This window comes from Pectinophora gossypiella, chromosome 19 (genome assembly GCF_024362695.1).
Source record: "Pectinophora gossypiella chromosome 19, ilPecGoss1.1, whole genome shotgun sequence".
NCBI lineage: Eukaryota > Metazoa > Arthropoda > Insecta > Lepidoptera > Gelechiidae > Pectinophora > Pectinophora gossypiella.
Window position 1 is genome coordinate 983,904 of NC_065422.1, and position 807,840 is coordinate 1,791,743.

An 807,840-nucleotide genomic window follows, 5' to 3' on the forward strand; every position below is an offset into this window, starting at 1 on the left:
GAAACTACCCAAAAAAATAAATCAATAGTAATCGATTAAGGTCATAGGATGGGTGACCACAAAAAAAAAAAGTTTTCATCTCGAGCTCCGCCGTGCTTCGGAGGGCACGTTAAGCCGTTGGTCCCGGCTGCATTAGCAGTCGATAATAACCACTAACCTGCACTGGGCCCGCGTGTTAGTTTAAGGCCCGATCTCCCTATCCATCCATAGGGAAGGCCCGTGTCCCAGCAGTGGGGACGTTATTGGGTTGATGATGATGAATCGATTATGATTCTTTTTGTATTTTTTTAAATTATTTTCAATTCTATACTTTTGCGATGTAGAATCATCCTCTTCAGTATTCGTTACGATGTCACTAACAACCTGTATTATAGTGTTTTCATAATTAAGGTACTAATATTACAGGTTGTAATAAATTCCATAAAAACAACAATTATGCGTCTCATCACTACGCTTATATATATCGGAGGAATATATATCTTGGTTACCCACGATAAAGTGCCTTTCAAGAATGTAATATACAAAATTTTCATAGATATTGACCTGCGCTAAGAGAAAATACGGTTATGATAACGGCAAAGCAGTGCCTAGTCCACTGCACAAAAACGTGTGTTTTGTTGATTTTTATAAGCTGAAAAAATAATAAAAATATTTATTTCTTTAACAGAGATAGTCATCATCACCAGCCCATTAATGTCGCCACTGCTGGGGCACGGGCCTTCCCTATGGATGGATGGGGAGATCGGGCCTTCAACCACCACGCGGGCCCAGTGCGGATTGGTGGTTATTAACGACTGCTAATGCAGCCGGGACCAACGGCTTAACGTGCCTTCCGAAGCACGGAGGAGCTCAAGATGATTTTTTTTTGTGGTCACCCATCCTATGACCGGCCTTTGCGAAAGTTGCGTAACTTCAACAATCGCATACCGAGCGCGTTTACCGCTGCGCCACCGAGCTCCTGACAGAGATAGTACATAATAATATTTGCAAATTAGCTGAGCGTCGAGTGTTGGGCTCACGGTCCAGAAGTTCTGATTTCGATTCCTAGCGGGGACTTACCACAAAAGTTACTTTGTGATCCTTAGCTTGGTTAGGAGATGGTACTAGGAGAGCTGGCAAGAATTTTTGGGTAGGTATTTGAGGCAAGCTACCTAAAAATTCTTGCCAGCTGTCGGACTATGGTTGCCACCTGATCGTTTGAAAGTAAGATGATCCGTGCTTTGGTTGGCACGTTAAGCAGCCGGTCACGGTAACTGTTTACTTAAGTATGTAGTTGTTACTGTGCCCTAGATAATATATAAATTTAAGTCCTTCGAGTAGCTCAATGGGGGCAACAAAGAAAAAAAAAGAAAGACGGACTTATAGAATCACAATTCTTTTCTATCTAACAGTTTGTAGGTTGTACTACATATGCTTCACCCGAAGCAATTCCGAAGTAAAAAAATAAAGAGGTATTCGTTTCCAATACAGAAACGAAAATAGCCCGATTACCCCGGGGTTCCTGTCAAAACTTGCAAAACAATCGACATTTCATCCACCATCCATTGTGCACGCGTCAAATTGTACAAAATTGTCGATTCGCCGCCAAACTTCGATTGCTTTTCTTTTGAACAGTGAAGCGGTTCGTTCATTTCGACTATCAATATCATACGTTCAGTGGATCAAAATGTTCGACGTGGGATTTTGAGTTCGTTGCCTAGTTACGTAACTTCTCAGCGGCCGTTTGATTCTGTTACTCCAGCGCTATCCTAAAGCCGCAATATTTTTGACGTGACTTATTGTTGATTTGCCGCAGGTGGCATTAACTTGTGCACGAGTCATCATCATCATCAGCCCATTAACGTCCCCACTGCTGGGGCACGGGCCTTCCCTATGGATGGATAGGGAGATCGGGCCTTAAACCATCACGCGGGCCCAGTGCGGATTGATGGCTATTAACGACTGCTAATGCAGCCGAGACCAACGGCTTAACGTACCTTCCGAAGCACGGAGGAGCTCGAGATGAAAACTTTTTTTTTGTGTTCACCCATCCTATGACCGGCCTTTGCGAAAGTTGCTTAACTTCAACAATCGCAGACCGAGCGCGTTTACCGCTGCGTCACCGAGCTCCTCGACATGTGCACGAGTACTTTGTAATTGTAACATAATTGTCAATAAGCTACGACGGTATCCTGCACTACTTTTGGATACAAGAGTTACTTCTTTAATCTGTAGTTGGGTTTATCCATACATCGTAAGTGCATATCTACAAATACAAATAATAAGTACCTACATACTTGCTGCCTACTATATTTATTCAAGATTTCGAAGTTACAATTTAACCCCATTGCAGTTCAACTTCACTTTCATGTTTGAGAGTAATTGCTCGGTGAACTAATCCTAAAACTGCCAAAAGCCGCGAAAGCGTAGCCGGTGGGACCAAAATATGCACAAAACGAAATGTTTTATAATATAATAATCCACATCATTCATTCCTCTTTGGTATTGTACAACTTCTTCTTCTTATCATGTGGACTGTGAGGTGGATTACCAACCTCATCAACCTCGGTTATTATTGAGCCGCCAAAGGCCCCTGACAAGGCTCATGTAACGACTGCAAACTTCAGTAAGTAGTAACCGGGACCAACGGCTTAACCTGCCTTCCGAAGCAGGGATCATCTTACTTTCTGACAATCAGGCGATAACCAAACCTGGGATCACAAAGTGATTTTTGTGATATGTGCCCACCGGGATTCGAACCCGGGGCCTCCGGATCGTGAGCCCAACGCTCAACCACTGGGCCACGGAGGCCGTTACACAACTACAAATAGCGCTTGTGTTACAATGTCATGAGCAGTCGGTTAATCGATGTAGCGGTCCAGGAAGAAATGTCTTTCACACGCTGCTTCACATGTCGACGCGACGTGAGTTAGCACGCGACATGCGGGCTCGTGCCTGCTGTGCTGTGATCTGTGGCCCTTCCACAGGTAATAATATGTTTTACTTTAACAGCCTCCGTGGTCTAGTGGTTAGAGCGTTAGGCTCACGATCTGGAGGTCCGGGTTCGATTTCCGATGAGGACATTGTCGAAATCACTTTGTGAGACTTTGTTTGGTAAGGACTTTTCAGGCTTGAATCACCTGATTGTCCGAAAACGTAAGACCCGCATTAAGCAGCGTGGTGGAGTATGCTCCATACCCCCTCCGGTTGATTGAGGGGAGGCCTGTGCCCAGCAGTGGGACGTATATAGGCTTTTTATGTATGTATGTATGTACTCTATGGCCACAGGTCATCATCAGCCGTATGACGCCCACTGCTGGGCATAGGCCTCCCCCAAGGATCTCGATGGCCAGAGTCACGTTATGCGGTACAAACAGCGGTCCAAAGGTAATACGCGAAAATTGAAGTCTACGCGAACGGATTCGCGGGTAGACAGCTATATTACAATTAAATACGAAACAATGGTTATATTTCATTTTGAACGGGAAATTGTTCTTATGAATTCTCTCTTTGCGTACTGAATATTTAATTTAAACCTTTTTGTGAAATTGAGTTCAGTTCTGCCTTTTGGCGTATATTTTATTTTTTCTTTCTATTTTATACTTCGAGGGTCCTTGACCGATCTTTATTAGAATTTTCCATGTACTACATCTGTTATAAAGTTTTTTTTTTCTCTAGTCTATAGTATCCTAATGCCGAGCAAAGGCCTCCCTTCTCCTCTTCCCCAGTTTCTTACCCAGGCTGATGTTTTGCCAGTCCCCTTCAAAGACAACCAAATCGTGTATATAATATCTTCTTTACTATTTGTATAAAGCGTTACGTCGACATTAGCGTTGTGTTTTTTTTAAAGTGATATGTGTTGTGACATCGTAACGAAAATTTTGAAGGATGACTCAGACCATGATTCTGGGTTGATATCAAGTGGAATTTTCCGTCGCAAAAATAAAGAACTGAAAATAATTAAAGAAAACACAAAAGTCTTCATGAATTTTTCGACAGGAAATTCCACTTGATATTAACTCAGAATCATGGTCTTCTCACACCTTCAATATTCGGTTACGGTGTAACTAACACCCACACCTACGTATGGCTACCTGTAGGTACTTGTACGGAGTGTAAGTGACATCATGAAGAATGTAAGTAACAAGTGAAATTTTCCATCAAAAACTTATAGAATAAAAAATAATTTAAAAAGCTCAAAAAAAAACGTAAATTCTGCGACGGAAAATTCCACTTGATATTACTTCAGAATCATGGTCTGTATCTTCCCCCGCAGTATTCTTTACGATATCAAAAATCATACCTCGAAACTACCCTCATTTTCAGAGTCACGTTATGCGGTACAAACAGCGGTCCAAAGAGCGGAATCTTAAACAACTATCTTCTACTTCACATGTTTGCTCAACCCGCACCACAGTAATAAGGCCACCTCGGCGCCACGAGCGGAGCGACTAGCGTATAAATCCCAAAAAGCAATATAAAGTATTTTTTACAATCACCAAAGCACCTAAAACCGCAATTTGACATTTGCGCATATAAAATGTAAGTGCGCAGTGTTTACAAAATGTCAAACAGCAATATTGCTTTTTAGATGAATTGCACACTCGCGTCAGACAGAGTAGGGCTAGGGATGGCAAGAGGGAAACCACTGCCCTATTTGTCCCTAAAAAGTAGCATGGAGAATACTACACCTGTTTTTTTGACGTGATTTATTGTAGATTTGCCGCAGATGGCATTAACTACTTGGCCGGACAAATGGGGAGCGCTGAAGGCTCTCACCCGGTACAACGTTTAAGACAACAAGCCTGAGGGTGCCCAGTTAGGCGCGAACCTCGCCTCAGGGCGTCGTCTGAGAGGAAGAATATTTGAAAGGATTAATCGACCCTATTGCGTCGATAGCGATAAGCGCTGAATGAGGGAAATCGTCGACTACGCCGGCGGGGTCGGTATCGGGGTTCTGGGGATTTCCCTAAGCACGGGTAAGTGCTATAAAAACAAAATTCTTTTTTTTTATGTAACAACACTGTTGATGTCCTTAGAAAAGGTTTAATACGATCTACTCTGAACCGGCGTGCGCGTATGAAGCGATTGATGAATGTGGAGGAAGCAAGAGAAGTGTGTCAGGATCGAAGCAAATGGAATTCTATAGTCTCTGCTTACCCCGGTGGGAAATAGGCGTAAGTTTATGTATGTATGTAACACTGTTGACTGACCGCTCCGCCTCTAAACGAAACGTAACCTGAACTACATCTCAACCTGCGTTGTTTTACAATTTGTTCTAAAGACGTAATAAAGTTAGCCAGAGTTCAGTATAGCAAACATTCAGTGGAACAGTCTTTACTACCTGCAAATCAGTTAAACTAGTAAAGAAACTAGTTCCCCCCCCCCCAGCGTCTTAGCTAGGTTTACCTCACCCCCGCTCGGACATAGTTTAGTCTTCAATCGTATGATGTCAGACGTCACACACAGATGCGCGTGTTCGATAACGTCAATGTGTAGTGTCTGCGTAAAACGAGGTTGTTTGTATGAAATGTCCGGGGTATGGGGTCCGGGAGGAAGGGGTAGAGGTGTATAGTTTATACACCCACTCCTTGCTAGCTAAGTTCCATGTAATAGACGGTGAGCCTATTGCCATTAACCGGGCACAAATCCTGGAAACCAATTTTTAATTGCTTTGTTTTTCAGATATAAATAAGATTTACTAGGTAGTTCTTTTAACCTAACCTAACCTACACGAAACAGCACGAAAAAAGAATATAAATCTTATCTATACAAGGTCCTTGGAGGTCCGTGTTGCTCTATGTATAAATACATATTTATAAATTAATATGTTCGAATGAAGCGACTCATATAATATCGATCGAACTTCACTTCAGAAGTTCGTTTGATATTTTCTCTGATCCAAACATGAATTCAAACTCATAAAGTCGAATTCAGTGGTTTCGAGCCCGGGCTGGGATTTGAACCCGGTGTTTTTTTTTTTTTTGACGTGACTTATTGTAGATTTGCCGCAGATGGCATTAACTACTTGGCCGGACAAATGGGGAGCGCTGAAGGCTCTCACCCGGTACAACGTTTAAGACAACAGGCCTGAGGGTGCCCAGTTGGGCGCGAACCTCGGCTCAGGGCGTCGTCTGAGAGGAAAAATATTTGAAAGAATTAATCGACCCTAGTGGGTCGATAGCGATAAGCGCTGAATGAGGGAAATCGTCGACCACGCCGGCGGGGTCGGTATCGGGGACCTGAAGTGTTGATTTGAACCCGGAATTCATTATAATTTCTTGGCAATAATTTATAATTCGAACAAAGATTTATTAACCAACTTTCTACTTGATGGACAGTTACTTGCCACCGTAATTACTATCACACCCATCAAAGGACATTGAATTAAAAGTAAGTAACTGCAAATTCCATTCGAGGAGCTCGGTGGCGCAGCGGTAAACGCGCTCGGTTTGCGATTGCTGAAGTAAAGCAACTTTCGCAGAGGCCGGTCATAGGATGGGTGACCACAAAAAAAAAGTTTTCATCTCGAGCTCCTCCGTGCTTCGGAAGGCACGTTAAGCCGTTGGTCCCGGCTGCATTAGCAGTCGTTAATAACCACCAATCCGCACTGGGCCCGCGTGGTGGTTTAAGGCCCGATCTCCCTATCCATCCATAGGGAAGGCCCGTGCCCCAGCAGTGGGGACGTTAATGGGCTGGTGATGATGAACTGCAAATTGTCTTCTGACTACTTAATCTACTTATGGCTTTGTCAACCTTGTTAGGGACTACAACAGGCATGATTTTATTTATAAATGTAGGTATATATGTACCCTTATTTCGTTTTAAATTCCTGAACAGGAAACTTCTATAAACACATCTAAAGCCAAAAATGTTACTTACAATAATGTTACTTCGAGAATTTCGTAATATTGCAAGTTCGGCTTTCAAATGAAAAAAGATTACTTATGAAGAAAATTCCACAAGAAAATAAGAATATACGGAGGGGAACACGTGAACAGAAAAAGTTGGAAATCTCAAGCATTTGAGTCTAAAGGGATAGTCAGAGGCAAGTCATCTGCTTTGGGCAATGGTCCGATGAGATGTACTACACAATCTCCTGTCGCCATGCAGTTCATCGTGAGCCATGACACCAGGTGCCAGGCACCATAGCAGCTCAATAGTAACCCAGACACCAGGGTTCATGAGGTCGGTCATTGGTCTCACAACCCACACGAGAAACAAGAAGTTGGGAATTGGTTATACAACTCAAGGCTTTATCCAACTCATCATCTACCTAGCAATATCCCGTTTTTCACAGGGTCCGCTTACCTAACCTGAAAATTTGACAGGTCCGATTTTTTACAGAATTGACTGCCTGTCTGACCTTCCAACCCGCGAAGGGAAAACCAGCCCAATACAGGTTAGGTCACATACCTCCAAAAAATGCATTTCTCAGGAATGTGGGTTTCCTCACGATGTTTTCCTTCATCGCTAAGCACGTGATATTCGTTTATGATCCAAACATGAATTCGAAAACAGACAATCATTGGTTTAGACCTGTGATAGATTTGCACCTGCAACCTCAAAGTGAGAGGTAAGCGTTCTACCAACGATCGTACGTGGTGGCGCTACCATGGTCCCTTCTCTCGTGTGACTTATCAATGACCATCATCTCATCAACCCTGGTGTCAAGGTTGTCATTGAGCCGCCAAAGGCCCCTGACATGGCTCATGCGAGGACTACTTATTTACTCAGGTAAATAGTAGCCAAGAGCGCTTGACGCGTCTTTTTCTTACTTAAGCGTTGGTATCCTAGTGAAATAAGGCCCTAAGAGTTCCTACTGTGTTGTTGGGTGGGAATGAAAAAGGTTGTAGTGTGATCCACTCAATCACATCGTCGCCAGCAGTCGTGCGTGAAACCACATCGGAATACATCGCCAATATGTGCCTCTATGGCTTACGAGCTACGAAAATTGAAGGACTTATAATCTTGTCGCTGTCAACACTTGCGGCACGAAATTAAAAAAAAACACAAAAACTGCCCATTTCTCCCATCAGATGATGTTGAGTGTTCTTAAATTTTGACAGTTCCCCATACTATTTGAGTAAATAAAAATATTTTTTTGGTTATATTTTTACGCTATAACCCTTTGCGCAGCGTTTGACTGTAAAATCATAGTGTTATAATATTCCCTAAAGATCGGAAAGAAGAAAACATAGAAAAACTTATTTTCAATCAAAACTGCGTTTTTCCAACTGGTTACTTTTGTTTTTCGTAACTCATCCTTCAGACGGGATACACTCCACGTTGCTCCATATTTTATAGTAATTTATCACGAATTTTAGCTCAAAAATATGGAGAACAGTCAAAATTCTTTCTTTCTTTCTTAAAATTTTGAAACACTCAACCGTTCTGCCGCCTGTGTTAGAGCTTCTAGTGTTTATCCTCATTATATCGAAGGCTTCGACCAATATAGCCTTTTGATATCTCATCAAAATTATTGTTTATTTGAAAATATATAAATAAACTCACGCCTATTTCCCACCGGAGTAAGCAGAGACTATAGAATTGAATCTGCTCCAATCCTGACATACTTCTCTTGCTTCCTCCACATTCATCAATCGTTTCATGCACAGACGCCGGTTCAGAATAGATCATATAAAACCGTTACGAGGTTCCTCATTTACTTACCGATAATAAAATAAAATACTTATTTTCGTGACAACTTTTTACGTAGCGTAGTCGCATTAGTTTTTGGAACTTGTTAAATTAAATAATATTATGTTTAACGGCTTAATTACGCAATTTTATGCATGAAGGACCAAAAAGTATTTTACAAGATTATATGACGAGGTCATTTGCCTAGGTATTTTTTAAAATAAATAATATTATAATTATTATTGGGACTTTTTGGCGGGAACGTGAAAGACTTGACTGCTTTCTTCAATGAATAATCTAAATAATACAAAGTGGTGTTTTGTGGTTAATGATCGCATTAAGTTAGTCGGAAAACATTTGCAATAGTGTCAAATTCAATAAACGGAGTCGGCTTTGAGTTTGAGGAAGCCCCCTAAGCAAGTTTCATCATTCATCGTCATCATTTAATTAATAATCATCAAAAAAATACATAAGACTTGGCTGTATGGGCATAGTTCCCTTTGCCTTGCCTTTCGGGGAAAACAAAAAAAAAATATTATTATCGTAATTGACATTATAAATATGTCATGTAATGGAGAAGTGAAATTTGATTTGGTGAGTAAATAGTATATAGAATTGTATTGAATTTAAGGTGTGATTTGTGCCCGGTTAATGGCAATAGGCAATCCCCGCTCGGCTTTACATGGGACTTAGACATAGCTGGCAAGGAGTGGGTGTATATACTATACAAGTATACACCTCTGCCTACCCATTCGGGGATACAGGCGTGATGCACCTTCGACTATCCCAATTGGGATGTAGTTATGAGCTTATGCGTCCTATATGTTTTTGTTCGCTCCTACTTCAGTAAACAACCATTTTTTTACTCCTAATTTCTTCCCAGTAGTTCCCAATCCACCTTTTCTAACTCCACAACGCATGCCGAGATGGAAGCTTGAATTATTCAACTGTGAATATTCGGATACAGCACAGTGCCGGGCGGAACACTAAACTTTCGATACTATCGCCCGTATCGCCGATATAAACACTAGACTCCTAATCACCGAACGGATTCTGTCGACACATCTGACTATCAAATCAGAAAGCCGAATGGCCACGGTCGACCAATTGCGACCGCTGCTGACTTTTTAACATACATAAACTCACGCCCGCCATCCCTAATCGGGTGAGCAGAACCACAAGTAATCAGAAGACAACTTGCAGCCACTGTTGATACGAAGTCCCAAGATATATGATGAACCTTATGGTGATAAAGGATCAGCCTCGCCCATGACAAGTGTTCATCATGTTGGAAAGGACACAATCCCTCTTGTCGGATTTTACGACATGCGACGGGAGACAAGCAGCTGAACGTGTTTTTTTATTGCATGAGATTATAACTTGTTAATTACGTTGAGTAAGCCAATCAGAAGGCAACGTCGTCTTTTCTCACCCCCTCGCCCTTGCCAATGCTAGTTGACAGAATAAATGAGGCACTTTCTAAGCGACGTTACTCAAAAACTATACAGATGGCGCTGTACAGTTTCCTTCGTATAACCTTCTAATTTCATGGATAGCAGGCATATGCATCTTTTATCTTTGTTTTTGGGTATAAATGATGACCGTTTTTATTACACTCAGACACAATTACATCTTCCACCCATTATTATTCTGATCAAAATAAATATAAGTCTATAATGGTGCTAATTCCTGCAGACGCCATGTCTAAGAAAGACATAAATAAAAGAGTTTGTGACGGCAATTTCACGGTTTATTAATTTTTTTCAAAAGAGATATTACAGAGAACGTGTTGATTCGATATAATTTTAAAATGAAGAGAGAGTGAATGGTTGGAACGAATGTTACCATATAAATAATATTTTTCTTTTTTAATTAAGAATGGTTTGGCTCAATGGTTGTTGCAAACATATTCCCGAGGGCCGGGTGCTAAACTTACAACTGAAAAACTACAACTCCGAGCACGGTGCGTACAACAGGGGTACAAATATAAAGTGCCACATAATGCGACGGAAACCGTACTAAGAGAATGTACTCAATGACAACTGCACTACGCACCCTACTATAACGCAAGAGCCATATTAACTAATATTAAGTTATACAATTTTTACAAAAATATTATGAACTTTTAGACTCTTAAGCTATGCTTATATTAGAAAAAATAAACCTTTTTTTTTTTTTTAACTATTTTTATGAGAAAAATAAACACTTTTTAAATATTATTTTCATGTTTCTATTGGCAATATACATAATTTATTAATGGCTCTACGTGACATGCCGCAAGAAGTTTTCACTTCTGCTACCCTCACCCTCTGATCGGGTCCTGAAATCAGCTTTGTAACCCTAGCCAATGGCCAGCTGAGTGGAGCAGAGCGCTCATCCTTTAAAAGTACTAAAGCACCTTCCTCTATGTTGGGTTGATTATGGTGCCACTTAGGCCGATTATTTAATAACGACAAATATTGCTTATGCCATACATGCCAAAAACTTTGCTGTATCTGTGTGCATCGTCTCCAAAATCGAAGCCTATTGGTAGGCACTGAAACACAGTCAGCCTCTGGGATGGTCGTTATCGGTCTACCTATTAAGAAGTGGCCTGGTGTTAGGCATGATAGGTCCGAAGGGTCTCTAGACAGAGCCGTCAAAGGCCTAGAGTTCAATATACCTTCTACCGATATGATGATTGTATTAAACTCTTCATAGTTGAAAATGCTGGGACCAATTATCCTTTTAAAATGAAACTTTGCGCTTTTAACGGCGGCTTCCCAGAGCCCGCCGAACGTTGGTGAATAACTGGGTATATAATCAAATTTGATGCCCTTTGAAGAGGCGAAATTAATTACGGTCGATTGATGTTGAGTAGAGCTGTGTAGCTTGTACAACTCTTTAAGAGAATTATCCGCACCTTTGAAAGTTTTGGCGTTGTCGCAGTGGATAACGCGTGGCAACCCGCGCCTTGAAATGAATCGTTTCAAGGCTGCAATGAAACATTGCGAAGTCATATCTGAGGCCAACTCTAAATGCACACTTTTGGTGACAAAACACACAAACACTATAACATAACCTTTGGAGACCACACTCCTTCGAAGGCTAGATTGCTTAACTTGAAATGGGCCACAGTAATCAATACCAACAATGCTGAAGGTACTAGCCTGGTTAACTCTATCAGTGGGCAATGAACCCATTAACTGTTCAGCACATTGAGCTTTAAAACGATAACATTTAACACATTTGTTTAAAATCTTTTTTACCTCTCGATTACAGCTTATAATCCAGTAACGCAGTGCTAGATTAGACATGGTCATTTTTGGACCCGCATGCAATAAGGCTAAATGCTCATTTAAAATAATTAAATCCGTAATGTGACAATTTTTTGGTAAAATAACAGGATATTTTTGTGAATATGGAATTGAAGCATTTTGTAATCTGCCAGAAACTCTTAATACTTTATTGTTGTCTAGAAACGGAGTTAATGATTTTAAATGAGATCCTATAGGATGCTTATTTTTAATACAATGAATTTCGTGAACAAAATATGAATTTTGTACAATATTAAATATTTTATTTTCTGTGTTTTTTAATTCTTGTATAGTTAAGTTATGTTTTAGCCTATTATTTTTATTTTTACAGTTATATGCAAATCTAAGAACCCAAGTCATTATTCTTACAGTTTTGTTCCAAGAGGAATATTTTAAAATTATTTCAGGTATTTCAGGCACAGTTGATGTCACGCTCAAGCCGACCTCCCGTGTATCGTAAGTAGGAGCAGAGCACAACAGGTGATTGCAGCTTACCAAGGATTCTACAGGCACATAATTAGGTTTAGAATGCTGTGGTGGACCATTCCACCACAGGGTGTTAGAGGCAAGCTCGGCCGGGTCACATCCGCGAGATAAGCAGTCTGCCGGATTGAACGCGCCATCAATGTGATACCAATTACAATCATTAGTCAACGACCGAATAACATTTGTTCTATTTTGTACATAAGCCTTCAAGTTTTTGTTTGATTTAAGCCAGCACAGCACAACTTGTGAATCCGAAAACATGTATTTGGCATCAATTTTAATATTTGAGTAGTTTATTCTGACTCTGTCATATAACTTCGCTAAAATTAATGCTGCATTTAATTCCAATTGAGGCACAGTCAATTTGTTTTTAATAGGAGCTATTTTAGATTTAGCACAAAGTAGAGTAGTGGTTGCACTATTGTTATGTATTACTTTTACATAAATGCAACATCCATATGCTGTTTGTGACGCATCACAATAACAATACAGCTCAACACGCTGTGCATTAGAACACATTATGTTACGATTTACACAAATAGCTGACATAGTTGTAAGTTGACAGTAAAATTGTTTCCACTGTTTTAATATTTTATCAGGTAAGGGAGAGTCCCATTTTAAGTTTTCAATCCACAATTTTTGTAAAAATTCTTTAGCTCGGACTGTGATTGGCCCTACCAGCCCGAGAGGGTCAAAGAAGGACCCTATGACACTAAGCACGGAACGCTTGCTCCAGTCTCCATGCATATTTTTGATAGGACAACCCACTTTTAACGTATCGCTTTTGACATCGTACGTTACGCCGAGTGCTTTTATAGAAAACTGATCTATTTTTCGCAACAAAATGGGTAAAATTATCATATCCCAATGTTCAGTGGGCTGTCCAAGGGTCTTCAAGGCTCCTAAATGTTGACGAGCATGAGCTATTAACTCTCGTAAATTGCTGGCAGCACCCTTCACAATAGGCGAAAAATCCAAGATTGCCTGTACATGGTTTGTAACAACGAGAAACTTATTATCATATCTAGCTTTGAGTAAAGCCAATGCCTTCTCATAAGAATCACCCGTTAAGGGTAGCCCTTCAATAAGTGACAACGGCTCCCCTTTCAAATATTTTCTTAAATAGAATAACTTTTGGATAGGTTCTAGTTTACCATTTCTATGAATAATAGCCGTGAATAGTTCGATAAACGATTGGTACTTGGTGTAGTCCTTTCCTTCATACACTGGAATGTCAATTTCAGGAAGTTTCATTGATGAATATCTGTCACTGGCACTATCACTAGCTGATGTATTTTGCTTCGACGAACTTGCCTGCGCGAGCGCCTTCTTGTAGCTTATTATCACGCTAAGACATCTCTCTTCTAGTCCATCATCGTCGAACTCGTCGTCGTCGCTCCAAGTTAAAACTTGCTTTTCTAGCAAAAGATCGTTCACGGTCAGTAAAACTTTCTCCAATAGCTGCAGCCGGAGGGTAATAGCATCCGTATCTAGAGGTCCTTTCTGTTCACGCAAAAAGTTTTCTGCTTTCGTCAATTTCGATTTGCATTGTGCCAATTGAACTTTCAGCCGTTTGTCCCGAGACGCCCTGTCTTCTTCATCCGCAATGCTTTTTCTGCGTCCCATGTTGAAAATCGCAGAAAATTCCGTAAATAATTAATATTTTTCGCAGAAATGCAGACGTATTTGTTTATCAAAACACGGGGCGAACGAACGAATGATGCTTGACATTGACAGATGAACGAACGAACAGTATCTGTCAAGAGTTGAACGGCTGAATGACTGCATTGACCGACTCGTTGATTCACGTTTGGTTATCGTTGAAGTTCGAATAATGGCGGCCTCTCTTTACAACAAGTAGATTTTCACCGGAGAAATGCGTGAACTATGTTGAGGCTTCTGTGACGATCCGTGGTATATTCCTTGACGAATGTTGGTCCAGGCCTCTTATTTCACTTCTAGCACGCCCCTTGATGATGAAATATGCGCAAAATCCTTGTAAATGGCGACTCGCACTCACGCGCCCACGAGATCGGCAATGTGCACTCGCGACGAAAAAACAGTTTTTACGATGCGCAATCACTTTACTTTTGTTTCGGCACCAATTTATGTCTAAGAAAGACATAAATAAAAGAGTTTGTGACGGCAATTTCACGGTTTATTAATTTTTTTCAAAAGAGATATTACAGAGAACGTGTTGATTCGATATAATTTTAAAATGAAGAGAGAGTGAATGGTTGGAACGAATGTTACCATATAAATAATATTTTTCTTTTTTAATTAAGAATGGTTTGGCTCAATGGTTGTTGCAAACACGCCATCTAATTTTATTTTAAGTTATACCTGTCATTTTCTTATACGCTGAAAAAGAAAGGAGCGGGTAATCGACAAGCATAAAATGTATGGAACACACGTCAATTTTAAGCAGAAATCTAAAACAACCGTCTAAAAATTTTATATCGGCCAATAACTAGACAGAGTTAAGTAGACAGCACGTCAAACGGATTGCATACCAGCGCGATGCCTATTTTATTTGCGCGGGCTATTCATTCGTTTTAAAATTAAACTTGTTGACAATCATCCGTCCCTTTCTTTTTCGGCGGAGAAGAAAATGACGGATTTAATTTAAATAAAATAAGGAGGTGTCTGCAGGAATCGAGGCCACTATCTGAGCCAAATATCAAGCAACAATTACTTTTATATATGTTTCTGCCATTACATTGTATTTTGGAATAATTATTTACCCGAGCAATGAGAAAATAGGTAATTATCACGTTAAAGCTGTACATCGCCATCTATGTTGTTTTTGGTGAACGTAGCCTGTAAAATTCCTCATTAGGAGTCTATTTCTTTATACGGACGATGTTTCGATACTATCGCCCGTGATCGAATGGTATTCGTGGAAATCGAATACACAAATCGATTTTGGCCAACAGCAATTGATTTGGTTAACGTTTCGGTTTCCAATACTATTAATTTAGTAATTTGGTATTGGATGTATCTATTGAAATCTGAATTATATCAATTGTTACAAGTTTAATTGCCTTCAGGTACCGCGGCGGTTGTGGCAAAATTACAAAACATGATATCACGCCTACATCCTCTAAGGGGTAGCTATTTTGTACACATCATAACATACACAACATTACAATAAGATTCCCATTGACATTCAGAATTTGCCTTTCAACTGTTTTAAGACAGCAGTTAAACGAAAACTTTACAAAAAAGGTTATTATAAAGTTAGTGATTATTTAGAAGATACGAATGCATGGGATTAACTGTCTGAGAACTGATATTAGGCAGCTAAATTACTCAATTGTATACCAATATTTTATTGAGGAGAGGTTTTTCTTGCAGCTTCTTTTCCCCGGCTATACAGGTTGTGAGAAGCTGCAGTAGTTTTAGGCGGATAAAACGTTCGTTATGTAAAAATTGACGATTCAAAGTGTAACTATGTTACCTACTGAATAAAGATATTTTTGAATTTTGAATACATAATATAAACAGCCTATATACGTCCCACTGCTGGGCACAGGCCTCCCCTCAATCAACCGGAGGGGGTATGGAGCATACTCCACGCTGCTCCAATGCGGGTTGGTGGAGGTATTTTTACGGCTAATAGCCGGGACCAAAGTTTTAACGTGCCCTCCGAAGCACGGAATCATCTTACTTTTTCGGACAATCAGGTGATTCAAGCCTGTAAAGTTCTTACCAAACAAATGACAGTCTCACAAAGTGATTTCGACAATGTCCCCATCGGGAATCGAACCCGGACCTCCAGATCGTGAGCCTAACGCTCTAACTACTAGACCACGGAGACTGTCAAAGCTATTTGTATACTTGTTTAGTAATATACTATACACCCACTCCCCGAAAGCTATGTTAAAGTCCCATGTAATAGGGGTATAGGGAGATCTGTTAATGTCAGTAATACTTTATGGGATTGACTTGTCACATACATTTTTATAACTGTCACAATTTGTTTATCACCTCCCGAGACCCGATTACTCTAGCCATAGCCTATTTAGTGGATATCCCAACTATTCGCACAAAGCGCTTCGCATCGTCCTTCGTTATTCCTTCGCACTGCTAGGGAGTGGAATTCTCTGCCGTCTTCTATATTTCTGAATGCATATAACCCGGGTGCTTTCAAGGCCAGAGTGAACAGGCACCTTTTGGGCAAGCTCGCTGCATCTTAGGCCTCGTCAATGCCGTCGGGCAAGTCTGGGGCTAAGAGTAACCCCATCAAAAGTAACAAGAAAAAAAGCCATTGAGGCGGCCAATCAGCTCGCGACAACAAACACTTAAATTAAGGTCAATAATAACTTTTCTTTCTTGTTCTCACGACCAATAGGAAAAACTTATTGCTTTCTCTGGGAGGAAAATTGATTTTCTTTCTACATACGTACATACGTACCAAAAATCATACAATACCCCGATACCAACCCGCTGGCGTGGTCGACGATTTCCCTCATTCAGCGGTTATCGCTATCAACCCCCTAATTCTTTCAAATATTCTTCCTCTCAAACGACGCCCTGAGCCGAGGTTCGCGCCCAACTGGGCACCCTCAGGCCAGTCTGAAATTTTGTACAGGGTGAGAGCCTTCAGCGCTTTCCATTTGTCCGGCCAAGTAGTTAATTCCACGTAAAAAAACTGTTAATTATCATAATTATTTCCAACACGGCTAACGCCCGTAGTAGGTAGCAAATGTCAATGTTAGCAAGTCGTTATCCTCAACAATATAGAATATTAGTATATTTAATTAAATTCATCTTTTTTAGAGTTACGTATAGGTATGTTTCTACAATAAAATACCAGTAGGGCTATCATGCGGAACGTGATAAAATTTTGTCACGGTCATTTTATCGATTCTGACGATATAATTAAGTCGTTTTGTCGATTGGTGCTAATATGTGAACCCAGATAAGTCATGTCGTTCTGTCAAAATACGAACAAAATCACGTGGCACGCATGTTAGGGAAAAAAACAAACTTATCAATGTCGACAAAATGTATTTAATCGATCGATAATTTTATCACGTTGTGCATGTTAGCCCTGCAAAATTGACGACAAGATGATCCTTCATAATTAAAACAAAAAAGATATTTGTTTTTTTTTTTCAAGGTGATCCTATAACCAGTTCAGAACCTCAAGATATGACCTAACTCACCTGAGGAACTGGTTGTACAATAAATCTGTCTCTATTTTGAGGAAATTTTTAATTGTTTATTCCACATTAACACACCACTCATATGTTTTTTATTTTTCGGTTTTATTGTAGATTGGTCACTATTTTTTTTTTTACTTCCACCTTCAATAAAAACATTTATTATTATTGCCTATGACAAAAATAAAATATCCTGCGTGGATCATATATCCAGCTTAAGCTCCCCTAACCAAGTCTCTGCCGCATCCGTCACACAATGCAGCTCGGCTATGCCACCTGGGAACCGGTGTAGAGGGCACTCGTTCACTATGTGAGATATGGTTTGATCCGGGTGACCACATTCACAGCATGGCGACTCCTTTAAGCCCCATTTATGTAGGTGATGGTTCGACTTTCCATGGTTGGACCTACACCGGTTCAGTCGGGTCCAGATTTTTCGTAATAAAAACATTATTATTTATTATTATGAAATACGTATCTTTATCTCGAGTGTGTGTCTACACGACGGTGTTTGGTTATGTACAGCACGAAAAAGAAAGAAAGAAAGATACATTTATTACTTCCGGACACCACAGACACAGACAGACAGGTACATTACATTCAACACAGGACAAAAACCAGACGGAAATCAATACACAGAAAAAAAAACAAAACAAAAACCAAAACAAGATAGTTATGCCACCCCTAGCCCGAAGAACGGTGACAGTGCATGCTGCCTAGAACAGCATGTCAGCACATTCTGTAGACAGACCACCGCGGTGGCCTGACTCCCACGCTTTCCTCTTAGATTTAGCTAGAACTTTAAGTTAGCATTAAAATCATTCATGTAGCGCATCCGACTCTGTGCACATGTCTCGCCGTACTTTAAGTTTTATTTTAATATACATTTAACTAATTCAAATTCATTAGTTTCTTTTTAAAAATAGTGTCCCGCGCTCCCGAAACTTGACTGGCGCAGCCGGTAGGATCCGTGTCGTTACCGTGCGTGTGCTGCTTATAGGGCTCGAACTCGCCCTACGTGCGGTTTTTGGACTCAATATCGTCGTGTGTAAAAACTGTACCAGTGCAGTAAAGCGTCGGACCGGATCCTGCGAACCAAATAAATTTTGTCACACTTACGGGACACACTGAGTGTTCTAAGGCGACAGGACACTAAGGACATGGAAGCAGCCGGGGGTTGGTGAGTACGACTTTTCGCCTTCCTTCGCTTATCTTTGTTCCAATATTAATCTGAGATCGGACTTCTCTCAGTGATACGTACTCTGATTTTTTTACTAAAAATATAGAACTCAAAATCGTTCTTATTTTATATTTAAATAGTTACATTAATTACATTAAGATTATAGATAAGGTGTGTGCATGCTAGATTTAAGATTTTGTGTGATATAATTGATTTGATTGTGTTTTAAAATGGCGGAGGTCAATTTGATTCCGAGTGAATTTTCAAAAATTATACCCCTATTTAACGGAGACAAAAGACACCTGAATTTATTTATTCGTAAGTGCGAATATGTTATTGAAAAATTTAGAGGGAGCGATGCTCAGAATGCTTATATTATGCATACCATTACCAGCCGTCTTACTGATAATGCAGCGGCCCTTATCAGTGAGCGAGAGGACATCCGTACATGGGATGAATTCAAAACGCTATTGATTCAGCATTTCGGTGATCCTAGAACCGAAGAGAGTATAGCTATGCAATTAGAAGGTTTAAAAATCAAACCAAACCAATCCTATCATGAATTTTGTAACCATGTTCAATCGATTAGAGCAAACCTTATAGCTAAAGTTAATATAATAGATGACGAGAATATGCGGCAAAGCAAAATCACGATTTACAACAGATTAGCTTTAAATGTTTTTCTATTTAACTTGCCCGAGGAGATGCTACGCATTGTCCGATTAAAATCACCTGAAACATTAGAGGACGCCCTAAGTGTAGTGCTCGAGGAAGTGGATTTCCACGAACAATATCAGCGTAAAAATAAAACGAATAAGCCTCAAGTACCAGCAGTGCCCTTTAAATTTCCTTCTAATATATCTCATCCAAATATCCCTCAAAACCAAGGATTTGCTAAATACATAGGAAACATTCCTAACAATACTCAAACCAATTTTAAGTTTGGTATACCTGTTAACCGACAGTTCGGACCCCCTCAACAAAGTAACCAGCAGTTTGGCTATCGACCAAACTTACAAAATCAATATCAGCAGTTTGGTTACCGACCAAACCTACAGCAAAACAACCAACAATTTGGTTATCGCCCTATCCAACCCACCCCCTTTGGGTATAGACCACCTCAAGGCCTACAACAACTACCAGCGATGCGGCCCCAGCAGTTTGGACAGCAACAAACTATTAGACCTCCACAGCCAAATTTTTATTCCAAAAATTTTACTAATGATGTTTCCATGCGTACCGCTCCACAAAAAACAGGCCAAGGTTTTCGTGTAAATGAAACAGAATTATACAATGAGCATCCGATCGAATGTTTTGACACTTACACGGAGAGTTATCCCAGCCAGGCGGATCACTATCCGTATGCCTTCGATACGTATGAATGCGATGCGCCCACGCAAGACTACTCTTATCAATGCAATGATAAGGCGGAGCCACTAGATACGACTCGTACTCTCCATGGAGCGGAGGAGTCAAACGAGCAGCATGTTGAAAATTTTTACATACGGGCCTCAGTAGGGAAAGACAAATTATAGAAATAAATTGTGACGTCAAATTAAAATTACCGTACATTTATTTACCGGAAATTAACGCAAAGCTTATGATCGACACCGGTAGCACCCGTTCGTTCTTAAGCCCTCAAAAGGCCTACCAGTACTTTTTGCCACTAGTTATTCACGAACCGTTTGAAGTCGTAAGCACGCATGCCAGCTCAAGACATAATGAGGTTATTCATATTCCCCTAACACCAACTTTTAATACCACTGACCTTCATAAATTTTATCTGTATGAAGTAGACCCGAGATATGACGGTCTAATTGGTAATGACTTATTGACAAAAATTGAAGCCATTATTGACCTTAAAAATGCAGTACTGAAAACGAAAACCACGGACATCCCTATTGTTCACAATTTTACCGAGTACGTAATAAATCTTCCCCCACGAGCTGAAATGAGAGTAAAAGTGCCTACTGACTTATACTCAGGGCAAGCCATTTTAAATCATACAAAATTTTGTGATGGTGTGCGAATGCCTGATGCTCTAGTAACCTGCAACAAGGGTTACGCCACCACGGTTATTCAGAACACCTTAGAAAAGGGAATTGACATTGTTGTAACAGCCCCATTTCCGACAGCAGAATATAAAACAATTGATAATGACGTAAATTTTACAAGCGACGAGACACGCACCAGTGACATTTACTATGACAGCATACTTTTACAAAATTTGACAAAACTAAGACTGGACCATATGAGTACTGAAGAACGTGACTGTATTGTTCGTCTATGCAAAGAATATAAAGATATATTCTACAGCGATCAACTGCCACTGTCATTTTCTAGTCAAGTTAAGCACTTTATACGTACAAAAAATGAAGACCCAGTTTATACAAGACCTTATAGACAACCTCCTTTCCAATCTGAAGAAATTAAAAGACAAGTTGAAAAACTTTTACAGGACAATGTTATACGCGAATCCCACTCTCCTTGGAGTTCCCCGGTACATTTAGTGCCCAAAAAACGAGACGCCTCAGGTGAGATAAAATATAGGATGGTTATAGACTACAGACGTTTAAATGACTTGACAGTCGATGACAAATACCCCTTGCCGAATATAAACGACATCTTTGACAAACTTGGAAAGAGTTCTTACTTCACTACACTAGATCTTGCTAGTGGGTACCACCAGATTGAAGTGAATGAGGAGGACAGGCAAAAAACAGCTTTCAGTACGCAATTTGGCCACTATGAGTTCCTCCGCATGCCTTTTGGACTTAAAACCGCTCCAGCAACTTTTCAAAGAGCAATGGACAATGTGTTACGCGGGTTACAAGGCATCCATTGTTTGGTGTATTTGGATGATATAATTATATTTTCGGCCAGCTTACAGGAACACTTGGACAAATTACGAACTGTATTTGACAGACTGCGAAAGACTAATCTCAAGGTTCAGCTCGATAAATCTGAGTTCCTGAGAAAAGAAGTGCTTTATTTGGGACATACTATAACAAAAGACGGACTAAGACCCAATAATGATAAAATCACAGCAATTCAAAATTATCCTCTCCCCAAAACGACCACTGAAATCAAAAGCTTTTTAGGCTTAGTGGGATACTATCGACGATTTATTAAAGACTTTGCAAAATTGACACAACCATTAACAGCGTGTTTAAAAAAGCGAAACAGAATTACAATTGATCAGAAATATATTGAAGCTTTCGAGAAATGTAAAGAGCTCCTTACGAGTGCACCTTTGTTACAGTTTCCAGATCCTACTAAACCGTACATACTTACGACAGACGCTTCTGCAGTAGCTTTAGGCGCTGTACTTTCACAGGGCCCCATAGGACAAGACCAACCTATTGCGTACGCTAGTAGAACATTAAGCGACACTGAAACACGATACAGCACAATAGAGCGAGAGCTACTAGCCATAATTTGGGCCGTAAAACATTTTAGGCCATATCTTTATGGTCATAAATTTCGTATTTATACAGACCATAGACCACTTGCATGGCTCTATTCACTTAAAGATCCGAATAGCAAGTTGACTCGCTGGAGACTACGACTCCAAGAGTACGACTTTGAGGTTATCCATAAGAGCGGAAAGCAAAACACAAACGCTGATGCTCTCTCTCGCATAAAGATTAATGCTTTAGACTCTGACGATGACAATGACCGAGAATCCATGGTGGTTAACGTTGACGATGACCTAAAATCATTTATGAAAGAAATTGATGACAGAGTGGCTCAGTTAGGAAAAGAAAAGGATAATTCTGGCACCATAACTATTTCTGACTCATCGGCTACTATGACAATATCCGACATTGAAGAAATGGACTATCCTATTGTCTCTGACAAAAGTTCAACTGAAACAGCTCATTCGGGAACAGAACTCGAATCCCATGGTATTCCTATTCTACACGAGGCGATTGATACAAAGCCAAACCAAATTTTAGTCTACCAGTGGTTTAGGAACGAACTCCAAGTAAAAAATCTGTCTAACAAAAAGCAAAAAAATTTTAGAAATCTTTTTACCCACAAACAATGACGAGTTAATAAAGAAATTTCTGAAGGAATACATCAGGCCAAATATTAAATATTTCATTTACTTTGAAAAGGAGACACACAGAAGGGATTTTTCGAAAATTATTATAGAATTGTTCAAGAAGGGATCGGTTGACTTCTATGAATGCACTGAAAGAGTGATTTATGTGGAAGATGAGAGAGAACAGAGAGCAATCATCGCCAAATACCATGAAGGAGCAACGTGCCATCGTGGTATCAAAGAAACTGCAGTCCGGATACGAAGAAACTACTATTGGGAAAATATGATGGAGATAACAGCAGCAGTCATCAACGCTTGCGAAGCGTGCAGGAAAATGAAATATGATAGAAAACCTCTTAAACCCGTATTACAACTTACGCAGACTCAAAATTCGCCATTTCAAGAGCTATTTATAGACCTTTTCTGTATTGAAGGAGTCTACTACCTAACACTTGTTGATGCTTTTAGTAGATTAGGTCAAGCGATCGAAATATCAAATCGTTCCACTCCCGAAGTTGTACGTGCTCTAATGAAGTATTTTACCTTTTATGGAATTCCAAAAAAAATATCTAGTGATCCAGGGACTGAATTTAATAACGAGTTAATGAAAGAGTTTATGGCCCTACATAAAATTGAACTTCACATTACTACGCCAAACAATCCAAATTCGACAGGCATAGTAGAACGATTTCATTCGACCTTAATAGAAATTTACCGTCTTGCCAAATATGACCAAAAATATACTGATGCAGCCTCCATAATGACTTATTCTATTCTAGCTTATAATAACACCATTCATTCTACGACAGGCCTCGCACCCTTTGAAATAGTTTTCGGTCACACCAGTGTTAATCAGGCGTTTGATATAAATTTTGAAAAAACATATACCCAACAATTGCTAAAAAATCATCACAAGCGCATGAAATATTTATACAATTACATTAGTAAGGACATGTTAGAAAAGAAGGAAAAAATTAGGAAACAGAAAGGTGGCGAAGCTGTACCAAATTTAGAAGTAGGCGACATTATATTCAGTAAAGATATTAACACACGAAAAAGTAAAGATAAGGCCCGGTATCAAAAGGTAAAGGTAATAGGTCCAACAGATAGAAATGTCGTACCCGTACAAAGAGGCGCCAAGGAAACAAGGATTCCAATTAAAAATGTTAAACGTCCTCCACAGGTGGTGCTTAAGCCTGATGGTTCTGTACCTTCAGATGAGCCACAGCCTTCAACTTCAAAACATTAAGGACAACCCCGGGATATTGCCTGTCAAGTTGGGACAAGCATATCGACAAGAAGATAAATGGACAGTTATCAAAGTTTTAGATTTGAATGATATAAAGGAAACCCTTAAATTTAACGTTAATAAGTTTTTAGAGTTTGATAAATTGGTAGATGTTAATAAACCTTTTTCACATGAGTTTTATAATATAAGGTTACACGCGTATGATTTATATAATATAACCATTAACAAATTCAGGCAACTTGTTCCGTCTAGCAGATTTAAGAGAGGCATCCTAAACCCTCTTGGTTCTTTAATAAAAGTAGTCACAGGGAATCTAGACCATGAAGACGCGATTAAATATGACAAATTGATCTCTGAACTTAAAGGCAATCAAATACATACAGAAAAGAAATTAATTATTGTATCTAAAATGTTAGATGGTTTAATAAATAGCACCGAGACATTACATAATAACACGTTAATATTAGACGAACGTCTTAAACGTATAGAAAAAATTGTTAAATACATAGCATCGAAAGAAAATAACTCCGTTTATAATACATATATGTTAAGCTTGTTCAAACTGTTCATTGGAAACTTCAGAACTATATACTTGACTATTAGTGAAATTGAAACTGTTTTAGCATTGAGTAAAGTCTCAGTGTTACACCAATCCATCATAAATTCAGATGAGTTTCTCAAAATACTGGAATCTGTAGCCAAGTATGATAATTTAGTATATCCTGTAAACCTAAATAACTTGATAAAAATTGAAAAAACTATAGTTGTTAAGTCGTATATGAAAGAAAATCAGATTACGTTCATTTTAGAAATTCCTTTAATAGATGGAAATATTTATAATTATTTTAAAATTTATTCATTACCCATGTTTAAGCCATCAACAAACCTTACCTATGTTATAATTCCTAAATATCCTTACCTTTTGGCGAAAGGTCCGAAATACCACCCCATCAACAGTCCCTGCGACGAGCTAGCCCCGGGACAGTTCCTGTGCAAGGAGAATGACCAGGTCATTTATCCTGAACGAACCTGTGTTGAGCAGCTGATGCGGTTTCATTCTAATCTCACCCTCTGCAGAGTTTACCCTGTCTACGTGGAAGATATCAAGATCCAGAGGATCGATCCTGCCAATTGGATTGTCTACACCAGGAGCAGCCAAATACTTACTGAAAAATGTAATGACGACACAATCAAAAGACAGATTCAGGGTACTTACCTTATTTCCAATGCTGAAGACTGCGAACTCTACATAGAGAACTTTAAATTAAACCGCCGGAGGTCCATTGCTGCCGATTTCCATTTCAAGGTTACACCCGTAATTGGTTTACCTAAGCCCGACTTCCTGAAGATGAACGTTACCACGGAATTATCTAAGGTGGACATTAAAGGCGTGTCTTTGGATAACTTGAAGCATCTCTCTAACGTATTAAACAGTGAAAGGTTTAACAGTGATATCAGTGAAAGTGAAATAATAGACACTCGTAGTGTGAGCTTAGCTACTATATTCCTTTATGTAATCTTAATTATAAGTATCATTACTATTATTATATGGAAATTTAAAGTTTTCAATTTTACACGAAATCACCAAGACTCAAAATCGTCGGATGATTTCGTGCTTGAGGAGGGAGGAGTTATGCCACCCCTAGCCCGAAGAACGGTGACAGTGCATGCTGCCTAGAACAGCATGTCAGCACATTCTGTAGACAGACCACCGCGGTGGCCTGACTCCCACGCTTTCCTCTTAGATTTAGCTAGAACTTTAAGTTAGCATTAAAATCATTCATGTAGCGCATCCGACTCTGTGCACATGTCTCGCCGTACTTTAAGTTTTATTTTAATATACATTTAACTAATTCAAATTCATTAGTTTCTTTTTAAAAATAGTGTCCCGCGCTCCCGAAACTTGACTAGATCAAAAATCATTAACAAAAAAAAAGAAAAACAAACTAAAATCATAAAAATAATAAAAACCACTATTGATATTAACATAAACAACTTGACCGGACCAATGTCATCGCTAAATTTCCTCAGTCGGAGAAATTGAAGACATCACTTGAGATAGTACTCTATTCTATTTCTCAGGGTGTTTTTTTTTTAATTATCAAAATAATCATCTCAGGTGCGATTGTAGTGAAACGCAAGCTTTTTTATAACATAACTACGCTACGCTCACAACTATATCCCAATTTGGGTAGAGTTTGTAACTAAATTTCTAAACACGCAATTTAGATGCACGTTTTCTCGAAAGATTTCGACGCACGAAATCTCGACACATAGTATATCGACAAACTAAATTTCGACACACGAAATCTCGACAAATGATATCCCGACTAACATTATAGGTATCCTATCCGTGTTCGATAATGACGGACAGTGAAAATTACTATGAGATATCCGATGGATGCAGTGCGCAAGCTCACATACAAATAGTACTTCTGCCTCTTCGGATTCGTCATTCTCGGACAACAATCGGATTCGAATCGGACGCAATGTGAAATTAGCGCCTTAAATTTCAAAACACAGTATCTAAAGAAATAAAAATCACAAATTTTACTGTTTATTCTTGTATCATTGGTTACTATAACAAACTTTCATTGAGGTTATAATTAATATAAATACTTTCTTAGTTTTATGCAAAATGATGCGGGTACGTAGTCATTGTCATTGTTGTCATGGTTTGTTGACATTTAAAAAAGAAACTGTATAAAAAATATGTATTGATTTAATCGAAAAAAATAAATAAAAATAAACTGTAATTATGTAAATAGGTAATGTCTTTCATATTAAGTTTAGTTTTAATATTATTTTTAGTTTTTATAAATATTTATAGTTTTTATTTTTGTAATTATATCGAATATAGCAATATAGGTACACTTGTCGAGATAGCGTGCAAAAAAATTACGTATTACACCCATTTGGGTAGGGTAGTCAGAAATACATCCATCGCAAGAAAACTAAGTACCCACACGTCACAAAGCTTTCTGTTAAACCAATGTGATAGGGGTGAGCCGTATCGCCGTCTTCTTCTTTTTCTATCGTGTGGGTTGTGAGGTGGATTACCAACCCCATCAACCCTGGTGTCAGGGTTACTATTGAGCCGCCAAAGGCCCCTGACATGACTCATGTAACGACTACTAACTTACATCAGTAAGTAGTAACCGAGACCAACGGCTTAACGTGCCTTCCAAAACACGAATCGTCTTACTATCGGACAATCAAGTGATCAGCCTGTAATGTCCAAACCAAACTAGGGATCACAAAGTGATTTTTGTGACATGTTCCCACCGAGATTCGAACCGAATTAAATTCGGATTGGTGTTGATTCCAGTACACAATTACCTTATTTTATTTTACGTTTAAATTCTCTTTTTCTTATCTACCGAAAAGAAAAGGGACGGGTAATCGACAGGCATAAAATTTATGGAACACACGTCAATTTTATGTCGAACTTTAAAACACCCTTCCAAATATAGGGTTACAACCCGACAGAATTAAGTTCTTCTATTATATTCTGTACATACATGACATTACGTGTACAGTCATGAGCAATAATTATAATGTACCCACTTTAGGACTCTGTCGCACTAACATATTTGACATTTAGTGAGACTTACAGTTCAATTTGTCAAAAAAGTTAATGTGACATGGTACCAAAGTGTATACATAATATTAATGCTCGTGACCGTACACTGGGACATTTGTAACCTTGGTCACCGCGGTGTGTCCGCGCCTTACAATTTTGTAAACTTTTCAAAACCGCGTACAAAGGTACCATTCACAATTCTGGGACTTTCTTTCACAATTTCAAACTCAACTGGTGAAGGTATTTGAAACAAACGGTCACGTCCCCCTAACGTCTAGTTGGCGGCCACAATTAGCTCGGTAGCTAATTAGTAACGACCCATGTGAACTGAATGAACAATGTTTAGTTCCAATTCCTGTTCATCTCATCTGAAGTTTTTAGGGAGTGCCGTCATAGTTAAGTAAAAGATATTTTATAATTTTAAGACTAAATTTAAAATTATAAAAGTTATTTATTTTATAATTTTAAGACTAAATTTAAAATTATAAAAGATATTTTATAATTTTAAGACTAAATTTAAAATTATATTACTTATTCATCAGTGACCCGCCTCGGCTTCGCACGGGCTTTGTATTGAAATGTGGGTTTGGAGTCGATAGCTTCACATACATAATGGCTGCGATTCCTGCAGACACCTCATAATTTTATTTTAAGTTAAACCTGTCATTTTTTTATCCCCGAAAAGGAAAAGGAGTGATGATTGCAACTGTTAATTTTAAAATGAATGAATAGCCCGGACCAATCAAATAGGTATCTTGCTGGTATGCAAACCGTTTCACGTTAGTATGCTGTCAACTCAATAGGCTAGTTTCCAACGTTTCCAACTAGTCAAATCAGTTACTTTTTACTAAACGTCGAAACACCAAATTACTATGGAATTTGTATGAAAAAGCACATTGTAACCTCATATAAAACCGCGATCAAATGTCGAATTTATTTTTACGTTTTTCTTGATTATAATTCATAAATAAGTTAAAAAAAAAGAAAATGTTTTTCGTTAGTTTTAGATCGTCTTTATTTAGTATTCATGTTAAAACTCTTTTTTGTAATCTACAATAAGAACACCAATGTTTTTATATTGACTTATGTAGTCATGAGCAATGTAATGTAACCACTTTAGAACTCTGTCGCACTAACATATTTGACATTTAGTGAGACTTACAGTTCAATTTGTCAAAAAAAGTTAATGTGACATGGTACCAAAGTGTATACATATTATGTACTTTTAGCAAAAACTGTCACTACAAAATATACGTATTTACCAGTACGAAACCACCAGATACAATATAGCAATATTTTCTCTGCTATAACAAGTATTCAGAATTTCGTAATTTATCTTTAACCTAGTACACGGGCCAATTCTGTTGGGTTAGCCAATGTAAAATTTTTAGAGAGTAATTTTAGATTTGTGCCCAAAATTTACGTGTGTTCTATAAATTTTATGTATGTCGATTACCCGTCCCTTTCCTTTTCGGCGGATAAGAAAATGATAGGTACTTATAACTTAAAATAAAATTAAATGGTGTGTACAGTCATGAGCAATATCATGTACCCACTTTAGAACCCTGTCGCACTATCATATTTGACATTTAGTGAGACTTACAGTTCAATTTGTCAAAAAACTTAATATGACATGGTTTCAAATTGTAAACATATTAGTACTCGTGACCGTACTGCAATAAGCACCTCACGCATATTTTCCACCGGTGTAAACAGAGTCTATGGAATTCCATTTGCTTGGATCTTGACACATTTCTCTCACTTCCTCCACACTCAACTCGTTAAAACCAGCGGAAACCCCTTTTATAGATGTGTGTCATACGTTTTTTCCGTAAGAATCGTTTTACATTAAATGTAGTTTTTCCTTTTGCATACATTACCTGAGATATTTTCCCTAATCCTCAAAATCACATACCACCGAAAACACATTTTTTTTTTTGAACTGATGTCGCTAACTGACGTATTTAAAATTTTTGGCGAATCTGATTTGCGTTTGGTTTGTTTCGTTTTGAGCGTTGGGCTCACGATCTGGAGGTCCGGGTTCGACTCCCGATGGCGACATTGTCGAAATCTTTTTGTGAGATTGTCCTTTGTTTGGTAAGGACATTGCCGGGTTGAATCACCTTTTTTATTGCCCAGATGTCATTAACGGTCCGAAAAAAGTAAGATGATTCCGTGCTTCGGAAGATACGCTAAACCGTTGGTCACGGGCTACTAGCCCAAACACCTCCACCAACCTGCAGTGGAGCGGCGTGGTGGAGTATGCTCCATACCTCCTCCGGTTGATTGAGGGGAGGCCTGTGCCCAGCAGTGAGACGTGTATAGGGTTGTTTATGTTATGTTTATGTCTGATTTGCTCCTATCACATAAAATTAATCACTTATCTGCTCGAAAGTTTCGTTAATTAGTCATTTTCGTTAACTGGTCAGTTTCTGCAATTGGTCAAATATAGCCGGGAAAGTAGCTATGGGATTTAAGAAGCAGGGGAGATATTGTAGTTATTCGTTTGCAGGAGGAGTAGTGAAAGAGAGTAGGGTTGAACCGGCGACAGTGGTTCTCATACATAATGTGCGTTAGGGCCTTTCCAACCTCTTTCTTCTATTCCGTGTTCGAACCCGTGACACTACAATGTAAGCCATGCGGTCCCGAACAGAGGTATCACCGGGAATAGTGATCAGGATATCGCTTATTATAGTCCTTTTGGAAAGGACTAAGCACTAGTACTTCTGTCCAATCAAATCAAAATCAAATATACTTATTTTTCTAATAATAATAAACAAGTTTATTCAGGTAAAACCTACGACACACATACACATTTATATCATTAAAATATACACAAATTAATATTTAGTTGGAAAACATAAAAGTATATGGGTGCCGCAGCTCACCCAGAGGGCAACACTGATTTTCAACCCACGCCGATCGGTGAAACGCGAGTACCCTTATTAGTTTATTGTGCATAAATTAAAAAAATAAGTAAAGAGTACAAAAAAAACGACTAGTGTTACACATGGAAAGCAGAAATAAAACAATATAAGAAATAAATATTTCACTAAAAAAAGGAACCATAAGTGAGTAGTGAAAGCAGTGTGTAGCTTTGGTTCACGTGATGTGAGTGCGATAATTAAACAAACGTCATTTGATACATAATGTATAAAATTTCATAATGATAATAGACAAAACGAAACGAACACAGACATCCAGGAGCACCCAAATGTGATCTAAAGAGGCAGCAACCGCTATCCCAAATACATCCCTGGTATACCTAACCTCTGTACTTCCAGTAGGTGTTTCTCATGTTTTGTGTCTTTTTGTTTTTTTTTTACTTTTATCCATTTCTGTGCAAGTCCGACTCGCACTTGACCGGTTTTTTAGTAATCACGCGTTGGTATATCAGATCTGTGTTTATATAAGGTCATTACAACCATATTGTGCATTCGTTTGCCTGAACGGTTCAGTCGCAGCGCGCACAGCGCCGAGACTACACCGTTAATAAAAAATAATTTATTTTATTTATTTTTTAGTTATTTTTTTTTAGTTTAGTCAATTAGTTTTTTAGTTTGTTTTTTAAGAAGCTTTTTAGTTTAAGGTAAGTGGTTTTGTTATTAATGTTTTTGCCGTGTTTGTCTGTTTTTGAAGGTAACAAGTTTGTTTTTGTTGAATTTGAGAGACTACCATCCGGCGTTTCTTGTTTTTTCGGTGCATTATATTCTAGGGCTTCGCATCAAAAGGCTGCGTGTTGTCTTCTTTATTACTTATGGATCTGTCTGTCTGTCTGTCGTCTTATGGAGTTGTCTTTGATTACTTGTGGCTCTGCCCACCCCATTCGGGATTACAGGCGTGAGTTTATGTATGTATGTATGTATCTAGCCGTTAGGGGGCGCTTCATCTCGGCGATTTAGAAAATACAGGCAAGTATTTCAAGAAGCTCAATGTTTAAGAAATGTTTTTTTTTTTCAAAATCTACATCAATATTCCAAAAACCTCTCTTAATGAAGGACTTTCCAGGGTAAATTCCCCAAAAAATATACAGACGGCCCTGTCTCAATTTGCCTTCGTTTAACTAATTTCATGGATACGTGATAATTACCTATTTTCTCATTGCTCGGGTACATAATTATTCAAAAATAATGTATTAAAATAAAATGTAAGTATTATATAAAAAAAACTCGCGACCCGCCCCGGCTTCGCTCGGGTACAATGTATAAGCGGAAAAGATGAAATTATCTACGACATCACATTAAAAACCTCAAAAATAACAGTATTTCTCCACTATTTAATGGATGTTATTATACATATAAACCTTCCTTTTGAATCATTCTATCTATTAAAAAAACGGCATCAAAATTTGTTGCGTAGTTTTAAAGATTTAAGCGTACATAGGGATATAGGGACAGAAAAAGCGACTTTGTTTTATACTATGTAGTGATAATTGATGTTTGATATTTGGATTGAATTATGTTGTGACCTATATTGTTTCTCCTTATTTTGATCAGAATAATAATGGGTGGAAGTGTTTGATGAATGCTACTGTCCACCTGTTTAAAGGCTGAAGTGCCTGAAGGTTTAGTAAAAATATTCAAATAATTATATTTCAAATAGTTCTAATTTTTTCATGATAGTAAAATATATGGTTTACTTAAGGTATTGTGAAGTATTTAGAATACATTTATTATTATTTACGTTTTTAACGGGACGTATAAAAATTGAAGTAATATACGGGAATTACCATGGAGTCAATACATTTTGTATGGGGACTGTTAACGTGTTAGCGGCCTTCGTGGTCTAGTGGTTGAGCGGGTCCTGGGGTCGAATCCCGATGGGAACAAATCACAAAAATCACTTTGTGATCTCTAGTTCGGTTAGGACACTACAGGCTGATCACCTTACTGTCCAAAAAGTAAGATGATCCGTGCTTCGGAAGGCAAGTTAAGCCGTTGGTTCCGGTTACTACTTACTGATGTAAGTTAGTAGTCGTTACATGAGCTATGTCAGGGGCCTATGGTGGCTCAATAATAACCCTGACATCAGGGTTGATGGGGTTGGTAAACCACCTCACAACCCACACTATAGAATAAGAACGTATTAAGACAACAGGCCTGAGGTTGTTGCCAATAAGCGGATCAATGTAACGCGGAAGTTACTTGTAACTGAACTACATTATAATCGTACTTACAAATTCGTTTCCGTAACTATTTTTAACAAAATAAAGTTTTAGAATAAATTAGAACAGTGATAAGTATTAAGTACAGTTGATAATTTGTAAATAGACTCGAGGCTGTTACCAAGCCGTCAGCGCTCCCCATTTGTCCGGTAACGAACTCCGTGGCCCAGTGGTTGAGCGTTGGGCTCACGATCCGGAGCTCCTGAGTTCGATTTCCGGCGGGGACATATCACAAAAAATACTTTGTGATCCCTCGTTTCGTTAGAACATTACAGGCTGATCACCTGATTGTCCGAAAGTAAGATAATCCGTGCCTTCGAAAGGCATGTTAAGCCTTTGGTCCCGGTTACTACTTAGTGATGTAAGTAGTCGTTACATGAGCCATGTCAGGGGCCTTTGGCGGCTCAGTAGTAACCCTAACACCAGGGTTGATGAGGTTGGTACTCCACCTCACAACCCACACGATAGAAGAAGATTTGTGTGGTCAAAAAGTTGACGCCAGAAGCAAATTTACGTCACGTTAAAACAAGGTTCTCTTCCCGGGCATGTCGTAAAAACCGACAGAGGGATTGTGTCCTCTAACATGATGGACTAATGTTATGGGCGATAGGCTGATCCCTTATCACCATAAGGTTCATCATATCCATCTTTGGAATTCGTATCAACAGTGGCTGCAAGTTGTCTTTGATTACTTGTGGCTCTGCCCACCCCATTAGGGATTACGGGCGTGAGTTTATGTATGTATGTATGTAAAACAAGGAGAAATGGGTTCACTGATTAGGCATATAATTAGTTATAACTGGTTTTAAACCGATACACGAGATAAACACGTGTGTGATTGTCTGACCTGACTGGTTTCGGAGGTCACCGGTTCGATTCCGATGACGTTTGTTGCAACAGTCGGAACTCTGTCTATGAGGTACCGGAACAAACGATAAAATGCAAATTCAAAATTCAAAAAATATCTTTATTCAGTAGGTATAGTTACAATTTGAATCGTCAATTTTTACATAACGAACGTCTCATCCGCCTAAAACTACTGCAGATAGTAAACCTTATCTCTTCTGAAATAGTGTCTATAATCCCTTTCAAAAATGCGCGTACTATTTGGAAGAATCCCGATGTACTGAACGCCTTGTAACCCCCGAGGGGTAGGCAGAGGTGCATTACAGAGATTTTGTGCCGAGGTTTTTCTTGCAGCTTCTTTTCCCCGGCTATACAGATTGTGAGAAGCTGCAGTAGTTTTAGGCGGATGAGACGTTCGTTATGTAAAAATTGACGATTCAAAGTGTAACTATGTGACCTACTGAATAAAGATATTTTTGAATTTGAATTTGAGAGTACTAATTATTTATTTCAATAAACCCTTTAATTAACAAAACATCTGGCTGCGGTTACGTTACGCCAGTCAGATCTGTTTTTGTCAAATAATTAAAAAAACATAAGCGATACAAATTCAAAACTCAGCACAACAATTGAAGAAGCTGGACTTTTAATTATCTACTTCAAAAAAACGGTGACTTTCGACAAAATCTCGCTGGCGTAACGCACACACATCTTTAGTCAATTAGGTACTGTTTTAAGCTTTTTTCAAGTTATAAATAACTTTAAAAAAAGTTCAAGTTATAAATAACTTAAAAAAAAGTTATAAAAAAAAAGTTATAAATAACTTAAAATAAATCGGTGATGTCTTGCAAGGCTTTTGGAATTTTATTACATTTTATCTATTACGTGATTTATGGTTGCAAAATTATTTTACCGATTGACGTCATTAAGCAATAGTCTATAGATATTTTTTGCAACGCAAGCACCTGTTTCATTTACTTTCCAATTGCTAAATGGACTTAAAGCGTGACTATTCAACGTATTTGGAAATAATAGTACGCAAAAGTGTGTTAGTTATTGTTTAACAATATAATAACAATTAATAAATCTAAAAATCGATAAATCAATGAATACGGCTGAAATCGATTAATAAAAACATATTGTTTTTTCAATTAATTAATTACATCTATGTACATTTTAACCTTTTCGTACTAGTAAGTACAACATGTAATCCATACAAACCTACTACAGATTAAAGGTTGTAGGGTTGATGAGGTTGGTAATCCACCTCACAACCCACACGATAGAAGAAGGTTGTAAATGAATTATTAATGAGTAGTTCATTCTCACTAAGGTTGTCTGGAAGATGCTGTTTAGCAATAAGGTAATTGTTTTTAGTGATGTGATTATATGTGCAATAAAGCGTTTTTTTATTGTATTGTATTAAATGTCGGTGTGTGTGTTGTGTGTAGCGGTATATAAAGCGAAAGTTGATGGTAGGGCTGGCAGAGGAAGACCGAGAAGGACTTATGATGACCAAATTGGAGATGTCCTTAGAAAAGGTTCAATACGATCTACTCTGAACCGGCGTGCGTGTATGAAGCGATTGATGAATGTGGAGGAAGCAAGAGAAGTGTGTCAGGATCGAAGCAAATGGAATTCTATAGTCTCTGCTTACCCCGGTGGGAAATAGGCGTGAGTTTATGTATGTATGTATGTATGTATTAAATGTTTACAAATATTAAATTCGTGATAGCTCTGTCTGAATGAACGTCAGACTTACGCCGTAGTGTTATAGATTCGGATCCCGACTTAGATTTAACGTTCAGGTTTGCTGCTCAAATTGCTTCAGAGCTGTTCAGATTTTACGTGATAATTACCTATTTTCTCATTGATCTGGGTACACAACTTTTTAATAATATAATCTAATGGCAGAGGGGTATATAAATAAAATTGTTGCTTGATACTTCGATCAGATTGTTGCTTGAGATTTTGATCAGAATAATAATGGACGGAAGATGTGATGTCTGGGTGTAATATAAAGGGTCGTCATTTATACCAAAAAACAAAGATTAAAAAAAAATATTATCTATGAAATAAGTAGGTTAAGTTAAACGAGCGCAAATCTGTACAGCGCCATCTATTTTTTTTTTTGGAAACAGCGCCTGGATAGTTCGTATTACATGGGACTTACACATAGCTGGCAAGGAGTGGGTGTATGTACTATGCATCTCTGCCTACCCCTTCAGGGATAGGCGTGAGGCTACTTTATGTTATGTTATATAACTTTTAACCTTTTTAATATTTAGTACGGATTATTAGTTGTTGTTGTTGTTGTTGTTTGTTGTTGTTGTGTATTGTGTTGTTGTTGTCGGATTATTTGTTGTTGTATGTTGTATCTATATAGGCAATAGGCTGATACCTTATCGCCATATGATTCATCATTATCGATCTTAGGACTATGTATCAAAAGTGGCTGCAATTGCTGCAAATAGTCTTCTGATTATTTGTGGCTCTGCCCACCCCTTCGGGGAACATGGGCGTGAGTTTATGTACGTATGTATGTATTAGTTGTAAATTAATCTATGAGCATTTTAAAATGTTTAAGTACAAATAATTTGTAGCCCTCCCATCACACCGTTATGCTTGTTTGGTTCACCATCAGTTCAAGGTGAATTAGGTTCGTCACACTTCACGGGTTCATCACGCAAATCTGCAGTCTGCACAAGTCACGCTGTCGCGCGCGACGAGATAATTACCGCTTGTTACAATATACACACTCAGATCCCACTAACTCTAAAACTTTGTGTGATGACCTAATTTCAGTTATAACACTCGAATTATAAATTATAACACTTAAGTGTAACGCGGGTGGGATGGCGCCCAGATTCATCATCACCAGCCCATTAACGTCCCCACTGCTGGGGCACGGGCCTTCCCTATGGATAGATAGGGAGATCGGGGCTTAAACCATCACGCGGGCCCAGTGCCATCCCGCGTCAGACAGAGTTCTGCGGGGCAAAAAGCAAGAGGGAAACCGCTGCTCTATTTTTCCCTAAAAAGTAGCACGGAGGATGCCATATCCATATAATTGAGGAGCTCGGTGGCGCAGCGGTAAATGCGCTCGGTCTGCAATTGTTGAAGTTAAGCAACTTTCGCAAAGGCCAAAATCTTTTACCCTTGAAATGTTAGCTGTCACTTTTGAGCATACCAGGGTTAAAATGGTCACATCGAAGCAATTCATATTAAAAAAGCAATATTGCTATTTGACATTTGTTTGCATTGCGCACTTACTTTTATATGCGCAAATGTCAAATTGCAATATTGCTTTTTTAATATGAATTGCTTCAATGTGGCCTTTTTAACCCTTTTTTGGTCATCTCATACCACGGTGAGCCGTATCGCCGTCTATAATGGTCGACCCGACTGTCAAAATATGTCTTATATCACAAGAATATTTCATTTACTGACAGAAGTAATTTTATCTTATCATTTCGCACGTGGAAAAACTTTAATATTATCGTTCAAGATACACTGACGATAAACTATGAAAACGAATGCGATGATTACGTATAATATTTTAATTGCTATTTGCGTCTGATTGTCATTATGTAAACAATTATTTATCAATTATAAAAATAGATGAGCGATGTAAAATGCTCGGGTCAATTAAGATGTTTAGTTCAATTAACTTATTAATAATTACAATAAATGACAAACTAAATTATCTACTTCAATATTAACTTTAAATTAACACTTCGTAGTAGAACAAACAAAAACAATGCTCAATGCGAATCGACGAGGTTCTTTTTTTAAATAAATATACAAAAAAAAATCGATGAGGTAATAAATCAGTGAAAGTAACACTGATTGAATCCATGGGATTTAGTATTTATTTAAACCCACCCGTGGTAGCCTAGTTGGTAGAACGTTCGACTCTCATTGTAAGGTTGCAAGTCAAAATCAAATCAAAATCAAAATAGTTTATTTGCTTTAAATAGTACATCAATATATAACCTCGTTATTGGGACTTCCTAGTAAGCCTCATTTAAAGACCTGTGTCAGGAAGCCCCGCTCTTCCTAATCGGTATTACATCTTTGACAGTACTATTTATTTCTTTTAACAAAAATAATCAACGTTTAAATAAATATAAATGCTTATTAGATAAGATGTGTGTGTGTGTGTGTATGTGTGTTTGTGTGTGTGATATCTGCAAGTGCAGGAATACATCGTGAAGAAATCCACATACCCGAGAAATGCGTTTCGGAGGTAATGTGATCCATTGTTTTAAGTTTACGCGGTTATTATCATAATTAAAACACATAATAACGGGTTCTTACCGCGTTTCGGGTTATCGGGAGTCTCATATCCCTGCTTTAAACGCGGTAAGAACCCGTTATTTTATTATGTGTTTTATTTATTTATTTATTTTTATTTATTTATTTTAATGTGATCCAACCTGTAAGCATTGGGCTGGTTTTCCCTTTGCGCCTTGGAAATTCGGATAGCCGGTCAGATAGCAGTCGCTTCTGTAAGAAGCCGCACCTGTCAAATCTTCAGGTTTTCATTTTGTTTCAGGACAATGTACGGTTACCTCGCTCTCATCTGCTTCGTGGCTCGGTTGGCGACGTCGGAAGCCAACGTGATCCACGGCAACGAAGTCATTAATGATAAGCAGCTGGTGCTGGCGTTTGTGGTGAGTTACCATCACCGATACTCCTTCGCTGCAATCAGAATTATACTATTCTGAAACATGCTTTTCACGAAAACATAATATGAAAGTTCGCCACCAAACTTGGCACATTTTGATATTCACCCGTATAAATCATCTGATCAGGATGTAAAGGCTTATGATGAGACTGGCTTATGTTTATAGATTACCATTTCAGAATGTTATCGTTGTCCTAGCCATCTTCCCAATTCCTAGAAGTACAACGAGATATAAACACGTGGTAGAAATCATTCACCCATCTCTCGTTAATTGGCTATTACGACGTCTATTGTTTATCTGCCTTAGCCGGATAATATATATCTAATAAACACGCAAATAATTAGGAAAATTATATAAAACGGAATCATATTTAGTACAATCACACGAGTACTGGCTGTCACGTGTTATATAACCATGTCTCAGTAAGTTATTTAACAAATTGAAACAAAGTCGCACTAAATGCCAAATTATGTTAATACGAAAGGGTTCTATAGTAATACTTACACATTTTAGACCTGTGCCCTGTTTATAAAAACTTACAAGCCCTATGTTACAAGCAGATGTTTGTAAAAAAAAAAAAAAATTCAATATTACAAGAATTACATGTTACAAGTGTTAATATTTATTTCACAAGTGTATTTTACAATCCCTGTAGTTTTTTTGATAAACGTAATTTACAAGTACTTGTGAGTAACTTGTAGCTTGTAAACGTGTAAACTTGTAAGTTTTGATAAACAGAGCACTGATTACACGTATTTATTAACTAAGCATAGATACGATGACGATGACGTGGCCTATTGTGGATTTGCCGCAGATGGCATTAACTACTTGGCCGGACAAATGGGGAGCGCTGAAGGCTCTCACCCGGTGACTACGTTTATAAAAAACAGAGTTATACAGCCTTAACGTGATAATTACCTATCTTCGCACTATCCGGGTACATAATTATACCAAAATACAATGTAATCACGGAAGCGTAATAATATATAAAAATAATTGTTGCTTGATATTTGGATCACATTCTTTATAGAATTATATTGCTACCTATATTGCTTCTCTTTGTTTTGATCAGAATAATAACGGCCTCCGTGGTCCAGTGGTTGAGTGTTAGGCTCACGATCCGGAGGTCCCGGGTTCGAATCCCGGTGGGGACATATCACAAAAATCACTTTGTGATCCCTTGTTTCGTTAGGACATTACAGGCTGATCACCTGATTGTCCGAAAGTAAGACGATCCGTGCTTCGGAAGGCACCGTTGGTCCCGGTTACTACTTACTGGTGTATGTACGTATTCGTTACATGAGTCATGTCAGGGACCTTTGGTGGCCCAGTAGTAACGCTGACACCAGGTTTGATGAGGTTGGTAATCCACCTCACTAATAATAATCGGTGGGAGATGTAATTGTGCCTGGGTGTAATAAAAATGGTCATTATTTATACCCAAAAACAAAGATAAAAGATGCATATATTATGTCTGTTATCCATGAAATTATCTAAGTCTGGAAAGTCTCTAATTAAATCGTCTGTACTGGAATCAGCATGAGAATGTATTTTTTTTTTAAATAGTAAAAATAAAAGTCAAAATAACTCATTTTATTATGACCAAACCATCCGACTGAAATATCTCTGAAATTTAGTAGGTTTGTACAGTTGCGTTTGTAATGTTTGCTTTTTGTAAATAGAGTAATTCAGCTGTAATTATTTGTTATTCGGCTGAAAGAATAACAGCGGAAAATAATACATAATTATACAACTCGGTTGGATTACTTTAGGCTATTTGACAACCTAGTCAAATGCGGTGTGAAGTTGAGTGATAGAGTGAGAAACAGTGTGATGAGACAGAGATGTGGTGTAAAAGACGATATAGTGACTAAGATTGAGAAGGGAATGTTAGGTTGGTTTGGACACGTAGAGCGGATGAAGGATAATAGAATTGCAAAAGCGGTATATAAATCGAAAGTTGATGGTAGGGCTGGCAGAGGAAGACCGAGAAGGACTTACGATGACCAAATTGGAGATGTCCTTAGAAAAGGTTTAATACGATCTACTCTGAACCGGCGTGCGTGTATGAAGTGATTGATGAATGTGGAGGAAGCGAGAGAAGTGTGTCAGGATCGAAGCAAATGGAATTCTATAGTCTCTGCTTACCCCGGTGGGAAATAGGCGTGAATTTATGTATTTCAAATGAGATACTTTTTACAAAACGTCAAAACGAAAGTTTTCTTTGGAATTTGCTTTCCGCTTTTATTGTGGATTTACCGCAAATGGCATTTACTTGGCCTGACATTTTTTTTAAATGTACTTCATTGTAGTTCTATACAATTCAATGCTCTATGTATGGTGACGTGAACAACATAATTATGCTTTAAAACCCCGTCCCATTAACATATTTCACACTAAGCAACACTTTGTTTCACTTTTGTCAAATAATAAAACGCGACATGGTTCTAAAGAATGACATAATTTATACGTGACATACAGGGTGTTAGTGACATCGTAACGAAAACTTTGAGGGTGAACGATACCACGATTCTGAGTTTATATCCAGTGGAATTTTCCGTCGTCCCCCTCAGTATTTGTTACGATGTCACTAACACCCTGTATAAAACATACATCTTCATCAATTTAAAAGCCACGCTCTTGTCGGTGTAGCATTTTCCATTCCAGTCTATTTTATAGAAAGGCCAATTCCTTGACTTCCCTATAAGACACGACGTTAACCTTTAAAACATTAGCCTGATATATATCCCACTGCAGGGCCTCCCCTCAATCAACCAGATGTGGAGCATACTCCACCACGCTGCTCCAGTGCGGGTTGGTGGAGGGACACGACCGAAAAAGAAGGTTATATTATATTTAGTTTTTATCATTATTATCAGGTACATCGCCACGGCGACAGAGCTCCTGATGCAGATGAGCTGTCTTTATCTGATGAACAGGAAAAAATAAGAAACTTGACGCGGCTAGAAGGCTTAGAAGGATTGACAAATGTAAGTACACTCATACATACAATAACTCACGCCTTTTTCTCACCAAGGTAAGCACAGACTATGGAATTCCATTTGCTTTGATCCTGACCCGTGGTCTACTAACAGCCTCCGTGGTCTAGTGGTTAGAGCGTTAGGCTCACGATCTGGTCCAAGTTCGATTCCCGATGGGGACATTGTCGAAATCACTTTGTGAGACTGTCCTTTGTTTGGTAAGGACTTTTCAGGCTTGAATCACCTGATTTTCCGAAAAAGTAAGATGATTCCGTGCTTCGGAGGGCACGTAAACCATTGGTCCCGGCTATTAGCCGTAAGACACCTCCACCAACTCGCATTGGAGCATGGTCCATACCCCCTCCGGTTGATTGAGGAGAGGCCTGTGCCCAGCAGTGGGACGTATATAGGCTGTTTTATGTATATATGTATATATGATCCTGACCCACTTTTAGTGCTTCCACCACATAAGCACGCCAGTTCAGAGTAGATTCCCAATGTGGACATCGTCGAAATCATATTGTGAGACTGTCTTTTGTTTGACAGGCTCCAATCAGCTTCTTCTATCGTGTGGGTTGTGAGGTGGAGTACCAACCTCATCAACCTTGGTGTCAGGGTTATTATTGAGACGCGAAACGCCCCTGACATGGCTCATGTAACGACTACTTACATCAGTAAGTAGTAACCGGGACCGACGGCTTAACGTGCCTTCCGAAGCACGGAACATCTTACTTTCGGACGATCAGGTGAACAGCCTGTAATGTCCTAAACAAACTAGGGATCACAAAGTAATTTTTGTGATATGTCTCCACCGGGATTTGAACCAGGGACCTCCGGATCGTGAGCCCAACGTTCAACCACTGGACCGTGGAGGTCGTTACAGCTGATTGTCCGAAAGCCTACTAGCCCAAACACCTCCATCAATCCGCAGTGCAGCAGTGTGGTGGAGTATGCTCCATACCCTCTCCGGTTGATTGAGGGGAGGCGCCTGTGCGGAGCAGTGGGACGTATATAGACTATTTGTATTAAGTTTGTTTAATTTTATACCCGTGAAATCCTAATATGACGGTTGTATAAGGAAACAGTATAACTACATGCATATTAGACAGGCTGTTCCGCTTGTTAGACCAATGCCATCAGCTCACGGTCATGGTAATGAAATAATGGTATTATCCCACTAGTTTTAGAAGGTTGGTAGACATGAACAGATTTCAACTTTTTGCCGCTTCTTTATTGTACTGGGTATGAATAAAATATGTAGAATGCGGCTAAGTGCTTATCATCTCATGTAACTTGACATAGCATCACGCCTCTATTCCAGAAGTGGTAGGCAGAGGTGTATGTATAGTCCTTATCGAGTCCGATAACGGCGACCTTAGTCATAATCGTAATCATAATCATGCGATTGAGTTGCTCAAAAAAAAAACACAAAAAAACATAAATTTTGTGACAGAAAATTACACTTGATATCGAATCAGAATCATAGTCTGACTCATCCCCCTCAGTCTTCGTTACGATGTAGCTAATACCCTGTATTTCATTAAAGATGCAACATTACAGTACGAATTAGAACCGTCAAATTACAAAAGCCTATGTTCTTCTTCTTCTTATCGTGTGGTCTGGTATCAGGGTTATTACTGAACCGCCAAAAGCCCCTGACATGGCTCATATAACGACTACATACATACATCAGTATGTAGTAACCGGGAACAACGGCTTAAAGCGCCTTCCGAATCACGGACCATCTTACTTTCGGACAATCAGGTTATCAGCCTGTAATGTCCTAACCAAACTAGGGATCACAAAGTGATATGTCCCTACCGGGATTTGAACGAAGGCCTCAGGATCGTGAGCCCAACGCTCAACTATTGGACCACGGAGACCGGAGTCAAGATTAAGCCGATCGATTGTGTTATATCTAACATTTCATAGTCCTGCTTTATTTCTCTCTCTCTGTTTAAGAGCTGCGCTCTTGTTGGTGGAGTAATCGCCATTCCTCTCTTCTTCCCACCAAAACCTTCACCTCCCGATACGACACGACCTGCACCTTCTCTTTTATTTGTTTCATAAATGTTATCCTAGGTCTACCCCTTCCTGTCTTCCTTTAAATTTCTCCTTCTATAATGTTTGTTATAAATGAATCGTGTCGTATCAGGTGGCCAATCATATTTCCTCTCCGGTTGTCTATAGTCTTCAATATGGTTCTCTTTTCTTCAACTCTTTCCAGCGCTTTTTCATTTGACAGCATTTCAGTCCAGCTCATACCCTCCATCCTTCGCCAACACCACATCTCAAACGCTTCCAATCTCTCTCTGTCTCTCTGTGTCATAGTCCACGTTTCACTTCCATAGAGTGCAAGAGTGTGTGTGTGAGTGCCTGTTTTATTTACGTCAACTTACTTTACTACAGCTTGGAAAACGCCGTGCGTACCAGATAGGAAAATACATCAAACAGCGCTACGGACCTCAGGGGTTGGGTCTGATATCAAACCTATACCTTCAAGACGACATTGCCATCAGGAGTACCGACAAGGAACGTACGAAGATGACTGCCTTGGTAGCCATGGCCGCTGTCTACCCCCCAGAGGTGGAGCAGCAATGGGATGAAGGCGTCGGGAAAGTGTGGCAGCCAGTGCCGTACTCCGCGAAACCTTTGGCTGAAGACTTTGTGAGTTATTTTTTATTACTCTTCTTCTATCGTGTGGATTGTGAGGTGAATTACCAACCTCATCAATCCTGGTATCAGAGTTATTATTGAGCCGCCAAAAGCTCATGCTCATGTAACGACTACTTACTTACATCAGTAAGTAGTAACCGGGAACAACGGCTTAACGTGCCTTCCGAAGCACAGATCATCTTACTTTTTGGACAATCAGGTGATCAGCCTGTAATGTCCTAACCAAACTAGGGATCACAAAGTGATTTTTGTGATATGTCCCCACCGAGATTCGAACCCGGGATCTCCGGATCGTGAGCCCAATGCTCAACCGCTGGACCAAGGAGGTCGTATTTTTTATTATAGGTACATATAAGTTTTATTTTAACTGTATTTAAACATTGGTATTATAAGTTACTTTAATATTATCTGTGGCCCGATTCCTGCACACAGAGCGATTTGCATATGAGCGAGATGTTTGTTTTATTCGCCCGGGTTACTCATTCGTTTCAAAATTAACAGTTGTCAATCATCTGTCTCTTTCCTTTTCGGCGGATAAGAAAATGACAGGTATAACTTAAAATAAAATTAGGAGGTGGAATTAGGGCCATTATTGTGTTATGTTACAACATAACACAATTCAAATAAATAGTTACACGCCGCCGTTCTTAAAAAAAATATGATTCTGTTTTTGAAATCTGGAAGTGAGTGAACGAAATTACTTATTATTTGTAGCATAAAGGCTGCTAAGTTGTAAGCAGGAAATTCGTCTAATTATGTTAGTTCGAGATAACGAGTCAGTCTTATCAATTACATTAAATACGAGACGAAAATACTGGTATGGACCGGTTACGATATAATTATTTGTACGAATTATTTAATCAATTTATTATAAATTGCCTCCATGCCTCCGTCGAGTGGTTAGAGTGGGTTCGATTCCCGATGGGGACACGTTGAAATTCACGTTCTGAGACTGTCGTTTGTTTGGCTAGGATATTGCACGTATATAAGATGATTCTGCGCTTCGGAAGGCACGTTAAGCCGTTGGTCCCGGGCTACTAACCCAAACGCCTCTACCAATTCGCAGTGGAGTAGCGTGGTGGAGTATGCTCCATACCCGCTCAGGTTGATTGAGGCGTATAACGGCTGTTAGTCTTATGTACATGCACACACATACATAAACTCACGCCCGTAGTCCCTAATGGGATGGGTAGAGCTACAAGTAATCAAAGACAACTTGCAGCCACTATTGATACGATGTCGTAAGCTGGATATGTTAAACCGTATGGTGATAAGGGATCAGCCTATCGCCCATAACATTAGTCCATCATGCTAGAGGACACAATCCCTCTGTCGGTTATTCTTATGTATGTTATTATTAATTGTCCGAATCATTAATGTAGGAAATAATAACATAATTATTATAACCAAGAAATCATTAATAATTATTTTCCTTGACTGATTAGTACTGTTGGTCATGGTTATTTGCAAAGATAATATAATATTCATCTCATCTGTTAATCGGAGGAGGATAATTTATTATCATAATTTTCAACTTCTCTGCGCTTATCGCTATCGACCCACTATGGTCGATTAATTCTTTTAAATGTTATCCTCTCAGACCAACGGCTTAACGTGCCCTCCGAGCACGGAATCATCTTACTTTTACGGACAATCAGGTGATTCAAGCCTGAAAAGTCCTTACCAAACAAAGGACAGTCTCACAAAGTGATATCTACAATGTCCCCATCGCGAATCGAACCCGGGCCTCCAGATCGTGAGCCTAACGCTCTAACCACTAGACCACGGAGACTTGGATCATATATCGAGCTTAAGATCCCCTAGCCAAGTCTCTGCCGCATCCGTCACACAATGCAGCTCGGCTATGTCACCTGGGAACCGGTGTAGAGGGCACTCGTTCACTATGTGAGATAGGGTTATAGTCGGATATAGGTGCTAATTCCTGCAGACGCCATCTAATTTTATTTTAAGTTATACCTGTCTTTTTCACATCCGTTGAAAAAGAAAGGGACGGGTAATCGACAGGCATTAAATGTATGGAATACACGTAAATTTTCGCAGAAATCTAAAACAACCGTCTAAAAATGTTACATCGGCCAATATCCCGACAGAGTTAAGTAGACAGCACGTCAAACGGATTACATACCAGCGAGATGCCTATTTGATTCGCCCGGGTTATTCTATCGTTTTAAAATTAACTTGTTGACAATCATCCGTCCCTTTCCTTTTCGACGGATAAGAAAATGACGGATATAACTTAAAATAAAATTAGGCGGTGTCTGCAGGAATCGGGGCCATAGTCGTGAGCCTAATGTTATGTCGTTGTGTTGTCATTGAAACCAGCTAGTATGTTGCGAACGCGTTTCAATTGCTTTAACATATCGGAAAAAAACGTGCATATTATAAATCTGGCTACCCGCCAAATTATTACTTACTTCCTCTTCTATCGTGTGGGTTGTGAGGTGGATTACCGCCCCATCAACTCTGGTGTCAGGGCCATAGGCCCCTGACATGACTCATGTAACGACTACGTACTTACATCAGTAAGTAGTAACCGGGACCAACGGCTTAACGTACCTTCCGAAGCACGGAACCTCTTTCTTATTGGACAATCAGGTGATCAGGGATCACCACAAGTGATTTTTGTGATTTGTCCCTACCGGGATTCGAACACGGGACCTCCGGATCGTGCGCACAACGCTCAACCACTGGACCGCAGAGGCCGTTACTTACTACAGTGTTAAATCGGTCACACGTGACCTGAATGATCTTTTATTTTGGTTAAGATAAGATTATTTAATTACATAAAAAAAAACTTAAACATCGTTATCTCGGTTATTGATAAGAAAAAACCATCTTAAATATACCTATAGGTAGTAGTTCGTGCCTCACGCAGGGTCCATATAAGGGCGCGGGCCTATGCGCATACTGTGCGCGGGCACGCGGCGCATTTTAGCTACGTGTATTAGTTCCTTTGACAACGTGGCTCTACGTTTCCATTGGAGTACGGTCACGAGCACTAATATGTATTCACTTGGAAACCATGTCACATTAACTTTTTTGACAAATAAAACCGTGAGTCTCATTAAATATATCAAATATAATAGTGCGATAGGGTTCTAAAGTGGGTAGATGATATTGCTCATGACTGTACACGAAGACCCGCGCACGACTATGTATAGCTACACACGTGGCACTGCAATCCACCGAAACGGGTTTCATTGCAAGAGACATTTACATAGTCGTGGGTCATATTCGTTCATTAGTTCAATTGTCTGCTATTAATTTCTAGATTAACATTTTACAATTTGTCTTTCACCCAGTCATCTAGCTATACAATTTGACTTCCAACATAGAATAAAGAATAAATTCTTCTATCGTGTGGGTTGTGAGGTGGATTACCAACCACATCAACCCTGGTGTCAGGGTTACTATTGAGTCGCTAAAGGCCCCAGATATGACTCATGTAACGACTACGAACTTATATCAGTAAGTAGTAACCGGGACCAACGGCTTAACGCGCCTTCCGAAGCACGGATTATCTTACTTTCGTAGAAATAGGTGATCAGCCTGTAATGTCGTAACCAAACTAGGGATCACATAGTGATCTTTGTGATATGTCCCCACCGGGATTCCAAACGGGGCCTCCGGATCGTGAGCCTAACGCTCAACCACTGGACCACAAAGGCCTTATGATAATTTTGACGAACATCTTTTGTGCTTTGTTGTAATTGTTTTGTGAAAATTTTAATTGACGTTATTCTCTTGTTTTGTGTGAAGCGTCCTTTTATAATAAACAATTTCTATTCTATTCTATTCTTTTCTATACACATGTATGGAACATTAATTTTGTAACCTTGTCTGAATAATTATCTATCGTAAAGATATTTTGAAGGTGAGAGCTGATTACTTAAAGATCAACAACATAATACGACAACGTCGCCTTATTGTGAAAACAGCATAAGTTTGAATAATCATATTCGAATGTGATCTATGTTGACAGAACCACACAAAAGACAAGTTAGTTAGTTTGATCGCACTGAAGAAAAGTTCAGTGCGATCTACTCTGAACCGGCGTGCGTATATGAACTATTAGGGTGGTATTAATAAACTAATCATGAGACTGCCCTCAAGATCATGCTCAAGTCCCTGTTTTTATATAAGAACTGTCACATCGACATGATCTTGAGGGCAGTCTCGAAGCTGAGATTAGTTTATTACTTTTTATTATTATGTGGAGGAAGCAAGAGAAGTTTAGTGTGTCAGGATCGAAGCAAATGCAATACCGTACTCTCTGCTTACCCCGGTGGGAAATAGGCGTGAGTTTATATATGTATGTTTATTTATAAATTATCATATCTTATTTCAGCTGCGGTACTACTCGAACTGCAATAAATTCAAGGCTCTCATGGCAAAGGCGAAAGAAGAGTCTATCACGAAAGAGTTCTTGCCTTACAAAGATTTAGTGGCCAAACTTGAGAAGAAAACCGGACGCAACTTCACAGAGAATCCGCTATTGTTTGAAACGCTCTTCGATCTGTTCAAAAGTCAGGTTAGAAGTTTTGATTTATTTCCTCCGCGTTTTATATAGTCCGGTGAACGTAAACGTGCGCGTTTCGTACGGTATCGCTTTAAAAATGATTCCTTTTTAATCATTATATTATATTATTTTTTTTGCGGCTTGTTAATTGTAACATTTGGCCTGTGCTCAGCAATTTTCGGCCAAGTAGTTAATGCCATTTGCGGCAAATCTACAAGAAGTCACGTCAAAAGAAATGTGGCCAGCAATGGGACGTTATATGGGCTGTTTATGTTGTATAATAATAATAATAATAATAAAACACTTTATTGCACACAAATTCACAAAACATTTACAGGGTAAACTTATTCTAAGGTGGGCAAAGGCGGCCTTATCGCTAAGAGCGAAAATAATATAATATATTACATAATATTACAATACATTTTAGAATCCGTGATAGCCTTGTTCGGAGAACGTGTAACTTGCATCATAGTGTCACGGGTTTGATTCCCGGCTCGGGTTTGAAATCACTGAATTCAAATTCATGAATTCATGTTATTTTTATTTATTCAAAAAACATACAAATGCGTTTTTACAAAAAAATATGTTTCGCCAAACTACAAAACAGTTTGTTGGCGAGCTTGAACAGTCATGAGCAATATCATGTACCCACTTTAGAACCCTGTCGCACTATCATATTTGACATTTAATGAGACCTACTGTTTAATTTGTCAAAAAAGTTAATGTGACGTGGTTTCAAAGTGTATAACTTTATTGGTACTCGTGACCGAACACCCAATACTCTAAATACACTCAATTATTTGTATTTCTCGTGTAAGTTGTTTTTATTATGTGTCTTGATTGTAAGTTATGTGTTACTCCGTGTTTTATATATTTGTTGTTTATTTTATATTTGTTACTGTGGTGTCCCTTTATCATAAACGTTTCTATCTTTCTTTCATTCCATACAAATTAAGCGGCTTATCTATATCTAGTCTAATCTATATTTCGATCATATTTTTAATAATCTATCCGTCTAGAAACTGAACTGTCGCAATTACGTCTTTCTAAAGTGACCTTACAAATTCGTTCAAGGTGAACACCAGTTAAAACTTCCTGTTTTTTTTTCAGGTTGGCCTAGGTCTAGATATTCCGGAATGGGCAAAGCCCCTTTTGCCTAGGCTAAGCGAAGCGGCCAGGTTGGCTTACAGACTGTATTTTAGATCTGATGAGATGCTCAAAATCGGTGGAGGTAAGCGGTCTTACGGCTATCCTTTTTTTTGACGTGACTTATTGTAGATGTGCCGCAGATGGCATTAACTACTTGGCCGGACAAATGGAGAGCGATGAGGGCTCTCACCCGGTACAAAATTTAAGAGAACAGGCCTGAGGGTGCCCAGTTGTGCGCGAACGTCGACTCTGGGCGTCGTCTGAGAGGAAGAATATTTGAAAGAATGAATCGACTCTAGTGGGTCGATAGCGATAAGCGCTGACTAAGGGGAAACGGCTTTCCCATCTTATCTACTTACACTGAAAAAAATATTTACCTTTGTTTGACGTAACTTAGTATATTGTAATGGATATTAACATACCCATAACCATAACTTGGAGTATTCAAAGGTACATCCATCACAAGATGAGTACCCACACCTCACCGAGCTTACCATTAGACCAACGTGATAGATGGTGAGCCGTATCGCCGTCTATAATGGTCGAGGCAACTGTGTTAGTGAAAACTGCACTTAAGATAAATTAATGACTCATTGGTGCGAGTCGAGTACCGGGGTTCGAGGTTCTCCCTGCCCTACTGGTATATAGTCATATGTACGGTCACGAGTACTAATATATATACACTTTGAAACCATGTCACATTAACTTTTTTGACAAATTAAACCGCAACTCTCATTAAATGTCAAATATGATAGTGCGACAGGGTTCTAAAGTGGGTACGGTCACGAGTACTAATATTTATACACTTTGAAACCATGTCACATTAACTTTTTTGACAAATTAAACCGTAACTTTCATTAAATGTCAAATATGATAATGCGACAGGGTTCTAAAGTGGGTACATGATATTGCTCATGACTGTAAGTACCTATTCTCTTTCCCAGGAGTGCTTCTTCAGCAGTTCACGGAAGCAGCAACAGCGCTGGCGTTAGGGAAACCAGTGACGAAGCGGCTGAGGATATTCTCTGCCCATGATTTCAACGTCGGTGCTTTGATGGATGTGTCCAGGGTTGTGAAAGACCAGAGCATACCTGAATACGGCTCGGTCTTCGCCTTGGAACTGTATAGGCGTAAAGGAGGAGTCTTGACTGTTGAGGTAAGCAAGAACATTTGGTTTAAAGTCTTCAAGCGTCCTATGTCTAGCTTAAACATTAGCCGCCTTAAAACAATGCCTGAATATAATACCAGGTTTAAAATATTCAATTTTTTTTTCAAAAGATGACATATTTACTCATTTTTTTTACATAAAGAACGTCTCATCCGCATAAAACTACTGTAGCTTCTCACAACCTGTTTTGCCGGGGAAAAGAAGCTGCAAGTAAATATGCCGCGGACACTGGGCCCTAGACATTAAAAAAAAAATTGTAATACAATTTGGTAATTTGGCCGCTTAATATCAGTTCCCAGACGGTTAATCCCAGATATTCATACTCGTATCTTCTACTTATTTTAAACCCGGTGTTGGCCTTCATTCCTTCAGACACCCCTAATTTAATTTTAAGGTATATCTGTCATTTTCTTAAGAAAGGAAAGGAACGAATGATTGACAGCTGTTAATTTTAAAATGAATGAGTGAATGAATGAATCAAAATGCATCTCGCTGGTATGCAACCTGTTTGACGTGTTGTCAACTTAACACGTTTACTGTGTAACTGAAAATTAGATATCGACCCCTCACGTGCAATGCTTTTTTTTTCGATAAATACACACTACGGCATAAAAAAAATCTGAATAGACTCCCGTCAGATTTTCCCATTTTCCCAAGTGCCTCAAATATGGGACATGCATATATTATATAAGTTTCTTTATTGCCTCATATGTGGTTCATACACAGTGAACGTGTTAATTCTGTCGGGTTATTGGGCAATGTGAAGATGGATTACTTCAATGTCACCTTTTTAACCCCCGCTGGTCTGCTATTTGACATTTGTTTGTATTGCGCACTTACTTTTATATGCGCAAATGTCAAATAGCAATATTGTTTTCTTAGATGAATTGCTTCGATGTGGCCATTTTAACCGCCCTGGTATTGGGCTGGGTTCCCCTTTGGGCTGGAAAGTAAGTGACGGGCGAATTGTCCAGTTTAGGTCACATGCCTTCAAAACAGATTCTGGCACAAGCAGCCTCCTTGATTTTAAATAAGAACTTTTCTTCTATTTCAGCCGGTCTTCTTGAACCAAGCTGGTGAGTCATCACCTCAGGTATTGACCATCGCTGGCTGCGGACCCATTTGTGATCTCGAAAAGTTCACACAATTGACGGAAAAGTTTCTCTTATCAGAGGAAAAGTTTTACGAAGTATGTGGTATTAAATCCGAATTATAGTTAAGAGAATGACGGAGTCTGTTTGAAAGTCGAATTTGTGAGAATAGTTAAATAATGTAAATAATTCACTTTGAGGTGGGAAATTTGTGAATGAAGCAATAGTCTATTAACACATATTAGAACAGGAGCGTATCCAGCTTCGAGTCGCCACCTGTCGGGGGGGGGGGGAAACCTGCAGGGTGCGGGGATGACCTCCTTTTCCCCCCAAGGGATTTGCCCATGTCTTGGAGCCGTATGAAAGATCAAATCAAGTATATTACGTCTTTAATGCACATACGTACATGAAACATTTTAATACCATACAAGAGATCAAGAGACTTCAAAATCAGTTTTCTTAGTATCGTGTGGGTAGGTGGAATACCAGCCTCGTCAACCCTGGTGTCAGGGTTATGAGCCGCCAAAGGTCCCTGACATGACTCACGTAACGATTATATTTTTATTTTATTCTTCTTCTTCTTCTTCTTGTTAAATTACATTTTATTTGAAGTCGGTTCAAAAGATGTACGTGAAAATAAAAGGCCCTCACTCAGCACAAGCCGTGGCGTAAACCACGACCCTGGTATTCTGTAAACCTTGCTGAGTGAGGCACGAACATCTTGCTCCATAAATATGTGTTAGTAGTATTAGTGCACATACAGGGCAGTGCTAATCGCGCGGTGAATTCAAACATATAGCGAAGTATGAAAGTATTCACGCAGAAAAAAATCGCACGTTTACTTGATATGCAATGGCACCGTTCGTAGCGCGCAATACGGTTCATTTTCAAATAAGGTGTAGTGTTATGATCTCAAAGGGTCAATAATGCAATAATGCTTTCTTATAATTTCCTGAATACAGTTACCATAACTTTCAAAGTAAGAAGTTTATGTCTGTGATATAGGTACAATGATATATAAATTATGTAAAATAAATAATTTAAATTTTAACACTGTGTTCTTACTCATTCTTCTTCTCTCGTGTGGGTTGTGAGGTGGATTCCCAACCTCATCAACCCTGGTATCAGGGTTACTATTGAGCCGCCAAAGGCCCCTGACATGACATCCTTATACTTACATCAGTAAGTAGTAACCGGGACCTTCGGCTTAACGCGCCTTCCGGAGCACGGAATCATCTTATTTTCAAACAATCAGGTGATTCAAGCCTGTAAAGTTCTTACCAAACAAAGGACAGTCTCACAAAGTGATTTCGACAGTGTCCCCATCGGTAATCGAACCCAGACCTCCAGATCGTGAGCCTAACGCTCTAACCATTGAGGCCTTTATTTAAACATCTTATGCAAAAGATCTCTTACCTATAAGTTATTTAAATAAAGATTTTCAACACGCCTATTTCCCAGCAACGTAAGCGGAGACTATGGATTTTCATTTGCAGCGATCCTGACTCACTTCTCTTGCTTCCTCCACATTCATCAATCGCTTCATACACGCACGAACCGGCGCGCCGGTTCAGAGTAGATCGTATTTTTAAGGACATTCCCAACTTGGTTAATATATACCTACACTATTCTAGTTGTAGTGACTTAATGACTCGCAAAAATGAACCCGAATAGGGATTAATTATTAATTACAAATGCAGATTTTTTCCGGTCAATATCCTGTCGACAGTCAACCATGGACTGAAGTAATTTGTAATTGGGTATTTGACTGGGTCAAAGATAAATTATGAAATGCTAATATAGAAATAGAAGCCAATCTAAGATGAACTAAAATCAATCTAATTTTTTACTTTTCGACTTATATTCGATTCTTTTTTATAATTGATGACGTCACAAGACAGTATTTGCATACAAACTCCAAAGTAAACTTGCGTTTTGACATTTCATAAAAATATTGGGTAGTTTCCTAGGTTAAAGATAAATTATGAAATTCTGATTAAGTACTAAATTAAGACAGATCTAAAGGTGACAAAAAAGTTTTCTTTTTTCTATTAAACTTATTTATGAATTTTGAAATGTAATAATAATTGCGACATTTTGAAATTCTTTACAATAAAAGGACACCACATAGGTACCAAGGCAATAACATAGGTAATTTAATTTTTTCACATAATGTCAATAAAAATGAAATAAAAAATGTTTGTTTGTTTATCGAAATGGTCATAACGTGACAGACGTCCTGAAACAAAAGAGCCTCATTCGCGGCGTCAACCACGACGCTATTATTCGGTTCGGTGGACCATAAATATAACCGGGTAGTGGTAAGCAAACTGTCACCAATCTCCTGTTCCATTAGATACTAGAACTATCAGATTTGACATTTAAATAATAATTGATACCCAACTGCTAATAAATTATTCCCAAATAACATTTATAAAGCGCCTGGTAATATTATTATAGCAGTGTGGGCGCACTGATTTGCGGTTTTGCTATTAACTATGTTTAGGCGTGTAAATTACTGCAGCGTAGTTGACCGAAAGCAGTGTATTTTTGTCAAGCGATTTTAACGCTTAGTTTTAAGGGGTTTAAGCTGGGTGTTTCTTCCTCATTGCAACCCTACAAAGTTAGTTGTCTTCCCGGGCATGATGTAAAACCGACAGTTGGATAGTCCTTTGATTACAGCATCCCGTCAAATCAAAATATGAAGAATTATGATCACATGTTGCATAATTAAAAATAAACAGCCTCCGTGGTCTAGTGGTTAGAGCGTTAGGCTCACGATCTGGAGGTCCGGGTTCGATTCCCGATGGGGACATTGTCGAAATCACTTTGTGAGACTGTCCTTTGTTTGGTAAGGACTTTTCAGGCTTGAATCACCTGATTGTCCGAAAAAGTAAGATGATTCCGTGCTTCGGAGGGCACGTTAAGCCGTTGGTCCCGGCTATTAGCCGTAAAAACACCTCCACCAACCCGCAATGGAGCAGCGTGGTGGAGTATGCTCCATACCCCCTCCGGTTGATTGAGGGGAGGCCTGTGCCCAGCAGTGGGACGTATATAGGCTGTTTATGTATGTTGCATAATTGGGTAGTTTCCTACTTCCTACATTAAAGATAAATTATGAAATTCTGATTACTAAATAAAGACAGATCTAAAGGTGCCAAAAATCGTTTCCTTTTTTCTATTTAACTTATTTATGAATTTTAATAAGGAAAAGTGTAATAATAAGTGTGACATTTTGTCACGTTTTTCTATGATGTCACAAATTGTTTTTTCAACAAATTCCATAGTAATTTCATGTTTTGACTTTTAATAAAGAATAACCGATTTGACTAGTTAGAAATTACCCTATTATCAGGGACGATGGATTGATCACCTGTCATCATAGGTATTGTTAGGGCACCGGCCGTGAATTCCTTTCAAAAACTCCTTTGATTCGCGGCAAAAATCCCACCACCCCAAGCCACGAAAAAGAAATAAAAAAAGTTAACTCGATTGCCGCCATCGCACGTTTCTGTTTTTAAATAACGAAAAAAGTCTTTAATAATTCAACTTGTGCTGTTTAAACTTAGGGTGGTATTAATAAACTATAGTCCGGCAATCTCGTGCGCGACCCTCCTGCGGGGCGACAGACGGTGGCGGGGACGGGGTAGCTAAGATGTCAGCGGGTAGCAGGTGGTGTAGCGGGGAAGGGAAACGCGTGCATCTGCGCGTCAAGTACGGCAGTCTCGGCCGCGCAGCCGAAGCGGCAACACGTGCTTGATAATCTGTACTACTTTGAGGGCGACGCACACGAGATTAATATCTGAGGATGAGTGAGGCGATCTCAAGACAACTTAAGGAGGTTGTACATAAATAATTAATGAGCAAAACACGGAGAAATCAAAGAGAAGTGACGAAGAATATCAAACGGAGAGTGAAAATGAAAGCGATATGGAAATTGATTTATAATAAAACAATCTATTAATATTTTAGTTTTCCGAATAATTGGTCGTCAAGCATAATAATAAAAATAAAAAAAAAAATAGTTCTATCTTTTTATTCACTCCTACATATATTACGTCACAAGTAAGTACAACTTATTGCAAGATTTATCCTGGCACACTTCTCTACGTGTGCAGCCGTGTTCTAGAATGTCAAGATGATGACGCGCTACCCCGTCCCCGCCACCGTCTGTCGCCCCGCAGGAGGGTCGCGCACGAGATTGCCGGACTATAATCTCAGCTTCGAGACTGCCCTCAAGATCATGTCAATGTGACAGTTCTTATATAAAAACAGGGACTTGAGCATGATCTTGAGGGTAGTCTCAGCTGAGAGTAGTTTATTAATACCTCCCTACATCTGAAAGTGCACTAGCAGTATCCAGACTACGCCGGAGTCAGAAGAAACCCAATTCAACACTCCTGTTAGTAATCCTGTAAGTACCTCTCCTCTTGGTCGGTGTTATGTATGGATGGACAAGTCTATTTTTCAGATTCAAAAAATACAATTAATCGTAGTTATCCAACAGATATTAGGTATTATCACAGAATAGAAAAGTTTTGTATCCAGTGGGTATTACACTTATGAATAATTATTATACATACAATCAACGAGCAAAGGTGCAGTCACTGAGCCCAGAGAATTATTTGTAAACAGTGGTGAAATTATGAACCATTAGTTGTCATAATTATAAAATTTATGTTTTTGTAGGTGTTTTTGGTCTTACAGAAACGACAGGTAACCGCTCGCGTTCGTATCGTTTATTAGTCCAAGCGCTCAATATAATTCGCGCGGCGCGCGGCGCGGTTGTCATGCAGACCCGGCTGGTAACTTAAAATAAATTTAGAAGATATCTCCAGGAATCGGGACCATTACATTCTTCAGTTATCGCTGAACACGTCATGATAACTCGTACTCGTACTGGATTCGAACCTGCGATCTCAAAGTGAGAGTCAGACGTTCTTCCAACTGGGCTACCACGGCTTCTATTACCCAACCTAATCCAAAAGCCTAATTATCAGTTATCATTAACTTTCATTACAATAACTAATACAGCACATAGTCATAATTGGTTCGTATCACACGCTATGTTGGTAATAAATAAGTAAATGTTGAAATATTTCCCAAAACTGAAATTACGGTTATTCAGGTTCATGCGACATAATTTTATGAAACATTCCCGATTTATAGCACAATTTATCCGATAGCAATTTGTCTAGCCATTGTTGCGTGCCAGAATCAAAATATACAGTGGATATTTTTTTGTAATAACTTGTATACATCGTAACGAAAACTTTGAGGGATGATTCAGACCATGATTCTGAATTGATATCAAGTGGAATTTTCCATTGCAAAAGTCTCTCTTTCTCCTTATTTAAGAGCTGCGCTCTTGTCGGTGGAGTAATCGCCTCCATTTTCATTACTCCATAGATAGGGCGTGTAGAAAGGTGGTTACCCCAATCGCCTTCCGTTCCGTAGTACACCGACCAATTTCTCAATCGGTGATGTTCTAGCTAGAACCCTACCAGAATCCATTTCCTCGGCCTCCAACCAGTACTGATACCGCTGCTGCCCGGCATCAAGGGTGCGCTTTTGAAGTAGCGGCGCCTACTCGCTACGTCACAGGATCGTCATAGAACCTAAGTAGCATTTTATAGGTTAACCCGTCCCAGTGAGCTACCCACTACGTTCAAAAGTATGGAACTGAAAATAATTAAAAAAAACACCAACATTTTCATGCATTTTCCGACAGCAAATGTCAACTTAAAATACCAAAATGCTTACTTGAGGGCGACTCGAGTGGAGGAAAAGTCGAGTAATCTTAATATGCGGATGTTAGTGGCCACTGTACCTATATTTAGATTCTGCCACGCAACAATTTCATGAACCGTACCATAAAATGCAGTCTAAAGACATCCAAAGACGCCAAATGGTAGCTTTTTGACGTGACTTATTGTAGATTTGTAGCAAACAGCATTAACTACTTGGCCGGAACCAAATGGTAGCGTAATCCGCGTCTCACACAAGGAAACTCAAAATCCGACATGCGTTCACCACTCTACTAGAAACTAGATAACTTCATATAAAAAAAGCATTCATAAATAGTTTAGGAACGTAGTGATTTTGTCCTCCTGGCTGTTTATTTAAGCATACATGCGTCCAATGTGATAAAAACAAAATAAAACAATATCGTCGTTTTCCCGCTCTAATAATTTGGCAAGTTGGCATTACAGACTGTTTACCTTTGCCGCGTGCGACTAAATAAAAATGACTGAAAACGTCGCAACTTGAGTACTGTCGTATGCGACTGTGCGAGCTAGATTCTATCCAGTCATTAACTAGTTAGTAATTGTAGTTACTTCGAAACTCGAGATTCCCCGTGTGCGACAGGCGTTAGTCTTAACACTATCCTCTTTTGCGCGCACAGTAATTTTAACCTAATGAGCTACTTTCAAGGCTACGTTCCCCAAAAAATATATAGATGGCGCTATTCAGATTAACGTGATAATTACCTATTGTCTCATTGCTCGGGGTACATAATTATTCATAAATATAATCTAAAAAAGGACCTCGGTGGCGCAGCGATAAACGCGCTCGGTCTGCGATAGTTGAAGTTAAGCAACTTTCGCAAAGGCCGGTCATAGGATGGGTGACCACAAAAAAAACGTTTTCATCTCGAGCTCCTCCGTGCTTCGGAAGGCACGTTAAGCCGTTGGTCCCGGCTGCATTAGTAGTCGTTAACAACCACCAATCCGCACTGGGCCCGCGTGGTGGTTTAAGGCCCGATCTCCCTATCCATCCATAGGGAAGGCCCGTGCCCCAGCAGTGGGGACGTTAATGGGCTGATGATGATGATAATCTAAAATAATGGCAGAGGCGTATATAAAAATAAATATTGCTTGATATTTGAATTATGTTGCTGCCAATACAAGCAGTATTGATCTTTATTTTAATCAGAATAATAATGGGCGGAAGATGTGTTGTGCCTGGGTGTGATAACAAGGGTCTTCATTTATACACAAAAACAAAGATAAAAGATGCCCATGTCTGTTTTCCGATTTATGAAATTAGAAGGAATTTTCCGTCGCAAAAGTATAATCAAGGATAATCTCTGCAGGTGGGGATACCTGGTTGATGGTTGCGATGATTGCGAGTGTGGAGTATCACCACAAACTATGGCTCACCTTTTGTGCTGTCCTAAGTGCCCTAACACCTGCACTATTAAAGACCTGTACGAAGCCACTGACAATGCCGTAAGCGTGGCCAATTATTGGTCAGCAAAAATTTTGTTTCGATCGCCATCGACTCGCAAAGAAGAAGAAGAATAAGGAAAATCCACTTGATATCAACACAGTAATAATGTGGTGTGAATCGTCCCCCAAAGTTTTCGTTACGGTGTCACTAACACATATATTACCTACTTGTATGTACTTGTACACTCATGAGCAATATAATGTACCCACTTTAGGACTCTGTCGCACTAACATATTTGACATTTAGTGTGACTTACAGTTCATTTTGTCAAAAAAGTTAATGTGACATGGTACCAAAGTGTATTCATATGCTCGTGACTGTACCTGGTGTAAGTGACATTGTGACGAATCCTGACGCGGATGATTCAGCTCATAATTCAGGCTTAATATCAAGTGGAGCTTCCCATCGCAAGTCACGAAACAATGCATGTGTTCACACAGAATTCCACCGGCGGCGTAGTTTCATACAAATCCGTTTCCGGCCCGCAATCCCGCGTACCGCCTCTGTGTGCATGGTTTTAACCGCAAGCCGACGCGACCCGCATCCCAAGAGCCATCATCATCTCCTCAGCTTTATCCTATTTTTCACAGGGTCCGCTTACCTAACCTGAAGATTTGACAGGTCTGGTTTCTTACAGAAGCGATTGCCTGTCTATGCTTCCAACCTGCTAAGGGAAAATCAGCCCAATACAGGTTACGTCGGTACGTTGAGGAGTTCGGTGGCGCAGCGGTAAACGCGCTCGGTCTGCGATTGTTGAAGTTAAGCAACTTTCGCAAAGGCCGGTCATAGGATGGGTGACCACAAAAAAAAGTATTCATCTCGAGCTCCTCCGTGCTTCGGAAGGCACGTTAAGCCGTTAGTCCCGGCTGCATTAGCAGTCGTTAAGAACTATCAATCCGCACTGGGCCCGCGTGATAGTTTAAGGCCCGATCTCCCTATCCATCCATAGGGAAGGCCCGTGCCCCAGCAGTGGGGACGTTAATGGGCTGATGATGATGATGATGACAGGTTACGTCACATACCTCCGAAAATGCGTTTCTCGGGAATGTGGACCTCACGATGTTTATCCCGAGAGCCAACGCTAAACGTAATTTACACGGCCCTCCCAAAATGTAGATTTCAGCAAATTTATGCCTTTGTCTCGCTAAGCCGGCCAGTCAACAAAGGAAGGCTATTGCCACTTGTAATTGCCCTTCAGACGTGGCTTTTGCTGCAGACAAGCAACCATCAAACTGTTAACTGTTGGCAATTTCGAAAAAGGAACGTCACGTGACTTTTTAAGAGAAAAACGTTTTGGCGGGCGTTCCGTCTGGGACTACGAAAAAAAAAACAAGTGAAGACGATTATTGTCGAGAGAAGCGAAAAACTGAAAGACTAGTTGCTGTATTCTTTTGTATTACTTTACTGTCATCATCAGCCCATTAACGTCCCCACTGCTGGGGCACGGGCCTTCCCTATGGATGGATAGGGAGATCGGGCCTTAAACCATCATGCGGGCCCAGTGCGGATTGATGGTTATTAACGAGTGCTAATGCAGCCGGGACTAACGGCTTAACGTGCCTTCCGAAGCACGGAGGAGCTCGAGATGAAAACTTTTTTTTTTGTGGTCACCCATCCTATGACCGGCCTTTGCGAAAGTTGCGCTACTTCAACAATCGCAGATCGAGCGCGTTAACCGCTGCGCCACCGAGCTCTTCACACATAATTTGTAGTAATAATATTTGGTTTCCATAATAAGAGTGATATTTGTGCTACTGTTAATTTACTGATTAAAACTGGGTATGTTACTAATATTTACGTTTTATTGTTGAGTTTGCTAACATAACTTTCAGTAGCTATACAGGAACATGCCTTGCCGTGGTAGCCCAGTTGAATCAAAAAAAAAATCTGACTCGGACGAGACTTGAACCTGCAGCTCTTGTCAAGTCGGGACCAAAGAATAAAAAATAATACTACGTATAGGACCCCCGCCGCCGAACCCCAGCCGTGGAACCGTGGTAGCCCAGTTGGTAGAACGCTCGCCACTCGCTTTCAAGTCGCAGGTTCGAATCCAGCATAGGCCTAAACCAATGATTGTCGAACTTATTTTCGAATTCATGTTTGGATCATAAATTATTATCACGTGCTTAGCGGTGAAGGAAAACATTGTGAGGAAACCCACATTCGCGAGAATTGCATTTCAGAGGTAAGTATATGACCTAACCTGTATTGGGATGGTTTTCCCTTCGCGGGTTGAGAGGTCGGACGGGCAGTCGCTTCTGTAAAAAACCGGACCTGGCAAATCTTCAGCACACAGAGCAGAGGTTAGGTAAGCGGACCCTGTGAAAAACGGGATAATTATAGGGAGATGATGAGGTATACAGGAACATACATACTCACCTGTAAATCCTAGTGGGGTGGGTAAAGTCACATGTAAATAAAGTAATTTACAGTAATTGGTGATTGCCCTTATGATAATTCATCATGAAAATCACAATTCCTCCGTCGGTTTTTACGACATGCTCGGGAAGATAATCAGTTGAACGCGTTCTGTGTTTCATTCGTATTAAAAGCGTCAAGTATTTACAGTGGCGAAATAAATTAAACGCCTGATAATAAAATAAGAGCAACGTGCAAATTGTATTTATTGCTATTATTAATTCACAGGCAATCCTTATAATTCATCAGTCTTATTCATACATATTTTATCGCCAACCAACACCTTTGTGTGATATTCATGTATCAAAACGATTCGTGATAGTGTACTCTCGCTGTATGGAAATAAGTAAGCATGATTCAGGATTAACCTGCTTCAGGAAGAGGATAATACGGATTGGGATTGAAAGGTTGTATAACGCTTCGATTATTTCTGTTGGGTAGTTAGAAAATATTAATACCTTTACTAATACCATAGAATAAGGAATAATACTACATATAGAACGGCAACTCTCCGCTACCCGACAGCGTCTGAGCTAGGTTTACGTCAGACGTGACACACGCAGATGCGCGTGTACGATAACGTCAATGTGTAGTGTCTGTGTAAAACGAGGTTTTTTGTATGAAGTGTCCGGGCTGTGTTAATACATTATTCTAATAATAGGTATTATACTATGTATATCTTATTCTATAGCTTCTGTGTTTAACTTTATCGAACAACAAAGTAGAATGCGTTATTTTCCCGGACATGTAGGTACTTTAGTAAAATCCAACAGTGATTAGTTTTTTTTTTTAATAAGATGAACCAATTATGGGCTTGTGATTCGACCCAGCCTACCCCATTCAGGCCCAGGGGTGTAACTTTACGCTGGTTTTGTGTTCCCAATTCGGCATAGAAGAATCCACACTTTATTATAAAAGCGAAAGTAAAGCGAAAGTCTGTCTGTCACCTTTTCACGCTTAAACCGCTTAATTGATTTGGATGAAATTTGCTATGGAGATAGTTTGAGACTTAGGGGAGACCATAAAATAGTTTTTATCCCGGATACAACCCGCTAAGAGGATGGAAAAAACGTGACGACGAAATCTTCGCGGGCAAGTCGCACGCGAATGGAAAGTAGATGGTAATAATTGTACAATATATACTTAAACATATTGAATATTGAATTTTAGTCTGTTAGAGATAAAATACGCGTCTAAATAAATACTAAATAATGTGTAATACAATATTTCCATTGTTGTTTAAAGCCCCTTAAATGTAGGGATTCTGTTTAATTAGTGAAGGTAAAGTTGTAAGGGGCTTAAAGGTTCACGCATACATCAGCGTGAGCCCGGTGGACCCCTAATTAGTCAGTGCAAAGCCGTTGAATGACTGTTGCCACCTTAACACCGCCATTTTGAATAGAATAGCCACAAAATGGCGGCGGGTCTGTTTACCCGCGCTTTTTAATTGTTACTGTCTCTTGCGATTTCTCCTACGCTGGATGGGGAGCGTAAAAAATATTAACATAGCATCACGCCTGCATCTCTAAAGGGGTAGGCAGAGGTGTTTAGCAACCACTACTTGCAACTAGTCACGTCAAAACGGAGCGAGCCTATTGCAACGTGATATAAATTTACCTATGATTCAAACATGACTTCAAAACTCATTAAGTCGAATTCAGTGGTTTAGAGCCCGAACCAGGATTCGAACCCGTGACACTAGGATGTAAGTCACGCGATATCCGAACAGCGCTATCACGGATTCTATCGTTCTATACGGAGTAATCAGAAATCAGAATCATACTCAACGTAATTATCATGGATAAACTTGCTGAAGGTCAATGTAACATTTTTGAATTTACGTCCTTTCGCAAGGTGTTATCTATGGCTGAGGAGAAGAACAGCAACACATCTTTATGCCGGTCGACATACGTCAGGAGTGCAATATAAATAAATTTAGTAAATCTTTATTTAAACATCTTATGAAAAAGATCTCTTAGCTTTAAGTTAACTGTAAGTATTTTAAGACATAATAACTAAGCGAACTCCACTCCCACAGACAAACCGAGGAATTGGTTTTGTGGGGTTTTAGTGTAACAAAATTTTCTGTATTTTTTTATGAAAAATAAATATTTTACTTACTTACTTACTTTCAATCAATGAGGGTACATTACAAGTTATTTAATAACTAGAGGAACACATTCAATACCAGTTATTTTAAACATTATAAGTAATAAGCTTTTTTACATAGAAAGTAAGCTTCACATGAGCTTTAAATTTATTTTCTGACAAATTTAAAATATTATCTAGTATTTTATTGTAAAAACGTATACATAACCCCAAAAAAGATGAATTTAATTTACTTAATCTAGAATTTTGAATAGCAATTTTATTTTTATTCCTTGTATTGTAAGTATGCCTTTCCTTAGTATTACCGATCCTTTATTTTATGGTTGTGTATAATACTTAGGGGATATTTATTTTGTATTTGAACAACGTCTTTCGTGTCAAGTGAACTAGTACGTTGATTTTTTTCCTTTTGTTACAAAATTTTCCTACACCCAAAGGTTGTCTGGAAGAAATTTCTGCATAACCAATAAGGCCACCTGTTGTGTCTCTTTGTTCTGATTTTTTAGTATTATTTTTATGATTTTGGTTTGTTTCTCTTCTTTTTTTTGTTAATGATTTTGGATCTTGATTTTCTTTTTGTTTTGTTTTTTTCTTTTTTTGATTTCCGTGTGGTTCCTGTCCTGTGTTGAATGTAATGTACCTGTCTGTCTGTCTGTGTCTGTGTGGTCCGGGAGTAATTAATGTTTCTTTCTTTCATTTTTTTTCTTTCTTTTTTCTGTATCCGTTGTTTTTATTTCTATATTTTGTATCCTTTGCGCTCAATAAAGTGTTTAATTATTTGTTTATCTAATAATTGCTGCTTAGCAATAAGGCCGCCAGATTGTACTGTATCTATCATCATCTGTGTTAATTTGTTTTGTATGTTGTGTGCAATAAAGTATATTTGATTTGATTTGATTTGATTTATCTACTTTAAAATGGATGATTACAAAATGACCGCTGTAGGCAAACTTTGCTAGACACAGCGACGTCTATAGCCTGGTTAGTTGATAGGCGAGTCAATTAGTAAATTGCCAAAGTAATAAACTTGTAGCACACTCGATGCGTACAAAGAGTTCTATTTTATAATAAACTAAACTCTACTCCATAATACCTGTAATATTAAGTCAAGCGGGTTAAAATGGCCACATCGAAGCAATTCATTGCAATTTTACATTTGCGCATATAAAAGTCAGTGCGCAATGCAGACAATGTAAAATTCCGAATTCCATTGCTTATAGTGAAAACTACGTTAGCACCTTTTTGAAAAATCACATTCTGATGTGATTTCCTTCAATAAAACCTTTTGTTGTCACAGGTTCGAATCCAGCACAGGCCTAAACCAAATGAATGTGGAAATTGTTTTCCAATTCATGTTTAGATCATACGTGGCTTTCACTATAAGGTGAGGATATTCTTTCAGCTTTCTAACTAACATACCTACATAAATTGCCATTTATGTATGTATATCATCATCATCATCAGCCCATTAACGTCCCCACTGCTGGGGCACGGGCCTTCCCTATGGATGGGTAGGGAGATCGGGCCTTAAACCATCACGCGGGCCCAGTGCGGATTGATGGTTATTAACGACTGCTAATGCAGCCGGGACCAACGGCTTAACGTGCCTTAAGCACGGAGGAGCTCGAGATGAAAACTTTTTTTTTTGTGGTCACCCATCCAATGACCGGCCTTTGCGAAAGTTGCTTTACTTCAACAATCGCAGAACGAGCGCGTTAACCGCTACGCCACCGAGCTCCTCGTGCGCCACCGAGCTCCTCCTTATGTATGTTATGACAATTTTTTCGCTCCCTATTACATAAAACTTAACAGAGCAGACGATGAGTGGGTGTTTATACCACACAATACACCTTTGCCTACCCATTTGGAGATACAAGCATGATGCTGTTATGTTCGTATAAATTTAATGAGAATTAACAAAAGATAAAAACATTGTTTGAGGTTTACGCGGTCTCATATCCCTGCTTTAAACGCGGTAAGAACCCGTTATTATGTGTTTGAAAAGATAAGTACATCAAAATATGAATTGGAGGCAAAAAAGACGTGACGAACTAATACTCTTAGTGAGTTGACTTCAAGTAGTTTGTGCCTCTGCCCACCCTTTAAGAGGTTACGGGCGTGAATTTATGTATATATAGGTAACACGGTAGTTGGCAATCTCCGTGACGTAGAGGTCAACCGTTAATTGATCATTTTGACGCTTGCAATTACTGTTATTGATTAAATTGATTTATTAAGGCCTTAATGGAACAATTGTGCGGCCACAATAGGAACAAGGGTATGGTAGAGTAGTGAGTAATGGAAACTACCATACATACACGCTCGTGATACTAACTGGAGTGGGCAGAGAGACAATACTAGAACACATAGGTACAGAAGACAGAATAGGTAGGGACAGAAGACATAGGTACGATCATGGTATAAGAAGACCAGGGAGTTTAAAATGGCCGCATCCAAGCAATTCATGTAAGATAGCAATATTGCAATTTGACATTTGCGCATATGAAAGTAAGTGCGCAATGCAAACAAATGTCAAAAAGCAATATTTTTTTGTCTGGCGTCATGCGACTTGCAATAATGTAGAGGATAAAAGTTGCTTTCTTAGATTAATTGCTTCGATGTGGCTATTTTAACCCCCCAGGTATGCTCAAAAGTGACAGCTAACATTTCAATGTTTGCCCAGCTGACATTATCCCACACAGTGTTGCCATTTTGTAAAAAATAAATTACCCACGACCAAAGCTTTTTATATTTACTTTGCAAGGAAATTTTGAACTTTTAGTAAAAGATTACCAGCAAAGATTAGATTAACAGCCTCCGTGGTCTAGTGGTTAGAGCGTTAGTCTCACGATCTGGAGGTCCGAGTTCGATTTCCGATGGGGACATTGTCGAAATCACTTTGTGAGACCGTCCTTTGTAAGGACTTTTCAGGCTTGAATCACCTGATTGTCCGAAAAAGTAAGATGATTCCGTGCTTCGGAGGGCACGTTAAGCCGTTGGTCCCGGCTGTTAGCCGTAAAAAACACCTCCACCAACCCGCATTGAAGCAGCGTGGTGGAGTATGCTCCATACTCCCTCCGGTCGATTGAGGGAAGGCCCGTGCCCCAGCAGTGGGGACGTTAATGGGCTGGTGATGATGTGATACTTTAATTCGTCATTATTATCATGACGTAGGTATATAAACTACATTTGAATAATGTAATTCTTTGCAAAGGATGGCAACATGGTGGAATAAAAAATATGTTTTGAACCGATTGCCGTACAAATTACCTCTTATCGTGCAATGAAAAGTTGCCTGGAAGAAATTCCTGTTTAGCAATATGGCCACCTATTGTACTCCTTCTATCCTACTTGTTTACTGTCCTTTTCTTGTGTGATTGCGCAATAAAGAATTTGTAGAATTACCCAAATAGAACTTCAAATAATCCCGCGTCCTGTCTTGGCTCTTGTTTTCCTTTCCAGCAAGAAGTTAGCAAGCATTTTTTTGTTTCAGGTCCTTCTAAAGTTTAAAAACAAATTCAACAAAGTGGCATTGCAGATAACACGTATCTTAGCCATTGCCTACGAGACTTGTTAGGGTTGCGTATCCAAAGGGTAAAAACGGAACCCTACTACTAAGGCTTCACTGTCGGGCCCAGTGCGAATTGATGGTTATTTACGATTGCTAATGCAGCCGGGACCAACGGCTTAACGTGCCTTCCGAAGCACGGAATTAAAGTATATTTTTCTACAATTCCTTATTAGTCAAAAAATCTCTTTTAACTTACAGACAGTAACATACTTATCTTCTTTGTATCAGTTGCTAAACTTTAATATGTTAAGCACGAATTTAACTAAACCTACTTAATTTGGGTACATTTACACCAAGTACCTATTATTGAAGGCGGACTTTTTAATTATGGTTTAGTTTAAGTGTTAATTGTACATAATTTATTTTATTTCGAGTTTTTATTTGTTTTACTTTTATTTAATTTTATTTTTGTTTTTTTTTTATATTTTTGTTCTGTAAGTAACTGTTTTGTTTATGGTGTAAATAAAGTTTAAAAAAAGGAAATAAAATATACTTAAGTATTAATAAGGACAATACAATAATTATTTGTTTATTTTCAAAAAAATATTGAACTTCATTTTTGTTATTTATGATTCAAGCTTGATACTTATACCATTATCAAACACTAGACGACGGGGGTTCTAGAAGATTAAGGAAAAAATTAAAAAATTAGTTAAGTCATCATCAATTTAAGAGCCACGCTCTTGTCGGTGCAGCATTTTCCATGCTACTTTTTTAGGGAAAAATATCTAGTTAGGTACCTCTAATAATTTAATTCTAAATAAGTAAAGAAAGTAAAACGTGTTTAGTCCAGTATACACCATGTCATTTATTTTAAGTTAATATACCTGTTATTTTCTTATCCACCGAAAACGAAATGGCTGGGTAAAAATCCACAGACATAAAATTTATAGAACACGTCAATTTTAGGTAGAAATTTAAAAAAAACTCCCAAAATTGTATATAGGCTAATAACCCGACAGAATTAAGTTGAAAGCACACGTTAAACGGGTTGCGTACCTATCAGCGAGATGACTATTTTATTCGCCCGGGTTAATCATTCTTTTAAAAATTAACAGTTGTCATGTCAATCGTCCGTCCCTTTTCTTTTCGGCGGGTAAGAAAATGACGGGTATAACTAAATCAAATTAGGAGGTGTCTGCAAGAATCGGGCAATTACCTCTATCTATCTACTCCTAAATATTACGTGCGTTTTAAATATTTGAGATAAAAATACAATTTATATTTATCAGCTGCCGATTTCAAGTTCACCGCCTTACAAAAGACCGGCTAACTGGAACAATTCGGTAGGTACTTAAAAAACTTAGCAACAAAAAAAGGTACGCAGGTATCCCCCACCGTGCCCCCGCATTCCCCTCTCTAGCAACTGTGAAGTTGGTGACGACCGCTTATTGCACTCCATTTATAGCCAACTTCATACTATTGCGAACTGCTGAACGGTCTACCGTGACTTGAACAAAAAACAATCCTTTATTGGCTTTAAAAACCAGTTTGAAACACGAACTGAGCTAAAATTTCGCTAATCGGACCAAAACAAAGCGTAATAACAAAGTAATTTAATGTTAAAACAATTCTAAAGAAAGTTTTAAGACCATTGTTTATAGTTATCGTGATGGTAACCTCGCCGGTTTCGGAAGTGCAACAGAGTTCGTAGCGCGTGGCCGGGAGCGTGGCGTATTTCAATTTAGCAGGGTAATACTCGCTTGACAACTTAGCAGTCAGTCGAAAGATCTTGCGCATGGATGTCGCGTCGCGAGTTTTTCGCCCCGAAAACTTTATTGAATCGAAATCAAACGAAAATCACTTGTAAATGAATTTGAAAGGGGAAATATTATCGAAAAAGTGTGTTATTTCTGTGTCGTAGTGTCGTTTTGTGGATGTTGTTAAGTGTATCGAAGTGCATTCTTTGGTGATTCATCTCGTTCAAAGAAAATCTGTTTGTGTCATAGTTGTAGATGTATTGGCTATAAAAATTATGTGTAGTGACGAAAGAATTCTGTGAACTTCTTTTTTGGATCCCATGCAACGGTGTAAAATGAGGAGCCTCTAGCGTAAGGTAAGTTTTACTTTTTTTTCTAGTTACGGGCCGCTACTTTCATGTTATTTTGTTTAGCAGCTTGTTGTAGTATCCATTGTAAAGTAAATTGAGTATTGAAAACGTACACTCGGTATGCTTGTTCATTCTTATTCGCTCCAGATTAACGCTGCACCTAATACTTCCTACTAAGTAGGTATAATTATGTTTGTTTGTGCTTCCTATTACTAATGGACGGTATCTCAACACTTATAGGTATTTGCTACTTGGTAGGTACCTACTATAAATAGGTACTTTCAGTATGTCACAGTAGAATAATGTGTCTATTTACAAAGGTGTATTGTATAGGTAGTTACCTATTTTTAACTAGGTACATAGGTAGAGGAGTAGGTAGGTAGATAAGTTCAAAAATAAACCTTAATTGTTTTCACAGATGGCATATTGTGCCCAATAGTGTGGGATATCGGTATAAAAGCGTTTTGTTATTTATTGTAACATTATTAATACCCACTTACCTATGACATATTAGGTACCTGTTACAATGGGCACCTAAGATGGGTGGAAAGACCATCTGGATAGCTACCTATGACGGGGATTGCCAAATCTCTTTGAATACGGTACGGAAGAGTGAACTTCTACCTACCCAAAATCTGGCTCGGCATAGGTCTTCTTCTATCGTATGGGTTGTGAGGTGATTACTGACCCCCTCATCCCTGGTGTCAGGTTTATTATTGAGCCGCCATAGGCCCCTGACATGACTCATGTAAGGACTACGTACTTATATCAGTAAGAAGTAACCGGGACCAACGGCTTAACGTGCCTTCCGAAGCATGGATCATGTTTACTAAGACGAAAGGTCACCGACATAGCACTTCTAATGATCATAGCCAATGGTTCTATTGATTGTCCGGAACTTTTGTCTAAATTGCATTTACGCGCAAATATTCGTAGTTTGAGGCAACGTCCTATTTTATGGGCACCTTTTGCGAGACGAGAACTAACTATAGGCATAATACCTACTTGATACGATCTATTGACAGTTTTAACAGCTTACCACCTGAGTACGATCTAGACTTGTTTTGTTCTAAAGTATCTATGATGCGACAAAAAATTGCGAAAACTTTCTTTGAGACACAAGTGACTTATCAGCCCTAGTTTGAGAACGTCAAATGTTTGTATCTACCTTACTTAACCTGCTTTAACCTACCTACTTACTTTTGATTTTTATAATTGTAAAAGGGTAAATAACTTAGCCACTATTAGGTGGAGACTTGTAATTAGCCTTTATTTATTGTCTGGTTATTATGTTAGAAAATGTATATGGATGGCCGTAAGTCTTCCTCAAAATAAATAAATAAATAAATGTTACTTTCGGCATAGGTACGAATGAGGGACCTCCAGGCTAAGTTCCAAAAAAAAGATGGCGCTGTAGAGATTTAACGTGCTAATTCCCAATTTTCTCAGTACTCGGGTACCTACGTTATTATTCAAATAGATATACCTACAATGTAATGGCAGAAGCATTATAAAAATAATTGTTGCCTGATATTTGGATCACATTATGTACCTACCTATAGAATTATGTTGCTAACCTACCTACTTATATAGCTTCTCTTTATTTTGATCAGAATAATAATGGGGTGGAAGATGTAGGTACCTGATTGTGCCTGGGTGTAATAAAAAGGTCATCATTTATACCCAAAACAAAGATAAAAGATGCGTAATACCTAATAGGCAGCTAGGTATGTCTGTTATCCATGAAATTTTATTTATCTCAGGACGTCCACCACCGCCTTATGATCATTTCGACGAACATCCGTCTTGCTTTTTTGTAATTGTATTCTCGTGAACCATACATAATCATGTAAGGTCACGAATTATGAAACATTCTAATCACATATTCTAACATCGTGGGTTTTTTACCATATATTCAGACAGCTATGGGCACGTTGTTCATTTGTGGGTATTTTGCCCCATAGGTATTCATATAACTATGACACATTTCAGTTTTGGAATGTGAATTCAGAATTCAGATAATTCGTGACCTTACATGATTATGTATGGTTCACGACATGTATTGTGAAAATGTGATTGATTTTATGATGTTATTGTCTTGTTTTTGTGTGTGGCGCCCTTTTATAATAAACTATATAACTCCCGGCAAACTTCTTGAGCATCGAGTGTCGTAGTGGGGGAAAGTTCGCGTACGTACACTTCCGTGCAAAAAAAATGAACTTTTGATTATTTTCTTAACTTCATTAAAAAAAAAACAATTATTAAGTATATTATTTAATTATGTAAATAAAACTAAACTTATCTATATTATTATAGTTTATTAAAACTTATATTATATTATTATACTTAATAAAAAACTAATCGTCAGGTAAGTATGATATTCCTTCCATGAGATTGAAACCAGCAATACCAGAGCTAGTGCTAGGTTTTGGATCTGTAGACATAGACCTCGTGCTAGTAACTAATTCTTAAACTTAAAAAAATGAGCAATAACAAAAAAATCTAATAAAAGAGCAATAACAAAAACGTGACAGTTTCACTGCACGCAAGTGTATTCGGGAGTCAAAGGGACGAAGACAGAGTGCGCGGGGGAAGTTTCGACTGATCTACCAATAGCCGGTCGATGCGGTATTCACCCGCCCCCGCGCCCCGTACCGCACCACCAAAGAGATCTAAAATTCGGTTGTGCGCAGTCAAGGTCGATGCTCAAGAAGTTTGCCGGGACCTATACCTATTTCTATTCTATTCTAAATTCGAAGGAAAATCTTTACAGCGCCATCTATATTGTTTTTGAGGAACGTAGCCTGGAAAGTCCGTCATTGCCATTCTATAGGTAGGTTCTAATTAAAAAAAAACAAAAATATTTATTACCCGACTGCCAAATAGTTAAATAAACAGAAACTTATTTTGAATACAAATTTACTGAATATAATTTATAAATGTTGATGGAAAGCATCGCAGGCGGGGACCACCTTGACCGCCACCAACGAAAATTCTGCTAAATGGTGCACAACCGAAATGACTATAAATAAGCCTCTGTTGGTCCCCGCCTGCGATGCTTTCCATCAACATTTATAAATTATATTCAGTAAATTTGTATTCAAAATAAGTTTCTGTTTATTTAACTATCGATTACGAACACATATTGTAGTGTATTTTAATATAGGTATTGTTTAAACGGTATTACATAATTAGTTTTTAGCATTTGATTGATCAATATTATTGTGTGGCTTGTTTTACTCTTTTTTTATTTTAGTGTGCAGTCGGGTATTTTGTTTTTAAAAAAATTGGCTTACATAGTCAGCGCTCTTTGAACGTCAAAAATTAAATTACATTATTTAACTTGCTGAAAAACTACTACCACATCGGAATCTGTAACGCTGAGGGAAAGACGTGCCAGAAAACCTTCCAACACAGGGCCCTAGTCCTACTGTTTCATGGTTTCCTTTCTTTTTTTTTAAATCCAGTGTAAAATGGCTTATTCTAGCCTAGCCTTCAATTTTATCCAGATTTATGATATTGTGGTATATTGTTATTGTTACGTATAATTGGTTACGATAGGGTTGGGATACCTAAAAGTTGAATACTTAATAAATAATAAGTTAAGAAACCACCAACCCGCAGTGGAGCAGCGTGGTGGAGTATGCTCCATACCCCCTCCGGTTGATTGAGGGGAGGCCTGTGCCCAGCAGTGGGACGTATATAGGCAGTTTATGAAGTTAAGAAAGAACAAAAGGTCTACTTATCTACCTATCTTTGTCTTTTTTATTATTTATTTTTAGGTATTTTAGGTACTTAGTAATATTCTTTGTTCTGTACCAAGGGTTCGTCATATTATCATATCCAACATTTGGATAGTAACATACCTGTTACACCTACATCAATGTCATAAATTATCTATGGCAAAAAGTAGCTGGAAGTTGTCTTCTGATTACATGTGGCTCTGTCCACCCCATTAGGGTTGCGGTGCGTGAATTAATGATGTGAGATACCTATAATGGATGATCAAAAGAGCTATAAATCCTTTGATCGCACGTATTTTCGTCCTGCTCCCGCGGCATGGCAAGCGCATCGCGCGCGGCGCGATTTACACCGAGAGCTTCGACCAATAGCCATACGACGTTTATCGGCGTAGACAGTGTTCGCAGAAACCCTATCGGTCGTAACTCTCGATAAAATTCGCGGCGCGCGGTACAGTTGCCGTGCCGTGAGGGCTGTTTTGTTATTTCTTCTTTTTTTATTTGCAATAAAATGTTGATATTGTTTTTTGAACAAAAGGGAATAGATACGTATTAGGTACCTACTCGATAATAAAATTGTCGAAATGGCCCGTAAAACATAGAAAGGATTTACTGTTGACATCACACGGTTTGTTTTTTTTTACATTAAAATTGCTAATAGGCACCCCGGTATTTGTCCCCGGGCATCTAAAAAGGACTTTCGGTCTTACGACCCTAACGCGAAATAATTATTTATGAAGTAAGGTAGAAAATCTTGAAAACGGTACATTTGTCTTATCTCCTAAACCGTTAATAATCGCTAAATGTAGAGGGTGTTTCTGGTAGCAATGAGCCCCTTTACTTATATCATTTTTCGTTTTGAACGTGAACCTTTGGGCCACCCTGTATTATGGCGGCATTAATCTAGGAATCTAGTATGAAATGGATTGTTTTTGTGGAAAAGTCTGTTTTTGATCCGACTTAATCTGGAATTCCTCATGCGTGCCAAATAGTTATAACTCATATTGGTAAAAGAAACGGTTTTGATGTATTTTTCATGTTGATAAATATGTTAAGTTTTCGTTGCGTGTCCTTTGTTTACTTCGTAACTATTCTTGGCGATCGAAGGTTTGTTTTTGTTAGAGTTCAACCATATGAAAGGCAAAGGTACTAAGCCATACAGCCTCATATTTCATGTATTTTTTTTTTTCAAATATTTAATATCATTTATTTCTGATCTATCGTGGCTGACTTTGCAAACTGTATCTGCTATTTTTTGCTAAAATGATTTGTGTCTTAACCAACGGCTTAACGTGCTTTAAGAAAGCACGGGTTATCTTACGTTCGGACAATCAGCATGGAATGTCCAAATTAGGGATCAAAATGGTAATTTTGTGATATGTCCCCACCGAGATTCGAACCCAAGGAAGCCAACGCTCAACCACTGGACCACAGAGGCGGTCAAGTTTTTATGGAAAAATACTGTCCTGTGACGTCTACTCATTGTTACTGCATAAATAAAATTCGATAAGTTGTAATTATTTGCTCGGATAATTAATTACAACGAAATCAATCCCGTGGCTTGTTCGTCTTGTAAATTCAACACCAATTAGAATATCGATATTTTCTAATCAATTTTGTAAAAGTAATCAAACTTTCATCTTTAATATTAAGATGTAATTATCTAAAGGAGTTAAGATAACATAATGGCTTCGTTACATTTTATAAATTATAACTAAATATTGGATATGGAGGAGCTCGGTGGCGCAGCGGTTAACACGCTCGGTCTGCGATTGTTGAAGTTAAGTAACTTTCGCAAAGGCCGGTCATAGGATGGATGACCACAAAAAAAAGTTTTCATCTCGAGCTCCTCCGTGCTTCGGAAGGCACGTTAAGCCGTTGGTCCCGGCTGCATTAGCAGTCGTGAATAACCACCAATTCGCACTGGGCCCGCGTGGTGGTTTAAGGCCCGATCTCCCTATCCATCCATAGGGAAGGCCCGTGCCCAAGCAGTGGGGACGTTAATGGGCTGGTGATGATGAAATAAATATTATCTTTGCCTTATAGTGAACATACTACATAAACTCACGCCTATTTCCCACCGGGGTAAGCAAAAACTATGGAATTCCATTTGCTTCAATATTAACATATTTCTCTTGCTTCCTACATTATCAATCGTTTCATACACGCACGCCGGTTCAGAAAACGACAGAATGTGATTTTTTTAAAAAGCACTTACGAAGTAGGTATAAGGCGACGATATTAAGATGCGCACGAGGCTCTAATTAAGAGAATTATTTTGTAAACGGTTTTATTTAGCTCAACCTTACGGTATTTGTTTCTTTGAGTCAAAATTAGAAATTGAAATTTAAGTACCTTCCTGTTGTCAGATTGATTATTTCTTCGTATTCGATATTTTTTTTGTAAAAATACTATTTAATTATTAACCAGGAAAAAAATTGGTTCTGGCAAATTGAATTTGTCCAAGACTTCAAATTGTGTAGGTAAGGTACCCGCTGTGCCATTTCCTTAACTTTGAAATCACATTACGTCCTACCTGAACAGGAAAACGTATCTTTACAAAAGTAAAAACATTACCCTCGTTTTGGCTGTAGTTAGGTAAGAAACAGGTTTTAGGCGTGACACTTCCAACCGAATTTTGGTAAGCCGTGGTAGCCCAGTTGGTAGAACGCTTGCCTCTCACTTTGAGGTTGTAGGTTCGAATCCAGCACAGGCCTCAACCGATGCCATTTTAACCCCTCTGATGTATATGCGACGGTGCGATCGCACCGCTCGCACCGTCCTAGGGCTGCTACTGATCTTAATTAAAAAAATAAGGATTTCAAGGTCAAAAGCTTCATTATTAGTCAGAATAACAATGAGACGGATTTCTTTGGCGCCACCATTGTCTATCGACACCCGATACGGCTATTGTTTATAAAACACACCCTATACTCATCTCGTAACTACAGAGGAAATATCTCGAAGAAAGATTATCATTTGTAATCCTTTGTTAAACCGTTCTTTGTTAAAGCTTGACCGATGTTTTTTGATACCGACCACGCCAGCTTGGTCGACGATTCTCCCCGATACCGACCCCGCCGGCGTGGTCGACGATTTCCCTCATTCAGCGCTTATCGCTATCGACCCACTAGGGTCGATTAATTCTTTCAAATATTTTTCCTCTCAGACGACGCCCTGAGCCGAGGTTCGCGCCCAACTGGGCACCCTCAGGCCTGTTGTCTTAAACGTTGTACCGGTTGGGAGCCTTCAGCGCTCCCCATTTGTCCGGCCAAGTAGTTAATGCCATCTGCGGCAAATCTACAATAAGTCACGTCAAAAAAAAAAAAAAAGGTCGACGATTTACCTCATTCAGCGCTTATCGCTAACTGACTCTCACGTCATGCTGAAATGCGTGGGAGTTGCAGCACATAGGGCACAAATCCTACTGTGAGGCGGCTTCTGAGCTTCTAGAAGGAGCTAGGTTGGCAAGTCTAGCAAAAACTTTATCATCATCAGCCCATTAACGTCCCCACTGCTGGGACACGGGCCTTCCCTATGGATGGATAGGGTGATCGGGCCTTAAACCATCACGCGGGCCCAGTGCGGATTGGTGGTTATTAACGACTGTTAATGCAGCCGGGACCAACGGCTTAACTTGGCTTCCGAAGCACGGAGGAGCTCGAGATGAAAACTTTTTTTTGTGGTCACCCATGCTATGACCGGCCTTTGCGAAAGTTGCTTAACTTCAACAATCGCAGACCGAGCGCGTTTACCGCTGCGCCACCGAGCTCCTCATTACACGCATAATGGGCCATCCATGTGTTTAAATGTGGAAAATAGATCCCACTACCATACCATATCGGCCCACTAGGGTCGATGAATTCTTTCAAATATAATCGTCTCAGATGACACCATAACCGTCGCGCGCAACTAGGCACCCTCAGGACTGTTGTCTTAAATTTTGTACCAGGTAAGAGCCCTCGGCGCTCCCTATTTGTCCGGCCAAGTAGTTAATGCCATTTGCGCTGAATCTGCATTAAGTCACGTCAAAAAAAACCGATGTATTTGGCAGTACCTCCAAATAATAAGTCACATCAAAAGAACGATGTATTTGCCAGCGTCTCCAAGATCCTGATTTTGTAGTCAGAAAGTACTAAGTAGGTACCTAATGCTTCTGCGCTGGACTAGGAATAAAAATCATAAACCGCTTTCAGCTGCTTACCTTCCTTTGCATATCGGAAAATCCGACAGAGGGATTGTGTTCCTTCTAACATGTTTTTGAAACAGGTTTGTTATTCTATCGATCTTAGGACTTCTTTTTAGAGTTGGTGACGAGTGGGTGTGTATATCGTAATGTATAAGATGTGTACCTCTGCCTACCCTTTTAGAGATACACGTGTGATACTATACCATGTAGGACTTCATATGAAAACTAACTGCAACTTGTCTACTGATTATTTCTGAATCTGACCTCTCCAGGAATTGCGAAAGTGAAATTAAATTCAAAAATATCTTTATTCAGTAGGTAACATAGTTACACTTTGAATCGTCAATTTTTACATAACGACCGTCTCATCCGACTAAAACTACTGCAGCTTCTCACAACCTGTATAGCCGGGGAAAAGAAGCTGCAAGAAAAACCTCGGCACAGGGCCCTGGACGTTCTTTAATAAAAATAAACAAAATATTTTTATAAAATTGAGTAATTTAGCTGCCTAAAATCAGTTCTCAGACAGTTAATCTTTTGTGAGTATAAGTAACCATGCTATGGTACCATGCCGCATTAACTTTTTTGACAAATTGATCTGTACGTATACCCAATGTCAAATATGTTAATGTGACAGGGTTCTTAACTGTACCTTTGACTGTAGAACCTTATATGTATGTACCTCTTCCTAATTCACTTAACCCTTGTGTCGTCCTAAAAGCATCTTTGTTTCTTTAGTAAGTAGTATTACTTATCAGACTGTCCCTCCCTAAGTAAATTACTAGACATTTCTAGGCTTTGTCTGCTAGTCTAAAGCCTAAATGGATCGATGATTACAATAGATTTAATTACATTTATTCAAGCCCGTGACCCTAACGGGGTGGGCAGAGCTACAAGTAATCGGAAGACAACATTTTTTCTTTAATGAGCTGTGCCTCAGAAGACTATTTTTTAAGAATCAATCACATCTAACTTTTAAGCCTCGCTTGATTTAATGGTACAGCACCTTTTTTGTTTTTTTTTTTTATATTGGCCATGTATGTTGACCCAATTATGCCTGATGGTAAACATAGAGAAGCCCTAATTGCAGTAGCAACTGAAAAGCAACGCAAGTTAGTTGCGACTACCATATTAGTTTACTAGTCCTCTTGAGATAAAGGAAAAGCAAAAATGTTACATGCTCCGATCTGATAAAATTCAGGACACATAGCCATAGTGGATCTAAGCGATTAATTACGCACAAACACCATTATTAATATAACATCCTCGATCTGGAGGATTAAAAAAGACACATCGAAGCAATTCATCTAAAAAAACATTTGTTTGCATTGCGCACTTACTTTTGTATGTGCAAATGTCAAATTGCAATATTCTGATTTTTAGATGAATTGCTTTGATGTGGTCTTTTAACCCCCCTGGTCACATTACAAACCAAATGAACCAAAACCAAGTCCTAGGTCAGATATGAGGAACCAAATTGACCGCCAAGAAATGCTGCAGCTGAATAGCTAAAATAATTGATCCTCGGGAACCTGTGTCCGTATAACGACATATCTAGTAAGTAAGCAGCTGAACGCGATTTACACTTTTATTTGCTGAAGTCCAGCTTAGATGCAAACTCTGGGTAATCGATACAATCAAATAAACATATTTACTAAGTGGTTTAGGCACCAAACAAATGTAGTTACAGGCGTAAAATCTCAGGCCACAGAACATACTACGTACTTTTCGTAGAACTTTTTCTAATTAACGCGACAAAACAAAACCAACTCACTTTGAACATTGTAACATGTGCCTAACCCAGCCTACCCTCAGGAAAGGAATGTACGCAAAAGGGAACTGGGACAAAGTTGTATATTATGTACAAATACTGCCTGCCAAAGTTGGGAATGATGTGTAAACAAAATTTATGAGGACACGACACATCTGACACATTTGCCAGTGTGGCCTCAGGCGATGTTGCTTTAAGTGTAGACCAGTGGATCCCTTCTCTTTTCCAAGGACCATTGGGACTATTTTCTTTAATTTATTAAAGTCGTGATAGCACCAGTTGAGGCAACTTATGACTTACATCGTAAAGTCACGGGCAAGAATCTTGGGTGGGGTTCTGCACAACTGAATACGAATTTGAATTTGAATTCATGTTTGTTTCACGTGACGGGAAACATCGTGAGGAAACTCCAGAAATGCGTGTTTGAAGGTCTGAATAGCAACTCAGATCTTTCAAAGTACCCCTCGTGGTCGTGCTGAGATTCGCATCTACGACCTCACAGTGAGAGTCAAGCGTCTTCCAACTGAGCTACTACGGCTCCCAAGCAGTTGTCCCAATAATCCTTAATTTGGAACTTACTTGGAATATTTGAGCAGAAACCGTTTTCTCCCAAGAGATTCCAAGTTTCATTTGATTCTTACTTCCATCACGTTTCTTATGCGCGAGTAATCTTGACCTTGCCCTCGCTAATCTCTCCAAACTCGTCTTCGAAACTTGATTGCTTTTAACTTAGGGATTTTGACAAGTCTTGGCGAGAGATCTGACGTTTCCGTACTATCTGTAATTCTGTAGAACTGCCAAGGGCCAAGAGTGAGTCGACAGAGAGAAAGGTGACGGTAGTCGCGGAAGCGGTGGCGAGAGCGGTGTGATGAGATATTAGCTCACGACTACATTTTAATTGGGGTAATCAGACGTACATCCACAATTGAGTACCCACACCTCACCGAGCTTTCTGTTAGATCAATGTGATAGGTAGTTGAAAACAATACCGGTACACATAATATGCTTTACACTCGACTTAAGTAGTATTAAGCAACGGTTCGCGCGCTGCCTTCTCGATTCGTCTGAAACTATTTTCGGATGGTGGAGGAGGGGGAAGAGGTAAACCTAGCTCAGACGCTGGTGGGGAGCGGAGAGTTGCCGTTCTATACGTGGTATTATTCCTTATTCTACACCCCAACCAAGGGGGTGAAGTCGGCGCCCGATACGAATTGATTCGGGGTGGAGAGTTACCGTTCTTTGATTTATTGTTGACTTTTTATCAAAAGTGGCTGCAAGTTGTTTTGTGATTACGTATAGATTGCATTATTTTGTCGCCCCCGCTGCCTCCTATGGCGGAGTGACAGCCTAACCGGTTGAGGGGCGGACTTCCAAACTTGTGGAGTACGTTGTACGTAGGAGTAACAAGCGACCGTAGATTTCAACAACTAAAACTTCGACGTGTTTGTAGATAAAACTTCATTACTTAAAGCGTATTTAAGTCGTGTAATCCTTAAGGAAATGGGATTGTTTACGTTCCAAATCTCTAGCTTATGCTGTTTGATGGAGGTCCTCAGTGGAATTACTTGGGTTGATAAAGAGGCTTTTTTAAGAGCTGACTTTTACGATTTTACGCGGCAATCTGAGGGCACGTGAGTGCCCCCGCCAAGACGAGCAAAGCGAAGCGCAAGGGCAAGGCACTACGTACGTTTTCTTGAATCGTTCCGTCGATATATTGAATCCTCATAACTCTGGTTTGGATTATACTAGATAAACCAAATTCTCAGGATATATAGTCAGCAGTGGACTTATCAAAGATATAAAGTTGCAAACGCATCGCAACACAACCACCGTCGGTGTCTTTATACATTTTGGTCATGAGACCATGGTGGCGTCAGCGTCGTGTTCTAGTGAGATATTGCCCTAAAGTAACTTATACATCAATGTCCCTAAGGATATAGACACCTATTAGTGACGAACTTACTTACCAAGGACGGACTTCATGGTGTACTTACCGGTATAAGTCCACACGGAAAACTCAGGCGGAAATATTTAAAGTACACTTAGATATGACCTCAGAAACCTCTTAAAAATTTCAGCTGACACATTTCCTTTGCATGTTCCAAAAATGTCTCGTGAATTTCCGCATCACCCCAAAATTAAGTCAAGTTGCCCTGGCAAGGGACTGGCTATCGACACTTAAGCACGCGCGTCCTAAGAGCTACTTAAGTGGAGAACTCGGCGAGACGAACGCCGAAAATGATGAACGATGCTTTGTTGGGAGTCCTTGTAATTAACCCGGGTCCATTTATAGATTATGTTGCCTGGTGGGTTAAGGGCCAGACGACGGAAAGTCAGTGGTATGAATTTTGGTCACCTCTTCAGGACCGGGGAGTAAAGCGAAAACATATTCGTTCAGTGATTTCAACTGCTCAAAATAAGGCGTTTAAAAAAAAATGTAACGCCTCCTGCTCGCGAGGAGTGGGTATACTATACACCTCTAGAGGGTGGGAGGGTTCGGGGGGAAGGGGCTAGTCGCTGGGACTGTAACTTGGAACCTGACAGAGGGCAGCAGTAACTGTCAATAACTATTTAGAGGCGGAGGACAGGAGTCCTAGTGCGGCTTTGAGATGAGACTACTCTGGGCGCCATCCCGCGTCAGACAGAGTACTGCGGGGCGTAAGGCAAGAAGGAAATCACTGCCCTATATTTCCCTAAAAAAGTAGCCTTAAATTCGTGATGAATAATGTTAGAATCTAGCCAACACGTTAATATGCAATGCAAGTTAATATGTTATGTTAAGTTAATCTTTTACCTAAACTGGTATGAAATATTATTAAGCGCTCTGCCCGCCCCCATGGGGAATACGGGCGTGACTATATTATGAAAGAGATGACAGATCTCAAATGAGTATTAATATTCCGTCAATCATCTGTCTGAAATGTCTCAACCCAACTCCCAACCTTTCAGCCACCTACGCCATACGGTGTGTGGGCATGATAATGGCATATTGTAGTATTTACATCATCATCATCATCAGCCGTATGACGCCCACTGCTGGGCATAGGCCTCCCCCAAGGATCTCCACGACGATCGGTCCTGCGCTGCCCGCATCCAGCGGCTTCCCGCAAAAAAAAGCTGAAGCAAAGCTGAAATGGCAGTGGGCAGGACACATAGCGAGGAGAACCGATGGCCGATGGGGCGGAAAGGTTCTGGAGTGGCGACCACGTGTCGGACGACGCTCAGTGGGTAGGCCCGCTACAAGGTGGACCGACGATCTGGTGAAGGTATTTACATAATTAAACGAAAATTAAGCAGAGGCATCCATCATCCATGGTCTAGTGGTTAGAGCGTTGGGCTCATGATCCGGATGTCCTGGGTTCGATTCCCGGTGGGGATATAGTCGAAATAACGCGTTTAAAATGTTTCGTAAGGATATCTGATTGTACGAAAAAGATTCCGGGCTTCAGAAAGCACGTTAAGCGGTTGGCCCCGGGCTACTAGCCCATACACTTTTACCAACCCGTAGTGGAGCAGTGTGGTAAAGTATGCTCCATATACGCTTCGGTTGACTGTGGGGAGACTTGTGCCCAACAGTGGGACGTATATAGGCTGTTTACGTTTTTCGTGAATAGAACACCGACCTTCAGATCGTCAGCCCAACGCTCTTACCTCTAAGCCACCGAGGCTGTCTGATATCTCCAAATTGGACATAAAGTCCACGACACTCGAACCACAAAACACAATTGTTCGCCCAAAATAGTCGTAGAAAATAACAAATTTAATGATAACGACTCCCAGAATGGAAGGCTTTGTCTTCAAAGGGCTATGAATTAATAATGAAAAATTGTGTGTATTATATTATATAAACGTCGGCTGGAAACATGGGCTTAAAATTAGAAAAGTTTCCCTGGAACATTTTGAGGTTTGAACATAAACAATGAGACGCAGTTGTGTATCGTACCAAAAATCCGTGATGGACCAATTCGGAGAACGCGTCACTTAAATCGTTGTGTCACGGGTTCGAATCCTGGGTGGTGGTCTCCCTCAGGCCAGGGTCAGGTCAGGGTTGAGAGCCAGTCAAGTAGTGAATGCATGTGCGGCACGTCTGCTACAAGTCACGTCAAAAACCTAAATCGAATCCCAGCTCGGCCAGGGGACTAAACCCCTGAACTCGACTATATGTTAGGATCATGTAGTGTTTAGACTCATTTACACAATCATTCTTTCAGTCGTGTGGGCTGTGTTGTGAGGAGGATGACTAACCTCATCAACGACTATGTCTCTTACATCAGTAAGTAGTAACCGGGACCAACGGCTTCCTAAGCCTTCCGAAGCATGGATCATCTTACTTTTTGGACAATCAGGTGATCAGCCTGTAATGTCACAACAAAACGTGATTTTTGTGATATGTCCCCACTGGGATTTCAATCTAGGAGCTCCAGATCCTGAGCCCAACACTCAACCATTGGACCACGTAGATACATTAGTTTTAAGCACGCGTGCCTGCATTTTCAGATACGCGAATCTCAATTAAGTAGGTTTTAATGTCAAGACAAAAAACATTGCGAAACTAAACAAGCGTCTATGCCTCAAAAACATAGCCAAAGCCATAGCCATATTTTATAGCCAAAATACTGTCTAACTGATAAGTTATAAATACTCCTCTTCATTATGAAAACGAGTCCTTTATCACAATTAAATCTTGCTTTAGCCAAAACAATAAGGAACAGCAAGCGTGTTTGGCCAAATATACGGAGCAAGGGAACCCCAATTAGACCGAAACGGAAATAACTGATGAAGTTTTGAAGGAAACGACCCAAATATGTACAAAGGACGGACAATGTCAAACGACAGGGGATAGGAATTTTAAGTTTCCCTTTTGCGACCATTTCTTTGCAAGGGTTTAAGGGATAAAACAATGGGATTAAATGATGCACTCACGCGGAAGACAGATCGTTCTAGAAAGTTCGCGTTTGCAAATAAACACTTTGAGAGAGCGCCCTATTAAATATTCCCTCCCATTCTAACCCTTCTGCTGAATTTCCTTCCCTCTTTGGGGTTGAATTTTCAAAAACCCCATTCTGTTTGTCTACGTTTAATAAATGGAAGCTTTGTTCAAATTTTTCATCGTCAACTCCCAGCGGTTTGGGACGTGCGTTATCTTGTCGGTGATATAATGATAATTTTGTCAGTCAACCAGATTTTCATTATGTCCTTTTATAATGTAGAAGGAATTACATTCACATGTATATATTGTACAGGTTGTTAGTGATACCATGCCGAATACTGAGGGGGGATGATTCAGCTCATAATTGAGTACCAAGTGAATATCAAGTGGAATTTTCCATCGCAAAAATCTCTTTTTTGGCCAAAATCTATTAAATTATAGATTCTGCCAGAACACGTGGATATCCACGCATTGTAATTTTGATATTAATTTATAACGAAAATGTGCTCCATTTCAGAGTACCTCATTTACCATCAGGTGAGATTTTGGTCCAAATTAATATTGGTTAATTAATTTAATTACCTATAGGACCGCGTGAAGGTCTCAGGACAAATTTATTTGAACAGATGTGAAGGCATATAATAATACTACGAACGGCCTCTGTGGTCCAGTGGTTGAGAGTTGGACTCACGATCCGTAGGCCCCGGGTTCGAATCCCGGTGGGGACACGTCAGAAAAATCACTTTGTGATCCCTAGTTTGGTTAGGACATTACAAGCTAATCACCTGATTGTCCAAAGGTAAGATGATCCGTGCTTCGGATGGCACGTTAAGCTGTTGGTCCCGGTTACTACTTACTGATGTAAGTATGTAGTCGTTACATGAGTCATGTCAGGGGCCTTTGGCGGCTCAATAATAACCCTGACACCAGGGTTGGTATTCCACCTCAACCACCCACACGATAAGAAGAAGATACCGAACGGTAACTCCGCCCCGCACCAATTCGTATCGTGCGCGGAGCTAGATTTACCTCACCCCTGTGTCATATTTTCTAAATGGTTTCTTGAATTTCTGCCTAAAATTGACGTGTGTTCCATAAATTTTATGCCTGTCGATTACTCGTCCTTTTCCTTTTCGGCGGATAAGATAATGACGGGTACGACTTAAAATAATCTTATATAGTGTGTACTGGAATCAGCACCATTAGTAGCTGATGCATTTTTTCCATAGAACAAGTAACTAAAACGGGAGTTGTCCCAACAAGAGTTGTCCAGAGAATCTGCATGAATAATATTTCGTGCATTAAATCTATTTTCATTTTGTATGCAGTGCACTTAAGTACTAACTCGTGAGCAGCATATCTCGTTCGATACACTGAAAAGTTGCTCAAACAAAAGATAACAAATGCATGCTACGGGAATATCTATTCCATTTTGCAATACTCGTCTGCCACACCCAATGATATCGGTAAGGCAAATACTTTTTATCAGACGAACGTTTCAACGGTCATTTTTATCGCCGGTTTTATCTTTATCGCACATTGATAGCGACTGTTAGTGTATAATAGGGTACCTGTGTTGAAAAATTAACGGTATTTTTTTTTTAGAAGACTGAGTGTCTTGTACTGGGGTCCTTCTTCTATCGTGTAGGTTATGAGGTGAATTACCAACCTATTATTCAAATTCAAAAAATTCAAAAATATCTTTATTCAGTAGGTAACATAGTTACACTTTGAATCGTCAATTTTTACATAACGAACGTCTCATCCGCCTAAAACTACTGCAGCTTCTCACAACCTGTATAGCCGGGGAAAAGAAGCTGCAAGAAAAACCTCGGCACAGGGCCCTAGACGTTCTTTAAAAAAAAAAAAAAAAACATAAAATATTGATATACAATTGAGTAATTTAGCTGCCTAATATCTATATATTAATATATATAATATTAGAAGACCGAGTGTCGTGTATAGTCAATGTGGTCCTGTGGTAATCGGCTTGCTTCTTAATCGGTGGTGGTCGGTGATGCGCCGGTTAGAACCCCAGTACCGAACTTGCATCAATGAGTTTTCACTGACACAGTTGGCTCGACCATCAAGAACGGCGATACGGCTCACCACCTATCACATTGGTCTTACAAAAAGCTCGATGAGATGTGGGTACTTAGTTTATGTTGCGATGTATGTACTTCAGTGTACCCCAATTGGGATGTAGTCGTGAGTAAGATGTTATGTAAGATGTGCGTCCTGACCAGACGGATGTATAGGTTGCGAGATTATCAACCCTAGAAACCTTAGTGTCAGGTTTATTGAGTCGCTGATATCTGAAGTTGAAGCTTATATCGGTCATGTAACGAACGGCTTAAAGTGCCTTCTCAAGCACGGGTCATCTATAGAACAATTTGGTGCTTAGCTTGGGATGGTTCTTTTTTTTCTTTTTTAAGCTTATAAAATGTCAACGTATTCAGACAGGTATATTGAAGATTTCAAGATTGTAAATAAGGGGGAAGCACACCGGTAGTATTCTACTATCAGACACTTGGGTATTTGGTAAGGGTGAGGTGAACCAGGCGATAAAAATAAAAATGATACAGCTTCTTTATTGCTTTTCAATTTATAGTCGCCGCTACCGTAATGCCCTTTTAAGATATTGAATGGCAGCCGTTGCAATAATTTCTTGAGAGCAAATTGTCTTTGTTCTTTCCATTTTGTGTCGTTTTGTCTAAGTGGGAGCACTTAGCTATACGCTGGCTGTGAAAGCAGATAGGTCGTTCCAAATACGATTCTACCCTTTAAGATATTATTGGTTACGAGTTTGTTTCGAGGATATCGGCCCTGTAGCATTATCCCGTTTTTCTCAGAGTCTGCTTACCTAACCTGAAGATTTGACAGGTCCGGTTTTTTACAGATGCGACTGCCTGTCTGACCTTCCAATCCGCGAAGGGAAAACTAGCCAAATACAGATTAGGTCATATATCTCGGGAATGTGGGTTTCCTCACGATGTTTTCCTTCACCGCTGAGTACGTGATCATCATTTATGATCTAAATATGAATTCGAAAACAAATTCGACAATGATTGGTTTAGGCAAAGTGAGAGGCAAGCGTTTTACCAACTTTGCTACCACGGCTCCAAATTCAAATTCAAAAATATCTTTATTCAATAGGTAACATAGTTACACTTTAAATCGTCAATTTTACATAACGAACGTCTCATCCGCCTAAAACTACTGCAGCTTCTCACAACCTGTATAGCCGGGGAAAAGAAGCTGCAAGAAAAACCTCGTAGCTCCTATCGGATATCGCCCTTATTATACAATACAAAAACTCTTGTATGAGATGAATTGATCCAATGTGGCCTTTTTAACCCTGCAGTGCTGTGCACATCAAGAGTTTGATTTCCATGCGTCCGCTCGCCAATGTAAATTGAAATCTCAGTCAAAGGATCGAAGGATTTGATTGATGTGATCGAACATTGTCATTTAATCATAAACATGAAAGATTGAAAGAGCCTGTTATATATCGTAACCAGACTCAGTAACGAAACAAGGAAGATACGTCAAAAAGGATTTTAGGTCTGTAATGACTCGTTTTTATTACAATTGGACGAAAAGGTGGAATTGTCTAAAAGCTCGCAATCAAAACGGTGACGCGGAAAAAAAAAGATTTGGGGAAATGAAACACCCAAATGCGAGACGATTTCGTGCACTGATTGTCTTCTTCTTATCGTGTGGGTTGTGAGGTGGAATACCAGCCTCGTCAATTATTATTGAGCCGCCAAAGGCCCCTGACATGGCTCACGTAACGATAACTCACTTACATCAGTAAATAGTACGTGCCGTGCACGGATCATCTTACTTTCGGACAATCAGGTGATCAGCCGGCCAAACTAGGGATCACAAAGTGACGTTTGTGATATCCCCCACCGGGATTCGAACCCGGGGCCTCCGGATCGTGAGTCCAACGCTCAACTACTGAACCACAGAGGCCGGGCGTGCAGTAATTGTTACGGGGCACAAGTGACGAGTTCACTTATAATATCACGCCTTCCAATTGAGGGCAGAGTCCACGGAATTCCAATTTGATACTACGATTCCGTAACGCCACTTTTGGCTTATCCACTCATAAAAATCTTCATTCATGCTCGCCGGTTTAAAGTACTCTTGTCCTGGCGTTTCTTTGAAACATTTTTAATCGCAGATTTGGACCAAGGATGAAGTATTTAAATCATTTAGCATTTCGTGAATATTCAACTGCCATAGTAATCTATCAGGCAAGTTTTTGCCGCTGTGAAATCAATTGTGTAAATAAATCAAAAGTTTCGACGCCTCTTGACAGTTCTCGGTCAACTGAACATTAAAACATTTAAATTTATTACTCACCATTGATAAAGCAAGGCGCCATATTTCGATAAATACCGGGGCGGACTCAGGATATAGAATAAGGAATAATACTACGTATAGATCGGAAAATTTCCGCTCTCCACCAGCGGCTGAGCTAGGTTTGCCTCACCCACCCTCGAACATAGTTTAGAATTCAATCGTAGTATAGCGTCAGACATCACACACACAGATGCGCGTGTACGATAATGTCAATATATAGTGTCTGTGTAAAGCGAAGTTGTTTGTATGAAAGTGCTTGGGATCAGTAAACTAGTTTATACATCCATAATTATAATAAAGAGGAGCTTGGTGGCGCAGCGGTAAACGCGCTCGGTCTGCGATTGTTGAAGTTAAGCAACTTTCGCAAAGGCCGGTCTTAGGATGGGTGACCATTAAAAAAAAAAGATTTTATCTCGAGCTCCTCCGTGCTTCGGAAGGCACGTTAAGCCGTTGGTCCCGGCTGCATTAGCAGTCGTTAATAACCACCAATCCGCACTGGGCCCGCGTGGTGGTTTAAGGCCCGATCTCCCTATCCATCCATAGGAAAGGCCCGTGCCCCTGCAGTGGGGACGTTAATGGGCTGGTGATGATGAATTATAATAACACAAGCTCACGACTATATCTCAATCGGGGTAGTCAAACGTACTTCCATCGCAAGATGCACAAGGTACCAACACTTCATATAGCTTTCTGTTTGACCAACGTGATTGGTGGTGAGCCGTATCGCCGTCTATAATGGTCGAGCCAAATGTGTTAGTGTAAACTGCACTTAGGATAAATTAATAACTCATCATATAAGAGCCACGCTCCTATCGGTGTAGCAGTCTCCATTCTTGTCTTTCAAAGGTCAATTCTTTCAGAAGAGACGTTTCGTCAGAAGAGACGACGGTCACCTTCTCTTTAATCTGTTACTTCTTCTCTTTCCTTGTAGCTCATAAGCTCTTTCATCATATTTATAAGGAGCAAAGTCCTTTTAAAATCCAGAACATCATCGTTTAAGTATTCTGTCAGGAAATCAGGTCCGCAGGAGGATATACCCAATCCGGACGCAAGAGTCACGGACAGAAAGAAATTGAAACAAACGATAAAACATGAGTTTACTTGAACGTATGCGCAATTTATTGAGTGGTCGTGATCGCCGGAGTCGGATGTCTTTTCAATGCAAAATGGCAGGATATGGTATAATAGCAAATATTGCTGAGTTGTATTTCTAGTGTTTTAGAATTTTATTATGTCTTTTGATATAAAGTCCTACGATGAATACGTCATCCAAATCATTATCTATTTTTGTTTGTTTGTTTGTTTATCTCCTTAGCATTTTCCCGTGTTTCAAATCCCGTTTTCCCGTTCATCCAAATGCGTACCTAAAGAGTAACTATCCGTACCCCCTCCCGTTGACTGAGGGGAGGCCTGTGCCCAGCTGTGGGAAGTATATAGGCTATTTAGGTTATATTATCTATACGTAAATACTACTATGATCCATCATCTGAATCGGTACCCAAAAAAAAAACTATTTTCTACCTTCGTTAGCATAGAATAAAGAATAATACCTACAACGTATGGAATGGTACTAAGTCTCCGCCCCGCACCATTTCGTATCGGGCGCCGTGTTAGATTTACCTCACCCCCTCGCTGGGTTTTTCTTTGGTCAAAATGGCTGTAAGCCGCTAAGGAGTAAGGGGGAGCGCGAGGACTGTCTGTCTTACTCAACTTACACGATAAGGTGATTTCTGCACCAAGGCCGGAGTGACGTTAGTCACGTTGTCAGTCAGTTTCTCCTTTTCTATAATGAATGACTTTCCGGGCTCCATCCATCATCAATTTAAGAGCCACGCTCTTGTCGGTGCAGCATTTTCCATGCTACTTTTTTAGGGAATAATAGGGCAGTGGTTTCCCTCTTGCCTTCCGCCCCACAGTACTCTGTCTGACGCAAGTGGGATGGTGCCCAGAGTAGTCTATTACAAAGCCGTACTAGGACTCCTGTCCTCCGCCTCTGAATAAAAGGTACTGACAGTTACTGCTGCCCTCTGTATCATTATTTTCGGGCTACGTACCTTCAAAACAATATTTAGCACTGTAAAGATTTTTATTTCGTTTAACCTTCTAATTTCATGGATAATACACATTATGCATCTTTTATCTTTGTTCTTCAGTATAAATGATGACCCTTTTTATTACACCCAGGCACTAACATCTTCCATCCATTATTATTCTGATCAAAATAAAGAGAAGCAATATAGGTAGGTTCTATACATAATATGATCCAAATATTAAGCAATATTTAAAATATGCTTCTGCGATTACATTGTATATTTGAATAATGATGTAGTCATGAGCAATATAATGTACCCACTTTAGGACTCTGTCGCCCTAACATATTTGACATTTAGTGAGACTTACAGTTCAATTTGTCAAAAACGTTAATGTGACATGGTACCAAAGTGTATACAAATTAATGCTCGTGACCGTACCTGAGTAATGAGAAAATAGGTAATTATCACGTTCATTCTCGACAGCGCTATATGTATTATTTTTGGGAAATATATTCTGGAAAATCCCTCATCATAATAATGCCTGCAATAGGAAGTGGAGGTCACTAGGTCCGTGTCTGTCGCTCGAAAATGTCCCCATCGATAACTCTTCGTTTGTCCTTCACGAATTAATTTAATCTTTCCAACCAAACTCCCCTAAATTAACTTTTATAGCCGTCGAAAATGTGTAAAAACAGACGTTAAAGCTGTCTCCAAGATTTTTAGCTATTTTGGGAATGCCATAAAGACTGGTATTTGAATACTGAATGTCATGGACTTCTACATTTTTATTTTTAACTGTGGAAAAGACGTAGGAAAAAGTTTGAATATCGTTTTGATTAATAGTTAAAGTTATAATACACGTGGTTTCCCGAATTTGTGCCCGGTTAATGGCAATATGCTCCCCCCTAATACGTAGGGCATAGCCTCCTACTAACACAATAGTAAAGGTTTGAATTGTCAAAGGTCTTTGGGTCTTATGACCTTAAACATAGCGAGGAGTTGGTGTACATCCACGTGCGTGAAGCATCACGCCTGTATCCTCAATAGGATTTTTTTCATTTTTTTTTTATAAAACATACTTCCTCTCTTCCCTTCTACGTTGCTGTGGCCACCAGGTCCATGTTTTAATTCTTGTGCCTTTGTAATACCCCATTGTGTTACTTGGAATTGCATAAATTATTTAGTATTGAGTAGGTCACCACGCTCTTGTCGGTGTAGCATTCTCCATGCTACTGTTGAGGGAAAAATAGGGCAGTGGTTTCCCTCTTGCCTGCAGTCTTTCAGTACTCTGTCTGATGCGAGTGGGATGGCGCCCAGAATAGTCTATTTCAAAGTCGTACAATGACTGTCCTTAGTTACTGCTGCCCTCCGTTAGGTTCCAGGCTATAGTGTGACAGGTGACTCGCCTCTTTCGTCCTGCATTGCCTTACCGATGGCTCCCATCTCCGTCTCTGCAACCGTTAAGGTCTTCACCCGTAACCATGGGCATGCGTTCTATGTTATACCCCGTAGGTCTGGGTCCCTATCCGAACTCAGCCACCATCTCACTTCGGCCTACTGAAGTAATAGGCGCCAACCCCCGCGGCATGGACGCGGCGAACAGGAATTGTGTAGTATTCTATCTTAATTTTGTTTTTATTACCTTATAATTTACTTACACCCATAACAATGTGATAGATACGTTGAATTGATGTATAATGAGGACCTTTCGATAAGAAGGGTTAAAGGCCGCATCGATAATAACGCTCTTTGTTAATATTTTAACTTCTTTATGACAATAAAGAAATGTAACGGAAATATGTCGGTGGAGAGAACGGTTTTTGTAAATACTTGTTAGTGACATCATAACGAATACTGAGGGGGATGATTTAGACCACGATTCTGAGTGATTTATTTTGTGTTTTTTTTTTAATTATTTTAATTTCTATACTTTGGCGATGGAATATCCACTTGATAATGAAAACTCTCGGAATAATGAGCTGAATTATCCGTCTCCGTATTCGTTACGATGTCACTAACATATCTAAATATATAAAAGGTGAAACTGACTGACTGACATATCAACACACAGCCTAAACGGCTAAACGTAGGCACTTGAAATTTGGAAGGAACGTAGCTTAGGTACCGGAATTCCCACGGGAACGGGAATTAGCGGGAAAAATCCTTCCACGCGGACGAAGTCGCGGGCAAAAGCTAGTTGTATATAAAATGACAAGTTTATGTAAAAGACTTGCGCACGTAACGTACATTGACCAAATTGGTGAAGTCCTTAGAAATGGTTTAGTACAATCTACTCTGAACTAACGTGCGTGTGTCAAACAATAATAATTGATGAAAAAATAGGAAGGAAGAGAAGTGTGTCGGGATCGAAGCAAAGGAATTCCATAGTTTCTGCTTACCCCGATGGGAAATAGGCGTGAGTTCGACGCACATAAATCAATAAATCTATCAGAGTTGGCTCAGAAAACTTCAATAAGTTAAAGGATAAATTTTCCACTCCAATATTTTAATCAACTAAAGTGTTGCAGTTCAACAAACAAACTAAATCATATTAGGCTAAGTCAGATTAAACTTTAGGCATGAAGAACACTCAAATATTGTTTACCGAAATTCGTGATATTAAATTCAATTAGTGAAATAAATTAGGCCGGAATGATAACGCGAATCAAATAAGTGAATTATTTTGTTAAGAGCGCCTGCTACGTCTTGTTAGATAAGTGCTTACAATACAATACAAAAACTTTATTGCACTTAAACAGCTTATTAAATATAAAATAAAATAAACATACCTAATGGTGCTAATTTTATTTTATGTTATACCTGTAATTTTCTTATCCGCTAAAAAGAAAGGGACGGTAATCGACAGCATAAAATTTATGGAACACACGTCAATTTTAAGCAGATTTTTACGTCGGCCAATAATCCGACAGAGTTAAGTAGAAAGCACGTCAAACGGATTGCATACCAGCGAGATGTCTATTTTATTCGCCCGGATTATTCATTCGTTTTAAAATGTACTTGTTGACAATCATCCGTCCCTTTCCTTTTCGGCGGATAAGAAAATGACGGGTATAACTTAAAATAAAATTAGGAGGTGTCTGCAGGAATCGGGGCCAATTTTAGTCTAAATTTTGATCATGCTAGGATTCGAACTCAGAAAACGCAGAGGGGGTGAGGTAAATCTGGCTCTGCGCCCAATACGAATTGGTGCGGGGCAGAGAGTTACCGTTCTGCAATACGTAATAATAATTATTTATTCTATACAATACAATACAATAACTCTTTATAGCACTTAAATCACATTAGTTAGTATTATAATTAAATTGGTAGTACAATATGCGGCCTTATTGCTAAGGTAGCAATCTCTTCCAGGCAACCTTTAGGTATAGGAAATGAATCTGTCTATCCCGCTACATGATGTCTATGATACAAGTCAAGACTACTCTTTACTTGGTTTTTCTTTAATACATCCTTCATTAATGGTCCATCACGTTAGAACAGATATCGACCCGTTGTCGGTTTTAACGACACGCCCTGAATGGTAAACAGGCGAGCATTTTGTGTTTTATCTTTAGCTTCTCTCGTTTTTTTAAGTAGGATTAAAAACCTTCCTCAAAGTCACGGCCAGTCCCAAGATGTCTTCTTAAATATGCATTTAAGGAAATGAACCATATTTCAAAAGTCTTACGATATTGTTTCCAAGTCCCACGGACACGATTTTAACGTTTTTAACTTCACTTTATCGTTTTTTTTTACGTCCGAAAGTCGGGGTAAGAGGTTGGGCGTAAAATTTTAATATTAAACCTAACTTCAATATTAAACCTTGACTATTAGAGTCATGTTAGGGGCCTTTGGCGGTTCAATCATAACCCTGACACCAGGGTTGATGAGGCTGGTATTCTACATCACAAATCACACGATAAGAAGAAGATTAGAGTCATAATAATAAGAGTTTTAAGTACGGCTAAGATTTGCTGGTTTACGTACCTTCACCTAATCATCATCATCACCAGCCCATTAAGGTCCCCATCATTATTTATTGCTTTCTATGTATTGTTTTTAATATAGTCTATCTAGTAGTAGTAGTAAGTACCTACTTATATTTTTCAACATTTTTTTTTCTTATTTTGCACTGTCTATCCCGCTACACTTTTCATTAAATTCATATCCTATACCTAAAGGTTGCCTGGAAGAGATTGCTACCAAGGCAATACAAAAGAAGATAATATTGAAAGTGTAAACCCCATAACCTTTTGTGAAATACGTTGTTTTAATATAATATATAAATTCCTTCATTTCAGGTTGATGTCGATGAACACCTTAAAGCTAAGGCAGCTTTGATAATACTTCATAGGCGACTCTTCTGAAGACCTATCCAGGTTAGTGTTATAACATTTTTATTATTATTCTATGTTAAAAAAACAATGTATTCCGACTTTTGTAAAAAGAAACGGCGGAAACGGAAAAAAGCTAAGCGTTTCTTTTTAAAAAAATAAAAATATTCTGATGTGATTTCTGTTAACAAAATGTCACAACAGATTCGCTCGCTTCAATCCAGATAAAAAATACAGTAATTTTTTTCCTTAAAGTAGCGTATCTATTTCAAGGTTTTGTTAAAGAAAATTACACCAGAATGATTTTTTTAGAAGACGATTACGAGGTTTTCCTCGATGCTCCAAGTCGACTTTGATGGTGGTGGTGTCCTTTATAAAAGGGCCTCACTCAGCATAAGCCGCGGCGCGAGCCACGACGCTGGTATTCTGTGGACCCTGCTAAGTGAGGCACGGAAGCCGTGTCTCCCACAAATACAACTTAAATGAATACATAATAATGGTGCTAATTCCTGTAAATACCATCTAATTTTATTTTAAGTTATATCTGTCCTTTTCTTATCCGCCGATAAGGAAAGGGACGGGTAATCGACAAGCATAAAATTTATGGAACACACGTCAATTTTAAGCACAAATCTAAACCAACCGTCTAAAAATTTTACGTCAGTCAATAACCCGACACATTAATTTACTCATTCTTTCTAAAATTAAGAGCTGTGAATCATCCGTCCCTTTCCTTTTCAACGGATACGAAAATGACGGATATAACCTAAAATAAAATTAGGCGGTGTCTGCAGGAATCGGGGCCATTATGTATTATTATTAGTTTAGGGTCCGGCCAAGTAGTTAATTTGTGGCAAATCTACAATAAGTCACGTGGAAAAAAAGTGTTCAGGATATACTGTGGAGCATACATATATATGCATAAGTTATACATACATCATCATCTCCCTAGCATTATCCCGTTTTTCACAGGGCCCGCTTCTTCTTCTTTGCGAGTCGATGGCGATCGAAGCTAAATTTTTGCTGACCAATAATTGGCCACGCTTACGGCATTAGGGTCCGCTTAGCTAACCTGAAGCGACTGCCTGTCTGACCTTCCAACCCGCGAAGGGAAAACCGGCCTAATACAGGTTAGGTCACATACATACATTACATACGGTCACGAGCATTAATATTATACACTTTGGTACCATGTCACATTAAGTTTTTTGACAAATTGAACTGTAAGTCTCACTAAATGTCAATAGTGCGACAGAGTCCTAAAGTGGGTACATTATATTGTTCATGACTGTATCTACATAGCGGTCAATTTTGCTACGCTGCAGTGGGGTAATTATCGCATCATAGTCCGATTAATCATAACAAGGTAGAGTAAGTTACGGCGGAAACGGAAAAAAGCTAAGCGTTTCTTTTTAAAAAAATAAAAATATTCTGATGTGATTTCTGTTAACAAAATGTCACAACAGATTCGCTCGCTTCAATCCAGATAAAAAATACAGTAATTTTTTTCCTTAAAGTAGCGTATCTATTTCAAGGTTTTGTTAAAGAAAATTACACCAGAATGATTTTTTTAGAAGACGATTACGAGGTTTTCCTCGATGCTCCAAGTCGACTTTGATTTTTTCGTTATTTTTAACATTTTTTGTCGACAGATATAAACCTATGTATACGAAAACATTAATAAAATATGCCCTAAAACCATCCTCATTAATCCCTCTATAGCTATACATTGGAGAAAACCGTATGAAAATCCGTTCAGTAGTTTTTGAGTTAGGGCTCCCACACATAAACACGATATGACGTAACGTGTCTATGCACGATACGACGTCGTGACGTTAGAAACTCTCGATGCAATCCTGCGCAGTTGTTATTAGAAATTTAAAGATGGCGGATGATCAAATGGTTGGGTCCAGTATAGTTTGAATCTGTCTTTTCTTTCTTCGTCTTCTTATTAACAGAAAAAGCAGAATGCGTCGAGTGCGTTCCGTTTTTCGGAATGAACTAACATTAAGATGTCGTGTTATTTTACGATGCTCATCGTAGATTTTCACGACGCGACGTCGTATCGTGAAACAACGCCGCATCGTTGTACGACGCGACATCGTATCGTGTTTATGTGTGGGAGCCCTTAGCCGCAAAGAGACAGGCAGACGCGGCGAGGGGCAGATTTATAATTCCTATTTATGCTTATGTTGGTACATTTCCAAGTTTCTCTTTATGTCTGTACGAGGAACGAACGTAACTTGTACATTATACTTACGAGAATTATTATAACTTGTGACAATGACATGTCTTAACAAAATTCAATTTCGTAATAAGATCGTCAAAGTAATGTAGTCTCGAAATTACATTATACAGCGCGACACAAAAGTTTAGGGCTCGTAATTAGAGTGTATACATACATAGCGAACTTCAACAATTAAAAAACAAGATGTGGTAACCCAGTCGGAAGAACGACTCTCACTGTGACTTCACTGGTTCGAATCCCAAATTCATAGCCAGCAGCAGTCAACGGAGACTATGGAATTCCATTTGCTTCGAACCTGACATTATTCCCTTACTTCCTCCACATTCATCAATCGTTTCATACACGCACGCCGGTTCAGAGTAGATCGTACTGAACCTTTTCTAAGGACATCTCCAATTTGGTCAATGTACGTCCTTCTAGGTCTTCCTCTGAGGAGACTGTGTTAGACCAACGTGAGGAGATGTTGTGTCGTATCGCCGTCTATAATGGTCGAGACAACTGTGCTAATGAAAACTGTACTTACATTAATATAAGTACTCATCCTATTAAATAAATAAAAATAATTAATCATTGGTAGACCGGCACCGGGGTACCTACCTATACAGGGTGTTAGTGACATCGTAACGAATACTAATGCGGATGATTCAGACCATGATTCTGAATTAATATCAAGTGGAATTTTCCATCGCAAAATTAATGAAATTTTTGTACTTTTTTTAAATTATTTTTAATTCTATACGTTTGCAATAGAAAATTCCACTTAATATTAACGTTTGGGTCTTAGTAACACTTTGAATTTTCTGTCAGAAAATTAAAAAAATAATCTAATTATTTTCAGTTCCATACTTTTGCGACGGAACATTCCATTTGATATCAACTCAGAATCGTGGTCCTCTCATCGTGGTCTGAATCACTAATACCCTGTATGCCTACGTATTATGTATTTGATGGTGATTGCACCGAATCAGAATCGAGCTATTGAACGAAACAATTATTATTTTGATGCGTTTCCGAAATTAAACCGAGATGTGGTGAGATTATAATACAATCCTGCTGAATACAAATTGAGACCGCAAATGTTGAATTGTTGCATAAACCAAAATAAAAATATAAGTTTAAAAACTAAAATCCGATCATGTATGTTTCTCTGAAATTCTTCCGTATGTTTAAAGAAAGAAAGAAAGAAACGTTTATTATAAAGGGACACCACAGTAACAAATATAAAATAAATAACAAATATATAATATAAAACACGGAGTAACACATAACTTACAATCAAACACATAATAAAAAAAAATTAAAAGACAACATACACGAGAAATACAAATAATTGTGTGTATGGACTGGTCAACGATGGTGGTGGTGTCCTTTATAAAAGGGCCTCACTCAGCATAAGCCGCGGCGCGAGCCACGACGCTGGTATTCTGTGGACCCTGCTAAGTGAGGCACGGAAGCCGTGTCTCCCACAAATACAACTTAAATGAATACATAATAATGGTGCTAATTCCTGTAAATACCATCTAATTTTATTTTAAGTTATATCTGTCCTTTTCTTATCCGCCGATAAGGAAAGGGACGGGTAATCGACAAGCATAAAATTTATGGAACACACGTCAATTTTAAGCACAAATCTAAACCAACCGTCTAAAAATTTTACGTCAGTCAATAACCCGACACATTAATTTACTCATTCTTTCTAAAATTAAGAGCTGTGAATCATCCGTCCCTTTCCTTTTCAACGGATACGAAAATGACGGATATAACCTAAAATAAAATTAGGCGGTGTCTGCAGGAATCGGGGCCATTATGTATTATTATTAGTTTAGGGTCCGGCCAAGTAGTTAATTTGTGGCAAATCTACAATAAGTCACGTGGAAAAAAAGTGTTCAGGATATACTGTGGAGCATACATATATATGCATAAGTTATACATACATCATCATCTCCCTAGCATTATCCCGTTTTTCACAGGGCCCGCTTCTTCTTCTTTGCGAGTCGATGGCGATCGAAGCTAAATTTTTGCTGACCAATAATTGGCCACGCTTACGGCATTAGGGTCCGCTTAGCTAACCTGAAGCGACTGCCTGTCTGACCTTCCAACCCGCGAAGGGAAAACCGGCCTAATACAGGTTAGGTCACATACATACATTACATACGGTCACGAGCATTAATATTATACACTTTGGTACCATGTCACATTAAGTTTTTTGACAAATTGAACTGTAAGTCTCACTAAATGTCAATAGTGCGACAGAGTCCTAAAGTGGGTACATTATATTGTTCATGACTGTATCTACATAGCGGTCAATTTTGCTACGCTGCAGTGGGGTAATTATCGCATCATAGTCCGATTAATCATAACAAGGTAGAGTAAGTTATTAGAAAAGTTATTTTTAAATTAGTTTGCGTTTTACCACAATCTTACCTGAGGGTTAGTAAACATGGGGATTTATTTTTCCGTTGAAAAAATGTTGTCTCCATACATCAACATAGGTCGCGATTGTTTTACCAACTGCAAATAAGTTTGTAATAGCAAAAACATGTTTTTTTTTTAATTGTGTAAGACCTTCCTTCTTGCCAAATTGTATGATTCTAGGTCTATGGGAGCACCCTATATCTTCTTCTTCTTATCGTGTGGATTGTGAGGTAGATTACCAACCTAATGAACCTTGGTGTCAGGGTTATTATTGAGCCGCCAAAGGCCCCTGACATGACTCATGTAGCGTCTACTTATTTACATCAGTAGGTAGTAACCGGGACCAGCGGCTTAGTGCCTTTCGCAGCACAACGACAATCGGGTGATCAGCCTGTAATGTCCTAACCAAACTAGGGATCACAAAGTGATTTTTGTGATACGTCCCCATCGGAATTCGAACCCGGAACCTCCGAATCGTGAGCCCAACGCTCAACCACTGGACCACAGAGGCCGTTATAGATAGATTGGTATTAATTTATTATAATTAACCTCTCACTAACGTTTGTAGGAAAAATAATTATAAACGCGTTAAAATATTAATTTGCATTACACTATTATTCCAATTTCGAGTCAATGTCTAATATAAGAAAAAAATTAGATTATTTAAAGCTCATACATACATACATGCATATGTATGTATGTCTGACAACATATGACGGACAACAAAGTGATTCTATAAGGGTTTCGTTTTTCCTTTTGAAGTTCGGAACCCTAAAAAAACTTTTTTTTAAAAGCCGATTTATCGCCTTATGTCGCGACTTCTTTTTCACACTAGGATGCCAAACACGTGTCTTTTATTTGACATCACGCCTCTAAGGGGAGCAAAAAAAATACCCACACGTTTGGGGGTACTTAAGTAGCTCTTCAATTTACACGAACATTTGCGGGCAAATAGTGTTGCCAAAAATGGGATATTAGGGTAATAATTCAGTTTAAAGAGCTTTATTCTCATAAAAAAATAATTCGGAACATTTACAGAGTAATCGAGACATTGGTGCTAATTCCTGTAAATACCATCTAATTTTATTTTAAGTTATATCTGTCATTTTCTTATCCGCCGAAAAGGAAAGGGACGGGTAATCGACAAGCATAAAATTTATGGAACACACGTCAATTTTAAGCACAAATCTAAACCAACCGTCTAAAAATTTTACATCCGTCAATAACCCGACATAGTTAAGTAGACAGCAGGTCAAACGGATTGCATACCAGCAACGTACCTTTTGATTCGCCCGGGTTATTCATTCATTTACTCATTCTTCCTAAAATTAAGAGCTGTGAATCATCCTTCCCTTTCCTTTTCGACGGATATGAAAATGACGGATATAAGTTAAAATAAAATTAGGCGGTGTCTGCAGGAATCGGGGCCATTGACTCGAAATTGGAATAATAGTGTAAATGCAAATTAATATTTTAACGCGTTTATAATTATTTTTCCTCCAAACGTTGGTGAAAGGTTAATTATAATAAATTAATACCAATCTATCTATAACGGCCTCTGCGGTCCAGTGGTTGAGCGTTGGGCTCACGATCCGGACGTCCCGGGCTTGAATCCCGATGGGGACATATCACAAAAATCACTTTGTGATCCCTAGTTTGGTAGGACATTACAGGCTGATCACCTGATTGACCGAAAGTAAGGTGATCCGTACTGACGTAAGTGAGTAATCGTTACATGAGCCATGTCAGGGGCCCTAGGCGGCTTAATAGTAACCCTGACACCAGGATTGCTGAGGTTTATAATCCACCTTACAACCCACACGATTGAAGAAGAAGAATACCTATCTATCGTATTCGTCTACTTTATATTAGCCCCCGCGGTACGGACTCGAATTAAATGCAAGGCATCGACATCGACCAATAGCAGTACTATTTTTATCCACGTAGATAGAAAGTGTGTGTGTGTGTGTGTGCGTGTGCGTGTGTGTGTGCGTGTGCGTCTGCGTCTGCGTGTGTGCGTGTGTGCGTGTGTGTGTGTGTGTGTGTGTGTGTGTGTGTTACACGGGGCGGACATTTTGGCGGTTACACGGGGCCATGGGACATCACTACGCTGCTACTATCTCACGTAAATCATCGTTTTGTCACTTTTTGTTGTATCTCAGGTTCACTAGGGGTCGTGATTTGAATGTTAAGTTTTAATGATTTTGGCAGTATCTGTGTTAAAGTGAGAATGGAGTGAGTTTCTTTTAGATAAGTAGTGTTAGAGCTTTTTTGTTTTCCGTCTGTCCTTTCCAAATTTAAACAGACAGACAGACAGACACTAAATATGCCGCGTCATGCACGCGTTAGGTTAGGTTAGATTCAGCCTGCCGACAGTCAGTGACAGTCGAGAATAGGCCAGTTTCCAACTAGTCAAATCAGTTGTTTTTTACTAAACGTCAAAACACGAAATTACTACGGAATTTGTATGAAAAGGCAACCTGTGACGTCATAGAAAAACGTGACAAAATGTCGCACTTATTATTACATTTTCCTTAAATAAAATTTATAAATAAGTTAAATGGAAAAAATACGTTTTTTGTCACCTTTAGATCTGTGTTTATTTAGTAATCAGAGTTCATAATATATCTTTGACATAGGAAACTACCCAATTGAACTCGTGTAACAACTACTTACAACAGTAAGCAGTGACTGTTAACAACGGCTTACTGCCGAAGCACGGATCATCTTACTTTCGGGCAATCAGGTGATCAGTCTGTAATCAAACTAGTGATCATCAAAGTGGTTTTTGTGATATGACCTACCGGGATTCGAACCCGGGTCTTCCATCGCTCATCTGGACCATAGAGGCCGTTGTCTGTGCAATAAAATATTGGATTAATATCCTCGATTAAACCTTCTCTCTCTATTTAAGAGCTGCGCTCTTGTCGATGGAGTAACCGCCATTCCTCTCTTCTTCCCGCCAAAACCTTCACCTCCCAATACGACACGACCTGCACCTTCTCTTTTATTTGTTTCATAAATGTTATCCTAGGTCTACCCCTTCCTCTCTTCCCTTCAATTTTTCGATTAAACCTTACCAGGTAAGAATACTACGAGTCCAACCCAAAGTCGTTAGTCAACTGAGCATTACAGTTTATAAACAAGTCTTGGTATAAATGTCATTTACTCCCAAATTTAATTTTGGGTGTGGCCACCCTGGGACAGCCTACTGACCCTCATTGCAAAGTTTAATAAGCTCAGGTGTACAATGGACACAGGTTCGATCCCAGCGGGCGACTTCGAATTTCTAATAGGATTACGGTTTTTCTGGACTGTATAAATACTTCCACATTGGAGTGGGAGCCGTTGGAAGAACGCTTGACTCTCCTGACTACGTACTTACATCAGTAAGTAGTAACCGGGACCAGCGGTTTAACGTGCCTTCCGACATGGATCATCTTACTTTCGGACAATCAGGTCATCAAACCAAACTATCCCTAGTTTGGTTAGGACATTACAGGCTGATCACCTGACAAAGGGTTTTTGTGATATGTCCCCCTCTAGGATTACCGGGGTAGGCAGAGGGTGTATAGTATACACACCAGCTCCTCGCCAGCTATGTTTAAGTCCCATGTAAAAGGCTCGCCTTTTGCTATTAATCGGACATAAATCTTGAAAACCACGTGATATAAATTATTTATGATCCAGACATGAATTCAAACCCAGAACAAACCCTTTATTAGAAATATTTTCAAAGTCAAACATCTTACTTTTAATGTGAAGAATGAATTCGATTCCTTGTAGTACCTATTATTTAACGGTCAAAAATAAGTAATTTCGCGGACTCCTGCTGGCTTTTCGATGGAACCTGTAGGCATACAATAAGGAATACTACTACTCACGGCTCCCCACCAGCGGCTGCGCTATGTTTACCTCACCCCCGCTCGGTCTACTTTAGTCTTCAATCGTACAGCGTCAGACGTCACACACACAGATGGGTCTTGGTCTGCGTCAAGGTGTCTGTATAAAACAAGGACACCTCTAAGACTGAGACTTCCAGACAATGGGGTTTGGTTTGTAAAAGGACACTCGGTCATACGACTTTAAAATATCCTCAACCATATGCTACAGGTTATCACAACGTAGTAACATAATTACTGACTACCACGGTTGCCCATATCATAAGAGCCATAACTCGCTACACGCGAAAACACAAAAATCCACCAACTAAGTTATTGGTCTAATATCTCGAGCACAATAGGCCCGACCGCGTAATACCGGACACAAAAGATGTAATAAATTGTCCGCCGTATTTTTCCACCGAAATGTACTGAACTGTGCACTGAGAACGGAAAATGCTACGTGCTAATGTAGAATGCTGTAAAATATTAGAGCAAGCATTGCTGCGTTTAAGGCGGTTACAGGATTACGATTAGGGCTATGGTCTCCGTGTAGAGATCCAGGGCCTTATTTTTCACTCGTCACCAATCACTCGTCTTCAACTCCAAAATATGAACCTGTCACATCTTGCTGTACTTTACAGTTCAGTACAGTTTTGATGTGCTAGAGAGATGTGGTGTAAGTGGCGTTATAGTGACTAAGATTCTCTCTCTATTTAAGAGCTGCGCTCTTGTCGGTGGAGTAATCGCCATTCCTCTCTTCTTCGCGCCAAAACCTTCACCTCCCGATACGACACGACCTGCACCTTCTCTTTTAGTGACTAAGATTGAGAAGATTGAAATTGGAAATACAATGCAAACGACGCTCATACCGTTGTTGCCCATTTAAAAGCTCTTATGCGTCACCCTCACCAAATTTCTTTTTTGTCAGGATCGAATACTATTTTGCTCCTAAAACATTCAGTACAAACTCTTATGTACGTTAATATCAATTATCTTTTAATATTTTTAACACACAGCCATAAAAAAAAATCAGGCGGAAGTTTTTTTTTAATTTCTGTAAAATTGACCCGAATGCACATAATAGATTTTAAATGTGCAACGACGATTATGCAAGATGAATATGGCGAATTTCAAAGATGAAAAAAAAAATGTTGTCAAATTGACGGCCTGCGTCTTGTTGCTAATGTTGGTGTCCAACGTCATCACTAATTTAAGAGCCACGCTCTTGTCGGCGTAACATTCTCCATGCTATTTTTTTTGGGGAACAATAGGACAGTGGTTTCCCTCTTGCCTTCCGCCCGCAGTACTCTGTCTGACGCGGGTTGGCGCCCAGAGTAGTGTATTTCAAAGCCGTACTAGGACTCCTGTCCTCCGCCTCTGAATAGTACTGACAGTTACTGCTGCCCTCTGTCAGGTTCCAGGTTACAGTCACTGTGACATGCCCCTTCCGTCCTGCATTGCCGTACTCATTCCAACAAAAACCCAAGCCGAGTTTGCAAATGTTGGCCCTTAAAAAACCACATGTCAGGGGTCACGTTAAATTGGCTCTCAGATGTGAGTAGCAGTACTAACCGAACAAAAACGACATCAATTCGACATGGTCATTAAAACTGTCGTTTGTCCACTACGAAGGCATACACACGGACAAACTATGTTCTGTTACATGTAGAGTTGCCGCGTGTACCTATATTTTATTCAACAAGTTGTTAAAGCTCACAGTTTTTGGATAATGCATAAAATATTAGGTAGTAATATTGTGGTAGTGTGAATCTTGTGTTGCTGGTGGATGGAACAATTAAAGTGTCAACGCATATAGAACACAGATACCTACTAATTAGTACCTATAGTAAGTCTCGGAATGTTATTTAAGTACCTACCTACCTTAGTCCAATTCCAATGTTGTTTAAACTACTATATTATGAAATTGATTGTTTCTCAGTAAGCGAATCAAATGTATTCTTTTGAGAAATAAAGTATCTTAAACCTTAAAACCTTGATAAGGGAGTGTTTTGGTGCGAAAGAGAATATGGTGACGAGAATTGAGAAAGGGATGCTGAGATGGTTCAACATGTTGAGAGAATGAATAAAAGGAGACTTAGAAAAAAGATTGATGCGGGTGTAACTGGTAAAGGGAGAGGCAAGCCAAGGCGTACGGTCACGAGCATTAATATGTATACACTTTGGTACCATGTCACATTAACTTTTTTGACAAATTGAACTGTAAGTCTCACTAAATATGAAATATGTTAGTGCGACAGAGTCCTAAAGTTGATACATAATATTGCTCATGACTGTACATACCGCGATCAGATCCAGGATGTTTAAAGAAAGTCCAGGGGGTTAAAAATGGCACATCAAAGCAATTCATCTGAAAAAGCAATATTGCTATTTGACATTTGTTTGCATTGTGCACTTACTTTTATATGCGCAAATGTCAATATTGCTTTTTTAGGTGAATTGCTTTGACGTGGCCTTTTTAACCCCCCTGGTCAAGAGTACTCTAAATCGGCGGAAGAAGTGAAAGTGGTGTGTCAGGATCGTAGTAAGTGGAATTCACTTGCTCTTAACTGTGTAAATGACAAGTATTTCATGAAATGTTCGAAAGGTCTTCTTAAGACCTCAATAAGCAACTGCGTTCGTGCTCTTAATAATTTGCGTCCTCACTGAAGCATGTTCGTGTTTGCCAGTGTGTCACGCCCTAAGACACGAAGCATCGAAATAATTGCGATAGTTAATTTGCGATACCTACTGTGGGAAATAATTCACATGAAGGATTTTCTGATTGTTCTCTTTTTGATATTAAATTCCAGTCAAATGTTATATTTCTTGATTATGTCCTGTATGTTTATTTACACGAGCAGGTATGTAGCAGAGTACAAACTCTGCACATACTGGCCTTTCGTTCTGACCGTCATCATTTAAAATTACGAAATTCTCATTCCATTCCGCATTTCCTTACATTTTACACTCTTTTGAGTCACTGCATCCCCGACCTTCATTAAAACAACACAAGTGTATTATACTATTTAGGGCCGTGCCCTCTAATTCTTGATTCTTTTGTGAAGTGTGTATATTGTGAACTATGTATATTCCTATCCTGTTAGTGAAGTGTTTTTAATAAACTGTATACAGTGACATCGTAACGAAAACTTTGAGGGATGATTCAGACCATGATTCTGAGTCGATATCCATTTTTCCGTCGCAAAAGTATGGATAGGAAAATAATTAAAACGTTAACTGCTGCGCCACCGAGCTCCTCTACGAACTCTAGCTATGTAGGCGGATAATTAGTTCGCGACAACAAACATCCTTCATGCCTACCTAAAATATAGATGCGCGGGGGGGGGGGGGGGGGGGTTTAAATCTAACACGGCAACGACATACGTCACCCGTCAGGCGAGAAAGAGTCGCGTGCTTACGGTGCTAGGCCCGCTAGTGTTGCTACTGATTAGTGTTTAACTACAAAACCATAGTGATATAATATTCCCTAAAGATCGGAAAGAAAAAACTTAGAAAAATTTTTGGTAACGACCTCCGTGGCCCAGTGGTTGAGCGTTGGGCTCACGATCCAGAGGTCCCGGATTCGATTCCCGGTGCGGACATATCATAAAAAATACTTTGTGGTCCCTAGTTTGGTTAGGACATTACTGGCAGATCACCAGATTGTCCGAAAGTAAGATGATCCGTGCTTCGGAAGGCACGTTAAGCCGTTGGTCCCGGTTACTACTTAGTGATGTAAGTAAGTAGTCGTTACATGAGCCATGTCAGGGGCCTTTGGCGACTCAATAGTAACCCTGACACCAGGGTTGATGAGGTTGGTACTCCACCACACACACGATAGATCCCCATTGGTGCAGGGTAGAGAGTGTCCGTCCTATACGTGGTATCCTTTATTCTTTAGCTTGGGTTTCATTGTGTTGCGTGTGTTAGTATCCCCAATGACTGTGTAATCGACAGTAGCTGTCGGGCATTCTGACGTCGGACGTTCCTCGCCAGCTTGTAGAAACGAAGGATTTGTACCACCTCTGGGATTACGTACTGGTAATTTGGTAAACAGCCTCTGCAATAGTAATATTTTTTGGGGTTGGAGGCATTACTTACTCTGGTCTCTCAGCCATGTTTATTACGTACAGGTGAATTGTATTTTTTTCTTTTAAATAACATCTCGACGAAGCGTTTCGCATCCTCGTTTCTAATTCGAAAGGCTAAGGTCTGGAATTCTCTGCCTGCGAATCTGTTCCCTGATAAGTAAGCAAGCAAGAATGAATATACATTTTGTGGAAAACAAAAAATAAATATAGAATCTATCATACCAGGGGTTACAAAATTCCCATTGAAAAACATTATTGCATTTTCTCCACCAACCCGCAGTGGAGCAGCGTGGTGGAGTATGCTCCATACCCCCTCCAGTTGATTGAGGGGAGGCCTGTGCCCAGCAGTGGGACGTATATAGGCTGTGTATGTAATGCTATTTGACATTTGTTGAAATTGCGCACTTACTTTTATATATGCGCAAAATTGTAATATTAATTTTGATCACCTGCTTCTCATGGTTCATCATACCATCTTGTGCCTTCGTACTTCTTACCAAAAGTGACTGCCAGTTATCTTCTGAATACGTCTTGCTCTGTTTACCCAGTTAAGGATTACGGGCGTGAGTTCATATAAAAATAATTCTTACATTTTGGTGTCTTAACTTCGGTCGAGTCGGACCGAAACGTGTCTGTATTATCCCTTAGGGATACCTAGTGAGTGTTAGATAATGTAAGGAACATAAGCATTAGGCCCACATTAGAAGTAGAAGTAATTGAAAAAAAAAACAAGCTGCTTCTGTGCAGCAGGGCTAACATGCGCAAAGTGATAGAATTATCGATCAACTCAATACATTTTGTCGAAATCGATGTTTCTTTTTCCCTAACATGCGTGCCTCGTGATTTTGTTCATATTTTGACCGAAAGAAATGACTTATTTGGATTCACATATTATATTAAAATTAAGCAAAATTAAAAATTTTGGAAAAACCCACGACGGTAAAAAAATATCATCGAAAAAGAATAAAATAACTCAAAACCCCCGACTTAACCCAATTATTATGTAACGAAATATTATATTAGACTTAAAAATACTTTCTAAAAAAGAGTTGATATCTCGAGACATCGGTAATAGATATACTTAAGAACCTAAACAATGAATATGGATGTTTACAGTTTTTTCCTAACGTGTCTGTTTCTCGAAGATATACTTAAATGTAGCGATAATAATTTTACCATAATACATAACCGAGGAATATCCGTCGGGGGCTGCCTTTTCTATATGAAATTTCAACAGAAATTTAATCATACTCATAAGTGTATTTTATGTCGTCGTTAAACATCTACAATTCTTCAATAATTGTATTCACGTCACTAGAAAAACTTTAGCTGGGTTAATGGCAGCCCCCGACGGATATTCCTCGGTTATGTATTATGGTAAAATTATTATCGCTACATTTAAGTATATCTTCGAGAAACAGACACGTTAGGAAAAAACTGTAAACATCCATATTCATTGTTTAGGTTCTTAAGTATATCTATTACCGATGTCTCGAGATATCAACTCTTTTTTAGAAAGTATTTTTAAGTCTAATATAATATTTCGTTACATAATAATTGGGTTAAGTCGGGGGTTTTGAGTTATTTTATTCTTTTTCGATGATATTTTTTTACCGTCGTGGGTTTTTCCAAAATTTTTAATTTTGCTTAATTTTATTTCAGACTTTTTAGAGAGCATATACGAATTATAATCTATATAATGTGTAGGTAAGATCTCGCAAAACAATAAGTGTGATTCATCCTACCACATAATATTAAGTCCCTTATTATATATTATACAGTTGCTTTCTGTTTAAAGTTACCTCTATAACACTCATCTGAGAACATGCACCAATCACCCACGAACTCATTCCTGAAATCCGCATTGAAATCAGACAATAAGTTTTAATAATATTGCAATATAAACGTTTCACACTAATATAGCAGCGCCTCCTAGTGAGTTAATATCATAAGACTTATCTTAGACCATGCACCATTCAGCTACGAACCCATTGCTGAAAACCGCATTGAAATTGGACAATTCGTTTTAATATTATTGCAATACTATTTTTCACTAATATTGTAGCACCCTCTAGAAAGACGTAATTTTTATATTATTTGGGAACATGCAATAAGCTACCACGTACACATTGCCGAAAACAGAATTTATTGTAATCGGACATTTCGTTTTGATTATATTGCAACATTGTTTTGCACTAATATTGTGGCACCCCCTAGTGAGTTACAGCCATGAAACCTGTCTAAGAACATGAACTCATCAAACACAATCCCGTTATTGAAAACCGCCTCAAAATCGGATCATTAGTTTAAAAGATAGGTGGTAACATTACTTTGCACAAACGCACACACAAACATCTCTCACCCTAAACGCATATACCTGCTCCGTTCCGTCGTGGGTAATAAATGTAATTAAAATTATACTAACCGTAATTAACAACACTTTGCTTTACTTAATACATAACATACATAAACTGCCTATATACGTCCCACTGCTGGGCACAGGCCTCCCCTCAATCAACCGGAGGGGGTATGGAGCATACTCCACCACGCTGCTCCACTGCGGGTTGGTGGAGGTATTTTTACGGCTAATAGCCGGGACCAACGGCTTAACGTGCCCTCCGAAGCACGGAATCATCTTACTTTTTCGGACAATCAGGTGATTCAAGCCTGAAAAGTCCTTACCAAACAAAGGATAGTCTCACAAAGTGATTTCGACAATGTCCCTATCGGGAATCGAACCCGGACCACCAGATCGTGAGCCTAACGCTCTAACCACTAGACCACGGAGGCTGTTTACTTAATACTACCTGATTATTGAGTGATGGGTTCAAGTTTATGAATTAAATGAGGATTAATTGGATGAATTTGATTCACTTGACCACACAATCCACGTGCCACTTATAGTCGATCTTGATTTTTCTTTAATCTTCGCCAATCACTTCGTATTATCTACAATTTATTGATTGTGATCTTCTCTGAAATCTGGCTCGAAGGACCATGAATATGCCTGATATGCCTTTTTACTGATTTTCAAGGGATTTAGGTAGCAATGAAACAGCACCGTGTTCGACGTAATTACGTGTAATCAATGGAACCGAAAAAAAAAACGCCTGTCAGAAACAATTAACTAATAAAAACTATTGCAAATAAATTGCTATTATAAATTGAAGAGGCGTTTCGAATAATATTGACTCTAAACTCTAATATTGTGGCGCCCCCTAGCGAGTTACAGACATGACACCTGTCTAATAACATGAACTCATCAAACACCAACCCGTTATTGAAAACCGCATCAAAATCGGATTATTAGTTTAGAAGATAATTAATAACATTTCTTTGCACAAACGCACACACAAACATCTCTCACCCTAAACGCATATACCTGCTCCGTTCCGTCGTGGGTAAAAACCATCCCAGCTAATTCTACCAAGCCTTTACCTACAATTTTATTTTTCTGTCCAAGAAAAATGGTGCAACAAAAATTCACGCCAAGATGATTGGAACGTCGAATCAAAAGCACATTTTTTCGTTTTATCTGGTAATCTTGTTAGGCAAACACCGGGGAAAATGTAAAATAGTAAGCTTGCTGTCTGCTCTGGTGATATAATCTGAAATAATGGGACTTCTGTGTTGGAGCGTTCGTAAACTACGTTTCCATTCTTCCTAAGCCCATGTACTACGGTAAACAAAAGGGTTTCATATTAAAACGGCCTCCGTGGTCCAGTGGTTGAGCGTTGGGCTCACGATTCCGGAGGCCTCGGGTTCGATTCCCGGTGGGGACAAATCACTTTGGATCCCTAGTTTGGTTAGGACATTACAGGCTAATCACCTGTTTGTCCAAAAAGTAAGATGATCCGTTAAGCCGTTGGTCCCGGATTCTTCCTACTGATGTAAGTACGTAGTCGTTACATGAGTCATGTCAGGGGCCTATGGCGGCTCAATAATAACCCTGACACCAGGGATGATGGGGTTAGTAATCACCTCACAACCCATACGATAGAAGAAGACGGCCTCCGTGGTTCAGTGGTTGAGCGTTGGACTCACGATCTAGAGGACCGTGGAGACATAACTCATTTAGAAAAAATATATATTGTGGTCTTTAGTTTGGTGAGGAAATCGCAGGATGATCATCCGGTTGTCCGAAAGTAAGATTATCTGTGTTGCGCAGGGCACGTTAAGCAGTCGGTCCCGGCTGCTATTTCGTTATACTTCGGTCTTGGGCGACTCAAGAGCAACCCTGACACCAGGGTTGATGAAGTCATTGATGACTGATGTTGACACAGTCCACACGATCTTTCGTGTTAATAGACTAGATTTTCTTTAATCACCTCTTAAACTATAACTAACTCAATGACGAATCCCATACTAGTAAATTTGGAAAAGTTCATTTGCTTAATTGATCCTACCGGAAACTGATTCTGGGACCTCTATTGAAGATGTCATCAATTTTCTTGTAAAAGTGTTTATCGTTACGTATTGAGCAAATAGTAGCTATCCAGACAAACCATTTAGCATACCCTTCGACTTGTCCAGGCTTCTAGAGCTTGTATACAAACCGACCTACATACAGTATTGTAAATCGTTTGGAAAGCCATGTTTATTGTGATCTAAAGTGGTTCAGAGTTCCTCGGATGTGGTCTATTTACATGGATCTTGGCGAGTAGACAGCTTTCCTCGACATTTGGAAATTTGGGTATGTTGATCCAATGTCACACATCACTAGCCGTAGCATGGAGCCTGCATATCGATGTAGAATTAAAAGTCACATTCCAATGTGATTTTTGTTATCAAACACTCGCAATAAGTAGTCAAATTAATTTCAATCCAAGTCAAAGTGTGGGCTTAATTCTTACTCGGAATTAAATTAATTAAAGTGGTTTTTAGTGAAAATCACCTTCTTTGATGTTTTTAAAGAAAAACGGAAGGGGAAAACCAAGACGAGCTTAACCTTGGAACAGATTAAACAGAAGGTGAACATGGTGTCTTATAAGGAAGTGAATGAATTGGCCGAAAAAGAAGTGAAAAAAAAAACGAAACATACAATAACCAAAATAACATTTGCATATATTATATCTCTTCTTCTTACGATAGAAGAAGATTATAACTCTTCTTACGATAGAAGAGAAGAGATATATTATATTAGTTATGATTTAATTTAAGCTTTATTAGATCTACCAGTCGTTGCAACTTTATCTTATATAGATACAAATTCACACCTATTTACCACCGAGGTGAACAGTGTAAAACTTTCATCTTATTTTACTTGACTTATTAGGTTTGTCTCGGGTGGCATTAACTACTTGGCCGGACAAATGGGTAGGGCTGTGAAATGCCTCTGCTTCGATTAGACTACATGACACATTTATTTTGCTAAAATATAATTTCTTTATTGTTTATTATTTACACGGATACTTTCAGTGCTTTATAGGCGACCCCTGTCCACGTTTTTGCATCAACAGTAACCGTGAAAGCGCGATAGAGCACGTATTTTTTTCTTTACTACCCCGAGGTATGGCGAGGCCGACCTTTGCCATGATTTGCGATCATACTCCGGGCAACGGTTTTCGGGACGTGGCGAGTGCCTACAAAAATGATGGGTCTTTATTACCCGCTAGTGTTGTTAAAAAGCGGGACAAGAGGGGATAAACAAACCACGACGTCCCATTTCGAAAAACAAAATAACGTAAGCGCGTTTTGGTATTCTTCTATAAAAGCTCGAGTTCTTACAATTACTTAATTTAATTTCGAGTAAAAATTGTGACCACTTTTGATCTGGATTGAAACTAGCGTGTCTATTGCGAGGGTTTGATAAAAAAAAAATCACATCGGAATGTGATTTTTACAATATTATACATAGTTATGCAGACTCCATGCTACGGCTACTGATGTGTGACACTAGATCAACATATCCTATGTAGCACTTTCCAAATGTCGAGCGAAGCTGTCTAATCGTGAAGATCCATGTAAATGGATGTAGGAAATAGGCGTGTCTATTATATATTTTTTTTGTTAATAAATAAAGAAAAAACTACGTATACGTAGTTCTATAGAACGCATATGCATGCCTGCATGCTACGTAATGCGTTTCAGAGGTGTGTGACCTAACCTGTATTGGGGTCGTTTTCTTTCGCGGGTTGGAAGGTCAGACAGGCAGTCGCTTCTGTAAAAAACCGGACCTACAAATCTTCAGGTTAGGTAAGGACCCTGTAGAGATGGGATAACGCTAGACTTCCAATAAAGGAGGGTGCAGAGGGTATCGTATATAATATGTACACATATTATTATCTTATTATTAATTACGTATTCGATAGTCGTCTTTTAGATTAAGAGCCACGATCTTGTCGGTGTAGCATTCTCCATGCTACTTTTTAGGGAAAAATAGGGCAGTGGTTTCCCTCTTGCCACACTTAATAAATAAATGTTTGTATGCTATAGAGGAGCTCGGTGGCGCAACGGTAAACGCGCTCGGTCTGCGATTGTTGAAGTTAAGCAACTTTCGCAAAGGCCGGTCATAGGGTGGGTGACCACAAAAAAAAAAGTTTTCATCTCGAGCTCCTCCGTGCTTCGGAAGGCACGTTAAGCCGTTGGTCCCGGTTGCATTAGCAGTCGTTAATAACCACCAATCCGCACTGGGCCCGCGTGGTGGTTTAAGGCCCGATCTCCCTATCCATCCATAGGGAAGGCCCGTGCCCCTGCAGTGGGGACGGTAATGGGCTGGTGATGATGATGCTATAGAGGTTTGTCCACGCATTACTCGGAAACTACAAATCGTTTTGAATAACTCTTTTTTTATTCGATTATTTTACGCATTTCGTCGCTAACGGCGCTAACTGACGTATTTTTTTTTTTAACGAATCTGATTTGTACCTTTTGTTATTGTCAGTAAGACACAAATTATTTTAGCAAAACATTGCAGATACCCCAGTTTGCAAAGTCAGCTACGAATTTATCGGGACGAAACGTCCCACCCGTTTCGGGACAACTGCCAACACTAGTCTTTATAGAAACGTTTTGTGAAGGCACCCGGGCTAAATGTTAAAGATTTTACGTTCTATTTCGAGGGAATACTGATAGTCTGTGATTTATGATGAGATGTTTATATACAGTAAACTTGGTGTTGTTTACCGAGAAATGCGTTTCGGAGGTATATCACCTAACCTGTATTGGGCTGGTTTACCCTAGCGGGTTGGATGGCATCTTTTTTAAAAATAAATAACTTACTTACTTCTTTTTTATTGTTTTTCATGTTCATAGTCTTATTTTTCTTTTTGTTTCTTTTTTCATTCATTGTTTATTTTGTGTTATATTAGTTTTTATATTGTCTTTTTTTCTCGTCATACAGCGCATTGGATTACACTGTAATGTTGTATGTACCTTTATAAATAAATAAATAATAAATAATAAAAAAGTTTAATAATAAAAAAGGTAAAACCTACGACACAAATATTTATTTATTTACACACATTTATTGCACTGACAGTTATACACCAAAACGTACAATAAAGACAATATTAACGTACAAAACGTAACGTAACGTATAAACGTACAAAACACAATTACAATTAGACAATTACAGGTAACTTAATAATACAGTACAACATTCAATAAAACATTTAAAACTAGTAAAAAATATATCCACTTCTGCACACATATACATTTACAACACTAAAATATGCACATTAATATGTAGTTGGAAAACATAAAGATATATGGTAAAATCACATTCTGATGTCTTCTCTCGTGTGTGTTGTGAGGTGGATTACCAACCTCATCAACCCTGGTGTCAGGGTTACTATTGACCCGCCAAAGGCCTCTAACATGACTCATGTAGCGACTACATACTTACATCAGTAAGTAGTAACCGGGACCAACGGCTTAACGTGCCTTCCGCACGGATCATCTTACTTTCGGACAATCAGGTGATCAGCGTGTAAAGTCCTAACCAAAGTAGGGATCACAAGGTAACCATTTTCCGGGTAAAAATTGACACCACAATTTTGAAACTAACGTGTCTATAATTAAAACACATAATAACGGGTTCTTGCCGCGTTTAAATCAGGGATATGAGACTCCCGATGTTTCGACACTGTTGCAAGTGGTACACACACACACACACACACACACACACACACACGTGTCTATTCCGAGGTTTTGTTAACAAAAATCACATCCAAATGTGACTTTTCAAATATGCGCTTACGTGGTTTTCACTATAAGGTGACGATATGAAGGTACGTAGTTCAATCCGAAATGAGACAGTTTGGTAAGTTTCCACGGATTTTCATACGATTATCACCAACCCTGAAACTCGTCCCAAGTATTTCCCCCACTGGAACGTTTCCAAATAATCTCACCCATATCTTCAACCCATCCTGGTGCCACATAGGAATTATTTCTTGCTCTTTACAATTTTTCTTATAGCCCTTTAAAGCTAACATGCGCATTGTGATAAAATTTTATCACGGTCATTTTATCGATTCTGACGTTATAATTATGTTGTTTTGAGCTAATATGTTTCGAGTTATTATGGGGGGAGCTCGGTGGCGCAGCGGTTAACGCGCTCGGTCTGCGATTGTTGAAGTTAAGCAACTTTCGCAAAGGCCGGTCATAGGATGGGTGACCACAAAAATAAAAAAAGTTTCCATCTCGAGCTCCTCCGTGCTTCGGAAGGCACGTTAAGCCGGTGGTCCCGGCTGCATTAGCAGTCGTTAATAACCATCAATCCGCACTGGGCCCGCGTGATGGTTTAAGGCCCGATCTCCCTATCCATCCATAGGGAAGGCCCGTGCCCCAGCAGTGGGGGCGCTAATGGGCTGATGATGATGATGAGCTAATATGTGAACAGTCAAAGTCGTTCTGTCAAAGTACGAACAAAATCACGTGGCACGCATGTTAGGTAAAAAACATACTTATCGATTTTGACAAAATGTATTTAATCTTTATTATTCATCATCAGCCCATTAACGTCCCCACTGCTGGGGCACGGGCCTTCCCTATGGATGGATAGGGAGATCGGGCCTTAAACCATTACGCGGGCCCAGTGCGGATTGATGGTTATTAACGACTGCTAATGCAGCCGGGACTAACGGCTTAACGTGCCTTCCGAAGCACGGAGGAGCTCGAGATGAAAACTTTTTTTTTGTGGTCACCCATCCTACTTGCTTTACTTCAACAATCGCAGGCCGAGCGCGTAAACCGCTGCGCCACCGAGCTCCTCAATCTTTATTATTATAATTAATAAATACGTTGCGCGTGTTAGCCCTGCATTCGGAAAACGCGAGACATACTTACTGTCGCGGTTTCGAATCCCGGCTCAGAACCACTGAATTCGACTATATGAGATTGAATTCATAATAATAATAATAAATAATAAAAACACTTTATTGCACACAAATTCACAAAACATTTACAGGATAAACTTATTCTAAGGTGGGCAAAGGCGGCCTTATCGCTAAGAGCGATCTCTTCCAGACAACCTTCGGCAAAGGATATGGTACATTTGTACAGCTGCAGTGTAGCGCGCAGATACGTAAAATAAAACAATAGACACATTTTATATATATATACACAATCTTATATACTATATATATATATTATACACATACTATAGATATATACATACAATGATACATACATATAAGTAAAAATTAAATATTAGTTGCAAGACGATGATTGAATTCATATTTGGATTATAGACATTTGATATCACGTGGTTTCCAGGATTTATGCCCGGATAATGGTAATAGGCTCGCGTCTCGCCCCCTATTACATAGGACGTTACCATAGCTGGCGAAGAGAGAAAGAAAGAAAGAAAAATATTTATTTCCCCACACAAAAACATTGTACATGACAATTTACTAGTTTAAACTGACAGATTTTGTGAAAGGGCTGATGCCTAAACTAAGTTAAAAACTTGTAATATAGGTCATCAGGCCTTCCCCCGGAATAAAATAGCAACATTGAACCTTATTCTACGTGCAGGCATGCAAACAAAAAGGTACTTATATAGTTTATATAATAATAATAAAAAAAAAGTAATAGTATTGTGTTCCTTGATAATCAAAAGATGTATGTATAGATGTGTTTGTGAGTAGTGTGAATTGTGGTGAGGGCGTGAATGTCTATACTGTACACTTCTGCCTACCCCTTTGGGGATGCAGGCGCGATGCTATGTTATATAAGTAACTAAAGATAAAGGTAACACAAGCTAGGTGCGGGGCATGAAACTCAAATATCTTTGCTGTAACAATATTTGTTTTAAACCGCGTTGTAATTCTAACACACTTTCAGCATAGGTACGAAGGTGCAAAAGTTCAATCAGTTTCTTTCGAAATAATAAATTAACTGGTTGCACTTAATACCTCCTGGTTACATGTCGTTTCTCTAATAGACCAAAAACACCTACAAAAACATAAATTTTATAATCATGACAACTAATGGTTCATAATTTCACCACTGTTTACAAATAATTCTGTGGGCTCAGTGACTGCACATTTGCTCTTTGATTGTACCTACTGTGAATATAAACACAAAAATATGTGTTTTTATGCGACTTCGGCGAAGCTAAATAGTGGTCGTGTCGTGTCGTGCGTGCGTGGTCGTATGCCAATCTGTCCTAAAAGTTTATTTATCACGGCATATATACGACCAGGGCTATCTCTAAACATTACTATTTGGAAGAATTTCATAGAATTTTCATAGAATTCTTTTCCATAGAATCTACCCTCATTGCCCGAGCACCCCCACACTTACACACACACACACACGCACACGCACACACACACACACACAGACACATACACACATTATACAAACATTCTTTAATTGCTTATTTGTAAGGTAACAAAACTTTCTTACCTATTTACTACTGTTATAGAAGAGCGGGGTCTCCTGGTACAGGCATATTTTGCTTAAAGGAGGCTCCAGTAACTAGTTTAAGAAAAACATGTAAGAAAAGAAAATAAATACTTTTTGATTTTTTGATAGAAATATACCGCAAGCAGATCGGACCTCAGTGCGAATCGGGGCCCGAACCACTTCGCATGTAGATTCTCGCCGCAGTACGAACCGTTAGCAGACCGAAACATCTACGACCCAACCTATGCACCCGATTAGAAAATGCGTGTGAATGACTTTGTTTTTATGAATTTCTAAAAGAATCCATATTTTAGCAGTGTTGTAAGAACCTTATCAAATTCAAATTCATCTTTATTCAGTAGGTACCTAACATAATCGTCAATTTTTACATAATGAACGTCTCATCCGCCTAAAACTACTGCAGCTTCTCACAACCTGTATAGCCGAGGAAAAGAAGCTACGAGCAAAACCTCGGTATTTTTATTCAAATTCAAAAATATCTTTATTCATAAATATCTTACTCCACACAAAGACCAGTAGGTACAAAGATAAAGACCCTTCTTGGCAGGTATAAAGACCTCGGCTAGCCCCGAAGCCAACAAAGTTCGCCGTTTGACTTGTCGAAAGATGATTAAGAATTTTAAGCAGCGACGGGTAATAAGGGGTGAAATGGATTGCCCGACAACTCCCAAACTTGATAATTTATGGAGAAAAATTCATTGCGATAAGTTTCTGTTTCAATATTTTGTGAAAATTGTATTTTCTCAGATTTACTTCTCTGGATTGCAACTACACAGACACACACACGCACGAATACACGCACGCACACACACATCTACAGATTGATGGACAAGCCTACACTTATGCTAATTTTCACAATATCGAGACAGTTTCTCAAGAGAATACAAGAGAGAGACAGGCTGTTGTATCTCTAAAACCCACATTCGAGAAATGCGATTCGGAGGTAAGTATGTGATATACTCTTTATTGGGCTGTTTCCCCTCGCGGGTTGGAAGGTCAGACAGGTACATTTGTATAACACCGGACCTGTCAAATTTACAGGTCAAATACGCGGATTCCGTGAAAACAGATCCAATCGTGTCTTGGGCAAATTGGTCATTCTCTGGTTTGCAGGTTACTTAAACATTCAAACGTAAATATTTCAGGTTCCAGTTTGTATTAATTAGAGATGTGCCGACTACGGTTTAGTCGGCCTAAGAAAGCCGACTAGTCGGCCAATTGTCCAGGTACTACTTTGAAGGAAAACACTGTATCTGAAGTTGGAAATGTACATGAAACTGACGAACGTATGTGCATAACATCAATTAAAAGATGCGTTGTTGTTGCAGTTTCTTGTCATTTCTTCTCCTCAGCCATAACACCTTGCGAAATGACGTAATTTCAAAAATTTTACATTAACCTTCAACAAGTTTATCCATGATAATTACGTTGGGTTAATGATTCTGATTCTAATCAGCTATTTATTATTGCCATTGACAAAAATTTAAACCAATACAATTTCGCCAATGGTCGCGCTGAAAACCTTGCTGTGTACCATGCCACTCATTCAAGTTTTGTGAGAAATGTCCTAAAAATACTTAAGTCCAATCTAGTAAGTAATAAGTAAATTCATATTTTATTCATATTTGTCAGTTAAGGTTAAATAGAGACTGCTTTGTTAATTTAATTACTAATTTGTAGATGCTATGTACACTGTAATTGTCATATATATAAGTCTTAATTTTAGTAATTGTCTTAGTTTTTAATATTTTACATATATGATGTAGTAGTACTAAATAAATAAATAAAATGGTTATCAAAGACCGATGTTCGTAACATAGAGAATTGCTATTTGCGAAATGGACATATTTCTTATTTTTTCGCGATCAGATTTGATTGTTACAAGTTGTTTTCAAATTAATGATCAGAGAAAATATTTTGTATATTCGAACTAAGAACTCAATGATCATACATTTTGAAGCGTACATATTCATAGCCGTCTAGTCGGCAATTCTCGACTAGTCACCGACTATGATATTGGTGGACTAGCCGGCTTTCCCGACTAATCGGTACATCTCTAGTTCGTATATTGAACATCTCATTTCTATTAAGATATTCCATATATTATATTCCATATTCAGAACTAGTGAACCCTTTGTGAACCTCAAACAAAAGGTTCATACGGTCCCATTTACGTAATCTACTTTAAAGTTACTGAACTCAGATTTAGAAAATTAATTTGTTATTTTAAGGCACCCTACCTTACTGCTTTTAATCCTTGATATTAATGGATGAAATCTTATCTTAAAGGTAACATGAAACGGCAGTCAAGGTAAAATGAAAATTATTTTCGAATTAACTCAACGTGAGCACTGAATTCACCTGAATTAAGCCTCGTATCCAGTACAGCGATGTGCCGTTACCGAGAATATTTCCACTTTGGGAACATTCCCGGCAGTAAAAGGGACCAAAAGTTATATAAAAGAGCTTTATTACCCAGCCTTCAAGCAGATAGGATCAGAGTGCAAAAAAGAACAATTCGGAAAAAAATTGCCAATGTCTTTACTAAAGGAGTTTTTAACAGGAAAATTCCTATTTCGGGAATATTCCCGGGAACGGCACATTACTAATCCACTAGGCAACAGTTGGGTAGTTAGTGTCAGAGATGATATGAAATTCTGATTACAAAATGAAGACAGATCTAAAGGTGACACAAAACGTTACTTTATTATGAATTTTATATAAAAACATAAACAGCCGTGGTCCCGGCTATTAGCCGTAAAATCATCTCCACCAACCCGCAGTAGAGCAGCGTGGTGGAGTATGCTCCATATCCCCTCCGGTTGATTGAGGGGAGGCCTGTGCCCAGCATTGGGACGTATGTAGGCTGTTTATGATATGATTTATGATGAAATAAAAAATATGGGGGTTTTTATTTCAGGGGTGGGAAGACCCACAAGTAATCAGACGACAAGTTGCAGCCACTGTTGACACAAAGTCCTAAGATGGATATGATTCATCATATCATAAAAAAAATAATTTTGTCTTTGATCATCTACTTATAACCTTTAATATAATAAATGCCGATTTGAAAGTTGAATAATCTACTACTATGAGCTACTGATATAATATATTAAAAAAAAAAGAAAATATGATTTCGTTTTCCACTGGTGACCGAAACGAATTCAATTTCACCGAATAATTTTCTTTTTACACATAAGTAGCACAGTTGTATTCAAAACAAGACCTTTAATAAGAAAACTTGATGAATAATACATAAGTTATGCATATATGAATTTACACATGACTGATTTGAAACGCGGACTTATAATGAGATACGTTGAGTCGAAAATACAGTGAATTCATTAAGTTAGCTGGTACCAGGGATGTTATGGATATGAAATTTCGGATACGGATTGGATACGGATATAAAAATGATTATTATACCGGATACGGTTACGGATACGGATAATAAATTATTTCGGATTATCCGTTAGTTTCGGATAATTTCGGTTACGGATTATATATTTTTTAAAAAATTTCAAAGTAAACTACTTCATCACCAGCCCATTAACGTCCCCACTGCTGGGGCACGGGCCTTCCCTATGGATGGATAGGGAGATCGGGCCTTAAACCACCACGCGGGACCGGCTTAACGTGCCTTCCGAAGCACGGAGGAGCTCGAAATGTAAACTTTTTTTTTTGTGGTCACCCATCCTATGACCGGCCTTTGCGAAAGTTGCTTAACTTCAACAATCGCAGACCGAGCGCGTTTATCGCTGCGCCACCGAGCTCCTCACACTACTACTACTCACAAATAAGTAATAAAGTGGTTTTATTTATAACCACAAGTTATATAGATAGATAGATAGATAGATAATACGTTTATTTGGGACAACAGTACAAGTAGGCTACAAACAATCAGTAAAACATACAGTTTGAAACATAACAATAACAAAACACTTAGAAGTCAGAAAGAGTAATCTAGTTAAGTACCGCCGTCCCAAAATAGGCCCTAGCTCAGCATTTGCTGCGGAAACGCAGGACGAGTCGCAGCGCTGTTATTCTGCTAGTACCTTTCGCGAGTAGTACGTGCGCGCAAACAAATCGAACTAAAAATGGATACATACTTAGGTACAGGTACATAATATATGATCACGCCTGTTTCGCATTAGGGCATAGGTTAGAGACTACGAATATAAAAGTAGATAAAAAATAATTACAAAGGTTTACACACATATTATTATTAAATAAAATTGACATATATGTAACGAGGGGTAAGTGTCATCTACCTGCCTGCCTGACAGGAATGTTTCATGTATATAAAAAAAAAAAAAAATATAAAAATATATATAATATATGTTATTTAATTACGACAAAAGAAGAAAAAAGTAAATAATACGCGCGGCTTGTGTGTCGGTAAAGGCAGCGGCTGCTATCCGATATTATCCGAAACTTTTATTTCGGATTCGGTTACGGTTACGCAGCTACGTAACATCCCTGGCTGGTACCATATCTTTCCACATAAAAATCCCACCCTTACCGTGTGCCGCATGACGTGTAAGTGCGAGAGAGATACAGTCTACGCTCTATCTCCCTTACTCCTTAGCGGCTTAGGAATAAGGTCGGTGCCCTATACGAGTGATGATAAAAACTAGAAGCTCAAATGTAGGCGGCTAAACTTTGTGATAAATTGCTATAAGTGTGGAGCAACGTGGAGCTTTTTTTTGACGTGACTTATTGTAGATTTGCCGCGGATGGCATCAACTACTTGACCGGACAAATGGGGAGCGCTGAAGGCTCTCACCCAGTACAACGTTTAAGACAACAGGCCTGAGGGCGCCTAGTTGGGCGCGAACCTCGGCTCAGGGCGTCGTCTAAAAGGAAAAATATTTGAAAGAATTAGTCGACCCTAGTGGGTGATAGCGAATAAGCGCTGATTGAAGGAAATCGTCGACCACGCCGCGCCGGCGGGGTCGGTATCGGGGTCCTGAAGTGTTTGGTGTCGCGAGCTCATTGGCTGCCTCTATGGCTAGAGTAATCGGGTCGTCGGGATCGTATATTACGTCCTTCGGACGCCGATACTTTTCAGTACCGTCCCTAAACAACTTGGAGTGAGTCTGAAGGATGAGTTACGAAAAAGAATACCTATCGTGTAATAAACACTCTGCCGTGCGGAGACGGGTGATAAAAAAAACAAAACCAGACAGAGGACAGAAGACCTTGCTGTTCTCTTTCCTATGATTAATGATTATGTCCAATGTGCTTAGACATTACGTCCCCAATATTCTAGCCTAGGCATGTTTGTAAGAAGTCTGGAGTTTGCCAAAAAGCAATGTAGCGTAGCACACTTGGCGTCCAAGAACCGATTACGTCAGGAACATTTACTTTGATTTTAAGATCTCCTTTATAAAGATGTGGTCAGTGATGTGCAGTAAAAAGGCGCGAAACTTATGTAAAGAGCTTACCTAACCTTTAGGCAGATAAGATATAAGAAAGAACAATTTGAAAAAGAAAAGTACTCAGTGAACTTTCTCACTTTGAGAACATTCCCGGGAACGGTATTTTCACTGGATGTGGTGCGAACATACTAGAAAATGCAATCCCGACTCGCGATCGCTAATTCGAGATCCCGCGGGATTGGAAATATCAATCCCGCGGGATCCCAAAATTTTCGGGATCTTGTCTAGTTCATAAAAAAATGTAAAGTTAGGATGGCTGAAAACTGCTTGTTTGTGACCCTTCTTCCCCACCGCACTACCAAGCCGCACTACCAGTTGTGCCGTGGGGAATATTTATTCCCTTCTGCACTACCAGCCAGTAGTGTTGTAGGGAATTTAGAATTTCAAAACACCCTTATTCCCTTCAACACTACTCTATTAATTTACTAATAATACCAATGCGTGGATGAGAAACGAATATAATATTACTTCTTTGAAATCATTTCAGTCTCCTTGTATTTTCGTTTTTGACAGAATCTTTTTAGATCAACCAGGTGCTGTAGAAAATAAAAAATAAGAAGACTGACACTGATCGCACTGACATAATATTTGTTTATTAAACGGACAGGAAAATTATAATTATTGTTTGAATTGTAATAATATTATTTATCGTTTAGTTAGTTCTACTTACATCATTGCACTATTACTTATTGGCGAGTAAAATCATACTCCATTGTTCCTATTTTATATAACGGGTAAGTAATTTAATAATTATTTGCCATAAATCGAAATAATTATTGCTTGTTTGTTTTTGAAAGGTGGATTATGCTTTATTCCTTACAGATATGTCGCTTTCTTTCATTCAAATCAATGGAGGTACAGCTTTGCTACACGAGAATTACAAGTATCATAATCTTAAAAGATATAAAAGTGGCGCGGCAATATGGCGATGTTCCAATTATAGAAAACTAAAATGTTTAGGAACATTAACTATAAAAGTAAGTACCTGCTAATTTTTTTCTTTTGTTTTTAAAGTTATTAAAAAAAAGTTTCACCTATTTCAGGATGAACTTATTTTAGCTAAAAAACCACACATTTGTAACCCGGATGTGTATAAAAATATGTCGTTGATGGAAATCTCAAAGCTGAAGAAGATTGTACAGGAATCCGATAAACCCATCACAAAGTTATATGATGAAAAATTATTTGAGCTGAAGAATAGTGGTGTTGATCTTGTGATGAAGATACCTAAATTTGAAAGTATTAGACACTCAACGACGATCGAACAACATTATTAGTGTATTTGGAGAACGACATCGGACGAATAACATTTTAGAAGGTTGGCATTCTAAATTAAACCGATCAGTCAACAAAAACACAGTAACACTTTTGCGTTTGCTGAAAGTTTTGTATGAATTTCAAACAGTTTCAAATATAAAAACGATCAACAAAACCAATGCAACAAGAAGACAAAAATTCCGCATCCAAAACGACGATGTTATCACACGTGTACAAATGCAATTAGTTAATGGGGAGATAACATTAGGTCATGCACTAGATAAGTTACGATAATCACAAACCCCTTCTTCCCCACGGCACAACTGGTAGTGCGGCTTGGTAGTGCGGTGGGGAAGAAAGGGTTTGTGATAGTGAGGTTAATTAAAACAAAATATTTTTTGACAGAAAACAAAAAGCTTTATTCTTCAATATTACTAACTAAATAATTAAGTTTTCTTTGGAAATCGGCACAATTAAAACAAAAAGTATAACTCGAAGGGATTCGCCCAATCCCGTCAATCTCGAATGGGATCTCGTCATATTATAATTCGGGATTGATCTCGAAAAATTAGACGAGATCTCGCGAGATCGGGATCCCGTGAGATCGGGATTACAAACATATCGTCGCCTTATAGTGAATACCACGTAAGCGTCTAAAATAACCTTCGGATATGATTTTTGTCAACAAAACTTCGCAATAGACTCGCTAGTTTCAATCCAAAATTCAAAAATTATAGTTTCAATTTTAACTTGAAATGAAATTCATTCAATGAAATCGAGGTTTTGTTATGAAATTCAGATTACTATACAGACAGATTGAAAACTGTGTGCTTTTACATATAAATTCCGTAGTAATTTCGTGTTTTGACGAGTAAATAAAAAGTAACTGATTTGACTAGCTGGAAAGTAACCTATTCCATTCTCATATCAACGGCCTCTGTGATCCAGTGGGTGAGGGTTGGTCTTGCCATCCCGACCTCCCGTGTTCCAATCCTAATGGAGACATATTACAAAAATCGCTTTGTGACTCCTAGTTTGGTTAGGACATTGCAGGCTGATCACCCGACTGACCGAAAGTAAGATGACCCGTGGTTTTGGAGGGCACGTTAAGCAGTCGGTCCCAGCTACTATTTCGGCTCAATAGTAACCCTGACACCCTGGTGTCACAACCCTGGTTGAAGAGGTCGTCATTGATCTCACACCCCACTCCACACCCCACAATAAAGAATAGAAGACCGTTATGTTAAAATGAACAGATTCCCTCAGTCACTTATCACGAGACGCCCGGGAAGATCCAAAATCACCCGTTTTAGAAAGGACAAAATCAATACGTTTCTACAATAGTGTTTAGCCCAGAACATATCAGAAAACGATCCCGATCTAAACATATACTACTATCACGCTTTCATTTCCTTTCTTCGTCGATTCCTTTGAAAATGTACGCCAAAGCAATATTACGAAATGGCTGCTGCCAAGAAAAATTCCGTCGAGGAATATCGAGTTGTTTTAATTCGGAGAAACTGTGATGAAATTTGTATTGTGGCTGAGTTTGAATGTTACGTTATGGAAATATATATTACCTTTCCTACACAATTTAGGCTATAGCGACTGCTACTTTTTATGGTTACACAATTTATTAGGGTTAAGACCTTTGCATTGACAAAATTGAGATCCTTACAGAAGGTTTAGTACGATCTACGAGTTCTCTGAAACGACGTGCGTATATGAAGCGATTGGTGAATGTGGTGGAAGCAAGAGAAGTATGTCAGGATTGAAGCCAATAGAATTGCATGGTCTATGCTTACCCAGGTGGGAAATACGCGTGAGTTTGTGTATGTGTGTATACAGGGTGTTAGTGACATCGTAACGAAAACTGTTGAGGGATGATTCAGGCCATGATTCTGAGTTAATAACAAGTGGAATTTTCCATCGCAAAAGTATAGAACTTAAAATAATTTAATAAAAAAAACAAAAAAAATACATGAATTTTATAATACAAGTACATACAAGTAGATAGGGTCTTAGTGACTTCGTAACAAATACTGAGGGGGATGATTCAGACCATGATTCTGAGTTAATATTAAGTAGGTAGATTTTCCTGTCGGAAAATTCATGAAATTTTTTGTCTTTTTTTAAATTATTTTCCGTTCCATACTTTTGCGACAGAAAATTCCACTTGCTATCAACTCCGAATCATGGTAAATTTTCGTTACGATGTTACTAACACTCTGTATAAGTCACGCGTTCGCTCGACTGGGCTCGGTTAAAGAGAAAATCATGTTAAATATTTTAATGATACGCATATCCCGGCAACGTACATTACGCGAGCTTAACTTCAGCTTTGATACAGCGTTTACTAGTAACTCCACTCAGCTCCACTCGGTTATTAAAAAGTTTCACCGAGCAACGCAGTGATGCGAAGGCAATTTTTTGACGCAGTAGAATTTCGCATTTTTGTAATTAATTGCGCCTCTGTCTGCGTTATGTTGTTGAAATAAAATATTGTTAATACTTAGCAGGTATATATTTTTCACACATATTCCCTAATGGGGTGGGCAGAGCCACTAGTAATCTTGTAGGGTCTTGTAGACACTGTTGATACGAAGTCCTAATATGGATATATTTTGAAATTTCGTATAAGTTATTATATTATATTCTTCGTGTTTTATCGTTATTATGTTGTCCTTTAATGTGTACGACATATAGGTGGTTGCGCAAATACTTTTTAAAAGTAAAACAACACGGATATAAAACGGCTCATTTTATATCCGACTACAATTAGTATTAACAAAACTTTCAGAACTTTTGTAGCGAGCGGTTTGCTGCAACTTTTCTCCTTGAGCGGAAAATACAGGGTGTTAGTGACACTGTAGTAAATAAATAAATAAAAAGAAGTTTATTCAACCACAAATATTTTTGCAAAGTTGCTTAAAATAATTTCATGCAACACGTTCAAAAAAATAGAAACCGATATATACCGCAATTTGATCGACAAAATGGCGAAGAATAAACAAAATTTCTGTTCGGGGAAATCAGTTTTAAAGCTAAAAAAATAATCTTTGAATTGCGTTGGTTTAGAAACTTGATTTCAATACAGCTTTAATAGATTGCAGACATAATTATCCGTTCCCGAGAAAAAGGTCTTGACAAACAGACTGATGGACAACAAAGCGATTTTATAAGGGTTCCGTTGCTCTATTTGAGGTTGGGAACCCTAAAAAAATAAGAATGTTTACTCGAGTGTCCTAAAAGCGATGGTTGGTGTTTTTCTTGTTGGAAATGTTAAATTAAGATTTTTATATTTTGCTGCGCCGCAATGTAAATCGAACAACGCGAACTATCGCTAGACTACTATGTAGGTACCAACCTACCTACGTGCAATGTTCTTGTAATTTGTCACCTATAAGTTTTTTAGCAATTTGTATTTTTTATACACTGTAAAACACGACATGGGACTAAAATTAACCAAAAAAGAACACTAAAAAATATTAATGAATTTTCCGACAGGAAATTCCACTTGATATCAACTCAGAATCATGGTATGTTCATACCCAAAGTTTTCGTTACGATGTCACTAACACCCTGTATAGTTTTAATTCAAGCTAAACTGTGTTTACTTTGCTTTTATAAAAACTGTAAAGTATGGCCGTTTGTTTAAAGCTTAATACCTTTTTTAATAAGCTTCTGAAGTGTGGTAGGTAGCTAAACAATTGCATGCCTTATTCCTTTTGAATAGAGCCCTGGAAGCGCAGTGAAAAGAACGTTTGACTCTCACTGTGACGTCACAGGTTTGTGTCGGTGTAAACCAACGATTTTCAAACGCATGTTGGGATCATGAATGTTTATCACTCAAGTTGAAAGGTCAGACAAGCAGTCTCCGTAAGCAACGCTAGCGAGACGGCTATGTGTTTACTTCTGTCAATCCTTATGAGACATGAACTTAGGTAGAATATGTTCATTTATCAAAAAACTTAAACATGTATATGTTAACGGAAATGTATGTTCCCTCATTCAGCGGTTATCGCTATCGACCCACTAGGGTCGATTAATCCTTTCAATATTCTTCCTCTCAGACGACGCCCTGAGCCGAGGTTCGCGCCCAACTGGGCACCCTCAGGCCTGTTGTCTTAAACGTTGTACCGGGTGAGAGCCTTCAGCGCTCCCCATTTGTCCGGCCAAGTAGTTAATGCCATCTGCGGCAAATCTACAACAAGTCACGTCAAAAAAAAAAGGAAATGTATGTAATCCGTCATTGTATACAATTCCTAGGAAATGTATGTAATTCCTAAAATCGCGCGGAAATGTGTGAAATACGAGTAAATTATGTTATACTTACATTTCCTAGGAAATCTATACATTTCCCAAATAGCAATCGCAAAAGTAAAACATTTATAATTATTTGATTATCAGACTGATTACTTGCCAAATGAAAATTTTATTTTATAAGAATAAATATAAGTTGATTTTGTGATACGTTAAAAGTTAATAGACAGTTGATTTTAGAAGTTTTAAGTAGGAAGATATTATGACCATATTATTATTATGTTACGGTATGACTGTTACCCGATTGTTTCAATAAGTGCTATAATAAAAAAATATTATTAACAACGTGTTTTATTACAAAAAGCATTTACTTTATACATTTCCTAGGATATCTATACATTAAATAGTTTTTAAAATAACATTTTATACATTTCCTAAATAATATGGGAATTGTACACATTTCCTAGATTACATACATACATTTTCGTTAACATATACACTACTGGCGGACCCCGCACTAGGCAAACCCTGTATCGCGGTGGTCCTGAAAATTTGTTGTTAGCAATCACTTTTAGTACACCGGCGAGTTAGCCATTCATAGTAGTAAAATTATAACATTGTTATCGTTCAATTTACAATAACAAAGGTAATTGAAAACAATAAAAAAGTTACATTTTATAGGACGCAATTGAAGAAAAAAAAATGTAATAAAGAAAAGAGCTGAAAATTTAATAAGCTGTTTAATAGAATATAAAAGAAAGTAGTACTGAAATTAGTGTTTTGTGAGGGGTGAGTGCGTACGATTGTGTGGGTATGGATGAATGTGTGTGTGTATATGTGTTAGTGTAGGTTTAAAGTGTTAGGTGTTTCGATTTTTTTTGATGAAAAGTTTATTTACATAAACTTTGTACTCCTGACTCAACATAGTAAATTTTAACCTAAATTACAAAGTAGGTAATCCTCACACGTGGCGCGGTCATGCCTAACTAACACAATGTTCATACATTCTATTTAACTCGCAAAATTCATTTAATTTTGGCGTCCAATTCAACATTTTAACAGCACAATGGCTACAATTCCAAGCCGCATTGTCTCCTAAGCCCGACAACGTAAGCGAATTTCTCGTTGCAAATTACGTTGGTACCTAGTACCTACTTTTTCGAAATAGGTTCTGTCTGTGGTTCTGTACGGTGCAGGCTAAACTGCCTACGGGCAGCGATGTCCATTTCCTACAATTCACAGACGAATTCCTTCTTTACCAACTGAAAATAGGTTTTACAATCCGCTAACAGCATTGACTGCTGCGATTTAGACTCCTGTTATACCATTCAAGATGTAATATGAAGGGGTTTAAGGTGCCTTTTGGATGGTTTAGTGTATACGTTATGGCGTTCTGGTTGTAAGCGGTTCAAACCGGTGAAACCAGTGTCAGTCCAGTTTGTGTACGGCGTTGCATAGCAAAAAATAACTACTTATACTGTTTGGGTATTGAAGATAGCTTACTTGGGTTGGCAAGGATCATAAGATTATTATAATGCCCGTTTTATGGTTTGAGATATTTCGCTGCGTTCGTTGCTTCGTAACTTAACACTGCGCAAGTATATGTTTCGTAATCATGTGAAAAAAAGAACATACGAGTATTAAGATGTATATGTCGTGGCCAGATCTTAGAATTGATCATTTCATGATGTGCTCGATCATTACAGGAAATTGTCAGTTCGTTAAAATCAAAGCGTTGCGACGACGCAACGGACTGGCGAACCGAGTGTCTACTTTCGTACCGGAAAGTGGAGTATTATCTGTAGGCAATTTGGCCTTAATTAATATTTCCGAGATATTGGCATTCATCTTCCATGAATTAAAATAAATTTTAATATATTTTGATGGTAATACTGCAATGGTGGTTAACAAAGGCAATAAACGTGTTTATTTAATACTTTGATACTCGTAATGTAAACGATTCGTTTAAATTAAAGTAAGTATGCGTTGATATAATATTATAAGGATTTCGCTTAATCCATAATCAACATCGGACCCACCCTACCACCAGAGGTAGGGCTAGTGGTATGGTGGGTCCGCAATGATATTTACGACCTTAATTCCTAATGGGGTGGGTAGAGAGATAAGGAGCAGAATTCTCTGCCGTCTTCTGTATTTCCGAATGCATATAACCTGGGTGCTTTCAAGGCCAGAGTGAACAGGCACCTTCTGGGCGAGCTCGCTCTATCTTAAGCCTCGTCAATGCCTTCAGGCAATTCTGGGGCCAAGAGCAAACCCTTCAAAGGTAAAAGAAATAATAAATAGAACTTGCAGCCACACTTGATACGAAGTCCTGAGATGGATGATGGACCTTATGGTGACAATGGGTCAGCCCCTTGCCCATAACGAGAGGCGTTATGGTACACCTCGAAAGAGATGGCGTGACGACTTGTCCTGGACTGGCCGGAGTACGCATAGGACTGCGAAAAATGGAAAGAGGAAGGGGAGGCCATTGCCCAGCAGTGGGATCTTGTAGGCTAGATTAGATTATACATGTAAAAGTAATTGTTTATATGTATTTAAGTAAGCGCGTGCCGGCGTGCGTGTATGAAGCGATTGATGAATGTGGAGGAAGCAAGAGAAGTGTGTCAGGATCGAAGCAAATGGAATTCTATAGTCTCTGCTTACCCCGGTGGGAAATAGGCGTGAATTAATGGTCCGACTACGTCACTGGACGGCGATACGGCTCACCTATCAAGTTGGTCTAACAAAAAGCTCGGTGAAGTGTAGGTACTTAGTTCATCTTGCGATGGATGTGTCAGGACTACTCAATTGGGATGAAGTCTCTTATGTTATGTTACCACTGGTCTGATTAGGAAGAAAATCGGCTGTTATGTAAATTGATAAAAACAATATAAACATAGGGTACAGTCATGAGCAATATCATGTACCCACTTTAGAACCCTGTCGCACTATCAAATTTGAAATTTAATGAGATTTACGGTTCAATTTGTCAAAACATTTAATGTGACATGGTTTCAAAGTATTTGCAGGGACGGACTAGCGTCACTGAGCTACGGCTTCTTACGGAACGAGTCTCTTTATAAATAATACTTGCTATGTTATTTATTACGTAAAGTAAAATGGCGGACGGCAGGGTATGCAATGAAGGAAGTCATAAGGAAAAGAAACGAATGGCAATGACAAAAGTATCTTAAAACAGTAGGGGATATTCTTTGTTACTTATATACAGGACTCATCGTAAGAGCGCCATATCACTAGGATATCATCGGATCTGGGGGCACGGGTTTGTCCCCGCCAAGACGAGCAAAGCGAAGCGCGAGAACAGGGCACTACCTACCTTTTCTCGAAACGTTTCGTCGAATTTTTGAATCCTCATAACTCTGGTTTGGATTGTACCAGGTAAACCAAATTCTCATGATATGTTGCCAGCAGTGGACTTATTAAACATGTAAAGTTTCAAATGCGTAGCTATTATACTTCAGATTTTTCAAATTGACAGCTACAAATTGGTTGTCAAACCGGGTGAGGTACCCTTTAAACAACTGCATATATTTTATCGTCCTAGTCAGATAGACCCTTAATTATGATACGGTTTTCAAATATTGTTCTTTTTACTTGTGGCCTGCAGTGTATTTTTCTTTTATTGAAAGTTGAAAATGGAACAATGCGAGCAAATCAATATTTAAAATTGGAATTCTGAATAAATTTCCTTATTTAAAAAAGTTGCCTTAATAAATAATGCGAAGGAACTAAAAGAAATTGTAATGGCAGGCGGATACGGAAGGTGATGGACTATAGAATTAATGTAAGGGGTAAGTTGTAGTCTGTGGAATCAAAGAAGACATCACTACGGAATGACACGATCTTTTTGTAAGATAAAACTCCTTTAATAAAGAGAAAAAAACTTACTGAGCCGCTTGGAATGAGATATGTCTCAAATCTTGGAGGGTACGCTCTTCCCCAATGTCCTCTAAGGGAGATTACCGTCTTGACACAAAAGAACATTAGCCCAAGTGGAAATTGCACAAGAATAAAACTCAATATACATAAGAGGATGTAAGAAGGAAGAAATACTGTCTAGTACCTAAATATACCTACTGCATAAGCCTTAATTTAAGAGAAATGGGATAAAAATTCCAAGGAAAAGTAATTTGGTGGATGTTCATGTCTTGTTCGCTAAATCTCATTCGTTAAGAATGGCTTAGGGCTGGAGTGAAATCTTCAAAACTAGTGCATAGGCGTTTGCTAGGAAACTGGGTCCCACCTTAGGTCATGTCTTTGCTCATATCCGCTTACCTAACCTGAAGATTTGACAGGTCTGGTTTTTTTGTAGAAGCTACTGCCTGTTTGACCTTCCAACCATGGGCGAATCCGGAGGACGACGACAACATGAAGCCACAGATGCGCTGGGCGACAGGTTAGGTCGTAACCTAACCTACCATCCGTAGATGGCCACGGCAATTTATATCTAATTCTCTACGGATAGGTTGCCTGCGACCTGGTGGCTGGATCTCCTCCTGCTTCCAACCTTACACCACGATAAGTCGCACGTTCTCCGAAAAGAGTTATCACGTTTATATCCACTTATTTTTTGTTTTGTAGCTCTCGGTTTTCCGAAAATGATAAATGTGTTCTAATAGACAATGAGCCTAATCAGAATGGAAACAGTCGCGCATAATCAGTGGTTTAACAGCATGAATCACGGTAATCCCATAAAATGAACGACAATAAACTTTATTATTGGAATGAAATGAAACAATTCCGTATATACATTCGTTCAATTCAACACAACTGGGGAACAACAAAAGAAGTAACACACGAGGCAAATTAATATCATGCCCCCGCTGCATGGGTTATTGCGCGCGACGCGATAATAACGCAGACCTAGCCCATTAGCTGAAGGAAATGTTGTCAACGAAGATAAACATCATCATCACTAATTTAAGGGCCACGCTCTTGTCGGTGTAGCATTCTCCATTCTTGTCTATCAAAGACCAATTCCTTCACTTCCTTACAAGACATGACGTTCGCCTTCTCTTTAATCTGTTCCATGTAAGCTCTTCTTGGTCTTCCCCTTCCTCTCATTCCTTGTAGATAAATATATTTTTCTATATTATGGGTTTTGACGTCAATGAGGTACTTTCCAGGCTACTTTCCCCAAGAACAATATACATGGCGTTGTACAGATTACCTATTTTCTCATTACTCGGGTACATCATTTTGCAAAAATACAATGTAATGTCAAAAGCTTATATAAAAATAACTGTAGTTTGGTATTTGGATCATATTATGTATAGAATTGTGTATGCTACCTATATTGCTTCTCTTTAATTTGATCAGAATAATAATAGGTGGAAGATAATGATTGTGTTTGTGTGTAATTAAAAAGAATCATCATTTATACCCAAAATCAAAGATAAAAGATGCATATGTCTGTTGGAGGAGTTCGGTGGCGCAGCGGTAAACGCGCTCGGTCTGCGATTGTTGAAGTTAAGCAACTTTCGCAAAGGCCGGTCATAGGATGGGTGACCACAAAAAAAAGTTTTCATCTCGAGCTCCTCCGTGCTTCGGAAGGCGCGTAAAGCCGTTGGTCCCGGCTGCATTAGCAGTCGTTAATAACCACCAATCCGCACTCGAATCTCCCTATCCATCCATAGGGAAGGCCCGTGCCCCAGCAGTGGGGACGTTAATGGGCTGATGATGATGTCTGTTATCCATGAAATTAGAAGGTTAAACGAAGGAAAATATTTATACAGTGTTTTCGCCGAACGAAGCAAATACTCCTTCTTTAACAACAGCGCCATCTATATTGAGAAACCTAGCCTGGATAAACCCTCATTACTTATTTAAGACTTCACATACACGTGCGTCAGGATTAGGTACTACAAAGCCGCCAAAAGTCCTTGACGAAACTCATGTAACGACTACGTACTAAAAGCAAAAGTAAGACATTTCTGGCTGGACTTCTGCATCGATTGACCCGCCTTTCATACATAAAAGCTAATTGTGGTTGCACGATCCCAAGGAAGCAATGAATGATGTGGAAAGAATACGTTTATTATGGAACCGTCTAATGCGACCTCTGTGGTCCAGTGGTTGAGCAATGTGCTCACGATCCGGAGGTCCCGGGTTCGAATCCCGGTGGAGACAAATCACAAAAATAACTTTGTGATATCCAATTTGGTTAGGACATTACAGGCTGATCACCTGATTGTCCAAAAGTAAGGTGATCCGTGTACGGACGTTAAGCCGTTGGTCCCGGTTACTACTTACTGATGTAAGTGCGTAGTGGGTACATGAGTCATGTCAGGGGCCTATGGCGGCTCAATGATAACCCTGACACCAGAGTTGATGGGTTTGGTTAACCATGACCACGTTTCCACGTGTCATGATAACGTTTTCTGCATTTTTCGATCCTACCGGCTCTGTAAAAAACTCTGAACCAGCGTCCATGTGTATGAAACGATTGATAAATATGGAGGAACCAAAGAAGTGTGTAAAGTAAAAAAAAGTAAAAGTAAAAATTATTTATTTACCAAATAAAGTAAAATTAACACAAGTTAATAGCGGGCCCTGCACTAGGGTTTCCCCTGTATCGCAGTAGCCCTATGGTATAACAATTTTTGCGTAAAGATTAAAAAAACAAAGTGTATCAAAGGAAATGGAATTCCATAGTCTCTGCTTACTCCGGTGGGAAATAGGCATGAGTTTATGTATGTATGTAAGAACTCTGGTCGAAACCGCGACATGTGTATGTCGCATGTGTGCGTGACGCGGACCCTTGCAGCAGTTTCTGTATAAGGTTAAAGACCCGAGATGAATCGGATCGTTGATATAATAAGCTGTTTGCAGAACAAATTTGGGCCTACGCGTGAGGTCAGGGATCCTGAATAGAAGGAATTACTAATGAGGGTTCCTGCTGTTCCTAATTTTGTGGATATAAATTTGCGAAGCTTTGTCTACGGCGCATCAGGTGGAAGGAAAACGCCTACACCACAGCCCTTTTTTGATGAGTCTTTCGAACCTTTTAATCTGACTAGCCACAAAATAAATCACTCATCTTTTTAATTGGAAGTTGCCTTTTGTTTTCTTAAGGCATAATGTATAACATAAGCTGTCGAGTATATCCCAAATGGGGTAGTCAGAGGTACATCTAAGTACCTAAACCTTACCAAGCTTTTTGTAACACCAACATTTTGTTATGCCAACTGTGTTAGTGAAAACTGTCCTAAAGTTAGTCGCTCAAGAAAAAAAATATTAAAAGGTAGATATGATAATTATGAGGCTAATGTATCTCTAACTACTCCAATTGGGATACAGTCGTGAGCTTATGTTTATATACAAGTAACTATGTTCTGTTTAGTTTTTACATTTGAATTTGCTAGACCGGTTTGGATAAAAATTGCCACATAACTACCTCTACGGGTGTAAGTGACATCGTAACGAATACTGAGGGGGATGATTCAGACCATGATTCTGAGTTGATATCAAGTGGAATTTTCCGTCGCAAAATTCATGATTTTTTTTTAGTTTTTTTAAATTATTTTCAATTCTATACTTTTGCGATGAAAAATTCCACTTGATATTAACTCAGAATAATCAGCTGAATCATCCCTCTCAGTATTCGTTACGATGTCACTTACACCCCGCACAAGTACATACTGTACCCATACAAGTAGGTATGGGTGTTAGTGACACCGTAACAAATACTGAGGGGGATGATTCAGACCATGATTCTAAGTTGATATCAAGTGGAATTTTCCGTCGGAAAATTCATGAAAATTTTTGTTTTTCTTTTTATTATTTTCTGTTCCATACTTTTGCGACGGAAAATTCTACTTCATATCATCTCAGAATCATGGTCTCAATCATCCCTCAAAGTTTTCGTTACGACGTCACTAACACCCTGTATATGACAGACTTGAGAGTAAGTACCTACATTCCAAAAGTATTTTTTATAATAATAAATTAATAACCCATTGGTTCAGCAGGCTCCGTCGTCTAGTGGTTAGAGCGTTAGGCTCACGATCTGGAGGTCCGGGTTCGATTCCCGATGGGGACATTGTCGAAATCACTCTGTGAGACTGTCCTTTGTTTAGTAAGGACTTTTCAGACTTGAATCACCTGATTGACCGAAAAAGTAAGATAATTCCGTGCTTCGGAGGGCACGTTAAGCCGTTGGTCCCGGCTATTAGCCGTAAAAACACCTCCACCAACCCGCATTGGAGTAGCGTGGTGGAATATGCTCTATACCCCCTCCGGTTGATTGAGGGGAAGCCTGTGCCCAGCAGTGGGACGTATATAGGCTGTTTATGTAACCCATTGGTGCAAGTGCGGTACCGGGGTTCAAACCTACGCTCTCTGTTTGAGAAGCAAGCTGGTGTACCACAGGAGCATAGTGACTATTAAGTCCAAATAACATAACATAAAAATAGCATAGTACATCCAGTGGGCCATGACCCATGTTGATTCAGTGGAATCGACATTGGGGTCATAATAATAAATTACTATTGTATAGAATGAATATAATCATTTAATTGAACTCATATAGATACTTCTGCTTGCTGCCCACTACACACAGAGTCGGTAAAGCGGATAGGGCAACTTAACAACTTTTCAATTAAGCGGGACAAGATTGGTCTGTGTATTCTCTGTAAATTATATAGCCACTTTCAATCAAATTAAGGAAACAAGCAAGCAAACAACAGTATTACACGAACAAAAAGTAATAGCTGTCTCCACTCAACTCCGCCCGTACACTTTGCAACCATGTCACATTAACTTTTTTGACAATTTATACCGTAAGTATCATTAAATGTCAAATATGATAGTGCGACAGGGTTCTAAAGTGGGTACATGATATTGCTCATGACTGTACAGTAGCGTACAATCATGAGCAATATAATGTACCCACTTTAGGACTCTGTCGCACTAACATATTTGACATTTAGTGAGACTTACAGTTCAATTTGTCAAAAAGTTAATGTGACATGGTACCAAAGTGTATACATATTAATGCTCGTGACCGTACTCGTAGAGTAAGACGTAAACCGTTCAAGCCTTCACATTGCTCCCTATTCTTTTACAGCTTATTGGCGCCCAAATCAGTGGCGTAGCTAGGACCGGAGTGTCACCCCAAAAGGGTGCCCCCTGTCTTCTATCGTGTGGGTTGTGAGGTGGATTACCAACCCCAACAACCCTGGTGTCAGGGTTATTATTAACCCGCCATAGGCCCCTGACATGACTCATGTAACGACTACGTACTTACATCAGTAAGTAGTAACAGTAAGAAACCGGGACCACCGGCTTAACGTGCCTTCCGAAGCACGGATCATCTTACTTTTGGACAATCTGGTGATCAGCCTGCAATGTCTAAACCAAATTAGCAATCTCAAAGTGATTTTTGTGATTTGTCCCTACCGGTATTCGAACCGGGACCTCCGGATCGGATCACAGCTCAGCTCAGCTTAGCGCCAGAGTTGGACATTATCCGAATAAATTGTTACCATTCAAGCTAATTATTCGAATAAATAGTTATTCCAGACCTAATTATTCGCGAATAATTTATTCATGAATATTTGACTTGTGAATAAATTATACGTCGCGAGGAACTATTCGAATACTTATCTAAATAACAATTTGTGATAACACGTTTGAACAGAAAGTAGGTACTTAGTCATGAACATAAAAATATGACTTTAAAACTAAAACCCGACGTAAAAATCTCGACCTAAAAAGTATGAAACAAGAAAATATTCTCTTCTATTAGAGACCCCCACACTAGCGTCTTTCGAGCGTCGTCGTCGTGCCAGCGTCCGCGGAACGTCCACGCGACGTCGACGCCGCGGCGACGCGACGCCAGCGCTGCCCGGCTGCCGAACGCCGAGCGTGCGCGGCGCTGGCGTCGCGTAGCCGCGGCGTCAGTTCAACGTTTTTTGCGAACAAGTACAATGCACAACGCAATCTACTAAACAATTTTTTTTTCGTGATTTAAAGATTGCGTTTTTACTTACCTCAATGTAATAATAAGCCTCTCTTCAGGTGACGCAGAAATCCTCAAATGGGTATCTTGATATTTTATATCGTGCTGTATCAATTGTAATAGTTCGTCAAATATTCGTTTTGGCATCCGTAAATAATCATAAAAGTGTTTTTTATTATTTTTTATATGTTGACAATACAATACGAAATAATCGCTTTCCTGAACTCTAGCACTACACAGAGGATGTTCCCAATGTTGACGACGATGTTTCCTTTTTCGTTTGCGTAATTTTTGGATCAGTAATATCAACAGCAGTGTTTCTTCGTCGGAATCCATTTTCACACTGATTGTACGCGACAGGAGCCGCGGTTACGCGACGCTAGCGCAGCGCACGCTGGGCGTTCAATTTGTTTAGAACACACACATACACGTACATACAAAGCGGGCAAACACATAACACTTCTTTTTTCTTCGACGCAGTCAGGTAAAAACAAATATTAATAATTTTATGAAATAATCATTACTTACTGTAAATACCTGCTAATTAAAAGCTAAACATAAGGCACTAATTTACACTTCCTTATTTTATTATTATTATTTATTTATTATTAATAAGCCTTAAGTATAACATTAGTTTAAATGCAATGTCCTGCTTAATTGCATAAGCAATTTGTCTGCAGGATCACAGTCTCGCTCACCTGGTAAAATTACAATAATTAAGAATTAAAAAATAGGTAAGTACGTGCTAAATTAAATCTAATAAATATTTTTTTAACTTATTTTCAAACATTTTTGGCTCATTTTTAATGTTCTCAGGCAAACTGTTGATGAGATAAGGTATGCGCTTACTTAGGGTCCTATCCCCATAATAATTGTACACTCTCGGAACAACCAGTTTGCCTGAGGCCATTGATCTAGTATTCTTATTTATTTATTGTTTTGTTGTCATCCCGTGATCATGGCACTTGCAACAGTGTCGAAATATCGGGAGTCTCATATCCCCATTTAAACGCGGTAAGAACCCGTCATTATGTGCTTTAATTCTTATTTATTGTTAATTATAATTCGAATAGCGAATATAATAATTTATTCGTCTTTCGAATAAATTTTACCCATCACTGGTGCCTTGAATTTGCTCACAAAACAGTAGAGAGCTGTGCGTGGTTTAGGTACAGCATCGTTAACAGCGATTTAGTGAAGCCTTTATGGTTCTGTGGTTTACCGGATTGCTTCTCAAACAAGAAGCAGTCTCCAATTACAAACAGTTGACAATCGTCCATTACAGGTGGCGATACAGTTTTACGGTATATTCGTTGAGATACGATAGCATAGTATAATCCCGTCGATTTTTGTATCGATTCACAAGCAATCTATATGTTGGCGGATCTACCAGTTGCGCGGCGAATCTTATCGAAAAAATACATAATAAAAAAAGAAGAAAAAACATCGAAATTATCGAATGAATAAGAAGGGACTGATCAGATTAGAACTATGTATTTTTATGATCCATTACGACCCGGAAATCGATACAAGGTACCCGAATCCAACATTCAACTCATGACGATTCAACGTGTAACTATGTTACCACTGAATAAAGATATTTTTGAATTTGAATTCCTACACTAAATGACAGAATCATCGGTGAAACGGGTGTACATAAGTTGTATTGTAAGCTGTACCTCTGTTTACCCCAATTAGGAATGCAGCCATGTACTTATGTATACAAACGTTTTCCTTCTAAGAACTATCTCGTGTAGCTGGGATATGAATGCATCCCAAGAGGGTATGTTGAAAAATGTAATGAAGAAGATACGTGGTACTCAGTACTTCAGTCAAGTAACGCTGGATGAAAGCTATGAATGAGGATTTTCTCTCGTATAGACACACTTGTTAATTGTTGATTTTTATTATAAAAAAAAACATAAACAGCCTATCAACGTCCTACCGCTGGGCACAGGCCTCTCCTCAATCAACCGGAGCGGGTATATATGCGGGGGGCATACTCCACCACACTGTTTCACTGCCGGTTGGTAGCATTTGGGCTAGCAGCCCGGGACTAACGGCTTCACGTGCCTTCCAAAGCACGGAATCATCTTTCTTTATCAGACAATGTCCTAGCCAAACAAAGGACAGCCTCACAAAGTGATTTTCGACAGTGTCCCCATCGGGAATCGAACCCGGACCTCCAGATTGTTGTTATAGAGGGAAAAATTGAAGGAAAGAAAGGAAGGGGTGGACCTAGGAGAACATTTTTGAAACAAATACAGAAGTAGGTGCAGTTTCGTATCATTATTTGGCGGAGAGAAGAGAGGAATGGCGATTGCTTAAATAATGAGATAGAGAGAGGCAAATAGCAATAATAATAAAAAAGTTTATTTAGGTAAAACCTACGACACACATACTACGACACTAATCATACTACTATGTTACTTAATGAGACGTTCATTAGAATTGCTCAATGCTATACAAGAACTATATTAGGTACGTCGCCTCTGGACCATGGAGGTCGAGGTATTTGTCAGTTATTACGACGTCATAACATAATAAATGTTTCTTCACTCCTATCTTGCAGCAATTTTGCAGTGAAAAATAGTTACATAGGGCATTATGTTTAACTTGAACATATCACAAAGCATGGGCCACTGACTTCCAAACTTAGTGGAAAAGTAGTGACTTGAAGAGAGGGTTCCGTCGTACATATGTGTGGCACAAAAATCTTCTAAGGTTTTCTTCAAGAAAACCTCGAATTCTTTCAATTAATATCAATCTGGGTAAAAAAACTACCACAAATTTTTACTTGAATTGAAACTCACGCTATTGCCAGCTTGCAGCCGGCTTGCAGTTCAAATCGTCGCCGTTTAGTGAAAACGACATAAGCGCTATTTTGAAAAATCACATTCGGCTAAGATTTTGTGATCAAAACCTCGCAATGAGTTTCAATTCAAGTAAAAATTTGTGGTATTTTTTTTATCCAGATTGATATTAATTGAAAGAATTCGAGGTTTTCTTGAAGAAAACCTTAGAAGATTTTTGTGCAACACATATGTACGACGGAACCCTCTCTTCAAGTCACTACTTTTCCACTAAGTTTGGAAGTCAGTGGCCCATGCTTTGTGTTATGTTCAAGTTAAACATAATGCCCTATGTAACTATTTTTCACTGTAACTGTTGCCATTAAACGATTATTATTTATATTAGTAGTACTCAGAACTGGCGTGCGTGTACGAAACGATCGATGAATGTGGAGGAAGCAGGAGAAGTGTATCAGGATCGAAGCAAATGGAATTCCATAGTCTGCTTACCCCGCTGGGAAATAGGTGTGAGTTTATGTACGCATGTATCAAATTCTTCATGTATGCTCTCATTGACTGGCAAGGCCCGCAGAATACCAAAGCGTCGTGGTTCGCGCCGCGACTTATGCTAAGCGAGGACCTTTTATACCGGACGCCACCGCAGATGATCGGGCCGTCTTCAGTTGCATTTGTAAATACCTACTTCTTATTATTATTTTTTATGATATTGTTTTGTTTTTTTTCCTAATAATTTTAAATCTTAGAGTATTTTTTTTATATTATTTTCCGTGTGGTTTCTGTCCTGTGTTAAATGTAATCTGTCTCTGTCTGTGTCTGTGGTGTCCGAAAATAAAATGAATGTATTTTTCTTTCATTTAAGTATTGCTCCTTATTCAATGCCGTGGAAACGGCCCTGTCTTAAATTTAATTAAACAATTTAGAACAAGCCATTTTATTTATGCCTCATATATGAGATGGAATTCGTCAGATCTGTCTTTAAATCTCGCGAGATTTATTTCAGTGTAACGTCGAGAGTGCTCTACAAATATTTGATACGACCGTCGACATCTCTCCGTATAATAAATTTGCCTGTTTGTGTATCATGTTGAATTTTTCATACGCGTGTGACTTCCAAGCATCGACTAAAGCTGTTTGTTTGAACACTTTCGTTGATATTGTTACAATATTCTTTCCATGTTTTCTCTTGTCATTGTGTTTGCTCGCAGGAAATTTGTAATGATTTTTTAAATTGGCGTCGTCTGGATGTCCTTTAAAGGTCGTTGGCTGAAATACTACAGACGAGTCAATCTTAGTTTGTGATGAGCGAAACTTAAAGTAGCTTTTTTGCTCAACAACAACGAATTATTATCTTTTTGCTCTTCGCAACGAATTATTATTTTTTGCTCCTGGCCCGTGGGGCATGAGGCGTTGTCTTTGGTCATGGACCTAGGGAGAAAGGGAGCATGTTCCACGCTCTGGGTCACTTTTGGTTCATAGCGCATCTCTCTGGCCATATAGCCGGGGAACGCTGCCAGTTTGATGAGTACGTTCGAGGCGGGAAATGACCCGGGGTGGACTTTTAGGGTAATGATGACGAATCTTGTTGCTGATAAGGTTTGTTCTTCGACGAAGCTTGTGTGGATTTCAATATTTGTTCTTTTTTCAAATATTATTACCTGATTATTCATTACTTAAATGAATATTTTTTTTTGTAAAAAGATGATACTATTATTAGCGTTCTTTTAAAACTTACGCTATATATTGTTGTGAATTTATTACAATCGTTTAGTCTAAGAAGCTTATTGTGTCTGCCTACGCTCCTTACGGTAATATTTTTCTTTGCGCATTTTAAGTATTAATATTATACACACTATTCATAAACTCTCGCCTATTTCCCACCGGAGTAAGCAGAGACTATCCTGACACACTTCTCTTGCTTCCTCCACATTCATCAATCGTTTCATACACGCACGCCGGTTCAGAGTAGATCTTAAAAAAAAAATAAAATAAAAAGGGTTTTATTTCTGTAAATCTATAACAAACAAGTTACAGGGGCTTCCCTAAAAGTAGTCAGATGACACTTGTGATGGGAATGCCTCGCTCTTCCAACGCAGCCAGTAGTACAATTTGATTTACACTATATTGTCTTAAAGTAAAACTTAGGTAAATTAAACATAATACATGTGTGTGTATGTGTGTGTCTCTCTCTCTCTCTCTCTGTGTGTGTGTGTGTGTGTGTGTGTGTGTGTGTGTGTGTGTGTGTGTGTGTGTGTGTGTGTGTTGGTGTATATATATGTGTGTGTGTGTGTGTGTGTGTGTGTGTGTGCGTGTGTGTGTGTGTGTGTGTGTGTGTGTGTGTGTGTGCGCGTGTGTGTGTGTGTGTGTGTGTCTGTGGGTGTGTGTCTATCACTACCCGTTGTTAACAGACTTATATTTACGTCAACCCTGTACGCCCTACGGTTTTTACTTCCTTCTTACTGAACCTTTTTTAAGGACATCTCCAATTTGGTCAATGTACGTTCTAGATCTTCCTCTGCCAGCCCTTCCACCAAACTTCGCTTTATATACTGCTTTCGTAATCCTGTTATTCTTCATCCACTCTACGTGTCCAAACCACCGTTATTTACAAAAAAAAATACGATAACACATACATATACATTATAATATCACGCCTATTTCCCATAGAGACTATGGAATCCCACTTAGTATGATCCTAACTATCTTGAAGATGTTAATTGTATGGAGTGTGTAATGCTGAAAATGCAAACAGACGCGCAATAAGAATTTTCACTGTTGTATGAAATTATCATTATTACAGAACAGATAAGGTCGATGTTTGTTTTGTTAACTTGTAAAACCCTCTGATGTATCCGTCCTTATTTGTCATAGGTATGGTCGGATACTATAAATTGGAGGTAAGAAGGGACACGGCTTTAGTATTGTACATACACAAGGTGTTCAGAGGGAAAATCCACAATCCAGAGATCCTGTCCACGTTAGGGTTGTTAGTGCCGGTAGATGGTCGCAAAACCAGGCGCCCCCCGCGCATATTCGTGTTGCCCACCGCGCGCACTAACATCGGCAGATACGCTCCAGTAGCGCACGCATTTAGGACCATCAACGATATTTCTCAGCAGTGTACTGACATCGACCTATTTACGTGTTCGTTGACGGAATTCACGGAGTTAGTTATTAAATTCTTTAGTTAGGTAATGTTATAATTGCATTACATAGTCGAATTGGGACTGCCTGTAATGTCTATGTAATTTGTGTGTTAATAAATAAATAAAATAAATAAATAAAAATAAAATAAAATTTAGGTACCATCCAGTAAAATTACGTGCAGAATTCTTCTGATGAAGTAATCACAAATTTTAAAATTAACGAAATAAAAATCCACTTGTGTTCCGTAGTATAGTGGCAATGGCCCGGATTCCTGCAGACACCTCCTAATTTTATTTCAAGTTCTACCTCATCATCTTTAATCCATCCTCGGTCATCTTTAATCTACGAAAATCGCCTTGTCCACGACAAATCCACACACAATGATAGTCGCCGTTTACAAAACCACTTATTGGATTAAACCTCAGCTATCCGATGCGAAATCTGGCCAAGTAAACCACAGAACGGCTCCGGGGTGTCATAAATCTCCGCCACCACTTTCGGATTCCCCACACGCCGTTTTGCTTGTAATAACATCCGAATAGCAAGAACAGTGCGGGCATTGTGACGTGTCGCTGTTTTGACAAACAGCTCAGTGGGTAGATTTGTTTTATTGGTTTTGGTTTCATACAAGACCATTAACCCGGCCCCAGGGGGACAGAGATCTTCTCTGCCTTCCACTGGGGCAAATCCTGTTCGGCATGTCCTTGCCGCTGGGATGGGCGCCTCTTGCTCAGTAGGCCTTTTGAAATAGACTACTCTGGGCGCCATCTCGCTCGCGTCAAACAGAGTACTGCGGGGCGGAAGGCAAGAGGGAAACCACTGCCCTATTTTGCCCAAAAAGTACGTTTCCACTGGAGTACACGAATATGACCCACGACTAAAGCAAATTATTGACTAAATAAAAATAAAGCCGCCTTTCGTGGGCATCAAATGCAAAATCCAGACTTAGTGAGCACCTATGTCCTATAAGGAACCCCCATGGAAAGTTTGTCACTCCTAAGACTTCAAATTTCCGAAATTTCGTGATTAGTTTGTCAGTCAGCCAGTCAGTGAGTGAGTGGATCAGTTATAATATATTATATAGAATAAATTAGTTGAGCATTGGGCTTCCCATTTCGGATGTCCCGGGCTCGATTCCCCGTGGGGACATATCACAGAAATTACTGTGTGGTAAGGCGAAAGTAAGATAATCCGTAAAGCCGGCTGATGGTGACAGGTGATCAGGCCATCACTCATATAATGATGACAAATCCTCTATAAAACACCTTATTGCACATAATGGACAGTTCGGCAACAATTGGCGGCCTTATAGCTAAGTAGTATTTTTTCCCAGGCAACCTTACGGTCAACCGTACTGTTTTCCTGTGGTACTCAATCGGGTAGGTAGCGCCGGTTTGAATCCCGGTACCAGACTTGCATTAATAATTCATTGGAATTATTAATTCATCTTAAGTACAGTTTTCACTAACACAGTTGTCTCGACCATTATAGACGGCGATACGGCTCACCACCTCTTGGATGTACCTCTGACCCCCCTAATTGAGATATAGTTGTGAGCTAAATACAACCTTACAGTGAAAGAAATTGAATACACCGTAGTCGTAAAGCTAGGTACCTATATAATTTTGCAAACTTCATCTTCCCTTTTACTAAAGAACGTAATATAAGAAGATAACGCTTTATCAATATTACTTTTTACACTTTTTATCGTGTCTTCTGAGAGGCTTTCTTTTTCTTTTTCCTATTCCCAAGCAGACAAAGGCTGTAGCCGCCTGAAGGATTACTTTCTTGTATGCAAACCGACTGAATAAAGAAGTAGTCAGACCGAAATCTGTTGAACAAAGTTCTTGATGCAGAAAATTTCTGGCGATTTCTTAGTTATAAGAATTTTACAGTGAATTTCTTCGAGTATGCATATAGAATAAGGAATAATACTACGTATAGAACGGCAACTCTCCGCTCCCCACCAGCGGCTGAGCTAGGTTTACCTCACCCCCCTCGGTTTTACTTTAGTCTCCAATCGTATGGCGTTACACAGATGCGTGTGAAAGTTAACGTCAATCGTCATCTTTCACTTACACCAATCATAAATATATCTTGTAACTCTATACCATTAAAGTTTTTATTATTAAAAGTGATTTAAATTAATACACATTTTTTTTGTCTTTTCCAGGTAAGCGTGTCCAATTCTTGACATCGTCTGCACTTATTTATAGGTAAGGTGGCAGATTAATAAAGCTTTTATAAAGTATATTTGTAATTTATTGTATATTCTGAATTCGATTTTATGAGTTCGAATTCAAATTTGGAATTTCGGATCATAGATTATTGATATCACGTGGTTTCAAGGATTGTGCCCGGTTAGCATAGCAATTGGCTCGGCCCTATTAAAGGGGACTTAGACATAAGTGGCGAAGAGCGGATGTATATACTATATACCTCTGCTTACCTCTTCGGAGGTATTTGTTGGGTTCCGAACCTCAAAAGGAAAAAAACGGAACCCTTATAGGATCACTTTGTTGTCCGTCCGTCTGTCTGTCCATCTGACTTTCAAGACATTTTTCTCGAAAACGCGTGGAGGTATCAAGTTGATATTAACATGTGATACTTATGCCTGCGGCCCTTTGAAGCTGTGTAAAAATCAAGCTTCTAATAACCCTGACACCAGGGTTGATGAGGCTGGTATTCCACCTCACAACCCACGCGATAAGAAGAGACGAAGCTCCTAATTGTATACTTATGTTGATAAAAAATGTTTTCCACCACTGCAATTCACATTAAGTAGATATATGTTACGGTTTGATTAAAATTACCTAAGCATTGTGAATACTGATGCTGGAAACATTGGTAACTAATTAAAATGACTCAGCTTCAGATTAATTTAAATTTGCGGCGGCGAATTAACGCCTGTAGCGCAAAGGTTGCTTTGATATTTCATTTTAATTGAAATCGGACCTAATTTAAGTTGAACTACCTACTTTGAATAAAGAACTATTCGCAATACATATATAACTAGCCTTACATCTGCCGCCGAGCCGGCGTAGCTCAGTTGGTAGAACGCTTGCCTCTTACTTTGAGGTCCAAGGTTCGAATCCAGCACAGGCCTAAACCAATGATTGTCGAATTTATTTTTGAATTCATATTTGGATCATACTTGATTATCAAAAATAATATTTATATCAAAATAATAACAACCTCCGTGATCTAGAGGTTAGAGCGTTACGCTCACGATTAGAAGGTCCGGGTTCGATTCCCGGTGGGGACATTTTCGAAATCCCTTTGTGAGCCTGCCCTTTGTTTGGTAAGGACTTTGCAGGTTTGAATCGCCTGATTGTTCGTAAAAGTAAGATGATTTCGTGCCCTCAAGTTGGGCTGGTTCCGTCTATTAGCCGTAAAACTCCTCCACCAACCCGCAGTGGAACAGTTCACACCCCTATGGTTGATTGTGGGGATGTCTGTGCCCTGCTGTGTAGTACAGTCATGAGCAATATAATGAACCCACTTTAGGACTCTGTCGCACTAACATATTTGACATTTAGTGAGACTTACAGTTCAATTTGTCAAAAAAGTTAGTGTGACATGGTACCAAAGTGTATTCATATTACTACTCGTGACCGTACAATCTAAAATCTGTTTTATATTATGGCAACACCGCATTTTAATCTTCTACCCTTCTAACATCATGGCGATGGGGTGTTGCTTTTTCACTTTTTGTTAATTTAAATAATACAGTCCATTTCTAAAAGTCAAGATGTGTTTTTAATTATATCTAACACCAGGGACGCAGATGCTTTTGCGCCTTCGAGCCCGTATATAGTCTGAGGACGTATATGTATATGCTGTTTATGTTTATATCAAAACAAACACATATCAATCACACGACTCCGTGCGTCCAATAACAAAAATGTCTTCTCTGCACAAATCTATCAATGTGACAAGTATTGGTCTCAGTAATCCTCTGTCTCGTGGCTTATCTATTATCCCAAAACATAATACACGTTATCTCATAATATAAGTTATTAGTTTTCACTTACACAGTTGGCTTGAGCATTATGGACGGCGATACGGCTCACCACCTATCACCTTGAATTTACAAAGCTCGGTGACGTGTGGGTAGTTTATGTAGTTCATCTTGCGATGGATGTACCTCTGACTACCCCAATTGAGATGTAGTCTTGAGCTTATATTATGTTATTCACACGTTCCACGCATAAGAATAAAGCTAAGTTAAAAAAAGAAAGGAAAACATGAAACAGTAGGACTAGGGCCCTGTGCTGGGAGGTTTTCTGGCCACGTCTTTCCCTCAGCGTTACAGATTCGGATGTGGTATTAGTTTTACAGCTAGTTACATAATATGTAATTTAATTTTTGACGTTCAAAAAGCGCTAACTTTTTTTTAGATCATGTTTTATATCTAGAGGGTTTTTTTAAAGCCACCCTCATCGTGTCTCTCTAATACTATACCTATATTAAACTTAAACAATTGAATTATATCTATATACTAAATAAAATCGATGAATCTATCTTTTACGAAAAAGATAATTGTAGTTTAAAAATACCTATTATCAATAATTATTTCTGTTCGTAATGTTTATTTTAACTAATTCATACAACATTCTGGCTGTTCCAGAGTCGGGGTCAGCTATAATGCCTTGTAAGCCAATTTTGAAAAATAAATATTTTTGAATTTTGAATTAAAATTTTGCTAGTACAGCCCTTCTATATACAGGATCTTAGTGAGATCGTAACGAAAATGTTGAGGGATGATTCAGGCCATGATTCTCAGTTGATATGTAGTGGAATTTTCCGTCGCAAAAGTATGGAACTGAAAATAATTTTGCAAAACACTATAGTTTTCATTAATTTTATATCAATTCAGAATCTGAGCCAGGTCAGGGGCCTTTGGCGGCTCAATAGTAACCCTGACACCAGGGGTGATGAGATTGGTAATCCACCTTACAACCCACACGATAGAAGAAGAAGAAGCGTACCTAAGTATAAAAATAACCCTGTATAAGTATATCGTATATTGATGTCACCTTAATCCTTGGTTCTATGCCTTATCTGTTATTACATTATCTATTAAGTGTGTTATATTGCTCGTGGCACATGATATATGGGTCACAATATCGAACATTGTGTGGCCAAAGTAACGTGCTATCGACAGATCGTCGTCTTGATGATGTAACTTACCGATGCTATCAATAAACGACATATATGCTAGTGGCGTCGACGAATACTGAGGGGGATGATTTAGACCATGATTCAGAGTTGATATCAAACGGAATTGGCCGTCGCGAAATTCATGTTCCTTTTTGTGTTTTTTAAATTATTTTCATCTCTATATTTCTGCGATAGATAATTCCACTTCATATTAACTCAGAATAATGAGCTGAATCATCCCCCTCAGTATTCGTTACGATGTCACAAACACCCCGTTTAAGTACATAGAGGTAGCTATACAAATAACAAATACATATGGGTGTTAGTGACATCGTTACGAATACTGACGGGGATGATTCAGACCATGATTCTGAGTTGATATAAAATTCATGAAAATTATAGTGTTTTGTAAAATTATTTTCAGTTCCATACTTTTGCGACAGAAAATTCCACTTGATAATAACTGGGAATCATGGTCTGAATCATCTCTCAAAGTTTTCGTTATGATATCACTAACACCTGTCACATTAGCCTAACAGAAAGCTTCGTGACGTGTGAGTACTTAGTTCATCTTACGATGGATGTACAGTCATGAGCAATATCATGTACCCACTTTAGAACCCTGTCGCACTATCATATTTGACATTTAATGAGACTTACGGTTTAATTTGTCAAAAAGTTAATGTGACATGGTTTCAAAGGGTATATATATTAGTACTCGTGACGTGACCGTACCTCTTACTACCTAATACTCGTAGGGATATAGTCGTGATTATGTTATCAAATTTAAACATGATATACATTTATCTGCACGAAGTGTATCCAATTTTCATCAATTATGCCAGCGGCGTCTGTTTTCGTTAAACTTTGAACATTACAATCTGACTCAGTATCCTTGAATAATATTGAATATCCCTTTAAGGTAAGGGATTTTTTAAATTAGCGTTTCATCCTTAGTGCGTTAGTGCGAAAATTACGCTACGTTTTTCATGCAAAGGGTTTTTTCACATTTTGAAGAAAAAAGTATAAATAAATGACATCTATGTAAAATATTATTTTTTAATATTAATTTTTTGATCATAAAATTATTAAAAATCTTAGTCCATAAATAAACCGCCCCTGACCGTTCCCGGTGCAAAGATGCCCAGAGATGTATTTTTTAATATTTTGTTATTTTAGCGCGCTACACGTTCAAGTTCAAGTCATCTTCTGTTAAGGTTTTTGGGAAGAGATCGTCCTTAGCAACAGACCCACCTTTGCTCAGCTTATAATAAGTTTTTCCAGCAAATGCTTTGTGAATGTTTATGTTATAAAGTGTTCTATTATTATTTATATAATATTATGTCGTTTATACTTGTAGTTATGTTTGTTTATGCCTGTATTGGGTTGGTTTTCTCTCTACGGATTGGAAGGTCAGACAGGCCGAGGCTTCTTGAATAAACTGGACCTTCAGGTCCGGTAAGCGGATCATGTGAAAACGGAATAACGCTAGGGAAATGGACCTAAAGAGTCCCGGACTTTTGGAGGGCGTGCGTGGTGTCGAAGCCAACGAAATCATTATTTTTACATGTCATGAACAGTCTATTAGAAGATTAGAGCGAGAAAAAAGACGCAGAAATTAGGACTATGTACGTCCCACTGCCGAGCACAGGGTAGTATTATTCCTTACTCTTATGACAAGACTCCCCTCAACGGAGCACATTATAAGGCATACTCCACCACGCTGTTGCAATGCGGTTTGGTATAACTAGGCCTCTGGGCGCAATCTTTTTATAAAATATAATAATGAATTATTCTAATACTACATTACATACATACATTATTCTACGTATTAATATAATAATGTGTTGTGTGTGTTTTGAATATTACATTATTCTATTTTTAAAATTAATTATTTTTTTTATTTTCAGAATAAAGTATTTTTCTATTTTTAAAATTAGCAAACTAAGAATTACATACCTACGTATTACTATTATAATGAGCGCACTGTTATGCTCTGTTGAATTTTGCCAAGATGACAATTTTAGGACCTTTGTGAAAAAATAGTCTTGTCCAAAAGTTATAATTAAATCCAAAATTTTCATTTTAGTCTATCTAATTTCTAAATGATTGCCTTTTGACATTTAATCTAGAAATTACAACAGGCTAGAGCGTCTCACGAGTTCCATTTAAGGTCGATTATTAAAAAACTTGCCAGTCCATTTTTAGTTTTAATATCCAAGCTTATGAAGGCGGCAGGTGCTTATGAAATTAGACCTTATCGGTTTTTGATATTGGTTTATTGATTAGCGAAACACACGACTGCCTGTGTGGTACAGTGATTGAGCGTTGGGCTTATGATCCGAAGGTCCCTGGTTCGAATCCCGGTGGGAACATTACAAAAATCTCTTGCCAGATTGTCCGAAAGTAAGATGATCCGTGTTGTAGAAGGCACGTTTAGCCGTTGATCCCAGGTACTACTTACTTATTTAATTATTTATACAGTTTCACATTTAACCATATCAAAAAGGTATTAAGAAAACAAACATTTACATCAAAATATGCGTAAATTAGCGTAAAATAATAGTTAAGTTACTTTTAAGACTATTCGTCTTCAAATAACCAAACATTACGAGTACAGTCACACAGATCAATAATGGCTACAAACAAAATACCACGCGAATTACCGTTATTCATTCCAATCACAAAAGTAAATTCTGTATCTATGGTATGCGCAAGAGTGGATTGACAACCCGCGATGGCGCCAGGTGCGCTCGGGCAGATGTTCCGAGTATTGTTCGTGTGCGAGCGAGACGGCTCTAGTTTTGTTTGTGCTGTTAAGAGACAGACGATTTGTTATTCGAATCAATCGTCTTAGTAAGTTGTTATTTGAGTCATGTAACGTGAGACAAACGAACACAGCTCCCGTCATGACATACATACAAGTCATCAAGAAAAACGACCGCAGCCACTTATGATATTCTTCAATTCATCGGGTTATCAACTCAACGGCCTCCATGGTCCAATGGTTGAGCGTTGCGCTCACAATCCGGAGGCCCCGGGTACGCATCCCGTTGGGGACATGTCACAAAAATCACTTTGTGATCCCTAATTTGGTTAGGACTTTACAGGCTGATCACCTGATTGTCCGAAAGTAAGATGATCAGTGCTTCGGAAGGCAAGTTAACGCAGCCCCTTCACGACCAACCAACTACCAACCACTTCTTTTGTAGGACCAACTACTTCGCGTAATTAGATCCTTATATTTTGGCAGCGGCATTTGGAGTGCGGTCCTATCTGAGATGGATATAATAAGGGCCATCATATCTCGCTAGGAAACGATGGAGATGCCACCACGGTCGCATACATATATACATAAACTCACGCCTATTTCCCACCGGGGTAAGCAGAGTCCATAGAATTTCATTTGCTTCGATCCTGACACACTTCTCTTGCTTCCTCCACACCACGCACCACGGTCGCGTCACCAACAAAATTTATATTATGCAGTTGGTTGCATTGGAAGCGTTTGAGATGTGGTGTTGGCGAAGGATGGAGGGTATAAGCTGGACTGAAATGGTATCAAATGAAAACGTGCTGGAAAGAGTTGAAGAAAAGAGAACCGTATTGAAGACTATAGAGAACCGGAGAGGAAATATGATTGGCCACCTGATACGACACGATTCATTTATAACAAATATTATAGAAGGAAAAATTTAATGGAAGAGAGGAAGGGGTAGACCTAGGATAACATTTATGAAACAAATAAAAGAGAAGGTGCAGGTCGTGTCGTATCGGGAGGTGAAGGTTTTGGCGGGAAGAAGAGAGGAATGGCGATTACTCCACCGACAAGAGCGCAGCTCTTAAATAGAGAGAGAGAGTTGGTTGCGCAACCAACAAGAGACACCCTCAGTCTACCCCAATTGGGATATAGGTAGTCGCAAGCTTATGTTATGTAGTCCATTATTTAGACCCGGAAATTTGCAGCCACGTTTAAACTTATCGCTTTAAAATGCACAATTTTTCACTTTTTATTACCGTTTCGAGTGGCAGCTGTTCATTGAAATATTTTGATGAGCTGCATACAAATGCGATGCGGCGTCGACCGGGCACTATTGGGGTATTTATGCAACGGTGTGAACCGTATTTAATAATCATATTCTACCAGTTAAACATTATATTTCTTGATTTCGTTGCAGCACGTATACATAAAGTCAACTATTATAGACGACGATGTTAAATGAAGACTCCTTCGACGAGTGCCTGCGTGCCAGTACGCAGAAAACTGGCCACCAGCGCGAGTCAAGTTGTCAAGTTTGAATATAGAAGACTGATGGCTGCGTGCGCAGTAACAAGAGGCACTCAATCAAGAACCGCCTTACAGAACACAATACAGAATGTTATTACTATAACAAACATTACATATGACTATAACAACCATACAATATGATGTGTCTAAATGCAATAATAAAAAAAAAAACGTGAGATTCAGAAATCGTCTTTACTTATAACCGTGAGGCTTCTTAAGCGCAAATAAGCTACAGTGCAAGAGGCGATACGGCTCACCGCCTATCACTTTGGTCTAACAGAAAGCGCGGTAAAGTGTGGGTACTTAGTTCATCTTGTGATTGATGTACCTCTGACTACCCCACTTGGAATATTGTCGTGAGCTTATGTTTATATTATGCCCGGGCATATAAGCAGGGAGGGTTAAAATGGCCACATCGAAGCAATTCATTTAAGAAAGCAATATTGCAATTTGACATTTGCGCATATAAAAGTAAGTGCGCAATGCAAATAAATGTCAAACAGCAATATTGCTGGCGTAGATGAATTGCTTCGATGTGGCCTTTTTTGTGGGTTTTAACCCCCCCAGAACGCATTTTAGATATTCAGTCTCACGCCGGCATAAAACTAGAACAGAAATATACTTGATAAGGACGTTAACGAATAACGAAGTAATAAAACTTAAAAGCTCTGGTTCGAGATGAAGAGAATACGAATTCTTTTCCTTCGATTGCAAAATGCAAGTCCAATACACAGGCGTCGCAATACTCGCAATATTGTCAATAATAAAATGTCTCAGCGATAAGCATTCGCCCCACTGTAAGAGCGTAGCGATGCGGCCATGTTTGTATTTTGACGTCCATAACATTGTGGCGTTGCGAATTTCATATATTTATTTACAGTCTTTTTGATAGCGCAAACTTTTTACTCTATCGAATATGTCATTCATTTAGAAAAATAAAAATTCATACAGTTCTGTCAGTTCGTTCTTTTGGAGAAAACCGTATTTTTATTTAGACGGACCTATTATCCCATATTGGTGACCCCGACGTGATGGAAGCATAAAATAACTAGGAGACCCCCCCGCACTAGCGTCTTTCGAGTGTCACAGTCGTGCCAGCGTCTGCGCAACGGCGACGCTCGAAAGACTCTAGTGTGGGGGGTCTCTTTAGCTCATGACTATAGAATCAGAATTATTTATCCAACGTACATTTTTGAATCTACGTCATTTCGCAAGGTGTTATGGCTGAGTAGAAGAAATGACAAGAAACTGCAACAGCAACACATCTTTTAAATCAATGTAGGTATACATTAAAAGTTATTTAATAACTAGAGAAACATAAATGAGTTTCTCAGACCAGGCATTTTTATCATTTAAGTAATCATTAATCTTGTAATAAGGTTTTTTACGTAAAGTAAGCTTCATATGAGCTTTATATTTATTTTATGATAAATTCGAAATACTGTCTGGTTTTATTGTGAAAACGTATACATACCACAAAAAAGATGAATTTAATATAATACTTAGCCTAAAATTTTGGATACCAATTTTATATTTGTTCCTTGTATTATATGTATGTCTTTCACGGTTTCTCGGAAAGAGGGATACATTTTTACGGACAAATATAATGTTTTTATAAATATATTGACTTGCTAAAGTTAGTACATTCATTTCTTTACAATCTTCGTCTCGACATGCAGATTATATATCCCAATTGGTAGTGACAGGTACATCCATCGCGAGATGAACTAACCCTTCTCACCGAGCTTTATGTTAGAGTAACGTGATAGGTGGTGAGCCGTATCGCCGTCTATAATGGTCGAGCTAACTGTGTCAGTGAAAACTGCACTATAGTTACTCGCTCAAGAAACAATATGAAAAGGTAGGTATGATAATTATGAGGCAAATATAGGTAAATGTATCTCTAACTACCCCAATAAGGATATAGTCGTGAGCTTGTTTACAAGTAACTTGTCTATTTACTTTTCACGCCTGAATTGCTAGACAGTTTGGATAATTACCACATAACTATGTAGAACAATATACACAGGGTCGGAGTGCCATCTTTCATGGACTTTAGAGTAGGTACGTACTTTAAAGTATTTTCTTGTAGCGGACCCAACTAGTTGGCCACCTAGTTCCGCTCACATGCAACAGATGGCGCCACATTAAATAATGCAGTCTTCAAGCGGTCGTGAAACGCGGTATCGAAGTGTACACAGCAAGACGCATACATACAACTTCTAACACAACACCGTTGGATCGTCGATCCCTAGTCACACTACCAAGTTGTGGTTAGCGGGGTACTATGCTCTGTTCGGTACCCCGAAAACATCCTTTGGCGGCAGCACACCCTTGCCGCCAAATTCTTTATAATAATGAGCTAGAAAATACTCGCTAGTTATTCGTTGTCTCACCGCGGGCAGTGAAACGTCTACCTTATGCCCATACCTTATAGTTTATTATTCTTCCCGTATTCCTTCGTTATCCTAGTTATTGGCATAACGGGACTCTGATAATGAATCATGATTGGAATGCTGCAGTACTTATTATTATTGCATAGTGTGGGGTAGAGTTTGCCGCTCTAGGATTGGCTTGCACAGCCATGAAAGAAAGTGCATTTCATCGAGGCAATGACGACATAAATCGTCTGAAACAGACGTATAAAGCCAATGATGATGATGATACTTATACCTTCTTTGCACAGCTGAGAGCACAGCCCGGACACTCCATACAAAAATATAGTTTTTACTGTTTTAACGCGTAAGTACGAGCGAGACTGCTTCTTGCTGCTTTTTTTCATATATTAAGATTTATTTTTGACTGTCACTACGACGAATAATTTAAAATATTATTGATATTAAGTTACATATTTTTTTTAGAAAAAGTATCCGGGGCTACGCCACTCGTTCGTCTAAAAAAGACAACCCTGCGCCCTGTCCAAAGGTTCCCATTATGATGGACCATAATATTGCCCATGGTACGGGTTGATCACCTGGCACCACACAGTTTACCATATCCAAATTAGCGTAAAGAAGTAGTAGTAATAATCTGAGGCCACCCACCCCACCTAACCCACCACACATCTTGCAGCCACTTTTAATAATGTCTTCAGATTATTGTGGCTCTGCTTCTTTAACTTCATTAGCAAGGAATGCTTACAAAGTAATAATGTCCAGTTGGAAGTTGCATGAATTCCATTTCATTGAGGGCAATCCTGATGTGGAAACATCACATGCAGTTAAGGTTGCCACATAGTCTAGTGTTATATGAATTTTATTGTTCTGTTGCTTCATAGTACGGTCACGAGTATTAATACTCGTATGTATACACTTTGAAACCATGTCACATTAACTTTTTTTACAAATTAAACCGTAAGTCTTATTAAAATGTCAAATATGATAGTGCGACAGGGTTCTAAAGTGGGTACATGATATTGCTCATGATATTACAGCTCGTAAACTCTATACAAAAAAATCCCGTTTAAACCGCGCTAGTGCGAGTAAGACAGACAGTCCGCGCTCCCTTACTCCTTAACGGCCATTCAGACTAAAGTGACACCCAGCCAGGGGGTGAGGTATATCTAGCTCGGCACCGATACGAATTGGTGCGGGGCGGAGAGTGTCCGTTCTATACGTTTCTTTATTTTATGGTTGCGTCATAATCGGTAATGTGCGTTTGTGAGTGTATGTGTACATGCGTGAGTGTGCTATTAGTATAATATGTAATTAAATACGTAATTATTATTTTATCTATTAATATATTAATCTTAGGATTCAGTGTCAATAGTGTCTGCAACTTGAACTGTAATCTAATGTTCTATAATACTAGTAAATAATAGTGTAATACTGATAAATAAATAAACGAAAAAAAAAGATTCTGATAAAATGATTGATTTGACAACCCTACGCCCAGCTGATCTGACACAATTACTGACATGGTAAATTTACGTCAATTAGTGCCAGCTGTTTCTAAGACGACTGTATTCATTGCCTTGTAGGGCGAACACCTACGGTCTGGTACTGACCATTGACTTTGATGACTAAATAGTAATATTACGTACCTATTATAATTAAAATTAACAAAAATTATGAATCTACCTACTCCACCCCAATCTCATCACTCATCCCGTGATCATGGCACTTGCAACAGTGTCGAAATATCGGGAGTCTCATATCCCCGCTTTAAACGCGGTAAGAACCCGTTATTATGTGTTTTAATCGTAATTCAGTGGTTTAGAGCCGGAGTCAGGATTCGAACCCGTGACACTACTATGTGAGTCACGCGTTCTCCGAACAGGACTATCACGGAAACTGATCTAGGGGTCCAATAAATAATTATGAAGTATCAAATGTTAACGGTTGAATAGGTACTAAAGTCCCGTTGCAAAGATTTAACCAGACAATGAAATATTTAATACCCTCTTTATGCCTCGTTTAACTCAGCTTCGTATTTTCTTAAGTACTTAATCTCCACGTCTATTCAATTCCATTATTGATTGACAGATTAAACCCACGCTAAAATTCCTAGACTAAGTGGAAAATTCTAGGTTTTAGAGTTCCGACGCAATAATGAAACACACACTGTCACTTGCAAAGTCTTTGCGTTTTTAAATAGACTTCGAATAAGGAGTAGGTTCCCGATGCGACGCTTAGGTAGGTATACTGTAGTGTAGTAAGTATAGCTATTAAGTATGTCTAATTAGCTATGTAATGATCTTTCAATATAATCAGTATTAATCATGCATTCGCTGGTTTTACTTGCCTCCTCGACGTCCGTCCCTATATGGCGACCGCTTGCCAGTTTAGGGTTTCGCGCGTGCGGAGTTCTTATTTTTATTAAGTTGGTGTACTAATTATCGGGACTGAGAGCTATTATAAGAACTTTATGCAGTGAAAATTTTTAGTTTCTTTAAAGTAACCTTTTCGAAAATACAAATCCAAAAGTATGAGAACTTTGTGCAGTTAAAGTTTATAGTTTCAAAAAAAAAAAAACTCATGCGGAAAAATCAATACTATAATACAGGGTGTCGGGGGGGGAGGCCTATGCCCAGCAGTGGGCGTCATACGGCTGATGATGATGAATACAGGGTGTCAGTGACATCGTAACGAAACTTTTAGCGGTGATTCAGGCCATGATTCTGAGTGATATCAAGTGGAATTTTCCAATCTAAAGGGTCGTAAGACGGAAAATTCCACTTAATATGAACTCAGAATCGTGGTCTGAATTATCCACCTTAGTATTCGTTACGATGTAAGTAACACCCAGTATGTTGGCCCCGATTCCTGCAGACACTTCCTAATTTTGATTTTAAGTTACACCGTCATTTTCTTAACCGCCGAAAAGGAAAGGGACGGATGATCGACAACTGTTAATTTTAAAATGAATGAATAACCCGGGCGAATAAAATAGGCATCTTGCTGGTATGCAACCCGTTTGACGTGTGCTGTCAACATCATCCTGTCGGGTTATTGGACAATATATAAATTTAAAATTGACGTGTTTTCTATAAATTTTATGCGTGTCGATTATCCGTTCCTTCTTTTTCGGCGGATAAGAAAATTGCAGGTATAAATTAAAATAAAATTAGATGACAATATTAATATTTTACCAAAAGTATTCTTAAAGTTTCAATACTAGTTCTATAACAACGAAGCATCTACTAGAACGTCTCGGGTCGCACTTGGCCTGTTTTTTTTGCAACAAACCGGCGCGGCGCCATAGCATCTAGACGTTAAATTTCTTTGTCCCGCGATGTATTTAACTCCGCTATCTCCGGCCGTATGTTAACAAAACTCGACTTACATGCAATAACATTTGGATTGTCTCGGTTAGCGGGACGATGTATTGTTACCAGTCTTAAGGGGAGGACACAGCATTACCGGCGTGCCAGCCTTACCCCCAGTTTCACAGGGTCCGCTTACCTACCCTTAAAATTTGCTTATTAGATATTTTGTGTGTACTATTTACTATTTATATAAGTAGGTATATATGTTAGGTTATGTATATAGGTTAGGTATATATATTTGTAAGTATGTTATATATTTATTTGCATGTATTAATTGATAAGTTGTACTTATAGTTTGTACCCGCAATCGTTCTATATTTTTTTATTTTTTCGTCACCTGGTTGCCTGGAAGAAATCGCTTTAAGCGATAAGGCCGCCATTTGCCATTTACTTAGTTAAGAGTCTTTTAGTAATATTTTTTTTATTTTGGTGCAATAAAGTGTATTTGTATTGTATTGTAAAATATCGGAATCTATAATATAGGAATCGACTCGACAAGCAAAATCCCAACCCAATACAGGTTAGGTCACGTACCTCCGAAACAGATTACTCGGGAATGTGAGTTTCCTCACGATGTTTTTCTTCCCCGCTGAGCACGTGAAAATCATTTTACGATCCAAACATGAATTAGAAAATAATTTTCAATTTATTTATTTTTTATTGGTTTGGCCCGCTGCTAGAGGGCCAAGTAGTTAATGCCATCTGCGGCAAATCTACAATAAGTCACATTAAAAAAAAAACAAGCTGCTAGTCACAGTGATAGTCAAGCGTTCTTCCAACCACGGCTACCAATATTCTATTGCAAGAATATTGTGTTGAATAATCGTTTATTGACAAAAAAATCTCTCTTCTGAATTGTTCACGCGTCACTCTAAGCAGATACATTAAATTGTCACTGTCAGTCTGTCCAATCAATTGACCTCACAAAGTCAAATTACGCTTTCTTTTTTGTGGGAAAATGGTTAACGGTGAGTAGAAAATGTTCCCAAGAGACTTGTGTAGTGGAAAGTTTTTTAACGTGATGTATTGTAGATGTGCTCGGATGGCATTCTACTTGGCCGGAGTTCACATTAAAGCAATTCCTAAAAATCATTCCGTGATAGCCCTGTTCGAAAAACGAAAACTTACTTCATAGTCACGGAATAATTCTAGGAGTATAATATAATATGTCCTGCGCAGATGACGGCATCATCATCATAATATAATAACATAAGCTCAGAGGTACATCTATCGAAAGATGAACTAAGTATACACACACCTCACCGAGCGTTCTGTTAGACCTACCTGATAGGTGGTGAGCCGTTTCGCCGCCATTTATAATCTTCGGTCACGAGCATTAACATGTATACACTTTGGTACCACGTCACATTAACTTTTTTGACAAATTGAACTGTAAGTCTCGCTAAATGTCAAATATGTTAGTGCGACAGAGTCCTAAAGTGGGTACATTATATTGATCATGACTGTTCGAGCCGACTGTGTTAGTCAAAACTGCACTTAAAATGAATTAATAACTTGTCGGCGCAAGTCCGGTAATGCGGATCGAACCGGCGCTCCCCGTTTGAGAAGGAAGCCGTTGCATCACAGGACTACAGTGACTAGAAGAAGTCAACACTGGCCCCGATTCCTGCAGACACCGCCTAATTTTATTTTAAGTTATATCCGTCATTTTCATATCCGTCTAAAAGGAAAGGGATTTATTATTTAAATAACATTGTAATACATTGTGAAATTGATATTTTTCAAATAACAAAACTATAAACTGTCTGAAAAACTAATGCATGTGTCCTTAGATATTATAACGATAAAAAAAAATACAGTTAAATTGGTAAAAAATATTTGTCTGATATATCAGACTTTGGCGGCGAGGGCACGAAACTTAAATGTCTGATATATCAGACTTTGGCGGTGAAAGGGTTAATTTTAGGAAGAATGAGTAAATGAATGAATAACCCGGGCGAATCAAAAAGGTATGTCGCTGGTATGCAATCGGTTTGACGTGATGTCTACTTACCTGTGTCGGGTTATTGACTGATGTAAAATTTTTAGACGGTTGTTTTAGATTCGTCCTTAAAATTGACGTGTGTTCCATAAATTTTATGCTTGTCGATTACCCGTCCTTTTCCTTTTCGGCGGATAAGAAAATGACAGATATAACTTAAAATAAAATTAGATGTTATTTACAGGAATTAGCACCATTGTACTTATATATATATTTTTTTATCTAACAGCCTGCTCCTTAAGGCCCGTTACACCGCATTCTGCGAACTGTGCCAGGTTGTAGCCTCGCCTAAATAAATCCACACGATATGATCTGAGTGGAGCCAACGTCGTGATCACTCCACAAGATTATCTGGTGGGTAATATAGGATTATCCAGAACTTCATCTGGCAGATGACAACTCTTCGGGTCTGTAACCTCTTCGTGGGCCGATCAGCATCAGATCTCGGAGCCAGAAAGGCCACTGTCGCACTCTTTAGTTGGCTTGCGACTGGCTGGTCTTCGGCCTGTCATTCAATGTCATTTTCGTTTTCATTTTATACATTTCATTGTCTTTAAATTTGAATCAAGAAAAAAAAATACATAAGACATGGCTGTATGGGCATAGTACCCTTTGCCTTGCCCTAAGGGAAAACAAAAACAAATGTCTTTGAATTTTTTAATGTGGGGTCAAGCTCAGTGGGATAAACGAAGAATAAATCTCATTGATTTTCAAGGTTCGAACCAGAGTTCTCCGTTTGAGAAGCAAATAAATAAAAAATAATTAAATATAAAGTAACTACCGTCATTTAATATATTCAGCTCATGCTCCAAACGTGACGATAGCGCGACAATGTCGTCGTGTGTAATTGTTTGAGAATATTACGTGTCATGTTTTTTAATTGTAATATTGTTGGTTTTATAATGAAAGTGCTTCTTATGAATTACAATACAAAAATAATTAAAGAATATATTTTTAATTTGTGTATGTGTTATTAGAAGAGAGCCGTTGGTAGAACGCTTGCCTCTCACTTTGAGTTCGCAGGTTTGAATCCAGTACAGGCCGAAACCAATGATTGTCGCATTCATGTTTGGATCATAAATGATTATTACGTGCTCAGCGGTAAAGGAAAACATCGTGAGGAAACCCACATTCCCGAGAAATGCATTTTCGGAGGTGTGTGACCTAACCTGTATTAGGCTGGTTTTCCCTTCGCGGGTAAGAAAGTCAGACAGGCAGTCGCTTCTGTAAAAAACCGGACCTCTTTATGTTAAGTCCTTTGTACAATAAAGTGTTAAATAAATAAACTCAATTGTTACTTTGTTGCTTGGTATTTCGGAAGGCACGTTAAGCCGTTGGTCTCGGGTACTAGTCGTAAACACACCTCCACCAACCGTGACGCTGCGTGGTGGTACGCTTTAACCTCTCATATGCCGAGATACCAGACACAATAGATTTTACATTGTGTCTGGTCGAGATCCGCGTTCCGGCGTTCGAAAGATTAAACCCCGGTTGATTGAGGGGAGGCCTGTGCCCAACCGTGGGAGGAACAGCTGTTTTATGTTTATGGCCTAATCGGCCTAATCTCGAGTGATACATCACTCACACATCACATGCTAATTAAATCAAATCAAAATCAAATCAAATCAATTTATTTGCGAGAACACATAGAATACAAAAAAGGTGGTAAAATAATTTAAATAACACTGCATGCAGGCGTACAAATATACATAAGAAAATAAAAAATAAAGAAATGGTACATTGAAAGAAAATTATTGAAAATATACTTATTATTAAAAAATTACAAAATTTATTTATTTTTATGTTCAAAATATTCCTTCAAATTATAGTAACATTTGTCCATAAGCCATTTCATTAAATTATTCTAAATTAAATTCACAACACTGGCTTCTGTTCTTTGAGAGATCTAATTCGTAACGCGTATAGAAGCTATAATTATTCTCGTAGATTAAGGAATAATACTACGTATAGAACGGCAACTTCCACCAGCGGCTGAGCTAGGTTTACCTCACCCCCTCGGTCTTACTTTAGTTTTCAATCGTATGGTCGTCAGACGTCACACACAGCTGCGCGTGTACAATAACGTCAATGTGTAGTGTCTGTGTAAAACGAGGGATTTTGTGTGCTATTGTAAAACATTATCACTGTTGAAACATAATCGCTAATTGTACTGTGAATCTGTCAAGTTTTACTGTCTGATAGTACTTAGTAGTTTACCCACTATGACAATACTAATTGTCTGGCCTGACCGATGGCAATAAACATGTGAGAGTAAATATCTTGTTAATGCAATAACAGTCGATTCATGATTCCATACCATGTAATGCAAGGTATAACCTAATTATTCTAGTTTTAACTTTGTTGCTCAACCCAACGCTTTTAGACCTGAACCGGAGGCTATTATCAATATCTAAAAAGGGGGCGACAAATTTGGTGGCTTTCATAATTAATAGTTTTATATTGTGTGTTTTCGCTTTTTTACTATTGAATATTTAAATGTAACGATGTGTTTTTGTTCTTTCCAGGTAAGATGCTGTGGGAGCTAAGTTGTAAAAGGTTAGGAAAATGTCCTGAAATAAAAAAAATCAAGTCGGTCAGTTTAGAATTCAAATTCATTTAATCGACGTAACTAACAGAGATTAGCTTATCGAATGCCATTTTATGATGAGTTTTTATTCAACGTCATTTCGTAATGTGATTTCGGGAGAAAGCTCAGTGTTTCCCGTTTGTCCGGCCAAGTAGTTGATGCGAGATCTACCATACTTCACGTCAAAAGAAAATGTATTCCCAATACAAATGGAAAAGCTATTTAAGGTTCCCATGTTGGAGTTTCACGGTATTGCTCGACAAAGTTGTGGGGGTGCAATGTGTAGTTTATAGAGGGACAGGGGTTCGAACAGAGGGGAGACTCGTGAGGTCCACTTGTCTGATTTGTTAGAACACTTATTCTATTTACACTCGTAAGTAGGTATGTAATGTAGATAGACTAGTCACTGTGGTCCTGTGGTTGAACGGTATACTTCTCAAACGGGGAGCGCCTGTTCGAACCCCGGCACCGAACTTGCATTAATGAATTATTAATTTAAGTTATACTAGCGACCCGCCCCCGCTTCGCTCCGGTGCAATGCTGGTACTTTTCATAACTAAAAATGTTGACCTAATGCTAAATGCTGACCATCTGCAAACTGTACCTACCATTTTTAAGGCGAATAAATGAATTATGAATTATTATTATGAGAAAAAAAATTAAATTAACGACAAAATTTACGACATCACATTAAAAACGTGAATAATAACAGTATTTCTCCACCATTGAATGGATGTTATTATACACTTCTCATCAAAAAAATCGAAACACCTTGCAAGTTTACGTTTTGTCAGGATTATCAGAAAAATGTGTACATTTAGGAATAAATGTTAAATGTCGTTTAATAGTGAGTAATATGAGCTTATCAAATCTTAATGTTAATGTTCTAAATTTAAATGAATTTTTCATAGGTTTCGTATTTTGTTAAATGAGTCATTTTTATTCCGTATGGAGTATAAAGGAAATGGATAAAACAACACACGTAAATGAAAAAAAAAGCTAAAAAACGTTTATTTAATAACTTGTATTCCCTCCCCGAGCTCTAATTACTGCTTCCATACGGTTCTTCATCGATCGGATGAGAGTCACGATCACATGCTGTGGTATATTGTCCCATTCCTCTTGGATTGCATCTTGCAGCTGGCTAAGTGTTTCTGGGGCAGGATCTCTTGCTCGAATTCGTCTCTTTAATTCATCCCACAGATGTTCAATGGGATTCATGTCCGGGCTTCTTGCTGGCCATTCCATAATAGAGATATCGACTTCGTTAAGATAATCTCGTACGACGCCCGCGGTGTGAGCCCTAGCATTGTCGTGCGTGAATATGAAGCCGTTGCCAATAAAATGTGCATAGGGCATCACATGAGGCTCGAGACACTCTTCGACGTACCGATGACAGTTTAGTGCAGGCAGACGTGGCCCAGACACGAAAGCAAGCTCTGTCTTACCGTCGGCGCTGATTCCTCCCCAAACCGTCCACGAACCGCCACCATAGCTGACCTTTTCTTCAATGCAGCATTGTGCATAGCATTCTCCGTCTCTTCTGTAGACCTTGTTCCTTCCGTCGTTACCATACAGCATAATTTTACACTCATCAGAAAAGAGAACTTTGCTCCACTGTAGGTATGACCAATTTAGGTGCTCACGTGCAAAGTTAAGGCGCGCTCTTCGATGGTCTGCAGTTAATTTCGGCCCATTTGCTGGCTTATGCGGTACCAGTCCACGATCCTTCAACCTTCTTCTAATTGTAGAGTCACTTACAGCCACCCTTCGTACAACACGAAGCCGCTGCACCAGTTGAAAAGCGTTAAGGCGTCGATTTCTTAAAGAAGTTGTTACAATAAATCGATCATCTCGCTCAGAAGTGACCCGATTCCTGCCAGATCCTGAACGGCGCGTGAACAAACCAGTCTCCCAATAACGTTTATAGACTCTATGAACAGATGACAGGCTTAGATGCAGTCTTGCAGCCACAACACGCTGACTAAGGCCAGAATCCAGCAATGCCACAACTTGGGCGGCTTCTGTGGGCGAAGTATCCATACGTTTTAGAAAAAAAACCTTTTTTCAGACGTCCCAAAGTCACAGTATTGAAATAAAAAACAAAAAGTTTAAGGATAGGCGCCAATTTTTAGTTTTTAAACGCTAAATGTACTCCAACCCTAAACACACATTTGTCTCAAAACAGTGATTCATTTCGTTTATAAGATAAACAAATGAAATTCTAATTTTGAATTTAGAATTTTCGCTTATTACTGTAATGGCCAAACTGCCAGCTATACATTTATGTATTTTTTTTCATCGTATGAATTCTTTTTTGTGTTAAATTCGGACAGAAACAATGAAAACGGAAGTGTTTCGATTTTTTTGATGAGAAGTGTATATAAACCTTCCCCTTGAATCGCTCTATCTATTAAAAAGCCGCATCAAAATCCGTTGCGTAGTTTTTAAGATTTAAGCTTGCTTGATTTAAGATTTAAGTTGGTCCCGGTTATTACTTACTGATTTAAATACGTAGTCGTTACATGAGTCATGTCAGGGGCCTACGGCGGCTCAGTAATAACCCTGACACCAGGGTTGATGGGGTTGGTAATCCACACGATAGAAGAAGATCAATGAGTTATTAATTTTTCTTATGTTCAGTTTTCTTCTTGGCTCGACGTGTATTTATTATACATAGATAAGATCGCGTCTTGGGGTAGACAGACTCGGCTTCCGAAGGACGTAATCTACGATCCCGACGACCCGATTACTCTAGCCATAGAGGCAGCCAATCAGCTCGCGACACCAAACACTTCAGGACCCCGATACCGACCCCGCCGGCGTAGTCGACGATTTCCCTCTATTCGACCCACTAGGGTCGATTACTTCTTTCAAATATTTTTCCTCTCAGACGACGCCCTGAGCGGAGGTTCGCGCCCAACTGGGCACCCTCAGGCCCTTTCAGTGCATAATGTCAAATTCCCAAAATGTCAAGTGGTTCAAAATGTCAAGTTATCCGTAATGTCAAATTACCAAAATGTCAAGTTCCCGAAAAGTCAAGTTCCCAAAATGTCAAGTTACCCGTAATGTCAAATTACCAAAATGTCAAGTTCCCGAAATGTCAAATATACGAAGATAAGTTTTCTGGAAGAAATCGCTTTCATGTTCGTGTATATGTCGTGTTTTATCTATCTATAGGTATATATTGGGTTATAAATAAAAAAATAAATTAAATGTAATCAAAATTGGTTTATTAGAAAATTAAATAATATTAGAAAGTATCATCACTACACTTTCAGTTCACAATGTAAAATTATCTTATTGTGTAACAAAAGGTATATGAGTTTTATTTGAATAATCGAAGTCGCAGATAAATAATTTTGTTCATAAATTGTTGTAATGTAAGGTCTTTCTTTTGTAATTGTAATAAATAGTTTTTGTATTTTCGATCAAAAATGATGTCTCGGAGTCGTCTTTTATTTCTCATTTTTTTAAATAAAGAATCATTGATACGACTATCCCAATATTTGCTTTCTTTGTATAATTTATGCAGACACAAATAAAAATTGGGTTTCTTCGGTATTGGCCCATTCAATCGCCTGTGCTATCCTTCCAAAGAGTTGGTTGTCCGATGACGCTGTCCATCACAGCTTAAAATAGTTGGCGACTTTTTTGGGTACCATGTACTTTCGAAATACTTCCGAAAACGATCCATTTCACCTGACCTTGGACTCTTTTCCAAAATGTAATGCCATGCAGCCGGTATGTCGTTTGCCGGCAATAAGGGTATAATGGCAGACATTCGTGTAGTGTTACGTCCTTCGCTTGTTGCATTTAATTTGACCTTTTTCGATTGTTTCCAAATGGCAGCGTTGAAATGATGGAAACAACCAGTCACTTCAGCTTCAGGAAAAACAAATGATACTGCATTCATGATTCCGGTTTCATAATCAGATTTAAAAGTACGGATTTGGACCCCTAATTTGTCTTTAATTAGTGAAAATAAACGGACATAAGTGTGTTCCAATTTGTTTGGCAAAAAAGCGTAAATCACTGGTATCACGTTAGTTGTTTCTTCGTTAGATTCCACATCAATATGAATTACAAAAAGCTGGTAAAAAGGCTTAGGAACCGACCTAAAAGTTCCATCTGCGTAATATGAGCCCTGTCTTTTCATTAACTTCTTCGCAATAGTCGTAGTAAATATTAAAATTTTATCCTTGTCACCATCTTCACAAATCAAAAAATTTCTAAAATAATCTGGTATTTTGATTGAGCTCGTATCATTGTGCACTAATAAATCTGTATTAAGATATTTCTTGCGAGATCTGTACAAAGAGTTTTTTAGTGAATTAAATGACGGTATTAAATCTTCACACATAGGGTACTTTTCCTTCAACTTTCTCAATGGTTCTTCACATATTTTCTTAATAGGTCCTAAATCTCTGCACACAGCTTTCTTCAAAAATGATTTTACTTTATTCACTTCCAGTATAACGAGATTCCGTTCGCAAGTATGCGATGTTTCCCTCAATATTTTTTTCCTGGTTTTATCTATTGTTACTGATGCACAACACTCCCGTCTATTAACACAACGCCAGTTTGTGCTCTCATTTTTATAAGTTATATTTTTATAAAACCGGAATCCATGACGTGTCAATGTGAACTTTCCTTTTTGGTTACACAAGAATTCAAATTCTTCTTCACTCATAGTAGAATTTCAAAAAAAATGTTAATGTGGAAAACACAAACACGAGAAACGAGGACAAACTAATGACTATTATAAGTGTTATTGCAAAGCAATAATTTCCTCACTGCTAACAGCGACAAAGGTAATGCGTAAAATTATATTTCAAAAGTACCCACATTATGGACCTCAAATTTTGTCTATACTAATGCGTTTCGTTTTTGCATACAAAAACTATTTATTACAATTACAAAAGAAAGTAGACTATAATAACTATATAATATTTCAAAAGTACCCACATTATGGACCTCAAATTTTGTCTATACTAATGCGTTTCGTTTTTGCATACAAAAACTATTTATTACAATTACAAAAGAAAGACTTTACATTACAACAATTTATGAACAAAATTATTTATCTGCGACTTCGATTATTCAAATAAAACTCATATACCTTTTGTTACACAATAAGATAATTTTACATTGTGAACTGAAAGTGTAGTGATGATACTTTCTAATATTATTTAATTTTCTAATAAACCAATTTTGATTACATTTAATTTATTTTTTTATTTATAACCCAATATATACCTATAGATAGATAAAACACGACATATACACGAACATGAAAGCGATTTCTTCCAGAAAACTTATCTTCGTATATTTGACATTTCGGGAACTTGACATTTTGGTAATTTGACATTACGGGTAACTTGACATTTTGGGAACTTGACTTTTCGGGAACTTGACATTTTGGTAATTTGACATTACGGATAACTTGACATTTTGAACCACTTGACATTTTGGGAATTTGACATTATGCACTGAAAGGCCTCAGGCCTGTTGTCTTAAACGTTGAACCGGGTGAGAGCCTTCAGCGCTCCCCATTTGTCCAGCCAAGTAGTTAATGCCACCTGCGGGTAATCTAGAATAAGTCACGTCAAAAAAAAATGGGGTAGACAGAGACCATGGAATTCTTTCGCTTCTTCCACACTCGTCAAAGACTTCTTCATGTTTAGAGTTCGGTCACGAGTACTAATATGTACATACACTTTGAAACCAGGTCACATTAACTTTTTTGACAAATTAAACCGTAAGTCTCATTAAATGTCAAACATGATAGTGCAACAGGGTTCTAAAGTGGGTACATGATACTCATGACTGTACTCTTGGCCTTTAAAGCATCCTGGATCTGATCAAAAGTCGGCTTTTCACCATTTTCGTTTTCTAATGGTGACTTCACCAGGCCCTTATTCAGTACAATTGATGCGTTCTGATTAGTATGATCGCCGAGGGACAGAGTGAAAGTAAGAAAGTAGTAATGGTAGTGCGAAGTATAATGCTCTAGTGACTCCGAGAAATCTGATTGACAAAACTTTTATAATGGCACTGGCTATTGACCGCGACTACGGTTTTATCGCGCAGTAGCGAATCCAGGATTAAAAACATCATAGAAAGGAAGCTACAAAGAGAGAGAGGAAGGGGAAGAGAAAGAAGAGTTTACATGGAATGGAACAGATTTATTTATTTATTTTTTGAGTACAACTACATCATATACAGGGTGGCCCAGAAGTTCAGGTTCAAAATGAAAAATTAGGAAGAGGAGCTCATTAGCTACCAGAAACACCCCCATGTATGTTCAGCAATTATTAACGGTTTAGGAGATATGACCCATTTTGTACCTTTTTCTAGATTTTCTACCTTACTTCAGAAATAATCATTTTGTCGCTATACCTTTCTTAATAATTATTTTATTTTACTTCACAACTATGCCTAAGTCTGTGTACCGCTCAAGCAAAGACAAATTAAAGTGAAATCAAAGATAAAAAAAAAGTTATCGGAAGTCAAAGTGAGAATTCGACCAAAATTGTTACAGTTGTTAAAACTTCGCCGAAGAATAATAAACACATGAGATTGTCATGGACACTGAAAGTATTTCTAAAAACTGCTCCATTTAATAGGCTTTTAGAAACATTAATAAAAAGTACCCTTAATACGGGCAAAAAACTAAGTAATTAGCCCTCAAAGATTGCAAGACAGACAGATTTGAAGGAAAATTTGACATTCTCATACAATGTAGCTGCTACTTTCTAACGTTGTTAAAGGTGCTCAAAGACACATTTTCAATTAAAAGTAAATAAAAATCACGCTTATACGAGTAATCGCTAACAGGGTAGACATAGCAACAATCCGAAGACAAAACTTGCAGTCACTTTTGGTATTCGTATTTTAATGAAGGTACATAGATTTCAAGGAAAAAGTTATCCCCAAACACTGTTGGTGATTCATACTATTGGATACTAAAATAAAATCTGTCTTTTAGCACCTTTAACAACGTTAGAAAGAAGCAGCTACATTGTATGAGAATGTTAAATTTTCCTTCAAATATGTCTGTCTTGCAATCTTTGAGGGCTAATTACTTAGTTTTTTGCCCGTATTAAGGGTACTTTTTATTAATGTTTCTAAAAGCCTATTAAATGGAGCAGTTTTTAGAAATACTTTCAGTGTCCATGACAATCTCATGTGTTTATTATTCTTCGGCGAAGTTTTAACAACTGTAACAATTTTGGTCGAATTCTCACTTTGACTTCCGATAACTTTTTTTTTATCTTTGATTTCACTTTAATTTGTCTTTGCTTGAGCGGTACACAGACTTAGGCATAGTTGTGAAGTAAAATAAAATAATTATTAAGAAAGGGATAGCGACAAAATGATTATTTCTGAAGTAAGGTAGAAAATCTAGAAAAAGGTACAAAATGGGTCATATCTCCTAAACCGTAAATAATTGCTGAACATACATGGGGGTGTTTCTGGTAGCTAATGAGCTCCTCTTTCTAATTTTTCATTTTGAACCTGAACTTCTGGGCCATCCTGTATATAAAACATTCACAAGTAATACAATTACTAAAATTAAGACTTATACAGGGTGTTAGTGACTTCGTAACGAAAACTTTGAGGGATGATTCAGGCCATGATTCTGAGTTGATATCAAGTGGAATTTTCCGTCGCAAAAGTATGGAACGGAAAATAATTTAAATAAGCTCTAAAATTTTCATGACTTCTCCGACAGGAAATTCCACTTGATATCGACTCAGAATCATGGTCTGAATCATCCCCTTCAGTATTCGTTACAGTGTCACTAACACCCATACCTACTTGTATGGCTACTGTATGTACTTGTATGGGGTGTAAGTGACATCGTAACGAATACTGAGATGGATGATTCAGCCGATTATTCTGAGTTAATATCAAGTGGAATTTTCCATCGCAAAAGTATAGAATTGAAAATAATTTAAAAAAAACTAAAAAAATAACATGAATTTTGCGACGGAAAATTCCACTTGATATTAACTCAGAATCATGGTCTGAATCATCCCTCTGAGTATTCGTTACGATGTCACTAACACCCTGTATATATATGACAATTACAGTGTACATAGCATCTACAAATTAGTAATAAAATTAAACAGAAGGTGAACGTTGTGTCTTATAAGGAAGTGCAAGAATTGGCCTTTGATAGAAATGAATGGAGAATGCTACACCGATATAGGCGTGGGTCTTAAATTGCTGATTTCAACTCTATAGATATGATTACGTACTGTCGACATAATCATCGGGTACTGAGTGAATCCGGCCAAGTAGTTAATATACAATACGACACGTCATAAAAGAATAAAATATGACCCAGAGGGGGTGAAATGGGCGCACGATTCGATTTGGAGCGGGGCGGAGACCGTTCTATACGTAATATAATTCTTTATTCTATGCCACGATTTATCATTTTACCTATCTATCTTGAAGTCCAAGTACATGCCTGAAAATTGCACTAACTTCATCCTTTATTTACTTCTTATTTGTTTTTTCTTCATTCTTACAGTTTATCAGAGAATATATATTCATATAATATGTCTGATAGTTTCAACTATGCCGAGTAGACTCTAGAGTGCAGCAAAGGCATAACTTAGTAAAGCAACATTCTTTCCCGCCGCTCGGGGGTACTAACCTACTTACAGCGATGCAGTCTCTGACGTCACTTCAAAATTTCATTCTCAAGTATTTCCATCGGTATAACTCTCATCGTGGAGCGTAACGTAACTAACACCAAACACTCGCGTTTTGGATAAATTCATATTATGATCAAAACAGTGTGCAGTGTGTTTGTCTTTGTGTGTCTTGACGCATGTGACATTGCGTGCGCACGTGCGTGCGTGCGTGCATGCGTGCGTGCGTGTGTACGTTCAAGCGTGCGTGCGGGCGTGTATAGAGACTGGTTGGGTTTGGAACCGTACTGAAAAGTAAAGCTGTGGCAGGTATCGCCGGCAATTGCAATTGACAGCGTGATGCGGAAGAGTACCTTCTCGGGTGCAAGCAAAGTTATAACATTCGCGGGGGTACTAAACTAACTCACTTACTCGCAAAGCAGTTTGTGACGTCATTACGAATTTCATCCACAAGATTTTCTTACATAGGTACTCTCCGTGTGTGTTAGTCTGTACCTGGCGCGAATTTCTGTTCTCAGAGAATATGTTCAAGCGAAGGCTGACGTTTAATATTAGATTTATCAATTAGGAATGCGTCTGAAATTAGATCTAGCTTTGTTATATGAGTTTATACTCGCTTTTTGGATATCATGATCAGCGAGCGTTAGCGTGTTTGAGTGCCGGCGCGCTCGTGTTTGTGTGAGCGTGTGTAATTGCGTGCGTGTGTGCTTGCATGCGTGCGGGCGTTTGTGCTTGCATACGTGCGTGCATGCGTGTGTGCTGGCATGCGTGCGTGCGTGCGTGTGTACCTATATAGGTGAATGTGAGCTTGCGTGTGTATGTTTTGTATGTATGAAACGGAACCATACTTATACAGTGAAGTGCAAACAATGGCATTACATTCTTTCCCGCTGCCGTTTCCACTCCGGGGTACTAACCTACTAACTCGCGTTGCAGTTTCCAAAGTCATTTCAAAATTGTATTCGGTCTAGAAGAATACACTAGCACTGGGGGGTTAAAATGGCCACACCGAAGCAATTCATCTATGAAAGCAATATTGCAATTTGAAATTTGCGCATATAAAATTAAGTGCGCAATGCAAACAAATGTTAACCCCCCAGTGCCTTGAGAATGACGCCGGCTACACAAGTTGTGAGAAGCTGCAGTAGTTTTAGGCGGATGAGACGTTCGTTATGTAAAAAAATGACGATTCAAAGTGTAACTATGTTACCTACTGAGTAAAGTTATTTTTGAATTTGAATATTCAATTCTTTGGCGACGTCGCCGGCGACGAAGGGGTAGGCAGAGGTTTGAAATAGAGAAAGTTAGTGCTTACTAATCTTGGTTGATCGACATCGAGGCCCCGGGTTCGAATCCCGGTGGGGACATATCACAAAAATCACTTTGTGATCCCTAGTATGGTTAGGACATTACAGGCTGATCATCTGATTGTCCGAAACTAAGATGATCCGTGCTTCGGAAGGCACGTTAAGCCGTTGGTCCCGGTTACTACATACTGATGTAAGTATGTAGTCGTTACATAAGCCATGTCAGGGGCTTTTGCGGCTCAGTAATAACCCTCACACCAGGGTTGAAGAGGTTGGTATTCCACCTCACAACCCACACGATAAGAAGAAGAAGACATCGAGTCTCGATAGACTCAGTACTCTTACAGCGCACTCATGCGGCGCTTTATACTACAGTAGCCCTTTTTACCGACTTCAAAAAGATCGAGGTTATGTTCCTTACATTTTTCCGTAATTTCTATACTTTATGGCCTTTTCAAAAAGAAATCTATTTGTCCTTTATAAAAGGTGGCTCCATTCTAAGTTCCCTCTTCGCTAAGTCTTGACTTATTGCGGAGGGTCCAACAAGTGCTACCTACGAGTTTGGAGGGTTGTGGTCCTCTTGTCTGCAAATACCTACTCCTAGTTCGGTGAAGATTTCTTCGGCGGGTATATGTTACTTTTATTAAAAAAAAAGTTAAGTTAATTTGTTAATTTGTTTAGTTAGTTTGGTTAAGGGAGCTTAATATTTGACCCAAGCAGGATATTTGTCTGTCATACGCAATAATAATAATTAAAAAAAAATTCTTACGATAGATTAGCATACAACCACGGCTGTCTTCCAAACATCACTATTCGGAAAAATTTCAGAGAACTATACCTACCTATTTTCTTGTTTCCTACTTTTTAGAGCGTGATTTTTCCGTAGTCGGCGTTTAATTTATAAACTTATATTTTTATTTATACTATTATATATTGTATGGGGTATTATTCTTTAAGATAACATGCTTCCGATACATATTTTATGAGAAATTTGGAGATAAAACCTATACAGGACATGACTGAACAGTCATGTTATCAATTCAACGTAATTATCGAGTAAATACAAGAAAATCCGCTAGTAAAAGCTAGTAATGTGTACATATTCACCAACACACTGCCATTCGGAAAGATTCTTTTTCGGCTTAGTTCACTTCATTTGTTAAATTCTGACAGGTGGTTTAGAAATTAGGTTGGAACAGATGAGCATACACACATACATACATATCCTCGTAAGGCCCGGATTTCCAGACACAATAGTTAAACAATGGGATTTGGATTTTAAAAGCCTCACGACCTTACTTACTTACGATATATATACACTTCTCATCAAAAAAATCGAAACACTTCCGTTTTCATTGTTTCTGTCCGAATTTAACACAAAAAAGAATTCATACGATGAAAAAAAATACATAAATGTATAGCTGGCAGTTTGGCCATTACAGTAATAAGCGAAAATTCAAAATTAGAATTTCATTTGTTTATCTTATAAACGAAATGAATCACTGTTTTGAGACAAATGTGTGTTTAGGGTTGGAGTACATTTAGCGTTTAAAAACTAAAAATTGGCGCCTATCCTTAAACTTTTTGTTTTTTATTTCAATACTGTGACTTTGGGACGTCTGAAAAAAGGTTTTTTTTCTAAAACGTATGGATACTTCGCCCACAGAAGCCGCCCAAGTTGTGGCATTGCTGGATTCTGGCCTTAGTCAGCGTGTTGTGGCTGCAAGACTGCATCTAAGCCTGTCATCTGTTCATAGAGTCTATAAATGTTATCGGGAGACTGGTTTGTTCACGCGCCGTTCAGGATCTGGCAGGAATCGGGTCACTTCTGAGCGAGATGATCGATTTATTGTAACAACTTCTTTAAGAAATCGACGCCTTAACGCTTTTCAACTGCAGCAGCGGCTTCGTGTTGTACGAAGGGTGGCTGTAAGTGACTCTACAATTAGAAGAAGGTTGAAGGATCGTGGACTGGTACCGCATAAGCCAGCAAATGGGCCGAAATTAACTGCAGACCATCGAAGAGCGCGCCTTAACTTTGCACGTGAGCACCTAAATTGGTCATACCTACAGTGGAGCAAAGTTCTCTTTTCTGATGAGTGTAAAATTATGCTGTATGGTAACGACGGAAGGAACAAGGTCTACAGAAGAGACGGAGAATGCTATGCACAATGCTGCATTGAAGAAAAGGTCAGCTATGGTGGCGGTTCGTGGACGGTTTGGGGAGGAATCAGCGCCGACGGTAAGACAGAGCTTGCTTTCGTGTCTGGGCCACGTCTGCCTGCACTAAACTGTCATCGGTACGTCGAAGAGTGTCTCGAGCCTCATGTGATGCCCTATGCACATTTTATTGGCAACGGCTTCATATTCATGCACGACAATGCTAGGGCTCACACCGCGGGCGTCGTACGAGATTATCTTAACGAAGTCGATATCTCTATTATGGAATGGCCAGCAAGAAGCCCGGACATGAATCCCATTGAACATCTGTGGGATGAATTAAAGAGACGAATTCGAGCAAGAGATCCTGCCCCAGAAACACTTAGCCAGCTGCAAGATGCAATCCAAGAGGAATGGGACAATATACCACAGCATGTGATCGTGACTCTCATCCGATCGATGAAGAACCGTATGGAAGCAGTAATTAGAGCTCGGGGAGGGAATACAAGTTATTAAATAAACGTTTTTTAGCTTTTTTTTTCATTTACGTGTGTTGTTTTATCCATTTCCTTTATACTCCATACGGAATAAAAATGACTCATTTAACAAAATACGAAACCTATGAAAAATTCATTTAAATTTAGAACATTAACATTAAGATTTGATAAGCTCATATTACTCACTATTAAACGACATTTAACATTTATTCCTAAATGTACACATTTTTCTGATAATCCTGACAAAACGTAAACTTGCAAGGTGTTTCGATTTTTTTTATGAGAAGTGTATATGGTCGTAAGGCCCAAAGTCCTTTGAAAATCCAAATCCAAATATGTATGTATGTATATATATATAGCGATCAAACATATAACCCTCCTTTTTGCTTCGCGGACGGCGGGGAACAAAGTGACTGCAATGTCATCAAATTACTTGTGGTTCTGCCCACCCATTTAGGGTTTATGGGCGTTAGTTTATGTATGTATCTCTCTGTCTCTTTATTTAAGAGCTGCGCTCTTGTCGGTGGAGTAATCGCCATTACTCCATAGATAGGGCGTGTAGAACGGTGGTTGCCCCAATCGCCTTCCGTTCCGCAGTCCACCGACCAATTTCTCAATCGGTGATGTTCTAGCTAGAGCCCTACCAGAATCCATTTCCTCGGCCTCCTCCAGGGGTTTTATGAATGTGAAAATAGACTATATTGACTACTACACTGTGCAACTAGTCGAATCAAGTAACGAATGAACTGAAGTTGCGAATAAAAAAAACAAGTGTAAAATGAGGGGGAGAATGCAAATAACAGAGGTACGATATGACATTCACAAACACTTACGCGCCCCAAGATTGCAACACGACAGCCTAATGATGCACCATTGAAAGAGGAATACTCAGCAAATAATTCCCCCTATAACTTTTTTCTTTTTTGTATGTTTCAAAAAATACCATGATTACAAATGTATGGGGTATGCCAGCCAGTATTTATTTTTTTCCTTCTAAGGAATATATATCTCATTCTCACTTTTTATTGAGCACCCCTCGTAGGACTGAAAATAATATAAAGAAAATTGTTTATTTTTGGACAATTTTATTGATTTTTCCGACAGGAAATCTACTTGATATCAACTCAGAATAATGGTCTGTACGGTCACGAGCATTAATATATATACACTTTGGTACCATGTCACATTAACTTTTATGACAAATTGAACTGTAAGCCTCACTAAATGTCAAATATGTTAGTGCGACAGAGTCCTAAAGTGGGTACATTATATTGCTCATGTCACTAATATCCTGTATATTGATATAATATTCATGTACCTACTTATCAGAACTTGGATTAAGTATTTACAAAGAATTAACTTAATATTATTACTTCTATCTGAACAGCCTCCGTGGTCTAGTGGTAAGAGCGTTAGGCTCACGATCTGGAGGTCCGGGTTCGATTCCCGATGGGGACATTGTCGAAATCACTTTGTGAGACTGTCCTTTGTTTGGTAAGGACTTTTCAGGCTTGCATCACCTGATTGTCCGAAAAAGTAAGTTGATTCCGTGCTTCGGAGGGCACGTTAAGCCGTTGGTCCCGGCTATTAGCCGTAAAAACACCTCCACCAACCCGCAGTGGAGCAGCGTGGTGGAGTATGCTCCATACCCTCTCCGGTTGATTGAGAGGAGGCCTGTGCCCTGCAGTGGGACGTATATAGGCTATTTATGTTATGTTATGTATTACTTCTAAATGGACGCTTTATCGAGAACCGAAGGCAATTAGGGGTCGACTAATTAATTATGAACAGTTGTAATTGTTTGTTTATTTTTCTGCGATACCGAAGCGATGTGGTTATTATCAATTTGACCCGATTTCCTTTATTTAATTGCTATGACCCAACTAATTGCTTTGGAAGCCGAAGCACTGAATAATCGTAGGTCGGTGTGGATACAGATCATGGTGGTTGTCACCAGCACGATTTTAATTGCCGATACACACACGTACATTGACCAAATTGGAGATGTCCTTAGAAAACGTTAAGTACGATCTACTCTGAACCGGCGTGCGTGTATGAGACGATTGAGGAACATGGAGGAAGCAAGAGAAGTGTGTAAGGATCGAAACAAATGGGATTCCATAGTCTCTGCTTACCCCGATAGGAAATAGTCGTGAGTTTATGTACGTGTATGTATGTTAATTTGCCGACAATTAATTGGTTGTGCTATGAGATGAGTGAGGTATACAGGGTGTTAGTGACAACATAACGAATTTTTTAGGAATGTTTCAGACCATAATTCTGAGTTGATATCAAGTGAAGTTCCGTCGCTAAAGTATGGAATTGAAATCAAAACTAAAAATTTCACTCATTTTCCGACAGCACATTCCACTAATTGAAACTCATTAATTCGAATTCAGTGGTTTAGGGCCCGAGCCGGCATTCTAACCTGTGACTCTACGGTGTATGTTTAATGATGTTCTCACCGAGAATCGACAGTCGACCTTCAGATAGTACCGAGTGCTCTGACCCTAGGCTATAGATACCAAAATACCTACATATCAATTTGCTAACCACCCACGGATCGGTTATAATAAATTCATGTAATGGTTACGCTAGTTTATAGGCCTTGCGGTTGCCTACCCGATGCAAAATTAAATCCACGATGACTAATACTAAATTCTAGTACAAAATCGGATAACCATGATAATGAGTCAGGCAATGACTAAGTTACAGCCAGATCATAGAATAAGGAATAATACTACGGAAGGTAAAGGAGCTCGGTGGCGCAGCGGTAAACGCGCTCGGTCTGCGATTGTTGAAGTTAAGCAACTTTCGCAAAGGCCGGTCATAGGATGGGTGACCACAAAAAAAAAGAGTTTTCATCTCGAGCTCCTCCGTGCTTCGGAAGGCACGTTTAGCCGTTGGTCCCGGCTGCATTAGCAGTCGTTAATAACCATCAATCCGCACTGGGCCCGCGTGATGGTTTAAGGCCCGATCTCCCTATCCATCCATAGGGAAGGCCCGTGCCCCAGCAGTGGGGACGTTAATGGGCTGATGGTGATGACTACGTATAGAACGGCAACTCTGAGCTAGGTTTACCTCACCCTCCCTCGGACATAGTTTAGTCTTCAATCGTATGGCGTCAGACGTCACACACACAGAGGAGCGTGTACGATAACGTGTTTGCAGAAGCGACTGCCTGCCCTACTTTCCAACCAGGGAAGCAAAAACCAGCCCAATACAGTTTAGGCGATAATTCCCTCATAATAAAATCGGTCATATTCATATACAGGCTGTTAGTGACATCGTAACGAATACTGAGGGGGATGATTCAGCTCATGATCCTGAGTTAATATCCCGTGGAATTTTCTGTCCCAAAATTCATGTTTTTTTTATTTTCAGTTTCGTACTTTTGCGACGGAAAATTCAACTCAGAATCGTGGTCTGAATCATCCGTCAAAGTTTTCGATGTCACTCATATTCTATATTTAAAAAACATTAAAAAACAAACGAAAAATAGATTTAAAACGCTTTTCTAATTCTGTATAGAGACGGCTTTCGATTTCGACCCCTGAACAGTGCTCTCCTGCCCTCGCTGTCTGTCAGTTCCATCTGCCGGGTTGTACGGAATTTCACTTTAAAAGATAGACCCCTGATCCAGAGTTTGAGATTCAAATCTGTTTGATCTGTCTGTGAGTTGTAATTAGTTGAGCAAATGATTTATAATTCAGTCATAGTAGTCTGCCGTGTGGCTTCATGTATTTTGCACTTTCAAGTTTGAAATTCCTTCTATGCTGGACTCAGACCCTGCTACGTATAGTCACTGTAGTGTAAAAAATCAAGTGATTCCATTCAAATTCAAAAAATATCTTTATTCAATTTTACATAACGAACGTCTCATCCGCCTAAAACTACTGCAGCTTCTCACAACCTGTATAGCCGGGGAAAAGAAGCTGCAAGAAAAACCTCGGCACAGGCCCCTAGACGTTCTTTAAAAAAAAAACATAAAATAAAAATAAACATATACAATTGAGTAATTTAGCAGCTGCCTTAGTCATCAGTTCTCAGACAGTTAATCCCATGCATTCATATCTTCTAAATAATCACTAACTTTATAATAACCTTTTTTGTAAAGTTTTTGTTTAACTACTGTCTTAAAACAGTTGAAAGGCAAATTCTGAATGTCAATGGGAATCTTATTGTAAAAACGTATACATTACGCCTTAAAAGATTTAGTAATCCTTTCTGACGTAAAGTTAATTTGAACATTAGAAAAGGAAGATTCGATTAATTTTCCTTTATTTCTATAACCCATCATATTATCAATCGTAGCTTCGCTCGATGACATTTTTGCGCGTCAACCCTTTTCCCTCTCTCAGGGGTGGTTTTTCGGGAAATCCTTAAGCGACAAGGGGACTTTAGGGGACACTTTATTTTTAAGCGCCTAGGGGTCGAGACAAATCAGTCTTTAATTGCATTTTGTTCCTTGTTAACTGGAAGTGACATTCTTGATTACAATTTTCTGCTACTTGGTTTTTAAGAACTTGTGTTTCATTTGCCTTACCTAGCAAAAAATATTCCAAATCCGTGAGAGCTATGTCAGGGGAACATGTGACTTACATCGCAGTGTCATAGGTTCGAATCCGGTTTGGTGTCTAAACCACTTCGGCTTCCTGGAATTACCAACCCCATCAACCCTGGTGTCAGGGTTATTACTGAGCCGTCATAGGCCCCTGACATGACTCATGTAACGACTGCGTACTTACATCAGTAAGTAATAACCGGGACCAACGGCTTAACGTGCCTTCCGAAGCACGGATCGTCTTACTTTCGGACAATCAGGTGATCAGCCTGTTATGTCCTAACCAAACTAGGGACCACAAAGTATTTTTTGTGATATCCCCACTGGGAATCGAACCCAGGACCTCCGTATCGTGAGCCCAACGCTCAACCACTGGACCACGGAGGCCGTTAAGAATTTGAGAGCTTGCTTGAACTAGAGTTTAAGAACTTGTGTTTCATTTGCCTTACCTAACAAAAAATATTCCAAATCCAGACTTACATCGCAGTGTCACAGGTTCGGATCCGGTTTGGTCTCTAAACCACTTCGGCTTCAGTTTGAATTCATGTTTAGATCATAAATAATTGATATCACGTGGTTCCCAGGATTTGTGTCCGGTTAATGGCAGTAGGCTCACCCCCTTTTTTTTTTGTAACGTAGGGGAAATCCTCATGGATACCTCGCCATCCGGTGGAGCGACGAGGTTATGTCGGACTCCTACCGACTAAAACCCCTCCGATGGCCCTCTGCGGTGCATGTCGGTGAGCTCCGGGATCTCTGTCGGACGCACCAGTGCTCCCCTCGCACTTGCTTTCACTAAAGCGCGTCCCGGGGTAGATCCCCACCCCTACGCCATCCCAGTTTTACGGCGCTGCGAGGCCATATCGCATTGCCGTCCATCCCGGAGATCGTGTGTTGAGTGGTTCGGGCCCCCGCCCTTATCACTCACGATCCCCAGTGTCCCCTTTCAGTCGCCTCTTACGACAGGCAGGGGGTACCGTAGCCCTATTCTTGCGCCCGGAACTACAGGGCGGAAGGCTAACCCCCTATTACATGTGACTTTAATATAGCTAGTAAAGTGTGCATGTATATTAAACACAGAGGTGTTTAACACACATAGTGAAGACAGAGAGTCTAGACAGATGTCTACCTGTTTAGGGATAGAGGTTCGATGCTATGGCATGTTTATTTTTTTATGTTTCATCATCATCATCAGCCCATTAACGTCCCCACTGCTGGGGCACGGGCCTTCCCTATGGATGGATAGGGAGATCGGGCCTTAAACCATCACGCGGGCCCAGTGCGGATTGATGGTTATCAACGACTGCTAATGCAGCCGGGACCAACGGCTTAACGTGCCTTCCGAAGCACGGAGGAGCTCGAGATGAAAACTCTTTTTTTTTTGTGGTCACCCATCCTATGACCGGCCTTTGCGAAAGTTGCTTAACTTCAACAATCGCAGACCGAGCGCGTTCTCCTCCTTTTATGTTTACGCGATTTATATTAGAATTAAAACTCATTGCACCGTGTTTTTATCGCGTGAAAATCAGCCAGGGAGTCTTATATCCCTAATTTTAACGCGGTAAGAACCCCGAATTATTTAATTTAATTATGTTATTTATTTTTTGCACTTAATATGATGATGCCTTGACGCATGCTGAACTACGTAGGCCCGCGCCTACGCTGCTACTGTTTTGGGCGTGATAACCTGAATGGGCAACGTGAATTTTAAATAAGAAGTAAGAATGTCTCGCAGACAAAATACTACTGCCATCACGCACATAAGAGATAAAGTACAATGGAGTAGAAATAGTTTCCTATAAAAGGAAACCACAGACAAAAACTTGTTTTTATCTTGACAATAACATCATTTAAATTTTTACAAAAAAATTACAAAAATGCAAAACGGATGTTCGTCAAAATGATCATAAGGTGGTGGTTGTGGGCCCTTTGGCGGCTCAATAATAACCCTGACACCAGGGTTGTTGAGGTTGGTAATTCACCTCACAACCCACACGATAGAAGAAGAAGAAGGTTGTGGACGTCCCGAGATAAAAGGGCCTCACTCAGCACAAGTCGCGGCATGAACCACGCTGGTATTATGTGGACCCTATTGGGTGAGTAAAGTCGACTTCTTATCAGGATCACTGTCCCAGTCTCATCCGACATCAAACAAACTTGCCTACGACATATACCTAATCCCGAAACACCCCGACTATCCCTTACATTATCCACTATCCAAGCGAAAGTGAAGAAAAACAGGCAACCAGGCCGATTTAAAAAGATTACGCGGACATACATATCTGTATGCATGAGACGTCCAACCGAACGTTGTCACCCTATCAGCGCCACTTTACTCTTGTGGCTTTGCATAATTTAAGCTGTAAGCGGAGCCCGTTTAATGCCGGTTCAGACGTGACGTGTCTGCGATTAGTCCACGCGCCAAACTTCGAGAATCGTGACGTCATAAATAGAATGGAATAGAAATTGTTTATTGTAAAAGGACGCCACACAAAGACAAGACAATAACATCACTTAAACATTTTCACAAAACAATTAGGTACAAAAAACATAGGGGATGTTCATTAGAATGATCATAAGGTGGTGATGGACCTGAAGATTTGACAGGTACAGTCAAATTTTGTCTCGGCACATATAAATAAGATAACTCGCCTAAAATGCTGATTTTTGACTCGCAGCACACGCGGGATACTCCATGCAAATATTTCATTCCGTGTCCCGCCTGACGCGTAAGTGAGAGCGAGATGCAATCCGCGCGCTCTCCTCAGAAAACCATATCAGCGGGCCTAGCACCGTAAATACGCGACTCTTTCTCGCCGCGACAGAGATCGTCTGTCTCTTTCTGTGCCGTACTGTGTGAGAGTGACGGGTGACGTATGTCGAGGCGAGAAAGAGTCGCGCGCTTACGGTGCTAAGCCCGTTGAACGTGATTTCAAAGACGTGGTTTTCACTATAAGGGCGAAAGCGAAAATAACTCTGTCTGTTACCTTTTCACTATTGAACCGATTTACATGAAATTTGGTATGCACATAGTTTGAGACCTAAGGAAGAATATAGAATAGTTTTTATCCCGAAAATACTCAAGGGACGAAATGGGGATGGAATAAACATGCCGCGATAACCGAAGTCCAAAACAAAAGTTTAGGAACGTTAGTTGCTAATTAATATATAGTGTTCATTATTCAGAGTTGGGGCAGGTAAAGTGAATACTTTTAGTAACTTTCAACATAAGCTCACGACTATATACCTTCGTGTAGTCAGAGGTACACCAAGGGTGTAAGTTTATTTTGTTGCAATAAAGTATATTTGTATTTGAGGTAAACATCCATCGCAAGATGATCATGTCGTCCAAACCGTATCCGGCGACGGCGACTCCTAAATATCTATCTCGGGTCGTTGTTGTGGTGGGCTCTGATATGGCTGGCGAAACCGAACTTCGATTTGAAGATCCGGTCACACAGCACACAATAAAGCTGGCCTGACGAATTGGGCGTGTAGTTACAGGAGGGTTTCGATCGAGTCTTCCGTATTTGGCGCTTTGCGTCGAGATCTTGTAAACGATTCTCTTCAATTAATCCACGCTCTTGTGAACGATGCGGCGCCATTCCGGTCAACTAAGTAACAGTTGGTATCTGACATCACATCACATCGCAAGATGAACTAAGTACCCATACCTCACCGAGCTTTCAGCATTCAGTTCTTTTTCATTTGTGTGTGTGTGTGTGTGTGTGTGTGTGTGTGTGTGTGTGTGTGTGTGTGATGTGGAGTTCCGTAGTCTTCTTACCCCAGAACGAAATATATTATGTTCAGCAGTTGTAATAATAGGTCACTCATCAATTACACATTAAGTAGGTAAGTATACTTACCTTATGAGTACCTCGACCTTTACATCTGTGTTGACGAAATAATAAAGGTAATTAAACCTACATTAATTTCATAAGTAGGGGGGTTTAAACAGAAATCGGAAGGAAATGAATGAGTTTCAATATCGTCATTTGCCAATTTAGACATGAAAACATGAATCAAGACTATTTATTCCATTTAACGTCTCAAATACTCAGAAACCGCTTAGGAAATTAAATGAAATGAGTCGTTTTGTAAATCAAAATTAATTATAAATAGGTACTTCATCATCACTAATTTAAGAGCCACGCTCTTGTCGGTGTAGCATTCTCCATTATTGTCTATCAAAGACCAATTCCTTCACTTGCTTATGAGACACGACGTTCGCCTTCTAATCTATCCCCTTCCTCTCTTTCATTGTAGCTTTCCCTCTGTAATGTTAAAAATGTCCTTATGTCCAATCATATTGCCTTTTCTGTCAGTGCAGAATTCATGTATGGAACATAGTTAATTGATATCACGTGGATTCCAACTTGTGTACCTGGTTAATGGCAGTAAACTCGCCCCTTATTGATATAGGAGTGAGTGTATTACTATACACCTCTGCCTACACCTTCGGGGATGCATGCGTGAGGATTTATAAGGCGAATGTAATTGGTATTGCCATTTAGACTAAAGTAAGGCTCAGGAGGTGAGGTAAATCTAGCTCGAATTAGTGAGCGGGCGGAGTGTTACCGTTCGATACGTAGATAAAAATAATTGATAATAATATCTCTATAATAGACAAGATTGGTGAAAAAGACGCAAGAGACAAACGCGCGGAACACGCTTGTGCGTGAACGCTCTTATATATCGCCATATGTTTGTATTCGCCGCTCACGCTCCGCATATCCATGAACGAAATCCAAACGAAGCCTGGCTTAGAACCATCTGACATTGTTTATAGAGTGCTTAGCGTACTATATGTATATTAATTAAACGGATTTAGGAAAGATCGTGTGGCAATGTTATTTCTGTGAGGGAAAGGATCCTGAATCTTGAACGATCATTAAAGTAAAGTTACCAGCAAATGAAGACGTTATTCACCCGCAAATGCTATCTGATACTCTAAAGCAATTATACCCTTATAGTGGAGCTCCGTGGTCCATTGATTGAATGTCAGGCTTCGGAGGTCCAGGGTTCGAATCCCATTGGGGATATATCACATAAATCATTGTGTGAGTAAGATGAAAGCTTCCGAAGGCACGTTAAGCCGTTGGTCCCAGTTGCAACTTACGTCAGTAAGTAGCTGCGCTCTTCTCTGTGGATTAACCGCCATTCCTCTCTTCTTCCCGCCAAATCCTTCACCTCCTGACCCTACCCTCTTATTTGTTTCATAAATGTTCATTTAGGTCTACCCCTTCCTCTCTTCCCTTCAATTTTTCCTTCTATTTTTATTATCAGCTCATTACGGAAGGGAAATTGACGTGCGCCCGTCTACGGAATCTTGTCTACGTCAATGTACTTCTTCTCTCGTGTGAGTTGTGTAACAGATCTAATTGATGATCAACATACATACATAAACTCACGCCCGTAATCCCTACTGGGGTGGGCAGAGCCACAAGTAATCAAAGACAACTTGCAGCCACTGTTGATACGATGTCGTAAGTTGGATATGATGACACTTATGGTGATAAGTGATCAGCCTATCGCCCATAACATTAGTCCATCATGTTGGAGGACACAATCCCTCTGTCGGTTTTTACGACATGCCCGGGAAGACAAGCAGCTGAACGTTTTCTATGTTTTTTATTGATGATCAACCATATCAAAGTGTCAGGGTTACTAATGATTTGCCATTTAAAACTAAAGGAAGTGTCAGAGGGGGTGCGCTCAGGTGCGGGGAGGAGGGTTTCTGTTCTCTATGGATTATTCTTTCGTCTATGTCTCAATCGTTAACTTTGTAAACAGCAACATGTACCTTTTCACGCTCTCTGTCTTCTTAAGTTACATGACAAGTTAACAAGTCCCTTGTAACACAATCCTGCAAGTCATTCGTACTTTATCCCATCTTGTCTTAACAATCCTCACATACTTGACGCATTCCTTCGCACAATCTTCAGTTCAATTGTACCCTAAGATTTGTTTCCCCTTACATAATTAAGCAGGATAAATGCTCAGCGTCACATTACAGTTACGTCTACCCTAGTGTAGGGTGCGGCGCCCTTTCGTCGACGTACGAGTATCTCGACTTCCAAGATTAAGACGCTAAAAATATATTGTCTTGAGTGAAGTTATTCTTGCGTATTTTCTGGCTGTAGGTAGAAATGTAGTTAAGTACAGATGTAATAACGCTTAGGTTATTCTGGGAATCTTTTAGCCTCAGGTTGTCTTTGCCTTTGTTTCAAAATTCAATTGAATAGTGGTATCTTCATAAGGATAATAGTACCTTTTACTTACAACCAATTTTTTCTCTAGTCATAATACAAGTGTTCCTAAGAGGTTCATATATCCGTTTGTATGGAAAACGTCAGAGAGACAACTAGACACTTCGCTAGAATGCAATCTCTTTCCAAAGTAGTAGCATCACGCCTGTATCCTCCAAGGGGTAGGCAGCGGTGTACATTATAGTACTCCCACAACTCGCCAGCTATGTTTCAGTCCCATTGAAAATTGGTAAAAATTCTAGAAACTAATCAATTTATCTATGATACGAACATGAATTTTAACTCATAAAGTCGAAGGTTTAAAACCAGAGCCGGGTTTTGAACCCGTGACATTAGTATGGTAGTCACGCGTTACTTCAAAATAAATATTTACACACAGCTAATACCCTTATTCATAGTTTGTCACTCCACACTGTAGGTTTGTTAAGCAGGATAAATTACTAAATGCCGGTGTCCCATCACCGTTACGTTTACCTTACCGGGGTGTGGGGTAAAGTACCCTTTCGTCGACACGTAGAATTCCAAGCTTGAGATTAAAACGCAAAAATATGTCAAGTTTAATTAAGACAAATGCGTCTGGTAATTAAGTGTTCTGTTAAGAGAATTTTTGTTTCAGACTTTCTAGTTATAATTTGTTTCGTTTTTGGTCTTGAAATTTTTACTTTAATTAATGTCTGTTATGTGACCGTAGTTTGTCTTTTTTTTTTTTATTAATTCCAGTTCGACCACTAGGTATTTCACGTGGTGGTAAATGACGGCTAAAGGTGGGATATATAATCCCCCCCCCCCCACATTATTGTAGGTTTCAAAATGATAAAGCAATATCCTCGTAAGGCCCGGATTTCCAGACACAATAGTTAAACAACGGGATTTGGATTTTAAGAGGACTTTGGGCCTTACGACCATATAAACACTTATATAGGGCAGAATCAGGGACAGAATCATTTTCTCTGCCCTCCACTGTGGCAATTCCTGGGCAGCAGTAACTGTCAGTGCTATTCAGAGGCGGAGGACACGAGTCCTAGTATGGCTTTGTAATATACTACTTTGGGCGCCATCCCACTCGCGTCAGACAGAGTACTGCGGAGCGGAAGGCAAGAGGGAAACCACTGCCCTATTTTTACCTAAAAAAGAAGCATGGAGAATGCTACATCGGCATTGATCACTATTCATAACACAGGAATCGAACCCAGCACAGTCTGTATTTATTGGCATTATACGCGAATACCTATAAAAATACGTTCATACTTACAGTCATGAGCAATATAATGTACCCACTGTAGGACTCTGTCGCATTAACACATATTTGACATTTAGTGAGACTTACAGTTCAATTTGTCAAAAAAGTTAATGTAACATGGTACCAAAGTGTAACATATTAATGTTACATAAAAATGCGAAAACTCTCTGTTCTTATTATCCATGTATTCCACAAACTAAATGTGTGTGTTACCTTTCATCGCGTAGCAACTAGTAATCCTTTCTGTCAGGGATGTTAAGAAGCTACGTAACCGTATCCGAATCCAATATAAAAGTTTCGGATAATATCGGATAGGGGCGGAGCCTAATTGAGACGCGTTATGACAGGTTGTTTTGATCGGCTGGCCGCTGCCAGTGCCGACGCACAAGCCGCGCGCATTGTTTGTTGTATTCTTCTTTTCTCGTCGTGTCGGTGGTTACCACTTTATTACCTATTTGTATTTTACTTTTGAAATTCCTTAAAAATAATATCTGTAACCGAAATTATCGTAAACTAACGGATAATCCGAAATAATTATCCGTATCCAGTATAATAATCATTTTTAAATCCGTATCCGAAATTTCATGTCCACAACATCCCTGCTTTCTCTGTGGCTAAGCGAGTCTATTGACTCCTGCCGGGTCTGCATGACAACCAATAACCGTTTGACGTCCATCTACGTATATAGCATTCGTATCGTTTATTGGTCCAAGCGCTCGATATAATTCATGCAGACCCGGCTGACGATTATAGAGGAGATTACGCAAACTGCTCTAGACTGATGCCTGACTCATCAGCTTTACCTTAAGTAAAGGTTCATGCAAACTAAGGCGGTAAATAAACGAAAGCGAGGAGCGGGGTGACAGCAGCAACAATAGAAAAAAAAATCATAGTTGACTATCAACTTATGATGAACGTCATAACCGCTTATGTAGAAATATATGCAGAAAAATAGTACGGTTCATGTCCTTATATGTAGTCATCGTCATCAATTTAAGAGCCACGCTCTTGTCGGTGCAGCATTTTCCAAGCTAGTTTTTTAGGGAAAAATAGGGCAGTGATTTCCCTCTTGCCTTCCGCCCTGCAGTACTCTGTCTGACGCAAGTGGGATGGCGCCCAGAGTAGTCTATTACAAATCCATACTAGGACTCCTGTCCTCTGCCTCTGAATAGTACTGACAGTTACTACTGCCCTCTGTCAGGTTCCAGGTTACAGTCCCTGTGACTTGCCCCTTCCGTCCTGGATTGCCGTACCGATGGCTCCCATCTTATATGTACTAAAACAAAGAAAATATGAAGGTAGGTACTAAAAAGCTTTGAGCGCTAAATGGCAAGTCTCATACACCGGCCATCCTGACTTCCGAACCGCCAGTGTCTATTTTGGAATGATAACACGAATAGAACGGCAACTCTCCGCTCCCCACCAGCGGCTGAGCTAGATTTACCTCACCCCCCTCGGTGTTGCTTTAGTCTTCGTATAGCGTCAGACGTCACACACACAGATGCGCGTGTACAGTCATGAGCAATATAATGTACCCACTTTAGGACTTTGTCGCACTAACATATTTGACATTTAGTGAGACTCACAGTTCAATTTGTCAAAAAAGTTAATGTGACGTAGTACCAAAGTGTAGCGCGACCGTACTATAACGCCAATGTGTAGAGTCTGTTAAAAAAGGTGATTTTTATAAAGTGTCCGGGGTGTGAGTATAATGAAAAACGCATAATATTCGATACTTGTCAACAAACGTATTGTAGTTTTTCACGCTCCCGCCTATTCTATAGCGACCGCCTCTTATCTGCGTAGACCTTAAGGCTATAAACATGAAAATTTAACATATAGGCACGGTATAGAAAGGTCCCCTGTCGTCTTGCGAATATGTTCTCAGAATTTACAGGTAAGGACCCAGTAAAGGTCGTCTTATCGATGTTTAGAGCCATTATTGATTGAAAACGAGCCTTTATGGTCCTTCTATAGATCAACGAGGACAAATAAGTGCTTTATACTACATAATTATATGAGATGATGTCTTTTAAGGGACATTATTGTAGATGGGTATTTTTGTTCTGTAACTGTTTTATTTATGGTGTAAATAAAGTTCTAGATGGTACGCGTCATTTTAAAAGTTAATCTTTGAATGATTTCAAGGAATGTTTTAAGGGGGTCTACCGGACGCCTAGGACCATGTTGAGTGTTTATAATTTTACTAATACTTCATCCCGATATGTAAATGCGTATTATAAAAATATGAAAGCGAAGATTGAATGTTTTAGCTCCATTTGTAAGGTCTTATTGACCTTATGTATTGTCTATTGTATAGAGCCATGGTGGTTGACAGAACACTTGACTATGACTGTAAGGTCGCAGAATCGAATTCGTTTTCGAATTCATCTTTGAAACCCAAAAAATAACCCGGTACGAGGCAATGAAAATGATGAACCATATTATAGTGATAGGTGATCAGTCCACCACCTATGCATAGCCAACGGCCTCTGCGGTCCAGTGGTTGAGCCTAAGCTCACGAACAGGAGGTCCGCGGGTTCTAATCCTACTGCTCGGGACACACAAAAAAGATCATTTTGTGAGACTGTCGTTTGGCCAGGACACAAGGTTGAAGTCATCTGATTGCCCAAAAAATATGGATAACTTTGACATACACACATATAACTTCACGCCTGTATCCCTGGTAGGCAGAGTCGCATACTAACACCAACTCATTGCCAGCTATGTTTTAAGTAGCCAGCGTTCATTAACCGAGCACAAATCTTGGATACCACGTGATGTTAATTATCCATGATTCAAACATTAATGCAAAGTCACTATTCATAAGCCTATTGTACTGTTTCTATTTCTCTTTTGTTTTGTATTTTTGTATTTCTTGTGTGTGCAATACAGTATTTGTTATTAGTTTCAATAATACTACAGTCACGTACATGTAATATCGAACAATAATTATATAATGACAAGTTACAGAATTGCCTGCAGTTTAACTTATACACCATTTACATCGCTCTATTGTCATTCAGTCGTCTATCACATCGATCGTTTAATGCTTCAGTGGCTTTTTAATGCGAGTAAAACTATTATTGTTGGAGGGTTTTGAACTTTGCGTTTCTATTATGCATGGTTATTGGTTAGAGCTAGCGATGATAGTCAGTATGGCCGGTCAGTTAGCGTATTTAAAGTTGAAAGTTGAAATGGTGCTCAATCATTGCTTATCTGTTAGTGCTGCTTAGTACTCATCGTTTTTTGGAACCCCGGTACCAAACTTGCACCAGTGATTTATTCTTCTTCTATCGTGTGGGTTGTGAGGTGTATTACCAACCTCATCAACCCTGGTGTCAGAGTTACTATTGAGCCGCCAAAGGCCCCTGACATGACTAATATAACGACTACGTACTTACATCAGTAGATAAGTAGTAACCGGGACCAACGGCTTAACGTGCCTTCCGAAGCACGGATCGTCTTACTTTCGGACAATCAGGTGATCAGCCTTTAATGTCCTAACCAAACTAGGGACCAGAAAGTAATTTTCGTGATATGTCCCCACCGGGAATCGAACCCAGGACCTCCGGATTGTGAGCCCAACGCTCAACCACTGGACCACGGAGGCCGTTAGTGTTTTAGTAATTTATCTTAAGTCCAGTTTTCACCTTTTCACTAACACAGTTGGTTCGGACATTATAGACGGTGACACGGCTCACCACCTATCATGTTGGTCTAACAGAAAGCTCGGTGAGGTGTGGGTGCTTACTTCATCTTGCGATGGATGTACCTCTGACTATCCCAATATAGCCGTGAGTTTATATTATGCTATTATGCATGGATATTGGTTAGGGTTAGCGATAAGAGTCAATATGGCCGGTCACTCAGTGTATTTAAAGTTGAAAGTTGAAATGTTCCTCAATCAATACTTCCCTATTGGTGTTGCTTACTTTTTACCTATCACCATAAATTTGGTTCCAGCGTATTTTGAAACCCCGGTACCGAACTTGCACCAATGATTTATTAATTTATCTTAAGTGCATTTTTCACTCACGTAGTTGGCTCGACAATTATAGACGGTAAACAAAAATGGCGGTCATTCGCGCACGTAGTGTTCTTGGTTGTCATGGTTACGCGTGATTTCCGGAAAAAACCTAGTTTTAGTGGTTAGTAGATTTCATCAAAATCGGTGCAGCGGTTTAAGCGTGAAAAGCTAACAGAGTTTCTTTTGCATTTAATAATTAGTGTATTATAAATATTAGTACAATCAAGGCATTAATGAAAAAAAGAAACATTCAACACCGTTCAAGGGTAGATGCAGATTTCAGATAAGCATATACAGTGGTCAACGCAAGTTTGCGCTGTGTTTTAACTGCGATAGATATGTTAAACCAACTTATCCGACTACTGTACAGTCGGGCCAAGTGTGTTTATGTCTCGTGTTTTTTATGCAAGGGTTATAATAAATGTTTGTTATCGTATTATATAAATGTTATTTTTTGTTTCAGGTAACCTTTTTTACTGCACTTACTGATTGATCTTTCTACACGATTACTTGTAGTAAGTATACAAATTTAAACATGATATAAATTATCGAGGATTCAAACACGAATTGAAATTCATAATGTCAAATACAGTGCTTTAAACCCGAGCTGGGATCTTCTCTTCTATCGTGTGGACTGTGAGGTGAATTATCAACCCCATCAACCCTGGTGTCAGGGTTATTATTGAGCCGCCGCGCCGTAGCCCCCTGATATAACTCATGTAACGGCTACTTACTTACATCAGTAAGTAATAACCGGGACCAACGGCTTAACGAACTGACTTAACGGAGCCGGGTTTCAAACCAGTGACACTACGATGTATGAAGCGCTTAAAAAAAAATAACAATAATAGCTTTACCCCGTGTCTGTCTGTACCTAAATTAGATAAACCGCATGCCATCACGAAGTGCCCTATGCGGTGTAACCCGGTTACTTAGAATACAATAGCAACTTCCATAGATCAGGGAACTACCTGGCTCGGCCGATAGAGGCGGCTACACACTAAAGTTGGATCATTCTAAAAAAAACATAATATCATTAGCTCAGGATGGTTAATCCATCACAAGATAAACTTAGTACTCATCGAGCTTTCTGTTAGACCAACGTGACAGATAGTGAGCCGTATCGCCGTCTATACTGATCGAGCCAAATGTGTTAGTGAAAACTGTACTTAAGATAAATTTATACATACATATATACATACATAAACTCACACCTATTTCCCACCGGGGTAAGCAGAGACTATAGAATAAATAAAATAGAATATATAAATTTATAAGTTTTGTTATTAACAAAATATGAGTCCTGGTAACTTGAATAAAGAATTTAATTATAAAAAATATAACTCGACAATATCTCATCCAAAAAGAATGTTGGTTTCTGAATGCACATATAAGTAACAGCCTGTCTGATTTTCCGACCCGCCAAAGCAAAACCAGCTCAATACAGGTTAGGTTACATACCTCCGAAACGCATAGCTAGGGTATGTAGGTTTCTTCACGATATTTTCCTTCGCCGCTGAGTACATGATGATAATTTATAATCTAAACTTGAATACGGAAACTAATTCGAAAATCGAAAATCGTCGGAAGTCGTTATAAATGAGTCATGTCAGGGGCCTTTGGCGGCTCAATAGTAACCCTGACACCAGGGTTGATGAGGTTAGTAATTCGCCTCAAAACCCACACGATAGAAGAAGAAGAATTCGAAAATCATTTATCCAGGCTCGTGCTGGGATTCTAACCTCCGATCTCACATTGAGAGCCAAGCGTGCTTCCAACTACACACTTATTTATTATATTTCTTGTAAAATCGTAACTTAAAACAACTTACCTGTTAATGAAATTTGATGCCACACACAAAGCGACATGTGTTTTAGTTCGTTTGTAAATAACACCCCCTTTTTAGGGTTCCGTCCGGAACATAAGAACCTTCTAAGTTTTGTCATGTCTGTATTTCACACATAGCATATATCACCTATATACGTCCTACTGCTGGGCACAGGCTTCCCCTCAATCAACCAGCGGATATAGACTATAGACTAGACTAGACTATATAGTTCCACGTTGCTCCAGCTGCTTTTCTTTTCGACGTATAAGGAAATCTTCTTCTATCGTGTGGGTTGTGAGGCGGAGTACCAACCTCATCAACCCTAGTGTCAGGATTACTATTGAGCCGCCAAAGGCCCGTGACCTGGCTCATGTATCGACTACTTACTTATCAATAAATAGTAACCGGGACCAACGGCTTAACGTGCCTTCCGAAGCACGGATCATCTTACTTTCGGACAATCAGGTGATCATAATTAAAGCACATAATAACGGGTTCTTACCCTCCCAATATTTCGACACTGTTCCAAGTGCCATGATCACGGGATGACTAATCAGGTGATCAGCCTGTAATGTCCTAACCAAACTAGGGACCACAAAGTGATTTTTGTGATATGTCCCTACCGGGACTCGAACCCAGGACCTCCGGAACGTGAGCCCAACGCTCAACCACTGGACCACGGATGTCGTTAATTATAAGAAAATGTCTTACAACTTAAAATATAAAATGGCGTCTACAAGAATTAGCACCATTGCTAATCATAATCAATAATTTATTTGCAAGAACACTAAGTTAAAGATCTTATTCTAAGTTAAACAGTGCATGTATTATAATTATATTATTATCGATAGAATTATTCCTAATGTTAAATAATCGTTGACATTATAAAAACACATATGTAATAACCATTTTGTTAATTCATACTTAAATTATTTTATATTTAAATTGTCTGGTAATTAAAAAATATATATAACACACGTGTTATAAACATTTATGTTAGGGTTGGCATCTATCGAAATCCACGGCAATAGTCGCGTCGCGCGCTTAGTACAGAACCCTGTAATAGCCGACGCGACTCTCTTTTTATTTTTTAAGTCAGGGGCTAGGGGTTAAACGTGAGGGGTGTTCGTGAATACTACGTAATTGTATTATAAAGCACATATGGCATTATAAACACGTCATGTTAGTCTTCTTTCTGGCTAATGTTGAACTAAACTGTTTTCGGAAAATTCATTAGGCGTTGTAGGTTTTAGTGTATTAAGTTACGGAAATGCGTACGTAAGCCATATCCATATCACTACATAGTATAAAACATAGTCGCTTTTTCCGTCCCTATATCCCTATGTACGCTTAAATCTTTAAAACTACGCAACGGATTTTGATGCGGTTTTTTTAATAGATAGAGTGATTCAAGAGGAAGGTTTATATACCTATTTAATAACATCTATTAAATAGTGGAGAAATACTGTTATTTTTGAGGTTTTTAATATGATGTCGTAAAAAATTTCATTTTTTCCTCAGCATTGCACCCGAGCGAAGCTGGGGCGGGTCGTTAGCAATATTATAAATGAGAAAGTGTGTGTGTCTGTCTGTTTGTTTGTCCGTCTCACGGGAAAACGGGGCGACGAATTGACGTGATTTTTTAAGTGTATGTCTACTTAGTCGATGGAGAGTGACATAGGCTATATTTTGTCTTTTTCTTATCCGCTTCCCTAAAATAGGGGGTGGAAGTTAAGTTTTAGCAATTTTCAAGGTAGAAAGCTAGAAATTGGAATGCGGACTATTTGTGGCTAACAAAAAAATCGTGCATCATTTTTGTGGAAATTGCTACCAACCCCTTCAAAGAGGGGGTGACATTTTAAACGGAACTTTTCGTAGTTTTGAAGTTAAGAAGCTAAATTTCGGTACATTAGGAAAGGGGACCCGTGTTACCCCGACTTAACGCGAGCGAAGTCGCGGGCTAAAGCTAGTACCCTATAAAAGGAACATGGTTAGGGGGACATATCTCGCGCCTCTTTCGTTTTAAGCTGTATACTGTGAGTTCGAAAGGGATATAAGTATATAGTCTATTTCGCGCCACGCGATGTACGTATAATAGGATATAATGACCACCGGTGTAATTATTAGTCGCCTTAAACACCAACTAGAACCAGAAGTGTCGGGTTCAATTCCTTTTAACTTTACAAAAAAATATCAAGAACCTTAACAAGGGCGTTATTATTTATTTAGCGGTATTCTGTAACGACGTTGATATCTAGTCACTGGATAGGCAGTGTTTGCCGTTTTGACTTAATTGTAGATTTTCAGCGTATGACATGTCAATCACTACTTGGCCGGTATTCTCCGTCCATACATACCTCTACATAACTTACGCTTATTTCCCACTTTTTTTTGACGTGACTTATTGTAGATTTGTCGCTGATGGCATTAACTACTTGGCCGGACAAATGGGGAGAGCTGAAGGCTCTCACCCGGTACAATGTTTAAGACAACAGGCCTGAGGGCGAGCGAACCTCGGCTCAGGGCGTCGTCTGAGAGGACTTACCTATTTCCCACCGGGATAAGCAATACTATGCAATTCCATTTGCTTCGATCCTGACACACTTCTCTCGCTTCCTCCACATTCATCAATCGTTTCATACAACCGGTCCAGAATAGATCGTACTAACCTTTTTCTCAATTTACTCAATGTACGTTATTCTAGGTCTTCCTCTGCCAGCCCTACCACCAAAATTCGCTTTATATACAGCTTTCGTAATCCTATTATCCTTCATCCGCTCTACGTGTTCAAACCAACAGAAATATTACAGTAGAAATATTAAAGGATTGAATAAAATAACTAGAATAATTCACTTGATAAAAATATACACACATACATACATTCATAAACTCACGCCCGTAATGCCTAATGAGGTGGGCAGAGACACAACTAATCAAAGACTAAACATTGAACTTTACATATGAACCTAGGTATAGTGCATTGGTATTTGTAGTATATTAGACCACAATACATTTGTCATTTGTGTTTTGTCTATCTAATTGTGTATATTTATGTTCTGGGGTGCATGGAAATGAACAGACGGACTTGCAAATGAAATTGTTATGATAATTGCATTCAGTGCAGTCGGTATTTTAAACGCCAGTGTTTTGTTTGAAAACCAAAATCAATATCGTTACTGGAAACGCAAAATACCATTTCGAGGAAAATCCGATTAGATTATTTTTTCCTTTTTTCATCATTTTTTATTTATTTATTTAGCTACACATACAGCAATATTTATAAACTTTTACAGATAGCTTTTTAAAAGAATAATTTGGTTTATAAGCTTACCAATTACACGAGTACACAGCATTTACCGTAAATGAAAACATTTACCGTTTTTATCATATCTTTTTACCCATACACTAGACGGTTCCGTTTTTTTTTTGTCGGTGTATACGTGTTATAATTACATCTCTGCATACCTCGTACGCCTGTTTCTCTTAAGGGGTAGGCAAAGGTGAATACTATACAGGGTGTTAGTGACTTCGGAACGAAAACTTCCAGTGATGATTCAAGCCATTTTCCGACAGGAAAATGCACTTGACATCACTAAAATCATGGTTTGAATCAGATGGGGGTGATTCAGCTCATTATTCTGAGTTAATATCAAATGGAATTTTCCATCGGAAAAGTATAAAATTGAAAATAATTTTGAAAAACTAAAAAAAATCACGGACTTTGCGACGGAAAATTCCACTTGATATTAACTCAGAATCATGGTCTGAATCATCCCCCTCACCCTCAGTATTCCCTGTACACACCCACTCCTCACCAGCGTACGGGCACAAAAAATGACTGTTTAGTTATGTGCTTCCAAGTGGCCTTTTAATCAAACGTTCACCCAACAAACCAATGAAGCCAATTAGAACATAGGTAGAATGCATTCGATCTCAAGGCTAAATCTACACGATCGCGTGACGAGGAGAATGAAAATGTTTTTCACAGCTGAACCGCTGATAACGGGCACAGGTCATGGTCGGGTTAGAAATTATTGCTTTCTTCCAATGGGGATTAAGTTCTGACACGCATCTTGCTACTTTTACATACACGTACATATTAATCTACGGCCCTATTCTTCTTCTATCGTGTGGGGTGGATTACCAACCCCATCAACCCTGGTGTCAGGGTTACTATTGAGCCGCCATAGGCCCCTGATAGGATAGGATCATCAGTAAGTAATAACCGGGACTAACGGCTTAACGTGCCTTTCGAAGCACTCAGCTGATGCTGATGCTTCAGGTGATCAGCCTGTAATGTCTTGACCAAACTAGGGATCACAAAGCGATTTTTGTGATTTGTTCCCACCGGGATTCGAACCCGGGACCTCCGGATCGTGAGCACAACGCTTAGCCACTGAACCACGGAGGTCGTTATGGCCCTTAAGGCCGTAAGTGCAGGTCCACAGAATACCAGCGTCATGGCTCGCGCCACCATAGATGACCAGTCCATACAGTCAATTACAATTATTTGTACTCTCTTTTCTAAGTTGTTTTTATTGCGCGTTTTGTTTCATATTTATAACTATGATGTCCCTATATAATAAACGTATCTTTCTTTCTTTCTTTTAAAGGGCATATCTACTAAAAGTAGGTACTCTAAAAAGATATTTGAATGATACAGGGAGTGTCTACGGCGTCATGCGCCTTGCACCATGTTTGCACCATGCACCATTCTTTATCTTTTGTGCACGTACAGTTAGTGATATAATCTAATCTAGTCTACAAGATCCCACTGTTGGGCAAAGGCCTTCCTCTTTCCATTTTTCGCGGTCCTGTGCGTTTTCCGAGTCCAGTGTTAGTGATACCATGCCGAAAACTCAAAGGGATGATTCAAACTGCGACACGCTGGGTGGTGAGGATGGTATCCCGACGTGTCGGCATAGTAGAGACAAAATAACTTATAAACTTCAGCAGAAACATGTATAGTTTATTAATAACACTTCACAAACAAATCCAGAATTAGAGGGCACGGGTAGAGCTGAACAGTATAATATCTTTATGTTGTTCTTATGAAAGTCGGGATGCAATGGGTCAGTGTAAAATGAAAGGAAATACGGAATGGAATGAGAATTTCGGAATTTAAAATGATTGACGGTCAGAACGAAAGGCCGGTGTGTGCAGAGTTTGTTATTTATTATTTATTTATTTATCATAGATACAATTTAATGCTACATTTTAAATAGTTAACATCGGAAAACCCTAAAAGGGTTTGTCCCGACATTAATCCCACATATTATTATACTAGTACATCTTATACTAAAGATAAGTGCACTCAAATTGCGACACCCAACTCGCACTCACTTGTACTCTGCTACAAAGCCTTGATTCTGAGTGAGACCATGAGCTAAATCAACCCCCTCAGTATTCGATACGGTGTCACTAACACGTGTATTTTCCCTTTGATGATTCTGTTTCATGTTAACAAAAGCAAAATGGTGATAGCTACGAATTGAACTCTACGAAATGCTAAGTAGTTTATATTTTCTAGGAAAACCTCTTACAAAGACGTTTTGGGTATAAGTAACTTACAATTCTGTTGCTTACAGCTTATACAGGTGTTCTAACAAATATGTTGTCTGTAAATGATTGATTCATTCCTGTAACAGTTAATTGCGAACGGCAGAATATTAATTAAAACTAATATACAGGTTGTTAGTGACATCGTTGCCAAGTTTTGGGCCGATACTATTTAATTAAAACACATAATAACGGGTTCTTACCGCGACACTACCGTTCGATACTATTTAGTTTGCCATCGACACGATAAGAAGAAGAGGTGACATCGTAACGAAAACTTTAAAGGGTTCAAAATTCAAATTCAAAATTCAAAAATATCTTTATTCAGTAGGTAACATAGTTACACTTTGAATCGTCAACTTTTACATAACGAACGTCTCATCCGCCTATAACTACTGCAGCTTCTCACAACCTGTATAGCCGGGGAAAAGAAGCTGCAAGAAAAACCTCGGCACAGGGCCCTAGACGTTCTTTAAAAAAATAAAAATAATAAAAATGATTGATGATTCAGTGTATAGGCCCCTGACACGACTCATGTAACGACTACGTACCTACATCAGTAATAACCAGGACCAACGGCTTATCGTGCCGTCCGAATGGTCATCTTACTTTTTGGACAATCAGATCAGCCTGTAATGTTCTAACCAAACTGGGGATCACAAAGTGATTTTTATGATTTGTCACCACCGGGATTCGTTCTCGTGAGCACAAATCTCAATCACTGGACCACGGAGGCCGCTTCATGAAGTATGACCATTTCTTGAAATGATCGAGCACATCATGAAATGAGTAATTCTAAGATCTGGCCACGGGAATAAAAGTTTATTTAGGTACTGATATAGATCGCTGAGTTGGTAGAATAATACATTTAGTTTTAGATAATTAAGTTTTAGTTTACCAAAACCGTGTTAACAAGGGTGTAGGAAACCCCATAAGTTATACAGGACAGCTGATGTATCGTTACCATGTTGATAAGGTTCCCCTAACGGGGAGGCTAGGGGAATGTGTGGAAGCAACCCTCTGTTTTGTTCAGTGGGCAGTTTGATTTATTTATTACAAGCTCTTGTCACATTTCTGGCGTGACCAAGCGCTAGCGCCACGCCGATATGGCGGTAGTAATGTCGTAAAGAAAACTTTGCGCCATTACTCTGACTTGATATCAAGTGGACATTTTCGTCGAAAAGTATGGAACTGAAAATAACAAAAAAAAATTCAGACGGGAAATTCCACTTGATATCAACTCAGAATCATGGTCTGAATCATCCCCCTCAGTATTCGTTATGGAGTCACTAACACCCACACATATGAGAACCGCTGTCGCCGGTTCAACCCCACTCTCTTTTGCTACTACTCCTGTAAACAGAAAACTACTCTACTGTTTCTAAAATTCCATAGCCACTTCACTGGCAATATATTTTAAAAAATATTTTTTTGATAAGTCCTAACCTTAAACCTTAAGTCCTAAGATCCCATTAAGGTTTCAGCTTTCCTGTGATAAGGAGGGATCTCCTTGCATGATAGTCGATATTTGATTTTTCACCCTGCAGGTCTTCTTCTATCGTGTGGGTTGTGATGTGAACTTCCAACCTCATCAACCCTGGTCTCAGGGTTATTATTGAGCCGCCATAGGCCCCTGACATGGCTCATGTAACGAAAACTTATTTACATCAGTAAATAGTAACCGGGACAAACGGCTTATCGTGCCCGAAGCACGGGTCATCTTACTTTTTGGACAATCAGGTGATCAGCCTGTAATGTTCTAACCGAACTAGGGATCACAAAGTGATTCTTGTGATATGTCCCCACCAGGATTCGAACCTGGGACCTCCGGATCGAGAGCCCAACGCTCACGGAAGCCGTTAGCCTGCAGGTTGTACTTTTTTTATTTTGTTTTTTTTTCTCGTACCCCTGCCGCACAGGAAAGGGAGGGACCTTGTTAGGACTGCATACATAGCATCTTTCCGTGGTTGTCTTAAATGTCTATTTGCCCAATAGGGCCCTACACTCAACAGCATCCATTCCGTCCTCTATTACCATACCAGTTCTCGCTTTTATGCCTCTCGCACTTTCATTCATCATCTTTCATTTAGGTGCAGGTTATTACCGACTTCAAAAAAGGAGGAGGTTCTCAATTCGACCGTATATTTTTTTTTTTTTTTTTTTTTTTTTTTTTTTATGTTTGTTCGGGCATATCTTCGTCGTATATGAACCGATTTTGATAATTCTTTTTTTGTTTGAAAGGAGATATACCCAAGGGGGTCCCATGTCAAGGAAGTCAGGATCTGATGATGGAAGACCAGAGAAATCGAGGGGAATTTTCAAAAATCGTAGGAGCGACTAGTGCGTTTGTAAAGTCATATTGATCGGATCGATCTTTAGGCTTCGGGAAAACTTCCCGACCTTCGAAAACTGGTCAGCATCAGGGAGATACCCTATGGCCTGGCAAAACTATACAACCTGGAGCAATTTTTCTTTCACGAAACGTATTTAAATCTTGATCAAATTCAATCGCCGGTGCAAAAAAACAAAATGGCGGAAAAAAAGATGGCCGCCATACAAAATTTTGTCGATTTTGGAAGAAGCCCGTTTGGGTAAAAATAATGTATGGGGCGCTTACTCAAAACGTCATATAGAGTACGGAAATACTTTCTGGTCACCAAAAACTGCTCCGCATCAGAGAGATACTCTACGGCCTGGCAAAACTATCGCACGTGAACCAATATTTCTTTCAGAGCACTTATTTAAATCTTGGTCAAATTCCATAGCGCGTAAAAAAAAAACAAAATGGCGGAAAAACAAGATGGCCGCCATACACAATTTTGTTTTTTCAGAAAATGTCTCGGGATATAAAATATATATCGGGGTTGTGATCGAATCGTCATGTTAAGTATGGAAATACTTCCCGATTTTCGAAAACTGCTCCGCATCAGGGTGACACCCTACGGCCTGGCGAAACTATCACACCTGAACCAATTTTTCTTTCACGAAACCTATTTAAATCTTGGTCGAATTTAATGGCCGGTGAAAAAAATACAAAATGGCGAAAAAACAAGATGGCCGCCATACAAAATTTTGTTTTTCCAGAAAATGTCTTGGGGCTAAAAATGATGTATAGGCGTGTGATCGGAACGTCATCTTTGAAAACTGCTCCCAATCAGGGAGACATCCTACGGCCTGGCAAACCTATTGCACCTGGATTTTGTTTGTTTCCACGACACCCATTTAAATCTTGGTCAAATTCTGTCGCCGGTGAAATAAAACAAAATGGCGGAAAAACAAGATGGCCGCCATACGAAGAGGGACAGTTTCGAATAAACAGGACACGCGAGCTGCTTTAGCAGCGAGCGAACCACGCGAAATCTACTGTATCTATATGTATGCGTGAGTGTGTATGATAGCAGCTTCCACTGACAACCACATGTGTGTATGTACACATACACATGTGTGTGTGTGTGTGTGTGTGTGTGTGTGTGTGTGTGTGTGCGTGTGTCTGTGTGTGTGCGTGTATCTGTGTGTGTGCGTGTGTATCTGCGCGTGTGCTCGTGTGCGTTAGCGCGTGTGTGAGTGTGTGTGTGTAAACATGTTCATCAATAATAATTGTGATCACTACTAATAATATATTATATTATTATATATGAATATAAATCAGAAAATCTGTCTGTCTGCATCCTTGCTCGGTCTAACCATCACTTAAAATCGTAAAATAAAATAAAATTTTTAACAAAAAAAAAACCGACTTCAAACGCAAAACTAAAAAGCAATAAATAAATTTACTTCGCACAAAGTAATTAGTACGTATTTTCAATTAGTTAATTAATTTATAATTCTGAAGTCGGTGCCAAGTAAATGCTACAACAACCCTACTACAATATCAAATTACTATGTACACACAATATTGTTTAATACCTATATCAAAGCAATTACAAAACAATGTCAAACAAAAAATTACAAAACAATCAGTATTGAAAAATATATGAATCGGTATTTCGTTGTAGCATTTCCTTGGCACCGACTTCAGAATTATAAATTAATTAACTAATTGAAAATACGTACTAATTACTTTGTGCGAAGTAAATTTATTTATTGCTTTTTAGTTTTGCGTTTGAAGTCGGTTTTTTTTTTTGTTAAAAATTTTACTGCACAAGACGACCTTTTAATATATTATCCCGGAGCTCTATGCGTCGTAAACTTTGCGAACTATTTGCTCATACTTGTATGGCGCGCGTTTCTCGCCTGGCGCTACCAACCTCTTTCGTATATTCCGTGCAATAAGTCACGTCAATAAAGGCTTGACATCGTATCGAGCAGGGTTCATCATCATCATCATCAGCCCATTAACATCCCCACTGCTGGGGCACGGGCCTTCCCTATGGATGGATAGGGAGAACGGGCTTTAAGCTATCACGCGGGCCCAGTGCGGATTGATGGTTATTAACGACTGCTAATGCAGCTGGGACCAACGGCTTAACGTGCCTTCCGAAGCACGGAGAATGATGAAAACTTTTTTTTTGTTGTCACCCATACTACGACCGGCCTTTGCGGAAGTTGCTTAACTTCAACAATCGCAGACCGAGCGCGTTTACCGCTGCGCCACCGAGCTCCTCAAGTCGAGCAGGGTTAAAACACATGAAATATTTAAACCACCACCTAACCCGATAAATCGGCAGTCCATCGCCGAAACTAAAACTTGCCACTTCCAACTCTACAGCGACTTCCCAAAGTTGTACCACATGTTACCAACTCATTGCATTAAGAATGCACCCCAAAAACTCAGTAACGAGTAAAGTTAGTCCTACTTAACTGTACAAGTTGAATTAGAACTTAAGAAGTAAGTCTACCGTTTCATTTGGAGTCATTTGCACTAAGTAACTTAATGTAATCAGCTGGGGCTTTACATGAAGTTGAATAAGAAACAGTTCGGTTGTGTAAAGTTCCATAACGATTCAGTTAATAGACTTTGTCGTTTAGTGGTTAAAGCATTCGGCTCTCCACCCAGGCGGCTTGCGTTGGATCCCTTGTCGTCCATAAAGTGAAACTACGGTTACGCCTTTTCGAAAAAATCATATTGGGCTTAGCACCGTAAGCGCGCGACTCTTTCTCGCCTCGACATACGTCACCAGTCACTCTCTCACAGTACTGCACAGAAAGAGACTGATGATCTCTCTCGCTGCGAAAAAGAGTTGCAAGCTTACGGTGCTATGCCCGCTGGTTTGATTATCTTTAACAATAAACTAAATTTTTCACCTAGATTGAAACTAACTTTTGCGAGATGGTGTTAGCGACACAATTTTGAATGTGCTCAATTTTAAAATGAAGTGGCAACGTATTTCGCGCAACCAAGTTTCGGCGCTAGATGGCGTTCTTCGCGCGACTTCATTTTGTAATTTTTTTCTCTCTGGCTAACCTCTTCGCTTGCGCACCACGCCCTTCGGTTGCCCTTTCGTTTTGTCAACCCGTTCGGGGATAAAGGCATGATGTCATGGTTTGATATGTCTTTCAGAAAAGTCTAAATAAAACAGTACAAGTAACCAACTTTCCGCCTTTAGTTCTTAACGTCAAGTGGTACTTTACTCGAACTGCCATAAAATTCTCACGCCCGAAACTCGAAACAAAAGTTCAACAAATTTTTTTAAGTTAAAACCTATTTAACCTACTTCTTAACTTGTCGGCCTACGAAGCCAGCGGTCGCGGAAGCGAGTAAAACACACTTACACACGTAAATACATACAATAACTTATACTCTATTTCCACCAGATAGATTAACGGCCTTCGTGGTCCAGTGGTTGAACGTTGGGCTTACGATACAGAGGTCCCGTGTTTGAATCCCGATGGGGACCTGTCACGAAAATCACTTTGTGAACACTGGTTTGGTCTGGACAATGCAGGCTGATCACCCGATTGTCCGAAAGTAAGATGATCCGTGCTTCGGAAGGCACTTTAAACCAGTTACTTCCTACTAATAACGACTACGTATCGTTACATGAGTAACGATAGTCTCAATAGTAACCCTGACACCAGGACTGATGGAGTTGGTAATCCACTTCATAACCTACACGATAGAAGAAGATAGCTGACACGGAGTCCCACTTGCACATTCCATCTCTAGCCATAGAGGCGGCCAATCAGGGGGGTTAAAATGGCCACATCGAAGCAATTCATCTAAGAAAGCAATATTACGATTTGACATTTGCGCATATAAAAGTAAGTGCGCAATGCAAACAACTGTTAAATTGCAATGTTGCTTTCTCAGATGAACCCCCCAGCTCGCGACAACAAACACTTCAGCAGGTACGGTCACGAGCGTTAATATGTATACACTTTGGTACCATGTCACATTTACTTTATTGACAAATTGAACTGTAAGTCTCACTAAATGTCAAATATGTTAGTGCGACAGAGTCCTAAAGTGGGTACATTATATTGCTCATGACTGTGCTGCACGGCACCGAACCATGGAGAACTTCAGCCAATAGACGCAGCGAAAATCCCTCATTGAAAAACGCTAACACCTTCACAGTACACCGTCCGCTCGACAGTGTAAATTAGGCCTTAGCACCAAGTCATAACACTTGGCAAAGCATAAAATTTAATCCTCCGGCACCTTATCAAGCAATTATTATCCTGCATGTTAGCCAAGTTCTAGACGCCACTTCAGCAGTTTAATCTAATAATACCGATTTGTATTGAAATACGTTATTACGATGTGATCCGTCATCCAATTAATAGCTTGAATAGTGATGCGTTTGTATTTGTAACTATTATGACGATACTAGCTTCTAGATTTTATTTCAATAAGTACTCGATACGGTTTGTTCATTGACATACATAAGCATAAACAGCCTATACACGTCCCACTGCTGGGCCTTCCCTCAATTAACCGGAGGGGGTATGGAGCATACTCCACCACGCTGCTCCACTGCGGGTTGGTGTAAGTGCTTGGGCTAGTAGCTCGGGACCAACGATTAAGCGTGCCTTCCGAAGCACGGAATCATCTTACTTTTTCGGATAATCAGGTAATTCAAGCCTGCAATGTTCTTACCAAACAAAGGACAGTCTCACAAAGTGATTTCGACAATGCAAAGTGATTATTAGGTTATTAGTGAGTGAGTAAGTTGTTAGAGTGATTTTTTGGTTATTGAAGTATTTATGGTTTCTTTACATACACTATGAGGTATGGTGGACAGAAACGATTGATGAATGTGAAGGAAGCAAGAAAAGTATGTCAGGATTGAAGCAAATGGAATTCCTTAATCTCTGCTTACCCCGGTGGGATATAGGCGTGAGTTTATGTATGTATGTATGTATATATGTTTACCCACAGTATTTTTTTCATTTTTTTTTCATTTTAGTATTTCGTCCGGCCAAGTAGTTACATTATTTGCCATCCGAGGCAAATCTACAGATCTCATAGGGAGATGACTCCCTAGCATTATCCCGTTTTTCACAGGGTTCGCTTACCTAACCCGATGATTTGACAGGTCCGTTTTATTACAGACGCGATTGTCTGTCCGCTCTTCCAACCCGCGTAGGGAAAACCAGCCCAATACAGGTCTCAAATCAACCAAACCAGTCAAATCTACTCATCTACTTAGTGGTTTCTTTTAAATCCTACTTAATTTAATTTCAAATTACTTTTTATTTAAATTAGAATGCCTTTTGATTTGTACGCGTTTGATAGAGCGTTCCATTAAATGAAAGTTATTTGGTAGTTGTTCCGTTATCTTAAAACTTTGGGAACCTGTGAATGATACCAGCGAAGTAGCAGCTACCTGTCCCCCCTCCATAATCCGGTAATAGGATAATAAACGACACCCGATTGGCTAAATACAACAAAGGCTTAAGCCGACAACTATTGTCGATATACTCTACGGACATCGAACAATTAACACAGATGATGTCCACTAGGATCGTATGAGCCATTTCTGCCAGTCGATTTGCGCCGGCGCCTGCGGAATGGCGCATGGCGTTAGGGTTAACGCAGACTTAGTGGCGTGTGAATGTGGATTATTAATTTTGTTATTACGATTGTGGGTGTTAAGGATACTTGATAAGTAAAATTAAACCAGCGGGCTGTAAGTATGTAGCTGTCTATTATCCAAAATTAGAAATATAAATGTTTTGGAGCCGTGGTAACCCAGTTGGTAGAACCCTTGCCTCTCACTTTGTGATCGCAGATTCGAATCCAGCACGGGCCTGAACCAATGATTGTCGAATTCATGTTTGGATCATAAATGATTATCACGTCACACTTATTTGGCTAGTCTTCCCTTCACGGGTTGGAAGTTCAGACAGGCAGTCGCTTCTGTAAAAATTAATGTATGGAGATGATGATGATACGCCAGAACGGGGTAGGCACAGGCCCAAGTAATCAACGAGACAGGTCCGTTTTTTTTACAAAAGCGTCTTCCTGCCTGACCCGCGAAGGGAAAACCAGCCCAATACAAGTTAGGTTAGGTCATGTACCTCCGAAACGCATTTATATAATGTTGGTAATGTCGCATAATGTTGGTTTCCTCACATTGTTTCCTTCAGCGCTGAGCATGTCCAAACAGGAATTCGAAAACCATTGGTTTAGGCTTGTGCTAGGATTCGAACCTGCGACCTCACTGTAAAAGCCAAGCGTCCTTGCAACTGGGCTACAACGGCGTATAATTTATTTTTGTACCCAGAACATTGATGAAAAACACCGCAATTTCGAAATCTCATCTGGTTTGTTTCGCACAACCACCGTTGGAGAAATACCATTAGATTAAACGGATCCTGCGCAAGAATCGTTTACACCATCAGCGTTATAACCCGAAAATTGAGAAAAAAAAAACGCGTAACTTCGTTCCCTTCGAAATTGACTTCCTAAAGTATTATTTTTATGCAAGAAAGGAGTCGTTATTCGTTAGGGGCACGCGGTTACTATGGCAACGTAATTCTCGTATAATCCCCTTTATTTTACCGTTTCATCCCCTCGTCTTGGGCCCCCTACACATTATCCGGGCCCTTGTTTGGGCCGAGCTCACACCAAAGCGAATCATGTTAGGAAAACAAAGTAATCAAATTCCTATTCTTTAATTCAAGCTGTCGAAAACCATGATGGAGTGACTGTGGTCCTGTGGTTAACCGGCTTGCTTCTCGGTACAGGACTTGCACCTTTTTTGGCGTGACTTATTGTTAGGTTTACTTGGCCGGACAAATGGGGAGCACTGATACGGAGACGGAGATACGGTTGATCACCTATCACGGTCGTCTAACAGAAAGTTCGGTGAAATGTAGGTATTGGAATGTAGGTCCATTGACAACCCCAAATGGGATATATTCGTAAGCTCCTGTCATGTTAACATACATACATAAACAGCCTATATACGTCCCACTGCTGGGCACAGGCCTCCCCTCAATCAACCGGAGGGGGTATGGAGCATACTCCATCATGCTGCGCCAATGCGGGTTGGTGGAGGTATTTTTACGGCTAATAGCCTGGACCAACGGCTTAACGTGCCCTCCAAGCACGGAATCATCTTACTTTTTCGGACAAGCAGGTGATTCAATCCTGAAAAGTCCTTACCAAACAAAGGACAGTCTCACAAAGTGATTTCAACAATGTCCCCATCGGGAATCAAACCTGGACCTCCAGATCGTGAGCTTAACGCTCTATCCACTAGACCACGGAGGCTGTCCAATGTTATTTTTTTTTAATGTTATTTAAAATTTTGATTAATTAAATAATCTGATTATTTAGAAGTGCAACGCTTATGGCCTGTTGACCGTGGATCATGGGAATAAAACCAAATTGACCGCCGCTCTCGGTCACTATTCATAATGACCGGTTCATATTAATGCTGCTCGGATAATCAAGTTGCCCGTAACATAATGTAGGTAAGCAACGGGGAATTATGAAAGTGAATTGGTTTTAGCGATTGTTGAATGTGGAGGAAGCAAGAGAAGTGTGTCAGGATCGAAGCAAATGGAATTCTATAGTCTCTGCTTACCCCGGTGGGAAATAGGCGTGAGTTTATGTATGTATGTATGTAATTGGTTTTAGATTTGTTGGCGCAACATTTGATTTGTTGATTGAGTTGATTTGTTGACGTAACAGCCTTCGTGGTCTAGTGGATAGAGCGTTAGGCTCACGATCCCGATTCGATTCCCGATGGGGACATTGTCGAAATCACTTTGTGAGACTGTCCTTTGTAAGGACTTTTCAGGCTTGAATTTTCACTACGTGCTGCGGAGGGCACGTTAAGCTGTTGGTCCCGGCTATTATCCATAAAAACACCTTCAACACGCAGTGGAGCAGCGTGGTGCTGCTGTGCTGCTGTGCTATGCTGCATACTGTCTCCGGTTGATTGAGGAGAGGCCTGTGCCCAGCAGTTTGGCGTATATACGCTTATATACGCTTTTTATGTCGATGTAAAGTCACCGACATAGCTCGGAGAATTGCAAAGCTGAAGTGGCAGTGGGCAGGACACATAGCGAGGAGAACCGATGGCCGATGGGGCGGAAAGGTTCTGGAGTGGCGACCACGTGTCGGACGACGCTCAGTAGGTAGGCCCGCTACAAGGTGGACCGACGATCTGGTGAAGGTCGCGGGAAGCCGCTGGATGCGGGCAGCGCAGGACCGATCGTCGCGGAGATCCTTGGGGGAGGCCTATGCCCAGCAGTGGGCGTCATACGGCTGATGATGATGACGCTTTTTATGTATGTTACGCTAGTAAGTAACGGTTTATGATCTATGTCATTATGTCGATGTAAAACCCTTCCAAATAATCTAGTCTCTCACCCAGTAGGACAGCAGACCTGAGGATGCTGAGGTAGGCACGAACCTCGGCTAAGCTCGTACCGTTTTAGAGAAAAGGTTTTTTATGAACCTTTATCGCAATAACTAACGCAGAATCATACATTTGTTATCTTAAATTCTTTTCTCCGTCTTATCGCTAAATGTCTATTGTTATCAAAAGTACAATAGAATTCTTGAAATCGAATAAAGATTTGTGTTCAGTAGATAAATTAACACAAAATGGTTCTTAACGGCATAGATAACTTGAAGCTAATGGTATTTTAATAGTCAGTAACTATTATTATATACGTGGTTTAGCGTGGTATTATTATAAGGACTGTAACCCACTAAGTATGGCAACTAATATAATTTCCAACACACTTGCTCGTAAAGTAGGTGTTATTGCATCGCTTTTAGGTACGCAACTGCAAAAGTCGAATCTTTCCAATAATAAATTAACTGGAAACAGTTAATTTCACCACTGTTTACAAATAATTCGCTGGGTTCAGTGATTGAACTTTTTGAAGTGCTGTTTGATTGTACAGTCATGAGCAATATCAGGTACCCCCTTTAGAACCCTGTCGCACTATCATATTTTGACATTTAATGAGACTTAAGGTTTAATTAAAATAAATAGATTCAGACCATAATTTTGGGTTAATTACAAGTGGAATTTTCCGTCGCAAAATTCATGTTTTTTTTTTAGTTTTATTTTTAATTATTTTCAATTCTATACCTACTTTTGCGATGGAAAATTCCACTTGATATTATCTCAGAATCATGGTCTGAATCATCCCTCAAATCGTAACGATGTCCCTAACACACGGTATAGCATTTTTACATTAAGTATACTGAAAAAAAAATATTATCATAGGGTACGGCAACTGTGTCGCCCAGGTGTATACCGTGATAGTCCAGTTGAAAAAACGCTTGACTCTCACTGTGGGGTCGCGGGTTCGAATCCCGGCACGAGCCTAAACCAGTGATTTTCAAATTTGTTTTCGAATTCATATTTGAAATGATGAGGGCACGGCAACGGTGTAATAGACAGTCGGTTGTCTTAACCGGCATTGTCGGTGAAGAATTTGTCTATTCATGCGCCCCTTACCAATACACTGCCGATACTGCGCAAACGCTTTCATGCCACGCAATGATGGCATAAATCTAACTATGTTTATAAACTATCTATTTGTTGTGGAAACTGTAAACCACGTATATACAAACAGCCTATGGTCTACATGGTCTAGTGGTTGAGCTTTGGGGTCTCGGCTTCGAATCCCGATGTGGACATAATCACAAAAAGCGCCCTCACCCGGTACATAATGTCATCATCATCAATTTAAGAGCCACGCTCTTGTTGATGCAGCATTTTCCATGCTACTTTTTTAGGGAAAAATAGGGCAGGGGTTCCCTTTTGCCTTCCGCCCCGCAGTACTCTGTCTGACGCAAGTGGGATGGCGCCCAGAGTAGTCTATTACAAAGACGTACTAGGACTCCTGTCCTCCGCCTTTGAATAGTACTGACAGTTACTGCTGCCCTCTGTCAGGTTCCAGGTTCCAGTCCATGTGACTTGCCCCTTCCGTCCTGCATTGCCGTACCGGCTCCAATCTTCGCCTCTGCAACTGTTGAGGTCTTCACCCGTATCCCACATAATTATTTTTAATTTGGTAGGCTTGGTAGTACTACTGGACCAAGGAGGCCGTCAGTAAGTCGTCATATCACTTGCTTGCGCTCTGCAATGCGTAGCTGAGACACAAACTGCACAAAATGTTTGTTTACCTATTGCTTACCTACATGTTTTTGTTTCCTACTTATCTATGTACAGTCATGAGCAATATAATGTATCCACTTTAGGACTCTGTCGCACTAACATATGTGACATTTAGTGAGACTTACAGTTCAATTTGTCAAAAAAGTTAATGTGACATGGTACCAAAGTGTATATATATTAATGCTTGTGACCGTACAATGTAAGACGGACATCGTAGATACCTAGCATCGACACAAAACATGGTTTAACGATGCTAGTTAGCATAATCACTGTTTGTACTTATTTTTGAAATAAATTAAAAAAAATGTTGATGTGTACCTGACCGTGTACGTATGTTTTTTTTTTAAATACGCTCGCGTTTGACCACAATCTCACATGATGGCAAGTGACGATGTGGTCTATACAAACTGGGGACCACAAAGTATTTTTTGGGATATGTCCCCACCGGGAATCGAACCCGGGACCTCCGGATCCTGAGCCCAGCGCTCAACCACTGGACCGCGGAGGGATAAAAAACCGACAGACAACAACAAGTATCTTTTATTTTTAGGCTCAAAAATACACGTGGCATTACGATTACTCCAAAGGTTAATGCATTATAACACGTGTATAAGTCAAAACCCCCGCGCCAGATGATATGAACACTAATTGCAGTTATGCACTAATGCTAATGCATGTTAAGATAAACAGAAATGTTTGTCGGTTCGTAATCCATTAGCGTGCCAGTCCGACTTGGAATGGGCACTCTGGTTTATACCGGGTAAGAACCCCTTAGTCTTAGGGCAAAATATCTCTGATTTTTTTTCAGATTTTTATTTGAAATATATACTATTCAAGTAGATTAACATAAACGGACGACATGGTGCTCCTCAGTCAGATTGGTGGGCTCAAAAAACTTTTGTCTGTCTGTGAGAGTTATGCTAGCTCTCACGGATTAAAGTACAATGTGGCAAAAACGGAGATGCTCGTTTTCAGGAGTGGAAAAGTTCCGGAGAGTATACCCCAAATATTTTTGAACGGACAGTTCAAATATCTTGGACACATCGTTACTGGAGACCGCAAGGATGATCTCGATATGGAGCGGTAAAGACGGGCATTGTCGGTTCGGCGTAACATGCTTACGCGCCGATTTGCAAAATGTAGTAGTGAAGTGAAGGGCCTTTTTGAAGGCTCTTTAGGGCCTTTTGTCAGTGCTTCTACGCCTGCCAATTATGGTATAGACACAAGAGGGCGTCCTTTAGCACCATAAGAGTACAGTATAATGATGCATATCGCATTCTTATGAAGCTTCCTCGCTTTTGTAGCGCGTCCAGCATGTTTGCCGATATAATTATAAGTACCATAGCGTCACGCGTGTATCCCCAAAGGCGTGGGCAGAGCTGTATAGTTTATACAGCCATTCCTCCCCATCTATGTTCAAGTCCCACGTAATAGGAGACGAGCCTATTGCCATTATTGCCTTTTATCTCAAGACGTCCACCACCACCTTATGATCATTTCGACAAACATCCATCTTGCTTTTTTGTAATTGTTTTAGTGGAAATTTGATATGATGTTGTTGTCTTTTTTTTGTGTGTGGCGTCCTTTCATAATAAACTATTTCTATTCTATTCATTAACCGGGCACAAATCCTGGAAACGACGTGATATCAATTATATCTATGATCCAAACATTATACAAAATCTAGTTCAGTGTTTTAGAGCCCGAGCTAGGATTCTAACCCGTGACACTACCATGTACCTATTACGATTCAAACAAATCAAGTAAACAACAGTATATTATTATATTCGAAAATCGAATCTACTTATATGTTATCTGTGTCAGAACGCGGTGAGGTGTGGATACCTACTTAGTTTATCCTTTGATAGATGTACCTTTGACTACCCCAATTGGGATATAGTCGTGATCAGTGATGTACCGGAAATGTTACCAAAGTGGGAATTATAAAACACTTTAATATTAAGGACACTGCGTGCGTGTTGCCAATGATGACCTATGGCAGTGAGAAGTGGCCGCTTACTATGGGTCTCGTGAGGAGGCTCGGTGTCGCTCAGCGGGCAATGGAGAGATCTATACTCGGTATTTCCCTGCTCGATCGAATCACAAATGAGGAGATCCGCAGGAGAACTAAAGTCACCGACATAGCTCGGAGAATTGCAAAGCTGAAGTGGCAGTAGGCAGGACACATAGCGAGGAGAACCGATGGCCGCTGGGGCGGAAAGCTTCTGGAGTGGCGACCACGACTCTCAGTGGGTAGGCCCGCTATAAGGTGGACCGACGATCTGGTGAAGGTCGCGGGAAGCCGCTGGATGCGGGCAGCGCAGGACCGATCGTTGTGGAGATCCTTGGGGGAGGCCTATGCCCAGTAGTGGGCGTCATACGGCTGTTGATGGTGATTAAGGACACTGGCTGCTTTTCTTTTTCAAATTGTTCTTTCTAGTACACTGGTCTTATCTGCCTAAAGGTTTTACGTTAATTTTGCGTCCCTTAGTGGGAATATCCCCGGGAACATTCCCCAAGTGGGAATATCCCCGGGAACATTCCCCAAGTGGGAATATCCCCGGGAACATTTCCCAAATGGGAATATCCCCGGGAACATTCCCCAAATGGGAATATCCCCGGGAACGGCACATCAGTGGTCGTGAGCTTATGTTGTGTTATGTTATCTGGTATTATATCATTAATTGTTATCGTATCTTTCATCGTCAGTAAATTACTATCGATTTTGCCCTAATTACGTTGTAATGGGTTTAATTTCATTCAATATTTTCTTTATGGCAATGAAGTACGGATTGATATAATTGCTTTTTCATTCGTGGCTGAAATATAGTATACACATACAACTCAATACTATCCAAAATTCTAGGCTTAGTGATTTAATGGTGCTAATTCCTGTAAATACCATCTAATTTTATTTTAAGTTATATCTGTCATTTTCTTATCCGCCGAAAACGAAAGGGACGGGTAATCGACAAGCATAAAATTTATGGAACACACGTCAATTTTAAGCACAAATCTAAACCAACCGTCTAAAAATTTTACGTCAGTCAATAACCCGACACATTAATTTACTCATTCTTCCTAAAATTAAGAGCTGTGAATCATCCGTCCCTTTCCTTTTCGACGGATATGAAAATGACGGATATAACTTAAAATAAAATTAGGCGGTGTCTGCAGGAATCGGGGCCAATTTCATCTTTTTGGGGTTGCGTGCGTGCGTGCGTGCGTGTATGTGTGTGTGTGTTTTAAAAGTCAGTACATAATGTGGCACAGCAGTGAATAGGACACGAACTCAGCATTGTGTCTATTTCCGAAGAAACAGACGCTGTTTTTCAGTCGCTCCTTATTTTTCCGTCTGTTGGATCCCGCGAAGCTGACATGACTCATAGCGCAAATAAGCAATGTAGGTATCTATCAGGTAGAGTTACGTATATAAACAAAATATATTTGAACATATTATACATATATTAGGTATGCATAAATATTAATAGAGAATAGGTAATAACACTGCAACAGCACAATTATAACAATAAAGATAATACGTAAGGTGAATAATAAAAGTATCAGTACATAATTATAATATTGGGAAACATGATGCTTTACCACCAGGACGCCCGTTGTTTCTCCAGAAGCAAACCTTTAAGGTGCTTCTTAAAAGTCGATTTACAAACAGAGCGTCTGAGAGGAGGTGGTTAGTCATTCCAATATTTGGACGATGAGACAGGTATATATTTTCGCATCCGAGTTGAAAGCGAGCGATTCAAAAATAAGGCCCACGGAGGCCTTATTGGCGAGCAAATTCGCAATTCCCAATACCAGAAGGAAAATAAAGACTCTATGCCTCCATAGAAATCGGTCTTCCTTATCATTCCTTATTGTAATTCTACCCGTTCACCCTCCAGTTCTCATCTCACCATTACTCAATAACCCACAACGAAATATTATCCGAAACACGCTTTGAATATCCAAACCCTCTCAATATTCCATTGTAAACAGACCCCGTTTGTAATGCAAATCACGGGCTGCAATGGGTCACGAAAAACTAGTCTTGTAAACTCCAGACTAGTTTATTTTGGCCCTTCGATTTGGTATCGGCAAATTGGATTGGAAGTTCATTGTAAAGTGGTTAGTTACCTGCACAAAAGGGCAGATTGCAGCTTATTTAAATACAGCTAATATTAATTAATGATGCAGTCGAGACAGTGTGGCCGTTTAGGCTGCATAGTCGGACATTAGGCGGCCATGATCAATATCAGGATAACATCACATACCATCACGTCTGTATCCCCGAAGGGGTAGCCAGAAATGTACAGTACAATCAATACACCCACTCCTTGCGTTGCTTTTAGAATACTTAGTTTTATTATTATTTTTATGATTATGGTTTGTTTTTCTTTTTTTTTTGTTAATGATTTTTGATCTTGGTTTTCTTTTTTTTTGTTTTTTTTTTGTCTGTGTATTGATTTCCGTGTGGTTCCTGTCCTGTGTTGAATGTAATGTACCTGTCAGTCTGTGTCTGTGGTGTCCGGAAGTAGTAAATGTGTCTTTCTTTCTTTCCTTCTTTCTTTTACTCCTCGCCAGCTATGTTTAAGTCTCATAATGGGGAGCAAGCCTATTGCCATTAACCAGGCATAAATCCTGGTAACTACGTAATATCAATTATTTAGAATCCAAATATGAATTCAAACACATAAAGTCGAATTCCAGTCGGGATTCGAACCCGCGATTTCGATGGCATGCTGTGTAATAAAAAATAAAACTTAAAATATTAAAACAACTAATATGCCATAGATGGAAGACACTTCATCATGTCATCATAATCTTTTTTCTCCTTTCATTTTGCGATGGATTTACCTCTGACTACCTCAATTGGGATATACCTCTAGTCAAAGTCAAAGTATTTATTGCACACCATATGGTAAATAGTTGTTATAAATATTATAGTACCACATCATCATCTCAGGCCTTTACATCTTTATCAGATGATTCAAACAGCGTTTCTGTGGCAGCTTTTAAAATGGCTGTAAAGTCTAATGCGAGAGCGACAGTAGCGGCCGCACGAATGGCACATATGGACCCGGGAGAGTATAGCAAAAAGAAGAAAAATACCAATGAACTAAATTAAGCCAGAAATACAAAAAAATATAATAATAATGGCCCCGATTCCTGCAGACACCTCCTAATTTTACTTTAAGTTATACCTGACATTTTCTTATCCGCCGAAAAGGAAAGGGACGGATGATTGAAAGCTCTTAATTTTAGGAAGAATGAGTAAATGAATGAATAACGCGGGCGAATCAAAAAGGTATCTCGCTGGTATGCAAACCGTTTGATGTGTGCTGTCAACTTATTTCTATCGGGTTATTAGTTAATGCAAAAATCTACAACACTGACAGTCTATTTATCATATAAGAAAAACTCTTACTCTAGTAGTGAGCTAAAGTTTAAGAACACACTTAAAAGACTCTGGCCGAAGTCTTTCTCCTAGTTCTACTTATAAATGTTCTACCGAACATTCCCAAAATGATAGGAAAAGAAAAAGGAATAACAAACAATGTTGAGTGCCAAATTAGCTTTTGCAACACTTCTGTAACGTACCTACTTCTTAGCCACAAAGCAATAAACAACCAGCCAGTTACCCGAACAAACAAACAACAAGACGTGTAAAACATTTATACTTACGGGTTGGTTTCAGATGGTCTTTTTTTTAAATTAAGATGGGTTTGCTCTTGACTTCATTCTTCCACGAGGAGAAGAGATTGACGTTGGAACGAGCTTACCCAGAAAATGCCTATTCACCCGTGATTTAAAGGACCCCAGGTTCTAAGATACAGGAAACACCGACGCCGGCAGCCCATTCCTTTCCCGCCGCAGTCGGGTAAGAGTTATCTAACCAAAGTTCAATGCCTCTTCCCACTAAGATAATAAGTATCGATCGATTGATAAACTTTTGTTAAGAGAATCACTAATCCAACGACCAGGGGTCAACAATTGCTATAAAATATACCAGCTATAGACCTTTGGTTTGTTGGCACGCGATTGGATCGGTCATGGTCATTTTAGATATTTTCATCGGCGATACAACCTCTAGACTCCTAATAACAGACGAACGGGTTCTGTCAACACATCTGATTAATAAATCAAGGGGCTAGTCCATTTTAAACGATTTCGAGAAGCGACAGTGACAATGATAAAAATGTATGGGAGGTTAAGGTGACATGTCCTTTGTATATGTTATTGTGCAATAAAGTATTATTGATTGATTGATTGACATGTCTGCAGTAGTTTTAGATGGCTGAGACGTTCGTTATGTAAAAAATGACGATTCAAAGTGTAACTATTTTACCTACTGAATAAAGAGTTTGTCAGTCTCATATATTTTTATGACTGTCACTGTCGTTTTTCATAATCGATTGGAACTTGGCCCCTGATATAAATTGCGCCCGACAACATTTGATCAATCGCGATTGCTTCTGTGATCTTACGGCGTGTTTAAGATGTTGGGTTAGCCAATCAGATGACCCGTTGTAGCCCAGTTGGTCGCTTGCCTCTTACTTTGAGGTCGCAGGTTCGAATCCAGCACAGGCCTAAACCAAAGATTGTCTAATTTGTTTTTGAATTCATGTTCAAATGATTATCACGTGCTCAGCGGTGAAGGAAAACAACGTGTTTCCTCACATTCCCGAGAAATGCATATTCAGAGGTATGTGACCTAACCTGTATTGGGCTGGTCTTCCTTTCGCGGGTTGGAAAGTCAGACAGGCAGTCGCTTCTGTAAAAAACCGGACCGGTCTTCTTCAGGTTAGGTAAGCGGACCCTGTGAAAAGCGGGATAATGCTAGGGAGATGATGATAAGTGAGGAGATAAGAACGCGGCATCCCGCTTTCTTCACCTCTTGAATTCTATGCGACAAATCAAACATAAAGCGTGTATTACACCCTACTAGGTGAACGCGTGACTTACATTGTAGTGTCTCTCTCTCTCTCTTTATTTAAGAGCTGCGCTCTTGTCGGTGGAGAAATCACCATTCCTCTCTTCTTTCCGCCAAATCCTTCACCTCCTGATACGACACGACCTGCACCTTCTCTTTTATTTGTTTCATAAATGTTCTCCTAGGTCTACTTCTTCCTCTTCCCCTTCAATTTTTCATTCTATGATGTTTGTCATAAATGAATCGTGTCGTATCAGGTGGCCAATTATATTTCCTCTCCGGTTCTCTTAGTATTCATTATGTTTCTCCTTTCTTCAATTCTTAACAGCACGTTTTCATTTCACACCATTTCAGTCCAGTTTATATCCTCCATCCTTCGCCAACTGGCTGTAAATTACTGGATTCGACTTTATGAGTTTGAATGCATATTTGTATCATGTAGTATCCACGATTTGACCCGGATTAATGGCATAACGCTTGCCTCTTATTACATGGGACTTACATAGGTGTCAAGGAATGGGTGTTTATACTATATATACTTTTGCCTACTCTTTCGGGAATGCAGGTCTGTTGCTACGTTACGTCACACAGTTAAGGCGTCTATTTGGTTGTATCGCCGATCATTATATGTGTAGGAGTCAATGACCTTAAGATTCAAAATGTCTAGGTCTAGTATGTTCTGCATTAATGTATTTATGTCATTATCATAATATATTTTCGTAACACATTGTGTGAATGAATAGTGTATTACATACATAAAATCAAATAGCAAAATATTAACCTCCAAAAAAGGTAATGTCTAGGCTTTTTTATATTGTTGGTTACGCAGTAATTTATGATGTTATTATCAGTATATATTTTATTATAACACATGTTGTAAATGATCATATTTATATAAAATATAAAAAAAAACAAAAGAGGAGAGATGAGGAGACACTTGGATGTGTGTGTGTTTGTGTATGTGCGTGAGTGCGTGCGTGTGTGCGTGTGTGTGTGTATGTGTGTGTACACATAGTTGTATTTGGGCGTGAGTTTATGTATATGTCTGTATGTTATAGTTTAATGTTTATTTTTATTTAAAAAAAAAAAAAACGTCTAGGGCCCTGTGGCGAGTTTTTGCTGCAGTAGTTTTAGGCGGATGAGACGTTCGTTATGTAAAAATTGTCGATTCAAAGTGTAACTATGTTACCTACTGAATAAAGATATTTTTGAATTTGAATTTGAGTGCAATTAGGTATGTTTTGGTAGAGCTAAGCAATCACGAAGATAAGCAGCTGACTCCTATTTTATTTCTTCATCGCTTCTGCAGCTTAGAAGTAATTATCATCAACATCTCCCTAGCGTTGTCCCGTTTTTACAGGGACCGCTTACCTAACCTGAAGATTTTACAGGACCGTTTTTTCATGAAGGCAGTCGGCCGGACTGACCTTCGAAGCCGCGAAGGGAAAACCGCCCAATACAGATTAACTCACATATCACGCACTATAGCACGGAAGTAATTATATTAATGTTTTTTTTTTTCAGGTAATTACACCCAGGCACATTCATAAATTATGAATTGTTCGTCCTTGTCTAGTAAGTTTTCTTTTCTTTTTCTTTTATATGTTTCTTATAAACAGGGTGTTATAAAACTAGGGTTGCCATACGTCCGGTTTTTCCCGGATTTGTCCTAGTTTGGGCATCCGGGAAGCGTCTGTTGAAGGTTTCATTTGTAGACCGGGTTTTAAAAAATAAATAAATAAAAAAAATTGGGCCGCCCGCGAGACACGCACTATGCTCGCACGCACACCACGATCAACTGACGAACCAAGTATATTTATGTTTTTGTTTAATATTTTAATAAGATGTTGTTTTCTTATTTCAAGAATTAAAAACGCTGATTTATATAAACAATTTGTAACGAATTGTAATATGATTCTGTTTTGTCAAAATAATAAATGAATAAAGTCAAAGTCAAAGTATTTATTGCACACCATATGGTAAACAGTTATTAAAGATATTATAGTATCACATATGGACCCGGGAGAGTATAGCAAAAACAAACAAAAATATTAAGAAATTATATTAGGACAGAAATAAAAAAAAAAATAAAAAATAATAATAAGTACTTAACATTAAACAAACTTAATCTAAAAATAACTATGAAAATCTTAAAAACTATTAATATCAACAAAAACTACTGTAACGAAGCATTTCGGACCAACGAGCCTTGTAGCGACATCTAGTGGTTTCTTGCGATATAACGTTGTTTTTATATTTTACCCGCAGGAAATCACAGATGGCGCTGCAGGGTTTTCGATGGGCCCGAATATTTTTAATTATTTTATTTTCTTCTAAATTTGGTATATTTAATTATCTGCAACATTTATTGAAATTATATTATATTTTATTTAGGTTTTGGATCAAACAAGTCGATCGATTGTTGTCGTTGATTCGGCGAATTTATGGTTTGGTAGATTTTTTCTAGTTTGGCAACTTTGTTCGTGGTTCTTGTGTCAGACTGACAGATGGTGGAGCTGAGAGACAGGTTATGAAAAGTGGGGACGTCGCGAGAGCGCCGGAGACTCCACTGCCGTAACAATAATGTGGGCAAATTAAAAGCCACGATTTATCGGCGACATCAAGAGCCGATGTCTCGATTTAAACAAACAACTTAACCGAGATGGTGAGTCCTCGCCATTCTTCGTGCATATTTTTGCACCAACTTGGTGATAACCTCGAGGTCCTTTGTTTTCAGCAACTTCACTGAAATCCCATCACCGAAGGTCCAGTGGGTGGGTTTAGGTTTCATCCGAGCGATGCCCAACTATCCCGGATGAACCTGTAAGTTATTTTCTTTGTTTTACACTCGTGAGTTGCCTTGCCACGCTGTCAGCTGAACCACATGCTAATCATTGCCATTCCTTGTTGCAGATGGGGTTTTTAAAGTTTTTAAAGTTTTAAAGTTTTTAAAGTTTTGTTTTTGTTTTCTTTAAAGTTTTAACGTTTTAATCGTCTAACGTTTTGCTAGTTTAATGTAAGAAGAAGTTTATGATTGGATCAGATGATTTCAACAATGTTTTGTGAATGAAGATTCCTACTGTTTTTCCTGCGTTTGCAAGTTATTTCAAGCTTCATTTCGGCGGAGCTTGCCTTGGTTGTTTGCACGTCGAAGCTTTCCTTTGTGCGGCGCGCATGTGGATGTGCCGCGCCTCTTCTTTTGTCAACACTCCGGATAAGGCCCGGTGAAGGACTGCGAGGTTGACCGGTGGACGTGCAGCCCGCCAGCTGCGTAACAGTTGGCCCGCTGCGCCGCCATCGTCCAGCACGCCCTGGCCTGAGCCGGCCTCAACTCATCACCTGTACGGTATTCCGGAACGCCTCAGGTAGGCCTGATAGTCGGAGGTCCTCGAGTAAGTGAGGTGCCTACAGGTGTACGGACAGTGTTTTTAAATATAGTGATATCCCATGGTTGTTACGGAGTGACAATTAACCTGACGGACCAAAGCGCGACCTGTCTCCCTCCATAGGGTTTTTGACCTACCTATGGTTAACTAAATTTGTATATTTCAAATTATACATTGTACAAATTCAAAGGGAGTTTTCTTTGTCTCATGCTCACCGGTCTATAACATCTAGCTGTGCCCTTCAGGTAAACACCACTTTATAAATTTCTGAAACATATCGGTATTTATAACACCTTGTCTATTTTACCTACCTTCCTATAAGGTAGTCAAAAATCTAGTGTTTCAGTGGCGCCCTTCTTGGTGAAATTGTCGCTCTGTACAACCATTTTAGAATATAAGTGGTGTTGGCATAAACTTTAAGAAATTTTTTTGTGAAAACAGTGTATTTTTTAATAAAAAAGTGATGGGATTTTGTGTGAATTGTTTGTGTTTTGTTTGCATCTTAGGTTAAGTTGTGTTTGTCTTAGTATAAGTAAGGTTCTAGGCCTCCTACAGAGACCTAACCTAAATACTTATTTTATTGCAATAAGTTTAACCCAATTCTAGGGCTTATTGTCAATTTTTATTACTACATTTGTGTTTTGTTATCATTTTATAAAAATAAACCATTTAGTATGAATAACAGGTTAAAAAGAATTATTGACATAATTTGATGCTAGATAGCAAATAATTTTTATCAGTATTGAGTTTTTTTTGTAACAATTTGGACAAATAATATCCATATAGTACTGCATTTTGAGATTTCCCAACAATTGAATTTTGAAAACATAGAATTAAAAAACAAACAATTTCACTATTTAAAAACAATAATAAATTACTTTCTGGTTTTTTTTAATTACATTTATAACAGGACATTGGTTTGTAATTGGAATTTTGTGACTTAGTTTCATCATCATACTTACTGACAGTTGTGCCGCTGCTTGGCAAACATTTTGCTTATTTGTTTTTTGGAAATAATTTTATAAAACTGTCTTTCATCATCAACTTTATTGAGTATTCAGTAGTAAATTTCCATTACCATCTTTACATATTGATTGATAACATATTACAACTTAAAAATAAACATTTACTTCATAGTAAACATAACCTTAAACAAAATTTATATAAAACACTGTTGTTTCTTTTATTGTTTTGAAAATTATTTACAGGGATAGACTGAGAATTGATGTTGTGTGATAATTACACTTATTTGGTTTATATTTTATGAAAGTTTTGTACATATTGTATAGAGAGTAAGTTTTGGAGGCAGACGGGTACATTTTGAAACATAGATTTACTTCAGTTTACTTCAAACCTCATTTCAAACTTGAAATTATAACTAAGACACAACCATGGATATCCAAACTGTTTGTTTACAATCACTGCTCCGTGATGAGTTGGTTTATGGAGTGAGTATTCGTGCTGAAGCACCAGCTGATACTGTTCTCAAAATGAAGAAACAGCTTAGGGAGTTGATCACAGGTTTCTCTCCGGATGAAATACTGGACGATGAGCAGAAGCCACAGGCCGAATTCCCAATTATCACCGAAAAGCTGAAGGAGCTGCAGGCAAAACTTGATTTAGCAGCGAAGTCTAGGGACCGTCATCACCTAATGCGTGCTAGGGCATTGTATAATCATCTTCATCACCGTCTTGAGCGTGTAGTATGCACGGAGTTTGTCGATAGGGACATCCAATCGAAGCAAATTGGGAATCTTAAAGCTTGCGGTCACTCATTGGAGAATTATTCCTTTTCATGGTTAGCATTCAATAACATTTAGAAAAATTGGTGTGTTTACTTGTGTCGTAAGTGGCCTAGTAACAGCCTGTTTATGACAAACACGTTTTTTTATGTAGTTAAAGAATATTAATTAAATCTTTTGATTATAAAATAACTACATTTACCATTAAATGTTTTATGTTGTTTATGTTTAATGTTTTTTTTTAGTGTGTTTATAGTGCACTGATAAAGGCCCATACACACTAGCGTCTGCAACGCAGCGTTTTTATGAACGCCCACTTTAGCGTTTCATATTTTTATGTTTTTTGTTTAGGCGATTATAGCCAACTATTTAATATAGTTAATTCATGTTGCCCGTGTCAACATTTTTTAGGCTTTATAGTAGCCATTTATTAGAAAATCATTTAAATAGGAAACCTCATTAGGTTGACTATTTTATTTTGTTTTTCGACGGAGCGGGTAGTGACTCCTTAAATAAGCCTCTAGCAACTGTTGTTTTGTTTTTTGTCTTTGTCTTTAGAATTGGGGTATCGAGTGACACTATGAGAGTCGTCAGCTCATCAGGGTTATGAATGTGGGTAACACCCAGTGAAATAGATACTGGGTGCTACTATATGAAAGAAGTGAAAGGTGATTAATGAATGGCGAAGAATAACAGGTCGGGGTAATTGTTGTGCTTAGGGTTGTGCTGTTTATATGTTGGTTTGTGCTTCGTTACGTTTTTTTTATAAATTGTTTAGTTGTCTTGTCTTTTGTGGCAGATTTTTTTTTTAAATTTGATAAAATTTAGACTGGTTGTGCGCTCCAGGCTCTATGGCTGAGGGCAGCCGTGTTTCTCACCCAGTTCGAAACCTCTCGTGGGTAGGGGGGTATTGTAACGAAGCATTTCGGACCAACGAGCCTTGTAGCGACATCTAGTGGTTTCTTGCGATATAACGTTGTTTTTATATTTTACCCGCAGGAAATCACAGATGGCGCTGCAGGGTTTTCGATGGGCCCGAATATTTTTAATTATTTTATTTTCTTCTAAATTTGGTATATTTAATTATCTGCAACATTTATTGAAATTATATTATATTTTATTTAGGTTTTGGATCAAACAAGTCGATCGATTGTTGTCGTTGATTCGGCGAATTTATGGTTTGGTAGATTTTTTCTAGTTTGGCAACTTTGTTCGTGGTTCTTGTGTCAGACTGACAGATGGTGGAGCTGAGAGACAGGTTATGAAAAGTGGGGACGTCGCGAGAGCGCCGGAGACTCCACTGCCGTAACAATAATGTGGGCAAATTAAAAGCCACGATTTATCGGCGACATCAAGAGCCGATGTCTCGATTTAAACAAACAACTTAACCGAGATGGTGAGTCCTCGCCATTCTTCGTGCATATTTTTGCACCAACTTGGTGATAACCTCGAGGTCCTTTGTTTTCAGCAACTTCACTGAAATCCCATCACCGAAGGTCCAGTGGGTGGGTTTAGGTTTCATCCGAGCGATGCCCAACTATCCCGGATGAACCTGTAAGTTATTTTCTTTGTTTTACACTCGTGAGTTGCCTTGCCACGCTGTCAGCTGAACCACATGCTAATCATTGCCATTCCTTGTTGCAGATGGGGTTTTTAAAGTTTTTAAAGTTTTAAAGTTTTTAAAGTTTTGTTTTTGTTTTCTTTAAAGTTTTAACGTTTTAATCGTCTAACGTTTTGCTAGTTTAATGTAAGAAGAAGTTTATGATTGGATCAGATGATTTCAACAATGTTTTGTGAATGAAGATTCCTACTGTTTTTCCTGCGTTTGCAAGTTATTTCAAGCTTCATTTCGGCGGAGCTTGCCTTGGTTGTTTGCACGTCGAAGCTTTCCTTTGTGCGGCGCGCATGTGGATGTGCCGCGCCTCTTCTTTTGTCAACACTCCGGATAAGGCCCGGTGAAGGACTGCGAGGTTGACCGGTGGACGTGCAGCCCGCCAGCTGCGTAACAGTTGGCCCGCTGCGCCGCCATCGTCCAGCACGCCCTGGCCTGAGCCGGCCTCAACTCATCACCTGTACGGTATTCCGGAACGCCTCAGGTAGGCCTGATAGTCGGAGGTCCTCGAGTAAGTGAGGTGCCTACAGGTGTACGGACAGTGTTTTTAAATATAGTGATATCCCATGGTTGTTACGGAGTGACAATTAACCTGACGGACCAAAGCGCGACCTGTCTCCCTCCATAGGGTTTTTGACCTACCTATGGTTAACTAAATTTGTATATTTCAAATTATACATTGTACAAATTCAAAGGGAGTTTTCTTTGTCTCATGCTCACCGGTCTATAACATCTAGCTGTGCCCTTCAGGTAAACACCACTTTATAAATTTCTGAAACATATCGGTATTTATAACACCTTGTCTATTTTACCTACCTTCCTATAAGGTAGTCAAAAATCTAGTGTTTCACTACATCACTGTCTATTTGTCATGTAAGAAAAACTCTTGCAGTGTGTAAAAACTTTTCTCAATTAGGAATTTAAAAAAAAAAATCATTTTTGTTAAAAATGGTGATTTATGATATTTTCATATATAGATACTGTTTTTTATTACACTGAATATGTTTAAAAGATCTTGTTGACATGTCCGGCTTTCGGACTCTAAAATCCGGGGTTTTCACGCGTCTTGTCCTGTTTTCCATATTTTAGAGATGGCAACCCTATATGAAACAGACCTACGTCAGTCCTATGTTCAATACACTAATCATCAGGCTCGAAGGAACACAAAAATTTTCATTATTTTGATATGTTATCAAATGTTCAGATGCAGTGGGCGTTGATAACAAAAATTAACTTTCATAAGCACTGGTTATTTAAAACTATCACAACAATAATTGTTATACCATAGGGCTACTGCGATACAGGGGAAACTCTAGTGCAGGGCCCGCTATTAACTTGTGTTAATTTTACTTTATTTGGTAAATAAATAATTTTTACTTTTTTACTTTTACTTTACTTTTAAAATAGTATAGTTTCTAACTAGTCACATTAAGTTACTTTTTACCAATCGTCAAAACACGAAATTACCATGGAATTTGTATGAAAAAGCAATCTGTGACGTCATGGGAAAACGTGTCAAAATTTTGCACTTAAGTATTTTTAAATATATCTTTATTAAAATTCATAAATAAGTTAAATATAAGAAAGAAAACGGTTTTTGTCACTGTTAGATCAGTATTTGTAATCAGAATTTCATAATATGTCTTTGACCTAAGAAACTACACAATTATAATAGATACAGATAGATACGAACTATTTTGTAACAGATAGTGAAAATAATTAGAAAAGATTGAATTTAGTGTGAATAAGTGAATGAATTCTAAACAGTAGTACCATTGGGAGTTAAGAAGGCCACATTGAAGCGACTCTAATAAGCAATTAACAGCCTCCGTGGTCTAGTGGTTAGAGCGTTACGCTCACGATCTGTAGGTCCGGGTTCGATGCCCGATGGGGACATTTTCGAAATCACTTTGTGTGACTGTTATTTGATTGGTATAGACTTTGTAGGCTTGAATCACCTGATTATCCGACAAAGTAAGATGATTCCGTGGTACAGACAGCATGTTAAGCCGTTGGTGCCGGCTATTAGCAGTAAAAACACCTCCACCAACCCGCAGTGGAGCAGCGCGGTGGAGTAGGTATACTCCGTTCACCTTCCGGTTGATTGAGGGGAGGGTTGTGCCCAGCAGTGGGACGTATATAGGATGTTTATGTTATGTATGTTGTCTAAGAACCAATATTGCAATTTCATATTTGCGCATATAAAATTAAACTAGCGATCCGCCCCGGCTTCGCTTGGGTGCAATGCCGAGGAAAAAAGTGATATTATTTTCGACATAACAGTATTTCTCCACTACTTAATGGATGTTATTATACATATAAACCTTCCTCTTGAATCACTATCTATTTAAAAAAACCGCATCAAAATCCGTTGCGTAGTTTTAAAGATTTAAGCGTACATAGGGATTTAGGGACAGAAAAAGCGACTTTGTTTTATACTACGTATGTAGTGATGTGTAATGACAAGAAATATCAAATAGCAATATTGGTTTTTTAGACGAATTGCTTCGATGGGCATTTTTATCCCCCTGATCTGCCGATACCGTGACCTATTTCATTTTCTTTATTTCCCTCGAACTTCACTGGCAAAACCACATAGCTCAACGCCCATTACTTTCGGATCTATAAACGTCAGGGCATATCCTTATTTATAAGCAAATCCGTAAGCCTGCTTACGGATTCGTGTACATCACATAATGTACTGCCTTCCAACAGTTGGTGATGTAGGCATATGTGCCAGGCGAGAATGGTTGCGGCTGTGATGGCGTTATGGCGGGTTAGTAGTAAACACCGGTGGCGGGTTGAGGAGTTCGGTGGCGCAGCGGTAATCGCGCTCGGTCTGCGATTGTTGAACTTAAGCAACTTTCGCAAAGGCCGGTCGTAGGATGGGTGACCACAAAAAAGTTTTCATCTCGAGCTCCTCCGTGCTTCGGAAGGCTATTAAGCCTTTGGTCCCGGCTGCTTTAGCAGTAGGTAATAACCATCAATCCGCACTTGGCAGTGGGGACGCTAATGGGCTGATGATGATGAGGTGGTAAACATAAACAACCTACATACTATATTCTGGACTTCTAGACTTGTGCTGAGTGAGATGCCTTTTTCTCAGGACGTCCACCGCCACCCGCGCCTGCTGCTTTATCATAATTTTGACAAACATCCGTTTTGCTTTTGTTGAATTGTTTTGTGAAATGTTTGTTTGTGTGTGGCGTCCTTTTATGATAAACTACTTATATTCTACATACTTTCTTATACTGGGCACAGGCCTCCCCTCAATCAACCGGAGGGGGTATGGGTCGATGGAAGCGGTTTACGGCTCTTATTTTTTTCCTTTTCCTATCTTAGTTTTTCGGCCAATCAGGTGATTCAAGCTTGAAATGTCCTTACCAAACAAAGACAGTCGCAAAAAGTGTAGTCGACAATGTCTCTTTCGGGAATCGAACCCGGACCTCCAGATCGGGAGCCCAACGCTCTTACCACGCTCTAACCACTGGACCACAAAGGCTGTTAGGTGGCTAGTCGCGCACTTTATACCTAGCCTGCGGGTGTGTTATATTTTTTCATATTTCTTGTAGTCAATTCGCCTACGGTATATCTTAATGAAATATACCTCTATACAGAACGATTCTGCCGAATTTACTCTTAAATGTACCTTTAGGTACATTGGAGAGGTTGTCTAACAGAAAGCTCGGTGAGGCGTGTGTTAAGTTACAGTTCATCTTGTGATGGATGTACCTCTGACTACCCCTTAACACGTTGACAGTCCAGTGACCCATATACGGGTCATGACGGACTAGCTTCATACGTCCGTGACCCATACATGGATCACTAAGATACGACCAGGTACGCACTAAGGGCGGGTGCTCCACTCGGATCCCGGGTAACTCAGCAATGGTTGAAGTAATATGCGGGACTTACAAGGAAGTTAAAACATTTTGTATGGGGACTGTCAACGTGTTAATTGGGATGTAGTCGTGAGCTTGTGTGCACAAAGAAAAGTTTGAGTTTCATTTCTACCAGCCCAGTCCTGACGTTCACGGTAATAGGCTACTTGACAACCTAGGCAAATAAGATACTTTTTACGAAACGTGAAAACGAAAGGTTTCCTTGGAGTTTGTATGGAAATACTGTCCTATGATATTATCAATAAAAGCAGTCAAACGTCGTACTCATTCTTCTTCTTCTATTGTGTGGGTTGTGAGGTGGAATAACAACCTCATCAACCCTGGTGTCAGGGTTACCATTGAGCCGCCATAGGAACCTGACATGGCCCATATAACGACTACTTACTTACATCAGTAAGTAGTAACCGGGACCAACGGCTTAATGTGCCATACGAAGCACGGATTATCTTACTTTCGGTCAATCAGGTGATCAGCCTGTAATGTTTCAACCAAACAAGGGACCACATAGTAATTTATGTGATATGTCTCCACCGGGAATCGAATTATTACTTAATTCATAGGTTCGAGTAGAAAAGTAAAATGAAATTGATTTCTGATAATCTTAGACTGGCGTCTATTTCTAGATTAGCATTATATTTTATCTTTGGCTTAGTCAAATACCCTTTTTTGGTGATTTTCCTCGCAGAAAATATAATTTTAAACTTTTTGGGACCAAATCACTTACGATATATCGTTAGTTAGTATTTGATTTAATTATTTCGTATTCGCTAACAGTCGAACAACCCTTGCCTACATAATAATGATATATTTTGTGAGCTGTGTGCTAACAGACGCTGTGATATTTACAGAAGAAAATTAGATCTTTGATCAGCACTGGGGTGTGTAATAAGGGCAAGTCCTTACTTGACTTTTTTATTATTAGCTACAGAGTTACGTCGTGTTAGCTTAGTTGGAAGAACGCTCGACTCTCAATATGACGTCGCAGATTCGAAATCGAATCCAGGACTGGCAGCAACGATTTTCGAATTTATGTTTGGATCGCGGTCAGCGGTGAAGGAATATATCGTGAAGTAACTCATATTCACGAAACATGCGTTTTGGAGGTAATGTGAGCTAAGCTGTATTGGGCTGGTTTTCCCTGGTGAAAGATAGTAAATGGAACCTGTAAACACGGGTCTTTCTTTAGTCTTAAGTGGCCGTAAGCCGGTAAGAGGGGAGGGCGGGGGGGGGGAGGTTCGGTCGTGTCTATCTGGCTTTAGGCAATACACGATATGAAGAGATTTTTGTATGGAGTGTCAAGTGTGTGCCTAAAGACAAAGAATCTAAAGTAAGTCAGTGAATGGAGTTATTAGATGTGAACCACTTCTCTCTCGTCTTAGATTGTCAGTGCCCAGAACATTACCTAGATTTGCCTTGGCTTACCTGGAAGTCTCTAACTAGCCTTCGGACTCAGGTGGGCCGAAGTAAGGATGTTCAGGTGGGCTTTCTCGGATGGCTCGGACTTAAAGTGCAAGTGCGGCACTGTTCCCCAAACGATGGAACATCTTACATCGTGTCCTGCGTGCCCAAACACCTGTACGCAGGAGGATCTGATGAGCGCTGCAGATAGCGCCATACTTGTTGCCAAGTTTTGGGCCGATACAATTTAGTTTGCCATCGACACGATAAGAGAGATTACCTAGAAAGCCCATCAGCAAAACATTTTGTCCCCTCGCTAACAGAACCAATGTTGGTAGTCATTTAGCGTTGAGTCGCATCTGCTTGACACATAATGAACTAAGTGCCGCAATGTCTGATGTAGACTTATTTTAAAATTCACTTAGGTAGTGAATTTAAATTTAAAAACTAATATTTATAAATATTTATGTCCTCCAGTATATATTTTTTTAATTATTTGTATAATTTAGTTATCTACTAAACGATTACGTTGTCTTACACTGCAAATGTTGTGTGCACCTATAATTGGCTTATACATATAATAGTGTAATTACTGATGTAACTTTTATATTATTTAATGTTTTACCATTTTATTAACAAATAAATAAATAATTCGTTTTAAAACACATAATAACGGGTTCTTACCGCGTTTAAAGCAGGGATATGAGACTTCCGATATTTCGACACTGTTGCAAGTGCCATCATCACGGGATGACAATGTATGAATCGTTTTAGTCACAATTTGATCACTTTTTTTGCCACTTACGGGATTAACTACTTGTCCGGACAATGTTTTGTCACTGTGACCACATCACGTGAGTAAATTGTCGATGGAAAGGCACGTACACACGTTCAGCTGCTTGTCTTCCCGGGCATGTCGTAAAATCCGACAGAGGGATTGTGTCCTTTAACATGATGGACTAATGTTATGGGCGATAGGCTGATCCCTTATCACCATAAGGTTTATCATATCCAGCTTACGACATCGTATCAACAGTGGCTGCAAGTTGTCTTTGATAACTTGTGGCTCTGCCCACCCCATTAGGGATTACGGGCGTGAGTTTATGTATGTGTGTATGTATGTATGAAAGGCACGTAATCATAATAAATTCAAACATATTCGTGTCACTAGGACATCAGAGAACAATTATACCTACATGAATTTATAACCCAAACACGCATGATGTTTGTTTTGTAATCAAAATTGATTAAAACACATAGATAAAGGTATATTCCTTACGGTCCCAATTTCCATTTTATCCATATAATTTGCATCCAGAACCGTACCCGGAAGATGTATTATCGTAGGTACAATATGATTTACCGTTTCTTCAATCGCAAAATTAAATTTCGAGGGGTACAAAGATCTTAGGGATACATTTGCTTGAACGTTAGAAGCAGAGGGTTTGATAAATAAGATTAGGCCAATGACGAAATCAGACTGCTTTACGATTTACCTTTACAATTACATGACTTAAATAGCTTACATATGTCCCACTGCTGAGCACAGGCCTCCCCTCAGTCAACTGGAGGGGGTATGGAGCATACTCCTCCACGCTGCTACACTGCGGGTTGGTGGAGGTGTTTACGGCTAATAGCCGGCTTAACTTGCCCTCCGGAGCACGGAATAATCTTCTGATGTAAGTCTACTTACTGATGTAAGTACGTAGTCGTTACATGAGTCATTTCAGGGGCCTGTGGCGGCTCAGTAATAACCCTGACACCAGGGTTGATGGGATTGGTCGTCCACCTCACAATCCACACGATAGAAGAAGAAGATCATGAAATTACGCGGACGAAGACGCGGATAGTCAACTACTATTATTATACAATCAGATTTCCGCAACTTATCGCCTGCCTGATACTATTAAGTCCATGATGATATAAAACCCAATTCCGCAGAGGAAACGATTCACAAAAAATATTTAGGTCTCTTAAGATGAGTTACAACATCATTATTCTCGACGTTCGCTGGATTGACCTTCAACGGAATACCAGAGATTTATATGACGGCTAGATTGCGGATTTATTTTTCGTACCCTCTAAATCCAGACAAAAGGGTTTTTAAACCAGCCAGGCCGCTTATAAACTCAGTAATTTTTGCTAAGCCAAAAAAATATAAAAGGAGGTAATCTCCTTAGATTTCGAAACCATCTTAAGTATGTCTTAGAAACGGTATAACTTTCTAAAACCAACGATAATGCTACATATTGTGTTCGAACAAAGGACTTGTAGAGTCAAAAATCAAAATAATCTCTATTAATGTATTGGTGAGGTCAAGAGTACACTAAACAAATTAGCTTGAAGACTTTGATGAGAGTCAAAGCGAAAGTGGTGTGTTAGGGTAGAAGTTTTTCGGACGGGAATTTCTTTTTTTTTTGTTTTTGCCTACCTCAATGGCAAATAGGTGTGATTTTAGATATGTGTATTGAAGACGCTACAACTCGCTGTTTTGGAGGCATAATACCTCCAGAGACCTCATACGTATAGTACGGCAACTCTCCCCCCCCATCCCTTCGGTCTTACTTTAGTCTTCAATCGTACGGGCATCAGACGTCACACAGACAGATGCGCGTGTACGATAACGTCAATGTGTAATATGAAGTGTCCGGTAGTGTCGATAATTAAGCCTCACGGAGCGTTGAGCGGCGTGTCGCGCGGTTAATTCAAACATATCGCGATGTATTCAAGTGTTCAGAACATGCTACCGCCGAGGCCTTGTTTATCAATACCCAGGACCAGGTAGCGTGCCATAAAATAGACCGTAATGACGCTCTTGTAAGTAGAAGTAATAATTAAGCACCTATTTAGTATATTCTATGCAAGACTGGAAGCGAATTGATTAACAAGATTCACCGAACTAATACCGTGGCATTCTATTAAAAGTGCACTAATATTATGCAGTGTCATGCACGTTCTATCATCTTACAACGTGGCTGCAAAAGCAAATTACCTATCTTCTGATTTTAGAAATATCCATCGACAAGAGCTCCTAAAAGCCACAGAGCAGAAAAGGTTAAGACAGAGACAGGAGATGGTGTCATAGAAAATTTAAACATTCGTACAAAATAGACACGTAAAAAATAAACATTCTTTATTATACACATTAACAGAAACGCAAAGACAAAATGTTACAATAGGCGGGCTTATCTCTATAAGATATCTCTTCCAGTCAACCCCGTAAAAAAAGGATCCGCCTAAATTCGCCCAATTTTAACTGCATCAAAATTGCAAATCGACTGACTACGTACTACTCTATTGCTGTTAAATTACAGTTGAGTTGCAGTAGAATTGCATATATGTCAACCGTAGAAAAACTGCATCATAACTGCATTCTTGCAGCTGCTTTACAGTTCGTATGCAGTCTGTCTGTAATAGCCCTTGAATATCAAATCGTAATTTTGAGGAAACCAGATCTCGGTTGGTAATTTCAGTCCCCAGCTTTCCGCATAATAATTAGACTTGATGTGGGTAATTTGGTTCCATTTCGAGACTCCCTGGAGATCTGGTGATACTTGCAACCTCAGAATTAGTTGAGTCCAAGTTGGACACTGGAAAGTCATATATTTTGGAAACACAACTCGCTCCCGTAATAAAGATTAGAGCGGTGACGGATGAGCCAATTCGTTTGTCAGATTTCAAGATTTGGGCTGCTTGGTCACGACGCAATCGGATACTGGTTCATCATCATTGGCCTTATTTGTCTGTTTCAGACGTTTTATGACGTCATTGCCTCGAAGACATGCACTTTCTTTCATGGCTGTGCAAGCCAATCCTAGAGCGGCAAACTCTACCACACTCTTCTATGAAATGAGCGGCAGATTCCTGCAATCGACTTGGCATTGTATTGGCTTCATACGTATTGGCTTGCCTCTCCTGTGGATCCTGATTAGAATGCCAGTAAACGATGTCTGACCTTAAGATACCAAACACAAATCCTGGAAACCACGTCATATCAATTATCCATGATCCAAACATGAATTCTAACTCAACATCATCACCATCATCTCCCGAGCTAATGCTCCATTCTTTCGGTCCGCCTACCTGACCTGAAGATTTGACAGGTCCGGTTTTTTAGAGAAGCGACTGCCTGTCTGACCTTCCAACCCGCGAAGGGAATACCAGCCCTTTTTTTTTTTCCCCCGAGGGTAAGGCAAAGGGAACTATGCCCATACAGCCATGTCTTACGTATTTTTTTCTTGATGATTAATGAAATGATGAAAGGTGATGATGATGAAACCTAAGCCCCCACCCTCGGAGTAGACTCCTACTCCGAATCCCAAACGAATTAACTCAAAAGTCCGCATAAACTTTCGAGTTATGAAGCGGCTTCCTGGCACGAAGCGAAAATAGGCAGATACACTTTGTTTATTGAATACTCCGATATAATAACACTCGCGAATGTCTTCCGACTAACTTAATGCGATCATTAACCACAAAACACCACTTCGTATTAATTATTTAGATTATTCAATGAAGAAAGCAACTGTCCCGTTCCCGTTTCCCGCCAAAAAGCCGAAAACCAGCCCAAAACACGTTAGGTTACATAGCCGCGAAAATTAAGTTTAGGCATGGGATTTAGGCAAGCGTTCTGCCAACTGGGCTACCACATCTTTAAACATGAATTCCAACTCATAAAGTCGAATTCAGTGGTTTAAAACGCGAGGCTGGATTCGAACCCGTGACACTATGTATGTATGAATAGTTTACATAACTACGATCTCCAAATCGTCTTGATAATGTCTGCCAGAGGCAAAAGCCATCTTGAGACATCCAAGCGTTATATATCACTGGAATGGCGTAATCAAACTGAATTCCTAATCTGTAATGGCTTGTATTAAATAATGTATTATAGTATTACATACGTATTATTGCCTCCTCAACGGCCTCTGAGGTCCAGTGGTTGAGCGTCAGGCTCACAATCCTGAGGTCCCGAGATCGTATCCCGGTGGGGAAATATCACAAAAATTACTTTGTGATCTCTAGTTTGGTTAGATCATTACAGGCTGTTCACCTGATTGTCCAAAGAGAAAAAAGATCCGTGCTTCGGAAGGCACGTTAAGCCGTTGGTCTCGGTTACTACTCGGTAATGTAAGTAAGTAGTCGTTACATGAGTCATGTCAGGGACCTTTGGCGGCTCAGTAGTAACCCTGACACCAGGGTTGATGAGGTTGGTAATCCACCTCTCAACCCACACGATGCCTTAAGGCTGAGTAGTGAAAATGACTTCTCTGACTACCCCAATTGAACACGTGGTCGTGAGCTTATCTTGTACAGAAAATGATAATGCGAATGAATGAAATGTTACTTTACAAAGTTGTAACCTTACGGCCAATAGTTGGCTGCCTGTACTGAGATTCGAACCCATACCTTACGACGCAAGTCACGCGTTCACTCAACTCTGCTATCACGGCTTCACAGCAGACGTTGGGAGGCCGAAAAGCCTTCGGCTTAATGTAATGCCAACTGACATGTGTCAATTGCTAAGACCAGGGATAGACAGTTTTACCGGCTTTGAAATGAATGCGAATTCTGTACCTATTCAAATTCTGTGAAATCTGAGAAGATCTGGGAGATTACTTATATAATATGTTAGATATCGTATACGCGTTTTAGGACCCCGATACCGACCCCGCCGGCGTGGTCGACGATTTCCCTCATTCAGCGCTTATCGCTATCGACCCACTAGGGTCGATTAATTCTTTCAAATATTTTTCCTCCCAGACGACGCCCTGAGCCGAGGTTCGCGCCCAACTGGGCACCCTCAGGCCTGTTGTCTTAAACGTTGTACCGGGTGAGAGCCTTCAGCGCTCCCCATTTGTCCGGCTAAGTAGTTAATGCCATCTGCGGCAAATCTACAATAAGTCACGTCAAAAAAAAAGTATACGCGTTTTATAGCAGATAAGGAAGAACGCTTGACTCAAAGAACAAAATGAAACTTAATACAGGGAATAAAAATAAAATTGCAATTAAAAATTCTAGATTCAGTAAATTAAATTAATTTTTTTGAGTTATGTATACGTTTTTAAAATAAAATATCAGATAACATATTGAATTTGTTTTTTTTTCCATTATAGTCTATCAAAGACCAATTCCTTGACTTCCCTATAAGACACCACGTTAACCTTTTCTTTAATCTGTTCCTTGTAAGCTCTTCTTGGTCTTCCCCTTCCTCTCTTTCCTTCTAGCTTTCCTTCTATGATGTTTTTTACCACTTACGATTATTTATTTTTCCTGTTTGATAAAACGCTTGCGACTGTCATGCTGCAGGCGCGCGACACATTTTGTATAGTTATCAAACAGTGCAACAGCAGCGCTACAGCAATGCGACCTATTTAAAGGCGCCTTAACTAGGGCCCTAACCTTGAAATCACGTAGTGTATTAGCAGCATAACTAGGACAAGGTTTGAAATAGGACATAACGAGCGAACTGAATCTCTGGTTACGTGTTATAGGATACCTCGGTGTAGGATTTGGTTCGCTGTTACATCCTTTTTAATGACGTTACTTGAGCTTTAAGAACTACCCAATCTATGCTTACAGTTTGTTAACCAGCATAAATACTTGTTTATTAACCCTATTTTAGCTGCAAAAGTTCTAGAATAGAATAGAAAATACTTATTTGCTTGAAACATTGTTATCATGGTTATGGTGGTGTGTTGAGAGAGATGTGGTGTAAAAGACGATATAGTGACTAAGATTGAGAAGGGAATATTAAGTTGGATTGGACACGTAGAGCGGATGAAGGATAATAGGATTACGAGAGCAGTATATACGTATGAAGCGAAGGTTGGTGGTAGGGTTGGCTGAGGAAGACCTAGAAGAACGTCCATTGACCAAATTGGTATCCTGTGGTTTCTAGGATTTGTGCCCGGTTAATGGCAATAATAATGTTGAGGAGCTTGGTGGCGCAGCGGTAAACGCGCTCGGTCTGTGATAGTTGAAGTAAAGCAACTTTCGCAAAGGCCGGTCATAGGATCGGTGACCACAAAAAAAAGTTTTCATCTCGAGCTCCTCCGTGCTTCGGAAGGCACGTTAAGCCGTTGGTCCCGGTTGCATTAGCAGTCATTAATAACCATCAATCCGCACTGGGCCCGCGTGATGGTTTAAGGCCCGATCTCCCTATCCATGAAGGCCCGTGCCCCAGCAGTGGAGACGTTAATGGGCTGATGATGATGATGATGAATGGCAATACGCTCACCCCCTATTACATGAGACTTAAGTTTAGCTGGCTAGGTGAGGGTACACTATAATATACATCTGCCTACCACTTCGGGGATACAGGCTTGATGGATGATATGTTATATGTTACGATTCTACCAAAGATATATTGATGAACAATATGATGGTATTTTTTGCGTGATTTATTCGAGATTTGTAGCAAATGGCACTAGTCAATGCAAGTAGTTACTTGGCCGGCAAATGAGTGCTGAGGGTTCGCACCCGATGAAGGTGGCAGGCAATGAGCCCATCGTTCGTAAGTAATTATAGTAAAAATATAAGTTTAAAAACATAACCTTAAATAGTACGTTTTATCTCAAATTATTGCACTAATTTAAACATATGGAAAGCACGTTATATTCAGGTTAAAGAAATCTTTATTCTCAAAAGAAATTTACATTTCACTTCATGAGAACTTATAAACTAACTTAATGTAAACAAAATATAAACGGTGAGCGTGGATGAGTTGTAATAAGCTACTTGACACTCAGTGAAACGATAATAACACCTTGAGTAATTTAAACAAACTTATTTCGTAAATAAGGCAAAAGAAAAATGGGTTTTTTTTATTAATGAATAAGACCCCAAAATAATACAAATAAAATTACAAGTTTAAAGACGGCTAGCTCCTAAATATCACTGTTGGGAAGAATTTCAGAGAAATTCACCTATTGTGTTGTTTCATTATTTTTTTAACGGATTTTTCCGTAGTCGGGTTCTAGTTTCAAAACTTATATTTTTTACATATATTTGGCGCCTTCTTACTGCAGGGAACATTGTGGGATATTTCCGGGGAACGGCACATCACTAGATGCAAGTCACCCGTTTTCTCTTCTTCTATCGTGTGGGTTGTGAGGTGAATTACCAACCTTATCAACCCTGGTGTCAGGGTTATTATTGAGCCGCTAATGGCTCATGTAACGACTTACTTACATCAGTATGTAGTAACCGGGACCAACGGCTTAACGTGCCTTCCGAAGCACGGATCATCTCTCAGACAATCAAGTGATCAGCCGGTAACATCCTAACCAAACTAGGGACCACAAAGTAATTTTTGTGATATGTAATCCACCGGGAATCGAACCTAGGATCGTGAGCCTAATGCCCAATGCTACTGGACCACGGAGGTCATTGTCCAGTGGTTCAGTGTTTGAGTGGTCAATTTCAATTTCAATTACGTGGCCCACGGAGGACGGGCGCGTTCTCTGAAACACTATCACAAATCATGTGTTTACTTTGTCTGTGTAAATAAAGCAAAGATTAATACATCATATAAATTGTTCACGCAATGATGAGCCGTTACCAATATGGCTGTAATAATATTTCCGTAACGATATTTCACCGTAGAGGCTGGTTATTGTTGCGGACAAGTTACAGACAAGTTCGGTCGGCTAATTACTTATAGGAACGGAGCACGCTACTATTAGTTCGCGAGATCATATCACATAAAATTAAATGTACCCGTGGTAGCCCAGTTGGTAGAACCCTTGCCTCTCACTTTGAGGTCGCAGTTTGGAATCCAGCACAGACCTAAACCAACGATTGTCGAATTTGTTATCGAATCCATGTTTGGATCATAAATGATTATCAAGTTTTAAATTTACGCGGTTATTATCATAATTAAAACATATAATAACGGGTTCTTACCGCGTTTAAATCAGGGATATGAGATTATCAAGTGCTCAACGGCGACGAAAATCATCGCCAGGAAACTCAAATTCCCAAAAAATGCATTTTCGGAGGTATGTCACCTAATCTGGGCTGGTTTTCCCTTCGCGGGTTGGAAGATCAGACAGGCAGTCGCTTCTATAAAAAACCGGACCTGTTAAATCGAATGTTAATGAAGTAACCGGGACCAACGGCTTAACGTGCCATCCGAATCACGACTCATCTTACTTTTTGGTCAATCAGGTGATCAACCTGTAATGTCCTAACCAAAATAGGGATAACAAAGTGATTTTTATGGTATGTCCCCACCGGGATTCGAACCCGGGACCTCCAACGCTCAACGACTGGACCACGGAGGCCGTTTAATGAGTTATTAAAATATCGTAAGTGCAACTTTCACTATCACAGTTGGTTCGACCATTATAAACGGTGATACGGCTCACCAAAAGAAGAGCAACGTTTTCAAGTCCAAGCTCTATCCTCCTTAAATTAAGGGTGTTCGGTCGGACCCTCGCTATATAAGTTTTGGCTACAATAGATGGCGTAAGTGTAACCACACCATTCGGTCATCGAAATTATTATTTTTGTCACAGATAAACTAAGCCAAATGAGCTCTACACATTTTTGCCACTACTTGAAGGTCTAAAGAACCTACAAACAACAAAAAGTTGTGTCTTTGTGTTTTTGTCGTGTCTTATATTGGGAAGTCAAGGAATTGGTTTTGATAGATTGGAATGGAAAATGCTACACCGACAAGAGTGTGGCTCTTAAATTGATGATGATGATGTATTTAGTATGACGGAATTAAAGTACAAACCATTTATTTAGTTATTTTGCATTGTCCGCCGCGATGTTATTATTTAATTATATCATATGTATCACCCAAAAGTTGCCTGGAAGAAATTGCTACCTTAGCCAAGATTGGTTATATATTTTTTTTACCTTTGATAGGTTTGCTCTGGGCCCCAGACTTGCCCGAAGGCATTGACGAGGCTTAAGATGGAGCGAGCTCGCCCAGAAGGTGCCTGTTCACTCTGGCCTTAAAAGCACTCGGGTTATATGCATACGGAAATACAGAAGACGGCAGAGAATTCCACTGCTTTACAGTGCGCATAATCAAGGATGATGCGAAGCGCTTTGTGCAAATAGTTGCGATATCCACCAAATAGGGATGGACTCCGGCCGTACGACTGGAAGTCCGAAGATAAAAGGGGGATGGTGGAATGAGCTCGTGTAGATCGCGGGCACACTCCTCGAAGTGCAGTCTGTAGAATATATCCTTTTCCAGCCGTTTTCGGCCATGGCGACAAGTCTCCAATCTAGGAACGCCTAAGATGCGCTCTCATATGGCTGACGTAACCGATCTTAGCAGTGAATGTACGGCCACATTCACTGCACGTCAGTACACCTCCGGTATAATTATATTTTATGGCCGCAGATGGTCGGGCCTTCAGCTCGTCGCGTTTTAAATCGAGCTCTTCCCGACGTTTCTGTTCAAAGCCATACACCTTGGTGTTCACAGTATGCCTCCATTGCTGCCGATCTTGGGCCAGTATCACCCACCGCGATGGGGCCACGCCGCATCCTTTCATGTGACGTTTAGGAGTAAGCCACATGCGAGCACATGAACGTGTTAAAGCAGTCGCCATCTCGGCTGGATCGCATCATCATCATTCCAATGTTATGTTCCTTTTGTGCAATAAAGAATTGTGTATTGTATTGTGAATGCAACGGGGATCGAACCTGCGTTTAGAGGTGACAAAATTTCGAGTTATCTTCGACTTGCAATGGTATATCCACTTCTAAGTTATTATTGGTCTAATATAGCCATTGTGCTGGTTTATTGACGATACGTGAGGTGTTTTCATATGAAGACCCACGCAGTATGCGAGGCGGCCCAAACACCAACTTACAGCTACGAAACTTGGATTTAAGGTCAAACTCGTTTTATCAGTGCTTATGAGATATTGGATCTTTGCGAGGACCGCGCTTGTCAAACCTTACGGGGCAGACAAAGAGAACATATACATACATAAACTTAGGAGTAAGCAGAGACTTTGCTTCGATCCTGACACACTTGTCTTGCTTCCTCCACATTCGTCAATTGTTTCATACACGCACACCGGTTCAGAGTAGATCGTACTGAACTAAGGACATCAAAGGATTAACCTCTCATATGCCGAGATACCAGACACAATAGATTTTACATTGTGTCTGGTCGAGATCCGCGTTCCGGCGTTCGAAAGATTAATAAAGAAGAAAAAGAGAAAGTTTATTTAAATACTTATGACCTTCAAAGCAACCTGAAATTAGTATATTACAAACACATAAAATACTTTGTAAATTGATAAACTTAGAAAAATCGACCTGATCTGTTATAGCTGCAAGTTGTCTTCTGATTACTTGTTGTTCTGCCAACCCCATTAGGGATTACAAACGTGAGGTTATGTATGTATAAAACCTTCTATTTACCGAGTTAAAATTCATGTTTGGATCATAGATATAATTGATATCACGTGGTTTCCAGGATGGTTTGTGTCCCCTAAGTTCTTTCACTTTAAGTCCGGCCAAGTAGTAATGCTATTTGCGGCAAATCTACAAAAAGTTAAGTGTATGATACATACATAAACTCACGCCTATTTCCCACCGCGGTAAGCAGATACTATAGAATTCCATTTGTTTCGATCCTGACACACTTCTCTTGCTTCCTTCACATTCATCAATCGCTTCATACACGCACGCCGGTTCAGAGTAGATCGTATTAAACCTTTTCTAAGAACATCTCCAATTTGGTCAACGTAAGTCCTTCTTGGTTTTCCTCTGCCAGCCCTACCATAAACTTAAAAAGTGTATGATACCTTTTATTTTTTAATTATTATAGTAATAGATAATTTATCATAATTAAAACACATAATACTGGGTTCTTACTGCATAAACGTCAATCTTAGATAATTTTATTTCTCAAATAAAAAACAGCTATTATTTAAATCGTCTTTGCGTCTTTGTCGTATTTTTCCTCAGGGTTCGCAACTTTAGGAATTCCAACTTAAATAGAACATTCTGGAAAGGCCCAAAAGTTTACGCAATCTATATAAACCTTTGGCCCGAATTGATATTTTTCCGGGCTTAGTAATGTCCCGTTAACCCTTCGGATTTTTCTCCCGGGACAGTTTGGTAATCATTTTTTGGGTAACATCCTTTGCAGCTATCTTAAACTTGTTTCTGACCACGGAATAGAAGAAAGAGTTTGGAAGAGCCAAGTGAGCGCAAAACGCGCGCCATACAAGTATGAGCAAATAGTTCATACTTCAACTATGCACTCCATTCGTCCGCAAACTTTACGACGCACGGAGTTCCGCGATAGTATACGTATATTATAAAGTCATCTTGGGTAGGATTATAATCTGCAGGGCAAAATATAAAATATCGACTATTATAAGGAGATCCCTTCCGTATCACATGAAAGCTACAAACTTTAGTAAGACCTTTTTTTTTTCTTTAGTCTCTGCTTACCCCGGTGGGAAATAGGCGTGAGTTTATGTATGTATGTGTATGTAAGATTATTTTCGTAAAAAATATATACTTTTTATATGCAGCATCTTACGAAAAGTAATGATAAAATTGCAACTTATTACATTAAATAAACATTACCGGTAATGTGGCTATGGAATTTGAGAAGCAGTAGAGCTACCGTAGTTGTCTGTTTGCAAGAGTAGTAACAAAAGAGAGTGGGCTTGAACCGGCGACAGCGGTTCTCATACGAATAGCGCGTTAGGTCCTTTCCATCTTCTTTCTTCTATTCCGTGTTTCTGACCCTGATAATGGCAGACTGAAAAGACCACATTCTTATTTATTTATATTTCTTATTTAAAAAAAAATAGTTATTCATTTTTATTTAAAATGCAAGTTTCAATAACACAGTTGCGTCGATCAATATAGACGGCGACACGGCTCACCGCCTATCACGTTGGTCTAACAGAAAGCTCGGTAAGATGCGGGTACTTAGTTCATCTTGCGATGGATGTACATACTTATGTTATCTTATTCTTTTTAAACTTGATGATGAAACGATTGATGAACGTGGAGGAAGTAAGAGCTGAAGTATGTCAGGATCGAAGCAGATGGAATTCCATAGTCTCTGCTTACCCCGGTATGAATACGTATTCTTTTTTTATGGTATTGTTGTTTTTATGTTTATAAATGTTTCTTTTTTATATATTTATTTTAGGATTTAAGTGCCTTTTTACTCTAGTTTTGAAGATTCCAAGATTTCAGTCAGGGAGAAACATTAGACTGGGCCAGGTGATTCCTTTAACGCTCTTATAAGGAACGAAGATACAGTTTGTCTTATTGATAACTTGTCTCTTCCCACCCCTTAACGGATGACGAGCGTGAGATTATCAGTCATAATTACATCTCAACATTAGACAGGAAGTAACTGTCGTAAACATTTTCATTATATCGACAAAACAATGCAGAATAAGTTAGCATTATCACAGCCGGGACATTCCATACAAAAATTTGGTTCTTACCGTGTGCCGCCTAACGTAAGTGCGAGCGAGACATAGTTCGTGCGCTCTCCCTCACTCCTTAGCAGTTTACGGCCATTCAAGACTAAATTAAGAGTCAAAGGGGATGAGCTCAGCGCCTGATACGAATAAGAATTAAAACTGCCTATTGCTTTCATCAGGCGTCGCGACTAAAGTGTTCTTAATTTTGACAGTTCCCCATACTATTTGAGTAAACAAACATAATGCTTTGATTATATTTTTACACTATTACCCTTTGCGAAGTGTTGAACGGCAAAATCATAGTGATATATACGTATATATTCTCTAAAGACTGGGAAGAAGAAAACTTAGAAAAACTTATTTTCAATCAAAACTGCCTTTTCCCAACTTACTGCTTTACTTCTTCGTAACTCATTCTTCAGATAGGATACACTCCACATTGCTCCACATTTTATAGCAATTTATCACGAGTTTTAGCTGGAAAGTATGGAGAACTGTCACAATTTAGGAACACTCAACAGTGCTGCCTACATTACGAGCTTCTAATTTTTATCCTCATTGGAGTTACCGTACTAAAGGTAATTCTCTATTTATTTATTTATTTACATTTCGCGACTTTACAGTGCAGAAGCGCCAATGCGCCGTGAAACTTTAAATATAAACAGTATAATAAAAAACATATGAAACTTAAGTTTAAACAATATAAAAACATATTTAATTTTCACACATCATTCATCATCTCGCAGAACCTCAGACACTCGCGACACACATACGTCCACTCACTTACAAACAGACCACACTCTGGTGCTGATGCAAGGAGTGCATTAAGCATGTGCACGGCACGGAGGAGTGGCGAGTGTGTGCGCGCCACAGTGCGCGCCTCCGACAAGGCCAGCAGCGGGTGGATGCGCGGCCGCAGGTTGTGTGTGGCCACGTTGGGGACGTACAGTCTCACCAGCTGCGTCACCAACTCCGGGCAGTCCGAACCACCACGTAACGTGCGGCAGGCATTTGTTCTATACTTACTATGGTATTAGGCTGGCATCATCAGGACGATTATAACCTCAAAATATCCGCGTATCAAATATCTCATTCAACGTCCAACAAAGCGATATCAGAGGAGAAGGACCAACAAAAGATGTTTTTGACAAAGACGAGTGTCCGTCCCGACATCGGGTTATTGAACGTGTCACACACAGATCATAAATACAAGGGAGATATCGACCTCCGTGGTCCAGTCGTTGAGCGTTGGGCTCACGATTCGGAGGTCCTGGGTTCGATTGCCGGTGGGGACATATCACAAAAATTACTTTGTGGTCCCTAGTTTGGTTAGGACATTGCAGGCTGATCACCTGATTGTCCGAAAGTAAGTACTAAAGAATATACTGCTTATAGAACGGTAACTCTCTGCCCCGCACCAATTCGTATCGGGCGTCCACCTCACCCCCTCTGGGTATTACTTTAGTCTTAAACAGCCGTAAGCCAGGAGTAAGAGAGAAACCGCGGATTGTTAGTCTCGCTCGCATTAGAAATCAGAAATCAGAATCATTTATTCAACGTAATTATCATGGATAAACTTGTTGGAGGTCAATGTAACATTTTTGAATTTACGTCATTTCGCAAGGTGTTATGGCTGAGGAGAAGAAATGACAAGAAACTGCAACAACAACACATCTTTTAAATCAATGAGGGTGCATTACAAGTTATTTAATAACTAGAGGAACACATTAAATACCACATTTTTATCATTTAGGTAGTCATTAATCTTATAATAAGCTTTTTTACATAAAGTACCTAAGCTTTACATCAGCTTTAAATTTATTTTCTGACAAATTTAAAATATTATCTGGTAGTTTTTATTATAAAACCGTATGCATAACCCCAAAAAAGATGAATTTAATTTCTTTAATCTAGAATTTTGAATAGGAATTTTATATTTACACTTTTTTATATGGAGTGACATTAAGAGTGTCATTTTTGTATGGAGTGTCCTGGGTATGACAACGCCTATTTCCTACAGAGGTAAGCAGAGACTATGGAATTCCATTTGCTTCGATCCTGTTCCCACCACATATATCTGGTTCAGAGTAGACCTTACTGAACGTTTTCTAAGGACATCTCCATTTTGGGGGTCTTTTCAATTTGGTTCGTGGTATGTCGTAAGGCCTAACATGAGTTCTTAAGCGGTAACGCGCTGATGTTCAATTTACGGTGGTAAATCTATGGATAAAAGGCATTAAACTGTAATCCACATACATTCTTATTCTTCTTCTTCGTCGTTCCCTCACTGCTGAGGATCGCGACCACAGGTTATGGTTTTCCACTCGGTACGGCTATATGCTGCGTGGACCGCCCTCTGTATGCTGCCGCCTACCGTCTTCTTCAGGATGTCAGACCACCTCGTAGGCGCCCTTCCTCGCGCACGTTTGCCATCCATTTGCCCAACGATGATCTGCTTCTCCAAACTGCTTCGGAGACCGCATAATATGTCCGAAGAAGCTTAGGGCACGATTCCGGCATATTCAGGAGAGCCGCGTCGTGATCTTGAGCTCTTTATATGGACTCATTCGTACGCATCGCAGTCCAAGGTATTCAATATAGTTTGAAGCTTAGCTAGTACTCGTTCCAAAACCCCTTCCCTACCTCAAGACTCCTATTGACAAAGTAATTAATGCGAAGACACGCGAGTATAATTATTATGTGCATTCAAGTCCGTCCCTTTGATGGCAATATGTGAACCCAATGGGGCATACATATTTATTGATGGTGTTTACTGTAAGGGTCTGATGACGCGGCATTGATGTCATTCGATATTTCACATGACGAACGTCTTAGACCCGAAGAATTGCTTAAGAACTTCTTCTTATCGGTGGGTTGTGAGGTGGAATACCAACCTCATCAACCCTGGTGTCAGGTTTATTACTGAGCCGCCAAAGGCTGCAGCAGTAAATAGTAACCGGGACCAACGGCTTAACGTGCCTTCCGAAGCACGGATCATCTTACTTTCGGGCAATCAGGTGATCAGCATGTAATGTCTTAACGTATATCCCCACCGGGATTCGAACCCGGGGCCTTCGGATCGTGAGCCCAACGATCAACCACTGGACCACGGAGGCTTTTATGTTATGGTATATTCCGTGGTCTAGTGGTCAGAGCGTTAGGCTCACGATCTGGAGGTCAGAGTTCGATTCCCGATGATTTCGACAATGTCCCCAAATTGTCGAAATCACTCTGTGAGACTGTCCTTTGTTTGGTAAGGACTATTCAGGTTTGAATCACCTGATTGTCCGAAAAGGTAAGACGATTCCGTGCATCGGAGGGCACGTTAAGTCGTTGGTCCCGGCTATTAGCAGCAGCACGGAGCAGCGTGGTGGAGTATGCTCCCTACCCCCTCCGGTTGATTGAGGGGAGGCCTGTGCCCGGCAGTGGGACGTATATAGGCTGTTTATGTTATATTTATTTTTCCCTTTCGATTATGTCCGCTCAAACCTATTTCTGTTCTGTATACGGTCGTACTATGTGGTTTTGTTGCAAGAGTGTTCACTTTCTCACACTCTACTACATATTTTAACATATCCAATCCTGAATAATGAAAGGCAAAAGCTAGTTCCAAGACTGATATGTATCGCTTAAATACTCACGCCTACGCTCACCTTAGGGGTCGACAGACAGTACAATTCATTTGTTGACTAGTGTTAGATAGAGCATAATCGATTGGCGTAATTTCGACGGAAGGCAAGAGGGAAACCACTGCCCTATTTTTCCTTAAAAAAGTAGCATGTAAAATGCTACACCGACAAGAGCGTGGCTCTTAAATTGATGATGATGAATTTCGACTGATACATCAGTTTTACTGCTAATAGCCGGGACCGACGTCTTAACGTGCCTTCCGAAGAAATCTTCTTACTTTTTCGGACAATTTAAAAGTTATGTATGTATGTATGTATGCAGGTAATTTACCAAAAACAGGACAGTCTTACAAAGTAATACTAGTTAATTTTAAATGAATTAATAATTTGGATTATAATTGATTCTTAGCAGGACGAATACATAAATAGGCTATTTTCCAACAAGTCAAATCAGTTACTTTTTACTAAACGTCAAAACACGAAATCACTATGGAATTTGTATGAATAATCACACTCTTGACGTCAAAGAAAATCTTGATAAAACGTAGGACTTATTATTACGTTTTTTTTTAATTAAAATTCATAAATAAATTAAATAGAAAAATGTTTTACGTTAGTTTTAGATCTGTCTTTATTTAGTGATCAGCCCGGTCTGCATGACAACCGAATTTATAGCGCGGCGCGAATTATAGCGTGCGTTTGGACCAATAAACGTAGATAAGTAATACGTAGTAGGAGTAGTAAAGTAATACGTAGATGGACGTCAAACGGCTATTGGTCGAAGTGCTCAATATAATTAGCGCGTCGCGCGGCGCGGTTGTCATGCAAATCCGGCTAAATTTCATAATTTATCTTAAACCTAGTATACGGCCCAACAGTAAACCTGCCAAATACGGTAGACAGCTAATTTATTTAGTACCTAAAATTTCAGGGAAAAAATCCAATAACTTCCATTAGTACCATTAATAATCAATTTTTTACTTGAATCCACTTGAGGGAAGATCGGATTTTTAAGTACACGCTTTTAGGTAGGATAGTACTGTTATTATAAAAATATTTTTTTAAATTAAAATCCGACTACGTGAAAATACTACGCTTTAAAAAGTATGAAACATCATTTAGAAATTAATTCGTAATAGACGGCGATACAGCTCGGTGAGGTACGGGTACTTAGCTCATCTTGCGATGGATGTACTCTGACTACCCCAATTGGGATATAGTCGTGGGCTAATGATGTGTTATGTTACATCCTAAATCTAATACAGGGTGTTAGTGACATGGTAACGAACTAAGGGGCATGATTCAGACGATGATACTGAGATAATATATATATATATATTTTTAATTATTTTCAATTCTATACTTTTGCGATGGGAAATTCCACTTGATATTAACACAGAATAATCAGCTGTATCACCCCTCTCAGTATTTAATAATAATAAAAAAGTTTATTTCGGTAAAATCTACGACACACATATTATTTATTTATTTATACACGATATCTATTTGTTACGATGTCACTTATACGGTTACACCCCATACAAGGACATACATGTAGCCATACAAGTAGGTACGCATGGGTGTTAGTAACATCGTAACGAAAACTTTGAGGGATGATTTAGACCATGATTCGGAGTCGATATCAAGTGGAATTTCCTGTCGGAAAAGTCATGAAAATTTTAGTTGTTTTTTTATCAGTTTCAGTTCGATACTTTTGCGGCGGAAAATTCCACTTTTAATTTAACTTTTAATCATGGTCTGGATCATCCCTCAAAGTTTTCGTTACGTTGTCACTAACACCCTGTATAGGTGAGTCGTGTCGCCGCCTACAGTCGAGCCAACTTTGTTAGCAAATAATCATCTAAGGACAACTAATTCAACTAATGTAAGTGCGTATCCCGATGCTTATTTATTGTCTCATGGAATTCGATTATGTGACTCCCCTCGCTAAGGGGGAAAACCACAGACTAAAGCAAGCAATAACATAAAATTTGCTGCAGTAGTTTTAGGCGGATGAGATGTTCGTTATGTAAAAAATGAGGACACAAAGTGAGAATACCCATATTCTCAGAGTATGAAACTAAAACCAAAGGCTATCCATTAGATATATAAAAAATATAATAGTAATAATAAAAAAGTTTATTTAGGTAGAACCTGCAACACACATATACATTTACAACATTAAAATATACACACATTAATATTTAGTTGGAAAACATAAAGGTATACGGGTGCCGCAGTTCACCAAAAAAGGCCAGGGTTCAGTGAAAATTTACCCAGAGGGCAACACTGATTTTCAACCCACGACGATCGGTGAAACGCGAGTACCCGTACAATAAATTAAAAAAATAAATAAAGAGTACAAAAAACGACTTATTGTTTATACATCGAAGGCAGAAATAAAACAATAAAAGAAAGAAATATTACAATAAAAGAAGGAACTACAAGTGAGTAGTGAAAGCAGTGTGTAGCTATGGTGCATGTGATGTGAGTGCTATGTAGTGTGATAATCTTACCTACTTGGGTGTGATTCTCTTAGAGAATTTCGCCTTAGCCTCTCTGTTCAACCTGGACACTCCGTACAAAAATTTCATTTTTACCGTGTGCCGCCTCACGCGTTAGTGTGAGCAGGACATCCGCTCTCTCTCTCTCTCTCTCTCTCTCTCTCTTACTCCTTAGCGGATTACCGCCATTTAGACTGCACACACTGCGTGTTATTAATATTTAATCATTAAAATGTTTTTTTTTTGTTCACAGATGAAGTAGTTCCCGTTGATACCACGACGACTATAAGGTAAAGCAAACTTTTTAATTATATGATATTACTATAATCTTTATTTTCAGACTCAGACCCATACTAGGATAACAAATTTCAATTGGCATTGCAATAAAATAAGATAAAAGTAAAGTTATCAAGTTCTTCTTCTTCTATCGTGTGGGTTGTGAGGTGGAGTACCAACCTCATCAACCCTGGTGTCAGGGTTACTATTGAGCCGCCAGAGGCCCCTGACATGGCTCATGTATCGACTACTTACTTACATCAGTAAGTAGTAACCGGGACCAACGGCTTAACGTGCCTTCCGAAGCACGGATCATCTTACTTTTTGGACAATCAGGTGATCAGCCTGTAATGTCCTAACCAAACTAGGGATCACAAAGTGATTTTTGTGATATGTCCCCACCGGGATTCGAACCCGGGACCTCCGGGTCGTGAGCCCAACGCTCAACCACTAGACCACGGAGGCCGTTCTCAAGTCATTTTTTTTTTTTCGAAAAATTTTATATTTTTTACAGGATCGGCTTTTTAACATTCGAGCATAATTTAGATTTTAAATACAAATAAAATTTTAACAGCAAATAATTTACTGTATTAAACACATAACATAATAGAATTATTCTCAATAAACTGATTGAATTACAAAAAAATCTTAAATCAAAAAACTTAAAAAAATATTATTTCTTATTCTTTTATTTAAAAAACGAACTTAAAAAATCTTGGCAAGTCTAAATTGGTTTAAAATAATGATGTCAGCTATTTTTCACTTTCGCTTGATCCATTATTTACGGAACATCCTGTATACTCTGGTATGGATATCGCTAATCCCAATGGAGGATCAGTCAAATGGATTTTCTTACGTTTTTAAATATTTCCAGAAGCGTGAGTGTCGTATGAGGCTTTTAACTCTCGATTTATTAGGGTACCGCAAACAAATGTCGAAATTTTTAAATGTTTACCGAATAATAGTTTAGATACTTGTAGATTATCTGAACCTACCTCATAAAACCAATATTTGTAACAGATTACTTTTGCAAATCTATTTTTTTTTAAATAAATATTATCTATTTTCTATATTTCTATAATAAAATTAATTTGTTTATAGGAGTACATTGTCGATTTATCTGTAGTGTGCGTAATAGTTAGATAAAATACCTTGTCTACAAAACTAAAGAAGTCCCCAGTTCGATTCCCAGGCTTGTTAAATATACGTATGTAAATAACTTAGTCATCAAAATTTACTCGTGTATAGTATTTCTCCACAAACACCAGTTTTTCTTTTTCATCCATACTAAAATCAATTATATTATTATTATTCCTATTGTGCTTATGTTTTATTCGTATGTTTATGTCCTTTATATATGTTGTTGTGCAATAAAGTATTATTGATTGATTGAATCAAAATAAAATAGTTTTCTTTTATGCTCGGTATCAGTGAGAAAGATTGATAACAGACTGTGGGATTTTTATAGCCTCTGCTTACCCCGGGGGTAAATAGGCGTGAGTTTATCTAGGAATGTGTTTTTATTCATTTGATTTACCCACTGGACACCTCAAGGCGGGTATACAAGTCAAGGAAGACCGCGAAAAAGATGGTATGACAACCTCAATGCTTATCGGAGGGATTGGCCGGAGATCGCGCTGTCGACAGAAGGGGAAAAATCAAGGGGAGGCCTTTGGTCAGTAGTGGTATCGAATAGGCTAGATAAGATTTACCAAAAATATTTAAATTAATCAAGACTGTTTATAAAAATCGTATCGTCGTCAGTCGTTTGTTTGCGTTTAAAAATCGAACTAGCTTAAATTACAACCAACACTTGCTGCGGAACCCAGCTTAAATTCCACGATTCAGTGTTGCCATATTTTTTTATCTCAAAGCTCTTGAGAGTGTGATCCAGTCAAGTGGCGTCTTTACTTTTTGCCATTTTTTTTTCAATCCATTAACCTGAATTGCATCGCTCGTTTCTTGTAGTGCTTTGAATTCTTTATCTCTCTTCTTCTTTGGATTTAAAGCGAGACGGAAAATCTTGTAAGGGATAGCATTTTAATCTGATAACAAAATACCGGTGGTTGGTTAGTGCACTAACACGCCCCAGACGCGTAAATACGCGTAAATAATGCGTTGGGATTTCTACATAGAAATCCTACTCCAATACCTCCCAGACGGTGAAAGAAAGAAAGAAAGAAAAAACATGGTGACGAACAGGAGTTATATTTCTAGGTTAATATGTGTACTCCACACAAAAAGCTCGTTCTGACACAGACACTAGACAGATGTACTGTTTACCGATTTACCCCATGCGTGCGAAAGAGACAGACAGTTCGCTCGCGCTAAGAATGCAATTTAAGGTAGAAAATCAAGCTCGGAGCAGAGTGTCCCTTCTTACCGTGTTAGTCTTTGGGTTACCTGTGATTCTCCACCCTATTAGGGACCAAAGGCGTAAAGGTTTAAAAATGGTCATTTCTCAGAAAGAAACTAGTGTATGTAGTCGTTACATGAACCATGTCAGGGGCCTTTCGCTCAATAATAACCCTGACGCCAGGGTTTATGAGGTTGGTATTCCTCCTCACAACCCACACGATAAGAAGAGGATTAGAAAGAAAGAAGAAAAAGATAAAGGAATACCACAGAGCAGATAAACAACAAAACACGGAATAACACATAACTTACAATCAAAACCCGTAATAAAAACAGCATACACAAGAGAGTACAAATAAATCTAGACACACGGGAGCGTGTCAAGCCAAGTTCAGCAAGTAACAGAACTGGCGAGCAGCACCGTGTGTAATACTACACGAACCATTTAGAGCCAATCTTGACCCCCTCATAATTCAAAAACTATTTCTTATATTGACACTTGCGAGATACATAATTATGTGCTTCAAATTTCATAAACACATCTCAAACGGTTATGTTGATATTATCGCCCAAAAATCGTCATTTTTATCACTGACTGACTTATAGATGATAGATCAAATGTTGTCGATGTGATAGATAGATGGGATTATATTCCGTCGCTTCATTCTTCAGATATAATATAAATCAATACAAGGTAGTCCCTTAACCTGTCTTGATTTATATTATATCTGAAGAATGAAGGGACTCATATAATAATGATCGAACTTCACTTAGAAATGTCGTTTGATCATCAATCAATCAATCAATAATACTTTATTGCACAACAACATATACAAAGGACATAAATTAAAACACATAATAACGGGTTCTTACCGCGTTTAAATGGGGATATGAGACTCCCATTAGAACCCGTTATCATGTGTTTTAATTATGATAATAACCGCGTAAACTTAAAACAAAGGACATAAACATACGAATAAAACATAAGCACAACATCAATAATCATCATCATCTATAATTTATATATTTTTTCTCCAGACAGTATGCGTGAGTGTGTGTGTTGTGTGTGGCGACCCTTTATACCTAATAAATAATGTCTTACTTTCCAAAGTACTGAAATAAAACTATTAAGAAAAACGGTTTGCTTAAAGAAAAAGTTTCCCAGTAATACCGAGTAATTTATTAACACACCTTCTTTATTTAACTTCTCTACCAGCCGTAGACTATCAATCACTTTCAAAGGTCACTGCCACACTAATTAAACATAATGATTTACTCCGTCTTAGTCTAAAATTAGCTTTACTGCTGCATCCACTTAAGAGTTTTGTTGTTTGTGTTTGTGGTTTATAAACATACTTGAACACGTATGTATGTGTTTGAATTCACGCCCGTTACCCCTATGGGATGGGCAGAGCCACAAGTAATCAGACAACGTCATCCATTTTTGAAAAGAAGGTCTACCTCTAAGATGGATAGGATGAACCGTATATTAAACAAATAATAATACTATATACAATACACACTATACAGTATACACTTACTGCTATACAGGGTGTCAGTGACATCGTAACGAAAATTTTCAGGGATGATTCAGACCATGATTCTGAGTTGATATCAAGTGGAATTTTCCGTCGCAAAATTATAGGTATAAAATTATCACCTTTATATTACACCCAGACACAATTACAACTTCCACCCATTATTATTCTGATCAACATAAAAAGAAGTAATATAGGCAACATAATTCTATACATAATGTGATCCAAATATCAAGCAGCAGTTATTTTTATATAAGATTTTGCCATTACATTTATAGTCATCATCATCATCATCAGCCCATTAACGTCCCCACTGCTGGGGCACGGGCCTTCCCTATAGATGGATAAGGAGGTCGGGCCTTAAACCACCACGCGGGCCCAGTGCGGATTGGTGGTTATTAACGACTGCTAATGCACATTACATAAATTGTGGACATTTATAGTATTTTTGAACAATTATGTTCCCCACTAATAAGAAAATTGGTAATTATCACGTTAAATCTCGGCAGCCATCTATATTAATTTTGGGGAACGTAACCTGGAAATTCGACACCAGTCCAGCATAGAAGGAATCATTGTTTTTCCGCATAGTAGAAGATAATATAATTTACTATTCCCGAATAAACGAATATCCTCTTTCTTATAATTCGTATAATGAAAGAATTCCACATAAATAATGGAATCACGGAATTGTCATCGCTCTGTCGCGCCGATACCATGATATCCCCTTGGGGTAAGACGAGTAGGAAAATTCGGGCCAAGAGCATGTCTGACACAAGTAAAAGGGATCCGTAGCTTTGTTGTATTTAGAAAGTTAATGACGTATTTTTTAATATGTTTGCAAAGTAACCACATACCGGAGAATCCATAAAAATAAACATTACATTATTAAAGATTTTATATGTTTATTCTTTTTCTTTGTGTTTAATTTTAATTCTTTTGCTGTGGTGACCACAGATCCTAGAAACATGTGGTGGCCAGTGCTATAGTCATCATCATTAATTTAAGAGCCGCGCTCTTGTCGGTGCAGCATCCTCCATTCTTGTCTATCAAAGGCCAATTCCTTCACTTCCTTATAAGACACGACATTTGCCTTCTCTTTAATCTATTCCATGTAAAGTTCATCTTGGTCTTCCCCTTCCTCTGTTTCCTTGTAGCTTCCCTTCTATGATGTTTTTGAGAAATTCGTCGTGTCTTATTAAGTGTCCAATCATCTTGCCTCTTCGGTCAATAACTCTCAATATTTGCTAGCACTTCAAATATGTTGTGACTTGTGACTCTATCCTTGTTGCAATATGACAACGTTTTGTTTTATGTTTATGTCTGTGTGTTGTCCTGTGTAAATAAATAAATTCATTGTTTTAGGTTTAAGCGGTTATTACCATAATTAAAACACATAATAACGGGTTCTTACCGCGTTTGAATCAGGGATATGAGACTCCCGATTTTTAGATGTTCATCAGGACAAACCCTTTTGGGGTTTATTGATGTGATCTATTGTTTTTAGTTTATAAGTTTGTATAAGTTTAAATAAAATAAATAATAATAAATAATAATAGACACTGTTTTATGCACACACAATTTTCTACGGGCAGTCTGCCCGTAGAAAATTATGGATCTACCTACTCCACTCCAATCTCATCAGTCATCCCGTGATCATGGCACTTGCAACAGTGTCGAAATATCGGGAGTCTCATATCCCTGATTTAAACGCGGTAAGAACCCGTTATTATGTGTTTTGATTATAATAAATTCATTGTTTTTAGGGTTCTATCAGTCGCTAAGGGACCCCTAAAAGAACGTTATTGGTAGCGATATAAAAAGTTCAGTAAAGGCGGGGGAGGGTCTAGAAGTTTGTTCGTCTATAAATTGATGGTTGAACCAGCTATAAAATTATACGCGTCACAAAATTAGGTCTTACAAACTTTATCATTTTGTCTTTATCTTTTAAGATCCTTTTTTTTGCTAATAAAAATATGCAAACATTAAATCATTCTGTAGCGGGGTGGGCAGAGCCACAATCAGAAGATAACTTGCATCCACTATTGATATTGTGTCGATGGGTCGACTGACGACAGGCAACCAGCCCTTTCGCCCATTCATCTTTGAATATACACAATCTGTCGGTTTTTACGACATGCTCGTTTTTTTTTCTATTTCATCGCGCATTCATAGTTGTTTCGCTAGCGTTCGAGCAATTTGACAGTGATTGACATTTCTTAAATAGTCATTAACCTTAACGGTCTTGGAACTGTTCAAAGGTAAATTCTTCAGTAAAGAAAATTTCTAAATGTCAATGGGAATCTTACTGTTAAAATGTATACATTGCTTTTTATATAATATAGGCTCGCGTTTGACTACAATCTCACCTGATGGTAAGTGACAATGTGGTCTAGGGTGGATCACGCTTACCTAACAAGTTCCTATCCACTCTAGCCTTGAAGACCTTCTAATCTAATCTACAAGATCCCACTGCTGGGCAAAGGCCTCCCCTTCCTCTTTCATTTTTTCGCGGTCCTGTGCGTATTCCGGCTAGTCCCTCCGGCAAGCGTCCAAGTCGTCACGCCATCTCTTTCGAGGTCTGCCACGACGCCTGTACCCGTCATGAGGCACCCAATGCGTGACGATCCGACAAGACCCGAGGACTTTCAAGACTGGTAAATATTTAGTGATTACCATGTGACGCAAGTTCATTTTTATTCCGGGTATTAACATTCCTTTAACCGGGACCAACGGCTTAACGTGCCGTCCGAAGCACGGATCACCTTACTTTCGGACGATCAGGTGGTCAGCCTGTAATGTCCTAACCAAACTAAGGATCACAAAGTAATTTTTGTGATATGTCCCCACCGGGAATCGAACCCAGGACCTCCGGATCGTGAGCCCAACGCTAAACCATTGGTCCACGGAGGTCGTTAATATTGTATCACGCAATTTCCTCCAGAGGATTGTCAAGGAAGATAGAGTTTACCGTCCGCTTTTCGCGTGATTATAAATAAATTGGCCCATGATTGCATTTTATACGTAGATAATGGCCCCGATTCCTGCAAACACCGCCTAATTTTATTTTAAGTTATATCCGTCATTTTCATATCCGTCGAAAAGGAAAGGGACGGATGATTCACAGCTCTTAATTTTAGGAAGAATGAGTAAATGAATGTGTCGGGTTATTGACTGATGTAAAATTTTTAGACGGTTGGTTTAGATTTGTGCTTAAAATTGACGTGTGTTCCATAAATTTTATGCTTGTCAATTACCCGTCCCTTTCCTTTTCGGCGGATAAGAAAATGACAGATATAACTTAAAATAAAATTAGATGGTATTTACAGGAATTAGCACCACTATGGAATGATCCAGCAGCGCATCCAAGGGCCCATAGCAAAACAATCTTTTTTTTTGACGTCACTTATAGTAGATTTGCTTCATAAATCATCAACTATTTGGCCGGACCATCCCTAAAGGTATCTAGTTCTTGTTAATAGAAGCCTACAAGCTGTCCGCCCGCGGTTTCGATCGCGAAATTTCATGCTTGTAACTAAAAAAAAATACAAAGTTTCATTCATTCTTCTTTTTCGTCTCCTACTTTAACCCTTTAGAGAATGAATTTCCAAAAACAGGTTTTTTAAAGCCTGACTTATTTAATTATGTTATTCAAGACACCTTTGTGCCACAATATTACGATTCTAATTTTAAAATTATAAAGTTATATACATTATACAATCCTTGTCGATGCTTTTTACCCCCTTAAATGTTGAATTTAGAAAAATTCCGTCAACAGTTACATACTAAAGTGAACTCCCATGAAAAAAATCGGAATTCACATGAAATATTAAATCTACTAACAGCCTCCGTGGTCTAGTGGTTAGAGCGTTAGGCTCACGATCCGGAGGTCCGGGTTCGATTCCCGATGGAGACATTGTCGAAATCGCTTTGTGAGACTGTCCTTTGTTTGGTAAGGACTTTTCAGGCTTGAATCACCTGATTGTCCGAAAAAAGTAATGATTCCGTGCTTCGGAGGGTACGTCAAGCCGTTGGTCCCGGCTATTAGCCGTAAAACACCCGCATTGGAGCAGCGTGGTGGAGTATGCTCCATACCCCCTCCGGTTGATTGAGGGGAGGCCTGTGCCCAGCAGTGGGACGTATATAGACTGTTTATGTATTAAATCTACTATTATGTATTCCGGCAAACCTGACCTGTGATAGAGAAGTGGTGAAAAAGTTTTTTAATATGGCAATGTTATTATAGTCCCTTTGCTATCCCCGCCCCCGGGGCAGTCGGTCTGGCGATCACAATGCCATTTCTGGCACCATAAATAAATAGAATGGTAGTTCCGGGTTTTTTGTTCGAATAATTGTTGATCGCAACGCAACGATGGTCCGATAGGAAATATTGGTTGTTGAGCTAGTGTTTTGGGGCGTAACAACTTACTACTTTGTGTAAATAACTTTGTTAGTGACATTGTAACGAAAACTTTGATGGATAATTCAGTCCATGATTCTGAGTGGAATTTTCCGTCATAAATGTATAAAATTGAAAATAATTTAAAAATGTAATAAATTTTGCAACTGAAAATTCCACTTGATATCAACTCGGAATCATGGTCTGAATCATCCCCCTGAGTATTCGTTACGATGTCACTAACACCCTTCATAGATACGAAATATTAATGTTAATGTGTGTATATTTTAATGTTGTAAATTTATATGTGTGTCGTAGGTTTTACCTAAATAAACTTTTTTCTACCTTGATCCTTTTCTCCCGTGTGGGTTGTGAGATCCCTGACTGACTTCATTAACTCCGATGTTGCAGCTGAGGTCAGGGGTATCTGACGTGGCTTATGTAACGACTACTACAAGTATTCGGGCTGTAACTCTCTTTTCCGTCTGGATCCGGGTCCATATGTGTTACTACAATACAAATACACTTTATTGCACCAAAATAAAAAGAAATAATTACAAAAAGAACTACACTATTGTACTGTATTCATGTGTTATGTCTGATTGTTGAAATTGTAGTTCTGTGCAATAAAGTATATTTGATTTGATTTGATTTGAAAAAGACTCTTAACTAAGGACATGGCAAATGGCGGCCTTATCGCTTAAAGCGATTTCTTCCAGACAACCATAAGGTGAGAAATAATGTAAAAATTTAAAAGATTGCGGGTACAAACTATAAGTACAACTTACCAATAAACACATGCAAATAAATATATAACATACATACAAATATATATACCTACTTATATAAATAGTACACACAAAATACCTAATAATAAGCAACTCAAGAGCCACAGAATATGAATGACACTACAACACACTTCATTACAAAAACAGAACCATTAACAACCGCACCACAGTTTATATGTTACCAAACTTCTACCATGTGGAACGCAATAAATGATATGATTATGTATACCGAAGTAAGTATACCGAAGCACGGATTATCTATCAATGTCACCACAAAACCAGGGATACAAAGAGTTTTACGTGAGATGTCCCAACCAAAAATGATGTGGTCAAAAAGGACCGGTGCATGTGCAATGTCTCCGAGAACGATACCTCTGATAGAGCGAAGTTGAAGAGAAGTACGAAGAAGGCAGACCCTACCATCAGATGGGAATAATAAATGCCAAGGAGAGAGAGAGAGAGTCCCAACCGAGATTCGAACCCAAGACCTCCGAATCGTGAGCTCAGCGCTTAACCACTTAATTTTCGTAGCCGGGTTTTAGTTTTTAAACTTACGTATATTCATGTTAGGAAATAACATATCGATTCAGTTTCCGCGATTCAAATGCTTACAGGAGCCAATAGCGGAGGAAGGATCTAATCAATTAGCCATCTCGATTCATTCGTCTCGAGAAGCAATAAATATTCGGGATACTTACTCGGGCCCATTCGTCATCGGGCTCAATTTCTCAAAAAGTCGACGTAGACTTTTATAGCATATCGACTTCGACAGCTGAAATATGATAGTTCCTTTGACGGTCGCGCAAGGAAACCTAATTCTGTAAGTGAACTCCTAAGGAGAAGTTCACACGTTATTGTATCTATGTCACGGCATCATTATGTAGTTTTTAACCCCCGACGCAAAAACGACGGGGTGTTATAAGTTTGACGTGTCTGTGTAAATGTGTATGTGTCTGTCTGTGGAATTGTAGCTCCCAAACGGATGATCCGATTTTAATGCGATATTTTTTGTTTGAAAGGTATATCAGTCGAGAGTGTTCTTAGCTGTTTGGTGGAAATCGGTTTAGGTCTTCAAGGTCATCAGGTCGTTTGTTAAGTGTGATAGGAATGTTACACGCTCAGTTTGCTTGCAAGCATATGTGGGATAAGTCATTTTAAACCTTTTGTCATAATAATTGAGTACTTTTTTTGGTCGGGGGTTTTTTTTAATTTTTAATTATAGGCTATATATATATTTTTAATGGCCGCTTTAGCCCCCTTGGAAAAACGCTTAACTCTCACTGTGACGTCGCAGTTTCGAATCCCAAAAAAAAACCAATGATTTTCAAATTCATGTTTAGATCATGAATGATTATAACACGCTCAGCGGAGAAGCAAAACATTGTGAGGAAACCCACAGAAATGCGCTTCGGAAGTATGTCACCTAACCTGTAGGTAATGGGCTGGTTTTTCCTTCGCTGATTAGAAGCAGTCGCTCCTATTAAAAACCTTGACTTGTCAAATCTTCAGATTAGGTAAGATATAATAAATCTGTTTTTTTCTTCAAGAAGAGCTTACATTCATGGCCATGGTAGCGCAACCACAGTCACGCTATCGGCCTGCTCTTAATCGAGGGGGTATGCAGCATACTCCACCATGCTGCTCCACGCCGCGGTATTTGGGCTGGTAATCCTAGACTAAGCTTAACGTGGCTTCCGAAAGCACGAAATCTTCTTTTGGTGATTCAAGCCTGCAATATCATAGCAAAACAAAAGCCAGCCCCAGAAAGTGATTTCGACATTGTGTTTTGTTTTTCATATTCCTTTTAAGTTCCAAATCCCCGACAAAATAATACAAAAAGGATATTATTAAGATGCGCTATGAATTGCCGAATATTCTGCATTATGTAAGAGGAAAATGAAAAGGGAAGCGTATAAGGAAATCCAATATTGTGTGAACATTTAGCGTGACAAGGTTTACTGGGGTGAATGAAAGGATTCGGACTGTCACCTTAGACGATGGATCCATCGTCTAAGGTGCGTTTACCATGGTAAACGGCCTCCAAAGTCCAGTGGTTGAGCGTGGTCCCGGTGGGGACATAACACAAAAATCATTTCGTGATCCCTAGTTTGGTTAAGTTAAGACATTACAGGCTGATGACTTAATGTCTCCTCCGTGAAGGCACGTTAAGCTGTTGGTCCCAATTACTACTTCCTGATGTAAATTAGTAATCGTTACATGAGCCATGAGCCATGTCAGGGGCCTTTGGCGGCTCAATAGTAACCCTGACACCAGGGATGATGGGATCGGTAATCCACCTAACAACCCACACGACAGAAGAAGAAGACTTGACTGAAGGAGAGATGAACCGTGAACTGAAGATTAAGCCGTTGGTCCCGGTTACTACTTACTGATGTAAGTATGTAGTCGTTTGATGAGATCGGTCATCACAGTTTACAAGCAAGACACTCAAATAAATGAGAGGGTAGATTTATCCACCATAGTTTCTATACTAAGTATCTAAATAAACAAAATTCTGGCTATCAATAACGGTCTCTGACGCGACGATTCTACATTGAAAACAAACGATTTTTAATTTCGTTTCTTTTTCCATGCAGAGCACGATGTGTGTAGAATGCCTTAAATTGTAAAGCGAGGAGATCGAATATCTAAGACGGCAAAACGTTTGAACGAATATATTACTGGGAAAAGTATGAGCCGCTGAAATGTTGGAATAATACGATATTTTAGACTTATATGCTTATAGTACATTGCTGATTGTTATCATTTTATATTAAAAAAAACATCTATGATAATGTACGGTCATGAGTGTTTGGTACCATGTCACATTAACTTTTTTGACAAATTGAACTGTAAGTCTCACTAAATGTCAAATATGTTAGTGCGACAGAGTCCTAAAGTGGGTACATTATATTGCTCATGACTGTACGCAGCCACTTTTGATAAGAAGCCAATGCCAATGATGTGATAAACCTTGTTGTTGATGTAGCAAGGAGACAATCCCTCTGTCGGTTTTACTAGTCGGTTATCGGTTGGTGTTATCTGAAGGTCTATAGCCCAGTTGGTAGAACGCTTGCTTCTCACTTTGCAGGAATTCAGCTCAGGCCTAAACCTGATTGTCGAATTTGTTTTCGAATTCATGTTTGGATCATAAATGATTATCCCATGCTCGGCGGTAAAGGAAAACATCGCGAGGAAACCCATATTCTTGAGAAATGCATTTTCGGAGGTATGTGCCCTAACCCGTATTAGGCTAGTTTTCCCCTCGCGGGTGGAAGGTCAGACAGGCAGTCGCTTCTGTAAAAAGTCGGTCCTGTCAAATCTTCAGGTTAGGTAACCGGACCCTGTGAGAAACGGGATAATGCTAGGGAGATGATGATCTGAAGGAGTTCTATACATTAAGATCACGCCTATTTTCCATTGGGGTACGCAGAGATCACATAATTCCACTTGCGATCCTATGATCATTTTTGCTTTATTCACTGTGCTGTTATTACAATACCGCCTAGGCGATGAGATAATGCAAAGAGTTCAACAACACGAAAGCTTAGGCAAAGACGAATTGGCAGTTTTGGTTTTTTCAATAGCATTCGATAAACAAAGCAATATTATTTTACGGTTTTGCTCTTTTGAATTATTTATTTGTTTGAGGTCTTTTGCCTTCGACGACCGCGTCGTGTTATAACAGTCTAAAGCGTTTTGTGTTGTATTTTTTTGTTAGTGTGTTGTTGTTCTTAAAAAATGTGGTCTCAATTTTTACCCGGATTGAAATTGATTGCAAGAAATTGAGATTTTGTTGGTGAAAATCACACACCGGGCACTTCATACAAAAATTTCTTTATTATCGTATGCCGCTTAAGCCGTAAGTGCGAGCGAGACGTAGTTCGCTTGCTCGCTCCTTTACTCATTGGCGACTTACGACCATTTAAGTAAGTAAAGGGGTGAGGTCGGCACGCGATACAAATTGGTGCGGGGCGGAGAATTACCGTTCTATAGTGCTCTTTTCTTCATTATTCTATGCATCTAACAAGATATACGTATATGTATATCGTAATACAACTGCCGAAATGGGATGTTGGCAAAAAATGTGGAAATTTCAATACGACAGACATTTCAGTCTTTTGTCGAGCCCCCGTTCATTTGCGGTCCATTGTGTTGCGTGATTCGTTTTGTACGTTTTTGTGGTGGATCAGCCGTTCGATTGGGTGGTTTCTTCTTTCAGTAGCTCTGTATTTCTACATACATACTTACAGTCATGAAGTCGATTTATTGTTTCATATTGTATAAACCCTCTGAGACGACGCCCTGAGCCCAGGTCTGCACACAGCTGGGCACGCTGGGCCTGTTTTCTTTAACTTTTGTGTCAGGTAGAGCCCTCAGCGCTCCCCTTATGTCCAGCCAAGTGGTTAAAACCATACGCGGCAAATCAACAATAAGTCACGTCAAAAAAGTCACAAGTTTTTGGTGGTGATCAATTGTATGTATAAACCGATTCAAATAGAAATCTCGGCGCGATGACATTTACATACAAAATTACGCGCCCGCTTACCGCGTCTGTGCATGAAGCTTAAATCTCCGCCATATTAATACTTTAGAAACTACAAACAGCTTGTGCCGGAGTTGGTGCCATAGTGCCATCGCACAAATCGTGGCAAATGTGCCAAGTGCCAGAGGCACCCAGTGTAATGGGCACGCTCGGTTTATTAACTCCCGTGCGAGAGAAAAAAAGACAAAAATATGTCACCAACGCCGCTTATAGGATAATATTTCTGTTGAAAGTGTTCGTTTTTTAAAACGGACTGTGAACGAATAAAAAGAAAGAAATTATTTTTTGCGATAAAATATGGAACAAAAAGTAAATTAATAAAACACTGTCTGCTGCATATCCGACGGACTGTATGTATCGTTTCTAACATAACGAACGATTGTTATGGGCGATCCATTGAAGCAGTATTTCTACTCTCATTGAAATTCTTTTTCACCACATACATACATAAACTCACGCCAATTTCCCACCGGAGTAAGCTTCTATTGAATTCCATTTGCATCGATCCTGACATACTTCTCTTGCTTCCTCCACATTCAGCAATCGTTTTATACACGCACGACGGTTCATCAGAGTAGATGTTACTGAACCTTTTCTAAGGACATCTCCAATTTGGTCAATGTATGACCTTCTAGGTCTTCCTCTGCCAGCCCACCACTCTTCACACCACACTTTTGCCACAAAGAAAAAAATAATAGTGCCTCGCTAAAACTACGTGTACTGTATTGGATCTCTATTGGCAAGGTGGGTCGTTGGCTACAGAGACGTACTCGTATTTGGATGGCCCCAGTAAAATAAAAAATGCAGACAGATACATCTCTCGCTTGTAATACTTGTAGGACTGGGCAGAGCATACTTGGCATTGCTTTTTTTTGTAAAGTATTTTTATTGTTCATAGGATACAAAAAATATAGATACAATTTCTATTGCACTCCTGACTTATGTCTACAGACAAAATGAGTACAGACAAGGTACTCATTTACGGAGTGTTCTGTCACCGAAGTAGTTGGTGACTCGTGGTACAACCTGCCCGTCGACTTCGTCCGCTTGCTTAGTCGCATATGGAATTAACTACATTGCCTGACACTTGGGGAGCGCTGATTGCTCTCACCCGGTAAAAAAAGACAACGACCCTCGGCTCAGGGCGTCGTCTGAGCACATTATATTTGAAATAACAATAAAAAATCTGGGACATCGTCAACCACGGCGCGGCCGCGGAGTTGGTGTCAGAGTCCTGAAGTGTTTACTGTCGCGAGCTGATTGGCCGCTTCTTTAGCGAAGTCGGGTCGGAACGAGCATGTTATACCAGGTTCTCATCATCAATAAAGATAAAACCAAAGTACAAGAAAGAACAATTTGATCAAAAGCAGCCAGTGTCCTTACTATTAAAGAGTTTTTACAACGGGGACATTACTTATTTTGTCCGAAAGTAAGATGATCCCTGCTTCGGAAGGCATGTTAAGCCGTTGGTCCCGGTTACTACTTACTGATGTAAGTAAGTAAGTAGTCGTTACATGAGCCATGTCAGGGGCCTTTGGCGGCTCAATAGTAACCCTGATACCAGGGTTGATGAGGTTGGTACTCCACCTCACAACCCACACGATAGAAGAAGAACGGGAACATTGCCGCGAACAGGACATCCTTGTACCCTCTCTGGATTGTCCCTGCGCAGCTACACTGGTGACCCGTACAGCGATGCATTTCGCACGCAATCCAAACAAACAGTGGCGGCGGGTGCGCGTTTTATAAAATGTTTACATTGTGTACAGAACTGGTGCGTCGGCGCGTCCGGTGTAAGTGAGGAGATGCGGGAGATTTATTTACTTATTTTGGAGACTGGAGTGCTTTCACCGCCATTTTAAAGCCAGAGTATTGTGGCTAGGGTTGCCATCCGTCCGGGTTTCCCCGGATTTGTCCTAATTTAGAGGGCGTCCTGGGAAGGTTTCATTTGTAAACCGGGTTTAAAAAAATAAATAAATATTAAAAAAAATTTGGGCCGCCCGCGAGACACGCACTATGGTCGCACGCACACCACGATCAACCGACGAACCAAGTATATAATATTTTAATAAGGTTTTGTTTTCTTATTTCAAGAATTAAAAAGCTGATTTATATAAACAATTTGTAACAAATAGTAACATGATTCTGTTTTGTTAAAATAATGAATGAATAAAAATGGTGATTTATGATATTTTCAACTGTTTTTTATTACATTGAATATGTTTAACAGATCTTGTTGACATGTCCGGCTTTCGGACTCTAAAATCAGGGGTTTTCACGCGTCTTGTTCTGTTTTCCAAATTTTAGAGATGGCAACCCTAATTGTGGCAAACATTAAATAATCTGCCAAGTTTTATAGTCTTGTATCCACAGTCGTGCATCCTCAGCGCTCCTTAGAATTATCCTGTTTTTACAGGGTCCGATTAACTAACCTGAACATTTGACGAATCCAGCACACGCCTAAACCAATGATTGTCGAATTTGTTTTCGAGTTCATGTTTGGATCGTAAATGTTTATCACGTGCTCAGCGGTGGAGGCAAACATCGTGAGGAAACCCACATTCCCGAGAAATGCATTTTCGGTATGTTACCTAACCTGTATTGGGGTATTCCCTTCGCGGGTTGGTAGGTCAGACAGGCAGTCGCTTCTGTAAAAAACCGGACTTGTCAAATCTTCAGCTTAGGTAAGCGGACTCTGTGAAAAACGAGATAGTGCTAGGGAGATGATGATATTTTTTTTTTTTTAATTTATTTATATCATGTAAAAGAGTTACATCCCGCTGACTCTTACATTTTGGGCTGAAACAGCTAAACCGTTGACGGATCCAAACAAACACGTGGCGTCAAATTGGGGGACATGTGAGACGGCATATAAAACGCAACGGAAGCGCGTACGCATCTATTTTTTGTTGTTTTTACGTGATTAGCTGTGGATCGCGTTCACTATTCGGCCGGACAAATGGGAAGCTCTGTTCTAGTATAATGTGCCGACTGTGTAGCCGCCTGTAAACTGAACATTACTACATTGAAGACATGTAAAGACGAGTTTACATACACTGCGTCAACCAAAGTCAGCGTTGAAATAACCATAACATAAGTTCACGACTATATCCCGATTGGGGTAATCAGAGGTACGGTCACGAGCATTAATATGTATACACTTTGGTACCATGTCACATTAACTTTTTTGACAAATTGAACTGTAAGTCTCACTAAATGTCAAATATGTTAGTGCGACAGATGCCTAAAGTGGGTACATTATATTGCTCATGACTGTACATCCATCGCCAGATGATTTAAGTACCCACACCTCACCGAGCATTATGTTACACCGAGATAGCTGGTGAGCCTTATCGCCGTCTATAATGGTCGAGCTAACTGTGTTAATGAAAACTGCACTTAAGATAAATTACTCATCGGTGCAAGTTTGGTATCGGGGTTCGAACCGGCGGTTGAGAAGCAAGCCCACTTTAGGACTCTGTCGCACTAGCATATTTGACATTTAGTGAGAGTTACAGTTCAATTTGTCAAAAAAGTTAATGTGACATGGTACCAAAGTGTATACATATTAATGCTCGTGACCGTACCACAGGACCACAGTTGCTACAAGTGGCTTTTCAAATAATATAACAACAATTTCCTTTAACCTTAATTAACAACATGCAAGAAAAGTGTGTCGGTATCGAAGCAAATGGAATTCTATAGTCTCTGCTTACCCCGGTGGGAAATATTCGTGAGTTTATGTATGTATGTATGTTAATTAACTACATGGGTTGATGAGGTTAGTACTCCACGTCACAACCCACACGATAGAAGAAGAATTAACTACATCAAAACATTCTTAATAACATAAATATTTCAACAATCAATCAACTCTAAGGAAGTGAACGTAAACATTCTTATGAGTTTCCTGCCCAGCTGTGCATTAAAAAATATAATTTATATTAAAAAAAAAGATGGTGACGTCATCGGATATGACGCCAAAAGGAGACTTGTATTTATTTCACTCAGTTCGTGTGAACTTGAACCGTGGATGTAGATGTACTGGAAGGGATTTGTGTCTTTCTGAAAACATTGCATGTTATCTATTTCCAACTAAAAAAAAAGATGAAATAAATTCCGTGTTAGGCTTGTTAAAAGAACGTGTGACATTAATCGTAGTGTCACGGGTTCGAATCCCGACTTGGGCTCACAACCACTGAACGCGACTTTAAGTTTGAATTCATATTTCGATCATAATATACAATACAATACTATACAAAAACGATATATTGCACATATAAAAACAACATTAAATACAATTACTGGTGGCGCCATCTATTGATTTAAGTAAATAAATTAGTATTGTCTCATGATTCCCGCTACCCCTTCCCTGTGCACGTCACAACAAGTGTGCTGATTGGCCATTGCGTGTCATCAGCCCCGCTCCGCGACGCGAAGAACAACCGCCAACCGCACCAGTATGAAAATTTACTCCAACGCGCGCGTGTGTGTTACTGCAATACCTCGCGTCTAAGTCGCATATCGCTAAATTCGCTCCAGATGTAAACAGTTTTGTTAGATCTTCGCACCCCCATCGCTTTAAAGGGTTGCGTAGGCGACTGAGCCACCGTTGTGAACTGGACTGTGCTGTGAAGTGCTGTGTGCTCTGAATCCCCGGGGATATCGTCGTTCGCTGGCGGTTTCATCGAAAGGTAAGGCGTGCACATCCTTTATTTCCTGTCCATTTTACAGCGTGAGACACTTATTTACAATAGAATCTTACAAATTCTTAACTATCGAAGGCAAACATAAAGTTCAGCCGCTGGCGCGATCATTTGTGGTCCTTCTTAGCCAAATAATAATACTAGCACCCGCCCTTGTTAGTTTTCTTAGGATATCTAACGAGTGTATTTTATTCGCATTTATATATCGCGTACATTACGTACAGTATATAAACAAATAATTAAAACGCGCCACGACATTGTGTTGTGTGCCTTTATCCGCCATTTTATTCTCGCAACGCAATAACAATAATTTCTTATTTGTATCGCATTTATGTATGTAATTATCACGTAAATTACATTAACTTAAGCTTAAACGCATATAACATCGCATACCTACTCGTCAAATATTATTTTACATTTCTAATTGGAAATAAATCGCAATAACTATACCGGTCGGTCACTCGCGGCCGCCCGGCGCATACGCGTAAGTACCTAGTTCAAGGTCACGCGTCCCTGTTGTAATTTCTACTTTATAAAATATTTACGCTCGCCTAGACTTTCTCATAAGCCATAATGTCTAAGAGTAAAGCTATTCATGAACCTGAGGACAGTGAAGCTGTCGATGTACAGCTACTCCTACTCGAGTCAAAACGCAACGCCATTTTCGAAATTGTACAACATATTTACGATTTAACGCCCGATATACATAAAAATGTTACGGCAAGGGACACTTTCCTCTGTGGAAGCGCAAATATCGATACACTTCGTCTCGATTTCCAAAAATTGGTAGACGATTATAACTACCGCTTGTTAACTGTAACGCCCGGGGTAAAACCCGATTATAAATGTTTAGTCTCATTCGAACAAATATATAGTCGCATTAAACAACTGCGCAGTCAATATTCTTCTTGCACTTCTCAAGTTCAAAACACCAACCCGCGTAAAAGTCACCCGAGCTTGCCACCCATTGAGTTGATGTCTTTCTCTGGCGATATTCGCTCATGGCCTCTATTTTACGCAAGTTTTAAATCCACTGTACACGATAATCCATCGCTCACTGATGCTGAGAAGCTGTACTACCTGCTAGGAAAGATCTCGGGCAAGGCTCACGCTGCGTGCGCAGGCATTACGCCGTGCGCAGAGAATTATAACCTTTTATTTGAAACGCTCATTGAGAAGTACGAAGACAAACGTACGCTCGCTTCTACCTACATTAATCAATTATGTGATTTTAAACCGCTGACTTCTGCGTCCGTCAATAATTTTGAGTCGTTTTCTGACAAGTTCGTAAGCGCAGTTCGCGCATTGAAAAACCTCAAACTTGATAATTTAACGGATTTTATTCTACTTCATATCGCTCTTAAAAAGTTCGATTCTGATACAGTTCGCGCGTTTGAAATGAGTATTGACTCAAATAATATTCCCACGTTTGACGAGTTTGTAACTTTCATAAATAAACAAGCAAAAATATTGCAACGCTCGCCTACTACAGCTCACCCTGTAAGTAGTGCTAAAAAAGATAATACCCTTTCGCGCCCCCGCTCTAATAATGTAAACGCATCGCCGCCGCACTATCAGGCCTATCTGAGTACGGTAGATTCCGCAAACAAATGTTTGTGTGCTAATATTACGCACCAACATTTATTTAAATGCCCCGATTTTAATAAGTTGATCCCGGACGAACGTTTCAAGGCCGTGAAGGAAAGAAACGGGTGTGTTAACTGTTTGAGTTTAATACACCGAGTTTCAAATTGTAATTCAAATCTGAACTGCCGGGTTTGTAAATTAAAACATCATACGCTACTTCACTTCGAACGGGAATCGAACCGCAACCTCTCCGCGTCGACGGCACCGTCGACCGCGCCATCGCGTCCCGCGCAACCGCCGCCGCCCGTCGCGCCCGCACTGTGCGAGCGCGCGGACGTCGCGTTGTGTGCAACCGGCCCAACGACCGCGACGACACCGCGCGTTGATAATGAACAACTTGCCGCGTCTACTACAATTCTGCTTGCCACCGCGCAAGTAGCCGCGTACGATAGTAGTGGTAATTGTCATCACATTCGTGTTTTACTTGATTCTGCTTCTCAGAGTCATTTTATAACTAAAGAATGTTGCGAACGTTTAGGTATACAACGTAAACAAATCGAACGCACAATTATAAAGGGTTTCGGTGGATCGGAGAAGGTACTTAAGGGGTCAGTCGATTTCGAATTTCATTCCCGCTTTAATTCAAATATTAAATATAATATTTGCTCGCTGGTCGTAGACCAAATAACGGATTGTTTGCCGACCGCCGTGGTTGACAGATCTGCGCTTCCGCAATTGGATAATTTACCGCTCGCGGATACTACTTTCGCGACTCCTAATAAAATAGACGCTTTGATAGGTGCATCGCTTTTCCCGCATTTGTTATTACCCGATGTTGGAGGGAGTGACTTCACGTCGGCGCCCGCGCCCGCACCCCGCGCTGTTAACACAGTTTTGGGTTATGTTATTATGGGTTCCGTACCCACTATTTGTAACGCCGCGGTCTCTTCACTTACTGCTTGCTGCGTAGTCGAGGAGCCAATTAACACGCTTGTAAAAAGGTTCTGGGAATTGGAAGAACTTACCGCTTCGCCCGTTCAATGTGCCGAGGACGTTGAATGTGATGTCTTCTACCGCGCGACCACTGCGCGTGATCCCACTAGTGGTCGATATATTGTTGGCTTACCGTTCTGTGAGGACGTCTTCTCGCTTGGTGAATCTTATGATATTGCCCGCAAACGCTTTCTGTGTTTAGAAAGAAAGTTAGAAGCTTTACCTAATTTGAGATCTGCTTATGATGAAGTCATCACTGAGTACATCGATAAAGAGTACATATCGCCCGCACCTTCTGACGACTCTAGTAAGTCGCTGTTACCCATGTATGTTATTCCGCATCACGGAGTTGTTCGGGAGGACAAAGCTTCTACTCGCTTACGCATCGTTTTGGACGCCAGCAGTAAGACTGGTTCCGGACGCTCTTTAAATGACGTCCTGCACAGTGGGCCGAATTTACAAGGCAATCTTTTTGAGATCATTTTAAACTTTCGCATTTACCCTGTCGCTTTAACGGCTGATTGTCGTCAGCAGTTTCTCCAGATCGTTATGCGAGACATCGATCGTCGCTATCAACGCATTCTTTACCGCTTTAATCCACAAGACCCGCTTGTTCTTTACGAGTTCAACCGCGTTTGCTTCGGCTTGAAGTCTAGCCCGTACCATGCACTGCGCACGGTACAGCAGCTTGTCTCCGATGATGGTTCTAAATATCCGCGTGCGAGCGAGATAGCGTCCAATGCGCTTTACATGGATGACATTGCGTTCTCTGTAATGAAGGCGGAGGATGGCGTCGCCGCCTCTAAGGAACTCATCGACTTGTTCAAGACAGCTCAGTGGGTCTTGGTCAAGTGGAATAGCAACTCGCAGACGGTTTTAGATTCTATTCCCGCTTCGCACAAACTCACTAAAGAGGTCGAGTTTGATAAATCCATGCAGCACAAAATACTGGGCTTGCATTGGTCCACGCAATCTGATTATTTTTATTTTCAAGTCGCGCCTCGCGAGCAGGATTAGTGTACTAAGCGCACTATCCTCTCCACTATTGCCCGCTTGTGGGACATCATGGGATTTGTTGCTCCGACTATCCTATACGCTAAACTTTTGATAAAACAGCTCTGGCAGCTGGGAATCGACTGGGATGATGAGCCGCCGCCACACATCATTAAGATATGGAGACAGTTTTGTCACGAGCTTCCATTGCTCAATGATTTTAAAATACCGCGACATGTAGGTGTGGTGGAAGACTGCGTCGTCACTTTAGTCGGATTCTCAGACGCCAGTGAGCTCGCGTACGGAGGTGTGGTATACCTTCACGTACAGTCCGCTAGTGGTAACACCGTGCAGCTCGTGTGCTCGAAGTCCAAAGTTGCGCCCTCGCAACCGCTCACTATCGCTCGTCTCGAGCTCTGCGGAATCGTGTTATTATCTAAATTACTTCGCACAGTTTTAAATAATTACGCTGGCCGCTTTGCCGTTAACGTTTGCGCTTTTACCGACTCTAAAGTCGCTTTATATTGGATTAAAAGTTCGCCCCACCGCTGGCAAACGTTCGTCGCAAATCGCGTCGTCCAGGTGACTGACAACATCGCCGCTGATAACTTTCATCACGTCTCCGGAGTGGAGAACCCCGCAGACTGTTTGTCGCGTGGCGTTACGCCACAGAAGCTTATTTCGCACCCCCTGTGGTTAAAGGGGCCTCCGTGGCTTGCGATGGACCCGTCACAGTGGCCTATTAATAAAGAGTCCGAGGTACAGTCTATTGAAGATATACCTGAGAGGAAGATTTTAGCACACCCTGTGACTGCTCCCGCGCATGACTGCGCTATATACAACCTTGCTCAGCGCGTGTCATCTTGGACGAAGCTATTACGCGTGATTGTATTTGTATGCAGATTCACTAAATTGTTACCTCGCCGTGAGTCCATGTCCGTTACCGCTAGCGACATGGAGTTCGCTGAAATTAAAATATTACAAATTATACAACGCAAATATTTCGTCGACGAATTAAATAACTTACGCAATAATAAATGTTGTTCTCCCGCATTTAATAAGTTATGCGCGTTTCTGGACAATGGTCTGATTAGGGTAGGCGGTCGTCTCGTCAATTCTGATTTAGATTATTCCCATAAACATCCCGCTATTTTACCGCGACATGACCATGTCATCGACCTTATTATTGATCATTATCATAAAACGCATTTACACGCTGGTCCCGAGCTTTTGATGTCTCTCCTTAGACAAAGGTTCTGGATACTGTCCGCCCGTCGCGCTGTGAGACAGAGAGTCCACAGATGTAACAAGTGTTTTCGCATGAAACCGCGACCCACATTTCCGCTTATGGCAAATTTGCCTGACACTCGTACTACACGAGCTGTCAAAGCTTTCACGCACACCGGCTGCGATTACGCAGGCCCTATTTCTTATACGCCCGTTAGGCGTCGCGGAGTTCAAAGTTTGAAGGGTTACATCTGTGTCTTCACGTGTCTGACGACACGAGCGGTACATATTGAGATCGCTACTGACCTTAGTACTCCCAGCTTCTTAGCTGCCTTAAAACGCTTTCTCGCGCGCCGTGGTCCGGTACAGTGTATGTATTCCGACAACGGAACCAACTTTCAAGGCGCTAAGTCCTATCTCCGTGAGTTATATGATTTCCTTAATAAAGATTATCGCCCTCGTTTCGAAGAGGAGTTAACAGAAAATCGCATCGAGTGGAAATTTATCTGCCCGAATTCACCGCATTTCGGCGGCTGTTGGGAGAGCATGGTCAAAATTATTAAAACGCATTTATTTAAAGTCATTGGACAACAACTTCTGTCGTATGAAGAACTTAGTACGGTTCTAACGCAAATAGAGTGTCTGCTTAATTCGCGTCCTTTGACTGTTTTAAGTTCCGACCCCGCGGAACCTACCGCGTTGACGCCAAGTCACTTCCTCCACACCGCGCCTCTATCTTCCCTACCCGCGCCTGAAGTAGATTGTAATAACCTTAACTTACTTCATAGGCATTCACTGCTCGATAAACTCGTTCAGTCTTTCTGGGAGCGATGGAGGATTGAGTACTTACACAATCTTCAATCGAGAGAGAAGTGGAATACCGCGTCTGTTCCCATTACGCCGGGGACAGTTGTTATTATTTTAACCGATAATGTACCTCCTCTCACATGGCCGTTAGCGGTTGTAGAGAAGGTCCATCCCTCAAAGGATGGTATAGTTCGCGTGGCTACTGTTAGGACTTCTAGAGGTACATATCTTCGTCCTGTCGTACGCTTATGTCCTCTGCCTAACCAGTAAGTTTAATTTCGCATTCGCGCATACTCTTAGACATTAAGTTTATTTGTATATATCTATTATACGTTAATTAGTTATCTATAACACGCTATTTGTTTCGCATATCGTAACTTAAGTTTATGTAACTTCGCATATATTTCATATTTTTCCCCTTTATGATAGTTTCTTAAAGGTGACCCTTTAAGGGGGGCTGGAAATGGTGGCGCCATCTATTGATTTAAGTAAATAAATTAGTATTGTCTCATGATTCCCGCTACCCCTTCCCTGTGCACGTCACAACAAGTGTGCTGATTGGCCATTGCGTGTCATCAGCCCCGCTCCGCGACGCGAAGAACAACCGCCAACCGCACCAGTATGAAAATTTACTCCAACGCGCGCGTGTGTGTTACTGCAATACCTCGCGTCTAAGTCGCATATCGCTAAATTCGCTCCAGATGTAAACAGTTTTGTTAGATCTTCGCACCCCCATCGCTTTAAAGGGTTGCGTAGGCGACTGAGCCACCGTTGTGAACTGGACTGTGCTGTGAAGTGCTGTGTGCTCTGAATCCCCGGGGATATCGTCGTTCGCTGGCGGTTTCATCGAAAGGTAAGGCGTGCACATCCTTTATTTCCTGTCCATTTTACAGCGTGAGACACTTATTTACAATAGAATCTTACAAATTCTTAACTATCGAAGGCAAACATAAAGTTCAGCCGCTGGCGCGATCAATTACAAATGTCACAAGGCGAACATAATCGGCGGTCTTATTGATGAATATCAATTCCAGGCAATATTATCTTGTAATATTATGGATAATTGACACGTGGTTTCCAGGATTTGTGTCCGGCTAATGGCAGTAGGCTAGCCCTTTGTGACATGGGACTTAAACATAGCTGGCTAGGAATGAGTGTTGGTGTATAATATACACCTCTGCCTACTCCTTCGGGAATACAGACGTGACGCCATGTAATAAAATAGCCACAATTAGTGACATAGTGATCATAAATAGTGGTAACGCACTATCAAAGATTCTCATCTCTCGTACACGTTTAGGTAGTATTAAAGATTTGGTTTGGTTAGGATATTACAGGTTGATCACCTGATTGTCCAAAAAATAAGATGATTCGTGCTTCGGAAAGCACGTTAAGCTGTTGGTCCCGGTTCTTATTTACTGATGTAAGTAAGTAGTCGTTACATGAGCCATGTCAGAGGCCATTGGCGGGTCAATAATAACCCTAACAGCAGGGTTGATGACGTTCGTTCACCTTACAACCCACACGATAGTAGAGTATTAAAGATCTTTGCTCTTAGGTTATAACTTCAATATTTATGACGTGTCATGTCGTAGATTTGTCTACATTGGTATGCACTACTTGACTGGACTTTTGGGGAGCGCTGAGGGTGCTGGTGATTGAGTTCCTGCTAATGGGCTATTGCAGACTTGTTTTAGCGTGTATTCGCGTAGGACCTTATGGTTGCCACATCCAGTGTGCTATAGTTCTTTGAAAGTATTTTTATCCGCGGTCATTGCCTCGTGCGCGTCTGGTACAGGTTGTTACAAATTAAGGCGGCCTTATGGCTTCATTCACTACTGATTTATTGTATCAACACAAATAGACACTGATTCAAGTAATTGCAGGCTGGAAGAAAAGGAATGGTTGATATTTGAAAGGTGTTACATTCATAAGATCACGTCTATCTCCCGTTGGGGTAGGCATAGGACACGGAGTTCCACTTACTATCATCCTGACACAATTCATACATCATCATCATCAGCCCATAACTTCCCCTAAATAGGGAGATCGGGCATTAAACCACCACGCGGGCCCTTTGCGGATTGGTGGTTATTAACGACTGCTAATGCAGCCGGGACCAACGGCTTAACGTGCCTTCCGAAGCACGGAGGAGCTCGAGATGATTTTTTTTTTGTGGTCACCCATCCTATGACCGGCCTTTACATGTCATTCTCATTTTTAAAATACTTTCATTTTCGTAATCGTTTGCAACTTGACTAAGGCCCTTGAAGACAACTTATTTTGTTAGTGATGTACGGTCACGAGCATAAATATGTACATACACTTTGGTACCATGTCACATTAACTTTTTTGACAAATTGAACTGTAAGTCTCACTAAATGTCAAATATGTTAGTGCGACAGAGTCCTAAAGTGGGTACATTATATTGCTCATGACTGTACGTACACGCCTATCTGTCCTCTCTTAGTTTCAAGTTTATCTCTTTCCCGGTTTACTGGAAGAGATTTCTGCTAGAAATAAGCTGAACCGTTTGTCTGTCTTGTCTTAGTCTACTTGTTTTATATCCTGTTCTGTGTACAATAAACTGTTATATAAATAAATAAAAAAATATCTAAAAATATAAACTCCGAAAATGTTGAAGTTAAGAAAAATAAACTCGAAAACGATTCAAAAGTTACCTGCCGACCTGCTTTATTAAAAAGAAAGTTATAATCCGAAATGTCCAATTATTACGGAACACTTATGTAATGAAAATGAATTTTTAAGCATATTTTAACTTAATAACTCCAAAATGACATTTAAGACGAACTTCTCCTGTTAAAATGTATAATTTATTCAATCGCTCCTTCAACTTTAAGCTCTTTGTGACTTAAAAGTGGTCACTGTATTTTAAACAATATGAAACTTTCAGTAGATATAGCGCTATGAATTTGTACTTAACCATAGAATAAGGAATAATACTACATTTAGAACGGTAACACTCCTCCCCGCGTCAATTCTTACCGGCGCGGACCTCACCCCCTTTGGGTCTTACTTTAGTCTGCTGTAAGCGCTAAAGGGTAGTATGGTACCTACCCAATGGCTCACCTCGGACAATTCATACAACAATCTCATACCGTGTGCAGCCTTACACGTAAGTGCGAGTAAGACAGACAGTTCGCGCGCTCCCTCTTATTCCTTAACGGTTTAGGCCATTTTTAACCCCCGACGCAAAAACGACGGGGTGTTATAAGTTTGACGTGTCTGTGTGTGTGTGTAAATGTGTAAGTGTCTGTCTGTGGCATCGTAGCTCCCAAACGGATGATCCGATTTTAACGCGGTTTTTTTTGTTTGAAAGGTATATCAGTCGAGAGTGTTCTTAGCTATGTTTGGTGGAAATCGGTTCAGGTCTTCAACGTTATCAGGTCGTTTGTTAAGTGTGATAGGGATGTTACACGCTCAGTTTGCTTGTAAGCATTATGTGGGATAAGTTATTTTTTGCTTTTTATAGGGTTTAACATTTTTAACCTTTTGTCATAATAATTGAGTATTTTTTTAGGGGGTTTTTTAATTTTTAATTTATTTTTTTAAGACTAAAGTAGGTTCCAGAGGAGGTGATGTCAGCGCAGACAATCTCGCACGCGTTATCCGTTAGGGTAAGAGTGAGATTTGAGATTTTACGGAGTGTCCGAGGTAGTCCCTATCGGCCCTCTCTTTCTAATCTAACATAGTTTTCTCACACAATGTCCAGTAGGGCTAACGGACGCAACGTGATAACATTTTGTCACGGTCATTTTATCGATTCTGACGATTGGTGCTATTACGTCATGTCGTTCTGTCAAAATGCGAACAAAATCACGTGACACGCATGTTAGAGAAAAAACAAAGTTATCGATTTCGACAAAATATATTTAATCGATCGATAATTTTAGCCTTGCTGATCCACTTTCCTAAATTGACCTATGTGCGAATCAAACCTGGGACGTCTGGTTCAGTATCAACAAGAAATAGGATTTACATAGTAATTTATAAATATTAAGTATTTAAGCTGCTTATCTGTTTCTTTGAGCCTCTTTCAATGAGTATTTGGCAAACGTACTAAAATTAATTAGGTTCCCACTAAAATACCTCTACTAAATTACAATACCTTTTAGAAACTAAGTTATATAAGGATTCAGTGTAATTAATGTGAAATGTTTTGATATCAGTTAATTAAATGATCGAAAAGATATTTAATACTGAATGGGTTTAAACAATCAGCGTTTCATGATAATACCCACAGGAGGGGTACCTAATTATAGTGAAGCGCCGTATACAAGGTACAAGCTGTCTGAGAACTGATATTAGGCAGCTAAATTACTCAATTGTATAACAATATTTTATGTTTGTTTATTTTTTTAAAGAACGTCTAGGGCCCTGTGCCGAGGTTTTTCTTGCAGCTTCTTTTCCCCTGCTATACGGGTTGTGAGAAGCTGCGGTAGTTTTAGGCGGATGAGACGTTCGTTATGTAACTATGTTACCTACTGAATAAAGATATTTTTTTGAATTTGAATCAAAGAGCAAAAGTGCAGACACTTATAAATAGGGAGCGTAAGGGTTTTCACCCGGTACAAAATTAAGACATCAGGTATGGGTGCCCAAATGTAGATGGCGCTGTTCAGTTTTTCCTTCGTTTAACCTTCTAAGTTCATGGATAACAGTCACATGCATCTTTTATTTTTGTTTTTGGGTATAAATAATGACTTTTTATTACATCCAGGTACAATTACATCTTCCACCCATTATTCTGATCAAAATAAAGAGAAGCAATATAGGTAGCAACATAATTCTATAGGTACATACTAATGTGATCCAAATATCAAGCAACAATTACTTTTATAATGTTTCTGCCATTACATTGTCATCATCAGCATCATCAGCCCATTAACGTCCCCACTGCTGGGGCACGGGCCTTCCCTATGGATGGATAGGGAGAACGGGCCTTAAACCACCACGCGGGCCCAGTGCGGATTGGTGGTTATTAACGACTGCTAATGCAGCCGGGACCAACGGCTTAACGTGCCTTCGCTCGAGATGAAAACTTTTTTTTTGTTTTTCGTGGTCACCCATCCTATGACCGATGTTGCGAACTCTTCGTAGGTTTTGTAATCTTTTTATATTATTATGTTTTTTATATTTATTCTTTTTTGACGTTTTGTATGTTGATTTTGTTTTACTTCTGGTCGTTTGCTTTTTTGGTGACTGGTGAAAATATATTAAATAATTCTCAAAGCTATCTGTTATTCCTTCATTTCATTTAGTTATACAGTCCACTTCATATTCATCAGCTACCACCGTAGCTCACAACCGGCCGTTGCGAAAGTTGCTTAACTTCAACAATCGCAGACCGAGCGCGTTTACCGCTGCGCCACCGAGCTCCTCATTACATTGTACTCTGGAATAATTATGTACCCGAGTAATGAGAAAATAGGTAATTGTCACGTTAAAGCTGTACAACGCCATCTATATAGTTTTTGGTGAACGAAGCATGGAAAGTCCCTCATTGGGTGCGAATCTCGGCACAGGTCGTCTGAGAGGTTTATATGTCATCATCATCAATTCAAGAGCCACGCTCTTGTCGGTGCAGCATTTTCCAAGCTACTTTTTTAGGGAAAAATAGCGCAGTGGTTTCCCTCTTGCCTTCCGCCCCGCAGTACTCTGTCTGACGCAAGTGGGATGGCGCCCAGAGTAGTCTATTACAAAGCCATACTAGGACTCCTGTCCTCCGCCTCTGGTTTATATGTATATTGGAAATAAGTGCGTCGGTATTCTCCGTCATATTAAAAAATAAAACTATTCTGAAAACTATCGAAACAATGAAATTGTCACTTGTACAATGGTACAGTCACGAAAACGTGTAATTAGTGAATTCCCTCGCGGGGACTCAAACCCGCTTCAGTTAATTGCCAAAGTAATTGGTTTGCCAGCTTTAAGGTTGCTCTATTCATATAGTGATAGTCGAATTGCACTTTTATCTACGTACACGTGACATTATGTATGCATTTATGTATGTAGTCATTATCTCCTTTCCGTTATCCTGTTTTGAAAGGATCCGCTTACCTAGCTCGTAGAAAATGACCCACACGCGTCCGATTACCCTTTCAGGTATTAGGTCAATTATAACCTCCTAAGGCCGAGATTTCCAGACACAATAGTTAAACAATAGGGTTTGGATTTTAGAAGGACAATCGGACTTACGACTATAATTGTAAATCTGTTTCAACCAATAAATATTTTTTTCAATTAAAAATTTCATTTTTTTTAGGTACCTATATCGGTCACCTTTGAGAAAGACCTATTGAAAAATCGTATTCTAATGTGTGTTAATAATCACATCTTGAAGTGTTTTGTTTTAAAAAATCACATTCTGGTGTGATTTTTGTTCAAAATAAACCTCAAAACGGACTAGCGACTATGATAACAAGTAAAAATGAAGATTGCAATCTTTTTGCCTGGATTAAACCAGCGTGACTGTTGCAAGTTTTTTTTTTTATAAAAATCCCATCGGAAACAGATTTTTTAAAAAGGAGCTTATGACGTTTTCACTACTGATTACTGATTAACATAAATCACGGTGCGGGATAGGTACTTAGTTCATCTTGCGATGGATGCACCTCTGACTACCCCAATTGGGATATAGTCGTAAACTTATGTTATGTTTATAATAATTAATAATAGACTATTAAAAATAAATTACAATATCAATTACTTTTGATTCATACATGAATTAAAAAACAAAATGTGTAAATATGTTTTATTTTTAATAATAATTGTAACCCACCAACTCGCAGTGGAGAAGCGTGGTGCAGTGTGCTCCACTACCTCTCCGGGTGATTGAGGAGGGGCCTGAGCCTGCTGTTTATGTTCATCATCATCAATTTAAGAGCCACGCTCTAGTCGGTGCAGCATCTCCATGCTACTTTTTTAGGGAAAAACAGACCAGTGGTTTCCGTCTTGCCTTCCGCCCCGCAGTACTCTGTCTGACGCAAGTGTGATGGCGCCCAGAGTACTCTATTACAAAGCTGTACTAGGACTCCTGTCCTCCGCCGCTGTTTATGTTATGTTATGTAATAATTGTAAGCAATTTTACGCCAGGACACGGTAAATCCATAAAAAAGCCTAAAAGAAGTAAACAAGTTGAGGTCAATAAGCGCTGGTCCTCTACAAACAATGTTCGGTGATTTCCTCGTTAGCCCAGTGACCATTGGGTCGAATCGCCCCCATAAGTTTTAGGACAAATATGCACCTATAACCACTACTTTTGTCTGACGGGATGGAAAGTTAAGCGGTAACTGTTACTTAGAAATGCGCCGAAATTTCGGCTAATTCTGATCTTAAGATTTACTTACCGGTAAATAAGTATTAGTAATAGGTAATACGTATTGGTATAAGGTAAACTCTTAAATTAAATTGGTAAACTCGTCTGCTGGACTGGGAGTATAGAAAAAAAATAGAATGCGTTTAGCTGCCTATCATCCCGTGCATGTCGTAAAAGGCGACAATGGGACAGCGTCCTGTCGAACATGATGGATCATCTGTAAGAGCGATAGGCTGATCCCCTATCATCATACCTGTTAGTGTGTTAGTCACATCATAACGAAAACTTTGAGGGATGATTCAGACCATGATTCTGAGTTGATATCAAGTTGAATTTCCCGTCGCAAAAGTGTAGAACTGAAAATAATAAAAAAAAAAACACTAAAATTTTCATGCATTTTCCGACAGGAAATTCCGCTTGATATCAACTTAGAATCATGGTCTGAATCACCCCCATCAGTATTCGTTGCGGTGTCACTAACACCCATATCTACTTGTATAGCTACCTGTATGTACTTGTAGGTTGTGTGGAAACTGGAACTACCCGCATATCGTGCGCGAAGTAGATAGATGTGTGTATATATCACAAACACAAAAGCTTCTAGCTCTAGGACGTCTAGAGTTTCCTAACCTGGGGTAATTATCCCCTCAGGGGTAAAACGGAGATTCGAAGGGCGTAACACGGGATGGCACGAAATAGTATTATAACTCTTGTTACATACATACATACATAAATAGCCTATATACGTCCCACTGCTGGGCACAGGCTTCCTCTCAATCAACCGGAGGGGGTATGGAGCATACTCCACCACGGTGCTCCAATGCAGATTGGTGGAGGTGTTTTTACGGCTAATAGCCGGGACCAACAGCTTAACGTGCCCTCCGAAGCAACGAATCATCTTATCATCTTACTCTTGTTACATTAAAACAAAAGCCAGAAACCGTCTGAATGTTGATCATGACATGAGATGCGTGAAACCGAACCTAATATTGTCAAACTTGCGAATACAAAGCAATTTCAACCTTCGCACTAGTTAACTCCGAGATTTATATATTACTTTACTAGTTACTTAAACGTGCATTTTATTACTTACATAATAAACATATATTCGTTCGAAACATATGACGACCCCGTGGTCCAGTGGTTGAGCGTTGGGCTCACGATCCGGAGGTCCTGGGTTCGATTCCCGGTGGGGACATGTCACAAAAATTACTTTGTGGTCCCTAGTTTGGTTAGGACATTACAGGCTGATCACCAAATTGTCCGAAAGTAAGATGATCCGCGCTTCGGAAGGCACGTTAAGCCGTTGGTCCCGGTTACTACTTACTGATGTAAGTACTGTTACTTGAGACATGTCAGGGGCCTTTGGCGGCTCAATAGTAACCTTGACACCAGGGTTGATGAGGTTGGTACTCCACCTCACAACCCACACGATAGAAGAAGAATTCGTTCGAATTTGTGTGGTTTTAATTATTTTAAATTAGGGGTAAACTCAATTTCTATACTTGTTCACAGGGGTAGTGACATTAAAAAGGTTAGGAACCAGTGTTCTAGAGCGTCGCTGTAGCCCACAAAGACAAACAAGTGTGTCATTCAATTATGTCGACAACACGCTCATACAAAGGATGTCTGATATTTGACGCCAGTTTGCTTTATACAGAAGAAGACGTTGCAGGTCTTTTCAGAAATCAGAATCATTTATTCAACGTAATTATCATGGATAAACTTGTTGAAGGTCAATGTAACATTTTTGAACTTACGTCATTTCGCAAGGTGTTATGGCTGAGTAGAAGAAATGACAAGAAACTGCAACAGCAACACATCTTTTAAATCAATGAGGGTACATTACAAGTTATTTAATAGCTAGAGGAAGACATTTAATACCAGACATTTTTATCATTTAGGTAATCATTAATCTTATAATAAGCTTTTTTACATAATTAAGCTGCACATTAGCTTTAAATTTATTTTCTGACAAATTTAAAATATTATCTGGTATTTTATTGTAAAAACGTATACATAACTCCAAAAAAGATTAATTTAACTTACTTAATCTAGAATTTTGAATAGCAATTTTATTTTTGTTCCTTGTATTGTAAGTATGCCTTTCACAGTTTATCGGAAGGAGAGATACATTTTTTACGTACATACATATTGTTTTCATAAATACATATTGACTTGCAACCTTCAGTATATTTATTTCTGTAAACAGCTATTTAATGTCGTTTATCTAGACATACTGTCAGATAAAAGAATCGATCGACCTTATATCGATTGATACATCACTACGCTAAAGAGTGTCACAACACTATCCTACGTACTTAAATAAACATTGTGGGGAAACCCACATTCCCGAGAAATGCATTTTCGGAGGTACGTGACCTAATTTGTATTGGCTTTCCCTTCGCGGGTTGGAAGGTCAGACGGGCAGTCGCTTCTGTAAATAACCAGACCTGTCAAATCTTCAGGTTAGGTAAGCGGACCATATGAAGAAACGGAATAATGCTAAGGAGATGATGCTAAGGAGAGACTATGGAATTCCATTTACTTCGATCCTGATTCACTCTTGCTTCCTCCACATTCATCAGTGGTTTCATACGCGCGCATTGTGTATTATTGCATAATATTACAATGCTGCCAACATAAACACAGCTAGTTGATTGATTAGAACGTTGTATGTAATTAAGGTCGGTATTTGCTCATTGGCGGGACAATTGCCCCTTTCCGCTCGCCGCGTCCGGCTAAACTACTAAAAGCCTAAATTTAGACCGCCATGCGATTTGCAATGTGATCGAATTGGGTTACATACATACATACCATGATATAAAGGTCATATCTCACTAGGACCAACCAACAGGACACGAGAGGTAGTGTTTATACAACTACATTTTGTCGTTGGCGCGACCGTGGTTTAGCAACCGGTTGAAATCAGAAAATAGTACACAACTAAGTAAATATAAAAAATACTTAAACAACACCTTTTAGACTCGTGTCCTAGCTAATTTATGTTATCAATTGTTAAATTCACTGTGCTCCTACTTACAATTGACTATTAGATATAAGTTCATAATATTAGTAGGAGCTCGGTGGCGCAGCGGTAAAACGCGCTCGGTATGCGATTGTTGAAGTTAAGCAACTTTCGCAAAGGCCGGTCACAGGATGGGTGACCACAAAAAAAAAGTATTCATCTCGAGCTCCTCCGTGCTTCGGAAGGCACGTTAAGCCGTTGGTCGGCTGCATTAGCAGTCGTTAATAACCATCAATCCACACTGGGCCCGCGTGATGGTTTAAGGCCCGATCTCCCTATCCATCCATAGGGAAGGCCCGTGCCCCAGCAGTGGGGACGTTAATGGGCTGATGATGATGATGATTATTAGTAGAGACTCTTTCCTGCAGACATTGACAAGTTGTATTTTTAGTATTAAGATTTAATAAATAAATGAATAAAAAAGACTATATAAATAAGATTTTCCAGTTTCCTCGTTGGGACGACTTTCAGAAACTGAGGGGAAGACTGTAATACAACTATGTAAAATAGTTCATGCGACACGGATTGACGTAATATCTAGTAAAATAATAAAAAAAAAGTTTATTTAGGTAAAAATCTACGACACACATATACATTTACAACATTAAAATATACCACATTACACTAAGTGGAATTTTCCGACAGAAAATTCATAATTTTCATTTCCATACTTTTGCGACGGAAAATTCCACTTGATATAAACTTAGAATCATGGTCTGAATCAACCCCCTTAGTATTCGTTACGATGTCACTAACACCCTGTATACCTAAGTATTTCTAAAAGTTATTAAGTATTATGGCAGTCGTATTCATAAAACCATAGGTTCATCATATCCATCTTTGGACTTCGTATCAACAGTGGCTGTAAGTTGTCTTTTATTACTTGTGGCTCTGCCCACCCCATTAGGGATTACGTGCGTGAGTTTATGTATGTGTTTATGTGTATTCATAAAACGTTGGGAAGTAAATAATAGGGTTTTATATATGGCAATAAAAAGGCTATTAAGACGTAAAATCGATACGCGGATAAGTAAAAACGCGTATGTCATAAATTAATCGATATTATACATCTTTATACACATAAAGTCACGCCCTCAGTCCTTAATGGGGTGGGTAATACCATATTATAATCTGAAGATAACCTTCAGCTGTTTTTGTTACCAAGTTCTATGATGGATATGATGAGCCATAACAGACCCCGCGGCATAGCAACCGCGTCGAGCGCAGCGCAAATTATAACGCTACTACTCAATCAATACCGTAGCAGCGAGCTCTGACCTGATGTGCGCGTGGAAAACGCAAAATGGGGCTGTCCAAAGAGACCTGGCGACGCTCAGTTGACCGAGAGTTGAAAACTCTCGGCATGTCGTGGCAGCGAGCTGCAGAGGCTTCAAAAGATCGCGAGGAGTAGAAATCTGTTATTCGAGCCCTTCATCCCAACAGGGGATAAAAGGATTAGAAGAAGAAAGAAGAATACTCGACTAATAGCCTTACGACGTTTATCTGCGTAGATAGCATTTGCTGCGTCTATTAGTGGAAGCCCTTGATATAATTCGCGCCACGCGCGACGCAGTTGCTGTGCCTGTCCTGATGAGCTGATCACGATGATAAGCAGCTTCTTGTCACATGTGGATTATGACAGTAATAACCGATACCTCAACAACCCTGGTGTCAGGATTACGAGTCGAAGGCCCTGACATGGTTCACGTAACAACTTCATACTTATTTAAAAAAGTAAATAGTAGCGAAAATTAGTACGAGCACTTTAAAACTAAAGAAATATCTTTCTTTAATGACAAGTTACCCACCACTGTAATTAGAAAACTACTTAACAGAATCTTTTGTACGAGTAATTACCTGCTGTTTATAATTAGTGTTGTATAAACAAAACAAATTACTTTATAATTGGAACTGTCCCCGGAAAAATAAAGAAATGTAACAATTATGTTGTCATTTGTTTATTGTAGACTATCTTTATTGAGCTTCCTGACGACGCGATGCAGTTCACGCGATATGTATCGACAACTGACAGTTTAAGTAAAGGCACAAGACGGACACTCGATATAATCGACTCGACTTGTACACACGCGCGTATGTGTGAATGACCTACTAGGGTCAACGCAAAAAATTATATCTACCTAGGTTATCAATGAGGGACTGTCCAGGCTACGTTCCTCATAAATAATATAGATGGCGCTGTAAAGATTTTTCATCGTTTAACCTTCTAATTTCATGGATAACAGACATATGCATCTTTTATATGCATATTCTTTTAGACCGTGACATTTTTGCTGAGCTGAAGCCGTTTCGGTATTATGTATAATTATTAGTTTAGTTGATTCCGTGCTTCGGAGGGCACGTTAAGCCGTTGGTCCCGGCTATTAGCCGTAAAAACACCTCCACCAACCCGCAGTGGAGCAGCGTGGTGGAGTATGCTCCATACCCTCTCCGGTTGATTGAGAGGAGGCCTGTGCCCAGCAGTGGGACGTATATAGGCTATTTATGTTTTTTGTTTTTATTATTAAGTAATTTAATTACCTAAGTATGTGTTCTTGTATGCCGAATAAATATTTTTTCTTTATTCTTTCTTTCTTCTTATCACACCTAAACACAATTACATGTTCCACATTATTATTCTGATCAAAATAAAGAGAAGCAATATAGGTAGCATACACGATTCTATACATAATGTGATCCGAATATCAAGCAACAATTATTTTTATATATGCTTCTGCCATTATATTGTATTTTGGAATAATTATGTACCCGAGTAATGAGAAAATAGGTAATTATCACGTTAAAGCTGTACAACCCCCCGGGTGTGGTCCCGGGTTCGAATCCCGGTGGGGACATATTACAAAAATCACTTTGTGATCCCTAGTTTGGTTAGGACATTACAGGCTGATCACCTGATTGTCCAAATAGTAAGATGATCCGTGCTTCGGAAGGCACGTTAAGCCGTTGGCCCCGGTTACTACTTCCTGATGTAAGTAAGAAGTCGTAACATGAGCCATGTCAGGGGCCTTTGGCGGCTCAATAGTAACCCTGACACCAGGGTTGATGAGGTTGGTACTCCACCTCACAACCCACACGATAGAAGTGAAGAAGCTGTACAACGCCATCTATATTGGTTTTGGTTGACGTAGCCTTGAAATTCCCTCATAACGACTTCAATATCAAGAGTAGCTATAGAATATAAACATCCTACACATGTCTATATGATGATGTTGGCATATTTGATCATAATTAAAACACATAATAACGGGTTCTTACCGCGTTTAAATGGGGATATGAGACTCCCGATATTTCGACACTATATTATTATTTTCGTATATTTGATCATGTCCTTTACTTATTTCTTTGTGCAATAAATCTGTCTGCAATATTAAAATATGCTTGTTTGTTTGTTTCAGGTAAATAACAAAAGGTTTCCGGGATTATTAATATATAAATTGCCCGTTGTTCTTTGGGTAAGTTGACTTCTATTATATCGTCCCTTCTTCTTCTTTCGTGTGGGTTGTGAGGTAGACTACCAACCTCATCACCCCTGGTGTCAGGGTTACTATTGAGCCGCCAAAGGCCCCTGACATGGCTCATGGTATCGACTACTTACTTACATCAGTAAGTAGTAACCGGGACCAACGGCTTAACGTGCCTTCCGAAGCACGGATCATCTTACTTTCGGACAATCTGGTTATCAGCCAGTAATGTCCTAACCAAACTAGGAACCACAAAGTAATTTTTGTGATATGTCCCCACCGGGAATCGAACCCGGGACCTCCGGATCGTGAGCCCAACGCTCATCCACTGGACCACAGAGGTCGTTCCTGATGTCGCTAACTGACTTATCTGAAATTTATAGCGAATCTGATTTGCACGTTTTGCTATTGTCAATAAGTCACCAAATTATTTTAGCAAAATATTGCAGATAGGTACCTCAGTTTGCAGAATCAGCCACGATATCTTAGTTTACTTAAAAAAAATATAAATTGTTTCTGAGAAACTATAAATGTGAGTCTCAAATGCGAAATTGCGAAATTTAACCCGCAAGGGGTTAAAAAAGAGGTTGAAAGTTTGTATGAAACTTTGTCATTTTTGCTTTATATATATAAAGCGAAATACCACTCACTCACGAAATCTCAGAAACTACAAATGCTAGGAGTCTCAAATGTATGGGGGTTTGCGAAATTCAACCCGCAAGGGGTTAAAAAAGAGGTTGAAAGTTTGTATGGAACTTTGTCATTTAGAAAGTTAGAATTATGACGCGAAGTCGCGAGCGGACAGCTAGTGTTGTATAAACGAGTCCGATTTAAACGGAGCATTGTGCTCAATGGTCAAAATTAACCTTTCAAGCTGCCAACCCGGGTATTTCCGTTGTCGAGACGCAAAATGGAGCAAAACTCGATACGCTAAAATACTCAGGGCTACTGCGAAACCGTATAAATGCAAGTGACAGCCCAAAATGGCAGATAAGAATTCAAATGCAGGCGTTTTAGCTTTAAATCGGATTCGCCGAAAAAGTTCTGTGGCTTTTTTGTTCTGTCTGCCGGAAGTAGATTTTGCTGGTATGCTGCTCCTTTTAATCTGAGAAGAAGATTTTTCCTACAAATGCTCTGGACTGTTCATCTATGTCAATAGAAATTGTAAATGGACTTGACTTTGGGCTTGGTTTACTCTACATGTATCTGCCACTTTTTGGGGAAATTTGAAATGTGGTGTTGGAGGAGGTAAGAATAAGTTGGACTGAAAGAGTTACTAATGAGGAAGTGCTAGTAAGAGTTAGAGAAAGGAGGCAAATATTGAGAGTTATTGAGGACAGAAGAGGCAAGATGATTGGACACTTAATAAGACACGACGAATTTATTAAAAACATCATAGAAGGAAAGCTACAAGGAAAGAGAGGAAGGGGAAGAACAAGAAGAGCTTACCTTGAACAGATTAAAGAGAAGGCGAACGTCGTGTCTTATAAGGAAATGAAGGAATTGGTCTTTGATAGACAAGAATAAAGAACGCTACACCGACGAGAGCGTGGCTCTTCAATTAGTGATGTTGATGATGTAAGGAAAATGTCGTGTTGTGGTTTTTAGTTTGCCTCTCAAGCGAATAGTGACGGTTCGATAGAGTTAATCTTGAGTAATCTTCAACTTCTTATCGTGTGGGTTGTGAGGTGGAATACCAGCCTCATAAACCTTGGTGTCAGAGTTATGATTGAGCCGTCAAAGGCTGACATGGCTCTTGTAACGACTACTTGCTTACATCAGTAAATAGTAACCGGAACGAACGGCTTAACGTGCCTTCCGAAGCACGGATCATCTTACTTTCGGACAATCAAATGTTCAGCAAGCAATGTCCTAACCAAACCAGGGCCCCACTATGTGACTTTTGTGATAAATCCCCACCGGGATTCGAAACCAGGACCTCCGAATCGTGTGGCCAACGCTCAGCAACCGGACTACGGGGGCCATTTACTAAAACTCAGTGAAATGCGGGTACTTAATTTATCATGCGGTGGCTCTGACTTCCCCAATTGCACAATACTTTGACCCTAAATTACACAATTACTTTTGATGCAAATCCAGTTGAATCCGGTTACGGGCAGCCCTAACCGACGCACTCCGGTTTTGGCGAAAGTCACGCAGCCGCGCGAATATGAGACGCATGTGCGGAATGTTTATTTTAGTTTTTTGTTTAACCCTACACACGGGCTGAGTTCCAATGAGATGGATGAGACGGGCTTTAGTATTGTGTTCTGGATCTGTGCTCCTATTCTGGCCTGGGCGCGAATGAACAACAGAATGCGATAAGCAGCTTATCTACCCGGTTTGGATAGATAAAGAAAAAAGATTATTTTAAAATCGAAGCACTGTTAAGTACGAAGAAGTGGGGACATTGTCGAAATCACTTTCTGAGACTGTCTTTGTTTGGTAAGGACTTTTCAGGCTTGAATCACCTGATTGTCCGAAAAAGTAAGATGATTCCGTGCTTCGGAGGGCACGTTAAGCCGTTGGTCCCGGCTATTAGCCGTAATAACACCTCCACCAACCCGCAGTGGAGCAGCGTGGTGGAGTATGCCCCATACCCCCTTCGGTTGATTGAGGGGAGGTCTGTGCCCAGCAGTGGGACGTATATAGTCTGTTTATGTTATGTAAAATAGAAACAAATGGAATTCCATAGTCTTTGTTTACCCCGTTGGGAAATAGGCGTGAGTTTATGTATGTATCAACTTATTCAAAAAAAACTTACAGACGAATACCGATGAAATTTTAAATAATGTTTAATAGAAAACAAAAACCATTAAAATAACATGCTGATTGTAGGTTAGTAGATCTCCAGTAAAAAATCAATACCTGTTTTACGGCCAATAGTCAGGAGTAACTCAACATCTCCCTAACATTATCCCATTTTTCACAGGGTCCGCTTACCTAACCTGAAGATTTCACAGGTCCGGATTTTTACAGAAGCGACTGCCTGTCTGACTTTCAAACCCGCGAAGGGAAAACCAGCCCAATACAGATTAGGTCACATACCCCCGAAAATGCATTTCTCATGAATGTGGGTTTCCTCGCGATGTTTTCCTTCACCGTTGGACAAGTGGTAATCATTTATGATCCAAACATGAATGCGAAAACAAATTCGACAATCATTGGTTTAGGCTGCGTTCCAACCTGCGACCTCAAAGTGAGAGGCAATAAAATATTCTGTAAATCTATACACAGCCTATATACAGGGTGTTAGTGACATCGTAACGAAAACTTTGAGGGGTGATTTAGGCCATGATTCTGAGTTGATATCAAGTGGAATTTTCTGTCGCAAAAGTATGAAATGGAAAATAATTTAAAAAAACACAAAAATTTTCATGAATTTTCCGACAGGAAATTCCACTTAATATCAACTCAGAATCATGGTCTGAATCATCTCCCTCAGTATTCGTTACGGTGTCACTAACACCCTACCTACTTGTATGGCTACCATGTACTGGTACGGGGTGTAAGTTACATCGTAACGAATACTGAGGGAACTGATTTAGCTCATTATTCTGAGTTAATATCAAGTGGAATTTTCGATCGCAAAAGTATAGAATTGAAAATAATAAAAAAATAAATAAAAAAAATCATGAATTTTGCGACGGAAAATTCCACTTGATTTTAACTCAGAATCATGGTCTGAATCATCCCCCTCAGTATTCGTTACGATGTCACTAACACCCAGTATGCCCTACTGCTGGGCACAGGCCAGGGGCACACAAAGCATACTCTACCACGCTGCTCCACTGCAGGTTAGTGGAGGTGTTTTAAAAATATAATATTTATTACACAAATAAGAGGTGTAAATAAATAAAACAAATAAACAGATCTGGATCCAGACCATTAGTTCGGAAAATTAAAAAAAATATTTTATTTAACAAAACGCCAATTTGTATTGACAATGATTGACGGATTGATGCGTCGGCGTCGGGCGACATGAGACAAATATAATATTGAATGTATTTGTATTATTGAAAATAAGTATGTCATGTTATGCCTTATAGATCCCTAGTTTGGTTACTGGCTGATCACCAGATTGTCCGAAAGTAAGACGATCCGTGCTTCGGAAGGCACGTTAAGCCGTTGGTCGAGGTTACTACTTACTGATGTAAGTAAGTAGTCGTTACATAAGCCATGTCAGCCTTTGGCGGCTCAATAGTAACCCTGACACCAGGGTTGATGAGGTTGGTACTCCACCTCACAACTCACACGAGAAGAATTAATATGAAACATGATGTATAAGTTATTTCTCATAAGTCGAGTTGTTTACTCCAACTTACTTGAACTGTTTTCTCGTATAGTATGCGATGTTGCATGCACCCGTTTGCAAGTTTGAATTGTATAACGCATAATAGGTTATTGTAAGTTATATCAGTTTGTGTGTAACACGATTTTGTTCACGCTCCGTACCTAAATTCAACAAAGTGTTTACTTTCGACCTCGATACCGACCCCGCCGGCGTGGTCGATGATTTCCCTCAATCAGCGCTAGATCAACGTAGGTGGTGAGCCGTATCGCCGTCTATAATGGTCAAGACAACTGTTATAGTGAAAACTGAAAACTGCACTTAAGATAAATTAGTAACTCATCAAAACTAAACTTGGGAGGAAAATTTCTAGTTTCCCTTTTAACTTTTTCTAGAAGAGTATTATTACAACATCGAAACCTTGTAAAATACACAAAGTTCGTTGAGAGTTTTAACAAAATATCTTTTTTTTAAATATAATTTTAGGGAAAAGGTTCTATTCGTAGTAACCTTGTAATATTGTTACCTTTGACCTAACCTTCTGGTATATTAACAACGATAATGGAATTGTATTTTGCCTGAATAGTGTTTAAAAAGATTTTCTATTGTATGTTGTAGACTTTCTTTTCTTTTGTGTAAAAAGTGACGTCAGCACGATGATATTACATGATATACCGTGACGTAGTTTAGGGACGGTACTAAAAAGCATCGGCGTCCGAATGACGTAATATACGATCCCGACGACCCGATTACTCTAGCCATAGAGTGATACCGACCCCGCCGGCATGGTCGACGATTTCAATACAATACAACAGCGTCCGTGGTCCAGTAGTTTGAGCGTTGGGCTCACGATCCGGAGGCTCCCGAGTTCAAATCCCGGTGGGGAATCAGCACGAAAATCACTTTGTGATCCTTAGTTTGGTTAGGACATTACAGGCTGACCACCTGATTGTCCAAAAAGTAAGATGATCCGTGCTTCGGAAGGCACGTTAAGCCGTTGGTGCCGGTTCTTACTTACTGATGTAAATGAGTATTCGTTACATGAGCCATGTCAGGGACCTTTGACGGCTCAATAACAACCTTGACACCAGGGTTGCTGAGGTTGGTTCCACCTCATAACCCACACGATAGAAGGAGATATGATAAAATAATACACTTCGATTTCACGAAATCTGTTAGCACAGTGATCCGACAGATTTCAATACATAATTAGGAGCAAACAAAGATTAGGATTGGATTCTACTTAGTCACGTCTCGAGATTTATACTGCTTAACGTGCCATCTGAAGCACGACCATTACGATTTAGTATGCTTAAAATGTTATATACATAAACAGCCTATATGTCCCACTGTTGGACACAGGATTGGTAGAGGCGTTTGGGCCAATGCTTTAACGTGACTGACGTTATTTTTTTTTGGACAATTAGGTGATTCCGCCTGCAATGTCCTAGCCAAACAATTGGCGGGGTCACAAAGTGATTTCGGATTGAAACCGGACCTCTAGATAGTGAGGCCAACGCTCTCACCACAATATCACAAAAGCTGTTCAAAAATGTTCTTAAAATGTATCACGTACTCAGCGGTGAAGGAAAACATCGTGAGGAAACCCACATGTCTAAAAAATGCGATTCAGGGGTGTGTGATCTAACCTTTATTGGGCTGGTTATCCCTTCGGGTTTGAAGGTCAAACGCTTCTTAAGAAAAACCGATTCTGTCCGGTTTGGTAAAAACGAGAGTCCCCCACAGGACTCCCGTGAAAACGGAATAACGCTAGGGAGATGATGATGACAATAAAACACATAATAACGGGTTCTTACCGCTTTTAAATGGGGATGTGAGACTCCCGATATTTCGACAATGTTGCAAGTGCCATGATCACGGGATGACTGATGAGATTGGAGTGGAGTAGGTAGATCCATAATATTCTACGGGCAGACATATCTGTCTACCCTCTTTCTTTGCCGCTTGTTTATGTTTTTGATATCGGAATGTTCGGAACCATCTGAACCAAACTCACTACGACAAACCGCACTCACTGTGATAATAACCGCGTAAACTTAAAACAATGTATGATGACAATAAAGTCTTAAAGCAACGAGTGGTTATAAAAATATGTTGTATCGCGCGAAAATTTAATCCGACGAATACATCTTGGGAATTACCCGTTTCTGGATTTACCCGTCTTTGGTACATCGCCAAACATAAGTTGCGGGGTTACGAACAAAGGAAATGCTCGTCATCCATCCAAAGAATCTCTTGAATAATGAATCTGCGTAGAAAATTCACCGAAAAAATATTTGGTGAAGAGCAAGTCGCGTTCACGCACTGAGGGTTCCGTACTGCTGCAATATAAACTACGGCATTCTTTTGAAAAAAAAATTAAAAAAAATATTTGAAAAGCTTTATAAGCTTATTTTTTTTGCCTCTAAAGGAATGAATTGTAATGAAATTTGCTTATCCATACTAATATTATAAATATTAATGTGTATGTGTGTGTCTGTCTGTCTGTTTGGTTGTCCGTCGTTCACGGCAAAACGAAGCGACGAATTGACGTGATTTTTTAAGTGGAGATAGTTAAAGGGATGGAGAGTGACACAGGCTACTTTTTGTCTCTTTCTAACTCCTTACTTACCTGAATTGGGGGGGTGGGTGTATGTATGGAGCATTCCGCAATTTTCAAGGGAGAAAACTAAAATATTGTATGCGCACTATTTGCGCATAATTTTTTGTGTCCTCAACCCTATACGAAATTTTATATGGGACTTTTCGCAGTTTTCAAGGAAGGAAGCTAAAATTGGTACAATAGGAAAGGGAAACGGTGTTAGGTACCCCAAATTTTAACGAGAGCGAAGCCCCGGGCAGAAGCTAGTTCACTCTAAATGTTGTGTTTGTTTATGTGTTTGTTGAAAGAGGAGCTGCCTGTTCTCGGCAGTGGATCTGTTTAACAGACTACTTAAAAAGGTACCGTATTAGACATTTATTAAACAGAATCAGGAGTTAATTTACGAAAATCTATTATAGTCGTAAGATCGAATGTCCTTTTAAAATCTAAACCCCATTGTTTAGCTATTGTATCCGGAAATATCGGCCTTACAAAGTTAAACGTTTGTTTTAAATATTTGTTTCAAATTGACATTTTACTTATCGCTAAAAGACGTACAAGAAAGTGATCCTTTAAGCTTTCTAATCTTTCTTTCAAGTTCATTCTCTCTTTGAAGTTGATTATTCTCATCTTGTGATGGTCTGCCATTTTTATTTTCCCCTTCCACTGTACTATATCGAGCGTGTTATGCCGTTAGATTAGACACAGCAGAAACACAGAGGCCTTATTTTTGAATCGCTGAACTAACGTTCGAAAATACACTTCTCATCAAAAAAATCGAAACACTTCCGTTTTCATTGTTTCTGTCCGAATTTAACACAAAAAAGAATTCATACGATGAAAAAAAATACATAAATGTATAGCTGGCAGTTTGGCCATTACAGTAATAAGCGAAAATTCTAAATTCAAAATTAGAATTTCATTTGTTTATCTTATAAACGAAATGAATCACTGTTTTGAGACAAATGTGTGTTTAGGGTTGGAGTACATTTAGCGTTTAAAAACTAAAAATTGGCGCCTATCCTTAAACTTTTTGTTTTTTATTTCAATACTGTGACTTTAGGACGTCTGAAAAAAGGTTTTTTTTCTAAAACGTATGGATACTTCGCCCACAGAAGCCGCCCAAGTTGTGGCATTGCTGGATTCTGGCCTTAGTCAGCGTGTTGTGGCTGCAAGACTGCATCTAGGCCTGTCATCTGTTCATAGAGTCTATAAACGTTATCGGGAGACTGGTTTGTTCACGCGCCGTTCAGGATCTGGCAGGAATCGGGTCACTTCTGAGCGAGATGATCGATTTATTGTAACAACTTCTTTAAGAAATCGACGCCTTAACGCTTTTCAACTGCAGCAGCGGCTTCGTGTTGTACGAAGGGTGGCTGTAAGTGACTCTACAATTAGAAGAAGGTTGAAGGATCGTGGACTGGTACCGCATAAGCCAGCAAATGGGCCGAAATTAACTGCAGACCATCGAAGAGCGCGCCTTAACTTTGCACGTGAGCACCTAAATTGGTCATACCTACAGTGGAGCAAAGTTCTCTTTTCTGATGAGTGTAAAATTATGCTGTATGGTAACGACGGAAGGAACAAGGTCTACAGAAGAGACGGAGAACGCTATGCACAATGCTGCATTGAAGAAAAGGTCAGCTATGGTGGCGGTTCGTGGACGGTTTGGGGAGGAACCAGCGCCGACGGTAAGACAGAGCTTGCTTTCGTGTCTGGGCCACGTCTGCCTGCACTAAACTGTCATCGGTACGTCGAAGAGTGTCTCAAGCCTCATGTGATGCCCTATGCACATTTTATTGGCAACGGCTTCATATTCATGCACGACAATGCTAGGGCTCACACCGCGGGCGTCGTACGAGATTATCTTAACGAAGTCGATATCTCTATTATGGAATGGCCAGCAAGAAGCCCGGACATGAATCCCATTGAACATCTGTGGGATGAATTAAAGAGACGAATTCGAGCAAGAGATCCTGCCCCAGAAACACTTAGCCAGCTGCAAGATGCAATCCAAGAGGAATGGGACAATATACCACAGCATGTGATCGTGACTCTCATCCGATCGATGAAGAACCGTATGGAAGCAGTAATTAGAGCTCGGGGAGGGAATACAAGTTATTAAATAAACGTTTTTTAGCTTTTTTTTTCATTTACGTGTGTTGTTTTATCCATTTCCTTTATACTCCATACGGAATAAAAATGACTCATTTAACAAAATACGAAACCTATGAAAAATTCATTTAAATTTAGAACATTAACATTAAGATTTGATAAGCTCATATTACTCACTATTAAACGACATTTAACATTTATTCCTAAATGTACACATTTTTCTGATAATCCTGACAAAACGTAAACTTGCAAGGTGTTTCGATTTTTTTGATGAGAAGTGTATATACCCATTTCAAGTAGCACATCAGAACGTGTCATTTGCAAGACGAGACAAGTATATAGGGTGTTAGTGGCATCGTAACGAATACTGAGGAGGATGATTCAGCTCATGAATCTGAGGTAATATCAAGGGAAATTTCCGTCGCAAAAGTCATGTCATCCCCCTCAGTATTTCGATGTCAATTAGAGAGGTAGTGTACGGGGAAACAAGTACGTGTACGTAGTACAGTCATGAGCAATATAATGTACCCACATTAGGACTCTGTCGCACTAACATATTTGACATTTATGAGACTTACAGTTCAATTTGTCAAAAAAGTTACCTCGTGACCTTACACTAATGTACGTAGCCACACTAAGGAGGATGATTCATACCATGATTCTGAGTAGATGTCAAGTGGAATTTCCAGTCGGAAAAATCATGATTAAAGTTTTCTTTTTTTTAATATTTTCAGTCCCATACTTTTGCGACAGAAAATTACTCCAGAATCAGTCCTCAAAGTTTTCGTTACGATGTCTCTAACACCCTGTATATTTTCGGACGCGAGTTGAAAGCCAACGATAAAAAAAAATAAGGCACCGGGTCTAACTTGGACACATGAGTCGAACGTTCTTCTGATTAAGGAACTCTAAAAAATATGACGAAGACGCACGTCCTAATAGGCGAGGGAGAAAATTACCCAGATTAGTACCGGCAGCCGGTAGGGATTGTTTTTTTATTAAAATTTGTGTACGGATAACCTGTTGTTTTTTAACTAGACCGACTCTCGCGTACTTGTACCACAGAATAATACCTACCTATAATGCTACTATACTGCTTGTAGATAAGACCCACCATGGCTACCAACCTATTCACCAATAACAAAAGTTTCTTAATGCTCTATATGATCCCGGGCAAAATCGCAGAGAAGTCTATTTCACGGAGCGTTGAAAATTTTTGAGATAGCAATTGAAATCCTTTACTCCTATATTCTGTAGATATCTAATTCCAGTTGTACAATATGCGGGCTATTGATCCATTAAATATTCGCTTATTGTTAAAAAAAATTGGCTCGGCAGATGTTTTCGAAGGATAATCAATCAGCGCTGTTTACGTTCCGATACACGCGATCATTACAAAACATTTGCTTTTCGTTTCACGCAATATAAATTTAAAATCATCCTCCGGGGCGATATTAAAGGTAAATAATATTGGTTAAAGTACCCTAGGTGATTATACCGTTTTTGCGATAAAACTTATTAATATTTGACGTACATAACATCCCATTTCAGATTATTATTACAGTATCCTTAATACGGCGGGCAGAGTCACGTACAATTAGAAGATACTCTTCAACTACATAATATATCTAGTTATATTCTTCCATAGTATATGTAGTACTTAAAGTATTGATATATATTATTAAATGTGTATTATTATTATGTAGTTTATGTACCCGTAAGTGTATCTATCTTTGTATTTTATTTTTATATGTACAAGTATTCAGTAGGCCGGAGTGAGATGGTGGCAGAGTTCGGATAGGGTCCCAGACCTACGGGGTATAACGTAGAACCCTTGCCTAGGGATACGGGTGGAGACCTCAAAGGTTGCAGAGGTGGATATGGGAGTCATCGGTACGGTAATGCAGGTGGAAAGGACTAGTCACAGAGACTGTAACCTGGAACCTGACAGAGGGCAGCAGTAACTGTCAGTTATATTCAGAGGCGGAGGACAGGAGTTCTAGTACGGCTTTGAAATATACTTTGGGCACCATTCCTCTTCCGTCAGACAGAGTACTGCGGAGCGGAAGGCAAGAGGGAAACCACTGCCCTATTTCCCCTCAAAAAGTAGCATGGAGAATGCTACACCTACAAGAGCGTGGCTCTTAAATTAGTTATGACAATTATTCATATGCTCTGCACTATCCCTTTGTATGATATAATATTATATATCTCCTATACTCTAAAGTTACCTGGAAGAGACTGCTACTTAGCAATAAGGCCGCCAATTGTACTTTTCTATTTCTCTTTGGTTTTGTATTTAGTATTTCTTGTGTGTGCAATAAAGTATTTGTTATGTTATGTTACAACTTGACGCCATATTTGATACTTGTAGTCAATTTTGACACTTGCAGACACGTTTGATACTTGGAGCCATTTCTTACGCCCCAAGATGGATATAATAAGGCGTAAGGGTTAGCCCGTCGCCCATATAATGGTCGAACATGTTGGTCCAACAACAAAAACCACCATATACATAATGCAACACCATGCAACAAAAAAGGCCACAAACCCTCTGTCGATAAGATATTCATTCATACGGCTCATCATATTAATTTTCGTACTTCAGCACTAAATCATCTTGTACTGATTGCTCCACTACGGTTTGGTGAACAAACACTACGATCTGAGCCAATTAAAAAAAGTCCCTTTACTAAATTACCCCGATCAGAAACCGAATCCGGGACTTCTTTGATGGCCAAGGCCACGAAGGTCTTAACAAGTTAATGTAAAACAGAAATAAAGCAGGTACTTTCTTGTATAATAGAATGGGAAAAGTAGGGTAAGTGCCCATTTACCGTCCAACATTTGTTTTAGCGGTCATAATGTCTTACCTAATTCGCTGCTAAAAAGCTTAATTTTACTCCGTGTAAAAACTGTGGGAAAAAACCGGCCAAGTGTGAATCGGACTCGCGCACGAACGGTTCCGTTTCCGTGCCATTGACTAGGTAAACAATAGTAGGGACACAAATTTCATACTGCCTACCTGTTGCCATTATTGGTATCGAGAAAAAAAGTGCAATCGCGTTTGTTGTATGAGAGCTATTGGGTAAATATTTTTTTAATATTTTACATTTACATTTTATATTTTTTTTGTTGTTATAGCGGCTACAGAAATACATAATTTGTAAAAAGTCAATTGTCGCGGTTCTTGAGACTTGGTGACAAACAGACACCGAAGTCTTAGTAATAGTTTAGCAATTAACAATAAGGCCGTCTATTGTACTTTTTTCTATTCTCTTTGGTTTTGTATTTAGTATTTGCTTGCTTAGTAAGTAGTCGTGGTAGTTTAGTTTGCTTGTGTTTGGTTTTCCCTAAATACACTTTTTTATTATTATTTTTAATTTAGTAAAAAAAAAATTTAATAGCTTTTACCTTTAAGGTACGGAACCCTAAAAATGAAAAACATATGGAATTATATAGTCACACCGAGTACACTTTCCTCATTTTAAATGAAATTATAATTAACGCGTTTGTAAAATTAATTTTCTAAGCTTATTACATGTGTTATCCACAGTGGAGCAGCGTGGTGGAGTTTGCTACATGCCCTGGATGATTGAGAGGAGTCCTGTGCCCATCAGACACTTATATAAGCTATTTATGTATATAATGTTTAACCAATGATAGTCGAATTTGTTTTCGAATTCATGTTTGGATCATAAACGATTATTACGTGCTCTGCGGTGAAGGAAAACATCTTGAGGAAACCCACATTCCCGTGAGACTTTTCAGAGGCATGTGACCTAACCTGTATTGGGCTGGTTTTCTCTACGCGGTTGGAAGGTCAGACAGGCAGTCGCTTCTGTAAAAAACCGGAAAATATTAAAGCTTCAGGTTAGGTAAGCGGACCCTGTGAAAATCGTGAAATTCGTATAGAGCATACTCCACCACGCTGTTCTACTGCGGTGGAGGCGTTTGGACCTGTAGTTATTACATTAACCGTTGTTGTTGCACCTAAGTTTTTTATGGCTCATTCCTGGTAGTGGTTGCCTGGAAGAAAATGCTTGAGAGCAATAAGGCCGCCGGGCGTGCATTAAAATATATTGCATTAGATTTGATCATCTCAGCTTACAGTGTACTTGTTTATACCTAGTAATGTTTTCTTTTCTTCATTCCTGTCGAGCAGGAAGTGCAACATATCGTCATCGTCATCAGCCCATTAACGTCCCCACTGCTGGGGCACGGGCCTTCCCTATGATGATAGGGAGATCGGGCCTTAAACCATCACGCGGGCCCAGTGCGGATTGATGGTTATTAACGACTGCTAATGCAGCCGGGACCAACGGCTTAACGTGCCTTCCGAAGCACGAGATGAAAACTTTTTTTTTGTGGTCACCCATCCTATGACCGGCCTTTGCGAAAGTTGCTTTACTTCAACAATCGCAGACCGAGCGCGTTAACCGCAGGCCACCGAGCTCCTCCAACATATATAATTATTTATTTATCTCAAAGGCAATCTAGGAGCTAATGAAAGCCCTCTCACGAGGCGTTATGAGGCTTTGTTTGCTCATACCCGACAGAGGCCGTAAAGCTTAGGCCCCCAATTAATTGGGCCTCAATCCCAAAGGCCGTTACACTTTTTATGGCCTCTTACTGTATCTCCGTTATTTCATATCAAATAAGGCCATGTTTTCCTTGTTAGGCCCTTGTTATGGCGGAGAACCATTTTTATTTAGGTTATGAAGAGTATACATAAACAGCTATCCAATCAAAACATAACTTGGAAATGAGAGCCAAGTTCAATATTATGATAAATGCCTTGGTTGTTGACTTCAACGACAAAAGAAGTGATATCTAAATGGGTGCCAAGTTCAATGGTCAGTCCTGAAATTTATTTATAAGTAACAGTATAACATATCATATCTTCTTATAACATAAGATAATGTATTGTAGCCTAAGGTCTGTCTTGGCTAGTTTTTATTACACACGGTGTGGCTCGCCAGTTCTGTTTCTTGAACTTGGCTGGACACGCTACCGCGTGTCTAGATAGTCCCTTTGCTGGGCACAGACAATTGGAAGGGGAGGGATTAGCCCATCACCCGTACAATGGGGCTGTTCGGCCCATGCCGCACTGTAAGTGGAAGTGTCTCCTGTCGTGCCTAATGATAAAATTGCAGCCTATCATGTAAAATATACATTGCCGGTGAAGTGGCTATGGAATTTGAGAAGCAGTAGATCTATAGTAGGTAGTTATCTGTTTGTAGGAATAGTAGTATCAGAGAACCGGTGGCGGCGGTTCTCATACAAAATGCGCGTCCGGGCCTTTCCATACTTCTTCTATTCCGTGGATATCATGGTCTTCATAAAAAAATATTTATCCTACTCAAATGGAATTCCATAGTCTCTGCTTACCCCGGTGGGAAATAGGCATTAATTTATGTAACTAACTACTCATTAAAACAAATCAATACACTTCTGATTTTTTGTTACCTAAATACCTAAATAAAACACAAGTATTTTTGAATTTGAATTTAGAACATCTACATTAATAATTAAAAAGCTTAAATCACCCACTGTATGAAAAAGATTATAGTATTTTATGCAACAGTTGTATAAGAAGGGTCAAAAAATGCGAGTGGCGTGAGTTGCGATGTGAGCCTTGGCGAACATCGCAATAAGAGACGCCACGAGCATTTTTTGACCTAGTTATACAACGTTGCATACAATACTTTTTCTACGACGACGTAATTTTAAATGAAACCAAAATTTTCCAATTTATTTTCCAACGCGCGGGTAAATGGCGGCAAATGTATACTTTTTTTTTATAGTATATCTATGGCACCAAACAAAGTAAAGGTGCCAGTTTCCAGGTCAAAAAAAAAAAAAACAACAACAATGCTTTTTTGGCGACATTATAGTACAGTTACACTTTGTAAACAATGCTTTTATAGGCCATAGAGCGTACACTTTTTCAAAGAGTTTAATTATGTATGTACTTATATTAGACTTTTTGGTTATTTAAATGCCAGATTAAAGTAGAGGAGTAGAAAAAAATACAAATGTCATTTATTATTTATTTTTAAAATTCGAATTTCATATTTTTCTGATAATCCTTACGAAACATAAATTGTCATGTGCTTCATTTGTGTAATAAAGATATTTTTTGAGTTTGATATATTTATTCGTAGGTCTTTTTTTTGGCGGTAAACGGGAACGGGACAGTTGCTTTCTTCATTGAATAATCTAAATAATTAATACGAAGTGGTGTTTTGTGGTTAATGATCGCATTAAGTTAGTCGGAAGACATTCGCGAGTGTTATTATATCGGAGTATTCAATAAACAAAGTGTATCTGCCTATTTTCGCTTCGTGCCAGGAAGCTGCTTCATAACTCGAAAGTTTATGCGGACTTTTGAGTTAATTCGTTTGGGGTTCGGAGTAGGAGTCTACTTCGAGGGTGGGGGCTTAGGTTTCATCAACATCATCTTTCATCATTTCATCAATCATCAAGAAAATAAATACGTCAGACATGGCTGTATGGGCATAGTTCCCTTTGCCTTACCCTTCGGGGAAAACCAAAACAAAAAAAAAATATTCGTAGGTTTGATATCATCATCTCCCTAGCATTATTCCGTTATTCACAGGGTCCGCTTACCTAATCTGAAGATTTGACAGCTTGTAATAACTATGTTTACTTATTGAATAATTTAGATAATAAGTAAATAAATCAAATACTGGACCCAATTTATCATCTTACTTTCGCCCACGTAAATAAATATTAAGAATCTTGAGTTTATTTGTGTTCTAATATGAGGTTGTATAATTTGAATATAAATTACCAGAATTTTCGTTTAAGGAAAAGCTCGAATAAACCTGAATACGACAGGAAGGAAGATTACTTCTCTGCTAGGCTTTGAATCCAGAAAAAAAGGCGTTCAGCTGTTTATCGTTCCGAAAATGTTATTTAAATAAACATAAAGTAAAACAAAAAATTTAATATTTATTAATAAAATATTTATTTGAGTTATTAATCGGAAATCAGACTCATTTATTCAACGTAATTATCACGGATATAAACTTGTTGAAGGTCAAAACCATTTTTGAATCTACGTCATTTCGCAAGGTGTTATGACTGAGGAGAAGATATGACAAAAAACTGCAACAGCAACACATCTTTTAAATCAATGTATACATTACAAGTTATTTAATAACTAGAGGCATTTTTATCATTTAGGTAATAATTAATCTCAGAAACAAACTCTTTTTATTTATTTATTTAATCTCATAATAAGCTTTTTTCGGCTTACCATCTATCACGTTGGTGTACTTAGTTTGGGTGTGGGTACTTAGTTCATTCATCATTGCGATGGATGTATCTCTAACCCCAATATGTTATATTATGTTAATTCCAGGTCTGGTCAACGCAGAAAATGTCTTTTTTTTATTAATAGACCAATAGCAATGTTTTGAGGAGCTCGGTGGCGCAGCGGTTAACGCGCTCGGTCTGCGATTGTTGAAGTTAAGCAACTTTCGCAAAGGCCGGTCATAGGATGGGTGACCACAAAAAAGTTTTCATCTCGAGCTCCTCCGTGCTTCGGAAGGCACGTTAAGCTGTTGGTCTCGACTGCATTAGCAGTCGTTAATAACCACCAATCCGCACTGGGCCCGCGTGGTGGTTAAGGCCCGATCTCCCTATCCATCCTTAGGGAAGGCCCGTGCCCCAGCAGTGGGGACGTTAATGGGCTAGTGATGAGAAATGTTTTGCCTTATCACAGATGCAGATTTAAATATAATCCAATCACGTCACAGGTTGTATCAGCCAATCAGAATGGCGGTCCTAAAACGCGCTAACGAAGTTTGCACGGTCGATTGTATCAATACTAATTTTGATTCAGTACAGTGAAACCGCGAACCTCAAGCATACCAATAACCCGAGGGAAGGCCTTTTTCATTCAAATTTTAGTGTTCCCTTCCTTTAAGGACGGGATGGAGAGCCCTCAGGTGTTGCATTGGTCCAGCCAATTAGTTAATATAATCTCAGGCAACTATAACAACCTCTGCGGTCCAGTGGTTGAGCGTTGGCTCACGATCCAGAGGTCTCAGGTTCGAATCCCGGTGGGGACATACACAAACATCACTTTGTGATCCCTGGTTTGGTTAGGACATTACAGGCTGATCACCTGATTGTCCGAAAGTAAGATAATCCGTGATTCGGAAGACACGTTAAGCCATTAGTCCTGGTTATTACTAATTGATGTAAGTGAGTACTCGTTACACGAGTCCTGTCAGTGGCCTTTGGCGGCTCAATAATAATCCTGACACCAGGGTTGATGAGGCTGGTAATTCAAATTCAAAATAATTATTTATTCCGGAAACTAGTCCATATTATGTTAGTAACAGAAAGTTTAACCTAGTATCAGTAACAGATACGACAACATTCTAAAAAAATTTAAATAAAATAAAACAAAAAAGAATCGTAATATTTTTACAATATTATTATTATTATTTAAATTTTTAAAATTTTATTGTCAAGACTTGTCTTTGTATTCTATGAAATGTAAGGTAATAACTACTCTAATATCAGTTTTTTTATCAGATTTTCTTATATAGACATCGGTGCTAATTCCTGTAAATACCATCTAATTTTATTTTAAGTTATATCTGTCATTTTCTTATCCGCTGAAAAGGAAAGGGACGGGTAATCGACAAGCATAAAATTTATGGAACACACGTCAATTTTAAGCACAAATCTAAATCAACCGTCTAAAAATTTTACATCAGTCAATAACCCGACACAGGTAAGTGACAGCACGTCAAACGGATTGCATACCAGCGACATACCTTTTTGATTCACCCGGGTTATTCATTCATTTACTCACTCTTCCTAAAATTAAGACCTGTGAATCATCCGTCCCTTTCCTTTTAGACGGTTATGAAAATGACGGATATAACTTAAAATAAAATTAGGCGATGTCTGCAGGAATCGGGGCCATCATCGGTGTTAAATCCAATGAACTACGTATATTGCATGTAAAGCGAGAATATTCGAGATTATGGTCAATGTAATCTGAGATTAGTACGATGTTTTGGAATACAGAATAGTTTCCCATTTTGATTTCTCTGTAGTCGAACGTTTGGATCACAGATAATTGATTTCACGTGGTTTCTGAATAGAGTAGGCTCATATAGAGTCATATAATAGGTTACCCCCCCCCCCCATTATATGTATTATATGAGAATTAAACATAGTTCGCTAGGCTGGTGACTTTATAGGGTGTTAGTGAGGATTCAAGTTGATGTCAAGTGGAATTTTCCGTCACAATAGTCATCATCATCAATTTAAGAGCCACTGTTGGAAACACCAACATTACAAACGTAATTTTGGCTGTCAATTTGACAACCAACTCCTTTTTTTATAGCTGTCATAATTTTTTTATAATGTAATTTTCGCCATATTGATTTATCGAACATCGTTCGCTCGCATTGTACTCCTATTAATAATTGTAAAATTATACGTGAAACCAACAAATCGTGGTTTTCTTCAATCGCATTTCCATCACACATCAGCCCTTCAGCCCAACAGAAGTTGTACAGCCACGCTCTTGTCGGTGCAGCATTTTCCATGCTACTTTTTGAGGGAAAAATAGGGCAGTAGATCTCTGGCCTTCTGCCCCGCAGTACTCTGTCTGACGTAAGTGAGACGGCGTCCAGAGTAGTCTATTACAAATCCACACTAGGACTCCTGTCCTCCGCCTCTGAATAGTACTGACAGTTACTGCTGCCCTCTGTCAGGTTCCACGCAAAAGGCAACAGGAGGTCACAAAAGTATGGAACTGAAAATAATTAAAAAAAGAACACTAAAGTATTCATTGACAGGAAATCCCACCTGATATCAGCTCAGAATCATCCCCCTCAGTGTTCGTTACGGTGTCACTAACAGCTATACGTACTTGTATGAAATCATAACGAATACTGGGAGCGGGAGGATTCAGCTTATTATTCTGAGTTAATAATGAGTGGAATTCTCCATCGCAAAAGTATAGAATTGAAAATAAATAACCCAGATTACCCATCTAGGTACATACATTGTAAGATGAACTAAGTACCCACACCTCACTGAGCTTTCTGTTATACCAACGTAATGGATAGTTTAAGGGATAACCAAGGTAGCAGCTGCACGTTTTCTATGTTATTTCTTTGCTTCCAGTCAAATGTAACGGCCTCGGTGGTCCAGTGGTTGAGTGTTCTGCTCACGATCCGGAGGTCCCAGGTTCAAATATCGGTGGGGACAAATCACTTTGTGATCCCTAGTTTGGTTAGGACATTGCGGGCTGATCACCTGATTTTCCAGAAGAAAGATTATCCGTGCTTCGGAAGGCACGTTAAGCCGTAAATCCCGGTTACTTCTTACTGTTGGTACGTAGTCGTTACTTGAGTCACGTCAGGGGCCTTAGGCGGCTCAATAATAACCCTGACACCAGGGTTGATGAGTTTGGTCATCCACCTCACAACCCACACGATAAAAAAACGTCCAATATAGATCACCAGCCTTTTAAGTATAGGAATATCCCCAGCTGGATATGAGCGTGTTGACTAGACTCAGATATAGTTTCTGTCATGTGACACCGAGGTCAAATATTCCACTCTTATCTGACCCACATACCTATCAGTTACGTAGGTACTAATTTATGCGTTCGTATTACATTGCTTTAGTGTTGCATCCATACTAATAATACTCTCATCATATACCTAGCGTTATACCGTTTTTCACAGGGTCCGCTAACCTAACCTGAAGATTTGATAGGTCCGGTTTTTTACAGAAGCGACTGCCCATCTGACCTTTCAACGCGCGAAGGGAAGACCATCCCAATACAGGTTAGGTCACATACCGGTAATGTTTCACGTGTCACGATTTCACGATGTTTTCCTTCACCGCTGGGCACATGTAAATCATGTATGACTTCGACACTCATTGTCAATCACACAAATTCGACAATCATTGGTTTAGGCCTGTGCTGGATCGAACCTTGGACCTCAAAGTAAGAGGCAAGCGTTCTACCAACTGATGACACATAATAATATGACACACGATAAGAAGTCTCTTGATGATTTTGAAGTCTCTTGATCTCTCCTTGTGTATGGTATTAAAATGTTTCATGTACGTATGTGCATTGAAGAACACTTGATTTGATCTTACATACGGCTCGACTGGGGGGGGGGGGGGGTTGTCATTGCACCCCCATGACCTGGGCGATAGGTTGGGTCATGGGTGGCCAATGCAATTTTATCTAATTCCCTACGGAGACAGATTGTCTACGACCTGGTGACACCGACCTGGTGATATTAGCTGGATCCGCTCCTGCTCATTATACAGGGTGTAAGTTACACCCTGTATACAGTATACTATACATATGTAGACAATTATATGGAGTTGGACTAAGATTAAATTAGCGTGGCGGCTTGATGCATGCGGTGCAACCGCTGGGAGCAATACAGATCTGTACATTACTATGGTGTGTTCATTCTGGCTATGTGGAACTCAAACTGTACATACACTCACATAAGTCCAAGGTTCGAAACCCTGTCGGTTTACCTCAGCATTTTTTCTTATTCAAGCCGAGCTTGAATGTCTTTCCACTAAACAGTAGTGAAACAAAAGGAAACGAATTTTTTTATCAATAACGTCGACATCTTCCACGAAACCCTCACCAACTTTAAATATAAAATTACAAATATTGTTTAAATTCACTCAATTTCCTATAATTTTACTTTATATACTTTTTATCCATTATTTTGTTTTTTCTCTATCTTCTAGCTTTAAGTTAACTCAAACACGTGTGCGTGTTGTTTTATTATTTGTTTAAAACTAACTTGAATGTTGTATACGCCTGTAACGGTATAACATACGGTCATTGTCCGTTGAATTTTATTCATGTATTTTTTATGTATATACCGATGGTGTATCTTAAATAAATAAATAAATAAAATAAATACACAGAGGTGGAGTTTTTGATGTCCCCAGCAATTTCGAACCCAGCACCCCCGGATCGTAAGCCGAAAGCTCTAACCACTAAACTCTAAACACAGAGGCTGCTCAAGAAATTCCGAAAGTGTGTGGAAAGGTAACGGACGGTCAAAACTATTTAATTTTCTCATTTGGAATATTAATATGGACGATACGGATTATTAACGATTTATCAGCAGCGTTGGGTTTACGATCCGGAGGCCCCAGGTTCACATTCCAGTGGGGACATTTATCACAAAGGTCACATAGTGATATTATGATCAGTAGTTTGGTTAGGACATTACAGGCTGGTCACTTGATTGTCCGAAAGTGAGATGATCCGTGCTTCGGAAGGCATGTTAACAAAGCCCAGTTTCTCATTACTTATGTAAGTATGTAGTCGTTACATGAGTAAGGGGCATACGGCTCAATAATAACCCTGACTCCAGGGTTGATGAGGTCGGTCATTCACCCCACAACCGACACGATAGGAAGATTAACGAATTAAAAGCATCGCAATGGGTCACAAAAGTCCGAGGTCAGTGACCGGGACCGGTGCATCCGCTCAGGTGGCCGATACTAACACATCTACCTTTGTCTTGATTTTGTTGGATGTTAGTAATCCCTTTGAATTTAAAAAAGAATAAAATAGATACTATAAAAGGACGCCTCACACAAAAAACAAGACAATAACATCATTTACAATTTTCAAAAAACAATTACAAAAAATCAAAACGGATGTTCGTCGAGACGATCATAAGGTGGTGGTGGACGTCCTGAGATAAAAGGGCCTCACTCAGCTCACGTCACGGCGTGAACCACGACGCTGATAATTATTATGTAGACTCTGCTGAATGACTTTCATAAATATGCCTTAATAGTGTATATATCGTGGCCATATCATAGAATTGATCATTTCATGAAATGATCGACCATTTCATGAAATGGTCGTATTTCATGAAATAGAACAACATTCGTTGGCCACATCATGATGTGGTTTGGCCAGATCAATGAACACAAAACATTTAACGATATGACCAACTAAATGCATGATTACTTCATGATATGGCCAAACGTTAGCGATCATATCGTAAAATAGTAACATTATCCACCGGTAGTGGCGCTGGTGTCGCTTTGTTTATGTTTTGCATAATGGCGGCGGACAATAATTATTCTTGTGTGAACGCGAATAATACGAATAATAATGAGCAAATACAAGATAAAAGTGCATTGAAGCAATGTTTTGACACTAAAGTGAAAAGAAAAACTCGTATTAACAGTAGACAGCAACTTTATTTTTATTTTTAGGTTATATGGCAAATAATGAAGGTCTACTATTATACTACTATTATTAGATTTCAAAATATGATATAATTAAAACTGCGAATGAAGAGATATTAATTTTAAAAAAGACAAATATAGACGATCCTACTGTCCGTAAAGTTTCTTTTTTTGACGTGACTTATTGTAGATATGCCGCAGATGGCATTAACTACTTGAAACAGGATTCTATTAAAACGCATAAATGTTTTTGTCATAATTTAAATTATCATAATCCTTTTTTTTATAATTTTTACAAGGCATAACAGTAGGTTAGGGTGCGGCGGGGGTGGCCCTTGGGCCACCCCTACGCCGCCAGTATGTTTATCTTACACACGAAAAGTATACTGAATGATGACCAATGGCATGAAATAGTGTCAAAAATATGACGACGACTTCAAAGCGAGATGCAGTTACGGCGTATATGTCAACTACATCAACACTCCGTTAATCGAAAACGACTTTTTAATTTGTAATTGACTTTTAAACATTTTTGTACTTTGTACTAGAGTAATACATTATTTCCTATGTTATTTCGCGTTTTTATTACACCACTTATCATGGACACCCTACATTAATGATATGGCCAAACGTGGATGGAAATATCATTAAACGCTGACGTTTCAACGATATGGTCAGTTGAAGTTGGCCATTTCATGAAATACGACCATTTCATGAAATGGTCGATCATTTCATGAAATGGTCAATTCTATGATCTGGCCACGACATATATAGAATTACTTAAAAATTACTTAAATTTAATTAATGTGTACATGAACAAATATTATTACAAAAAATGTATTAAAGAGAAAAAATCCGCTCTGTTATTTATCGATTTAATTTTTTTCTTTGAAAATAAAAAAAATCTTCGTAAGCAAACTGGCTCCAAGTTGTCTTTTAATTACTTGTGGCTCGACTGCTTATCCTATTAGGGATTACTGGGGCGAATTTGTGTATTTATGTATGTTATAAACACTGTATTTTTAATTATTTCAATTAATTTATACCAAACAAAGGAACAGAATTCAGTTCTCGCTGACGACTTATCGTCCAATAAACGATTTCATCAAAACGTTGATTGTATGAAATTCTTTTTCCGATGTTATTCACAATTTTTAACTAACTGCCGCGTAGTAAAAAAGAGGGTTGTGTTTGACCGCTATGTATGTACGTATATTTATGAATGTGTGTGTACCTACCTATTTTCTTGTTTCATAATATTATTATAATATTAATTTGTTATGACAGCAGGATAAATAACTGAATAGTCAACTTTCCATCAAATTATAGTACGTATTATATTTACCTACATATTTTCCATCAAAAATCCCGTACTACTTCCGAATATTTCTTCTATTTAAATAAGTAAATTAAAAATTCGAATTACGAATTTAAGAGACGTTTTCTTTTTTTTTTAATATATAAATAAATAAATTCGTTAATTTGATTAAATACTTTTTTCGTGGATCGGATGAAGGCTAATAGGATTACGAAAGCGGTAGGGCGAATGTTGTTGCCATGGCTGGCAGAGGAAGACCTAGAAGGACGCTATGTTGACTAAATTGGGGGATGTTCTTAAAAAAGGTTTACGACCGAATGATCGAAGGTACGATCTACTATGAACCGGCGCGGGATTGATGAGTGTGAAGGGAAGCATCCTTCTTCACTTTCATCAATCCGCGCAAAAGATACTTCTCAAGTATCAATTCCATTCTGCCTACTCCGTTGGGATATAAGCGTGATCGATTCTGGACCTTTGCAACTGCAAACGAGTATGCCAATCGACAGTTTTTTTTTTGTCGTGACTTATTGTAGATTTGCCGCAGATAGCATTAACTACTTGGCCGGACAGTAGCGCTGAAGGCTCTCACCCGTACAATCGACAGTGACAGTGATAAAAATGTATGGGATTGACATGTCACCTTATGTAATAAAAAAATAATAATAAAAAAGTTTATTTAGGTAAAACCTACGACACACATATACATTCACAATATTATGAAGGTCATATACCTTTGGTGCCGCAGTTCACCAAAAAAGGCCAGGGTTCAGTGAAAATTTACCCATTTTCAACCCACGCCGATTCAGTTTCATTTATTTTTATCACTGCTACATGTCACATTATGTCATAACCTACGAATAAATAATTGTTTGCAATAGACTATTTGACTGCTTCAAAAAATAATTATAAAATGCTAATCTAGGAATAGAAGCCAGTCTAAGTTGATCAAAAATCAATCTCATTTTACTTTACGATTTATCTTCGAATTTTATTTATGACTTAAGTAACAATGAGTACGACGTTTGACCACTTTTATTGATGACGTCACAGGAAAGTATTTCCAAACAAACCTTTCGTTTTGACGTTTTGAAAAAAGTACTTCATTTGACTAGGTTGTCAAGTAGCCTATTTAGCTTACTCTTAACGTGGTCTATGTTTTTTTTTCGCTCCCATTCAAGCACAGAGTAAGTAAGTACTTAAGTTACCATCATCATCATGAATTTAAGAGCCACGCTCTTGTCGGTGCATTATTTTCCATGCTACTTTTTTAAGGGAAATATAGGGCAGTCGTTTCCCTGTCTGACGCAAGTGAGATGGCGCCCAGAGTAGTCATACTAGGACTCCTGTCCTCCGCCTCTGAATAGTACTGACAGTTACCATACAAAACTGAAAATTCTGACAACGTGTCCAATTCGGAAGAATCTTTGTCTATTTTCAGTTGTTACAGCTATCTACTTTTACTGTTTATTTTTCTCCATACTCACGTACAGTGTCGAGTATGAGAAAAAAGTCTAACTTACGTTCTCTAGAGATCTCCTCTTATCAGCGTAGATTGGAAATAAATTGCTTCGGGAAATATCCTAGGCGCTTTAGCATGAGCGATAGCGGTTATCGTAGGAAGCGTTGAATTCGGACAATTGCACAGAACATAATGTATTCCCATATTCCAAATTATTATTCTTATTTTTTCATGCCCTGTCAGGTCCAATACAGGTTAGGTCACATACCTCCGAATGCATTTCTCGGGAATGTGGGTTTCTTTCACCGCTGACCACGTGATAATCATTTATGATCCAAACATGAATTCAAAAAAATTCGACAATAATTGGTTTAGGCGTGTGTTGGATTCGAACCTGCGACCTCAAAGCGAGAGGCAAGCGTTCCACATTCACACTTCAAGTTGGAATATCTTATGAACAAGTAGTGATTATTATATTTCAATGCGACAATCTTAAATCTTTAGATCTGTCAAAGTACAGAAAGTCAGAAAACAGTGTTGTGACGTGCATAGTGATGTATCAGTCGAGATTAGGCCGCTCGAGTTTGTTCTATATAACATTGAAATTAAAATATATCTTTATTCAATAGGTAACATAGTTACACTTTGAAACGTCAGTTGTTATATAAGGAATTTGTCATTCACCTAAAACTACTGCAGCTTCTCACAACCTGTATAGCCAGGGAAAAGGAGCTGCAAGAACCTCGGCATAGGGCCCTAGAACGTTCTTTAAAAAAACATAAAGTATTGTTATACCATAGAATAAGGAATAATACTACGTATAGAACGGCAATACTCCGCTCCCCACCAGCGTCTGAGCTAGGTTTACCTCACCCCTCCTCAAACATAGTTTGGACTTGAATCGTATGGCGTCAGACGTCACACACACAGATGCGCGTGTACGATAACGTCAATGTGTGTTGTCTGTGTAAAACGAGGTTGTTTGTATGAAGTGTCCGGGGTGTGATTATACACTACATTGCTATTTGCTACATTATACGCTTTCGTCTCATAACTTATACTACAATTTGAAGAATCACTAAAGGATTTTCCTGCTAAGACACACACATGCAAGGCCCTGCTACTTCCCTAGAGGAAAGTGCGACTTGCCTTAATATCCAGACTTAAAAAGGTTATCTATTTCTAGTCTAGAATTAATTAAACTTAAAGGTACTTAGATAATGTATAATAGAGAATATCAACACGTTCACTGTGTATGAACCACATATGGGCCAATAAATGTGATACACATACGTGTATGTCCCATATGTGGGGCATATTTTTTCTTGCCATAGTGTGTCTATGTTCATAAATTCCAATGTTGTTGTTGTGTTGTGTTGATGATCCGTGCTTCGGAAGGCACGCTAAGCCGTTGGTCCCGGTTACTAGTTACTAATGTAAGTAAGTAGTCGTTACATGAGCCATGTCAGGGGCCTATGGCGGCTCAGTAATAACCCTGACACCAGGGTTGATGGGGTTGGTAATTCACCTCACAATCCACACGATAGAAGAAGAAGAAGAAAGTTGTTATTGAAAAATAACATTGCTCGTGTGGGATTGATATCTAATTTTCAGTTACTGTGAACGTGTAAACACACATACTTAGCATCACGCCCGTATCCCCGAAGAGATAGGCAGTGAGTGGTATATAGTGTGTACACCCGTTTCTCGCCAGCCATTTTTAAGTCCCATGTATGGGGAGCCTACTGCCATTAACCGGGCACAAATCCTGGAAAGTACGTGATATCAATTACCTATAATCCAAACATGTTTGGCTTTTTGGGAGAAGATTTATTAATTTATTTATTTACTTACATTTCACGACTTTATAGTGCAGAGGCGCCAAAGCGCCGTGAAACTTTAAATATAAACAATAATATAATTAAACATTATGAAACTTAGGTGTAAACAATATAAAAACATATTTAATTTTCACACATCATTCATTATCTCGCGAAACCTCAGACACTCGCGACACACATACGTCCACTCACTCACAAACAGATCACACTCTGGTGCTGATGCAAGGAGTGCATTAAGCATGTGCGCGGCACGGAGGAGTGGTGAGTGTGTGCGCGTAATGATTTACTGTTTTGTTTTTTTAAATAATTTTTATTTTTTGTGTGATAATTTACCTGTTAATTTTGAAATTTTATTTTTTTTAGTGTTTTTCATGTTATTCATAATCTTGTTTTTCATTTTTCATTCATTGTTTATTTTTATTGTATTAGTTTTTAATTCATTTTCTCGTCTTACAGCGCATTGGGTTACACTGTAATGTTGTATGTACCTTTATAAATAAATTAATAAAAATGAAATCAAACACATAAAGCCAAATTTGCTGGTTTAGAGCCTGAATCGAGATTCGAACCCGTGACACTACGATGTAAGTCACGCGTTCTCCGAACTAGACTATCAAGGATTTTTTTTTAATTAAGATGGGTTTGCTCTTGACTTCGTTCTTCCACAAGAAGAAGAGATCAACGTTGGGACGAGCTTACCCAGCTGGTACGAGCTTTATTTTATCAATTTATGCGTGTAACCCTCTCCGGTTGATTGAGGGGAGGCCTGTGCCCAGCAGTGGGACGTATATAGGCAGTTTATGTATTATGTTATGTTATGCGTGTAACATCACCCCGGAGGCTTCCAAAATAGTGTTGCCGAAAAATCGATAGTTTTACTATCGATAGTAAACAGCCAAAATCATCTGCCCAACCGATAGGCCTATCGATAGTATCGATAGCTCTTTTTTGGCGATACTATTGATAAGCAACGATAGTATCGATAGTATCGATAGTTAAAAGATGAAAAACTATCGATAGTATCGATAGTTGAAAAACAAAAAACTATCAATACTATCGATTAATTATCGATACTATCGTTTTTTGGTAAACTATCGATAGTTCGATCGAAAACTATCGATAGGGCGCTATCGAGCGGCAACACTATTCCAAAACAACTTTGCAGCCAATTTACGCCTATTTTGATCTAGGTAAATTACTACAGCCCAAACTTGGGTCATTGATGACTTTTCCAATATCCGTTATGACTATCAGATCAAACGCCTGTAAATATAGGGACCCTGCCTTAGGGCACGGCTTGACTTGTGGCATAGAATATTACACTATCATAATATCTATATAAACGGCCTCCGTGGTCCAGTGGTTGAGCGTTGAGCTCACGATCACGAGGCCCTGGGTTCGAATCCCGGTGGGGACATATCACAAAAATCACTTTGTGATCCCTAGTTTGGTTAGGACATTGCACGGCAATTCGGCTCAATGGTAACCCTGACACCAGGGTTGATCAGATCGGTCATTGACCTCAACCTGAGGAGACGGGAAGAATAAGCCGCTGAACGGATTCTGTTTCCAAGTTTACTTGAAATTGAGCACCAGGGAAATGTCGACCCTTACAATTAAAAACTTACTATTCCATCCTTATTTCAAGATTATCTAGGAATAGATAAACCTGGTATAAGCCGATAATAAGCAGAGATAATATAAACATTCCGTGATCAAATCAACAAATCGCCAAATAATCATCTCTGTCAATGTCAGTCAGGTTAAGGTTATTCCGAACTTCAAGCAGGTTGAGGGCTGGTTTAGCGATAGTATGAGATATTACAAGGTACATATAACACATAAACTGCCTATATACGTCCCACTGCTGGGCACAGGCCTCCCCTCAATCAACCGGAGGGGGTATGGAGCATACTCCACCACGCTGCTCCACTGCGGGTTGGTGGAGGTGTTTTTACGGCTAATAGCCGGGACCAACGGCTTAACGTGCCCTCCGAAGCACGGAATCATCTTACTTTTTCGGACAATCAGGTGATTCAAGCCTGAAAAGTCCTTACCAAACAAAGGACAGTCTCACAAAGTGATTTCGACAATGTCCCCATCGGGAATCGAACCCGGACCTCCAGATCGTGAGCCTAACGCTCTAACCACTAGACCACAGAGGCTGTTATGTTATGTTATTACAAGGTATTATAAATTATTCCGAGTTTATTTGTAGAGATTTCGCTTATTCTTAGGTTCATCATCGTCACCGGCCCATTAACGTCCCCACTGCTGGGGCACAGGCCTTCCCTGTGGATGGATAGGGAGATCGGGCCTCGGGATTGGTGGTTATTAACGACTGCTAATGCAGCCGGGACCAACGGCAATCGGAAGCACGGAGGAGCTCGAGATGAAAACTTTTTTGTGGTCACCCATCCTATGCCCGGCCTTTGCGAAAGTTGCATAACTTCAACAATCGCAGACCGAGCGCGTTTACCGCTGCGCCACCGAGCTCCTCTTAGGTTATGATCGGTTTAAAAAGTTACACCAGGTTTATTTGTAAGGCCGTATATGTCTAGGCCTATACCCCTCTGCCTGCCCGGATACAGGCGTGAAGATGTGTACACTGTGTATTACTATGCTAATATAATAACCGCGCTTCTTCGTGCCATAAAATAAATTTCCATCGAGGTTTAATGGCCTCATTACTTCAGACCTTAGGAAGTGTACACGTATGTGTATTCATTACACATGATTTATTATAGATAGGCACTTCTTATCGTGTAGGTTGTGAGGTGGAATACTAGCCTCATGAACCCTAGTGTCAGGGTTGTGATTGAGTCGCCTAAGGCCCTTGACATGGCTCATGTAACGATTACTCACTTACATCAGTAAATAGTAACCGGGACCAACGGCTTAATGTGCCTTCCTAAGCACGGCATCTTACTTTCGGACAATCTGGTGATCAGCCTGTAATGTCCTAACTTAGAGATCACAGTGATTTTTGTGATATGTTCCCACCGGGATTCGTACCCGGGGCCTCCTGATCGTGAGTCCAACGCTCAACCTACTTAAACACCACGTTGGTCTAACAGAAAGTTTGGTGAGGAGTGGGTACATGGTTCACCTTACGATGGATGTACTTCTGACTACCAATATTAGTACAAAGTCATAATGTGTTATGACTATGTTTATGTTTTATGTAAAAATGAAATTCGTGAAACCGATTTTTAATAAAAGCTTTTTGGACCGCTTCAAAGAAATTAAAGAAAAAAAATTGCGTTTTATTTTTTTGTTAAAAGGTTTTATTTAAACACATGTGTGCCGCGGTCAAAAAGCACGTTTGATTTGTACAAGTAAATGCTTAAACGCGGTAAAATCTGGTCCATTCAACCCCGCTCTCTTTTACCTACTCTTGCAAACAGATAACTACGATAGCTCTACTGCTTCTCAAATTCCATAGCGACTTTACCCGACAATGTATATTTTATGTGATAGGCTGCAATTTTGACATTACTTTTCGTAAGATGCATACGAAAGTAGTTTTTTTGATAAATAGCCGATCATACTAACATTTTTAGCTTTCTTGTTATAAGGAGGGTTCTCATAAGGATCTCCTTGCATGATAATCGATGTTTGACTTATTGTCCTGCAGGTTGTAGGTAATGCATAAGCCGATCTTTTAATATACTAACGCAGAGCTCTGTGTGTCGTAAAGTTTGCGGACGAGTGGAGTGCAAAGTTGAAGTATGAACTATTCGCACATACTTGTATGGCGCGCGTTTCGCGCTCGCTTGGTCCTTCCAACCTTTCTTTTCCGTGGTTTATGTTGTGCTATAGAATTTCAATAGAAATGCGTGTTGGGGAGAGAATCCCCTAGAAATATCCTGACGACAGTTTTGCCAGGCTATAAGTTATTCAAAGGTCGTGCTAGCTAAGCAAATCCAATTTATTCGTATACCCACATTCCCTCCAATCTCTCCCGTGCCCCATAGAAAATCATTTTTACAGACGCGATCAAGTAGAAAATTAACGATTTCTTTGTAGAAGCGAACAATTTTAGGGTTCCCTGTTTGGATCGGACTCTATAAGAAAGAAAGATTTATTTTCAAGTTAAAACAATAAAAAAGCATTATTACAATATGAAAAAAAGGAACAACATAAAATTACACAGAGGAAATTCAAAAAATCTGACTCGTACGGTGTTTTGAACACGCAGTTCTTGATAAGTCGAGAGTTTTTATGTACCTAAGTTATATTAAAAATAAATCATCAACACAAAATTTTAATATAAAATAATTAAAAAATATATACCTACAAAACCCCACGAAGGGTGAGTATGACAGAAATTTGGCCAATTCCAAATCTTAATTCTCAATTTTCGCGCATGAAAATGGAATAAACAAATTCCTAGTTATCCCAAAGTATAAATACAATGGGAACGCGAAAGTTTGAGAATGGATCTGACTTCAACTTCAGAACTATACTTGGATTGAAGTCATGCAGAAGATTGAATTACTTCAAGTTGTTTGTTCAAGTAATTAAATCGGTAGTTAAATTACTGGAATTCCGAAGACTGTTAATGTTTTATTACTCGTAATTTTATGATAGATTAATGAAAAGGTCTTTGTTCTTTATAGTTTTATTGAATCTCATATTAAAAATCCAATACCCTTATCAGCTCTGAGGAGCTTGGTGGCGCAGCGGTAAACGCGCTCGGTCTGCGATTGTTGAAGTTAAGCAACTTTCGCAAAGGCCGGCCATAGGATGGGTGACCACAGGAAAAAAAAGTTTCCATCTCGAGCTCCTCCGTGCTTCGGAAGGCACGTTAAGCCGTTGGTCCCGGCTGCATTAGCAGTCGTTAATAACCACCAATCCGCACTGGGCCCGCGTGGTGGTTTAAGGCCCGATCTCCCTATCCATCCATAGGGAAAGCCCGTGCCCCAGCAGTAGGGACGTTAATGGTCTGGTGATGATGACCCTTATCAGCTGGACCGATTTGGATGATAGATAGAGTGGAATCTAGGCCTCTTTGGATGGATTTGGATCTTTGGATGAATTTGTTTTGTTCTTCTAGTGGACTGTATGTTGATTGATGTATGTTAAAATAAACGTAGGTCGTGAGGAGGAAGTGTACTTTATTTATAGGTGTATCTACCCCCTTTAGGGACACACGCGTGATGTTATTTTACGTAAAAAGTCTTTACTCCAACTGCACGAGGAAAGCAGGCCAAACTGTAGATAAAGTAAACAAAACAATTATAATTTCCCAAACGAATTGATGTTGCTCTAAACAGATGTTTAGAGCAGGAAAGCTTTATTGACAAATGCTAACGATAGAAAGAGACGGAGAACAATCTTAGGGCAATCTCTAAGTAGAAAGTTTGCTCTACCATTAGGTGGATGCCATTTAGCAACGTTAACAGTTCTTCAACTAACTTAAGGCGCAGCGCTTCAAAATGTTCCGGTCAAGTAGTTAATGCCATATGCGACAAATCTACCTAGCATTATCCCGTTTTTCACAGGGCCCGCTTACCGAACGTGAAGATTTGACAGGTCCGGTTTTTTACAGAAGCGACTGCCTGTCTCACTTTCTAAGCCGCGAATGGGAAACCAGCCCGATATAGGTTATGTCACATACCATCGAAAATGCATTTCTCGGGGATGTGGGTTTCCTCACGACGTTTTCCTTCACCGCTGAGCACGTGATAATCATTTATGATCCAAACATGAATTCGAAACGTATATGAAGAAATAGGTTATAATTTGGTATTTGGTATAATAATTATTAGGGAGCGGGAAAATATATTTTTTATCTCTTTATTTGGCGTTGGTTACCAGCGCCATCTCTTGGTTCTTTTGGGTACTACTATACAATTTTCCCATCATTATAGAGAGAGAGAGAGAGAGAGAGAGAGAAGTATGTAGTCGTTACTAGTGATGTGCCGGATCGTTAAAAATGTATATCTGCGGATACGGATCTGAATACGGATATTTAGTGTAAAGATCCGCGGATACGGATACGGATCTTTATTTTCTTATTCGATATTATTCGATTGGTGTCAAAAAAAGATTAAAGTTTTAGTTATTTCATTGTTATAAAAGTGATATTTTATCTTGCTTTCGTTATAAAGACCTATCTATCTAAATGTTTGCAATATAAAGGTGCCAAATATTTGATTTTAAGAAATAAAAACAATCTGAATGGAATTTTATAGTTTTTATTTAATAATTCTACTTAATGACCTGAAAAAGATCCGTAAAAGATCCGCGTGAAAAGTAACGGATACGGATACGGATTTTTCTTTTATCTCGGATATCCGCGGATTCGGATACGGATATTCGGAACATCACTAGTCGTTACATGAGCCATGTTTGACATGCACCCAGACACCAGTGAGATGTTGCGCCTTATGGCTTTGATATACGATACGACTTAAGTTCAACCTTTTAGCTTTTAGGAAAAAGTGTATTAGTAAGTTCCGGAATAACTAGGTAATCAAATCTTAGCATAACTTCTCCTTAAGTGTATGAATTGAAAATATTATCGCGTAGTAAAGTATTTCACATGTTTAGTGTTAACTAATGATTCGGAAATCAAGTAACTGTAGCTAACTTTCTTAACGTTTCATATAAACAAGTGTTCCGGCAGGTTCTGCATACCAACCATGTCGCACGCGGTGCGAAATACAGGGTGTTAGTGACATCGTAACGAAAACTTTGAGGTATGATTCAGACCATGATTCTGTGTTGATTTCAAGTGGAATTTTCCGTCGCAAAATTCCTGATTTCTTTTTAGTATCTTTAAAATATTTCCACCTTGTGTATCGAGGGCTTCGACAAATAAACGCAGCGTATGCTATTTACGTGGATATATAATAATAAAAACATTTATTTGCTCGATATACATTGTTAAAGGTCTTAAATCTAGTACAGTAGGTAGGTATATTCAATATAGACATCGAACGGCTGTTGGTCGAAGCCCTCGATGTAAACGCGCCGCATGCGTCGCGGGTGCCATGCCGCAACGGCTGTGGCAAATACGGGCTGGAAGTCTTAGGTTCGATTCCCGGTAAACGTGCAAAATAAAGTTACTCGTGATAGTGTCCCTGGTTTGTTTCCGGATATTACAGGATCTGACTGTCCGAAGCAAATGGAATTCCATAGTCTCTGCTTACCCCGTTGGGAAATAGGCGTGAGTTTATGTATGTATGTATGACTGTCCGAAGATCCGGTTATGTTGTGTTTGTGTATGCATAAAGTCTGTTCCGACGTTCCCTGCAGTGCACATAACAACGCTCGTATCTGTACTGCATAATGGACTTAAACTTTAATGCTCAATGCACACAGATGGTACCGGGAGCGGTCTGGGGCTGGAAGCCACTTTGTACGCTTACCTCAAAGGGCTCTTTCTCACTAGGACACTACGTACACCAGAGGGCTTAAAAGGCCACAACCATAGATTAAGGAATAATACTACGTTAGGACGGCAACTCTCCGCTCCCCACCCGCGACTGAGCTAGGTTTACCTCACCCCCCTCGAACATAGTTTTAGACTTGCATTGTATGGCGTCAGACGACAGATGCGCTTGTACGATAATGTCAATGTGTAGTGTCTGTGTGAAAAAAGTAACTGGGCGGTTAAAATGGCCACAACGAAGCAATTCATCTAAAAAGCAACATTGCAATTTGACATATGCGCATATAAAAGTAATTGCGCAATGCAAACAAATGTCAAATAGCAATATTGCTTTTTTAGGTGAGCGGCTTTTATGTGGCCTTTTTAACTCCCCAAGGCACAAGACACCAGGAGTCAAGAACATACATTTAGTAGGTGGCGTTTACTTTATTTGTTGACTTGCTGACCTTCCAAACCCGAAGGGAAAACCAGCCCAATACAGGATAGGTAATTCCACGCGAGCCTAGTAGTCCAAAAATGATGTCCCGGAAAGCTCCCGCTGTCGGCTCTTTGTGTATTAACCTTAATACGGACAGTACACCCACTGAGGAGATTAACTTCCTTACTGCCTTTGAGTCCGAGGAAATTGGCCTTCTGGCGAAATTTTAAGTGGATGAACGAAGTATCAATATTCTATGCTATTGGGAGCGAATGTAAAACGCGTTCAGCTGCTTATCTTTCCAGGCGTGACCTAAAAACCGACAGAATTATGTCCTTTCTACGTCTACGGCCCTGTACCGAGGTTTTTCTTTCAGCTACTTTTCCTCGGCTTTACAGGTTGTGAGATGCAGTTTTAGATGAAAGAGACGTTCGACATAAAATATTACTTATACATTGTTTTAAGTTTACGCGGTTATAATTAAAACACATAGTAACGGGTTCTTACACATAATAACGAGTTCTTACACATAATAACGGGTTCTTGTAATGTACCCTCATTGATTTAAAAGATGTGTTGCTGTTGCAGTTTCTTGTCATTTCTTCTCCTCAGCCATAACACCTTGCGAAATGACGTAAATTCAAAAATGTTACTTTGACCTTCAACAAGTTTATCCATGATAATTACGTTGAAAAAATGATTCTGATTTCTGATTACCGCGTTTAAAGCAGGTATATGATCATGACACTTGCAACAGTATCGAAATATCGGGAGTCTCATATCCCTGCTTTAAACGCGGTAAGAACCCGTTATTGGTGCTAATTCCTGTAAATACCATCTAATTTTATATTAAGTTATATCTGTCATTTTCTTATCCGCCGAAAAGGAAAGTGACGGGTAATCGATAAGCATAAAATTTATGGAACACACCACACGTCAATTTTAAGCACAAATCTAAACCAACCGTCTAAAAATTTTACATCAGTCAATAACCCGACACAGTTAAGTAGACAGCACGTCAAACGGATTGCATACCAGCGACGTACCTTTTTGATTCGCCCAGGTTATTCATTCATTTACTCATTCTTCCTAAAATTAAGAGCTGTGAATCATCCGTCCCAAAATAAAATTAGGCGGTGTCTGCAGGAATCGGGGCTATTAAGTGTTTTAATTATAATATTATTTATGTAAAAAAATTGACAAACCTCGTTTCGTATTACGCGTGTGAGTTTATGTGAGAATTTTCTATGCGAAGTAATTTCAGTGTTTTGATGAAAAACACATAACAAATGAGACCAAATTAAAAAGATTCGTTTTAAAAATATCTCGACCGGGAATCGTACCCGGGCTGCGCTACACACCTACCTCGGTAGTTCCAGAAATTATCACTTTTATTGGAGCGCTATTCTTTGCAACTGCAAGAACAAGAGTGGATTTAAACTTTAAAGTCGCGTACATACGGTCGAAAAAAAATAAAAAATGATTCTCAGAAATGATTGATGAAATCAGAATATTTTTTTTTTGTATTAAACGCATCATCATCATTTATTTATCTCCAAGTTTTATTCTGCAATAGTTTTAGTTTTCGTTTTATTTTTTTTCATACCATTTAAAAGTTGTTGTGTTGTGTTGTGTTAGACGATCTATGTTTTTTCTTTTTTAAATTTTATTTTCAATTATTGTTCTTTTTAATTTGCTAACTTTAGTTATACTTTTTATTATCAGTGTTGTGTGCGTCTATAATTGGCAGGCATACCGGAACTTATCCTATGTGTATTTTATATTGTGTGTTTGTGAATGTACTGCTGTTGATGTACCGTAATAAATAAATAAATAAATAAAAAATAAACGTAATTGTTGAGGACAAATTTGTTGAAGGTCAATTACAACCGTTTCGAGGTTTTGTTGAAGAAAATCCCATCACGCGAAAAGCCGATGATAAATAAATATCTTTCATTGCACTCAAATCACACAACACAAGAGACAATTTCAATATACTCAAGCAAGATTATATTTTTTTTTACATTGGGGCATAAAATTTTATAAACTAAGTACATAATGAAAATTGAAAAATAAGATAAAAATAAAAAAAAACAATAAAAGCAACACCAGCTTATTATAAATAGAATACTTCTTCCAGCCGGGTCTGCATGACAACCGCGCCGCGGCGCGAATTATATCGAGCGGTTGGACCAATAAACGATACGAATGCTATCTACGTAGATGGACGTCAAACGGCTATTGGTCGCGCAAATTATATTGAGCACAGTAAAATTCGCGCCGCGCGCGGCGCGGTTGTCATACAGGCCCGGCAGCTCGCCACATTGAACTACCACGCCTATTCTCTGCGCAAAAAAGCTGCCAGCTCTCAGATTACAGTACAATTATTGTTCTTCAGCAATTCCATCCCGGCGATCAGTCATATATTTTAGCACATTGTCTGTGCGTCCGTGTGTCACACGTTTTAAACTTTAACGCGGACAAAGCAGCACTGCTCCAGGGAGATTAACTTTGTTCTATTTGAGATTTTCTTCGAGAAACTTTCTTCTGAAGGTCGGAAGTCACGTTTGAAGCAACTGGGGCAGTTGTTCGCACGTGTTGGAGGCAAGATGCAAGTCTCCGAGTAGTTGTTATGCTCTTATGGTCCACGTATAAATAATTGGTACTCCGCAGTGCAGTTCCTTCAGTATTTACCCGACTGCGGCAAATCAAAAAGGGGGGTTATGTGTTTACGTATGTATGTATGTGTGTATGCACGTCTCCCAACCTAAATCTAAACCACCTGTCAGAATTTAACAAATGAGTTGTCACTAGAAGCGTCTTACCTAAATAAACTTTTTTATTATTATTATTATTATTATTTTCTTCATTGTCTGGCGGTTATAGGCTATGTGACGTCACATTCAATTCAATGTGGCGCCCTCTGGAGGATGTTTAGAATATAGCCCTGGTCGTATGCTAATTTGTCCTAAGAGTTTGTTTACCACGGCATACGACTACAGCTATTTTCCAAACATCACTATTCGGAAGAATTTCAGACAAAATATACCTATTTTCTTGTTTCATACCTTTTAGAGCGTTATTTAAAGCATTATTTAATTTATTTTTATTTTATAATTGCTCTTATGCTAAATGAAGGATACAAAAACACAAAAATAAAATGCGCATTAAATTCCACAGACTGTTGCTGAAGTTATTGACTACCATGGAATAATACTACGTATAGAACGGCGACTCTCCACTCCCCACCAGCGTCTGAGCTAGGTTTACCTCACCCCCCTCGATCTTACTTTAGTCTTCAATCGTATAGGCGCCAGACTGCACACACACAGATGCGTGTATACCATTACGTCAATGTGTAGTATCTGTGTAAAACGAGGTGTTTTGTATGAAGTGTCCAGGTTGTGGCACTACCAAAAACAAACCTGTCTTGACCGCCTAACCAGTCATCCTAATAATCTTGTCTCCAAGCCTTTAAATCCAAGTATTCTTTCAAAGCTGCTACACGGTCGTTTCTCCAGTCAGGCCGCGTCAACATAAACTGCTTATAGTCAGTCTGTCGACTGATCAGATCAAACAGGGAAAACAAAGTGGTTCTATAAAGGTTCCGTTTTTCCTTTCGATGTTCGGAACTCTAAAAATACATCGACAGAGAAATCGGTCCCCTAGTAACAAAATGGGATTATATGGGCGGGTTGATAACCTCTCACCATACGGTTACCATCATATCCATCTAAGGAAGGGCTTTAGTGGCTGCAAGTTGTCTAGGTTTTTTTTTGTTTTTATTGGAGATATCCTTAGGAAATGGTTCAGTAAGATCTACTCTGAACCGGCGTGCGTGTATATCAATCAATCAATCATTTATTTAGAGGATACATGGTGGTAAAGTTCACAATATTACATTTAAGTACAGCATGTTTCGCCAGAATAGGCGTGTAAGGTACAAATATATACTGTCACATGATGCTAATAAAATAAAAATAAAATAAAAATGTCCTTATATAATAGTAAATTATTGAGGACAGAAGAGGCAAGATGATTGGACACCTAATAAGACACGACGAATTCATTAAAAACATCATAGAAGGAAAGCTAGAAGGAAAGAGAGGAAGGGGAAGACCAAGAAGAGCTTACATGGAACAGATTAAAGAAAAGGTTAACGTCGTGTCTTATAGGGAAGTCAAGGAATTGGCCTTTGATAGACTGGAATGGAAAATGCTGCACCGACAAGAGCGTGGCTCTTAAATTGATGATGATAATAGTAAATAATCACTGGATAAATTCATTAAAATTATAATATACTTTGTCATTTAGCCATTGGTATAACTTTGTCTTAAATAATTTTATTGATAAATTCTTTATGTCATTAGGTAACTTGTTATTAGTCTGACACACATACATAAACTATTTCGGTTGTATTTCTCTGTACTAGGTGTCTCACAATACCGCAATTTTTTTTTAATTTTTATATCGATTGATGATCTGGAGGAAGCAAGAGAAATATGTCCGGATCGAAGCAAATGGAATTCCACAGCCTCTGCTTACCCCGGTGGGAAATAGGCGTGTGTTTATGTATGTATGTATGTAAGTTGTCTTTTTAATTGCTTATGGGTCTGACCGTACTATTAGAGATTCCGGATGAGTGAAATATGACCATTTCATGAAATGATCGAGCACGTCATGCAATGATCAATTCTAAGATCTGGCCACGACATTTACACCCATTCATCTTCAGCTATCTTTAAGTCGTATGTAGTAGAGGCCAAGCCTCTTGATAATAACCGGGCAGTAATCCTGGATATCAATTATTAAAAAAGTAGTTCTACAATAGTTCTATAATACTTTGCACTTTTTGGGCACTCGTTGTATTTATGTAATGTATTGTTTTCTTTACTTATTTGTATGACTGTTTGTGCCAAAATAAATGAAAAAAAAAAATAATTACGTCGTACGGTCACGAGCATTAATATACACTTTGGTACCATGTCACATTAACTTTTTTGACAAATTGAACTGTAAGTCTCACTAAATGTCAAATATGTTAGTGCGACAGAGTCCTAAAGTGGGTGTATTATATTGCTCATGACTGTACAAACAATTTTAACTTCCCAGACCGTCCTACATAACCCGGATAAGTGCTTGGGATTCCGGATAATCGAAAGCCGATCCGGTTGTCGAGTGCAGTCACCAGTACGGACAAAGGGTTTATACTCTTATATGGAGTGGACAGTTCCGTGAAGATTAACATGGCAACACCACGGTCGCGCCACCAACAAAATGTATGGAGTAATATACAGGTGTTAATGACATCGTAACGAAAACTTTGAGGGATGATTCAGACCATGATTCTAAGTTAATATCCAGTGAAATTTTCTGTTGCAAAATTCATGTTATTTTTTTTTATATTTTCAATTCTATACTTTTGCGATGGAAAATTCCACTTGTTATTAACTGAGAACAATGAGCTGAATCATCCCACTCAGTATTCGTTACGATGTCACTTACACCCCGAACAAGTACATACAGATAGCCATACAAGTAGGTATGGGTGTAAGTGACATCGTAACAAAAAATACCTGCTTAGTTTTAAGATTACTTATAGTGTAAATTGATGTTAATTTGTCAACAAAAACTAATGACTATGACCTTTTTAGCTTGGCCTCAAATGGCAGTAACTACTTGGCCGGACAAATAATGACTACGACCATCATTGATATTATCTTATTGACCGCAACGTACACTATTGGGGACAGAACAAATTAAGAACAAACATTAACATACATTGTTTTAAGTTTACGCGGTTATTATCATAATTAAAACACATAATTTCGGGTTCTTACCGCGTCGTCCCGTGATCATGGCACTTGCAACATTTCGTGTTTTGACGTTTAGTAAAATTTCATTTGACTAGTTGGAAACTACCCTATTGGGATAGTCACAGATGCCGATATGCATTACAAAATGTATTGTCAAAATAAACTACTTACTGCACAAACAAAATAGGCTGTAATTTTGATTATCAATTAAAAATATAGACGTGAGCTTATATTACTACCATAATCGTATTATTTTCTTTCAAAAGGTCCATTGTACGGTCAATAAACTTGTCCACCATCATGATTCGAATGAAAGGGGTTCACATAATGGAAATAATTTAAGGTACCGACGTCGCAATCACTTAGAATTGATTCATTTAACTCGTGTTAGTTAGACGAGTAGCAATCAAAGTTCGTTGGATTTGTATGGATATGAATTAAGAGTTTGAGTTCTTTTGTGAGTTCAAGTCCAGTTCGTTTGTGGGTTTTGTCGCCTTTGCAAATTATAATCACAAATTGCGTCACCAATTACATTTTCTATACAGGGTGTTAGTGACATCGTAACGAATACTAAGGGGGATGATTCAGACCATGTTTCTGAGGTAATATCAAATGGGATGTTCCGTCGCAAAAGTATGGAACTGAAAATAATTTAAAAAAAAAAACAGCAAAATGTCAACTCAGAATCATGGTCTGAATCATTTCTCAGTTTTCGTTACGATGTCACTAACATCCTGTGTAATAGTCTGACTAAGGGTCATTACAGACGGACTGGATTTGAACTGCAAGCTACGTGCAATAGAACTGCATTACAGCCGTATAATATTAAAATATTATTATTATTTATTTTATATTAATATACAGGGTGTTAGTGACATCGTAACGAATACTGAGAGGGATGATTCAGACCATGATTCTGAGTTAATATCTAGTGGAATTTTCCGTCGCAAAATTCATGAAATTTTGAGTTTTGTTTTTAATTATTTTCAATTCCATATTGTGCTTTAAGCTGCATAGAACCCAAATTTCAATAAAAAAAACAATAATGACAAATTATCGAAAATTTTCAATGTAATGGAGACAACAATTTTGCGGTATCCGTAATCAGCTGCTCGAACGGGCCAACGGCCACACGCACCGCGCGCCGTGCGCCCCGCTCCGTACGCCCCACTCCGCACGCGCCGCTCCGCACTCCGGCGGCGGCGCGGCGGCGGCGCGGCCTACAAAGTAGGCACTACGAACCGATCCTATTTCTTTCTCTGTCTATCGTAAATTATAAATTTATTTATTCTTATTCTTAAATGGACGGATAACCGACAGACATAAAATTTATGGAATACACGTCAATTTTAGGCAGAAATTTAAAACAACCGACAGAATTAAGTTGACAGCACACGTCAAACGGTTTGCATACCAGCGAGATACTTTTTTGATTCGGCCGGGTTATTCATTCATTTACTCATAGGAATCGGGGCCATTATCTACCTAAAACAGTTGAAACAGTAAATAATTGTATTCTTTGTTGTCATTAGAATAACTAACAACCAACTAACACAACCACCACAATTAGGTAATTAGTTACCTACTACGTCAACCATCCACCAACTTAGTATGTAAGTACCTACGCAAAACCTCGCTACACAAAAATCGAGCGAGATCGCGTCTAGAATTGGGCGGACACTCCGCCACAGTGTTGCCTATCGATATTCTATCGATACCTAGTTAAAAAAAAACCAATAGTAGGTACCTATCGATAGATCTTTTAGATCAATACCCATTATTGTTACAAAGCAAGACCTATCGGTACTATCGCTAGTATATCGATCTAAATGTACTATCACTACTTTCGATAGTTTAGACAATTTTCAAGTTCAACAATTGATAATCTACCTATCGATAGTTCGGCATTTCCGCCGCGTAGGCAATGTCGGCATGTTCAAAGAAAAAATTGTCCGAGAGGAGTGACCTTATTTTTTCTTGTTACATGTTGGTACCGAGGTAAATAAGTACTAAGTTATTCGTGGTTTTAAATCTCATTGTTAAATCATCAGTAAAGAACTAATTAAACCTATCCTGTTCTGTGTACAATATCCATGTAACGGCTACGTACTTACTTACATAAGTAGTAGACGGAAACAATGGCTTAACGTACCTTCCGAAGCACGGATCATTTTACTTTCGGACAATCAGGTGATCAGCCTGTAACGTCCCAACCAACGGCCTTATAAACAGATTTTTGTGATATGTCCCCACCGGAATACGAACCCGGACCCTCCGCATCCCATCGCTCAACCACTGGACCACATAGGCCAAGAAGGTTCTAAGACATAATTAAAGGATCCTGGGACGCAAGACCTCCGAGTTAGGGCTTGTTTGATCTGTCTTGATGGATACTCGGACGTGAATAGCCTCACGGATCAAGGGCAACGCGCGCCAATAAAGTAGGCATTACGAACAGATACTAGGTATTTCTTTGAGTTGATAGGTATCAAGTGGAGTTTCCTGTCGCAAAATTCATAAAAAAAATAGATTTTTTTCAGTCCCATATTGTGTTTTAAGCTGCATAGAACGCACATTTAAAATAAACAAATAAAAATTACTAATTATTAAATTTTATCAATGTCATCAATAATAATAATAACGTATCTACAACTTCAGCTATGCGCAGGTGAATAGCCGGCGCACGGGTCAAGGGCAACGCTCGCCAATAAAGTAGGCATACGAACAGATACTATTTCTTTCTCTGTCACTTGCACCATAAACATACTTCTCTCTCTCTCTCTAGTCGTCGGCTCGACTCGGCCGCGGCCGGTGCGTCGTCGGCGCCCTTAGTCGGCGCCTTTGATGCTTTGCGCTAACGCCGCCGCGCGCTTCCGCTCAGTCGAATACTAAGCTTGACCCGAATCGCGTGATGTTTTTCGAGGATATTTTTTTCGTGTTTGTGAGTGTTTGTTTTATTCTGTAAATGAGTAGTGTCGACTATGATGATAGATCATAGACCATTTACTGCGCAAAAGTATGGAAGATTGTTGATGTTTATTAAAGAGCAAGGTGTTGTGTTTGTGAGTGCGTGTGATACCTACCTACCGTGGAGGAAACGCGATGTTGCATACCTACGTGACGTGACATGTGCTAGGGTACCTACCTAGGTACTTCATCCGAAGGAATAACAATTAAGGTAAGGCAAGAGTAGGGCTTTTATTGTTAATAAGTTAGGAACGTTTTAATAACTGGTAGGTAGGTACCGTGCGTGAAAAATCGTGGCAGTAGGTGTTCTACTTCAACAAACCCAACATTTTTAAACGTTGCACCACTAAGCATCTAAATACAAGAGAATGAAAACTCCTACCTAGATATCAACATCGTATCACGCACACGTAACGTAGCCGCGCGTAGGTTTAGCGTCTGTGTGCCGCGTTGTTCGACTTACATTGCGGCACAGTAAAAATTCAAAATCTTAATTAAACATTTGCGACAAGAAAAACACCCACCATCGTTTTTAGTACAATCAAATAGGCGTTCCATTTTTTTTTTCGTTACGATGTCCCTAACACCCTGTATACAGGGTGTTAGTGACATCGTAACGAATACTGAGAGGGATGATTCAGACCATGATTCTGAGTTAATATCTAGTGGAATTTTCCGTCGCAAAATTCATGAAATTTTGAGTTTTGTTTTTAATTATTTTCAATTCCATATTGTGCTTTTAGCTGCATAGAACCCAAATTTCAATAAAAAAAACAATAATGACAAATTATCGAAAATTTTCGATGTAATGGAGACAACAGCTGCTCGAACGGGTCAACGGCCACACGCACCGCGCGCCGCGCGCCCCGCTCCGCACGCCCCGCTCCGCGCGCCCCGCGCCGCACGCCGGCGGCGGCGCGGCGGCGGCGCGGCCTACAAAGTAGGCACTACGAACCGATCCTATTTCTTTCTCTGTCTATCGTAAATTATAAATTTATTTTATTCTTATTCTTAAATGGACGGATAATCAACAGGCATAAAATTTATGGAATACACGTCAATTTTAAGCAGAAATCTAAAACAACCGACAGAATTAAGTTGACAGCACACGTCAAACGGTTTGCATACCAGCGAGATACCTTTTTGATTCGACCGGGTTATTCATTCATTTACTCATAGGAATCGGGGCCATTATCTACCTAAAACAGTTGAAACAGTAAATAATTGTATTCTTTGTTGTCATTAGAATAACTAACAACCAACTAACACAACCACCACAGATTAGGTAATTAGTTACCTACTATGTCAACCATCCACCAACTTAGTATGTAAGTACCTACGCAAAACCTCGCTACACAAAAATCGAGCGAGATCGCGTCTAGAATTGGGCGGACACCGCCAGAGTGTTGCCTATTGATATTCTATCGATACCTAGTTAAAAAAAAACCAATAGTAGGTACCTATCGATAGATCTTTTAGATCAATACCCATTATTGTTACAAAGCAAGACCTATCGGTACTATCGCTAGTATCGATCTAAATGTACTATCACTACTTTCGATAGTTTAGACAATTTTCAAGTTCAACAATTGATAATCTACCTATCGATACTTCGGCAACTCCGCCGCGTAGGCAATGTCGGCATGTTCAAAGAAAAAAATTGTCCGAGAGGAGTGATCTTATTTTTCTTGTTACATGTTGGTACCGAGGTACTAAGTACTAAGTTATTCGTGGTTTTAAATCTCATTGTTAAATCATCAGTAAATAACTAATTAAACCTATCCTGTTCTGTGTACAATATTCATGTAACGGCTACGTGCTTACATAAGTACCTAGTAGACGGGAGCAACGACTTAACGTACCTTCCGAAGCACGGATCATTTTACTTTCGGACAATCAGGTGATCAGCCTGTAACGTCCCAACCAAAGGCCTTATAAACAGATTTTTGTGATATGTCCCCACCGGAATACGAACCCGGACCCTCCGCATCCCATCGCTCAACCACTGGACCACATAGGCCAAGAAGGTTCTAAGACATAATTAAAGGATCCTGGGACGCAAGACCTCCGAGTTAGGGCTTGTTTGATCTGTCTTGATGGATACTCGGACGTGAAAGCCTCACGGATCAAGGGCAACGCGCGCCAATAAATTACGAACAGATACTAGGTATTTCTTTGAGTTGATAGGTATCAAGTGAAGTTTCCTGTCGCAAAATTCTTAAAAAAATTAGATTTTTTTCAGTCCCATATTGTGTTTTAAGCTGCATAGAACGCACATTTAAAATAAACAAATAAAAATTACTAATTATTAAATTTTATCAATGTCATCAATAATAATAATAACGTATCTACAACTTCAGCTATGCGCAGGTGAATAGCCGGCGCACGGGTCAAGGGCAACGCTCGCCAATAAAGTAGGCATACGAACAGATACTATTTCTTTCTCTGTCACTTGCACCATAAACATACTTCTCTTTCTCTCTCTAGTCGTCGGCTCGACTCGGCCGCGGCCGGTGCGTCGTCGGCGCCCTTAGTCGGCGCCTTTGATGCTTTGCGCTAACGCCGCCGCGCGCTTCCGCTCAGTCGAATACTAAGCTTGACCCGAATCGCGTGATGTTTTTCGAGGATATTTTTTTCGTGTTTGTGAGTGTTTGTTTCATTCTGTAAATGAGTAGTGTCGACTATGATGATAGATCATAGACCATTTACTGCGCAAAAGTATGGAAGATTGTTGATGTTTATTAAAGAGCAAGGTGTTGTGTTTGTGAGTGCGTGTGATACCTACCTACCGCGGAGGAAACGCGATGTTGCATACCTACGTGACGTGACATGTTCTAGGGTACCTACCTAGGTATTTCATCCGAAGGAATAACAATTAAGGTAAGGCAAGAGTAGGGTTTTTATTGTTAATAAGTTAGGAACGTTTTAATAACTGGTAGGTAGGTACCGTGCGTGAAAAATCGTGGCAGTAGGTGTTCTACTTCAACAAACTCAACATTTTTAAACGTTGCACCACTAAGCATCTAAATACAAGAGAATGAAAACTCCTACCTAGATACAACATCGTATCACGCACGCACGCGTAACGTAGCCGTGCGTAGGTTTAACGTCTGTGTGCCGCGTTGTTCGACTTACATTGCGGCACAGTAAAAATTCAAAATCTTAATTAAACATTTGCGACAAGAAAAACACCCACCATCGTTTTTAGTACAATCAAATAGGCGTTCCATTTTTTTTTTCGTTACGATGTCCCTAACACCCTGTATATTTTTTTATTATATAAGTATTATTTTTTATTGCAATATTATTTTTGAACGCACGAATATTGCATCCATGCTGATGAATTACTTGATGGATAAGTGTTTTTATAATTAGTGGCGCCACTAGCTAGATAGGTTTTCAGACTAGCAATGGTAATCAGGTAGTGGGGAGTTTATTTTTAAACTTTTTTTATCGCTTTATGCACAGTTATATTCCCATGCCTACTTTAAGCATCACCTTTCCAAGAATCGTAACAGCTAATAGTGAATTAGGTGAAAGAATAATTTGATTATTTTTTCTAAGTCTTATCCATATAAATCCGACGCACTATACCTAACCGACTACAAGGGTCAATGCAAACTAACCTCTATTTAACAGACTCGACACAGTGTTCTAATTGTACTGGTTATATGCCTTCGGACAGATACCGTCTGTTCTGCTGACGTAACCAGGATCGCTTGTAAATCATGTTGTGTATGCCATTTATGTACCTATGAAGTATCATCTCCCGTTATCATGGGGTCCACTTACCTAATCTGAGGATTTGACAGGTCCGGTTATAGAAACCAGCCGAATACTGTTAAGGTCATATATTATACCTTCGAAACTTATTTCTCGGGAATGTATTTATGTGTATTGTATTTTGTGGTATGACATTTATTACTGGCTTTACGTTCATGTGATCTTGGGAAATAACCTATAGCCGTCCCTAAGTTTTTTCTAATCGTGTGCAAATTTTCATCCGAATCGGTGCAGTGCTCCGTAACCGTAACCTAATCCGAAATAAAAGTTTCGGATAATATCGGATAGGGGTGGAGCCTAATTGGGACACGTTATGTCAAGTTGTTTTGATCGGCTGGCCGCTGCCAGTGCCGACGCACAAGCCGCGCGTATTGTTTGTTTTTTTTTTCTTCTTTTGTCGATATAACTTTTGTCGTTATAAATAAACCCACTTTATTACCTATTTGTATTTAACTTTTGAAATTCCTTAAAAGATGATATCTGTAACCGGAATTATCCGAAACTCCGTAACCGTGTCCGGTATAATAATCATTCTTAAATCCTTATCTAATTCGTATCCGAAATTTCATATCCATAACATCCCTGGTGAAAATAGACGAACATTTACAACACTTTTGCAGGATACATCGTTATAATGTTTGTAATTACGCCGTAATCAAATCCTGAGAGGTTCACAATCCGACCCAAATTACAAATAGGTTTATTATTTACTCATTTACATAGATAAACTCATGCCCGTTATACCTAATGGGGTGTGCAGAGCCACAAGTAACCAAAGACAACTCGCAGCCACTGTTGATTGGAAGTCTCAAGATGGATATATTAACAGTGACAATGGATCAGCCTATTTCCCGTAATAATTATATCCATCATGCAGGAAAAGACCCCCCCCCCCCCCCCTCTGATGATCCCTCTGTCGGATTTTACGACATGCCCGGGAAGACAAGCAGTTGAACGTGTTCTTTGTTTTATTCGCTCCCAGTCCAGAGAAGATAAATATCATCTCCCTCGCATTATCCCGTTTTCCACAGGGTCCGCTTACCTAACCTGAAGATTTGACAGGTTCGGTTTACAACAGGGACTGCCAGTCTGACCTACCAACCCGCGAAGGGAAAACCAGCCCAATGCAAGTTAGGTCACATGACATACCTCCGAAAATTGCGTTTCTCGGGAATGTGGGTTTCCTCACGATGTTTTCCTTCACCGCTGAGCACGTGATACTCATTTATGATCCAAACATGATTTTGAAAACAAATTCTACAATCATTGGTTTAGGCCTGTGCCGAATTCGAACTTGCGACCTCTTAATGAGAGGCAAGCGTTCTACTAAGTGGGTTACCACGGCTAAGACAAGATAAGATAAATAAGATAAATATACTTTATTGAGCACAAAGAAAAGAAGGTCCAGAAAATAAAAAAAAATACAAAAAAATACACAACAGGCGGCCTTATTGCTCATGCAGCAATTTCTTCCATACAAGCTTTAGATTTGATTTTTGTCTTTTTTATACATAAACTGCCTATATACGTCCCACTGCTGGGCACAGGCCTCCCCTCAATCAACCGGAGGGGGTATGGAGCATACTCCACCACGCTGCTCCACTGCACTGCTGTCTTTTTTATATTTATTTCCAATTGTATACTATTGCCACGGAAAATTCCACTTGATATCAACTCAGAATCTAAGTCTGAATCATCCCTCAGTTTTCCTTACGATGTCATTAACGCCCTGTACGTTCAGTATAGAAGCTACCTAATGACTATGAAAGTTAAGTCTAGGAAATACCTTAGCAAATTAAGTAGCAGAGAGCCATAAAATCTTTATCGAACTGTCTCCAATCAGGGCGTTTATGGCTCAATACGGTATCGAAGTACACTTGGAATCGCCCACTGGTATTAAGTACCTATTTATATCGCGTGGGTTGAAACGAGACACGCAAAGACAAACGAAAGCTCATACCTAGTGTTGACTACAGGTCGACATGGCAATCGGGGCATGAGGTGAGCCGCGGAGGCGGGGTCGCCCCGCACACCCGCACAGTCCCCGCGGCGTCTTAGTCTTAGTGTCGCACGAGTCCGTATCGACCGCGTTTATCGATTATAATCTCGTTCACATAATTTATTACTATTGTGTTTTAAAAATGGCTACGGTTGCATCTTCGTCGCGTGTTCAAGCAAAAAAACCAATAATTCACTCTCAAGCTCGAGAACTAGCTAGAAAATTGTGACATTGAACGGAAAAATAATTGTTACAAATTTTCTGTCAATCGGACATTAGACAGGGCTGTGTTTTTGTAGCGATACGTTAGATGATTCAGATGAATAAATATTAACTTAATTGAAAACGTGGTATTATTTTATTCACATTTTGTTACATACATAATAAAAATATATCGATATTGAAAACGTCACGTCACTAGAGAATTGCCATGTCGACCTGTCGTCTACAGTAGTGTTAGAACAGAATCGATCCGCCTAATCTCGACTATACATCACTATGCTAATGAACGTCACAACACTGGCTTCTGTACTTTGACAGATATCACTCGTGCTTTTTTTTGACGTGACTTATTGTAGATTTGCCGCAGATGGCATTAGCTACTTGGCCGGACAAATGGGGAGCGCTGAAGGCTCTCACCCGGTACAACATACATACATACATACATAAACTCACGCCTATTTCCCACCGGGGTAAGCAGAGACTATAGAATTCCATTTGCTTCGATCCTGACACACTTCTCTTGCTTCCTCCACATTCATCAATCGCTTCATACACGCACGCCGGTTCAGAGTAGATCGTATTGAACCTTTTCTAAGGACATCTCCAATTTGGCACCCGGTACAAAGTTTAAGACAACAGGCCTGAGGGCGCCCAGTTGGGCGCGAACCTCGCCTCAGTGCGTCGTCTGAGAGGAAAAATATTTGAAAGAATTAATCGATCCTAGTGGGTCGATAGCGATAAGCGCTGATTGAGGTAAATCGTCGACCACCCTGGCGGGGTCGGTATCGGGGTCCTGAAGTGTTTGGTGTCGCGAGCTGATTGGCTGCCTCTATGGCTAGAGTAATAGGGTCGTCGGGGTCGTATATTACGTCCTTCCGACGCCGATACTTTTCAGTACCGTCCCTAAGCGGGATGTATTCGGAAGCCGCAAGAACCAGGGGACACTCGTACCGCGCATTAAAGTTATTTTAAAAAGTTACTATCTATCTTCTATCGTTTGGGTTGTGAGGTGGATTACCAACCCCATCAACCCATTATTATCAATTGAAATATAATCACTAATTATACTTGACTAGTCGTTCTGTCTACTATTTGAAACTATGTCTACTAATCGTCCCCTTATAAAAACACTTAAAGCGCAATTTGAAAACTTCGGTGTTTAGAGCCAGAACCGGGAATTATTTATTTATTTATTAAGTACTACTACATCATATATATAAAACATTAATTAACAACTAAGACAATTACAGTCTACAAATTAGTAAATAAATTAACAAAGCAGTCTCTAAATTGACGGGAATCCAGGATTCCGGGATTTGGGGCAGTCAGAGGTGCATCCATCGCAAGATGAACTAAGTACCCACACCTCACCGAGCTATCTGATAGACCAGCTAGGTGGTGAGCCGTATCGCCGTCTATAATGTTCGAGCTAACTGTGTTATTGAAAGATGCACTTGATATAAATTAATAACTGATTGGTGCAAGTCCGGTACCGGGGATCGAACCGACGCTCCCCGTTTGAGCAGCAAGCCTGTGAGCCACAGGACCACAGTGACTTGTTATAATGGTGTAGATTCAAACATCATGTCTCTACCAATAGTCATAACCTCCCTAAGTTCTATGACCCGTAAAACTACCTTTTGTCTGACGATACGAGTGTATAGAAGCTGGTGTAAGTGTAGAGATCAATGAAATCATCACACTATACTGACGAAACAGGGCAGAAAATGAGCAGAAAAGAAACACATTTTAGAAAGAAAGAAAGAAACATTTATTATTTTCATACATACATTATTATTATTATTATTTGAAAGTTGTGAGGGCCGGACCGAATGCAGCCCGCGGGGTCACTGCGACCTTGACAGATCTATTGTGACCCTAAGTCCCTACATTTAAATATCCTCCTCTAGACCGATCCGTTCGAATAGATCCAACGTCTTTTTGGGAGAAAGCTCCATGACTTCCTGGGGGTCCATTATGTGGCCCCCAAGTGTACGGCTTCTACTATGTATGAGAGCCTCGCAGCTGCATAGCAGATGTAGTGGCGTCTCATCTTCCCCTAAGCAGAATCTGCATAGAGGAGACTCGGTCAGCTCCATTCTGTGTAGGTGCTTATTGAGTCTACAATGCCCCGTGAGGGCCCGTATCAACAACCTAACCTGCCCCCTAGTGAGAGTAAGGATTTTTGATGATAATTTCTTAGAAAAAGGTCTAATCAGCTGCTTTGAATGATTTAGGCCAACTGAGTTGTACCAAAATTTCTTGGATTCATTTCCTAGTCGCACCCCCAGATGATATCTAGAGGTGCTTTTCGAGATCCCGCAGAAGGGTTCGGGTCCGGTTAAACTTGTGCCCGATCCCTCTCTTGCGAGTTCGTCAGCAATTTCATTGCCCTTAATGTTAGAGTGCCCTGGGACCCAGCCTAGTGTTACCGAGTTTGAGGCCCCCAACTTGTTCAGACTATCAATACACTCTAGAGTGAGTAATGAGTCTACTTCAGACGCCGCCACCGCCTTAAGGGCAGCCTGGCTGTCCGACAGTATGAGAATGTTACTGTTTGTGTTCCCCAAATTTTGGTGCACACAATCAATGATGGCATACATCTCGGCCTGAAAAACTGTGGCGTGCGCCCCCATGCTGGTCACCCTCCTTCGCTTGGGGCACCCTCCGTATACACCCGCCCCTGAGAGCCCGTCTCGCTTAGAGCCGTCGGTAAACCACACCCGATCAGCACTGGGAAAGGGCGAGGGTACAGTTCCAGACCACTCCTCTCTCTCTGGTATTACCACCTTGAAGTACCTCACAAAGTTATGAGTCCCGACCATGACGTCTGAGGGCATCGCCATGACCGGGTCAGTCATAAGGTCCTCTTTGAGCTTTCTCATGACAGTTGATCCCCATGTCGTCTTACCCCTTTCCTTAGCTCGGAGCATAGCTATTCTAGCTTCCCCGATTATGTAGAGATGGAGTGGAGGCAGGTTTAGTGCCGCCTCCATTGCTAAGGTTGGTGTGGACGACATAGCTCCCGTTATTATCATACAAGCCATTCTTTGGACGCTGGTTAGGTCCGAAATGTAGGTTCCAATAGATGCCTTTTTGAACCATGCTGCACAGCCGTACGCGAGCATAGGCCTCACCACAGCAGTGTAGAGCCAAAGCATGGCCTTAGGTTTAAGGCCCCATCTTGAACCAGCTAGGCGCCTGCAGGTGCCTATTGCAGATTTGGCTTTTCTTGTGATACTACCTATGTGTTGTGACCATGTAAGCCTTTGATCGAAGGTCAATCCCAAATATTTAACCTCGCTAGAGAAGCCTACTTGTTTTCCGAAAAGGTAAGGAGGTCTGAGTTTGTCGAGCTTTCTCATGTTTGTGAAAGGAACGACTACGGTTTTGCTCGCGTTAACTGATAGTTTGAACTCTAAGCACCACCGTTCAATTCTTTTGAATGCTGATTGCATGAGACTTGAGATTGTGTAAGGGCACTTACCTACTACAGTAACCACCAAGTCATCCGCGTACCCTTGAGTATGATATTTCGCGGAACTTAGCTCGCTAAGTAGACTATCAACTACCAAGGACCAAAGTAAGGGTGACAGGACTCCGCCCTGGGGGCAGCCCTGAGCAACCTTCAGGTCGAGGGTTGTGTCCATGAGCTTCGTTCTTACTATCCTTGTTGTCAACATTGACTCTACCCAGTTTACCGTTGTACTGTCAATGTTGCGGGCTTCCATGCTCCGGATCATGACCTCTGTAGAGGTGTTGTCAAAAGCGCCCTCAATATCCAGAAAGGCACATAGGGCAATTTCCTTGTCCTCGATTGCCTTTTCCAGACGATCAGTCAGTTCCATAAGTGCCGACTCGGTTGATTTACCTTTTTGGTATGCATGTTGCCTTACATGTAGGGGATTTAGTTTTATGAATGTGTCCCTAATATGTATATTAATTACCTTTTCCATTGTCTTCAGTAAGAAGGAGGTAAGACTTATTGGTCTATATGACTTTGGTTGTGATGGGTCCTTATCCCCTCCTTTGGGAATGTAGATCACCTTTACCTGTCGCCATAGGCTGGGCAGATATCCCCAGGCAAGACTCGCTCTGAAGATTTTGACCACAGTTCCCAAGATGATGTTCTTACCTTGCTGCAGTAGAGCAGGGAAAATATCATCGACCCCGCTGGATTTGTAGGGCTTGAAGCTGTCGATCGCCCACTCTACCTGCTGAGGTCTAATTACCAACGATGCTCTCCTCCAGTCCTCAGTGCGTGGTCTCCTGGCTTTGGGGGGCCTAGTCCCTGGAGTGCATCCTAGATGGTTTGTCGGGGAGGACCCGGGGAAGTGTACCTGCGCTAGTAGTTTGAGTGTTTCTTCCGCGGACCCGGTAAAGATCCCATCGGGTTTTCTCAAGAAACCTAGATGGGATGGAGGGGCTTTGGATACTATTTTGTGGAGTCTTGCTATGTGAGGGGTACCTTTTATTTCCTCGCAGAATTTTCTCCAAGATCTCCTCTTTACCCTCCTCAGTTCTTTGTTGAAGCCAGTTAGGGCCTTTGCGTAAGAGTCCCAGTCCTTGTTACTCTTGGCCCTATTAAAAAGAACCCTGGCTTCTGATCGTAGGCCACTTAGTTTTTTGTTCCACCATGGTACTTTCCTGTTCGTGGACGTTGTTTTTAGAGGGCAGTTGTCCTGGTAGGCCCTTAGGAGTCCTTCCCTTACTGTCCCCACCGCTGACTCGATCTGCTCCGGGGATCTGATCTGCCCATAAGGCCTGCTCAGCTCCTGCCGTAGGGAGGCTCTGAAGCCTTCCCAGTCTGTTGTCTTCGGGTCGCGGTACGCTTCTGCTGTTTTCTCCAAGGTTAAAGTGATATCAAACCTTACATACCTGTGGTCAGAAAGCGATGCCTCATCCGATACGTGCCATCCCTTTATATGGTTGGCGAACCTTTCTGAACAAAGTGTAATGTCCAGTACCTCTTGTCGGGCCCTTGTTACAAAAGTAGGAACACAGCCCGAATTTATTATTTCAAGGTTATTGGACATAATAAATGAGAATAGTTCCTCACCTCGTGGATTGGTATTGGTACTCCCCCACCCAGTATGGTGCGCGTTACTGTCACACCCAATGAGGAGTGGTACCTTCTGGTCTTCGCAATACTCTACGAGGGCAGCCAGCTGCATCGATGGGTTTGGCGTCTCTCCTGGTAGGTAAGCCGAGCAGACAACCAGCCTGGCTCCATTTAGTCTTGGGAGAGCGACGTAGGCAGCTACTAAATCATCTGTGCACAGATAAGGTATAGGTAAGAAATTAACATTTTTCTTGAAGACTATGCAAGCTCTAGGCCTTACGCCTCCAACATTATATAGTAACTTACCTGAGGTATTGAGCCCCATGACCGTGTTCTTGTTGATCCACGGTTCTTGGATCAAAGCCATGTCCATACCCACCTGTTGCAGGTGCTGGTTTAGGGCGGCGGTAGCCGCCTTTGAGTGGTGAAGGTTTACTTGAATGACTTTGAACATATTATATTTGGGAATGGTTTTTTTAAAAATATATATGTATATATATATATATATATATATATATATATATATATATATATATATATATTGTACAATATATATCTTATTATATAAGTATATATAGGGTGAGAAGGAATAGGAGGGGTGAAGGGTCCGAAAGGGAAAGGATGGGTCGGGAAGATTAAAAGTGTTCTTAGGGTCGGGGGGGTGGGAGGTTGGGGAAGGAATTAAACGGGTTGCGAGCAGCCTTCCTGCTACTGTGCTCGCTTGCCAGGGAGGGCAGTTGTGCAGGCCTTCCTCTGGTCGCGGCACCAGCTCCTCGACCTCGAATGCCACGAGCCCTAGGGGCACCACCTCGTCCACCCCTGGATCTGGCACTCGAGGCACCGCGTTGTGGGTGTCGCTGTGCGACCCCACCTCTACTGCCTCCACGGGTTATGGCCTGCACCGTCTGTGCGGGGCGCAGCCAGGATACGGAACCCGTTGAGGTTGATGGAGCCGGTGGACTTGGCTCCTTAACTACGGTGGGGGCGACTTGTACCATACTCCCCACGGCTCCGTCCGACTCGGATGGCTCAGGAGGAGTGGCTACCCGCGCAGTGGACGTGGAGGACAGTATTCCGCCCTCTTTGTCGCCCGCGCTTTCCGGCATTGCCAACCCGTCATCCTGAACCATCCCAGTCTTCGGGATCTTGGCGCGGAAGGTGACCGTTGTCAAATTCAGGTTTAGCTTATAACCGCGTAGCTGAAGCTTCCTCAATGCGCTGGCATCGATGGCAAAGCACAGAGTGCGCCCGCCATTTTCCGCCTTGCAATTGAGGAGCCTCCAGCGGTCACAGCCCATCCCCTTATTTTGGACGGCCAACCTTCCGCACAAGACCTTCGACTCAGTCCTGGCGTCGTTGACCCAACCGGTTATAATGATTGGCTTGGGAAGGGCATCCTCTCCCACCACACTCAGTGATGCTCCCTCCCAAGGCACGATTGAGCCAACGACATTCTCCAGCCAATCCTTGGTCGCCCTATCCTGACAGGTCAGGCATAGCCATCCCTGCCTGGCAGAGCAGCCAGCAAACACCGGCCTGACCACATCCTCACTCTCCACGTGTGGTATCCTATCAGCGATGGCCACCTGAACCTGCCCCAACTGAGCCTCAGTCATGGGCCCTGCATTGTTGATTACACCAACTTTGTAGGACCCAGCGACCTCAGCATACGCCGGAGCAGGCTTGGTGCCCTCGTCTTGACCTCTCGCTGCCTTCCGTTGCGGTTGATCCAGCGGGGAGGTCTCGGTTGATCGGGGCCTCTTGTCCGTCCGCTGCTGAGACCCTGGGGTCTCCCCCCCAGTTGAGGCTTTCTGCCTGAACTCCGGGAATTCAGCGAGCGGACGAACACACCTTTTAGCGGCCTCTGCCTTCGGTAGCCCAAGCTTGAGCCACAAGGCATACCTCCGCTTTTCTGCCCCTGATCTGTGTTTTTTAGGGGGGGGTTTGGGCCCCGTTGAGCCCTGGTCTGTCCGTGTGTCGGTTTTGGACGAATCCTCCACCGATTCCATGGGCAGGTCCACCATGTCGCTCTCCGGGTTCCCAGAGGGTTCCCGGGTAGCTGTGTGATCCTTGGCCTCAGATGGCCCGGGGATCACATCCGAAGAAGGGTCCATGGACACTTCTCCGGTTAAAATCTGGGTAAAACTACTCAGCAAATTTTCGAACTCCATATAGTTCCCACGAGAAGCTAGGGAAGGGAAGGTCCACCCCTGCAGAGCCCCGCTTGCAGAGGTAAGGCGACTGACGATGACTCCGAGGTCGCCTGGTATCGGAGCCCCTCCGTTTGAGACTGAGCACCCCCTCAGCCACGCACCCCTCGGCACGGTACGGATGACACCTTGGGTTGGGGATTTTTGGGGTCGAGGTTTACTCCTCCAGGAATAGCGGAAAGGATGTAAGAGGATGGGAGGTGGGAGGGGTAGTGGGATATGGGTGGGGTCACATTGTCATTGTCACAAGGATAATGGCAATGCGCTCCCGTGCCCTCCTCCTTTACCCGGGCTTGGGACCGGCACTTTAGCCAGCCTTAACTCGTTTTACCGAGTTAAAACTGACCACCGTGGCGGAGTTCATACATACATTAAGTTATCATTCAGTCGGCTGCCTTTTGTACCATTTATCTTAATAAGGATAGAAACTATTGTTCTTCTGATAATGAAATAGAAGAATTAGCCTTTGAATCTTTGATGGACAAGAATGAAGAATGCTACACCGACAAGAGCGTGGCTCTTAAATTAGCGATGAAGATGAAATATTTTATTTTTAAAGCGACTCCAAACTCACATAATACACTAAACGTGCGAAACCCGGAGGGGTCGCTAGTTGTACATATTCATTACCGCCTCCACTCTTGGTCGACACCATCCGCTAAGCACCCTATAAGATGTTCTTCTCAGAGCTCATTTGCTGCCAAACTGCCGGCTCATACGCACCCTCGGAGCACTGGTGCTATATAATTATCCTACCACACTTAAATTGAGGATAATGAGAACACGGAACCAGGAGTTAGGACATGGTTCGGCATTTAATTTTAGCATATACTTATTCTATAGTCTCTGCTTACCCCGGTGGGAAATAGGCGTGAGTTTATGTATGTATGTATGTGTATATACTTATTGGTGCTGATTCCAGTACAAACCATCTAATTTTATTTTAAGTTATACCTGTCATTCTCTTATCCGCCGAAAAGGAAAGGGACGGGCAATCGACAGGCATAAAATTTATGGAACACATGTCATTTTTAGGCAGAAGTTTAATAAACCCTTCCTGAATTTTATATTGGCCAATAACCCGACAAAATTAAATTGACAGCACATGTCAAACTGATGCCTATGAACCAGATGCCTATTTCATTCGACCGGGGTATTCACTCGTTTTAAAATGAACAGGGGGTTAAAAAGGTCACAATTGTGCCTGGGTGTAATAAAAGGGTCATCATATACCGTCAAATATAAAAAAAATCGGTAATTTTGCGACGGAAAATTCCACTTGATATTAACTCAGAATCATGGCCTGAATCATTCCCCTCAGTATTCGTTACGATGTCACTAACATTCTGTAAAATTTATAATATACTTTATTGGTCACCTTTTTTTTTTTTTTTGACGTGACTTATAGTAGATTTGCCGCAGATGGCATTAACTACTTGGCCGGACAAATGGGGAGCGCTGAAGGCTCTCACCCGGTTTTGGTCACCAAAATCTAGCCAGTTCTAAAGTAACCCAAAGCACTTTACATAGCAATTCCTTTGTAGAACGGCTACCACTTAAGCATATAGGTACGCCTTTTATACCATCAAAGAGATGCATTAGCCACTCTTAGTCTCAAAAACCGGGCAAAGGTTCCGTACCCCGGTACAATTTTTACTTTAAAGTCGTAAGACCGAATACATACATACATACATAAATAGCCTATATACGTCCCACTGCTGGGCACAGGCCTCCTCTCAATCAACCGGAGAGGGTATGGAGCATACTCCACCACGCTGCTCCACTGCGGGTTGGTGGAGGTGTTTTTACGGCTAATAGCCGGGACCAACGGCTTAACGTGCCCTCCGAAGCACGGAATCAACTTACTTTTTCGGACAATCAGGTGATTCAAGCCTGAAAAGTCCTTACCAAACAAAGGACAGTCTCACAAAGTGATTTCGACAATGTCCCCATCGGGAATCGAACCCGGACCTCCAGATCGTGAGCCTAACGCTCTTACCACTAGACCACGGAGGTTGTAAGACCGAATGTTCTTTTAAAATCCAAAACCCATTGTTGAACTAGTGTGTCTGGAAATCTCGGCGCTAAGAGGTTAAAGGTGGTATTAATAAACCAATCTCAACTGAGACTGCCCTCAAGATCATTTTCAAGTCCCTGTTTTTATATAAGAACTGTCACATTGACATGAATCTTGAGGGCAGTCTCGAAGCTGAGGTTAGTTTATTAATACCGCCCTTTGTGTATTATGTGAGTTTGGGGTCGAAAGCTTTCAAAATAAAATATTTCATCTTCATCGCTAATTTAAGAGCCAAGCTCCTGTCGGTGTAGCATTCTCCATTCTTGTCTGTCAAAGGCCAATTCTTTTCCTTCCTTATAAGACACGACGTTAACTCCTTCTTAATAATATTTCTCTCTACATAACCCACTTAAATACTATTATATCGTCAGAATCGACAAAATGACCGTGACAAAATTTTATCACGTTGCCCTACTGGTTTTGTTATATCATGTCACGAGGTAAGAATGAGATTTTTGTATGGAGTGTCAGGGGTGCGGTAATAGGTTCCCGATACGGAACCCTGAAAATTAAACACATAAACAACTTTTTAAATGCTCTTAACTTGGTACGGAAATAAAAAATCGTTTAATCACTAACACATACTTTGTTTAAGTTAACTTCTGTTTATAGGTACCTTCTCTTAAATTTTAGTGACTATTGCACTTTATTCCAACAGTTTAAAGTTCACATTAGAATAAATTAGAGATTATACGGCGCAGTTTGTAATAAAACCGTTTTGTTTTTAAAGCCGCATTCACATTAGACTTAAGTCGCGGAATAAAGAATATTATTAGGCGAGTATGGAACAGTAACTCTCCGCTAAATCAAGCTAGCACCACGCGCGTATCGGTGCGGGGCGGAGTTGTCCCTTTTACGCTTTTTTGTTGAGTGCTTTTTTTGTGTTTTTATACGTGTCATCATTATCCTGTCACAGGGTCCGCTTACCTAACCTGAAGATTTGACAGGTACGGTTTCTTACAACAGGGACTGCCTGTCTGACCTTCCAACCCGCGAAGGGAAAAACCCGACCAATACAGGTTAGGTTACATACCTCCGACATGCATTTCTCGGGAATGTGGGTTCACGATGTTTGCTTTCACCGCTGGACACGTGATAATCATGATAATTTATGATCCATACATGAATTCGGAAACAAATTCGACAATCATTGCTTTACGCCTGTGCGTTCTACCAACTGGGCTTCCATGGCTTCCCAGGGTCCCCAGGTCGGCCAGGTCTAAAACCTGTCAAACTAAAATAAAGTTTGGTCCGCTAGAACTTTTTTGCTCTGACTTATTGTAGATTCGCCGCAGATGGCATTAACTACTTGGCCGGACAAATGGGGAGCGCTGAGAGCTCACCCGGTACAAAATTTAAGACAACACGCCTGAGGGTGCCCAGTTGGGCGCGAACCTCGGCTCAGGGCGTCGTCTAAGGGGATCATATTTTAAAGCCGTTCCCGTTCGTTCCAGTTCGTTTGAAGAACGTTCCGTTCCATGCCTTGGAAGGCATATTAAGCCGTTGATCCCGGTTACTACTTACTGATGTAAAGATGTAGTTGTTACATGAGTCACGTCAGGGACCTTTGGCTGCTCAATAATACCCCTACCACCAGGGTTGATGAGGTTGGTACTCCACCTAACAACCCACATGATAAGAAGATTTGAAAGAGTTAATCGACCCTAGTAAGACCCTAGGAAGTGGTCGACTACGCCCGTTCGCTGGAAGCGGCATCAGTACCGGCTAATATAAACGTCGCTTTAGCAGCACTCGAAATCGAGTCCCGTGCATGCCGGTTAAAAGTTTTAATGGTTTTTATAGCTTCCCAAACAAGCCTGCTTAACGGCCCTGCTCCCTGAAATTTGTTGGCTCCTGTCTTTAATGATGGGCCAGTATTTTTGTCTTCGTTCCCGGCTTCAATATTTTTATCGCCTTCCTGTGATTTTAAGTGATTTTTTAAAATTATTTTCTTCGTGTAACTCGCAGCATTAATAGCGATTAATTAATAGCTATTTATAAGTAACGGCATATGTCTATGTTAGTTATATTATCTATTTTTAATTTAAAAGCTAACGGGCTGGGAATCAAAGAACATTTTAGCAGCCTAACATCTTACCTACTAGTGCAGGAGTAGTACTAATATCAAATTGAGTACGGCAAATAATGGTCATGTAGTAACTTATTTCATTGCCTGCTTGCTCGGCTTATGAACAAGTCGGCGATAATTTTTGGCGGAGAATGGAACATGTATTGGAAAGGCCCTAACTCGCATTTTGTATGAGAACCGCTGTCGCCAGTTCAACCAAACTGCCTTTTACTTACTATAGATTGCGATAGCTCTACTGCTTCTCAAATTTCAGAGCCACTTTACCGGCAATGTATATTTTATGTGATGCAATGTTATCACTACTTTTCGTAAAATACTGCATACAAAATATTTTTTTTGATAAATAAGTCATACTAAGAATTTTAACTATCCTTTCATAAAGATGGATTTCCTTGAATCACAGTCGATATTTGATTTTTTGCCCTGAAGGTTATAATGCACAAAACGACTTTTTAATATGCTATCGCGGAGTTCCGTGCGTCGTAAAGTTTGCAAACGAGTGGAGCGCAAAGTTGAAGTATGAACTATTTGCTCATACTTGTATGGCGCGCGTTTTGCGCTCACTTGGCCCTTCCAACCTCTTTCTTCTATTCCGTGGTATAAAATGTCTCAGTTGCCTCTGAGAAACAATTGAACATTGACGGTTTTTGTTCAAGTGTCTGGCAAAAGTGATAAGATATACGTTGGTATATATATATCGTTTATCATCAAAGTACAATACAAAATATTTACGCACATCATTAAGGCCGACCAAATTGTACTGTATTCGTGTGTTATGTCTGATTGTTGAAATTTAGTTCTGTGCAATAAAGTATATTTGATTTGATCATTCTTATACATACATAAAGTTCCCGTTGGGTTTCATTATTCTTATATTATATAGACAAATTCACTTTTGCCAGAGAGAAACTGTTTCAAACATTTTGTGTCTTAAATAATTTTACCTTAGTCATCATCTACCTTAGTCATTTCTCACGGGGTTCGCTTTCCCAACGTGAAGATTTGACAGGTCCGCTTTTTTCAGAAGCGACTGCTCTGACCTTCCAACCCGGGAAGGGAAAACCAGCCCAATACAGGTTAGGTCACATACCTCCGAAACGCATTTCTCGTGAATGTGGATTTCATTTCTAATTCAAACATGAATTCGAAAACAAATTCTAAAATCGTTGGCTTAGACCCGTGCTGGGCTTCGAACCTGCGACCTCTCAATGAGAGTCAAGCGTTCTTCCAACTGGGCTATCACGGCTCAACAATCACTATCTTACCTTGGTAAATAATTTTCGTGTAAACAGCGCTAACTATAACTACTTAATTCCGTACTCAAACACTACGAACACGAACATCCGCTTAAATAGTATTCTCTTTGTTACAGATTCAAACATGGGGGTGGCGCTGAGAAACTTTCTAGTTTTGAACCTGGTGCTCGCTACAGCTGCAGACTTCACCGCCAACTGTCCGCAGGAATGCAAATGCGTGTGGGCAAGTGGCAACAAACAAGCAGACTGCTCCCACGCTAAGTTGCAGGAAATCCCCAAAACTCTCAGCAACGAAATACAAATCCTAGACCTAACTGGCAATGATCTGTACGAAATCACCCGCCACGCTTTTGAAGACGTCAGATTGATCAATCTAAAGAAACTCATCATGAAAGACTGTAAACTCCTAACGATACAGAAAAATGGCCTGAGTGGTCTCGCCATCATGATCGAATTGGACCTATCGAAAAATTCTTTAAAAACATTACAACCCGACTTATTTAGGGAGACTGTGAAAATTAGATGGATTCTACTGAACGATAATCAACTTGAGAAACTCGACGATGGTTTATTCAATAATTTGCCGTTTTTGCAGAAAGTCGATTTGAGTAACAACAGAATCGTCCAAGTTGGAGTCAAGACGTTCATGAACTTGCCAAAGATAAATATTTTGAGGCTCGACGGCAACAAACTAGAGTACATGAAGATCGACACGCTAAGCTCTTTAACTTCACTTTCAAACTTAGACGTTCACGATAACCCTTGGCGATGTGATTGCTATTTACAACCTTTTAGAAACTGGGTTATTAGCAAAAACTTATTCACATCGCCTATATCTTGCGCTGAACCTGCTAAAGTTCATGGAAAGCTCTGGAAGGACCTGGATTCCAGCGACTTTGCTTGCAGGCCGAGCATTGTCACTCCATCTTCAAGCACCACTATAAGGTCATCTGATACGAACATCACTCTATCCTGTCAAGTTGACGGTAACCCTCTCCCTGAAGTCAACTGGGTATTGAACGCTCAAATCATTGACGGAACATATCGCTACCAAGGAGAACTCAAATACTATATTACACAAGCGAGTATGGAAAACAGCAAATGGGTGAATTTAACCATTGTAGATGCAGGTGTAACTGATAATGGGGATTATTTGTGCGTGGCGAAGAACTCCGGTGGAGTCGAAGAAAGAAGTTTGACTTTAGCAGTAACACATACAACTCCAGGCATAGTCGTTCCGACTGGGATGGATAACAATATGCTGCCAGTTTTAATTGGTGTTTCATGTACAGCGGCGATTTTGCTTATAATTTTAGTGATTTTATGTTACTGTTGTTGCTGTAGACGACGAAGCAATGATAAGAAGAAGGCGGATAATTCTAATGGAGAGGCGTTGATTGAAGGTTCGGTGATACCTGAGATGGAGAAGAGTCTGATAACGGCTGTGAATCCGGTGACGAAGCCGCCGAGGAGATACGACGTTCCTCCGTCCATCACCAGCGCTGGGACTGAGATGTCAGAGCTAAACAAGACGTTGCTGGACAACGATTCAGTTTTTGGTAAGTGTTTTTTGTTTCTTTATTTGTCTTAAGTGCAGTGCGTAAGTTTTCACTAACATTATAGATGGCGATACGGCTCACCACCTACCTATCTAGAAAATTCAGTAAGGCGTAGGTACTTAGTTCATCTTGCGATAGACCTATCTCTGACTACCCCAATTGCTACTATGACTACTGTTGCAAGTTGTAGAGATCAGGACAAATAATTTGTTGTCTGCTGTTATTCTTAACTTAGTTCGTTTTTGTCATCTCTTTTGAGCAGAGCGATACAAATCCTTGAGTAGCTTTTTTAGTTGATGGTAAATTTGTAAATAAAAACAGAACATACAATTATCACCTCTTGAAATGATTATCACCTTATATTTGGTCAATATTGACTGGATACAATGAATACTAACCACTCATTATTAGAGCTCAATTATCAGTTACCTACCCTGCCACAAGTCCACCTTATCATTTTTTTAATTACACAATGACAATAATTATGTTATGTCAATAGGTACACTGAACTGATGTTGACACATATAAGGACACAAAGCGAACGTTGTTCCTTGCTCAAAGTTCAAACGTATATAAACCCACAAAATTAGGTTAACGTTGTGTAAACAAATTAATTCCTTAAACAAAACCATTTATTGTCAGACAAACATTGTTATGTAAATTACAGTTACTCATTAACTTTGGTGGGCAAGGTGGTGGAAATTTATATTTTCTTCTCTTTTTTACAGCTCACAATGACGATGAGAAGCGGTCGCTGGATTTCGAGCACCAGAAGAGGTCTCAGGATGCTCTTAATGTGGAGTATGGGCGTGTGGATGGGCGGGCATATCCTCCAGATCTTCTGTCCTTCCCTGCAAGGGCTGCTCAGATTTCTCCAGCAGCAAGCAACGCTTCAACTGTCCCCGACACCACGAGACTGCCACCACAACTGAATCCGGTCAGCCCGATCCATTCCCCCATATACGGCATGACGACAAACCAAAATCTTTTCCGGACACTGCCTTATTCAAGATCGCAATCACCATTCACGGCACCTATTACTCCTCCCGTCGTAACTCCAAGACAAGGTTACGTCACTATTCCTAGACGACCTAGAGTCCCAAGCTGGTCGAGTACAGCAAGCACACAGATACTACCAAGCACAGAAGCTCAAGAACCATTGTATGACAACCTGGGGTTACGAACTACTGCTGACGGCAGTTCGGTGTTGTCGTTGAACAAAACAGGAGTGGAACCACAATTTTCTCCGATGCGAAACAGGCCTCTACCTGCTACTCCTCAAGTTTACGCGACACATCCAATATTTTACGCTCCAATCGAAGAGCAGGAGCCAGCACCCTCCCCTGTGCCACCACACACTCCTCATCATGCGGGGAACAGAAACAGCATAACATCCCAAATGTCTTCTCAGTTATCGACACCTGGTCCACAGGAACCCGTGAACAGGATGAGTTGGACTGCCAAAAATACTTCGACACCCCAAGCGGAGCCACGAAAGCTATTCAACGATAGAGGTGATAACGTTTCGCATGTTTCCGACTCGAGCACTTTAAGTCGAAAGGGGAAACCGGAGACTGGTTCGTTGAGAAGACCTCAAAGGGAAGACGATATGCCGAAATCGCCTTCGAAAGATGACTCTAGGAACGATGTGTCTGTAGGTTCTGTGAACCAGACAGGGACGTTAGGGAGGAGTGGTAAGATTCCACCTAGGCCTCCACCGAAGCCTAAGAAGAAGCCTAACCCCGAAGTGAGTACGACCGAGCCATTGTTTGAAGACGAAGGCGAGGATGGTACAGAAGTGTAACTAATAGACAACACTACCAAAGTGCCAATGAGCTTGCGATTTGAGTGATATCAGTGACTAAGTGAACAATTTAATTTGTTTCGGTGCTCGCGTGAATAACGTTCAGTGCTAGATTTTTTACCTTTTACGTACAATTAAACAATCATATGGACCACTTTGTAAAAGTTTCTAAGTGTAAGCCTAGATGTATGCCATGAAACTATGAGTTTGTACACTATACGTTGTGTATGTTAAGTATTTATTATTTGTATACGTTACTGCTAAGATTGTACTGATCGTCTTTGGTTTATGTAACTCCTGAATTTTAAATCTGTGGATTACCGAAAAAAATCGACTAAAGCCGTTTGTTATGGGTTCTCAACTTCGGTGGAAGATTAAATCCAGTGTTATTCTTAATTAATCTTCGGATTTAATGCCTGTATACCGAATGATCTTTCGTACATTTTTTTGGAGAACAGAAAACACACGAAGTAACGGAGACACAATGTTGTATCTAGAGTTTTATTTCTTGGCAAAGAATACAAGGGGCATTTTCCTTTTTTTTAGCCCTGGTACGAAGACACTGTTTACGAGTATATACTTTTATAGTGGATCCATTGCCTGTACGGCCACAAACACTATCTTGTGCACACTAAAACCCTGTCATTGCCGTATTTGACATGTAGCGAGAGGTTGGATTTGATTTGTCAAATAACTTTATGCGACAGGGTTCTTAGGTGTGTTTACATAAACATGTCATTATATAGTAGTTGACTTGCTTGCCTGTAGGCATCTCTTCATCCATTTCCAAGACTGATTATTCTAAATTGACAGCTTTTCTTGACATTCCTTTTTTGATTGCATTTTATTCCAATTTGTGGACATTTATCTTTTGTACGTTTTTGTTCGAGCGTCAGGTTGTGTTATTAGTCATTAATTCATAATCAGGTAAACCTATACCGATAGAGGAATCGCTTCCTTTCTGACATGGTAGACCAGCATATAGGCGACGGGATTATCAACTCACCATACTGTTCATCATATCCATCTTAGGACTTCACGTCAAAAGTGGCTGCATATCTTCTTATTACTTCTGGGTCTGCCGCGGCGGTCGTCAGTTTATGTAGTCAATAGAATCCACTGTTTTTTACGCGCACCTAACCCATGTTATGCATTTCTTTGTCTTTGCATTGTAGACATCTGTCATTCCAGAAAAATAGAAAAAAGATATCATAGTCGACTAAGTCACGAACGTACTGAAATGCCCAACAACAAATGTCAAACATTACTTTTGTTAAAAAAACATCTCTTGCAGTTGCAGCATTCGTTTCCTCTTTGGAATACTCCCGGCTCATTTCATTCTAAAGTTATGCTGGCGTCTGCCATTTTACTATTCAGTTTTATGTTCAACTGCCGGCATTTTTCAACATTTGTTTTTGGGTTGCTCGAACAAAAAATACAATTCAAAAGATATATGTCGAGATTCCAAGCGTAGCGTTCCATAGATTTGCTAGAAAAGTTTTCACTAACTCTCGAAGACTGAATTATTGATGGGAAGCTTTTGCTCTGTTGATCGTGTCAACAGCTGGCTAAAAGCATTCGTTGGTTAAAATGAAATCTTAATTTGGCCCAGTTGTACTAAATAACTTAGGCTAATATAATATCAAGTATAATCAAATAACGATGTTTTAAATGATCATCGTCATCTACCTTTTAGCGTTATTCAGTTTCTCACATGGTCCGGTTACCTGAAATTTTAACAGGTCCGGTTTTATTCATGTTTTATTCAAAGATGAAAAACCTTGTAGAGATTTTTATATTTTTGTTATGTATTCTCTTGACTTTATTAAAAATCAATTCCAGTTTATATAATTGTATTTCGGCCTAAAAACTTGTGATGTATTTTAAGCGTTTATAATTATTATCATTTTAATCGTCATCGTCATTCCTAAGTACAACTGGGACAACACATGCTAGACTTCCATGATTATTTTTAACAGTTTGAAAAATGTTTTTACTCTTAAGGCATGTGACTTCGACATCTTAAATAAAAAAAATCATGATCATTTATATCGTACTAAAATGTTTGACTTTATCACTTTAAGTTATTATAATTTTAGTTGTAAACGAGGCTGTATTGACCGATGTTTTCCACCTTCTTTCTAGCATATCTTTTTTCTTATAAAATAGACGCGAATAGTTCCTACATATATTTTTTTTGTAAACCGTTATATAAGAATAAGTTTGCCTAAGGATTCTTGGGAATTTTCTATGCAAGATACTGTGTTTTTATCGCAGGAATTTAATTTTCATATTGCAGGCAAAATGTTCACAAACAGCCAATCCTCTTTCAAGATACAACAAGAAATTTCGCTAGAAGTTCCTCACTTTATGTTTTGGAAATTTTACTGTTTTGTTTGTATTTCCACTCAACCACTGAATTCGACTTTGAGTTTGAATTCAGGTTTAGATCGTAAAGAATTGATATAATGTGGTTTCCAAGATTTGTGCCCAGTTAATGGCAATAGCGAACGATGTTGCATAGAAAATTCTTGCCCAAAATTCCTATGGATACAAACTATAGCTTAGTAGCTATAAGTTATGTTACAATTCAATTAAGTTACTGGTGCTTTTTAGCTGTTTTTTTTTTTATTTTTTAATGTGACTATTTATTTTTTTATCGGAATTTTTTAAGTCACCAAGTACATGACAAAGTTTTTTAGCGAAGTAATTTATGAAATTGATGGTTTTTATGCATTTTTATGAAATGAATCGTGTTCAAGTTAAGTTGTATTGTGATTTTAGATGAATACTTGATGCTTACTTATTATAACTAAATTATAGAAGTATTTAAAATTATAAAAATTTGCTTCCAAATTGTAAAAAAAAACTATAATTCAAAAAATGGCCCCTATAGAAGATGTGTGTGTTCATTAATTTAAACATTGAAAAACTTTTTCTCTTAATTTTTAGCGGAATTTGGCAATTTAATGCCATGCCATGCTCCCTCGATCTATTTTCAAACAACAACATCATTTTAAACTAATATGTTTAAACATAGTCTGAAAAATACCAAGGGGTCTAGCCAAGTTCAACTTTTCGAGCGCACGACGTATACGTCGTGTAAATCGTCGTGGGTTATAACCCACGCGAATCGATTTGTCTTAAAAGCACACATCGTCCTTGTCGTAAGATGATCATTTTAATTCAGACGGCTTATATCGGCGTTAGTAATTCGTAAGATTAAAACTTTCGCAACTTTGGCAGGCCCCCTGATTTTCTTGTGTAGTTAATATAATAAGTATAATTCAAGTATTCGACATGCTGTCCTGAATTTTATTTCACGCGAAACGTACAATGTACGATATTTTTACAATTTTACTGTAGAATCCAGTTTTATATAGTTTTAAGCGCTGTACATACGAACATTATTATTAAACGTGATTAAAAGCTATATTTCATAATAATTGTCTGTTTATTTCATGACCTTTTCTTCCTATTTACTCGTCTGCTGAGCTGAGGCCTTGGCCAAGTTGCAAACGATCATGATAAATCGACAGTGACAGCGATAAAAACGTATGGGAATGACAACAACCTCCGTGGTCTAGTAATTAGACTATTAGGCTCACGAACTTGAGGTGCGGGTTCGATTTCCGATGGGAACATTGTCGAAGTCACTTTATGAGACTGTACTTTTTTGGTAAGGACATTGACAGAAAGAAAGAAACGTTTATTATAAAGGGACACCACAGTAACAAATATAAAACAAACAACAAATATAATTATTATAAAACACGGAGTAACACATAACTTACAATCTAAACACATAATTAAAACAACTTACACGAGAAATACAAATAATTGAGTGTATGAACTGGGGGGTTAAAATGGCCACATCGAAGCAATTCATCTAAGAAAGCAATATTGCTATTTGACATTTGATTGCATTGCGCACTAACTTTTATATGCGCAAATGTCAAATTGCAATATTGCTTTCTTAGGTGAATTGCTTCAATGTGGCCATTTTAAACCCCCTGGTCAACGATGGCAGATGGATGAACTGGTGAACGACGTTGCAGGCTTGAAACACGTGATTGTCCGAAAAAGTAAGATGATTCCGTGCTTAGGAGGTGTTAAGCCGTTGGTCCGGCCTATTAGCCGTAAAAAACACCTCCACCAACCCGCAATGGATCAGCTCAGCGATATGTCGTGACACTCCAACATTGAGAGTGTGCCAATAAAATCGCTTCATTCACCTAGCATCGCTCAGCGCAGCTCTTGTGTAATAATCCATTGTGGAGATCTTTTTTACGGCTAATAGCCGGAACCAACCGCTTAACGTGCCCTCCGAAGCACAGAACCATCTTAGTTTTTCGGACAATCAGGTGTTTTAAGCTTGCAATGTCCTTACCAAAAAAGGACAGTCTCATAAAGAGATTTTGACAATGTTCCCATCGGAGATCGAACCCACACCTCCGGATCGTGAGCCTAACGCTCAAACACGGAAGTCGTTCTCTGCTTGTATATTTTGTAATCCAGCCGATCATCTACGGAGACAGCTTCAATATACGTAGATCAGGTATGTTTTCATTCTCCGCCGCAATTTAAAATTCTCATTATCGAAACTTTTCCTTCACCCGCTCAATGCAAAAACAAAAAAAACACACGATTCATTCCCCATACATTGCAACAACATGCCAACATTGAAACACGTCTGTATTAAAACTGTTTCAAAATTTCAATATGCGAAATACCAAACAAAGGATAAACAACAGTCATATTAGCTTCCATTGTTTTTCGTTAATAAAAATATAAAAATATCGTACACTATAACGAACTACGGAACGAACGGACGATAGTTGAAACCCGCCGCAGCATTTTAATGTGCTTTAAAGATAAAATACCGTAACATAAAATAAACATAAACAGCGTAATTGGGTGAATATCAAAATGTGGCAAGTTTGGTGGCGAACTTTCATATAATTTTTTCGTGTTTTTTTTTTCAGGATCCTTTTGGATCTTGTTCATGTCGGAACCCAATTTTTCACGAAAAAATAATATGAAATTTCGCCACCAAAATTGAAATTTGGATATTCACCCAAATACGTCCCACTGAGCACAAGCTTCCCCTTAACTAACAGGGGTATGGCGCATACTCCACCACACTGCTCCACTGGGGGAGGTATTTGGGCTAGTAGCCCGGGACCAACTGCTTAGCGTGCCTTCCGAAGCACGGAATCATCACCACCACCACTAAAAATACCACTTCTTATAAAAATGAAACACACGCATCATCGTCGGGCAACATGAGGGACTTTCCAGGCTACGTTCTCCAAAAACAATATAGGTGGCGTTGTACAGCTTTAACGTGATAATTGCAAGTATTTCTATATCCTCGCTACTCGCTAATCTAGGTATTACCCGTTCCAGTAAAATTGAACATCTTGCGTCAAGAACGATTACGCTGCCTGAGAAGCGTTTCAATTCGCTCGAGCTATACGTTAGCGAGTGTAAAATGGCAAAATTTGAAACTGGCTAGGCTTTCTGACGTGATAAAAACTAAATCGCAGCGTTTATTGAGCATAGTGTGTGTCGACTAAGGGTTCAGGGGTTTATGAGTCGAAGTATTGGGCAGTAAAATCGCCACAAAGGGACGTTGCTTTATGGAGGTCACCATTTTAAATAGCTGTTTTTATTTATGAAAGCTGATAGCCAGAGAGAGTTTATATGGCGGGTGTAAAGTTGGCGTACCTATGCGACGCTGGGTGGTTCTTTATCAACTAGAAAAAGTAAGTAATAAAGTTCTTCTCAGTAAGTTAGTTTATGTTTACTTATACGAAGCGTAATTATCGTAACATACTCCCTGTTCCCGGTCCCGGTTACTACTTACTGATGAACGATCACAAGCATTAATATGTATACACTTTGGTACAATGTCACATTAACTTTTTTGACAAATTGAACTGTAGGTCCCGCTAAATGTCAAATATGTTAGTGCGACAGAGTCCTAAAGTGGGTACATTATATTGCTCATGACTGAAAGTACGTAGTCATTACTTGAGTCACGTCAGGGGCCTTCGGCTCAATAATAACCTTGACGCCAGGGTTTATGAGGTTGGTCATCCACCTCACAACCCACACGAAAGAAGATAGAAGAAGATGCCCTGTGCATTGTAGGGAGCCGTGGCAACCCAGTTAGAAGCTTTCTTCTCACTTTGAGGTCGCAGGTTCGATTCCAACACAGACCTAAATGATTGTCGAATTTGTTTTTTGAATTTGCTGAAGGCTCGTACACGGTACAACGTTTAAAACAACAGGCCTGAGGGTGCCCAGTTGGGCGCGAACCTCGGTTCAGGGCGTCGTGTGAGAGGAAAAATATTTGAAAGAATTAATCGACCCTAGCGGGTCGATATCGGGGTCCTGAAGTGTTTGGCGTCGTGAGCTGATTGGCTGCCTATATGGCCAGAGTAATCGGGTCGTCGGGAAAGGTTTTCACTGTAAGGTACCCTATAAAGCAACATGCAGGATGATATTACAAAAGCTACTCTTACTCTACCCACTTACCAGATATAACCTACTCTACATTTCAGTCTTGTCATTTCACACGAAATATTCAGCAAACCATCTTGAGATGATTGTGAATTCCTTCTGTGACGTCACCGGCTGCCAGGATATGTTGTGCAACTTTAATTCGTTGTCATTGGAGCTACAACTCGCTACTACTGCAGCTAGTTGCGTACCCAATTTGTTTACTTACTAAACCTCGATTTTTTTTTTCAATTATTTCATAACATCCATCCAGTTCATTCCATCTCAGGACATCCAGACGTCTGACGGGTATCTTTACTTGGTTGACATACCACTAATCCTAATGGAATGGGCTGCCGGCGCCGCGGCGTCGGTGTTTCCTGAATCTTATAACCTGGGGTCCTTTAAATCACGGGTGAATAGGCATTTTCTGGGTAAGCTCGTTCCAACGTCGTTCTCGAGCAAACCCATTTTAATTTAAAAAAAAATAACATAAACAGCCTGTTGAGAGTGCATACATTGACTAAGAATATCAATGCAAATGGCATTAACTTCTTGGCCGGAACTATCTGCTTAATGTGTAAGGGATATGTTTGTGACCATTTTCATTTTCCCTTCATAAACCACTACAAGAGGGGTGTAAAACCCCATATTGGGCATTCTCTCTTCAATAGTCTCCTTCATAATTAATCCACAGTAACCTCTATAACTCTATTCATTTAAACCCATTGCCGGAATTTGAACCCTACACTTTAGAATTGAGGGTTAAATTCCGCGCGATACAGACTATTATAACAGATGAGGTTACATTTGATTCTAAATGAGAAAAGCTTTAAGGCTCATTCCCATTTTGTTACGTTTTTAAGAATATTTCAAAATTATTTTATTGCTTCTACGGTTATTAGCCATAAAAACACCTCCATTAATCCGCAGCGGAGCAGCGTGGTGGAGTATGCTCCGTACCCCCCCTATTTATTGAGGGGAAGCCTGTGCCCAGCAGTGGGACATACAGCGTGTTAGTGACATCGTAACGAATACTGAGAGGGATGATTCAGACCATTATTCTGAGTTGATATCAAGTGGAGTTTCTGTCTTATGATTATATTATGATTAAATGAAGCTAAGGCGACAATGTGTTTTAATTCAAATTCAAAAATATCTTTATTCAGTAGGTAACATAGTTACACTTTGAATCGTCAATTTTACATAACGAACGTCTCATCCGCCTAAAACTACTGCAGCTTCTCACAACCTGTATAGCCGGGGAAAAGAAGCTGCAAGAAAAACCTCGGCACAGGGCCCCTAGACGTTCTTTAAAAAAAATAAAAATAAACATAAAATATTGGTATCAATTGAGTAATTGAGTAATAATCATGACAGTACCAGTACAAGTAAAGAGAGGAAGGGGACACGACGTTCCTTATAAGTAAGGAAGTGAAGGAATTGGTATTTGATAGACAAGAATAGAATAGAAATAGTTTATTATAAAATGGCGCCACTCACAAAAAAAAGACAACAACATCATTTCCACTAAAACAATTACAAAAAAGCAAGACGGAAGTCTGTCGAAACGATCATAAGGCTATGGTGGACGTCCTGAGATAAAAGGGCCTCACTCAGCACAAGTCGCGGCGTGAACCACGACGCTGATATTATGTGGACCCTCTTGGGCGAATGGAGAATGCTACACCGACAAGAGCGTGGCTCTTAAATTAGTGATGGGTACCTGTAGTCATAACGGGAATATCACCCGGGACCATTTAAGGGGCGTTATTATCCGCACGCGGTTTCACGACCCGGTTTCCGGCCCATCTGTCATTCTGACCAGCGCTGCCGATGACATCTGACGTGTGTACGCATTTCATACCCGTTTTGCGGTTTTTCTTTTCATTTCGATTGACTGAACCACACTTTAGGGTTTTATTTGAACAACTCTGTTGACTGTCTGTTAACTATGATGAATATCACTTGTTGGATTTAGCTATTTAGATGGATATATAATTTATAAGCCCACGACTTGGGCTATTGGAGTAGTCAAAGGTACGATAAGCTGCAAAACCCGACATGACGTCATATTTAATTTAGGTATAAGTTTTTGATCTTTTTTTTGTTTCGACGTGACTTATTGTAGATTTGCCGCAGATGGCATTAACTACTTGGCCGGACAAATGGGGAGCGCTGAAGGCTCTCACCCGGTACAATGTTTACGACAACAGATCTGAGAGGAAAAATATTTGACAGAATTAATCGACTCCTAGTGCTCTAGTGGGTCGATAGCGATAAGCACTGATTGAGGGAAATCGTCGACCACGCCGGCGGGGTCGGTATCGGGGTGTCCCCCACAGTATTCGGTACGACGTTCAACTGTTCAGAAAATTCCCGTTCTATAGTTATATCTACATACATCATCGGATTTATCTCGTCTCTACGATTCGTGAACGGTATATCCTCGGTATACCCTCGGTATATCCTTCAACGTTTTCCATTTGACGAATCACATTCATATTATGCATGCTAAACCCTTCAACGTTAGCTACATTGTCGGGCGGGGATTTTTGTCGTTTTATGAAATAACTGTGACACTGAAATTTCTTATCTCTCGCCGCACCGGTCCTGTAATGAAAAACATTCTGAACACAGGATGATCCTTTACGAAAAGGCTTTTAAATTTTAGCTAGTAACTAGTAACGGCCTCTGTGGCTCAATGGTTGAGCGTAGCGCTCACGATCTGGAGACAACTTTGTTTAGTAAGGACATTACAAGCTTGATAATATATGGTAACCATTTATCATAATGATATCAAGTTTGTTATATCAAATATAAATAATTATATAAATTAAACTAAAACGTGTTCCAAGTTATTATAAATACGTATACTTATATTCCAAGTAAATACAGGAATAGCCTTGTAACTGAAGTCTTTTCAGCCTTCAGCTACAGCGAGGTCTGTCGTTTCCAAAACGGATGCGTCTGTCGAGACCGTTTCCGCGAGTTAATCTGAATTTTGTAAAGTGGGTCAGTAAATTTACTTGGGTTAAAATTACAAGAGAGTCACTTCGGTTTGAATAGACAGACAGACTTAAGAATCACTACCGTTTTAATAAACATGCAAAAGAGTCATCACGGTTTTAATCGACATGCATAAAAGTCACCCCAGTTTTAATAAACACGCAATAGAGTCATCACGGTTTTAATAAACATGCATAATAGTCACCCCGGTTTTAATAAACACGCAATAGAGTCACCACGGTTTTAATAAACATGCCTAAGAGTCATCACGGTTTTAATGAACATGCATAAGAGTCATCACGGTTTTAATAGACATGCATAATAGCCACTATGGTTTTAGTAGACATGCATATTATAAGAGTCATCACGGTTTTAATAGACATGCATAAGAGTCACCTTGTAGTTGACGGAGTGAGCATCAACATCTTCATACTTAACTGGTCTTACCTACTCGTCTATTTCAGACGATTAAATCCTTGTTTCGTAGAATACATAGCACTTTTTTCATATCTGTGCGAAGAGCGTCAGATTCTTCCACACACACTACAGCCCTCGCGACACGGCAACGCGGCGCGAGTTATATCGACTTCGACCAATAGCCATACAACGTTCACTAACAATATTATATTATTCGCTGCGTACAACGTTTGTAGGTATGTAACATGATATAAACAACCTATACATGTCCCACTCAATCAACCGGAGGGGATATGGTACATACTCCATCACATTGCTACGCTGCGGGTGTTTCCGGCTTAACGTGCCCTTCGAAACTCGGAATCTCTTACCAGACATATGGGAGCGCATAAGACAACAGGCCTGGGGGTGCCCAGTTTGAGAGGATTATATTAGAGAAGTGCCATATCCCCATATGGCACATACTCCATCACATTGCTACGCTGCGGGTTTTTCCGGCTTAACGTGCCCTCCGAAACTCGGAATCTCTTACCAGACATATGGGAGCGCATAAGACAACAGGCCTGGGGGTGCCCAGTTTGAGAGGATTATATTAGAGAAGTGCCATATCCCCATATGGCACATACTCCATCACATTGCTACGCTGCGGGTTTTTCCGGCTTAACGTGCTATTACGGGGTGGGTCAGGTGATGCTTTTTAAAAAACAATTTTATTTACGCTAAAAAGATTTATTTAAAGAAAATGTATTAGAAGTATACAAAACGTAGTTGCTATCCGAATTCCAAACCCGAACTGACGATTTCCCATTGAAATGAAACTTGATGGTTCCGGAGTCCTATTGCATTGACGTCAATGCAATAGGAATTGAGTATGCAGTTTTTATTTTATATGATTACCCTGTAATTTAATATATAACAACCCCCCGAATAAGATCGAACATCACCCTTAAAATGATGTGAGATTAAAATCAGATCGAACTTGGATTTCGGTTACATTATATTAAAAATTACTATATTAATAATAAGTTCTTATCGACGAAAATAATAAGTATGAATTTGAAGTTAAGGTGAGTGGTTTTGAGATGCAAGGATTATATTCCTTTTGACTGTGACTGGTGTCCTTATCTCATCTTCCGTGTCTGAGAAAGATTCCTGCACATTCGACATCACTACGGTCTGTGCTACTGGTTTGTTAGAACTCTTTTTATTGTGACATTGGTTAAATATCTGGACTAAGCATGTGGAGGGATTATTTCGACACAGACGTTTTCTACATCTATAAAGTAAATATAACAAAAATATTATTCCTAGGACATAGCTTAACGATATATAATGAATGCCATACTTTTGCATATGAGTTGGACTTTCGATACTATTTAATTCCTTTTCCAGGTAATCTAAATGCACACTAGCATGTAACAGTGAATCTAAGTTATCAATATTTGTAAGCTTATTATAAGGTAATTTTGACAATGTTTTGTTCAGTTTAGTCCTTTCACAACAATCATCGAGTATTATGTTAAAGTCAGAAATTGAGTTTGTTACATTGGAAATGTAGTTTTCAGTAATAGGATCAAATTGTAAAGTTTTGTAAAAAGCTTTACAGTTTTTTGGCAATTTTAAAATACCAATAGAAAACAAAATTTCATCATAACTGATAGGGTTGTTCTTACAAGTGATATGGCATTTGCCTGGTTCGGATTGGGCAAAGAGCCACCTATTATTACTTATCTTATGAAAAATATCTACATGTCCATGTAACAATTTAACTTCACAAGAATCGGGTAAATTTTGTACTACTTCGGTGATTAAGGTTGTTTCACACGTAGGATTCGCAATTGTCGAATATACGTTCGTTAACACGCACACGTAACACTTGCCACTGATCACTTTACACTTCTCAATATCTTTTATCGGTGAATAAAACATATGATCAGCTGTAATTGCTACATAAGAACTTGTAGGTGCAATAAGTACAAAAGTATCTGGTTTTGAAACGTCGTAAGGAACGGGTAAAGGGATTATATTAAATAGATTATAGGTTTGAGGTAAGACGAGCGGTATCTTGATTAACATAATTATTCTGTTAAGGTGATAATAACAAACGAGTTTAGAAATGTCTAATAGCTGATGAATGTTTTGCAGAGTTAGTGATACTGCCAATTCATGGTTTTTAGGAAGAGCATTCCTATGCTTATCTAACTCGTTATACAATTGATAAGGGCTAAGCACAGTAGGATGTAATATATTTAGCTTTGCAAAAAGGATAGCATTATTTACATCATCTATATCGAAAGATAATGTTAAAATTATAGCTTCTAAAGAATTGAATAAAGAACTTAATTGAGATTTTATGTCTAGCTTATCGTTAGAGTTACTAATCTTATTTAACATATTATTCACGGTGTCCATATTCTTAAGTAGGTTTTGTTCGTTTTCATTGACCTTAGACATAGAATTATTAAAATTTGAAATAGTTGACTTAATTACATGTATATTGTCTTTCATTAGGTAAGACAACTGTTTTTCGTCTGTCTGTACCTGGTTAATTGCGTCAGTGAATTTAATCGCATCTTCATTGTCCAAAGTGCCGAAAAAAGTTTTCAGGATGGAGCCCCCAAAATCAATGAGACCTCGTTTTTGACGTCGGGGTTGTTCATCGACAAGTAAGTATGATATAGAAGAAAATTTATTGACATTAGTTATATGTTGATTATGTAAAGCAGACAGAGAGTTAGTACAGTCTGTTTTTAGCTTTGACGATGAAAACGAATTGCAAAATAAATTTACTCTTTCGAATAAGAACTCCGCTTTATCTAAATTAGGTTTAATATGACTTATATCTAAATACGTAACGACATTCCATTCGCTGTTAGTGAATTTGACATCTAGAAGTTTGTCGAAGAAAAGTCCAGGACTATCTCGGATTTGTGAAACGAATTCACAAATAACCGGTGGTGCGGCCCTGGAATAGATAGAGACGCGCGTTATGTTACGGTGATAACGTTTGATCAGCTGCGAGTTTTATTTCGTCATAGTGATGACGTACATGTTTTCTATTTATAAGTAATGTAACGGTGTGGTGTCCATTTAGCTTAATGATTTGAAAAGGACCTTTCCACACCGGTGATAAGGCTTTATTTTGTTTGTGATGGCATTTAACGTATACCATATCGCCAATTTTATAAGTTGTAGGTTTAGTACGTGAATCATAATAGTTTTTTGAGCGTTCTTTTGAAGATATAATGTTTTCTTTAGCTTTTTGTCGGCTGTAACATAAGCGATAATTAAGGGCTCTGATGTAGTCGGTATATGTATTATTATCTAGCGAGTCAATACTACTCGGGATATAAGGTTTAAAACCCAGCAAAAGTTCCATAGGCGAGAATCCTGTAGTGCTATGGACGTTTGTGTTATACGCAATCATAGCGGTAGGTAAATACAGATTCCACGTATGCTGGTTTTCTCCAATGTAAGATCTTAAATACTCTTTAAGAGTCGAGTGGCTCCTCTCTAGAGCACCACATGTTTGAGGGTGATAAGGAGATGCATATATATGCTTTATACCGAACAACTTTTCTAATTGCTTAAATACATCAGAGCAAAAGTTAGTTCCCTGATCTGTGACTATCATTTTGGGAATACCTATGTGAGATATATACCGAACGAATAATCTGGCCGTTTCCTCGGCCGAGCATGTTTGCAATGGATAAGCCTGTGAATATTTAGTCAGGTCGTCTTGCAGTGTAAGAATGAATTTGAACTTATGTTCGTGAGTTTCAGGGAGAGGACCGACTAAATCTAGGAAGACCTTTTCGTTAGGCCTTGTGGCAGTCGATGTTATTATCATCGGCGCACGATTCACTTGGCGCAAAGGCTTATTTATTTGACACGAGCGACAATTTTTTACATAATCATCAATATCTTGGCGCATGTTTTTCCACCAGTATTGAGATTTGATTCGATCGAACATGCGAGATACGCCGGGGTGTCCGGCTGAGACAGAATCGTGATTTTCTTTTAAAATGTTTTTGACTTCACTAGGAGTAGGATATAGTATTGAATTTCGATAGATATTTACTTTGATTCCGGTATCATGGAATAGGAAAGATAGAATGTTGTAAATTTTAGTGTAAACTATTTTGTTAAAAGGATCGGAAAAATCTGAGATTGCGAATTCCTTTTCCTCCAAATACCAGTATTTGATCATATCTCTGTATTCGCGTAAGACATTGAATATATCCTTATAAGACATTTCGTCATAGTGATTGAGACGAATAAATAGATGAGTAAAGACATGCTTATCATTACTTGTGGAATAATAAGTGTTAAGTTCACGATCGATGTCTCGGATATTTGGTTCGCTTGTGGAGGAATTGATGATTTCTGTACAGTATGGGACAGATTCATCTAAGTCAATTGACGTTGGATAAGCTATCAGTTTACACTTAGCTTTAAGTAGAGATTGATTGTGTTCTTCAATGATTGTATTATAAGATACGTCTGGCTGACGGTTTATTTGTAAGAATTGTTCATAAGTTTCGGAAATAGAAGGACTCGGGTCATCGGACACGCGAGGTGATGAATTAGTAGAATTAGAAGGATTACGAGTTGAATCGGGATCTCCAAAATCATTTAGAGCGTTGACAGGGCAACGAGATAAAGCGTCTGCATTACAATTAAGTTTCCCTTGTTTATAAATTATTTCGTAGTCGTACTCCTCCAATTTTAGGCGCCACCTTATTAATCTTGAACCAGGGTCCTTGACATTAAAAAGCCATACAAGTGGCCTATGATCGGTGACGATTTTAAATTTTCGACCATATAAGTAAGGTCGGAAAGTCTTCACACCGAAAAGGATAGCTAGAAGCTCCTTTTCTATTGTGGAGTAATTACCTTCGGCCTTATTGAGTGTTCGAGACGCATAGGCAATGGGTTTATCCTTACCTATGTCGCCTTGCGATAACACGGCTCCGACAGCGTAGTTGGAAGCGTCGGTAGTGAGAATAAATGGTTCGTTAAAATTCGGATATTGGAGGAGGGGCGCAGATGTTAGTTTATTTTTTAGAATATCGAAAGATTGTTGTTGGTCGTATGACCATTTAAATTCTGCGTCCTTTTTAAGAAGGGAAGTTAAGGGTTTGGTGATTTTGGAGAAGTTCTCGATAAATCGTCGGTAGTAACCAACGAGGCCAAGAAAAGATTTAATGTCTTTGGCATTCCTTGGAATAGGGAAGTCTGTGACTGCCTTGATTTTATCGGGATTAGGTGACACACCTTTATCCGTGATTATATGGCCTAGATAAGCGACCTCGCGACGTAAGAATTCGCATTTATCTGGCTGTAGTTTTAGATTAAATTGACGAAGTCGGTCGAACACGAGTTTTAGTTTTTGAATGTGTGAATCGAGATCATGAGAATAGATTATGCAGTCATCGAGATAAATATAACAATGTAAACCCTGGAGCCCTGTAAGAACAGTGTTCATCAATCTTTGAAATGTTGAAGGGGCATTTTTCAGCCCGAAGGGCATACGGGTGAATTCATAATGTCCTGAAGTGCCATTTGTGATGACGGTGAAGCCGGTTTTCTCAGCGTCTTCCTTTTTAAGTTTTATTTGATGGAAACCGCTGACGAGATCAAGTGTCGTAAAATACTTGGAGTGACCTAATTGATCGAGGATGTCCGTTATTAACGGAAGTGGATAGATCTCGGTAACGGTTGCGTCATTAAGCTTACGATAGTCAATGACTATCCTCCACTTTTGTTTCCCTGACGCGTCCTTCTTTTTAGGGACTACCCAAACTGGAGCACTCCAAGGTGACATTGAAGGACGAATGATATTTTGTTCTAACATTGTTTTGATTTGGCCTTCAACTTCATCCTTATGGCATTCGGGAAAACGATAGGATTTTACATGGACAGGAGCAGAGTCCTTTGTATTGATTGAATGTTCCAGTGCACTAGTGAAAGATAATGGTTCTCCCTCCAGATGAAAGATATCTGTGTACTGAGAACAACATTCAAGTAGACGTTTGGATTCCTCATTATTAAGATGATTTGCTCGTATAAGATCGAGGACTTGTTGATTCCTATCGGAATGTAAAACGTGGACATTGTAAATGTCTTTAAAATTATCATGAGATGATATTTGTGTTGAAGACTGCTTATCATATGGAGTGAGATTCACGCGGTAATCTCGAATGATGATCTCTGATTCAGTAGTATTTAGAACAGATAAGTTAACTCGACCATTGGGTTTGAGAAGAACGATACAATTTGCAATATATACGCCGTCCGAAATAAAATGGTCAAGGACTAAACTTTCTTTAAGATTTTCGTACTCCCTTAGATCATTAGAAATTGAGCATTCGATTATGGCTTCTGATCGCGGAGGAATGGCATATGTGGGCCGATTGAAGCGGATTGGTAGAGAATGACCTCGCATATACAAACAGTTGCGAGAATATCTAATATCGACATCTAAAGTTTTAAGAAAGTCGTTGCCTAATATGCCATCGTAATTTAATTGAACATTGTCACTAATAGCATGAAACTTGAAATCGAAAGTTATAGTGGAAGGATTTTCGGATGACGTAATGCAATTGAAATTGATTTGGAATGACCCTAAGGTTTCACAATATGAGTCATCATCGCTAAGTCCCTTTAATTTAATTTTTTCGTTGGATAGTGAAGGTTTATTCGTAAAGTTTGCTAGTTTAGCTATGCTGACGGTTGAACCGGTGTCGATTAAGAAACATAAAGGGTGTTCCGCATAATTTGTTTTTAATAATATATGCGGTAATGAGATTTTATGTGAAATTGTGTTTACTTTATATATAGTATTGTTTTCCGACGAAGTAGAGATAGAACTCATAGGACCTTCACTATTTTGAGAGTTTTCAGGATTTAGCAATGGATGACTATTTTGACTCAACGAAACAGTGTCTCTCGTAATATGAGAGGGTTGAGATTTAAGGGATGCAATATTTTTATTGCGACTCAACGAAACAGTGTCTCTCGTGATATGAGAGGGTTGAGATTTAAGGGCTGCAACATTTTTATTGCGACTCAACGAAACAGTGTCTCTCGTAATATGAGAGGGTTGAGATTTAAGGGCTGCAACATTTTTATTGCGACTCAACGAAACAGTGTCTCTCGTAATATGAGAGGGTTGAGATTTAAGGGATGCAATATTTTTATTGCGACTCAACGAAACAGTGTCTCTCGTAATATGAGAGGGTTGAGATTTAAGGGCTGCAATATTTTTATTGCGACTCAACGATACAGAGTCTCTCGTATGAGAGGGTTGAGATTTAAGGGGTGCAATATTTTTATTGCGACTCAACGATACAGAGTCTCTCGTATGAGAGGGTTGAGGTTTAAGGGGTGCAATATTTTTATTGCGACTCAACGATACAGAGTCTCTCGTATGAGAGGGTTGAGATTTAAGGGGTGCAATATTTTTATTGCGACTCAACGATACAGAGTCTCTCGTAAGAGAGGGTTGAGATAGAGATTTTGAATTAGATTGGCTCTTAGATACAGTGACTCTCTTTGGAGAGTTTTGAGCACAGGCTTTAGCATAACTTAAGGAAGCAGTGACACGAGAGGATTTAGCATTTACTTTTGTGTCTAAACGAGCAGAATTACGTCGACACGTGTCCGTAATTCTGTTTACTAGTTTAAATTATCGTTATCACATAGTTCGCACGGGCCATCCGAGTTGTTATACGACTCCGGCTCCGATTGCGCTTCGTCCGCAACATGATTTATAGGAGCCGTGGGATTGTTGTTTTGATAATTAGAATTTCGTTTGGAATTATTATGTTTTCGTTTAAAACATTCCGAAATATCATGGCCCGGTTTTTTACAATATCTACAATTTTTTTGTGATATCGAATTTTGTTGCGATGATATAGAATTTTGAAAGTTGCGTTTTGATTGGGAGATACCTTCCGAATGAGAATGAGCTTGCTTGTTACGATTAACCTTGTACACGAGGTTTTCAAGCTTCTCTTCTTCGAGAGCTATGTTGATGGCATCGTTCAATGACCTCGGTTCTCGGCATCGAACGATTGTGCTCAATCGTGGTGATAATCCTAAATTGAACGTAAACAAGGCAAGGTCTTCGGTCATAGCGAGTCGACCGACGAGCTCCTTTTTTAGGGAAGCTGAATTGTGTATCTCCGATTGCAAGGATGTTAAGCAACTTTCGATACGCAAAGCGAATTGTGCAACAGTTTCGTTAAATTGTTGTTTACATGATTGAAGATCTAACAACAGATGATTATAATGCTTCCTTTCTCCAAAGTTTTGATTTAAGAATAACTTTAATTCGTCAAATGTTTCAAACACTTTGTTAGAACATGCTACCTGTGCTTTGCCTTCTAATTTAGCTATAATATATTTTAATAATATTATTTTCTGGCAAGGTGAAGCCAGATCAAGAGCATTTTGACAATTTGTCAGAAATGCGGTTAGGGTTTCTCGATCACCCTTATATGGATTAATGAAATTACAGAGAACCTGAAGAGGACAAGGTTCAGATATGAGAATTTCAGGAACCTTCTTCGAAGCTGAAGGAGTTGATGGGGGTTTGCTTTCCGCCATTATAAGAGGTAAGTAATTACGTAAGTATGTAAATAGGATTTAGGTAAGTAGGGTTAGATTATTATTTTAGATTTTGGATTTTAAGACAGGTAATATAATAGGAGATATTTAGGAATCGACTAAGTGATACAAAATTTAGAATGTTAAGATTAATTAAAAGAGAGTGGCGAAGCAATTACAGTGAATCAAATATTTTACTCACATTAACACCAGCGCGAACACCACGTTGTAAATCTTCATTTCCAGCGAAATCAGGATACGTGCAGGAAAGCAGCAGCGAGGTGACGGCGGCGGCAGCGCAGCGGCAGGAAAAATATATGACGGCGATCGACTGGCAGGCTTACTCTGACAGTTTTGTTGTTGACCCCAGGATGCAGTCTCGGTGGTCCACCAGCAGGCTTCTCGAAGTAAGGCTTACTGTCGTGGTTAGACCTCCAGATAGACGGCGAGTACGGCGAGCTGATGCGGGGAAGGTAGACTGTCGCCGTTTAACCGTACTTATTAATTCGACGGTGAGTTAGAAGATTTTGAGGAGTTTGACGAAGTGACGAAAATAACTTGAGAACTTGGAAGTCACTCCGGAGTCGGGTTGGCGACGACGAGCGGACAGGAATAGCGTGTTAGTTTATAAGTTTGTATTTTCACAGACACATCACCAATGTTCCACACAATTTTTATGAGATTCGTTTACGCGAACGCGTTATGGAATACCAGGAATCGACGAAGAAACGGTAAAAATTCACTGGTATCCCACTTCTGACACCACTATTACGGGGTGGGTCAGGTGATGCTTTTTAAAAAACAATTTTATTTACGCTAAAAAGATTTATTTAAAGAAAATGTATTAGAAGTATACAAAACGTAGTTGCTATCCGAATTCCAAACCCGAACTGACGATTTCCCATTGAAATGAAACTTGATGGTTCCGGAGTCCTATTGCATTGACGTCAATGCAATAGGAATTGAGTATGCAGTTTTTATTTTATATGATTACCCTGTAATTTAATATATAACAGTGCCCTCCGAAACTCGGAATCTCTTACCAGACATATGGGAGCGCATAAGACAACAGGCCTGGGGGTGCCCAGTTTGAGAGGATTATATTAGAGAAGTTCCATATCCCAATATGGCACATACTCCATCACATTGCTACGCTGCGGGTGTTTCCGGCTTAACGTGCCCTCCGAAACTCGGAATCTCTTACCAGGTACGTATGTATGTATGTCTCCTGAAAAAAATGTAACAACCTGTACGCGAACCAGAGTAATATAGATGTATATATACATTTCTCCCTAAATTGCGAGCTCGCGAGATTAATGACTGTCGACGCGGTGTGCATTGAAAAACGTGGTTCGAATGTGCCGAGGATTTGCAGAATGTAGCCCGACAGCCGCTCTGAAACAGACTGAAGCGACGTGCATGGTGAAGGCGCGTATAACATAACAACATAAGCGAGTATCGCGCCTGTATTCCCGATGGGGTAGGCGTTGGTGTATAGTATTAAAATACATCCACTTGAACCGACGTGTATGGTGAAGTCCGTTTATTTGACGTGACTTATATAACACAAACATAACTTCTCACGACTATATCCCAATCTGGGGTGTTCAGTGGTTTCTGTTTCACCTCACCGAGCTTTCTGTTAGACAAACGTGATCGAGTCAACTGTGTTAGACACGTTAGGGTGTGTGTCTTTATGGCCAATTTCTTTGACGTGACTTTATGATTTGCCTCAGATAGCATTTTTTTTATATTCATAAACAATATAAACAATTATCATAATACGCAGTAATAAATAAATCAATCATACAAATTATAAAACAATTCAAGTACACATTATACTTATAAAAATATTAAAAATCATCAAACAATAAAAAATAAGTCTGTAGGTTACTTTTGTATAAAATCTTTTTATTTTGAATATTTTTTTACTTTTTTGATACGATATTGTTTTTCTTTCTGACTTTTGTGTTCTGACATGGAAAGGTGAAAATTAGATTAAAAACTGAAAAATTGTTGAATTATTTCCCACTTTATTTCCACACTGGTGACCCCGTTAGAACATGGAGAAGGAATTTAGAGACGCACGAAGCGACGACCCAGCTGACGTCAGAGATCGCGTTTCTACAACACCATCCGTCAACATCGATGTTGATAAAGTCGGTGTACGGATTCCTCCGTTTTGGCCAGAGGAGCCGGAGATATGGTTCGCGAATGTGGAGGGCCAGTTCCTGATTTCCGGAATTACCAGCGACACCACCAAATTTTATTATGTGTTGGGACAGCTGGAGAACCGGTACTCCAGAGAGGTGAAAGATATCATCGTGCGACCACCCGCAACTGGCAAGTACGAGAAGCTCAAGACCGAGCTCATTAAGCGCCTCTCCGCTTCCAATGAGAAGAAGATTAAGCAGCTCTTGATGCACGAGGAGCTAGGTGACCGCAAGCCTTCACAGTTCCTGCGACACCTGAAAAGCCTTGCTGGTGATGACGTGCCCGACGACTTCATTAAAAACATCTGGACAAGCCGCCTACCGAGAAGCATCCAGACAGTGCTAGCTGGTCAGGCATCATCTGCTGTACTCGACGACCTGGCGGACTTGGCTGATAGGGTTAACGACATCGCACCCTCTTCACCGGTGGTAGCTGCAGCGTCGACAAGCCAGACTCAGCAGACAGGGATACCGGGATCTGTGCTGAGTGACCTCACTTGCGAGATCGCAGAGCTTCGCAGGCAGTTCCAGCAGTTGAGCGGTGGCAGCAGCAGACAATCTCGGTCGCGCGGCAGGCGACAGAGTCGTAGCCGATCCACTTCGAGATCCCAGTCCAATTACCGGAAATTTCCGCTGTGCTGGTACCATTGGAAGTACGGTGAGAAGGCGAGTAGATGCATCCGCCCGTGCGACTACAAGTCGGAAAATGCCAGGGGCAGTCGCTAATGGCGGCTGACGATTGCCCGACATCTGCTGGTCGCCTGTTCGTCACCGACCGAGCGACGAAGACGCAATTTCTGGTCGACACCGGTAGCGACCTCTGTGTCTTCCCCCGGTCTTCGCTGCGTGATCGTCGTGCACGGACTAATTATGTGTTAAATGCGGCTAATGGTTCTGATATTTATACGTATGGTTTTGTTCATCTTACACTTGATTTCGGCCTCCGTAGGAATTTCACTTGGCGTTTTATTGTTGCTGATGTGACGAAACCGATAATTGGTGTAGATTTTCTGAATTTCTATAACTTGATAGTAGACTGCCGAAACAAGCGCTTGATGGACAACGCCACCTCGTTATGTACTAGTGCTATGCTTGTTAGTAGTAAGTTAGACGATATTTCTTCTGTAAAGGTGGTGACTGGTGAGACGAAGTTTCATCGCATTCTTGACGACTATCCCGAGATTACTCGTCCAGCTGGTATCCATCGCACTATACCCCACAACACAGTCCATCACATCCGTACGACCCCAGGCCCCCCAGTTGCATGCTCTCCTCGGCGTTTAGCGCCGGATAAATTGAAAATCGCCCAGCAGGAGTTTCAGTCGATGCTGGCTAGTGGTACAGCCAGACCTTCTGAAAGCCCTTGGTCATCGCCCCTGCACTTAGCCCCGAAGAAGGACAACGGATGGCGTCCCTGCGGTGATTACCGCATGTTGAATGCCCGCACTGTGCCTGACAGGTATCCGATTAAACACATCCACGATTTTGCTCACAGCCTAACTGGATGCAAAATATTTAGTATCCTGGATTTAGTGAAGGCGTACAATCAGATACCTGTCAGTCCAGAAGATATTCCGAAAACGGCCATTACGACCCCGTTCGGATTGTTTGAGTTTCCGTTCATGACGTTTGGACTCAGGAACGCGGGTCAAACGTTTCAGAGGTTTGTGGACGAGATGACCAGAGGACTGGATTTCGTATACTGCTACCTGGACGATTTTCTAATTTTCTCCAAGGACGAGGCGCAACACGAGGAGCATTTGAGGTCCATTTTCAGTAGGTTGAAGGAGTATGGCATGATGGTGAACACATCTAAGTGTGTTTTTGGTGTCCCTGAGGTAACCTTTTTAGGATATCGTATCTCATCAAGTGGCACCAGACCACTGGACTCTAAAATCCAGGCCATTAAAGATTACCCTCCCCCCACTAACGTCCGGCAGCTCAGGCGATTCCTGGGGATGGTAAACTTTTACCGCAGGTTCCTCCCTCGAGCAGCCGAAATTCAAGGCCCGCTAAATTCTTTGTTGGCAGGCTCAGTTAAGGGATCGCAGCCCATCAACATGACAGGTGAAGCCATGACAGCCTTTATTTCCACTAAAGATAGCCTCTCTGATGCTGCTTTACTTTTTCACCCTGATTGCACAGCTAAGCTTGCTTTGGTGACCGATGCGTCTGACAAAGCTATAGGCGCAGTCTTACAGCAGCTTAAAGATGATGCATGGCAACCGCTGGCGTTCTTTTCCCGCAAGCTGACCTCTTCTCAGGAAAAGTATTCCCCCTATGACCGGGAATTACTCGCGATCTACGAGGCAATTAAGTACTTCAGGCACATGCTTGAAGCGAGACATTTTATCATATATACTGACCATAAGCCGATCAGTTTTGCATTCCATGAGAGGAAGGCTAACTGTTCGCCTAGGCAGTATCGTCATCTCGATTTTATTTCCCAGTTCACTACGGACATCAGGCACATTTCCGGCAAAGACAATGTTGTGGCCGATGCCTTGTCTCGCATTGAAGAACTGGAAGTGCCTGTTAGCCTAGCAACCCTAGCGAACAGCCAGTCTTCCGATCCGGAATTGGCGAATTTGCTCGAGGGCGGCTCTTCTCTGCGCTTGGAGAAACGTATCGTACCTGGAAGTCAATTAGCTATGTACTGCGATATCAGCACACCGATTTCCAGGCCTTATGTACCAAAATATTTCCGCAAGCAGATTTTTGATAGCTTACATTCCCTCAGCCACCCTGGGCCCAACGCATCTGCCAAATTAGTTGCAGAGCGTTTTGTTTGGCCAGGCATTCGAAAGGACTGCAGGACCTGGGCACAAACTTGCTTGTCTTGTCAACGCGCCAAAGTTAGCCGTCATGTGACAGCCCCACTCGGCACTTTCAACTTGCCCCGCGCTCGCTTTAGGCAGGTCCATATAGATCTCGTAGGACCGCTGCCACTATCGCAAGGTTTTAGATATTGTTTAACAGCTGTTGATAGATTCACTCGGTGGCCGGAGGTCGTGCCAATAGAGGACATCACAGCTGAAACAGTAGCCAAAGCCTTGCTTTCCACCTGGATAGCCCGGTTTGGTTGTCCCACGGAAATTGTCACGGACCGCGGTCGTCAGTTTGAGTCTGCTTTGTTTCAGTGCTTGTCGAAGCTTACTGGCTTCGAACATAAACGAACGACCGCATACCATCCATCGTGCAATGGTCTCGTGGAGCGCTTCCACCGGCAATTGAAGGCGTCCATAATGTGCCATGCGGATGACCGGTGGACTGAGTCCTTGCCTTGGGTCTTGCTCGGTGTTCGTACTTCCTTTAAGGATGAGCTTCAGTGTTCTTCTGCGGAGCTAGTCTATGGCGAACCGTTACGTCTCCCTGGCGAATTTTTCGATTGTAGCGACGGTGGAACTACCGATATATCGGAATTTTCCGCTCGCCTCCGCTCATTCGCCCAGAGACTACGGCCGGTTCCTGCTTCACGTCATAGCAAGAACAAAGTATTCGTCTTTAAGGAACTACCGACCTGTGAACACGTATTTATTCGTGAGGATACGATACGTGGTTCTCTCCAACCTGCTTACACCGGCCCTCATAAGGTGATCAGCAGGGGTGATAAAGTCTTTAAGCTTCTTGTTAAAGGTAGGGAAGTCACGGTATCTATAGACCGCCTTAAGCCGGCCTATATACTGTCGACTCCCACGGATAGCAACACTTCCCGTGAGGAGCTGCAACCACAGGTATTCGCACCGGGTGCAGAGCGAACTACTCGCTCTGGACGCCGTGTGAGATTTTGTGATTTTTATCGCCCTTGACGGTCTCTGGAGGGGGGTGGTGTAGGTTACTTTTGTATAAAATCTTTTTATTTTGAATATTTTTTTACTTTTTTGATACGATATTGTTTTTCTTTCTGACTTTTGTGTTCTGACATGGAAAGGTGAAAATTAGATTAAAAACTGAAAAATTGTTGAATTATTTCCCACTTTATTTCCACAAGTCAATTAAAACAAATATTTTATTTATTTAATTTTTCTATTTATTTTTTGTATTTATTTAGCTCGTATTGTTATTATTGTTATTTTTAGATCATTTTCTATTACCAATAAAATCTTTTACGTCATCAAAAAAAATATACTTATATTAAAACTAATTATAAAATAATCAATACGTTAAAAATCGTCGATACAGTAACAACACTTTTCCAACAGCATATTTTTCAATTTTGCTTTAAAACACATTAACTTGGCCGGGCATATGGAAGCGCTGAGGGCTCTCACTAAGTACAATCATTTAGGACAACAGGTCAGTTGGGCGCGAACCTCAAGGCGTCTTTTGAGAGGATTATATTAGAGAAAACGCGAGTCGAATCGATTGGGTAATCGACAGAAATCGACACATGTCAATTATAGGCAGAAGTCCCTTTCGTTTTCGGCGGATAAGAAAATGACAGTTGTGACTTAAAATAAAATAAAATGGTGTGTATTGGAATCAGCACCATTAATTGTCCAGATTACCCAGTGACGACGTAAATATGTAACAAAAGCTAGGTACGTACGGTCACGAGCATTAATATGTATACTTTGGTACCATGTCCCATTAACTTTTTTGACAAATTAAACTGTATGTCTCACTAAATGTCAAATATGTTAGTGCGACAGAGTCCTAATGTGGGTACATTTTATTGCTCATGACTGTACTCAAACCATCTCAGGCAAATAGGAAATTCTTTTACCTTCACCTCTCTAATGCCTCCGTACTTTAAACAATCAATTCTTGACACTGAAATGTCGAGTGTAACGCCAGCTTAATACGAGCATACTTCGTACTTCAAACAGATGCTCCTTTGCGAGCGTTTCGCTAAATGGTTTCTGAGTTTGAATTGTGGTTTGCGAGATTTTAGCCTGGCTGATGGCATAGGCTCGGTCGCCCCATATTACATGGGGCTTAGACTTAGCTGGTGAGAAGTGGGTTTATACACTATACACCTCTGTCTACTTCGGGACAAAGAAAAAAAAAGAAAAAGTTATTATACTGCCGACGAATTTTTAAATGATAAGTTTTAATTTTAATACACACTTCCTCTCTTCCCTTCAACGTTGCTGTGCCCTACAGGGTCCATGTTATAGTTCCTATGTCTATGTAACACCCCATTATACTACATGGAATGAAATAAATAATTGAGAATTGGGACAGGCGTGATGGTATGCTAAACTATTTGGCTGGAAACCCGGCCAGGAATTTAGAATAAAAAAAAGAATGGAAATACACAAGTACTTTATTATAAAAGGACGCCACACACACACAACGTCAACAAGACAATAACATCATTTAAAATTTTCACAAAACAATTACAAACAAAAGCAAAACGGACTTCTTTGGTTCCCGCCAAAAACTGTTCTTTCCGTATGCCGCATTACCGCGTAGTGCAAGCGAGACGAACTCTCCGCACGCGCTCTCCCTTACTCTTTAACGCTTACGGCCATTTAGACTAAAGCATAGAATTAGGAATAATACTACGTATAGAGAGGAGCTCGGTGGCGCAGCGGTTAACGCGCTCGGTCTGCGATTGTTGAAGTTAAGCAACTTTCGCAAAGGCCGGTCATGGAATGGGTGACCACAAAAAAAAAATCATCTCGAGCTCCTCTATGCTTCAGAAGGCACGTTAAACCGTTGGTCCCGGCTGCATTAGCAGTCGTTAATAACCATCAATCCGCACTGGGCCCGACATTACTGGCTGATCACCAAATTGTCCGAAAGTAAGATGATCCGTGCTTCGGAAGGCACGTTAAGCCGTTGGTCCCGGTTAATACTTACTGATGTAAGTAAGTAGTCGTTACATGAGCCATGTCAGGGGCCTTTGGCGGCTCAATAGTAACCCTGACACCAGGGTTGATGAGGCTGGTACTCCACAACCCACACGATTGAAGAAGAGTATATTGAAAATAGAGGATTTTTTATTTTGAAACTACCCGCCAATTCGCCGACATTGGTACAAGACCCACTGAAGTCCCTATCAAGGGGAAATCTGGTAAGATTTAACGCTGGATTGGCCGGAACTAATGGATGCCCCCATTTATCTGGTGCATCGTAACTGCAATGCCAAATTGGGAAGCTTTTTACGGATACGGGTTTTTCAGGAAAAATCTATCGATGTGTGAACCCGGATTAGAATCGGAGTTTCAAATGTTAATTGGGACAGACGGGACAATCCATGCAAAAATCTTATCGGGTGTATTTATGTATGTCTGTTTTTTTGTGGTTTCCTGTAGCCTAAACAGCTTGATGGTTCTTTTTTTAAACCGAAGCCGATTTAATTTTTTTAAGGATTTCTTCGATCAAAAATCAATATCAAATCGTAAAAAAAGAAATATAAATACATAAATAAATTAAAAAAAAATATATTAAAAAAACAAACAAAAAAAAATTCTTATTGTCACATACGTAACATTAGACAGAATGAAGATTTTAGTACAATTAGTGATTACATTTCATTCTTGATTGTTTTACAACAGCTTGAATGAACGGTACGGTACGAGTTAGATCTGTCAAAGTACAGAAGATAGTGTTGTGACGTTTTTTTTTTTTTTGTTTTGGTTTTCCCCGAAGGGTAAGGCAAAGGGAACTATGCCCATACAGCCATGTCTGACGTATTTTTTTTCTTGATGATTAATGAAATGATGAAAGGTGATGATGATGAAACCTAAGCTCCCACCCTCGGAGTAGACTCCCCCTCCGAACCCCAAACGAATTAACTCAAAAGTCCGCATAAACTTTTGAGTTATGAAGCGGCTTCCCGGCACGAAGCGAAAATAGGCAGATACACTTTGTTTATTGAATAAGTACTCCAATATAATAACACTCGCGAATGTCTTCCGACTAACTTAATGCGATCATTAACCACAAAACACCACTTCGTATTAATTATTTAGATTACTCAATGAAGAAAGCAACTGTCCCGTTCCCGTTTCCCGCCGAAAAGCCGTGTTGTGACGTTCATTAGCATACGTAGTGATGTGTCAGTCGAGATTAGGTCGGTCGATTCTGTTGTTGTTGTGGATAGATGCGACGAATTGTATGAAGAAAGGTGAGCTTATCGCCCATAAGAGAAGACACCATCCATCCTACAAAAAGATAAGCAGTAAGTAAACGCGTTTTATGTTTTTTATTCGCACCCAAACTAGCATAGAAGAAGCACACACTTTCAATTTAAATCATAGAATAATGAGTAATACTATATATGGAACACTTCGCCCCGCACCATTCAAACGTGCGCGGATCTTAAGTTTACCTCACCCCCTCTGGGACTTACTTTAGTCTAAATAACACAGCAGGTTAAGGAGTTCTGGTGTATATGCACTTAGAAACACACGCGCCAAACTTCTGAGCATTAGCCAATAGGGATTAAACGTCTTGACCTATTATTGACTGCATTGTTCAAACAGTAGCCTCATCAGGAATGGTCTGGCAAATCCTGTGCCAATATACCCAACTCCTTCAGACTTGCTAACGGCACGTCACGTATATTAATAAGCTTATGCTGGTTCAGTGTGACAAATATTAAGTAGCTGGTATTTGCATTTTTGCTTAACACGTTGACAGTCCCCATACAAAATGTTATGACTTCCTTGTGAGTCCCGCATATTAACTTCAGTTTTATACGTCCTGTTAAACCGTAAATAATAAGGGGAGCACCCGCCCTTAGTGTACAACCTTTGCTAATTTACCCGGGATCCAAGTGGAGCTAGTTGAATCCGCCACATTCTATCGTATGGATTGTGAGGTGGATTACCAACCCCATCAACCCTGGTGTCAGGGTTATTACTGAGCCACCATAGGCCCCTGAAATGACTCATGTAACGACTACATACTTACACCAGTAAGTAGTAACCGGGACCAACGGCTTAACGTGCCTTCCTTACGTCTGTTCGAATCGTGCACGGAGCTTAAGTTCTTAAGTAAGTATTTACATCAGTAAAAGATAAAGATAAAGAAGTAAGTAGTAACTGGGTTCAACTGTTACATGCCTTCCGAAGCACGGATCATCTTACTTTCGGACAATCAGGTGATCAGCCTGTTAATGTCCTAACCAAACTAGGGATCCTAAAGTGATTTTATTTATAGTAAACAGCATTTAGCAAAGACAATTTGCTTAAATAGACTACCTTTAGAGGTCACCTGAAGGTCAAACATCATCATCATCAATTTAATTGCCACGCTCTTGTCGGTGCAGCATTTTCCATGCTACTTTTTTAGGGAAAAATAGGGCAGTGGTTTCTCTCTCTAGCCTTCCGCCCCGCAGTACTCTGTCTGACGCAAGTGGGATGGCGCCCAGAGTAGTCTATTACAAAGCCATACTAGGACTCCTGTTCTCTGCCTCTGAATAGTACTGACAGTTACTGCTGCCCCCTGACAGGTTCCAGGTTACAGTCCCAGTGACTTGCCCCTTCCGTCCTGCATTGCCGTACCGATGGCTTCCATCTTGGCCTCAAACAAATACACGATAATTGCTAAAATATACACCATTCGGCTGATTTGAGAGCTAAATATAGAGAAAAATATCTAATTAAGACGAAATCTCCAAATGGTTTTAGAATTAGCGTTACTTTTTATATTTGTTTATTATTTTGCTGATCTATGTTTTTGCTAAATGCAAAGGATGTATTGCTGCGAAATACGCGCCCAACAATTACGAATAAGGTGGAGAGGGTTACTCAAGCAAACTAAGTCAAAGATTAAACAACTCATTACCAACAGCCTACATAAACTTTATCAAATCAAAGCTCCCTACTAAAAAGATAAATTAACAAATAACCGTGTGACTGCTAGCGGATAGAAGAAAAGATATTAGTAGGTACATATATAGGTATATATATTCTGGAGAAAAAAGTACCTACTTTTCTTTTCTTCTGTCCATAATTACGAGTGCATAATAACGCGGTAAGAACCCGGTATTATGTGTTTTAATTATCATAACAACCGCGTAAACCTCAAACAATGTATCTCTGTAGATACTTAAAACTTGGCAGTTTCAAAAGTAAAGGCCGCGAATTTATCTACATCATCAGAAAGACTACAGATTATAAATTCTAAGGTCGTAAACCTTCTAACGAACTGAATATCGACTTGTAATAGCAGCAGATAAGTTCGGAATTCTCAAAACTTCCGTGAAGTGCTTTTGTCCTGGAATCAAGTCCTTTGGGCAAAGTCTTCGTATCAATTGGTGTCATAGGTTAAGGAGCTTTTCCATTTTTGAAAATTGTATTTATATTTATTTTTCTCCATACAAGCATTTCTATGTGTATCGTCATGAAGTATTTTTTTTATCAACAAGATCAAATTCAAATTCAAAAATATCTTTATTCAGTAGGTATCATTGTTACACTTTGAATCGTCAATTTTTACATAACGAACGTCTCATCCGCCTAAAACTACTGCAGCTTCTCACAACCTGCATAGCCGGGGAAAAGAAGCTGCAAGAAAAACCTCGGCACAGGGCCCTAGACGTTCTTTTAAAAAAATAAACATAAAATATTTTTATACAATCGAGAAATTTTGCTGCCTAATATCAGTTCTCAGACAGTTAATCCCATGCATTCATATCTTCTTAATAATCACTAACTTTATAATAACCTTTTTTGTAAAGTTTCTGTTTAACTACTGTCTGAAAACAGTTGAAAGGCAAAATCTGAATGTCAATGGGAATCTTATTGTAAAAACGTATACATTGCCCCTTAAAATATTTAGTGGTCAATCAGTATATTCATTTCTGTCACTTTTGTCAAGCAAGACAAGGTGTTGGTCGCTTTGCCGCTGTCACTGGTAACGCCTATGTTTACAGTGCCCGCAACTTTTCACAATTACAGTTGTTTTGTGCGACAAAGAAAAAGAAAACGATAATTAAACTACGAAACAAGTTTTTTTATAGCCTTTTAGCCCCGAACTTCGCAATTAAGGCCCGACGACAATAGAATGAATTAGTTTTGAGTTCAGTTTTTAGTTCTACTAGGAATTATTAATGAGGGCTGGGAGAGTTGCGCGCAGGATTGGATTTAGTTGGTATATATTTTTTTTGTCTATGTAAGTACTTATTGATTTCCGTGTGGTTTCTGTCCTGTGTTAAATGTAATGTACCTGTCTGTCTGTGTCTGTGGTGTCCGGAAGTAATAAATGTTTCTTTCTTTCTTTCTTTCTTAGTTTAATAATAGTTATAATAAATAAAAACATTTTATTACAATTATTGCATTTTATTGGAGATGTCTTTAGAATTTGGTCAGTACGATCTGCTCTGAACCGGCGTGCGTATATGAAGCGATTGTCTGACTATTGTCTGAAATATCCTTTGGTGGCAGCTCACCCTCGCCGCTAGAAGTATATCCTCTGCCGAAGGTTGTCTGGAATAGATCATTCTTAGCGATAAGGCCGCCTTTGTCCACCTTAGAATATAAACTCACGCCCATTTCCCGCCGGGGTAAGCAGAGACCAGAATTCCATTTGCTTCGATCCAGACACACTTCTCTTGCTTCCTCCACATTCATCAATTGCTTCATACACGCACGCCGGTTCAGAGTAGATCGTATTAAACCTTTTCTAAGGACATCTCCAATTTGGTCAATGTAAGTCCTTTTCGGTCTTCCTCTGCCAGCCCTACCATCAACTTTCGCTTTATTGAAACCGCTTTTGCAATTCTAAATATTTTTTTGGATCATAAATGATTCAAATTCAAATGTTGTGAAGGAAAACATCGTGAGGAAACCCACATACCACATAATACGTTACTGAAGCCTTAGCTATTTTTATTACCTAAAAAAAAATATCACTTTTTTTACAAAAACTTTCAATTCATTACGTACCCAAATCTCGATTCGACCCTGCTCGCATAGTATGAAAAATTAGTATTTTGTTTGGAAGTACGACTAATGTATTCAGTTCGTTGGCAAACTAAATTCCTCACGTTTTTTGCGAAAGAAACTTTGGAATTTCCTTCGAAGGCTTTGTATTAAACCTTTTGTAGTCGTTACTATGAAGATATAGTTTTGTTTTCGGAAGATATTTTGTGGTATGAATAGATTAAATTGATTGAAAGAAAACTCTTTCTTCGACGAATAGGAGGTACTTAATAAAAAACAATCAATGGGTTCAGTTCCTCATCTTCCCGGGGATGCATATTTATTTTGCGTATGACTCCAAACTCACTGAATCAATCGGGGGGTGGGGGGTGTGGAGGGGGGGGGGGGCTGACTGTCCGAAAAAGTAAGATGATTCCGTATATGTGTATGCCTATGTACGGTCACGAGCATTAATATGTATACACTTCGGTACCATGTCACATTAACTTTTTTGACAAATTGAACTGTAAGTCTCACTAAATGTCAAATATGTTAGTGCGACAGAGTCCTAAAGTGGGTGCACTATATTGGTCGATGACTGTATGTAGGTATGTTTTATGTAGATCGTTTTAAGTTATATTGCATTATTATTTACTTATACCTGTATTGCACCGTAAGGTTAGTAGGTTAGTTCATTCACCCTAAGGTTGCCTGGAAGAAATCGCTATTTAGCAATAAGGCCGCCGATTGTACTTCTCCTGTCACATTTGTAATTGTTTTAGTGTTGTGTTTATATGTGCAATGAAACGTTTTTGTATTGTATTTGTATTGATTCCGTGCTTCGGAAGGCACGACAAGCCGTTGGTACCGGCTATACTCTAACTTATTGAAGCAGCGGGGTGGAGTACGCTTCATACCATCAGGGCCTATCTTTGCCATTCTAGGATTTCCTATCAAAAGTGGCTCTTCTCTTCTATCGTGTGGGTTGTGAGAAGGATAACCAACCCCATCAACCGTGGTGGCTGAAAGTTGTCTTGATTATTGGTGACTGTATGTACCTAAAATATCCCAAGGGATATAATTATTTACCTGAATATGATCATAACATGGTTCCAGTTCAGTGATATGATTATCTGTAAATTGTTTTATTAATAAAATAAAAGAAAAATGACTCTTTTTTTATTTTATTTATAACTATTTAAATATATTATTTTAGTCAGCTAATCATATTACTAAAGTGGAACCGAGTTATAGCTATATTCCGGAAATAAATTATATCCCTAGGAATATAACTATATTACATTGTTTTAATTTTACGCGGTTATTATCATAATTAAAGCACATAATAACGGGTTCTTACTGCGTCGGGAGTTTCATATCCCCATTTAAACGCAGTAAGAACCCGTTATTATGTGCTTTAATTATAACTATATTACGCCTACAGCTATGTTACTGCGACATATGTATGAAAAATATGTGAATAAAATATATCTGTCGATTAGAGACAAATATAGTCGCACTCACAGGCATAATATTTAAATATATAATGGTGCTAATTCCTGTAAATACCATCTAATTTTATTTTAAGTTATATCTGTCATTTTCTTATCCGCCGAAAAGGAAAGGGACGGGTAATCGACAATCATAAAATTTATGGAACACACGTCAATTTTAAGCACAAATCTAAACCAACCGTCTAAAAATTTTACGTCAGTCAATAACCCGACACATTAATTTACTCATTCTTCCTAAAATTAAGAGCTGTGAATCATCCGTCCCTTTCCTTTTCGACGGATACGAAAATGACGGATATAACCTAAAATAAAATTAGGCGGTGTCTGCAGGAATCGGGGCCATTACCTAAATCTCGAACTCGAAGTACGAATTCTGTCAGATATTCAACATTCGAATATTTCCGTACGTCAGCGTCAATATCCGTGACCACAGACCAAGAATACTATAGACTTGACACAGTATAATTATCTTTGCCACTCTTATATATCACACCCGGACACTCCATAGAAGAATCTCATTCGACTATCGCGTAAGTGAGAGCGAGACCGCATTCCCCTTTAGCGGTTTAGAAATAATAGCAAAGAATAATATTTTATTTGTTTTTATTTTATTTTCTTTGGGTAACTTACAGCATTCATAATAATAGTAACTGCAGTGCATACAGGAATAATTGCCGGTTGGTATCACACAACATTTAGATTAAATTGTCTTAAGGGGCCTCTACGTTGGCTTCGGCCCCACGCACGCCTTCCAAAAGTCCAGGACTCCATAGGCCCGAGATATGGAAACGTCATACGAATAGTAACTGAATATAAACTGGTAGCCAAAATAATAGTATACTCAGATCGGTAAGTCTCTGCCCCGCGCCAATTCGTATTGAACAACGATTGTTGAATTTGTTTTCGAATTCATATTTGGATCATAAATGATTATCACGTGCTCAGCGGTGAAGGAAAATATCGTGAGGAAATCTATATTCCCGAGAAATGCATTTTCGAAGGTATGTGACCTAACCTGTATTGGGCTGGGTTTCCCTTCAGGTTAGACAGGCAGTCGCTTCTATAAAAAACCGGCGCTGTCAAATCTTCACACAAAACGGGATAATGCTAGGGGGATGATGATGAAACTCGTCATGTCTATAGCTTCGTTGGTCTGTGCGTATGACGGATTTCCTATCCATAGCCCGGAGTAAATATCGAGCGACACATCTGCCACTACAGAGTGTCAAATTGTCAACTATCTATGATAGTAAGCTTCCAGAGCTGGGTTTTGGTTTTCGGTTTAACATTGCTCTTTAATTTGCATATAGCACTATGTTTCGGTAAGTCTCTTTGAGCCAACTAGTTAAGTAGTTAATGCCCCGATTCCTGCAGACACCTCCTAATTTTACTTTAAGTTAAACCTATCATTTTCTTATCCGCCGAAAAGGAAAGGGACGGATGATTGACAGCTCTTAATTTTAGGAAGAATGAGTAAATTAATGAATAACCCGGGCGGATATAAAAGGTATCTCGGTGGTATGCAAACCGTTTGACGTGTGCTGTCAACATAATTCTGGCGGGTTGGCTAATGTAAGATTTTTAGACGGCTGTTTTAGATTTGTGCTTAAATTTTACGTGTGTTCCATAAATTTTATGCTTGTCGATTACCCGTCCCTTTCCTTTTCGGCGGATAAGAAAATGACAGATATAACTTAAAATAAAATTAGATGGTGTTTACAATCTACAATAAGTCATGACAAAAAAAACTTAAGTCTCTGCCCCGCACCAATGAGGGACTTGGCGCTGTACAGATTTGCCTTCAATTAACCCAAAATAACATAACATAACAAATACTTTAACGCACAAACAGAAGAAAAACATGGATAATAGACAAAAGCAACTGTTGTCTATGTTTTTGGGTATAAAACGATGACTCTTGTTAATACACCCAGGCAGAAGACATCTTCCACCCATTATTCTGATCAAAATAAAGAGAAGCAATATAAGTGGCAACATAATTCTATACATAATCTGATCCAAATATCAAGCAACAATTATTTTTATATATTCCTCTGCTATTACATTATATTTTTGGATAACTATGTACCCGAGCAATGAGAAAATAGGTAATTATTACGTTAAATCTGAACAGCGCCATCTATATTCTGAATGTATTATTTCCAATGTTAAAGTATTGGTATTTGACTTGATTCATATTTTAATGTAATAATTTGTATTTTTAGTATAAGTTATCTGTTTATCGCAGCTACTTATACGATGAAAGTATTTTCTTTTTGTTTCTTTATTATAAATTTAAAAGATGTATTTTAATTTGACGTGTAACAAATTTATGAATAAAAATTATTATGATTATATTTGTTTTAGGGAACGTAGCCTGGAAAGTCCTCATTAATGAAAATAATAATTATTACACTTTTATGTGTTATTTACTACTACAGTTTTTTAAGTTATTTTTTACTTACAATCTTAGTACAATTTTTTATTCATTATTTATTGTATTAATTTATTTATTTATTCCGATAAATAAATTAAATTAATTCGATAAAGATAAATTAAATCAAATTAATTTATTTACATAAATCAATAAATTTAATAAATATAAATAAATTTAATTTATTTATTTATACACAGCAATTTAACACGCCAACGTTCCTGAAACGTGAATAGATTGTATGAATTCTGCCTTAAATTGATCTATCGTCTATTCAAGTCCCTTTCTTTTTCAGCGGGTTAGAAAGCGTCAGGTATAACTTAAACTTAGTGTCATAATTAGGTTTAATTTAAGATATTTCTAAGATACACTGGAGATGTTTTGGTTGACTTGTGACCGTTTAGCCCCCGTGGGCCTCGTCCTAGATCCGATGCCGCAAGTTTCAGACAGTTATGCATACTGAGTGTTTCCTATACTTAATATACACTATCCACGCCTGTTATCCCCACCGGAGTGGGCACAACGATAAGTTATCAGAAGACAATTTGCTGCCACGCTTAGGGCCTTGTCTCACTAGAACGACCAAATCGATTATTATAACGATCGAATGAATCGTTGAATGTTTCATCTCATTGTTTTTCCTTTTTACCGACTTCAAAAAAGGAGGAGGTTCTCAATTCGACCGTATATTTTTTTTTTTTTTTTTTTTTTTTTTTATGTTTGTTCGGGCATATCTTCGTCGTATATGAACCGATTTTGATAATTCTTTTTTTGTTTGAAAGGAGATATACCCAAGGGGGTCCCATGTCAAGGAAGTCAGGATCTGATGATGGAAGACCAGAGAAATCGAGGGGAATTTTCAAAAATCGTAGGAGCGACTAGTGCGTTTGTAAAGTCATATTGATCGGATCGATCTTTAGGCTTCGGGAAAACTTCCTGACCTTCGAAAACTGGTCAGCATCAGGGAGATACCCTATGGCCTGGCAAAACTATACAACCTGGAGCAATTTTTCTTTCACGAAACGTATTTAAATCTTGATCAAATTCAATCGCCGGTGCAAAAAAACAAAATGGCGGAAAAAAAAGATGGCCGCCATACAAAATTTTGTCGATTTTGGAAGAAGCCCGTTTGGGTAAAAATAATGTATGGGGCGCTTACTCAAAACGTCATGTAGAGTACGGAAATACTTTCTGGTCACCAAAAACTGCTCCGCATCAGAGAGATACTCTACGGCCTGGCAAAACTATCGCACGTGAACCAATATTTCTTTGAGAGCACTTATTTAAATCTTGGTCAAATTCCATAGCGCGTAAAAAAAAAACAAAATGGCGGAAAAACAAGATGGCCGCCATACACAATTTTGTTTTTTCAGAAAATGTCTCGGGATATAAAATATATATATCGGGGTTGTGATTGGATCGTCATGTTAAGTATGGAAATACTTCCCGATTTTCGAAAACTGCTCCGCATCAGGGTGACACCCTACGGCCTGGCGAAACTATCACACCTGAACCAATTTTTCTTTCACGAAACGTATTTAAATCTTGGTCGAATTTAATGGCCGGTGAAAAAAATACAAAATGGCGAAAAAACAAGATGGCCGCCATACAAAATTTTGTTTTTCCAGAAAATGTCTTGGGGGTAAAAATGATGTATAGGGGTGTGATCGGAACGTCATCTTTGAAAACTGCTCCCAATCAGGGAGACATCCTACGGTCTGGCAAACCTATTGCACCTGGATTTTGTTTGTTTCCACGACACCCATTTAAATCTTGGTCAAATTCTGTCGCCGGTGAAAAAAAACAAAATGGCTGAAAAACAAGATGGCCGCCATACGAAGAGGGACAGTTTCGAATAAACAGGACACGCGAGCTGCTTTAGCAGCGAGCGAACCACGCGAAATCTACTGTATCTATATGTATGCGTGAGTGTGTATGATAGCAGCTTCCACTGACAACCACATGTGTGTATGTACACATACACATGTGTGTGTGTGTGTGCGTGTGTGTGCGCGCGCGCGCGCGCGTGTGTGTGTGTGTGTGTGTGTGTGTGCGTGTGTCTGTGTGTGTGCGTGTGTGTGCGTGTATCTGTGTGTGTGCGTGTGAACGTGCGCGTGTGCTCGTGTGCGTTAGCGCGTGTGTGAGTGTGTGTGTGTAAACATGTTCATCAATAATAATTGTGATCACTACTAATAATATATTATATTATTATATATGAATATAAATCAGAAAATCTGTCTGTCTGCATCCTTGCTCGGTCTAACCATCACTTAAAATCGTAAAATAAAATAAAATTTTTAACAAAAAAAAAACCGACTTCAAACGCAAAACTAAAAAGCAATAAATAAATTTACTTCGCACAAAGTAATTAGTACGTATTTTCAATTAGTTAATTATTTTATAATTCTGAAGTCGGTGCCAAGTAAATGCTACAACAACCCTACTACAATATCAAATTACTATGTACACACAATATTGTTTAATACCTATATCAAAGCAATTACAAAACAATGTCAAACAAAATATTACAAAACAATCAGTATTGAAAAATATATGAATCGGTACTTCGTTGTAGCATTTCCTTGGCACCGGCTTCAGAATTATAAATTAATTAACTAATTGAAAATACGTACTAATTACTTTGTGCGAAGTAAATTTATTTATTGCTTTTTAGTTTTGCGTTTGAAGTCGGTTTTTTTTTTGTTAAAAATTTTCATTGTATGTTTTTTTCTCTTTTTTGTGCATTTTTTATAGTTTTTTTTTTTCTATGATGTGTAATGTGAATAATGACATTATAATTCATTTTATTATTATTTCATAATTAATGTACCCAATGGTAGACATTTATAATTGACAGTTATAATTTAAATAACAAAAAAGGTAGACCAAATGTTAAATGCTGACCAACTGCAAACTGTAATACCATTTTTATTGCGAATAAATGACTATGAGTTATGATACCATGGTTACGTCACCAGCAGGAAAATTTTCAGGATTTGGTTGCCGGCAAGGTTGCACAACCAGCAGGGTCTGCATGACAACCGCGCCGCGCGCGCCGCGAATTATATCGAGGGTTTCGATCAATAAACGTAGCGAAAAAAAATATGTCCGTAACCGAAATTATCCGAAACTAACGCATAATCCGAAATAATTTATTATTCGTATCCGTAACCGTATCCGGTATAATAATCATTCTTATATCCGTATCCAATCCGTATCCGAAATTTCATAATATCCATAACATCCCTGATGTCGAGTAGTCGGTGGCATATACAATATACCTCTACCTACCACTTCGGGGATAGGCGGGATGCTATGTCATGTGTTGTATTATAAAAGCGTAGTATATAAAAATAATAATTTACGATTTAAAATTCATAGCACAACCTCTGTCGAGCACTGGGGCATAAAACAGTATTGCACTATTTTACTAGCAATGCTCCGGAGCTGCATAGAGCGTCATTTTAACGGCTCTGGCACTTGCGTTCTATAGCCCCCGCGGCACAACAACCGGCGCCGCGCGCTGTGCCAATTATAATTATATACTAACCTAAATATTTATTGTGTACATTTTTTTTACCTACCTAGTATAATAATAATAATTACTAACATAGTTTTAAGGGCATTGTTACTAACACAATTCTTATTATAAACAATTCTTTTTTATTTTATATCGCGGGTTTCGACCAAAAGACTCATTGAATGATATCTACGCTTGATTTGACGTTTATCAGTCAACGGCTTTTGTACGAAGCGCGCGTTTTTTTATATTTTGGCCAAGTATGTTGGCTCAACTATGCCTGATGGTAAACATAGAGAAGCCCTAATTGCAGTAGCAACTGAAAAGCAACGCAATGAGTTTCGAATCAGTTGCGACTACCATACTGGCCTACTAGGTGCTTCTTCACGCTTCGTTTAAAGGACCCCATATTGTAAGAAGGAGGGAACGCTTGAGCCGGCAACCCGTCTACTTTTGAATACGGCAGAGATAGGAGTTGCTGATTTTTTTTATGCGCGATAGGATTTCTTTCACGGTAAAGCGGTGGCATCGTTGGCCGGCTGGTGTGGTCCTGTGACAGAAGAGAGCGGGTGGGATAAGGGAAACAATCCTTCAGAGCATTCCCCGTAATACAGGCGATAGAAGACGCTCAGAGATGCTGCTGTGCCGCGAAGGCTGGGGTGATACTACGTTTTATAGATAAATAAACTTACACCTGTGATATTTTACGGGGTGGGTACAGTCACCAGTAATCTAAAGACAACTTGCAGCTACTTTTGAAACTATGTAGATGGATTATTTATTATTTACATTTCACGACTTTACAGTGCAGAAGCGCCGTGAAACTTTCAATATAAACAATAATATAATTATTATTATTTTTTTAAAACTATAGTTTATCTCCTCTTTCGGAGGGTATTTACCAGAGACACGGGTCACAGACCAAGTGCCACTGGAAGGAGGGTATAATAATTATGTATCTGTGCGTTCAGTCATGATGTCAATGTCGGAGGATAGGAATTTGCGTACTATCCGACAGGTGTTAAGGATGGCTGCTTTCTGCATGATGACATACGTGTTGGCAGGGAGGCCTAGCATTTTCAGACTGTGGTGTAGGTGCTTGGGAATCACCCCCGTGGTGGAGAGTACCAGGGGTACAATATATACTTTTTGTAAGTATATATTATTATTATTATTATTGTATGTCTTTTTCATATCTCGGGCCTATGGAGGCCCGGACTTTTGGAAGGCGTGCGTGGGGCCGAAGCCAACACGTAGAGGCCCCTTAAGACAGTTTAATCTAAATGTGGTGTGACACCAACCGGCGATTATCCCCGTATGCACTATGGGAGTGCACCCAAAGACAATCCCCGGTTCGTGTAGGACTATTGCAAATTATGGGAACAAAGGGAACTGGGCTATTGGGTTGGGGGTTAGTGGACCGGGATACTGGAGCTATGGGGGACTATGGCGCCTGCTCGACCAATGTTGGTAAACATGGATAAATGAGCAGGTAGCCCTCAATGTCCCACTGCAGGCCAAAGGCCTCTCTTCCCTTCTTCCACTCCTCCCTGTCCCCAGCTTGCTCGCGCCACCGTTTCGAGAAGCGGTCTAACTCGTCGCGCCATCTTTTCCGTGGCCTTCCCCGACGTCTGACAGCATTTGCAGGAACCCACTCTGTAGGTTTTTTGGCCCAGAGGTCATCAGGCATTCGGGCAACATGTCCAGCCCAGTCCCAATATAATTAGACATATAAAAAAAAACTTAGGTGTAAACAATATAAAAACATAATATTTAAACATATTTATTCGTGTTAATTATTTATTTATGGACTTGTGCTATGATAATAAGCAAAATCTTAGGACAAATTGGTATACGACTATCTTAACATCACTATTCGAAACTCACAGTCAGTACGAATAACACACATCATTATACTATAATATAATCAGAATCAGAATCAGAATCAGAATCATTTATTCAACGTAATTATCATGGATAAACTTGTTGAAGGTCAATGTAACATTTTTGAATTTACGTCATTTCGCAAGGTGTTATGGCTGAGGAGAAGAAATGACAAGAAACTGCAACAGCAACACATCTTTTAAATCAATGAGGGTACATTACAAGTTATTTAATAACTAGAGGAACACATTCAATACCAGACATTTTTATCATTTAGGTAATCATTAATCTTATAATAGGCTTTTTTACATAAAGTAAGCTTCACGTGAGCTTTAAATTTGTTCTCTGACAAATTTAAAATATTATCTGGTATTTTATTGTAAAAACGTATACATAACCCCAAAAAAGATGAATTTAATTTACTTAATCTAGAATTTTGAACAAATATTATAATACTTTTCAAGTCGGTCTAATTTTAGTCATTTTTTACTCGTGAATGGGCCCCAATATTAAGTCGAGATTTATCGTGTGAATAAAAATGATTCAACATTTAATTATGTTTGGGATGATTTACACCAGTCTTACTGTCGCCCCCTGTGGCTTCACACACAGGCTTAAAGAACAGCCAATCAGCCATACGATGTAGATATACAGGGTGTTAGTGACATCGTAACGAATACTCAGAGGGATGATTCAGACCATGATTCTGAGTTAATATCAAGTGGAATTTTCCGTCGCATAATTCATGTTATTTTTTTAGTTTTTTTTAAATTATTTTCAATTCTATACTTTTGCGATGGAAAATTCCACTTGATATTAACTCAGAATAATCAGCTGAATCATCCCTCTCAGTATTCGTTACGATGTCACTTACACCCCATACAAGTACATACAGTAGCCATACAAGTAGGTATGGGTGTTAGTGACACTGTAACGAATACTGAAGGGGATGATTCAGACCATGATTCTGAGTCGATATCAAGTGGAATTTCCTGTCGGAGAAGTCATGGAAATTTTAGAGCTTATTTAAATTATTTTCCGTTCCATACTTTTGCGACGGAAAATTCCACTTGATATCTACTCAGAATCATGGCCTGAATCATCCCTCAAAGTTTTCGTTACGATGTCACTAACACCCTGTATATCTTCTATGGCAAGATGCCATAGAAGATATTGATCTGGCCTTATTGATCTTAGTAATAAGGCCGCCCAAATTGTACTGTATTCATGTGTTATGTCTGATTGTTGAAATTTTAGTTTTGTGCAATAAAGTATATTTGATTTTGATTTGATGAACTAAGTACGCACACCTCACCGAGCTTTCTGTTAGACCAACGCGATAGGTGGTGCACCATATCGCCGTCTATAATGGTCGAGCCAACTGTATAAGTATTTTATTGTAAAATCGTATACATGGCTTTAAAAAGATGTATATAATTTGGTTCTCTATTTTTACTCATAAAATTTTATGTAATAATTTACCATGGCATACTGTTACTTGTCCTATTATTAGTTTCGCATAGTATTAATTTGTCATAACTTTTTAAGCATAATTTTGAAAGTCATAACTACTATAAGCATAATAACTAATGACAATAATGATATATAAGCATAATTATTATAAGCATAAAAACTATACTCGGAATAAGAAAAGTTTTGACGCAACTGTGAACATTTTCGAAACTTACTTTTGCCTTGGCTGCATTTGATTCATGATTGTGACATTTTATATTTTTTGCCACTATTTCATGCTGTTGGTCATCATTCTGTATACTTTTCGTGTGTAAGATAAACATGCTGGCGTCTTAGGGGTGGCCCAAGGGCCACCCCCGCCACACCCTAACCTAATGTTATGCCTTCTAAAAATTATGACAAAAAACTATTTGTTACTCTAAAAAGGAATTATGGATACTTACCTATTTATATGCGAATCAAATTTATACCGAAAACGTTATGCAAAAAGGATAATGGTAATTAAAATTATGACAAAAACATTTATGCATTGTAAGAGAATCCCATATAATTTACATAAATTAGAATTTTGTCTAACTACAAAATTCTAAGCAGTAAGCAGACCCAGCAAAAACGGGGTAAAGCTAAAGAGATGATGATGAAGTATCTGTCTATTAATTTATTTGTAATACTTTCTTGTGTAAGTTGTTTTGATTGTGAGTTATGTGTTATTCCGTGTTTTGTTTCATATTTATTGTTGTGGTATCGCTATAGAGTAAAATGTTTCTGTCTTTCTTTTCTAAATATGTTGCTTATTTTAATGGACAGTGTGTCATATCCCATAATAGGATATTATAATAAGTAATATCACCCCTCTATAGATTTATGGGTTTAAAATTGGATGTTTACATCGTTAGTTGTTTAATACCTACTTGGAGTAATTTATAATGATTTAGTAGCGTTTTTATATATACAGGGTGTTAGTGACATCGTAACGAATACTGAGGGGGATGATTGAGGCCACGATTCTGAGTTAATATCAAATAGAATTTTCCTTCGCAAAATTCATGTATTTTTTTTTTAATATTTTATGTTTTATACTTTTGCGATGAGACATTCCACTTGATGTTAACTCATAATAATGAGCTGAATCATTCCCCGCAGTATTTGTTACGATGTCACTTACACTCTGTACAAGTACATACAAGTAACCATACAAGTAGATAAGGGATGGAAAGTAAGAGGAAAACCACTGTCCTATTTTTCCAAAAGCGTGGCTCTTTATGATGATGATCAATGTTGCCGCCTTCGGTTGGTTGAGGGGCGGCCTGTGCCCAGCAGTCTTCTTCTTTGCGAGTCGATGGCAATCGAAGTTAAATTTTTGCTGACCAATAATTGGCCACGCTTACGGCATTGTCAGTGGCTTCGTACGGGTCTTCAATAGTGCAGGTGTTAGGGCACTTTGGACAGCAGTGGGACGTATATAGGCTGTTTATGTTATGTTATAAAAGTTAAAGAGTACACACGTACGCTCACCACTACTAACTAGTTTGCCGGACAAATGGGGAGCGCTCACCCGGTACAAAATTTAAGACAACAGGCCTGGGTCCCAGTTGGGCGCAAACCTCGGCTCAGGGCGTCGTCTGATAGGATAATATTTGAAAGAATTAATCGATCCTATAGGTCGATAGCGATAAGCGCTGAATGAAATGAATGAATGATGAGGGAAATCGTCTACCACGCCGGCGGGGTTGGTATCGAGGTTCTTAAGTGTTTGTTGTCGTGAGCTGATTGGCGGGTTCTAAACTGGGTACATGATTTTGCTGATGACTGTAATAGACGCCTACAAATAATGTATCGGCCTCGGTGGTCCAGTGGTTGAGCGTTGTGCTCACGATCTGGAGGCCCCGGGTTCGAATCCCGGTGGGGACATACCACAAAAATCACTTTGTGTCCCTAGTTTGGTTAGAACATTACAGGCTGATCACATAATTATCCAAAAGTAAGATGATCCGTGTTTCGGAAGGCACGTTAAGCCGTTGGTCCCGGTTATTACTTACTGATGTGAGCACGTACTCCTTACATGAGCTCAGGGGCCTTTGGCGGCTCAATAGTAACCCTGACGCACGATAGAAGAAGAATAATGTATCAACATAGATTTAACAAAGTTATACAAAGTAACCAACGTACAAATCTTAGTGAAACTTTCTGTAAGTAAGTAGTAACTTGGGCTATCTAAGTAGTGGTTAAGTTAGATTAAATGAGGGTAAGTTGGTAAAATTACGTCTTATTAGCTTTTATTTTTGTTCTTCTATCGTGTGGGTTGTGAGGTGGTATTTTTTTTTGATGTGACTTATGGCCGGAAAAGGTTGTGAGGTGCATATAACCAACTCAAACTCAAAAATATCTTTATTTAGTTGGTAACATACATAACATAACATAAACAGCCTAAGATACACGTCCCACTGCTGGGCACAGGCCTCCCCTCTATCAACCCAACCGGAGGGGGGTATGGAGCATACTCCACCACGCTGCACCACTGCGGGTTGGTGGAGGTGTTTGGGCTAGTAGCTAGGGACCAACGGCTTAGCGTGCCTTTCGAAGCACGGAATCATCTTAATTCGGAAAATCAATGTCCTTACCAAACAAAGGAAAGTCTCACAAAGTGATTTCGACAATGTCCCCATCGGGAATCGTACCCGGGCCAGTTGGTAACATAGTTTATTTTATTTTTTGAGGAAAGCTAACAGCACGGAACCTTAAATAAATAAGTACATACATGAGTTAGATTGAGGCCAATTACAAGCTTCCACAAAGTAGAATAAATCACATCAAAAGAAACTTAGTTACAATTTTAATCGTCAATATTTACAGAAATATATTTATTTTTTATCATAACTGTATCATAAATGATTATCACGTGCTCAGCGGTGAAAGAAAACATCATAAGGAAACCCATATTCCCGAGAAATGCATTTCGGAGGTATGTGACCTAACCTGTATTGGGCTGGTTTTTTTGATATTTGTTTTTTATCCAACACATCATCCACCTAAAAGTACTGCAGTTTTTCACAATCTGTGGCCGGGGAAAAGAAGCTCAGCACAGGCCCTTATACTTTTTTTTAAAAATGTATTATAATTTTATTCATTTGGCTGTCTAATATTAGTTAAAAGATAGTTCATTAACTTTTAATAACCTTTTTACTACGCTTTTGTTCAATCACTGTCTTAAAATTGTTGAAAGGTAAATTCTGAATGTCAATGACCCCGATTCCTGCAGACACCTCCTAATTTTATATAGACATACTTTTATTTTTCCAAATTCAAATTCAAAAATATTTCTATTCAGTAGGTTACATAGTTACGCTTTGAATCGTCAATTTTTACATAACGAACGTCTTATCCGCCTAAAACTACTGCAGCTTCTCACAATCTGTATAACCGGGGAAAAGAAGCTGCAAGAAAAACCTCGGCACAGGGCCCTAGACGTTCTTAACAATTTTTTTTTTTTTATACAATTGAGTAATTTAGCTGCCTAATATCAGTTCTCAGACAGTTAATCCCATGCATTCATATCTTGTAAATAATTACTAACTTTATAATAACCTTTTTTGTAAAGTTTCTGTTTAACTACTATCTTAAAACAGTCGAAAGGCAAATTCTGAATGTCAATGGGAATCTTATTGTAAAAACGTATAGCCCCTTAAAAGATTTAGTGATCTTTTGTAATCGACTGACTTGTAAAGCAAGTTTATTATTATTCCGGGTATTAACATAAAAAAATCCCATTTTCACTAGTGCCCCACATATGGGATATGCACGTATAAGTTTCAAATTTATTGCCTCATATGTGGTTCATTCACAGTGAACGTGTTAAGTAAGTTTTCATACATACAGGATGTTAGTGACATCGTAACGAAAACTTTGAGAGATGATTCAGACCATGATTCTGAGTTAATATCAAGTGGAATTTTCCGTCGCGAAAGTATGGGACTTAAAATAATGTAAAAATCCACTTGATATCAACTTAGAATCATGGTCTGAATCATCCCCCTCAGTATTCGTTACGGTGTCACTAACGATGTATATTGTGATGTCAATGCTAATTATTTTTTTTAATTAATTTTTATTTGGCGTTTTGTGTCTTAATTATAATCAACCCTAGTGTCAGGGTTACTATTTAGCCAAGGGTCCCTGACGTAACGACTACGTACTTATGGTATATTGTCCTAGACAGATACCAGATAGTCGGTCGCATTGCGGCTTCTTGAGGGTTTAGAAGTGCCTAAGAGATTAACAATATCGATGTTTTGAGGCGCCCCAAACTGAACACCCTCAGGCCTGTTGTCTTAAGTACACGCCAATTGTAGTTCAGAGTAGATCGTACTGAAACTTTTCCAAGGACATCTCCAATTTGGTCAATGTGCAGTCATGAGCAATATAATGTACCCACTTTAGTACTCTGTCGCACTAACATAATATTTGACATTTAGTGAGATTTATAGTTCAATTTGTAAAAAAAGTTAATGTGACATGGTACCAAAGTGTATACATATTAATGCTTGTGACCGTACGTCCTTCTAGGTATTCCTTTGCCAGCCCTACCAACCTTCGCTTTATATACTGCTTTCGTAATCCTTTATTCGCTTTGTGTGTCCATAACAACTTAACATTCCCTTTTCGATCTTAGTCACTATAGCGTCTTTTACACCACATATTTCCCTTATCACAGCCGCAGATGCTACGCAACGAAGTTTTAAAGGAAAAACTGTACAGCGCCATCTATGCTGTTTTGAGGAACGGAGCCTAGAAAGTACGTCATTCCTGTTTATCATTTTTAAAGAACGTCTAGGGCCCTGTGCCGAGGTTTTTCTTGCAGCTTCTTTTCCCCGGCTATACAGGTTGTGAGAAGCTGCAGTAGTTTTAGGCGGATGAGACGTTCGTTATGTAAAAATTGACGATTCAAAGTGTAACTATGTTACCTACTGAATAAAGATATTTTTGAATTTGAATATCCTTCGGTGTTATCGACGTTACCCCATCACTAGTGCCGTATTTACAAGACCCGGGTGTACTGTTGAGATGCACCAGTTGTCTCCTGAGAAATTCAAGTGGAAGGTCTCGACATGGACCCCTCGAAACAATGTACACAATTTACTTCTTCTATTTGGTTTGTATTGCTTATTATTTACACAACATAACATAGCATAGAAAGCCGGGGGATTGGAGGGGGGTGGGGGGTTCTTCGAGATCTGGTGGTTATGTCCGCGTTCGAGAAATCACTTTCTGAGACTGTCTTTTGTTCTATACAATACAAGAAATAAATAAAAAATTAAGTAAATTAAATTCATCTTTTTTGGGGTTATGAATACGTTTTTACAATAAAATACGTATTATTATTTTAACGGCCTCTGTGGTCCAGTGGTTGAGCGTTGGACTCACGATCCGGAGGCCCCGGGTTCGAATCCCGGTGGGGACATATCACAAAAATCACTTTGTGATCCCTAGTTTGGTTAGGACATTACAGGCTGATCACCTGATTGTCCGAAAGTAAGATGATCCGTGCTTCGGAAGGCACGTTAAGCCGTTGGTCCCGGTTACTACTTACTGATGTAAGTAAGTAGTCGTTACATGAGTCATGTCAGGGGCCTTTGGCGGCTTAATAGTAACCCTGACACCAGGGTTGATGAGGTTGGTAATTCACCTCACAACCCACACGATAAGAAGAAGAAGATTATTTTAAATTTGTCAGAAAAAAAATTTAAAGCTCATGTGAAGCTTACTTTACGTATATAAGCTTATTATAACATTAATGACTACTTAAATGATAAAAATGTCAGGTATTGAATGTGTTCCTCTAGTTATTAAATAACTTGCAATGTACCTATACCCTCATTGGTTCTTAAAAGATGTGTTGCTGTTGCAGTTTCTTGTCATTTCTTCTCCTCAGCCATAACACCTTGCGAAATGACGTAAATTCAAAAATGTTACATTGACCTTCAACAAGTTTATCCATAATAATTACGTTGAATAAATGATTCTGATTCTATGACTTGCAGGCTTCGATCACCTGATTGAAAAAGGAACATGATTCTGTGGGCACGCTTCGGAGGTCACGCTCAGCCGTTGGTCCCGGGTACTTATTAGCCGTAAATACACCTTCACCAACTTGCAGTGGAGCTGCGTGGTGGTGTATTGTCTTGGGCAGATCTTAGAATATCACACGTTGGCCACATCATGATGTAGTTTGGCCAGATCAATGAACACAAAACGTTTAACGATATGAGCAACTAAATGCATGATTACTTTATACCAAGTCTTTTTATTTATAATATTGTCTGTGTACCTAATAAACATAAGTACTTACCTAAATAAATAAAATAAAAGTTTATATAAGAGTTTATATAACAGCCTTCGTGGTCTCGTGGTTAGAGCGTTAGTCTCACGATCTGGAGGTCCGGGTTCGATTCCCGATGGGGACATTGTCGAAATCACTTTGTGAGACTGTCCATTGTTTGGTAAGGAATTTTCAGGCTTGAATCACCTGATTGTCCGAAAAAGTAAATTGACTCCGTGCTTCGGAGGGCACGTTAAGCCGTTGGTCCCGGCTATTAGCCGTAAAAACCAACCCGCAGTGGAGCAGCGTGGTAGAGTATGCTTCATACCCTCTCCGGTTGATTGAGAGGAGGCCTGTGCCCAGCAGTGGGACGTATATAGGCTATTTATGTATGTATATATAAGAGACAAAGCTTCTTTATAATAATAATCATAATATAATAATAATCAGGACAAAGCCCAGCGTAATTTTCTCCCTTGCGCCATTATTACAACAAAATTGGAATAAACTCCAGCTAAAAAAAGAACTGTTTATTTAGTAGCTTCCTAAACCCGATTACGGAGATCGTTATGTAAATCTTGCTTGCAATCTAGGTTTTGCCGAGAAGGCTAACCTAGCCTAGCCTTAAACTAGGGCTATTTAATCCATAGGAACGCAGGCCTAAAGCGTTCCATTACACGCTAGGTCGCACAACGATTGCCTAGTACCTTGAATAAAACTTAAAACCAGACTTGGGATGGAACGACTTGTTAGCGGCCTCGGTGGTCCAGTGGTTTGAGCGTTGGGCTCATGATCTGGAGGTCCCGGGTTTAAATCCCGGTGGGGACACATCACGAACATCACTTTTAAGGACGGGATGGAGAGCCCTCAGGTGTTCATTTGTCCAGCCAATTAGTTAATATAATCTCAGGCAACTATAACGACCTTTATGGTCCAGTGGTTGAGCGATGGGATCCGAAGGTCCCGAGTTCGAATCCCGGTGGGGACACATCTCAAAAATCACTTTGTGATCCCTGTTTGGTTATAGGACATTACAAGCTGATCACTTGATTGCTCGAAAGAAAGATGATCCGTGCTTCGGAAGTAACGTCAAACCGTTGGTCCCGGTTACTACTTACTGATGTAAGTTAGTAGTCGTTACATGAGCGGTGTCACGGGCCTTTGACGGCTCAAGAGTAACCTTGACACCAGGGTTGATGGGGTTGGCAATCCACCTCACAACCCACACGACAGAAGAGAAGAAGACGACTTGTTGATTTTACCTCGTTTAAATACCTACGATAATGTCGGGTGTTAGTGACATCGTAACGAAAACTTTGGGGAAAGATTCATTTATTTTTCATACAATTTCCTTAGTAATTTCGTGTTTTTACGTTTAGTAAAAAGTAACTAGGAGGTTAAAATGGCCACATCGAAGCGATTCATCTAAGAAAGCATATTGCTATTTGACATTTGTTTGCATTGCGCACTTACTATTATATGCGCAAATGTCAAATTGCAACATTGCTTTCTTAGATGAATTGCTTCGATGTGGCCATTTTAACCCCCCTAATTTGACTAGTTGGAAACTAGCCTGTTATACATATTCGCGGGTTGGAAGGTCAGACAGACAGTGGTTTCTGTAAAAAACAGCTTCCGTCAAATTTTTAGGTTAGGTAAGCGGACCCTGTGAAAACGGAATAACGCTAGGAAGATGAACTCCTTTCCAGACACGGAATTAAGTGTACAATTTTAGTTTTTTAAAAAGAGCCAAGACTTAAAGCTGGAAGATATCTGTCACCGTCCAATTAGACGCCGCGCCCGTAACAGCTTAATTTAACTCAGTTACATCTGGTAACTGAGAGTTAAATTTAAACTGGTTCAAGAACAAATGATGGATTGTAAGAAATCCCCTGAGACGTTTTATATTTTGTTGCATATAAACAGGGTGTTAGTGACATCGTAACGAAAACTTTAAGAGATGATTTAGACTATGATTCTGAGTTGATATCAAGTGGAATTTTCCTTCGCTAAATCATCTCATCTCCATCAGTATTCGTTACGATGTCACCGACACCCTGTATACATAGATAAAGTTATAATCGTAATTCCAATCGGGCTGAGGTATAAAGTCATCAGAAATCGTGAAGCATCTCCGGGTTCGACTCCCGATGGGACCATTTCCGAAAGTACTTTGTGAAACTGTCCACTGTTCAGTAAGGATATTACAAGCTGAATCACCTGGTTGTCTGGAGCAGTAAGATGATTCCGTGCTTCGGAAGGCTCGTTACGCCGTTGGTCCCGCCAACTCGCAGTGGAGCAGCGTGGCGGAGTATGCTCCATACCCCTTTCGGTTGATATGGGCAGGCCTGTGCCCAACAGTGCTAATGAAATATATACTTTATTGCACTTTACAACTAGTTACATCACAAACATGAAATGGACGTTTACAAGGGAGGATCCAAAAGGATCCTTTTTCATGACGGAACCCAATTTTTCATGAAAAAATAATATGCGCCACCAAACTTGAAATTTTGATATTCACCCAAATACATTATAATAACTACATCTACATAAAATAATAATAACTATAATAAAAAAACAGACGTAAGGATATTATAGACGAGGAGCTCGACGGCGCAGCGGTAAACGGAAACGGATGGGTGACCACAAAAAAAAAGTTTTCATCTCGAGCTCCTCCGTGCTTCGGAAGGCACGTTAAGCCGTTGGTCCCGGCTGCATTAGCAGTCGTTAATAACCACCAATCCGCACTGGGCCCGCGTGGTGGTTTAAGGCCCGATCTCCCTATCCATCTATAGGGAAGGCCCGTGCCCCAGCAGTGGGGACGTTTATGGGCTGATGATGATGATGATGAAGGATATTATAAGAAGCTGTTTACGTTATAATATATGTTCCTCCTTGTCCAGTAGGAAAGGACATAATAATTTATGTAGGTAAAACAAATAGATACTATCCGATTCTTAACCTTTTTCCGGATTTCCCACTTACCTAAGTGGCTTTTCCGTACGCATTAAAGGATTTGTCGTTAATCTCATATCGGCTTTCGGCAGATGAGTACGTAGATACTGTATTATACATATAATATATCGTAACGCCCGGATTTCCAGACACAATAGTTAAACAATGGGATTTGGATTTTAAAAGGCATTTGGGCCTTACGACCATATAGCTGGAGTAGTAATATATTTAAAAATAAGATTAGATTCCCGCTTTTAGGCAGCCTGTTGTGCTTTTCTGTATATTTTTTTTTTTATTTTTTTTTATTTATTCAAAGTAATAATAAACATTTTATAATCAAAAAACGGTGTCTCATAAACCTATAGATAGATTTTTCTGTACACCGCAACTCATCGTCTGTTTTTACATTTTGTAGGTAGATACAATAAAGATATACTAGATGGATACACACGGTAGTGAAGAAGTAGGTAGCTCGCTCGTTACCGCTTGCTAAACAAGTTGAACCTTACACGACATAACTATAAATAAATACTTACTGACGATGCTGTCCATATATCTGTATTTTGTGTCCATTGTGCTCAATAAAGTATTTTATCTATCTATCTATTAGATTCTTTATTTGCCATAAATGCAGTGTGACAGATGTTACAAAAAATATAGTTTACCGTGCATTTAATTTACATAAATCATGCAAAATTTATAAAATTTAAAATATATATTAGTGTCAATCCATACAAAGAAATTATAATGAAATTAATTGTTGTACAGATTTAAATAAATATCATTAAATTAATTCACGTAAACCAAATTCAAATTAATAAAATTAAATAAAAATTATAGAAAACTAATAAATTAAAAATAGAAGTATTATAACAGAAGATAATACGTAATGAAAGAAACATGTAAAGAAACATGTGAAGCTTACTTTATGTAAAAAAACTTATTATAAGATTAATGATTATCTAAATGATAAAAATGTCTGGTATTAAATGAGTTCCTTTAGTTATTAAATAACTCGTACATTCATTGATTTAAAAGATGTGTTGCTGTTGCAGTTTCTTGTCATTTCTTCTCCTGAGCCATAACATCTTGCGAAATGACGTAAATTCAATAATGTTACATTGACCTTCAACAAGTTTATCCATGATTATTACGTTTAATAAATGATTCTGATTTCTGATATCTGAAAGAAACACTTAGAGTGGGATAAAGGCAGGAGGATGATGATTTTGTGATGAGCCGTACAACACAAGTCCGGTACCGGGGTTTGAAGCGGCACTCCCCGTTTGAGTAGCAAGCCAGTGACAGTAATAAAATAATAAAATAACACAATAATAAAATAATAAAATAATAAAATAATAAAATAATAAAATAATAAAATAATAAAATAATAAAATAATAAAATAATAAAATAATAAAATAATAAAATAATAAAATAATAAAATAATAAAATAATAAAATAATAAAATAATAAAATAATAAAATAATAAAATAATAAAAATGTTTATTTCTCCACTTAAAACACAAAACAAAACAAAAAAAAATCTTAGTTGGCTAACATTGTCATACAAGTGTATTTTAAGGGAGCTGGTGCTTGTAAAAGGATTTCCCTTGTACTACAGGTCACCAGGCCCCAACCCTTGGTAATTATTTAATATATTCTAATGTGTTACTAAGTAGCTACAAATATTAGAGAAATGTATAATTACATAATCCAAAAAATATATATAAAAAAAACAGAAATAAAGGAAGAAATTAAATAAGGGAAAAACTGACAGGAACCTTCGAGATACGCAAGTGCGTGTGCGTGTGTGTGTGTGTGTGTGTGTGTGTGTGTGTGTGTGTGTGTGTGTGTGTGTGTGTGTGTGTGTGTGTTCTTCTGGGCTATTATTGCTGGTACCCAACAGATAGCCGTCACCCGACATCCACTTCTAGAACAGGCAAAAACAAGTTAATGGAAAATTAACTAACGCAAGGGAAGAAGCACCACAAAAGTCAACACCACAGTGACTGTTTTAGTTAAAATATTTGTTTTTCACCTGATATACATATCATGAGTATACCAAGTTAACCAAAATCAAATATTGGTAAATAGACACACTATTTTGGCCCCGCTCAGTTTTCCCCGTACTCCCCTATTTTCCGTAACAAGAGGAGACGGGGGCGAAGTGGATTCCAGACAATACTTCCGGAGGGCTCTATCGAATCAGCGAGCTATTCTGGTAAACAAACGTTATTGGAATTATTCATAGAAAACTGTCAATGGAAATAATCTAATAAAAAAATTATAATGATTAAATTATTAAATATTGTATTTTTAAATTTGTCGAAATATTGATAAATGTTGATTTTCACTTTGTTGTTTGCTTTTTTTAGTTGCTCAATTGTTATATTTTTAGATTGTTTCAATTCATAAGTACATATTGGCTCCGATCCCTGCAGACACCTAATTTTACTTAAGTTATACCTGTCATTTTCTTATCCGCCGAAAAGGAAAGAGACGAACGATTGATAGGTCTTAATTTTAGAAAGAATGAGTAAATGAATAATCCGGGCGAATCAAAAACGTATCTCACTGGTATGCAAACCCTTTGACGTGTGCTCTCAACATAATTCTGTTGGGTTATTGGCCATGTAAAATTTTTAGACGGTTGTTTTAGATTTGTGCTTAAAATTGACGTGTGTTCCATAAATTTTATGCTTGTCGTTTACCCGTCCCTTTCTTTTTCGGCGGATAAGAAAATGACAGATATAACTAAAATAAAATTAGATGGCGTTTACAGGAATTAGCATCATTATGTAAAATTTCAAATATACAATTTATATTGTTAATGAATAAATACATTGAAACATTTGTACAAAAAAAACATTTTACAGCATTTTTGAAGTCACAAAAATAAGTAAGGAGGTTACAAAATAAACATTTCACCTGATACTTAAGACTCAAGCGTGTGCTATAGGCATCAGCTACCATCTTGGTGTTACAATCATTTATAAATATATTAGATTTTGGACACTGATTGAGACAGTTTTGAGAAAGGATACATTTCGTCGCATCATACACAAATAACGACGTAACATTGACGACGACGATGACGTAAGTGGTTTTCACTATATATGTCTTATACAGGGTGTTAGTGACATCGTAACTATAACTTTGAGGGTTATTCTGAGTTAATATCAAATGGAATTGTCCATCGCAAAAGTATAGAATTTAAAATATAAAAAAAAATACATGAATTTTGCGTAGGAAAATTCCACTTGATATTAACTCAGAAACGTGGCCTGAATCATCCCTCTCAGTATTCGTTACGATGTCATTAACACCCTGTATATATAAAAACGCTACTAAATCTTTATAAATTACCCCAAGTAGGTATTAAACAACTAACGATGTAAACATCCAATTTTAAACCCATAAATCTATAGAGGGGTGATATTACTTATTATAATATCCTATTATGGGATATGACACACTGTCCATTAAAATAAGCAACATATTTAGAAAGAAAGACAGAAACATTTTACTCTATAGGGACACCACAGCAATAAATATAAAACAAAACACGGAATAACACATAACTCACAATCAAAACAACTTACACAAGAAAGTACAAATAAATCTTCTTCATCATCATCTCTTTAGCTTTACCCCGTTTTTGCTGGGTCTGCTTACTGCTTAGAATTTGGTTAGAGTTAGACAAAATTCTAAATTAAGTAAATTAAATACATCTTTTTAAGGTTATGTTATACTTAGTAACATCCTGTAACGGCCTCCGTGGTCCAGTGGTTGAGCGTTGGGCTCACGATCCGGAGGTCCCGGGTTCGAATCCCGGTGGGGACATATCACAAAAATCACTTTGTGATCCCTAGTTTGGTTAGGACATTACAGACTGATCACCTGTTTGTCCAAAAAGTAAGATGATCCGTGCTTCGGAAGGCACGTTAAGCTGTTGGTCCCGGCTACTACTTACTGATGTACGTAAGTAGTCGTTACATGAGCCATGTCAGGGGCCTTTGGCGGCTCAATAGTAACCCTAACACCAGGGTTAATGGGGTTGGCATTCCACCTCACAACCCACACGATAGAAGAAGAAGAACACCCTGTTTAGAGAATGATGATTGATTATTCAACAACACCTAACTGACACCAGGGTTGTGAAACTGGTAAGGTCGATCATCGATCTCACTCACACGTGCAGAAGAAGCAATGCAGTACTTATATTGGAGTTCCTTTACAGAATCAGTCTCCAGTAGGGGAGTTTTACAACATTGCCTTTATTTCACTGGCAGGCGTTGTTTGAACACCAACCGATTTATAGCGGAGGTGCCACTCGTTATCGGCTTTGGATATTTATGTCTTTATGGCTCAATTCAGATCAAAATCGGGTCATATTTAAGCTGAAGATATGCAAGAATTATTGATTCGCACTGACTGCTCCCAAAGGGATAATAAATGGATTTTGTTTGAAATCACGACGTGGCGGAAAAACCATTTTCTTTTTTCATCATCTCTGGCATTATCCTGTTCTTTTTTGAAAGGTCAGACAGGCAGTTGCTTCTGTAAAAACTCTCTCTCTCTCTCTATTTAAGAGCTGCGCTCTTGTCGGTGGAGTAACCGCCATTCCTCTCTTCTTCCCGCCAAAACCTTCACCTCCCGATACGACACGACCTGCACCTTCTCTTTTATTTGTTTCATAAATGTTATCCTAGGTCTACCCCTTCCTCTCTTCCCTTAAATTTTTCCTTCTATAATGTTTGTTATAAATGAATCGTGTCGTATCAGGTGGCCAATCATATTTCCTCTCCGGTTCTCTATAGTCTTCAATATGGTTCTCTTTTCTTCAACTCTTAAAAACTAGATCTGTCAAATCTTCAGGTTAGGTAAGCGGACCCTGTGAAAACGGGATATATAGCCTATATAGTATGCTAGGGATATGATGACATAGTTAATTAGTTGTTCACACTGACTTTTCCCAAAGGGACACTAAATAAATGTTTGATATCACGTTGTTCTAACGGAAAGCTCGATGAGATGTAGTTTTTTTTTAAAGAACGTCTAGGGCTCTGTGCCGAGGTTTTTCTTGCAGCTTCTTTTCCCCGGCTATACAGGTTGTGAGAAGCTGCAGTAGTTTTAGGCGGATGAAACGTTCGTTATGGTAAAAATTGACGATTCAAAGTGTAACTATGTTACCTTCTGAATAAAGATATTTTTGAATTTTGATTTTTTTGACAGAGCGACGCAACCGACAGAGGGATTGCGTCCTCTAACATGATGGACTAATGTTATGGGCGATAGGCTGATCCCTTATCACCATAAGGTTCATCATATCCATCTTAGGACTTCGTATCAACAGTGGCTGCAAGTTGTCTTTGATTACTTGTGGCTCTGCCCACCCCATTTGGGATTACGGGCGTGAGTTTATGTATGTATGTATGATTTTTATGAAATTTTGTAGGTACTTAGTTCATCTTGCGTCGCATGTACCTCTGACTACCCCATTTGGGATACAGTCGTGAGCTTATCTTATGTGTGCTATCTGTCAAATGGATGTACATAATAACTGTATCCTTTAGCATCTGTATGCTAGAGGACTCAGAGTCGCAGTTCGATTCCCCGTTAGTGCAACTATTAAACCTTATTTGAAGAACAATAGGAAACCCGTTATGCAGATAATTTGCAACTGCATTATGCTGTTATTTTAATCTAGAACACCTAGATACTTTCTATTTTACATTAATGTTTGTTTTTTTTTTGTTTTCACTTCACTTTTTTTTCTTATTTTCACATTATTTTATTTTTAAGTTAAGTATTTATATAATTGTAACCCTCGGAAGCAGCGTGGTCACTCCCAACACAAGCATATCAAATTGCTTACTGGGAAGTCCACAATTTCGATATTGTAAAATACTGGAGAAAAATAAAAATTATATTATATGTTATTATTATTATTTGGGTTGTTCTTCTTTTTTATCGACAATGATCTGTCCTTCGTTCTGCTTCTGATAAGTTATGTTTTAGAATTTTATTTCATGTTTTGATTGTCCAAAAATATAGTTATATTATTATACTCAAAATACAAGCAAAATACTAATCGATTCCTCAATTAGTTATTAACGTAGCTTGATCGTTTTTCACAAAATTATGTGACAGAGTGGTAAATTGAAATGCTGTCTCCGATGAAAAGGGCCACTCTGTCACAATATTTTTTGGAATGCGCCTGCAAAGAAAAGTATGTTACCAAGATAAAGAGAACCACTAAATAGTCCTCTACAGACACATCTTTATATGATGTTTTAAAATATTTATTGCCGTTATAATTTTAAAGATGTTAAATCCGATAAATCGAGAAAATGTCTTTTTATTGTCGATAAAAAAGAAGAACGACCCATTTACATCTTTATAAATAATAATAAAAAATAAAAATAAAAAGTCATTTATTTCTGAAAGTACATACTTAACAGTTGTTCGTGGGTAGGACTTCCCAGTAAGTAATGAGGATACTTGAGTTGGGAAAATTATAGCTCTATATAACGATTTTATTTCATATATTTATAACCGTAACTATTTGCACTTTTATACATAAATGTAGCTTTAAAATATATTGTTAGATAGAAAATAATCAGAATCAGAATCATTTATTCAACGTAATTATCATGGATAAACTTGTTGAAGGTCAATGTAACATATTTGAACTTACGTCATTTCGCAAGGTGTTATGGCTGAGGAGAAGAAATGACAAGAAACTGCAACAGCAACATATCTTTTAAATCAATGAGGGTGCATTACAAGTTATTTAATAACTAGAGGAACACATCGATCGCCTTAATCTCGACTGATTCATTGAGCAATATAATGTACCACTTTAGGTCTCTGTCGCACTAACATATTTGCCATTTAGTGAGACTTACAGTTCAATTTGTCAAAAAAGTTAATGTGACATGATACCAAAGTGTATACACATAATGCTCGTGACCGTACATCACTGTGCTAATACACGTCACAACACTGGCTTCTGTACTTTGACAGATATCGATTGGCTATCGATAGTATTTTGTTTTAAGTTTACGCGGTTATTATCATAATTAAAACACATAATAACGGGTTCTTACCGCGTTTAAATGTGTAAGTAAGTAACGGGGTAAGCATCTCATCAGTCATCCCGTGATCATGGCACTTGCAACAGTGTCGAAATATCGGGAGTCTCATATCCCCATTTAAACGCGGTAAGAACCCGTTATTATGTGTTTTAATTATCGATAGTATTGTTTCTGACTATCGCAAAGACTATCGATACACAGCAATAAATGCTATCTAAAACGATAGTGTTGGCCGATAATCGATTGTATATCGATGAATAATCGATTATTTTTAAGCCCAGGAATAATCTAAATATTGATAGGCATATCCATGGTATAAGAAGACCAGGTATGCTCAAAAGTGACAGCTAACATTTCAAGGTTAGCCCAGCTGACGTCATCCCACCCTGCGTTGCCATTATGTAAAAAATAAATTACCCACCACCAATCTTTTTATATTTACTTTGCAAGGAAAATTTGAAGTTTTAGTAAAAGACTTACTTACAGTTTTCATTATTTTTATATATGTGACAAGTAATAATAATTAAATATATTTTCAATAATATACGTCCTTGGAACACTTACGTCATCAATGGCTAGCAATGGCGGCTTGTCATAGGATTGAGCGTACCTGGTTTTCTATACCATGGGCATATCGATGTTATATCGAGAGTATACAATTTCAAGGTCAAAAGTAGATACTTCCGCAGCGCAACGTTATCTTCAGACATAAACTCCTTTAAAAGTTTTTAAAGAGGCAAATCGCTTCACCTGAATCACGCACAAAGTAGGTGCGCGACTCAAAGGGACGACCTGTACCCTCAAAAAACTGTTCCGCCCCTTATTGGGACATAGCCAAGAATTACCAAGGCCCAATAATTTCCTTACTCATTAGATTGAGGCACGATGTACCATTGTTCCTCGATTTAACTTATAAACTCGCATGGAAACTTTGATACCGCGTTCTAAAATACAACTAGCGCCATCTCTTGGTGCGTTTATGAAGCATTTATTCATAAATTATTCATCTAGTCAAGTCAAGATCACATCTGAAACAATGTTGGCCTTGACGTAATACCACAGTTCGTGAATAGGAATTTCATCACGCCATTCTACCATCGGGGTAAGTTACATCTATCTACCGCTATGCCGTTGTTTTCACAGGGTTTGCTTATCTACCTCTAACCCTACCTAAAAAATTGAGGTCCGGTTTTTTATACTGCCTGCCTAACCTTTCAACCCGAAGGGAAAACCAGATTAATTACAGATTTTTCCACAATCGGGTAAGTGAGTTTCCACCCTATGATGTTTTTCTTCACCGTAACATTTATTTTATGAAGTTTTGCTTCATGAATTTAAAAACAAAATCGAAAATGGTATAGACCCGGACTAGATTTGAACCTGCAACCTCACAATGAGAGTCAAGCGCTCTTCCAACGGGGCTACCACGATTCTATAATTAGCTATCCAATAGGGAAGTTTCCAACTTTCCAAATAGTGAAATCAGTTACTTTTTACTAAACGTCAAATCACGAAATACTGTCATGTGACGTTATCAATATAAGCGGTCAAACATCGTAGGTACGGTCACGAGCATTACTAATTATTATGTATACACTTTGGTACTATGTCACATTAACTTTTTTGACAAATTGAACTATTTTGTAGGTCTCACTAAATGTCAAATATGTTAGTGCGACAGAGTCCTAAAGTGGGTACATTATATTGCTCATTACTGTACCTACTCATTTCATAAATAAAATTCGAAAAGTAAAATGAGATTAATTTTTGATCACCGCAGACTGGTTTTTATTTCTAGATTAGCATTTTATATTTTTTGTTTGACCTAATCAAATAGTTCTAATGTGTGTGTTTCTGTGAATAAAATGTATGTTTACTCCAGTCTAGCCACAAGTTTGTGGGAGATTTTATCTTTTAATGTTGGTTGCGAGCCATTCATACTGGTGCATTCAGTCTAACCTTTGTCGGGATTTGAATACCCGTTTTACCTGAAAGCGTGGTATATAAATAAGCTTTTGATAAATTAGTAGGTAAGAAAAGCACTTATCGAATAACTAGAAGTGATAACTGAAGAAATAACTGAAGAAACAAAAAATATTTGTAATTTTTGGACACCTTTTTTGACATGACTTATTATAGATTGGCCGCAATTGCATTAACTACTTGGCCGGACAAATGGGGAGCGCTGAGGGCTCTCACCCGGTACAAAATTTAACACAACAGGCCTGAGGGTGCCCAGTTGGGCGCGACCCTCGGCTCAGACCGTCATCTGAGAGGAAAATATTTGAAAGAATTAAACGACTCTAGTGTGTCGATAGCGATAAGCACTGAATGAGGGAAATCGTCGACTACACCAGCGGGGTCGGTATCGGGGTTCTGAAGTATTTGGACACCACAAAAAACCAAATCGTCGCTGATTGTACTATCTGACGTATATGCAGTATTTTGAGAAACTTATTTGTGTTTGCATCTTATTCAGTTGTCAACTGTAATACCAGCCTCATCAACCCTGGTGTCAGGGTTATGAGCCGCCAAAGGCCCCTGACATGAGTCAGAATCAGAATCAGAATCATTTATTCAACGTAATTATCATGGATAAACTTGTTGAAGGTCAATGTAACATATTTGAATTTTCGTCATTTCGCAAGGTGTTATGGCTGAGGAGAAGAAATGACAAGAAACTGCAACAGCAACACATCTTTTAAAAACCAATGAGGATATACATTACAAGTTATTTAATAACTAGAGGAACACATTCAATACCAGACATTTTTATCATTTAGGTAGTCATTAATCTTATAGTAAGCTTTTTTACATAAAGTAAGCTTCACGTGAGCTTTAAATTTGTTCTCTGACAAATTTAAAATATTATCTGGTATTTTATTGATACCCAAAAAAGATGAATTTAATTTACTTAATCTAGAATTTTGAATAGCAATTTTATGTTTATTTCTTGTATTGTAAGTATGCCTTTCACAGTTTCTCGGAAGGAGAGATACATTTTTACGTACATACTTAATGTTTTCATATATATATTGACTTGCGACCGTCAGTATATTTATTTCTTTAAACAGCTCCTTAAAGAGTCCCGACAACGCAAATTATAAATAGCGCGGACTGCCCTTTTTTGAATGATGAAAATAGTTTCTACATCAGCGGCTCGACCCCACAATAAAATACCGTAAGACATTATGCTGTGGAAGTAGCTGAAGTAGACAAGTCTAGCAGTGGGTACATCTGTGAGTTGTCGGATTCTTCTGACGGCATATGCTGCTGAACTTAGCTTGCCCGCTAGTGATACAACGAGTCATATAACGATTACTCACTTACATCAGTACTTAAATAGTAACCGAGACCAACGGCTTAACGTGCCTTCCGAATCACGGATCATCACGGACAATCAGGTGATCAGCCTGTAATATCCTAACCGAACTAGGGAGCACAAAGTTATTTTTGTGATATGTCCGCACCGGGATTCGAACCTGGGACCCCTGGATCGTGAGCACAAACTTCAACCACAGGACTTCAGAGGCCATTATGAATATGGATAAAGCAGATGAAAGAGAGAACAGTATCTGCAAATAAGTATAACAATTTCGTTTAATATTAAAACATTATTCTTTATTGCTTCCTCATCCGTGTTTTATCTTTTTTAAAAATCAAAGAAAATTACTTTAATCTACAATATTTTAAGGAACATCGCAATTTACGTGACAGGAAAATAAAAATAATACACTTAAGGTCTAATAATTATTCATTAGTAAGAGGATTCTCTCTCTGTTATTCAGCACTTATCACAACACACCCACACGACACACGATTAATTCATCATCATCAGCCCATTAACGTCCCCACTGCTGGGGCACGGGCCTTCCCTATGGATGGATAGGGAGATCGGGCCTTAAACCATCACGCGGGCCCAGTGCGGATTGATGATTATTAACGATTGCTAATGCAGCCGGGACCAACGGCTTAACGTGCCTTCCGAAGCACGGAGGAGCTCGAGATGAAAACTTTTTTTGATCACCCATCCTATGACCGGCCTTTGCGAAAGTTGCTTAACTTCAACAATCGCAGACCGCGCGCGTTAACCGCTGCGCCACCGAGCTCCTCACGATTAATTATTTAAATTAAAATATTATCCTCTCAGACGTCACCCTGAGCCGAAGTTGGCGCCCTCATGGCTATTGGCTGCCCAGTCGCCTGGCCAAGTAGATAATGCCATTTGCGGAAAATCTACAATAAGTCACTTTAAAAAGAAATGCTTTTCGACACGTTTTAGATGAGTACGTCACGAGCATTAATAATGTATAAGTACACTTTGGTACCATGTCACAAAAACTTTTTTGACAAATTGAACTGTAAGTCTCACTAAATGTCAAATATGTTAGTGCGACAGAGTCCTACAGTGGTTACATTATATTGCTCATTCATGACTGTACCTATAATATATAGGGTATTAGTGACATCGTAACGAAAACTTTGAAGGATGATTCAAACCATGATTCTGAGTTGATATCCAGTGGAATTTTCCATCGCAAAAGTATAGAATTGAAAGTAATAAAAAAAAACTAAAAAGAAATCATGAATTTTGCGACGGTAAATTTGATACTAACTCAAGAATCATGGTCTGAATAATCCCCCTCAGTATTCGTTACGATGTCAGTAACACCTTGTAGGTACCTACATACATACTAGCACAGGATAAGGAATAGTACTACGAGTAGAATGGCAACTGCGCTCCCCACCACTGGCTGACCTAAGTTTACCTCACCCCCTCGGTCTTACTTTAGTCTTTAATCGTATGGCGTCAGACGTCACACACAGATGCGCGTGTACGATAACGTCAATATGTAGTGTCTTTGTAAAACGAGGTGTTTTGTACGAAGTGTCCGGGGTTTGATAATAGGTAATAAAATAACCTAAATTCTTTTCTTTCTAGTCTTTGTAACCTTTTGGCCCGGTACCTTGGTACTATTAATCTCTCTCTCTCTATTTAAGATCTGCGCTCTTGTCGGTGGAGTAACCGCCATTCCTCTCTTCTAATACTATTAATAGCAGTTGCTATTTTCTGCTGTCTGTCTGGGACAAATATCAATTTTGTCACGTTTTTCTGACGTCCCAGGTTGCTTTTTCATACGAATTCCATAGTAATTTCGTGTTTTGACGTATAGAAAATAGTAACTGATTTGACTAGCTGGAAACTACCCTATCGGAGGCATAATTAAACCGACGGTGAAGGTATAGTGTACAGGAGATATAATTATACATTTCGCCGGCTCAGGTGAATCAAGTCATTAACTTGCACTAATTCTATGTGGCCGACTCTACCCTTTCGTTGGGCTTTCAAAATGGCGGACGGATAAACTTTACATAAGGTGCTGAGCAGTGAAGCCCCTTCTGATGGCGAATAGATTACATATTCGCAACTGGTTGCGTATTAAGACAAAACACACACACACACACACAAACATTCTTCATTTACTACTAGTTGCCAACAAAGGAGTAAAATTCTTCCTTTTCAACTGGTTACGAAACGTGGTTGCGATGGCGGCCCAAGAGAGTTGAAGCGACAGCAGTTGAAAATCAACGCCATAATCTAGCTACAGCTAGGCTATGGCATTTGCTGAGTTGAAATTAATTCATAATACGCTGGTTTCCAACAAATCAAATCATTTACTTTTTTCTAAACGTTATAACTAGTGATGTGCCGGATCGTTAAAAATGTATATCCGCGGATACGGATCTGAATACGGATATTTAGTGTAAAGATCCGCGGATACGGATACGGATCTTTATTTTCTTAAACAAAAAGATTAAAGTTTTAGTTATTTCATTGTTATAAAAGTGATATTTTATCTTGCTTTCATTATAAAGATCTATCTATGTAAATGTTTGCAATATAAAGGTGCCAAATATTTGATTTTAAGAAATAAAAACAATCTGAATGGAATTTTATAGCCTTTTTGTTTAATAATTCTACTTAATCACCTGAAAAAGATCCGTAAAAGATCCGCGTGAAAAGTAACGGACACGGATACGGATACGGATATTCGGAACATCACTAGTTATAACACGAAATTACTATGGAATTTGTATGAAAAAGCACACTGTGACATCGTAGAAAAACGTGATAAAATTTCGGACTTATTATTACGTTTTTCTTGAATAAGATACATAAATAAGTTAAAAATAAAAAATGGTTTTCGTTAGTTTTCACTCAGCTCCTGAACACAGAAACATAGCTAATTAGAATTTTCTACAATTGCGGTCATTTTAGCTGCAGGCGCTTTGTTCATAATATAATATGTATTACGCAATTGGGTATTACTAAATGGGGATAGTGGGGATAATCTGGATTACTAAATAAAGACAGATCTAAAACAAACGAAAAGTATTTTCTTTTTTCTATTTAACTTATTTTTGCTTCTATGCTGTTCTGGGAGCATATAAAAAAACATAGAACACGTTCAGCTGCTTCTCTTCCCGGGCATGTCGTAAAAACCGACAGAGGGATTGTGTTCTCTAACATGATGGACTAATGTTATGGGCGATAGGCTGATCCCTTATCACCATAAGGTTCATCATATCCATCTTTGGACTTCGTATCAACAGTGGCTGTAAGTTGTCTTTGATTACTTGTGGCTCTGCCCACCCCATTAGGGATTACGGGCGTGAGTTTATGTATGTATGTATGTATGTGTACTTATTTATGAATTTCAATCAAGAAAACGTAATACTAAGTCCGACATTTTATCACGTTTATCTATGGATGGCGTCACAGTGTGCTTTTTCATAGTGTTTCGACGTTTAGAAAAAAGTAACTGACTTGACTAGTTGTAAACTAGCCCACTATTCTAACAAAAACTCACTTCTATTACCCATCAGGGTAAGTATGGATTTCTGTTTGCATCGGTCTTCAGACACCACGCTTTAAAACCAGCCCGATAAATTACAAACATTTAACTGCAAAGGGTATTACCAATTTTTTCTTTAGCTAATACCTAGTATGTTTAACTAACAGACACCATCAAAGCAAAGTACAGCGGATGTTACCAGTGATTATAATAACAGATTATTTAGCAGATGTTACATTAGGCACATAATAATAATTGTCCTGTGATAAGACACTGGAATTCCGTTCATATGGAACCACATTCATATTGGAAGTCACTGTTGTACAGTGGCTTGCTTCTCAAACGAGGAGTGCCGGTTTTTACCTAACCTGAAGATTTCATAGGTCCGGTTTTTTACAGAAGCGACTGCATATCTCGAACACTTGACTCGCCTGACTGAATAGTTTGTGACTTGAATAGTCTGACGCCAACATTCATAAACTGCCTATATACCGGGTGTTAGTGACATCGTAACGAATACTGAAAGGGATGATTCAGACCATGATTCTGAGTTAATATCTAGTGGAATTTTCCGTCGCAAAATTCATGAAATTTTGAGTTTTGTTTTTAATTATTTTCAATTCCATATTGTGCTTTTAGCTGCATAGAACCCAAATTTCAATAAAAAAAACAATAATGACAAATTATCGAAAATTTTCGATGTAATGGAGACAACAGCTGCTCGAACGGGTCAACGGCCACACGCACCGCGCCGCGCGCCCCGCTCCGCACGCCCCGCTCCGCACGCCCCGCCCCGCGCCGCGCGCCGGCGGCGCGGCGGCGGCGCGGCGGCGGCGCGGCCTACAAAGTAGGCACTACGAACCGATCCTATTTCTTTCTCTGTCTATCGTAAATTGTAAATTTATTTTATTCTTATTCTTAAATGGACGGATAATCAACAGGCATAAAATTTATGGAATACACGTCAATTTTAAGCAGAAATCTAAAACAACCGACAGAATTAAGTTACCAGCGAGATACCTTTTTGATTCGACCGGGTTATTCATTCATTTACTCATAGGAATCAGGGCCATTATCTACCTAAAACAGTTGAAACAGTAAATAATTGTATTCTTTGTTGTCATTAGAATAACTAACAACCAACTAACACAACCACCACAGATTAGGTAATTAGTTACCTACTATGTCAACCATCCACCAACTTAGTATGTAAGTACCTACGCAAAACCTCGCTACACAAAAATCGAAAATAAATAAATCTTTTAGATCAATACCCATTATTGTTACAAAGCAAGACCTATCGGTACTATCGCTAGTATCGATCTAAATGTACTATCACTACTTTCGATAGTTTAGACAATTTTCAAGTTCAACAATTGATAATCTACCTATCGATAGTTCGGCAACTCCGCCGCGTAGGCAATGTCGGCATGTTCAAAGAAAAAATTGTCCGAGTGGAGTGATCTTATTTTTCTTGTTACATGTTGGTACCGTACCGAGGTACTAAGTACTAAGTTATTCGTAGTTTTAAATCTCATTGTTAAATCATCAGTAAAGAACTAATTAAACCTATCCTGTTCTGTGTACAATATTCATGTAACGGCTACGTGCTTACATAAGTACCTAGTAGACGGGAGCAACGACTTAACGTACCTTCCGAAGCACGGATCATTTTACTTTCGGACAATCAGGTGATCAGCCTGTAACGTCCCAACCAAAGGCCTTATAAACAGATTTTTGTGATATGTCCCCACCGGAATACGAACCCGGACCCTCCGCATCCCATCGCTCAACCACTGGACCACATAGGCCAAGAAGGTTCTAAGACATAATTAAAGGATCCTGGGACGCAAGACCTCCGAGTTAGGGCTTGTTTGATCTGTCTTGATGGATACTCGGACGTGAATAGCCTCACGGATCAAGGGCAACGCGCGCCAATAAAGTAGGCATTACGAACAGATACTAGGTATTTCTTTGAGTTGATAGGTATCAAGTGAAGTTTCCTGTCGCCAAATTCATAAAAATAATAGATTTTTTTCAGTCCCATATTGTGTTTTAAGCTGCATAGAACGCACATTTAAAATAAACAAATAAAAATTACTAATTATTAAATTTTATCAATGTCATCAATAATAATAATAACGTATCTACAACTTCAGCTATGCGCAGGTGAATAGCCGGCGCACGGGTCAAGGGCAACGCTCGCCAATAAAGTAGGCATACGAACAGATACTATTTCTTTCTCTGTCACTTGCACCATAAACATACTTCTCTCTCTCTCTCTAGTCGTCGGCTCGACGCGGCCGCGGCCGGTGCGTCGTCGGCGCCCTTAGTCGGCGCCTTTGATGCTTTGCGCTAACGCCGCCCGCCGCGCGCTTCCGCTCAGTCGAATACTAAGCTTGACCCGAATCGCGTGATGTTTTTCGAGGATATTTTTTTCGTGTTTGTGAGTGTTTGTTTCATTCTGTAAATGAGTAGTGTCGACTATGATGATAGATCATAGACCATTTACTGCGCAAAAGTATGGAAGATTGTTGATGTTTATTAAAGAGCAAGGTGTTGTGTTTGTGAGTGCGTGTGATACCTACCTACCGCGGAGGAAACGCGATGTTGCATACCTACGTGACGTGACATGTTCTAGGGTACCTACCTAGGTACTTCATCCGAAGGAATAACAATTAAGGTAAGGCAAGAGTAGGGTTTTTATTGTTAATAAGTTAGGAACGTTTTAATAACTGGTAGGTAGGTACCGTGCGTGAAAAATCGTGGCAGTAGGTGTTCTACTTCAACAAACAACATTTTTAAACGTTGAACCACTACTAAGCATCTAAATACAAGAGAATGAAAACTCCTACCTAGATATCAACATCGTATCTCACACGCGTAACGTAGCCGCGCGTAAGTTTAGAGTCTGTGTGGCGCGTTGTTCGACTTACATTGCGGCACAGTAAAAATTGAAAATCTTAATTAAACATTTGCGACAAGAAAAACACCCACCATCGTTTTTAGTACAATAAAATAGGCGTTACATTTTTTTTTTCGTTACGATGTCACTAACACCCTGTATTTCCCACTGCTGGGCACAGGCCTCCCCTCAATCAACCGGAGGGGGTATGGAGCATACTCCACCACGCTGCTCCACTGCGGGTTGGTGGAGGTGTTTTTACGGCTAATAGCTGGGGCCAACGGCTTAACGTGCCCTCCGAAGCACGGAATCATCTTATTTTTTCGGTGATTCAAGCCTGCAAAGTCCTTACCAAACAAAGGACAGTCTCATTGAATCCGGACCTCCAGATCGTGAGTCTAACGCTCTAACCACTAGACCACGGAGGCTGTTACGCTAACATTACTCAATAATAAAGTCCTTTTAATTCGCTCCCAGTCTAATATGGAAGACACTTCTGTTTACTTATTCTATGCCATAAAACACTATAAATAAAGTCTACTACGGTAGTTACGGTACCACATTAAAGTCCGTAGATCATTTACACATTCGTTACTAAATGGATTACTACATAAATAAACAGCTTTTTATGTGGACTAAGGCCAGGCGCGCACTACGAGTTTTTCGCCGCGCGGCAGAAAAAAGCAGCAGTATAATTTCGCACTGTAATTCTGTACCAAATAGTATTATTAAATTGTTATTAAATTGTTGTATCAACAGTGGCTGCAAGTTGTCTTTGATTACTTGTGGCTCTGCCCACCCCATTAGGGATTACGGGCGTGAGTTTATGTATGTATGTATGTATGTATTAAATTGTATTGCGCGCACTTGACGGCTGAAGAGACTTTTTGTAATTATTTCTTTTTATTTTGGTGCAATAAAGTGTATTTGTATTGTATTGTATTGTATTGACGGCAGAGCCGCCGCAGCGGCGCAGTATCACAGTGCGACATTATGCCGCTGCATTTTTCTGCCGCGCGGCGAAAAACTCGTAGTGCGCGCCTGGCCTTACAGTTTGGTTTGAAAATAAACATCGTTTTTATACCTCTCCCTTCCGTGTTGGTAGAAAAGAAGACAAGCGCTAAACTTGCCTCTATCCGGTGTAATATGCAATTAAAGAGGACTATTTTTATTCTGTGGCCGCGACAAAATGCAAAAGGCGAGCTTACTATAAACTAGACGCGACTGCTGCGAGTTGAATCTCCTTTTTTAGCTGAGTTCGAAAAAAAAGAGGTTCTATGCTCGGCAATATAAAAATGTTCGGTATATAAAAAATGACGATTCAAAGTGTAACTGTTCTATGTTACCTACTGAATAAAGATATTTTTGAATTTGAATAATTAGTTCGACGGTTTTTCTTTGTTATTTTTAAGTACCATAAGTACATAAACTCACTACTGTAATCACTAATTGGGTGAGCAGAGTCACAAGTATCTAAGTCATAATTATAAAATGATAACTAAAAGATAATTGGATAGTATCCTTGTCAAAGATCATTATCTCCCGAGCGTCATCCCGTTATTCACAGGGTCCGCTTACCTAACCTGAAGATTTGACAGGTCTTTTACAGAAGCGACTGCCTGTCTGATCTTACGGCCAATAGGTATAGGTTAGGTCACATACCTCCGAAATGCATTTCTCGGGTATGTGGGTTCCCTCACGATGTTTTCCTTCACCGCTGAGCACGTCACAATCATTTTTGATCCAAACATTCGATTCGAACCTGCGACCTCCAATTGAGAGTTAAGCGTTCTACCGACTTGGCTACCACGGCTTCTTATCCTTGTCAACGAAAAATTATGAAATTGTGATTACTAAATAAAAACAGATCTAAAACTGTCGAGAAAATTTTCCTTTTTTCAATTTAACTTATTTATGAGATTTATACACGAAAAACGTAATAATAAGTTCGAATTTTGTCACGTTTTTCCATGGTGACGTCCGTCATAGAAATACGTGATGAAATGTCGGACTTATCGTAACGCTTTTCTTTATTAAAATTGTTTGATTTTTCATATAAATTCCGCAATAAATTCATGTATTGACATTTAGTAAAAATAATTGATTTGACTATTTGGAAACTAGCATCCGCGCTATGCAAGAAATCCACGGATTTAAATTGACAAGTCATTACAAAGAGGAACTTTCAGGTTAAAGATTTATTTCTCAAAAGAATTACAAATTCACTTAATATGAGAAACATTAAGACAGTATAATTATATTAGCTTATAGTTATCCAAGAGTTTATACAAACATGCTATTACTACTTAAGAATAAAAGAAAAAGAAAAATAATACAAAAATAGGTATATATGTTACGTTGCTGCTATATAGGTTTTAAGGTTGTTCTTAAAAGAAGTCATGGTTTCAGTATTTTTAATTTCTTTTGGCAAGCTGTTATAAATCTGCGCTCCCTCATATAATATATTTTTAATGCCATAAGTTTTAGTTCTAGGTCCACGTAATACAATATTATCTTTGTTCCTTGTATTATGCTTGTGGGTCTTTTTGGTGAAAGTGATGTCTGAGTGAATGGTCTTATGTAAAATTTTCCTTACCAGTATGCATGTGTTATATTTATATAATTGCGATAAGTTAAAGTATTTTGTTTTATTATAAATTATTTCCAGGCTATGTTCTTCAAAAACAATGTAGATGGCGCTGTACAGATTTTCCTTCGTTTAACCTTCTAATTTCATGGATAACAGACATACTATGCATCTTTCATCTTTGTTTTTGGGTATATGGACCCTTTTTATTACACCCAGGCACAATTACATCTTCCACCCATTATTATTCTGATCAAAATAAAGAGAGGCAATATAGGTAGCAACATAATTCTTTACATAATGCGACCCTAATATCAAGCAACACATATTTTTATATATGCTTCTGCCATTACATTGTATTTAGGAATAATTATGTACTTATCCGAGTAATAAAAAGTCGGTTCATAAACGACGAAGGTACCCCTAAATAAACATAAAAAATATACGGTCGAATTGAGAACCTAATCGTTTTTTGAAGTCGGTAAAAAAATAGGTAATTATCACGTTAAAGTTTTACGATGCCATCTACTATATAGTCTCTATCTATCTATCTATCTACTCAGCCTGTATCCACCCACTGCTGGCTATAGGCCTCCTCTCTTTCACGCCATCCCTTCCGGTCCTGTGCAAGTCTCATCCATTGCTTTCCGGCGTACCTCACAATGTCATCCGACCACCGCTGCACCGTGCTGGTGGTCTGCCTCGATATCGCATCCACTTGGCCACCATTCAGTAACAGCGTTAGTCCATCTGTTGTCTTCCCGTCTTGCCAAGCGTCATGCTTATTTTTCACACTTCCGTATAAAACTCATCCTTCTAATTAATTACCATCCAACGCAATGACCGTATAATTACGTAGACATACAAACAACATTTTTTAACAAGGGTTTCCTGGCCAGTCGGAGTGGAAATTGTATTCAATAATTAATTGAAATTAATGTTCCGCTTTCGTAAGTGTTATTCTTGCTAAAGGCCCTTGTCCTGCCGGCGTGCAAGCGATTAGCTTCTGTTAGATAAAACAGAATCTATCGGCCGAGTCAAAATTCAAATTCAAAAAATTCAAATAATTTATTGTGATACACGGGTACATTTTTTGTGACGTGACTTATTGTAGATTTGCCGCAGATGGCATTAACTACTTGGCCGGACAAATGGGGAGCGCTGATGGCTGTCATCATCATCATCATCATCATCAGCCGTACGACGCCCACTTCTGGGCATAGGCCTCCCCCAAGGATCTCCACGACGATCGGTCCTGCGCTGCCCGCATCCAGCGGCTTCCCGCGACCTTCACCAGATCGTCGGTCCACCTTGTAGCGGGCCTACCCACTGAGCGTCGTCCGACACGCGGCCGCCACTCCAGAACCCTTCCGCCCCAGCGGCCATCGGTTCTCCTCGCCATGTGTCCTGCCCACTGCCACTTCAGCTTTGCAATTCTCCGAGCTATGTCGGTGACTTTAGTTCTCCTGCGGATCTCCTCATTTCTGATTCGATCAAGCAGGGAAATACCAAGCATAGCTCTCACCCGGTACAAAATTTAAGATAACAAGCCTGTGGGTGTTCAGTTGGGTGCGAACCTCTGCTCAGGGAGTTGTCTGAGAAGAAATGATCTAACCGACTCTAGTGGTTTGATAGCGATAAGCGTTGAATGAGGGAAATCGTCGACCACGCCAGCATCGGGGTTCTGACGTGTTTGTTGTCGCGAAAGGACCGGGATTTTTGTGTCAAGTTTGTATGTACAGTCATGAGCAATATAATATACCCACTTTAGGACTCTGTCGCACTAACATATTTGACATTTAGTGAGACTTACAGTTCAATTAGTCAAAAAAGTTAATGTGACATGGTACCAAAGTGTATACATATAATGCTCGTGACTGTACACAAACTCCATATAAAAAGTTATTCTATAAGGACTTCGTTCTTCCTTTCGAAGTTCGCAACCCTGAATCGCTTCCGCTGCCATTTTATGCAGAGAACTTTATTTGTAGTATAAATATTTTGCTTATAACTTAATTTATTCTATGTACAATTTTATTTCCACTTGGTATAATCTTTAATTAGCTCAGGAAAGTGCATTTAAACAGTCTTGGTGCTGAGTCAAAGCAGGTGTTCATTTAATAAAGTATGACGCCGTGCGCTGGAGAGGAGCCAAGTCTCCTGCATTATAATTGTTGGTCGGTTGTAGGTTGAAGAAGGCAACCTGGTGTTTAATCATTTAGACTTAACTAGCTTTTGTCTTTCATTTATTTTTCTTTTTAATTTGGCATAGTTTAAACTATGTAACGGAGTGACGGCCACTTTGTCGAAACTCTTTGAAAATGTGCTTAGGAGATAGTACACATTCTCAAAAAAAAAAAAAGTGCGCGTCGCAATCGCGCACGAAGGGTTCCGTACCATTGACTAGATAAACAACAGTAAGTTCACAAACGTACTGCCTAGTTACCTGTTGCCATTTTTGATATCGAGCAAAAACGGCGAAAAAATCGCATTTCCTCTTCTGCAGCGCCAACACACAAGCAACATGTACATGTACATAATCATTAATTTAAGACCCACGCTCTTGTCGGGGCAGCATTTTCCATGCTACTTTTTTAGGGAAAAACAGCGCAGTGGTTTCCCTCTTGCCTTCCGCCCCGCAGTACTGTCTCTCCCGCAGCAGTAACTTTCAGTACTATTCAGAGGCGGAGGACAGTAGTCCTAGTATGGCTTTGTGTACTACTCTGTACTTTATGTACTACTTTATGTACTACTCTGGGCGCCATTACACTTGCGTTAGACAGAGTACTGCGGGGCAGAAGGCAAGAGGGAAACCACTGCCCTATGTTTCCCTAAAAGTAGCGTGGAAATGCTACACCGACAAGAGCGTGGCTCTTAAATTGATGATGATAATGACTTTTGCGACGGAAATTCCACTTGATATCAACTCAGAATCATGGTCTTAATCATCCCTCAAAGTATTCGTGACGATGTCACTAACACTCTGTATAAGTAATTTCAAAGAAGTATATTCTCTATTCTCAGTAGGTAGGTATGGAAAGCAAAAGGCGCTTGACTACGACTCTGCGACACGAGTAGTAACAAACACTAGATGGATTTACTGCAAGAGGGACGGGGAGGGAGTAAGGAAAGGGCGCTACATTATGTTTTTTAATAATAAAATGAGGAGCTCGGTGGCGCAGCGGTAAACGCGCTCGGTCTGCGATTGTTGAAGTAAAGCAACTTTCGCAGAGGCCGGTCATAGGATGGGTGACCACAAAAAAAAAGTTTTCATCTCAAGCTCCTCCGTGCTTCGGAAGGCACGTTAAGCCGTTGGTCCCGGCTGCATTAGCAGTCGTTAATAACCACCAATCCGCACTGGGCCCGCGTGGTGGTTTAAGGCCCGATCTCCCTATCCATCCATAGGGAAGGCCCGTGCCCCAGCAGTGGGGACGTTAATGGGCTGGTGATGATGATAATAAAATGTATTTATTATAATTAAAACACATAATAACGGGTTCTTACCGCGTTTAAATCAGGGATATGAGACTCCCTTAGGGATGTGAGAGGGAGTCTCGTATTAATACACGTCATAAAGTTGCGATGGACAATAGTCTAAAAATAATGTCAAAAGACTAACACTCTTTATAGGCTGATTATATTATGCTATGCAATAACCCCCTCCCCTCCACCCCTCTGGCAACCGGAAGGGGGGGGGGGGGAGTATTACAGGTATGCCGAAGAAGAACCGATACAAACCTGTTAAGGTTTAGCGATGTTTGTAAACCAATTTATGTGTAATTTATGAAGTGTTATAAATTAAAAAAAGGTGGGCACAGGCCTTCTCACAATCAACCGCCTCCGGAGGCCTATGCCCAGCAGTGGGACGTATATCGCTTTTTATGTATATGTAATGTATTACCTAAAACATAATTCTGTTATGGCGACAACCTGACCTATAAGAATCAAGAAATACAGGCGGCATACGAACCTTATCGACTGTGTACGCATAACTTTACCTGTCAAAATGTATGCTTTCAGTTTAATACCTAAATACATATCTGCTTAATATTCTGTGAACTTTGTTTGCGTATTTCACAAGAACTTTAGAACAGCAAACATGAATTTGATTACAAAGTAACCGTAGTCAGGCCTACCTTAGTGTACTTATAGTAAATATAGAATAACACTACTTAAACGGTCATTCTCCGCCGCGCACCAATTCGTATCGGGCGCATACCTCACCCCCTCTGGGTCTTACTTTAGTCTGCAATGGCCCCAAGCCGCTAAGGAGTACGGGAAGAGAGCGCAGAATATTCAAATTCAAAAATAACTTTATTCAGTTGGTAACATAGTTACACTTTGAATCGTCAATTTTGACATAACGAACGTCTCGTCCACCTAAAACTACTGCAGCTTCTCACAACCTGTGTAGCCGGGGAAAAGAAGCTGCAGGTAAAATCTCGGCACAGGGCCCTAGACGTTGTTTAAAAAAAAACCATAAAAACATAAAGTTTCCAGACAGCTAATCCCATGCATTCATATCTTCTAGATAATCACTAATCTAATAATAACCTTTTTTACAAAGTTTCTGTTTAATTACTGTGTTAAAACTATTTAAAGATAAATTATGAATGTCAATGGAAATCTTATTGTAAAAACGTACACATTGCCCCCTAAAAAAAAAAGATTTTATTCAGTCCGTAGAATAAGGAATAATACTACGTATAGATCGGCAACTCTCCGCTTAGGTTTACCCAACTCGAACATAGTTTAGACTTGAATCGTATCGTGTCAATGACTTCGGGCAAGTCTAGGGCCAAGAGCAAACCCATCAAAGGTAAAAGATAATAATCTCCGTACCGTAATCCAGTGGTTTAGCGTTGGGCTCACGATCCGGAGGTCCCGGTGGGGACATATCACAAAAATCACTTTGTGAGCCCTGGTTTGGTTAGGACATTGCACGCTGATCACCCGATTGTCCGAAAGTAACATGATCAGTGCTTCGGAGGGCACGTTAGGCCGTTGGTCCCGGTTACTACTTACTGAGGTAAGTACGTAGACACCTTTGGCGACTCAATAATAACACTGACATCAGGATGAGGTTGGTAATCCACCTCCCACATAATCTTCTTGTAAGATTGAATGAATCAGGGCATTAAACACATTCAAATCCGTCCCTGCTTATCAGATACTGATAATCCTCGAGAAGAGGTTGCGATCTCGAAACGATGTCAGATCCCAGACACCTTCGGCAGCTTGCCTCTGGAGATTTATTGAAGACTTCATTTTCTCGTTTTTTTTTAAAGATCTTTTCGGACTATCAGATGTTTCAGCCTGCAGTGTATTTGCCAAACAAAGGATAGTATTACAAAGTGATTTCGACAATATCCCCATCGGGAATCGAACCTGGACGTCCAGATCGTGAGAGCTCTAACCAACAGAACAGTATCCATGGCTGTTAACAAAAATGAATTCGGCCGAAATTCGGTGACAAAAATTTGCATTCTCCATCAACATTTTTACAACCGTAAGTCCCTGTTGTGATAAAATTTGTCGAGTCGATTCTTTCAATCTTAAATTTTAACGAAGTTTGCTGAAGGCGAATACTTCAGGTCTCAGGTGCTGACTTCCTGCTTCACTTTGATTGTTTTATAAGTTGACTTTTACTACCAGACTTTTTATCATTTAGGTTATTAATGATTATTAATCTTATAATAAGCTTTTTTACATAAAGTATGCTTCACATGAGCTTAAAATTTATTTTCTGACGAATTCAAAATATTGTCTGGTATTTTATTGTAAAAAAGTGTTTGAGTTTAGTGTTTGAGCGTTTGTTATGTGACCTAACCTGTTTTGGGCTGGCTTTCCTTCGGTTTGGGGGGTCAGACAGGCAGTCGGTTCTATTTTACAGAAGCTGTCAAATCTTCAGGTTAGGTAAGTGGACCGTGTGACAAACACATAACCTTCCTTTTGCTTCGCCGCAGTCGGGTAAAAAACGGGATAACGCTAGGGAAATGAGCCATACCCAGAAATGGGATATGCATGCATTGCAAAGACTAAAAATAATATTATTATTTCTTCCTCTTCAGTTTAAGTCCTATAGAGGGCGCCACACGATGGTACGAAGTATAAAATGTACATACCCATATAAAATAGCGGTCACACACATAACTATCCTCTTTGCTTCGCCGCAGTCGGGTAAAAACATACCTTACCTAAATTAGTTCAACGCAAAAAGTTAAAATTTAATAATAATTCTAAGAATATTCGTCAATCCCTTTTTCGGAAACTATGCAGCACCTGGTCTATACATTGGAGGGGTAAAAGTTCAAAACGATATTTGAGGGTAGAAGGTGTAAGATGAACGTGATCCATCAAACGTTGGATGGTATAAATCTGTGACACAGGTGGTTCTAATCGCTAGGCCCCGTGCTGGGCGCCAGTTTAGCCGCGCACGTTTCATGTACGTTTTTCGGTGCAACTATAAGCGAATTTTCAGTGACATTTCACTCAGAGGTTTTAAAACGTGATAATAAATGTGACAGGTGATCAGAAGCCTAATGGACGATAGTTACACCATTTAATATTTATCGAAATCAAAATCCCAACGGTATCTACCAATTGAAAATCATAACTCACAAACGCCAACGTATTGAAAGCTTTTTCACATTAAGTGAGCCTGAACGAAATTGCTGTTTAGCAAGGTCGCCTAACTATGTTTCTTTTATGAATTTGTAATTGTCATACAAGTATGTAGATTTATAAATAATAAAAAAAAATGTCTTACAAACGCTGTAATGGTCGCAAATAGAACAAGTACTTATGCAAGTATAAATCGGCTCGGTTGGCTCCGCTCAGTAGACACACCGACTCCTAATGACATGAACTTTAATGATCCTACTTAAGAGAGCAGAGCATCACCTAGCTTCAGGACATTACACTATTAACACCACGCATTCGACGTACTAATGACAAACAAACATAAAGTATCATTGCGTAATTAAGTCCTCTATGCTAGCGGCATTTATGATTTCTATCTTAGAGCTACAAAATTAGCATTCTTAACTTAAATATTTACCCTTTCATAAGCATAAGCAAAATGAGAGCTTTGCACACTTTGCGCATCTATCATCCGTGTAACAGTTCCGACTTGTAAATTATTCCGTTGTATCATGGTAATGCTCATCACCAACGTAATACGCGCCCCAGTTTGGGCGCCACTTTTAGCACAGCACAGGATTTTCGCACTACCCTCGCTTGGGAATAATAGTGACAAATGATGATGCATTCGTCGAGTGTGCGCCGTTTTGGTGCGGATAAGTGCAAAGTTTCGGAACGACTCTATTAATCATAGAAAGTTGCTAAGTAAGACAATAGATTGTACTGAGAAAGTGAAGTGTGAAAATTTAAGAAGCGATACTTACTGCTTATGGCATGGTTTGCAGACTGTCTGTCTAGCCAGATGACCTGATCTAGTGGTTGGGCGTTGGGCTTACGATTTCGAATCTCAGTAATTACAAAAAATCACTGAGTAATCCCTAGTTTCGTTAAGTCATTACAATACAAGCTGATTGTCCAAAAATATGATGATCCGTACTTCAAAGGACATTGTAATCCGTCAGTCCCGGTTATTATTTACATAATTTCTTTTTAAGTTTTAAAATACATATTTATTTATACTTATAAAAAAAACCCTAGATATATACGCTTTTAAGGTTACTATTGAGCCGCCAAAGGTGTTTTGAATTTGATTGACGTGTCTCATGTAATGACTACTTCCCAAGTAAGTAATTAGTAGCCGGGGCCGACTGTTTAACCTCCCTCCGAAGCACAGTTCATCTTACTTTCAGACAATAGGGTGATCAGCCTGTAGTGTTTTAACCAAACCAGGGTTCACAAGCAATAAGGCCGAAAGATTTTACTGTATTTTTCGTCCATGTGGTTAAAACTCGTTTTGTATGTTGTGTGTTATAAAGTAGGTATATTTATATTGTATTTTTTTTATATCACAAAGTGATTATTGTAATATATCCCCACGGATTCGAACCTGGTATCTCCGGATCGTGAACCTAAGGCTGCCTGTCCATTGAAGCGGAGCGAGCTTGCGGAGCGGTGAAACGGATAAATATGAACCAATAGGATTGCATAAAAACTCCGCTCAGCTGCAGTGGACAGAGATTGGTTAATCCTATTGGTTAATATTTATCCGTTTCACCGCTCCGCAAGCTCGCTCCGCTTCAATGGACAGGCAGCCTAACGCTCAACCACTGGACCACGGGTTGACGTAGAAGAAGACGGGTTGTAGTAGTAGTACTTATCTCTAGATAGTTTTACAAAGCTCGAATCATATGTCTCCATAAAACCCTGGTGCCGATACATCACCGCAGATCCCTGGAACATCGATGCAGCTTCTGCGATTGGCAATGGATTACCAAGTGATTTATAGCTTGCACTATGCGATGGATTGGACATCTTGTCTTCGATTAAGTATATAAAATGTTGTAGACTAAGTACTTACACAGGATGTTAGTGACAACGTACGGAATGCTGAGGGGGATGGTTCAGACCATGGTCCTGAGTTAATTTCAAGTGTATTTATTTTTATATTCTATACTTTTGCGATGGAAATTTCCACTCGATACTAACTCAGACTAATGAGCTGAATCGTCCCCCTTTTTACAATAAAATACCAAACAGTATTTGTCGGAAAATAAATTTAAACCTCATGTGAAGCTTACTTTATGTAAAAGAGCTTCTTCTTATCGTGTCGATGGGAAACTAAATTGTATCGGCCCAAAACTTGGCAACAAGTATGGCGCTATCTGCAGCGCTCATCAATCCTCCTGCGTACAGGTGTTCGGGCACGCAGGACACGATGTAAGATGTTCCATCGTTCGGGGAACAGTGCCGCACTTGCACTTTAAGTCCGAGCCATCCGAGAAACCCCACCTGAACAAATTGTCCTTATTGAAAAAGAGCTTATCATAAGATTAATTACCTAAATGATAAAAATGCCTGGAAATGAATGTGTTTCTCTAGTTATTAAATAACTTGTTATGTATACCTATATTGATTTAAAATATGTGTTGCTGTTGCAGATTCTAGTCATTTCTTGTCCTCACCCATACCATCTTGCGAAATGACGTAGATTCAAAAATGTTAATTTGACCTTCAACAAGTTTATCTATGGTAATTATGATTCTGAACTCAATTTTCGTTATGACTTATTTTTTCAAATCAAATCAAATATACTTTATTGCACAGAACTAAAATTTCAACAATCAGACATAACACATGAATACAGTACAATTTGGGCGGCCTTATTTTTTTATTTTAATTGATGGGTGACCGCTTTTATTGATGACTTTACATTACATTATTTGCAAACAAATATTGGCAATTGTCCCTCGTATACCTAACTACCTAATTACGTATGCCAATCCACCTACACTCTACACATTGTAGGCAATTTCCGTGGATTACAGCGGACGTTTACGATGCAATAAATTGTGCATCCCTCCGTATTTAGGAAGTGCATTACGTGCATTTCCCTCGCGCCGGAGTGCCACGACCCTCCTGATTCAGTTTTATGTTTCTGTATTCTACACTTAGGATTTCGCTGTGGCTTTGCTTGCGATGTTTTGTAAGGCTTTAAAAGTTCATTATTCAATCTACCACAATAGCAAAAAAAACTTACTAGAACATAACTAAATCTACTTACCTACTTACAATACAAAAACTCTTTATTGCACTTGAATCACATTAAAAAAACATTAGTATTATAATTAAATTCGTAGTACAACAGGCGGTATACATTTTAGTGTTATACTTACTACAACATAACTAAATCTACTTATCTACTTACTACAATACAACTAAATCTACTTACCTACTTACTACAGCACAACTAAATTTACTTACCTACTTACTACAGCACAACTAAATATACTTACCTAGTTACAACAACACAACTAAAAACTCACTGATTTTTACACATTGTTTTAAGTTTACGCGGTTATTATCATAATTAAAACACATAATAACGGGTTCTTACCGCGTTTAAATGGGGATATGAGACTCCCGATATTTCGACACTGTCATCCCGTGATCATGGCACTTGCAACAGTGTCGAAATATCGGGAGTCTCATATCCCCATTTAAACGCGGTAAGAACCCGTTATTATGTGTTTCACTGATTTTTGATTTCAAAAGTCTTTATTATACATTAAGAAATTACAGTATTAGAGACACAGTCTAACAATACTTACTAGAATTAATTTAGTACAAATATTTCGCCAGCCATGAAGCCATACGGAAATTTATGACACATACATTGAGAACTATTTAAAAAAACTCACTATTAATATCAAATTATATAAACAGACAAAAATTCTAAACACATTTTTGTTTTGTACGAACCCCAGTTAGATTTTATTTATTTATTACTATTAGCAACTAAGAATGTATGGGGGAGGGGATAATATTTATCGCTAAAGTGCGATAATTTGGATTAAGATGTGGATAGAAGTGTGAAGTGAATGTTTATACGGTTTGAAAATATAAGCCGAATGAAAGTAGCATTACGAAAGCGGTATGCGAGATAACATGAAGGACTATTTTGTGGGCAATGGGATCTTCTTCTATCGTGTGGGTTCTGAGGTGAATTACCAACCCCATCAACCCTGGTGTCAGGGTTATTACTGAGCCGCCGCCATAGGCCCCTGACATGACTCATGTAACGACTACGTACTTACATCAGTAAGTAATAACCGGGACCAACGGCTTAACGTGCCTTCCGAAGCACGGATCTTTTTACTTTTTGGACAATCAAGTGATCAGCCTGTAATATCCTAACCAAACTAGGGATCACAAAGTGATTTTTGTGATATGTCCCCACCGGGATTCGAACCCGGGACCTCCGGATCGTGAGCACAACGCTCAACCACTGGACCACGGAGGCGCCGTTAATGGCCGTTACTGGGATGAGCATCTGTCTTGGAACCGTGGTTATCCAGTTGAAAGAACGCTTGACTTTCACTGTGAGGATGGATGGATGTCCAGAATTATAACTATTGGTAAGTATGTAAAATTTTTGTTTGGCTCATAAATGATTATAACGTGCTCAGCGGTGAAGGAAAACATCGCAAGGAAACCAATATTCCTGAGAAATGCATTTTTGGAGGTATGTGACCTAACCTGTATTGGGCTGGTTTCAGGGTCAGACAGGCAGTTGTTTCTGTAAAAACCGGACCTGTCAAATCTTCAGGTTGGGTAAGCGGACCCTGTGAAAAACGGGATAATGCTAGGGAGATCTAGGGGGGTAGAGGTAAACATAGCTCAGACGCTGGTGGAGGGCGGAGAGTAGCCGTACTATAGGTAGTAGTATTATACTTTATTCTATGCTTCAGATGCAATTACTCACATTTCTTAAAGCGACACTGTCACATCATGCAATAGCGGGATGTCCATGCTATATGACTTCGTTAGACAAGCGTTGTCCAGTATTTACGCCAGACGAGCACTCGCCCGTCAACTGGCACGATACAGACTTAACACCCGACATCTGTCACTGTTCGGTCCGTTACAACTTAATTCCGGGGTTTAGATAGATATATGTAGATAAGAGTATACCGACCCCGCCATCGACTATCGCTATCGACTCACTAGGGTCGATTAATTCTTCCAAATATTTTTCCTCTCAGACGACGCCCTGAGCCGAGGTTCACGCCCAACTGAGCACCCTCAGGCCTGTTGTCTTAAACGTTGTACCGGGTGAGAGCCTTCAGCGCTCCCGATTTGTCCGGCCAAGTAGTTAATGCCATCTGCGGCAAATCTAGAATAAGTCACGTCAAAAAAAAGTAGATAAGAGTTGATTTGTAGATTCGATCTATAGTTACCGGGATTATCTACGTACCTACCTACCTTAGAATAAGATTTTCCTGTAAATATCTTGTGAATGTGTGTGCAATACCTAAAGTGTTGATTAGATATTATTGATACAAATTTTGTATCATCATTTCCCTAGCGTTTTCTCGTTTTTCACAAAGTCCTCTTACCTAACCTGAAGATTTGACAGGTCCGGTTTTTTTACAGAAGCGACTGCCTATCTGACCTTACAACCCGAGAAGGCTAAACCACCCCAATACAGGTTAAGTCACATACCTCTGAAAATGTATTTATCGGGAATTTGGGTTTCCTCACGATGTTTGGGTTTTCTCCTTTACCGCTAGGCACGTGATAACCATTTATGATCCAAACGTAAATTATAACATACCAATAATTATAATTCTGGACATCCATCCATCCTCACAGTGAAAGAAAGTCAAGCGTTCTTGCAAATGGACGATTTTTTTTTTGACGTGACTTATTGTAGATTTGCCGCAGATGGCATTAACTACTTGGCCGGACAAATGGGGAGCGCTGAAGGCTACCCGGTAACCCTGCAATTGGACAACCACGGTTCCCAGACAGATGTTAAATGATTCTGATTTCAAAACTTTATGTAAGATTAGTAATGTGTTCGTGACCTATTCAATTACATATGTAACATATTTCTTGTACAAATAAAATGTCTATTTCAATACAGATGCCCTTTATCAACCCAAGAAACACTTTCCCGGGCATAACAGTTAAAATAACAAGAGGAAAACTAACAATAATACGAGAGACGTGATAAAAAAATATGGCGCCATGAAACTGCTCAATTGTAGAAAAGGTCCGGACCTACACTGTGTTCGATAGGGTCCCAAATATACATTGCTAGTACAGTGTATACAAAGATGCAGTAACGTAGCTAGAAAGCTTTTTTTTAAGTTTTCCATTTTTCTCCGAATACGATACAGATTATAAATTATTTCATAAAAAATACAAAATTCTAAATACTTTATTACTTAGAAACTATTTACAATAATAAAGAAATATATATATATATATATTTATTTCTTCTAATATCGTGTGGGTTGTGATGTGGATTACCGACCTCATCAACCCTGGTTGACAGGTTTACTACTGAGCCGCCAAATGCCACATGGCACATGTAACAACTACTAACTTACATCAGTAAGTAGTAACCCGGACCAACGGCTGAACGTGCCTTCCGAAGCACGGATCATTTTACTTTTTGGACAATCAGGTGATCCGCCTGTAAAGTTTTAATCAAACTAGGGATCACAAAGTGATTTTCTCGATTTGTCCCCATTGGGTTCGAACCCGGAACCTCCGTATCGTGAGCACAACGCTCATCCACTGGACCACGGAGTCCGTTAGATAATACTTATAAATCACTGTTATTGTACTGCCTATCAAATATATACTGTTACAAAGGCTCAGAGTTTACCCAGTTACAAGAAATCGTTTCGTTTGCACATTTAACTAGATATCCTGATATAACAATTATATGAAAGTTACCTCTAGTGAGGAACCCGTCCTAATCATTGTTTTGGTAACAATTGGGTAGTTTCTTACGTCAAATATAAATTATGAAATTCTGATTAGGTACTACATAAAGACAGATCCAAAGGTGACAAAAACATTTTCTTTTTTAACGACTTCAAAAAAGGAGGAGGTTCTCAATTCGAATCGTATATTTTTTTTTCTATTTAAGTAACTTATTTATGAATTTTAATAAAGAAAAATGTAATAAAATATGAGACATTTTGTCACTTTTCAACAGATTCCATAGTAGTTTCGTGTTTTGATATTTACTGAAAATTAACTGATTTGACTAGTTAGGATTGTAATTTTCAGATTTTGTAGCCTAACCTGTATTGGGCTGGTATTGTTTCCCTTCGCGGGTTGGAAGGTCAGACAGGCAGTCGCTTCTGTAAAAAACCAAACCTGTCAAATCCTTCAGGATAGGTAAGTGGACCCCTGTAAAAAACGGGATAATGATAAGTTATCATCTGATGATGATTATTATGTAGTAGCCAGTTGGTAATTCAAAAACCCACAAGATAGAAGAAGATGTTGTAAGCCGTAAAACACCTTCACCAACCCGCAGTGGAGCAACGTGGTGGAGTATGCGCCATACACAGCGGTTAGCGGGGGGGGTTGTATCGTTGATTGAGGGTAATAGCCTTGTGCCCAGTTTCATTACAGTGCAGTGGGACGTATATAGGCTGTTTATATGTATGTATGTTATGTATTAGGTTGTCACATTTCTATTGGAATCAGCTATTGCCAAAGGTCCTGCCCACCCCAATAGGTGAGAAAAGGCGTAAAAAGCGAGTGTGTAAGCTCGAAATATGATATTGAAATTCAATAGCTTATCTGGGTAATGTTAGCCGCAAAATGGTCAAAGAAAAAATATCTAAGACGTCCTTTGAACCCATGACAAATAGTTTCCTTACAAAGTGTCTGGGGTTGGTCTAGGGATGTTCCGAGCCGCCATGATGTGTTTTTTTTATTTAAAGGTAGCCAACATGATAATATAGACTTACTTTTCATGTTAGTCGATTGCATAAGATCTCTTTGAGTGACTTTCCAGGCTACGTTCGCAAAAAACAACACAAATGGCGTTGTACAGCTTTAATTACCTATTTTCTCATTACTCGGGTACATCATCATCATCATCAGCCCATTAACGTCCCCACTGCTGGGGCACGGGCCTTCCCTATGGATGGATAGGGATATGGCCTTAAACCATCACGCGGGCCCAGTGCGCATTGATGGTTATTAACGACTTCTAATGCAGCCGGGACCAACGGCTTAACGTGGCTTCCGAAGCACAGAGGAGCTCGAGATGAAAACTTTTTTTTTGTGGTCACCCATAAAACCATAAAACCACCCAAAAAAAGACAACAACATCATATCTTTCCACTAAAACAATTACAAAAAAGCAAGACGGATGTTTGTCGAAATGATTATAAGGTTAGTAATCACTTTTTTAGATATTTTGAAATTTCCACAGAAACAGACTATTTTATACAGAAAGTCATTTACTTACCTAGATAATAAAAACCAGTACTTAATAAAAAGAAAAAAACACATTTTGATATGATTTTCATCACATTTTCATCAAAATTCCGGGTAAAAATTGTGACCACAATTTTTTAAATATAATTGCGCGGTTTTGATTTATAACGTTAGTCATGTAAAGGAGAACATTTTTTATTCAGCCTTTGTTCTATTTATTTATTAATTCATAAATAAACGAAAGATCTTTTGTTCACTCCATGTTTATGTTATTTAGGATATTTTGAATTTTGAATGAAAGTATCAAGAATATTTTAAACCTTTTTAAAAGGTGTTTTTAAGTTGCACTTTATTTTCTTAGGTTTTGGCTTCGCGCGGCTTGCGCATTTGCCACAGACAAAGATAGGGAAACGAATAGGAAAAAGGAAAAATCAAGGAACGGAATTTAGAAAGGAATCAGTATTCACCTTATTGAAGGAAAGGGATTTTTTTATATAAGTATTTAAAATAACATAATGTATAGATTTATATTATAAGTTAATTCTTAATAATATTACATTGTCAACAGATCCTACATTAAAAATTATATTTTTATCCTATATTTTATTTATATTTGGCCTGCCTTCCCTAGTCGGACATCACTAGTGCGGGTAGGGTAGTAAGGATAATAGCTATATCTTGCACAAGGGTCGTTATTATGTTCTTATAGCTTATATTTTGTAAAAGGGTTTGAAATATTGCCATCTTCAATCTCTATGCACACAGTCCGTTTCGAGAATGGGAATTGTTGTAATGCGGGAATTAACGATAAAAATCATTTGGAAGATTCCCATTTGCACTAAATCTTATCATCATCCTAAGACTCCTCACATCGGGCTTTTACAGTAACATAATATCTACTCCACGGAATAGAAGAAAAATATTAGAAAGGCCTCAAGGCCTCAACATTTGTAGTAGACTAAACGATTAGGTACACTGCAAATGTTGTGTGCACCTATAATTGGCTTATGTAACAGTCTAATTCCTGATGTAACTTTTATTTTATTTAATGTTTTATTAAGCTGTTGGTGTACTTTTTTATAAATAAATAAATAAATATCCGATCATACTGAGGTTTTTAGCTTTCATGTGATATGGAGGGATCTCCTTTCATGATATTGGATAATGGACTTATTGCCCTGTAGGTTAATTCACAAAACGACCTTTAAATGTACTATCGCGGAGCTCGCATGACTATGATATTTTTAAGTTGACATGTATATCCCTAAAGTTGTGATACCTAAATTGAAAATTGGGATCTATTTATTTTGTAAGACATTCATCGGTGTTGCAGCGAATGCGGGGCAGCACCAATGGAATCCTAAATATGATAGAGGCGAGAATGGAGTCTGATGTTTTTGGCCGGTTCCTGGATCTGCACGTTAAACGGGTAGACCGAGGGATGGGCTAATTATTATTATAAAATGCCCACGCTACATCATTGTTGTGTACTAACATAGTTTGTAAGTTACATTGTTACTAACAAAAAAAATGGGCACTATTAGTCTAAAATAAAAGATTTTTTTTTATTATTCCAACACAATGTATATTGTTTACGGAATAAATGAAATTGAAATTGCTCCGTATGTCATCAAGTCTGCGGACGAGTTTGCAAAGTTGAAATACGAACTATTTGCTCATACTTGTATGGCGCGCGTTTAGCGCTCACTTAGCCCTTCCAAACTCTTTCTTCTATTCCGTGAATGTGAAATTACACAATCCATCTTACAGAAAGATAAGCATAATAAACGCGTTTTATGTTTTTTAATTCGCACCTAATCCAGCATAGAAGAAAAACTCCCATTTTTAACTTAAACCATAGAGTAACGAATAATACATATACTTAGGCCCTTCCAGCTTCTTTCTTCTATTCCGTGATCTACCCCCGGGCACAAACCCTGGATACTACACACTGTCTACCCCGATACAGGCACCACTTGTGTCACATTTTGCCAATCCATTAGAATGACAAAACTGGTGCAAAGAGTTTTCAAGCTGAGGTAGTTAAGTAAAATTCATAGTTTAGAGTCGACCACCTAAGAACTTTACCTCAATGTTGGCATTAGCCCAAGTTCTTACAATGTGAAATAGTGAGGTACGCTCCAAACTCCTTTTGAGGTTGTTAGTAAATTGGCCCGCTGTTTTCTCCCTGCCTATTCACTCTTCTTCAAAACTACAGAGTGTTTCAGGCACATACTATCTTGATGTAAGATTATGATTAAACACAAACCTTTTAAAAATATATAAAATATTTTAAGGTTTTAAAAGGAATTTTATTCTGTTTCCTTATAAAAAACCTTTTGTTACTATTGAAACCGCGGGAAAATGTACATGCGCAAAGCGCGCCATTTATCTACATCTAACGGACTGTTCGTTTTATAGGTTTTTTTGTTTAAAAACTAATCTATCTTGATCCTAGTGCATTGGATGTTCGCCTACCTTTGTTGAATATTCATTATATTTTCGCACCTGTTGTAATCTAGTTCCTATTTGAAGTAGGAAATTTCAGGATAAAACTAGTTTGGTTAAAACATTACTGCTAAGACAGTGGCTACCTACTTGGTATCCCAGGTAAAAGATCAATTATTATTATGCAATTCTGATTACTAAATAACAATACATCTAAAATGGACATAAAACCTTTTCTTTTTCTATTTATCTTATTAATAAATTTAAATTAAGAAGAAACGTAAATAAGTTCAACATTTTATCACGCTATCTATGACGTCACAAGGAATTCCACACGTTTAGTAAAAAGCACCTAATTAATCTGAGTAGTTGGAAATTCGTCTATTAGAAAAACGTCATAATTAATTCATTTGTGTATTATGAAAAGATAGGTACCTGAAAGGAAAGAGAGAAAGGGGAAGAACAAGAAAAGCTTACGTAGAGCAAATTAAAGAGAAGTTAAAGAGTTGGCCTTAGTTAGACAATAATGGAGAATACTACACCGAGAGTGTGACTCTTAAGTTAATAATGACAAAACACCTACTTTTACTTAATGTTAAAACATGTGTTATGTCCAGTCGTTATATGAGTCAAACAGGGGCCTCTGGCGGCTCAATACTGACTGACCCGGACACCAGGGTTGATGAGGTTGGTCAAGGACCTTTCAACCCACACGAAAGAAGTACCTTTTGGAGTATGACACTTTTTTTTTGATACGTTCCCGGTTATTTTCTTTACTTTTATGCAGCACAGCTGGGAAGTTATAAACTGTGTCGTTTTAGTTTATATTACCTACTAAAATATATTACTTTATTCACACTAAAACTCCCAAACAACTTTATATTGGCTACAACCTTGGATCCATATCTGCCTACCAGTAGTCAAGTTTACGACCGCCAGTCGACCGCAAGCCACATTACAATATCACGTCATAAATCATACAATATTGCAATATTCCCGCCATGACGAACCGTGCATTTGACAGATGCAAGTCGTAATTTCGGATACATAGCCAGTCTGTTCCCAATGGCCACTTCTGAGCTCCACAATGGACGTTCCGTAATTATGGGGTTTAATTTAAGTCGTAAAGGGTTGATGTGTGTCATTTTGGTAATGTTGGAGCCGAGCGGGCATGAGACGAATTTGCGTTCCACTTTGAGGAACTCTTTTGGTTTTTGCTGTCGTTGTTCAATCATGAATGGCTTTATAAAGGATTTGATAGACGTGTTAACTACATTATGGAATGAAGAAAGAATTGTAATTGTACAAAACGCGGTTTTCTGTCGTCTAAATAATATTTTAGTACCTATTTAAAAACTATTATTTTCGTCATATTGCCCTCTAGCAGTATAATTCAATACTAAACTGTGTAAATAGTATTTCTATTCAACTACAGATGGGGTTTATAGAATTAATATTTATTATGTTCACTAGATGGCGTGGTTTGAAATATGTAAATATTCTGATTTAAAATTAGAACTTCTGTGTAGAATTATTTAATAATTATTTTTTGAATTACCTATTAGTTAATTTTACATAATATAAATAAAAACTACTTGAAAATATTTTATTTAAAAAAAAACCGGGTATCCAAATCCGGAAATGTCTGGTGTGAACTTGGTGCATACCTCTAATAAAAAAGTTAAACACAAACAACATGGTGGATCAGCTGTTTTCGTTTTTCTCGGACTTTAATTTGTTTTCGTAAAAACGCCGAATGTTATGGTCCCCTAACCATGTGTGAATTAAAATGGGCTCAATCGCATCGGTGCTGCAATGGCATTGTCAGACTTGCGGCCAGATCAATCCTACGGAAAGTGTTAAGTGCCTAAGATGTGGTTTAAAGAGAGTATCAAGTCATGACAGTGGCCCTCCGAAGCAATATTTTGGAGAAGATTCTTCGCCGGAATACGGTTCTAGGACTGGAAAAAGCGAGGGAACTACTCCTGGCTCGGAACCGATTGCGATCCCGTCAACAAACAACCTTAATCGGTATGATTTTTCATATAAACATAGTGCTCTTTTGTTAGCAAATGTCAGTCGAAATATCGATTTTTCGTGACCCTTATTAGGTTATATTTTCCACTGTATTTCGCTGTTGGGTTGCCCTACACGAAGGTCTATAACGATATTATCGACTGACACAATTTTCGTTGTGGGTGTATGTCATTATTTTAATGAAAATGTAGTTTTAATGCGATGCGTACTAGGGTAGGTATGTTCTATTGAATGGATTCACAATGTCAAATTGCAATTACCATTGAGTGAAAAATATGTCGATCAATGGTTTATGTATGCAAAATCGTATTCTTTGGGTTCAGTTATGAAGTGAAATTGAAGCAAACTGAAACATATCAGTGAGTACTCTTTGTTAGTTTGAAATATAAGTTCTTGTATCACAATAGGGAAATATAATTCCAACTCAGCCTTGAAAAATGGCCAAAGAATTAAGATTAGATAACTTTTTGAGCTTTCAGTATATGTAACACTGATGAAAATTATGGATTTTTTACCTTACCTTAACCTACCTAGGTATATTATAGGTACTAACTAATAAAATACACATTGTATGATAAGTGTCCATACTAGTGTTTAGGCCATGTTATTAATCATTGTTATTCAGAGGTTTGTTTATAAATGATAGACTGCTTTCTTAATTATTTATTAATAAACATTCAAATTCAAAATAAAAAATGTAATATAGTTACATTAAGTTCAGTATGTAACATAGTTACACTTTAAATTTATATTTTTTACATAGGTACCAAATGTCTTATCCGCCTAAAACTACTGCAGATTCTCTCAACCTGTCAAGAATCTCTAGCCGTGTAAAAGAAGATGCGAGAAAAACCTTGGAAAAGTTGGCATCCTGAAAATTTAAATGAAAGTAGTAGGCTAAGGAACTTGGTCAAATATAAATTATAAAATGCTAATCTATAAATCCTTAGAAGCTAGTCTAAGCTGATTTAAAATCATCTCATTTCTGTTGTTGCCTGATTTCATTTTAATTAAGAATTACATAATGAACAATTATGTGTATATTTTCATATGAATTCGGTAGGAATTAATAGTTTTGACGTGTCGTAAAAAGTATCTCATTTGACTAGGTGGTCCTCTTGCTTATTATAACAAGTTCTCAGCATACAACATGTATTGAGGAGAGATGAAAGACATATTATGAGGAAAGTTACGAGTATTAATGTGGATTTAGGGGTAGGAGACGACTCACGAAACTGTGGATGGAATGTAGGAAGGATATGTGTGCAAAAGGTGTTAAAACTGAGATGACGTCTGTTAAAAAGGACAGACGAATGCATGTTGTGCCGACCCCACTTAGAGTGAGGTAAGGGCAGGAGAATGATGATGAACATGCAACTTGTGGCTGACCCTACCTTGATAGAGATAAATGTATGAATGTGTTTGTAATCCCACAGTCAATTCACAGCAAGTTGCCAATTGGAGCGAGGTCTGCTATGTTTGGTCAGCTAAATTATAAATGATTTATTTATTCGGGAGTATTTGGATCGTTGCTCGAAAATGAATAATTTACTCTGTAACCAAATATGTCCTACGTAACAGTTGGAACCATTTTGCAAAGCTGACATGGTCCATTTTATGAGGTCCCTAAAAAAATTTTATAAAAAATAATAATTTCGATAACCAACATTCTGTCAACATACATTTGGTACTCGAACTGTAAGCAGTTATGTCGCCAACGGGGTGTTAGGGAAGCTCTTTCAGTATAATTCTGCGTTGATTGTAATGTTATTGTTGAAGACTTTAAAGCTTTATTGTCTGGGTGCAGCGGATGGTCGTGCGTGGGGTCTGCGCCGGACGCGAGTCGTGCGTGGCGCTGCGCGTGCGGCCTGCGCAACGTGTCTGCGGCGTGGCGCTGCGCCGCCTGTGACGCGCTCGCTCCGCACGCGCCTGTCTATAAGTGAGTACCTCCTGCTTCTACTTACAGCGTTATTAGGGTACCCAATACGACCTTAAGGGTGTAGATATACTAAAGACTAGGCAGCATGGTCTTAGCCTGATCCTCAAACAAATAAAAAAAAACTTAAGGGTGTAGGGACCCTAATCTAGTTCCTATCCGTTACCTAGATGGCGTACGGTCACGAGTACTAATATGTATTCACTTTGAAACCATGTCACATTAACTTTTTGACAAATGAAACCGTAAGTCTCATTAAATGTCAATTATGATAGTGCAACAGGGTTCTAAAGTGGGTACATAATACTGCTTATGACTGTACATATAGCTTATTCAGTGTGAAACGTAAATAAATTAGTATTTTTCTCATTTATCATTATTTCTGAGGCTTCATTGTATTTGTGCCACAAATAATAATAATGTATTTTCTTTAAATTATTGATTAAATATACAGTCCCATACAAAAGTATTTACTAAGTTTCTGTATTTTATGTTACCTACAAATAAATGTTAATAATCCTTTACAAAACTTTTTTATATGTAGTTTCTAATAATAAGTAACAAAAAGAACATTTAAGTAGAAGAAGAGTAAACCTAAAGAAAATAGGAAGGTGTACGAGCTAACTCGCACATTATTATTTTACGCTGACATATCTTTTCATACATATTGTAAATTACGCAAACTAGTGACAATTAAACACTCAATCTAAACGCACGTGCCTTTTCTTTCCGGAACCTAACAACGTAACATATATGTAGGGATTACGACCCGACAGAAGGGTTTATAATATTTTTTATTGTTTGTAGGTTCTCTAGACCTTCAATTAGTGGTAAATAGGTGTAGAGCTCATTTAGCTTAGTTTATCTATGCCAAAAAATAATATTACGATTACCGAATGGTGTGGCTACACTTGCGCCAACTGTTGTCGCCGAAAATTATATAGCGAGGGTCCCAACACCCTTAAGCAGTCGGTCCTGGCTGGCTACTATTTACTTTAGTATGTCAAGCCAAGTAAACGGCCTCCGTAGTCCAGTGGATGAGCGTTAGACTCACGATCCGGAGGTCCCGGGTTCGAATCCCGGTGGGGAAATATCACAAAAATTACATTGTGATCCTTAGTTTGGTTAGGACATCACAGGCAGATCACCTGATTGTCCGAAAGTAAGATGATCCGTGTTTCGGAAGGCACGTTAAGACGTTGGTCCCGGTTACTACTTACTGATGTAAGTAAGTACTAGTTGTCATGTCAGGGGCCTATAGCGGCTCAGTAATAACCCTGACACCAGGGTTATTGGGGTTGGTAATCCACCTCACAATCCACCTGGTAGAAGAAGAATTGATCTCACAAGATACACGACAGTGATTATTACATTTGCCATTCCATTCCTGATCCGTCGAGGTCACGGGTTCATACATGCATAAGATCACGCCTATATCCCGTTGGGGTAGGCAGAGACTTACTACGAACTTACTACGATCCTGACGCGCCACTTTCGCTTCTTCCACTTAACTTAAGTATTGAGTTACTTAAGTAAGAATTCTATTTAACTTAAGTATTACTTTTCTGTAACTCAATGGTCGACTCTATTTATAATGGAAAATTGTCTTTGACCATTCTTAATGGGAAAATATGACCTTTATAGAGCCATTAGTTGTTACTCACGCCCACTTTTGAACATTTGGCCATTAATGACGACAATGTCTTTCAATAATGAAAAAAAAAAACAAATATATAGATAGATTTATTAGAGCGACAGCTGTCCCAACAGCACATTTTCCTGGTTTTTCTCCTTGTTTTCCTGATTTTCCTTTTTTTTTTCTTTCGCAATAGGTCTGTATACTATATATCTGTCCTGTTATCGAGCCAAACAAGCTATATACAATGAGGTACAGAGAGTAGTATAGGGTTGGAGCAGCGTCACATGTCGGCCACTCCATACAAAAATATAATTTTCACTGTCTACGAGACAGACTGTCCGCGCGGTAAAAAACTACGTTCGGATACCATGACCACATAGGTAATTGTGGTTTTTAGGTCTGTGAATGTTAACAATCTATTTAAACTTATTTCAGATTGTCGGATGATGAAGACCAAGCTACAGGAATGACGGAGAAAGATAAGTCTGCCAAAGGTGAGTTCGACTTCCGATTTAACTTCAGACAGATATACAGACCACTCCCAGGTCCACAGAATCCTTCAGCATTGCCTTTGAAAATTCTGTGATGTATTTTTTCATCAAAAATGAGGGAAATGACAAATTAATTAATACGATGCAATCGCCTATTTAGATTTGCAGCTGTTATGCAGCGAGCGAATATGTCTGTGGTTTGTGGTATGGTTAGCCTTGGAGAGCCCTGTTTACTTACTTTTGAAGAATCCTAGTACAAAGGAAACACTTCTGGAGCGAACCCATTCCATACATTCTTCTTCAATCGTTTTTCCCTTAAACGTTCCTTGCTCCTGTCAAGTCCGCATCCAAACTTTATTTCAACAACTGTCCTATGGAAACCGGGATATTATTTTTACTGCCCTTTTAAACCCTAAATTACGGGTAATATTTTTGGCAATCTCTAGTACGGTCATATGCACTACTATTATGTACAGAGATTAGAACCTTGTCTAACATATTTGGCGTTTAATGAGGCTTTGTTTCAAATCGCCAAATATGTCAAATTCAATCAATCAATAATACTTTATTGCACAACAACATATACAAAGGACATAAACGAATAAAACATAAGCACAATAGGCTTCTTCTTGTATCGTGTGGGTTGTGAGGTGAATTACCAACCCCATCAACCCTGCTGTCAGGGTTATTATTGAGCCGCCAAAGGCCCCGGACATGGCTCATATACCGACTACTTACTTACATCAGTAAGTAGTAGTAACCGGGACCAACGGCTTAACGTGCCTTCCGAAGCACAGATCATCTTACTTTTGGACAATCAGGTAATCAGCCTGTAATGCCCTAACCAAACTAGGGACCACAAAGTGATTTTTGTTATATGTCCCCACCGGGATTCGAACCCGGGATCTCCGGATCGTAAGCCCAACGCTTAACCACTAGACCACGGAGGCCGTTGTCAAGATTCTGAATTGAGGACATGATGTAATCAACGTAGGTACTAGGTTTCTTCCGATGTGAGGGCACAGCTGGGTTATAATAAATTGGCGACTCGATAATGGCTATTTTTATCACAATGAATACTGCTTTCGGCACGTATTAGGTTATCAGGTCGCTTCAAATATAGAGTTCTGATCGGAAAATCTATAATGCCAGATCATAGAATCCAGGTCGGATTAATCCTATAACTGGGATGACTAAAATTAAATTCGGTCAACAGGTAATTTTAAGGCTTTCCGCACCAACTTGTACACCATCATAGTATGCAAATAAAGAATATTGGATATTGTTTCAATTATGATACCATTCTTACGATTTGAGAGGAGAAATAAAAAAAATAATAATGTAGCAACCTGACAGCTAATTTGGCGGGGAAGTTGTTAAGGTCTTCAGGTTATTTTAATTCAAAAAAGAGGTTTTATAACCTGATCCAACTAGAAATAGAAGCTGAGAAAGAAGGAGTCGTTTCGTCAGAAAGATGTTCTGAAATTACCACCCTCTTATGTTCGACGCAACATCTTCCGCAGAGTCATCCCTTTACCATAATGGTAAATCAACGTTCCTTATTTGACATTTACAACTTGGCCGGACAAACGGGGAGCGTTGAAAGATCTCATCTGGTTTCGTAGAAGTCATCATATACTAAATCTAAAAGCTTAGGAAGTTATAGAGTTTAGTTCGGATCAGTCAAATAACTTGTATAAGTAAACTAGTGGTGGATCAAGGTAGTTTGAAACATTGTTCGGATGAGTTAGGTTTTTGGCGAGGGATTGGAAATGTTGCGTAATAAATGCGTAAAGGCAGAGGTTTCATTCCGTGATTAGGGATGAACGAAATACTAAAATGTTATATGCCGCTTATCATTTCGGGTATATGATGATGGTGTATAATCTGTCACTGTATCTATCTATGTATGTATATGTATAATATCTTAGAAAATCCGAGTTGAAAGACATTTGCGAAACTCGCCTTCGTATTTTCTTTCTCTCAGAACTTATAGGATAAAGTCCCATTGTTCTGTGTGTGCCAAGGAAAAGACTTAGCTTTATTGACTGCAAACTACAACAGTTTGGGAGTAAAGGCATTTTATAACTAAAAAAATGTTTTCTTTTCAGATAACACTATGATAAGATCCAACACCTTGGCAGTCCCGTCGTATAAGCCTTCAGCCAGTTATTCTGGAGGTCGCCGTCTAAACCTGCAGCTTCAATCATTGCGCTTGTCTCCAACTCAGATAACCGACCAGGCACATGGAGTAACCAGGTCCCTTTCCCACGGCTCGGTCATAAACTCCCAACAGCAGTGGTGGAATGTTGAAGAGAACCGCGGAACCATCAATCGGCCGAACAGTCTCATGGTCTCTGAGAGATACGGGTATTCAAACGCCTATAATCCAAGGGAGTCTTTCCTAAGAAGTTTGCATACCGTGACGCGAAAACCCAAAAAGTGCAGTGAGAGTAAATCTAATTGGGAACTGAATTACGTCAAGGAATACCAAAAAGAACAAAGTAAAGCTCTGCATTTGAAGAAGTGGGCTTGCAGTAAATGTACTTTGGAGAATTCAGGGATCAGGACTCATTGTGAAGCTTGTCTGTCGCCTAGAGTGTCGCAGTTGTCAAGGATTCCTAATACAAGAGGACTTAGCGTGACCACTTTGGGTAGACATGACACTATAAGTGGTCGTGATGGCGCCACATCTCTCCCATCGTCTGGGGGTGTGATGATCACAGTTCCGGATTGGCAAAGCGGGAGTATAACCCTCGGGCCTTCATTTCGTCGCTCCATCAGCGCACAGAATTCGCCAGAAATCCGACCAACTTATCGACGGTCGTTTTCTGAGCACACCAACGCTGATAGCCGACCTGGTGGCAAGGTTGTCTCAAGTAGGAGAAGCTTGATCGACTACCAGAAAACTTTGGGCAGCTACGTGAGTTTAAGACCTGATGCTAAAGCGGATTTGGATAAGAAAATAGACGAATCAAGTGCGGAGTTGATCGACAAAGAATGCAGTTGGGACACCAACGCTGAAGGGGTGATATACGCTTTGCCAAACAAGGGGAAGTATAAAGACTTGAACTTGCAATTACAAGTGAACAATAACGGGACGAGGTATTCTTACGTTTCGGTTCAGGATACAAAGAACGTCATGAGTAACTCACAGAATGAAGCTTTATATTCTAACGATGGGGAGGACGATTATGCAAGGATCGATGAGTTATTGGGTGCGGAGAACCTTCTGGCTCCCACAGTGAGTGAAGCTAGCAATATAAGGACTTCTCATATTGGTGCAGTGCCGAGGGACTCTAAAGTGTACAATATGTTGCCGTCTGTCGGGAAAGTGTCGCAGAGGGAGAAAATGCCGCTGGTGCAGCATGCGCCCACGTAAGTTTTATTTTTTAATTACAATACAATACAAACCGCGCATAAACACATTAAATAATAGTCATCAAATAATTCTTTATTCACCAGGGGGGTAACGCCCATATTCTAATGATGTTAACTCAAACCTTCCTTGACTCCATCCTCAATAGAGGCGACATTAAGGAAGACCTCAAAGTCAACTTAAAATCGGTTTATTCTAGTGAAGATGAGTGGAGGCATGACGTAATTTTTGTTGACAGTATGATATGCTCGAATCCAGTGAATGAAGTCCTCAAGTCGAGTCAACATAAAATACCAAAATGCTCACCTGAGGCGCGTGAAGGAACTTTCGAAGTAACATCATGGAATGCGGGTGTTAATCTAGCTTCGAATTGCGGAGGGATCATCATCATCAATTTAAGAGCCACGCTCTTGTCGGTGTAGCATTCCATTCCGTTTCGTTTGACCGTTCTATACGTAGTATTATTCTTTATTCTATGCGTATGGTTGTCGGCAGTCGCGACCACCGAATGTGGCAGTGCACGGAGTGTTGGTACGCGTACAACCCGTGGTGGGGGCGCTCGTGCGACATATGTGGCCAGCCGCGGCCGCCGCACGCGTGTGTCACGCTCTCGCGCGATGTGTGTGACGCGCCCACGTCCAGGTGAGCGGGATAAATAAAAACGGCTTAGTCTACTTACAAATGTTCCTATTTCGCCTCGCTTGAATTTGGACGGGTTATACCTAACGCTAGCGACGGCTGAAATAGGAACGTAAACATTTTTGACTGAATTTAAAAGGAATTTAATGACACACATTGCGTGAAAGTGAGACAAATTGCGTGAGAATTTTACTATACGTGTTGCTTTAGATAGACTGACACGTTTTGCCGTCAGTCAAAAGTGTTTACAGACATTACTTAATATTTGTTTTATTTAAAATAGATTTGATTTGACCACAAGTTACTTTATGACGTCATTCTTCTCCTTTCGTGTCGATGACAAGTGGAACAATGTGATTTATAATTTATAAGCCCAATATGCTGCCACGGATATAGCACGGGGGGAAGTGCTCATCAAGTCCACTCGCGTCCAGGTTTCAGGGCACAGTGAGCATATACAATTACGACATGGTCTGCGGAGGTGCTCCTCACTCAGACTAAAGGTCCCGTCATTTAGAAGTCACATAAAGTTCAAATAAATACACAACGTTTGCTTAAATATAAACAGGTACTGATTCCTGTAGACACCGTCTAGTTTTGTTTCAAGTTATAATTTTCATTTTCTTATCCGCCGAAATGGAAAGTGACGGATGTTTGACAGCTGTTAATTTTAAAATGAATGAATGAATAACCCGGGCGAATCAAATAAGCATGAAACTCGTTTGACGTGTGCTGTCAACTTAATTGAATCTATTTTCTTCTATGTCTTATTTTTTATTCCAATATACTCTTCGATCATATAATTGGTAGATGCACTGTTGTCGTCGAAAAATGCACAATCCAAGCGAGGCATAAAGAGCGATATACTTTGCTTCGTTCTCGTCAAATAGAACGTAATGTTCTTTGTCACGACTGTCAACTATGTAAGTGCGACAGGGTTCTAAAGTGGGTACATAATATTGCTCATGACTGTACCAATGTGTCGAAGAATATACTATATTTTTATCTATTTTCCAGCGGCCACAGTTCTCGTCCGGGTCCGTCGTTACTAGAAGCGGGCAGCAGCAAATCTGGCGACGTGGCTCGCGCTGAACACAAGAAACTGACAGTACCAATCGCGTCGCTCGACCACGACTTGAATAGCGATGAACTGCTGTTTGCTGTTGGTAAGAAAGATGCATCAGGGCCTGTCGTTCAATCGGCTTGCCGAACTTCATGTGACATCACGAATCGGGGATCGCCATCTTGGCTGCTTACGCGGTACGACAGAAGCAAATCGATGTTCGCTTTGCTGCAATCTGAATCGGCTTCGTCTTACCCGGTAGGAGACGAGCGCGAAGAGCGCGTCGGAAATTTAAGTTTGTTCTAACAAATGGAATCGTGTATTGGCCATTCCGTCCCTATTTGTATCTATGTGTTCTCGCAAATAAATTGATTTGATTTGATTTGATTTGATATCTCAACTATTCGCACAAAGCGTTTCGCATCGCCCTTCATTATGCGCACTACTAAGGAGTAGAATTCTCTGCCGTCTTCTGTATTTCCGAATGCACATGGATGCTTTCAAGGCCAGAGTGAACAGGCATCTTCTGGGCGAGCGAGCTCCATCGTAGGCCTCGTCAATGCCCTCTGGCAAGTCTGAGGTCAAGAGCAATCTACTCCCTCGGGGATACAGGCGCCATGCTATGTTATGTTATCTAATCTACCCTACAAGATGCCACTGTGCAAAGGCCTCCCCTTCCCCTTTCCATTTTTCGCGGTCCTGTGCGTATTCCGGCCAGTCCCTCCGGCAAGCGTCCAAGTCGTCACGCCATCTCTTTCGAGGTCTACCACGACGCCTGTACCCGTCATGTTATGTTATGTGAAAAGTAAATATTGTCTCTGGGGTGTATGGATAGACAGTCAATCTCTATAAAAAAGTGTCCGCGTCACATCTGGTCACTAGCGATGGCAGGCAACGACACTGTACAACCGATATTGCACTTTATCTGAACAGCCATCTTGATTTAAGGAACGAACTTCAAGATGTTATGGCTGTCTATTTATTTATTTATTGCAAAGCCACAGGTTATTATAAAAGGTGTTACATAATTAATAAAGTACAAGTGACACCCTGCAAGGGCACAGCAATTTAGAGTGTAGAGAGGCTACTAGATACAATAAAAATAAATGATATTAGTGTTCTATTCTATGTTAGTAAATTATTTATATAGTGTTAATATGTTAGTTAGTACTTATTATCTATAATATATATATATTTTTCTCTACAATTAATCAATAATAGGAACTTTACATATTTTCTTTATCATTAAAAAATTCTGAAATCGTATAATAACACTTATTTTCTAGGAATTGTTTTAATTTTTTGATAAATAAAGAAGGATTTTTTTATATTTTTTATGTATTTCGGTAGATGATTATATATTTTATTTATATTTATACAGGGTGTTAGTGACATCGTAACGAAAAAAAAAATGGAACGCCTATTTTATTGTACTAAAAATGATGGTGGGTGTTTTTCTTGTCGCAAATGTTTAATTAAGATTTTAAATTTTTACTGTGCCGCAATGTAAGTCAAACAACGCGCCACACAGACGCTAAACTTACGCGCGGCTACGTTACGCGTGCGTGATACGATGTTGATATCTAGGTAGGAGTTTTCATTCTCTTGTATTTAGATGCTTAGTGGTTCAACGTTTAAAAATGTTGTTTGTTGAAGTAGAACACCTACTGCCACGATTTTTCACGCACGGTACCTACCTACCAGTTATTAAAACGTTCCTAACTTATTAACAATAAAAACCCTACTCTTGCCTTACCTTAATTGTTATTCCTTCGGATGAAGTACCTAGGTAGGTACCCTAGAACATGTCACGTCACGTAGGTATGCAACATCGCGTTTCCTCCGCGGTAGGTAGGTATCACACGCACTCACAAACACAACACCTTGCTCTTTAATAAACATCAACAATCTTCCATACTTTTGTGCAGTAAATTTTAATGGTCTATGATCTATCATCATAGTCGACACTACTCATTTACAGAATAAAACAAACACAAAACACTCACAAACACGAAAAAAATATCCTCGAAAAACATCACGCGATTCGGGTCAAGCTTAGTATTCGACTGAGCGGAAGCGCGCGGCGGCGTTAGCGCAAAGCATCAAAGGCGCCGACTAAGGGCGCCGACGACGCGCCGGCCGCGGCCGAGTCGAGCCGACGACTAGACAGAGAGAGAGAAGTATGTTTATGGTGCAAGTGACAGAGAAAGAAATAGTATCTGTTCGTATGCCTACTTTATTGGCGAGCGTTGCCCTTGACCCGTGCGCCGGCTATTCACCTGCGCATAGCTGAAGTTGTAGATACGTTATTATTATTATTGATGACATTGATAAAATTTAATAATTAGTAATTTTTATTTGTTTATTTTAAATGTGCGTTCTATGCAGCTTAAAACACAATACGGGACTGAAAAAAATCTAATTTTTTTATGAATTTGGCGACAGGAAACTTCACTTGATACCTATCAACTCAAAGAAATACCTAGTATCTGTTCGTAATGCCTACTTTATTGGCGCGCGTTGCCCTTGATCCGTGAGGCTATTCACGTCCGAGTATCCATCAAGACAGATCAAACAAGCCCTAACTCGGAGGTCTTGCGTCCCAGGATCCTTTAATCTTAGAACCTTCTTGGCCTATGTGGTCCAGTGGTTGAGCGATGGGATGCGGAGGGTCCGGGTTCGTATTCCGGTGGGGACATATCACAAAAATCTGTTTATAAGGCCTTTGGTTGGGACGTTACAGGCTGATCACCTGATTGTCCGAAAGTAAAATGATCCGTGCTTCGGAAGGTACGTTAAGTCGTTGCTCCCGTCTACTAGGTACTTATGTAAGCACGTAGCCGTTACATGAATATTGTACACAGAACAGGATAGGTTTAATTAGTTCTTTACTGATGATTTAACAATGAGATTTAAAACCACGAATAACTTAGTACTTAGTACCTCGGTACCAACATGTAACAAGAAAAATAAGATCACTCCTCTCGGACAATTTTTTTCTTTGAACATGCCGACATTGCCTACGCGGCGGAGTTGCCGAACTATCGATAGGTAGATTATCAATTGTTGAACTTGAAAATTGTCTAAATTATCGAAAGTAGTGATAGTACATTTAGATCGATACTAGCGATAGTACCGATAGGTCTTGCTTTGTAATAATAATGGGTATTGATCTAAAAGATCTATCGATAGGTACCTACTATTGGTTTTTTTTAACTAGGTATCGATAGAATATCGATAGGCAACACTCTGGCGGAGTGTCCGCCCAATTCTAGACGCGATCTCGCTCGATTTTTGTGTAGCGAGGTTTTGCGTAGGTACTTACATACTAAGTTGGTGGATGGTTGACATAGTAGGTAACTAATTACCTAATCTGTGGTGGTTGTGTTAGTTGGTTGTTAGTTATTTTAATGACAACAAAGAATACAATTATTTACTGTTTCAACTGTTTTAGGTAGATAATGGCCCCGATTCCTATGAGTAAATGAATGAATAACCCCGTCGAATCAAAAAGGTATCTCGCTGGTATGCAAACCGTTTGACGTGTGCTGTCAACTTAATTCTGTCGGTTGTTTTAGATTTCTGCTTAAAATTGACGTGTATTCCATAAATTTTATGCCTGTTGATTATCCGTCCATTTAAGAATAAGAATAAAATAAATTTATAAATTTACGATAGACAGAGAAAGAAATAGGATCGGTTCGTAGTGCCTACTTTGTAGGCCGCGCCGCCGCCGCGCCGCCGCCGGCGTGCGGCGCGGGGCGCGCGGAGCGGGGCGTGCGGAGCGGGGCGCGCGGCTCGGTGCGTGTGGCCGTTGACCCGTTCGAGCAGCTGTTGTCTCCATTACATCGAAAATTTTCGATAATTTGTCATTATTGTTTTTTTTATTGAAATTTGGGTTCTATGCAGCTAAAAACACAATATGGAATTGAAAATAATTAAAAACAAAACTCAAAATTTCATGAATTTTGCGACGGAAAATTCCACTAGATATTAACTCAGAATCATGGTCTGAATCATCCCTCTCAGTATTCGTTACGATGTCACTAACACCCGGTATATATCCACATAACTTAAATTTTTTTTGGAATAAAGTTAGTCTGAGTCTATTTGGTTATAAGATTTTAGTGGGTGTATGTGTATAATATGTAATTGCAGACTCAACTCCAACGCCCGTTGCATCATCAGCCCCAACATGGTCGTGTGGCCGCTGTACTCTAGTAAATGAACCTACCGCGGCCGCGTGCGCCGCATGCGCAGCGTCCCGGCCGTCGCCGCCGCACTTCTGGTATCGTATATCTAATCTCAAACTTACAAGTATATTGAATGAGTTATTAATACTACTACTAATGTATGTATACTATGTATGTTACTATTTACTGATGTAAGTAAGTAGTCGTTATATGAGCCACGTCAGAGGCCTTTGGCGACTCAATAATAACCGTCATACCAGGGTTGATGAGGTTGATAATCCACCTGACACTGAGTTTTTCGACCGGCAAGCATGGATGAAGTCTTTGGTGATAGTGGAAGAATCAAAAGGGGCGTATCAGGTTCGTAATAAGTGGAATTACGTGGTGTCTGCCTACCCCAACGCGACATAGGCGTGATCTTATGTATGTATGTAACCCCCTCCCCCCTCAGCCCTTAAGGTTTCCCGTGAAGAAATTGCTATTTAGCAATAGGGCCGCCGTTTGTACTTCTTTTGTCACTTTTGTAATTGCTTTTTGGTGTAATGTTTATATGTGCATTATGTATTGTTTTAAGTTTACGCGGTTATTATCATAATTAAAACACATAAACAGGCATTTAAACGCGGTAAGAACCCGTTATTATGTGTTTTAATTGTGCATTATGTGTTTTTGTATTGTAATTGTATTCTATGTATAGTCCGTTCAAAAATAATCTTCATAAAAGGTAAACAAACCTGTTACTACAAAGAATGTTCGAATTTCACCTAAACTACGCAAAGTATTCTTCTAATAACATCCGTAGCACTCAATAGATGTATGATTTCTTAGCTCAATTTGAAATTAACGTAAAATAATTATTAAAAACACATTTTTTCATGTAAAAACAAAAATCAAACAAAACCTCACACAAAAAAGTTGACACCATAAATTCTTGTTAACCTGTGGCTAGCTGTCAATTTGACGATTAGTGATGAGACATTTCATTCAGGTCAGGAAAACGAAACAATTCCGTGAATAACTTAAGTGAGTTTACTGTACTTAATAAGCCGAAATGCGCAGAAAAAAATACTTTCAAAGTGAGTTAGTGTAACCACAAAGAAACATACAATATATATTTTAATATTATCACACAAAATATTCAAACAACCCAAGAGAGCCAGCTCACTTTGATAAAATAACTTGAGCTAAAATCAATTCAGCACTTCACTAGTTTGCAGTTTGACACAGATAAAAAATATCGGCAGCCATATTTGTTTACCTTTTATGAAGATCATTCTTGAACGGACTATAGGTGTATGTAAGCGTAAATTTCACTAACACCGTTGGCTCGACCATTACAGGCGGCAATACGGCTCATCACCTTTCACGGTGAGGTAGGGGTATACTTAGTACAGTCATGAGCAAATGTACCCACTTTAGGACTCTGTCGCACTAACATATTTGACATTTAGTGAGACTTACAGTTCAATTATCAAAAAAGTTAATGTGACATGGTACCAAAGTGTATACATATTAATGCTCGTGACCGTACATCTTACGATGGACGTTTTTTTTTCTATTTATTTATGAATTTTAATAAAGAAAATATTTAAAATATTTATGTCCTCCAGCATAATATATATTTTACTTTTTTATGTATTTTTTTTTAATTATCTGTTTTTTAAATTTTAATACAAATTATATTTGTATAATTTAGTTATCTACTAAACGATTACGTTGTCTTACACTGCAAATGTTGTGTGCACCTATAATTGGCTTATGTAACAGTCTAATTCCTGATGTAACTTTTATTTTATTTAATGTTTTATTATATAAGCTTTATAAATTTATAAATAAATAAATAAATAAAGAAAAATGTAATAATAAGTGCGACGTTTTGAACAGCCTCCGTGGTCTAGTGGTTAGAGCGTTAGGCTCACGATCTGGAGGTCCGGGGTCGATTCCCGATGGGGACATTGTCGAAATCACTTTGTGAGACTGTCCTTTGTTTGGTAAGGACTTTTCAGGCTTGAATCACCTGATTGTCCGAAAAAGTAAGATGATTCCGTGCTTCGGAGGGCACGTTAAGCCGTTGGTCCCGGCTATTAGCCGTAAAAACACCTCCACCAACCCGCAATGGAGCAGCGTGGTGGAGTATGCTCCATACCCCCTCCGGTTGATTGAGGGGAGGCCTGTGCCCAGCAGTGGGACGTATATAGGCTGTTTATGTTATGTTATGTTAAGTGCGACGTTTTGTCACTTTTTTCTATGACTTCTCAGGTTGCTTTTTCACACAAATTCCATGGTGATTTCGTGTTTTGACGTTTAGTAAAATGTAACTGATTTGACTAGGGAAACTACTCTATTGGGATATAGTCGTGGGCTTATGATGGATGTACATCTACCTCAATTAGGATGTTATCGCGAGCTTATGTCTCTAGCCATAGAGGCAGCCAATCAGCTCGCGACACCAAACACTTCAGGACCCCGATGCCGACCCCGCCGGCGTGGTCGACGATTTCCCTCATTCAGCGCTTATCGCTATCGACCCACTAGGGTCGATTAATCCTTTCAATATTCTTCCTCTCAGACGACGCCCTGAGCCGAGGTTCGCGCCCAACTGGGCACCCTCAGGCATGTTGTCTTAAACGTTGTACCGGGTGAGAGCCTTCAGCGCTCCCCATTTGTCAGGCCAAGTAGTTAATGCCATCTGCGGCAAATCTACAATAAGCCACGTCAAAAAAAAGTAGATAAGAGTTGATTTGTAGATTCGATCTATAGTTAACGGGATTATCTACCTACCTACCTTAGAATAAGATTTTCCTGTAAATATCTTGTGAATGTGTGTGCAGTACCTAAAATGTTGATTAGATATAAGCGAGCTTATGTTATGTGTGGCTAACTTTTTACCATGCGCCAATTCAGTATAAAATAGAGGTGTTTTTTCTCGTGTTCCCGTACACTAAATGTTGTCCTCTTGCCTATTACAGGTCGTGCAGCTCGTGCACGCTAAGGAACCCAGTGTCGGCGAACCTCTGCCTCGCCTGCAAGACGCCCCCGGTACCCAAACACGGAGTGCCCAGCTCCTCTACAGAAGCTAATCATGGTGCCAGTAAGTACACAGTTTTGGTAATTGTGTTTGGGTATATTTTTCCAGGGTAAATTAGTCTGAAGGTCGCGGGAGAACGCTGGAATGTGGCGATAAAAAGATTGACCAATTCAGGACAATTAGTGATTTAACAAGCCTAAACGATACGAATTAGATCTGTCAAAGTACGCTGTTAACTGGTGTTGTGACATTCATTAGCAGTGATGTATCTATCAGTGGAGATTGGGTCCATCGATTTTCTATCTAACATTACGTAATTTTGACAACAACAAATATTTTTTGATTTTAAAACCCCTAAAACCCTGTAATAGGGCTGTAAACAAGTATCAAAAGTTACATGTTTTTCATTATAGTTGTAAAATAGTCGTAAATAGACAGCCAAATGTGAAACCAGAATCGAAATTCGTTAAAAACATAAATAGTCACTGCCATCCGTAATCTATCCATCCATCAGGGAATGATAAAGAAATGGTAACATAAAATGGTAATGGTAATGGTAAATTATGGATCTACCTACTCCACTCCAATCTCATCAGTCATCCCGTGATCATGGCAATTGCAACAGTGAAGAAATATCGGGAGTCTCATATCCCCATTTAAACGCGGTAAGAACCCGTTATTATGTGCTTTAATTAATGGTAACATGGACTCGTGACGTCTTATGTTCCTAGTGCTGTACGAGCTACATACAAATACCGTTTTGCTAGAACGGGACGGAGCATTCCCCACCACTATGAGATATTTTGTTTTCTTTTTGACAGCCGGGCGAAGTCCATCACCAAGAAGAAGTACGAAGCATACTCCTGCTTTACCCCGACGCGCTGCCCGACTCAAGACCCCTCCGCCCGACCCTAAGTAAGTTCAAAGTTTTTTTTATGTTTGTCTTTTTAGCAGCGACATCGAATAAGGAATAATAATACGTATAGAACGGCATCTCTTCGCCCCCCACCAGCGACTGAGCTAGGTTTTACCTCACCCCCCTTAGGTCTTACTAGTCTTCAATCGTATGGGCATCAGACGTCCCACAAACAGATGGGCCTGTACGATAACGTCAATGTGTAGTGTCTGTGTAAAACAAGGTGTTTTGTATGAAGTGTCTAGGGTTTTGGTAGCGTGGTGGAGTATGTATGTCGACGCTTGATACGAATTGGTGCGGGGCGGAGACTTAACGTTCTATACGTAGTATGACTCTTTATCCTATGCCCTCAGACATAAACCTATTTTTTCTTTTTAATACGAACCTTTGGTAACTTTCAGGCCGGATACATCGGAGTGGGCTTGTTCAGAGTGCACGTATATGAACGCAGCTGGCACGTTGGTTTGTGAGATGTGTCAGTCGCCGCGTACAAGACTTCTGCCGGCCGCGCCGCACCAGCCCACTTTAGACGACGATGAGTCACGTGAGTCTATTTTTCGTGCAGTATGAAATATGGTGCGGTTTGGGTGGGGTGGTTTGTGGTGGGAGGCAAGAAGAAAACCCCTGGCCACATTTTCCCTAAAAAAGTAGCATGGAGAACGCTACACCGGCAAGAGCATGGCTCTTAAATTAGTGCTGTGTTGTTGATGACATTATGGACAGAGTGCACGTAATTTTTCCCTAAAAAAGTAGCATGGAGAACGCTACACCGGCAAGAGCGTGGCTCTTAAATTAGTGCTGTGTTGTTGATGACATATGGACAGAGTACACGTATTTTTTTCCCTAAAAAAGTAGCATGGAGAATGCTACACTGGCAAGAGCGTGGCTCTTAAATTAGTGCTGTATTGTTGATGAAATATGGACAGAGTGCACGTAGGTATGTAGGTTGTGTAAATTGAGCATGAGCCCACATTAGATGACGATGAATTGCGTGAGTATATTTTACGTGCAGTATGAAATGTTTATAAGTTGTACTCAGTGTGCACGTAATAGATAGTTTGGTACCCATGTGAAATAAGACACCGAGTAGGGGACTTCTTCGGCCTCAAACTGGATGACAGCGGCAGCAGCGCGGCGGCGGCGGCGGTGCGGGGAGCGGCGCGTTCAAATGCTAAGATTGATATTGAAGTGTTCTCGATGGCAGCGGCGCGGCGAGCGGGGTACGAGCGGTGCGCTCTAGTCGAGCGGTGTCTCTGCGTTTGAAACTCGCCTTTTTGTTTCCTTTGTTCATTATAGGGATTCAGATCTTCTGTTGCCCATAATAAATCGTACGAAACAAAAGAACTACAATCGAAAATGCGTTGTCGCCGTTTCGACATCGCGTTCATTTGCGACACATCCCTATACCGCCGCAACACCGCGCGATTTGGCCGCTGGCATCTAGAACGTAACAGCGGCCGCCGCGCCGCTCCCCGCGCCGCTATCGCCGCCGCGCCGCTGCCGCTGTCATCCAGTTTGAGCCCTTCCGGCCGTGCCGCAACAGCTCACAGTAGATGATAATGTATATTTTATGTGCGGTATGAAATGTGCTCAAAGCGCACGTAACAAAATAGGAGAACATACATAAAAATACCCCCGAATTTCCCACCGGGATAAGCAGAGACTATGGATTTCCATTTGATTTGATCCTGACACACTTCTCTTACTTCCTCCACACTCATCAATCGTTTCATACACGCACGCCGGTTCAGAGTAGATCGCACTAAACCTTTTCTAAGGACATCTCCAACATCATTATTATCACTGATCACACTCATCATAACTGAACTGATGTGGGTAGGTAAAAAATAAGGTGCTTGTTGTTGAATTTCCTCTATTTTTTTTTAGCGGAGGGGTCAGACGGGGAACGCCAGGAGAGTACGCCGATGGAAATACTGCGTTTGAGGGAGGAGAGCCATGCGTGGACGCAGTGGCAGGAAGTGTTGGCCCAGTGCGCAGCTGTGAGTATATAATACTGGCCATTCTGACAAGCAGTCAAACACGCACGTCCAGGCTGAAGAAGTCATAATTTTTCCGATTAAATTTTCTCTTTCGTGTTGGTTTTGAGGCCAATGATTGACAGCCTCCAAGGTCCAGTGGTTGAGCGTTGTGCTAACGATCCGGAGGTCCCGGGTTCGAATCCCGGTGGGGTAAATCACAAAAATCACTGTGATCCCATTATGTATAGAATTATGTTGCTACCAATTTTGCATCTATTTTGATCAGAATAATAATGGGTGGAAGATGTAATTGTGCCTGGGTGTAATATAAAGGGTTATCATTTATTTAGATTCACGCTTGGAAGGTTAAACGAAGGAAAAACTGTACAGCGCCATCTATGTTGTTTTTGAGGAACGTAGCCTGTTAATATGATTTAATGTTTCCATCAAGACCGGCGAGCCGTTCGTGGACGAGTCATTCCCCGCGGCGCCGCGCTCGCTATACTACGGGGGGTGCGCAGAGCTGGGCGCGGCGGCGCGCTGGCTGCGGCCGCACCAGATCCACGTGGACGCTGACCACAGGCTGCCCTGGCTCGTGTTCCGGGAGCCGCGCCCCTCCGACATATCGCAAGGTATCATAAACAAAGAAAAATGCTTCGGAAGGCACGGCCATTGGGGCCTTGGATATTATCGTACACGCGTATCTGTGTGTGTGACGTCTGATGCCCATAGGATTGAAGACTAAAGTAAGGGGGGGGGGGGGGGAGTAACGTAAACCTCAGCCGCTGGTGGGGAGCGGAGAGTTGCCGTTCTATAATCAGAAATCAGAATCATTTATTCAACGTAATTATCATGGATAAACTTGTTGAAGGTCAATGTAACATTTTTGAATTTACGTCATTTCGCAAGGTGTTATGGCTGAGGAGAAGAAATGACAAGAAACTGCAACAGCAACACATCTTTTAAAAACCAATGAGGATATACATTACAAGTTATTTAATAACTAGAGGAACACATTCAATACCAATACCAATATATGTAGGATTATACCTTATTCTAAGCTATTAGCCCAATAACCTTACCTTTAAGCTTGAAATCTATATTGGACCAGCGTGGTGGATTGCTGTTTTGGGGATGTCATGAGGAAATCTATATACCTGAGAAATGTCTTTTCAGTGGTATGTGGTCTAACCTGTATTGGGCAGGTGTTCCCTTCGGGTTGGAAGGTCAGACAGGCAGTGGCTTCTGTAAAAAACCGGACCTACCAATCTTCAGGTTAGGTAAGCGGACCCTGTAAAATGGGGATAAAGCTTGGGAGATATTATAAGTGTACGGTTTTGGGCTGGATGCTGGTAAGTTAAAGACCTTTCATAGTGTTTGGGCCAGATGACGAATGTAAAAGAAATGTCGACTTCAAATAAAAAGTAAGTAAAATCTTTCATAATGCAACTTGAAATTCCCTAATTCCAGGTGTTCTAGGCAACTGCTGGTTGCTATCAGCGCTAGCAGTGTTAGCGGAGCGTTCAGCACTTGTCCGGGGGGTGATAGTCCGAGGGGAGCCAAGTGTGGGCGCGTACCAGCTGCGGCTGTGTAAAGATGGCCGCTGGTTGACGGTGACGGTCGATGACCTCCTGCCTTGCAATAAGAAGGGACATCTTGTTTACTCACAGGTAAATCACACTAATATTATGAACAGTCACGAGCAATATAATGTACCCACTTTAGGACTCTGTCACACTAACATATTTGACATTTAGTGAGACTTACAGTTCAATTTGTCAAAAAAGTTAATGTGACATGGTACCAAAGTGTATACATATTAATGCTCGTGACCGAACACGTTTTGAAGTGTTAGTGTTATGATTATAGGACTGAACGGTCTCACTTTGTAACATTTCACCGTATTATTATATATGTCGTTTCCATATCTCGGGCCTATGGAGTCCCGGACTTTTGGAAGGCATGCGTGGGGCCGAAACCAACACGTAGAGGCCCCTTGCTCTAAATGTTGTGTGACACCAACCGGCGATTATCCCTGTATGCACTATGGGAGTGCACCCAAAGACAATTCCCGGTTCGTGTAGGACTATCGCATGGGGACAAAGGAAGCTGGGCTATTGGGTTGGGGGTTAATGGATCGGATACTGAGGCTATGGGGGATTATGGCGCCTGCTCGACCAATGTTATTGACATGGATACAATGAGCAGGTTATAATTAGTATTTGTGGGTGAAAAAACATCTTTTTATTTTTATTTTTTTTCTTTCAGGCGAAAAGAAAACAATTATGGGTGCCTTTGATCGAGAAAGCGGTCGCTAAACTACATGGGTGCTATGAAGCTTTAGTTTCTGGTAGAGCCATTGAAGGTAAGACACGCTTCTGCCATTCACTACTTGACCGGACCAATGGCGAGCACTGACGGCTCGCACCTTGTGATAATTTTCGTGTGCGTCAAGCTAGCGGCCTCAAAAAAAAAAATGGGCACAAAAAAATAATTTGACCATACCAAAAAATAGTACTCTTATTGAAAAAAATAGTACCTGTTGTAAAAAAATTAGTACCATCACGGTTCTGGATTTATAGCCATGTTTTATTGCACTTGCTAGCTTGACGGTGAGCGAAATTTGGCGAGAGTTAACGACAAGGTCTTTCGCTTTGATTTAAACGCCAAAAAATAGTACCGAAATAGTACTCACCCCCTGCAAAATACCGAAAGTAGTACTTCAACGGTTCCAAAGTTATAAAGGCAGTTCTTTGATCCCGCTAGCTTGACGTTTTGAAAATACCTATTATCTGGGGAACGCTTGCATACTTCAGTATGTAACTAATGTCAATAAACTCGTATGAAATAGTACTCCCTACCATCATAATTTTGATCCGATTCTCTTTGTAGAAATGTTAAAAAATCATCATAACCTATGCCATACATTTGTTGTTGATACAGTCACGTAGACAATTACATAACCTCACAATTTATTCGTAAGTATTGCCATTTTGGAGGTCTACCCTACCATTTCTTTGCACTTCAGTGCTGCTATTACAAAAAATTCCTATTGCATACACCCATATGCACTAATTTTAATAGAAAATGGCTGCATGGGTCTAGTTCTTATCGAAAACAATCTGTGATTTTAATACATCATAATACATTTTTAATCTGCTGTTTTATTTTATAATTTATACCTTCATGTTGAATTTGTTACGGATCGAAGTGTTTGTTAATAAACAATTTGCAGTATTTGTAGAATAACTCAAAGAGTTTCAACAATGATATTACTTTCATCTAACAACCCTGGCACTTCACCAATTTTTACCCAAAAATGGGGAAAAATACTGAAATCTGACAACATTCTTGACCATGTGTAATAATTTTGTTCGCGACTGTACTCGTCTTGATAAATGTATGACATAGGTTATAATGACTTTTTGACATATTTCTACAAAGAGAATCAGGTCCAAATTATGATGGTAGGGAGTACTATTTCATACGAGTTTATTGACATTAGTTACAAACTAAAGTATGCAAGCATTCCCCAGATAATAGGTATTTTCAAAACGTCAAGCTAGCGGGATCAAAGAACTACCTTTATAACTTTGGAACCGTTGAAGTACTACTTTCGGTATTTTGCAGGGGGTGAGTACTATTTCGATACTATTTTTTGGCGTTTAAATCAAAGCGAAAGACCTTGTCGTTAACTCTCGCCAAATTTCGCTCACCGTCAAGCTAGCAAGTGCAATAAAACATGGCTATAAATCCAGAACCGTGATGGTACTAATTTTTTTACAACAGGTACTATTTTTTTCAATAAGAGTACTATTTTTTGGTATGGTCAAATTATTTTTTCGTGCCCATTTTTTTTTTGAGGCCGCTAGCTTGACGCACACTAATTTTCGACATTCATTCGAATCGGCTCCTTGACAACCTAGTCAAATGAGATTTCACGCCAGCCTTTCCGGTCCTGTGCAAGTTTCTTCCACTGCTTTTATTTATACCATATAAACCTGACAATGTCATACGACCATCGGCCTCCGTGGTCCTGTGGAGTTGGGCTCACGATCCGGAGGTCCCGGGTTCAAATCCCGGTGAGGACATATCACAAAAATCACTTTGTGATCCCTAGTTTAGTTAGGACATTACAGGCTGATCACCTGATTGTCTAAAAAGTCAGAAGATCCGTGCTTCGGAAGACACGTTAAGCTGTTGGTCCCGGTTACTACTTACTGATGCAAGTAAGTAGTCGTCACATGAGCCGTGTCAGGGGCCTTTGGCGGCGCATTAGTAACCCTAACACCAGGGTTGATGGGGTTGGTAATCTACCTCACAACCCACACGATAGAAGAAGAAGAACGGGCTGGTGATGGTTTTTGATTTTACTTAATCCAGCCTACAAGACCCCACTGCTGGGCAAAGGCCCTGCCTCTTTCCGTTTTGCGCGGTCCTGGGCGCACTCCGGCCAGTTCCGGCAAGCGTCCACGCTGTCTTTCGAAATCTATTACGACGCCTATACCCGTCATGTGGTACCCAATGCGGATTCTGATTCTGTTTCATTAAAATTTCCAGGTCTTTGCACATTAACCGGCGCCCCGTGCGAGTCAGTGTCCCTGCAAGCGGGCACGCAAGGTGGGGGCTCCGGGGGCGGCACGGGAGCCCCGCTAGAGCAGCTGGATCGCGACCTGGTGTGGGCGCAGCTGCTGTCCTCCCGGCAGGCCTGCTTCCTCATGGGCGCCAGCTGCGGCGGTGGGAACATGAAGGTATTGTTAGAAAACAAATATCGACTATCGTCTAATAATAGCTCTTGTCGGTGTAGCATTTTTAGGGAAAAATAGGTCAGTGGTTTCCAATTTGCCTTCCATCCCGCAGTACTATTTACTATCTGACGCGAGTGGGATGGCGCCCAGAGTAGTCTATTTCAAAGCCATACAAGGACTCCTGTCCTCCACCTCTCAATAGTACTGACGGTTGCTGCTGTCATTGCCATTAACCGGGCAGAAATCCTGGAAACCACCTAATGTCAATTATTTATGATCCAAACATGAAACCGCGACTTGTGCTGAGTGAGGCCCTTTTATCTCAGGAAATCCACCACCACCTTATGATCATTTCGACGAACTTCCGTTTTGTAATTGTTTTGTGAAAATCTTAAATGATGTAATTGTCTTGTTTTTATGTGTGGCGTCCTTTTATAATAAACTATTTCTATTCTTTTTCTATTCTAAACAAAAATAAATTTACGTTTACAGGTGGACGAAGACGAATACCAGCGTCTAGGGCTGCGTCCGCGGCACGCGTACTCCGTGCTGGACGTGGTGGAGATCGCGGGCCCCACGCGCCTGCTGCGCCTGCGCAACCCGTGGGGGCACTACACGTGGCGCGGCGCCTGGGCGCACGCCTGCCAGCGGTGGACCGACGACGCCAAGCGGGCCGTGGCCGCCGTCGCCATCAACGCCGACGCCGATAGGGACCAGGGCGTGTTCTGGATCAGCTTCGACGATGTTCTCAAGTAGGCATTTTTTTTTTATATAGTGCAACGTCCTGAGGACTAGACAACATGGTCCTTCGATCTTAGCTTATCCCTTAAATGGACTAAATAAAAAGAAATCAATACAGGTTTACGATTGCCTTATTTGAGCAATTATGACATTTGCGCATATAAAACTAAGTGCGCAATCTCTCGATAGAAGATGAGTGCGCAATGCAAACAACAAACCCCCCCCCCCCCCCCCAGTGACTTTACTAAACCTATATAAAAATATGAAAATAAAAACATTTGCTCCTTATCCTATCTCTTTCACAGATACTTCGACTGCATAGACATTTGCAAGGTGCGAGTGGGATGGCACGAGGTTCGCCTGGCCGGTATACTGCCGCCCATGTCTTCAACAAGACATTTGACTTGCCTCTTGCTGACTGCCACACAGCCTACCGAGGTGGACTTCACACTATTTCAAGAAGGACAGAGGTAAGTTAGATGTCAAACGATGACTGATGCATCCATTCGTTATCCTGTTTTTGCCGGGGTCCGCTTACCTAACCTGAAGATTTGACAGGTTTCGTCTTTTTTTTTGTCTGACCTTTCAAGCTCAAGAGAAAGCCAGCATATACAGGTTAGGTCACATATCTCCGAATTTCTCGGGAATGTGAGTTTCTTCACGATGTTTTTCTTACAAAAATCATACAATCATTGCCTTAAAACACCTCCACCACACCGACCCGCAGTGGAGCAGCGTGGTGGAGTATGCTCCATACCCCCTTCAGTTGATAGAGGGGAGGCCTGTGCTCAGCGGTGGGACGTATATAGGCTGTTTATGTTTATTGGGATTCCAACCTGGGACGTCACATTAAGTGTCAAGAATTCTTCCAACTGGGCTACCACGGATCCTGATGAATTTTTTTTTGATGGGTTTGCTCTTGGCCCCAGACTTGCCCAAGCGAGCTCGCCCAGAAGGTGCCTGTTCACTCTGGCCTTGAAAAAAGATTTAATGAATGATTTAATTTTCTATTTAGTTCACATGAACGCAATGTATTCGCAATGTACATTTACAGGAATTCGGCGAAGAGTCAGCGATCCCAACTGGACCTGTGCGTTGTCGTGTTCAGGACCAAGTCGGGGCCGGGTGCGCAGATCGGCAAACTTGTCGCGCATAGTAAAAGACAAGTAAGTTCCCTGGTAAGTCGCTAAGGCGCGTGTTATTTGTAGTGGTGTCACTATTATATGTGTAGCTGACTTTCTTTCTGTTCTTTAAATCTGTTTGGCGTTTTCGCGGTAACTGACGTTGGCGCGCGTGGTTTTAGTCTATAATAATAATAAAAGTATATATTTCAGTCTAAGTACCATAATATGTTAGTTACAAATTGCTTAATTGATCTATGCAGCGTTCGTTTCCGATACGACATCAACAAGTTTATCCGTTCTATCGTGTGGGTTGTGAGGTGGATTACCAATCCCATCAACCCTGGTGTCAGGGTTATTATTGAGCCGTCAAAGGCCCCCGACATGGCTCATGTTATCGTGAAAACGCCTGCATTACCCGTGGAAGTCGGATATCTTCTCTGAAACGTTTCAATTCGCAACAGCAGTTTGTCTTGAATTTACGCTTGAAATCAAGGGTAGTTATAACCTAGTCAATTGACAAACTTTCTACAAAAACTTGCATGGAGTTTGTATGTAAATTCGTCATAAATATATGCTATGAAATATCGACCATTTTGTTCATTATAATTAATAAATAAAAAGAGATAAGGAGGTTGTTTTAAACATATTAGGTGTGTTCATATTTCTTTACTAATTTATATTATAATGTATCTTTGACCTAGGCAACTGTCTTTCTTTTGCTATGTAATCAATGTTTCGCTTCTATAAACTCCTGAAGCATGTAAAGCATGCATTATGTATAAAGTCTACTGTGTTATTGCTCTACACCAGAAACATTTGCACAAATGTTTATGAAGTCAACATTTTTTACTTCATTGCAAAACATGTTTTGCTTTATTGCAAAACATGTTTTGCTTTATTGCGAATCATGTTTCGCGTAGATGTTTTTGTGTATAGAACAAAATATGCACAGAAGACGCGGCTTAAGATTGTAAAAGTTGGAAAATATTATAATATTGTTTCGTGTCGTAATATCTGTTCGCAACATTAGTCAGGCTTGTTTAAAATCATCTTTATGTTAACGTTTTTGCTTTAAAAATAGCCTTCCTAAGACATCCGACTTCTACATAAACCTTACCCATACGGCGACACACAAAACTACAAGTAATTTTACGCGCGTTGGTGACTGTAATAAAGATTGTCGCGTTTCAATTCCAGATCCAATAGTATCATTAATAGCGACCGCCGCGTGGACTCTGCCCAGCTCCTTGGTGTCATAGCGTGATGATTTTTTTCCAGAACATTCTTTAGATATTCAACTATAAATATCGAAAAATTTATCAAAATACAAAGATTATTTTTCGAGTGATGCTTGAATAAAGAATTTATGGAATTACATTGGATAGATTTTCTTGAAGAAATAGTTCGATAAATCATCTCGATATGATTGGTTTTTGCTGAATGTCGACAAGCAACTTAATGTTGAGCCGTAAGTAAAGTCTGGACAGAAGACGCCATACGGTGGAAAAATGTGTACTATAATTACGTATCTGAGTACGTACCTACTACTATTACCTACTACTATTTGTTTCTATGAATTGGCTATTATTAAAAAAAAAAATGCGTAGTTTTTTACAATACCCGAACTCAAAATTATTATATTTATTCAGTTGGTAATTCAACTTATTAACTGATTTGATAGGTAACACATTTATTTAAGTTTATCTTTTGACGAACATCTCATCTGCCTGACACTCCTGTAACTTCTCAAGCTGTATAGCCCTTGAAAAGCAGCTGCAAGAAAATCTTCAACAATAATAGGCAGCAAAAACAAAATATTAATTTCAGTAATTTGGCTACCTATTATTGATTCTGAGACGGTTATTCTTTTTAAATATATTTCTCTCAAACCATGTCTTGAGCGGAGGTTTGTTAGGTTAGCTTAAAAAATAGTGGTAATCAAATTGCCTAGCGATTTTGTTCAAGCGCATTTTTTTGTTAGCACTATATTTTTAACCTGTATTGGGCTGGTGTTCCCTTCGCGGGTTGGAAGGTCAGACAGGCAGTCGTTTCTGTAAAAAACCGGACCTGTCAAATCTTCAGGTTAGGTGAGCGGACCCTGTAAAAACAGCATAGCGCTTGGGAGATGAATAATACCATAATTTTTCAAAGCAGACAGCCTCCGTGGTCTAGTGGTTAGAGCGCTAGGCTCACGATCTGGAGGTCCGGGTTCGATTCTTGATGGGGACATTGTCGAAATCACTTTGTGAGACTGTCCTTTGTTTGGTAAGGACTTTTCAGGCTTGAATCACCTAATTGTCCGAAAAAGTAAGATGATTCCGTGCTTCGGAGGGCACGTTAAGCCGTTGGTCCCGGCTATTAGCCGTAAAAACACCTCCACCAACCCGCATTGGAGCAGCGTGGTGGAGTATGCTCCATACCCCCTCCGGTTGATTGAGGGGAGGCCTGTGCCCAGCAGTGGGACGTATATAGGCTGTTTATGTTATGTTGTTTTCAAAGCATTTTTCGCCATCGCTATTTGTTTTTGTCATAAGAATTTCTTTTCTCAAATTATTAAATAATAATTGTGACCCAGTAATGGCGCTCTTTTCTGACCAGGCTATACAACCCGGCACTCATTATTTTATTCTTCGGCAAAGATTTATTTTCAGTCTTCATTTGGTTTGTATCTTTTGAATTATTTTTTTATTTCAGATATTGCTGTCGATTCTGGCAAACAGTTCTTGAGTCTATTTTAAGGCAGGCAATAATAGTAAGGCGGCTACGAGCATTACATGAGCTTTTTTGACAAATTGAAAGTGGTAACTATATGTTACTACGGTAGTAGTAAGTCTCTTATGAATTAAAATACATGTAAGACAGTGTTTGCCATTATCGATATCTATTATCTTACTGACTGTAGTTTATAACGGGAGGCAGTACCCAGAAGTGAGACAGATTATTTGATGTTTTGTCGATTTTTGTTAATATGCGAAGCCAAATAAGTCGTGTCGTTCTGGCAAAATACGAACAAAATCACGTGACACGCATGTTAGAGAAAAAACAAACTTATCGATTTCGACAAAATTTATTGAAATTAAAGCACATAATAACGGGTTCTTACCGCGTTGGGAGTCTCATATCCCCATTTAAACGCGGTAAGAACCAGTTATTATGTGCTTTAATTATGATAATAACCGCGTAAACTTAAAACAATGTATAAAATTTATTGAATCGATCGATAATTTTATCACGTCGCGTATGTTAACCCTGCTCATAAATATGTTTATGGGGGTGTGAATTAACCTGCAATAGGGCTGGTTTTCCCTTCGAGGAAGTTCAGACAGGCAGTGGCTTCTGTAAAACACCGGACCTGTCAAATTTGTAGGTAAGCGGACTCTGTAAAAGCGGAAACACGCTATGACGATGAGTTCATTTTGTCGAGAAGCAATTTTTAGTTTTGTGAATTAATATTTGAAAAAGTATGATTTTATTTGAAAATAATTTCAACAGGTTATTTCCACAAAAGATGTTAATTTTCTTAAGATATAGTCGTATAATCGAAGGTCCTTTTAAATCCCAACACCATTGATTAACTATTGTCTTTTGAAGCCGCAAGAGGTTTACACTACCTGCTTTTAAAAGAAACCCAATTTTGATATCTTATCCATATTTCAATACTAACTTGGTATTTCATTCTCCATCATTATTTGCTTACAGGTTCGCGGCTTCGTCGGTTGCCATAAGATGCTGGAAAAGGGCTTCTACCTCGTGGTATGTCTGGCATTCAATCACTGGCATACTGGCTTAGAGCTGGCCGATAGTTCAGCTTGGCCGCGCCATGTCCTGGCCGCCCATTCGTCGAAGCCTCTGGCGGTGGAACGTCCGCCACTGCATCCTCACATACTGGCGGATGCGATTATTGGCTTGACGCTGGCTAGAGGACAACGCCATGAAGGCAGGCAAGGGATGACTGCCTACTATTTGACCAAGGTGAGTAAGATGTACTTTTAGGTGGGTTTGTCATTGTATTTCTTTTTGTATAATTTCAAATACAAAGTTAAACAATATCGGCAACGCATTCATTGGATGGATGAGCGATTAGTAGCTTCCATTTCCGACTCCAAGACACAACAGTCCAGACTAATAACATATACAGGGTGTTAGGGGCACCGCACCGAATACTGACGGAGACGATTCAGCTCTTGTTTCTGAGTTAATATCAAGTGGAATTTCCTGTCGGGAAATTCATGAAAATTTAATTGTCTTTTTAATAACTCAGAATCATGGTCTGATTCTTCCCCGAAAGTTTTTGTTACGGTGTCACCAACACCCATGCGTACCCATACGTAACCTATACGTATTTGAACGAGATGTAAGTAACATCGTAACGAATACTGAGGGGGATGATTGTGAGTTAATATCTTGCATATCTTTTGAGGTTTTTCTTGCAGCTTCTTTTCCCCGGCTATACAGGTTGTGACAAGCTGCAGTAGTTTTAGGCGAATGAGACGTTCGTTATGTAAAAATTGACGATTCAAAGTGTAACTATGTTACCTACTGAATAAAGATATTTTTGAATTTGAATATCAAGTGGAATTTTTAATCGCAAAAGTATAGAACTGAAAATAATGTAAAAAGACAACAACAAGTGTTCTACCAACCGGGCTACCACGGCTTTCATCATCAATCACCAAGCGTAAAACTGTTTTTTTCAGGGTTGGGCCGGCCTTGTGGTAATGGTGGAGAATCGCCACACGGACAAGTGGATACACGTCAAATGTGACTGCCAGGAGAGCTACAATGTCGTCTCTACGAGGGGCGAGCTGAAAACCATTGATTCTGTTCCGCCGTTGCATAGGTATGTACATAACATAAACTGCCTATATACGTCCCACTGCTGGGCATAGGCCTCCCCTCAATCAACCGGAGGGGGTATGGAGCATACTCCACCACGCTGCTCCACTGCGGGTTGGTGGAGGTGTTTTTACGGCTAATAGCCGGGACCAACGGCTTAACGTGCCCTCCGAAGCACGGAATCATCTTACTTTTTCGGACAATCAGGTGATTCAAGCCTGAAAAGTCCTTACCAAACAAAGGACAGTCTCACAAAGTGATTTCGACAATGTCCCCATCGGGAATCGAACCCGGACCTCCAGATCGTGAGCCTAACGCTCTAACCACTAGACCACGGAGGCTGTTACATAGGTATGTAATGAACCATAAATATACCATATGCGTCATACTGCTGGGCACAGGCTTCCCCTCTGGAGGGGAAATGCCTACCGTATACCGCTAACAGGGGCAGCGAGAGGGTTATATCGGGCTCGCACCGACTATAACCCCCCGATGTTCGCATCATCGGGTATTATGCCACGCTGCGGGGATGCTTTCGCATTCTTCCACGGCGATTGCCCGTGGATTGGGCACCATCTCACGGGGTAAGACAACACAACCTAACCTAGATTTTATCTTTTACCTCCACAGGCAAGTGATAATAGTGCTAACTCAACTCGAAGGCAGCGGTGGTTTCTCGATAGCCCACCGGCTGACACACCGCCTGGCCGCCGGCGCCCGCCTGCAGGACTGGGCCCCCAACGCCGACGACGAGCCGCGGCACCGCCCGCCCCTCGCACGCAGGCTCTACGGCCTTCACGCGCCGCGACTGATCACATAGAACACAACTGCAGGCCTAAAGCGGTAACGAAGTTTTCTTGAAATTTTAGTCATGTGGTTTTGATAGTGCTGATGTTCGGCGATAGATGGCGTTGGTTATACAGCTACCGAGCTGTAATTATCGAGCTAATATAAGCAAAGATGTAAGTAAAAGCTAGTAATATGTACATATTTGAAATGTGCAAAAGATGCCCTTTCATTTGATACCCAACAATAAACAATACCCTCTGAATTCTTTTTCTTTCTCTGTTTATGTCCTCTAAAGGGCGCCACATTGAATTTAGCGAGCCGGTAAGAACCAGACAATCAAGACGCTTCACGTGATACCTCAATACAATACAAATACACTTTATTGCACCAAAATAAAAAGAAATAATTACAAAAAGACTCTTAACTAAGTACATGGCAAATGGCGGCCTTATCGCTTATAGCGATACCACACACACCATTTGACACCTCATTTGTTATATTCCGATAAGTGGTTTAAAAGTTAGGAGGGAACAGACGTACATACATAGCAATCAAACACATAACCCTCTTTTGCAGTCGGGTATAAAATAAACTAGCAAGGAACTGCAATAAGGGGGGGGGGGGGGATAAATCGAGCTCGTATTGGTGGGAGGGCGGAGTGTCCCTTCTATACCTAGTGTCATAGTTTATTCTACGCTATTACTAATAAAATCCAAAATTGTCTGCCATACCAAAGCGCCATCTATCGTATACAAATATTAGTCATTCAATATACCTTTAAGATCTCAAATCTGAAGTGTCTTTAATACGGGTCTATTAATTAATAGAAAACTTGTCTTATCTATATTTTTTTAATTTGTCTTATTTGTATTCTTTCGAAGACAGACTAATGTTAAATATTAATAAGTTCGTTCAATGCCAACCCTATGGAATTTCAATGAGGGACTTTCCAGGCCAAGTTCCCCAAAAAATCTATAGATGGCGCTGTATAACTCGAACATCTTATCGTGTCGATGGCAAACTAAATTGTATCGGCCCAAAACTTGGCAACAAGTATGGCGCTATCTGCAGCGCTCATCAGATCCTCCTGCGTGCAGGTGTTCGGGCACGCAGGACACGATGTAAGATGTTCCATCGTTTGGGGACCAGTGTCGCACTTGCACTTTAAGTCCGAGCCATCCGAGAAATCCCACCTGAACAAATTGTCCTTACTTCGGCCCATCTGAGTCCGAAGTCTATTTAGAGACTTCCAGGTAAGCCAAGGCAAATCAAGACCTGACTCGAACATGATGATTACCTATTTTCTCTTTGCTCGGGTACATATATATAAATAAATGATATCAGTATAGAATTACGTTGTTACCTATAGGTAACAATTCGATATTATAATAATATATTGCATTTCTTTATTTTGATCAGTATAATAATGGGTGCAAGATGTGTTCTGCTTGTGCATGGTGTAGCGATAAAAAAGAGGAACTCGCTAACAATTAAATAAATTTAATGGGAAATGCAATTTAAGTAATTTAAATTATTATAAATTAACATGAACATAGTTAAAAGGTAACAACGGTAAAAAAGGGAATCGTACCTCACCTACCTCCGTTGATCAACGAAAGTTTTAAATATTATGCCAAAAGGAATACCAAACACTGAAACGATGCCGCGCGGGGCTTTAAGAATTTTGAAAAGGCGAAGACGAAGAATATCTCTCGAATGTCAAGAAACAAAGAAACAAACCATGGAGACAAATTCATATTTCAAATTTTAAATATAGCATACGTTTAAAAAGCCAGAAAAAGAAAACTTGATAAGCAAAAAGATTGCGCTGCAGCAAAATTACGCTGCACTGGGTGTAATAAAAAGATGCATATGTCTGGAATGCATGAAATTGGAAGGTTAAACATAGGCAATGTTATACAACGCCATCTATATTTTGATTAAGGAACGTGCTTGGAAAGTCCCTCATTTGATGACACTGACATTAGGGCGCCATATTTGATATTACGATAAGACAAGTTTCAAAAATAGTTTATGCACAAAACCTCACAATGAGAATAAAAACTAGAAGCTCAAATGATGCAGCACTGTTGAGTGTTCCTAAATTTTGACAGTTCGCCATACTGTCCAGCTGAAATTGGTGATAAATTGCTGGAGCAATCTGGAGTGTATCCCGTCTGAAGGATTAGTTACGAAAAAGAAAAGGAGTCAGTTGGAAAAAGCAAGTTTTGAATGAAAAAGTTTTTCTAAGTTTTCTCCTTTCCGTTCTTTAGAGAATAAACATAAGGGTCATATTACACTATAACGGCGCTGATCCAGCACGGCTCCAATCCAGCAATTTACTTGTCATTCAAATTAAAACCTGTGTCGGAAGATATATTTCGTAATGTCAATACAGCTACCATACGACACGTCGCGGAGCCTGCGCGCTGCAAGCGAGGAGACAGCGTGCTTACAGCGCGCCTGTTCGCGGTGATAGCAAGCTGCACACATTGCGGATGGCTCGCTGCCAGCGAGCTGGCACCTCGCGGGCGGCTAGCAGTAGCCGATACTTAAGGCGGTGCTGTGCTGCAGCTGTATCGTTGCCGTGCCGCTATAATGTAATACGACCTTAACACTGTAATTTTACAGTTAAACGCTGCGCGGTTATAGTGTAAAAATATGTTTGTTTACTCAAATAGTATGGCAAACTGTCAAAATTTAAGAACACTCAACAGTAGCGACACCTGATGGGAGAAATAGGCTGCTATTATCCTCATTTAAAGAAACGAAAATATACATTTTTAAGTATTGGTATGTTTGACTTATTCAGCTGGAAACGACATCAGATCTCTAGATTGGCTATGTCTAAAAACAGGCATAATTCGTGACTGAATTTGGATATTGAAATGTATTATGGAACATATGTTGCACAAATATTACATGAACATGAATGTACAGCATTGTTTTACGAAGGCTTGATGTATGTAGTAACCGTGATAGGATGTTTGAAAAACATTGTGCAACTTGGACTGAACATAACGCCTGTATACTCGAAGTATGCAGTGTATAGTATAAACACCCACTCCCCGCCATCTGTGTTCAGTCCCATGCAATAGGGGGTGAGTCTGTTGCCTTTAATCGAGCACAAAATACCTTGGGATTCACGTGATATCAATTATCTACGATCCAAACACGAATTCTAAACTCATAAAGCCGAGTACAGTCACGAGCATTAATATGTATACACTTTGGTACCATGTCACATTAACTTTTTTGACAAAGTGAATTGTAAGTCTCACTAAATGTTAAATATGTTAGTGCGACAGAGTCCTAAAGTGGGTACATTATATTGCTCATGACTGTACTGTGGTTTGGTGCCCGAACCGAGACGTAACACTGCGATGTAAGCCATACGTGCTCCAAACAGTAGTATCACGGATTATTGCCGAAGAAATTTTTAGGTACCTTTTTTATAACGAGTTGCTAAATGTTTTTCAGACTACAAAATAACCGTCACCCGTTGCAATAGTTGACGAATATAATTAAAACACATAATAACCGGTTCTCACCGCGTTCAAATCAGGGATATGACACTCCCGATATTTTATTTAAACGCGGGAAGAACCCGTCATTATGTAATTTAATTATGATAATAACCGCGTAAACTTAAACAGTTGATGAATAGTTGAATAATATATTTTTTAATACGCAAGATGATCGTAATTACGGTATGTATACAGCGAACCAGAAGTGTATACTTTTTTTTTAATGTAAAATATTTATTCGACGTGACTCATTATAGATTTGACGCAAATGGCATTAACTATTTGGCCGTACAAATGGGGAGTGCTGAGCGCTCTCACTCGGTATAAAATCCATGACAATAAGGACGTAAGGGCGTGAAACTTATAAATATTAATCGACTTTGGGACGTACCGGCGGGGTCGGTATCAGCAGTGGCGGCCCTAGTAAAATATTTAGAGAGAGAGAGAGAGAGAGAGAGAGAAAGGGAGAGAGAGAGAGAGAGAGAAAATGTTTATTGGTGGTGCGAGATCTCACAGTGGCGCCCCTCAGTCTCTTAAAATACTTTTTCGATTAGCCCGGTATGAGTTTTAGGTGGCCGCGATCTAACCCGATGAAGTTAGTTTGCGGCTAGGGTGGACCAGTCTTGGTTGACAACCCCCCCCCCCCCCCCATTTCGGCTCACCCCGCCCTGAGGCCGCCACTGGGTATCGGGGGATGTAACAAACCTTCACCTTCCCATCCCCGTCGCCAGTTTATTGTATATGTCTACCTGCAGAACAACTTCCGGGACAAGGAAACACGTCTGTCCAAAAACGAGGTTTATTACGAAGAGGCAAATATCAAATTACTCACATTTCATCTTAACTAAAATAATACTAAACGCCTAGAAAAAGTAATCGAGCAATTACGCTCATACATTACAAAAAAAACGAACTTTGTATATGTTTCTGGTTCGTCGTGTATTTACAAGAACTCAATGTTACATTACATGTCAAAACTAGATTATAAGAATGATAATTCTGCGTGTATCAAACTGTTAGGCATTTCCATTGTAATATACACATTTTATATTCACTTTGAAAATCGTATAAAATCGTTGTATGTAGTTGTTATATGTCTGAGTAATATCTTAAAAAATCTAAGTACTAACAACAGTATTTTAAAGTACGAGTGATTCATTTATAATAACAAAATACAATGCTGTTTCTTTTTTTTTTTGGATGGTTACTGAGACGGTCTCCGAAAATGATCTCAATTGTCAACGCTATATAGTCACGGAATAATTAGGTTCTATGTGGGGAAGTTCGTCTGTGGGAAAAGTTCTTTTACGGGGCAAGTTCGTCTATGTGGAAAGTTCGTCTACGGAAAAGATCGTACACCTTACATTCACGAATTTTGGGCTTGTAATCCTTTGAAATACTTTTTAAAAAACAAGCAAATCTATACGTTATCAATAAACTTTTTTTTAGGTAAGGAAGGGACAGAGAAGTACATCCAGCAAGATGAACTGAGTACCCACACGCCTCACCGAGCTTTCTGTTAGATCAACGTGATAGTTGGCGAGCCGTATCGCCGTCTATAATGGCTGAGGCAACTGTGTTAGTGAAAATTGCACTTACAATAAATTGATGACATTGACATTGGTGCAAGTCCGGTACTGGGTTTCGAACCGACGCTTTCTAATTAAGAAACAAGTCAGTGTATCACAGTGACTAATAGTGACGGAACACTCGGACTTCCCTGCATTGAGTTTACACTTAATTTACACTATTACACGTTTTAAGTTTTATTTGAAAGACTTAGACCTACATAAGTAATAAAAATAGAGATAAAGAAGTTTGGGCAAGGAATGAAACGACTTAAGAACGATTAAAAGGATTTTTTCATATGGAATGTTATATTGAAGTGTGTAAATATGAGGCTTTTAGAGTAGGCACAAGTGTCATATTGTAGTATATTAAGCTTTTCGTTTTTATGTTGAAAAGTGAAAATATATTGTGGAATGGATTTTCAAGTTTTTGTTTTTGACTTTGTATAGAACATTGTATGTTTTTATACTTAGTTCAATACTAATTTCTGTAAAGTGTAAAAACTCGCGAAAGATTTGAATATGCATTCTACATTTGTCACATTAAAATGTCATCATATCGATTTCTCTATTAACTTTGATTGGCCGACGAAAGTTCGTATTTTAGCTAGAATTATAAGTTTTATAACTAACGCGAAATTTGTGCTAAAATTATATATTTTTATTTGCAACTCCTAAAAGACAAATTCGAATTTATGTTTAACGGAATTTATGTTCCATTCCAATAATACTCATTATGTTAAGTTATTTAATGAATTAATTTTATATTTATACTTATATTTTGATTGTTTTAAGAGTGATATTAAATCTTGCCATTAAGTTTGCTTTACAACGATATACTTATGTTCAAGCCTACGGAGTACGGTACTACTCGCGGATCAGACCAACTTTTAGTGGTCAGTTCTACAAATGTTCGGGTCAGTACCCACTTGTCCCCTAAAATTTGTCCCCCTGGAATAAAAGTTGTAGATTCTGCCCCTATTTAGGTATCCATTGGTCCCCTGGTAGGAGACCAATCAATATTTAAATATTTCGCTGGAGTCGCGTCACATTACAAACTTCAATGCTTTCATATTTGTGGACACCTTTATGCAGGAGGACTTCTGTCCGAAGGGAGTGGTGTATCGCCGTTTCCGTGGTAGACTGCCACCATTTCTTCCAGTGCAGTTCCAGTTTCTCTCTCTCCAGTGCTTAGGGGACAAATAAATAATATTAATTTATTTTTAAGGTACCCACTCGTACCCTGGTATATAAGTTACAGATACGGCACCCGCTCAGGTGTCATTTAGGGGACGAATGGGAACCTTAAGTATTTGAGGGACGAGTGGGCACAGGGGACGAATTTCGGGGACCAATGAGTATTGACCCGTTCATTGCCTAGTGTATGTTGTACGCACTCGTCGAGCCGCAAGCGGTCTCGCGGAGCGGACCATCTTACACTGGGCAACGAAGAAGTCTGTGCAATTATCCAGTATAGATTGGTCTTACCCGCGCGAGATTCAGCGTACGCGCTTAGATATTGTTGTAAGTATTCCATTTTTACCTAATTCTACAAGTGTACAAATGTAAGCGACACCGTTTGAATACGTTTCTTCGAACGTTGTTTTCTCGTGTATTTTGTATATTTTTCGAGATACCTTTTAAAATAATTTTGACAGTGACAGCTGTCAAGTTTGGTACGGGCTTTGATTTATTTTGCTATGTCTTTTGCAAATAGCATGGTGCGTAGGATCGCTGTCACACTCCGGACAATGCATACGAAAATATAACATACGAATATATTTTTTATTATTATAGTTTCCTAGGTCAAAGATAAATTATGAAATTCTGATTACTAAATAAAGGCAGATGGAAAGGTGACAAAAAACGTTTTCATTTTCTATTTAACTTATTTATCATTTCTACGAAACAAAAATGTAATTTTAAGTGCGACATTTTGTGACGTTTTTCTATGACGTCACAGGGTGCTTTTTCATACAAATTCCATAGTAATTTCGTGTTATGTCGTTTAGTAAAGTAACTGATTTGACTAGTTGGAAACTAGCCTATTCTTACCGTGTGCAACGTAACGAGAAACCGCTCCCCTTATACACCTTAGCGGCTTATGACCATTTAAGACTAAAGTAAAAATAAAAAACCCAAAGGGGGTGAGGTCGACGCCCGATACGAATTGGCGGGCCGGGGGGGAGTTACCGTTCTTTACGCCGCTGTCAGAATAGCATATTTTCTTGTTTCTTTCGCACTAGGATATACCGTATCTTTGTCCTTCCCTCGTACGCACCATGCCAGAGCTTATATAGTGTAATAGTTTAGAAAATCCAGTATTTTTGAGGCCTACAAGGTAATAATAATAAAGTGAAAAAGCGTGCAATATGTTCGACGTGAATTATTTTTTATTATTATATTTTTTAATATGTATTTTATTATTAATAATAGTGGATGTCTGAGCGGTGGCACTAACTTATGTTTACTCGAAAATCCATCCCAGCCATTTGCAAAAAAAAAAAATCAGACTACCCGCAATTAATTTTCAGGCACAAAGTATGCACTGTGTTAAAATAATGTAGATATTAGTGGACATAATCAATAGAATATTTTTATGTGTGCAATTGAGTATACTTTTTACTTCACACGAGTCCGACTCACCCTTGACTGTTTGACCGTCAAAATCTCAATATGTTTAAAAGAGTTCGTAAGGAGTCAAATATTTAGATTTTACTCAATCGACAGAATTTTTAATAGTTATCATTAAAACAGGAAAACGTTTCTACAACGATTCGATAGTTAATTTTGTTAAAATTTAGTTTATTTATTTCTTCGAATACTAAAAACATTGGCCCCGATTCCAACTGACAGAAATTTCTGCCTGAAATTGAAGAGTGTTCCATAAATTTTATGCCTTTCTTTTTCAGGGTATAAGAATTAATGGAACACACGTCAATTTTAGGTAGAAATTTAAAAACCGTCCCAAGATTTTATATTGGCCAATAACCTGACAGAATTAAATTGACAGCCCAAGTCAAACGGGTTGCATATCAGCGATTTTAAAATTAACCATTGTCAATCATCCGTCCCTTTCCTTTTCGGCGGATAAGAAAATTACGTGTATAACTTGGAATAAAATTAGAAGGGGTCTGCAGGAATCGAGGCCATTATTTTACTTAGTTACTAACATAAAAAGCACTAGCTTCCGAAATAAAATATTTGAATTTGAATTTAATTTTTATGTAACTTTTAAGAGTTTTTCTTAAATATTCGGTGTTTTGTGTCGCACAAATATATGTTCACATGTGACCCTGTATGAAAGTTCACGGTAGCACTTATCGATGTATCTCAAAGTTGTATAAAAGTGTACACAAATTCAAGCTTTTATAAGAAACTGTCTGTCAATAATACTTTTGTGTAATTTTCTTTCTAGGTTTGTAAGTAGTTCGCTATTTTAGTGCCATAAATTAATTAATGAAAGAAGATTTGACTGAAACTCTGTTCCTTATTCAAAGAGAGACATTTAATATGTTAGTAGTTAGTAAACTACAGTATGTTTCGGATTTGACTTAACCTGTATTGGGATGGATGTCCCTTCGCGGGTTGGAAGGTCAGACAGGTCGCTTCTGTAAAAAAAACCGGACCTGTCAAATCTTCAGGTTAGGTAAGCGGACCCTGTGAAAACGGCATAACCCTACGGCGATGATGACGTCAGTTCACTACATTATCAGTTTACGTCGTCCGGGGTTCAGTGGTTCAGTGTTAGGCTCACGATCCGGAGATCCCGGGTTCGAATCCCGGTGGGGACATATCACAAAAATCACTTTGTGATCTAGTTTGGTTAGGATATTACAGGCTGTTCACCTGTCATCAATAAAAGCGGTCAACCATTCGCTCATTGTTACATAATTCATGAATAGAATTCGAAAATAAGTCGATTAGAAAAATGAGATTGAAAATTTCTCTCCGGACTCGTGGTCACCAGTATGACAAACAGGAATTTTTGACACATTGCTTCAACTTCTAGATTAGCATTTTACTTTATCTTTGACCCAGTGAAATTGATACCCTATTCGTATAATAATACACATATGACGTCATCAATAAACGTGGTCATCGTACTCTTATGTAATTCTTAATTTAAATTCGTAACTCGGTCAAGAAGAAAATAAGTTTGAGGCTTCTATTTTTAAATTAAATTAGTAACTTATGCTAATTTAATTTAAAAATAGAAGCCTCAAACTTATTTTACTTCTTACTTCTATTTTTAAATTAAATTAGCATAAGTTTTTCTTTGACCCAGTTATTTATTTATGAGTTCGAAATTTGAATTAAAAGTTTGAAAGATTTGAATTTTCAAAATTAAAGGAATAAGGAACAGAGTTATCTTGCTTATCGTTGTATTTTGATATAAAGGTTATAATTTAATTAATTGTTGTTTTGTAGCAATGACGCTTATTTTTTCGTGTTAGCCAATACGTGGATGCATGTTATATTTATGATAATAATAAGAAAATAAAAATACCTATTTAAATTTGAACGTGTTTTCTTTATCATCCTTTGACATACACATATCGCCATCTTATAGCGTACAGTAAAAACTCTCCGCTCCCCACCAGCGGCTGAGCTAGGTTTACCTCACACCCCTCGGTCCTACTTTAGTCTTCAATCGTATGGCGTCAGACGTCACACACAGATGCGCGTGTACGATAACATCAATGTGTAGTGTCTGTGTAAAACGAGGTGTTTTGTATGAAGGGTCCGGGGAGTGATCCGTCATAGTGTAGGCTGTGGCATTATGCTAAGGTGGAACCGTTTCGGCATACATTCATAATTAAAAAATAATAAGTATGTCAAATAAATATTTTTCTTTCTTTCTTTCTTTTTTTCTTTGATGGAGTGTCCGGGTGTCTCGGGTGGTTGATGAGGTTGGTCATTGGCCAACCCACACGAGAAGACTGGCGAAAGGAGAACATCAATTTACTAAACAGAACGACCAGTTCAGTACAATAAGTGATTATATTTCTATAAGATTACATTTTAATAGTCTAAATGCGTGGTAAGAATTAGATCTCCCAAAGTACGTAAGCTAGTGTTGGGAGTTTTATTAGCATAACAGCGTTATGCCTGTATTCCCAAAGTATCCCTTCTACCTACCCGGCATAGGTGTATACTTTTTTTACTAGCTTAGATTATCCCACTGCTGGGCAAAGGAATTTGAGCTTCCACTTCTCTTTGTCCTGAGCGATCTCTCTCCAATCCGTCTCAAATGCGTATAGAATAAATAAATAAAGCAAATAACTCGCAGCCGCTCTTGTATTCTATACATTTTAGGTAAAAAGGTGTGATCAAAATCAGGGTAAGACGTAATGTCCCTTCTACACGTTGTTTATTCTATGCCCGTAGTTCAAATCTTCACGTTGTAAAATTCCACAGATCACTTCAGACATAGATACCTACTTACTTGCTTGCTTATTTACGAGTAAGTTATTGTTAATCAAAGTTACCTACATAAACACATGAACGGCCACGAGCAATTAATATGTATACACTTTGGTACCATGTCACATTAACTTTTTTGACTAATTGAACTGTAAGTCTCACTAAATGTCAAATATGTTAGTGCGACAGAGTCCTAAAGTGGGTACATTATATTGCTCATGACTGAACTTAGATCCTTAATGAAGTAGGCAGAGACTTGCCGTCACTGTGGATCCAAAGCCTAAGATGAATTATGATGATCCGTATGGACACTTCGTACAAAAAGCCTTGTTTTACACAGACACTACACATTTATGTTACTTAAAAAAAAAAATACCCAAGTCTAATGTTTTCAATTTACTTTGCAAGGAAATTTTATACTTTTAATAAAAGATTTACGTACAGTTTTAATGATTTTTGTATACGTGGCAAATATTAGTAATTAAATACATTAGTTAGTATAATTCACTTAATTTTCAATACTAAAATTCGCGTCCTTTTTTCAATAATAAAAATATTCTTTTCAATAAAAAAAATAATTTTTATTATTTTTTCAATAATAAAAATTAATTTTCAATAATAAAAATATGTTGGAGATACTAATTGAATAGTAACACTTACGTCATCAATGGGCTAGAAATGGCGGCTTGTCATAGGATTGAGCATACCTGGTCTTCTTATAAAAGCTCTTATGAGATAAACAACATGTGAAGGTATTTTGTTTTTCAGTAAGTAAATGCTTTATAGTACCTACCTATGTTAGTAGCAATCTGTGTGTCTCCCTCTGGAAATTATCCGCGTTGTACGTTGCAACTGCCAACGGTATACACATCTATTCTGTCATATTTATCATAGTTTCCATTGCAAAATTCAATGAAAACATAACTCACTCACTTTACTTGATATAGAATGATTAAATAGTCGGATTATTTCCCAGTACTTCTGTTATAATTAAAGTAGGCGTCTGATAAGTATTCCAGAGGTTTTCAGAAGAATAAATGCGACTTGATTGTTCTGAAGGTTTGAGTTGCCTTGGATAATAGAAAAAAGCGCCTGTGGGAAAAGTCATATCTACTTAAATCGATGAATTATTTGCTAAGCACAAGATGACAGGCGCTCCAACAACAACGCTTGTCTTCCCGACAAATTAAGGGCACTCGTGTCTGATTTGATACATAATTATCATATTTGCGCTTTTTAATGCGTAAGTGCGAGGGAGATAGACAATTCGCGCACCCTCTTACTCCTTTGTCAGGTGATCGGCCTATTTCCTAACTAATAACTAGTAACATCATAGCTATTTTCGTAACTCCTTGTTTAAAGAACAATGGCGAGCGCCCATACAAGTTTTTATTTAAGTCCAAATTTCAGCGTCTATTCATCAAAAATATCAAAAATGAGTCTATATGTGTTCTTAAACATATTAGTCTTTAAATAAACGCCATTCTTTGATTTCTATTCATAAAAAATGAATATAATTTATATATATTACAATTTTAAAGTTCATAATTTTTTATCTGTTCTTCTAATGCCTAAAACACTAGAGGTGAAGAGTAGTTTTACTTTAATAATTCAGTAGTTTTAATTTTATAAATGGTAACTCAAAAAGGATGTAAGGAAACATTTTGTGAATAGATAAAGTGAAAATATTTTAATCAATCGTGGTTCTAATTAAATATAAGTTTCATACCCGGGTTTTACTATTTATTACGATATATTGAAAAATTGGCCAAAATAATTTCACGAAGATTAGTAAATGTCGCATTTCTAGACGCTAACTTTTTTTTAAAATATTTTCTCGCCAATGTCCTTTAAGATTTTGTTTAGGTATTTATTTTATCCCAATGACGAACTTTCCAGGTTACGTTCCCCAAAATAATATAGATGGCGCTGTTAAAAAATAATTCGTTTAACTTTCTAATTTAATTATATTATGCATCTTTTCTATGCTGTTCTGGGAGCATATAAAAAACATAGAACACGTTCAGCTGCTTCTCTTCCCGGGCATGTCGTAAAAACCGACAGAGGGATTGTGTCCTCTAACATGATGGACTAATGTTATGGGCGATAGGCTGATCCCTTATCACCATAAGGTTCATCATATCCATCTTTGGATTTCGTATCAACAGTGGCTACAAGTTGTCTTTGATTACTTGTGGCTCTGCCCACCCCATTAGGGATTACGGGCGTGAGTTTATGTATGTATGTATCTTTTATCTTTGTTTTCCAGTATAAATGATCCTTTTAATTACACCCAGGTACAATGACATCTTCCACCCATTACTATTCTGACCAAATAAAGAGAAGCAATATAGGTGGCAACATAATTCTATTCATAATCTGATTCAAATATCAACCTACAATTATTTTTATATTAATATGCTTCTGCCATATTAAATTTTTGAATAATTATATACTTACAATCAAAGAGCAAAAGTTCAGTCACTGAGCCCAGCGAATTTTTTGTAACAGTGGTGAAATTATGAAATTATAAAATTTATGTTTTTGTAAGTGTTTTTGGTCTATGTATTACAGAAACGGCATGTAACCAGGAGGTCTTAAGTGCAACCAGTTAATTTATTACTTTGCAAGAAACTGACTGGAGTTTTTCAGCTTATCGTACTTACGCGAGTGAAGAGAAAATAGGTAATTATCAAGTTAAATCTCGAAAGCGCCACCTATATTATTTTTGGGGAACTTCCCTCATTATGGTAGGCAGTTATATCCATCGCAAGATGAACTAAGTACCCACACCTCATCGAGCTTTCTGTTAGACAGATGTACCGATGATGTGCCTAATAAAAATAAAAGGAATCTTAAAAAGTCACATAATATTTGTTAGAGAAATCTTTGGACGTGATAAAAATGTTTTATAAGTGTTATGCTCGGCGCATGTGCGGTCCCTCCAGGATAGTCCGACAAAGTCATATCATAGCACGTTTGTCCTATATTTTATGACAAATTGAAATCACATTACATTACACACGTTTAGACTCTAGAGGTTACATGGGTTGGTGCAGCATTGTAGAATAGAGGAATCTAACTAGATTTCTACTTTTTGCTGTCCATATAAGCTCATCATCTCCCTAGCATTATCCCGTTTTTCACAGGGTCCGCTTACCTAACCTGAAGATTTTACAGGTCCGGTTTTTTATAGAAGCGACGGAAAACCATAACAATGCAGGTTAGGTCACATGAAAATTCATTTCTCATTAATGTGGGTTTCCTCACGATGTTTTCCTTCGCCGCTGAGCACGTGATAATCATTTATGATCCAAACATGAATTCAAAAACAAATTCGACAATCATTGGTTTAGGCCTGTGCTGGATTCGAACCAGCGACCTCAAAGTGAGAGGCAAGCGTTCTACCAACTGGGCTACCATGGCTCTCCTCACGGTTATCCTTATTAGGTAAAGTATCTAATTAGGCCAATGAGGTACTTTCTAAGCTACGTTTCTCAAAAACAATATAGATAGCGCTGTACAGATTTTTCTTCGTTTGACCTTCTAATTTCATGGATAGCGGACATAATGCATCTTTTATCTTTGTTTTTAGGTATAAATGATGACCCTTGTTATTACACCCAGGCACAATTACATCTTTCACCCATTATCTATTATTCTGATCAAAAGAAAGAAAAGCAATATAGTTAGCAACGTAATTATCTTCATAATGTGATCCAAATATCAAGCAACAATTATTTTTATATATGATATTTATATATGTTGTTACACTTATGTATAAAGCAAAGCACATTTGCTTCGATCCTGTTACACTTCTCTTGCTTCCCACACATTCGTCAATCGGTTCCCATACACGCACGCCGGTTAAGAGTAGATCGTATTAAACATTATATAAGGACATAATATATACGTTATGTGTGCACAATAAAGATAATTGTATTGTGTACGTAGGTATATATAACGGAAATTCTTATCCATACTTAGGTGTGCTGGAACCGGCTTAAATTTCCCATCTCCTTCGCTCCCTGGAGATGAAATTCTATGCTCATTATGAACTCTATGACTGAGATCTAAGATGTACCATAGCATTAAACATACTGGAAATAACATGATTCTACGTAAGATGAACTGAGAGCGAATAAAGACGTTTCACGTCAGAAAAGATACTTAAAACGCGGTCAGCTGCTTATCAGCTGCTTATCTTCCCGGAAAAAGTTGTGTCAGTTTCCAGGATTTGTTTCCGCTTAATGGCAATGGGGCTTAAACGATCCCCGGACACTTCATACAAAAACCCTGGTTTTATACAGACACTACACAATATTGACGTTATCGTACACGCGCACGCGTGTGTTACGTCTGACGCAATACGATTGAAGACTAAAGTAAGACCGAGGGGGTGAGGTAAACCTAGCGCAGCCGCTGGTGGGGAGCGAAGAGTTGCCGTTCTATACGTACTTATTATTCCTTATTCTACGTTTAAACATTGCTGACGAGTGTATTATACATGTCTGAATACCGTTCCAAGGATACAGGCGTGAATCCTGATGCTAAGTAATGTTACGGTATGGTCGATTTTTTGATGAGAAGTATTATTATTTGTAGTATTTCCAGTAATATTTTGTATAAATGAAACGCTATTTTTTATACATTTTCGGAGGTGACCTAACCTGTACTGGGCTGGTTTTCCCTTCGCGGGTTGGAAAGTCAGACAGGCAGTCGCTTCTGTAAATAACCGGACCTGTCAAATCTTCAGGTTAGGTAAGCGGACCCTGTGAAAACGGGATAACGCTAGAGGGGATGATGTTTCTTCCAGTAATATTTTGGAATCTGTGTAAGTAGGTATAAAAGAAAAAGAACGGGATGCAAACGACTGCACGGAGGAATCGGAAATGACCTTCTGATGGGCCTACCCTCCTCTCGTGCGCAGAGCTTGGCGTTTACAACGTTTTACGTTCCATTTTTAAACAACATAAGCTCACGACTATATCGCAATTGTGGTAGCCAGAGGCACAATCAAATAGCAAAAGTGCAGTCACTGAGCCTAACGAATTACTTATAAACAGTGGTGAAATTATGAACCATCACTTAATTTATTTACTTACTAATAATGTACAGCCACATAACATACATTAAAACATTTTTACATTAAGAAGGTAACGGTATTGTAACTTAATATGACAATTACGGCGTACATAACTTATACAATTATAGGTATCAGTTGTCATAATTATAAAATTTTATGTTTTTGTAGATGTTTTGGGTCTATTACAGAAACGACATACAACCAGGAGGTCTTATGTGCAAAGTGATTGGACTTTTGCACCTTATCGTACATTCATCGCAAGGTGAACTAAGTACTCACATCTCACCGAGCTTTCTGTTAGACTAACGTGATAATATTTTTAAATGTGTATGAAATTGTAACGGAGGGAGTTACGACAGTGGAAGAAATTAGGATAAACTTACAGTTTATAACGCTAATGAATAATCCAGTAATCTTTCACTTCACAAACACTTACAATCGTCGGACATGCATTCCATTTAGAATTTTAGTTAGGTTTTCACAGTTTATGTGGAATTTTCGTTAGTAAACGATGCGAGATAATTGGGTAGTTTCCTAGGTCAAATAAAGACAGATATAAAACTGACGATTTATTTACAGATATAAAATAGAAAGATTTATTTATTCTATGTAACTTTGAATTTTAATAACAAAAAAATTTATAATAAGTGCAACATCTGTCATCTGTCACGTTTTTCTATGACGTCACATGTAGCTTTTTAATACAAATTCAAATGCAAAAGCAACTAGTTTGACTATGTCACTTTATGTGTCAATTCCATACATTTTTATCAGTCACTGTCGATTGTCATAATTGTTAGTAACGTGGCACACCCCGGACACTTCATACAAAACACTTCGTTTTACACAGACACTACACATTAACGTTATCGTACACGCGCATCTGTGTGTGTGACGTCTGACGCCATACGATAGAATACGAAAGTAAGACCGAGGGGGTGAGGTAAACCTAGCTCAGTCGCTGGTGGGGAGCGGAGAGTTGCCGTTCTATCATCATCATCATCAGCCCATTAACGTCCCCACTGCTGGGGCACGGGCCTTCCCTATGGATGGATAGGGAGATCGGGCCTTAAACCATCACGCGGGCCCAGTGCGGATTGATGGTTATTAACGACTGCTAATGCAGCCGGGACCAACGGCTTAACGTGCCATCCGAAGCACGGAGGAGCTCGAGATAAAAACTTTTTTTTTGTGGTCACCCATCCTATGACCGGCCTTTGCGAAAGTTGCGTAACTTCAACAATCGCAGACCGAGCGCGTTTACTGCTGCGCCACCGAGCTCCTCATGCCGTTCTATACGTAGTATTATTCCTTATTCTATGAGCATCATAATAGTTGTTATTCGAGACTGTCCACATCCATATCTTCATAGAATCCACACTCGTCGCGCCAGGTTGCCACATCCAGGAGGTATGGGCTGGTGATGTCGTAGAAGCTATCGAAGTCACAGAGCTGGTTGCAGCCTCCAACTGTCAGGTACTGTTTTTGGCCGTCGTGAGGGTTACCCAGGTAGACTGGCTGTTGGGACAAACATGACGATATTATGATTACTAAGAGATAGGTAGAAGTTTATATTGGTTAAGAGTAAGCGCCTATTGCCATGTCGACCATAAATCGTGGAAATCACGTGATATCAATTACCTGGAATTCTATAGTCTCTGCTTACCCCGGTGGGAAATAGGCGTGAGTTTATGTATGTATGTATGTATGTATCAATTACCTATGATCCAACATAATACAAACATGACGCCGAAAGGGTAGGCACAGGTGTAAAGTAATACTCCTCGCCAGCTATATTTAAGGCGAGCCTATTGTCAGTACCCGGGCACAAATCCTAAAAACCACGTGATATTAATTATCATTAATTCAAACTCATGAAGTTAATTCAATGATTTAGCGGGGTCTCCTGGTACAGGCATATTTTGCTTAAAAGGAGGCTCCAGTAACTAGTTTAAGAAAAAACATGTAAGAAAAGAAAATAAATACTTTTTGATTATTTTTTTTATTTAGAGCACGATCTGGGATTCGAACCCGCGGTTTACCGGGTGAGAGCCTTCAGCGCTCCCCATTTGTCCGGCCAAGTAGTTAATGCCATCTGCGGCAAATGTACAATAAGTCAAAAAAAAAACCCGCGGCATTAGTATACTAAGTCACGCACGCCACAGATTATGTTACTTTCGTACAATTAGGTGGCAAGCCGGCAATGTTCTAACCAAACTACGGATCACAAAGTGATTTTTGTGACTATGTCATCACCGCGACTCGAACCCGGGACTTTCCGGATGGAGGCTGCAAGTAATAATGATAACCCTGACACCAGGATTGATAAGATCAGAAATCAGAATCATTTATTCAAGAATTTTGAATAGCAATTTTATTTTTATTCTTTGCATTGTAACTATGCTTTTCACAGTTTCTCGGAAGGAGAGATATACATTTTTACGTACATACATAATGGTGCTAATTCCTGTAAATACCATCTAATTTTATTTTAAGTTATATCTGTCATCTTCTTATCCGCCGAAAAGGAAAAGGACGGGTAATCGACAAGCATAAAATTTATGGAACACACGTCAATTTTAAGGACAAATCTAAAACAACCGTCTAAAAATTTTACATCAGTCAATAACCCGACACAGGTAAGTAGACAGCACGTCAAACGGATTGCATACCAGCGACATACCTTTTTGATTCGCCCGGGTTATTCATTCATTTACTCATTCTTCCTAAAATTAAGACCTGTGACTCATCCGTCCCTTTCCTTTTCGACGGATATGAAAATAACGGATATAACTTAAAATAAAATTAGGCGGTGTCTGCAGGAATCGGGGGCCAATGTTTTCATAAATATATTGACTTGCGACCGTCAGTAGGTATATTTATTTCTCTAAACAGCTCCCTTAAAGAGTCTCTAAGAGAGATCGCCCATTGACCTTAAAAGCCATACGATAGAAGAAGACATAACAAAACTTACCAGAATAACATACTGTCCTGTTTTTACAATTCTTCGCAGCTCCAAAGAAAGTAGGGCTCCATACTTCGGAGCCCCTTGTCTAGGCTTCACTTGAGTGATGGCTTCCAGAGAATATACATTGATGTCATGCCCAGAGTATACTCTGACTCTCTGTGTGTTATCTCCAGCAATAACTTTGTTGGCATAAGTGAAGAATTCATTCAGGAATGGACCTGGAAATGATAGCATAAACGTTTTTTTATTTTTTTTACGTGACTTAAGAATTCTTTTCAGTTTCATACTTTTGCGATGGAAAATTCCACTCATTCGAATTGTTTGCATTGCGCGCTTACTTTTATATGCACGTTTACTATTAATGTCAAATTGCAAAATACATAGGTTGTTTTGAAAAGATTTTTCAAAACTTTTTTGTAATAATGAGTAATAAAAATAACATTTAAGTAGGACGTTGACAATAACTTCAGACCCAGAGTAAACCTGACGAAATTAGAAAGGATTTATAATATTTTTTTATTGTTTGTAGGTTCTCTAGACCCTCAAGTAGTGGTAAAAAGGTGTAGAACTCATTTAGTTTAGTTTATTTATAAACAGCGTCCAGTTGTTGAGCGTTGGGCTCACGATCCGGAAGTCCCGGGTACGAATCCCGGTGGGAACATATCACAAAATTCACATTGTGATTCCTAGTTTAGTTAGGACACTACAGGCTGATCACCTGATTGTCCAGAAAGTAAGATGATACGTGCTTCGGAAGGCACGTTAAGCCGTTGGTCCCGGTTACTACTTACAGACGTTAGTAAGTATCCGTTACATGTGCCATGTCAGAGGCCTTTGGCGGCTCAATGGTAACCCTGACACCAGGTTTGATGAGGTTGGTAATTCACCTCACAACTCACACGATAGCAGAAGTTTCTATGACAACAATAATAATTTCGATCATCGAATGGCATGGCAACACTTACGCCATCTATTGTCGCCCTAAAATAATGAGAGAGAGAATGTAAAAATAATATTACCAGCTTGCAGACTGAGGTATTTGTCGTCACCATATATAATATCCCAGGCGACATCACTCGCTGCCTTGATTTCAGGCATTAAGACCATTATTTCTTCGTTGACATCGTAACCTAAACTGAGCTGAGAGAGAAATAATAACATAACAACGCTTATGTTTTTGTCCCGTGTTTCTTATTTTAAACACATAAACAGCCTATACACGTCCCACTGCTGGACATAGGTTATTACTCTAGCCATAGAGGCAGCCAATCAGCTCGCGACACCAAACACTTCAGGACCCCGATACCGACCCCGCCGGCGTGGTCGACGATTTCCCTCACTCAGCGCTTATCACTATCGACCCACTAGGGTAGATTAATTCTTTCAAATATTTTTCCTCTCAGACGACGCCCTGAGCCGAGGTTCGCGCCGAACTGGGCACCCTCAGGCCTGTTGTCTTAAACGTTGTATCGGGTGAGAGCCTTCAGCGCTCCCCATTTGTCCGGCCAAGTAGTTAATGCCATCTGCGGCAAATCTACAATAAGTCACGTCAAAAAAAAAAAGCTGGACATAGGCCTCTCCTCAATCAGCCGGAGGGTGTATGGAACATACTCCACCATACTGCTCCACTGGGGGTTATGAAGGTGGTTTTTGGCCGGCACCAACGTCTAAACGTGGCTTCCCTATAATTTTCGGTCAATCAGGTGATGCAAGCCTATAATGTTCTTAACAGACAAGTCAGTCTCACAAAGTGATTTCGGCAATGTCCGCATCGGGAATCGAACTCGGACCTTCAAATCGTGAGCGTAACGCTCTAACCACTAAACCACGGAGGCAAAAGAAAAAACCGTCAAAATCGGATTTGTACGTGACAAATTAGAAGTTAGGTTACTGACTTTACTGAAGATTTGACTTTGTGTCAAAGGTGGTTGCAAGTTTGAGTACTTGGAGCTCTGCCCATCACGAAACGGATTACGGGCGTGAGTTTAATTAGTATGAAAGAACCTTACCAGACTGACATAGACGTTGTGCACACCGGTAATAAGAAGCGGTAAAGCAGAGATGTTTACACCGTTTATGTTTGATACTTTCTCAATGACTTCAGCAAATGGATCCATTCTAGGTTGCTCAGACAATAATGCTATTTTCTCAGCAGCTATCAGAAGAGGGCAGTTTGCTGGCGCGGTGTTCTGAAAAACACATGTAGCCATACAAGTAGGACATCGTAATTACTACTGAGGGGATGATTCAGATTATGATTCTGAGTTAATATCAAGTGGAATTTTCCAACGTAAAATTCATTATTTTTTTGTGTTTTTTTTTAAATTATTTTCAATACCATCCTTTTGCGACGGAAAATTCTACTTGATATCAAATCAAAATCATAGTCTGAATCACCCCAGAGCTTTCATTACGGTGTCACTAACACCTGTATAAAATTTGGCAATTTTATCTAAATCGGTCGAGTGCTTCCTAGTAATAATATAATTAGGTATGCATTTATTATTATTATTAATTATAAAAGCATCTATTTCAGTCTAAGGACCGTCAACATTTGTAACTACGGAAATAGGTACCTACATAAAACTGATGATTGTAGGTTAATCCGAATATTTAAATGTTAATGTTTAAAACACATAATACCGGGATCTTACTGCGTTATTATCAGGGATATGAGACTCCCGATATTTCAACACTGTTGCAAGTGCCATGATCACGGGACAACTGATGAAATTGGAGTGGAGTAGGCAGATCCATAATTTTCTAAAGGTAAAGATATCTACCCGGTTTCTTTGCCGCTTGTTTCTACATTTGATGTCGGAATGTTCGTAACCATCTGAACTCGCACCAAACTCACTACTACAAACCGCACTCACTGTGTCCTCGCGTTTTGTCACCACATTAGGCCGTTTTAAGTTTTTTACAATACCTATCCTAACAAAAACCCGGTATTATGTGTTTTAATTATGATAATAACCGCGTAAACCTTAAGCAATGTACTTATAGAACAGACTACTTCACAACCTAGTCAAATGAGATACTTTTAACAAAAGTTTTCTTAATAATATACAGGGTGTTAGTGACATCGTAACGAAAACTTTGAGGGGTGGTTCAGGCCATGATTCTGAGTTGATATCAAGTAGAAATTTCCGTCGCAAAAGCATGGATTGGAAAATAATTAAAAAGAAAAGAAAAATTTTCATGAATTTTTTGACGCGAAATTCCACTTGATATCAACTCAGAATAATGGTCTGAACCATCCCCCTCAGTATTCGTTACGGTGTCACTAACACCCATACCTACTTATATGGCTACCGTATGTACTTGTACGGGGTGTAAGTGTCATCGTAACGAATACTGAGAGGCATGATTCATCTGATTATTCTGAGTTAATATCAAGTGGAATTTTCCATCGCAAAAGTATAGAATTGAAAATAATTTAAAAAAACTAAAAAAAATCATGAATTTTGCGACGGAAAATTCCACTTGATTTTAACTCAGAATCATGGTCTGAATCAACCCCGTCAGTATTCGTTACGACGTCACTAACACCCAGTATGTCTAAATAATAGTAATTAACACGACGAATTTATTAAAAATATCATAGAAGGGAAGATAGAAGGAAAGATGGAAAGGGGAAGACCAAGAAGAGCTTACAGAGAAGGCGAACATTGTATCCTATAGGGAAGCCAAAGAGTTGGCCTTTGATAGATAGGATTGGAGAATAGACCGACAAGGGCGTGGCTCTTAAATTAATGATGATGAATGTGGGATGTATGAAAGTGTAGACAAAAGATTAAGATAATATAAGATGAACGAATAAGAGAGAGAAGTACGTGAGACAGAGATGCAATATACGAATGTGAAAGAGAAAAGATAAGAGTGAAGACGTGTTCGGTTGAACAGAGTGGACGAGCGAGAGGTATGAAAAAAGAAAGGGACATAAGAAGAATGGAGGACGACGTGTGTGCGCGTCGCTGAAGGTTGTTTTCTCTAAATCGAATATTAAGGTGTTAATTCTATTCTGTACTGTATAATATTCTGGGTTATTATTTATTTACGAAGACGAGCGGTGATAACCCAGTTGGTAGAAAGCTTGCCTCTCACTTTGAAGTCGCAGGTTCGAATCCAGCACAGGCCTAAACCAATGATTGTCGAATTTGTTTTCGAATTTATGTTTAGATCATAAATGGTTATCACGTGCCCAGCGGTGAAGGTAAAAATCGCGAGGAAACCCACATTCCCGAGAAATGAATTTCCGGAGGTACGTGACCTAACCTGTATTGGGGTGGTTTTCTCTTCGCGGGTTGGGAGGTCGGACACGCAGTCGCTTCTGTAAAAAAAAACCGGACCTATCAAATCTTCAGGTTAGGTAAGCGGACCCTGTAAGAAACGGGATAATGCTAGGCAAATGATTGTGGGTTATGAAGACTTCAGTGTTTACTATTGCTATTTATTATTGCTGAGCTTCGTTTTCGTTTATCTATCGATTTTTATTACTTTTTCAATTATGAACAAATTGTGAAGTAAACAAATAAATGATAATCACTGTCTTATTGACGTTGATAGTATTGGATTGCATCGAATGCGCAATTGGTGGCGACTGGATCTTATCTATGCAACCATTGCAGCCATAAAAAATAATGCTTTGTCCCTGTCGATCTGCGGCCGACCGGTGCGGGACCATTGCCTAACACACACACACGTACACACTCCTACATCTTATTCGTTCAAATATTTATTTTATTAACTTGCTCACGATTGTTTTTACTTGTTTTTCTTTATGAGTTTGCACAATATATAATTAATATATTGTACGGGACTGTAGACCGCACGCTATGTTCTATGGGATGCTGGTTCTAAATAAAAACAACTATTTAAGATTTGTTTCTGTACAGTTGTGTCTTTTCCTAAGCTATGTTGTGTAAGGTCCTATTGCGACCTTCCTAAAATAAACCTCGAGTTGCGAGGTGTGCGAATTGTGTGTGTTTTCGGCGCCGTCTCGCCCCAGTTATATACGATTTTACGGTTCGCAACTAGTGGGCTTTGCGCGCATTAAGACGAGTCGGCGCTGCGAATGAGGTGAGTGTAATTTTATTGGAAAAATAATAATATCACATACAATCGTTATCACAATATTTTCTTAATTATACTTATTTAACTATCTATATCTTTATTTCAAAATCTAAGCTATTTACAATAATTTGTTAAACTATGAAATTATGAGATCGTTCTGGGCGTCGTCCGGCACATATATATTATACTTATTTACATCTATATTTTATTTTATTTGTAATTATATTATGTAGTAATTATATTATGATAATATCTAAGTAACCTATAATAGTAAGTAAGTATATGTACATATGGTGGCGCGATGTCCGTACTTCACTCATTACTCAGGTCTTACAGAATACCAGCGTCGCGGCTCACGCCGCGGCATAAGCTGAGTGAGGACCTTTTATACGGGACACCATCCACTACACATGGGTAAGCCGACATGACGTCACATTTTAATTTAGGTATAAGTTTCTGTGTTCGTTTTCCATGTTTCTATATAGAAAATATTTCGTGTGTGCGTTGACTTCTGATGTGATGTCATTATAATGTATATATATGTAATCCGTGTCTGTGGTGTCCTAAATAATAAATGTTTCTTTCTTTCTTTCTTTCTACTTTCTCTCTCTCTCCCACAAGTCTGATACTTACAAAGTCGTATTTAACAGGAACGGTAGTGTACGGTACTGGATCCCAATTAATCGTATCACTCCAAGAATCATTAGTAACAGGGTACACAGCGCTCATGGCAGTGAGTACTGTCTTTTTGGTTCTAGTCGCGTCCGTTGAACGAATGTATATCTCTGATTGGTTATATTTTGTTGACAAAAGTTCGTTGTATCGACGGCGGATGAACTCTCCGGTTTTGAACCCTGTCCTTTTGCCAGCGTCCGTCAGTTGTCCATAACCCCAAGGCTCAATCAAGGCCAGAACATCCTCATCATCACCTTCGGGCACCAACGCCAACGTGGTGCTGATTGGGGTCCTGTCTCCATGACGATGAATCTGTAATGAATATTTTATATAACGGCCTCCGTGGTCCAGTGGTAGAGCGGTAGGCTCACGATCCGGAGGACCCGGGTTCGCATCCCGCATTACAGGCTGATCACCTGATTGTCCGAAAGTAAGACGATCCGTGCCGTTGGTCCCGGTTACTACTTACTGATATAAGAATGTAGTCGTTACATGAGTCATGTTAGGGGCCTTTGGCGGCTCAATAGTAACCCTGACACCAGGGTTGATGAGGTTGGTAATCCACCACACAAGAGAAGAATAATAAGTCCTGAAAGAGGGCAAACGTCGACCACGCCTGCGGGGTTGGCAGCTGCATCACCTATACTTATTTTATGAACGTCTAGGGCCCTGAGCTGAGATTTTTCTTGCAGTTCCTTCTCCCCGGCTACACAGGTTGTGAGATGCTGCAGTAGTTTTAGGCGGATGAGACGTTCGTTATGTAAAAAAAAGACGATTCAAAGTGTAACTATGTTACCTACTGAATAAAGATATTTTTGACTTTGGTAACTATAAAATATCTATGTTAGTATATGGAAAAAATCTTACCATGAAAGCAAATACAAGTTCTGTGCCCGCCGTGACATCATCAGTCGCCCCAATACAGCCAGAACTGATTGCACTTACTGCTACCAGCAGTACAAAGCAACTAATAAGCGCCATTTCAATATTGCTGGGCAGTTTTTGGAACTGTTTCAATGAGTGATACATTCTCATACGGTAGTAAAGCTTATATACCTCCCAGGTAAAGATAGGTTTACGACTTTTTTTATTGGTTGACTGCCTTTGCACGCGACTTCGTCTGCTTGGTTTTCTATAATGTCGCTATAAGCACTTGAAATCCATTCCTATAAAAATACAATACTACATACATACATACTGCAGTTGAAACGATGGGTCCTTGGGGTCCAGAAGCAAAAATGTTTGTTAAGGATGTCTCAATGCGTCTTATCGGGGCTTCGGGGGAAGCTAGAGCTGGTAATTATTTCTGTCAGAGAATTAGTCTGGCGATTCAGAGGGGTAATGCTGCCAGCCTGTTGGGCACCTTGCCTCGATGTGACGCATTGTAGGAGGTGTTTTATTTATAAGGTGTGTTTGTTTTGTTTTTAGTTGTTTGAATAAATTGGCGTAATACTACATATGGAACAAGAAACGTACGTACGGTACGTTAATATGTATACACTTTGGTTCCATGTCATATTAACTTTTTTGACAAATTAAACTGTAAGTCTCACTAAATGTCAAATATGTTAGTGCGGCAGAGTCCTAAAGTGGGTACATTATATTGCTCATGACTGTACGTGTAGAGTACTGCGGGGCGGAAGGCAAGAGGGAAACCACTGCCCTATTTTTCCCTAAAAAGTAGCATGGAGAATGCTACACCGATAAAAGAGTGGCTCATAAATTAGTGAGTGATAGAACAAGAACTCCCCGCCCCGCGCTATTTTGTATCGGGCTCCGGGCTAGATTTACCTCACCCCCTCTGGGTCGTACTTTAGTCTTAATGGCTGTAAGCCGCTAGGAGTGAGGGGGAACGCATGCGGAGTGTTTGTCTCGCTCGCACTTACGCGGAAAGGTGGGACACGGTAAGAATAAGATATTTGTTTTCGGAGTGATTATGTTACTTTTGATGGGATGGGTGACCACAAAACGAAAAGCTCCTCCATTTTCATCAAAGTGTCAAAGTTTTCATCTCGAGCTCCTCCGTGCTTCGGAAGGCACGTTAAGTTGTGGGTCCCGGCTGCATTAGCAGTTGTTAATAACCACCAATCCGCACTGGGCCCGCGTGATGGTTTAAGGCCCGATCTCCCTATCCATCCATAGGGAAGGCCCGTGCCCCAGCAGTGGGGACGTTAATGGGCTGATGATGATGATGTTACTTTTGGGCAATCGGGGTGATCAGCCTGTAATGTCCTAAACAAACTCATCACTAATTTAAGAGCCACGGGCAGTGGTTTCCCTCTTGCCTTCCGCCCCGTAGTCGGTGACGCGAGTGAGATGGCGCCCAGAGGAGTCAATTTCAAAGCCGTACTGTACCTGTCCTCCGCCTCTAAATAGTACTGACAGTTACTGCTGCCCTCTGTCAGGTTTCAGGTTACAGTCCATGTGAATTGCCCCTTCCGTCCTGCTTTGCCGTACCGATGACTCCCATCTCCCCCTCTGCAACCGTTCAGGTCTTCACCAGTATACCTGGGCAAGGGTTCATCGTTATACGAGTACACTGTCAGACGCGAGTGCGCTCAGAGTAGTCTATTTCAAAGCCGTACTAGGACTCCTGTCAGCCTACCCATTAGGGTCAATTAATTCTTTCAAGTAATATCCTCTCAGACGACGCCCTGAGCCAACGTTCGCGCCCAACTGGATACCCTCAGGCCTGTTGTCTTAAATGTTGTACCGGGTGAGAGTCATCAACGCTCCCAATTTGCCTAGCCAACAAGTTAATGCCAATTGCGACAAATCTACAATAAGTTACGTCAAAAAATTTAAGTCTTGACAGACAGAATAACTTTCGAATTTATATTATTAGTACGGATTTTATTTGAGTGGATTTGATAGTGACAAGCAAAAAATGTTTAGTGTATAGAAATTGTTATCTACGTTGTATTGATTAGATAACTTTTTAAACGTGTTCCGCGAAGTTCACCATTAGACAGCGCCTTAATGCAGCAGGGCTAACATATCGATAAAATTATCGATCGATTAAATACATTTTGTCGAAATCAATAAGTTTGTTTTTTTCCCTAACCGTTTTTTTTTGTTTTTTTTCTTAATCCGAAATCCGTTTATCCATATCGCACAGTGGATCGACGTCATACAACAGTCCGGACATGCGTACTTGATACTATATAATTGGATCGTGTACTAGGTTCAAGATAAATAAATTATGAAAGTCTGATTACTAAATAAAGACAGATCTAGAAGTAACGAAAAAAAATTTCGTTTTTCTATTTTTCTTGTTTTTCAAGAAAAACAAGAAAAACTTTATGTAAAAAAGCTTATTATAAGATTAATGACTACAACATTGCTTTTATAGTATTAAGGAATTTCTAGATTATAAAAACTAAATTTTGACATTGTTAATTAGAGTTTTATTATTATTTTATTTTATGATTGATTTGTATTATAAATAATTATTATTTAATTGTAGATGCATGTGTAGCAACAACATAAATTTGCATGCTTACTTGTAAGCTGAAAACACGGACTACTGTATACAATAACATCTGTAAATACTGTTTTCTGGCAAATAAATTATTCTTATTCTTATTCTTCTTACCTAAATGATAAAAATATCTGGATATATATTCAATACCAGACATTTTTATCATTTAGGAAGTCATTAATCTGATAATAAGCTTTTTTACATAAAGTAAGCTTCACATGAGCTTTAAATTTATTTTTTGACAAATTTAAAATATTATCTGTTATTTTATTGTAAAATAATATTATTATAATACAGATACCTATGTTTATAATTGGTAATCGAAAGTAACTTTTGAATCATAATAATAAATACACTTACTGCCTGTCCCCGCTTGAAAAAGATTCACTATTCGGGTATACATAAGACTTTCTCGATAGAAGTTTGCCGCTAACTAATATGACCTTTTAAAAAGAATTGATGTGAAAGAAGTTATCCATTTTCGTAAAATGTATATCGTAAACGAGTATTTGTAAACGCAAACCGAATGAGACGATGATAATGATTAAGTATACAATTAGTTCATACCTAGGTAAGTTAAAATAATCCTACATACCCATTCTTCGAAAAAATAATGAGTAACAATAACCCTATGATAATAATAAGAACAGGGTGCAATGTACGATATTGCTCCATATTTTTCTCCAGGCGTTTACCTCGCGGATGCGATTTTCTCCGAAAAAGCACAAAACTAGCAGCAAAAAAGAGAAAAAGAAGAAAAAGGGAAAGAAAAGAAAGAAAGAAGAAGGAGAAAAGAAAGGAAAAAGAAAAAAAAGGAAAAAAGAAAGAAAAAAAAGGAAAAGGAAGGAAGGTGGGGAAAGGGAGAAGAGAAAGGGTATATATATAATATATATATGTGAAACTCATACATGTAACTTACAAACTTGTACACCATCATAGTATGCAAATAAAGAATATTGAATATTAAAATTTTGTTGAATAATATTCTTAGTACATGTTTTTACACGTCTACATTGATGGCTTGCTTTAAATCTCGAATAGAAAGGTTTACTTACTATGAATTGTTTATGCCACTCGTTCTAAAAACTATAAAGGTTATATTGCATCTTTGTATGCTCATTTAAGCAGAAAAGCATATCGTGTTATTAAATGTATACAACATAATAACAGCTATCATCGGATTTCGGATAGGGACCCAGACCTACGGGGTATAACGTAGAACCCTTGCCCAGAGATACGGGTGAAGACCTCAACGATTGCAGAGGCGGAGATGGGAGCCATCGGTACGACATGCAGGTCGGAAGGGGCAAGTCACAGGGACTGTAACTTGGAACCTGACAGAGGACAGCAGTAACTGTCAGTACTATTCAGAGGCGGAGGACAGGAGTCCTAGAACGGCTTTGAAATAGACTACTCTGGGCGCCATCCCAATCGCGTCAGACAGAGTACTGCGGGGCGGAAGGCAAGAGGGAAACCACTGCCCTATTTTTCCTTAAAAAAGTACCTTAGAGAATGCTACACCGACAAGAGCGTAGCTCTTAAATTAGTGATGATGAATAATACCCATATACTTAGCCTCCGTAGTCTAGTGTGTAGAGCGCTAGGCTCACGATCTGGAGCTCCGGGTACGATTCCCGGTGAGGACATTGTCGAAATCACTTTGTGAGACTGTCCTTTATTTGGTAAGGACTTTTAGGGCTTAAATCACCTGATTATCCGAAAGGAGAACGAGTCCGTGCTTCAGAGGGCACGTTAACGTTGGTCTCGGATATTAGCCGTAAAAACTCCTGCACCTCCAGCAGCTGCTGCTGCTGCTCCTGCTCCTCCTCCTCGCAGTGATTGACACCTCCGGTTCATTGAGGGGAGGCCTGTGCCTAGCAGTTGGATGGGTGAGTGGGTTTTTGGTAAGTTATGTATTTTATAAAACGATTGTTATAAGTAAATACCATGCGATACGGAGTTATCATTAATAGCTCGGTATTTAAAATATTTCACCTTTTGTTTTTGTAGGCAACATTTATAACAATAAAAAGGAAACTAAATGTCATGAAGAGGAAGAGGAAATGACTGAAAACCAGCGCTGGATGGCGCCATAACATGGCTCCATGGCAGCACAAGCTGAGCCATTTCCTTTCGCCCGTATTCGCAATATTGATAATTACTTAGTTTATATATAGCAAATGTAAATTGTTACTGGCAATAAATTTATTTTATTCTTATTCTTATTGAAAATCGATTCATTTCTTTGTCATTTAGATAAGAAAATACATGTTTGTCATTTATGTATTGTTTATCATTTATCTATTACTAGCGTAAAAAAATCAAGTAATTCGCTATCACGATTTCAACTGTTACTTTGTAAGATATCTAACACTACCCTTTCTATTATTCATTTTAAAATTAACAGTTGTCAATCGTCCATTCCTTTCCTTTGAGCCATTGGCCCCGATTCCTGCAGACACCTCCTAATTTTATTTTAAGTTATACCTGTCATTTTCTTATCCGCCGAAAAAAGAAAGGGACGGATAATTGACAGCTCTTAATTTTAGGAATAATGAGTAAATTAATGAATAACCCGGGCGAATCAAAAATCCGTATTGTGCGACAAACGTTCAACCACTGGACCACGGAAGCTGTTAGAGATGAATTATTCTTGATGTGGTCGGCCATCGATCCTCGACCCACACTAAAAAAGGAAATTCGTTAGGTCAAATTTCCACAAAGTTAATAAGTAGTAAAATTGTAGAAAGACCGATTGCTCACTAATAAAGGAAGATATATGCGCAAACAAATGAAACGACATAATTAAAAAGATCATTTTTATTACAAAAAGAAATTATATGTACAAAAGTAAAAAAAAAGATTTAATTAGCATATTTACAGTCGAGATGTAGAAAACAATATTTACAAGGGAGAAAATTAATCAGAAATGTTACTAACTAGGCTGAGGGCTGGGGCTAGCTTTGAAGTGCTCGCCTTCAACTCGCGTGAGACATATATCTGTCTCATCTTGCAAATGACAAGTTCTGATGTGATACGTGAAATGGGTATATATTTTCGAACGTGGGTTGAAAGCGAGCGATTCAAAAATGACGCCCCTAATGAGCGTGTGATTCTCTAACGCACTGTCATCAGCGCTGCGGTTGACGCTGGATGAACCTACGCGAATAAATGATTTGAATTGATTTTGATTTGATTTTTATAGAACGGCAACTCTCCGCTCCCCACCAGCAGCTGAGCTAGGAGTGGGTCTTAGTACATCAAGTTCAAATAAATATATGAGATGCTATTAGTTCGATTCCCATACATTTTATACCCAAACTGGATACGTTTTTTTTTTGACGTGACTTACTGTAGATTTGCCGCAGATGGCATTAACTACTTGACCGGACAAATGGGGAGCGCTGAAGGCTCTCACCCGGTACAACGTTTAAAGACAACAGGCCTGAGGGTGCCCAGTTGGGCGCGAACCTCGGCTCAGGGCGTTGTCTGAGAGGAAAAATATTTGAAAGAATTAATCGACCCTAGTGGGTCGATAGCGATACGCGCTGAATGAGGGAAATCGTCGACCACGCCAGCGTGGTCGGTGTCGGGGAAACTGGATACGTTTGGGTATAAAATGTATGGGAATCATCTCTTATATTTATGACGTTACTTTTACGTTTATACGTTTATTATATTTTAAACAATTAATCCAACCTTGCGGGTCGATAGCGATAAGCGCTGAATTAGGGAAATCATCGACCACGCCGGCGGTATCGGGGTCCTGAAGTGTTTGTTATCAATGCGCCTTCTATACGGAGCTGATAGGCATCATCATAGGTTAGGATCCTCCTAACGCCCCGGTTGCTTTTAGAGAACCACATAAGAGACAAAAATTGCGACATTTAAGTATAATATTTTTTCGAAAACTTGTGCGTGTGATGTTTTAAATCAAGATAGATTATTAACAAGTTTTTAAACATGCATAATATTGAAATAAAGTAAGTTCTATAATGTCGTATTACGTCGCTTCTTGTCTATACTTAAACCCTAATAATTATAATCTCTTTATTACAACTATAAAGTGACGTATTTCTTAGGGGACAATAAAATCATGATATACAAACAGTGCCACAACTAACTACTTTTTTAATCGCAAGCATCATTATATTTAAACCTGAGTTTAGCCTTAAAATCTACTTGACTGGATAAACTGGGAACGTTGAGGGCTCTGAGAAATTTTAAGACGACGTGCCTGAGGGAGTCTAGGCAAGCGCTCGGCTCAGGGCATTGTCTCAGGGAGGACATTTTATTATAATATTAATTAACGTGATTTATGGTAGGTTTGTGTTGTGTTTAATGGTGTTCACTACTTGGCCGGGTATTTGTAGCACTGTTTGACTTCATTTTTTATGATTTATAATACATTGAGTGCCGTTCGTGTCCAACGAATCGGCTCCTAACACAAATTCAGTGTGCTATCGTTGGAAACCCTTTTAGTATGTCGTTGTTACATTTAAATTAGCAACAATTTACTTATCTCGTATAATGGTAATAGGCTGGTCATTTGGGTTAGTCTACGTTTTTAAAAAAAAATCTTTATAAACTTTACGATTGAGTGCGTTTTCCAAATTGACGGCAGGAAACAGTAGAAGCCTATTCTACTATATACTGTCGGAAAATTGATATTATTCTGTTAAATTTCTACGTCAATAAAAAAAAGAAAAAATAGATTTTCAGTAGTTTACAAATTAGCTTGATATTGGAAAATAATGTTTTAAGTTGTTGTAAGTGAGTAGGTACAAAACATATTTTGTTACAAAATTGTTTTGTTAGTAAAACATTATTTTCTTTAGAATCCAGTAATAATTTATGGCGCATCGTAAATATAACTATGCGTTTACTTTTATTTTTATAAGTACCAACTTCTTATGTAAGTACTTAGTTTAGAAACATGGTGTAGATTTTAGAGTTCAAAAAAAATATATAAGGATTTGTGTCCGGTTAATGGCATTAGGCTTAGACATTAATTAACATAGCAGGGAGTGGGTGTATAATTGTATAAAATACACCTCTGCCTACCCATTTGGGGATACAGGCATGATGCTATGTTACGTTATGTTTTGAAGACTACTTTATCGTTAGAAAGATGACAGCCACATGACGGCAATGAGTTACATCAGTTGATGTGAGTCAAGCACTCAACCTTTTAGGGTGGTATTAATAAACTAATCTCAGCTTCGAGACTGCCCTCAAGATCATGTCAATGTGACATGAGCAAAAACAGGGATTTGAGCATGGTCTTGAGGGTAGTCTCAGCTGAGATTAGTTTATTAAAACCATCCTTAATTATCAATTTGGACAGTTAAAAAGTAAATCGACATTAAAAAATATACATATTTAAAAAGAAATCTGACTTCGCCACATTGACTTGCGCACAATTTGACATTTTTTTTAGGTTCACCCCAATTTTAAAGTCCATTTCTAGGATCCCTACATTTAGCACCTTGCAGCAGCGTTTTTCTGACATTGTTGATGATTTTTATAATGTCACTGTTGCAAGGCAGTCGCCCCTAGCCATAGTACTGAGGGCCATGGTACAGCTGGTCAGCTCGACGATCTATGACGACGAGGTTCGCATTCTTAGCCGGGAATCCGTGGTGGTAAACCCATTTTTTACCACCCGCCTGGCCATGCTTTTGGGCTCGCGCGGACCCATGCTTGCCATGGCTATCGTGTGCGCCAGAGACGGAATAGCCCTGGAAAATGGAAAAATATTGCCTTTATTAGTATACAATGTAATGTAATGTAATGTAATGCAATATAATGCAATGCTATGCAATGTAATGTAATGTAATTCAATGCAATGCAATGCAAAAACTCTTTATTGCACATAAAAACATACTTATTAAAAATACATTATTATAATCAGATAGGCGGCCTTATTGCTAAGGTAGCAATCTCTTACAGGCAACCTTTGAGTATACGAAATGAATTTAATAAAAAAAATGTAGCGGGATAGACAGTGTTGTAAGTAATTTGAAAAATATACGTATACCTAGATAAACTAAGTATATTAAAAAAAACATAGTTGACAATAAAAATGATTAATAAATACGTAATATACTTAGTAGACGTATAGTATACTTATTGTAGGTTTGGCATTACCAACATAGCCGGACAAATGGGGAGCTGAGGGCTCTCACTCGGTACAAAAATTATAACGACAGGCCTGAGGCAGCACAATTACTTGCGAACTTGGGCTCAGGGCGTCATCTGAGAGATTATATAATAAAAGAAATGATCGACTCTAGTGAACCGATTGATGGATAGCGATAAGCGCTGACTGAGGGAAATCGTCGACCACGCCGGCTGGGTCGGTATCGAGATCTTGGAGCCACTTTCATGAGAGAAGAGATCAAGCCGAAGGGTACGGAATTTATATAGTATATCACTATTTTTGCAACCCTGTCATAAGAACTGATGAAGAAGAAGAAAAAAGGAAGAGTTGGTCGTTTACATTAAAACTGGAGCTTAGAGTCCTGGTAGCTCAGTTGGAAAAAACTTGACTCTCACTGTGAGATCACTTTTCGAATTCATGTTTGGTTCAGTGAAGGAAAATATCGTGAAGAAACTCACATTCCGAAATACGTTTCGGATGCGACTTAACCTATAAGTATTGCGCTGATTCTTCCTTCCCGGGTTGGAAGGTCAGACAGGCAGTTCTGTAAAACACCGGACCTGACGAATCTTCAGGTTAGGTAAGCGTATCCTGGGAAAATGGTGATGATGACTTACAATACAATACAAAAACTCTTTCATCATCATCATCATCAACAGCCTATATACGTCCCACTGCTGGGACAAAACTCTTTATTGCACTTGAATCACATTAAAAATACATTAGTATTATAATTAAATTGGTAGTACAACAGGCGGCCTTATTGCTAAGGTAGCAATCTCTTCCTGGCAACCTTTAGGTATAGGATATGAATTTAATGAAAAATGTAGCGGGATAGACAGTGCAAACAAAATAAAAAAATAATAATAAAATGTTGAAAAATATAAGTAGGTACTTATAACTAGATAAACTATATTAAAAACAATACATAGAAAGCAATAAATAATGATTATAATAATATATAAATACGTAAATATATACATACATTACTATGGAAGGAAGGAAACCATGACAGTACTACAATACCTAATTTATAAAGAAGAAGATGTAAGAAGAATGGAGTAGAAAAGAAAAACGTTATAAAGAAGAGGAAACTTACCTTATGTGCATGCCCTTGTCCTCCTTTAAGAAGGTGGCCGGCTTCACCCTTCGCACGGTCGTGGTAGCCAGCGTTGAGGTTCCCCTTCTTAAAGTGTCCGCCCTGGAAAAAAACATACAAACATTTGTTACTTAATAGTCACTGTAGTTCTGCGATTGTTGATGTTAAGCAACTTTCGCAAAGGCCGGTCATGGGATGGGTGACCACAAAAAAAAAGTTTTCATCTCGAGCTCCTCCGTGCTTTGGAAGGCACGTTAAGCCGTTGTTTCCGGCTGCATTAGCAGTCGTTAATAACCATCAATCCGCACTGGGCCTGAGTGATGGTTTAAGGCCCGATCTCCCATCCATCCATAGGGAAGAACCGTGCCCCAGCAGTGGGGACGTTAATGGGCTGATCATGAGTCACATCATGATGAGTCACTGTAGTCTATGGTACACCAGCTTGCTTCTCAAACGGCGCCAGTTCGAACCCCAGTACCTGACTTGCACACTTGCAACACTTGTTATTAATTTATCTTAAGTGCAGTTGTCTAACACAGTTGGCTCGACCATTACATTTAAATTTAAAAATACCTATATTCAGTAAGTAACATAGTTACACTGGTATCCTCACCTTGAACACCTGATTACTAGAGTAAGAAAACTATCTTGGTTATTTAAATCCTTACGACACGTTGTGCCCAGAAGATCATGCTTAAAAAATACCAATACCTCCTATAACCTTCTAAACTATATTTATATATCTCTTGTACAGTCTGTAATAGTCTATTGCATTCCAGTATGGGGAGGTGCAGTCAAGACTCGTCTTCTTGACCTAGAGAGAGCACAGAGGTCGCCAATTAAAGTCATGTATTTTAAGCAAAAGAGATTTTCTACAGAATTTTTATATAAGGAATGTAACCTTCTTACTATTCGGCAGTTGTACATTTTGCATTGCATTTTGAAAAAAACATAATAGTCTAACTTACAACCCTTTAATACAAAATAAACGTAGAAAAGACGTTATCGTTAATGTTCCAAGAGTTAAAACTTGTTTTGCGCGGAGACAATTTTATGTCAGATCGGCATACCTGTATAATAAAATTAATAAAGAAGTGTATATATATGATAAAATATATTTATGAATGTAAAATCATTATTTCTAAATGGCTTAAATCTAAAAATTACGAACAGATAGAGGCTTTCTTAAAAAATAATAGAATAAAAGGGTAGGATTATTTCAAGCATACACACACACAAACACACACACACACACAATCACCTATATTTTTTTCATGCATTTGTTACCTATAGTATGTAAGTTACATTTGGTTGTTTGTTTTACTTATTTGTAGTACCTACAATGTGTTTTCTCGGGAAGAGCGGTGTCTCCTGATACAGGCGCTACGCTTAAAAGGAGGCTCCAATCACCTATAATAGTGTATTGGTTTTCTACAAATAAAGTATTTTGTATTTTTTTTGTATTGTACACTTTATATCGTATTTTTTTTAACGAACGTCTCATACTAAAACTACTGCAGCTTCTCACAACCTGTACACGTATAGCCGGGGAAAAGCAGCTGCAAGAAAAACCTCGGCATAGGGCCCTAGACGTTCTTTTAAAAAAATATATATAAACGTCCATACGGCTCATTACTTATCACATACACGAGTAGTACTTAGACAGATAAGTATAATACACGAGTTTAGACAATAAACACTTTAGTACACCTCTTTCGGCGTTTATCGCAAGCGCAATAGGGTCGATTTATTATTACAAATATAATCCACTCAGACGACGCCCTGAGTCGAAGTTCGCGCGCAAAAGGGCACACTCCGGCCTGTCGTCTGAAATTTTCATGTATCATGGTATAAGAAGACCAGGTATGCTCAAGACTGACAGCTAGCATTTTCAAGTTTAGCCCAGCTGACGTCATCCGACCCTGCGTTGCCATTTCGTAAAAAAAATTACCCACGTCCAATGTTTTTAATTTACTTTGCAAGGAAATTTTGTACTTTTAGTAAAAGATTTACGTACAGTTTTAATGATTTTTGTATACGTGACAAATATTAGTAATTAAATACATTCGGAGGGCACGTTAAGCCGTTGGTCCCGGCTATTAGCCGTAAAAACACTTCCACCAACCCGCAGTGGAGCAGCGTGGTGGAGTATGCTCCATACCCCCTTCGGTTGATTGAGGGGAGGCCTGTGCCCAGCAGTGGGGCGTATATAGGCTGTGTATGTTATGTTATGTTAAATACATTAGTCAGTAATTCACTTAATTTTCAATAATAAAATTCGCGTCCTTGGAATGTTGGAGGTACCACTTGAATGGTAACACTTATGTTATCAATGGGCTAGCAATGGCGGCTTGTCATAGGATTGAGCATACCTGGCCCTCTTATACCAAGCCGGGTAGAGAGCTGAGCGCTCCCCATCTTTCCGGCCACCGTCTGAGGCAAATCTCGATAGTTCTTATCATAGTTAAGTAACTCTCTCGTGTATTTGTTCCTATTTACCTTAATTAGTTTACACGTATACTTATAGGTAGGTAAGTCAATTATTTCCCCTCTGTTTACCTAACTACTGTGGGATTTAATTAGTTAATTATGCTAATCATGTTGAACGCTGGTATAGAGAAAGGAAAGTTCCTAGCGATATCGTATTTCACATGTAGATGTTGATAGGGGCTTATAAAAACCTTTTTGTTAAAGATTTTTTTGCATTGCATACAGTTAACTTCAACCGTAATATGGAAAAAAGTTACTGTGTGGTACCAGCTTGCTTCACACACGAGGAGAGGAAGTGTAAGTAAGTGCAGTTTTTTTAAGCGGATTTTTAGTACGGCTTTGAAATATAATAGGCTAGTTTCCAACTAGTCAAATCAGTTACTTTTTACTAAACGTCAAAACACGAAATTACTATGGAATTTGTATGAAAAAGCAAACCTGTGACGTCATAGAAAAACGTGACAAAATGTCGCACTTTTTATTATATTTTTCTGTATTAAAAAATAAAACGTTTTTGACACCTTTAGATCTGTCTTTATTTAGTAATCAGAATTTCATAATTTATCTTTGACCTAGGAAGGTACCCAATTCTCTGGGCGCCATTCTACTCGCGTCAGACAGAGTACTGCGGGGCGGAAGTCAAGAGGGAAACCACTGCCCTATTTTGCCTAAAAAGTACCATGGAGAGTAAGAATGGAGAATGCTGCACCGACAAGAGCGTGGCTCTTAAATGAGTGAATATTTTATTAACAATAAAAGGAATGTGGTCGTATGTCTACTTCAATTAAGCATATTATTAGTAAATTTGACATAAATATGAGGGTCTTTCCAGGGTCTGCTCCTCAATTACAATATAGATGGCGCTGTAAGGATTTTCCTTCGTTTAACCTTGACGTATGCATCTTTTTGTAGAGATATACGCATCTATTTGTATATTACATCGTTTTGTATTGAAAACCGACACAGGGATTGTGTCCTCTAACATGATGGACTAATGTTATGGGCGATAGGCTGATCCCTTATCACCATACGGTTCATCATATCCAGCTTACGACATCGTATCAACAGTGGCTGCAAGTTGTCTTTGATTACTTGTGGCTCTGCCCACCCCATTAGGGATAACGGGCGTGAGTTTATGTATGTATGTATGTTGTATTGAAAAATCTTTTTCACTTAACGACGAAACCAGATTCGTCAGGACATTGCAGGCTGAAATCATCCGAATGTCCGAGAAAAAAAAAATAAGTCCGTGCTGCGGAAGGCAGGTAAGTACGTACGTAGTCTTTGTATGAGCCATCTCAGGGCTCCGTGGCAGCTCAATATAACCAGAGTTGATGAGTTTGATCGACGATCTCATTACCCACGCGATAGAAGATACCTGGTTGATGGTTGCGATGATTGCGAGTGTGGAGTATCACCACAAACTATGGTTCACCTTTTGTGCTGTCCTAAGTGCCCTAACACCTGCACTATTAAAGACCTTTACGAAGCCACTGACAATGCCGTAAGCGTGGTCAATTATTGGTCAGCAAAAAATTAGTTTCGATCGCCATCGACTCGCAAAGAAGAAGAAGAAGATTCTCTCTCTCTCTTAGAGCTGCGCTCTTGTCGGTGAAGTAATCGCCTTCAATACTCCATAGTTAGGACGTGTAGAACGGTGGTTGCCCCAATCGCCTTGCGTTCCGTAGTACACTGACTAATTTCTCAATCGGTAATGTTCTAGCTAGAGCCCTACCAGAATCCATTTCCTCGGCCTCCAACCAGTACAGATACACCTGCTGTCCGGCATCAGGGGTGCGTGAAGAAGCGGCGCCTACTCGCTACGTCACAAGATCGTCATAGAACCTAAGTAGCGTTTTAAGTAGCATTTGATAGAAGATTACATAGGTGTAAAAAAAAAATGGGTATATTTTAAGGTTACATGCTGAATCTTAAAAGTAATAAGAATTATTTGCATGCAACATAATAGTAAGAGTTCGTTTCACTCGCAGTTATCTAATGAGTGTAGGTATTTATCTACTGTAAAGTGGCGGTTTTTATATAGTTGTTTTTTTGACCGTTATTTTATTGACAATGTTCTTAGGTAGGTTATTAACCCTTTCACGGGAGACCATGGGTCATTGATGGTTCATAATAGATAGTATGACATCTTGTAATCGGAACGTCATTAGACGTTATGTCCTTGAAAGTGTTAAGTATGGAAGGCAGTGTGTAGTCCTATGTACAGTCATGAACAATATAATGTACCCACTTTAGGACTCTGTCGCACTAACATATTTGACATTTAGTGCGACTTACAGTTCAATTTGTCAAAAAAGTTAATGTGACATGGTACCAAAGTGTATACACTCGTATTAATGCTCGTGACCGTATATGTGTTTACGTAGTCATTCAAGCACTCATATCCCACCAAAGCTTATCACATATTTAACTCTACAATAAAACTTTCACTTCTTATCAATACTTGACCGTATATTTTATGATACAAGCTAAATTAAAAATGTGGGCTTTTTTATAATACTATAATAATGATAAACATAATATTGGTTGGATAAGGTGTTATTACAATCGATGAATTATGATTTTCCTACAGATTACAATCTCTGTTATTGTTATGTTCAATATTATCACAGTCATCATTGTTCGATTTCCGATTTCGTATAATCATTTTATTGGTATTTCAGAGGACTAAAGAACATTAGGGCGTTCACCTCGCTCAGCAACAATAGTCATAGTCATTTATTGATAATAATAATTACACGTCATAGATTTTGCAGTGATCGAAATTATTATTTTTCTCATAGATAAACTAAACTAAATGAGTTCTACACTTTTTTGCCACTACTTAAAGGTCTAGAGAACCTACAAAGAATAAAAAATATTATAAATCCTTCCTATTTCCTTCAAGTTGACTCTGGTTCTATTCACAGCCTTTGAAACAAAATTTCTATACAGGCTGTTAGTGACGCAAATAACGAAAACTTTGAGGGATGATTCAGACCATATTTCTGAGTTGATATCAAGTGGAATTTTGCGTTGCAAAAAGTATGGAACTGAAAATAATTAAAAATAGACACTAATTTTTTTATGAATTTTCCGATAGGAAATTCCACTTGATAGCAACTCAGAATCATGAGCAGAATCATCCCCCTCAGTATCCGTTACGATGTCACTAACATCCCGTACAAGTACGCACAAGTGGCCGTACGGGTACGAATGGGTGTTAGGAAAACCGTAACGGAAACTGTATAGAATTGAAATAACTTAAACAATAATAATGAATTTCGCGATGGAAAACTGCATTTGAAAGTGGTGGTAATTCCTGTAAACACCATCTAATTTTATTTCAAGTTATATCTGTCATTTTCTTATCCGCCGCAAAGGAAAGGGACGGGTAATCGACAAGCATAAAATTTATGGAACACACGTCAATTTTAAGCACAAATCTAAAACAACCGTCTAAAAATTTTACACTGGCCAATAACCCGACCTTATATTTAAGACACCTTTTTGATTCGCCCGAGTAATCCATTCATTTACTTATTCTTTCTAAAATTAAGAGCTGTCAATCATCCGTCCCTTTCCGTTACGGTAGATAAGAAAATGACAGGTATAACTTAAAATAAAATTCTATTTTAAGAAATTTGGTAATATTTAATCTATGTATGAATATTAACGCATATTTATGAAACACGACGTCCGTGCCTCACCCAACAGGGTCCACATAATACCAGCGTCGTGGTTCACGCCGCGACTTGTGCTGAGTGAGGCCCTTTTATCTCAGGACGTCCACCACCACCTTATGATCATTCTAATGAACATCCTCCTATGCTTTTTGTAATTGTTTTGTGAAAAATTTTAAGTGATGTTATTGTCTTGTCTTTGTGTGTGGCGTCCTTTTATAATAAACAATTTATATTCTATTCTTTGTGCTTTGGTTGTGTTGCCAGTGATGACCTACGGCAGTGAGACGTGGCCGCTTACTATGGGTCTCGTGAGGAGGCTCGGTGTCGCTCAGCGGGCAATGGAGAGAGCTATGCTCGGTATTTCCCTGCTCGATCGAATCAGAAATGAGGAGATCCGCAGGAGAACTAAAGTCACCGACATAGCTCGGAGAATTGCAAAGCTGAAGTGGCAGTGGGCAGGACACATAGCGAGGAGAACCGATGGCCGATGGGACGGAAAGGTTCTGGAATGGCGACCACGTGTCGGACGACGCTCAGTGGGTAGGCCCGCTACAAGGTGGACCGACGATCTGGTGAAGTTCGCGGGAAGCCGCTGGATGCGGGCAGCGCAGGACCGATCGTCGTGGAGATCCTTGGGGGAGGCCTATGCCCAGCAGTGGGCGTCGTACGGCTGATGATGATGATGATTCTATTCTATTCTAGAATCATGAGCAGAATCATCCCCCTCGGTATTTGGTAACGCGTCATTAACAACCTGTATAAATATTTTCTATTCCAAACCTTCACGCGAGTATCGTGTTATGTTTTGAAAACAATATCAAGGTTAGACGGGAGACATAGTATTATTTTCAAAGGCTGAGTTTCCCGTGAGAACCTCCTCGGGAAATCCTCTTCTTCTTCTATCGTATGGGTTGTGAGGTGGATTACCAACCCCATCAACCCTGGTGTCAGGGTTATTATTGAGCCGCCACAGGCCCCTGACATGACTCATGTAACGACTACGTACTTACATTAGTAAGTAATAACCGGGACCAACGGCTTAACTTGCCTTCCGAAGCAGGGATCATCTCGCTTTTGGATAATCAGGTGATCAGCCTGTATTGTCCTAACCAAACTAGGGATCACAAAGTGATTTTTTGTGATTTTTCCCCATCGGGATTCGAACCCGGGACCTTCGGATCGTGAGCACAACGCTCAACCACTGGACCACGGAGGCCGTTCGAGAGGTCCTATAGGCCGGTCTTGTGGGGAGCATTAAAAAATCTGGGAGTAAGGAAGGAAATGCGTTCAGCTACCTCATCCCAGTCTCCGCAAAATTGAATCATTGCGAGTTTTTGGTGACAATTATTTTCCTTTTTTAACCAATGTTACGATATTTCTTTGACGACCGTTTCGTACATAAATATACATGTAATATGTAATAGACCCGTATATTTTTAAATTAGAAAGAAAGAAAGAAAGTATTTATTATTAGAGGACACCACAAGTCGGCTAAGGAATTAGGGATGTTGCGGAGCTCCGTAACCGAAACTGAAACTATCTGGGGGGTTAAATAAGCCACATCTAAGCAAATCATTTAAAAAAGCAATATTGCAATTTGACATTTGCGCATATAAAAGTAAGTGCGCAATGCACACAACTGTCATCATCATCAATTTAAGAGCCACGCTCTTGTCATAACCCAACACAACACAACTGTGAAATAGCAATATTGCTTTCTTAGAAGAATTTCTTCAATGTGGCCTTTATACCCCCCAGATATCCGAAAATAATCTACCCGAAACCGATATAAAAGTTTCGGATAATGTCAGATCAGATAAGGCCATTCTTGTGTAATATGTGTTTGTTTCAGTCGAATTGGTTTTTACTGTAATGACTGAATGTAAAACTGTAAAAATAAATAAATAAATTAATCTTTTGTTTCTGACCGGCTGTACCCACGGCGTCTCGTCTGCATTGTATATTTTTCTGCTAATCTGGGGCATATATAGCTGACGATTATTAAGTTTTAATAAGATTGCCAGTCTTGACACGGGAAAAGGTTATGAAAATTTAAGATGAAAAGAAGATTTACGACGTATTCAAATTCAAATTCGTTTATTGCAAAAAATGTGGTACATAATAAATACTACTAGTAATTTTATTAAAAACTTCTAGTAATTATGTAATTTAAATTTTATTGTATTTTAATTTTAATTTTGATTTTAATCTTGATTTTAATTTTATTTTATTTGATATTTTAAGTGTATAATTAATGTAATATGGACTATCATGTCTGATATAAATGATTATTGTTTTTTTTTTATTAAAGTTGTTTTGCGAAATAATAATCGCTTCCTTCATGCCCTATCCCACAATTTTTGGGGGCTTGTCCGGGATGGGCATATAGGTAACGATTACCAAGTTTTATGTCACCAAACCATAGTGCGTCGAATCCATCTTAGAATTACGAACTAGTGTTTGCAAATTGTCTTCGGATTACTCGTGCGTGGATTACGGGCGTGAATTTGCAAATGTATGTTCTTTAGAGAGCCACCGCGAATCAAGTCACAAACGTAAAAACTGCATCGCTATCTGTTAAGACGATCTCGAATTACAATCGCGTCAAATCCGATTAGGTAACGAAAAAAAACTAAAAAAATATTCAGTACAAGGTTGGAAGAAGTGAATTCAATGACCATTAATTAAAAAGTTATCGCCTATTTTTTGCCGCCAAAATATCGGCCACCTGTCAGCGACACCCATCAAAAAACTCGAGAGGTGTAAAATCGAAATAAATTTGCATTTCCTAATTCCGTTATAAATCGATTCGCGTCGAGTGAATCGATTCTGTATCGATATGCTAGGTTAGGTTTCCTAATGACCTTCGCTAAGTGAAAGCTTATTAATTCTGATCGTAGAATTGAGGGTTAAATGTTGTCCTTATTCAAATAACGATTCGGAACTGTTTCTGAATTATATTATGTTGCAACACTGAAACGAATAAAAATTATAAACGGGATTATTGAAAGCAAGAAGTTGATTAAAGTAATAAAATAGAACCCTTATCAAGGTGATTATCGAGATATCAAATTACAATTTTGTTTTGATTATTGTAGTTAATAAATAAAAATACAGTAATAAGGTTGAGAACGCGCGATAAAGAACTTTATTCTATCCAAAACGTGTCAAAATAGTATATTCTTCGTCGAGGGGAAAAAGCGTGTAGCAAATTGTACTTTCTTCCGAGTTTTAACTAACTTGGATATAAATACTTTTTTGCTTTTTGAGGGACTTTCTAGGTCATGTACCCTAATAAAAATATAGAGGACGCAGTCGAAAATCTTCGTCGTTTAACCTCCTAATTTCTTAGATTTCAGAATAAATGATTATAAATTAGAAAATGATGATCCTTGTTATTACACTCAGGCACAACATATTATCATCTTTTCTTTTCTTTCATCTTTCTTTATTCTGTTCGAAAAAAAGAGAAGCAAGATACAAATCTGATCCAAATATTATGCATCATGTTTTTTCTATATGCCTCTGACATTACTTTATATTCGTGATTTATTATGAACAAGGAGAAAATAAGGTACATAATGAATAATAATAGATGCTTCTTCTATAGTGTGGGCTGTGAGGTGGAGTACCAACCTCATCAACCCTGGTGTCAGGGTTACTATTGAGCCGCCAAAGGCCCCTGACATGGCTCATGTAACGACTACTTACTTACGTCAGTAAGTAGTAACCGGGACCAACGGCTTAACGTGCCTTCCGAAGCACGGATCATCTTACTTTTTGGGCAATCAGGTGATCAGCCTGTAATGTCCTAACCAAACTAGGCATCACAAAGTGATTTTTGTGATATGTCCCCACCGGGATTCGAACCCGGGACCTCCGGATCGTGAGCCCAAGGCTCAACCACTGAACCACTGAGGCCGTAATAATAATAGGTTATATAAGTAATAGATAGTAGTAAATAGAAAATAGGTCTTGGGAGTCGCATATCCCTGATTTTAACGCGGTAAGAACCCGGTATTATGTGTTTTAATTATGATAATGGTGCTAATTCCTGTAGACACCATCTAATTTTATTTTAAGGTTCACCTATCATTTTCTTGTCCGCCGAAAAGGAAAGGAACGGATAATCGGCAGGCATAAAAATGGAACACACGTTAATTTTAGGCACAAATCTAAAACAACCCTACATTAGCCGATAATCCGACAGAATTAAATTGACAGCATACGTAGCTATCTGGCTTCAAAGTTACAATTATGATACCACCGAAGCGTTGCTTCATCCCTTGCGTTAGTTAATTTTCCATTAACTTGTCTTTGCCTGTTCTAGAAGTGGATGGCGGGTGACGGCTATCTGTTGGGTACCAGCAATTATAGCCCAAAAGAACACACACACACACACACACACACACACACACACACACACACACACACACACACACACACACACACACACACACACACACACACACACACACACATACTTGCGTATCTAGAAGGTTCCTGACAGTTTTTCCCTTATTTAATTTCTTCCTTTATTTCTGTTTTTTTTTTGATATATTTTTTGGATTATATAATTATACATTTCTCTAATATTTGTAGCTACTTAGTAACACATTAGAATATATTAAATAATTACCAAGGGTTGGGGCTTGGTGACCTGTAGTACAAGGGAAATCCTTTTACAAGCACCAGCTCCCTTAAAATACACTTGTATCACAATGTTAGCCAACTAAGAAATTTTTTTGTTTTGTTTTGTGTTTTAAGTGGAGAAATAAACATTTTTATTATTATTATTATTATACGTCAAACGGTTTGTATCTTACCAGCGAGATACCTATTTGATGCGTCCGGGTTATTCATTCATCCACTCATTCATTTTAAAATTAACAGCTGTCAATCATCCGTTCCTTTCGTTTCCGGCGAATAAGAAAATGACAGGTATAACTTAAAATAAAATCAGACATTTACAGGAATCGGGGCCAATAGGCGCGTAAACCTCAAACAATGTATGGTGGATGTTGGACAATGCCATGTGTATTCTTTTTAGGAACATCTATAACCTAATTTAGCCTGGAAAGTCCTTTCTTAAGTTTCTACCGATGTTGTCAAAAAAATAAAAAGTATGTAGAAAAGCGAGCGGTAATTTTCCTTCCTGATATTTATTTTACACATCTGACTTTTATTTTACACATCTGTTTTATTTGTCGTATCTATTATGTATACTTTAACCCTTTCATATTTTTCGTAATCCCTTAATTCATATATTTTCTTCATAATTATATTTGCTTATTTTCTTATTTATTGTAAGTAAATCCCGACACTTTTTGTTGGCATGATAGTTCAAAGTATTTATAAGCGTAACTTAGGTACTGGCAGAATATCAGTGTTGCTAAGAGTGGTATTTCTACTATCCTTCGCAACAACATGCTGAGTCAGTCCCTTTTCCCTGGCAGTGTATTTTTGATTTGTATACTTATCTTTATCTTCTCTACTATTGTACTGCACTGTTTTAGGAATAAAGTTATTCTATTCTAAGTTATTCTATTCTATTTCTGCCCCCTTTTCAAAAAAAGAAGAGACCGTTTTCCGAGTAGGTGTAGTATAAAGAATGGTGTACATACCTGGCCATGTGAACGCTCTTCTGTGTGTCCTCCGTGTTTTTCTTCCTCCACGGAGTCTCCTTCCTCCTCAAAGAACTCAACTTTCTTCTCATACTCTTCTTTCTTATGGATGTCATGGCTTCCCTTTGTGCTGTGCCCTTTAGAATGCTTTCCATTTTCTTCATACTACAACCAAAGAGTTCTGTTAAAAGTGTATCTACACTATTTACACAAAATCAACCTATTTTTTTTACCTTTGATGGGTTTGCTCTTGGCCCCAGACTTGCCCGAAGGCATTGACGAGGCCTAAAATCGAGCGAGCTCGGCCAGAAAGTGCCTGTTCACTCTGGCCACCAAAGCACCCGGGTTATATGCATTCGGAAATACAGAAGACAGCAGAGAATTCCACTCCTTAGCAGTGCGCAACCTAACTATAGGCGGTATTACACAACCAAATCCATCGGGCTTAAGAAGAAGATCTTCTTCCATCGTGTGCCTTGTGAGGTGGATTAGGTCAGGGTTATTATTGAGCCGCCATAGGCCCCTGACATGACTCTACATATACCTACATCAGTATGTGATAACCAGGACCAATTCCTTAATGTGCCTTCCGAAGCCTGGATCATCTTACTTTTGGACAATCGGGTGATCAGCTTGCAATGTCCCAAAAAAAACCATGGCCCACACGATTTTTGAAATATGTCCCCACCGGGATTCGAACCCGGGACCTCCGGATCGTGAGCTCAACACTCAACAACTGGACCACGGACACCGTTACGTTCCGTACGTTGAATGCAGTAAATACTTGATCAGAACTTATGTTTTGAAGGGGGAAAATACTCCAAAATAAAAAACCTTTAGCGAACAATGAGGAAAAATGTTACGGGTCTCTTGATAGCTACTGACAGAATTTGTGAGACAGTTCAATCGCTCCCTAATGCACAGTGATACGATGAAAAGTGTGATAAAATGATAAACTTAATCAATATGTTTCAGTACACAACCAATTTAGACAGGGTTATTTTTATCGCATCCGATAATTTGGGAAGTGTAATAAAATGATTGTTAATGATCGTGACATACATGTCATGACACATCATGTCATGTCGTGATCATCATTTACAAATACATCATTTGTGGGCACTAGGCTGCAACTACGCACGCGCGTCAAGAGCGCGTCCTTCTGACGTCAAAATGACGACATTAGTAATTAATTTGTAATTTCTTATTCATTCATTATATCTATGTCAAGTTGATACTAGCGCTTTTACTATACGAAGATCGTAAAGACACCTGTCTCATGTATTTAAACGTTTGAAATTACGATGTAAGTCACGCACACGTTCTCCGAATAGTGATTCTATGGATAGGGGTCTCTGGAACATGTACAGTCATGAGCAATATAATGTACCCACTTTAGGACTCTGTCGCACTAACATATTTAACATTTACTGAGACTTACAGTTCAATTTGTCAAAAAAGTTAATGTGACATGGTACCAAAGTGTATACATATTAATGCTCGTGACCGTACATCGTAGATCTCGTCAAACCAGATAGTTATTGTTCGTTATTTAAATATTTCCCGCGCTTTTAAATTCCCGCCCTTTCCCTTTGACATTTGACAAGGACAGAGGGAATGACCGCCATATTTAAAAATAATCCGATTCCCGCGCGCACGAAGCGAATACCTCGCAAAGATAATACCCAAAACCCTGTGAAAACCTAAATACAATGCATTCCTGACGACTGTGAGTGTTTGTAAAGTGAAAACAATATTGAATTGTTCATTGGCGAGACCAACTAAGTTTTTTCCTAATTTCTTCCACTGTCGCAACCTCCTCCATTATATTTCATACAGTCATTCATCGACCACTGATAGTTATATGTTTGATACAGAAGACAATGTCGATTAAAGTCTGACAGAAACGTAATATAGACAAGTTATAAGTGATAATCAACCACATTGTGTCCTACTAGGGGCATGGGATGGGAAAAAAGTTACAATATAATAGAATCAATTGCGCAGTGTTATAAAAATGTGCCTTAACATGAACTACATAACGTAAATATTGAAACAAAGATGAATTAAAGGAAATGGATGAAATGATAGAGTTTGAAGCGAGAATAATCCGATTAACACATAATATTATACTAATATAATACTTTGATGAAGCGGGCGTATTAATTAACAGCTTTTTTTTGGCGATCTATTTAGCCGGACAGCTGACTGATACGCAGACAACACAAAACAGAAAGGAATGGCGTCTTTTAGTGTTGAAGGCAAGATCCATTTTGGAAGAAAGGATACCAATGTCTAACCGGCCAAATGAGTCGAACGGCCAATAACAAAAAGGATACCAATGTCTAACCGGCCAAATGAGTCGAACGGCCAATAACAATCGACGTGCCACACGACACAACACGCGTCATTGACGTGACTTACTGTAGATTTGCCTCGGATGGCGCTAACTACTTGACCGAACAGATGGAGAGCGCTTGGCTTTCACCCGACAGAGTAATTACAGAGCGACATGACGAGAATACTTAAAGAAGGAGTTATTTAAGAAATAAGCCCAGCTGGGCCGACAGTGATGAGCACTTAAAAAAAAAAGAAAAAAATATACGGCCGAATTGAGAACCTCCTCCTTTTTTGAAGTCGGTAAAAATGAAAAACATCAACCACGCGGGCAGTGTTAGTACCAGAGACCTGTTTGCTGTCGTGAGCTGATTGATCGCTCCTACGCTGGAGTAAATAAATCGTCAGGATTTAATATATTTTCAATGAAAAGGCTTAATTCTGTTACATCTAAGTTACCTCTGCATGTTTTTTTCCATGCTCTTCATGATTGTGAGCTCCAAAGTGCTCTTTTTCGTCGTGGTGATGCTTGTCGAAGCCTCCGTGGTCGTGGTAGGAGCCGACATGATCTTCTTTGTCATGATGCCCTTGATCGGTCTTCGTATCCTCGTGTTTGCCCTGCCAAAGTAAAGGAAAATATTAGATAAAGTAATGGTCCCAAGATTGTCCCCTGAGTTGCTAAGCGTGTAGTCCCAAAAGTTTTAGAACCCTTTTCAAAGGATATTGGTTTAGAAATATTTAATGATATTGTAGGTTGTAAGTTGAGTCATTACAACCATCCAGTATTAGATAGCATTTCTTTAATGAAACAATCATCAATCTATAGATCGAAGAAAATAGATTATCTTTCATTAAAGCTCTAGATGACAGCAATAATTAACACCCAATAAAGAAATCTTAATTAAAGGAGTAGACACGAATTTCATTATTAGATTATTTCATAATACTACATCAAACTTACCAAAGTACACCAACTAAAAACATAAAAAGTTAATAATGTACTGTAATATGACAGAAAGAATAACTAACCATGCAATTAAGAACTTATAAAGGTAAGACAGTCCCATTTTAAAACTTGATCAGAAATAATTAAGTAGAAACATCAAGTTAATAAGCTGCTTTGGAACAAATTTGAAGTAATTATTTCGTAAAGTAGCAACCAAGCAGTTCCGTGTTGACTTTAATTTTATACAATTTAGTAGATGAAACTCCGATGAAATCATAAAAGTTTGTAAATACTATCTATAGTATGCTATCCTTCGCAACAACATGCTGAGTCAGTCCCATTTCCCTGGCAGTGTATTTTTGATTTATATACTTATCTTTATCTTCTCTACTATTGTACTGCACTGTTTTGGGAATAAAGTTATTCTATTCTATTCTATTCAATGAGACACTTAGTTGAAAAAAAAATCTGTTCCAATAGCATTAAATGAACAAAATATTGAAACATGGATAACTTTTCGTAGCTACTAAGTTACACCGAAATCTTTAATTTCTGGTCAGTTATAATAATAAACAAGACCCTGAAAAGAAAACGCAACATGCAAAAAACAACTCTCTGTGGAGTGAAGAAGATTGGCAACGTATTGGCTTTAAATCTTCTTATCTTTCGACGGAAACATGCCAAAAACTGAAATGAACTTGATGACGGGAAACCTTAAAAGTGTGGCCATTTTTGCAAATGCTGATCCGAGATCGATTCTCCGACCTTGGGGTTGTGATGTGGTGATCTTAATCCCTGGACGAGTGACGGTGCGTGCGTGGGATGTGCTTCTCCTTCTCCATATTTCCTGGTCAACAGTCGTATGGTAGGTATTGTGTCTTGTGATGAAGAAGGTAATACTGACACAATTCTAAGGTTTTAGGATTGTGATCAAACAAATCACTCCTTTGTAACCTCCAATGTGCGTCTTAAATCTAAATGTAGTGTTAAGGATGATGTTTTGTGAATTTAAGAGGAGCAGTAATCAGGATTAGTAATATGTCCACATTTATAAACAAATAACAGTGCATTATTTTAGAATGTTAAGTTGTCAACTCCGGTTATCATACTTAAGTACTTTAACAAAAAATAAGTATGGTAGTCGTCACATGAGCCATAACAAAGGCCTTTGGGGATTCAATAATAACTAAAGTTGAAAAATACCCCACACGAAAAGAAGAAGTGAATACCTAAATTTGAAAATGAATCAAGTGTAAAGTGTTTCCGATTATGATGTTTATTGACATTTGGAAATTGTAAAGTATTAGGCAACAGTTGCTAACATAGCTCCCACGCAATATGTTTATACAGGGTGACTTTTTGGCCCCTTAACAATATGGAACATGTGAATCTTTGACAAAAATTATAGATGCGTTTTTCTTTTTTCAACGTGACTTAGTACAAAATGCCGACAATCACGAATTAGAAATCGGTGAGCAAAATTAGTATATTATTTGCTTGAACAAAATACCTGAACTCGAAAATTTACTTTGCTGGTTTTTTTACAGAAATGGAATCAGTAAATATCAGTAGTCAGTGTTTGTATCAGTAGTTACTACTTACTGATGTAAGTTAGTAGTCGTTACTTGAGCCATGTCAGGGGCCTTTGGCGGCTTTGATGAGGTTGGTAATCCACCTCACAACCCACACGATAGAAGAAGAGTAAATGATACTCGTAGTCTAGATATTTTTATGAATTGTTAAAAAAATCACCCGGTATGATTACACATGCCTAAAAACCAATTAGGAATAGAAAGGAGCAAACATGAACAAATGTTAAGTAAAGCAGTAAGAGTAATTAAAGAAGATGTATAACGGTAGCAAAGTAAACCAAATTAGGGTCTATTTCCACACATTTGTACGGCTCCGGGCATTCGGAACGTTCTCACGCATAACCCTTGCTATTTTAATTAAAATCACTCAGAAATCGTGGCGCAATACAAGTGTAAGCTATTATAATAAATTGACTTGTGAAGTTAAAGGGAGAGTTACTAAGGGCTCTAGAAATTTCGCTCGTATGCTGTGATCGAAAGTGAGAAATACGTGAGTTAATATAAGAATTCAACGGCAAATTGAAGATCTGTGGTCATGGATTTGCAAGACAAAAAACTACTTACGAATGAGATCACTAATGTAAACCCTTAGTTACTACTAATTAAAGGATCCCCCATCCCCTACAGTATTCGTTACGATGTCACTAACACCCTGTGTATAATTTTTAGAACTTCTAAACCCCATGGATACAATCAGTGTTACTTTAACTGATTTATTAACTCATCATAACGCATCGATTGACATAACTGGTGTTGCAATCCGCGAAAATCGATGTTGGGTTTTTCGACCATACATCGAGTAAGAAGTGAGATCCAACAGTAAGTACCCGAAAAGTGAGTCCTGCCTGAAAACTTGTAAAATTAATTTAAACGAATTAAGAACGAACTGTGCTGCAAATTAGAAGAGTTGATAATATACTTCGCCGTTAGAACGTCAAATCTTTTGTACTAATTACAAAACAATGAATGAGTGAAGTACTCGTATTATTCTGACCGTAGTCAAAAACCATACTATAATCGATCGGCCTTCGTAAGAGATAAAACTGATAATAATCGATATAGATTTCATCATCATTAATTTAAGAGCCACGCTCTTGTCGGTGTAGCATTTACCACTGTTGTCTATCAAAGGCGAATTTATTAAAACATCATAGAAGGGAAGCTACAAGGAAAGAGAGGAAGGGACCATTAAGAGCTTACATTGAACTGATTAAAGAGAAGGCGAATGTCGTGTCTTATAAGGAAGTGAAAGAATATACATTAAGGCAGGTTTCTTTTTAATAATTGTTTTCGCTCTACTTGGTTATCTAATGATTTTTTAAATAATAGTTTGAATTATGCTACCATTTTCATTACTCAGTAACACAAAACCACCCATGGTACAGACAACGTCAGTGAAGATTATTTTTGACGTGACTTTTTTTGCTGCAAATGGCATCAACTACCTGGCCGGCCAAATGGGGACCGCTGAAGGCTCTCACCTGGTACAACGTTTAAGACAACAGGCCTGAGGGTGCTCAGTTGGGCGCGAACCTCGACTCAGGGCGTCGCCTGAGAGGAAAAATATTTGAAAGAATTAATCGACCTTAGTGGGTCGATAGCGATAAGCGCCGATTGAGGAAAATCGTCAACCACGCCGGCGGGGTATTAACCATGACTGCGCGCAGTTAGGCTGCGTTTCCATTGACGCGGAGCTGTGCGGAGATGTACAGGAATCGACCAATCACCGCGAGGGAGAGAGTGACAGAGCGTCTTCGTTTTTCGCTCTCTCGAACGCTGTGATTGGTCAAATCCGCACATCTCCGCTCTTCTCCGCCCATCTCCGCGTCAGTGGAAACCCAGCCTTACTGTGGTGCAGTCCGTCTGTCGGCAACCTAATATCTTTCAACAACTATGATGGCCGCCGCTAATTGTAAATGTATTATAAACACAAGTATTGTTGTGAGAAAGAAAGAACTATTGTTCTTACTATTTTGTTTTGGTATTTGTTTAAAATTTGTTGTCAAAACATTTAATAATGGGCATCATGAAAGTAACCACTTAGTCATTTAATGTTTTGATTATGTTAACGGCCCTAAAGGATATGGTCTACCACATATCTAGCTTCTTTCTTTTCTTTCTCTCACAGCTGAGGAGGACCCCTAACCGACCCCGCCGGCGTGGTCGACGATTTCCCTCAATCAGCGCTTATCGCTATCGACCTACTAGGGTCGAGTAATTCTTTCAAATATTTTTCCTCTCAGACGACGCCCTGAGCCGAGGTTCGCGCCCAACTGGGCACCTTCAGGACTGTTGTCTTAAACGTTGTACCGGATGAGAGCCTTCAGCGCTCCCCATTTGTCTGGCCAAGTAGTTAATGCCATCTGCGGCAAATCTACAATAAGTCACATAAAAAAAACCTCCTAATTACATGCCCATACCATGGTAACCTGCTATGCACTGAGTGTTGCATACCATCTCACAAATTCACACAATAGGCTATGTTAGGTTTACCTAAAACTTAATTAATTTCGAGATCCAGATCTTTTGCGAGGGCGAGATATTTTGTAGTGGTTATTAACCAATTTTGACAATTGAAAAGTTTTTACGTTTTGTCGATAATGCTACAACAATAAAGCCGTTTATTGTAGATTTATTACTTGGCCGGACAAATAGGGACCGTTGAGGACTCTCGCCTGGTACAAAATTTAAGACAACAGGCCTGACGGTGCCCGGTCAGCGCGAACTTCAGCTCAAGGCATAATCTGAGGGTATTATATTTGAATGAATTAAATCGACTCTAGTAGGCCGAAAATGATAAGCGCTGAATAAGGGAAATCGTCGAACACGCTGGCGGGGTCGGTATCGGGTTCCTGAAGTACATATAAACTCACGCCTATTTCCCACCGGGGTAAGCAGAGACTATGGAATTCTAACGGACTTCAGTTTTTAACCCATTTGCCTCGATCCTAAACTGCTCTTGCTTCCTCCACATTCATCAATCGTTTGCGACATGCACGCCATGATGGTTCCTGAAGTGTAGTGTAATAAAGTTGAAGAAAGTATACGTACGTTATTTCTATGAGAATCGTAATATTTTAAATATTTTTTTTTATCATTTATTAGGGCATAATTTCCTCAATTCACGTTCGAATCAACGAAATTGTTTGACATCGTACTTATTCTTAAGAGGACGTTCTTTTCAATTGTCTTACACAATATGAATTGTATTAAAATTGTTTTGAAAGTAGTGTGTGTAGTGTATTGTTATTCAGTTAGGTTCATTTGTTACCATTCGGTACTTTAAAGTAAAACATTTAGCCATATACAGTTAGTCGCAGGCGACTTACCGACTTACCAATAATAAATTAACAAGCGGTGAATATTAAGTATTTGACAGCTTGAATCATAGGGTGGTATTAATAAACTAATCCCAGCTTTGAGACTGCCCTCAAGATCATGTCAATGTGACAGTTCTTATACAAAAACAGCATGGTCTTGAGGGCAGTCTCAGCTGAGATTAGTTTATTATTAAAACCCTACCTACCTAATTTTCAAATAATTAGATTGAACTTTCCTTGGCTGTCATATCACCGTTTGTAGGTTTTTTATTGGTAGAGCGATAACTATTTTGAAGATTTTAGGTAGATTAGTCAATGTGATTTTGGGAGAAGAAAAACAGACAAAATTTTTTGGGATATACAGACAGAAAGACCAACTTATACCCGTATTGTAAGTGTCCAGGGATTTTGTTTAAGCAGCCATTTATTGAAATAACCACAGATTAAGAACTAAATAACTATTCAATAAATACAGTTTAGTTTTAGGTTGTAGTTTCAGTAAGTACCTACTATCGAATTTACTAGAGAGGGTAAAGAAGTTTCGAGTTCTTTCTAGAAGCATTCAGCAACATTCCAGCTACGCCTAAATAGACCTACGCACGTTTTTTTATTTACTGTTTGTTACTACATACATCATCATCTCCTAACGTTATCCCGTTTCCAGACTAGAACTTGAAGCTGTACAAAAATCAAGCTTCTAAATCAACGCAATCCAAAGCTCTTTACGGCTCTTTTTCATACATTTCGTAGGGGAATCAAAACTCATATATATATATAAAAAAGAATCATGTAAATACAGTGTAAGTATAAACGTAAGTAATTGTAGCTAAGGAAGAGCAGGACCTCGGGTCACAAGTATTAAAGCTTGAAAGGTTGTTCCCACCCACTGTTTAACGTAAGTATTTACGACGACTGTATTTTGATTTTTTCCACTGTATTATTGAATATTGACACTGAAATTTATGTATGGCCTCTCTTACTGCCGTTTGACATTGGTACATAAACAGCCTATATACGTCCCACTGCTGGGCACAGGCCTCCTCTCAATAAACCGGAGGGGATATGGAGCATACTCCACCACGCTGCCCCAATGCGGGTTGGTGGAGGTGTTTTTACGGATAATAGCCGGGACCAACGGCTTAACGTGCCCTCCGAAGCACGGAATCATCTTACTTTTTCGCACAATCAGGTGATTCAAGCCTGAAAAGTCCTTACCAAACAAAGGATAGTCTCACAAAGTGATTTCGACAATGTCCCCATCGGGAATCGAACCCGGACCTCCAGATCGTGAGCCTAACGTTCTAACCACTAGACCACGGAGGCTGTACTTGACATTGGTACTTCTCCCTTTTTCTTGTCTGTTTTCTCCCCAAAGGCGACATTACCTTCTCGATATATAAATTATTATTATTAGTAAAGACAATGGATTAAAGCTCAGTTTTACTTGGAGGCTTACCATGAACACTAAGACATCAACGCAAAATATCAACCTGAGTAAGCGAGAACAATATCTCCCGTCTCTTTCGTACTAGGCAATGTACTATATCCCTGTCCTGTTGTCATTCTAATCAGTCTACGTTAAATAAAATATATTATCGTCTATGTTTCTTACGTTTCTGTATGATGCAAAATCGGTCTAAGTTTAAGAATAGAATAAAAATAACACGACGTAGAGAACTGTGTCTGTAATACAGTAATTTCTTTAATTTAAAGGTTTAAAGAAATCTTTATTCTCAATAAGAATACAAATTCATTTACTTGAAAACTTAAAAACTAAGTATTAAAAAAAGCATTTTGAGGGTGTAACGGACTTATTGCTCGGTGGCTCATGATAAAAGGTAATAAAACGAAGTACTTAATAAGAGGAAAGCCAAAATTTATGAAGTAAAATATATTTTGGCTAGGTATAAAATAACATGTGAGATGTGTCAGAACCTTCGTATGGAGTATATGGAGCATAGCCCTCTATGGATGTGAAACTTGGACACTGACACAGAAGGACAGAGAGAGACTCGATGCCTTTGAAATGTGGTGTTGGACGAGGATGGAATAAGTTGGACAGAAAGGGTTACAAATGAGGAAGTGCTAGTAAGAGTAAGGGAAAAGAGACAAATACTGAGAATTATTGAGGACAGAAGAGGCAAGATGATTGGACACCTAATAATACACGACGAATTTATTAAAAACATCATAGAAGGCAAGCTAGAAGGATAGAGAGGAAGGGGAAGACCAAGAAGAGCTTACATGGAATAGATTAAAGAAAAGGTTAACGTCGTGTCTTATAGGGAAGTCAAGGAATTGGCCTTGATAGACTGGAATGAAAAATGCTACACCGACAAGAGCGTGGCTCTTAAATTGATGATGATGATGATAAAATAACAGTAAGGGAACACCGCAGGAAATCAACAAGAAAACAAAAAACGTATCAAAAGATAAAACAAAAATAACATTACATAACAGGCCGGAGACCAGCCAGTCGCTGCCCAACTAAAGAGTTCACGACAGAGGGTATAATAAAGACTTTTGAAATCAATCAAACAGTTAATGATAAGCCTCCTGTTATGTTAATATGACGTCAGACACAACACACAAACCCAACTTACGTCCAGACCACAATAATAGTACCAAGGTTTCGCCTTCAGAATCTTTAGCTTCGATCTGTCTTGCACTAGTCTTCGGTTCATGAGCAACTTGGACTTCGTACCCTTTGTGGAAACATAAAAATAAATAAATAAAAACGTACCTCACGACTATATTCCCAAATATTAAACAGAACCATCAGTTCAGTACAATTAGTGATTATACATTGTTTTAAGTTTACGCGGTTATTATCATAATTAAAACACATAATAACGGGTTCTTACCGCGTTTAAATGGGGACACTATGACACCCATTACACACTATGACACACTATGTCCCCATTTAAACGCGGTAAGAACCCGTTATTATGTGTTTTAATTAGTGATTATATTTCAATAAGACAACATTTCACAATCGTATCAATGCGCGATTTACTTATATTTCCTGGTATAGGAAAATTTAAATATTTTTCATTACATACCCACTTTTATTTACACATCTTATAAGTTTAGAAAGGTTAATTAACTCGTATAACGTTTACATAAATGATAGTTTGCATTAGAATAAGATCTTTTGTAATAATTTTCACTTATAATTTATCAATAAAGACATTAATATCATTAATATCAATAAAGGCTAATGTTGTGACGTTTATGGGCATAGTGATGTATTAGTCGATATATTAGGTCGATCGATTCTTTTCTATCTAACACAATTCAGGGTGTTAGTGACATCGTAACGAAATCTTTGAGGTATGATTCTGACCATGATTCTGAGTTGATATCAAGTGGAATTTTCAGTTGCAAAAGTGTAACATTCTGTTAAAAATAATTTGAAATAATTAAAAATGAATTTTCCGACTGGAAATTCCATTGAATATCAACTCAGAATCAGGTTAGGCTTAATATCAAGTGAAATTTTCTACTAAAAAAAATCATGAATTTTGCGACGGAAAATCATGTCATGAAGTCATGGTATGAATCATCTCCCTCAGTATTCGTTACGATGTCACTAACACTCTGTATATATCAAAAAAACTTGGGTCTAGTCAGAAAGAATCCGAATCGAGTGGGAAAGTACTCATTACGCTGGCGGAGTTTCCACGCTGGATTGCCAGTGAAAATATGCTGCAAGATTCCGTCACCTCCATTGCCAGTTGAGGTAGACAGAGGTACAGCGTAACATGCCTTCCGAAGCACGGATCATCTTACTTTCGGAGAATCGGGTGATCAGCTTGTAATATCCTAATCAAACTAGGGATAAAAAAGTGTTGGACAGTAGCTTTCGCAAGCCCATCAGCGTTTGAGCAAGTGTCATAATGTCTTTTAGCTTTTAAGTATTTTCTTAGCTAATATGGTTATAAAATGTTCGAAACTGGGATTCGGACCTGGGAACTATTTTAATGTTTCCGGTGGTTTACGTACAAGAAAAAGGTACTTATTATAATTCAAAATAAGCTATAATTTATGTGAAAGAACACACTAAAATTAATCGAAAAAGAGGCTTTATGTGACGAATTCCTTGCCTTTAAAGAGCACAAGGCGTGATTTGATTTGTCAAAGATATAATGTAGTAACGCAAGTAAGTATGCAAATCCCTAACGTGCCTCTTTGATGATAACCACTTACTTTCAAATGTTTCTACTGCTCAAGTTTATTATCCTTCTTCTATCGCGTGGGTTGTGAGGTGGAGTACCACTCTCTTTGGCGGCTCAATCATAACTCTGACACCAGGGTTGATGAGGCTGGTATCCACCTCACAATCTACACGATAAGAAGGCTTTTTAGTGCCGTCCCTGAATGTATTTGGAAGCCGCAACGCAACTACCAAGGGATTTGGATGTTTAGAAGTTAATTTGGGCCATTGGGCAATGCTTGGGAGACCTGGATCAGAAGACGAATCTACAGGAGATTTGACAGGTACGGTTTTTTACAGAGGCGACAGCCTGTCTAATCTTCCAACCTCAATGGTAAATCGGCCCTATATAATGATCGTCATATACGTTCGAAGCGCATTTCTCGGAAATGTTCTTCATCGCTGAGCATGTGATAATGATTTAAAATCCAAATATGAATTCGAAAACAAATTTGAAAGTTATTGGTTTAGGCCCCTGGGGTTCGAACTTGCGACTTCACAGTGAGAGTCAAGAGTTTTTCCAACTAAGCTACCACGGTATGATATGAAAAGGCCTAATCCTGGTTATTTGGTCAGGCTTTACTTTGATTGGAATCCTTTTAACACCTTTATCTGATGTTTCGATACACCAGAGCTGTATCCAGCACATGGTTTTAAGGGCCAAAATAATAAAATAAAAATGTCCGAATCCTAGGATTGAGATAAATGGATAATTATTCGAAGTGCCTCTGGTTCGCGGACCTAGTAACAGATGGCGCGGAGCGGGCGACGCATGCATGTGCTTCCACCAGTAAACCAGTCGGTCATAGCCTCGCCGCGCTGTTAAACTGTTATACCTAATGTACCTCTTATACTTCTCTGAACTCTTTGAACCAACCTTTTTTTTATTCACACGTGGAGTTACTACATGAAGCAGCAACCCCAGAGCTATCAGCCTTCGTAATGTGTGTATATTTATATGTAAGTAAGTAAATGGTCCTCATGAGGACCGATCCATTGGATCGCCATCGTGGTGAAAGGAGAAGAAGAAGAAGTAAGTAAATTAAATGGTATGTAAGTAATCTTAAAAATAGTCTAAATATCCCCTCACTTGTTCGCTGAAATTTCATTTTTACGTAATTTCAAAATAGAAAATATTGGATTATTCAGGTGACAGGTACATTGCCCGCAAGAGCCTTGGTAGACAGTTGGTAGAACGCTTGCCTCTCACTTTGAGGTTTTAAATCAATGAATCGAATTTGAGAAGTCGAATTTGTTTTCGAATTCATGTTTAGATCATAAATGATTTCGCGTGCTCAGCGGTGATGGAAAACATTGTGAGGAAACCCACATTCCCGAGAAATGCATTTTCGGAGGTAAGTGACCTAACCTGTATTGGGCTAGATTTCCCTTTGCGGGTTGGAAGGTCCGACAGGCAGTTGCTATTTTAAAAACCGGACCTGTCAAATCTTCAGCTTAGGTAAGCGGACGTTGTGAAAAACGGGATAATGCTAGGGAGATGATGAGGTATCTTGCCCGTCGCTCAGATGTTATTTTATCATGTTTTGTCGTTATGACCTCCATTAATCCGCAATGGAGCATCATGGTGGAGTATGTTCTAATATACCCCTTCCGATTGACTAAGGAAAGGTGCCGAGGTTTTTCTTGCAGCTTCTTTTCCCCGGCTATACAGGTTGTGAGAAGCTGCAGTAGTTTTAGGCGGATGAGACGTTCGTTATGTAAAAATTGACGATTCAAAGTGTAACTATGTTACCTACTGAATAAATATATTTTTGAATTTGAATTTGAAACCTGTGCCCAGCAGTAGAGCGTATAGCTTCAGTTTTTTTTTTTACCTATGTATATTTTTATTATTATCATGGCCCCTTCCTGTTTAAGTCCAGAGGACCCGAAATGTATTTGCATATTTCCAATTTGTTTATTTTCGCAAGGTCCGAACCCTTCCACGGTTCAATAGCTTAGTAATTTCATCGTCCCTCTTTAATTCCATTCATTTGATGGTATTAAAACATTTATCTTTCTGTCATTGCGTGTAAGGTAACCAGTAGGTTTTGTGTTATGTAAAAAACGTATGCATTCGTTTTTGTAACTGAAAAAATAAGTTTGTAAAAGTTGAATCTGAATATAACATGATATCCATCAGTACTTTGTGGAGGAAATATTGCTTGTATTGCCTAAGCTGAAGATTTGACAGGTCCGGTTTTTTACAGAAGCGACTGCCTGTTTGAGCTTTCAACCTGCGAAGGAAAAACCAGCCCAATGCAGGTTAGGTCACATACCTCCAAAAAGTACTTCTCGGGTATGTGGGTTTCCTCACGATGTTTTCCTTTTCCGCTGAGCACGTGATAATCATTTATGATCCAAATATGAATTCGAAAAACGATTTTGAAAAATCTAAAGTTTAGGCCCGTGCTGGATTCGAACCTGCGACCTTACCGTGAGGGTCAAGCGTTCTTCCAACTGGACTGCCACGGCACGGCACATCGTCACCATAGAATGAAAACATCTAAAGCGCCTTTACAAACACACTCAGATGTGATTTTTGTTAACAAAATCTCGCGATAAACACGCTAATTGTGTCTATTCAGGTAAAAAAATGTGTTCCCCGTTTTTATCCGGATTGTAAACCTAGTGTCGTTGAAGATAATCACATCACAAAATGTAATTTTACGTAATCACGTCGAATTATGGCTCCTATTTCCTTTTTTGGTGTCCAATAAAACATCGACTGCTTTTGAACTGCAACCCAACTACTGAATTGCAGCTAGGATATTACTCACGACCGCAAAAACTCAACAGTACGTTTGTGATACACCTTAAAACCCTAGCACAAAGGATATCGGCAAGCCAAAAATGCATTAACCTTAAAAGACTTTTTAAGCTTAGTATTTTTTATATTTTAGTACTTTTGGGCGGGAGGCTAGAGGGAAACCACTGCTCTATTTTTCCCTGAAAAAGTAGCATGGAGAATGCTACACCGACAAGAGCGTGGCTCTTAAATTAGTTAGAATTTTTTGGGGCACAGTTGAAATTCAGCTTTGTGGTACTCCCTAAATGTCGGAGTATCACAACATTTTGCTGAGTTTTTGTCCCTTTCTAGAGATAAAGTTAAATAATAAATATAAATTATTATTTTTCACTCGTATTGAGAAGTAAACAGTCGATACTGTGCATTTATCTACTTATCACTAAAATAAGTGTTTTTTTTTCTTCATTCTTTCTTATAAATAAATAAACAAAATTTAAAATAACAACGGCTATTTGACCGAAAGATTAACTGAACAAAGTTTGGTACATCAAAAAGTAAATGGTGAAAAATTGTACTGTATTCATGTGTTATGTCTGATTGTTGAAATTTAGTTCTGTGCAATAAAGTATATTTGATTAGATTTGATTTGAAAAATACTATGTCTTATATAATATACATGTATATTTACCTTTAAATTGACGTCTCTGCTTAAAATCCTATTATATAAAATTTTGAATTTAATATTCCTTGTATGCTGTTCTGGGAGCAAATAAAAAACATAGAAAACGTTCTGCTTGTCTTCCCAGGCATGTCGTAAAAACCGACAGAGGGATTGTGTCCTCTAACATGATGGACTAATGTTATGGGCGATAGGCTGATCCCTTATCACCATAAGGTTCATCATATCGACGGGGAAGAAGCAAACACTCCTATCTTACAGTTAGGTCTGTGTAAGATAGGAGTATTTGCTTCTTCCCCGTCGATATCCAGCTTACGACATCGTATCAACAGTGGCTGCAAGTTGTCTTTGATTACTTGTGGCTCTGCCCACCCCATTAGGGATTACGGGCGTGAGTTTATGTAACAAGCCATTATTTGTATGCCTAATAACAGGCTGAATACAGAGATTGTAATATCTTTATGTACGGTCACGAGTACTAATAATAATGTATACACTTTGAAACCATCTCGCATTAACTTTTTTGTCATATTAAACCGCAAGTCTCATTAAATGTCAAATATGATAGTGCGACAGGGTTCTAAAGTGGATACATGATATTGCTCATGACTGTAACGTCCTTTTGTATACCTGTATTTACAAACTAGTTAGTGGAAGCTGCTGCTCTAGCAGCTTCCGATCCCAAGATAAGGTCGTAGGGCTAACATACACAAATATACTGTTTACACACACACACACTCACTCACACTCACTCACGCACGCACACACACACACGCACTCACTCACTCACACATACACACACACTCACACACACACACTGCAACCGTTTCCGAATCTATTTTCATATTCTTACTTAATTACTTGTTTCATTTTAATTATTTCTAGCTTTTTATTTTTAACTTCATACATAAGATACTATTGCATGCTGTCTCTAATGTAATCGCTCATTTTTGTTTTCCACTACTATTGTCATTTTACTGTATTAGTTCTTAATAAAGATTTTGATTGATTGATTGACTATCGGCCAAAGACCAAATAGACCATTGTGGAAGAATCTCACCTCATAAGCTTTCTTGCCGCTCTCCCCATGTGTAGAGTGGTATTCTGAATGGTGCTCGTGTTCGCCACCTGTAAATAATTATATACCATGAAGTACCATAAATAAATGTCTATTTATCAATGTCGTCTTTTAACCCTTTACGTACAGAAACAAACAAGAAACAAGAAACATTTATTGAGAAGCTGTGTAGGTACATACATGCAGGTCTCAAACATTATGAAATTGTCCAGAGACCATGGGTCATTGATGGTTCATAGATAGTATGACACCTTGGAATTGGAACGTCATTAGACGTTACGTCCTTGAAAATGTTAAAAACAACAACATAACATTAGCTCACGACTGCATCCCACGGAGCGACTTCCCAGGCTAAGTTCTCTAAAAACAATACAGATAACGTTGTACAGATTTAACGTGATAATTTTTTCATTACTCCGGTACATAATTATTCAAAAATACAATGTAATAGCAGAAGCATATGTAAAAATAATTGTTGCTTGATATTTGGATGACAATGTATAGAATTTATTTCTCTATATTTTGATCAGAATAATAATGAGTGGAAGGTGTAATTGCGTCTGGGTGCAATAAAAAGGATCATCCTTTATACCCGAAAACAAAGATAAAAGATGCATACGTTTGTTATTCATGAAATAAGAATGTTAAACGAAGGAAAATCTGGATAGCGCTATCTATATTGCTTACGAGGAACGTAGCCTGGAAACTCCTTCAACGTTTAAGACAACAGGCCTGAGGGTGCCCAGTTGGGCGCGAACCTCGGCTCAGGGCGTCGTCTGGGAGGAAAAATATTTGAAAGAATTAATCGACCCTAGTGGGTCGATAGCGACAAGCGCTGATTGAGGGAAATCGTCGACCACGCCGGCGGGGTTGGTATCGGGGTCCTGAAGTGTTTGGTGTCGCGAGCTGATTGGCCGCCTCTATGGCTAGAGTAATCGAGTCGTCGTATACAGGTACTGAATTCTAAAAAGCATATACTATGAGTATGAGTGTATGAGTGTTTAGAATCCTTGCCATGGGTGATGATGGGAGCCATCGGCAATGCAGGACGGAAGGGGCGAGTCACAGGAACTGTAACCTGGAACCTGACAGAGGGCAGCAGTAATTGTCAGTACTATTCACAAGACGGGAGTTTTAGTACGGCTTTGTAATAGACTACTCTGTGCGCCATCCCACTCGCGTCAGACAGAGTACTGCGGAGCGGAAGGCAAAAGGGAAACCACTGCCCTATTTTTCCTTAAAAAAGTAGCATGGAGAATGCTACACCGACATGAGAGTTAAATATCATAATGTAAAATGAGAAGCGATAAAAATGTGGGCGATAAATATGTGTAAACCGATATACGCCCATTTTCCATGCAACAGTAAATGCTGATACTTGAATTGATAAGAGGAGATACCGCCCGCCCAAGCGTTTATTTCGTTTACTAGCTTTCCACTAATAAAAAATTGTGCATGTTTTTTTTTCTGGAAATCTGCCCCCCACCCCTTTAAAGAGGGAGCGAAATTTTATGTGTGACTTTTCGCAGTTTTCAAGGTAGGAAACAAAATTTGGGTACATTGATGGAAAAGGAAAGGGAAACCGTGTTACCCTGAATTTAACGCGAGCTAAGCCGCGGGCAAAAGCTAGTGTTTTAAAAATGGACAGAGATAGGGTGCCTTTCCAGAGATGTGCTATGCTACGATGCTACGGATGTGTTTGATATCCACCAATCATATACATTGGTGCACATAGCATAGCACCGGTAGAAACGGATTCAAGATATGTTTTTATATGGAAGGATGCGTGCTATAGATGTGTGCTATGGATGCGTGCTATGAATGCGTACTTTAGCCATGTTCCGAGCAGAGTACCTACAGTATGCCCGCATATCTCGTAGCACAGCTACTTTGCGGAGGCGCATCTTCGCAGCGCATCTTCCTCGCTCAGCTACATCATCATCATCATCATCATTCAAGCCGTGTCCGGCGACGGCGACTCCTAAATGTCTATCCCAGGTCGATGTTATGATAGGCTCTAATGTGGCTAGCAAAATCGAACTTCGATTTGAAGGTTCGGCCACATGGCGCACAGAATAACTGGCCAGCAGAATTAAACGTATAGTTGTAGGAGGGCTTGTGTCGAGTCTTCCGTATTTGGCGTTTTGGTGGTGGAAAGGGTCACATAGTTTCGTAGCGCAGCTTATACATCTTCGCAGCATAGCTGCATAGCACATCTCTGGTGGAAAGGCGTCCTAAGACGGAGCGTATTGCACTGCGCTAGATTATATTAACGTCACTCACTGAAGCCTTCAGACCAATTGCACAGTGGCGCCGACTTCTACATAATATTATGCAGACTGCCTATTTTCTTGAAAGATATCAGCATTCTGCATTTAGACATTATATATCGCTTCATACTGGAACGTGAAACGGCGTTCGTGGTCCAGTAGTTGAGCATTGTGCTCACGATCTCGAGGTCCCGGGTTCGAATTCCAGTGAGGACAAATCACTTTGTGATGCCTAGTTTGGTTAGGACATTACATGCAGATCACCTGATTGTCCAAAAGAAAGATGATCCGCTTACCTAATAGATGGATCCAGTTTTTGTACAGATGCGTATTTGACCTTCCAACCTGTAGGGAAAACTAGCCCAATTACCTACAGGTCAGGTCAAGTACCTTTTTTATCGTGAATGTGGGTTTCCTCACAATGTGTTTCTTTATCACTGAGCACGTGATTTAAATGATTTAAAATCGAAACAAGAATTCGGAAACAATTTAATAGATTTAGGCTCTTACTGTATTGGAAACTACGACCTCACTATGATGCGATAAATTGGCGGCCTCCGTGGTCTAGATGGTAAAAGCGTTAGTCTCTCGATCTCGAGGTCCCGGGTTCGATTCCGATGGGAATATTACACAAAGATCACTTTGTCATCACCAGTTTAGTTAGGACATTACAGGCTGATCACCCGATTGTCCGAAAGTAAAGATGATCTGGGCTTCGGAGGGCACTCAAACAATCGGTCCCGGCTACTATTTATTTGTTTACTTACTTAATTTATGTAGTCGTTACATAACCAATGTCAGGGGTCTTTGGCGGCTGAAATGTAACACTGACAACAGGGTGATGAGGCTGGTTATTGACCTTACAACCCACACAATTACATCTGTCTGTTATATTTTTACGCCTATACCGCTGGACCGATATCTAAATGAAAATTGGCAGACAGATCGAAATCCAGGGAGAGACTTATATCGCGGTAAGAAATAACTCTCGAGGGAAAACTCGAGGGAATAGCTATAGTCTATAAGTATAAAAGTAAGAAAAACAAAGTGGAAATATCAACGAGATGCCTTTGCCCAGCAGTGGGATCGAATAGGCTAGATAAGGTAAGAAGTAGTAAAAGGATTACAACTAAATTCCCAATTGGGTTAAGTACTCATGTAGTTATAGCAACGGACTCGTGTAGTTACAGCAACGGACTCGTGTAGTTACAGCCACGGACTCGTGCAGTTACGGCTATTAGTCACATAATATCTCACGTGTCTTTCGTATTAAGCTGATCACCGTTCGTGCGAAAGAGACGAAAAGGCGATTCTAATCATACGATAAAATGAGTACAAAGTATCCACATTTATTGAGTTTTATAAACGTAAACAGCCTATATACGTCCCTCTGCTGGGCACAGGCCTCCCCTCAATCAACCGGAGGGGGTATGGAGCATACTCCACCACGCTGCTCCAATGCGGGTTGGTGGAGGTGTTTTTACGGCTAATAGCCGGGACCAACAGCTTAACGTGCCCTCCGAAGCACGGAATCATTCTACTTTTTCGGACAATCAGGTGATTCAAGCCTGAAAAGTCCTTACCAAACAATGGGCAGTCTCACAAAGTGATTTCGACAATGTCCCCATCGGGAATCGAACCCGGACCTCCAGATCGTGAGCCTAACGCTCTAACCACTAGACCACGGAGGCTATTGAGGCTGTGGCTGTGGAGTTTTATAAACAAACGTGAATTCCTAAATTGCATTTTCTAAGTAAAAAAAGAGCACCTCTAATATAATAATATATCATGGCATGGGCTACCAATTACCGCTGTCAGTGAAAAGACGAACTTTTTTCATAAAGTTTTGGGGTAAATGAACTGTGGTTACTTTTAGAATTCTGGAAAATAAAAGCGCGCTTTTTACTAATTTACAACAACATAGCATCACACCCAGTGATGTGCCGTTCCCGGGAATATTCCCAAAATGGGAATTTTTCCCGTTGTAAAGACTCTTTAATAAGGACACTGACTGCTTTTTAGTCTTATCCGTCTAAAGGCAATAAATCTCTTTTTAGATAAGTTTTGCACCTACTTACTGCCGGGAACATTTCCAAAGTGGGAACATTCTCAGGAACGGCACATCACTGACCTTTCCCCGAAGGGATAGGCAGAGGTCACATCGATGAAATTTATCTAAAGAAGCAACATTGCTATTTGACATTTGTTTGCATCGATGTGACATTTTTAACTCCCCTGTAGTGTTTGTTGTCGCGAACTGATTGACCGTCTTGAAAGAACATCAAAATCTTTTTGCCTTTCAAAATTAGTGTCTGAGTCTTATTCTACACTTCTATCGTGTGGGTTGTGAGGTGGAGTACCAACCTCAAAACCCTGGTGTCAGGGTTACTGATGATGATGATGATGATGATCTCTCCGACCGATTTCGGCCATGGGTTAAATACTCATGTAGTTATAGCAACGGACTCGTGTAGTTACAGTAACGGACTCGTGTGAATTCACCACCTATCACGTTTGTTTAAAAAACTCAATAAATGTGGGTACTTTGTACTCATTTTATCGTATGATGAGAATGACAGCAGGATAGAGATATATGCCCCGACATGGCTCATGTAACGACTACTTACTTACATCGGTAAGTAGTAACCAGAACCAACGGAGTATCTTTTTTATCTTTGATGGGTTTGCTCTTGGGCTCAGACTTGTCGAAGGCATTGACGAGCCCTAAGATGGAGCGAGCTCGCCCAGAAGGTGCCTGTTCACTCTGGTCTTGAAAGCACCCGGGTTATATGCATTCGGAAATACAGAAGACGACAAAGAATTCCACTCCCTAGCAGTGTCTGAGTTATACTAAATAACAAGTCACAACACTTTTACCATGCCTTTCCATTTTTACACTTTCGACTTAATGTAAACACGATTTATAAGACAGAGCGTGAATATTAATTGTGTAATCTATGGCAACATTACGCAACGAATCGATAGTGGAACGGATCAGGTGGATAGACCCGGATCTTTTGACCATAGGGTCAACCCTATGGTCGATTCAGGGTCGAGTAAAATTGCCGGAGAAAGTGGAATAAAGTACTTGCCTAAAAATATAATATACTTAGACAAGAAATAAATAGCCTATACACCATAACGTAAACCGTAATTGTTGCTATGTTAATTTAGAGCTAAGTAAGTAATGTTTTTTTTATTTTTTTCTTTCTTTTTTGTTGCGTTTCTTACATAATTTAATTAACTGTTAATTATAACTTGTATACATTTGTTGGGTCATAGTCTGAACCTAAACCGCATTACGTAATCTTAAGCTATATAAGAAGAATAAGAATAAGAATGATATAAGTAATAAGTATAAAATATAGGCTATTTGTTTAGTGCCTTAAATCTATATGATATTTTATGAAGATAAAGCGACGTCCCTCTGCTAGGCACAGGCGTCCCCACAAACAACCGGAATGGATTTGGAGCAGACTCCACCATGCTCCACTGCGGGTTGGTGGAGGCGTTGGCGTCAACCACCGGCTGAACGTGCCTTTCCAAACAAGGAATCATCTTATCTTGTAATAGTTTTTTTTTTATTTTAGCTCAATCAGGTCTTTCAGCCTGCAATGACTGTCCTAGACAAACAAAGAACAGTTTCACAAAGTGATTTCGACAATGCCCGTATTGAAACCGGTCCTCCAGATCGTGTTTTAACGCTCTAACCACTAGACCACGGAGTTGCCTAAGTAAAAAATAAATTGTGATATGGGTTGCCACTAAAAGACGTGTAGCCCAGTTGGTGGAACGCTTGTCTCTCATTTTGAGGTCGCAGGTTCGATTCCAGCATAGGCCTAAACCTATGACTTTCTGTCTGAAATCGTTTTTCGAATCGTGCTTGCTCAGCGGGGAAAGAAAACATCGACAGGAAACCCACATTCCCGAGAAATGCATTTTTGGAGGTATATGACCGAACCTCCCAATACAGGTTTCCCTTCGCGGGTTGGAAGGTCAGACAGGCCTGTCATATCGGACCTGTCAAATCTTCAGGTTAGGTAAGCGGACAATGCGGCCCATGGGCCATAACATTTGTCCAACATGTTAGAAAGGACACAATTGTTCTGTTGTCTAACAGAGATAGTGTCGATAAAGTGGTACAGTCATGAGCAATATCATGTACCCACTTTAGAACCCTGTCGCACTATCATATTTGACATTTAATGAGGCTTACAGTTTAAATGGTCAAAAAAGTTAGTGCGACATGGTTGCAAAGTATATACATATTAGTACCCATGACCGTACAACTATAATAGGTGAAGTTCGATTGATTTGAACAGTTGCGGTCGATTTTCTATTATTGAATGAGAATAATGAAAGTTGTTGTACCGCAGTTAATTTATTTTCAAATCTCTTAAGTATGCGAAATTGACGAATTATGTAAGATGTGATTGGATGTGATAGATGGAATGGATTTCAATTAGGTTTGTGGTTTCCGTGGTTTAGTTGGTTCCTGTTGTCATTTCAGGTGACTCGCCATTTGATTTCGGAAGTATGGTCGAGTTGTCTGTTTTAGGTTATTTTATTTTGTAGGCCATCGGATCACGATCTGGAGGTCCGGGTTCGATTCGCGATGGGGACATTGTCGAAATCACTTTGTGAGACTGTCCTTTGTTTGGTAAGGAATTTTCAGGTTTGAATCACCTGATTGTCCGAAAAAGTAAGATGATTCCGTGCTTCGGAGGGCACGTTAAGCCGTTGGTCCCGGCTATTAGCCGTAAAAAACACCTCCACCAACCCGCAGTGGAGCAGCGTGGTGGAGTATGCTCCATACCCTCTCCAGTTGATTGAGGGGAGGCCTGTGCCCAGCAGTGGGACGTATATAGGCTGTGTATGTATGTATGTATTTTGTAGGATAAATAAAGCAGGTGCCTTGGCATTGGGGGATTCAGGGGGGGGTCATGGCCCTGGGCGATAGTTTGGGTCACGGGTGGCCACTACAATTTTAAATCTCAATCTCTACGGAGATAGATTGTCTGCGACCTCTTGACTTTCCTTACAACATCCTGACAATATAATAAAAAGTTATATAAGTATCTAACAATGTCAATTTATACAGAAATGAATATCATCCATCGCTAATTCCTCGCTCTTGTCGCTGTAGCATTCTCTATGCTACTTTTTTAGGGGAAAATAGGACAGTCGTTTCCCTCTTGCCTTCCACCCCGCCATACTCTGTCTGACGCGATTAGGATGGCCAGAGTAGTCTATTTCAAAGCCATACTAGGACTCCTGTCCTCCCCTCTGAATAGTACTGACAGTTGCCCCTTCCATCCTGCATTGCGGTACCGATGGCTATCCGCCTCTGCAACCATCAAGTCCCTGTCCGAACTCAGCCACCACCTCACTCCGGCCTATTGAAGTAAGTAGCGCGCACACGACAAGGAGGCGTCGAACAAGAATTGCCCCAGAGGAGGGTAGAGGCTTTGTCCCCCCTGAGACCGGGACAATGAATATAAAATAATAATTACATTCATATTAAGTTTGTTCTTTACTTCGATATCAGCGGAGAGTTTCACACCATACATACATAAGCTCACGCCTATTTCCCACCGGGGTAAGCAGAGACTATAGAATTCAATTTGCGTCGATCCTGACACACTTCTCTTGCTTTCTCCACATTCATCAATCGCTTCATACACGCGCACCGGTTCAGAGTAAATCGTACTAAACTTTTTCTAAGGACATCTCCAATTTGGTCAATGTAAGTCCTTCTTCTTCTGGTTGAGGTTCACAAGTGTGTCAATAAAATCAATTTCTTTGAGAAGACGAAACACAATCACAGACGGTCGATTTATTGCAACCTGCTGCCTAGTGGACTGTGACCAGACTAGTGTTACCGAACTATCGATAGTTAGACCATCTATAGTATCTATATTATTTCTACGTTTTAAACTTATCGTCACTAATTTAAGAGCCACGCCCTTGTCGGTGTAGCATTCTCCATGCTACTTTTTAGGGAATAATATGGCAGTTGTTTCCCTCTTGCCTTCCGCCCCGCAGTACTGTGTCTCATACGAGTGGAATGGCGAGAAGAGTCTATTTCAAAGCCATACTAGGGCCTCCTGCGCCTTTAAATAGTACTGACAGTTACTGCTGCCCTCTGTCAGGTTCTAAACTCACAAAGAGAAAATTAAATCGACAAAATTCTGACTTCGGGACTTGAAGAGCTGCAGGTTCAATTCCCGTCAGAGTCAGTCTATCGATAGTTCAATATTGTTGCAAGGACTATGCAATAGTTAGAAACAATGATATCGATAGTATTGATCAAAATGCACCCACAAACACACAAGCACACGATAAAACCTGGTTCCAGATTCTATCCGACAAGCGCGAGAGGCGACACAGAAGTGAGAGGGCCGATTTACCACCTATACCATCTAATAACCCCCAACTACAATGCCAGTCGTGCGGCCGCTACTGTCGCTCTCGCATTGGCTTTTACAGCCATTTTAAAAGCTGCCACAGAAACGCTGTTTGAATCATCTGATAAAGAAGTAGAAGTAGAGGTAATGGCCTGAGATGGATGGATCAAAATGAGTGAGACGGCCTCCGTGGTCCAGTGGTTGAGCGTTGGGCTCACGATCCGGAGGTCCCAGGTTCGAATCCCGATGAGGACATATCACAAAAATCACTTTTGTGATCCCTAGTTTGGTTAGAACATTACAGGCTGATCACCTGATTGTCCAAAAAGTAAAAAGATCCGGCTTCGATGGCACGTCAAGCCGTTGGTCCCGGTTACTACTTACTGATATATGTAAGTAGTCGTTATATGAGTCATGTCAGAGGCCTTTGGCGGCTCAATAATCCGGATACCAGGTTGATGAGGTTGGTATTCCACCTCACAACCCACACGATAGAAGAAGAATGCATTATCGATATCGGTATAAACTTGTCGACAGGCAACACTACACCAAACCACATTGAATTGTTTTAGAAAAGCGCCCGTCATTTCAAATAAAGTTGGTATACACAGAGGCTGTAATAGTACGTAATATTGAATGCATACTTGAAAGGGAAGGCAGAGGTGTATAATATTTACATCTAAGAATACGAATAAAATAAATTTATTGCCAGCAACAATTTGCATTTTTCTATATCATCATCAGCCCATTAACGTCCCCACTGCTGGGGCACGGGCCTTCACTATGGATTGATAGGGAGAACGGGCCTCAAACCATCACGCGGGCCCAGTGCGGATTGATGGTTTTTAACGACTGCTAATGCAGCCGGTACCAACGGCTCAACGTGCCTTCCGAAGCACGGAGGAGCTCGAGATGAAAACTTTTTTTTGTGGTCACCCATCCTATGACCAGCCTTTGCGAAAGTTGCCTAACTTCAACAATCGCAGACCGAGCGCGTTTACCGCTGCGCCACCGAGCTCCTCCATTTTGCTATATGAACTAGGTAATTATGTATATTACGAATACAGGCAAAAGGAACTCGCTCAGCTTGTGCTGTGATGGAGCCATGCTATGGCGCCAATCAGCGCTCGTTTCAGTTCCTTTTCCTGGGATATTGTCCGAAAGTAATTGACAACGAGGCATCTACGCCAGCTATGTTTAAGCTCCATGCAAGTAAGAAGCCACGTAATATCAATTTCTGTTTTTGGAAATAGTATAACCTCAGAACTATATCTCAATCGGGGTAGTCAGAGGCACATCCATCGCAAGATGAACTGTTTTTTTTTGACGTGACTTATTGTAGATTTGCCGCAGATTGCATTAACTACTTGCCCGGACAAAAGATGAACTAAGTACGCACATCACCGAGCTTTCTGTTAGACCAACGCGATATATTAGAATATAAAATGTGAATTAATACATGATGTTAGTGATAACGTAAGGAAAACTTTGATTCCACTAGATATCAACTCAGAATCATGGTCTGAATTCCTCAGTATTCGTTACGATGTCACTCAACATCCTGTATATAATTAATATCATCATCATTAATTATTTAATTTAATTGATTTTTTTGATAGTATTTAATTTTTGATTTGATTTTTTTTTTGATAGCCGCTTAGTAATAAGTAAATAGTGGAGAATTTTGAGGTTTTTTGTGATGTCGTAAATAATTACTGTTTTTCCTCAGCATTGCACCCGAGCGAAGCCGGGTCGGGTCGCTAGTTTAACATAAATAAGTACTTAAGTAAAAAAGTGTACAGAATTGAAACTCTCCGGTAATCAGCTGGTGAAAAAAAGAAAGTAAAACTACCGTCAAGGCCAATTATCTTCAGCGCGTTCTAAACGGAGCGTGATGGAGCGTCGCTTGATCTTACAATAAAAAAGAATGCTTTTTTTATTTATTGCTTTTACACATTTTTTACACTTCTATCGCGTGGATTGTGGTGGATTACCAACCTCATCAACGCTGGTGTCAGGGTTACTATTGAACCGCCAAAGGCTGGCTTGCTTAAATATTTTTTTTTCATTTGATTAGTAAGTAGGAACCGGGACCAACGGCTTAACGTGCCTTCCGAAGCACGGATCATCATACTTTGAGACGATCAGGTAGATCAGCCTGTAATATCCTAACCATGTTTGGTTATAGGGATCACAAAGTGATTTTTGTGATATGTCCCCACCGGGATTAGAACCCGAGACCTCCGGGTCGTGAGTCTGACGCTCACATAGGCCGTTTCATTAAAATTGTTTTTACATTGAAGGCTAGCCAAGAGGTTGTCCTCTCAACGCAAGAGAAGAAAATAGGAACACTTAGGAATTGACAGTGCACCACGGTGTAATTGGCAGCCTAATTGTTTACAAAATATTTTTTATATGCCGAGTGATATTATTTATAGTATCAAGTTAGGTGACATACCTCCAAAAATGCATTTCTCGAGAATGTGGGTTTCCTCGCGATGTCCTCGCGATGTGCGCAAAACGAACAAACAAACGTAAACGTAAGTAAGTTTCTTTTTATGAAATCAAGTCTCAAGTAGCGCACGTTGTCTTTAGCAAATGTCAAGTATGTACCGAGACAGGTCAAGAAAAAGCATTGCACTGTCTAACTTTATCAAGTGATCTTTTGAAATGCTTTGAGCTTAACTAAAGTACTTATTGTAAAGATAAATTACTTTTTAAGTAACGTATCAAAAAGTTGGGTTTTTCAGGTTGCTTGACTTGTTTGTGTTGTAATTTTGCATTATTTGGTCTGTTCGTTTGTGCAATGTACTTGCTTACTTAGTTTTGTATTGAATTCTATAAAATGATTTTGATAATTGATTTTTTTTTCGTTTTTCTGTTTAGATGATAAGGGAATTAAGTACGTTGACTTGCAGCAGCAATATTCGTTTGTCCCTTTTGCGGTGGAGACGGGTGGACCATGGTGGGAGGAAGCTAAAAAGTTCGTTAACACTTTCAAGGACAGAACGTCTACGGGCGTTCCGATTCCAATGTGTCATACTATCTATTATGAACCATCAATGACCCATGATCTCTGTCCGTGAAAGGGTTAACACTTTCAAGGACAGAACGTCTAATGATGTTCCGGTTCAAAGTTGTCATACTATGTATTATGAACCATCAATGGCCCATGGTCTCTGCCCGTGAAAGGGTTAAAGAACTAGGGCGACGTGTGTGAGATCGTGCGAGGTCGTGGTGGCGACCCCCGCTCCGGATCATGCCTGGTTCAGCACATCTCGCTGGCCATCCAACGCGGCAACGCGGCCAGCGTGATGGATACATTTGAGCCGGGTATGCTCCGAGGCGGGCTATTTGACTAATTTTAAATGTAATTAATATCTAGTTTTTAAGCAATGACATGTGTTTTTTGTAACACTTATTTATTTATGACAATAAAAGATTAACTAGTTTAGATGATCGAATTTAAATTTAGAATAAAATAATGTATGTTTTTACGTTATTTGAATAAGTTACTAGTTCCCATTACTCGACGTCTATCTAACCAGTGCCTCTCTAATTATGAGGCATTGTAGGTTAAAATTAAAGTAGAAATATGACGTGCAATAAGTATTCTTTAATAGAATAGAATAGAATAGAATAGAAAAAGTTTATTATAAAAGGACGCCACACACAAAAAAAGACAACAACATCATATCTAATTTCCACTAAAACAATTACAAAAAAGCAAGACGGATGTTTGTCGAAATGACCATAAGGTGGTGGTGGACGTCCTGAGACAAAAGGGCCTCACTCAGCACAAGTCGCGGCGTGAACCACGACGCTGATATTATGTGGACCCTGTTGGGTGACGCACGAACATCGTATTTCATAAACGTGTGTTAATGGTGTATAAGTATATTCAAATTCAATTCCAAAATATAGATTATAATATATACTTACCAAATTATTTTAATAGAATTAGAGTGTACATAGACAAATATTATCGCAAAGGTGTATAGTCCTACACTGAAAATAAATGATTTGGTTTTTTATCACGTGTTTGTGACGTGATCGATTTTTATAAGTACTAAATACTAATAGGTTCTAATACAGGATCTTAGTAAAAAAATAAATAAAAAGAAAATGAAAATGTGTGTGCGTGTGTGTGTGTGTGTAACATCTTAACGAAGCGAAAGAAGCGTTTAGAAGATCTTGACATAAAACTCCAAATACGGAAGACTCGACACAAGCCCTCCTACTACAACTATACGTTTAATTCTGCTGGCCAGTTATTCTGCGCGCCATGTGGCCGAACCTTCAAATCGAAGTTCGGTTTTGCTAGCCACATTAGAGCCTATCATCATCGACTTGGAATAGACATTTAGGAGTCGCCGTCGTCGGACACGATTTGGATGATGATGATGATGAACATCGTAACGAATACTTAGAGGGACGATTCTGAGAATATTAAGTGGAATTTTCCGTCGCAAAACTTATGATTTCTGTTTTGATACCTTATTGCTATCGGCCCACTAGAGTCGATTAAATCTTTCAAGTATAATGGTATAAAGTATAAAGGCTCAAGCTCAACTGTATCCAGTTAGCCTTCAGGCCTGTTGTCGTAAATTTTGTACCGGATGAGAGCCCTCAGCGCTCCCCATTTGTCCAGCCAAGTAGTTGATGTCACTTGTGTCGAATCTACAATAAGGCACCTCAAAAAGGGTCACCGAAGTAATTTTGTGTTGACGTTACACATCAAATCAATTCATTTAAAAAGCATTACTGCAATTTGACATTTGAACTTATGTAAAAGTAGGTACGCATTGTTTAAAAATATTAATAGTAATACTTTTTGTTTCTTTAGGTGATTTGGTTGAAAGTGGCCTTTTCAACCCCCTGCTTTGACTTGCCAGAAACATTCTTATTAACATAACAATTCATCTTCTATCGTATGGGTTGTGAGGTGGAGTACAAACCTCATCAACCTCGGTGTCAGGGTTACTATTGAATCGCCAAAGGCCCCTGACATGGCTCATGTAACGACTACGTAGTAACTAAGTAACCGGGACCTACGGGCTTAACGTGCCTTCCGAAGCACAGATCATCTTACTTTCGGGCAATCTGGAGATCAGCCAGTAATGTCCTGACCAAGCTAGGGACCACAAAATATTTTTTGTGATATGTCCCCACCGGGAATCGAACCCGGGACCTCCGGATCGTGAGCCCAACGCTCAACCACTGGATCACGGCGGTCGTTGAAACATAACAATTAGGAGACTCTGTATCAAGCAGCATTATTGATTCAATGAACGCACATTATTCGACGATGTATAAAAAAAGTACGTTCGTTCGTACGTCTGTTTTCCCTTTCAAGTTACGGAACCCAAAAAGCAAGCCTAAGGTCTCCAATATTTTCATTCCATCTGCTCCCGATATGAATACAATTTCTGAGAGGAAAGGTCAAAAAGAGGGTAGAGTGACCTCTTAAGTAATGTCAAGTAACGCATGCAGGATTTTGATAGAATGTAATAGAAAAATAACACTTCCTTAAGGGTGTTGGGACCTTCACCATATACGTTTTGGCTACAATAGATGGCGTAAGTGTAGCTACACCATTCGGTAATCGAAATTATTATTGTAAACTAAGCTAAATGAGCTACACCTTTACCCCGATACCGACCCCGCCGGCGTGGTCGACGATTTCCCTCATTCAGCGCTTATCGCTATCGACCCACTAGGGTCGATTAATTCTTTCAAATATTTTTCCTCTCGGACGACGCCCTGAGCCGAGGTTCGCGCCCAACTGGGCACCCTCAGGCCTGTTGTCTTAAACGTTGTACCGGGTGAGAGCCTTCAGCGCTCCCCATTTGTCCGGCCAAGTAGTTAATGCCATCTGCGGCAAATCTGATCTGTGTTTGATGTCGCGAGCTGATTGGCCGCCTCTATGGCTAGTGTAATCGGGTCGTCGGGATCATAATTATATTAGTACGTCTTTCCGTAGAAGAATGGGAAATGTCTCTTTGTTGGCGGAGAGGGACGTTTTGACTCATTATCCTTTAGCCTATCGATTACCCGTCCCTTTCCTTTTCAGTGGCTAAGAAAATGACAGCAACATCGGTAAAAATATTTCATTTGACTAGTATGTCATTTACCCTAGAGTTATCCGATGAAATACGAACTGCATGCGTTTAATTAAAGGTGGATTTAATCAATTTACACGAACTTTCACAATTATTTACATTTCAATGCCTTCTAGGACCAAATCTACATAACGGAATAGCGTTCGGGGAATTTTGAATTTCAAAAGACTGAGTTATGATGGAGACTAGTCTAACGCAGTTCAGGTTGATTACCCGCTAGTTTCCAACTAGTCAAATTAGTTACTTTTGACTAAACGTCAAAACACGAAATTACTATGGAATTTGCATGAAAAAGCAACCTCTGACGGAATAGAAAAATAGGACAAAAAGTCGCACTTATTATTTTACAGGGTGTTAGTGACATCGTAACGAATACTGAGGGGGATGATTCAGACCATGATTCTGAGTTCATATCAAGTGGAATTTTCCGTCGCAAAATTCATGAAAATTCCACTTGATATCATCTCAGAATCATGGTCTCAATCATCCCTCAAAGTTTTCGTTACGATGTCACTAACACCCTGTATTTTTCTATCTATGTTCGATAGGTATGACGGCGGCGGGCGTGCGCAGCGCAGCGCTGGTCGGCTGCGGACAGTTTCGCGACGTACCACTCTCGCCACTAAGAACCCGCGCGTTATCGGTCCGACGTTATGAGCAACTACCCGCTAGTATAAAAAAATGAGGTACATATGTGACGTATCATTCGGTCACCGTCTAAAAAACCTTTTGTTGGATATGGAGCTATATTCTGTGGACGACTTTTATTAAAAATTGACATTGTATTTTATTGTAATTACTTGAATAATTTTGGCTCTACTAAATTATGGCTTATAATAAATTCTTACAAAAATATGTAGCACACATTAAAATTCTCATTTCATATGTCAACTCTACAAATTCTTGTTTCTGTGCTGTTTCCTAAATACCTGCGTTAATTAATCAATAAAATAATTAACAAAGATTAAGAAAAAAGAAAAAAAAAAGAAAGATTAAGATTTGTATCTTACCTTTCTCGTGTTCGTAGTCTTCATTCTTATGCTCCTCCTTCTTATGATCACTGGGAGCCGGCTCCGCATCAGACGCCACAGCAGATGTCAATGACGCAGCAGACAGGGGTTGATACTTTTCCGAGGTCCCCGATTCAGACGAGGTAACTTCAGTTGACCCGCCTCCTGTTGGCGGAACGGTTCGCGAAGGCGCTGACGGACCCGACGGGGTGGACACAGAAGCAGGTGCCTGAGATTCTGAAGATTCCTCTGATGATGTAGCCGTTGTGCCTATTCCACTTCCCGATGCGGAAGGACCTGAGGCACTAGGGGCAGACGGCCCTGTCCCTGTTGGAGACACCTTCGAATCACTCGCTGTTGTATCCGTCATTTGTACTGTGGTCACATTAACAGGAGTTGTAGTAGTTTCATCCTGAACAGATTTCTTTTGTATCGTCTCTGCTACGTGCGTGTCCAGTAACTGAGGACTGTATGTGGTTGACTTGTTTTTGCGCTTGCGCTTATTCTTCCTCTTTTTAGGAAAGAACAGTGTCGGTTCCCCTTCTTTCAGTTCTGAGTCATCAGGCACTAAAGATATACGTTCTGTGTCTTCAGCTTCCTCTTTAGCGGGTGTCGTGTATCTAGAGGAGAACCGTCTATCGGTGGTCGGGGTATCGGGAATAAACATCGTAGTTTTTGAGGAAAGCTTAGGCTTTTGTGTTGTTTTCGCTGTAGAGTCATACATGTCTTCATCGTAGATCATGTAAACGCTTGGATTTCTAAATACAGACAATTTACCGCTTTCGCTAGAATCTCTCCCCTTTTTGTCCTTTCTGCGTTTCGTGGTCGGTCTAATCGTTGTCGTGGTCGTCGTGGTTGTCGTGCGTCTTCTCAACGGATACATTTTATATTTATCTTCTATACTCGTATTTTCTTTGTCGTCGTATTCTTCGTAATCAGGCCTCTTCTCTATTTTGCGACTATACTTATCGCCTGACTCCACTGAAGAGCTAAAATCTCTTTCAAGTTCTTCTTTGTGCATTGCCTCTTCTTTCATCTTTTCGGATATCGCTTTTTGCTCCTGCTCATGTCTTTCTTTCAATTCATCCACAGCATCAAGTATTTTAGCTTTCCTAGCTTCAGCTTCCTTTTGTTCTTCAGTAGGTTCTTGTTTAGGTTTCTCTACATTCCCTTCATCTACGTAATCCGAGTAATCATCGTACCTTTTGCCCTTCTTTTCTTCAAGATTTTGTTCATTATTCTTTTCTTTAATCTTGGCGATTTCTGCTTTTTTCACTTCTTCTTCTTTACTTTCGCTAGACCGTGAATCCTCTTGGCTGATTGGTGTTTTCTTAAGTATTTCTGATGAGGGGTGATGTTTGACTATTATACCGACCACTCCGTCAATGTCTGATATCTCTGTGTGATTAATTGGTGCTACAGTAGTGGCTCTTGTAGGAGGTGGTCTGTTTATGTCAGACCATTCTCTTTTCTCGAAATAGTCTTCACCATCACTTTCCCCTTGGCCTTTGTCATAGTAATCATCACCATCAGGCTCTGCTACAGCCCTCAATATAAAATTGACAGGCAACGCTAATCTTTTCTTAGGCTTTTTGGGTTCTACCTGCACAAATTCTCCGAGCTGCTCTCCTTTCTTGTTCTTGAATGGCACCCAATCCGGGAAAAGGTCTTCGGAAGTTTCACGTTTGGTCACATTTTTGTCACTATTACCTATACTTTTAGAGTTAGTGGACACAAAGAGGAGGATTAGCACTACTATTTGAGGGTACGTCATAGTGACATAACGCAAGAATTGAGCGAGTTTCGAGACAGGTAGTGGTCGCCGCGGCTGCGCGAATCGAACTGCGCGGTTTGTTTAACTACTATTATTTATATTGTTTGGAAAACAATTCTCTTCGGTACGGGCGAGCGGCGGCGAGAAAGAATAGCGTGGATGTGCCGCGTCCGACTGCGATGGCTCCTAAATGAATACAGTGTTTTTAAGTGACGTTTCTTGTTTAAAATGCAGTTTGAAGCTTTAACACTGTATAGGTTTTTGATATTTCACGTTTAACTTCAAAAAAAAATCTCTTTCTCAAATTTCACTGGATAAAATATATTTTGTACCAAAATAAAATATAAAAGTGTAACATTTGCATTTATATGTTTCTGTAAGTAATTAATGTAAGTATTTGTAGAAATGAAGTTTCTAACAAAAAGTATAACGTCCCATCCACGTTATTCTTTTCCCCTACCTAAGCGACGAGACACCGTGAAATCTTAGATTTTCAGTGCAAGAGTTGGTGCAGACGAGCATTTTTTTTAACCCATAATATTATTTGATAAAAAAAAAACATACCAACTATATACCAATTGGGTTCGTCAGAGGTACATCCATCGCAAGATGAACTAAGTACCTACACCTCAGCTAGCTTAAAATTTGTCTACGATAATTATATAATTTTGACTATGAAAATTCATAAAATGCTAGATTTAAGAAGTAGGCATTTCGCATACCTGCTTGTCCATCAATAATGTTTCTTCTTACTCTAGCAACCTAATATAGAGCGACAATCCTTCATAAATCTCAGGACGTCGACCACCACCTTATGATCATTAGAAATAGAAATAGAAATACTCTTTATTTGCTTTTGAAAAGGGTACATTAATAGATGGATGCTCATAAAAGTCTCTCCTTATCAGCTATCAACAATAGCATGCAAATATTGTTACAGAAACATTTCCAATAATTATCATTTATATAATTTACACCACATTTTTCCAATTCAATATTTTTGGGATAAAAATTCTAATAATAATAATTCATTGTAATCTAATAATAAGAAAAAATTTAAGTGATGTTATTATCTTGTCTTTGTGTGTGGCGTCCTTTTATAATAGATACATTTCTATTCTGTTCTATTCTATTAAAATAACGCTCAACTGAGAACACAGCTTTAATGGAGTCATCGAATAGGGTTCACAAGAATGAGAATGTAATAAGTATCATTGATAACGTTACATCACTATTATCCGTTGTTTTATTATGTGCCGGTTCAATAAAGTTTTCTTATGTAAAAAAATGTTTATTCATTGTAAGATTTATCATTCACAAAGAAAATTGTATTGGACATACCATACATTAGGAAATACAAGGACATGATGTAAGGATTAAAACATCTAATAATCTAAACAAATACTACATTATACAGATAGGGCAGGGGTTAGAGGTAGCAAGCGCGAGGGAAGCACCGGTGCGTTCGTCAGAGATCCCGGAGTTTCCTGGCATGCGCCGCAGAGGGCCATCGGAGGGGTTTTAGTCGGTAAGAGTCCGACATAACCTCGTCGCTCCCCCGGGTGGGGAGGCATCCATGAGGATTTCCCCTTCGTTACAAAAAAAATAATAAAAAAGGGCTTAGAGGTGAACTGTTGCACAAGGCGGCGATCACAATAGAACTAACAGGTGCATGAAATAACGCCTGCATAGCACCAATTTTTTAAAAAGGATTCCTTACTTATACATACATTGGAGAAATCGTAATGTCTTAGTTGATTTATACGACATGCATGATCGACATGGTAAATGATTACAAAGACCACATTGGAAAAAACTTCTAAAAAGCAATATTGCTATTAGATAATTGTTAAGCCATTGTCAAAATCAACGCTTGCCTCTAATAACCATGTGTATAAAAATATTTCATAAATTACCGGATACTTTCAAAGACTGTAAACTCAATAAGTTTCGCGTAACAGTTAAACTGACACTTGCAGATAGACGTTTTTACAGCGTAAAAGAATATTTAAACTACAAATAACGGGATTTATACAATTGAAAGTATGTAGAATATTTGTAAAATTGATGTTATTATTTACTCAATAAAATGTAACAGCTGTTTGTAACTTAAATACCATGCCCAGAAACAAAAAGAAGAAATAAAATTTCAAATTTTTAATTTAACATTTGTGTAAGGATTGCTGGTAATAATCAATAAAACTCCACAAAGCTAAGCTACACTCCTTAGCACATCGACGAAATGTCGCCAGTATGTCGGTATTCTACAGACTGCACCTCAGGGAGTGTACCCACGATCTACACGAGCTCATTCCACCATCCCCCTTTTATCTTCAGACTTCCAAACGTACGGCCGGGTTCCATCGCTATTTGGTGCGCGGCTCCGTCTTAGGCCTCGTCAATGCATTCGGGCAAGTCTGGGGCTAAGAACAAACCCATCAAAGGTAAAAAAGAAAACAAATATTTGAATGAACTGTATTACTTAGGAAATTATATTAAATTACATGATCCAAACATTGAGACGCGTTGGTTACTGATGTGACTGACCATAAATGGTAGACTACTAGGTATGTCCCATACAATTTGAGCGTTTAACCGCCAGTTCAAGCGTTCCGACCGCCCGATTACAACGTTTCAAAGCGTAACCTCAGCTATGAAAGTATCACCCTATGGGTTTTTCTGAATCCGGTCAGATTTGTATACGTTTTCACAATAAGATTCCCATTGTCATACAGAATTTACCTTTGAACAGTTTTAAGACAGTAATTGAACAGAAACTTAGTAAAAAGGGTTATTATAAGATTAGTGATTATCTAGAAGATATGAATGATATGGGCGGAAGGCAAGAAGGAAACGACTGCCCTATTTTTCCCTAAAAAAGTAACATGCAGAATGTTACACCGACATGAGCGTGGCTCTTCTGAATGCATATGACTAGCTGTCTGTCTGACAGTATTAGGCCCATATTAGGCAGCCAGCCAGTTGAAGTTAAGCAAGTTTCGCAAAGGCCGGTCATAGGATGGGTGACCACAAAAAAAAGCTTCATCTTGAGCTCCTCCGTGCTTCGGAAGGCACGTTAAGCCGTTGGTCCCGGCTGCATTAGCAGTCGTTAATGACCATCAATCCGCACTGGGCCCGCGTGATGGTTTAAGGCCCGATCTCCCTATCCATCCATAGAGAAGGCCCGGGCCCCAGCAGTGGGGACGTTAATGGGCTGGTGATGATGATGATGAATGCATGGGATTAGCTGTCTGTCTGACAGTATTAGGCCCATATTAGGCAGCCAAATCACTAAATTGTATAACAGTATTTTTATTTTTTAAAGAACATCTAGGTTCCTGTGCCGAGGTTTTTCTTGCAGCTTCTTTTCCCCGGCTATACAGGTTGTGCAGCCGCTGGTGGGGAGCGGAGAGTTGCCGGTCTATACGTAGTGTTAATAGAGTAAAAAATACAAGACAAAATCGACAAAATATCCATAATAAAGTTTTGGTCACGTCACATTGTATTTCGCACAACAGACCCATTTGTAACAGAAATTAAATTTAGTAAATTGGATCACGAACTGTTTCGTAAAATATCTAATATTCACAGATCTTTTGGACCAATTTAAGAGGCTAGATGTTACTAGATCGCCTTCGTTGACTTTTAGGGTCATTGACCTTTGTTAGTGAGGGGTCCGGTTAGTAAGTCGGCTACTAGTCAAATCAGTTACTTTTTACTAAACGACAAACCACGAAATTACAAAGGAATTACAGTCATAGAAAACGTGATGAAAATATCGGATTTATTATTTACGTGTTTATCGAAAAAATAAAAAAAATAATAAATAGGTAAGTTAAAAAGTTTGAGGTCTGTCTTTATTTAGTGATCAGAATTTCATAAATTTTATCATTGACCTAGGAAACTACCCATTTATTTATTTTTTGCACAATATACAACATAAGGGTATTTCACTGCGTCAAAGATAAATTATAAAACGCTAATTTAGAAATAAAAGACAGTCTAAGAAGATCAGAAATCAATCTCATTTTTAGTTATGACTTATTTTCGAATTCGAAATACGAATTAAATCGCTATGAGTAGGTACTGCGTTTATTGATGACGTCACAAGGACAATATTTCCTTAAAAAATCAGTAGAACACTCAATAAGAAGAAAAACAAAAGACAATCAATGACAAAGGGAAGAATACAACAAAGTAATTCCTATAGACGTCTTCTATCGTGTGGGTTATGAGGTGGATTATCAACCTCATCAACCCTGGGTTACTATTGAGCCGCCAAAGGCCCCTGACACGACTCATGTAACAACTACGTACATACATCAGTAAGTAGTAACTGGGACCAACGGCTTAGCGTGCCTTCTGAAGCACGGATCGTCTTACTTTTGGACAATCAGGTGATCAGCCTGTAAAAAAAAAAAACTAGGGATCACAAAGTGATTTTTGTGATATGTTCCCACCGGGATTCGAACCCAAGACCTGCTGATCGTAAGCCCAACGCTCATCCACTGGACCACGGAGGGCGTTCTATAAACTAAGGAAATTGTATGAAATCTAATAGTAAAAACTATAAAAATGTTTGTGTGTAGTTTACATATTGCATGGCCCGTGCCCCAGCAGTGGGGACGTTAATGGGCTGATGATGATGATGTCTGTTATCGGTTGCACGAAGGGAAATCTTTACAGCGCCATCTATATTGTTGTTGAAGGACGTAGCCTGGAAAGTCCCTCATCATCATCAGCCGTACGACGCCCACTGCTGGGCATAGGCCTCCCCCAAGGATCTCCACGACGATCGGTCCCGCGCTGCCCGCATCCAACGGCTTCCCGCGACCTTCACCAGATCGTCGGTCCACCTTGTAGCGGGCCTACCCACTGAGCGTCGTCCAACACGTGGTCGCCATTCCAGAACCCTTCCGCCCCAGCGGCCATCGGTTCTCCTCGCTATGTGTCCTGCCCACTGCCACTTCAGCTTTGCAATTCTCCGAGCTATGTCGGGGACTTTAGTTCTCCTGCGGATCTCCTCATTTCTGATTCGATCGAGCAGGGAAATACCGAGCATAGCTCTCTCCATTGCCCGCTGAGCGACACCGAGCCTCCTCATGAGACCCATAGTAAGCGGCCACGTCCTTCATTAAATTGTAAACAAATCCATACTTCGCCTTGTTTGAATGGACCCGTTATTTCATAAGGCAGATTTGAATGAATGGGTGGAAATTAAGACATATTAACTACCTATTTACTTAAATGGATTTGTATGGAGAGACACGGCGATTAATATGCTCGTGTAATTTGCATTGTATTCGTGTTTAAGTTAAACGCAGAGGTGTTCATGATTAAATTACTTAAGTATGAGTGACTCGAATCTTCACACTACAACCGACTCGTTTCATAGAATAAAGGATGTTGCTGGCTCTGGTCTTGTCTGGTCTGGTGACGTCATAAATCGTCTGAAACAGACGTATAAGGCCAATGATGATGATGATGATGGCTCTGGTGATTTTGAATTACTTGGAAGAAAAGAACCTTTGTTTTTTCCCTGCATAGAGTCTTTTGTTTGGGCCTGGCGAGGACCGATCACATTGGATGGACAGCACTTTTTTGCCATCTGCGGCAAATCTACAATAAGTAACGTCAAAAAAAAAAAACCTAATTCTGTCCGTGGCATGAATAGCGTGTGAAAACAAATACGTTTTGTACTGATGTATATAAAAGTTCCAATCAAAGGCAATAATTTTCATACACTGGTTGTTGGATGGACAGCCGCCATCCGATGCATGGTGACATTTCGTTGCCTCGCAGGCTTAAAAGTCATCACAGCTTCCTTAAAGAGGTGGCTCCATTAGATTCCGAACCTAGCCAAGCCCGCTTAAATCTTTAGCGGCAGAAGTGTTCTCCCACCCCTTTTATCGGCCCATCGGAAAGCCTCCCATTACAGGCTGATCACCTGATTGTGCGAAAGTAAGACGATCCGTGCTTCGGAAGGCACGTTAAGCCGTTGGTCTCGGTTACTAAATACTGATGTAAGTACGTAATCGTTACATAAGTCATGTCAAGGGCGTTTGGCGGCTCAATAGTAACCCTGACGCCATGGCTGATGAGGTTAGTAATCCACCTCACGATAGAAGAAGAAGACTAACCCTAATTTAAGTCGTATTCATTGCTTTAGATCCCGAACGGGGATTCTAACGAGCATTGTTAATAAGAGCCGTGACGGTATTGAATTTTCGCAAACGTTGAAAATGTATTTAGATATGTTTTCGTAAATAAATTAATCAGCAACCATACGAAATTGGTGGCGAGGGGCGATGCAATATCGTTGCAGTAAGTAGCCTGGTTGCGCCATCGAGCCGTTAGATTTGAGATGCCTTTTATAGACTTCACAAGACGTCTTTTAGCTGGCTATCTTCGCTGTGGGTCCGTTGATGAGTATCAAGTATTGCATGGAAGATACGTAGGAAAGTGAGAATGCTATGTAAGGATAATGAATGGGAATTTGATTGTTCATGGTATGAAAGGAGGATGGTTAATGAATGGGGCGTAAGGCAGTTTTAAAAAGTAAGAAAGGGAAGTCTTTGGTGCGATGTCGGTCGGGTGAGAGGTTTAAAAAATAAGAGTGTGTAAAATAAAAGGAGTAAAATATATCGTGTGTTATTTCTATATCCCACAATTTTACCTAAAAAAAAATAATTAAGTAATAAAAAAAATATTTTATCTTATCTTACCTACATATCCATAATTAAAACACATCATAATCTCCCTAGCATTATCCCGTTTTTCACAGGGTCCGTTTACCTAACCTCAAGATTTGACAGGTCCGGTTTTTAACAGAAGCGACTGCCTGTCTGACCTTACAACCCGCAAAGGGAAAGCCAGCCCATTATAGGTTAGGCCACACGCCTCCGAAAATGCATTTCGCGGGAATGTGGGTTTCCTCGCGATGTTTTCCTTTACCGCTGAGCACGTGATAATCATTTATGATCCAAACGACCTGTGACCTCAAAGTGAGAGGCAAGCGTTCTACCAACTGGGCTACCAGCTACCGAACTTCCACCAATGAGTTATTAATTTATCTTAAGTGCAGTTTTCACAGAGACAGTTGCCTCGACCATTATAGACGGCGCTACGACTCATTACCTATCACATTAGTCCAGAAATCTCAGTGAAGCGTGGGTACTTACTTCTGACTACCCCATTAGGATTAGTCGTGAGCTTATGTTATGTTATGTCAATCTTAACAAACACTTTATCGCGCACACAGAAAATACAAAAACAAAATAGAAGATGAATAGAAAGAGTATCCACAATAGGCGGCGTTATTACTATGTAGCGATCTCTTCCAAACAACTTTTGAGTTTAGGTATCTTGCAATATTATAATTCGAACCTAGCCAAGCCCGTTTAAATCTTTGGCGGCGGAAGTGTTCTCCCACCCCTTTTATCGCACCATCGGAAAGTCTCCCGCCTGGAAGCAATCTAGCGTGGCCCACATGGAAGTCTTTAAATAGGCTCCGGACACAGGTTGGCCGCTGCAAGGATAATCTCTGCAGGTGGGGATATCTGGTTGATGGTTGCGATGATTGCGAGTGTGGAGTATCACCACAAACTATGGCTCACCTTTTGTGCTGTCCTAAGTGCCCTAACACTATTAAAGATTACGAAGCCACTGACAATGCCGTAAGCGTGGCCAATTATTGTTCAGCAAAAATTTTGTATAGATCGCCATCGACTCGCAAAGAAGAAGAAGATAATTCGAGTTCGAAGTTCATCCACACACACACCTGTACAGTCATGAGCAATATAATGTACCCACTTTAGGACTCTGTCGCACTAACACATTTGACATTTAGTGAGACTTAACAGTTCAATTTGTTAAAAAAGTTAATGTGATATGGTACCAAAGTGTATCATATTAATGTTCGTGACCGTACGGCCTAGTAGGGAATGCAATCCGCGGAATCAATTCACAAGAAGCGATGCATTTGACCTAAATAGGACCAAATTAATCGGCTATTCATGTTTTATTAAACGATTTGCTATGCTGAGATTCAATAGTAAAGTTAGTACTAAGTTCTAGTTGGCGGATTTAACCGATAAGTTTTTTGCGCAAGAGCACTGAATACGACTGCAATTGTCACATTGAGATAAGTATGAGAAAGAAATGTAGAAAAGAAATAGTAGGTCAGTAGGGTAGAACGCTTGAACGAATTCATGTTTGGATCATAAATGATTATCACGTGCTCAGCTGTGAAGGAAAACATCGCGAGGATGGGTATTCCGAGAAATGCGTTTTTGGAGGTATGTGACCTAACCTGTATTGGGCTGGTCACTTCGCGGGTTGGAAAGTCAGACAAACAGTATCTTCTGTAAAAAACCGGACCTGTCAAATCTTCAGGTTAGGTAAGCGGACCCTGTGAACAATAATGATGTGTTTTGATTGTGAATATGTAGGTATATCTTCCATGCAATAATTGATACTCGTCTACGAACCCACAGCGAAGATATCCAGCTAAAAGACGTCTTGTGAAGTCTATTGCTTTGTAATGGCCTTTTAACCCCTTAGTTTATTTAAAAAAAATGAATAACCCGGGCGAATAAAATAGGAGGTGTGCTGTCAACTTAATTCTGTCGGGTTATTGACCAATACAAAATTTTGGAAGGGGTTTTTAGCTGCCTAAAATTGACGTGTGTTCCATAAATTTTACGCCTGTCGATTACCCGTCCCTTTCTTTTCCAGCGGATAAGTATTATTGTGTGTTTATTTTAAGAAAAGTATATCTTAAAATAAACACACACAGAGAAGCGACACCCACACACACACACACACACGCACGCACGCACGCACGCACGCACGCACGCACGCACGCACGCACGCACGCACGCACACACAACAGTACAGGAATATACATACACACACAGGATTCAGCACCATTGTGGCATTAAAATTAAATACTTGGCCAGAATATTTGTTTGTTATAAGTATGAAACTCCCTGTTTCACTTCCTCCATATTTTTGCATTTCTATAAATCACTATCTGCCATGTTACTCTGGTAACGAAAAAGGTTGAGGTCGTAAATCAAAGGTTAATTCTAAAGGTATACGAAGACCAGAAATGTATTCCCAAACTTTTCGTATTTATTACCGAATATTGGAACATTGACTCTTAGTAAATTATTATATATTTCAAATTTAAAATAATATTTTAATTTTAAATTTCAAATAATATTATAAATTTAAAATATTTGAAGAAAAATGTGTTTTTTGTATTATATAAAGCTTTAAAGTATTTAAAATTTCCTTCAATACATTTTGTTGCTGGCACGAACGCGGTTGCGCCACCGTGGTGTCCAAATGAGAGAGGGCCCGCAGTCAGTATGCGTTTATGAAATTCTTTGTCCAACTATAAAGAATGGCATCCGAGGCGAATCAACAAGAAGTCACATTGATCAATAAACATGAAATACGTAGATCTATTGACAGCAAAAGATCGACCATTTATTGACCTTAATACCAACAAATAAACTTAATAATAGCTTACAAATTCGTAAGAATACCAAATATATTGTCGAATTACTATTTGGGAGAGTTTCGCAAAACTAAAATCAATTGGGTTTGTAGTAAGAGAAGGTAACAGGTATCTTGCCGGCAATATATCTGAGCACGATCCGAAACGAATAATCGATTTTAATACAAAATGGCGTGTATTGCCAACGTTACATTGCTTCTATGCAGAACTGGGGTCAAATAAACATAAACAGCCTATATACGTCCCACTGCTGGGCACAGGCCTCCCCTCAATCAACCGTAGGTGGTATGGAGCATACTCGCTACTCCACTGCGGGTTGGTGGAGGTGTTTTTTTTACGGCTAATAGCCAGGACCAACGGCTTAACGTGCCCTCCGAACCACGGAATCATCTTACTTTTTCGGACAATCAGGGACAATCAGGATTCAAGCCTGAAAAGTCCTTACCAAACAAAGGAGAGTCTCACAAAGTGATTTCGACAATGTCCCCATCGGGAATCGAACCCGGACCTCCAGATCGTGAGCCTAACGCTCTAATCAATAGACCGCTGTTCAACTTAACTTATTTTGAATTAAAACGTAATAATAAGTCCGATATTTTATCACGTTTTTCTACGACGTCATAGTGTGCTTTTTCATACAAATTCTAATATAGTAATTTCGTGTTATGACGTTTAGTAAAAAGTAACTGATTTGACTAGTTGCAAATTAGCCTATTGTTACGGGCGATAGACTGATTACTTATCATCAGAACACAGTGGCTGCAAATTGTCTTTGATTGAGGTTATTATAAAGTTAGTGATTATTTAGAAGATATGAATTCATGGGATTAACTGTCTGAGAACTGATATTAGGCAGCTAAATTACTCAATTGTATACCAATATTTTATGTTTATTTTTATTTTTTTAAAGAACGTCTAGGGCCCTGTGCGGAGGTTTTTCTTGCAGCTTCTTTTCCCCGGCTATACAGGTTGTGAGAAGCTGCAGTAGTTTTAGGCGGATGAGACGTTCGTTATGTAAAAATTGACGATTCAAAGTGTAACTATGTTACCTACTGAATAAAGATATTTTTGAATTTGAATTTGAATTGTGGCTCTGCCCACCCCATTAGAGAATACAAGCGTGAATTAATGTACAAACTATGACAGGTATCCTAGCAATTTGTCACAGACAGTTTTATCATTATTCCTGGCATTTTCTTTTCTATTCATTTCCTAAACTGTTAAACTCTAAATCCGATTGTAAGACGGAGACTTAAATACGTAAAACAAAAGATTTTATTTGTCCATTTATCATTAAATGTAGACACATTTTTCTTGAAAACTTTTTCACGTTTTTCATTTCATTTTTATACCTACGAATCGGCTCAAATTCGAAGCGCGGATCATCAAAAGTGGTCAAAGTATTTATTGCACACCACACAATGTAAACAGTTGTTATAAATATTATAGTACCACATATGGACCCGGGAGGGTATAGCAATAACAAACAAAAATATCAAGAAACTACATTAGGCCAGAAATACAAAAAATAATAATAATAAGTACTTAACATTAAACAACGGATGGGTTAGCGTCGTGTCTTATAGGGAAGTCAAGGAATTGGCCTTTGATAGACTGGAATGGAAAATGCTACACCGACAAGAGCGTGGCTCTTAAATTGATGATGATGAACATTAAACAAACTTAATCTCAAAATAACTATGAAAATCTTAAAAACTATTAATAACAACAAAATCTACATCACTTACAGTCTATTTATCATGTAAGAAAAACTCTTGTAGTGTACAAAAACTTTTCTCAATTAGGATTTTTTTTTTAAGTCATCTTACTTTCGGACTATCGGGTGATCGGCCTGTGATGGCCTGACCAAACCAGGGCTCACAAAGTGATTTTCGTGATATGTCCCCACACGGAATCGAACCAGGGGCCTCTGGATCGTGAGCTCATCGCTCAACCACTGGACTACTAAGGTCGATACTATGCTTAGGCAGGTAAAGTATTTTATTACTAGTTTAATAGTAGCCAGAACCATTGGCTTTAAAATGTCTTCCGAAGAATCATGTTACTTTTCACAGGTAAGTATATTAGGAGGTACATAGTTCATCATCAGTTCATTAACGTCCCCACTGCTGGGGCACGGGCCTTCTCTATGGGTGGATAGGGAGATCGGGCCTTAAACCATCACGCGGGCCCAGTGCGGATTGATGGTTATTAACGACTGCTAATGCAGCCGGGACCAACGGATTAACGTGCCTTCCGAAACACGGAGGAGCTCGAGATGAAAACTTTTTTTTTGTGGTCACCCATCCTATGACCGGCCTTTGCGAAAGTTGCTTAACTTCAACAATCGCAGACCGAGCGCGTTAACTGCTGCGCCACCGAGCGCCTCCACGCTCCACACAGGAGGTACATAGTTAAGTACGGTCACGAGCATTAATATGTATACACTTTGGTACCATGTCACATTAACTTTTTTGACAAATTGAACTGTAAGTCTCACTAAATGTCTAATATGTTAGTGCGACAGTGTCCTAAAAGTGGGTACATTATATTGTTCATGACTGTACAGTTAAGTAAGTACATCTAATTTAAAAGCGTGACTATTAGCATTAATTACCTATTTTACGACCTCTGTGGTTACAAGCGGTTTCTTAACGACTCATTTATTGAAATAAATATGTACGTACTTTAATTTTAAATTCTAGTTCGAGGATAAAAACTAGAAGCTAAAATGTAAGCGGCACTGTTGAGTGTTCCTAAATTTTGACAGTTCTCCATACTGCATAATGGTGCTAATTCCTGTAGACGCCATCTAATTTTATTTTAAGTTATATCTGTCATTTTCTTATCCGCTGAAAAAGAAAGGGACGGGTAATCGACAAGCATAAAATTTATGGAACACACGTCAATTTCAAGCACAAATCTAAAACAACCGTCTAAAAATTTTACACTGGCCAATAACCCGACAGAATTATGTTGACAGCACACGTCAAACGGTTTGCATACCAGCGAGATACCTTTTTGATTCGCCCGGGTTATCCATTAATTTCCTCATTATTTCTAAAATTAAGAGTTGTCAATCATCCGTCCCTTTCCTTTTCGGTGGATAAGAAACTGACAGGTATAACTTAAAATAAAATTACTTGGCGTCTGCAGGAATTAGCACCATTGTCCAGCTAAAATTCGTGATAAATTGTTATTAATGTGAAGCAACGTGGAGTGTATCATATCTGAAAGATGAGTTACGATATAGAACAGCCATCAGTTGAAAAAAGGCAGTTTAGATTGAAAATAGCTTTTCTTCTCTCTGATCTTTAGGGAATAAAATAACACTATGATTTTTACGTTGCGCAAAGGGTTATAGTGTTATAACCCTATGCGCCTATAAATATAACCCAAACAATAACGGCCTCCGTGGTCCAGTGGTTGAGCGTTAGGCTCACGATCCGGAAGTTCGGGGTTCGAATACCGGTGGGGAAATTACTTTGTGATCCCTAGTTTGGTTAGGACATTACAGGCTGATCACCTGATTGTCCGAAAGTAAGATAGACCTACACATCATCATCAGCCCATTAACGTCCCCACAGCTGGGCACGGGCCTTCCCTATGGATGGATAGGGAGATCGGGCCTTAAACCACTACGCGGGCCCAGTGCGGATTGGTTAATTAACGACCTACATAATTATAATAAAATATATTACCTATTTTCTTGCTATTGTGAATTTTTTGAACATTTTCTTGTGTAGTGTATACCTCCACACCTATGTTACATAAATATATAATACTAGCTTTTGCCCGCGACTTCGTCCGCGTGGCGTGTTATAAAAGAGAGATCTTTGTGTGTGTGGGAGTGCATGTCAAATTTCAAGCATCTAACTTATGCAGTTTAGATTTTTTCATACAACATTTTTTCCCGCTAACTCCCATTTTTCAAAATACAGCCATAACTAAACTTTATATTTACTAAGGTATGCATGCATGCTAGATTGAAAACATTTATCTTACGCGGTTTAGATTTAGATTTTTTCATACAAATGGTTTTTCCCGCTAACTCCCGTTCCCGTGGGAATTTTGCAATATCCTGTTGCAACTAAGCTTTAAGTTTGGTAAGGCATGTCAAATTTCAAGCGTCTAACTTAAGTGGTTTAGATTTTTCATACAAAAGGATTTTCCCGCTAATTACCGTTCCCGTGGGAATTCCGGGAATTCCTTTCTTAGTGCACCTCTACGGTACCTAAGCTACGTTCCTTCCAAATTTCAAGTGCCTACGTTTAGCCGTTTAGGCTGTTGATATGTCAGTCAGTGAGTCAGTCAGTTTCTCCTTTTATATATTTAGATATATATCCATGTTATATACCATATCTGATAGGACAGACAATAAACGATCGTCTTAGAAGTGATAACGACTCTTATTTAACTCCACAGCCCCGGCGTCCCACAGTGCACATGATTTAATGGAAGAATTGTGTGTGAAATTAAATTTAAGTACATATTTTTATTGTTGAATATAACTTTACACATAAATAAAACAAAAGATAACAAAAACTAAACTAACTCAAGTGACTCCCATCAGGGGGTGAGGTAAATCATGCTCATATCAGTGCGAGGCGAAGAGTGTCAATTCTATAATACTATTATTTTTTACTCTATGCTCGCCTCTGTTTGCCGCGAGCTTAAACGTAAGAACTATTGATTCGCTTTTGAACAGAAGTTGTGTAACTTGTAACTCAATACACGAAACTCATTTCACTGTAAATATTATCTAAATAGGAACAAGGAAACACACTTAGTTGAGAATTTAGGCTTTGTTGAAGTTATATATTTGCAATGTAAATAATACCTTCTGAAAGTATAGGATTTACAGCAAATTTTCGGGAAATTCTGACAGTTTCATCATACAAAGTTGGGTGTTATTTCAACAGACATTTTAATACCATTGTTATCTGAAAATCGATTGATTTTCATATACAAGATTTTTATGTAGCTACAAGATTTTGTAGCTATTCTAAATTACTAAGTCAGTAAAGGTCACTATTGAACTGCGAAAGACTCCTGACATGGCTCTTGTGACGACTACATAGGTACGAGTACCTACTTAGTTAAGCAACTTTCGCCAAGGCCGGTCATAGGATGGGTGACCACAAAAAAAAGTTTTCATCTCGATCTCCTCCGTGCTTCGGAAGGCACGTCAAGCCGTTGGTCCCGGCTGTATTAGCAGTCGTTAATAACCATCAATTCGCACTGAGCCCGCGTGATGGTTTAAGGCCCAATCTCCCTATCCATCCATAGGGAAGGCCCGAGCACCAGCAGTGGGGACGTGAATGGGCTGATGTTGATGATGACCTACTTAGTTACTTAAGTAAATAGTAGCCGGGACCAACTGCTTCACGGGCAAGAAGCATGGATTATCAGACAATGTGATTAGCCTGCAATGCCCTAACCAAACTAGGGATCACAAAGTGATTTTTATGATTTGTCTCCACCGGCAATCAATCCCAAGACCTCCTGATTGTAAGCCCAATGCTAACCACTTTACCACTGGCCATTAATAAAATGACGATGACAGTTCTATAAGGCCAGGCGCGCACTACGAGTTTTTCGCCGCCCGGCAGAAAAGAGCAGCTGCATAATGTCGCACTGTAATTCTGTGAAGTATGTGACCTAACCTGTAATTAGGTTGTTTTCCCTTCGCGGGTTGGAAGGTCAGACATCCAGTCGCTTCTGTAAAAAACCGGACCTGAAAAACAGATAACCGGACTTTGTGAAAAACGAAATAACGTTAAGGAGATAATCTTCTATCGTGAGGGTTGTGTCAGGGTTATTATTGATGGATCATGTAACGATTATGAAGGAGAAGATGATTATAGATATTATATATTGACGTTATCGTACACGCGCATTTGTTTGTGTGATATCTGACGCCCATACGATTCAAGACTAAAGTAAGACCGAGGAGGGGTGAGGTTAACCTAGCTTAGCCGCTGGTGGGGAGCTTAGAGTTGCCGTTCTATACGTGGTGTTATTCCTTATTCTATGCTGTAGTATTAAATCATGAATGATTGCCGACTCTCCCACGCTTTAGGGCTGTTGTAAAAACATTGAATATACAAAGGAAGTGTTGTAATGCTGTATGACATAAGCCTTTCTATTAGTTTAAAATGTTCTAATACAATGATGATGGATATCTCATAATACACACTCATAGTACGGTCACGAACATTAATATGTATACACTTTGGTACCATGTCACATTAACTTTTTTGACAAATTGAACTGTAAGTCTCACTAAATGTCAAATATGTTAGTGCGACAGAGTCCTAAAGTGGGTACAATATATTGCTCATGACTGTACGCTCGCTAATGAATAATTAGGTAGGTAGCTCATCGCTATCGGCCCACTAGGGTCGATTGATTCTTTCAAATGCCAACAAAAGGTGCATACTCATTTAGTTATAAGAGCGCCCGCCAACAAACTGGTATAAGTTTGGCGAAATTATTTCTTTAAGAAAAATTGTACCTTTTTTTGAATAAATAAAAAAAATATAATTGTAGTATCCTAGGCCAAAATGTCCCTTCTGTACATACTATAATTTTTTACTCTATGCTGGCCTCTGTTTATGCGAGCTTCAACGTGGGTGTTAGTGACATCATAACGAAAACTTTGAAAGATGTTCAGACCAAGATTCTGAGTTGATATCAAGTGGAATTTTCCGGCGAAAATATATGCAACTGAAAAAATCACAAAAAATACATGTTCTTTTCCGACAGGAAATTCCACTTGATATCAACTCAGAATCATTGTCTTGACTTTTGAATGTTTTATATTTTTATATAAGTTGGTCTTTAAATTGACTAATACTGCTATAATACTTGCATAACGTAAGACATTGCATCTAAATGCGATTCTTACACGAGTCATGGTGTAAGAAGACGGTATGCTCAATCCCATGACAAGCCGCCATTGCTAGCCCATTGATGACGTAAGTGTTACCATTAAATTGGTATCTCCAACATTCCAAGGACGTAAATTTTATTATTGATTAAGCGAATTACTGACTAATGTAAATTTAATTACTATTATTTGTCACATATATAAAAAACACTGTAAGTACGTAAAACTTTTACTGACTGAACATTGGACGTGGGTAATTTATTTTTTACGAAATGGCAACGCATGGTCGGATGACGTCAGCTGGGCTAACCTTGAAATGCTAGCTGTCAGTGAGCATACCTGGTCTTCTTATACCATGACACGAAATGAAATGAAATGAAATGAAATGAAATTTATTGTCATAAATGTGGTAAGTATATCGATGTAAGTAAAGCTTATAGCGCTCAGCACATTTAGTCATGTTGTGACATACAATAATAACTACTAAAAATATTACAAAAACACTTATCTATATAAAAAAAAGAAAGAACAGGAAAAAAAAAAAAAAACCTATTTATAAACTGAAAAACTCACTTATGCTATAAAACTGCTTCCCCTTTAACCACTTTTTGAGTTGGGATCTAAACTTTAGATGGGGTAGCTCTTTAATATAGGACGGAATGGCGTTATATGTTCTCACACACATAGAATGACAATTTTTATAATAAACTGTAGTTCTAGGAGTAAACTCCTGTCTTAGTTTATTTGGATTTCTAAGATTTAGCCCATGGATCTCCCCTGATGTCTTAAACAAATCTTTGTGTGTGTGTGCAAAGAGAGCCAGTTCATATATGTACATTGAAGGAAGCGTCAGGATTCCTAATTTAGCAAAGAGAGGCCGACAGGGTTCATCTGGTGCTACACCACACATGGCTCTAATACATTTCTTTTGTTCTACAAACGCTTTACAAGAATCAGTACTGTTCCCCCAAATTAATAGTCCGTATTTTAGTGTAGAGTTTACATATCCGTAGTATGCAGTGAGCAAAGTTTCAGTTGAAGCTACTTTACGAAGTTTACTTAAGACATATCTATAGCTGTTTACTTTACTACACACCTTATCTATATGAGCTTTCCAGTTACAATATTGATCAATGGTTAATCCTAAAAATTGTGTTTTGTTACATTCTTGTATATTCTGTCCATTATAAGTTATATTTAAGTGTTGTACTGTCTCATTATATTTACAAAATTGAATAAAGTTAGTTTTTGTCATATTACAGGTCAAGTTATTATGTTGTAACCAATTTATTATAGAATTTAAAGTACTATTTACTTCATTTATGTAATCACTAACGCTATTCTTTTTACTGGAAGTTATGGCGACTGAAATGTCATCAGCAAACAATGTACATTCGTTCTTAGTGATATCGGGGAGGTCATTGATAAAAAGTAAGAACGTAAAGATTCGCCTCGGACCCTTTTTTTACAGAAATTGGGAGTTTGGGACTCCTTTTATTATACAATGTCATTGGCTGGTATTTCAAATATGAGGCGTAATGGTTGTACGTACCATTCACTAAGTTTCACCCGAGGCAGACCAAAAGGAGGGTATTGTGTCCCTCGTCCTTTACAAGTTGATTCTATGACGATTCCTAACTGTCAAGAATTATTATTGAAATAGTTAGTAAATAACTAAATACTTACCTTCCGGGATATTGTTCAATAACGACAAAGGATTAAGTTATGCATAAATACCTATTCTCTTCTTCTTATCGTGTCGATGGCAAACTGAATAGTATCGGCCCAAAACTTGGCAACAAGTATGATGCTATCTGCAGCGCTCGTCAGATCCTCCTGCGTGCAGGTGTTCGGGCACGCAGGACACGATGTAAGATGTTTCATCGTTTGGGGAACAGTGCCGCACTTGCACTTTAAGTCCGAACCATCCGAGAAACCCCACCTGAACAAATTGTCCTGACTTCGGCCGACCTAAATCCGAAGTCTATTTATAGTAGTTGAGGATTCGATGTCAAAACACCGTGAAAATATCATGAGGAAACCCACATTTCCGAGAAATGCATTTTCGGAGGTATGTGACCTGGCTTAGGCTGGTTTTCCCGTCGCGGGTTGGAAGGTCATCAGACAGGCAATCACTCCTGTAAAAAAAAGTTTTTAAGTATCTAGTAATTATTATTATCTCATCGAAAGAATAATCTAAGTAAGTAACCACATAAGAGCCATATGCGGAAAAACTACAATAAGTCAGGTAAAAAAAAAACAAGTATTTCTGGATTTACCCGAGGGCATTTACCAAATCTAGGGCGAACAAGTCAATTCACGGAAGAGCATCATGCCGGCCTTTGACAATATTGCTATTTGAATTTTTTGTTTTGTCTTCTCATTTGCAAATGTCATCATCATCATTATCAGCCGTACGACGCCCACTGCTGGGTATAGGCCTCCCCCAAGGATCTCCACGACGATCGGTCCTGCGCTGCCCGCATCCAGCGGCTTCCCGCGACCTTCACCAGATCGTCGGTCCACCTTGTAGCGGGCCTACTCACTGAGCGTCGTCCAAATGTCAAATAGTAAAATTGCTTTTTAACAAAATAACATGGTTTGCTTACTTACAACAATACTTTAAGATGATATTCTCAATGTGGCCTCTGAACGCGTTCTATGTTATTTATTCGCTCCTAATTCAGCATAGAAGCAAAATTAAATTAAACTTTTCGAAAAGCTAGCCCTAGAGTGGTAAGCATTCCATTTAAAATGTCTGCACGTAGTATGTGTGAGCTGTCAGTAAGGTCGGAGCAAAATGAATAAAACAGTTTTGCTATCGGTCCCTGGACAATACTGTGCATCGTCCGTGCGCGTAGCAAACACCACTTTATTGTTTCACTGAGACACACGGCTCAGTGGGATGGCAAACGTCATACTTTGCACATAATCCGGCGTACCAGCATACTGTTCACACGGCAATTAAATAAAGAAATAAATAAATATAAATAATAAATAAATAATAAATAAATAATAAATAAATAATAAATAAATAATAAATAAATAATAAATAAATAATAAATAAATAATAAATAAATAATAAATAAATAATAAATAAATAATAAATAAATAATAAATAAATAATAAATAAATAATAAATAAATAATAAATAAATAATAAATAAATAATAAATAAATAATAAATAAATAATAAATAAATAATAAATAAATAATAAATAAATAATAAATAAATAATAAATAAATAATTCATCCTTTTTATTGGTTGGCTCGGTTGCCGTACCCGCGGATTTCTCCAGCCGTGTTGTAGCTGACAATCAACATTTTGTTCGTAAGGCGCCCCATACACCTACAATAATATTGCACAATATTATTGAACGTTAAGGGATAATATTGAAACATTGCACAATGATTGAACAAAAGATTGCACGAGGTTGATTTTTATTGGGCAATATTTTTTTCCTGCACTGTGTAGGGTTCATCATCATCATCATCAGCTGTACGACGCCCACTGCTGGGCATAGGCCTCCCCCAAGGATCTCCACGACGATCGGTCCCGCGCTGCCCGCATCCAACGGCTTCCCGCGACCTTCACCAGATCGTCGGTCCACCTTGTAGCGGGCCTACCCACTGAGCGTCGTCCGACACGTGGTCACCATTCCAGAACCCTTCCGCCCCAGCGGCCATCGGTTCTTCTCGCTGTGTAGAGTTAACATTGCGCAATATTTTTCATTTTAGTTTTCGGAGCGATCGCGATCGGTCTGTCACGGTATTATATTTTATTTCTTCATTTAAGGCTAAGTCGTTTAAAAGCCTTTCATGAGTGTAAACTGGCCTTCTTTTAAACCATTCTTTAATCCATATACGTTTTTTTTTCTATTCAACAAAATTACCAGCGCGGCTGCCGCCAAAACTTCGTCGTTAGACATGTTGCTGGCACGAAAATATTGTTCAGACTGGTTTTACAATTTTATTGAGAGAATTTATTGAACGTTTGGAATCAAAGGGGTTATTCAATATTATTGCACAATTAAAGAATTGTACAATATTATTTTTAGCGGAGCTCGGTGGCGCAGCGGTTAACGCGCTCGGTCTGCGATTGTTGAAGTAAAGCAACTTTCGCAAAGGCCGGTCATAGGATGGGTGACCACAAAAAAAAAGTTTTCATCTCGAGCTCCTCCGTGCTTCGGAAGGCACGTTAAGCCGTTGGTCCCGGGTGCATTAGCAGTCGTTAATAACCATCAATCCGCACTGGGCCCGCGTGATGGTTTAAGGCCCGATCTCCCTATCCATCCATAGGGAAGGCCCGTGCCCCAGCAGTGGGGACGTTAATGGGCTGATGACAATATTATTGTAGGTGTATGGGGCGCCTAAGAGCAAAAACTTGCGGTGAGCTATGACCGATTTGCGCTGCTGCAGCACACATACATACCTGGCGTGCTTAATACAGAGCTTCGTCTCTGTTGATTGGTTGTCTGTATCTAATCTTTTTCTTTTTGTATGCATGTGTGTCTGTAGACCAAATAAATGTTTACCCATTCATTATTTATTATATTATATTATTATTTTCCGACAGGAAAATCCACTTGATATCAACTCAGAATCACGGTCTGAATCATCCCTGTCAGTATTCGTTACGTTACCCCGTATACCTTTTATGGAATTCCAAACGGGGGAAATAGAATAGAATAGAATAGAAAAAGTTTATTATAAAAGGACGCCACACACAAAAAAAAGACAACAACATCATTATCAAATTTCCACTAAAACAATTACAAAAAAGCAAGACGGTTGTTTGTCGAAATGACCATAAGGTGGTGGTGGACGTCCTGAGATAAAAGGGCCTCACTCAGCACAAGTCGCGGCGTGAACCACGACGCTGATATTATGTGGACCCTGTTGGATGACGCACGAACATCGTATTTCATAAACATGTGTTAATGGTGTATATATTCAAATTCAATTCCAAAATATACATTATAATATATACCAAATTATATTAATAGAATTAATAGAATTAGAGTGTACATAGACAAATATTATCGAAAGATGTATACGTAAATACTTAAGGTTAGAATAAAAAAAAAAAAAAGAAAGTTATTAATATAGGTAAAACTAGTAAACAAATGTAATAATATAAACAAATACGAATTCCATGAATGTGTATTGTGTAGTCTGTCTGTGTTAGTACCTATATGTATATTGCGCGCGCCGCACCCCGATTCTAGCTCGGTCGGTAAAGTAGTTTGGTTACTACTAGTACTTACAAACAAAATATTTTTTTTCATTCGACCGCCGCGCCGCCGAACGGGCACGACGTGTTCCTAAAGTAAAGCGAAATTATATATTTGTAATAGAATTGCGTATATTAATTAAAAAGAAAAAAATAAAGTGAATCAAATAAAGCAAATATTATACATTAACCAAATTAGAAACAATAAATTACGTCCAATACACTCAACAACATCCATAGTAAATAATAGAAACGTGCAGTCGTTTGAAAACCCCAATAAACAATCCATGAGGTAAGCCAAAACAAAATAAGTCTAGTGTTTTATGCTTAAAGTACCTACCCATACTATCCACTTATATTGAATAAGCATGTACTTGTTATTTTTGATTGACGGATAATATAAAGCCTGTGTACAATATTGCGATTACTTTTCAGACCATGCAAACATTACCCGAAGGAAAATAATAATAATCATGACAAAGGTTGTGTCGCCGCATCCAGCCCGCTAGGAGGACTCCGCCACGTTGACGTGTAGAAACCAATTAGGTAAAATATTAATTAGCTTAATAGTTGCATATCTAGGAGATAGCATTTGTACTTTGATTTAAAGCTGTAAATTGTTTTCAGACTACGAAACGGCGGCGGCAAATCGTTCCAGCACTTGGATGCGGCGAACCTGAAACTGCCACGGAAAGCGGTGGTGCGGTGACGAGGCACCGCGAGTGAGTAGTACGACGCACGGGTCCTGGCAGCAGTCACGTCGCGGGACCAAACCAGTTTGTCCGCAAGATATGGCGGTAATTTAAAATTAACTATTCCGAACATCAACGTTGCAAAATGAAACTGTCTGCGATATTTCATTTTTAGGATTCTAGCCTTGTTTATGTAAGGTGTTACGTGTGTGCGGGGAGGAATTTTGAAGCAGAATCTAGCGCAAGCATTCTGTACTCTCTGAACCAGTTTTTGTGAGCGCGCCAGAAGCCGAGGCCCATACACAGCGTCCATATAATTAAACTTAGAGAGAATTAAAGAGTCGCATAGTTTGATTCGAATGGGAGTACTTAAATATTCTCGAATTTGGTACATTACTTTCAGTCTGTAAAAACAGTTGCTAGCAGTATTCGTAATGTGCTTTTCAAAAAGTAACTCTTCGTCCATTAGTAACCCTAGGTTTCGCGATTCAGACACTCGCTGTACCACTTCGCCCCGAATACTAACGTTCAACCCTTGACGCGTAATACCGTCTATCTGTTGTTTAGTTCCAAGAATCATATACTTCGTTTTACTTGCGTTAAGTACTAGGGTGTTCGCTTCTGCCCATGCTGCAACACGTTCTAAGTCTTCTTCTAGTCTAATTTCCGCCAGACGAGTATCACAAGGTTTACATGAAGTGTAAACCTGTATATCGTCGGCGTAAACGTGGAATTTACAGTTCTTTATTTGTTTCACCACATCGGCGCTATAAATAATGAACATAAGAGGACCCAGTATTGATCCTTGCGGAACTCCCCTTTTGACGGTTTTAGAGTCCGACCTGACAGATGAACCGTCCTCGTTGCACAATTCGACAATTTGGGCTCTGTTTTCAAAATAGCTACTAAACCACTTTATACTGTCTATGCTAAATCCGTAATAGTGTAGCTTCGACAATAGCATTGGAATATTTATACAGTCGAAAGCCCTGGAGAAGTCCAGCAGAGTCAGCAAAGTCCCCTCACCATTGTCACGCGCAGCCAGTATATCATCTACAACATGTAGCAAGGCAGTCGTGGTGCTATATCCCTTCCTGAACCCCGACTGTACGTACGGTAGTATGTTATTCTTTTCCAGAAATTTTGTAAGCTGCGAGGCAACTACTTTTTCTAATATTTTGGACATACATGGTAGGATACTGATTGGACGAAGATCTTTCAATTCTGTGGCATTTGAAGATTTTGGTATCGGTTTTACCAATGCCTTCTGCCATAATGTAGGATACGTATTTGTTACTATTGAGCAATTAATTATATTGGTAATCACAGTCAACGTATCAGGCAGGGTAAGCAGTAGCATATCCAGCGAAATACCATCCATCCCAACAGCATTCGTTTTGATATTACGGACGACTTTCATAATATCACTTTCTGTGACCTGGCTTAAAGTAAATGTGTCGGATACACATTGATGACATTCAAAATAAGTCAATTGGGATATTTTTACATTATCGCTACCGGGTACATTTAGAAAATAGTTATTTATTTCGTTTGGGTCCTTGAAAATATTTGCTGGCAATTCGGGCCTACTTTTAATTCTCACATTTTTTTTAATATGTTTCCAAAGCGTACGCGAGTCATTTTCAGTGGAGTTAATATAATGTTCGAAGTATGCCTGCTTTTCCCTATACAATGCCTCACTCACTAGCTTTTTTAAATCTTTATAGTATTTTTTATGGTTTTCCTGCTTAGTAAGTCGAGCCCTGGTATGTGCCTCGTCCCGCTTCTTCATCATAAGTTTTATGTTATACGTTATCCACGGGTACTGTTCGCACTTTACTGATACGGTTTTGACGGGAGCATGGATATCGAACAAGTATGAAATCATTTCACTGTAGATGGTGACCATGTCATTTACATTTGTTAAAGAACTAACGTTGGTCCAATATAACGATGACAGATCTTTATTGAACATATTCAGATCGATGTCCCGTAATGACCTTCGCGTGATTCGACATGGCGCGGGTTTACATTTGGGGATATTTATTAAACATGTAAGGAATGCATGTCTTCCTAGTTCAGGGACATAATCGACATCAACAGAGCTCCCCTTTACATCTGTACAGACCAAATCGATGAGAGTCTCGCTGTGGCCAGTGAAGTGTGTTGGCTCAATAACAAGTTGATTTAAATTGTAACAGCTGAGGAAAGTATTTAATTTCTTGACGGAGCCGTCTCGATCAGCGACGTCCAACATATCGACATTGAAGTCCCCAAGCAGTACTGTATGATCACTCCACGAAAATGTAGACACAGACTCGGACAGCGCCCCCAAAATCAAGTCTACTGTTACCCATTGTGGGCGGTATGCGGTGCCTATAACGACTTTTTTGCCGTTAACTGTAATAGCGAGCCACATCTGCTCGACACAACCAGACGGCGGGTGAGGCAGCACGCGGGCGGAGATGCCGCGGCGTATGTAGAAGCCAACGCCGCCACCGCGCTTGCGTTTGCCCGGCGGCCGCGGCTCGTGCCGCAGCCGGTAGCCCGGCACGGCGGGGGCGCACCCCTCCCGGCCTTCCTTCAGCCACGTCTCGTTAATAGCCATTATGTCTACGTCGTGTCGGTCCATAGCCACTAGAAATTCGTCATGTCCCGTACCCAAAGAGCCAGCATTAAACAAACCAACTTTTAATTTGCGTGTTACAATCATTTTAAACACATTAAACCGGTGGTATACCCATATTCATCAATAATAATGAGGAGTGTGATTAGAGTTGATCGTGTTAATATATTTGTAGCGTAGTTTAAATGTGGTGTTGCTGTGTTGTTTCTTGTCTGGGTATGAACATGTATGTAATAAATGTATAATGATATTATTTGTATATAGTATAAATTAAGTGATATTAGGCATATACGATATAATAGCAAAGGACAAATATAAAGAATAATTTTCCATTCAATCCGCTCGGATATCCCCACCTGACCAAATGAGTCATAACGACTTTGTAAAGATACAATAAACACACAAATAGACAGTAAACAATGAACACCAGTAAACGACAGCAAAATACATTCAGTACAACCGGAAAATATCGTTACTTCATAACAACGGCTTCTTCCTTGCTGTAGCCGGGACCAAAAACCGACAGAATGTCGGCTTCCGATCGGATTCGGTGTCCAGCGGATCCAGATGCTCGACGACAATATATTTTCCCGTCTCTTGACCAAACAAACCGCCAGTCCAACCGGTTTGCTGCTTCGCGAGCCCGGTAGAAAAGGTGGCGATTAGTTTTGGTCAATCGTTCGTTGACGTAAAATCGTTGCGGGGCACCCTGCAGGCCGAGCCCCTCGGTGGTGGTAGTGCGGCGCACGCGCGCTGCTCGTAGCAGCGCATCGCGGGGCGCGCGGCGAGCTAGTCGCACGACGATGGCGCGCGGCCGCGGCGCTGCTCCCCGCTCCGCCGCGCGGGTGACTCCCACCCGGGCACAGCTCACCACTTCACGCTCGTCCAACGTCACACCAAGCTTGGCAGCGCAAAGAGTAAACAGGTGGACAGGGTTTTCTCCACCTACCTCTGGAATACCAGATAGCTCCACATCATTTAACAGGAGCTCCTGGTCCCTATCGTTTAGCTCCATTTTTAGTTGGGCGACTGTAGACTCCAGCGCCTTGACCACCCCACCAGCCTCCCCACCCTTCCTCTGCTCCAACTCCATCAGGCGAGTTTCCAGCTTGTCGAGACGCGCATCGCAGGCACCGACCGCCATCCTGAGCTCCTGCATATCCTGTCGGAATGCACGAATCTCGCCACGCGTTTGCCGCATTTCCTCCCGGAACTGCCGAAACTCCAGAGCTAGCTCGGACTCCCGGAACTCTGTGATGGTAGTGTCCAATGTAGGTCCTGCCTGTGGGCTCTCCTCACACGACTGGTGAAGCGGTGGTGACACGACAGGGGCTCTTACAGGGGTGCTATCCTGGTTTGCCCTCGGGACTTTGGATGTGCACTCAGGACACTTCCAAGTCCGGCCCGCAACCGCGCCAGCAGGCAAGCCGACACACGCGCGGTGGTACAGCTTTGTGCAGCATGCGCAATTAACGCTATCTACACTAGCCAGAAACTTCCCGCACGCACCGCACTTGGACTTTGACCCAACCATATTTATAGTCTAGTAGTGACAATGTTCGCCAATAGATGCCTGTTTGTTTATGTTTATACTTTGTTTTGACGGTACTTTTTGTATTAAGTTTATGATTACGACCGTGAATAAATAAATGTTATTGATAGTGAATATTTATTGTGGTTTTTCTGGTGTATACACTGCACTGAACACTGTGTCCACAATTAAGGGTGATTATGAACTTGGTAAGTTTATGTTTATTATGATTTGATAGCACAATACACGGTTTTTATATTTCTTTTTGATACAGCAACGGGTACGTGAACACGGTAACACGACGTTCGTGACGTCACCTCATATTAGTCATATTAGTCATAAATTGCTACACATTCTGTCCGTCTGTATGTCCCCACCAAATCCCGCACGGAGTGGTTCATTATTGTTTAATTCCGTCCACCGAATGTGACATGGCGCGGCGGAGAGAAAATGACACGCTAAGTGGCACAAATCACGGTCATGGACATTACATTGAAACCTGTTGCGTTTTGCAGAGCAATGGTATTTATGGATTTCTTTTTCGTTTTTTTTTTTCCTTTTCTATGCTGGAAAGAAGCAAAAAAGTAAAAAACAAAAGAAAGATAATTCTTTCCTTACGTAGTATTATTCCTAATTCTATGCCGAGACGTCATTTTTCATCCGACTGGAAAATAATTATATTACAGTGAAATAAATTACAATTTATAATATAAGGTGTGAACGACATTAATTTGTAAGATTGCCAGCAGTTCATGTTGATCACCACCATTATCCCGTTTTTCACAGGGTCCGCTTACCTAACCTGAAGATTTGACGGGTCCGGTTTTTTACAGAAGCAACTGCCTGTCTGATCTTCCTACCCGCGAAGGGAAAACCAACCCAATACAAGTTAGGTTAGAGAAACTGCATTTCTCGGGAATGTGGGTTTCCTCACGATGTTTTCCTTCACAGCTGAGCACGTGATAATCATTTATGATCCAAACATAAATTGGAAAACAAATTCGACAATCATTGGTTTAGGCCTGTGCTGGATTCGAACCTGCGACCTCAAAGTGAGTGGCAAGCGTTCTATCAACTGGGCTATCACGGTTTCATGTCGATTCATGTTATTTTTACGTCAAGAAAACAACACTGAACTTGTTACCCGTGATATTATTTCTCTCCGCAGCGAACCAGATAACCTATTATTGATTTTCTTCAGTTCTTATTGCGACCTAAATGTGCGAGTATCATGATAATACAAGATTACTTTTCATTTAGAGTTTACAGACAGTGCATTTAGAGAGAAATATTGAGAGTAATTGGGTACTTGACTGGGTCAAAAATAAATTATAAAATCATCATCATCATCAGCCCATTAACGTCCCCACTGCAGGGGCACGGGCCTTCCCTATGGATGGATAGGGAGATCGGGCCTTCAGGCGGGCCCAGTGCGGATTGATGGTTATTAACGACTGCTAATGCAGCCGGGACCAACGGCTTAACGTGCCTTCCGAAGCACGGAGGAGCTCGAGATGAAAACTCTTTTTTGTGGTCACCCATCCTATGACCGGCCTTTGCGAAATTTGCTTAACTTCAACAATCGCAGAATGAACGCGTTCACCGCTTGCGCCACCGAGCTCCTCAAGTTAAATTATAAAATGCTCATCTACAAATAGAAGCCAAACTAAGATGATCATAAATCAATCTCATTTTATTTCTCGACTTATTTTCGAACTTTATTCATGAATTAAGTAACAATGAGTACGACGTTTGACCGCTTTTATTGATGACGTCACAGTACAGTATTTCCAAACAATCTCCAAAAAAAATTTTCCTTTTGACATTTCATAAAAAGTATCTTATTTGACTAGATTGTTAAGTAGCCTATTAAGGACAGAAGAGACGATTGGACACTTAATTAAAATAAATTATCTTTGATAATATTATACAATGAGGCTCAGAGGTTTACGTTCAAAATGAAAAAATAGATAGAGAGGTTCATTGGCTACCAGAAACACCCCTATGTATGTTCAGCGATTATTTACGGTTTAGGAGATATAACCATTTTCACTCCGGCCAGTCCCTCCGGCAAGCCTCCAAGAGGAAGGGGAGGCCTTTGCCCAGCAGTAGCAAGTAAGTCAGTAAGCTAGATTAGATTAGGAGATATGACCCATTTTGTACCTTTTTTGAGATTGTCTGCCTTTCTTCAGAAATAATTATTTTGTTGCTATTTCTTTCTTAATAATTATTTTATTCTACTTCGAACCTAATCCTAAGAAAGTGGACCACTAGCGGAAAAAATTAAAATGGCCAAAAATCAAAGTTATTGGAAGTCAAAGTGAGAATTTGGTCAAAATTGTGACAGTTGCTAAAAGTTCGCCGAAGAATATTAAATACATTTAATGATGCTGAGTGAGGTTTATCTTTTTTTTGACGGGGCTCATAGTAGATTTGCCGCAAATGGCATTTACTACCTACTTGGACGGAAAGGTTTATCACTATAAGTACCTACGTTCAAAATTAAAAACAAATATTGCGAGTTTTCCCAAGTTCTCGTGTGATAGTTGTTTTGTTTCTATTTTCACATGTTGATATTTCTTTACTGGACGGCGAGCAATGAAAAAACATGGGATGCGTTAAGCAACCTAACCTAACGTAAGACGAGAGGAATGGAAAAATCAAGAGGAGGCCTTTGCCCAACAGAGGGATTGAATGAGTTATCTAGCTCGTAAGACTTTTGTAAAAAAATAAAATAGTTATTATATCACATAACTTGCATTTTTCTTATGCTACGGTTTCCACGAAAACGAAAAGCACTTTAGCCAGGCCTTCTGTCCAACTCAATCTATATCTCATATCTTTGTTTGTCTTTAAAAAAATGCCGATATAGGCCCACAATATACAGGGTGTATCCCATTTTCATCAACGACGTATCCGCTTGCTCTGCGAGCGTAAGGTAATCTAGTCAAAGAGCACAATGTTCCGATCCGGTAACACAACAGAGCACGGAACGCCACGCCCGGACGATACTAGATATGACGTCACAAAATTTACACAGACTTGACTTTTATATTTTGTTGTGGGTTTGGCGTTGAAGCACAAAAATAAGAAAAGCAGGTACAGAATAAGAGGTATTGTTTTAATTTTGACACACGACATGAAAGAGGTAAAAACCTCTACAAGTTACAATTATAAAAGAAATGAAAACAAAAATACCTTTGATCTCGTAGATTACTTAAATTCTCACAAAAAACATTATACCTACCTAGCTGCTACTCGAAAATTGCAATGGACGAACTGTTTTGTTAACTCGATAGTACAATTGTATTATAGATTGTCTCTAACAAACCTGTCCGACCGTGGTGACAGGGGTCTGTGGGTGGCGCAATAATAATGAAATAGTACTTATTGACTTCTCTCGTGTAGATCCGACCTCATCAACCCTGGTGTCAAGGTTTCTTTCTATTTAGCTGCCATGGTTCAAATAACTACTTATAAACTAAAACTAACTAAATAGAAAAAAAACCTTGACACATATGCATACACTAGTCGGGACCAAGTGCTTTACGTGCATTCTTCAAACATCTTACTTTCGGATGATCATCAATTGAGTAACAGTACACTATTTAAGATGTAATGATGGTGTGAAAAAGTAACATAAAGTTATTTTCGTATTTATAACATTAGTGTGGATGGGTTTTTGTCAGTTCGCCTCTAGTTGCCGCTGGACGTATTTATTTTCATTGCTCTGTGGACCGGACATTCCGCTCTTGTGAACTATCACGAGCTCTTCTAAACAACGTTGGCGTTTGTGTCACAGGCAGAGGTTAAAGTGGGGATGCTAGAGGTAAAAATCTGATCTCAATTTTTCTGAAAAAGGGAAAATTGGAATTCGTTTGAGGGTTGTTAGCTGGTGTTGGAATACAACCTTTACTGCAACCTGAACTGGTATGGAAACATAAAATTAAAAGTACTCAATTATGACAAAGAGTTAAAAATTCTAAACCCTATAAAAAGCAAAAATTACTTATGCCACATATCTTGCAAGCAAACTGAGCGTGTAACATTCCTATAACACTTAACAAACGAGCTGATGACCTTGAAGACCTGTTATTTATTTTATGTTATTTATGTTATATTACCTACTGAATAAAGATATTTTTGAATTTGAATTTGCATGTTCACTCACTGATTTGAGATCTTTTCGGTGTATCATTCTCCATGCTACTTTTTTTGGGAAAACTAGAAGTTCAGTACTTATCCATGAAACTAGAAAGTGTTTTCCTTTGTATAGAAGGCAACTTTGTAAAGCGCCATTTTTTTTTTGGGGACGTAGCCTGGTTAGTACCTCATTGACATTTTAAGGACGTTGTTTACTGACTTTCTTTTTATGCATTTTTAGATAAATTGCTTCAGTGTGACCTTTTTAGACCTCAGGTCCAGCCACGTAAAAAACCGAACTTGAATTCCTAATTCAATTTCAATTACTGTTATCGACATTTGTTCACCGCGTGGTAAAGGTGAAATGGGCGAGTTTTTGTAACTAAATACTAATTACTTAAATAAATGTCATTCTATAAGTGTCCACAGTGGAGCAGCTGGGTGGAGTACAATCATGAGCAATATAATGTACCCACTTTAGGTCCTAAAGTTTAGGACTCTGTCGCAATAACATATTTGACATTTAGTGAGACTTACAGTTCAATTTGTCAAAAAAGTTAATGTGACATGGTACCGAAGTGTATACATATTAATGCTCGTGACCGTACTTTCAAGTAAATTGAGGGGAGGCCTGTGCCCAGTAGTCCTCATCTTATCGTCATTTGCGCATATAAAAGTAAGTGCGCAATGCAAACAAATGTCAAATAGCAATATTGCTTTCTTAGATGAATTGCTTCAATGTGGCCATTTTAAACACCCTAATGTAAGTATCCATAAGATGGACTGAGTACTCACGCCTTACCGAGCTTTCTGTTAGACAAACATGTTAGGTGGTTCTTATATTACATACATATACAGGGTGTTAGTAACATCGTAACGAATACTCAGGGGGATGATTCAGACCATGATTCTGAGTTAATATCAAGTGGAATTTTTCGTCGCAAAATTCATGATTTTTTTTTAGTTTTTTTTTAAATTATTTTCAATTCTATACTTTTGCGAAGGAAAATTCCACTTGATACTAACTCAGAATAATCAGCTGAATCATCCCCCTCAGTATTCGTTACGATGTCACTTACACCCCACACAAGTACATACGGTAGCCATACAAGTAGGTATGGGTGTTAGTGACACCGTAACGAATACTGAAGTGGAATTTTCAGTCTGAATATTCCTGAAAATTTTTGTGTTTTTTTAAATTATTTTCAATTCCATACTTTTGTGACGGAAAATTCCACTTGATATCATCTCAGAATCATGACCTCAATCACCCCTCAAAGTTTTTGTTACGATGTCACTAACATCATGTATAAGATCACGCCTATTTCCCATTAGGGTCGTCAGAAATCACGGAATTCCACTTACTAAGATCCTTTCGCTTCTACAAATCATCTTTCTTTCTTTCTTTTTGGCGACCTCCGTGGTCCAGTGGTTGAACGTTGGGCTCACAATCTGGAGGTCCCGGGTTCGATTCCCGGTGGGGACAAAGATTACTTTGTGGTCCCTAGTTTGGTTAGGACGTTACTGGCTGATCGCCAGATTGTCCGAATGTAAGATGATCCGTGCTTCGGAAGGCACGTCAAGTCGTTGGTCCCGGTTACTGGTTACTGATGTAAGTAAGTAGTCGTTACTTGAGCCATGTCGGGGGCCTTTGGCGGCTCAATAGTAACCCTGACACCAGGGTTGATGAGGTTGGTACTCCACGAAGAAGAAGAAGAAGAATCATCTTTCCATTAATAACTTATTACATAAACAACATTTATTTTTCAATATAAACTTGAGCCACTATAAAAGTACAGTCGGACATATTAGTTGCAGAGGAGTTTAAAACAGTTTACTGTTTCACTATTGGACGGGAGTACAGTGAAGTTGGTAAACTCGCCGACACTATATTAAGTGTTAGAAAACACTAACCGTTTGTCCTAGATAAACTTTAACTTGAAGGAAGATTAAAGAATATAATAGAAAAAAAGGAATTTGTCCAGTACTTACAATAAAAAAATAACCCAACACATAATAAAGGATTACGCTTGTGTCCCCCGGGTAGCAACAACAATTCAATTCAAATTGAAAAATATCTTTATTCAGTAGGTAACATAGTTACACATTGGTGCTAATTCCTGTAAACACCATCTAATTTTATTTTAAGTTATATCTGTCATTTTCTTATCCGCCGAAAAGGAAAGGGACGGGTAATCGACAAGCATAAAATTTAAGAAACACACGTCAATTTTAAGCACAAATCTAAAACAACCGTCTAAAAATTTTACCAATAACCCGTCAGAATTATGTTGACAGCACACGTCAAACGGTTTGCATACCAGCGAGATACCTTTTTGATTCGCCTGGGTTATTCATTCATTTACTCATTCTTCCTAAAATTAAGAGCTGTGAATCTTCGTCCCCTTCCTTTTCGGCGGATAAGAAAATGACAGGTATAACTTAAAGTAAAATTAGGAGGTGTCTGCAGGAATCGGGGCCATTGATTCGTCATTTTTTACATAACGAACGTCTAATCCGCCTAAAACTTCTGCAGCTTCTCACAACCTGTATAGCCGGGGAAAAGAGCTACAAGCAAAACCTCGGCACAGGGCCCTAGACGTTATTTTAAAAATATAAAATGTTATTAATACATTTTAGTAATTTGGCGGCCTAATATCAGTTACCAGTAAGTTAATCCTTATAATAAATATTTACTATCCTTATAATACCCTTGTTTTTGTTTAATTACTGTTACAATACAAAACACTCACTCCTCGCCAGCTATTGTTTCAGTCTCATGTTATAGGGGGGGAAGCCTATTGCCATTAACCGGGCACAAATCCTGGAAACCACGTCATATCAATTCTCTCTCTCTCTATTTAAGAGCTGCGCTCTTGTCGGTGGAGTAACCGCCATTCCTCTCTTCTTCCCGCCAAAACCTTCACCTCCCGATACGACACGACCTGCACCTTCTCTTTTATTTGTTTCATAAATGTTATCCTAGGTCTACTCCTTCCTCTCTTCCCTTCAATTTTTCCTTCTATAATGTTAGTTAGGAGGTTGAGGTTGAGGAGCTCGGTGGCGCAGCGGTAAACGCGTTCGGTCTGCGATTGTTGAAGTTAAACAACTTTCGCAAAGGTCTGTCATAGGATGGGTGACCACAAAAAAAAAGTTTTCATGTCGAGCTCCTCCGTGCTTCGGAAGGCACGTTAAGCCGTTGGTCCCGGCTGCATTAGCAGTCGTTAATAACCACCAATCCGCACTGGGCCCGCGTGGTGGTTTAAGGCCCGATCTCCCTATCCATCCATAGGGAAGGGCCGTGCCCCAGCAGTGGGGACGTTATTGGGCTGATGATGATGATGATGAGTAATTTGGCGGCCTAATATCAGTTACCAGTAAGTTAATCCTTATAATAAATAATTACTATCCTTATAATAGCCTTGTTTTTGTTTAATTACTGTTACAATACAAAACACTCACTCCTCGCCAGCTATTGTTTCAGTCTCATGTTATAGGGGGGGAGCCTATTGCCATTAACCGGGCACAAATGCTGGAGACCACGTGATATCAATTCTCTCTCTCTATTTAAGAGCTGCGCTCTTGTCGGTGGAGTAACCGCCATTCCTCTCTTCTTCCCGCCAAAACCTTCACCTCCCGATACGACACGACCTGCACCTTCTCTTTTATTTGTTTCATAAATGTTATCCTAGGTCTACCCCTTCCTCTCTTCCCTTAAATTTTTCCTTCTATAATGTTTGTTATAAATGAATCGTGTCGTATCAGGTAGCCAATCATATTTCGTCTCCGGTTCTCTATAGTCTTCAATATGGTTCTCAATTATACCTGGTGATATCAATTATACCTGTGAAAATGGGATAAATACTAAGTACCTACTTCAATCATGCCAGTCGCGCGGCCGCTACTGTCGCTCTCGCATCGGACTTTGCAGCCATTTTAAAAGCTGCCACAGAAACACTGTTTGAATCATCTGATAAAGATGTAAAGGCCTGAGATGATGATGACTTCAATCATTATCACAATGGTTTTACTTTACTCCCGCTCCTTAAGATCATTATCTTAATCTGTTGTCATTATCTGTTGTCTATGTTAAAGAGGTTTTGTTATAGTTTACCCCTCCCCCCCCTTTTTTTACCGACTTCAAAAAAGGAGGAGGTTCTCAATTCGACCGTATATTTTTTTTTTGTTTGTTCGGATATAACTTCGTCGTTTATGAACCGATAAAAATGTTCACAGGTAAACGGAAATCTTGATTGCGAAACTAGAGTAAGACGAATAAACGATTAAGTAGGTAAATATTTAGAAACAGTACTTTGATCGGACTGACTTCCCACCATAAGGGCTCATTTTTACCATTTTGATACGAAACCCTAGTAAGTACTTATGTTTGTTGTTAGAATTAAATAGTAACTTTGAAAATACATCGCGTATTAAAAACATTTCAGTACAGAATTACTTCTGTGAATATTATGAAAACACATTGGCTGTAAGAAAAATAAAATAAAAATGGACGAATAATCCTTATGTGGTCGTGTTGAAGACTATTGTTAGTGTAGTTAGAGCTTTGTTCCTAGTGTTCAGAGTCGTGATACGCTTGCATTTGAATATAACTGGTTACTACTATTGTTTTTACTAATTATGTCACTATATTCAAATTCAAAAATATCTTTATTCAGTAGGTAGGTGGGTTGCTTCTATGCTGTTCTGGGAGCAAACAAAAAACATAGAACACGTTCAGCTGCTTGTCTTCCCGGGCATGTCGTAAAAACCGACAGAGGGATTGCGTCCTCTAACATGATGGACTAATGTTATGGGCGATAGGCTGATCCCTTATCACCATAAGGTTCATCATATCCATCTTAGGACTTCGTATCAACAGTGGCTGCAAGTTGTCTTTGATTACTTGTGGCTCTGCCCACCCCATTTGGGATTACGGGCGTGAGTTTATGTATGTGTGTATGTAGTAGGTAACATAGACTTTGAATCGTCAATTTTTACTTGATGAATTCATATTCATATCAGAATCAGAATCATTTATTCAACGTAATTATCATGGATAAACTTGTTGAAGGTCAATGTATCGTTTTTGAATTTACGTCATTTCGAATGTTATTGCTGAGGAGAAGAAATGACAAGAAACTGCAACAGCAACACATCTTTTAAATCAATGAGGGTACATTACAAGTTAATTAATAACTAGAGGAACACATTCAATACCAGACATTTTTATCATTTAGGTAATCATTAATCTTATAATAAGCTTTTTTACATAAAGTAAGCTTCACGTGAGCTTTAAATTTATTCTCTGACTATTAATATTCATATTCATATATTGCATGTCACAAACATAAATTAAGGTGGAACATAGTAAGAAGGTACATGTGTCGCCCTGCAAGGGCACGGCAATATAAAAGAGGCGACACTAGGTGCCTTATCATAACAATATTATAACATCTAACTAAATACTATAATTAAGTAATTAGGTACAAAATTATATAATACAGTTGTTTAGTGTGTGTACCACGCCACACGTGTAAAACTTAATAACAAGATTAGAAAAAAAAACAACTTAAGAAAAAAGAGATATCGAAGCATTTAAGTATTTAGTTTATCTGCAAAAAAATCTTGAATGCTATAATAACATTTGCCTACAAGGAACTTTTTTAAATTACTGTGAAAGAGTGTAGGTTTGTCTATACTCCTAATATGGTTAGGGATATGATTATATATCTTGATGACCATGTGGTGGGGGCTGGAGGACACTAATTTTAATTTGGTGAACGGTGTTTGGTGGGATTGTGTCCTCTAACATGATGGACTAATGTTATGGGCGATAGGCTGATCCCTTATCACCATAAGGTCCATCATATCCAGCTTACGACATCGTATCAACAGTGGCTGCAAGTTGTCTTTGATTACTTGTGGCTCTGCCCACCCTATTAGGGATTACGGGCGTGAGTTTATGTATGTATGTGAACGGTGTTAATAACTTATTTAGGTTAATTGCTTTGATGTGGCCTTTTTAACCCCCCTGGTCTTCCTCTCTGTCACTTTTTTGACATGATTTAATGTAGATTGCCAACTACTTGCCCAAAAAGGGTGGGATTTGAACCCGCAACTCTTGAAGCCGGGACAAGCGTTCATATATCGAATTCTGTTTATCAATAAAACAATGTAACTTGGAAATATGGATTTCACTATTGAAAAAATATTAATTTAAGATCGGACATCGTCCGGCCGCACGCAAGACATTGTCAAGAAGGGAGAAAAGACAAATGGCAATGTTGCCATATTACTAAAAAAATAAATAAAAAGAAATAAAAAAAAAAAATAAAAATATTTTATTATCGAACAACTAGATCCATTTGATTAGTAAAAAAACTTAAGAACTATGTCACCATTACTAAAGTTGCCATTTTAAAAGTATAAAAATAAAAAGTTGTTATACACTTTCAATATTTATGTTCATGTATTGAACAAATTCCAATCGAGAACGCGTAGTAACTTGGGCTGGGTTAAACCAAATGATGCTATAACAATAAAACTTGACTCCATTCTAGTACCGACAATGGGACACCGCGGTTTTATATCGCGTTCGGATTAATGTTGCCACTTTCTTGTTTTATTTTAGTTAATAGAGATTTATTCGAGGTCTGCCTACGTATAATATTACCAGTGAACATTTCTAGGGTTGTCACACAAAGGCGCGAACTGAAAGGTGCAACAGAGCGGTATTTTTTGTATTATTTGACATACTTACATAACATAACATAACAATCCACTTGATATCAACTCAGAATCATGGTCTGAATCATCCCCCTCAGTATTCCTTACGATGTCACTAACACCCTGTATTATAAAGCGGGACAGTGCAGCATGGGAATACTTGTACATATATAAAAATAAAATACAAAGATACACTTACGAGTATATAAACTACATAATACATTATACGTATACTAAAACATTCGAATCCGTGCTTCGGAAGGCACGTTAAGCCGTTGGTCCCAGTTACTACTTACTGGTGTAAATATGTGGTCCTTAGGCTCTAGACAGACGGACCGCATTTTAACTGCAATCCAACCGCAAATTGCAGTTCAGGTGCAGTTTGAATGTAGTTGACATAACTGCAATAGAACCGCAATCGGGCTGCCCGTTTGGTTTGCAGTTCTATTGCAGTCGTGTCAACTGCATTCAAACTGCATCGAAACTGCAATTTGGCAGTCGGATTGCAGTTGAAATGCAGTCGGTCTGTCTAAAGCCTAACATGAGCCATTTCAGGGGTCTTTGGCGGCTCAATAATAACCCTGACACCAGGGCTGATGAGGTTGGTATTCCACCTCACAACTCACACGATAAGGAGAAGATGACATGATGACGGGGCAAAATATGCGGGGTACATTTATTTTCTGATACGAGTATTATTGGAATAACGAGACAGCTCCTGATGTCAATTTTATATGTCGTAACAGTGGGGGGTCGGTCGGTGTCGTAACATCATCATCAGAATGGAGGGTGGGCGTTAGAAGACAATAATGGCCGTCATCAGTATCACAATCATTTTATTTACTTCCACATAGTTTTTGTATCACGATTAAATAAAGTCACAGCATAAGGTACACACTCACGGCAACGTCACGGTATTCGTAACGGTTACACAGTCTCTCGTTATCTAGCGCGCATAAGGACGTTAGCGCGAAGGGGCTACTCGCCCTCTACTTGCCCTCCACCACCCATGGTTCCTATATTCGGACCGAATCATCGGGACATGTGCTCTTTTCCGATCACACTTTCTTGATGTCCCTACAAGTTATAGGTGAGCGACTATAGCACTCCTCGTAATTCGACATTCGACACGTCCGCTCATGACGATGGTTCGCGGTAGACTGCCCGACTAGAACGGCAGTACACGTCCGCTCGACACGACGACTGTGTAGTGACTCCCTCGACTTCACGCAGCTCTGGCCGTACGCCACCTTTCGTCGGAGCGTTGCAACTTCATAACGGAAGTGATGTAACTTCATTTTATTTTCCGATTTGATCAATTTCTCTTCTTAATTCATAACTAACGCCGACATATATTAGTTTGACGATTCTAAAAATAGTACCTTACTTACGATAAGTGGAAGATAGAAAAACGTTCAACTATACATCCATACTAATGTCACACCCCAGGATCACGACCGGCGCGTTCGTGGACGAGTCATTCCCCGCGGCGCCGCGCTCGCTGTACTACGGGGGGTGCGCAGAGCTGGGCGCGGCGGCGCGCTGGCTGCGGCTGCACCAGATCCACGTGGACGCCGACCACAGGCTGCCCTGCCTCGTGTTCCGGGATCCGCGCCCCTCCCACATATCGCAAGGTCATCATCATCATCACCCCATTAACGTCCCCACTGCTGGGGCACGGGCCTTCCCTATGGATGGATAGGGAGATCGGGCCTTAAACCATCACGCGGGCCCAGTGCGGATTGATGGTTATTAACGACTGCTAATGCAGCCGGGACCAACGGCTTAACGTGCCTTCCGAAGCACGGAGGAGCTCGAGATGAAAACTTTTTTTTTGTGGTCACCCATCCTATGACCGGCCTTTGCGAAAGGTGCTTTACTTCAACAATCGCAGACCGAGCGCGTTAACCGCTGCGACACCGAGCTCCTCGAGCTATATCGCAAGGTATAATATAAAAAAAGAAAAAATGCTTGGCTATTAGCACACCCCGGACACTTCATACAAACAACTTCGTTTTACACAGACACTACACATTGACGTTATCGTACACGCGCATCTGTGTGTGACGTCTGACGCCATACGATTGAAGACGAAAGTAAGACCGATGTGGGTAAACCTAGCTCAGCCGCTGGTGTGAAGCGGAGAGTTGCCGTTCTATACGTAATAAAGAAAACTACCCTTATATTGCGGTAGTCAAATTTTTTTTTTTTAGATTTGCCGCAGATAGCGACAGGTTTTTTTTTAATTTTAATCTACCAACGGTAGTCAAAAACCTTTCATAATTTGGACGTACTTAATTTTATTTTCGTGTTTAATTTTCTATTGAATAAGTCAAAATTCGTGAAGTTTGAATTTACCCATTCAGCATCTTATACTTTATCACATATCTGAAGTTTTCAAATGTAACATAAATACAGCTCATTAAAATCGATCATTTAATTGCATGAGGGCGAGGCAAAACAATATCCCATACAAACGCAGATGACTTTTATATCTTCTTTGTATTTAGTTCAGTTGTTATTTACATTATTAAACCGTCCTTTAAATACTACCTTTGCAGGCATACATAAGTTCTGCGATTTTTGAAGTTAAGCAACTTTCGCAAAGGCCGGTCGTAGGAGTTTGTCCCGGCTGCATTAGCAGTCGTTAATAACCATCAATACGTACTGGGCCTGCGTGATGGTTTAAGGCCCGATCTCCCTATCCATCCATAGGGAAGGCCCGTGCCCCAGCAGTGGGGACGTTAATGGGCTGATGATGATGACAAGTTTTAAAATACACATTACATGAAACTTAAATAATAAATATCAACATATTTGACTTAGCTAAGGGTACCCATATGTATTAGCTGTATTTTAGGTTGGGTTAGGTGAGGTCAGGTTTATTAAAACTGAAATGAAATGAAAACTGAAAAAGGTATTTATTTGCTTAATTACATAAATACAGAAAATGAGTCTTCCCAGTAAGTAAATAAATTCATTTTGTTGGGAAATGACTCGCAACTTCCTCCTAACCTTATAAATGTATAAATCTACTAATAAGTAATCAAATAATTTACTACTTAAGATAAAACTAATAAAATGTGTGCGTACGTGCGTGCGAGCGTGCGTGCGTGCGTGCGTGTGTGTGTGTGTGTGTGTGTGTGTGTGTGAAAGTAAATTACATGTAAATTACAAGTTACAAGTGTCATTATTTATTTCACAAGTATATTCTACAATCCCTGTATTATTTAAACGTACTTGTGACTAACTTGTAGCTTGTGAACGTGTAAACTGGTCTATAATGTAGGTATCAAAAAGGCTTGACTTTATAAAAGACCTATTTTTAGCTTACAATGATATCATCGTTCGGCGAATAACTGCTATAGGTTCATATTGTCAGTTATCTTCAAGTCTCCACCAATGAGAATGCAAGAAAAACGCGTAGGCCGCTACGACCCACGCTCCTAGGAGTGGCTACGTCACTGCTACGCGCTACGGATCATGCGGCAGTAGCTACGCTTTTGGAGCAAACGACAGGCCAACAGCGCGATTTGAATTGATGATAATTTTAACTCATTTTTGACATTTTAGATAACTTTTTTTTTATTAAAATGATAATGATAATTTATTTGCTAAGATAATATTGATGACAGTATTGTTTATTTGTTAGCACATCATTTTAAGTCACATAATGTCACATGCAAAATTATTTATTTTATACTAAGTACGTCACATTAACATTCATTATTATAAGATACAGTAACCCATTATCGTGATAAAGACTGAAATTTGTATATTTTAAAAATATCAAAATCAGCTATTCGTAAAACTCCCGCACAACTTCCTTAGGAAATTATTCTTGATTAGGAAAAAAAAAGTTTATCCACTCACAAGTAACACTATCTATTCTTACTCCTTTAATGCACTATCACATCTATGTTTTCCTATAACAAGACACTTATGAAACTTTAAAGATTTATAAAGGCATATAATTTAATTAATATATTATTCAAAATTGTTTTTGTAATCGTGTGAGAGATTTATGATGCGGAAATTAACATACGCACATACAATCCGGCTCTTAATCTCTAACCGGGTTGACAGGCATAAACAATCAGAAGACAACTTGCTGCCACTTTTAAGTTATGATGATATTTGGGAGCCATAGGAAATATCTAAAAAAATTAATAGGTATTGTATAATCATTCAAGAATGTATGCAATATATATTTAAAGCCAAATTTTCATTGCGAATTGCGAATGCACCAAGGTTCATGGTGAAGAAATACATGAATACCTTAACATGCCAACCGTCTCTGGAGAGATCAAGAATTACCAGAAGAAACATCTAGAACGATAACCCGATCTTCCGAATCCCCTCTGTAGTGTATGTCTAATAAAGACGTACATACATTATTGGCCCCGATTCCTGCAGACACCTCCCTCCTAATTTTACTTTAAGTTATACCTGTCATTTTCTTATCCGCCGAAAAGGAAAGGGACGGGTGATTGACAATTCTCAATTTTGGGAAGAATGAGTAAATTAATGAATAATCCGGGCGAATCAAAAGGTATCTCGCTCGCTCGCAAACCATTGGACGTGAGCTGTCAACTTAATTCTATAGGGTTATTGGCCAATGTAAAATTTTTAGACGGTTGTTTTAGATTTGTGCTTAAAATTGACGTGTGTTCCATAAATTTTATGCTTGTCGATTACCTGTCCCTTTCCTTTTCGGCGGATAAGAAAATGACAGATATAACTTAAAATAAAATTAGATGGTATTTACAGGAATTAGCACCATTGCCTCGTGTGTACGCGCGTAAATGAACAAACGTCAGTATCACGTGAGCAGAGGGCGAGTGTGGACGTTGTGGAATTGGCGTGTGTGCATTGTCGAGCCAGTGAGAATAGGAGTCTCAACACCCTCGCATCAGAGCTTTTGGATGCATCTGCTATTAGATTATATTTTTGAATAATTGCGTACCCCAAGCAATGAGAAAATAGGTAATTATGACGTTAAATTTGAACAGCGCCAGCTGTTTTATTTTCGGAGAACGTAGCCTTTAACGTCCCTCATTGAGTTGATTGTGGTTATATAAAAAGAACATTATTTTTATTTATGAAAGTTCTTTGAATGTAGAAAGTGCGCTATTTCATATTTTTTCCCAACATAATTCACTCAGAGCATGCTCTGGGCCGAGGTTTGCATCGCTGAGCCAAGAGAGACTTCAATTTTTCCGGACAACTCACTTTGTGGTTGTACCACAGAAACATAATAATATATTATATTGAATTCGAAACGTCGTTTAAAAACTTCTTTTAAAATACAAACCTTATTGTTTAACTATTGTGTTTAGAAATCTCTGTCTTATGAGGTTAAAGAAATTAGGTTTAAAATGTCGTTCAAAGCCAGGATGTTTCAAAGAAAAGCCAGCTCAAGAGTAAACCGGCGAGCATGAAGTCTTTGATGAGAGAGGAAGAAGCTAAGGTGGTGAGTCAGAATCGTAGTAAGTGAAATTACGTACTCTTCTCGCTCTGTTTGTAAATCGACTTTTAAGAAGCACCTTAAAGGTTTGTTTGTGGAGAAACAACGGGCGTCCTGGTGGTAAAGCATCCTGTTTCCCAATATTATAATTATGTACTGATACTTTTATTATTCACCTTACGTATTATCTTTATCGTTTATAACTGTGCTGTTGCAGTGTTATTACCTATTCTCTATTAATATTTATGTTTATGTATACCTAATATATAATATGTTTATATACATTTTGTTTATATATGTAACTCTATCTGATATACCTAAATTGCTTATTTGCGCTATGAGTCATGTCAGCTTCGCGGGATCCAACAGACGGAAAATTAAGGAGCGACTGAAAAACAGCGTCTGTTTCTTGGGAAATAGACACAATGCTGAGTTCGTGTCCTATTCACTGCTATGCCACATTATGTACTGAGTTTTAAAAATTGTTTTATGATATTTTGTTGTTTTTACTCTGTTTTTAACACTTTGTATGTAATGTGTCACAATTTGTTGAATAATCATTTTCTCTCTCTCTCTCTCTCTCCCTAACGGGAAATAGGCGTGATGTTATATGAAAAATATAATAACATAGAATAGAATAGAATATTTCCGAATACATCCCGCTTAGGGATGGTACTAAAAAGTATCGGCGTCCGAAGGACGTAGGTAATATACGATCCCGACGACCCGATCACTCTAGCCATAGAGGCAGCCAATCAGCTCGCGACACCAAACACTTCAGGACCCCGATAACGACCCCGCCGGCGTGGTCGACGATTTCCCTCATTCAGCGCTTATCGCTATCGACCCACTAGGGTCGATTAATCCTTTAAAATATTCTTCCTCTCAGACGACGCCCTGACCCAAGGTTCGCGCCCAACTGAGCACCCTCAGGCATGTTGTCTTAAACGTTGTACCGGGTGAGAGCCTTCAGCGCTCCCCATTTGTCCGGCCAAGTAGTTAATGCCGTCTGCGGCAAATCTACAATAAGTCACGTCAAAAAAAGAATAGAATAGAACTCATTTATTTTAGATATAAGTAGGTATAGGTACACAGTAGGAGTGAACATAGTAATTAAACCTTATTTCTAAAAAGGGACGTCAGCTCAGCAATATGTTGTGACACTCCGACATCGAGAGAGCAACGCAGATTTTCAGCTGTGCCCCAAAAATACAAAAACATATATTAAAAAAATAATAAAAAAAAATGCTTTAATCTAAACAATAATCGAACAAATTTAAATTAATTAAATTAACTGTGTCATAGCATAGGTGGTTACTATAATCAATGTAGGCCAAATTATTACTTCTATAATTCTAATTTATCAAAATAACTTATGATATTTATGTGCACGAAACGTGACTAGATATCTACAGTCCGCGGTGGCCCGTGCTGCTCTATAATGCATAGAAATGAAAATGTTTAAAATAGAACAAAATAAAACCTGAATTTTGCGAAGGAAAATTCCACTTCATACTCGTATTAACTACGAATCATCCCCCTCAGTGTTCGTTACGGTGTCTCTTTATTTTTTCTGCTTACCTTGGTTGAAAATAGGAGTGATTTTAAGTACCTACGTATATATAATATAAACAGCCTATATATGTCCCAATGCCGGGCACAGGCCTCCCCTCAATCAACCGGATGGCGTATGCAGCATACTCCACCACGCTGCTCCACAGCGGGTTGGTAAAGGTGTTTTACGGCTAGTAGCCGCGACCAACGGCTTAACGTGCCCTCCGAAGCATGAAATCATCTTATATTTCAGACAATCAGGTGATTCAAGCCTGTAAAGTCCTTACCAAACAAATGACAGTCTCACAAAGTGATTTCGACTATGTCCCTATCGGAAATCGAACCCGGACCTCCCAGATCTTGAGCCTAACGCTCTAACCACTAGACCACAAAGGCTTTTAGCTACCTACGTATGTATTTTATAAGTTTTATATATATTTCTAAGATCATTTTTCCCGTATGAAACTGATATAAAAATAATAAAACTCATACCTACATACATCAAGTTTAGATATAAAGTTTTGGAAAGTCGCGAGTGGCACACAGTAACACGTAACCAGAGTTAATAGAACAACGAAATGCACTTATCTCTCTCTAACACTTATAACAATATCACGCCTGGATCCCCGAGGTGGTAGGCAGAGGTGTATAATATAATACACGCACTCCTCACCAGCATTGTTTAAGAACTATGTAATAGGGGTGAGCCAATTATCTTGGAGCCTATTGTATTGTCTATGGAGGTTTTCTTCTTTAAAATTAAAAAAAAATAGTTCTCAAGATCTCGTTTTTTTTTTTAAATTCTCTTCTTTGGCGTCATGCGACTTGCATATTTGGCATTAATGTAGATTTGAATGTAGAGGATAAAAACTTAGGAAACGTTTACGGAGAAAGGAATTTGGATAGGAACGAAATTTTGAAATAAAGGATCATAAGGTAAGGAATACCAATATACTTACACATAAATAGGTATAAAATAAACATATATTTAACTATAATTTAATATTATTTACATGAATAAATGTGGCTAACAACTTATATATTTGAGGATCATTAGAAGCAAGTAGGACCGAAATAGATGTAGGAAGAGGGACTTTTTGTAATAAAAGATTTTTAAAAAGAAGGGAGTTGTCATGTAGAGGGCAAGCCAGAAAAATGTGGTTAACATGACCAGTATCCAAACCACATTCACAGTCACAAGATCTCGTTAGATGGCGCTTATCAACTACGTCGCCGGGCCATTGCCAAGATGCCAAAGATATAAAAAAAACTTGTATTTAATTTAGGAAATAAATAAACAAGACAAAAACTTATGTTTCTATTTTCATCCTCCCGAGACATTCTATTGAGAATTTGTTTTATTTTTTTCATTATTTTTTTATTTCAAAACATAATCAATGTGACATGTACGTTTCATTTTATGACATCAAAAAGAAAAACACAAATAATATACCGTTCCGTTCCATGCAGTAACATACCAAGTTCAGTGCCATCCAGCAGCTAGGATAAAAATTTATCAATTAAATAAAAAAAAACCCCATTATCTATTATCGAAATATGAATTCAAACTCATAAAAGGCCTTTTGGCGGGAACGGGAACGGGACACTTGCTTTCTTCATTGAATAAGCTAAATAATTAATACGAAGTGGTGTTTTGTGGTTAATGATCGCATTAAGTTAGTCGGAAAACATTCGCGACCGTGTTATTATATCGGAATATTCAATCAACAAAGTGTACCTATCTATTTTCGCTTCGCGCCAACAAGCCGCTTGAACATAACTCGAAAGTTTATGCGGACTTTTGAGTTAAGTCTGCTACGGATGCGGGGGCTTAGGTTTCATCATTCATCGTCATCACCTTTCATCATTTCATTCATTATCAAAAAAAAAATACATAAGACATGGCTGTATGGACATAGTTCCTTTTGCCTAACCCTTCGGGGAAGTAAGTCATAGTAAGTAAGTATATTGTACATATGGTGGCGCGATGTCCGTACTTCACTCAATACTCAGGTCTCACAGAATACCAGCGTCGCGGCTCACGCCGCGGCAGAAGCTGAGTGAGGACCTTTTATACGGGACACCATCCACTACACATGGGTAAACCGACATGACGTCACATTTTAATTTAGGTATAAGTTTCTATGTTCGTTTTCCATGTTTCTATATAGAAAATATTTCGTGTGTGCGTTGACTTCTGATGTGATGTCATTATAATGTATATATATATATATATGTAATCCGTGTCTGTGGTGTCCTAAATAATAAATGTTTCTTTCTTTCTTTCTTTCAAAACCAAAACAAAAAAAATCAAACTCATAAAGTTGAATTCAGTGGTGTAGAGCGGGCTCTACCGGCCGGGATTCGAATCCATAACACTATGATGTACTAAATAAATAAATAATGTAAGTTTCAAAATCATTATAATCATCAGCGTTATCCTGTTTTTCCACACGAGCAGTTTACCTTATCCCAATATTTGATAAAATAAAAATACTAAGTACATAAGTGGTTCTGATTCGTGTACATACCATCTGATTGTCATACCTGTCATTTTCTAATCCGCCGAAAAAGAAAGGGATGGGTAATCGACTGGCATAAAATTTATGGGACGCGTCAATTTTAGGCGGAAAACAAAACCTTCAACTTTATGGTTGTATGGCAACCGGTCGAAACAAAACCTTTCCAAAATTTTATATTGACCAATAACCCGACAGAATTAAGTTGACAGCACACGTCACAAGATGAACTAAGTACCCACGCCTCACCGAGCTTTCTGTTAGACCAACGTGATAGGTGGTGAGCCGTATTGTGTTAGTGAAACATTTTTCCAGTCTTAACTAGACTAATAAAATTAAATTAATAGTTACATGAAAATTTACAGTAAGAACTTCAGGGTAGTATTAATAAACTAATCTCAGCTGAGACTGCCCTCAAGATCATGCTCAAGTTCCTGTTTTTATATGAGAACTGTCACATTGACATGATGTTGAGGGCAGTCTCAAACCTGAGATTAGTTTATTTATACCACCCGCGAATTTTTAACCTCTGCTGTTCTTCTGGTTTCACGCAGGCCGCCCTAGTGGGTAGTGCCAGCCGCCCGCCCAAGCGTTGGGCGGTTATAAAGGCCGGACGACAATCACTAGTCACAGTGCGAGGTTACGCGCGACCGTGCGCGGTGCAGACTCTGTGTGTGTATCCCGATTTTTCGCAACTTCAGGTAAGTTTTTAATTTTTAATATTCTGCCTTTAAAAGCAAGGAGTTCGGATTAAAAGATGTGAAAGGAGTTTTTAACGTGTTTTTAGAGTTGGTACGGAGTTTTTAGATAAAGTTTCATGTTTTTTTTTGGAAAGTTTTAGCATAAGTACGTTGGATTTTTGTGCAAGTTAAAATAATTTAATATTTGCGTCTAAAATATTTTACGGAAATACAGCAATGATATTTTTATTATTAGTTACCTTTTTATTAATTATTACTATGTCATGAATTTTTATTATAAAATTATTAATTCGAAAAATTTATAAATTGTTAATATTTATTATAATATTATTTACTATTACGCTACGTAAAATTTTCGTAAATTAACTTTTTTTTAAATAACAATTTAAATCAACAAATATTTTTAACGCTTGTATAATAACGGGACAAAAATACAAACTTGAGTATAATAATGTACTTATAAATGAAAAAAACTTTTTATTTTTTATCACACAACATGACACAAAAATTAACTGTTTAATACCTAAAATCAAAACCTCTGGTAATATGAAACACTATACAAAAAAAAGCATAATGCAATACACTGAATCTCTAAACCTACAATATTTATTAGAATTTCGAAATTGATATTATTTAAAAATACACCTTTATTTAGTGCACTAATTCACCAGCATTTCCGAAGTGCACTCCGATCTAGGGTCTAAGGTATCTAAGGTCAAGGAGTTTTGAATACGATCTCTAAAAAGGATTCATGTCATTATGGCATACTAATATGCGTTGTACTTCTTGACTTGGCTGAATGGACTATGTTCCTTTTGCACCACGGGCAATTTAAAAAAAATAAAAAATGGTGTTCTTTATTATTACTCCTAGCTGAGTAGATAATTTATACGTTAAAAAATAATATTTAGGTTATGATTAACACTAATTTTCTCAATGGTTATAATTTATACTAATTAATTTTAAGTACACAAAAAATGTATATACTTGAATTATCTAAAATACAAGAAAATTCTTGATGAGCGTGCTCAACGAGGGACCATGACAGAACTTTGAGGTTCTAACTTCATCGGGAGCTCGCAAAAGTTCTCAAATCCATCATAAATCCATCCTAAACTTTATTATAAAAAGTATACTTTTATAGTATTATAAGAATTATAATGTTAATCAAAATAGAGTTTTACGGAGAGACTTATTAATTCGTATTATATTAATAAATGCGAGAAATACTTATTGAAATAGGCGTTACTTATGTATGTAAAAAAAAATACCGGCCAAGTAGTAAATGCCATTTGCGGCAAATTTACAATGACTCACTCTAAAAAAACAATGAAGAAATGAAAAAATAAAATTAAATTATTTATTTAATTTTATTATAATCTTGTATAATATATCCTAATTCAAATAATTATGTGAAAGGTATATACGGTATATTATGTTTATTTCATTTGATATTATAAGAATTATCATTATTTACCTGTTTATTACAATATTAAAATACACATCATATATCTAAGTAACTCTATTACTAACGCATTATTTATTTATTGGAAGCTTATAGACTATTACTGATAGAGTATCCACAAATAAGCTGCAAGTTGTCTTTGATTACTTGTGGCTCTGCCCACCCCATTAGGGATTACGGGCGTGAGTTTATGTATGTATGTGTATGTATCCAATTTTCCTGTAGGTACTTACTACATTATCTGCCTAGCGTTATCCCGTGTTAACAGGGTCCGCTTACCTAACCTGAAGGTTCAACAGGTCCAGTTTTTTTTACAGAAGCGACCGCCTTTCTGACCTTCCAACCTGGGAAGGGAAAACTAACCCAACACAGGTTAGGGAAATTAGATTTCTTCAGGATGTTTTCCTTCACCGTTGAACACGTGATAAACATTTACAATCCAAACATGAATTCAAAAACAAATTTGAAAATCTTTTTTTTTTATTTATTGTTGAAAACATTTTACATAATGATACAATTGAATCGCATTGCTAAACCTTGCCGGTTTGTCTCAATGCAATATTCCGCTATTGTTACAGTTTGTACTTCAGAAGTATACAACTAATTGATTATACTATTCAACAAATAAAGTACACATGTCAAACGCCAAACGCATACATGGACAAAAGAACCGGTAGAATAGGTACATATAATATAACATAAATAGCCTATATATGTCCCACTGCTGGGCACAGGCCTCTTCTCAATCAACCGAAGAGGGTATGGAGCATACTCCACCACGCTGCTCCACTGCGGGTTGGTGGAGGTGTTTTTACGGCTAATAGCCGGGACCAACGGCTTAACGTGCCCTCCGAAGCACGGAATCAACTTACTTTTTCGGACAATCAGGTGATTCAAGCCAGAAAAGTCCTTACCAAACAAAGGACAGTCTCACAAAGTGATTTCGACAATGTCCCCATCGGGAATCAGACCCGGACCTCCAGATCGTGAGTCTAACGCTCTTACCACTAGACCACGGAGGCTGTTAAGTTTAATTATTGGCCAGTGTTAGTATTCGAACCTGCAACTTCACAGTGAGTGTGAAGCGTTCTTTCAACTGGGTTACCACGGCACACGGTTCACTTATTACATCACCATCCCCCTAGCATAATCCTGTTTTTCACAGGGTCCGCTTACCTAACCTGAAGATTGCGATTTACAAATTGGGACCCAAGATGTCACTTAGAAATAAATTTAAAGAAATTAATATTTTAACTTTGGCATCACAATATATCTTTGAAAACTTAATATATGTAAAAAAACATATAGGATTATTTGCAAAAAATAGCGATCGGGACATTGTTATTTATTTATTTTATTTATTTATTTGTACAAAATGAAACAGACACAAGAAACATACAAAGAAAACAGATAGTACAGGCAAGCTTATTTCTAAACAAAGAGATTTCTTCCAACTGACCTACGTGACAAGAGAGACCCGGTAATACCCGGAATAAAAATAAACTTGCTTTACAAGTCAGTCGATTACATAAGATTACTAAATCTTTTAAGGGGCAATGTATACGTTTTTACAATAAGATTCCCATTGACATTCAGAATTTGCCTTTCAACTGCTTTAAGACAGTAGTTAAACAAAAACTTTACAAAAAAGGTTATTATAAAGTTAGTGATTATTTAGAAGATATGAATGCTTGGGATTAACTGTCTGAGAACTGATATTAGGCAGCTAAATTACTCAATTGTATATCAATATTTTATGTTTATTTTTATTTATTTTTAAAGAATGTCTAGGGCCCTGTGCCGAGGTTTTTCTTGCAGCTTCTTTTCCCCGGCTATACAGGTTGTGAGAAGCTGCAGTAGTTTTAGGCGGATGAGACGTTCGTTATGTAAAAATTGACGATTCAAAGTGTAACTATGTTACCTACTGAATAAAGATATTTTTGAATTTGAATTTGAATTTGAAGAATTGACAGGTCCGGTTTTTTACAGACGCGACTGCCTGTCTGAACTTCCAACAGGTTAAGTCACATACCTCCGAAAATGCGTTTCTCGGGAATGTGGTTTCACCTTGTTTTCCTTCACCGCTCCCTACACTTATTGCAACTCACCAAAAGTAAACAACGCCTAAATAATTTTTAATTTTTATTAGATTATTTATTATCATCATCATCAGCCCATTAACGTCCCCACTGCTGGGGCACGGGCCTTCCCTATGGATAGATAGGGAGATCGGGCCTTAAACCACCACGCGGGCCCAGTGCAGATTAATGGTTATTAACGACTGCTAATGCAGCCGGGACCAACGGCTTAACGTGCCTTCCGAAGCACGGAGGAGATCGAGATGAAAACTTTTTTTGTTTTGTGGTCACCCATCCTATGACCGGCCTTTGCGAAAGTTGCTTAACTTCAACAATCGCAGACCGAGCGCGTTAACCGCTGCGCCATCGAGCTCCTCTAGATTATTTTATTATATTAAAAAATATTATTATTAGACTGTAAGAAGCGGGAGACCTTCGCCCAGCAATGATACATTAATAACAAGACAAACATACTAAAAACAATATTAAGTCCATCCTGCTTACATAATTCAACCGTCACAGAAGTGAAAACGCATAAAAATTCAAATAAGTATTCAAAGAAAAATGAATATATAAGTATTTATTCAATATTCTTTATGGGATTAATCTATTTGAATCAAAAGCGTGACCCAATAGGCTCATAAGATATACTATGAGTTAGGGTAAAACACTACGGAATGCGCATTGTGATGAATAACATAACACATCACGCCTGTATCCGTAAAGCGGTAGGCAGAGGTATAGTAACGAAAACTTTGAGGGATGATTCAGACCATGATTCTGATTTCAAATGTATGGAACTGAAAATAATAAAAAAAACTTAAGTTTTCATGAATTTTCCGACAGGAAATTCCACTTGATATCAACTCAGAATCATGGTCTGAATCATCCTCCTCGGTATTCGTGATGGTTTTACTGAATTCGAGCTAAAATTCCACTTGATATTAATTCGGAATCATGGTTTAAATCATGACCTTCAGAATTCGTTACGCGGTCACTAACAGCTATGATAATCGCCCCCTCCGGGTCAGCTTTTAGGTCGTGAACGTTATTATAGGTGGTGAACCGTATCGCCGTCGATAATGGTCGAACAAACTGTATTACTAGTATTGAGTTCGAAAACGAATGTTGTAGTAAGCCAATCTTTAAAACTAAATTAAAGCTGTTTTTATTGAAGTCATTTGATGAACATATTGAATAGTTGGTAGATTTGTAGCATTTAAGAATTAAGTTTAAAACTTGCTGTAATAGATATAAGTAAATAAGTAATGAGTGCATGATTTCGCCAACAAACTGTCTTTCAGTTTGGCGAATGTCTTTAAAATTGTAAATGGTCTTATATTGTTATTAAATAAATTAAATAAATAAAAATAAACTGAAAACTGCACTTAAGATAAATTAATACCTCATTGGTATAAAAATTAATAAATTAAAATACCTACCTCTCAGCGGGCCTAGCACCTTTTTTTGGATGTGACTTATTGTAGATTTGCCGCAGATGGCATTAACTACTTCCGGACAAATGGGGAGCGCTGAAGGCTCTCACCCGGTACTACGTTTAAGACAACAGGCCTGAGGGTGCCCAGTTGGGCGCGAATCTCGGCTCCGGGCGTCGTCTGAGAGGAAAAATATTTGAAAGAATTAATCGACCCTAGTGGGTCGATAGCGATAGGCGCTGATTGAGGGAAATCGTCGACCACGCCGGCGGGGTCGGTATCGGGGTCCTGAATTGTTTGGTGTCGCGAGCTGATTGGCTGCCTCTATGGCTAGGACCTAGCACCGTAAGCACGCGACTCTTTCTCGCCGCGACAGAGATCGTCTGTCTCTTTCTGTGCAGTACTGTGAGAGTGTGACGGGTGACGTATGTCGAGGCGAGAAAGAGTTGCGCGCTTACGGTGCTTAGCCCGCAGGTTACTGCAACTGGTCTTTTTATGTAAGGTGGGTAAGACCGTCTAGTGCCAATAACTTCTGATTTTGAATAACTACAGTCCCAAAAGAGCTAGTCCTAGATAAAAACCATAGATGGCGCTAGGATGATTAGTTTGGACAATGGCCCCGATTCCTGCAGACACCGCCTAATTTTATTTTAGGTTATATCCGTCATTTTCGTATCCGTCGAAAAGGAAAGGGACGGATGATTCACAGCTCTTAATTTTAGGAAGAATGAGTAAATTAATGTGTCGGGTTATTGACTGACGTAAAATTTTTAGACGGTTGGTTTAGATTTGTGCTTAAAATTGACGTGTGTTCCATAAATTTTATGCTTGTCGATTACCCGTCCCTTTCCTTTTCGGCGGATAAGAAAAGGACAGATATAACTTAAAATAAAATTAGATGGTATTTACAGGAATTAGCACCAATATCAGTCCTGCAATTTTTTTTTTACCATTTCGCGCTCCAGACTGCAGTGGCCAGTGGCGGATTTTTAATCAAAAAAAGTGGCAAATCGGAAAATTTTCAGGATTTTTTCTGAACGCTTAGGTTATTTATTGATCCATTAATGTATTTATTAAATATAATACAGGAATATAGCTTTTATTTCTAATTTATACCAGTTCAAACTTACGTATCTCTGTACCTTTCCTCTTCTTAACACCTTCCGGTAGCTATAAAAGTCAAATAAGGTGTCGCAAATCGCAATTAAGCGATCAAGGAAACAGTTTAAGGTTTAAGGGAGATTAAAGACTTATAAAATGATTACAAGGTCTGTAAACGACTGTCAATTTATAACCGGAATTATACCCCACAGAACATCAAGGATCAAATGATTTTTTTCTCAAAGACACAAGAAAGTTGAAATATCCTTAAATGATTTTTGCTTTTATAGCACGCAACCGTGCTTAGGGGAACTCACAATGAGAAATAATAATATCAAATAAAACTGACTCGGACGAGACTTGAAACCGCAGTTCCTGTCAAGCCGCTACCTAAAATAAAAATAACATAACATAAACAGATATACGTCCCGCTGCTGAGCACAGGCCTTCCCTCAATCAACTGGAGGGGTGTAGCAAATTCCACCACGCTGCTCCACTGCGGGTTGGTAATCTCTCTCTCTATTTAAGAGCTGCGCTCTTGTCGGTGGAGTAATCGCCCCCATTTTCATTACTCCATAGATAGGGCGTGTAGAACGGTGGTTGCCCCAATCGCAGTACACCGACCAATTTCTCAATCGATGATGTTCTAGTTAGAGCCCTACCAGAATCCATTTCTTCGGCCTCCAAGCAGTACTGATACCGCTGCTGCCCGGCATCAGGGGTTGGGGTCGGGTTGGTAATAAAAATTAATAAATTAAAATATCCTTCACTTATACCAAAGAATAGTTACTACGTGTAGAATGGACACTTTCCGCCCCGCACCAATTAGTATCGGCCGCCGAGCTAGATTAACCTCACCCCCGCTCGGTCTCACTTTAGTCTTAAATGGCCGAAAGCTGTTAAGGAGTAAGGGAGCGTGCCCGAATATCTGTCTCGCTCACACTTAGACGGGGTGTCACACAATAAGAATAAGGTTTTTGTATGGAGTGTCCGAAATGTGGCCCGAGCCTCTGGTCTTTCTTTATCCCGGCCGCGTGCCGGCAATATAAGGAAAAGGTAAAAAAAAAAATTACAAAATAAAATCGGCCTATCGTCCCAAAAAAAATTTGTCGACGTTAATGTACCTAATGCTTTTTTGTGAGAAATAATTTTGCTCGTAAGCTTATACGTAACATGGATTCTGCATATATTCTAGTCTCAAAACACGCAATTCATCTTATAGAGCGGTTGCAAATTCAATTCGACGTATTATAAAAAAATGGACGAAATGCACTTGATAGATTCTAATAGGATTTCTGTAAGTAGCTTACAAGACCTTTATAGTCATTAAGTTGTTGAAAACAAGTGGAGTGCTGGGCAAACCAAGTTAGTAGTCGACGGAAGTATAGAAAAGTCTAAAAAGTATAGCAAAAAGTAACAATCGTCGCAATTTTTTTGTTGTTGTTTTATTGACGTGACTTATTGTAGATTTGCCGCAGATGGCATTAACTACTTGGCCGGACAAATGAGGAGCGCTGAAGGTTCTCACCCGGTCATGAGTAGCACCAATGAGTTATTAATATATCTTACGTTGGCTTTTCACTAACACAGGTGACTCAAGCCGTGGTAACCCAGTTGAAAGAACGCTTGACTATCACTGTAAGGTCGCAGGTTCAAATTCAGCACGGACCTAAACCTATGATTTTCGAAATCGTTTTTCGAATTCTTGTTTAGATCATAAAATGATTATTGCGTGCTCAGCGGTGAAGGGAAACATCGTGAGGAAACCCACATACCTGAGAAATGCGTTTCGGAGGTATGTGACCTAACCTGTATCGGGCTGGTTTTCCCTTCGCGGGTTGGAAGGGCAGAGAGGCAGTCGCTTCTGTAAAAAAAACCGGTCCTGTCAAATCATCAGGTTAGGTAAGCGGACCCCGTGAAAACGGGATAACACTCGGGAAATGATGATGAGTTGTCTCGACCATTAAAGACAGCTCACCACCTATCACGCTGGTTTAGCAGAAAGTTCCTTCTTCTTCTGTCATGTGGGTTGTGAGGCGAATTACCAACCACATCAGCCCTGGTGTCAGGGTTATTATTGAGCCACCGATACCCCTGACATGGCTCATGTAACGGTACTTACATCAGTAAGTAGTAACCGGGACCAACGGCTTAACGTTACTTTTTGGACAATCAGGTGATCAGCCTGTAATGTCCTAACCAAACTAGTGATCACAAAGTGATTTTTATGATATGTCCCCACCGGGATTCGAAGCCGGGAACTCCGGGTTGTGAGCTCAACGCTCAACCACTGGACCACGGAGGACGCTAGAAAGCTCCGTGTGGCTTGGGTAGTTAGTTCATCTTGCGATGGATGTACCTCTATGTATAAGAATCCCTGTTCACCCCAAAGGAGATCGCAGGCGCGAGGCAAACACATAACATAAGTTGTACCTATAAAAGGATTGAACTTTCCCGATCAAGGTGTCCGATAGATGAACAATATCATTTTATAAAGAATGCAATGGACTGCATGTAACACGATCTTTGAAAAATGCAATAAACATTCAAAGAAATGGTTAAACATAAAGGGAACGTCCCGACACTCGATAGCCTTTATGCATCAGTTCAATATCGAAGTAGGTGAGTTTATTGAAATATAAATCCACGTCCATGGACCATAAGGTCCGACCGGGAAACCACTGGGCCGGACAAACAAAACAAACACCCACACAAGGGGGCATAGGCGTATCACCAGCCCATTAACGTCACCACTGCTGGGGCACGGGCCTTCCCTATGGATGGATAGCGAGATCGGGCCTTAAACCACCACGCGGGCCCAGTGCGGATTGGTGGTTATTAACGACTGCTAATGCAGCCAGGACCAACGGCTTAACGTGCCTTCCGAAGCACGGAGGAGCTCGAGATGAAAACTTTTTTTTTGTGGTCACCAATCCTATGACCGGTCTTTGCGAAAGTTGCTTAACTTCAACAATCGCAGACCGGGCGCGTTTACCGCTGCGCCACCGAGCTCAGGCATAGGCGCATTAGGGCTAATTCTCATTATGTCAACCGACTCGCAAATGGACTACTTCTCATTATGGCAACTTCTCATTTTGGCTACTTCTGATCAGGGCTACTTCTCACTAGAGCTACTTCTGAAATTTCGGGAATGTTTATTAAAATAAATACTGTCTTTAGGAAGGAAAGGAAACGTTCCTATTAACGACTCATCATCTACGTACAGGTAATACAAAATCGTTTCATGCGCAAAGCCACAAGCCAAAGCCAGGAGCTCCGTGGTTCCTTCGCAATGAAAATCTGCACATTGACGTAGGTCTGCCAACCATTGCCCAATGGCTCAAATTAGCTTCAAAACGTTTTTTCGATTCTGCTCCGCACCACCCAAATCCCATGGTAGTTACGGCTTCCGAATACATCCCGCTTAGGGACGGTACTGAAAAGTATCGGCGTCCGAAAGATGCCGACGACCCGATTACTCTAGCCATAGAGGCGGCCAATCAGCTCACGACACCAAACACTTCAGGACCCCGATACCGACTCCGCCGGCGTGGGCGACGATTTCCCTCGATCAGCGCTTGTCGCTATCGACCCACTAGGGTCGATTAATTCTTTCAAATATTTTTCCTGTCAGACAACGCCCTGAGCCGAGGTTCGCGCCCAACTCAACTGGGCACCCTCAGGCGTGTTGTCCTAAACGTTGTACCGGGTGAGAGCCTTCAGCGCTCCCCATTTGTCAGGCCAAGTAGTTAATGCCATCTGCGGCAAATCTACAATAAGTCACGTCAAAAAAATAAAATAGGGTCCGCTTACCTAGCTAGGGAAAACCTGTCCAACGTGATAAAATTTTGTCACGGTCGTTTTATCGATTCTGAGAATATAACTTCGACGGTATTGGGTTTAAATTCATGTTTGGATCGCAGATAATTGTTATTGATTTCCAGGATTTACAAGAAAACAAAATAATTTATTTGTTGGAAACAATTTACAGTAATGAAGGTGATTGGAGTCTCCTTTTAGGCGAGTCAGAAGACTCGGCTCTTCCATAAAAGCAAGTTTTACACAAATAAGAAAAAAACAGAGCAAAATAACTTAAATACTTATACATTTCTTTTCAGTATAATATTTATAAGTAAGCGAGGAGCTCGGTCGCGCAGCGGTAAACGCGCTCGGTCTGCGATTGTTGAAGTTAAGCAACTTTCGCAAAGGCCGGTCATAGGATGGGTGACCACAAAAAAAAAAGTTTTCATCTCGAGCTCCTCCGTGCTTCGGAAGGCACGTTAAGCTGTTGGTCCCGGCTGCATTAGCAGTCGTTAATAACCACCAATCCGCACTGGGCTTGCGTGATTGTTTAAGGCCCGATCGCCCTATCCATCCATAGGGAAGGCCCGTGCCCCAGCAGTGGGGACGTTAATGGACTGATGATGATGATTTATAAGTAATAGGGTATGGGGTTTGTTTGTGTATTTCAACGTTTATCTAGCGATAGCCTTATAGACATATTCTTCTCCCCTCGTATGGGTTGTGAGGTGAATTACCAACCTCATCAACCCTGGTGTCAGGGTTAGTATTGAGCCGCCAAAGGCCCCTGACATGGCTCATGTAACGACTACTTACCTACTTACATCAATAAGTAGTAACCGGGGCCCAACGGCTTAACGTGCCTTCCGAAGCACGGAACATCTTACTTTCGGACAATCAGGTGATCAGCCTGTAACTAAGCTAGGGATCTGAAAGTAAGTTTTGTTATATTTCCCCACCGGGATTCGAACCCGAGACTTCCTCCGGATCGTGAGGCTAACGCTTAACCACTGGACCACGGAGGCCGTTATGAAAATAAATAGTACCCTGGTAATGACGTAAGGCCCCCTAATTTTTTTTTTTTTTTTTATTATTTATAACACTTCATAAATTACACATAGATTATTTACAAACATCGCTAAATCTAAACAGGTTTGTCTCGATGCCTTCTTCTTCGGCATTCGCCACGCTTTCACATTATTACATTTAAAGAACTACATTACATGGGTATATGGTTATGGTTATGGTTATGGGTTATTACATGGGTATTAAATATATCTGACGAGGAGTGGATGTATCCAGTACACCTCTGCCTACCCCTTTGGGGATACAGGCGTGGTGTACGTGTAGGAGACATCAATAATTTTTTCCATCATTGGTAAGAAATGTTCCAATTTTATGACAATATTTTATTACCTTCAGTATTCATACCGATTGTCAACTTAATAGAATCAGGTGAATGTTTTGCAGTAGCTGATATTTTTACGTTTTTATTCGAAAACAATAAACATTTACCGCAAAATGGCGGGAACCATTGTAATAATAGGCTTGTTTCCAACTAGTCAAATCAGTTACATTTTACTAAACGTCAAAACGCGTAATTACTACCTATTAGCTTCACAAAATTAATTTATATAATCAGTGAAGTTCATTTAAATAATTTATTTTCGTACTAAATAGAAAAATTGATCCGGCTCGAAGGATTTTAATAAATTAATTTTGTGGAGCAAAAATAAAACTACCATTTTTGTGCATAGATACACAGGAAGTTACTTTTTATCCTTACTACATAATATCATATTTTACAGTTTTGGATACATGTTTGGTTTGAACACTACTTATGGAATTTACTTACTTAATTAAGTATACTTATGAAAAACGTTATAAAATGTCGCACTTATAATTACGTTTTTATTGATTCAAATCGTTAAGCCGTTGGTCCCGGTTATTACTTACTGATGTAAGTACGTAGTCGGTACATGAGTCATGTCAGGGGCCTATGGCGGCTCAGTAATAACCCTGACATCAGGGTTGATGGGGTTGGTAATTCACCTCATAATCCATACGATAGAAGAGAAGATTGATTCAAATTCGTAAATAAGTTCAATAGAAAAAAGAAAATGTTTTTCATTAGTTTTCGACTTGATATCAACTTAGAATCATGGTATGAATCATCCGTCAAAGTGTTCGTTAAGATGCCACTAACAACCTGCATATGTCATTCTATGGCGGTACATTACCGCTATCTACCTACGGGTAGATGAAGCTCAATAGCTTTAGTTAAAATCCCGGTGACTGTCGGCAGTGCAGGTTTCAAAGCTGGCATGCCTTTATCATGGGAAACGTGTGGGCCGTAGTCAACGATATACCTAACTATAATTATACATTACACATAACATTTTAAAATACAGGGCGTTAGTGACTTCGTAAAGAATATGAAAGCAAAAAAAAAAACTTGCAAATCACACATATACATATCAAACGGACCCCAGTAGGATTGGGTCACAACCTGATTTTCTCTTGACCACTGAAACGCATGACGTATTTTATGACCTCTGTGATGACATAAAAAGAATCACAAAAAAAGTATTCTTAGAAAATACATAATTATATGTGTTAGTGACATCGTAACGAGTACTCTAGGGGACGATTCTGAGTTAATATCAAGTGGAATTTTCAGTCGCAAAATTCATTTTTTTTTTATTATTTTCAATTCTATACTTTTGCAATCGAAAATCACGCTTGATATTAACTCTGAATAATGCCATCTGCGGCAAATCTACAATAAGTTACGTTAAAAACGCACACACAAACATCTCTCACCCTAAACGCATATACCTGCTCCGTTCCGTCGTGGGTAAAAATAAAAAGTACAATATTTTGTTTCAAATTCAAATGTAATACTAATTCAATTTGTCATTCATAAATTCAAGTCTAAACTATGTCCGAGGGGGGGTGAGGCAAACCTAGCTCAGACGCTGGTGGGGAGCGGAGAGTTGCCGTTCTATACGTAGTATTATTACTTAACCTATGGTATAGGTATGTAAGACCACATATATCGTTAAAAACTCAGAGATCAGCAAGGGAGGTATTCAATTAAACTTGGAGCCTATTTGACGGCTGATAAATTTCAAACTTTTTCCATTTAGGACGTGATATCGGGAATATTATCGTTCCCATATGCGTTTTCAAAGTCAAACATTTGTTTCAAAGAACTGTATACATATAGAGGTGTTAGTGACACCGTATCGAAAACTTTGAGGGATGATTCAGACCATTATTCAGAGTTGATATCAAGTGGAATTTCCGTCGCAAAAGTATGGAACTGCAAAATAATTAAAAAATACACTAAAATTTTCATGATGGAAAAATCCACTTGATATTAACTTAGAAACATAGTCTGAATCATCCCTTAAAGTTTTCGTTACGGTGTCACTAACTTATTCCCTCATTCAGCGCTTATCGTTATCGACCCACTAGGGTCGATTAATTCTTTCAAACATTTTTCCTCTCAGACGACGCCCTGAGCCGAGGTTCGCGCCCAACTGGACACCCTCAGGCCTGTTGTCTTAAACGTTGTACCGGGTGAGAGCCTTCAGCGCTCCCCATTTGTCCGGCCAAGTAGTTAATGCCATCTGCGGCAAATCTACAATAAGTAAAGTCAAAAAAAAAGTTGTCACTAACACCCTGTATATGTATATAGTACTTTGAAACAAATGTTTGACTTTGAAAATGCATCTGATTCACCCCCTCAGTATTCGTTACGATCTCAGTAACACCCTGTATTATGTATTTATAAAAGATTTTGGGAGCGTACTTAACTATATATATATATATATATATATATATATATATATAACTATAAAATATTAATATTAATATTATTATTGTTATCTTTACCCTTTTTCTACTAATATTTTTGTAATAATGGGTTTACATGCCTATTAACACCAAAATTGGACACCTATTTCTTAATTTTAGACCGTGGCAGTCAAGTTACGAGAACGCTTAACTCCCACTGTGCGGTCGCAGTTTCGAATCCCAGCATGGACCTAGACTAGGGGGGTCAAAAAGGCCACATCAATGTAATACATCTAGCAATAATGCTATATGAGCACAACCCACACGATAGAAGAACATACATACACACATACATACATAAACTCACGCCTATTTCCCACCGGGGTAAGCAGAGACTATAGAATTCCATTTGCTTCGATCCTGACACGCACACGCTTCATACACGCACGCCGGTTCAGAGTAGATCGTATTGAACCTTTTCTAAGGACATCTCCAATTTAGAATATATCTCACGATAGAAGAAAATTGTCGACATAACACATTCACACAGTACAATTGGGCGGTGTTATTGCTCTAGAGTAATTTCTTCCAGGCAACCACGTACCACATACGTAGGCCGCCATTTGCCGTGTACTTAGTTAAGAGTCTTTTTTTAATTACTTCTTTTTATTTTGGTGCAGTAAAGTGTATTTGTATTGTTATACGCACCTACGTTCACGCCTATTTCCCATCGGGGTAAGCAGAGACTATGGAGCCTCGACCCTGACACACTTCTCATACTTCCTCCACGTTCATCAATCGTTTCATAAACACACACTGGTTCAGAATGTACCCAGAAAACAATTACTTAACTAGTCTTGGATACTTACTAACTTTGTTGTAAGAAGTACGCTTCAAACTCCTCAGGTTAAGCCTTTTTCTCTGCAAGTACTTACTTATAATAATGTCTTTGATAATAAACGCTCTATCTCAGCCAGCCACTTGACTTAGATCAACTTACGTAAGTACTTACTTAAAGCAAAAGGTTACTCTAAGTAAGAACGGCCTCTGTGGTCCAGTGGTTGAGCGTTGGACTCACGATCCGGAGGCCCCGGGTTCGAATCCCGGTGGGGGCATATCACAAAATTCAGTTTGTGATCCCTAGTTTGGTTAGGTCATTACAGGCTGATCACCTGATTCCGAAAGTAAGATGATCCGTGCTTCGGAAGGCACGTTAAGCCGTTGGTCCCGGTTACTATTTACTGATGTAAGTAAGTAATCGTTACGTGAGCCATATCAGGGGCCTTTAACGGCTCAATTATAACCCTGACGTCAGGGTTGATGAGGTTGATATTCTACCTCACAACCCATACGATAAGAAGAAGACTTTAAGTACAAATACGGGTCCTCATCTCCCTAGCATTATCCCATTTATCACAGAGTCCGCTAACCTAACCTGAAGATTTGACAGGTCCGGTTTTTTATAGAGGCGACTGCCTGTCTGACCTTCCAACCTGCAAAGGGAAAACTAGCCCAATATAGGTTAGGTTACATACCTCCAAAAATGCATTTCTCGTGTATGTGGGTTTCTTCACGATGTTTTTCCTTTACCGCTGAACACATGATCATAATTTATGAACCAAACATGAATTCGAAAACAAATTCGACAATCATTGGTTTTGGCCTGTGCTGGATTCGAACCTGCGACCTCAAAGTGAGAGGCAAGCGTTCTACCAACTGGGCTACCATGGCTAGTACGGATGCGTGTAATATAAGAATATCAAAGTACTTTTAAATCTTTAATAACTCGCCACTTCCCACTAAGGATAATAAAGATATTCCGATCATGTTACGATACTGTTTTGTAAACAACAATTAAAATTATTTATGGATTTTCAAGAGGATCTTCAGGTTTAAGGAGTGAGCCGAGTAGTATCGCTTTTCATTAAAATGAATCATTCAAGTGTAAGTGATTTGTAAACTTTGAAGTATTTCTCTGAAACATATCTTACCTTTCATGCTGGAAGCAGATTCCTCACCATATTGTGAAAACCGCGTAAGCTTTTGGTAAATCACATTTTTGTAAATCACAAATCACAATGTGATTTATATTGACAAAACCTTGCAATAGACACACTAGTTTCAAAATGTATGCTACAATTTTTCACCTGTAGGCTCTGCACGGTAACCGCACCGCGCACGGCGCGAATGATATCGAGGACTTCGATTAATAGCCGTTTGACATCCATCTACGTAGATAGCATTTATGCAGACACGCATGGAATTCAAAATTCAAAAATATCTTTAATCAGTAGGTAGTATAGCTACACTTTGAATCGTCATTTTTTACATAAGGAACGTCTCATCCGCCTAAGAATACTGTAGCTTTTCGACGACTTGGACGCTTTCCGGAGGGACTGGGCGTAGTACGTAGAGGAAGCATTTGCCCAGCAGTGAGATCTTGTTGGCTAGATTAGATTATTACTATTTTGTATTACTATACATATGATGCGTGTACGATCATTAAATGTCAAAATATTTACAAAGACACGTGCCAAAGAATAGCCATAAGAGCTAAATGGTCGTACACTTAATTCATCAGAGGGTGCTAAATATTAAGTTTAACTATGATCTTAATTTTGAAGTTATAACGCGTTAGACTAAGAGAGACGCCACACGGGCATGCTGTTCCGTTGCGTCGACGCAACGCTGTGATTTCGACATACTCAGTGTCGGGACGCGCGAAGTCGTTACCCGTGTGGTTGTTGCGTTTATATGTAGAACAACGAAACGATGGACCGACAACGCGTCGTGTGGCCTCACACTAAGGTAATTAAAACTTATACATTTCAAAGTTAAGTAAATTAACACCTGCCTTTATGGTTAAGGACGATAGTAACAGCCAATTATATAAAGTTGGTTAACTATAACTATAGGTAATGGTTTGGTGGGCAATAAAAGTTACAAAACTATGACAGTCTCGATAAGATTTCTTGTTGGAATGTGGGTTTTATTACGAGCTTCTAAGTTTGTTTTAAAACAGATCCGTAGTTTTATAAGATAAAGTTTAAATAATAGAACATTAATATTAGATAATACGCAAATCGCAGTTGAGCAGCGTGGTCGATTATGCTACATACCGTCTCCAGTTGATTGAGGGGAGACCTGTGTCCAGCGATGGGACATATATAGGCTGTTTATGTATATTTATATAACAAATATATATCATCATCATCATCACCAGTCCATTAACGTCCCCACTGCTGGGGCACGGGCCTCCCTGGATGGATGGGGAGATCGGGCCTTAAACCACCACGCGGGCGGTTGGTGGTTATTAACGACTGCTGATGCAGCCGGGACCAACGGCTTAACCATATTTTATGTATATAGGCTGTTTAGGTATGTATATTTATATAACACATATATATAAACGCCTATTTCCCGCTGGGGTAAGCAGAGACTGGAATTCTATTTGCTTCCACCCTGTCACACTTCTCTTGCTTTCTCCACATTTTTCAATAGTTTAATACACGCATGCCGGTTCAGAGTAGATCGTACTAAACCTTTTCTAAGGACATCTCCCATTTGATCAAAGTACTTCCTTCAAGGTCTTCCCCTGCCAGCTGATGTTTTTTTTTGTCGTGACTTATTGTAGATTTGCCGCAGATGGTATTAACTACTTGGCCGGACAAAGAGCGCTGAAGGCTCTCACCCGCTACAACGTTTAAGACAACAGGCCTGAGGGTGCCCAGTTGGGCGCGAACCTCGGCTCAGGGCGTCGTCTGAGAGGAAAAATATTTGAAAGAATTAATCGACCCTAGTGGGTCGATAGCGATAAGCGCTGAATGAGGGAAATTGTCGACCACGCTGGCGGGGTCGGTAACGGGGTCCTGAAATGTTTGGTGTCGCGAGCTGATTGGCTGCCTCTATGGCTAGAGTAATCGGGTCGTCGCCCCCTGCCAGCCCTACCACCAACCTTCTATTATTATATTAAGCATATACGTAAAAAATAAAGAAATTCTACGAAGACAAGGGAGGTATCTGAATTTCAAACGAGATTTCCAATCCCCTTTCGAAATAACCCTTCGAAGGGTTAAATGTGGTTACGCGACATTTTGATGGCAAATCACACATATACATATCAAACGGATCCCAATAGGATTGGGTCCCATCCTGATTTTCTCTTGACCACTGTAACGAATGACGAATTTTATGACTTCTATTATAACAGAAAAAGAATCACAAATCGTTTAAAAATGTATTCATAGAAAATACATGTTATATAATAAACACACATATATATATATAACACACACATATACATGTTTATTATTATATGTTTATGTTTATTATATAACATGTAGTTATAACGTGTTAGTGATATCGTAACTAATCTTTTAGAGTGAATTAAACCATGATTCTGTGTTAATATCAAGTGGAGTTTTCCGTTGCAAAAGCATGAAACTGAAAATATCAAAGAAACACTAATATTTTATGAATTTTCCGACGGGAAATTCTACTTAACTTAGAATCATGAATTGAATCGTCCCCCTCAGTATTTACTGTGTCACTAATACCCATAGGTACTTGTATGGCTACCTGTACTTACGTACTTATATGTTCGAGGTGTAAGTGACATCGTAATGAATATTTAGGCAGATGATTTAGCGCATTATTCTGAAATAATATCAATTGGTATTTTCCGTCGCAAAATATTTTAATTGTGCGACAGAAAATTCAACTTGATCACAGAATCATGGTCTGAATCATCTCCCTCAGTATTCGTTACGATGTCACTAGCACTCTGTATATTATGTTGTGCCGATCACACTCAGGGTGGCAGGAGAATGATGGGAATTATTATAGAAAGAAAGAAAGAAAGTATTAAAGCTTATATGTTAGACAGTTGTCCAGACCATTATCTAGACGGCGACACGGCTCTCTAGGTAGTGTAACAATCACGTTGGTGTAACAGAATGCTCGATGAAGCGCGGGTAATCAGTTCATCTTGCGATGAATATACCTCTGATATGAATGATGGACTTTCCAAACTACGGTCCTCAATAGCAATATATTATTATTATTGCGTATGGCAGACAAATATCCTGCTTGGATCAAATATCCAGCTTAAGCTCCCTTAACCAAGTCTCTGCTGCATCCGTCACACAATGCAGCTCGGCTATACCACCTGGGAACCGGTGCAGAGGGCACTCGTTCACTATGTGAGATATGGTTTGGTCCGGGTGACCACATTCACAGTATGGTGACTCCTTTAAGCCCCATTTACATAGGTGATGGTTTGACTTAATATAGATGGCGCTGTACAGATTTTCCTTCTAATTACATGGATAACAGACATATGCATCTTTTATCGTTGTTTTTGAGTATAAATGGTAACCCTTTTTATTACATACACCCAGGCACAATTACATCTTCCACCCATTATTGTTCTGATCAAAATAAAGAGAAACAATATAGGTAGTAACGTAAATCTATACATAATATGATCCAAATATCATGCAACAATTATTTTTATACATGCTTCTGCCATTTTGGAATAATTATGTACTTACCCGAGTAATGAGAAAATAGGTAATTAACACGTTAAAGATGCACAACGCCATCTATATTATTTTTGGTGAACGTAACCTGGAAAGTCTGTCATTGAGAAGGACAACGCTAAAGAATAGATAAAATGATGTTTTTTTTATGGCCAAACGCCCTCAAAACAACCGAAATCTTACCAGCTGTTTTACTACCTGAATACCATTTTATGATTTCATCATTCGTTGGAATATTCCTTTACAAAGTTAGATAGGACATAACCGTACACGGTGTCCATAAAAACTTTCCTAAATTAAATTTTCTTGACACAATTACAACTTTTAAATTAATTTAATGCGTGTTGTCACTTTTACTTGGTTTTATGTGGATGGTGACCATACGTACACATACATAAATAGCCTATATACGTCCCACTGCTGGGCACAGGCCTCCCCTCAATCCACCGGAGGGGGTATGGAGCATACTCCACCTCGCTGCTCCAATGCGGGTTGGTGGAGATGTTTATACGGCTAATAGCCGGGGCCAACGGCTTAACGTGCCCTCCGAAGCACGGAATCATCTTACTTTTTCGGACAATCAGGTGATTCAAGCCTGAAAACCTTACCAAACAAAGGACAGTCTCACAAAATGATTTCGACAATGTCCCTATCGGGCATCGAACCCGGAACTCCATATCGTAAGCCTAGCGCTCTAACCACTAGACCACGGAGGCTGTCTGGGTGGTGACCATACTATGACCAAATTCAAGATTTTATTAATGAAGGCTTTTAGAACTGTCGACGACGGAATCGTGTCTATTTCCCACCGGGGTAAGTAGAGACTGGAATTCCATTTGTTTCGATCCTGACACACTTCTCTTGCTTTCTCCACATTTATTTTGTCAATATATCCTCCTTCCAGCCGTATTCGGCCATGGCGACAAGTCTCCAATCTAGGAACGCCTAAGATGCGCTCTCATATGGCTGACGTAACCGATCTTAGCAGTGAATGTACGGCCACATTCACTGCACGTCAGCACACCTCCGGTATAATTATATTTTATGGCCGCAGATGGTCGGGCCTTCAGCTCGTCGCGTTTTAAATCGAGCTCTTCCCGACGTTTCTGTTCAAAGCCATACACCTTGGTGTTCACAGTATGCCTCCATTGCGGCCGATCCTGGGTCAGTATCTCCCACCGCGATGGGGCCACGCCGCATCCTTTCATGTGGTTCGCAAACCTGGTGCCCGTACCGCAAGCACATCCGATTTTGTCAATACACTTACGCCGGCGTGCGTGTTTAACAGACCGTACTTAACCTTTTCTAAGGACATCCGTAGTCTATGTACAATCAAAGAGCAAAAGTGCAGTCACTGAGCGAATCTAAATATATAAAAGGAGAAACTGACTGACTCACTGAATGATATATCAACGCACAGCCTAAACGGCTAAACGTAGGCACTTGAAATTTTGAAGGGACTTAGGTTAGGTCCCGTAGAGGTGCACTAAGAAAGGAATCTAGCATGCATGCAAACCTTAGTAAATATAAAATTTAGTTATGGCTGTATTTTGAAAAATGGGAGTTAGCGGGAAAAAATGTTGTATGAAAAAATCTAAACTGCATAAGTTAGATGCTTGAAATTTGACTCCCACACACACTAAGATCTCTCTTTTATAACACGTCACAGGCAAAAACTAGTTATTTATAAACAGTCGTTAAATTATGAACCATTAGTTGTCATAATTATAAAATTTATTTTATTGTAGGTGTTCTTGGTCTATTACAGAAACGACATGCAACCAGGAGGTCTTAAGTGCAACCAGTTAATTTACTTTGCAAAAAGCTGACTGGACTTTTGCAGCTTATCGTACGTCCTGCTATAATTATAATATATATTTATATATACATATACATACACAAACAAAAGACCACGCCTATTTCCCACTAGGGTAGCCAGATACCACAGAATTCCACTTACTACGATCCTGACAGACCTTCGCTTCCTCCACTCCTCATCAAAGACTTCATGCATGCTTGCTTCAGAAGACTCTTGGCCTGGGGGGTTAAAATAGCCACATCGAAGCACTTAAAAAAGCAATTTGACAGAAAACCAACCCAATACAGGTCAAACACCTCCGAAAATGCATTTCTCGGGAATATGGGTTTCCTCACGATGTTTTCCTTCACCGCTGAGCACGTGATAATGATTTATGATCCAAAAATGAATTCGAAAACAAATTCGACAATCATTGGTTTAGGCCTGTGCTGGATTCGAACCAGCGACCTCAAAGTGAGAGGCAAGCGTTCTACCAACTGGGCTACCACTGCTCCCTATGTGATCTTGTATAATATGAGGTTATTAATTCATCCGCACTGTCTACTTAAACATTGAACACAATACAATTTAACCAAAATGAATTGGAACCGAACGTCAATTGTCATAACGCCTGCTCAGATTATCATCATTAGCTGAAGTATCTACCTTAATTAGGTAATTGCTCCGATGAATTATTAAACACTGGATTGATACAGCCATGGTTAGTCCACGAGTAATGGATTAGAGGTAGCTTTTAATAGAATTGTGTATCATTTAGTTTCGTGTGCGTCAAGCTAGCGGCCTCAAAAAAAAAATGGGCCCGAAAAAATAATTTGACCATACCAAAAATTTGTACTCTTATTGAAAAAAATAGTACCTGTTGTAAAAAAAATAGTACCATCACGGTTCTGGATTTATAGCCATGTTTTATTGCACTTGCTAGCTTGACGGTGAGCGAAATTTGGCGAGAGTTAAAGACAAGGTCTTTCGCTTTGATTTAAACGCCAAAAATTAGTACCGAAATAGTACTCACCCCCTGCAAAATACCGAAATTAGTACTTCAACGGTTCCAAAGTTATAAAGGCAGTTCTTTGATCCCGCTGGCTTGACGTTTTGAAAATACCTATTATCTGGGGAACGCTTGCATACTTCAGTTTGTAACTAATGTCAATAAACTCGTATGAAATAGTACTCCCTACCATCATAATTTTGATCCGATTCTCTTTGTAGAAATATGTTACACACTTTAGTTTCGATTTGAATGACAGATAATGAATGACAGAGATATCAAAACACAGTTAGTGGCTGTTAATCTAAGACGGTCTATTATCCACACAGTTGTGTTTTCAGGATAAGGAGAATGCGTTTTTGAGAATGACTTGGAAGTGTTTTTCTTATTCTCCTTATATGTATTATATTTTATAGGGTATTTGTATGTATGCTTATGTATGTGTTTATATGTGTGTATGTTTATATAAGTATATATTATTCATTATTCTTCTTAAGTTATGTTGGTATCATTGCACCAGCCCGTGCTCCAATGCATAAACTTCTTTCCCCCTAAGGTTGCCTGGCAAAAATTGCTGTTTAGCAATAAGGCCGCCTATTGTGCCTATGATTTTATTCGTATGTTTATGTCGTTTGTATGTCGTTGTGCAATAAAGTATTATTGATTGATTGATTGATTGAGTTTTATCCACAACAAACGCGGTACAATTCTTGGACAAGGTTTCACAGCTGAGTTCCGGTAACGTTACTTCACTAACATGGCTCATGTAACGACTACTAACTTGCATCAGTAAGTAGTAACCGGGACTAATGGCTTAACGTGCCTTCCGAAGCACGGATCATCTTACTATCGGACAATCGGGTGATCAGCCTGCAAATCAAGATCAGGTCAAAAAATGTTTTTTGTAATATGTCCCCAACGGGATTCGAACACGAGACCATCGGACCTCAACCACTGGATAACAGAGGCCGTTAAAATGGAGTGTCTTGTCGTTTCTATCATAAAACCTGATAGTAAAGACGTCCCTGAGCCGTCATAACTCACGAAGTTTGAAGTACAACTACGAAGGGAGTACATATTTCTTCACTCTACCAGCCCCCCTAGGGATACAGCGTGGACACGCTCAATTTGCAACTACAAGCTCCTGTGTAAACGGATATACTTACTATATAACGTATAATAAAGTTATGATTTGTGATGCTCTGGGTCTTCCTTTTACTCCCACACACAGCCTGAGGCGTATTAAACAGTTTCCAACGGTATCTGGTCATCGGTTCCGTTCAGAACCCCGATACCGACCCCGCTGGCGTGATCGACGATTTCCCTCAGACGGCGAAATATTTTTCCTCTCAGACGACGCCCTGAGCCGAGGTTTGCGCCCAACTGGCCACCCTCAGGCCTGTTGTCTTAAACGTTGTACCGAGTGTGTTTTGTCGGGCCAAGTAGTTAATGCCATCTGCGGTAAATCGACAATAAGTGACGTCAAAAAAACATACGGTCATCGGCTCCATAAACAGGACTTTTAAATCGAAATAAAATCTGACTCGGACAAGACTTGAACCCACAGCCCATGTCAAGCCGGGACGAGCGTGTTAACCATTACACCACCTGGTCCTCCACCTGTCCATGCGAATTGCTTTTGATCTATGTATCGATACCGTTTCGCCGTTTTTTCGATTTATTTTTTTCTCTTTGTGAGGTTCCCTTAGCACGGGTAAGTTTTACCGGCCTCCGTGGTCCAGTGATTGAGCGTTCTGCTCCCGATCCTGAGGTCCCGGGTACGAATCCCGGTGGGCGCAAACCACTTTGTGATCCCTATTGATAGATTAATATCTATAATTATAAGTATAAGTACAAAAAAAATTAAAAAAGGTATAAAAAAAAAACAAAAAAAATAAAAAAGGTCTGTGCCCAGCAGTGGGACGTATATAGGCAGTTTATGAGCTTCACCGACAAGAGCGTGGCTCGTAAATTAGTATGAAGTAGTTTTCAAAAATAAGTTAGTTACTTACGTGCTACATGCAAGTGTCAGGATGCTTTGTTGTACAACTTATTCGTGTGAGATTACTTATCCAACTTAACTTACTTAATAACTAAATGCAAAGAGCTTGTCACAAAGTTTAATGAATATTTAAGTCACTAACGTTCTTACTTTTGAAGTTTATGATACAATGAAATAAAATTAGAAAATATTCTTGTTTGTTAGTTCTTATTTAATTAAAGGATTAACTTTGAGTGTGACTTGCTTTGTAAGTTTACAGTAGTGTCTTGGGGAACCACAGGTGATTTAAGGTTAGGTTCTAAACATGGTTTAAGAAAACCAGCAGGCTAACATGCGCGTGATAAAATTATCGATCAATTGAATATACTTTTTTCGAAATTGATAAGTTTGTTTTTCCCCTAACATGCGTGTCACATGATTTTGTTCGTATTTTGACAGAACGACATGATTTATCGATCTATTAAATTATATCTTAATTTATATATTATGTTATATCTTAAGTTATAAATTATATTATTATTACAATCTGTTATATTATGTTAGATTTCCGCCACGTAATGCCAGATGCTATTAAGTCCTTAAACATATTACAAATATTACAATGTACCCGGGGAATTACCGGATTGCTACCTAATGTCAATATAAAGTCTATGAAAATCCGGGTATTCACTTTATGGCTGGCACGCGCCTAAATTAGATTTGCCCGCACTGTAAGGAGCCAATTTTGACACCCACTACACTTAATTACATTCAGTAATGAAAAAAAACTCTACCACAGAGTAAGTAAGATATACAGGTTGATAGTGACACCGTACTCTCCTCGCCAGCTAAGTCCCATGTAATAGGAAGCGAACCTATTGTCATTAAAGGGCACAAAACCTAGAAAAGTAATATAAATTATCAAGGATTCAAATTATGACTTCAAACTTATAAACTCAGCGGTTTAGAAGTCACTTTTCTCTGAACAGGGCTATCGCGGGTCAATTTTTAAACCATAAACAAAACAGTTACTTACAGTAGAGAAATAGACTAAACATACAAAACAAACATTAAACTAAAAATTAAATTAAATAAAACTAAAATAATTACGCTAAACTAAAAATAAAATAAAATATAACAATTAACAGTTAAACTAAACCTTACCCTGATACCTGGCGCAAATCGTCGCTGATGTCGCTAACCGACGTATCTGAACTTTTTGGCGAATCCGATTTTGCTATTGTCAATAAGACACAATTTTTTTAGCAAAATATTGCTGATACTAAATGTACTTACCCATAATGCTGGCTGCATTTCCGTTTGCGTTTACGTTTATTTACAAATAATATTCATCTATAAAGACTAAATAAAGTATATAAATCGTTTGTAAGAAAATCGTTCCGCGTTTTAGCAGAAAATTCAAAAGTTAATACATAGTATAAGTAGGCCAAGTAAAAAAGTGTAATAAGGAAATTTGATATAGGTAAATTACCTTTATTACTTAAAATGAAGGTGTCTGCGAAAAGCCCCGGTTGGTACCCTTGCAAAATATAAATTCTTTCTTTTCCACGAACTAATATTAAACAGGGGTGTAGTTCTTCTCAAAATCTTTTACCCAAAATTTATATTATAATAATGTATTTAGCTTATTTATTTTAAATTTATTAACATTTTACAATTCACAATTTTATTATAATAATACAATATTATTCTATTATTATTACTTTCTTATTTTTTTATTTATTTATTTTACTTGTAGTTACAATCTTTTTGTTTTTCTTTTTATAATCTCTTTTTTATTGACATGAGTAAACTTGAGTTTTGATTTACCTAATATAATAAGTAACATAATTTATCAATGAGTTATGGCGTGACATAATGAGAATAATACTACTATATAACGATAACTCTCTGCCCCGCACCAATGAAGCACTTTCCAGGCTACGTTCCTCAAAAAGAATATAGATGGCGCTGTACAGATTTTTCTTCTAATTTGATGGATAACAGACATAGGTATGCATCTTTCTAGCGACTTTCGCAAAGGCCGGTCTTAGGATAGGTGACCACAGAAGAAAAAAGTTTTCATCTCTAGCTTCTCCGTGCTTCGGAAGGCACGTTAAGTCTTTCGTCCCGGCTGCATTGGCAGTCGTTAATAACCACCAATCCGCACTGGGCCCGCGTGGTGGTGTTAGGCCCGATCTCCCTATCCATCCATAGGGAAGGCCCGTGCCCCAACAGTGGGGACGTTAATGGGCTGGTGATGATGATGCATCTTTTATCTTTGTTTTTGGGTATAAATAATGACCCTTTTTATTACACCCAAGGACAACTCATCTTCCACCCATTATTATTCTGTTCAAAATAAAGAGAAGAAATATAGGTAACAACGTAATTCTATACACAATGTGATGCAAATATCAAGCAACAGTTACCTCTATATGTATAATAATATTATGCTTCTGCAATTACATTGTATTTTGGAATAATTATGTACTCGAGTAAAGATTTTTTTTTGACGTGACTTATTGTAGATTTGCCGCAGATGGCTACATGGCCGGACAAATGGGGAGCGCTGAAGGCTCTCACCCGATACAACGTTTAAGACAGCAGGCCTGAGGGTGCCCAGTTGGGCGCGAACCTCGGCTCAGGGCGTCGTCTGAGAGGAAAAATATTTGAAAGAATTAATCGACTCTAGTGGGTCGATCAATCATAGAGGAGCTCGGTGGCGCAGCGGTAAACGCGCTCGGTCTGCGATTGTTGAAGTTAAGCGACTTTCGCAAAGGCCGGTCATAGGATGGGTGACCACAGAAAAAAAGTTTTCATCTCGAGCTTCTCCGTGCTTCGGAAGGCACGTTAAGCCGTTGGTCCCGGCTGCATTAGCAGTCGTTAATAACCACCAATCCGCACTGGGCCCGCGTGGTGGTTTAAGGCCCGATCTCCTTATCCATCCATAGGGAAGGCCCGTGCCCCAGCAGTGGGGACGTTAATGGGCTGGTGATGATGATGCATCTTTTATCTTTGTTTTTGGGTATAAATGATGACCCTTTTTATTACACCCAAGGACAACTCATCTTCCACCCATTATTATTCTGTTAAGTAAGTAAGTAAGTAAAATCTTTATTTCCTCTACAAATTATAAAACACATGGATACATAATTACATACTTCTACTATTTTGTCATGCTGTGTACACTATTTTTTTTGGATTGTAGATTAGTTCTAGACCTGTTTCGAGTTATGTCATATGTGTATTGTTTGCAATCTGTTTGTGTACCTTTATTAATAAAATAAAATAAAATAAACATACAAAAATACAATATAAAAGGAAAAACAAAATAAAGAGAAGAAATATAGGTAGCAACGCTATTCTATACATAATGTGATTCAAATATCAAGCAACAGTTACCTCTATATGTATATGCTTCTGCAATTACATTGTATTTTGGAATAATTATGTACTCGAGTAAAGATTTTTTTTTGACGTGACTTATTGTAGATTTGCCGCAGATGGCTACTTGGCCGAACAAATGGGGAGCGCTGAAGGCTCTCACCCGATACAACGTTTAAGACAACAGGCCTGAGGGTGCCCAGTTGGGCGCGAACCTCAGCTCAGGGCGTCGTCTGAGAGGAAAAATATTTGAAAGAATTAATCGACTCTAGTGGGTCGATAGCGATAAGCGCTGAATGAGGGAACTCGAGTAAAGAGAAAATAGGTAATTAGCACGCTAAAGCTGTACAACGCCATCTATACTTATTATGTTGAACTTAGCCTGGAAAGTCCGTCATTTCGGGCGCCGAACCAAGTTTACCTCACCCCCCGTAAATGATCCGCAGCAAGTGGGGCGAAATAAAAAATAATACAAACCTGTCACACCTTTACTTAATAATTACACAAAAGAAAATAAAAATACAAAACGAAAATAAAATAACTTAAAGATAACAATGACCGTCTTGGTGAGGAAGAATATCAGAAGACAAAAAAAAGACAAAAGACATTTTTATTTCGTTTGCGTATTTCCCGATGGGCAAGGCACACGAAATTATGCCAATACAGCCATGTCTTATTTATTATCTTTCTTGATGATGGTTAATAAAATGATGAAAGGTGATGACGATAAATGTAAAAATCTAAGCCCCCACCCTGGGACCAGACTCCTACTCCGAACTCCAAACGAATTAACTCAAAAGTCCGCATAAATTTTCGAGTTTTGAAGCGTCTTGTTGGCACGAAGCGAAAATAGATAGGTACACTTTGTTTATTGAATATTCTGACATAATAGCACTATCGCGAATGTTTTCCGACTAACTTAATGCGATCATTAACCACAAAACACCACTTCGACTTAATTATTTAGATTATTCAATGAAGAAAGCAACCGTCCCGATCCCGTTCCCGCCAAAAAAGCCAGCAGACAAAACACAATCGAACCATACGGAAGAATAAAACATATTCTTATAACCTAAGGAGATTGTATATGAATTATAAAAAAGTATAAAATCCATATAAAAAAATGTTCGCACGTCGTTTACTCTGGGTCTTATTCTAGGGATTTTGGTCTAAATGGTCACGTTTCTTTTTTTCTTTCAATTGCTCCTCGCTAGCTGTGTTTCAGTCCCATGTAATAGGCGGCAAGCACTGATATTGAGTTGGCACAAATTCTGGGAACCACGTTGTAGTGTATTGGTCTCAATATAATTATATAAATAAATATCGGCTCGTTGCCACACACTACGTCTTCACTCCACCCCCGTACATACCCGTACCGTTTACTTTTTAATTGTGGCCACCGCGTAGTGCATTGCCCGAGACGACAGAATATATATGTGAATCGATTATATCGATTCAAGTATTTTATAATATATTACATATGCCTGCAGTGAGACACTGAGTGTTACTAATAATAATAATTACATATTTATTTATATATTTAATTATACCTACGTGTATTACAATAAGATGTGTTTATGTACTTATGTAAACACTACACGTGATATTATTTATCTATGATCCGAACATGAATTCAAAAAAGTCCAATTCAATGATTTGAGGATTCGAACCATTAGAAAGAATCATGATATTTCTATATTCAATTGGTTCTATCCTAACCTATCTTATACCATAATGGGCTCAACAGAAAGTCCTTTCTACCGCAGACGACCACAAATATACACCTCCCAAAGTAAATTTTGGGCCTGAGCAAACCTACATCCGCAAGACAATGTGAATATATTATTAGTACTGAATTAAATATTTTATTTCAACTTTATGAGCCATAGCCCCCACTCGGCGTCTCGGTGGTTAGGTTAGGTTAGAATATCTCAAATATCACTTTGTGATCCCTAGTTTGGTTAGGACATTACAGGCTGATCACCTGATTGTCCGAAAGTAAGATGATCCGTGCTTCGGAAGGCACGTTAAGCTGTTGGTTCCGGTTACTACTTACTGATGTAAGTAAGTAGTCGTTATATGAGCCATGTCAGGGGCATTTGGAGGCTCAATAGTAACCCTGACACCAGGGTTGATGGGGTTGGTAATCCACCTCACAACCCACACGATAGAAGAAGATACAACAAAAACTACAAAGCTACTTCTTCTCGGCTATACAGATTGTGAGAACCTGCAGTAGTTAGGTACAGACGAGATGATACGTTCGACAAAAGATATTTATATTATATATTTATTTTATATATTTATTGAACCGCCAAAGGCCCCTTACCTGGCGCAAGTAACGGCTACGTAACGGCTACGTAACGACTACGTAACGGCTGCGTAACGGCTATGTAACGGCTACGTACTTATATCGATAAGTAGTAACTGGGACCAACGGCTTAATGTCCCTTCCGAAACACAGATTTATAAGAATAGGATGACAATTGAACCCGAGCTCTAACATCCCCCGTGGTCTAGTGATTAGAGCATACGGCTCACGATCTGGAGGTGCGAATTCGATTTCCGACGGGGACATTGTCGAAATTACTTTGTGAGACTTTCCTTTAATTGGTTAAGACATTGCAGGCTAATCACGGGAATGTCCGAAAATAAGATCCTTGCTTCGGAAGGGACGTTATGCCGTTGATCCCGGTTACTACTTACTGATGTAAGTACGAAATCGTTACATGAGTCATGTAAGGGGCCTTTGGTCGGCCAATAATAACCCTGAAGGGTTGTTAAGGTTAGTCATCCACATCACAACCCACACAATAGAAGAAGATGTTATGTTATGTGTACATACAGGATGTTAGTGACATCGTAACGAAAACTTTGAGGGATGATTCAAGCCATCATTCTGAGTTGATATCAAGTGGAATTTTACGTCGCAAAAGTATGGAACGGAAAATAATTTAAATAAGCTCTAAAATTTTCATGACTTCTCCGACAGGAAATTCCACTTGATGTCGACTCAGAATCATGGTCTGAATCATTCCCTTTAGTATTCGTTACAGTGTCACTCACACCCATACCTACTTGTATGGCTACTGTATGTACTTGTATGGGGTGTAAATGACATCGTAACGAATACTCAGAGGGATGATTCAGCTGATTATTCTGAGTTAATATCAAGTGGAATTTTCCATCGCAAAAGTATAGAATTGAAAATAATTTTAAAAAACTAAAAAAATAACATGAATTTGGCGACGGAAAATTCCACTTGATATTAACTCAGAATCATGGTCTGAATCATCCCTCTGAGTATTCGTTACGATGTCACTAACACCCTGTATATTTTATTCCTATCCCAACTATATCCGTGTTACAATAAGCTGTAGAAATATGTGTACCTAAACAGAAAATAGACTTAATAATGAATAGATTGTCTGTTGAAGTGAAGTTTATTACGGGACCTGACGGAAATAACCGCAGCGCCGAGGTGGCGGATTTCCTTCAATATCTAGTTTCCACCAGTTCCACCACTTTCCACTGTTGCACTAGGAGAATAACAATAAAAGAGTTCTCCAACCAGCTGGCTATCTCTCTAGCTACAGACGTACCCCGGAAACTTCGAAACCTCGTTTTACGCAGACACTACACATCGACGTTATCGTACACGCGCATCTTTGTGTGACGTCTGACGCCATACGAATAAAGACTAAAGTAAGGCCGAGGGGGGGTGAGGTAAACCTAGCTCAGCCGCTGGTGGGGAGCGGAGAGTTGCCGTTCTATACGTAACGTAATGTATTATTCAGTGGAGTCAATGAAGGGTTTCACTTCTTATACTGAGGGGGACGATTCAGACCATGATTCTGAGTTGATATCGAATAGAAGTTTCTGTCTGAAAATTACTAAAAGAAATTAGTTGTTTTTTTATATCAATTCCTTTTCCTGCGACATGCATTTTCGGAGGTATGTGACCTAACCTGTATAAGGCTGGTTTTTCCTTCGCGGGTTGAATGGTCAGGTGCTGTCAAATTTTCACGTTAGGTAAGCGGACCCTGTGAAAAACGGGAAAAGCTAGGGAGATGAAAAGTATAGAATTGAAAGTACTTCATGAATGAATTCCGCGACTGAACATTTCACTTGATTTAAACCCAGATTCGTGGTCTGAATCATCCCTCAAAGCTTTCGTTACGAAGTCACCAACATTCTGTATATAGTCTTTGTGTTTAGTCATTCTGGTGGTTACTCTACATGGTATAGGCGGATGAGGATTCGTTTGCACGGTCTTAAGCTGACAGGGACACTAAAGGTCAATGTAGACAAAGGCGGTATCGATGGCAATCCTGGACAAGGGGCTAGCTAAGATGCAATCACTATAACGCAACCACACCCGGGACACTTCATAGAAAAACCCTCGTTTTACACAGCCACTACATAGTGCCCTTATCGTACACGCACATCTGTGTGTGTGACGTCTGACGCCATACGATCGAAGACTAAAGTAAGACCGAGGGGGTGAGGTAAACCTATCAGCCGCTGGTGGGGAGAGGAAAGTTGCCGTGCTATACGTGTGCAAGTGCACTCCTCGCCAGCTATCTTTAAGTATATGCAAAAGAAAATACATTGATATTAACTCAGAGTCATGGTCTGAATCATTCCCCTCAGTATTCGTTACTAATGTCACCAACACCCTGTATACCTAGCGTTAGGGAATGCAATCCTGATCTCGCAAGATCTCAAGAGTCTTTTTGTAATGATTTCTTCTTATTTTGGTGCAATAAAGTTTATTTGTATTGTATTGTATTGTTGATCTGGTCTAATTTTTCGGGATCAATCCCGAAGAATAATATAACGAGATCCCATTCGGGATTGACGGGATTGGGCGAATCTCCTTGAGTTATTCTTTTTGTTTTGATCATGCTGATTTCCAAAGAAAACTTAATTATTTAGTTAGTAATATTGAAATATAAAGCTTTTTGTTTTCTTTCAAAAAATATTTTGCTTTCATTAACCTCACTTCACAAACAAGCAGTTTTCATTGTGAGCGATCCTAACTTTAATTTTTTTATGAACAAGACAATTACTAGTTACTAGTGCTAATATCTAGACAACTAGAAAATTTCGGAATTTAGAATTTTTTTATTATTGTTTTCTCTCTTTTATGTTATTTCGTTGCCTGTGTAAAATTTGTATATGCCTACAAAGGCAAAATTTGGTGAGACGTAATTTGCAACTATAACTGCAACTGTTATCTATAACTGTACCTAAATTTATGGACAATAAAAAATCCTTATCTTTATCGGAAAAGATATTTACAATCCCGCGGGATCTCGAATTTGCGATCTCAAGCCGGGATTGCATTCCTCGCCTAGCGTTTAAGATTTAGCTGCTAGACTTCCTCATAAAGATGTCAACAGTCTAATTCAAGAAGTAGTACCACTTTCACCTTTGAACACTGTAATCAGCGTTTTACACCGGCCACAAGTACCTACTTAACTTATGCAGTAAGGATAGTTACAAAGGCAATGCATTTTTGCCTACAGCCTGCACATTTTGCGATTTAACAAGAAATTAGAAATTCCGATCTACTTAGGATCTGTCTGTCCTTTGTTTAGTAAGGACATTACAAGCTAGAATCACCTGATTGTGCGTATAAAGTAAACTGATTCCGAGCTTAGGACGTTAAGCCGTAGGTCCCGGCTGTTACCCGAAAAAACACCTCCACTAACCCGCAGTGGAGCAGCGTCGGAGAGTATGCTCCATACCACCTCCAGGTGATTGAGGGAAGGTTTGTTTCCAACAATGAGACGTATACAGGGTGTTAGTGATATCATAACGAAAAAATAGAACGTCCGTTTGAGTGTACTAAAAAAGATGGTAGGTGTTTTTCTTGTCGCAAATGTTTAAGATTTTGAGTTTTTACTGAGTCGCAATGTGAACAGTGCGTGACAAGATGTTGTATTATAGTGAAGTTTTCGTTCTCTTTTATTGAGATGCTTAGTAGTACAACGTTTAAAAATTGCAAAATTTGTGTGAACCTAAGTGTGCATTCTGTACCTAGTATTATTCTTTGTGTTTTATTCTCCTCTAGTCCATCAAAAAAGCATCTGATAGACGTTCGACAAAAAATATTCTAAAAGTAAAAATTTATGATTCAAAGTGTAAGTATGTTACCTATTGATTAAAGATATTTTTGAGTTTATTATAAGAGACCTAGCTTCTTTCATCTTCTTTCACACTAGCATCTTTCGAGCGTCGTCGTCGTGCTAGAGTTCGCGCAACGTTTACGCGACGTCGACGCCAAGCGTACGTTGCGTGACGCAGGCACGACGACGACGCTCGAGAGGCGCTAGAGTCGGGAGTCTCTTAAGTAGTCGTAATTACTTTCATTTCAATAAACCACTGAACCCTCACTGATGCTGATTTCTGACCCGTAGCTGTCCCACACACCACTTATCTGTTGTTAGATAGAAAATCTTCTTCTATCGTGTGGGTTGTGAGGTGTATTACAAACCCCATTAACCCTGGTGTCAAGGATACTATTGACCCGCCAAAGGCTCCTGACATGGCTCATGTAACGACTACTAACTTACATCAGTAAGTAGTAACCGGAACTAACGGCTTAACGTGCCTTCCTAAGCACGGATCATCTTACTTTCGGACAATCAGGTGATCAGCCTGTAATGTCCCAACTAAACTAGGGATCACAAAGTGATTTTCGTGATTTTTCCCCACCGGGTTTTGAACCCGGGACCTCCGGATCGTGAGCCGAACGCTCAAACCACTGAACCACGGAGGCCATTATAGAAAATAATCGATCGACCTAACATCGACTGACACATCACTATGCTATTGAACGTCACAACACTAGCGTATATTCTTTGGCAGATCTAATTCTTACCATTGTAAAATGTATTGTCATTGAAATATAATCACTAATTGTACTGAACTGGTCTGTTTAACAATGTAAAATTATCAACCCCTTTTGTGATGTAATTTCCTGAAATGACTCACTCACGTGGAAAGTCAAAGATATAGTGACAATGACCTCGATTCCTTTAGACACCTCCTAATTTTAATTTAAGTTATACCCGTCATTTTCTTGACATGCTAGCACAGTTGGTAGAATGCTTGCCTCTCACTTTGAAGTCGCAGGTTCCAATCCAGCACGGCCTAAACCAATGATTGTCGAGTTTGTTTAGGTACGCTTAATTGCTTCTATGTAGCTATTTTAACCCCCCTGGTCGTTCTGTTCAATACTGGTGCTAATTCCTGTAAACACCATCTAATTTTATTTTAAGTTATATCTGTCATTTTCTTATCCGCCGAAAAGGAAAGGGACGGGTAAATGATGTATGAAACACCCGTCAAACTTAAGCACAAATCTAAAACAACCGTCTAAAAAATTTACATTGGCCAATAACCCGTCAGAATTATGTTGACAACACACGTCATACGGTTTGCATACCAGCGAGATACCTTTTTGATTCGCCCGGGTTATTCATTCATTTACTCATTCTTCCTAAAATTAAGAGCTGTCAATCATCCGTCCTCTTCGGCGGATAAGAAAATGACAGGTATAACTTAAAGTAAAATTAGAAGTCTGCAGGAATCGGGGCCATTAGTAATATAACTTGTGTGATAATGATAAGCAGAGGGTGCCTCCCTCTCTCCATACTTCAAGTTTCATACGATACGGTCCTCTTCAAACACACGATACTTTACTTGGCTTTCTATTAAGTACTTTCCTAATATTTTGGTGGCCCTTCTCAGACTGAAAACGGGTAGAAGATATTAAGTATTAAGTAATATTTGTTTAAATAGAATTAGGGACTTTCCAGGCTATGATCACTAAAAACAATGTAGAATAATTATAAGTACAGCTTTTACGTTATAATTACGTAGAACTCTTGCCCGGGGATACGGGGGAAGACCTCAACGGTTTCAGAGGCAGAGATGAGAGCCATCGGTACGGCAAGAGGCGAGTCACAGGGACTGTAACCTAAAAACTGACAGAAGGCAGCACTAACTGTCAGTACTAACCAGAGGCGGAGGACAGGAGTCCTGTACGGCTTTGAAATAGACTACTCTGGGCACCGTCCCAATAGCGTCAGACAGTGTAATGCGGGGCGGAACACAAGAGGGAAACCACTGCCCTATATTTCCCTAAAAAGTAGCATGAAGACACCGACAAGATCGTGGCTCTTAAATTAGTGATGTGACCGTGATAATTAATTACCTATTTTCTTATTGTTCGAGTTACTTACATAATTATTCCAAAATACAAAATATAATTGTTGCTTGATATTTGGATCAGATACGTAGAATTATGTTGCTAACTACGAGTATATTGCTTCACTTTATTTTGATCAAAATAATAATGGGTGAATTGATGTAATTGTGCCTGGGTGATTTAAAAAGGGTCATCATTTATACCCAAAAACAAAGACAAAAGACGCATGTGTCTGTTATCCATGAAATTAGAAGGTTAAGCGAAGATAAGTCTGTACAGTGCCGTTTATATGTATTTTTTGGGGAACTTAGCGTAGAAAGTTATTATGAAGTGTGTATTGTAATTTTAGAACTGTATCAGTGATTAATATGATATTGATTTTTGACGGGACTAAGTTGTGCAACGAAACTGTCCAAGTTAAGGATATGCCTTTTGGTGTTCATTAGCGTCAAGTTGAAAATAACTTTTCAACTGAAAATACCGATGAGATATCAATTTCTGCGTTCAGATTAGGTTTCAGCGTTATCATCTTACTATAGTAAGTCTGACGGCCGCCATGTTTTATTACTTTTAAGCGTTGGGCTCACGATCCGGAGGTTCCGAAATCGTATCCCGGTGAAGACATAATCCCAAAAATCACTTTGTAATATCTAGTTTGGTTACGATACATTAACATATTATATATAGGTCCCACTGCTGGATACAGGCCTACCCTCACTCAACCGGAGGCGGTAAGGAGCATACTCCACCACGCTGCTCCAATGCGGGTAGGTGGAGGTGTTTTTACGGCTAAAAGCCGGGACCAACGGCTTAACGTGCCTGTGTAAAAGCCTGTGTAAAGCACGGAATCATCTTGCTTTTTCGGACAATCAGGTGATTCAAGCCTGAAAAGTCCTTACCAAACAAAGGACAGTCTCACAAAGTGATTTCGACAATGTCCCCATCGAGAATCGAACCCGGACCTCCAGATCGTGAGCCTAACGCTCTAACCACTAGACCACGGAGGCTGTTTGGTTACGATATTACAGGATAATGACTTGGTTGTCCAAAAGTACGTTACGCCGTTGGTCACAGTTACTACTTACTGATAAGCCGTTGGCAGCTCAATAATAACCATAATACCAAGGTTGATGGGGTTGGTAATCCATCTCACAACCCACACGATAGAAGAAAAGAAGGTCACGACTATATTCCCCATTGGAGAAGTTAGAGAAGTGGCGACTTATCGCCGTCTGTAATGGTCGAGTCAAGTGTATTAGTGAAAATTGCACTTAAGACACACCCTGGAGATTTCATACAAAACACCTCATTTTACACAGACACTACACATTGACGTTATCGTACACGCGCATCTGTGTGTGTGACGTCTGACGCCATACGATTGAAGACTAAAGACCCTCGATCGGGGGTGAGAGAAACCTAGCTCGCCGCTTGTGGCGAGCGGGGAGTTGTCGTTCTATACGCCAATCAGCTCGCGAGCCAATCAGCTCGCGACACCAAACACTTCAGGGCCCCGATACCGACCCCGCCGGCGTGGTCGACGATTTCCCTCATTCAGCGCTTATCGCTATCGACCCACTAGGGTCGATTAATTCTTTCAAATATTTTTCCTCTCAGACGACGCCCTGAACCGAGGTTCGCGCCCAACTGGGCACCCTCAGGCCTGTTGTCTTAAACGTTGTACCGGAGAGAGCCTTCAGCGCTCCCCATATGTCCGGCCAAGTAGTTAATGCCATCTACGGCAAATCTACAATAAGTCACGTCAAAAAAAAAAAGTCGTTCTATACGTAGTCATCATCATCTGCCTAGCATTATCCCGTTTTCCACAGAGTCCGCTTACCTAACCAGAAGATTTAACAGGTCCGGTTTTTTACAGAAGCGACTGCCTGTCTGACCTTCCAACCCGCGAAGGAAAATCCAACCTAATACAAGTTAGGTTACGTACCTCCGAAAATGCATTTCTCGGAAATGTGGGTTTCCTCACGATGTTTTCCTTCCCCGCAGAGCACGTGATAATCATTTATGATCCAAACATGAATTCGAAAACCATTGGTTTAAGCCTGTGCTGGATCCCTATATCCCTGGCTGTGTGGCTGGTGTGCTGAGCCATTCTATACGTAGTATTATCCCTTACTCTATGCTTCAGATAAATTAATAACTGGTGTTTGGCTATTCCCAAATGGCGAAAGTTAATATTCGTCGGGTGTTTCAAACTGCTTCAAATGTAAAACAATTCTCCGTAAGTCCTCCGATGGAGGATTGACAAGTAAAGTAACCAGGACCCTCGATGATTGGTTGAGCCACATTATTTGATATAATTTGAATAGCAAACATTCATTTGGAAATTGAAACTTGGATAAATCCAAATGCCAATGTTTTCTTTTAATCAATTCTAACAAAGTTATATACATCAATTTATTGAAAGCCAGCATTGAATATGAATGTAAATTAATGTGGGTTTTTATTTAAAAGCCGGTTTTGTGTTCCTATTCCTATAGGTAAACTCTTTTTTGTCCTGACTTAACTGCCTCAGTGGTCCAGTGGTTAAGCGTTGAGCTCACGATCCGGAGGTCCTGGGTTCGAATCACGTTGGGGACATACCTATCACAAAAATCACTTTGTGATCCCTAGTTTGGTTAGGACATTACATGCACGTTAAGCCGTTGGTCCCGGTTACTACTTACTGATGTATGTACGTAGTCGGTACATGAGTCATGTCAGGGGCCTTTGGCAGCTCAATAGTAACCCTGACACCAGTGTTGATGAGGTTGGTAATCCACCTCAAAACCCACTCGATAGAAGAAAATCGTAGATTGGCCGCATATGGCATGTAGTTAACATGGCCGGACAAATGGAATGATGGAATGGAATGCTAAGTATTCTCACCAAGTTGGGCGCAAACCTCGGCTCAGGGCGTCGTGTGAGAGATATTTGAATGAATTAATCGCCCATAGTGGGTCGATAGAAATAAACACTGAATGAGGAAAATCGTCGACCACGCTAGCGGGGTTGGTATCGGTCGCGGGGAGAAGTAATAATATATTTTTTTTTCTAAGTAATAATTACTAACTGCCTGCCTAGTCCAGTGGTTGAGCGTTGAGCTCACGATCTGGAGGTCTCGGGTTCGAATCCCGGTGGGGACATATCACAAAAATCATCTTTGTGACCCCCAGTTTGGTTAGGACATATTATTAAGTACACTAATTAGGCTACAGAAAAAAAAAGTAATAATTATCTTCCTATTCAATTTATTATTTAACTTCGGCTCTGATTTCATTAAACAAATAGAACATCTTCAAAGCCAATTTATTGGTCAGACGAGCATTTCGTTGTAATCTGTTTATACAATCCGAATTATTGAATAATTTAGTTAAGTAGATACGCTTGCTGATCACAAAAGGTTATGGGTTCATATCCTGGAATATTCGATTAATTCGTACACGTACATAAATAAACGCACGCCCCTAATCCTTCAGGGCAGAGCCAAGAGTAATCCACACGTCAAAAAAAAACACGTCTTTGAATCCCGGCTCTCGCTCGTAACCATTGAATTCCACTTTAAGAGTTCGATTTCACCATAGATTTACTTTTTTTAATTTATTTATATCATTAAAGTATTACATAATTAGGTAAACCACTGATACCGTTAAACCACAATACGGTTTGTCTCGGTACCAGTCTCCTCAGTTCGTTCGTCTCACAAACATCAGTACTACTACCGTAGATCGAACATCAGCGTCAGAACATTAGATTTGAGTTGAACATCAGATTTGACTTTCCTTCCACGGACTGTAATTGGAATACCATTGTATTTAAGTCTATAAATTATGTAATAAAACTACCTAAATTAAAAAAAAAAGAAAAGAAAGGAAAACATGAAACAGTAGGACTAGGGCCCTGTGCTGGGAGGTTTTCTGGCCACGTCTTTCCCACAGCGTTACAGATTCCGATGTGGTAGTAGTTTTACAGCTAGTTACATAATGGCCCCGATTCCTGGAGACACCGCCTAATTTTATTTTAAGTTATATCCGTCATTTTCATATCCGTCGAAAAGGAAAGGGACGGATGATTCACAGCTCTTAATTTTAGGAAGAATGAGTAAATGAATGTGTCGGGTTATTGACTGATGTAAAATTTTTAGACGGTTGGTTTAGATTTGTGCTTAAAATTGACGTGTGTTCCATAAATTTTATGCTTGTCGATTACCCGTCCCTTTCCTTTTCGGCGGATATGAAAATGACGGATATAACTTAAAATAAAATTAGGCGGTGTCTGCAGGAATCGGGGCCAATATGTCATTTTATTTTGACGTTCAAAAAGCTGAAGAAATAGATAATCGATATGGATATATTTGGTTTTATATAATGAATATAAGGAGCGGGAAAAAAAACGGCGTCGTTCTTTCTACTCCATTTTGTTTCTATTGTTTTTCTTTTGTTTTATGATAAAATATGTGGCCAGCTAGCTAAATTGTTACATCCCGTTTTCGGTAGATGGCGCTTGTCTGTGACATGTTTGTAAGCCAATTTTGAAAATTATTTTTTTTTTAATTTTAATTTGAAAGCGCTCAAAAAGTGGGACGCAAATAAATGATTTGATTTGATTTTTAGGCAGCACTACCCATAACTGCGTCGCTAACAGAAAAAGTTTGTTAACCTTAAGCCTACCATAACCATTCAGCAATTACGCCGCTTTTACAGTACCAGTGTTACGGTTTATTACCGGATATACTTATATCCGGGAAAAGGGACAGGTTTACGGATATTTACAGCTACTGTCGTAAGGTTTAGTCCGGATCGTACTTGCCGGTACTTTGGGGTTGTAAACATAAGCTCACGAGCCACCGAATAGGCGTGGTCTAGGTACATCCATCGCAAGATGAACTAAGTACCCACACATCACCGAGCTTGCTATTAGACCAACATAATAGGTGGTGGTGGTTTTGTTTTGTCACCATATTAATATGACGGCGCATCTTCTATCGTGTGGGTTGTGAAGTGAATAACCAACCTCATCAACCCTGGTGTCAGAGTTACTATTGAGCCGCCAAAGGCCCCTGACATGGCTCACATAACGACTATATAGAATAGAATAGAATAGAAAAAGTTTATTATAAAAGGACGCCACACACAAAAAAAAGTCAACAACATCATATCAAATTTCCACTAAAACAATTACAAAAAAGCAAGACGGATGTTTGTCGAAATGACCATAAGGTGGTGGTGGACGTCCTGAGATAAAAGGGCCTCACTCAGCACAAGTCGCGGCGTGAACCACGACGCTGGTACACACTATATACACGCTGGTATATACTTACATCAGTAAGTAGTAACCGGGACCAACGGCTTAACGTGCCTTCTGAAGCACGGATCATCTTACTTTCAGGCTATCAGGTGATCAGCCTGTAATGTCCTAACCAAACTGGGAATCACAAAGTGATTTTTGTGATATGTCCCCACCGGGATTCGAACCTGGGACCTCCGGATCGTGAGCTCAACGCTCAACCACTGGACCACAGGGCCCGTTGCGGCGCATCGAATCGGCTACAAGTGACACCTATAATTGGAACTGATTTAATAGTGACGACTTATCAACAATTAGCTACAACTGCCATCGATAGTTGGAGCACCGATTTAATATTGTTTGAACGCATCCAATTTGACGTAACACTTGATATTAACTCAGAATCATGGTCTGAATCATCCCCCTCAGTATTCGTTACGGTGTCACTAACACCGTGTATAACTAAAACAGACCACCGCGATTTTTTTTTGACGGGACTTATTGTAGATTTGCCGCAGATGGCATTAACTACTTGGCCGGTACAACGTTTATGACAACAGGCCTGAGGGTGCCCAGTTGGGCGCGAACCTCGACTCAGGGCATCGTCTGAGAGGAAAAATATTTGAAACAATTCATCGACCCTAGTGAGTCGATAGCGATAAGCGCTGATTGAGGGAAATCGTCGATCACGCCGGCGGGGTCGGTATCGAGGTCCTGAAGTGTTTGGCGTCGCGAGCTGATTGGCTGCCTAAATCTATGCCATCCGTAGCGGTACTTATAACTAGTGATGTGTGGTACCCGCGAATGTTACCAGAGTGAGAATATTCCTGTTGTAAAAACTCTTCTATAGTAGAACATCCAGACGTACCATCCTTACTTGGTTGACATACCACTAATCCGCACCAAGCGCTTCGCTTCATCCTTCATAATGCGCACAGCCAAGGAATGGAATGGGCTGCCGGCGTCGGTGTTTGAATGAATCTTATAACCTGGGGTCCTTTAAATCACGGGTGAATACGCATTTTCTGGGTAAGCTCGTTCCAACGTCGATCTCTTCTTCTCCTTGTGGAAGAACGAAGTCAAGAGCAAACCCATCTTTATTAAAAAAAAAAAACACTGGCTGCTTTTCTTTTTCCCATTGTTCTTTCTCGCATTTTGATTTTATGTGCCTAAAGGCTAGGTAACAAAGAACCTTTTTTAAATAACTTTCGCGCCTTTTTCCTATCGAAAACGTTTCCAAAGTGCTCATAAATCACGGCATAATATGACTGCTCATAATTCACCTTAAAATTCAAACTACGGACAGGGTTAATTATAATTGAATATGATACTCAACTTTCAGTATTTTACTGTAATAAAGACTTTAATAACCGACATATTAAGTCGAATTGTTATTATAAACCCACATTGGGACTCCCGTAGATAAAACGTATATTTCAGTTTTATTATATTTCAAATCGTAAGGTCGTCAGGCACACACACACAAATAATGCGCGTGTACGATAACGTCCGATGGAGACAAAGTCCCAGCGGACAGCTAGTTAAATATACAATGGTGCTAATTCCTGTAAACACCATCTAATTTTATTTTAAGTTATATCTGTAATTTTCTTATCCGCCGAAAAGGAAAGGGACGGGTAATCGACAAGCATAAAATTTATGCAACACGCGTCAATTTTGAGCACAAACAACAACAAAAAAAACCAAAACTCTAAAAAAAATTACATTGGCGAATAACCCGTCAGAATTATGTTGACAGCACACGTCAAACGGTCTGTATACCTGCGAGATACCTTTTTTATTCGCCCGGGTTATTCATTCATTTAGTCATAATTAAATTCCTAAAGTGAAGAGCTGTCAATCATCCGTGCCTTTTGTCACCGCCACCTTATGATCATTTCGACAAACATCCGTCTTGCTTTATGTAATTGTTTTAGTGGAAATTTGATATGATGTTGTTTTTTTTTTTGTGTGTGGCTTTCTTTTATAATAAACTTTTTCTATTCTATTCTATTCCTTTTCTTTTCGGCGGATAAGAAAATGACAGGTATAACTTAAAGTAAAATTAGGAGGTGTCTGCAGGAATCGGGGCCATTAATGCTATTAGGAATATAACATGGTAGTACGTTAGGTTTTACTGTTATTGTGCAATAGAGTGTATTTGATTTGATTTTGATTGACATACTTAAATAAAAAATACGGGTAACTTGGACCTAGGATGTCACAATGATTTCTTACTCACTAATATTAGTATTACACAGATGCACATATTACACACACATAGACAATAAAAATAAGACATTTATTTACTGCTCCTATACAAGTGACTCATGGAGCAATGGGGGACCCTTTTTTTCGCATAAACTCTTAAGACCGAGATTTCCAGACAGAATAGTTAAACAATTTGGATTTTAAAAGGACTTCCGGTCTTACGACTATAATGTTGTTTGTCCTATTTTAATTAGGCATAACCGGTTAGGCATATTTTTTTAGTCATAATCGTCTTTTGGCATAATGGTTACTTGTCATACTGTTTTACTTAGCATAATGCTTGTTAAGCCTAATGATGTTTGCCCTATTCTTGTAGGTTTATCACATTTAACTTGGATACCATAGTGTAATAGTAGGTTAGGGTGCGGCGGGGTGGTCCTTGGGCTACCCGTAGGCCTCCAAAATGTTTATTTGAATATGTATGAATTTATGCTTAAAGTGTTTTGTTATATTATGTGTAAATAGTTATGCCTAATGCTTTTTATGCGTAACGATTATTAGGAATAGTCAATATATATTATGCCATGCAAATTTATGACATAAAATTTGATGCAACAAAATAGGGAACCAGAAATGAGTCATGTAAGTACGTACAGATCAGCCTACTTACAGTCTTGCTCAGGATACTACTGTTGGGGCTGGCGCGGATCCTACGAACCAGCGATGTGTGTGTGTGAATGACAGAGCATTCAATTCAAAGGCTACGTATGGGCTTGAAGCTTGTTTGAAGGGTTTCGGTAGCCACAAATTGAATTTAAATCTATTCTGAAGTGAATACCGGTGATTTGGTATAATCCTATACATCTGTCAATTACACTCACGATTTGTATCAGTTTAGTAGGCTAGGGTTCTCAGTGGTTATCGAATGAACATTGCCGGACATGAACGGCCTCCGTGGTCCAATGGTTGAGCGTTAGGCTCACGGTCCGGAGGAAATGACTTCCCTAGTTTGGTTAGGACATTACAGGCTGATCACCTGATTGTCCGAAAGTAAGACGATCCGTGCTTCGGAAGGCACGTTAAGCCGTTGGTCCCGGTTACTACTTACGTGAACCATGTCAGGGGCCTTTGGCGGCTCAATAGTAATCCTGACACTAGGGTTGATGAGTTTGGTACTCCACCTCACAACCTACACGATAGAAGAAGTAAGAACCAGAGGGGGTGAGGTAAATCTAGGTCGGCACCCGATGCAAATCGGTGCGGGGGAGGGTTAGCTTTCTATACGTAGTATTATTCTTTATTTTACACCACCACGCTTCTTCAGTGCGGGTTAGTGAACAAAAATACGAAATTCAGGACAGCTCAATTGAGTTATTATCTACTTTTTTAAATTGGAACACAGTTGTGTTTCCCAAGAGTCCATTATTATGAAAAAAAAATAAGAATTGTGAGTTAAGTCGTTTAGTAAAGTATATATTTTTTCTTTTTGTGGAATTAAAATTGAGTACCTTTCTACATCCATACATACATAAACACATACATACATAAACTCACGCCTATTTCCCTCCGGGGTAAGCAAAGACTAACAAATTCCATTTGCTTCGATCCTGACAGACTTCTGTTGCTTCCTCCACATTCATCAATCATTTCATACACGCACGCCGATTCTAACTAGATCATACTGAACCTATTCTAGGTCTTCCTCTGCCAGCCCTACCACAAACCATCGCTTTATATACTGCTTTCGTAATCCTATTATCCTTCATCCACTCTATGTGTCCAAACCAACTTAACATTGCCTTCTCAATATTAGTCACTATATCGTCTTTAACTTTTCTAACATTAAAGCTATAGGCTCAATTTACATCGTTAAGTTTTGAAGTACTTATTTAGATTAGGTACATTCAAAAAATAAGGAATGAAGAGTGTAAACTAAAGTAAGACGGAGACGTCACCATTGGTAGTGTTACGCCTACTTTTTTTTCTGTTTAACGTGACTTATTGTAGATTTGCCGCAGAGGCATTAACTACTTGGCCGGGCAAGTGGGGAGCGCTAAGGGCTCTCACGTGGTACAAAATTTAAGACCTCCGGATCGTGAGTCGAACGCTCAACCACTGGAACACGGAGATTCAATTCAAAAATATCTTTATTCAGTAGGTAACATAGTTACACTTTGAATCGTCAATTTTACATAACGAACGTCTCATCCGCCTAAAACTACTGCAGGAGGTCGTTCGACTACGCTCACTATACAGGGTGTTAGTGACATCGTAACGAAAACTTTGAGGGATGATTCAGACCATGATTCTGAGTTGATATCAAGTGGAATTTTCCGTCGCAAAATTCATGTTTTTTTTACTTTTTTTAAATTATTTTCAATTCTATACTTTTGCGATGAAAAATTCCACTTGATATTAACTCAGAATAATCAGCTGAATCATCCCCCTCAGTATTCGTTACGATGTCACTTACACCCCGCACAAGTACATACTGTACCCATACAAGTAGGTATGGGTGTTAGTGACACCGTAACGAATACTGAGGGGGATGATTCAGACCATGATTCTGAGTTGATATCAAGTGGAATTTTCAGTCGGAAAATTCATGAAAATTTTTGTTTTTCTTTTTATTATTTTCTGTTCCATACTTTTGCGACGGAAAATTCCACTTCATATCATCTCAGAATCATGGTCTCAATCATCCATCAAAGTTTTCGTTACGACGTCACTAACACCCTGTATAAATCACAATACCATCATCGTATTTCTTAAGAAATTTTATTTTACACCGAGTAAGTGACCATTATAGTAGATTTATTAGATCCTATCCCTTTGGAATTCAATACAGGGAAGAATCTATAAGGAAAGCCTTGTCATAAGTTAAAATGTATGTGCAGTCGCCTTACGCGAGTAGAACTCGGGATCCCTCCGCCAAAGTACCTAATTTAATTTGCAAATTTCAAATACATTAAATAATTTATTCCGAACAATTTACAAAGTCATAAACAAAATCAATTTCCTAAATTAAAAATAAACAATTAATTACAATCTATTAATAACAACAACAATTAATTACCAATTAATTTTTCAATTAATTATGTTACGTTATATAATTAATTACATTGTTAAAATTAAATGTAAGTACTTAAACAAATAAAATAAAATTTCCGCACGTAGCGCGAAAGGAGTGGAATTCTCTGCCGTCTTCTGAATTTCCGAATGCATATAACCCGGGTGCTTTCAAGGCCAGAGTGAACAGGCACCTTCTGGGCGAGCTCCATCTTAGGCCTCGTCAATGCCTTCGGGCAAGTCTGGGGCCAATGTTTGTAATATACTTTTGCTTTTGTAGTAAAAGATTTATTTACATTTTTAATGATTTTTATATTTTATGTGACAAGTAATAGTAACTAAATACATCAGTCAGTAATTCACGTCAAAATTTACGTACTTGTAATGTTGGAGATAACAATTTAATGGTAAAAAAGGGGTAAAATTTACGTCATCGAGATTGTCATAGAATTGAGCACACCTGGCTTTCTCATACCATGGCATCGATAAATACTTCTATCGGCAATTAAGTTAAATATCGTAGATTTCCATTCTTCTTCGTCATGCTTCTTTTTTTCTAAATTGTTTATTTTCCTCCTTTAACTTATGTTTTATTACTTTATATTTTCATTAAGTAAATTGCATGCAATCGATCTTATATGTTTATGAAATAAAAAACTCAAAAAGTTTTTTTTGTTGTTTTTACAACAGCACTCATCCGTGCTTAGGAAACTCGCAAACAGAGAATTACATCGAAAAAGGTTTACTCGGACACGACTTGAAGCCCCAGCCACACCCCGCACACTTCATACAAAACACCTCGTTTTACACAGATACTACACATTGACGTTATCGTACACGCGCATCTGTGTGTATGGCGTCTGAACTGTTCTTTTTAAATGATGAAAATAACGTGATAGGTGGTGAGCCGTATCGCCGTCTATAATGCACTTAAGATATTTAATAGCTCATTGGTGCAAGTCCCGTACCGGGGTTTGAACCAACTCTTCCCGTTCGAGTACCAAGCCGGTGTACCACAGGACCACAATGACGTTTAATATAAAATGGTCCTAATGTTAAGAAACAAAGACATACATAACATAAACAGCCTATATACGTCCCACTGCTGGGCACAGGCCTCCCCTCAATCAACCGGACGGGGTATTGAGCATACTCCACCACGCTGCTCCAATGCGGGTTGGTAGAGGTGTTTTTACGGCTAATAGCCGGGACCAACGCCTTAACGTGCCCTCCGAAGCACGGAATCATCTTACTTTTTCTGAAAATCAGGTGATTCAAGCCTGAAAAGTCCTTACCAAACAAAGAACAGTCTCACAAAGTGATTTCGACAATGTCCCCATCGAGTGAGGAAACAAAGAGACTTCAAGAATAATGTCTTAAATATTTGAAACAGGGCACAAACAAGGCTTGCAACTATCTGACTCATAAAAGCATAGTTCAAAAACGTTCTAGGAAACATTGGATTTCATCTTGAAGATGCCATTCAGAGATATTTATAAGGCAATGAGGGGGGGAGGCATTCAAAGACGTCTACAAGGAGATTACGAGAGATTTTGCACTACTTGAATGCACTTCCGACTTGTTAAAGGAGCATTTTACTGCGCGTACAAAAAGACCAACGACGTACGATTGGGTTGAAGTATTTTACTTTTCAAAACACGTGTTTTATTAAGGAATTTAGGTCCTAAGACGTACCTATTTGTATTTAGAGTGTCCATAGCCTATAGCATTTCCAGCCAAATGGGTATTTAATTTAATCCTAAGCAAATCTAACATAAGTTACATAAGTTATATAACACTGACATGTCATTCTTCTTCTTCTTCTATCGTGTGGATCGTGAGGTGAATTACCAGCCCCATCAACCCTCAGGGTTATTACTGAGCCGCCAAAGGCCCCTAACATGACTCATGTAACGACTACTTACATCAGTAAGTAATAACCGGGACCAACGGCTTAACGTGCCTTCCGAAGCGCAGATTAGATTTTCTTCTAAATCGTTTGCTCAATAGGTATTGCAAACACTAATAATTTCAAATTTGGTCGCATTATATTGAAGACTATAGAGAACCGGAGAGGAAATATGATTGGCCACCTGATACGACACGATTCATTTATAACAAACATTATAGAAGGAAAAATTGAAGGGAAGAGAGGAAGGGGTAGACCTAGGATAACATTTATGAAACAAATAAAAGAGAAGGTGCAGGTCGTGTCGTATCGGGAGGTGAAGGTTTTGGCGGGAAGAAGAGAGGAATGGCGGTTACTCCACCGACAAGAGCGCAGCTCTTAAATAGAGAGAGAGAGATATTTTCTAAATCGAGCCATTTGTAAGCTTTAGCACGAAAATCGCGTCTCTGCGCATGGCACGTTAAACTGTTGGTCCCGGTTACTATTTATTGATGTAAGTATGTAGTCGTTACACGAGTCATGTCAGGGGCCTTTGGAGGCTCAATCATAACCCTGACACCAAGTTTGATGTGGTCGGTATCGGTATTCCACCTCACAACCCACACACAAACTCTGAGGAGGATGCTTCAGCTCATGATTCTAAGTCAATATCAGGTGAAATTTTCCGTCGGAAAAATATTTCTTTCCTAGGTCTCCTACTATCCATACTAAATATCATCTAAGTCGGTGCAGCAGTTCAACCGTGAAAAGATAACAGACAGACAGACAAGAGTTACTTCCGCATTTGCTTATAATATTACTGTGAATTGTAAGAAAAACTGAAACCTGCTGATACATGGGTCATGCTCCCTTGGAACCCCCCCCCCCCAGCCCCCGCGTGAGAGGTTGGGTCATGGGTGGCCACTGCATCATCATCACCAGCCCATTAACGTCCCCACTGCAGGGGCACGGGCCTTCCCTATGGATGGATAGGGAGATCGGGCCTTAAACCATCACGCGGGCCCAGTGCGGATTGGTAGTTTTTAACGACTGCTAATGCAGCCGGGACCAACGGCTTAACGTGCCTTCCGAAGCACGGAGGAGCCGGCCTTTGCGAAAGTTGCTTAACTTCAACAATCGCAGACCGAGCGCGTTTACCGCTGCGCCACCGAGCTCTGCCACTGCAATTTCATCTAATTCTTTCTCTACGGATATAGGTTAGAACGAGATCATCTGCGATCCCTCTGACATGAAATCTGGATCAGCTCCTGGCCTGATATAACCACAAATAAGTATAATAACCATTTCATGTACTTACATGAAGTGGTTATTATACGCAGACAGTACAATTTGCATATTAATCGAAGATGGCGACAACGATATATATCTACACATAACGAATTATCGGGGAGGCCTTCACTGAGTGAGTGATAGGCGAGGATTGCTGTATGGAATAAAGAATGTCCTATAGAGGAGGAGCGTGAGGAGCTCGGTGGCGCAGCGGTAAACGCGCTCGGTATGCGATTGTTGAAGTTAAGCAACTTCCGCAAAGGCCGGTCATAGGATAGGTCACCACAAAAAAAAGTTTTCATCTCGAGCTCCTCCGTGATTTGGAAGGCACGTTAAGCCGTTGGTCCCGGCTGCATTAGCAGTCGTTAATAACCATCAATCCGCACTGGGCCCGCGTGGTGGTTTAAGGCCCGATCTCCCTATCCATCCATAGGGAAGGCCCGTGCCCCAGCAGTGGGGACGTTAATGGGAACTAAAAATGTCAAAGAGGCGGCTAATCCCTCACTTTATTACATTATGAATGACGTATGGCGACGAATACTTTTCGGCGGTTTTTTACTTAGCCGCATTCAATACAGCTAATCGTTGAACCGCCGGATTACAAAACGGCCCTGTTTTTGAAAACAGCTAGCCGTAATGTAATACAGCGGATTATACAATCCGACTGCGACATATACACTAGCTTTTGCCCACGGCATCCCTCGTGTTAAATTCGGGGTACTTAACGCGGTTGCGTAAAATACGGGGTTAGAAACAGACTATCTCCACTCAAAATTTTACGTCAATTCGAAAGACGGACAAGCAAACCGACAGACACACACTTATTGTTTACGCTTCCCCATTTATGATATTAGTATGGATTAAAGTGAGTCTCTGGTGAAATATAATATAAGCATGAGATGTATGTATCTGTGACATATGCAGCCTATATATATAAAGAGAAGCAATATAGGTAGCAACATAATTCCATACTTACATACATAAATAGCCTATATACGTCCCACTGCTGGGTACAGGCCTCCCCTCAATCAACCGGAGGGGGTATGGAGCATACGTACACACAAACGCATATGAATGTATGTACTTATACGTGTTTGCTAATGCATACGTGTTATATATTTTTGTATAAATCTTTTTTTACAGCAAGCACAATAAATCGTTCATACCTGCATTTTCACACAGAAATATTAATGAAAATAAATGAATATAAGTAAAATGTACACATTCCGCATGCCACGCGCCAGTTATTTTTTATTTTCCAATAAAAAATTAAAATCTGGACAAGTGCGTGTCGTCCTCGCATCGAGGGTTCCGTGCTTAGAGAACTACAAATCCCTAGTACGCCAAGCAACCTGACGCGTGGCGGAAATTTTGGTCATGAAAGCGGAAACATTTTTGGGATTTCGTCGACGTTGTCTGTTATATCTAATGCTGATAGACGCATTATGCTGGCACTTTATGAAAGTATTTTAGTTAGTTTTTTTATATACTTATTATTAGGTTAATGTATTTTCATGAATATAATTTGTATATCATTAGGTAAAAAGGATTTACCAGTTTGGACAGTTTTTAGACATTTTTTTTTTTTTAGACGTGACTTATTGTAGATTTGCCGCAGATGGCATTAACTACTTGGCCGGACAAATGGGGAGCGCTGAAGTCTCTCACCCAGTTTTTAGACAGTAATGAAACAGAAAGTTTGTAAAAAAAGGTTATTATATTTTAGTGCTTTTTAAAAGATATCAATGCATCCGATTAACTGTCTGGGAAGAAATATTAGGCAGCCAAATTACTAAATTGTAGTTTATATACATATATTTTTTAATAATGTCTAGGGCCCCGTGCTTTTCCTTGCAGCTGCTTTTACCCGGCTATACAGACTGAGTGAAAAATGTCGATTCAAAGTGTAACTATGTTACTTACTGAATAAAGACATTTTTGAATTTGAAATGAATAAATAATAATGTTCGGAGAAACTAAGATAAAAGAGTTCTTTTCGGTGAAAACATCGCTCGTTTCATTTTCCTGTAATATTACACAAACCGCCATCAAATAATTTCAATAATTTCATTTTATTTGCTTTATGCACGCTTTATTATTATTATTTTGTAATTTTTAATCAGAATTAGAAAACGATATTAGATTCTCGAATTTTGGTGCGGTACCCTTTAGGTATTTTCATGAAACTCGAAACGCGTAATTTATTCGCAGTTTATGATTTTGCAAAAACTTGTACAGTAATTAAATAAGAGAAAAATTATCTATTTTGATGGATAACTAATCTAATCTAATCTAATCTAGCCTGCAAGATCCCACTGCTGGGCAAAGGCCGGCACTGATGGATAACAGTTAAATAAAAAAAAATAAAAAAGCCGACCTGCATTCAAATATGTTAGTGCGGCAGAGTCCTAAAGTAGGTAAGTACATTATATTGTTCCTCATCATCATTGGTCCCGGACGTTAGCCGTAAAAACACCTCTACCAAGTAGAGAAGCGAAGTGGAGTATGCTCCATACCCCATCCGGATGATTGAGAGGAGGCCTATGCCCAGTAGTGGGACGTATAGACAGGCTGTTTACATTCATGTTTGAATGAGTGACTAAGTAAATAAAATATCGTATCGCAAGTCACGTTAGAAAGCTCAAAAAATACTTTTAAAAAGTAACAAATTTTATAAAAGCTAGATTGGCAAAAATGTACAAAGAGGAGCATTTTTCCACAGCGTATATGGTCACACGTCGACTGAAGTAAAGGTTGTTACACACGCGTGCGGTGCGACGACGCAACGCAGCAGTCACTGATGCGAGTCAGTAAAAAATTGCGTGACTAATTCCAAGGTATTCAAATTCAAAATCTTTATTTCGGATATTATTTACATCCATAGTAAATAACTTCTGAAATCATCATCATCATCATCATTGGCCTTGTACGCCTGTTTCAGACGATTTATGACGTCATTGCCTCGAAGAAATGCACTTTCTTTCATGGCTGTACAAGCCAATCCTAGAGCGGCAAACTCTACCGCTCACTCTGCAGGAGAAGTCTCCAACTGGTGGATTGTTGTCGGTTTGATGGCGTTTTATTCTCCTGCTCGCCAGTGTGTCAAACCAGGTGTGATCATGGGTGTCGCGTCCATCGAGCACACGCTTCTTCCAAAGCTCTCGATCATCGGCGAGCTCCTCCCATGCCGCGTGGTAAATTCCAAATGAGCTCGTTCTCTTTTGACGCAATCTTTAAATCGAAGCTCCGGTCTTCCGACATCTCTCTCACCGTGTGCTATTGCGCCAAGTAAAACACGACGCCGAAAAAAAAAAGACGCGCCGAGTAAAAACTTGTGAAATACAAACATGCAATTAGGTATAATGAAACATGGAGTTTGATCCAAAGGGTATATGGATAGTCTAGTCTGTCAGACACATTCAGGTAGCTGTTGGCTTCCGTTCTTACACGATGTATTCCATATTCGAATGAATAAAAACTTTCGAATGCTTTATATCATTACCTTTCTGCTATTGTTGAATTTGTAAATTAGTTTATTGATTGCGAGTGCTATGTACACCGTTATTGTTACACATATCAGTCAGAATAGTACCTAGTTATATAATTGTGACCAAAAACACAAGAATAGTATAACGAAGTTTCTAACTGTGTGTTAAGATCATGTTGCATATGTTATTTAAACAAAAAAACAGTCGAATAGCGAATTGTCATCCGAATTAATTAATTTTCATTCGAATAATCTTTCCAATACCAAGTATGGAATTAATTCGATATTTAAACATTTCCGTTGCGTCGCCGCCGCCTGTGCGGCTACGTACCAACCCTACGCAATTTTTAATTAACTCCACTCCGTGTTGCTTGCAAAAAATCTTTTGAAAATAATAACTTTTGTATGCTGAAGTAATTGCAGCCGTGTCTTATCTATATCTAAGTATTGAAAAGTCATGTGTGTGTCTGTTTGTCGAGGGAATTGACGTATAAAAACGTTGACGGGGTCGTGGCGTCGCATTTCATTAGGAAGATCATTTGGTAACAGGCACATCTTCATATTAAAAGTATTCAGGGTGTTAGAGACACCGCACTTTCCCTCAAAAATGTGCGAAGGGAGCGATGGCTGGCTTTCGCGTCAACTCGTGGTCGGGTGCTGCGTATGTGGACAGGCCTGCTTCTGTCAGGCAGCTCATAAAACACTGTTTCTGTGATAAAGTCACATAAACTCTTTATTTTTCACCGACTGTAATTGGAATACCATTGTATTTAAAAAATATGTAATACAAACTGTATTTTAAAAAAAGAAAAGAAAGGAAAACATGAAACAGTAGGACTAGGGCCCTGTGCTGGGAGGTTTTCTGGCCACGTCTTTCCCTCAGCGTTACAGATTCCGATGTGGTAGTAGTTTTACAGCTAGTTACATTATATGTAATTTAATTTTTTGACGTTCAAAAAGCGCTTTGTAAGCCAATTTTGAAAAATAAATATTTTTGAATTTATTTATTTTTTACCGAGACGAAGGCTTTCAGGGATGATTCTGCTTATCGTGTGGGTTGTGAGGTGGAATACCAGCCTCATCAACCCTGGTGTCAGTGTTACTATTGAGCCGCCAAAGGCCCCTGACATGGCTCATGTAAAGACTACTTACTTACATCAGTAAGTAGACCATGATGTGGGATGATTGAGACCATGATTCTGAGTTGATATCAAGTGAAATTTTCCGTCGCAAAAGCACGGAACTGAAAGTAATTAAAAAAAACACTAAAATTTTAATGGAGCTTCCGACAGGAAATTTAATTGTGCGGTGTAAGTGACATCGTAACGAATACTGCAGGGGAGTGGAAGGGGATTCTGCTCATGATTCAGTGTTATAAAATATCAAGTGGAATTTACCCCGAAAATACATCACGATTTTTACAACTCACATCCTGTCATCATCATCATCATCAGCCCATTAACGTCCCCACTGCTGGGGCACGGGCCTTCCCTATGGATAGATATTATAGGGAGATCGGGCCTTAAACCATCACGCGGGCCCAGTGCGGATCACATCCTGTATGTGTGCATTATTAAAGTTTATATCAAAATAAAACATAATAAAGATACTTTATTAACTACAAAAATACATTCAAACTTTTATCTAATAATAAAAAAAAACAAGAAAACATGTTGGTGCGTCTCATGTCGATACCTAATTATATTAAATCATGCTATATTATATTAAATAACAGGTTTTTAAATGGTAACGGACACGATGAAGTATAATTTTGAGGAAGTATACACTGCTAACAGCCTCCGTGGTCTAGTGGTTAGAGCGTAGGCTCACGATCTGGAGGTCCGGGTTCGATTCCCGATGGGCACATTGTCGAAATCACTTTGTGAGACTGTCCTTTGTTTGGTAAGGACTTTTCAGGCTTGAATCACCTGATTTTCCGAAAAACTAAGATGATTCCGTGCTTCGGAGGGCACGTTAAGTCGTTGGTCCCGGCTATTAGCCGTAAAAACACCTCCACCAACCCGCATTGATTGAGGGGAGGCCTGTGCCCAGCAGTGGGACATATATAGGCTGTTTATGTATACAATGCTACAGACTCTGCAATAAATAATGTTTACTTACTTTGACATTGAAACTTGTCGCATTAACTTTGTTTGAGAAATCCAAAATAATTGTGTGCAAGTTAAAGTACGTACTTAAGCAATGTGATACCACACTGCTATTCCATAGAACAATATATAATGAACAAGTTGTTTTACCGCAGATTTAGAAGTTACAAAGTTCAAGCTCTTAGTAAGCCTTGATGTCAAAAGTTTTAAGCCATAAGAATTACCTCTTCTCAAGCGTACATCCGTAATTTGTCGAGACAATAGTGCCGATTTCAAACACATATATGTATATATATATTTATATATAAACTTCCGACGTGATGTCTCTTTTGTTCCTTGTGGGCGGATAAGAAAATGACAGGTATAACTTGAAATAAATTTAGATGGTGTGTTCTGAATATATATATATATATATATATATATATATATATATATATATATATATATATATATATATATGTACATATATATATATATATATATATATATATATATATATATATATATATATATATATATATATATATATATATATATGTACAAAGTATATTCCCAATAGGACTAGTCAGAGATACAGCCATCGTATGATTTACTGAGTACCCGCGTTTTACCGAGATTTATCAGACCAACGTGATAGGTGGTGAGCCGTATCGCCGTCTATAATTGTCGATAGCCTGTGCTTTTAATTCGAGATAACAAATTGCACTTAAATTAAATACAAAATTCATTCTTCTTCTTCTTTCGTGTGGGTTGTGAGGTGAATTACCAAGTTCATCAACCATGGTGTCGGGGTTATTATTGAGCCGCCAAAGGCGCCTGACATGGCTCATGCAACGACTACTTACTTACATCAGTAAGTAGTAACCGGGACCAACGGCTTAACGTGCCTTCCGAAGCACGGATCATCTTACTTTTTTAGACAATCAGGTGATCAGCCTCTGATGTCCTAACCAAACTAGATCAAGTCCCCACCGGGATTCGAACCCGGGACCTCCAGATCGTGAGCTAAACGCTCAACCACTGAACCACGGAGGTCGTTTACACAATTCATTAGTGCAAGTTCTTTAACCTACCTTGGTAGGTAGGTATTCTATACCTATGCCTTCCTAACGCTTAAGTCCAGATCATATCTTCAATGGGTCTTCACGATCCAAGATAGAGCAGGTATGGATTTGATGACGTCAATTTCAAGCATCGCTTAGCTACACGGCGAAGAAAGAGGTTGAAAGGGCCAATGGGGTGCGAAACGCGCGCCATACAAAAGTATGAGCAAATATTTTCATACATCGCACTCAACTAGTCCGCAAACTTTCTACCCGCGAAGTTCCATGATAATATATTAAAAGGTCGTCTTGTGCTATAACCTGCAGGGTAAAAGTCAAATATCGACTATCATACAAAAAGATCTCACCCTATCAAAGCTTAAAATCTTAGTATGATAGGCCATTAACCAAATAAAAATACTTTTGTATTATGCAGTATTTTATTAAATATAATAATAAAATGTGAGACGCGGCCGCTTACTATGGGTCTCGTGAGGAGGCTCGGTGTCGCTCAGCGGGCAATGGAGAGAGCTATGCTCGGTATTTCCCTGCTCGATCGAATAGGAAAGGAGGAGATCCGCAGGAGAACTAAAGTCACCGACATAGCTCGGAGAATTGCAAAGCTGAAGTGGCAGTGGGCAGGACACATAGCGAGGAGAACCGATGGCCGATGGGGCGGAAAGGTTCTGGAGTGGCGATCACGTGTCGGACGACGCTCAGAGGGTAGGCCCGCTGCAAGGTAGACCGACGATCTGGTGAAGGTCGCGGGAAGCCGCTGGATGCGGGCAGCGCAGGACCGATCGTCGTGGAGATCCTTGGGGGAGGCCTATGGCCAGCAGTGGGCGTCATACGGCTGATGATGATGATGATGAATAATAAAATTAGTGCCTTTCACATAAAATAATATAAGAACATTGTAAGTAAAGTTCAGGACCCCGACACCGACCCCGCCTGCGTGGTCGACGACTTCCCTCAATCAGCGATTAATTCTTTCAAATATTTTTCCTCTCAGACGACGCCCTGAGCCGAGGTTCGCGCCCAACTGGGCACTCTCAGACCTGTTGTCTTAAACGTTGTACCGGGTGACAGTCTTCAGCGCTCCCCATTTGTCCGGCCAAGTAGTTAATGGCATCTGCGGCAAATCTACGTCACGTCAAAAAAAAGACAGTAAAGTGGTGATGGAATTTGAGTAGCAGTAGAGTTGTAGTTATATTATGTTTGCAGTAGGCTCTGCACAGTAGCCTTCGACCAATAGCCGTTTGACGTCTATCTACATAGGACCCTGTCGCACTATCATATTTGACATTTAATGTTGGATGTCGTCGTAGGGCTATCCTAGTAGGTATCCTAATCTCAACCTTAAAGTTGTAATCTTAATTCTAAAGACTGATAATGAGTTACGGTAATGGGTACTACTACATAAACACAATAAATAACATACATCTATCTACACTTATATACATAAGTATAAACATATAGCAAGCTAATCAGTAGTGCACTACGTTTCTAACGAACACATTAACTCATAATTAACACACACACACACACTCACACACACACACACACACACACACACACACACACACACACACACACACACACACACACACACACACACACACGTACACACACACACATTCGTACTATCACTAAAAATTGTAACATAAGTTAAGATTCACTTTCTTTGTATTATTTCTTTATTTTTTCTTTTTTATTATTTAATGTTTCACTCTTACCCTAATCTTACAAATATTCACTTGTTTACTACGGAAGAGCGTTGGCTCCTAACACAGGCTTTTATGCTTAAAAGGAGTCATCAACCCTAACTTAGAATTACTTTGTAAAGTGAAATAAAAATATTTTCATATTTCATATTTCATATTTTCAATGAGACTTACGGTTTAATTTGTCAAAAAAGTTAATGTGACATGGTTTCAAAGTGTAAATATATTAGTACTCGTGACCGTATATCCCGTTTTCACAGGACCATCTTTACATCATCATCATCATCAGCCCATTAACGTCCCCACTGCTGGGGCACGGGCCTTCCCTATGGATGGATAGGGAGTTCGGGCCTTAAACCATCACGCGGGCCCATTGCGGATTGATGGTTATTAACGACTGCTAATGCAGCCGGGACCAACGGCTTAACGTGCCTTCCGAAGCACGGAGGAGCTCGAGATGAAAATTTTTTTCTTTTTTTTGTGGTCACCCATCCTATGACCGGCCTTCGCGAAAGTTGCTTTACTTCAACAATCGCAGACCGAGCGCGTTGACCGCTGCGCCACCGAGCTTCTCACTTTCTTTACATAACCTAAAGATTTTACCGCTTTTTTACAAAAGCGTCTCGTCATCTGTCCTTCCAACCCGCGAAGGGAAAACCAGCCCAATACAGATTGGGTCACATATCTCCGAAACGCATTTATCCGGAATGTGGTTTTCCACACACCCCTCGTTATTTACTCACCCACTTTTGTCTAAAGGAGAAAAATAAATATTTAAAAAAGTTTTAAATTATATTTTTCACAGCTAAAAAGTGTAAAATGTGTCTTTTGGGAATAAAAACATAATATGTTTCGTAAAAACATATCAGTGTACAGATATTTTAGAGATAATGATCCTTTAGGGACAAAACGCTGAAATGTCGGACCAGACGGGTCATTTAAATATTTAATTATTTAAACGGTTGGAAACTTTGAGACTCCCAATTTTGTTAAATATTCGATTTGAATTTTACAGAGCTTCTAGTTTCAGTAAGTGAATTATTTATTTCCTCCACAAATTATAACAGTTTCATAGTGAAACTTAGCTAATGAAGGTTGTAATTGTAACCGAATACTAAGGGAGATAATTCTGTTCATAATTCTGAATTAATATCAATTGTAGATTACCGTCGCAAACAATTTACAAAAAATCATGAATTTGCGACGAAAAATTCCACTTGATATTAACTCAGATTCATGAACTGAATCATCTCCCTCAGTATTACACATATTGTGTGTATGTACAATAATGTTTTGTAAGGAAACCCACATTCCCAAAAAATGCATTTTCGAAGGTATGTGACCTAACCTGTAACGAGTTGGCTTACCCCTTGCGGATTGGAAGATTAGACCGGCAGTCGCTTCTGTAAAAAACCGGACCTGTTAAATCTTCTGGTTAGGTTAGCGGACCCTGTGAAAAAATATGGGATAATGAGTATTTAAATGTAGACACAAAAAAATATCAGTGAACGTGTCTGAGAGGGTGTGTGAATATATTATACTTACTCTGAAACACCTCACTTTTTTGTAGATTACTTAACATGGCATAAGAATTTATGTCGCTACTTGCTGATAAACCACCAAAACAGCCTATCTGTCAGATAAGTATCTGATAGCCGTAGTTTGAGTACTATTAAGTCATAGAACTTAGATTCTACACCACATGGTTACATCTAGGACACTCCATACAAAAACTTATTACCATTAAGACTAAAGTGAGACTCAGGGGGTGAGGTAAATCTAGCTCGACGCCTGATACGAATAGGTGCGGGGTGGAGAGTGTCCGTTCTGTACTGTAGTATTATTCGTTATTCTATGACATAGTATCAACCTATCGCAAAAAAAAAAAGTTCATCATTTTGGTAAAGATATTTATTATATACCGCCAAGCTTGGTGGTTTTCGTATTACTGATAAGATAAATCGTAATGGTTACAAGCTACCAGCATTACCGCCCATAGATAGTCCATTATTTATTTATCTGAAGTGCAATTTTCACAGTTGGTCGGTAGGTTCGAATCTTAAACCAATGATGTTCAAATTTGTTTAAATGTTTATCATGTATTCAGCGGTGAAAGCAAACAACCTGATGAAAGTTTATTTGGATGGTTTTCCCTCCGCGGGCTAGAATCTCAGACAGCAAGCGCTTCTGTAAAAAACTGGACCTGTCAAATCTTCAGCTTAGGTAAGCGGACCCTGTGAAAACGGGATAACGCTAGAAAGATAATTGTTGTCGAATATTAACGACTGTAAATCAATATATTTTTTTATTTCCACATACAATAATTTATATATAATTGACAATTAAATTGGCAGTTTATATTATTTTTATGGTGGCTATTTAAAAGCAGAAGGTAACCCTCTCTCAAACTAGGGGATATATATCTTGAGAGACAGACACGCACACGCTCAGACGCTGAAACATACTTTATTATTGATTAACAATGTCATTATCCAAATTACACATCACAAAAAACAAACAATACACAAAAAAGAGAAAAAATAAAAAATAAAAAGAAAAACTCGGAACATCAACGATTGTTATAATAATCGATATAGTCGTTCTAGTCGGTATACGTAGTTTATTCCTTATGTTATGTTTATAGTACGACCAAGAGGGGGTGAGGTAAATCAAGGTCGGTGCCCGATGCGAATTGGTACGGGGGGGATAGTTAACTTTCTAGAGGAGCTCGGTGGCGCAGCGGTAAACGCGCTCAGTCTGTGATTGTTAAAGTTAAGCAGCTTTCGCAAAGGCTGGTAATAGGATGGGTCACCAAAAAAAAAAGTTTTCATCTCGAGCTCCTCCGTGCTTCGGAAGGCACGTTAAGCCGTTGGTCCCGCCTGCATTAGCAGTCGTTAATAACCATCAATCCGCACTGGGCCCGCGTGATGGTTTAAGGCCCGTTCTCCCTATCCATCCATAGGGAAGGCCCGTGCCCCAGCAGTGGGGACGTAAATGGGCTGATGATGACGACGTAGTATTATTCTTTATTATCCAGCACGCGGCTTCAGTGCTGGTTGGTGAACAATACGTTTCGTTTTTCAATTTACCTCTCAGATGACGCCCTGAACCGAGGTTCGGGCCCAACTGGACACCCTCAGGTCTGTTGTCTTAAACGTGGTACCGGGTGAGAGCCTTCAGCGCTCCCCAATTGTCCGGCCAAGTAGTTAATGCCAACTGCGGCAAATCTACCATAAGTCACGTCAAAAAAAAGGGAATGAAAGATATTTCATAGAACTACATAGAAACCAGTAGTGTCTCTGCGACACGTCGTCCGCTGCTGCCTTATGTCGTCCGCTGCCAACTCGTACCTTTAAAAACCTTCATGAAGCCACTGACAATGCCGTAAGCGCGGCCAATTATAGGCCAGCAAAAATTTAGTATCGATCGCCATCGACTCACAAAGAAGAAGAAGCACGCAGCTTCAGTGCGGGTTGGTGAACAATACGAAATTCAGATGTACGGACAGTAGCCGTTCTGTGTATACATAATGTTATCCTAATGTCATGTGTTGTGTTGTTAATGTTGTCATGTGTTGTTGTGTTGTTGTGTTATGTCATAATGTTATGTGTGTTATGTTGTTGTCATGTGTTGTTGTTGTGTTATGTTATGTGTTATGTGTGTTGTTGGTGTTGTTATGTATTTTTAATGTGATTCAAGTGCAATAAAGAGTCTTTGTATTGTATTGTATTATCCCTTATTCTATGGCCGAAACCAAAATGTCCTCACAATTATCAGAGTATTTATGTAGCGGTGGGTAAATTTATATGGGTTTGACCACTTAGGACGAGGGTAAAAAGTTCAGTATTGAGTGGTGAGGGTCAAACAACATTATTATGCGAGCAGGACAATGTAAAGTTGATCGGCCTTTAAAAAGTCAATGAGTGACTTTCCAGGGTATGTTCCTCAAAAACAATAGGTATAGATGGCACTGCACAGATTTTCAATCATATCATAAATCATAAACTGCCTATATACGTCCCACTGCTGGGCACAGGCCTCCCTTCAATCAACCGGAGGGGGTATCAATCAATCAATCAATAATACTTTATTGCACAACAACATATACAAAGGACATAAACATACGAATAAAACATAAGCACAGTAGGCGGCCTTATTGCTAAACAGCAATTTCAGTCAGGCAACCTTAGATTTTCCTTCGTTTAACCTTTTAATTTCATGGATAATAATCAGACGACGCCCTGAGCCGAGGTTCGCGCCCAACTGGGCACCCTCAGGCCTGTTGTCTTAAACGTTGTACCGGGTGAGAGCCTTCAGCGCTCCCCATTTGTCCGGCCAAGTAGTTAATGCCATCTGCGGCAAATCTACAATAAGTCACGTCAAAAAAAAAAAAAAGGCATTTACATTGTTTTTGGGGAACGTAGCCTGGAAAGTTTGTCATTGTTTATGAAATGAGTTCTTTTTTTAATGGCCAAGTAGGATAATTGGTTGGTTTGGAAAGTACTGTACGTAAAGAAAAGTGAACCTCAACTGGGCCCCGCCAGGCTTGTTGTATTAAATTGTATGAGAGTTCTCAGCGCTCCCCATTTGTCCGGTCAAGTAGTGAATGACGTTTGAGGGAATTCTAAAATTATTAAGTAAAAAAAGCATACCTACAGCACAGCCCTGACAGTCACTCAGCAGCTGAATATCAGCGGCATAGTCTAGCTACAGCTAGGCCGTGATATTTTCTGAGCTGAAGCCGTTTTGGCATTAAGTATAATAATTATTCAGTAATTTAATTATCTAAGTATGCCGAATAAAAATTTTTCCTCTTTCTTTGTTACTCTAGAGGTATACAAAAATCTCGTTCTTTATAACATGCACCCTCAGCAGCTCAACATAAACCATGTCTCAAGGGTTGATGAGATCAGTCATCGACCCCACAACCCACACGAAAGAAATAGTGTAGCGTGGACCTATTCATACGAATTTTCTTTTTAGAACACTCACTTTTATTCCTAAAAGATGCAGCTTTGAACAATAGGGATTGTGGCAGAGTCAAGAAAATTAAAACTCAGATTAATTTCGCCCCACAAAAGCTAGTAACGGATGTTTTTAGAATTCGTTTCAGCTATGTTACAATGAGGGTAGCTGAGTTGAGACTGTAGTTTCCTGTACTTACAAGATGTATTCAAAACTCAAAATTCATAAATTGTTTATTCAGAAAACATAAGATCCATACAACGGTTGCAGAGGCGAAGATGGGAGCCATCGGTACGGAAATGCAGGACGGAAGGGACAAGTCACAAGGACTGTAACCTGGAACCTGACAGAGGGCAGCAGTAACTGTCAGTACTATTCAGAGGCGGAGGACAGGAGTCCTAGTACGGCTTTGAAATAGACTACTCTGGGCGCCATCCCAATCGCTTCAGACAGAGTACTGCGGGCAGAAGGAAAGAGGGAAACCACTGCCCTATTTTTCCCTAAAAAAGTAGCATGGAAAATGTTGCACCGACAAGAGCGTGGCTCTTAAATTGATGATGATGAAGATCCATACACGGAATGGAACAAAGATGTTCTTCTTCTTCTATCATGTGAGTTGTAAGGTGTCAGGGTTATTATTGAGCCGCCAAAGGCCCCTGACATGGCTCATGTAACGACTACTTACTTACATCAAGGGACATATCACTTCGTGATCCCTAGTTTGGTTAGGACATTACAGGCTGATCACCTGATTGTCCGAAAGTAAGATGATACGTGCTTCGGAAGCCACATTAAGGCGTTGGCCCCGGTTACTACTTACAAAGATGTTTAAAGATCATTTACAACACCTAATATAAGCTATACTCACGACTATTTCCTGTAGGTAATCAAAGGTACATCCATCACAAGATGAACTAAGTACCCACACTTCACCGAGCTTTCCTTTAGACCAACGTGATTGGTGGTGAGCCGTATCGCCGTCTATAATGGTCGAGCCGTGTTAGTGATAATTGCACTTAAGATAAATTAATAACTCATTGAAACTATCTCGAGCAAAAAAGCTTATCTGCTAAGTAATCCAATGCAGGAGATTAAACGATTATGTTATCTACTCTAATAATACAGTGAAACTTGGTTAAGTGGGACCTGGATAAGTGAGAAACCTCCATATCTGGAACTCATGCTGAGGTCCCAACACTTTGGCACTGAATTACCTCTGTTAGTGGGACGAGGTAAGCCTATATATCTGGGATTCGTTCTTTCGATTTATCATCATAGTTACCTCTATAACTGAGACAGCGAGTAAATTTTATATGCATAAACCTCTGTAACTGAGATAACATTGTTTACATAACACGTTATTTTATTTAATGATCGCACCTGTATAACTGAAATAACCTGTATTCTCACCTCTATTAATGGAACCCTCTGTAAATGAGACAGATATTTATTTATACCTGTATATCTGAGACACTGGGTAAGTGGAATACCTCTATAAGTGAAACGACATTGCAGGTCCCTTGATGTCTCACTTAACCAGGTTTCACTGTATCAGATTTAATTGGAATAGTCTTCCTTCCCCCTACATTTATCTACTTTTGATATCTTTAATAGAATTTTTAATAGAAATCAGACAAGATATGATTCCATTAAAAACTTTTAATTAGGTAAACGTAAATTTTCGATAATGTTCGCGTTAAGCGAATAGGGTTGATGAGATCAGTCGTTAACCTAGCAACACACTCGATAGAAGAAAAATAAATGAAAGTTACACAACATACATACATAGACAAAGGAAAAACACACACATACATACATACATAACATAAACTGCCTATATACGTCCCACTGCTGGGCACAGGCCTCCCCTTAATCAACCGGAGGGGGTATGGAGCATACTTCACCACGCTGCTCCACTGCGGGTTGATGGAGGTGTTTTTACGGCCAATAGCCGGGACCAACGGCTTAGCGTGCCCTCCGAAGCACGGAATCATCTTACTTTTTCAGACAATCAGGTGATCAAGCCTGAAAAGTCCTTACCAAACAAAGGACAGTCTCACAAAGTGATTTCGACAATGTCCCCATCGGGAATCGAACCCGGACCGCCAGATCTTGAGCCTAACGCTCTAACCACTAGACCACGGAGGCAGTCATGTAACGACTACTTACTTACATCAGTAAGTAGTAAATCTTACTATTTGGACAATCAGCCTGTAATGTCCTAACCAGAAATAGGGACCACAAAGTGATTTTTATGATATGTCCCCACTGGGATTCGAACCCGGGACCTTTGGATGGTGAGCCTAACGCTCAACCACAGGACCACGGAGGCCGTTATTTAATTAGTACTTGTGACCGTACATAATATTGTTTATGATGTACTTACAATACTTACCTCACACTAGCGAGAAGCTTAATAAGTATACCTAAGTCTTGAGCGCTCCGAATTATTTCTTCAAAAGATAAAAGGGATCTTTTCACTTCATATGCTGCGTGACGTGAAAAGTAAAGGAATGAGATTATAGAGTCACTCTTCTTATTACTTAACTCACTCTATACTTTCCATCTTGAAGATTTTTAGCAAAAACATGTTTATAATACAGGGTGTTAGTGATACTACGCCGTAACAATAACTTTGGGGGAAGATTCAGACCGCGATTCTAAGTTGACATCAAGTGAAATTTCCTGTCAGAAAAATCATGAAAAATTTAGTGTTTTTATTTTCAGTCCCTATATTGTGCTTTAAGCTGAATAGAATTCAAAATAAAAAAAATACTAAAAATCATTGGCAGGCTTTATTGCTGTGAAGCATTTCTTCCAGGAACAATTTTCAAGCAACAGCAACAATTGATTTATTTAATTTATTTATGAGGTAGAAATCACGGTTCGTTGCACGATAAACGATATTTTTTTTACAAAGATCAAACTTTTAACAACATCTTTTATGCCCGATGGGAAATAGAACTCTGCCAAGCGTGAAAAATAGTGATGTGATATCAAAGTGGGTGAAATTAGAGTTGTTCCCGCGCGGACAAATTCGCGGCAAGTAATCCAGTAGTTTGGTGGGGTGTGCTGCCGCCAAAGGATGTTTCCGGGGTACCGAACTGAGCATAGTACCCGGCTAGCCACAAGTTGGTAGTGTGGCTAGGAATCGACGATATATGCGTCATGCTGTGTTAACTTCGATATCGCGTTTCACGACAGCTTGAAAACTGCATTATTGAATGTGGCGCCATCTGTTGCATATGGCCGGAACTAAGTGGCCAACTAGTTGGGTCCGCCACAGTAGTATACAAATGTAACTGTTTAAACAGATAAATAATATACACATGGACGGTCACGAGTACTAATAACTATGTATACACATTGAAACCATGTCACATTAACTTTTTTTGCAAATTAAACCGTAAGTCTCATTAAATGACAAATATTATGATAGTGCGACAGGGTTCTAAAGTAGGTACATGTTGCTCATGACTGGACATCGTGAAAAAAAATTATCAGTAATAGCGCTGTTCGGAGAAAGCGTGACTTACATTGTAGTGTCACGGGTTCTAATCAGAAATCAGAAATCAGAATCATTTATTCAACGTAATTATCATGGATAAACTTGTTGAAGGTCAATGTAACATTTTTGAATTTATGTCATTTCGCAAGGTGTTATGGCTGAGGAGAAGAAATGACAAGAAACTGCAACAGCAACACATCTTTTAAAAACCAATGAGGATATACATTACAAGTTATTTAATAACTAGAGGAACACATTCAAAACCAGACATTTTTATCATTTAGGTAGTCATTAATCTTATAATAAGCTTTTTTACATAAAGTAAGCTTCACGTGAGCTTTAAATTTATTTTCTGACAAATTTAAAATATTATCTGGTATTTTATTGTAAAAACGTATACATAACCCCAAAAAAGATGAATTTAATTTACTTAATCTAGAATTTTGAATAGCAATTTTATGTTTATTTCTTGTATTGTAAGTATGCCTTTCACAGTTTCTCGGAAGGAGAGATAAGTTTTTACGTACATACATAATGTTTTCATATATATATTGACTTGCGACCGTCAGTATATTTATTTCTTTTTCTACTCCTCTACTTTAATCTGGCATTTAAATAACCAAAAAGTCTAATATAAGTACATACATAATTAAACTCTTTGAAAAAGTGTACGCTCTATGGCCTATAAAAGCATTGTTTACAAAGTGTAACTGTACTATAATGTCGCCAAAAAAGCATTGTTGTTGTTTTTTTTTTTTTGACCTGGACACTGGCACCTTTACTTTGTTTGGTGCCATAGATATGCTATAAAAAAAAAGTATACATTTGCCGCCATTTTCCCGCGCGTTGGAAAATAATTTTTATAAATAAAATTTTTCTTTGTATAATTTTTGTTTCATTTAAAATTACGTCGTCGTAGAAAAAGTATTGTATGCAACGTTGTATAACTAGGTCAAAAAATGCTCGTGGCGTCTCTTATTGCGATGTTCGCCAAGGCTCACATCGCAACTCACGCCACTCGCATTTTTTGACCCTTCTTATACAACTGTTGCATAAAATACTATTAAACAATCTCGGCTCGGGCTCTAAACTACTGAATTGGACTTTGATTTCAAATTCATGTGTGGTTCCCAGGATTTGTGCCCGGCTGATGGCAATAGGCTCACCCCCTATTACATGGGACTTTAATATAGCTGGAGAGATGTCAGGGTGTTAGTGTCATCGTAACGAATACTGAGGGGGATGATTTTTTTTTGACGTGACTTAATGTAGATTTGCCGCAGATGGCATTAACTACTTGGCCGGACAAATGGGGAGCGCTGAAGGCTCTCACCCGGTACAACGTTTAAGACAACAGGCCTGAGGGTGCCCAGTTGGGCGGTAAGATTCATTCAAACACCGACGCCGACAGCCCATTCCATTCCTTGGCTGTGCGCATTATGAACGATGAAGCGAAGAGCTTGGTGCGGATTAGTGGTACTCGTATGTCAACCAAGTAAGGATGGTAACCCGCCGTACGTCTGGATGTTCTACTATAAAAGAGTTTTTACAACAGGAATATTCTCACTCTGGGAACATTCGCGGGTACCACACATCACTGGTTATAAGTACCGCTACGGACGGCATAGAATTAGGCAGCCAATCAGCTCGCGACGCCAAACACTTCAGGACCCCGATACCGACCCCGCCGGCGTGATCGACGATTTCCCTTAATCAGCGCTTATCGCTATCGACTCACGGTCGATGAATTCTTTCAAATATTTTTCCTTTCAGACGACGCCCTGAGCCGAAGTTCGCGCCCAACTGGGCACCCTCAGGCCTGTTGTCTTAAACGTTGTACCGGGTGAGAGCCTTCAGCGCTCCCCATTTGTACGGCCAAGTAGTTAATGCCATCTGCGGCAAATCTACAATAAGTCACGTCAAAAAAAAAAAAAAAAAAAAAACCAGTTGGGCGGGGGGATGATTCAGACCATGATTCTGAGTCGAAATCAAGTGGAATTTTCCGAAACAAAATTTACGATTTTTTTATACTTTTTAAAATATTTTCAATTCTATACTTTTGCGATGGAATTGCTCAGAATCATGGTCTGAATCATCCCCCTTAGTTTTCGTTATGATGTCACTGACACCCTGTATGTATATAGGTATTACACATCTCTGCCTACCTCTTCGGGGATACAGGCGCGATGCTGTTACATCCTGAACATTCTAGATTACTCTTTTCATATCTGACTGATATGCTGTTGTGATATTAAAAGTTGACAAACACAATAACGTTACATATATCTCTAGCATTGTTTTAATAAATAGCAATAAGTCGGACGCGGATTCCGAAGTTAACATTTTTCAACGCAGCTTTAATGTAAATTCAGGGGCGGAATGGGGAATAGATGAAAAAATAAGTCATCAAATTCAAATTCAAAATATTTATTTCGGAAACTAGTCCATATTATGTTAGTAACAGAAAGCTTAACCTAGTATAATTAGTAACAGATTCGAAAGACGATAACATTATCATCATCTCCCAAGGCAGATTAATGTTGCTAAATTCTAGCCTAAACCTACACGCCACGAGCCAAAAAAATGGACATTGATTTTTGGAATGGCATTTTTTTATAATTTTTTTAAGTGTTTTTATTATTATTATTAACTTTTAAATGATAAGTTTTAATGTTAATACACACTTCCTCTCCTCCCTTCAACGTTGCTGTGCCCTACAGGGTCCATGTTTTAGTTCATATGCCTATGTTGTTACAGTCCGCTTACCTAACCTGAACATTTGACAGGTCCGGTTTTGTGTCCAGTACCTTCCAACCCGCGAAGGGAAAAAAAAGATTAAAAGTACTTACTTGAATATTTTTCTATGCGTAGTAATAATCTTTTTCAAGAAAATAAAAAAAAATCCGATTTTTCAGTTGCGTCAAATAGTTATAAAAAAATTCAAAAGTTTTTTTACCCGCCATTAGGTTTATACTGTATGAAAGATTTCCATAGGCTGTCACTTAAAAAACGCACTATAACAACTGACAGTGATATGCCACAAACAAGATGAATTCTCTTCTATCGTATGGGTTGTGAGGTGGAGTACCAACCCCATCAACCCTGGTGTCAGGGTTACTATTGAGCCACCAAAGACCCCTGACATGGCTCATGTAACGACTAATTACTTACATCAGTAAGTAGTGACCGGCTTAACGTGCCTTCCGAAGCACGAATCATTTTTACTTTCGGATAGTCTGGTGATCAGCCACTAATGTCCTAACCAAACTAGGGACCACAAAGTAATTTTTGTGATATGTCCCCATCGGGAATCGAACCCGGGACCTCCGGATCGTGAGCCCAACGCTCAACCACTGGACCACGGAGGTCGTTATGATGAATTTATATCCCAGTAATAACAGAATTCTTACCATCAAGTGAGATTGTGGTCAAACGCAAACCTATTTTTACTCGACTGTGGCAAAGCAAAAGCGGGGTTATGTGTTTGACCGCTATGTATGTGTGTGTGTACGTCTGTTCCCTCTCTGTACACACGTACATACATAGCGGTTACACACATAATTCTCCTTTTTCTTCACTTTAGTTGGGTGATAAATCGCGTACATTGGTCCTACTCCGTCCCTGACAGTGTAAACTGACGCGAAACGGAAAACTTTTTCAATTCTTTTTTCTCGTGTGGGACGCCGGATTCGTTTATTGTTCTACACTGTATTTGTTAACTGTCCGTGTTTACAATTTGTTTTGCAGACGCTACGTAAACTGGGTGCTAAGCTGGTATCAGGTGGTATTTAGCAACAGTCATTAAATATCAGGAATTTATGGTTGAAAAATGGGGGTCCAGTGGCTGAGAGACTCACGACACAATCTGGGGGTCTTAGGTTCGATTCCCATTGCGGACACGTTGAACAAAAAGTTACTTATTGAGAATTTGGTCCGCTTTTATCCAATGATTCTCGAATTTGTTTTCGAATTTATGTTTGGATCATAAATGATTGTCATGTACTCAGCGGTGAAGTAAACATAGTGAAGAAACCCACATTCCCGAGAAATACATTATCGGTGGTATGTGGCCTAACCTGTATTGAGTTGGTTTTCCCTTCGCGGGTATTGTAAGTTTGTTTTTTTTTATTGTTTATTAGATTTATATTAGTTAATTAAGTACCTACTTACTTACCTCCTAAATTTTCGCATGCTTATATCTAGCGGATCAGGTGATACTTAGAACATAAAAACCTACCAACTGTTAACAAAACCATGAATCCTATGCAAATAAATGATTTGATTTAGAAGGTCAGACAGGCAGTCGCTTTTGTAAAAATCTGTACCTGTCAAATCTTCAGGTTAAGTAAGCGGACCCTGTGTCATCATCTGATGATGATGGTTTTGTTACCCAAGGTCACATCCTAATGGGATTTTTCAAAAAGGCGCTCACTTGGTTTTATCATGAGGTGCATATACAGATTTCTCTCATTCATGTAACAAAATATCTATATGTACTTATGTGAAAAATAAAAAATATAGTGTAACATGTAAATGTTAAGTACATTTAACGGCCTCTATGATCCAGTGATTGAACGCGGGGTCACGATCCGGAGGGTTCGAATCTCGGTAGGGAGAACATTACAGGCTGATTTTTCGAAAGCAAGATGATCCATGCTTCGGAAGGCACGTTAAGCCGTTGGTCCCGGTTACTACTTAATCATGTAAGTAAGAAGTCGTTATTTGGATCATATCAGGGGCCTTTGGCGGCTTAATAATAACCCTGAGTCCCTGACACCAAGGGCTGAAGAGGTCGGTCATTCACCTCACAATCCACACGATAAAAGAGAAGAGTAAAACTGTAGATGATTTAAGTGAAGTGTTCACTTGAACGGTATATAAACAGTTTACTGCAAATAGAGACTTTAACTTTATGACTTAAGTCTAATTATACTTTATATTAAGTTTCTTTCTAGATGTAAGAGCGTCGGTATCGCGATCCGGAGGTCCTGGGTTCGATATTCATTAAAGACAATTCAACAAAATATAACTTAAGACTGTCTTCTTCTATCGTGTGGGTTGTCTACCAACCTCATCAAACCTGGTGTCAGGGTTACTATTGACCCGCAAAAGACCCCTGACATGACTCATGTAACGACTACTTACTTACACCAGTAAGTAGTAACGGGATCAACGGCTTAACGTGCCCTCCGAAGAATCATCTTACTTTTTGAGACAATCAGGTAAATCAAGCCTGTAATGTTCTTACCAAACAAAGGACAGTCTCACGAAGTGATTTCGACAATGTCGCCATATTTTTTTTATACTTACTAACATATACCAAAGACAAATTCATTTTACATTTTTACGCATCACTTAGCATATTATTCAATTGTTTTCTGGCAAATACTATACCCCCCCACAGTTGTGGAGCAAAATATAACAAAAGATGTTGTTTACCTCTAGCTCTGCCCACCCCAATGTGGGTTGCGGGCGCATGTTGTGTATAACTGTATGAAAAGACCTAGTCAACGGATATCCATAGAAACTCTACATTCTGATTTTACACTTCGGAGGGAGGAAACTCAACCACTTCAAACTGACCCGCGCAACAACTCTTTATCCAAGCACTCAAGGTGCAATTTACTCTGTACCCGAAAGCAATTTTCAGTGGTAAACTTTTGAAAAGCAAAGCCTCGGCTCATTTAAAATTCAATCGTATGCGTTGTAAACAAACATGCCAATTGTAAACAAATGTTGGCTAGCGACTTTTCAAGTATGTCTTTATATCAAGTAAGTATGTCAAAATCAACCAAGACTGATCTACCGTAGGTAAATTTCGGTGGTCGTAAACTAATCGAAAAATTAAAACACATAATAACGGGTTCTTACCGCGTTTAAATGGCACTCTCTCTCTCATATGGCTCTTTTCATGGCACTTGCAACAGTGTCGAAATATCGGGAGTCTCATATCCCCATTTAAACGCGGTAAGAACCCGTTATTATGTGTTTTAATTATGATAATAATCGCGTAAACTTAAAACAATGTATAATCGAAAAATATTGTATTTTGAGGGGTTGGGGGCGCCACTTTGAAGTATCGCACCACCTAAATGTTTTGCTAGGGCCGACATTGTATATAAAGTATGTGTCGTTGTCAGATCGTAAAATTTATCATTTCATGATGAGGTCGACCATTTCATGAAATGGTCATATTTCATGAAATAGAATATCATTCGTTGGCCACATCATGATGTAGTTTGACTTGCCATAGAGGCAGCCAATCAGCTCGCGACACCAAACACTTCAGGACCCCGATACCGACCCCGCCGGCGTGGTCGAAGATTTCCCTCATTTAGCGCTTATCGCTATCGACCCACTATGGTCGATTAATCCTTTCAATATTCTTCCTCTCAGACGACGCCCTGAGCCGAGGTTCGCGCCCAACTGGGCACCCTCAGGAAAACCCGATACAACGTTTAAGACAACAATGGTGCTAATTCCTGTAAATACCATCTAATTTTATTTTAAGTTATATCTGTCATTTTCTTATCCGCCGAAAAGGAAAGGGACGGGTAATCGACAAGCATAAAATTTATGGAACACACGTCAATTTTAAGCACAAATCTCTAAAAATTTTACATCCGTCAATAACCCGACACAGTTAAGTAGACAGCACGACAAACGGATTGCATACCAGCGACGTACCTTTTGATTCGCCCGGGTTATTCATTCATTTACTCATTCTTCCTAAAATTAAGAGCTGTGAATCATCCGTCCCTTTCCTTTTCGACGGATATGAAAATGACGGATATAACTTAAAATAAAATTAGGCGGTGTCTGCAAAAATCGGGGCCAATGTCTTAAACGTTGTACCGGGTGAGAGCCTTCAGCGCTCCCCATTTGTCCGGCCAAGTAGTTAATGCCATCTGCGGCAAATCTACAATAAGTCACGTCAAAAAAAAAAAAAGATGTAGTTTGGCCAGATAGTAACTTGATTTTTAAACAACTTCAAGTGACCGCAAACTTAAGTATTATCGAGATGTCAATTTCAATTTGATATCTCCATGTATTCCCGAGAAAAAAGGTCTTCACAGACCCTAAAAACGATCGGGGATTGACCTAGCTGTCACCTCTGGTTTGATAGTGGACGTGCCAAGAAAATTACAGTTGATATAAATGATCAATAGATCAAATTGAGGAGCTCGGTGGCGCAGCGGTAAACGCGCTCGGTCTGCGATTGTTGAAGTTAAGCAACTTTCGCAAAGGCCGGTCATAGGATGGGTGACCTCAAAAAAAAATAGTTTTAATCTCGAGCTCCTCCGTGCTTCGGAAGGCACGTTAAACCGTTGGTCCCGGCTGCATTAGCAGTCGTTAATAACCATCAATCCGCACTGGGCCCGCGTGATGGTTTAAGGCCAGATCTCCCTATCCATCCATAGGAAAGGCCCGTGCCCCAGAGACGTTAATGGGCTGATGATGATGATAAATGATAACTGACCTCCTCAGAGGACCTATTGTATTTCTTATACAGAGTTTTCCTTTAAATAAATCATTAGGTATCATAAAAGAGGGAAAACGTAGTTACTCACGAAGACCCATCGTTTCTTTTACAATAGTATAAAAATGGCGGGACTTCTTGTACCTTTATTTACTTAAGCTCGTCATCAATTTATGATTGCCTTTTCTTACCGCTTTATGGGCGTGGAAATACACAAAAAGCTTGGTGAGTTGTGACTTCATATTGCGATGGATGTACCTCTGACTACCCCAATTGGAATATACGCTTGAGCTTATATTTATGGGCGTTGTGAAAGTCTGAAGCTGATTTATATTGAAATAACATAGCGTCGAGCCTCCCCGAGGGGGTAGGCAGAGGTGTAATTAGTACAGCCCTCGCCAGCTATGTTTAAGTCCCGTGTAACAGGCGAGCCTATTGGCATTAACCGGGCATGGATCCTGGAAACCATCATCATCATCAATTTAAGAGCCACGCTCTTGTCGGTGTAGCGTTTTCCATTCCAGTCTATCAAAGGCCAATTCATTAAGATAAGATAAGATAAGATTCTTTATTTGCCATAAATGCAGTGTGACAGATGTTACAAAAAAATATAGTTTACCGTGCATTTAGATTACATAAATCATGCAAAATTTATAAAATTTAAAATATAAAAGTGTCAATACAAAGGTCCTATTATGAAATTAGTTGTTGTACAGATTTAAATAAATGTCATTAAATTAATTCACATAAACCAAATTCAAATTAATAAAAGTCAATAAAAAATATAAAAAACTAATAAAATAAAAATAGAAATAAAGTTTAAATAATAAAACATAATAAAACAAAGTGCAAACACGATGCGGGTAGAAATCTCTCAATTATTTTTCTTACTTAGCTTCCCTATAAGACACGACGTTAACCTTTTCTTTAATCTGTTCCATGTAAGCTCTTCTTGGTCTTCCCCTTCCTCTTTCCTTCTATGATGTGTACGTGTTCCTGGAAACCACGTGATATTAATTATCCATGATCGGCGTGGGTTGAAAATCAGTGTTGCCCTCTGGGTAAATTTTCACTGAACCCTGGCCTTTTTTGGTGAACTGCGGCACCCATATACCTTTATGTTTTCCAACTACTTAAATATTAATGTTAATGTGTGTATATTTTAATGTTGTAAATGTATATGTGTGTCGTAGATTTTACCTAAATAAACTTTATTATTTTTTTTTTTTATTATTTTATGATCCAAACATGAATTTAAACTCACAAGGCTGAATGTACGGTCACGAGTACTAATAATAATATGTATACACTTTGATACCATGTCACATTACCTTTTTCGACTAATTGACCCGTAAGTCTCAATCATCATCAGCCCATTAACGTCCCCACTGCTGGGGCACGGGCCTTCCCTATGGATGGATAGGGAGATCGGGCCTTAAACCACCACGCGGGCCCAGTGCGGATTGGTGGTTATTAACGACTGCTAATGCAGCCGGGACCAACGGCTTAACGTGCCTTCCGAAGCACGGAGGAGCTCGAGATGAAAACTTTTTTTTTGTGGTCACCCATCCTATGACCGGCCTCTGCGAAAGTTGCTTTACTTCAACAATCGCAGACCGAGCGCGTTTACCGCTGCGCCACCGAGCTCCTCAACGCCCGTAAGTCTCATTAAATGTCAAATATGTTAGTTCTACAGGGTCCTAAAGTGGGTATATGATATTGCTCATAACTGTACAGCCCGAGCCAGGCCTCAAACCTGTGACACTAAGGTGAACAGTCATGAGCAATATAATGTACCCACTTTAGGACTCTGTCGCACTAACATATTTGACATTTAGTGAGACTTACAGTTCAATTTTTCTAAAAAGTTAATGTGACATGGTACCAAAGTGTATACATATTAATGCTCGTGACCGTATTTACGAGCCATCACAAAAGCGAACGAACGTATAATCTTCTTCTATCGCGTGGAGTGTGAGGTGGAGTACCAACTTCATCAACCCTGGTGAAAGTTACTATTGAGCCGCCAAAGGCCCCTGACATGGTTCAAGTAACGACTACTTACTTACATCAGTAGGTAAGTAGTAACCAGGACCAACGGCTTAACGTGCTTTCCGAAGCACGGATCATCTTACTTTCGGACAATCTGGCGAACAGCCAGTAATATCCTAACCAAACTAGGGACCATAAAAGTAGTTTTTGTGATATGTCCCCATCGGGAATCGAACCCGGGACCTCCGGATCTCAACCACTGGACCACGGAGATCGTCGAACGTATAACGTAGGGTGTTTATACTTTATGTTATTAGTAAAGCTTTTAAACCCTCATTAAATACAAGCCTACAAATATAATACACTTCTCATCAAAAAAATCGAAACACTTCCGTTTTCATTGTTTCTGTCCGAATTTAACACAAAAAAGAATTCATACGATGAAAAAAAATACATAAATGTATAGCTGGCAGTTTGGCCATTACAGTAATAAGCGAAAATTCTAAATTCAAAATTAGAATTTCATTTGTTTATCTTATAAACGAAATGAATCACTAATTAAAGCACATAATAACGGGTTCTTACCGCGTTTAAATGGGGATATGAGACTCCCGATATTTCGACACTGTTGCAAGTGCCATGATCACGGGATGACTGAACCCGTTATTATGTGCTTTAATTATGATAATAACCGCGTAAACTTAAAACAATGAAATGAATCACTGTTTTGAGACAAATGTGTGTTTAGGGTTGGAGTACATTTAGCGTTTAAAAACTAAAAATTGGCGCCTATCCTTAAACTTTTTGTTTTTTATTTCAATACTGTGACTTTGGGACGTCTGAAAAAAGGTTTTTTTTCTAAAACGTATGGATACTTCGCCCACAGAAGCCGCCCAAGTTGTGGCATTGCTGGATTCTGGCCTTAGTCAGCGTGTTGTGGCTGCAAGACTGCATCTAAGCCTGTCATCTGTTCATAGAGTCTATAAACGTTATCGGGAGACTGGTTTGTTCACGCGCCGTTCAGGATCTGGCAGGAATCGGGTCACTTCTGAGCGAGATGATCGATTTATTGTACCAACTTCTTTAAGAAATCGACGCCTTAACGCTTTTCAACTGCAGCAGCGGCTTCGTGTTGTACGAAGGGTGGCTGTAAGTGACTCTACAATTAGAAGAAGGTTGAAGGATCGTGGACTGGTACCGCATAAGCCAGCAAATGGGCCGAAATTAACTGCAGACCATCGAAGAGCGCGCCTTAACTTTGCACGTGAGCACCTAAATTGGTCATACCTACAGTGGAGCAAAGTTCTCTTTTCTGATGAGTGTAAAATTATGCTGTATGGTAACGACGGAAGGAACAAGGTCTACAGAAGAGACGGAGAACGCTATGCACAATGCTGCATTGAAGAAAAGGTCAGCTATGGTGGCGGTTCGTGGACGGTTTGGGGAGGTGTAGAACTTCTGTTGGGCTGAAGGGCTGGTGTGTGGTGGAAGTACGATGGAAGAAAACCACGATTTGTTAGTAGCACTTTCAACTATAATTTTATAAGTAAATTTTAGTACAATGCGAACGATGTTCGATAAATCAAATATGGCGAATTATATTATAAAAAAATTGTGACAGCTATATAAAAAAGGAAGTTGGTTGTCAAATTGACAGCCAAAATTACGTTGGTAATGTTGGTGTTTCCAACATATTGCGGCCTACAAAGAATCTAAATATAACAAACATTTATAAACTGAATCTTAATGAACAAACTACACTTATTTATAAAACTAAGTCTTAATAAACAAAATAGTTTAACAACAGAGAAAGAGAGTTTCATTTAAACAGAAACCAAACTAATTATTTAATTCTAATTAATATCTTATATAAATCTTAATTTATTGGCAGTTGACAAACTTTGGTTACAGATCGCCTATGTGTTTTGCCATTGGCAGTTTTTACTTCAACCGCACGAACTAAACCATCAGAGCCTGGGAACACTTTTATCACTCGTGCCATAGGCCAATACATGGGCGAGCTGTTATCATCTTTTAAAATAACCAGAGAACCGATAGCAACATTGGGTAACATATTTTTCCATTTTGGTCTACTTTGTAGAGTATTTAAATATTGATTACTCCACACCTTCCAAAACGATTGTTTAAGATCATTACATTTCTGCCAAAAGGTTAATCTATTATTAGAAATGTTAGTTACATCTTTTTCAGGATATGAATTCAAGGCAGTACCTATCAAAAAATGACCAGGTGTTAGATATGAGTAATCGGTAATATCATTAGACAATGGTAACAGAGGTCTACTATTTAAAATAGCCTCTATTTCATACAAGACAGTTATTAATTGTTCAAAAGTAAGTAACGACCTTTGTACTACTCGTTTTAGATGGAATTTGGTGCTTTTAACAGCAGCCTCCCAAAGGCCACCAAATACTGGTGAATAACAAGGTATAAAGTGAAAGTTTATACCTTTTTCACTACTAAAGTCTTGTACCTGTTTTTGGTGTTCTTTGGAATTATACAATTTATGTAACTCTGAGTTAGCACATTTGAAATTAGAAGCATTGTCGCAGTAGACATCCGTTGGAAGTCCTCTACGTGAGATAAAGCGCCTAAATGAAGCTAAAAATGTTTGTGTTTTTAAATCAGAACACAACTCTAAATGTACGGCCTTTGTGGTGAAGCATACATACACGCAAATGTACCCACTACCTACTATTGACCTACGCATCGTCGATTGTTTGACTGACACGGGACCACAAAAATCTAATCCAATTTTTTGAAAAGGACGACATACATTTATTCTGTCGTGTGGCAACGAGCCCATTAACTGCTCAGAAACCTTTTTCTTAAGTTTCCAACATATTACACACTTATGGGTAACCTTTTTAATTTCACGCAGAGCATTTACGATCCAAAACTTTTGATTTATTGATGACAACAGTAGTCTAGGTCCTGCATGTAAATTTTTTATATGCTCGCTTCTAATAATTAGTTCTATAAGACGGGAACCTTTAGGCAGGATAAGTGGATGCTTTTGCGAATATGGCAAGCTTGATTTTTCAAGTCGACCACCCACTCTTAACATACCATTGTCATCAACAAATGGATGCAACGATTGTAGGTTACACTCTGAGAGAGGTTTGTTATTACTAACATTATGAATTAAGTCCTTCATATGTCTTTCTTGTTCGTACTTTACTATTAACAATAATGACTTTTCTAGCTCCTTAGAAGTGAGATAGTTACATTGAACCCTGTCCAAGTTTGTGCGTGCATTTTTACAGAATCGGAGTATATATGCTAGTACTCGTTGCATTTTGTGTAGGTTTGAGAACTTGTCTAAAAAATTTAGATTCAAAGGTACATGGGTGGTACATACCAAGGTATGTGCTGGCTCCTTTTTCGACTCGGGAAGATCCTCCATAACTGCAGGGACATTACAAGGCAAATCATACTCACTTGTGTGGAGAAATCCAGGGCCTTTCCACCAGAGTGGGTGAGACTCAAACTCGTGCGGGAGGAGACCTCTACTTAAGCAATCTGCAGGGTTATCTGTAGTGTTTATGTAAGACCAAGTGCACCTTTGTGTATTTTGTGTAATTTCCTTTACACGGTTAGCAACATACGTGTTTAGTTTTATGATGTCAGTAGCAATCCATGCTAATACGATTTGTGAGTCAGAGTATAAAAATACGTTATTTATTTTAAATTTTAAAGATAATGTTTTGTGTACCTTAGCACAAAGTTTGGAAAGTAGTAAAGCAGCATTCAATTCCAATCTTGGTGTTGTGAGGTTGTTATTGAGTGGATTAATTCTCGATTTAGCGCATAACAAAGAAACTTTAACATTCCCTGCGGCATCAATGACTCTGAGATAAATGCAGCACCCATAAGCAACTGTGCTTGATGCGTCAGCAAACCCAATTAATTGAAAGCAAACTGACATGTCTAAGCATATGTACCTATTGATATTTATAGGATTCATTTTAGTTAAGCTATCATAGTAATCAAACCAAGTCTTTTTTAGGTCACCTTCAACCTTTGTATCCCAATCAACACGCGACTTCCATAAATTTTGTATAAAAAGCTTAGCTGAAACAACAATTGGACCAGCCAGGCCCAATGGGTCGAAAAACTTGCTGATGAAGCTCAGGATTTCGCGTTTTGTTTGGGGTACATTTCCTTCTGAAACAGGAGAGGCAAGGATAAGATTATCAGACTTTACATTAAATTTAATTCCTAATGTTTTCAATAAAAGATCATTTTTTTGCAATTCAATATCATCAAAATATTGTTTTTCTAATGGTATATTTTGTAACAATTCGGGTGAATTAGATGACCATTTATGTAACTTAAAACCTCCTAAATCCATGATTCTACAAAGCTGTTCCTTTGACTCTATCAATGACTCTATGGATGAAGCAGTTCCTATTACATCGTCTACATAAGTCTGATTTTTTAAAATAAATGCAGCTTGCGGATGATCTTTGTAATAATTTTCGGCTAATTCCATTAGACAACGAGTTGCTAAATAAGAAGAGCTTTTCATACCGTAAGTAACGGTATTCAACTGTAAACAATCCAAATTATCTGTTGGAATGTCTCTCCAAAGAATATTTTGTAGAGATCTGTATTTTTCATCAAGATCTATAGCTCTGAACATATGTTTAACATCTGTAATGAATATGTATTTCTCAAGCCGTGACAAAATTAAAACATCAAAAAGTTCGTTTTGTACGACAGGTCCATTCAATAATATATCATTTAAAGCTATCTTTTTGCTACCTTTCATTGAAGCATCAAACACTGTTCTACATTTAGTGGTTTTTTTGTCCATACGTACAACAGGATGATGAGGCAGAAAATAAACAGGGTCCCTATCAAGATTGTATTGATTAATATCAATTTTTGTGGCATGACCCAGGTCAATATATTCATGAATAAAGTTAGAATAAAGATCAAGTAGAACTGGGTCTTTTTGCAATCTTTTTTCTAAGTTATAAAACCTTTTTAGAGCTAAATTGAGAGTGTCACCCAACATTTGGTTAACGGAGTCAAGTGGCAACTTTAGTGGCAATCCCACTGTGAATTTATTGTTCTCAAGTGTTACAGATTCCTTAAATTGTTGTTCACAAGTTTCATGTTCTGAAAGCTTTTCAGGATATATTTCTGGAACTGATTCAGTTTTCCATAGTTGGGTGACGCTGTCATGAATATTGTGATCACATGTTTTGCAAAATAATGTTACCGGATTTGAAGCAGCAGGAATGTTTGGTAAGTTACCGGCTACAATGAAACCAAATTTTGTTTCTAGAAGTGAAGGTGTAGATGCAGAGGCTGGTGTAGGTACATGCAGTGCAGGCTGTAGCGTTGATGTCTCATGTTGCGAGCTCAGCACCTGAAAAAACACATCAGCTCCCAATAAAATTTGCACTTCGCTTGGTTTATGAAACTCATTATCAGCAAGGGTGATATTCGGGGGCAACTTGAACTTAGTCAGGTCGACTTCCTGCTGGGGCAACTTGGTGGTTATTTTGTTCAGAACAAAACATGAAACCTGAATGTTAAATTCATTGTTTAATGAATGTAATTTAATTGGCACATATTGGCTTAAGTGACTAACACTGTTGTCTATGCCTATAACATTTGAATTTGTTTTTTGTGGTTTCAAATTTAATAATTTCACAAGGTCTGATTTTATAAAAGAAAGTTGAGAACCACTGTCTAGTAGAGCCTTGACATGCAGTTCTGTGCCATTGTCAGCAATTATTTTTACTTTCACAGTTGGCAATAGGACTTGTGTACCTTCTGTTTTCGATACCAAGGCGACAGGTGGTAATTGCTGATCTTGATGTAACAATGAGTTATGCTTTTTTCGACAAATATCACATCGAAAATGATATCTGCATGGTTTAGCATGTTTGTTTAAACATGTAGTGCACAAATTATGCTCTGTAGCAAATTCAGTTCGATCAGAGACATTCATCAATTTAAATTTGGGGCAAGAAAACAATTTGTGTTGTAACTTACATAGCAAGCAGCTCATTCCTGGCGCCGGGTCTTCAATCGCCTTTAAGGCAGTAGCCGAGGCATTGTTATCCCGTCCGCGGTGGTTAAAACCTGAACTCGCAGGAGGTGGCTTCGTCAATTGCATGGCGGCAGTGGAATTTTCCAGAGCCAGCGCACGTTTGTCTAGAAATTCAATAAGGGTGGATAGGGATGGTTCTTTGGTGTCTAAAGTTAATTGAAACTCCCTACTACACAAAGCATCTAATTTCCTCAATATCACACACAATGTCATTGGACAGGTTTCAATATCTATATTTAGATTTTTTAATGCAGCCTTTTGCTGTTTAATCGTTGAAACAAACTGTCTAAGAATAGGGGCATTTGTTTTTGTTAATGGTTGAATATCAAGTAATAAATTCAAATGTTCCATTTTAATTTTAAACTCATTGTTGTAACGTTCATCTATGATTTTTAAAGCTTCATCATAACTACTTTCCAACATTGGTAAGTTCTTTATTAGGTTATAAGGTTCACCTTGTAAAAACATTTGAAAATAATAGAATTTTTGTATTTTTTCCAATCTTTTGTCCTTATGTACCACTGCATTAAATATACCTATGAATGTTTTGTATTCTGTATATTTTCCTGTAAACGTAGGTATATTTATTGGAGGCAAATTGACAGGCAATCTTGAGATCGGGTCACTAACCGGCTTTACGTCTTTTGAAAGTTCCCTATTCGATAACAATTGTTTTATTTTAACAAGTGAGTTCATGTATGTCTGCTCAACAGTCGCGTCCATGTCAAAACTTGGATCTACAGATATAATTTGTAGAAGACATTCTTCATACTTGGTAAAGTGAGCGCGGAGCCGCTCTTCTTTGACTTGAACGATAACTGCTGTTGCAGTTTCTGCAGTTAGTGTCTCGACCTCGTTTGCTAACCTAGAAACCCAAGATTTAATACCTTTTAGTCGTTGTTTCAAGGCGGTAATCGAAGTTGTTTGCTCACAATCTTGATCGGCAGGCATGGTGGTTTATGTTACGCACAACTTACAACAGTACTATAACAATTTGTACACTAAAACTATTGAAAAACAGGGCACAAAGGCACTTATTATTTGTATTGCTAGTTTTCTTAAAATTAATCTTAAGTTAAAATTTACAGCTCGAGTTTCAACAAGCACGAAAAAAGGAAAAAAAAATGGAGTTCCGTTGAATTCCTGTTATAGGTCCGACGTGGCGTCCTTTTTCTTGAATTAGCCAATGAAATAATTCTGTACCGTCGGTGAAAAGTAATACAACTCGAGTTGTATCACTTTTGAGTTATCAGCACACACTTCATGTTCAAAAAATTCTCTTTCTTTCTGTCTAATTCTCGTAACTGTAGCTATTATAAATTCGGAGATAATTTCTGTACCGTCGGTGAAAAGTAATACAAGTCCAAAATTCAAGTTTTGAGAAAATCGAGTTTAAAGTTAAAAACATTCTAGCTCGCGACTTATAAGGAATAATGGAACAGAAGTTAGATGTGTCGATAGGTGATGATGGAAGGTTTCTTTTCTAATATTTAGTTATATTTAGAACCTAAACAGAAATGGTAGAGGATCAAAATAAATTACATGTATCAGTTGACACCAACTTTTATATTGTGTAAATTGATACAAGTCTACTTATACCTTTTTACACACATAACTATAAAAAAGTCATCGTTGATATATCATATTTCAATTATTAATTTTACAGTCTTATTCTACAAAAAACAAAATGTCTTGGAAGAAAGTTTATTTCATAATGTTGTAGAAAGGCAAAATTCTATTTATTTTCTTTAAAAAGTAAAGAAACGTAACTTATATCAATTGACACAAACGATAAACTATAACGAATTTGTGTCAAGTGGTTTAACATGACTTATTTTTTCGGTTTTATTGTGTAAAATGATACATGTTTTTACGAATTTCTAATAATAAATACATATAAACATGGTACACGTATATATAGTGTAAGGTGACGATAATAAGATATTTTTGTTATGATTTTACTCTCAAAACTCATAAATAACCGGTCAAAACCACCACTGCTGCCCACTACAAACACATTTTGTCCACTACACTACGCCCCTAATCAAAACCACTTTTGGTTCATTTTTGCAGTCAAAATCTTACAAATTCAATTATGATAATATTTCCACCCCTAACAAATGAAGGTAAGAGGAATCATATTAAGACTAGTCATTAGGAATGTTTCGGGCTAGCCTGGCAGTATGGCCTGGAGATAAAGGTGATGTACCTACGTACTTTTAAACCAAAATCACACAAACCGGTAAGTGTTACTTCTTTCTTGCTGAAACTATTTAAAAGATCACAACTCATTCCACAATCATAATCCCCTAAAGTAAAGTAAAATTCGATATTTCGAATTATCAAAATTCCCGGTCTACTGGTAGCCCGCAACATTGACAGATCGATAAACGGAGTCGAATCAATGTTGATGATGAGAATAGGTAGTGAAAATGAAGATCATTGGTTCACCTCCAAACCTATAGGTTACACAGGGCTATCCTCAGACCATGACCATGACCACCATGGACCATGGTCTGTTATGGTTAAGCTAAATGAGCTCGGAGAAAATTTCCGCAAAACTCTACACGTAAGCACACGTGGGGAACTTTCCGCGTATCCTCGCGTATGGACCACTATTGTGAAGTGGGCAAACTTCCCACTATATCATCATCATCCTCCTGCCCTTATCTCACTCTCGGTGGGGTCGGCACAACATGTATGGGCAAATGTCCCATCTTCTTCTTCTTCTATCGTGTGGATTGTGAGGTGAATTACCAACCCCATCAACCCTGGTGTCAGGGTTATAACTGAGCCGCCATAGGCCCCTGACTTGACTCAATGAATACTCGAATGTCCCATATGTAATGTTATTTTAATGGGCTCAGTTTTCCGCATAAACACAAGTGGTCCATTATGCGTGCTTTTATTGACTATGTAAGCCAACTAACTCCTTTCAGAAGCTCAAATACCTCCTGGGATTTTTACAAACTTTGTGACCTGGTTTAATTAAGGGGTTGTGCCCGTAGTGTTGCCAATTATTTATTCTAATCTAATCTATCCTACAAGATCCCACTGCTGGGCAAAGGCCTCCCCTTCCTCTTTCCATTTTTCACAGTCCTGTGCGTAATTCTCTCTTATGTAATCAAAATACAGAAAACAAATATTACTTGTGGTGCTCAAGAGTTCAGAGCAGTTATTCCCTTTATAAAAATGAGGAAGCTCGACAAATTTACACCATTCAACGTGTTTGAGAAACTGGTAATCTTCTCTTGAGAAGATGTGGCAGATCCCGATGCTGCCGATGCCGAGCTGTCATCTACGGCTGTGTAGGTTCAAAAATACCACTACCGGCGCTTGCATAAAATATCTAACCAGCGTGTATTGAATGGCTTGCATGTTAATTGGAGCTCGATAATATTTGGAGCCATTATTTCACGTCTACAACCTCCTTAGCAATGAAGGCAGCGTTCAATCTGCCACCGCTTAACCTGCATGTAATCAAGAAAACTATGTAAAACAGCTATGCTTCGAGCTAAGGGAAGGAGACTAACGACAGTTAATCTCAAATGCCTCTTGACTAACCCTGCCATGGTGATAACGACGCCATGATCAGGACCCACAACTTATTGAGGTACTGTAATTAAGTACTACAAGGTGGTTATAGCAGAAAGAGAAAAAACACGGTTTGGTCTGAAGTACTCATTCTGTAGTATCTATACCCATTCGCAATGCGGATCAGATATGGTTTGCTGTGGTTCTAGACAAAATGTTTTCCCATAGACAGGTTTATGCGGAGGTCACCCTAGGATACACACTGGTGGCGCATGGAATCGAACTTGTATGTATCATTATACACGACACGTTATTGATATCTAAGATCGCATTTTCTGAAATATTTTGATATATATTAATTTATATTACTTTTCACGAAAAAATAAATTTGGTGTTTGATGTTACAACTAAAATTATATCATTAAACACGGACTGTGAGAATTCAAGGATTGCGTGTATTTTAATATATGTTGAGTTGCATTTACTTACACCAAAATATTTAGTGAAAATCTTCATTTCACTTTAATGCAAGTTAAGATGAATTATGTTACACGTGTTATAACAGCATGAATCCTTCACAAACAGTACTTATATCACTAGACACAAAAAATATCTCCGTATTTATAATAGCTACAGTTACGAGAATTAGACAGAAAGAAAGAGAATTTTTTGAACATGAAGTGTGTGCTAATAACTCAAAAGTGATACAACTCGAGTTGTATTACTTTTCACCGACGGTACAGATTTTTGTGTTTAGTGATATAAGTACTGTTTGTGAAGGATTCATGCTGTTATAACACGTGTAACATAATTCATCTTAACTTGCATTAAAGTGAAATGAAGATTATCACTAAATATTTTGGTGTAAGTAAATGCAACTCAACATACATTAAAATACACGCAATCCTTGAATTCTCACAGTCCGTGTTTAATGATATAATTTTAGTTGTAACATCAAACACCAAATTTATTTTTTCGTGAAAAGTAATATAAATTAATATATATCAAAATATTTTTGAAAATACGATCTTAGATATCAATAACGTGTCGTGTATAATGATACATACAAGTTCGATTCTATGCGCCACCAGTGTGTATCCTAGGGTGACCTCCGCATAAACCTGTCCATGGAAAGACATTTTGTCTAGAGCCACAGCAAACCATATCTGATCCGCATTGCGAATGGGTATAGGTTAAGTTAGTACCAAACCGTGTTTTTTTTCTCTTTCTGCTATAGCCACCTTGTAGTACTTAATTACAGTACCTCAATAAGTTGTGGGTCCTGATCATGGCGTCGTTATCACCATGGCAGGGTTAGTCAAGAGGTATTTGAGATTTGTCATAACTGTCGTTAGTCTCCTTCCCTTAGCTCGAAGCATAGCTGTTTTACATAGTTTTCTTGATTACATGAAGGTTAAGCGGTAGCAGATTGAACGCTGCCTTCATTGCTAAGGAGGTTGTAGACGTGAAATAATGGCTCCAAATATTATCGAGCTCCAATTAATATGCAAGACATTCAATACACGCTGGTTTGATTTTTTATGCAAGCGCCGGTAGTGGTATTTTTGAAACTACACAGCCGTAGATGACAGCTCGGCATCGGCAGCATCGGGATCTGCCACATCTTCTCAAGAGAAGATTACCAGTTTCTCAAACACGTTGAATGGTGTAAATTTGTCGAGCTTCCTCATTTTTATAAAGGGAATAACTGCTCTGAACTCTTGAGCACCACCAGTAATATTTTTTTTCTGTATTTTGATTACATAAGAGAGAATTACGCACAGGACTGTGAAAAATGGAAAGAGGAAGGGGAGGCCTTTGCCCAGCAGTGGGATCTTGTAGGATAGATTAGATTAGAATAAATAATTGGCAACACCACGGGCACAACCCCTTAATTAAACCAGGTCACAAATTTTGTAAAAATCTCAGGAGGTATTTGAGCTTCTGAAAGGAGTTAGTTGGCTTACATAGTCAATAAAAGCACGCATAATGGACCACTTGCGTTTATGCGGAAAACTGAGCCCATTAAAATAACATTACATATGGGACATTCGAGTATTCATTGAGTCAAGTCAGGGGCCTATGGCGGCTCAGTTATAACCCTGACACCAGGGTTGATGGGGTTGGTAATTCACCTCACAATCCACACGATAGAAGAAGAAGAAGATGGGACATTTGCCCGTACATGTTGTGCCGACCCCACCTAGAGTGAGATAAGGGCAGGAAGATGATGATGATATAGTGGGAAGTTTGCCCACTTCACAATAGTGGTCCATACGCAAGGATACGCGGAAAGTCCCCCACGTGTGCTTACGTGTAGAGTTTTGCGGAAACGAGCTCATTTAGCTTAACCATAACAGACCATGGTCCATGGTGGTCATGGTCATGGTCTGAGGATAGCCCTGTGTAATCTATAGGTTTGGAGGTGAACCAATGATCTTCATTTTCACTACCTATTCTTATCGTCAACATTGATTCGACTCCGTTTATCGTTCTGTCAATGTTGTGGGCTACCATTAGACCGGGAATTTTGATAATTCAAAATATCGAATTTTACTTTACTTTAGGGGATTTTGATTGTGGAATGAGTTGTAATCTTTTAAATAGTTTCAGCAAGAAAGAAGTAACACTTACCGGTTTGTGTGATTTTGGTTTAAAAGTACGTAGGTACATCACCTTTATCTCCAGGCCATACTGCCAGGCTAGCCCGAAACATTCCTAATGACCAGTCTTAATATGATTCCTCTTACCTTCATTTGTTAGGGGTGGAAATATTATCATAATTGAATTTGTAAGATTTTGACTGCAAAAATGAACCAAAAGTGGTTTTGATTAGGGGCGTAGTGTAGTGGACAAAATGTGTTTGTAGTGGGCAGCAGTGGTGGTTTTGACCGGTTATTTATGAGTTTTGAGAGTAAAATCATAACAAAAATATCTTATTATCGCCACCTTACACTATATATACGTGCACCATCTTTATATGTATTTATTATTAGAAATTCGTAAAAACATGTATCATTTTACACAATAAAACCGAAAAAATAAGTCATGTTAAACCACTTGACACAAATTCGTTATAGTTTATCGTTTGTGTCAATTGATATAAGTTACGTTTCTTTACTTTTTAAAGAAAATAAATAGAATTTTGCCTTTCTACAACATTATAAAATAAACTTTCTTCCAAGACATTTTGTTTTTTGTAGAATAAGACTGTCAAATTAATAATTGAAATATGATATCTGTACCGTCGGTGAAAAGTAATACAAGTCCAAAATTCAAGTTTTGAGAAAATCGAGTTTAAAGTTAAAAACATTCTAGCTCGCGACTTATAAGGAATAATGGAACAGAAGTTAGATGTGTCGATAGGTGATGATGGAAGGTTTCTTTTCTAATATTTAGTTATATTTAGAACCTAAACAGAAATGGTAGAGGATCAAAATAAATTACATGTATCAGTTGACACCAACTTTTTTACTGTGTAAATTGATACAAGTCTACTTATACCTTTTTACACACATAACTATACAAAAGTCATCGTTGATTTATCATATTTCAATTATTAATTTTACAGTCTTATTCTACAAAAAACAAAATGTCTTGGAAGAAAGTTTATTTCATAATGTTGTAGAAAGGCAAAATTCTATTTATTTTCTTTAAAAAGTAAAGAAACGTAACTTATATCAATTGACACAAACTATAAGCTATAACGAATTTGTGTCAAGTGGTTTAACATGACTTATTTTTTCGGTTTTATTGTGTAAAATGATACATGTTTTTACGAATTTCTAATAAATAAATACATATAAAGATAGTACGCGTATATATAGTGTAAGGTGGCGATAATAATATATTTTTGTTATGATTTTACTCTCAAAACTCATAAATAACCGGTCAAAACCACCACTGCTGCCCACTACAAACACATTTTGTCCACTACACTACGCCCCTAATCAAAACCACTTTTGGTTCATTTTTGCAGTCAAAATCTTACAAATTCAATTATGATAATATTTCCACCCCTAACAAATGAAGGTAAGAGGAATCATATATTATTAAGACTGGTCATTAGGAATGTTTCGAGCTAGCCTGGCAGTATGGCCTGGAGATAAAGGTGATGTACCTACGTACTTTTAAACCAAAATCACACAAACCGGTAAGTGTTACTTCTTTCTTGCTGAAACTATTTAAAAGATCACAACTCATTCTACAATCAAAATCCCCTAAAGTAAAGTAAAATTCGATATTTCGAATTATCAAAATTCCCGGTCTAATGGTAGCCCGCAACATTGACAGAACGATAAACGGAGTCGAATCAATGTTGACGATAAGAATAGGTAGTGAAAATGAAGATCATTGGTTCACCTCCAAACCTATAGGTTACACAGGGCTATCCTCAGACCATGACCATGACCACCATGGACCATGGTCTGTTATGGTTAAGCTAAATGCGCTCGTTTCCGCAAAACTCTACACGTAAGCACACGTGGGGGACTTTCCGCGTATCCTCGCGTATGGACCACTATTGTGAAGTGGGCAAACTTCCCACTATATCATCATCATCCTCCTGCCCTTATCTCACTCTAGGTGGGGTCGGCACAACATGTATAGGGAAATGTCCCATCTTCTTCTTCTTCTATCGTGTGGATTGTGAGGTGAATTACCAACCCCATCAACCCTGGTGTCAGGGTTATAACTGAGCCGCCATAGGCCCCTAACTTGACTCAATGAATACTCGATTAATTAAGGGGTTGTGCCCATGGTGTTGCCAATTATTTATTCTAATCTAATCTATCCTACAAGATCCCACTGCTGGGCAAAGGCCTTCCCTTCCTCTTTCCATTTTTCACAGTCCTGTGCGTAATTCTCTCTTATGTAATCAAAATACAGAAAAAAAATATTACTGGTGGTGCTCAAGAGCTCAGAGCAGTTATTCCCTTTATAAAAATGAGGAAGCTCGACAAATTTACACCATTCAACGTGTTTGAGAAACTGGTAATCTTCTCTTGAGAAGATGTGGCAGATCCCGATGCTGCCGATGCCGAGCTGTCATCTACGGCTGTGTAGGTTCAAAAATACCACTACCGGCGCTTGCATAAAAGATCTAACCAGCGTGTATTGAATGGCTTGCATATTAATTGGAGCTCGATAATATTTGGAGCCATTATTTCACGTCTACAACCTCCTTAGCAATGAAGGCAGCGTTCAATCTGCCACCACTTAACCTGCATGTAATCAAGAAAACTATGTAAAACAGCTATGCTTCGAGCTAAGGGAAGGAGACTAACGACAGTTATGACAAATCTCAAATACCTTTTGACTAACCCTGCTATGGTGATAACGACGCCATGATCAGGACCCACAACTTATTGAGGTACTGTAATTAAGTACTACAAGGTGGCTATAGCAGAAAGAGAAAAAACACGGTTTGGTCTGAAGTACTAACTTAACCTATACCCATTCGCAATGCGGATCAGATATGGTTTGCTGTGGCTCTAGACAAAATGTCTTCCCATAGACAGGTTTATGCGGAGGTCACCCTAGGATACATACTGGTGGCGCATGGAATCGAACTTGTATGTATCATTATACACGACACGTAATTGATATCTAAGATCGTATTTTCAGAAATATTTTGATATATATTAATTTATATTACTTTTCACGAAAATATAAATTTGGTGTTTGATGTTACAACTAAAATTATATTATTAAACACGGACTGTGAGAATTCAAGGATTGCGTGTATTTTAATATATGTTGAGTTGCATTTACTTACACCAAAATATTTAGTGAAAATCTTCATTTCACTTTAATGCAAGTTAAGATGAATTATGTTACACGTGTTATAACAGCATGAATCCTTCACAAACAGTACTTATATCACTAAACACAAAAATTATCTCCGTATTTATAATAGCTACAGTTACGAGAATTAGACAGAAAGAAAGAGAATTTCTTGAACATGAAGTGTGTGCTAATAACTCAAAAGTGATACAACTCAAGTTGTATTACTTTTCACCGACGGTACAGATATATCAACGATGACTTTTGTATAGTTATGTGTGTAAAAAGGTATAAGTAGACTTGTATCAATTTACACAGTATAAAAGTTGGTGTCAACTGATACATGTAATTTATTTTGATCCTCTACCATTTCTGTTTAGGTTCTAAATATAACTAAATATTAGAAAAGAAACCTTCCATCATCACCTATCGACACATCTAACTTCTGTACCATTATTCCTTATAAGTCGCGAGCTAGATTTTTTTTAACTTTAAACTCGATTTTCTCAAAACTTGAATTTTGGACTTGTATTACTTTTCACCGACGGTACAGAATTTCCTTTGCGCGTCGGCTAATAAAATGGAAATTCTTTCCGGGTAGGCTGATATGCGCAATTCTGCTTGCTAATTGGTGGACGGGCGTCATGCAGCAACGCGTCATAACACGTGATTCGCCGGAAAATTTCAATTGACACTTGTTCCGTCGGCGGCAAATTCAAGTATGTAGTTTGACGTTTTAAAAGGCAGGGTCGGCAAACGGCAAAGAATAAATTGTATTGAGCCTTACGTGACTGCGAAATTTGATGTTGATTGATGGATTCCAAACCTGTTGATGAGCTTGATAAAAGACGTAATTTGTTGAAGTTTGCAATAAAAACACTGATACCTTGCGTTCTTCTGTGTTTTGGTAGGTAAAATCGACAAGTTTTTTGCAGGCGGGCGGATAATATTTATGACTTGCACTCGCCCCTCGTATATGAAATGTAGTCGTACTCAAACCAAATATTACACACTGCACTCTGTAGAACAAATCGATCTGTGGCGTTGTGGCGGATGTAGCTTAAGCCTGGCGTATATTTAGGTACCAAATACTGCACAGAACAAAAGGGCGTTGTCCACGACTGCACACTGGATTTCTTCGGTTCGTATTTCCTTGTTTTCGCTCGAAGGACCATGTAGAACTTCTGTTGGGCTGAAGGGCTGGTGTGTGGTGGAAGTACGATGGAAGAAAACCACGATTTGTTAGTAGCACTTTCAACTATAATTTTATAAGTAAATTTTAGTACAATGCGAACGATGTTCGATAAATCAAATATGGCGAATTATATTATAAAAAAATTGTGACAGCTATATAAAAAAGGAAGTTGGTTGTCAAATTGACAGCCAAAATTACGTTGGTAATGTTGGTGTTTCCAACAGGAGGAATCAGCGCCGACGGTAAGACAGAGCTTGCTTTCGTGTCTGGGCCACGTCTGCCTGCACTAAACTGTCATCGGTACGTCGAAGAGTGTCTCGAGCCTCATGTGATGCCCTATGCACATTTTATTGGCAACGGCTTCATATTCATGCACGACAATGCTAGGGCTCACACCGCGGGCGTCGTACGAGATTATCTTAACGAAGTCGATATCTCTATTATGGAATGGCCAGCAAGAAGCCCGGACATGAATCCCATTGAACATCTGTGGGATGAATTAAAGAGACGAATTCGAGCAAGAGATCCTGCCCCAGAAACACTTAGCCAGCTGCAAGATGCAATCCAAGAGGAATGGGACAATATACCACAGCATGTGATCGTGACTCTCATCCGATCGATGAAGAACCGTATGGAAGCAGTAATTAGAGCTCGGGGAGGGAATACAAGTTATTAAATAAACGTTTTTTAGCTTTGTTTTTCATTTACGTGTGTTGTTTTATCCATTTCCTTTATACTCCATACGGAATAAAAATGACTCATTTAACAAAATACGAAACCTATGAAAAATTCATTTAAATTTAGAACATTAACATTAAGATTTGATAAGCTCATATTACTCACTATTAAACGACATTTAACATTTATTCCTAAATGTACACATTTTTCTGATAATCCTGACAAAACGTAAACTTGCAAGGTGTTTCGATTTTTTTGATGAGAAGTGTATTCCTCATATTTCGGACTTAACAATGTAAATAAGCAAGATTACAACATTTATCCATTCAAACTTTTCATAAAATGGCCGCGGAACTGAAAAAAATACCTTCATGAGTTTTTATAAACAGACTGTAAAACAAAAGACACAACGCAGAAGCTTAAACAACACAAGTTTGAAACAAACAAACTATCGACCCACTAGGGTCGATTAATTCTTTCAAATATTTTCCTCCCAGACGACGCCCTGAGCCGAGCTTCGCGCCCAACTGGGCACCCTCAGGCCTGTTGTCTTAAACGTTGTACCGGGTGAGAGCCTTCAGCGCTCCCCATTTGTCCGGCCAAGTAGTTAATGCCATCTGCGGCAAATCTACAATAAGTCACGTCAAAAAAAAAGAAACAAACAAACAAAGTGTGAGAATCATAAAGTCTACAGTTAAGTTCATGTAGATTGTTATGGTTAGCCATAAGACGATTAATTATGGTAAGCCATTCGTTACTTTGGTGCACCGCCTTCCGGCCCTCCTCAGATGTAGACAATGCGCAGGCATGATCACTCCTAATAGTATTTTGGACAATATTATATGATACTTGAATGAACATCAAACTACACGACATTCCAAAGTTTCACGGCTAACCAAGTTGGTAGTAGGTACTTCTCTGTCATAGGGGCGCGCCACCTTTGTATTAAATTTTATCCAACTTCTGCAGTGTATTTAAGAAAGTTTTCCATAAACTTTGATTTCTATAGTCTTTGATGAGAACAGAAGGAATGAAAGAGATGTGCCAGGATCGAAGCAAGAAATTCCGTGGTGTCTGTCTACTGCAACGGGAACGGCTTCCGTGGTCCAGTGGTTGAGCGTTAGGCTCACGATCCGGAGGTCCGGGTTCGAATCCCAGTGGAGAAATATCACAAAAATTACTTTGTGATCCCTAGTTTGCTTAGGACATTACAGGCTGATCGCTAGGTTTAAGTGGAGATGTGCAGGACATTTTAATATACTATCGCGGAGCTCCGTGCGTCGTAAAGTTTGCGGACGAGTGGAGTACTAACTTGAAGTATGAACTTGCTCATACTTGTATGGCGCGCGTTTTGCGCTCACTTGGCCCTTCGGACCTCTTTCTTTTATTCCGTGTGTCCACCGCATTAGGCGTGGGTTTATGTAAAACAGTATGAAAAATATTATCTCGAGTAGGGCTACCTTTTATTAGGGACCGTTGTGAACTTTCATGAATAGAAATCATCGTTGACCATGCACAGGGGTCCATTGTTTGGGACCACCCACATTGTTATCTTGCTTGAACAAATTTTATATTCCATCTGTTTAAAATAATTTCAATCTTTTTTTATTAATAAAGTCCGTTGGGTGGGTTGCTTATCCTTATCTCTATGGTATAAGACCAGGGGGGATAAATAGCCACATCGAAGCAATTCATCTAAGAAAGCAATATGTAATTTGCGCATATGAAAGTAAGTGCGCAATGCAAACAAGTTTCAAATAGTAATATTGCTTTCTTAGATGAATTGCTTCGATATGGCCATTTTAACCCCCCAGGTATGCTCAATCCTATGACAAGCCGCCATTGCTAGCGCTTTGATGACGTAAGTGTTCAACTGTGTTACCATTAAATTGGTATCTGCAACATTCCAAGGACCTAAATTTTACTATTGAAAATTAAGTGAATTACTGACTAATGCATACACACATACATAAACAGCCTATATACGTCCCACTGCTGGGCACAGGCCTCCCCTCAATCAACCGGAGGGGGCATGGAGCATACCCCACTGCCCACGCTGCTCCAATGCGGGTTCGTAGAGGTGTTTCTGCGGCTAATAGCCGGGACCAACGGCTTAACGTGCCTTCGGAATCACGGAATCATCTTACTTTTTCGGACAGTCAGGTGATTCCAGCCTGAAAAGTCCTTACCAAACAAAGGACAGTCTCACAAAGTAATTTCGACACTGTCCCCATCGGGAATCGAGCCCGGACCTCCAAATCGTGAGCCTAACGCTCTAACCACTAGACCACGGAGGCTGTTAGAGACTGACTAATGCATTTAATTACTATTACTTGTCACATACATAAAAGTCGACGGAAAACTCCACTTGATATTAACTCAGAATCATGGTCTGAATCATTCCCCTGAGTATTCGTTACGATGTCACTACCCTGTATAACAAATAAGTTAAACTCTTTATGTTTGCTAAGAAGATTTATGGCTGTTTTAATTTAGAAGTTAATTTCTGTTTAAGTTTTATATATATTTATTTATATATAATTATATACACCTAAATATATAAGTTTTGTTGTTGTAATTATGAATGCTGTGTGTACCTGTAATTGGGGCACATAATTATCATCATCACCAGCCCATTAACGTCCCCACTGCTGGGGCACGGGCCTTCCCTATGGATGGATAGGGAGATCGGGCCTTAAACCACCACGCTGGCCCAGTGCGTATTGGTGGTTATTAACGACTGCTAATGCAGCCGGGACCAACGGTTTAACGTGCCTTCCGAAGCACGGAGGAGCTCGAGATGAAAACTTTTTATTTGTGGTCACCCATCCTATGCCGGCCTTTGCGAAAGTTGCTTAACTTCAACAATCGCAGACCGAGCGCGTTTACCGCTGCGCCACCGAGCTTCTCAAACACACATATACAAAAACTAATTTAAGACTTGCATTTCATAACTTTACAATATGTGTACTGTTAATAAATAAATAAATAAATAAATAAATAAATAAATAAATAAATAAATAAATAAATAAATAAATAAATAAATAAATAAATAAATAAATAAATAAATAAATAAATAAATAAATAAATAAGCCGTTATCAACCTTCCTTTTGCAATAAACATTATGAAGATGGATTTTCCTTCACTCCAATAAGCCCCAATACTTAGCATAACAACAACAAGCATCTGCTTTCAACATCAACACCCTCTTTATCAATTTATGTATAAAAAGCCGAAGTAATGATTTGAAACATCCTTGCTTGTATATCAAATGAGAACACGAAAAACATTTCGGGAATTGCGGAAATCAAACTAATTTTGACACATTTAGATTTAAGGAGAATAAATTAAAGAAGATCAACAAAACAGATTTATGTGCGGAAGTTAATGGTAGAGGAAAAATGCCGTGATCAAATTGAGGAAGTTCTTAAGATTTAAGTCAAATTAAAAAGTACGAACGTGACGGCGTTGTGCGGAGAATGCTGGACTTACTTCGAGTGTCACGGATTTGAATCCTAGCTATTCTAAGGAAAATACCCGAACTGCCAAAACAAGCAATTAAATTAAATAGTAAAAGCACTGCTTGAATTTAAAATATCATCGTAATGTGTGATACATATGTTGTAACCAAGAGATAAAATATGGTATATAGATACCATACATAGTATAGTCAAACATTGCTAGAGCGTACTCGCCAACAAACTGGTGTCAGTTTGGCGAGAGAATGTTATGTGCAAAAATGTATAATTTTATGGTTCAAATAAATTAAAAAAAAAAGCTCAGGCTCAAAACCACTCAATTCGATTTTATGACTTTGACTTCAAGTTTGGATCATGGATATCATGTGGTTTGAAGGATTTTTGTTTACGTGCTGACACCCGCAGAGATTCGAACCCAGAACTACCAGATCGTGAGGCCCACGCTTAACCACTGGACCACTGAGGATATTCAAGACACATAACTTTCTCCTCTTCCATTCTATAAAATGTTCATACATGCTCGCTGGTTTAAAGTTTGGGTGCCTAGAAGTGGTATACATCACACAGCATAGCATCACGCCTGCATCCCTGAAGGGGTAGACAGAGGTGTATAGTATACACCCAATCTCGTCAGCTATATCTAAGTATACGTACAGGTTGTTAGCGACATCGTAACGAATACTGCGGGGGTAATAATTCAGACCATTCTGAGTTAATATCAAGGGAAAAAATTTCCGTCACAAAATTCATGATTTTTTTTCAATTCTATACTTTTGCGATGGAAAATACCACTTGATATTAAATCAGAATAATGAGCTGAACCACCCCTCTCAGTATTGGTTACGATGTCACTTACATCCCGTACAAATATGTACAGGTAGCCTAACAAGTGCGTATGATTGTTAGTGACACCGTAACAAATACCTAAATTATACGTAACAAATACCAAATAGAATTTCCTGTCGGAAAATTCATGACTTTAGTGTCTTTTTTATTATTTGCAGTTCCATAATTTTACGACAGGAAAGTCCATTTGATGTCAACTTAGAATCATGGTCTGAATCATTCCTCAAAGTTTTCGTTACGATGTCACTAACACCTTTTTTTTTGACGTAACTTATTGTAGATTAGCCAACTACTTGGCCGGAGCGCTAACACCCTGTATATACATTACTAACACCCACTAACATCCTGTATGTACATTACTAGGCTTATAAGAGACATACGTAATCCCCCGTGGTCCATAAAGACATAAAGCCAAGTCATCAGAAAACATATTGCAGTTACTTTTGTCTTAATGCAAATAAGGTAAGCCCATCATGCTTCGAGCGTCCATCTTCATATTCTGACGACGTGATCACTCAATCAACTTGCTTTGGACATGAAAAAAAACATAAACAGCCTATATACGTCCCACTGAGCACAGGCCTCCCCTCCATCAACCGGATGGAGCATACTCCACCACGCTGTCTCAATGGCGGGTTGGTGCGGCATATGGACGAAGAACCCGGGACCAACGGCTTAACGTGCCTTCCGAAGCACGGAATCATCTTATTTTTTTCGGACAACCAAGTGATTCAGCCTGCAATGTGATCTTGATCGTGATCTTGTCGCTTTGAACATCACACATTATGTAGAACGAACAATAAAACGTATAAATTCTCATTAGTATAAAATAGAAATATTTTATTACAAAAGAACGCCACACACACACAGAATGACATCATTAAAAAAAATCACAAAACAATTACAAAAAAACAACACGGTCAGGTGGTGGTGGACGTCCTGAGATAAAAGGGCCTAACTCAGCACAAGTCGCGGCGTGAACCACTACGCTGATATTATGTGGACCTTGTTGGGTCCACAAATCCTGTCGGTTGTTGCATTATCCGGTGTTGGTATACTCTTTTGGCACCGAGGGTGTGCTACCGCCAAAGGATGGTATCGTAGTACCGAACAGAGCATAGTACGCTAGCCACAAGTTGGTAATGTGACTAGGAATCGACGATCCAACAATGTTATGATGGAAGTTATGTATATACGTCACGTTGAGTAAACTTTAATAGCGCGTTTCAGGCGTTATCAAATGGTAGCGCCATCTGTTGCATGTTGGCGGAATTAGCTGGTCAACTAGTTGGGTTCGCCACACTCTCTTCTGTGATTTAACAACTAAATATATTTTCCCTTGTTCCAGAATGTTCTACATGTCGATCCCCGTCTGCTTCCTGGTCATCGGCGCGGCCCTGTGCGCCCCGGAGCGTTTGCAGCACGAACGTGACCCAGGAGATGCGCGTGATTCGCACGAAACTGACCCCCTGCACGTAACTGACCCCGAGCACAGAACTGACTCAATGCACATCGTGCCACTAGAGAAACGGTCGCCGCACTATGATTTCGGGCTTGGAAAGAGAGCGTATAGCTACGTTTCGGAGTATAAGAGGCTGCCTGTCTACAACTTTGGATTGGGGAAGAGGTAAGATGATCTTCTCTCTCGTGTGGGTTGTGAGATGAATGACCGACTTTATCAACCCTGGTATCAGAGTTATTGAGCTGCTAAAGGCCCCTGACCTGGCTCATGTGACGACTAATACTTACTTAAGCAAACAGGAGCGGTGACAGATATCTTAACATGCTCTTCGAAGCAACGGATCTTCTTACTTTCGGGCAATCGGGTGATCACTCTGCAATCGAACCCGGACCTCTAGATCGTGAACCCAGCGCTCTAACCACTAGACTAAGGAGGCTGTTGGGGAAAAAATATATTATTAGGTACACCTTATTTATCAAAACTGATTGTTCACAAACAATGCGAAATAAGGTATCGGTGAAGTTAGAACTCATTTATATGAGTCACATAATACCAATTAGATAAGTACTAAAATTAATTATTAGCGTAAACAAGTAATTACAGAATTTATAGTAAATAAGATTTAGGACATCAAAAGGAAGAATTATGAGAATCGATAATGGTTCTGACTACATAGACTCAAAATTACAATTACTCTTGACACAAAATCTTAAGATGGATATTATGAATTCTGTACTGAAAAGTATCGGCGCTCAAAGGACGTAATTATATACGAGACCCTGACCACCATAGCCATAGAGGCTGCCAATCAGCTCCAGCCCAGCCGACGCGGTCGACGATTTCCCATATTCAGCGCTTATCGCTATCGACCCACTAGGATCGATTAATTCTTTCAAATATATTCCTCTCAGACGACGCCCTGAGCCAAGGGTCGCGCCCGACTGGGCCACCCTCAGTCCCTGTCTTAAATTTGGTACCGGATGAGAGCCCTTAGCGCTCTCCATTGTCCGGCCAAGTAGTTAATGCCATTTGCCGCCAATCTACAATAAGTCATGTGAAAGGTGTGAAAGGAAGACATTATGGATATATAGATCAAGTGTTTGGCATCGAGGATATGCTGCGAAACAGAGAATAGTACCCCGCCAGCCACAAGTTGGTAGTGTGACTAGGGATCCACGATCCTACAGTGGTATATTGGAAGTTGTATATATGCGTCACGCTGTGAAAACTTCGATAGCGCGTTTCAGGACTGCATTATTGAATGGTGGCGCCATCTGTTGCATATGGGCGGAACTAGCTAGTCAACTAGTTAGGTTCGCCACAAGGGTATCTCTGTATTATTTGACATTGACTTCGATATTGTCCCCAGGTCAAGGCCGTACTCCTTCGGCCTCGGCAAGCGGTCAGTGGACGAGGAGCAGTCTGAAGAGCAGTACCCGAGCGACATCGATCAAGACGCCTTGGCTGAATTCTTCGACCAGTACGATGACTCGCCAGGTCAGTATTATGCTTTTAAAATACATATACTTCTCTCGTGTGAGTTATGAGAGCAATGACTGACCACATCAACCCTGAGAGTTACTTTATATACTACGGCCTCCGTGGTCCAGTGGTTGAGCGTTGGGCTCACGATCCAGAGGTTCCGGGTTCGAATCCCGGTGGGGACATGTCACAAAAATCACTATGTGATCCCTTATTTGGTTAGGACACTACAGGCTGATCACTTCATCGTCCGAAAGTAAGATGATGCGTGCTTCGGTAGGCACGTTAAGTCGTTGGTCCCAGTTACCAGGTACTTACTGATGTAAGTGAGTAATCGTTACATGAGCCACGTCAGGGGCATTTGGCGGCTCAATAACCCTGAGACCAGAGTTGTGAGGTGAATTAGCAACCTCACAACCCACACGATAAACGATTTGAAGGATAATCATTTCTTTCTTACTTTTATAGTGTACGAGAAACGCGCTCGGCCCTACAGCTTCGGTTTGGGGAAGCGCTTCGCTGATGATGTTGAACTGTCGGAAGACAAGCGGGCGAGAGCATACGACTTCGGCTTAGGAAAACGGCTACCACTGTACAACTTTGGCCTGGGCAAACGAGCTAGGAATTACAACTTTGGCCTTGGCAAACGGCTAAGCAGCAAGTTCAACTTCGGCCTAGGAAAACGGGAACGGGACATGCATCGGTTTAACTTTGGACTTGGGAAGAGGTCCGCGGATGATCTGGACGACAGCGAAAATACCGGAGTTTGAATCATTTACTTTTGTGTTTCCCGGAGAGAGCTAAAGTTGAACAATACTTCGAATTCCCGTTATTCCGTTTTTTTATTTTGGTCCCCTGCAAAAAGCGTCTACGGGAAAAGAATTCGCGCTGTTTTAATTCAAAGTGTGACTCGCTCACAGTTCTTTATAAAAACATGTCTTTATTCCTTCCGCCTCTACTGTGCTTTTGCAAAACATTTTCGACTAAGACCTTTAGTTAATTAAGGATTCTCTTGTGAAATACCCAGCCAATTTTCACAAGACAATCATGCACAAATTCACTCCTTTTTTAAACTCTTTTTTTTATATTTACTGAATTTATTATTTACAATTTATATTTTTTAAACCATAAATCCCTTAACTCTATTTTAGCTCTCTCCAAAGTTTATATTTTACTCCTCTAAAACTCGGACTGTTAATAAATTAATCATTCTCTAAGCTGTATAAGTAGATAAACATCGTAATTCTAAAGAACAAAATATTTTTATGATATATAACAGTATTTTCCATCTTAATAAAAATGAAAAATCCAAATTGTATCGACCTTTGAATCACTGAAACTCGACGTCAAATTAAAATTAATAATTATTTTAAGTTGAATTCTGTAAATTATTGTTATAAATGTAGTTATTTATGTAAAAGATAGTAACATAGTAATTAACTTATAAAAAGTTCATAAGATTGTAATGTTATGGAGTTACGATTCTAAATAAATTAAATAATAAAATAAAGAGCATTTATTTCTAGTATATTATTTCTAATGACTAACTAAATAAAAATAATAAACATAAAAAAATTAAAAATGTTCGATAAATACCTTACTTACCTACCTACTTTTTACTTTTAATTATTTTACAGATCTAATTATTTTTCTATAAAAAAGAATATATTGCAAGCTAAAGTTTATCAGAATTCAAAAATATTTTGTAATATATACCTATTGGCCCAGTACAGTAGGGTCGTTAATTTCTTTCAAATATAATCCTCTCAGAAGTCGCCCTGAGCCGAGGTTCGCGCCCAACTGAGCACCCTCAGGCCTGCCGTCTTAAATTTCGTAACAGGTGAAAGCTATTTGCGTTCTCCATTTGGCCGGCCAAGTAGTGAATGCCATATGCGGAAACTTTACAATAAGTCACGTCATAATAAAAGACATTTCGTAAAAAGTATCTTATTTATCCTCTTGCATATTATAACGTAGGTACTAATATTATAACTCACCGCTAATTCACCGCAAATTGTAACATATTATAAGCTCACGACTATATCCCAATTGGGGTAGTCAGAAGTACATCCATCGCAAGATGAACTAAGTATCCACACCTCACCGAGCGATCTGTTAGACCAACGTGATAGGTGGTGACTAGTGATGTTCCAAATATCCGTATCCGTATCCGCGGATATCCGAGATAAAAGAAAAATCCGTATCCGTATCCGTGTCCGTTACTTTTCACGCGGATCTTTTTCAGGTGATTAAGTAGAATTATTAAATAAAAAACTATAAAATTCCATTCAGATTATTTTACCATAACCAAAACAAAAGTACTACCCACGCAATGCAAGTTAAAACGTGTCCCGCCTGACGTCAATTATCGTTTCAGAATCGAGGGCGCCGACACCAATCGAATAATATCGAATGAGAAAATAAAGATCCGTATCCGTATCCGCGGATCTTTACACTAAATATCCGTATTCAGATCCGTATCCGCGGATATACATTTTTAACGATCCGGCACATCACTAGTGGTGACATGGTATAATAAAACAACAAGGTATGAAAAGCCGCCATTGCTAGTCTTTTGATGACGTAAGTGTTACATGAGTGTTACCATTAAAATGGTATCTCCAACATTCTAAGGACTTAAATTTTATTATTAAAAATTAAGCGAATTACTGACGAATGTACTTAATTACTGTCATTTGACACATATATATATATAATGGTGCTAATTCCTGTAAATACCATCTAATTTTATTTTAAGTTATATCTGTCCTTTTCTTATCCGCCGAAAAGGAAAGGGACGGGTAATCGACAAGCATAAAATTTATGGAACACACGTCAATTTTAAGCACAAATCTAAACCAACCGTCTAAAAATTTTACGTCAGTCAATAACCCGACACATTAATTTACTCATTCTTTCTAAAATTAAGAGCTGTGAATCATCCGTCCCTTTCCTTTTCGACGGATACGAAAATGACGGATATAACCTAAAATAAAATTAGGCGGTGTCTGCAGGAATCGGGGCCAATCTTTTACTAAAACTTTGAAATATCCTTGCAAAGTAAATTGAAAACATTATATATATAATTTATTTTTTACAAAATGACACCGGAGGGTGAGATGACGTCAGTGCGGCTAACTTTGAAATGTTAGCTGTCAGTTTTGAGCATAACTTGTTTTATTATACCATAGGTGGTGAGCCGTATCGCCATCCTTAATAAATACTTGAGCCAACGCAACTGTATTAGTGAAAACCGGGAATTGTTTGGCCGTAAATTCATAGTTCAGTGAAACTTTAACTATGATTGATTTATTGCGAGGAAGGCTTTAACCACAAGCTGCGCGATGGATTACAAATTCAATAACCGTCCATCCTTGATGAGACTATTAAAAATTATAAGTTGGTGATAATGATGACAAATCACCTAATTAGATTTTTTATCGTACAGGACATCACTAATTCCAGAGCCACGCTATCGTCGGTGTAACATTCTTCATGCTACTTTTTTAGGGAAAAATAGGGCAGTGGTTTTCCTCTTGCCTTCTGCCCCGCAGTACTCTGTCTGAAGCGATTGGGATGGCGCCCAGAGTAGTCTATTTCAAAGCCGTACTAGGACTTCTGTCCTCCGCCTCTGAAGAGTACTGACAGTTACTGCTGCCCTCTGTCAGGTTCCAGGTTACAGTCCTAGTGACTTGCCCCTTCAGTCCGTTGCCGTACCGATGGCTCCCATATCCGCCTCTGCAATCGTTGAGGTCTTCACCCGTATCCCTGGGCAATACCCCGTAGGTCTGGGTCCTTATCCGAACTCAGTCACCATCTCACTCCGGCCTACTGAGTAAGAGGCATTATGCACCGTACAGATACATAATACTAAACATATACCCTTCTGCCTACCCTCTTGGGGATACATGCGTGATGCTATGTATGTATTCCGTGCTGCGGAAGGCACCTTAAGCCGTCTGTCCCAGGGTACTAGCTCAAACACCCCTAAAAAGCCGCACTGGAAGAGAGTGTTGGAGTATGCTCCATACCTCCTCCGGTTGATTGAAGGCTGGCCTGTGCCCAGCAGTGGGACGTATAAAGGCTGTTAATGTTATTTTTAAAAGAATCGTAACTCCATAAATACATAACTAATGTCAAATACTGTAAGTTTCTTAAGACTTAAAATAATGTGTTGTTTCAATATAACCATTAAATATACAAGAAAAATCGAATTACACAAATCATAGAGATGATTGCATTATTCTATGTTATTATTTAGTTTTCCTGAAAAAAAGAACACCAAGCCGCAGTGGAGCAGCATGGTGGAGTATGCATAAAACCCCCTACGGTTGATTGAGGGGAAGCCTGGGCCAGCAGTGGGACGAATATTAGCAATTTATGTTTATTTTTAAATCAGCTCCATTTCTCTTCGGAACAGCGCTCTCAGACAACGCCATATCTATTCTATACAGGGTGTTAGTGACATCGTAACGAATACTGAGGGGGATGATTCCACTTGATATCAACTCAGAATCATAGTCTGAATCATCCCTCAAAGTTTTCGTTACGATGTCACTAACACCCTGTATAGAATAAACAAGAAACATAAAATGGACACTCCCTGCCCCGCACCAACACGAGCGTGGAGCTAGCTTGATTTACCTCACACCCCCGATCGTCTCTTCTGTCGTGTGGGTTGTGAGGTGGATCACCAAAGTCATCAACACTGGTGTCAGAGTTACCATTGAGCCGCCAAAGGCCCCTGACATGCGCATGTAACAACTACTCACTTACATCAGTAAATAGTAGCCGGGACCAACGGCTTAACGTGCCTTCCGAAGCACGGATCATCTTACTTTCGGACAAACAGGTGATCAGTCTGTAATGTCCTAACCAAACTAGAATAAAGTGATTTTTGTGATATCTCCACCGGGATGCGAACCCGAGGCCTCCTGATCGTGAGTCCAACGCTCAACCACTGGACCATAGAGGCCGTTATGAAATGAAAACTAACAAGTATCCTACAAACGATATGTCTACAAAAGAGGTAATTTGAAACTTCAATCTTGAAGTAACAGACGAAGGAAAATTAATTAATTAATCAGTAAAGTCAGGTACAAAAATAATTGGACTTTATGATTGACACTTTAAAGGGAATATTTTATAACAGCAAAGTTGCTAAGTACTCACCTATATTTCGCAATATCACGTTCGCCAGAAAGTTTTTAATTTAAAATAGTTGTTTAAGACCAACTTCACTTAAGTCAGATACTTAATGACGAAACTATTATAAATACATATATATATATATTAGGGTGGTTATTTATGTTTTACACTGATTGCGCTATACGTACGGTCACGAGCATTAATATGTATACACTGTGGTACCATGTCACATTAACTTTTTTGACAAATTGAACTGTAAGTCTCACCAAATGTCAAATATGTTAGTGCGACAGAGTCCTAAAGTGGGTACATTATATTGCTCATGACTGTACGCCATTTAGGTAGTGAATTAAAACTGGCTAGGGTCCCAACACCGTGAATTCAGTCTTTCTTTCCCCTTTTTTTTAATTTGCGCAGTACTCTTGTGCGATCTATGTCTACCTCCTAATGTCATCCGACCACCGGGCTGGTGGTCTGCCTCGATATCGCATACCATCCCTTGGTCATCATTCAGTAACAGCCATAGTCCATCTGTTGTCTTCCCTTCTTGCCAAGTGTCCTCTTCACTTAAGCCTAGCGATTCGTATACCTACATCTTCGACTTTAGTGCGTTGGCGAATTTCGACGTTCGGTATACGATCTACCAGATGGATGCTTAACATAGCGCGCTCCATAGACCGTTGTGGGATTTACTCAGTTTATATTATCTGACATATAATTTATTATACCGTGTATGCTGCAGAAATTATTTTCAAAAATAGAACAGGGGAGCGTCCGAACTTGCAGCAATGAGTTATTAATTTATCTTAACTGCAGTTTTCACTAACACAGTTGGCTCAACCATTATAGACGGTGATACGACTCACCACCTATCACGTTGGTCTAACACAAAGCTCTGTGAGGTTCGGGTAGTCAGTTCATCCAGCGATGCGTGTACCTCTGGTTATTTTCCTTGAGATTTATACCGTCATCAAACGTCAAAAGTTATCCCAATTGTCTCTACCTTCTAAAAAATAATTATACTTATTGAAATTACATAAAAAATATTTCAAGAATTCACCCATATATCTGCCTGTGAGGATTACATTGTGTCAAAATGACAGATGTATTAAGGCTACTGAACATATATCCATTGTCTATTTTAGACGTAAATCAATGTTGAACAGAAAGATCGTAAAAATGATAAATCCATTTTTTTCTTACAAACCTGATCAATGTCAATGTCATTTTGAACTTAAATAAAGAATATCTTTTCTTAACCAAGTTGAATAATCGTCTTTTGTGGAAACATTTCGCAGATTTTTTTGGAAATTAACTTAATTTGACAGGACACGTAGTTATTCCTTATTCTATGACAGGACTAAAACTAGCTTTGTCTCTTTCTTATACGTATTGTAAGAGAAGGACAGAAGTTGTTTAAAAGTTGTCAAAGTTAGGTTATGTTTGTGTTCGACAGAATTAGGAACTTAAGCATCTTCAATATTTTTTTATTAAGTGCTATAAATTCGCGTGCTTTATGATCCCTAGTTTGGTTAGGATATAACGGTCTGATGGCAGACATGACGTCATTAATTTGGTATTTATTTTTTTGGCAGTGTAACTAGACTCCAGTGACTAAAGACCTCAAGTAGCGCACGTAAATGTCAACTAAAAATTGCTCAGCCGAGGCCGAGTCGTGGAGGAAGTTTCGAGTTAACACCTTAGAATTATAATAATGTAATAAGCCGTGGTAGCCCAGTTGGTAGAACGCTGCCTCTCACTTTGAGGTCGCAGGTTCGAATCCAGCACACCCCTGACACTTCATTTATACAACCTTGTTTTGCACAGACACTACACATTGACATAATCCTACAGGCATCTGTGCGTGTGACGTCAGACGCCGTACGATTCAAGTCTAAACTGCGGTCGATTGGTTGTAAACTTAGGTCAGGCGCTGGTGGGGAGTCATCATCACTAGCCCATTAACGTCCCCACTGCTGGGGCAAGGGCCTTCCCTATGGATGGATAGGGAGAGCGGATTGGTGGTTATTAACGACTGCTAATGCAGCCGGGACCAACGGCTTAACATGACTTCCGAAGCACGAATGAGCTCGAGATGATGGTGGGGAGTATTAGTCCTTATTCTATGGTCGCAGGCTCAAATCCAGCACAGGCCTAAAGCGAATTGAACCGGATTGTCGAATTTGTTTTCGAATTCATGTTTAGATAATCATAGGTTAATATAGCTCAGATATGGTCTTTGACAAAGGCTCAAAGGTCCAAACTTCAGGTCTGCCAGCGAGCAATGGAACGCAGCGTGTTGGGTGTGAAACGGACTGATCGTGTCAGAAACACCGTGCTGCGTTCTAAGACTCAAATTGCGGACGTGGTCCACGCAGGCGCCAAGTTGAAGTGGGATTGGGCAGGTCACGTCTGTCGGATGCCTAACGACCTGTGGGCTAAGATCACCACAGAATGGTCTCCGAATAAAGACAGACGCAGGCGCGGCAGACCGAGGCGGAGATGGCGCGACGACTTGGATGCTTACCTGGAAGGCTGGCCGAAGGAAGCACTGGAGAGAAAGTCCTGGAAGAAATGGAGGGCGGCCTTTGCCCAGCAGTGGGACACTTTAGGCTAGATAAGATAAGATAAGAAGTTTGGATCATAAAATATTATCACATGCTCAGCGGTGAAGGAAACATCGTTAGGAAAGGAAACCCACATTCCCGAGAAATGCATTTTCGGGGGTATGTGACCTAACCTGTATTGGGCTGGTTTTCCCTTCGCGGGTTAGGTCAGACAGGCAATCGCTTCTGTAAAAAACCGGACCTGTCAAATCTTCAAAACGGAATACGAGGGGGATGATGACCTTAGAATTTAATAATGTAAGTGACCCCACGAACACCGCTTAGCTGTACGCACCGCTACAAAACCCAGGTCGTGTGAGAATCAGCCAATTGGATTTGTACCAGGGAGCGTCGAGAGCAGTGATGCGCTGTTCCTGAGAATATTCCCACTTTGGGAACGTTCCTGGCAGTAAAAAGGCGCAAAACTTATGTAAAAACAGCATTGTTACCCAATCTATAGGCACAAACCACAAGAAACCAGACCAGACCAGAGTACAAGAAATAACAATTTGAAAAAGAAAAGCAGCCAGTGGCCTTACAATGAGGAACTTGAGGCGCTGTTCAGATTTAACGTGATAATCTTCTAAAATATATCAAAGGAGAAACTGACTGACTGACATATCAACGCACAGCCTAAACGGCTAAACGTGGGCACTTGAAATTTGGAAGGGACGTAGCTTAGGTACCGGAGAGGTGCACTAAGAAAGGAATTCCCGGAATTCCCACGGGAACGGGAATTAGCGAGAAAATCCTTTTGTATGAAAAATCTAAACCGCTTAAGTTAGACGCTTTAAATTTAGCATGCAGGTACCTTAGTTAACTTAAAGCTTAGTTGCAACAGGATATTGCAAAATTCCCACGGAAACGGGAGTTAGCGGAAAAAAACATTTGTATGAAAATATCGAAACCGCGTAAGATAGATGTTTTCAATCTAGCATGCATGCATACCTTAGTAAATATAAAGTTTAGGTACTTATGGCTGTATTTTGAAAAATGGGAGTTAGCGGGAAAAAAATTGTATGAAAAAATCTAAACTTCATAAGTTAGATGCTTAAAATTTCATATGCACTCTCACACACACAAATATCTCTCTTTTATAACACGCCACGCGGACGAAGTCGCGGGCAAAAGCTAGTTATCTATATTCTCATTGCTCGGGGTTCAAAAATATAATACAATGGCAGATGCATGATACAAAAAAGTAATTGTTGCTTGATATTTGGATCAGATACGTATAGATTTATGTTGCTTCCTATATTGCTTCTCTTTATTTTGATCAGAATAACAAAGGGTGGAAGATGTGTTGTGCCTGGGAGTAATAACAAGAGTCATCAGTTATATACAAAAACATAGATAAAAGATGCATTATGTCTGTTATCCGTGAAATTAGAAGGTTAAGCGAAGGCAAATAAACGTTAATAAACGTTTATTTAACGTTTATAATAAACGTTTCTTTCTTTCTTTCAAATCGGTACAGCGCCATCTATATTCTTTTTGGGGAACGTAGCCTGGAAAGTCCCTCATTAAAGAGTTTTTACAGCGGGAATATTCCCACTTTGGGAATATTCCCGGGAACGGCACATCACTAGTCTAAATCTAAATACCTACTTTGGGAATATTCGGGAATATTCCCACTTTTGGAATATTCTAGAATATTCCCACTTTGAATATATTTCCGGGAACGGCACATCTACTAGTCGAAGTCTAAATACCCACTTTGGGAATATTCGGAAATATTCCGACTTTGGGAATATTCCCGGGAACGTTAAGTGCACATCACTAGTCGAGCGTTAAGTGTAGTAACTACGGAATACGATTATTTAGGCTGTACCTACGTGCAGAGTTGTCATCACTTAGCTGAGTTCCAAAATGTAGTTTCAGCAGAGACTACTACGTTATTGCGATTACTGAACATGCGCAGTCGAACGCTCACGCCCGTAATCCCTCAAGGGGTGGGCAGAGGTGCAATTTATTAGAATACGAAATCCTACGGTCACTTTTGTACAGTCCACAAAGTACAGTCATGAGCTTGAATTCGAATTTGAATTTGACCATAACGACACTCGTCGAATTTGAATAAAGACTTTGTATAAAGCCTGTCCACTTAAGATAAGCGCCTTTTACCTTTTACCGTCCATCCATAAAATTTTGTAGAAATTGTAATAAATCCCTTCTCACAGTTTATTTTTCTCGTCTTTATGGAGGGTACTTTGTTGTCACTGTTATCCTGTGGTACACAGGCCTCTCAAACGGGGAGCGCCGATGCGAACTCCGTTATAACTCCCGGCAAACTTCTTGAGCATCGAGTGTCGTAGTGGGGGAAAGTTCGCGAACGTACACTTCCGTGCAAAAAAAATGAACTTTTGATTAATTTCTTAAGTTCATTAAAAAAAAACAATTATTATATTATTAAACCATGTAAATAAAACTAAACTTATATTATTATATAGTTTATTAAAACTTATATTATATTATTATATTTAATAAAAAACTAATCGTCAGGTAAGTATAATTCCTTCCATGAGGTTGAAACCAGCAATACCAGAGCTAGTGCTAGGTTTTGGATCTGTAGACATAGACCTCGTGCTAATAACTAATTCTTAAACTTAAACAAATGAGCAATAACAAAAAAAACTAACAAAAGAGCAATAACAAAAACGTGACAGTTTCACTGCACGCAAGTGTATTCGGGAGTCAAAGGGACGAAGACAAGAGTGCGCGGGGGAAGTATCGACTGATCTACCAATAGCCGGTCGATGCGGGACTCACCCGCCCCCGCGCCCCGTACCGCACCACCAAAGAGATCTAAAATTCAGTTGTGCGCAGTCAAGGTCGATGCTCAAGAAGTTTGCCGGGACCTATACTGAACTTACACCAATGCGTGTTGGCAATTTCAAAAAAGGAACGTCACGTCACTTTTTAAGAGAAAAACGTTTTGGCGGGAGTTCCGTCTGGGACTACGAAGAAAAAAACAAGTGAAGACGATTATTGTCGAGAGAAGTGAAAACTGAAAGACTAGTTGCTGAATTATTTTGTATTAATATTTCTTATTATAATTTGTAGTACCTAATAATATTTGGTTTCCGTAATAACAGTGATATTTGTGCTACATAACATTTACTGATTAAAACTGAGTATGTTACTAATATTTACGTTTTATTGTGGAGTTTGCTAACATGAGTTATGATTTTATGTGTCGCAAAAGTACGGAACTGAAAATAATAATAAAAATACACTAAAATTCTCAAGAATTTTCCTACAGCGAATTCCACTTGATATAACCCAGAATCATGGTTTGAATCATCTCTCAAAGTTTTCGTTACGATGTCACTAACACCTTGTATTTTTTTTTTACCTAAGTACCTATATATATTTTTTATCTGTATAACATCTTCTATAAAGTAAGGTTAGATAATTTGGCTCAAGTGAAATGGATTAAGAAGAATCAAATTACGGGTTACATGTCGACACATAAAATGGAATAACCCGCAAAGTATAATATGTAAAGTTGTAAGGGTGAGTCCCCACTGAAGCGGAGCGGAGCGAAATCGTGTAAAACCAAGTAAAGTAAAGCGAAAGGGAAAAAACGCTGTCCATCGGTCCGATTCAGTGGGGTCTCACGCTAACAACATTTTTTTTTATTTTTTTTATCTTTATTGAAATTGAACCCGATACCGACCGACCCCATCTGCGTGGTCGACGATTTCCCTCAATAAGCACTTATCGAGTATCGACCCACTAGGGTCGATTAATTCTTTCAAATATTTTTCCTTTCCGAGCCGAAGTTCGCGCCCAACACTCTCAGGCCTGTTGTCTTAAACGCTGTACCGAGTGAGGAGAGCCTTCAGCGCTCCCCATTTGTCCGGCCAAGTAGTTAATTCCATCTGCAGCAAATCTAAAAAGAGTCCCGTCCGAGTCAGATTTTTATTCGATTTTTTTCTCTTTGCCGATATAGTAGCAAAAGTTATTAGGAAGATTTTAAACAGCAACGATCCGCCGCGAGGAAAGTAGGAGGAGGTTGCAAAGTTATCCAGTTGCAATGCAGTCATTATTCAAAAAAAATATAATAATAATAATAAAAACAACAGCAACAACCTCCGTGGTCTAGTGATTAGAGCGTTAGACTCACGATCTGGAGGTCCGGGTTCGATTCCCGATGGGGACATTGTCGAAATCACTTGGTGAGATTGTCCTTTGTTTGGTAAGGACTTTTCAGGCTTGAATCACCTGATTGTCCGAAAAAGTAAGATGATTCCGTGCTTCGGAGGGCACGTTGAGCCGTTGGTCCCGGCTATTAGCCGTAAAAAAACACCTCCACCAACCCGCATTGGAGCAGCGTGGTTGGAGTATGCATACTTCCTCCGGTTGATTGAGGGGAGGCCTGTGCCCAGCAGTGGGACGTATATAGGCTGTTTATGTTATGTTAATAATAAAAAAGTTTATTTAGGTAAATATGAGGAGCTCGGTGGCGCAGCGGTTAACGCGCTCGGTCTGCGATTGTTGAAGCACAGATCATATAGTTGAAGTAAAGCAACTTTCGCAAAGGCCGGTCATAGGATGGGTGACCACAAAAAAGTTTTCATCTCGAGCTCCTCCGTGCTTCGGAAGGCACGTTAAGCCGTTGGTCCCGGCTGCATTAGCAGTCGTTAATAACCATCAATCCGCACTGGGCCCGCGTGGTGGTTTAAGGCCCGATCTCCCTATCCATCCATAGGGAAGGCCCGTGCCCCAGCAGTGGGGACGTTAATGGGCTGATGATGATTTAGGTAAAACCTACGACACACATATACATTTACAACTTTAAATTACACATATCCCCCGATCGTCGCTCACACTCGGCTCACACCTGGCAACCAGAATCCCCAAATACAGTCATCTGGAATAAGTAAGGAGTGCCGGCAGTGTCACTTGTCACTGTCAGTTGCAAAGGATTGCCCCAGAAAAGTGCCAGACAGTTTCACGACACTCTGACACTCGCGTCACCACTGTAATGACTTACCGCCCACGATCGGAAGACACGCGACAATCCAAATCTAGCATAGTGATTAGTTTTTAAAAGTTAATGTTAGGACTCCAAAAGTGTTTGTTTTCACGAGCTGATTGGCTATTTCGATAACAGGTGAGTTTAGCAATGCCATGGCCACGGAATAGAAGACGTTGGAATGGCCCGCTCATTATTCTGAGTTAATATCAAGTGGAATTTTGCGTCTCAAAATTATAGAATTATAAATACTTAATAATATAAAAAGAGATTATAATATTTTTTTTATTATTTAGTATTATTCAGTTATTAATTAATAAAAACATAAAAATGCTTAAGAATTTTCCGACAGGAAATTCCACTTGATATCAACTCAGAATCATGATCTGAACCATCCCTCTCAGTATTCGTTACAATGTCACTTACACCCCGTACGAGTACGTACAGTCATGAGCAATATAAAGTACCCACTTTAGAACTCTGTCGCACTAACATATTTGACATTTAGTGAGACTTACAAGTTCAATTTGTCAAAAAAGTTAATGTGACATGGCACCAAAGTGTATACATACCGTACAGGTAGCCACACAATATTATGTATAAGTGTTAGTGACGCCTATATTCGATTCAGCTCATTATTCTGAGTTAATATCAAGTGGAATTTTCCGGAATTCCGTCGAAAAAGTATGAAATTGAAATAATTTAAAATAACTACAAAAATAATCATTAATTTTGCGATGGAAAATTCTACTTGATATTAACTCAGAATCGTGGTCTAAATCATCCCCCTCAGAATTCAATCGTTCAATCAATAATACTTTATTGCACAACGACATATACAAAGGACATAAACATACGAATAAAAACATAAGTACAATAGGCAAAATAAATAATGAATAGTATTCGTTACTATATCACTAACACCCTGTATTAAATTCATCTTTTCTGGGGTTATGTATTCGTTTTTACAATAAAATACAATATTCAAAGCTCATGTGAAGCTTACTTAATTCTTCTTCTATCGTGTGGGTTTTGAGGCGAATTACTAACCTCATCAACCCTGGTGTCAGGGTTACTTAATTAAAGATTAATGATTACCTAAATGATAAAAATGACTGTTCCTCTAGTTATTAAATAACTTGTAATGTGTTCTTGTGATTTTTTCTCCTCACAACACCTCTCATAACACCTTGCGAAATGACGTAAAGTCGAAAATGATAGGGTGTCGGGACCCTAGCTCGACCGGGCGTAAGTATATCCATGCCATTCGGTGATCGAAATTATTATTTTTGTCATAGATAAACTAAGCTAAATGAGCTCTACACCTTTTTGTCACTACTTGAAGGTCAAAAGAAGGTTCTTTCTGTTTCATTTTCTATAAGTATTATTTTTGTTTGTAGGTACAAACAATAAAAAAAATATATAACTCCTTCCGATTTTCTTCAGGTTTACTCTCCGAATATCCTTTTTGCTTGGTTATAATTTGTAATTGTTTTGTGAAAATTTTAATGATGTTATTGTCTCGTTTTTGTTAATGGCGGCGTCCTTTTAGTAGCTGCAGTAGTTTTAGGCGGATGAGACGTTCGTTATGTAAAAGTTGACGATTCAAAGTGTAACTATGTTACCAATAATACAAATACAAATCTTCATTGGTAACGTAAGCTAAATGTCATTGGTAAGTACATTAATTAAGTATACTTATACATTATTATTACCGACAAGAGCGTGGCTCTTACGAGTAAATTGATGATGATGATACATTATTATAGCAAAGAAATTCGTAAAATTCATAGAATATGTTCTTAAAAACCACTCTTTTATGAGCTTTTTAAAAGATTGGGTGGACGCTGCGGTATTTCCGGTGGCAAGCGGTTGTATACCTATTGAATAAAAATATTTTTGAATTTGAATTTATAAGAAACAATTTCTATTCTATTCTATAAACAAATAAAATGTGTTCCAAGTATTTTGTTTATATTTCCATGTCCATGACGCATGCTTAATTAATTAAGTACTACCTAATGAGTACATTGTACAAATTAATGAAATCAACCCACGGGTTTCAACAAATGCTTCATCCATGCGTAGCTTAGATTGCTATACTTAATTGACTTTAATTAATTTCTCGACAATGAGGAACTTTTCAGGCTACGTTTCTCAAAACCAATATAGATAGATGGCGCTGTATAGTTTTTCGTTCGTTTAACCTTCTAACTTCATGGATAACACATGAATCTTTTATCTTTGTTGTTGGGTATAAATGATGACCCTTTTTATTATACCCACGCACAATTACATCTTCCACCCATTATCAATCTGATTTTTATTTTACTTATTGTAGATTTGCCGCAGGTGGCATTAACTACTTGGCCGGACAAACGGGGAGCGCGGAAGGCTCTCACCCGGTACAACGTTTAAGACAACAGGCCTGAAATGCCCAGTTGGGCGCGAACCTCGGCTCAGGGAGTCGTCTGAGAGGAAAAATATTCGAAAGAATTAATCGACCCTAGTGGGTCGATAGCGATAAGCGTTGATAGAGGGAGACATTATTCTGAAAAAAAAAGAAGCAATAGAAGTAGGTAGCAACATAATTCTATTCTTAATGTGATCCAAATATCAAGCAACAATATTGATTATATATGCTTCTGTCATAACTCATAACATTGTATTTTGGAATGATTATGTACCCGAGAAAATTTCGGGAAGCCGCTGGATGCGGGCAGCGCAGGACCGATCGTCGTGGAGATCCTTGGGGGAGGCCTATGCCCAGCAGTGGGCGTCATACGGCTGATGATGATGATGATGTACCCGAGTAATGAGAAAATAGGTAATTAAAGCTGTACAACGCCATTTGTGTTGTTTTTGGTACACGTAGCCTGGATAATCCATCATTAGCAATATATAAATAATATATAAATTGAAACCCGGCTGGGGCTCTAAACCACTGATTTCCATTTTGAATTGTTTGGATCATTATAATACAATTAATAAGTAACGGAGCTCGGTGGCGCAGCGGTTACCGCGCTCGGTCTGCGATTGTTGAAGTAAAGCAACTTTCGCAGAGGCCGGTCATAGGATGGGTGACCACAAAAAAAAAGTTTTCATCTCGAGCTCCTCCGTGCTTCGGGAGGCACGTTTAGCCGTTGGTCCCGGCTGCATTAGCAATCGTTAATAACCATCAATCCGCACTGGGCCCGCGTGGTGGTTTAAGGCCCGATCTCCCTATCCATCCATAGGGAAGGCCCGTGCCCCAGGAGTGGGGCAATGATGATGAATAAGTAACACGTTTCCAGTATTTATGTGCGGTTAAGGGCAATAGGCACTCCCCGATTACATGGACTTTAAACCGCACAACGGACACTTCATATAAAACACCGCGTTTTACAAAGACAATGGCCCCGATTCCTGCAGACACCGCCTAATTTTATTTTAAGTTATATCCGTCATTTTCATATCCGTCGAAAAGGAAAGGGACGGATGATTCACAGCTCTTAATTTTAGGAAGAATGAGTAAATGAATGAATAACCCGGGCGAATCAAAAGGTACGTCCCTGGTATGCAATCCGTTTGACGTGCTGTCTACTTAACCGTGTCGGGTTATTGACGGATGTAAAATTTTTAGACGGTTGGTTTAGATTTGTGCTTAAAATTGACGTGTGTTCCATAAATTTTATACTTGTCGATTACCCGTCCCTTTCCTTTTCGGCGGATAAGAAAATGACAGATATAACTTAAAATAAAATTAGATGGTATTTACAGGAATTAGCACCATTATAAATTGACGTTATCGTACACGCGCATCTGCGTGTGTGATGTCTGACGTCCGACTGAGACCAGAATAAGACCGAGGAGGAGGTGAGGTAAACCTAGCTCAGCCGCCGGCGGGGAGCAAAGAGTGGCCGTTCTATCATCATCATCATCAGCCTATTAACGTCCCCACCGCTGGGGCACGCGCCTTCCCTATGAATGGATAGGGAGATCGGGCCTTAAACCATCACGCGGGCCCAGTGCGGATTGATGGTTATTAACGACTGCTAATGCAACCGGGACCAACGGCTTAACGTGCCTTTCGAAGCACGGAGGAGCTCGAGATGAAAACTTTTTTTTGTGGTTACCCATCCTATGACCTGCCTTTGCGAAAGTTGCTTAACTTCAACAATCGCAGACCGACCGCGTTTACCGCAGCGCCACCGAGCTCCTCTATACGTACTATACACATACACACATAGTTTAGTTACACTTTGAATCGTCAATTTTTACATAACGAACGTCTCATCCGTCTAAAACTACTGCAGCTTCTCACAACCTGTATAGCCGCGCATTATTCTTTATTCTATAGTACTTAAACATAGCTAGCGATGTGTGGGTGTAACGGCCTCCATGGTCCAGTGGTTGAGCGTTGCGTGATCCGGAGGTACAGGGTTTGAATCCCGGTGGGGAAATATAACAAAAAATACTTCGTGATCCCTAGTTTGGATAGGATATTAAAGGCTGATTATCCGAAAGTAAGATGATCCGTGCTTCGGAAGGCACTTTTAGCCGTTGGTCCCGGTTCCTACTTACTGATATGATAACTGATATCGGTTATACATATAAGCAGCTGAACGCTGGGCGAATTCTATGTTTCATATTCGTTCAATGCAGTAGTACAACACATACAGTAGGATAACATACCTATCATTAATTTCCGTTGTGGACCTTTGGGCCTTTGGAGCATGTTTAGGTCAAGAACACTGAACAACCATTTATGAAATTCGTCGCTGTTTGTAATATACAAGTTGTAGCAAAAACTCCAAGTCCGGTTTCAAAGCAACTTTTTGTTTACTTCTCAGGGGCCCTATTAATCCTCCAAATTGTATTGCAATCAGAAAAGTTTGCTATCTGTTCACTTATGAGACAGAAATTGTTATTGTGATTACATTAAATAAGTAAATAACGGTCTCTGTGGTCCAATGGTTGAGCGTTGGGCTCACGATCCGGAGGCCCCGGGTTCGAATCCCGCTGGGGACATATCACAAAAACTCACTTAGTGATCCCTAGTTTTGTTAGGACATTAAAGGCAGATAACCTGATTGTCCGAAAGTAAGTGAGAAGCTTCGGAAGGCACGTTAAGCCGTTGGTCCCGGTTACTTCTTACTGACGCAAGTATATAGTCGTTACGTGAGCCACGTCAGGTGCCTTTGGCGGCTCAATAATAACCCTGACACCAGGGTTGACGAGCTTGGTATTACACCTCACAACCCACAAGATAAGAAGAAGAGAAGAGTAAATGAACAAACAAGTAAACATAAGCTACTACATATATCTTAATTGGAGGACCTATTTATTTACTTACATAGACTTGTATTGCACCGTCCCCAACTCCAATATGTAGCAAGTTCTTCCACCCTAAGGTTGTCTGGAAGAATAATCCACCCTACTGACATTATTCTTCTTCTTCACTAGTTACATTACCCCTTACTTTTACCCAACTGCGGCGAATCAAAAAAGAGGGTTATGTGTTTGACTGTATGTATGTGTATGCACGTCTGCCCCAGCCTAATTTCTAAACCACCTGTCATAATTTAACAAATGAGTTGTAACTAGAAGTGTCTTGGTTATCCGGTGGTTATAGGCTATGTAACGTCTCGCTAAATTCAATGTGGCGCCCTCCGAAGGAAATACAGTTCAAATAGTGATGTTTAGGAGAAAGCCGTGGTCTTTCATCTGTTTTTATTCATCTGTTTTCATCAGTTTTTCTTTGTTGTTTTTGTTTTTACTGACCCTTGAAATACAGGTTCTTAGCCTAGTTTAGGGGTCAGAGCCTTCAAAAAATGTATTTTCTATAAGGTCAATACAGAATTATTATTATTATTATTGTATGTCTTTTTCATATCTCGGGCCTATGGAGGCCTGGACTTTTGGAAGGCGTGCGTGGAGCCGAAGCCAACACGTAGAGGCCCCTTAAGACAGTTTAATCTAAATGTGGTGTGACACCAACCGGCGATTATCCCTGTATGCACTATGGGAGTGCACCCAAAGACAATCCCCGGTTCGTATAGGACTATTGCAGATTATGGGAACAAAGGGAACTGGGCTATTATTATTATTATTTAGTAATCAGAATTTCATGAAACAGTAGGAGTAGGGCCCTGTGCTGGAAGGTTTTCTGGCCACGTCTTTCTCTCAGCGATACAGCTTCCGATTTGTTAGTAGTTTTACAGTTACATAATATGTAATTTAATTTTTGACGTTAAAAAAGCGCTAACCATGTAAGCCAATTTTGAAGAATAAATATTTTTGAATTTTGAATGCATAATTTATCTTTGACCTAGGAAACTCATTTGTCGTGTCGTCTAGTGGGAACGAAGCTTTACCCGGATGTTTATATGAGGTTACATTTCACCAACTTAAGATAATGCAAATATGCTATTTGGGTAAAACTGAGAAATATTGTGCAAATGTAAGAGAGATATCTACGTAGCATTATCCTAAAAACCGACGCGAAGGTTGGTGGTAGGGCTGGCAGAGGAAGACCTAAGAAGGACGCATATTGACCAAATTGGAGATGTCCTTAGAAATAGTTCAGTACGATCTACTCTGAACAGCGTGCGTGTATGAGACGATTGATGAATGTCAAGCAAGAGAAGTGTGTCAGGTTCGAAGCAAATGGAATTCCGTAGTCTCTGCTTACCCTGGTGGAAATAACATACGTCTACACGTCCCACTGCTGGGCACAGGCCTCCCCTCAATCAACCAGAAAGGGTATGGAGCAAACACCTTGACGTGTGCCAAGTGGAGCAGCACTGCGAATGCAATCCCGATCGCGCGAGATCTCGTCAATTTTTTCGGGATCAGTCCCGAAATTCCCGAATAATATGACGAGATCCCATTCGAGATTGACGAGATTGAGCGAATCTCCATGACTTGTACTTTTTTCTATTATGCTGATTTACAAAGAAAACTTAATTGCCTCTATTTAGTTAGTAATATTGAAAAATAAACGTTTTTGTTTTTTTTTATAAAATATCATTGTCAACAACTTGTTGAGAGCGCGTACGGTAAAAAATATCACGAAAGCAAAAACATTTGTAAACTGATTTATTGCAACCAAAAGACACTGACATTGTCATTTTTTAAAAACAACAGAACTTACAAGTATCACAATATATATAAAAAACAAAACTAAGGACCACCAAAGAGGCCGTCGTTAACAATCTTGTTTTAATTATCCTCACTATCACAAACAAGCAGCTTTCATTGTTTTCAGCCATCCTAACTTTTAGACTTGGTAAGAAGAGACACGGCTTTAGTATTGTACATATACAAGGTGTTCAGAGGGAAAATCCACAAATCCAGAGATCCTGTCCACGTTAGGGTTGTTAGTACCGGTAGACGGTCGCAAAACCAGGCGCCCCCCGCGCATATTCGTGTTGCCCACCGCGCGCACCAACATCGGCAGATATGCTCCAGTAGCGCACGCACTTAGGACCATCAACGATATTTCTCAGCAGTGTACTGACATCGACCTATTTACGTGTTCGTTGACGGAATTCACGGAGTTAGTTATTAAATTCTTTAGTTAGGTACTAATGTTATAATTGCATTACATAGTCGAAATGGGACTGCCTGTAATGTCTATGTAATTTGTGTTAATAAATAAATAAATAAACTTTACTTTTTTTATGAACTAAACGAGGTCCCGAAAATTTCGGGATCTCGCGGGTTTGATATTTCCAATCCCGCGGGATCTCGAATTTGCGATCTCGAGTCGGGATCGGGAACTCGGGATTACATACCCTAGTCCGTAGTACTGGACCCGCGAATCAACCGCGTGTTGTAACTAGTCCCTTACATAAAAAAAAGATAAATGAGCCACTCTCTACTAACAGACGCCTCCATTCAACACTTTTGTACTTACTTTTTTCTTTTGTTGTAAATAGTCCAAAATTAGACAAGTAAATAAATAATCCCATCCAAGTTAGATTTTTTTGGATTTAATTTTCTCTTTCTGAGTTTTCCTAACCACTGGTGAGTGCTATAAAAAAAATAAAAGAAAAGAAAAAAATAATATTATTAGAGGACGCCACAGTAACTATACAAAACCCGATTCTGGAACAGCCAGAATGTTGTATGAATTAGTGAAAATTAACATTACGAACAGAAATGATTCGAAATAGTAAATCGTGAGGAAACCCACATTCCCGAGAAGTGCATTTTCGGAGGTACGTGACCTAACCTGAAGATTTAACAGGTCCGGTTTTTTACAGAAGCGACTACCTGTCTGACCGACCCGCGAAGGGAAAACCAGCCCAATGCAGGTTATGTGACATACTTACGAAAATGCATTTCTCGGGAATGTGGGTCTCCTCACGATGTATTCCTTCACTGCTGAGCACGTGATAATGATTTATGATCCAAAAATGAATTCGAAAACAAATTCGACAATCATTGGTTTAGGCCTGTGCTGCATTCGAACCAGCGACCTCAAAGTGAGAGGCAAGCGTTCTACCAACTGGGCTACCACGGCTTAATTACATACATACATACATAAACTCACGCCCGTAATCCCTAATGGGGTGGGCAGAGCCACAAGTAATCAAAGACAACTTGCAGCCACTGTTGATACGATGTCGTAAGCTGGATATGATGAACCTTATGGTGATAAGGGATCAGCCTATCGCCCATAACATTAGTCCATCATGTTAGAGGACACAATCCCTCTGTCGGTTTTTACGACATGCCCGGGAAGACAAGCAGCTGAACGTTTTCTATGTTTTTTATTTGCTCCCAGAACAGCATAGAAGCACGGCTTAATTAAACAAGTCAAATCATAAAACAATAGACATTTAATAAGACGCGAGATATTTTACTTTTTAACCTGGTTAATTAAGCGTGGAGTTAAGTTACTGAAACACAAAGAAAAAAGAAAGCTCTTTTAACCGCAGAGGTAACCGTTTATCAAATTATCGCGCAAAATAACAGTTAGTTAGATGATATCTATCATAAAGTGATTTCGACTGTAACAGGACAATCCTAGTGCTACTCCGGCGCCATCCCACTCGCGTCAGACTGAAACTACTGCCCTATTTTTCCCTAAAAAGTACCATGGAGAGGAATGCTACACCGACAAGAGCTTGGCTCTTAAATGAGCGATGAATCTTAATCTCAAAATAATAAGTATCTTTATTAGACTAAACTGTCATGAAGTTGGTAGCTACTTAATTAAAGTTAAGATAAGTTACGTTATTGAATTAAGTATAAATAGAGTGACATATTTTACTTAACCTACTTAACTTACTTTTCACGATTAAGACAATTAAGTCCGACAGCTGGTACAATCACGCCCGTAATTTCCTATCGGGGAAGACACTAGGAGACTTGCACTTGGTATTGAAATACTTCTTCTTATCGTGTGGGTTGTGAGGTGGAACACTAACCTCATCAACCCTGGTGTCAGGTTTATTACTGAGCCGCCAAAGGCCCCTGACATGGCTCATGTAACGAATACATACTTACATCAGTAAGTAGTAACCGGGACCAACGGCTTAACGTGCCTTCCGAATCGCGGATCGTCTTACTTTCGGACAATGAGGTGATCAGCCTGTAATGTCTTCAGCTTCTTTTCCCCGGCTATACAAGTTGTGAGAAGCTGCAGTAGTTTTAGGCCGATGATACGTTCGTTATGTAAAAATTGACGATTCAAAGTGTAACTATGTTACCTACTGAATAAAGATAATTTTGAATTTGAATTTGAAAACGTATGCAAGTTATACAATACTATGGTAAGAAAAGACGACGCAAAACTAATATATATTATAACAATAAAAATATACTTAGCTCTACAACAACTTTAATATAAATGTATTAAATAAAGCGGTATTACGTTCCGGATCAACGTGAAAGAATGCCGTAGGTCTCAATCCAAAGGGTAAATCGAATCTTCTTATAAGGCGACTATGGTGCTAATTCCTGTAAACACCATCTAATTTTATTTTAAGTTATATCTGTCATTTTCTTACCCGCCGAAAAGGAAAGGGACGGATAATCGACAAGCATAAAATGTAAGGAACGTCAATTTTAAGCACAACTCTAAAACAACCGTCTAAAAATTTTACATAAGCCAATAACCCGACAGAATTAAGTTGACAGCACACGTCAAACGTTTTGCATACCAGCGAGATACCTTTTTAGTTCGCCCGGGTTATTCATTCATTTACTCATTCTTCCTAAAATTAAGAGCTGTCAATCATCCGTCCCTTTCCTTTTCAGCGGATAAGAAAATGACAGGTATAACTTAAAGTAAAATTAGGAGGTGTCTGCAGGAATCGAGGCCAATGTGACGATATTTTAATGCGGCCGACCGTACATATAACGTTAATTAAAATCCAGGTGAAAGTTAATTCGTTACGTTGATCACGTAGCAATTTTAGTAGGAACACGTCGATAAAATCTATCTGACGGCAGACAGGGTCACAGGGACTATCTCTTTGAAAGTCAGATCACTTCTAACCTAGTGTTGCCTCAATAGGCCACTCAATATTATCCTCTATCCTCAACATAATCATATACATAATCTGATCCAAATCTCAAACAACAATAATTTTTATATATGCTTCTGCCATTAATTTATTTTTCTTATTGATTCTTATAAGAATTAGAGATTTAATTGGAAAAAATGTCCCGAGCTCTTTTTGCACTCCGATTGCGCCCGAACGGAAAAGTCTTCAGCTGTCAAATATAAAATATGGCGCTAGTAGGAGCTTGCCATGTGTAACGAATGTTGCCAGTGTAAAAAAATATTAGGGTTTGGTAATTTTGAACAGTTAAAGGATTAAATGTCCATCACTGGTGCTGTGTTCATGATTGGTGCCATTACCTTATATTGTATATTGGAATAATGATGTACCCGGGTAATGAGAAAACGGGTAATTATCACGTTAAAGCTGTACAACGCCATCTGTATTGATTTTGAGGAACTTAGTCTGGGAAGTCCCTCATTTTGAACGTCAACTATCGACAATTTAACTGTCGATAGTTCGGCAACTATAAGTAAACTAATTTAAGAAATGTCTGTTCATTATGTGATTAGATTGGGGTAGAAGCCTGACCTAGCAGAGAACGTAACAATAAAGATGATAATAAAGTATCGGACACGTCCGATTGCAGGAAAAAACGCCGATTTAAAGTGGTAGAGATGTTATCGAATTTCGCAGCGGCAATATATAAACTATTAAGTGCGGTTATTATTATTATTAGCCTATATGATCCCACTGCTGAACAATGGCCTCCCCCATATCTTTCCAAGTATCCCGGTTCTGTGCGAGCTCTATCCAGTCTTTTCGATAACCGTCGAGATCATCGCGCCATCGTTTCCGGGGTCTACCACGTCTGCGGTGTGGTACCCAGTGCGTGATGATCTTTGCCCATCGTTCCGGATACATGCGGCACACGTGTCCAGCCCAGTCCCACTTTAGCCTGGCGGTCTTCCTACCAACGTCAGCTATACCGGTTTTTGAGCGCAGCACAGTGTTTTTAACTCGATCAATTCGTTTTACACCTAGTATGCTGCGCTCCATTGCTCTTTGACAAACCTTGGACTTTTGAGCCTCAGTAAGCGACCACGTTTGGGCATTAAGTGCGGTTATATTCTGTTTTTTATTCGAAAAAGTATTGCTCCGCACCTAACCCCTACAGATACAAATATACTTTATTGCACCAAAATAAAAACCCCCTACTTGAATCTGTAACCTAACCAACCTACCTATGAAGGATTTTCAAATCAAATCAAATCAAATATACTTTATTGCACACAACTAAGATTTTCTAGGCTAAGTTCCCCAAAAATAATCATAGATGGTGTTGCGTTGTCGAGATTTAACGTGAGATAGATAGATAGATCGGTACCTATTTACCCATTACTCGGGTATGTACATAATTATTCCAAAATACAATATAATATCAGAAGCATATATAAAAATAATCGTTGTTTGATATTTGGATCATACCATCATCCGTCCCTTTCTTTTTCAGCGGATAAGAAAATGACAGGTATAACTTAAAATAAAATTGGATGGTATCTGCTTTGGGGCAATTATAGGTAAGTAGGTACCTATAATATATTGTTTTTAATGTCACAAGTAGTAATAGCTCCTGACCTATATACTTATACTTAATACTGCCTATATGGCTAATAAGGCCTTAGATATTTCTCAATATACCAATGTAATAAGTAACATCATTAAGCAATTTCTAGTCGATACTCTTGTAAGGATAAAAACATGGCTTCCTCATACAATAACAAGTAACGAGCGTGTGTAGATAATAACTTCATGTTCTTAGAAAATACTCAGTTTTCTATAAATATTATATAATATTAGAAATAGGTCAAATAAACAACGAAAGTACAAGAAATTGCATGTTTTTTTTGTATTGCACCAACCCGCGCCCGTAAACTTCTTTCACCCTAGTTGCCCGGCAGAAATTGCTGTTTAGCAGTAAGACTGCTTATTGTGCTTTTTTTGTTTGTCTGTACGGTCTATCTATCTATCTATACATAACATAACACATAAATAGCCTATATACGTCCCACTGCTGGGCACAGGCCTCCTCTCAATCAACCGGAGAGGGTATGGAGCATACTCCACCACGCTGCTCCACTGCGGGTTGGTGGAGGTGTTTTTACGGCTAATAGCCGGGACCAACGGCTTAACGTGCCCTCCGAAGCACGGAATCAACTTACTTTTTCGGACAATCAGGTGATTCAAGCCTGAAAAGTCCTTACCAAACAAAGGACAGTCTCACAAAGTGATTTCGACAATGTCCCCATCGGGAATCGAACCCGGACCTCCAGATCGTGAGCCTAACGCTCTTACCACTAGACCACAGAGGCTGTTCTATCTATATCAGCCTAAATTCAAATCCAATTTTGGACGTAGGCCTCTTCCATGTTTTTCCACTTCTGACTATCTTGGGCTATCGACATCCAGCCAGATCCTGCGTGATGTCGTCCTTCCATCTCATTGGTGGTCTTCCTCTCGGTCTTGTGAATGCTCGTGGGCGCCACTCCAACAATCTCCGGATCCATCTGTCTTTGCTCATTCGAGCAATGTGTCCCGCCCATCTCCACTTGCGTTCGGCATCTGTACGGTCACGAGCACTAATATGTACACACTATACCATGTCACATTAACTTTTTTGACAAATTAAACCGTAAGTCTCATTAAATGTCAAATACGATAGTGCGACAGGGTTCTAGAGAGGGTACATTTATTTATTTATACATTTACAGAACAAAACATTGTTACAAAAATTATTAATATAACCTCGTTAAATGATATTACTAATGACTGTACATATCTTGAGTTCATGTTTTTGTGCATTAAATAATTATTGATTGATTGATAGTACATAATATGATCTGTGGTGTTATGTGATCTATATGATAGTACTTACATTTTCATGTTACATAATATATAAGATAATGGTTTTTCAGAGCTATAAGTAGTCATAAAATCAATATATTATATTGTCTCAATATATTATATTATATATTATATTATTAACCCACCAGCTAGCTAGTTATGATAACGAACTTCCGAGGAGGATAATGCTGCTGATTATCGTTCCCGGGCCTGACGGATTTTTCGTTTTCGGTTTAGGCATAGAATAATAATAAATAATAATCTTTACCACCCCCTATTATCTATTTTTTCGCCTATTGTGCTTATGTTTACTTCGTGTGGTTATGTCCTTTGTATATGTTGTTGAGCAATAAAGTATTATTGATTGATTGATAATACAGCCCGCGAGATCACTGCGACCTTGACAGATCTATTGTGACCTAAATCCCTACATTTAAAAATCCTCCTCTAGACCGATCCCTTCGAAGAGATCCAACGTCTTTTTGGGAGAAAGCTCCATGACTTCCTGGGGGTCCATTATGTGGCCCCCAAGTGTACGGCTTCTACTATGTATGAGAGACTCACAGCTGCACAGCAGATGTAGTGGCGTCTCATCTTCCCCTAAGCAGAATCTGCATAAAGGAGACTCGGTCAGCTCCATTCTGTGTAGGTGCTTCATCATCATCAATTTAAGAGCCACGCTCTTGTCGGTGTAGCATTTTCCATTCCAGTCTATCAAAGGCCAATTCCTTGACTTCCCTATAAGACACGACGTTAACCTTTTCTTTAATCTGTTCCATGTAAGCTCTTCTTGGTCTTCCCCTTCCTCTCTTTCCTTCTAGCTTTCCTTCTATGATGTTTTTAATGAATTCGTCGTGTCTTATATTGAGTCTAAAATGCCCCCTAGTGAGAGTAAGGATTTCTGATGACAATTTCTTAGAAAAAAGTCTAATCAGTTGCTGTGTGTTGTATGCGTCAGAGTCAGTGGGAAAACAGCAGCAATCTTGCTAATACCCATTTCGTATAAAATAAAAAATGGGTTAAAAATTAAACATTCATCTTTTAACCTTTTACAAAAACGGATTTTATTGAATCTGTACCTTGAAAGTTCCTCCTAACACAGTTTAAAAAGATTTCCAACGTTCATTATGTTTCTATTGAATTACCTTAGCTCTAATCTAATCCTATAAGAGTTACAGAGCCAACAAGCAATCCTTAAGAGATCACTAGGAGGTATCCTTATAAGAACTCCCTGGCCGCATTTCCTTTTAAAGTAGAGAAACAGTTAATTGCATTTAGAATTATTTCATTACACGTATCTTAAGCCGTGGTTGTCCAGTTTGAAGAACGCTCGACTCTCACTGTGAAATCGCCGGTTCGAATCCAGCACGGACCTAAAGCGTTTTAGTTTCAAATTCATGTTTGGATTTTAAAATGATTATCTCGTGCTAAACGGCGAAGAAAACCCACATTCTGAGAGAGAGTTTCGGAGGTGTAGGAGGGAGCTAACCTGTATTGGGCTGATGTCGCCTTCGCCGCCTGGAAGTCTTGGAAGGACAGACATATTTTATTTTATTTGGATAGCTTACATCCTTTTTTACAAATTGGATACTTGTAAATACAAGCAAAACAAGTAGCTCAAGTTGCTTCTGTAAAAACCGGACCTGTCAAAATCTTCAGGTTCGGTAAGCGAACCCTCTGTGAAAACTGACCTAAAATATTCTCTGATATTTTTTTTTGTCTAAAATATTGAACCATCATTATCTTAGATAAGATTCAGTACACAACATAGCACTTAACATATTTTCCAACAAATTTTCACTCCGCTTTGCAAATTCAACACAAAGTTGGAATTCTAATTAATTATGTATGAATGTTTTGCGTCTTAATTAAGTCAAAAACAATTATTAACAAATTCGTCGCTTGACAATAGCTGGTAAAAAAAAAACAAAAAAGAAATGGCTGCGCATCCTTGCTTACGTTTATGGCGTAAGAAAAGGTGTAGATAAACTTAGTGTATCTCAAGAAATAACTTATTTCTATCGGCGTACTTCTTTCTTTTTCTTTCGGTTTTCCCATCCCTTCTTTCCCTCCCTGGAAGGCCACAGACAGTCGCTTCTGTTCTTGAGGAATTACGACTTCAGGTAGTATTGGAAATGAAATGTAGAATCGGAGTAAAAAGTCAATGTCTATTTCAGTGGGATGTGAAGTAGTAGAAGTGAAAGGGGTGCGGGGGAGAACAATGTCAACTTAGCGCCTACTAAATAAAAATAGCAATCCGTCTTTATCCTGTCGTGATTAATAAATATGGACAGGCGTCGATCCCGAACAATTTCTATAAGACCTGTCAAACCTTCAGGTTAGGTAAACGGACGCCGAAAACGGGATAACGTTTTCTACACTGGTAGAAATCATCTCCCATGTTGAAATCATCTATGACAAGCAGCAAATTAGAACACATGAAATTTCTGTGAAATAAGAAATTTCATGGGAAATGATTTCTACACTGGTAGATTTCTACACTAGCAGAAATCATCTCAACCTATGGAACTGAAAATAATTAAAAAAAACACAAAGTTTCATGTATTTTCCAAAAGGAAAATCCACTTGATATCAACTCAGAATCATGGTTTGAATCATCCCCCTCAGTATTTGTTACGCTGTCACTAACACCCATATGTACTTGAATGGCTACTTGTACTTATACGGGGTGTAAATGACATCGTAAAGAATTCTAAGGGGGATGATTTAGCTCATTATTCTGAGTTAATATCAAGTGGAATTTTCGCAAAAGTACAGAAATAAAAACTAATTAAAAAAAAAAAAAACAAAAAAAAACATGATTTTGCGAAAAATCCACCTGATATTCACTCTCTGAATCATCCCCCTCAGTATTCGTCACTAAACACCCTGTAAACTGACACTACTGTCTAAATAAAAACACCTTTTTTCGGAGATACATCAGTTCACCCAGTTTATTTGCATTAAAAATGGCGCTTGAATTAATTAGCGTCTGATGCCGACGAGTGTGGAAGACACACAATGAATGAATACACGCCGACTCGCAATTACAGCTAAATATAATTATTCCTAGTCATCAACGATACTACCTCTTAGAACGACGGGTTCAGCCAACACATCTGACAAATAGACCCGATATGTGATTACCCGATAACGTTCGACCAATCGCGATCGCTTTCGCGACATTTCGAAGTGTTTAGGATTTTGAGTGAACCAATGAGAAGGCAGCATCCCACTTCTTTCTTCCCCCCTTAACTCACCTAGTTGACATAATGAAAAGAAAAAAAAAGTAAAAAAACAAACACGCATGCGAAAAATTAAACATTATCCGCCTTTTTACAAAACAAAGACTGACTATAATACTAGGTTTAAAAAGAATTAACTATGTACCATTTCTGTCTGTCTGTCTTCAAGGACTTAAAATTAATTTTAAGCTTCTCATTTGTTTTTACTAAATTAAAATGTCTACAACTGTATAAATGCAAGGTAAAACAACTCCGTGTCATGGGGGGGGAGCCATGACCTATAATATAGGTTTCCCCCTAGTATAGGCATCGGCCCTCCACAAAGAGATGCTGTACTCTTAACTATAAGTCTATAAGTAAAGTCTAATAAACTTTACTTTACTTTAAAATATAGTCTGCGCTACGAAAGAAGTCCCGCGACCGCGGCGCTAGTGAAACCTTTCGTAACGCAAACTAATATTTTAAACCTGGGGAGGTTAATAAGGCCACTTGTAAGCAATTCATCTAAAAAGCAACATTGCTATTTACTTTTGACATTTGCGTATATGCGCAATGTCAAATAGCAATCTTCTTTTATGAGATAAATTGCTTCAATGTGGCTTTTTTAAACCTGCTGGTATTATTTTAAGTCTTCATTTTTTTGACGTAGCTTATTGTAGATTTGCCGCAAATGGGGAGCGCTGAAGGCTCTCAACCGGTAGGTACAACGCAACGCTTCAGACAACACGCCTGAAGGTGCCCAGTTGGGCGCGAACCTCGGCTCAGGGCGTCGTCTTAGAGGAAAAAATATTTGAAAGAATTAATCTTCGTTTTCTATTATTGCCTTTTGGCAGTAGGCGTCTATTTGGTTGTACCATCGATACCCCTAGTCCACAATCAAATTATGCTCGACTCAAGTACTTCGGAGGAAAAGTTAAAAAATACTTGGACTTCTTAATCAGTTCGGAGATTTCTTCTAAAACAAGATTGAAAGGGAAAATATTTTAATTACATAAATATGATTTATAAGTTATTACTTTTCACTGTTTTCTTAGAAAGTGTATTATTTGTACCTACAAATAGAAATATACTTTATTGCAACAAAATAAAAAGAAATTATTACAAAAGACTCTAGACTAGAGAGAGTCTTAACCACACACACACATATACACACGCACTCACACACGCACACTCACCAACGCAGATCATTTGCTTCACACACATTTTCTTTTAATTCAATCTTTTTTCTTTCTAATGTGTTTATATACCTATATATTTGCCATGTTTTAAAATCTTATGTATACCAAAGGAGAGTTGCGAGTCATTCCCAACACAAGTACTCTAGTTACTTACTGAGAAGTCTCGACAACAAACTTCGTTACAATTATGAGAAATAAACTATTTTTTTTAAATGACGGCCTTGGGTACCTACAAGTTTTCAGAGGTTTGAATCCCAGAGCCAGTATTTTTCGATCTATTCGCTTTGGTTACGTTTAACAGATTTCGTATTTAGCCCAGCCACTGCTGTTTTAATCAAACCTTCCATTAATGGGGTTTCCCTGATTATTCATAAAGCTTATAAGTGAATTTGAATTTTAAAACACCTAGTAAGACATGGTTTAGGCGGGAATAAGTCTAATGGTCGTACTAAATAGGTTTGCAAATAATAAATTTCATCATTTTTAAGTCTAAGTACTTACCTACAACAGAAGGTTTAGAAAAAACAACAGAGTTGTTACTTCTACGTTAGACTCGAAGAGAATAAAAACTAAATAAAATGGTGAGTAGCCGTGGTAGCCTAGTTGGTAGAACGCTTGCCTCTCACTTTAAGGTCGCAAGTTCGAATCCAGCACAAATCTAAACCAATGATGTCTAGAATTTGTTTTCGAATTCATTTTTGGATCATAAATATGATTATCACGTGCTCAGTGGTGAAGAAAAACATCGTGAGGAAACCCACATTCCCGAGAAATGCATTTTCGGAGGTATGTGACCTGTCCTGTATTGGGCTGGATTTTCCTTGGCGGGTCTCTTAAAAACCGGACCTGTCAAATCTTCAGGTTAGGTAAACAGACTCTGGGAAAAACGGGATAATGCTAGGGAGATGTGAATATGGTGATCAACCCATCGGCCATTATAATGGATCAACATGTCAGAAAGGACAATATCACTGGCGTCTCTTGCCATATGCGCACCCTGGACACTCCGTACAAAAATGTAATTCTTAATGTGTGCTGCCTAACGCGCAAGTGCGAGCGAGACAGAGTCCGCGCCCTCTCCCATTTCTGCTTAGCGTTTTACGGCTATTTAGACTAAAGTAAGACCCAGAGGGGGTTAGGTAAACCTAGTTCCGGCTAAGTAGTTAATGCCATCTGCGGCTAATCTACAATAAGTCACGTCAAAAAAAAAGGTAAACCTAGTACGGCGCTCTGCTTTGGACGGAGAGTTACCGTTCCCCTATTGACACTACCGGTGGTGCCATGGGCACGGAATAATACCCTTGACACTTCCGGTGGTGCCATCGGGTAGTGTCAAGGGTCCGCGGGGTATTATTCTTTATTCTATGCCACATGCCTAAGAAGATAAGCAAATGAATGCGTTCTGTTTTTTTTCTCTTTCACAGTAGCTACAAGTAGGTATGTACAGAATGTTAGTAACATCGTAACGAATACTGAGGGGAATAATACAGACCATGATCTTCTGAGTTAATATCAAGTGGAATTTTCCTTCATGATTTTTGTTTTTTTTTTTTTTTAATTATTTTAAATTCTAGACACCCCAAGTACGTACAGGTAGCCATATGAGTACGCGTGGGTGTTAGTGACATCGTAACAAATACTGAGGAGGATGTTTCAGACTATGATTCGGAAGCATGAAAATTTTGGTGCCCGTTTTAATTATTTTCAGTTCCATACTTTTGAATAAGAATAAGAATACTTTATTTGCCAGAAAACAGTATTTACAGATGTAATTGTATAAAGTAGTCCGTGTTTTCAGCTTACAAGTAAGCATGCAAATTTATGTTGTTGCTACACATGTATCTACAATTAAATAATAATTATATAATACAAATCAATCATAAAATAAAATAATAATAAAACTCTAATTAACAATGTCAAAATTTAGTTTTTATAATCTAGAAATTCCTTAATACTATAAAAGCAATGTTGTTGCAACCATTTTGTCAAATTAACTTTTTTTTTGCGTCGGAAAATCACCCTCAGTATTCGTTACGATGTCACTAACACCCTGTATACTTATTATTAACCTTTAGGGATTCAACTAAAGTGATTAGAAGTTGTGGAACATTTGTGAAGTTAGAAACTAACAAGAACTTCTCTTCCCAAAGGTATTTCTTTGTGATATTTTTAAATAACTCTTTTCAAGATTATTTTTCTTTAAAAATTAAAAGTTTTTATTCTCAAGCCACTGCTTGTGTAAATTCCGTAGAAAACGGATTTTTGTTAATAATTAAATTTTATAAGAAATTGTTACTTTTATAACTTCATGTGAGCGTACATAATGTAAGTATAATTTGATCATAAGACCGAAAGCTCGCCGAAGTTATATTTTCAAGATTGGCTTCTGAAACAGTTCAACTATTAAATGGATGGACCACACCCTAGATAGATGGAGCATACAGCCCGACTAGTTGGACGAAGCAGCACATGTAAAAACTAAAAGCACGAATATAGGCAGCAGCACTAGGTATTGTTCCTAAATTTTGACAGAGAACAGTGTGAGATGGAGAACCATACTGGCCGCGATTCCTGCAGACACCTTAATAAACTGCCTATATACGTCCCACTGCTGGGCACAGGCCTCCCCTCAATCAACCGGAGGGGGTATGGAGCATACTCCACCACGCTGCTCCACTGCGGGTTGGTGGAGGTGTTTTTACGGCTAATAGCCGGGACCAACGGCTTAACGTGCCCTCCGAAGCACGGAATCATCTTACTTTTTCGGACAATCAGGTGATTCAAGCCTGAAAAGTCCTTACCAAACAAAGGACAGTCTCACAAAGTGATTTCGACAATGTCCCCATCGGGAATCGAACCCGGACCTCCAGATCGTGAGCCTAACGCTCTAACCACTAGACCACGGAGGCTGTCTGCAGACACCTTATAATTTTATATTAAGTTATACACGTCATTGTCTTATCCCCCGAAAAGTTTTCTTCTTACCAACCTTTAGGGAATAAAATGACAATGATTATGCAGTTAAACGCCCCGCAGACAGTGTTCCTCCGGTTAGGGTTAATAACAGAAATAATTCGGTTATTAACCGAAATAAATATGTGTTAACAGTACAGGCGTATACCGAAACATTTCGGTATTCTTTATTAAGGGGGTTATTGCGAACACTGTTAACAGAAATTAAAGGTTAACAGGAATGATAGGTTAACCGCTTTACAAACGGTTATTTTTGCATGTTGCCATTCCGTCGTGCGAAATGAATGCTGGCAACGCTGCGCCAAGCAACCTGCAGGCACTTGTCGGCGTCGTTTAATCGTTCCACGCGCTTTGTTTTTTACTATTTCGACGTTTACTTTTTAACCAGCGACGCTACGCGGAAAGGTCGTAACGTAGTTGCAGAACGCATGATCCGATTTGGTTACATTTTTTTTTGTTTGATAGGTGATAATTACGAGAAGATTTGTAGACATGACGGAAGGATCCAGGGTCTGATGATGACCAGGTTATATTATATTATTATATCTCGACAAAAAAATTACGCAAGATCGCCGAGTTTGAGTTTGTTTGACTTGTCTTGATGAACACTCTGACCCTAGGTGGTTGTTGGTGGTTGATACTCAGGGTGTGATGATAACCAGGTGGTTATAAGGATAGGAGCTCGTTATTAAAATAACGCTAGACCTCCGAGTTTGGGCTTGTTTGATTTGTCTTGATGAGCCTTCTAGCTATACTTGGCTTTGGTGGTTGGTATTCAGCGTCTGATGATGACCAGGTGGTCATAAGTTAGGAAATCGATATTAAAATAACGCGTAACCTTCGAGTTTGGGCTTGTTTGAATTGTCTTGATGAGAACTTTATTGGTGGTTGGTATTTAGGATTGGATGATAACCAAAAGGAAGTTTGGGTTTGTTTGATTTGTCTTGATGAGAACTCTGACTCTAGGTGGTTGTTGCTGGTTGATACTCAGGGTGTGATGATGACCAGGTGGTCATTTGTATTGTCAACTTAGAAACTCGATGTTAAAATAATTTGCCTTGACGAGCATTCTAGCTCTGGTTAGTATTCAAGATCTGATGGTAACCAGATGGTTATAGGAACTCCATTTTAAAATGACGCAAGATGTGGTTACTAGTATGAAGTCGGAAGGTAGTCGTCATGGAATCTAGACAATATAATAACGCTCTCTAACTCACTTGTTTGAGTGATCTTGAATATTACTCTGATCTGAGATGGAATTGGGATGCATCTTAATATGTAGCCATAGGATGAAGTCCGTATCGCATGGTTTAGGCGTATGGTACGTTACGGTTTTGTATGATGCGTATATTAATTTAAAGACTTGAATCGAGTCTATTTTTTAGTCGAGGAATCGACTGGATTCGACTAGAATCGATTAAAATGGACTGGATTTGACAAGCACCTAGAATCGTCACAATCAGCTTGAATGGACTTAAACTGACACAAATGACTTGATCCACTCCACTAGACTGGATTCCACAAAATCGCCTGGAAACGACTAAAATCGCCAGTTTTTTATTAATAATATAGGCTCACGTTTGAAAACCGCGTCATTCTCACCTGGTGGTATGGGACGATGTGGTCTAGGGTGAATCACGCTTACCTAGTAAATGCCTATTCACCCTAGCCTTGAAGAATGCCAAATTATAACGAGTTGGAAATGCAGACAACAGTTCCAGTCCTTTGCTATTCGCATCAAAAAGGAAGAGCCTAAAGGAAGTATCCTATAAAAAACCGCTACCCTTCGTCTGTGTTTTAGACTTTGGAGTCGAGTCTTCACTAACGACTCATTGTCTACGAGCTTTAATGCTCAACGCTCCACCAAGTCGAGAGCGGCCAACCGAGAGCTGGCAGAGCCTTGCCAAAGGTGACAGCAGTACTCCATACTACAACGAACCTGTGCTGTGTATAGATCGAGCAACTGCTCTGAGGGGAAATATCATCTGACTTTAGAAAGGATGTCTGATTTTTGGCTGCAATTTTGTTATAGACTCGGTGTAGCAGTCGAAGTTTAGGTTGGCAATTAGGTCCATACCATAGAGCTCGAGATAGTTGGTAATTGACGTGGATATTAGTGATGGTGTAACGAATGTAAATTTTTAGACATTCGCGAATGCGTATACGAATATCTGCAAAAAATATTCGCGAATGCTAATATTCGTTACATCACTAATGGGTACACTCCGGAACATTGGAGCCAGATTCGTTTCGCGGTGAACAGACATACCTGGGTTTTGGAAGCGTTGAATTCGACCAAGTTGTTGTCACCCCGTTCTGAGACGGACTTAAGGGTCAAATTCACACGATTCATAAGATCCTGATAACAAGTTCTGATAACGCTGACATTCCTGGTGCTTGTTCTCCGTCACTGTGCTATCGTCTGCATACCCATAGGACATAAATCAGCAGATAATTGATCTGGAGCAGGAAGATAGTGGGAGAGAGAACAGATCCCTGAGGGACTCCGGCACTAATACCATGTAAATCAGACGAGCACCCATCGACGACTTCCCAAATCCGTCTATTCCTCCGGAAGTCAGATATCCAATTACGCAGGCTAGAAGGGATCCCATATGCCGGAAGCTTTCCAATAAGCCTATGGCTATATTTCCAATAAGACTCTCCCAAACCCTATCAAAAACCTTTGTGATATCAAAGGACACGGCAAGAGCCTCGCAAGTGTGTAGCGTACACAAGAATTCGCCAGTTGACCTATTACGGCGGAAACCAAATTGGCGGTCACTAAATAGATCGTTGGTGAAGGTACGCTAGAAGGGAATTGTTCAAGTTCGCTGAAATGGGGCGGTAGTTAGCAGGGTCGGCACGGCACGACTACCTTTTTTGGACACAAGCTGCACATAGGCAAGCTTACATGGGTTCGGGACTAGTCCTGAACCCAAAGAGAGCCGGTAGAGCCGTGTCAGTACTGGAGACGACTCAAGTGCACAGTTCTGCTGTACGATTGCTGGAATACCATCTGGACCACGGAACTCATTCACGTCTAGAATGTGAAGCATTTTTAGGACCTCATGTTGCCGGATACAGATCTCTGCCATTCTTCTTCTTCTTGTAGTTTCGATGGCATTCAAATTTTTTTCAGCCCAGTATTGCCATTGCCAGATCACAAAGAGGTACACTAGGTGGAATATTGTTCTCAGCATCTAGACGAGAGTCGCAGGTGAGGAGATAAATAAATTTGCCTTCTCGTGCGCGGTATAGGTCAGCGATCCATCAGGTTTCAGCAATGGCGGCAACAACAGACGGCAGAAATTAGCTAGATAAATACCAGTTGGGTACTTAGCCAGTTTCGCACCGATTTGGCCTACTTATATGGTCGAAACGAGCTCCGCGTATTGTCCTCTTGCAAGACTTGGCGGCGTTATTCGGAGTTTTCTTCAGAGTTAGGAGCTTTGCAGGTATATTCTTCACCCCACACCCGGTATGTGGGTCTGCGCAGCTCGTCGGGTCTTCTGAAGAAAAGCATACCTCACTCCAAGGATAGGACGCGAAGAAGTGCCGCATCTCATCCCAGTCTGCTAACTTGTATCGTCATCTTCGCCTGGATTCTCTGCGGTTAAGATCAGATGGGGGATAGACAGATAGAGATCTCACCAAACAATGGCCGGAAGTTCCTAAAGGAAAGTCACTGATACTTGATATCGGTCCGGATCAGTTGTCGGCAGAAGTTCCAAGCAGTTGGCGGTATGGTTGGCAACGTCAGGTACCCTTGCAGCGCAATTTACCAGCTGTGAGAAACTTAGTGACAAGGCAAAAGCCTGCACCTCTTTGTCAGCATGGTCGGTCTGCTGGAACGGGTACAAACACTCTTGATGGCAGGCGTTGAAGTCCCCCAGAAGAAAAAGTTGCGTTGAGGGATACTATACTCCGCATTACCAACTCCACTTTGCCAACTCCGATGTGTCATTAAGGTAGGTGAATAACCTGGAATCCAGTCGAGTGAAGTGGAATCTAGCCATCCTTATCGATTCCAATCAATTTTGTAAATTTTACTCGAATCCAGACGATTTTAGCCGATTTTTAACGATTCCATTCAATTTTGTCGAATATAGCCGATTCTTCAAAAACGCTTGTTTCCCGTTTATACCCATCTTTCTCTTTCCAGCTGAGTTTGTTTTAATATTTTACTCTTCGTTAGTAATAACCTATAAAACCGAGGTTAACCCTTGATATGTGTTAACAGGTTTCAATAGGTTAACAGATTAACGTGTTACCGTAATAAAAGGATACCGATTGAATCTGTTAACCTTTTATATCGGTTAACTTTTTAAATGGGTTTTCCGAACACTGCCCGCAGAGGGTTGTAGTGTATCTATAAATATAACCAAAACAATTATGTTTGTATACTCAAACAGTATGGGGAACTGTTAAAATTTAAGAACACACGACAGTAGCGACACCTGATGGGAGAGACGGGCAGTTTTTATCCTAATTACTTAACAGCATCACATCATCACGCCTGTGTCCCCAAAGAGGGTAGCAGAGGTGTATTGTATATTGGTACAGTCATGAGCAATATAATGTACCCACTTTAGGACTCTGTCGCACTAACATATTTGACATTTAGTGAGACTTACAGTTCAATTTGTCAAAAAAGTTAATGTGACATGGTACCAAAGTGTATACATATTAATGCTCGTGTCCGAACGATCGCAAGTACCTACTAATATGTATACACTTTGAAACCATGTCACATTCACTTTTTTGACAAAATAAACCGTAAGTCTCATCAAATGTCAAATATGATAGTGCGACAGGGTTCTAAAGTGGGTATTACGTACCATAGTGAATAACAAAAAAAAATGTGTGTTGCATAAAAAAATATTTAATGCATATAAAAAATCTAACAACACTTATAAATAAAGAAATAATTTTCTAAAAATAAAAACTAAGTAAATAAAATTACACAAAATACGCACATAATTAAAAAAAATAACATAAAAATTAAAAAATAATGTCATATAAAAACTAATTATATCCAAAAAATTGTAAAGATTTCAAAATGATTTAAGCTTGATGCCGAAATCCTAGGTATATTCTTGATGTCCACAAAGCGAGCCGCCAATACCGCGATCCTTCTTACTCCTTAGCTGTTTATGGCCATGAGTAAAGACCCAGAGGGGGTGAGGTAAATCTAGCAACGAATTGATGCGGGGCGGAGAATTACCGTTCTATACATAGTATCATCATAGCAATGTGTTGTCTCTATTCCTCTGTCTTCTTTTCCGGCTTTGCAGTGGAGACTGTAGTCTTCGGTTTGGCCTTCTCTTTCTTAGGCCTGAACGGCCCCAGTTGTTGTCTGACCAACAGGCCGCGCCACCAAGCCTGCACGATCAGCGCCGATTGCAACATTATCATCTTATACAGCTTCTCAGCAGCTCTGTCGTCCTTAAACTTCATCCAGGCCTCCATTTCTTCTTCGTGTTGCACAATCTGAAATAAATGAGCTTTTATTTTATTTTCACGGGTTCGAATCCTAGCTCGGGGCTCTAAACCACTGAATTCGACTTTTAAAAGTTTGAATACTTTGAATTCACAGCCTCCATGGTCTAGTGGTTGGAGTTTGCGGGTTCGATTCCAGATGGGGACACTGTCGAAAATCACTATGTGAGATTGTCCTTTGATTGGCTTGGACATTGCAGGCAGAATCGCTTGTTCGATAAAGTAAGATTCCGTGTTTTGGAGGGCACGTTAAGCCCGGGTGCAAGCCCCAATGCCTCTACAAACCCGCGGTAGAGCAGTGTGGTGGAGTATGCTTCCCATAGATTTACTACTACCGTAGATTGAACATCAGCGCTCAAAAAGTGGGACGCAAAGTTACTGTTTATAGCGACATTGACAGTACTTTACCTCAGTGCGCTATTAGGCGCCGAACTGGCAACACGGGGAAGTGCGTGGTAAAATCTTGCAAAAATAGGAGCTCAAAGCGAAAAAAGAAGGATGGAACATCATATTTCGAATAAGTAATGACATTGTGCATGGTATCATAGCATAAACATTTTAATTTTCGCAGGAAAACTCACCAAAATTATTATTTTACTTTAAAATACACTAAAACAAGGATTCCCGGGCAGTCCGAGTCGCAGTATAACCTGACCGCGTTACGAAGCACCACGCGCTAATATACGTAATAAGACTAAGAATTTTTTAATTTGACACAATTTTATTGAATGTACTCGTATATACTGCTGTGTACGAATGTAGCTAAACAAGCGCCAAGTTTTCGCCGCATGATTGTATCAAGCGCGGTATCTACGTTAGTGGTAAATTTTAATCAATGATGCTCCCCCTCCGGTTGATTGAGGGGAGCCCTGTGCGCTCAGTAGTGACTGGGCCTCCCTAACTCCCACTGGACGTATTAAATTTATGTTTGGATCATAGATACTTAATTAATATCACGTGGTTGAATGCCTCGGGCTGTAAGCGACTGAATTCGACCTTATCGTGTTATGTGTAGGAAATTCAGTCATCATCATCATCAGCCCATTAACGTCCCCACTGCTGGGGCACGGGCCTTCTTTATGGATGGATAGGGAGATCGGGCCTTAAACCATCACGCGGGCCCAGTACAGATTGATGGTTATCAACGACTGCTAATGCAGCCGGGACCAACGGCTTAACGTGCCTTCCGAAGCACGTAGGAGCTCGAGATGAAAACTTTTTTTTTGTGGTCACCCATCCTATGACCGGCCTTTGCGAAAGTTGCTTAACGTCAACAATAGCAGAACGACCGCGTTTACCGCTGCGCCACCGAGCTCCTCAAGAAATTCAGTAGTGACTATTAATTAATCTGTCTACGTGAACGAGATCGCGGGCGTAAACCTAGTGCAAAATAACTAATTCATATCAGACGCCCTTTTATGACGCTGCCTCACGGATTTAATCCGACAATGACAAATCATTGGCGGCACAAATACAATACCCATCTACGTATAAATTCACAATTTCACCCACAACTTGGGGGATTACGGCTGCTTAGAAATAGTTAAGTAACTAAAATAGTCGACAGTTGAGGAGAAAGCAATAATAGTTCGTTACTATCGTCTCACGCCTTTTGTAAGAACAATCGACCGATAGTTTTGGACAATCGACCTTTTCAAACTAAGCGTGGTATTAACAAACTAATCTCAGCCGAGACTGCCCTCAAGACCATGCTCAAGTCACTGTTTTCATATAAGAACTGTCACATTGACATGATCTTAATGGTCTTGAAGCCGTCGAAGCAGTCTCGGACCCAATTAGGACTAGACCCGTTAGGACGTAGGACCCTAAGAAATGTTGCAGGTTTTAATTTATATAAATTATAGACAATAAATATTTTTTTTATTTTTTCCCAATTTCGTTCTACTTGCGATCGGTCGTTGCGTTTATAATCCTGTGATTACATGGCCCCCGTTTCTGTCCTCATGTTAAAAGAATGTTCTTTCGCCTGAGTCTGCTGCTGTTGTTACCAACATGTAGGAGTTGAGATATAATAAATATATAGATAAATAATATATAGATTATCTATTAAGCTATATTACAAGCACGCAAAGGTTTATTTACTTGACAGAGCTTACAGCCTTTAACCGCGCGTGCTTCCTGTATTTTTTTGTTTTATCTATAATAAAGTGTTTTTTCGTAGCAAATTAAAAAGTGTGTTTTTAAAAAAAGACTGATTCCAGCCCCCCTTAACAAAATTAATATATTTTTATATATTAGGGCGAGTGTAAGAATGTTTTTTCTTTGTATCAGCCATTCGCGGCTGATTTTATATATACTGATTTTATTGGTGAAAACATGTAATTGGCTTTCTGTTGCTATTTTTAAGTCTATTTTATTTTGTAAGCTGTTATTTTTCCATGTAATAAATAAATAAATCTAAATTTCTCACGAGTCTACGTCGAGCTTCCCTCTCGTCAATCATTCTGTTCAACTCCGACTTCTTTGTGCGAATCTGCAAGTCCATCGCCTCAACGTCCCTGTCATACTTGCTCATCGTCTTTTCTATTTCCATCAAGTACTCCTGAAAATGATCCTACTATTAGGTTTCTCCACGGAATAGAAGAAAGAAGATGGAAAGGACCTAACGCGCTTTTGTATGAGAACCCCACTCTCTTTTACGCAAACAGATAACTACAACAGCTCTACTGCTTCTCAAATTCCTAAAGACTAAAGTCAGACAAATAAAACTCAAAGGGGGTGAGGTCGGCGCCCGATACGAATTGGTACGGGGCGGTGTGCTACCGTTCTATAGAACACATATATGTACACACTAGCTTTTGCCCGGGACTTTATCCGCGTGGCGTGTTATAAAAGAGAGATCTTTGTGTGTGTGAGAGTGCATATCAAATTTCAAGCATCTAACTTATGCAGTTTAGATTTTTCATACAAATGTTTCTTCCCGCTAACTCCCGTTTCCGTGGGAATTTTGCAATATCCTGTTGGAACTAAGCTTTAAGTTAACTAAGGTACCTGCATGCCAAATTTCAAGCGTCTAACTTAAGCGGTTTAGATTTTTCATACAAAAGAATTTTCCCGCTAATTCCGTTCCCGTGGGAATTCCGGGAATTCCTTTCTTAGTGCACCTCTACGGTATCTAAGCTACGTCCCATTGAAATTTCTAGTGCCTACGTTTAGCCGTTTAGACTGTGCGTTGATATGTCAGTCAGTCAGTTTCTTCTTTTATAAATTTAGATATATGTATGTTTCTGTGTGTACTCAAGGCTCACATTAATGACAACAGTGTTCCAATGTTCCAATTCATTGTGAACCCGGTTCTCCGCGAGTAGTTTGTCCTTGAAGTAGCGTATGCTATGGGCACTCTCGTCCTGGACATCCGTGATGGACTGCATAAACTGCTCGCGTCTCGACCTCTGCCACTTGATATGGTAAACAGTCTTGAATATCCCTATTTGTTCCGTATCCTGAAAAATATGGTAGTTTTACCCCTGTCAACTTGCATTCTCCTTCTCTCTTTCTTCTCGTCATCATCATCTACGTCAATCCCACGGGGCAAGAAGAAAGAAGAATATGAAGATTTGACAGTTCCGGTTTTTTACAGAAACGACTGTCAGACCTTCCAACCCGCGAAGGGAAACCAGCCTAATACAGGTTAGGTTAGGTCGGCCTTCGCTGTGATTCGAACTTGCGACCTCATAGTGAGATTCAAGCATTACAACCCGATTACCTTACCGGTTTCAACTGAAAACCAGCGTCATAGTCTAGGCTATGGCATTATGCTGAGGTGGAACCGTTTCGGCATACATTCATAATTGTATTATTTTGTGTTAATATGTTAAAACAATAAGTATGTCGAATAAATATTTTTTCTTTCTTTCTTTCTTTCTTTCTTACAAGTGGACCACCACGGCTACGGCTTCTTCTTATCTCGTGTGGGGTGTTAAGCTAATGACTGGCCTCATCAAACCTGGTGTCAGGGGTACTATTGAACTAAAAACCTATAGTTTATGTAAAATAAAAACACCTGAACACTCCATACAATCTCTAAAAAAATGTAGAATAAAGGTCACTATTACGTAATCTGTGACTAAACTAAGACCCAGAGGGGGTGAAGTAAATCACGCGCGGCGCCCGATATCAATTGGTGGGGGGCGAAGAGTTACCGTTCTATACGCAGTATAGAGTTCTATTCAGCAGTTCTATTCTTTATTCTATGGTTGAAGGTCATATGCGTACCTCTATGTTGTGTCTGAGTCTATCGAAATTTCCTTCAAACTCGTACAAAGTAGATTTTTGGTTATTACGCTGAGTGCGGAGTTGCTTTCTCAACTCTTTGAATTTTCTGAAAATATAATTATTACGTTCATGAGATTCCGCCTACCCACTCCTTACCTATGTTTGAGTCCCATGTAATAGGGGGAAAACCTAAAAATGGGTAGACAAGTTAAAATATGGGCAGATGATGCTTTAAGAGAATTGGAGGAATGAGTGAAAGCAGCTAGAAGGACAGTAGTCAGAGGTACATCAATCGCAAGATGAACTAAGGGTTGTATTAATAAACTAATCTCGGCTTCGAGACTGCCCTCAAGATCATGTCATTGTGACAGTTCTCATATAAAAACAGAGACTTGAGCATGATCTTGAGGGCAGTCTCAGCTGAGATTCGTTTATTAATACCACTCTAAATATCCACACCTCACTGAGCTTTCTGTTAGACCAACATGATAGGTGCGAATTGCGACGTATCGCCGTCTATAATGGTCGAGCTAGCTGTGTGGAAACCGCATTTAAAATAAATTAATAACTTATTGGTGCAAGTCGGGTACCGGGGTTCAAACTGGCGCCCCCCGATTGTGAAGCAAGCTGGTATACCACAGGACCACAGAGATCGTTTTAAAGTCTTAAATACATGTACATAGGTGGCGACCCTATTGCCATTAACCGGGCACAAATCCTAGAAACCACGTGATTATTCAACCAATAAAGAAGAATTCAGTAGTTAGGATTCCGAGCCAGGATTCCAACCCGTTACACTAGGACGTTCTTAAATCACGCTATCTCCGAACAAGGCTATCATATTTTCCAACATTGGAAGTCAGAAATTCTCGATCTAATTTTTCTCTTAGCTGGGGACAAAATAAGAATAAGAATCATTAAATTGTTGGACTGATCACTTACGCTCTATTCCTGGCCACTTCATCCTCAGACATCTGGAGGCGTCTCTCGTCAATCCTGCTCTGGGCCAGGAATTGTATGAACCACTGGAACCCGTCATTTAAGCACAGGTCTCGGTACAACTCTTTTAACACATCAATAAGGAGTTGTCTGAAAACAGACGTTAGTTGAACCTGGACTGAAAAAGCCACATCTTCTTCATCTATCGTGTGGGTTGCGAGGTGAATTACCAACCTCATCAACTCTGGTGTCAGGGTTATTATTGAGCCACCAAAGGGCCCTGACATGGCTCATGTAACGACTACTTACTTACATCAGTAAGTAATAACCGGAACCAAAACAGCTTAACGTGCTTTCCGAAGCCCAGATCATTTTACTTTTGGGTAATCAGGTGGTCAGCCTGTAATGTCTTAACCAAACTAGGGATCACAAAGTGATTTTTGTGATATGTCCCCACCGGGTTTCGAACCCACTACCTCCGGGTCGTGAGCCCAACGCTCAACCACTGGACCACGGCGGCCTTTTAAGGCTACAAAGAAGCAATCAATCTAAAAAAGCAATATTGCAATTTGACATTTGCGCATATAAAAGTAACTGCGTAATCTTAACAAACGGCACAGGGCAATATGTTGTTCGTTATTTAAATATTTCCCGCGCATTTCAAATTCCCGCCCTTTCCCCTTGACATTTGACAAGGACAGACGGAACGACCGCCATATTTAAAAGGAAAACACTTTTCCGATTCCCGCGCGAAGCACGGGAGTACAGTTATGAGCAATATTATGTACCCACTTTAGGACTCTGTCGCACTAACATATTTGTCATTTAGTGAGACTTACAGTTCAATTTGTCAAAAAAGTTCATGGTACCAAAGTGTATACATATTAAAGCTCGTGACTGTACCTCGCAAAGAAAAGTTCCAAAACCCTGTGAAAACCTAAATACAACCTAAATGGACCCTGACGACTGTGAGTACCTATTTGTGAAGTGAAAACAATGTTGGATTGTTCATTGGCGAGGCAAACTAAGATTTAAAGTAATTTCTTCCACTGTCATTACCCCCTCCATTATATTTAATTTAGTGGTCTTTTAACCCGTCGGTCAAGAGTACTCTAAACCGACCATGCACGAAGTCTTTGATGAGAGTGCAACCCCGATACCGACCCGCCGGCGTGGTCGAAGATTTTCCTCATTCAGCGCTTATCGCTATCGACCCACTAGGGTCGATTAATACTTTCAAATATCCTTCCTCTCAGACGAAGCCTTCCTCTCAGGCCTGTTGTTTTAAATTTTGTACCAGGTGAGAGCCCTCAGCGCTCCCCATTTGTCCGGCCAAGTAGTTAATGCCATCTGCGGCAAATCTACAATAAGTCACGTCAAAAAAAATGAGAGTGGAAGAAGCGAAGGTGTGTCGTCGTAGTAAGTGGAATTCCGTGGTCTCTACCACAACGGGAAATTGGCGTAATATTACGTGTGTAAGTAAACCGAGCGCCCACTTGTCAGTCATCAACTTGCGCAGCTTGTTTTCCATGCTGGTGACAGGGTAGTGGATTCCATCCTTAACCACCGCCGGTTTGATTCCATACTTGTTCGCCATCAATATCTTGATATTTGCCATCGCTTTCTTCACGCGGAGAGCGTTGTTGCATTCACCTTAAAGTGGAGAACGCTCGTGTGGCACTAAGGGCGGTGTTAATAAACTAACCTCAGCTTCGAGACTGCTCTCAAGATCGTGTCAATGTGACAGTTCTCATATAAAAACAGGGACTTGAGCATGGTCTTGAGGGCAGTCTCAGCTGAGATTAGTTTATTAATACCACCCTAAGAGCATGTGACGTCATGCGTTTATTTCTATATTTATAAAGTACAACCACTTCACATACATTAAAACATTTATACATATATAAGGTTACGGTATCGTGACTAATATACAGGGTGTTAGTGACATCGTAACGAAAACTTTGAGGGATGATTCAGACCATGATTCTGAGTCGATATCAAGTGGATTTTTCCGTCGCAAAAATCATGTATTTTTTTTTAGTTTTTTTAAATTATTTTCAATTCTATACTTTTGCGATGGAAAATTCCACTTGATATTAACTCAGAATAATCAGCTGAATCATCCCTCTCAGTATTCGTTACGATGTCACTTACACCCCGTACAAGTACATACGGTAGCCATACAAGTAGGTATGGGTGTTAGTGACACCGTAACGAATATTGAGGGGGATGATTCAGACCATGATTCTGAGTTGATATCAAGTGGAATTTTCAGTCGGAAAATTCATGAAAATTTTTGTTTTTCTTTTTATTATTTTCTGTTCTTACTCCGTGATTACTTGAACTAAGTATACGAGATGCTTCTTGTATAGATCCTCAGGCTCCTTCCCATCGGTACCTACTCATTTTATACGTTTTGTGTAACAACAGTTAGATTAGAGTTAAAAAATCACTAAGTAGTAATAATCTACACACCTATACAGGGTGTTAGTAACACCGTAACGAAATGTTTGAGGAATGATTCAGACCAGGATTCTGTGTTGATATCAAGTGGAATTTCCTGTCAACAGAAGGAGGTATGGAGCTTACTCCACCACGCTGCTGTTTTACGGTAATAGCCGGGACCAACAACTTAACGTGTCCTCCGAAGCACGGAATCATCTTTTTCGGATTATCAGGTGATTAAAGCATGCAATATCCTCAAGATTTCTATGTCCCTATCGGGAATCGAACCCGGACCTCCAGATCGTGAGCTCTCGCTCTAACCACTAAACCACGGAGGCTGTTACAACAGCGTGGCTCTTAAATTAGTGATGATGAGTAGATATGAAATTTTTATTTTAATAATTCGCATAGGTATATTACCGAGAATGCACAACGATTGGATAGCGTCTTCTATAATAGTGGCAAACATCGCCGCTGCAAAGTAGGGTAGTCTGAAAAACATAAACGTGTTAAAAATACTTTTACTCGGATGCCCAAAAGCAAAACACAGTAATGCCCAAATTATTTTTTTACTGTCCTGATTCATCTAGTTACACTCAACATAAGTACCATTATATTTTTAAATCGCCCACTTTCAACTCGCGTGCGAAAATATACATACTTGTCTCATCTTGCAAATGCCAAGTTCTGATGCGCTACGTGAAATGGGTTTATATTTTCGAATGTGAGTCGATTATTGCAATATAATCGATTATATTGCAATAATAGACATCACAACTTCAGAACTTGGCATTTGCAAGATGAGTGTAACTAGATTATTGCTTAATCAAATATTAATCGATTATTGCAATATAATCGATTTACTCGATCGTGTTGCAATTATTTTACAGTCAATATAGTCGATTTTATCTAACGATTATTAGATTACCTCTATAATTAATTAATCTATATAATTGTAAAATTTTCAATATCGATACTATCGGTAGGCATATCGATATACAGGTAGTTAGTGACATCGTAACGAATACTAAGGGGGATGATTCAGACCATGATTCTGAGTTAATATCTTAACAAGTAGGTACGGGTGTTAGTGACTAAGTAACGAATACGGAGGGGAATGGTTCAGACCATGATTCTGAGTTGATATCAAGTGGAATTTCCTGTCGGAAAATTCTTATTTTTTTTGATGATACATGATATTAACTCAGTATCATGGTCTAAATCATCCCTCAAAGTTTTCGTTACGATGTCACTAACACCCTGTATTTAAATTGTTTAGGGGTAAATAATCGGTTAATCGATAATCGATTATTCGACAACACTAACCAATGGGCAGAAGCAGAAATACAATTTAATACAACTTACGCATACTCATTGCTTTGTTCAGTTTCAGTCTCACTGCATATAAATTCCTGCGGAAAAAGATAAAAATGTGTGCAATTCTTATTGCACACATAATATTCCCACTTTGGGAACATTCCCGGCAGTAAAAAGACGCAAAAGTTATGTAAAAATAACTTTATTACCTAAGCTTCAAGCAAATAAGACCAGGGGCCTGTTTAATAAAACTTACAATTGTAAATTACAACGACAATTTGGTGTTCATTACGTAGCTAATATGAAACTGCAAAATATTTGTGATCACAAACTCCGCAATGTACATCAAATTGTCATTATATTTTACAATTGTAAGTTTTATTAAACAGGCCCCAGGGGGGCTACCGGCTAAGACGAAGCCGATTCGAGACATCGTCGAAACTACTTTATGAAGCTGTCCTTTTTTTGGTAAGGACATTGCAGGCTTGAATCACCTGATTGTCCGAAAAAAGTAAAATGTTTCGTGTGCGTCAAGCTAGCGGCCTCAAAAAAAAAATGGGCACGAAAAAATAATTTGACCATACCAAAAAATAGTACTCTTATTGAAAAAAATAGTACCTGTTGTAAAAAAATTAGTACCATCACGGTTCTGGATTTATAGCCATGTTTTATTGCACTTGCTAGCTTGACGGTGAGCGAAATTTGGCGAGAGTTAACGACAAGGTCTTTCGCTTTGATTTAAACGCCAAAAAATAGTATCGAAATAGTACTCACCCCCTGCAAAATACCGAAAGTAGTACTTCAACGGTTCCAAAGTTATAAAGGCAGTTCTTTGATCCCGCTAGCTTGACGTTTTGAAAATACCTATTATCTGGGGAACGCTTGCATACTTCAGTATGTAACTAATGTCAATAAACTCGTATGAAATAGTACTCCCTACCATCATAATTTTGATCCGATTCTCTTTGTAGAAATGTTAAAAAATCATCATAACCTATGCCATACATTTGTTGTTGATACAGTCACGTAGCCAATTACATAACCTCACAATTTATTCGTAAGTATTGCCATTTTGGAGGTCTACCCTACCATTTCTTTGCACTTCAGTGCTGCTATTACAAAAAATTCCTATTGCATACACCCATATGCACTAATTTTAATAGAAAATGGCTGCATGGGTCTAGTTCTTATCGAAAACAATCTGTGATTTTAATACATCATAATACATTTTTAATCTGCTGTTTTATTTTATAATTTATACCTTCATGTTGAATTTGTTACGGATCGAAGTGTTTGTTAATAAACAATTTGCAGTATTTGTAGAATAACTCAAAGAGTTTCAACAATGATATTACTTTCATCTAACAACCCTGGCACTTCACCAATTTTTACCCAAAAATGGGGAAAAATACTGAAATCTGACAACATTCTTGACCATGTGTAATAATTTTGTTCGCGACTGTACTCGTCTTGATAAATGTATGACATAGGTTATAATGACTTTTTGACATATTTCTACAAAGAGAATCAGGTCCAAATTATGATGGTAGGGAGTACTATTTCATACGAGTTTATTGACATTAGTTACAAACTGAAGTATGCAAGCATTCCCCAGATAATAAGTATTTTCAAAACGTCAAGCTAGCGGGATCAAAGAACTACCTTTATAACTTTGGAACCGTTGAAGTACTACTTTCGGTATTTTGCAGGGGGTGAGTACTATTTCGATACTATTTTTTGGCGTTTAAATCAAAGCGAAAGACCTTGTCGTTAACTCTCGCCAAATTTCGCTCACCGTCAAGCTAGCAAGTGCAATAAAACATGGCTATAAATCCAGAACCGTGATGGTACTAATTTTTTTACAACAGGTACTATTTTTTTCAATAAGAGTACTATTTTTTGGTATGGTCAAATTATTTTTTCGTGCCCATTTTTTTTTTGAGGCCGCTAGCTTGACGCACACAATGTTTCCGTACTTCGGAAGGCACGAAGACTTTGGCCCCAGCTATTAGCCGATAAAGACACCTCCATCAACCGGCGCAGTGGAGCAGCGTGCTGGAGTATGCTGCATACCCCCTCCAGTTGAATGAGGCGAGGTATGTGCCCAGCAGTAGGACGTATAGTATAGACTGTTTAAGTTTTTTTTATGTAAGCATACTTACTACGGGTATGACGGGTATATCATCATCTACTATCATTTCTATCATGTCTGCATCCCTCTCCACGACTGTGAAGCTCCCACTGCCGCTAGCCGCATCAGAATTCATCGCGAAACAAAAACGTATAAAAGTAACAAAAAAAATTCACAAAAAGCGTAAATAAAACGCGATAAATCAATACATTACGAAATCATTAAAAAAAACAGTAAAATAAAAAATAAATTAAAATAACATAAATGTTTCCCAAAAGTGAGATGGAATGTCATTTTTTGACAATAATAATAAACGAAGGTTGTATTATATAAGGAATCTTTTAAGTTTTGTTCTACGAAGTTTGCATTGAGCGATAGAATAAGGAATAATATTACGCCAACTCTCGGCTCCCCACCAGCGACTGCTAGTTTTACCTCACCCCCTGCGGTCGTACTTTAGTCTCCAAACGATTTTTGGTAATTATTAAGATTGGCTGTATGATATATTGATGCCTTATTATCGGCGCAGGAGGATCTGATGAGCGCTGCAGATAGCGCCATACTTGTTGCCAAATTTTGGGCCGATACAATTTAGTTTGCCATCGACACGATAAGAGCTTGTCCACAAAGGGCGAATTCGCCGCGAAACGATTCGCGCGAAATGATTCGCGCGTTAGTGAGATACTAGACAGCAATACATCGCGTACACAAGCATCGCGCGAATTCAAAATACGCACGTAAATCGTGTGCACTACGCCAGACTCTCGACTCGCGCGTATTGCGCGCGAGTTGAGATACTAGGGACGCCTTGTTGCGTCCAGTTAACGCGCGAACTTTAGAGCGAGTGCACGTATCGAGGGCAATGGAGCGCCAAAATTTTCCCAAATACTCGCGCGTTGGCACGTACCTTGTGGACGCAACGGTCGCGCGTAAAACGCGCGAGAGAATCGCGGCAAATTCGCCCTTTCTGGACAAGCTCTAAGAAGAAGATCGGCGTGAAGTGTCTGTCTATGCCTTAAAGGATCACAAGCGTGAGCTTCACCATACACCGGACACTTCATACATAACACGTCGTTTAACACAGACACTACACATTGCCGTTATCGTACACGCGCATCTGTGTGCGCGACGATCGAAGACTAAAGTAAGACCGAGGGGGTGAGGTAAACCTAGCTCAACCGCTGGTGGGGAGCGGAGAGTTGCCGTTCTATACGTAGTAATATTCCTTATTCTATGACTCAATTTAATAGGTACTAAATAAGCGAGTATATTAAATAAAATAGACATAACATTTTTACATATTTTATTTATCAATATACATACCTAATACATAGCAATTGAGTGCAGTTTTATCTAATAAAAAGGCTTACAAAAGGAAACTGCCCTGACTAACACAACTATGTATTACGTAAATAGGTAAATACAAAACATTTATAAGTAATGAATCAGAAGTAACTTCTTCAATGAGGATAAAAACCGCCTATTTCTCCCATCAGGTGTCGCTACTGTTGAGTGTTCTTAAATTTTGAATTGAATTTTTTTTGTTTTGTTTTTTTTTTTATTTTGACAGTTCCCCATACTATTTGAGTAAACAAACATACAATATGTTTTGCGTAGCGTTCAACTGCAAAAATCATAGTGTTATTTTTATTCCCTAAACATTGGAAAGAAGAAAACTTGGACTTGACATTTTGGTAACTAGGCCGAGAAATAAAAAAGAAACATGAGTTCGTCTCCAGCTGCTACTTGAGATCAATCTCAGCTGAGTTGAGCTTAAGTCATGTCTATTAATTAGCGACAGACTTAAGACGTTGCTCACGTCTCAAGTCAATCTCAGCTGAGACGCACTTAAGATGACGTTTGAGATCGATCTATATTAATACGGGCCTTAGAAACACTTATTTTCAATCAAAACTGGCTTTTTCCAAGTGACTGTGTTTCTTCGTAACTCATCCTTCAGACGGGATACACGCCACATTACTCCATATTTTAGCTGGACAGTATAGAGAACTGTCAAAATTTAGGAACACTCAACAGTGTTGCCGCCTACATTTGAGCTTCTAGTTTTTTATCCTCATTACATGGTAGTTAAAATAAAACATTGACATAAAATACCATTTTGAATAACAATTTTTTTTTTCAATTTCACAAGTAGAATATGGCAACACTAGTAAAGCGATCAATGTTGCCATTATAAAAACTTATACAATTACGATAAAAAATCCCATAAACACGGTTAATGAATATTTTTGTCATGTTTCTATTAAACTTTTTCTATTAAATTTATTTTAATCTAATACTAAATTTTGTTAAACAGTCTTGCCAATTATTATAAGTTTGTTTTTTATTTAGTGATAGTTTTATATCAGAAAAAAAACACAGATTTGCAGAATTTGACGGTGATTGAAGGCACTATAGTTGTCCTTATGATAAACATTTCTTAAGTAAGGAATATATAAAATAGTTTTGTGAACCAACACCATATGAAGTGGCGTAGTGAAGTATGCTCCATAACCCCTTTGAAAAGTAGGCGGAGTCTTGTATAAAAAACTTTCGATTCATTCATGTACATTTGCCTCGGATACATTACTTGGCCGGACAAATAGGGAGCGCTGAGAGCTCTCACCCGGTACAAAATTTAAGACAACTGGCCTGAAGATGTCCATTGTCCAGTTGGGCGCGAACCTCGGCTCAGGGCACCGTGTAAGAGAGGATTTGAGATAATCAAATTCAAATAAATGTTTGGGATGCTATTAGTTCGTTTCCCATACACTCAAACTAGATACGTTAACAATACGCAAGTTTTCCATACTAAATTTTAATATCGATATCTTAACAACAATCCTCAATAAACCCTCCATTTTTTGTATCTACTTTTTTCTACATTCTACTTATAAATGTATACGTAAATCGTTTTTTGAAGAAAGGTGCTCGCGAACATTTTATAAGGGTGCTATCCCAATTAACTAAATACTTAGGGACCTTCCTCATAAAGCAATTCGATACTGCATTGATCTGCGACTTTAGGGCATAGAATAAACAAGTCGATTGTCGCACGGTTGACACTCGGTACTAATCTTGCACCAGTGACTTATTATCTTAAGTGTAGTTTTCACTAACACAGTTGGCTCGACCAAGACGGCGATACTGTTCACCACCTGTCACATTGGTCTAACAAAAAGCTCGGTGAGGTAAGGGTACGTAGTTCATCTTGCGATGGATGCACTTCTGTCTACCCCAATTAAACAAACTACTACGAAAGCTTATGTTAATAAACAAATAGTACTACGAAGGGACACTCCCCGCCTCGCACTAATACGAGTGTGGAGCGCGCTTGACTTACCTCACCCCCGATAGGACGGGCTTTAGTCTATTTAAGCCGTAAGCCATAAGGGAGAGCGGGATAAAACGGCACACGGTAAGAACGAGATTTTTGTATGGAGTGTCCGATCTGTGATTAAAGTTACGTTGTAGTTGTCCTACGTGTAAAAAAAGAATACCTTTGACAGTTTTTTGATGACGTCATAATACTCATAATTCGTTATATCGTAAAATTTCATAGCCGTTTTGAGATTCCGACTGTCATCTACACCGGACTGTCCGTACAAAAATCTTATTGTTACAGTGTGTCTACGCATACGTGCGAGCGAGACAAACTGTCCGCTCGCGCTCGCCCTTCTTCCTGGCTTACGGCCATTTAGGCTGTGCAGCACGACTGCACGCCGACTGAAATTGAACTGCAATCGGACTGCCCGTTTGGTTTGCAGTTCTATTGCAGTCGTGTCAACTGCATTCAAACTGCATCGGAACAGCAATTTGGCAGTCGGATTGCAGTTGAAATGCGGTCCGCCTAGAGCCTTAGACTAAATTAAGACCCAGAGGGGGTGAGGTGGGCATCGCAGAGAGCGCCCGATACGAATTGGCGCGGGCGGAGTTACCGTTCTATACCTAGTACTATTCTTTATTATATGATCCTCAATTGTTTTTCGTCACGAATCGTATTGCATCGCCCTGTGAGGAAGGTAACTTATACAATAATATACAAATAGGTGTAAATGACCTTATGTCCAAGTAACTTCATTGATAGGTACTTAAAAAAAGTATAACTCGTCCATCGTTCCGACATCGTTTTACTAATTCATGTCATTGATTCCCTTTGATATCAAGTCGAAAGAAAGAATGAGCGTACAATAGTCGACAAACTCGACCTTTTATATATTAATTAAAATCACAACTTACATTTTAATCACGGTCATAGACTTTTGTTGTAAACCGTTTTAAAACTGCGTATCCGTTTGCTCCTCGTAGATTGAGAGCAGGACAGATATATAGTACATAGCCTAGCGCGAAAGAGACGAGAGATATTTCACTCTAATCTATTAAAAGCCGGATGTATTTTTTTTTTGTTGGCCTGGTTACAAAAAACTTTAGGCCATGTAATTATTGTAACGTCACATAGGTTAATATTGGTTTTGTGTGAATAAAGTTCATTTGACATTTTATTTTAAACGTCCATTCTAAGTTTTTCTAAAATTTTCTAGAATTTTCTTTATGAATCTTGTTTGGTAAGGTGACCCTGTGATAACCAGATAACGCTTAAGAGATGTAGATATCTTAATTATCCTTAAATGTTCTTAATTTTAGGGTAAACGGGTCTTGTGAAACAGGATGACGCTTGGGAGATGATTATTTGTCAATTATTCTTGAATATTCTTGATCATTCTAAGTATTTCCCTGGTCACCCGTGTTCCTTTGTATCCTATAACCGCATGCGCATCTTCTCGGGCTGGCTGACGAGCCCGTTGGCGTCGAGGTGCGCGTACAGCGCGGTCAGGTACTCCTTGGGGTGGTGGATGTAGTGCTGCACGTGGGGAGACTTGTCCCAGCACTTCCAGGTGCACTGGAAAAAACAAAAAGAATATTATTTTAAGTTTACGCGGTTATTATCATAATTAAAACACATCTTCTTCTTCTATCGTGTGGGTTGTGAGGTGGAGTACCAACCTCATCAACCCTGGTGTCAGGGTTACTATTAAAACACATAATAACGGGTTCTTACCGCGTTTAAATCAGAGATTATTTTTTTTATTTTCTTTATTAAGGAAACAATTAAGGAAGAATAATAAGAATAGGAAGCGTGGTGGAGTATGCTCCATACCCCCTCCGGTTGATTGAGGGGAGGCCTGTGCCCAGCAGTGGGACGTATATAAGCTGTTTATGTTATGTTATGTAAGGAAACAAACAGCTTACACAATAGATAAAGATATAAACTTATAATTAAGCCAAAACAGTTTCCACCGAAGTATCTAACATATATTATATTCCGTTGCAAACTGCGGTGAACTAGTCTGTAAATTATATTAAGTTATCCTGTTAGGCCCAAGAATTAAATTAATAGGTACAAAAAGAAAAATCTGTAAACAATCCATCTATATCTAAGCATTCATTATATATCTATTACATGCTTTAATCATTTTAGCTACTATTATTTTACAGCATTGACAAAGGCATTTACCTTACTAGAAAATATATCTATATCACCATAAAATCCATCATAGTTTAAATCCATGATATGAGGCTCCCGATATTTCTACAGTTGCAAGTGCCATGATCACGGGATGACACATATCCCTGATTTAAACACTATAAGAACTTAATGGTGCTAATTCCTGTAAATACCATCTAATTTTATTTTAAGTTATATCTGTCCTTTTCTTATCCGCCGAAAAGGAAAGGGACGGGTAATCGACAAGCATAAAATTTATGGAACACACGTCAATTTTAAGCACAAATCTAAACCAACCGTCTAAAAATTTTACGTCAGTCAATAACCCGACACATTAATTTACTCATTCTTCCTAAAATTAAGAGCTGTGAATCATCCGTCCCTTTCCTTTTCGACGGATACGAAAATGACGGATATAACCTAAAATAAAATTAGGCGGTGTCTGCAGGAATCGGGGCCATTATGTGTTTTAATTGAAAAGAATATTAGCCCAAGAATATAGACCCAACTAATAAAGGAGTTAGTCCCGCCCATACAACACAGATGGCGCTTATCGGTCCTGAAACGCGGTAATGAAGTTCGCATGGAATACCATTGTAATAAGTCTATAAATTATGTAATACAAACTGGATTAAAAGAAAAGAAAGGAAACCATGACACAGTAGGACTAGGGCCCTGTGCTGGGAGGTTTTCTGGCCACGTCTTTCCCACAGCGTTACAGATTCCGATGTGGTAGTAGTTTTACAGCTAGTTACATAATGGTGCTAATTCCTGTAAATACCATCTAATTTTATTTTAAGTTAGTATATCTGTCATTTTCTTATCCGCCGAAAAGGAAAGGGACGGGTAATCGACAAGCATAAAATTTATGGAACACACGTCAATTTTAAGCACAAATCTAAACCAACCGTCTAAAAATTTTACGTCAGTCAATAACCCGACACATTAATTTACTCATTCTTCCTAAAATTAAGAGCTGTGAATCATCCGTCCCTTTCCTTTTCGACGGATACGAAAATGACGGATATAACCTAAAATAAAATTAGGCGGTGTCTGCAGGAATCGGGGCCATTATGTGTTTTAATTGAAAAGAATATTAGCCCAAGAATATAGACCCAACTAATAAAGGAGTTAGTTCCGCCCATACAACACAGATGGCGCTTATCGGTCCTGAAACGCGGTAATGAAGTTCGCATGGAATACCATTGTAATAAGTCTATAAATTATGTAATACAAACTGGATTAAAAGAAAAGAAAGGAAAACATGAAACAGTAGGACTAGGGCCCTGTGCTGGGAGGTTTTCTGGCCACGTCTTTCCCTCAGCGTTACAGATTCCGATGTGGTAGTAGTTTTACAGCTAGTTACATAATATGTAATTTAATTATGTTTGACGTTCAAAAAGCGCTAACTTTGTAAGCCAATTTTGAAAAATAAATATTTTTGAATTTTTTTTTTTTTTTTTTGAATGGCGTGACGCGATTCTGACCATTGTATCGTCGCTCTCTACTCACAACATATGGATCGTGAACACAACGTGATTATGACAAAGTTAGATATCATCATCATCTCCCTAGAATTATCCCGTTTATCACAGAGTCCTTTTTTTTTGTTTTGTTTTTCCCCGAAGGGTAAGGCAAAGGGAACTATGCCCATACAACCATGTCTGACGTATTTTTTTTTTCTTGATGATTAATGAAATGATGAAAGGTGATGATGATGAAACCTAAGCCCCCACCCTCGGAGTAGACTCCTACTCCGAACCCCAAACGAATTAACTCAAAAGTCCGCATAAACTTTTGAGTTATGAAGCGGCTTCCCGGCACGAAGCGAAAATAGGCAGATACACTTTGTTCATTGAATACTCCAATATAATAACACTCGCGAATGTCTTCTGACTAACTTAATGCGATCATTAACCACAAAACACCACTTCGTATTAATTATTTAGATTATTCAACGAAGAAAGCAACTGTCCCGTTCCCGTTTCCCGCCGAAAAGCCCTTATCACAGAGTCCGCTAACCTAACCTGAAGATTTGACAGGTCCGGTTTTTTTACAGAAGCATCTGCCTGTCTGACCTTCCAACCAACCCCATACAGCATTTCTCGGGAATGTGGGTTTCCTCAAGATGTTTTCCTTCGCCGCTGAGCACGTGATAATCATTTATGATCCAAATATGAATTCGAAAAAAAATTCGAGTCTGCGACCTCAAAGTTAGAGGCAAGCTGCAACTGGGCTACCATGGCTCCCCAAAGTTACATAGCACACATGTGACGAAGTTAGATATCATACACACTCACACATACACGCACACATATTACTCGATACCTAGAAGTTTTATTTTTGTTAATTTTAAATATTTTTATTATATTTAATTATTGTGTCTTTTGTTATAGTTATAATTTTTCATAGTGCTCTGTATTATGTCCGTGTGTCCATTTTGTAAATCCTAACATAGGAAATCGTAGTCTGGCCTCTGCGACACAATCTGAGCTTAGTGCAGGGACTGCCGCATATCTAGAGTAAAGTCTATGTTCAATAAAAGAGGAGCTCGGTGGCGTCGCGGTCAACGCGCTCGGTCTGCGATTGTTGAAGTTAAGCAACTTTCGCAAAGGCCGGTCATAGGATGGGTGACCACAAAAAAAAAAGTTTTCATCTCGAGCTCATCCGTGCTTCGGAAGGCACGTTAAACCGTTGGTCCCGGTTGCATTAGCAGTCGTTAATAACCACCAATCCGCACTGGGCCCGCGTGGTGGTTTCCCTATCCATCCATAGGGAAGGCCCGTGCCCCAGCAGTGGGGACGTTAATGGACTGATGATGATTTTCAATAAAAGATTATTATTATTATATAAGAGTATGTTACCTTGATGCCCATCTCGACCCAGCTGTCGTGCACGCTGCGGTTGCTCTTCTCCGCGCCGACGGGGTCCGTCTTAGAGAGCAGGAACAACGCGGGGGCCCGGCACAGGTTCGTGTGGAACAGCTGAGACGACCTGATGTAGTGGCTCGTCGCCGCGTCATGGAACGTTTTCATGTGGTATCTGGAATTTATTACACATACGAATGAAACAATGAACATGAGGAAAGGAAAAAATATAATCGCCTAGGAAATTCTCGTAAATATTGCTGCTAATTCCTGCAGACGCCATCTAATTTTATTTTAAGTTATACCTGTCATTTTCTCATCCGTTGAAAAAGAAAGGGACGGGTAATCGACAGGCATAAAATTTATGGAATACACGTTAATTTTAAGCAGAAATATAAACCACCGTCTAAAAAATTTACATCGGTCAATAACCCGACAGGATTAAGTAGGCAGCATGTCAAACGGATTGCATACCAGGGAGACGCCTATTTTATTCGCACGGGTTATTCATTCATTTTAAAATGAACTTGTTGATCCGTCCCTTTCCTTTTCGGCGGATAAGAAAATGACGGGTATAACTTAAAATAAAATTAGGAGGTGTCTGCAGGAATCGGGGCCATTATAGTCTGAAATAAATAGGTATATTACTCCATATAAGTCTTGAGAGTTTTCTGCATGATCTTGTTCTTGGGGAAGACAGCAGCTGGTACCCCCACGGTGATCTCGGAGATGTCTGCTGCCGAGTCCCAGACTTGAGCCACCACGCGGTCCAGGCACGGCTGGTACCTGAAATCAATAGCGGAGTATTTAAATATCCATGCAGATTTTTACATCTAACACGTGCAATCACCACTCATCATCGTTTTCGGATTCATGTTTAGATCTCAAATATTATCACGTACTTAGCTGTGAAGGAAAACATCGTGAGGAAACCCTCATGTCCGAGTTTATGGAGAAGAGAAGACACTTGTTCGAGGTAGTGACCTAACCTGTAATTGGGCTGGGTAAGCTGGGTTTTCATAATATTATTAGACGTTAACTTACCGTACAATATCTCCGAAAACGACACGTCCGATAGAGCGAAGTGGAAGAGAAAGACGAAGAAGGCAAACCCCACCATCAGATGGGAATAATAAATGCCAAGGAGAGAGAGAGAGAGTTAACTTAACAGACTCTTAGCAAAATCCTTTTGTGCGCAACCAGAATTTCTAGTTGTCAATACAATAACATCATCATCATTAATTTAAGACCCACGCTCTTGGCGATGCAGCATTCTCTACTCTTGACTATCTAAGGCCAATTCCTTGACTTCCTTATAAGAGATGGCGTTCGCCTTTTTTAACTTGTTCCATGTAAGCTCTTCTTGGTCTTCCCCTTCCTCACTTCAGGGATATAGGCATCCGTTTAAAAATATTTCACTTAAAGGCACTAGTTTCTGTCGGAGTACCCTGAAATGCGACTCACCGCTGAGCATCCTTCATGACGTGCACACACAGCTCGCCCCAGATGTAGCCGGCAACTGAGAACCCGTGCACCACGAGCGGCTGCTCAGTCTCGTTCTCAGACATGAATTTGATCAGATCCGCTGCAACCAACTGCGGAAGCCAGAACAGAAAGCATTGTTAAAAGACAGGTATACATCAACTCACTTCCCTATGGAGCGCAAGCATAAAATGATAATGCTACGTGTAGATCACATAGGCTTTTTCGGATTCTTGTTTAATCTCAACAAAATCCATTCAACGAAGGATGTACCTTTCGCAAAATGACCAATTCGCAAAATGACCAATTCTCAAAATGACAATTTCGCAAAATGACCATTTTGCAAAATGGTTAATGCTCAAAATGAACATTTCGCGTAATGACCAATTCGCAGAATGACCACTTCACAGAATGACCAATTCGCAGAATGACCAATTCGCAGAATGACCACTTCGCAGAATGACCACTTCACAGAATGACCGAAATGGACAAACTTTATCATACCTGTGTCCCCTTGAGCGGCCACATGAGCTGCCATGGAGTGCAAGAGACGGACAGAACGTCGAAGCCCTGCTCCAGGTACAGCGTAGCATACTTCATCACGTGCTTCTGCCGAGCCAGCAGCCAGTTGATCATGATGCACAGGGGTTTGTTCGGATTCTTGTCCAGTCTGTGAAGGAGATATAGATTCTTTTAGTCACTTTAAAGAGGAATGATACACGCACGATGGTTGAGAATGGAAGAATCCAATGTGTTGTGTCAGGATCACAGTAAGTGGAATCCGTGGTCTCTTCCTACATACATACATACATAAACAGCCTATATACGTCCTACTGCTGGGCACAGGCCTCCCCTCAATCAACCGGAGAGGGTATGGAGCATACTCCACCACGCTGCTCCACTGCGGGTTGGTGGAGGTGTTTTTACGGCTAATAGCCGGGACCAACGGCTTAACGTGCCCTCCGAAGCACGGAATCATCTTACTTTTTCGGACAATCAGGTGATTCAGGCCTGAAAAGTCCTTACCAAAGGACACTCTCTGCCTACAGAAATCAGAATCATTTATTCAACGTAATTATCATGGATAAACTTGTTGAAGGTCAATGTAACATTTTTGCATTTAAATACGTCATTTCGCAAGGTGTTATGGCTGAGGAGAAGAACTGACAAGAAACTGCAACAGCAACACATCTTTTAATTCAATGAGGGTACATTACAAGTTATTTAATAACTAGAGGAACACATTCAATACCAGCCATTTTTCCCACCCCAACCCCAATGGACCCCAACGGAAATATTCACGCACGTCGAGAAAGTAATTACATACATACATAAAACCATGACTATCTCCCACCGCGGTAAGCAGACACTATGCAATCCCATTTGCTTCGATCCATTTTGTCTTTCCATTTGATTTGACGAAGAAAGTAATAAAATTGGTAATTTTCGTAAAAAGTCAAATAGTTGAAAGTATCTATAGGTATTCAATAGGTAACTTCATTTCAATGAAGGACTTTCCAGGCTATGATCACCAAAAACAATATGTGATGGCTTTGTACAGCTTTAAAGTGATAATTAATTACCTATTTTCTCATCACAATGTAATGGCGGAAGCATTATAAAACTAATTGTCGCTTGATATTTGGATCACATTGGCCCCGATTCCTGCAAACACCGCCTAATTTTATTTTAAGTTATATCCGTCATTTTCATATCCGTCGAAAAGGAAAGGGACGGATGATTCACAGCTCTTAATTTTAGGAAGAATGAGTAAATGAATGTGTCGGGTTATTGACTGATGTAAAATTTTTAGACGGTTGGTTTAGATTTGTGCTTAAAATTGACGTGTGTTCCATAAATTTTATGCTTGTCAATTACCCGTCCCTTTCCTTTTCGGCGGATAAGAAAATGACAGATATAACTTAAAATAAAATTAGATGGTATTTACAGGAATTAGCACCATTATGTGTAGAATGATGTTGCTTGCTATCTATAAAAAAAAAAGAGTTTATTTCGGACATGTTCCATAGTGGTTAGTAACAAGCAATAAACAACTTAATCTAGCTCCAATAATAATATTGCTCCTCTTTATTTTAATCAAAATTATAATCGGGTGGAAGATGTTATTGTGCACGGGTGTAATAATAAGGGTCGTCATTTATACTCAAAAACAAAGATAAAAATGCATATGTCTGTTATTCACGAAATTAGAAGATTAAATGAAGGAAAATCTGTACAGCGCCATCTATATTATTTTGAGAAGCGTATCCTGGAAAGTATCTCTTTAGAATTGTCATCGTCTTAATGTTTTTTATCTAAAGAAAAGCCTCGATCAATTCCAAATAATGTAAATAGAATAGGCTAATAAATGCAAATTTATTGCCTGCTTCAAATAACGAAATAAAACTAAGCAATTGTAACTTGTGTCTTAATTCTGACCCTACTTAATCTCAATTTTACTTGCTAATTCCAAGATACGGAGTAGGTCTGTTACTATATGGTAATTATTATAATAGGGTCATTGATCTACAAATGTTTAAAGGCTTCCGTACACCAAACGCAGACGATGGTGCTAATTCCGCAGACGCTATCTAATTTTATTTTAAGTTATACCTGTCATTTATTTATCCGCTGAAAAAGAAAGGGACGGGGATAAAATTTCTAAAATTGAAATCTAAAACAACCGCCTAAAAATTTTACATCGGCCAATAACCCGACAGAGTTAAATAGACAGCACGTCAAATGGATAGCATAACAGCGGACTATTTGTGTCATTTTTTTTTGCTTCCTGCCCCCAACCCCTTCAAAGAGGGGATGAAATTTTGTATGGGACTTTTCGCAGTTTTCAAGATAGGAAACTAAAAATACATTAGGAAAGGCAAAAAGTTGATTTAACATTTGTTAATTGTATTATCGCCCTTGGTCTTGGTTCCATACAAGACCATTAACCCGGCCCCAGGGGGGACAGAGTCATCTTCTCTGCCCTCCACTGGGGCAATTCCTGTTCGGCGCGTCCTTGCCGCGGGGGTGGGCGCCTCTTACTTCAGTAGGCCGGAGTAAGATGGTGGCTGAGTTCGAATAGGGACCCAGACCTACGGGGTATAACGTAGAACCCTTGCCCAGGGATACGGGTGAAGACCTCAACGGCTGCAGAGGCGGAGATGGGAGCCATCGGTACGGCAATGCAGGACGGAAGGGGCATGTCACAGGGACTGTAACCTGGAACCTGACAGAGGGCAGCATTAACTGTCAGTACTATTCAGAGGCAGAGGACAGGAGTCCTAGTATGGCTTTGTAATAGACTACTCTGGGCGCCATCCCATTCGCGTCAGACAGAGTACTGCGGGGCGGAAGGCAAGAGGGAAACCACTGCCCTATTTTTCCCTAAAAAAGTAGCATGGAGAGTATTTTACAGAAATGCTGCACCGACAAGAGCGTGGCTCTTAAATTGATGATGATGAATTGTATTATAAACTATGATCGGTCGTAAGTTAACACATCAATGCATCTATTTCCATATTTCAACATACTGCTATAGTTTAAGAGATATCATGTAAACATTATAATACCAGCAGGGATGTTATTGTGTGCGTATTGTTTATCTAAATTATGCGAGTGTTAAGCGTCAGTGTGTTCTGATACAAAGATATGCCGTTTCCGGGAATGTTCCCAAATTGGGAATTTTCCTGTTGTAAAATCCATTTTAGCCGTTTTTTTTTTTCATATTGTTAGTTTTTTATACTCTGATCCTATCTGCCTAAAGGCTAGATAACAAAGTTCTTTTTACGTAACTTATGCGCGTTCTTACTGCAGGGGATTTTCCCAAAATGTCCATACTATTAAACTTTCTACAACAGGAATTACCCTTAGGAAACATTCCCGGAAACGCCACATCATTGGTTCTATACATTGTAATTATACCTACTTATTGATAAAGTAGGTTATGTAGGTGAAGGGTTGGCATAGGTCTAAAGTGAATCGGTTCGAAACGGCGCGTACGCATCAAGGAATAGAAGACAGAGGATGGAAAGGCCCTAACGCGCATTTTGTATGAAATTAAATAAAATTTATTCGCTCTAGAGTGGTTTATGTTTATGTTAGTGGGCTCTGTTTTCCGCATTTAGACTCTAAGATGGCCCATTATGCGTGTAATTGTTGACTACGTAAGCCAACCTATCTCCTTCCAGAAGCTCAGAAGCCTCCTAGGGTTTTCACAGGATTCGCGGAGCGACCCCATTCCTTTGAGGATTTTTACCCGTTGTGCTGACACTCCCGTGCATTCCAGGATTACATGGGCAGTTTCTTCTGCGTCCAGACAGCCTCTGCAAAGTGGGCTGTCCGTTATCCCTAAGTTAAATAGGTGTTTGTTGAGTGGGCAGTGACCCGTAATACTGCCCACTACTATTCGGAGGTGCTCTAGAGTGGTACGAAAGATCTTAAATAAAATGTATGAGAACCGCTGTCGCCGGTTCAACCCCACTCTCTTATACTACTACTCCTGCAAACAGATAACTACGACAGCTCTACTGCTTCTCAAATTCCATAGCCACTTTACCGACAATGTATATTTTATGTGACAGTCTACAATTTTATCATTACTTTTTGTACAAAAGTATTTTTTAATAAATAGCCGATTATACTAAGGTTTGTAGCTTTCCTGCGATAAGGAGGGATCTTCTTGCATGATGGTCGATTAGTTAGTTTACTGATAGACACACGGTTATTGTGATTCGTGTGACCGGTGTGTCTATGCGCAAGCGCATTGCAGCTCTAACCGAGGTGATCTCATGCCAAAGCGTTATCTATTTCAGTGCAGTAATTCATCTGACCACAAAAACATTGTTAACAACAAAAAGACAAGTAGACAAAGTTAGGAAGTGGTTGAATGCATTTGGCTCTTGTACGTAGATACATGCATAAATGCGTCCATGATTCCTAATGCAGTGGATAGTCAATAATCAGAAAATATCATGCAGCCGTGCGGTTTGATGCGAAATCCCAAGATGATTTCACATTCACCTTCGTTATCGCTATGAAATAGGCATCTCTTACACTGACTCTTATGATACAGGTTCTTACCTAGTATAAGAGGCAGGGCATTTTGTTGTTATACGTACCAACATGTTTTCTGTATTTTTTAAAAAGTTTGAATGTATGTTTTGAGTCAATATTCTTTTTTTTATATATCACGACTGTCTCACGTGTGCTGTCAAGTTAATTCTGTCGGGTTATTGGCCAATATAAAATTTTGAAGGGTTTTTCAATTTTCTGCCTAAAATGTGTGTTCCATAATTTTTATGCCTGTAGATTACGTTCCTTTCTTTTTCAGCGGATAAGAAAATGACAGGTATAACTTAAAATAAAATTAGGTGTCTGCAGGAATAGGGGCCAATGTCAATACATCTGACCACATACCTAAAGTTAAAGTAAACAGGCATAATAGGGGAAGTATCAATAAGACCGAGCATTTAAAGCATTCAACCGACTACAAGCGATAGACGAGTTATTGCGAATATAGACTCTATACACTGTCATGTCCCTGGTATCTCGCTGGTATGCAACCCGTTTGACGTGTGCTGTCAACTTTATTCTGTCTGGTTATTAGCCGATGTAAAATTTTTAGAGGGTTGTTTTAGATTTCTGCTGTTTTTCTGATTTTCTTCTATGCTGTTCTGGGAGCAAATAAAAACATAGAACACGTTCAGCTGCTTCTCTTCCCGGGCATGTCGTAAAAACCGACACAGGGATTGTGTCCTCTAACATGATAGACTAATGTTATGGGCGATAGGCTGATCCCTTATCACCATAAGGTTCATCATATCAATCTTTGGACTTCGTATCAACAGTGGCTGCAAGTTGTTTTTGATTACTTGTGGCTCTGCCCACCCCATTAGGGATTACGGGCGTGAGTTTATGTATGTATGTATGTATGTTTATCTGATTTCTGATTTTTTTGACGTGTGTTCCATAAATTTTATATCTGTCGATTACCCTTTCCGTTTCGATGTAAGTATAACTTAAAATAAAATTAGGTTGTGTCTACACGAATTAGCACCAATGTATACGTATTTGTATGTCGTGGCCAGATCGTATAATTGATCATTTCATGATGTGTTCGACCATTTCATAAAAGGGTAATTTTTCATGAAATGGCCAACTTTAGTTAACCTTATCTGTTAACGTTTAATGATATATCAATCAATGTTTCGCCATATCGTTAATGTTGGCGGTGTCCGTGCTATGCGGTGTAATAAAAATGGGAAGAAGTAGTCGATTCATTTCTTAGGTTCAAAATTATATAAGTACCTATTCGATATGGAAAATTGTACAATTACATTGATTCATCGATTATAATATCAATCAAGTTTTAAATATAATCGACACCAGCGCCACTATCGGTGGATAATGTTACTAATTTTACGATATGACTGCCAACGTTTGGCCATATCATGAAGTAATCATGCATTTAGTTGCTCATATCGTTAAACGTTTTGTGTTCATTGATCTGGCCAAACTACATCATGATGTGGCCAACGAATGATATTCTATTTCATGATATATGACCATTTCATGAAACGATCGAGCACATCATACATACATAAACTCACGCCTATTTCCCACCGGGGTAAGCAGAGACTATAGAATTCCATTTGCTTCGATCCTGACACACTTCTCTTGCTTCCTCCACATTCATCAATCGCTTCATACACGCACGCCGGTGGTAGGGCTGGCAGAGGAAGACCGAGAAGGACTTACGATGACCAAATTGGAGATGTCCTTAGAAAAGGTTCAATACGATCTACTCGAGCACATCATGAAATGATCAATTCTATGATCTGGCCACGACATATACATATTGTGTTTGTTATACATTTGAAACAATGTCACGGTGTTATCGCATGCAGTGGCGTGCGATCTTAACTATCGTGAGCGTCGTGTTCGTTGCCGACAGTAACAAATGCCCTTGAACCGCTGTTGTATGCAATTTAGATCGCCAGCACATTTTGTAGCCTTACTGAGACGCAATATGAGCCCAGTTGGAAGAACGCTTGATTCTCACTGTGTGGTCGCAGGTTCGATTCCCAAAAACTAATCCTAAATAAATAGATCCTCTGCTGAAGATTGTTCAGCTCGCGACAAACTTCAGGGACGTCAGGGCCCCGACCGACCCTGCCGGCGTGGTCGGCGTTTTCCCTCACACAGCGCTTAGCGCTATCGACCCACGAGAGTCGATGATTCTTTTTTAATTAATATTTAATCCTCTTAGACGGTGCCCTGAGCCGAGGTATATTAATTTAATGTGTATATTTTAATGTTGTAAATGTATATGTGTGTCGTAGGTTTTACCAAAATAAACTTTATTATTATTATTTGACAGCCTCCGTGGTCTAGTGGTTAGAGCGTTAGGCTCACGATCTGGAGGTCCGGGTTCAATTCCCTATGGGGACATTGTCGAAATCACTTTGTGAGACTGTCCTTTGTTTGGTAAGGACTTTTCAGGCTTGAATCACCTGATTGTCCGAAAAAGTAAGATGATTCCGTGCTTCGGAGGGCACGTTAAGCCGTTGGTCCCGGCTATTAGCCGTAAAAAACACCTCCACCAACCCGCAGTGGAGCAGCGTGGTGGAGTATGCTCCATACCCCCTCCGGTTGATTGAGGGGAGGCCTGTGCCCAGCAGTGGGACGTATATAGGCAGTTTATGTATGTATATTATTATGTTTGTCATTTCCATATCTCGGGACTATGGAGTCCCGGACTTTTGGAAGGCGTGCGTGGGGCCGAAGCCAACACGTAGAGGCCCCTTAAGACAGTTTAATCTAAATGTGGTGTGACACCAACCGGCGATTATCCCTGTATGCACTATGGGAGTGCACCCAAAGACTATCCCCGGTTCGTGTAGTATTATTATTAGGTTCGCGCTCCCCATTTGTGCCGTCAAGTAGTTAATGCGGTAATTCACGTCAAAAAGAACTGAGGGGGATGATTCAGCTCACAATTCCGAGTTAATATCAAGTGGAATTTTTCGTCGTACTTATAACTACCGTCTAACTTTTTATGCAATTATGCGTAAAAAGGTTGCGTCATTATTATATCGAGTTCGGGGGAGCGGGAATAGTGTCCTAAGGATGTTTGGGGATAGATGGGACTCTGCTCTGTAGGTTCATCCAACTACATGTCACTAAAACTCGGTGAGGCTTCCATTGTATGTTTCTTGCCTACCTAGTATAACGATAATTGCTAACATAGTTTTAAGGGTATTGTTACTAACACTCTATGGACTTAAGTTGCAACAGTGTCGAAATATCGGGAGTCTCATATCCCCATTTAAACGCGGTAAGAACCCGTTATTATGTGTTTTAATTATGGACTTAAGTTGTCTGAAAATATACAATTTTTTTTTTAGTTATAACGTACTGGTAGCCATAAGTACTGCACAAGAGTAATATCGACAGGCGATTTTTCACTACATCTGCCCAAGTCACGACTTTTTGCTCTCTCATTTTTTCCAGCACTTTTTGTACACTACTACAGTTCAGTCAACTAACATTTTACACGTTATTCGTTCGTGATTCGTAGTACAATGAAGAACTTTCCAGGCTACGTTCACCAAAAGAAAAATAAATGGCGTTGTACAGCTTGTACAAGTTCTTAATCTTTGAGTGTGTGTAACTTTGATGTATACGTAATGGCCCCGATTCCTGCAGACACCGCCTAATTTTATTTTAAGTTATATCCGTCATTTTCATATCCGTCGAAAAGGAAAGGGACGGATGATTCACAGCTCTTAATTTTAGGAAGAATCAGTAAATGAATAACCCGGGCGAATCAAAAAGGTACGTCGCTGGTATGCAATCCGTTTGACGTACTGTCTACTTAACTGTGTCGGGTTATTGACTGATGTAAAATTTTTAGACGGTTGTTTTAGATTTGTGCTTAAAATTGACGTGTATTCCATAAATTTTATGTCATTTTCTTATCCTCCGAAAAGGAAAGGGACGGGTAATCGACCCCGTCCCTTTCCTTTTCGGAGGATAAGAAAATGACAGATACAACTTAAAATAAAATTAGATGGTATTTACAGGAATTAGCACCAATGTTGCCTATTCCGGCTGGTATAACTTTATTATTAATATTTAGTTTCACAACTCTCAAACTAGTGCAGTCCTTCCATTAAAATAAGGGCAAGAAAAATATACAGTTAGTTTTAGTTCTGTCAAAATAACTTAAAATTACACACATACATAAACTCACGCCCGTATTCCCCCAAGGGGTGGGCAGAGCTACAAATAATCAAGAAACTATTTGCAGCCACTTTTGATACATAGTCCTAAGGTGGATAATGATAAACCGTATGATGATAGGGGATCAGCCTATCGCTCTTACAGATGATCCATCATGTTCGACAGGACGCTGTCCCTTTGTCGCCTTTTACGACATGCACGGGAAGATAGGCAGCTGAACGCATTCTATGTTTTTTCTTTACTCCCAGTCCTGCAGAGGAGCTTAAACTTAAAATTATGTTGGTGTAAACCCCGGACGCTCCATACAAAAATCTCATTCTTAACGTGTGCTGCCTAAAGCGTAAGTGCAAGCGAGACAATCCGCGCGCTCTCTCCCTTAGTCCTTAACGGTTTACTGCCATTTAATACTAAAGTAAGACCCAGAGGGGTTGAGGTTGGCGCTCGATACGAATTGGTGCGGGCGGAGGTATTATTATGTATTATTATTATGTTACTATAGTTACTCTCATTGGTGTTCTGAAAAGTTTTGTATGGAGGGTGTCTGGGATGTGTCATGGGTTGGAGGCAAGTACTCACTTCATGGTCTTAGGGTCGGCAGTGAGCTTTAGTTTGTCGTTGCTGATATACTGGATATTCTTGGTGATGTCCTGGCTGTGGGCGCCGCGGTCGAAACCCATCATCGCTACGGGGGCGCATGACAACAGCGGCCGGAAGGATCTCTGGAACAAAATCAGTAATTAGTTCACCAAAATTAGGCAACGTAGTTACAAAAAGAAACTTACAAACAATGTTATAAGTATGGCTTCGCTTCCAAGAATTTTAAATATTAATTAATCTTTTTGATAGCTCAAACTTTTTACTCTATCAAATATGTCATTCACTTAGAAAAATAAAAATTCTGACAGTTCTGACAGTTCGTTCCTTTGGAGAAAAAAGTATTTTTATTTAGACGGATGTATTATCCCAAATAAGTTATAAAAGTTATAACAGAGAATAAGGAATAATACTACGTATAAAACTCCCGCTCCCCGCCAGCGGCTGAGCTAGGTTTACCTCACCCCCCTCAAATAAATACTTTCACGAATTATAGCTTTTGTAACCTAATTACATGCATCTTTTGAAACAATGCCATATCTATCAAAAGCTAACACACTCTGATACTTAATGTTTGTAAATACCGTAAATACCTACCGACTATGCATGAGTTTATAGTTCGTAGTGTTCGTTCGACTTTGAATTTGGACTTTGATAAATATTAAGATAATAAATGGATACTTATGAAAGAAAATAATGTTCGATTGTATGCACAATAACCTTGTCTATTTGGATATACTATACACGATTAGGCATTCGATAACGTAATGGAAATAGTAATTATATATAAATTACTATTGATAAGTTTTCCTTCTTTATATTACAGATCATTTTGCTTTCGAACAATCAGGTGATCAGCGTGTGTTGTCCCTATCAAACTAGGGACCACAAAAGTGATTTTTTGTGATGTCCAGATCTTAAGCCCAACGCCCTCGACTGCAAGGAGACCGTTGTTCTGTTAAACTGTAGGCTATCGACAGACCATTATCGATAGTTGAAAAAAAACCAACAATGTTGATTGAGAAGCTATAGCATAGAATAAGGAATAATACTACGTATAGAACGGCAACTCTCCGCTCCCCACCAGCGGCTGAGTTAGGTTTACCTCACCCCCTCGGTCATACTTTAGCCTTCAATGGTATGAGCGTCAGATATCACACACACAGATGCACGTGCACAGTAACGTCAATGTGTAGTGTCTGTGTAAAACGAGGTTTTTCATATGAAGTGTCCGGGTTGTGGATATAGTTAGATAGAATCGACAGTATTGATCTAAGATATCGACATCCTATCTAGATGATTTTCAACTTTCAAGGTTATCGATAGTTCGGCAACAATAGATCGATGATAGATAACCTGCCGGTTAACAGACAGACGAAAGTCAATGTGACTTTCTTTCCCAAAGTCACTTTCTTCCTTCTAATGTACTTTCCTTTTTTATGAGTAATATTTCATTGCTGAGGTGACCTATGTATTAGATCTTGTCGAGCCATCAGAAGGGTAAACGGTCTAGACAAGATCTATTATCGATCGACCACGTTGGCGTAACAGAAAGCTCGCGAATCAATAATTGACTTTGAAAATCATTGATAATATCGATAGGACTATTGATACTATGGATAATATATCCAGACTATTTATCGATATCTAGACAACACTAACTTCTGACTAGCCCAATCAGGAATATAGTCGTGAGCATACGTTACGTGTTATGTTTGGATTTAATTGGTCCTGATTCCTGTAGACATCATCTAATTTTATTTTAAGTTATACCTGTCATTTTCTTATCCGCTGAAAAAGAAAGGGACGGGTAATCGTCAGGCATAAAATTTATGGAACACACGTCAATTTTATGCAGAAATTAAAAAATGACCCTTCCAAATTGTTATATTGGACAATAACCCGGCAGAATTGAGTTGACAACACACGTCAAATGGGTTGCATATGAGCGAGACGCCTGTTTTATTTGGGCGGATTATTTATTCATTTTAAAATTAACAGTTATCAATCATTCGTCCCTTCCCTTTTCGGCGGATAAGAAAATGACGGGTATAACTTGAAATAAAATTATGATGTGTTTGCAGGAATCGGGGCCATTGCCTACATAAATAACTATAAATAAACAAATAACATAAATAAATTAATCATGGAATTGATTCAATTCAATGGTGTTAATAGGGTATAATATGACAAATAAATTATAAAATGCTAATATTTAAACAGGTCAGTCTACAGTCTAAGAAAGATCATTAAAAATCAATCAAATTATCCATTTAATATGAATTTTAATTAAGAATTACGTAATAACGAGTATATCGTTTATTGATGCCGCCATTTTGTATTCTCATAAAAACAGTGACGTTTCGAAAAAAGTATATAATTAAAATTTGATTACATTATCAATGCGTGTTTATCAAATATTTAATCAACAGGTGCATTGAGGGATTCTCTTTTTTTTAATTTTTATCCTAGTTGCTGGATAGATGGCGCTGAACTTGGTAGGGTACTGCATGGAACGGAACGTTATATTACTTGTGTTTTTTATTTTGATATCATAAAATGAAACGTACATGTCACACTGATTTTGTTTTGAAATGGAAGAAATAAAACAGAATCTTATTAGAATGTCCCGAGAGAATGAAAATAAAAAGAGAAGTCTTTATCTCATTTATTTATTTCCTAAATTAAATGAAAGTTTTTTTTTCTATCTTTGGCATCTTGGCAATGGCCCAGTAACGTAGTTGATAAGCACCATCTAACGAGTTCTTGAGAACTATTTTCTTTTTATTCTAAAAAGAAAACCCCACATATATACATAAACTCACGCCCGTATTCCCCGAAGGGGTGGGCAGAACTACAAATAATCAAGAAACTATTTGCAGTTACTTTTGATACATAGTCTCTAAATTGGATAATGATAAACCGTATGAAAAACCTCCCATTATCCTGGTCATTTCGAACCCAGTTTATAAAACAGTAGCTCTTTGTGGATTTATGCGGATCAAGGGTTCAACACTTCAGACTACATTGTAGATAATATTATTATTTTAATTACGAATTACGTAATAATGAGTGAACCGTCTATTGATGACTTCGCCATTTTATATTCTCATAAAAGTTTCGAAAAAAGTATCTCACTTAATTATGTTGTCAGGGCGCCTAATTATCAAATATTTTATCAAAAAGTGAAATTATCGTCATAATTTCCAACTCGGCTTATAATACAATAGCTTATTATGGATTAAAATATCAAAACTTCAAACTACGTATATTGGTAGATAATATTCGGACCTTTGGACTGAGCACGCTATCAGGCGCTTACAAAATGCAAAGGGGTTCAAAAGGCCACATCGATACAATTCATCTACAAAAAGCAATATTGCTATTTGACGTTTGTTTGCATTGCGCACTTACTTTTATATGCGCAAATGTCAAATAGCACTATTGCTTTTTTAGGTAAATTGCTTCTTTGTTGTGGCCTCTTTAACCTCCTAAAGTCATTACCAATGAAGAATCTTTACTTATATACATACATACATACTTAAACTCACGCATATTACCCACCGGGGTAAGCTGAGACTATAGAATTCCATTTGCTTCGATCCTGACACACTTCACAGTTGATGATAGGACTGGCAGAGGAAGACCTAGAAGGACTTACATTGACCAAATTGGAGATGACCTTAGAAAAGGTTTAGTACGATCTAAAAATCCTGACACACTTCTCTTGCTTCTCCACATTCATCAATCGCTTCATACACGAACGCCGGTTACGCCTTACTAATATCATAATTCGATTGTAACTCTGTCTGTCTGCTTACTGCTACCTTTTCACGCTTAAACGGCTAAGCCGATCTAAATTAAATTTAGTATTAGAGATAGCCTAAGACCCAGGCAAGAACATAGGATGCATTTTATCCCGACAATCGCCATTTAAGGGGATATAAAGGTGGTGGAAAAAAATACATAAAAGAAGAAATGGACTCCGGCTGCCTGCCCACTGTACGTTGGTACAGCGTGAAGAATCAATCAATAATACTTTATTGCACATCAACATATACAAAGGACATAAACATACGAATAAAAACATAAGCACAATAGGCGGCCTTATTGCTAAACAGCAACAAGAAACCCCTAGAAAATAATCAATGGTGTAATCGTCCCAACAACTGAATCATAGTGGGCCCAGTTACCCATTATCAAATTAGAAATGGGCAAACTCGCCCCTGGGCCTAGTTTAAGACTGGGACGAGATGTCCCCTAAGTCATTTCTGCTAGGCAACCTTAGATGAAGGATAACCCGATATGATAGAATAGGATAGGGTTAGGATAAACCTGTTGTTGGGTTCCTTAAATGAAGTAAACGAGCACTAAAAAGGGGTTTTTGGAAATTCACCCCCTGAAATGATAAATAAGGGGACGAAAGGTTGTATGAAGTCCACGTGAACCGAAAAGCCAAACTAGAAAGAAAGAAGAAAGAAAGAAACGTTTATTATAAAGGGACACCACAGTAACAAATATAAAATAAATAACAAATATATAATATAAAACATGGAGTAACACATAAATTACAATTAAACACATAATAAAAAATAAAAAAACAAAAAGACAACATACACGAGAAATACAAATAATTGAGTGTATGGACTGGTCAACGATGGTGGTGGTGTCTTTTATAAAAGCGGCTCGCTCATCAAGTATAGTATTAATTAATAACTGCGTTAAAGGAACAAATAGCTGTACTTTATATTCATAGATATTTATACTGACGAAGCGAATTTCTGTACTGTATTACGTCAAGCGAAGGTTGGTGGTAGGGCTGGCAAAGGAAGACCTAGAAGGACGTACATTGACTAAATCAGAATCAGAATCATTTATTCAACGTAATTATCATGGATAAACTTGTTGAAGGTCAATGTAACATTTTTGAATTAGAGATGTCCTTAGAAAAGATCCAGTGCGATCTACTCTGAACCGTTGTGCTTGTATGAAACGACTGCTAAATGTGGAGGAAGCAAGAGAAGTGTGTCAGGATCGAAGCAAATGGAATTCCATAGTCTCTGATTACCCCGGTGGGAAATAGCTGTGTATGTTTTACGTCAAAACGGCCATCATAGCTTGTACCGAATGTTCTTTTAAAATCCAAACCCCATTCATTAATTTAAGAGATTATTATTTAGTAGTTAATTCAAATTGAGAACTGGGGACTTAAAAAGTCACAGTCATCTAAAAAAACTGGAGGGTTAAAAAAGTCAAATCAGAGCAATTCATAAAAAAAATCAATATTGCAATTTGACATTTGCGCATCTAAAAGTAACTGCGCAATGCAAATGTCAAATACCAATATTGCATTTTTAGGTGAATTGCTTTGATGTGGCTTTCTTTTTTTATTCAAAGTAAAAAATTTGTACAAAAAGTTACTTAAAGCTAAATATGTCGCCAAACTGCAGTGCAGTTTGTTGGCGACGTATGCACTCAATTGTGACATTACACAATTTAACAAAGATGGCGCAGACCACAGAGTCCCACTTACTACGATCCTAATACACCACATTCAGTTCCGCCACTTCCCAGCAAGAACGATTTTAATTTTTTTCGAAGTGCGGTGCTACATTTTAACCTCCGACCAAGTAGTTAACGACATCTGTGGCAAAAAAAAGTCACGCCAAAAAAAAGAAAATTGCTTTTTAACCCCCCTGTAAATAGAAAAACGGAATATTTATCGTCATAATATCTTAAGCCAAAGTTTACATATAGATCGCTGATGGCGTAGATAACGAATGACGTCAATCCCTGATTGGCATTTCTGTTAGAGTTAAGGAAGGTTTTGTTGATTAGGGTTTATGTCCACTGCGATATGATAACAATGATAAAGGTCATTATACTGATACATAACAAAGCATCACGCTTGTATCTACGAAGGGTTAGACAGAGGTTTATAGTATACTAGCGACCCGCAGCGGCTTCGCTCGGGTGCAATGCTGCGGAAAAAATGAAATTATTTAAAAAAACAAAAACTTCAAAAATGACAGTATTTCTCCACTATTTAATGGATGTTATTATACATATAAACCTTCCTAAGGTTCATCATATCCATCTTTGGACTTCGTATCAACAGTGGCTGCAAGTTGTCTTTGATTACTTGTGGCTCTGCCCACCAGAATCAGAATCAGAATCAGAATCATTTATTCAACGTAATTATCATGGATAAACTTGTTGAAGGTCAATGTAACATTTTTGAATTTACGTCATTTCGCAAGGTGTTATGGCTGAGGAGAAGAAATGACAAGAAACTGCAACAGCAACACATCTTTTAAATCAATGAGGGTACATTACAAGTTATTTAATAACTAGAGGAACACATTCAATACCCCATTAGGGATTACGGGCGGGAGTTTATGTATGTATGTATGTATGTATAAACCTTCCTCTTGAATCACTCTATCTATTACAAAACACCGCATCCAAGTCCGTTGCGTAGTTTTAAAGATTTAAGCGTACATAGGGATATAGGGACTGAAAAAGCGACTTTGTTTTATACTATGTAGTGATACACCGATCCCTCGCTAGCTATGTTTAAGTCCCATATAATAGGGGGCGAGCCTGTTGCCATTAACTGGGCACACTGTCCATTTTATGGAAAAAATCCCGCGGCCGAGGCGGTACTGTCAGATTCTGTATAGAATTATTATAAATTGTCAATTATTTTCATTAACATCCGTCGTCTTGTTTCGTAGCGCGGATTATTATTTTAAACCCAGTTTATGTTCAGCCTTCGTTTTATAACACTTCTAACAAACCAAACTGCTGCAGTTGCTGTTTTAAAGCGTAGCATATCAATTGTTCAATCTCATAAGATTGTACGCTAACATCGTCGCATTAGGTTAAGTGTCTGTCGTGATAATTTATTTTATAAAAAAAAAACATTTACGTTTATATTTAGTGCTTTTTGATCGTCAAAAATTAAATTACATATTATGTAACTAGCTGTAAAACTACTACCACATCGGCAGTTTTATCGCTGAGGGAAAGACGTGGCCAGAAAACCTCCCAGCACAGGGCCCTAATCCTACTGTTTCATGTTTTCCTTTCTTTTTTAAGCCCAGTTTGTATTACATATAAACTTAAATAAGGTATTCCAATTGCAGACGGTGGAAGGAAAGTGAAAAATAAAGAGAGTTTATGTGACTTTATCACAGAAACAGTATTTTATGAGCTCCCTGACAGAAGCTGGTCTGTCCACATACACAGCACCCGATCACGAGTTGACGCGAAAGCCGGCCATCGCTATCTTCGCACATAATAAATAAATAATAACATTTAAAAAACCTGTTGCTAAGCAACACAAAGCCTATAGATAGACATCACGCTATCGCAGCCGGCCGGTATGATGATGATAATAATATTTCGGACTATCACGAGACGACCACTCGTCGGACACGTGCGAAGGTCAGTGACGCCGAGCGCCCAATGAATCAACAGACAACCAAACAAAAACTTTACATTGGACTTTGCTGTGTGAAGTGTAAATAAAATCCGGGTGAGAGCCCTTAGCGCTCCTCATTTGTCCGGCAGAGTAGTGTTAGCGACAAGTACATAGGTAAGTACAAGTACATTTGTACGAGGTGTAAGTGACATCGTAACAAATACTGAGGGAGACGATTCAGCTCATTCTGAGGTCATTATTCTCGACATAGATAATACGTATAGTCCGGAGACTTGGTAGCCTGGTTGGATGACTTGATTCTCATTGTGAGATCGCAGGTTCGAATCCAGCACAGGTGATTGTGATTTTCGAAACTGTTTTCAGGAAAACATCGTGAGGAAAACCCTCGTACCCGAGAAATGCGTTTCGGAGGTATGTGACCCAATCTGTATTGGGCTGATTTAGCCTTCGGGTTGGAAGGTCAGACATGCAGTTAGGTAAGCGGACCCCGGACGAAACGCTAACCTTCCGCCCCGCACGAATTCGTAGTTAAATTCCCTCACCCCCTCTGGGTCTTACTTTACTCTCAAATAGCCGTAAGTCGCCAAAGAGCGAGGACCGCGCTCTCGCTCGCACTTACGCGTTAGACACCACACGATAGGAATCCAAGACTCTCGAGAGTACAGTCAGGACCATTAATATACTTTGGTACCATTTGACATAAAATTTCTTGACAAAGGAGATTGACCAAAATTGGTCCAACTGTCCACCACCGACGAGACCTATGTACCGAAATAGATCACTAAATACTCGGTAATAAATACCAAACCGCAGTCAAAACGGGATTTTTCATTTAAATAGGTATGACTTTTTACTGACAGCCTATTTTTGACTGCGGTTTGGTATTTAATACTCAGTATTTAGTGGTCTATTTTGATAAATAGGTCTCGTTGATGGTGAATATTTGGACCATGTTCCATACAGCTTTGGTCAATGTCCTTTAACTGTAAGTCTCTGTAAGTTTAGTATTAGCGCACGTTGTGTCCACCTGTAAGTGGTGAGGCGCTTAGTTTTTTTATGTATTACCTGCAAACTGTAACCATGTATCAGTGTACTTGCCGTTGGTTGACCAAATAAATAAATAAATAAGTCTCACTAAATGGCATAGGCCTCCCCCAAGGATCTCCAGTGGGTGTCGTACGGCTGATGATGATGAAATGTCAAACAAATATGTTAGTGCGACAGGGTTCTCACGTGGGTATATGCTATTGCTCACGAGCTGACGACTGTACGTACTTTTAAACACTCAACCTTCATACTTTGCCTCTTAAAACCAGTTAGCTTAATACCACGTAGGTACTTGACACTACCGGACTCACGCATAACGTAACTACATACTGTTAGAAAGGAGTCGATCGCCCTAATCAAGACTGATACACTACGTCGGCCTTCGTGGTCCAGTGGTTGAGCGTTGAGCTCACGATCCGGAGGTCCAGGGTTCGAATCCCGGTGGGGAAATATCACAAAAATCAGTTTGTGATCCGTAGTTTGGTTAGGACATTACAGGCTGATCATATGATTGTCCGAAAGTAAGATGATCCGTGACTCGGAAGGCACGTTAAGCCGTTGTTCCTGGTTACTACTTACTGATGTAAGTAAGTAGTCGTTACATGAGCCATGTCAGGGGTCTTTGGCGGCTCAATAGTAACTGATACCAGGGTTGATGAGGGAAGAAGAAGAACGTCACAACACTGGCTTCTGTACTTTGACAGATCTAACTCGCATTAAAGCTACCTAGTCTTGTAAAACATGAGGTGGTGCTGTTTGCAGATGATACCTCCTTACTTTTTAAAGTAAAGAGACGACAAGATTCCTTTGACGATGTAAACAACGCCATTTCAGAGGTAGTGGATTGGTTTACTGTAAACAACCTGCTACTTAATGAAAATAAAACAAAATATGTTTATTTTACGTTATCGAATGTTAGTAGGCCCCTCGATTCTATTATTGTAAAAAATAAGGAATTGGACCTCACGGATACTGCTGTATTTTTGGGAATTACTTTGGACGCTAAGTTGCAATGGAGTCCTCATATTGATAAGTTGTCCAAAAGGCTCAGCTCAGCAGCATTCGCGGTCAAAAAAATTCGTTTAATAACCGATGTAGAAACCGCGCGATTAGTTTATTTTGCCTACTTCCACAGTCTAATGTCGTACGGCATCTTGCTGTGGGGTCATGCTGCAGATATGAACAGCATTTTTGTTCTGCAAAAGCGAGCCATTAGGGCGATTTACAAATTGGGACCCAAGATGTCACTTAGAAATAAATTTAAAGAAATTAATATTTTAACTTTGGCATCACAATATATCTTTGAAAACTTAATATATGTAAAAAAACATATAGGATTATTTGCAAAAAATAGCGATCGGCACATTGTTAATACCAGGAACAAAAATAAACTTGCTTTACAAGTCAGTCGATTACATAAGATTACTAAATCTTTTAAGGGGCAATGTATACGTTTTTACAATAAGATTCCCATTGACATTCAGAATTTGCCTTTCAACTGTTTTAAGACAGTAGTTAAACAAAAACTTTACAAAAAAGGTTATTATAAAGTTAGTGATTATTTAGAAGATGTGAATGCATGGGATTAACTGTCTGAGAACTGATATTAGGCAGCTAAATTACTCAATTGTATACCAATATTTTATGTTTTATGTTTATTTTTATTTTTTTAAAGAACGTCTAGGGCCCTGTGCCGAGGTTTTTCTTGCAGCTTCTTTTCCCCGGCTATACAGGTTGTGAGAAGCTGCAGTAGTTTTAGGCGGATGAGACGTTCGTTATGTAAAATTGACGATTCAAAGTGTAACTATGTTACCTACTGAATAAAGATATTTTTGAATTTGAATTTGCTATCGTAAAACATTATCTTCATTGAAATATAATCACTAATTGTATTCATTCGAAATCACTTTGTGAGACTGTCCTTTGTTTGGTAACGACTTTTCAGGCTTGAATCACCTGATTGTCCGAAAAAGATGATTCCGTGCTTCGGAGGGCACGTTAAGCCGTTGGTCCTGGCTATTAGCCGTAAAATCACCTCCACCAACCCGCAGTGGAGAAGCGTGGTGGAGTATGCTTCATACCCCCTCCGGTTGATTGAGGGGAGGCTTGTGCCCAGCAGTGGGACGTATATAGGCTGTTTATGTTATGTTTATGTTAATTGTACTGGACTAGACGTTCTGTTTAATAATACCTAAGTAGAATCACGTTGTAATCCCTAACGGGGTGTACAGAGGCACAGCCACTCTTGATATTCGTTCCAAGATGGATATGATGAATATCACAATCTTGTTTGAAGGTTGTTTGTCAGCCAAATAATTAAAAATAATAAAAAAGTTTATTTAGGTAAAATCTACGACACACATATACATTAATAAACCACCATAATTCACCATTTTAAGAATATTTGCCAACTTAAAGCCTTAACATGGAAACGGTGGGACTGACTAATTGCGTTGCTTTTCACTTGCTACTGCAATTAGGGCTTCTCTATGTTTACCATCAGGCATAGTTGAGCCAACATACTTGGCCAATATAAAAAAAAATATCAAACCCATGAACTCGAATTCATTGGTTTAGACCCCGAATCAGGATTCAAACCCCTGACACTGCGATGCAAGTCACGCGTTCTCCGAATAGGGCTATATTCATGGCCCTTTTAAAATTCGAAACGATTTTCATCAATAAAAAACTAAACTATTTAAATGCGTAGACGCAAGTATACTTTGTAGACATAATATTCGTAACATCGCATACGAACAGTGTAACTGTATGTAACGGAACTTTCCATCACCGACCACGCTGCGCGGGCGCACGGCGTGTTCGCGTGAATGCGTGCAGACGATGCCATTCCGTACCCACGTGAAACTCACGTGAAACACGCCGGCTTGTCAATATTTATAATCTACCACGTTGCCAAATGCATACCTACTTATCTACATTATTACGTATAGACGCGAGAGTAAGTAGTAACTCTGCCGTGTCACGGCATTATGCTGAGGGAGATCTTTTTTTTATTTTGGGCGCCTCCATTGTGTATTTAATGTCTGTAATTATTTGTCTTTGTTTCTTTTATTTTAATTTCTGTAATTTAAGTTTGTAAATGTGGCGTCCAATATGGAAATAAATATTTTCTTTCTTTCTTTCTTTATATGTTACTGTTTAGATGGAAATTGACACGAAGACAGATTATACTGATCCTTGATGGGGTGAGCAGAGCCACAAGTAAGCAGAAAACATATTTACATCATCACTAATTTAATTAAGAGCCACGCTCTTGTCGGTGTAGCATTCTTCATTCTTGACTATCAAAGACCAATTCCTTCACCTCCTTATAAGACTCGACGTTCGCCTTCTCTTTATATACTTTTTTATTTCTTTATTTTTTTTCTTTTCGCTTTTTCTTTTATATTTTCATAAGTCACATAAAAAAGGAAATGGGTTCCAAACTTAGTAACCAGTGACTATAGCGTTAAATAAATATTTTATAGATCGAAATCAATATCTGCAATTTTTTGCAAAGGATGATGTAATAAAGAATAATCATCATCACTAATTTAAGAGCCAACTCTTGTCGGTGTAGCATGATTGCAATAGGGCAGTGGTTTCCCTCTTGCCTTACGCCCCGCAGTACTCTGTCTGACGCAAGTGGGATGGCGCCCAGAGTACTATATTACAAAGCCATACTAGGACTCCTGTCCTCCGTCTCTGAATAGTACTGGCTGTTACTGTGTTAAAGAATAATACGTAATGTATATAACTGAACACTCCGCCCCGCACCAATTCGTAACGGGAACCCAACCTCACCCCCTCTGGGTCTTAGGTACTTAGTCACACCCCAGGCACTTCACACAAAACACCTCGTTCAACACAGACGCTACACATTGACGTTATCGTACAAGCCTGTACGATCATAGATTTACGACTACCGTAGATAGAACATCAGCGCTCAAAAAATGGGACTAGTTACTGTTAATATAGCGACGTTGACAGTACTTTACCTCAGTGCGCGATTAGGCGCCCAACTGGCAACATGTGTGTACCTAGTCGCTGGTGGGGAGGTGGTATTATTCCTTGTTGTATGCTTTAGTGTTAAATGAACGTAATTCGCTAAGGTATAAAGGGGAGTTAGGGCAGCGGGCGGACTGTCTCTCTCCCTCGGACTTACGTGTTAAGCAGCACACAGTAAGAATGAGATTTTTATATAGACTGTCCGCATGCGCTTTGACAGTCGGTGCTGCCTACCTCAATAAGCATTATATACGTGAGTTTACCCATCGGAACAAACGGAAAAAAAAAATATCGCTACGAGTTCGCCTAGCAAAACGTTACGTCCTCTTTTCGCATCCCGGAAGGGATATGAGCGTGAAGATGCAATTCATTTATGGCCAGGTTACAAGGTCGACGCTTGTACGGCCCAATGGACATGTATCTGATGTTAACATCGAGAATGTTGCGTCAGAATTTTATTGATAGAATTGCGAAAGTATATGGTGATTGGCCAATCGTAACGGGGAACAGAGACCAGTTATTTCCGTAATACCTATTGGGATGACCATAACCATAACCCACACTAGTATGACATAGATAACGAACAGCCTCTGTACTCTAGTGGTGAAACCGTCGAAGTGTAAACCTAATTTACTTCCTGTCCAAATAAGTGCTTGTGACAAGATGCGCCGCGCCGCGGACACTATTTTAAAGAGATTGGTTGTCCATATTGTTATACGAGGTCTATGATTTAAACGACTTTTCTAATTTATCGAATAATGCTCAAACCATAAAGGGGCGAGTCGCAGATTCCCCAAACAACGTGGTGAACGAGCCAGTCTCAAAAAAGTAATTTCGACAACGACCCCAACGGGATTCGAACCCGGGTCTGGACCATGGAGGCCGTTCTCCTCTAGAATAGACAAGTACAAAAGTAAAAAAAAAAACTTACATTGGTTTTGATTCCCTGCTTCCCGCCATTCACGGCCAAAGAGGCCACAGTACGCATTACACCCATTTTTTTACACCTGTAACAAAAACAAAATTAAATTAATTAGGTATTTTCCTAGGTTAAAGATAATTCAAATTCAAAAATATCTTTATTCAGTAGGTAACATAGTTACACTTTGAATCGTCAATTTTACATAACGAACGTCTCATCCGCCTAAAACTACTGCAGCTTCTCACAACCTGTATAGCCGGGAAAAAGAAGCTGCAAGAAAAACCTCGGCACAGGGCCCTAGACGTTCTTTAAAAATAAAATAAAGAGACTATGGAATACCATTTGCTTCGATCCCGACACACTTCTCTTGCTTCCTCCACATTCATCAATCGTGTCATACACGCAATCAGGTTCAGAATAGATCGTACTAAATCTTTTGTAGGGAGATGTCCCTACAAAATGTTGCCTATTGGAGATGTCCAATAAAAAGAAATATGCGTACCTATAATAAATAAAAATAATAAATTGTATCTTTCTTTCTTTCTATATCTTTTTAAATAAATAAATGTACATATTGTGCCTTTATCAAATGCTAACTTGCACTCTATCAACAAAGAACTTTTGTTAATTGTTGTAAGTATTATGATTACATATTATTAAATTTTCTTAGACAAAGGAAATGAGTTTGTCTATTTTATTTATAAAACAACTACATATTGAACGTGCCTGAGTCACACTTCCTAATGTAAGTATTGTATAAAGTAAATATTATTAGATTCAATGAATTCATATTATAATAAAGGTTTATTTATAAACTGCTGTTAAATGACCCGTATAATGTTTACATCAATGATGGGTATTTTTTCGTTTGTGCCGCACATCAAGTTTTATATTAATTCATAAGTACATTAAAGAAGCAAATAGCTGTACTTTATGTCATTTGTTACATGAAAGTGTTCAAAGGCAGAATTGAACATTTGAAAAATATTTTATATCATATACAATAAATATAGATACCCATCTACTTCACAATACTGCCTACCTATATTTCAATTGGACTTTGTATTTACAGACATTGTATAGGTATATTTCATTATCAACATCATTCATTCAACTTTATTTATGGATTGCTTTTACATAATAAAGGAATGATTATGTTAGCACATACCACATACATTTACAGTTTAAACACATAATGTATTGGAACATTGTGTGGCAGCTTTACTCCTAGCTTACTTTAGATAACATAACATAAACAGCCTATACACGTCCCACTGCTGGGCACAGGCCTCCCCTCAATCAACCGGAGGGGGTATGGAGCATACTCCACCACGCTGTTCCACTGCAGGTTAGTGGAGGTGTTTGGGCTAGTAGCCCGGGACAAACGGCTTAGCGTGCCTTCCGAAGCACGGAATCATCTTACTTTTGGTGATTCAAGCCTGCAATGTCCTTACCAAACAAGGACAATCTCACAAAGTGATTTCCACAATGTCCCCATCGGGAATCGTACCCCGACCAGATCGTGAACCCAACGCTTTAATCTCTAGACCACTGAGGCTGTTACCTACCTATATACATTTTAAATTATATTTATTAAATACAATAGTGTGAAAATCTACATGTAGTAAATATACCTAATTTATACATACACAAGGCACATAAATTCACGCCCGTAATCCCTAATCGGGTGAGCAGAGCCACAAATAACCACAGATTACTTAGGTAGTTACACAATGAAATGGTTTGATTTTGGTTAGTAGGCAAATAAGTGTGTCAACCACACTCTTCAATACTACAGGTACGGTCATGAGCATTAATATGTGTACACTTTGGTACCATGTCACATTAACTTTTTTGACAAATTGAACTGTAAGTCTCACTAAATGTCAAATATGTTAGTGCAACCAAGTCCTAAAGTGGGTACATTATATTGCTCATGACTGTACACTCACGAAATAGAAAAGAGGTAGGTACGAGAGGCTAAGTGAGTCCGAAACACGCACCATACAAGTATGAGTAAATACTCAACTTTGCACTCCACTCGTCCGCAAACTTTACGACACACGGAGCTCCGCGATAGTACCTGCATTACAACTGGCAGGGCATAAAATCAAATTCCGACTATCATGCAAGGATATCCCTCCTTATCACAGGAAAGCTAAAAACCTTAGTATGATTGACTATTAATCAAAAATTCTTTTGTATGCAGTATCTTACGAAAGTAATGATAATAATGTAGCCTAACACATAAAACATACATTGCCAGTAAAATGGATATAGAATTTGAGTAGCAGTAGAGTTGTCGTAATTATCTGTTTGCAGGAGTAGTAAAAGACACCAGTTCTCATACATAATCCGCGTTAGGGCCTTTCCAACCTACCCATTTGTTCTATGTGGGTGGACTCAAACTTTAATACACATATAGGTAATGTGGTTTTCGATTATAATAACTTCAAAGTAGGCACTAAAACCTTAATGACAGTAAATGTTTATAATATTGTTACCTTTAGCTGGATATATATGAATTGTAATAAAAATAATAACAATGTCAAATTGAAATTAAAGTTATTGTTAGTTATTTACTGCTTATTTCAAAAACTAAAAGAATCGTCACAAAATAATCTGTCTATAATCCAACTGTATATTTTAATCTGCAAAAATCCAGCAGCAGGAAAACACCCCCTGAAATATGATCATAAACAGCCTATATATGTCCCACTGCTGGGTACAGGCCTCCCCTCAATCAACCAGAGGAGGTATAGAGCATACTCCACCACGCTGCTCTACTGCAGGTTGGTGGAGTCCCTGAAATATTTATTTATTTAAATATACGTCTGAGCGCCTATTTTGCGTGGTAGGTACCTGAAAGGGCTGGATCACTCCAGCCAGCCTAATTCCTCAAGGATATCTATCAATCCTCTCACATTGCTGACCACCTTGGGGAGGCACCCTGTCAGGCCAAGGTGCCTGGCCCAGTAGTTGGCGACTCTTCCACACTCCAGTAGAACATGAGCCACACAATTAAATAGGTATCTAGGTAATATTTGGTAACAGCTGTTTGTAACCTAAGTACCATGCACAGAAATAAATTTCATTTCATTTAATAGGCACCAACTCAAACTCAAAAATATCTTTATTCATTTGGCAACATAGCATAAATTTTTACATAAATATATTTTTTGTTGAATGTCTCATCCACCAAAACCTTGTACCTTCTCATAATAGTACACATATTGTAATATACAAATAAAATACAAATCTTGTGGTAATGTTTATGTGTATCCGAATTACTGATATACACACAAGATTAACAATAACAAATAAAAGTAATTATATTGACTTTACGCACGGGTCATAACTAGGTAGGTAGGTACTTTCTTAAATCTTTCTACACGGGCTGAGAACTTGAATTTACCAAGATACATTGTAGCTGCTAGGGCACTGATGCCAAATAGTTTTATAATACCATTATGTATAGAAGTCACCACGTGCGTAAATAGAATTTCAAAAATCATAAATTGTCGCTACCAGCGCATTTTATCAAGTGTTTAGACCGGTAATTATATGAGCCATGGTCACGAAACAGTAAATATAATTTCATATTTTTTTCTAATCAAGTATGAGGTGAGATGTCCAAATTCCGTTTACCTATATTAATAATAGAAAGTAGGTACACAAAGCGTAGTCTTACCCTATTAATACGAATCCACAAGCATAAATTACTTGGAAGAAAGGCGAATGAATTTATCTCCAATATCACTTCCACAGTTCCACATGCAAGCTAAAAGTGAGATATGAAGTTCGAAATTATCTAATCATAACAGCAAGTCAAAAATTAATTCGATTCGGAGGAAATAGGTCAAACTAAATAAGTAATTTATAAAATAATGAGCGCAAACCGCGATCCACCGAACGAACGACTTCCGCGACGGCACAAAATGCACTGATGTGAAGTTCGTCTATTTGGCTACGGCTATTTTGCTGATTGCATGGCCGATTATTAACTTTAGGGTTCTGTACAAAAATTAAATAGTGTCTTTGTCCTATCTTAGTGGAATGGAAGAAATGCTATCTAATCGGCTTTTTAGAGAACTTTTAGATAGGTTCCCGACACTGAATGAATTTGCTAAAAATAGCAAAATCGTCGTCTTACTAATTTAAAGAGTATTTACTACGTCAAGTGGAATATTGTTGTACCATGTCTTTTAGTAGTCCTATTTAACCTACATAGGTACCTTACATACACCTAACACAAATGCAATATACTGAATCCTGGGTTGCTCACCCAGCAGTCTGACATGCACTTGGCTGGTCTATTTCAATTGCGTTACCTTTTTTTTACTTGCACGATGTTCGCGTCGATTAGTTTCAAAACGTAACGCAATAGAAACGTAAAGGATGTTCCACATAGATGTACTCCTACGACTCATTGCTGTCGTCGCGACGTCGTAGTTCGGTTATTGAAACAATAAAATAACAAAACCGACTGTCAAGCAAATAAGTCGAGCAAATAGTAATAACAATATATCGTTTACCGACTCTTAGTTATCGGCTCTGACGCTACTAATACGAGTGTGGACTTGGCTTAACAATGAGAATACCAAACCACAGAGTACCCTACTAATACGAATTGCCGATTTCCGAACGTAAATTTAAATGTCAATGTCAAAACCACATGCTTGTACTGCTTGTATCATTCATGGTAATGGTGTGGAAATGTGATTTATTCTAATTTCTTACTGTTTTATCTTTCAAAATGAATGAAAACGATGGGAAAGAATTCGCTGCACTTGGAGTGAAACAATGGCTGATAAAACAATTATTCAGTTTGGGTGAATAGAGTTTATAACCTTACACATTTACATACAGTTTTCTTCCTATTTATGATGTTTATTGGTACAATTACATTGTAATTCATTAAATTATTTAGTCTGAAGATAGCAGCTATAGATATATACTACATTCCACTATCCTACTCTGATATTTGTTAAGTTATCTTTCTACTTTGCTTTTGTTTATCTTGATTTATTTTTGTAAACTTTTTTATATTTATTTAATCATGGTACTTGGCAATACTCCTTTTTTTTATTATTTTTCATTATATCCTTAATCAACAACAACAACAACTGTTGTTTGTTTTATTTAACATATTATAAAGAATCAATCTCACTCTTCAATATTCAGGTATAAAGACACCAACGCCGATCCAAAGAGGATGTATACCTCAGATTCTAGCTGGAGAGGACTGTATAGGTGCAGCCAAGACGGGCTCTGGCAAAACCTTTGCGTTTGCATTGCCGATACTGCAACATTTAGCCGAGGACCCCTATGGGATATTTGCCTTGGTTCTCACACCTACTCATGAGTTGGCTTATCAAGTAAGTAACATCTTCATTCAACGTATGAAACAAATGTATTGCTGAAAACAATATAATACAAAAACTATTGCACTTAAAACAAATATTAAGATAATTAAGAGCTACTATCATGTAAGGCTTTTAGTTTATATTATCTGGTTGACCAATCCTTTGCCTAAAGGATAGGTACACGAAAGCACCTGTGAGACTGGCATGATCACACAGAGAGTTCAAAGCCTTGTTAAAAATTAGAATAAAAAAGAAAGGAAAAGAAAATAATTACTCCTGTGCTGAGTTGATAGTTTTATATATATCTATATATAAAAGGGCCAAAGGGTAAAGTGGTAAAGGGGCCTAAACTTGTTTATTGCCTATTTACTAACTAACATAGATACTAAGTGTGTAACTACTAACATCTTTTGGACAATCTTAGTCTGAAATAAAATATATATTTTTTTTATATTCTTTTCCAGATTGCAGATCAATTTAGCATCTTAGGCCAGCCGCTTCAACTCAGAGTGTGCATCGTAACAGGAGGGTCCGACCAGCTCGAGGAATCGTTGAAGCTGGCAAAGCGGCCACACATAGTGGTGGCTATGCCGGGAAGATTAGCTGATCATATCAGTGGGTGCGACACATTTTCATTAAAGAAGATCAAGTATTTAGTACTGGATGAAGCTGATAGGTATGTTATTTTTGGTTGCTTTATCTGCATTCAGTATATCTTTTTTTTTTCTTTTTACTATGAGCAGATTTGTTATGAGCAAAGTGTCATGATAGGTATGATTTGATTCTTTTTATAATGATGATCATGCCAGCCTTATAATAAAAAAGTATTTTTTGTATACAGATTATTCAGTGAATCGTTTCAAGAGGACCTAGAAACAATATTCAATGCGTTGCCTCAACAAAGACAGAATCTGTTGTTTTCCGCCACAATCACTGCTGATGTTCGAGAATCAAAAATACTACCACTGAACAAAGATGTAAGTAAGTAAAAGTAAAGTAAAAGCCTAGTTTACATGACGAGACCATGATTTAGAGTTGATATCAAGTGGAATTTTCTGTCGGAAATTAATGAAAATTGTAGTGTTCTTTTTTTAAATTATTTTATTTTCCTTACAATAGGCTAGTTTCCAACTAGTCAAATCAATTACTTTTTACTAAACGTCAAAACACGAAATTACTATGGAATATGTATGAAAAAGCACACTGTGACGTCATAGAAAAACGTGATAAAATGTCGGACTTATTATTACATTTTTCTTGATTAAAATTCATAAATAAGTTAAATAGAAAAAAAGAAAATGTTTTTCGTTAGTTTTAGATCTGTCTTTATTTAGTAATCAGAATTTCATAATTTATCTTGAACCTAGTACACGACCCAATTGCGACAGAAAATTCCACTTGATATCAAATCAGAATCATGGTCTGAACTCTGAATCATCCTTCAAAGTGTTTGTTACGATGTCAATAACACCCTGTATATACGTACATTATAGGCAGTAGGTCATCCATTTCAACAAACTCAACAATTTTTAACCATTGAATCATTAACCTACCTTGGTATCAACATCGTGCCACGCACGTGTAACGTAGCCGCGCGTAGGTAGGTCTAGCGACTGTTTCGCGTTGTTCGATTTACATTGCGGCGTAGTAAAAACTATAAATCGTAATTAAACATTTGCGACAAGGAAAACACCTACCATCGTTTTTAGTACAATCAAATAGACGCTCCATTTCTTTTTCGTTGCGATTTATGTATATGTTATATCCTTTCAGAAACTTCAAATATGGACTGAGGCAGACACACAGTTAACAGTGTCGACACTAGACCAGCGATATGTCGTATGTCCCGCTTACGCCAGAGACGTGTACTTGGTGCAGACCTTGAGGAAATACAGGGAGGCCAAGCCCAGCTCACATGTTATTGTGTTTACTGATACCAAAAAGTAAGTCATCACCTTCACAGGTCCGCTTACCTAACTTCTGGATCAGATTTTTTACAGAAGCCTATCTAAACCTTCCAACCTGAAGTGTAAATCACCCCAATACAGGTTCGATCACATACCTTCATATTTCTCGGGAATGTGGGTTTCCTCACGATTTTTTCTTTCACTTTCCGCTGAGCACGTGATAATAATTTATGATCCAAACATGACTTCGAAAACATATTCGATAATCATGGATTTTAGCCCGTGCTGGGTTTTTTATTTTTATTTATTGTTGGTAACATTTTGCATAATGATACAATTGAATCGCGATGCTATACCTTGCAGAACCTTGATTCGAACCTGCGACGGGATTTGAACCCGCAGCTGTTGTCGCAGCGAATGTTTATGTTTTCTTTTGTCTTTTTGTTTCTTTCCATAAGAGAGAAAGAAGGAGAATGTGATCACGTCTATACCTTTCTCTGTCTACGAGTAACATTTCATTTTAGAAGGTTTATAAGCTTACCCAGAAGGTGTCTAAACTTACCCAGAATGTGTCTAAACTTACCCAGAAGGTGTCTACACTTACACAGAAGGTGTCTAAGCTTACCTAGAGGGTGTCTAAGTTTACCCAGAAGGTGCCTAAGCTTACCCAGAGGGTGTCTAAGTTTACCCAGAAGGCGCCTAAAGTAATTATTGATAAATTTAACCATACGTTCCCTATTACAATTTTACAGAGAATGTCAAGTCCTGTCGATGATGATGAACGCAATAGGCATGGACAACGTGTGCCTCCACGGCTTCATGAGACAGAAGGAGCGAGTGGCAGCTCTTACGCAGTTCCGAAGTAACTTAAAGTGTACGTTGGTGGCTACCAATGTAGCTGCGAGGGGATTGGACATACCCACTGTTGATTTGGTCGTCAACCACAAACTGCCTTTGGAGCCTAAGGAGTACATTCACAGGTATGGATTTTAAAAGGGGGTTTAAAAAGCCATGTTGAAATATTTCCTCTACAAAAGCAATATTGCAACATAAATGTCAAGTACCCTCAGGTTACACTGTAATTTTGTATGTAAATAAAATATATAACATAAGCTTACATCCATTTCATGATGAACTAAGTACCCACGCCACACCGAGCTTTCTGTTAGACCAACGTGATAGGCAGGGAGCCGTATCGCCGTCTATAATGGTCGAGCCACCTGTGTTAGTGAAAACTGCATTTAAGATAAATTAATAACTCATTGGTGCAAGTTCGGTATCGAGGTTCGAACCGGCGTTCCCATAATGACTTGACAAATTTCAAGTAGCGTAGCAATATTGCTTTTTGATTAAGATAAAATGCTCTATGTTGTTTGCTTTTTTGGATCAGTTCTTAGGATACGTGCACGCTGGCAACCGTTACCGATCGAACTGGCCGCTCATTGGTTCGCTCGCCCGCTAGGCTTGCTCACGCATGCGCACATGCTCAGGCTCCGTCGAAGCGCTCTGATTGGTTCTTACGTTTCGATCAGTCACCGATCTTTATGTTGACCGTACCCAGATCATCATGCTTCCGTGATATTAATCACTTCGACACATACATAAAATCACTCCCGTAATACTTAAAGGGCTGGGCTGCGCTATCTGGCATTCCGACTGGGAGGCAAATCCGGAACTTCGGTTTGGCGGTCTAGGTCAAGTTTCACTGTCAATTTTATTACAGAACAAATAAAAAAAACACAAACACTTAATTGATTAAGAAATTGCTGTCTAGCAATAAGGCCGCCAATTTTACTTCTGATGTCATTTGGTAATTGTCCGTTATGTTGTGTCCATGTACAAGTGTTTTGAATTTAATGGACAGCTTCGTAACATCAAGATATTGTCTGTTACAGGGTAGGCAGAACGGCGCGCGCGGGTAGAAGCGGTCTGGCGATATCTCTGATCACTCCATACGATATTCTCAGGTTGGGAGAGATTGAAGACCAGATCAATACTAAACTTAGCGAGTATAAGATTGACGGTAAGAGTGCCTTAGAGTTACTAATGACACAGTATCATAGTATAAGAAAACCAGGTATGCTCAATCCCACGACAAGCCGCCATTGCGAGACCTTTGATGACGTAAATGTTACCATTAAATTGGTGTCTCCAACATTCCAAGGACGTAAATTTTATTATTGAAAATTAAGCGACTAACTGACTAATAACATAACAAATACTTTATTGCACAAACAGGAAAAAACAAATTACAAAACAAAAGAGAAATAAAATGAGTACAATAGGCGGCCTTATTGCTAAGTAGCAATCTCTAATACTAATACTACTAATGTATTAATGTGTTAATGTATAGTACTAATGTATTTAATTACTATTACTTGTCACATATATAAAAACATTAGTCGTGGGTAATTTATTTTTTACAAAAAGCTGTCTCTTTTGAACATACCGTGCATGATTTGTGAGACTGTCCTGTGTTTGGTAAGGACATTGCAGGCTTGAATCACCTGATTGTCCGAAAAAGAGGATTCCGTGCTTCGGAAGGCACGCTAAGCCGTTGGCCCCGGGCTTCTAGCCCAAACCCCTCCACCAACCCGCAGTGCAGCAGCATAGTGAAATATGCCCTATACCCCCTCCGGTTGACTGAGGGGAGGCCTGTGCCCAGCAGTGGACGTGTATACGCTGTTCATGTATATCTATGTATGTACAATACACACATTTTCATACATTTTTAATAACATAACATAATGTCGCTCCGGTTCATTTCTGGTTCAGCGTATCTCTCTGGCAATTCAGCGTGGGAATGCTGCCAGTTTGATGGGTACGTTTGAGCCAGGAATGATCCGGGGCGGGCTATTCGAATAATGACGAAGCTTGTTGCTGATTTCGGTTTGTATTTTGACGAAACATTTGTGGATTTATGGTTTATTCTTGTTTTTAGTTCCTTTTTGACGAAGCCTGTGGTGGATTTAATGATGTATTTTTTTTCTTAAATAATCAAATAATTAAAGCATGTTCCTTAAATATAATTAAAATTTTTTTTAATGTTGTATTATTATTATTTGACGTTTGTTAAGTCACTGTGGGAACGCGGGTTCGATGGGACTTCCCTAAGTCGTACATAGGACCACAGTGAATATATGCACTTTTCCGCCTTTCTTTCAGACGACGAAGCAGTGAAGGTGTTCACAACAGTGAGCGTGACGCGGCGCGAGCAGGAGGCGCAACTTGACAACGAGGAGTTCGAACAGCGGAAGAAGAACTACCGGATCAAGAGGTGGAGACAGGCCGGCGTCGACCCCCAAGCTATGGAAGAAGGGTATGTGTTTAGTATTCATTCACATGATTCATACTAAATTCATTCTTTCCTTCATTCTCTCTCTGTTCGCCCAACCTCCGCAGCGTCAATACCTACGTGGACTATGACTATTAGTGACACCTCTTTGGACCGTCCCCTCAGGGCGACCAGAGGCACCCTGCCCTGTCGTTTTCGCCAGTAGTTATTTCCGCCGCGCATATCCTTTATTTTATAATTATGTCATGTCTGTGTGTGTAAACTCTTAGATAACATTTGCTCTACTTTATGGTTTGTTTCACCAGAACCTTAACAATTATCTTTTGTCTATGCGCTGTGCGCGGCCATATATTTTGTCTGTGCTCTATCTCTCTCTCTGTGGTATTGTTTTTTATATATCGGATGCGTATGCGCGAATTTTATTAATTATTAAATAGTGTCTCACAGATTGGACTTTAACTACTGAACCCAAATAGACTAAACAAGTGATAATGCAGGTGGGGATACCTGGTTGATGGTTGCGATGAGTGCGAGTGTGGAGTATCACCACAAACTATGGCTCACCTTTTATGCTGTCCTAAATGCCCTAACACCTGCACTATTAAAGAACTTCACGAAGCCACTGACAATGCAGTAAGCGTGGCCAATTATTGGTCAGCAACAATTAATTTCGATCGCCATCGACTCGCAAAGAAGAAGAAGAAGTGATAGTAAAAGTGACTTTTTGTTTATAACGCCCCGCTGCATTAGAATATTCTTTAAGAAACCAGAATAGTGAACAGTATGCATTAAGGAATATAACGACTGCTCTTAAGTCTGTCATATGTGAAATTGGTAATTCGTCAAGTCCCCTTTTCGACAAGTTTTGAAATTTGCCAAACGCGCTATCCGTCATCTCCTTGTACAGTCGCCTGCAGATATACTGGACTCCTCCGGTATCGCCTGCATCTGCATGGACACCTCAGTATATCTGCAGGCGACCGTACAATCAAAAAAATATTCTGAATTCTCAATAGAGTTCCTCTAGACTTGACCATAGTCGTGAAATTCGTAGTACTGTTGCCGAACTATCGATAGTCGACCTTGAAAATCGTCTACAGGTTAGTGACATCGTAACGAAAACTTTGAAGGATGATTCGGGCCATGACTCTGAGTTGACATTAAGTGGAATTTTCCGTCGCAAAAGTATGAAACTGAAAATAATTAAAAAAAAAAATATTACATGAACTTTCCGACAGGAAAATCCACTTGATATCAACTCAGAATCATCTCCCTCAGTATTTGTTACGATGTCACTAACATCCTGTATACTACAGGTTCATTTATATCAATCATCATCATCAATTTAAGAGCCACGCTCTTGTCGGTGTAGCATTTTCCATTCCAGTCTATCAAAGGCCAATTCCTTGACTTCCCTATAAGACACGACGTTAACATTTTCTTTAATCTGTCTGTCTGTTTTTCTTTTATATCAATACTATCGTTAAAAAGCAATTCTATCGATAGTATTTCTTCTGACTTTTGCAAGAACTACAGATAATATCGATATTCTTTCGTTCGTATCGATAGTTACTACTAGTATTGTCAGTACTATTCAGAGGCGGAGCACAGGAGTCCTAGTACGGCTTTGAAATATACTCTGGGCGCCATCCCACTCGCGTCATATAGAGTACAGCGCAAGAGGGAAACCACTGCCCTATTTTTCCCTAAAAAGTAGCATGGAGAATGCTACACCGACAAGAGCGTGGCTCTTAAATTAGTGATGATGATCGACAGAGTATGAAGCAGCACCATGAAGCAGTAAAGGTGTTGAGAAGGATACATCCTTCTCATCCTTCTTCACTTACGATCTGTATGACGTGATTGCTATGGCCGGCAGGCAGCCGCAATGGTAAACACCTCAGGACCCCCATAACCCGCCGGCGTGGTCGATGTTTTCTCTCTATCTCGATGTACCTCGTTAAGCCATTTTTCATCGACTCTTCGGAAATGAAATTTTTCCACATATTTCTCTTGTAAAAAGTTAACATAGCATCACACCTGAATCCCTGAAAGGCTAGGCAGACAGAAGTGACAAGTTATATATACTCAAAAATTAATTAAAATTACAGACTTGAAGAAATGCGACGCAAACGCATCAAAGCAGCAAAGAAAGCAAAACTAGCCAAGATAAAGCAACTACAAACACAAATGAAAGAACAGGGCGAGGGAGTGGGACAGAATGACGACAGTCGCGTACGTCAGAGCGAGACGGAAGATATTGACGCTACAATAAAAGATGGCTTGAAAAAAGTAAATAAAAGTCTTATGAAGAAAGATGATAGATTTAAGAATGTTATAGGGAAGATCAGTAAGATTAAAAGGAAAGCTGATAATGTTAAGGAGAAGGAAGTAAAAGGTAGAGTTTCTAAGAAGAAATGTGTTGCCAGTAATAAAAAATAGGTATAGATTTTTATGCTTTGTTTTATTTATAGTGGAACCGGGACCAACGGCTAAAGAGCCCTCCGGAGCACGGAATTTTGTATGCAAGGGAAAAATTTGAAATAATGCACAAAAATCAAAAGCATTCAAATTAGTTTTTTTAATTAAAAAAACCTTACATATTCAATTAAGTATATAACTTTTTCGGACAATCAAGTCATTCAAGCAATGTCCTTACCAGACAAAGGTTAGTCTCACAAATTGACTGGAGCAGCGTATTGGAGTATGCTCTATACTTTCCAGTTGTTTAAGGGGAAACCTGTGCCCAGCAGAGAGACATATTTAACCTAGTAAGGCCCGGATTTCCAGACACAATAGTTAAACAATGGGATTTGGATTTTAAAAGGACTTTAGGCCTTACGACCATATAGGTTGTTTCTATTGTATTGTTGTTTCAACAGTAATGTTACTGCACCCATAAGTATTTTTAATTCTAGTGTGTGTATTTTATCACCACGACAATTATTCTGTGTATTGATGTTACAAACATAATGAAACAACAAAGTGTCCGTAATAATGTATGCACTTTCTTTACGCATGTATTGGTATAATTATAGGTTTTTTGCTTTTTATTATTTAGTCGTCGTTTATTGTATCTTATCAGTATCCAGTAGATTATCGGCCTTCACCAACACAGGTGCAGGCTGAAAACCAGGGTCGAGATATTTCATCTCGGCATATGCTGAACTTGTTACCTTTTGTGGTGGATAACTCGGGTGAGAGCCTTCAGCGCTCCCCATTCGTCCGGCCAAGTAGTTAATGCCATCTGCGGCAAATCTACAATAAGTCACGTCAAAAATAATAAATAATAGGTGGAAAACTCTATTTTATAATTGTATTATGTAAACCTGTGGATCACAACAAACACTTTTTTTTTATAAGTACATCCCGGACAATTTATACAAAGAACTCGTTCTTACCGTATGCCACCTAACGCGTTAGTGCGAGCGAGACATAGTCCACGCGCGCCCCCTTACTCCTTAACTGCCATTTAGACTAAAGTGAGTCCCAGTGGTACTACCAGTAAATCTATTGGGAAGGAAATTCCTTGGTAAAACCATTTCGGACCCACGATACCCCTGGTGGTATCGTGTCAAAATGATCGTAGTGTTCTAGTGGTGCGGTGTGGAATGCGGAAATGCATTCATCTCATGTATGGAAATGACTAATGTACTTATAACTTTAACGCATAAAAAAACCCGTAAAATGTCACAACACTATTAGTTGGGGGTATCGTTTGATTTTAAAAGACCCACGATACCACCAGGGGTATCGCCAGGGGTATCATGGATCCGAAACGGGTAAAACTACTGGGAATAGGGGAAAGTCTAAAATAAAACACGGGTATTACATCAATAAAATTGTTTTAATAAATAATGTTCATTATACAAGGTAAAATTACAAATAAATACAACAATAGAACATCTTGATCAAGCAATGACGCATTGATGGCAAATAATTTGGCACAAAAATTAGCTTCAAGCCATCTTCGTAACATAAAGATGATGATGATGCGTTCCCACTAAAATGCAACGGAGCGGAGACACGGAATTGGATAACCACCCAATTCTAGGAAACTTCCTAGATGAAAGATAAATTGTGAAATTCTGGTTACTAAATAAAGATCTAAAAGTGTCAAAAATGTAATGTAATAATAAGTGCAATATTTTGACGTTTTTTTTACGACGTGACGTTTAGCGATTGATGAATGTGGAGGAAGCAAGATAAGTGTGTCAGGATCGAAGCAAATGGAATTCTAGTCTCTGCTTACCCCGGTGGGAAATAGGCGTGAGTTTATGTATGTATGTGTTTTTATGACATCTCAGATTGCTTTTTTATCCAAATTCCTTAGTAACTTCGTGTTCTGACGTTTAGTAAAAAGTAACTGAATTGACTATTTGGAAACTCTCTCTCTCTCTATTTAAGAGCTGCGCTCTTGTCGGTGGAGTAACCGCCATTCCTCTCTTCTTCCCGCCAAAACCTTCACCTCCCGACACGACACGACCTGCACCTTCTCTTTTGTTTCATAAATGTTATCCTAGGTCTACCCCAAGGTCTAGGTCTAGGTATTTGTAAACTACCCTATCTATATTTTGTTTTACAAGACTTATTGTAGTGAGCCTCAGATGGTATTAGCTACTTGGCCGGAGATAGTGATCAATAGGCTAGACTAGATAACGACTCATAACTCACATGAGACACGTTTAACGAAACGTCAAGACAAAGATTTTCTATAGAATTTGTATGGATTATTAATGTGACGTAAACAATAAACGTGAACAAATAATCACTCATTGTTACTTAAATCATTTTTTTTTACTACTATTTCTAGATTAGCATTTTATAATTTACTACTGACATGTGACGTCCGTTCCTACACGTCTCCGCTTCTATGGGAACGCAATTTATTTATACGTTTCGCTGTTTTCCGCTCCGCTTTACTTCCGTGGGACCGTACCGTAATGATGAAAATGTTGGCTAAGCAGTTGATCTAAGCACTAAACTGTATATAACTAACATTTCTACTTGAAGTATACTGATACATTATGTTTCATTTAGGGTGTCGGTCGCTGCATCTTCACATCATTCGTCTAATAGAATAACGTTGCCTATATCTTTCCTTGCCTTTGGTTTTGGTTTCATACAAGACCATTAACCATGCCCCAGAAGAGACACATCTTTTCTGCCCTCCACTGAGGCAATTCCTGTTCGGCGCGTCCTTGTTGTGGGCGCCTCTTACTTCAGTAGGCCGGAGTGAGATAGTGGTTGAGTTCGGTTAGGGACCCATAGACCTACGAGGTGTTACGTAGAACCCTTGTCCAGGGTGAAGACTTCAACGGAGATGGGAGCCATAGGTACGGCAATACAACACGGAAGGGGCAAGTCACAGGGAATATAACCTGCAAACTGACAGAGGGTAATAGTAACTGTCAGTACTATTCAGAGGCGGCGGACAGGAGTCCTAGTACGCTTTGAAATAGACTACTCTGGGCGCCATCCCACTCGCGTCAGACAGAGTACTGCGGGACGGAAGGCAAGAGGGAAACCACTGCCCTATTTTTCCTTTTAAAAGTAGCATGGAGAATGTCACACCGACAAGAGCGTGGCTCTTAAATTAATAATGATGATGATAACTTTCCTACTCAGATAAATTATAGAAAGGAACAAGCGCAGGCGTTCCCCTCTGCCGAAGTACATGAACTTTCGGTTTGTGTTTTATTTGTGTGATTGGTTTGTGGGTTATAGTATACTTTCGTTGAGTTCATGAGTAGATGTATGAGTATACCACTCTTCCACCAAAAGACGGTAGAAAAAATGTAGTCTAAAGCTAGCCCAAACGCAACTTATCTATAATATCTCCGAGCCTTTACTATAATGAAACGGGAAAAAAGTTGGAAATTGAACTTTCATGTGATATTAATGAGATGGCAAATATAATACTTTAACAATAATGAGTGATTTACATTATTTAGCTTGGTGTTCGTCTACATGGATAATAATAGTATTATTACTATTAAAGTGCCTAAATTGATGATGTGGGATTTTAATATTAGAAAATATGATAGCCAGAAAGTCCAGAATCTATACTGGGTGTTAGTGACATCGTAACGAATACTGAGGGGGTTGATTCAGACCATGATTCTGAGTTAAAATCAAGTGGAATTTTCCGTCGCAAAATTCATGATTTTTTTTTAGTTTTTTTAAATTATTTTCAATTCTATACTTTTGCGATGGAAAATTCCACTTGATATTAACTCAGAATAATCAGATGAATCATCCCTCTCGGTATTCGTTACAATGACACTTACACCCCGTACAAGTACATACGGTAGCCATATAAAGTAGGTATGGGTGTTAGTGACACCGTAACGAATACTGAGGGGGATGGTTCAGACCATGATTCTGAGTTGATATCAAGTGGAATTTCGTGTCAAAAAATTCATGAAAATTTTTCTTTTCTTTTTAATTATTTTCCAATCCATACTTTTGCGACGGAAATTTCTACTTGATATCAACTTAGAATCATGGTCTGAACCACCCCTCAAAGTTTTCGTTACGATGTCACTAACACCCTGTATACATACATTACTGATAAAAATTACGATGTATGCCATTTATGCTCCATTATATCATGGTCCCTTCCATATATTTTAGATTTAGTAACAATGCTCTGCATCGGCGCTCTTTTTGTAGTATGGAGTGGGGTAACTAGATGTCGCTAGCCGTATTACCTTATATATGGATATAAGTGCCATCTAGTGACTGTGGCGCTCTATTTTAACCGACTTCAAAAAAGGAGGAGGTTCTCTATTCGACCGGTTTTTTTATAGTATCGATAGGGACCGTAGTGTGTTTTAGGGCTGATTTCCCTTCGCGGGTTGGAAGGTCAGATAGACAGTCGCATCTGTAAAAAACCGGATCTGTCAAATATTCAGGTTAGATAAGCGGTCCCTGTGAAAAACGGGATAATGAGATATATATGTCACCGTAAAATTGTAAATAACGTTAGATTATAATCTATCTCGCGAGATTGTGAACTGTCGAAAAATTGTGAAACGTAATATACTGCTTACAATTTAACGTATTATTCGTCAGATTATAATCTATCGAAGTAAAACTGTTAAATCACAATCTT

The 807,840-nt window shown here is 39.2% G+C and overlaps 13 protein-coding genes, 1 long non-coding RNA gene and 1 other non-coding gene across 32 annotated transcripts; 9 read left to right on the forward strand and 6 right to left on the reverse strand.

Annotated features, from left to right (window-relative positions):
- Positions 1-18,268: 18,268 nt before the first annotated feature.
- LOC126375481 (uncharacterized) lies at positions 18,269-25,875 on the forward strand. The gene is made up of 2 exons (XM_050022434.1): positions 18,269-18,749; positions 23,981-25,875. Exons 1-2 carry the CDS (start codon positions 18,730-18,732, stop codon positions 25,722-25,724), a joined length of 1,764 nt encoding a protein of 587 aa, XP_049878391.1. The 5' UTR covers positions 18,269-18,729; the 3' UTR covers positions 25,725-25,875.
- A 5,199-nt stretch (positions 25,876-31,074) lies between these two features.
- LOC126375522 (prostatic acid phosphatase-like) lies at positions 31,075-52,986 on the forward strand. Its single transcript, XM_050022497.1, has 8 exons — positions 31,075-31,218; positions 38,198-38,315; positions 41,210-41,320; positions 43,721-43,978; positions 48,357-48,539; positions 49,638-49,758; positions 50,621-50,832; positions 51,899-52,986. Exons 2-8 carry the CDS (start codon positions 38,202-38,204, stop codon positions 52,058-52,060), a joined length of 1,161 nt encoding a protein of 386 aa, XP_049878454.1. The 5' UTR covers positions 31,075-31,218; positions 38,198-38,201; the 3' UTR covers positions 52,061-52,986.
- A 15,985-nt stretch (positions 52,987-68,971) lies between these two features.
- Positions 68,972-358,819, forward strand: LOC126375462 (uncharacterized). 2 transcript variants are annotated; one of them, XM_050022391.1, is made up of 5 exons: positions 68,972-69,322; positions 94,652-94,729; positions 252,366-252,402; positions 352,483-353,925; positions 354,654-358,819. In XM_050022391.1, the coding sequence occupies exons 4-5, from the start codon at positions 352,491-352,493 to the stop codon at positions 355,727-355,729; spliced, it is 2,511 nt and encodes an 836-aa protein (XP_049878348.1). In that variant the 5' UTR covers positions 68,972-69,322; positions 94,652-94,729; positions 252,366-252,402; positions 352,483-352,490; the 3' UTR covers positions 355,730-358,819. The 2 variants fall into 2 exon arrangements, with proteins under 2 accessions (XP_049878348.1, XP_049878349.1); XM_050022392.1 differs by lacking the exon at positions 252,366-252,402.
- LOC126375529 (uncharacterized) lies at positions 272,678-274,322 on the forward strand. Its single transcript, XM_050022504.1, has one exon. It carries the CDS (start codon positions 273,217-273,219, stop codon positions 274,315-274,317), a length of 1,101 nt encoding a protein of 366 aa, XP_049878461.1. The 5' UTR covers positions 272,678-273,216; the 3' UTR covers positions 274,318-274,322.
- On the forward strand, positions 274,366-275,527 carry LOC126375527 (uncharacterized). Its single transcript, XM_050022501.1, has 2 exons — positions 274,366-275,388; positions 275,420-275,527. Exons 1-2 carry the CDS (start codon positions 274,366-274,368, stop codon positions 275,525-275,527), a joined length of 1,131 nt encoding a protein of 376 aa, XP_049878458.1.
- Positions 358,820-361,714: 2,895 nt separating the features above from the next.
- Positions 361,715-708,338, forward strand: LOC126375567 (helicostatins). 11 transcript variants are annotated; one of them, XM_050022556.1, is made up of 5 exons: positions 658,466-658,493; positions 658,799-658,913; positions 705,340-705,618; positions 706,823-706,950; positions 707,404-708,337. In XM_050022556.1, exons 3-5 carry the CDS (start codon positions 705,341-705,343, stop codon positions 707,703-707,705), a joined length of 708 nt encoding a protein of 235 aa, XP_049878513.1. In that variant the 5' UTR covers positions 658,466-658,493; positions 658,799-658,913; position 705,340; the 3' UTR covers positions 707,706-708,337. The 11 variants fall into 11 exon arrangements, with proteins under 11 accessions (XP_049878519.1, XP_049878520.1, XP_049878521.1 ...); XM_050022562.1 differs by lacking the exons at positions 658,466-658,493; positions 658,799-658,913 and adding an exon at positions 361,715-361,720; XM_050022563.1 differs by lacking the exons at positions 658,466-658,493; positions 658,799-658,913 and adding an exon at positions 416,193-416,198.
- On the forward strand, positions 374,214-377,214 carry LOC126375776 (uncharacterized). Its single transcript, XM_050022863.1, has 3 exons — positions 374,214-374,283; positions 374,522-374,682; positions 376,336-377,214. Exons 1-3 carry the CDS (start codon positions 374,214-374,216, stop codon positions 377,212-377,214), a joined length of 1,110 nt encoding a protein of 369 aa, XP_049878820.1.
- On the reverse strand, positions 415,242-415,392 carry LOC126375810 (U12 minor spliceosomal RNA). The gene has a single exon (XR_007567653.1). It is a non-coding gene; the product is annotated as a U12 minor spliceosomal RNA (small nuclear RNA).
- On the forward strand, positions 445,887-665,851 carry LOC126375444 (calpain-D). 5 transcript variants are annotated; one of them, XR_007567595.1, is made up of 23 exons: positions 445,887-446,231; positions 448,045-448,176; positions 450,248-450,306; positions 452,415-453,681; positions 454,178-454,324; positions 455,339-455,487; positions 459,543-459,672; positions 462,547-462,668; positions 463,427-463,520; positions 463,923-464,065; positions 465,409-465,521; positions 465,952-466,132; positions 466,971-467,170; positions 467,769-467,865; positions 470,061-470,251; positions 470,741-471,000; positions 471,295-471,459; positions 472,044-472,155; positions 475,813-476,085; positions 476,811-476,953; positions 477,580-477,792; positions 482,715-486,437; positions 665,836-665,851. XR_007567595.1 is itself a non-coding variant. In XM_050022360.1 (22 exons), the coding sequence occupies exons 1-21, from the start codon at positions 445,990-445,992 to the stop codon at positions 477,767-477,769; spliced, it is 4,410 nt and encodes a 1,469-aa protein (XP_049878317.1). In that variant the 5' UTR covers positions 445,887-445,989; the 3' UTR covers positions 477,770-477,792; positions 482,715-487,015. The 5 variants fall into 5 exon arrangements, 2 of the variants coding, with proteins under 2 accessions (XP_049878317.1, XP_049878318.1); XR_007567593.1 differs by lacking the exon at positions 665,836-665,851 and adding an exon at positions 614,656-614,677; XR_007567594.1 differs by lacking the exon at positions 665,836-665,851 and adding an exon at positions 574,350-574,365.
- Positions 493,903-503,190, reverse strand: LOC126375519 (prostatic acid phosphatase-like). Its single transcript, XM_050022489.1, has 6 exons — positions 502,933-503,190; positions 502,024-502,377; positions 498,324-498,503; positions 497,334-497,454; positions 496,321-496,532; positions 493,903-494,864 (listed from the first exon to the last, which is right to left on the reverse strand). Exons 1-6 carry the CDS (start codon positions 503,098-503,100, stop codon positions 494,685-494,687), a joined length of 1,215 nt encoding a protein of 404 aa, XP_049878446.1. The 5' UTR covers positions 503,101-503,190; the 3' UTR covers positions 493,903-494,684.
- Positions 508,352-559,150, reverse strand: LOC126375457 (transcription initiation factor TFIID subunit 1-like). Of its 3 annotated transcripts, none has more exons than XM_050022385.1 (7): positions 557,335-559,150; positions 541,508-541,575; positions 535,429-535,508; positions 527,405-527,563; positions 524,609-524,773; positions 512,809-512,910; positions 508,352-511,287 (listed from the first exon to the last, which is right to left on the reverse strand). In XM_050022385.1, exons 1-7 carry the CDS (start codon positions 559,106-559,108, stop codon positions 511,149-511,151), a joined length of 2,487 nt encoding a protein of 828 aa, XP_049878342.1. In that variant the 5' UTR covers positions 559,109-559,150; the 3' UTR covers positions 508,352-511,148. The 3 variants fall into 3 exon arrangements, with proteins under 3 accessions (XP_049878342.1, XP_049878340.1, XP_049878343.1); XM_050022383.1 differs by having other exon boundaries at positions 535,407-535,508; XM_050022386.1 differs by lacking the exon at positions 535,429-535,508.
- On the reverse strand, positions 679,901-719,443 carry LOC126375618 (uncharacterized). The gene is made up of 2 exons (XR_007567629.1): positions 719,256-719,443; positions 679,901-680,179 (listed from the first exon to the last, which is right to left on the reverse strand). It is a non-coding gene; the product is annotated as an uncharacterized LOC126375618 (long non-coding RNA).
- Positions 719,444-745,579: 26,136 nt separating this feature from the next.
- LOC126375777 (dynein regulatory complex protein 9-like) lies at positions 745,580-752,764 on the reverse strand. Its single transcript, XM_050022864.1, has 6 exons — positions 752,643-752,764; positions 751,150-751,296; positions 750,208-750,313; positions 749,241-749,435; positions 748,403-748,534; positions 745,580-745,962 (listed from the first exon to the last, which is right to left on the reverse strand). The coding sequence occupies exons 1-6, from the start codon at positions 752,762-752,764 to the stop codon at positions 745,735-745,737; spliced, it is 930 nt and encodes a 309-aa protein (XP_049878821.1). The 3' UTR covers positions 745,580-745,734.
- An 8,448-nt stretch (positions 752,765-761,212) lies between these two features.
- On the reverse strand, positions 761,213-794,107 carry LOC126375549 (uncharacterized). Its single transcript, XM_050022528.1, has 8 exons — positions 793,847-794,107; positions 790,165-790,240; positions 776,714-776,856; positions 767,399-767,564; positions 766,877-767,007; positions 766,061-766,198; positions 765,410-765,587; positions 761,213-761,939 (listed from the first exon to the last, which is right to left on the reverse strand). The coding sequence occupies exons 2-8, from the start codon at positions 790,228-790,230 to the stop codon at positions 761,799-761,801; spliced, it is 963 nt and encodes a 320-aa protein (XP_049878485.1). The 5' UTR covers positions 790,231-790,240; positions 793,847-794,107; the 3' UTR covers positions 761,213-761,798.
- Positions 794,108-794,835: 728 nt separating this feature from the next.
- On the forward strand, positions 794,836-803,176 carry LOC126375488 (probable ATP-dependent RNA helicase Dbp45A). The gene is made up of 9 exons (XM_050022441.1): positions 794,836-794,987; positions 795,340-795,533; positions 795,986-796,197; positions 796,363-796,498; positions 797,295-797,464; positions 798,181-798,408; positions 799,324-799,451; positions 800,594-800,747; positions 802,835-803,176. Exons 1-9 carry the CDS (start codon positions 794,912-794,914, stop codon positions 803,163-803,165), a joined length of 1,629 nt encoding a protein of 542 aa, XP_049878398.1. The 5' UTR covers positions 794,836-794,911; the 3' UTR covers positions 803,166-803,176.
- Positions 803,177-807,840: the final 4,664 nt, after the last annotated feature.

Bases quoted from the DNA above. Each gene is read 5' to 3' on its own strand.
- LOC126375481 (XM_050022434.1), top strand. From the start codon at position 18,730: ATGGAAGCAGCCGGGGGTTG. The intron at 18,750-23,980 runs GTGAGTACGACT...CGTCCTCCACAG, and splicing joins ATGGAAGCAGCCGGGGGTTG to GTGGTGCTTAAGCCTGATGG.
- LOC126375522 (XM_050022497.1), top strand. From the start codon at position 38,202: ATGTACGGTTACCTCGCTCTCATCTGCTTCGTGGCTCGGTTGGCGACG. The intron at 43,979-48,356 runs GTGAGTTATTTT...ATCTTATTTCAG, and splicing joins AACCTTTGGCTGAAGACTTT to CTGCGGTACTACTCGAACTG. The intron at 48,540-49,637 runs GTTAGAAGTTTT...TTTTTTTTTCAG, and splicing joins TCGATCTGTTCAAAAGTCAG to GTTGGCCTAGGTCTAGATAT.
- LOC126375529 (XM_050022504.1), top strand. From the start codon at position 273,217: ATGGGTTCCGTACCCACTATTTGTAACGCCGCGGTCTCTTCACTTACT.
- LOC126375527 (XM_050022501.1), top strand. From the start codon at position 274,366: ATGGGATTTGTTGCTCCGACTATCCTATACGCTAAACTTTTGATAAAA. The intron at 275,389-275,419 runs GTAGGCGGTCGT...ATTCTGATTTAG, and splicing joins TGGACAATGGTCTGATTAGG to ATTATTCCCATAAACATCCC.
- LOC126375462 (XM_050022391.1), top strand. From the start codon at position 352,491: ATGGGGGTGGCGCTGAGAAACTTTCTAGTTTTGAACCTGGTGCTCGCT. The intron at 353,926-354,653 runs GTAAGTGTTTTT...TCTTTTTTACAG, and splicing joins GGACAACGATTCAGTTTTTG to CTCACAATGACGATGAGAAG.
- LOC126375776 (XM_050022863.1), top strand. From the start codon at position 374,214: ATGAGAATTTCAGGAACCTTCTTCGAAGCTGAAGGAGTTGATGGGGGT. The intron at 374,284-374,521 runs GTAAGTAATTAC...CTTCATTTCCAG, and splicing joins GCTTTCCGCCATTATAAGAG to CGAAATCAGGATACGTGCAG. The intron at 374,683-376,335 runs GTAAGGCTTACT...TGACCCCGTTAG, and splicing joins CCACCAGCAGGCTTCTCGAA to AACATGGAGAAGGAATTTAG.
- LOC126375444 (XM_050022360.1), top strand. From the start codon at position 445,990: ATGGGCTCAATCGCATCGGTGCTGCAATGGCATTGTCAGACTTGCGGC. The intron at 462,669-463,426 runs GTAAGTACACAG...TCTTTTTGACAG, and splicing joins AGAAGCTAATCATGGTGCCA to CCGGGCGAAGTCCATCACCA. The intron at 463,521-463,922 runs GTAAGTTCAAAG...GGTAACTTTCAG, and splicing joins ACCCCTCCGCCCGACCCTAA to GCCGGATACATCGGAGTGGG.
- LOC126375519 (XM_050022489.1), bottom strand. From the start codon at position 503,100: ATGAGAATGTATCACTCATTGAAACAGTTCCAAAAACTGCCCAGCAAT. The intron at 502,378-502,932 runs GTAAGATTTTTT...TATTCATTACAG, and splicing joins AACTTGTATTTGCTTTCATG to ATTCATCGTCATGGAGACAG. The intron at 496,533-497,333 runs GTAATATTATTT...TATCATTTCCAG, and splicing joins ATACCTCAGTCTGCAAGCTG to GTCCATTCCTGAATGAATTC.
- LOC126375457 (XM_050022383.1), bottom strand. From the start codon at position 559,108: ATGACGTACCCTCAAATAGTAGTGCTAATCCTCCTCTTTGTGTCCACT. The intron at 541,576-557,334 runs GTAAGATACAAA...AATTATTTACAG, and splicing joins AGACTACGAACACGAGAAAG to GTGGCGAACACGAGCACCAT. The intron at 524,774-527,404 runs GTAACTTAGATG...CTTTGGTTGTAG, and splicing joins ATGGAAAAAAACATGCAGAG to TATGAAGAAAATGGAAAGCA.
- LOC126375567 (XM_050022555.1), top strand. From the start codon at position 669,983: ATGGAACAAAGATGTTCTTCTTCTTCTATCAT. The intron at 670,015-705,339 runs GTGAGTTGTAAG...CCCTTGTTCCAG, and splicing joins TGTTCTTCTTCTTCTATCAT to AATGTTCTACATGTCGATCC. The intron at 706,951-707,403 runs GTCAGTATTATG...TTACTTTTATAG, and splicing joins CCAGTACGATGACTCGCCAG to TGTACGAGAAACGCGCTCGG.
- LOC126375777 (XM_050022864.1), bottom strand. From the start codon at position 752,764: ATGGCAAATATCAAGATATTGATGGCGAACAAGTATGGAATCAAACCG. The intron at 749,436-750,207 runs GTACGCATATGA...CATATTTTTCAG, and splicing joins GACTCAGACACAACATAGAG to GATACGGAACAAATAGGGAT. The intron at 745,963-748,402 runs GTGAGAAATTTA...CATTTATTTCAG, and splicing joins GGGAAGCTCGACGTAGACTC to ATTGTGCAACACGAAGAAGA.
- LOC126375549 (XM_050022528.1), bottom strand. From the start codon at position 790,230: ATGGGTGTAATGCGTACTGTGGCCTCTTTGGCCGTGAATGGCGGGAAG. The intron at 767,565-776,713 runs GTGAGTACTTGC...TCTCCTTCACAG, and splicing joins GCCGACCCTAAGACCATGAA to ACTGGACAAGAATCCGAACA. The intron at 767,008-767,398 runs GTATGATAAAGT...TGGCTTCCGCAG, and splicing joins GGCCGCTCAAGGGGACACAG to TTGGTTGCAGCGGATCTGAT.
- LOC126375488 (XM_050022441.1), top strand. From the start codon at position 794,912: ATGAATGAAAACGATGGGAAAGAATTCGCTGCACTTGGAGTGAAACAA. The intron at 794,988-795,339 runs GTGAATAGAGTT...TTCAATATTCAG, and splicing joins AAAACAATTATTCAGTTTGG to GTATAAAGACACCAACGCCG. The intron at 796,499-797,294 runs GTAAGTAAGTAA...ATATCCTTTCAG, and splicing joins TACTACCACTGAACAAAGAT to AAACTTCAAATATGGACTGA.